This window comes from Macaca nemestrina, chromosome 19, assembly GCF_043159975.1.
Source record: "Macaca nemestrina isolate mMacNem1 chromosome 19, mMacNem.hap1, whole genome shotgun sequence".
Lineage (NCBI taxonomy): Eukaryota > Metazoa > Chordata > Mammalia > Primates > Cercopithecidae > Macaca > Macaca nemestrina.
In genome coordinates, this window is record NC_092143.1 from 8,482,032 (window position 1) to 9,466,870 (window position 984,839).

Below are 984,839 nucleotides of genomic sequence, written 5' to 3' on the forward strand. Positions count from 1 at the left end.
TCAAAAAACCAACTCCTGGATTCATTGATTTTTTGGAGGGTTTTTTGTGTCTCTATCTCCTTCAGTTCTGCTCTGATCTTAGTTATTTCTAGCCTTCTGCTAGCTTTCGAATGTGTTTGCTCTTGCTTCTCTAGTTCTTTTAATTGTGATGTTAGAGTGTCAATTTTAGATCTTTCCTGCTTTCTCTTGTGGGCATTTAGTGCTATAAATTTCCCTCTACACACTGCTTTAAATGTGTCCCAGAGTTTCTGGTATGTTGTATCTTTGTTCTCATTGGTTTCAAAGAACATCTTTATTTCTGCCTTCATTTCGTTATGTACCCAGTAGTCATTCAGGAGCAGGTTGTTCAGTTTCCATGTAGTCGAGCGGTTTTGATTGAGTTTCTTAGTCCTGAGTTCTAGTTTGATTGCACTGTGGTCTGAGAGACAGTTTGTTATAATTTCTGTTCTTGTACATTTGCTGAGGAGTGCTTTACTTCCAATTACGTGGTCGATTTTGGAGTAAGTACGATGTGGTGCTGAGAAGAATGTATATTCTGTTGATTTGGGGTGGAGCGTTCTATAGATGTCTATTAGGTCTGCTTGCTGCAGAGATGAGTTCAATTCCTGGATATCCTTGTTAACTTTCTGTCTCGTTGATCTGTCTAATGTTGACAGTGGAGTGTTGAAGTCTCCCATTATTATTGTATGGGAGTCTAAGTCTCTTTGTAAGTCTCTAAGGACTTGCTTGATGAATCTGGGTGCTCCTGTATTGGGTGCATATATATTTAGGATAGTTAGCTCTTCCTGTTGAATTGATCCCTTTACCATTATGTAATGGCCTTCTTTGTCTCTTTTGATCTTTGATGGTTTAAAGTCTGTTTTATCAGAGACTAGTATTGCAACCCCCGCTTTTTTTTGTTCTCCATTTGCTTGGTAAATCTTCCTCCATCCCTTTATTTTGAGCCTATGTATGTCTCTGCGTGTGAGATGGGTCTCCTGAATACAGCAGACTGATGGGTCTTGACTCTTTATCCAGTTTGCCAGTCTGTGTCTTTTAATTGGAGCATTTAGTCCATTTACATTTAAGGTTAAGATTGTTATGTGTGAACTTGATCCTGCCATTATGATATTAACTGGTTATTTTGCTCGTTAGTTGATGCAGTTTCTTCCTAGCCTCGATGGTCTTTACATTTTGGCATGTTTTTGCAATGGCTGGTACCGGTTGTTCCTTTCCATATTTAGTGCTTCCTTCAGGGTCTCTTGTAAGGCAGGCCTAGTGGTGACAAAATCTCTAAGCATTTGCTTATCTGTAAAGGATTTTATTTCTCCTTCACTTATGAAACTTAGTTTGGCTGGATATGAAATTCTGGGTTTAAAATTCTTTTCTTTAAGAATGTTGAATATTGGCCCCCACTCTCTTCTGGCTTGTAGAGTTTCTGCCGAGAGATCTGCTGTTAGTCTGATGGGCTTCCCTTTGTGGGTAACCCGACCTTTCTCTCTGGCTGCCCTTAAGATTTTTTCCTTCATTTCAACTTTGGTGAATCTGGCAATTATGTGTCTTGGAGTTGCTCTTCTCGAGGAGTATCTTTGTGGCGTTCTCTGTATTTCCTGGATTTGAATGTTGGCCTGCCCTACTAGGTTGGGGAAGTTCTCCTGGATGATATCCTGAAGAGTGTTTTCCAACTTGGTTCCATTTTCCCCCTCACTTTCAGGCACCCCAATCAGACGTAGATTTGGTCTTTTTACATAATCCCATACTTCTTGCAGGCTTTGTTCATTTCTTTTTCTTCTTTTTTCTTTTGGTTTCTCTTCTCGCTTCATTTCATTCATTTGATCCTCAATCGCAGATACTCTTTCTTCCAGTTGATCGAGTCGGTTACTGAAGCTTGTGCATTTGTCACGTATTTCTCGTGTCATGGTTTTCATCTCTTTCATTTCGTTTATGACCTTCTCTGCATTAATTACTCTAGCCATCAATTCTTCCACTTTTTTTTCAAGATTTTTAGTTTCTTTGTGCTGGGTACGTAATTCCTCCTTTAGCTCTGAGAAATTTGATGGACTGAAGCCTTCTTCTCTCATCTCGTCAAAGTCATTCTCCGTCCAGCTTTGATCCGTTGCTGGCCATGAGCTGCGCTCCTTTGCCGGGGGAGATGCGCTCTTATTTTTTGAATTTCCAGCTTTTCTGCCCTGCTTTTTCCCCATCTTTGTGGTTTTATCTGCCTCTGGTCTTTGATGATGGTGACGTACTGATGGGGTTTTGGTGTAGGTGTCCTTCCTGTTTGATAGTTTTCCTTCTAACAGTCAGGACCCTCAGCTGTAGATCTGTTGGAGATTGCTTGAGGTCCACTCCAGACCCTGTTTGCCTGGGTATCAGCAGCAGAGGCTGCAGAAGATAGAATATTTCTGAACAGCGAGTGTACCTGTCTGATTCTTGCTTTGGAAGCTTCCTCTCAGGGGTGTACTCCACCCTGTGAGGTGTGGGGTGTCAGACTGCCCCTAGTGGGGGATGTCTCCCAGTTAGGCTACTCAGGGGTCAGGGACCCACTTGAGCAGGGAGTCTGTCCCTTCTCAGATCTCAACCTCCGTGTTGGGAGATCCACTGCTCTCTTCAAAGCTGTCAGACAGAGTCGTTTGCGTCTGCAGAGGTTTCGGCTGTGTTTGTTATTGCCCTGTCCCCAGAGGTGGAGTCTACAGAGACAGGCAGGTTTCCTTGAGCTGCTGTGAGCTCCACCCAGTTTGAGATTCCCCGCAGCTTTGTTTACCTACTTAAACCTCAGCAATGGCGGGCGCCCCTCCCCCAGCCTCGCTGCTGCCTTGCCGGTAGATCACAGACTGCTGTGCTAGCAATGAGGGAGGCTCCGTGGGTGTGGGACCCTCCCGGCCAGGTGTGGGATATGATCTCCTGGTGTGCCTGTTTGCTTAAAGCGCAGTATTGGGGTGGGAGTTACCCGCTTTTCCAGGTGTTGTGTGTCTCAGTTCCCCTGGCTAGGAAAAGGGATTCCCTTCCCCTTGCGCTTCCCAGGTGAGGCGATGCCTCGCCCTGCTTCAGCTCTCGCTGGTCGGGCTGCAGCAGCTGACCAGCACCGATCGTCCGGCACTCCCCAGTGAGATGAACCCAGTACCTCAGTTGAAAATGCAGAAATCACCAGTCTTCTGTGTGGCTCGCGCTGGGAGTTGGAGACTGGAGCTGTTCCTATTCGGCCATCTTGCTGAAGAACCAACTGTGGTTTCATTGATCCTTTGTCTGAATTTTTGCATCTGAATTTCACTTAGTTCAGCTCTGATTTTAGTTATTTCTTTTCTTCCAGCTTTGGAGTTGGTTTCAGGCTGTTTTTCTAGTTCCTGTATGCTGTGACATTAGGTGATTAATTTCAGACCTTTCTAATTTCTTTTTTCATTAATTTTTAAAATTTTTGTGGGTACGTAAAAGATGTATATATTTATGGGGTAAATGAAATGTTTTGATGCAGACATGCAATGTAAAATAAGCATATCATGGAGAATGAGGTATTTATCCCCTCAAGCATTTATCCTTAGAGTTACAAACAATCTTATTATTCTTTTTAAGTTATTTTAAATTGTACAATTCAGTTATTGATGACTACAGTCACCCTATTATGCTATCAAATAGTAGGTCTTACTTATTCTTTCTATAATGGTTTGTACCTGTTAACCTTAACCCCAGGCCCCCACTACACTTGACATTATCTGGTACCATGTTTGTACTTTTTAATTCCACGAGTTCAATTGCTTTGATTTTTAGATCCCACAAATAAGTGAGAAATATGCTTGTCTTTCTGTGCCTGGCTTATTTCACTTAACATAGTGACCTCTAGTTCTATCTATGTTGTTGAAAATGACTAGATCTCATTCATTTTCATGGCCGAATAGTACTCCATTGTGTATATGTACCACATTTTCTTTATCCAATCATCTGTCGATGGACCCTTAGGTAGCTTCCAACTTCTAGCTATTCTAAACAGTGCTGTAACAAACACAGGAGTCAGATAGCCCTTTTATATATTGATTTCCTTTCTTTTTGGTATATATCCAGGAATGGGATTGCTGGATCATATAGTAGGTCAATTCTTAGTTTTTGAGGACACTCCAAACTGTTCTCCATAGTGGTTGTACTAATTTACATTCCCATCGATAGTATATGAGGGTTCCTTTTTCTTCACATCTTCACCAGCATTTGTTATTGCCCATATTTTGAATATAAGCTATTTTAACTGGGTTGAGATAATATCTCACTGTAGTTTTGATTTACATTTCTCTGATGATCAATAATGTTGAGAACCTTTTTATATGCCTGTTTGCCATTTGTATATCTTCTTTTGAGAAATGTCTATTCAAACCTGTTGCCCATTTTAAAAATCAGATCATTAGACTTTTTCCTACAGAGTTGTTTGAGTTTCTTATATATCCTGATTATTAATCAGTAGTTCGCAAATATTTTCTCCCATTCTGTAGGTTGTATCTTCACTTTGTTGATTGCATCTTTTGCTGTGCAGAAGCTTTTTAACTTGATATGATCCCATTTGTTCATTTTTGCTTTGGTTGCCTGTGACTGTGGTGTATTGCTTAAGAAATCTCTGCCCAGACCAATGTCCTGAATACTTTTCCCATGATTTCTTGTAGCAGTTTCATAGTTTTAAGTCATAGATTTAAGTCTTTAATCCATTTTGATTTTATTTTTGTATATGGTGATAGATTGGGGTTACTTTCATTTTTCTGCATATGAATATCCAGTTAATTAATAAGTACCATTAATTAAAGAGACTTCTGTTTTTCTTTAGTGTATGTTCTTAGCATTTCTCAAAAATGAGTTCACTGTAGGTATATGTATTTGTTTCTATGCTCTCTATTCTGTTCCATTGGTCTATGTGTCTATTTTTATGCCAGTGCCATGCTGTTTTGGTTACTATAACTCTATAGTATAATTTAAAGTCAGGCAATATAATTCCTCCAGTTTTCATCTTTTTGCCTAGGATAACTGTGGCAATTCTGGGTCTTTTGTGGTTCCATAAACATTTTAGGATTTTTTTTTTCTATTTCTGTGAAGAATGTCATTAGTATCTTCATAGGAATTGCATGGAACATGTAGATTGCTTTGTGTAGTATGAACGTTTTAACAATACTGATTTTCTGAATCCATGAGCATGGAATATTTTCCCATGTTTTTTGTCCTTTCAATTATTTTCATCAGTGTTTTATGGTTTTCATTATAGAAATCTGTCACTTCTTTGGTTAAGTTAATTTCTAGGTATTTAATTTTGTGTGGCTATTGTCAATGGGATTACTTTTTAACTTATTTTTCCCAACATTCACTGTTGGCATATAGAAATACTACTGATTTTTGTATTTTGATTTTGTATTCTGCAACTTTACTTAATTGCCTTATCAGTTCTAATAGTTTTCCAGTGGAGTCTTTTGGTTTTTCCAAATATAAAATTATATCATCTACAAACAAGGATAATTTCACTTTTCCATTTCCAGTTTGGATGACCTTTATATGTTTCTCTTTTGTAAGTGCTCTAGCTAGGACTTCCAGTATTATGTTGAAGAACAGTGATGGCATTGGGCATTCTTGTTGTATTCCACATCTAAGAGAAAAGGTTTTCTGTTTTCACTGTTTCAATATGATACTAACTGTGGTTCTGTCATACATGGCTTTATAATGTTGAGTTATGTTTCATCTTTTCCCAGTTTTTTGAGGGTTTTTATGATAAAGAGATGTTGAATTTTATTAGATGCTTTTCAGCATCAGTTCAAATGATCATATTGGTTTTATCCTTCATTTTATTGACATGATGTATCAAGTTGATTGATTTGCATATGTTGAACTTTACTTCCATCACAGGGATAAATTATACTTGGTCATGATGAATGATCTTTCTACTGTGTTGTTGAAATTGGTTTGCTAGTAGTTTGCTGTGGATTTTTGTGTAAATATTCATCAGAGGTATTGACCTGTAGTTTTCCTTTATTTGATGTTTCTTTGTCTGGTTTTGGTATCAGGGTAATAACGGCCTTATAGAATGAGTTTGAAGGTATTTCTTCCACTTCTAGTTTCTGGAATAGTTTGAGTAGGATTGGTATTAACTCTTCTTTAACTGTTTGATAAAATTCATCAGTCCAGCCATCAGGTCCTGAAAGAGTTTTTATTACAGCTTCAACCTCATTACTTGTTATTGGTCTGTTCAGGTTTTGGATTTCTTCCTGGCTCAATCTTGGTAGATTTTATGTATCTAAGAATCTGTCCATTTCCTCTAGATTTTCCAATTTATTGGCATATAGTTGGTCACAGTAGCCACTGATAATCCTTTGAATTTCTGCAGTATCAGTTGTAATGTCTCCTTTCTCATTTCTTATTTTATTTATCTGGAGTTTTCTCTTTTTCACTTAGTTATTTAAGCTAAAGATTTGTGAATTTTTAAAACTTTTTTTAAATCAGCTTTTTATTTAATTGATTATTTGTTTTTTTATTTCAATTACATTTATTTCTGCTCATCCTTTTAATTTATTTTCTTCTACTAATTTTGGCTTTGGTTTGCTCTTGTTTTTCTAGTTTTTAAAGGGGCAATGTTAGATCATTTATTTGAAGTTATTCCTTTTTTTTTTTTTTTTTTTAGATGGAGTCTCACTCTGTCACCCAAGTTGGAGTGCAGTGGCGTGATCTTGGCTCACTGCAACCTCTGTCTAGCGGATTCAAGCAATTCTACTGTCTCAGCCTCCTGAGTAGCTGGAATTACAGGTTCCTGCCACCATGCCTGGCTAATTTTTTGTATCTGTTCGTAGAGACAGGGTTTCATCATGTTGGCCAGGCTGGTCACAAACTCCTGACCTCAGGTGATCCACCCACCTTGGCCTCCCCGAGTGCTAGAATTACATGTGTGAACAATCATGTCCAGCCTCCTCTGTTTTGATGTAAGCACTTATAGCTATAAAATTCCCTCTGAGTACTGCTTCTGCTGTATCGCATAGGTTTTGGTATGTCATGTTCCCATTTTCATTTCTTTCAATAAATTTTTCATCTTCTTCTTAATTTTTTTATTGACCCAGTGGTCATTCAGGAGCATATTGTTTAATTTCAATGTATTTTTATAGTTTCCAAAATCCTTCTTTTTATTAATTTGTACTTGTATACCATTGTGGTCAGAGAAGATGCTTGATATTATTTCATTTTTTTAACATGTTTTAAGACTTGTTTCATGAGCCAACATATAGTCTATCTTTGAGAACAATTCATGTGCTGAGGAAAATAATGTGTATTCTGTGGCTTTTGAATGAAATGTTCCATAACTGTCTATTCAATCCATTTGGTCTATAGTGCAGATTAAATTTTTGCCTATTTGTTAATTTTCTGCCTGAAAGATCCATCCAATGCCAAAAGTGAGGTGTTGAAGTCTCTAGCTATGGTATTGAAGCCTATCTTTCTCTTTGACTCCAATATTTCCTTTATATATCTGGATGTTTCAGTGTCAGGTGCATATGTATTTGAAATTGTGATATCCTTCTGCTGAATTGACCCCTTTATCATAATATAGTCACCCTCTTTGTCTCCTTTTACAGTTTTTTTCTTGAAATCTATTTTGTCTGATATAAGTATAGTAACTCCTGCTCTTTTTTGGTTTTTATTCATATGGAATACCTTTTTTAGTCTATGTGTGTCTTTATAGGTTGAGTGTGTTTCTTTTAGGCAACAGATCAATGGTTTTTCATCTCTTCAGCCACTCTATGCCTTTTGATTGGAGAGTTTAGTCCATTTACATTCAATGTTATTATTTGATAAGTAAGGACTTATTCTAGTTGTTTAATGGTCTTTTCTTCTTTCTTTTCTACCCATCTTCCTCTAGTAAAAGTGATTTCCTCTGATGATATGATTTAGTTGCTTGCTTTTTATTTTTTGTGTATCTATTGTATGGTTTTTATTTGAGGTTACCATGAGGCTTGGAAACACCATCTTAAAATCCACTATTTTAACCTGATAACAATTTATCACTATTTGCACAACAAACAAGCAAAAAGGAAACAAATGAAAACTCCAGGTTTTAAGTTCATCCCCTCATTTTATAACTTTGTTGTTTCTGTTTATATCTTATTGTGCTGGTTATGTCTTGAAAAGTTGTTCTAGTTATTATTTTTTATTGATTTATCATGTAGTCTTCCTACTTAGGATAAGAGTAGTTTACACACTGAAGTACAGTGTTATAACATTCTGTGTTTTTACAATTACTATTACCAGTAAGTTTTGTACATTCAGATAATTATTAATTGCTCATTAATATCAGATAATTATCCATATAATTATTAATTGCTTATTAATACCCTTTAGCATTTCCTGTAGGACAGGCCTGGCATTGATGAAATCCCTCAGTTTCTGTTTAGGAAAGTATTTATTTCTCCTTCTTGTTTGAAGGATATTTTTGCCAAATACACTATTCTAAGAAAAAAATTATTTCCAGTTATTATTTTTTACTGGTTTTTCATGTAGTCTTCCTATTTTGGATAAAAGTAGTTTACACACTAAAGTTACAGTGTTATAAGATTCTGTATTTTTCTGTATACTTACCATTACCAGTAAATTTTGTACCTTCAGATTGTTATTAATTGCTCATTAATATCAGATAATTATTCATATGATTATTAATTGCTCATTAATACCCTTTAACATTTCTTGTAGGACAGGACATTGATGAAATCTCTCAGCTTTTGTTTGTCTGGTAAAGTGTTTATTTCTTCTTCACGTTTGAAGGATATTTTTGCCAAATATACTATTCTAAGAGAAGAAAAAAATTATTTTCCTTCTTTAATGATTTAAATATTTCATCCAGGGCCAGGTGCCATAGCTCACATCTGTAATCCCAGGACTTTGGGAGACCAGGGCAGGTGGATCACAAGGTCAAGAGACTGAGACCATCCTGGCCAACAGGGTGAAAGTCAGTCTCTACTAAAAATACAAAAATTAGCTGGGCGTAGTGGTGTGCACCTGTAATCCCAGCTACTCAGGAGGGTGAGGTCGGAGAATCACTTGAACCTGGGAGGTGGATATTGCAGTGAGCGGAGATTGCACCACTGCACTCCAGCCTGGTGATAGAGTGAGACTGCGTCTTTGGAAAAAAAAAAAAGAATACACACACACACACACATATATATATACATGTCATATAACTCTCTCTCTCTCCTGGCCTGGAAAGTTTGCAATGAAAAGTCTGCTCCCAGTTGTATTGGAGAGCCACAGTATTTTACTTCTTTCTTTTATCTTGCTGAATTTAGTATCTTTTATTTGTCCTTGACCTTTGGGTGGTTGATTATTAAATGCTTTGAGGTAATCTTCTTTGGGTTAAATCTGTTCGATGTTCTATAACCTTCTTGTACTTTGATATTGATACCTTTCTCCAGGCTTGAAAGGTTTTCTTTTATTATCCCTTTGAATAAACTTTCTACCCCTATCTCTTTCTCTATCTCCTCTTTAAGGCCAATAACTCTTAGATTTGTCCTTTTGAGGCTGTTTTCTTGATTCTGTAGGCCTGCTTCATTTTTTAAAAATTCTTTTTTCTTTTGTTTCCTCTGTCTGTGAATTTTCAAATAGCTGGTCTTCAAGCTCATTAATTCTTTTTTACGCTTGATTAATTCTGCTATTAAAGAACTCTGATACATTCTTCAATATGCCAACTACATTTTTCAGCTCCAGAAATTTTTATTGATTTTTAAAATCATTTTAATATTTTGGTTTAATGTATCTGATAGAATTCTGAACTCCTTCTTTGTATTCTCCTGAATTTGTTTGAGTTTCCTCAGCACAGCTATACAGAATTGCCATCTGGGTGTCAGTGACTTGAGTCAAAACCTTTATAAGTTTACCTGGGGTTCTATTGTATTGCAACTGAGCTGACACTTGAACATAATACACAGTCCCTCCCACTCTTTCCTTCCCTTTCCAAAGTTAGAGGAAGCTCAGCTCCTAGTGCCTACCACCCCAGGCCTCTCAAGTTCAGATTGCTGGGATCGACGATTCCCTTCTTGCTAGGGCTGGTTTAAATGCTCCCTCTGTGGACCGGCATCAGCTTAGTTTGGTACAGGTTTCCTTTCTGCTGTAATAAGACAGAACTGAGTTCAATGCCTCACAATTGTTTTCTTCTCCCTCCCCCGGTGCCTAGTGATGCTCCAAGCGCCACACCACTGTTGCTGGGGTTAGAGGAGAGGTGGTATTGGCAATTGCATCCCTTCAGTGCCTCTTCCAAGTGATACAAAGTTAAAACCAGGTACTGTGAGTGCTAACCTGATTTTCGGTTCTTATTAAGCTGTTATTTCTGTGTACATAGGTGTTAACTTGGTGTCCTGGTTAGGGATCTGATTGACGGAGCCTTCTTTTCTACCATCTTGCTCCACCTTCCTTTCTAACTTCTTGTAAGCATCTAGCGCTATATGCTTTCCTCTGAAAACTGCTGTCCAGGCATTGAAGATTCTGATATGCTACTTCTCTGTTTTCACTAGTTTCAAAGAATATTTTGATATCTGCTTTAATTTTTTTTTCCTAAAGTCATTTAGGAGCAGGTTATTTAACTTCCATGTAATTGCATGGTGTTGATAGATCTTCTTGGTATTAATTTCTGTGTTTATTGTGTTGTAGACTGAGAGAGTGGTTAGTATGATTTTGATTTTTCGAATGTGTTGACACTTGCTTTATGGCCAAACATGTGGTCTATCTTAGAGTGTGTGCCATATGGAGATGAGAAAAATGTCTATGCTGTTGTTTCGGGGTGGAGTGTTCTGTAATTGTCTATGAAAACCTGAGAGCTTGGATATGACTTTGCCTTATCAGCAGCTATGCAGTCATGTAAACACTTACAAGGGCACTACTTGTAAAGACTCTGTTCTGAAATCTCTGATTCCACTTGGTTCCAGGGACACTTGTCCATGGAGGGAGACCTTTCCAGTAACAGCTACTGTATTCCTTCACTTTAATTTTCTTTTTCACTGAGGAAGTCAAGAAAATTGAGAAAACAACTTGTGTATGTTTATTTGTTTCTTTTTAACTTATCCCAAGTTAGTAGTGTTGGGCTTTTCACAAATATTTCAACTTTCCAGTTTTCAGACACTTAGTAGAATTTCATTGTCCTGCATCCTTCAAATTAGATAAGGTCATGGCTGACTTTGACTACAAAGTAAGAGCCGACATAGCAAGTATCTCATTTAGGAGGTCATTAAGAATGATCACTGTTTCATCATATACCCACTTCTTACCTTCATAGATATGAAAACACACATCAAAACAGAAATTCATAGCTTATTTCTCTGAGACTCCTAAAGGAAAAAAAATGCACATTTTTGTGTTAAGCTACTGAGTGTTTGGCACTCTTTGCTTTTGTAGGATAAACTAGCCTGTCCTGATTAATACAGTAATAATCTCAATACATAAGGACACAAAAATAACAATAAAAGAAATGCTAGTATAAGGCCTCGCATTATTTTTACAACATGAGAAAAGAAATATAAATTGAATTTTCCATATTTTTAAAAACTTCTATAGTTTTCTCATATATATTATATATATTTGTACATAATATATATCATGTGTGTATATATTATGTAACATTATATATTTACATATAATGTATTAGGTGTTTAAAACTAAAAAGTATCTTTAACTGGTTCACCTAAAAACTTTTAAGTTCTTACTAGTGGCATAAGTTAAGTTAAAGACACATTTTTCCACGTGGCAATATGTTCTATTAACATGTGTACCTGCTCAAAATAATGGAGATGAGTTGGTTTGGAGTTTTGATTTTATATATGACACTTTCTAGACATTTAAGAGATTATATTTTGTTCAATGAGTCTATGAAATGAAAAAATGTTTTTAGAAATGTTTTCCAGTATCACCCCAAAAAATCAGCAATTTAATCAAATCACGTGTTAGTTATCCACCATAAAGAATCCACAATTCTGCTATTGCCTTTAATTGCTTTTCAGCATCCAAATATTAGTTTACATTTCTGTTTTCAATATTAAAAATCATTTTGAATGTTTGCTTTTTAACTTACTTATTTCTCAAGGAAAGTTACTGTGTGAAAATGCAATTATTGTTTCAGTCAGGCATTTGTCATGATACTTTGTTGTACAGCACCAACTCAGAAACCATGAGAGCATTTTTAAGCAGCACAAATCTACCAACATGTCTATTACCTACTAAATGAAGCAGAAAATGAACAGATACTCTTGAATCAGTTATCCATGTCATTGCTGCTAATACAGAAGGCATAATAATGAACACTACATGAGCGAGCTTCATATATATTAGGCAATAAAAAAGGAAAAAAGAAATGTTGCTGCCAATGATTTATTCATTTAGGCAAAGCCCTTGAGAGGATAAATAGGAATGTCACATATGCTCCAGGAGCACAGACAAGGCACAGAACAATACCACTATTGATCATTTTAACTTAGCAAAGAACTGAGATAGATGTGAATGCAAAGAAAATAAAGAACAATGGGAGAGCAAAAGAGAAGTTTTATTCATCAACCAACAAACCGAACTGTTACGGGTATAGAATTTCCCTACTGACAGTTAACAGTTAAAAGTTATGCATTAACAGTTAATGCATAAATATTTTCGCTCACGCAGTTGTGAGAAGGATAACATACCTGAAGAATAGATGAATTCATCAAATCAGGAGAGATTTCTGGGAATATGTCAGGGGGTCTTAGTCATGACACCTATGGCATTAGATACGAGATAAACATCAAAGGAGGTGAGCAGCTTTACATAGAAATGTTGGCAATAACTGGTAGGGATGTCATCCACAACAAAGGGAGTTCAGAGGTAGAAAACTAATTCCCAAAGGAAGGTTCAGAAGCAGCATCTCAGGCAGGTCCAAGCAAATAGAATTTATGGAACTGCACCAAAGCATATAACTGTCCAAACATAAAGACCAAATACTAAAGTAAGAGCAGGACCAGTAGTGATACTTATTTGATACTTACTTTGTAAAGGCTGTGGAGCCTGTAGGTGGACATAAGTGGATGAAGCAATTTGTATTGAAAACCGTTACTCTGCACAAAGGCCTAACACTTGCTAGCACACATTAAACGAAGATGACACTTTCCGTGAAACTCCACATGCCAAGTAAAAGTTAAGAGATTTCTTTTTTCAGTTCCAGTATTAAAGAACTTAGAAGGTGTCGGTTCCATACTTACAGCAAGAAGAGAAGAGGTAAAATAGCTAAATATTAAAACTTTTTATTAGATCCATCAAATAACTGAAGGCACAGTAAAAACTACCACCACACCATCTGAAGAGACAGGTGGAAACAGAGACTCTCACATGAGATTAGCTCACTGGATCAAAGCTGCCAGAAGCATAAACTGATAGGAACAGGTAAATGGTCATTGGATAATTTACTGGAGGCCAAGTGTGGACTCACTGGACTCATGAGAGAGGAGAACTTCCTGGGGCTGTAGGCTTAGGGTGGTCCCTTCAAGTTCCTGGGTTTTACTTACTTCCTTGAAGTAAAGACCTTACAAGATCTCACTGTGCCTCGTCTCTACTAAAAATACAAAAAATTAGCCAGGAGTGGTGGCGGGCACCTGTAGTCCCAGTTACTCGGGAGGCTGAGGCAGGAGAATGGCGTGAACCTGGGAGGCGGAGCTTGCAGTGAGCGGAGATAGAGCCACTACTGTACTCCAGCCTGGGAGACAGAGCCAGACTCAGTCTCAAAAAAAAAAAAAAGTAATTCCTTGAGACGTTTTTAGTCCAATGAGTCTGTTTGGTTTTAATTTAGAAAGAACTTTTTTTTTTTTTTTTTAAATTAGAAAGGATTTGTAAAGTCTTGGATAAAACAAAAACTGGTTACATTTAATTTTGAGAAAGGATAATAAGAGCAATCTGATGCTAACACTTAACTCAAAGTCTAGAGAAAGGGCTTCCGGGGGAAACTCATGGAATCTGAGAAGTGTTTTCTGCAGGTTGGGGGTTATATTGTATTTGTGCCTAATTCAGGTCTGAAACAATTGAACTGACAGAAGACACCGGCAACCGTGAAAGAGCTGCTTTGGAAAAATAACCGTTCCTGACCATGGACCAAAATTCCATGAAACCCGGGAACCAGGCTCAATACTAATTCTAATGGGAATGTTGGCTCTTAGTTTAGATCCTTTCCAAGAGGATTAAGAAGGATCCATGCAATAGAGTCAGCACCTAGTCCATGGGCTGCAGAAAGGACAGTTCAGAAAAGGCGTTTTCTGACTAGAGAGTTACATGGACTACAGAGCCCATTTGAACACCCGCTGTGGGCAGAATGCGTGTATCTTAGTCTGCTCGGGCTGCCATCGTAGAATACCAGAGATTGAGTGGCTTCAATAATAGAAATGTATTTTTCTCACTGTTCTGAAGGATGAAAGTCCAAGATCAGGGTGCTGACCAATTCATTTCCTAGTGCATCTTTTTTTCTTGGTTTTCAGATGACTCCTTTCTCACTAGGGCCTCAAATAGCCTTTCCTTGGTGCACGCACATGGAGACCAGAGAGAGCGTGAGAGTTCTCTCCCTCATCTTCTTAAAAGGCTACCAATTTTATCAGGTTAAGACCTCGTCTTTATGATCTCATTTAACCTTAGTAACCTCCTAAAATCCCTATCTCCAAATACATTCCTATGAATTTTGGGGATGCACAGCTGGGGCTTTAAAAGCATGAAATCAAATTGTGAGCATATCAGTCAAATAAACAGTTTACTTTTTCTCCCTCTTTCTCCCTGTTTGTAGTACTCATTCCAAAAATAGGGATAACAGATAAATTATCTGCAAATGGCCGGCGCGGTGGCTCATGCCTGTAATCCCAGCACTTTGGGAGGCCGAGGCAGGCGGTTTGCGAGGTCAGCAGATCGAGATCATCCTGGCTAACACGGTGAAACCCCGTCTCTACTACAAATACAAACAAACAAACAAACAACAACAACAACAAACAAAAAAAACCCACCAAAAACCAAAAAACAATACAACAACAAAAAAATTAGCCAGGCATGGTGGCAGGTGCTTGTAGTCCCAGGTACTCAGGAGGCTGAGGGAGGAGAATGGCGTGAATCAGGGAGACGGAGCTTGCAGTGAGCTGAGATCAGCCACTGCACTCCAGCCTGGGCAACAGATCGAGACTCAGTGTCAAATAAATAAATAAATAAATAAATAAATAAATAAATAAAATCTGCAAATAAAAATAGAGAATGACTATTTAAATATAAACTGCTGATTAAAAACGACAATTTTGGCTGGGCACGGTGGCCCACACCTGTCATCCCAGCACCTTGGGAGGCCAAGGAGAGTATATCACTTCAGGTCAGTAGTTTGAGACCAGCCTGGCCAAGATGGTGAAACTCCCATCTCCACAAAAAATACAAAAATTAGCCTGCTGTGGTGGCACATACCTGTAATCCCGTCTACTCGGGAGGCTGAGGCAGGAGAATCATTTGAGTCCTGGATGCGGAGTTTGGGTTGTAGCGAGCTGAGATGGTGCCACTGTACTCCAGCCTAAGCAACAGAGCGAGACTTCATCTGAAAGAAAGAGAAAAAAGATATTTTTTATTATAAGTACATCTTGAACATTGTGTAGGACATACTAACACTAAGGAAATTTTCTCTTAAAAGTGAACTGGACATCCTGCATTTAGTCTGACTACTGTACACCAAAAGGTAAGAAAATTCAGTTTTCATTATGGCAAGGAAGAACAGAAAGGAAAGTTGATTTACATGGAAAATAATCAAATTTAGGCTTGATTATAATGTGGACAATTTTAATTACTGAAATGACATGGTTTATAAATTCAATTAACTGGAGCTTTTTTGTTACTTAACAGTGATCATAAAGTTCATTCAGGCTACTAATTTTTTTTTCCAGTTGCGGGGCAATAAATATCCCCTAGGGCAAGTATTAAGAGAGTGTTAGAAACAAAAATAAAATGATTTTAGGATTATCATTTAGTCTTGCCTGTTCAATGAAACATATACATCCACTTTTAATAAGACTTAGAGATACAAAATACATAGATAATTATCTTAACAATGTTTGTTACAGCGTTAATTATAATCCAGTCCTGGAAAAACTTGAATACCCACCAAAGGGTAAAAAGTTAACCTATTATAGTAACTCATAAGATGAAATGTGATATAGTAATCATATATATCCATATGATTACCAAGAAAGATGCCCATAATAATGTAAAATAATAAAGCCATATCCTTAATAATATGTAACATATATCCTGATTTTATAAAATATATAGAAGAAAAGACACAAATTTTAACAAGGTAATTTCTTTTTGAGTATATAAGAAACATGATTTAAAAAATCAGGGAGAAATAAATAACTTTTAATTTACTTCTCAGCACATAATGATACATATTTGTTTTGTCATAAAAATGTTTGCCGTTATGATTTAGAAAGAAGTTTATTTGGGAATAGCATCCAAGGAATATCACTCAAAGGTCACATGGCTACCTGTAAAAAAAAGAAAATCTTGAACCATTAAAGAGGGAATGAATAATAAAAATATGGATTGGGGAATTGACAAAGTCAGATGTTTTCACGAAAACTTATACTGGGATCAAGGATAGGTTTAATAGCACAGCAAATAAGAGAGAAATTTTAAAGTTTAAGTTCTGTGTCCCTATTCCCTGGGGGAAAAAAGTATATATGTAGATAAATTATATAGCACTCTTTAATCCAATACAGATGGTTTAACCTCTGCTCTGTGTTTTTGGATTTGCCAGTTTCAGTATAATAAGTTGTCAGGCTATGTGATTGTAGACATTTAAAAAATGCAAAATATATCACAAAATAATTATTTATTTTGAGGTACATAAAGTGGGGATCTAGATGTAATTTCAAACATAAATTTTAGCCAAAGAGGTATTTATTTCAGATAAAGTTTCCTAAATGATCCTTGGTTTCACAATATTGGTACATATGTTTATTTTTCAGTAAATGTTTTTCTAAAGCTTTTTGGAAATGAAAGCAGGACATATTTATTAGAGTATTTCAAGTGAACATTTTTCCAGGAAAATATAGTGTATCAACTTGATTCTGAATCAATAGAGCAAAGGTGAATTATGTTTGAAGATGTTGCTTCATTACACAGAACAATTTATTTGAGGTAGAAAGAATCATTTAAATTGATGAGTTTTAAAATGGCATTTGAATAACTGTAATTTTAATAGTTTTTAGGTGACAAAAAATCATCCAGGGACTTATGCTTCTCATAAGCTTTGGTAAAACTCCCCAAGTAATAAAACAAGATGAAGAACAGTGAATGCAATACACATTTTCCTTGGTTGCCACATATATTAACCTCAAACAAACATTTTGTTTATTTCAAAAACAGTACACATAAATTCCTCAATAGAATGTACATTAACAATGATCTATCCTTGTGAAATTGACTTTTTAAAGCCAATCAAAATATTAATAAACATTTGAAATATAATCTCCTTAAAATAAGATATATATTTATTAATATAAACATGTTTAAAGCATTTCAATCATTTTCAAAAACCATATTGCTATTTTTCCCTGTAAATGGAGTTTGCATATTCTTTGAGTGGAAACAGGAAGAATATGTGATTTTATGTAATAACATTGTCTTAAATTCAGAATATTTACATCATTATATTTAGTGTTTCATAAACTTCATATATATATATATCTAAAATGAGATTCAACTGTGAAAAAATATTTTCTAAATGGCTTTCCACTGCTTTTGGACTCTTACCAGATGCTCATAAAAGGACCAAAATGAGCATAGAGTTGGAGACAGAGATTTTATATGTGTGTTAGAGTGTAAGTCATGTGCCTGATTAAAGAGGAAAAAAATCACAAGAAACAACCGTGTCCAAAGACAGCCTCAGGAAAGCAAACGGGGCACCTCCATGTGGTCTCTTCCCATGGTCAGGAAAATGCAAACCCAGGAGCCACCAGCAAACTTGATCAGTATCACAGCTGGGCATTTAGAACATGTGTTCACTAAACTGATCATTCTCGTGCAGCCTTAGAGAGCTTCGTCATGTAAATGTGACCAAGCAAGACCATCTCCACGTGTGATATCAGCAGCTTTATGGTATCATTAATATCTTCTGAAAGGAAAAAGTGATTTTCTTTTTACAGATAAAGCATTTAAAAATACTTGTTTTTCAGATAGATAGAAACAGAACCCCTAAAATTTGAGTTTGTGCCCCCTCTAGGTCTATGTATATAATATTTTCTTATTCTTGAATAAAACTATTGTGAATTGTCTCCCAAGATGCTTTTTATGTATCAGAACTCCAGAGGAGGACAGAGTGTAACATGCAGTGAGGAAGGGTGATTGGATTCTTATCAGTTTGCACTAATGTGATTCATATTGGGGATAATTATAAGAGAAAATGTCAAAGTCTATGATATCTTTAATGAATACATTTTAAAATAAATATTAAAGTATTTGGATTAGGGAAAATAACTATTTGGGACTAAAAATTTGACTTAACCAATCTTAGCATTTAGAAAATGCTTGCCTTAAATATGCCTGCTGGGAATCTCCAGTACTTATCATGTTGTAACTATAAAAATATTGCAATTATAATATTCCATAATTCTGCATCACAATTATTATGGAATATTCTGTGACATTGCAATGATAATATTCCCTAATATTGTATAATAATTGTAATATTCCCTGATATTGCATAATTACGATATTATGAGCAATTGGAATATTGCAATAGTCTAACCATTATCTCAACCACTCTCTAAGCCTTTTATTTAAATGATCACTAAAACCTCCTTGATGGCTTTGGCACTGCCCCTTTTGACATCCTTGCTTTCATTTCCATTGTGGACATAAACAAAGACCACACAAATGAGAAGAAGCAGAGACTTTATTCTGAGCTCCCTAAACCAAGGGCATCACCTTCTTGTGTTTGACAGAGACTTAAAGGCAGGCAGGGGAGTGGAAAACTTCACAGCAAATAAAAAGGGAAACCTTCAGTTTTGCCCTGATTACAGCAATCGGCATACAAAAGAAGCATCACTCTCCAACTCATTCTACCAGATTAAGTTTACTAATATAGATGGTGCAGTGCTTAGTATGCATTTTATTTTCAGCAATATTTTCAATAACACTAAAAGTAATAGAATAATTTGTGATCACGGCTATCAAGGGGATTATTGGTTTAAGCATTCCCAAAACAACTGTTTTCATTCAAGTTGGCATATTATGTCCAACACATTCAGACATCTCATTTGTCAAACACACCTAATGTTTTCTTTTTCTCAAGATGTTGTTGATTGATCTATATTTTTGGTCTTTGAATATTCTATACTTATTAAATTAGTATATGCATGCATTTAATACCCCTCAACAAGGGTGATTATAAACAAATTAATTATTCTTTGTGATTGCATTTCAAAACAAGTTATCCACTGCCTATTCCAGCATATACATTTGTATAGACACCCGTTGAAGCATTCATTATATACGATGCATACATCTGCCTTATATTTTAACTGTATTGTAATATCTTCGAGAACAAAGAAATAATCTTGCTTACATTTTTATTCTCCAAAATACAAAAATAGTACTAACTCATATGTACTCAATGAACGTTTCTTAATTGAATAAATGAAACTTTCATAAGAAATGTTATTATCTTTTTTATTGTTGGTTTGTGTTTTATTTTTTGAGTTTTCAATCATAGTCATTCTCATGAGATGGTGTCTCATTGTGGTTTTCTTTTCATTTCGCCAATGATTAGTCATGTTGAGCATTTTTTTTCTTTTTTTCTTTGGTTGCTTTTATATCTTCTATCGAGATGTGTCTGTTCTTGTTTTTCTTGATATTTTAATGGGGTTATTTGTTTTTTGCTTGTTCTTTATAACTTCTGAATATTAGACCTTTCTCAAATGTATAGCTTGTGAATATATTTTCCTATCCTGTAGGTTGTCTGTTTATTCTGTTGACAGTTTATTCTGCTGTTCAAATGCTCTTTAGTTTAACCAGGCCTCACTTGTGAATTTTTGTTTTGGTTGCAATTGCTTTTGAGGACGTAGACATACGTTATTTTCCAAGACCAATGTCCAGATGCTGTTTCCTAGGATTTCTACTAGGGTTATTACAGTTCAAGGTCTTACATTTAAATCTCTAGTCCATCTTGAGTTAAATTTTGTATATGGTGAAATGTAGGAGTCCAGTTTCACTCTTTGCATATAGCTAGTCAACTATCCCAGCACCGTTAATTAAGGAGTTCTTTCCCGATTGCTTATTTTCGTCAACTGTACTGAAAATAAGACACCTGTAGGTGTGCAGCTTTATTTCTGGGTTTTCTACTTTGTTCCATCAGTTTTTGTTTCTAGTTTTTCTGTTTTTTTGTTTTAAGCAGTGTTATGCTGTTTTGATTACTATAGCCAAATATTATCATTTGAAGTCAGGTAATGTGATGCTTCTGGCTTTGTTCTTTTTGCTGAAGATTGCTTTGACAATTTGGGCTCCTTTTTGCTTCCATATAAATGTTTGCATAGCTTTTTGTAGTTCTGTGAACAAAATGACATTGGTAGCATGATAGGAAGGGCATCAAATCTATAGCTTGCTTTGGACAGTATTGCCATTTTAATGATATTGATTCTTCCAATTCATGAGCATGGAATGTTTTTCCACTTGTTTGTGCCGTCAATGATATTTTTTATCAGTGGTTTGCAGTTCTCCTTGTAAAGATATCTCATCATCTTGGTTAGATGTGTTCCTAGGTATTTCCTTTTCCTTGTGGTTATTGTAAGTGGAAGTGTGTTCATGACTTGGGTCTCGGTTTGAATGTTTTTGGTGTATAGAAATGCTACTGATTTTTGTACATTGATTTTGTATCCTTAAAGTTTACTGAAGACATTTATTAGTTCCAAGTCCCCTTCGGCAGAGTCTTTAGGATTTTTTAAGTACAGAATTATATCATCAGTCAAGACAGATAGTTTGTCTTCATGTTTTCCTATTTGGAATCCTTTTATTTATTTCTCTTGACTGATTGTTCTGGCTACCACTTCCAGTACTATGTGGAATACCAGTGGTGAGAGGGGCATATTTGTCTGGTTCCAGATTTTAAGGCAAATTCTTCCAATTTTTGCCTACTCGGTGTGATGTCTTCCTTATGTTTGTCATATATGGCTTTTATTATTTTGAGATATGTTACTATGATGCCTAATTTCCTGGGAGTTTTATCATGAATGGATATTGGATTTTATCAAAGGCCTTTTCTGCATCTATAGAGATGATCACATGGATTTTGTTTTTAATTCTATTTATGTGGTGAATCACATTTGTTGATTTAAATACATTGAACCAACCTTGCACCTAAGGAGGAAAGCCTGTTTGATCATGGCGAATTAGCTTTTTGACATGCTGTTGAGTTTGGTTTGCTAGTATTTTGTTATGGATTTTTGCATCTATGTTTATCAGTCATGTTGGCCTGCAGTTTTCTTTGTTCATTGCATCTTTGCAAGATTTTGGTACTGGGGTGATGCTGGCTTCACAGAATGAGTTAGGGAGGAGCCCTTTCTCCTCAATTTTTTGGAATAGTTTCAGTAGAGTTGGTGCCAACTCTTCTTTGTGTGTCTGCTATAATTGGGCTATGAATCCATCTGGCCTGGGAATTTTTTTTTTTTTTTTTTGGTTGGCTGGTTGGTAGGTTTTTTATTACTGATTCAATTTCAGAACTCAGTATTGGTCTGTCAGGGTTTCAGTTTCTTCCTGATTCAGGCTTGGTAGGTCGTGCATTTCTGGGAATTACCCATTTCTTTTGGAATTTCTAGTATGTTAATGTAGAGGTGATCATAATAGTCTCTGAGGATCCTTTGTATTTCTGAAGGACTGGTTGTAATGTCACCTTTGTTGTTTCTGATCATGCTTATTGGATTTGTCTCTCGTTTTTCTTTGTTAATCTAGCCAGTGTTTTATAGATCTTGTTTCTCCTTTCAAACTAACTTTAGGTTAGTTGATTCTTTGTGTGGATTTCTGAGTCTCAGTTTCTTTCAGTTCTGCTCTGACTTTAGATATTTCTTTTCTTCTGCTAGCCCTGGGGTTAGCGTGTTCTTGTCTTTCTAGTTCCTCTAGGTGTGATGTCAGATCATTAATTTGAGATATTTCTAACTTTTTGAGGTAGGCATTTAGCACTATAAACTTTCCTCTTAGCATTGCTTCTGCTGTATCCAAGAAATTTTGGAATGTCGGTTGTAATTTATTTTAAAGAACTTTTTAATTTCTGCCTCAATTTTGTTATTTACCCAAAAATCATTCAGGAGCAAGTGGTTTAACTATCATCTAATTGTATGGTTTGGGAGGATTTTTTTGGGGGGAGGGGTTATATTGATTTCTATTTTTATTCCACTGTAGTACAAGATTATGGTTGGTATGATTTTAATGTTTTGGAATTTATTGAGACTTGCCTAATGGCTGATCATGTGGTTGATCTTGGAATATGTTCTATGTGTGGATGAGAAGAATCTGTATTTTGTGGATGATAAGTAGTGTATTCTGAACATATTAGGTCCTATTGGTTTTGTGTCAACGTTATGTTCAGAATTTCTTGTTAGTTTTCTGTTTCAATGATCTGTCTAATGCTGTCAGTGGGGTGTTGAAGTCCCCCACTATTATTGTAGGGTGGTCTAAGTCCTTTTGTGAGTCTAGAAGTACTCTTTTTATGAATCTGGGTGCTCCCATCCTGCATGCATATATATTTAGGATAGTTAGTTCTTCTTGTTGATTTGAACCCTTTGTCATTATGTAATGCCCATCTTCATGCCTTTTTATGTTGTTGGTTTAGTCTTTTTTATCGGATATAAGAGTAGTAATATCTTATCATTCTTACTTGCTCTTTGTTGCTTTCCATTTGCATGGTGAATTTTTATTCAACCCTATATTTTGAGCCTATTGGGCATCTTTTCATTTGAAATAGGTCTCTTGAAGACAGCAGATGGCTTTTATTTTTTTATCCAACTTGCCATTCTGTCCCTTCTAAGTGGGACATTTAGACTGGCTTACATTCAAGGTTAATATTGAGATTTGAAGTTTTGATCCTATTGTGAGGTTGTTAGGCTGGTGGCTTTATAGGGTCTGAGGGCTATGTACTTAAGCATGTTTTTGTGGTAGGAGGTATTATTCTTTTGTTTACATGTTTAACTCCCTTAGGGATCTATTGTAAAGCTTGTCTTGTGGTAACCGATTCTGTTAGCACTTGCTTGTTTGGAAAACATTTTATTTCTCCTTCACTTAGGAAGCTTGGTTTGGCAGGATATGAAATTCTTGGTGGGAATTTCTTTTCATTAAAAATGCTTAAAATAGGCTCCCAATCTCGTCTGGCTTGTAAGGTTTCAACTGAAAAGTTTGCTGTTAGCCTAATGGGGTTTCCTTTGTATTTGATCTGACCATTTTCTCCAGCTGCCTTTAATGTTTTCTAATTTAGTGTTGACCTTGGACAGTGCAATAACTATATACATTGGTCATGTTTGTTTTGTATAATATCTCACTGGTGTTATCTGTATTTCTTGTATCTGGATATCAACCTCTAGCAACATTAGGGATATTCTATTTAATTATTCCATCAAGTATATTTTCCAGGTTTTTAACTTTTTCCTTCTCTCTCAGGAATACCAATAGCTTGTAGGTTGAGTCATGTTATATAATCCCATATTTCTAAAACACTGTTTTTTTACATTCTTTTTTCTTTATTTTTGTCTGAGTGAGTTAGTTTGAAAGAATAGTCTTTAAGCTCTGAAATTCTTTCTTCTGCTTGGTTCAGTCTATTGATAAAGCTTTTAAATGTATTATAAAAACTCCTAAAATGAGTTTTTTAACTCTGGAAGTTCAGAATTTTCTTTTTTTTTTTTTTTTTTTTTTTTTTTTTTTTTTTTTTTTTTTTACTGTTTATCTCTTCCTTCTTTTCTTGGATTTCTTTATGAGTTTATTTATGCTGATTTTCAACTTTCTCTTGGATCTCGTTGTGCTTCCCGCAATACATGCTCTAAATTCTTTATCTGTCATTTTGAGTTTCCATTTTGGTTGGGGACCATGGCTGGAGAGCTAGTGCAGTCTTTTGGTGGTTTCACTATATTTAGATTTTTCATAGTGCCAGAATTCTTGTGCTGGTTTATTTGCACATGGAGAAACTAGCACTTCTAATTTTTGTATTTAAAAAATGGTATTGTCTTGACTCGTAATATCAGCTAAGAAAACACAAAGGTGGGAGTAGAAGTTGGTAAAATTAATGAATACCAGAACTATAATACATACTAATGTGATTGGTGGCATCTGGGTATTTGGAAGGCAAAATTTAGGTCAGGTCAAATCTATATGATGTGAAAGATTTTTAGATGTGGGTTATAATGTCAGTTAAACTTTCTTTGTTGTCTATCAACTATTTAATATGAGAGTTTGAAAGGCTTTGCCCTGATTTGGCAAAATTTTTTTAAATGTCAAATATTGTTGTTAAAGAGTTAACTTCTATGGAGATAAACATAAATTTGGAAAGATTAGTCAAGGAAAGAACCCATTATCAGTGAAAAAGTTATATTTGTGTGATTTATAGACCTCTTGCAAACATTGATTTTATTGAAATGTTCTTTCTTGTTGCAACCTTAGCATTTAACTTCGTTTTGCTTAAAATATAAATGTGCATAACTCCAACACTGGACTACTACTGAGCATTAAAGGGTTATTTTTGGCACCCTTATATCATTGTTGAATGTTGTCAGCGTTTCCACTCTTTGGAATAGACAAGGTGAACAACAGACTAGTTGGTATTTAGCTGTTTTTACTGTGTTTGTTTCATATTATGGATTATTTATTTTTGGCCCATTGCAGTGGTTCAGGCCTGTGATCCCAGACTTTAGGAGGCCAAAGGAAGAGAATTGCTTGAGGCCAGGAGTTCAATACTAGCCTGGGAAATGTAGCAAGACCCCATCTCTAAGAAAATAAAAATTAAAAATTAGCCAGGTGTGGTGGTGCACACCTGTGGTTCCAGCTGCTTGGGAGGCTAAAGCAGGAGGATTACATGAGCCCAAGAGTATGAGGCTGCAGTAAATTATAATCATGCCACACCACTCCAGCCTGGTTGACAGAGTGAGACTCTGTCTCAAAAACTGTAAATAAAAGTATAATTATTTTAGGCCTTTTTGTTGAATTGTTTGCTATTAGTCTATGCATAATTTAAAAGGAAGTATAATGATTAATTTTGCAAGTGAAATATGTCTTTTTAATTATATACTTTTTAAAATCTTATTTTCTATTTTTACATCATGCTTTAATTCAGATAAGAATTTACCCAGCATCAGGATCGTATAATATGCTTATATCATTCGGTACTTCGTGTGGACTTGTATTTTATTTCATTTAATTTTTATAACGAAAGGATTTAGCTATCTCTAACTTATTTTGCTGTGAGTATAAGTTAGAAAAATCATTTTTTTATGTCTCATGATTGTATTTTTCTCAAATTGTTCTTTATTATAATTAGATTTGACCTTTCAGAAAACCTTAGAATAATGCTTACAAGTATAAACATTTCTTATGACTTGTGAATAATTCTGAAAATCTAAATACAATTTCCAAAAACATAAATTACTTTGAGAATAATTTTATTATTTTTAAATTAACATAATAAATAATAATCTATTTTAGAAAATGTCTAAAACAAAATAGAATCAAAAGTAATCTCATTTTAAAGTGCTTCAAATTTATATATTGCTTATGTAAATTTTAACTATCATTCAAATCTATAAATTTTAAATGTCTGGCAATATTAATGTTAGAGTGAAGGTCAGGCTTGTGACCAAGATTGCTTTTTATTAATCAGCTTAGTTTTTGATTTAATGCCTTTACATTTCTGTCATATTAATATTTTAGATTTTTAAAATTTGTACTTATACATTTGCTATATCAGTCATATTTATTTACTTATTGTCTCTTCCAACCTATGACAGTTTTCAGTGATTTGTATGTGTGTGTGTTTGTGTGTCTATGATTGGACAGTTCTGAAGACTACTGATGACTCACTTTATAAAGTGTCCTTTATTTTGATTATCCAATCGTTTTTCATGGTTAGACTGGAATTTAAGGCAATGGTACTATGGATATGAAGTGCTCTTCTGATTAAATCGTATTACGAGATACCTAATATCATCATGACTTATTATTACTTGGCTATGATGTCTCTCCCAGGTTTCTCTACTATAAATTTACCATTTTTTCTTCTGAGTATTTTGCTTTAGTTACTAAGGTTGGCTGAGGAATAGCAAAGACATATGTTAAGGCCATTATATTAATAAATATTTTGGACTTTTTACTTAGAGGCTATATAAATAACCTGTTTATTCAAGATTCAACCACCAGTTTTAGAAGTCATAGTTAGATTTTTATTTTTATTTTTATTTTTATTTTTTTCAGACGGAGTCTCACTCTGTCGCCCAGGCTGGAGTGCAGTGGCGGGATCTCAGCTCACTGCAAGCTCCGCCTCCCGGGTTTACGCCATTCTCCTGCCTCAGCCTCCCGAGTAGCTGGGACTACAGGTGCTGCCACCACACCCGGCTAGTTTTTTGTATTTTTAGTAGAGACGGGGTTTCACCGTGTTAGCCAGGATGGTCTCGATCTCCTGACCTCGTGATCCGCCCACCTTGGCCTCCCAAAGTGCTGGGATTACAGGCTTGAGCCACCGCGCCTGGCCCCCATAATTAGTTTTTTACCTGAAGCAATTGTCACTGAGGTTTAAAAAAGTGATATTCTATTTTACTCATAAATTCTATAGGCATTATTTAGTATTCACTTTTAAGGAATATGAGTCATTTATCTCCCATTTCTTTCTTTATTTAAGTATTTGTTAATATCAGTTTGGACTTATGAATATCTATTGTATCTTTATGTCTAAAATGCAATATTATGGCAGTTATGTTTTGCTCATATTATTAGGTCATTAGCTTTTAGTCAATGGGAGCACATTCATGTTGCCTCCTGTTTCAATACACCACTTTAAATAGTGAAATGTTAAAATTGCTATCAGTAATATCAGGAAGAAGGATAGTCACCAACAATTCAAGTACTTAACTTGACATAATATTTTAAAATAGAAACTGGCTGATTTCGAAATATATATAGAAGAGTAAATATATGTGATTTGCTAATTATATTTAATATAAGAATTAAGGGACTATATTAAATAGGTTTAAACTTTATCGTAAAAATAGTCTATAAAAACATATCATGAGTTCAGAAAAAGACAAATAGACCAGTAAACAAGAATAAAATGTTCTGAAGACAGATCCACGTGGGAACTTAATATGTCATAAAAATGACATCCAATTTAGAGAGAGGAAATAGTGGTTCATTAAAGTAGAAAATAATATCGTCAAAATCACATATATATTAGGGTTCTCTAGAGAAACAGCACACACACACACACACACAGAGACAGAGAGAGAGAGAGACAAAAAGAGGGAGACAGAGAGTTCTTATAAGGAATTGGCTCACATGATTATGGAGGTTGAAAAGTCCCAGGCTCTACAAAGTGAGCTGACAAGCTGAAGACCCAAGAGACGCAATGGCACACCCTTAGACCAAGAGGGCTGATGGTCTGGTTCCTGTCCTGATGTTTGAGTCTGAATCCTCTCTTGCTCAAGGGAGGGTCAGCTTTTATGTTCCAGTCAGGCTTGCAACTGACTGGATGAAGCTTGCCTCCATTAGGGAATGCATTCTGATTTTTCTCAGTCTATCAACTTAAATGTCAATCTTATTCAAAGACACCTTCACAGAAACACCCAGAATAATGTTTGAACAAATATCTGGGCACCCTGAAGCCCATTCAGGACACATAAGACTAATCATCATACTTATTAATAAATCATATGTGGTTCAATATTTTAAATATTATAAAAATAAAGTGATAAAATGTTAGAAGAAATTACAGAACATTTGTTACATTGTTCGTTAATAAAGATAAATTTTTAAAACAAATTGTAAAAGCCAGAAGTATAAAGGAAACCATGAAATAACATAAAAATAAATTATTTCTAGAAAGAAAAAAAAACCAGAAACATGTTCTTGGACAACATTGTGAAATGTATGTATGTGCTCACTTGTGACTTTAAGATTAATGTTCAATGTTTTAATGTAAAAGTTAACCATAAACACTTTACAGATCTCTGAATTCAGTATTTTATTTTTAATATTTTAGAAGCTGACTCTACCAGAGACCCAGTTCTTGAACTTTTAATGCACATTTGGAAATCCACTGTGTTTAGTTGGCTTAGATTGTAAACTTCAGGAGAACAAGAAGTGTATCAATTATGTTCCAGTTTCTGGGATGCAGTAAGTATCAATAAATATTTGAATTACTGGATCAATGTTTTCAAGTATAGAAAGCGCTTACTCCCTGGACAAATGTGGCACTTTATTTTTTCATAGTTAATAAGTATGCTGTTTATTGTTTGCAACTTATTTTCTGCTGAAAAATTCTATTTAATATTGTATAGGTAAATGAAAATGTGTGTAAAATTTAATTGAATGAATCCCACAAGAATGCTCCTTATGTATTTGAAAGAAGTTAAAGGGGAAAAGAACAACTCATGAATAGGGTTGACTTTTTTTTTTTTTGCTATTTTTTTTTTTTTTTTTTTTGGTGTGTGTGTGTTGAGCTATTCAAGGGAAATAGATCTGAAACTTACAGGAAGCCATTTGTTCATCTTTGTTGACTGTAGACAGACCCTTTTCTTTTGCTAGTCATGCATGAGAATAGAAACAAACATGATGCTTCTAATATATTATTTTCAAAAACCCTGCCAGCTTTATTATTCTACTAACTACTACCAGTTAGTGAAATAATTTATTATGGTGAAAAGCTAAACATAAAATAACACAATTCTATTTTCTTCAACATCCTAATAAAAATTCCATTTTCATGCTTTATATTTTACCAGCCTTGCTTGAAATTGTATTGTTTAAGGAATCCTGTAACACTTTCTCATATACCAAATGCTATCACCATTAACCTAAGTTTGCATGTTATTTTACTATGAAAATGATTTGAATAGTAATTTCTAGCCTAAGGAAACTAAACCAAAAATTTATCTTTTATACAACTCCTACTGCAAAACTTATTCAGAAGAGAAGGTTCACTTTATTTATTTATTTAGTTTTGTAATGAGGCTACAAATGAAGGGACCTCATCTCCTGTGATGTGTGTGTGTGTGTGTGTGTGTGTGTGTGTGTGTGTGTGTGTATAGGTGTTTGTGATAGCAGTTTCCCTTTGTCTGCAATTTCCCTGTTCACTTCAAATTTATTTCATCTATTCAATACTTAGATGAGAATAAAAATATGATACTATGTGAAGGAAAGGACCTTTAGTAAAATATAATCTTACTTTTTAAATGTCAAGAATATCATTTGTTTCAAAATATTGCAGAGAAAATAGGAAGGTGTGATGGGATCCTTGGGTGTCATTTTGCCAGCCAGAAGCCTCTGTGGCTGGTGGTACCTTTGCCAGAGTTTTGCTCAGGCCAGCTGGACTTGTTCTGCCTACTTGGCCTGCAATCTGCTCTCGGCTGGCGCTACCAGGCTGGATCCCAGCCCTGCCAAGGGTGAGCCAGGCATGGAGCAGCAAGGAATGCGTGAGTGAGTGAGCATGGTGTCTGGCTGTTGTTCACAGCCAGGCACACCAGCTGCAGTGGGGTAGGCAGCTCCAGGTGACAGCATAGGCACCAGTTCCCTGTCAGGATGCCGCTGTACCAGGCCTACTGCAAGTGGCTTCCACTGGACACCTGGGAACGTGGTGGTGCCTGGAAGCTTGGAGATTTCAGGAACTGCAGAACCCCCAAGAGGGTGTCATAGCCCTGGCCTGGGGAGCTCCTAGGTCTGGGCTCCCTGAAAGGCTGCACCTCTTCTCTCCCTCTCTCTTGTCCTTGCTTGCAAGAGGTGAGTGGTGGGTGGGTTGGGGGTGGGCATGTTTCAGCAGTTTGTGTTACAGCTCTTTCAGTCCCACCATTCAGCAGGTCCCCAGTTCTTAGGAATAATTAAATATGCAGACAACTGGGGGATGAGTGAGGCAAAGAGGTGCTTTATTGAGCAATAGTACAGCTCTCAGGAGAGCTGAAGTGGATACCTCCTATCCACAGGCCGGTCATCGCAATGAGTGCAGCTCTCCATGGAGAGGAGACCCAGAGCAGGTAGCTCCTATCCACAGGCAGGTCACCTTACTGTCTCTGTAGCCCTGTAGCCCTCAGCGGGAAGGAGACCTGGAGTGGGTAGCTCCTATCCACAGGCAGGTCTTCCCATCCATCATCTGCCTGAGTCCAGCTGAGTCCAGGGTTTGTATGAGCTTCGGAGGAGAGGAAGTTTGTGCTGATTGGTCCATGCACCCCCATAGGTGGACCCAGAGAAAGCACCGTAAGTTCTCACTCTGGTCTGCAGAACTGGCAGTCCAGCCCTCATGCTTCAGGCCCTCCCTGGCTTGACGGTGGGCCTTCAACAGGGACCTGCCTTTTTCTGCCCAAGAGCCTGTCTGCTTCCTGTCACCATCTATATGTCATCTATGGAGCCCAGGCTGTTTGTATGGAGGGGTGCCTGCAGGTTTGTATGGAGGGGTGACCTCTCTCCTGTACTTGTCAGTGCCCAAAGCCCAGAGGGGACTGAGGCGGCAGGGGACTGACTTGTCAGAGCCTCCCTGAGCATGCACACACCCAGTTGGGTCATGACAGCATCCGGGCTCGGCTTCAACTTTGCTCTGAAATCTGAGTGGGTGCTGGGAGCAGGGAGAGTCCAGGTAGCAGAAGGAGGCACTCTCAAGCCTGCTGGGGCAGGGGGGATTCCTGGGCCCCCGAGAGCACAGGAATGCCCATGTCTGCAGCTGGGGTTGGGAGGCTGCAGCTGTGCCTGGAAGTGTGGGGCTGCCGCCCCTCCAGCTTGGAAGTGGGCAGGGGTCCCGCCTTTTGCCTGCTCCAGCTGGCTGGAACACGCAGCCCCTGTGACGCCTCCCCCAGCGAAGCCGGGCTCTTGGCAGCGGCCGCTCCAGGCAGGCTGTGACTGCCATCAAAGGGAGCTAGATTGGAGGTGTGGATAAGACAACTGAATGTTTTGATTTTCTGGTTGTCTTCACGGGTGGGAGCCCACCGTGACTGCTGAGTGCGGAGTGCTAGAAACTATTAGCCAAATACAGAAGCAAAGAACAGACAGAAGGCTTCGCTTTGAGCAATGAAGTTACGTAGGAAATTAACAATACCTCTTGCAAACTGTGTCCAAAATTTTTAAAGAGCTTGACTGGTATACATTCAATGTATAGTCACAGTATTTGTAGTGGAAGAGAATGGGGCTGGAAGTCAGGCCACCTGAATAGAACCTTTATAAATTTTAATGAATTATTCAGACGTCTGTGGTGTGCCTCAGCTTCTCATCTGGTAAATAAAATTTTCACACACAGCTTGGATATATCAAATTATATATTTACAAATTTTTATTAAAATTTTTTTGTAGGATTTTATTTATAATATTATGTATGCATATGCTTCTCTTTATATACACAGTTATAATTGATGTAATTTCTTATTCTGAGGAAATACTTGCTTGCAGAAGAAAAACTAAACTAAAGGAATTTATAACAGAACTGGGGTAGGCATTGTTGGAATGGATTTTTATCTGGTTTGTCAATACCTTAGAATAGTTTGCACTCATCTTTTTATTACAGCACACACATAATAAAGATACAAAATACCAGTTTTCAAAGATTTGCTGAAACACCTTGTTCCCTTTTGCTTCTAAAATATGAACATCATTCACCATGAGTCAATGTATTCTCACTGTTGCTTCATTGCACAGTCACAAAGTCAAAAATGGGTATAGGTTCAATCAAAGATTTAAAAACAGATATCCAGAAAATTGTTTATATATTTTCAAACATTTTTTTTCTTCTCTTTCTGTTAACTTTGTTTCCTTCCCTTTTGTTATGTCTTTCTCACGTTCTTCTCAGCTCTTCTAGTGAAACCACTGCAAGCAAAAGGGAAGAGGTGTGTGGAGTGTAAAATAAGAGCTCTCTGGAGTTATTCCAGAAAATATCATGTAAAGTTGTCATCAAATTTAGTTCCCTGACTCACTTAACATGGTTAAGAATATACTCTATTAATAGAAATAACTCAATTTACCTGTACTGTCTTGAATAAATTACCTTCTTTAAAAATCCCTTTCTTCATTTTTTCTTTTTCTAATTACTCGCAGGAAGATATATCTTATTAAGAGATTTGTTTGGAATTTGGATTTTGTCTTCCCTTGCTACCCAGCATTTAACTGAAATTTAATTGTTGTTTTTGATGTGTATGTGTTTGCTATTTTTCTGTGTATATTTTTCTAGGGAAGTGTGAAGACAGACAAAATAAAACACAACCTATGAAATTATAGCTTTCAGTTTTGCCAGAATGATGCTCTATTAATGCTCAGGGCCTCTTAACTTCTCGCTTAAAACAAAGTGGGGAAAAATCACCAACTAATAGGTTTCTATTATATTAATTACGGTATCATGGGCATTTACCAAAACAAACATTTTTACTCTCAGAAAATGGCATCTTAAACAGTCCAGTTTTCTTGAAAACTTAGTAATTCTTCATAATGAATGCTCTTTTGTGACTTCTTTTTATTACTAACCCACATAATATTTCTATATTATCTAGTTTCTATGTTCCCTTTTCATCCCTTTTTTCTTGCACCATGGTGCTAAATTGGATGGAGATTTGATGACACACATTTTCTATGTCTTTTAATATCAGGGCTTATGTTTTGTTCTGGAATCACTCTTAGCCTTGTGTGTTTTATATTAGCTCTGTAACTCCCCAACCTCACAAAGAAACCAAAGCTTCTTTCACATTTCAACACAATAACGTGCACTCCCTTCTGGTCCAGGATTCCAAGCATCTGTGTGTCCCTTCCCTCAAGATGGAATTGTCTCTGGTCTCCACATTCGTCTCAGTTGGAAGTCGCATTCAGATATTTTTGATTTATGGCTGTTGTTGGAACTTCCGAACTCTGTGTCCTCGATAGCCTCCATGCCTAGAGTTTTATAATCCTTTCTCTCCTAAAACTTTTTCTTGCAATTTCGAATTTCCTAGAACTTCAATCGCAAAAGGATTGAATCCCTCACTCCCATCTGTATTCCAGGAGCACTGTCCCCACATCTGCTTCCTCTGATGTTCCCTTTCCATCCCAGTCTTCTTTAATGTAGACACTGCTGACTTTTGAAAACCTTGAACTGCTCCCTAAACGCTTTCTTTTTCTTCTCTACCACATGTAGGGAAAAGCTGTCATCTTTGCTTTCTTTGGTTTCTCATATACCCTTCCAAATGGAGCTCAGTGAAACTCCTTGGCAAACCACATGGGATCAGTATTTCTGATTCTGACAAATTATTTTTCCAAATAAATGCTGCCCTTATTAAGAATATTTTGAATATTTTTTATATTTTAATATTTTATTAAATATTTTCTATGTATTTAATTTTCTTAATCTATGTATGTAATCTTACCTACTGCTCTGTCACTGCATCCCAGCTTTCTTATCCATGCCTCTGTGGTTTTCCAAGCAATTCCGCAATTCCCTGACACCATTTGGTTGTCTTACAATTCAGTTAAATTCTGACACTTAACTCCCTGGAGTTAGTACAGATCCCCAAAATTAACAGCTCAGTCACACAAAACTGATCCACTTCAGACACTAACCACAAATGTGTGCCCAGGCTAAGTAATCTTCTGAGTACAAATTCAAAGGTTCTCATGACCTTCCCTCAGATTTGGCAATTTGCTATAATGACTCACAGAGTACAGGAAAATGCTGTCCTTACTGTTACAGGTCGTTGTGAAAGATCAAAGTACAGCAAGATGAAGAGGTTAGGACAAGGTGTGGACAGGTCATTCGATCTCCATGGAGTTGGAGTATGCCACCTTCCTAGCACTTCGATGTATTTGCCAACTTGAAAGCCCTCCTTGCCTCATTGTTTCAAAGTTTTTGTTGAAATGTTATTTAACAGGCATGATTAGTTAAATCTTTAGCCAATCTACTCTTGTGCCAACCACCAAATGTCAGCCAAAGGTGGCCAGTTCTTCAAATCTTGTTCCAATATGGCAAACACAGCTGTAACCAACACAGCTGTTTCTGCACCTCACTTTTGTTTTATGTACCTCACTTTCCTTTCCCTGTCCTTAAATCTCTGACCACTAAGCAGGCTGAAATTTCCCTGAACCTATTCGGCTTTGGGGCTGCCCATTTCACAAACCATTCTTTGCTCAATTAAACTCTTTTAAATTGAATTTGTTTACTGTTTTTCTTTTCACAGAGGTTTATTCCATATACTTCGTAGAATATATGAGTTTTACAAATTGGAGTGATAGGCATTGATTTTGACACATCTGGAGAAAGAGTGATCAAAGAGAAGTGGCCCTGGAGCTCTCCCCATGAAAAGACTAAAATTTTAAAAAGATGCTGCTCACCTAAAACTTATCAATAAAGTCAATTATAGTTTCAAATCGGTAAATTATTTTATGGAAAAACAATAAAAATATGAAATAAAATTAATATGTATTCTAATGCCTTTCAGCTTGAATAAAATTGCAGTCAATAAGTTGGTACCAGAAATGATGTTGTAAAAAGCACTTGTGGAGAAGAATACTATAAGAATACATATTTTCATTGAACTCCAAGTATCAAAATGTGTCTATTCATTTCCTGTTTTTAAGCCTAACTGGTTTACCTCTACAAGTAAGCTGACTTATGAAGGTAAGTCATGAACAGTAGCACTTTTTAAAAATGGTAATCATTTTTCACTCTTTAATATGGTTGTCCATAAACTGGCTGTTCTTTCTCAGGTATTCCCTTCCTTCCACCCTACTGCATTATTCAGTGTTATTTCTGAAGGCCATGAAGTCCTAAAGTTTGTTGCTATTTTGCTGTTGGTTTTATGTCCATGTGCACTTGTAATGAGAGGCATGGTATCTTCCATTTTTATTTTTATTTTTTATTTTACTTTTTGTGAGACAGAGTCTCACTCTGTCACCCAGGCTGGAGTGCTGGCATGATCTCTGCTTACTGCAACCTCCACCACCCGGGTTCAAGCGATTCTCCTGCCTCAGCCACCAGAGTAGCTGGGATTACAGGCACACGCCACCATGCCCAGCTAATTTTTTGTATTTTTAGTAGAAACAGGGTTTCACCATGTTGGCCAAGCTGATCTTGAACTCCTGACCTCAGGTGATCCAACCGCCTTAGTCTCCCAAAATGCTGAGATTACAGATGTGAGCCACTGTGCCCAGCGGTACGTTCCATTTTTTAAATGACACTGGATTCCATTTATACTGTTGGTTTTGCCAATTGCCAATTGACTTCATTGGAAAACTCCTTAGTGAATAAAATCTCAATGGCCTAGGCAGGGTATGACTCATCTTTCAATACTAAGTTGTAGGCATAAATCATTCCCAAAACAACGTTTACAATAAAGTATTGATTATTAGTAATTATTTATGGCAAATATTATCTAATTAATTACAATTATATATACTACTGATATAGTAATTATTTTATATAATCGATAATATATGCTAATGTATGATTATCATCTAACAATTTTTATAATATGTATTGATATAATCATTTTTCATTATTGGCTGTTATGTCCTTAGTTGTATCTTCATCATAATAATACACCATTTTTACCATAGGATGTGGTAAATGTTGTTGAATAAACCAACAGATGATAAATGCATAGATTTCAAATTTGAGACCATCCCACTCTAATATATTGTTTATCTTTCAAAGAAGGAAGTAACTGGAAGCTTAATAGATTGGAAACAATTCAGCTTTCAAACTTAATTGCAGAAAAGAAGATGATGGTTAGATAAAGTTAAGGAAAATAAAATGCTTATAAAAAATGTATTAGCAAAGATAAAGCCTGTTACTGGAAGAAGAAAGAAGTTTTTCGCTAGTTTCAGTTTTTTGTTACCTGAATGAATATCCTTTTAACCAATAAAGAACCTCAAGAATGAATAATGTATTTTTGTAACCCAAATTAAGATGTTACAGATAGAAGAGAAGTTATGAACCTCTATCTCTACTCATAAATATATATAAATACAATTCCAATTAGCACTTCAGTGAGAGGATCACTAAAAATTATAGCATATCACAAATTACTTGGAACTGCAAAGCATGCTAATTCATATTTTGGAATAAATTCTAGGTTTGTCAGAATGAACTTAAATCAATTTTCATATTTCCCTCTTTACAGTGACTTTCAAATCATGAGATATTATCAGATGGAAATTACATCAAAGACAAAATTAATCTTCATTTTTCAGTTTAATGTATTGCCAGTAGATAAGTTATATCCCTTTAGATTTACCACTAATTATTTCACAAATAAAATTCAAGTTGTTACTGTCTGTGGACATACCATCTAAATTAAATTACTCACAGCTTTTGAAAAATCTAAGTTATTAATGTGCACATATCAGAGTGCTTGCTTATTTCTCTTCATTATACATGATTTATGCAATTCATTAGATTGTGGTAATTATCATTTAAGACTCATAAAGCTCTTTTTTATGCAAGCTTTGCTGGTGTTGAAGTGCATACTGATGTACAAGATAGGTTTGATAAGTTGTATATACAGGATAATGAAGCCATTCAAATTATCTTTAAAAGATAACTAGATGCAATGTATTTTATTTCTGATAAGACTGGAAATGATTTATAAAATAATTATTATGTACTGTGTGTACTGGGGAGTTAGAGAGAAAAAAAAAACACTGGGTCAATTTTGGCTTATTGTCTCCAGATTAAACATAATGCTGGAATAGGTGACTAGGGCTTCCCAAACACACAATCTAAGTTAACTGAAATTACCTCTGAAGGCTGCGTTTTTCAAATGCTGCAGTTACCATAATGAATGCCTATTTTATCCATAAGCCAAAAAAGTCATGAAGTTACAAAACACAGATTTTTAAACATATCCTAACACATTCATGTTGTATGCTATCAATTTCAACATTTAAAATGTTTACTTCTTTGCTTGACACACTCCTTGATCCACTAACTTAAAGATTACATTCACTTTTCTATTATTGGTTAAAAGTGGCAATGTGTAAAAGTTAAGATAAATTTTTCATGATTGTGACACAAAACATCATCACTCTCATAAGTCTATGTTTATATGAAATTCAGAACAATAGCCTAAGTATTTTGTGATAGTTCGGAGGTCCTTGTTTCTTGCTGGATTGCAGTTAGAACTCATTTTCAGATCCTCAAGTCCACCTGCACCCTTGGCCTACAGCCATCTTCCTCCAACCTCAAAGCCAGCACTGAGAATCGAATCTTTGACTCTCCCCTTGGCTTCCCTGGCCAATTGTATCTCTGACTCCAGCTAAAGAAAGTGCCTCTAAGAGCTCAGGTGATTAAATTGGATCCACTAGCATAATCCAAAATGATGTTTCTATTTCAAAGTCTAGATGCTTAATTATATTTGCAAAGTTCCTTCAGCATTACGTAGATTAGTGCTTAATTGAATTGCTAAGGTATAGGAATCCTGGGTTTGGATTCTTCAGAATTCTGCCCATTGTACCTCTGCATATATTTTTGTTTTCTTAAAAAAAAAAGTTTTGAAAATTATTTTTCCAGCTTTACTGAGGTATAATGAACACATAAAAATTGCATATATTTCAGATGCACAATGGAACGATTTGATGCACTTATATGTTGTAAAATAATTACTATATCAAATTAGTTAACATATATACAGTTGGGAGATGTTTTTACATCCAATCTGAAAATCTGTTTTTTTTAACTCAGTGTTAGAACATTTATTTTTTTAATTACTATTAAGCTTTTGGAAATACTCAACGTGAATATTGATGTCCTGTTTATTACTTTTGTTTTACTCTTTTCTTTGTCTTTTTTATTATTAGAATATTTTTATTTTCACCATCTACTATTATGTATAGTTATTATAGTTACACATTGTTTCTTTTATTTTTTTTAGTGAAACTTCTAGGAGTTGAAATATAGATTTTTACCCAAAGAAGGCCTACTTTTAATTATGTTATGCCATTACAAGTATAATATAGGAACTTAACAACGTTATGCTTTGATTCCTTGATTTTATGATTTCGTGTCACATATTTTATTTCTAGATATGCCATAAATTCTGCTAAACACTGTATTACTTTTTGCTTCAATAGGTACTTGTGAAATAAATTGAAAATGAGAAAAATGTCTTCTAATTTACCCCATTTTACTATTTTTCACATTCTTCTGTCTTTTCTTTAAAGTGCTCAGCTGGAATATTTTCTTTCACCCACCAAACTTCCTTCCACGGTTATTGTCATTCATTCTGTTAAAAATTCTCTCTTCATGCTTGTCTCAAACAAAGTACTTATTTTGTCTCATTTTTGAAGCACACTTTCATTGATTTGTTTTATCTTCCACACTTTAGAGAGCTCATTCTCTTATTTTCTCACTTTCTATTTTGTAAGATCCTGAAGTTATTTTTTTCTTCATTCTTGTGGATGTAAGGTATTATTTTTCTCTGGTTACTCTAGGGTCTTTCTCTTAATCACTCTTATCAGCAATGTGTTATATCTTTTTGTGATTTCTTTGCATTTTTTTTCTCTGAGGCAGGATAGGTAGTCAAGGAAATAACCACGTCCTTGGGATGTGGCAACCATGTCTATAGCACTGTCAACACCCAGAGCCCCAGCACTGGCATTGCGGTCAAGTTCATCTATGCAGAACTATCTCAGTAGGGACTTCTGCTACTATCTATCTCCTGTAGGGAGAATGCACATTTTGGTTTTTCTTGTCCTCAAACTGACTCTTTGCTCATTATAATAATGAAGACACACCCCTGGGTGGAGATTGACGATGCTAATGAGCCACGCAATGTGTGAACAAGCACATACAGCTACTGTCCATGTGCACCCAGAGGACCACCCACAGCATGCTTACCAGTAACACCTATTACTCCCTTAGGAATAATCAGGTAAGACTCCGATAAAGGGGGTCTCCCTAGTGCCAGTCTTTGCTGACTCTCAATCAGCCATCTCTAACTTGTCTTTCAGAGTGTACTTTCACTTTTACACTTGGCTTTCAGAGTGTTTTCTTTTCCAAGAAACTGATTTTTGCCCTTTTCTACTGCTGTGTGTCTCTTTAAATTCTTTTAAACCAAGAAGATAAGCACCGAGGTCTCTCAGTTGCCATCAACATTTGTTTTGTTGAACATCTTAGACTTGTGGTTTTGTAGTCTTAATACAATTAAGAAATTTTCAGCCAATATTACCTGAATTATTTTTCACGTTCCTCTGACCCCCAGTTTGGGTCTACAAGGAAATATAAATTACACCATGTAATGTTATCTCACAGTATGATGGTTAATACTGAGTGTCAACTTGATTGGACTGAAGGATGCAAAGTATAGATCCTGAGTGTTTCTGTGAGGATGTTGCCAAAGGAGATTAACATTTGAGTCATTGTGCTGTGAAAGCGAGACCCACCTTTAATCTGGGTGGGCACCATCTAATCAGCTGCCAGTGTGGCTAGACTATAAAGCAGACAGAGAAGCGTAAAAAGGTGAGACTGGCTTAGCCTCCCAGCCTACATCTTTCTCCTGTGCTGGATGCTTCCTGCCCTCAAACATCAGACTCCAAGTTGTTCAGCTTTGGGACTCAGATTGACTTCCTTGCTCCTCAGTTTGCAGACAGCCTATTGTGGGACTTGTGATTGTGTGAATTAATACTACTTAATAGTATTAACTGTTAGTTCTGTCCCTCTAGAGAACCCTGACTAATACACTCAGATCAAAGACTTTCTGTTTTCATTTTCGATAGTTTATGTTGCTATGTGTTCAAGTTCATCGATCTTTCATTCCATAGTGTCTAATCTACTATTAATCCCATTCTGTGTTTGCAATATTGAACATTTTAGCTTTCCTTTCTTAAAGTTGAATTTGGGTCTTCAATTTATCGTCCATGTATTTCTTTATTATGCTCATATTTTGCTCTGCTTTCCTAAATGTATTTGAAACAGCTGATTTTTAATGTTCTAATGTATTGTTTCAATGATACTGCATATCTGGTATATGGATATTTTATTAATTGTAATTTCCTGCTTGTTTGGGATCTGATAGCAAGTTGTTTAATTTTTTTTTTCATAGGTTTCTTCAGGAACAGGTGGTATTTGATGACATGAGTAAGTTCTTTAGTGGTGATTTGTGAGATTTTGGTGCACCCATCATCCAAGCAGTATATGCTGAACCCAATTTGTAGTCATTTATCCCTCACCCCCTCCCTCCCTTTCCCCCGAGTCCCCAAAGTGAATTGTATCATTCTTATACCTTTGCATCCTCATAGCTTAGTTCCCGTGTAAGAGTGTGAACTTACGATGCCTGGTTTTCCATTCCTGAGTTACTTCACTTAGAATAATAGTCTCCAGTTCCTTCCAGATTTGATGCAAATGCCATTAATTTGTTCCTTTTTATGGGTGAGTAGTATTGCATTGTTCTATCTATCTATAGATCTATCTATAGATAGATATAGATATATATGTAACTATATATATGTAACTATAGATATCTATATATACCTATAAATAGATATCTATATATATCACAATTTTCTTTATCCACTTGTTGATTGATGGGCATTTGGCCCGGTTCCATACTTTTGCAATAGTGAATTGTGCTCCTATAAACATGCGTGTGCAAGTATCTTATTCAAATAATGACTTCTTTTCTTCTGAGTTGATACTCAGTAGAGGGATTGTTGGATCAAATTGTAGTTGTACTTTTAGTTCTTTAAGGAATCTTCACACTGTTTTCCATAGTAGTTTTATTAGTTTACATTCCAACCAGCAGTGCAGAAGTGTTCCCTTTTCACCGCCTCCATGCCAACATCTATTATTTTTTATTTTTTTTTATTATAATCATTCTTGCAGGAGTAAGGCGGCATCGCATTGTGGTTTAATTTACGTTTCCCTGATCATTCGTGAGGTTGAGCATTTTTTCATATGTTTGTTGGTCATTTGCATATTTTCTTTTGAGAATTGTCTATTCATGTCTTTAGCCCAGTTTTTGATGGAATCGTTCATTTTTTAAATGCATGCTTGGTAATGTTTTATTGGGAACCAACCCTTATGAATTTCACTTTGCTAAGTGATGAATTCTTTTGTGTATCTTTAAATCATGTTACACTTTGTTTTAGGACTCAGTAAGTCATTTGGGAACAGTTTGAACCCTTTTGAGGGTTGTCATAGGACTTCTTAGATTGAGCTAGAAGGCCCTACCCTGCCACAGACCCCATTCATTATTTCTGGTGTTAGGATTTCTTTCTGATCTAGCGGACAGAATCACAAGTTCTTCTCAGCCCTATGTCAGCCCCAGCAACTGTTCTGCCAAACTCTTTTTAAGTTTTCTTTTTGTTTTCTGGCCTCATGTAGTTTCCTCATACATATGAGTTGATCAGTTTTTAGAGATGTGCAGCATCTAGAACTCTCTATCTCCGAGTTGCTCTTGTCTCTGATACCCTGCCCTCCAGTTTCTATGTGCCTCAGTATTGCTGAACTCTAACCTCTCATCTCAGTTCATGGAAACTGTGGGACTTGGCACTGCAGCCTAGGGATGGTCTCACTGCATTTGTTTCCCTTATCAGGAATCACTGTCTCGTGCAACCCTGCCCAAAGTTTGGAATCTATGGCCCCATATGTTTTCTTTTTAAGGCAAGTAATTTAAGACTGAAAAATATTTGCTGTCTCTGGTGGTCCCCCATGGTCAACTGTTTTGGACCAAAAATATTTACATTGCAATGAAGAGGTCTGTTTATATAACAAAGACATGATGTTTTGGGATATGAAATGAAATATCTTCAGTTTCCAGCTGTAATTGTGATAGAGTATTTATATATTCCCAGAAAATTATTTTGTTTATTTTTCCAAAACTATTCTTGTCATAATAGAAAGGAACTGTGAGAGATTGATATAATTGCAGTGAGAATAGAACTAAGTACTTTGTTTATTTATTTATTTTTATATTTTAAAAATATTTATCTTTTTCTCCAACCAGTCATTTTAACAATCCACCAGCAATTGAAGTGTGTAAAAGCAATATGATGTATACATGAATCTGAGTACTTTGAGGCAACAAGAAAATTAAGTATGAACATTATAAAGACAGATTAATACAATATCTGAAAAAAAATCATAAAAATTTAAAATTTTATTCTAAAAAATTTTGCAAAATTAGATAAAGCAGAATAAGCTATACTACTTAATTGTTTGTCATGGCTTTATGAGACAGTTTTGTCTTTTTCTTGTACTTATTTATTTATTTATTTTGGCTGCGTTATCTACCTCTTCTTTATATAGTGAAAGGCAGATAAATCTCAGGACCCCTGAATCACTATGTCAAAGGAAAAAGTCAAGCTGGGCACTGTGTCAGGCAAACCTGTCTCCCATTTTATTCTGTTGAATTTCACCTGGCAATGTAAATTGACAACTTATCTTCACAGGTGCGGGAAGAGGGAGAGGACTCAAAGTCATCCCTCTGCTCAACTGACACAAATGCATGTCCGATTGCTTCCCCTGCCCTGTTGTCTATTTTATCTTATATAAAAATGAAGACTCACTGAGCTAAGCTAAGGCATAAGTGACTATTCCTTTATACCCCTCTCACGTTAAATAGTGTATCAGAGAAAGGCTGATCAAAGACTCAAAAGAATGCAACCATTTGCCTCTAGCTACCCATACTTTTTTTTTATTATTATACTTTAAGTTCTAGGGTACATGTGCACAACATGCAGCTTTGTTACATATGTATACATGCGCCATGTTGGTGTGCTGCACCAATTAACTCGTCATTTACATTACGTATATCTCCTAATGTTATCCCTCCCCCCTCCCCCCTCACCACAATAGGACCTGGTGTGTGATGATCCCCTTCCTGTGTCCAAGTGTTCTCATTGTTCAATTCCCACCTATGAGTGAGAACATGCGGTATTTGGTTTTCTGTTCTTGCGGTAGTTTGCTGAGAATGATGGTTTCCAGCTGCATCCATGTCCCTACAAAGGACACAAACTCATCCTTTTTGATGGCTGCATAGTATTCCATGGTGTATATGTGCCACATTTTCTTAATCCAGTCTGTCACTAATAGACATTTGGGTTGAATCCAAGTCTTTGATATTGTGAATAGTGCCGCAATAAACATACGTGTGCATGTGTCTTTATAGCAGCATGATTTATAATCCTTTGGGTATATCCCCAGCAATGGGATGGCTGGGTCAAATGGTATTTCTAGTTCTAGATCCTTGAGGAATCACCACACTGTTTTCCACAATGGTTGAACTAGTTTACAGTCCTGCCAACAGTATAAAAGTGTTCCTATTTCTCCACATCCTCTCCAGCACCTGTTGTTTCCTGATTTTAATGATTTCCATTCTAACTGGTGTGAGATGGTATCTCACCATGGTTTTGATTTGCATTTCTCTGATGGCGAGTGACGATGAGCATTTTTTCATGTGTCTGTTGGCTGTATGAATATCTTCTTTTGAGAAATGTCTGTTCATATCCTTTGCCCACTTTTTGATAGGGTTGTTTGTTTTTTTCTTGTAAATTTGTTTGAGTTCTTTATAGGTTCCGGATATTAGCCCTTTGTCAGATGAGTAGATTGCAAAAACTTTCTCCCATTCTGTAGGTTGCCTGTTCACTCTGATGGTAGTTTCTTTTGCTGTGCAGAAGCTCTTTAGTTTAATTAGATCCCATTTGTCAATTTTGGCTTTTGTTGCCATTGCTTTTGGTGTTTTAGACATGAAGTCCTTGCCCATGCCTATGTCCTGAATGGTATTACCTAGGTTTTCTTCTAGGGTTTTTACGGTTTTAGGTCTAACATTTAAGTCTCTAATCCATCTTGAACTAATTTTCATATAAGGAGTAAGGAAAGGGTCCAGTTTCAGCTTTCTACTTATGGCTAGCCAATTTTCCCAGCACCATTTATTAAATAGGGAATCCTTTCCCCATTTCTTGTATTTGTCAGGTTTATCAAAGATCAGATGGCTGTAGATGTGTGGTATTATTTCTGAGGGCTCTGTTCTGTTCCATTGGTCTATATCTCTGTTTTGGTACCAGTATCATGTTGTTTTGGTTACTGTAGCCTTGTAGTATAGTTTGAAGTCCGGTAGCGTGATGCCTCCAGCTTTGTTCTTTTGGCTTAGAATTGTCTTGGCAATGCAGGCTCTTTTTTGGTTCCATATGAACTTTAAAGTAGTTTTTTCCAATTCTGTGAAGAAAGTCATTGGTAGCTTAATGGGGATGTCATTGAATCTATAAATTACCTTGGGCAGTATGGCCATTTTCACGATATTGATTCTTCCTATCCATGAGCATGGTATGTTCTTCCATTTGTTTGTGTCCTCTTTTATTTCACTGAGCAGTGGTTTGTAGTTCTACTCGAAGAGGTCCTTTACATCCCTTGTAAGTTGGATTCCTAGGTATTTTATTCTCTTTGAAGCTATTGTGAATGGGAGTTCATTCCTGATTTGGCTCTCTGTCTGTCTGTTACTGGTGTACAAGAATGCTTGTGATTTTTGCACATTGATTTTGTATCCTGAGACTTTGCTGAAGTTGCTTAGCAGCTTAAGGAGATTTTGGGCTGAGACAATGGGGTTTTCTAGATATACAATCATGTCATCTGCAAACAGGGACAATTTGACTTCTTCTTTTCCTAACTGAATACCTTTTATTTCTTTCTCTTGCTTGATTGCCCTAGCCAGAACTTCCAACACTATGTTGAATAGGAGTGGTGAGAGAGGGCATCCCTGTCTTGTTCCAGTTTTCAAAGGGAATGCTTCCAGTTGCCCATTCAGTATGATATTGGCTGTGGATTTGTCATAAATAGCTCTTATGATTTTGAGATACATTCCATCAATACCGAATTTATTGAGAGTTTTTAGCATGAAGGGCTGTGGAATTTTGTCAAAAGCCTTTTCTGCATCTATTGAGATAATCATGTGGTTTTTGTCTTTGGTTCTGTTTATATGCTGGATTACGTTTATTGATTTGCGTATGTTGAACCAGGTTTGCATCCCAGGGATGAAGCCCACTTGATCATGGTGGATAAGCTTTTTGATGTACTGCTGGATTCGGTTTGCCAGTATTTTATTGAGGATTTTTGCATCGATGTTCATCAGGGATATTGGTCTAAAATTCTCTTTTTTTGTTGTATCTCTGTCAGGCTTTGGTATCAGGATGATGTTGGCCTCATAAAATGAGTTAGGGAGGATTCTCTCTTTTTCTATTGATTGGAATAGTTTTTTAAAATCCTTTACAGACAAGTAAATGCTTAGAGATTTTGTCACCACCAGGCCTGCCCTACAAGAGATCCTGAAGGAAGCACTAAACATGGAAAGGAACAACAGGCAGCAGCCATTGCAAAAACATGTCAAAATGTAAAGTCTATTGATGCTGGGAAGAAACTGCATCAATGAGCGAGCAAAATAACCAGCTAATATCATAAAGACAGGATCAAATTCACACATAACAATATTAAGCTTAAACGTAAATGGACTAAATGGTCCAATTAAAAGACACAGACTGGCAAATTGGATAAAGAGTCAAGACCCATCAGTTTGCTGTATTCAGGAGACCCATCTCACATGCAGAGACACACATAGGCTCAAAATAAAGGGATGGAGGAAGAACTACCAAGCAAATGGAAAACAAAAAAGAGCAGGGGTTGCAATCCTAGTTTCTGATAAAACAGAATTTAAACCATCAAAGATCAAAAGAGACAAAGAAGGCCATTACATAATGGTAAAGGGATCAATTCATCAGGAAGAGCTAACTATCCTAAATATATATGCACCCAATACAGGAGCACCCAGATTCATAAAGCAAGTCCTTAGAGACTTACAAAGAAACTTAGACTCCCACACAATAATAATGGGAGACTTTAACACCCCACTGTCAACATTAGACAGATCAATGAGACAGAAAGTTAACAAGGATATCCAGGAATTGAACTCAACTCTACACCAAGCGGACCTAATAGACATCTATGGAACTCTCCACCCCAAATCAACAGAATATACATTCTTCTCAGCACCACATTGCACTTATTCCAAAATTGACCACATAGTTGGAAGTAAAGCACTCCTCAGCAAATGTAAAAGAACAGAAATTATAACAAACTGTCTCTCAGACCACAGTGCAATCAAACTAGAACTCAGGAATAAGAAACTCAATCAAAACCATTCAACTGCATTGAAACTGAACAACCTGCTCCTGAATGACTACTGGGTACATCACAAAAAGAAGGTAGAAATAAAGGTGTTCTTTGAAACCAATGAGAACAAAGATACAACATACCAGAATCTCTGGGACACATTTAAAGCAGTGTGTAGAGGGAAATTTATAGCACTAAATGCCCACAAGAGATAGCAGGAAAGATCTAAAATTGACACCCTAACATCACAATTAAAAGAACTAGAGAAGCAAGAGCAAACACAATCAAAAGCTAGCAGAAGGCAAGAAATAACTAAGATCAGAGCAGAACTGAAGGAGACAGAGACACAAAAAAACCTTCAAAAAATCAATGAATCCAGGAGCTGGTTTTTTGAAAATATCAACAAAATTGAGAGTGCTAGCAAGACTAATAAAGAAGAAAAGAGAGAAGAATCAGATAGATGCAATAAAAAATGATAAAGGGGATATCACCACTGATCCCACAGAAATACAAACTACCATCAGAGAATACTATAAACACCTCTACGCAAGTAAACTAGAAAACCTAGAAGAAATGGATAATTTCCTGGACACTTACACTCTCCCAAGACCAAGCCAGGAAGAAGTTGAATCCCTAAATAGACCAATAGCAAGCTCTGAAATTGAGGCAAAAATTAATAGCCTACCAACCAAAAAAAGTCCAGGACCAGACGGATTCACAGCCAAATTCTACCAGAGGTACAGGGAGGAGTTGGTACCATTCCTTCTGAAGCTACCCACACTTTTTAAAAATTTCTTCCCCTTTCCTCAATATTCACCCTTTCCACTTTAAATATTGAGGTCCTCAAAGTTATCTTTAAAGAGAGGGACGGTAGAGACCTGAGTCCCAGGCATGTGTGCTTAAGCTTGGCAAAATAAAATTTCTGAATTGATTGAGATGTGTCTCAGATACTTTTTGGTCTACAGTATAATGGTAATTATTTTGCAACATATTTTTATTAGGAATATGGAAATATTTAGTCTTATTTTCTGACAAGGTTATTTAATTATTGCAACATTAGTGATGATTCAGAACAACTAGTTTCTGCTTCACAAATTTTATTGACAACTCCATATGAAATTTTTGGAATTTTGTCATCTACTACCAAGTTTCCTTTATAAATGAGCTTTGAATTTGAGAAGAATATCCCACACTACCATCTGGCTACATGCATTTCAAATCTTGTTTCTCCTTTTTGACCCGTGTCCTACCCATGCATGGAGCAGAAAGCTTCATTCACATCAAAGTTCACTCCCAAGTAGTGAGGGACAAGAGCATTCCTAAGAGCTATGATTCCACCAGGACAAACAGGAATAATGACACTAAGCGGTGATATGACTGAAAGACTATAAAAATTTGTTCCACTAAACGCTAAATCTATCTCTTCTCATCTTTTCTAGACATCCCCCAAAATGCCAGTAGCCACTCCAATGCCAGCCATAACAGACATGTGACGTGTTATAGAGTAGCATTTGGGGCACAAAACAGACAACAACCTTAATTCATTGTAGTTAAAATTGATTTTTTTAAAAAAATTTCAAATTTATCTGATCAAGTGAAGACACTATTTGGCTTCCTTCCCAGGGTTTTGGATGTGGCCCATGGAAGTAAGGACTCCCACTAGCTTTTGGTTAAATTTGTCTCTGCATTTACATTAAACATTGACAGAATAAAATTTAACGATAACATCTTAAATATCTCCTAGCCAATAAAATCAAAAGTGAATGAATGATTCAATACTATGAAAGCAGAGAAAAAAATTCCCTGTCAACATTTACTGTTTCGTTGTTGGTTTACTGAATGCGAATTGCATATACGATAGATCTACCAGGGATTCTTGTGAAATGCTAGTTGTTTCTATCTTAAATAGGCACTTACATTTAAAAATATAAAATTTTACTTTCATGGTACATGAATTCTAAAAACAATAGCCAAGTGAATAGCTTCAAAAAAACAAATTAGTCCTGAATTATTTTATTGCCTTGAAAATGTTTATATGCTATGTAGATTACATTAAAAACTGTTTGATAGAAATAATTGTATTGCTGAATCTACATAGACACTGTCTATGTAATGATTTTTTTCTAATTCTAATAAAGGGAAAATCTGCTATCATTCCTGACATCTTATGGCACCCACTGAAAGAAAAAACATATGCTTTACATATAATTTTATGTAATGAATTGTGAATTATTATGAATAAAGTAATACTATACAATGATAAAACTATTTTTACTAGGCTAAAGTAATCCTCTGTATCTAAAACTCATTAATATTCCATTTTAATATTTGGAACCTGTGTGTCAGTTGTATGCATGTGAAGAATAACTAGAATTACATTTTTGTATTTTAACAAATGCCTTTATTTCTCTGAAAGAGTGGTGAGGAAATGGATTGCAAATAAAACTAAAACCTAGTATGCAAATAAAACTAAAACATTAAAATGGTGCAACTTCTGTCATAGGAATTGTCAGTGAAAGCAATTAGAGACAAGAAAGCAAAAAAAGCCATATTTTAATGACAGTTTTTTAAGGGGAATGAGTTTTACAGAGAAAAGTAATCAATGCTGATTTCATATCTTTTTTATTTTCCCAGTCATAATGCCTATTTAAAAATAGAAACCAGTTTTTTAAGAATTCTAAATTTTAACTCAATCAATACTGATTAAATTTACAATTTAACTGTAGGTTTTATAGATTTTACTGAAGCAATATTTTTTATATTTTTGTTTCGTGATAGCTCTATACAATAAAAATTGCTTTAATCTCATTTTCTGACAGGCTGACTGCTGCTGTGAGAGTTTAATTTTTTTCTTTCAAATGCTAACATATATTTTTTCTTCTTCAGTTATGGCAGATCTAAGTTTTAAAATAAATGGCATTGTAATTCTCAAACACAGGTATTCAGCTGGGAATTTCTTTATTTAATTCTCATCTTTTGGGATATTTGTTGTCCTACTGAATTGTCATGCTTTCACATCTAACTGAACAATAAAGATATCCTCTAAGCATAGTGTGAATTCCAGATTCTGGATGTGTGCCTTTGCCTTACCAATGGACTCTGATAAGACTGTAGGCCATCATATATGAGTCAGAAAATGTCATCAATCAGAGCAATATACGTAGTCATCTAGGGACAAGGTGAAATATATGGGTTAGTGCCATTCTATAACATTTGTTCCAGAAGGTCACAGGAATTTGAAGAGGTGAAGTTACCTGTCATTTATAATGCTGTGAATCTTGGTGAGGAAATCTGGTCATATAACACTATATTACTATATCCACTGGTTTTCTAGACAGTGGTTTCTCTTCACTGACTCACTATTAGAGTTTCCCAAATATTTTGATTTAAGTGAATGTCCAAATCATTCTGAACATCAACTAACTGTATAAATTCCAGTGGATGGTCTTGAAAAAAGAGTAAATGAACAAAACCATAACAAAGCAACACATGACATTGAAAAGCCATGTACAGATATATCAATAACCAAATGAATCTAGTCCTTAGATAACTATTTAAATACAGTTAGAGAAAAAAATAAGAAGCCTAATTGATAAGATGCATGAAGAAGGTCAAAAATCTTTAAACAGAATCTGGGCTTAATTCACTCATCCCCTGTTTTACGAAGCAAATGTTTTTCATTTTCTAATACCCTTGTGCAAGGTAATACGGTAATCTAGTTATGAGCACGGGACAAATAATATCATCAGCAAGCATTTTTAACAACTTTGAGCTACACTTTTACATTATTTATGATATTAGGAACATATAATACACCTGCCAACTGGGAACTCAACAAGGATTTAACCAAATGGGGTCTCATATGATAACTATAGGAGCATGCTGACAGATCACAGAGTTACCTGGGGGTAATGGCTGAAAGTTGATTCCAAAATGCATTAAAATGTTTGTATGAGTAATATATAGATTACCAAAACTTATTCCTTCAGTCTAAAACTTTGTATTCTTTGGTTAACATCTTTCTTTTCCTCATCCTTCTCTCTCCCCGTAGATCTCCGATAACGACGTTTCTACTCTGTTTTTATTGCACTGCATGGTGACAACAGTTAATAACATATTGTGTATTTCACAATTGCTAAAATGTATTTTTTACATTCTCATCACAAAACATGAGAAATTGGCAAGATGTTGGGCATATTAATTAACTTTAATGAATTTTTCTATAAGTGTGTAGCTCAGAATACCACATTATACCCCATAAATGTATGTAATTATTGTCTATTAAAAATAATAAATAAGTAAAAATAATGTATACAAAGGGTCCAAATGCTTTCATTTTGCATGTATCCATAAGTTAGTAAAACATTTTACCATGCCGTCCTTAATTTTAAATAATATTTTTAAATATTTTTAAAATATTATTAAAATATTATTAAAAATATTCTTAAAATCCTTAATTTTAAAGAATATTCTTGGTAAAGTAGATAAAATATTTTCCCAAAATTAATTATACACAAACACATACCCACAGATGTGCGGGTTAGGCTGGATGTTTTTCCTTATCTTTAATATAATTTTTAATATAATGGAGTTTTTTCTTACAATATGTACACTAAGCATCATTTCAAACTTTCCCATTAGGATTTTATTAGCTCTTTTATTTCACTGGTCACAACTATTTATCTACATATAAATACTCAAGCAAGGTAATCAAATTATATTAGTTTTTTTAAATGGTTCAAAACCCCTGTGATCCTTGATCAAGAGGGCTGTGAGAACATGCACCCATCCAGTGATAACTGCTGTCCTGGAAATGAGGGATTGTGTCGGTTATTAATAAAGTGTGTCTTTCCTACTACTGAATATCATTAAAGTATGCTGCATGTGTAGACAGACTGCCTTTGTTCAAACCTTGAGCTGACTGTTTGTTCGCTGCAGACTGTGGACAATAAACTTCATGTCTTCTACTGTAAAAGGGTAACGGTAACATGACTAAGTTCATAAGGTCATATATGGGCACCATTTAGTATGGTACTCGGTTAGTTTTCAACAAATACACGTATTGTTAGGAGGGTACCCAAGTACTCTGAGATTAATTCATATCTCATTGTTTTGGTTTATTAACCAAAAAAAAAAAATCGACAGTGGTCATGGAATGAATTTTAATCTTACTGCTGAAGCATCAGCAAAAATTTTCTATCCACTATCTATTTCAGCTGCCCACCCGCAAGGGTCAAATTTTAGTCAGTGTGTTTCCAATAGCAAGTGTGTAAAATGTGCCTTGACAATTAAATTCAGCAAATAGTTTTAGTGTGCATATTGTGTGCTTGGCGCTGTGCTCTGGCATAGGGAGGATTCTCCAGTGCATCAGAGGACATGGCCGGAAAATGAGATGCACTCCTTGTGTTTCAATTTTCATCAAAAACCAATATTAATTCCTCTTTTCAATTTTCCTAATTTCAATTTTTATTAAATATACACATAAAGGGTCTTTATAAGTTTGTACATGAACTGGGAATAACAGTCTTAATTATATTACCTGAAACAACATCACTCTGATTGACCAGTTATCTCCTTCATTAATGTTTTGTGCTTGAAATTCTGCTCTGCATCACAAGTGAAATATCAAAATTCTTCATGCTTTTGATTAAAATATGAATACAGCAGCTAAATAGTTTATCAAACCTTAGTTTACTCAAAAGTGCTGCGATTTCTCTGTACTAAATGGTAGTACACTATCAGTTGATACTAATGAAAACTCAAAATAAACTAACCAAAAAAAAAAAAAAAAACACCAGGGAATTCAGAGTCTAACTGCTGGAATGAAGAATGAAGAGTGACAGACTCTCTCCCAAACAATAATTTAACTGGAAGGAATTGCTTGAACAACAATAATAAAGACTCTAGAAATTGTTCTAATGCATATAGAAAATACAGAAACATAAATTCAAAAAAAAATCAATTAAATCTCAGTAGGAGCAGTGAGAGTCTGTGGCATTGAATGAGGTCCAACCCAAGCTCAGCTGAACAGAGGGTTACTGGTCCCTCAAGCTCTCTTTTTTTTTATATAGGAGGTGGAGAGAGAGGAACAGGCCATGAGCATCTCTCATCCCCGCAGTGTTATGTTCTGTCTATTCAAGGTAGGTAGTCAAAAGTTTGGAGGTTCCATGCTGGGCGCAGTGGCTCATGCCTGTAATCCCAGCTACTCAGGAGGCTGAGGCAGGAGAATGGCTTGAACCTGGGAGGCAGAGGCAGAGGTGAGCTGATGTCATCCCATTGCACTCCAGCCTGGGCGACAGAGCGAGACTCCATCTCAAAAAAAAAAAAAAAAGACCAGGCACAAATGCTCCCAAAATGCTGGCCCACACCTATAATTCCAGCATTTTGGGAGGCCGAGGTGGATGGATCATGAGGTCAGGAGTGCAAGGCCAGCCAGGCCAAGATGGTAAAACCCCATCTCTCCTAAAAACACAAAAATCAGGTGCGGTGGTGGGTGCCTGTAATCCCAGCTACTCAGGAAGCTGCGGCAGGAGAATAGCTTGAATCTGGGAGCTGGAGGTTGCAGTGAGCTGAGAATGTGCCACTGTACTCTAGTCTGGGCGACAGTGCAAGACTCTGTCTCAAAAAAAAAAAAAAAAGAAAAAAAAAGTTTGCAGGTTCCCTTTCCTACCTGACCCCTCAATCATACAGTAGAACGCTAACCCCGCTATAGGAGGCCAAGAATACTGAGGCCCTTTGTCCACAGGACGGATGTTCATGTTGGGAAAATCAAGACAAGAATACTTGGGTTACCAACCCCGTTAACACCTGGTAATAGAGCTATGGTGTCACTCTGATAGCAACTGGCTGCTGTCTCTACACCAGGTCTTGTGAAGTGGCAACAAGTTTCTGTCTGGGATGGAGAACCACGGAAAGGAAGAGCTTCATAGCCATGCCTGAGCAACTGACTCATTTTCAGCAGAACTGGGAGAATTTAATGCATAAGGATACCGTCAAAAACAATGGAGATCTTACTGGAGAGATATTGAAAGGCACTCTTAGCTCCGTGACACAAGTGTCAACAAGAAAAATGACAGAGTAATCAGAAGTTTAATAAAGAGAGACAGAGAAAGAGTCTGGAACAGCAGTCCCAGGGTCACAGTCACCCCTAGGGGTTAAGAGGATAATGCAGAAGTGCCAGGGAGCCCTCATGCTAAAGGAGTCAGAGAAGGACAGGGCAAGCTTCAAACATTTCTCAAGCTCCACACAGATCAGTTAAAAACCAACCAACAAAATAAAACAAATTTAAAAACCAACAGAATTCTTAGTGACTCTAGGGGTTTAAATACAACCTCAGACCAACCACTGGCTGAGCTTGGGCAACTCGTGGGAAACTAAGCTTACAAATTAAAAGAACACACATCCCTGTCAGCGAGGATCACTAAGTGTATGAACAGGCTTTGCCCTCTTAGAAGTAACCAGAAAGAGAAAATCCAAGCTGTAGCTGCTGGATGTGACAAAACAAGGTAAGCTTCTTAAATTGTGATCGCAGTGTTCAAGCCTCATGTATATACAGTGGTAAAGGGTCAAAACCTAATTGGCTAAGAGGATTTGAGCACAACCTTTGACTGATAAGTAAGTTTAGATGATGTAGGAGTAATGCTTAGGTAGCCAGGCTAATGGAAAAACAAGAAAAACAATTTAGAACATCAGCAACTGCATACTCCAGGGAAAATAGACCTCACAGAGACAGTCACGAAACACGTGAAAAAGTCTAAGCAAATAGAAACAACAATAAAAACATTTTTACTCTTGGGGAGGGAGAATCAATAAGTAGAGTCACTATAACATATTATCAAAAATGAACAATTTTCAACAAAACGTATAAGACATGCAAAGAATCGGCAGCAGGTGACCCATACATAGATCGGGAAAGGAAACAGACAGTGACTTTGAAGAAGCCCAAGTCATAAAATCAGCAGCCACAGACTTCAATGTAGCCATTATAAACATGCTCAAAGAGCTAAAGAAAACTAAAGGATTAAAAGCAGACATGAAGACAATATCTCATCAAACAGAGAGTATCAATAATGTGATAGAAAATATTTTTTAAAAGAACCAGAGAGTAATTGCAAAGTTGCAAGGTAAAATAACTAAAATTACAATTCATGGGAGGACAATAAACTTAGTGTTCCCATATGATTCAGAAATCATACTTCTAGGTATTTACCCAACTGCTCTGAAAAACTATGTTGACCTGAAAGCCTGCATGTGAACATTTATAGTAGTTTTGCTCATAATTATCAATAATTGAAAATAATCAAGATTCCTTTTGATGGATGAATGGCAATACAAAATGCCATATGGACATAAAATGGAATATTATTCAGTAAGATAAACAAATGGGCTGCCAAACCCCTGAAAGAGGTGAAAGGCGTTAAACGTGTAATGGTAAGTAAAGGAAGACACTGAAAAGACTACACATACTGTATAGTTCTAACACTATGAAATTCTGGAAAAGATAAAACTGTGTAGATGATAAAAATATCAGTGCTTTCCAGGTGTTAAGAGATGCAGTGAGATATGGTTGAGCAGGTGAAGCACAGGTAATTTTAGGGCAGTGAAATCATTCTGTATGACAATGAAATGACAGACACTTTTATGCACTTGTCAAAACCCATCAAATTTTATCATATAAAGAGTGAACCTTAATGTATGCAAATAAAAATATTAGGGAGGATGGTAATTCCAGCATAGAAGGCAGAATGAAACACAATGATCTAACTGCATTGGGCATGTATGAAACCCCATCTTTTAAGGGGATGCCGGGGGAAAGGAGCAGACCTAAGTAACACTGGAAATGAGTGGCATCTGTAAAGCTAAAGGCAAAATAACATATATGTAAACACTTTAGTTAATAACGTTGCCCCGATGGGGGTGCAGTTTAACAATTCTGATACTGCTACATATTATACTGGAAATGTGCAATTAAGTAAGTAAATGGCAGATGGTGACAGCCAGGTTTCTCACTGCTGAGTGGGAATTGACATATAGTCAAGGGGAAGAGGCTACAATCTTCTATGTAGTAATGGGTAACAGTTCTAAATGTCAGTATAAACTCATGTTTACCTTTGTATAGATACAGTCAATGAATCAGGGTGGGGTGGTAAATTAGGACAAAGAGCCAAACTGACAGTGACAACTAAGCGTCTATTCACTTAATGTGACAGAACAAGCAAGAGTCAGAGGAGCAGGTGGTGGCTCCCCAGTGCACGTTTCTCCCCATGGATCAGCACAGATGAGAAAGAAGTTCTTCTCCCTGCTGAGGAGCTCCAGACAAAGGACTCCTGATTCTTTATGGGCTGTGGACCATGAGATCGAAAAGGGGAAAGGACTAGTAGAGGAAACATATTTCATCAAAGTCAAGAAAAGTGAGTCAGCTTCAGCTCCTAAGAAGGGCTCCTATGGAAACACCTGGATTCAGAAGGCAGTTCTATATATGAGCATGGCTGGCCCAGGGAGTCCTGAGTCCTTGACTGCAACTTCTTTGAGAAAACTGCAGTGTACCAGCTGTACACTTCGCCTAGTGTAGAGAGTGCAATTCCCCACCCCCATCATAATGCCTGCCAGGAAAAGCCATTGTAATTGTCAATGGTTGGATTTTGTCAATGGTTGGATTTGGAGGATCACACATAGAATTTTGATACAACGTGGAAACTTTTCAATGGCTCCATATAGAAATACGTATATAAATAGGTTAGTATACAAGCATATACTTCCTTGCTCTGATGGCTGTAAGGACCTTAAAAAATGGCATGCCAGTGGCAATGAGTATACCTGGTAACCAGATTTTGAATTCAAATAGCAGTCTTCAATTAAAGTAACCACAGCTCCATCAGGAAATGGATGACTCTAGAATTGGGGCTGGAAATGAACAAGGTAACTTTGGACTATCTTGTAGTGGCAAAAAGCAGAAAATACTAAAAAAAAAAAAAAAAAAAAAAAAAAAAAATCTCCACACAAATATGTAACAAGAAAAGAATGAGACTACTTCAAAAGAACATAGGATCCAACATAGAGTTCCCAATGGCCAAGTCTGCCATAATATGAGCAACATAATAAATAAATATTGAATTATAATTCAGTCTATAAAATAAATACTTATGCATCCCGATGTGTCTAAACAAATAATAAAAGAAATACATAAATGGAAGGGGAGCGAGGTTTTCCTCAGGTAGGTGGAGCATAACTTCGACATTCTTTAGGTGAAGACTGAAGACAGCAATTTTCTTCCAAAAGGCCAGGGAGTGGGGAGGAACTTTAAAGCGGGGAGAAGTAACAAGATTCATCAGGTGAGACCCTCACCAATTATCTCATTAGAAAAACTGGAAAATAATTTTAGATTTTTGTTTTACTCTAATTAAGTTATTTTAAACATTCACAGCTCTTCGGTGTTTGACTAAAATAGGTATCATAGTCCTATCTCCAGTGTTTTTTATTATTATTGCAAAATGATTGTTCTTCTAAACTGAAAGCAGTCCCTCTTTTCTGTGTCTTTGACTGTAAATAGTGTAAAAAGCAGGAGTAAGTTAATAAGAGTAACTGTAGTTCATGATCTCAGCCACCAGAAGATGGAAAAATGATATTGGGAGATTGAGTCTGAGTCAATTTCATTGGAGGGAAAGTTCTAGACTTGAAAATGTTATATTTTATTTCAAAGAGTAAAGTAACCTTGTTTTATTGCTAATTCCAAGGGCAAAACAAACTAATCACCCCAATAAAAAAGCGAGCATTATCCCTCAATAAGACTACAAGTTGAATCTACCTGTTCCAAATGTAGGATACAGTAAATTCCTCTTCAAAGTTTAGCCTGTTAACTTCCTTTAAAATTCAAGAGGGAGAAAAATTGTTAAGTACAATAAGTTCTGAGATCTTCTTCAAAGAACCAATATGTCAGTATGTTCATCTTCCCTGTTCTTTGTTCTCCATTTTAAAGTTTAACTTCCTCTTTCTTTACCCTCCTTGTTCCTAGTTTCAGTAAACAACCCCCTCCTAGACTCTATCTCCTGTTCTGTCTTTAGGTAGCCTCAGTCACCTGTTCTGTAACCTTTCCTCCCACCAAAACTGCTCACTCCGCCACTCCAGCCCATAACCTCGCTCCCTTTAAAATAGCCAATCAGAATTAGCTTAGACTGTGTGATCCAACCCTAGCCAATGGGGGAAAGACACAGCGGTAGGGGCTGGCTGCGTTAGGAATAAGACCCCCTTTCCTTCCCTTGTCTGGTGTGCTGTCACCATTGCTCCATCCACAAGCAAGACATACCCGTCTATAGAAATAAATTGCCTTGCTGAGAAAACTTTTGCCTGAGTGCTATTTTTACGTGGCAGCAGCGAGCATTTACTTCCAACACAAGTCAAGCATTTATGGACAGATAAACATTCCAAATATAATAACTGGGAAAGTATATCTTTTACCCACTTTCTGGCCACAGAGGAGCAGCAGAGTTCCAATAGAGGCAGGAAGAAGCAATGAATCCTCAAGTGCCTAAAATAAAACCCAGGTGATCCAAAAGCCAAGAGCAGGGTAAGAAATGGCAGGAAATGAAGAAGAGTTCAAAAGCTAACAGGTTTGTATTGGACACGTACAGATTTTTTTGTTTTCGTTTTTGTTTTCATTGGAGAATTGGAAAGTACTGAGTGATTTGTGTCGAGGGGCTGGGGGATACCATGTGCTTGAAATGTTGAAGGTAATTGAAGTTATACTCTGGAGAGTGGATTGGAAGTGGAGTGGATGACTGAATGTGGACAAATCAAATAAGAAAGAGGCTTTTACTCAATCAGGCGAAAGACGATGGAGGATTAGAGGTTGAAGCTCAAAGTGGAAATAGAAAAGAATGTGAGGCATAGGAGAGAGGAAAAAATGCAATGCTCAGGACTTGGATATGGCTTGAATGCAAGGTATAGTTGTCTGTAAAGAATAATGTACTGGTTTCTCTCTCATACAATTTTGTTGGATTATGGTCTCTTTAGCAAAATCAAATATTCTGTGTTTTCACATTACACTGAAGATCTTCTTAGAGAAAAATAGGTGTAATATGAAAAGGGCAAGAGAGAATAGCAAAAGATTGCTATTTTTCTGGTAATTGTACTTCTATAAATGCTTCTTAAATTAGATTTAATTTTCCTGGGAGTTGCATTGTATTTTACACTTTTCTTAATTATTTTGTCCAGAAAAGGTATTTTGTGAACTTCTTATTGTTTAGGTTGGGCACTACAATTTTGTTGGAAATTTTTCTTTTTTTTAATTTTAGCTATTACTTTTTAAGATACCACTAATCAAGTTCAAATCTCATGTAAGCCGCAAATGCATTCTTATCATTTCATGAAAATGTCAAATAACATCATTCCTAGGAATTAATTTTCTTAGAATTACTAAATTTTCTTTCTGTTGGTCTAATTTTTCTAGTTTCATTATAAGAATGATATACTGTTGATTTCTGTAGAAAAATTTAATTTCATATAAATCATTTATATAAATGATTTCATATTTACTTCAGAGCATATACTTAAATGTGATAGCATAGCTAAGACAATATTCAACAGTTACCTGTTTAGTGTTTTTTCTTTGCTTTTAAGACAGCTACAGAGATCAGTACTCTTATAATTTGTGCAACTTTAATGTGTGTCTTTTCTAAAAATATTTTTATGATGCTTGTGAGTAATATATTTTATCAATATTACAATAAATCTAAGTATATACTATAGTACTAAATAAATTGCATAAATATCAATGATTGTAGAAATCAAAGCTCAAATTTTGTGGATGTTTATTTACACAACTGTAAACAGTCAGAATTTTCACACCAAAATTTAAAAAGCAGTTTCATCAATATTTCTAGCTGTATTTTAAAATTTATTGTTATTTATTTAGTCACTGACTAGTAGTGATCATGGTACAATTAAATATTTTCTAATCTCTAAACTGATCGAGTTAATGATATATTGATGATGCTGTAGTTGGATTAACTTGGAAAAAATGATATATTAGCGAGCTTGTTTGGACTGATCTAATGCACTAAGATGGGATTCATGTTTCAAAATCGAATTGAAATTTAGGTAGCTTAATTAGGTATAAAAGAATCCAAATACCTATGTGTCTCTATAAGTTTGGATAGGTTTGCAAAGTAGAGGAATACTGACATAAACCAGAAGTGGCGAGGCAGTCGTTATGGAAAGTGGAAAGAACACATGCTTACTGAAGTCATTAAATGCGATTAACAAATAAGAACTTCACAATAGCTAATCAGAGCTATTTGAGGGCTAAATTTACCCTCTTGTAAAGCTTTCCTCAATACTAGCTTAAATGAAATTTGATATAACAGAATAAATTTGGTTCGTTTTATTTTTGTTGCTCTAAAATATAGAATTTATATAATTAATTTTAGTGTGAGATGGAAAAATAATCATATATTTGTATAAATTGATATGTTAATAGCAAATTTTGAACAAATTTGCTCATATTTTATTATTTTTATATGCTGCATTTTTAGAATTTTTGGAATTGTGATATTCCCAAATCAATTGAAACATTAGACATATATTATAACTGTTAAATGAGTCATTTAATAGAAAAGCCATTTCTCTCTTTAAAAATTTGCCCTGTAAGTAAGGATGAGATCATTTCTTCTATTATTATTATACATACACACATACCCACGTGTACTCAGAGAGAGAGAGACAGAAAGAGAAATCCAACTCCTAATATTTAATTGGCGACGTTACCTATTGATTCATGTACATATTATGATCTGGTTCTTCAGTTTAAAAACCATTTCAATCCTTTTTACCATAAAACATAGAAAGTAATGGAGTGACAGGTTTTTATTGCTTTCAAATAGTTAAATTAATTGTATATACAACACTTCTACAAAACTGATTTTACATCTCTAATTTTATGATACACATACTGCCCTTTAGCACTATTTACTCATTCTCTTATGCAGTTATTTTTCTTTATATATTTATATGTTAATATTTAATGTTTTACCTTTTCCCTGTGATTCTGTTCATACTAAGTACCTTATGGCATGTTTCATGACAGATCAATAATTTAAATTAACCTAAGTGATCGCTTTGGTCATCAAAAGTATGAAGTACAAATTCTGATGAAATAAAGACCCTTATTCATTTGGGTTTGAAGAAACTGATCATGAGAATTGCCGTAAAATTTAATTGGATGAAAACAATAACTAATTCCTGTATATATTCAGCTGCAATTATGGCTAAATCTCTCACTTCTTATCAGGCTCTGTTGTAGACTTTATTTTGTTTTGTTTTAGCAACAAACAAGATAGACAATATCCATACTGTTATATGGTTTATAGTTTAGTAGAAAAAAATGAACACAAATAAGTAAAAATAACCTAATCAACAAACTTATTACATATTGTCACTAGTGTCATGAATAAATTAAATTAGAGCACAGTGGTAAAAATTGACTTTGTGTTCAAGGGTTGACTATGTGTTTAGATCTCTAAAGAGAGAATCTAAGTGGTAAAAAGAGCCTGGTCATTTGAAGATCTGAAATAGAGCAAGTACTTCAGGTGGAAGTCTCAGCTAGGTGATAACTTATGTTGTTGAGATGCCGTCAGTGTCTTAAGATGGAAACAACTCAAAGTTCTTGTAGTGAAGTGACTCATCCAATACAGCACCAGAAAGAGTCACAAGTCAAAACGTGAATGCTTCTTTTAACGTATGCATATATATCTAAATTAGCTTTTGTTTCAAGTGTATATTAAATCCATATCAGTGGACCATTTTCAGAAATTATCTCTTATCTCCATTTTTAAAAAGCAGTAGATGAGGCTGTCTCTCCGTAGTGTGTTGAAACTGATTAACGGTTAAGAGCAATGGAACTGTACTGGGAATTAAGACAATACATTGGCATTATGGAAAATCTAGACTTCCACTTCCCATTGGAATTTTGTTTGAAGGGATGGAATATTTTCAGTGATTTATTTCCGTTTGAAGTGAGAAAGTATTATCCTATTCTTGTCTAGTATGCTTTGCAGCTGATGGTAATTCTGATACAATTGTGATTGTTTTTTCCTAGGAGGAAAAGGACATTTTTTTTTCTCTAATAGCTTTGAAGCTATTCTTGATATTTCTTGATATGTTGACACCCTTTGTTTTCATAACTTTTTCTAAGTAAAAGTCGTTTTCCATTCATTATGCTTCATACTCTTGGACCTTTAAATTTAATCTCCTTTTTAGCTCAAAGGCAGTGTTTTGTCATTGTTCACCAGTAGCTTATTTTATTCACTCTATTTCCTTCCTCTTCTGAATCTTCTCTTTTGATAGATTTTTAGAAGTCTCGAAAATATTCTTCATATATTTGAACAATTCTCAACATTTCACTCTCATTTACTGTTTGCACTGACTTTTGAGGTAATTACCATCTTCATTGGTAATTCATCCTACTAACTGGCTTATCTTTTTTTTCTTTTTTTAGATATCGAGGCTTACAGCTATTCTTCATTCCAACCACTGAGTCACTCACACTCACACACACACACACACACTATATATAAAATTTTAGTGATCGAATTATTTCCAATTTTTAAAAATTAAATTTACTTAAGACATGTAATAACCAGTCCCCTAAACACACACACACACAGACTTATCTATTAAAATGGTAACTCACAATAATTCGTTGTACCTTCTGGGATCTGGACTGAAGAAGCAGCCCCTGCCTAAGATTTGCAATTCCTATTGCCCAGAAAAACAGCAGTAGGAAAGTTGCAATGGTTTTTAAAGACTTTGTTTGGATGGGACATATGCTGTTTCTATTAACATTCCATTGGCCAAAGCAAGAGTGGTGTCCATGGGACAGACAGTGTAACTCTTTTATATGGAGCAGTAGTAAAGAACTGAGAATGATAATATAATTAACCAGAGTTTATCCTCTTGTTCACAATTATCTCTCTCTCATCTCTAAGCAAAACACATTCCCTCGTTTCCAAAAAGAATATCCTTAAACTCCCAACCACAGGGTCTCACAATAGTTTCTAAATGATGTCCAGATGTCATACTTGAACATTTATGAACAGAAAATAATGAATAAAACATTAAAGTGTGTGTTCCTCATACAACCAACAGTGAGGACGTAACAGGACAACTGTTTTAAACACTCCTGTCAAGAAATGGGGAGAACAAAAGTGAAAAACAGTCACTGGCAAAGAGTAGGAGCGTGTAGGGCAGCATTTGGTGGAATCCAGTTACGGGAGTGGTAGGAAATGTTCCTGGATGAGACCTTAGTTTTCTTCTTATATACAGTTTCATAGATGTTTCTTCTCCATAGCGCCTGGATCCACATTTGGGAAAGGTCCATCTTTCTCCTTGTATATGTTCATCCACACCTGAACTGTGGAAGCTAAGCAGGAATTTTTGGCCACATGCCCTGCCTGTATAAAGTAGATGTGCCAAAGTTCATGCTAAATAACGGTCACAGTGTCTTTTAATCCAGTCTCTGTTCTTTCAGAAGTTAAATCTTTTTGAATCTTACTCTTTTTTTCTATTTTGTTTGTCTGTTTTCTGTGTGAGTCTCCATGTTTACAATTCCTTATAAGACATTCATCTCCTTCTAGATTTAATTTAATTGCCTTGAGCTCATTACAATTTCTTGGGAGAACTGCATCCAACACCTCCTCTTTTTTTTTCCTCAAGATATTGAAAAGATTTAATGGGTTTCAGCTTAATATAGTCTAATGTTTGAACAAAGCTCTTATCATAGGGATAAGTGTTAATCAATTATTGTATTTTATAGTGGTTTTCAATTTTCTCTTTCAGCTATTTAGTTGAGAAGCAAATGAATCTTTTTATTTGGCTTACAAACCTGACGATCATTTTTTAGCTCATGTAATTTCCTGTCAAATGAAGACAAAAATAACGAAGATACATTAATAGCATTCTGTTTCTAAACCTCTTCACCTAGAACCAAAGGCTCATTAAGAACATTTTCTGGCATCCAGGTTATCATTTGTGTCAGTTTTGCTAAATGCTTCACTAACCAACTGTCTTCACAGACTTGATCCCATTTTCTTGCCTGCCTACACCCCACCTCCTGAGCTGATGCTGCAAAATGTTGGTTCTTTTTTGTGGCAGCATTCTGCTTCATGTATGAATTTCCATATTAGTCTGGTTTTATTCGATTTTGCTGCAGTGGTATAGCAACAATAAACTCTCACTGGCTTGCACTAACAAAGAGGTTTCTTTCCCTCCTGTCACATGTCCTTTTCAGGTCAGCTCTTACCCTCCTCTCTATTTTAATCTCTCCATGGCCCAGGATGAGGAGGTAATAGTTACCTGAAGTTTGCTAATCTCCCAGCAGAATGAAAGAAGGACCAGCTGAACTATCGTGTGCCTCATAAAACTTCTTGGGTGGGGCATAGTTCAATTCTCACAGTTCATTAACCAAAGCAAATCCCTGGATTCAATGTCTTGCCAATGGAATAGGAAATACAATCCTTTTACAGAGGTCAATAGTGAATATTTGGATATAATGGAACACCTTAACTTTGGTGGGCTTTTGTGAGAGAACAGATTTTAGAAGAACAAGGATGGATGGATGGATGGATAGATAGATAGATAGATAGATAGATAGATAGATAGATAGATAGATAGATAGATAGATGATAGATGATAGATATGTTAGCAGGGAAGTACAGTCATCCAGGTGAGGGATAATGACACCTCAGACCAGGGTAACAGTGGAAGTGAGAAATGATCAAGATAAGGCTATATTTTCCTGTAGAGCACATAGTATGTTCTAATAAATTGGATGTAAAATAAGTGAGAAAAATAAGAACCAATATAACTTTAAGTATATGGAGTAAGATATGATTACTCTCAACTGAGGTTGGAGAATAGGGGATAATTGTATGAAGGATTGATGAGTACATGGAGTGTGATTGAAACATGTCAGCCTTAGATTTCAGGATGATATAAATGGACTAAGTAAATGGACTAAGGAAACATAATATGACTGTTTGGCAGCATTAAGTGTACTCTTGATTTGTGTTCATATAAACTAAAAATCAAATCGATCAATGTGCTTATATATTTTTCCAGCCACATTCAGTTGTATGTGTGTTAGTATATATTTGACAGAGAGATTGATTTAACTAGAATGGAAATTTTTATCAAACACAAAGAAAGAGCAAAAGAGAGAGGGAGATGTCAAAGTAAAGTTCATATATAAGGAAATGATTATAACACCTGACCAGAGAATTTAAGCAGGGTAAGAATAGGGATGAACACATTAGTGGGAGTGAGACAGTGATATGTTAACAGGATTGATGGTTCCAGTAGGGTTAAAAAAATCTTGGAATTTGGGCATAGGAGAACTGGAATGCATGAAATTAAGATTATGGATATATTGTCCTTATTTGTTATGAGATGCTCTGTGATATTATATTCACTGTAGTTACCGGAAGTAGGCTGAAGGTAAACTCACTGAAAGAGAGCGATTCAAGAAACTGAATGATTAAGATGTTAGAGGAATAATCAATTACATGATCAATTGATAATTCATGTTTTCCTTATTTCCATGACTTTTTCCTCTTAACTTTGTAGTCTACTACATTCTGACTTTGTGATTGCCATTTAAGTTGCTTTGACCAAAGCAATACTTACAACTCGTTTAAACACAAGGTTTAAAAAAAGTCATTCATGTTTTTGCTTCCCCCTTTCGCATGAGCATGTGATGAATTACTTGTTCTTGCTTCTCTGCTGTGGACATGAGAACATCTTTGGACAAGCTACAGAACTCATCTGGCCTAGACCACTTAATTGGGGAAGTGAGAGTGTGAGAGTACATGGAAAACAGATGAGTCATCACTATTCCACAATAGCTGACTGCAAACCAACCCCACATGACTGAACCATGTAAGAGAACCTAGTCCCATCATTACAGCTGCCCTGACAATAGGTAGCTGCCCAGAAGCACATGCATCATTCCAGGTAAGAGTAGAAGAAGTGAAACTGCCTTAGCAAAAATTATATCAGTGAGAAAATTATGGCAGTGGGGGAGATCTGATCTAGCCATCTCTGCCTCTTGCCTTAGCCTACAAGCTGCCTTTAACTATTCCTGAGCTTAGGCCAAGCTAAATTTGGAAGATATTTAATGTATAGTTTGATAAATGATAAAAGGCCTTCCCAAAAATGCAACCACATTGATAAACCTAATAAGAGACCACTAGGCTAAGGAAGAGAAAAGGAGCCTGAATTCTGCTATGCCATAGATTTCCAAGCATGATTCTGCAGGACACCAGATGTGCAACTTCCCCAATTACTCCTGCAAATAACATCACCATTGTGCTTTGGCCTTTTGAGATATATTTTCAGGTTTTTTGCATCTATGACACCAATAGCTCTCCCTAGACCCTCTAACCCTGCTCCCGTGGTCCTACCTAGAAGCAACTCCATTCAAGAGGACAACTCTATAATTTCATCTTTACCCCAACCAATCAGCATCAAGCACCCATCTCAGGCCCCACTTTTGCAGGTCTGCTGAAGTTACTGGAGGTCCACTCCAGACCCTGTTTTTCTGGGTATCACCAGTGGAGGCTGCAGAACACAAATATTGCTGCCTGTTCCTTCTTCTGGAAGTTTCATCCCAGAAGGGTACCTGCCAGATGACAGCCAGAGCTCTCCTGTATGAGGTGTTTGTCGACCCCTGCTGGGAGGTGTCTCCCATCAGGAGGCATGGGGGTCTGGGACCCACTTAAGGGGTCAGTCTGTCCATTTGCAGAGCTTGAGCACTGTGGTAGGAGATCTACTGCTCTCTTCTGAGCTGGCAGGCAAGAACATTTAAGTCTGCTAAAGCTATGCTCTTAGCCGCCCCTTTCTCCAGGTGCTCTGTCGCAGGGAGATGGGAGTTTTATCTATAAGCCCCTGACTGGGGCTGCTGCCTTTCTTTGAGAGATGCCCTGCCCAGAGAGGAGGAATCTAGAGAGACAGTCTGGCTACAGTGGCTTTGTGGCATTGTGGTGGGCTCCACCCAGAGACTGGGTTATTTATAAAGAAAGAGGTTCAATTGGCTCATAGTTCAGCATGGTTGGGGAGGCCTCAGGAAACTTACAACCATTGCAGAAGGCAAAGGGGAAGCAAGGCACAGTCTTCACAGGGCAGCAGGAAGGAGAAGTCCTGAGTGAAGGGGGAAGCCCCTTATAAAGCCATCAGATCTCATGAGAATTCACTCACTATCATGAAACAACATGGGGGAACCACCCCCATGATGCAATTCCCTCCATCTGGTTTGTCTCTTGAGGATGATGGGGATTACAATCTAAGATAAGATTTCACTGGGGACACAAAGTCTAACCATATCGGGATGGCTCTCAGGTCTTTGAGAAAGACATTCCTGAGTTGTGAGAATAACAAGAGGCTCTAAAAAACTTAATTTCAAAATAACCTAGAAAAAAATCACAGAAAAAAGTTTTCTAAATTAAATGCTCTAAGAAAGGGAGAGGCCTCTGTGGCTAGGACAACTCTATTCTGTGAGGGATGATGAGGGGAGGTCAGAGGTCTAGAGGCAGGAAGAAGTTTGTCTAAAGTTTCGTGAAGTTTCAGGGAAAAAGTTCCCTTCCTTGTCAGAGATCCTCATTGTGAGTTGCCTAATCTTGGTCCAAATGTTCTAATTAAATCTTTATGTGTTTGGAGGTAAAGCTAATGTTTTACCTCAAGCATAATAAAATATTGTATGAGGAAGATATTATGTATGGAGGGTGCTCCCTTAATAACATGTTCTAAAAAATATTCCAAAATAAAGCAGTTAAATGCATTCTCTTCAGATGAAATTAAGGGCTTAAAGGCAAAATCGAAGAGACAGAGAGAAAATAAAGGTTTGTAATGAAGCCAAGTCGTTTGTCTGGGGTAATACTTGAGGTTCGTTGCCTCACACCAAGGAAATCAAGGACGGGGATACACAAGGAGTGAGTTTAAGAGCAGAAGTTCAATAGGCAGAAGAGAGAAGCTCCCTCGTGCAGAAGGAAGGGGTTCCAGAGATCATTTGTGGAGAGATACGGTTGGTTTTATAGATGAACTTGAGGGGGCGGTGTCTGATTTACATAGGGCCCAAAAGATTGGTCGGACCAGGTGTGCCATTTACATAGCATGCCATCTCACCCTAATCTTTTATTATGCAGATGTGTTCTCTACCTGGCCAGCACCATATTGCCTCTTCCCTTATTGCACATATGGTGACCAAGAAAAGGGAAGAGTGGAGCCTCCATCTTGAACATACCTGACCCCCCAGGTAGCCTTTTTCTATTGGCACAGCTGCCGGCATTCACCCGTGCAAGCTTCCAGCTCGCTTATCTACTTCTGCAGCTCCACTTTACAGGCTGCTCTTTTTAGATAAGAAATGATTTGGGGGCTGCTTTTTGTTAAAAGGGAAACCTTGCTGAGGACTCTTTAACTCAAACTATCTGCCTAAATAGTTCCTTTCTAGCTCCTGTATCAGCAAGATTGAAAAGGCAGAAAGTGTTCTTCTCTTAGTCTTTGTTGTTGAATGTTTCTCATCACGATGGTGACTGGACGCTGGGGAGCTCAATTCTAGCAATTCTGTTGAACGTTTCTGTTTCCCAAAGCAGTTTAACATGTCGGGTGTGTATTTGACCATCCTGAGTTCAACCCGTAAATAAAGGGTTAATCGATTTGAATGATTTGTGTTATCATAAAATCTAATAAAATTTTATATCCTTATCAGTAAACCAAATAATTTCATCCAAATATATTTACTTGTTCAATGATTGCTTTACTCTTCTGTTTAATTTATATTATTTTTTCTTATTCTGTCATACTCCTGTCACGTATCTAAAATTCTACTTTTCTCCCTGAAATAGTTATGATACGTTTGGCAAAAAAAAAAAGAAAAATTAATATTTGATTGGGATACTTTCCTACAAGCTTTCAAAAATTGTGCTAAGGTCTCAGAACACAAGAGTAAATTATTTTCAGTTTTTTCCCTAGGGTACCAGTATGAATATACCAAATAGCTCCTCCTCAAATATTGTTATGTCTAAGGTCTTTAGTACTCTTACTATTACACAAAGTATGCCCTTCAAAATCAAAATCAATACTTTTAAAATCATATCCTGAGTTGTTTTTGGTGTTAGTAATAAAATTGACTTGAGTATTGACAGAGGAGTCAGCGGCAGGCTCTGATGGGCTTTGGAATGGCAGTGGGTACCCGGTCCACATGAAACTTAGAACAGTCTTGGGGAAAAACGAGCTTAGAGATCATAAAAAGAAAAGACTTGCTCAACCAAACATTTACTGAAAAGGAACCTAGGCATAGACAATAATATTTTTAAATGCCAAATATGCACAAGTGGGCACAGTAAGAGAAGGTAGGAGATTTTCTGAGCATGAAAGAAGTGAGATGGATACAATAGCAGTTTATCTGAGCTTCAGATTTGCAAAAGCATGCCTCGCTGTTCAAGAACCTAGGGGCAACAAATATGTTGAGTTAGTTCAGATAAAAATAATTTAACAACAAAAGAGGCATGTGGAAGGAACTAATGCGTTATGAATAATCAGAAATCAATAATTTTTACAGGATATATGCCACACTGAAACAATAAGTAACCTGCTAAGCTTCCCTTTCCCAGAATATGTAAATATTGATTACATGATCCATAGCCAGTGTCACAGAACTGAGACACTTATTTTACTGAGAGTTATTAAGGGAGAAAATGTACTGTATTTCAACATACAAACCTGATTGTTTATTTTAAGCACAAAGGTTTTATATGAATTAATTTTTTATTGGAGAGTAAGCAAATGGAACTATTTTGTTTCAGAAAACATTATGCCCTGTCAAAGAGAATGTTCAAAGTGTTGTTTCATACTTTTCTACAAATTCTGTTGTAAAACTAATTTAATTATAACCAAATATGTGCAATTTTATTATTTCCCAATCTGAGACTAAGAATTGATTGCTATGCAATGTATATTTTCTACAAAATCTTTAATCTGGAACTTTTTTTTAGCAGAGATATCTGCTTTTATGTGATAAATATACTCCACACAAAAAAATGTAGTGAGTGAAAAGAACTAATGTGAAGCTAATTTCAAGTCAAGGAATGTTTTCAGACAATAAATAAGAACAATTCGTATGCCTCTTCACTGGTTTCCTGTCATGAGTTTGTGAATTGTAGTCCTTGAACTCACATTTGCTTTCAGCCAGGAAATTCTTCACTTTAGTCTATGTAGTAGTGTCTATTTAAATGGTGAGAAAAAAAATTGAATAAAATTAGGAAGGAAAAATGATACATCTATGTGACGAATGGGTTTGGAGGTGCGGTATCATGTAAGCAAGTGTAAAGGAAGGTGAAAAATCATCCATGTGCACCTAGGAACATAAATAAACTGAAGACATACTGCTGAAAATACATGATTTTTCAGAAAATAATACGTTCTATTGTAGAAGAAACATCATTGAAAGTTCAATTGAGATTTTCAAAAATACAAATATTTTGCAGAATTTTGATTAAAGATTATATACAAAAAGAAATCACACAGCATATAAATGAGAACAACAATATATTTGAGACATCAGTCTGTGTCAAATGTCTCAAAGTCCTATCCCATAATGTGATAATTGTTTCTTTCAATAGTTATTCAGGAGCTATTTATTAAATCAAGATGTATTAATTTTGTTCCATTTCATCACCAGCTATGGTTAATTAAATTCTGATACAATATTGACTTGTAGTTCTATCATATGTGCGTAAATGATTGGAAAAAAAGAGTGACGCTTTAGGATTTAAAATGTATAGAGATATTGAAATTAATATGAGATGGAAGGTAGCAAAAAGAATGAATGAATGCAAGCTTCCATACCTGGAAATATAATATGTCAGACTAGGCACCCTAAATTGCCCTCTCTTTCAAAGGAAAAAAACTGAAATTAATAAAAACTATTTTTTAAATGTACAATGTTATGCAGATATCAATATTCAGTGATAGATTAAATAAAAAAGAAATTTTTATAGTGAAATTTCAAAAAATATAAGCAAAGAATACAAAACGGCCAATATATTCCTGAGATGAAAAAAAGGAAGGGAGAAGAGATTTCCTAACAAATCTGAAGACATTCTTTGAAGCCATATCAGTTAAGAGAGAGAGATAGTAAAACTGAAAGAGAATAAAGGACTCAGAAAGATGATTATGAATAGATGGTAACTTGATTTTTGATAAAAAAATTTAATTTCTAACTGTATTTTTTATAAATAGATATATATGTGAATAATTTTAGCAATATAAATGATGGTTATTTTGAAAAGCTTATTTCTGTGAAGTTTTTATATTTTCTTTTATTCTGCAATGCTTAAGTTTTATAGATGAACTTATCATATGGTCTTTCAGAACATAATATTAGTATTTTAAGCCATTGTCTATTATAAAATGCATATATTATCAAGAAACCTTGTATTTAGTATGAACATAATGCTTAATGTTTTAGTGTTCTTGTAAAATTATATACCCATATATAACTATATTGTGAATGATAAATTAACAATTTATTTTAATTGATATTGAATATAATATGTGACAGTGGGGCAAAATTATTTTGCTATCTTTTTACCTCATTCCCCCTCAGTTGCATTTTCATAGGCATTATTTCTCACTAAGTTACTTGAATGCCAACTAATAAACATACACCTTTCCAGGACATAGCAGAATATTCCAAGGGTTTAGAGAATTTTTTTAAAATAGGACTGATACAGTAAGTAGGACAATGGTATTTACACAGTGTGGTAAGACATGGAGGAGATATTCTGAGTGCTAGATGTGCACATCATATATTTTTAAGACTGTAATTTTTAGGGCATTTTAGATTCATGGCCAAATTGAGTGAAGAGTACAGAGACATACTTTAGAAAAATTTAGTAGAAAGGACAGAGCTTTCCCATGTATCTTTTGCTTCCCCAGCCTCCCCAGTTCTCAACATCCCCCACCAGAGTGCTATACTCCTTACAATTAGTGAGCCTACACTGAAACATTATTATCACTCAAAGCCTATAGTTTATATCAGGTTTTATTCTTGGGGTACATTCTATGGGTTTTGACGAATGCGTAATGACATGCATCCACATTTTAGTATCATACAGAGCAGCGTTTCTGCCCTAAAAATCCTCTGTGCCTCCCCTAATCATTCTTCTCTTCCCCCAAGCCCTGGCAGCCACTGCCCTTTTTACTTTTCCTTTTCCAGAATGTCAAATGATTGGAATCATACATTATGTGATCTTTTCAGGTTTACTTCTTGCATTAAATAATATACAGCTAAGGTTCTTCCATGTCTTTTCAAGGCTTGATAGTTCATTTGTTTTTAGTCTTAAATAAAATATCATTGTCCTGAAGGATATACCACAGTTTATCCATTCATCTACTGGAGGACTCGTTGGATCCTTCCATGTTTTGGGATTCATGAATAAAGTTGCTATAAACATTCATGTGCAGATTTTTGTGTGTACATAAGCTTCCAACTTCTTTGGGTAAATACCAAAGGGTGCAATTGCTGGGTGCTACGGTAATGATTAGTTTTGCAAGGAAGATGCCAAACTATCTTCCAATGTGGCTGTAACATTTTGCATTCCAATTGGCTGTATTGTGTTTTAGTATTTGTTTTATGGTTGAATCTGCATTGCTAAGTAAGTTTCAACATCCATGCCCTGTCTATTGGGTTCTCTATATTAATATAAATACTTTTATTATGAGTCAAAAAGTACAAAAAAAGGAAATTTATTTTACTGGACTAACAAGACAACAAAAGTGTTCAGAATGTGTCCTGAAAAACAAATACCCATATTTCCATGAAAAAGGAAAAAAAAGACAATTTACACAAAATGTTTGTCATGTGGCTGAAGCATTTTATTTTCCCTAAAATATCTAAGTAATTACTTAAATTTTCTATGTTATCGATTTGTCAGTGGACAGCTGGTCTCAAGCTATAAAAATAACATTAATTGGATGTACAAATAGTTCTTTTAACTATCCAATGAGATTAAAATTCACATTTTGTTGGCTGGAAGTAGTCAAATTATTTCTAACGGTCTATTTAAAATTTAGCTGAATTTATATAGTGGAAATGGAAAAGTTGAATAAAAAATATGAAGAGTATAACTACCAAATTAAACTTAAGGTAAATCGTTATTGTACTTCTTTGTGTTGAGTAGTTCTTAAAATGCTTAAGATTGTGGGTGAAAAACACCTGCAATTATGATCAAGCAGAACAATTTAGTTGATAAAATGAGAGTTCTAAAAAAGGAGCAACCATATGCTTTAGATATTATAAGAATTAACAAATATCTAAAGCATGTTCATATTGTCACATTTTTTATAAAAGACATGTACTATGCCAATATTTAAGTCTCAAAGAATAAATTATCTCCATTATATAAAAAATTATAAATTTGGCTGGGTGCTGTGGTTCACACCTGTAATCCCAGCACTTTCAGAGGCCAAGTCAGGTGGATCATCTGGAGTCAGGAGTTCGAGACCAGCCTGGCCAGCATAGTGAAACCCTGCCTGTACTGAAAATATAAAACTTATCAGGGCATAGTGGCACTTGCCTGTAATCCCAGCTACTCCAGAGGCTGAGGCAGGAGAATCTCTTGAACTTGGGAGGCAGAGGTTGCAGTGATCCGAGATCACACCACTGCACTCCAGCCTGGGTGACAAGAGGGAGACTCCGTCTCAAAAAATATATATATATGTTATAAATTAAATTTGTATAAAAGTAATTTTAAAGACACTCTGGAAAACAAAATTTACAAACAACTTGAATTTGAAAGGAAAGTAAAATTCAATATAGTCAAAAGCAAAAAATAAATAACTAAATAATGACCTAAACTATTTTCATATATTTGTGAATTTTCTATTCTAGGTGCTTTTTTTTTTCCTGGCATTGATGCCTAGTTTATTGCATTTGGCCAGAAAATATATTTCATATCATTTTAATTTTCTCAAATGTGTTAAAACTTGTATTACGACCTAACACATGATCTATCCCAGAGAGCGTTTCCTACACATTCAGCTGTGGTGGGTGAAATGTTCTCTATATGCCTCTTAGTTTCCCTTGGTCTGTCCATAGTGTTGTTCGTGTCCTGTTTTCATATTATTCTTCTGTCTTTGCTGTATCTATTACTGAAAGTGCGATATCTGTCATCTATTTACTTAATTTCATTTCAGTATACATGTACAGCAGTATCAGCACTGTTAACCCCTTCCCCATAAGATATATTTAATCCACTTATGTACTTTTCTTATGCACATTTTATGTACCTATTGGTTTTTACAGACACAATTCACGTGCAAAGTTTCTTAGGTTGACATCTTTCTGCCATCCTTTTCACTGTGGTTGTTTTATAGCTTTGTTATATAGTTAGATTTTTGTTACATTCTGCATTTCACATCAGGATTCCTGTCAGTTTCTAAGTTTATTTTTAATTGGATACATTGTTTCATTACTGATATGTTAAAGTTCCATGGGTTTTGGCAATTGCAATGTCATGTATTTACAAACATGGTATCATACAAAATAGTTTCACCACCTGCCATGCACCATGGTTTGAATGTGTCCCCACCAAAATTCAGGTGTTGAATCGTAATGACCACTGTGGTGGTATGAAGAGCTGAGGCCTTTAAGAAGGGATTATGTCATGAGGACTTCTCCCTTCTTGCATTAGATTAAGGCCTTTATAAAAGAGTCTTCATGGACACTTAGGTTGACTGCATCTATTTGTTATTGTGAATAGTGTGGCAACAAATAAAATTGGATCAATAAATAGGTATATATACACAATCATGTGCTATTTAGCTATAAAAATTGAAGTCATGTCTTTTGCTGCAACATGGATGGAACTGGAGGCAATTTTAAGTAAAACAACTCAGAAACAGAAAAATTAATACTATATCTTCTCACTTATAATTGGAAGCTAAATAATGTATAAAACTGGGCATAGCGTGTGGAATAATAGACAATGGACACTTGGAAGGGTAGAAGGGTGGGAGGAGGGCAAATTATAAGAAATTGCTTAATGGGTACAATATATGTTGTTTGGATGATGGATACAATAAAGGCCCTGACTTCACCACTATGCCATATACTCATGTGACAAAGTTATAGCTGTACTTCATACATTTGTACAAATTAAACAGAGGGAAAAATATTAAAAAGGATTTAGGCAGCTTTTGGCCCTTTTGCTCTTCTCTTTTTCATCATGTGAGGACACAGAGTTGCTTCTCTCTGGAGAAAGCAGTGTTCAAGACATTATCCTGAAAGCTAGATAAGCACATGCCAGACAACAAAGTTATTAGCAGATTGATCTTGGACTTTCCAGCCTCCAGAACTATGGGAAATACATTTCTGTTCTTTAAAAATTACCATATGTGGTATTTTCTTATAGAAGCATTAACTAAGTCACTAACCTCCTAAATGCTTCTTTTTAAATCCTTACCTGCAACTTTTCTGAAAATATAAGTATATGTTTATTTGTGGGAAATATTTCAATTTCAGAATATATCAGAAAATTAACTTTTCAGTCTTGTATTTATACAAATATTTTCTGTATTCTTCATGCAATGATAAATATAATGAAACTATTATATTACAGATGACAGAAGGGGCTTTCTCAATAATTTTTGTTGAGTAAAATGATGATACAATATCAAATTGCAATAGAATGTAATTTGATCCAGGCAGAAAGTACAGCAGGTTTATTTCTGCTAAAATGAATATTTTAGATAAAAAGTTAACAGACTTTAATTTTGTTTTGTTTTATTTTGTTTTGACACAGCTTTGCTTTGTCATCCAGGCTGGAGTGCAGTGGCATAATCACGGCTCACTGCAGCCTTGACCTCCAGGCTCAAACAATCTTCCTGTCTCAACCTCCCAAGTAGCTGGGACTACAGGTATCTGCTACCATGCCTTGCTGAGTTTTGTATTTTTTGCAGAGATGAGGTTTCTCCGTGTTGTCCAGACTGGTCTTGAACTCCCAGACTCAAGCAATCTGCCTGCCTCAACCTCCCAAAGTTCTGGGATTACAGGTATAAGCTATCACATCCAACCAACAGACTTTATTAAAATGTAGATTATATAGGTGAACAGAGTATTTCCATAATAACTTTTAAAAGATTTCTTCTGTACGAAAGTTTGAAATGCCAAGTAACACAATGGAGGTAAAATTTTCCATTTATTACTTGGTAAATTTAATAAAACTCTACAACACTTGCTTGGCTCCAAGTACTCTCCCAGGTATTAAAAATGCAACAATGATTAGAACTATAACTAAGTCTCATAAAGGAAAAGGAAACAGACAATTTCCATAAGGTTATTTTATTTGTTGATAATAACCATAAAGAAAAACATAGTTGAATAATATAGAATCAAAGGTGGTAAAGGCTGAGTTAGCCAAGGTGGGCAGGGCAGCTCTCTCTAAAGGAAGATACTCTTAATCTAAGACCTAAATCAATGACAAGTGTAGTAAGGCTAAATTTGAGAGGAAACGAATCTAGGTACAATAAAAACCTAAAATTATGTGAAATAAAGTTCGTGTGCTCATATTTTAGGAAACGAAAGTAAGCCAATGGCGCTGGAACGTTCTGACTGGGTGAAGGCAGTCTTTGGAGGCATGCGGTACACGGAAATAGGGCCAGATCCTGGAGGCCTTATTGATTTCTTCCCCATTATTATGAATCTCATTAATATCCCTTCATATATGACTTATTATTTATTTATCTGTTTATTTATTTTTGAGATGGAGTCTCATTCTGCTGCCCCAGCTGGAGTGCAGAATGCAATGACACAAGCTTGGCTCACTGCAACTTCTGCCTCCCGAGCTCAAATGATTCTTTTGCCTCAGCCTCCCGAGTAGCTGGGACTACAGGTACCCACCACCACGCCCAGCTGATTTTTGTATTTTTAGTAGAAACGGGGTTTCGCCATGTTGGCCAGTCTGCTCTCAAACTCCTGACCTCAAGTGATTCACCCTCCTTGGCCTCCCACAGTGCTAGGATTACAGGCTTGTTCCCAGCTGATTCGTATATGACTTTAAAACCACTTACTTTAAATAATATTTCTTTTGTTTATACTTTGCCATTGACCATTCACAAGACAAGGAACCTTAGCTATGATTCTACATGAGCCATTATTATGTTTTATTTACAGTATTATTACCACAATTTGATTATATGCAATAAATTCTTGGAAGATTTGAATAAGATTTTTTGAATAAGATTTGCCTATGGGGCCTAATTTTAAAGAAATGGATCAACTTTGTTATTAGCTTCTGCTCCACTCTGTTCAAGCGGAGCACACAGGAGCATCCGAGGGATGCCGGCCTCCCTCTGATGAGAATGACCTGGTTGTTGACCCTTGCTAGATTTGATGCAGAATCCATGCATAAAATACGGAGAGAGCTTCCTATGTATTTTTATTCTATAGGGAAAGGCAAAAGCTAAGTCAGTCTACAAATAAAGGGAGAATCCCAGCATGCAAGGGCCAGATCAGCTTACTTATGTGCAAATGAGAAATCGCCTAGTTTGCTACTATGCTTGCCCTGGGCTCTGTTTAGAATAAAAGAGAAAAAGATGTAGCTTTTTAAAACTACAGTTTGATTATCGGATACTAACAGTGTTGCGAACAAAAACCAAATTACTTTGCATTAGCCCTCGATCCTTAGAAGAACAAAGGAAGCAACTGAATATAAATTTATATTTTGGTCATTTTTGTTTGTTTTAAGAAAATCACTTCAATATATAACTAATTGCATTTCCATTGTTATTTAAAATATGACACTGATTAGAGTAGTTCTTAAAACTGATGCGCATAAGTATACTTTTTTTTTAAACAAAAACAGATTTACGGAATTAATTAAAACCTATTCAATCCCCAGGTGTGAGCTCTCACAAATATTGACATGTTTCATGATTGCGTCTAGTGTGCAAAAATGTCTTCAAACCACTTGTTTTACACCCTTCTAGATAAAAAGGCTACATGATCTACTAAGATATTATCACTTAAATGGCAAAATTATAATGAAGTACTACTTAAGAAGCACAGGAAAAATACATGGATTTCACTCAAAATTCCTTTGGTGTATCTTGTTTCAGACACATATTCAAATCTGTTAAAATGTGAACAAGTAAATATACTACCTGTTTCTTCAGCAAATAAATGGTTCAAATGCATTGGTTTGTAGCTTGTTATTAATGTTGTTTGAAAAACTACATTATGAAAGCAAGCCTTCCTAGACAATCATAACCAAAAAAGAAATTCTTTATTTAATCAATCATCAAATTATGTCACTATACTTGAAATCATTTCACTGTAATTTTTTTGGAAGTGTTACTTTTCTCTACCACTTAAATATACTACTAGAAGCAATATGACGGGGTAGTTTAAAAATGTGGCACAGAGGTGTCCCCATATTTCAATGTCCACTCTGCCACACTTCGGCGATGTTGTGTGAGACACATCTCTTGATCTTCTCAAGGCATTATTTTTTTCCATGTAGTATTGTCACAATAAAACTACATTATTTTGTAGAGAAAATGAAGCTCACTTTTTGGTGATTAGATAGATTTGCAAATATTAAAGTATCAGTAAATATAACCCTCTAAAATATTAATGATAATTCTTAGTTATGAATTGATTCGAAAGTGTAATCATGTTTGGCATTGAGGGACTTGAGTGTATAATATTGAATATGATAGAAAAACATGAAGAAATATAGTATTATTATGATAATGTATATAGTATTATCTACTATGCACATAGTATTATCTACTATGGTAAAGATCTCTGAGGGGAAAGTCCAGAGCTTTTCAGTAAGCAAAAAGCAAAGTGGAATTCAGGAATATAACATATAAAGGATTAAAATTTCAGAATATTAGGTGAAAGAAGTTACAACAATATATTTTTATTTCATAGGTGGATTTCCAAAAATATTTATATTCCACAAATTTCAGAATACAAAAAATGAGACTGTGCAAGTATTGACCTGTTTTCTATCTATGTCATTTTGTCTTTTTCCAAAACAGAACGCAAATGAAACCCGGAAATATGATTATTTTAACCTGGTTACTTTTACTTAGTATATTGCATTTGATATTTATCTACTGTTTGGGTATCTTGTAAGTTTTATTGGTAAGCAGTATTTCAATGTAAGGATGGATCAGTCAATTTATCTATTGAGTATTTCAATGTAAGGATGGATCAGTCAATTTATCTACTGACAATATGAAGAGCATTTGAGTTATTTCCAATTTGAGGAGATTATGCACTAATATGCAAAACATCTGAAAGCACAGTGTTTGTTTAACCTCTGTGGGATAAATCTCACTTCCAGAGTGAGACTGCTGAGTCGCATAAGAAGTATATATTTAAATCTTTAAGAAAGAGCAAAACTGTTTTACAAATTGACTGTACCATTTTGCATTCTCTGTGCCATATTTTAAGAGTTCATTTGCACCACATCTTCATCAGCATTTTTATTATTTTACTTTTAATTTTAACCATTCAAGTAAATGTGGAGTGGTGTCTAGTGATTCTCATTTGCATCCCTCTAATGACTAATGGTATTGTGAATCTTTATACGTTTAATGGTCTTTTGTATGACTTCTTTGTAAAATGTCTACTTTTTGCTCATTTTAATTGGGCTATTATCTTTGTTATTGTTGAGTTTAAGAATATTTTCTTTATTCTTATTACAAGTTTCAGATATATAATATTCAAATATCTCTCCCAGTATAAGATTCGTAGTTTACTCCCCAAACTATCTAATTTCTTTACTGCTTTTCCTTTGGAATAGCATTTCTTGCCCTTTTCCAAAAATGTGAAAGTATTGTAATAATATTGGCATAATACCCTAGGTCCAGAAATGATTTTGGCACTTTCAAATGATAAAAGGTATTTTAAAAAATCTTTTTAACATTCTTAACCACAATTTATCTTAATTTGTGCCATGGAGTAACACTGTTTCTTTCCCTTTCCACTCCTTTTTCCAAGTGTTTTAAAACTCTTTTTTTCTACAAGGGAGAGGTTTTGGACAGTAATGTATGCTTTTATTTCAGCAGTCTGGGAGCTTTCTCCAAGTCTGCAAAACTAAGGGAGGTTTTTCAGCGTCCTGCTGGTCCTGTGACATTATGTTCTGCTGGCCTAGAGGTTTTAGTTCCAGAGAAAGGATTAGCTGCCACCAGGAGACACAACAATGATTCCACTAAACTGAAATTTAAGATTGCCACCTGGCCACTTTGGGCTCCTTCTACCTCGAAGTCAACAGGCTAAGAAGGGAGTTACAGTGTTGGCTGGGGTGACTGATCCAGACTATCAAGATGAAATCAGTCCGTAACAGATGTAAGCATAAGTATGCGTGGAATACAGCAGATCTCTTAGTGTATCTTTTAGTATTACCATGCCCTGTGATTAAGGTCAGTGGGAAGCTACAACAACCCCATCCACATATGAGTACAAATGGCCCAGACCCTTCAGGAATGAAGGTGTGGGTCACCCAACCAGGTAAAAAAGCCATGATGCATTGAGGTGCTTCCTTAAAGCAAAGCCAATACAGAATGGGTAGTAGAATAATAGTCATTACTATCAGCTACTACCACGTGACCAGCTGCAGAAACAAGGACTGTAATTGCCATGAGTATTTCCTCCTTATTTCCTTTATTTTTTTCTCTGTCATGTGACATAAGATTTATTGACTTTATATCAGCATTTAAGTGCTGTTAACTTTATGTAATAGCATTAGGTTAAGGATTAGTGTGCTTCTGGTTGTACAAAGGATAGCTGTATTATGTTAGGTATAATTATGACTTTAGTATTTTCTTCTTTTGAAGATTATGTATGATTTCAGGCAATGTGTATGGGTTCAAGTTGAAAAGAGGTAGACTTGTGATGGTTAATACTGAGTGTCAATTTAATTGAATTGAGGGATACAAAGTATTGCTTCTGGATGTATCTGTGAGGGCGTTGCCAAAGGAGATTAACATTTGAGTCAGTGGCCTGGGAGAGGCAGACCTACCCTCAGTGTGGGTGGGCACTATCTAGTTAACTGCCAGAGCCACTAGAATAAAGCGGATTTGCTGAGTCTCCTGTCCTTCATCTTTCTCCCGTGCTGGATCCTGCTGCCCTGGAACATCAGACACCAAGTTCTTCAGCTCTTGGACTCTTGGTCTTACACCAGTGGTTTGCCAGAGGCTCTTGGGCCTTTGGCCACAGACTAAAGGCTGCACTGTTGGTTTCCCTACTTTGAGGGTTTGGGACTCGAACTGATCCACCACTGGCTTCCTTGTTCCTCAACTTGCAGATGGTCTATCCCAGGACTGTACCCAGGATATACCCAGGTCTATTCCGGGACTTTTCCCAAGATAGACCATCTGTAAGTTGAGGAGCAAGGAAGTGAGTGAGAAGTATGTTAGTAAATTCTCCTTAATAAACTATCTTTCACGTATACATGTATTCTATTAGTTCTGTCACTCTAGAGAACCCTAATAGAACTGCCTTACCTATTTTGTTTTGGGCATATGTTTTCCTGAAGGTGGAGAAGAGCCTATGATTGTGTGCAGCCTGCCCTCACATTTGCAGATTCCAGAGGTTCTGTACTTTCACACTCCCTCACGCTTAATCTTTGGCAATTTGTACAAAAATAGCTACGTCATTAAAAGTAAATCTTAAAAGCTTATGCAAAACTTTGTTAATAGGAATTAAGAACCTAAAGAAATCAAAAGGTATGTTCATTGATTGGAAAACTTGATACTATTTAATACAATCCCAACCTTTTTATTCATAAAATTTGATGAGATAATTCTAAAATGTAGTTAGAAATGCAAAATGCCTGAAAGAGTAGAAGCATTTTTTAAATTGATGAGTAAGGTTGGTGAAGGTACACTATAAAATTTCAAAATTATTATAAAGTGATATGAACCAAGGCAATGAAACAGAATAGGCAGTCAAGAAATAGGCCCAAACATATATTGTTCCCTGATTTTCAAAAAAAAGTGCCATGCATTACAGTTGGAAATTGACTATGATTTCAAAATATGGTTGAGAAACAAAATGATATTCATATGGGAAAAAAATAAACCTCTGTTTACAATGTAGGGAAAAGCATCAATTGGAGAAGAAACATAGATCTAAATATGAAAACTAAAACTACAAGACTCACAGAGAAAAATATAGTAGCATGTTACAAACATTGAAATGGCTCCCGAATTTTAAATTATGACAGAGAAATCACAGATTATTTTTTAAATAGGTAAATGTTTATCAAAATCTATACTGTGCTCCTCTAAGAAACTTAGGATGTGTACCAAGAACTTATAAAAAATTCTACAAATCAGTAAAAAAGAGATCAGTGGTGTAATTTTTAAAAAGAGCTAGATAGTTGAACAGGCATGTGAGAAATTCAGCTATACGTTTGCCAGTTTATCTCAGTCCATTTGTATTGTCATAATAAGTTAACTGAGAATGGGTAATTTATAATGAGCAGAATTTGTTTTTTCTTCCAATTCTGAAAACTGAGAAGTCCAAGGTCAAGGTGCCAGCAGGTTTGTTTTCTGCTGAGGGTGTCTCTCTGCTTCTAAGATGATACCTAGTTGCTGCATCCTCTGGAGGGGCAAAGTGCTGTGTACTCACGTAGTGGAATGTGGAAGCCCAAGTAATCTGAATGCTTCATGAAGCCTTGTGTAAAAGGATCTTAATCCCATTGATAAGAGAGGAGCCCCCATGTCCTAATGACTTCTTAAAGCCCATACCTCTTAATACCATCACGTTGGCCATTGAGTTTCGACATCTGAAATTTGAAGGATATACATTCAGATCACAGCACAGTTGTATATTAGGGACATGTAAATGCCCCTACTTATTAGGAACATAAAAATTACAGCTGGGAAGAGTTCACTGTGCATGTTCCAAAATGGTTAAAATTGCTAGTGCTGGATAAAGTGAGAAGCAACTGGAACTTTCAGACGTCAGTTGTAGAAGTATACAATGGTATAACATCTTTAGAAAACTGTCTGGAAATAACGTTGCACATTTGCATCTCCCAAGTTTCACCCCTTTTACTCCTGAGCCCTAAGTACTATAAACAAGAGAAATTATTTCCAAAATGCTTTATGCAAATATTCACAACCACTGTATTTATAATGGCTAAAACTCTGAAAAAAAACATAGATATGTAGATAAATATTTTATATATTCATAAAATTAATCTAAGATATTTTATTGTTACACTTTAGAAAAGTACAGATGAATGCATAGTTTTGCTATGAAACTGTTGCGAAAGAGTGAATTTGATACAAAACATGAGCTATAGTGATGCAAATATACCCCTGGGCAAGATTGATGATGTGAAAAAATAATAAGATTATTATTGTAGATTGTGTTTTAGCTGAGCCAGAGAGAATTCTATGTTCACTAGAAAAATGCAAAGGATATGAAAAAGGAATTTAGAATTGACCAGTTTAACAAAACTAATGTCATCCACTTACGTTCAAAGTTAGTATAAACAATGTGCACAGAGTGAGATTAGATAAAATAGTCTTATGTGATTGTGAGAGTATGAAATTGTGTTATGTATGAACAAAACTCTGGAATGTGTCTGGAGATTTTATAAATAATAAGCAATGAGTGGTACTCATTTTAAATGATGCCTACATCTTTTTATTTAATCAAATACCTATCATGCTCATACCTTTTAAAAGTCTATTACATTTTGAAATACAAATCAGCTGTCTTTTTCACTGACATGTAAGTGATATGAAACTATTAAAATACACTTTAAAATCTGAAGCAATTTATATGGTAATTTATGGTTTCCTAATATCCCAAAGAAAATAATTGTATGAGTTCTATCACAGGTTAGCAATCTCTACTTTACAGCTAATTTAGGAAGAGTCTTAATAGTGCATTCAGTCTCTGTGGAAGTTGGTTAAATGAGAGATATGGCAGAGTTTTAGGAATATCATAAAGATAATTTGTCACTCATATAAGAATCGACAGTGTGCCCTTGCCAAAAACCCTGATAGATTTGAAGTTTGACTTCACTTTCATTTGCCAGGGTTTTTTCTTTTGTTATTGTTGTTCCATTCTTAAGTACTTATCTTATTTTCCCCCAGCCTTCCGTCTTCTTTCTTTTATTCTTCTACTTGTCTATCTTGATCTTACTTTTTTACCTTGCTATGTCTTATCTAATATTTCTCATCTTTTCTCCATTCGTTTTGGAATTGGTGCAATGTTATCTGTATGTAAATGCTAAAATATAAAACAAAGACAAGCTGCCTTATGCCTCTGATTAATATGCATAAGCACACTTACAATATTAAAACGAGAATAACAACAACAATGAAAACCTATCAGAAAGACAAATATTGTTCTTGGAGGGCAACATCCTTTTCACTCCACTACACTGACCCAAAACAAGATTATATGATGATAGTGAAAAGACGACTGTCAACAAAGAGAGGAAAGGGGAGAAATAGAACATCTGGCATGGTGTTTTACAGTTTTATTAATTGAAAATCACTGTGCATTATCCACCACATTCTTAATCAACAATAACCCTTTTCCCCATGGCATAACAAGTACTTCAAAAGTTGATAACTGCGGAAAAAAGATTAAAAAATACGATTCCTTATAATAAATAAAAATAGGTTACCTGCTCAAATACTTTTAGAAATTTCAAACACTACAGTTTTAAAAATAATAATTTTGAAGCACAAAATCTATTTATTAGTAACTACTCGTTGGAGTGGTAATAAATACATTTACTTTCTTTTTTTCCTTCATCCTTTCCCCTTCTCCTTGCTCTGATAACCACCAATACACTTAGCCCCATATGTAAGTGAAAACACGTGGTATTTGTGCTTGGCTTGTTTCACTTAACATAATGGTCTCCAGTTCCATCTATGTTACTGCAAATGACAGCCTTCCATTACTTTTTATGCCTGAATAATATTCGATTTTGGTTCTCTCTGTGTGTGTGTGTGTGTGTGTGTGTGTGTGTGTGTGTGTATATATATATATGCCAGATTTTATTTTATTTATCCATTCATCTGTTGATGGACACAGGTTGATTTCATCTTTTGGCTATTGTGAATATGCTGCAATAAAAATTGGAGTGCAGATGTATCTTTGATATATTTATTTCCTTTCTTTTGAATATATATCAGTAGTGGAACTGCTGAACCATATAGCAGTTTTGTTTGTGTGTTTTTTTTTTTTTGAGAGACATAGTTTTATTATTGATTTTATGAGAAACATGCATACTCTTCTCCATAGTGGCTGTACTAATTCACATTCCCACCAACAGTGTATGAGGGTTCCCATTTCTCTGCGTTTTTGTCAGCATTTGTTATTGCCTGTATTTTTGACACAATCCATTTTAACCGTGGTGAGATGATACTGCATTGTACTTTTGATTTGCATTTCTTTGATGATTAGTGAGTTTGAGCATTTCTTCATCTACCTGTTCGCTATTTGTATATCTTCTTTTGACAAATGTCTGTTCGTATCTTTATCCATTTTATAATTGGAGTATTTTTCTTTTGCCATTGAGTTGTTTGAACGCTCTATATATTCTGGTTATTAATCCCTTTTCAGATTACTGTTTGCAAATATTTTCTCCCATTCTGTGGGTTGTCTCTTATTTTTGTTGACTGTTTCCTTTGCTTTGCAGAAGATTTATAGCTGTTGAAGTATCAACTGTCTATTTTTTCTTTGATTGCCTGTGCTATTGATATCTTAAACAGAAAAATCTTTGCCCAGACTAATGTCCTACATGCAGTGTGTTTACAATGCTCTCTTTAAGTAGTTTCATAGTTTCAGGACTTAGATATAAGTATTTAATACATTTTCATTTTATTTTATGTTAAAGAGATAGGGTTAGTTTTATTCTTCTGCATAAAGTTTTCCAATTTTCTCAGCATCCTTTATTGATGTGACTTTTCTTTCCCTGTTGTATGGTTTCAGTTCCTTTGTCAAAGATGAGTTGGCTGTAAATGTTTGAATTAATATCTGTGTCCACTGTTCTGTTCCATTGCTCTATGTGTCTGTTTTCAGGCCAGTACCATGCTGGTTTGGTCACTCTATCTTTGTAGTATATTTTGAAATCAGGTAGTGTGATGCCTCTAGCTTTGATCTATTTGGTCATCATGGCTTTGACTATTCAGGGTCCTTTGTGTTCCATATAAATTTGGGGATTTTTCTCTATTTCTGTGAAGAATGTCCCTGGTATACTAATAGAGATTACACTGGATCTGTAAATTGCATTGGGTAGTATTGTCATTTTAGCAGTATTAGTTCTTCTAATCCATGAACATGGAATAACTTCATTTTATTGTGTCCTCTTCAATTTTTTTTCATCAATGTCTTGTAGTTCCTCTTTGTATAGATTTTGTACTTATTTGGGTAAATTGATTGCTAGGTGTTTAATATTCACATTATAAATGAGATTACTTTCTTAATATATTTTTAGATTATTTGTTATTGGTGTATATAAATGCTACAATTTTTTGTATGTTGATTTTGTATCCTGCAACTTTATTGATTTATTGGTTCTAACAGTATTTTGTGAAGTCGTTTGGTTTCTCTAAGTTTAAGATCATGTAGTCTGCTATCGAGGCTAATTTGACTTCTTTACTTCCAAGTTGGATGCTCTTTATTTCTTTCTCTTGCCTCTGGCCAAGAGCTCTAGTACTATGTTGAATACAAGTAGAAAAAGTGGGCCTCCTTGCCTTGTTTCTTATCTTAGAGGAAAGGCCTTCAATTTTTTCCCCATTCATTATACTATTACCTCTGAGTTGGTCATATGTAGCATTTATTATTTAGAGGTGTGTTAATTATATACCCATATTCATTAAGGTTTTTATCATAAGATGATGTGAATTTTATTGAATGCTTTTTATGTGTCAATTGAGATGGTCTTTTTTTGTTATTTCTTCTGTTCATATGATATATCACATTTATTGATTTGTGTATGTTGAACTGTGTTTGCATCCTTGGCATGAACCCCACTTGATCATGGTGAATAATTTTTTTGATGTATTGTTGAATTTGGTTTGCTACTATTCATTTACGATTTTTGGATCTCTGTCCATCGGTGATATTGGCCTGAAGTTTCCCTTTTCTGTTGTGTCTTTGTCTGGTTTTGGTATCAAGGTAATATTGGCCTCATTAAATGGGTCTGGAAGTGTTCCCTTCTTTTCAATGTTTTTGAAGAAATTGAGTAGAAGTGGTGTTAGTTCATTAAATGTCTGGTAGAATGCAGCAGTTAAGTCATGATGTCCTGGGCTTTTCTTGGCTGGCAGACATTTTGCTTTGACTTCAATCTCCTTAATCATTGTTGGTTTATTGAGATTTTCTATTTCTTCATTGTTCAATATTGGGAGGTTTTATGTGTCTGGAAATGTATCCATTTCTTTCAGATTTTTTCAATATATTGGCATATAGTTGTTCACAATAGACTCTGATAATTCTTTGTATTTCTCTGGTGTCAGTTGTTATTCCTTCATTTCTGATTTTATTTATTTTGGTCTTCTCTGTTTTTTCCCAGTCTAACTATAAGCTTGTCAATTTTGATTTAAAAAAAAAAAACAATTTGTTTTGTTGATTTTCTGTTTTTTTAATTCTCAAATTTATTTATTTATGCTCTGATTTTTATTTTCTTCTACTGATTTTGGGTTTCATCTTCCCTTGCTTTTCCAGTTCCTCAAGGTACATCATTAGGTTGTTTATCTGAAGCTTTTCCACTATTTTGCTTTAGTCAATTGATATAAACTTCCCTCCTAGTATTGCTATTGCCGTATCCCATAAATTTCAGTATGTTGTATTTCCATTATCATTTGTTTCAAGACATTTTTAAATTTTCTTCTTAATTTCTTCACTGAGCTATTGGTCATTTAGGAACATGTTGTTTAATTTCCACATGTTTGTGACGTTTCCAAGGTTGTTCTTGTTACCAATTTCTAGTTTTATTCCATTGTGGTCAGAAAAGATATTTGATATGATCTCCACTTTTTGAAATTTGTTCAAACTTGTTTTTTGGCCTAAGATTTGGTCTATTCTGAAGAATGTTCCATGTGCCCAGAAAAAGAATGTGTATTCTATAGCAGTTGTGTGAAACACTCTTTAAACATTAGTTAAGCCTATTAGTTATAGTGTGTAGTTTAACGTTGATGTTTCTTTGTTGATGTTCTCTAGATGAGTTGGTTTCCAGCAGCATTGAATACTGCTTTCCACCCCTTTACTTTCAGTCTATGTGTGTCTTCATAGCTGAAGTGGGTTTCTTGTGGGTCTTGGTTTTTATCTGTTAAACTACTGAGGCCTTTTAATTAGAGAATTGTGTCCATTTACACTGTGTTTTTATTGATAAGTAAGAACTTACTACTGCCATTTTGTTGCCTTCTATCTGGCTGTTTTATAACTCCTCTGTTTTTTTCTTCCTTCATTATTGTCTTCCTTTGTGGTTAAAGGATTTTCTCTAGCAGTATATTTTAATTTTGTTACTTGTTTTTACTGAATCTGCTATATGTTTTTGCATTGTGGTTACTACGAGGCTTACAAAAACTATTTTATGGATATAATGTTATTTTAAAGAGATAACAGCTTACCTTAGATCACACAAAAATAGAAACAAAACAAAAACTAAAAAAGTAAATCTATACTTTAACTCCATGACTGTATATTTTAAATAGCTTCTCTTTGAGCTCACTGAGTTTTTCCTCTACTTGATCCACTCAGCTATCGAAAGCCTCTAGTGAATTTTTCAATTCAACAAATGTATTTGTCAGTTTCAAAATTTCTGTCTGATTTTGTCTATTATTACAATCTATTTGTTATATTTTTCTAACACAATTCTAAATGGCTTTTCTGTGTTATCATGAAGATTACCGAATTTCTGTAAAATTGCAGTTTTAAATTATTGGTGTAAGAGTTCACATACTGCCATCATGTTGGAATCAGTCACTGGATTCTTGCTTGTTAATTTGGGGAGATAACGATTCCTGTTTGTTGTTGTTACTTATGGATGTGGATGTATATCTATGTCTTTGCATTGAAAGATTAATTTTTATTCTAGTCGCCTCTGTCTGACGTACTTTAGCATTTATTGAATATACTTTTTTAGATGTACTTTACTGCTAGGTCGCTGCTTTTTTTGTCTCTAAATGGTGCCTTAAGTCCTGGTTCACCTTGGTTCTAGTAAAGCATCAGAGTACTACCCTTCTTGAATGGGGGACATTACAGTGTGGATGTCTTGGCAGTGTGGCAAGGCTGGCTAGGTGTTTTTGCCCAGGGTACCTGCGGAGTAAACTGCCTATGGCATGGAACTACTGAACAGACATTCTGATTTTGTGTGTCCTTTGGCTAAGTCACAGAGCAGAGTTTCCAGGGTTGGGGATGGTAGTCCCACCTCCACCCATTGTCTATGGTTGTTCTCAGAGGTATTTCTCCCTTCATGTACTCATGATGCTTCCTGTGGGTTAAGGCAGGGACACATCTCCTGTGAGGGAACTCAAGATTGTGGAGAAACTAGTTGTCCACGTTGATCTCACTTTTGCCAGTATACATTGTGAATTTGGGGAATTATTTTTACGCACTTTTAGGCAGAATAAGAAGATGGGCATTGCAAATAGGAAAATCCAATTCTCTTATCACACGCTCAAAGTTTTTTTACTTTTCTCTGGCCCTCATCTTCATATTTGGGTTCTGGAACATTGCTGGTGATAATCTCAATGCTGTCATTTTTGGATTTCTGTGGTGAAAAGGAGTAATGCCATCTTGCTTCTATACCATCATTAGGGAACCAGAAGTCCTGACTACTTGATTTACGTGTTCCATTCAGACTTGTCCACAATAACCTGATGGCCCTGACCACAGCTCTGTGTTTGCCTTTCTTGCTAGTGTTTACCATCATCTCCTAACAGAGAATATATTTACTTATTATGACTATTATCTCTCTTTTCCCAAGGATCACTGGCTGATGTTTTCATTAGTGAATTCTGAGAGTCCATATCTATGATAAGCATTTAATATTTATGTGTTTAATACAAAATCGGTAGTCTGAGGCGGATTACTAGTCTCTGACTGCTTCTAACCTGGTCTACTCACATTTAATAATCTTTATGATTCATGCCTAGACTCCTCCAAAATACTTTTTCTACCATAGTAAGGGAGAGGTTTCTAAATCACATTTCTGATGCTGTTATGTGCTTTAATTAAAATACCTGTAATCATTCACTTTGAAAGTAGAATAACATTAAACTATTAAATTATGTGTTTTGCTATTTTTTTTCTTTTCTTCTTCATTTTTTTAATTATAGCCTTTTCTCCCCAATGCTATAGTCAAATCATACTGAACATTTTATTTTCCTAGAGAAAATGTTTTCTCTATTTTTTTTCTGATTTATTTCTAATTTTTACTGTACTTCATATTATCTTCTTTTTCTCCAAAAAAAAAAACCCGTCTTGATGCAGTCCAGGTTAGCTGCTTAGCTACAGTTTACATCTTTGAAAATTTCTCAGTGAATTAATTTGTTTGTTCAATGAACTTATAATATCAAATTTTAGAGAATATATATGTATATTTTAAAATATGAAACTTCAAGAAATAACACATTCACTATCTAGCACATAGTATTCACTCAGCATTTACTTATTGACTTATTGATGTGAAATTGTGTTGGCTAAAGTGTTCAGCTCTTCAAAATGATTTCTTTTTCTTCTTTTTTAAAACGAATCTTTTGTTTCCAATAAACCATTACATTATGTTGTGATGATGAAACTTGTCCATGAACTACAGTTGTAGACATAAAACTCAGGTTTGGAAAATTGCAAATTTCCCCAGGAATTTCTCTCAAAATTATCAAGACATGTGGTTCTAGGATTAAAGACTTAAATCTGAGACCTGAAACTACAAAACTACTAGAAGAAAACATTAGGGGAATGCTTCAGGATATTTTTCTGGGCTAAGTTTTATTGTGTAAGACCTCCCAAATCTCAAAAAGTACCTCCCACTTATGGTTAAGTAGGGAGTTGTGAAAGGCAGAATTCAAGGCTAATCCCCAAGATTTACACCCACTGCAGTATACTCCTTGTATAATCACCTCCCATATAAACTTGGATACTTTTCATCTATCTAACAAAGCCTGGATTTCATATATTTATTTGATATTGTTTCTTATAATAAATATTAACCTAATTTGGCATTGTTGTATTTTTTTAAAGACTAAAGCACACGATCTGATTGTAAAGTTGCAAAGCATGTGGTCTTAATTAGCACGTTGGGGATGCCTAGAAAATTAAGCTCAATGAATTGTATAATATGCTAATTGACAAATAAGCAAAACAAATATTTGGGAAAATTGCAATTTTAGCTTGACGCTCCCTCTATTAAATTACAATTTCTCACTTGCTGATGCTCAACAGGACATGGCACAATATCTTCAAAGATAATTTTTCCATAATATTTTAAGCTGTGTGATACAATTAATATACAGTATTCAAGCTATTAAAATATTTTTAAGACATAAACATTGAGCTTTAAACTTTAAATAACCCGCATAATTTAATATTATTATCTTAACTATAATTTAACATACACTTTTTCTTTGGTAATGTACATAATTATTATGGAATTGAGATTGAAATCTGAAAATTTGAATTAGTCAAACAGTAGTTTATTATAGTATAGATTTTAATAGTGTATATATGTTTCTTAAAATCCATTAGTATTAACTTTTTATTACTTCAGCAAGTTATTAGCATGTATAGCAACTTCAGTACCATATCAGAAAGAGGTTTACCTTCTGAACAATTAAATTTTCTCATTAAAATCAAAGGGATAAGTTCAATTCCATAGGACAATAATAAGCTAAAATAATGTGTGTAGAGGGTTTTACAGAATTTGAATGATACACTGAACGCAAGAGCATTGTCAGCTCTCTTACATCATGTTCTCTATCTTTGATTTCCCTTCCTCCTTCCTCCCTTCTAGTCTAAAATAGAAGGACAGGAAAAACTGATGCAATGGATCCAAACATATGGATTTGGGTCAGTCCTCTATGGAGTTCTACTTTGTATCAAAATATCACTAATTTTATACAAATCTTAAAAACAAAGATATTCTGCATTTCCTAATGCTAAGTATTAAATCCATTATAGTTATGAAAGTAATTTTACAATAAAAATAATTATCACTTCTGATTGATAATTGAGGAAACATAGACTATTAGGAAATCTGTTACAAAAGAGTGTGTATATCCACGCTGACAATTTATCAGACCTAATTAGCCTAGGTATTAGAAGAAAATTGCATTTGTTTTTTATACATCAGTTGAGAGATGGTGATAGTGAATTCCTTGAAGTCAACACCTTAGCTACAGTTAACATTTCTCTTGAGTTTAAATAAATGGAATACAGTAAATAGTAGTTTTTTTTTAAGCATATAGGTAAATTCAATCAGCATCTCAAAATATCTGGATGGAACATAGTCTTCTGGAATTAACTTTGTAATTCCTCTGCTACAAATCCCATCAGACTCCAAGTGGGGACTCTGTGTGGGGGCCTCAATCTCACATTTCCCTTCCACACTGCCCTTGCTGATGTTTTCCATGAGTCCCCCCACCCACCGCAGCAGACCTCTGCCTGGACATCAAGGCATTTCCATATATCTTCTGAAATCTAGGCAGAGGTCCCCAAACCTCAATTCTCCACTTCTGTGCAACCACAGGCTCAACACCACATGGAAGCTGCCATGGCTTGGGGCTTGTACCCTCTGAAGGCATGGCCCAAGCTGTATCTTTGCCCCTTTCAGCCATGGCTAGAGCGGCTGGGATGCAGATCAACAAGTCCTTAGGCTGCACAGAGTAGGGGGTCCCTGGGCCTGCCCATGAAACCATTTTTTCCTCCTAGGCCTCTGGGCTTGTGATGGGAGGGGCTGCCACAAAGGTCTCTGACATGCCCTGGAGACCTTTCCCTTATTGTCTTGACAAGTAACATTTGGCTCCTCATTACTCGTGCAAATTTCTGCAGCAGGATTGAATTTCTCGTCATAAAATGTGTTTTTCTTTTCTATCACGTCATCAAGCTGCAACTTTTTTGAACTTTTATGTTCTGTTTCCCTTTTAAAACTGAATGTTTTTAACAGCACCCAAGTCACCCCATGAATGCTTTGCTACTTTGAAATTTCTTCTGCCAGATACTCTAAATCATTTCCCTAATGCTCAAAGTTCCACAAATCTCTAGAGAAAGGGAAAAATGCCACCAGTCTCTTTGCTAACATAACAAGAGTCACCTTTGCTCCAGTTTCCAACAAGTTCCTCATTTCCATCTGAGACCACCTCAGTCTGGATTTCATTGTCCATACCATTATCAGCATTTTGGTTAAACCCATTCAACAAGTCTCTAGGAAGTTCCAAACTTTCCCACATTTTCCTACGTTCTTCTGAGCCCTCCAAACTGTTTCAACCTTTGCCTACTACCCAGTTCCAAAGTCGCTTCCACATTTTCAGGTATCTTTTCAGCAGTGCCCCACACTACTGGTATCAATGTACTGTATGTATTCATGCTGCTGTTAAAGACATATCTGAAACTGCGTAATTTATAAATAAAAAGAGGTTTAATGAACTCACAGTCCCACGTGGCTGGGGAGGCCTCACACTCACGGTGGAAGGCAAAAGGCATACCTTACATGGCAGCAGACAAGAGAGAATGAGAACCAAGTGAAAGGTATTTCCCATTATAAAACCATCAGATCTCATGAGACTTATTCATTACCATGAGAACAGTATGGGGGAAACTGCCCCCATGATTCAGTTATCTTCCACCAACTCCCTCCCACAACATGTGGGAATTATGGGAGCTACACTCAAGTTGGTATTTGGGTGGGGACACAGCCAAACCATATCAGCTATTGACTTTGGGAAAAGAGATTTACCAAAGAGAATAAATTGATCATTGAATCCATTGATTCTAAGAAAGAAAGGTTATCTCTGTTCTCAGTCCCACTTTCTGTGAAAGGGGTACAGAACCAAGATAGAAGCAGAAGTTTATAGATTCCTCCACATCATCGATGAAACATTGTTTAATCACTTCCTGTATATGGAAACCAGAAAAAAAGGATAAACCATTTAGGGCAAAAACATTAGGGCTGCCAGAGGGATGGCTGGTACAGGAGGAGGCTAGCAAGACCCTAGTTTCCTTTTACTGCTTTAGCAAGGCTCTTTTTCTTCCTCCTCTTTCTTCACTTCCTTCATAGTGTTCCATAGACCTTTATGTTTTTCTGATCAGTGATTGGAGAAACACAGTAAGCACTAAAGAATGAATCATTGACCACTGGAAATTGTATCTTAGCTCATTGCACTTATTTTATTTTATTTTTATTTTTTGAAAAGTGTAATTTCAAAATCTCTTAATATGACCCTGAAGTAACTTCGTGGAATTTTAAATAATCACATGAAAAACTGTTATGAGGTTGACATCTATGTCACTACAGTGGAATTTTCCTGGCTTTCCCAAGACTAATTTGTTGACTTCCTCATTTCTCCATGTTTCTTTCTCTTTTTTGTCTCTTGAAATGCAAAACAACAAATATCGCCCTTCCTGGCCCAGGGAGCCTACACCTCTATTTGGAGCTACAGTGCAGCTGAGGTCCAGTCACTTTTTGGCCTCTCTAACACCAGACATTAATGAAGACTAACATCTCCCCATCACACTTTCTTCCTTAACTGTCCTAGCCTCTAAAAATTTTACTCTTTCTTTGAAATCAAATGTTTAGCTTCCATATATGAGTGAGATCATGAGGTATTTGTGTTTCTATGCTTGGCTTATTAGATAGAAGGAATAAATTCAAGAAATTTATTGTACAGTTTGATGAATATGGTAAATATTATATTCTTGAAATTTGTAAGGAGGGTAGATATTAAGTGGTCTCACCACAAAAATGGTAAGTATATGAGGTAATGCATTTGTTAATTAGCTAGATTTAACTATTTCACAATGTATATATGCTTAAAAACATTGTGTTATACATAATACATACATACACATTTGTCTCTCAATTAAAAATTTAATTAAAGAAATTAATTAGAAATTAATGAAAAAAACATTTTATTTGAAGTGAAAAGCAAAGTAAAAGTTTATTCAGTTTAGAGCTATATTAAACTAAATAGAACAGAAAGATTACATTGCTAAAACACTTTAATTTACAACAAAAATAAATGAATCAAAATATATTGTAGGTGGTGAAATTATTATAAGACCAAGAAAAGCCAAGAATTAAAGTTGCGGTCCAATCAAAAATAAACATAACATAATCATAAATGTGTTTTGTTCAAATAAAATAATATCAAATCATTTAAAATAATTAGAAATATAAAGGTGCATTAAAGCAAGACAAATACAAGATAATTAAACACATTATAAAATTATTAGTTCAACAACATTAACAAAAAACCTGATTTATTTTATAAATGCATACTCTTGCTTGGCACTATGATAAGTTGTGTACATGTTGCAGTAATTGAATTTACACACTAGGACCATAATGTGTACCATGTATAATGAAATTTTACATGTGTATATAACTAAAAACAAAGAATTATAAAACTGTTGAGTATTTGCATTTTTTTCCAACCTCACCAACTAGGAAATGTTTCAAAATTAAGGGTTGAATTCTGAAAGCAATACTCAAAAAATGTCCAAATAAAACACTTTGGGAAATACTATTTGAAAATATTAAAAAATGAAGATATTACATTAAGTATGAATTTATACTGCATACGCAGTCATGCATCACATGACAATGTTACAGTGAATGATGGACCACTTATACGATGGTGGTTTCATAAAATTATGATGGCGCTATCTCCTACTGATGTCACAGCCCTCATATCGTCATATTACATCACAATACTCACGTGTTTCTGGTGATGCTAATGTAAGAAAACCTACTATGATTCCAGTCATATGAAAATACGGCAATAGAATTATGTACAGCATATAATGCTTCGTAATGATAATAAACTGTTACTAGTCTATGTATTTACTATACTCTCTCTATATATACACATTTTTTTCAATTTCTGGTTGTTTATTCCTAGTATATAGGAATAGAATTGATTTTTTTATTATACATTAAGTTCTCTGGTACATGTGCAGAAAGTGCAGGATTGTTACATAGGTATACATATGCCATGGTGGTTTGCATCAACCCATCAACTACATTAGGGACTTCTCCTAATGCTATCCCTCCCCCATCCCCCACCCCTCAACAGGCCCTGGTGTGTGATGCTCCCCTCCCTGTGTCCATGTGTTCCCATTGTTCAACTCCTACTTATGAATGAGAACATGTGGTGTTTGGTTTTCTGTTCTTGTGTTAGTTTGCTGAGAATAATGGTTTCCAGCTTCATCCATGTCCCTGCAAAGGACATGAACTCATCCTATTTTATGGCTGCATAACTGTACTATATTTTATTGCTACTTTAGGGTGCACTCCTTCTACATTTTAAAACGAAGTTAGCTGTAAAACAGCCTACAGCAAGTGCCTCAGAAGGTCTTCCAGACGAAGTCATTGTTATCATAGGACATGACTGATCCATGCATGTTATTGCCCAGAAGACCCTCCACTGGGATGAAATGTGGAGGTGGAAGACAGTAATATTGATGATGCTGACTCTGGTAGGCTAATATGTGTATTTGTGTCTTACTCTTAACAAAGAAGTTTGTAGAGTAAATTTAAAAATTTAAAAAAAGAAAAAAGCTTATAGGAAGAGTATAAAGAAAGAAAATATTTTTCTACAACTACACAATGTGTTTTAAGTGTTATTACAAAAGACTCAAATAGTTAATAGAAGATAAAAAGTTTATAAAGTAAAAAAGTTATAGTAAGTTAAAGTTAATTTATCACTGGGAAAAAAATATTTAAAAAATAAATATAGTGTAGCCTAAGTGTGCAGTGTTTATAAAGTCTCCAGCAGCATACACATGTATCCTAGGCTTTCATGTTCACTCACCGCTCACTCACTGACTCACTGAGGAAATTTCAGTCTTGCAAGGTGCATTCATCACAGGTGCCCTATACAGGTGTATCATTTTTCGTATTTTATGTCATTTTTTACTACTTTTCTGTGCTTAGATATGTTTAGTTACACAAATACTTAAAATTCTATTTCCTATAGTATTTAGTACAGTAACATACTACACAACTTCTAGCCGAGAAACCTAGGTTACACCATATGGCCTAGGTCAGTAGTAGGCTATATCATCTAGGTTGGTGTAAATACACTCTATGATGTTCGCACAATATTAAAATTGCCTAGTGGCACATTTCTCATACTGTATCCCTACTTGTAAGTGAAATAGGACTGTATATGTATGCATATTATATATGTATAATGTAAATATAAAGTATGTACTTTACACATATACAAATATGTAAATACATATACACTAATTTATAAACATTTTAACTAAAAGTTTTATAACTTTAAAAACAAGCTTAAGACTAAAACTCAATCTCCAAAACAAATTATAAATAACGGTATTACTAAACAAAATGGGATTCACCTATAAATTATAAAAATTATTTTTTAAACTTCAAAGAACTTTATGTATCACAAATATTCTCATAAATAATTATTGACATCAAGAGAAAAAGTCATACATGATGCAAAAAATAACAAAAAGAGGAAAGAGCAGAGTAGCTATAAAATTGTCTTTTAAAAAAGCAGAACACTTAAAAACTTTGTATAAGAAAAAAATACAACGTTATTGCCAAGAAGTCAAGGTAAGAGGTAAAATAAATAATTTAAAAAGACTCAGGGTATGTCCCAATGGAGATAAAAACAAAAATAATTATTCAGAAAAGTACAGATTATTATAAAATAAGCAAGATAGCTATTTTAAAACAAAGTTAAATGTGAAAGGGGACATTAGAAATCATGAACCACTTAAAAATACTGTTATATTTCATTAACATTAAAAGTTTTTTCTTCTCAAAATTGTTAAAACAAAAGAAAGACAAAACAAAATTTACAGAGAACAATTTACTGTCTCAATAATAAAACAAAAAATGTGAGAACATTTTACTAAACAGATGTAATGCAATAAGCCCATGTGAATATATTCAAGATCTTTAATCATACAACAAATGAAAATTAAATCAAAATCTGTTACCACTGCTGACATGGTTTGGCTATGTTCCCCCCATATCTCAACTTGAATAGTATCTCCCAGAATTCCCACACGTTGTGGGAGGAAACCAGGGGGAGGAAATTGAATCATGGGGGACAGTCTTTCCTGTGCTATTCTTGTGATAGTGGATAAGTCTCATGAGGCCTGATGTGTTTATCAGGGGTTTCTGCTTTTGCTTCTTCCTCATTCTCTCTTGCCACCACCATGTAAGAAGTGCCTTCACCTTTTGCCATGATTCTGAGGCCTCCCCAGCCATCTATAACTTTAAGTCGAATTAAACCTCTTTTATTTCCTAGCCTCGGGTATGTCTTTATCAGCAGCATGAAAACAGACTCATACAGTAAATTGGTACCAGTAAAGTGGGCATTGCTGAAAAGATATTTGAAAATGTGGAAGCAACTTTGGAACTGGCTAACAAGCAGAGGTTGGAACAGTTTGGAGGGCTCAGCAGAAAGGAAAATGTGAGAAAGTTTGGAATTTCCTAGAGAGTTGTTGAATGGCTTTGCCCAAAATACTGATAGTGATATAGAAAATAAGGTCCAGGTTGAGGTGGTCTCAGATGGAGATGAGGAACTTGTTGGGAACTGGGGTAAGAGCCACTCTCGTTATGTTTTATCAAAGAGACTGGAGGCATTTTCTCCCTGGTCTAGAGATTTGTGGAACTTTGAACTTGAGAATATGATTAAGGGTATCTGGTGGAAGAAATTCCTAAGCAGCAAAGTATTCAAGAAGTTAATTGGATTCTGTTAAAGGTATTTAGTTTTTTAAGGGAAGCAGAGAATAAAAGTTTGGAAAATTTGCAGCCTGACTCTGTGATAGAAAAGAAAAACCCATTTTCCTGGAGAAATTCAAGCCGGCTGCAGAAATTTGCATCAGTAGCAAGGAGCCTAATGTTAATCCCCAAGACCATGGGGAAAATGTCTCCAGGCCATGTCAGAGACCTTCACAGCACACCCTCCCATCACATGCTCAGAGGCCCAGGAGGAAAAAATGGTTTCATGGGCCAGGCCCAGGGTCCCTGTGCTGTGTGCAGCCTAGGGACTTGGTGTCCTGTGTCCAAGCTGCTCCAGCCATGGCTGAAAGGGGCCAATGTAAAGCTTGGGCCATGGGTTCAGAGAGTGGAAGCCCCAAGCCTTGGCAGCTTCCATGTGGTCTTGAGCCTGTGGTTGCACAGACGTGAAGAATTGAGGTTTGGTAACCTCTGCCTAGATTTCAGAGGATGAATGGAAATGCCTGGATGTCCATGCAGAAGTTAGCTGCCAGGACACTGCCCTCATGGAAAACCTCTGCTAGGGAAGTGTAGAAGGGAAATGTGGGGCTGTAGCCCCCAAAAAGAGTCCCTACTGGGATACTGCCTAGTGGAACTGTGAGAAGAGGGCCACTGTCCTCCAGATCCCAGAATGGTAGATTCACTGACAGCTTGTACCATGCACCTGGAAAAGCCACAGACACTCAATGCCAGCCCATGAAAGCAGCCAGGAGGGCAGCTATACCCTGCAAAGCCACAGAAGTAGAGCTGCCCAAGACCATAGGAATCTACCTGTTGCATCAGTGTAACCTGGATGTGAGACCTGAAGTCAAAGGAGATCATTTTGGAGCTTTAAAATTTGATCATCCTGCTGGATTTTGGACTTGCATGGGCCCTGCAACCCCTTTGTTTTGGCCAATTACTCCCATTTGGAATGGCTGTATTTACCATATACCTGTACCCCCATTGTATCTAGGAAGTAACTAGATTGCTTTGATTTTACAGGCTCATAGATAGAAGGTACTTGCCTTTTCTTGCATGAGACTTTGGACTGTGGACTTTTGCATTAATGCGGCAATGAGTTAAGACTTTGGGGGACTGTTTGGAAGGTATGATTGGTTTTGAAATGTGAGGACATGAGATTTGGAAGGACAAGGGGTGGAATGCTATGATTTGGCTGTGTCCCCACCCAAATCTCAACTTGAATTGTATCTTCCAGAATTCCCACATGTTGTGTGAGGGACCCAGGGAGATGTAATTGAATCACAGAGGCTGATCTTTCCCATGCTATTTTCATGATAGTGAATGAATCTCATAAGATCTGATGCATTTATCAGGGGTTTCTGCTTTTGATTCTTCCTCATTCTGTCTTGCTGCTACCATGTAAGAAGTACTCTTTGCCCCCTGTCATGATTCTGAGGCCTTCTCAGACATGTGCAACTGTAAGTCCAGTTAAACCTCTTTTTCTTCCCAGCCTTATGTCTTTACCAGCAGTGTGAAAACAGACTAATACAATTACACATACTATAATAGTTAAAATTTAAGTTTTGCAAAATAAAGTGTATGTGAAAATATGGAGCAACTGGAATTCTCGAATGTTACTTATGAGAATGCAAATTGGTAAGCTTCTGTAGAAAACATTTTGTTGATTTCTTATAGTGTTAATCATATACTTTCTGTCAGATCTACAATTTTACTGCTGAGTAATTATTCAAGAATAATAAAAAAATCATATGTTCACAGAAAGATATTTGCTTGAATGATTTTTGCAGCTTTATTCATGGTAGCCAAAAAAATGAAAAAAATAAAATGAAACAATAAATTTTAATCTATCTACTATCAGATATACAAATAAAGGCCATACAATGGAATACTGTTCAACAATAAAATGAACCAAATACTTGTATATAAGCAATAACATGGATTAATCACCAGGGAATGGCAAACGAAAAGAAACAAAAAATTCACAAACTATAATAAATTCTATAAAAAGTAAAAATGTTGAAATTACAAAACTTTATTGACAGAAAGCAAAAACACAGTGGTGCTAGTGGGAGAAGTAACTGGCTGGAAAGGTATACAAGGGAGAATATAGGCTATGGAAATATTCTATATAATGATCGACAAAACTCAACGAATGATACCTTTAAAACTAACTTTTTTTGATGCCTGGTATTTACAAATAATAATACGGTCAAATTAAACTGGCTAGAATCAATATAGTGGAGCAGTTAACATTAGAAAATTAAATAGCTCATCTACACATTTATTATTTGTAATCAGTAGGTTTATACAAAAACACTTTAATACTTCACTCATACCCAATTGCCACTTTCCATCACTTAAAAATTATGGTTAGTAATAAATCCCAATCCAAAAAACTATTCCTTTTAATTCCCTAGGCTAACCTCCATTAATCAGAAGCCATTTAGGTGACGGAAGAGAATTGTTTAAAAGTCATTTGCCAAACGATTACAAAATAGATCAAATTATCAGTCCAGAGTGGACGCATTGGGTGTAGCTTTAGAAAAATTTTATGAGCACTGAAATGACAACTGGCTCCCAAGTCTTCTTTCTCCCAATCACACCTCTCCAACCCCCCAACACAGTATTATGCACATATATTTATATAATAACTGCTCAACTGCTATAGATATTGATGGCAGCATTGGCCCGTCTGGAGCAGCCACTGCAGGGAAACAAGCTGCAATAAGGAGGCATGCCTGGGGCTGCACACTCCACAGAGCCAGACGGGGCTGGAAAAGGGTGGGAGCCCCATGCCCTACCGAGTTCCAGGTGCAGCTGCAACCACTTAGCCATTGTGCTGGACTTGGGAATCCCTGCACTCTCAAGGCCCTGGAAAGGTTCTGCCACTCTGGCTCAGAAGTGTCTGCTCCCATTCCCTGACCTCTCTCTGCTCCCAGTGCCCTCTCCATTGCAGAGCAAAGTCATGGCCAAACCTGGGTACTTTTGTGACCCAGCTGGTTCTGTGCATGCTTGGGGTGGTACTGACATGCTAGCCCCCTTCTGCCTCAGTCTCCTCTGCACTTTGGGTGCCAATAAGCATAGGAGAGATGCTGGGGGGCGGGGGGGGGCGGTTCTGAGGGTAGCTTGTCATGGACCTGAAGGTGTCCCTTTGCTCCAAACAGCCTGGGCACCATGGACAGCATGTCGATGGTGTCAGGAGGCAGAGAGGTTCCTAGGCGGCAAGGGGCAGGCTCCCCTGAAGCATCACATTCAAGCCAGGGACCACTTGAAGTCTGGCAGCTAGGCTGCCAGTTCCTGTTAGACTGCATGACCCAGAGCAAGAACTTACGGTGTCTTTCCCAGGCCTGCCCATGGCCTCCCATGAACCAACCAATCAGCACGCACTTTCATCCTCTGAGCCCATAAAAACCCCAGACTTAGTCAGACTCATACACTCTTGGGGACAACCTGCCTGTGCAAAGAAACTGCCAGCTTCAAGTCTCCTGAGAGCTCTTATGTCAGTCAGTGAAGCTCCTCTCCATCTCCTTCACCCTCTAGTTGTCGACATAACCTCATTTTTCCTGGATGCAGGACAAGAACTTGAGACCCGCAGAATGACGGGAGTGAAAGGAGCTGTAACACATTCCTGGACGGCTTGCTGAGCTGCAGATAGTGACATGCTCCTAGACTGCGAAAGTGAAGAGTGGGGACCCTTCTGGGGGCCCAGACCTCGGGATCCCCCAAGCCAGAGCTGCTGTAACACTATAGTTCTCGCGCCCTCCACCGGCACCAAGTGACCATGCCACACAACGGGAAGCAGTGGTGGGGCCATGCCGGCCCAGGAACCACAGGCGGGAGTGGGGAAGCAGGATTAAAAGAGCTGTAACACAAACAGGCCAAAACACGCCCGCCTGCTCGCCAGGCTGCTGGCGGTGAGAAGAAGAGAAGACCTGTTGCCTTTCTGGTGATCCAGACAGCAGGACTCCCCAAGCCTGGGCTGTGATATGCTGTAACACCTTCTTTGGGGCTCTGTGGTTCCTAGCATCTCTGAGCTTTTGGGCACCACAGTGTCCCCTGGTGCCTACACCGGGAGCCGCTTGCAGCACCCCTGGTCCAGCCACAGCCTCTCATGGAGCTGGTGCCTGCGCTAGCGCTTAGAGCTGCCCGTCCTACTGCAGCTGGGGCGCCTGGCTGAGCGCAGTGGCCAGACCCCATGCTCACTCGTCCACACACCCCTCACTGCTCCATGTCTGGCTCACCCTTGACAGACGTGGGATCCACACCAGTAGCTCAAGCTGAGTTCAGTCTGTTCAGGCTGAGTCGCAGAACGACCCCAGCAGGTGTGAGTAAAACCCCAGCAGGGGTGCTGCTGGTCACAGAGGTTTCTGACTGGCAAAGCGACATCCTGAGGATCCTGTCACAATATTGTACCTATGTATAATCTGAGTGAGGTGATGATGATGAAGAGAAAAGACAAACAACTCTCTCTTGATCCACACACGACTCTGTAGACAGAAACAATTCTCCAGTGGGACTGTAAGGCTCTCACTTAGGAGAAAGCAAAGTTGAACAGTGGATCCAGGAAAAAATGAAAGACGATTGACACACTGAGCAAGGACCCTATTTTCCCTACTTTAAGTCAAAGCTTAGAAACTGTCGATTCCCCACGAGAAACGGGAGAAGTTAAGAAGAATGAAGAAGAAGAATTAAGAATTTAAGAAGAACAGGAGAATGTTAAGAAGAAAAAAGAATTATTAGTGATTTTACAGGCGAGCACCTGGCACCCAGGGGTGCCTCTTCTTCCAACAGAGGCGTTTCTGACTCAGGGTACAGAATCAGGTAATTCTGTAGCTTGAATGTAGAGGTAGTTAATAGAATTCGCTCAATTGCTGTGCAAAATAATGTGGCAGGAATACTTTTGCTGTGGCTCTGAGGCAGTCAATAGAAAAAAAGAAATCACACATTTGATTGACTTGAGTGTTTTAAGGGTGGGGTATTTAATCCTTGGTATCAGTTAATGCTATTGTCTACTCCCTGCTGTTGTAGCCTGTGTGGGAGAATATAAAAAGGAGTTTCAGTTCTACATTCAAGTAGGTATAAGTCAAAGAGAGGAAAGAGATGTTCATAATAAATGAGATACAAGTAATATTAAGCATAATGGTGAAGGCAGAATTCTCAGCCAGAAACACCGTTAAAGACAGACACCTATTTGAATCTGGAGAAATGATGAGGTGGTTGTGGTTTAAAAGGCTTAAGTGATGGGAGTATGCCCCTCTGGTGCCATTGAAGACCTGCTCCTGTGTACATAGGCTCACACAGATAAGGAGACAGTATTTTTCAAGTACTACGAGTGATTCTATAAAATAGAGATACAGTTTTTCATTAAACACTATTTAACTATTGTTTTCAGTGGTATAAAATGTTTGAGTCTGCAAAGCACTTACTGACGCTATTCTTATTATGAACAAAAGCATTTACCTTTAATATTTAATAAAAAAACTTGCTTGGCATAATTCCTGAATGTTAATTTTATCCAGATGATTTAAGAAAGACTTTTTAAGAATATAGTATGGTATAAGGAATGATGAGACACTTGCTGGTAAACATTAAAAAAAATAAAAAATTAAATGTGACCAAAAGAAACAATTACTTCATTACAGTTTATATTAAAGTTATGCTATATTAGTCTATTGTATTTTTCTAATTATTCTGAAATTTATTTCTACATGTACATTATAATTTCAGTTACGGAATGTTATACTGTATTATCAAACCCCAAATAAATTTCAATTCATGGAATAATAATGCATAGGTCATGTAAGAAAATTTGATTTTGTAATCATCCATTGCCATTGATATCATAATATATCCTATTTTTCAAGGTTTTTGGGGTCAATTTTTGCTTTTTTATAAAACAAAGTATTTATACTTCTAAAAATTGTATGATAAAAATTAAAGGGTTGTTCCAAAATGGCTAATTACTTAAATTAATAATTAAATTAAATAATTAAAATATTTTGATTATTTTCTCATGTATATCCAAACATACTTTTTGCTAAATCATTCATGGTGAGAAGTTTTATCACCATGTGGCATTTGGATTGCTTATTGATACGTTTATTCACTTATGATTTTCACAGGTTTGTAGATTATCCAATATTTTAACTAGGAGTGATGAATCACCCGGGTGTTGACTTTTGAAGCATCACCAATAATTGAGTGTACTATCACTATTGTTTATTCACAATAATCAAACTGACTATATAGAAAGCACAGAATATAGGAGAGATGCATATTTGGCACTAATAAATGAATTCACGAAAGGTTAATAATCAATTACAGATGACATTTTGTGGTTTTCATTCTAAGAAAGTTTACAGGATGTGACCAAGGAGACAAATAAATTTTAAATGAAAAGAAAGACTTTTTCAAGAACCATCAAAGAAGCGTTATCCAGAGCATTGTTAGGTAGTTTCAATCGTTTCTAGGAAAGGTCAGACGCTGACTTGGGCTGTTATTTAAAAAAATACAAAATGTGCTTTATAGAGGATAATTAGTTGATAAAGAAATATATACTGTTAGTAGGGGATTTCATATTAGTAATTAACATGACACAATAGTTTGAAATGTTATACTTTAGGGTTTATAATCAGCTATGTTAATTTAATGAATTAGCCAATAAGTCAATGCTTGATATGAAATATATAAATGATTGAATATTATATTTTCTATAATAAAGGGAGATAAAGAAAAACATTACCTACCCTTTATGGAGTAATTGATTAGATCATTTACTATAATTTACTAGGTTTAAGGAAGCTGGTACAAAATTAGATATTTATGCAGATGAATATGATCTGCTTTATCTCAACTTATAATAAAAGTAACATCATAATCAAATGGCAATTAGATCTCTATGTTAAAATCTCACAGTGCTACATAATCTCGGAAGAATATTAGATAAATGATGAACTCCTTGATTTCAGTTCCTCCATTAGCAAAATAAAGGGTTATGTCACTTCTAGATATAAAGTGTAATAATTTTTTACTCTCTTTGTTGAATAAGATAAAGGCTATATTTTCCAAATGAAAAGAAGACATTTTAAGAGACTTCTTTAATTTAACAAAATATTATTTAAAACTATATACCTATGTATACCACTTCGTTTGCCATATAATGATGTAAATCACATTTCAAGTTAATAGACCACTAGTAGCCTGAGAGCTAAAGTGTGTCAAGTTATTAACTTATAACCATTTATAAAATTCTAATATTATTTTTATTTCAAAAGTTGATTTGTATTTTATGGGCTGAAAAATACAGGGTAAAAATAAAGTTAACTGAATTTGTAAAAGTCAATTATTTATGGAAAAATCAAAATGTAACAAAAAAATCAAATTAAGTCAAACATTACTACAAAATAATACTATATTTTAATTGACAATATTTGTCAATTAAAATAAATCGAAAAGTTAAAAAAACTTTTAAAATGAAATTTAAATTTGTTTTAAAATAAATTTTAAAATAAAACTTTAAGTTAAAAAAAACTATAGGCAATTGGCATTCTTGAAATCCCCATGAGAAAAGTTTAAAACAGTATTCACATTAGACTGTGGCTGCCACTTAAATTTCCCATGCCATAATGAGTGTTTTTCATAGTATAGATGTTGCATCTCGGGAAAATAAATTAGGCACTAGAAGTTTATCGTATATTTTCATGCAGAATATGACTTAGAAACATCCAAGATTTTTGGCCAGGCATGGTGGCTTATGCTTGTAATCCCAGTACTTTGGGAGGCTGAGATGGCCAGATCACTTGAGATCAGGAGTTTGAGACCAGCCTGACCAACATGGTGAAACCCCGAAAAAAAAAAAAAAAAAAAATATATATATATATATATATATATACACACACACATATATATATACACACACACATATAGAGAGAGAGCTGGGCTTGGTGGCCCATCCCTGTAGTCCCACCTACTCAGGGGGCTGAGGCAGGAGAATTGCTTGAAGCTGGGAGGTGGAGGTTGCTATGAGCTGAGACTGAGATTTTGCCATTGCATGCCAGCCCGGGGACAGAGCGAGACTCAATGTCAAAAAAACACAAAGAAAAAATATAAGAAATATTCCACATTTTCAATGTCATTCTCACTTGCATATATCAGTGATGTACTTTGTTTTTTGCCCCATTTAATATTTGTTTGCTTTTAAACTTGCTAAAAACGTTTGCCTCAATGAAAGCTATACATTTTACCTTCGAGAACATTTTCCCTTATTTCAACCTTAAAGAACACACAGTTAAGTACATCAGTCCTTAATTTTTAAAAGGTGCAAAGGAAAAGAAGAAATGAGTTTGATAGTTTTCCTTACCAAAATGAAAATGTTTCATCTTACATACTTTGTAATATTTTGAAGAATGCTCAGAAGTTCATCTGATTATACATTATGAAGAAGTGAGACTGTAATTCAAAGATGTTCTAAACCAGGAAGATGAGAGTGATGAAGCATATATAACTCCCCCCAAGATATAATGAGTTGAGAATTAAAGTTTGCTAAGTATTAGTGAATCACTTTAGAATAAATCCACAATAATGAATAAATCAACACAGATTAAAATGGACAAGGGCTTTTCTGCTACAATGTGTCAATAAAAGATGCAAAGTTACTCAGCATGTTGGTTAAAAAACATTCCTTCTAAAATCTCTTTAAAATGAATTAGTTTACATTCAACTAAAAAAAGACAGATTTTTTTTTTCAGTTTTATTCTGAAATAATTTCTGTGGAAAGGAGAAAGTGAAACAGAATTCTATAAAGGAAATGGGTAAGGAGAAGAATGTCTATGAGAAAGCTTTTCTGCCAGGTTATTTTAGAAATATTTTGATATGAATTATATGTTGTTTAACAATATAAAGAAAATATGTTCCTTATGTCTGCTAGAGCTAATTTACAATTAATTTACCAAAGTAAATTTCAATTGAACAAAGATTGCCATAGATTGAGATGGTTAACATTGAGTGTCAACTTGATTGGATTCAAGGATGCAAAGTGTTGTTCCTGGGTGTGTCTGTGAGGATGTTGATAAAGGAAATTAACATTTGGGTTAGTGGACTGGGAGAGGCAGACCCACCCTCAATCTGGGTGAGCACCAGCTGCCAGTGCCGTCGGAATAAAAGCAGCCAGAAGAACATGGAAAAACGAGACATGCTGAGTCTTCTGGCCTCCATCTTTCTCCTGAACTAGATGCTTCCTGCCCTCGAACATCAGACTCCAACTTCAGCTTTTGAACTCTTGGACCTACAGAACCTACACCAGTGGTCTGCCAGGAGCTCTCAGGCCTTCGGCCACAGACAGCAGGCTGCACTATCGGCTTCCCCACTTTTGAGGTTTTGGGACTCGGACTGGCTTCCTCACTCCTCAGCTTGTAGCCAGCCTATTGTGGGACCTCACCTTGAGATCGTATGAGTCAATACTCCTTAACAAACTTGCCTTTATACATACATCTACCATATTAGTCCTGTCCCTCTAGAGAACCATGACTAATACATAGATTATGTATGTTAGATTGCCAAAATTTTGACCTGTCATTTTTCTCATCTCTAAATTGAAGAACAGCAGCAATCACAACCCTACTAATGGTGTGTTCTCTATAAGAAAAAAATTATTGAATGCATTTTAAAGCATATTGCAAACTTGAAAACAGTTGATGTTGTATTTGTTAATTAATTCATTATTATTTTGTTTATGTACATAGAAGAATTGGCAAATAGGTTTAGTGTGAGAGTTACAACCTCAGATCTTTGTGTAAAGCCATGTGACATATCCTTCCATTGTACTACAAGGCTGTGTATTATGGACAACATTAAAAATATTTTTAAATTATAAATTTTAAAATATATAACACTAAAAATATATATTTTCATGTGCTTTAAATTTCTCATTTGACACCTCTGGGGACCATAATCTTCATTTCCCATTTCACACAGGGCCCAACATCTTCTGCTAACCTTTTACAGTATCTGAATTAAATCTAAATGTACACTTTAAAATGAAGATGAAAAAGAAAAATAGTTTGCTAAAACTAAATATACACAATGTCATTAAAATACACTAAACTGCACACATAATGCCTGAATGTATATTTAATTACAGTGTATAAGACAATGAATCAAGTTAAAAATAAATATGTATAGTAACAAACAAGTACACAAACAATGTAATATACATACCACAGCATATTATTTTGGTTTCATTCTACTGTTAACTTTTATGAGATTAACATGCTTTTAGATTCCACATATAAGTGAGATCATGAAGTATTAGTTGTCTCCTTAATGCAATAGGCAACAGGTCAGTCTCATAATCTAAAGGTCCTGAGTCTAAGGGACTTTCAAGGTGGGAGCTTGAGGCAACCCAGCCAGTGGTTGAGCTGGACTTGTGTTCTTTTATTGCCATAATTTCTGCTACATTTTGCTTTGTGCGATGCCTCCAGTGCCAAAGGCTTTTTCTTCTGTTCCTGCTCCAGCTTTCAGCAGGCCCCGTATACAGCCCAGAGGGGACCTGTTTTCACACCTTGCCCCTCCATACTCAGTAGACTGCTGCCATAGTATTAGGTGCAAACCTCATGGTGGGCCAGGGGAGCTACTATCAGGTCTCATGATGTAGCCTGAGTTTTAGGAAGGCCTGGTGTGCCCAAGCTTCTAGGATGGGGCTTTTACAGCATTTCTGCCTCTCCCTTCTAGGGGAAGCTTGACTGTGATGAAGAAGTCATCAACAGCTGTGTATCACGGGAGAAACAGATCTTACAGCTGGACTCCAAGCAAGTTACCAAAACAACGGACAAGCAATACGATGGCAACAATAATAAAAGCCTCCGAGGAATAAGAGCCCAAGGCTCCTGAACTCAAGCAATCCACCCGCCTCGACCTTCCAAAGTGCCGGGATTACAGGCGTGAGCCACCATGCCAGGCCCAGGAACTGAATTCTGCATATAAAAACAATGAGTTTGGAGCAGATTATTTCTTACAGCCTCCACGAGAGAACCCAGTCTCACTAATACCTTTATTTCTGCTTTGTGAATGCCAGTCGTGCTGTTCTGGACTTCAGATTTATAGAGCTGTGAGCTCATAAATTGGTATTTTAAGCTGCTAAGTTTGTGGCAATTGTTATACTGTAATAGAAAATGAATATAATGGGCAAAGGCTACATTAACTCTCCCACCTGAAACAAACTTTTGTGGGCATTTCTGACAAAATTAGGAAGAGTCTAAACAGGTATATGATGGTGTCACGAAGCTTAAAATATTCCTCAAATTTCATAATACATTTTTGTCTAAAAAGTGAGTTCAAGCCTTTTATTTAATTCACAGAATCCCTCCTGTACTTACATCCTAGCATGTGAGGTCCTATATTTCCTACATAGCACTGGCTATTAAGTGTGTATTCATGGACACAAGTATGAATGGATACGCAATTGGATAGAGAAAATATTTTTATCCAATATTCAAAATATTTTTCTTTATCCAGTATCAGTAAAACTGATATTCATATGTAAAAATATTTTCATCACAATCAATGTTCCTATAAGAAAAATATTTCCTATGAGAAATATATTATGATCTTTTGATTACAATTCATTTTCTTATAAGGAAAATTTTTCCTATAAGAACAAAATTTTTATCCAATATTCAAAATATTTTCCTCTATCCAGTATCAGTAAAACTGACACATGTGAAAATATTTTGATCACAATCAGTGTTCCTATAAAGAAAAATAATATTTTCTTAAAAGCTTAGTTTATTATTATGCCAAATTTCACACTTGATTCCTCACATCTTCTGACCCTCTGATGTGGTTAGGCTTTGTGTCCCCACCCAAATCTCATCTTGAATTGTAATCCCCTTGTGTCAAAGGAGGGAAGTGATTGGATTATGGGGGAGATTTCTCCCATGTTGTTCTCATGATAGTGGGTGAATTTTCACAAGATCTGATGGTTTTATGAATGTTAGTTTTTCCTGTGTTCACACACTTGCTCTTCTCTCTCCTGCCACCTTGTGAGGAAGGATGTGTTTGCTTCCCCTTCCACCATGATTGTAAGATTTTTGAGGCTTCCTCAGCCATGCAGAACTGTGAGCCAATTAAACCTCTTTCCTTTATAAGTTACCCAGTCCCAATATTTCTTTATAGCAGTGTGAAAACAGATTAATACAATGAATTGATACTAGGAGTGGGGTACTGCTGTAGAGATACCTCAAAATGTGGCTGCAACTTTGGAACTGGGTAATGGGCAGAGGTTGAAACAGTTGGAGGGCTCAGAAGAAGAAAGGAAGATGTGGGAAAGTTTGGAACTTCCTAGAGACTTGTTGAATGACTTTGACCAAAATGCTGACAGTGATATGGACAATGAAATCCAGGATGAGGTGGTCTCAGATGGAGATGAGGAACTGTAATAAATGTTACTCTTGCTATGCTTTAGCAAAGAGACTGGCAACATTTTGTCCCTGCCCTAGAGGTCTATGTAACTTTGAACTTGGGACAGATGATTTGGGGTATCCGGTGGAAAAATTTGTAAGCAGCAAAGCTGTTCAAGAGGTGACAGTGTAAAAAGAGGTAAAAGTTTGGAAAACGTTCAGCCTGATCATGCAATGGAAAAGAAAAACCCATTTTCTGTGGAGAAATTCAAGGGGGCTGTGGAAATTTGCATAACTGATGAGGAGCCACATGTTAATCACCAAGACAGTGGGGGAAATGTCTCCAGGGCATGTCAGAGACGTTGATGGCAGCCCCTCCCATCATGGGCCCAGAGGTCTAGGAGGGAAATACAGTTTTGTGGACCTGGCCCAGGGCCCTCCTGCTCTGTGCAGCCTCTGGACTTGGTGTTCGGTGTCTTTGCTGCTCCAGTGGTGGCTAAGATGGGCCAAGGTACAGCTCAGTCTGTTGCTTCGGAGATTGGAAGCCCCAAGCCTTGGCAGCTTCTTCGTGGTATTGGTCCTGTGGGTGCACAGAAGGTAAGAATTGAGGTTTGGGAACCTCCGTCTAGATTTCAGAGGATGTATGGAAACGCTTGTTTGTCCAGGCAGAGGTGTGCTCAGGGGCAGAGTCCTCATGGAGAAACTCTGCTAGGGCAATGTGGAAGGGAAATGTGAGGTTGGAGCCCCTCACAGAGTTCCCAGTGGGACACCACCTAGTGGAGCTGTGAGAAGAGGGCCAGCATTATCCAGACCCCAGAATGATAGACCCACCAACAGTTTGCACTGTAAGCCTGGAAAAGCTGCTGTCACTGAATGCCAGGGATGAAAGCAGCTGGAGTAGGGGAAAGGGGGGAGGTACCCTGCAAAGCCACAGAAGCAGAGCTGTCCAAGGCCATGGGAGCCCACCTCTTGCATTGGCATGACCTGGATGTGAGCCACTGAGTCAAAGAGCTTTAAGATTTGATGACTCTCCCACTGAATTTCAGGCTTGCATGTGGCCTGTAGCCCCTTTGCTTTGGCCAATTTCTCCCATTTGAAATGGGAGTATTTATTCCAATGCCTGCGCCTTCATTGTGTTAACAGAGGAAGTGATCAAGTTACCCCAAGTTACCAGCAGCCTATCTTTATGGGTCTGTAGGAACTTCAGCCTTTCCCTCCTTAGAAGAAAGAATTTGACTGTGGGGCATAAAGCAGAAAAAGAGACCGAGGCAAGTTCTAGAGCAGAAATGGAAGTTTATTTAAAAAGGACTTAGAGCAAGAAGGAAAGAAAGGTGCACTTGGAAGAGACCCAAGAGGGTACATGAAGGTTAAAGAGAGAAGGTCAAGTGCCCCATTTAAGCATGTTCCTAGGACTTTTATAAGCTCACCTCTTTCCCATGATTCTTCCCTTAGGGTGGGCTGCCCGCATGTGGAGAGCCCTCCTTACCCTTGGGAAGTGAGCACACTCATTGTGTTTAGGGAGTTATATGCATGCTCATCTGAGGCTTTCTTCCTTTTTCTGGTGGAGTGTACCCGGAAGATCATACTTTGCCATTTTGTCTCCTAATATGCATGCATAGGAAGCTGTTACTCCCTGGGGTCTGCATTCAATGAACACTTTTAATGTTAACAGGTGTGGACCTTCAGGAGATTGTCTCTCCCTGGCTGCCAAATTATCATTTTTAAAGAGGCAAAGTGATAACTGCCAAACTATCACCTGACAGGTCTAGTGGGTAGGGGGAGAGCCCTCTTCTGCCCCATTCATGCCTATAACAATTGTATCTTGGAAGTAACTAACTTGCTTTTGATTTTGCAGCCTCCTAGGCAGAAGACGCTTGCCTTATCTCAGATGAAACTTTGGACTTGGTCTTTTGGGTTAATGCTGGAATCAATTAAGACTTTGGGGGACTTGGGAAGGCATGATTGGTTTTGAAATGTGAAAGGGACATGAGATTTGGGAGGGGCCAGGGCAGAATGATATGGTTGCCTTTGTGTCTCCACCCAAATCTCACCTCAAATTGTAATCCACACATGTCAAGAGAGGGAAGTGATTAGAGTATGGGGACAGTTTCCCTCACGCTGTTCTCATAATAGTGAGTGAATTCTCATGAGATGTGATGGTTTTATAAATGGTAGTTATTTCTGTGCCCACACGCATGTTCTTCTCTCTCATGCCACCTTGTGAAGAAGGATGTGTTTGGCTCCCCTCCTGCCATAATTGTAAGTTGTCTGAGGACTCCCCAGCCATGCAGAACTGTGAGTCAATTAAGCTCTTTCCTTTGTAAATTACCTGGTCTCGGATATTTCTTGATAGCAGTGTGAAAATGGACTAATACACCCTCCATTTATGTAAAACCTATGACTCAAAATTAACTAAAAGTTTTTGACCATGAACCTAGATACCCTTTATGACGGTGCTTATTCTTTATATGTAAATGTGAAATTTTAAGGAAATTGCCAAGAGAATCACAAACACCCATTTTTTTTTTAAATAAAGCTAAGAGAACTTCCTGGCATGTTTCAACTTCTATGTTATTTATCATGTGCCAAGAACTCTATGTGCTCCCCTAATTGATAAGTCTAGTGGGACTCAATGCCAATTATCTGTCCTTGGAGGAAATTGCCACCAATTTCTTTCTGACTTACCGTTGTAAGACTAAAGAACAGAACATTCATTCATGCTGTGTGCATTATCCAGCCTTGCTTTTTCTCTCACTTTCTCATTGTTTTGATATTTTAGTTATTGTCTGTGCTTTACATAAAGTGCTCCTATGTCTATTATAAACAAACTTAAAAGTATTCTAAAATTATTATCCCTATATTAGAAGTAGGAAAATAGAATATGTTCAGTGACCTAGCCAAATATTATAGAGATGGCAACTGATTCACCTGCCTCAGCCTCCCAAGTAGCTTGGATTATAGGCATGCATCACCATGCTGGCTAATTTTTGTATTTTTAGTAGAGATGGGATTTTGTCATGTTGGCCAGGCTGGTCTTGAACTCCTGACCTGAAGTGATTCCGTTGGCCTCCCAAAGTGCTGGGATTACAGGCGTGAGGCACTGGGCCCAGCTGAGAAATCCAACTTGTATCTGACTTGAGCCCTTAAATCTCTGAAGCCAGCACTATCACAAAGTTTTTTCAAATTCATGAGTCAATACATTCTGTAGGTATCATAGGTTGTTTTATTACTTAAAATCACAATATCCTAAACTTTCCTAGAGTTTACCTCTAGGAGAGTTTAACAGAGAATGAACTCTCTCTGTTCACTCACCTTTTAGAGACAATTTCACAATCTCTCTCTTTACTCCAACTACTATAATTAAAGGGGATCTTAGGAGATAGTGGCTGGAACTTTCTATTCTTTAAAAATTTTTTAATAACCTCAGAAATGGTAAATATTAAAAGTTCATCATATTAGCAAAACACCCTAACATTTCAGGCTCCATATAATATTTGACATCAGAGTGATTTTTCCACCTAGTGACCATCATTATCTCAAAGCCATATCCTTCTCTTTCCTTTGGTTTATCCATAATTATTCATGCTTCTATTTTTTTAATGATGCACACTATATTTTTTCTATTGTCTTGGCAACCACTTTTCACTGAATAGTCTAGTTAAATCATAACTTCAGAGAAATGAAATAATTCACCTTCTCCACTGTGGTAGTTCAGCCCCTGTGTGGTTGAGTTCTGTTTGGCGAAAACATACGACCCTACAGATGAGGGTCTTGCCTTAGATTGGTCCTTAGTTAAACTTTGAAAAGTTTCACCTCTTATTTGCACGAGCAACTATCTCAAATTTTTGTCCTGCTCTTCAAAACCCGAACTCAATCCCTACTCCCTTCATCCTTAGCGGATGATCTTTTTACTACTTCAGTGATAATATTGGGACCTTCGGCAGTAATCCTGCTTTTCTACCCCCTACATTTAATTTAATTTCCATCAGATCATATTTACCTTCATTACGTCACGACCAGAATGTGAGCTGTATCTTCCCATTTAAAACCCATCTCCAACTTTCTCCACAATATTGCTCTATTATTCATCCCCTCTGTCATATATATTTAACTTTTTCCTCTCCACTCAGTACTCCCCTCAGGCTGTACACACGCTTGGTTCTTTGCCTGAAAAGAAAAACCCACAGTCAGGAATGAGGGATGAGATTGAAGAAGGAGACAGGGGAGTCAGATCACTCAAGGCATTCTATATGATATTTAGGAGCTTATACTGTTTTGGGGGATGAAAAACCACTGCAAGCATTCAAGCAGGGGCAGACATGGCCATATTTCACATTAGCATTCTAGATGATTAGTCTAGCTTCTCTGTGGGTGATGGATTGTAAAGGTGTAAATAGTGTACCAAAAGCATATTTTGCAATAGACTAGGTGTTGCTAAGTGTTACTAGGTTTTCCTAAAAAACATTGCTTATGGACAAGTAAATATTCATCTTTGCCTTTAAGCTTTATTTCATAGCTTTTAAGTCTTAATCTTTAATTGACTCAGCCTCTTTAGCCAGAATATTCTTTATTTCCAAACAGTTGTAAGCAGGTGGCTCACTTAGCTTTCTATTTGTTCATCAGGTGATAAGTTCATGTTCATATCCTGGTATAGTACCTGGGTTATAAGAAGATGGTTCTGCACAGACATCTGCTTCTCATTCCTACTCCATGAGTTTCAGCATCCTGTCCAGTCTAGTGCTAAATCCTTATGGGGATGCTGTGAGGCGCTAAGGATTCCTTGCTCATGTAGTCATTTAACTAGAGGTATGCTATGGTTGCCTCCTTTCACCCCATGGTTGAGGGAGGCATTCCTGCCCTGGGTTTATGTGGATGGCCAAGCGCAAGACATCCAATACTGGGCAGATGGGACGGATGAGAGTACATGAGTCCCATATACTCACAGGCTACGGAGAAAGAGACTGCGTGCATGCAGGACCACACAGAGGCTGCACTTGGGAATGCAATAAACAACCAGAGGCTGCAGGAGGCATGCCTTATAGTATCAAGAGGGTGAGGCGACCCTGGTTCCCAGGGGAGGATGAGACTGGCTTGTTCGAATAACTCTATGGACTATCAGGAACGGAGGCTGCTATTCAGACTTTTTTGTTGTTGTTTCTGAGACCGAGTTTCACTCTTTCGCCCAGGCTGGAGTGAAGTGGCATGATCTCTGCTCATTGCAACGTCTGCGCCCCACGTTCAAGTCATTCTCCTGCCTCAGCCTCCTGAGTAGTGAGATTACAGGCATGCGCCACCACACCCGGCTAATTTTTGTATTTTTAGTCCAGACACGGTTTTGCCATGTTGGCCAGGCTGGTCTCGATCTCCTGACCTCAGGTGATCTACCCTCTTTGGCCTCCCAAAGTGCTGGGATTACAGGTGTGAGCCACCGTGCCTGTCTTATACAACTTTTTGTTACTAGCTTAAGTAGGACAACTCTGAACAAACATCAACCACTCTATCCATTGTCGGTAACAAGAGAATGAATTCATTTAATATTTACTTATTAGATTATAAGTATTAGAATTAAGATTATTGTAATGCTACTTTTCAGAGATAAACTGAAATGTATTCATATGAATCTAAATTTATCCAGTGAATACTTTCCATAAGCATTATTCACTTTATCAAGAGCTACAAAATATTCTTTATAATTATATCATCCAAACTTTCCGGAGTTTGTAATTTCGTTAAAGAAAGTCAATTGTTTCCTCAGATATTTATGTGTGAGACAGATTTTTGAATTTCCTACAATAATACCTGATATGGGATCTGTCTTCTTTTTATGTATCCATTTCAATATATTTTCCTGAAGAAGCAATATTTTTGAGAGGCACATTTTTTCTTATAAAATACAGAGGAATGACAGATAATACTGTTTGTGACTTTGGGATTTTCAGGTTTACCAATTCCAATTGCCTATATTTGGGTTTCTGAGCATATTGGATTGATAAACTGACTGCATTACTTGCTGAGCATCTGGTTTAAAAAGTATACATGGAGAAGTATGTGACATTAGCTGTACTCCCTGTTATTGGTTGAATTTTGTACCCCACAAAACATGTTGAAATCATAGTCCCTGCTAGCTGTGAATTTGACCTTACTTGGTTGAAACTCAGATGTAAGATTAGGTTGTACTGGAGTAGGGTGGGTCCTTAATCCACCATGACCGGCATCCTTGTAAGAAGAGCATAAAAGACCTACACACACACACAGTTGTAAACACACACACACATTGTACACACACACACACACACAATGTCTTGTGATGACAGAAGCAGGGACTGATGCGTCTACAAGCTGAGGGATGCTAAGGATGATTGACAACACCAGGAGCCAAGTGAAAAACATGGAAGCAGTTCTCTCCTAGAGCCTTCGGAGAGAGCACGGCCTTGCCCAAGGGCTCGGGTCGGAATTCTGCCCTCCAGAACTTCAAGAGAATACATTTCTGTTGCTTTAAGCCACCCCATTTGTAGTGCTTTGTTATGGCAGTCCTAGGAAAAAAAAAGTGAGACACTCTCCTAAGCATTAAGTTATCTTACATATACAAGCTTCTACATAGATGTTCACAAAATTTTAGAACTTAAGTCTTGCAAATGATGCAGTTAGCTGAACTACTTTCACATAAGGAGATCCAGGGCTCCTACAGACTTTCTCAAAATATATGACCATTCGGTGTCAGGATCCTAGTGTAAGAACTCCAGTTTCCTGACTGCTGGCCAAATGCTCTTGCATCTCCCATTCACATTAAAAGGCGACTGCATGTATTTCCCATGTACCTCCTTGGAAAGCACAGCATGGGCCTTCACAGAAACACACCCGTAAGGGAGAGGTTTTAGTAGCCCTAGTGGAAATCCTCAGGGGATCTTTCCCAGGATTAAGAAACAATAGGAAGATTGCAACTAGGCCCGAGAGGACAACTGTCTTGAAGTTACATATTGCCTTATAAGTCCTAAGTGGCTGGCTGAACAAATGAAACCGTGATTTATTTATGATGGAAGAGAAGCAAAAGGTTTGGGTGTTTACAGTGAGCTCACAATTACCACAATAAATTGGTCTTTAGTATTTAGAACGAATATGTTATTTGACCTGAATGCAAGCTCACTATCGAATGGTTGACCTGTTCTTCCTTTCAGTTTTATGCTGTGTCTTCTGTGATACAACATCAATATGCCACACAAAGACAAAGAGTGTGCAGACTCACTTTGCATGGGGCTTTGCACGAGGATGGTAATGTCACAAGATAGATTTGGATAATGACATCTAGATACCAGATTGAGCAAGAGAAAAACAGATATCAAAGCCTAATGGTATATTTGATTGTAAATATGCCCATGAAACACACAATGTAGAAAAATAAGCAGTATAATCAGAAATTCCTCATGAAGGTTGATTTTGTGTGTGTGTGTGTGTGTGTGTGTGTGTGTGTGTGTATTTCTCTGAAACAGATAAAAAGGTGCTAGAAAGTAATTTGTTTATCCTTAGAAGGGAAAACCTACTTAAATCATGGCACATCCCTAGGAGGGATGAGGGTGTGACTGGGGAAGGCGGCTCTGGGGTACTCTGGAGATATTCAAGGTAGCTACTTTTCTTCCAATACTAGAAGGTCTAAGTTTTTCAGGAAAAAGAGCATGGTTGGATCTTTTAAAACTTTTTAAATCTGTATAAACTTTATATATGTATATATATTGATATATAACTTTATATATGTAACTTTATATATATATATACACACACACATTTAAAAGCAAGCAGCTTCTGCTCCAATTTAGGTGTATATTTTTTAGTCATTACATCAAAAGGTTTGGGTATATATATATTTACATCACACACACATTTAAAAGCACACACACACACACACATTTAAAAGCAAGCAGCTTCTGCTCCAATTTGGTTATTTATTTTTTAGCATTACATCGAATTCCTTGTTTTATAGCAATTACATTTATGTGGTAAAAATTTAGGAAGTCCCTCCTCTTTACTTGTCCCCCAGACAGATGGTTTGCTTTCTCTGAAGGCCACCACTGCTACAAACAATAGATCATGAATATCATTTATATACACATGGAATTGTAACATACAATACATATTGCTCTGTGTATTACTTTATTTATTTACGTATTTATTTTTGGCTGCCCATATATCTTGGTGATGTTCCATACACCATAATTAGAGCTACCTGATCATTTTTAATGAAGATATGATTTCCTATTATATGGAGGATCTATAATTTATGTAACCAGTCCTCTACTGTGCTTTTCAGTTATTTATAATCATTTGATGATAAATAAACCTGTAATAAATATTGGGAAAAGTAAATTCATGACTGGATTTCTTGTGTCCTTGTGTTTCAGGCATGTCTCTGGTAATTACTTAAAGATGTACATTTTGATTATTTAAAATGACCACACATTCTGACTCTTGGACCATACATTCTGAGGAAAGGATGACATCGTTAATAATAGTGCATATAATAATATGTAGGAACTAATATGTGCAAAGGCAAAAACTAAAAGTAGAGCACAGAAGAGGGGCTGGAAGTATGTGGAATGCTTGGAATACTAACTAGTGTGGTCATTGGCAACACCCTTGAGGTGGAGGTGTTTTAGCACAAGCTGAATTTAATTGGGCAGTGCAGCATAGAGAGCATCTGGAAGAAGATTTCAGGCAGTAGAACAACCTGAAACAAAGGTCCCAAGATAAGAGAATACCTGGAATGTTTCAGAAACGGCTGGCCTAAGGGGAGCAAGTAAGCAAGGGGCAGAACAGCAGATGAGGACCAGCAGTTAACAGGGGCACATCATGGAGGGTCCTGTGAGCTACCAAGAAGATGGGGGATATGATCTGAGCAAATGGGTGTGGAGGATTCTGTACAAAGGAGTTACAGTAGTCGCACTTTTAAAGGGGGCAGTCTGAGTGCCATGTCGTTAGAGGCTTTCTGGGGCAAGAGCAGAAGCAGTGAGCCTTCTGCAGCCATCCAAGTCTTCTAGCAGGGCAATGAAGGCAGCGCAGATGTCTAATACAGGTTCTGTTTGCAGTGTGCTGACAGTCCCAGGAAGGACAAGAAAGCGAGGAAAAGGGAAAGACATGTATATTTGAAAGAGACAGCAATGCTACCTATTCAGGAACACACCTCTCTATTATACATTGAAGCCCTTTCATTCCAAATGGACTGAGTTCATATGTGTTCTATGCACAGGGTAGTCAGATAGAAGGAGGGAGGGAGGGACATAGAGAGAGAAAGAGAGTAAAAGAAAGACAAAGAAATACAACAGATCCAACACCAAACCCTGGATTTGCCTCCCAAATTTGCAACGACACCGCTTCTCCCTCTTTGTTGAGAATGCCACCATACTTTCAAATCCTTCTTATTTCCATTGACTTTTCTCTCTCTCCCACACAAAACATTCAATCCATTAACAAATCTTGTGACTTTAACCTTTAAAACACCCCCAGAATCTGACCACTTGGTATACATTCTGCTTTCTGTATATTTGAATTTGTATTTTTCTTTACTTCATGATGACTTCCATCCATTATCTCTCCTAAAAATTCCTTCCCTCTCTCTCTTTTATGACTCCTATTACACATATGCTAGACCTTCTTTTTCTATCCTCAAGTCCCTCAATCACAATCATATTTTTATATCTTTATTTTTCTATACATCTAATAATTTTTACAATTCTATTGTTCATTCAATAATGATCTTTTCAGGTGCCTTAACTGGTGTGTAACATACCTATTAAATTTTTTGTTTCAATTATATAGACATATACACATATATATTCAATTATATATGTATTTCAAGAACACATATACACATACATATTTAATGCATCTTTTGGTTCTTCAAATGTCTCTGACTTTTTGGATATTTTGTTGCTCAATTAATTTTATAGTTTCATTCTTTGTGCCTTTCAATATTTTATTTACAATAATGTTTTACTCTGATAACTCTAAAGTGTAACATCTAAATCTGTTCTTGTTTTTGGTGTTGTTTTTCTAATATTTACTATTACTATCTTGTTTAATCAGTGCTTTGGTAATACCTTTAGAGTGAGGTCACACTGAGATGAATTTCACCTGTGGAAGACCAGCATCTACTGATTGAGGATAATCACATCTGAAGAGGATTGGGTTTTCTTGTCTCTCTTTTTAATGAGTATCAGGTGATGTTACCAAGGTGCAGTAAGTTCATTTGAATTTCACCTGTGGATTTTTTGACTGTGGGAAGGTGTTCTTTACATTTGAATCATGGAACCAAAGGATATGGGCCTATGCTTACAAATCATTAAGGAACACTAAAATTATTGGTGCTCTTCTTGGTGTTCTTATTGCTACATCATCATTATTTCTATGGTTATTATTATTATTGTTTCTCCAGAGCAGAGTCTGAGATAGATTTATTTGTGGGTTTCATCACATGGAGACAAATTACTCCCCAATCACTTTTCTGCTGAGTGGTGTTCTTGAATTTCTTACCTTTATGCTGGTGCACATGTCAGCCAGCTTCTTCCCTCTCTTATGGGAATGATAACTGTCCACACTTCTCCCCTGCTAGTCTCCTCTTCTCCCTACTCTCCTTTTTCCAGTATTGGCATTTCCATGAAGGAAGAACAGTTTTATTCCAACTTCAAGCTAATATGCTTATGCTTCATTTCATTTTCCTATCTCTTCAAAGTCATTTGCAACTTTCTTTTGAACTAAAAAATGTGTGTAAGTACATATTTTTTGCAACTTTCTGACATCTGATCTGTGGCAACAGAAAGCTTTAAAGAATATCTAGTCCACTATAGTCCTGGGAAGCACTCAAATGATTTTTCTGCATCTACAGAAATTCTTCAATCTCAACGTGAGAGTTTTTAATTTAAAAAAAAATGTCAGGATTGACTCCTTCTTATCAATATTTTTAAATTTAACTTTATTATGGTAAGAGCATGTGGTCTGGGTCATTGATTTTGGGGATTTAAATGGAATCCTTTTTTGATCTAATAGGTATTATATTCCTTCTTTAAGATTCAGTGAGACTGCCTTTGTGGGTCAAATACATAGTCAGCTTTTGTGTTTCCTATGTGCTTGAAATTAACTTACATGTGCGCTACATGTCATTATAGAAATTGCTCTTCCTGGATCTAGATATGCCAATCAAATGTGCTTTCTCTTTGTGTCTCTCACATCTGTAGCATCTTTACTAATTCAGTGTCCATTTTTATTGTGTGATTGAAGGGTACTATAATATATTCTGAAATTTATAATTTACTTTTTATTAGACTATTTGCCATTTTCATACACCAGTAGTCTTCCTAGTCTCAATCTTCTCGACTTTTGAGTGCTATCTTATAACAGACATTATTTGCCTTATTACCCTCCATTTTACTGTGAAATTTCGGATTTCAGAATCCTAATTTTTGCATGATGCTACCCATAGGAAAGCCAACATTTTCTAGTCTCGATTGTATTAATATATAACCATGTGACTAAGTTTTAGCCAGTGAGTTATAAGCACAAGGATCGAGTGAATTGTTTTGGAGATCTCATAAAAAGAGACGGTCTGCTATTCTTCATCCAGTTACCTAGAATCATCATAGAATGACTGGAGTTCCAGCAGTTGTCTTGTATCAAAACACAAAACTGTGAGAAAGTTGAAATAGAAATTGAAGTGTTCTGGATCTTAGATGTCATAGCAGCCCTGTTATATAAGACATAAATAAATTTCTATCTCTTTTAAGATTACTCAACTTGGAAGCTTCCTGTTTTATAAAATAAAACCTATCCTAGTTAATACCAACCACAGGCCACCAACCTCAACACCAACACATTTTTAAATCTCATTGACCAAAGGTTTAAAGGAGAAAACTTTTCTATGTCTGTAAAACTGTTTATATATGTTTTCTTTATTTTGATTTGTGACTTGGATAAACGTTCTATATTTAAAAATTTTTTTTATAACTTGAAAGAATTTCTCCTTTGTTTTCCAGTATGGAGTTATTTGGAAGTTTGGGATATTGAGAATCTTTTTATCCCCCTTTCTGGAGTTATTTCAGATCTTCTTTTTATCTCCAACATTCCGAAAATTGTTGACCAAGCATTTGTCAAAGAAAAACTGCACTAATTTAAACAGCCAAGGAAGACTTTATTAAGAACTACTGCAAGTTGGAGATTGAACTCAGTTCCACAAAACAAAAGGCAGGAGAGTTTGTAAGTGCTGCTGGAGGACGAGGAGGGGGAAGTTGGGAGATGTGATTAGACCACCTGTGTTGGCTAATTCGTGATCTCAATTAAGCTGTTACCTCTTAATTACCCTCTCACAGAAACTGGGAGGCAGGGGTGTGTAAAGAGCACCCTTGACATAACTAACTTCCTCTCAGAAAGAGACCCTCTTTTATATTTCATAGGACAGTTTGCTAATAGGATAAGAGATTTTGCTTAATAAACTAATAATAAAAAGACCAAATCTAACCAGATAAGGAGACAAACAAGCACACTCTTCCACTATCAGTTCTCACCTGAGGACTCGGACTATAAAAGAGCAGGCCTTCGGTAGCTCGAAACAGTGTCTTAACTGACACTGTCTTGCAGTCACTCGTGATTAAAAACTTGGCATCCGCCACCGAAGGCTCTGCCTCATCAAAGACTCTTCCTTGCAAGATTGAGGGACCACCAGGCCCAGACCAGGACTCCTTTTGTCTCCTTCACTCCCCCTGGACTGGTTTGTTAACACTTTCTTCTATTACGTTTTCCTGTTGATGGTAAATGTCGCTTTGTTTGTTGTGGGATGTTTATAACATTTATATATTGGCTAAGTATACCATGATGTATGATTTTGATGAGGTTGGCAATATTGACTGCCTTGTGGAGTTGCTCGAGCCATGGTCTGTCTACCCAGTGAATGAGTGAACAGAGAGTGCTAAGGAAAATTACCCCCTTGGGAACTCCATGTAGCTCCTGGCTTTTGTGATAGAAACAGCATCAATAAAAGCCCAACTTTGTGGAAAGACACAAACGTGTGTGGACCTGGTTATCTCTAACCTTGCACCACTTGTGACAGGTACTATCTCTGTGAATGATTACATTTCAAAGGGATGGCTCCCAGATACTTGAGAAAAACATCCATAGGTTGTGATATCCTTAGGAGGCTGAGAGAAGATTTACCTCTCAAAGGAGCACAGAAAAGATTTATAATTACAAGTTTTCCAAGCAAATACTCTTAGAAAACGGAAGTTGGGATAGCCTAAAGTTTAGTTAAGTGAGAGAAATGTCAAGGACATATATCTTGGTAGCACTTTTGTATTTACTGTTTCTTTGTTCATTAATTTGGACCCCTTGTGTGACTTTTTAATCTAGAGACTTCTATACATAAGCTCTGGGGATTTTTTGTGGTATAATTTATTTTATGCCCATCGCTTCTATCTTTCTTCTTTGTTTCCTCATGAAACTTTTATTAATTAAATGTTAAACTGATTTGTTTTTCATGTATTTTGACTTCCATATTTTCTATTTCTGAGATTTCATTCAACTTTCTGGAAGAAATTTTTAACATGCTCTTCCAAACCTTTTAAATTTTAATAATCATATTTTATTTTCTAAGTAATATTATCCTCTCTTTCATTAATGTAAACATAAATCTTGTTTTCTGGCTGTGATGTAATGGTATGTGTTTCTGAGAAATCTAGAGATATTTTGTATTGTTAAAGACTTTTATTTGTATTTTCAGAGGTCATTTTTGTTGTTGTTTATGTTATTTCCAGTGAGGCCTTGTGTTCCTTACTTATTTCTTTATATTTCAAACAGATGCATAGACAAGCTCACTGGGAACCATGAGCATGCGGGGGTTGCGGGGAGGGCCAGGTCAATTTTCTCTGTTTTAGGGTAATCAGGCACAAACCCAGCTATCACCGTAGAAAATCTCAAAAATGTCTGACACTTTTTTTTTCTCTAATATCCTTCGAACATCTAAAGAACTTTTTATTTTATTTTATTTTTAAACTTGAAATTAGAAACCTGCCTTCTCTTTTCTGTTTGTTGGTATGCCAATATGATATTAGAGGTTATTAAAAATCATGCATAAGACGTTCAATTTATCCCCTTGTTTTCACCCCAAATTATTACCCCCAATTTCTGGCATTTTCAAGCCAATGATCTCATCATTTCAAGCTCTCTTTGTTTCCCCTTCAACAGCATACTCCTATGCAAGCACTTCTGCCCACATTACCTGCCCTCCACGATGTTTCCATCAGCTCTTCATTAATTTTTTTCTTCACTTACATGTCTTTACACTGTGCCTCAAAATTGCTTTTTATTCTTTTATATTTATCCTTTTGTGGAGTTTTAGGAAAATGAGTTGAGAGTCAGATGATCATCGTGCTATGGTTTCCAGAACTCAGCCCTCCCCACTCCCATGACCTTTAGTGTTGAGATGAAAAAAAAAAAAAAAAAATAGCCCTAGATAGTTTGAATCCATAGGAAGAAATAATTAACATTGCTTCTAAATGGTGAGAGCCAGATTCCAAAATCATTTCTAATATTGTTCTCCTAAGTGTGCTGGCTCTTTCAGGGATGGTTGTGTACAGATCTGCAAGAGCAGCACAAGGCGATCCTTGACTTAGATAGCATTGGGACGGAAGATATTCTTCCTTGAAGATTCAGAGGGCTGCATTGGGTCCCCCTGGTACACAAGCATCGTCTCCCTGCTGTGCTTTGAGAAACAGCTGCCAATATGTCTCAGCAAGAAGCAGCAATAATACATAAATGTCAGATTTTACTTTTGACTGAAAAGATTGCCAAAACATAGTCTAAGTCAGGAATCCAAGTTGAAATTAAAATGAATCAACCTCTACCCCAATTATATGCTTAAAAAATAAACTCAGCGCAACACCAAATAATTGATTTTGTATTATTTGTGGGGAAGAAGAAAGGCAAGTGATATTTGAGAAAACTAGGGTTTTTATTTGTATCTTCCCACCATCCTGCTTAAGGAAAAGCCCAGCTTTGATTTTCAATTACATCTGTGATTCTCTGCATTTAATAATGCTGGCCTTTCTTTATCCTTAATGTATGCTGATGCTTTAACTCACGTAAATGCATGATTTGTTTCCAATCACAAAATTTCCCTATGGCTTATCAAGGGTAGGGTTATTTTAGCAAAAGCATAGCATACGGTGCATAAATAGCACTCATATATAAACATAGCATGCACAAGAGATTAATACAATTTTCCTTTTTCTAGTGATTAATATTTACCCTGGCAGCTGTAGCATTTTAGCCTTCCATTAGCTGACAGATGTGAATAAGGGCTGCATCTTGCTTCCACCAAGCTGCTATATCTCAATACGTGTTCACAGTTTAGGGACTATGAAATATGCTCCAGGAATATTTAGAACTCTCATAGGAATTTCTTGTGGCTTCAATGGATTTGTTTTCACAAATATATTAAATTGAATATTTTATTTCTTCAGGGCAAAAAGTTAACTGGCTTGAAACTCACAGGCGCAGAACAATAAAGAAAATTCCAACTTAAATCTGGGCATTCAAATATTGAGTCCTTGGCTTGTTACAACTGTCTCATGGCACAGAGCATCATGAGAAGTTTTAAAGGAAATAATGATTTATAGCTTTGAATCTGGGAAAGAATATGGAAAAGAAAACATGTTTATATTTGAAGGATAATTGTAAATGTATTCAATTTTAGGTTTTATCTTGGGGAATCAGATGAGTCATGAGGCATTTTTACTATCAATGGCTAATATCACATCTGCTTTTGAATAGAAAATGAATTATGAGTTTGCCATCTCCCCATTTTATGCATAAGTTTACTTTTATATAAGTTTTCTGTTATAATGATGGCTTGTGAAATCATGAAAAATGCTTAGTTTGGTTAAAATGCAAATTTGAATGAATATTTCTTATGTTACATCTAAAATAGTAGAAAAAATAGAAGTACAAAGTGTAAAATCTATGCTGTCACAAAGTATATACAGTTTCAAAGTTATATGCATACATATATAAGAATATACACACATATGCTTATATATCCACACATCTCTATATATCTCTATATATCCACACATGTAAAATATATAAATTATATATCAGTGTTATGGATTATATATACATTTATTAATTAATTCTTATAATGTATATCTCTTAGAAACTTTAGGCACCCACATGTATTTCTGTGTATATATATATTTGGATTTACACACAGTAGGAATTTATTTAATGTACCTATATCATTAATAATTCTTAGTCATATTTTTCCATGCATTCATTGAATAAATATTTGATCAGAGTGTTAAATGCTTAAGATCTAGTAATGTGGGGGCATATAAACAACCAAATGAGAAATAGCCGCTACTAATAGTATTCCAACTCTAACTAGGAAACAAAAACAAAAACATATAAATTGTTAAATAACAAAATCAAAGTAAATTACAGTTCTATACATAATTATAAAAACTGTTACAAGGTCAATACATATTGTCAACTGTTATGTTTCCAAAAATCACCAGAAAAAGTGGTCAAACGAAGGTGGGTTGTTAGACTGAATACAGTGAGGAACCATTACTTGGCAGAATTTAGCAGTGTCTTATGAGGTGAAGTGATGGGAGGATATTAACTGGATCTAAGAGCTTGAATAGATTGATTTCAAGGCAAATCTTTCAAGACAGAAGGAAGGGAGGAATGGGCAGAATTTAACACAGAATAGCTTCAGATTGGTGGGCACAGTGAAGCAAAGTTTTGAAATAAGTATAGATGAGCAAACTGTTAAGTAAACTATTTTGTCTTGCAAATAATACTATTTCTCAGGAGCAAATATTTCCTGGAGCAAACAGCTGAATTACTTCTGCTCATTCTTAGTAACGCTTTAAAGAAAGCAGTATTCTGGCCAGGCATGGTGGCTCACGCCTGTAATCCCAACACTTTGGGAGACTGAGGCAGGAGGATCCTTTGAGGTCAGGAGTTCGAGACCAGCTTGGCCAACATGGTGAAACCCTGTCTCTAGTAAAAATACAAAAATTAACCGAGCATGGTGGCAGGTGCCTGTAATCCCAGCTACTCAGGAGGCTGAGGCAGGAGAATCACTTGAACCTGGGAGGCGGAGGTTGCTGTGTGCCGAGATCGTGCCACTGCATTCCAGCGAGGGTGACAAGACTGAGACTCCCCCTAGCAACAACAAAAAGGCAGTATTCTAAGTAGACATGAAAAGTTCATAGGATTCCAGTATTATTTGACAAAGGAGCAGTTGAAGTTTGTTAGTTTCAATTTTCAGTTGAAAATTGTTGGTTACATTTTTCAGTCTAAGCTGAAGGATAGCATATTATTTGTAGGGGATATGATCAATCTGGATCTGTATCACTACTCAGTGTGTCATGATTGCACATAGAGTTTTTGATGGTATTTGTTTCAATCTTTACAAGCTTGCTTGTGTGCTATCTCTCCCCACCCATCTCTCTCTCTTTCAATGGAATATCTCACATTTGATTATTTGACCGTACAGTGGCTAGACAGCAGTATTTAAGACTAGAGAGACCAGCCCTGCAACATAATATTAAGAGAAACATTTGGTCACAAGTTTAAGTCTATGTCTATTTCAGGGACCAAAAACGCCGAAGGTAAGCCAAGTGAACACTTTTTATAACAGACCCCAGAGTTTACAGAGCCAGAAAGGGAGCCAAATTTACCTAATTTCATGATTGCTTAGTTCCCTGATCTTTTTAGTAAAATGAAAGATTCCCACAAATCTATGTAGCAATGAGAAGACAATAGTCCTTTAAAAAAATGTATTTTCCACCTAAAGAGGCCAGCATTGTGTCTAAAGCCACTTAATTTTGAAACATCAACTGTCCAATTTCAGTACCTCTAAGACTACGACTTCTATGGTCTTAAGATCATTTCTTTCTTCCTTGTCAGTCTCTGAACTGTCTGTCACATGTAACATTTTTTTTCCATTTTCCACATGTCTTTAATTATTTATTTATTTTATTATACTCTAAGTTCTGGGGTATATGTGCAGAACGTACAGGTTTGTTACATAGGTATACACGTGCCATGGTGGTTTGCTGCACCCATCAACCCATCATCTACATTAGGTATTTCTCCTAATGTTATCCCTCCCCTAGGACCCCAGCCCCTGACAGGCTCCAGTGTGTGATGTTGCCCTCCCTGTGTCCATGTGATCTCATTGTTCAACTCCCACTTATGCGTGAGAACATGTGGTGTTTGGTTTTCTGTTCTTGTGTTAGTTTGCTGAAAATTATGGTTTCCAGCTTCATCCATGTCCCTGCAAAGGACATGAACTCATCCTTTTTTATGACTGCATAGTATTCCATGATATATATGTACCACATTTTCTTTATCCAGTCTATCATTGATAGGCATTTGGGTTGGTTCCAAGTTTTTGCTGTTGTGAACAGTACCGCAATAAACATACGTGTGCATGTGTCTTCATAGTAGAATGATTTATAATCCTTTGGGTATATACCCAGTAATGGGATGGCTGGGTCAAATGGTATTTCTAGTTCTAGATCCTTGAGGAATTGCCACACTGTCTTCCACAATGGATGAACTAATTTACACTCCCACCAACAGTGTAAAAGCATTCCTATTTCTCCATAGCCTTACCAGCATCTGTTGCTTCTTGAATTTTCAATAATAACAATTTTGACTGGCATGAGATGGTATCTCATTGTGGTTTTAATTTTCATTTCTCTAATGATCAGTGATGTTGAGTTTTCTTTCATATGTTTATTGGAAGCATAAATGTCTTCTTTTGAGAAGTGTCTGTTCATATTCTTTGCCCATTTTTTGATTTTTTCTTTTTCTTGCACATTTGTTTAACTTCTTTATAGATTCTGGATATTACACCTTTGTCAGATGGGTAGATTCCAAAACTGTTCTCCCATTCTGTAGGTTGCCTGTTCACTCTGATGATAGTTTCTTTTGTTGTGCAGAAGCCCTTTAGTTTAATTAGATCCCATTTGTCTATTTTGGCTTTTGTTGCCATTGCTTTTGGTGTTTCAGTCATGAAGTCTTTGCCCATGCCTATGTTCTGAATGGAATTGCCTAGGTTTTCTTCTAGGGATTTTATAGTTTTAGATCTTATGTTTAAGTCTTCAATCCATCTTGAGTTTAATTTTGTATAAGGTGTAAGGAAGGGATCCAGTTTCATCTTTCTGCATATGGCTAGCCAGTTTTCCCAACACAATTTAATAAACGGAATCCTTTCCCCATTGCTTGTTTTTGTCAGGTTTGTCAAAGATCAGATGGTTATAGATGTGTAGTGTTATTTCGGAGGCCTCTGTTCTGTTCCATTGGTCTATATACCTGTTTTGGTACCAGTACCATGCTGTTTTTATTACTGTAGCCTTGTAGTATAGTTTGAAGTCAGGTAGCATCATGCCTCCAGCTTTGTTCTTTGTTCTCAGGGTTGTTTTGGCTATGTGTGCTCTTTTTTGGTTCCATATGAAATTTAAAGTAGTTTTTTCCAATTCTGTGAAGAAAGTCAATAGTAGCTTGCTGGGAACAGCATTGAATCTGTAAATTACTTTGGGCCATATGGCCTTTTTCACGATATTGATTCTTTCTATCCATGAGCATGAAATATTTTTCCATTTGTTTGTGTCCTGTCTTATTTCCTTGAGCAATGGTTTGTAGTTCTCCTGGAAGAGATCCTTCACATCCCTTGCAAATTGCATTCCTAGGTATTTTATTCTCTTTGTAGCAGTTGTGAATGGGATTTCACTCATGATTTGGCTCTCTGTCTGTTATTGGTGTATAGGAATGCTTGTGATTTTTACACATTGATTTCATATCCTGAGACTTTGCTGAAGTTGCTTATCAGCTTAAGGAGATTTTGGGCGGACACAATGGGGTTTTCTAAATATACAGTCATGTCATCTGCAAACAGAGACAATTTGACTTCCTCTTTTCCTAATTGAATGCCCTTTATTTCTTTCTCTTGCCTGATTGACCTGGCCAGAACTTCCAATAATATGTTGAATAGGAGTGGGGAGAGAGGGCATCTTTTTCTTGTGCTGGTTTTCAAAGGGAATGCTTCCAGTTTTTGCCCATTCAGTATGGTATTGGCTGTGTGTTTGTAATAAATAGCTCGTATTTTTTTTGAAGTACGTTCTATCAATACCTAGTTTCATGAGAGTTTTTAGCATGAAGTGCTGTTGGATTTCGTCAAAGGCCTTTTCTGCATCTATTGAGATAATCATGTGGTTTTTGTCATTGGTTCTGTTTGTGTGATGGATTACGTTTATTGGTTTGTAGGCTCTTAATTACTGCCTCAATTTCAGATCTTGTTGTTGGTCTAGTCAGAGATTTGACTTCTTTATTGCTTAGAATTGTGTCCAGGAATTTATCGATTTCTTCTAGATTTTCTAATTTATTTGTGTAGATGTGTTTGAAGTATTTTCTGATGGTAGTTTGTATTTCTGTCGGTGGTGATATCCCCTTTATCATTTTTTATTGCATCTATTTGATTCTTCTTTCTTCTTTATTAGTCTGGCTAGTGGTCTATTTTGTTAATCTTTTCAAAAAACCAGCTCCTGGATTCATTGATTTTTTTGAAGGTTTTTTTGTGTCTCTATCTCCTTCAGTTCTGCTCTGATCTTAGTCATTTCTTGTCTTATAATAGCTTTTCAATTTGTTTGCTCTTCCTTCTCAAGTTCTTCTAATTGTGATGTTAGGGTGTTGATTTTAGATCTTTCCTGATTTCTCTTGTGGGCATTTAGTGCTGTAAATTTCCCTCTACACACTGCTTTAAACATGTCCCAGAGATGCTGGTTCATTGTGTCTTTGTTCTCATTGGTTTCAAAGAACATCTTTATTTCTGCTTTAATTTTGTTACTTACCCAGTAGTCATTCAGGAGCAGGTTGTTCAGTTTCCATATAGTTGTGTGGTTTTCAGTGAGTTTCTTAATCCTGAGTTCTAATTTGATTGCACTGTGGCCTGAGAGACTGTTTGTTATGATTTCCGTTTTTTGCATTTGCTGAGGAATGTTTTATTTCCAATTATGTGTTCAATTTTAGAATAAGTGTGATGAGATGCTGAGAAAAATATATATTCTGTTGATTTCGGGTAGAGAGTTCTGTAGATGTATATTAGGTCCACTTGGTCCAGAGCTGAGTTCAAGTACTGAATATCCTTGTTAATTTTCTCTCTTGCTGATCTAATATTGACAGTGGGGTGTTAAAGTCTCTCACCATTATTGTGTGGTTGTCTAAGTCTCTTTATAGGTCTCTAAGAACTTACTTTATGAATCTGGGTGCTCCTGTATTGGGTGCATATGTATTTAGGATAGTTAGCTCTTCTTGTTGCATTGATCCCTTTACCATTGTGTAATGCCCTTCTTTGTCTTTTTTGATCTTTGTTGGCTTAGAGTCTGTTTAATCAGAGACTAGGATTGCAACCCCTGCTTTTTTTTTTTTTTTTTTTTTTTTTTTTGCTTTCCATTTGCTTGGTAAATATTCCTCCATCCCTTTATTTTGAGTCTATGTGTGTCTTTGCACGTGAGGTGGGTCTTCTGAATATAGCACACCAATGGGTCTTGACTCTTTATCTAATTTGTCAGTCTGTGTCTTTTAATCGGGGCATGTAGCCCATTTACATTTAAGGTTAATATTGTTATATGTGAATTTGATCCTGTCATTATGATACTAACAGGTTATTTTGCCCATTAGTTGATATAGTTTCTTCATAGTGCTGATGGTCTTTATAATTTGGTATGTTTTTGCGTGGCTGGTACCGGTTTGTTCCTTTCCAAGTTTAGTGTTTCGTTCAGGGGCTCTTGTAAGGCAGGCCTGATGGTATCAAAATCTCTCAGCATTTGCTTGTCTGAAAAATATTTTATTTCTCCTTCACTTATGAAGCTTAGTTTGGCTGGATTTGAAATTCTGGGTTGAAAAATTTTTTTTTTAAGAATGTTGAATATTGGCCCCTTATCTCTTCTGGCTTGTAGGGTTTCTGCAGAGAGATCCACTATTAGTCTGATGGGCTTCCCTTTGTGGGTAACCTAACCTTTCTCTGTGGCTGCCCTTCACATTTTTTCCTTCATTTCAACCTTGGTGAATCTGACGACTATGTGTCTTGGGGTTGCTCTTCTCAAGGAGTATCTTTGTGGTATTCTCTGTGTTTCCTGAATTTGAATGTTGGCCTGTCTTTCTAGGTTGGGGAAGTTCTCCTGGATAACACCCTGAAGGGTGTTTTCCAACTTGGTTCCATTCTCCCCATCATTTTTAGGTACACCAATCAAATGTAGATTTGGTCTGTTCACATAGTCCCATATTTCTTGGAGGCTTTGTTCATTGCTTTTCACTTATTTTTCTATAATCTGCTCTTCTCACTTTATTTAATTCTCACTTTATTTAATCTTCAATCTCTGATATCCTTTCTTCCCCTTGATCAATTCGGCTATTGATACTTATGTATGCTTCATGAAGTTCTCGTGCTGTGTTTTTCAGTGCCATCAGGTCATTTATGTTCTTTTCTAAACTGGTTATTCTAGTTCTTTTTTCAAGGTTCTTAGCTTCCTTGCATTGGTTAAGAACATGTTCCTTTAGCTCAGAGGAGTTTGTTATTAACCACCTTCTGAAGCCTACTTCTGTCAGTTTGTCAAACTCATTCTCCATCCAGTTTTGTTCCCTTGCTGGTGAGGAGTTGTGATCCTTTGGAGGAGAAGAGGGGTTCTGGCTTTTTGAATTATCAGCCTTTTTGTGCTGGTTTCTCCCTATCTTCATGGATTTATCTACCTTTGGTCTCTAATGTTGGTGACCTTCAGATGGGGTCTCTGAGTGGATGTCCTTTTGTTGATGTTGATACTATTCCTTTCTGTTTGTTAGTTTTCCTTCTAACAGTCAGGCCCCTGTGCTGCCGGACTGCTGGAGATTGCTGGAGGTCCATTCCAGACCCTGTTTGCCTGGAATCAGCAGTGGAGGCTGCAGAACAGCAAAGATTGCTGCCCGTTCCTTCCTCTGGAAGCTTCGTCCCAGAGGGGCACCTACCAGATGCCAGCCAGAGCTCTCTTGTATGAGGTGTCTGTCAGCCCCTACTGGGATGTGTCTCCCAGTCAGGATACATGGGGGTCAGGGACCCACTTGAGGAGACTGTTTTATCAGAGCTCTAACACTGTGCTGGGAGGTCCACTGCTCTCTTCGGAGCTGTGAGGCAGGGATGTTTAAGTCTGCTGAAGCTGCGCCCACAGCTGTTCCTTCTTCCAGGTGCTCTGTCTCAGGGAGATGGGGGTTTTATGTATAAGTTCCTGACTGTGACTGCTGCCTTTCTTCAGAGATGCCCTGCCCAGAGAGGAGGAATCTAGAGAGGCAATGTGGCCAGAGAGGCAATGTGGCCGCAGCAGCCTTGCTGAGCTGCAGTGGGCTTTGCCCAGTTTGAACTTCCCAGTGGCTTTGTTTACACTGTGAGGGTAAAACTGCCTACTGAAGCCTCAGCAATGGTGGACGCCACTCCCCACACCAAGCCCAAGCATCCCAGGTTGACCTCAGACTTCTGTGCTGGCAGCAAGAATTTCAAGCCAGTGGATCTTAGTTTGTTGGACTCTGTGGGGTGGGACTAGCTGAGCCAGACCACTTTGCACCCTGGCTTTAGCCATCTTTCCATGGGAGACAGTGGGTCTGTCTCACTGGCATTCCAGGCACCACTGGGGTATGAAAAATAAACTCCTGCAGCTAGCTCAGTGTCTGCCAAAACGGCTGCCCAGTTTTGTGCTTGAAACCCAGGGCCCTGGTGGCATAGGCATCAGAGGGAATCTCCTGGTCTGCCAGTTGCGAAGACCATGGGAAAAGTGCAGTATCTGGGCTGGAGTGCACTGTTCCTCCCAGTACAGTCTCTTACAGCTTCATCTGACCCCTGGCACTTCCCAGGTGAGGCAAAGCCCCACCCTGATTTGGCTCACCCTCCGTGGACTGCACCCACTATCCAACCAGTCCCAGTGAGATGAACCAGGTACCACAGTTGGAAATGCAGAAATCACCTGCCTTCTGTGTCGATCTTGCTGGGAGCTGCAGACTGGAGCTCTTCTTATTAGGCCATCTTCTCCATGTGTCTTTTAAAGCCTGAAATGAGAAGTTTAGGTATAGAGGAAAGTAGTCAAGAGCTTCCTTTGCGTGCATAAATGTGTGCTTTGTATTAATTAAAGGTTCAGCATTTCCTCTTTTCGGAGTATGAAATGAAAAACTGATGGACCAAATGAACCCTGAGTGAAATCAGAAATATTCTGAAGACAATTTTTATTTTTCTAAAATAATATTCCTGTTTAAAGATAGTAACCAAAATGTTTTTGTACTACAAATTCATTATCAGTTTTTCAGAGCTATCCAATAATTGTGTGTGTGTGTGTGTGTGTGTGTGTGTGTGTGTATCAAGGTACCCTATGTGATTTTTGAATAGTTTACAGATGTTTTGCTACCACTCACCAAAACTAGTCCTGGAATCTATTGATGAAACTTATAAAATAGAGATCATCAGGTAATTCTCTAGCAAAAATATTTGGGTTGAGTAGTGTTCCTAATGGCACTGAGTAGTGTTCCTATATTTTGTGGTTTACAAAAGTAAGATCATGGCCCCACAATATGTAGTTTCTGTGTTTTACAGCTCTATTTCTGTGTAAGTTTAGATGTAAAAATCTGGTTCCTATGAAAAGTGTTGTTTTTATGGAAACAGCAACATCTTTTTCTAGAAAGAATGTGACAGGTGGTTTTAAATTACTGAATGACAAGAGTCTTGGGTTGATTGCTTTCTAAAATGTTGCTCATTGGGTGAGTCTAATTATGCAAGAAACCAACTTTAAAAGAAACTGGTATCAAAGGAAGTTGGATACACTCAAAGGAAAGTGATACCAGCTCAATAGTTGTTTGATTTATGTTTTAGCTGCCTAGTCACTAGCATATAAGCTAATACCAGGGAGACATTGAAGAAGGAAGAAGAAAAATACTAAAGGAAAAAAATTGTTAATTTATCATATTTATAAGTGTCTAAGATAATGCAGAATTATAAACTAGCAAAGTTGAATAAAAATGTTGAGTAGAGAAAAATAAAAACTTTAAGACTATAGTGTGATAATGAAAGGTTTCAGTTTTCTGAATCTTATGATTCTTAGATGGAAGATGTCTACTTCATGCAGTCAGAAGGTCTTGCTTAGAAGCTGTCTTCTCCAAAATCATTTGTTTCTGGAAAATTTCTAGAAATCTTCACTTTCGGGTCCTCAGTCTCAACAGTTTCCCAGCAATTCAAGGATGGCTTGTGTCTCTTTAATTAGAGATGTATATTTAAGTGTCTGGGAGATTAATGTTACGATGTTACAAAAGTTAACAGCTCCTTTACTTAGGTTTTTTTCATCAAGGTCTATGATTAGTGTGCAGGGTGAACCAAAGGTTTTGAAGCATACAGTGGTAAACAAGCTGTTAGTCTTGATAAATAGCAATTGTAATTGGCTCACATTCTCTTTTCTAGTACCAAGTGTTTCCTGGAAGAAAAAAAACCTAGATATTTGTGCTTGTTCTATATTGCTTAATGTAGGTAAGGAAAGAATCCCTGCTTTCAATTTTGTTTATTTTATAAAAGATGTTCTTTAGTATTTGAGAAGAATGGGACTCTCAAACATCTTAATAGTTCATATTAGTCACAATGATTTAAGATAAATTAAAATATGGTATTGGGATTTGCAAATTATTTGATTTTTATGTGAAAACTTATTTAAGATTACTTTATACTAATGAATTAAACCTGCAATTTTTAAGTACACCACCTACTGGAGGGTATGTTCACCCATCCTTCACATGTAGCCTCACATTAGACATGTTTAGTTGATTTATTGTAGGCTAGTTTTGTACATTTAGAGTTCAATGTACATCAACAGTCTCAGAACTGAGTTATCATTACTCAATGAATATGACACAGTTACATGGGCATTGGTATTTATAAGACATCAATTTCAAGAGCTTAGAACTCTCTGTATTTATTGTCTAAACTGATCTCCCTGAAACAGTCCCTTGGCTAAGCAATCACATTAGTTTTAATTTTTCACTCTCATTTTGCAATTTCTCTTCTCCCAGTATACAAAACAATGCAATGCTTCTAGCATATCCTGTATTTCTCTATGGTGCCTTACCTTAATAGCACTGAAGAAATTAAAGTGGAACCTGTTGTTCTTGATATTGAGGGGAATGAATTTAATGACTGCATGTAAAATAATTATACTGATCAGGGCTAAGAAACTATTTTCAATAGAATTTCACAAGCACCAAAAAGAACTTTCTACATTTTTGATGATAACTTGCCATGTGTTTTTTGACATTTAACTCAGAGGGAATTAAATGTATTGCCTATTTTTCTTGTAATAAAAGCCCTTTAGTTCCCATCTAATTTCTATAAACATGGCTTCTTCTTTGTAAGTCTTACATTTATCAACAATTAGAGTAGAATTAGTGCTTAAATGTATCTAATATTCATGAATGGTGTCCTGAAATGTTTTCAAAAAAATACCAAGTAAGGAAAATATTGAAAGACTTTCACCATCTATTAAGAGATATCATTCTAATAAAATTTTAATTTTTGCTTAATAACTATCATATTTACTTCGTTATAATAAATTACAAATGTTTTATTTGTAATGCAATAAATAACAATTTTATGCAGAAAAATTAGTTACACAAAAAATTCTGGATCTTCTTACAGAGATACTATCTGCTAAAAAAGTACAAGACATAGATATATATGTTAAACTTCTAAATTTATATATCTTAAATTATATTTTATAAATGACATTCTCAAGAGTAAGCAGTAGAGAATTAAGAGTTTAAGGAGAAAAATACGGCAAGGCACGGTGGCACACACCTGTAATCCCAGTACTTTGAGAGGCTGAGGTGGGTAGACCACTTGAAGTCAGGAGTTCAAGAGTAGCCAGGATAGCATGGTAAAACTTTGTCTCTACAAAAAATACAAAAAGAAGCCGAGTGTAGGGGTGCACGCCCATAGTCCTAGCTACTCAGGAGGCTGAGGCAAGATAATCGCTTGGACCCAGGAGGTAGAGGTTCCAGTGAGCCGAGACCATGCCATTGCACTGCAGCCTGGGCAACAGAGCAAGACTCTGTCTCAATAAATAAATAAATAAATAAATAATAATTTAACAATAAAATAAATGATAAATGATATACAATTTCAAATTATTTAAAAAATTTTGAAAAATTATATATGTTTGTATATGGACAATGGTGACTATTCAGATCTCCATTGGATATGTATAAAATGAGAATTTGTAATTTTTCATTTAAAAGCTTAATAGTAGAAATAAAATTGAAATTCTATTCATTTCATCTGCTTAAATTCGGAATAAAAATTTTAAAGGCCATAAAAATGTGTAAAGGAGAGCATTGTAATAAAAATTATTTTCAATAATGTATAAAGAAAAAGGTTTGCAAACAACTCATATAAATAATTGAAGGCAGGGGGTGGGGCCAATATGGCCAACTAGAAGTGGTGATCGGAGTCTCCCATCAAGAAGAACCAAAACAGCATGCTAATTCTGCACCATCGATCGAGGTATTCAGGTTCTATCATCATACTGACTGTGTGGCTGGTGTGACCCATAGAGAGGGAAGAAGAGCAGTTCAGCCTGGGAAACTGCTTTTTCCACAGCACTGTACAACCCAGAGATCAGAAGATCCCACTCATGAGCCCACATCACCTGGGCCCAGGGTCACAACCGATAAGCTTCGGAGATTCTCAGCAGTCACTCAGCAAACATATGCCAAAGCCTACTGCGTTCCTGCGGGGAGGGGCAGTCATCACCACAGCTGCAGCTGCCTGCTGTCTGCGCCATCTAAGCTTGTTATGGGAGGGACCGCAGCCAGCACTGGAACTGATAGCTGCTTAACACACTAAGTTCCCAGGGTGGGGGAAAGGCGGCAGCCATCTTTATAGCTCCAGGCTGCGCTTCTCCCCTGCTGGAGCCAGGGAGGACGGATGGCTTGGTCCCAAGAGGTATTCCCCACAGTCCATCGTACCGGCTGTGGCAGACTGCAGCCAGAGTGTCTCTTCAGGTCTGACCCTGACCCATCCCTCCTCACCGGACTGGGCCTCCCTGCAGGAACTCCAAGAACCCCAGCCAGGGGCTCAAAGACAGAACTCTGATCTCCCTGGGCCAGAGCCCCTAGTGGGAGGGGTGGTCATAGTTTCGGCAAGCCAGCAGACTTAGTCTTTACTCCTGCTAGTTCTGAGGAATCTGGGCAGCCCAGATGAGTGGCTTTTCTTCCAGCACAGTACAGCTCCTCCACCAAGGGACAGCCCCTCCACCAAGGGACAGCCAAAGTGCCTTGTTAAACAGGTCCTGCGTCCTACGCCACCCAACTGGGTGAAACCCTTCAACAGGGGTTGTCAGACACCCTATACAGGAGTGCTCCTACTGGCATCAGGTCAGTGCTCCTCGAGTCAGAGATCCCAGAGGAAGGAGCAGGCACGCATCTTTGTTGTTTTCCAGCCTCCTCGAGTGACATCTCCAGATGCAGTGGTGAACCAGATGAATAGGGCCTGAAGCGAACCCCCAGCAAACCACAGCAGCCCTACAGAAGAGGAACCTGACTACTGAAGGAAAAACAAACAGACAGAAAGCAACAACAACAGCATGAACAAAAAACGCTCCCATAAAAACCATAGCAGCCTAAAGATTGAAACTAGACAAACTCATGAAGATTAGAAAGAATTAACAAAACAACATTGAAACCCCAAAAAGCCAGAGTGTCTCTTCTTCAAATGATTGCAACACCTCTCCAGCAAGGTGCAGAACTGGATATAGGATGAGATGGACAAATTGACAGAAGTAGGCTTCAGAAGGTGAGTAATAACGAACTCCACTCAGGTAAAGAAGCATCTTCTGGTGTATATGTGCCACATTTTCTTAATCCAGTCTGTCATTGATGGACATTTGGGCTGATTCCAAGTCTTTGCTATTGTGAATAGTGCTGCAATAAACATACCTGTGCGTGTGTCTTTTTAGCAGCATGATTTATAATCCTTTGGGTATATCCCCAGTAATGGGATGGCTGGGTCAAATGGTATTTCTAGTTCTAGATCCTTGAGGAATCGCCACACTGTTTGCCACAATGATTGAACTAGTTTACAGTCCCACCAGCAGTGTAAAAGTGTTCCTATTTCTCCACATCCTCTCTAGCACCTGTTGTTTCCTGACTTTTTAATGAGATCGCTTGGACACAGGAAGGGGAACATCACACACTGGGGCCTATTGTGGGGTGGGAGGAGGGGGGAGGGATAGCATTAGGAGATATACCTAATGTAAATGACGAGTTAATGGGTGCAGCACACCAACATGGCACATGTATACATATGTAACAAACCTGCATGTTGTGCACATGTACCCTAGAACATAAAGTATAATAAAAATAAATAAAATAAAGAGGGGAAAAAAAGAAGAATCTTCTGACCTAGTGCAAAGAAGTTAGAACCTTGATAAAAGGTTACAGGAGCTGCTAACTGGAATAACCAGTTTAGACAGGAACATAAATGACCTGATGGAGTTGAAAAACACAGCACAAGAACTTTGTGAAGCATACACAAGTATCAATAGCCAAATATACCAAACAGAAGAAAGGATATCAGAGATCAAAGACTATCTTGCTGAAATAAGACAGGCATACAAGATTAGAGAAAAAAGAATGAAAAGGAACAAACCAAACCTCCAAGAAATACGGGACTATGTAAAAACACTGAACCTATGATTGATTGGAGTATCTGAAAGAAACAGGGAGAATGGAACCAAGTTGGAAAACACACGTCAGGATATTATCCAGGAGAATGTCCCCAACCTAGCAAAACAAGCCAACATTCAAATTCAGGATATACAGAGAACACCACTAAGATACTCCAAGAGATCAACCCCAAGGCATATAATCATGAGATTCTCCAAGGTCGAAGGAAAAAATGTTAAAGGCAGCCAGAGAGAAGGGCCCAGTCACCTACAAAGGGAAGCCCATCAGACTAACAGTGGATCTCTCAGCAGAAACTCTACAAGCCAGAAGACAGTGGAGCCAATATTCAACATTCTTAAAGAATTTTCAACCCAGAATTTTATATCTGGTCAAACTAAGTTTCATAAGCAAAGGAGAAATAAAATATTTTTCAGACAAACAAATGCTGAGAGATTTCATCACCACCAGGCCTTCCTTGCAAGAGCTTCTGAAGGAAGTGGTAAATATGGAAAGGAACAACTGGTATCAGCCACTGCAAAAACGTACTGAATTGTAAAGATCATCGACACTATGAAGAAATTATATCAACTACTGGGCAAAATAACCAGCTAGCATAATGATGACAGGATCAAATTTACACATAACAATGTTAACCTTAAATGTAAATGGGCTATATGCCCCAATTAAAAGACACAGACTGGAAAATTGGATAAAGAGTCAAGACCCATTGGTGTTCTGTATTCAACAGACCCATCTCTCATGCAGACACATGTAGTCTCAAAATAAAGGAATATTTACCAAGCAAATGGAAAGCAAAAAGTAAGCAGGGGTTGCAACCTTAGTCTCTGACAAAACAAACTTTAAACCAACAAAGACCAAAGAAGGGCATTACATAATGGCAAAGGGATCAATTCAACAAGAAGAACTAACTATCCTAAATATATACAGGAGCACCCATATTCATAAAACAAGTTCTTAAAGACCCACAAAGAGACTTAGACTCCCACACAAAATTAGTGGAAGACTTTAACACCCCACTGTCAATATCAGATAGATCAACATGATAGAAAATCAACAAGGATATTCAGGACTTGAACTCAGCTCTGGACCAAGTGGACCTAATGGACATCTACAGAACTCTCCACCTCAGATCAATAGAATATATATTCCTCTCAGTGCCACATGACACTTATTCTAAAATCAACCACATAACTGGAAGTAAAAAACTCCCCAGCAAATGCAAAAGAACTGAAATTAACACAAAAACAGTCTCTCACACCACAGTTCAATCAAATTAGAACTCAGGATTAAGAAACTCACTCAAAACAATACAACTACATGGAAATTGAAAACCTACTCCTGAATGACTCCTGGGTAAATAAGGCAGAAATCAAGAAGTTATTTGAAACTGGTAAGAATGAAGAGACAATGTACCAGTATCTCTAGGACACAGTTAAAGGCATGTTAAGAGGGAAATTTACAGCACTAAATGCCCACATCAGAAAGCTAGAAAGATCTCAAATCAACACCCTAACATTACAATTAAAAGAGCCAGAGGGCCGGGAGTGGTGGCTCACACCTGTAGTCCTAGAACTTTGGGAGGCTGAGGCAGGTGGATCACCTGAGGTCAGGAGTTCAAGAACAGCCTGACCAACATGGTGAAATCCTGTCTCTACTAAAAATACATAACAATTAGCTAGGCATGGTGGCACTTGCCTGTAGTCCTAGGTATGCGGGAGGCCAAGGCAGGAGAATTGCCTGAACTTGGGAGGCGGAGGTTGCAGTGAGCTGAGATCACACCACTGCACTCCAACCTGGGTGACGAAGCAAGACTCCATCTCACGTGGGGGCGGGGGGAAACACCAGAGAAGCAAGAGCAAACAAATCCAAAGCTAAGGAGAAGACAAGAGATACTAAGATCAGAGCAGAACTGAAAGAGATAGAGACACACACACACCAAAAAAAACCTACAAAAAATCAACAAATCCAGGACCTGTTTTTTTTTCTTCCAAATTAACAAAATACATAGACCACTAGCTAGACTAATAAAGAAGAAAAGAGACAAACATCAAATAGACACAATACAAAATGATACAGGGGATACCACCACTGATCCCACAGAAATACAAACTGCCATCAGAGAAGACTACAAACACCTGTAAGCAAATAAATTAGACAATCTAGAGGAAATGAATAAATTCCTGGACACATACACCTTCCAAAGACTATACCAGGAAGAAGTTGAATCCCTGAACAGACATATAACAAGTTCTGAAATTGAGGCAGTAATTAGTAGCCTGCCAACCAAAAAAAGCCCAGGACAGACAGATTCACAGCTGAATTCTACCAGAAATACAAATAGGAGCTGCTACTGTTCTTTCTGAAACTATTTCAAACCATTGAAAAGGAGACTCCCCACTAACTCATTTTATGAGGCCAACATCATCCTGATACCAAAACCTGGCAGAGACACAACAAAAAAAGAAAACTTCAGGCCAATATCCCTGATGAACATTGATGTGAAAATCATCAATAAAATACTGGCAAAACGAATCCAGCAGCACATCAAAAAGCTTATCCCCCACAATCAAGTCAGCTTGATCACTGGGATGCAAGGCTGATTCAACATATGCAAATCAATAAATGGAATCCATCACATAAACAGAACCAATCACAAAAACCACATGATTGTCTCAGTAGATGCAGAAATGTCATTTGATAAAATTCAACATCCCTTCATGTTCAAAACTCTGAATAAACTAGGTATTGATGGAACATATCTCAAAATAATAAGAGCTATGTATAACAAACTCACAGCCAATATCATACCGAATGGGCCAAAACTGGAAGGATTCCCTTTGAAAACCAGCACAAGACAAGGATGCCCTCTCTCCCCACTCCTATCCAACATAGTATTGGAAGTTCTGACCACAGCAATCAGGCAAGAGAAAGAAACTAAGGGTATTCAAATAGGAAGGAGAGGAAGTAAAATTGTCTCTGTTTGCAGATGACATGATTCTATATTTAGAAAACCCCATCTCAGCCCAAAAACTCCTTAGGCTGGTAAACAACTGCAGCAGTCTCAGGATACAAAATCAATGTGTGAAAATCGCAAGGATTTCTATATACCACCAATAGACCAGCAGAGAGCCCAATCATGAATGAACTCCCGTTCACAATTGCTACAAAGAGAATAAAATATCTAGGAATACAGCTAATGAGGGACATGAAGGACCTCTTCAAGGAGAACTACAAAGCACTGCTCAAGGAAATAAGAAAGGACACAAACAAATGGAAAAACATTCCATCCTCATGGATAGGAAGAATCAATATCACGAAAATGGTCACACTGCCTAAAGTACTTTATAGATTTTATAGATTCAATGGTATTTCTATCAAACTGCCATTGACATTCTTCACAGAATTAGGAAAAAACTACTTTAACTTTCATTTGGAACCAAAAAAGAGCCCAGATAGCCAAGACAACCCTAAGCAAAAAGAACAAAGCTGGATGCATCACACTACCTGACTTCAAGCTATACTACAGCTACAGTAATCAAAACAGCATGCTATTGGTACCGAAACAAATATATAGACCAATGGAACAGAACAGAGGCCCCAGAAATAACACCGCACATCTACAACCATCTGATTTTCAACAAACCTGACAAAAACAATCAATGGGGAAAGGATGCCCTATTTAATAAACGGTGCTGGGAAAACTGGCTAGCCATATGCACAGAACTGAAACTGGACCCCTTCCTTACACCTTATACAAAAATTAACTTGAGATGGATTGAAGACTTACTTGTAAAGTCCAAAACTATAAAAACCCTAGAAGAAAACCTAGGCAATACCATTCAGATATATAGGCATGGGCAAATGTTTCATGACAGAAATGCCAAAGCAATTGCAACAAAAGCTAAAATTGACAAATGGGATCTAATTAAACTAAAGAACTTCTGCACACTACTACATAAATAAGTAATCTTATTGTGTAAATATACCACTGATTATTCTTTTGTACTGCCAATAAATCAAGTTTATTGTATTTATTTTGTCTCCGAAGTATTGTTTTGGCCCCTGTAAATATGTTCTACAAATTATAAAAACTAAATAGCTTATTCAATACTGAAATTTTCCCCAAATGGTTCCTTTATTTATACATTTTGAATATTTACTGTCACGGAAAGTTATATTTCAGAGATAAAGGGAAGAGTGAAAGGACTTCTGATTGCGATGGAGTGAATAAGCAGGTGAATCTTCACTCCCCCCAAAACAAGTGTTCAGCTGGGTAAAATCGTGACAGTAACCATGGCAGAACTTTTGAAACCAGCAGAGAGCCCAATCATGAATGAACTCCCGTTCACAATTGCTACAAAGAGAATAAAATATCTAGGAATACAGCTAATGAGGGACATGAAGGACCTCTTCAAGGAGAACTACAAAGCACTGCTCAAGGAAATAAGAAAGGACACAAACAAATGGAAAAACATTCCATCCTCATGGATAGGAAGAATCAATATCACGAAAATGGTCACACTGCCTAAAGTACTTTATAGATTTTATAGATTCAATGGTATTTCTATCAAACTGCCATTGACATTCTTCACAGAATTAGGAAAAAACTACTTTAACTTTCATTTGGAACCAAAAAAGAGCCCAGATAGCCAAGACAACCCTAAGCAAAAAGAACAAAGCTGGATGCATCACACTACCTGACTTCAAGCTATACTACAGCTACAGTAATCAAAACAGCATGCTCAGGATGGCAAGCAACATCCTGAGGTGTTTATTCATGAAAAGGGAGAATGGGTGATCTTGGCTGAGGCTCGCCACCCTCCCTCACCTCACCTAATGGCCACCATATCTTGGTCCCATAGTAGTTTCACCACAAGTTGGCAGTAAAAATCATCAGATTGCTGATATGAGAGTGAGAAGACTTGATTTGGTACAGAAAATGAAAATGCACAGTTTTGTCTGAAGATGCAATATTGACAAGGGCAAGTGTTGAATTAATAAATACTTACATACATAAAATTCTTGCATAATATAAACTCTTCCCAATGTTGAGGTATGATGCTTAATTAAGTTACAGAATGTTTTTGTTAACATTATCTTCTTTGTTTATTCTTATTCCTATGATGTAGTCTGCAGTATTCCAGCCCAGAAAGAAAAGTGATGATTTGCTTAAGTGAGAAGAGCAATACTTAGGACAAGGATAGTATATCCTGTCAATTTTGAGAAGAGTTCTCAGAATCCACCTGAGATAAGGTCCTCTGTTTCCAGAATGGCATAGAAATGAGGGAGTGCAAATGTGATCTTGTGTATTAAAGTACATTAAAAAATCTGATGGATGGTAGATCTTCAGTGAATTTTGCTTTGTTTTTCTCTCTTTTCCCAGTTTGACATATGGGTGACATTATTATCCCTTTAAAACAAGTGACTGTAATGTCTGGAAACCTTTTTTGGCAAATTATGAACTTGGTTTTCTGATGTTATTCAAACCATTGTATATTTAAAATCTACTACTGATACAGAGAAATATCCTCAATTAAAACAAAGAAGCTAAGCAGGGCCCAGCTCTGCAGAACCTGGCTTTTAAACTTTCAATCTCCCCTGGCCCTTTTTTTTTTTTTTTTTTTTAACATTTTTAATACCTTTTCTGAATTCCAGTAATCCCAGGCAAACCCATATCCACATATAAGTATACAATTTTTTATAAAACCAAATATATTGCATAGAATTCATATTCTACAACTTCAGCTATTTTTATTTTTTTGTGCCAATTTCACCTGTAGTGTTGTCCAGTGATGAATGTTCTAATTTGTAATGAAATAGAGAAAACCTTAATAAATAACCTGTACAAGATTAGGTATTTTTCCTTATTCGTATATTTCTATTTAAGGCTGATATACAAAAAGCTTCAAAGTAGGCAATTTAAGGCATAGTGCTAATGAAGCATGAAAAAATATGCAGTTGATATTGTTGTCTAAATGTTACTATCTAACTTGAGAATATTTGACCCAAGTAACACAAGCCATAGACCATATGATTTAACTGAGCTTTTTCATGGCATTCTGCTCTTCAGACCTTTTCCCTAACAGATAGTATGTTATAATTAGGTAAGGGAGCATACTGCAGAGAGGCAGATATCAAAAAAGTACTGAAGCCAAATCTGCATAGGACAGCATTATTTTAGTTTTGATAAAGTTAGCTTTTAATATTTAACTGAAAGTTATGTCAAATGATTTTAACAGTTTCAATTTATGGAAACCTTCTGTCCTTATAGAACCAGGAGAAAGCCTTTGATGATATAATATTTTGTATTTTAGAAGTGTGAAACAACCCGTCATTATAGATGGTTGGAAGGAATAAAACAGTTAGAAAAGTACTATGTTCAGAATTCTTAGGCTTTGTGTAAGACCATCTGAAAAGGTAAAATTGCCTCTGGCTGCATTCCCTAGGAAGAATGTGGAGTACATGAAAAGTGCTTTATAGTCATGAATTAATGGGCAGTGTTCTCTAAATAATTCTTTTTGATATTATTCTCATTCTATAAATAAAACAGCATCCCTGAGAGAGAAAGAATTCTGTCTTGACCCAATAGTAGATCAGTAGGAAGATCTTAATAGGATGCTTAGAGACGTTAAGTGGGCCAAACCTTTCAAACCAGAAATGAAGACCATGACATTTGTAAACGTCATACTTTGTGGCTGAGATTAATTTACAGTTGAATGGTTTTAAGCGTCATTTCTAGCATATAAAGTTATAGCATCTTTGTCTACCTGTTTGTTTGATAGCAAAGGTACCAGTGATTGTGCCATAGTTGTATTCACGCCAAATAATTTATTAGGCTTTTGCTGAATATTTTTTGTTTTTAAATTTTCAAGTTGTTTTGGGTTCAGTACAGACTAAAAATAATTTTATTAATTCTGTACTTTTTTCTTTATATTTTAATATTTTCTACTTTTTTCCTATAATAGTTCCAACATAATAGGATTTTATAGTTAATGAACGTGAATTGCTGATCAGTTTACAAGTACTCTCTGTGTAGGTTCAGATGAAAAGTTTGATGTTGAATATAAATGGATCAAATATATGGAATAAATCTTACTACATTTACTTTTAGTTAAATGAAATATAAACGAGATTATTCTCAGAAAGAACTATCTATTTTCTAATTAATATCCTGCAATGTTACTTGAGCCATCTGTAAAATGGATATAATGGTACTGTAACCTGACATCTGTTTCAAAGAAAAAAAAATTGAAAGCACATAGAAAGAGCTGGGAAAAAATCCTGGCTTGAATAATGTATAACCCAAAGTGTTATTCATTAACATTACTTGAGGGTTAGTAGGTTTGTCAGCCACTTTATTACAAGTAATAAAGCGATTCCCATTTTAACTTATTAGAAAGATATATTTGCATTTTGGCATTTTGGTGAAAAAATAATATACTCTAGTCCTGTACGTTTTATTTATATTGTCATTAACAACTCAATGAAATAGAGCCTTTTAGCATCATGTATTGAAATTCATACATATTTGTATGTTTTATGTTCATACGTTTAAGCAAATATTAATGTTCACTAAATTGAAACTGAGAGATACATCGTTTGAAACCCATGAATATGCATGGACTTCCCTGATTTATTCTTTGGGTTTTAATATAATATTTGAGAAAACAATCAAATTTCATTCTTCTAAATATTTATACTTGAATTATATTATAGTGTAAAGTGGAAAGTTGCTTATATTGCTTATACTGAGATGTGTAAGCTTATAAAAAATAAAAGGCAAACTTGATCTAAGGGTATCATATTATGACTACTTATGTGGATTTTAATAGTTTCTTTCAGGGTCTTCTTGCTCTAAATTAAGAATGGCAAACATTTTGGCCCAGTTCTGTGATATTGCTGTTGATCGAGGGCAATGAAATGAATTCAAGCAGGAACTTCTGCCTTTATGACTTTATTAGATGATTAAGGAATTGGTTACCCTTCCTAAAGAATGAGTTTATGCTTTCTTACTATGGGGTATATATTAGAAAAAAGCAGAAATAGCTATTTTTCACCCAAGATGATCTTAATAATAATGTAGAAACAAGAAGTTAGGCCATATTTAATAAATAATTCCCACCAGAAGCCAGAAACAGAATAGAGACATATTATTAGTCAGACTCTATAAATGTAATGCAGGGGAGGGGCATAGTTCACCATTACATGAATTCAAATGTAGTGAAGGTTTATTTGTGCCTTTCTCCACCTCCTCCTAAATATGTCAGTATGTGCAATAAAACTCCCTTGGCATAATTAACTGTAATGTGATGTCCTTCAAGAAAATAATTTAGAAATGGATGAAATTTCTTTTTTTAAATTTTATTTATTTATTTATTTATTTATTTATTGAGACGGAGTCTCACTCTGTTGCCAGGCTGGATGGAGTACAGTGGTATAATCTCGGTTCACTGGAACCTCCACCTCCTGGGTTCAAGTGATTCTCCTGCCTCATCCTCCAGAGTAGCTGGGACTACAGGTGCATGCCATCATGCCCAGCTAATTTTTGTATTTTTAGTAGAGATGGGATTTCACCATGTTGGCCAGAATGGTCTCGCTCTCTTGACCTTGTGATCGCCCATCTTGGCCTCCCAAAGTGCTGGGATTATTATAGTCGTGAGCCACTGCTCCTGGCCGAAAATATTTTTTAAATTCTGTATGAAAGGTCTCAAAGTTAGTTACATGTCTAAATTTAATGAATGTGCTTTAGTGCTTTCTGCAAATTGTAGCCAAGATTTTTAAAATTATTATTCCTGGTAAATTTATACATCTGGAGAAGAACATGTAATTAATGAACACAATAGCCTTACAAAATTAAAAGAAAATAATTTTCTGAAACTTCATGGTTACAGAGCAAATCAGGTAAATAATCTCTTGTTAGTTCTGAGTTTGACAGCTTAAATAGTGTGTCATCATAGAAGCAGGAGGAACTTTCACAGTCATCTAGGTATACTCTGTAGTATTTTTTGGTGAAAGATCTGAAGCTCAACATGTACGGGCATCGAGTTGAGGCCATGCGGGTGGGGAAGCACAGCCGGCACTAGGTCCTCTCGCCAGATGCTCACTTCTCCACAGTTCACACCAGCTTGCATACTTAACATTAGGAAATTATGTTTCAAATTTAAACCACGCTTTATTTTATTATTTCCAATAATATAGTGCAAAAGGCCAGGCATCTTCTTCATTTGATGTGACTATGTGATAAAACTGAGAATTAATATTGTATTTATCTTCTCTCTTTAGCCTGCAATAAAGTGGATATTGCACATGCCTTGAACCAAATTTGTTTTGGGATAGAAAGTGGAATCAAATTTGGGGGTCATCCTTAATAGCTTTCATAATATAGTTTGACATTTTAATATGGCAGGTAGGAAATTAAACACAAAGTCCCTTCTATGATGGCATTCTGATAATTTAAATAACAGACATCACCTAAATTATTATCTTGAAGGCTGTGGCATTTCAAATCCATTGTCATTTTAAATTCTCCAAGGAATTTGGAAAGGTGGGTATTTATTTATTTGTAAATATTACAGCGAAAGGTTGTATAGCATTTCATTTAGCTCTGTGTTAGCTATGAATTTAAAAAATCACAGAAATGTGAAGAGCCTCTTTGAAAGTTTTCTGGGGTTAACACCAAATGACCTATTAAATGATATTTCATTGATTAATTCAGATTAGACTAATCTTTCTGTAGAATGCCTCATCTACTTTTTTATATTGCTAGTTCAAATGTATTCTGTTAGTATACAAAAGATTTGTAAGAAGATAAATCACTTTAGAATTAATTCAGTTTGTCCCCCGAGATATATAAAGTTTAATAAGTGAAGAACATATATACAGGCAGTCCTTGACTACGGTTTGATCTACAAGTTTTTAACTTTATGATTGTGTGAAAGCGATATGCATTCAGTAACAACAGTACTTTGATTTCTGAATTTTGACTCTTAATCTTTTTCTGGGCCAGCGATATGCAATACTTTCTTGTGGTTGCTGGGCAGTGGCAGGGAGCTGCAGCTCTCACTCAGCCATGAGATCCCATCACGACAGGAGGCAAGCAGGCTCTTCAGTGGCCTGTGTTGCCAGATGATTTTGCCCAACTGTAGGTGAAGGGACATGTTCTGAGCTCACTTGAGGGAGACAAAGCGAAGTTATGATGTCGGGTTGGTTGGGTGGATGAAATGCATTTTCCATTCATGATATTTCCAACTTGCAAGTTGAGGAGCATCTATACTTAGAAAGCAAAAGCATTTGCCTTAATTTTTAAGCCTGAAATCCTTCAATTTTCTTAGTGATTTTCTATGCACATTCATTGAATCTACTTTACTTCAAGCAAATGCATTTTCTTGGGACCACTAGGTGTCATCATGTCTGTTTTTAAGGCTTTTAGTATATCAGTATACCAGTGACTTGCACACATTTCTATTCTTGAAGACTTTACCAAGAGTTCAGATGACAAGACAACTCTAGGGGAGGGAGGATCTGGAATATAATGAGAAAGTACAAGCTAGATCCTGAAAACAAAAAAAAGGGAAATACTGATAGTATAAAGAAAGTTTTGGTATTTTATATTTGTTCCTTTAGTAAAATATCAATGTCTTATTCCATGTTGTGGTATAATATGAAAGAAATCTTTAGGTAAACAAGTTAAATTATTTTAATCTCTTGGTTAAAAGAAAAAACACAAGCTAACCATATGAATTTTGCTTGGAAAAAAATCTTTTTACAGTGTCACTGGTATTTATATTTTTAGCATTTGTTAAATACTTCCTATTAGAAGAGGTGTGTATGTTAAAGTTCATATAAAATTGAAAGAAAAAAGTTGTCACCTTTTATTTCAATGGAGTTTATAATTCCTTGGATGAATAATATTTAATGGATAAATATACTATGTACCCAAAATATAGTCATATATTTTAATAAAAAATATATAATATAGGTCTTGGCAAAATGAGTTTTGTTTCAACAAGACAAAATACATGGAAAGTCACATTACATTTTTTACAGATCCACCATGTTACCACAATATAGGGTGAAAATGCATGAGATATTGGGACAAGACCTTTCAGATGTTTCTGCCTCACTTCTGCCAGAATGCTAGGTCTCCCCAGTCCTTAAGGAGGCCCTGCTAGTGCACTGTGGGGAGAGGATGGGAGTAGAAGGGACAGGCGTTCTCGACAGGGAGAAGTACTCCATTCCTGGTTCTCCCACCTATTGAGAACTTGGAAAATTACATAACTTCTTACATAGAATTTAGGTATCTTTGCTTGTAAAATATTACAAAATAATATTAATCTCACTGTGTTATAAAAGTAAAAGTGTTATTAGTAAGGATTTGGGCAGAATAAAAGGTATCAAAGGTGGTCCATTCATATTGGATAATTACATCAGAGTTTAATAAGGGGACTACACAGGCAGAGTGTAAGGAAAGCACAGGGATAGTGCGGTATCCCAGCACAAGAATGGTGGGGCTGTACCACCTAGATGGAGCCACCTGCAGGTGTTCTGACTTGGTTAAGGGAAACAGCTAATCTGATACAAACAGGAAAGGAGCCAGGGAAATACATCGCTGACCTTTATTTCCTCTCTTTTGTCTTCTGTTAAGGTTATCCATTGATGGACCTCCTAAGGCAGCGGGTTCCAGGAAACTTTGATACAGTCCTAGAGATTATTCTTCAAGGACACATTATAGTCTCTAGAATGTCAAAGCAGACCTAGTGGTCAAAAAACATGTCCATCTCACTGGTGCCAGAGATACCCTTCTAACATACAATTGAACCATCCCAGCACCCTGCTTCCAATTCTTCTATATTTTATCCTGGTAGCTCACAGGAAAAAAGCCATAATGCTTAATTTAGAACAAGACCATTTATTATCTAGCCACTGCCTCCTTTAAGTTCCCTCTCCTCCAGCTATGGGGAACTCTCCTTGATTCCTCAAGGTGCCATGTCATGTCATGAGTTTTCACCTACCATGCTTTGTCTATGCTGCTCCTCTTCCTAGAATGCGTTTTTCCTGTTTCCTATTTAACTGATTCCTGCTTATCTTTCAAAACTCAATTCGCCAAGAAGAAATTCTCATATTAAAAGTTGGATTTATATGCTCTTTTTCAGTGCATCTATAATACACCCTGTTTGCATCTATCACAACGTTAATTATATCACGTTGCAGTCATAGGTGACAGGTCCTTTCTTACTAGACCTGAATTTCTCCAAGGAGAAGACACTGTTTTATTTTACTCTGCATCCTTAGTAACTTGAATATGTATATATTGTACTTAATGGTAATTGTATGAATAAACGAATGTGTAAAAGGCCTAGTTCGGTGCCTTCAATAGTAGGTACATCACATGGGCTCATGTGATATAAGCTGGCATCCAGTGGGGACAATAAAAAGGAAAATGCCTCAAGAGCTCAAGAATCCTTTCAAACTGAGATACACCCTAAAAGTCAGACTACAAGTCGACTGGAATTTGCTTTCCATCCTCTCTTCCCAATCTACCTCAGACTTGCAAAAAATTGCCATGTAATTGAAAACTATTTCAGAACATCTGTCTCAAGATGTGAAGATGCCATGAAACTCCTAAAGCTTATAAGCCTCTGTAGACAGATAGTAATAATGGCTTTTGGAGAAATCTGAGAAAATCATCTATTAGAGCTCTATGGTATTTCATTAATTTACACTATCAAGAGAATTACATTGCTCAACCTTCATAATAAAGGAATTATAGAAGTTTCAAGCAGTAGTAAACTCATAACCCCAAATCTCCTCAATATAGTAATTATGAATTCCTCCAAACTAATTAAACACTAAATATTCCAACCCAAACATACTTGTGTGTGTTTGAAATCTTTGCACCAGATATATTTAGTGGAATGGATATAAATGTGTGTGTGTGAGTGTGTATATATACACACAAATACATATAGCTGTTTTTTTTTAAATTGGTAATGGAGCTCAAATAAAATGCAATTGTATTTCCAAGCCAAAATGAGTATAGAAACATGAGAATTAGCTAATGGACTGGTATAATTTGCCGTTTAAACCCAAACTGTTCACTATTATCAATAGGAAAAATTTTTTTATATGTTTAGTTTTATTTCACAAAATTTTTACATCTCTGTCTAATTAGCATAGTTCTCCAGATTGCATGACATTTGGAGGACTTGCATATAAAAAGGTGACTTAGAAAAACTCCAAAAGGTGATAGAAACTACACAAATTTTGATATGTGGAAGAAATTGTCCATAGTATTTGTGCCAGGCTAAATAATGTCCCCCACAATGATGTCTGTGTCCTAGTTCCTAAATCTTGTGAATATTACTTTACATGGAAAAACAGAATTTGCAGATGAAATTTAGGATCTTGAGATGAAGAAATTATAGTGGATTATCTACATCAACTCAATGTAGTCACAGCGATCCTTGTAAGAGGGAGGAAGGAGAATCAGACTCAGAGATAGAAGGTGCAAGAATGGACCAGAGGCCAGAGAAGGGAGAAGATGCTACTCAGCTGGCTTTGAAGATGTCAGAGGGGCCCTGAGCCATGGATTAGAGGTGGCCTCTAGAAGGTAGAAAGGGCATGAAGACAAATTCTCCCATAAAGGCTCCAGGAAGAACCAGCCCAGTTGACCCTTTCATTTTAGTTCAGTGAAACTCATTTTGAACTTCCACTCTCCAGACTGTAAGAGAATAAATTCATGTTGTTTTAAGCTACTAAATTTGTGGTAATTTGTTATAGCAGCGATAGAAAACTAATAAAATTTCCAAAGGCTTGGTTACAGAATTAGAATACATTGTATATCCCTTATAACATTTATTATACTTTGTTTTCAGTCTCTTTCCTCTAATTAGATTATAATAATCTTGAGGCCAGGAATTGTCTTATTTGTCTTTGTATCCAATGCTCTTGTTACTTAGGGGAGCTCAAGATATCTTATTGAACTAATGCCTGGATTCACTGAACGAATTGAATCAGTGCATTGCTGCCACGTGTTTTGAATTTCTTAGAGCTAGGGTCCCCAGCCCCCAGGTCACTGACAGGTACCAGTCCATTGCCTGTTAAGAACTGGGCCGCACAGCAAGAGTGGCAGGCAAGCCAGCAAAGCTTCATCTGTACCTACAGCTGCTCCTGATCTACCTTCTGTCAGATCAGCAGGCGACATTAGATTCTCGTAGGAGCACTGATGTGGTTTGGCTCATCCAAACCATATCTCACCAAAGATCTTACCTGGAATTGTAATCCACAGGTGTTGGGGCAGTGGCCTGCTGGGAGGTGATTAGGTGATTGAATCATTTGGGTGAACTTCCTCCTTGCTAGTCTCCTAACAGTAAGTGAGTTCTCATGAGATCTGGTTGTTTGAAAGTGTGTGGCACTTCCCCCTTCGCTGTCTCTCCTGCCGCCATGTGAAGAGGGTCCTTGCTTCCCCTTCGCCTTCTACTATGATCCTAAGTTTCCTGAGGCCTCCCAGTCGTGCTTCCTGTTAATCCTGCGGAACTGTGAGTCAACTAAACCTCTTTTCTTCATAAATTACCCAGTCTCAGGTCGTTTTCTATAGCAGTGTGAGAACGGACTAATTCAAGCACCAACCCTGTTGTGGACTGTGCATGCGAGGGATCTAGGTTGCTTACGCCTTATAAGAAACCAATGCCTGACGATCTGTCACTGTTTCCCATCACCCCCAGATGGGACCGTCTAGTTCCTGGAAAACAAGCTCAGGGCTTCCACTGATTCTACAGTATGGTGAATTGTATAATTGTTTCATTATTTATTACAATGTAATAATAATAGAAATAAACTGCACAATGAAAAGAATCCTCCTTCCACCCCTTGCCCCCCATTTGTGGAAAACTGTCTTCCACGAAGTCTCTGGTGCCAAAAAGGTTGGAGACTACTGTCTTAGAAACATGAAAGCAATGTCTATGTGATAGGGCTTCCAATTACTTGTGTCCCAACTTGATGTTTACCAGAGGTCTAAGGAAAAACATATTCAGTAAAAATAAATACATGTTAAGCAGGAATATGAGCAGAGTCATAGTTTTGTTCTTCTATGTTTTATGCCTTTTTTAAAGAGCAAATATTTAGAATTTGGCCAAATGAAAATTTATCTGAGAACTAAATTTGATTATTGTCTATAATTACTGTAATTTTGAAATCATGCATTTGAAAATGATGTGATGTCAGACAGCTCAACTTCTTATTCCATGTAACAATCTCTCCAACATCATGCTTGGTAGTAGTGTGATTTAATCAACAAGATATTTGGAAATGCAGATAAGGTTGCCTCAGACCAAGTCCTTCAATACCAGATCTTGATCCTTGCTTTCCAGTTGTATAGGGTTATGAGGAATGATATGATCTGTAATATCTTCTCCATTTTGCAAATCCTAGATTTTATATAAGCAATGACAGAATCATTCCTAAGTGGGAAAGGTTGAAAAAGTAATTTGGCAAATGACACAGTTACTCTAGGTTGTGTTTAGTATAGTATAATATTTCAGTGATATTTTTAAATGGAAGGTGGAATAGCTGAGGTACATTTTTCAATTATATTAATTAAAACAATATTGATGATGAGTTTTTGTAAATGTGTAATGTTTCTATTACACTCTTTCAGTATACAAAATGTTATCAGGTGTTGTTTTTATTGTTGCTGGTTTAAAAAGTAAAAACTTTCCATACTCAAGGTGCAAAACAATCACCTCAGAAGGTGACATTTCACTAATAGCTCTTCTAAGAAATTGACAAAGATGGATGTAGGGCATTTATTGATGGCCCCTGAGAAACACGGTACTTTCAAAATGACATTATAGCTACACAAAAAAAAGCTGTGTTTGCTTTTGTTTACAGGAAAGAATGTTACATACCTTAATTACATAGTGCATATTTTATCTTAGTTTATAAATTCTCACTTGTCTTCTATTTAAACATAGAGAGTTAATTATGCTATTTACTAAGATCTAATAACTTCAACATTATGACTTAATAGTATGCAACACCTTACCTGAGAGAATCTCAATAAAACTCACTCATGCTTTACTAATGAAATCTTGCCACTCCCTTGTGGATGAGGTTCAGTTGCAAGGCTTTGTGTTTAAAAAATGTGTAGAGAGATATGAGTAAAATATGTACGGAAGTGTCAAGTCAAGAAATCCAAAATTTCAAATACAATTCAATCTCTATTGCTAATGTATTGACACTTACTTAATGTGCAATATTTTTCTTGGAGGAAACAAATACAATCTCAGGGCTGCTTTTCTATTCCCATAAAGAGGACTGATCATTAAATAACTGAAATTGTGTTGTGCTTCCTTGAGGACAGATTCAGTTTACCATCTTCAGATGCGGCATCTCACTTTATTTTCCCCAGTGCTCATTTTGAAACCAAGGGTGGCTTCAGGGCTCTTGAGTCTCTCAGAGCTTCATTCTGGACCAAGTTCTCTGGGAAATAAGTAAAATCAATACTTTTCTGCTTAATCTTCCCCTACATAGGAGATATAAGCCTAGTAACTGATTTCAAAGGTTCTCCTCAACTATAAGTTTCAATCAGGTTCAGAAACTCATGGTTTTGAACCCCTCTGTGAAGTACTTAACAGACTAAATGAGACCCTTTATAAAGCAGGGGTAATAGATGATAGTCATCTAGCAAAGTTGGGGTTAATCATCCTAGTGGTTCATAAAATAGGAAATTTTCATCAAAAGAAGCTATAGTCATTTTAAGACAAAAATGAAGTGATCTGTGTATTCTTCAAATCAAAATTATTATGGCTTATGTATCATACCCAAACATATGTATATCAAGTGATATTGACTTGATTTTCATTCTGAATAAAAGCTTACATGGGAACATGCCCCTGTTTTATTCTACTGTTAATGGAGGGTCTCCCCCTGCTTTAGCTTTGAGCTTGTATCTATTTATGTATGATAAATTTTAAAATTTTTTAAAATATGTATTTAAAAGACATACATAAAATAGATTATTAATAATTTTTCTATACCAAATAGAAGGCAACACAAATTACATAAGAGAAGCAATTATTTCAAAATATGTGATATATAACTTTTCTTTCTCACTCACTAAAATCATATTAGGCAGTTTCTATGCACAGCTAGTTGGATTCAAGTACCTTTTCTTTTGCATTGGCATTGCTTTGTGGTGGGTAGAAATCAATTCTTATATGCTTGCTGCTTGACTTTCTCTCTAGAAAAGTGTTTGTTATATTAGGTTTTGATACCATTTGAGAACCCCATGAACCTTTAGACTTAACAGTGCAAGTTGTATTAAATAGGATATAAATCCTGATGGCTGGTAGATAGAAGATTTGGTATTCTTCAGCAAAAAAAGAATTAAGTCTAACAATTCCATCATTATTTCAGAAGGAATTCTTTTCAAGTGAAATAATGAAAAAGAAGTCATTCTATTCTTGCATGACTTAGAAATGGCTTTTAAGACTGTTTATCTAGTCTGTCTATGTCTTGCTTCATTTTTTTCCTAAAGAGACTGAAGCGATTTATGGAAACAGACAGACATCTGTAACTTGATAAACCTCTGTATTGTTAACCTTGATCTTGAAGAAATTAAAGCCTGAACCAATAGTTTGCAAAGGGAAACTTCGTCCTTTTTGTATGTGGTGGTTAGATTGATTGTACACAGTTTACTTTTTATAAACCTTATTTTAGTTTTTACTTGAATCTGTGAAAGAGGCAAAACTAAAATAGTGAAGGCAGACAGTTAATCATTACTGCTGCCAACAAGCTTTTACATTTCAGTCTTATCAAATGGAATACAGATGAAAACCAAACCAAACCAAAACACAAGATTCTCCTCTCTGTGGAGTATCAATGCATTAATCACATCTGGATGACAAACACTGGTTGGATCAATAAGGCATTTTCCCACATTTCCATCCTGGCCACAAAGCCTCCAGTTTCCATTTTAGCTATTAATTGATTCCAGTTATCTGAAATTGTACTGTATTGTAAAGAAGTCACCCCATTAATCCCATCTTTCCTTTTTAACTCTCAACTGCTCTTGGTGACTTCTATTCATCAAGACAAATTTATGATTATGTTCATATTTTCCTTCTCTTTTATCTCACCTTTAAAATAGCATCTATCCCTTTCATGATTATTTAAAGTATTTGCAATCGAGTCTTTAGCATATGAGGAAATTGTTTTTCAACCTTTCAGTAGGAATTATATTCATTACTTGATTTTTTTCTTGTTATATTTTTAGATGTCTGATTATGCACTATTTGTCCCACTCTTTTGCCTATGTCCCTGGTAGAATAAGTCTCTATAACCAAGCATTTAGATGAAATGAATTGCATTCTTCACCCACAGCCTTCAGCTTCATGTTCACTAATTCCCTTGAGGACTCTCAGCACACCTGACCTTTGGCATGGACCTTTGAATTGAAAGATATAAAATGCCAAAGCTCTGTTTTAGACATGTAAACTGGGAGTGTTCATAGTTAGGCCACAGCAACCAATATCTTCTTCATTTCCTGGTTGTGTTCATGGTCATTTCCACCTGTCTATGGGATTGAAGGTGACTCTGGGGTCTTTGCTCATCCTTGCATTTCACCAGTGCCCAGCACATTCCTTTAATAATAGATGCGATATTGATTTAAAAAAAATTGAAAGAGCTATGTGTGTGTGGGGGGGGGCGGGGAACATCTTTTTCCATCTTCAACACTTACAGATAACATGATGAAATTATACCTTACTGGCCATTTTGAGTTGTACATTGCAAAGTGTGAGCTGGAAATCTGTGTATGTTAATATTTCATTCTGCAGTTCTAAGTTACATGGTGAATTTAGAAGGAAATCACATCACTGCATACCCACCTACAATGGTATTTAGTAAGAATATACAGTACTAAATATTCACTCTAGGAAACAGAAGAAGGGGTGATAAATAGTTGTATGTGTGCATTATTATGTGTTATATGTGACCTGGAGAGAATTGTTTCCCGTAGTTTCATTTTCCTGCCTACATCTAAACTTCTTTAGACCTTCATGCATCTAGGGTTAGAGACTAGATGCTGTAAGGTTGCTGATGGTGAATGACCTTACTTCTGTCAGTGTTGGATGTCCCCTTAGCTCTGTGGCAGATCAGTTGTCTATCATTTTACACATATTGTTTGGATTCCTTTGTCCTTTAGATTTTACGATGACGTATCTGAAATCTATAGTTTGCCATGCCTCGTTGATACGATGACGTATCTGAAATCTATAGTTTGCCATGCCTCGTTGATACGATGATGTATCTGAAATCTATAGTTTGCCATGCCTCGTTGATTTTACTTGGGTGCCTTCTGGGTTTTCTCCTTGAACATACTTTAAGATTTCTTAACTCCTCCAGTCATCTCTCAACCCGAAATAAACCCTTATCAATATGTGTATTTTTGGCAGGGGCAAAATTACTTAAAGCAAATGCTCTTTTATCAATAAAAGATTTGACTTATATTTTTGATAAGTATAATTTCTTTTTAAATTTATGAAATGTACCTTTAGGAGGTCACACAATTTTAACTGCAAAATCTTTCATTTCTCTTCAACTTAATGAAATACTGGCTGAAAAACATTGGCAAAAATCTCCAATTTATTTTGAATCCACAGGATAATATCAAAAAATAACTACTTGCCAATTCCACTAAATTAATATATTTAAGTATGTTATGATGGTATCTTGGAATTTTTACTAATTAGTACAAGGCTTGGCATAGTAAATGGTATTAATGTGAGCACCATAGACTATTTATATTTTACTATATTTCTTCCTCTAATGAGGTAATATCTTTTGACTCTGAAAAGACAGAATAAGTTTAGACTATTCCTCTTTGGGCCTGTTTTATATCAAATAAACAAATTAATAAATGCTTAAGATTATAAGACTTCAAAGAATGGTGTTTTTATTTTGCAAGGAAATGTAGTTATTTGCATAGCAAACCAACATCACTAGGGAGACTTTTACACACAATTGCATGGAGTGATTATTATTGTTTTGAATAAGTATTTCTAGAAACATTTTAATAATTCAGAATTTTCTAAATTATTATTTAGAAACGTGTTCTTATGACAACGGAACAAGTCAGTGTACTTATTATTTTAGTGAATACAAAATTATTCTCCATTATTATTCATTCTTTATATGCTTACAAAATATAGTGGAGAGGATATGAGGTAGAACAACATGGCTGAATAGAAGCTTCCACCAGTCATCCTCCCTGCAGGAACACAAAATTCAGCCACTATCCACAGAAAAAAGCACTGTCATAAGAACCAAAAATCAGGTAAGCAGTCACAGTATCTGCTTCCAACTTTCTATCACTGAAAGAGACACTGAAGAGGGTAGGAAAGACACTTGAATTGCCAGTGCCACCCCTCCCCATGCCCTAGTGGCAGCAGCTTAGGGCAGAGAAAGAATCTGTGCATTTAGCAGGGGGACAGACTTTGCATTGGAATTCAGTGCTGCCCTGTCACAGTGCAACACCAGGCAGAGCTCAGCCAGTGCCCATGGAGAGAGCAGCCCAAGGCAGAGGAGAATCATGCATCTCAGAGATTACAAACTGAGTTCCAGCAAACCTCAGAACTGTAGGCCACAGTGCTCTGGATCCTAAATAAACTTGAAAGGCAGTCTAAGCCACAGAGACTGCAATTCCTGGGCAATCTAGGACATAGAGACTGCAATTCCTGGGCAAGTCCTGGTGCTGTGCTTGGCTAACACCCAGTGGACCTGGGGGGCACACAACACAGTGAGACACCGGCTTGCATTGCCAAGGGAATGCTGTGTCACTCCTTCCCCAACCCCAGGCAGTACAGCTTGCAGCTTCAAGAGAGAATCCTTTCCTTTGCTTAAAGAGAGACAGGAAAGTGAAGAGGACTTTGTCTTGTATCTTGTATCCCAGCTCAGCCACAGTAGAGTGGTATGGGGTGCCAGGCAGAGTCCTGAGGCCTCCATTTCAAGCCTTAGATGAGATGCTGGACAACATTTCTAGACATACCATGGACCAGAAGGGAACCCATTGGCTTGAAGGAAAAGAGCCAGTCCTGAAAGGATTCATTACCTGCTGACTAAAGAACGAGCCCTTGGGTCCTGAATAATCATCAATGGCAGCCAGGCAGTACTCAACACAGGCCTTGGGTAGGACTCAGAGCATTGCTGGACTCAGGTGTGACCCAGCACATCCTCAGCTGTGGTGCCCGTGGGGAAAGACTCCTGGTTGAGGAAAAGAGTAAAGGGGACTTTGTTTTGCAGCCCAGGCCACAGTGTGGTAGAGCACCAAGCATGCTCCTGGGGTCTCTTATTCCTGGACCTAGCTCCTGGATGGTATTTCTAGACCTGCCCTGGGCCAGAGGAGAGCCCATTTCTTTTAAGAGAGAGAATCAGGACTGGCAGAATTCACCATAAACTGACTGAAGAGACTTTGGGACTTAAGTGAATATTGATAGTAGCCGGGCAGTATTTACTGCAGACCTGGGTGGTGCTGGCCACAGGGAGAAACTCCTCTGCTTGTTCAAAGGGAACAGAAGAGTGGGAAGGGCTTCATCTTGTGGATTGGGTCCAAGATCAGCTGCAGTAGAATAGAGTACCAGATTGGTTCCTAAGTTTTTCGAATCCAGGCCCTGGCTCTCAGGTGGGACCTCTGGACCCACCTGGGACCAGGGGAATCTCGTCACCCTGAAAGGAAGGATACAAGCCTGGCCAGCTTCACCACATACTGATTATACAACACTTGGGTCTTGCATGAACATGGGTGGTTTTCAGGCAGTAGTCCCTGCAGACTTTGGGTGAGGCCTAGTGCTGTGCAAGCTTCAGGCCTGTTCCAGCACAGTCCCACTGGTGGTGGCCACAGTGGTGCTTGTGTCACCCCTTCCCCAGCTCCAGGCAGCTCAGCACACAAAGAGAGATTCCCATTTGTTTGGGAAAAGAAAGGGAAGAGAACAAGAGTCTCTGCTTGATAATCCAGAGAATTGTTCTGGATTTTATCCAAGACCACCAAGGTGGTACTTCTATAAGCCTGCAAGGGCCGCAGTGATATTGGGCTTGGAGTATCCCTTAATGCAGATATGGCTACAGTGACCAACAACTTAGATCACAACATTCAAGTACCTGGAAAGCCTTACCAAGAAGAATGGGTACAAACAAGCCCAGACTGCAAAGACTACAATAAATATCTAACTCTTCAATGCTCAAACACTGATGAACATCCACAAGCATCAAGACCATCCAGAAAAACATGACCTCACAAAATGAACTAAATGAGTCACCAGTGACCAATCATGGAGAGATAGAGATATGTATCCCTTCAGACAGAGAATTCAAAATAGCTATTTTGAGAAAACTCAATGAAATTCAATATAACGCAGAGAAGAAATTCGGAATCCTATCAGAGAAATCTAACCAAGAGACTGAAATAATTAAAAAGAATGAGATAGAAATTCTGAAGTTGAAAAATGCATTTGACACACTGAAGAATGCGTAAGAGTCTTTTAATAGTAGAATTGATCAAGCAGAATAAAGAATTAGCTGAAGACAAGCTATTTGAAAACACACATTCAGAGAAGACAAAAGAAAAAAGAATGAAGCAGCCTGAAACATACCTACATGATCTAAAAAAGAGCCTCAAAAGGGCCAATCTAAGTTATTGGTCTTAAAGAGGTGGTAAAGAGAGAGAAGGGTAGAAATTTCATTCAAAGGTACAATAGCAAATAACTTCACAAGCCAAGAGAAAAATATCAATATTCGAATACTAGGAAGTTATAGAAAGCCAGCACGTTTAACCTGAATAAGACTACCGCAAGACATTTAATAATCAAATACCCAAAGGTTAAGGGAAAGAAAGGATCCTAAAAGCAGCAAAACAAAAGAAACAAATAACATAGTGGAGCTCCAATATGTCTAGCAGCAGACTTCTTAATGAAAACTTTACAGGACAGGAGAGAATGACATGACATATTTAAAATGCTGAAGGAAAGCAACCTTTTATTCTAGAATAGTATATCCAATGAAAATATCCTTTAAATGTGAAGGAGAAATAAAGACTTCCTCATATAAACAAAAGCTGAGGGATTTCATCAACACCATACCTGTACTACAAGAAATGCTAAAAAGGAGTCCCTCAGTTCTAAAGAAAAGGACATTATTGGGCAAGAAGAAACCATGTGAAGGTACAAAACTCATTGGTAATAGTGAATAAATAGAAAATAAATAGAAAAACAGAATATTATAACACTGTAATTGTGCTGTATAAACTACTCATATCTTGAGTAGAAAGACTAAAAGATGAACTGATCAAAACTAATAACTACAAAAACTTTTAAAGAAATAGTACAATAACATACAAATAACAAAATTATTTTAACAAAAATAAAGTTATTTAACAAAGTTAAAAGGCAGAATGATGAAGTTAAAAGGTAGAGATTTTGTAAGTTGTCTCTTTGCTTGTTTGTTTTTGTTTATGTATTCAGTGTTAAGTTTTCATCACTTTAAAATAACACAGTATAAGATATTATGTGCAGGACTCATGGAAACCTCAAATAAAAAAACATACAACAGATACACAAAAAATAAAAAGCAAGAAACGAAAACATATTAACAGAGAAAATCTCCTTCACTAAAAGGAAGACAGGAAGAAAAGAAGGAAGAGAAGACCAAAAAACAATCAGAAGAACAAATAAAAACATGCAGGAGTAAGTCCTTATATATTAATAATAACATTAAATGTAAATGGACTAAACTTTCCAATCAAAAGGCATGAAGTGGCTGAATGGATTAAAAAAACAAGGCCCAATGATATGTTTCCTTTAAGAAACACACTACGTGTATAACTACACGCATACACTGAAAATAAAGAGATGGGAAAAGATATTCCAAACAAATGAAAAGCAAAAAAGAGCAATAGTTGCTCTACTTATATCAGACAAAATAGATTTTGACTATTATACTATAGAAACAACTACAAGACAAACCAAACTATATTATAGTTGTCTATAATACATAGTGACTACATTATTATATAATAGTATAACATATAACCTATAGAGAGTACATTATATTACTGTAGTCATCTATTATAGACAGAAATTGTAAAAAGAGACAAGGTAATTGTATAAAGGAATCAATTCAGCAAGTAGTAACAATTGTAAATATATGCAACTCAACACAGGAATACCTAGTATATAAAGCAAATATTATTAGAACTAAAGAGAGAGATAGACCCCTATATAATAATAACTGGAGACTTCAACAGCTTACTTTCAGCATTGTACAGATCTTCCAGACAGAAAATCAGCAAAGAAACACTGAACTTAATCTGCACTCTAGATAAAACATACCTAATAAATAGTTACAGAACATTTTATCCAATGGCTGCAGAATACATATTATTCTCCTTGGCATGCAGATCATTCTCAAGGATAGACCATATTTTAACCCACAAAACCAGTTTTTAAAAATTAAAAAAAAAATGAAATTATATCAAGTATCTCCTCTGATCACAATTGAAAGAAAATAGAAATCAGTAACAAAAGGAATTTTGGAAACTATACAAGCACATGGAAATTAAACAATATGCTCCTGAATGACTACTGGGTCAAAGATAAAATTAAGAAGGAAATTGAAACATTTCTTGAAACAAATGGTAATGAAAATACAACATACCAAAACCAATGTGATACACTGAATGCACTACTAAGAGAAATGTTTATCATGTTATGCCTAAATCAAAAAGTAGAGAAACTTCAAATAAACAACCTAATGATGCATCTTAAAGAACTAGAAAAGAAAGAGCAAAACCCAAGCCAAAATTAGTAGAAAAAAATAAAGATCAGAACAGAAATAAATGAAATTAAAATGAAGAAAACAATACAAAAGATCAATGAAATAAAAAGTTATTTTTTTAAAAAAGATAAACAAAATCAACAAACCTATAGCCAGGCTAACAAACAAACAAAAGGAGAGAATATCCAAATAAATAAAATCAGAAATGAAAAAGGAAACATTACAGCAAATACAACAGAAATTCAAAGATCATTAGGGGCTACTATGATAAACTACATGCCAATAAATTGAAAAACCTAGAAGAAATGAATAAATTCCTAGACACATACAACTTGTCAAGATTGAACCTTGAAGAAATTCAAAACCTGAACAGCCCAATAACTAGTAATGAAGTCAATGCTGTAATAAAGAATCTCCCAGAAAAGAAAAGCCTAAGACCTGATGGTTTCACTGCTGAATTTTACCGAACATTTAAAAAAGAATTTGTATCAATCCTACTCAAACTATTCCAAAAATAGAGGAAGAAGGAATATTTTAAAACTCATTCTATAAGGCCAGTATTACCCTGATACCAAAACCACGCGAAGACACATCAAAAATAACCTTAAAAACTACAGGCCAATATCCCTGATGGACACTGATGCAAAAATCCTTAACAAAATATTAGCAATGTGGATGAAGCTGAAGGCCATTATTGTAAGCAAATCATCAAAGTAAGAGAAAATCAAATACACATATTCTCACTTGTAAGTAGGTGCTAAACGTTGAGTACACATGGAGAAAAAGAATGGAAGAATAGATGCTGAGGCCTATTTGAGGGTAGTGGGTGGGAGGAGGGTGAGGATCAAAAAGCTACTTATTGGCTACTATGCTCACTACCTGGGTAATAAAATAATTTGTACACAAACCCCCAGCAACATGCAATTTACCCATGTAACAAACATGAACATGTACCTCCTGAACCCAAAATAAAACATCAAAGAAAAAAATACTAGCAAACCAAATTTAACAACACATTAAAAGATCATTCATTATCACTAAGTGGAATCTATCCCTGGGAGGTGAGAATGGTCAAACATATGCAAACCAATCAAGAGAATATCAAGAGAATAAAGGGAAAATATATATATAATCATTTCAATTTATGCTGAAAAAGCATTTGGTAAAATTCAACATCCCTTCATGGTAAAAACTTTCAAAAAACGGTATAGAAGGAACATACCTCAACACAATAAAAGCCATACATGACAGACCCACAGCTAGTGTCATACTGAATGGGGAAAAATTGAAAGTCTTTCCTCTATGATCTAGAACATGACAAGGATGCCAACTTTCACGACTGTTGTTCAGCATAGCCTTGGAAGTCCTAGTGTGAGCAACCAGACAAGAGAAAGAGGTTTAAAGACTCCACCAAAAAGGTAGTAGCACTGATAAACAAATTCAATGATGATGCAAGATATGAAATCAACACAGAACAATCAGTAGCATTTCTATATGCCAATGGCAAATAATCTGAAATCAAGAAAGTAATACCATTTCAATAGCTACAAATAAAATAATATACTTAAGAATTAACTTGACCAAAGTAATTAAAGATCTCCACAATGCAAACTAGAAAACATTGATGAAAGAAATCGAACGAAAAGAATACCCCAAAAATGGAAAGATATTCCATTTTCATGGATTGGAAGAAACATTGAACTTAATCTGCACTGTAGGCCAAATGGACCTAATAGAGAAGAATCAATATTGTTAAAATGTCCATATTACCCAAAGCAATTTATAGATTCAGCACAATCCCTATCAAAATACCAATGATGTTATTCACATAAATAGAAGAAACAAACCTAAAATTGGTATTTTCTGCATTATGTGTCTAAGGAATATCTTTGTGAGATAATGTATCAAGGTATGCAGGGTACTTAATTCTTTAAACAGTAAGCAATTGTCTATGAAATGAAATTTCATGGAGACATACATTTTATGTACTTTTTCATCTTTTTTTACCATTACTTTCTAGGGAATGCCATCTTTCATATCTATGAATCTCAAATCTCCATCTCCAGTGCCAATCTTGCCCTTGAGGTCCAGAGTCATGCTTCTGCACTTATTTGTCTGCATGCTCCTCAGGAATCTATTCTAGATGCCCAAACTCAATGAGTCATTTGCTTGTTCCCCAGCCTCCTATATTCACTCCTTATTCATCCTCCACAGTTACTTCTCTCCTATATTACTTTCTTCTGTAGAAGGTGCTGAAGTTAAGAACCAATGAGGAACCATAGATTTCTCTTGTCCTTTTCTAGAATGCACAACTAAATATTGCATCCTGTAAATTTCACTCTATAACTGTTTCTCAAAATTTCCCTCATGCTATGTGCCTGTTTGCCTTAAATCGCTATTTCAATATCCTTGATCTGGGATGTTTTAAGAGTTTTCTAATTGATGCCTTTCCCTTTCATAGCTTTTTCTTCCAAAAACTATATCTACACTGTTGCCAGTGTGATTTTTTCTAAAATAAAAGTTTGATATTATACTTTCTGCCCCACACTGAGCTTATACTTCTCTGCCTTACTGAAAACTCCCCAAGGATTCACATTACTAACAATATGAAAACCAAGTTTCTCGGTATAAATAACAAGGCTCCCCATTACCTTGTCCCTACTTTTTGCTGCAAATTTTTGTCTTTTTTTCCTCCTTGCCCTGCAACATCAAGCAACACTGAAAGACTTGAAATGCCTTGAACACTGCATGTTTTATTCATCTATTGATGCTGTTCTCTTTCTTAGAATCCCCCTTCCCTCCCATCTGCCTGGTAAATTTGATTGGCTTTAAGTCCTCTCCAAAGCTTTCATTGTATGTCCTGATCATTAATAATCTTCTATTCATGTTGCCTATACACTTTTATCATTGAACTTCTCACCTTGTATAGTATTCCTTTTCCTTGTAATTATAATGTTATAATTATCTGTTCACTTAGCTGATTGTGAGGTGTTGACAGTAAGGACTGTTTTATTCGTTTTAATACACTGAGTACCAAGAGTAATGTAGCATCTCAGGAAATATGTGCTAAACATTTCAGCTGATGATGGTCTCTGGAGAAAAAAAGAGACATTAGCAAATTTAACTAACAGAAGAGCCACATTTTCCAGCTCTGGAAAGAATCATGCACCTTATTCTGGCAAAATCTTTCTTGAGATGTTCTTAAAGATTATTTTAAGCTATTTTTATTAATTATGGTAAAAAAAAAAACATGAAGTTTACCATCTTGACCAGTCTAAATGTGCAATTCAGTAGTGTTAAGAATATTCACATTGGCCGGGCGCGGTGGCTCAAGCCTGTAATCCCAGTACTTTGGGAGGCCGAGGCGGGCGGATCACAAGGTCAGGAGATCGAGACCACAGTGAAACCCCGTCTCTACTAAAAATACAAAAAATTAGCCGGGCGCGGTGGCGGGCGCCTGTAGTCCCAGCTACTCAGGAGGCTGAGGCAGGAGAATGGCGGGAACCCGGGAGGCGGAGCTTGCAGTGAGCCGAGATCGCGCCACTGCACTCCAGCCTGGGCAACAGCGTGAGACTCCGTCTCAAAAAAAAAAAAAAAAAAAAAAAAAAAGAATATTCACATTGTTGAGAAATGTGTATCCAGGAAGTTTTCATCTTGCAAAACTCAAACTCAGTACCTATTAAACAACTCCTCTATTACCACAAGGATGGACATATGCCAAGTGAAATAAGCTAGTCACACACACACAAAAATAAATACTGGATGATTCCACTTACATGAAGTATCTAAAACAGGAAAATTCGTAGAAATGGAAAGTAAAATGGTGATTACCAGGCTCTGCGAGTAGGGGTAATAGAGGAGTTGGCATATGTTGTCAGAATTCATTCTTGTTGTAGCATGTGACAGAATTTCTGTCTTATGTGAAGCTGAATAGCATTTCTTCATATATATATACACCACATTTTGTTTATCCATTTATATTTTGATAGATGTTTGTGTTGCTGATACCATTTGGCTATTATGAATGGTGCTAGTATGAACATGGGTGTGCAAAAAAAATCTCTATTTAAAACCCGGCTTTCACTTATTTTAGATATAAGCCCAAAAATGAGATTGCTGGATCATTTGGTAATTTTATTTTTAACTTTTTGAGGAATCTCAATATGGTTTTCCATACCAATTTTGCCATTTTATAATCCCACCAAGAACATACAAAAGTTCCAATTTCTTCACATCTTCACCTGTTTTTTTATAGTAGCTATCCTGATGGATGTAAGGTGATATTATAGTTTTGATTTGCATTTCTATGATGATTAATGACACTGAGCATCTTTTCAGATCCTTGTTGACCATTTGTGTATTGTCCTTGGAGAAACGTCTATTCGAGTCTGTTGCCTGCTTTCTAACTGGGTTGATTTTTTTTTTGTGGCTGAGGTGTAGGAATTTTTAATATTTTCAGTGTATTAACACCTTATCAGATATATAATTTGCAAATATTTTTTTCATTCCATAGATTGCCTTATTACTTAAAGATAATTTTAACACTATTTGCAACAAATTTTATGAAGTTCCTAAAAATGTATGCACCATGTGCATTTTAGTCGATCAGACTTTGGAAGGAAAGTGAGCCTTTAGACATATTTTGGAGTTACTGCATCATACTGCATTTCATCAGATGATGTAAGTTTGGTTCTGTCACTTTTATTGAAGCTTTTTTAAAAAAATACCTGCTCACTGTACTGCTTAGATAAAGTAGATGGTAGTGCAACTTGGGTTTTGATATTTAAAAAATTATATGGAAGTCAATAAGAAAGGAAGAAGGACACCTAAAATGCAAGCTTGAGATGTTGACATCCATGACATTTGTGGGCTGCACAGGAGCTGAGGCTCTTCAGGCTGGGGAGAATGGGGAAAAATATTTTAATGCTCAATATATAAATGATTTTTCAAATCCTATCAAGGTAGTTGGTGATATTTGGAATGGGAAGTATCTTCACTCTGGTTTCTGCAATGTAATCTGATTTCCTTAGCTGAACTAACTTCTCTATTTTCCTTTGCCCCTCCCCCTCCTTTTGTGGGTGGGGCAGGGAGCCTTTTTCCTAAATCTTCTCGTGTCCATCATGGTGTTTTGAGTCAGCTTCTCCCTGATTTGTCATCCCCTTAAGCATTTATTCTAGCTCTAATAAACCAGTGTTTCTGTCCAGTATCCTATTTGACTCCTGGCTCAGGTTCTGGAACCAGGAACCTTTCTGTCTTACTCTTTTTAAGTGAGTCCTCTAATTTAGAATTGTATTTCTTCCCAACTTCTCCCATGTATTGCTCAGTATTCATCTGTAGAGAAAGAGTGCCTGACACAGCAAGCACGTCCCTTCTATCATCTTCCCACTTGCCTAAGGATTCTCACATGTGGCCATCAGAATTCAGCTGGAAAAACACAAGCTGATGTATGTAGTCCAGCAATAAAGGGCTTAATAAATGAACAGGGGTATTATGGTTTGGCTCTGTGTTCCCAGCCAAATCTCATCTCAAATTGTAATCCCCATGTGTTGAGGGAGGAGCCTGCTGGGAGGTGATTGAATCATGGGGGTGGACATACCCCTTGCTGTTCTCATGATAGTGAGTGAGTTCTCATGGGAGCTGATTGTTTGAAAGTGTGTAGCACTTCCTCTTTTGTTCGCTCACCCTCCTGCTGCCATGTAAGTTGGTGCCTTGCTTCCCCTTTTGCCTTCTGCCATGATTGTAAGTTTCCTGAGGCCTCCCCAGCCATGCAGAACTGTACGTCAATTAAACCTCTTTTCTTTATAAATTACCCAGTCTCATGCAGTTATCTGTAGCAGTGTGAAAACAGACTAATGTAAGCAGTTTACACAAATGTAGCAAGAACTGGAAAAGCAAAGTTTTAGGAAGCTGCCACTGAAGTTCAGGAAATACCTCAGCCAGAAGCTCAGAAGTAGGTTGTTTTCAAGTAGTTTCTAAGAAATAATGGAAGTTCTAAAGAATCTCTGGGACTCTACCAGCAGCTCTCTCAGTCTGTGACAGTAAAGCCTGTGCTTCACAGGAACTCACTGTGACATTTCCTGTCTGTCCACACATCTACCTGCAACCCCGAAGAGAACACTGGCTGCGCCATCTTTTCTGCATTCCAAATATCATGCAAGAGTTCCTTACTGGTGAAATCTACGTAAGTCTTATCTAGGCAAGTGAATTCTGGAAATGTATTTGCAATTCCTTAGGAAGACAGTTCCTTGGGATGAGAACTACCGGCCCTTTAGAAGCATCTGGTAGCAATCCTGAGTTGCCAACAGGTGACCTAGTCTGTCATTCCGCCTTTGCTCTCTCACAGTTCTAGATTTTTAAAAACATTTTATCTGAGCTGTGGTGGCACACATAATTTTTTATAGATCATCATTTTATTTGAGTTCAAATCTATGGGGGGGGGGCGCAGAAAAATTAATGAAAAGGAAAGAATTTTTTAAATCCCAAGCAAAAGTCTTTGCTGTTTTCAGCACCTCTAGGTGGCAGTCCACAACGTGAGGACCAGAATAACGGAGGGTGGATTTAAGAAATTGGGTATAGGCATCATCTGGAATAGGGCTATAGACAGTGAAGAAGATACCGAAATGTATCAATAGCACTGGGAGCACATATATCCAGCTTTAATATTTTGCATTAATTTTACCTTAAAGTATTTCCATCCAACCCTTTATCTGAACATGGTGGCATTTGTCATATAATTTTTAGTGATATCTAGTTTATATTGGGTGTGTGTGTTTTCTGGCTCTCAACAAGACAGTAAGTTCGTTGATATTAGGGACCATATTTTACCTCTTTCTGAATTATTCTCACCTAGCAGAGTAACTTGGTCCTAGTAGGTGCTCAGTAAGTGTTGGTTGTTTGATTGATCATCCTGTATTTCTTTAGTGTTTAGACTTCCCCACTGAATGTGTGTGTGTTAGGACCCACTGGAGTGTCACACTGAGAAAAATGGACATCATAAAACAGTCCAAAATAGCAATGTAGCTGAATTGACAGTGAATGCCTTGAAAAATGTGCCATAAATTTCCACTCAAAGAACATATATCATCAAGTGCGGTGTGTGCTTTTGTGAAATATTAAAAGAAAAAGCAACCTTTTTAAAATGCTCTTACATTTCTGCATTTCCAGGAATGCACAGGCAGTAGTACCCAGAAAATATGTTAAACCTAAGACAATGAAATTGGATTTTCAAAGCTCCACTTCTAACAACAACAATAATAGCAAACTGAGCAATAACCAAAAGAAAAAGAAGTGATGGGATTTCAGATATCCTGACACTTGGTGATTTAGGGAAGGTAAAGTCCCTGCTGCTACAACATAACAAAAACACATAATGGCTTGAGTAAGGTGGCAACCTAGAGGTGCCTGGCTCAGACAGACACAGGTGTTCTTGTCTCATCAAGCGATTGACGAAGCCAGGTTCTTCTTATCTTGTTGCTCTGCCATCCCGAGTGTGCGTGGTTGAGGCTGCTTTGCTGCTTTTTATGGGTTACTACTTAAAGAAACTGGAAAGGAAAGGTGAGAATTTCTTTCTTTCTTTCTTTCTTTTGAGATGGAGTCTTGCTCTGTCGCCCAGTCTGGAGTGCAGTGGCGCAATCTCAGCTCCCTGCAAGCTCCGCTTCCCAGGTTCACACCATTCTCCTGCCTCAGCCTCCCGAGTAGCTGGGACTACAGGTGCCCACCACCATGCCCAGCTAATTTTTTTTTTGTATTTTTTTTTTAGTAGAGACGGGGTTTCACCTTGTTAGCCAGGATGGTCTCGATCTCCTGACCTTGTGATCCCCCCGCTTCAGCCTCCCAAGGTTCTGGGATTACAGGTGTGAGCCACCGCACCTGGTCAAGGTGAGCAATTTCTTATGAAGCAGATGGATATAGAAGTTGCATGCCTGACGTCCAGTCACATTCTATTTGTGAGTACTTAGATGTTTTTATTGTGTATGAAATAGGATACAGATAATGTGAGGATCTAGAAAATGTTTTCTTCTATCTTTTGTCTCATAATTCCTTGAATATATTAAGCATTACTTTTGAATTCAATGTCTGCTTTATCCATTACCTAGATTCCACAGATAGTACATTGTGATCTGAACATCTCACATTTCCTGTATCTATAAAAGAAAGCCCACAAATATACTTTAAACCATATACTTCTGTTTGTTTATTCTTCTCTGAAAACAAATACTTTTTATAATTGCATAGTCTACTCTTTTGGCTATTTCATCTTTTTTTTTTTTCTTTTTTTTTTTTCTTTTTTTTTTTTCAACAAGGTCTGGCTCTATCATCCAGGCTGGAGTGCAGTGGCACAATCTCAGCTCAAGGTAACCTTTACTTCCCAGGCTCGAGCCATCCTTCCATCTCTGCCTCCTGAGTAGCAGGGATTACTACAGGCGTGTGCCACCACACCTGGTTAATTTTTTGTATTTTTTTGTAGAGACAGGGTCTCACTTTTTTGCCCAGGCCGGTCTTGAGCTCCTGGGTTCAAAAAATCTGCATGCCTCAGCCCACCAAAATGTTGGCATTACAGGCATGAGCCACAGTGACCAGCTTGTTTCATCTTTAAATTTCTTTGCTTATGTATTTTAAAAAAAGAACATTTTTATTCATAGAAAGTATGTATAAGGATATTAGATTTGCTATTACTAGTACTAAATAATGGTCATATATACTGATTATTTCTCCTTTTGATTATTGATAATTAATGTAATCATGTTGTTTATGTGCAGAAGGGAATAACAACAATATTTAACTGTTTAGTTGACATATTTATTAAACACGCCCTTAATTCTGATATCTAAAATATTTTAAATAATTGAACATGGTTTTTTTTCTATTGAATAAATGTGAATTTGTAACTATAAATGAATTATGTATAAAGTATGAAGTTGAATTTCTTTTGTATGTTAAAAATATTTGGTGACATAATTCATTATATCTCATATAGATAATACCAGTAAAAATCTGAGTATTTAAAAATAAATATTTAAAAGTATATTGGACTTTCAGTGGATTCTGAGAAAGTTGGTGATGAGTCTGAAGGAATTCTAGGATAAACACCGTGTTGAGGCAGGGCAGGCAAGCCCCAGAACTGGGGTTTAGTCTGAGAGGTTCTTGGCATCGCCCAAGAAAAATTTCCAGAGCAGCCGGTGGTGGTCGACAGCACCTTTGATTGAAGCAACCTTGCACAGCAGCAGAGGCACTGCTCCTAGCAGAGCAGGGTGACCCTGTAAGCAGTGTGCCCACAGTCGCAGCCCAGAGCAGTTCTGCACTCATACCCACCTTTAAAGACTTGCAAATTAAGGGACAGATTATGCAGAAATTTCTAGAAGTAGGGTGGTAATTTCTGGCTCATTGGGTTGTTGCCGTACAAAGGGCAGCGACTTCTGGGTGTGGCCATGTTAATGGTCAACTGACATGACAGTGGAGGGTATGCCTTCCAGAGAGGTGCTTTCGCCTCCCTGTTTCTGTTTCAGCTAGTCCTCAGTCTGGTCTGGTGTTCAAGCCCTGCCTGCAGAGTCGAATCCAGCCTCCTACTTCATCATGACAAACACCCTAAGTAACTGAAGAGGTGAAAATAAGGGAAAGGCTTGGTCTTCCAGTATAAAACTCGTTCTTAATTGTACTTTTTTGTTGCCGTTGCTTCAGGTTAAACGTAGAGACTAATGAAAAATGTTAAAGGAAGATACATTTTGGCTCTCAATAGGAAAGTACCACCACTCGCAGCACTACTGGCCTTCTGTGGTCATAAACAGTAGAGCAAAGGTTGAGTGATGCTTGGCCAGGAGCGCTGTGGAGAGGATGTTTACTTGGGAAGTAACATTAGGTGACCCCTGGTATCTCTTCTAATAGTCAGATTCCGGATAACCAAGCATAATTGGGCTTCTTCTGAGTTTCTCTGTTCTCTCAGGTGAGGTCATGTGGCCAAGAAGCAAAATCGAGTAGCTTGTGAATAGTTATAATAGAAAAAAGTAAACTTGGGTGAAGACACGCCACTCCTGTAGGAGGCCTTGTCCTCTGTTGTTTTTGACAAGGGCAGGCTGAGGTAAAACTAACTAGCAGCAGTCAGGATTTGAGAAAATTTCTACAGCATCTGAAGGAAGACTCTACTCGAGTCTTCCTTGGTGCAGCCAGTAATTTGATCAATGTCTAAACTGAAGATGACTCTTTAATTCATGAAGCTCCTGGTCTCTTTGATAAAACCTGCCCAGAAACAGACTGTCATATTCTAGGAAAAATAAGGACATTCTTAAACAGTTTTGTATTGTCACTATTTAGGGTATTTTTGATCTCCATGGAAGACCTAGAGTCCAAGCTATGAAATGGCACACACATTTAGAATATAATTCTTTTATTTGGAATATACAACTTTCTTCAAAAGTATTGTTTCTTTATAACATGTTATTTTAGACTGTGTAATTTACCGAGACATTTTATATTTTATATTATAAATTTATAATTTAAATTATAATAATTTAAATTATTTATATTACAGGAGACATTTAGTAATTTATATTACAGGAGACAAAGCACTTTAGTATTAAATATGATGTTTACAAATGAATCAGACCTTGTCTTCAGCTTGCCTCATTGTGCTTGACGATCTGGCCTTATGATCTCTTGAGGAATAGGGCCGTTTTTTTTTTCATGTGGCCCAAAAGTGAATTAGCAGAATTAAATATTTTAGTTACATCTTATCCCATATGATACTAGATGTGACGTTTATTTAAATAAATGTTTTTAGACATCAAGTCCATATTTTCTTTTTTAAATTTTACTTTAAATGCTGGAATACATGTACAGAACGTGCAGGTTTGTTACATAGGTATACATGTGCCATGGTGGTTGACTGCACCTATCAACCCATCATCTAGGTTTTAAGCCCCACATGCATTAGGTATTTGTCCTAATGCTCTCCCTCCTCTTACTCCCCACTCCCCTACAGGCCCAGGTGTGTGATGTTCCCCTCCATGTATCCATGTGTTCTCATTGTTCAGTCCCACTTATGAGTGAGAACGTGTGGTGTTTGGTTTTCTGTTCTTGTGTTAGTTTGCTGAGAATGTTGGCTTCCAGCTTTATCCATGTCACTGCAAAGGACATGAACTCATTCTTTTTTTAATCACTGCATAGTATTCCGTGGTGTTTGTGTGCCACATTTTCTTTATCTAGTCTATCACTGATGGGCATTCGGGTTGGTTCCAAGTCTTTGCTACTGTAAACAGTGCTTCAATAAATATACCTATTGATATCCTGTTTCTGTAGACCTATTTCAAATTATTCCTGTTCCACTCAATGGCAAGAAAAATTGTTGAGTGCTATCAATATACACAGTTTTGTTGATTGTTAACATAAAACAATTACATAATTTTGCTTTTGTAGGAGATATTGATCATGCCTGGTACATACCACTATGGGTCTCACCGTTTTTGTGCATGGTGCGTATGGCCCTATTTCCTTCAGCCTGAAGGTTTCTCTTTTTTTTTTTTTTTCCAACCTGAGCTTATTATGTCTCTCAACACAACAGCCAGAAGCACCTGACATATTATGATATCCCAGGAGCAAATCTCAAACCATGACTAGGAGAAGTTGGCATATAAATACTTCAACACTTTCTCCCTGATGGGGATAATTCAGAGACCACTGTTTATTATACATAGTCTCCCTGATTTTCCAGAATGATTCATCTCTAGTTACCTAGAGTGGCATATGGCTTGATAACTCAGGCTTAAAAATTTTTTCTTCTATTCCTTTTCTCACTTTCTTACTTCCCTACTGGTAATTTTTGACATCACCTCCCCCCAACTCTTTCCACTTGAATCCTCATCTCAGGATGTTTCCTGAAGGGAATGCAAACTAAGACTCCCAGTAGGTAGAGTGAAAAGAAAAGAAAGTTCCATGTTGGGAGGCAATTCTCTACTATTTTCTCACATTTTAGTAGGTCTAATGAGTACACAAATGAACTGACTTTGTTCCAGACTATTCATTATACTTCTACAGGAAAAATCCATAGATAATATGTCTAGCATCCTCTTCTGGAGTAAAGGGAAGTTTCTTTTACTGTCCAGTATGATAAAAATATCATCTTTCTCTGAGGCAAAATTTGGGTGTGCTCACTGCCCATTAAAAAATATTCAGGTTTCTGGCAGAGCGCAGTGGCTCACTCCTGTAGTCCCAGCACTTTGGGAGGCCGAGGGAGGTGGATCATTTGAGGTCAGGAGTTTGAGACCAGTCTGGCCAACATGGTGAAACCACGTCTCTACTAAAAATACAAAAATTAGCTGGGCATGGTGGCACATATCTGTGGTTCCAACTACTCAGGAGGTTGAGGCACAAGAATTGCTTGAACCTGGGAGGCGGAGGTTGCAGTGAGCTGAGATTATACCACTGCACTCCAGCCTGTGTGACAAAGCAAGATGCCATCAAAAAAGAAAGAAGAGGAGAGGAGAGGAAAGGAAAGAAGAGATCCAGGATTCTAAACTCAGGGCTCCTCTTCTGTGATTCAGTTTACTTTGTGTGCAGGCATCACCTCTTTACATTTCCCCAAGAAATTGAGCCTTGGAATAGCAACCCAGATGCTGATAATCTGGCTACTCCCACCACTGTGAGTAATAAAGTTCTTTGTCTCTGATGCAGGAGTCTTGTGTCTTTTGCCAGCATCTACAAAACTGTTAGCTAACTTGTGGGCTTGTAAATAGGTGAATTTTTCAGACCCTTCATAGTTTTGACACAACTATGCCTGTGACAGAATCAAAATATATGATCGGCATTCTGTCAGCAATCAAATAAAGTGCTTTACAGCTCTGAGTAGAGAGGTAAATTCTGGTAGGCATGGAAGAAGTCAAGGTTACTAAGACTTCAGCATAGGATATTTGAAGTAGACTTTGCAGAGTAGGTTAGAAAGGTGTAAGATTAGTATTAGTTATTGGAGACCACATGAATAAATACAAATGGACAGGACATTTAGACAACATGGTGGAAGCAAGAAATTAAGTCAGAAAAATAATTTCACTCTAGATTATTAGTGTAGGTGTTCATATACATTATTGAAAAGATTGAATTGCATAAATCATTTCTTGATCCCAGCAATTTGATAGGGGATAGCGTGTCTCCCTTGAACTTCAAAAACACTTTATCCTTAATGTTCTTAAATATACTGTGTATTACCCAAGAGCTAGATAGTCTTTCTGTCATTAGAATTGTGATGCCATAAAACTGGTCACTTATTTACCATGACATGGATATATTTGTGTGGCCCTGCAATTATGTGAAGTTATCACCCAACATGAATTTAAAAATATTATTCTTAGTCTAAAAGAAAAGTAAACTAAATTATAATTTCATTTGAAAGCATTATACATTAATTGCTCACCCAAATTTCATTATTTATAATTAATTGTTACTATATTAAGTATTTTATTTTTAATCTAGAAGAATTTTAACCAATATTCTTATATTTTAAATCTCCTTTTGGGTACTCCTTTGACATGTAATTGCCTATTACAAAGACTACAATAAAATATTTAAGTAAGGCATTAATTCCTCAGAATTTTAGTAGTATAAATTGTCTTTCAAGTTGTTTGTGAATAAAAGCTTATACAGCTCTACCTGCTTATATAAAATTATTTTTAAGAGGTGGTCCCAGGAAGATCATCTTGATATTTTATCAGTTTATAAAGGAAAAGAAAAGGTGGTTCCCTGGCACATGTATATCTATGTAACAAATCTGCATGTTCTGCACATGTATGTCAGAACTTAAAATTTAAAAAAAAGGAAGATAATTAGGCTAAACAAATGACAAAAAAAAAGAAAAGGTAGTTATCCAGCTGTTTATTTCCTAAGATTTTGCATAAATTTACTAACATTTATCATCAACTTTAAATAATTTGTTTTAAAAGCCACTTACTTAGTTATCCAGTCTACAGAAAATATTATATATCACCCGTATGCAGAACAACATAGCAGATAGTGAGTAGAAAAATAATGTTTATATAAAAATGTTGTATAAAACAGGGGTCAATAAACTACACTTCACTAGCCAAATCCAGCCTGCTACTTTTTGTTTGTTTGTTTGTTTTTTGAGACAGAGTCTCACTGTACTGTCCCGGCTGGAGTGCAGGGGCACAATCTTGGTCATTGCAACCTCTGCCTCCTGAGTTCAAGCGATTCTCCTGCCTCAGCCTTCCGAGCAGCTGGGATTACAGGCGTACACCACCACACCTGGCTAAGTTTTGTATTTTCTATTTTTGTAGAGATGGTAGAGATGGGGTTTTGCCCTATTGGCCAGGCTGGTCTCAAACTCCCGACCTCAAGTAATCTGCCTGCCTCAGACTCCCAAAGTGTTGGGATGACAGGAGTGAGCCACCACGCCTGGCCCCTATTTTTTAAATACAATTTTATTGGAACACAGCCACCCTCATTCATTTACATGTTGTCTATGCTACTTTACCATTGCAATGTCAGAAGAAAGTAGTTGCAACTGAGACTATAAGGCCCACAAGAACTAAATTATGTATTATTTGACTCATCATAGAAAAGTTCACTAATCCTTGATATGGACTGTTACTTTGGTAGCAAAAGTATAAATGCCTAGTAGAGATCTTGTCCGTAAGATATTTAATGAGATTGTCAGACTAGAGAAAAGTGCTTTCATAACTTTGGGTATTAAAATATTATTTTAAAATAGCTGAAAAGCTTACAAAGGGAATTAAAAAAAAAGCAGCAGGTAATGAAAATGTTAACTTTACAGTCCTGACCAGTGTTGAAGTCATTTCTTGTTAGTGCATCATTCCCTGCTTCCTATTCAGTGGCAATAATCCAACCAGGTGCTTTTCTGTGGTGTTGTCTCTAACATCTGGTAAATTCCCAGGAGGGTCATAGTAGAGCGATCGGCTATGCTTGGTCCACCGTCCAGGAGCAGCAAGTAATAGAAAGCTTCTGATTTCACTGGAAAATTCATAACTACATTGGATTGCTATGAAATTTAAAATAAATCATTTCTTTATATTACTATTTTTACATAGAATTTACATTTCAATTACCTTCACCTAGTTCTTTCCTAGCATTGAAAAAGTCTACAATTCATCGATGATTCCCACCAAGACATCAAAAATCCTATGGGCTTATGTATCATTCCCTGCTGAATTTCAAGCTGAAGATACAAGCCAAGCAATAAAATGCTGTTGGTTGAGGATTGCATCTGAATCAGGTGCAGCTCTTACAGCAAATATTCTAGATCTGGATTCCTGGTGAACCTACACTGACTAGGCAGCCACAAACTCGGTATAAGATTAGCAGAAACAGGAGATCTATTTGCTTCCAGAAATACTTTCCTCTTGTTCTCTTCCTTCAGTTTGTGCAAGACTCTCATTGTTCATTCCCTGGGTTCATCCAACAAATCCCAAGTGAGCATGAACATGATAATTGGCAGTGATAACAAATTAAACCTAAATAAACCATGAACATTTTGGCTAAATCAGTTAATCAGATGAACTAGCAGAGACTGGAAGTTAAAGATAAATTTTAATGATAAAAGAGGTGATAAAACCTCTGGATTACAGTACTGTGGGAAGGTTCAACCTATGTTTAGTGTCACCTAGAGGAGCTATTAAAAACAGAATGCCCTCTCAGGGCATCAGAGACTTGGACTGGAGTCCAGCGGCATTGGCAATGAGAAGAAAACAAGTATGTGAGAGAGAGAGAAAAACAGAGCTTTATTTTGCTAGTTAATTCATAGCCAATATTGAAGCGTGACTTCAGCATGGGTGCAAACACTGTATTAGGCTGGCAGTACCTGATGCATTAACAATGGGTCTCTGGGAATTGAAATGGCCATGTTACCTTATAATTCTCAGAAGTTTCAAACACCTGCATCTATGCATCTGTGAGATGTTGGTTGCTTATTGTGTTAGCTTTTTCTGCAGGTGCACTGCACTATATCTAATTATTATTATTATTATTATTATTATTTTGAGATGGAGTCTCCCTCTCTCACCCAGGCTGGAGTGCAATGGCATGATCTCAGCTCACTGCAACCTCTGCCTCCCAGGTTCAAGTGATTCTCTTGCCTCAGCCTCCTGAGTAGCTGGGATTACAGGCACGTGTCACCATGCCCAGATAATTTTTGTATTTTTAGTAGAGATGGGATTTCACCATATTGGTCAGGCTGATCTTGAACTCCTGACCTTGTGATCAGCCACCTCAGCCTCCCAAAGTGCTGGGATTACAGGTGTGAGCCACTACGCCTGGCCTATCTAATTTTAATAAAAAGATAACTTCATCTTTTATATTCAGTATGTATAAGAACCAGCCACTGGAAGGTGGCCACTCCCAGTGATTTATGGTACCTAACAACTAGTGTGAAAGACTTTGACAATTTTAGACTGTGTTAGACCGTGGACCAATTTCCTCTAACTTTATCTGGGTATTGGGTCTAACAGCATCAACCCACCTAAGTTATGTGGGACCGATATTGTTGGCTATGATGAACCATGTTATTAATTTCAAGTTCTAATGTTGATTGATGAGCATCTTTGGTCTGCAAAAGTTGAAAATACAATAGAGTCATTAGTTTAGTTAGTTTTTAATAGAAAATCAATTTTATTAAAATCAATTTGTAATAGAAATTTGCAATAGTCTAAGTAAATACTCTCCACCACTATCACCACAAATATGCCCTGTTGCTTTCTGTATGAAATTTCTATTTATTATTTCCATTAAACATGTGAAAGTACATTTCTGATATTTTTTGTTATTTGATTATTTAAAAGAATTCAAACATAAATCTAATTTTTTCCCTTTAGACATTTTCTGTTTGAAAGAGAGAATTCCTTTAAATTCAAGTAATCTATTTGAAGATACTTGTTTCTACTACATTCCTGTGACGTTGGTTCCAACGTGGCCTTGTAGGAAACGAAAAAGGAAAATCATTTCCTATATGCTGTCTTCTACTTATCATTTTCTTTTAAGTTATGTAGGTCCTTCCTGGCTTCAAGAATGCAGTGAAAAAGTTTACAACTCTGAATAAATGTCACCCTCTGTCTAGGACTGACAAATTAAGGGGAAGAATTGTGGAATATACTTCAGATTTATTTACCGTAGTGGTATGGACAGGATTATTTAGCATCTTTTTTTTTTTTTAAATGAAATGGGCTTATGAATATGTTGAGACTCAATGATCATTTGACGAATTCTCTGAATCTTCTATCCCATTGATTCAGTGCAAGTAGGAGTAATGTTAGTCCTGTGAAAACATAAAAATTGTTATTGCTAAAGAAAATAACATTGTATAGTATCCAGAATATGTTACTACATAGATGTCAAGAAGTAACTTGCTTCATTGAACATATTTTAATTTATTAGGAAGCAGCACTATTATATTTCTATAGATTTCAAACTGTGTTGGGTCTTTCTTCCTACCTTCTTTATACTCTCTTCTTGCTCTGATACATCATGAAAACTGTCTGTGTAAATCAAAACAAAGGAATAGTGTTGGATCACCTTCATTTACCTTTCTTAATTTTACATTCTATATGATAAAGCACATTTACCTTTGCTATTGGATTCTTGGTGTTACGTTTATGGATGACGTGATTAGTTCTCTTCATTTATGTTCTAGCAATGACCATGGGTTAATCTCACATCCCTGCAGATACAGCAGAGTCTCCCTGACTATAATCCTGGAGTCAGGATTTGAAAAAGAGTGAGATCCTCATTCAGGGAAGCAGAATCCTGAAGGAGATGGGAGGAGTTTCTGCCACTCTCCAGTGAGAAGCATCACTGTGGAGATGATGGCTACAACAATGGTTCTAGCATTACAGAGTCAGGATAGAAACTTGAAGGATGAATAAGATACTGGAATTTGGTCTGAAACCTTTGAGTGCAAGTCATGTTTAGTTTGATGTTACTCTTGACCTTTATTTCCATAGTAAATTCTTGTTGAATTTGGCTTAATATTTCAGATTTGTTTCATCTAAGATAACAGGTAGCATCAAGAAAAGGCTCCTGGGTCATAGTTCTTAAGTACGTGGTGTTAGCAGCCATGAAAAGTGAACTCTCAGGGGAATGGTGAAATTCAAAAGAAGAGTCATGGCTTTGAGTCATATGCATGGTTTTGGAGAAATCTCATTTCTCCCATTGATATTCATTTGTAACTGTTAATCTTAATAAATCTAGTTGTATTTTTACTGTGGCAGTGTTTCCCCCCCCTTTTTTTTTCTTAAAACAGAATCTCAGATATTTGTAAAAAGAGGTATAACCTATAGAACTATAGAAACATGCCCTTATTCAGTACAGGTTTAAGAAAAATTGTATCAGAAATTGGGAATACAAAATCCAGATCATGTGGCTTTTACCCTAAGGAGATATGGTAGATTCACATGGCTGAGAATCATTCACAAATTCTCCGATTATGAGGTGGAGTCTGTTTTCCTACCTCTGAGCTTAGGGCCTTGGGATTTGCTTTGATCAATAGAAGGTAGCAAACGTGACATAAGAGTTCTGGGCCTGGGTCTAAAGAGCCTTCAGCTTTTATCTCACTCTTTTATTTATTTATTTTTTAGACAGAGTCTCGCTCTGTCGCTCAGGCTGGAGTGCAGTGGCGTGATCTTGACTCACTGCAACCTCCACCTCCTGGATTCAAACAATTCTCCTGCTTCAGCCTCCTGAGTATCTGGGACTACAGGCCAGCCTGCACCACCATGCCTGGCTAATTTTTGTATTTTTAGTAAAGATGGGTTTTGCCATGTTGGCCAGGCTGGTCTCAAACTCCTGACCTCAGGTGATCTGCCTGCCTTGGCCTTTCAAAGTGCTGAGATTACAGGTGCAAGACACCACACACAGCCTATATCACTTTTTAAGATACTACTATGTTTGTGTCCACAACAAAGATTAGAGTGCCTACCATAGAGTGCATCCTTGTTAGGTAGATATAGAATGACTGCTCAAAGAAGGAACGAAGAGGCCCTGCTATGACTTTGTGACAATAGAATTCCTAGGTTCTTTTCTGTCTCAGCTCATTGTCTACTCTGATCTTAATTTTCACTCCAGCAATTTCCATGAATCCTTTAAAAAGTGTGTGCACTCCTCTCTGTATGTGTATGCACAAGTGCATATGTGCCGCAGGTACTGCAATTTGGTTTGCTGAGAAAATAACTGGAACATTATAGTGAAACATAAGTATAGCAGTTTTATGTAGGGCAAAAGGCAATTTGGAAGCTTTCAATGATACATTTCTAATAAAAGGCACTGTGATCATTTCTTCAAGATGACGAGACTTTCTCTCTAGGCCTTTTACTTTGACCTAAGTGTTCATTACATCTGATAAAAGGCAATAAAAGAGCATACTTTGAAATAATCCCAGCTAAAAGATGTTAAGAGATGAATAGTGGGCCATGTCCTAAATGTGAGGTTAATTGCTCAAATGCAAAACATCCTGGGGGAAAATGCTGCTCAGAGGTATGACCTTTCAACCCTGGAGTGTTGAAATCCCAGTTCTTGTCATCAGATATTCTAATTACATGCTCTGTGTGAGAACTTCTTTATTGTGAAGAATTTGAAATCCTCTAATTAGCTAGGATTTAAAAAGCAAACAGAAAATTGAAATGCCAAAGGTCAATACAAATAAAAGCAAGACTGCACTAAGCCTGGAATAAAAAGGAAGCAGGAATCAGAGGGAAACAGAGTATGCAAAAAGAGGTAATTAGCAAAGTCCAGTCTTTAAAATAACTAAGATGGAAATTATAAATAATGATATAAGGGATAGAGCATCACAATTATGATGGGTTAAAAAAGGATGACTTTGTATTTTAGCCAATTTCTTCCATTTGGAATGGCTGTATTTACCCAATGCCTGTATCCCCCTTGTATCTAGGAGGTAACTAACTTGCTTTTGATTTTAAGGCTCAAAGGCAGAGGGGACTTGCCTTGTTCCAGATAAGACTTCGGACTGTGGACTTTTGAGTTACTGCTGAAATGAGCTGAGACTTTATAGGACGGTTGGGAAGGCATGTTTGGTTCTGAGATCTGAGTATATGAGATTTGGGAGGGGCCAGGGGTGGAATGATATGGTTTGGTTATGTGTCCCTACCCAAATCTTATCTTGTAGCTCCCATAATTCTCACATGTTGTGAGATGGACCCGGTGGGAGATTACTGAATCATGGGGTGAGTCTTTCCCATGCTGTTCTCATGATAGTGAATGGGTCTCACAAGATCTGATGGTTTTAAAATTGAAATTTTTCTGCACAAGCTCTCTCTTTACCTGCTGCCATCCATGTAAGACATGACTTGCTCTTCCTTGCCTTCTGCCATGATTAGAGGCCTCCCCAGCCATGTGGAAGTGTAACTCCACTAAATCTCTGTTTCTTCCCAGTCTCATGTATGTCTTTATTGCAACGTGAAAATGGCCTATTACTCACTCTCTCTCTGTATATATATGTATATATATATATGATAGTTCTATTTTCAGTTTTTTTAGAAACTTACATACTATTTTCCATAGTGGCTGTACTACTTTACATTCCACCAAGAGTAAACCTAAGTCTCCATCAAAAGATGAATGGATAAAGAAAACGGGTATAAATACACAATGGAATATTATTCAGCCAGTTTTCTTTTGATTAGTGTTAGCATGGTGAGTCTTCTCCATCTCTTTATTTTTAACCTACTGGAGTCTTTACATAAAGTGGGCTTCTTGTAGACAACATATAGTTGGGTCTTTTTTTTAATTTATTTGAATTGGTATAAATTCTGTCTTTTAATACATGTGCATATTTAGACCATGTGCCTTTAAAGAGATTATTGATATATTTAGTTTAATATACCATATTTGTAAATGTTTTCCATTTATCTATTCTTTGTTTCATGTTTCTCTAAAGCCCCATTTTTCTGCCTTATCTGGTTTTGATTGAACACATACAATTTCATTTTATCTGCTGTCTTATATTTCAATTACATTTATTTTAAAAAATTGTTTTAGTGATTGCATTAGAATTTACAGTATACATTTTGAACTAATCTAAGACCACCTTCAAATATGTTACTTCATATATAGTGGAAGAATCTTGGAGTCTTCCTAGTTCCTCCCTTTTAATAGTTGTGACATTTCCTTCAAGTCTACGATGCGTATCAAAGGTATTCTTCATCTTTATTATGGTGCTTTAACTTCTAGCATTTCCTTTAAATATTTTCATAGAATTTTCATCTCTCTGTATTTTTCACCCATCCATTGTTACTTGTATAGTTTCTCTAGTAGAGCCTTTAACATATTACTCATATGTCAGTTCCTGTCTGATAATTTCAACATGTGTGTAATATCTCAGTCTGGTTTTAATGATTGCTTTGTCTGCTCAGACTGTGTTTTCTCTTGTCTTGTGGAATGGCCTGCAATTTTTTTGTTGAAAGCTGGACATTTTGTATTGGGTAATATAAATTTGGGGGAATAGGCCTTTAGTGTGGGAATTTATGTTGATATGTCTAGGAGTTGGGTTGCATTTAATGTCTGCCATAGCTGCAGATGACAGAGTCTTCAAATTCTTCTAGTGTCCTTGTTTTTATCTCCTCCTTGACTTTAGGCTTCCTAAGTACTCTTTTTTAGAAAGAGTCAGTGTGGTGAAGTTCTTCATCTATAACCCACTGTTATTATACCTCCACTGGTATGGTGGTTGTGTGTAAAAGAAAAAGAGTGTTCTAAATTCTCCCAATTAATTCTCAATCTCTTAGTCGTCCTATGTCTTCTGGTTTGCGACCTTCATAAGTGACCCTCTGATGCTATAGCGCTTTGTCCTGCTGCCCCCTACTCCCTTTCCTGGCTGCCACATTCCTAATATATTTTCTTGAAACCTGACCCCTGTTGACTATATTTTCTTCTCTTTAGGTTAGAAAAGAACCTTGAGGTGGCTGAAGTGGGAGGAATGTCCTTCCACCCACTGGATAAGGCTCTAGAAAAGTCATTTTCCTAGAAAGTAGGAGTATCTTATGGAGAAGCCCCTAGATGTATTTAACAATGATTACTTTTGTTAAACCTCATCCTATCAGAGCCATAAGGAGATCCTTCTTGGGTCTTTACCATGAGAACCTGGAAAAGAGCCCATAAAAATGTGGAGGTCCTCCCTAGGATTAGGGAACCCAGGAGTTCCTTTCTTTCCTTCTTTCTTTCTCTCTTTCTCTCTTTCTTTCTCTCTTTCTCTCTTTCTCTCTTTCTCTTTCTTTCTTTCTTTCTTTCTTTCTTTCTTTCTTTCTTTCTTTCTTTCTTTCTTTCTTTCTTTCTTTTTCTCTCTCTCTCTCTCTTATTTCATTTCATTTCATATTTTTTTGAGATGGAGTCTCGCTCTGTCCCCCAGGCTGGAGTGCGGTGGCACAATCTCAGCTCACTGCAACCTCCACCTCCCAGGTTCTAGTGATTCTCCGGCCTCAGCCTCCTGAGGAGCTGGGATTACAGGCACCCACAACCATGCCAGGCTAATTTTTTTGTATTTTTAATAGAGACAGGGTTTCACTATGTTGGCCAGGCTGGTCTTGAACCCCCAACCTCCTGATCCACCCGCCTTGGCCTCTCAAAGTGTTGGGATTACAGACATGAGCCACCACACCGACCCCAGGAGTTTCTTACTTCCATGCTAGTTCATACTCAGCTTCCAGTAATTGCCAAAATCATTATTTAATTATTCTTACTGGTTTGTAGTTCCAGTGGCTTCAAGGTCAGGCAAGTAGCTGTGTGTTTCTGAATGTGCCTTTCTCTCCAAATTTTATGGAAGCAGATAACCTGCAACCTCAATTCTCTGATAGACCAAAAAATTTTGATTTTAAGTTGCCTCGCATTTTCTTATTGAAGGACAGAAATAAGGGCTTCCAAGCATGTTAAATTTTGGAGCTGAAACCATAAACACAAACATAGCTTTTAACCTAGCTAAAGATGAATTTCCAACAACCTTATTATCTACCCATAAGTATGTAGAAATTAGAAAAATTTTGGTCAGAATATATTGATACAGCAAAGATTAAGATAAGACAGCCATTGAGCATGCATTGGAAGGAAGTCAAGGAGGAAACCATGTGGATATTTCAGGAAAAACATTCCAATCAAAGGAAACCTGAGGTGGTTATATGCTTCAGTATTTGAAAGGCTGAAAGGAAGATAGTGTTTGCATGGAGTGGGATGAGGTAAGAGATAGCAGAGAAATATCTGATAGGCCATGCGGAGGACTTTGGATGTATTGAGAATGAAATGGACAACTCTTCGAATATTTATGCAGAAGAGTGACATTATTTGATTAAGAATTTAGAAGAATGATTCTTAATATTGTATAAAGAATAACGATAGGAAGATTAGTTAAAAGGCTAGTTCAGGCGGAATGCTCTAGTTGTTGAGGTGGAGTTAAAAAGAGGTAAGATTCTGGATAGATTACAAGTGTAGAGTAGAAACATTTTTTAAAAAAATGGACTAGATTAGGTTGTGAGAGAAAAAGCAGAGTCAAGAATGATTCCAAGGTGTTTGGCCTGAACAACTAGAAAAAAATTGTGTTGACATTTATTGAGGGCAGTTCACCTTCAAAGGGAAAATCAAAAGTTCCAATTTAAACATACTTAATTTGATGTACCTATCAGAAAACCATGTACTAAAATTTTATATGTGAAGTGGGCATATTATGTGTAACTAAAATTCAGATACAATATTATGGTGAAAGATATAAAATTTGATTTCATCGGGCGGAGGGTAGATAAACAGGTCTGACGTTTTAACATTAGGAATCCCAGCGTTCAGGGTGCAGCAGACGAAGATACCCTAGCGAAGAAGAGTTTGGAGGAGCAGCCATGAAGTAGAGGGAGAAAAAGAGCCTCAACTCAAAATCCTAATGATGTATTTCATGAATAAAGTGGTGATTGGCTAGGTCACACATGCTGAAAGGTTAAGTTAGATTATCATAGACATCAGCATGCCAGAAGTCACTGGTAATACTGACACAAGCAATGTCTGTGGAGTGGTACAGACCAAGTCTGGCTGCATTGGGCTCCAGAGATAAATTGTTGGTGAAGACGGGATGACAGTGAGGGTACATAACTCCCAGAAGCAATGCTCTAAAGAGGAGCCAAAATAAAGAAGTGACTGGAGGAGGCTGTGTTGCCAAAAGAAGAAAATTTTAAAGATAGTATCCATTGTACGTTGTCTGAATCATAATAAAAATTGCCAATAGTCAGATTAATTGATGATGCCAGAAAGAGAGAATTATAGGAGTGATGACCTTGAGGGGATGAGAGGGGCTGAGATCAGAGCTCCCATGCAGAGGGGCGGCCTGACAGAAACACAGGCAAATCTTTTACATTGTAAAAAGCGGGGTGGGGAATTGTGTAGGTGCACCTGTAACTGTATTTGTAAGTCTGTTGTTAAGTATATGTGTTGCTGGGAGTTTCTAGGTTCTCTTTTGATTGATTCTTTTCTCTTCTGATAGAAAATCAAACTCAATGTAAGTAGAATAAAAATAAGAAAGGAAAGAAAAATATAATAGTAAAAGAAAAATAAATAATAGAAAACAAAGTTAAAAATTATTTCTCTAAAAAGATAATGAAAATAATATGCTATTGTAATATTAATCAATAAAAGATGGTTCTAGCATCGGGGGAAGAAGATATTGCTACATCTCTTTAAAAGGAAAATAAGGGGATTTTATGTTTTTTCTCATATACTAAAAGGTGGCTCAAGAGGACATACAAAAATTTGAGTGCATGTGTGTATATATATACATATATATGCATAGAAATATCAGTAAATATATATGATATATATTTTCTTAGAATTTATGTATACTCAGATATATAAAATCTAAGTGTGTATATACATATATAATATATAATAAGCTATACAGTTTTGAAGAAGAATAGCATAAACAAATTTTTCATACCAGATACTGACTTAGTAAATGGTGATAACAATTAAAGTATGGTACTAGTAGAGTATCGGCAAACAAATGATTTAAAATAAAAAACCCAGTAATATACATGGTCACTTATGTGACAGAAGTGGCAATAAGACTGGTGGGAAAGAATAAACTACTGAATAAATGTTGGAACAACTGGTTATTCATATTTAAAGAATAAAGATACAACTTTATTCCATTTACAAAAATTAACTCTAGGGTGTAAAAAAGTATTCATCATGATAGCAACAATTTAAAATATTTAGGAAGGATATGAGATAACACAAAAAGAAACAAAATATTTGATTACATTAAATAAATTTATCCTTTAAAAGTTAACATAATCTTAATGAAAATACCAGTTATATATCCTTCTTAAGAAGTGATCTAATATCTATAAATCATTCCACAATGAAAAAGTAAAATAAAACTTCAACCATAATGCAAAATAAGCCAAAGATATGAGCTGATATGCAACTACCAGAAGTGGAGTCTCTAATGGGGTGTGTACGTGTGTGCGTGTGTGTATCTGTGAGAGAGAAAGTGAGAGAAAGAGAGAGAGAAATTAAGAAAAATGTGTTTAACATCACTAGTAAGTAGGTATATGTACATTAAGGCATCAACTTAATAACATTTGACTCAGTATCATGTTGGTCATTATAAGGAAGAAAAACACCTCAAACTCTGATGGTGAAATAAAGTCCATACTCTGCAAGAATAAATGACAATATCTAGAAAATTTGAATATCTTACCTCCTTAAAATTCAGTAATTAGAGTATGTAAAAGAAGTTAATTGCAGCATTGTTTATCTATGAAAAGAAAGAGAAATACCTTACATGACAGTCAACAGAAAAAATGAATAAATTATACTGTATTATATACGAAAATTCTGTCCTTTGTTGAAATTAGACAAAATTCAACTACTTATGTCATAATAGCTAAATTTCAAAGACATAAAGTGCATTAATAAAAGAATGTATAAAAGGATTTAATAGTATGAAATGTGTTTAAAGCCATGCAAAATATTCATGGATTTGTATATATGTAGTAAAATTATTTTTAAAAATATTTATTTCTGGTAACAAACATCAAATTTAGAGAAAACAGAAAAAATAAAATTTGAAAATTTTGTTTCCTCTGTAATATTTACCTAAGTTGTTTGTGGAATGTATATTGTAAAATTATTATTTTTATATAATCTATATTTTTGAATACCTGAAATACAGACACAAATCTGTTTATATTGTTTTACTTTTGTGTTCTGTTTTAGAAAAAGGAAATGCTGTAAGAAATTATTTTTGAGTGTATTTGTGTTTTCCACTGACACACTTTCATGACTGTGACAATACTAAAGCTGACAGTCGACACTGTTCATTATAACAAAATTTATTTAGCTTCTTTATTGGATTACTATGAGTGCATACTTATTTCTATAAGTACATTTTATATTTGTTTTCTCTGTGTCTATAGAATCATTTATGCTGAAATTGATAGAAAAGGGATGCGTGAGGTGGCAAAACCCAGTTATTTTAGAATTCACTTTATCATTTCTTAGGGATTCTATTCTGTTGATTTGCCCTCTGTTTTCTTTGTTATAGTTATGTAAAACACATTGAAAGAATGTTTGACAACTGGTGCCTTTCATAGTGGGTGAGGTAGAAGTTTCAGATGAGCAGAGAATGCACCTGTTTTTGTTCACCACAACGTCTGTAATACTTAACACAGTGTCTGGCATATAGTAAAGATCTCAATAAATGCTGTTTGAAATAAAACACAGCACGCACACACAAAAAAGTCATAAGTGCATAAATTTCAAATTTAAAAAACAAAACCAAATTGCATAAATGTTACTAAAATAAGTAAATCTAATAATAATGTATTTAATTTTATAGCTTGCTATGGTTTTCATATTTTTATATATAGATTTCATATGAAATACCACCAGTATTTAAGATGGAAGATTAGTGTCCCATGAAAAGACATAGAAATAGTTCACCTAGGGAAACAAGTGACTTCTTCAAGGCAGACACCAACTACCTTGAGGTAGAGGTGAGATTTGCATCTATGCCTTGATTCCCAATCAATAGCCATATCTTCTTATCAAAGTTAGTTTTGGAGATAAAAACAACCTTTGAGTATGTCTGTTCCAGCCACCTCATTGGGAAATAGGAGATATGTGATCTAGAGATTAATCTTCACAAGGTGTATAGCTTGGGGATGTGAGATTTGGGACCAGATTTACAGTCCTTGGGTTGCTGTCATTTTAATTCTCCAAAAATATTCAAAGATAAAGTATTAAAGATATGTCACATAAACAAATATAAATTTTTGTGTACTCAGAATATTTTCTGATTATTGTATCTATATAATTAAGTTGTCCTGGAGATTTTAATATATCTTAAACACACAATTACATGAACACGTAATTAAATCATCAATACCAATTTATAACTAACTTATATCAAATGTGAACTTAAATGTGGTCAATTCCAAAAATACGATGAATTTAGGATTTGAAAATATTGACATTTCAGGCAGATTTCTGGAAGGGACACACTTCAGTATAAAAATATCAACGTGTATAGATCTAAAATTCTTTTTGGTTTTGAATTCATATAATCAAATGCCTCCTTGTGGATAACTTATTTTTATGTTGACCATGGAATAATGATAATGAGATTACCATTTATATTTAGATAATGCAGAATTTTTAAAGCAAAATTTAAATTTTAATATAGCTCTGTGCAGTAGCTATTTTCTCAGTTGAAGAAACTGAATCCAAAAATTACACATGAAACTTAGAGCTTGATTCTCCTGTCGCCCAGTCTAATAGTTTGTAACTATGCTAAAGACATAATTTCCTCATGTTAACTCCTAAACGTATGGCAATACATGGACAAAAACAAGAACATCATCAGCTGATAGAGTACTTGAAGCTAAATTTAGCAATTAACACATTTGGTATTTTCCACGTACTATCATTGACCTAAGAATTGTACATTGATTATTTTATTCAATTATCAAAGCAACTTGAATAGTTAATGATGACTATTATCCAACTTATGTAAGAAAAAAATGAGATTTAGCAAGGTTGTTATTGCAAAATATTGAATACTCAGAAAGTAATAGAGCTGAGATTTGAACGCAGAGGTAGTCTAGCTCTTACGCTCTTGCTGTAAACTTCTGCCTATAATAAAGAAGTGAGGAAAAGAATATAGGTGGAAGAGTTCAGAAAGGATGGATTGTACTTTATTGATTTTATAGTCAAAAAGCCTGACAAAGTTTAAGGATATATAATATACCGGAATATATGTATTACAAATTCAATCCTTTTATACTTGTTTTATGCTGTGAGTACATACTTATCCTCTGGTTCACATCGAGCAATTTATTGCATGTGCTCCATTGCTCACAAAGATAAAAATCTTGGAAGAGTATAGGCTTTCAATAAAATTAGCAAGGGAGGTTCCTCTCCATAGCACAACATCTTGGCTCAAAAAATCTGGAGCCAAATAGCCTAGATTCGGATCCTAGCTCAAAACAGTTACTTACTGTGTTACCTTGGTTAAATTTCTTAAGCACTTGGAGCCTCAGATTCTCCTTCTGAAACAATGGGGATAAGAACACTTTCTATCTCATAGGATTATAGCAAAAATTAAATGAGTTACCTTGGGGCAGTGTTAAGTCCATAGTAAAAAGCCATTAAAATTGCTAGAGGTCTTTAAAAAGTATTTGTATTAGTTAGCTTAGGTTGCAGTAACAAAATACTATAGACCAAATGGTTTAAACAAGAATTTATTTCTCACAGTTCTGAAGGCTGGACAGTCCAAGATCATGTTATGGTGTTGGCCAATTAAGTTCCTGGTGAGGGCTCTCTTTCTGGTTTGTAGATGATCACATTTTGGCTGTGATCATATGGCAGAGAGGGAGAGAGTGAGAGAGAGTGAGAGAGAGAGAGAGAGAGAGAGAGAGAGAGAGAGAGAGAGAGAGAGAAAGAAAGAAAGAAAGAAAGAAAGAAAGAAAGAAAGAAAGAAAGAAAGAAAGAAAGAAAGAAAGAAAGAAAGAAGGAAAGGAAGAAAGAAAGAGAGAAAGAGAGAGACAGAGAAAGAGAGGGGGGAGAAGGTCTCTGGGGTCTCTTCTTATAAGGACACTAACCCCCAAATGAGGACCCCATCCTCATGACTTCATCTAACCCTAATTAGCTCCCAAAGGCCCCATCTTTAAACCTCATCATATTAGGGACTAATGCTTCCATATACGAATTTTAGGAGAACAGAATTCTGTTAATAGCACTATTATTTATTACTTATGTGCCAGGCACTTGACAAATATCATCTCATTTTATCATCACATTAATCATGTGATGTTGGGTGTTATTATTCCTGTTTTACATAGGAGGAACTTGGGCCAAGGTAGTCTGAAGGGATAGGGCCTGGTCACTACGTCCTCCTTACTGAGGGAGCCCAGTGAAGTAGTGTACTCCGGTGTCATTACCTATTGTTGTTTCCTTAAACCCATGTATATGTCCCTCTATTAACAGCCTCTCAAATTACAACATGGAATTGTCCTGCTTTCCTGCTGGGATTCTGACTGATATAGTAACTGTGGGAAGAATAAGCCAGGAAACTTACCCTCAAAGTGGGATTCTGGGATTATGTGCCTCACATGTTTGAAGAGCTAGCAGAGAGCCTCCGTACTGGAAGGAGACAGGACCAGCATGATACAATGCATCTGGTGGCATCTCCGTTTCCTAGCTTCTCATCTGTGCTGGCACAGGGCAATGTGCAGGTGCAGCTGGAGGGTCGGGTATCAAGACAGCTAATGGCAGTGACACTTAGTCACTATGGTGACTATACGATAGGAAAGATAGTAGAGTTACCCGACTTCTAATGGAGCCAGACAGCAGACAAGAAACAGAGGAAATAAAAGCTGTTTGTGTCTAACAGAGAAAGTGAGAGGATAATTGGAAATTCATGTTGTTGACCTTGAAGAAGTCCCTCATCTCCGATATCTGCAAGACATACATGCCTAAGGATCAAACCAAGAACCTGAGTATAAGGGTGGAAGGGTCAATTAAATGGTCAAATCCCTCACTTGCGGGGAGAAGTGGGATGCTAATATCTGCCAAGAAGACAGACAGTAACTGAGGACTGGTCGTCCAAACCCTCTGAATCTCCCTTGATGAGAGGCAGATCCTCCATACCCTGTCTAGGGAACCAGCTTCCACTACATAAAGTAGATTCAATAAATGTACCTGGGTCAGATTCCTTATATGGGGTGCCTGGCATATTGACTCCCTCTTCTACTACCTGTCATTGCCACCAGGTTCATAGCTAGAATTATATCCCAATGTATGAATAATAGACAGTATAAGACCTGCCCCAAGAAGAGAACACATGAAACAGGAAAAGATATTTATTGCCATTATACATTGCCATGATTACTCTTCACTGTCTAGTTTAAAGATAGTAACTGAGAATGGTACATGGATTCTCTGACCTCTGGAATATAAGCTATTTTGAAGGAAAAGAAGAGGCTCCGGAACGTGTGTTCATACTCCATCAAGGCAATAAGCCCAAAGCAATACCATGTCTCTGAGGGAAATGACAAAATTAGTGTCATTTTCAAAGGCTTCACAGATGCAGGGTTGCACTTCCTACCACCTCCCAATTTAAACTGCTTCTTCGGTTATGGCAAAAGCCAGATGGATCAGGAAGAAGGACAGGAAATTATTCCAACTTAATCAGATGGTGTTATCAATTTTAGCTGGATTTCTGGATGTGTTGTCTCTGTTCTCACAAATCAGCACAGCCTCTGGCACCTGTTATTCTGCTCTTGATCTAGCAGATGCTCTTCCTCCATTGTTTTCAGTAAAGAAAGCAGAAAGCAATTTGCTTCTAAAAGAGAGAGGAGTATACCTTAACTGAACAGCCTCAGAACTGGGTCGCTCCTTCTGGTCCAGTCATGAAGTCCAGAAATATCTAGATTATTTTGAAATACAACTGAACAGTAAACTTAAAAAAAAAAGTCATTAAATTAATTGGACCAGTGAGTAGGAAACAGCAAGCATGGTAGATGGTTTAGAAAGAGACCCATGCCAGGGTCTGTGAGATAAATCCTGCAGTGTGTCAGGGATTTGCCTCATTGGTAAAGTTTCTAGGAGTTTACTGGTTTTAGGCACATTAGTATATCTTTTCAATGCAAGCGACAAATCACTACTGTACTTTCATACCCAGCAGGCCATGTCTACCAGATAACCCAGTAGATTGAGTGGGAAAGGGTTCCATAGTCTGAAGAATATAGTTGTCCTGATACTTGGGCCAGATGACATTACACACTCAATACTATTGGCACTGACTATGGTGGAGATGCAGTATAGAACACCTGTCATACCCCAATCCTCCCAATAGAAGGATAATAAGAACATCTTGACTTTCTCCTGAGCATCAGTAGAGCTTCAGCAGCTGATCATGGAATACCAAGAACCTATGCCACTTTATGACAATTCAGGTCACAGATGCCAAGACAAGGTTTAAAATGCAGACTTGTTGGGAGAAATACTTGTAAGGGATAGGGAATAGGGGGAAGCTGTGAGTAGGAGGAACTGGGAAGAACATTCATTCAGATCACAATAAAGATGTGATAAGTGAAAAGAGAGAGGGGAGGCAGGAGGATTGAATAGAATCATCCCAGATTGCAGTGCAATTCTGACAAAGTTTTTTTTTTTTTTTTTTCCCCAGGCTGTTGGGAGGCCCAGGGAAAAATTCACTATTAGTGTCCATCACTGAGCGGAAATCACTCAACCTAGTATTCCTGCTGTGCCCAGTCATCCACTAGAAGCAGCTCAGAGTCAGCAGGGCCTTGATGTTGATGCTGAAGCAGATCCTAAGGTGTGGCAAGAAGGGCTGTCAGTTGACTGCATACCTCACATCGGCATCTGGGGGAGATCTGATGGCACACCACCCCCACCCCCACTTCCTTTCATGAATTAGTGGTTATGTTGTTTCTCAAAACATGCACCTTCCATTATAACCTGGAAATGGTGAACATGAGATGGGTTCCTAACAGGTCTGGAAGGCTCAAGTAAACGGTAAGAGCAGGTGGCTCAGATAGTCATGGTAATTAATCACCCAGTTTTAGCTTTGAGAGGGTTCCTATAACCTGATAATGGTAGACTAAAGACATTTCATGGTACACTGCTGCCAGTAAACACTGAGAGGCTGTAGAATTATGGCCTCATTCAGATTGGTGCTATAAGACATGATGAAGAGAATGCCATGGGCAGAAATTTGGGTAGTGTATCAGCCCACTTTATGTGGAAAGAGAAATAGCCTGAGGCGTGTGTTTACATTGATCTGTGGGCAGGAGTTAATTGTTTGGCTGACTGGACAATGACTTGGAAAGAATAAGATTTAAAAGCTAGTGACAAAGACATCTAAGAGAAAGATGAAAGGGGAATACAGTATAAAAATATTTGCATGCCACACAAGATGCCTAACTGAGGATATTGACCCTTAAAAAAATAAGAAATAAAGATGCCACTTATTAGGTGGACAAAATGACTTACTAGTGCTTGGGAATCAACCTCTCAGCCTGGTCATCCAGGTGTTTCTCAATGGGCCCTTACGCAAAATGGTCATGTTATCAGAGATGGTTGTTTTGCATTGGCTGAGCAATGCTACATTTTTTAAATCAAAATTTTATGGCAACTGCTGCTGTTGTGTTTTCTACCTGCTGAAGAATAAGTCTACCCTGAGTCTCTCTGTGAGAGGACCATTCATTTGGAGGAGAGCTTCATTACTTTGATGCCCACTGTGGCAGGCAGCCTCCGAAAAATGGCTCCTATGATCTTACCTCTTGGAATTCATGACCTGTATAATCTCTTTCTGAGAGTGTGCTGGGCATAGTGAATTGCTTTGAACTAATTGATTTACATGGTAAACTTCCACAGTAGATATGTATGGCATAATGATGAGATTAGGTTGTGGAAACACTCTGAATTATCTTCTTTCTCTCTCTGTCTGCCCTTTCTCTGGGGGAAGAAATTTGGAATCTGCTACATCATAAGTAGCCATATTCAGAGCTCACATGATGAGAAACAGATATATCCCATCAATAGGCAGCTAGGACCTGCATCCTACCAACAGCTACAAGCTTGAGCTTGGAAGAAGACTATCCTTCGACTGAGCCTAGAGATGATGCTTGATTGTATCCTTGTGAGAAGCACTGAGTCAGAGGTCAGCCAGTTACCTGAAACTCTGATCCTTAACCCACAAAAACTGTAAGATAAAATAAATGTTTGAAACTTAAGCTGCTAAGTCTTGTATTTCAGTACATAGAAATGGATAACCTACAGATTTTGGTACTGGAAGTGTGCTGCAATAGAGAATACCTAAATATACAGGAGTGACTTTGCAACTTGGCAGTGGACAGAGGCTGGAAGGATTTAGAGAGGAGTGTTAGTGAAGGTCTTAGTTGCTTTGAGCTTGTGAGTAGATCTCCTAAGGTCTGCCAACAGCTTTATTGGTGATCCAAGAAGTGGATCCTCACCTTGAGTCTTGTTGACTGCAGCCCTGACCAACCCCTGGTTGTAGCCTCCCCAGACATGTGGAACTGTGAGTCAATTAAACCTTTTTTATTTATAAATTACCCAGTCTCAGGTAATTCCTTATAGCAGTGTGAAAATGGAATAATACAGAATATTGGTACTGGAGTTTGGGGCACTGTTATAAAGATGCCTGAAAATGTGGAAGTGACTTCAAAACTGGGTAATGGGCAGAGGTTGGAACAGTTTGGAGGGCTCAGAAGAAGACAAGAAGATGTGGGAAAGTTCAGAACTTCTTAGAGACTTGTTGAATGGTTTTGACCAAAATGCTGATAGTGATATGGACAATGAAGTCCAGGCTGAGGTGGTCTCAGATGTAAATGAGGAACTTATTGGGAACTAGAGTAAAAGTCACTCTTGCTGTGCTTTAGAGAAGAGACTGATGATATTTTGCCCCTACCCTAGAGAATTGTGGAACTCTGAACTTGAGAGAGATGATTTAGAGTATCTGGCAGAAGAAATTTCTAAGCAGCAAAGCATTCAAAATTTGACCTGGCTTTTTCTGAAAGCATACAGTCATATGTGTTCACTAAGACATAATCTGAAATGTTTAAAAGGGAAGCAGAGGATAAAAGTATGGAAATTTTACAGCCTGACCATGTGGTAGAAAAGAAAAACTCATTTTCTGGGCGAGAAATTCAAACCACAAGTTGCAGAGATTGCATAAGTAAAGGAAAGCTGAATGTTAATAGACAAGACAATGGGGAAAATGTCTCTAGGGCATTTCAGAGATCCTCATGGCAGACCCTCCCATAACAGGCCTGGAGGCCTAGGAGGATAAGTGGTTTTGTGGACCAGACCCAGGACTCCATACTGTGCAACCTTACAACATGGTGCTGCTTCAGCGCCACCATGGCTAAAAGGGGCCAACATAAAGCTCAGGCCATTGTTTCCTAGGGTGCAAGCCCCAAGCCTTGGTGGCTTCCATATGATGTTGGGCCTGTGGGCACACAAAAGACAAGAGTTGAAGTTTGGGAGGCTCTGCCTAGATTTCAGAGGGTGTATGGAAATGCCTGGATGTCCAGGCAAAAGTGCAGGGCGGAGTCCTCATGGAAACCCTATACTAGGGCAATGCAGAGGGAGATGTAGGGTTGGAGTACCACCACACAGAGTCCCCACTGTGGCACTACCTAGTGGAGCTATGAGAAGAGAGACACCATCCTCCAGACCCCAGAGTGTAGATCTACTGATAGCTTGCACTGTGTACCTGGAGAAGCCAAAGGCACACAGTGCTAGCCCATGAAAGCAGCTGTGGGGGGTATATCCTGCAAAGCCACAGGGCCAGAGCTGCCCAAGATCTTAAGAGCCTACCCTTTGCATCAGTGTGTCTTGGATGTGAGACCTGGAGTCAAAGGAGATTTATTTTCGGGCTTTAAGATGTAATGACTGCCCCACTGGGTTTCAGACTTGCATGGAGCCTGTAGCCCCTTCGTTTTGTCCAATTTCTCCAATTTGGAACAGGAACATTTACCCAATGCCTGTACTCCCATTGTATCATGGAAGTAACTAACATTTTTTTATTTTACAGGCTCATAGACAGAAGAGACTTACCTTGTCTCACATGAGATCTTGGACTTGGACTTTTGTATTAATGCTGGAATGAATTTGGGGGACTGTTGAGAGGGAAAAATTGCATTTATCAATGTAAGAAGACATGACATTTGAGAGGGGCCAGGGCAGAATGATGTGGCTTGGCTCTGTATCCTCATCCAAATCTCATGTCAAATTGTAGTCTCCATGTGTCAAGGGAGGGAGCTGGTGGAAGGTGATTGGATCATGGGGCTGGTTTCCCCCAGCTATTCTCATGATAGTGAGTTTTCATGATGTCTGATGGTTTAAAAGTGTAGCACTTCCACCTTCATGCTCTCTTTCACCTGCTGCTATGTAAGACATGCTTTGCTTCCTCTTTGCCTTCTGCCATGATTGTCAGTTTCCTGAGGCCTACCCAGCCATGCAGAACTGTGAGTCAATTAAACTTCTTTTCTTTATAAATTACCCAGGCTCAGGTAGCTCTTTATAGCAGTATAAAAATGGAGTAACACAACCACCATGGTATCTTGCAATGTTGCTTCAAACAGAGGCTATGTTTTGTGTTATTGGGTTTATAACCACCGAACTCACTGGTATCTCCATGTTCCAATTTACCCAGGAGGAGTTCACCTGACCAAATGTGGCTCAGTTTGAATGTCAGCTTGGAGACAAAACTGTGTGATGTTGGAATACTGGTTCTATTGAGCTCCTTATATGCTTGAACACCACCACTGATATTTGGGCTTTTGTTTGCCATAACCATAGCACACACATCAAATGAAAGTTGAAACTTCTCCCTGGCCGTTTTGGGCTCTTCATATAGCTGATCCAGTAGAAAAGAAGATCATTCTATTGCCTTGGAGAGCTGATCTTAATTATTTGGGAGAAATTGGTTTGCTGCTATAGAGGAGGGAAAAAGAGGGTATGTCTAGATTCTAGTTGGGATTCAATTTGGCACTTTTCAATAACCCCTTGGCTAAAGGTCCAGGTCAGGCAACAGATTTAGAAATTTAACTAAAGCATATTGCTTTTTAACTTAAATTTGCCAAAATGGCCAGTTAGGAGTAATTCAAAGAACAATTCAGGCACCTCATGCTGGATTGGAGGGCAAGGTCCAGCATATTTTTCCTAGGAATGCACTATATTTTGGCTTATTTAGGGACAATCCCACATGTTCCCTTCTAAGACTCATTCCTTAGAGCCACTGGATTCAAAGCTCTAATGAGCCTTCTTGAGGTTGGAAGCATTGGTCAAAGTTACTGAAACCCCTTTACTTCAGAAATAACTAACACTTTGCTACAGTTTCACTAAAACCTGAAAATTTCCAAAAACATAGTTTGCTTACAACTTTTGCCAGCAAAGTCGTTCAGCTAGAGCTTTGTCCCTTGCAGGTATGGGGCCTTCCCAAAGCTGTATTGGTTTTCAAAGCAAGGACAGATGACCATTGTCTTGGTGCATTTATACTGCTATTACAAAATACCAGAGACTGGGTAATTTACAATGCTTAGACATTTATTTCTTATGGCTCTGGAGGCTGGGGAGTCAAAGATCAAGGGAACAACAGGAATGGTATCTAGTGAGGGCTGCTTTCTGCTTCCAAGTTGATGCCTTTTTGCTGCATCCTCTGGAAGGGAGGAATGCTGTGTTCTCATATGACTTCTGTCTTCACATGGAAGAAGGGACCGAAGGACAAAAGGGCACTCCCATCAACCTTCAGCCCTTTCACAAGGGTGCTAATCCTGTTCATGAGGTCAGAGCCCTCAGTGTCTTCTTTACCTTCCTAAGGCCAGGCCTCTTAATACTGTTGCATTGGGGATGAAGTTTCAATGTAAATTTTAGAGGGAACACCATTATTGAAACCAGAGCAATCATTCCATTAGTTCCCCCAGCCACCCACTATGCTTCTTCAGTCTATGTGTGGGAGGGCAGTGGTGCAAGCACACCATTGCAGCAACAGAATGGAAACAGGTTTCAGTGTTTGCTACTTCAAGTCTCACCTACCACCATGCTCCTTCACTTGCTCAATTCATTATGGGGCAGGCAAACACTTTGAACCCATGTTTCCTTCCTCATGGTGATTTTATCATGCTGATCCCATTTCTTCTCAGCCACAAGGTCCTTTCTGAAAGGTTTCAGTGACTTTGTATTTCACAAGTAAGGGATTCAAATTTTCTCTTCCCTGGGAGTCTGGGGTTTCTTATTCAAATACGCCTGCCCACTCCTAAGTGAACTTCCTCATCTTATGCCAATATCTTCTCCCTTAAAAGAAGACAAACTATTCTTAAGTCACAGATCATACTTCCCCAGATAATTCTGTTTTATTTGTCTTTTTAATATTTATTTTTAAGGGTAAAAGTATTGACATTTTTAACTATGAATTTTTTATTAGGGAATGCAGTATTATTCTCTAAATAGGATTCTTTGATGCAGTGTTTGTGAAAGACAGATGGGGATCTAGCAAATTGCTCATTATAATCGATGAAGCAGTAGCTATTGAGCAGTAAAGACAAAATAATACTCATTACTATTAGTAGAAATAGATTGCAATTGACTACTTTAATATTGATCAAACATATTTAATACACTATTAGTATCTGCAAAGTGATGCACTTACGTATTAAAATGCCATTGATCAAGGGTGATAATTAGGTGTTGAAAAATTTAAGCATATTGTATTTTCAAAACCAAACAGTGATTTCATTAATGTTATAAGCTCTTAATTGTAGTGCCAGTGTTCTCTTTATGGAATCCTTATTAGAAAGGATAATTTGCCCGTAACATGGCTTCCTACACATATCAGTCAGCAGTACCACTATTTTATAGATGTGAGCATTTACAGAGATTACTGAATAAATTTAGACTAAGTCAAAAGGTACTTTTGGCATCAAACTCTTTTAGCACTGGGCTCGTGCTCATGGGATGGTATGATAGCACACAACTGGTCTTTGTTGTTTGGCTGCCTGCTTTGAATAGCTGAAAGTGACAGCAAAGAACAGAGAACTAGCCATGGCTTCCACTTAAAGATCTTCCTATGAACCATCTTTAAGTGTTGGTATTAGCTAATTGTCAATAATTAATAATAAAAGCAAAAGTGTTTGGTTTAGAATCTTCTTAGTTGCTGTTAGAGAAAAACAATGTGCTACTTGTGTTCTGTCCTAGATGGGAAAAGCATTCTTTAGGAAACAATTAAAATAAAATGCAAAAAAAGCCTGAGCCTGAAGAATAAGTCTAGATGATGTGAGAGAGTGGATACTTACTTTTGTTGTGGAAAGCAGAGAATAAGATGAGTCAATGCTATAAGATTGCTAGTCCAATTACTTGCAGGTTGAATGTCTAAATATGCCTAAATGCTGTGAGTCAAACTGTACTGTATCTCCCTTTCCATTTACCTTAGTAGTTCTCTTATTGGTCTGTTTTAAGTCTGATAACATCAGCCCTGGCTTGTAATCGTATTTTACTTTTGCCTTTCAGCCTCAACAATAGTTATTAGTTAAACTTCTTTATGAATATGTTATATGTTGGCCTTTATTGAAAAATTCTAATTGACTTAATATTATAAAGTATTGAAATATGCATGTATATTCACAAAGCCTTTATAATATTTTTTAAAGCAAGCTTGTTCGACCTGCAGTCCATGCACCACATACAACTCAGGAGGGATTTGAATGCTGCCCACCACAAATTTGTAAACTTTCTTAAAACATGAGATTTTTTTGGTGAGTGTATGTATGTATGTATGTATGTATGTATGTATGTATGTACGTATGTATGTATTTAGACAGAGTCTTGCTCTGTTGCCTGGGCTGGAGTGTAGTGTGCGATCTCGGCTCACTGCAAGCTCCGCCTCCCCGGTTCCCACCATTCTCCTGCCTCAGCCTCCCGAGTAGCTGGGACTACAGGCAGCGCCATCACGCCCGGCTGATTGTTTTTGTATTTTTAGTGGAGACGGGGTTTCACTGTGTTAGCCAGGATGGTCTCGATCTCCTGATCTTGTGATCCGCCCACCTTGGCCTCCCAAAGTGCTGGAATTTGGTGAGTTTTTTTTAAAGCTCATCAACTATTGTTTTTGTGTGTGGCCCACGACAATTCTTCTTCCAGTGTGGCCCAGGGAAGCCAAAAGATTGAACACTCTGTTTTAAAGCCTTGGTCTTATAATTTTAAGAACCTTAATAATAGTGGTTTGATATTTCTTAAATTATCCCCAATGAGAAACTTTGACAATGTTTATAAAATGTATTTTCAGATCATATGTGTGTGTGTCTGTGTGTATTTCAAACTGTATATTTATATATTTTAAAATACATATATGTGTATGTATGTAATAGTTATAGATAATATAGATATAGAAAGTAAGTTTAGACGTTATTTTTATGATCCCTATAGGGGGCAAAAACAGATTTGGGGAGAGTGAGATTTATCCAAATTTAGTATTGCAAGAGTAAACCTCAAGCCTTTGGTATGCCTGGAGGTACTCATTTAGAGATCTAAATCATCTGTTATTATGAAACTCTTTATCTTTTTCAAGAAGAACTGGGAGAAAATTTATTTGGAATTAGTATAATTTGTTAAAACAAAACATTTTGGAAGAAGATACTATAACTTTCACAAGAAGTGATTTGGCCTTAGGAGAGAAGCTGAGTAACTTTTTAATGTAGATGGGACAATTAACTTTTCTTTGCATTCTACTTGGTCAACGGAGGGACCATCACAAACCAGCTTGTAACAGATGGTGCAAAATGTTTTTTTCACTTGTATTATCTAATTCCCCGCCTTTCTTTATGAATTGCAACTAGCTAAGAACTAGTTTATAACAACTAGCTAAGAAAAACTAGCTAAGAAAAAAATAGACAATGATGCAGTCAAGTATAGATTGATGTAATCAATTGCTACTTTCTCTGAATTTAAAAACAGAGCCACAGATAGTGTACTGGGATACAGAAAGCAATATATGACTTCTACTTTTTCATTGGGATGAATGAGTACAAAGAAAATTTTGTACGCTTTGAATTTATATAATTTTATATGTGAGATATATCTAAAGAAAAAATGCTTTATTTTTCAAAATATATTGAGTTTTCTGTTGAGCAAGACTCTAAAATTTAAGAAAATTATCCAAATGTTACTATGCTTATGAATATTTATATCCACAACCTCTCATAACCACTTGCTTATTCTTAATCTTGTTATCTGGAGGCTTTGATATTATACAGCAATAAAATATTGTATGCACCTGAGAAATTGTAATAATAATAGTCTTCAGTGCAAGCATTTGTGAGACTTATATTTTGGGTAAATTACACTAACTTATAAACAAAGTTACAGAGATATATAAATTATTCAAATGTTAATTAAACGTTTCTTAGTTTAACATATCTTTTTGGAAATGGGAGCAATTTTTATCATTATTCTCTTTACCTCACATACTAATTTGGACATGAGCCATATGAATCAGTTAACTATTAAACTACTTTGTTTAAAGAAAGCTAAATATGAATTATTTTGGAAAATAAAGAACTTTATTTTAAATGTGAAAAATTAGATCTAAATATATCAATTCCAACCTTTTGAAATTTAAAGTATTAGATTTCTTAAAATAGAGAGTATTTTTTATTTAACAATTGCTTATCTCAAATGAAGTTTATATGTGTGATAAATTTCAGAAATTATTGTTTCAGTAATTAGCTATTTGTAAACACAGTTCTGGAACTGTAGGTGGTATTAATAGAAACTGATTTTTTAAGTATGTAATTTTGCTGGGATACAACACAATGGGCTTATATATAAACCTCAGATGACCTCATTTATTTATGATAATGATGTAGCATTGCATAATATCTTTCCAATTAAAAATTTTCAGCTGAACTTATCACATGTACTTTAAAAGCATGTACATATTGTCAGTAGACTCAAAACCTATTCCTGTGATACATAAAATAAAACATATTTAAGATTATGGGCCCTAAACTTCTTATAGTGAAATTTGAATATTATAAAATATTCTGATATGAAAATTTATCTTCATTATCCCTTTAGACATAACTTTCAAAATATGTAGCTATACCTGAAGTGTAAAGGTTATGCTTATTCCAAGGTTCTTACATTCAGGAAATTTATAAAGTTTTAAGAGCACTAGATATTAGCAAGATTGTGTTACCATAGCAACCTGTATCCATGAACACACTCTCTCAATATCTAACCTAAAAGACATCGATTAGGTCAGTGCTATGAGATGCGAAACAAAGCCAAAATTATTCATACAGAATTCCAGAAAGTAGTCATTGGTTGTAGATACATATTTTTGTTGCTCTTATTTACAACTTGAATTGCTTGATATTCAATTAAATCAAATGACTTGTTAATCATTTTAACAAATGCTTACTGATATGGTTTGGCTGTGTCCCACCCAAACCTAATCTTGAATTGTAGTTTCCATAATCCCCCTGTGTAGTGGGAAAGACCCTGTGGGAGGTAATTGAATCATGGGGGCCATTTTCCCCATGCTATTCTCATGATAGTAAGTTCTCATGAGATCTGATGGTTTTCTAAGGGGCTTACCCCTTTGCTTGGCACTCATTTCTCTCTCCTGCCACTATTTGAATAAGGACATTTTTGCTTCCCTTTCTGCCAAGATTGTAAGTTTCCTGAGGCCTCCTAAGAAAAGGGGAACTGTGAGCCAATTAAACATCTTTTCTATGTAAATTACCCAGTCTTGCGCAATTCTTTATAGCAGCATGAGAATGGACTAACACAGTAAATTGGTATTTCAGAGAGTGGGGTGCTGCTATAAGGATACCCGAAAATGTGGAAGCAACTTTGGAAGTGGGTAACAGGTAGAGGTTGGAACAGTTTGGAAAGCTCAGAAGTAGGAGAATAATGTGGAAAAGTTTGGAACAACCTAAAGACTTGGAGGGCCCAGAAGACAGGAAGATGTGGGGAAGTTTGGAACTACCTAGAGACTTGTTGAATGGCTTTGACCAAAATGTTGATAATGATATGGACAATGAGGTCCAGGCTGAGGTGGTCTCAGATGAAGATGAAAAACTTTTTAGGAACTGGAGTGAGGGTCACTCTTCGTAGGCTTTGCAAAGAGATTGGTGACTTTTTGCCCCAGCCCTAGAGATCTTGGAACTTGGAACTTGAGAGAGATGATTTAGGGTATCTGGAAGAAGAAATTTCTAAGCAGCAAAGCATTCAAAAGGTGACAGAGCATGAAAGTTTCAAAAATCGGCTACACATCTGGGCTACTGTAACCTAAATTAGAATGTGATGGCTGTCAACTCTTTTGTACGGTGGGCTCACATAGAATGATGTGTATCAGAGCCTAGCGAACAGTCTCCACAGAGATGATCACAGGCACTTCTAAGAGAAAGACCAATACAAACAGAGGCCAATATTTACAACGATAGGTGTCAGGTTTATTGGAGATAAGGAGAAGGAAGGGGGTAGATAGGAAGAGGAGATAAGATTAAAGCCATTGCATAATGCTGGATGGTAAAATTTATTAAATGTCATGCTAAAAAGTTTTGAGCTTTTGGCATGGAGCATTTAAAAGTGGAAAGATAATAGTAAAAAATAAAAACTTGAAAATCCTCCGCTATTCAATAAAAGACCTCCACTATTCAATAAAATAACATTGTTACAAGTAGGAAGGTTTATTAATGAGCAGATAAAAGTTTGAGGTTGGTCTGGAGTACTCAGCGTTAGGAGAAAGGAATTGAAAGGCGATTTTAGAATTTGGATGTGGATGAATAAAGAGCAGGGAATTGAGGACGCTGCTGACAAATTGATCTATCTGGTTTGGTTTTCAGATCTTCTATATTGAAAAACATTGGAATACTACTTTGGAGTTAGAAGTTAGTGAATTTGGCATGGAAAAGTTTGGGATTGATAATTTAGAAACACTGCATTGTGGCAGACATGAGAAATATCTGTCTGGATCCCAGGAGAAAGAGGATGCTGCTCTGGGAGTCTCTGTGTTGAGGTGATGTGTGAAAAGGTGGGAGTGAAGTGAGACAAGAAGCTAGACCCATGTGGCCACCTACATCCCAGGCAGAGTGGGGGAAAGAATTCTGATTAGGGAATTGAGTGTCAGTAATTACTCTATATCCACAGCCTTTTGGCCATGAGGCAGATTTTTTAATATGCCTGTAATCTTATCTGTTTGACATGAAGATTGATGATAAGATTTACAATATTAACTGTACTAACAAATAATGTTACGTGGGCACTAGCAAAGGGAATTTCTTAGATAAAAATGAATTCAATAAATAAGATTTACTGTTTAGCATTTTATGTTATTAAACATTGAAGTAAAAAAAATTATTTATATTTTCTTCCAAGTAAGTAATGGTGCTGCTCAATTTTTAACTGCAATTTGGTAAAATAGAGCACTTAGTTTATATTCTCACGAGATAAATGTTCTGAGTTTTCTAGATACACAAACATTATCGATAAGTATAGCCACTCTACTTCACATGCAATGATAATATGGTGTGCTGGGTTTCACTCACAGATTGACTAATTATTATACTTTATTGAACACTAATTCTTTTTTTTTTTTTTTTTTTTTTTTAGACAGAGTCTCGCTCTGTTGCCCAGGCTAGAGTGCAGTGGAGCGATCTCGGCTCACTGCAAGCTCCGCCTCCTGGGTTTACGCCATTCTTCTGCCTCAGCCTCCTGAGTAGCTGGGACTACAGGCGCCCGCCACCACGCCCGGCTAGTTTTTTGTATTTTTTAGTAGAGACGGGGTTTCACTGTGTTAGCCAGAATGGTCTCGATCTCCTGACCTCGTGATCCGCCCGTCTCGGCCTCCCAAAGTGCTGGGATTACAGGCCTGAGCCACCGCACCCGGCCATGAGCAGTAATTCTTGTACTCAATAGAGGATTGGTCTTATGTACATTTGATTTGTCCAGTTTTTAATACCAGAGATGGATATTTATAGAATCTATTTTTATTAATAATCCTGCCTTTATGTTTAATGTCTTTTGTTAGTCTTTGGTTCTAGAAGCATAAGCCCATCTCCATTCGCATTCAACGCTATATGCTATGTAACTATACATGACTTTATCCACTCGTATTCATGTGTGCTTAGGAAATCTGACATGGTTTTTTTTAGTCTTAAGAGGAATATGTTGCTTTATTTTATAAAACATTATACTGGTTGATACAGTAACTTGTCCGAACCTGATTTTTTTGTTGTTTTTTAATATAGCTGGTCTTAGAAATTTAGTATAAGATGGTTTTGCTAAATAAGCAATTTGTAGCAATGGACTGATGAAATAATTGAGGATAGATGTAATAAGCAAGGGATCCCAGAAGGAGGCATACTTGAACGTGTCTTCTTAGAGTCTTGCATAGGGAGGCAAAGTTACCACAGATTTCACTCATGTGGAGTGAGGATTCCCTCAGTTTTGAAAATCTCTTCTTTGCACTTTCAGTAGAGGTGTATACGTTTCTTTCGGTAAACCTACTACCTGCTTTCCTATGTCTGACTGCATGGCTGCCCACACATCAAGCACAAGTAATGAAAACAAAATAATCTCAACATATTTATGTTGCAAGATTCAATTGGGGGAATTCCAATTTCAAAAAGTATTACTCAACAAGGCCGGGGTCCAAGCAAATCTGAGACCCACTCCTACGTAAATACATAACATGTAACACATGCACACACACACACAACCCCAAAAAATATCCATGGTGATTTTTTAAATATAATTTCTCTTATAAGGCATACTTCCTTAATGAGTTAAGAAAAATAATTGAGAGTCAAGGCAGTGAAGAAATTCAGTTATCTCAGGGCTCAGGCATCCCAGGTACTCTGAGGCAGGCTGAGTGACAAATGGCTGCCAACCTCCTCAGAGGTGAGAGGATTTATTTCAGGCTTAAAGTAGCCTCAACCCCATGGAAGGAAATAGGATTGGAATGTTAAGAAACAGGAGTGGATTTTTAAAATCCTGAAATGTTTCTAAAAATGTGATTTTCTGACCCATAGTTCTGGAATAGCTACCTAGTTTTCTGCCTTGGTCTTCTGCCACTGTGAATTGTTAGCCACAGCGCCTCCAGAGAAGGTGCTGGATGTCCCTGCATAGCCTGAACGTGCTCCCCAGCAGCCTAGAGCCCTTGCCTACCACTGCAGTGAATTCCTCAGGGGCCTGGGAAGAAGGTATCACGTCCTCTCTCTGCTTTGGGAAGCAGCCTTAGAGAAAGGGCCCTGGCAGAGAGGCCCTCACATGTGTGTGTAGATGACAGGGCAGGGTTAGGTTTTGCGCAGGACAGTGACAATGGTGGTGCTTATAAGCTTTTGGGCAATAAGTAACCTATACCAATATATACTAACATCTATCAAATAAATTAGAGATTCATTTGCTAATCATAGGAAACATATCAAGACCAGACTCTTTTTCTTTTAAATGAGTAAAAGTCACATGCAGATTATGTAGGTTCACAAGGAGTTGCCAAAATAAAAGCAAGCTTGAATCTGACTGCACGTCTCCCGTAGCCCCAGGAAATACAATGAGCCTCAAAAGCAGGCAACAATCATGTTTCTTTTCAGCCTAGGTGGCCACAAGCTGAGTGTGAACAGGAGAGGTAGATGGGTCCAGTGGTCTTTTCTTGGCAACCCAGGGGAGGCAGAGCACTCTTGCTGGCTGGCTGGCCCCAGTAGAGACTCACCACTTGTCCAAACTCCTCAGGCTACCATGAAAGGATGGCCAACAGGCCCTGTCTTTTGGACCAGCTGGGCATTGTTTTGACCTAACAGGAGTGACAAGACTTTCATAGGCTGGGCTTCCCAGACACAAGTAACATACTTCTCCTTTAAACATGCATTGCTGGAATCCACCTGTATACTTCAAATGGGGAATTGGCACCTCATTTCTAGTGGCTGTGTTATAATCAAGCTGCATAGCCAACTTTGTTTGAAGCCTTATTTAATTATCCGTTCTCAAAACCAAAGAAAGCATAACAAAATAGTATGTGATTAGATAGGCCAGTTCTCAGGAGGGGATCCTGAAAACCCCTGGCAAGAGCCCAACCTTGGTGATGGAGATGATGGGATGTCTTATTTTGCTTGGGCTGCTATAACAAAATACCATGAACTGGGTGTCTTAAACAACAGACCTTTATTTTCTCACAGCTCGAGAGGCTGGAAGTGCAAGATCAGAGTGACAGTATGGTTGGGCTCGGGTGGGAGCTCTCCTCCAGGCATGCAGACAGCTGCCTTCTCCCGGTGCATTCACATGGCTTTTCTTCTCTGTGTGTGAGAACAGAGAGGGAGGGAGGGAGGGGAAGGGGGGGGGATGGAGAGAGAGAGAGAGAGAGAGAGAGAGAGAGAGAGAGAGAGAGATTGAGATCTTCCTCTTCTTATAAGGCTGCCAGCCATCAGATTAGGACCTCACCCTTATGAACCTCATTTAACCTTAATTACCTCCTAAAAGCCCTATCTTCTAATATAGTCATATTGGAGGGTCAGATGTCAACATATACATTTTGGGTGGAAGACACAGTTAAGTCCATAGCAATGGAGAAGCTATGTTTCAATTTATTGTGTTTTAGAAAGGTAAAAACACTTTTTAAAGTACCAGTTTTCATAAACTTAACTTACCATTAAATATTATGTTAAATCGAATTAGAATCATAAAGTTTCAGTCCCTATAAATATTATTTCTACACATGTACACATTGAAAAGATGCTAACTCTTTAAAAAGTTATTCACATTTTACATCAGCAGAAAATGACAATATTTTCTCTTTAAAAAATATTTTTAAGGCAACCACAAAATGCAGGTGTAGTTACAACTAAATGGGATGACTGGTGTATGGAAAGACTGATTTCACAGGGCATTCCATGCAGCCTCACACAGAGTTTTTCATGAAATTTTTCTTCTGTTACTACCACCCATTACAAATATGAGAAGTACAGAAGGTAAAAGATAAGTAAATGTGGTTTATTCTGGATTTTTAACCAATAAAATATTTTACTCCATACAGAGGGAGAAAACGCTTTAACGTCTTACATACGGGAGTGTCAATAATCCTCATGCAGTCTAGATGACATATTTTAGACTACTGTTATCAAATTGAGTGATTCAGGATGAAGTCTGGACAAGCCATAGCAGTGTTTTTTGAAGCTGGTCTTATTCTCTTACAATCTGTTCTTCATCAACTAAGGCTTAAAAAATCCTTTGGATGTATTACAAATTCTTACCTCCTCTACCAATAGGAATTAGGGAATAAGTGATCATCAAAGTAGGATGCAGGCATGAAACTACCCTCATGCTATTTTTATCCAAATAGATACTATGGCAAGTTACCATTACTAATATCCTAAGTGTTTCTTTTTCTTCGTGTTGACTCAGGAGAGTTAAATATGCTGTAAATCAGGAGACTGACGTAGACTGTCAATCTTTCCTCTGAGTCACATTCTGTCAGCCACCATTTGCATTCATCAAAAAGGGTCTTGATGCTAAGAGCAGAGATCCCATCTTGAATTCTGCAAAGAACAATGTAAAACATAAATTTAAAATGTAGAGTCATGATTTTAAAATGGTCAGTGTGTGCCGCCACAGAGAAGAGAATTGCTTTTCAAAATGGTAAAATATAGACATTATTGACATATCTGTCTTCATCAGCATTTACTGGAGAACAGAAAAAAGATTTCAAATAGCTATAGCAGAGAAGTTATGTGAACAAAAGTTAAAGTGCAGGAAAAGAACAAAACAAAATCTATTGTCATTTAACTCCCTATCCTTTCTAGCATCTGAGAAATACATTTTCCCTAGGTTCAATAAATTGCTTCAAAATGGCTAAAGTAACTTTGCTTATTAGGCACTTTTGGGAGTCTTACATTATAACTTAGCCAATTTACAATTATTCTGAGGCTAATGGTTTTCCAGATATAATTATCATTCACGACTGCTCTTTGCTTATTCCTTTTCTTTTTTTCTGTTCTGCATTTTGTTCATTCTTTTTACCTTTCTACCAGGTGCTCCGTGGGAAGGGAGAGGCAAAGAAAGCAGACCCCAGCATCTAGCAAAGAATCTTTCATGTAATAACTCTTAGTAAGTTGCTGTCATGAAAAGATAGCCCCTCAATGGGAGCTATTGGACTTGGTCAGGAAGACATTTTACATTACTGACAAAACTGAGATTTTAAACATATATTAAATAAAATAATCATTGTGCTTATCATTTTATAAGCCTGTGTTGTCTGATGCAGTAGCCAATAGCCACACCGGCTATTTTAATTTTAATTTATGTTAAACATTTCAATCTTGAGCCTCATCAGCCACATTTTAATTGCAGAATAATATCTAATGCTTCTAACTTGTATTTCTGAATATATACATATTTGAAAAATACTCATAAAATATCCTGTCTGTCATATTATTATAGAATATTTTCATCATCACACAAAGTTCTATTGGACAGTACTAAATAGATTAAAAGTTGATCTATGTATACAAAGTTCTGACGTACATTTCTGGTGTAAATCTATACGTAAAGATTTATGTCCACAGGTGACAGAAAGAAACAAAACATGGAGAGTGGTATAATACCAACATTTGTTTTAAAAGCTTTTATAATTTTTTGTTGCCCTATGTAACAATAAAAATTATAAGAGTTTTTTAAACGAATCGTATCATCAGTGAGAAGGGGTTACAACAAGGTGTCACTCACCCAAAGTCACTGAAACTGAGGTAGGAGGCAGGACTTGACTCCAGAGGTGGGACTCAGACACCAGACCAGATAGAGGAGTACCTAAAACAGGGCCAGGGCAGAAGCAGCTTTCCAATCAGACACTCCTAACAGTGTCCAATGTCAGTTTATCATTGCCATGGCAACATCTGGGAGTTACTACCCCTTTCCTTAGTGTTGACCCAATGAACCAAAAGCTACGACCCCTTCCCTAGAAATGTCTGCATAAACCACCCCTTAATCTGCATGCAATGAAAAGTGGGTATAATTATGACTGCAAAACTGCCCTGAGCTGCTACTCTCTGCCCATGGGGTAGCCCTGCTCTGTGGGAGCAGTCAGAGTTGGAACACTGCCTCTTCCATAAAGCTGTTTTCTTCTACCTCTAGTTTGCTCTTGAATTCTCTCTTGGGCAAGTCCAAGAACCCTAGCAGACCAAGCCTCACTTTGGGGCTTGCCTGCCCTAAATCAAAACTATAACAGGGCAGCTGATACCTGAACCACTATGTTAAAATTAAGAACACAATGATGTGTTTCTTCGGGAGAAATGCAGTGGGACTTTCCATGAAAATGTCATAGTCCAGTTCAAATAGTTATACTGGATGCTGGTGCCACCCATCCTTCTTTCCCTCGCCATTGAAGATGGCTAAGCCAGGATTCTGCAGCCCAACCCCGAAAGATGCACACCGTGCCTCTCTAGAAGGAGGAACTCAGCTCCCTGCGCTGTTCTGGCCGTGATTCCTAATGGACCCGAAATGCTGCTTTGTCTGTTATAATGGGAATTGTAATGCTATGGTTGTGCACCACGGGTGGAGAACTATGTCCCTGTTTTGTTAAAGTCAACAGGAAACGTTACTGTACCTTAAGAGAGGATGTAGTTGTGTGCCAAGGCTGCAGAGCTACGTCTCTCTTTGGTCAGTCAACAGAAAACATTTAAGTTTAAGAGAGGATATAGAAAGTACTATAGCATGGCTTCTTGAGACCCTGAGTGTTCCAGCAGGTAGTGAACAAGAGTTTCTTTCATGGAACTGATGTGGTGTGGCTCTGTGTCCCCACCCAAATCTCATGTCAGATTGTATCCCCAGTGTTGGAGGAGGGGCCTGGTGGGAAGTGATTGAATCATGGGGGTGGAATTCACCCTTCCTGTTCTCATGACAGAGTTCTCTTGAGATCTGGTTGTTTGAAAGTGTGTAGCACCTCCCCCTTCTTTCTTCCTCTTGCTCCGGCCATATGAAGAGGAGCCATGCTTCCTCTTCACCTCTTGCCATGATTGTAAGTTTCCTGACACCTCCCCAGCCATGTAGAACTATGAGTCAATTAATCGTATTTTCTTCATAAGTTACCCAGTCTCAGGTAGTCCTTATAGCAATGTGAGAAGGAACTTTGTCAATGAAAATAGTGAAACTCTGTAAAATATTTGAAGAGATTTATTCTGAGCCAAATATGAGTTGACCATGGCCCATGAAACAGCCCTCAGGAGATCCTGAGAATGTGTGCCCAAGGTGGTCGGGGCACAGTTTGGTTTTATACATTTTAGGGATGCAGTGAAATGAAATACATTTAGGAAATATGTTCGTTTGGTTCAGAAAGACGGGACAACTTAAAGTGGGGGCTTCCAGGCTACAGGTACATTTAAACATTTGCTGGTTGACAATTGGTTGAGTTTATCTAAAGACCTGGGATCATAGAAAGGAAATGTTTAGGTTAAGATAAAGGATTGTGGAGACCAAGATTCTTTTGAAGTCTTGTAGTGGCTGCCCTTAGAGGCAACAGATGGCAAATATTTCCTGTTCAGATCTTTAAAAGGGGCTAGACTTTTAGTTAATCTTTAGGATTGGGAGGGCCTGGAAGAAAAAGATCTAGCTATGTTAATAGAGATTCCTTACAGACGCAAATTTTCCCCCACCAAGGACAACTTTGTAGGGACATTTCAAGATACAGTAAAGAAACATGTTTTTGGGTAAAATATTTTTATTTTCTTCCTTGTCTTGTAATGTTATGCCAGAGTCAGGTTGGAAAGTAAGTCACAATATATATATAGGGTTAAAGAAAACCCATCTGATGAGAATTTAAGATTTGTAGGGCATGATTCCCCAGACCCCTTAGATAGGAATTTGGGCAAGATAAAAAAATCAGAGTTTAGTCCTCAAACTAATACAATAAGTTTCTACTTTCTCTCCAAGTATATCCTGTTTCTGAGTAGCAGGTGAAAGTTGTGTTTCCCTTCAACCACAGCACCTGGCCCAGAATCAGTCTTACCTGCTATCCACTGGTATCTGGGTCTCTCTTTTTGTGCCAGTCTCCATCCTTTTCCTTAAATTCTTCCTCACGATTCCCATGGGTTACCCTGAAATCCGAACTCAGTTTACCCTTCCAAACCAAGAAATGCTGTTTATATATGTGTTATGATTACAAACAGGGTTCAAGTTTCTGCCTTCTACCCTCAAACATACAGAAGGCTCACAGTGTTCACTTGTGACCATGGACCTGCTATAGCTGAGGAAGCCAAGAGATCTGCGTCTTTTTGCATTCTTTCTTTCCTTCCTTCCTCCCTCCCTTCCTTCCTTCCTTCCTGCCTTCCTGCCTGCCTTCCTGCCTTATTTCCTGCCTGCCTTCCTGCCTGCCTTCCTGCCTACCTGTCTGCCTTCCTGCCTGCCTTCCTGCCTGCCTTCCTGTCTGCCTTCCTGCCTTTCTTCCTTCCTTCCTGCCTTGCTGCCTTCCATCCTTCCCTCCCTCCCTCCCTCCCTCCCTCCCTTTCTCCTTCCCTTTCTTCCTCCTTCCTTTCCTGCTTTCTAAAATCATAATGTGTAACTTTTTCAATGAAGGGAGCAGGAATTCACTCAATCCTACTCAATCATCTCTCCCAGGCCATGTGCTTTTCTCCCTTGATTTCCAGATTTGGAAGAACTATTTATGTGTGAATAGCATCCTTTCTATCTGAATCTTCCATAATTAACCATCTTTTGTTAACTGTTCCAAAAGACAACTAATTTATCTGAAAATAAATGATTAAATTACATTGTATTCCAGCTTTGAAACAATCATTGCAAATACTTTCAAATTAGATAATTTCTTTCGATATTAGGAGCTAAATATAATTGAAACTGCCCACCAGACTTAAACTCTTCAGAAATGCACTAAAAGAAAGCTAAAGATAGATTATAATAACTTGAGCCTCTTGAAAAATATTTGTCATTGGTAGAATATCAAATGAAACGTTTTGAAAAACCATACGGAGAAATTGGAAATGTTTTTCATGTCTCTTAGAAACACATGCCAATGTAATCCAGGAAGCAGATACCTTTTTATCTTCTTTTACTTAAACATACAGATGATGGTGAAAAATTAAACATTTTATGTTTTTATTTTAATTTTTATCTCATATCATCTGAATCAGTCCTATATCTATAACAAGCCAAAATGCTTTTCAGTATTTTCCTGTTACTATAACCACATGAATTATAAATTTGCCTTTGGAAGATGTCTTTCTTTCCCTTAGAATGAGTTTTATTTGACCATTAGAAACAGATGAGTTCCATTTAAATGATAAAGTTTCTCTAAAAGTAAAGACAAAGTTACAGAATTCTTTCCATTGTTTATTTCCTTAATTCCTCAAAAAAATTGATAAATTATAAAAATGAAAACCAAGAGATTATTTTTAAAATGTTTCAAAATCATATGGCTCTCAGCATTATAATCTCTCATCAGGAAATATTTCCCTTCTTGTTAGCAAAAACATGTATTTTGTTAAATTCCCTATTGTTCCACCACTCCAACATATCAATTGTCTTCACTGTATATTTTTAAAATTTTAATTAATATGCCTATATATATTCTAATCAACTATTTTTAGAATAGTTTTAGATTTTATAGAAAATTTGAGAAGATGGTAAAGAGGGTTATCATACACCTCTCACCCTGTTTCCCTATTATTAACATCTTACATTAGTATGGTATATTTGTTATGGCTAATAAACTAATAGTCACATATTATTATTAACTAAAAGTTCACACTTTATTCAGATTGTCTTTCTTTTTGCCTAATGTTCTTTTTCTGTCCCAGGAGCCCATCCTGGGTACCACATAACATTTACTTATGCCTCCCTTGGCCCCTCTTGACTGTGATATTTTTTCAGACTTATCCTCTTTGTGATGACCTTGACAGTTTTGAGAAATGGTGGTCAGATATTTGTAGAATGCCCCACTATTGGAATCTGCCTAATGTTTTTCTTACAATAAGCCTGGGGTTGTGAGTTATGGGAAGAAAGGCTACAGAAGTAAAGTACCATTTTCATCAAATTATATGAAGGATATGTATTATCAACATGAATTATAACTGTTGACATTAACCTTGATCATCTAGGTTAAAGGCACATTTAACCCAAATGTTAAAGGCCCATTTGTCCTATTTCTCCACGTTTTTTTTTTTTTTTTTTTTTTTTGCCTCCTTTCCCTTACTGTACTCGTCGGAAGAAAGTCCCTAAATGCAGCCGACGTTTAAGGAGTGGGAATTGATACTTCCTGTCCTGGATGACAGAGTATCTACATAAATTGTTTGGAATTATTCTGCATGGGATATTTGCTAATTCTTTTCCATTTGGTAGTTTACTCGATAATGTATTCATATCATTATGGACTCATGAATATTTTCTTTGTAGTTTGGGTTACAATTCTGTGCCACTTTGCTTATTTTGGTGCCCAAAATATCTCGGGTTAGGCTACTGTGAACTCCTTCAGTAGGCTTCTGGTTCCTTTGACATACCCCTATGAATGTATACATTATTTTTCTTTTGAGCCCTTCCTTACTTTCTGATACTATAAGGTACTCTAAGTTCATCTTGTGTATTTCTTGTCTCTGTCCTAGAATCAGATAACTCTTCAAGGATCCCTGATTTATTTTACTTAAGAGTGGGATCTTAGAAGCTAATATTTGCAAAATTGGTGTGCTTGTGACTACTGGTTATCATTATTTATAGGGTCACCTAGATGACAGAGCAAGTAACTAAATGGGTGTATAATAAACCAAATATATACATATACCTCTCTAAAAATATTTTTATATGTAACCATCTATGTCTATATTAAGCTAAACATAAGTACATGTGAATGTATCCAACTGTAATCAATTACTCCCTAGAATATTCTACCCTCCTCCACTACTTCTTTGTAAACTCCCATTCAAGCAGTGAGAAATCTGTCTCCCATCATCCACGACCTGTATACTTAATTGTTCAATTCCAGTCTATATGTGTAGCAGTACCAACATGTTTCACCTGAACCCCTGTTGCCTATATATTTTTGCATGATAAGGCTAGGGTACATGTAGTTTTGCATCCTGGCTTTTTAATCAAAGATTGACCCTAAAGTTAAGCTAAGGATCCCCAGAAATCTTTGGGTAAGTGACTCTTATTCCTCTTCCGTAGTTCTGGGCTCAGGAATGTGTTGGACAAAGCCTTGGATGACTGGAGAGGCTAAGAGTGTTGAACGAGAAGTTTAATTACACCTGAGTGAACTTCATCACCGTATAGTTCCAAAATCAGGCTGTGTATTGTGTAATTCTGAAGTAGATGTGGTGTATCTAACCCAGGTCAGAGGATCTCAAAAAATATCTAGGTTTGGGCTCATGTAGAGCTTCTCTGTTCTGAGAGATAAGGCCTTCAGAATTTCTGATGCAATGTTCTCAGTCTAGATTTTATCATCCATTTTGTGAGCCATTGGTGAGGTTTTGGGGGCCAGAAAGTTTGTATCACCCTATAAGACTATTGCTGATCTCTCTGCTAGGTGTCCTGACAGGACCAGCTTCTTTCTATGTTATCTAGATAAGTAAACTTTGTTTAGTTTACACAATATTGTCTGTGTTTGGTCTTTCTGCCCCTACTGACACCTGTCAATACTGGTATTTGTGCATAGATGTAGTTTTGTCACTACAGGGTGGGGCAATAAAAAGTTGAAGTATGATGTTCTCTTACATGTGTACATTTTAAGTCATTTAACATTTTCCCTATTTTTTAAAATCACTTAGGTACTTTTCTATTTTGAAAAAAATTATCAGGCTTAAAATTGGCCCGTTGTTGGCCTTCTTACCAAATGTCATACGATTCTCTCATCAGCAGCATCACTGACCAGATTTTAAAAAGACTATCCCTGAAAGAAAAATGCTCCATTTAGAAAGCCTGAGACTACTTATCCCCATCACAGGAACATTATGACCCTCCCTCTTCTTTGTGTCTTCTTAGTTTTTGTATACATAATTGTTTCTACTCTCAGAAGTTTTTACCATCCTCTGATGACAGAAATAATGTCTTATTCAAGTTTATCAAGCCTGCGTTCTCCCATGACTTTACAAAATGCTTCCTGTATGGTAGGTATTCAATAAATGTTTATTAAATGCAATATTAAAGGTAATCGGAGCAATGCTATTGTCCTAATAACCTCAAATAGTCCCATATCTGACCTTTCTCCCTGAGAAGCTTTCCAGGATGTCTCCAGTCCACATCACTCTCTCTCTTTCCAACACTCTGTCAGCATTTTACAACTCTGCTTCATACATGCTATCTGATACTTCATGAGTATTAGATTTTCAGCTTATCCAGGGCACAGTCTCTGCCAGTCTTTCCCCTTCGGAGTCCTTATAACTGTCTGCCGTAACACTCTCCTTAGGTTGGTTACTAACCTGGACTCCAGCAGATTTTTACTGAGTCAAAATGACAATCAAAATGTTCATGTTGAACAAATGAAAAATATGTCTAATAGGTGAGAAAAAAATCAGAGAAAGTATACTCAAGTTGATTGTTGCTCATTATTTTGGCCATTTACCTGTAAGCCTTTGGTGGAAAATCATTAACAATTTCAACAATGTGAGGTGTATTATTTTGTTCGTTTCAAGAGTAAGCAAAGCTAGAACCTTTTTTTTTTTTTTTTTTTTTTTTTAAACAACAACCAAGAGAAAAACCCATATGGATTGACACAGAAGGTTCTCTGATATTACAAAGTACTAGAAAAATATATTGGAAACCTTCAGCTACAGCAAGCAATAATTTATAAGTGCCATTTCTTTCATCCATTTGACAGACTGTCTCAAGAGACAGTTATTTAGTCAGCCAGTTTAGAAAGTAGTTAAAAGTATGGCAGCCATCCCGCTTACTTTAAATTTATTTTTATACAGGCTGAAACCAGACATTGCTATATACTTTGATATATAGGAAATAATTTATTTATGATGAGTGATCTATTGTCATCTTTGCCTTAATCATTTTGAAGAAGATTAAGATTAAATTATTCCAAATCATTTTAAGGGTCTAGCCAAATGGCAACATTTGCATTCCAGTTAGTCCTGAGGTGTACAAAGAGTTTTTGAGAGGACCAAAAATGTACAGTATTGTGTGTGAAGCCAAGTTTATTTTTATGGTTCTTTTGTAGAGAGTATTTGGTTGAAAGAAACATAAACCCAACCAAACTAAGTCAAATAAAGAAGAGTTAATGAAATGAGAGAGGCACATCATAGCCCAGCATCCTGAGATCCAGAACTGGTGACAAAGTGGCACTGGGGATTCTTAGCTACTTCCAGTAAGTTTCTCTTTTAATTCAAACTTACTTGGTTGCAAGGAGCAGAAATCTCCTGAAACCAGTGTAAAAAGGAGGGCTTCTTTTATTTATTTTTTTAAATCAATACACATTTCTTAGTTTATCAGATTTTTATGATTTTTAATACCTCTGCTGATAATTTCTTAATTCATTACTTTATTGGCCAGCCTTTCTCCTTTCTCTGATCACTTTTTTTTTTTTTTTTTTTTTTTCCAGATGGAGTTTCACTCTTGTTGCCCAGGTTGGAGTGCAGTGGCACAGTTTCGGCTCACTGCAATCTCCGCCTCCTGAGTTCAAGTGATTCTCCTGCCTCAGCCTTCCAAGAACCTGGGATTACAGGCATGCGCCACCATGCCTGGCTAATTTTTATATTTTTGATAGAGATGGGGTTTTGCCATGTTGGTCAGGCTGGTCTCAAACTCCTGACCTCAGGTGATCCACCCACCTTGGCTTCCCAAAGTAGTGGGATTACAGGCGTGAGCCACTGGGCCCGGCCTCTCTTATCACTTTTTGTAAAATTGCAATCAAATCAAATGTACTTTTCCTTATTCCTCTGAATAACTTTTCCTTATTCCTTATCCTCTGAATGTACTTTTCCTTATTCCTCTGACCCCACTTTGTTTTGCACCATTTAATATATTTATATCTCTTTTTTTACTCATTTATTTTCTACTTCCTCTCTCTTTCCCATTAGAATATACAACCTGAGGGCTCATATTTTGTTTTGTTCATTACTCTATTTCTAGCATATAGAATAGTGTGTGATATAAAGTAGAAGCTCAGTATTATTTCATTCATTCAATGAATAGATGAATCAAAACCTAAAAAGTTGTATCATAATAGCAAAGCATAGACTATTTAGCTGGTTTGCCTTAGAACTGCGTTAAAGGATAAACTTAGGCAATTGAAATTCTAAAGAGTTTACTTGAGCAGATGGGGACTCATGAATCCAGCAGTACCGGACCACATGTGGTTCAGGGCTTCACCAAAGGGCATTAGGGGAAGACTTTTTAAATAGGGTGAACACGGAGATAAGGCATGGAAAATATTTGATTGGTTAAAGTGAAGCGGTAGCCTTTTTTGGGTTGTTCCAGTGGAAAGTCCCAATTTGAGGTTAGTTGGTGATTTCCGATTGGTTAAGCTTAAATTTTGTTTTACTATTTATACTGAGTTGGGTTTCTGTTTGCTTACATAAGAAGACAGAGCTCTGGAGATACCTCAACCAATCATGAATAGTCTCCCAGTTAATTATTTGAACAATTGGAAGTTTATGACAGCGCTTGACAGCAGTAACTTAGCTTAAGCATACCCTGAAAATGACCCTATGGTCTAAGAAGAATGTGTGTTTGGAGTCCCAAGCCAAGGAATCCCGGAGTGGCCAACTCTGAATTCATTCCTTATCTATGAAGGACATCTGACCCTCTGACCCATCCCTTGGAATGCAGGGCATATAGGGGATTAAGACCCTTTGTTTTGGATCAGATAGAGGGTACTAGGTGGGGCTTGCTCGGTGGAGGTGGCTAAATAAAAATGCTATACAAACTGCATGCTTTTTACAAACAGTAGTGGTTCTCCTGTCCAGCCCACTCTCATGGGGCCATTCCTGTATATAAGTCCCCCAACAAGTCCTATGCCTCATTTGCTGTCTTTGGGTCTTGTCTTTGGCTTCTTGAACCCAGTGCTATCCCTATCGAAGTGAACCAGCCTCCGGCATCACATCCCCTCCCCATGCCCCACCACTGCAGACTCCTGAATCTTTCAATCAGGTTAGTCTAGAAACAGATCTTTGTAAATTCTCACTAGAGAATGGATTGGCTTCTTTCCGATCACGATTCCAAACCTTAGCTAATCCATGGTATCCAGGGTCTGTCGATGTACATCTAATGGCACAGGTGCATCCTTTCAGCAGCGGTGCTGTGTGAGGCAATGGCTAGAGAAAGGAGTTTGAGCCTGAGTTACATTTCTTAACTGTTTCAAAACTACTGGTATTATTTTCCTTTCTGTTCTACAGAGAATTCCATCTTTTACTCGTTCATTTTGAAATGTTGTTTAGACTTCAGCTATGAGCAGCCATTACCCTAGATGCTGGTGACACAGCCAAAAATGACAACATCTCTGCCTTCTTTTCTGGGAATGTTCCGTAGCACCCTTTGCTTTCTCACAGTATTTCTTAAGCACAATCTTTTTAGACATCTTCACACTAATTACTTGCCTCCCTTTATGTTGTACTTTCTCATTCGAAAGAGATAGAGTAGCAGTCATCTGAGCAGTTTTCTGGGTGGACACATCTTTATGACACATTTCCTGATTTCATTAGCACGTGAGAGCAAAACTTCAGCAAGGTTGATGAGTTGCTCCCAGATATCAAGATGGAATATAAGTTACATTTCATAGCTGACTACTTACTGTCCAATAAAAAACTTATCCATATCATGCACATCTGGCATGAAAACTATTTCAGACCGTAAGACTTGAAAGACCACACCTCATGCTTTTACAAAAGACACACAGTAGTGGTTATTCGAATTCAAATCACTGTCTGAATCTCCTACTGACATTCTTTGCTTACTTGTTCTACTTTTGACTTCCTAAGGCCCCAGGTGTCTGATGATTACCATTATTCTAAAATCACTTTAATTTTACTTTTTAAAATTCCCTATTCATCCCTTGCTGCTATTAATTAATACCAAAGGACCACTTACTTTTGTCCCTGCAGGAAAGGTCTTTTCCTCAATATGGACATCTTTATTAGTAGGTTTCTAAATAACGACTTGGTTATTGTGAATATTAACTTCTGATATTTGGTGTATGTGTGCATATTTGTGTATCTATAAGAGTTTATGTAGCCATAAAGCGGGATGCTTAAATTGTGATGAACTATAGTGAGTACAGAAACTTAAGGGTAGAGTTAAATTCCAAGAAAATTTATCCATGTTAAGAATTTCTAGAATTTTATTGTATCTTGAAATTATTTTATTTTTTTGCTTATTGTTTAGTTGGAAATATTTCAAATGACAAAAACTACCATGTACCAATGTAATCAGATATAACAAGTATTAATATTTCATTATATCTGTATCATATCTTTATGTCAGATACTATTTGAAAGTTCCCTGTGAAGGTGAACGATGTGTTTTCCATCTTGTTTTTTATTTTTGCATTAAAATTTATTTACTTTGATACTACTGTGATTAAACCATTTTTCTTGGTAATTATTTCTATGATACCTAATTTCTATACTTTTCTCTCAAACTTTGCCATTATCTTTTAGATATATTTCTAGTTAAGTGTATATGGCTGAGTTTATAATATCTATTTTGAGAATCTCTGTCTGTTAAAAGGTCAAGTTACATATTTAAACTTATATCTATTATCTTAATTTATGTTTCCCAGCAGGAAGCATTTTGTTTGTTTGTTTCTATTTGAAATGGAGGTACAATTCACATGCAGTCTAATTTACCCTTTTTGGTGTACAGTTCTATGAATTTTGACAAATACACAAATGCCTGTAATCACCAAGACAGTAAATATGTAGAGCAGTTCCGTTACAGGTAGTTAGACAGGCATGAGTGGGGGCAGGAAGGGGTTCTTCCGCCACCCAGTAAGAATGTTGGGTGATGACTCCACATTTATCACATTACGTCTCTCAAAGTGATAAATTGGCAGCCAGTGCCAGGGAGAGGCCATTTCCTGATGGTCCACACCTGTTGCACTGAAGTGTTAACTGCATGCAGGCACCAGGGAGATGCAATTTCCCAAGCATGTGCATTAAGAGACAAAATGGTGGAGTATGACTTTCCAGGGGCACTCCACTGGAAAAGGGAAGAAAACCTCAGATGGGCATGTGTACAACTTCTCAAACGCACTGCGCATACTCACCTCCCAAGGGTAAGGAGGACACTGCACATGTGGGCAGCTCACCCTAAGGGAAGAATCATGGGAAAGGGGACAGCCTATAAGGTCCTAGGACCAATTTTCAATACCACACTTGCCCTTCCGGTTGCCTGCTTGGGTCTCTTTCAAGCATACTTTCCGTTTTCTAATGACTTTTTAAATAAATTTCCACTCCTGCTCTGAAACTTGCCTTGGTCTCTTTTTCTGCCTTATGCCCCTCAGTCAAGTGCTTTCTTCTGAGAAAGCAGGAATGGAGGTTGCTGTAGACACATACAAATTCACCACTGGTAACTTGGATACCTTTCACCGGTGATAGTTCCACACCCTCCAAAATTCTCTTGCTACCCTTTGTAGTAGTCTCTACACATTTCACCCCCACCCTTACATCAACTGTTCTCTTTTCTGTCCCTAGAGTTTTGTCTTTCCTCAAGTATCACATAAATAGAATCATACAGTATAAAGTGTTTGAGTTGTCCACTTAGCGTGACTAATCTGAGATTTATTTATGTTGTTGTAAAATCACTAGTTTATTCCTTTATATTCTTTACTAGTATTCCATTGCAGTGGTATATTGTGATATATTTATCTATTCACTAGTTAGAGGATATTTGGGTTGCTCCCAGTTTTTGATGATTATAGAAAAGTACTATAAACTTTTATGTTCATATTTGTAGCAACCTAAGTTTTTGACTTGAGTAAATACCTAGGACTAGGACTGCTGAGCCTCATGATACATGAATGACAATCTGTATAAGAAACTGCCAAACTGTCTTCCAAAGCGTCTGTTCCATTTTGCATTTGCACCAGCAGTCTGTGAATGTTTCAGTTGTTCTGCATCCTGGCTACAGTCTGTTATTGTTGGTTTGCGTATCTTTTTAAAAATTTTAGATGTTATAAAAGATATGTAGAAGTATGTCATGGTGGTTTTGATTTGCATTTGCCTAATGGCTATGCAAAAATCTTTTTATATGCTTGTCATCTGTATTTCTGCTTGGTGAAGTATTTGTTCAAAATGTTTGCCCAAATTTTTCATTATTATTTTTCTTGATTATTACTTACAAATAATAAAAGATTCAAAGGAAGTTGAAGAGACGATACAGAAGTTCTCTGTACTCTGCCCAGTTTTCTCCATTGGTTTAGTAACTATAGTACAATATTAAAACCAGTAAATTTACATTAAAGTGTGTGTATAATTCTATGTCATTTTATCTCATGTGTAGATCTGTGTAATTACCACAGTAATCAATATTTGTTAAATTGATTTTCTCACTTGGTTTTCTGCTTGCAATTTCACAGCTTTCTGTTTTTTTTTTTTTTTTTTTTTGAGATGGAGACTTACTCCATCATCCAGGCTGGAGTGTAGTGACGCGATCTCAACTCACTGCAGATTCTCCTGCCTCACCTTCACGAGTAGCTAGGCTTACAGGCATGTGCCACTGTGCAAGGGTAATTTTTCTATTATTAGTGGAGACCGGGTTTCACCATTTTCAAGACCACTTTGTTGACCAAAGTGGTCTTGAACTCCTGACCTCAGGTAATCCGCCCGCCTCGGCCTCCAAAAGTGATGGAATTATAGGTGTGACAGCGCCTGGCCTAAATTCACTGCTTTCTGATCTTCACTATTTTCTTCCTTCCACTTGCTTTGGGTTTATTTTGTTTTTCTTTTCCTAGTTTCTTGTACTGAGAAATTATTGATTTGATATATTTTTTCTTTCTTATGTAAGCATTTTCATGTTATTAATTTTCCTCTCAGTACTGCTTTAGCTGTATCTCATAACTTGACATGTTAAAGTTTCAATTTGACATGTTGGGTTTTTATTTCCATTTAGTCATTGTATTTTTAAATTTCCATTGAGACTAATTACTTGACTGATGGATTAGTTAGAGGTGTATTTCTTATTTTTCAAGTGTTTGAAATTTTTTTTGCTACATTTTTGTTATTGATTTCTAGTTTAATTTTATTGTGGTCAGTTAATGATGGGGTGCATAGATGGTGACTGCTTCATAAGATTATAATACCGTATCTTTACTATACCTTTTCTATGTCTGAATACAAAAATACTTACCATTGTGTTACAGTCACTGACAGTATTCAGTGAAGTAACAATAGGCTAAACCATGTAGCCTTGGTGTGCAGTAGGCTATACCATCTATGTTTGTGTAAATACACTTTTTGGTATTTATACAATGATAACATTTCTTAATGATGCATTTCCCAGAATGTGTCCTTGTCAGCAAATAATGCACAACTCAATTTCAATTATTTTAAATTTATTGAGGTTTGTTTTATGACCCTGTAAATGGTCTATCCTGATGACTTCTCCATGGACACCTGAAAAAATGTATATGTACTACTGTTGGTGAGGGTGTTCTATAAATGCCAATCCTTTGATGGTTTTGTTGAATTCTTCTGTATGTTTATTCTGATCAATTTTTGCTTCATATGTTTTGCACTTCTGGTTGGCGCATACATATTTAGAACTAATATATGCTTGTGGATTGATTTTTAAAATCATTTTGTAATGCCCCATTTATCTCTGTTAATAAACAGTTTCTTAATATTTTATTTAAGGCATCTGCATCTATATCCATAAGGGATATGATTAATTAATTATCTGTAAATGCCTAAGTCTAGTTTTAGTGTCAGAATAATACTATCTCCATGAAATAGGCTTTCCTTTTATGTTGAAAAACTTAAGTAGAATTGCTATTATTTATTAACTGACTTAATTCACCCATGATATCATCGAGGCCTGGAATTTTCTTTGTGGAAAACTTAACTACAAATTCAGTTTCTTTAGTAGACATAGGGCTATGTGACTTATGTATTTCTTTTTGAGAGAGATTTGTCCATTTTTGTTATTCAATGATCTTTTCAATTTCATCTAAATTGTCTAATTATAGACATAATATTTTCTTATTGTACTTTTAATGTCTATAGGATCTATAGTGATGTCTCTTTTATTCCTAATGTTGATAATTCGTGTGTTTTTTTTCCCCGTTGGTCTATCTAGCTAGAGATTTATCAGTGTTAGTAATCAGTTCAAATAACTTCCTTTTTGTTTTGTTGATAAGCTCCATTAGTTTTTCTGATTGCAATTACATTGTATTTTTATTATTTTTCTATTTTCTATCTTGCTGTGAGTTTAAGTTGTCCTTTTTCTACTGTCTTGAGGCCAAGATTAAAATTACTGTCTTGAAAGACTTCTTCTTTGATAATATAAGCATATAATGCTATAATCTTCCCTTTAAGCAGTGCTTTATTTGCATTTTACAAATTTTGGTATGTTGTAATTTAAGTTTCATTTCATTTAAAATATTTTCATTTCCATTTCCCTTTAATAATACATTATTTAAAAATGTGTGTGTTTAAATTCAAAATCTGACCTTGATGTAGCTTAAGTGATTAATAACTGTACTTTAGTAATGGAAGGTATTCCAGCCAATTTTATCTCACTAATTCTCATTCTGATTCTAAAACTGATGGAATTGCCCCTGACTTTCTTCTTGCAAGCAAAGGTGAAGTTTGTATAACTACTAATACCTCTGGCTGCACTTTTACTATTACCCTGTGTCAAGAGGGAAGGGTCAATATAGAAACTTAAGAAAACTACCTGGATTTCTAAGGTGGTTTATGGGATTGTTCAGCTGTTTTGTCATGGTTTCTAGGATGCATAGTTGAAGTTAATGTCGTAAATTAGCTTTACTAGAGAATCACTAGCTGCTTAAGACAGTTTTGTAGTACTTCACATAAAAAATGATGATAGCTTTCACTAGGATATTGGCAATAAATGTAAAGTTTTCTTAGAAAGATATTTTGCAAGTAAAATTGACAAAAAAGTTTGTCATGGAATTGATATGCACATGAAGGAGATAAACCTTTTATATGTGGTCCAAGTATTCTGCCTCATGCCAAACAAGATTTTTTTTGTCCAGACAGAGGTTCCAACTAGGCAATCAAAATTAGTGTGAGGAAGTCAGGAAGTGAGATGATCATTACTTTGGTCTTGAACATTCTTAGTTTGAGTGGGTCTCATAACATTGACAATCATGGGGCCTAAGAAAGTCTGATGCCAAGCTCAATATCAAAGGGGAAGGAAATTATACTCTTAAAACTGGAGTAAATATAATCAATCAATGATTTAATCTACTCAGTTACAATAAGATCTTATGTAGGCAGTCAAATGTATAGGTTTCACCTTAAAGAAAAAATATATTTGTATTTCTCTGCGTATCATTGAGGTTGGATGGTATTTCCTAAAGTGAATAGAATAGAATGAGAAGAAAAGAACCTTGAGGAATTCTAACCTCTATTAAACAAGTAGATGATGGTTACCTACAAATGAACAGAGCAATTGTGGGCAGAAATGTTGGACAAAGCTAGGAATATATATCACCATAGCCAAGGGAAGGAAGTAAGTGTTTCAACCAGGAAGTGGAGATCAAGATAAAAGCCAAGAGTTCTGATTGTTATTGAGTCTGTAAATACAATGAAGTCTAAAATAAACTATTTGATTATGTGACTTATATGTAAAAATATCTCCTAACATCCAGCATTTTCTTATCTGTAAATATAGCTTTTGGCTTAGGGTATTTACTGCCTTCTTTTTTTTTTCAGATAATGTTACGTATTTTCTATAATTGCTATGCTGGATTTTTGTAACTTTGGTGTTTTTATCTGATGGATAGATAAGGAAGGTAGATAATTTAAAAAGTCATCTATAAATAAAGATGAAAGGCCTGTTCATATAATTTAGAGATATTTATAATGCTTACTGGCAGGTGCTATGAAAGATGCCAAGAATCCACTAGAAAGATATATAAGAAGTCTGAAATTGTTTTTATGATGCTGAAAAGAGGCTGGAATTTTAAAATATTGAAAATATGTTGAAATAATGAATAATAAATATTATCTTTCAATATTCTGGAATAAGATTCTTTGAAACTACTTGTATTGAAACACCATTATGCACTGCAATGGTTTAAATGTTTTTCCTCTTCAAAACTCATATTGAAATTTAATTGCCATTGTAAAGGTATTGGGAACCTGTGTTTTGCCTCTCTCTCTCTCTCTCTCTCTCTATATATATATATATATATATACACACACACATATATATACATATATATATACATATATATACATATATATATACATATATATATACACACACACACATATATATATATATATATATATTTTTTTTTAGACAGAGTCTCACTCTGTCTCCCAGGCTGGAGTAGTGGCACAATCTCGGCTCACTGCAACTTCTGCCTTACAGGTTTAAGTGTTTCTCCTGCCTCAGCCTCCTAGGATTACAGGCGTGCACCACCAAGCCTGGCTAATTTTTGTATTTTTAGTAGAGATGGGGTTTCACCAAGTTGGCCAGGCTGGTCTTGAACTCCTGACCTCAGGTGATTCACCCGCCTCAGCCTCCCAAAGTGCTGGGATTACAGGCATGAGTCACAGTGCCTGGATCTTTTGTCTGTCTCTCATTGTGCCTTGAGACTCACCCATGTAGATGAGACTATGGACAATGGACTTTTGAGCTGATTCTGGAAGGAGTTAAGACTTTTTGGTCTTTTGGGATGGAATGGATATATTTTGTGAGATGGACATCAGTTTTGGGGGTCTGGAGGCAGAATACCACGATTTGGATATTTACCCCAAAACTCATGTTGAAATTTAATTGCCATTGTAACAGTATTAAGAAACTTAGCCTTTAAGTGGTGATGATATCTTTATTCTTATGGGGATGCTTGGTGCCGTTATGATAGGGCAAGGTTGGCTCACTCTTGCTCTTGCTTGCCCTCTTGCCTCTGCCATGTATTGACACAGCAAGAAGTCCCTCCCCAGACCCTGGCAGCATGATATTAGACTTCTCAGCCTCCAGAACTGCGAACCAATAAATTTATGTTTATTTTAAGTTACCCAGTGTCAGGTATTCACTATAGCAGCATAGAACTAAGGCATGGGCTTATATGAAGTCCTCATGTATTTCCTTGGGTTGAAATTTCATAAACCCATGGTCTGAAAGGTCTCTTTCAACAGCACTTATTTCAGAGTAACCCTGAAGCCTTTGCATAATTAGAAAGAAAATACTTGGGCTAATCTCAATGTTTCTCCGTTCATATCCTCTAGTTCCTATTAGTAATTGATGAATCACTTATCAACTATAATTAGACCAGAAGTTGGCTTTATATGAAAGAAGAAGAAGTGTACTGATCTTTGAGTTTGCCACTGATATTTCAATAGCTGAATACTATGTTCACTTTTGGACTAAATCTATCCATTAATTAACTTGGTTTTACACCATTGAAACCATAGCTTCTAAGACCTATGTAGAATCAGGCTTTTCCAAGAGAACATATATGGCCAAGAACGACTAACCTCTGAGTAAGTGAAATTTAGGACATTGATGCAGAGTTCTGTAATTGTGTACTGCACAAGGCACCATATCTAAGTGTGAGTCATTCACATTGTAGACATCATAGATGTGAGTATTCATTATGAAAAATTCCCTGGAACACGGCAGCAAAGTATCATTTTAAGAAAAATCAATATATTATACAAAATTTCTATAAGTGGAAGTGAAGTATCTGGAGATAGGGATGCTTTTTAGTAATTTTTTCAAATGCACCATATGAGCAACTGGTAACCATGAGTACCTTCAAATGACTCAGTAGTACATGATGTCCATCTCAGCCATAAAGCTTTATTTCATAAGAAAGCATGGCCTACTTAGCAATAGAATTCTCTCCAAAAGTCACTCTTATGCTAATCCTGAAAAATACAATTCAACTCTGACCATAAAAAAGACTCCAGAAATAATACCTATATTGCCACAACCCTAAACGTACCCTTTTTAGTTGCTAATCATTAGAAGAACAAGTATACCACATACTTAGATTTAAAGATGAGAAACTCAGAGCAATTTAAATGGCAAGCTTCCAGTTCTACAAAAATTATAAAACTATAAAATTGACTGACCTAAACTAAATGACTCAGTAGAGTGGCTGAGGAAAGGACAATAGGAAAAAAAGGTCCCTCACCACCCTCTGATGTTTCTTTCTTGGGTGCACTCTAGCAGTCAGATGCCAGATCAATATTAGCCATTTAGCAGTATGTTAAGAGATGTAACTTAGGTGACTGATACTGTACACAACTCACAGCTTATATTTACCTTCACTTGTAGTATTTTATCATTTGGGATGATGGTAGTAGAGTTTTTGTTTAATTAGAGATGCTAGGAATTATTACATAAAGGCAAGACATTGGAATAAAAATATATCATAAAAAAATATCTCAGACATTTAAGTTCAGAGTTGATAATTGCCAACTTAAGGCATATTTGAAAGCCAGAGAGCCTCTATAGCAGCTGTAATGTATACAGTTTTCTCCCACAATTGCAGGGTGGACTGTGCTAAAAAACAGGCTGGGATCATATTTTAATACTGGCCCAGCGACAAAAGCAGCTTTATTTGAAAATTTTCATGTTTTCTTTGTCCAACCCTCCCAGGGAAAATGGAACCCTGAGACATAGGGATTGGAATATTTGGGTTAAAAAAAAAAAAAAAAAACCTAAAAAATATTGACTCCAAAATACTTTAAGTTCTTCTGGGCAGCAAAAGTGGCTCCTATGTTTTGCCTGGAGATTGTCTTCTCACTTGAAGCAATGTCCAAGCAAGAGGATGCTTGCTTTCCTTAGGAACTATTCTCACCTCCCTTCAATGTGTTTAGGTCTCATTTTAGCCCAAATAGAGAAATTCAAGCTCTACACAGCAAAAGATTTCAGGTCTGGCTAATATTTACTGGCAAAAGCTAGGGAAGTACATTTGGGAGTGAATCAAGAGAGTTAGGCTGAAGGGAGGAGATTAAGGCTAAATAGATGTGCTAGTTTACTATAGGCACTGTAACAAACTATCACAGTAACCGCGCTTTAAAATAACATAGATGTGCCATCTTACTATCCTGTAGGTCAAACGTCTAAAATGCATCAGCAAGGCTGTGTTCACTCTGGACGCCCGGAAAGAAAGGGTTTGCTTGCTTTTCCAGCTTTTGGAGGCTACCCACATTCCTTGGTTTGTTCTTCCTTCCTTGAATCATTTCAACCTCTCCTTCAGTTGTCCTATCTTCTCTTCTGACCCTGACACTCCTGCCTCCCTCTGACCCTGTGATAGCATTAGACCTAATTGGGTAATATCCCCATCTCAAGCTCCTCAACATAAACACATCTAAAATGCCCCCATCCATGTAAGTTAACATGTTTGTTCACAAGTTACAAGAATTAGGACATGGACACATTTAGGGAGCTATTATAATGCTTACCACAATAGGAGAGAATTATTAACATAGGAGAGAATTATTGACATAAACTCTCCCATGTTTTAGAATTTGATGTTTTGTAAGGATACTTGGAACTCATTCTAACGATGTTCTGGGATAGCCTTGAAATACAGACATAACTGCTTCTACAGTAAACAAAGTAAAGATGCCAGAACATCCTGGCATAGTATTAAAGGCAAGTGAACTCAAGTGGTTATATATATCAAAATGGATATCATAATGGCGATCAAATAAACTATGGCTTGACTGTGCTCTACAGGAGGGTCCAGAGAACATTTTCTTCACTAATGTGCTAAGAAAGCCATTGATGATGTGGACACCTGCATTCCTGAGAATCTCAGTAATGGCTTCCCTTTGTAGGTCTGTGTTCTCAGTGGAAGAAACTGCTGTGCAACTGAATTTTCTATTATCAGCAGGAATGCTTGGACCCCTAAATGGCAGAGGCCAAGTGTCAGTACTTAAACATGAAAGGTAGGATGGTCATTATTGCCACTATAGAAGTCAAGGCTACAGTGACAATCAATATGCTACAACTGTCAATAATATTTGGTAGTAGCTAACAGGCCATGGTATTCCTAGAAGATAACTAGACAGCTATTTAGGGTATTGATCAAATTACATAATCAGAAAAATGTTGAGAGCTAAGTAGCCAAAGACGGACATCGAATTCCAAAATGGAAAATCAGGATTCCTAACTTAGGTCCCAGATTTCTACCAGTTCACAGATCCAGAGACTACTGTTTGGAATGAGCTTGGGTTGCCTTGAGGAAGGACCCTGAAAATCCTCCGCGATTACATATAGTAAATGTTGTTCCACTTCCTCTCCTAGGAGTCCTGCAGCAAACCATAGGTTAACAGTATAATAGAGAAAAGTAAATACTCAGAATTTTCAGGGACTGTTAGGTATAAGGTCTTACGACACTGATAGCAGGAGACACACAATGGTACTGTGGTTTTAAGTTAGAGTGGGCATTAGAGGCCAAGTAATGTTGTAGGACTTTTCCTTAGTTTAGTTAAAGATGGGGTCCTTGTCACATAGCTACAAAAATTCAGGCTCGCAGATGATTTGAAGGGTGAGAGAGGCTGGGTTTTATTGGGTGAAAAGGAAAATAAGGGCAAACAGGGACTCTCTACATAGCCAGAGTTCACCTAGTGTGCTTCCTTCCTTGCAGCTTGAATTCCAGGTCTCACCCAGAAAGAGGAAGGGCCAGTCTCCTCCATGCTGCAAACCGGGCAAACTTCTGTGGCTCTGTCCCAGTGTGTGCTCCTTCCAGTGCATAGACCAGTTAGAGTTCTGCCAGGGAGCGCTTCCCAGGCAGTTGGTTAAACAGATTCATGGACCAACACTAACTATTTCTCTGTTTCCTGGACATGTAATGGGCACAGACACCTTTAGCAGTGGGTAGAACATTCACATTGCTTCCCTAACCTATAGAGTAAAGGTCATTGTGGCAGGAGGAGCCAAATGGAAGCTTTGAATATGTTTACTATTTTCATCATCAAGGTTTTAAACTGAAGGGGAGGAAAAAAATTCTTTTCCTTCTACCCTTCTAAGTCTTTGGCTGGGACCCCTCTAATAAAAGACAAGTTAGCTAGAGAAAAACAAACAAGTTTATTAACATTTATATCTCATAGGTACATGGGAAACACCCAGGAAAATTAGTAACTTGAAGAGGTGGCTCAGGGCTCTGACTTATACAGAATCTTTAACAAAGAACAATACACTTGTAGAAAATGACAGGACAAAGGAAAGTGAATTTAGGCTTCCAAGAGTGGCAAACTGTGAGAAGGGGAATCTATGAGAGGGAACTGATGGAATCAGGTTTGCTTGCACATTTCTCTAGTGCCTTATTGAAACCACCTTTGCAAAATTATGACTGAGACAGTGAAAGAGATCTAACTTAAATGACTCCATCTTGCTTCTAACCTCCATGCTGTCTTTGTTCATTCCTAGGGTAGGCTGAACTAACTTTGGGAGACAGTAGTTTGTAGTTTGTACTTTAAACAAAGACGGTAACGGCCCTTTCCCAAAGCAGACCTCCTTCTTGCCTGGGGACTAGACTAACACAGGATCAGAAATTATGTTTTAGGAGTCAGGTGACTGGAGGCTACAAGATTCTGATCCTCCCTAAACTGCTCCTAAGATCAGTGCTTGAGAGATTTTACAGACCCTGCACTTGATAGATCAGCTGACACCACCCAGATTATCTGATCTTAAGGCCCCCACCAAGGAACTGACAAGAAGACAGCTTCGACTCCGGATGATTTCATCCCTGACCAATCAGCACGCCTGGCTCATTGGCTCCCCCTACCTCCACCCACCAAGTTATCCTTAAAAACTCTGCTCCCAAGCCGGGCGCGGTGGCTCACGCCTGTAATCCCAGCACTTTGGGAGGCTGAGGTGGGCAGATCACGAGGTCAGGAGATCGAGACTATCCTGGCTAACATGGTGAAAAGTCGTCTCTACTAAAAATACAAAAAAAAAAAAAAAAAAAAAGCCGGGCGTGGTGGCATTCGTCTGTAGTCCCAGCTACTGGGGAGGCTGAGGTGGGAGAATGGCATGAACCCAGGAGGGGGAGCTTGCAGTGAGCCAAGATCGTGCCACTGCACTCCAGCCTGGGTGACAGAGCAAGACTCCGTCTCAAACAAACAAACAAAAAGCAACAAACAAACAAACAAAACCCTCTGCTCCACAAACGCTTGGGGAGACTGATTTGGGTAATAAACAACTCAGGTCTCCTGCACAGCTGGCTCTGAATGACTCTTTCTCTACTGCAATTCCTCTGTCTTGACGAATCGGCTCTGTCTATGCAACAGGCAAGGTGAACCCACTGGGCGGGTACAATATCTCTGGACTGATAAGAGTCTGGAGTCTTCTCTATTAAAAGATAATTTATATCCTGTCTTTAGGCATAAAAGGGGAGGATAGAGAAAGCATTTCCTGCATTTGCCGCATCTTAATTGCTTTTAGCTCAAAATAATTTTTATGTCAAAGAGGCATATGTTGGGGTGACACATTCTGGTTTCCTTCAATACCATAAGTAATTATTCAGGTAAGAATTAAAAAGATGAAAGCCACCATCAAAAACGCAGAGGAAGTCATCCTTATTCGCCTCGCCTTTGCGAAAACAGATGGTTCAAGGTGGATGATGGTGCCCTACCATAAATGTAAACTGTGTGTCAGGTTCTACGCTTTTACCCTTCTTACAAGCTAGTATGAGCCTGTTAATATTTAATTAATGCTAACAGAAAACATGAAACCCCTCGGTCAGAGACAAATACCTTTTTATTAATGACACAGAAAACTGCAGGGGCATTATGTTGGGCTGGTTTCCCCTGCTTCCAAGTCCTCAGGAGCAATGCAGAGTGGCTTAGGTGAATGTTGTGCATGCAGCGAATTTGTATCACAGTGGAGAAGCACAGAGATGGGGAGATGTAATGTCCAGAGGGAGACATTATCTCTTCTCTCAAGGTTACTTATTGGAAATTGTGCCCTGACAAATGGCCCAGTAAAGTATGTCTGGTGAGGACCTTGCATTCTTAGCGTATCCATAAAGAACATTCAGAGACACTTAGTTCCAGTGGCAGATTGCCTCTCTCAACATAGTGGAAGCTCCAATCACAGACACCGTGTCAGATATTCAGATATAATATTTTCAACAGAACATATCAACACAGCCTCTGGCACTTAGTATGTGGCCTTTTATCTGGCAACTGCTTTCTTCTCCATAACCATCATCAGGCAGGATTAAGAACAGTTTGCATTTAAATGGCAAGAATAGCAGCACATTCATCATCTTGCCCTAGGGCTATGCTACTTCTGCTGTCTTTCATAATGTGGTACATAGAGACCTCAGTAATCTTGATGGTCTAAAGAAAATCATGCTGGTCCACCCAATTCATGACATTGTGCTAATTAAACTTGGTAACTGGAAAATTACAAGTCTCCTAAATGTTCCATCAAGGTACATGTATACCATGAAGTGGATGAAAAACTCCATGAACATTAAGGAGAAGGCCATATCAGTAGAGGGTATCAGTCATGCAGGGATATCTCCCTATAAGGTAAAGAGAAAGTTGCCATACTTTGCAACTATTACCATTAGGACAGAAGAGATAAGTGGTTAATTTCAGAGGCCATTTACCTCCCTTAAAAACATTTCTGTCAGAGAGACCATTGCAGCTTTTAACACGCTGCATCTTTTTTTCCTATTCCCAGCCCTTCGTCTTGTTAAAAGAAAAACCGGAAACAATTTAAATTTAACAGAGTTTAAATTGGTAAAAGAACAATTCGTGAATTGGGCAGCCTCTGAAACAGAACAGATTTGTTACCGGAAAGTGATCCAGATCCCGGGACAGGATTCTTGGATTTCGCACATAAAAGAATTCAAGGAGAATCCATAAAGTGGAAGCAGTTGATTAGGAAAGTAAAGTAATAAAAGAATGGCTATTCCATAGGTCAGTCTTGTGGGCTACTCAACTGATTACACTTATCGTTATTTCTTGATTATATGCTAAACAGGGGTGGATTTTTTATGAGTTTTCTGGAAAGAGGTGGGCAGTTACCGGACCTGAGGGTTCCTCCACCTTTTAGACCATATAGGGTAACTTCTTGACGTTGCCCTGGCATTTGTAAACTGTCATTGTGCTAGTGGGAATGTCTTTTAGCATGTTAATACTTTATAATTAGCATATAATGAGCAGTGAGGATGACCAGAGGTCACTTTGGTGGGCCATCTTGGTTTTGGTGGATTTTGGTTGGCTTCTTTACTGCAACCTGTTTTCTCAGCAAGGTCTTTGTGACTTGTACCTTGTGCTGACTTCCTATCTCATCCTGTGACTAAGAACACCTAGCCACCTGGGAATGCAGCCCAGTGGGTCTCATCTTCCTTCACCCAGTCCCTATTCAAGATGGAGTTGCTCTGGTTCAAATGCCTCTGACAGGCTAAGAGAGAGGCTCCAGTGCTACTACCTGGTTTAAGAAGGTTTATGGACAGAAAAAGGAAAGGAAGGAAAAAGAAAGTGCCCTATAAAAAACAGAAGTGAGGTACAAAAACAGCAGATTGCTCACAGCGTGGAATTTGCCTTACTTGAACCTGGTTTGAACAGTTAGTCGCCTTTGATTGACTGAAACTCAGTAATAGGCACAAGGGTAGGTTACAGTCTGTTCACATCTCTAGTTAGGTTACAGTTCATGATGTACCTTTAAGACATGTCAAGAGGCAGCTTTAGGCTAAACTCAACATTCTTTCCTTGCATTCTCACTTGCCTCCTCTGCAGCTCTTTTGTTTGTTCCTTTTTTTTCTGAGCCACAGTCCATTTTGGGTTTTGGGCTTGTAATGAACAAAGTCAGGGCTTGGGGAGCCAGTAGGGTTCAGAGAGCACAGATGACTGAGAAACCTACAGGGCCTTCCCTAGGGGTCCAGACTGGATATCTTAAGATTCCAGGGATATCAGCCAAAGCTGGCTCATATGACTTTGGGGTCACGTGCCAGACCTGGATAGCTACAAAAGCAGGACCCGATTCCAGGAGAACCACGCAACCCGGAAGCAGACCAGCTTGCTGGTGCCTGCTCTCGCGAGGCCCTGCAGACCCACATGACGGCGTAGGGTGGCGCAGTGCTGCTCATGTGGGGCGTCCTGGCCAAGAAGAGACTCCTTGGGCCAACGAGGCAGCTGCACGCTGTGTCAGTCCCTGGGATGCAGCAGCCCGGGAGAGCTGCCCTGGCACTCAGCTGCCTGCCGGGTCCACAGGCTCCTCTTCAGGACTCCTGCGTTTTCCCCTGGCCCTGGCATCCGCAGGGCTTCCCGCGTTGCCCCAGGCCCCAGACTGCATCCTGTTTCTGGTGGAAATGGCAGTGGGACTGCTGCAGAACTTGGCAGTGGCCCCAATGAACTCAGACAAACAGGGGCTCTAAGAACGAGATTTGCCATCTGCTGCAGACGTGCTAAATAGCAGCTCTCGTGGTAAAGGGAACGCTTCTGACCCCAGCCTGATGATTGCTTTTGTCACAAGACGTGCAAGTTAGTGTGTCCAACTGCTCAATTTTATTTATAACTTATCAGACGCACTTATTTCCTCCAGTGCCAGCGCCAAGGAATCAAGAATCCATAGCTGACAGCAAAGCAAACGGATACAAAATACAGTTGGGTTAATGGCAACCGGGTCTACATGAATAAAGTAATTATGCTCTGTGATGGCACCGTCCAGGCATACCTTTCTTTCCTTTTCCTTTATTATTATTATTATTATTATTATTATTATTATTATTATTTGAGACAAGGTCTTGCTCTGACGCCCAGGCTGGAGTGCAGTGGCGTAATCATGGCTCACTGCAACCTCCGCCTCCTGAGTTCAAGTCATCGTCCCACCTAAGCCTCCCGAGTAGCTGCGACTACAGATGGGTGCCACTATGGCTGCTAATTTTTAAAATTTTTGTAGAGAAGGGGTCTCATCATGTTGCTTAGGCTGGGCTAGAACTTCCAGCCTCGGGAAGTGCTGGGATTACAGGCATGAGCCTCCATGCGGGCCTAAGCATAACTTTCAAATAATAACTCCAGCAAGAGAGAGAGATGCAGTAAGCATGGTGAAACAAGCACCTCAGTTTAAATCCCCCAAGTCCTTCACTATGTCCAGTGCCAGAGAGCCTTTCTATAGGAATACAATGTGAGCAGCTTCAGTGGGGCTTGTCTGCTGACCAGCCTGGGGTTACAGCTGAGAACTACCTATGAGTGAGTGGCAACTTGACTGTAACAAGAGATTCGATATCAGCCACTATCAATGAGAGTTGTAACTCAGGTGGTGATTCTGGAACTCTGTCACTCTTCTAGTCTTCCGTTTTGGAATGAAGGCAAGGTCTACCTCATTTTTCATACAGGGAATTCTGCTGAATTCAACTCTTCCCAATGCCAGAGACCCCAATTTAAAGCTGTGACTCACTGAGAGTGCTTTAAGCCGCTATTGGAAGTTCTTATAGCATGAGGAAGATGTTCAATTCACAAAGGCATTTTCACCCATCATATTTTGTGGGTCCAGGCTTTCAAGTGTGATGGTGAAAATTTTGGATATGTGGAAGAATGTCAGCTGGATGAAAATAATACACTGGTCTACATCGCAGTTTGCAGGCCCTGGCAAGACTGGACCTGTTGTCCAGATGGTTTACCTCATGGTCAGGAGGAAGAGTCATGCTGGCCCTCAGAAGATTTAACACACCCACTGAGGGCCATCCTCACAGATGGAAAGCAGTTGCAAGAGTTCTACATTCACTTCTCTGAGGTTTTTGGTGTTGATAGGGAAGCACGCTTTCTCTTAAATTGTTTTTCAAATCTTTATCTAAAATGAATGAAGTTCATCTTGCAACATTTGTAGTGCACAGAAGAGTAGCTATCGGAATGACCTGCGTTACTTTGCTAACTGGGTTAAATATTTTGCTAGCTGGTTAAACGTTAATGTTTACCAACATTGAACTCTAAGGGACGGTAAGCAAGTGTGCTTTCCTACATTAGCACTGGCTCCACTGTAATTGGACTTTTCGAGATTTTTGTGTTTGGTTTCTTTATTCTTTACTCAGGTTTAAGGGAAGGGAAATCTTTAATACTTGTAAGTGATGAAGATTAGGTAAATGTTATGTTGACATGTTTAAGACATTTAAGATAATAGAGAAAACAGTCTGACCCAAGAAAATGAAAATATGAAATGTTTAGATTAAGCTTTGAAAACCAGGTCAGGTCTGGCCCACATGGAATGAAGCGTTTAGCATTTAAGCATTACAAAGCTAATTGGGCATATCCTTTGATATTTTTGATGCTCTACCATTTAAGAGCTGGTACTTTATAAAATATAAAATGGGTGGTATTTTTATTTCTTTTGTAAAGTGATTTTTCAGTGTTCTGTTTGAAGTTTAGGGTGATCCTATTTCTATATAATACAATAATAGATTTCACTCTATTGATCTATCTACTTACAGCTTGGTTGGGGTTGTACATTCTAAGGATCAGTTCACATGTGATACATTGCCTATAACAATGCTAATACAAAGTCTCTTTGCTAAAAAATTCTGTGGTACTTTTGTTGAATTAATAGATGCATTCAAGCTTTACACAAGGCCTAGGGCAAGAGAGAGTACTATAGCAAGTTCAAGCTATGGTTCAAGATGCTTAGAGAATAGATTGTGATCTAAGAGATTGGATTGGGCTGGATGTGATGGCTCACCCTGTAATCACAGCACTTTGGGAGGCTAAGGCAGGTGGATCACTTGAGGTCAGGAGTTTGAGACCAGCCTGGCCAACATGGTGAAACCCCATTTCTACTAAAAATACAAAAAAAATTAGCTGGGCATGGTGGCGTGTCTGTAATCCCACCTATTGGGAGGCTGAGGCAGGAGAATTGCTTGAACTCAAGAGGCAGAGGATGCCGTGGGTCCAGATCGTGCCATTACACTCCAACCTGGGCGACAGAGTGACTCAGTCTCAGAAAAAGAAAAAAAAAAAGAAGAAAAAAAAGATTGGATTGTGCTGAAGGTAAGTGTCCTACCTGTAAATGTGAGTGACAGCACAAAACTCTAGAGTTCTCAAGCAGAGCCATACTCTCCATGGTACAAAGTAACTTTCCATTTGGAAAACATCTCTTAGAATGTGCTAATGGTCATTGATAGAACCTGGCTACTGTCAATGTGACATGGGGCAGAGTCTATGCAATCAAAATTTTGTGACGTGAGCTGGATATTATTAGATCCACTAATTCATAAGGACAGGTGATAGTTGAACAATCCATTATGTGAAGGACATGAGTGTTTGAAACTAGCTTGAGTTGTTTCAGAAGGAGTAAGTAAATTACATGAACAAGTGACTTAGACTCCCATGTTACCACCTTTTTGGTTCAGTTCATACCTGGGGCTTGCTGAGATTCCTCCTGACCAACTGATTGAGGAGGAGACTTGGTTCTTATTTACAAATGAATCTGTATGAGATATTAGAGCTAGTTAGCCAGAAATAAACTGCTACCATATTACACTTCCAAAGTAAGGCTGAAAGGTCAGTGGTGAACGGAAATCCTCTCTGTGGGCAAAGGTTGGTCTTCTAGTTTATATGGAGGAAAGGCAGCCTTAGGTAAATACACTTCAAACGCGAAATGGCTTGGTGAGTTGTTTTGAAGCCTAAAGAAACAAACCTGAAAAATCTGTCAATAGCAGAGATTGATGCTGAGCCCCCTATATATCACTGTTGCTCAGTCTGGAGTTTAGTTACTTGGCTAAGGTTGGTTTCTTATTTTTCACAAATGCAGCATGATAAGATGGTAGTAGTAACTGAAGTTGGGTGAAGGTCATATAGGAACTCTCTGTACTATCTTTGTAACTTGTCTGTAAATCTAATATTCTAACATGAATAGTTTATTACAAAAGAGTCAATGCCATGAATAAAATGGAATTAACTTCATTTAGTGAAAATATATATTCATTTCAAGATAAGTATCATTCAAGTACTGAGAAAGCCCATTGGGAATTTTCCTTCTACTTTTTCATCTTAAAAATTTCTGTTTGGTTACCAAGCACTGTTTAACTAGGAATTGTCATGATTTAAATATATCAGTCCATACATTTAGATATCCAAACATTTTTTTCTTGATATTAGGTTCTATTCTAAAAAATAATATTTTCATCAAAATGTGCATCAAAACAACCTAGTTAACTAGATCTGAATATTTCTGAGAGAAGAGTAGAAATAAGCTCAACATAGCATTGATTTCAGTATTCTACATTGAGCATATTATCCTCAAATGTATATTTTTATGCTGTCAATGAAATGAAATAAACATATATTTTATGTTGTCAATGAAATGAAATAAATGTATATTTTTATGCTGTCAATGAAATGAAACAAAAACAAAACAAAATAATGCACTCATTATTTTTGGCACACAGTCCTCCTCTACCGCTTTCTTTCTGACTGTCAGATGCAGCAAAGAAGAACTGAGTAAACCTGAGTAAATTCTGATTATATTGTGTCGGTGAGGGAGCAGATTCTAGAGCTGGGAAACTTGGATTCTGTGTTTTGAATAAATCACAAAACCTTGCTTTATATGCGCATCTTCATAATATAGTACCTATCTCATAAGCTTCATGACCAGGACTAAAAGTTAATGTATAAATTATTTGTAACAGTGCCTAACATCTAAGAGAACGCCCTAGAAATATAATTTAATGTTTTGGAAATCAATCGTAACCAAATCCACTATTACTTAGGGTCGGTCAATTCTGTCTATACAAAGACCACCAAGAACATACCTGTACCTGAAGAAGTTGGGTTTATTGCTTATTGCAGAGAGGGAAGATGGATTCCATGGGGTCAGGCAACAGTTTTCAAATCTATTACTGTTTTCTCAGCATCTTGCTGACTAGATGGTATTTAGAAGTGCATGCTTCAGTTGCGTCATGATGTTTAAGGAACTCTTCAAACTGACAACTGAAAACTGTCCTTGGAATCAGATGTAGAGAAGAGTCTGTTACACAGCTGAAGCAGGATGTGTGTGTTAAAATCATGAGTATGGGACAGACGTGAGCCTGCTTAACTGGTAGATACAGAAATCTTAGAGTTTCAGTGTATGAACTCTTGTAGACACAAGCAATTCTGAACACCAGAGCAAAAACATGAATTCTGCCCTGCCCCAAGAGGGGTGGTAAGTGATGTGTCTATAGTGCTTCTTTGCTTAAGTAATGGAAGAGCTGTATTTGTTATTTATAGTACGCAATGAATGATCGTTGGGAAACTTCTCTTTTAACCCTTTAAGTCTGTTGCATAGAAGTCAGCCCTACTGATAACTTCTATTTTCCATTCCCTTGTCCCTCACTTTCTCTTTGGTAGTCATTTTCTAATCATCATTCCCATTGTTGTTAGGTGGCTATTGATTTTCCAGTGATGACAATCTTTTTTTTTTTTTTTTTTTTGAGACGGAGTCTCGCTCTGTTGCCCAGGCTAGAGTGCAGTGGTGCAATCTCGGCTTACTGCAAGCTCCGCCTCCCGGGTTCACGCCATTCTCCTGCCTCAGCCTCCCGAGTAGCTGGGACTACAGGTGCCCGCCACTGCGCCCGGCTAATTTTTTCTATTTTTAGTAGAGACGGGGTTTCACCATGGTCTCAATCTCCTGACCTTGTGATCCGCCCGCCTCGGCCTCCCAAAGTGCTGGGATTACAGGCGTGAGCCACCGCGCCCGGCCGACAATCTTTAAACAGTAGTTTACTTTCCCCAGGCTTTAGGTCATTCTGGGGCTCTGTCCACCTATATGAGCCCAGTACATATTTCACATGCTAAAGCTCTAAGTAAACTCTAAATAACAGAATACATGATGCGTGAAAATGTGCTCACAAGTAGCCTCACTCAGTGAATATGTAAGTACTAAAAGGAACTTTCTGGAGACTTTGGCTTAAAACAGTAACTCTACTGAAGGGAATTTCAGACAGAATAGGAAACAATGGGTTATTTTGAAGCAGATATGATCTTGTGCCCCCTCATGGATTCTCACATCCTCCAACTGCTGATAAGATTGTGATTAAATATTTTCTGTCAAGAAATTGCTGGAGAAAATTGCTGAGCCATAACTATACTCCCAAGGCTACGAGGAACAAGCAGCCAGCCTGCTGATGTGAGTTTGTGTCTGTCTTGATGACATACATCTAATTCTATCTTGAAAGATTTGCTTGAATTGTCTTTTCATCCATTTCTTGATCCCTCTTAATTTTTCTCCCTAAATTACATCTTCATACATGTTCTCTTTCTGAAGAATAAAACATTCCCTTACTTCAAGTAGTAAAACCAGTCAAAAAATCTCTCCTTGTATAACTTTTCACATTTGTAACTATTGTCATTCTCTCCAGAAAAACAAAATAGTCTTCTTTTTTTTTTTTTTCGTGGAAAATTCAGTGTAGTTTTAACGACCAAGTGTAGAGGAAAGCGTGAGCAGAGATGATTCTGTTAGAAGGCTCTGGGAATACCTTAGTCACAGAGAAATGGGAAGTTTCTGTTGTTCCTCAACAACAGGGAGTGTGGACATCACCCTGAATCGTAGACACACATTGAAGTCAGGGAGACATCCTGTCACATTTGCACCATCTTCATGTAACATGGTGGGACTTGATAGACAAAGCTGTAACACTGTTTGCCATTTACCATTCCCATTCCCAGGGTAGACAGAAGCCTTCCTGGTGATACTGCAGGCCTCATCCCTGTGGGGCTGCTTCAGCTCCTGGTTTGCCCGTGCAGGGAGGGTTATGCTCTGCCCCCTCATCCTCAGATGGAAACTAAGCCACAGTCGCTGACCCGGGGCTATGAGTTGTCCATTCCCTGAAAATTCTATGCTCCTTGAAAGAAGTGGCAGTGGCTGGTAGAGATCCTCTTGGAAACTTTGGCAGGCTCCTATAGGTGAGTCATAGCACAGACCCTGAGGATGTGGAGCAAAGACATGCCGTCTTTCGTGGATAACCTCTCTCCATGTGAGGAAAAACGTCTGGCTTGCTAGTGAACCTTAGTAGAGAGTGAATGCTTAACCATGGCCTCTAATTTTCTTTTCTTTTCTTTTTTTATACTTTAAATTCTAGGGTACATGTGCACAATGTGCAGGTTTGTTACATATGTATACATGTGCCATGTTGGTGTGCTGCACCCATTAACTCGTCATTTACATTAGATATATGTCCTAATTCTATCCCTCCCCCCGCCACCCCACAACAGGCCGCAGTGTGTGATCCTCCCCTTCCTGTGTCCAAGTGTTCTCATTGTTCAATTCCCATCAATGAGTGAGAACATGAGGTGTTTGGTTTTCTGTTCTTGAGATAGTTTGCTGAGAATGGTGGTTTCCAGCTACATCCATGTCCCTACAAAGGACGTAAACTCATTTTTATGGCTGCATAGTATTCCATGGTGTATATGTGCCACATTTTCTTAATCCAGTCTGTCATTGATGGACATTTGGGTTGGTTCCAAGTCTTTGCTATTGTGAATAGTGCCACAATAAACATACGTGTGTTTGTGTCTTTATTAAAGCATGATTTATAATCCTTTGGGTATATCCCCAGTAATGGGATGGCTGGGTCATATGGTACATCTAGTTCTAGATCCTTGAGGAATCACCACACTGTCTTCCACAATGGTTGAACTAGTTTACAGTCCCACCAACAGTGTAAAAGTGTTCCTATTTCTCCACATCCTCTCCAGCACCTGTTGTTTCCTGACTTTTTAATGATCACCATTCTAACTGGTGTGAGATGGTATCTCATTGTGGTTTTGATTTGCATTTCTCTGATGGTGAGTGATGATGAGCGTTTTTTCATGTGTCTGTTGGCTGCATAAATGTCTTCTTTTGAGAAGTGTTTGTTCATATCTTTCACTCACTTTTTGATGGGGTTGTTTTTTTCTTGTAAATTTGTTTGAGTTCTTTGTAGGTTCTGGATATTAGCCCTTTGTCTGATGAGTAGATTGCAAAAGTTTTCTTCCATTCTGTAGGTTGCCTGTTTACTCTGATGGTAGTTTCTTTTGCTGTGCAGAAGCTCTTTAGTTTAATTAGATCCCATTTGTCCTTTTATTATTTTTTCTTTATACTCTTATAGTAATTTTACAAAATTAGGACTCTGAAAATGAAAAATGCCTATCTCTGCCTTGGGGTATATGACTGATAGTGAATATTTACCATAAAACCAGTGGTTTTAATTTATCCACCACTAACTTTATCTTTAATAATATGAAATTGGAAATGCCCATATTCTGTGGTGACAGTTTTGCTTCAATTGCTATGAGCTCATATAAGTAATTGAAGAGACTTATAGAGGCAGTTATTTGCTATGTTCATTGTGAAAAATAATATCTAGTAAGTGTGGTTTTTCTAATGACAGCATGATCTCCCAAAAGTAATACTGGAGAAACTTAGAAAGCCAGAGAGAAATTCTGATTTTAGGAAGCAGCCATAATTGTATGAGAAATTCCTGGGGAGATTAAAGACTATCTTAAGCTGGCTTATGAAGGATAGGGTAGTTTGTGGGTAGTTGCAGCCAGGGAAGAGGGCAGGTTAAGATGACAGTGAGGGCTTTGATTGGATAACTTTTTTTTTTTTTTTTTTTGTAAACTTAAGGTATTAAGGTATAAATTGTCCCCATCACCTTTTCTCATCAGTTCTCCTGCCTCACATGATAACCAGTGTTGTGATTTTTATCACCATAGATGGGTTTGACCTATTCTTAAACTTAACATACACAGAATTATAAAGTATATACCTTTCTCTGCCCAGTTTTTCTTTTACATAGCATGTCTGTGAGATTCATCCATGTTGTCAAATGTACCTGAGTTTATTACATTTTATTCCTAGATCATGTTCCATTGTATAAATAGAGCACAACTTTTTTTTCCCTGTCTTCTCTAGATGGACATTTGAGTTATGTCTCGTTTTAGGCTATTATGGATAAACCATGCATGGATTTTTTTTTTTTTTTTTTTTTTTTTTTTTTATGAGACGGGGTCTCACTCTGTCGCCCAGGCTGGAGTGCAGTGCTGCGATCTCGGCTATGGATATTCTTTTGTGATGCTTTTTGTGGATATAAGCTTCTACTTACAAAGCAAACTGTTTGGAGTGGAAATTCTGGGTCATAGTATGGGGCAAAATGTATTAAATTTTATAAGAAACTTTCAAAGAGTTTCCCAACACGGTTGTATCATTGTTAACATTTATCAGCAATGTATGAGAGTTCCAATTGCTCCACATTCTTTTCAAGATTTGGTATTGATAGTCTTTTTAAATGGAAACAGTATATTGAGGGTGAGGCAATATCTTCTGTTTCTTCATTTTCGATTCTCTGATAACTGGACTTTGAGTAGTATCACATGTGCTTATTGGTCATTTCTAGAAATTTTTTTTGTTTTTGTTTTTTTTGAATTGCTAACATCTTTTGCTCACTTAAAAATTTGAATTGTCTATCTTTTCATTTTGATTTAAGCCAAGTTTTTAATATTTGTTACTATGTCCAAATCCTTTTTCAGATATATTTATTGCAAATATTTTCTGCCCATCTGCTGGTTTGCCTTTTCATTTTCTCAACAGAGTTTGGGCAAATAAAAGTTTTTAATTTTGTTGAAGTTCAGTTTATCCATGTTTTCTTTAATGGTTAGTGCTTTTTGTGTCCTATCTAAAATATTTTCTTAAACTGGTTCTTCTACATTTTCTTCTAGACGATTTGGAGTTTTCTTTTTGATGTTTAGGTATACAGTGCACTCAAATTAATTATTTACTGGTGTGAAATATAACACATTTTTAACACATTTTTTTGATATAGATATCTAGTTTTCCCAGCACAATTTGTTTAAAAACATCTCTATTATACTACATTGCTAACTATTTTAAAAGTCAGTGAATCCTAATGCATTGATGTACCTTTGCAGTCTATTCTCTTCCATTGACTGATTCGACAATCCACATTTTAATTCCACACGATTTTAGTGCAGCACTTTCGAGTGAGTCCTAAAATTGGATATACAAATTCGCCAACTTCTTTTCCAAGGATATCTTTATCATTATCATTTTGTTGCATTTTCAAATAAATTTTAGAAAAAAACTTTTCAATTTCTACAAAGAAGAAAATACTGGGGATTTAATTGGGGTAGCATATGAAAACATTTTTAAGAAGAGTTGACATTTTGGTATTTAGCACTCAATTTCATGGTATACTTTTATTTATTGCTTTAGTGTATTTAGTTTCTTTTTTTTTTTTTTTTTTTTTTTTTTTTTTTTTTTTTTTTGAGACGGAGTCTTGCTGTGTCGCCCAGGCTGGAGTGCAGTGGCCGGATCTCAGCTCATTGCAAGCTCCGCCTCCCGGGTTTTTACACCATTCTCCTGCCTCAGCCTCCCGAGTAGCTGGGACTACAGGCGCCCACCACCTCGCCCGGCTAGTTTTTTGTATTTTTTAGTAGAGACGGGGTTTCACCGCGTTAGCCAGGATGGTCTCGAACTCCTGACGTCGTGATCCGCCCGTCTCGGCCTCCCAAAGTGCTGGGATTACAGGCTTGAGCCACCGCGCCCGGCCTGTATTTAGTTTCTTACAACAATGTTCCCTAGTGTCCACTGAGGGAGGTTTTTACATCTTTTATTAAAATTATTACTGAAAGTATATGTTATATTTTGGAGCTCTTCTAAAGGACATTATTTACATTTTATCATCTAATATTTATTGCTTCCACTTAGATATAAAACTGGTTTCTTTCATATTTACTTTGTATCTTGAGACTTTGCTAAATTTCTCTATAAGTTCTAGTAAAATAATTTTGTAATTTTCTTTGGAATACATACCATATTATCCTATCAGAATAATTAGAGTTTTATTTACTTATTTCCTATCTTGATGCTTTTATTTTCTTTTTGGTTTTCTCTATGGATAGGTTCTGAGTACAGTGTTTAACATGAGTGGTAAGATGGATCCCTTTGTCTTCCAAGTGATTAATATTATAAGACTGATGTATGACTATAATCAAATATATTTAAAAATTAATACAGGCATATATGTCTTATTGTGCTTCACTTTATTGTGTCTTTTATAAATTGAAGATTTGTAGCAACCCTGCATCAAGAAAGTTTATTGACACCATTTTTCCAATGGCATATATATATATATATATATATATATATGTTATAGTGATCTGTGATCTTTGGTGTTACTATTGGAATTGTTATGGGACACCATGAACTACCCACATATAAGATGTGGAATAATAAATGTTGTATGTGTTCTGACTGTTATACTGTCTGGCTGTTCACTGTCTCCCTCTCCTTGGACAGTCCTACTCCTTGAGACACAGCAATATTGAAATTAGGCCAGTGAATAGCTCTGCAATGGCCTCCAAGTGTTTACATGAAAGGAAGGGTCATGGGTCTCATACTTTAAATCAAAAGTTAGTAGTGATTAAGCTTAGTGAGGAAGGCATATCAAAAGCCAAAATAGACTGAAAAGCTAGACCTCTTGCACTGAAGAGCGAAGTTGTGAATGCAAAGGAAACGTTCTTGAGGAAAATTTTAAGAGCCGCTCCAGTGAACACATGAATCATAAGAACGCAAAACAGCTTTGTGTCTGATACAGAGAAAGTTTTCGCGGTCTGGAAAGAAGACCAACCAGCACAACGTTCCCTTAAGCTAAAGACAAATCCAGAGCAAGACTCGGTCTCTTTTCAATTCTGTGAAGGCATGAGAAAGGCAAGGAAGCTGCAGAAGAAAAGTTGGAAGCTAGCAGAGGTTGGTTCATGAGGTTTAAAGAAAGAAGCCATCTTCATAACACAAAAGTACAGGGTGAAGCAGCAAATGCTGACTGACCTTCTGTAGCAAGTTATCCCAAACATCTAGCTAAGATAATTAATGAAGGTGGCTACATTAAACAACAGATTTTCATTGTATACAATCCATCCTTCTGCTGGAAGAAGATGCCATCTAGGACTTTCATAGCTGGAGAGAAGGGGACAGTGCCTAGCTTGAAAGCTTCAAAGGGCAGGCTAACACTTTTGCTAGAGGCTAATGTAGCTGGTGACTTTAAGTTGAAGCTAATGCTTAGTTACTATTCTGAAAATCCTAGGGCCCTTAAGAATTACACTAAATCTATTTTGCTTGTGCTCTGTAATTGAAAACACAAAGCCCGAATGTCAGCATATTTGTTTATAGCATGGTTTACTAAATATTTTAAGCCCACCATTGAGAACTATTACTGATAAAAAAATTCCTTTCAAAATATTACCACTCATTGACCATACATCTGATCACCCAAGATATATCATGAAGATGCACAAGGAGATTAATGTTATTTTTATACCTGTTAACAGAACATCCATTCTGCAGCCTATGGATTAGGGAGTAATTTTGACTTTCTAATCTTATTATTTAAGAAATATATTTCATAAGGGTATTGCTGCCAAAGATAGTGATTCCTCTGATGGATCTGGGTGGAATAAATTGAAAACCTTTTAGAAAAGATTCAACATTATAGATGCCATTAAGAACATTTTGGACTCATGAAAGGAGGTCAAAATACCAACATTAATAGGAGTTGGAAGAAGTTGAGTCCAGCACTCATGGATGACTTTGAGGGGTTCAAGACTTCAGTGGAGGTAGTTCACTGCAGATGTGGTGAAAATATCAGGAGAACCAGAATTAGAAGTAGAGCCTGTGATGTTACTGAATTGCTTCAACCTCATTATATAATTTAATGGATGAGGAGTTACTTCCTATGGTTGGGCAAGAAGGTAGCTCTTGAGGTGGATTCTACTCCTGGTGAAGATGCTGTGAACATTGTTGGAATGACAACAAAGGATTTAGAATGTTACCTAAATTTAGTTGATAAAACAGTCACAGGGTTTGAGAGGATTAACTCCAATTTAGAAAGAACTTCTACTATAGGTAAAATACGATCAAACAGCATCACATGTTACAGAGAAATTGTTCATGAAAGGAGGAGTCAATCAATGCAGCAAACTTCATTGGTGTCTTTTTTTTTTTTCATTTATTTATTATTATTATACTTTAAGTTGTAGGGTACATGTGCACAACGTGCAGGGTTGTTACATATGTATACTTGTGCCATGTTGGTGTGCTGCACCCATCAACTCGTCATTTACATCAGGTATAACTCCCAATGCAATCCCTCCCCCCTCCCCCCTCCCCATGATAGGCCCCGGTGTGTGATGTTCCCCTTCCTGAGTCCAAGTGATCTCATTGTTCAGTTCCCACCTATGAGTGAGAACATGCGGTGTTTGGTTTTCTGTTCTTGTGATAGTTTGCTAAGAATGATGGTTTCCAGCTGCATCCATGTCCCTACAAAGGACACAAACTCATCCTTTTTTATGGCTGCATAGTATTCCATGGTGTATATGTGCCACATTTTCTTAATCCAATCTGTCACTGATGGACATTTGGGTTGATTCCAAGTCTTTGCTATTGTGAATAGTGCTGCAATAAACATACGTGTGCATGTGTCTTTATAGCAGCATAATTTATAATCCTTTGGGTATATACCCAGTAATGGGATGGCTGGGTCATATGGTACATCTAGTTCTAGATCCTTGAGGAATCGCCATACTGTTTTCCATAATGGTTGAACTAGTTTACAATCCCACCAACAGTGTAAAAGTGTTCCTATTTCTCCACATCCTCTCCAGCACCTGTTGTTTCCTGACTTTTTAATGATCGCCATTCTAACTGGTGTGAGATGGTATCTCATTGTGGTTTTGATTTGCATTTCTCTGATGGCCAGTGATGATGAGCATTTTTTCATGTGTCTGTTGGCTGTATGAATGTCTTCTTTTGAGAAATGTCTGTTCATATCCTTTGCCCACTTTTTGATGGGGTTGTTTGTTTTTTTCTTGTAAATTTGTTTGAGTTCTTTGTAGGTTCTGGATATTAGCCCTTTGTCAGATGTGTAGATTGCAAAAATTTTCTCCCATTCTGTAGGTTGCCTGTTCACTCTGATGGTAGTTTTTTTTGCTGTGCAGAAGCTCTTTAGTTTAATTAGATCCCATTTGTCAATTTTGGCTTTTGCTGCCATTGCTTTTGGTGTTTTAGACATGAAGTCTTTGCCCATGCCTATGTCCTGAATGGTACTACCTAGGTTTTCCTCTAGGATTTTTATGGTATTAGGTCTAACATTTAAGTCTCTAATCCATCTTGAATTAATTTTCGTATAAGGAGTAAGGAAAGGATCCAGTTTCAGCTTTCTACTTATGGCTAGCCAATTTTCCCAGCACCATTTATTAAATAGGGAATCCTTTCCCCATTTCTTGTTTCTCTCAGGTTTGTCAAAGATCAGATGGCTGTAGATGTGTGGTATTATTTCTGAGGACTCTGTTCTGTTCCATTGGTCTATATCTCTGTTTTGGTACCAGTACCATGCTGTTTTGGTTATTGTAGCCTTGTAGTATAGTTTGAAGTCAGGTAGCGTGATGCCTCCAGCTTTGTTCTTTTGACTTAGGATTGTCTTGGAGATGCGGGCTCTTTTTTGGTTCCATATGAACTTTAAAGCAGTTTTTTCCAATTCTGTGAAGAAACTCATTGGTAGCTTGATGGGGATGGCATTGAATCTATAAATTACCTTGGGCAGTATGGCCGTTTTCACGATATTGATTCTTCCTATCCATGAGCATGGTATGTTCTTCCATTTGTTTGTGTCCTCTTTTATTTCACTGAGCAGTGGTTTGTAGTTCTCCTTCAAGAGGTCCTTTACATCCCTTGTAAGTTGGATTCCTAGGTATTTGATTCTCTTTGAAGCAATTGTGAATGGAAGTTCATTCCTGATTTGGCTCTCTGTTTGTCTGTTACTGGTGTATAAGAATGCTTGTGATTTTTGCACATTAATTTTGTATCCTGAGACTTTGCTGAAGTTGCTTATCAGCTTAAGGAGATTTTGGGCTGAGACAATGGGGTTTTCTAAATATACAATCATGTCATCTACAAACAGGGACAATTTGACTTCTTCTTTTCCTAACTGAATACCCTTGATTTCTTTCTCTTGCCTAATTGCCCTAGCCAGAACTTCCAACACTATGTTGAATAGGAGTGGTGAGAGAGGGCATCCCTGTCTTGTGCCAGTTTTCAAAGGGAATGTTTCCAGTTTTTGCCCATTCAGTATGATATTGGCTGTGGGTTTGTCATAAATAGCTCTTATTATTTTGAGGTACGTTCCATCAATACCGAATTTATTGAGCATTTTTAGCATGAAGGGCTGTTGAATTTTGTCAAAAGCCTTTTCTGCATCAATTGAGATAATCATGTGGTTCTTGTCTTTGGTTCTGTTTATATGCTGGATTATGTTTATTGATTTGCGAATGTTGAACCAGCCTTGCATCCCAGGGATGAAGCCCACTTGATTATGGTGGATAAGGTTTTTGATGTGTTGCTGAATCCGGTTTGCCAGTATTTTATTGAGGATTTTTGCATTGATGTTCATCAGGGATATTGGTCTAAAATTCTCTTTTTTTGTTGTGTCTCTGCCAGGCTTTGGTATCAGGATGATGTTGGCCTCATAAAATGAGTTAGGGAGGATTCCCTCTTTTTCTATTGATTGGAATAGTTTCAGAAGGAATGGTACCAACTCCTCCTTGTACCTCTGGTAGAATTCAGCTGTGAATCCATCTGGTCCTGGACTTTTTTTGGTTGGTAGGCTATTAATTATTGCCTCAATTTCAGAGCCTGCTATTGGTCTATTCAGGGATTCAACTTCTTCCGGGTTTAGTCTTGGAAGAGTGTAAGTGTCCAGGAAATTATCCATTTCTTCTAGATTTTCCAGTTTATTTGTGTAGAGGTGTTTATAGTATTCTCTGATGGTAGTTTGTATTTCTGTGGGGTCGGTGGTGATATCCCCTTTATCATTTTTTATTGCATCAATTTGATTCTTCTCTCTTTTCTTCTTTATTAGTCTTGCTAGTGGTCTGTCAATTTTGTTGATCTTTTCAAAAAACCAACTCCTGGATTCATTGATTTTTTGGAGGCTTTTTTGTGTCTCTATCTCCTTCAGTTCTGCTCTGATCTTAGTTATTTCTAGCCTTCTGCTAGCTTTCGAATGTGTTTGCTCTTGCTTCTCTAGTTCTTTTAATTGCGATGTTAGAGTGTCAATTTTAGATCTTTCCTGCTTTCTCTTGTGGGCATTTAGTGCTATAAATTTCCCTCTACACACTGCTTTAAATGTGTCCCAGAGATTCTGGTATGTTGTATCTTTGTTCTCATTGGTTTCAAAGAACATCTTTATTTCTGCCTTCATTTCGTTATGTACCCAGTAGTCATTCAGGAGCAGGTTGTTCAGTTTCCATGTAGTTGAGCGGTTTTGATTGAGTTTCTTAGTCCTGAGTTTTAGTTTGATTGCACTGTGGTCTGAGAGACAGTTTGTTATAATTTCTGTTCTTGTACATTTGCTGAGGAGTGCTTTACTTCCAATTACGTGGTCGATTTTGGAGTAAGTACGATGTGGTGCTGAGAAGAATGTATATTCTGTTGATTTGGGGTGGAGAGTTCTATAGATGTCTATTAGGTCTGCTTGCTGCAGAAATGAGTTCTATTCCTGGATATCCTTGTTAACTTTCTGTCTCGTTGATCTGTCTAATGTTGACAGTGGAGTGTTGAAGTCTCCCATTATTATTGTATGGGAGTCTAAGTCTCTTTGTAAGTCTCTAAGGACTTGCTTGATGAATCTGGGTGCTCCTGTATTGGGTGCATATATATTTAGGATAGTTAGCTCTTCCTGTTGAATTGATCCCTTTACCATTATGTAATGGCCTTCTTTGTCTCTTTTGATCTTTGATGGTTTAAAGTCTGTTTTATCAGAGACTAGTATTGCAACCCCCGCTTTTTTTTGTTCTCCATTTGCTTGGTAAATCTTCCTCCATCCCTTTATTTTGAGCCTATGTATGTCTCTGCATGTGAGATGGGTCTCCTGAATACAGCAGACTGATGGGTCTTGACTCTTTATCCAGTTTGCCAGTCTGTGTCTTTTAATTGGAGCATTTAGTCCACTTACATTTAACGTTAAGATTGTTATGTGTGAACTTGATCCTGCCATTATATTAACTGGTTATTTTGCTCGTTAGTTGATACAGTTTCTTCCTAGCCTCGATGGTCTTTACATTTTGGCATGTTTTTGCAATGGCTGGTACCAGTTGTTCCTTTCCATGTTTAGTGCTTCCTTCAGGGTCTCTTGTAAGGCAGGCCTAGTGGTGACAAAATCTCTAAGCATTTGCTTATCTGTAAAGGATTGTATTTCTCCTTCACTTATGAAACTTAGTTTAGCTGGATATGAAATTCTGGGTTGAAAATTCTTTTCTTTAAGAATGTTGAATATTGGCCCCCACTCTCTTCTGGCTTGTAGAGTTTCTGCCGAGAGATCTGCTGTTAGTCTGATGGGCTTCCCTTTGTGGGTAACCCGACCTTTCTCTCTGGCTGCCCTTAAGATTTTTTCCTTCATTTCAACTTTGGTGAATCTGGCAATTATGTGTCTTGGAGTTGCTCTTCTTGAGGAGTATCTTTGTGGCGTTCTCTGTATTTCCTGGATTTGAATGTTGGCCTGCCCTACTAGGTTGGGGAAGTTCTCCTGGATGATATCCTGAAGAGTGTTTTCCAACTTGGTTCCATTTTCCCCCTCACTTTCAGGCACCCCAATCAGACGTAGATTTGGTCTTTTTACATAATCCCATACTTCTTGCAGGCTTTGTTCATTTCTTTTTCTTCTTTTTTCTTTTGGTTTCTCTTCTCGCTTCATTTCATTCATTTGATCCTCAATCGCTGATACTCTTTCTTCCAGTTGATCGAGTCGGTTACTGAAGCTTGTGCATTTGTCACGTATTTCTCGTGTCATGGTTTTCATCTCTTTCATTTCGTTTAGGACCTTCTCTGCATTAATTACTCTAGCCATCAATTCTTCCACTTTTTTTTCAAGATTTTTAGTTTCTTTACGCTGGGTACGTAATTCCTCCTTTAGCTCTGAGAAATTTGATGGACTGAAGCCTTCTTCTCTCATCTCGTCAAAGTCATTCTCCATCCAGCTTTGATCCGTTGCTGGCGATGAGCTGCGCTCCTTTGCCGGGGGAGATGCACTCTTATTTTTTGAATTTCCAGCTTTTCTGCCCTGCTTTTTCCCCATCTTTGTGGTTTTATCTGCCTCTGGTCTTTGATGATGGTGATGTACTGATTGGGTTTTGGTATAGGTGTCCTTCCTGTTTGATAGTTTTCCTTCTAACAGTCAGGACCCTCAGCTGTAGGTCTGCTGGAGATTGCTTGAGGTCCACTCCAGACCCTGTTTGCCTGGGTATCAACAGCAGAGGCTGCAGAAGATAGAATATTTCTGAACAGCAAGTGTACCTGTCTGATTCTTGCTTTGGAAGCTTCCTCTCAGGGGTGTACTCCACCCTGTGAGGTGTGGGGTGTCAGACTGCCCCTAGTGGGGGATGTCTCCCAGTTAGGCTACTCAGGGGTCAGGGACCCACTTGAGCAGGGAGTCTGTCCCTTCTCAGATCTCAACCTCCGTGTTGGGAGATCCACTGCTCTCTTCAAAGCTGTCAGACAGAGTCGTTTGCGTCTGCAGAGGCTTCTGCTGTGTTTGTTATTTTTTACTGTGCCCTGTCCCCAGAGGTGGAGTCTACAGAGACAGGCAGGTTTCCTTGAGCTGCTGTGAGCTCCACCCAGTTCGAGCTTCCCAGCAGCTTTGTTTACCTACTTAAGCCTCAGCAATGGCGGGCGCCCCTCCCCCAGCCTCGCTGCTGCCTTGCCGGTAGATCACAGACTGCTGTGCTAGCAATGAGGGAGGCTCCGTGGGCGTGGGACCCTCCCGGCCATGTGTGGGATATGATCTCCTGGTGTGCCTGTTTGCTTAAAGCGCTGTATTGGGGTGGGAGTTACCCGCTTTTCCAGGTGTTATATGTCTCAATTCCCCTGGCTAGGAAAAGGGATTCCCTTCCCCCTTGCGCTTCCCAGGTGAAGCGATGCCTCGCCCTGCTTCAGCTCTCGCTGGTCGGGCTGCAGCAGCTGACCAGCACCGATCGTCCTGCACTCCCCAGTGAGATGAACCCAGTACCTCAGTTGAAAATGCAGAAATCACCGGTCTTCTGTGTGGCTCGCGCTGGGAGTTGGAGACTGGAGCTGTTCCTATTCGGCCATCTTGCTCCGCCCTGGCTAGTGCAATCTTAATGCTAAAGTTTATTAAAGACATTTAAATGTAAGAAAAAAGTTAAGTCATTCCCTTAACAAACTACATTAGAAATGACTACTGCAGTCTGTTATCAATTGGAGAATTGTTGCTTTGAAGAACTACTAGACCTGTAGCAGAATGTATATAAGTGAAAAGTGAATCTTACCATTTGTATTCTGGTTTTGTTTATTGCTAGATTACAATCATGCATCAACTGACTACACATATTTAGATAAAAGACATATTAAATACATTATTATCCAAATGTATTAAACAGTAAAAAAATTATGTCAGGATCTAGAAAAACTTTGCCTGAGGAATGAAAACATGGTTCCACATTAGAAAATGTATCAGTGCAGCTTATCACAGGGACAAACTAAAGGAGAAATACCACATAATTGTCTTAAATGATGCAAAAGAAAACCTAATTAGATCAAGGACGAGGTGAGGATGCATTTTATCACTACTACAGGTTCACATTGTGCTGAACTTCTTGCCAATACTATGAGGACATAAAGTGAAATAAGAGGGGGAAAATGTGGAGAGAAAAGACAATCATCTCCTTATTTTTAGATGACATTATCATCTATCTAGAAAAAGCGAGAGACTAAAAAGACCAACTAGGAAGCAACAAGATAATTTACAAGATTGCCAGTTACAAAAGCAACTTAATTTTAGTTCTCTACAATAACAAAAACACTAGTAAGCTATAATAAAAATATGTCAATTGATAATACCTATAAAGCATCTGAAATTAGTCATAGTTATTTGAAGAATCCTTTGGAGAAAATCTTAAAACTCTAACTTAGGATGTGATGGTTAATTTTATGTGTCAACTTGGCTAGGCTGTAGTTCTGAGACATTTGGTCAAACATTATTCTAAATCTTGCTATGAAGCTATTTTCTAGATGAGACTAGCATTTAAATCTGTAGACTTTGAGTAAAGCAGATTACCTCTGTAGGGTGTCGGGGCCTCATTCAATCAGTTGGAAGCATTAATAGAAAAAAGACTGATCTCTCTCAAAGAATTTGAGATTCTGCTGGCAGATAGATGGCCTTTGGGCTTGAATGGTAACAGCTCTTCCCGTGGTCTCCAACCTGCAGGTTTACTCTGTAGATTTCAGATTTGCCACAATTGTGTGAGCCAGTTCCTTAAATTCAATCTCTCTCTCTATCTCCATTATATATTTATATATATTTATATATTTATAACATATAGATATATGTAGGAATATATCTATAATATTTATAGATATTTATAGACAATAAATGTATAAAATATATAATATATTAAATATACAAATATCAATAAAATTGATATTTTTAAATTAAAATTTATTATCTTCAAATTAATCTACATAGCAAAATCCAAATACAAATTCCAAATTGATTATTAAATAACTTGATACATTAAAATTTTATGTTGAGTAACAAATATCGAAGTAAAATAATAAAATGTCAAAGAATAATAATGAAGAATAAGAAAGGCAAGGTAGTTGCTTTGTGGTTAATAAACTGTTCCACCAAGCATTCAGTAAAATAGTGGACACTGTCTGAAGAACAGATAAACAGTCCAATAGATACAATAGAAATGAAGATATTTGATTAAAGAAAGCAGCACCACAAATTAATGGATCAAGCAGATTGGCCAGTATGTGGTATTGTAAAAAATAGCTCATGGCATAGAGAAAAAAAATAAAACTAGCAACACCTCTAACAAAGTGAAACTCTAGACAGAGTAAAGACATAATTGGGATATATCATGATATAAAGTTAGTGGAAGAAAATGTGGAGACATAACTATGAGCTAACATAGGGTGTCAGATTGTCAAATCAGGTTCACACGAATTAGTTCAAACTTTAATAATCCCAAGGATACAGGCAATAAAGAGGCACAGTGGAGATGGAAAGAGCTCTGGGACATCCCATGTGGCCCGCCAGGTCCTTCTTTTCATATCAGACAAGCTGTGGCCCAGAAATAACAGGAGAGTTCTCCAGGTGGGGTATCATGGGTTATTACCTCACAGAGAGTAATACTTAAGTTATTTCCATTTTATAACCCAGAAACTTACAGAGCTAATAATGACATTTTCCTGGAAGCCATTTTTTCAAAACTCCATTGCATTCTGGGTTTGTGATGAGCAATCTGCAGTTAGGGATATCCTACTAAGAATATTAAAAATTACACAGTATCTTTTTTTTTTTTTTTTTTTTTTTTTTTAGCAAATATTGTTAGTCAATTTACACAGCTGTCCCCCTTACAAGTAGATTGGACGTAGTCACCTGCTTTTTTTCTTTCTCCTAGGGAGCTTTCCTCCTACAAAGGAAGTGAATGAATCGTAGAACAACTGCTTTTCTATTTCCCAACCTAGGGATTGAGAAAGATGCTACATAGAACTTGAAAACTACGAACCATGCAGTTAAAAAAAGGAACAAAAATAGATTACTTAGCAGTAATGATTTTCTCCAGTGAAGAACACATGGACTAAGCTAGCAGAGATATGGTAAGAAGGAAAATGGAATTGGCTCGTGGATCTGTAGGTTCCATATCAGTGTATTCAACCGAATGGGGCATGAAAATATTTTTTTTTAAAATTGTATCTATAGTGAACATGTACAGACATTTTTCTTGTCATTATTCCCTAAACAGTACAGTAAAACAATTATTTAGATAGCATTTACATTGTGTTAGGTATTATATGTAATCTAGAGATGATTTAAAATATATGGCAGGATGTGCACAGGTAATATGCAAATACTGCCCCATTTTATATCAGGGACTTGAGCATCTGTGAATTTTGGTATCCACAAGAGGTTCTGGAACCAATTTTCCATGGATACAGAGGGACAGTTTATTTGTAATGTCTACACTGACAAAAAGTCATATGAGGAATGAGCAAGAAATTCTTACAAATAAAACAGAAAAAGACACCTTATAGAAAAAGGAACAAATTAGGATATAGAACAGTAATAAGTCTTAAAATCTGATGGCTTAAAATAACAAAGGTTTGTTTCTGGCTCACACTGTGCCTCAGAGGTGATCTGGTGTTTCTGCTGTCCAGACGACAGGGTGGTATAGGAGCCACAATCTGGAAGGCTGTCACTATGATAGAGGGAAAAAGTGCCTGTGTCCAAATATGCACTGCCACTTTAATTTCCTACCTGCAAGCGAGACATATTATTTCTGCTCATATTTCATTAGTCAAAGTAAATAACACAGTTACAAATAAATGTAATAGAGAGCAGAAGTGAACTCTTACCCTCTGCTTTGATGGCAAAAGTAAATAAAATATTTATGAACAACCCTAATGACTACACGTATAATAACAAATCAAAAATTATGAAACATAGAAAAATATACTAATTAGTGAGTAAAGAAATGCACATGAAAACAAAAAATGAGATCTTGCTATACACCTATTGATTAGAAAGTATTAGAAAATTAGACAATGCTAAGTACTGACAATCATGTGAAAATATAAACATTTTCATGTACTAGTGATGGCTGTATTCACTGATGTAGCCATCCCATCCTGGGAAACACTATGGCAATACTTGGTGTAATTTGTATACCTGAACCTCACATGCTCCACCAGTCCTCTTCCTGGGAAATGTTCTCACAGATGCACGGCTATCCTTTGAGAACACTCAGTCTGATACTATTTGTGATGGTGAAACTTTCAGGCAAATGGTGCCTATTACTAGGCAAGTGGGAGGATGAGTAAAATGCGTGAATTATGCTATTGAATATGATGCAACAGTTACAGTCAGAGACTATGTGATGATTTTAGAAACTTATTGCTTACTGAAAAAAGGGACATACAATATAACTACTGTAAATTTGAACATATGTACACTAAAACAACAATACACATTTTGATAGACTTACTCAAATGAAAATATATACATTTTGAATATGTTTGAAAGGAAAAGCAAGTAATCAAACCAATCTAACACCACAACCACCACAAGAGAGGGTTTGCATGTGCCAGTGAGTACAATGTGCTATCGACCATTTGAATCTGAAGAAATACCACTACCACCAGTAAGCCTCTTGCGCTACAATTTGAGATGCTCTAATGTTTTTTTTTAATTTACTGTAGAAACTTTTAAAAGAGTAAAGGAAATAGCACAATATCCTCACCTGACACCTCACCAACTTCGACATATTTGAGTATTTTGCCAATCATGTTTACTCTAGAACACTTTTTTATTCCTAAAATATTCTAAAGAAAATCCCAAATATGTAATTTCAGTGCATAGACTGTTTTACCTGTTTATACACTTTCTGACCCACTGTGGATGCTCAGTATTTTGGCTATTATTATTATTGTTCTTCAAGTTTTAGCTTGCATGATGCCTTTGTGAAACTTTTTGATACACTCCATCTGTAGTGATTCAGTTTGACACACCATTATCTCTCCAGTTTCTGGTAGTGTTACAAAATCTCTATCAGTATGTGATGAACTTTTTAGTTTATTAATCTGTTCACTCTGTATAAAACTACTAAGCAAATTCAGGATTGATCAGTCTTAACATTCAGATAAAGTAGAAGTAGCTTCAGTTATATTCTTCATGGGATTTCCTTTTCCACATGCCATAAAATATAAAATCCAAGAACATTGCGTACATTTCTCTGCTCATTTAATTGTTGTCATTAGTGTCACATTATTTGTGCTTATATCATAGTTTTTCTAAGGAAATGGAGTCACCACTTTTAATACACATCTAAATCTTTAATACACATCTAAATATCATGTCATTTTTGTTGCCACCTCCACTCCCACTGGTCTAAGCTACATCAAATTTTGAAGATCATAGATAAGTTTGCATCTTTTTTCAGTTGGAGGCTAAGCTTTCTCCCCCACCATCACACCCACACACTTATGTTGTCAATCTATGATATTGTTCCACAAGTGAGTTTCTTGTAGGAAGCATATAGTTAGGTCAGATTTTTATTATCAATCCTGTCAATCTCTGCTTTTAAATTGGTGTATTTAGACCAGTTATACTTAAAGTCAATATTGCTGTGTTGAGGCTAAATCCTTCCATTTTTTGGTTTGTTTTCTGTTTGTTTTGTGTTCAATTCCTCCCTTTCTCTCTTTTTTTTTTCCTTGTGGGTTACTCAAACATTTCTTACAATTCCATTTTATTATCTATGTTCTTTAGTACTTTTATCTGTATATTTGTGAATACTGGTTACTCTATATATTATAATATACATGCATAGCCTATCACAGTCTACTGGAACTGACACTCTTAACACTTTGAGTGAAGGTTAGAAATCTGTCTTCCATTTAGATCACTTTACACACTCCATTTTGAAAATATAAATGTCTTAAAATACTTTTTCCTATGTACACTGAACACCACATCAGCTAATATTATCATTTTTTGCTAGTTGATATTAAAAACTCTTGAGGGGAAGGACAGTTCATTTTTTTTTTTTTTTGTATCTAACTTTACCCATTCCATTGTTCCTTCTTCTTCCTCAATCTCAGCCTCTTTCCATTGGCATTTCTTTTCAGTTCAGATGACTTCTGTTAGACATTCTTAAGAGTATTTTGCTAGCAACAAATTTTCTTAGTTTTATTTCATGGGAGAATGTCTTTCTTTTCCCCGTTTCTGAAGGTTATTTTTCTAGGAATCTTCGGATAAAGAACTCAGAATTGATAGTTCTTTTTTTTTCAGCGCTTGAGAATGGCTTTCATTGTTTCAGATGAATTGCTATTAAATATGGTTTTCATATAGATAACTTGTTATTTCTCTCTGATCTCTTTCAAGATTTTTTCTTTAGTTTTCATAAGATTGGTTGTGATGCATCTTGAAGTAGATTTCTTTGGATTTATTCTATTTGGAGTTCATTTAGTTTCTTGAAACTGTAATTCCATTGAAACTGTAATTCCTAATTCCACTGCTAAATTTGCCAAATTAGCTATTATGCCCTTGAATACTATTTTCAGCACTACTTTGTTTATCTTCTTTTGGGACTTCAGTGAAACAAATGTTAGATTTGTTTTTTGTCCCTCAGGTCTGTCCTTGAGGCTCTGTTCATTTATTTTTATTTTCTCACTCTTGTTCAGATTGAATAATATCAACTGATCTGTATTCGAGTTCATTCCTTCCTCTGTCGACTTCAATTTACTACAGAACACAACCAGTGAGATTTTAATTTTGGTTATTTTGCTTTTTAAATTATTTAATTTCCTTTTGCTTTATTTTTTTACATATTTGATTTATTTGCTGAGATCTTCTATCTTTAAAATGTGTTTCTAGATTGTTTATAATTGTACAGTGTTGTTAAGATTACTGCTTAAAATTGTCAAGTGATTTCACTATACTAGTTATATTAGTGTTTGTGCCTGTTGATTATATTTTCTCATTTAATTTGTGGTTGTCCTAGTTCCTAGTGTAAGGAGTGACATTTTATTGTACTGTGGATATTTTGGGTATTATGTATCTGAATGCAGTCTCCATTTTTAGCAAGCAATCTCTGTGGTTAGCTGTGATATATCAGTATGAGAGCGGGGTGAATGTTCAGCTTCTTTCTAGGCCTTATAGACACCACCCTGGGGAAAGCGGACTGCTGTCTCTTACCACCTGACTGCAGTTTGGAGGAGTATAAGCTCAGCTCTCTCTGGGGTCCACTAACAGGAAAACAGGAGAAGCAGAGGCCAACTCACATTGCCTTGCTCCACTTTTCATCTGCGATATGCAGGAAAAAGATGGAAAACCCTGGGAACCCATCTCTGTGTCATTCTTCAAGTGCCAATGTCCTTAGACTGTCCACTTTCTTATTATGCCTCTTAGAATTTTTCTATGGTTTTGTGTTATATTATATTCAGGGATTTATTTTTATTTTTATTTTATTTTTGTTATAAGAAGGAGGACCTGGGAGGAATAGGGCTATTCTATCTTGGCTAGAACTGTAAGTCCATTTAAGATTGCCTCCCCACCTCCCAACAAAGGTTTTTGTCAGTTTCTTACAATCTCCTTATTCTAACTGTCTCTCCTTATCCTACCTGTCATTATCTCACTATTATTAATAATTTCTTCCCTAATGTTTTCCATAGTTACATTAATTCAGTTATTTGTTAATTATACCATAATTGTTATACTAGCATAATTTTTATTAAGATAATCTTATTTAGATGCAGAGAAACTCAAATTTGAGGGTCATGTGGAAAAATAAGTTATAATCTCTGGGTGGGGGGTAGGGAATTGACTAAAATAATTGAAATGGCTACAGGTAAGAGATGGTATCAAAGAGAGTCAATGAAGGATGGTCTGGGTTTTAAGGGAAGCATGTTCTATGCGGTGATTTCAGTCTGATAAAAAGTGTGTAGAGAATGTGAATACCCCTTCAGACAATTGCAAGAATTCCACTCTGGCTGAAAAGCAATATTCATGTAGCTGAACAAGAGATGATTAAAAGTTTGATTATATGGTAGACGATCTTTAAGTCTGCAGAAGACGTTAGACTTAATTCAGTAGGCAGTGGGGAGACATCAGACATTTTCATCATTGGGAGAAGATGGTTAGAATCTGACACTGGTGTGCTAGTGGAATCTACTATCTACCTAAATAACAATCCCTCATGTCTTTCATAGAGATTACATTCATTAAATCCCATAGAGATTTGAGGAAAAAGATGATTTTACTGTTAAAAACTTGCTTTAAAATAAGAATGCAGACCTCCTCCTCAAATTCAACTATTTAATTAATTAACTCTAGCAGTTAGCACACATTTTTTTTTCATGTAATGGAATATGTGTTTTTTTAAAAAAATAAGTACTATATAACTTAGGAAACAGAAATGACATTTAATTTACAGAATATCTCTCAGTAAAATATGATTATCAGAGAAGTAAATTTCTAGCCTATGATTTTTGTTTTTAGTCCTCATAATCTTCTTTAGTTTAGTATTCCTTAGAGTTGACACCTATCCTGTTTCTGGGGAGATACTCAAGGCCATTGCACAGTGGACTAAAATGATGCAAATTTTCCTTTTCATTATTTCTTACTGTCACCAAGAAAAGACTAAATTGTGTTGAAATATCTGTTTTATTACTCTAAATAGTTAAAAACTCTCTTTTACGCAATACACATGATATAGGGAATATAAAAAGAATGGAGTTTTTTTTTTTTGTAACCTAAATAGAACACAGAATTACCTAGATAATGGATGAATATTTCATTCCTATATGTGCATAGCTGAGCACATATGTAATGAACCATTTGTGTAAATCCTCTCATTGGTAGAATCTAAACTTGATTACAATGGAGTCTGTAAAATGCAATTTGCAGTCTTCCTGTTATTGCAATTTATGGGCTCAGTAGAGAATAGAGATGCTATTGAGTACAAATGGACAATCTGTAGAGGAAAAGAATTAAGATAATTGGTCGGGCGAGGTGGCTCACGCCTGTAATCCTGGCACTTTGGGAGGCCGAGGCAGGTGGATCACCTAAGGTCAGGAGCTCTAGACCAGCCTGGCCAACATGGTGAAACCCTGTCTCTACTAAAAATACAAAAATTAGTCAGGCATGGTGGCAGGTGTCTGTAATCCCAGCTACTCAGGAGACTTGAGGCAGGAGAATGGCATGAACCCGGGAGGCGGAGCTTGCAGTGAGCCGAGACCACGCCACTTTATTCCAGCCTGGGCAACAGCGTGAGACTCTGTCTCAAATACATAAATAGATAAATAAGAATTAAGATAACTAAAATTTCACTATCAAAAATTTATTTTTTTCCTTTTTTAAATTCACATTTTCCACAAAGCAGCAAATTAACATAGGATATACTGTTCTGTGTGTTTTACATTTAATGCTTAAAATGAAATTAAAAGGTCGTATAATTAGTTAGAAAGGATGCTCAATGCACGTAGCATGGTGCCGCATGCAAAGTGCTGGCCTCGAAGACAGGCAATGGTTCTAATACTAGCCCTGGTAATTCTTAACTGTGATTTTTCTCCCATCATTTACTTTCTCCTGTGATGAATATTAGCTAGAAATAAGGGTAGACTAATTCATTCTTTACACTATCTTAAGAACAGTAGGAGAAATTTGGAACAAACTAGTTGGACAGTCAAAAACCTAAGGATCTTTGATATATTAAAATTTCAAAAATCCTAATTATTTTCCTTAAAGTAGAAAAGAAAGCCAAAGTTTAGTTAAATAATGATTGATTTAGTTAAATAATTATTAGATTTAGTGGTAAATATACTGGTATATTGTCTATATCTCTGTTAAATCTACTCTAAAACCCGTGTATGCCTTACCACATTTATTATAGATTGTAGTTAAATAATTCATACTGAGTTGAGAAACATTGTATTTTACAGAAAATGCATAATCTGGTCTTCTCATGGGAGCAGTTAAAATGTAAGTTAGAGTAAGTTATCTCCTCATGCAATACCCTCTTAAAGCTTCATACCTCACTTTAAGTAAAAACCAAAGTCCTGACAATAACTTATGCATAGGAAAGCCATTCAAATCTATTTTACTAGGACAGTTCGAGTTAGTGCCTGCTACCTCTGTGTAATTATTAATAGCACCCCCTTACATGCTTTCAAGAGTCCTGTTCAAATGGTAAGTAATGGCCACCTTATTTGTGAGACATTCCATAAGCTGACCCCTATAACCTCTCAGATCTCAGCTCCCACTACTCCAGAAACACAGCTGTGTTCTTCACACAGATGAGGCCCAGGCCCACCTCCAGACCTCTGCCCTTGCAGTTTCCCCTGTTCAGAATGCCTTTCCTTCTATATCTGCACAGCTTACTTCCTCACTTCTTTCAGGTCTTACTCAGTGGGATCTCCTTGTCCATCATACCAGTCACAGTCTACTGAAAACAGAAAGCTCATGCCAGATTTTTAAAGAGATAATTTAATAGAAAAAGTGTTATATGGATATAAAGACTTGTTAACTAACTGACTGCAAAAGGCTCCATGAAAACATGAAAGTATCACAGAGGTAACAGCTGCCATCCCTGGTGCTGGGGAATGAAAGGGAAAAGGCTGGAATTAAAATTTAGGAGCTTGGAGAATGAACCTCACAAAGCTTGGTCCCAGATGGCTGAGGAGAGGGTGCTGCTCATCTGATGTTGCTGTCTCTGAGCTTAGAGAAAGGCACCCATTTGGCCATGGCTAGGGAACCTCTGAGGAAGAGCCACCAGCAACTGGTGAAAGCATTTTACTGAGGATATGAGGATCTGATAAGGCTGTTTCTGCAAGTGTTTGGAAACAAAACAAAACAAAACATCTGGGTACAACTCCTTCAAGTGCAATACCCCATTTCTGCTGGGGTAAAGTGAAGCTAGGGAGACACTGGCAGAAACCGGAAGCATGAAGGAAGCAGACAGGAAGTAGAAAGTCCCTTCGTCCGCCTCCTATTTCATAGTTTCCTTCTAGCAGTCTGTATCGGAAGAGCCTTACAAGAAGACTTCCAGCAAAGCCGAAATGTGGTTTGCAGGGTTTCAGCCCCAGCATCATCAAGAGCCGTACAGAAGGATGAGTGAAACGGAGCCACTGTTTAATACTTGCCATAGCCATCCTCGCTAAAATTTCAATCCCTTCCAACATTTTTTATTTCCTATTTGGCTTTATTTTTCTCCTTAGTGCTTCTAACTTAAGTACTAGATATTTTCCTTATTTTCAGTGTTTATTGTCCATCTGCCTAATTAAAATATGAGCCTAATGATAACAGGAATTTGTGTATGTTTTCTTTAATGCTTTGTTGAACCAAAAAAAAAGTTGCTGGCACAAAAGAGGTCCTTAATAAATGTTTCTGAATATTAATATTAATAATAAACATTTATGTAGTAGGTATTATATTCAAGGTTCTATCCTATGTACTTAATATTTAGCTCCCAAATAGAATTATGTGCTAATCTATTATTATTCTTATCTCATAGTTAAGCAAAGTGATGCATACAAATGTTAAGCAACTTACCTTAGGTCACATAACTAATAAGTTGTAAAGCAAGGGTTTGAATAAAGTCAGCCTGCAGTCTGACTCATCACGCTAAATTGAAAATACAAATGAAAATACTAAATACACTCTTTCCATTACTCATACTTCATGACTATATTGTCCAAAAGCATTACCTTATGTCAGCTATGTGAACAAGCTTAATGATTAAGAAACAATATTGTTATTGGATATCTTTAAAATTCTAATCTTAAAATGAAGGGTAAATACAATTGGCAACAGTGTACCCTTTGAAAGATATTTCTGACTTTAATGAAAGCAAATGTCTCTGGGCTTAAATAACATTCCCAGAGTCAAAATTTCTAACAAAGCCTTTGCTTAGTTCAGTAAAACAAGGATTCAACCAACAATAGTAGTGCCTTCATTACTGTGATGTCAAATTGTTTGCATTATTAGCTCAGACTGCTCAGTATGGTGCACAAAAACTTCTTATGACTCAAACATCTATTTTTCTTGTGATTAATATTTTATTAAGCATTAATAAATACACAAAAGAGTGCCTAAAAAGAATATAACAACATTCATCTTCACAGTCACAGAGGGAGATAATCTTTCTTGATACACAGCATATATACACTACTGTAATATTTATATTGAAGTTTTTCCTTCAAATTTTAAAACTGAGCGAGAACAAAAAAATTATGTGAAAATATAGTACATTTCATTAACAAAATGGAGAAAATAATTCAGTTTCAAATGACCTGAAATCCTTTAACACCTTTCTGATATGTTTCTTTTTCCTTAAAATGAGGATTTGGATTGTCTTTATAGCTATGTCTATACTCATATGAACCGAGCAGAGCTATATTGGAGTCCTAGTTGTGCATGTGTATTTTAAGGGCCAGACCCAGAGGGTCCCCCTCCACCTCCGGTCACAACCCAGGACTCTGGTGCTTTCCTTGCAACACGTAACTTGTCCAATATCTTTATTTACATTTGTACATCATTGTGGATTTTTTCCAAGCTATGGACGTTTGTATAATTTGCGTCAAGTTTAGGATTTTCAAAATCACAGATACTAATGGCCCTTTTAGTAAGAATAGCCCCCATTTATTGTGAAAAACGTACTTCAATTAGTGCGCGTGTTTCACATTTCAACTTCACAGCAAATCTTTGAAGTAAGTGTTCTGATCTTTGTTTTTGAAAACAATGTATGGGTTTATAAGAATTAAATGAGGAACCGAGATCATCAACATAGTTGTTAGTAGAGAGTGTGTAAGCAGGTGTTCCCCGACTTACCCTCTATGGTTAAGTCAAGAACCCAAAGAGAGAAAAGAGAGGCAGAGAGAAATTAAATGAAGGTGTTTAATTTACAATTCTGTGTTCTTTAATGGCCTCTTATTATTGGTTTTCTACTAAAATGCTTAATATTATTAATGCCAATACTTCTTTTGTAGATTGGGATTATTCTGTATCATAGATAAAGGATAAGCAAACTACAGGGCAGAGGAAGTGGATGGAGTTATTTTTACAGCCTCTGCTGGGATGCTTCTGAATGATTTTTCACTTGAGTCCAATTATTATTGAGTTCTCTGTGTTGGGTGTGAATCTGTTCAAAACTCATCTTAAGTACATTGGACTTTGGTTCTCTCCAAAATGTTGAATAAGAGGCTGGTAGCTTGTTTTATTACTTAAACGTAGAGAGGACAGTCCTGTTGCTTTACCTTCAGCTCTGTCTCTATCCCAAGTTAGCTGGTGTGTGTGTGTGTGTGTGTGTGTGTGTGTGTGTGTGTGTGTGCGCGCGCGCGCGTGCTCTAATTTGTGAGCTCTCTTGGCTAGACTTAACACGATAGCTTATTCTGCTCTCTCCCTCTTGTAAAGATGATTCATGAGTAATGAACCTGAACTGAAGAGATGCCCCACTGTACAAAGGCATGACTTATTTCATAAAATTTCATTATCCTCCTTTGGAATCAATGTCCTGAGGAGCAGCCCTATGTTCACTCCAGACAATTTTATTTTTCTTAAAATTCTGTATTTTGGGAAGAACTTCAAGTAGAATTTTAAAAATTCCTAAACAGGGCATTTTAAATGATGTCATTTCTTAAGTAAATTTAAATGAACTTAATTCTGACTGGGATATTACAAGAAAAAAAAATTTATAAAAATTTCGGTTATTTTATTTCATTCCATAATATCTAGAGTAATTCTTGGTATATGGATTCTAGAAATTATTGTAAATGCTTTCCCCCTTTTTCAGAAGTAGATGAATGGAAGTTTTGTGTTTAGGAATTATAGTTTCTGTTAATGACTATCTGTGGGCACTTGTCTCTCAGCACCAGGTTTCTCCTCTGTACAGTGAGGTGGTAAGACAGATAGAGTTTATGTTTCATTTCATGTCAATATACTTTTTCCTTATGAAAGGAATTTGTAGAGAGTCTTAGGAGTTATAATGATTGGCCGGGCATGGTGGCTCACGCCTGTAATCCTAGCAATTTGGGTGGACGAGGTAGGCAGATCACTTGAGGTCAGGAGTTCGAAACCAGCCTGGCCAACATGGTGAAACCCTGTCTCTACTAAAAATACAAAAAATTAGCCAGACGTGGTGGTGGACGCCTATAATCCCAGCTATTCAGGAGGCTGAGGCAGGAGAATCACTTGAATCCGGGAGGCAGAGGTTGCAGTGAGCTGAGATTGTGCCACTACACTGCACTCCAGCCTGTGTGACAGAGCGAGACTCCGTCTAAAAAAAAAAAAAAGTTATAATGGATAATGATTTAATTAATTTTAATCTTAATGAATTTCTTTTGAAGTACAGATATTCCTTGACTGACAATAGGGTTATGTCCCAATGAACCCATTCTAAGTTGGAACTATCTTAAGTTGAAAATTTATTTAACAGCCTGATGAGCCCATTGTGACATCCAAATATGGTAAGTCAAAGTATCCTAAATGTAGATGTCCCTTGACTTACGATGGGGTTACATTGGAAAAACCCATTGCAAAGTTGAAAATTGTAAGTTGAATTATTTTAAATAGGGGACCATCTGTGTTTCTTTTAAATCTTGCTATGTTGGGTTTGAAAGAGTAGGTAATAATCATGTTTCCTGGTTTTGCCGTGTGGCTATTTTCTTAGCTGCCTTCCACTGACTATCTCATATCTGAAGTGAATTATGGAACTAGTATTTGGAAACTGTTGTCTTGAAACTGGGGAGTTTAACTTCCCCCTAAAATATTGGATACATTTTCATCATCAGGATGCATGTTTACATAATAATAATCTGAAATAATAATGTATATGCTTTGCTTTTCATAGAATGGAGACTCTTGGCTTTCAAGGAAGATCGACTCATGAAACTATGTTTACAAACCTGAGTAGCATTGTCTGGTAGCAATATAATAAACGTTTCAAACATAACATTAAAGAGCATGAATATCTGATAATGTTTATCAAAATTTCCAACATAAAAGATTATGCAGGAGCCTTAAATGCAGTCTGCTATAAAAACAAATGTGGCAATCTGCCTAGTATGTATTTTCCTGTCATATGAGGATTCATTTTGAGACTTTTTACACACATAAAGAACAAAGCGGGCTGGGCACGGTGGCTCATGCCTGTAATCCCAGCACTTTGGAAGGTCGAGGCAGGCAGATCACCTGAGGTCTGGAGTTTGAGACCAGCCTGACCAACATGGTGAAACCCCGTCTCTACTAAAAATACAAAAAATTAGCTAGGCATGGTGGCAGGCGCCTGTAATTCCAGCTACTCGGGGGGCTGAGGCAGGAGAATCTCTTGATCCTGGGAGGTGGAAGTTGCAGTGAGCCAAGGTTGCACTACTGAACTCCGGCTTGGGTGTGACAGAGCAAGGCTCCATCTCAAAAAAAAGAAAAACAAAAAAAAAAAACAAAAAAAAAAACACAAAGGTCAGTCTCATTTTAAAAAGGTGAAGCTGAATAGTTTATTTATCTATAATTTGTGTTTTTTTTAACAGAACATTTTGTTAACATTTTAGAAATATGATGAACTTGAACTTCAAGTTACTACTGAATGAATTCTGTTTCTATTAATTTTTTTGTGATACTGATATCATAGTTAACTTTTTTCAGTTTGGATTATTTACGTTGTTCATTCTTTTCCAATAAAAGTACAAATAATAAATTTTTGCCAAAATGTACACTGCATTTTTGTGAACACTTCTGATTATATCCTAAGGATAAATTCCTAAAAACGTAATTGTGCAGTGAACAGATATGCCTGAATTTAAAGCTTTGGATGTAGCATTAACACATTTTCACCCAGAAAGCCTATGCCAATTTGTGTTTCTTTTAAACAAGTCATATCTGGGAATGCATTTTCATTTTCAGGTATGTTGGACATTATTCCTTTTTCAGTCTATGTGATTTGGATGTCACGATGTGTTTAGTTAAATAAAAGGGACCTTGTATTTATGTACATTTTTAAAAATTACAAGTAAACCTAAATTTCTCTTCTGTATCCCAGCTACATTGGACAGCCTGTTTCTTCACTTTGCCTATGATTCTGTTAAGACATTTCTTTCCCTTCTTGATTGGTGAGAGCATTTAAAATTAATACATAATATTTGTGCATTTTTATGGGATACCTGTGACATTTTGATACAAACATACAATGTATAACGATCAAATTCGATATTTAGGATATCTATCCTGTCACACATTTACCATTTCTTTCTTTTATTTATTTTTTTAGAGGGAGTCTGGCTCTGTCCCACCGGCTGGAGTGCAGTGGTGCTATCTCGGCTCACTGCAAGCTCCGCCTCCCGGGTTCCCGCCATTCTCCTGCCTCAGCCTCCCAAGTAGCTGGGACTACAGGCTCCTGCCACCACACCCGGCTAATTTTTTGTTTTTTCAGTAGAGATGGGTTTTCACCGTGGTCTCCATCTCCTGACCTCGTGATCTGCCCGCCTCGGCCTCCTAAAGTGCTGGGATTACAGGAGTGAGCCACTGTGCCTGGCCCCCATTTACCATTTCTTTGTGTTGAGATTTGGAGGAAAGAAACACTTCCAATTAAATGTACAATATTTCCTCATGATTTTGGCATGTCGCTTGGTAGATAAAATAGTATTCTTTTAAACAGTATGATATATCTTATTTTATTTCCATAATAATTGAGATAATTTATACATGCAAATACATATTTGGACAACTCAACTAGAGGAAATAAATAAATATCTGTCAAAAATGTTAATATTGTGTGACCTTTGTAAACATTTCTGCAAGGCATTCAGTTTTGGGAGGGGAGAATTGTGCAATTGTGCCTATGCAAATTTATGATCAAGGGCAACTGTAAAAATATCTGTCATGATGAAATTCCTCAATAGATTATTGGCTGTTTTATGTTGCTATGGCTGATTCCTTACCTTCTTTCCAGTGCCATTTGGATAGACAGTTTCTTCAATGAACTAGGAAGCATAAATTGGAAATATATTGAGCAAGTTGTTCAAGGTGTCTTGTTCCAAAGAAAGAATAATTCCTCTGTTAATATTTTATAGCTTCATGCTAATGAGATTCTTCAGCTAGCAAGAGAGCAATTGAGGCCATAAAGTAGAAGAAACTTTATAACTAGGAGAAGAAATGAACACTGAAATCTTTGGTAGAATGTTTTGTACTTTTTCAGTGTTTTTGGCTTCTCCTAATAAGGCATCCTGCTTAGTTATCAATCTACTTGGCCCTTGGTAGCTCAAGTCTTGATTTTAAAACCTGAAAATCTTCCTTAGTTAAAGGGCGAGATGGGATGAGGTGGAGAAACATTAAAGGAAGCAGTACAAATGAGCTCTGTTAGCAATGATCAAAAACAAAATGTTAAAAAATGTTAGCAGGAAGAGGAGGGCTATCTTTTCTAACTCAGGCTAATGATTTTTTTTTCCTTTAGATTCAGCTAAAGACCTTACCTCAAAGCCCCTGAGTGGGAGGTTTTTATTCTTGTTTTGGTTTTAAATTTTATCCTTAAAATGAAGTTTCTAAAATGCATTAGCAATGTGGAAAAAACAGTGAATTAGAAATCAAAGGGCTGATCTTCATTTTCTGACTGTGACCCTAGCTAGTTGTATGACCTAGGAAAGTGACTTACCATCACCAGCATAAATATCTTTCTCCTTAGGATGAGGAGCTTAGAAAACATGGGCACTAGGCTTCCTTGACCTATAACATGATTTTATAGTTTTTTTTGAGTCATATCACCCTATTAACTGTGTTAAAACATTGTCATTTCTGTCTTGCATGGCTTATTTACTTGTGCTTGCCTGGGTCAGCAACATGATGGGATCACTGTGCATTCCAGTTCACTAGATTTCTTTTTTCATCAAATGGGTAGTAACTCTTCAGCAATCCTTGCTAATCTTATGAACCATGTAACAGATGCACCTGTCATTGGTCACACCTCATATGAAATGCAAATGTTGCTATTTCCCATTGACATTTATGTTCTAATCATGACCTTGAAGAGAACTAATTTAATATCATTTTGCATGCCAGATTTTGACCTTGTAAGAAAACATACACAAAGGATTTATGTTACATTTCTGCAGTCTGCTTTGAATATTTTCACTCTAATTATCTCGGGAAGATCTGTTAGTAATCATGTGGCACAAGAATTCATAAAAAGGTAACTAAACTTTTCAGTAAATGTGTTAATAATAATAACTCATGGGATGTAAAGAAACAGGAATAGGCAGGGCGCGGTGGCTCAAGCCTATAATCCCAGCACTTTGGGAGGCCGAGACGGGCGGACCACGAGGTCAGGAGATCGAGACCATCCTGGCTAACACGGTGAAACCCCGTCTCTACTAAAAATTACAAAAAACTAGCCGGGCGAGGTGGCAGGCGCCTGTAGTCCCAGCTACTCGGGAGGCTGAGGCAGGAGAATGACGTAAACCCGGGAGGCGGAGCTTGCAGTGAGCTGAGATCCGGCCACTGCACCCCAGCCTGGGCAGCAGAGTGAGACTCCGTCTCAAAAAAAAAAAAAAAAAAAAAAAGAAACAGGAATAGAATAGTGTAATATGTGAAACAATATTGGTCATATGTCATTGCAATCAATTTTTATACTTGGAAATCCTTCGTATATTAGATGTTGTTATTTTAGCATACTTACACATTTGTATAAAAAATAATTTCTTAAACTCCCCTCATGTAGTAGCTCTGAGGGTAGACTAAAATGTTCCCAATGGTAATGAAGATGGCCAGTTTTAAAGAAATGCATTTTCAGATCCACTTGTTATTTGATGTTAAGCATACACATATATACATCAAGATAATTTTATATGAATAGTAAATCTTTTATTTTTTCTTTCTGGACTCAAGGACAAAGGGTAATAACAGTTGTTTATGTTTTTATTTCTGTAAGATGCCATTTAGAACAGTGCATATAAAAATAAAGGCAAAAGTACAAGATAGCCAGAAAGTATGACCATTTATTATTATTAATTTATTATTTAATGTACTGAACGCAGATTGTGGAGTGTATTTTGTAAAATATCTATTTCTTGGAAACGGGGGTCATTTTAAGGGCACTGTATGACATTAGATAAGAAAAGCCATCTTCAAGATACTTGTTCAGTTCATTATCTGAATAGGAGCAACTTTGACCAAATGACTGTAAAAGCTAGGATCTCCAGCTTTCCTTTCTCCCTATGGCTATTATACCGAATAAAAGAAATACCCTAGGCAGAAGAGAAGTGATGATATCGCCCTGGTTGGCTGCTTTGGTGCAGAAATATGGAGTGATCATTATCTAGTCCCTTTCCTGGTGAGGGAAGCCTAGCACATATGTCCCACGGATCAGGGCAGGTGAAAGAGCAACCATGTTGGTGCATGGAGCCAGAGGCATACATTAACTTATGCTCAAAAGAACAGTGGACTTCAGCGGAGTGTGGCTGCCTCGTGATAGAAACAAGGCAGATGATCTTACTCTTGGGAGCTGAGACCTAAAACCATTAAAGTCAAAAAATGGAAATATCCCACATGTCTCCTGCCCAGAGCCTGGATAGCTCAGGGGCGGAGTGACCTGTATCATTGGTGACCCCCATCCTTTTAATGGATCCTGGATGAAAAGGGCAGCTCTCCCTAGGAAGTTTTCTTCCAACAATCCTAAAGCCCGAGATTTGTTTGTCTGTTTCATTTTTCTCTTTTCTTTATTTCTTCTAAAAAAAACAAAACAAAACAAAACACAAAAACAAACAAACGGGATACCTGCGCAGAATGTGCAGGTTTGTTACATAGGTATACGTGTGCCATGGCAGATTGCTACACCTATTGCTCTGTCTTCTAAGTTCACTCCCCTCACATCCCACCCCCAACAGGCCCTGGTGTGTGTTGTTCCCTCTCTAAACAGACTTGTTTTAATCTCAATTCTAACACTCAGAAGCCATCTGGCTGCCCCCCAAATATTTGAAGTTTCTGAGGCTTACAATAATCTAATAATTGGACACATTTAAATGGGATGTTGTGGTCAAACAAGAAGATAATTATGTAAAGTGTTTTGTACAATTCTTCAAACAAAAAGTACATAATAAATAATAAACCTCATCAACAATTTGTATACATAAGAGATATTAGTGGAAGTTGTGTACCTATGTTTGTTTTCACATTCTGAAAAACATTTCATATATAAACATGAACTCCAGTGGAAATATTATATGTTATCTCATTAAGTCTAGTTTACAATACTTTCTTTTTCTTGTCCATTATAAGAAAATAATATAGAATTTTGTTCTTGCACTTATTTTAGGACAATAGAATTTGATAGTGAAGGAATCTGATTATAAAAACAAGAAGATTTTCTTACTTGCTCCAGGTTCATTTAGAGCCTGGTGATAAAGTCATTACAACCAAGTGTTTTTGGCTTGTTTTCAAATATTGAACTACTCAGCTTTCTACTTTTCATCATCCTTTCGTTCTCTTCTGTCCTTTTGGCTATAAAGTTTAGGAGTAGTACCTTCATTAAACAGCATTTTATATCATTGAATAATGATTTGTTTTTCGTATATTCTTTAGAAACTCTTTGAAGGTTTTACTTATTTACATAGAATTGTATTACCTTATACCCACATCCACATTAAATCAAGATTCCTTTCTTTGTGTATTCATTTAATTGCCAAGAATGTCAGTAATATTTTTGCAAATGTTCTCAGTATCTGTAACGAAGTTAATTTTCCTTTTAAAAACTGCCGCATGAATATTTCAGTTACTGCCACTCACAACTAAACTGGTTTTAAAATACTAGTACCTGTTTTGTGTTTCTTTAAAAACAGTTTATAAAACAAAATTAGTATATGAAGTTAAAAAGTAATTGAATAGAGGTTAATGTCTATTCCTTTTATTTTCATATATTCAGCATTTTAGCAGAATATGTTGATAGGAGCTCTTTTCAAAATGACATTTTATCCTTTTTGGTGCCACAAACTAGATTATGTTCATATGTTTTATAGCAAGTTAGTACAAGTTTATGTTGTTCCAAAAATTTTTGAAATCTATGCATAGTCTTTTTATAACATGCATTTCCAATACTTTTTTGAAGATCCTTCATATGTATATGTGTACATATATATGTACATACATATGCATGCACATTAAATGACCTTTTAAAGAGAATGATAAATTTCGTGTTTTGTACTCTTACAGTGAAAATAATAGAAAATGGATTTGTACTGGAGTTACATACATTATATGACTGTGTGTATCAGCATGGGTAAATTTCCAAACATAATATAAAAAAAAAAAAAAAAATTTCAGAATGATCCATTCACTAAGATACTATTTGTAAAGAATTCCAAAATGTGAACTCACACTCTTGTTTTGGGATTATACACGTGAAGTAGCAGTACAAATATATCCAGAGTACACAAAGGGCAAGTTCAGCAGTTACTAACTTAGAGTACTCTGTGTGTGTGTGTGTGTGTGTGTGTGTGTGTGTGTGTGTGTTTGTGTGTGTCATGAATTAACCAAAGCAATAGGCCAAATTGGCTCTTCTTGGCAAGGACATTCAGAGACTTCAGGTATTTCTATCTCATGTATGCATCACTCATAGAGCCTTGTCCTGGGCTGTTGGAAAACGATGAATTTCAGAGTGTCAGGGTTCCTCGTGTTGCAGTTAAAGAGAGAAAGGCAAAGACACATAGGTGTCAAACGGAGGCCTGGAAATTGCCCACGTCATTCTACCATCATGGTAGAATGGCCCTCCTACCATGTGACATGTGAGAACTTTATGACAAACTTGTGGGGCTGGGAAATGTAGCTTTGTCATGAGGTCAGGAAGTAGGAAAGGAGGATTTGTGCAGACAAATTAAGTCCTGTATCTCACTAAGTCAATTAAGTTTTCTTCCTGGATGGTGATTCTTGACCAATGACTTGGACAAAGAAAAGCAGTTTAGTACCATGAATTAACTCAACTTTAGTTTCTTCTTCACAAATTATTGTAGTTATTTGGGTCCTGTTCCTTCTAATTGTGAGATTTTTCAGCTTTCTCAGCAATTATTTTAACCTATACATATAAATACAATATATTCTTTCTATTATTCAGATTTTCCAGATTTGGTTTGTGTGGTTTACAAATAAAGAATCCAAAAAATTAGAAAATAGGATATTTTTAAGGAACTCACTTACTCTAACGTACAATGTAGGTGGGCCCTATGCCTCATCTGTAGGAGAGACATTTGAATTTATATACTCATAGAGCTTCCAACATCGAAAACATTTAGTCAACCAAATGCTGCATTATATTTGGAAAAATATTGTTTCTTAACCATGATTATAGGTATAGTCTTGATACTTATTACTTCTTACTCTGTTTTTCCTCATTTATACTTAATTTACTCTTATAACTTAAATGTGTGTATGTATATATGAACTGAAATATATATGTAACCTTACTTTCATGATGCAACTTTATTTTAAATTCCATTGACTTTCAACTAGATTTTACATTACCGAATTACAGCTACCTATGTTTCAGGTTGATTGAAAAAGAAACTTCAAAAGAAACGCTCATTTATGCATTCTTAGAAGTGGGCATTGATATTGCTCACTTAATAAAATAGATGTCTACTTAATTACCCAAAGCAAAAGAAACTTGTAATTAAAGCCCTACAAGTAAAAAATACAGGTCTCTTGGAGCTTTTATGCCACATGGTTTTGAAATATATATATGTGTGTGTGTATGTGTACATAGAGAGAGAGTGTGCCTGTCTCTATCTCTCTGTGTGTGTGTGTGTGTGTGTGTGTGTGTATGTATGTATAACTTGTCTCTAAAAATAGGTGCCTAAGCTTATTAAGGAGCTATGGACTTTTGATCTATCTACAACTGTTATTTTAATTGTCACATGTCAAGTGATTCAAGTGGTGCTGCTTTACTGGTATTGATCTAAATTGATACAGATTTGGATACTATTAAGTGATGTTTTAATTATTTACAAAAGACTTATACCACAAAGAATTGTGATTAAGATTTACTAAGTCCTATAATTAATAATTTTTGTGCTTATATGGGAAATTTGCCATGGTGTTGATGAATTAAATTCCAAAGATTAAATAAATACTCTAACAATGAGAATTTAGATGTCTAGTAAGTCAGGAACATACTTGTGTTTCCCTAGTTACTTTCAACTGTGGAAGATAAGTCTTAATAAGAAAGAAAACTAGTTAAGTTTATTTCTCTGTCCAAGTCTACTCTACCTTAGAAAATATAATTTCTGAATTCTGAGCTAAAGGGATTGTAAATAAAGGCACCAATGGAAATAGCTTTAAAATTAATTAGTAATAATTTTTCTTCTCTCCTCAAATTGCCATGGTGAACTAAATTATGGAACTATCATAGATCTCTACAAAGAAAGTTTTAATTAAAACCTAGATGTCATTTAAGCAGCCACATACAACATATTACAAATATAAATTCTTTTGTTATTTTTAGTATAAATTATTGTTTGATTGGATAGTCTTATCATGTTAGTATATGAAACCACTTTAAATGCAAATTGAAATAATGACTATATGCAATTGTTTGTATGCACTTGTTGCTTTTCAGTCCATAAATATATGGAACTTTGGAAATAATATTAAGAAATCCTGCTTTTCCTAATATTGTCTCATTTTCTAATATTTAAAAAATTCAATCCATCAATATAACTGTTTTGACCCATGGTTTGGGAAAAAAAAAATGAAATGGAAAACAGCATGTGACCACATTGATCAATGCTTAAGTTTAGAATATCACTGAAAAATGTCAAATCCAGTATTTATGTGAACATACTTTGAATATAAATGATAACTATTCAAAGGCTGGGCAACATTGACAAAGCAATGGAATTGTTAGATGTACCACCAGTAATGACTCTGACATTCACTTGAATGGAAAGTCCTTCCAGGAGTTTACTGAGAAAAGTAAAAAGTATTTTAGATGGATGAATTCATCCATAATTTTTATTTTGTTTTCATTTAGAGTTTCATAAGAACTTTATTATTAAAAGATTTTAGGTGATGAATGATAAGCATCTTAATGAAACTTTATGTTTTATCAGATTTGTATCATATTTAACATGAATCTCTAATACATCTAGTTTCTGACTCAATATATTAAAAAATCATATAATGTTCATATTTAGTATTTTTCCCAAAGTCATTGACTTACACTGACACCACACTTTTATGTTCTTTCTTCTGGGAAGCTTACATGAAAGAATGTCAAGATTATGAGAAGCTTGTAAAAATTCAATGGTGTCTTAAACTCACTGTACCAAAGCTTATCATTGATAGAGAATAAGATATTACTGCAGTTAATGAATCTGGCATAAAATTCAACTTCTATTAGTAAGGAAAAAAATCTCTTTATTAGATTAAACACTATTTAGTAGAATGGGATGTATATGCTTGGTGAATAAAGAATACTTTAGTGAGTATAGTATATATCATAGGAGATGAGAACAGTCTTTGCATATTTTTCAGTAATTCTCTGTTAGAGTTCTGAGGTAATACAAAACACATATTTTAAATTTCTGCTTATAAACGTCTCATTGAAAGCAGGCTTCCTAAATAAGAACAGTGGACTAGTGTAATCCAGGAAGGGCACTTGGTCACTGATAGCCTAAGGAAATCCCAGTGTCATTTCCAGGAATCAAAGTCACCTCATGGTTTTCGATCACTCCTCACTGAAGGCTGTATAGCAGGAACTTCGCTCACCAAATACGTTTTCAATATTGACTTTATATCAAGCACTAAGCATGTCAATCAATCTTTCATCTCTTCAAAACATACTTCTGTAAGGTCTTAAGAGGTATCTTTCGCTATTAACTTTGAAGATCACCAACTATTCTTCACTTCAGTGTATCTTTTTCTCAATAATAGGTGGTACCAAAAGAGGTGGGCTAGGATGGCCTGCAGTGTTCTGAATCACTATCGGCTGTGGTCTTGAAGTTCTAGGTAGAAAATAAAAGAATCAGGCCGGGCGCGGTGGCTCAAGCCTGTAATCCCAGCACTTTGGGAGGCCGAGACGGGCGGATCACGAGGTCAGGAGATCGAGACCATCCTGGCTAACACGGTGAAACCCCGTCTCTACTAAAAATACAAAAAACTAGCCGGGCGAGGTGGCGGCGCCTGTAGTCCCAGCTACTCGGGAGGCTGAGGCAGGAGAATGGCGTAAACCCGGGAGGCGGAGCTTGCAGTGAGCTGAGATCTGGCCACTGCACTCCAGCCCGGGCTACAGAGCAAGACTCCGTCTCAAAAAAAAAAAAAAAAGAAAGAAAAGAAAAGAATCAGAAATAGATTATTCTTTCTTATCACCATCTAGAGAAAGGTTAAATATTTGGAAAAGGAAAGAAAACAAAAAGGAAGCAAAGACCTCTTTTTCTAAGTAGTGTTATATAATAGAATTTGGTTTTCTGGAACAAGCTTGTTTTATTTCAAGCAGTGAAAGAGTAAAGTTTTCAAGGATATCGTATCAAATACTATGAAGTTCAAGTGCTGAGGTTTGAACAGAAGAGCTCACAAGACTGGCAGTTCTCAGAAGACTGTAATTGGAAACAGAAGGACTCTTATTATGCTGAGATATCTGCATGCTAATACGCACAAAATGCATAAAAGTGACCTAACAATGTTATCAGGAGAGTACACATAAATACTGCTAACCTTATGTTAAATGCAGGGTAAAACTTATTTGAAGGAAGAGATAGAGTAAAAGTGTAGTTCAACAACCGTCCGCAAATACATGTACCTTCAGTTGAGCATAGGTATTACTGTCCTGCCTTAGTCAAGCTAATGTGAGCCAAAAGTAGACTGTGATCGTGACTGCTCAGTAGAAATAATCGAGGGATGACCCTGCCTATATACCAAATAACCACTTTACTAGTGTTTTAGTGCATTACAAATACCAGGTGTGGCATTCTAGTTCATTAGAAACAAGGAATCATGGCTCAGGAGTGACTTGGAAATAGAGAATTTGGAGACAGAGGTGAAGTGGTGTGGTTGAAATAAAGAGAAAAACCATAAAATAAAATAAAAAAAGGAATGCCTATAATAAGAACTCAGAAGGAAAAAGCATGCAGAAGGGGAAATGTCAGAGAAGTGGGAAGAGAAAAAATTAGGAGAAAGCAAAGTCATAGAAGGCCAAAGAGAGCTTCGAAAAGGATGAGAGAAAATACAGACCTGAAGGTCAAAGTACTACTTTTGAGAAATATTGTTAACAACCGATAGAACATGAAGATGAAAGTAAAACTTTCATGCACTAAAAACAGAAGCATATATACAGACTATAATGGAGTTACATGGGGAGTTTTCTTAGAAACCACTATTTTTAAAAAGCATGTCAAAAATGAAAGATAAATAAGAATCCCATTTTTAAAAGTAACTTAAATATGTCATCACAAAGTTTGTAAAATCCTGATTATTTGAAAATAAATTTAAAACTTATAAAAGATAACAATATTTTAAAGTTATTTTTAACGCACATAAAAATATTCTATAAAATGCATAAAATCAATATTTATTTTAAAAATTCTGTTAATAGGTTAGAGAGAGAAAGCAGAAGTCCCTCATTTCTATTTAATTTTAATTAATCCAGTATAGTATTATTAAGTTCCTATTGCTATATGTATGATATATATAACTTATTATCAAATGTGAGTTGCTTTTCTCATGCTAGAAATACAAGATAAAGACCATATAGCTGCTGAATAATTTTATGCCCTCAAAGACTACATTTTAAAAATGCTGAAAATCATCAGTAATGTGCTCACTGCCCTGTATTAAGTGGATGTCTGCATTTTGTCTTTTTTATTGTTTCATCTGATGGTTTTAAGTGGATCAAGTCAAATATTCTAACTTAAACAAAAATATCATGCAAATCTATGAAGAACACTATAAACAGGTAACTGTTCCGGTTTACACAAAGGGAAGAAAACTGGCCTCCAAGCACTGGTAATCTTGATGTTACTGGTTAGCACAATTCCAGAACAATTATTATGCATTTTTAATGAGTATTTTGACAGTACATTATAGGTCAGCTTGTTTTCACAAACAACGACACTTGTCCGATGGATCTCATAAGTTGATGGGGACATGCACTAACTCTTCTCTACCTTGATGTTTAGCACGATGTTTGACAAAGCAGCATGTTTCTTTGTTAAATGGGGAAGTTCAATGAGTGTACAGCTAGTTCTGTTCTCAGGAGTATGAACAGTCTTACCCAAGAATAATAGTGCATGGATAGATATTAACTTGAGTTACATACCTACTGGAATCTTACAAAATGTCTTCAGTACTTCTTCCTATATTTTTAAGTGTCAACTCTGTACCAGATAGTAAGTTCTTAGCGTTTTTTGTTTTGTTTTGTTTTGTTTTTTTAGTTCTTAGTTTTGTTATGTTATTTATAGCATAACATTTATCTTGTGTTATAAATAAAGGTTACTTACCTCATTATGTAAGGCAGTGAACACTCAGATTCTATACAATTTTTCATCTGATAGAGTGGTAGGCAGAATAATGGCCCCACGAAGATGTTCATTTCTAATCCTTAGAACCTGAAAATATGTTAGGGTCCATGGCAAAGGAGAATTAAAGTTGGAGATGGAATTAGGGTTGTTAATAATCTGACCTTGAATAAGAAGATTCTCCTGGATGACCCAGGTGGACCTAATAGAGTCACAAGTGGCCTTGTAAGTGGATGAGGGGGCAGAGGAGAGAACAACAGAGAGATAGCAGGATGAGCGTGTTGCCCTGGTGGCTTTGCCAAGGAAGGAATGGGACATGGAAAACTGGTGGAAGCTGGAAGAGGCAGGGTCATGGGTTCTCCGGTAGAGTCTCCAGGAGGAATGTCATCCTGATTTTAGACCACTGAGAGCATTTTGGACTTCTGACCACCAGAAATGTAAGATAATAAATTTATATTTGAAACCACAAAGTTTGTGATAATTTGCCATATCAGCAATAGAACTAAGAGTAGTACATTTCCTGAAGGAGCTGGATTCAATCCCAGCTTTCCAAACTCAGAAATCAGTGCTCTTTCTGCTACATGGAACACTCCCTCTTCTCATAAACTACTTAAAATACATGGACCAAATTTACACATGACATAATTCACTGAAGAGAATCTGATAAATTAGAACACAGGATAAAGCTCTATCTATTTATCTATATCTAGATGTCTAATCTCTCTATCTGCCTACCTACCTACCTATCTACCTTAATAGGTTGAAGTAAGGTAAAAAATAATTTTCAATATTAAAGTGAATATTTTATTTATAAATGTCAGTTATACTGCATCACAGAAGCCCACTGTGTCACTTCTACAAACAGCAATGTGTTTTTTTTTCTGTATGTGTGTAGTTTTATTTATTTTTATAACCTGCAGAAAGAAAAACTAGACCCTGAAAAAGGGCTTTATCATTTTAACAAAATACCCCACATGTCTGTTCTTGTTATTATTGGCCTGATGGATGTGTTATACATAGTTCAGTGAGAAAAGCCCTTATTTGCCACAAATTTATTCTGCAATTTAAATGAACTGTAATGTTTCTGTGAGGTCTTTAATTAAAGGTTGAATTATACAGATTTTATAGTTAACATTCAATGAATATAAAAGAAAAACTTTAAATTGAATAGCTTATTAAGAGCCTAAGAAAATATCAGGCAGCTTCTTGCTTATTTATAGAGAATGTAATAAAATATGACCCCCTGAGGAATTCTAATTTGAATAATTTAAATTCTTCTACCTGTAATGTGTCTTTGGTTCTTGTATTTCCAATGTCAACAGAATGTAAACATTCTCCGGGTGTCCTCTCTTCTCTAATTGATGAGGTATTGGCTTCCCAACACTTCATATTATGGCATTAATTTGTCTCAAGACTTATACATGTGGCCCATATGTTTTTTAAATCTTATTTACTGTTCAAGAAAAAAATTCAGGTTTGTATTGTATTTCCACAAGCACACTGGTTAAACACTTTGTGCGTTTTAGTTAACTGCTCATCATTTAGAATGTATCATTACAGTGGTAATGAGAAGAAAGATCTTTAAAATTCCCCTTTTTCTGGCTTTATCTGACTCAATGCACTGTACTTTGACATCTACATGTATTGCGACAACCCTTATCATTTGGACTGGGCTCCATAAAAAAATCATGACCTTTAATTCATACTTTGGTTCAGCAGAACAGGCTTGATTGTCCATAAGGATGCAGAAAACCATTTCCACCAGGAAAAAGACTCAGAGTTGTGTGTGATTTAAATATTATGAATTAACTTCCATGTTCATCTTTAGAATATTTAATACATTGTGATTTTTTTCCTGTCTTTAATGAACAACATCACACTGAAATGGAGAGAATTTACTGTTCTTAGAAGACTGTCAGTTAATTTCTCTGAGTCTTAGTGACTTCATCCGTAAAATAAAGATAATTATACCTACTTGGCACAGAATGTGTCTGTGATGTGAAACATACAAAATATGCCATGTGATAGGTTGAGCAATATGAGGTGATTTTATATATATATATATATATATATATATATATATATATATATATATATATATTTTTTTTTTTTTGAGACGGAGTCTCGCTCTGTCGCCCAGGCTGGAGTGCAGTGGTGTGATCTTGGCTCACTGCAAGCTCCGCCTCCCGGGTTCACGCCATTCTCCTGCCTCAGCCTGCCGAGTAGCCGGAATTACAGGTGACCACCATCATGCCCGGCTAATTTTTTTTTTTTTTTGTATTTTTAGTAGAGATAGGGTTTCCTCGTGTTGGCCAGGATGGTCTTGATCTCCTGACCTCGTGATCCTCCCGCCTTGGCCTTGCAAAGTGCTGGGATTACAGACATGAGCCACCCGCCCGGCCATCTTTTTTTTTTTTTGGACAGTCTCACTCTGTAGCCCAGGTTGGAGTGCAGTAGAGCAATCTGGGCTCACTGCAACCTCTGCCTCTCAGGTTCAAGTGATTCTCAAGCCTCAACCTCTCGAGTAGCTGGGACTACAGGCATGAAACACTACACCTGGCTAATTTTTGTATTTTTGTAGAGATGGAGTTGCACCATGTTGGCCAGGCTGGTCTTGAACTCCTGATCTGAAGTGATCCACCCGCCTTAGCCTCCCAAAGTGCTAGAATTACAGGCATAAGTCACCACGTCCAGCCAAGGTGATGAAGTTTTAATCTGTCAGATGGAAACAGCATGTGTATGGTTATTTATATACAAGGAATGTTTGCTCAATTGGAATTTCCTAGGGAACAGAGCTCAGACGTAGACTTGCCTACAACGGTGGTCTTCAGACCTTTCAGATTCTCAGCTTCTGTTTTCCTTCCTTCCCAAGATGGGTTAGCCTGAGAACAGGTGTGAGGTCAGCTTCCTCTCCAACTCCCATTCTACTCCTCTGTATCTCCTTTCACAGCATCTCTCTCCTGCTCTATACAAAGAACAGACCTAACAGGCATCCTGGATTTTCCTTCAAAACAACCCCCAATGTGCATGGTGTAAAACCCCAGAAATGCCTCAGACGCAAATCAAAGTATTATATGTTTAAAAAGTAAATAGTTCCAATGACCTGATAGCAAAACTGCTCCTAAGATAGGTGATTTCCCCTAAGATAGGTGATTTCCCGTTTGATTTTAAGGAAGAGTAATCAAGCTTCCAGCTGATCATTATGATGGCAAATGGTTGTAATAGTATTGTTAGAAAAAATAGGAATGGGTTTTAGAGACTTGAGCATCATAAAGACAAACAATGCTCTTTTTCTTGACATCAACCTATTTAAGGTGAAAAAGCCCTCTCAGCTTTTGCTTCTGTAAAAACAAAAACAGAGCGTAGGAATGGAATTGGTGCAGAATCGTAAGTGTATCAAAAATGGTACTCACCTGTGGTTACATGAATGCACTAAGAACAGCTCCACGCCCATCAGTAACAGGAACGTTTCCAATACAACTATACTTTTTATGCTAATAATCATGGATCAAAACACATGATATATTATGATACATTGTAAATTAAGATTATAATGAAAACTCACTCAAAAAGGTATGTTTTAACACATATGGTATAAACAAAAATTTTAAACATCATATATGTTCTTGCTTCAGATCTGAAATGTTAGTGTGTGCTAGGCACCAACAACAGTGTGAGAGCAAGTGGCTTAGGGTCCAGCTGACCTGGAGGTCCTCAAGAGTTGTCTCTTCCTTCTCCTCATCGCTTTCACAGTGATTTCTTGCCCTTCCCTCTACCCCTGAGACCTTCTTTCTCCCAGGAGCAACAGAATCATAGCCTATGGTCTTGATGTTTAATATCCAAGCAGAGATGAAGAAACTTCTCAGAGTCTCAAGGTATTGAGAACACTTTAAAAGTGCTGTTAAAGTTAAAGGAAAGTCCAAACTGGTTTAAGAGCCAACAAAGTTTAAATAACTTATCAATCCTGTGTTTTATCTCAGAGCAATGACTTTCTATATTTCTAGTTCTTTTTTTCTGTAGTAATTGTTCTTGAATGGAGGAAAGAGGGACTAACTACAATATTTTTTCAAAATGTGCAAGACCACCACTATTCTCTCAACTCTGGCCAATACCAGCATGGTCATAACTCCTCTTCCATTTACCCTTTAACTGAAATAATTCTAAGTCATATCAGACTCCATTTTTCAGTATTGAGAAAAAGATGCCAAAGTTAAAAATATAAATTCTTTTTTGAATGTTTATTAATAAATACATAAAACATGATGGTTGTATTTAAATTTGAAAAAATATCCCAGAAATGATGCTTCATTACTGTCATTACAGTATATATCCTATATTTGTAGTTATAGAGATTTTTTCCCTTTTATATATTTATCAGAATTTAAAAAACAGCTGAAGGTGCCATTTAGAAAGCAAGATGCTTGTATTTTATTGTTTGGGAATTAATTGGGAATAAAAATGCAGCACCATTTAAGGCATTTTACCTTTACTTTCTTTGCAAATGTGCTTTTCTTCACTTTGCACTGCTAATAAGTTTTTCAGCTTTAAAAATTACTGAAATGTAGCCACAATTTAAGATGACATATTTTGCCCAATTACTTCTGGTATTTCAGATGTAGTTTCAAGATAAACAGATACACATGCACACACAAAGAATAAATTCTTCCTTGAAATAACTTCTATGAGCTTTTCTTTTCTGGCACAAACAGCTAATTATTGCCTCAATACAGGCTGATTCCCCAGAGCTAATAAAGATGACCTTATGGTCTTTTACATATAATTCCTCACATAAATTTGAATTATTTAATGTCAAAGATAGTATTTCCCTCCTTTGTAAATAATATAATGGTTTTCATATTTGCATATTTACAACTTTGAGGATGTCAAAAGTAAGGAAGCGAAAGCAACCTCAATAACGCCTTGTTGTGGGCAGAGGTGGGGGGGCCTGAGGGCGGCAATATTGTAGCTGAGCTACTGTAGATTCTGCACAGAGATAAAAAGCAATAGTGATAAAATAGTAAAAGAGTATCTCCATATGAACTAGTTTAAAGGCCCTTTTATTGTTTCTAATAGGGAAGTACACTAAAGCCTTTTAATAAAAACAGTTTAGGTCATTCACTCCTGCTTGCCTCTTGAATAAATAGCTTCTTTCTCCCTAGTTAAAAATGCCTGATATTTATGGTATTGGACATGCCCTAGGGTGAATACCTATAATCCTCAACCTAGTGTTCATACCTTTATAATCCCATCCTCTTGAATGTGAGTGAGACCTGTACCTTGCTTCCAGCCCATATAATATAGAAGAAGTGATGGAATGTTACACTCTGGCAAAGGGTAGGGATTTTACAGAGGTAATTAATTAAGATCCTGAGGTAGTAGATTTTGAGTTGATCAAGAAGGAGATTATCCCGGGTGGGTCTAACATAATCAGTTGAAAGCCTTAAAGGATGGATTGGATCTTCCCTGAGCTGAGAGACTTCAAGTAGCAGAGAATTTTCTTATTGGCTTAATGAAAGTGTTCAAATGTCAAGGAGCTGTGGATGGCCTGTAATTGCTGAAGGCAACCCCTAGCAGACAGTCCAAAATAATCCATGACCCTTAGTCCCATAGCAGCAAGGAAATGAATTCGCCAAACCTTGAGTAACTGTGGAAGCAGAAATTCCTTTGCAGTTGAACCTCCAGATGAGGACGCAGCCCAGTCAACACCTTGACTGTAACCTTATGAGACCCTCAGGAGAGGGTGCAGCTAGTTCTTTTGCCTCGATTCTCAATCCTCAGCACCTGTGAAATATTAATAATAACTGACTTGTTTTAAACTGCTAAATTTGTGGTAACTTGTTAGGAAGCATAAAAAATAATACACTTATGTTTCCAAAAAGTATATCATGTTTTATAATGCACTTATGTTCAGAAACATAATATGCTGTTTTAAGCATATCGCTATTATCCAGAGGTAATTCTAGTCAATGGGGAAATAGTTGACAAAAATTGTTAACCTTGCCTCTCCTTTAAGTTGACCTATTTTCATAATTTTCCTTTTGCATAGTCCCTCCTGAAATTAGTCTTAATCTGTAAAGTTGATTTCAAATATACTTACTTGATGTTTGCTTAAAGTTGGTGTAGTTTTATGCTTGTTGGTAAAATATTTGTTACATTTTAATGCATTGATCACCTGTAATAGCATTTGGTTAACCTGTACGATGTTTAAGTTAGGTGTCGATGCTCAAGCCTGTCTCTATGGCCCCTATGTCTATATGCTGCCTTGGAGAAACACGCCTATGATGTGGGAAAGTGCTAGAGAAAAACATTTAAATTCTAGTTGATATCTTTAGCCAATACATGCCCGTTTGATATTAGAGGTTATTTAACATACTAGAACTCAAATTTCCTACCTGTCTCAGTTTCCCCTTCTCAAGGCATTGTTCTTAGTAATGTTTATGAAAGTACTTGAAAAGCACAACATTCTCAATAAATATAAAGGATGACAAACCTGCAGTATTATGTAATAATTTATTTGATACTACCTAGGTGCTGTAAATACGCATCTTTAGAAATGAAGCATAATGGTATCAATCTCAAGACCTGTGTGGCAGGGCCACTGATCCTTTGCAGACTGTAAAGGAGGTAATTTAGAGTCCTAGTTCAGTGCATCAAAATCCATCTGCTGCCGCCCTCTTCTTGTCAGATGCAACTTGTTCTGTGCTCTTTCACTGACACATTGTTTCGCACATTTATGTCTAAGACCATCTGGATTGTCTGGTTTACCCAATATCCTCACATGTTTCAGTTTAATATCCCACCTCCTATCTGCCCCATTACTCACTGTGTGATTCTGCTTCTCTGGCACCATTTTTCAGAGGGAGATGACTAGGGCACAAACTAACTCCATGCAGCCACTGTTTTATTCTGCAACCTCACCTAGAGTCTTGACTGTGGCCACGGGGCTTCCCCAGAGCAGCTATGATTTGCTCTCTTTAAATGGATCTTTCTGCTCTATGTATGAACTGTTATGTGTTATATATTTTAAAAAAACATCAAAATGTTAAATCCTTCGTGTCTTAATAAAATTGGTTGGATGTTCATTTGCTCATTCTTTGAGGAGTTAATTCATTTTTCAGCATAGGAAACACACATCTTGAAACATGCATATCACAAACCAGGAAATGGACTAAGCATTGAAAATAGAAAAAAAAGTGTATGTCCCTGCCTGCAAGGATTTCACGGTCTTCTGGAAATGGGGTAGGGATGTCCCATGTTTCTCACCTCCTTCATTCCCATTACTCACTGCCCTGGAACCCACTGGTTTGTTTGCTGAGCACCATTTCTCAGGGGAAGACTAGTGAGAGAACTTTATCCTCTTTGCTTGACATGGGGTACCTCCCACTTTCATGGAAACTGACTCCATTCAGCCACAATTTGCAGTAAGTTTGGTCAACATGTAAGTGATAGAAAGGAGGTGTGCATGGGTTCAGTGGGACTCTAGAAGGGGGTATCTGTCTCAGACAGTGCTGTTCCTGATGACCTTCGTGAGGAACATTGGGACTAAGATTTGTAGCACTGTGTGAAGTCCAAGGCAGAGAAGGATCAGGCTTGCCCAGAAGGAGAAACTCTCACTTTGAAATGGAAGTCAAAAAGAGCAGATGCAGCCATTACTTAACAAATGGTCACATAAGCAAAAAGGACCTGGAATTATGCTCACTTTGAGACGGTGGTGGAAGACCTCCTGCACGACTGTGCTGATTGCTTGTTCTTCTTTAGTTCATATATTGAAAGTTTTTTCAGGTGTCTTGGCTCCTGATTTTATAATCTGGGCATTGATTCTGACCACTTTACCATCTGAAGCACAGCTCTGTGTCATCAGTCAGCTCTCTGTTCCCACGTGACTAAGAGTTCTGCTCATCTCCTCCTTCCTATTTCTGTGAAATACGAGACACTCACTCTATCATGGTACCTTCTTTCTCCGGCTCACAGATTCTTTTTCAACAGCTCTTTCAACTTCTCAAAAATAACTCACTGATATGAAGACAAATGTAAACTTTATTTAATATTTCAAAGAGAAGTTAGTCAAGGGTGACTGGAGGAGAGAGAGAAAATCATATCAAGTCAGTTAAAAGTTCTATTATTTTTCTTCTCAATTTCTTTTTCAGCTGCCCCATCACTTAGAAACCTCTTCCTATGGCCCTTTCCCTGCAAAGAATCTGGGCTCAATGATTTCTCACCTCTTCCTCTAGGACTTTGGTTTACAACGTTACATGATGTTTTGGGTATGTGTTTGCAGAAAAATGTTCTTTCTCCTCTGAAGTTTGTGTACTAGATTAAAACCTGGGCTTCCAAAAACATCTTTCATGCCAAGCTCAAAATAAGAAGTTACATCAAAGACAATGAACTTTTAAAAATGGATTCTAGTAAATAAGCCAAATTCAGAGGGATTTTTCAGCTTTAAATATTTACTTACATTCAGTTTTTCTACAAAGTATGACATAGCAGCATGCTTGCCTTTAAAATATTATGGGAATCATTTTGCTGAGCAAATATTTTATATACTCTCATTCATATATAAAGATGATGTCACTGTTTCAACACTCATTGAACAGTGTGGCTTTGGTCTGTTTTTCGTGACCGAAATACATTTTAGTGGAGAAATAGCAAGTATTACTAAGAATTAAATTTGTGTCATTTAATGTTATATTTACTTTAATTATATTAATATTGAGATCCATTTTAGTGATCAAATAATTTGTAGTCATATTTAGTATGTGGCAATTCATATATACTCTTCATAAGAGCATTTAGACTCAAATTCTGGGTTCAGAATTAACTGGCTATGTGCTCTTAGCAAAAAACAAAACAAAACAAACAAAAACAAACCTCCTTGCTCCACAGTTTCCTCATATTTAAAAATTGGAATTCACTGAGTATTTTATAGTACAACCTAGGTAGATTGATAACCCTATTTATCTCAAATTGTTCATCAATCAAGAAAGAAAGAATACCAACTTCAGTGGGTTATTGGTTAGATTAAATAAAATGGTGCAGGCATGGTGCACATCTAACTGTCTAGGGTGTGATGGATGCTTCAAAACTTTTGCAAATACATCCCTCCCCTTAAATTCCTTTTCCTTTCCTGCCCTAGACCAATTGCTGTATAAGTGTCTCACTTATGAAAGAAGCTAAAAATAGATGAGAAATAGATGCATTGTTTTGAGCTGGTTTATAGGCAGCACATAAGCACTTCAACTGTAAATACTGTTGCTTCATGATGGGCTTGTTGGTTAACTTGTACGGCACAGAATTCCTTATTGGTTTCATTAGATTGTTTTCATTTTCTTCCCCCCAATCATCTTTAATAAGTCATATCAAGATACACAGAAAAGGTTGTGTAGACTTCCCTGTTGATCTTGAGGGTGTCAGAGGATTAAATATAAAACAAAATTGCTATTTTTCCCTTTTCACACAAGAGCCATCCATCCAGCCGAGAGAGAGGAGGTACCCTCCCAGGGCACCTTGGCGTGCAGTGAAATATTGGTATTCGAATTAGAGTCTAATCAGGACAAGCAGACAAAGTGATGTGTTTCAGCCTTGTCTTTTTTGTAGCCAGTTACCCCAGACTCCTAGTGTTCATGTCTTCCATGTACTTTCTTTAATTAGCACTTTAATAGCTCAGCTTCAGAGAGTTCGTTCAGGAGAGAACTTTCCTAAAGCTGCCAAATGGTCACAAGCAGGAGGTGATTAAATTTAGTCTCAAGCACCAGGCATCTGCACGCGTTCTCTGTGTCACAGTGTGCTTTTCAAGATGTGTGCCCAATAACTCTTGGCCAGAGGGATGTGATGCTGTCAGGAAATGCATTTGAAAAAGCTGCCGAGCATCATTAACCACTGTCTGTATGCTATTGATTTAGATCAGCTTTCATAATAAGCTTCTCGACTCTCCATTAAGCACTGGTTTATCTTGGATGGGGAAGAAAAAACATGTGTGCAAGATTATTGTTTTATTAGCTTTGAGCCAGAAATAACAAAAAAGGAAAACAAAAAAGTTCTGTGTTTCAGATTTTTATTAGCCCTTCATGTGTTAATTATGGATGTGATTTATAGGAATATTCTTTGCTTAGAGCTTTAACCCTTTTCATTATATACACTGACTCAGTATTATGCAAATTGTGTTGATAGCCAATAATTAAAACAAGAATAAAACCCCAATTTAATGCATCTCACAGGATTTGATGCAGTGACTTCCATAATACAATGTCAAGATATAAAGGCTCTATGGAAACATGATAAGTCATTCTTCTAAAACTTGGTGGGTTTTATTTTCTTTCATAGTTAACATTTCTGAAGTTAGGATGCGTATTACAATAAATGTGACAAGAAATCATTTTTACTTTAATTCCTTTTGGAGGACATAAAATAATGGTGTGCTGTATCATTAATGACCTCTTATAGAAGTATAGTCATTTTTGCTTATTTAATACTTGTCTTTTCATAAAGCATAACCTGCATTAAAAATTGCATTACTTTTTTGCTTTACCAAGTTGTTATACTTAATTTCTTTGTTTTAGTAGACATTGCTTCCCACCTAGCACCTATAAACACAGTGCATATTTAACTTTAAAAAAATCCTTAGGTAGAGGCATTATTAATATACTACAATTTTATCATGCAAAATTCCAATAATTTAGTGTAAATTTGCCAATGTTAATTTAAAATGGAATGCCCACATAAAACAAGTTGGTTATTTAGTCAGAATGAGAGATGCTTTCAAGGTGAGTGAGTGAAGGATACTCTTGTCAAGTGCAGAGTCCTCACTCATAACTTGTACTGAAGTGTTGGGCTCTCTTGTTTCTCTGAACAATAAAAATTGATAATAAGACTGAGAGGAAGGGGAGGGGGTTAAGTATTGGTGGTGGCATTTTTTTTAAATGAAAACGACACTCCTCTTTTCATGATTATGGAAATACTACATGCATAAACAAAAAAATATTGTATTAATATTTAGACTACACTTTATTTGATAAATTCTGTGGAGATGCACACATGCACAGGATCATACTACAATGCTTTTTGAAACTGACTTTTTTGCTTTAACATTATATTTAAATATGATATAAAATTAATATAGATTGCATATAGGTAGACACCATGGAATATAATAGCTGCAGCATGTTGTACTATGTGAGTATCAATTAATAATAAAATAGTAGTTAGATTTTATTTTGTATCTAACTCATGTCAGGCAATGTGCTGAATATTTTATGCACTCATTCTCACAATAACCCTATGAAATGCCTATTTTATCTTCTTTCACAGTAATTACATGATGGAAGACTTGGGGCTTAAACAGGAGTTACCCAGGTAGTAACAAAGACAAGATTTGAATTTAGGCTATCCAAGTTAGGTACTCAGACTCTCAGCTAGGATTCTGTACAGAGTTGTATAGCATTCATGTATTCTATTTCTAGATTGGTCTTATAATGTGGACAATTAAGTTGCTCTCGAGAGTTCCACTATACAAATAATATAGTATTTACTATTTGTTCACGCATTTTTCTACAGTTAACAGATTGTTTTCCTAGGATAAATTCTTAAGTTTAATATATATTGTAATATTTTCCTACAGATAGGTTGTTTAATTTATATGCCCATACCAGTATGTAGAGCATGCCTGTTTTTCCACATCGTCATATGTACTGGCTATCAACGTGTAGCACTTCTAAGCAGTGGTTGTAGGACCACAGCCTGTCCAGAAACACCGTAGGACGTCTGGATTCTGCTTTGTGTATCACCACACCTCTTTTTAGGATATTCCTGAAAGATATGCATGCATTTATTTTGGAATAGAAATAAGTGATCAGTCATTTCTACAGCTGTGCAAATACTGTTAAATTCACAATATAGAAATTTCTGGCAACAATCAAGTGGGCACACATAACTACTTATCAGATATCTTGGAAATAAAAGCTAAGCAAAATTTTGCAAGTAATAATTGCAGGTTCTTCCATATTATAATGTTCATTTGAAATCTCTAAAAGGCTCCATACAATAATTGGCATTATTTTCTTTTAAATTTTTGTTTGGATATATTATTTGAGACTCAGATAAGATTTGCAAAAAATGTACAAAGTATTCCTGCATCTCCCTCAATCGGATTCTCTAAACGGTAATCTTCACCTTTTATTTCTTTCTCTCTTTCTGTCAAGAACACACAGGTCTTATATTAATATATTATTTTCTCATTTGGGGAAGCTATTGTAGAATTTGTTACAGGATGTTGCCTTTACATACTTTATAGTTTCTAAAAGTGAATCCATTATTTTACATAACCATTATATACTTATAAAATCAGAAAAAACGTGGAAACATAGATAATCTGCAGACCTTAAACAAATTTCACCCTTCATTCTCATAGTGTCCTTCAAAATACCCACATTTCTGGTTATTTCTTGCATTCAATTTTCATGTCCCTTTTACCCTTTAATAAAAAAAGTGCTTCAGTCATTTAAAACAGTACAAATATTGACCAGCTATTTGTAGAAACTCGTTCCATTTTATTGCATTTTTTGTTGACAGTATACACAAGTGTTCTTTTGAGTTCATCACTTCTGGAGGTTTGAGGTCAATTTGTCCTCTTCTGGTGATGTCAACCTTGGATAAGTTATTGTATGTCAGCTTTGTCCATTAAAAGTTTAATATTTTTTCTTTGTAAGCAGTAAGTAAATTGAGAGGTGATACTTCAAACAGGTGAAAATATCTGGTTACTTATCAAAATCCATTTGCAATTTTCACCATTTATTGTTGATTCTTGCCTTAATTATTCTTAGGATGATTACCAAATGGTTATTTTGTAATTATATTATTCTTTTTGTGTTGATTTCTACTGTAAGGAACACCCTTCTATTCCCTCTACCCCAAGTGGCAGCCCTTCATCAATTAATTACTTAATTGATGTATGGAATCATGGATCCTTTTTCTTTAATCATTGGGTTATAATCTCTTATTCTCATTGTCTAATGCTCAAAAGCTGTATCAGATTTGGCTAGTGGCAACTCCTACATTCTGACTCCTTTATCCTTTGGACATGTGATCATTAATCTTTGAGTACCTGTTTTTTTGTTTGTTTGCTACAATATGTTCTTGAATTACCTTGTATTTTTATTGTCCCAGCCTGAAATAGGTCATTTTTCTGGGGTTCCTTTAGTGGATAATGGAATGTAAAAACCAAGATCTGGACTCTGGAGTGATCATTTCTACTTGGGTGTAATTGTTTCAAGGCCCTTTAAGCTGGCAGATATAGCAAATACATATATACCTACTCACACCCGTAAACATATAGTTAACTATGTATAAGCAAATACATATATACCTCCTCATACACATAAACATATTTAACTATGTAAACATACATAGTTTACATAGTTATAAGTATATAAGCAAATACATCTATTAGTATACATAGTTATAAGTATATAAGCAAAAACATATATACCTATTCACACATATGTAAACATAGATAAATGTATGTTTATATGTGTGAATAGGTATATATATATATATTTGCTTATATACTTCTATAAACACACTATATTTATTACCAGATAGATGGATGTTGAAAACTATGAATTTATACTTATATCTCTAATTTCAATTGAACACAGAAAGTTTATTCCAAAATTCTCTATACCCATATTGTAACTCCTTCTTCTGACATTGAAGAACATTATTCTCGATACCAAAAATATATTTTCTTGGTTTCTTAATCCAAGGATGCACAGGAAATTATTGTTAGAATTACTAGTTCATGCCTCTGTCTCTCTCTCTCTCTCTCTCTCTCTCTCTCTCTCTCTCTCTCTATCTATCTATCTGACAAACGTGTGTGTGTGTACATATATATTCTTGTCTTTTCAAATTGCAATAAAATTACAATTCCATGTAACACAGAATGTGTAATTGTTATAGTTTGGATATTTGTCCCAACTCAAATCTCATGTTGAAATGTAATTCCCAGTGTTGGAGGTGGGGCCTGGTGGGAGGTGTTTGGGTCATGGGAGTGGATCTCCCATGAATAGCTTGGGCCATCTTCTTGGTGATAAGTAAATTCTCGCTCTGAGTTCACATGAGGTCTGCTTGTTTAAAAGTGTGTGGCACCTACCTCCCCACTCTCTCTCTCTCTCTCTCTGACTCACTTGTTCCTCCTTTTGACATGTGACCTGTCTGTTTCCCCATTGCCTTCTGCCATGATCGAAAGCTCCCCAAGGCTTCACCAGTAGCTGAATGGATACCAGCACCATGCTTCAGGTAAAGCTTGCAGAACTGTGGGCCAATTAAACCTGTTTTATTTATAAATTACCCAGTCTCAGGTATTTCTTTATAGCAGCACCTGAATGGCCTAATAGAGTAATGGAGAAGAACACTCCAAGTTCCTTGAGGGAAAGATTCATTTCTTACATAATTTTTACCTTCTATATTTAGAGTCAAAATGTTACATAATCAATCATATCTATACAATAAACAAAAGTCCCATTTTTCCAATAGGCTAATTTTTATCTTCAATATAAAATCCTTAAAGATCTAGAGAACCAAATTTGAGAGTTGTAGGTGACAGGGGATGAAATTGTACCTTTTGGAGGGGGCCTCTGCCTGGCTCCAAAAGGCACAGTTTCATCACTGGCCACTTTCAACTTGCCTCGTATAGATGACAATGTCCTTTTTACCATCTGCTTCAGTCTTGGTTGTTACCTGCTATGAGAGACTTTTACTTCTGTAGGACCAATTAAGTGTATCTTACATATAAGATTGAAAGAATGTTAGAGTGACTTCAAGGTTTTTCGTTCGTTTGTTTCTGAAAGCCATCTTGACAAAAGTAACAAAGTATATTTATACCTATATAGATATTCCTGTGTTTGTGCTTGGAGATGTCATCAAAAATAAACTATTACATGCTCGAACTTTTCTATATATTTGAACATAATCTTTATTTCTGCAGCTATCACACCTATCCCATTAATAGACATCTTTACACTAGTACTTCAACATAAATGCTAGATAAACTCTTTGCTGTGTGGCTAGACAGATCAATTCTTATTTCATTGATTATTTCAGTGAGAGTCTAAAAGCATATCCCTGTGTTACTGATAATTTCATCTGTGATGGTCTTTATTTGGTTCAATTTCTAATATTTGCACCAAGATACAAGCATATATGGGACATGTTGAATAGTCTAAATAGAAACTCTAGAGTTCTAGTATAATTTTTACTAGTTTAGTTTACTTAGTTGCAGATGCACACATCCCATTCTGCAGACTACTGTTTTTAACCTTACTTCTGGCTCTTAAAATGGCTTAAACTATAGTTGGTACCCATATGTAATTTGGAAATATTTGATTATCTCTCATTCTTTATTAACACTGTATAGTTGCTAAAATTCATTAACAGATTAATATGGCCTATAATCATGGTTGAATAGCCAATTACTTTTTATTTGTGATATGTATTGACATCTAATTTAAACTGGAAATAATGCCCTGTATGACATTGGTGCCCAGTATTTGAAAGTGGTTGAGCAATACTTATTATTCAAGTTTAATGAGGTTTGTCATTTTAACAATCAAGGACAAGTAGAAACATATATCCATATTTTCATGGCTTACATAAAGTTGCTTTTACACTTTATTAATCATTCTCAACTTGTTTTCCTTTATCAATATAAAATTACACATAAAACTTACATTGAATTACCAATTGAAAAGATAACCGTAAACCAGGTGATCAGAGTGGTTCCTTAGAAACCACAGGAGATTACACCATATCTAAAAACATTGTTAATGTGATGTAGAGAATGGTAAATTAATGAGATGACTCATTCCTTAGTTTAAAGGTACTGGAAAATTAGAAAGGTGTATGGAGAATTAGAAACTGTTAACACCATCCTTCAGTGTGGTTTGAAGATAGCATACCTGAAACCTTATGGTTTGGAAGACTGTGATACTGTTATAGATTGTTATATCATGTTTCCTTATTGTTTTTGTTACATGTAGACATCCCAGCAGCCTCATACCTCTACTTACATATGAAAGTATTTAATGTGGCAATTTCATCTCTTAAATTCAATCTAATTATGTAATAACATAGATATATAAATATATATTACAGAGATGCTTATCGAAGCATTTAATATAGCAAAATTCTGGAAAAGAAGACCAATAAATATATGCTGCATTTGTACATAGTGGAAATACATACAAGAAGTAAAACAGTTTTTTAAAGAGAGGCTAGCTTTACAAGGTATAAGGTAAATCTCTTCGATGAGCTGAAAGATGATCCCATGGTATATGGAGTGAGGATAGGGTATTATAATTCAGTATACGTAAAATCACATACGTACACACACATGACCATTCTACTAGCATGGAATTTTTTTCCTCAGCCGTTCTCCCTAGGAGAACGTGTTCATAGGGGTCTGTCTTATTCTCTATATATTTCTTTGGTAAAATCAAATACATTCACAACAATGCAGAATTCTTGCTTTGTGCTTTTTGAAAATCCAATTTTCCAGGTGCACTCTCTCTTCCGTTTTTCTTCAGACCTCCCCCTCCTCATATGCAGCTGATGACATTATTTCTCTGAGAAACGTGGAGTGATTAAGATGTAATTCTACATTCCCCATACCACACCTACTCCCTGATCTATACCTCTGCCTGTAGTCTCCATGTTCTTCTCTGTTACTCTGGGAAAAGTGTCCTAGCTTCTTTATAAGACTGACTGCTAGACTTGTGCACTAGATCCAGTGCCCTTGACTCTACTTGAGAACATTAGCAATTCTCCCCCATTCATTATATACATGAGTGTGTCCGTGTGTGTACTAATTTCTACCAACTCACAACATACAAACATGCTGTATTTTTTCCAAAATAAAAAGAAAAAATATTCTTGCCCCACACATCTTTAGATATTCCCACTTCCACAAATGCTTTTCATTGCTTTGCTTAGTAGCAAAATTCCTCTGCAGTATTGTCTGTACAGTATTTTCTGTCTCCAGTCGCTGTCCACTTTCTTGATTTATCTTCAAGTTGGTCTTTTCTTCTGTCATTTCTCCACCAAAACTCTTCTTGTCAAAAACATCACTGAAAAATTCAAATTTGTAATTCTCAGTGCTCAACACACTTGGCTTGCTAGCAACATTTGTCTCTTAATCAGTCCATCCTCCTCTGAAATGCTTTTTGCATTTGGTTTTGGGAAGCCAAGTTCTCTGATCTTCTTACTACTGCATTGACAATCGCTACTAAACACCTTTTTGTGTCTCCACACCTCCTTTCTGTGTCTACATTTACGAGATTGGAAAGTCACTCAGGTTTTTGTCTTTAAGTGTAATCTATATGTTAATGATTTCCAAATTGGTACCTTCAGAGCAAGCTTCTCTCCTGAACAACAGCCTCAACTGCATTCTTAGCATCTCTCCCGGGATAGAAGAATGTGGCTTACATTGAGCAAGTCCAAAAATGGAATTGTGATATCCCCTCAAGCAAATTCACTTTCCCAGAGCTTCTCTATCTAAGGGGCAATGCAATTGATTATTTTTTATTTTTTTGATTTTTGTGTGTTTTAGATTTTCTAGCCCCCAAACCTTGGTTTCCTCTTTGATTCTCCATTTTATTTCACATCCCTTATCTCATCAATAGTCAATTCCGCTGGATTCAAGGTAAGTCCAGAATCTGATCACTCCTCACTTCTCCCATCATTCTGCTGTGAGCCTTCATCACCTCTTATCTGAGTTACAGCAATGACCTGCTATGTGATTTCTCTGTCACCCTTGCTGCCTTTTAGTTCATCCTCAATGCAGCAGCCAGAATTATCCTTTGAAATCTAAGCCAGATTGTGTCTCTCCTCTGCTTAAATTTTGCACTTCTCTAAGAGCAAAATCTAAGTTAAAAGCCATAAGACATTACACGATTTGACCTTCCTATTTCCTCCCTAACTTAATTTCTATTTTCCCTTTTGCTCACATCCTCTCCATCTTTATTGATCTGTTTGCCATTCCTCAAATAAGATTGGTTTCCACTGCAAAGTCTTGTACTTGATCTTTCACCTGCCAGAAATACATTTCCTCTAGATCTACATTGTGCCTAACTCTAATCTTCACACAATGTCATCTTCTCGATAGGATCTTCATTGACCGTACTATTTAAACTCACAAGGACCTCTCAAAAAGCATACAGATTTTGGATAATAATCCTATCCTGAAAGACACAATCCTGAATGCCAGAGTCCCAAATATTTAAATCCCTAAAGAACAAAATCCCTCTAGTCTAAATCCCTAAAATCTAACATCTCTAACACCTAAAATCTGAAAAAAATTACAGTCACAGTATAGTTGCATTATGTTAGGCAGAAACATTACCTTGTTGTTTTCTGTATGCAGAATAAAATGGATTTCAATAGAATCCTCAAACCATAATGATATATTTGAAATTAGGTGCAATCAAGGCTTCTAAAAGTGACTTTCAAGGTGTTACCAATAAAGTTTGTTTTTTTCATTCAGGCCAATGCATTTGGGAGAAAATCCGGATTTATAGATTGGCCATGCAATATGGCAATGAAGTAAATTCAATTTAAAAGTAAGTCACTTGGCTGCATCGATATTCCTTCTAGCTGTTGAGATTTCAGGAGCTTTTAATAAATTAAATCTGCATTTGCCTAAAGAAGCCACTGAAGTTACTGACTAGTTTGAGAATAATTATGTGAAAGGCAGGATAAGAAGATACTTCCGAAATGGTGTTGCTGTTCAGTTATCAATATTTTTTTTTACCAACAAAATAGTTTATTGAATGTAATTAGTATCTTCTTTTTTAATACTTTAAGTTTTTTAATACTTTTAAAAAATACTTTAAGTGCAGAACGTGCAGGTTTCTTACAGAGGTATACATGTGCCATGGTGGTTTGCCGCATCCATCAACCCATCATCTACATTAAATATTTTTCCTAATGCTTTCCCTCCCTTTGCCCCCTACCCCCAGACAGGCCCTGGTGTGTGATGGTCCCCTCCCTGTGCCCATATGTTCTCATTGTTCAACTCCCACTTATGAGTAAGAAAATATAGTGTTTGGTTTTCTGTTCTTGTGTTAGTTTGCTGAGATTGATAGTTTCCAGCTTCAGAACCATGTCCCTGCAAAGGACATGAACTCATTCCTTTTTATGGCTGCATAGTATTCCATGGTGTGTATGTGCCACATTTTCTTTATCCTGTCTATCATTGATGGGCATTGGGTTAGTTCCAAGTCTTGCTATTGTGAATAGTCCTGCAACAAACTTACATGTGTTTTTATAGCAGCATGATTTATAATCCTCTGGGTAAATACCCAGTAATGGGATTGGTGGGTCAAATGGTATTTCTAGATCTAGATCCCTGAGGAATCACCACACTGTCTTTCACAATGGTTGAACTAATTTACACTCCCACCAAAAGTGTAAAAGCGTTCCTATTTCTCCACATCCTCTCCAGCATATGTTGTTTCCTGACTTTTTAATGATCACCATTCTAACTGACATGAAATGGTATCTCATTGTGGTTTTGATTTGCATTTATCTAATGACCAGTGATTATGAACTTTTTTTCATATGTTTCTTGGTCACATAAATGTCTTCTTTTGAGAAATGTCTGTTTGTATCCATTGCCCACTTTTTAATGAGATTTTTTTCTTGTAAATTTGTTTAAGTTCCTTGTAGATTGTGGATATTAGACCTTTGTCAGATGGATTGCAAAAATTATCTCCCATTCTGTAGGTTTCCTGTTCACTCTGATGATAGTTGCTTTTGCTGTACAGAAGCTCTTTAATTTAATTAGATCCCATTTGTGAATTTTGGATTTTGTTGCCACCACTTTTGGGGATTTAGTCATGAAGTCATTGCCCATGCCTATGTCCTGAATGGTATTGCCTAGGTTTTCTTCTAGGGTTTTTATGGTTTTAGTTCTTACTTTTAAGGCTTTAATCCATCTTGAGTTAATTTTTGTATGAGGTGTAAGGAAGGCGTCCAGTTTCAGTTTTCTGCATATGGCTAGCCAGTTTTCACAATACCATTTATTAAATAGGGAATCATTTCTGCATTGCTTGTTTTTGTCAGGTTTGTCAAAGATCAGATGGTTGTAGATGTGTGGTGTTATTCTGAGGTCTGTGTTCTGTTCCATTGGTCTATATATCTGTTTTCATGCCAGTACCATACTGTTTTGATTACTGTAGCCTTGTGGTATAGTTTGAAGTCAGGTAGCATGATGCCTCCAGCTTTGTTCTTTTTACTTAGGATTGCCTCAGCTATACAAGGTCTTTTTTGGTTCCATATGAAATTTAAAGTAGTTTTTTTTTCTAATTATATGAAGAAAATCAATGGTAGCTTGATGGGAATAACATTGAATCTATAAATTACTTTGGGCAGTATGACCATTTTCACAGTCTTGATTCTTCCTATCCATGAGCTTGGAATGTTTTTCCATTTGTTTGTGTGCTCTCTAATTTCTTTGAGCAGTGGTTTGTAGTTCTCCTTGAAGAAGTCTTTCACATCCCTAGTAAGTTTTATTCCTAGGTATTTTATTCTCTTTGTAATGTTTGTGAATGGGAGTTTGCTTATGGTTTGGCTCTGTATTTGTCTATTATTGGTATACAGGAATGATTGTGATTTTTGCACATTGATTTTTTTATCCTGAGATTTGCTGAAGTTGCTTATCAGCTTAAGGAATTTTTGGGCTGAGACGATGGGGTTTTCTAAATATACAATCATGTCATCTGCAAACAGATGTCATTTCACTTCCTGCCTTCCTATTTGAATACCCTTTGTTTCTTTCTCTTGCCTGATTGCCCTGCCCAGAACTACGAATACTATGTTGAATATGAGTGATGAGAGAGGGTATTCTTGTCTTGTGCTGGTTTTCAAAGGGAATACTTCCAGATTTTGCCCATTCAGGTATGATATTTGCTGTGGATCTGTCGTGAATAGCTCTTGTTATTTTTAGATATGTTCCATCAATGCCTAGTTTGTTGAGAGTTTTTAACATGAAGGGGTGTTGAATTTTATTGAAGGCCTTTTCTGCATCTATTGAGATTATCATGTGTTTTTTGTCACTGGTTCTGTTTATGTGATGTATTGCGTTTACTGATTTGCATATGTTGAACCAGCCTTGCATCCCAGGGATGAAGCCAAATTGATCATGGTGGATAAGCTTTTTAATGTGCTGCTGGATTTGGTTTGCCAGTATTTTATTGAGGATTTTGCATCAGTGTTCATCAGGGATATTGGCATGAAAGTTCCTTTTTTCTGTTGTGTCTCTGCCAGGTTTTGTTATCGGGATGATACTGGACTCATAAAAACAGGGCAGAGTCCCTCTTTTTCTATTGTTTGGACTAGTTTCAGAAGGCATGGTACCAGCTTCTGTTTGTACCTCTGGTAGAATTCAGCTGTGAAGCCATCTGGTCCCAGCCTTTTTCTGGTTGGTAAGCTATTAATTACGACCTCAATTTCAGAACTTGTTATTGATCAATTCAGGGATTCGACTTCTTCCTGGTTTAGCCTTGGGAGGGTGTATGTGTCCAGGAATTTATCCTCTTCTAGATTATCTAGTTTATTTGTGTAGAGGTGTTTATAGTATTCTCTGATGATAGTTTTTATTTCTGTGGGATCAGTGGTGATATCCGCTTTATCATTTTTTATTGTGTCTATTTGATTCTTCTCTCTTTTCTTCTTCATTAGTCTGGCTAGTGGTCTATCTATTTTAATCTTTTCAAAAAAACAGCTCCTGGATTCATTGATTTTTTGAAGTGTTTTGTGTGTGTGTGTGTGTCTCTGTCTCCTTCAATTCTGCTTTTATCTTAGTTATTTCTTGTCTTCTGCTAGCTTTTGAATTTGTTTGCTCTTGCTTCTCTAGTTATTTTAATTGTGATGTCAGGATGTTGATTTTAGATATTTCCTGCTTTCTCCTGTGGGCATTTAGTGCTATAAATTTCCCTCTAAACACTGCTTTAGCTGTGACCCAAAGATTCTGGTACATTGTGTCTTTGTTCTCATTGGTTTCAAAGAACTTATTTATTTCTGCCTTAATTTTGTTGTTTACCCAGTAGTCATTCAGGAGCAGGTTGTTCAGTTTCCAGTAGTTGTGTGTTTTTGAGGGAGTTTCTTAATTTCTGAGTTCTAATTTGATAACACTGTGGTCTGAGAGCCTTTGTTATGATTTTTGTTCATTTGTATTTACTGAGGAGTGTTTTATTTCCAATTGTGTGTTTGATTTTAGAATAAGTGCTATGTGGTACTGAGAAGAATATATATTCTATTGATATGGGGTGGAGAGTTCTGTAGATGTCTATTATTTCCACTTGGTCAAGAGATGAGTTCAAGTCCTGAATATCCTTGTTAATTTTCTATCTTGTTGATCTGTCTAATATTGACAGTGGGGTGTTAAAGTCTCTCACTGTTATTGTGTGAGAGTCTAAGTCTCTTTGTAGGTCTCTAAGAACTTGCTTTATAAATCTGGGTGCTCCTGTATTGGGTGCATATATGTTTAGGATAGTTAGCTTTTCTTGTTGCATTGATCCCTTTACCATTATGTAATGACCTTCTTTGTCTTTTTTCATCTTTGTTGGTTTAAAGTCTGTTTAATCAGAGACCAGGATTGCAACCCTTGCTTTTTTTTTTTTTTTTTTTTCTGCTTTCCTTTTGCTTGGTAAGTATTCCTCTATTCTTTTATTTTGAGCCTATGTGGGTCTTCGCACATGAGATGGGTCTTCTGAATGAAGCAAACCAATAGGTCTTGACTCTTTATCCAATTTGCCTGTCTGTGCCTTTTAATTGGGGCATTTAGCCCATTTACATTTAAGTCTAATATTGTTATGTGTGAATTTGATCCTGTCATTATGATTCTAGCTGGTTACTTTGCCCGTTAGTTGATGCAGTTTCTTCATAGTGTTGATGGTCTTTACATTTTGGTTTGTTCTTGCAGTGACTGGTACTGGTTTTTCCTTTCCATATTTAGTGCTTCCTTCAGGAGCTCTTTTAAGGCAGGCCTGGTGGTGACAAAATCCCTCAGCCTTTTTTTTTTTGCCTTTAAACAATTTCATTTCTCCTTCACTTATGAAGTTTAGTTTGGCTGGATTTGAAATTCTGGGTTGAAAATTCTTTTCTTTAAGAATGTTGAATATTGACCCCCACTCTCTTCCAGCTTGTAGGGTTTCTGCAGAGAGATACACTGTTAGTCTGACGGGCTTCCCTTTTTGGGAACCTGACATTTCTCTCTGGCTGTCCTTAACAATTTTTCTTTATTTCAACCTTGTTGAATCTGACGATTATGTGCCTTGGGTTGTTCTCCTCGAGGAGTATCTTTGTGGTGTTCTCTGTATTTCCTGAATTTGAATGTTGGCCTGTCTTGCTAGTTTGGGGAAATTCTCCTGGATAATATCCTGAAATATGTTTACCAACTTGCTTCCATTTTCCCCATCACTTTCAGGTATAGAATCAAACATAGGTTTGATCTTTTCACCAAGGCTTAGAGGTTTCGTTCATTCCTTTTCATTATTTTTTCTCTAATCTTGTCTTCACGCTTTATTTCATTAAGTTGATCTTCAATCTCTGATATCCTTTCTCCCACTTGATCGATTTGGCTACTGATAGTTGTATATGCTTCATGAAGTTCTTGTGCTGTGTTTTTCAGTTCATCAGGTCATTTATGTTCTTCTCTATACTGGTTATTCTAGTTAGCAATTCCTTTAACCTTTTATCAAGGTTCTTAGCTTCCTTGCACTGGGCTATAAGATGCTCTTTTAGCTTGGTGGAGTTTGTTATTAACCACCTCTGAAGCCTGCTTCTGTCAGTTCATCAAACTTATTCTCCTTCCACTTTTGTTCCCTTGCTGGTGAGCAGTTGTGATCCTTTGGAGGAGAAGAGGCATTTTGGTTTTTGAAATTTTCAGCTTTTTTGTGCTAGTTTTTCCTCATCTTCGTGGATTTAACTATCTTTGGGTTTTGCCATTAGTGACCTTCGGATAGTGTTTTTGTGTGGTCATCCTTTTTGTTGATATTGATGTTATGGCTTTCTGTTTGTTAGCTTTCCTTCTAACAGTCAGGCTCCTTTTCTGTAGATTTGCTGGAGTTTGCTGGGGTCCACTCTAGATCCTGTTTGCCTGTATCTCCAGCAGAGGCTGCAAAACAGCAAATATTGCAGCCCATTATTTCCTCTGGAAGCTTCATCACAGAGGGTCACCTGCCAGATGCCAGCCAGAGCTCTCCTCTATGAGGTGTCTTCCATTCAGTAGGCACGGGGGTCAGGGACCCATTTGAGGAGGCAGTCTGTCCCTTAGCAGAGCTTGAGCACTGTGCTGGGAGATCCACTGCTCTCTTCAGAGCTGGCAGGCAGGAACATTTAAGTCTGCTGAAGCTGAGCCCACAGCCGCCCCTTCCCCCAGGTGCTCTGTCCCAGGGAGATGGGAGTTTTATCTATAAGCCCCTGACTGGGGCTGCTGCCTTTTTTTCAGAGATGCCCTGCCCAGAGAGGAGGAATCTAGAGAGGCAGTCTGGCTACAGCAGCTTTGCAGGGCTGTGGTAGGCTCTGCCCAGTCTGAAATTCCTATTGGCTTTGTTTACACTGTGAGGGTAAACCCTCCTAGTCAAGCCTCAGTAATAGCAGATGCACCTTCCCACACCATGCTCAGTTGTCCCAGGTCGACTTCAGACTGCTGTGCTGGTAGCAAGAATTTCAAGCCAGTGGATCTTAGCTTGTTGGGCTCCATGGGGGTAGGATCCACTGAGCAAGACCACTTGGCTCCCTGGCTTCAGCCCCCTTTCCAGGGAAATGAACGGTTCTGTCTCACTGGCTTTCCAGGCACCACTAGGGTACAAAAACGAACAAACAAACAAACAAACAAACACCCTTGCAGCTAGCTCAGTGTCTGCCCGAACAGCTGACAGTTTTGTGCTTAAAACCCAGGGCCCTTGTGGTGTAGGCACCTGAAGGAATCTCCTGGTCTGTGAGTTGCAAAGACTGTGGGAAAAGCATAGTATCTATGCCAGATAGCACTGTGCCTCATGGCACATTCCCTCACAGCTTCCCTTGGCTAGCAGAGGGAGTTCCTTGACCCCTTGCATTTCCCGGGTGGGATGACACTCCACCCTGCTTCGGCTCACCCTCTGTGGGCTTCACCCATTGTCTAATCAGTCCCAATGAGATGAACTGGGTACCTCCGTTGGAAATGCACCCACTTTCTGCATTGGTCTCACTGGGAGCTGCAGACCCGAGCTGTTCCTATTTGGCCATCTTGGAAACCAATCAAATACCAATATTGTTTCCAGCAAATTTGTGGTCTGCATATAAATGCATGCTAAATGAATTTCTTTGTACCCGAAGCAATATAGAAACATGACACAGAAGTTGGGAAGATTTAATAGTGGATACTTAGGTTATTTTATACTGAATCACAGAAGAGTTTCAGAAGGAGCAGTGCCACATAGAAAAGGAATGTGAGCATATTCTCCAATGAGAACCATGTCCGAAAAAATAGATAAATAAATAAATGCGGTTATTCAACATGATGCAAGATGTCATTATATAGTTAATGACTGTGAATGTTCACCAGCTCTTACAGACACCGTGCAATTGCCCATAATCTATCCCAGTAATACGCTTTTTCATGTCAGTTTTTAAAACTAATTTTTTATTAGTATTGTTTAGTATTTTAAATTGTTTAAAGACTTTTAGAGTTCTAATTTGTTTCATGCATTTTTTTGCAAATGACTACATAAAAATACATTATCACAATGTTGATTTTGTGTGTAAACATCGTGCATGTACACAAAAATGTTGATATTTCCTCAGTAAATGAAGCAGTATCCTATTTGTACATCTGCATTTGTGAAAGATACAATTTCTCAAGATCTTGGTTCTTTGGGTAACTGATGTGGTGGTAGCTTATCATGGTTTGATGAACTCAAAGGACTTAGAATGTTCATCACAATATTTCAGATGACTGAAATTATAAAGCTGCATGCTCACAAGTACCAATAATGATGACATGTATTTATGCATTTTCCTTTTAGACCTATTTCTCTATGAATACTGTTCATCGGCTTGTGACTGTTATTCTCGTGTGACTATCATTAGTATACATGAGTGTTTATGCTTACAAAATTAAGAATGCTATTATTGCCTATTTTATTGTGTAAAGGGGCCCTTTAAGTGTTCTGTCATGTTTTTATATGTTTCTCAAATGAATCCTATTTTTAAATGTAAATAAACATCTTTCAATAATTTTAAATTATTTTTCCAGAATTATATTTTTTGGGATTTCAACATTTGGAATTATGGTGTTCTGGATTGTGTCTTTTGGGATTATGATCATCTGCAATTGCCCACAATCTATCCCTATAATATGATTTTACATGTGTTAATTTTTAAAGATATTTTTCTTTTTCTTAATTTTTTTCACTATTTTAAATCATCATATTTTCACTTTAGATCACAAGTTAGATGACATTTACAGTTACAGGGGATTAGGACATTACTTTATCTAGTAGTGAGACACAATTCAACCCATACAAATAATTATGACTTTTAGCATGCTCATGTTTATTCCTATGATTACGTTGAGAAAATATAATTGAGGCTGGGCACAGTAGCTCACGCCTGTAATCTCAGCACTTTGGGAGGCCGAGGCGGGCGGATCACAAGGTCAGGAGATGGAGACCATCCTGGCTAACACGGTGAAACCCCGTCTCCACTAAAAATACAAAAAAAACATTAGCTGGGCGTGGTGGCGGGCGCCTGTAGGCCCAGCTGCTTGGGAGGCAGAGGCTGAGGCAGAAGAATGGCATGAACCCAGGTGGCAGAGGTTGCAATGAGCCGAGATCATGCCATTGCACTCCAGCCTAGGTGACAGAGCGAGACTCCATCACAAAAAAAATAAAATAAAATAAAAATAAATAAATAGATAAATAAATAAAATAATTGAAAAGAAAATATTTTCCCAATCCAGAAAGTTCTTAACAGAGCTAAAAGAGAAATAAGAGAAATACAATAATTTTATTTTTGGATAAGCATTAAACCAAAATGTGATGAACATCACAGGCAATCTTCTAAGAGACTATAAAGACAGAAATTTCACTATTTTATACAGCCAAACAGATATAACCCATTCCATTTATGTTCTCAAGATCAACAATAGTATATCCTTAAGTAAAAGTATGTGGCATCACTATTTGTCACACAGCTCTTCTTACCTATACCTGGCAATTTAGATGAGCATCTGCCTTAGCTAAATGACTTTATCCAAAGGAAAAATAAACTCACATCATTGTGGATAAGAGGTAGGTTAGTAGTGTAGAGAGAGCTGCCAGAGGAGCTGGGTTCCTACCTTCCCACAGAACCTGGGAGAATGGGATTCCCTTGATTATGTTCCAAAGAGATGGTTTCTAGATTCCTAAGAAAGACATTCCTGGGACTTTAGTAAAACAACTCAGAAACAGAAAGTTAAATTCCACATGTTCTTACTTGGAAGTGGAGGTAAATAATGAGTAAACATGGATATGGAGTGTAGGATAATAGACATTGGACATTTGGATGTGTGGGAAAGTAGAATTGGGGAGAGGAATGAAAATTACTTAATGGCCACAGTGTATATTATTAGGGTGATGGTTACACTAAAAGCACAGACTTCATAGGTACGCAACATATTCATGTAACGTTACTGCATTTGTACCCCTTAAATTTATATAAAGAAAAAATAGTGACCAATAACAAATATGCAAGTAACAAGTTTTGTAAGGTAAATGCTCTAAAAAAAGAGAGAAATCTCTTTCCTTATTTTCAATATGGAGAATTAAACCTTTTATTTTTAATTTGTATTTGCCTTTACAATTTACATATTAGTAAGTTAAATACATAAATAAATGCATGTAGTAAAAGTGAAGAAAAATTGTCAAATTATGATATGTATTAATTTGTATAATATTTGAAAGTATGTAAAAAGATTTTAAACAAATTATTTTGTCTTTTCATTAATCTTTCCTCTTCTAAATGAATGGATTTGTTTACATGTTGTGTAAATCTACATGGATTTTAACAATTTTTTTTTTTTGGTTCTAGTTTATCATCATTCATATTAGATCTGTATTTATAAAAATAGCTTTTAAGAAAGTTAGTTTAACTTTAGTTTTTTGTGGAGACCACAGCCCATATGAAATCATCTATTGTGATGCCTTAAAATTATGTCCAAGGGACTTTGAATTTTCAGGATGGAGGACAAGAAAAATAAATACAGTATGGAACTCACTTGGAGAGATAGGAGAAGGCCAGGGCATGGCAGCAGTGGACTATTTCAAGAGTGTGCAGTTGTGGAAATTTGGGTTTATGAGAGATTTCTATGTAGCACTACCTAAATTATCAACTTCCTCTAGCTTCTATTGCTCTGCATTCTAGAATCAGGGGAGCCCAAGGTGTGAAACCATTTCATTAATTGGAATATTCAAATAAAAAAAGACAATTCTCTAAGTATGAAAATATTTTAAAAATTAAACAACTGAAATGGTTTTTATATGCTAATTAGATTATTCACAGAGATAATTAAAGAATACAACCAAACTACACATAAAAGAATGAAAATAAATGAAGCTTTCAGCTTATATATCTATAAAAAAGTAGTAATTATGAAATACTAATGAAGGAATTTATAAATATATGAATTTAAAATTAAGAAACAACAGACTTTTAAAACTCATAGATTTTTGTTTTTAAAGACCAACAAAAGTAGGAAAATGAGGAAGAAACTCCAGAATAATATAATTTTGGTAAAAAAAAGTGAGAAGTTTAAATACATAAAAGATGAATTTATAAGAATATACTATGAAGAAAACAAATTTTAAATTATTCATAAATCAAAGATTTTATAAACAACTAAAATAAATCAATGATTTATAAAATTGTGAATGGGCAATCTAATTTTTACAAACTCCTAAAAGTAAAATAGAATAAATATGGAAAAGCATGTTTTTCTTATACTTTGTTTCACATTCACCCAGTTCTAGAGGTAATCAACATTACCACTTTCTATGTACTGTTCCCTAGATGCTATCTACAATCAAATATGTATGTAGATGCTTTTGTAAATAAGTATAATGTATTCACTTTTGTGTATTCTGCCTTTTAACCTATTGGTTTATATGGAAATGCTTCATTTATATTGATGGCTAAAGATTATTCATTTTATTTATGTGCTAAAATGTACATAAGTAATTCTTGATGGACTTCTGGCCTTTTGTACATCTTTTGCTGTAACAAAAAAAGTAAAAATAGAAGAGGAACATTTCCCTTCTTGAATATGTGTTATTATAGCTTTAAGATAAATTGCTAGATACATAATTGCTGTGGAAAAGGAAATATGCTTTTTAAATTTAATGGCTTTTTAGTTACATTTTTCCATTATAATTGATATGTTAGCAGCTTACACAATTACCATTAATGTGGGTCTATGTTCCTAAGTCCCTACCAACACTGTATGCTAAAAGAACTGATATTTTAAATATTATAATTTAAGAGTGTATAATATTTACAAAATATATTTTTGTATAGTAATTGTAGTAACTTTTCATAAGTTTTAAAGGCATTAGCATACATTGTTTTATCAACCATTTCTTCATACACTTGGCCAAATTTTCAGTTCTATTGATAGTTCTTTTATTGATTTGTGAATTTTTTCCCAAGTTTCTATTGTGATACAATACACATAACATAAAATTTACCATCTTAATAATTTTCCAAGATATTGTTCAATGGTATTAAATACATTCATAATATGCAGCATCACTACCATCCATCTCCGTAACTCCTTTCATCTTATAAAACTGAAACTCTATACTCGTTAAACAGTAATGCCCCATCCCTCCTGCCCTCACCCTCTGGCAACCACAATTCTACTTTCTGTCTTTATAATTTTGACTATTCGAGGTACCTCATATAAGTGGAATCACGTAGTTGATTTGTGTGTGTGTGTTACTGGCTCATTTCTTTAGCATGACGTGCTCAAGCTTTATCCATGGGTTAGCCTATGTCAGAGTGTATTCAGCCTTTTTAAAGGCAGAATAATATTCCATTGTGTGGATATGCCATATTTTGCTATCTATTCATATATTGATGGGCACTTGGGTTGCTTTCACATTTTAGTTATTGTGAATAATGTTGCTATGAACAAATATCTAGTCGAGTCTCTATTTTCAATTAAATTAGGTACATACCCAGATATAAAATTTCTGGATTACATGGTAATTGTATTTTTAATTTTTTTAGGAACTGCCATTCTGTTTTCCAAGGTGGCACAACTACTTTACATTGTCATCTGTGGTGTGCAAGGGATCTGATTTGTTCACATCCTCACCAACACTTGTTATTCTCTCTCTCTGTCTCTCTCTCTCTCTCTCTCTCTGTGTGTGTGTGTGTGTGTGTGTTTTAATAGTAACCATCCTAATGGGTATAAAATGCTATTTTATTGTAGTTAGGATTTACATTTTCCTAATGATTAATGATGTTGGGCATCTTTTCATGGGTTTCTTCATCATCTGTATATCTTCCTTGGAGAATGTCTATTGAAGTCTTTTGCCCACTTCAAATCAGGTTGCTTTTTTGTCACTGAGTTTTAGGAGTTCTATATATATTCTGATAAATATGTCTTATCAAATATATGATTTACGAATATTTTATCCCATTCTCTGGATTATCTTTTTTCCCTGTTGATACTGTGTTTTGACACACAACATTTTAAAAATTATCATGAAGTCTAATTTGCTTATTTTTTGTTGGTGTTGCCTTTGCCTTTTGTGTCATACCCAAGAAATTCAGTGTTTTAAAGGGTTTGTCCTGTATTGTCTTCTAATAACTGTCTAGTTTTAGGTCTTACATTTATGTTTTTGATGCGTTTTGAGTTAATTTCATATATGGTATCAAGTAATGGTTCAACTTCATTCTTTTGCATGTGGATATCCAGTTATTTCAGTGCAATGTGTTGAAAAAACTATCCTTTCTCTATTGAAAAGTCTCATATATTGGTAAAAAAATCTTCTTACTGTATATGCAAATGTTTATTTCCAAGTTCTCCATTTTATTCCACTGGTTTGTACGTCTGTCTTTATGTCAGTAGCCCATAAATACTGTAGCTTTGTAGTAAGTTTTGAAATCAGAAAATGTGAGTCCTCTAGCTTCGTTCTTCTTTTTCAAGATCATTTTGGTTCTTTGGGTGTCTCTTGAGATTTCTTCTGAATTTTAGGATGGGTTTTTCTACTTCTGTAAAGGATAAACCATCATTGTGATTCTGATAGAGACTGCATTAAATCTGTATCACTCTGGGTGGTATTGACATATTAACAATATTAAGTCTTCCATGGGATGCCTTTCCCTTTATGCCTTCTTTAATTTCTTTCAGCAACGTTTTCTAGATTTTATTGTATGTGTCTTTCGATTCCTTGGTGAGCTTATTTCCCTAAGTATTTTATTCTTCTTGATGCTATTGTAAATGGAATTGGTTTTTGAAATTTCTTTTTAGATTGTTTATTGTTGTTACATTACAATACAACCGATTTTGAGTGTTGACTTTCTATCCTGCTACTTTGTGGAATTAATTCACTTACTAGTTCTAACAGTTTATGTGTGTGTGTGAGTATGAAATCTCTGTGAAAAGAAATTTTATTTTGTCCTTTCTAATTTGGATATATATCATTTCTTTCTCTGGCTTAATTTCTCTGGGTAGACATTCAGTACTATGTCGAATATAACTGTTGAAAGTGAGCATCCTTGCCTTGTTCCTAATCTTAGAAGTAAAGCTTTCAGTATTTCACCATTTAGTGTAATGTTTACTGTGGGGTTTTTATATATGTCTTGTACTATGTTGAGGTCGTTTCTTTTTGGTATTGAATTTTCCTCTTTTAGAATAGGCAATAATTGCTCCAATTGTTTCTTCATTTGAAAAGTTCTCCAGCAAAATTTTGTAATTTTTTATCTGTAGGTCTTGCCTAACTTTTGTTAGATTTGTTCCTAGATGTTTTATAGTTTGTTGTTTTAGTAATTGAAACTGGTGACTTTCAATGGTGACTTAAAAGCACGTAAGTAATTTCCTTGCTTCCGAGCAGAATAAAACAGTCTGCCAGGACAGGATTTCTACTTGGAAAAGTTGGAGAAGGGAGAATGAATTTAAAAATCTCTGTATTTAAAGTCTTCAGAGCTGTGACTTATGGTGAGGTCACTTGCTGATTCTGGCATTGGCTGGAACCTCAGAAACTGGGCTTGATCAAACAGGGAGCTGCTATTTTAGGATAAAATCAAGAGCGAGCTCTCACACACAAGACTTGTTACATGTGCAATACACTGACTAAATGCATAAGTCTCCTGAGTGGAAGGCGAAAGAATTAAACCAAACTTCTACAGAATCCTATGAAAATTTTCTGCTGTCTCGTGGCTGTTAGTCCAACACTTCCTAGGAAGGGCCTGAGAAGCATGAGAAGAGTCAGAATCCTTTTTGGTAAGTTTATAGAAACAAGGCTTTACAGCTTTTTCTCTGAGGGTGTGTCCTTCTCCTGCCCCAAGGAGAGGCTGAGAATCCAGGCTTGCTCCCCAGCAGGGAACAAAGGATACAGCAGAGCTTTTGGGGATTAATGAAAAGCTGGAGGCTTGAGCAACATCAAACCCACACACTGTGGCTACCTGGGACCTTTGCCAAATGTGGAGAAATCTCAAAATGGAAGGCTAAAGATCAAAACCAAAGAGATCTGTGGATCAGAACAAATTTTCTGCAAGCCCCAATGGTGAAGAGACACTTGCCTGTGGGGGTCTCAACAGAGAATTTTAAAGAGTCATATTCTTAGAACAGAGGTGAGTCCAAGGTACATTGTGATTAAAACTACACACCAATCTTAGCTCACTTGAGACCGTGAAAAGATTAAGGTATCCAGCCATCTACTCGATCTGATTGGGAGAGGAAGGTGTCATCTTAAAAAAAAAAAAAAAAATCCTAAAATCCTAGGAATGTGAAATGAGAGAATCATATGACCAAAATCTAAGAGAAAATAACAAACCACAGATGAGAAGCTGGAGGAGATCAGCATATGAGAATGAGAGACAGGACTTTGAAAATAACTATGATTACTGTTAAAGAAAATAAGACTCCTGGTAGCTGACAACAAGGGCAGTGCCGAGTACACACCCTTCAATAAATATTTCCTCCAGAGTCAATTCAAAACAGCAACAAGAAAAAAAAAAAAAAAAGGAAGATACAAAATCCCTGACCTCAGTGTTAACTTGAAGTCAAAAGATGTCCAAACTTCAACATAGCTCTATTTATTACCAAAAAACACCCGTGCAAACCTCACCAAATTCCAGCAAGCAATGCCTCACATGCCACCCACTCCCTCCTTGAAAAAACTAACAAGAGATAAAGGAGCTGGCAATGGACCTAAGGCTGACCTCAAATCACTATCAGATAGAGCAAGTGATCCCTAAGTTTGAAAATACTAAAATAAGTGACCCGGTAGGTGAGAGCGTGTTCTGCAGGCACGGGAATTAGGACTTCCCATTTGAAGTGACAGTCACTTGAAATGTGTAGTTTCTGGGGGAGGAAAAAAAAAAAAAACAGCAAAAAGGGAAGAGAGAGCATCCTTTGCTAATTGAATGGTGTTAAATCAAGTTTAGCCTAAAGCTGCCTCCTTGCATATTTTACGTTCAGCCTAAAGGTTTCTCTGTACATTGTGAACGATAACCTAAATGGAGGTGGAAACAGACTGTAGTCTACATCTTGTGCCAATCTCACCGAGTTTTGGCCAATCTAAAGTGACCAACTGTTCAAACCGTGTTCAAATAAGGCACACACAGAGCTGTACCCAACCTGGCTGTCTCTGCACCGCACTTCTGTTCTCTGTACGTCACTTTCCTTTTTTCTGTCCAAAAACCTTCTTCTACCATGTGGCTGTGCTGGCATCTCTGAGCCTACTCTGACTGGAGAGGCTGACAGATTTCAGAATTGTTCTTTACTCAGTTAAACTCTTTTAAATTTAATTCAGCAAAAGTTTTTCTTTTAACAGTGGTTAAAGGGAAAGGAAGCAAAAGGAATTTAAGGCTGTAGAACAAAAGGAAAGCAAACTGCAAGAGGACACACAATTCCTCCCTCCACTATCAAGACAAACAATCAAAAAACAACCCACTAAACAATTTGAACTTTACTGCCAGAACAGTGGTGAGAAAAGTCTACAATATAAAAATTCGGAGAATTCTGTATCACCAGCACATTTAGAAGAATATGTTTCAGACTGAGCTTCATGAAAACCAAGCAATGACTGGAAAATTTTCTGCAAAAAGAAAGGCAATGGATATTTTAATAAGTAAACATCGAAACAAATAGAAGCAGGGTCAAAGGTGGAAGACTGATGTGCAAAGGCGCTAAGTGTGGCAAAGTAGAAATAAATCAACTGAGAAACGTAAGACAGAAGAAAATAGGAACCTGGAGTAGCTCATTGATTGTTATGGTTAATACCTGGCAGAAAGAATACCACTAACAATTGACACACCCGATAGTAAAAGGTTTAATAAGAGAACAGAGACTAAGGATACTTCAAATGGCGTAAGTACAGATGTAACACTAGTACAAAAATAGAAATCTTTTAAAATATCCCACATTAAAAAATTAAATAATCACCAGGATAATTGTTCCATCTAGTTCTATTGTTCTATTCTTAGTTGGGGGTATATTTTCTCTTATCTCTCTGCTATATTTTTAACTCCTCCGTCTCCATCATATGAATCATTCCCTGTAGTATACAGCCATGCATCAAATTTCCCCATATTAAAAAAAGGGAGATCTTTATATATGCTAATGCCGTATTGTTCCTGGGTAGTTCCAAGATCATATTTGCTAGGAAGTACCTGAATCTACAAGATGAGTTAAAAGGGTTCTCTTTGCATGGCCAGAGCATGGTAGCATTTCAAGAGACAGCACAGAAGTGCACAGGACCTTAAGCTCCAGAATTAGTTGTGCCAATTTCAGTCCTGGCACCAGTACTATAAGATGATACTAGACTATTAAAACCTCTCCTTGTGCTTCTCTTTTCTCATCTTAGAAAATGAGACTTACATGATCATTATTACAAAAAAAAACCTATGTCATCAATTTTGTTATTTTTGTTTTGACATTTATACAGCTGTATTGTTAGAACAGTTTACTTTTTTATTTTTTCTATTTTACTTGAAGTTCTGGGATACATGTGCAGAACGTGCAGGTTTGTTACGTAGATATACATGTGCCATGGTGGTTTGCTGCGCCCGTCAACCTGTCATCTAGGTTTTAAGTCCCGCATGCATTCTATACTTGTCCTAATGCTCTCCCTCCCCTTTCTCCCAACCTCCCCACAGGCCTGGTGTGTGATGTTCCCCTCCCTGTGTCCATGTGTTCTCATTGTTCAATTCCCACTTATGAGTGAGAACGTGTGGTGTCTGGTGGTGTTTGTTTTTCTGTTCCTGTGTTATAAGAGTTTACTTTTTATACATATCTTTAGACTGAGCCCCTTGAAGGCAACGTCTGCATCATGTTCATGTTAGTATTTTCATAAATAAAATATTCTGGCAAATAGAAGCTCAATATATATTTTTGAATGAATTATTTTATGATTTGCATTTACCATTTATGGGTAAAATTGTAAACTCAAATGCAGGTACTATGTGAGATAACATATGCATGTTGGTTTTTATAGCTTCTTGAAATGTCACAATACTGTGTATACGTATTAACAAGATTTATGTGTATAAGTGGATGGCCTTCATGATGATGACTGTTGTTTTGAAGCAGCTTGATTTAACATCAAAAATATTCTATAATGTCATAAAGTCTACAATTTAATTTTTATAACTTTTAATTTGTGTCCTATAAAATATCACTGAGCTATTCTCGTGGTAAATGTGTTATTGCTCAAAGTCTTTGTTTTTCAGATTTTATGTTGAGTTTTCTTCCTTAATATATTAACAAAATGATACCCAAACTGAATACGTCAACCCTTTGTTTTTATATTTAATAGGCCATTAATATATTAAAACTATAGCATAACTAGAAGCACTTTATTTTAGTCAGGTTTTCATAGAACACTTTGTTCCTACACTGATTAGTGTTTTTTTATCCATCCCTCTCTGCAAAAAATAATTGCCTAATCAGTTTGTGCTTCTTTGAACTTCAGAAACACAATTAACACCCATACATTTTTTCTTTACATTCAATTGTTTTTAATTCAGCAACGTACAATAAATTCAGTAAACAGACTGTTTTTAAGAATCAGATTACATATAAAAATGTGACATCTTAGATTTTACTACAAGAAATACTGTTATTACAAAGATTAAGCTGGAAATATTTAACCTAAGAATCAATATACACTGTTTAATTTATCTTCCCGAGTGAAAGAACAGGAAAAAAACTTCATATAATTCAGAACTTAAACAACCTATGAATATTGAATTAAATCCAATATCAAATAAGTAGAAAGAAAGAATTATAGTAAACTGAAAGATGGTTCAATTCAAAGAGGTTAAAAATGATTTGATCCTTGTAATCTGGATACAAATTTTCACTTTTACTATCAAAAACACCATTTTAAAATAGAAGTGCTAGAGGATATGATGAAGAAAATAGAACTGAATTATTCATCCCATATGGGTAAGAAATAGCAGATAATGTTTCATTCTTGCTGTTTATAATTAGAGTAATTTATATTCAATACATTGTTTAAAGCTTTGAAATTAGCCATCAAGGAGATTTGAATGTATATATTTTACATCACTAGAGAAAAATAAGAACAAAAATAAAATCATGAAGCAGAAAACAAGTCAAAAAGTATGGAAAGAAAATACAGAAAGGCCTCTCACTTCTCTGCTTTGCGGTTTAAGATTGCCTGACCCTGGCATCACTAGAACAATTTCAGAAGTCAGAGAACGAGAGACAAACTAAGCCAGTCGCCTTTTAGCTGTGGATGCATCCATTCCACAATTTATTTAAAAAGGTTAGCCCTGTAATATCACAATGCTAACACTGCTGGGAGAAACACTGAGCTCTGAGTCAAATTCTCCAAATTCATTTCTGCTTTTTTTGGTTAAAATATATTTTAACTGAAATAGTCGTACCTGGAAATGCACAAGTAGTAAATATAAGTGGCACCCACCTCGGGCATCGTAACATGAGCAGGACCACTGAGAGTGTCCCCTCTCCACCATCAGTCCTGACACCGTTCCCTCACCTTTATCAACGTCAAGTCTGTTTTCCTAACTCTGATTTCTTTTCTAAATGAAATCGCACAGTATGTACCCTTTTGAGTCTGGATTTCTCCCCTTCAATGTTTTGTTTGTGAGCTCGATTCATGCTGTTGTATGTACCAATCCTTCTTTTATTCTCCTTAATTTATAGCACTGCATTGCATGATTGTGAACACCTGGTAGTGTTTTCAGCTTAGACAATAATTAATAGTACTACTCTCTCACGCTCTACCTCTGTCTCTACACATATGCGTACACGCACCCACAGAGTGTACACGCATACGCTTACATATGCACATGCACACACACAGTGCTTTCTGTTGAATACATACATAGGAGTGGAACTGCTCCCTGCCAATGCATGTGAATCTTAAGCATAGGTTCCAGGCAGCTTTTCAAAATGATTGTATTCGGTGAAAACATATCGAATTAGTGATATGTGGCTATTTTTGATCTCTAAGATGTCATTTTATGAAAGTCCCAGTTGTTCCATATCTTTGCCACCTGTTATTTTCATTCTTTTTAAGGTTAGCCATCCTGATGGTGTGTAATTATATTTCACTCTGGGTTTAATATATATCTCTCGGATAATTAATAAGGCTGAGAAATGTTTTAGTTATATATCAGTCATGCGGAGCTTCTCTTTCCCATTTTTATTGCCTTTTTCAAAAGTTTTTGGCAAGAGCATTGGGTCAGCTACAAGCTAATCCCTCAGTGTTGGAAGTGGACGTCCACGGTGTTTGCTTTGAAGCATCACTGTAACAGTCCGTTATAGGTTTCTTCCTGCTGCAACATTTCTTGTTAATGTTGTGTTTTATGATTTTCTAAAACTTCCCAGTTTAAAAACTTTTTTAGCTAATAGCCATCCACAGAAGGTCAATAATAGATAATAAATTAGACAAAATATGACCACTTGATATATTATTTTTTCTATTGTTGCTTCTCTGTTTCTAAAAACAAACAAAAAATGAAAACAGGTATGTTTATTTTTAATGATTTCTAAAAAGCTGTAATAACAATAAAGGATGTAATAGGGAAATCAAGATATTAAGATAAACTATAAAATTTAATTCCTTAACAATTTAGAAACCATGCTGCAAAGAACAACTAGACCTTTGAAAATGAGCATGTGGTTAAATTAATCTATTTGTGACATTACTCATTTTTTCTTATTTTTTGATACAGTTTCACTCTTGTTGCCCAGGCTAGAGTGCAGTGGTGCCATCTTGGCTCACTGGAACCTCTGCCTTCTGGGTTCAAGCAATTCTCCTGCCTCAGCCTCCCAAGTAGCTGAGATTACAGGTGCACACCACCATGCCTGGCTAATTTATTTATTTATTTATTTTAATTAGAGATGAGGCTTCACCATGTTGGCCAGGCTGGTCTCGAATTCTTCACCTTAGGTGATTCACCCGCCTTGGCCTCCCAAAGTGTTGAGATTATAGGGTGAGTCACCATGCCCAGCCAATCAAATATTTTTATAAAATAAAATCAAATGCTTTAGATTCGGTCTTTTAGCATATTGTACATATTTTTAAGTATCAGCACTTGAAATTTCTGGGATGTACTATGGAATATTTGATAGGCAGCTTATATTTAGGTGAACATTTTCTACATCATTACTTATTTGAGAGAAGATGCGTTCAATTTGTAGCCTATCTGAGGAAGATTCCTTGTAATGATATCAAAAGAAACAGTATATTGCATGTTAATCTATGTGGAAGTTTGTAATTTGGGATCCCAATATAATGTCATTAATATTGTTACAACATTTAAAATATGTATTTGTCAGAATAACACATTTAGGTTTTGATTTTGACAGACATGTTTATATATGCATGATAAATTGTACATGATAAAATGTAAATGATAAAGTGATAAAACCCAGTTTCAACATTTTTCTAGATAGGTGGAATTTCCTATTCACAGAAACAAGTCAATTCAATGTAATTTTTACTTTTTATCACTAGCATATTATCTATTAGAAATGTATTTCCTCATAAAACAAATACTTTTTAATTATTTTGCTGAACTGAATACCAGTTTGGAATTAAAGTCATTACTTTTAAAATGTAAACATGCCACTGATCTGACATCTAGCTATTATCTATTGAGATAAATTATGACTCTATATGATATCCGGGGAGAGAAACCAGTCAATTATGTTAAAACTGATGTCATGATATATTTCTCAATGCATATGAGTATTATATAAATTTGGGGCCTACAGTGACTCTGGAGAAGACAAGACAGAGGAAATGAGGGTAAAGGAGCCAAGCTTCACACACCCGACATCCTTCACCTGAATTATCTTATTCAATCCTTTTACCTACCTTATATAGAAAATGTTGTTATGATGCCCATATTATCCATATTACAAATTACAAAATTCAGAATGGTTAATTTTACATAACTATCAACTACTAGAACCAGAAACGAAACTTAAATCTCTTTGTCTCTTTTCTTTATCTTGAATTGCATCACAGTAAAATCTTAGACTACAGCTAAAAGAAAAAATGAAGAAAATTAAGCTGTTCGTAAAACCCAGGGCAATCTTTACAGTCTCTGTTTCAGTGTTGGCAAACAGTCACACAAAACATTTTAAAGCCAAAAATACCTACCATCATGAACTTTGAAGTTTACTTCAGCGATGTCTTTGACAACCCCTGAAGTAAGTGGAAAGCTAATGTTATATAAAAGAACACTTGCTTTCTCAACTGGATTAAAGGCCTGTGATTTTAGAATTCTTAACTGTTTTGAGAAACCAAATATTTGGTTTGGTTGAGAACTTACAATGTATTGATTCTCAAGTCTAAGTTCATCCAACAGGGTCCACCTCTTATTGCATATGTGCTTGGAATAATCACCATCATGCATTAGCAATTAAGTGGTAGCTTTGAAGGAAAAGCAATCAAAAAACAATAACAAAATAACACAAATTTAGAGTGTTACTCTAGAATTTGACCCTTCAAAAAATAAATTGTTTGTAACCACGTGCTAGCAGAACGACTTTGGAATAGTTCCTCTTCTTTTTGCCTCAGTTTCCTCATTATAGAATATGTATGTTACCCACCCATTGACTGTTTTGAAAATCAAACAAGTTAATAAATATAAGTTAATTAGGACTACTAGACACATAGCAAGTGTTCAATATATATGATCTTTTATAGTGTTATTGATAAATGTATTTCAATATGCAGTATTTTCTATTGAAGAATTCTCCTTCTAATTCCTTTCACATAGCATGTTTTCTTCTTTGTATTTTAAGATGAGCAACTGCAATTCACATTATCACACCACATACCATAAAGCTTTCAGTATCTTCTTTTTTATGTTATTTATTTTTTATTTTTATTTTTTATTCGGGTCTCTCTGTGTCACGCAGACTGGAATGCAGTAGCCCAGTCATGGATCACTGCCACTCCCCTTTCCCGGGCTCCAGCAATCTTCCTGCCCCATCCTTCGGAGTAGCTGCAGCTGGTTCCACAGGTGCGTGCCAGCACGCCTCACTAATTTTTTTCTTCTTTTCACTTTTTTTTAATTTTTAGTAGCTATGAGGTCTCACTGTGTTGCCCAGGCTGGTCTTTTGGGCTCAAGCGATCCTCCCACCTTGACCTCCCAAAGTGCTGGGGTGACAGGCATGAGCCACCACACTCGGCCAAGTATTTACTTTTAATGTTTTAGCTTTTTATGTTCAAAAAAGACAGAGCAGTTATGGAGAGGGTACAGAATGAGAGCTTGAATATAAACTCACAAACCTCCACTCTTCTGAAGACCCTTTACTAAATTTTGAGGCTATTTGAAGTACTGTTTTAAAATAATTATTTTAAATAGCAATAAACTTAAAATCTTGCACCTTGTAGAAATTTCCTTAAAGTTAAGTACAAGATTCTTAAAAAATGAAGCTTATTGTGAATAGACTGTCAAATATTTTGAAATTTGGAAGCTAAATTTAATATTTAATATTATTCAAAATACTCATTGAAAATGAACAACCCCTTTTTAATAGTAATGTCTCTAGAGAGTGCTGAAATTTAACAACTTTATCGTTTTATAATTCCTTAACTAGAAAATATTTCTGATTTCTTCACTTGTTGCCATAAAACAGATGGCTACAAATAGTACCTAATTGACAACACAGAATAAAGCTGAATCCAGTGGTTCGGTATTGGAAGTAAGCACCATAGCATATAACTTACAGCAGTTCAGGTCATGCGGGACTGTTAGAATTAAAGAACACAAAGAAACATTGGATAAAATATAACAAAAAAAGTATTTGAATATATTGATTAACTAAAAAACAACAGCAGGAAATCACCAGGACTAGAAGTACCAGTGCCCAGCACTGTTCTGGGAAGATGTGGAGCATGAATAACTTCCTAATGAAGCTCATTTTCTAATGTCCTTTTTTTAAGGACACAGGAGGGAAAAAAGGTCAGGTTTGAGGACTACATAAGGAAAGACGCACTCTCCTGCATGGTCTCAGTGTTCTCAGGAAACCATACGTCGGCTCACCTCAAAGTGCTGGCCCACACACAAACCAGGGATTAGAAAAACATTCCCCTTTGGCCCGGAGAAACAAGAAGAAAGTTCCTTGCATGTCATGCCACTCCCATGAAATTGAAAACTAAAACAGATCCTACATGTTAATATAGATCGAATACCTTCAGCTCCTTGCGGCAAGACTCCAACCAACACTGAGAAATTAAAACGAAAACCGTTTCTTAGATGGCGAATCCCCTGGTTTCCCTGCAGAGGCAAATGTGAAATTAACAGAGAGAGAAATTTCCGTAATCTGTACACAGAAGTTCCAGCAAAAAAGAAAAGGCCCATCAAAGAAAAGCTCCCAGTACAGAAAACTGCTTGTTACATGAGGAAATTAAGAAGTAAAATAAAATCAGCATAGGTGAGAACAAAAGACCATGATGGCTCCAAGAACGGGAGACAGTAGAAGTGTGATCCTTGCTGAAGAGAAAATCCTGTCAGAAACTAAAAGATCGAGTCTGAATATTTTTACTATCAAGAAGGAACCGCCAGTACCACTCCAAGATGAGATAGGAGGAGAAAGGAAGGGGGTGCATTTTAGAGGCACAATCGCATGAATCACCTCTGCCTCGCGTTTAATACAGCAAAGCCTCTGAGTGTGACTGCGTGGCTGTGTAGGTAGCATCGGGTTTGCAGGGGGTGGCCGGCTACAAGACACGGGTGAATGTTTTGGAAAAAGCCGTGCAGCTGTGTCTGCTTTATACGGGGCGACCCCCAGTTGGGATTGTGTGGCCTGATAAGGCCAGCCTGCTGAGGGGCCCAGATCAGGATTTATCATAAAATGACTTAATATTCATAAAACATTTTGGACGGGGTCCAGCACATTGTACTTGAGACATAACAATTAGAAAATGAAAACGGCAATACAAGACAATAAAATATGTATGCTTAAGGTGGACAACAATGGCAAGAAGAAACAGTAACACAAGATTCAAATGCACAAACTGGATATTAAGATTTACTTCAATTTATAAATATGGAAAAAATAGACACTGGAATCGTTGAGTAATCAGTGGTTGCATTGAAGTAGTTTCGAAAATGGAATTGCAAGGTCCTAGGTTGGAAGACAGAATGGAAGAAAGAATCTCCTGAAAAAGCACAACCCTCAGGAAACTATACCCTAGAGATTTATATATTTATCATCTATTTCAGCAAATGGCAACAGTATATCTATGTTTTTAACAAAGCCAGCATGTTCTAACAATTTTCTTAGAGAGAAAAAAAAATTGTTTTCAGAAGTGAATGTTTTTTAAAAAAATTGCAGGAAAATAAGTTGGAAATGCTCTGACCAGGGCCTGCAAAATCAATGAATTATACTCACATGTAAACTACCTGCTATTCTCGTAGGAAAGGAGCAGACTTACTTAATTTTTTAAAAATGCCAGTTTCATTGTAAATGGTCCCAAATCATACAACCCAATATGAAGATCTAATAGGAAGGAAATAATTAGAAATATGCAAGATGTGAAGGAGGAGAGTATGTTGAATAATTGGAGACAGAAAAAAAGGATAGAGAGAATAAATAGCAAAACATGAATGCTAAAAAAAAAAAAGAGAGAAAGATAATGACCAACAGATTTCTCATCAGTCAAATCTGATCATTTTGAAAGTGATCATTAAAAACAAAACGTATAAAATTCAAGGCCTTATATATTCAGGGCATTGTTAAAATTAATGAAAATATTCTTTACCCCACTCAGCATTGCCGTTCTCTTTCATAAAAACCTGACTTAATGTTTTGTTACTAAATATAAGTATTTCACTTTCAAAAAAAGAACAAATGTTCTCTAGCCAAAATAAATAGAAAACAGGAAATGAGAGGCTAATTTTTCAGGGAAATGGCACTGTGCCAGATGGCTCGTGTGCTAACAAGAATATTCAAATATTCCTCACTGACCGTTGTTGCTTCCTTTCACCCAGATCCCTCAAACGTGACTATTACTTGGAGAACCGTGGGGAGAGGATGCATGAGAAGTACACATGATCGTGGCATTAATATCTACCCAATTATATACATGTTTATAGGACCATTCTAATGAATTTTGACAATTTACAAAACTGTATCCCAGTTTACAAAATCAACATCTCCACCCTTCATCTGTGCCATGTGCCATGGATCAGCAAAATATCAATCCAAATGCCAAAATTCAATTTTATTCTCGCAGCTTATCTTGCTTGACTCTCTGAGACATAGTTAACTTCTCTTTATCTCACATTCCTTTGCCACTAATGAAGATATTACTGTATTGGTTGCTTAATGAAACAGTTAATATAAAATGATGCAATACTACTGGTCAAATATGAGGAGCTTTATTGACTAATGAAATAAATAGTGAAAACCATCTGCTTTGTTTCAATGTGATTAAGAGAGTGCTAGAGATTTTTTGAGAGAATATAAACTATGTGACATGATGTAGAGGTTAATGTGGAGACTAGTGATTAAGAAAGCACATTGGATTCAACTTAATTAGGTATTTTTTGCAGTAACCATGATTTTCCCATAAAGCTAAAGAACCTTCTTATTCATCCGACAAGATTGCTACTGCCTTGGGGAGAATGATTTCCAAGATGTCATAGTGTCATGGACCACTTTTAATGGTTTAAATGAGAAAGCAGAATAAATAGAAATTGATGTATTTATTCCTCAAGTACGTATTGTCTGCCAAATAGTTTCCAGACTCGTTACTAGCTGCTGGAGAGAGAACAATACAATGCACTGTGCTCAAGGGCTCTGTGTGGACATGAAAGCCAAAATGTTCTTTTTTCCTTTTTTAATCCCTAAACAGATAAGTCCTTCAAGTTGGGCAGCAGGCACATTCCACAGCATATCAGCAAACCTTGCTTTCAACAGTGTTTACTGTCAAAGTGAGAATCTACAGAGAGTCCTTCCTTAGGCTGAATTTAATTTCAGAAGGTATCAAAGGGTGTGTTCTGGAATATGAGGGCCACAGTTTCACAGTGCAGTTGCTACAATGATACATGCTTATTGTTCTCTTTCAAAATAATCTCTTGAAAACACTGGAAAACATCACTAATAAAATGTACCTTAACCCTATCACTTAAAAAAAGTGTATACAATGAGTTGAACATCAACTACTGCCTCACCTTCTCCTCCGAAAAACATCGCTGAGAGATACACGTGACTAACATTTCAAAGTCAAATGTCACTGTGTAAGTTTCAAGCCATGATGGAACTTGGCTATTTTTAAATAAAATATTTTATCGAGGTACACAAATTAAGACGAGTGATCAATTCATACAGTTCAACAGATTGTTACTACTAAACACTCCAAGGGGCAGATAAAGAACAATGCCAGCATCCCAGAAGAAGTACCAGCCACTTTTGTACCAAGAAGAGCTCAGCAAATACTTTTCCTATAAAAGAATCAATAAAACCGGACAAAATGGCAAAAACAATCATTTAAGGTCTCTGAAAATTGACCAAGGTGCATAGAAAAAGCTGAGAAGCATTTATTCAAGAAAAGATACTGATTTTCAGAACGTACAGGGGGAATCAGTGCCATTTAAACAGGCTGTGCTCCCACCCCACCACCCTCTCCTCACCCCACTGACCTCAATCTCCATGTTGCAGAAGGACTTCTCAGGGCAAGTGGGGCCAGCCATGACAACTGTCAACTCCCAGCCTCAGTTACCTGGACCTCTGGCTCTCTGATACAGAGCTTTATTCTAGCCTCCCATTTTGCTTACTGTAATTTCACTCTCTGTGAGAAATTTGGCACCCACTTTCACAACCCACTTACTTGTTGGTTCAACTCCAGGATCCATGTAAAGTAGTTTGAGAAGTTTTAATCATATTTTCATGAGAAAAAAACATTTGCTATATAGAGTACAATATTTATATGCATTTCCATTTATCATTGCCATTACAGTTTCCAATCAAAACACCCTTTCTCCAAAGTTACTTAGATCATTGTATCCTCCCCATGTTCTTCAGTGCAGTGATTTCCATTATAATTAGACTCGGTTGTCACAGTTGACATTCTATCTTGGGATCCCAGAATGTTCTGGCTGATTTCTTTTAATAATGTGCATACATTAATGTTTACACTTTGTGCTGTACAATTCTGTGATTTTGTCCAATGCGTAGTCTCGCATCCACCAGTAGAGAACCATTCAGATTTGTTCCATCACTGTCACGAGTCCTCTTCACTTCCCCTTCTCAAACATTCTACTCTCCCCAAACCTTGGCAGCCACTCATTTGTTTTTAATGTCTACGGCTTTGCCTTTTCCAAAATGTCAGATGAATAGAATTCTAGGTGTGTGTGTAGACTTTGTGGTGTAGCTTTTTCCAGTAATCTAACTGCATGTAAGTTTTATTTATGCAGTTGGGTAAATCAGTAACTCATTTCTGTTTATCTCAGAATAATATTATTTGCATGGATATCCCACACTTTGCTTATCCATCCAACTGTTTCCACTTTGTTACTATTCCAAGCAAATCTGCCACTGAAATTCATGCAAAACTCTGTGTGGACATGTACTTTTATTTCTCTTGGATAAATACCTAGGAGTGCAATATTAAGATTATATGTTATATGGTGTATGTTTAAGTCTATAAGAAACTATAAAATTTTTTCAAAAGTGGTTGTAATATTTTGTGTTCTCCCCAGACATAAGTGAGGATTTCAGTTGCTTTGCATCACCACTAACATTTGGTGTGATCAGTCTTTTAAATTTTAGTCATTTCAATCAATATATAGTGATACTTCATTGTGATTTTTATCTTGCTTTTCTTTAATAACAAAAGATGTTAAACATCTCTGCATGTATTTGCTTTTTAGCCATATATCTTTTTTTTTGAAGTGTCTGTTCAAACGTTTTGCCCATTTTTAGATTGGGTTGGTAGTTTCCTTATTATTGATTTCCAAGAGTATCTTATACATTCTAAATAAAAGTCTTCTATCAGGTATATGTGTTGCAGACATTCTGTTTAAGAGAATGAATATCTCTCTATTCTCCTAATGGTATTTTGAGTAAATTTCAAAATTTGGTATTATTCATTACCTGATGTCCAGCATCAAGAAGACTGTTGCTTCCTATAGTTTGTCTATTTTTAGGTTGTTTAATACAGAGAGTAAATCCAGTCCCTGTTTTTTCATTTTGGTTGGAAGTTCTTGTCTGCTACGCATTGGTGGTTGTGTTGATATCTCTGGCATACTTACTGAATCTTGAAATGTTTGTTTATATAGGGTTTTTTTTTTTTCAAGTTATCTAGGTATGATAGGTTCTTGATTAAAGGGTTATTACACTGTAAAAATGGTTACTCTTTGCCAATTAATTAAACCCTCCCAAGCTTAGTTAACTTTAAATTGACTTATTCCTATCTTTACATATTTGCTTAGTCATTAAAAATTCTGCAAGCAATTGGAACACGTATCAGATGTGGATGCCACCTGTATGGGTTAATCTTGCTCATCTATCATTCAAAGTAATTTAAGATGTCCCTAGGCAGTCTTGTACTTAATCCTAAATTGCTAGCACAGAATAAGGATATCAATAAATTGTACTATATATTTTAACTATATTAAAAAATCTCATGCTTGGTTTCCCTTCTAGTCTCTGCACTAGTCTTATTGGTAACTTTTTCAACTTTTACTTTAGATTTGGGGGGTACATGTACGGGTTTGTTACATGGGTATATTGCTTGATATTGACGTTTGGGGTATGAATGATTCCATCACCCAGTAGCGAGCATAGTACCCAAAGGATAGTCATTCAACCCTTATCTCCCTGCCTTCTTTCCCCTACTAGTAGTCCCGAGTTTCTATTGTTGCCATCTTTATGTGCATTAATACCCAATGTTTAGCACTCACTTATAAGTGAGAACATACAGTATTTGGTTTTCTGTTTTTTGTTTTAATTTGCTTGGGATTATGGACTCCAGCTACATCCATGTTGCAAGAGGCATGATTTCATTCTTTTTATGGCTGTATAGTATTTCATGGTGTATATTTACCACATTTTCTTTACGTACTGTTGGGTATAAACAAAACGTGGTACATATACCATGAAATACTACTTCTTTGTCCACTGTTAATCGGCACCTAGATTGATTCCATGTCTTTGCTATTGTGAATACTGCTGCAATGAATGTGAGGAGGCAGCTGTCTTTTTGGCAGAATGATTTGCTTTCTTTTGGATATATTCCCAGTAATGGGATTACTGGGTTAAATAGTAGTTCTGTTAGTTCTGTTTTAAGTTCTTTGAGAAGTCTTGAAACTATTTTCCATGGTGGCTGAACTAATTTGCATTCCCACCAACCATGTATTAGTGCTCCCTTTTCTTTGCAGCCTCGCCAGCATCTACTGATTTTAGGCTTTTAATAATAGCCATTCTGACTGGTGTGAGTTGGTATCACACTATGGTTTTAATTTGCATTTCTCTGATAATTAGTGATATGGAGCATTTTTCCATATGTTTGTTGGCTGCTTCTTAGTTTTTCTTTTTTTTTTGCTTTTTTAGAAATATATGTTCATGTATTTAGCCCAATTTTAGAAGGGGTTGTTTGTTTTTTCCCTGTTGAGTTGTTTAAGTTCCTTATAGATTCTGAATATTAGACCTTTGTTAGATGCATAGCTTGTGAATATTTTTTCCTGTTTCATAGGTTGTCTGTTTACTTTGTGGGTAGTTTCTTTTGGTATACAGAGCTCTTTAGTTTAATTAGGTCCCACTTATGAGTGCTTGTTTTTGTTGAGGGTTTTTTAGAGTTGCTTTTAAGGACTTAGTCATAATTTCTGTTGATTGATCAATGTCGAGAATGGTGTTTCCTAGGTTTTATTCTAGGATTCTTATAGTTTGAAGTCTTACATTTAAATATTTAATACATCTTGAATTAGTTTTTGTATATGGTGAAATTTAGGGGTCAATTTTCAATCTTTTGCATATGGCTGGCCAGCTATCCCAGCACTATTTATTGAATAGACAGTCCTTTTCCCATTGTTTATTTTTGTCTATTTTGTTGAAGAACAGATTGATGTAGGTGTGTGGCTTTATTTCTGGGCTCTCTATTCTGTTCCATTGGCCTAGGTGTCTGTTTTTGTATCAGTACCATACTGTTTTGGTTACTGTAGCCTTACAGTATAGTTTGAAGTCAGATAATGTGGTACTTTGTTCTTTTTGCTTAGTATTGCTTTGGCTATTCAGGCTCTTTTTTGGTTTTATATTCATTGTAGATTACTTTTTTCTATCATAGTTCTGTGAAAAATGGCATTGTTAGTTTGGTAGGAATCATATTGAATATGTAGATTGCTTTGGGCAGTATGGCCATTTTAAGGATATTGATTCTTCCAATTCATGAGCATGGAATGTTTTACCATTTGTTTATATCATCTGTGATTTCTTTTAGCAGTGTTTTGTAATTCTCCTTGTAGAGATCTTTCACCTCCTTGGTTAGATGTATTCTTAGATATTTTATTTTTTGTGTATGAGCTAGTTTTACTATTGAGTTAGTTCCCAATATGACCATCTTGATTGTATATGATGAAAGCCCATGTATATGATATATGTATAATATATATGTATACTAACCCACATTTATATTCAAACATCTATAATTGCTTCTGTATTTATCCATCTACATATACACTGAGCTAAACTTCAGTTTATAGTGATATCTCTGACTAAGGCAGCTTACATGGCTCATTCTAGTTTTTTTCTTCTTGTCTACCTGTAATTTCTCTCTCAGACTATGAGAAGTTTGGCCCTTAGAATCTACCCTTCATTTACTTATTAGTTAAACCCACTTATATAGGAAAACTATTTCAGTATTATAGATCTGTAAATTTTCTCCATGAGAAAGACACTTATCCTCTAGAGTCCAGTGATTGTGTGCAGTTCCTTTTGTCTTCTTCTGAATGCCGCTTTCCTAAATTATTCATATCAGCTTCATCCATACCTCCACCACTCCCTGCTTTCTTCAGCACAGTTATGAGTAATATCTATAATCCCATTAGTTTCAATTATACAATAAGCATTCTTTTCTATCCTTGGGTCCCTGATACCTGTCTGTACTTTAAGTTATCATACATTAAAGTTTATTCTTTCTGATACGCAGACACGAATTTGAGAAATGCAAGCATCATGCATTTGTTCCCCCACTCCTAAATAATTCCCTGTGCTTGCCCTAGTCAAACACTCTACCTTTCTCAAATCCTTGACAATAACAGATCTATATTTTGAACCTATAGTTTTACTTTTTTTTCCAAATTTCATATGAATGAAATTATACAGTATGTATACTATGGGTTTGGCTTTTGGAACTTGGTTAAAAAAGAAAAATCAGTAACATTAATTCACATTGTTGAGTGAATCAATAACTCATTCCTCTTTATCACTGAATAGTATTCCATTACGTGGAGAGACTCTCATTTTCTTTTCTGTTTCCCCGTTAAGGGACACCTTATTTTCTTTTCATTTTTAGAAATTATGAATAAAGTGCTGTGACCATTTACACATGTTTTTGTGTGAACGCATAAGGCTCTTATGGTAAGTCTATGTTTAACTTTATGAATATAAATCTCTATCCCAAATAGACTGTGCCATTTTGCATTCCCCATAAGGAATAAATAAGAGTACTTCTTACTCCAAATCCTGGCCAGAAATTTATTTTGTGTTTTGCATTTTTGGCATTCTAATATTGTATAGTGGTATTTCATTGTGGTTTTATATGAATTTCCCTAATGACAAATGACGTTGAGCCTATTTCCAAGTGTTTATTTGCCATCCATATATTTTCTGTGGTGTAGATCTTTTCAAATTTATGACAACTTTTAGAAAGTGGTTATTTGCTTTCTTATTGGTGAGTTTTAATATTCTTTATGGTTATTGGGTGAAAGTTCTTACATCCAGATATGGATTTTGCAAATATTTTTATTTAGAGTATGGCTTATCTTTTCATTATCTACACAATATTTTGCCAAGCAAAAGTTGCAATTTTTATAAAGTCCAGTGACACTTTTCTCTGTTGTTCATTGTACTTCTGATGTAGTAGCTATAAATTCATTCCCAAACATGAACATCAACACTGAGGCCCGTTGCGGGGCAGGGGGCTGGGGGAGGGATAGCATTATAAGAAATACCTAATGTAAATGACAAGTTGACAGGTGCAGCACACCAACATGGCACATGCATACCTATGTAACAAACCTGCACGTTGTGCACATATACCCTAGAACTTAAAGTATAATAATACTACTAATAATAATGATAATATTTCACATGCAAATCTCACCTTCCAGTATAGGAATTATTTGTTGAATGTCTATGATATGTCAGGCATTCTTCTAGGGACTAGAGATACAGGAATGAACAGGACAAAGTTCCAGCTCTCATGGACCTTGCATGCTTATGAAGGGAGACAGACAAGAACAAGTAAACAAATGAATAAGGTAACTTCAGGTAGTGATAAGTTATTATGGAGAAATATGTCAACTTAGATAATATTGTCTTGGAAGGCATCACTGGAGTGACATTTGACTTAAGATGGGGGAGTGGGGAGACAGAATTACTGTGCATAGCAAATAATTAATGAGGAGGTTATACTTCATTGTCTGAAGCTTCATTACCCCAAATTTAAAGAAAAAATAAAGAAGGCATACAAATGCATTACAGTATGAACGGAAAATGGTCTTGGCTGGGCGTGATGGCTCATGCCTGTAATCCCAGCACTTTGGGAGGCAAAGGCAGGAGGATCACTTGAAGTCAGGAGTTTGAGACCAGCCTGGCCAACATGGTGAAACCTCATCTCTACTAAAAAAAAAAAAAAAAAAAAAAAATAGCTGAACATGAAACGTGCACCTGTAGTCCCAGCTACTCAGGAGGCTGAGGCAGGAGAATCACTTGCATTTGGGAGGCAGATGTTGCAGTGAGCTGAAATTGGTCCACTGCTCTCCAGTGTGGGCGACAAAGTGAGACTCTGTCTCAAAAAACAAACAACAACAACAAACAAACAACAACAAAAAATGGCCCTAAGGTAGAAATGAACTTTGTCTGTATATTCAAGAAACATCAAGGCAAATGAAGAGTAATAGGAGATGAAGCAAGAGGCACAGACAGGAGGAACTCAGTCATGCAGGGACTTTTTGCTGTGGAAGTGTGGAATGTGAGTTTTATTCTAAGTACAATGGGAAGCCATAGGAAATTTTAAAAGGAAGAGAGTCATATGATTTGTGTTTTTATCATATAACATTTTTTTTTGCTTTGCTAACTGTGACTTATTCTTTAGGTGTCTTAGTTTCTTAGGTTAAATTACCATATATCACTCAACTTTTTACTGAATGAATGATACATGCATGAATGAATAAAAAATAATAATAAATTCATTCCTAAACACAAGGTTCTAGATATTCTTCTAGATATTCATCTAGAGGTTCTATATTTAGTTTTATATCTTACATTTAGTTTATAATTAATTTCTAGTTAATTTTTAAATGAGTATTACTTTTTTGAAGTTTTTATATGAATATACGATTGTTCCACCTCCTGGGCCCAAGTGATTCTCCTGCCTCAGCCTCCCGAGTAGCTAGGACTACAGGCACCTGCCACCACACCCAGCTCATTTTTGTATTTTTAGTAAAGAAGAGGTTTCACCATGTTGGCCAGGCTGGTCTCCAACTCCTGACTTCAGGTGATCTGCCCACCTCAGCCTCTCAAAGTGCTAGGATTACAGGCATGAGCCACCACGCCCAGCATCTATTGAATTTCTTTTGTTTTCTTGTCAAAATTAGTTGACTATGTTTGCATGTATCTCTTTATGAGCTCTCTATTCTGTTCAATTGATCTATGACAGCAGGTCAGTACCACACTGTCTTAATTAATGTGGATTTATAGTAAGACTTGACATTGGGTAATGTGAGTCCTTCAATTTTGTTCTTCTTTCAGAATTGCTTAGGCTATTCTATTTCTGTGGCTGTTCATATACATTTTGGATTCTTGTTCATTTTCACAAAAAGAATTTATTGTTGTTTTGTTTGAGATGTTATTCAAATGATAAACCGAGTTGGAGAGAAGTGATATCTTAACAATATTCTGCCTTTTAATATATAAACATAGTATATATCTCCAATTATTTAGGTCTCTGTTGACTTCTTTCACCAGTATTTTTCAGTTTTCAGCATTAAAACCCTGCACATATGTTGTTAGTTTATACCAAAGTATTTCATTTATTTTGTGTTCAATTTTTTTAAACTTCATATTTAAATTGTTTATCTCTGGAATATAAGAATGCAATTAACCTTTGCATATTAAACCTGTATGCTACTACTTTGCTAACCTCATTACCAGTTCCAAGAAATTTTATAGATTCTTTGGGATTTTCTACATAGATGGTCATGTCATTAGCAAATAAAGTGCTTTTTTCTTTTTCTACATTTTGTTTTAACTTAACCTTTTTAATTATTACGGGGATGTTCAAATGATCACTTTCATAATGAGTGAATCATTGTAGTTGATGTTTATTCAGGAGTTGGTCCATTTTCACCTAAGTAGTCCCATTAATGTGTGTAGAAACATCCGTAGTATTCCCTTTTCATCCTCTTGATGTCTGCAGTGTTTATAGTGATATCCCTTGTTTCATTCTTGATACTGGTAACTTGTGCCTTTTCTTTTTTCTTTGTCAGTCTTGCTAGAGAGTTGTTTATTTTACTAATCTTTTTAAAAAACAGCTTTTGGTTTGATTGATTTTCTCTATTCTTTTCCTATTTTTAATTTTGTTGATTTCTGCTCTAATTTTTGCTTATTTTAGGTTGAATTATTTGCTCATCTTTCTCTAGTTTCCTAAGATGCAAGCTTCAGTTATTAATTTTAGATCTTTCTTCTTTCTAAATGTATGTATTTAGCACTATAAATTTCCCTGTAAGCACTGCGTTAGCTGCATCCCACAAATTTTGATATGTCATTTTCATTTTTATTTACTTCTTTTTTTATATAATTTCTCTTGAGACTCACCCTTTGAGCCATAGATTATTTAGAAGTATATTGTTTACTTCCTGAATACTGGAAGATTGCCCATATATTTTTCTGTTATCGATCTCTAGCTTAATGCAGATACAGTCTAAGAATGCACATTGTATGACTTCTGTTTTCTCAATTTTAAAAATGTGTGTTCTAGACCAGAAAGTGATCTCTTTGGTTAATGTTTTATGCATACTTGAGAAGAATGCTTATGCAGTTTTTTCTAAATGAAGTGTTCTATAAATGTCATTTAGGTCAAGATTTTGATATTCCTTTTCAGTTTATTTATTACCCTTGCTAATTTTCTTCCTCCTTGTTTTATCAGTCATCGAGAGAGCAGTGTTTAATCTCCAAAGAAAATTGTGGGTGTGTATATTTCTCCATTTAAATCCATCATTTTTTTGCCATATATATTTTGAAACTCTATCTTAAAAGTTCATACTCATGAAAGATTGTATGTCTTTTTGAAGAATTTACTCTAACATCCCTCTTTATCCTTGAAATTTTCCTTGTTCTGAAACTTACCTAAAGTTAATATAGCTATTCTGGCTTTCTTTTGCTTAGTTTTGAATTAATTATTTTTCCCTATTTTCCCTTCAAACTGTCTAAATATCATTTTAATGATGTTTTCTTGTGCACAACATATAGATGGATGGGTTTTGCTTTTGTGCACAGTTTGACAATTTTTATCTTTTAAGTGGTTTGTTTAGAATATCTCCATTTAAAATTATTATTGATAAAGTTGGCTTAAAAGTTATCATTTTGCTCACTGTTTTCTATTCATTAAATCATTGTTTTTCTCCTACACTTTCTGATTTAAGTGAACTTTTTAATAATTCCATTTAAATTTTTCTATTACTTTTTTATTTATTAATATTATTTGTACGTCTTTTGGGAAGTTTTTAAATAATTGTCATAGGGCTTGCAATATACATTTCAAAATAATCTGAACCCCCCCTTTATATACTTACATACCACTTCATATGTAGTGAAATGACTTCATAATGGTTTATTGCCTATTCGCCTTCTCCTACTCTGCCATTGTTACCGTGTAGTTCAGTTCTATACATGCTCAGGCTGTAATCCTGCTGACAGTGATTGTCTGTCTCCATATCAAGGGATAACTGCTTTCCTGCAAACTTAGTTCTATTTTGGGTTCCAGGAAATCGGTTAATTTTACTTTCCTAGCTTTTTTTTTTCCCTCCTGAGTACAAGGGACGTATTTTCAGTGCTCTATTATCTTCAGGCTGAAACTGAAACTTAGTTCTTATATGTCAGTAGTGAGGTATCATGCGATTCTACACATGGCTTTGATGACCACATATCCTTGTGTCTCTCAAATCATTGTCTTATTTGTCTTTTCCTCTAAAATTTGCATTGTCTGCTTTTCGTTTCCTTTTGGGTATCCTAAAGACACTGCAGGTCTGCTCTCTTCAAAACAGAAGCCATCACGTACTCCATATCTTTCTTCTTATCATCTTTTGTGTCTCTGTTAATGGTCTCTCCTGAGACCCAACCTGAGATATTTCTAGACTATTTTCTGTATCTGCTACTCCATATGTAATCATTTCTCAAGTGTCCCTAAATAATTGTCTTTTATATTTATATTCCTATTGCTCTGATTAAGGGCTTTTCTCTCTCTCACTTGGGCACATTTTAAAGACCTCCATTACCTAGTCTCAATAATATCAAGCATTATTTTTCCTCTCCTGAAACACAATTTTTTTCCTTTGTGAGGCTACCTGCCTCAGACCTCTGAGGTTTGACAAGCTCTGCTTTCCTTGCCTAACACAGCCTACACCTTTGTGAAACGAGAACTTTTCCGTTCTAATAAGCCCTTAGCTGACTCCAAATCGTCCTACAACTTACTTATGATGCATGTTCATCTAGGAAAACTTTACAAAGCTCCATGGCCAAGGTAAGTGTGGGAGCTGGCAGGGAACCAGACTGATACCCCTCTCACCATGACCTACAATGCTTCATCTGTAGATAGGTCATTTTTCTGACAATAAGTTCCTGAAAGTCAAATAGTCTCTTATGTTTGTCTTTGTGTCTCCGGTATTTGAACTGACATTTCCCCCCCTTTTAACACCAGGCTGAAGTAAACAGAGATAAAGACAATTGTAACTACTGAGTTCCAACATCATTCTTCTTAAGAATATGACACGATTTCTCATGAGAGTTTCTTTAAGTATGGTCACTAGATTTAGTGTATTTACTTTGGGACTTTTTTAGTTTGAATTTTTTTTTTTTTTTTTTTTTTTTTTTTTTGAGACAGAGTCTCACTCTGTCGCCCGGGCTGGAGCTCAGTGGAGTGATCTCGGCTCACTGCAAGCTCCGCCTCCTGGGTTCCCGCCATTCTCCTGCCTCAGCCTCCCGAGTAGCTGGGACTCCAGGCGCCGCCACCACGTTGGCTAATTTTTTTGTATTTTTAGTAAAGATGGGGTTTCACCGTGTTAGCCAGGATGGTCTCAATCTCCTCATCTCGTGATCTGCCCGCCTTGGCCTCCCCAAGTGCTGAGATTACAGGCATGAGCCACCGCGCTTGGCTTTTTTTTTTTTTTTTTTGAGTCGGAGTTTCTCTCTTGTTGCCCAGGCTGGAGTGCAGTGGAGCGATCTCGGCTCACTGCAACCTCTGACTCGTGGGTTCAAGGATTCTCCTTCCAGCCTCCCGAGTAGCTGGGATTACAGGCGTGCCTCACCACGCCCAGCTAATTTTGTATTTTTAGTAGAGATGGGATTTATCCATGTTGGTCAGGTAGTTTGAACTTTTTTAATGCTTACGTTTTCCAACATTGAAAGAGTGGCATAGCTGGGCAGAAAAAACGTTAATTTTCATCTTGCCTCCACGTTTCTCAAATGCAGTGGAATGCCGCAGCTCTAACTACTCAGCTCTGAGACAAGTTAAAGTCAGAGTCTGCGTCCCATGTGCTTGTTCTGATCCCGGAAGTCCTGCTTCCGCGCTGCTCCAGATTCATTATATGGAACTGGGTGGTCCTGACATCTCTCTGCTGGGAACTGTGAGATCGGAATCCCCTCCCTGGCAGTTACACGAAACGACATTTGCCAGCATTTCCAGGGCAGAATGGCAGTTGTATTATCTATTTTTCAAAGATTTCACATGTTTTTAGTTTCCCCCTGAGCCTTATACTTTGTCATTAAAAAAATGTAAATGACATATTTAGGCTTTCATATCAGAAATGATTTTCAATTGTTAAATAATTTCCTGGCATGGCATGATGCTTTTCAAATAATGTCTGTAAGAGTCAATTTAAAAAGAAGAAGAAATATCACATCGAAGTCAGAACTGGTGTAGGCGCGGCCGTGAAAGCTGATCTGTCAGTGTGCGTCAGTAGTCACCTACCATTTCCCCATCCTGTGCGGCTTTCCTGGGCATAAATCGCCAATCCCCTGACTTGCCTAGAGGGTACATCATATCACACAGCAGGCATGACTATAGTCAATCATTTTTCCCTGTTAGTAGGATGCACATCAGTGTCAGTCTCTAAACATAAGAAAATACACTGCCCACTCTCCTCTCTATTGTTTGTCCCTTAGTGAATGCTCATAGCTAAATCTAAGAAAAATATCAAATAGCACCATTACTCCAAAGTGGGTGGGTTCACTTTGCATGCATATAGATGATAAATTATTGATGTTTGTATGGTGACAAGAAAAATAAAATTAAAAAGATGTGTCTAAAGGTTACCTAGAAGGTATTATAAACATTCTATTTTAAAATCAGATCTACACACTGCAGTTCCCCACAGTTTGAGAAAATCATCATATGTGAGTTAAGGGCTCATTTGCTAGATGATACTCTCTTACCTAATATTTGAAGGAAAAAGGATTATGAAACTCATTTCTGATTCAGGCAACTGAGTCACTATTTTAAAATCTCTGGTGCAGTTCATTTCATACTTGGACTGAGATCTTGTGATAGATTCGTTAGGTTCCAGGTTACCATGGTGACAAGTCATTATTTCTAAAAGTAATTTGACACATCTCAAGATTTTGGCCCTTCTGAATTCCTATATGGTGCTACAAAGAAAAAGTGTTAGTTAACTTTAGAAATATTTCCAGTAGACATAGCAAGGAAAAACTACAATGTTTGCCTTCAGAGCTGCTAGTCCTAGAGAAAACTTAATTGAGAGTTTTTAGGAAAAGTGTTCTATGGGGACATATGCCACACATTTATTTATTTTTTAATCTGTCAAGCTTTGGGGGAAAATAACCACCTATGATTAGTTGCATTTTCCAGTGAAAACTAAAAGCAATAAAATATAAAGCATAAGCCCATTTAAAGCTTCATTTCTCATATCCTATTTATAATGACAAATCATATAACTGGTCTCTTTCTATGCTCAAGTCACTTGTGGAGATAACCAACATTGTGTTATCAAATAATCTATCTATTGCCTTAAAGGCTTAGAGGTAGACATGAAAAAACATATTCTATAAGGAATTGGTTTTATGGCACATTTGATAATTATCTTCTTGTTACCAAGGTGGCAATGATATGGATACACCATTTCTTAAGCTTCAGGAAATGAATTATCCCTAAAGTACATTCTGGTATTTCAGTACATTAACACACTTGTCAATTATGTGTAAGGCATTGTACTAGATACTTTCTGTATAACATTAAATGAGTGTTATCAGACACTCTGTGATGTTGGTGTTGTCAATTATATTGCATATATCCATATATTTAGATTTAGTACATTTAAATACATTTTTAACAGCTAGTACACGAGAGAGGTAGAATCTTCTCTACAATGGAGGTCCAATTGTTTCCGTGTTAGATTTTAAGCTTCATGCAGTGTTAAGACAGTGCCGTGTTTATATTCTTTTATGCGTTTGGCACTTAACAGAACCTCAATGACAGTAAATTGAACGGGCTGCAAGTTTATTTGATTCTCTTGTAGGTGATATGATGTATTTCAATGGCAAAGGAGAAAGAACGCACCATAATATTTCTGCATACTTGAGATGATTATATCACACATAATCTATATGACTGGCATTTTTCTCCCTTTATATTGTAGGGAAGGGGAGATGCGTATTCTTTGTTACATCGTATTAGGTTGGCAAATGCCTTATCACATGAAAATTCCATATAAACATTTGTTAAACAAGTAATCATTTGCTTTTATTTCATATGACTTAGATAAGGGAAATATTTTAGATATGAGAAACTATTGACTATGACATACCACAGTTTTCTATTTGGTTAGCCCAACAAGAATTTCATAGGATGAGAAATGAAGCAGAACAACACATAACCACAACATCATCAACTGAGGATTGAGTAGTTAAATTGAGGAATATAACAGTTCATTGTTACATATTCAAGATTTTCTTATCAGCCCTTAGGGAACACACAAAATATATATTTCGTTCAATAAAAATGGGACAGAAACACAAAGACATAGGAAGTCCTATGGATTAATTTTAGGTGTCAACTTGACTAAGAAAGATCCAGATAGCTGATACAGCATTATTTCTGGGTATGTCTGTGAGGGCATTTCTGGAAGAGACTGGCAGTGTCTCTGGCTAAGTAAGTGGACTGGCTGAGTAAGATCTGCCTTCACCAAATGTGAACTGGAACCATTCAATTGGCTAAGGGGTGGGACAGAAAATAAAAGTAAAGGAAGAGGGAATTTTCTTTATCTCTTCCAGAGCTAGGAAACCCTTCTTCTCCTGCCCTTCAATATCAAGACTCCAGATTTTTCGGCCTTTGAACTCTGGGAATGTCATCACCGGCTTCCCAGATTCTCAGGTCTTCAGCCTTTAACTGAGAATTTAAACTTCAGATTTCCTGGTTTTCAGGCCTTCAGTCTTGGACTGAGCCAGGCCACCAGCTTTTCTGGTTCTCCTGCTTGTAGATGGTTTATAATGGGACTTGTCAGTCTCTATCATTGCATGAACCAATTCCCCTAATAAATCCCCCCAATTCATATCTATTTATGCCTGTATCTATATTTCTCTCTTTTTCTCTGTATCCCTTCTATTGGTTCTGTGACTCTGGAGAACGCTGACTTATACAAACATCTAATAAATGAATAATCAATCCCTGAATGACTACATGTTAGATCTTTATATTTGCCATTCTCTTTCAAATTTATAACATGTTTGAAATTAATTACCAATTGTGACTTTTTCTTCTTTAAGCTATATTGTATTTGTCTATCATTTATTATAATAAGAACACAGATATTCCTGATAGTAGGCCATGGCTCATGACAAGACATATAATTTAATATTGTTCAAACTATAATAGGTAGAACATAGGTGATATTTCTGTTTTGTTAACTTTAGGTATTTTTAGGAGAAAATTTGTATGTTTACCTCTCTTATGATTGAAACTCTCATATAATAACTTTTAATTGCTACCTTAATTTTTATTTCAAATAACAGCTTTGTAACATTTTTAATGTATGTTTGCCTTTGGTATTGTGATGACTAGTAATGTATAGAAATAATAGTAATGGGCAAATAACTAGAGATTTAATGAAGTACTCTTAAACATTGGTGGCATTGCAATACATAAGCGTTTTCATCAAAACCAGAGATTAAGTTTTTTTTTCCACTTTAGATATAGATCTTTATTACAAAAGAAAATATTGCACAGGAAAACGTATACTCATTAAATTGTCTTTATCAAGGTAGCAAAATAGCAATTTAATGAAAAATAAGTAAAAATTTAACCTGTGAATATAAATGAATGGAGACAATCCACATAAGCATTAGTGTGCTTATGTTGAATTTAGAATTACATCAGCAGGTAGAATTTAGAATTTAGGATTACATCAGTAGGTAGAAAAGATTAAAAGAATGATTATGTTTGTGAGGAACAAAAATGTTAATCTAGAATAATACTACTCTCCTGTCTACAGTGGTATCTCATGAATAAACAGCAATAATCTATTGTATTTAGTCTCCCATCTGCATAAAACTGAAATACATTTCCTTTGTGTAGCTGCATGTTTCCCTCTGAATATGATTATTTATAAGGTGAGACTGCAGTGGAGATGGTTAGGGAAATTTTGTACTATAAGGATTGAATAGCTTCATTGCTAATTTTACAACTAAACTATAATTTCCTGAAGTTAATAATTTTTCTATTCTTTAAAAAATCTAGAATAACTGAATGGAACATTTCAAAAAGTTGACCAAATCTTTTTCTCATATGAATCTTTTCATAGTTTTTGAAAAGTGCTATACTGTATTAAATACTTCTCATTAAAATGGCGCAACTTTGTAAAGGGCTGTTTTTCCATCTGTGCATGTTGAAGCTCTCTTTTGACTACAGAATAACAGATGTTATATGCAGTCTTAGTAGATAAAATCAATCCTTTATTACTATTGCTGTGAAGACATTTCTCTATGTCTAAGAGCTCTACAATTAAGATCATCCATATGTGAGACCAACTGAACAAATACTTTTATGCCATAATCAATGGTCTGTTAAAGTATCAACAAAATTTATATTCTAACAATTACAGTAATATTTGGTAATAGTAGTTGTAATGTGATCTTGGTGTAGAACAGCATCGTGACATTAAAGTCTTGTATATATGCCATGAATTGATCAGTCATACAAAGCAGTAATAATTTGATATATACAGGTGGTTATTCCCAATAACTGAGGCATTATTTCAAAAAGTATTTTACTCCAATTATGCTTGCAGTAAAATCGAATAACAGCTTCCCAAGGCCTCTCAAAGAAACTTGCTGAACAGAATTTTAAAATGAATACTGACTCGGGCATATCATTGGAAGCATCAGTCCTTGCGCTATAGAGAAGCCCTTTGACGTAGAGCTGAGGAGATGGTTTGTCCTTCTTGGACGGGGACCCAGAATGTTGTGTTCTGGAACTCTGGGTTGTCTGTTTTCTCTGTCTACTCCAGTTTACACTTATTTTTACCTGTCGATCCCAGTGTGTGGATGCTTCTAATGTGAGGCTTGCTTTGGACACGATTGTCTGAGAGAAACCCTGAGGGCAATTTTTCTCCTCTTGTAGAGAAAAGTGCATTACTTAATTAAATTTTTTTTTTTTTTTTTGCCCAGAGAAACTTGTTTCATAATTGTCAGCAGGCAGGGCAAGTGCTGAGATGACAAGAAATGTGATTTCCATATATAAAAGGAGAAATGCAATTGTAGAAGGCAGGGGAAGCACTAGTTTCTTATTTACTCCATGTAGGTGATAATAATGATAAAATAAGCTAACATTTATTGAAGTTTACTATTCATTCATTCAACAATTTTGTATTTAGTGGGCACCAAATACTGGCCAAACTCTGTTTCACACACTGTAAATTCAGACCAAACAAGACAGACGAAATCTCTATTCTCATGGAGTTTGTTTTACATTGTGAGGGGACAGGAAATGAATGCACCCTGGATAATTGGGAAGAAAAACGAAGTTGTTATTAGAGTCAGTAAGCTCTGGATTTAAATTTTGATTCTATTTATGTTTGCATCTTGAACAAGATAGGTAAGCTTCAAGACTCTTCATTGATAAAAAAGATTTTATGGTGTTTAGTAAGAGTCTTTATTGACTTACCCAAAATTATGTAAGCTTATTATAAAGACATACATAGGAAAATGGGGGACATAAATCTTAGACATACTGTATACCTCCTCCTTTTATGTGTGGAAATCACTATGCTTTAAGAACTGGAACATATCACTTTGCATCAAATTAATTAATTTTCTCTTCTCCCCGACATACATTGATCCTCCACTGTGGCAGCAGCAGTCTATCTAACCAGTTTCAACTCTTTTTCATTTGCCAAATTCTATTACAGATAATTGAACACACACAAAAAAATACCTTCTTTGTAATAACAAATGGACAAGTGACACAGTTCACTGGAAAATTCTCTGCTTTCATAGCACAAGCATTCTTTCCTTTTCTTTTGTTCCTTTTGGTCGGTGCTATAGTGGGAGAATTACAAAGACCTGGACTCTGACTTAGACCCTGATATTCTTTAGCAACTGAACCAGCGCCAGGCACAATCTACCTCTGGGCTTCTTATTACATGAAAAAAGATAAGCCTCTGTTTGTTTTACCCATTTTTAGTCAGGGTTTATATTATTGCTGCTGTTTCGGCTGCTGTTTAAGCTACCGACTAACTCTGACACCTGTTCTCTGAATGGCCTGTCTTAAAGAGTGGCAGGTAGGGAAACAAATGTGTTGAGATTTTTGTGATACTTTTGTATAACCATTTTGACCTGACACCGTTATTGGGTTTAGAATATTGGATAGAGTCTTCAGGGATCCTTTATGGGCTGTAAGAAGCTAGGAAATATGTCTTTTTTGGTTAGGTTACCTGCCTCATATTATTATTTAGAAAAAAGTGGAATCATGTATGTGAAAGTATTTTTAAATTCTACCTTGTCATCTGTCAAATGAAAACCTGAAGACCACAGGGAATGGAACTTCCTTTCATAGCACTTTTGCTAACAGGGCAAGGGTTCTAACACGATCTGACACCAGATCCTCTGCCTTCCCTTCATGCCATGACTCGATGCCGAGATTCTTCTATCACAGTGGTTCACTAGTTCTATGACTTCAGTGATTTTTATCTGGAGTGAATTTCCCATTTCTTAAGTATTTCTAATGTGTGACTTGACATTTTCTTCCTGTCTTTCAGGGTCATTTATATACCACCTGGGTTCAATTCTGGGGCTTCAAATGTCATTTAAACCCATTCTTAGATATCTAGAGAATTTCTCCCTAAAAAGCATCTTTTTAAAAAATATACTAATGTGTTTAAGCAAATGATAAGTGCAAGTTTATAAAAATTCTAAATAAAAATGGTCAGACACCGACAGCTTGAAATCTAGCAAGGCTTAGCACTGTCCCTGCTAATTGCTGCCATTGCAAATTAATGGAAGCCTTTTAAATCTCTTGACAGTGGTTATGCAATTTTCTACAGATAGGAAACTCTAGGCAGAACATAACAGATGCAATCATTAATATGCAGCTGCATATGCTTCAAAGCTCTGAATTTTGTGCGTCTTTCTCTACCTCATTATATGTCTCATTGCCAAAACAGATCAATGAGCCTTCCATCTAAGAAATGGCAGAGTGGTCCTGTTTGAATGGATCTCATCCCTTGCTATTAAAACTTAAAGATGTAAAAATTAAACTGTTTTCTCCTAAAAAAATTCTTGTTTTCACAAAGCGTATGCTTAAATTATTATAAATTCTAGGGCTAATTTTAATTTACTTTTTTGTTCTTGCACCTACTGAAGGAATACTTAAAATTCTCTCAGTTTATAGAGAAGGGTCAATTTATTTATTATTTTATTTAAGTCATCAGTATATTCAAAAAGCAACCAAGTGCAACATGCAGAATTTATTATAAGCAACAACAAAAATTTGTGAAATGGAATTTTTAAAGTGTCTTATATTTTTCTAGCCATTTAAAAAGTGTGTATACACATGTGTATATGTATATATACATATACAGATACATACAAAATAACAAAGATACTTAGAACTAAGCTAACGAGTTATAGTGAATTGGTATTTTCCAAATTTAGTTGAGATCCAGATTCCAAGTATTTCTAAATCTAAATTGAAATGTTGTGCCACTTATGGAAGACGTGCAGAAAGAGCAGCCCTGGTCTGTTTCCATTCATGGCAAAGAGTTTTTTCAGACCAACTCCACCACAGAGAAGAACTTAAAAAAAAATCCTTGAAGCCATTGAAAGACTATCAAGGTAGCAACAACTTAAGGGATCAAGAATGCTGGAGAGAAAGAAAGCCCCCAAAGGAGTCATTCCTGACTTTTCTTCCATACCCCATCTTCTTATCTGTCTAGACATCCTTCTGAACCTTCATGCAAAACACAAGCACCCCACCACTTCTGGGTAGCCTTCTCTGTTATCACTCTGGTCAGAACCATCACCCCTCACCTTGATTACTGAAATAACTTCCTAACTAATTTCTGCCTTCAATCTTGTAACTCACATTCCATCCCAAGTTATTTTTAGCTAGCAGCCAGAGTGATCCTTTAAAAAAAAATAAGACAATCATGCCAGTCACTTGTTTGAAATCTTGTGGTGGCTTGACATCTTTTGTTTCTCTTGATGAAAGTTGAAGCCCATGTGATGATCTGACATGATACGAGTTAATGGTATCTCTTACTATTGTAATTGTCATATCTTACCATTCAACTTCTATTTCAGCCCCACTGGCTTCATTCATCTTCTCAATCTTCCTTAATTTCTTCACAAAAGTTCTCCAAGACACACTCCCCATTGCTTTGCATCACTTATATCCTTTTTCCCGGAATGCTTTTCCTCCAGGTTGTAATAATATGTACTCGCACTCCTCCTTCAAGTCTTTGGGAAAATTTTACCCTCAGTGAGGTCTACCTTGCTCACCCTGCCCTTTCCCTGAACCTTCTCAGTATTCCGTAAGCTGCTCTATTTTTACAATAAATGTATCACTTCTAACATATTATCTAATATTTATTATTCTTACTGTTTGTTGTGTTTCCACCTCACTAGAGTGCAAGTCCCATGAGGGTAGAAAGCGTCTGTTTCATTCACTCATATATCTCGTTCTAAAAGAGTCAGGATGAGAGGAATTCTTGAGAGTGACAATAGCACTTTAGTGACTGACAGAGGAAACGATGACAGCAAAGAACACGGAAAAGAATGACCAGAAAACATGAAGAACACAAGGACCATGCTGTAGGCCAACGAACCAAAGGCTGAGAAGTTTACACATTTATCAACAAGGAGATATTGGGAAATATTAATGAGAAACATGTCAGTGGAGTTTTGGGAACTAAAGTTAATTGAAAATGTATTGGTAAGTTGTTTTAAAATTTTAATTTGAGGGAGCGTTTAGCATTTTTAAATGTCGATGGAAAGAGAAGGGGAAAAATAGAGAAGGGGAGAGAGGAAGGCAAAGGGGATTAAAAAAAGAGAGAGCTAATTAAGAATGAAAGAGGAGATCTCTGAGATCATCGCTGACGTAAATCAAGGGGGGAAGGCATCTTTCATAGTAACAAAAATGAGAGAGGACATGGAGAGAGATACTAGAAGTTATGGAATAATTTGAGAACATTTGTATAAGATTGCTTCTATTTTTTCTATATTGGATGAGGCAAGCTAGTGTTTTTAGCGTGATAGGCAAATTAGTAGGACTAGACATTTCAGAAGAACTGAAAAAGTGTAGGTAATGTGAGAAAAATAGTTACAATGTATGGAATATATACCGTGCCTTCTTGGACTAAGAATATATATAGATTATGTCAATAACTCCTGTAACACCATGATGAATATGTATTATAATTATTCCATTTCCATATGAAACTTAGGAGAAGTAATTGACTCAACGTTACCCAGGTAATAGGCAGTGTTACCAGTCTAGACTCATAGGTAGTCCCATTCTGGGCTCCATGTTCTTAACCACTAAGCCAGGAGCCTCTGTAACAGAACAGAAATAACTGACTAGGCAGAAAAGTAAAAATTGCACGGATCTGTTTGAAGACACAGTCAAAATTAGAGTTTCTAAATTCTTAGTTGCTGTATTCAACAAAGTTCTGCAATTTTCTTTAACAGTGCTCAGATATTTAAATTTGTCAAGTGTTGTAGTCTTTTTCCTGGTATTTGGGATTGAATAAAAAGGGGAAAAATATTTAAGTTCTCCAGGAAGATGAGGCTGGAGGAATAAATCTTGCAGTCTAAGTTGTGTCAGGAAGAAAAAAAAAATCGGGATGCAGTTATGGGGATGGAAGAAAGAGTCAAAGGAACAAAAGTGTATATTAGATTGAAAAAGAGGTAAAATAGGTAAAATAGTTGTAATAAAGAGAGAACTGGGAATTTGGATGTTGGGGCGAAAAGAAATTACTTTACTATTTTAATGTTGGATTGTGGCAAAGTCCAGGATTGTTCATGGGAGTAGGAGACTTAATACAATTCATGGGGTGTATTTACTGTATTTGATATTAAAATACTGAATATTAAATGGGAGATAACCAGGAAGATGGCAAGATGACAGAAAGGTAATAAACTCTATGCTAAAGCTTCCAGAGACAAGAAGGAAATCACTGTGGTGTTGTGAATAAACATGATTTCTAGTGGCCAAGGATGCTTTTGTTGTTGGTATAACCCTCAAAATATCAAAGTTTTTAATAAAATAGTGTAGTAATCAGGTCGGGCATGGTGGCTCACGCTTGTAATCCAGCACTTTGGGAGGCAGAGACAGGTGGATCACTCGCAGTTGAGGAGATCGAGACGAACCTGGCCAACATGGCAAAAACCCGTCTCTATTAAAAATTTCAAAATTTAGCTGGGTGTGGTGGTGAGTACCTGTAATCCAAGCTACTTGGGAGGCTGAGGTAGGAGAATTGCCTGAACCCAGGAGGAAGAGTTTACAGTGAGCTGAGATCACGCCATTGCACTCCAGCCTGGGCAACAGAGCAAGACTCTGTGTCATAAATAAATAAATAAACAAATAAAAATAAAATAGTAATCTGAAAGTAGCATTTGAACACAAAGAGGATGCTGATATTACCTACCATGAAGAGTGTGATGGAATGGGCAGTTTTCATTACCATGGACTGCATTGAAGGCAGTGTCCTCAGTCAATGCTAAGACTATAGAGAAAGTTTAGTTAAAACCTGGAAAAGGTAGCACCCTCAGATCCTGTGAAATAATCAAGAGAAGAGAATAATGGGAGTTTGGATCAATAGAGAAACTCCAGAGCCATATAAGGAAGTAAATGTAGATGACTAGAGGAAATCTGTATTTCGGGGATCAGGTGAGGAATGAAGTATTTCAACTAACGGTGAATAAATTCCCCATAAAAATTAGTTTTCTGTGTCCTGATGTCTATGGCATTATGAGTCAATGCTTCGGGCCAACATCCCCTTCATCAGCAACCCAGGTTCAAAATGGTTCAAAATGTCTACACGTAGAGATAGACTGAACACAGAGTTCCTGACAGCTTAAGAGTAACAGATACACAATTTTCCTTTCACTTATCTTTGACATGTACTCCTAGATTTTAGATAGGATTGAGGGGGCTTTGGAGCAATAAATGATATATGATATTATCTTTATCTCTATGTATCTATCAATTATCTGAGGGAGAAGATAAATATTTAAAGTTTTTTTTTTTTTTTTTTTTGAATAAACAAGATTCTGAGACGAACTGAGTTCTGCAGCTGAGCTTCAATATTAGTTTCAGTGTTCTGGTAGTTAAAGCAGGAAGAGAAATAATCATTATTATGCTTTTCCTTGGTTGATAAGCAGATGCATATATGTTAGATTCCATTGAGACGACAAGACAAACAGAGAGGTACAGGATGGCACATATGGTCAGACAACCACTATTTGATTTAATTCCCTTGGAATGGCTCATCTGGGTGCTTATACAATGGGCATTAGGCAACCTATAGGGAAATTTGATCAATTACAGCTTTTAAAATGATGTAAAAATATTATTAAGGGTTCTTTCTCTTTACACACACACACACACACACAGTCTCTCATACTTCTTTATGAATTTTCATTCATTTTTTCTCACTTTCTTAATATCTAATTTTAAAATGTGAGAATACAGACATCAAGAGGAATGGACTTATTACACACACACTGTCATGTCTTTGCAGCCTGCCTTTGTATACTATCCATTGTTTCAAATAAGCCTTTGACTTTTGCAAATAGATTGCAATAAACCCCTGGTCATATTGGCTAATGAGCTTCTGAAGAGCAAAAGATTAGTCTATTTCATACATGTTTATTATAAGATGATATTGTGAAATAACTTCTGAAATAGATTACATAATTTAAAGATAGCTATTTCTTTTTTTCTTAATTTACCAGCATATTTTGACCAAATTGAATACTCTCTCTATATACACAATTAAAAAGGCAAAATCAGCCTGTTTAGTTGGATGCCATGACCAAAATTCCATGAATGGCTCATGTTCTTTCCTCATTCTCTTACTTCTACATTTATCCCAGAAGGGAATACTCGGCACAGTGCAGGCACTCATGTCCTCAAATTGGATATGCAATATGGGATAGAAGAAAAAATATGCATTGTGACCCAGCTGTACCAGCCTAGACCAAGTCTCATATTGTACATAAGACGTACTATTACATTTAATTTCAGATAATTATCCGAACAACCAGAGGTGAGACCAAGGAACAGACCTTTTAAAATATTCTTCTAAAACTTTTGTCTACCTAGTAACCCAACAGGCTGGATCGCCTTGTTCTCTGGTTCCTTATGTCCCAGTTGTTCACCTCAGAAGCTGAACGACATTCTCAATAGTTCGCTTCTTTCTGTCAATGGTGGGTCATGACTGTGGGATTTTGGGGAGATATCAGCCTGCTCCTCAGATCACAGAGACCTCTTTATGTGGCTCATCTTTTTGTTCCTTCCAGTGCTGAGAACTCTCTGGTCAGGTTCTCTGAGTCTGTTATGCCCAAGTTTTGGAGCGGCCGGCATCATACAGCATGAAAGGCATGCTCATGTCAGGTGCTTCCTTGTGAACCCCGTGCTTTGTCCTCCTATGTTCAAAGCTGTCCACCCGAGTTAGAGTCTCCCACATCTGGCCATCTTCTCTTTGGCCTCCTCACATTAACACTCAGATTTTCGAGTGTTCTTATTGCTTCAGATTAATGATCAGTTGAGTTAGATTTTGAAGTTGTGCATGAGAGGCCTCCAACCCAACTTAATTTGACTCAGCAAAGCAGGGTATTGGGCACTGGTTTGGCTTTTTCATCTCTTTATGCTAAACTGAGAGGTGGTATATTGAAGCAATTAAAAGGATCTAAGTGCCAGATTCCTGGATGTGAATCTACCTTTGCCACGGGCAACCTAGGAGTTAGCAAGAATAGCACCATCCTCCCTGTGCCTTGGAGTCCCCCTGTAATGAAGAGATCTAACTTTTAAGGAATCTCTGAAAATTAAATGTGTACACATGTGTAAGGTGCTTGAAATCACTCCTGACATACAGTGATGCCAGATAAAGTAGGAATGATGGTGATTTCCCCTTCCCCAGTTCTTGTGTTGTAGAATTCTTTTGGAGACCTTGTGGTAGATTGAAAAGTTTGGGTTCAAATATTCTTGAATCCCGTGACCATATACTATTAAGATAATCACAACTCTAGCATGATTTTCTAATAATTAGTGGCACAATTGCTTTATCCTAGTTAGGTAGATTTTTATTTTATTTTATTTTATTTTATTTATTTATTTTGAGATAGAGTCTTACTTTGTCACCTGGCTGGAGTGCAGTGGTGCAATCTCAGCTCACTGCAACCTCCAACTCCCTGGTTCAAGTGATTCTCCTGCCTCAGCCTCCCGAGTAGCGGGGATTACAGGAGTGCACCACCATGCCCTGCTAGTTTTTGTATTTTGGGTGGAGACAAGGTTTCACCATGTTGGCCAGGCTTGTCTCAAACTCCTGACCTCAAGTGATCCACCCATCTCGGCCTCCCAAAGTCCTGGGATTACAGGCATGAGCCACCGTGCCCGGTCTGATGATTTTTTAAAAGTCAAAATTTTACCAAGGGAAATAACATGAAACATATTTTCCACTCATGTTCCCTAAATAGAGTTAGTATATATTTTCAAATAATTTTATTATAAGGGGAATAATATAATAATATGAACTTAACAGGTCTCACATACAACTGCTTCGTAACAAAAGCCAAAAGTCTATTCTACATTTTTGGAATCCTAAATTGTATTATTACTGAGATGGTGGGGACATCTCAGTGGGGCACACACAGAAATAAAGATATAGGCCTAGAAAAATATCACTTGGACATAGGAAAATATTGACTGTTCATTTACTCTTTATGGAAATGCAGACTGTAATCGTGGAATGCTAGAGATTCTATTCAGTGTCTCTGATGGGCAAAGTAAAAATGAGCTTTGAATTTAAGCTCTTCAAGGAGCTTTTCTGTGTGTGCCCCACTGAGGTCCCTACCATCTCATTAATAATACAATTTAGGATTCCAAAAATTTAGAATAGACTTTTGGCTTTTGTTATGAAGCAGTTGTATGTGAGAACTGTTAAGTTCATATTATTATATTATTGCCCTTATAATAAAATTATGTGAGGACTCAGAAGGCTGCATCAAATAACAAAAAATATTATTTTGGCTTGAATAGATATTGAGGTTTGATCTAGCCACGGGTAGCCTTCACTGTAAGGGAAACACTTAGCATGGCCCTGTAAGCTCACCAGTGTGGTCTGCTTCATAATCAATAAACTCCCAAGTAACTGAGAAATGGAGCAGTTGGATAGTTTTTTCATTACTGTCGAACCAAATGTTAAAAAAAAAAAAAAAAACGGATTTTAGAATACTGTGCATATTTTTCTGAACTAAATATTAGAACTCACTTTTAGCAAATTCAAATGTGCTTCTGATTACAAAAGGCTAGACTCTTTGAAACTGGAACTGTTCCAAACGTTCTGGCTGCTATGGTGATGCTAGGAATAGCTGGAGCTAAACCTCTATTCCTGACAAGAACTGGTTTTATGGTAGAGATAAATTGTAGCCCTAAAACGTACGTATCAAATGTATTAGTGGGTAGAACTAATTACACAGTTATTAAAAAGTATCAACTATTCATTGACTCCTTATGGGAATACAAACACTGTTCTCATGGAATGCTCTGGATGAAACCATAATGAGGTTGTTCCTTTTGTCAAAGACCACTTTTGAGCTTTGATCCTATCGTAGTGTCTGCTAGAATAACTGACCCTATGAAATTCTCTACAAGGAAACCCGCACCCTATCCAGATACCTGTGAACCGAAAGAGAAATTATCTCAGAATGTATGTTCTTCTTTCAATCTTATAGAGCAATACATGTGAGACTCAGCAGTATAATCTAAGTACAAGTTACAAAAAAGATGACAAAATCATAAGCAACTAAAATAACAACATCAGAAGAACCCAGAAATTGGAAAATTATATGCATTATATTTGTAATGCATATGATAAAGCTTTAATAATAATCTGAAAATTACTCTCACAAATTGATAAGAAAAACACAAATGACAGCAAGAATTGGGTAAATCATGTGAACAGGAAATTCACTAAAGCTTAATTCCAAATATAATGAAAAATATGTGAAAAATTGTAAACCCTACTAGAATCTTTAATTATAAATTAATATAAAATTACCTATAAAATAATAAGATATAACATTGGGGATTGAGATATTGACAAAAATAGTTTTTGCAGTGTTAGGTTAAGAATTAGTCATTACATCTTCATTTAAATGTAATATGATAATATTTAATGGGATCAATAAGAATAAAAAACCCTTCTAATTAGCAATTCCAGTTCTGTGAATCTATTCCATAAACAGTGCAATACAATTACATAAAGTATAAGTAATTAAGTATAAGTAATAAGTAATTTATCAAAGTCCAATGAAAAATGTAAATTAAAACAAGGGACTCTCAAAAACAAGTGGTTCCATACATCGTGGAATATATACAATGGAATATCATGAAGAATATAAAATGAATTAATTAGAACAATAATGGTTGTCTTAGGGGGATTTCTACTGTGTGCTGACCACTGAAAAAAGCAGGATTTACAACTGCGAGCATACATAATTCTATTTTTTATAAAACATGACAGAGAGAGAGGGTGTGTGTGTGAATAAACACACAGCTATATGAACTGGAAGAAAGTTGTAGAGAATGCACTCCAGGTTGTTCACATCGGTCACCTGTGGATGTCAAAGTGGTGCAGTGGAGGAATGAAGTAAGAAAGGCAGAAGAAAGCAAAGGTGCTTGTGATTATTCAAAACTGCACATATAGTATGATCTCATTTAAATAAAATGATATGCTAAAATACTCTTCTTCAGGTTCATTTCTTCCAGGTGTAACCTCCTTCCTGTGTTGTACTGTCTTGAGGTGAAGACCTTTCCTGCTTATCTTTCCTGTTACTTCCTGGGTTTCTTTCCCTCATCTCCTAAACTAATCACACCTCCCCCAAAATGTAAAGCATAAACAAGTAAAATATATTTGCAATTCATGGCAGGAAAGACAACTTTTCTAAGGCAAAGTATAATTTGTGGATATCCACTACTGCCTTTGGCATAACTACACTCCTTTCTCTTTCCCATAGTAGTTACACTTTTGTACTCACAGCACAGAACACTTCATTTTAGGAGATCTTCCCCTTTTACTAGCAAGCCTTTTAAATGGAGTTGAGAAGGTAAAATTCCACAATGGAATAGAATCCAATTTTCTCTGACAAGTTGCTTGTTTGCTTGTTTTTTTTTTTTTTTTTTTAATAAGTGTTTTGTTGTTAGTGTTTTCAATTTCTAATATAAAGATATTACCAAAAAGAACCTCTTTGCTGTTTTGACAAGAACACTTCATTACAGTTTTATTAAAGAAACATTAGGCCTAGGTCCTTCACAAGGTGGCTTGAATTTATTCCAAAAACAGGTAGAATTTTTCCAGAGATATAATGGTCAGTATCAATCTTTGAACCTCAGTTTTTCCATCTGCCTAACTGGAACAATCATGGTATTAATAGCATATTCTAAATCAAGAGTATCATTGAGGCATAGGTGTGTGTCTTATACAAAGTTTTAGTGATTGTCACTCACGTGATCAAATGGGATATAATTTATATAACAAATTTGTAAATTCATAATATAAATTTGGTATTGGTAAATTTATCATATTACAGAGTATAGCCTATGTAGAGTAGATTTTAATCTGGAAGCAGCATCTTATTCACCATGCCAAACATACACATATATAAAGCCAAAATAGCAATGTGTTTACTTAGAATGAAAATAAAACTGTCTTGAAAACTAGAATACTTGAATTCACATTTGTGCTAATTCTTTTTTTATCTCCCATATCCACAGAGGGAGTTATGATAAACTATTAATTTAATTAAAAATTATCAAGCTGTAATATTTGAAGTTTATATGATAAATTATCTCCTTGCATGCAGATATATTTGCAAATATTAATATTTCTACAGAAATAAAAATATTATATTATAGAAGGCAGATAATAATGTTTTGATAGATTCCCAAGAATTTAGATAAATTGGATGTGTATTGGGTTTAGCATTCCACGACTAATCCACACCAGTTATTTTATTCTCCTCGATGTCATGCTTTGAGTGATACCAACTCTAGTTAAAACCCCTGTCGTGGGTAGAATTGTGTCCTACAAAGATATGCTCGAGTCCCCAACCCTCATACCTATGAATGCGACTGTATTTGGAAACAGGGTCTTCAAAGATGTAATCAAGTAAAAATGAGGCATACTGCATGAGGGTGGACCTTAATCCAATGACCGATGTCTTTATAAGAAGATGGTGTGAAGCCACAGAGATACATACAGAAAGTAGGCCTTGTGGCAATGGAGAAAGAGATTGGAATAGTTTGTCTATAAGTCAAGAACCCCAAGGATGCCAGCAATCACCAGAAGCTGGAAGATTCTCCCCTTGAGCCCCTGGAGGGAGTGTAGCGCTGCCAACCTTTTGATTTAGTCTTGTCCTCCCTGGAACTATTAAATAATCCTTTTCTGTTGTTTTAAACCATCTAGCTTGTGGTAATTTGTTTTGGCAACTCTGAAAAACTAATACATTTTCCTTGGCTTTCATGATAACTGAACTCTAATGTATTTCTGTTGTTCATTTACAATAGTACATTAATAAATTCATGTTTTATCATAGTCTTCTGTAATTCAGACCCAATATCATTTCTTGTAACACCTGTACAAAGCTATATGCTTTCAAGATAAATATTGGATACATGTCATTTCTAAATATGATACTGTAGAACCAAATTTCTCAACCCATGCTGTGAGATATTTGGAAAACTTTTGTTCAGAATTCCACATTCAAATATTGAATTTTCCACTATATAACAAAAACATATTTGTCTAGATATCCTTTTTGTTTTCTAAGTTGGCTTATTTGAAACTCCAATGAATACAGCATTTAATAATGAATACTATAATGAAGTATTTTCTATATGTATAGGATAAATGATCAATCAAAACAAATTAACCGAACACAGATAAATGGAGTTTCCACTTTAACAGAGAGAAACAGGCAGTAAATAAGAAAATTCAGGTGACAGCTACTGCAAATCAACAAATGGAAAAGAATAATTGAATAAATGGAACGGGACTGGAGCTGGATGGCTCATTTAGGTTTGTCTGTAAGGGAGGTCCTCATGGGGAGGTGATCCTGGAGCTGAGACTTTCATGAGCCAACAGTAAGCAGAGGAAATAAATGATGGATCTTAAAATCCTCAGATAGGACCCAACTTTACAAGCTAATATAATAAGAGAAAGAAAGCCAGTACATCTTTATCAAGGTATATGGTGCAAGAAGAATGGGCTTGAGAAACTATAGAGAGTATTCTATAGGTCATGTGAAAGTTCAAATTTTCTTAAAAGTTAATGGGGTGACATTGAAAAGTTCTAAGAGATGTGGGGCTTGACCACATGTTTTTAAAACACTTGCTCTGGGAGAATGTTTGGTATCCGCACACAAGTAGCAAGAGACAGATGAATTAGAAGGTCATGTTTGCTCTGCAAATGGCTTGGAATAACGTGGTGCTTGCAGATGCAAACATTAGAAGATTTCTATTATATTTTTTATAGGTTGTGTCTTGAAGTTTTGGTAGTGAAATTGGATTGGGATGAGAAGCTTGAGGGAACAGATAGAACTGAGCAAGACTCCCAGTTTTTCAGTTTAAGCAACAAGATGGACGACAATGTCATCTCTCAAAATGTGGAAGGGTTTCTAGAAACTGCAATTTTAAAAGTTGTGTGATAACGAAACTTCCCTAGTGTATAATCATTTATGCCAGTAAAAACCCCTGATGTTAAATGAGAGATCAATTTGGGAAAGATAAATTGGTATTTTCAGAGCTAACCATACAAAAATATATTATTAATGCTCATTTGTTTATATTTTGAGTCATCAGTGAAACACCCTTTCATGCATATTAAATACAATTAAAAAGAAGTAATATGGATGCAAACCATAAAGCTATAAAATAGCAACATCAATGAAAATAAAATGTCTCACTAGAGGCCAAATGAGTTCCTGGCTCAACTAAGAGACTAAAAGCTGCTAGCAGGTGCCCTAGGGCAATTCAGGAGATGAAACAAAACTTCTTCACTGAGAAAAATCTTTCTAAGAGGAGGGTGATAGGTTGAACACCTGGTCAGAGCTTAAAGGTCATTTATTGGACAAACTCAGTAAATATTTATGGAGGTCACTGAGGCACAGAGAACCCGTAGGCTCCAGCCTCAGGACAGGGGCTTGCATATTTTATACCTGTGAGGAGAAAGGCAAGCTTCAATCAGTGCGTGCAGGCTCTGCTCTTCAGAGTCCCCTGCAAGGCTCCAGGTATTCTCAAGCTCTTGTTCCCATTTCTGTCTGCAGCCAGGAGCTTGTTGCTCTACGCCATACAGAAAAGCTTGATGCCCGCGTTTGAAAGAGAATCTTTGGTTGGCTGGTACAGCATCATGAACCATACTCTTGCAATTATGATTTGACAACAATAAAGCCTCACCTTTTAATCATCAACCCCAAGATGCTTTGGTTCTCTTTATGTTCTCTAACTTCTCTTATGTTAGATTTTCAAATGGAAGTAGGTCTTCTAAAGTGAAAGTAATAAATTGACAACAGTATCAACAATAAAGAGAGGCTTTGCTAGGTGAACATCTTCCTTAGTGGTATTGTTTCTGAAAGGTCTAAAACAGACTCACATAAACAGACTCGGTTATAGGAAACATATTTGTTATTTCCATAAACATTCAAGCAATGTGCAAGAGATGTTCTGATAATGTTATTGATTAGTGAGAGACAATAAAAATGAATAAATAAGTGGGAGATAGATGGGTCTTAAAGTCCTTTCGTGTGTGAATTGTGCTATGGATACATAGGAAGGAATGCACAAGCAGGTAAACTGAGGACAGGATGATCACTAAGAATTAACTTGAACAGAGGAGGGGCATCATATACTGGATAGAAGAAAGAAAAAAAGGTAAAAGCATTGATGTACAAGAGGACATGAATTTGTCAGTGGAAAACAAACAAAAATCCTAAGTTAAAAAAAAATTGGCCAGGCGTGGTGGCTCATGCTTGTATTACAAATCCCAGCACTTTGGGAGGCCAAGGCAGGCATAGATCATGAGGTCAGGAGTTCGAGAGCAGTTTGGCCAACATGGTGAAACTCCGTCTCTGTTAAAAATACAAAAATTAGCCAGGCATGGTGGCGTGTGTCTGTAATACCAGCTATTCACGGGGCTGAGGCAGGCGAATTGCTTGAATCCAGGAGGTGGAGGTTGCAGTGAGCCAAGATCATGCCACTGCACTCCAGTCTGGGCGACGGAGCAAGACTCTGTCTCAAAAAAAAAAAAAAAAAAAAAAAAGCATTAGTACATCTCAATAGTCAAGGGACACACACTTGATTTTTTAAAAAAATCTTTAGAATATATGTGTTTTTCCTTTGTTTATATTGAATTGTTCAATATCAAACTGTAATCTATATTGTAAAGTTTTAGATTTACATGCAAAAGTGTATAGTCGGTGTTTCTGATACTTTAGTAGGAGAAATACAACCAAAGTATAATTTTGAAGATGACATGATAAAAATTGAAAACAAATAATGGATATAGTGTTGAATCCATTAAAACTGGTTAATCAATTTGAAAAAAAATCAATCTTTACCAAACTCCAAATAAAGTGAATTCCATATATATTAACAATTTAGAAAATTAAACAGGGAAATTATACATTAGGGGAAAATACGATGAAGAAACTATATAATCTGGGAGTAAGTTACCACTTCTGTCGATTTCCTACAGCTAAAGACCACTAGGAACACATCTGTAGTCAAACAAATTAGGTTTATTATATTTTGTAACACGGGAGTATGCTTCTCGGAGTTCATGGAGTGTCTCAGTAAAAGGCTGTTGGAAAGGACTTACGAGATTCAGGTTTCTTAGGTGATGTGGGGGGAGGATTTAAGAATTAGATTTGCTCTAGATTGGATGTTATCATAATGCAGTAGTTATCCTAGAATTGTGTATCTTAATACATCTTACCTAGAAGGAAGAAAACTAAACCATGCCTGCCTAAAAGAGTAATTGATGAGGAAGCAGCAGTCACTCATATTAACCAGGATTGGGAGATGTTTGGTCATTTCTGTGTCTTGAACAAAATTTATCTTCTTTTCTGTTTTGAAATATAGAGTGATTTTGTCTTTGCTTTGACCCATCTTGGACACAAATGGGATTGTACAATACTAATGTTCTGTAAAATTGCTTATGTTCAACAAAGAATACCAGAGCCAGCTTCTAAATATCAGGGGAAGCTTTGGTCTTTCTCACTTTAAAAAGTTGTGATTTTAACAGCAGGTACTAAATTGGAGAGGATAGAAAAATATTATTACATAAAGATTTCTAATCTCTGCATAGAAAAATGTATAGACAAAGTTAAATGTTAAAGTAAGAAAACTTTTGTAATATATAAGACAGGCAGAAGGTTGATAGCTACAATAAAATACTTTTACAAATCAAAATACTCGATGAATTTTTCAAGAATAAAAAAGAGATTTAACAGGCAATGGATTTAGAAATTAAAGACACTAAAAAACCAGTAAGTATACATTTTTGAAAAATCAATCTTAATGGCAAGTAAAGACATAGAAATTAAAATAATAGTGGTATACTGTATTTTCCTGTAAGTCAGGTAAAATTGATACTATAACCTTTGTTGGCAAGAATATAGGCACTTCCACATATAACTGGTTAATAGCAATATGAAATGTAAAGACTTGAAGACATACTTTCCTTTTGTCCTAGCAGTCTAATTTATAGGAATTTATTCAGAATAAATAACCCACAGACACTTAAAACCATGAGGACAAAAATGGTTGTCATAATACTTTTAACCTTTGATTGTGGAAATTTTCAAACATGCAAAATTAGAGAGAATAGTAGGATGAACCCTCATACACTCATCACACAGCTGTGTCAAATATCATTATTTTGCTACATTTTATCTATGCATTTCCATCTTTTTTATTATGTTGTTCTCAAAACAAATCCCGTACGACACATCACTGAACCAGTAGGCATTTCAGTGTGCATCTCTAAGTGGCAAGGTATTTTAAAAAAGAAAATAAATGCCATTTTCACACCTAAGAAAAATCTCAATTTACTCATAATGGCTTTACATACTTAGTAACCAGTTAATATCCAAATTTCCCCTAATTTTTGGTGCCCTTCTCTTCATCAGAATCCAAAGTTCCATGCCGTATTTGTTATATCTTTTAAGTCTGTTGCTTACTACAGCAACATTATTTCCGAATTTTTACTTTCCTGTGTGCCTGTTTTTAATGCCAATGATGGTTTGAAAAACCTGGTTATTTATCCTTTAGAATGCCTGTCGTTCTAGATATGGCCAAGAATTTTTCTGTGACGTCACTTAAATTGTTCCTTTGTCTCTTGTATTTCATGTAAATTCAAAATAAAAAATCTAAAGATATGATGAGATTAGTGATTAAATGTTTAGAATGCTTCATAAATGGTACTGTGGAATTCCTATTGCTTTTTCACTCATGAAACGAAAATACCTGGTTGTATCAATTTTAACGATGCTAATATTGTTTAGTGTTTGAGGGTAGTCTTGGCTATGATTTCTTCAACAGTATGTCACATAGTCATGTGACAGACTTTGGTGATTATTTTCTACGTCCATATGTCACTCAGTTGTAATATTTACTTAATAGTTTAAATTGAAAACAACTTGAATTTATTAAAATAATGTTGATTCTGTTGATGAAATAAATTAATTGGCATCCCACAATGGAGTACTATAAAATTGTTAAAAATATAGAAATATATATGCAGAAAAATTCAACATATGTTGACAAATTTTATAAAAAGTCATAAAAAGTTTTAGTATAATTCCATTTTTTGAAAATATGCTTTATATAAATATATTTAAATCTCCAATATATTTTTTTAATATTTATTTTTAAGTGACAAAAAACAATTATACATATTTATGTGGGACTATGATGTTTTGTTACATGTATGTATTGAAGAATGATAAAAATCAGACTAATTATCATATCCTTCACCTGAAATACTTAAAATTTGTGGTATCAATATTTACAATTCAATCTTGTAGCTATTTTGAGATATACAATACATTATCATTAACTATAGTCACCATGCTGTGCAGTAGATCACCAAAATCTATTCCTCCTATATATCTTAAAGTTTGTATCCTTTGACCAACATCTCCCATTTCCCCACCCACCCCTGATAACTGTTACTCCACTGCCTACTTGTATGAGTGACTATTTCAGTTTCTACATAGGAGATCACGTGGTATTTGTCTCTCTATGCCTAGCTTATTTCACTTAGCATAATGTCCTCTTGGATCACCCATGTTATTGCAAATAACAGAATTTTCTGCCTTTTTAAGGCTCACTAGCATCTCATTTGTATCCACACCACATTTTTAAAATCAGTTCATCTGTTGATGCCACTTGCCACAATATCTTGGCCATTGTAAAGAATACTGCAATTAACAAAGGAGATAAGATATTTTATTGACAGACTAAATTCAATTCCTTTGGATACATATGCAGAGGTAAAATTCCTGGATCACATGGCAATTCTATTTTTATTTTTTGAGGAATCTACACATTATTTTCCAAAATGGTTATACTGGTTTACCTTAATGCAAACAGTGTTTTTATTTTGGAGTTTATTCTGCAAAATAATAACAATTGTTATTAAAGCAAGGATATATTTCTTATTTATTATATGATCAAGTATTACTAACAGTAAAGGGTAATTAAAAGCAAAATACTATTTTATTTGAATGATTGCAGTCTGATAAGTCTTTTGTAATATGTTGAATTTTATACCATCACAAGAGTATAGTATATCCTCTTTTATTCCAATGCTTTCTAAAATGAGGATAAATTGCCTGAAATTATTATATAAATTAAATAATACAATGATAAAATAAATTTATATAGAATTATAATTTCTTAATACCTATCCATTAAAAACTGTTGAGAATTTCTCAGATGTTAAATTTCCTTCTCCACAATCAGATCTTCCACTGCGATTATGAACCCCCTTCTTTTATTTCTACAAGATTTTATATGGGCCGGGCGCGGTGGCTCAAGCCTGTAATCCCAGCACTTTGGGAGGCCGAGACGGGAGGATCACGAGGTCAGGAGATGGAGACCATCCTGGCTAACACGGTGAAACCCCGTCTCTACTAAAAAATACAAAAAACTAGCCGGGCGAGGTGGCGGCGCCTGTAGTCCCAGCTACTCGGGAGGCTGAGGCAGGAGAATGGCGGGAACCCGGGAGACGGAGCTTGCAGTGAGCCGAGATCCGGCCACTGCACTCCAGCCTGGGCGGCAGAGCGAGACTCCGTCTCAAAAAAAAAAAAAGATTTTATATGGAGGGTGTACCAGTCAGAGGCACATTTGTGAATTCAGACTGTGGTATCTTCGCTAAATATTCATCTAATCTTTGAATTTGACTTTGTGATTTAGAAAATTAAGATTTCATGGTTGTGCCTACTGTATTCTCTCTAGTTTTTAAAATTTGTATAAATTTACGGAGTCCAAATGCAGTTCTGTTACATGAATCTATTACAGAGCAGTGAAGCCTGGGCTTTCGGTGTAATCATCACCCAAGCGGTGTACATTATACCCATTGAGGAATTTCTCATCCCTCTCCCTGCTCCCACCCTCAGACTCTTCCCAGTCTCCAATGACTATTATTCCACACTTTATGTCCATTACTACATTCCCTCTTGACCCTGAGGGAAAGGTCAGGCCTGACCCTTAGCTTCCCGCGCAAGAACGTTAAGGCACACCTAGCTATATATATATATATATTGACTGTAGCAGTTCTACTTAAGTTACATGTAGGTTGTTTTTAATACTCCATCTCCAGTTCTGATGGAGCACTCAAGAATGAAGACTGGTGAAAGTATAAGATGATCAGGCAGCATAAGGGCGAAACCCAATCCTACCACAATGCTCTAAGAAGAGTTACTCTTCTTTTTTCTTTTTTTTTGAAATGGAGTCTCACTCTGTCACCCAGGCTGGAGTGCAGTGGCGTGATCTCGCTCACTGCAGCCTGTGCCGCCAGAGTTCAAGGGTTCAAGTGATTCTCCTGCCTCAGCCCCCCGAGTAGCTGGGATTACAGGTACCCGCCACCACATCTACCTAATTTTTGTATTTTCAGTAGAGATGGGATTTTGCCATATTGGCCAGGCTGGTCTGGAACTCCTGATCTCAGGTGATCTGCCTCCCTCACCCTCCCAAAGTGCTGGGATTACAGGCGTGAGCCACATTACTGAGACTTATGGAAGAGTTACTCTTAAAAAATCAATGCCATTACTAATGCCTGATGTCCCCACTTTGACTTCTGCACTGTTCCTGGTCCTCCAGATAGTTTATTTATATTGAATTACTTGCACTTGGAGGAAAAGCTCTTAATATTCAATGCTGGTCAAATGTCAAATGCCATGGTAGCTAGATACCTATTCACTAAATGATGTTGGAAAGGAAATGTCATTTACACAGTGAAATTAAATGAGTGCCAAATGAATAGTGTCACATATTGTTATGATACCTCCGAGTCATGCAAAGTATTCATTTTGCATTTAACTATTGCCTACCAAAAGTTATTTGAACTTGGGGTTTAAAGAATGCATAATAATATTACATGAATTCCTCTAGAAGTTGGTAGAAATAACAAACATCTGAATAATATGGTAACCGCACTTTATAAGGAACTGCTACTATTGCATGAAACTTAGTTGTGGATATATAAGTATAATGCCATTTGATGAGGATATATGTCATATTCAGATTTCTTAATGACTTAGGAAATTAAAATTGGATGTGATTTATGAGAAATAGATCTTTAAAACATGATTGTGTAGCAAATAATTTCATCATAAAATTAGATATAAAAGTCCTATCTAGAAATATTGAATGAAGGAAACCTTTGGCATGTGTAGTGTGAAACCCTGCAATTGTTACCGTAGAATAAGGAAAGCTCAAATCATTGTGACCTGTTGACTTTATGTTTTAACTCAGTATTACAGTATAGCTGCTATTTTTATTTTTTATTTATTTATTTATGTATTTATTTATTTTTCTTTGAGAAGGAACCTTGCTCTGTCACCAGGCTGGAGTGCAGTGGCGCCATCTCAGCTCACTGCAACCTCCGTCTTCCGGGTTCAAGCCATTCCCCTGCCTAAGCCTCCCAAGTAGCTGGGATTACAGGCATGCACCACCTCGCCCAGCTAATTTGTTGTATTTTAGTAGAAACAGAGTTTCACCATGTTGACCAGGATGGTCTCGATCTCCTGACGTTGTGATCCACCTGCCTCGGCCTCCCAAAGTGCTGGGGTTATAGGTGTGAGCTATCGCGCCCGGCCTACAGCTGCTATTTTTAAGAACATAGGACAGAGCAACTGACAGTGTGAAATGAGCAACAGATGTATTACATTTTTTAGTAAAATTGAAGCAAAGTTACTTTTTATGGGAAAAAAATGGCAATTTGAGGGCTACTGAAGTTTCTTCCTCATTTAAAAGTATAATAATGTACCCAGGAACTTGGAGACAAAAGAAAAGTCAAACTGCAGCTTCTCACTTTTGAATAGGTTAATTCAATCTGAAGAGAATCTTCTTGGGACTGAAGGCAAAGAAAACTGTTTTTGTTTGTTCGTTTTTAATAGAGACAAATTAAGTTAGTATCCTGACTGTGACTATAAGGCTATCAAAGGTAGTATTTTTAACCAATGAGTTTTCAAATAACTCAGTATGCTCTTATTTAATGCTACAAAAAAAGGATTATAATTTATTTCCTTTGGAAATTTTCTCACAAGCAAATACACTGGTTAGAGGGCATGCTTCTATAATCCATTTAATAGTTCTCTATCTGTAAAGTAATGAAGTGATTGGTGGGCTGAATTTTTCATTATGGTCTTGGTGAGTTTAGTCACTGCATCTACGTCTATAAGACCACTCCTACCCTGGATGGATTGACCATCAAATATCTGAGTCTACAAAACAAATATCCAGACTCTGGAGGTGGTCATCTGGCTCTAGTAGGGCCCCTTAGGAAGGCCTGTTCCTTTCATCAGAACTTCCCAACTGATAGATATGGCGTGGGCTGCAACTTGCTCTGAGATGTTGATCCTTTAGCACTTTACCAACAGGGCAGCTTGATCTTTGTTTGGTGAGTCGCGTATTCTCTTTCTTCCAGAGTGGGATGCATATAACATATTATCTTTTCCCACTTAAGGAAAGATGTGAAAAAGTGGTTTAGCAAGACCTTTTCAAAGTCATTTACTTATATACCTGAAAAATATAATAATTCAGTAATATGTTACTATTCATTCTTTTTAATGTAGTATTTGTTATTTCAAAAGTACAAAATATATTCATGATGGTAGTAACCAACACCAGTGTAACTTCACCCAGTTTAAGAAAGGAAAGATTACAGGTAGCATTGGTGTCTATTTTTGTTTGTTTGTTTGTTTGTTTGGTTTTTTTGTTTTGAGACAGAGTTTTGCTCTTTGTTGCTGGAGTGCAGGGGCCGATCTTGGCTCACTGCAACCTTTGCCTCTCAAGTTCAAGCGATTTTCCTGTCTCAGCTTCCCAGATAGCTGGGAATAGAGGAGCCCACCAACACACTCGGCTAATTTTTGTATTTTCAGGAGAAATGGGATTTCACCATGTTGGCCAGGCTGGTCTCGAACTCCTGACCTCAGGTAATCTGCCCGCCTCAGCCTCCCAAAGTGCTGGGATTACAGGTGTGAACAACTAGGCTCGGCCGAAGCCCTTTTATCCACCCTTTTGGATCTCAATTCCCTCCTAAATATATCCTTATATTGAAATCTATCCTATATCTGTTATTTTTCATTCCTGTGTGTATTTTGAAACTGCCATAATCCATAATATTGTTTTGTATATTTTAAAACTTTACGTAATTGTCATTATATCATTCACAAGCTAGCTTTTATTTTCCTCAACACTGTGCTTTGATATTTATTAATGTTGATAATTATAGCTCTGGTTTCTTGACTTCATTTCATAACATTGAATGAAATACATATCAAGTGGATTCATTGTCCAGCATATGGACATTTTACTAATTTTCAATGTTTTGTTATTTTACATTATGTTGCAACAAATACTTTTGTATACATGAACTTTTTTTGTATTTGTATTTTGTATATCTCTGCATATATACATGGAAAATATATCTATCTCCAAAATTACTAGATGTAAGGGGATGTCTTTTGAGAGTGAATGTAGAGTGAGTGTAGCAATCAATTTGTTTCAATGTTCCCATTTCTTTATATCCTGCAAGTACTGTAATAGTTATAGTGAAACCTTTAAATGTTTGCTAATCAAGTAGGTGGAAAATGTAATCTTATTTTAATTTGTTTTCATTGACTACTAGCCAGGTAGAACACATACTCATATTGCTAAAGTACCTTAAGATTTCCTCTTCTGAAATGGCCTACTAATGTTCTCCCTTTTTAATTTTTTTTTTAGGGAGGTCTTCTTTTATAGATTTGTAGGCATTATAAAAAAAAATGTCCTGATGGCCGGGCGTGGTGGCTCACAACTGTAATCCCAGCCCTTTGGGAGGCCGAGGCGGGCAGATCACAAGTTCAGGAGATCGAGACCATCTGGCTAACACAGTCAAATTCGGTCTCTACTAAAAAAATACAAAAAAATTATCCGGGCATGGTGGCGGGTGTCTGTTGTCCCAGCTACTCGGGAGGCTGAGGCAGGAGAATGGCGTGAACCCAGGAGGCGGAGCTTGCAGCGACACAGCAAGACTATGTCTCAAAATAAATAAATAAATAAATAATAAAATAAAAAGCCCTGGACATTAATTCTGTGTTGGTTAAATGTGCTACAAATATCTTCTTGCGACCTGAGACTTGTCTTTTCTCTATGTTTATAGTCCTTTTTATTTTGCTCCACAGAAGATACATTTTTATATCTTTTTGTTCCTGTATTTTGCTAAAGAAATCCTTCCTTACACTATTATTTCTCTAAAAGATTGAACATTTTGCTTTTCCCATTAGAGACTATGAGTGACTGAAATTAGTTTGACTCTTTTCTCTTCCATTGTCCTATTTTTCCATCCTAACCCCTAACTCATCTCCTCAATTACACAGCAGCAGTCAGCCTCTGTCTTCATGGTTATCCCAGCTCCTGTAATCCCTTCTCCATATCCCCTTGTTCTTCTCCTTCTGAAACCAATCTTCCCAAGTTTTAGTAAAAATAAAACCCTTCATTTTCCCGTCTCCCCCATGTCTAGAACATACATGTGTCCTGCAGGTGACACCATCACACACACTCACGGGAGACGTCAACTGAGTCACATGAGCAAGTGGAATGGGTTTGATGTGCCCACCCCATGGTGTGGATCCCATAGGGGCAGCGGCTGCAGCTTCCTGACTGGGACAGCTTGGTGGCTTGCTTCCGTGGTCAGAGGTGGAAAACTCTGTCATCCTGACAGCCAAAGCTCCTTTCTCAGACCAGTTCTGTGGTTAGGAAGTGGGTCCTGGACACCTGACCCTGATGCTTTCTCAAGATACCAGTGATTCTGGGAGTTAACATATCCACACAGATAGCTCTTTCTACTTATACCAATATAAACTGTGTTTTGAGTAACTAAGAATACTGTACAATAAGTAGCTTGCTAATAAGACTTCATGTCTGTTTGGAAGATGCCATAGACCTTATTTTTGCAATAGTCTTAACTCTTCCTGGCCCCCTGCTCTCTCATACATATTTTAGAATCTGCTTGCCAAGTTCCAACAAAAACTCTATTTGAATATTTATTCGATTTTTGTTGAACTAATGACATGAAAGAAAAATGGACTTTTTAATATTCAGTCTTCATATTCAAGAAATCAGTGAAACTTAGTTTGTTTAGACCTTTGTTACTATCTTTCAATATATTTTATATATTTTCTGCATAGATTTTATGAATGTTTTGTTAGATTTAATTTTAGGGGGTCTTGATCACATTGGGGATGTTGTAATTATTTAAAATTCCTGCTTTTCTAAGGGATTTTCTTTGTATCATCAGTGAATATTCAATTGTAGTCCTAGAGATCTACTAGCATATCATCTGTTTTTTCTTTATAATTCCTTATTTTGATGAATTTTATTAATATATTTTCTGTTATTAAATGAACATTACTTTCCTAGCATTAACCAAATAAGTTTATGATATAATATCATTTTTTATAAATTGTTGAATTTGATTGCTAATTATTTCTTTAGAATTTTCTGTATATAAGTTAATCAGTGCAATTGATTTTTAATTTATTAACTTATTCCTGTTAATACATTGGTCTGAGTTTAGCCTTAGGGTAATATTTGTCTCACATAAGAGTAGGAAGAATTCTGTTTTTCTATTCCTTGGAAGAGTTTTTAAGATTAAGTTTATTCCTGTAAAACCATCTAGGTTTCTCTATTTCTCTCTCTCGCTCGCTTTTGCTCTCGCTCTCTGCCAGTATATTTCAACCAGTAATTCAGTTTTCATTATAGAACTTCAAGTTACCTGTTTGTAGTTGATTGAGTGTTGGGATATATTTGATATAGCTTGGTATATTTTTCTAGGAAATTAGTCTAATCATCTAACTTTTAAAAATATTGGACAAAAGAAATGTATAATATTCCCCAAATATTTCTATATCTGCTATATGTGTACGGATCCCACCATTTCTTTGTTTCCTGTCTTATAATCCCTTGAAAAATCTCTGAGGTTTGTGTATTTTTTCCTAAATAACCAGAAAAATTCACCATTTTAATGCTCTCCATTTTATCTTATTTTCTAATTTTTGTTCAGGTTCATTTTTACCAATTTTTTCCTCCATTTTCTTCTCTTAACTTTTTTTCCCCTAAAAATAATATTTTGAATATTTAACCATTAATTTTCAGCATTTTTCTAACAAATCCTTTCTAGAAGTAGTTAAGGCTCAAAGATTTGCCTAAGAAGTCTTAGTTTAACTACATTTTATGTTTTGATAATCTTTTTATGATCTTTGCATTTGTAATATTACATAATCCCTTTAAGAGTTCTTCTTTCATGGAAGAGACACATAGTTATTTAGAAACTTTGTTTACATGTATGTGCTAAATGTTTGTGTGTCTAAACTAAAAAGTATATCTTCAAAATGTTATTGATGTTATTGATTAATTAGTCCTATTTCAGTAAACATTTTATTGAAGTATAATATAGAGAAAATTGCCCACATTTAAGGACATGGCTTTATTACTTTTCTTAAAGGAATTTTATTCTCTCATAGCTCCAATATTGTCTCTCCTGCTCCAAGACACAGAAAATAACTACTAGTTTCTTATATCCCAGTCCTGGACCTTTCCCTAAGCGAGGCTGCGATTCTTGGAATCTTGTGCTTTGCCCACATTTGACAAACTTTCTAGGGTAAAGATGAGAGGAGAACATCAGCTCGCCTCTCCATGGTTTTCTGTTCTTTAGAATCTTGGATCTGTTAGTGTTCATCTGCTATTTGAAGCCTTCAGTAGGTTTTCAGTTGTTCCTTGGTGAAGAATTAATCACAGATAAGCTACTCCATCTTTCCCTCAATCAGAAAATATGTTTCTTCTTGTACTAAAATTTTATATTTTTATAAAAGAAAATGTTATAAAAGAAAATGTTATAAAAGAAAATTTCTTTAGGGCCACTGAGATGATTACAGTTTTTACTCTTTATTTGAGTTTAAAATGAGTGCATATTTTCTACCTTTTTTTTTTTTTTTTTTTTTTTTTTTTTTTCTTTTTTTGAGACGGAGTCTTTGCTCTGTCACCCAGGCTGGGGTGCAGTGGCGCGAACTCGGCTCACTACAAGCTCCGCCTCCTGGGTTTACGCCATTCTCCAACCTCAGCCTCCGGAGTAGCTGGGACTGCAGGCGCTCGCCACCTCGCCCGGCTAGTTTTTTTTGTACTTTTAGTAGAGACGGGGTTTCACCGTGTTAGCCAGGATGGTCTCGATCTCCTGACCTTGTGATACGCCCGTCTCGGCCTCCCAAAGTGCTGGGATTACAGGCGTGAGCCACCGCGCCCGGCCCTATTTTCTACCTCTTAGGTACAAGATTCTAAAATATTAACTATATGACTTTTAATATTTTTTCCAGAAAGGTGAGATTTTTGTCCTATGATTGAAAATCTTCATTTTTATCAGTTTTCAAGTTTTTCTTTAGACTATGCTATATTCATTTATAGTTATTATGTCTTCTTTGTGAGATTTTAAAAAAATATCTTACTGACCTTTTTTTCTTAAAAGTTTTTCTTAAAAATGATTTTTCCCATAAAGCCTGCATTATCTGATTTAGTAAAGCTAAATCAACTACTTTTTTTGTAGTTTTCGCATATTTTCACTCTTAGAATACCTTATGACTTAGGTATATCTCTTATTAAAAATATGTAATTAGAGTGTGTTTTTTGTATTTTTCTTTATGGGTGAGGAAACACATTGGAAGATAGTCTGATTTTTTTACTACAGATTTGTATTTGGCTTTTAGTATAAGCGTTTCTGTGGAGGCAGCATTTAGGTTGGATACGAAGAATAATCAATGGGAAGAGTGCTCTAGGCAGAAGAGAAGAAAGAGCCTTTCCAAAGGACCGAGGATGGAAAACATTGATGTCTTTTAGAATTTAGCAAGGCTCAGCGCTGTGGCCACAAACCTGGTTCTGATGGTCTGGCCCTTGCTGCATCCTACCTGGGTGACCTTGGCCAAGTCCCTTTCCTTCTCTGGGCCTCAGTTTCTGTTCTGTAAATGGGAGCAGCAATGTCCACCTTACATTAGTGAAAAACTGTTCAAGATATAATATGGTCTCTAGTTAATAATGATAGGGACAGAAGACAGGGAAATTCTGGGCAGAAGAGGGCAGGTCCTCGGCAAGGGCCCCAACCCCAAGCTCAAAAGCCTGATATCATGACCCAAAGTGAGAACATACATGCCTGTTTTCTGCCGGAATGTTGCCTTTTCCGAAACTAACCATGGCCCACCCCTCCCCCTATCCTGTGCAGGTAAGATTACCTTCCCACTCCCTCCCCTTTTCAGCTCCCCTTCCCACTGAGAGCCACTTTCACTAGCGATAAAATTCCCCTCATTTACTATTTTCAATTCATTCATGCAACCTCATTTTTCCTGGACACCAGACGAGAACTTGGGTGACATGTGTATGGGTACAAAAGGCTGTCACACTGACCCTCCACTGGGCTGTTAACACTCCGCGGACAGCAAAGCTAAAGGGACACTGTAACACTTCCTCTGGGCCTCAGAAGTCATGGGCTGGTATAGAGTTCGCTCTTGCTGCTGCCCTAGATGCTGCCACAGGGCTGGTATAGAGTTCGCTCTTGCTGCTGCCCAAAAGTGCTCCCTCCAGCTCCTGCACCCACTCACCTGTGCTCCTTCTCCTGCAAGGGTTGGAGCAGTGAGTGAGTGGAGTTGGCCCCTTCCTGCCCGTGAAAAGTTCAGGGAAATATCCTGCTTCAATAATATTTATGTTGATTTCCAGGTTTTGATCATTAGAATATGGTTAAATAAAAATTATTCAAACAATTTTTACAACTTTCCTGTAACCCAAGAAATAGTTCAAAGTCTAAAAGAGTATAAGAAATTTATCCAAATGCAAATGTCCCAGAGAAAGGGAAGAGTGCCCAGTTCTTGATGTACTTTGTTATTCCTATTTTACAAATAAGATTTAAAGCTAAAAATGTATCCCTGACTTCCTGATTTCTCAGGTTTTTAAAAAAATAAATGAGTGTTGAATTTTGGCAAGGATTTTCTCAGGAATATTAAGATAATTGATAATAATATTATGTATTTACTTAGATTTATTAACATGGTATGTGGTATTAATAGCTTGATTTCTGAACAGTGAACCAACCTCTCATTCCTAGAATAAATCTCAGTTGGTCATGGCATATTACTTTCCTAATGGAAATCATTTTCCTAGTGGATTCTGTTTGCTAGTATTTTTTATTTTTGAATTTTTAGATCAATATTAATCAATACATTGGTCTATAATTTCCTTTGTACAGTTGTGATTTGCTTGTACTATCTTTGTTTGTGTCAGTGTTATATTTCATGAAAAAAATTAGAAAGTTTCCCATCCTTTTCAATATAGAGAAATAGTTTACAGAGTATTACAAATATGTGTTGTTTCAAAGTTTAATAGAATTTCCCTTGTAAAGTCAACTGGGTTTGGTGATTTTTGTGGGAGTAGCTCCTTGATAAATGTTTCTATTTCTTCTGTGAAATTGGATTGATTCATGTTTCAAACTTAGTTGTTGTTTTTTTCCTCCTCATGTTCCTTTAACCTTTAGTGTTTATGCTCATTTTAATCTTGAGGTTATCTGAGAGAATTCTTCGACAGCTAAGTTGTGGCTGTATTCCAAACATAGCATTGCTTCTGGGTCTGCCATGAACTAAAGGGTCATTACCCAGGTTATCACTGTAATGTAATTTTTTGTGGATTTTATATTAATTTTAGTGTGTTTTATTATAATATATGGAAAGACTATTTTTAAAAGTTATGCCTTATTCAGTTCCAATAACTTGCCTGATTATAACAAAAGCTCCCATCTCCCCTACTTGTGGCCATTAAAACCCAAGATCGAAGATAACTGAGTCTAGCTAGTACCCCCACCGCCACCTGATATTCACTCACCTGGGGAGCAACAGCATCAGTTCAGACTTCTTCCCCTTACTTTCGTTTGTGTTCTCGTTCTTTTGTTTTTCTTTAATTTTCATGTGAGTTCCTTATTACACTTGATTGATCTATTTTAGTGTAGAAGGATGTCTGCCACATTATTAGAAAGTCTCATTGCTCATTCTTCCAAAGAAAAGTACATCAATTATCACCTCACAATAAAAATTTTAGGTTTCATAAGCTGTATTTGACTGCAACTATGGAAAAACATAACTTTGCTTTTTTAATGTTATCCTGAACCAGAATCAATATAAACTTGTTTTATAAAATATCTTTTATGGAGAGCATTTATTTCAAAAGTGAGTGGCTATATAATATTTAGAAACATATTTTTAATATATAATGAACTTAAGTGCCTATATTCAAATTATTAAAGTACTTTTTATTATTCTTAATCATTCTTGTTAAATAGAATATAATAATGCTGATGCAGATTTTTATGTTTTTGTAAAAATTGTAACATGTTACAATTTTGTATAATGCATGTTAGCTAATTTTATATAATTTTTAAAAATTCAAGATGTATTTTTGTTCACTGATTATTTTATATCTATGAAGAGACTAGAAAGAGAATTATTATATAATAATATGACAATTGTTAATTTAGGGGAGTAGGCAAATATTGATTTAACAAAATATTTCACAATCAAAATGCAAAATATTTTTAGAGTATAGAGCTTTTCCTAAGGAACCCAGTACTCATGGGGGTGTTAAAATAGTATCAAAATCACAAGTTAATTGAGTATTCATGATGTTTTATAAGTATTTTTATAGATTTCTTGGGATGAGTGGGTTTCTATAGAGCAAAAATCTTTATTGAGAAACTTTTTGTATATCTTTTTAAAAGACAATTACACATATTACGTTAAATAACTCCCATCTGTCCATTTTTAGCTAGATTGGTGATTCTTTCAAAAACTGGAAGTACCATTCATACGCCTCTCAACAGTGAATAATTAGAAGTTAAATGCATCATGGTAAACATATATTTTCTTTCTGATGCTATAGTCGGTGGGTCATTATCGCAGTAACTTTTTGTCTTTTTATAGACAAATTATATATTTGTCACAAATGTTTCCATTTTTACCCAAAATTGTAGGTGATATATGGACATTTATCAGTCTTTTTGCCTATAAATTATGTATGAATGTAGTGAATGTAGACGAATTGGTTGACTGGTAGATATTTTAGGTAAAGCTACATACTCTGCTTGACTTTAAGCTAAGTAACATATTACATGGAAGATGTCTGGAAGAACTGAGCAAATGGCAAAAATTAATCTGTTTAGCCTTAAAATGATAGCTGTAATGCTCATTTTTAGTTTATTGAAGTATTCATTTTAAGTTGATAAGCCGATTTAGATCCACTTGGTTAACTGTAACAGAAAGGCAATCTTCAAATACATCAAGCATGGATGTATGGGTCTTTAAATAAGGTAAGATACAAAGAACTATAAATAGATTGGAAAGTAATATTAATGCTGAGTATAGCACTATGGATAAAAAATGTTAAGTGTCAGTTCAACCTTTACAAATGCTTTGCTACAGTGCCTCTGATATATACCTATAATAATGGTTATACAGCAGAGTTTCCAATTTAATTATGTTGGTTTTATTAGAAAATGAATTGATTCTGAATTCATTAATTTATAAACATTGAAATATAATAAGAATGAGTTCTCCACTTAATTGCACAGCCAATAATAATAACTGATAGGCACTTTGCATTTAAACAATCTAAATGATGCTTTTTAAGTAGGGAGAGAAGTGGACTCAGTGGAGTAATTCTTGAGATACTAACCTTTTTTTTATAACAAAGTGGTATGAGAAAATAGGCAATAATTCAGTGTTCATATACATTTTAAAAGTTTTTTAACTGCAGTCACTTTTAAAATTACAGCTATCTTGCAGCATAATATTAAATTTTACACAGTTGCTAAAGATAAATGATTTTTCCTGATCAAATTATATGAGGATGAATAATTTTATACTATATAATTGGTGAGCTGGATAATTCAATAAGTCCATTTGTTATGGTTGACTTCTTTTCACAAGTAGAATTTCTACAATGTGGAAGACAGTTTTGTCAAAACAGCTGTCAAATAGCAACAGCATTAAAAACATCAGTGAATTAATTAAACATTTTCTGAATGTAAAACATGCTACATACAGGAAAATGAAAATAGTTTGACAATATTTGTAATGCTTTCATAAATGATAATAGGAACACAAAATAAATATGGTCATTTTGTGCAAATAGAAGCTACCTTGCAATGAAAACACCTTGTTAGAAGTTCTCTTCATATTTTCAGCAAATAAAAGTTTTTCATTCATTCTTACCAAAAGTATCCAAATGCTGAGTCATATTGTCAAAAACAGTTACATGCAAATTAAGCTATTAAGAATACTTTATCCAAGCTACCTATTCTCCGTTTCCTATTTTCTTATTTGCCTTTTTACAAACATACAAAAATAAGTTTTCCCAAAAGCATACCCAAGAAATGCATTTATTATAGACTATTTTTTACCTATTTGCAAAAGTAATTATATATGTATATATGTGTATAGAATATTTATGCTTATTAGATAATTACAAGTACTGATATGTTGATTTATACTTGCCAATCATCCACACTTACTTTGTGGATTATTGCTTATTTGTCCTCTTTCTGAAGTAAAATCAAGCTGTGATGGTCACCCTACGTTTTATTGTGTTCGTTTTTATTTATTTATTGCTTTTGAGAGGTAATCTTGCTCTGTCGCCCAGGCTGCAGTGCCGTGGCGCGATTACGGCTCACTGCAACCTCTGCCTCCCTGGTTCAAACGATTATCCTGCCTCAGCCTTCTGAGTAGCTGGGACTACAGGCGTTCGCCACAACGCCCGGCTAATTTTTGTATTTTCAGTAGAGACAGGGTTTCACCATATTGGCCAAGCTGGTCTCCAACTCCTGACTTAGTGATCCGCCCGCCTTGCCCTCCTAAAGTGCAAGGATTACAGGTGTGAGCCAGCGCACCCGTCCTATTGTCTTAATTTTTAATGGATACTCCTCAGGGTTATGTCCCATAGCTACGTAGTCTGCATGTTTCATAAATATCTTAGGCTATTCTTATTAATTGTTAGGATTTTTTTTTTTTTTTTTTTGCTTTTAAATATATTGAATCATTTTATATTCTAAGTTTGGAGATAGGCAATGGCGATCTCTAGTTCTTTGGGCTAAATACATATTATTCATCTGATTTTTGGGGGTTTCTTTGTTGTTGGGATTCGTGGTGGGATGGTCACTCCATACCAGGTATGTGTGTAAAAATTCTAGCCTGTGAAGATAACTGAAAATATTCGAATTCAAATTTCCCCATTTGGTAGACTAAACTATCATTCAGCAAATTTCCTTCCCCCAGCACTCCCCAAATATGGTAATGAGACAGGCATAAGGTCACAGTTATGGAGATCTGTGTGAGGGAGAATGGAAGGTAAAGGGTCACTGGTCCATAACAATTTGTAAATCCAACAGGTCAAATGCTGGATTTTTCTTGAATAGGTTTCAATGCCTGGAAATAATCTTCTGTGATTTTGGCTCTACCTTCTGGTTTCTTGGTTTCACCCTCTGAGTCATCCTCTTTTCATGAGAGGCAGCACCTGTTTGCAGGTGAGCAGTTTGTCAGCCTGCTTACTACCCACAGAGCCTCAGGGTTCCAGTACCCTCCTTTACTTTGTACTCTCTCTCTGCCTTTCAGTTCAAGATGGCCAAGCCTTTGCCACAACTATTTCCTCGAGAGCTTTGTGGATTTCTGTCCATTATACATAAGCTACACTTTGAAATCTCTTTCAGGTGATCCCTATTTCTGGATCCCGCTGAGATTGCTGAGGAACAATGTCCTTAAGCATCTTAGAGGATCTCTGGTTTGGTTGAAAAGGTTTTAATGACCTTTGAACATCATCTGAGGGTTTAGTAGTAATAGTTTTTTGCACATAATTTCCTCTAGGTATATTTTTGAAAAACAAATTAAGATGTATAGCATTGGAAAGTATGTGTGGTTATGTGCTTTTAATGTTTTTAAATTTGTAGATAATCGTTCAGTTTTTAATTTATAGAAATTGTATATCCAATAGAAACACTATTTTTTGTTAAAATGAATAATGAAAGTTACATATTAATTGTGCCTTATTCATTTGTGAATTCTTAGAACTCAGCACCATACGTAACATATGGCAGAAACTCAGAAGGTATTAACATCTTCAAGGTATAGTGAAATGAGTTAGATGGAAAAATGGGCCAACCTACTGTTAGATCAGGAATGAGACACAACATCCTGTGGAAAGCCTTACCTTGTGCTAGATGCTCAAGTTCAAAGACAGCTCCACAACTTGCTAGCTGGATGACTATTAACTATGATGTACCTCTATTTTTTTTAACTTTTAAAAATGAGGATGGTAATGTTTATGTCCCATTTCTGGGGCAGATCAAATGAATTAATGTATGAAAACTGCTTAGAGTAATTCCAAATACAGATGAAGCACTATGTAAATGTGAACAATGACTGTGGGCACTGCCAATTGCAAGTAAAGAGGGAACACTACCCATCTGACATTAAGTTGCTACAAACAAAACCGAAAGATTTTCTCATAGCAGTAAATTCCTTCTTGCTGACGTTGTTGTTCTCTCAAACTCTGTTCTGCTAATTAGAGGCAAGAAAAGCTCTAATTCATTTTTTAAAATTACAGTCCATCTATATCTTTTCTTTTTACTTCTAATCTTAGACTGAAGTATTTGTAGGAACCACACAATCTCCTGGAGCAACAGTCTTCAAACTGGCAACACACGAAGTCTTTAAGGAAATTAATTTCCAGGTCATTGACTTCCATATGTTCTGTTCCCTAAACGCTATCTGCCAAGAATATGCCTGGGGTCCCCTAATTCTTCCTTTTGCCCCCTTTCTTAATTAACTGGATTTATCCCACTTTATAAAAGAAAAGTGCAGCTCTTTCCCCTTCAGAATTCTACATTGTCATGGGAGATAGAAATCCTGCAGGCAGCAACAAAAGATAATATGAGAGAACTTTCCTCTGGAGTTCAAGTCTTGAAAACAAAGCAAGTCTTGAGGGCATTTTTTGGCAGCAAGACAAGAAACTTTATAGAGGGTAGCATATGTCTCTCCAGTCCACCCATATTGGGAGAGTCAAGTCTCCCTATCTCTGTGTGTATGTGTGTATGTGTGTATGTGTGTATGTGTGTATGTGTCTATTTCTCTCTCTCTCTCTCATCTTTCTTCTCTCTTCTGTGTAAATATCTAAGAGGGAGTTAATAATAAAGTGGGTGGTAGGCTGAATGATGGCTCCCAAAGATGCTCAAGTTTTAATCCCGAAGCTTGTGATTATGCTAAGTTATATGACAAGGGAGAATTAAGATTGTAGATAGAGGTAAGATTGCTAATCAGCTGACCTTAAAGAGATTATTCTGGCTTATCTTTGCCCAATCTAATCACAAAGATTCCTTAAAGGAGGAGGCAAAGGAGGTTTGAGTCAGAGGGAAATTTGAAGGTGCTTAGGCTGATGGCTTTGAAGACAGAGGAAGGGCTGTCAGTGGAAGAATATGGAAGCCTCTAGAAACTGGAAAATAGAAGGAAACGGATGTTTCCCTATAGTTACCAGCAGGAATGCAGCACTTGTAACATTTTGATTTTAGCCCAGTGAAATTTATTTTGGACTTCCGATTTCCAGGACTGTTAAATAATAAGTTTGTGCTTTTGAAGTCATTGAATCTATGGTTATTTGTTGTAGCAAAAATAAGAAACTAATACAGTATACTTGTTGGAAATGAAAAAGCTAGAGATCTTTTTAAATTATTTTTGCCTTAATTACCAATCAAACAAATAAAATATTTGGTGATAAGAAAAATTTTTTATCACATACTTGTAAAAACCAAACCAAATCAAAAGCATAAAGCTCCATTTCTATGCACAAAAGATGTCCATTGCTGTCTCCTATAAGGTAAATGGGCATCAGAGCACTTTTATGCATCTATTCTGGGCAGGTAAATTGTTGCATTTCAGGAGAGCCATTTGTTAATGTCCATCCTCTTCAATTCAGCAATTTTACTTTCCTGGATTTACCCTTCCACAACAAAGGATGTTTATCTAACATTACTTAAACTAAAAATAGTAGAAATATCCAAGAGTAGAATACATATGTTATTATTTTTATCTCCAGAAGCATGGAGCACAAATCATATCCATACACAAATCCTATTTATGTGTAAGGTGAAAAGAAGTTTCATAAATTATATATTTGATTTTCCAATTTTGTAAGGAAAGTAACCCAAAACACTGTCTTGTTTTCCGTGTGTGGATGGAGGTGTACATGTCTATTGGTATACTGCTAATTTTTTCTTTTCTTTTCTTTTTCTTTTCTTCTTTTGCGTGTCTTCCTTTTGTTTCTGTGGACTCTGTGCATGTCTGCATATGCATATGCATAGGAGGAGAAGGAAAGGGAGAGATACATTTTCTTTTTCTGTAATTATGTAATTTTCTATAATGCTTTTGATTATCTTTGTAGTGCAAACGTGTATAATGGTAAGTTATCTGTCACTGGAGACTTGGACACCATGGAATTGTCCAGCGAGGGGCTGAAAGTGCAGAAGGGATACAGCATGGTGTTCTCAGCACCACTATCTTTTTTTCTTTTTTCTTTTTTTTTTTTTCTTTGAGATGGAGTTTCACTCTTGTTGCCCAGGCTGGAGTGCAATGGCACGATCTCGGTTCACTGCAACCTCCACCTCCCAGATAGATTCAAGCAATTCTCCTGCCTCAGTCTCCTGAGTAGCTGGGATTACAGGTGCCCACCACCATGCCCAGCTAATTTTTTTTGTATTTTTACTAGGATTGGGTTTCACCATGATGGTCAGGCTGGTCTTGAACTCCTCGATCCTCTTGAACTCAGGTGATCCACTCGTCTCAGCCTCTCAAAGTGCTGGGATTACAGGCACGAGCCATCGTGCCCAGCCAGCAGCATCATCTTTCTAAAGGGTGGCAGAGTAGAAGTGTCTCCAGGGGAACCCACAACAGAGGTGTCATACCAAAGTAACAGAAGTTTGCAATTTTCTGGGGTTTTGTTTTTTCCTGTTTCCCTCCCCCTACCCCCCGTTTTTTTAAATGGAGTGTCCTGGATGTCTCTATAATTTTGTTCAGATCACTGCAGACCCTGGAAAAGCTGTTACCGCTATTGATGCATAATATACTGTTATTGGTCTTTTATATATATATACACACACACATATACATATATACACACATATATATATAATTTTAATTTTTGGAAACTTTAATTGTGCTGTCAGCTTTCCAAACAGTATCCCAGTTTACTCTGTTGACTTGGCATTGTACAGAAATTAACAGCCATATTGGCCTTGAAACATTAAACTTATATTTTTTCCATTTGTACAGGGGTAAGGCACTGTATTAAATATGTAAGGTCTTATTTACATGGGTTTGATTACAAAAGCTAATAAAGTATTCTCTAAATAATGGGGGGAAGGGGAAGAAAGGACCCTGGACACAGGATTGCCTGGAGTACTAGGGAACTAGGACTTTCAGGAAAAACAAATGAAGGAGGAGTGCCAAAATATTTAGGGAACGACAATACAAGAATATCTGAAGTACACTTATACTTGCTTATACTTGTTTAATGAGAAAGAGTGGTGGCAAGGATTTTATAAAAGTTCGTACAGTGGCCATTTCCATGTGAACAGCACCTAGAGGAAGAAACAGTAGATGAACAGCATCTTCCAAGCCTCCCCAAACCCATCTTTACCTCTGTCCCTCCCAATACTACCCCTTCAGTAGAAGTAACCACTCCTCAACTTCTAACCTCATCCAGTATTTTGCCTGGTTTTGAATTTTACATAAATGCAATCATATGCTCAATTTTATTTTTGTTTTTCTTCTTTTACTCAATATTGTTAGTGAGTTTTATCCATGATTTTGCATAAATCTCTTCATAAGTGTAAAGCTGTAATTGTGAAATGCATATAAAAGATTAATCTTTTTATATTATATGAATATATTAATACTAATAATATTTTTATGTCAGAATTAATTGTAAATATCAAGGAGGCAGAGGGAAGAGCAAAGAATACTGAAACCCAAACAAGATACTTAGGTTACTTTTGACTCTGTAGCTTCATAGGTACATAATTATGGACAGTTGTATTACTGAGTCCCACTTGTCATTATTTTCAATTTGGTGGTTTGTTTTTTTTTTTTTTTTTGTATCCTAATTAGCTAGCAAGATTAGATTAAGTGTAAAAGCTTATTGAGCTGTAAATATTCTGTGATTCTTTATTCTGTGGTTCTAGGGACTTCAAATCTCAATTAATCTTGTTCAGTTTGCATTTTCATCATTTACCCTATATGACTTATAAATTAGCAAGCAAAAGCAGATTTGGAAGCTTACCTTATGAAAAATTATAACAAGTGGTTAAACCAAAAGTTTCTACCTATCATTTCAAATGAAAGGACAAATATTCTAGTAAATGCAGATGCCCAGTGATGAGCTCCATAAGGGAAGAGATGCTCTTGGCACATAAGCAGCTTGCTTTGTTTTGTCTTAGTTTTGCTTTGACTTATTTATGTCTCCTTTTTCTTTCTAACTGATGTTCTTTTATTCTTTATTCAAGTAGCATTTAGTGCTCACTTCCCAGATGTCAAGACTCCTACCAATGGGTGAGGATACTAATGAGATGAGACATCATGGCGATCATGGTGGAGCAAAGGAGAAGGATAAACAAGCAAAGAACTCTTAGGAAATGTGATTAGATTCTAAATTAGTGACTGAGCTATATTTGACCCTGCTTTTAGCCGCTTACTTTTTTTTTTTTTTTTTTTTTTGAGACGGAGTCTCGCTCTATCGCCCAGGCTGGAGTGCAGTGGCGCGATCTCGGCTCACTGCAAGCTCCACCTCCTGTGTTCATGCCATTCTCCTGCCTCAGCCTCCCGAGTAGCTGGGACTACAGGGGCCCGCCAGTACGCCCAGCTAATTTTGTTTGTATTTTTTAGTAGAGATGGGGTTTCACTGTGTTAGCCAGGATGGTCTCCATCTCCTGACCTCGTGATCCGCCCGTCTCGGCCTCCCAACCTGCTTACATTTCAAAGTTGAAGAAATTGTAAACCGTTTAAATCTTTTGTTAAGAGAAGTTCAGCCCACTAAAACAGATTAAACACCTACTATGTGCCAGAGACTCCGTCCTAGACACTGGTGATATTTAGATCATGATAGATGATTAGTTGTGAGCAAATATTAATTCCTACTCCTACCTCTCCACCTCCATGGAAGGGACATGTTTGTCTTCTCCATGGATATGTTTGGCTTGGCCTTGTGACTTCCTTTGTTCAGTAAAATGTAGGCAGAAATTACATTGTATCATTTCCAAGACTTAGCAGACATGTGTATGTGTTTCTATTCATGCCTTAGGAAGCTTCTAACCTCTGACATGAGGAGCTTGTCCTCAAGGTAGCAATTGCCTTTCTAGGTCATAGGATGGGATGGATGGGGCAGAGCTGCTCAGCCTGCGGCAGTAGAGCCTGAGAACAAATGCCACTGAGAGTTTGCATTTGGTTGTTCCCAGTGAAAGGTAACACAGAGGTGGGCATTACCCCTGTCCTCAAGGAGCTAACATTCTGATGGATAATTTGCATATAAAGTGGTGAGTCTTGTGGGAGCACTTTGCCCTGGAGATAGAAGCAGGTGACCAAGCTCAGTCTAAAGGTCTAAAAGTAGCGAACCAAAGAAGAGCTCAGAGTGAATCAGATTGAGCAGGAACATTTTAAAATGTCCAAAGAGGGACCAGAATATGGAAAGGAGCATAAAAATTACCTATTTTCAGGGCATCTGTGAGAGTTATTTTTATATGTCAACTTGGCTGGGTTAAGGGATGTCCACGTAGCTGGTAAAACATTGTTTCTGGGTGAGTCTGAGAGTGTGTTTTTGAAAGAGATAGGCATTTGAATGACTGGACCAAGAAGACTGCCCTCACCAGTGTAGGTGGGTGTCAACACATCTGTTAGGGGTCTGGCTAGAACGAAAGTGTATAGCAAGGGTGGATTCACTGTCTCTTGAGCTGGGACATTCATCTTCCTCTGCCCATGGAAATCAGAGCTCCAGGTTCTTGGGTGTTCTCCAGGAATTTTGACAGCAGCTCTCTGGTTTCTCCAACCTTCAGGTTCAGACCGAATGACACCACTAACTTTCATAGTTTTTCAGCCCGTAGACATCAAATTGTGGGATTTATTTGCATGACAGGATGGGACACCCAAACTAGATGATCTGTCCCTCAGGTAATGGGGTTAGCGGTTGGGGATATAACTACCCCGCCTGGGAGCTCACATGTTTGTGTGCCAGGCACTCTACTAGGTGTGTAACAGCTCATTTAAACCTCATAGTGACCCTACAGAATAGGTGCTATTGTTATCTTCATTTCACAAATAAGGGAACTAAAGCAGAGGCCCCGACCCTGGTGTTTCTATGGCTGGTTCTAGGGGTGGGAGAAAGAATGTAAGATGGAGGATCAGGGGATGGACTTCTGGTCCTGGTGTCAGCTGCAAATTCGAGAAGACCTTCAATCTCTCAGAGGATCTTCGTAAAACGAAAATAATAACGCCTGCCTACCCACAGGCAAGGCATGAGAGCACTTGGAAAACTCATAAATGACAGCACAAATGAGTGGCACATCCCCTGACTCTCGAACTTAGAGACTTTCTACTACCGCCACAATCAGCCATAGGAACTAGGAGGAATCTATCTATCTATCTATCTATCTATCTATCTATCTATCTAATCTATTGTCTATTATCTATCCTCTATATCTATCTATCTATCTATCATCTATCTAATCTATTATTTATCTATATATCTCTATCTAATCCTATTATCGATCTATCTATCTATTCTCTATCTCTATCCTCTATCTATTCTGTCATCTATCTATCTAATCTATTATTTGTCTATATATCTCTATCTAATCCTATTATCTATAATATATCTGTTATATCTATCTACTATCTATCTTTCTATCTATCTATCTAATCTATCTAATATATGAAATATTATATCATTTCAACCTTCATGCTAGGTTATGGCTTGAATCATAGAAATCATGAGGCTGTCCAGTGACATTTATAGAAACAGAACTATGAATCCAATTGTGGCAAGGTTTACTTATACTTGAGAAACATTAAAATGTGTTTTATAAAAAGTGCATTGTTACATCATTCATTTGACTTGAATAACTTTTAATACAGTCAAATGAATGGTTATTTTAATTAAATATAGGATTTGACTCCTGATTCCATTTACCTTGATTGATTTATAGTTTAATAAAAATGGTCACATAAAATGCTCCTAAAGTCATATAAATTTGATACTATCCCACTGTCCTCTGCATAGGAGTGCTGCTATTTTAGTCAATAAAATTATATCGCTTACTCTAAAACCAATCACTCAACTCCCCCAAATTCTACGTTCATGTGTGTGAGGGCAGTTTTCTGAACAGAAGTGTCCAAAACTTTTATCAAATAAATCAAAAAAAGCATCTATTTTCTCAACTCTTACTTTTGTTGCTATGTAGCCTCTTAACCTGCACCTATTCATGTATGCCTGTGCAGATATATTTTGAGTCACAAAATACAACAGGAGTTACTTTTAAAATACCATTTGTAGCCAATATATGCCCTTCCTGTTAAGCTATTCTAGATTAAAAACTACACACATTTAGATAATTTAAATTATTTTAGAAATGTGGCAATGACAATGAATAAAATATACGTATGAGAAGGCTTCCATTAGCAATGACTTTATTGCTTATTGTGGTTATGAATAAAATGGAAAAGCTATTTCACTATTTATGGCTGTGAGATCTTTGTCCCACTATAATAGGTGATATATAATTTTAATTATTAGACTGCTGAAATGATTCTGCGATTTTATGTAATTAGGCATAATATGAAGTTGTTAGGGGTGGTAGTTCCAATTCAGCAAATAGAGGCCTGAAGGTTTTTTTTTTTCATAGGAACTTTCAAACCAAATCTAGAGGCTATAGGACTGTAAAAGGCAAATGTTTTACATATGCACACACATGTGTATGTGTGGACACATACAGTTTTTAGAAATGTTTTATCTTGAAATAATTTGAAACTTACAGAAAAGTTGCAAAAATTACGTGGAAAGTTTCCTTACATCTCTAATCTCATTACTCCTAATATTACAATTTTACGTAGTCATAGTCTAATTAAGAAAAGGGATTTAACATTGGTACATTTTCATTAACTAAAGTATAGACCTCATTCTAATTTCATCAATACTGTATACTAATGCTCGTTCTGTGTCCAAGGATTCTAGTCAAGATATCAAATTGCATAAAATTGTTATTTCTGCCATATACCTTTCCTGTCTGTAACCATTCCACAATTTTCCCTTGTCTTTCATGACATTGAAACTTTTTAAAAAGTATTGTTTTATTTTTGTCTTAGTCTGTTTTGTGTTACTGTTGCAGAAAACCTTGGTCTGAGTAATTTATGAAGAAAAGAGGTTTATTTAGATCACAGTTTAGATCAGAGCAGGCTGGGCAGTTCAAGGGCATGGCTCTGGCTTCTGGTGAGGGCTTCGCTACTGCACCATAACATGGCAAAGGTCAAAGGGGAAGCAGATATGTGCAAAGAGAGAAAACCCGAGAGGCGACCAGGCTTTATAATAATCTACTCTTGTGTAAATGAATCCATTCCTGCGAGACCTAATCTGGTGACCCCAGAAGGAGAACTTACTCACTAGTATGAGAAAAGCACCAAGTCATTCATGAGGGATCCACCTCCATGACCCAAATGCCTTCCACTAGGTTGCACCTCCCAACACTACCACATTAGGAATCTAATTTCAATAGGAGTTTTAGTGGAGACAAACTCAAACTATAGCATTTTTTAATTGATAAATAATAATTGTATACATTTATGGGTTACAATGTGATGTTTTGACACATGTATATGTTGTATAATGATTCAATCAGGTTAATTAGCATATCCATCTAACCTCTACAATTTATCATTTCTCTGTGGTAAGAACATTCAAAATATTTTCTTCTAGATATTTTGAAATATACATTATTGCCGACTATAGTCACCTTACATGAAGTAGATTGCCAGAACTTATTTCTCCTGTTGGGTCATTTGTCCCATAAAATAACTGACCATTGATCTTTACAGTTTCTTTGAATAAACATAGAAATTGACCCTCCCAGTCTTGAAACTCAAGAGAGTTGCATTTGTGTTATCTGAGTTCCCTTCTCAGGAAACCAACCATTGGGCCTCCCAGATAGTATCAAGGGATTAAAACTCACCAGATCACTGTATCTAGACAATGGGACATCAGACTCATCACTTACGAGTGGCCTAAGTGACCACTTGCTTCGTGTTGACCAATTCCTCTACCTTACCCATACCTTATTCCCTTCTTTCCATACATGGTTACATTTCTTTCCTGCTGTATGAGCCCCAGATTTTAGTTGGTCAGGGAGACAGACTTGAGACTGACCTCCCATTCTCCTTGGCTGCAGCACCCAATTAAACACTCCCTGGTAACACTCATTGTCCGAGGGACTGGCTTTCTGTGTGGTGAGCAGCATGACTTAGACCAAAACTCTGGCATTTTGGTGATGCTATCTAACTCTAATTTTGAACCCATTGACCAATCTCTCCCCATTCCTGCTCCTTCTACCCTTCCCAGCCTCTGGTAAACACTATTCTACTCTCTACTACTACAAAAATAAACTTTTTTTTACATTTTTTACATCGTCCTTCTATGGAAGGACAAACAAGGACACTTCAAGACCGTAGCAGTCTTGAAGATGAGTCATTTCATAGGCACTCTCAGTTTGGGTTTGTCTGATATCTTCTGGTGATAAGAACAGGTTGAGCAATTTTGACGATGCCAGAGAGACTGTGTTGTTTCCTCAGAGTATCATATTAAGGAATTAATGATGTGTATATGTCTTACTACTGGTGATTTACCTAAGTGTGTGTCTACCAGGTTCTCTAACATAAGATTACTATCTGTTCCTTAATAGTTGTTAAGTATCTTGGGGGAGATACTTTGAAACTGTGAAGATCCTGTTTTTCTGTAAGCTTTCACCCACTAATTGTAGTATCCACTGATGCACTTCATTAGATCATTTATTTCCGTGGCGTTTGCCTGATGGCGATTCTATATACGTTACTTTCTATTAATTGGAATTCTACAGTGACAAGGAGCTATCTCTTCTCCCTTGTTAATTTACTTATTTATGTATTTTTTATTCATTTACTCAAAGATTTGTTTCTATTAGTATAAAGTCAGTCATATTTATCCCATTTTTCTAAGTTAAAATCTAATCGTATAGTATTTGTTGTTTTTCTCAAATTTTTCTATCTTAGGCCATTAGGAACTCCTTCAGGTTGGTTTCCGTGTTCTTTTAACAAGCCCTTCCTCCTTTTAATTTTTTTAGCCGCCTTATTTTCTTGTACCACCATATGATGCTCCAGGTTCATCTTAAGTTTCCTCTGCTCTAGTCCTGGAATTAATCCCCTCTACAAGAAGATTGGTTCTTTTTACTGTTAGTAGGGTTTAGAAACTGAGATCTGGGTGGTAGGTGTTAGTGGAGTGTTACTGCTTCTGGTCCTCTCAGTAGACAGAGCTAGGAAATATGTATATTTCATATACATGAACTCACTCTTGCATATGTCTATATGTGTATATGTCTATGCATGTCTAGATACACTTAAAAAACAAAACTTTATACATAATTTTAAGTATATATATGTGTGTATATATATATAAGAGTGTGTGTGCCTGCCTGTAAATATATGTATCCTTACAAATATATATATATATATTTTGTTTATTTAACCATCAACTAATACAACGGGTTTTTTTTCATGAATAAAACCTATTTTCATTAAATATTTTCCCAAGTGTGGCATGTAATATTATCCTCATTCCTTTCTTCATGTCATGACTCATGCCTGGAATAAATTTTCTTTTTCATATCTGCCTACTGAAATTCTACCTATTCTTCAAGATTCAACTGCGATATTTCACTCATGAAAATATGTGTTATTTCTCTCTCATTTGAATCCATTGCATTTTCCTCATAGTTGTCATGTGGTTTATTTTAATTACATTTTTTACCACTTTATATGCCACTTGTTTAAAAGATAAACTTGAGTTTTAACTTAGTGTATGTTTTGTTATTTGTATATGTTTAGGGGATATTGCAGAGGACATCTTTGTTTTGTTCTGCTCCGTATTTTTTTACATACAGACTATCCCCTAACTCTAATACAAACATACTTCTTGGGGCCTAGCAATCATAATAGCCATATCCACTTTTCTCTGCTATTGCACGGGGGTACATGTGATCTGGTTCTATTTGAACATGGTAATTCATTCCTCTTGCTAAGGCATATTTCAGAGTCAATCAGAAGTCTCCATTGTAACTAATATGAAGACACTAAGAATAAAAGTCCAGCTTGATTTTTAGCTGTGGAAATGTCAGTGTGGATATGGTCATTTTCCCTATCACTCTACCCTACAGAGATTTGTAAAGAGCTAAGAAAGTACCAATTATATTATTTGAGTAATTGCTGGAGAGGCAAGTTTTTCTGGACTTCCCAGATGTATAAGCCAGTAAATTTAAGCTTTTTGCTAATGTTTATTTGAATTCGATGTCTATTACTTGAAAGACTGATACAGAAATTGGTACCAGGATATAGTATACTGCAAGAAATAAGCAGAAAAATATTGACTTCCCCGAGGTAAAGTAAAGCTCCTTCATTCCCAGCAAGGATGCTGTCAATCCTTGCTATGGGCACTAAAGGAGTAAATTAAGCTATTCCCTACTGTATTATAGAACTCAGATTATGAGTGGACTGGAGGATAGAGCTTTAGCTCTAGAAGTAGAAAAATAGCAAGGTGTTGTAGTGTGTTAACTAAATCCTGAGTCATTCCTGACACTGCAAGGAAGCAAAACAGCTTCCATTTAAGCTTGACTCTTTGAGAGAGCTAAGTGCACAGCACACGATTTTCTTAAAAGAGGATACATCTCCCTATGACCAGCAATTCATGAGCCTTGAGATTCAGATTACGATACATCTTGTGAAATCAAAAGAACTAAATTCTCTATCCCACATTGAAGCTACATTTAGTAATTTAAAGGAAGTACAAAACAAAAGATGAGACATTGTTAAGAAAGAATCCAAGAAATGAAAAAAAAAAAAGCCTCAAACTTTTCCCAAACCCCTCCTATTTTGTATTCTCTCCTGATGTGATAATGAACCATCGGATTTTAAAGCATCATCCGCTGAGATAGCGCCAAGGTTCAGGAAGCAATTCAGTATGCTGTGCTACCCCAGTCAGTTCTTTCATGTAGCTCTCTGTGAAGTGCAGAATAAGGCTGAGAGTTGTGGTTGAAGCACAGAGCCCCACACCTACTGCTATGAGGCACAAATATCAACAGGAGCTGGATGCATGGACCAAACATGTCTGGACAAGTTATCTAGTATCACTTTCTAGAGATAGCATCCATGATAGGTGCTGTGATTCACACTGTCCAATAATTACTTTGTTCAATTCTTCTTTTATTTATACTTTTATCTCTGTGCCACATATATCATTGTTGCTTTATATCCTTTTAACTTGTAAATTCAACATCTCTCTTTTTCTGTTTATTAAAATTACCTTTTATTGCAATATTCCATTTATACATATGCCCCACAACGTTCTATTGATGAAATACAAGATATATTTTATTGTTTCTTCTAGGATTATTGTATGTGTTATTACTTAAGGGCTGAAGCCATTTGTTTTGCTCCTATTCCTTTATTTTTGTTTTCTCGTTTTTATTATTAGAAACATACTTTCCTACGAATCGTTGCTCTAAGTTCAATTCTATCTTCTACAATATGTATTAATGTACAATATTATACACGTTTCTATTAAATGTGTATGTATATATTTCCTTTTCTAAACTACCACATTACAGGAAATTAGGCAACTGGAATTACTAGTTTAGTGTTCGTGTCTATTCTGTAGATTGTCATATTCTACAGTATAATTTGCTAGAAATAGATGGTGTTTTTCAGAGCTGAACAAGTCAAAGAAATATCTAATAGTCCATGTTCTGATAATCACCATGAATATTGAAATGATTATTAAACTGTGCAATCAAGAATACAGATCATTTTCAGAACTTTCCAATTTTCTAAGATGTTCAACAAATTATTCTCTTCTGATAGTCAAAAGATAATCCCTTTGTTTATATTCTCTGTATTTCTAAACTTGGCAAAGCACAAAAAGTGAATTTAAAAAGTTAAAAGCACAAAATGGATAAAAATATTATCATTAAATATTACATTTTAAGGTCAACCCCATACCTCCATAATTATGAGTAAGTAACACAAATAATTTGTGTATTTTTTCATGCCTACATTATTATTTTCTAATAATTTTTTATAACTTAATTTCAGGACCACAACCAACTATCCAAAGGCATGATGATCAAAACCCAGATATACCACCATATAAGATTATTAAAGTGAATGATCATATAACTGAAAATTATGGTCAGATCAGTACTGAAATGATCTGATATTTAAAATAAAGGTACATTATGAGTCAGATCTCTGCATATGAATTCCCTATTCTATATCTTTGAATATTTGTTTCCAATAGATGCAAACAGATGTTTCTATAGATTTTCAAACATTATGCGATTTAGTCTAAGCATAATTGCTAATTGGTGTTTCTAAACATGACTTTTTGTACTACTCATGGTTTTGCAGCTATGAAAACTGGTATTTATAACAGTAAATGTCTATTGAAAATGTTCCTCTGTATGCATAGTATGCAGAATACTATGGCATAGTTTAATAGATTATTTCAATATTAGATAGACAGTATGTGCATCAACATACAAGAAGGTTCTTTAGATTATCAATATCTGCCATTATATATTTTCTATTTAACTATTTCTTTTTTTTCTTCTAGTTCAGATAAAAAAATAGATTCATCTAGTTTTTCTAATTGTGTTACTTGGAAAACTAAATTGATAGAATAGCCATAAGTATTACTCACAGAAGAGACTCTGTTATCAAAGAAGTTTAGGAAATTCTGAATTTAAAAATACATTAAAGAGAAGGATAGAACATTCTATTTTTTCTCATTTGTTTTAGCATAGACTCTTTTCTCACAGAGTGATTGAACAACCTGGTGAGAACAATGTATTAGTCAGGGTTCTCTGGATAAACAGAACCCATAGGATATGTGAAGATACACTTCTGTGATTATGGGAGTTGACTTCTGTGATTATGGAAGAGGAGCCAGGAGAACTGATGGTGTAATTCTCCAAGGTTGAAGGGCTGAGAACCAGTGGAGCTAATTTCTGAGAGCAGGAGATGAATGTCCCAGCTCAAGTAGAGAGACAATTTGCTCTTCATTTTTGCTCCATTTGACTCTCAGTTGATTGGATGGTGCCTGCCCACTTTGGAGAGGGTAAACTTCTCTTTAATCAGTCTACTGAGCCAATGCTAATCTCCTGAACATGCCCTCACAGACACACCCCAAAACTGTGTGTGATCTACTATGTAGGTATCCTTTAACCCGGACAAGTTGAAACATAAAATTAACCACCATAACCAATGTTCTGAACAAGAAACATTTTAAAGATAGCATTGATTTTTATTCTAAAATTGTTCTAAAATGATTTTATTATATTAATAAGTTAATAATTTTATTTAAAATTTTAAAATGTTTATTTTAAAATGTAAACTAAAATATGCTGTAGTTTTCTATATCTATTAAGCAGAAACTAGAAGAGCACTGAGTTACATTTTATAGAAAATTCCAAAACTCTTAGCCGTTCCTTTCAAGAGATTATATTCTAGAGATATACTGCTATACATAATATATATAAACATAGTCTATATACATAGACTATGTTTTAATTTTTTAAAGCTATCTGTATTTATAGCTATAGTTACTGGAAAAAATAATTTGAGGAAAAAATGATTACTTCTGGAGAGAGCACTTTGGAAAACATTGGTACATGGAGTAGGATTTTGCTTGGTTTAAAAGGAGGATATATTTTCATTAAATTGTATTTTTTCTAGAGTAAGACAACAATTCATTTTACCGACAAATCATTTTAAAATAAAATTTAGATCGCCTATTTTTTGCCTACTAGATAAAGCCACTTTTAACATCTCAGTGTAATTTATTGTTAACATAGCTGGGTTCCAAATAAAACTGCATAACATATAATTTCTATTTTTCTCATTTAATTTTACAATTTAATTATAGGATGCCATTATCATAAGTATTTACCAATATTCTTAATGCTATAATGACATTATTTGTAGAAACAATGAATAACTATGGATATGTCATGTTTTATATTTTTTTAACGGAGTTGTTGTAAAGATCGTTTTTCCTCAATTAAGTTGTACAGATATTTAATGAGTTTCTTAATTTCCTAAGGGCAGCTGTGACAAAGTACCATGAACCGGGATTAAACAGCTGAACTGTATTCTGTCTTAGCTCTGGAGGCCAAACGTCCGCTCTCGGGGTGTCATCAGGATTGGCTCCCTCTGAGTGCTGTGGGGGAATGGGTTCTACGCCTCTCCCAACTTCCGGTGGTTTCCTCAGCAACTTTGTGGCGTTCTTTGGCTTGCAGAAGCATCACTCTGATCTTTGCCTTTATCTTCTTGTGCTGCTGACATCCTGTGTGTTCCGAGTCTAAATGTCTCCTTTTTATAAGAACGCCGGTTAGATTGGTTTAGGGCCCACCCTAATGATCTCATTTTAACGTGATTATTTCTGCCAACAGCCTATTTCCAGCGAAATAAGGCCACATTCTGAGGTAGTGAGGGACTCTAATGTATATTTTTTGGGGGTTAACCCAACTCAGCCTTTGATAATGAGTGTTTACATAATGCTAAAGAGTAAGCGAGGAAAGGAACTGTCTTCAAAGATAGGAAGAGACGTGTCAAGAGGAGACAGAGGTAGGGGTCACAGTCTAGTTTGGGTGCAGTGAACCGCCCTCCCAGAGGCACTAGGAAGTTGGAAATTTCCTAATACAACACACAAGCATCCAGCACATCATTTGCCTCATGCATTTTCTCAATAAAAATTCATTTGTTTCTTTTTCTTTTTATTTCTTTTCTTCCCTTCTCTTATTTTTCTATGGATCACACATATTCCATTCCTAGAATATAAAATCAAGGTGGAAAATAAGCTAATTTTTCTTATATTTTCTGAGTCTCTTATCTATTAATATTACTGCGGTTCCTCCAATATGTCTTTATAATCCTTTGTTCTGCCTCAATACAAAAATTGAAACTATATCTTACTATTTTGCTTTGAATTATTTCAGAATGCTTTATATTTAATAGATTTTGATTTTAGAATATGATAAAACTTATAAAATGTCTATTATGTTTTGTCATTCATAAAATTCATTCACACCTTTAGTATGAAGAGTATAAAATTATTCCATTGCTTTCTAACTTGAAAAACTTTATCACTTGTAGTACAACATACATGTCTTGAAGTCAGAGCATTTCAGTCCTACTAAACCACTCCAACCTGTACTGTACATAGCAATGCAGTTGTCTAAAGCTATAATTAAACTTCATCACATTGCCACTATATAGCACATTTGTTCTAAATCATCTGCAGAAAAATAGGTTTTAGGAAGGCAGTTGGGAAGGAAAGTTATTTTTAGAAAATCAGGAAAGTCTTCTAAATACTGTGATATTTGTGTAAATATTATCCATCTATCTCAACCATTTTTAGAGGACAATGTTGAAATAAAATTTATTAAAATAACTTGCACCTATTTCTAAAAGCTTAATTTCTAAAATCTTAAAAAGCACCAATTTCTAAAAGCACCAATGTCTAAAAGCTTAAACTTGGAGAATTTTAAGTAACTTGTAGTGAACGATTTTAAAAGTTATAAAATATAGCTACATACTAATTGATTTTGTTAGTTGTATTAGATAAGAAAAAGGTTTCGTCCTCTATCTTTTCTAGCCAGTGTGCTTCTACAAGAATTACGTTGAGCAATCACTGAAAATTCCAGCTTTGCTGTCTTTCAGATATGCCCCTAAGGTAGAATGTTAAAAATTAGTTCTAAAGGTTGAAGAGACGAAGGAATTCAATCAAACAATAACGTTTTGCCATTAGTGGTTATTTGGCTTTCAACAAATCAAAATAGATTATATAATATACAGCAATTTACTATGCACTTATGATGCTACTGAAGAGATCAAATAGTAGAAGACAAGTGACTTTGGAAACAGGAATATACAACTAAAGGCTGTTTTGATGATAAAACATCACCACTGCCCAAAGAAACTTTGCTCTCTTGAATTCTGTTGAATAATCAAAGAGTTAATAATGTAATGGTAGCTACAGCTGACTGGAAGTACTATTCAGGCTGATTACCTGTTAATGCTCAGGTGGCTTTAGTTTTCATCTATTGCCTCTTTTGGAATAGATGTTGTGGGCAGGGTCTGGGTGGAGGGTGGGTACAAATGAAGTCCTTTTGTTACGAGTCTGATGATAAAAATAAAACTGATTCCTCTTGGGGAATGGTGGGGCTTTGACTGGGTGGAGTTTGCATCCTGTTACCATATCTGTGTGGGTTTTTTCTAGTTTCCTTCCACACTGCAAAGATGTGCATGTTAGGTTTGTAGGTTTGTCTGAATGGCCCCAGTGTGAGTGTGAGTGTGTGTGAGTTGCCTTGCAAAGAGATGACATCCTGTCCAGGGCAAGTTTATACCTTGTGTCCTGAGCTGCCACAATAGGCTCTGGCCACCCAAGACCCTGAACTGGAATAACTGGGTAAATAACTTTCTTACTCGTGCATTTTTATTTCAGTGTTTAATATTAGAATTGTTTTGGTCCTTTATTTGGAAATTTGGTGACACTTTTGTAGCCAGAAATATGCCATAGGATCTTAACTCCTGTTTATATTAATTAGCCAATGGTGAAATTGGTTTGATTATATGTCATTTTGCTAAAAGTTGCAGTTTTTAAGAAGCTATTCATGGCATTAAGTGAGGACTTAACTGTACACTGAGAATGGTACATGCTTGACTCTCTCACCTTCCAAAAATAGAACAGCCTCCCTAAAATGAGGCAACTTAGATATATTGTATGATGATCAGAAATGAGCTATCCCAAATGATAGGCCTCTGATGCAAACATGAGGCTATCTTGTTACAAGGAGATCATGCTTAAATACTCCATGTGGTCCCCCGTTCAGAGAGCAAGAGACCAGAGAAGAAGCTGTAACCTACTGCTTTTTCAGCTACTGAAGATAAACTTGAATTATTGGCACAATCTCTGAGCCATTAAAAGTAATAATAAACAGGGAAGTTCCAATAGCATAAGGAATGACTGCTGAGTAGAATAGTTCAGGTTGTAGGTAAAAATGTGTGGGGAAAAGAGAGATCAGACTGTTACTGTGTCCGTATAGAAAGAAGTAGACATAAGAGACTCCATTTTGTTCTGTATTTGAGATGCTGTTAATCTGTGACCCTACCCCCAACCTTGTCCTTGCAAGAGACTTGTGCTGTGGTGACTCAAGATTTAATGGATTTTGGGCTGTGCGGGGTGTGCTTTGTTAAACAAGTGCCTGAAGGCTGTATGCTTATGAAAAGTCATCACCATTCTCTTAATCTCAAGTACCCAGGGACACGTACACTGCCAAAGGTCACAGGGACCTCTGCCTAGGAAATCTAGGTATTGTCCAAGGTTTCTCCCCATGCGATAGTCTGAAATATGGCCTCCTGGCAAAGGAAAGACCTAATTGTCCCCCAGCCTGACACCCGTGAAGGGTCTGTGCTGAGGAGGACTAGTGTAAGAGGAAAGAAGGCCTCTCGGCAGTTGAGATAGAGAAAAGCATCTGTCTCCTGCCTGTCCCTGGGCAATGGAACATCTCGGTGTAAAACCCGATTGTATGTTCTGTTTACTGAGACAGGAGAAAACAGCCTTAGGGCTGAAGGTGGGACGTGCTAGTGGCAATGCTGCTCTTTATGCACGAAAAAGGTTTATGGAGGTGTTTACATATGCATATTCAAGGCACAGCACTTTTCCTTAAACTTATTCCTGTCACAGAGATCTTTATTCATATGTCTCACTGCTGACCTTCTCCCTAGGATGATCCTATTATCCTGCCACTTCCCTTTTTCTAAGATGGTAAAGATAATGATCAATAAATACTGAGGGAACTCAGAGACCGGTGCCGGGGTGGGTCCTCTGTATGCTGAGCATGGATCCCCCGGGCCCACTTTTTCTTTCTCGATACTTTGTCTCTGTGTCTCATTTCTTTTCTCAGGTCTCTCGTTCCTCCTAACGAGAAATGCCCACAGGTGTGGAGGGGCAGGCCACCCCTTCAAAAATAGGGTCAGAAAATAATGGGGCTGCTACCGACGGCATGGTATGACAATATTGCACTCTAGAAAGAAAGAAGTATACCCTGACTCAGGTGATTGCTTCATAAAGGGTTCTCTGTATTCTCTGTATTCGTTTCTACCTTGGATGAATTGAAGTGCAGTGGTGCTGAAGGATGCTAAAAAAAAAGAGATGTTCTCTGCAAGATGCTGAAGGTGGTGAAAATTTGAAAATGCAGAGGTTAGTGCAATGACTGGCACATAGTCATGCTTAACTGACTGTTGTTAACAGTACCAATACAATGATACATGATTGTATTTAGAGGACAAAGTCGTTGCATGGCTGAATTCATCATTAAAGTTAGAAATAGATCAATTCATTGAAAATGCAAGTAAACCAAACCATCCTCTCATTTGTATGTCCTAATTTGCTCTGAAATAGTCAAAGTACTTGTATACAAATTGTTAAATCTCATTATGTAAAATGCTCTCTAGTTTTTATCTGAAATACATGAGTATAGTAATATATATTATTTTTACAGGATGTGTATAGTCTTTATAAATTATGCAAAATCTGTAGCTAGCTAGCTATAGTTAGTATGTCAAATGTAGATTTTCTTCAATTTCAGGTAATATACTTAAAAATAAATTTTATCAAACCTGTTACTCACAGTAAGCTATGAAACATTAATTTTAATTCTCATCTTAGGTTGCAATGTCTATTTTTAATGTTTATAATTAAGGAGATAAAAGATATTAAAATGCAGAGTGATTGTCATTATTGCTATTTTCTGCATTTAAAATGATAATCATTTGTTTAGAATTTCCCTGATTAGTAATTGTTTTAAAAAAAAGATTCTAAAAATGTATGCTTCGTCTCTAACAAGATAGCAAGAGACGGGAATAAAATCTAATTATTGTATAACTTTATTTTAATATGCCTCTATTTTATTAAAGTAATAACATATTTTATTTATATGAATCATGCTCCTCTGCAAAGTTTATATATTCAAGGTTTTCCTAGGCATTAAGAGGTAAATGCTTACATTAATGTTATTTATTCATAATAGTTTTCCTTTATGTAAGTACAATTAAAAAGATGAACATTCTACAAACATCTATGAGAAAGAAAAAAGATGTACTCATTATTAAACATATTCTTTACTGTATTCTTCATAATTACAATACTCACAATGAATTCAAAGAAAGGAATTGATCTTGTCTTCCATCACTCATTTCCAATCGCTGGCCAAATTTACTTTCTCTCCTGGCCAGCAAGTCATCCAGTTCTTTCCTAAGTCTGCTCATATATTGTCCTTGAGTTTGCAATATCTAAAATTGCTGTAGTCATTTCAGATGGCTGAACTCTAATAATGTTTACTCTACTCTTTATCTATCTCTGTATTTTGACCATAAGCCTTATTAGTGATTTTAATCTTTTAAACTATCTGAGCCAAAGTCTTTTTCCCTTTTTTTAACCTTCATATGGGAACAATAATTTCCTATTTCATAATTTTATGCTAGTTATATATTATGTATTTATTCTTATCTAATATACTTTGAAGCACTGATTTTGGATGAAAATAAATTTGATCTTTATGTATTGTCATTTGAATAGTGAAAGTTAGTATCATGTGTTGTCCTCTTTCAAGACTTAATGTCTTTAAACTACAAATATTGTTTTTCTCCACTCTAGTTCCATTTAAAATATTCTACATGGAGTATGTTTATGCTCCTCTTTGTAGGTGAATATATTTTGTTTGCTTTTAAATGCAGCCCCCTAAAGGTTCATAAGACTGCCTACAATTCTTTCTAAAAAGGCATCACTAAAAATCCAATATCTTCTAATGCAAAACATTTCCTATACTTTTGTTTTCACAGAACTTGTGTCACCAATTATATCACAGTTTTTTTCAGCCAATACTATTGTTTTGTTTTACATAAACTGTACACCAGAAATATGAGATACATAAAAATAATAATTTTGAAAGAAATGCCATTGAATTGTGGTTGGACAGTTCATCTAGTTCAGATACAAAGCATCCATTATTTGAACACAATGCTGAAAAATATTTTACTGAGAACTAGGAGACTGTTCCTTATAGAAAGAGGTTATTATTAATATCCTTTTTTCTCTAAAGAATATAATGAATGAATATGAGTAAGTACTAAGAAGTACAAAATGAAAAGACACTGCCTAAGAGAACATCTTGTAATCACCCAATCTATGATATTTTTGTTATCTTTCCTACATTACACAGGGGGTATGTGTGTGTCTGTCTGTGTAAAATGTCATGGATTCATATTAAATTAATCTGGCAGACTAATTTGTTGGGGGAATATTTTCTTGACCAGGTTTTCAATATATTTGTAGGACATAAAATATTCCTATGTATATACACATATTTCTATATATTTGATATTTTTTGCTAAATAGATTTTAGATGAATCCTAAAAGAAGAGAGAAATGTATTTTCCTCCACATTCTGTCCAGTCCTGGCTGGTTGGACAGTTCTCTAGTCTGTTAACATTCAAGCCCTTCCATCCATTGAGTCTTCATCCTCAGGTTCTTGTGGTCTCTCTGTGTTCAAAGCTGGGTTGATCTGAGACCTGAAACCCTGAAATTCTGTGTTGTAAACACTGAGGCCACATTTGGATGAAGGAAGTCCCATTAGGGGAGGATAAGTCAATGAAAATCTAGCCCCATTCCCCATTAACCTGAATGGGAACAAAATCTTATCTTTTAAATTTATTTTTTCCCAAAGCTTTTATTTTAAAAGTAATATTCTGCTTTTAAAAAGTTTCCAAACAAGTAAAATAGATTGTCATGCAGTCTTCAGAAGAGGAGTGTTTTGATTGGACTGAGAGGAACAAGAGAGGCTTTTATGATTGGAGGTAAAGTCCTGATCTAGGAGGCGCTGCTGTCTGCTAGAGGTGGTCCAGGAGAACAGGGAAAGAAGTTGAATTTGGGGACTTGCACTCCAAAGGCATCAGCAGGATTTTGTTGAAATGCCATATTTCTCCATGCCTTCCCCATTCAGACGGGAGCCTTGAGTAGTGTGGGGAGCCCGGATAACGACTCGTTGTCTCCGTGAACCAGACCCGGCAACAGAGCGGTGCAGAGACCTAGGCATGTTGGAGTTGAACATGAAGGTCCAAAAAACACCTTTTTGATTTATACCGTATGATAGTATCAGATTCTTTGAAAGTTGTGGATCTCGAACATTGACGCCTCAGTATGAAAGCACAAAGTAATTTGGATACTTTCAAATGTTTGAAGGTTTTAAAGAATCTGGGAATTTTCAGATTCTTCCAATTCAGTATTTATAACATATCCTTCTGTTTCCTAGTTTGGAAACAGAATTTCTAATTCTTCCCCACTGAAAATTTAAGGGAGGTAGGAAACGAGGAAGAGACAAAACATACTTGGTTCTCCCAAAAGTCAAAAACATGTATTATTTAAGTAATTTCTAAATTATTAGATATTTTAATCCCATTTTCTCTCTTACATTACTTGTTACTCTCAAGAAAATCAACTATTGTATATAAAAATGTGCAGTTAACATTTCACCAGGCAATACATTTCTCTTCAACAGCTGTTTCTTTAAGTATCCAATGTTAAGGATGGGATTGGGGATGGGCAACATATAGAAACGTTCTCAGGCAAATAGTGATCAAAATTACACCTTGATTATGGATAGAGCTTTTGGAGAACTTGTTTTTGGTGTGCACGATAACAAATTTAGCCACCAGGCAATGATATTGCTGAAACCTCGCTGTCTGGACCCTATAGGTAGAGCAAGTGCCTTATACAGGCAGCTAGCTCCTAGAAAGAAAGAAAAAAAAAAAAAAAAAAAAAAGAGGGACTGAGGGACTGAAATGAGCATGTTCAATTTCTTCACTCAAATTCTTCAATCTCATCAGCCGAACTAGTCACTTTTTGTATCCTATGCAGGAATGAGATGCCAGAGAGTGCCTGGGACTCTTAATTTAGCCAAAGATTCCTCCACATAGAAGGAAACATCAGGAATGTGAAGTATATGTTCTTCTGCTATGGTTTATAGTCTAAAATATTTAATCAACAGAAATTTCATGTGGCTGCCTTTGCTTCATGAGGAAACATTAGTTTCATTAATGAAAGGAAAAGTCTTTTTCAGCTATTGGAGTTCATTTTGTAAAATCTTTCTTTTGGAAAAAAATTCAGGGCTTGTAAAGTTGTCATACCTTATAGTTAGGTGTGGAATTTCTTTTTCTATGGAATAATGAATAATATTTCTCAGTGCAACTGTATTTTAGAAATAGGAAAAAATGTGCTGTTTTGTAAAAGTTTTAGGTTTAAAAATTATGCCATTAATTTTGAGGGAATTTCTTTTTTGCTTTAAATAATTGATCTTTAATGAATTATTTTTTAAATGAACTAATATTTTAATCAAAAAATGGAATATATCTATTACAAAACATGAAACAATATAAAAAGGTTTTAAAAAACAAAATGAGTAGAAATATCACCATTCAGAGGTAACAGCTAACATTTCGCTGATATTAAAATTTAAAAAAATAACTGAGAAAAGTTCTTATCATCATCTTTTTTTAAAGCATCATCTTTTTTTATTTTTTTTAAAAACACATGATAAGGAGTTATTGATTACAGTAGCAAAAAACTAATGACACCTGATTTAACCATTTATAGATCCTTGATGGAAAACGTGGAAATAAGTAACAAATTAAAATTATGCACAGTTTTGCCAGGCCTAAAAACCCAAAGAAGTGTTCCTAGTTTAGTGTTACATGATAATAGCTTATAGGATATGTTTGAAGCAAATTACAAAGTACTAGATATATAGTTACTAATTTAATTCTATACATGGCATTGAAATAAATGTGAATACTTTAGAATGCCCAAAGGTCAAGACTGTTTATTGAAGAGTGAACCTAAAGAAGCAATATATGAAGTTAACTTGAGGTCCTTGAGTAAATAATTCCATTTTCTGGAAAGGCACTGCTGACTAAAGATGTTCATGTATTCTGAGATTATAATGTTTTAAAAATAAAGTATTTTTTTCTACAATACATCATGCTTATGATTTTAAATAAATGTGGTTATATTTAATTATTTATGATCCTTTATAGTATGTTGAAATGCTGCATATATTATTTCTATATGCATCTATGAAAAGTTTATATATACAATTTTCTGGTAAAAAATAAATACCACCCTATTAAGTTAAGCCCACATTAATCTAAAACATCTGCTATTAGTGGTGCCTTGATTACTGTTTTTAATCAAAAATTCCCAACCAGTATCATCAAGAGACGTAAACAAAGATACTGAATATAATCTCTCCACTCTTTTCTTTATGGTATGCATTAAAAACAAGTGAGACAGCAGCTGATATAAAATAATTTGAAACATTTCTCTGAATTGTCCTAGAAATATCACAACAGTTATTCTCATTGGTGTCTTCTCTAATTTGCAAATTATTCATAAATTTTATGAGGGGTGGTGTGCAGACTTATTTTGCAAGCTAGCCATTAATGATTCGTTCTCATTCTGCTTACTCTTCCTTTCTCTGTGGTGCTTAATGATTACAGTCTGTTTCATCACATAGTAGCCTGACATTTTCCTTCATTACGTTGCTGCTTTTGAAAACTGTAACTTCTCACATTTATTTTACTTATTTTCAAGATAATTTCAGCAATATGGTTAGAAATCTATTAAATATTTATACAGAATATTAATTATTAATTTATGTTAAGCAAAACCAACTTAACATTTCCTCTCTCCTCTGGCCTGAAATGTTGACTTTCCTCCTGGACAGTTCTATCCACTCCATACTTCCCCAACTGGGCATGCTATCCACAATGATAACTCCACCTAAAGTGGTTACTGTGCCTCCTTAGCTTTTTGTCAAACCTACCTCGAGAACTTCAGAACTATATTTAAAGCTCCCCCTATTTTTCATAAGGACCTCAAACTCAGCATAGCCACAAAGCATTGTCTTCCAGCTTGCACCTTCTAATTCTTTGTCTTGGCTTGTATCTGTAACACCCTCATGCCCTTCTCTGATGGTGTCATTTTAGGTGAATGACCATTTCCTTCTTAGTAAAAGATAAAAACATAGGTGCTAGAAGTAGTTGTGATTGGAGGACATTTCTGGAGATTCTACTTTCTGTGGCTGTTATTGAGGTGCCAGCCTGGGTGCAGGGGTTGCTACTGAACTCAAGAGCTTGTATTCTAATGCCCCATAGGTCTCATTCTCTACCAGTAGCAGATGTCACACTGATGTGTAACCCCTTCACTCTGCCCTCCAAAAGAAGCAGCATTTCCTGCTTGGAGAAAGACTATTTTTAAGGAAAATACAGCTTCTGAAAACTTATCCCTGACATTTTGTGTCATTTTGTTGTGTACCAGCCTTCTGATTCTTGTATTTTAGCATTTACTGGAGAGAGAATGTAATAAGCAGCTGGTTTCAATTAAAGCCCAAATGGCTAGGTAGGCTTTGCCACATGGAAGGATTAGAAAAAAATCTTAGAAGAAGAGTTCATAGGGAAACAAGGTTTGCAGAAAGTATTTGTAAAGTAACACGACCTTACCCGTTTCTCTCTTCACTCTCAGTAAGAAGGGAGGTTGCTATTAATCCTCATTCACTCTAAAGATCATATTGTCTGTGAGAAGCAGAGTCTGGCATCATTATTTGCTGACTGCCGGTACCTATAAATGCACATGGTCACCATGAGTGCAAAGGAAAACAGCACTGGGACGTTGAGAGATTACATGGTGAGTAGGAAAAGGCAAATAACATTCCTTGCGGGTACTCGTAGGCAGGCGAGGTCGTTATTTATAGGCTGGACTCTAGAAAAATAAAGGCAGTATGGGCTGGATGGTCACCTCATGATATATTTAATCTGATCAAGGCACCCACTGATTTGGTCTATGAGAGAAAAACCTGCACACCCCTCAGGGATGACTTTGGAAAGGTACATGCTGAAGACCTGAAGTCTGCATCTAAGGTACGGTATAAGGAAACCACTTCTGTGGACTTGCAGTACAGTGGAATTCAACAACTGCCTAGTGTTAGGGAGGGAAACAGCATTGGAGAAGGACATCACAGGCTGACCACTGAAGTGTGGTACCTAAAAGGTGGCCATTAGTGAAAGTAAAGAGAAAGAGTAGAACAGAAGAAGGAAAGGAAACACACCAGACTCACCCAAACTCTGCAAATACTTTTGAGGAGAGTGTTTTTTAACATTTCACTCTTTAGCCCTTACTGGAGTTACTACTTACAGTGATTCTCATAATCCCTGGTCTTCAGAATACAAAGACAATGGATATTGGTAAATCAGACATTCGATGTCCTTCAATAATATCTCATAAAAGTTATTTACAGGGGGGATTTCTCCAGACAAAGCATCAGGTCTCACGTTGTAGGTGAAATTTTATTAAGTAAAATTGAGTTTTCCAAAAAGTGTGGCAGGCAAGGGAACAGAAGAAATAGAAATCAGTGATTTTAAATTCCTCTCTACTTAATAACAGATTGTTTACTTCTTTTGGGGGCAGGTTCAGCTCATATGTTGGCACTGCTCTCAGTTTGGCTGCAGCCAGCCTCCTTTTCTAATCATGATAACTAAAAAATTAGCTTTTAGTGGCCACCAATATCTCCCTTGCAGGTTTTTTTTTTTTTTAAACTCTGAGATATTAACCCAACAATTCAGAAATGCATTGCAGAAAGACATGTAAGTGATAAAGAGGGCCTGCCTGTTTTCTGATTATGATCCACATGTCATCTGTTTCTGGAGAGGAATAAGATACAATACTGAGAAATGAAAGGTATTAAAATCTAAGTGAATCAAACTCTACACCCTTAGGTAATATTGAAGAGAATAGTGACTTTATTTTCTGAGTTTATTTAGAGAGCTCTTACTAAGGGAGATATCCCTCTTCTTGTAGCAATCAGTCCCACTATTGAAAATTAATTTTCATGCAACTCATTTCTTATTTGGATGTATAATTTCCTCTTGTTCTGCTTGTAGTGGAAGAACGAACCCATTGGTCGCCCTGTTTCCTTTGACGGCCTCTCTTGTCACATGACTTTGCTGGAATCCCTCCACTAACAGCCTTGAGTACTCACTGCCCTACCCGTCGATGTCCTGTTCCCCTCCTCAACACTGCCTAGAAGCTAGTTGCAAGTTCATTATTTTCTTCTATCTTATGGACTCTTGCATTGGTTGCTAAGTAACTTAGACATAAACTGCTGCATATTTAGGTTCGGTGTATAGATTATTATAGTAAGAATTTATAGCTATAGTCCTGCTTCCACATTCTGACTTCGAGTTTGTTTTTCATACAGTCACACTTTTAACTTATACTATCCATCACAGCTTACATACTTTTGCCATTATACCTGAAATTTTTTCTGGTACAATAACAAGAAATCCAAATAAAGTACGCTTTTTACCCAAGAAGCAATGCATTATTTTTCCTGCCTTTGAATTAAACTAATTGTTTAACATGACCACTTCTGTGAATAATGAAAAGGGCTGTTTCATCATTCTCAAAGCAAAGCCCAGGTAGTAAAAGCTAAAGGCACCATCTAAGATATCATCAAATCTCATCTTCAGAGCTTGTCCTTGAGTGTTACCAATATTAACATTACAAGATTTACATTTTAATTTGAATTTTTAATATTGGACCATTTAAAAGCACAGAATGACTACCAGCTTAAACCTGCCACCATACTTCCTGCTTTTAAGTAACCTTGAGAGCTGGAATAACTCCTGGAATTTAGAGAGGTGGACACTCTGAGCTCTAATGGGAGTATTTTTCTTTTAATTTATCCTTTTACAAATCTGCAAGATATGATGGTGTCTTAAAGCCAACAATAAACTGAAATAAAATTAATTTGTTTTAGTTTCTTTGCCAAAAATTAGTTGATTCCTTAAGTCATTTATGTGCATTGATTACGAGATAATAGCAAAACCATTTCTTACTTTGAACACTTTGTTGTCAGTAATTGTTATGTGTCGTATCTGAATAGTCTGAAAATAATTAGTTCTGTCAGAAGGAGCTCCTTCTTACAGTCTTGCTTCCCACACCTGATGTATGAGAGGAGACAGGGGTTAAAGGAGACAACCAGCTTGGGTCTCTCGCACATATTTTTGCTTCAGTTCTTCTTAGAGGCAGTAATCCATGCCTGCCTCTAGGTAACCAACCCCCAAAGAATGTATGTTATGCCTGGGATAACAGCAGGACAAAATAACTCACTTTATTTCTTTTTGTATTAACTTATTTTGGGATTTTCCTTTACCCTCCACACATATGGATAATATATTTCATTGGACATGTGTAATTTACTGAGCTTTGTTATTACTATGAAACCCAATTATAATAGAAAAAGAAAGATTGCTCCCATAAATACTCTCATGCTAACCTTATTTCAGACTAGCACTGCAGGTACTGTGCCAGGTATAATACATGCTTGGGAGGTGCAAGGTAGGAGAAAAATTTTTCTGAGGTGAGATGCTTACACAACCAAGGAAATAAAGGAAGCAGGTTGTGGCATTTTTGTGTTTGCTATTTCTTTTGATTTGTCTTGTTATTTCTTTTGATTTGTCTTACTAATGACAGAGTAGTGAATAGATAAAGAAAAGTTCAAGTAACAAGAATAGTTGCATATTTATTAAATAGAAGAGTGGGTGTGGTGATTTAAAAATACACGTTACATATTGGGTTTTTGAAATCAGTAGTTTGAAGAGTTGTGCAACTAAGAAGAGCTGAAATGTATAGTTACGTTTATAAACAGAGATTGAAATACATTGTATGTTTAGAAGTATCTTAATCAATATTTTAAAATATGCTTTATAAGTTTTTTATTTGTTTGACTATGTTGTTACATAGTCACACAGCATGTGTGGTTGTATAGATTGTTGTATCTTCCTGGAAATGTTTGAGTACTTTGTTCTTTACTTGTAATTGCAGCAATTTAAGTGTGTATATTTTATACATAGCTGCTTTTGATCATATGTATTAATTGCAGCAATTCAAGAATAAAATGTTCTGTAGGATTTAGAATGTACACATACGTTCAAGAGGAACCAAAGGAACATAGAATCCTGCACATATTTCCTCCAGCTTTTTATAAAGCAAAGCTTCATTTTTAGCAGTACTCATTGCCCTCTAGTTGCCCATATGAAATTTCCTATAGTAGATAGTAGTGGTTTTCTTTCTTTTTTCTTTTTCTTTTTTGACGGAGTCTTGCTCTGTCGCCCAGGCTGGGGTGCCGTGGTGTGATCTTGGCTTACTACAAACCCGGCTCACTGAAACCTCCACCTCCTGGGTTCAAGCAAGTCTCCTGCCTCAACCTCTCGAGTAGCTGGGATTATAGGCGTGCGCCACCATGCTGGCTAAGTTTTGTAGTTTTGGTAGAGATGGGGTTTCACCCCGTTGGCCAGTCTGGTGTCAAACTCCTGACCTCATGATCCACCCACCTCAGCCTCCCAAAGTTCTGGGATTACAGCCTTCAAAGTTCCGGGATTATAGGCGGTATGAGCCACTACCCCGGCCGGTGATTTTTTATTTATTTATTTATTTATTTATTTATTTATTTATTTATTTATTAAATGGTGTGGTTACAGGAAGAAATTTATTCCACTTTACATTGTTTACTGTATTCTTCTCCATTGTCCCAAAGCACAAAGTTTGAGCTTTACATACATTGTAATTATGGATGCTTATGTGTTTATATTACTTCCAAAATTTTTCTAGGAAAACAGGTAAATAATTCTTCAATGTTAACTCAAGCAAAATTGGGAGCAAGTGATACACACCCATTTAGAAACCAAACTGAGAATGGAGTTTTATCTCTTCCCAAAATATCAAACAGAGGAAATTAGAAAGGAGATTCTTCTGACAGAACTTATCCTGAGAGTAAGAAAACACGTGTCTAGATAGCCAACTACTTACCAATTTACGCAGAATAAGATACTGAGTTTAAACTTGCCTAAATCGTAGAATAATCTTAAATAATGAGAGACATTTTTCTAGACCCCCGTTGCTAAATTATCAACTTTGGCTTTAATACAACATTTCTTGTTACAAAAGCAGTATTAAGAGGATTTTGTCTTGAAAAACAAAATATATATATATATGTTTGTTGGAGGGGATAAAGGGGATAAAGAGGCTAGGTAACTTCCGCACTAAGACAGGTTATGGGCATAAGTGGCCCAAACTGGGACTTTGCTTTAAAAAAAAAAAAGAAGAAGAAATAATTTGTTGTGAAGGGGCTGCTAGAAGTGAAGGAGAACAAAGCTCTGCTTCCAATTTGTTTTCCGAGAGCTGGTACCTCCATTATTCTTTGGGACAATGGAAGATGATCCATTATAATGGAAGAGTAGAGTTTCAGTTCTTCAGAACCATGCTTGCGGAAACCCGAGACAGACTGCATTGAAATGGCCCACACTGGGCTGGATGAGGGGCCTCTTGCACAGAGATCACAATGTGCTGAAGACTAGTTTGTCCACCCATTTCTGAGACACATAGTTGTCTTTCCCCAGATTTGTAGTGGATTTTGTGCTCATACACAACTGAGATTGTGAGATCTTATGATCAGAAATAATACGACATAGACAAGTAAAATAAGGTGGTATTTCTATCTCGGTGTTTGGCAGGGTAAAATAAATACTGTCACTTCTATTAAGGTTCGATTAGAGAGCTATGACTCTATGAATGACATACAATAAGCAATTTATTATAGGAATTCGATGTTATGTGGTTGTGCGCTGGTTAAGAAGTCTATGCAAAGCAATTGACCTTGTATCTGACTGCAAGGCTGTTACGGGTAACAGGTGACAGGTTACAGGTAAGCCAGGTTGGCAGCTGAGACATGCAGTGAGGCCTAAAAAATCACACACACTGAAACCTATTAAGATGAATTAAAATTGATAAGAACAAACCGCAACTTACGTTAGTTTCTCACCATCTCCAACTCAGGTAATGCGGATGAGCTACAGGAGAAGCTGGCAGCTTTCCCCACAGAGTTGGACACACACAGGCTCAGGACTCAGAAGTGAAGAAAGATCCCATGGGGCTGGAAGAGCTGCAGACCTGGGTGAAGTCCCGAGAAACAAGGTGAGTGAGCAGAATGTATGTGAGGTGTTCTGGGGTCCAACCCCCTACACTGAACTTTAGTGTGTAAAACTAACATTGCGTGACAAGCAGAGCCTGAGGCAAAAATGTTGCTAGTGGATTACCAGAAGTAATAGAGAGAAGGCCCACTCTTTGTTTCTACCCCTCGACATCTAGATCCACAAACTACGGCTACAGGGGAAGCATTGCATAGCATTTGCTGACTTAGAGCGTGCTCCACCTCCTGGACAACATTATTCCAAGCTTACAAACTGTTTCTACCAGCTGGCATGGTAACCAAGTCTTTAGAAGTCCATTCCACTAATATATCAGGTCAGCTACATCAAGGTGATTTATTGGAGACGTAAGACCAATGAATTTCATGCACCGGGCCTCATTTTTTCATTTTTTATTTTTTTTACTTCATTTGCTGAAAAACTACTTCCTTGGTCAGAAGCAATATTATGAGTAATATTAAGATAAAGACATTGTGTAATTTCATGGATGACAGTTTTAGCAGAATCATAATGGATAGATAGAGAAGGAACATCACATCCAGAGAAAGTATCCATGTTAGTGAGGGCAAAGATTTGCCCCTTTCATGATGGAAAGGGTCCAATATAATCAGCCTGCTGCCAGAGACTGGCTGAACCCCTCCACAACCCCTTCCCATGGGAAATGTTGTTTTATGAAACTTAATGGTGTCTTATTGGCAAGTTAGGTTTCAACATTGGCTGCAACTAGATTGGCTGAGTGAGTGGAAGTCCGTGTTTCTGAACCCATATGTAATTTCCCTACCCATCACGCAATGGCCACTTTTATAACAATCCTATTGGCCAAGGATAGGATGGTTCCAGAAACAATGAAAACTGGCATAAAAAAATATGTCATCCGGCCAGGCATGGTGGGTGGCTCACGCCTGTAATCCCAGCACTTTGGGAGGCTGAGGTAGGCAAATCACCTGAGGTCAGGAGTTCAAGACCAGCCTGGCCAACATGGTGAAACCCTATCTCTGCTAAAAATACAAAAATTAGCTGGGCGTGGTGGTAGGCGCCTGTAATCCCAGCTACATGGGAGGCTGAGGCATGAGAATCGCTTGAAACCAGGAGGCAGAGGTTGCAATGAGCCGAGATCATGCCACTGCCCTCCAGCCTTGGTGACAGAACAAGACTCTGTTAAAAAAAGAAAGAAAGAAAGAAAAAAAAAAGTCATCTGGTCCTTTTGATTATTATGCCAAACCTCTGTTCAAATTTCTCCTTGGTAAGAATTTGCACAGGGCACAAATATATTCAGATTTCCTTTCACTTCAGAGAGTTCTATTCTCATCCTTCTTTCCATTAACAATTTTCTGATAGTAATTTTCAATTCCCTTTTCACTCGTTACCAGACCATTAGCTACTACATGAGCATCCATGTAGATGGTTCCTCTGCCCATGCCTCCTTGAAGGCAAAGTGAATGACCAGGTACGCACCAGGTTCTGTCCACCAGGAAATGCACTGTATTGAGCATTGCTTGGAGTGGGGTTGTAGCACCTCAACTTTCTACTTTCAGATACCATAAGCATATCGTGTTGCGTTTTCTGCAAATAGGCTCAATTTTTCTTCACCTGTAAACTGTTTATATAGTTCTTTACTTACAGATTGTAACAGGTTTACAGGTCATGGGCATATGAACAATTTACTCATGCAACTTATTGTATATTTAGGATAAGCTAGAGCTGAATTAGCATATTATACTTTCATTTGATAAGGAGTCTGGGGTCTTTCTCCGTGGAGCTAAAACCTCTTAGTCCAAGATTCAGAGAATATGTGTAGTGAGACAGAGTGGGAGGTGGGGAAGATCTGGCCCATGCCAATAAGGTGAAATAGCAGATCTGTGACAATGACATGAGCTACCACAGTGCATGGCACTCTATGCAGATCTTCACAACATTAACAAATTGCTTCACGTGTTTACTATGTTTTATTTCTTTGGCATATTACGTGTAAGTTGCTGCTGCGTTAGTTTCTTTCTAAATATTTTCTTTATAAAACCATTTCCACTTTCCAAGAAGAGGCCAATATTATATGCATCAGACACTCCAGCTGCCATGCCATTATACTGGTAGATTGCAAGACCCAGTGCTCTATAGAATGTTATTGACAGCAAAATACCATACAGTGTCTCCCAAAAGGTGAATGCTACTTTTCCTCTAGCCGAAAGCAAAGTGGAGGGATTCGATTTCCAGAAATAACATCTGAAGTCCTGAACAGAATAAATTTCTCCAAGGCGATACATATTGCAGAAAGTTTCTGCCATACTGAATGCCAAAATAGGTTATCTTCCAGGGACTTAAAGCATAAGAGTCTGCCTGTCAGACTGTTGTCAACAATAAATAGGTCCTCACTGCCCTTTAATACATATTTAGCATGGCAGGATGGGAAACCAAACTCCTGCTTGCCATACCCAAGAATTTCAGCCCTGAAAGGAACAATAGGAGTTTTCAACCTCAAGCCTCTAGTTTCTGATTGGAAAACTGAGACTCATCAAAGTGAAATGGTTTGCTCAACTTTAGCTAGGAAGGAACCACACCTGGAAGTGAAATGCTGTGCCCCCTTGGCTGAATTCAGGGTAACTTCTATATGTCACAGAATGAGTTGTGCCCTATTACACTGATTCTATTGGCACAATTAGAAATAAAAGAAAAACCAGTTTTGGAAAGTGGAGAGGATACAAATGACTAATCCTCTTTCTTGGTTTTGGAGGGCAATAACAGCATTTTCCAGATCTTTGATGGTTGAGCAGGGTCACTGGATTTGTTCTCGCTGATAGATTGTGAAAGGAAGGGACCCGCAGCACATTCGGATTGAGCGGTAAAGGGCTTCTCTAGCTTCTTTCTTCTCCTGCCACAGTGACCATGGGAACATCCTGCTGAGATGGAGAAACTGTGACTCACTCTGTCTGCATCCCTGAGCTTTCACCTGGAAAAGGCACTGACCTTATGCGTGAGTAAAAAATAAATGTCTGTTTTGTTATAACACGAAGATTTGAGGGTTTGGTTATTTGTTATAGCACTGTGCACTATTTTACCCTGACTAATATATTTTAAAGTATGCTTATATTAAAAAATGAAGTGATATGTAGAGACTTGGCAGAATGACTAATGAAGAATTGCCAGTTGTTCTAATTTTGTCAATGATCCGCTTACTTTCAGTGCACTAAGTGCTCCAGGCACAGGAAGTATATCTCTGATTATAGTATATGTTGGATATAGCATATTTACTTATTGAATACTTATTTAGAATATACTGGAGATTTTATAGAAAAGTGAACATGAAATAATGATACTTTAGATTTTGTAGATGCTGAAGAGTGTAATTTTAATTCTACTCATTAAAGTTACCTCTCTTGTAAGTGTGGTTAAATTATATACCTTCTGCTTCTGGACATCACTTGGCCCAAATATCCCATTTTTTTCCCAGATTTCAGCATAATATAACTCTGATGATTCTCTTTAGAATTATACATTTGGGGATGGGCCTGCTATGAATGTCACAAGTAAATTCTCTAATAAAATAATATGCACTTACACTGTAGGAATAATCTGCTTGGTTGAGAATCATTAGAGCCTAACAATCTGCAATTATTATTTTCACTTATTTAGAGGACCTTAATGAACACAAAATGTGTAATTTACAAAGTATAAATGTAAAAGTCTTTTTCTTATAATTCAGGGCGAAGTCTGCAGACTTTCATTTTTGGAGATATATTTCACTCTGAATAGTGAATCAGAGTGAGGTGAAACATCTGGCTTATAAAATGTTTCAAACCTCAAACCACTTTAGATATTTGGAAATCATCTTCTCCACACATTTATTATAAAACAGGAAGAGACCCAGAAAAAAATATCACTCTAGTTTGAAGACGGAAAGTAAGTGTCATTGATGTAAAATTCTTGGGTTTCTTTTGTGTGGTTATAAACTGTGATTGCCAGTATATGGTCCATAAAGTTGTTGGTCATTTTGTAAATTTAAAATTTGACAGTTAGGCCTAAAATCATCTTCCACACATGATGGCAAGCCTAGAGGTACTCGGCCCATGCTTGCTCCTTTTATCTCTCAGCTCAGCCAGCTTAGTCTGTGCTGTCCACCCCCATGCTGATCACCAAATGGTCACTCTGTGGTGCTCCAGTTCCACCTCTCAGCTGTGTTCCAGGCAGGAGGAAAGACAAGAGCAAAACTGCAGCCAGCAGAGCAGAGAGGGAGCTCGTCCAGAAGCTGATGAGGGCGGTGTCTTGCCTCTTCTTTACATCAGATCACTGGCTCCCAGCAGCAGCACCACCTACAGAGCCTCTTGCTCCCCTCCTTCCTTGTTCTCTCTCTCCATGTGTATGTGTGTGCATACATATTTATACACATATTTACACACACACACAATACTATATTATGTCGTATCGTTTTCTGAGTGTATTGGTAGTAGGAAAAGAGGAAAGTGTGAACATGTATGGGCAGCCAACTTTACCAGTTGGGCCTAGACTTCCTAAAGATTATCAGTACAATTTGTGCTCCAAGCAAGTAGTGTGCATATCTTTGTTACTGTAGCTCAAACATCTAGGAGAATACCCGGCTTATAGTTAGTACTAAGGACACATTTTTGGAGAAAGAAAGAGTCAGGGAACGAATACTTGTTTTAAAGTAGAGTGCTTTCAGCTTCTAACAAAGCCTAATTCTCCTTTCCTTCATTGTTCCTCTATTTCTTTGAAACAAACATACTGTATTGATGGATGATGGATGGTGACTATGAGTTTCTGCTTTCACTGGAGGTGGGATGGGAGGTACACATCCAAACACACTTAGCCTCCCTGGGTGTGTAGATCTGCAAATGAATGTTTCCCTATCAAAATCTGAACTGACTCCTTTCCCTTTGTAGTTTAAATTATTTCAACCACAGAGAGGAGTTGAATATTAACAAGTTAACTGTGTTCATCTGCCAGAAAAATTAAATATCAGTATAGAAAATAAGCTTAGAGTTCACTTAAGCTGCCTTAATAGTTTTAAAAAGGCCCTTAAATGGTTTACCTGGAAGTTTCTGTTTGTTGCTTTTGAAGTAGCTTCATTATTCCTGTTTGGAGTCCTGGTTGGCATAGTTTTCAGTGCTCATGCTACTTCAAAAGGGCCTGCTGATACTCAGAGTCACAAAAGTCACCCATGACCTTAGACTCTTGGTATAATGATCTTCCCTCTATACTGTACGACATTCTGCGTGCTTTGCTAAATCACTGCATGAAAATCATATTCAAAGTTGTTTTTTTTTTTTTTTAAATTTTAATTGCTTGGGGGACACTTCCGTAAGAATCTGGCTCGGTGTCTGGCTGGGGCATTTCCAGCAAGTACCCTGAGTGATTCTGGTGCAGGTGATACTGCAATCACAAACTGAAAAACACTAAAATAAATGAAATGAGGCTTAAATTTTACAGCTCATGGAAGAGCTCATGAAAATTCTTAACAAGTAGAAACCTAGAGAAAAATTTACTGCATGACGCTCAAGACAAGTGTTTTCCTGATTAAAAAATCAAAAACACAACATTTAAGTAAGAATTATCCTGCTAATTCTCACTACGATAGTGCACATGCCTAATCTACTTCATTGAAACATACATTTTGTAAACTCTATACCACTTGCATGGATAATTGATGTAATCGAATTACACTGGAATTGGAATTTTCACTGCAGAATACCAGTTGTGGCTGCTTTCCAGGGGAGAACCCTGTTCCAAGTGCTCAACATTGGCTGCTTTAGTTCATGGAACATTTAATTGTCTGCTGAAAAATAAATTGCAATTAGCATTAACCAGCTTTTAAATATTTGCCTTGCATTACAGTTTTTTCTTTTTCTTTTGATGCAAAAGAAAAAAATTAGAATGCTAAAGAATAGAGAAGGCTTGGTTTATTTGAGAGTAATACAGACGTGCTGTCCAGAATCATGCTAGTTGCTTTAAATATATTTTCTCTAATTTTCAGATGAACGCCATGGGAGATACCCTCTCCATTATATAAAATAGAAACTTGAAAATAGGCGATAAAATAATAAATCCGAGTCCCCATTGAAAGTAAGAATTGAAAACCAAGACTATCTATGGCAAAATGTGATCTTCTCAACATATATGGTGTCTCTCTCTTTGACTTCTCTTTCTCTGTCTCTCTTTATAGATTTCTAACCTATTTCTCCATCCATCCATCCATGCATCCATCCATCCATCCATCCATCCATCCATCCATCCATCCATCCATCTCATTGCATGTTGTTTTCTATCTACATTCCTAACTCTGCCTATCATACAATTATTTGGCATTATCCTATAATTGACAATAGGGTTGCTAGCAGTTGTCCTGAAATTTTCCTATGCTGAAAGTTCTATTCTGTAAAGAGTAAAATAATTTTAAGTTGAGAAGGTTATTTTGAAGACTGATAAAAATCTTTCCCGTTGTATGTGAGGAAATTTAGGCCCAGGGAAATTAAGTAACTTATTTACACTGGCATATTAAGTTATTGGCAGAGATTAAATATAATTAAGTCTTTTTACTCATAATTTATTTTTCCACCTGGAACTTTAGGTTAAAGACTACTAGTTAAATATTGAATAAGCTCAATTATAACATTTCTAGGTAACCAAAAATGGGAGGAAAAAATCTATTCATAGAGTCAATTTGTTTTATAAGTTAATACAAAGACTGATTTTAAAAATCATGTGTACTTCCAAATTCCAGGATAAATACCTTCCTTTCTAGAGACTGCTGCTGCTGTGTAGAACACAGGGCTGCATTTCTGAATGAAATTGGCCCATTTATAAAGTTTGCCTCCAATAGATTCTGCTAAACCTGTGGTGTCAGCCAGTCTCAGTGGCTCATGCCTGTAATCCCAGTACTTCAGGAGGCCGAGGAGGGAGGATCACTTGAGCCCAGGAGTTGAAGATCAGCCTGGACAACATAAAGAGACCTCTTCTCTACAAAATAACAATAAAAAATAATAATTTTAAAAGTAAGTAAAATAAAACCATGATTTCTCTAGTGTTAGATTTAGATAAAACAAAGCAAATAATATCTAACTGTTCTTAGTGCTGTAACAATAGATTAACCATTGGTGTATTATAGACCATTCTTAGAATTTTCAGTCATCAGTACTGAATGGCATGGAATAGGAATAATATTTATCAGAGTATCTACTAGCGCCAGTCAACATGAAAATGCTTACATGTAATATTAACGCCAATCCTTACAACCATTTTCTAATTAAATAGATATCTTAGTAATTATAAAAATATTTTGTTACTTATTTGAAATTAGTGTTGTCATTTTACCAGTTTTTAAACTAAGATTGAGAAGTGATAACTTCCTTAAAATCACATAAAGAGGATTACATGAAATACATTACCTGAAGAAAAATGTATTTCATTCTTGTGTGAATCACAATATAGTAGAATATGGTGGAAAACATACTTATCACACAAAATAGAATGTCTGAAAAAAATAAATTTAATGGTTCAGGTTGCAGTTAATAATTGACTTAGACTAGTTTCACAGATAGAAAAATAGTTACATTAACAATTTTAAAAGGAGGGATATGTTTTCATTTCTTCCAGAATATACTTCTCTGTGATTAAAATATTCAACTATATTCAAAATTCAAATATTTACCAGACTTCTAAAATATCCCACTATGTTTAGCAATATAATAACTGCTGTGGGTTTTAAAAAAGAATCATGAGGTAGGACTTTTTAAAATTTTTTTTAAAAATTATTATTTTACTTTAAGTTCTAGGGTACATGTGCACAACATGCAGGTTTGTTACATATGTATACATGTGCCATGTTGGTGTGCTGCACCCGTTAACTCATCATTTACATTAGGTATATCTCCTAATGCTATCCCTTCCCACTCCCCCCACCCCATGACAGGCCCTGGTGTGTGATGTTTCCCTTCCTGTGTCCAAGTGTTCTCATTGTTCAATTCCCACCTATGAGTGAGAACACGCAGTGTTTGGTTTTCTGTCCTTGAAATAGTTTGTTCAGAATGGTGGTTTTCAGTTTCATCCATGTCCCTATAAAGGATATGAACTCATCCTTTTTTATGGCTGCATAGTATTCCATGGTATATATCTGCCACATTTTCTTAATCCAGTCTATCATTGATGGACATTTGGGTTGGTTCCAACTCTTTGCTATTGTGAATAGTGCTGCAATAAACATATGTGTGCATGTGTCTTTATGGCAGTGTGATTTATAATTCTTTGGGTATATGCCCAATAATGGGATGGCTGGGTCAAATGGTATTTCTAGTTCTAGATACTTGAGAAATCACCACACTGTCTTTCACAATGGTTGAACTAGTTTACAGTCCCACCAACAGTGTAAAAGCATTCCTATTTCTTCACATCCTCTCCAGTACCTGTTGTTTCCTGAGTTTTTAATAATCACCATTCTAACTGGTATGAGATGGTATCTCATTGTGATTTTGATTTGCATATTTCTGATGGTCAGTGATGACGAGCATTTTTTCTTGTGTCTGTTGGCTGCATAGATGTCTTCTTTTGAGAAGTGTCTGTTCATATCCTTTGCCCACTTTTTCATGGGGTTGTTTGATTTTTTTTCTAGTAAATTTGTTTAAGTTCTTTGTAGATTCTGGATATTAGCCCTTTGTTAGATGGGTAGATTGCAAAAATTTTCTCCCATTCTGTAGATTGCCTGTTCAACTGATGGTAGTTTCTTTTGCTGTGCAGGAGCTCTTTAGTTTAATTAGATCCCGTTTGTCAATTTTGGCTTTTGTTGCCATTGCTTTTGGTGTTTCAGTCCTGAAGTCCTTGCCCATGCCTATGTCCTGAATGGTATTGCCTAGGTTTTCTTCTAGGGTTTTTATGGTTTTAGGCTTAACATCTAAGTCTTTAATCTATGTTGAATTGATTTTTGTATAACGTGTAACGGGATCCAGTTTCAGCTTTCTACATATGGTAGCCAGTTTTCCCAGCACCATTTATTAGATAGGGAATCCTTTCCGCATTTCTTGTTTTTGTCAGATTTGTTAAAGATCAGATGGTTGTAGATGTGTGGTGTTATTTCTGAGGGCTCCATTCTGTTCCATTGGTCTATACCTCTGTTTTGGTACCAGTACCGTGCTGTTTTGGTTACTGTAGCCTTGTAGTATAGTTTGAAGTCAGGTAGCATGGTGCTTCCAGCTTTGTTCTTTTGGCTTAGGATTGTCTTGGCAATGCAGGCTCTTTTTTGGTTCCATATGAACTTTAAAGTAGTTTTCTCCAATTCTGTGAAGAAAGTCATTGGTAGCTTGATGGGGATGGCATTGAATCTCTAAATTACCTTGGGCAGTATGGCCATTTTCACAATATTAATTCTTCCTCTCCACCAGCATGTAATGTTCTTCCATTTGTTTGTGTCCTCTTTTATTTCGCTGAGCAGTGGTTTGTAGTTCTTCTTGAAGAGGTCCTTCACATCCTTTGTAGGTTGGATTCCTAGGTACTTTATTCTCTTTGAAGCAATTGTGAATGGGAGTTCACTCATGATTTGGCTGTCTATTTGTCTGTTATTGGTGTATAAGAAAGCCTGTGATTTTTGCTCATTGATTTTGTATCCTGAGACTTTGCTGAAGTTGCTTATCAACTTAAGGAGATTTTGGGCTGAGATGATGGGGTTTTCTAAATATACAATCATATCATCTCCAAACAGGGACAATTTGACTTCCTCTTTTCCTAACTGAATACCCTTTATTTCTTTCTCTTGCCTGATTGCCCTGACCAGAACTTCCAACACTATGTTGAATAGGAGTGGTGAGAGAGGGCATCCCTGTCTTGTACCAGTCTTTAAAGGGAATGCTTCCAGTTTTTGCCCATTTAGTATGATATTGGCTGGGGGTTTGTCATAAATAGCTCTTATTATTTTGAGATACGTTCCATCAATATCGAATTTGTTGAGAGTTTTTAGCATGAAGGCTGTTGAATTTTCTCAAAGGCCTTTTCTGCATCTATTGAGATAATCATGTGGTTTTTGTCTTTAGTTCTGTTTATACGCTGGATTACGTTCATTGATTTATGTATGTTGAACCAGCCTTGCATCCCAGGGATGAAGCCAACTTGATTGTGGTGGATAAGCTTTTTGATGTGCTGCTAGATTCAATTTGCCAGTATTTTATTGAGGATTTTTGCATCGATGTTCATCAGGGATATTGGTCTAAATTTCTCTTTTTTTGTTGTGTCTCTGCCAGTCTTTGGTATCAGGATGATGTTGGCCTCATAAAATGAATTAGGGAGGATTCTCTCTTTTTCTATTGATTGAAACAGTTTTAGAAGGAATGGAACCAGCTCCTCTTTGTACCTCTGGTAGAATTCGGCTGTGAATCCATCTGGTCCTGTACCTTTTTTAGTTGGTAGGCTATTAATTATTGCCTCAATTTCTGAATCTGTTATTGGTCTATTCAGGGATTCACCTTCTTCCTGGTTTAGTCTTGGGAGGCTGTATGTGTCCAGAAATTTATCCATTTCTTCTAGATTTTCTAGTTTATTTGTTAGATGTGTTTATAGTATTACCTGATAGTAGTTTGTATTTCTGTGGGATCGGTGGTGATATCCCCTTTATCATTTTTTATTGATTCTTCTCTCTTTTCTTCTTTATTAGTCTGGCTAGTAGTGGTCTATCAATTTTGTTGATCTTTTCAAAAAACTGGCTCCTGGATTCATTGATTTTTTGAAGGGTTTTTTGTGTCTCTATCTCCTTCATTTCTGCTCTGATCTTAGTTATTTCTTGCCTTCTGCTAGCTTTTGAATGTGTTTGCTCTTGCTTCTCTAGTTCTTTTAATTGTGATGTTAGGGTGTCAATTTTAGATCTTTCCTGCTTTCTCTTGTGGGCATTTAGTGCTATAAATTTCCCTCTACACACTGCTTTGAATGTGTACCAGAGATTCCGGTATGTTGTGTCTTTGTTCTCATTGGTTTCAAAGAACATCTTTATTTCTACCTTCATTTTGTTATGTACCCAGTAGTCATTCAGGAGCAGATTGTTCAGTTTCCAAGTAGTTGAGCAGTTTTGAATGAATTTCTTCATCCTGAGTTCTAGTTTGATTGTCCTGTGGTCTGCGAGACAGTTTGTTGTAATTTCTGTTCTTTTACATTTGCTGAGGAGTGCACAACTCTGTGGTCAATTTTGGAATAAGTGTGATGTGGTGCTGAGAAGAATGTATATTCTGTTGTTTTGGGGAGGAGAGTTCTGTAGATGTCTATTAGGTCCACTTGTTGCAGAGCTGAGTTCAATTCCTGGATATCCTTGTTAACTTTCTGTCTCGTTGATCTGTCCAATGTTGACAGTGGGGTGTTAAAATCTCCTATTCTTATTGTTTGGGTGTTTAAGTCTCTTTTTAGTTCTCTCAGGACTTGCTTTATGAATCTGGGTGCTCCTGTATTGGGTACATATATATTGAGGATAGTTAGCTCTTCTTGTTGAATTGATCCCTTTACCATTATGTAATGGCCTTCTTTGTCTCTTTTGATCTTTGTTGGTTTAAAGTCTGTTTTATCAGAGACTAGGATTGCAACCCCTGCTTTTTTTGTTTTCCATTTGCTTGGTGGATCTTCCTCCATCCCTTTATTTTGAACCTATGTGTGTCTCTGCACGTGAGATGGGTCTTCAGAATACAGCACACTGATGGGTCTTGACTCTTTATCCAATTTGCCAGTCTGTTTCTTTTAATTGGAGCATTTATCCCATTTACATTTAAGATTAATATTGTTATGTGTGAATTTGATCCTGTCATTATGATGTTAGCTGGTTATTTTGCTCATTAGTTGAAGCAGTTTCTTCCTAATATTGATGGCCTTTACAATTTGGCATGATTTTGCAGTAGCTGGTACTGGTTGTTCCTTTCCATGTTTAGTGCTTCCTTTCAGAGCTCTTTTAAGGCAGGCCTGGTGGTGACAAAATCTCTCAGCATTTGTTTGTCTGTAAAATATTTTATTTCTCCATCACTTATGAAGCTTAGTTTTACTGGATATGAAATTCTGGGTTGAAAATTCTTTTCTTTAAGAATGTTGAATATTGGCCCTCACTCTCTTCTGGCTTGTAGAGTTTTTGCTGAGAGATCTTCTGTTAGTCTGATGGGCTTCCCTTTGTGGGTAACCCGACCTTTCTCTCTGGCTGCACTTAACTTTTTTTCCTTCATTTCAACTTTGGTGATTCTGACAATTTTGTGTGTTGGAATCGCTCTTCTTGAGGAGTATCTTTGGGCGTTCTGTGTATTTCCTGAATTTGAATGTTGGCCTGCCTCATTAGGTTGGGGAAGTTCTCCTGGATGATATCCTGAAGAGTGTATTCCAATTTGGTTCCATTCTCCCCATCACTTTCAGGTACACCAATCAGACATAGATTTGGCCTTTTCACATAATCCCATATTTCTTGGAGGTTTTGTTCATTTCTTTTTACTCTTTTTTCTCTAAACTTCTCTTCTCACTTCATTTCATTCATTTGATCTTCAATCACTTATACCATTTCTTCCATTTGATCAAATTGGCTACTGAAGCTTGTGTGTGCATTACCTAGTTCCCATACCATGGTTTTCAGCTCCATGAGGTCATTTGAAGACTTCTCTATACTATTTATTGTAGTTAGTCATTCGTCTACTCTTTTTTCAAGGTTTTTAGCTGCTTTGCGATGGTTTCAAACATCCTCCTTTAGCTTGGAGAAGTTTGTTATTACCAATCGTCTGAAGCCTTCTTTTCTTGACTCGTCAAAGTCATTCTCCATCTAGCTTTGTTCTGTTGCTGGCGGGAAGCTCCGTTCCTTTGGAGGAGAAGAGGCGCTCTGATTTTTAGAATTTTCTACTTTTATGCTCTGGTTTCTCCCCATCTTTATGGTTTTATCTACCTTTGGCCTTTGATGGTGGTGACGTACAGATTGGGTTTTGGTGTGGATGTCCTTTCTGTTTGTTAGTTTTCCTTCTAATAGGACCCTCAGCTGCAGGTGTGTTGGAGTTTGCTGGAGGTCCACTCCAGACCCTGTTCACCTGGGTATCACCAGAGGAGGCTACAGAACAGCAAATGTTGCTGCCTAATCCTTCCTCTGGAAGCTTTGTCTCAGAGGGGCACCAGGCCTTATGAGGTGTCATTCACCCCCCTACTGGGAGGTGCCTCCCGGTTAGGCTGCTAGGGGATCAGGGACCCACTTGAGGCAGTCTGTCCGTTCTCAGATCTCAAACTCTGTGCTGGGAGAACCACTACTCTATTCAAAGCTGTCAGACAGGTATGATTAAGTCTGCAGAAGTTTCTGCTGCCTTTTGTTCAGCTATTCCCTGCCGCTAGAGGTGGAGTCTACAGAGGCAGGCAGGCTTCCTTGAGCTGCCCTGGGCTCCACCCAGTTCGAGCTTCCCCTGCTTTATTTACCTACTCAAGCCTCAGCAAGGGCAGACGCCCCTCCCCTAGCCTGGCTGCTGCCTAGCAGTTCCATCTTAGACTGCTGTGCTAGCAGTGAGCGAGGTTCCGTGGGCATGGGACCCTCCGAGCCAGGCACAGGATGTAATCTCCTGGTGTGCCATTTGCTAAGGTCATTGGAAAAGCGCAGTATTAGGGTGAGAGTGTCCCAGTTTTCCAGGTACTGTCTGTCATGGCTTCCCTTTGCTAGGAAAGGGAATTCCCCAACCCTTTGCACTTCTTGGGTGAGTCAATGCCCCACCCTGCTCTGTGGACTGCACCCACTTCTCTGGCAAGCCCCCCAGTAAGATGAACCCAGTACCTCAGTTGGAAATGTAGAAATCACCCGTCTTCTGCGTCCTTCATGCTGAGAGCTGCAGACTGGAGCTGTTCCTATTCCACCATCTTGGCGCATCCCCCAGGACTTTAATTAAGTTTGAAGAATCAGTGGAATCATCCTACTAACTTTTTTTTTCACTCTTAAAAAGTTCAGAAAACTGACTTTATATCACTATATTTTAAACACCATCTTTCCGTGAAAGAATGTCTCATTCAGTGATCTAAAGCAAAGCAGCATATAGATGAGGTGTGGAGGCAGATCACCTGGGTTCAGATCCCGGTTCTGCCACTATTAGTACCTCCCTTTGAAGTTTGTTGGCATTAATTGAGTTTAATCATGAAAAGCACTTAACTTGTTGCATAAGAAATTGGCTAGCATGTAAATATAAAACAAGCAGTAGTAATTATTAGTCAACAAAAACTTTATAATTGCAAGTTCTGAGGACTTTTTTTTGGTGGAAAGTGGAGATTTTAATAAGTATGGATGGTAAGGAAAATGTCCCTTTTATACTTGTGGTCGTGTGTAATCTTTTCCTAATTAAAATGAGTGTTTATCATCAGACACCCAATTGACAGACAAACCACAGAGTAATAAGAAAAGAGCTGAGTGATTTAGGAAAGTTAACTTGCCCCTCTGCCTGGAAACAGATACAACACTGGACATCGGAGAGGGCCAGAGAGACCATCTTCCCATCTCAGGATAGGAACCTTACCCAAGAAATAGTTTACTATTCTAGACAGCGAATCCATCACCTCCCCCGACAACCTGCTCCAACATTTAATCCCCTGACTGTGGGAGTCAAAAATTCAATTTAGAAACAAAAATTTAATTTAACTGTATGACAGAGAATTTCACATTTTTGCCTGAAACACTTAGCAATTGTGAGATCAATGTTTTATGAATGCAGGGTTCTGATTTATAATTTCATGATTATGATTTCTAATTATTATAATTTCAACAAAGTAGGGTTAAAGTAGGGTGGTATTATCAATATTTAATGTAGTTTTTAAAAATTTACCACACTTGTCACTCATTTATTCAAACAATATTTATCTTGTATCTACTATATATCAAGAACTATGGTGTCCTGTTTATACTTTGTCTAATTCTCTGGAGGCTATAAATTTTGTCATTTCTTTATTTTTAACTCTCCTAGCAATTAACTCCATAAATAGTAATATAACCGTGTTTGTTAAATTATGAAATTTAGATGTCGTATAATGTTTACCATCATAAAATATAAAAATTTAACTCAGTTTACTGATGAAAAAATACAGTCCTCACTTCTCAGATGACAAGACATTGGGTATTACTTGATATTTACAAATTTTACATTTTAATTGACTTTATAGTTATAAATTGACATTATAATTTGAATATAAAATGTTTTCCAGTTTTTTTTTTTGTTTTGTTTTGTTTTGTTTTGTTTTTTTGAGACGGAGTCTCGCTCTGTCACCCAGGCTGGAGTGCAGTGGCCGGATCTCAGCTCACTGCAAGCTCCTCCTCTCGGGTTCACGCCATTCTCCTGCCTCAGCCTCCCGAATAGCTGGGACTACAGGCGCCCGCCACTTCGCCCGGCTAGTTTTTTTGTATTTTTTAGTAGAGACGGGGTTTCACCGTATTAGCCAGGATGGTCTCGATCTCCTGACCTCACGATCCGCCCATCTCGGCCTCCCAAAGTGCTGGGATTACAGGCTTGAGCCACCGTGCCCGGCCCCAGTTTTTTTTTTTTAAGAATTAAAGTGATTTGGAATATGTGTTCCTGTCCTATGAAAATAAACAATATGCTGTGGAATCAAAAGCCATTTGTAAATATCTGAACAATTTTGTTTCCTGTCTCAATGCATTTATAATTTCACAAGTACATATTTGCATTTGTACTCTCCACATCACTTCTGCCTTTTTTTGTTGTTGGATTTTAGTAAATACTTTCTTCACAAAGCTCTTCAAATTCCTATAAACTTATCTTTTTTTTTTTTTTTTTTTTTTTTTTTTTTTTTTTTGCGGGGTGGGTGGAAGGATGGAAGAAGGATTGCAACTCTATTGTCTGATTTGCTCAACATAAAAATAAACTATCCATCTCACAGTAGAATTATATTATTGGTCTTATTTGCCTTAGTTTTTTGTTTTAAAGTTATAGATGGATACAATATCTTTTTCCCCATTTTTGAGCAATTTTCTTTAAAAATTCAACAACATTTGTTAGCTCCCTAAGTTTTACAATGTGCTCTGGGTCAGTGGCTGCAAAATGCTGGTCTCTAAATCAGTACTAGCCTGGGTTTGCAGGGTTATGGGGTACCGTAACAAAAATGTGCATTTCCTATCACCACACATAATGTTGATATTCAGTATGTCTACAGTGGGGATATGATGCAGTATTGCTACTATAGATTTAATGAGGGTAATAACTGCAATTTATAAAAGTAAAATTCAGGAAAGGTTTCTGATAGAAGGCAGCCATCTTCCTTCCTCAGTCCTGTGCACACCTTACCTTAATCACTAGGGACTGCAATTATTACGGTTATTTCAGTTTTTTTTTTTTTAACCTCTCCTAGTAATTACTTTCATGATTATTAATAATATATTTGTATCACTGTTTACTAAAATTGCTAACTTAAAATTTCACCTGTTGAAAATTTGAAATCATGAAATATTTATGAGATATTATTTGATAGGAGAATAACTTTACTTCCTGGTAATCGTGCTCCTTATTTATTATGGAAATCCACCTGTAACCATTTTTTTTTCACATGGTTGGAATTGTATTTCATCCAAACCAAGCTCCAGGAAACTACAACTATTATATACATTTTTGTGGCATGATTCAAGACTCCAGCATGAGAATGGAGTGAACTCTGTGGAAAGCAGAGTAGAAGTATAGAAAGAAAATAGCCTGTTGTGATACAATTTGAGCCAAACAATCATCTCTCAGTAACCTGAAATTCTACTTCAGACTTTGTTTATGAGCCCTTAAGTTGAAACCAGCCCAAGAATCCCATTGACTGTTCTTTTGGATAAACACAGAAATTGATCTTTCTGATCTTAAAGCTTGAAGCCTACATTTGTTTTATCTGAGTTTCTTCCTCAGGAAAGGACCTTCAGCCCTCTCAAAAATGTATCAAATAACTGAAACTCACCAGATTACCACAACCAGACAATGAGATGTGGACCCCTCCTTCATTATGATTGCTTCCATGCCCTTCCCTTGTTCCTGTTTTCTTACCCATTGTTACATGTCTTCACTGCTATATAAACCCCTGGTTTTAGTCAGTCAGAGAGATGGATTTGAGACTGAGTTCCCATCTCCTCAGCTGCAGCACCTGATTAAAGCCTTCTTCATTGGCAATACTTGTTGTCTCAGTAATTGGCTTTCTGTCCAGCAAGCAGCAGGACCTAGACCCTGGTGTTTCAGTAACAATGTTATATTTATTTTTCAGTTTGAATTGGCTTTCTGAATTAGTTTTAAGGTGGTTGAATTGAATGACTTAATATTGAACTTTTTTCCTTTTTTTATTTTTTGATGGAGGCTTGCTCTCTCACCAGGCTAGACTGCAGTGATGTGATCTCAGGTCACTGCAACCTCCACTTCCTGGGATCAAGTGATTCCCCTGCCTCAGCCCCCTGAGTAGCCAGAACTACAGGTGCATGCCACCACAACTGGCTAATTTTTTATATTGCAGATCAATGGAAGCCTAGGAATGTGGTTAGGGGGAATAAGATTAGGGGTAGGATAGAAAGATTATGAAGAGTTTAGGAAGAATCTTTTGGGAGTGATTTACATCTTCATTAACTTGATTGTGCTTATGGATTGATGTCTGCATACATGTATCAAAATGCACCTGAAATATGTGCTTTATTGTATGTTAATCATCTATCAATAAAGCAGTTAAATAATTAACACACTAATTTGAAATTCTCCCATTTCTACCTTAACTTGAAAAATAATCTGGAAATATAATACCTCCAAAGTGATAGAGACATGTTTAGTAAGTCACATTTAAGTTATTTGAGAATTTTACATTTTTATTAGAAAATATTGATTAATGACATTTTTATTTAATTCTTACCAACTAATATGATTTTTAAATTTGACATCCCATATGTCAAAGTATTTGGAATTCTGTACTCATATTACAATGTAATAAAATAAGATTATGTGGACTTTCACACTGTGAATGGGATTTGGTCAAATGGTAAATAATCTAAACTACATGAATTTTACTTCTCTCTTTGGTGTTAATTCAATGCATTGAATCTTGTTGAAACTTTAAAAAGAAAGAGTGAACTTTTATTAAGAGCCTTCACCATCAACCTGGCTTCCATACCGTAAATAATCATTGATATAATCTTTTGCCTGCATGTCATTCTTAAGGCTTTTATAACTCTCACCGAGTTCATGCTGAAAAAAGTAGGCTACACATTGACATTAATGTGAGTCATACACTCAAGACTAAATCCTTAGTTTTTTTTTTAATGCCCCTAGTTCTATTGCCTAAAACCAATAGAAAATATAAATCTTGCCCTGTGCTGCTTTTATTAGTCCTTTATTCTCCTTGAAAAGTAACATTTATTCCTTTATTTCCTGATGTATTTGTTCCTTGTAATTCATGTTAATTTTTCTGATCCACATCAAGATGTCTTATATTCATAAACCTGAATTGTAATCCTTACTTCTTCAAACACTAAGAACAAGTTGTCATCATAAAAATATTATTTTGCCTTTTTTCTGCATTATTTTTGTTTACTACTTTAAATTTATGCATCTTTATTTTTCTAAGCCCCTGTTTTTATTGCTGGTTCATCCCATTCAATACCACCACCTTACGATGTTTCTTTATTTTCACAGTGTGATATGCAAAACATAAACTCATGACAGATGTTGTGAATTTGCCTAATTTGATTTGGGGAAAGAAATTGGGTCATTTATCTTAGTAAATTCAAAACATGGTTTCAGTTAAATATGTTTTTTTTTTTTTGTAAACATTAAAAACTGAGACAAGCCCTGATGCCCTAGCTTTTTAAAATTTTCCCTGCGACTCCACTACTGCATGATTAGAGAGGTTCTCTGTGTTCAACAGCACTGTTCACATTATTAGTATAGATTTTTATAAATTATAAAGCTTCATGATATCTAACAATCACAGGGACTGTTGGCAGTAACTTATGATGTGCACTCATTTTCTTTTACAAGATTGGCATTGTTTCCATTTATTACTAAATAATGAATTGCTTAAAATCCATCATAGTTTATAATTATTCATTCATTCATTTATTTTTCTTAATTCAATATTTATTGATTTGAGTGAGGAGGATATTGAAGATGTGGCATTAAATAAGCAGCTATGTTCAAATCATCTAAAATACCATCTGTACCTAGAGAATACCTATTTGGAACTGAATCCCTCACCAAAAGCCTATTAAAGCCTTCATACATGTTTACGAATTTCACAAATAGTAGCCAAGATAAAAAATGTATAAACGATTGGCAGATACAGGTCTGAGTGTGAAGTCTTTATAATTTGTCATCATTTTGGATGCATAATGACCTCAAGGAGATACGATAGCTTTGGGTGAGACTGCTTCCCAATCAATCCCCAGAAAAGGTGAGATGTGAAAGAGGTCAGATCCAATGCTCCAGGCTAATGGGTGCCAACAAATAGGAGGCAACTCTGTAAAAGATTTAAAGAGATTTATTCTGAGCCAAATGTGAGGACCATAACCCATGACGCGGCTCCAGGAAGTCTTGAGAACATGTATTCAAAGTGGTTGGGTTACATTTAGGAGGGCAGAAGTTATAGGTAGAGACATAAATCAATAAATATATGGTGTACATTGATTCAGCCTGGAAAGGCAGGGCTTTTTAAAGTGAAAGGTGGCAGGTGAGGGGAGAGGGTTGGGGAGACATCCAGGTTACAGGTGGATTCAAAGATTTCCTAACTGATAATTGGTTGAAGGGGTTAAGCTCTTCCTGAAAAGCTGAAGTCCGCAGAAAGAAATATTTGTAGTTAAGATAAGTGGGAGAGGGGAGGTGGTTGAGAGGCCAAGGTTCTTATTATGTAGATGAAGCCTCCAGATAGCAGGCTTCAGAAGAATAGATGGTAGATGGTAAAGGTCTTTTATCAGACTCTAAAGGGTGCCGGACTTTTAGTTAAATCTCTCCTGGAACAGGAAGAGACCTGAAAGGGGAAGGGGACTTTCTACAGAAGAAAGATTTCCTCACAAGAGACAACTTTGCAGAGCCATTTCAAATTTTGTTCAAAGAAATATATTTCAGGGTAAAATACTTTGATTAATTTCAGGGGGCTTCTATCTGCCATGTGATGGTATACCAGAGTCAGGTTGGAATGTGATGTCTTATTGTTGTAAAAAGCCTGTTCTCTCAATGTTAAGATTTCTATTTTAATGCTAATGCTGATCAGTTGTGTCTGAATTCCAAAGGGAGGAGAGTATAATGAGGCATGTCTGACCACTCCCGTTTCCATCATAGCCTGACTAGTTTTTCAAGTTTTCTTTGGAATGATCTTGGCCAAGAGAAGGGGTCCATTCAGTCAGTTGGCAGGGTGCTTAGAACTTTATTTTTGTTGTACATGGAGAAATAAGGTTCTAACTTCTGATTGGGGGAATCTGGGTAGAGTATGAATGATAGATGTCAACCAGTGTGGCCTCTCTTAGCCTTGGTGCTTACCTGGAATATTTTGGCTTTGTTGCACATATATAATTTGGAGGATTTATAACTGGGTCCTGTGTAATTCTTCAACTGTTCACTAGTTGAGGGTTAGCAAAAGCAATCTTATGCTTTGTGTATTAATTCCATTAGAATATTTAGTAGACGATTATCTCATAATAAATGTGAAAGGCGAGAAACTAATCAAAAGCTATTAGCTCAAGCCTTTATTAAAATATTGCAACATGAAACACAGTTCAAGATGACTATATTGTGGGGACCAGGTAGATAAATATTTCGTAAGACAGAATTGGAAAGGCCAGATGTAACTGCCCAGTGGGTTAATCTTGCCCACTGCCTAGACAGAGCTAATTTATCTAGACAGGGGAATGGCAATAGAGAAAGAGTTTAATTCATGCAAAGCTGACTGTACAGGGGACCAGAGTTTTATTATTACTCAAATCAGTCTCCTCCAAAACTTGGAGATTGAGGTTTTCAAGAATAATTTGGTGTATGGGGGGTCAGAAAGTTGGCAGTACTGACTGATCAGGTCAGAGATAAAATAATAGGGAGTCAAAGTTGTCCTCTTGTGCTGAATCAGTTCCTAGGCAGAGGCCACAAATCCAACTGAGCCAGTTTATCAAGACCTGGGTAGTGCCAGTTGATCTATCAAGTGCAGGGTCTGCAAAATATCTGAAACACTGATCTTAGATTTTACATTAGTGATGTTATCCCCAGGAGCGATATGGAGAGGTTCAGATTCTTGCACCCTCCAGCTGCATGACTCCTAAGCCATAATTTCTAACTTTGTGGATATTTTGTTAGTCCTGCAAAGGCAGTCTAGGCTCTAGGCAGGAAGGGGGTTTGTTTAGGGAAAGGGCTATTGTTATCTTGGTTTCAAAGTTAAATCATAAACTAAGTTTCTTCCAAAATTAGTTTAGACTACACCAGCAATGAATAAGACAGCTTGGAGGTTAAAAGCAAGATTTGAAGGCAGTTAGGACACATCTCTTTTACTGTCTTATTTTCTCAGTTATGATTTTTGCAAAGGCAGTTTCACAGTCATAGTTCAGTTTTATTCCAAGAATTATTCACTGGCAAGTTCTGGGAAATTATGAGGAAACTGAAATCATGTTGCTCATGGGATAAGATGCCGGAAGAGCAAGGTGTGGCCCTAGTTAAGCAGCTATTGGTTGATCAATTTGAATTTAGCAAACGGAGTGGAAAGAAACAGTGGAAACTAAGTTCTTGTAAGGATCAGTACAACATTTTAAGTCCTTCTCTTTGGCCAGCATTGGCGTAAAAGATAACATGCTAAGGACAATTGTCGGAGTCCAGATTTCCATTGGTGCCTTTGATATCTTTGGAGATTGTGGAGTCTTGAGTGTGTTCAGCAGCTCCTTATGTGACTTATATTTCTGTGGTCACTGTAATAACCTGTCCAGGGGGTAGCAGTTAACAAGTATTTAGGGCTGTGTGTAGGACATAGTGTAGAACTCTGAAGCCTCGAAAAACAAGAACTAGAATCATTAACAGTCTTTGAAAGGTTGTCCATCCAGCCCATCGTTTTACCTGGTTTTAATCATAAAACCAAGTTCCACCCTCCATCTGGATTCCTTGATCCAGGTGACCCAGAATGTGGCAGAAGAGCCAGGTTGTCAAGGTTTCTTTCTTTTGTGTCTCATTTTGTATCTGATTAGTGAAGTATTTTCAAAATAACAGAGTCATTTGTAGAAATCAAAGTGTTAGTATTAAAGGAGGGCATTTTTTGAAGTTTTTAAATCCTCATTCATTAAAAATCTGGAATTTAAATTCATAAGACAGGAATAAGACAGCTAGAAGAAGAAGAAGTGTTTGGTGGTCACAGTGATGCAGCAGTCAAACTGTTAGCAGCAGTGAATTCAATGGGTCTTCAGCAGCTCAATTCTTGCCTCCTTGGAGGAGAGAATTCAACCAAGGGACATAAGGCAGAGGGAGAGACTAAGGCAAGTTTTAGGGGAGGAGTGAACAGGAATGAAAGGAAGTGCACTTGGAAGAGGTCAAGTGGGCAGCTTGGGAGATCCAAGTGCCCCAGTCAACCCTTGACTTCAGATTTTTACACACTGGATGATTCTGAGGTTTGTGTTTCTTCTCCCTTGATTTTTCCTTGGGGCAGGCTCTCTGCATGTGCAGTGGACTGCCAGCACTTGAGAGGGGCCACATGCGGAGTGTGTTTACAAGTTGTGTGCATGCTCCTTTGAGGCATTTTTCCCTTATCAAGTTGAACATTCCCAGAGAAGGGTCATATGCCAGTTACACTCCACCATTTTGCCTCTTAGTGTGCATGCTGGAGCCCACTTGCCCAACTCCAGAGATCTTATCAGAAAGCTGCTAATCACCAGCTTCAGGTGTTTTATATTTAATGGGAGACTGCCTTTCCCTGGCACTGGCTGCAACCAATTATTATTTTAGAGAGACAGTTTAACAACCACCTGAGCATCACCTGATGGTTGCCTGACATTCCTGTGGGGCAGGGCCTCTCCTGTCCATGTCTGCCAAGCTACCTACTCTAACAAAACAAGAAATCTTGGGTAGAAGTTTTCCACCTGTTGCTTCATCCAGGTTCTTTGGAAAACAGTCCCCTTTGTGATGTGCCTGCTTCTGAAGAATCCTGAGAGATTCTGTGTGATAGCTGCCATTGGTATGGAGATGCTGGAGATGCATAATGACTTTTAACTGAGAGACGTGACCCCAAAGTTCCATTCGGTGAAGTTTTACTATAGTATTTATGATTGATAGTGCCTGATAGTCTTTTTCTGTGGCCCAAGAGCATTCCGAGATTGATGTCATTTTTAGCAAACCAGTAATCTTGGCAGATCATGCAGGATTCTCTTATTTGTCTTTGGAAAAAAACTGAGTGCAACTGGATTTGTTGATTAAAGATTTGGATATACAGCATAAAATCTCTACAGCAATTCTCAATTTTGGAAACTCTAATTTTGGGATAATATGTATTCTTTCAATTTCCATTGATGACTTAAGACGATAAGAAGAGTTGAGTTCTGGAAGATGAACCATATTTTGCAAACTCCTTGGCTATAGTCCCTATAAAGTTGGTGCCTCTGTAACTGGATAAGTAAGTTGATGTGTCCCAAGGTAAGAATATATAGTCTAGAAAAAAAAATTAAGCTAGTGCTAAGGTTGTTGTTTCTTGAGAGGGAAAAACTGCCATCCAGAAAACAGACAATAGTTAGAAGATATTTATATCCATTTGAATGTGACCATGTATAAAATGTATCTTCAAATGTTCAAAGCCTTCATTTAAGCCGTTATTCCTGTTAATGCTTCACCTTTACAACTTTGCTAGTGTCATTCATTTGGCATGAAAAACACATGCCAGAAACATCCTCAAAAATTTAGAGTAAAATTGCCAGTGTTTTAAGCTTATAGCCAATTTTTCCCTTAACCATCTATTCAAGAATATATGTTATCCAGCATTATCAAGGTGAAGGAGTGAAATCCTCTCTTACAAGACAGCCTGGAGAATTAGGTTACAGTTGATGATTATTCTGTAAATAGCAACACAGTGTTCATGATTATCTGGGAATAACACTTTGTAAAGCACCAATCCCTAACCTTTTTGGCACCAGGCACCAGTTTCGTGGAAGATCATTTTTCCATGGACAGCGTCGGGGTGGGGAGGATGGTTTCAAGATGATTCAAGTGCATTATTACATTTATTATGCACTTTATTTCTACTATTATTACATACTCATCATAAGGTAGAATCAGTGGGAGCCTGTGCTTGTTTTCCTGCAACTAGACGGTCCCATCTGGCGGTGATGGGAGACACTGACAGATCATCAGGCATTAGATTCTCATAAGGAGTGTGCAACCTAGATCCCTTGCATGTGCAGTTCACAATAGGGTTTGCACTCCTATGAGAATCTAATGCTGCCACTGATCACTCGCCTGCCACTCACCTCCTGCTGTGCAACCCAGTCCGTAACAGGCCATGGACTAGTACTGGTCCGTGGCTTGGGGATTGGATGCCCCTGTTGTAAAGAGTAAGAACAGACATGGGGACAAAGCTCCCTGGATTTTCCATTTACATCACGAAGCCACTGTATTTGCCACTGATTGTCCCTGACTGAGATGTGCATTAACATCACAAAACAAATGTTAATAGGGAGAATCATTCACCAGTTTTGATGCTTGAACATGAATATGTTTCTTCAACTTGAGAGAGAAGAAATATTGAAGTGATTTATACAAATACATTTTATGTGCATATAGTGAAACTATGAAAACTGAGCTTCTCTTAACTGAGATTCTTTTTCCCATTGCATGTTAAATTATATAAACAACAAGTTCCCATTATAGTTACATTTATTAAAAATTGAAGAATGGAGAATGCCAAAGCATTTTATTATCCTTCTATTTTGAAGGTAAGAGAGCAAATTATTTTGTTATTCGTTGGAATTTCAAAGATATTCAAAGATATCTGGGAGAAGTAGGCATGATCCACATGAGTCCACTGTGAGGACAACTGGAAATGCGTATCTGGTGACTCCTGGACCCACTCTATTGGCCTCTTGGTTGAATTTAATCTGATTCTTTTGCAGGAAAGAAAAAAAAATAATGCTGAATATAATGCATTTTCTGAATTCTGAGAGTTCTTCTAGTGAATTATTTGAATCTGAGGGTGGTCTTAGGAATTCAAACTTGCAGCTGGTATCAAAAGTGAGAGCTGTCTTGGGGACTTCCAAGCTTCATAATATGTAAAACCTAACATATCTGTGACTTTCTTGAGTTTCACAACCAATGTAGAGTATTTAGAAAATTTAAAGCATGAAAATCTTGACCTTGGTATTGAATAAATTAGACTTAGCATTGACATTAATTTTATATAATAAAATGTGGAAGGAGATAGACAATATTCTAGAGAATACCCTTATTATATACTAATTCTAATTTGTCAAAGGATTCATGTATTTGTTCAGGACTATTATGAACCTACATAATTCTCAAATACAATTTACAAACCTCTGAATTCATTAAAAATGTTAAAGATGGCTGGAAGTAGTGGCTCATGCCTGTAATCCCTGCACTTTGGGAGGCTGAGGTGGGCAGATCATGAGGTCAGGAGTTCAAGACCGGCCTGGCCAACATATGCCTCTACTAAAAATACAAAAAATTAGCCAGGCATGGTGGTGGGTGCCTGTAATCCCAGCTACTTGGGAGGCTGAGGCAGGAGAACCTCTTGAACCCAGGAGGCGGAGGTTGCAGTGAGCCAAGATCATGCCACTGCACTCCAGACCAGGCAACGGTGTGAGACTCCATCTCAAAAAAACAAAAACAAAACAAAACAAAACAAAAGTCAAAGACTTTAAAAATCATAAGTTCCATCCTTTTTATTCCAACTACAGATCTTATAAATAGCAAGAAAGTCTATAACTAGATTATATTTTGTTGTTGTTCTTATTGTTGCCTTTTTTTACATGGCCCATATGTTTTTAAGCAAAACAAATGCAGTTTAATAGTTTTTAGCTCTTTTTTCAAACTTTGTCTGAGCTAGATATTCTTAGGATACACACATAAAGACAAAACACAAAACTTTGATCATTAAGTCTCTAAAATTCCCAAAGAGAGAAGAGAGTGGGAGAAGACAAAAGGAAAAATGTAACAGGAGAAGTAAGTGGGAGCTAGCTTCAGACAAATACTAAATTTTCATCAGTAAAATGTAATTATCTTTCCTCTTCAAGGGCGAAAGATTAGATGCAGGAAACCCATTTCAACACAGACATATACACTCACACACACACACACACACACATGCACACAAACGTGAGATTTATATAATTGGTTGAAATAAGATGACCTCACTTATATAATCTCTTTCTTTTAGACAAGAAAGAAAATCTCATGAAGGTTTCTCCCTTTTATGCCTCTGAATGAACAATTTTCTTTATGTCAAAAATTCTTCAAACTGATCATTGTAATTATAAATTGTCCTTGGTGAGATTCATGTCATATTCTGTGTTTGGTGCTGTTCACATCAACATAAATATTAATAAGCAGTCAGAGGGCCACTGGCTTCGTTGTCTATAATTCTAGTGGTGAGAAGCAAACATGTGCTACCTTCCCTCTGTCACAAACAGTACATCTTTATCTCACACATAAAAGCCCCTATCAATGACAATAGTAACAACATAAAATGTGAGTGGCACTCAACACAAAATGAAAGATTTCCAAGCAGAATCAGAGCTCATCTGGTGTCTAGCCACACCGGCCCCAGTGGGGAGAGAGAGCAATGTTGCTTCAGTGCTGTTCTCCTTTTTCACTAAAGTATCCAGTCCAGGTAATGGGGATCTGGTCCTGATCCAGTTCTTCTCAAAGGAGAATCAATAGCAAATGCCATTACCTCAAATTAAATAAACCCATTGCAGCCTGACAACATCTCAAGGTGAATGGCTTTCAGAGCTGACAGCATAGATTGGGAAAGGACAGTTTTTCTCTGAGAGCTGTTCTCTGAATCCTTGGAAGGTATAAAAAACTGGATTTGTTAATTAGACTGTAGTATTCAGGGGTAGCAAGTTTTGGGGCATCATTTAACAGCTATTGTTGGTCAATTTGGATTTAGCAAGTGATGGGAAGTACAGCAGAGAAGATCTTGCAAGACATATCTTAAAATGAATCCTTGATTTTCCACTTCAAAATATGGTCCTCAGATTTCCTCACCTCTGTTAATGGTAATTGTATTATCCCATTTTAATACAGCTATGAAGAAATACCTGAAACTAGATTATAAAGAAAAGAGACTTAATGAACTCACAGTTCCACATGCCTGGGGAGGCCTCACAATCATGGAGGAAGGTGAAGGAGGAGCAGAGGCATGTCTTACATGGCAGCAGGCAAGAGAGAACGTGCAGGGAAACTGCCCTTTATAAAACTATCAGATCTCATGAGAGTCACTCACTATTATGAGAACAGCAGCATAACCACCCCTTATGATTCAATTACCTCCAACTGGGTCCCTTCCATCACACATGGGGATTATGGGAACTACAATTCACGATGAGATTTGGATGGGGAGACACCAAACTCTATCAATAATCCAATGTTTTAATAGTATATGACAGTAATCTTAGTGTGATCTTTGCTTCTGCTGTTCGTCTTGCTTCTTTAATCCAACATATGAACAAATGTTGTCAGCTCTACTTTCAAAAGTATGCATACAATCAGCATTCAGCATATTCACTTACCATTTAATCCAACACTCTATCATTTCTTATTTGGACAATTTTAGTAGTTCCCTAAATGGCCAGCCTCAAGATTTTATTTCCATAAAGTAGCCAGAAAAGTTCTATTAAAATATGGGTTGGATCATATCATTTCTGCATTCAAAATTGCCCTGTTGTTTCCCATCTCATGAAGAATTAATTCAAAATCCTCATCTTTTGCTCTAACATATTATTTGGCTCTTAGCTACTTTTCTAATTTCAACAACTACGAATTTTATCCTTTTCTCGTGTGATCTAGCATATTGTCATTCTTTGAACAGTCCAAAGACATCTGTGCTTTCTGCTTTTCTTTTTTTGAATATTTGAATATCTAGCATTAAACAATAGATTAACTCCTAAAATCTAATGTTATCAGCAAATAATTACTTAGTATAATAATAATGATGGGCACATAATATACTTCTAGTACTTCAATATAGACAGTAATTAAAATTTATAAACATACAAAAAGGTATTATTAATCAACATTTTACAAGGGAGAAAAGTGATGTTTGGAGAATCTAAGTAATGTGCACAGTATTATCTGACTTATAATTGGGTGCTCAAGATTCCATAATATCGGATTGTTTCCCGAACCATGTTGCACAATAACTAAATATTGTCCTATGCCACAACTGAGCAAATTGCAAAGGCTATTTGCAACTATCAGAAATGTAAGACAATTTAGAAAAGTGCATAATCACTTTTATGACATATGTGTTCTCAATACTTGCTTTGTCACATTTTCTATGCATTAAATCAGTGTCCTGATGAAATTTCATTGAAACTAGAAAGTTATCTTTAATCATATGTATATATCCATACCATTAAGTTATGCAAATGAGCATATTATCACATTTTCCAACTTACATCCATTAGTACTTCATGTATATATAGATACTACACTATTTGAGCTCAATTCCCACTCATACTTGTTGTTGAAATTAGTCTTATCTTGTTAAACTCTTAGCACATTTTTTGTAAGACTTTTCTAAAATCAGAGGGGATGGATGCTGTGGCAAGGGACAGGAAGAAGAAATGCCCTGGCACATAATCTCCTCCAACTGCCCGAGGTGACCTGCCGCCATCTTGACCTTTCTTTCCTTGGGTCTGGCCATTTTGAAGAATCCAGGCATCTCCTAGGCACATGAAACATTCTTGGTTTTTTCCTTCATTCCCTGTTCCGTCGGCTTACTTTTTGGTGCAAGCATATTTTGCAGCTCCCAGAAGATAGTGTTCCTCCCTGCTAAACATTCTGGAAGACACAGAAAAGTTGAGAAATTAAATCATCCAGCGGCAACTACACTCATAAACTAATTTCTTTATTCACTACAAATGTTTTGCAGCTGCTCCCACCCTGGTTCTGGCACTGAACTCGACAATGGATCTTCATGAATCGGGGTATCCTAGATCTCTTTATATCTTTAGTTTTACATTTCCAGGATATTGTCACAATTTCATTTCTCCAACTCTTAAATTTAATTATTCATTTAGCAACTATATTTTCAGTTCTTCTTAATTTATTATGGCAATTTTATTTTTAATATCCAAGAGCTCCTTTCCACAGCCCATTGTCTCATGACAATGTATATACTGTTCCTTCCCCTACAATGTTACAAAGTTATTAAGTGAAAGGTTGGAAATGATCTGGGAAGTCTGCCCTCAGTGTGTTGTGCTCTATGACATGCTGCACTGAAGCTGTGGTTCATAGACCTTTACAGGTATGCTAAGACTTTGAACCCTATTCTCCATGCAGAGGGGCCTCACTAAAGCATTATTTACTGTGTCTCCACCAAATCTCACCTTGAATTTTAATATTCCCCACATGGTCCTTGGGAGATACTATTATACTTAGAGGTTTTGTTTCATTTTTAGGAAACTTATTTTTATAAAATCATTAGTGTTTCCTGTGAGTTTTAATCTCCTTTCTGCAGAGAGGTAGGTTCTTCTTTCATGTCACAGTGTTTCCTCAAATGGCCAGAGAATCTTCTTTGCTCATTCATATTTAGGAACAAGGCAATGCAAAGGCAATTGCTAAGTACAGAAGTCAAACTTAGTGACTCATGAGCTTTAAAGGGTGAAGATCTGGAGAAATGTCTAAACACTAGCCTTCATTTATTTAGAACAGAGTTTCTTATTTCTTCCTGAGTATTATTTCTTGAAAGAATAATTCTCCAATTCTTGTCCAGGGTGGTATGTCCCCAGGCACTCAGTTTTTGTGAAGGTATGGAATGTGCTATCTCTTGGGTGAGTTTTTGATTATTTCTGCCTGAATACATCAATGTGGAGCCATGTATTTTCTGGCTCCTCAGTCTCTTAGAGTTGCAGTCCTGTGAGTTCTCTGGGATATACTTCCTCCAACCTGTTTCATCTATTGTCTTCCTCCGTTTGTTTTTTGAATTATAGATGTGTGTAAAACAATCTTATAGCCTGATTTTCTTCAATTTCTCTGTATCATTATGAGTTTATAATAAACATACCTCATAATTTCACATAATTTCATGGTATCTTGGAGGCAAGAAGAGATGCTCATATGTGGTTGGTCTGGCATCCTAAACTGGAAGTTTTATTTATTAAATATGTCACTTGAAGATTAATTAAATTTGTATTTATTTACTGTTCTTAATGATTAGAAATGTTATTACCAAGTAATGATTTTGCCTTAGAAATGTGTTTATCAAATTCATCCAGGAAATATATCAGCTTTTGGTTTAATACTAAAATAACCATTTGTACAGATTTCAGATTAAATGCCCTTGAAAAAGTTTATATATCTTTATGTTGCAAATTTCAGCCTCCGATTCTCAACATACAGACTGGTGCATAGAAAAGACAGAAAGACAAGTGAGTTCACAGAAAGACAGTAATAGTTCTTCTGGGTCTTTCAATGGCAACAGCACCAATAATAGCATCAAACAATTGACTCTACCCAGGCTCTCTTCCTTCTGATTGGAGCATCTGTCTCTCTTTTATTATTGCTCTGCTTCTTTGACTGAGCTCAAGTAGTTTTCACAGTATGTACAGCAGTTCTTACAATGATAACTTTTACTTTTCTTCTTCTCCTGATGTGCCCGTATTTAACGAGACTCTGTTCACGTCAGTAAAAGATTTCCCTGGGTTTCTGTGGATGTTTCACTACTGCTGAGTTGTTTTTATTATCTCTGTCTGTCATGCTCATCCTCATCTGGGTTCTCGCTGGCCATTGACTTCTCATGGACGTCACTGTAATTGCCTTTGTCTGCCTGCTGGGTCTCAAAGTCCCCTGTCTGCTTCTCTCAGGACTTTTAATCTATGATGTCTTTTAGGTATTTTTCTCAGCCTACATCTTTAATAGCAATGTCATGGTGAACGTGGCCATGGCAGCTGGCTGAAAATCCCCTTTACGTTCTGTCCTGGAAGCTCAACCTGGGGTCTGGTGTTGAGCGTGATGTTCCTCGACTGTCTTTGCCTAGAAAACTGGTCTTCCCACATTCCACTGGGAGCCACTTCCTCATGTTGGGCATTGGAGACATTGTTATGCCTGGTCATCTGCTATGCTTTGACCTTCGCTATGATACTTACAAAAAACAAGCCCGTGTGGACTCCTGTGGTGGCCCTGGACCTGCCAACATCTCTGGGCACATGCAGAAGGTCTTTTACTTTCACTGCACCCTCATGGGATACTTTGTAGATCTGCTCACTGCTACTGTGGCCTCTCACATTCACCAGGCCGCCCAGACTGCCCTTCTCTGTTTGGTGCCATTTACCTTATTGCCACTCCTCACGATGTATGTAAAGGGTGACCTCCGGTGGATGTGGTCTGAGCTATTCCACTCCAAGACCAGTAAGCTCCCAATTCCTGGAAGTATGATGGATCACGTAGAAAGTGACCAGATGCCCATGATAGTCCTTTTCTCTCAACTTGTGGTTTTTGTTTCCTCTCAGAACTGGCCTGGTATTCAGAGATATACCTGTTAAAGGAACTGCTGGGTGACTGGGTTTTACATTTAAAAGGAGCTTATTTGCAGGACAGAAGTGCTGGAGCCCTGTTTGGTTCCTTCTCTTTCTGCAGATGTGGAAGTGGACGCCCTTCTAGAGAGACAGGCCTCCCCCGGCACTGCTTCCTCCCTGTTTTTTATGGATCTGCACTACATGGTTACTTTGCGGTAGAGAGAGATGTGACTGTTTCAAAACTGAAAACAAGGAGTTGTTCAGACCTTTTGACCACTAAAAGGATGAAAAAAATTAGCAAACCAAAATTCCCTCAATGAACCCTCAAAACTTTGGGACCGGTTTCCCATGGAGATTCTTCTTTCCTATATTTTGATTTATTAAATATTTTCTGTGGTATGAATGCTTTCTTTCTTTTCTTTTCTTTTCTTTTGTTTTTGAAATGCTTTTTTTTATTAGACCAGAAAACTGATCAAATCTAAATTTGGACAAACTAGAAATAGAAAGTTTGGGTGATAGCAATACACTCTATAGACACATTCTAGCATCACTTCCACTTACCAGGTATCGGAGGATCGTGGTGCCTGCAAATGCGTGCTCCTACAATCCAACACACAATTACCAAGACTCGGTAATTTATAAAGGAAAGAGGTTGAATTGACTCACAGTTCCACAAGGCAGGGGAGGCCTCACAATCATGGTGGAAGGTGAATGAAGAGCAAAGTTACATCTCATATGATGGCAGGCAAGAGAGCTTGGTGCAGGGGAACTTCTATTCATAAAACCATCAGATCTTGAAAGACTTACTACCATGAGAACAGTATGGGGGAACTGCCCTCATGATTCAATTATCTCCGCTTGGCCCCACTCTTGACATGTGGGGAATATTAAAATTCAAGGTGAGATTTGGTGGAGACACAGTAAATAATGCTTTAGTGAGGCCCCTCTGCATGGAGAATAGGGTTCAAAGTCTTAGCATACCTGTAAAGGTCTATGAACCACACCTTCAGTGCAGCATGTCATAGAGCACAACACACTGAGGGCAGACTTCCCAGATCATTTCCAACCTTTCACTTAATAACTTTGTTACTTGTGGGCAGGTTTTTACACCCATCTCATAGGGTTGTCATAGGATTTAATAAGGTAATTTTTATCACATGGCTTTAAGTTGTTTTTTCAAAGTAATGTCAAATAGGACATCATTTGATTATTCAGGGAACTCAATTATTGATACAACTTAGCTTTTTCTCTGACACAGAAATGGACACTCAATGACACAACAATAAAATTAAAATAAAAAACTATATAAAAATAAAAATTCACCAAGAATTATTATTTACATTTAAAATTAGCTCAATCCCATGACATACGATGGAAGGTAAATATAAATCAAATCATGATCTCTTAAGTAAATAGAGAAGTAAAAACACTTATTATTTGCCTATAAAAGTTGAAGCTAGATGAGGGAACCATTTACCTGACGCTCCAGAAAAGTCCTTGCTAGGTGCTTAAAATAGGACTGTAAGAAATATGTGAGAGAGACAGAGAGAAAGATTGTAGAACAGAATCTCAAATAGATACATGCTATTCCTTTCAAAATTTTGTGCTGCAGTGTTATTTTTAGAGAGAATTACCATATACAATTTTGTAATTCCTGTTTATAGTGTTTCTCAAATGATTATATAAATAAGTTTAAAGTAGAATTATTTTAGAAAATTGGGGTAAATCACTCTCAGAACAATTAGGTCTTCAGTATTTATGTAACAACTAACTAGAGTATTCCAGTATTCCCCCCAAAAATCCATTAAAGTAGGGAGCCATTTGAAAATATTATATAATAATGGGAAAACCTAAGGATATATTTTGGGGGATTAGTGGCAACTAACAAAATAATTGACAAAAGATGTAGTAATAAACCACAATGCCAATAATATAACCTTATTTACCAGAGTCTGATATGATGGTAAATGCAATTATTCTCAAAATTTTAGACAGGAATAACTAAAAACATTACCATCTCTCTTTAAAAACCAAGAAAAACAATTTAGAAAGGGAAAGCAAAAAATGTCCAAATGTAGATTATAGTGTGAATAAAAAATTGTAAATGCTATGTAGCTCTACTGGATTTTGAAAATAGAATAATAACTCATCAATTTCTCATTGTCCTATCTTAGTATGTGTAAAATATTATCATTCTCCAATTCATTTTCAGACAGATTTTGAATAATGGCCTAAATATCCCTAATTGTGCTGGCTTATATTTTATGTCATTGTAGGGGAAGGAACAGTATATACATTTCCTACTGCTGCAGAACAAATCACGAGAAATGTAGCAGCTTAACACAAATTTAGCATCCCACAGTTTCCATAGGTCAGGAGCCTCGCTTGTTTTGGATAGGCCTTCTGCTCAGTGTCTCATAAGGCAGAAGTGGGTCCCAGCTGGATATATCCTCATCTGGAGGCTCTATTAAGGAAGAATCCACTTCTGAGATCTCTCAAACTGTTGGCAGAATGCATTGGCTACTATATGACTTAAGTCCCTGTTTTCTTGGTAGCTGTTGGCTGGGAATGCTCTTAGCTCCTAGCGACTCGCGGGTCCTTGGCCTGTGCTTTCTCCATAAGCCCCGCCCACAATATGGCAGCCTCCTTCAGTGCCAGCAGCAGAATCTCTCCCATGCTCTAAATTTCCTCCTTCAGATAAGGCCAGGCCCACTCAGGATAAGTTTTGATGAACAGAAAGCAAACATATCTGGTGTCTTAATTTCACAAATATTCTATTATTTGAATATTTCTTTTTTTTTTTTTTTTTTTTTTTGAGACAGAGTCTCGCTCTGTCACCCAGGCTGGAGTGCAGTGGCGTGATCTCGGCTCATGGCAAGCTCCACCTCCTGGGTTCCCGCCATTCTCCTGCCTCAGCCTCCCGAGTAGCTGGGACTACAGGCGCCGCCACCACGCTGGGCTAATTTTTTGTATTTTTAGTAGAGACGGGGTTTCACCGTGTTAGCCAGGACAGTCTTGATCTCCTGATCTCATGATCCACCCACCTCGGCCTCCCAAAGTGCTGGGATTACAAGCATGAGCCACAACGCCCAGCCTATTATTTGACTATTTCAATATTTGTGTATTTGAATTATTCAAAAAAGAATATTGGGGTCTATCTCAAACTTTTGCTGCCACAGCCTGAGTAGGGTAATTTTAACCTTAAAAAGATTTGGATATATACCCAAAGCAAATAAAAATAGTTTTGTGAAATTCAAGAGTGACACATTCATCAAAATAATTGACAAAAAAATTAAAGTATAATTTAAAACCCCAAATTTATATGTTTAAAGAATATAGTAAAGCTTAGAAGTACAGCTTTCAATTTAGTATTTAAAATATGTTTTTTAAAAAATAATGGGAATTGATAAATTCATATCTCAATGAGGTAAAATCATTACAGAAGTAAAGTCCCTAGAGGGAAAATTTTTATAATTCATATTTTGATAAATTGTTTATCATCTTGCATCACTCTTGTAACCGGTGTTCAAAATGGTAATAGGAAAACTAAAGACTGTAGAATCTAGTCCTCCAGCATATTTATCTATTTAAGAAACCAAAATGTTATATTTTATTCTAAAATACTACATGATTATAATGACTCTTTAACTTAGGTAATTGAATATTTGATCCGTTGATATTCTTAAAATGTTTCTTTCCAAACAGACTACTTTGTTTTCAGTTTGATCTCTTTCAAATGTAACCATACTGTTATTTTTTTGTTTCTGCATTTTTATATTAATTGCAGTTTATTAATCAATATTGATAAGCATTTCAATGGGTATCAAGACCATTTGATTTGAGAAGCATTAAATCACCCCTTTATTAAGAAATGTTTCTCTTATAACATACAATGTATGTTACTTTAAATAATTTGTTGGAGTTTTTAACATGCTACAAGAAAAGAATAGCACAAAAACATGAACTTGATTAACACATGACAGCTTATTCTCATTTTCTGTATTCCATGGAGAAATGCTGCCTTCCATCCATATTCTGTGTCTATTTCATGTTCAATAAAATCAAATGTGGCATTGCTTGGTGTCACTGAGCCATGTCCCTGCCTGGGTGGATGCCTGATCAAAAAGCTACTAAGAATCTGCAAGAAGGAAGTAGGCTGGGAAGATTGGGAGAAAGTGCTAGAATGTTTGTAATAAAAAAGAACGTAAAGTTAAACATATAAGGCTTAGTGAATGTATCCAGATATCTCCAAAATTGTAACTTTGTTTTGGAAGAAAGTACACTTAGTCAACTTAAAATTTCAAAAAGTTTCATTCATTTCATCCAATCATTGATGACCATGGTTCTACTGCTTATTGTCCTACTTTTCAGATGGATATGACTTTTCTTGCCACTGTTCTGTTTCACCCCATTCACATGTTTATTATTATTATTATTACAGTGGTCCATCTGACTCATTTTGTAACTTTCTGTGATCATTATTTTGCACAGAAACAGATTAAATGAGAAAAAAATGAACGTACTGTAATGGTGAAAGAATAACGATAAGAATAATTTCTTTAAAGAAATTAAATATGTTTTACACACAAGCATTTATTGTTCTTTCTGCAGTATCCAAATTTTAAGGGAAAGGAATAATGCATATGCACATGATTAAACCTTTATTTCTTTGTCAGGATAAGTAGAATAGCAACAACAACAACAGCATTTATATTTCGGTTAGTTTAATTCCTCCCACTTGAGGTAAGGTAATGTATTAAAAGGGAATGGGAATGGACTCAGAAGTTTTTTAACTTTTAATCCAAAGTTTCTGGGTTTTGACGTTGAAAATGTTATTTATTTAATTTCAATATTTCTATTATTTTCAATGGGAAAGTAGAAATGCGTATGTATCTTGGGAAATTGATATGATTAAATTAGGTAATAAATTTGGAATAGCTGTCCTGATGCCTGCTTTGCAGGAAGGCACTCCATGAGTGATTGCTATCCCTTAAATTGCTCTACAGGCAATTTTATGGTGTCCTCATTGCTATAATAGTTGACTAATACAACTCTAGCATCCACTAGTTAATGTATACTCTAAGTACAGATCTTTATTCTTAATTTACAAAAGAGTTTAGGAAAGAGTTATATTCTTTCCTTTTTATTAACTGACTTCTATAAAGTATTAACAACTAACCTTGTGAAAGTGTTAAAGTACTTATGAAAATGTCTAATTTATTCCCAAGAAGCAATCTGTTTGCTTAAAGAATCTGCTTAAACAAATGACTTTATTAAATAACCAAGTGTTTCTAAAAAGAATGGTACTAAAGAGGCAATACAAAGAATATTAATTGGAAAATTTTCATTTTAGCCCACATGGGAAAAAATAAAATGGAACAAGAAAATGGACATAGAAAATGCTCAATCTGTTTGGATTTTTACCTTCCAGACATTGCAGAAAAACTTAACACATAAGAACTAATTGCATTTAAATTATAATATCCCCCATTCAGAAGATCCAAGTGAGAACAGTAGGCCATTGAAAGTTACATGCTTTTATGTGACCTTGTTTATGATAAAATTAAGGTAAATGTCTACGCATGCATTAGATAAACAGCAAAGTCTAGGATCTTAATAAAATTACATTATTCGGTTCAGGTACTTTTCTCTGAAATAAACTTTAGATTTGTTCAGAAAAAGTAAACATAGAGGATAAATGCTTTTTATTCTTCTGTACCATACTCTTCTGTAGCTTAATACATTGCATGTAGTCATGATATGCCATAGTATAAAATACTGGCAGCATATGTTTCCTTCTAGCAGCATATGTGTAGAACAGTCTCACGCCTGTAATCCAGCAGTTTGGGAAGCTGAGGTAGGTGGATCACAAGGTCAGGAGTTCGAGACCAGCCTGACCAACATGGTGAAACCCTGTCTCTATTGAAAACACAAAAATAAGCCAGGCATGGTGGCGGGTGCCTGTAATCCCAGCTACTCAGGAGGCTGAGGCAGGAGAATTGCTTGAACCCAGGAGTGAGCTGAGATCGCACCACTGCACTCCAGCCCGGGTGACAGAGTGAGAGCCCTATCTCAAAAGAACAACAACAAAAAAAGAACAGTCTATCCATTTTGTCTTTTTTTATTTTAGTTTCTATTTTTAAATTTAATTTAATTTTTTATAAAGACAGGATCATGCTATGTTGTCTAGACTGGTCTTGAACTCCAAGGCAAGCAATCCTCATGCCTTGGTCTCCCAAAGTGCTGGGATTACAGGTATGAGCCACAATACCTGGCCCTCTATCCATTTTAGAATCATGTATTTTAAAGCTTTTTTGGAATTCAAAGTATTTTTAAATGGAATATAATAAATGGTGGATTTATATGTGGATGCATTAAAAATAATAGAATATATACAAATGTGAATATCTAACTCGATGTGTGTGCATGTATAACATTTTTTCTCCCTTTGCCATTCTTTTAAGTATGTTTCGCTATGGTGAATATCAACTACGTGTATTAGAAAATAAGATCATTATCATCACCATCAAGAACGTTGGTGGGAAAGCTATGTTGTAAAGGCAGGAGGAGTTTTTAAAGTCTCACACACATGGCAGTTACTGAATGACACATGGCACAGCATCCTTGCCTTCTACATACTCACTAGTATTTGGCTTAAAGTATGTTCAGCTTCTTTCATTCATTGCCATTTTTTCTTCAAAATGTCACTTTACTGATATTTTTAATTATAATTCAGTGTGCTGCTTAAACTACCAAACAAGAAAAATTGCAAGATAGGGCAATATTTTTGTTTTGCCATATACATTTACTTGCTTACAAAAATACTTTAGTATACCGTGATGTAAGGCACAGGTAGAAAAAGATGTGAATATAGTAATTTGAATCTGAAGTTTATATACTCATTAATAAACATGTTTTCATGCAATTAAAAAAATACATATGCTTCTTATCTGGACATCTAGACATTAGTCATATACATTTTATGGTAAAACGTCAGTTATTTGTATTTATAAAATTATCTCCATTTAATGCAATATTCAATATATTTTAAAGCATCATATGTATTACAGATGTATATTTGTACATGTATATGTCTGTGTGTGTGTGTGTGTGTGTGTGTGTGTGTGTATAGTTTGTTTTTGTTTTTTTCCTAGATGTAAATGTAGTCTTAGTTTAAATCTGGAATATCTTGCTAGGCTGGTTTTTTCTTTCCTACATATGAGAACATGATATAATCAGATAGATCATCTTGTTAACATACCTTTTACTTTATTCAGAAATAAAAAATATGATTATTTACATTGCTTTAAAGACATATATGAGTATTTCTATGTGATGTTATTTTAAACAGAGAAACTTTCTCATTGGTTGTGATGAAAGCTATTGTCGATAACCTTTCATGGACTTTATTTAATGTTATTGGCAATCGCAGAAATGTCAAGGAACACTGTGGTTCTGGAGACCTAACAAGGTGGTGACGGTATTTAATAACTGTGTGGTGTACACTAGAAGTTTACCAAAAGAGAAGTATTTACTGAATTTACTAATTACTAAAAGAGAAGTATTTTCATCACCAAAAAATTAAGTGAGGTGATATGTTAATTAGCTTGATTGCAGTAATCATTTAACAACATATAGGCATATCAAAACATGTTGTACAGCTTAAATATCTATAATTTTTATTTGTCAATTATATGTCAGTAAAGCAAGAAATAAAAAAGCCACTTTGGTCACTTCCTTCACATTTTATGCCAGATTGAGACAGTTTCTTCTATTTGGGTAATGAGTGCAAGGGAGGTCCTCAATAATTTCGTGAAGTAGAATTAGTTTGTAATGTTGGAAGATGAATTTCCCGCAGCTTCTTCAGTCACTTTTCTTCAAATCAGGAGTAATTTTATTGAAGAAAGTCCAGGGTACCCAGAGCCAATAGATTACTGAAGAGTTCAAGAGGTGAACTCTTTTCCAGTCTGTCTTTTCCTAACAGCTTATTTGAAATCGAAATATATATATATATATATGTGTGTGTGTGTGTGTGTGTGTGTGTGTGTGTGTGTGTGTGTATGTAGATTTTTTTTCCAGTTATAAGCTCAATATGTTTCTATTACATAATATGCAGTTGTCTCTCAGTATCCATGAAGGACTGGTTCTAGGATTCCCTGCAGAGAGCAAAATCCAGCGTTGTTACAGTCCTTTCTATAAAATAGTGTAGTATTTGCATATAACCAATGCACCTTCTCCTTTTAAATCATCTCTGGATAACTTATAATACCAAATATAAAGTGTTACTTAGTTTTTATAGAGAATTTTTAAATTTGTATTTATTATTGTTCTATTGTTATTTTTCTATTTTTTAAAATATTTTCTATCCACAGCTGGTTGAATCCATGGAAGCAGAAGCTGTGGATATAGAGGACTGACTTTAATACATATAAGCCAAAAAAGAAACATGAAAGAAAAAAAGGAAGATAAAAGCAGGAAAAATAATAAAACATACAGAGAAAAGGAGAGAAATCAAAAAGTCGAAACAAAAAAAGAGAGAAAGGAATAAGGAAACAGAGAAAATTGGAGAGAGAAGGTGAGGAATAGAAGGAAGATGGAAGTTAGGAAAGATGGAAAATGGAAAGAAGTGAGGGAGAAAAATTAAGAGGAAGAGGGAAGGAAGGAAGAAAGGGAGGAAGGGAAGGAGGGAAAAAGGAAGAAAGGAAAGGAGGGAGAGAGGGAGGGAGAGAAGGAAGGAAGGAGATAAGGAAGAGAGGGAGGGAAGGAAGGAGATAAGGAAGAGAGGGAGGGAAGGAAGGAAGGAAGGAAGGAAGGAAGGAAGGAAGGAAGGAAGGGAAGGAAGGAAGGAAGGAAAGAAGGAAGAGAGGGAGGGAAGGAAGGAAGGAAGGAAGTCTTTATACATGTTATGCATTGAATAATACCATAACCTGTGCATCTTGTTCCAAGTTCAATTTGTTTCCAGTCCAGTATGTGTTTCCTTACTCATGGATATTGAGCACAGAATGGGTTTTCAAATTTGCAAATTTCTGCTATTTAACCCAAATCGTTTCCCCTAGTTTTTATTTGTGCTTGTTTCTGTTTACATTTTTTTTTAAACAAACTAGGATTTGCCTTCCTATAGAAAAATGGAGATTGTCAGTGGAGAGAAACAGAATAAGAGGCATAAATTAGAGGCTGAGGAATTGCTATTACCTGTCTCGATGCATCACTCAATGGATTTAAAGGGACACATGACTGATACAGACCCCAGGTATTAGTTACTTTGAGGTGAAGACTCACTGGATAAGTTCCATTGTAGCTGTCAGGTAGAGATGTCATTTTCAACAGTTTTGGAACTTGACTTGTGAGCATACTTTGCAATCATTCTGACTTGCACTTCTGGCTATAGAAATTTCTAGGTTTAACATAAATATTCAGTACCCATTTCCGCCTCCTTCAGCTGTCAGCTTCAATTCATCTTTAAAAGTTTAATAACTTAGATTTGTATAGCACTTGTTTTCAAGTCAATTTCAGAAATAAAATTTCATTTTGTTCTCAAACATCCTTCAGATGTCAAAATTAATATCCTAATTATAGAGACAAAGGAACTCAAGTACACAGAGATGAACTGTTCTTTCCTGGGTTACCTGGACAGCTCCAGAAAGAAATAAGGTTACAACTCACCGTTTCTGATGCCTACATTCGTGAAATGAAGATAATTCTGTTTTGCTTTGCTTTTCATGTTATAAGACAAGCATCTGTAGGAAGAAATGGATGATCTGTCTAACCTCTCCTTTTGCTGGTCAATGCACTGGGTCTTCCTGTGTTTATCAGTCCCACTCTAATTATGCCTTTAAGTGCCTTGAGTGGGAAGATTTTTTTTTCTGTATCCTTCCTCACAGAAGTGCTCAACTTCTAGTAGCAACTTAGGTGTCAAGTGACTCTGGCCATAAAAGGAACCTGGTAACAATCCCTTTCACATGTGTGAAATCCCTTTCACATGAGTGTTATAGTTTGGCTGCGTCTCCACCCAAATCTCATCTCAAATTGTAATCCCCATGTGTCAAGGGAGAGGACTTGGTGGGGGGTGATTGGATTATGGAGGGCGGTTTCTCCCATACTGTTCTCGTGATAGTGAGTGAGTTCTCACGAGATCTGATGGTTTTATAAGGGACGCTTCCCCTTTTGCAATCTCTGTCTTTCCTGTCTCCTTGGGAGGAAAGTACTTGCATCACCTTTGCCTCCCCAGCCACGCTGAACTGTGAGTCAATTAAACTTCTTGCTTTATAAATAACCCAGTCTCAGGTGTTCTTCATAGTAGTGTGAGAACAGACTAATACACTAAAATATCTAAGTGGTCAGAGAGATTTAGAAAGTCCCATCGCACTGAAATCAGTACCCATTTCATTTGACACTTTTCCATTTTTCATTCACTCATGCATTCATTTCCTCATTCAAATTTGTTTACTGAACTGCTATTTCTTGCTATGTATAAACCACTGTTCCCAATCCAGCTAAGCATAGTGAAGTAGCACCCCAGATTTCAGGAAGATTTGCCACCAAAGGACAAGATGTTTTTTTTTTCCAAGATAAAACTAAGACTGAAGAAAATAATGTTTAAAGATTCAAAGATAAGGGGGAAAATATATTGTGTAACCCTTAACAATACTTGGAGGATGGGAGACTCAACTTGCAAGAAATGGTTGAATTCTCATTCCAATTTGTAAGACATCCCTGTGGTTAAGGCTTTTGGGTGATGAACGAATCAGACTTTTATATGCCTGGGTAGTTAGGCTGTTTTTGTTAAATGATTCATTAAGCTCTGTAAATTCAGAAAGAAGAGCAAGTTAGAAGCAGCACAGTATTTCATGCATGCTTGTTAAGCTCTTTCTTTACATAATGAGCAGAGTTTCAAAACTTTTGACTACACTGCCACTAGCAATGAAATACTTTCCTGAGATAAGTGTGGTGCAGCTTCCTATTTCGAGAAGATATTTACTGTGGATGGAGAAAATGGGCGAGAGCCAAGCTACCACATGTGTTCCATTGTCTCCAATGAATTTGTGTTGAGCATCAAAAATTGTTTCTTACCTATTTTGACAACTTTACTGTTTCCTTTAACACATCAAGTTGTAATTCATTATGACAAAAAGTTCAGCTCTTTAAAATATGTTTGCAAGAAACCTTAAGTATGATTTCTACTTATTAAAAGGAGAAAATGCAAACACAGTTCTTAAATGTGCATGTATATTTGTGTGTGCTTCTGCTTTACATTAATCCTTGTGAAATATAGGATTAAGTTTACCATAGAAGTTACATCTTGAAAATAATGTTTTTGTGTCATACTTTAACATACATTTAGATAATACTGACAGTAAAATGCAGGAACTAACAAATCATAGCATTACAAAATATAATTGAGTTTGACTGACTGTTGGTAAATTGGAATTTCATAGATGACGTTACCACTAATTTAATCTGTTATCCTAACAATATTAAGTAAAACATGTCTGAATTTTTCTATTGACAAGAAAGGAAAATTATCCACTAACATATTATAGGGATATTTCCATGGGTAATTTATTTCTTTTAATCAATTCACTGCAATCTTCATTAAATCTTTCTTAAAATTACATCTTCAAATATGCTTTTCATATTTATTACAATGGCCCCCCCTTTATTCTTTAAAGAGATGCACATTATCTGCTATCATGGCCTATGAAATTAAAGCACATCAGGGAATAGAAAGTATGTTCTTACATTGGAAGACTTTATGTTAGTTGCTGTAGTGAATCCCTACGACTTTTCTATTGCCTTGTCTTTATTTTGAATATAGTTCTAATCTTTTCAGACCAGAAGCAGGTCTCAGTTACCTGTGACACAGTTTCCAGTTCTCCGCCACGCCTAAATGGCTCAAGCTGGTGGCCAGAGTTAAGAACTTTGGGCATCTCTCCCGCCTAGCAGGTGGGGGCTCCTACTTTCCTACTGCCTCCTTTAAAGGGACCGTTCAGGCATTTCCCCATGAACTTAAAGTGAGCCACACCGTACTGCCTTACATAGACACTGCTGGTTGCCACGTGTATCCGTTCTCTCTTCCTGACTCTTCATTCTTGCATGAATGACTCATGACTGCTCTCCTAACTCATTACACTCTCCTTTCCCAGAATCTGAAAGTAATAAATGCTTGAGCTTATTTTCTGTTGTGGTGGTGGGTTGATTTTGCACCTTCCATCTGAAGAAAAAGGGACTTCCCTAGCTGGCAGAACACAAGGTCGGGCTCCTGGCACCAGAGAGAGAGCCAGGCAGGCATAAACCGCACATGGGTCAGACAAAAGCGAGAAGGGCATCTGCTGGTATAATCAAGTTTCCCTTGTGAGTCACCTTCTGGTCGTGGGTGAGACAACCAGACATTAGGCCATCTACCAGGTAATTGAAAGAGCTGTGAAAGGCCCACTGTAAACACGTGGATCTACCTCCCCTTCGTTTCCTAGTAGGGCAGGGCTGCTGGTGGATGTGGAAATGAAATCCCAGTTTAGCTTAGGGCTCTCAAAATAGTTGCATTACTGGGAACTCCTCCTCCTTACGATACGAACACTTAAGCTTTCTGTATCAGGTCTTAAATAGAAGTGAAAATATTTGATTTATATATAATTCTTTAATTTCCATGATTCACCCTCTGAGTTGAGATATTCTGCACTGATGCAGGAACTTGTGGCTAATGTTAGAAAACTTGCTAATATTGTAATGATGTAGGAATAAAAAAACTATAGTTGATTCTAAATGTAAAATATTAAATTTAAAGAAGGCTTTATGCCTTCTTTTTGCTTCCCATTTATAGAAATAAAATTTTGAAGTATCTGAATAAATGAGAGATGTATCTTTAGTCAATTTTCAGTATATTATTCTATGTAAGCAACCTAGAAATGTTTCTGATTTCTTTTATCGTAATAATATTTGAAGTTTCTTCAGTTGCCAAGTATTTTCCAGTTGAGATCTCTCTCTCTCCCCTCAACTCTCAAAACCTCCCACATTTTCTATGGGGAATTTCTATGTTTTACCTTTACAATGTCTGGGGAAGAAGTTGGGATTCTCTTCACCTTTTTGTTAATGGTTAAAGATGTCAACATAATTTTTACTTGTCATTTTTAAAGCCTTTTTAAATACATGTTGGCACTACGGGTGGTTGTCTAATTGCCAGCAGGCAGCTGGTCTGATGTCCAAAGCATTAGATGAGGGGTCAAGACACCTGATTCTCATTATGTGTAATACTATACACCTGTGTCCAGGACCAAATTGCTACTGTTCTCTGGGGATTATTTACCTCATCTGTGAAAAGAAGAGTTTGGAAATAATTTATTATATCCTTTCTACGCCAAGATTGCATAATTTCTTCTAAGGAATACTAGTATGACTATTGCTTCCTATAAAGGAGCTCATTTTTAAGATTGTAAAGGGGCCCTGATCCCTAAAATCTTGAGAGCTACTGAAATTTGAGAAGAGATCAGACCAAGTGTTTTGCAATAATTCTTTGCTGTTTTTGTTTTATTTGTCTTTAGCCCTTCGTTGTGTTAGTACTTCAGTATGTTGAAGGAATTTAAAAGTTGAGTGGCAGAAAGGACAAGAGATAATAAGAGTAAATCTTTTTCAGTACTTTTTGATATTTAACAAAGAACATCTTTGGCTGTAATGGCAATAAGAGTGAAGTGATAATTGAGCTTAGCAATGAATTTTTCTTCCAGAGAAAGGAAAAGGTAAATAATTTATTTACATATAAATAAGGTACGTTAGAAAATTTCCCTCTATAAATGTTAGATGTAAATAAACAAAATGACGACTTATAAAACACATATAACTTTCAAGATCATAGCACAGGTTGTTTTTCAAGGTTCCAGAAAACTGACTGTAGTAAAATGAAGCATATTTTTTGCAGGTAGGCATTAATGATATCATTGGTCAACTAAATACAGAATACAGGACACCCTACATACATACTGACTGAAGCTAATGCTAGGTAAGAAATACCTTTAATGAGATTTAAATGAAAATTAATTTTGATGAAAGAATTACATATGTAAACGTAGGTAAATATTAATAAAACTTTGTGATTAGCCAGTGTCTTACAAATTTGAACAATATGGCTATTTGCAATTTTCCCTATTCCTGCATGTCTGAAGTCTTAGAGTTTTTATTTTATGTATATAAAACTTACCCTAAAATGCTCCTGGTAGCATGCTTGACACTTCACATTTTGTGTTTGAACATACACTGCCTCAACTTGTTAATACTTATTTGTCATTTATTTTACCAGAAACATTTCACTTTCTTGAACTCTCTTCGCTCCACAATATCACTGAATACTAAATTGATTATATTTTTAGCAATAATTTAATATGTAATTGTTGTAAACAAGAAGCATGGCTTTTATCATTTCGTGATTATATTTATGTGGATGAGTATTTCATTTTGCAAATCACGGTTACTATTAAGTGGATACCAGAAGTAAAAAATCACTATGGTTTGCAAGAGGTGGACAGTGGGGTTTATATCACCTGAATCACATTGAAAACATATACATATTTTATAGCTCAAAGATTTAGTATGAATGATAAACTTTTCTGAAATTCTAGTTTTGCTATGTTGAATCTTACCTTAAACTAGTTTAGAAATAAATAGCATCATCCAACTATTAATTAGAAAAAATATTTCCCAAACGAACATAAGTATAGTTATCTCCAAAATAATTTAGAAAATGTATGCAGCATTTTAAATAGTAAACTCCTTTTACTTTGACATCTGGGAATAATGCAAAAGAGCAGATTGTCAAATCAGGCTTGAAAGAATAAGATATCGTACTTAGAATTGAGCTCTACTAATAATTTCCAGCATTCAGGTAATGACAAGGGGCACAGGTAAAGTTGAAAGAGGCCCAAATCTATCAGCACAGTTCTTCAACTACTCCTTATTTCAAATCTTTGCCCTACATATCTCATATAAGTTTTTCATGTCTGAAGTCTTCAAATAATGCATGCAGTCACATTACTTACACAGAAAGCAAATATTACATTATGAATCAGCACCATGTATAGTTACATAGTCTAGTTGATATTTTTTGGATGACTCATTTAATCTCATGAATAGCAGCTATCCCTCATAAATCCATAATTTTCAGGTTCCTTTACTATGAGCAGCTTAGACAGACCAGGTACATCCTGTGAATGGTGTTCCATTGATAAGGTTTCTCCCACAGCAAATACCATTGACTCACTGCCCAATAATCTGTATTAGTATATCTACAAGAGATTAAACTGTGATAACTTTCTTTTTTTCTTTTCTAGAGTTATTATTTTGGTAAAATGAGAGTATTATTATTATTATTATTATTATTAGAGACAGTATCTTGCTCTGTCACAGACACTGGAGTGCAGTGGCATGATCATAGCCCACTGCAGCCTTGACCTCCTGGGCTCAAGCAATCCTCTCACCTCAGCCTCTTGTGTAGCTAGGACCACAGACACATGCCATTATAGCTGGTTAATTTTTAAATTATTTGTATAGACAGTCTCCCTATGTTTCCCAGACTGAGAGAGTATATTTTAAATTGTTACTAACCATGCTTTTCCTACTTCTACTAATTCTTAAATTGCTTAAGTGTTGATCAAATAATATTTAAATAGTCATAATAGTGTGAATGTGATTATTAGAAAGTCATGCCCCAGATGTTTCCAAAATTCTCAAATGCGATACTCATTTTTTATCTGAGTAATAAATATTTGAGGCCAGACACGGTGGCTCATGCGGGTATTCCCAGCACTTTGGGAGGCCAAAGCGGGTGGATCACCTGAGGTCAGGAGTTCAAGACCATCCTGGCCAACATGGTGAAACCCTGTCTCTACTAAAAATACAAAAATTAGTTGGGCATGGTGACATACACCTGTAATCCCAGCTACTGAGGAGGCTGAGGCAGGAGAATCACTTGAACCGGGGAGGCAGAGGTTGCAGTGAACTGAGCTCGTACCATTGCACTGCAGCCTGGGCGACAGAGCCAGACTCCGTCTAAAGAATAAATAAATAAATAAATAAATAAATGACTCAGAAAATGTTCTTATTTACTTGATTGTGACAAGATTTTGGAATTTTAGATGTAAAAGGTAAGAAAATTAAAGCCTAGAGCCTAGAGACCTTAAGCAATTTTCCAAGGTTTCACATACGTTTAGTACAAATGCTTCTTTCACATATAAATCACAAGTCAGTATTTTGTTCTGTCTACTATTACATATCTTTACTTTGGTAAATCTTATTTGTAAAGTTAATTTTGACCTTATTTTCCATTATTTATTTCCTTCCATTGAGTTGTGATATTACTAATTTTTTTTTTTTCCGTAGAGATGTACATGTCATTTTGTAAGAAAAGTAAATTCATTGGCACAGGAAATTAAAGAGAAAGCTGAACTCAAATGAGCATAGAAGATCATCACAAAAAATGATGCTATAAAACAATATTTTCATAATTGCACTTTGCCTAAATTTAGATTCAGATAGCTATAAAATCTACTCTGAAATAATTCTGATATCTTTAATGTAATTTCTCATAAAGTACTGAGTGTTACTTTATAGAAAAATATTATTATTCTTTATAGATGAATAAAAATTGTATGAGAGGATATAAATGTTGAATTACCTTTATTGACATGACTGATGACAAAATTTATCACTAAAGTCCTTAGAAATATTTGCCAATCCCCTTCTCTTATAATTGAGAATATTTATAAATAGATTAGGACATTGACAAGTTACATGAACACCCATTGGTAAGAATAAACAAACAAGATAAAAGAGATGAAAGTTTATGTTTATAATTGAAATGTTTATGTTTATGTCTGTCATGCCATTCCTAGCAAAGTGGTTGCCCGTTATACCAGAGACAGAATAACTTTTATGTCTGAAATACTGCTTATAAAGATTTTGAGCAAAGCATTTTGTGAAGATATCAAAAGCAATTATCAAAACAGATACTGAAGTTATTGTGACTGTAATGTGCCACTCATGGATGCTGACCATTTATTGCTTTTTATAGAGGAATGCAGTTTTTTAGAGTGAAAATAGAGATGGAATATTTTATTCATTCAGTGTGAAGCATTTTAAAATTAACATCATAAAATTTATTGTATGTTATTTAACCAGATCAAGATGAAAACACATTCAAACATCTTTTTTTTTTTCATTCTCAAAAAAATTCTTTCTTAACACTTAAAATATCTTAAACATTTAAAGGGGATTGGACATGATCTCTGAGAGCTCTCTGAGATGTTTCTGAGAAAGGCCTTTGCTCTTTTTAAACTGTCATGATAATATTTTAAAGAAAAGTTCTAGGCCAGCCATCTCTGCCCGGCTTTCCATTTTAGCTTTCCAAAACAGAGAAAAAAATAGAGAAATCCAGGTAGAGACATAGGGCTATATGTGTAAATTCTTAGGCTTCGTCCATTGTGATAACATTGCTTCATGGTTCCATGATGCCTGTACCCATTTGTTTCCAAAATCATACATGCAAATACTGCATGTGTTTCCATTGGAGAAGCTCTCAGTTTTCTGTTAGTCCTTTTACTATATACACTAAGCAATGGTTTGGCTGGCTGCCCATCTATATTGCCCATGGGAATATCACAGTCTATTGGCCATCACCATATATTCCCGTAAGGACCTGATCATTCCAGACTGACTGCCATTCCAAATGTGTCACCCTATATGGTCATTACACCCATCTTGCCATCTTGTTTCTGCTCGTCTGGAATCTATTCATCCTACTGGCAATACAGAAACCATCATTTTTACCATCAGCTTCAACCATTAGAAAAAGACAATCTATTGAGTTAGTGACAATGCCAGTTGCCTCTCAAAAGCATATTTCTTAGACAAGTTCACAAGGGCCAGAGGAATCGAGACATTTAGGATTCTTTTTTTTTTTAATTTATTTTTTTTTATTATTATACTTTAAGTTCTAGGGTACATGTGCATAACGTGCAGGTTTGTTACATATGTATACTTGTGCCATGTTGGCGTGCTGCACCTATCAACTCGTCAGCACCCATCAACTCGTCATTTACATCAGGTATAACGCCCAATGCAATCCCTCCCCCCTCCCCCCTCCCCATAATAGGCCCCGGTGTGTGATGTTCCCCTTCCCGAATCCAAGTGATCTCATTGTTCAGTTCCCACCTATGAGTGAGAACATGCAGTGTTTGGTTTTCTGTTCTTGCGATAGTTTGCTGAGAATGATGGTTTCCAGCTGCATCCATGTCCCTACAAAGGACACAAACTCATCCTTTTTTATGGCTGTATAGTATTCCATGGTATATATGTGCCACATTTTCTTAATCCAGTCTGTCACTGATGGACATTTGGGTTGATTCCAAGTCTTTGCTATCGTGAATAGTGCCGCAGTAAACATACGTGTGCATGTGTCTTTATAGCAGCATGATTTATAATCCTTTGGGTATATCCCCAGTAATGGGATGGCTGGGTCATATGGTACTTCTAGTTCTAGATCCTTGAGGAATCGCCATACTGTTTTCCATAATGGTTGAACTAGTTTACAGTCCCACCAACATATCTCTATTTCTAGCTTTGGTGTAGACATGGGACATTTGCTGAGCCTGAAAACGTTGCCTTCTCTGAAATTTGATCACTCATATCATTGAGTTCTGTGCCTATTTTCTGTTATATCAGTTCTCCAGCTGCAGGTGACAAGGGTCTCTTAAATGCAGTCATGGAGCCCTTTAAGCTTCTTTCAAGGTAATAATAAACTGGCTTGAATCTACTCTTTATAAAGCATCCACAGCATTCAGCAATAACCACCACCCACTTGCATAGTCTTTAAAGTTACTACTCATACCTCTCAACTGTCAAAGACATTGCACATGTGAGTGCATCACCTTCAACACATATTATGCCCCAATTCACCCAGTGTAGACCTTCAGCAGGATGAAGCCAGGTAGGATGTGATATGCCAATATTCAACTAAGTTGCCAAATCCATATAGATCAACTAAGTTGCCAAATCCATATAGAATAGCTGCACCACACCCCGAACCGAGGGAGATGAAAGTTGTCCCTCAGCTGTTAAGCTGCTGAAATCCCTCTTCCTCAACACAGAGTTGCCCAGGGTGGGTGCAGTATCTAACTCAAAGGCCTCCAATTGTTCTCGTTTAGCTCTGCCGAAATTGTTGAACAGATGCCTCTCTGTTTGCCATAAGCTCTTTGGTCAATCTCCAGGAAGAATTGACCTGGAGGATTCTCTTTGCTAAGTTTGACCAATTAAATCGATTTCTCTTGTAGAACAGTTTCCTTGAGCTCCTCATACCACCATTCTGCAAGTCCTGCCTGCCCAGGTCAGCGTTGATCCTTTTTTATGAACTTTGTGTGTCCATCATCCCTGCCAAGCTCCTGTGTGCTTTACTGCTACTTGTACCTGAAACCTTCTTCAGGGGATAATTTCTGGCCACCAGAGCCCCCTTACTCATATGGAGAAGTTACAAGTGCCTAGGACTTGTTATTTCTCTGCTCCTGAGGAAGCCTGTAGCCAATAATTTCTTATTTGGAGTGCAGACACACTGCTCATTTGTCTTAACACAGAGCAAACTCAGGGGCATAATTTACATTCCAGATCTCTCCACAGCATCAGGCAGATTTGGCTTCTCCTGCTTCCCTATCCTGTATCTTATTCCCTTGACACTATTTCCTGGGAGCATTTCCTTAATAAATCACTTGCACTTGAATTCTTGGCTCCAAATCTGCCCCTGTGGGAACCTGAATTAAGACAAATATTTTTATAACATCCCCATGACTTTGCAAGAGCAGCACCTCACAAAAAGCAGTGAGTCCATAAAAGAAATGGGCTGAGACAGAAAAAGGACAGGACTCAGTATTAGATTCTTAATAATTTCTCTTCAGGAGATAATAAACAGCAAGGTAACAGAAATTTATTAAATGAGTCAACTAACTGTGTCAAGTTTTGGGCTAAAGGAAGTTCATTGTTGTGGAGCCATGAAATGGCAGCTTGCATTGTACATGATTTCAAAAGAGAATGGAGATGGGGCAGGGCTACACATACTGTGTTCAGTCCATTCTGGTTTATGTTTCTGGTCAACAAGTGACAACAATGGAATTCAGATGAGCTCTATTTCAGCAACTTTCCCTAGAACTTTAGGAGAGTTATCTCAGTTATAAAGACTTGTCAGTTCCCGAAACATGGTAGCAGAGTAAGTCTCTGGATATTTAACTAATAATAAAAATGGGAGAATTTTTTCCCTTCACTTCTATAAATGCTTATTTGTTTTCATTGTTAGTGTACCAATTTAGTAGACTTTATCAATTAAAATTCGATCCTTCTGTATGTATGTGTGTGTATCATTCTAATGGAGGATCTGCAAAAATACATACGACATATTTATAACAAAAAAATTTGTTACGAAAAAGGGCTTGAAAGGAATACTAACATATTTTCAGGATGTAAGTGGGGAAGGGGCTTGTGCAGGACAATAGCCCATGGACTGAATACAAATAAATGGCCTAATGGATATTTTTATCCATGGGGAGAAGGTGGGAGAGGAAAGTGAAGATAGGGCAACATAAGAAAGATTACAGGCCGGGCACAGTGGCTGACGCCTGTAATCCCAGCACTTTGGGAGGCTGAGGTGGGTGGATCACGAGGTCAGGAATTCAAGACCAGCCTGGCCAACATGGTGAAATGCCGTCTCTACTAAAAATACAAAAAAAAAAACCCAAAAAAAATTAGCCAGATGTGATGGTGCATGCCTGTAATCCCAGCTACCCGGGAGGCTGAGGCAGGAGAATCACTTGAACCTGGGAGGCGGAGATTGTAGTGAGCAGTGACCCAAGATTGTGCCATTGCACTCCAGCCTGGCAACAGAGCGAGACTTTGTCTTAAAAAAACCAACAACAAAAACAAACAAAAAAAAAACAAAAAAACATCAGAGCTTTTATGTTTTGTTGATTTTTTAAAAGTAATAAGCTTAGCAGAAGTTATCCTTTCGCCCACAAAAGCCTGGGAAGTACATATAGCACTCACCATTGTAACACAGAATAGAAATAATAAGCCAGTCCGGAATATTCATGACCAGTTTCAACAAGAACATTTTCCAGTTGGACAGTAGAAAAGAGATGTAGTACTGTCTTATTTTAACAATGTTCATACGTTGGATGTTAACTGTGAGTCTATCCTTGATGGCAAACTAATTTAAGAGCATAAATGATGGGTAATTTTATATGAAGCAATATGTAAGTCTCTAATGCTAAAACACCCTCTCAGATTCCGATAACAATGTTTCATTCTTGCCTGACTTTCTCCAGGTTATTGAGTTTCCCCAGGTATTGAGAAGATAACTTATAAGACACCCCAGAATTAAATTAATAAATTTAATTAACATAATGCATCATTAACTCCCTTGTTAGTATGAGAAACTGGCATATTTCTCTCCTGTTATTACCAAGTTCCTGAATTTGTGTAGGTTTGACCTAGTTTACAGTTGCTTAGTATTTGAGAATCATGGCATTTTTGCTTCCACATTGCCCAGCTAACTTTTGCGGCACTCGTGCTACAATCCCCTGGGGATTTCTCACTTATCCCTGGGCCACAATACCAGGCAGTGGCAGTCTCAGCAATTAGTTGGCTTGCCTTTCTCACTCGGAAACCTGTGGTTCACCCACCAATCAATCACTGGAGGAAGTAAACACATTTCTTATCACCTGCAGCCATATCCTTTTCTATCCTCTTTTCTTGAAGTCTTTCCTTTTTCCCTGATGTCTCATACCCTATTTTTTTTCAATCCAAGCAGAGTATTCTTCCCACCTTGTGTGGAAACATTTCCTCTTCATCTAACCTGTAGGATTGCGTCTGTTTGTATCTTCCAGAATACATCATTAGCTCTTCATTCAGGAAAGTGACAACATGGCTTTAATTAACATGTTGCACCAGTTAGCTGGAGCAACATTAGAAGAGCAGTAAATGATACGGGTATGGCTTGACTCTGTGTCCCCATCTAAATCTCACGTTGAATTATAATTCCTAGTGTTGGAGGCGGCGCCTGGTGGGAGGTGATTGAGTCATGGGGGCGGACTTCCTCCTGGCTCATAGTAGAGTTCTCACGAGATCTGGCTGCTTGAAAAGTGTGTGGCGCTTCCCCCTTCTTTCTCTCTGTCTCCTGCTCCCAGTATGTAAGACATGCTGGCTTCCCCTTTGCCGTCTGCCATGATTGTAAATTTCCTGAGGCCTCCTCAGCCACGCTTCCTGCACAGCCTGCAGAACTGTGAGTCACTTTCGTCTCTTGTCTTTATTACTTACGCAGTCTCAGGTAGTTCTTTATAGCAGTGTGAGAATGGACTAATACAGATACCATGTTTGATGATGGCAAAAGGGAAGGCTCTATGCAAGCCAGAAAAAGCCCTGCCCATGAGCTCACTCTGACTTACTGTTATGGACATTTCCGAATAAACATTGTTTGTCATTAATCCACCACATCACTGTAACTGTAAACAGTAGTTACAGTGGTATCTTATGTTTAGAATATATATATATGCTTGTGTATGTATATTTATGATTCAGGTAACTGACTTGGAATCTCTATACGTTTTAATCAGAAATATATTATCAGTAGTTTTCCATTATCTTTATTTCGTTGTAAGGTACTGAGTAAGTATTCTCATCACATCTTGATAAAAGTAGGTATATAACTGAATGGGCCCAAAAAGCAATTGTAATAAAGTTGCCATCTGGTTTCTTCACACGAAATGTAGTGGCCAGATTTTGGCAATGGTTTCTCTGTTGACACATATAAAACTTTTTCAGCAAATCTCATTATCCTTAAGCAGATGATACCATTGACCTTTTTTAAAAAATATTCCCAAAAATGTGAATTTTGTAAAGTCATTCCACCCTGGTTCTTCCCTGTCACTGGCCATTTTTTACTCCTTTCTCCCTCTCTCTCCTATTATTCTGATTCGATGTTACATTTTTATGTTCTTCAGGCTTCTCTATTCTTGGCTTTTTTTCCAGATATTCTTTCAGTTGAAATGCCTTTACAACTGGTTGTGCAAAAAAAGAAATTACTGGCTGAAGTAACTGAAGAGTCCCGGGGTGGCTTAGCTTCACTGAGGTGCCAAAATGTGTTACCAAGATCCGCTTTGGCTCTGCAGGACTGACTGCTCTCCTGCTCTGTGTGGAGGCTTCATTTGTACACCAAATATGCCAGCAAGGGGGCAAGAGCAGAATCAAACTGCAAGTTTCTGGATGCAAACCTAGGGGAAAACCCAAGGTTCCCTCTCTGTGAAGCCCCAGTGGTATTTGACTGATAAGAGTCATTCTTAGTCTAGAGGATCCTAAGAATCAGTGGAGTGTGCTAACTAGCTTAGGTTTGCGTTTGGCACTGACATTTTGGATAGGACAATTTACTGTGCAATAATGTCTGGGCATTTGGTGGTACTTAACATCCCTCAATCTAGGGAAATAAATACCTGTAACATCCCCTTCAGAATGGAGAACTACCAGGTCAGACCCATCAGGGCCCTTAAATTAATAGTTCTGAATTGGGTAGAATCCATCTGAATCAATGCTGTGGGCTCAGAATGCAGGAGGATAGATTTCTGATAGGAAATGTATTTACTATTTAAGGAAAAAGGTGTGAATTGTGGCTGCAGTGAATGGATGTCTGTTATAGTGTTTCTCAATTTCTATACCCTTTTCTCAGGTATTATCATCCTTAAGACTGTAACTCTCAATGGTCAGCTAACAGCAGGATTCATCTACTGAGATCTAAGCCAATGTGTGCAAATAACCTCGACTGGTACTGCAGCCCCATGGGGTCTAGTCTTGAGCCTATCATTTCCCCTTCATCCTAAGTTTGTTATTCCACGTTATCTCACTTTCCATTGTCTATTCCGTGGTTCAGCACATACTGTGTCCTCTGCCAAGTCACATTGATTATGTCTGCTAAATATTGTTATAAACCATCCTTTCCAATCAAATATTTTTGTAATGCCTTGAGTTATCAAAAGAGAGTAATTGTATTGTTGCAGAAATGATTTATCTAACTCATTTTAGCATTTCCCTACTTATCCAATACATAACTGCCAGAATATTCTTTCAGATATTAAATATGATTATTTCAGTACGTTGATACTATTTAGTGATTTCTGATCCTTTGTAAGAGAGATTGAACTATGACTGACTGTTCAATTATAGTTGGACACTTATATGGCCTGTGGATTAAATCTGCCCTATTCTCTGTTTTTTGTAAATAAAGTTTTACTGGAAGACACTCAGGCACATTCATTTACACGTTGTCTATGACAGCTTTCATGCTACAAGAGCTAAGTAGTTACCTTTTATAGATTAAAATGTTTTGACAATTACCCCATAGAATAAAATCCTAGTCTATTAGAATGCCATGCCCTCTAACATTTTGCTTCTATTATCACATCCTCAGCCATCTATATCTTGAAAACCATCTTACCATACTTTTAAATACCAGATTTGATTGGTTCATGGAACACAGCATGCTATTTCACTAGTTCTTTCCTTAACCCCTGCTGTCTTCTTCATTTGATCTAATTTCAAATCTTATCCAAATACAATTACACTTTATTTCAAAACATTCATCTCAGACGTAGCTTCTTCAGAAAGTCGTCTGTGATTCCAGGTAGATAAAATATTAATAATTTCATTTTTGTTTTACTTCTCTACATTAAACTTTATTCGATTATTACAATTATATTTTTTGTTCATAAATTCATTTTTGCAATACCCTGTGAAACTTAAAAATAGATATTATGCATCATTAATATTGTTATCCCAAATCTCCAAAACATTCTTCTTAATATGGTAGAATCATAATAAATATTTGGCGAGTGCATAACTGAATCATTTTTAATTCTAAATTGGGGATACCAGGTAAACATTATCCACACAATGGGCTTAACATAGCCTAATTTTGTTTGCGTACATTTCATTGTACGCTAGGTTACCTGTGGAGTTTCCATGATGCATGATGTTAATAAAAACTAATGTAGCTCTACTCTTAGTGAGGCTAGCTACCACTTAGTATGAAGAATTAACTTTGATTTAGATAGGTAAGGTGATGATGTTGAGGAGTTACTCTCATAGATGGATACTCATTCTCTTAGAAAGCCAGTACTATTAGAGATAGGTTTGGTGGAAATGCCGTTAGAATTTTTGTAGAAGTTTCCTTAGCAATGCAAATACCGTCTATTGTAATTTACTAAAATAACAGCTAATGCTCATGGTTCATTATTACAATGGTGTTAACACCACTCTCTAACATTGTGACATCTTTTTGAAAGCAATATGATTTCTATGTTTGCTTTAATTATAAAATACAAATTCTATAGTGTTTGGGTAACTCTTTGGCAGTCCCTGCCTCTGACTCCCCAACTTCTTACCGCTACACCCAGGGATGTACAAGGTTCAGGGTCACTCACTTTACTGAGCTTTTATTGATAAAGGCAGGAATGGTTTTGCCTTTACCTATGATCTATAAAATCAACAAAGATATTGATGTATGGTACCTTACCTCCACCATCTTGGTTAGATTATAATCAGTTTACTCATGCAGATAGCAGGAAGTTTTGTACTCTTGGAGATTGCACCTGGGAAGAATGACATCCTGGGTGCTTACGTTGCCTTTAACTCAGCTCTCCTCTTCTCTGCCCACTCCCTTGGTCCAATCAATACAGATGCCTTTCTGACATCTTCCCTATCCCATGTTTGTTACTCTTGTGTAGTTTGCCTTGAAGACTAGAGACCTGGCCCAATTCCCATCCTGTGTCCTTGGGGCCCTGTTTTATGTGTCACGCTTCTTAGAACACGAGCACTTCTGTTTTCCAGTCCTCGTTTGGCAGACTGACTCCTGTGCAGATATCTGTAGAATGTGTCCCACAGCTTCTGGAATTCAACATTAAGATTCCACAAAAGTACACCTTGTCCTATCATTTAACCTTTGTTTTTAAAATATTGCTTAAACCATCATGAAACTTGTTAGGCCAGTTGATACCATACATATCTGAATAGCTTACCCTTCTTATTCTATTGGTATAGGCTGATCCATTTCCCAAATTGAGTTTGTAACATTTCAAGTTGGATCACAGTGTCTTCTGACTGAACTCTTCTGCAGTATAATACGCTTAAACCTAAGCTTGAGTGTTGTCAAATAATATGTGAGTACTGCATGGAAATGGGGGGAAATGAAAAAGATGAGTAATATCCAGTTTTTCTCAGAAAATATTTCCATCTTAATAGAAAAGTCAGTTTGGCCAGGCGCGGTGGCTCATGTCTGTAATCGCAGCACTTTGGGAGGCCACGGTGGGCTGGTCACCTGAGGTCAGGAGTTTGAGACCAGCCTGGCCAACATGGTGAAACCCCATCTCTACTAATAATCCAAAAAAAAAAAAAATAGCCAGTCGTGGTGGTACCTGCCTGTATTCCCAGCTACTGGGGAGGCTGAGGCAGGAGAATTTCTTGAACCAGGAGGCAGAGGTTGCAGTGAGTCAAGATGGTGCCATTTGCACTCCAGCCTGGGCGACAAGAGTGAAACTCCATCTCAAAAACAAAACAAAACAAAACAAAGCAGAAAAGGCAGTTAAAGGAAACAATTATATGCATTCTATAGTGAACAAAAATGAGTGCTGAATAGAATTATATGTGAAATACAGCATGAGTTTATACAAAAAAGTAATTACTTCTTACTAATGGGATCTAGGGAAATTTATCCTAGGCATGTGACTTGAAATTCAGAGTGAAAATAATTATATATACATATAATTACATATTGTTAATTAATGGAGATACTTTCTGTTCTGAATAAATATCTTGTAAAAAGGTACAGATATGAACATGTCAAAATTGTGTTACACATTTGTCATATAAGATGTACATGTTGAAATTAACCAATTAAGGATGGATTTAATACAGAAAAATAGGTCTAAAGAAATGGTGATTCATGCTAAGGCAGTATATGGTAATAGAGGTTTTAAGCTGAAGAAGAATATGTTTCCTAGAGTGAATTTTTATTTCACAGCAGAAAAGTAGGTCAATAACATTTTTAATTTTAATGGCTGATGAATGTGGCAAAAAGTTCAGATTTTGGGCATTAGAGCATTCCTCTTTGGTGATCTTAGTAAAAGTAGTCTTAAAAAAGATGTCTGAAAAAAAAAGTAGCCTAAGGAGGTAATTGAACAAAAATTATTTTTTAAATTAACAAACATGATATAGATGTATCTATTTCTCCCTCTGAAATTAGGCTTAGATTCTGCTGAGCACTGAAACTGGCTTTCATCTCTAGACAAGCATGGCAAGTTTTCTTTTGTTACTTTCTCAACTTTCCCCAATTCCACCAAATGTACTATGTCAGTCCTTTCAAGAAACACACTAACATGGTTTTGAAGAGATACTTATTGATTGGGCATATTTCAATTAGAAACCATTACTAGCATATTTGTATTCAAGTATGATGCTTCCTTAGGGATTTGTAAGTGCTCAAGCATTCCTCTTTGAAGCCAATGATTTTCATATTTTTTATATTTCTTCAGTTTCATAGAAAGCAAAAACATTATAAAAGAAAGCATCTCTCATGTGCATTATGACGTGGTGGAGTAAGTGTTCAAAACATGTTAGTTTTACTCCCATGGAAGACAGTGAATTCTACCATTGCTGCCTCTGGTTACACGGGCTTGACTCCAAAATCCTATTCTTTCTAAGCACCACTTTGCAATCCGAAGACGTAAAAGATGTCCTACCTGAACAGAAGAGCTGGTCCTATCCTCACTCTCTCCCTTCACTTATGCTTTACTCTCCGAGTAAAGAGATATTTCCCTCAGGTTTAATGCATGTAGCTACGCAGGTTGAGTTTTATTAACATATAAAAACCAGTTAGTCAAACCCCTCAAAAGAGCAGACTTTAATTTTCCCTTGGCATTTTTTTAGGAAGCGTGTTTTCATTTGAAATGAAATCTATCATGGATTCTAACATTGTATGGAGAGCGTTGCAGCTCCTAAGAACCAAGTAGCTTTTAATCTGTTTTGTGGACCCTTGGGATATCATGTATTTTCTAGAAAATAACTTTACCATGGCACAGGTACTCACTACTTCCACAAGTGTTTTAGATTTTAAATAATTGTGTGGTTTTTTAAAATATATATTAGTGGATTTGTATGTGCTGGAATACATCAAGGCTTTATTTCCCACTGCTTGTGCCAATCCTTACTGAAGCCAATTCAAATGTTTGGCAATTGACTTTTTCACTTAAATACTGATGAAACAGATTATACTGAGAAGGATATTGTTCACTATTCTTGGACCATTTATAAGAATTTCTTTATGACAGTTGTTCACCCATGATCTATAAAATCGACAAGGATTGTTAATATTGATGTATTGTAGAAGACTACTAAGTGTTCAGAGGGAGTATGAGAGTCTTAGACCAAACATTTTGAGAAAAGAATGAATATTAGTCTCTCTGGAAACATTTTCATCACTAATTGTTTAGTGTCATCTTTCATTTTTAAGTATTCTAAAATTTATTAAGCATCTACTATGTACCAGACAGTGTTCTGAACTTCAGGTTAAATAGTGAAAAAGTATACAAAATTTTTCACCCCATGCATCTTATGAAACTCAAGCACTCAGTGTCTGCTTGCAACTTTAGAAAGAAATGCATATTTTCCTTGTAGTTACGACTCACAATGTCCCAACATTTAAAATTTAGTATCAAAATAACATAATGTGTATCTGACTAGGTAATGCTACTAAAACAGAGACCAAAATCCTAATTATAATGAGGAAACATATCATTAGTGATGGTGGCAACTAGTAATATAAAATTGAATAAATTTATTTTATCAAAATGCAACTTCAAAATTAAAAGCACAGTTTGGGAAATTATTTCAATTATAAACGTATTTTGGAAGTATTCAACTACAAATAGCAATTTGTTATTGAAAATTTTCTTATTCAGTATTAATAGGGATATATGATATGAATAACCAAGCAAATTCAAGAGAGCATGATTAAAGTCCAAAATTAATTTAATATAGTGAAAATTAAAGGGCACATTTAAATAGTTGATGCTGTTTGAAAAGAATAAAAGTTTTGCGTCCATGTAAGTTATAATATTGATGCAAGGGAGGCAGTTTAATTCATGTAATGACTAATAAGCATATTGTGTTACAAAAATATATTTGTGCCTGCCTTGGAAGCTGAAGAAAGCAGCACTGTGAATGTTTTTCCCAATTGGAATAAGCAGTTTCTATTCTGGATCTCTCATTAAGTGGCTATCCTCTGGAAAAAAAAAATTAAAGATTTGTGGGAATTGTTTATCATGTAAAAAACTCTACATAAAGCATTAAAGTTTGAAAGAAAAATAGGACAGATAATTTAGTTCTAATTTTTGCCTTACTTTTGCCCGTGTTCCTAAGCAAATCCCTTAATCTCTTTGCATCCCAGTAGGTTAGCAGGTTGGAGAAAAGAAAAGAAAAACAGGGTAAGGGGATTTTCAGGGGTGGGTTTGAAGTACAGTTAGGTACATTACAGAATATGTTAGAGAAACCTCAACAAGAAGTTGGGAATGGAGCAAAGAACCAAAGAAGGCGATGATTTTAAGCAATACTAAACAGTATTTTAAGCAATACTAAACCAGAAGTAAGGGATTCGGGCCAAAATTTAGTCAAGATAGGTAAGGATTTGAAAAGGAAATAAGTGAGAAAATTAGAGAAAAAGTATAGACAGTTTAATAATTGACTATCAGATGGTGTGGAGTAATCTCTAAAACCCAAATATTGTTGCAGGGTTGATGATACCAGTGCGCTGTATTGAAGGAATGCCCATTATAATCTTCAATAGAAAATATTTTGTCTCAAAATACCACAGAATTTGAAATTCCACCATTTAACCTTTATTATTTTGATTTCTGAAAGGTTTAGTTCTTCAAATTTCCCTAAATAAAACATAAGTAAACTAAGGACAAGCTCTTGCGGGAGTGAGATCCAAAAGGAAACACAGAGAAGTATCATACACTTAAAAAATAAATCCCTTATGTGATTCTCCAGCTAGTTAGCAGTCTCCTCATCGGTGCCACCTTGGGTGACTTCACTGAAGCTGCACTTGGTTCATGTTTCTTCATTTAGCCTGCATTCTTTAACCCTTTGTGTCTTTTGGACTCGTATTATAGGTTCACTGAAAGTAACAATACTCATCACACATCTACAAAAGTAAAAGGCCACCAAATCCCCAGTCGCCTTGTTTTTGTAACCTCCTTTTTCCAGCCATTGCTAAGCTGGGACAGTGGTTTATCATTCCGAGTCACTAAAAAATTAAGAGGCTAGTATTCCACTGGTGAGGCACCATAGAGAACAAGGCACTCCGATTGAGATGGTTTGGCTCTGTGTCTCCACCCAAATCTCATCTTGAATTGTAATCCCCATGTGTTGAGGGACGGACCTAGTGGGAGGATTATGGGGCAGTTTTCCTCATGCTGTTCTCCTGATAGTGAGGGAATTTTCATGAGATCTGGTGGTTTAAAAGTGTCAGTTTACCCTGAGCTTGCTTTCTCTCCTGCTGCCTTAAGAAGAAGGTGCCTGCTTCCCCTTTGCCTTCTGCCATGATTGTAAGTGTTCAGAGACCTCCCCAGCCTTGTGGAACTGTGAGTCAATTAAACCTCTTTCCTTCATAAATTACCCAGTCCCAGGCAGTTCTTTTATATCGGTGTGAGAACAGACTAAGACACTGATGATGATTATGCCAACACAGAATGGTTGATTTCATTTTACCATTTCTGTTGAACTGTTTTAGATTTCTGGAGAGCTAAAAGTCTGCCATTCAAAATGTACAATAGTTAATTGGCCATCCCTAGAATTTGTTCAAAGGTACATCCAGGTTTTGTGAGGCCTATAACTTATACAATCTGGGCAATAATCCTTTAACAATGCGTATAGCATTAGTGAAACTAAATTAGGTGGAAGTCCCTGGAAGGGGCCCGTGACATTGAAAGGCCCTGAAGCTTAATCTTCATTAGCTTCACGATAAGTCAGCCTCTACACATGATATAATTGGTCCTCACTTTTTAGGGAGCGAGGAAGGAATGGTAAAATCAGCAACTGGCTGGACTTGAAGCAGCAAAAGAAGTCTAAGTTTGGCTCTGCCATTGGGCTCACTGATTGCTTTCACAGACTCTGAGGCTGAGGATGTTACCACTAAATTATCAAAGAACAGATGAGGTCTAGAGAGCAGCAAATCCCAACTCTTTACTTTTTAATTTGACACTACCCAATGTCTTTGCATTGTAGTGTCTTTCATTTTTAAAGGTTTACTCTTACTGGCATACAAAACAGGCTAGATCTGCTTTCCAGTGGTTCCAAAATGGAAAACTTTTTGTGTCTGCATCTATTCTTACACTAAATATTTTAAACAGGCCCTTGTCTCCTACTGTGTCATTTGTCCAACTATTAATTATTTAAGTGTCTGTTTGGGGGTGAATTGTGAATCCCAAATAGATATGTTGAAATCTAACCCCTAGAACCTCAGAATGTAACCATTTGGAAATAGATTATTGAAGATATAATTAGTTTAGTTAAGATGAAGTCATACTTGACTAAGATGGGTCCTTAATCTACTATGACTGGTGACCTTATGAGAAAAGGAGGAAAAAACAGACACGGGCACACAAGCGAGAATGCTGTGTGACAACAGACATTTAGACAGCTGCAGCTACAAACCAAGGAATACCCAGAAGTGCCAAGGAACCACCAGGAGATAGAAAGAGGCAAGGAAGGATTTTCTGCTGCAGGTTTCAGAAGGAGCATGGCCCTACCAACATTTTGATGACAGACTTCAAACCTCTAGAACTATGACAGAATACATTTCTGTTGTTTTAATCTACTCAGATTGTAGAACTTTTTATGGTAGCCTCTGGAACCTAATATGGCATCTAATCCCAATTATGGAGCCTCAGTGCTGGGCATATAGCAAAGAATGTGATGTTATACACCCTGTGCTTATGTAATCTATTGAGAAATATTGACTCTAAACATTATGTCTGTCTATCTATCTATCTATCTATCTATCTATCTATCTATCTATCAATCATCTGTCTGTCTATCATCTATCTATCTATCTATCTGTCTATTATCTATCTATCTATCTATCTATCTATCTGTCATCTATCTATCATCTCTCTCTCTATCCTCCTGCTTAACAAATGCAATAAGAGAGGGAATAATTCTTCAGATCCTACTTTATTTATCTCTAACATGTGGAAAAATATCAAACATGCAGCTCTTGTTCTGATTATTTAAAAAAGATAATTTATATAGAAACCCTCTTGGAAGCTTGAAAGAATACCAAATAATGGTTGGAAGGCAGTGCAATGGCATTGAACGACTGGGGTAAGCCCAATGCTTTTGATCACAAATGACAGCAATCCAGCCAATATTTCTTTAAAGTAAAAAGAAGACAAAACAAACCCAGGAAATTCAATCAGAGGCTTGAGTAGCTCCATGAAGAGGAGCTGGCTCAGAAAAGTCATTTGTGGACAGTAGGGAAAAAAATCATATACAAACAAGAAACACACCAGTAGAATTAGATGACTAAGAAATAGAAGTATATTTTGCCTGATGGACAAAGAATGTTGCTCAGAAAAACAATATTCACACAAGGCTTGCCACTCTGGGCTCTCCACTTGAGCTTGAATCAAGCCTCTCCCACTTATTACTAGATCTTTGGCAAGTTAGTACTGTGAACCTCAGCCATTATTTTCCAAGTTGAGATAGATATCGCTATCCTGAAGAGTTTTTGTAAAGATTGGTTTGGAAAATATCTATAAAACATATTTCTTCGTTGGAATAGGTAACCAAATTGATATTGTTTATGATGGCAAGCAGAAAATTCCCAAATTCCATCCCTTACCTCTGTTCACTTCCTAATCCCATTATGTTAGGCTACATGGGAAAGGGGAATTAGAGCGTCAGATGAGATTGAGGTTGCTAAAAAGACACTACCATCAGAGTGAACAGGCAACCTACAGAATGGGAGAAAATTTTTGCAATCTACTCATCTGACAAAGGGCTAATATCCAGAACCTACAAAGAACTCAAACAAATTTACAAGAAAAAAACAAACAACCCCATCAAAAAGTAGGCAAAGGATATGAACAGACATTTCTCAAAAGAAGACATTCATACAGCCAACAGACACATGAAAAAATGCTCATCATCACTGGCCATCAGAGAAATGCAAATCAAAACCACAATGAGATACCATCTCACACCAGTTAGAATGGCAATCATTAAGAAGTCAGGAAACAATAGGTGCTGGAGAGGATGTGGAGAAATAGGAACACTTTTACACTGTTGGTGGGATTGTAAACTAGTTCAACCATTATGGAAAACAGTATGGCGATTCCTCAAGGATCTAGAACTAGATGTACCATATGACCCAGCCATCCCATTACTGGGTATATACCCAAAGGATTATAAATTATGCTGCTATAAAGACACATGCACACGTATGTTTATTGCAGCACTATTCACAATAGCAAAGACTTGGAATCAACCCAAATGTCCATCAGTGACAGATTGGATTAAGAAAATGTGGCACATATACACCATGGAATACTATGCAGCCATAAAAAAGGATGAGTTTGAGTCCTTTGTAGGGACTTGGATGCAGCTGGAATCCATCATTCTTAGCAAACTATCACAAGAACAGAAAACCAAACACCGCATGTTCTCACTCATAGGTGGGAACTGAACAATGAGATCACTTGGACTCAGGAAGGGGAACATCACACACCGGGGCCTATCATGGGGAGAGAGGAGGGGGGAGGGATTGCATTGGGAGTTATACCTGATGTAAATGACGAGTTGATGGGTGCAGCACAGCAACATGGCACAAGTATACATATGTAACAAACCTGCACGTTATGCACATGTACCCTACAACTTAAAGTATAATAATAATAAATAAATTAAAAAAAAAAAAGAGAGATTAAGGTTGCTAACCAGCTGACCCAAAAATAAAAAATAGGGAGATGACTCTGGGTTATTCAGCTGGCCCCAAATAATTATGGGGATGCTTAAATGAGAAAGGGGGAAGTGGAAGAATCAGTGTCAGAGTGATTTGATGTAAGAAAGACATGACTAGGCTTTGAAGACTGTGAAAGGACAGACCAAGAAATGAAAGAAGCAGGAAACAGCAAGAAAACAGGTTCTCACCTGGAGCTTCCCGCAGGAAACGCATTCCAGCTAAGATGTGCAGTGAGCTGAGTGAAACCAGTTTTGAACTTCTGACTTTTAGCACTGTAAGACAATCTGTGCTCTTTTCAGCCACTGTTTGTGGCAATTTGTTGTAGCAGCAATGGGAAACTAATATAGTTATTTTAATCTTACTGAGAAATATAGGACACTTATTAGGATGAGCGAAGTAAGAGACTATAGTAATGAAGAGGAAATATATGAAAATAAATTCATGAAACTTGCATAAAATCTAAGGAAAATGTGGGCATATCATAGGTGATTGCAATACGCTGTGATTAAGTGATTGACAAAGATAAAATGTTTTCCTAATTGGGACATTAAACTTATGAAAGCGTTCCTGGAAGGGTATAGGTGCTGGGGAGTTTCATGCATCTGAGATTGTGTGATTTTTCTTTCCTTGAGAAAAATTAGGGGGGAAATAGAGAAACTGAAAGGAGTTCAGGTTGAATAGAGTTAAAATTCAAAGAGTGAAAAAATGACAAGAGAGTTAAGTCAGATAGGGAAGCACTACACTACAAGTACACTGTACTGCACACAGAATTTGACCCGAGTTCCTCCTTTCTTGGCCTATCTTATCCATTTTATATGCTATACTACATGATACTACTATACCATACCATATCACATCATGCCAGCAGCTGTAGAATCATGTAGAAAAGCATTAGAATACTTTCGTGAGTCTTGAAACAAATAACACTCTTGAGTCTAATAACACGTAACTATTGAGTCTTATACATAAATTTAATTTTAATGATGAGTTAATCATTTGTGTTACCATGGGTAAGTTGGGTAACTTCTAGAAACTGTTTTTCTTTAACTGATAGAAGAGATAAAAAACAAAATTCCTTCCTCATGGTTTGTTTTGAAGACTAAATGAAATAATACAGTTCCTAGCACATAGTAATGAATAAATGTCACTATCATAACATAAATAATAATTATTATGTTACTGCAATTACTATTATTATGACTATTGTTAGTATCAACCCTGAAAAGATTTTGAAAACCATTTTTAGAAGCTTGAGCTTTATCTTCAATGCAAAAAGGAACCAAAGAGGATTTTCCATGGAAAGAAAATGATCTGATTTGCATTCTACAATAATCACTTTGGAAATAACACAGAGGGAACATGAACACTGACCTATTCTCCCTCCCACTATACACTCAAACCACAGTGAATGAATACAAGGTATAAGCCCCACAGATGGAAAACAAGGAGAAAACACCCTAAGAAAAAGGTAATTTTGGAAAACAGCAAGACCAAGACCAGTGCATGAGTAGGAACTGATTTTTCAAGGCAAAGTTGAAACCTAGATGTCTATAACAAGGAAAACAAGTCAGCCCGCATGTAATAGAACCTCTGAAATGCTCAGACTCTGAGGAAATGTGCTTCTCTACAACCGGGTGTTCAGGGAGGAACTGAAATGAAGAGAAGTTTCTACTCTTTCAGCCACCGCTGCTCTTCCTAAGTCCACCGCAGCAAAATGATGAGTGCCCTAAAGATTCTGGAAAAGTGGAAACAAGACGCAGCTGGGCTGGGAGTGAAGCACTGTACTGTAGAAGAAAGTTTGACTTATGAGTGCACATAGAAAGGAAAGCCTCTTTGCCCACTGGACATCTAGAATTTGGGCAGCCAAGCAAGCTCATTCTTTTCTGGTATGTGATTGGAGTGTTTCTCTCTGGGGAATATCTGGTTTTATTTCTTTTCTTCTTCTTCTTTTTTTTTTTTCTTTTTCTTTTGAGACAGAGTCTCGCTTTGTTGCCAGGCTGGAGTGTAGTGGCGGGATCTCGGCCCCTGCAACCTCCGACTCCCTGGTTCAAGCGATTCTCCTGCCCCAGTCTCCTGAGTAGCTGGGACTACAGACACGTGCCACCACGCCTAGCTCATTTTGGGATTTTTAGTAGACACAGGGTTTCACCATGTTGGCCAGGATGATCTCAATCTGACCTCGTGACCCACCCACCTCAGCTGTCTGAAGTGCTGGGATTACAGGCATGAGCCACGGAACCTGGCCAGGGAGTATTTCTAAATAGGAAAACAACAACAACAACAACAACAGCAACAACAACAGCTATCATTAATTGTATTTTGTGCCCTTGGAAGAACCTGTCAATTCTGCCATTGTTATTTTGTTGTGGGGCAACACATTAATGCCTTATAACTAATTACTTTGTATTGCCTTTTTTTTTTTCTCATTAGAATTTCCCACTCTTTACAACACTGTTTATGTACATACAGGCCCCCTGAATTATTTTGTTTCGTAATGTTTCCCTAGTTCCTAGAATATTGCCTGACCCTATGTATTAGTGAGGGTTCTCTAGAAAGAGCTAATAGGAGATATATATATAGAGATAGATAGATAGATAGATAGATAGATAGATAGATAGATAGATAGATATACACACACACACGCATACATACATATATATATATGGTTTTATTCAGATAAACTTACACAATCACAAGGTGAGGTCCCACAATAGGCTGTCTGCAAGCTGAGAAGCAAGGAAGCCAGTTTGAGTCGCAAAACCTCAAAAGTAGGGAAGCCAGTGGTGCAGCCTTCAGTCTACGGCTGAAGGCCTGAGACGCCCTGGCAAATCACTAGTGTTAAGTTCAAGAGTCCAAAAGCTGAAGAACTTGGAGTCTGATGTTTGAGGGCAGGAAGATGAAGGCAGGAAGACTCAGCAAGTCTGCTCTTGACACGTTCCTCTGCCTGCTTTATTCTAGCCATGCTGGTGGCTGGTTAGATGATGCCCACCCAGATTGAGGGTAGGTCCGCCTCAACTAGTCCACTGACTCAAATTTTAATCTCCATTGGCCACACCCTCACAGACACACCCATGAACAATACTTTGCATCCTTCAATCCAATCAAGTTGATACTCAATATTAACCATCAGACCCTGTGTGTATATATGTAGGTATACACATATGCATATATGTATGTATATGTATATTGTTTAAGTAAATATTGAAAAATAAACTTTTACTTTCCCATGTTGTATGTTCTTTACAGACAAGTAGGGAGATCAAACCAAACGGACAGATAAATGGATCTCATATGATCAGAGGCAATGCAGTGAACAGACAAGAACTTAAAAGGAAAACCAAATAATGAGAGAAAAGATACTGCATGTTACAAGAACAGATGCTATGAAAAAATCAGCAAGTACTCCAAGAAAGAACTCTTGGAAATTATAAAATACATAATTTTTTTTAAAAAAATGAAAAGTACTGAATGACAGTCTTGAAAATATAGCTTAGATATTAGAAATGATGATCAAATGATGGCAAGTAGTAAACAAAATAACTGAATTAGCTTTGGAAGCCCAGTGTCTGACTAAGAGAAATTTCAGAATAAAACTCCCAAACATAATAAAAATGAAGGAGAAATTAATGAAAGGAAGTGAAGGAAGCCAGTGAAGTGAGGGAAGGAAGGAAGGGAAGAAAGGAGGATTCAGAACCAAATGATTTATCCAGATTGCATAGTGCCCATGGATAGCTCAACAAAAGGAATGAAAATACTGTACTTTCAGTAGACAACTTGATGATTATTCATTTCCTTTGCTAAGACAAGGTAGATAAATAGCATCCTAAATGGGTGTGATTTGTTTTTAAATAATGTCTTTCCTTGTTCATTTTTCTGAGTGTCTGCTTATTTTCTGGTATGCTGTTTTGTTTTAATAATAGAAGAAACATGAGCATATTCTAATGTCAAATCAATTAATCAAGATAGAAAGAACGTGAATATACCGAGAGAATCCATCACAAATTATTACGTCACCATTAGCAAAATGTCTGATTTTTATTTTATCCATATTTATTGTTACAATTCTGAAGGGAGTTTCATGACTCTAATATGCAAAGAGAATAAAATTTTTGAAGGTCCTAAATTGAAATGTTTGCTTACAGTCTTTTAATTTATCTTGTTTACATATATAAAACAATCAACAAATTTTAAGTAATTTGCCCATTTTTAATTGCAAATCAAATGCAAATCAATTAAAAATAAATAATTTGAAATCAGATAGCTTGATTGTAATTGTAGAAGTTATACATACAACATAAATATTCTGTCATTAAATATTGTCTCGTAATTAATATTCAGTAGAGACTATTACAAACTTAATAAAACCAATACTAAATGTTATAATGAACTAAGTTATTAATATATCTATCTGATAGAGCATTTTAAAAAATTAATCTATTGAACCCGAACATGAAAATGCAGATTAATTTTTTCTGATAGTGACTTACACTTGATATTTTATTTTGTTTAGTAATTGAATAGAGCTGAAAATGGAGAGTTCCCCTTCTTTACCGTAAATCAATGAACATCCTTCTTAAGTCATGTGGATTGATTAACACTCTAGACTGGAGATCTCAATTAGATATATAATTAAAAAATGATTCATTTTGAAAGATGCACAAGTAATTTTAATACATTTACTTTCAGTTTAAACAAATTGTAATGTTTAATTGCAAATATAACACCTGCATTACCATGTATATATTTTACCTTATCTCTTTACTAGTTACTCAAGAAAATGACACCTAATTTAAGAAAGGAATAATGGGCTCTTATTTAAGATTGATGTGAAAGTTAGTCAATCACACACTTGTCTTATTTAACTTTTTTATTTAATTCACAACCCTGGGTCTTACCAGAAACTGATGAGCTAATTTGTTTGCTTCTGAGCTCATCAATGGGATTCCATTAAGTTAAATGGCTTTGCAAAGGAAAATCTATAAAGGAACAGCAAATCTACTAGACATGATAATGAAAGGGACTCTGAAAATAATGTTTTACATGAAAGCTACTCTAAAACAGTTCAATACTGGATCAATTAAGCTGGAGAAAATAATTCAGTTGGGATAATTGTGTTTTACTGAATGTTTAAATGTTTGTTAAATAAAATAATTTATTCTGATTTGTGAAACATCAGATGATAAAGTTAATTATCATTAATCCACTTTGTAAATCTGAGAATATTTACCCTAGAAGACTGTGATAGCCAGGTTGATAAGCTAAATATTGATAATGCGTGATTTAACATTTCTCTGTTACTTCATACATACTCTTTATTTTGCCATCCTTTCCTAATTAGGTTCGGGTTTGCTCCAATTAATTCTCATCACAGCCTTTTTCCCACTCAAATTAAAATTGAGTTTTGAGGACTTCTTTTCAAGCCATGCTGGTGTAACAAAGTCTGTGTTGACCTTCTTATCTTAAACAATTAGAAAGATTGACAAATTTTGTGAATTAACACAACTTAAACGTGAGACACCAGGCAATGTATGTCTGTAACGCTCAAGAAAAGATAAAACAAGTAAGATAAAATTTTTCATCATTCAAGATTATTTCAAAAACACTCATTCTGAATCATGGATCAGGGAGCAAAATCGAAACCAAAGATAGTTTTCTTGCTGAGCTGAGGTGACAGAGTATAGAACTTAGAGAATCTGAAGAGGCTAGAAGTTTCAGAACAGAGTTTTTAAGAAGAGGTAACTACCCAGAACAATGGCCTTAGAATCTGCCTAGGGAAACTCTTTGAGTCTTTGCTAAATAATGAGAGCTATACACGTAAACTGAAAAATCTAAGTGGTTGAAGAAAGTATGCCCTCAAAACCCTAAACTGAGCAACTCTCAGAGTTCACATAGATATGGGAACTGTTCAAATTTCTAACAAGACTTTCAAAGATCCCTCAGAGCATTCAAGAAGGCCACATGAAAAACAGTCTTTAGTAGTAGAGACAAACTCTGTCTTACTAAAGGAGAAAACTAGGCTTGCACTAATAAAGTTTAAAAACAAGGTATAAAAGTTTTTAGCTGAACCACAAATAACAAGGACCGCAAAAAATCCATATACTCAACATTGGAAAATACACAATTTTCAAGATGTAATAAAAATTCCTAGGTGTATAACATGTCAAGAAAAAAAATCACATTTATAACAGTATCTAAACATTAAATATTTAGGAATAAATTTAACCATGGAAGACTATAAAACATTGATAAAAAGTCTTAAAGAATACACTAATAAATGAAAATATTTCCCATATTCAAGGATTGGGAGAATCGATATTGTTAAAATGTCCACACTACCCAAAGCAATATGCAGATTCAATGCAATTCCTATCAAAATTCCAATGGCATTCTTTTTTTTTTTTCCCCGAGACAGAGTTTCGCTCTGTCACCCAGGTTATGGTGCAGGCGCGCTCTCAGCTCACTGCAAGCTCCGCATCCTGGGTTCAGGCCTTTCTCCTGCCTCAGCCTTCCGACTAGGTGTGACTACAGGCGCCCGCCACCACGCCCGGCTAATTTTTTTGTATTTTTGGTAGAGACAGAGTTTCACTGTGTTAGCCGGGATGGTCTTGATTTCCTGACCTTGTGATCTACCCACCTTGGGCTCCCAACCAATGGCATTCTTCACAGAAAAAGAAAATAAATCCTAAAATTTGTGTAAAACAAGAAAAGACTTAATAAAGCAATCTTGAGCAATAAGAACAAAACTGGAGGCATCACAATATTTGATTTCAAAATATACTACAAAGTTGTAGTAATAAAAGTTATAGTAATAAAAGCTACAGTAATAAAGTAATAAAAGCAGCAGGATAACACACACATAGACAGATTGAACAGAATAAAGAGCCCAGATATAAATCTATGTATCTACAGTAAATTGATTTTTGACAAAGTTTCCAAGAGCACACTTTGGGAAAGAATAGTCTCTTTAATAAATAGTATTGGGACAAACGGATATCTAAATACAAAAAAAAATGAAATTAGATTCTTATCTCACTCCATATACAAAAGTCAACTCGAAATAAATTAAACACTTAAATATAAGACATACAAATGTAAAACTACTAGAAGAAAACATAAGAAAGCTCCATTACATTTGTGTGGGCAGTGATTTTTTTTTTTTTTTAATATATAAGCCTAAAAGCACAGGCAGCAAAAGCAAAGATAGACAAATTTAATTACATTAAACTTAAAAACTTCTGCATAGCAAAGGAAACAGTCAACAGAATAAAGGGACAACCTATGGAATTGGAGAAAATATTTGCAAACAATACATCTAGGGCTTAATATCCAAAATACATAAGAAACGCAAACAACTTGATGGAAAGAAACCAAATAACCTTATTAAAATATGGGCAAAGTATATGAATAAGCAATACTATAAAGATGACATACAACTGGCCAACGGGTATAGGAAAAAATGCTCAACATTACTAGTCATCAGGAAATGCAAATAAAAACCATGGGATACCTGTTAGAATGGCTAATATCAAAAAGAAGAAAGATAACAAGTGTTGGTGAGGACGTAGAGCAAAGTTTACCCTTGTGTACTGTTGGTGGGATTGTGAATTAGTATAGCCATTTTGGAAAACAGTATGAAGGTTCCCCAAAAATCAAAAATAAAACTACCATATAATTGGCAACCTCACTACTATGTATATATACAAAGGAAATAAAATCAATTATATAGATGAGATACCTGCACTCCTGTATTTATTGTAGCATTATTTACAATAGTGAAGATGTGGAATTGATCTATGTGTCCATCAATGGATGAATGAAGAAAATGTAGTTACCCTCCCCCCCATCAAACACACACACGCACATACTGAAATATTATTCAGACTTCAAGGAAATGTTGTCATCTGTGACAAGGAACCTAGATGACATATGACATTTGTTAATAAAATAAGTTCCACTCAGCAAGACCAATACTGTGTGATCTCACATATGGAATCTAAACTAGTTGAACTCATCGAAGTAGAGAGTAGAGTGGTTGGTTACAGGAGCGAAGGGCAGGGGAGGAAATTGAGATGTTGGTCAAAGGATATGAAATTTCAGTTAGAACAAGTTGAAGAGATATTTTGTACAATAAGGAGATTATAGTTAATAATAATGTATTACATTATTGAAAATTGCCAGGAGAGTAGGTTTCAAGCATTTCACCACATAAAAAAGAAAAATATGTGAAGTAATGCATATGTTAATTAGCTTGACTTAGCTATTTCACAGTGTAAGCCCATTTCAAAACAACATGTACATGATAAGAATATACAATTATTGCTTGTCAGTTAACAGAAGAATATGCCAAGATAAAGAATGATATTGAAAAGTAAAGACTATTTATTTTGTAATACTGAATAGATTTTATGCTAGATTAGAAATAAATTAATAAAGCTTTTACAAATTAGAATATAGAACTAAAAAATTACCTAAAATATAGGTAGATATTAAGATTAATAATATTAAAAATATTTAAATATAAAATATAAATTTGAAGTCATTAAAATATAGGTTTGAGTTTGAAGTTATTAAAGAAAAATATAAAAGACTTAAGAAACAATGAACATTTTGTCAACACTTCTGATATATTGGATATGAATTGTAGTTCAAATAAATGCATTATTCTTGGTAACTCTCATCTGTCTTCTACATTGTCCAATTCTTTACCTGTAGTAGGCCTTCAGAATGCATTCATAATTATACCGTCTATAAACAGAAAAACCTGTTAAACAAATTGACTCCAGTGTAAATAATATTTATTTGTTTCTCATTTCTTTATTTCTTTTTTTGTTTTATCTGTTTAGTTTCAGTCTTATAAGAAAGGAGAGAGGACATAGGCGTAAAACATGTTCTTGAAGATAATGGTTGTGTTTCAAAAATGATAGAAATTATGAATCTTCCTATAAATAAGCACCACAACAATCCACCAGAATTGTTAAAAAAAAAAACCTATCTAGCAGAACATAATGAAAATATAGTGTTCCAAAGTAAAAGAGAATCACAGTAAAATCAGTAAGAGAGAAAAGAAAGATTACTTACTGTTATGCCTTGGCTCTGTGTCCCCACTCAAATCTCATCTTGAATTGTAATCCCCGTAATCCACATGTGTTGAGAGAGGGATCTGGTTGGAAGTGATTGGATCACGGAGGTAACGTTTCCCCCATGCTGTTCTCTCACTAGTAAGTGAGTTCTCATGAGATCTCATGGTTTCATAAGTATTTGACAATTCCTCCTTCACACGCTGTCTTTCCCTTGCCACCATGTTAGACAACTTGCTTCCCCTTCTGCCATGATTGTTAGTTTCCTGAGGCTTCCCCAGCCACGCAAAACTTTGAGTCAGTTATACTTCTTTTCTTTATAAATTACCTAGTCTCAGGAAGTTCTTTATAGCAGTGTGAAAACGGACTATTACACTTACAAGGAACAGTTGTTAGATATGCAGCTGATTGCTAATCAACCATAATGAAAGTCATAAGACAATCAAAGTATTTTTTAAATTTTTAAAAATATATAGCTTGGCTTAGGATTCTGTCAACAATGTATAAACTATATAAACTCTTAATTTTACTATATTTATATATTACTAATATTTACCATATTACATATGTTCAGTGTACAAAAGTTTAAAGTCCAGTATTTATTTTTCCATTTACAGTAGCTTGAATTATAAAAACAGGTATGCTTTCCGCTTTCTAAAATCTTGTGACATCTTCTCCTCTATTATTTACTTGCGTTTGGTCCTACTTAAACTTCATTCAAATGTCTGTGTTGGTGATAACAAATTAACAAGAACTTAATCCTGTATTACAAATGAAGATAGACAAGAGAAATTCAAGAGTAAATCACCTGCATATCGTTATTTTAGTAGTATTTCATTTATATAATAAAAATGGAAAATTTATTTACTGTAGCTTTCTTATTTTGATAAGGAAACAAGTTTATGCCTACTTTTAAAAATAAGACTTCCGCAGCAATTCTTTCTCTGTGCCACTGTCACACGATAAATTTTTCTCCTCTTTGCAACATAACATTTGGTTGAGAGATCAGCTATCAAGACTGATAAGGGTGTCAAATTGATTGACAATGATCAAAGCAGAGTAGAATCGCACTTGCTCTTTGTGGCTCCATGGCCACTTCTTTGCTAGTATCAGGCAAGTTTAGTATTGTCAGAAAAATCAGCGAATAGAATTTGAGGCAAAAGCAATGAAAGGAAAGATGGATAAAGAATGTGACATTATTTGCCCTGGCACTTTTGGGACAATAACTTCCTGGCAAGTTTATCCGTGCTCAATCACCATGACACAGAGGGAGGAGTGAGATCTCTGCACCAAGTGCTCACTCAAATTCAGATTCTGGAAGACCTGACACGGAAGAGCAGTGAAACTTGTGAAATCTGCCACTTAGCAGGTAATATTCAGACAGCCAGATATAATGTATAATAGGTGAGAATAGGTCGTCCATCCCTAGAACCTTGAGGGAAGTTACAAAGAAAAAGAAAGACAAGAATATTCACTATCAGTTTACTTTAGCCCAGGTTCCATGTGAACTCTCCTTGCCAGAAAGGTTTTCATAAAAATTATTCCATTTCACATGAACTGACTCAGGTCTGAAGGTAAACATTTATTTATCTGTTTAGCATGCAGGAAATTATTTTTAATTTTAGGATACATAATAATCAATCTTAAGAAATAAGGTGGAAATCACATTTATTGTGTATAATAATATAAAAAATTTTCTGATATAGGAGTTTTACCGTGTTATTTTATTTATTTTCTTTAGTTATTTTAGTAATTTTCCTGAAATTAAAAAAAATGGGTAAAACTAGAATATTTTAAAAAACAATTTCAAATGAGTAACTCTAAACATTTTTCACAACAATAATATTGAAACCATTATTTAAAAATTTAGCTACTCATCGTATGGCTTCTTTAGAAACTAACTTTATTTATAATTGACAGTTACCTATTTGTAAATACAGGTTATTTATTGTACCAAATAAGTAGATAATTATAAATTACAAGATTTACTTTAAGTGTGACATAGTGTTTTCTGAACAAAAATTTAATCTAGTCAATATAACTCCTGCCTTCAACAAAATACTTAAACCAGAACTATATACCAATTACAATCTGTAATTTAATTTTTATATACCAATTTTAACTATATACCAAATTCAATATGTAATTTAATTTTTGTTTGTTTGTTTGTTTTGTTTTGTTTTTGAGACGGAGTTTCACTCTTGTTGCCCAGGCTGGAGTGTAATGGCGCAATCTCGGCTCACTGCAACCTCAACCTCTGCCTCCCGGGTTCAAGCGATTCTCTTGCCTCAGCCTCCTGAGTAGTTGGGATTACAGGCATACGCCACCATGCCTGGCTAATTTTTTTGTATTTTTGTTAGAGATGGGGTTCACCATGTTGGCCAGGCTGGTCTCAAACTCCTGACCTCAGATGATCCACCTGCCTCAGCCTCCCAAAGTGCAGGGATTACAGGCGTGAGCCACCATGCCGGCCTATGTGTATCAGTTTTAATGAAGATCAAGTGTTATTATTGGAGCTTGATTAGGAAAATGAAAGACATCCAGTATATTTTGAACGTCGGAGGGCCTTTTCATTTTCAAAAGATAGAGGTTAAAGGAATTAGTCATGTGTAATGGAAATGTCCAAGGTAGGGCCCAGGTGCTGCTTAAATGATACAGTCAGGAATCTGCTATGCTTTGTTTTGCTTCTTTTTTTTCAGTTTTTAAGGGGGAATTGTGGGGAAGAAAGAGGTCTCATTTTGTTGCTCCAGGCTGGCCTCAAACTCCTGGTCTCAAGCACTTCAGCCTCCTGAGCAGCTGGAACTACAGGCAGGCACCACCAAGTCAGGGGCGTTTTGTTTCTTAAGGATGACATTTCTAGTGACGACAAAGACCACCTACAGCCCCGGCATGATATTCATCCCATCTCTCACCAATTTTGTAGTAATTATATTTATCCCAACACATGCACTTCCAGATCAAGTGGAAGAGTCCCTTCTGATACTTCTCCCTGACCACACACAGTGGTACAACATATATGTCAAATATGGGATGAATCCAACCAGACTTAAGTACATTTGTATATGTGACATGGATCACATACCAGTTACCGAAGCAATCACTGTAGACTGAAGAAAGAGGGGCGGATCCTTAAGGAGGAACAACAACGTGCTATCTCCTATAACTTCGTTTTTCATAAAATTGTAGTTTTCACTATACTGTAAATACGAAAGTAGAACATAAGCTTCACACGCAACGCACATGAACGCACGCGCACACACACACATAAGCGTGCATACACACACACACATATTCTCCCAAATATGTTTTGTTTAAAAATAACAGGAGAATGAGTGAATGTTTTACCGCCATTTTACAAATAGTAAAAATATCAGGGGAAAAATATTTACTGATGTGTAAAATAATAGATATCTGCAATACAGACAAATCTAATAAAATTATGTGTATATTTTTATATGAAATAATCAGAGACTAAGTTACAATTTGACCTGCAAACATACATTTCACTTCTAAGGAACACACCATATTAATGTCCAAAACTCACATGATAAAATCCAGCTTTAGACCAATTCATTCATTTTTTAGTAGGTATAGCTATTGTATTATTTAGAAAATCAGTATTAAATAAATTATCTCTTATTATTAGCTCAGTATTCACATATTCCTTTTATCATTTGGAGCTACAATATTTAAGACCTACATTTAACTTTGCTTTCACTGTATGCCTTATTATCTATTCTCTCTAAATAAAATCTCCATTCCATGAAAATAGAACACAATAAAAATAATAAGATTTGGGGTTATCTTGTTACCAAAGTTCCAAAATGCATATGCCAGCAAATGCTTTCAGAAATTAAAAAAGGAAAAGTTTATGGTTCATTTTAGGCAGATTACTAGAATAATATGCAAAATCTTGATATTGGCTAAGAACGTTTCAAAATCAAAAAGGACGTTAATCCTCATTATGACAATACACTCAATGTAAGCAACAAATAAAAATATATCCATACCTATTCCAATTTATTGAGAATAATGAACAAAAAACCCTTTAACATTACCAAAGATAATATAGAGACAACTGACAAGTGATAAATTGGCATTAAACTTATCATCATCAAACAGATGTCACAAGAAAATATAATTTCATACACACCTGTTAAAATTTTTAGTGAAAAATATAGAAATGTTTAGAGAAATAAGGACTGATAGAATTTAGTATTTTTGGACCCTCATTGAGAAAACTGCATAAACATTTGTTCTCTTGGAAAAAAGAAGTAGAATAACAGAAACAGAAATATTTTGATAATAGGTAAAATATATTGGTAATTTAAATACATACTTTAAAAATAAAAATAAACATTGCTTGGTTTAAATAATAAATTTAAAAATAGAATTTCTATAAAACCATCACAACTAAGATAGAGTAGTGGTATCATCATTGCTTAAAAGATTTTCAGGTATGTTTTCATTGAAATAATAGACATATGAAATAAATTTAGACATAGAAAAACATTTTAATAGTTACATCAGAAAAGAAAGGAGATGAAAACTGATTCTCCATATTATTTAATCTATGCATGCATACATGTATATGAAGAAGATAATATAATCATTCCAGTGTGGGTAGTGGGCACATGTTTTCATTTAAACAGTCTCTGTACTCTTTCTGTATATTGCTAAAATACAGTTTTGAGATATTTTCAGGTAAAAAAAAGTATCAAAAACAGTGAATAATGTATTACCAGAGTGCCATTTTTATAATACTTCTCTTTTTAGATTTCAAGTTTGTATATTTTTTGTTTCTATATTTCTCAAGGTTTTATATTTCTTGTTTGTTCACAAGGAGTCTTTGTGGTGCCTCTGCAATATGTATATTTGCCTGAAACAATTAAAATAATTAAAACAATTAAAAAATTATAAGTCAATATGGTTACGTAAACTATTATACTACATGTTATAAAATTCCACACAGTTCATGACTACCTTTCTATAATACTTCTCTTTATATTTCAACTTTGTATTTTTCTCTGATAAAAAAATAACCTAGCAAGTAGTAATTAAAGGATGGAGCAGAATCAGTGTAGTCAGGTAAGAGAGCACATCTGCAGTCCTAGCAGGATGGTCCTCAGTCTATGGGATCCTGATCACAGCGGACTTTTCATTAGCAACGGGATTTTCCAAAAGTCTGTGTTAGCAAGTTAGTGGCTTCTTTTCCTTGCTGTTCAATTAATCCGAATTTCACCACTGGAAGTATAAACCTGTAGAGACATTTTATGATTAAGACTTACAAAATCATCTTCAAAGCATCAGAAGCCAAGACATCTCTACTTACCCTAGAATTTAATTGAATTGTTTTCAGTGAGCTGAAAAACAGTGTTTTTAATTTTCACTTTAATGTGTAATTATGTCCCAACATATACAGAAAGTTACCTGACATTAGTTACTAATATGTAATTATTGCAGCCTTCTATACATAAAACACCTAACAGTTTTTTGAAATGCATATTGTGTAAGAATAAGACATCTATTTATACAAGGGTATGAAGAGTATTAAAACAGTATCAGGGAAATAGATATGAGACCATACACATAATTATTTGATTTTGTATTCATTTGCTTTTCCAAAGTTTTTGTGTATCACCTTTAAAAAATATATGTATTCAGTCATTTTGAAAAGGTCATTTTCTCCTTTGGTTATGGACAGGTGTCTTCATTATTGCAAAATCTGCGAGTTGAGCAATAATTAAGGCAACAGCTGCACTCGGGACATGACAGGCAAAAGACATAACAGCATGTTTTCCGAATACTTTGTTTTAGGAGAATGTCTATTGGTAACAATCCATGAGATAAATGACACACTTTAGACCACCACACTTACATCCAATCCTCATAAACACTTTCCTAAAAATTATCTACCTGCTGTCTTGCTGAGGTGTGTTCAATTATATTTTAAATCTAAATAGATGTTCTGGATTGGCATTTAGAACAGAAGTTCCACTCCCATCAGCATTTTATTTTATGAATTTGTAAACCAAAACAAAAATTCTAAGCCCTTCAGTTGACTGAATAGACCCCGCTCTCCATCAAGGGGATTCCAAAGAATCCTGAAAAATTAGTTCAGGCCATTGATACAGAAGCTAAAAAGAAATTATTTAGGCAGTTAGTGAGGGTAAGAGAGTCCTCCGTAAGGCTTCCCTTTTAACAAAAAGCAGCTCCCAAATCATTTCTTTTCTAATAAAGAGCAGCCTGTAAAATTGAGCCGCAAACATATATAAGCAAGCTTGAAGCTTGCATAGGTAAATGCAAGCAGCTGTGCCAATAGGAAAAGACTACCTGGGGGCCAGGCATGTTCATCATGAAGGTTCCGTCTTCCCTTTTCTTTGTTGTCATGTGTGCAGTAAAAAGGCAGGCAACATGGTGCCGGCCAGGTAGAGACCCCATCTGCATAATAAAAGATTAGAGTGGGATGGCCAGCTTCTTGAGACCCCATCTGCATGATAAAAGATAGAGTGGGATGGCCAGCTTCTTCAAGCACTATGCACACATCACACATGGTCCGATGAATCTCTCAGGCCCTATGTAAATCAGAACTATCTCCTCAAGCTCCTCTATAACCTCGTGCATTTCACCACAAAACCTGAAGACCCTATATCTCTGCAGGAGAGAGAGCTTTTCTCTTTTCTCTCACCTGTTAAACCTCTGCTCTTAAACTCAGTCTTGTGTATCTGCGTTCTCGATTTCCTTGGCTTGAGACGACAAACCTCGGGTATTTACCCGAGACAACAACGCCGCTTTACTATGACAGGAGATGGAGGTCAGATGTGCCTCATTTTCTCTTTTGGAGCTTACACACAACTAACCAGCATTACCATTCAAATAGAGATCGTAAGCCTGATGAAACAGTTTTGTAACAGTAAGATAGCAAATTCCAACATGACTAGTGTAACATCACATGACAGATAAAGACATCAAAATATTTTACCCCAAAATGTGTTTCTTTGCCATATTTTGAAATGGCCCTGCAAAGCTGTTTTTTGTTTGTTTGTTTGTTTTAATTTATGGGGGAAAGTTGCAAGTGTAAAGAATCTCTATTAACATAACTAGATCTTGCCCTTTCAGCCCCTCCCAATCCTGAAGAGATTAACTGAGAGTCTAGCAACTTTTAAAGATCTGAATAGGAACTACTTGCCATCTATATCATCTGAGGGTGGCCATCTATAAGACTTTATCTATATAATAACAACCTTGGTCTCCAGGACCCTTTTTTATGTTTTGAAACAGTCTCACTCATTCACCCAGGCTGGAGTGGAGTGGCGTGATCTCCACTCTCCAAAATCTCTGCCTCCCTGGTTCAAGAGATTCTCATGCCTCAGCCTCCTGAGTAGCTGAAATTACAGGCGTGTGCCACCACACCCAGCTATTTTTTGTATTTTTACTAGAGACGGGGTTTCATCTCATTGGCCAAGCTGATCTCAAACTCCTGACCTCAGGTGATCCACGAACCTCGGCCTTCCCGAGTGCTGGAATGACAGGCGTGAGCCACCGTGCCAGGCCCAGGAGCCTTTATCTTAACCCAAATACTGGTTTCTATTGATTCCAGTTCTTTAGATAATAGCTTAACCCTTTCGACTTTTTCCATCCACAAATTCTTAATAATAATCTTACCATTTAATGATGTCACCAAAATGAAGTTCAAAGAAAAAAACATGGCGCCTTCAATTTTGCTCTTTCTTTCTGGTTTGGAAAGTTTGAGTATTTTAACGATGTTGTGTGCTGTATTATCTCTACTGCAATGGTCTCATTATCTGGGGTGTATTTGAGATTGGTTGTTTCACGGTCGTGGAAAATTAGGACGTGGACACATAAATAGTGATGTTCAGAGTGGAAGTTTAATAGGTGAAAGAAAGAGTATAGTTCTCTCTGTTGTAGAGAGAGGGGTCCTGAACAAATTTTCTGTTTTTTTGTGGTGAAATGTAGGGGGTTTTATAGATGAGCTTGAGGAGGTGGTGTCTGATTTACATAGGGCATAAAAGATGGGTTGGACCAAGTGCGTCATTTGTATAGGGTGTGAAAAATTGGTTAGGGCTAGGTATGTCATTTGCATAGGGTGTGAAAAGTTGGCCGTCCCCACCCTAATCTTTTGTTATGTAGATGGGTTTTGGGTTTGGCTGGTGCCATGTTGTTTGTTTGTTTATTGTATATGTGGTAAGAAAGAAGGAAGGTGGAGCCTCCGTGTTGGATATGTCTGGCTCCTCTCAAGTAGCCCTTTTTATTGGTGCAGTTGTCAGCATTCACCTGTGCAAGTTTCCAGGTTTCTTATGTTTGTTGTTTGATTTTTCAGTCTGTTCTTTGTTAGAACAAAAAATAATAATAATTTCTCAGGCAGCTTTTTGTTAAAAGGGAAGCCTTGGCAAGGACTCTTTTGCCCTCACTATTTGTCTAAATATTTCTTTCTAACTCCTGTATCAGTACTTAAAAATACCAGAAATGAACCTGGAAGGTTTAAAAATCACAGATATTTTCTTGGTATTCCTCCTTGTTGAAAGGTAGTGTTTGTGGTGCCTTGGCTATATGTATATTTGTCAGAGCAGTGTGAACCAGAGCAACTCCATCTTGAATAGGAGCTGGGTAAGATGAGACCGAGACCACCTGGGCTGCATTCCCAATAAGTTACAGCATTCTAACTTCCAGGATGACATAGGAGGTCAGCACAAAATACAAGTCATAGTGGCTTTGCGGATAAAACAGGTTTCAGTAAAGAACCTAGCCAAAACCCATGAAAACCAAGATGGTCATGAAAGTGACCTCTGTCCTCACGGCTACACTCCCATCAGCGCCATAACAGTTTACAAATGCCACGGCAATGACAGGAAGTTACTCTAGATGCTATAAAAAGGGGAGGCATGAATAATCCACCCCTCGTTTAGCATATCAAAAAGAAATAACCTAAAAATGGGCAACCAGCAGCCCTCAGGCCATTCTTTTATTCTTTTACTTTCTCAATAAACTTGCTTTCACTTACTTGATGGACTCACCCTGAATTCTTTCTTGTGTGAGATCCAAGAACCCTTTCTTGGAGTCTAGATCTGGACCCCTTTCCTGTAACATACTTGCGTCAAGCAATTAAATCATCAATATTATTTTGTAAACTAATGTATTATGTGTTATAAAATTCCACACAGTTCTTTACTACCCTTCTAGAAATATGGTTTTTCTCTTGCATGTCCTTTATAGGAAAAACATTTCAATCTAGGAAATCTAGAGTGAATTGAGATCCAGGGTCCTTCTGGCAGGAAAGATACAAAATATAAATTCTCATGTGGGTCCAAAGTTTATTAATGTATAACCCTGGGAGAAAAGAGTAAATGAAGTAAAATCGAAGAAAAATACAGTACATCTTTTGGGCATGAAGCTATCAGTTGAGATCAACTGTGTGCTTTGCAGACACTATCAAGATGAACTTGGGAAGAATACTCAGGTCTGTTTCTCCAAGTATAAGTCATGCAAGTTGAATGTTTTATGCCTTTTTAGTAAAACAGTGTTGGATTTCTCATGAGAATGTGAATGCCGACAGAGAAGCAGCTTTTAATTAAGAATATAAATAATAACATCCCTCAGGAGGGCTGTGGAAATAAGCCTCAGTGTCAGAATATTAACGTTTTACTATTTTTTCCTATTCAAAGTGTCACTTACATCTTCATTCCTACCTTGTAAGCCAAATTACTAAGGAAGCTGTTACAGGAGAGGGGCCCTGGTCCACACCCCAAGAGAGTGATCTTGGATCTAGTGCAAGAAAAGAATTCAGGGCAAGTCCACAGAGTAAAGTGAAAGCAAGTTTATTAGGAAAGTAAAGGGGTAGAAGACTGCCTGCTCCACAGACAGGGCAGCCCTGAGGGCTGCTGGTTGCCCATTTTTATGGTTATTTCTTGATGATATGCTAACAACACGTGGATTATTCACGCCTCCCCTTTTAAGACTATATAGGGTAACTTCCTGACATTGCTATGGCATTTGTAAACTGTCATGGTGCTTGGGAGTGTAGCAGTGAGGACGACGTGACATTACTCTTGTGGCCATCTTGGTTTTGGTGGGTTTTGTCCAGCTTCTTTACTGCAACCTGTGTAATCAGTAAGGTCTTTACGACCTGTATCTCGTGCCGACCCCCTGTCTCACCCTGTGACTTAGAATACCTTCACCACCTGGGACTGCAGCCCAGTAGATTTCGGCCTTATTTTACCCGGCTCCTATTTAAGATGGAGTTGCTGTGGTTCAAACGTCTGTGACAAAACTTCCCGTGCTTTTTGGATCTGACATGTGAAAATAAAACAAATGTTTACTTCCTCGAATCATCATCTCCTTTGACACCATTACTGTCTGGAGAACATTTTAACTTCTAAAAATTCCCAGTTTGAATTTGTGGGGGCCGAGGAGGTTCGCTGCAAAATCACTGACATGAAGGCAGATTGATTAATAGGAAAAGCAGCACACAAATTTTTTTAACGTGTTTACATGGGAGCCTTCAGAATGAACACTCAACACCCCCTCACTTCAATAAAGTACAAAAGCCTATATGCCATCTATAGGTTACAGAAAGAACGTGGGCTCAGAGCATGGCCTGAAACAGGTTTTACTGGCAAGATGGTTATAAGAGGGAGAAAGGAAGAGGCTTGGCTAGCAAAAGTGGTCTTATTATGCAGATATAAACACCACAGGTAACAGTCCACAGAAAGAATAGATGGTAAATGTTTCTTGTCAGACTTGAAAAGTGTCCGCCTCCCAATTATTCTCACCTATATCTTGGAACAGATGTAAATTTCCTCCGCAAAACATAGCATTCCAGGACTGCTCCAGTCTACTGGCCCTGCAGCAACCATTTCAAAATATGTCAGACAAACATATTTTGGGGTGAATTGTTTTATTTCCTAATTCATAATGGAAGACACTCCCGATTTCTTCTTTCTAAATACTGAATCAGACTGGCATTCCTAAGAAGAGGCTTTTGCGGCTGCTATTGTGGTAATGAATGTAGATTGTATCATCTTTCTTCTCCAGTCTGCATCCTGATGTGAATAGACTCAAAATGAAACCCTGGCTGAGACCAGTTCAGCAGCCACAGGGGTACAGCGGGGCTGCCATTCTCGTATCTGATTTGCTGATTGAGACTCTGCCACCACTCGAAAGCTTTGTCGCTCAAGTTATAGTAAGATACAGAGTCGACATTCAACAGTCTGCCTATGTGTATTCGTTTGTTAGGGCTACCACAATAAAGTACCACAGACAAAGGCTTACATGATGCAAATTCATTTTCTTACAACGCTGGGTGCCAGAAGGCCAAGGCTTTGGCAGAGCTGGTTTCTTCTGAGTCCTCTCTCCTTGGCTGGTAGATGGTTGTCTTCTCCCTGTGTCTTCACAAGGTCTGTGCCTCCTAATTCCTCTTCTTGGAAGGACACCAGTTCTATTGGATTTGTGCCCACTTGAAGGATCTCATCGTTTTAACTTAATTTTCTCTTTATCTCCAAATGCAGTCATATTCTGAGATACTGATACAGGAGCTAAAAAAATTATTTAGGCAGATAGGGAGGGTAAAAGAGTCCTCAGTGAGGTTTTTCTTTTAACAAAAAGCAGCCCCCAAATCATTTCTTTTTCTAACAAAATGCAGCCTGAAAAATCAAGCTGCCAGCAGAGATAAGCAAGCTAAAACCTTACATCGATAAATGCCAGCAGCTGTGCCAATAGAAAAAGGATACCTGGAAGCCAGGTATATTCAACATGGAGATTCCCTCTTCCCATTTCCTTGTCGTCATGTGTGCAGTAAAAAAGCAGGTAATGTGGTGCCGGCTAGTTAGAGACCCCATCTGCTTCATAAAAGGGTGGGGCAGCCAGCTTCCTTGTGGGCTATGTAAATTGCACACTTGGTCCAACCAATCTTTAGTCCCTATGTAAATGAGACACCACCTCCTCAAGCTCATCTCTAAAACCCTGTGCATTTCACCAGAAGACCAGAAGACCCATCTGGACACCCCTCTCTTGCTGCAGGAGAGACAGAGAGCTACTCTGTTTTCTCTTTCTTTTGCCTGTTTAAACCTCCATTCTATTTTTCTTTGTTTGTTTTTGTTTTTTAGACAGAGTTTCCCTCTTGTCACCCAGGCAGGAGTGCAGTGGCACAATCTTGGCTCACTACAACTTCCACCTCTTGGGTTCAAGCGATTCTCCTGCTTCAGCCTCCCGAGTAGCTGGGATTACAGGTGCCCACCACAACGCCCTGCTAATTTTGTATTTTTAGTAGAGGCAAGGTTTCACCATGTTGGCTACATTCGTCTCGAACTCCTGATCTCATGTGATCCATCCGCCTCAGCTTCCCAAAGTGCTGGGATTACAGGCATGAGCCACTGCACTGGCCTAAACCTCCACTCAAATTCACTTCTTGTGTGTCCACATCCTCGATTCCCTAGGCATGAGACAATGAACCTTGGGTATTTAGCACAGACAACAATGCCGCTTCACTATGGGCAGATAGGAATTCAGCATATAAATTTCCCCGGATATAATTCAGCCCATAACACTATGAACAAAGAATTTCACTCTAATTAGCCTCATTGTTCGGGACATGTTTGGAATGTCCTGGCCTCTGATTTTATTATGTCCTATAATTCTTCATCATAGCTGACCAGGGCGAGAAATTCTCTTTCTAGCTTTGATGCGGCAAACCTCCGTGTTGAGTGGCTTATGGAAGGGCCAAGTGGGAAATAACTGCAGGAGACTCTTTGGAACTGAGAGTGGTCCCTAGCCGGAGTCAGCAAATAAACGGCACCTTTCATCCCACAGCCTCAAGGAAAGGAATTCTGACAGCAATTTCAGTAAGTTTTAGAGCAGATCTTTCCCCAGTTGCATCTCAATGTGAGAATTCAGCCTGGACGACACACTGATCACAGCCTTGTATCCGCAGCCCACAGTCCAGTGACGCAGCACTGGGAGGGACTCTCTTCCCATGGAAACTGTGAGACAGTCAATGTGTATTTTTAGAAGCTGCTAATATTTAAAACAATTTGTTACACAGAAATAGAAAATTAATATAGGAATTTTTTTTAAGTCATACAGTAAATATCTCAAACCAGAAATAACCCAAAATAATTGTATATTTACTTTTGAAATAGAGGCCTGTTTTTGTTTCTTCGAAAATGGTTATGTCTTCCAGGAACCTTAGAATTAATAAGGTCTTACAAACTGTCCTAAAACCCCAGTTACCAACTTAAATCTTTAGTGTCCCCCTGTGCTTAGCTTACTTATTTCACTAGGTTTGTGTTGATTTTATTATTTTCAGTCTCCTCCTTCCTCCAGCTCTCTCTTCTTGACTTTTCTCCCTTTCTCTACCTCCCAATCTTTTCTGATTCCTTATCTCTCTCTCTCTCTCTCTGTCTCTCTCTCTCTCTCTCTCTCTCTCTCACTCAGTGTCTAGCTCTCAAACTAGGTAAACCTTACATGGAAGTAGTAGAAACAAATGCTTATTTGTTGCTAAAGCAGGTTCTAAATAATGACCTGACAGCCCTACAAAATTGTGAAATATATACAGTATAATGCGCAATTTATACCAACCAAGGGAGTAACAACACAATTCATTTATTAGCAAATTTTCAAAGTATTTTTCCTCGTTACACTACAGTGAAAATAATAACTCTACTGATAGAAATAATTAGAAATGTAATTTATAAATTGGTGAGTTAATTGATGAAAATATCCCTAGGGCAGATATTGAGTCAATCTTTTGCCCAAAACTATGATATATGAATGTTCTTTTGCAAGTGAAATGAATAACACAACCTTAGGAGTATGTGTGTGTATGTGTGTATATATAATATGTATGTATATATACACACAGGCATATATGTATATATATATGTGTGAATGTGTGCATTTCTGTATTATATACCATTATTTGCTTTTGTTTTTATGTTTGCTTGAGTAGAGATTTGACAACATATTTAGGTTATAAAAATGTTGAGTGTGTCAAGGTCATTACCTGGCCTGCTTCTAGTCAGGACTGAATTAACGCTATCTCAATATAAAGTGAGAATGATAGGCTGCCTGTCAGGGGTTGTGAGCAAGGTGATAAGAAAGACTGAGATGGTTGATCTGGATAAGATAAACCACATTTATACTCTTGGAATTAATGATTTATGGTGGAATAGTATAGCTGTAAGAGAATGCAGTGATAGTTTGCTTAAAACAGAAAGGAAGAAATCCAAAACACTCTTGAAGGAAGAAAATAGGTAATAATACTACCAAATATAAATATAGTAATGTTTATGAGGAGGCTAAGTCACAATATTTTGAAATAATAAAAATTGGGACACAATCACTATTATCTTTAATTGGTAATGTGTATTTTCTTAAAGTATTTAGTCATCTTACTTCCATTCATATAGACACAAAAATATGTAGAAAGTCTATAATCTCTATGAAGAAATGTCACAGTATCTTCTTTCTGGAACATTTTTGGGGACATGAGAAAAACATTTTTTAATAAAAAAATGATTATTTAAACTTATTGACCAATAATATCCAACCAGAGTTCATGAGCGGAATCTATTTTGCCATTAAAAGTGACGGCAAAAACTGCAATTACTTCTGCACCAACCTAATACATGCAAAAGACTTCCATATGTAATTTATCATATCTATTAAAATCAAACGACTTTTTAAAAAAATAATATTTTAAAATGACTTAGATTTGCAGATGAGTGTTAAAAAATAGTACAGAGAATCCCTATATTATCATCTCAGCTCCTGTTAATGTTATTTTGGTAACCATAGTACACATATCCAAATGAAGAAGTCAATACTGTTACATTATTAACTCAATCACAGACTTTATTTGAGTTCCACTAGGTTTTTCATTAGTGTTCTTTCAATCCAAGATCCAACATAGGATACAAAGTTGCATTTTTCCTTCCTGTCTCCTTAATAAAGCTAGGATACATCTTTAATTTTCTATGTGTTGGTTTTGATCTTTCCTTCTGTTTCCTGAACTAGACACTTTTGGAGAATATTGACCTGGTATTTTATAGAATGTCCTTCAACAAGAATTGTCTGATGATCTCTTACAGATAGAATAGGGTTTTGGATTTTTTGGAAAATAAGACAGATATGAGAACTTTTTATACAACATTTTATCAGGAAGTACAAAATATCAATTTTGTCACTAATATGTTAAACATGATCACCCTGTTAAGGTGGTGTCTACTAGGTTTCTCCACTGTAAAGTTACTGTTATTCCTTTCCCATACACTGTTTAAAGCCACATGCTAAATCTAGGCCACTCTCAAAGGGAAGGGAATTAAGAACTACCTTCTGGAGAGAGGAAAATCCAGGAATTTGTGGGCCTTAGTAATTAATAATTTTTTTTTTTTGGTGGGGAGAACTTAAGCTCTGCAAATATGCTCTTTTTCCTTTAAGTTTCGCCTACTAGGGAAAACTGTATCTATTAAATTTCCTGAGGCATATTTTACTGCAACGTGTTAATGATGATTTTCTATTTCCCTTGTTCGTTTTACATTTATTATTTAGAAATCTTTTGTAGGAAAGATTTGTCCCTTATTTCCCATGTAATTACTAATATGTCATTTATTTATATCAGTATGGACTCATGGGTATTTATTTTGTACTTTAAGTTGTAAGACTAAAATATTATTATTTTGTTAATTTAAATTATTTCAGCTTTAGTCATTGTGAAATTTTTGTTTCATTTCTGGGAAAAAAAACTAGTGTTTTATTTAAAAATTATGATAGGAAATGAAGTTGATATAGAGGGTGTAATAGACACACAGCCAGTGAATACAATAAGGTTCAGCTTCTTAACCACGAATAATGATTGCACCAATTAAATCACCGCACGGGCTCAAACTGGGGTGCTGGTTTTAACTTTTCACAACATAAACATACTCTTTTAATTAAGTTAAGCCTTTTTTTTAATATTAAAGATGTATACTGGTTTATCTTAGCTTTATTAATGAAATGTCTCAAGGTGGAACAAAATATCTGCCTAGTAGAAAAGCAAAATCCTATATCCAAAATTCCTTGAATAACCTTGGTTTCCTACACAATCTTTTTGGTGATAATTGCGGCAAAAACAAGAACATGACGTTGATAATTAAATAAAATTAATAAGAACTAAGTAAAAATTAGTAAGCATTAATAAGCAACAACATAAGGTGACAAGTAAAATTAGTAAAAAAAAGATTGCACCATGTTTTAGAAAATGATACCAAATCATGCAATCCAGTGATGAATTTACTTCTAATATTTTACTTAGGATCCTTGAGCAGTGAACTCTGTAAGCCACAGGCTTACATAAATCAAAATAGCTGAGTAGATCAGTTGTTTAATATATCGAACATATTTGATCTTCTTTTAAAAACTGAAGAACCTAGAAGGCAATTTTTTCAAGTTTCCTTTCAGGTGAATTTGCAAGATTAACTGCCAGTAATTCAGAGGCTGCTTCTCTTATCATATATTGCCTAGTTCTTTCCATTTTGGAGTATTTCTAAGCTTTTTGCTTTTAACTTAGCATTTAAAATCTTTTGGCACAAAATATATGGTTTTATTATTTGGGTATATTGTGAATTAAAGAATACCGTTCATAATCCCAGAAATTATAATTCTCTTAAGTATAGTAGATTTAATGTTGACAAAATTATAATACCGAGTATCGACTTTTTTATTAAATAAATATAGTTTCAGAAGGATAAAATATACATTTAAAAACATAAATGGAGATAAGAAGAATTACATTAACTTGTATTAATAAATGAATGGCATATCAGAATTCATGGGTTTATTTAATACCTTCAACAAATCTGGAGTATGTCTCATTTTCTCTTTGTTTTTGTTCTAGGATCAGTGTTTATAATGCTTTGAATTTTATTTGAGATATATTTGAAATTTTAAGTATACATTAGGAATAATTGATGGCAGGATATGTGGAAAAGTAACTTGGAATTTGTTTTTTCTTTTTTTTTTATTTTTAGAAGTTTTTATAAAATATGATACTAGTGACAGCGAGCAAGCCTAACATTTAGTTTTGAGTCGGATATTGAGATATCAACCATGCCTCATTGGTTCTTATTTTTCCGGTACTTGCTCAGTATCTAATATGATGTGACTGTTTCTTGAATGAACAGATGAATGACTAAATGAATGGGATACAATGCTAGAACAGCAATGATTATTGTATGAACTTTTAAAATAAGTTTCAACTACTTTATTTTCATGTTGAAATAATATGGGCATTCCCTGAACTACGTGAGTAGAGGCTAAAGTATAAAATGGAGTAAATTTTATTGTTAAAGATATTTTATGACATTAAATTTCTCCTTAATATCTCTGAATATTTATGACCACTTTCTAGAAGTGGCTTCTTTGACATACATTGTCTGTCAGTTTGATATGGTCACACTCCCCTTATTACCTGTGGTAGGAAATGAGAACATTTAAGATAACTTTTAAGGAAGATTTAGGATGAGATTTATTGAGCATTTAGTTGAAATGCTGAAGGAAAAGACAAGACTGGAGAACTCACTGTCAAATAAATACTTTGGCCTGAAGGTGACTCACCTCACTTCTGGATTATGAAAAATTTTTGCCAAAATTTATTTTTCATAAATGCCTAACATGAATTAAAATATGTCAGTTGAACAAATTAAAATGGCTAGGTTTCCCATTTTTTTCTCTCTTATATGAATGGTAAAAATATTGTGTATTTATACGTAGTATTTGGTAAAAATATTATGTATTTATTGATGTCATTGTGCCTTTGTTGTTATGAGATTTTTTTTAATTGGCTAAAAACGATCATCAAGTTAATATTTTTAAGTTAAGATTTTTCAAATGTGAGTATTTTAAACTTAGAAGAATCATAAACCCATTTGAGATTAAAATATATATTTGAAGAAAACAGTAAATGTTTTCAATGCATTCTCAATGCAAGATCTCAACTAATGATTACACAATAATAGTAGTAATAGGAAGACAGACTCTTTCAAAACGGATATATCAGAAAGAAATACTATGTGGTATGACCAGAGAGAAATACTATACGCTATGACTGAAGGGTCTCCATGATAGTGTGCAAGGAAAACAAAAAAACACATCTTAAAATTATTGAGTTCAGAATATTTGTGTTCTTTTTTTTCTGACAAATGTGGATAATTTTTACCCTACTTGGCATGCAGGATACTTCTTTAAAAAATACTTTAAGTTCTGGGTTACACATGCAGAACGTGCAGTTTTGTTACATAGGTAAACACGTGCCATGGTGGTTTGCTGCACCTGTCAACCCATCAGCTACATTAGGTATTTCTCCTAATGCTATCCCTGCCCTACCACCCCACCCCACAACAGGCCCCCGTGTGTGATGTTTGTTCTCCTCCCTGTGTCCATGTGTTCTCTTTGTTCAACTCCCACTTATGAGTGAGAATACACGGTGTTGAGTTTTCTGTTCCTGTGTTAGTTTGCCGAGAATTATGGTTTCCAGCTTCATCTATGTCACTGCAAAGAACATGAACTCATCCTTTTTTATGGCTCCATAATATTCCATGGTGTATATGTGCCACATTTTCTTAATCCAGGCTATCATTGATGGACATTTGGGTTGGTTCCAAGTCTTTGCTATTGTGAATAGTGCCACAATAAACATACATGTGCATGTGTCTTTATAGCAGCATGATTTATAATCCTTTGGGTATATGCCCAATAGTGGGATGGCTGGGTCAAATGGTATTTCTAGTTTTAGACCCTTGAGGAATCGCCACACTATCTTCCACAATGGTTGAACTAATTTGCACTCCCACCAACAGTGTGAAAACATTCCTATTTTTTCACAACCTCTCCAGCGTCTGTTGTTTCCTGACTTTTTAATGATCGCCATTCTAATTGGCGTGAGTTCTGGCTGGGGCAATCAGGCAAGAGAAGCAATAAAGCGTATTGAAATAGAAAGAGAGGAAGTCAAATTGTCTCTGTTTGCTGATGACATGATTGTATATTTAGAAAACCCAATCGTGTCAGCCCAAAATCCCCTTAAGCTGATAAGCAACTTCAGCAAAGTCTCAGGATACAAAATCAATGCGCAAAAATCACAAGCATTCTATACACCAATAACAGACAGAGAGCCAAATCATGAGTGAACTCCCATTCACAACTGCTACAAAGAGAATAAAATACGTAGGAATACAACTTACAAGGAATGTGAAGGATCTCTTCAAGGAGAACTACAAACCACTGCTCAAGGAAATGAGAGAGGACACAAACAAATGGAAAAACATTTCATACTCATGGATAGGAAGAATCAATATCGTGAAAATGGCCATACTGCCCGAAGTAATTTGTAGATTCTATGCTATCCCCATCAAGCTACCACTGACTTTCTTCACAGAATTGGAAAAAACTACATTTTTAAAACACTTATTTTTTTCACATTCACTGAAGTATAATTTCTATGTAATAAACTGATCTTATTTGAAGTGTACTATTTCATGAGTTTTACTGAGTGTATATCCTTGTATCAACTAACTCAGTGAAGACACAGGACATTTCCTTCTTTCTTTTTAAAAATTTTGACTTTTATTTTACATACAAGTGAATACAAGCAGATTTGTTACTTGCGTGTATCATACCCAGGTAGTGATCATAGTGCCAAACAGGTAGTTTTAAGATATTTCATAGCCAGCCAGGCACAGTGGCTCACGCCTGTAATCGTAGCACTTTGGGAGGCCAAGGTGGGCAAATCACTTGAGGAGTTCGAGACCATCCTGGCCATCACGGCAAAACCCCAGTTTCTACTAAAAACACAAAAATTAGCCAGGCATGGTGGCACATGCCTATAATTATAATCCCAGCTACTTGGGAGGCTGAGGTACAAGAATTGCTTATACCCAGGAGGGAGAGGTTGCAGTGAGCCAAGATTGCACTCCAGCCTGGGTGACAGAGTGAGGTTCTATCTCAAAAAAAAAAAAAAAAAAACTTCCATAGCCACTTTTTGTTTTTGTTTTTGTGTTTGGTCCATGATCTATTTTGGCTAATTGCTTTTATAAAATGTGCACTAGTAGTAGGGAAATTATGGGAAAAAACAGAGTATATTAAACAGAAACAAAACACAACATATTTACATGAACATGAAAAATAAAAAGTAAATTCCTTCTCAGACAAGAATATGTTTATATATAAAATCAAGGCAAAAATAATAATAGTAAATTTAAGCAGTTAAAAAGTAACTGGGCTAATAAGTTTAGGATAGCTGATGTTATGAGAACAAACAACTCCAAAATATCAGGAACTTAAAGCAATTTTTAAAAATGCATTCACACAACATGTCTGATGTGGACGACCATGGGGACTGGTCTCATTGCTGTTACTCCAATATCCAGGCTAGCAAAGCTCTGCTGCCTGAGGATGCTAGCATCTGAAAAGCAGATGTAACAGTGTACCACTGTAGCAAATGAGACTTGCAAGTTAATACATTGACTCTTTATCCTTTGCCACTTCCAGGTGGCAAAGGATAATTTTAATCAAATTTCAGTAGCTAAGGCAAGCCATGTGGTCATACCTGTCTTCAAGGTTGAAGGGAAATATAACTGTCTAAGTGACACAAAGAAAGGAGAACTAGAAAGTTCTCTAAGCATAAATAATATTGACCACAGACACCCCAAAAGAGTTCTCAATATTTCATCTAATGGAGATCTTTATGGATGTAAACAATTGTCAAAAATTTACAATCACCAGTGCCTTTCTATACCGTATAAAAGATACATTGTAAAAACACTGAAATAATTAAAGCCAATACAAAAAAGAGATTTAAAATTCTCTATTTATGAAATCCAAGAAACTTGAGGTTATATTTCTGGGAAATCTTTATTTTGTTAGTTTTTATTTGAATTGTTCATTCTAATTATTAATACAAGAAAGAAAATAAACCATGAAAATAATATATGCAGATCAGGTATTTCGCAAGAGACTAGCACTAGTGATGTTTGATACTTATTTCGTTTTGTATATTGGTCATTTAGAATAATTATTTATGTTTTCTTTGTTTTTTAAAATTTTTTCAAGTGAAACAAACAAAACATTGCATGTTTGATAGTACAATTACAATCCAAACATGAATAAATAAGAAAACCATTGTTCAGTTAAACAATGTAAAATTTAATAATTAGTATCTCCATAATCTACTGAAACCCTCAGGACATATGGTAGTGCTTGCCAATAAAGCTGACTGCATTTGATTTTTCTTTTAGTCAAATAAATTATAGCTACATTAGTAACCTTGGAAATCTCTGCTCCTATTTAAATGCTGAAAGAATAGGATATTTGGACAGAATAAGTAATGCATTTTGAGAGAAAGAATTTGTACATTTTACTTTCTTGTAAGGTAGAGTAAGATTTTTTGTTGGTTGGTTTTTCTTTCTTATATTAAAAAATATTCATATAAAAAAATCTCTTAACCATTCACTTTTATGCGATTTAAATAATCAGTTCTAGGAAAACAACTAAATTCTAGTCCAGAATCCTTTTGACAGCAAACATACAAAACTCAAAGCAACACATTATTTACATGAAATCAAATATTGTTAAGTTAGGGACCAACTGTTTTCTAAGTACCCTATTATAATGTCGGCTAAGCCCTGGAGTTGCAAAGATAAATAAGTCACACTGTTCCTGCCATCAAGGAACCTGCGTATATGTATATAAAGCGGTAGGAAAGAGAGATAAACTAACACATAATTCTAACTTACTATCATAAGCCAGAAGAGTTATCCAGAATGGAGAATGGTCTTGGGACATTTTACTCTGAGGTATCACTTTCTCATTTATAAGAGGTGACACACAATCATTACAATCATGTCTTCCTCTATTTACTAACTTTGAGAAAACTGATTATTTATTTATCTATTTATTGAGACAGGGTGTTGCTCTGTCACTCAGGCTGGAGTGCAGTGGCGCAATCACGGCTCACTGCAGCCTCACGTGATGCTCCCAGCTCAGCCTTCCTTGTAGCCGGGACCACAGGCACATACTACATCACCCAGCTAATTTTTCTATTTTTTTTTAATGGAGACAAGGTCTCCCTGTGTTGCACAGGCTGGTCTGGAACTCCTGAGCTCAAGGATCCCTCCTGTCTTGGCCTCCCAAAGTGCTGGGACTACAGGTCTGAGCCACCACATTCAGCCAAGAAAACTGATCTTAATTGGGGAAAATTTGTATTTTACAAATCATGAAGGCATTCACCTATTACTTATATTTGTTTACATTCTTTCAGATTTGACCAACAAGGATACTCGTATATTATTCTTATTTAATAATACATATTTATATTTACATTTAGATGAATCTGTGGATAATAGTATAAAGCCCTTTTTGGTAAGATAGAATAATGCCTCTTGTAACAGCAAATGTTAATCATGTAGAGAAAGCAACCACTGGTGAAGATGGATCTAGTCTGACCAATTTGTTTTGTGAAAACATATCTTTACAAATATTTAGTTATTTAATGTAAAAAACTAATAATAGATTAAAACTATAATCTACTTGCTCTAGTCGTTAAGTCACTTGAGAAAACAGAAGTATGGAATGAGTGAATTACAAATACAAAAAGTGCAGACAGCTTGAATTTTAAATCTTGCTGATAGTGACCTCAAAATATTAAAGACAGCTGGACATAATGTTTATATAGAGTTGTTTTAAAAAGTGACTTTAATTAATTCATTCCCTGAGTTCATTCTGAGTCCAGGGTTAATCTAGTTGCAGAGCTTTGAGTAAAATGTTTACCCTCTCCCATCCTAAACTATATCTTTAGAATATGGTAATAATAATAATAATAATAATAACAACTACTAGGTAGGGCAATTCTAAGAATGGAACAAAATCAAATATCTAAAGTGTTTGAACTATTGACCAACTCATAGAAATATCTCAGTACATCTGAACCGTTAATAGTAATAACAATGATTACAAGGAGAGACTAATCACATCTCATGAAGATGAAAGTGGGCTTACACAACTCAGTCAACCAATAAGATAAATAAAGCCAGAAATCACTTTATGATTTTGATATGATTACCTCACTTTTTGACCCTATGACTCGTTAGTGTTTCAGAAGGATCTTTCAAAACAGGATTTGCTAATATTTATTTATGAAGGACCAAATTCTAAGATTAAACATTGCCTCACCTCAGATGATCAATAAAAGAGAGATGACACAGGAATATGTAAACAAACTTCCTGAATTAGTCTAAAATAATCTCAGAGAATGGAGGTCCTTGAGAGCATTTTATTGTTTACAATGGCAACAAAACTGATGGGTACCTCCCTCCCTCCCTCCCTCCCTCCCTCCCCTCCTTCCTGCCTCTCTCTTTCCCTCCCTCCCTCTCCCCTTCTTTCTTCCTTTTCCTCTCTCTCTCATTCTTTTTCTTTCTTTTTATAATTAAGTCTAGAGCTGGCCCATCTCAATCATCAATGCAACACACAAACTTTCTGTTTAGGAGTGTCTGTGTGTATCTATGTGTGTGGGGTTCCCTCTGGAATAATGCTTCACAATTTCTAATGATAGATTTTCTGAAATCTTTCTCTAAAAATATCTTACTTTTAAATATTTGAATATCTTTAATGACAGTGATCCCTCTTAAGCCTTTAAAATGGTTCTTAAGTATGCCTTATACCCTTACATTACAATAATTGTGAGTTAAGGGCAAACTTCACAGGTTAAAGTTTAGCCCTGCATCTTATGAATTAATATAAATTATCAAAATCAATGAACCTTTGCTGCAAATTATATTAGTTCCTTTTGAAACTGACAGAATCAATTTTTGATATTTTTATATATTAATCATTTAATTAATATACACAAATAATTAGAATGAAGCTTAAAACTCTACATAAATCCCATAGGAAGAAATTAATCAAAGAAATCAGGGCAAGAAAGACTATTGATAATTAAGTAATAAATCAAAGATAACATTAACAGAACAATACAAACAATATGAACCCATGTGATAATAGAAGGAGACAATGTTTGCCTCTAATATTTCTGAGTGGCCGGATCAAAGAAAGGAACATAATGCTTTCCAATGGTTATTGTATCCATAAAATAAAAAGACAACAGATAATCCATTGTTAAGATTTAAGGATGGACATGATGCAGGAGGATATGATCTTGTTTAAGAAACAAGTTTTCTCTTTTTATTATTATTTTAAATTTGATCATTTGCTACAATTTGTAAAAAGTGAATAAAGTGATTTAAAATCTATAATAGTTCTAGGAAACATTCATACAATTATAAAGGCTGTGATCCTTTTAAAATACATTTTTAGGTAAAAGTTGCTAAGTATAAACTAACAAAGTTAATTGAAATTGATACAAATAAAAACTTTTAAGTTTTTTTTTAATAATGTAGGTGGAAGATGTAAAACAGACTTTAATGCCTTACTAACATAAATGGCAAATCATATTAACAAAAGTATACATTATAATTCTTCATGGTGTATATAAGACGCTGTGTATCTAATGTTTACTAGTTCTAAATAATTTGACCCCAAATTACTGCTTCTTTATTTAAAATAAGAAAATAAATATTTTTGGAAGGTTATTTAAATATTGTATCATTGGCTGTGTATGTGTTTAACTCCTAGTTTACATTGTCTGATACTGTTTTCTCAGTTATTAATTAGTAATGTTCCAGGTATATGTAGTTCTTATAATTTATAAGATGCTTTCTTTTATATTGCTTGATTGTTTATAACGTGATAATGTATATGTTAACATGTTAATTCCTCTAATTGCAGTGTAAACATCCTATGGTCAAGAATCACATCTTATAGAGTATTTGATGGGTGAGTACATTTGTAGGCACCCACCCATTCTCATGACATTATATTTTGTGGTCTAGTTCATGGAACAATAATCAGTGAAAATTACTGGAATGTTTAACATTTTCTGAGATAATTTATGGCCATCTTCTGTACGCACTTACAGATCATATTATCAATACAGTCTGCTGACTTTTGCTAGCATTAGGAAAATGAGAGTTGTTTTCTCTACAAAGAAAGATACTTTTCTGCCTCCCAACTCTTCAGACTTCTCAACTGTGATGGCACAGAAAACTTCCAATGAAAGACTAAGCTGGACTTGAAAACAACTGTGGCGTGCTGGCTGAGGCTGCGACTCAAGTCATTTTAAACTTCATATTGTATTACCATGAAGATAATCTGGAGCCGAAGAAACACTCTCCCCTGTCTGAGTATTTGAATAGCTGCAGACTTAGGTACCAGCCAACAACTTAATTATGGATTTAAAAAATTGGCATTAATCTTTTCTTTCCTGTATATATTCACTTGTAATGCCACAAGTCACAGTAAATTGCTCATTAAACTTCAAGCAATGCTGTGTAATGCTTGCTACCATTTACAGGCAACGCTCTCCAAAGAACAATTAGAGGGAGTATTATGACACAGAACAATGGAGACAATTATTTCTGAAGTTTATTAATGCTAATTAGCATATGGCATCTAAGACAGCTGCTGATACTTCATTGCTAAATACTGAGGGACTAATTAGTGCTTGATGTTAATTAGCTTCTTCTCATGTGCATTGTCCTTAGACGCATATGCACTGTCACCATCGGGCTATTAAAAATCTGGCCCTGCACTCTGCAAGAACATGAGGTGGCATTTAGGAGTTCTTTCGGAGTGTATGGCATTCTTTCCTAATACATATACCCTTAATAGATTCCACAGGAGCTTTAATAATCCACTCTTTATTTAAAACTTTCTAGTAAATTATGATTTTTTTCAATGCTGAAGAGAACTGTTTATCTTGTAATTTTTCATGTCCTGTCACTCACAAGTTAATTCAAATGCTAAAGATCACTGGCATAAAAATATTTTGGTTGTAATTTATTTAATAATCAAACTGATTTTGGCTTTGCCTCTCACTTTATATTTCATCTTTTATTTATGATTAAAATACATTATTAAACCGATAGGTCAAATATGCACACTTTCCCCATTAACCGATTTAATAACATTTTTAGTTTCTGGAGTTTTTTCTTCAATGACAGCCAAATACAGTTTTTTTCTTTTAAAATCTGAACCAAGAATTTACCCATTAAAAACTCATCTTTTGAACACAATGTGTAGGTTAAGCCAGTGATCTAGGAAGTGTCTTCATGTCAGTCTTAAAAACTTTTCAGTGACACTTTTTGTTTACTTGCTTTTCTTCTGGTTTGGTGGGTGGGTGACTCACCTGATCAATTTGTTCACCAAATTTCTCTAACAGTCAGTATAACTTGTACACATGTTGGACATTTTCTTTCAGGCATAAACTTCTCTGTGATTAGTAAATGAACTTAAAACTTCAGTTTACAACATGAAGCTCTGTAAAGGGTGACCACAAATGTATAGTACTCTGATATTCTAAAGATAATCTCTGGTTTAATTACACACAGTGCTTTTATGGTGCTATATGTATACATTTTGAATGATTATTAACAATACTTAGAGTTAATAATAATTGTCCAAACATTTTTGCCCATAATTTTATAGCCTTGAAATATTTTGGCACTGATGCAATTTGTATGAGAGCATGCCATTCAAAATAAAGGAATGAAACAAAGCTATCTGCAATGGAAATTGTAGAATCACCTGCCAAAGTAACAAACTGCAAAAAATTAGTATTTGATAGGCCAGAAAACATGCAAAAAGCGGGACAATAAAATAACAAGTAATGAGGAAAAATAAATTTTAAATACACTTCATTCACATTTTAAAATGCCCATTACAGCTTTCTAGATTGTAAAAACAAACAAAATGAAGTAGAAACCAAAATTTTATTTAAATGAGTTCCAAAATTGGGATGACTAAATCTCATTTAATTCCAGCGTGCAGGGATTTCCCCAAGAGACAGGTTTGGCGTGTAGAAGAAATGAATGCCATTTGATTTCTCATTAGGATCTTTGGATTTAGGAAAACAAGGAATATGCACGTAAAAGAAGCTGTCTTTTTATTCTTTTTCTTCCTCCTCCACTTCCAGCTTTTCTTCATTATCATCTCATTTTTTTACTTTCCTTCCAGCAGGTGAAGAAAAGTTTTCAAACAAGTGAGACTTCGGGAGCTATAATATGATTTAGATTTATGTCTCCACCTAAATTTCATGCTGAATTGTAATCCCCAGTGTTGGAGGAGGGGCTTGGTGGGAGGTGAGGTGATTGGATCACGGGCCTGGATTTCCCCCCTTGCTGTTCTGGTAACAGTGGGTGAGATCGCACAAGTTCTGATTGCTTACAAGTGTGGAGCACCTCCCGCTGAAGATCTGATTGCTTACAAGTGTGGAGCACCTCCCGCTGAAGATCTGATTGCTTACAAGTGTGGAGCACGTCCCGCTGAAGATCTGATTGCTTACAAGTGTGGAGCACGTCCCGCTGAAGATCTGATTGCTTACAAGTGTGGAGCACGTCCCACTGAAGATCTGATTGCTTACAAGTGTGGAGCACGTCCCACAGAAGATCTGATTGCTTACAAGTGTGGAGCACGTCCCACTGAAGATCTGATTGCTTACAAGTGTGGAGCACCTCCCACAGAAGATCTGATTGCTTACAAGTGTGGAGCACGTCCCACTGAAGATCTGATTGCTTACAAGTGTGGAGCATGTCCTACTGAAGATCTGATTGCTTACAAGTGTGGAGCACCTCCCACAGAAGATCTGATTGCTTACAAGTGTGGAGCGCCTCCCACAGAAGATCTGATTGCTTACAAGTGGGGAGTATCTCCCACTGCTCCCTCTTCCTCCTGCTCCAGCCATACGAGACATGTCTGCTACTCCTTCACTTTCTGACATGATTGTAAGTTTCCTGAGGCGTCCCCAGCAATGCTTCCTGTACAGCCTACGAAACTGTAAGTCAACTAAAACTCTTTTCATTATAAGTTACCTGGTCCTAGGTGTTTCTTTATAGCAATGTGAGAACTGTTTGATATGAGGTTAAATGTGAAAAATATGTTATTTAAAAATTCAACTACTTTTTAAGAACTCTGAATGTTGCAATATCAAATGCATCATGTAACCAACATAGTATAATGAAGCCCAAACTTGACTCCTAGTCTATTTGTGGTACTGGGCCTCAAAGTCTCAGATTCCTTATCTGGAAAATGAGAGTTTTTCTGCTCACACAACCAGTAATTAAGAGTGTGTTCTCTGGTTGCCTTGCATTAGGGGGCTCTTGTTTCGAGGGGCTCTGTGGCCTTAGGATATTCTTTAATAGCTCCGTGTCTCCACCTTTCCATCTGTAAAACTGGAGTGACAATTTTGCTGGCCTGTCTTGTACCAGAGACTCTAGAAAACAAAGGCTAGGGAAGTATTAAGCGACAAATACTTCAGTTGAGACATGCATAGTAATCATTTACCTATAACTCTGGGAACATCTTTCACTATATTGAGGGCTTTCTTCTCAAAATTCTTGTCAGTGACCCCAAAGCTGAATTTTAGAAAAGACATTGTACTGACTTTTTAAGATAGTCTCAGGACTATTAAATTAGCTTCCTTAGCCTTAAATTTGCTTTATTACACTGTGTATCTTTTGGGGTGGAGAATAGCAAATGTTATCTTAAGATATTCTGCCCGTGAGAGGCCTATAAAAAAACAACCTCCACTGTAGTTCATATTCAGATATAAACAGAGAAAACAACTATACCTGACCCAATTGGGTGATTTTTCAATGATTCACAGCTAAATCATTTTGCTTTAGAATACCTTCCATTGTAAATTATCTGTCCCTTTGAGATGGAAATCATCTCCCAGCCTCCTGTGAGTTTTACAGCCCAGGAATGTCTTTCTCAAGTTCCTGGGAACCATCCCTTTGAAATTCAATCAGCAAGAAAGATAATGTTCCTTTCTCCTAGGTTCTGTGGGAGGGTAGGAGCCTAACTCACCAATTATCACCAATTACCAAACACAGGTGGTCTAATTAGACTTACCTACCTTCTCCATCCACTCCCTTATTTTTTCAGTAGCTCATTCTTGTCCTTGAAAGTTTTCCTGTCTTTTGATTCAATGAAATTAAGTTCGATCCGTCTACCTTACATCATCAGCCTTCTTGGGTAAAGTCTTCCTTGCCTGTTTAACTCTGTCCGTTGTAATTTTTCTTTGACACCTTTAACACCTTATATTAATAATCTTGAAATGTTAAAGCATTGTTGGAAACATCTATATTTTGTCTTTCAAAATTTTAATATTTCAAAAATGTATAAATATGTCTATACATTAAATATTTTCAATTTTGTCAAGAATACAACTAAAAATACTCAATTTGAGTGTAAGAAGTGTAAACCAAAAACTGATACAGGTCTCAATCAATTTAGAAGTTTATTTTGCCAGAGTTAAGGATCATGACCCATGACATAGCCTGAGAACATGTGTCCAAGGTGGTTGAGTTACAGCTTGGTTTCTTGTGTTTAAGGGAGACATAAGACATAAGTGAGTACATGGGAGATACACTTTGGTTCAGTCTAGAAAGGTGTGACAAGGCGAAGTAGGGGGGCTTTACAGGTCATAGGTGGATTCCAAGATTTTCTGATTGGCAACTAGTTTAAAGAGTTACTATCTAAAGACCTGGAATCAATAAAAAGGAGTGTCTGGGTTAAGATAGGAGAACAAAGTTATTATGCAGACAAGGTCTCCTAGGTAAAGGTTGCCCTTAAAGGCAACATGGCTAATGTTTCCCATCCATATCTTTGAAAAGTGTTAGACTCTCAGCTAATCTCTTTAGGATCAGAAAAAGACCTGGAAATGGAAGGTGATTCTCTACAGAATGTAAGTTTCCCCATAAGGGACAGCTTTGCAGGGCCATTTCAAAATGTATCAACAACATATTTTGGGGTAAAATACTGTATTTCAGGGCCCTACCATATGTCATGTGATGGTATACTAGAGTCAGGTTGGAATTTGGTATCTTACTGCTTCAAAGAGTCAGTTCTGTCAGTCTGAAAATCTGTTTTGATGTTCATTCTGATCAGTTGTGGCAGAACTCCCAAGGGAGGAGAGTATAACGGGGCATATCTGAGTCCCCACTTTCTGTCATGACCTATACTAGGGTTTCAGTTTTTGCTGGGTTCCTTTGGCCAAGAAGAGGGGCTGTTCGTTCAGTTAGGGACTTAGAATTTTATTTTTGATTTATAGAAGCTACCGTGCTGTGCCCAATATGACTTAGATAATAATGGTTTCATAAGATTGCTGTCACTTGTGATATGTATGGGTTTTGATTCCTAGTTATTAATGAACTATGCCTTTAAGAGTGATTGCAAATACAAATTAAAAATTTTGTTTTGCTTTGCCTTTGCTTTGTTGGGGAAAATGGTAGGTGTTATTTTGCTTTAGGTTTATATTTCTTGTGCCACATAGTCACATTCGATTAAATAGCTCCTCCCTAAAATCTGTCCTAACCTCTGTACAGAGCTATTATCCTTCTGACAATTCCCAAAGGTTATAGCAATTAGAATGTAATATGTCTTTGCAACTAAAATTCAAAAGGTCTATTTTAATTATTATACTTTACCATAGATCAATAGCCCCCATTAAAGTGAGACTTTTTTTCTTTATACTGACTCTGCTTTGACTACCCTTGTAGTGAGTTGCAAATCAGATATAGCTAGAAACTTGTCTAATTATTTTCTTCTACTGAAACATCTAATTTAGCTAGGGGAAAAATAAAGAAGCTCACTTTTTTTTTTAAGAGAAGAATATGACCTCTGCCTGATAAAAGTAGATGAATGATTTTAATGAAGCAGCATTCCTAGGATTGGTGCAAGTAGAAGCAATGGCCACTAAGGGCTTCCAGGATGTTATGACTACAACCATAGGTGCAGTACCGGAGGCGGTGACTTGTGCTTTTAAATGGCCAGAACAGGTTTTACCCTCTGCTATGCTATTGCTATTTAGGCTTTTACTTTGTGTTCTTTCTCCACACAGAAATATATCTTTATAGCTGGATAGTAAAAGGAGATAAAATCTGCTCATGAATTTGGAGAAGGAAGTCATTGATACCTTTGTGAGGACTTCTAAGGCTATAAACTACTGAGAGGCAGTTTCATCTGGCATGGGCGGTTACTGGGTGTTAACTCTAAACTAGTTTCATTTTATAACCATTAAATAACATATAACTGTTCCCATTGAAACTCCTTAAGATGAATCATTTCTAGAAAAACTACAAATAAAACAAAAAGTGGCAGGTGGTGAATATAAAGAGATCCAGTGACACATATTTTGTAAAAATTATCTGACACTCGTATTTCTATACACTATATGAAATAATATTCCAAGATGAATCAGGCTTAAAATAAATCACTGATCAGACAATCTTGAGCTTGTTCTGAAGCACCAGAATGATTAACCTAAGGCACAAAATAATTATGTTGCTGATTTATATAACCTTCGGTAATTTTTTAAGTCCTTGAATGATGAAAGCTTTTAATCGTGATATTGTGAGCAGCAGCAGCAAAGATGCCATGTGTGTCTCTATTTCACATTGTCCTCGGCATCTGGATGTGTCCCACACACAGACTGTCCACAATAAATGTTCGGTGTATGAATGAATCAAGCAACCATTCAAGGGATTTTAATTATTTTAATGAAAAGGAATTCTAATCCTCAATAGATGAATATATTCAAATAGATATGGGCATTGTGTACACCAGCACCTATAAAATACATATGTTCATGCATATTTATGATACAAACATACATATGATACAGACCTACATAGTAGGAAATCCAGTAAAGCCCTATTGCAACTGATTGGTGTTTTTAAAGTAACTAAATTATCATTTATAGAAAATATATTTTGTCAATTAATGATAGTTTAGAACTAGCTTAATGATGGGGTTTGGCTCTGTGTTCACACCCACATTTCACCTTGAGTTGTAATAATCTCCATAGATGAAGGCTGGGGCCAGGTGGAGATAGTTGAATCATGTGGGCAGTTTCTCCCATACTCTTCTCGTGATGGCGAGTGAGTGACTTCTCATGTGATCCAATGGTTTTATACGGGCTTCCCCATTTGTTCGGCACTCATTCTCTCTCCTGCCACCGTGTGAAAAGGCACCTTCTGCTATGATTGTAGGTTTCCTGAGGCTTCCCCAGCCATGCAGAACTGTGAGTCAATTAAACCTCTTTTCTTTATAAATTACCAAATCTCGGGTATTTCTTTGTAGAGGCGTGAGAACGGACTGATACACTTAAGTTTATAATACAAAATATTTTGAAGTTTATATAACCCGAATTATTGTTTATATGTAATTTATTGCTCAATATTACTCTACCATTTTTATAATAAAAACAAAAACCTAAGGAATATGTATAGTTTTTTCCTGTGCAGTTGTAATAGACTTATAGTGTTGTGAAAGTGGCTATATTCAATAACTGAATGGGCCCTGTGATTCTTTTTCTCTTCTTACCCATCAGCTCATTACTAAACTACAGTAAATAAGACATTACAGTAAATTAGGGCATTTAGAAAGAGTAATATGAAGATTCATTTTAATATTCCATACCTGTACATGATTGTGATGGTCTAGGTTAAATCAACTATTGTGATGATGACATTAAAATGCAGTTCAATCAGATAAACTGTAATATATAAATAATAAATATTTCTTGTGTGTGGTTAAAATATATAATTATTTTGAAGAGTAGTTGATATTTTATTCATAAGTTTGGAAGAGTAAGAATATTTTATTCAGTAAGTTTGCAGTAAATATGTAGCTAGAGCATGCAATTTTTTTAAATAAAGAATTTTTGAGCACATCATATTATCTCTAACTAAGATTAATTTGTTGGGACTGAAACAGCAGTATCCCAATATGAAGTAGCCTCAGAAACAAAAGTTTCCCTCTGATTTCCTGAGGGATCTCCTGTCTCTGGCCCCTCAGTCTTGCCTGAGCATAAACTTGGAAATTAAAATCCCTCTTCCCCAAGACAGGTCATAGAAACCAGAGCCGCTTTGGCTCTGGTTTATAACAATATTCCTCTGAGTTCCCCCACATTTCGGTCTAAACACTGGCCGTAAAGGAATTATCTGAACTACTTTGATTGTACATCATAAGATCCTCATCCCAGAGAGTCCCACCAGATACCCAGAAGAAACGCTGCACAGGGAGGCCAGGAGAATCTAAACAGAAAGACCTTGCTGGGTTTCTCCACTAGTCCATTAGCATTAGATCATACCATTTTGTCCAAGCATAATCCTACATAGCTGTCCATACTTCATTGAACCTGAACATAAAAATGTATAGTTTTACCTGCATCTTTGGGTTTTCATTCTGAAGGCTCCGTTGTCATATAGAGATATGATTAAATACATTTTTATGCTTTTTTCTCCTATTAATCTGCCTTTTTTTCAGTGAAACTTTTACATAATATTTCATTATGTAATTTTTGGGAAACATTCATTATAGTGAAAATCTTAGTCTTTGAAATCTGACTGCATGGCTTTGGAATTCAGAATCTTTCTACTTCAGTATCCTATTTAATGTGTTTAAATTTTCTGTACTTTACTACATTCAATGGTCTATCTGTCTATCACCTACCTTTCTATTCATATCTACCTATCAATCTCTTTATTATTTACTTCTCTATTGTACGTGTATCTTAATTATCTACCTATCTACCTACCTATCATCATTATCATATGTCTCTAGCAGTGTGGTCTCTTGATTTATATCCTATTTGCATTGTAGTAGACATTGAGGATGAAAGAGTCCCATTTAGGTATACTAGAAAATATATAAGCATTCTAAACTCTGTTTTCACAATAGAATTCCCTGGCAGGATTTTATTTATTTAACTATTTTCTGTGTGGATGTCAGTTCTTATATTAGCACAGCTAAGAAAGATTATTTGAGAATGGCATTTGTAGAATTGATAAGTTAAAGATCTCCAGAGAGCCACTTTCAAGTAGGTTATAATAGCTTTTAAGAGACTACTGATGTCCCTAAGCACCATTTAAAAATTGAGATACAATTAAAATTTTATCTATTTAAGGCACCAGAGAGTTGAAGAAGCAATAAGGAGTAGAATGGCTAAAATTCTGAAGAGAAGAGGACTTCAGAGAATTTTGCTGATGATCTATAGTTATTCTGATCGCTGGGAATATTTACTGGTTCTGAATTCAGGTTGAGAATCCACAGTTGGGGAATGGGGAAATCAGAAGAAATCTGGGTAGTTTCCAAAGACTGTAAAAAATACAAAACAGAATACAAAATGGATGGTGTAAGGGTACTAAAAACACAGTATTTCCCTCAAGACATCAATGGAGTTAAGAAGCTGTGCCTGGTAGGGGGCTAAAATCTTAAGCCAGAATTTTCTAAGAAGTAGAGTTTTCTGCTATCTTACAGTGCTGAGAAAGCAGAAATTAGAATTTGGGATTATGGAAAAGGGCCATGTTGAATAAATCTGGCTATTTATAAAAGTCCAACAAATGCAGCCTGGGAATAGGAGGGTTTCAGCCTTCCCAAAAGTACAGCTCTGTCAAAGGCAGCTCAGTCCTTGTTTTGATAAAGATGTTCAATCCCATTCTGACTAGCAGAAGAATGGGTGATCCTTTAAAGATGGTTAATGTCATCTATATTTTCTAAATTTTTATATACTGTAGCTGACATTCAGTTGAAATTAAGAGAAATGCCAAGAAACAGGATTGTATGATAAAAAAAAAAAAGAAAAGCAAAAAAAAAAAAAATAGGAATTAGTACTCAGCTGTTTGAACTTATATTAATGGAATAAGTAGAAAATGACTAAAATATGTGTGATTAAGTTGTATGAAAGTGACTAAGAGGCTTTGCAAATTCATGGGAAAACTGTATGCTATTTAAGAGGAAGATATATATCATTTAAGACTAAAAATACAATGCCTGAAATGAGGTTTAACTATAGAATGAAACAGATTAGAAGTCAGGGTCATGAAACTTAAAGACAAGGGAGTAGAAAAACATTCTAAGAGGCAAATGTGACAATGGGAAAAGACTTAATATGTATGGAGATAAAATGTAAGGATAAAAAAAAAAGATAGCATCAATATTTGAAGAAAGTAGAGGCCAAGAAGCTATAAAAACAATGAAACAATTGAAACCTGTATATCCAATAACTACTTCAAACGTCAATAAATACAAATAATGAGATAACTGCAGCTAGAAACATAGGCAATAATAAAATGTTTAGAGCAGACAGGTAATATGATATAATTTGGTCATTGAAAGCATCAACAATAGGAGTAGGGGCTGAGTATACAATATACATAATGGAAGTCAGAATACAATTGAATTATGGCTTTCAATTGCTGGATGAAAATAAGCAACCTAGAATTCAACAACAATAAAAATATCATTTAAAACAAAGGCCTAATTTAGATGTTTCATATCCAGCTCTAAACAAGATAGAGCAGACATATTTTTCTTTATTCCTACTACTAATTACTGTTAAAAGTCCTGGATATTATGCATCAAACAGACATGATAATATTCTGAAAAATAAAAATACTGAAGGCTGGCTGAGGACAGTAAGTTCCTTCAGTTTTCTTTTTTTTTTCTTTTTTTTTTTTGAGGCGGAGTCTCGCTCTGTCGTCCAGGCTGGAGTGCAGTGGCCGGATCTCAGTTCACTGCAAGCTCCGCCTTCCGGGTTCGGGCCATTCTCCTGTCTCAGCCTCCCCAGTAGCTGGGACTACAGGCGCCCGCCACCTCGCCCGGCTAGTTTTTTGTATTTTTTGGTAGAGACGGGGTTTCACCGTGTTAGCCAGGATGGTCTCGATATCCTGACCTCGTGATCCGCCCGTCTCGGCCTCCCAAAGTGCTGGGATTACAGGCTTGAGCCACCGCGCCTGGCCTCCTTCAGTTTTCTTTTGCTTTGTCTCCTAAACTAGATGCTGGAGGAGCTGGTAACCTGGACATGCCAACAGATAGACAAAAAATACACCAAGGAAAGCCCACAGTCTAGCTAAAGGGCCAGTAAAAAATAGCCCAGAAACACAGAACACATTTGGACAATAGCCTCACTACTCTAATCAAACACTGTGGGGGAGAAATGGCCTACTCCTACCCCATCAGCAAAGGCTAAGTGGGAAGTCAGACTTCTACTCTCTCAGACTTTAATGAAGTACCCCTACCTGTTCCACTAGGCTGTTGTCACAGAAGACTGAGTGGGAGATGAAAGTTGGAATTATTTGACAAGAATTTTAAAGCAGCCATCATAAAAATAACTCAGCAAACTAAATACAAAATTTAAAAATACTCTCGGCAAAAATACAAGGAAATAGAATAAAGAACCAAATGGAAATTTTAGAAATGAAAAGTAAAATAAAAATTTACAAAGGAAATAAAAATGGGACAAACAGCAGAATGCAGACACAGAAAAGAATCAATAAACTTAAAAATTAAAACACCAAAACCCCCATCAGAACAACAAAGAGAAACAGACCAAAAAACAAAAACTAAAACAAAACTGAAAACAATAAACAAGTAACAGAAGTCAGACCCTCAGCTCTGTGGGCCTATGGAGCTGTGATAAAGATGTTTTAGATATGCAAAAGGTGAGAGAATTTTTAATTTTACTCCAAAAAAGAAACAAATTAGAGGAAAAACTTAAAAAGGAGGAAGAAAGGCAAAATTTAAAAAGACAAATAGTGTGTTTAAACTTAGCAATGGTAATTAATACATTAAATAAAAATAGACTAAACACCCAGGCTAAAATACAAAGATTTTCAGATTGCTTAGAAACCCAGTACTCTGTCATATGCAGTTGAAAAGAAACAAAAATTGAAATATATATACAGATAAAAAGAGGAGAATAGCAGAAAATTATAAGCCATGCAATCACTAATTTAAGATGCTGACATTGATATGAGAAAAGTAGAATTTAAGACAAAGAGTTCTGTCAGGGATGAAGAGTCATTTTATAATGACACAGTATACAAGGAAGGCATAACAATCATAAACATATTTGTACATAATAAACCTATAAAATACAGTGTGTAGGGTGGGAGTAGGGGCAAAGGACTGACAGAGCTACAGGGTGAAAACAGAAAAATTATGATAGATTGTGAGTATTTAAACCTTCTTCTCTCATTGAGTGGTAGATCACTTAAAAAAAAAAAATAAAGATGCAGAAGAATAGATTAACTCTATCCACAAGTTTAACTTACTTGATAGTTGAATATTGTACCCAACAAGTGCAGAGTAAACATTTTTTTCCCAAAGTGGACACAGAAAATTTGCAGATAGGCCATATTATGCAGCATGAAAAAGCAAATCTTAAAAAATGTCAAATCCTTAAAAGCAGATAGAGTAAGACATCAAAAATCATCTGATATCTAGAAAAGCCTAATATATTTAGAAATTGAGCAATAAACTTCTAAACAGCTTGGGGAAAGAAATCATGAAAATATATATATTTGAAAATATATTTGCTAATAAAAATATTGGGGGATGCAGCAAAAGTATTGGGAGGAAAATTTATATATTGTTAGGAGGAAAAAATATATATTGGCATTAAAAACTTAAATGCCAATATTAGAAAAAGAAGTTATTTAAAAGTCATCTTATGAATAGGTAAAAAGCTGGTGAATTAAACCTCAAAAAGTGTAAGATGAGAAATAATGAATAATTTTATAAAAAGTTAATGACATAAAAAACAAGCATTATAGAACATTTTCAAAGCCAAAATCTGATTCTGTAAAATAATAAAATTGGTAAGCCTTGGCAAGATTTAATAAAAAAAAAAAAAATTTCCAACATCAAGAATGCAAAAAGTTACAGGTCATAGATCTTAGAAGTCTAAAAATATACTATATATAATATATAATTATGTACTATAGTATTAGTTGGCATTATATAATTATGTATATGATGAAATGTATTATGAACAACTTTGTGTTAAGTTCAGTAATAAATGAAATTATTTCCATATAAAATTCAATTCAGAAATTGAATTGAATCCAAGAATAAATAGAAAATCTAAATAGAACTATATTTATTAAGGGAATTAGCCTAACATCTATTAAAAAATTGAAATTCATAGTCAAATACATTCCAAACATAAAAGGCCAAGCCTGAATAGCTTCACAAAAATATTTTGTCAAATTCGTAAAGAATAAATATTAGCAATATTACAGAAAACTTTTTAAAAAAACAGAATGAATAAATGGTTACCAACTCATTTTGTAATTCTAGCAACATCTATATACCAAAAACTGAAAAGGCTATTACAATAAAAAATTTCTAGAGTAGTATTGCATTTTAATGTAATTACAAAAATCTTTGGTGAAATGTTTGCAAATTTAGTCTATTAATATGTAAAAAGATAAAAATAATGACTGAGTAAAAATTATCATGGATATGCACTTTAAAAAAATTAATATGAGGGCTGGGTGTGGTGGCTCACGTTTGTAATTGTGGCACTTTGGGAAGCTGAGGCAGGCAGATTTCAAGGTCAGGAGTTCGAGACCAGCCTGGCCAATATGGTGTAACCCCGTCTCTACTAAAAATACAAAAAAAATTAGCTTGGTATGGTGCATGGTGGTGCACTCCTGTAATCCCAGCTACTCAGGAGGCTGAGGCAGGAGAATTGCTTGAACCTGAGAGGCAGAGGTTGCAGTGAGCTGAGATAGCACCACTGCACTCCAGCCTGGGTGACAGGGTGAGACTCCATCTCAAAAAAAAAAAGAAAAAATTAATATGAGAAAGCAGAGTAATTAACAATTAAAAGAAAAAGGGGGATTTCATATGATTAACTCAATAGATGCAGAATAAGCATAACAAAATTCTATATCTATTGGTGATATAATTTCATGTCTAAAAATTAGGAACAGAATAAAATATCCTCACTCTTTTTGGGGTATTTAAAAACCCCTTTCATTGTTATTATACTTTATAATAGAATATTGAATGCTGTTCCCTATACATCCCCTAACATTAGGGGCTCTCTAACTTTTATTCTACATTGAACTGGAATTCTTAGACATTAACATTATGCACATACTATAAAAAGCAGAAAGATTGTAAAGGATAAAGTAAAACGCTCCTATTTGTAGATGACATTGATGTATATTGTTTGGTTTACAAATTTGGTAAATTATCAAAGTCAACAAAGTAAACACCATTGCATTTATATATGGCATAAAACTTATGAGTACCATTTACATAAAGATAAATAATTGAGTAACTAGGAAAAACCTAAAAAAATGCTAAACCTATAAACTATGTACAAAAGCCCTGTTGAAAAAAATTCACAAATGCCTAAGTATATTTATTTCACAACATAACAAAAATTGGTAGAGCAATATATCACATTCATGGGCTGAAAGAATTAATATTGATATGGAGCCTTTCTCCCAAGATTATTCTACAGAAGAAATGTTATTTTAACCTCAGTCACTGAAGACTTTTTGAACAAATTGCAATGGAATTCTATAATGTACATGTAAAATCAAAGGCTCTGAAATAACCACAACATTCATGGGGGAAAACAGCAAAATTAAAGGACACATATTACCTGATTACAAGACCAAATCAAACTTTCTGTAATTAAGATATTGTGTATTAGTGAGAGGTGAAGCCAGCTGGGCTTCTGGGTCCAGTGGGGACTTGGAGAACTTTTGTGTCTAGCTAAAGGATTGTAAATGCACCAATCAGCACTGTGCGTCTAGCTAAAGGATTGTAAATGCACCAATCAGCACTCTGTAGAATGGACCAATCAGCGCTCTGTAAAATGGACCCATCGGCAGGATGTGAGTGAGGCCAAATAAGGGAATAAAAGCTGGGCACCCTAACCAGCAGTGGCAACCTGCTCAGGTCCCGTTCCACGCTGTGGGAGCTTTGTTCTTTCGCTCTTCATAATATTGCTGCTGTTCACTTTTTGGGTCTGGTCCGCACTACCTTTATGAGTTGTAACACCTACCGTGAGGGTCTGTGGCTTCATTCCTGAAGTCAGCGAGACCACGAACCCACCGGGAGGAACAAACAAATGAACTTCCTTAATTTGATAAAGAGTAACTACCAAAAGCTTTGACAAATGTTGTATTGGTGATTTACTGAAATCATCCACTGTCCCTCTCTACTATTTCAAGAATGAGATTTTTCAGTATTATCAGGAATGTCCTAGCTAATGAAGTGTGAGCTAAGTTATGAGGATGCAAAGGCAGAAGAATGATACAGTGGACTCTGGGGACTCGGGGGAAAGGGTGGGAGGACGTGAGGGATAAAAGGCTACAAATTGGGTTCGGTGTATACTACTCAGGTGATGAGTGCACCAAAGTCTCACAGATCACCACTAAAGAACTTACTCATTTAATCAAATACCAACTGTTCCCCAAAAGCCTATGGAAATAAAAAAGTTTAAAAAGAAGAAATTTAAAGAAAAGGCATAAAAAGTAAATTGAAAAAATAAAGCTTCCTCATTTACAACAATATTATTCTGTACAAAGAAAATATTTTTTCTTATATTAAAAAAAAAATCAAGGCTGGTACGGTGGCTTATGCTGTAATCCTAACATTTTGGAAAGCAGGCAGATTGCTTGAGTTCAGGAGTTTGAGATCAGTCTGGGCAACATGGCAGAAACCATTGTCTAACAAAAATACAAAAAGTAGCCAGGCGTGGTGGTACATGTCTGTGGTCCCAGCTACATGGGAGGCTGAGGTCAGACGATCACTTGAGCCTGGGAGGTAGAAGATGCAGCAGTGAGCCTCTGGGTGACAGAGATGCTGTCTTAAGAAAAATAAAAATAAAAAATAAGAAAAGAAAAAAAAATTCTTCAAATGAGCACATTTAGCAATACATTAAATACATAAAAACATTGAAAAATAAATTATACTTGTATAATATCATTTAATGTACAAAACATCAAACTGGAATTAAATTTAGGAAATATGTACAAGAAATCAAGGTTTAAAACTATAAATATTATTGAGAAAATTGTAATAAAACCTAGAAACCCAGAATTTGAAGAGATATAACTTGCTGTTAGGTTGGAAAAGTCAATATGTAAAAAGTATATATTCTTCAAAATAAGATATTTAAATACAAAATAAGATATTTAAATACAACCCAAGAAAAATTCTAGAAGGTACTTTTAGTGGAAAGCTACAAGTTAGTCTCAAAATAGCAATGCAAAGAGCAAAAAATTTAAAAAGAACAAAGACGACTTTACTGTGTCTTATCATAACCTATTTTAAGAGTGTGGTATTGGCTCAATGTAAAAATTTCAGAAGTAGGAACACATTTGCATGGTCACCTAATCTATAAAAGTATCTATCACAATAAAGAAACAGCTCTAATTTCAGTAAATGATTCTGGGCTTTTTGAATAGCTATCTGAACAACTGTGTAAAAATAAATTCTAAATTGATTTTAGAAATAACTGAAAAAGTAAAACAAAGTTTTGGTAGAAAATACAAAAGGATATGTATTTATGGGTTTGGCATAGGTAATGATTTATTAAGTAGGACACAAAATACTACTACAGTGGTAGATGTGCTATATTATGCCTTACAAAAATGTACAAATTTCTGTTAATAGATACCATGAATAGAGTGTAAATGAAGCCACAGATTGGGAGAAGATAGTTGCAATACGTCTTCTGGACTTGAATCTAGAATATATAAAGGATTCTTAAGTAAGAAAGCTGGAAATCACTTGTACCGGCACAACTTTAAAAATGATATCTAAGCATTTGATGATTATAAAAATAGTTGCTCAACATCTTTAATCATCAATGATATATGCAAATCATTAAACTACCTATTATTTGACATCCACCAGAAGCCTAAATGAAATAAAAACTACGAAATGGTGCTGAAGGTTTTGAGTAATTGGACATCCAGCCCAACACTGGTGGGCATGTGTGCAGGTATAAGCATGGTGGAAATCCATTGGACAGTGTCTGTTATACTTGATAATGTGCAAGCTCTATTTAGCCCAATGGAAAGGCACGGCTATCTTGTTAGTCACTGGAATAGGGCCTACAAGGAAGCACCTGGGTACTGATGATACCTTGATTCTGGACCTGAGTGCTGGTCACATGGACATGGTCCCTTTGTGACAAATGCATTGAGTCTATAAATTTGTGTTTTTTTCTGTACCTATGTGGACTTAAAATGAAAAATTGTGTTCTTAAAAATATCTGAAAAGAAAAATTACAAATAAAATTCAAATATAAACAATAAGCCAGTCCTAGTGAGTAGAAAGAAAACTTGACTGGCAGGTAAAACATAACTCAGCATTTTAACTGCTGTGGAACACATCAGCTAGGGTAAAAATCCATATTGATAAGTACAATTTCTTTTCAAGATGGGACACGGCAGCATCACTACCCGCTTGGCAACAAAAATAAATAGGTTCCGTAAGGGGTCGCAACTCCTGGAAAAATAACAGGGAACTGACGGGTTTAGTTAATACGTCTGAATGGTGTAGAAAAGCTTGGAAAAATTCTGAAGAATTATACATGAAATTATTTCATTCTTAGCTATAAAAATGTCCTCCCAGTTCCATTTCCTTTTTATTCACCATCCATGGACTCTATTTGTCATGTTGTGATATATGACACTAGTACATTTCCTAATTGGTATGAAACAAATTTACATAGACCTTCACATCCTTTTACCAGAGTGATTTTGAAAGTAAATGCAAGTAAATATATGCCAAAGCAAGAGGATTGCTTGAGACCAGGAGTTTGAGACCAGCCTAGGCACCATAGCAAGACCCTATCACATAGCAAGACCCTATCGCTACAAAAATAAAAAATTAGCTGCACATGGTGAGTCACATACATGCATGGATCATTCTTTTCTTTTTCTTGTAGCTCATAATTCAAAATTTTATTCAGGATATTTTATGTTAAAGAAGATTATAGATTAATGTAAATATTGTTCACCCCAGGGGTAAAGAAGAAAAAATTGCCCTTCCTCTTTGAAGACATTAGTGGTGTGTATGGAGCAATCTAGTATGTAGTTGAGTTGATTCTTGGCTTTATTGCAGATTCATCACCACCTTCAAATATATATGATTAGGACACTGTTTTTATCAGGGCTTGGAATCTGAGCACCACTGAAATCCCAGATTTTACTCTACCCAGTCTATTAGAGTTCTCCATAGAAACAGAACCAAAAGGATGTATATGTAATACCCTGGATTTATTATGAGAATTGGCTTACATGATTGTACACACAAAGAACTCTCACGACATACCACGTGCAAGCCGGAGACCCGGGAAGACCAGTGGTGTCATTCATTCCAAGTCCAAAGGTCTGAGAATCAGGAGCCTTGAGGTTAAGCACAGGAGAAGACTGAATGTCCCAGTTCAAGCAAAGAGAAAGAAAATACACCCTTGTCTCTCCTTTTGTTTCATTTAGTCCTTCAATAGATTGGATGCTGCCCACCCACGTTGATGAGGGTGAATCATCTTTGCTCAGTTTAGTGATTCAAATGCCAGTCTTCAGGAAACAGCCTCACAAACACACCCAGAAATAATGTTTACCAGCTATCTGGGCACCCCTTGGCCCAGTCAAGTTGATGAATCAAATTGACCATCAAATGCAGCCTGACAGTTCTTTTGCTCTTCATCCTCCCCTCAGTTTCCGAAATTCAGGAGATCTTTCTTGCTGTTTGCCCATGCACAAGGCAAAGGCTCTTGCACCTGGGATATGGGGCAGAGGACACTGCTCAGCCTGTCAGCCCTGCCCCGTGCTCTGGAGGTTGCACCCTTTGTTAATGCTCTATTGAAAAACCTGGCTGGTTGTACAGACAGTCTTTGACTGTGGCTCCTCAGAATTCTAATCTCTCACATCAGGCTATAACTGGCTATTACAAGTTTATTAAAAGTTAGGCTAGTTTACCCTTACCCCCATCTGTTGAAATTATTTTTTCCTACTCCCATCATTTCAACAAAAAATAAAACAGTTGTGGAGCTCTTCGATCCTAGCAAAGCTTTGACACTTTCTGAAATTCAGTTAAGATTCAGTTTATCTTCAACTGTATGATGAGTAGGAAAAAAGTGTGATTTTTATAACTCATCCATCTTATTCTTGTTTTAGGGTGGGTATGATGGCCTCTTCTGATTTTATATCTTCACTGAAAGCAATGGACTGTTCTTGTTTTCTTGTTAAAATCAAAATGTGAAAGTTGCAGAATTATTAGCATCTAGCATTTTTTTATTATATATGTAATTTTAGACAGATACACACTGCTGAGTTGTCTTCCAATTTATAACGCTATTGCCATTCTTAAATATCTCTGCACTGAACAAATAATATGTGTAGTCACTCTTATTTCATATATGATTCAATTACTTGTGGTTGAGAGGCTGGTTACTACTGCTTCTATTTTATACTATGGTTCATCACCTATGCCTGACAGCATGTTTCTGAAATTGTGAAATAATGGGCTATGCAATGTGAAAACTTTAAGATAGCTGCAGGTGTTTGCTCTAGTTTCATGAGTCTTCATTTGAAACTAAAATAGTCAGCATTCTCTTTTTCAAATTCTTGTTTGTGTATCCATAAACTACTGAAATTAGAGTCAAAAAATAAAGTATGAGTATTGAAATAGTTCAACTCTAACTTGATCCCTAGATAAATAAACACTCATTTCCTTTCAATGAACAGCCAGTGCACTGAAAATAATTAGAGTCGATGTATTCCGCTTCCTTAGAAGAAAAGCTTTTCTTTTTCTGTTTTGTTTTTATGAAAATCTTAAATGGAACTTCGTTGACAGCTTATCCACTGATATGCTTCTACACGATTGTTTAAAGAATGGTTATGGCAATTAGTGTCTTTTTTGTACACTTTGCAATTTGTGGGTAAATCTGTTTGCCTCACAGAATCTGGTATTTTGAATTTTTAGCCAAACAAATGTCAACACATTTATATTTTAAGCTTTTTATTTTGCCTTTGGAAAAGCCAACATTTTCAAATAATACCTTCATTAAAAGTATACTTTTAGCAGTTATCCTTTCATTATTTTGTCTTGGTCGCCTTACAATTATAAGTTTTCTTTCCCCATCCTTATAACTATTGCAATTAATTGTGGAGTTTCACAATTTTAAGCATACAGGAATGTAACTATAGGGTATTTTCCAAAGAAGACTCTCAGTTATGGACAACAAAATGGAATGAGTTATTTTTGCCTGTGCAAAATCTACCTTGTGTTAGGTTTGCATAATAAACTGCTTAAATGCTATATTAGCCAAGGTACTTAATGCTCATTTCTGTAACAATCAAAATTTCATTAACAAGGTGAAACAAAAGCTTATTTATTCCTCACATTGCAGTCAATGTAAGGACACAAGTCTCTGCCCAAAACAGTATCGCAAGGAAAGAAATTACTTCTGTCTTCTGGATTCTTTAGCTAATAGCACCAGGGTTATCCTGAGATGAACACAATGGTCTTTGGAACTATTGACTGCTTCCTCATAGAAGAGTCAAAGCTTTTCTTTCATATTCGTTTGAAAACATCTAGTTATTATAATGATCCTACTTCCAAAGAAGCCTGGGAATTGAAGAGGACACTGATTTTGATGAGTTTTTATAATTCCTCACACAAATAGGTAGCCAAGTCAGAAGTGAAGGCTGAGAAGTCCCAGGGTATGGGGACGATTCTGTGACTTCCTGAACACCGTTCTCAGAATCCATGTGGGCATAGCTAACATTTGTTAAACAGCTGCTATTTGTGAAAAAACCTTATTTCATTTTCTGATTTGATCATTACAAGAGATCTCAATTTGGCATTGTTTTTCTTTTAAATTTGAAAGATTAGAAAATTGGATGTCAGATAAAAAAGTGGCTTCCAAACTATATAAGCAATGAATCCTAGACTGTGTAGAAGAACACACACATGTGTGTGTTTTTTTGAATTTGTATGCTTTTGTGAAGATTTCATGTTGCCTCTATATATTGATCATGGAAGATGCTTTTCAGATAATTCCATAAAAATGTTTTCGTTATAGTTGTTAGTTTTAGCAAGAGGTCTACACAGGAAACCTAGTACCCAAATTTAAAATAAAACATATAACTTGACTTTTATCATACTCATATGTGACAGAGATCTACTGCCATAATACATTTTGTTTTAACATTATCTATGGCTGAGAAAAAAGTTGTACAATGCTAGAAATACTCTAAAAATTGACATAAATTTTCATTAAATTTAGAAATTTTCCTGTGTTTTCTGGAATACTGGACAGGGCACAACAGCTATAAATCAACGTATTAACAATATAAATTTGCTGCTAATATAAGGATAAAAATGATTTTTCCTTGTTGACATATGTGTGCATAAATTTATTAGCAATATTGTGTTTTTAATTTTTGTTTTAAAATTGATAGTAACAATTCAGTTACTATAAGTGAATGACTAAAAACTTTATGTAATCACTGTATTTAAATAATATCGATGAAGTAACATAAGAGAAAATGTACCACCTTCTCCTTTGTGCCACGAATAAAGGAAATTGTTTATTTCTCTGCATGTCAGTTTGTATCAATAGACATGTCATTGAGAGAGTTATAGGGTATTTGTCTTTTCTACATTAAGCATTCATTAGTGTCTGATATAGATTATTTTCTAACTTACTGAAGTGTTTGAATATAACTGGGCATTTTCCCTGTTTTCAATCACCACAGGGAACTCAGAACTGCCAGTCATTTTTTTTTTTTTTTTTTTTTTTTTTTTGAGACGGAGTCTCACTCTGTTGCCCAGGCTGGAGTGCAGTGGCGCCATCTCGGCTCACTGCAAGCTCCGCCTCCCGGGTTCCCGCCATTCTCCTGCCTCAGCCTCTGGAGTAGCTGGGACTACAGGTGCCCGCTGCCACGCCTGGCTAATTTTTTACATTTTTAGTAGAGACGGGGACTGCCAGTCATTTCTTAAGCTCCACCAATTGAGGTCGTTGGTGACCTGAAGGAGACTGATTTCAGTGGAATCATGAGGAAGAAACGTGCTCAAACGGAGCTCAAGAGACAATAGGAGGGAAGGAAATGTAGGCAGTGAGCCCAGATAACCTTTGAGCAGTAATTCTGTATTTAAAACTGCAGCAGAAAAACGTAGCTTAAAAGAAAGATCCCAAAAGGCCTTTTTTTTTTTTTTTTTTTTTTTTTTTTTTTTTAAGATAAGTAGAGTATATCATTAATGCTGGCGGGGACAGTGGATCAATTCATCGAGCAACACCCTTGCTAAGGTAAGACGAGATGGAATGAAGCATACAGCAGGAGGGTCCTCATTCTGTAGAGGCAGGGCTATGTTTCCAAATTAAGAGAAGGGAAGGCAGAGGTGAAGTTGGATGAAAAGGAGTCGTGGTGGAAGTGTGGTTTATTCTCATTGTTTCTATTTTCTGTATGAAATAGAAAGCTGAGAATGTCAAGAGTATAGAGATCTTGAAGTCTTGAGTAGAGAGAAAATATGAAATGCACTTATATGAAAGGAGATTGAATGGGATAGAGAAATTGAGTAGAATTAATGTGTAACACCAAGAGTCTAATGCGATAGGTTAGAGGTCATGGATTTAAAGTAAATTTGTGTCTTGCTGTATATTTTTCTCTAGGCACTTTCGGCTGTGAGGGTTCAGCGAGAGTTAGAGAAAAGTTGGTCTTAAAGGGAGTTACGGTTTTGCTAGGAACGAGGATGGCAAAACTGGCAAGGGAGTGAAAAATATGCAAGGCAGGGATCCAGCAGCTGGACCATGCCCCCTTCACTGAATTAAAAGGAAAGTGAGGTCATAGGACTGGGAAAGAACAGTGAGAAGATGGCAGGATGAATGGATTGTAGGTCTTGCTCAGATTAAAAAGTTGAAGTGAAGGTAGAAAGTATTCACCTGAACAAAACTGGAAGTCATAGAGTAGAATGCGTTAAATTGTGATTATGAAGGGGACGTGGCTTTTAGAAATGACCGAGGCCTAGTGGGGGTCGTGGTGGAGTGGAATGGGTGACAAATCAACCCCATCTAAGAGACTGTAGAATGGGAGGATTGCCTGTCCAGTGTTGAAATATTAAAAGTTAAAAAGAAGTAGGAATAGGGAGAAAGAACCAGAACCAGAACATGGAATCTTTAAGGAAAGTGATGAAGCGTTGGACTGATCTATTCAACAAGGAATGGTAGGTGATAGAATCTTACAGCTAAAATAAAAGCTAAAAGGTTTGAAGGTAGAGGGAAAGAACATGGTCTGGAAGGAGGAATATGGAGTGAACATACATGGGAGCTGAAGAAGTAGATCTCAGAAAAATAAACAATAGATTGGTGATTGCCAGAGGCTCAGAAGGGTAAGGAGGAGGGTGATGAAAAGAGGTTGATTAATACTGGGTTATAAAAATTAGATTTGACAAAGGAGATAAGACCTGGTGTTCAATAGGTCAGTAGGGTGACTGTAGTTAACACAAATCTATTGTACATTTCAAAATAGTTGAAAGAGGATAATTTGAATGTTCTTAGCATAAAGAAAATATAAAGAATGAAGGGGATGGATATCCTAATTACCTTGATGTAATGGGATGAATGTATCAAAATATCACATGTGCATCCCTTATGTGTAAATAATTGACCAAAAAAAAAAAACACAACAAAGTAGAATGAAGACCATATATACTATGCCTCCAAGACAATGACTCCTGGGTCAGCGTAAATTCTGAAGAGAAGTTCAGGGAGGTACAGAGTCCTTATAAGAGATCTCAAGGGTCAGGGTAAGAAGAAAACTGAATGGAAGTTTGCAGGCATGGGGGATTTTTTTGATGAGTTGTGAGCTCCAGAGGGCACTGTGTGGGGACGCTTCAGAAATTGGTGTAGATGGAAAAAGATCACATGCAATGAGACACTGGAGCTTGAGAAAAGACTGGTGGCTCTGGGCTTCTTGTGGTGAAGGAAAAGAGGAAAATCCCCAATTCCAGTGGCCTAAATGCCTATGATGGTGAATCTGGAGTGCCTCTTGTGGCTGGGGTTTCAGGAAAGACAAACGTGGCTCTAGAATTCTTAAAAAGTGAAACGATCAATCTTTCTTTCATACCCAGTAGACTCTGATTACCAAAGAGGCAAATACAGAATCATTGGTAATCTGCCTTATTTCCCATCTCCTTTCCTCTTCACATAGGAATCTGCAAGTTGTCAGTCACAGAACTTTAGGGTTCATTGGAGGAGGTGTATTACAATAATTAAATAACAGTTTAAATTGCCTGGTGTTTTATAACATTTAAAGATTCTTTTGATGGCAGGACGCAACACCCTGACAGATAAAAGATGGAACTCTTTTTCATTACATTCAACTCCAAAGGACAGAAGCCTGCAGTGGCACCACACGGAGGTTGCCCCAGGAGCAGGTGACAGCAGGCTGGCGCTGTGGGGGCAGCTTAGGTGTGGCGAGTCTGTGGGGTGAGCTAGGTTTCCCAACCTTCCTGTGGAATGGCTGATTTAAATCATTTTGGTGTCTTCAGCTGTCTGGTGCCTGAGCCTGGGGTGATTAGGGCTGAATGCCTAGTAGACCTGGAGGACTAGAGCCCAATAAAGAATGTGGTTGGGGGGTGTGAACTTTGCTGCTGAAGAAGGGAATGGAGCCTTTAGCCAGGGCCTCAAAACTGGGTCAAAACAGCATTTGAGAAAACGTATTATGCCCAGCGAAAGAAATTGCCAATCAAGGAATTTAAGATGCTTTCATCTTTAAGTTGAATAACAGACATAGCTAAAACTGAGTTTTGATACGAATTAGACAGCATTATATATCTATGTGTACTCTACAATCACATAGTTCCATTTAGGTTAGAAAATGTGGAGCGACTGTGCTTTTGCTAGTTTTTCTCAAGCTACATTGGCCACTTTATACGTGACATGGCATGCTATTGGTCATGGATCGATATGCCCTGCTCTCTCCCCAGGTTTCAGGTTAAGCACTAATGCATTCTAATAGTCAATTGTTATTTTTTTAAAGTTGACATCTCACCAAATTCTCATATGTCAAATTTCTGAAGCAGAAATCCAACATGAGGGATTCCTTAGGGCAAATTTCAGTGCCAATCAAATGTTATCGGGAACCATCACGAGTCACTCTTGCTACTAAGTGAGTGTCAAAAACTGACGTCTTTGGCTTACTGTGAAACGTTCCTGTATGTAATAGTTATGAATTATATATATTCATCAAAACTCATGCTTACAAATTAAAATGTTCAAATAATATTTCATTTCAAATACAGTGTCTAACAGGTGTTCAAAGTGACACTTGAGTACTGCTTTTTACGAGGCTCCGTAGATTGTGGCATCTGGCAATATATTATTCGTAATTTCAATTTCTCAGTGGCATACTTGGAAAGTATCTGAGTGACTGTCTTCAGATGAGCATGGCCCTTGTGTCAAAATAAAAGTTCAGGCTCTAGAAAATTACAAAATTATGAAGCTCTTTATACAAAACTGGGATCTGCCTGATTTTTTTGCAATGCAAATAAAGGAAGCAATCTTAGTGTAATTCATCTGTGTTTGAAATCCCCTTGCACTGCAGTAAAGGGTTCTTTAATTGACTGGTAAATCATTCTATGATCAGGTTAGCAAATTGTTTTTCTCCTTTTTTCTGGGCTGACTCTGGGGAGCACTGGGCTGTTTTATGGTGACTATTGTTTGAGTCTTCTTTTCAAATGAACTGCTGTAACCCCTATATCAGATAAACAGGTCCAAAAGGAGAAGCATTAAGTCCAGGTGTGATAATTCAAATACTCCTAAAATTAAGTAAATATAACATTCTTACCACATTATTATTGAATTTGAGACTTATTAGCAACTGAAAGATTCAAGCTTTGTGAAAGCCTGCTTCCCCCAGGAGAAATTTGAACACAGCATGTTTGCTAATGACTAGGTCTGGATTTACAGTCTTTCCTCAGACCAGGCCTGGGCCAACACTGTACCAGCAAATCTGGTCAATTGTATAAAAACAAGCTGCAATACAATGATACAACAATTCACAAAGATAGATTTTAAGCTCTTCAAAATTTTTTTTTGTTTGGAAGTGATAGCTGATATCTGTATCACTTGGAAATTATAGTTGATACATTTCTAAAGATCAAAGTCAGGGTAAAATCATGAAGTTTAATTTTGTCTAACTTCTCTTTCCATTTTCATCCTGTTCTTTCTTTGTTGATACTTTTAACCATCACTCATTTACGTTTTTCCTGTATGTGTCTTTCTAGAATGACTTTGTTCTCAACCCATTATGAATTATTTCTTCCAATTGTGGCATTAATTAGAAGCAGTCTTTTTAAAGATTGTGAAAATTCTCAAGCCTTCCAGGCCCAAAGAATTTTATCTTTGAGTACACCTTTCAGGGATTTAAATTTGGGCTCAGAAGCCCTCAAATCATATTATTTAAGCAACTTCTACCTGGCCTACCTGAAAGGGAAATTCAAATCTTCAGTTTATGCTGTTCATCTTTTTCTTTCCTCAAATTTAGTTCTGTTACCATGCACATAGCTGTTTCCAAATCATTGAAAATTCATTTTTTCAAGCTACATCTAATATACTAATACTATAATTTTACCAAAGGAATCAGATCTGGTATACCTTATTGCTTAATATTTCAAGCCCTTCACACCTTTTATATGCTGCTGCTGTAAAGTCATTCTCTTTGTTAATTTTATACTGACCATTTGAATAACTGCTGGTGCTATGGGAGCTATTGGTATGAATGAAGCATTATAAAATTGTATTGTATTTTTTATTGCATAACTGTTATACCAATAAACATATTGAAAGGAAACTATCAGTGTTTAACATGTAACAAATTCTCAGCAAAATGTTATCTGAAACCTTCATTTAATGCATGACTAAACCTTATTTCATAGACGCACTTGAGTTGAATTGAGAACCAGCTCAATATTACTTACGGTAACAAAAATGCCCTTACAGAAGAGAGATGTTCAATGTACGATTTGTTCTCATATCTGTCATTGAAATGGAAATAATAGGTTCATGCATAAAAACAGAAGAAGGGAAAGCATAGCAGGGCTGTAGAACTGTAATCACATTAAAATACGTGTTGTTTTGATATTTTAAATAGATCATGTTAAGTTTATCTTTCCTCTGCCTGACACTATTCACTAAAATAAAAAAGCATTTGCACGGTTCAGAGGCCAGGATTAATTAGGCAATATCCTGAATGGGTCTGGGATAACTGCTCTCAGATGATTTTGATTGTTGATCTTTTGCAGTGGTAGTAAGTACAGTGCAATTAAATGATTCATATCCCACATTTAAGAATCTTTACATTTCATAGGATTGCATATTGAGAAAGGCATGGAGATTTAATCACATTGATCTCAATAAGACTAATGACAAATGGGAAAATCACAGCCAGAGTGATACAGCCAATGATTCTTCACCAAAGTAGATGTGATACATATCCATTTACCTTTTATAAAATATTTCCTTGGCTCAGTTTGAATACTCCATACTAATATGTTTTAAAATTTGGAAGCACTGATTTCAAGAACTTTTTGGAGCATTTTGAGGTGTTTGTATAACTCTGACTATATACTTACATACACACATATATAAACAGAGAAGAAAAGTGGAATCTGGAATATTTGATCCAGATTTTTTTTTTTTTTTGCTTGTTTTCCTTTCCAACTTAATCAGGCACTTCTGGAATGTGGAACTTTGTCTGGAGGTATGACTAATGATCAAATATTCCAGATTTTCACTTCCTGAGGAATACATAGAATCTCCAAAATGTTATCTGTATTCTTTGTGAGTAATGTGGTACAGTCTGCTTTGCTGTGGTTTGAGGAATGGAAACTTTGCAAAGAAAAAAATACTCTGGATATCAAAGCCTGACTCACAAGTCATAGGAGCAGTTAAAAAAAAAAAAGGACTTCTTTGTATTTATGGCTAATTCAGTTTTTGGAAACATCTAGCTATTAATAAACATGGATGTTTAAAAGGATAGTGAGTAACATCACTTTCATTCTCTTCCCATCTGAGCCCAGAGCCTATTAGGTTGAAGATTTAAGAGTCAGGTAAGAGTCAAGCTCAAAATATCATCTATGGTAAAGCTAAGGGTAGAGGATGTAGTTTGAATTTGTTGCGGTCACACAGATAATCTGATAATTCTTCCACTAATGTAAACTCATGCACCTAGTCACAGGAGAGTTACTACAGGGCCTTACTTGGCCTAACGTCTTCTGTATGAAGTAGCTGAGACTTCATTCGAAGGGTTTTGATCTAAAGCTTAAAATCAAATTTAATTTTTAAAATGTACAACTTGTTAGGGAACAAAATGATGAGCTGTAAAACTGATAATGAAAATCATTAGTATTTTGTAGAAAATCTAGAGGAAATGGATAAATCTCTGAAAACATACAGCCTTCCAAGACTGAATCAGGAAGAAATCAAAAACCTTGAACAGGACAATATTGAGGTCTTAAATGGAATCAGTAATAAAAATTCCATCAACAAAAAGAGACCTGGACCAGACATATTCACAGCTGAAGTTTACCAGATATACAATGAAGAGCTAATACCAACCCCACTAAAACTATTCCCAAAATTTGGGAAGGAACTCCTCCATAACTCATTCTATGAAGCCAGCATCATTCTGATATCAAGGTCTGGCAAAGACACAACAAGAAAGAAAAGCACAGGCCAATATTCCTGATGAACATAGATGTAATAACTCTCAACAGAAAACTAGTAAATCAAATCCAGCAGCAAATCTAAAAGTTAATTTACCCTGATCATGTAGCCTGTATTCTTGGGATGAAGAATTTTTTCAACATGTGCAAATCAATAAATGTGATTCACCACGTAACAAAATTAAAACCAAAAATCATGTGATCATCTCAATAGACACAAAGTTTCTAATAACATCCAACATCGCTTCATGATAAAAAAAAAAAACCCTCAACAAATTAGGCATAAAAGGAGCATACCTCAAAATAATAAAAGCTATCTATTACAAATCCGCAACCACCATCATACAGAACAGACAGATCTGGAACTGGAAGCATTCCCCTTTACAACTGGAACAAGACAAAAATGCCCACTCTCACTACTTGTATTCAATGTAGTACTGCAAATCCTAGCTAGAGAAATCAGGTAATAAAAAGAAATAAGACATTCAAATAAGTAAAGAAGACATTAAATTATCTCTCTTCATTGATATGATTCTATACCTAGAAAACAGACTCTGACTTTGCAAAAGGCTCTGAAACTGAAAACAACTTCAGTAGTTTCAGGATACAAAATCAATATGCAAAACTCAGTAGCAATTCTATACACCAGTAATGGTCAAGCTGAGATTTAAATCAAGAATGCAATACTATTTACAATAGCCACAATGAAAAATAAAATACCTAGGAATACAACTAACCATGGAGGTAAAAGTTCTCCAGAAGGAGAAATTAACACTCCTGAAAGAAATCAGAGATGACACATGCAGTGGAAAAACATTCCATGCTCATGGATTCAAAGAATCAATACTGTTAAAATGTCCATGCTGCCCAAAGCAATGTAGAGATTCAAAATTATTCCTATCAAACTACCAAAGTCATTTCTCATATAAATGGAAAAGACTATTCTAAAATTCTTATGGAACCAAAAAAGAGCCTGAATGACCAAAGCAATCCTAAGCAAAAAGAACAAAGCTGAACATATCACACTACTTGACTTCAAACTATATTACAAGGCTATAGTAACCAAAAAAACATGGTGTTGGTACAGAAACACACACATAGGCCGATGGAGCTGGATAGACAACTCAGAAATAAAGCTTCACACCTACAACTATCTTATCTTCAACAAAGTCGACAAAAACAAGCAATGAGGAAAAGACTTGCTGTTCAATAAAAGGTGCTGGGATAACTGGCTAGCCATATGCAGAAGAATAAAACTGGACCCCTGTCTTTCACCACATACAAAAATTAACTCAAAATGGATTAAAGACTTAATTATAAGACTGAAAACTATAAAAATCCCAGAAGAAAATCTAGGAAATAATACCACTCTCAACATTGGCCTTGGAAAATATTTATGACTAATCCTAAAAAGCAAATGCAACAACAGAAAAATAGAAAGTGAGACATAATTAAACTAAAGAACTTCTACACAGCAAAAGTAACTATCAACAGTTTAAAACAGATAACCTACAGAATGGACAAAATATTTGCAAACTATGCATCTATCAAAGGTCTAATATCTAGAACCTATAAGGAAGTTAAATAATTGAACAAGTAAAAAACCTCATTTAAATATAGGCAAAAGACATGAACAGACACTTCTCAAAATAAGACTTACAAATAGCCAAAAAACATGGAAAAATGATCAACAGCATGAATAATTAGAGAAATGCATATCACAACTACAATGAGATACCATGTAATACCAGTCAGACTGTCTATCATTAAAGAGTAGACAAATAACAGATGTTGACAAGGCTGTGGAGAAAAGAGAATGCTTATATAGTGTTGGAAGGAATGTTAGTTCAGCCATTGTGAAAAGCAGTTTGGAGATTTCTTGGCAAACTTCAAACAGAGCTACCATTTTATCCAGCAATCCCATTATTGGGTAAATACCCAAAGAAATATAAATTGTTTTACCAAAAGACACCTTCCGTCATATGTTCATTGCAGCACTATTCACAATAGCAAAGACATGAAATCAACCTAGATGCCCATCAGTGGTAGATTGGACAAAGGAAATGTGGTGAATATATATCATGGAATACTATGAAGCTATAAAAGAGGACAAAACCATGTCCTTTGCAGCAACATGGATGCAGCTAGAGGCCAGTATCCTAAGCAAATAAACACAGAAATAGACAACACATGTTCTCACTTATAAGTGGGAGCTAAACATTAGGTATACATGGATATAAAGATAAGAACAATAGATACTGAATGCTACTAGAGTGGGAAGAAAGGGAGGGGAACGAGGGCTGAAAAACAACCTGGTAGGCACTATGCTCACAAGCTGGGTGACATGATGATATCATTTGTACTCCAAACATCAGTGTTGTGAAATATGCCCATGTTGCAAGCCTACACATGTACTGCCTGAACCTAAAATGCTGAAATTTAAAAATAAGCCATTAGTACTTTTTATTCAAAATGTATTTTGCAAAATAACAGATTGTATCAATGTATTGTAATTTTAAGGGAATTTTTTTCCAATCTTACTTTAAAATACATTTGATTTAGGATGCAGAAGAAAATATTTTGTATTTATATATTTTCACTTTACAGCACCCACTAATTCTAAAAGTTTGCATTTCTTGAATTTTCTAGGTGTATTATTTGCGCACACTGATGTTTGTTTCTACTTGCCTATATCTCAACTTGTTGGCATACTCATGTTTATAATTTATTGGTCAACTTTCTTCTTTGAGCACATATCTTTTAATATGTGTATGTATCTTAAGTGTGAAGAGAATAAAAATTATATTTTAAAAGGCACCATATATTTTATTTGATATATGTTGATTAAAGTTAATGTATTTTTCAGGAAATCAAAAAGGTTAGTCTCCTCGTAGTCTACATACTTTTCTTTCTTTTACGTGTTAAGATATTTTTATTCAGCTACATTTAAATATTAGACGTTTGTATCTATTTTTATATTATATTTTATTAATGATATATAAGACCTTATTTCATGGTAAAAGTTCTAAAATCCTCTACCTCAAGCCAAAACTGTGTTAAAAATTATAAATACTAATATTTATCTTTAAGTTACAAATATAATCAATTATTGTACTGTCAAATTTCCATGAAAGTAAAAAAAAAAATCATATATTGACTCTTTGAAGTCAATTGAAATTGAGAGTATTTTTACATATCTTCATATAAGATCTTTTAACATGCACTAATGTTAAGAATAAAACATTAATATTTGGAAAAGAATATGCTTATAAATTAGAAAAATTATAAAATTCAGATAAATGTTTTGGAAACTGCATCTTTATCTCATTTATACATTTGAGACCATGTTCCTACTTATAGAGCTACTGTGAACCGTAAGCCTTGAAAAATGTCACTTTTCCCAACTGCACTGTCACACATACAACACTCTAATTGAAAAGTTGCTCTCAGAAATCTTCACATAACATAAGCCTGTTCTTATTTCAGATTTCTCATAACTTTTGTCTTTTCAGAAAAGCTGTTCTAACACCCATGATAGGATTTTTTTCTCCTTTTTTTTTTCCCTCCTTACTCTTCTTAATTTCTTTCTATTAGGAATATATTAAAGAAGAATAGTATTAGATTTCTTAAAGTCTTTATTACCTAGGATTTTTGAAAAGTAGTTATAATGGTGACTAATATTTATGGAGCATGGGTTTATGCAAGATCCATAGGTCATTTAGTCTCGCCCTCCTGGGAAAGAATTACTACCTACACAGAAGGAGTAGGTGCAGGGGCAGGACTTGAGAGGAAAATTCAATGCTAGCTACAACTGGCTTTGGGGCGTAGGCTCTTACACACAGCATTCTCTGCTAACTGCAAAAGGAACACAGAACAAAGCAACACACATCTGTGAATTTTTTCCTTAAACTTTTGCATTTTGGTTTTTGTTTTCCAAATTCACATATATGTATATATTTTTAGTTGTCTATCTTATATATAAATACATTTATATGTATTGACATTCTAACTTACATATAAATTTATAAGTATAAATACATATTTATATATATTTATAAATATATGTTAGAACATCAATAAACATAAATATAAATATATTTTAAATATATAAGGTAGAAAGTGTTGTTTTGATCTATCTACACATTGTAGAAGGATTAAATCATGCTAATGAACACACCCAGCACCTCACTTAGCAGTTTTTTGTGGTCAGAAAGTTTAAAATCTACTTTTAACAATTTTGAAATCCACAGTATGTTACTATTGTGTGTGGTTACCACACTGTGCAATAGATGACTGCAACTTAGTCCTTCTGAGTCTTTGTACCCTTGGACCGTCATCTTTATTTTCCCAATCCTCTCCCCTATCCCAGCCTCTGGTAACCATCATTCTATATTCCTGTAAGTTTGACTTTTTGATTTTTGTGCTTTAATTTAAAAGAGTGATGGTTCTCATGAAATGATTTGGCAATATCTCTACTCATTTAATATTTAGTAAGTGAGCACAGTAATGAAGTCATTTTAAATGTCCTTTTTAAATGTCCTTATTACAAGGAAAATGTTGTATTGTCATTGACATTCCCGCTTTTATTTATACATTTAATATGACCAACTAACAAACTTTGCAAATGTTTTTGTAAATAACTACATTTGACTTTTGAATGCGAAAGAAAAATATGCATTATTTTCTCCTGTTGAATGAACTTGTTAAATCTTAAACTTAACTCTGTAATAAAATATTTAGAATATTATGCTTGTTGCCCACATAGTATTAATATTTATTATTTATTTATTGATCCACTGCTTCATTTTTGCCACTCTATTGACAGATGAAGACAATTAATATTGATAGATACATAATACTTCACATATAGTTATTTGGATAGTACTTATCTTTCTTGGGACACAGTACCCACTGCTGGTTAACTATCCTGAAAATCTCTAATAAGGACACTATGAGTTTATTTTTAAAAATTGCTCTAATCCAGAGATCTTTCTTTAAAAATACCTTATTTACAATATTTACATTTCAAAGTTTTGTCACAATATTTAAATGGTAAAATGTTTTAAAATTTTGTAATATATTGCCTTGGAGAACAGATAGTAGATTGGTAGAGAGATGGGTAAGTTAGAGATATATAGGTATACTCAATGAATGAGTGAATTATAACACTTTGCCACTAAACAGACATGACCATAATTTCACATCCTGGGTCCTAAATTTACCACCTGTGTGACTGACTACACCAAATAAGTAACTTTCTTTCAGGAATAGTGTATATTACAAAAATCAAGTAAATGTGCAAAGCTTGTAGGCTACGATTTTTTTTCCAGAGTAAGCATTATATACTTATTCTATAATATTATACTATCATCACTAATTCAATTTCAGAGAATTAATATGAGGATAAAGTAATATACTTTATACAACAAGACTGAAGCCATGGCTGGCCCATAACACATCCAACTTCGTTCCTCAAAACCCCTATCATTACCCTCCTCTGAGGGTGCTTTACGTAGTAATTACATAGTAATTTACTTAGTAATTACAACACGTGGAATGAAAACCGTAAAATGTGCTTTGGAGATTCTCGGTAACAAAGATGTTACAATAATGTTTACTATAGACATTAAAATGACTTTTTGGTGAAAAGGTAGACTTAGCAATGTGATAGGTCAAATTATACATGTAAAAACAATGCTGAATACAAGCATCGTATTTCCCAGGGAAATCACTCCTTCCTCTTTGGCTGAAAGCCAAGTTCAGAAAGTAGATTCTTAAGGAGAGGGAGTGCTGTCTTCCACCATATGTCCCAGGACATCACTCCTTCCTTGAGATACTTCCTGAACCTGGCCTTTAGCCTACTATGTCCTTCTTATCTTCTTCCCTGGCTGTTCCCTTGTTAATTTCCTTCGATGGTAATTTAGAGGCACCCACATATACGATGTTGGAGTGTTCCTAGGCTCACTGGTCTGACCCATGTCAACCATTCCCTGGGTGAAATAACATAGTCTAATGGCTTCAAAATCTCCATGCCGAACATCCAAAGTTTATGCCTTCAGATTGCATCAACTTTCTGTTAAAAGTCCACTTCTATGCCCTATTCAGTTGCTATTTCTTTTTATAATTCAAGTGGTTATATTTAAATTTGAACACTTGATCTTCCTGAACCTCCCAAATCTGGACCTTTCCTACTTCAATCTAAATCTTTCCTAGTTCGATAAATGGTAACTCATTTCCAGACCTGAACTCTTCCAGACCTAACTGTTTCTGAGACCTGAACTCCTATCATTTGTAACTCATCTCTTCCTTTTATAAGCCATATGCAACCTATCATCCAACTTGCTTTCAAAAAATATCCAGAACTGGCTAGTTTCATTCACTCCTCAGTGTCAGCTCTGAGTCAAATCACCTTCATTTATCATTTGGATGAATGCAGTGTCCAGCTGCCTAGTCTTTCTACTTCTGCTCTTAACTCCCCATATATTCCCTAAAGAGCAGCCCAACTGGTTCTTTTAAAACAGGAGTCAGGCAGTGCCATGTTTCTGCCCCAAAGTGTTCATAGCGTTTCTATTTCATTCATAACAAAGATGAAGAATCTATGTCTACGCTGTACAACGCAGCAGCCACATATGGCTACTGAGCACTTGAAATGTTTAGTGCAAATTAGGATGTGTTAAAAACTTAGTAAAAGAAAAGAATATGAAGTATCTTACTGATTTTTGGAGTTGATTACATGCTGAAATGATTTTTGCTATCCTGTGTTTAATAAAATGTACTGTTAAAATTAATTTCATCTGTTTTGCTTTTTAATGTGGCTGTCTGGCAATTTATTTGCTTGTTTATTGAGACACAGTTTTACTCTTGTTGCCCAGGCTGGAGTGCAATGGCACGATCCTGGCTCACTGCAACCTCCAACTCCTGGGTTCAAGTGATTCTCCTGCCTCAGCCTCCCAAGTAGCTGGGATTACAGGTACCTGCCACCACAGCTGGCTACTTTTTTGTATTTTTAGTAGAGATGTGGTTTCCCCATGTTGGCCAGGCTGATCTCGAACTCCTGACCTCAGGTGATCCACCAGCTTCAGCCTCCCAAAGTGTTGGGATTATGGGCGTGAGCCATCGCGCCTGGCCCTGTCTGACATTTAAAATGATGCATGTAGCTCAGCTGACATTTCTAGGCGACATCACTGCACTGACAGTCACTCAGACTCTTCTGTTTCCAGTCTCCCACTTCTTACTCTGGTCACACTGATCTCCTTCCTGCTCCTCAAACATTGTAGACCTTCAAGGTCTCTGGACTCGCCAGGGTCTAGCTGCTCTCTCAGACTAGGATTCATTTGCTGTCCATATTTTTTATGGTGCATTGCATCTTCATCTTCTTCAGATTTTTGTTCAATATCACTTTCACAGTGAGGTCCTCCAAGGCCACCACATTTAAAACTGCATGTTTCATTTTTAATAGTTGTCTTTACTATAGGAAAATAAATTACAGATGTCATTTATCTGAACCAGTGTGTAAAAAAAAAATATCAGAACATTAGCTTGCATAAAAAGAGTCTATAATTAAGAATATCTTCATCTGAATTATTTAAGAATTAAGAATTATTCTAAAGAATTAAAAATTACTAAGACTGTATGTATGTGTGTGTTTGTGTTTATACAAGTTTGCAGGTTTGTATTAGTTTCTGAAATTCAGGACTGTTGGTATTGTGGGTTAGAGAATCCTTTGTTGTGGAAGGCTGTATTGAGAGAGGTTCAGTTGTGTTCCTGGTCACCAGTACCCACCCCACTGAAACAGCCAATAACGTCTCCAGCAATTGCTAGATGCTCCTTAGGGAGCAAAATTCTCTTGATAGAAACAGGTTGACATTTGAAACTGAGCTGCAGGCAGTATAGTCCTTTATTTCTAAATACTTCAGGATATAACTCTTAAGATCAAGGACAATCTCCTACATGAGAATACCGTGATCAAATTTCAAATTCAGGACATTCAACCTTGGTATAATCCTATAGTAGAACACAGAATCATTTTCAAATTTTATTCACTGTCCCAGTCATTTCCTCTTTATTTTTTCCTGATCCTGGATCCAACCAAAATAATGCTTTGTCTTTGTTCTTTGTTGCCATTCTCTTAAATCACTTTTAATTTGAAAAATTTCTTCATTCTGTTTCAGGTTATGAATTTAATGATAATACTCAAAATATATGAAAATTAGATATTGTGATATATGACAAGTAAATATTGTGTTTAATTTCTCAATTTTTATGTGCAAATATGTGCTTTTTATGACGTGCTTAGAAAAAATATTGAATTTTTCTGTTAATAAAGTATAAAATATGTACTTATATCTCAATTGTGATATAGAGCATTTTATTATAAAAGTAATGCACATGGGTTGTGGAAAGTTTAGTAAGTACACTAGCAGTTTTAATGAACAGCATAAAACTTCTCATAATTTCACAACCCAGCAATAATTAATCATTGTTAATATTCTAGTCATTCAGGAGAGAGTACATAATGAAAATATTTCATACTTACATAATTTTAATACATTGCATACATAGATGTATGAAAATTTGTACTATTTTTTCTTTTATCCCCACTAAAGTTAAATAAAAATCCTATTCTTACATAAAGACGTTCAACTTCCATCTAAGGATTTTATTTTATTTCTCTTTATAGTGACAAAGGAAGTCATGGAAAACTTCTGGTAAAATTTAGGAATAAAACTTGCTTTTTGCCTTTCTGTCTTTCATATCTGCAAGAAAAGTTTGGCACCTTTGCAATAAAACAACTAGAAAAAAGCAACTACTTTTGAGAAAGTACAAAATGATTTGCTTGATAGTTTCTGAATTATAGTACAGACATATGAAGAAAAATATATACTTCCTTAAAAATCCTGAAACTAAACAAGAAAAATGGCCATCTCAGGTTAAAATATGTATAAGAAAAATGGGCTGTCAAGATAGTTTAGCTCTCAAAAATAAGAGACATTCTTGACTGTTGCTTATTTGATTAAGGTGGTGATGATATAAATTATTGTAAGAAAATAATGATAAGAAGATGATGGTGATAAAGAAGTTCCTAATATACTGATTGTAAGTGTTAGGGGAGACTACATGTATTTAGATATGTATTTTTGAAAAGTAAATCAAGGTTTTATCATTTTATCCTGGTCACTAATGTTAATTCTGAATCAGTGCACAATCAGCTTGCCAGGTGTATAAAGGAAGCTGCTGATGAGGGCTATAAGGAAATCTAAATATAAAATAACCATGTTATCATATTGCTAATGGGTACCACTGAATACTTCAACACCAATAATAAGGAATAAAAATCTGTCTCATTTCTACATTATGATTCAAGGTGGTAATTTACTTCTAATAACCAAAGTCGGTGCCTTTTATTTTTCTCTGAAAGATTTTTAAGCAAATGTTTTGCTTTTGCTTTATTCAACGTCTTGGAGAAAAATAAAGACAGGAAGAGTGGGGGGGGGGTGGCAAGGGGAATTCAACTAGAGGATCAAGATTTATCAAATGGTTAATGCTCTGTGTCACTCAGTTTCAGGAAAGGGCTGTGGGCTTCAGAAGGAGACAGTTTAATGTCAATTTCCTGTTAGTTATAGAAGCTGGGAAGTGAAAGAAAGTAACTCAAACAAAAGATGACAGAGTTCTTTGATGTCATCACTGTTTCTCTCTCTCTTTTTTTTTTTTTTGTTGCTATTTTTCTGTGGAATCCTTTTATTTTTGCTTATAGCCAAGTTAAGAGTTGAGGAGGAAGAGGAAGCAGCATCGTGGTAAAACCTTGCAAACCTGTCATTTTAAAAGGATCTTTCTGAAGGCAAAATTATATTTTCAAGGTAGTATTTAGAGCTCTTTGAATGATTTGTCAGGTGAGCTTTACTGTTGAAAATATAATTTTCATTATATAAGTCTCATCAATATATGTGTATATATTTTTAAACTGTAAGCGAAAGTGATAGGAAACGTTGCGAAAGATATTCCAATAAAGAGATAGCATAGTAATCACAAAGTGGCACATGGTATATAGTGGCTTGATAATGTTGATATGTATCCACAGAATTTCATCAATTTTTTTTATAGGGAGCATATATAGTCCTAGGGTATATACAAGACATTTTGGATGAAAATATGTTGCACAGAATTTGGATTTAAATCAAAATATTGAACCTTATTTTTGAAAAATAAAAACATGGATTTTTTTTTTCTCAGAGTTTAGATGTTACATTCGTTTGCAAGGGCTGCTATAAAAGTTAAAACTAAACTGTGTGGTGTAAGCAACAGAAATTTATTGTCTCACCCTTTTGGAGGCTAAAATAGAAGATCAGGGTGATGGCGGGGTTGGTTCCTTCTGAAGGCTGAGAGGGAGAATGTGTTCACACCCCTCCTCTACCTCCTCTACCTTTTGATGGTTGCTGGGAATCTTTGTCATTCCTTGACTCAGATGTGTCACCCCCATCTCCACCTTCATGTTTAAAGGGTATTTCCCCTCTGGGTGTGTCTGCAGGCCCAAATTTCCTCTTTTTTTTAAGGGCACAATCATATTGGATTAGAGCCCCTGATAGTAACTTCAGCTTAACTTAGTCATCTGCAAAAACGTTGCTTCCAAATAAAATCATATTCACAGATAATGAGGATTAGGACTTCTACATATTTGGGGGACACATTATTCGACTCATAGCAGATGTTAAGGTATCAATGGTTCTCAGTAAAACTGGTCAAGTTGTTATGAGTTTACACTTTGAGAATTCCTCTCTGCCATAATCATTAAGTAAAAATAAGTTCTTTTGTTTTGTTTTGCTTTGTTTTTAAATAAAATAAGAGTAAAATGACATAGGCTAGCCAGAAACAGGAAGTTATCTCTCTGAAGCACAAGAGAAACCATGCAGGTGAAACGGTGAGATGAGGGACTAGGAGCTGACCCACTGCCATCGCAGTAGGAGAAAACCAGAAATCTCAAGGCATGATCTCAACAGCAGGTGAAATAGAGCTGAAGGGATCATGTTTTGGACTGTGGTGTTCATGGTATTACTGTAAATAAAGCATTTAGTGTAATAGCAGATAAAGGGATTAAATTTATTTAAATTAATGTTTAATATAGTTTTATGAGATAACAAAAATCATAGATTAAATTACAGTAGAGAATTCAAATTATATATATGAGATCAGAAGGAGGAAGTCTAATATGCATATTTTGGTAATTTAGAGGAAACTAAGATGGGGCCAGTACTATCTTAATAGCAGATAAAAATCATCTTAAAGAAAGGCATAGTCATTCAGATTGAAATTGTACAATGACTAGAAGGAAGCATTTTTAAAAATTCAAAGTTAATATTCCCCTGAAATCATGCCCTTCTTCTTGTTTCTCTTACACACATACAGGAGTCGGTCCTTATTAACAATAGTTATGTTCTATAAAGTCTGACCTCTGCTTTAGAATGCACTTGCTCTTTGCACAGAGCTTCAAGGTAAGCCAGAAGTGAGTTATAAGGGTCTTCTCAATATTTTTGGGGCATTCACACAGCCCTGCATATACACATGGTCTCCTCGATTCCCAAGAATAAAAGCCTGCTATCATGCTTGCTTTGGCAGTGCACAGATGAAAATCCTACTAGGGACATCTCATGCCCCAAATGTTCATTTTAGATTTCCGCGCTCCCTCGGTGCTCCCTCCATGTGGTTCAGGTCACGCTCTTTAGATTTGGGGGAGAAGTGGGCTCAGAAATGTTGGGTATATGTGACAGCACCTAAAATGTTATGGAAGCAGGATGAGTCCCTGAGCATGAAGCAAAGGAGACATGAAAAGGAAGGAATATCCAGTTAGTATCTAGTTAGTATCTGAAGGTGGAACAAAAATCATTTAGTTAGTTCTAGCTACACAATCTGGTTATACCCCGATTGAATAGCTATGACTCAGGAAACAGAACCCAAAGGAATTAATAGGCAAGTAAAATGGCATCCCGGAATCTGTGACAACTCATATTGATTGAATTTTAAGAATTAAAGATCTTAGACATGTCCAAATCAACTATTCCAAGTCCCTCTGTGGTGTTTAATGACATCCTGATTAAAAAACAAACAAAACTTTCAGTAAAACCACCTCAAAATTGTCCTTTTTTATTTTTGCATAATTTTAATTCATAGAATCTTTTTCTTTTATGAAAATATTTCTAACTAAAAACTTTCTGCACTTAAACGTTGAAGTAAATTTGTTCTTATCTATCAAAACACATCTATATCTAAATATAACCTAAATATTTATATCTATAATTTTTTAAAAGTCAACTTGAAACAAAGCAAGCAAAACAAAACAGTTTCTCTTAAAGCTAAACATGAGGTTCAGCCAGTTTATGATGTCGTTTGATTGGAAAATTTAACCTATTTACATTTAAAGTAAATATTAATAAGTAAAAACTTATTGCCATTTTGTTGTTTTCTGCATGTTTTGTTGTTGTTTTATTCGTTTCTTCCTTTTTTGCTGCCTTCTGTAATTCGATGATTATTTTCTGTAGTATTTTACTTTCTCTCTCTTTATCTTTTGTGTATCCATTATAAGTTTTTTGTGTGTGATTACCTTGAGCTTACATGAATCATGTTATAGTTGTAAAAGTCCATTTTAAGCTGAAAACAACTTGACTGGCATACAAAATCTCTACACTTTTATTTGTTCTCACATGTTATCGATGTAACAATTTACATATTTTTATATTGTACAGCCATTACTTATTATATAGTTATTCCTAATATTTTTGTCTTTTATCTTGAGGTAAAAGTGATTTGTACACTACTATTGTAGTATTAGACTATTCTTTGTGTATATATTTACCTTAACCAGTGAGTTTTATACTTTCCTGTGCTTTCATATTGTTAGCTAGCATCCTTTGGATCCGACTTTAAGAATTCCCTTTAACATTTCTTATAAGGCAGATCTGCTGATAAATGTCCTCAGCATTTGTTTATCTGGGAAAGTTTTTGTGTCTCCTTCATTTCCGTAGGATGGCTTATCATGATATAGCATTCTTGGCTGGCAGTGTTCTGGATGTTTAATTTTGTTTTTTTCTTTCAGAAGGAGATTCCTTCCTTTTTGGTACAACAGCAATCAGTGCATATAGCTCTATTGCAGTAGAGTACTTAGAAACACTCGATTGTACATTTCTCTATTCAGTTGTGAGCTCTAGATTTCCAGAAAATGTAACGACTTATCTTAGAATGCCCATGTATATAGCAAATCAATAAATACATATTCAATGATCCATCAAATAAGCACTCACAATGTTGCTAAATCAATGATTTGATCCTTAAAAGACTTAGAAAAAAATGTAGTTAAAAATTTTAAATGTTGGCCAGGTCATAGTGGCTCATGCCTGTCATCCCATTGCTTTGAGAAGGCAAGGTGGGAGGATTGCTCAAGGCTAGGTGTTCGAGACCAGCTTAGGCAATATAATGAAATCCTATCTCTAAAATAAATAGATTAAATTAAATTTAAAAAATTAGCCGAGCATTATGCTGTACGCCTGTAGTCCTGGCTACTCCAGAACCTGAGGCTGGAGGACTGCTTGAACCCAGAAGTTCAAGGTTACAGTGAGCTATGGTATCACCCTTGTATACTCCAGTCTGGGCAATACTATAGGACTCTGTCTGTAAATCTTTTTACGTTAAATTTTATTGTATTTTCTGTGATAATTTAAATTTGTACCATAGGACTAAAAGTATGTCTAAAGCGAAAAATCAGAGCAACTGTAATTACTGCATTTCAAGTTTCGGATAAATTATATCACATTCTAAGCAAAAAATTTGAAGCGCTAGAAAAACCAAAAATTTTAAGAAGTTATGTATCCTGCCATATAATTATTTAAGCTAATTTTGCTTCCTATGTTTAAAAATATCTAGTTTTCTTGGAATACAGACTATATAATTATATCCTTTTGTTTTTTTCTGAATTAAAGACTTTGTATTATGTATAAAGATTCCAGCTATCACTAGTACACTGTCATTACTAGTCAAAGTAGAAAATAATAAGTACTGGTAATAGAAGCACTCACTAGATTGCCAAAGTCCTTTTGTGTTCAGGTAGAAAATATAGGTTTGAATTTTGAGATGAAGCATTGCTAGGTATCTGACAATTTTTTAAAAATTTAATGACTGGAAAGAATCTGAAGTTACGTGAAAACTTACATATAAACTTTCTCTACATGGTTATGAGAGTCTAAAAAAATTAAAATAAGGATTATAAGTACATATGCACACACACACAGATACTTAAAGGAATTGTCTGTTTATAAGGTTTATATCTCTAAGATAAATAATTGATGCTGTCTCAACTTCTGAATTTTTATTATAACACACTTAAACTTATTTTAAACTTGAATAATGCAAGAAAATGAGATCCATATTCGCAGAGTATTATCATTGGCTAATATGAGAAGAAAAGGTAATGGAGATAGAAGTGGGCAATGACAAAGGTTTTATTAGCATCTCCACACCCAACAACAAATACAAACATTTATTAAGTGCTATCTTCTTGATTTGTACTCTTAGATATCAGGAATAAGTATATGAAAAAGCAAAATGTGCTTTCCTCATAATCTCTGACCTTGGGAATTTTGATTTTATCAACTTGATTTCTAAACTGATTTTTTTTATTACATGAAGACAAAGACACAAACAGCTCCTGCCCCCATCTTCACTCCAATTATACATACTCCATATAAAACAATCACCCCCAAATATTAATTGAAAGCTGAGAAATATATAAAGAAGTGAAACATTTCACTTCTTATAAAAACATTATATTTATACCTTGTCAAATTATTCTAAAGCTACGTTTGGAAGAATAGATACATAGGAATACAAATTTAAAAAGAAAAACAACTCTGATGGCCACAGATAATTCCTTTTTTTTTTTTGAGACAGAGTTTCGCTCTTGTTACCCAGACTGGAGTGCAATGGCCCAGTCTCGGCTCACTGCAACCTCCGCCTCTTGTGTTCAAGTGATTCTCCTGCTTCAGCCTCCCAAGTATCTGGGATTTCAGGCATGTGCCACCACTCCCAGCGAATTTTGTATTTTTAGTAGACATGGGGTTTTTTCATGTTGGTCAGGCAGGTATTGAACTCCCGACCTCAGGTGATCCACCCGCCTTGGCCTCCTAAAGCGCTGGGATTACAGCCATGAGCCACTGCACCCAGCCAATTCCACATTTTAATTTGTTTAATAACAGGACTTATTTTGTTGGGTTAGGGGATTTTCTAGAGTTTCTGATATGCTTATAATTTAATTATTTTTGGAAGAAAAACATACTGTTGAAAATATGCTTATCTTAATTTTTTTTGTTTGTTTTATTAGTATGATCTAATTTGAAGACAGTCTTTCTTTTACTAGTGACTTAGTACCACTATTATGGTTCCCATATCTTGCTCTGTCTTATTTTTTAAATCTTCAAACAACCTTTCCAGAGATGGTGCATGAGAATTTAAGTTTCTGCAATCTTGGACATATTGTTATATTTTCACTAGATAAAGGATTTGCAGTCTATGATAATTGTTCTCAGTACTTTGAAGATATGTTTATATTTATAGTATCTGTGCTGCTTCTGAGATGTTTAATACCAATATCAAATTTTTTTCTTTGTAGATATTCTGTTTATACTTCCCTGAAAATGACCACTTTATAATCAATAATGTTCTAAAATTTCACAAGGAGGTATCTTATTCAAATTCACTTGACACTCCATAAAACCTTATTCTGAAGATGAATGCTCTACATTAACTCTGGGATATTTTTCTTTTTAATTTTCTTCATTGTATTATTTCTTTTGCATTTCTCAGCAATTCGTTTTAGATAATGTCAGACATCCAAAATTGATCATCAATATTTACCCTTTCTTGTAATTTTCATCTCCTTGATTTTTATCTCTATATTCTGAGAGATTTCCTTGATTTTATATCTTCTTTTATTGTTTTAGTTTAATTAAGCATACCCTTAATTTTCAATAAATCTCTACTGTTTTCAGATTACATTTGTTTCTTTACAGTCTGTTCTTATGGTTATCTTGAAGAATTTCCTAATTTGTTTTCTTTTTCCTCCGTTCTCTTGTTTAAGAGAGATTAAGCTATTAATCTGATTCAATTGTTTTTTTTTTCATTTCCCATTCACATTTTTGAGTGCATAGTAGATTGAATATAGGCAGTTTTCATTTGTTTCCTTGCCTAATGGTGGATGTATTTTCAAAACAATCTGTCCTTTGACCAGGAAGACTGGAAAAAAAAGTGAGGTATGTTGACAAAGCAAAGGGCTGCAAAAAGCAGATAGGTTTTGCTACACTAGGTGTTCAGGAAATACACAAGAATGAGAGGGATGTGTAGTCACTCGCATCGTGGTTCCTTAGAGAATACTATAATGAACTCCAAATCCATTCTAAAGATTCCTCTAAATTCATTCTTTGAGCTTGTGCCTACTGGAGTCTCACTGAAGACCTGCAAGGCTGAATGGATTCTACTTCCATTAAAGCCTTTTCCTGTACCAGACAGGTTCCTCTATCCGTCTTAGGTGCTCATGGTTATGCTTATATTACCGATAAGACATAAAGACATATGAAATTGCATGAAATATCATAGATAACATAACTTTTTAAATACTTGCACAGCTGTTATGAACACAATGGGCTTATCTTGTGATTTGGATCTGAGTTTGCATAAATAGTGAAGCCCAAACCTTCTTGATCAGATTCCAAGTACTATACCCTTCCAATGTAACAAACTGAAAGATAAATTCCTTTAGCTAAGACAGAAATGGTAATGAGGAACATATAAATGGGCACATTTAATATGAATCAACCATGGTGCTAATTGAAAAATTAAGTGTACTTGATGTAACAACAGCTCAGGATTCTTCTGATGATCTAATTACAAGAGCTTGAGTCAGTTCATATTAAAAACAACAATGGAAATCTTTTCCTCAAAATACACACACTGACACACACAAACACACACACAGGAGTGGGAGTGGTAGAATCAGCCTCAGGAATAGATACCAACAGCTTGATCTTCATCAAGGCTTTCTACCCAGCATGCCTGTTTCTCTCTGAATTCCTCTACAGACAGCAGGAAGCATGTTCACAGAGAGCTTCCAGGCATGCATCCACGCAACTTCTCAAAATGAGAAAAAGGAGTTTTTCTACTATGGTTCAATTCGCATTGAGGAAGGAACATCCTGCCCCTTCTTGGAAAAAGTTTCTCACAGTCAGATCAATTACTGCCTTGAATAGAATAACACCAAGCAGATGGAGGTTCTGCTTTGAATCTCTCAGGTAGAGCAAAATAGATAGTAGAATCACCAAAGTCATTGGCAGTAGAAACAGGGCTGGAATTTAAACCTAGATTTTTTTCTTGGATGGTAGATTCCAGTTCCTTAAAATCACTCATGTAGGTGTAGTCAATGGGATGTACTCAATATCTGTGCCTTCCTCTCCCAATTCATATGTTGAAGGCTTAACATCCAACGTGATGGTATTTGATGATGGGTTCTTTGAGAAGTAATTAGGGTTAGATGAATGAGTTCATGAAGTTGGGTACTGATCCAATAGGATTAGAGTCCTAATAAAAAGAGACATCAGAGAGATTGCTCTCTTCTTCTCTCCACTTTGAGAGAACACAGCATGACAGTGGCCATTTCTAAGCCAGGAAAAGAGGCCTCTCCAGATCTGACCATGCTGGCACCCTGATCTCAGACTTCCAGGCTCCAGAAATGTAAGAAAGTAAGCCTCTATTGTTTAAGCCACACTGTCTGTGGTATTTTATTATGGGGGCCAAAGCAGAGCAAGATAGTCACAAAACATTGAGAGTTAACGAGAACTTTACTTGACATTTAAACAAATTTTCCCATTTAACAAATGAGACTATAGCAAGGAACAATTATATAAATTTTCCCAAGTTGCTGAAATAGATGGTTAACAGAACTGAAATTGTGTATCTAGCCCTCTGACACATTTTCTGTGTCATTGTTCAACTAGAAATATTTATGTTTAATAAGTCTATACTTTCTAGAAACTGATATTTTATCTTGCATTAAATAATACTACCAATAATAACAGCTGATGTTTCATGTTGGCTATAAATTTGTACCAGACAATAATACAATTATCTAAACTATCTCATTTAATTCTAATAATAACCTGGTGAGACACAAGTTTTCCCATTTCACAGATGCCTTAACATAATACATGAAAGATATTTATAATATTAGTATTAAATAAAAGAGATCTTGGAGTTAAATAATCTTTTTACATGAGAAGAATATCCATTCAGGAATTGATGAGTTTTGTGACTCTCATAGTTTTTATTTTCGAAGCACCTAACATAGCCTGATGTATAGTTGGTTTCTTAAAACTTCTGTATGAAGGAATGAATAAATGAATAAATCAGTGAAGTAAATTATGAAAGCACAATACCAGACAATTGTAGGTTTTGCTTTTGGACATAGTATATGTTTTATTTTAGGCCACATCATCTATAAACAGAATCAAACACCACTTATGAGTAGAAAATAAATCATTCTACATTTTAATGTCAAAGTCAGCCTTACTGGAGATGCTAGCTTCCAGTGTGACGATACATACTTTATTTGATTAAATTTAACTTTTCCAAAACATTTCTAAATGTGCGTGCTTGAGCTCAGCTCTAATACCTCTTTGAACTGATAATAGCACTTTCTAATATATATATATTCTAATACATACATTATTCTAATATATATCATATTTTTATATAGTCTATATTTTTATATTCTATTTATATATTCTAATATATATATTATATTTATATTTCTAATATATATATATATATTTTCCCCACAATCTACATGAGAAAGAAAGTCAGATGAATCTCTTACTATCTGTTTCACAAGGGTGATATGAGGAGTAGAAAAATATAAGTTCCCAAAACTCCCGACCCTGTTTTAATAAAAAAGATACATTTTTTCATTTTTGTAAAAAAGGGATAAATTGTACATAAAACAAAGTTTACCATTTTAACTTTTTTTTAGTGTCAGTTCAGTGTCATTACATTCACACTATTGTGCAAACATCACCACAACCCATCTCTCCAGGACTTTCTCATCTTCCCAGATGAACTCCCTACCCACTAAATAACTCCATTCCCCACGAAGGTACTTTTTAAAAGAAACCTAATTTGTGAGCTCTGTAAAACTAAGGAAAATGAAATTACACGATAATGAAGAGAATGTCAGTTCTAAGTTCAACCCATCTATATACGTCATATGAGGAACCAACTGAAAATAAGTATTTTCCTTTTCATACTATAATTCCTATATTGGATTTACTTTATTTCCATGCTTACAAATTTTGTGTCTGATTTTATCTGTTACAGGTAATCTGAGTAAAGAGCATTAGTACAAAAATCAAGAGCAGTTTTCAGGATACATAAGAGGAACATAGCTTATTATATAATTAAATATCTATTACATGCCATGGTCTGGATATTTATGTCTACCCAAAACTCACATGTTGAAATTCTAACCCCCAACATAATGGTATTAATGATCACCTTTGGGAGGTGATCACAGAAAGGTAATCCTATTCTCATAGAATTAGTCCCCTATAAAAGAGGCCCATGGGGTCTTGTTTGTCACCATGTGAGGACACAACCAGAAGGTGCCTTCTGTGAAACAGGAAACAGGTCCTTACCAGACACCAAATCTGCCTGCATTTTCAGCTTAACCTTCCCACCCTCCAGAACTGTATAATGTTGTTCACAAGCCACCCAGTCTATCCCATTTTGATACAGCAGCCCAAATTGACATAATAGAAAATTAAATAAATAAAAATGTCGTATTCACACAGTGAAGGACACAGTGGTGTAGGAGAACTACTCTCGATAATGGGAATGGACCTGATTAGAATAGAACTTCTTGGTAATAAAAGAGAGTTCAATAAATATGGTATAGTCTTGATTCTAGTAGGGAACATAAAATTATGGAGTAAAAGATGACCTGGAAATAAATTGTTTGACTCTATTAAAGAATTTTCTATCATGTGCTGTAAAATATATATATATATATATATATATATATATTCAAGTACTATTAACATATATAAAAGTTTTTGACTATTAAATAATTTTCTATCATGTATTATAAAGCATATATATATATTTTTTTCAAGTACTATTAAAATATATGAAAGTTTTGGCCGGACATGGTGGCTCACGCCTGTAATCCCAGCACTTTGGGAGGTCAAGGTAGGGGATCACGAGGGCAGGAATTTGAGACCAGACTGGCCAATATGGTGAAATCTCGTCTCTACTAAAAACACAAAATTAGCCAGGCGTGGTGGTGCATGCCTGTAGTCCCAGCTACTCAGGATGCTGAGGCAAAATTATCGCTTGAACCCAGGAGGCAGAGGTTGCAGTGAGCTGAGACTGAGCCACTGCACTCTAGCCAGGGTGACAGAGGGAGACTCTGTCTCAAAAAAAAAAAAATACAATGTCTAGCCAAAACTTTTACATATTTTAATAGTACTTGAATATCCCTTACAACTTTTTAAATAAATACTCTTGTTTTTAGAAATGTGGTCAGTTAACTCCATTAGCCAGTCAAGAAAATTCCCTGAACAAACCTGAAATTCAAAATTTAGATTTTGTATTTCAAAGAATAAGGCATCATTTTGCATTGACTTTGCAATTACTACATACATGGAGCTGAAGTTTCTTTTTATTAATGCCTATTTCCACTTCACTAAAATGAAAAAGAAATGTTGATTTTGATTTATGCAGTGTCATGACCTATTTGGATAAATATTATTGAAATTATTGCCTTGTATTACTGAAAATCTCTTACAGCCTAGGCACTTTTTTTCCCTCTTTCTTTTTTTTCTCCAGGGTTCCCCATCAAGCTCTTTTGCATTTCATTTAGGTAGTAAAAGCAGTTGAGCTGCATCGTTTAGTAACTCTTTATTTCACCCTCCATAAACTGCACTTTCTGCCTTCAAGGGTACAATAGCATAGCATTAGTAGTGGGCTTTCTTTTTTTTTAATTTTTTTTTAGAATATCTAAAATGTCTTAGGTTTGAAAACTAAGCAAGTTGCCTGCAAATGTATTTTCTAGTCCATTTATTACGTCTGCAGTAATAAATGTCCACGTTTGGAAATTCTCAGTAATAAAAGGTTTGTATAAGCGTGTAAGACATTCAGACCAGTGAAAGGGCTTTTTCACATTGTATGACTGACATCACTGTAAGTGGTCCAGTATTAATATGCCCCAGGATTTAATCAGCTCCCTAAAAAAACTCGCAAAAGAAATAAATGTGTTTTGATTTATGAAGGTTCATCTGGCCATTTTTATTAGCTTTCCAGCCTTGTGGTCAGATGTATTTTATGACAGGAACAAGCATTCACAATAACCTGCCATCTGTAACAGCAGGTTTAGCTTTTCTTTCTTTAGATACATAAACATTACAGTTAATACCCAGCCCTGGCAATGTAGTTGTATCAAATATGCCTTTAGCCCTGGCCCCTAAAGATAACCCATTATAACATTTGCAAGGAATATGTTCAATAAAACTGGGCTAGATTTTAGTGCTTCTCTGAATTTATATTACAAAAGAAAACAATCTTTGACCTCTGCTTTTTTTAAAAAAATGTTTTCTGGGCTTCGGAATAGACTCGGTTTGATTTTGTAGTATCATGAGAAGTATATTGATTTTGTCACTTAATTACTCTTTATATGAACAATAATATTCTCCTTTGTGCTTTCTTCAGCATACCACTGCTTGATTATTTCTCGTTGTCCTGGGAAACTGGCAATCTTAAATATTTATTCAGCTAAAGTATTTCAAAGTGAAGTGAATACCTAAATCTATGTACAAACACACACACATATATATAGTCTGTATATATGTATATATAGTATATATATGTGTGTATATATAGTATATATATAATTAATCTGAAAATAGTCAATTTGAATTATTTGGGGGAAGAAATTCTAGATATTTAAACATTTATTTTGAATACATGGAATACAATAAATCATACTGCTTGTTTTGATATTTCTTGGAACAAAAGAATTAATGCATGGATGTATTAATTTTTAACTCAGACTTTTTAATTGTTTACCTAAGCATAAAAAGAAATTTTTTTTTTTGTATAAAGAAACAAGCTTCTCTTCCCATGTTTGTTGAGGAAAATTTAAGAAAAAGATTCATATTAAAGTTTTTACTACCTTTTAGCTCTAGAAAAATCTCTATTCAGGAGTCTATGAAGCTACATGGTATATAAACTATAAAGGTATTTAGGGGATTATTTAGGAATAAATCATTTGAATAGAGTAAAAATTGTAATAATTTTTAATAGACAAAATAACTAAAAATATGAATTAAAAATGATGGTTTTAGGCTATTTTCTTTAACTTAGATGACAATGACAGTGATTGCTAATATATCACATGAAACATACTAATATATCACATATGAAACATACATTTTCTAATTTAATCTAGTGTCTGAGTCCCTGGTATAAAATTACTGAATTGGAATCAACTTCACTCTCCTCTACCATTCTTTTACCCATTGGAGTCCACTTAGGAAAAGAGAAACTCCCCTAGATATTTTTAATCTAGGGAATTTTCATATATGAGTTAGTTGTGAATGTGTTGGAAGGGCCAAAGGAGCAAAGGGTTAAAGGAGTTATTACCAAACATCATGAAGCTTCCAATGTTTGGATGGAAACCCGATGCCCACACAGACCACTAATCTGCCAGAGAGTCTAGTATAGTATAGTTGCTAGTGGAAGAGCATCTGCAATGAGCAGAAAACGGGGGGCCACTCTCCTGCTGAGACTCCACAGCCCATCACTCATCACTTTCAATTGCAGACACTGGCATCACAAGTAGCAGAAAAATATTTCCCTTCTTTCTCCTTCCATTTACCTGTTAGCCTCCCTTTGGCAAACCCCCTTAGAAAGGAAGCTCAAAGGAATGTGTGGAGAGAGTTTTGTTATTGGTGTTGTGCTATTTTGTTTGCTTGTTTGTTTGGTTTTGATTTTTGGTGGGTTTACAACCCCGATGAAACAGGAAACAAAAGTAGAAGGAGAATGTAAAGCCCACAAATGAGAGCCACAACTCAGAACAAGTGGTGCTATGCCTGTCACAATATCGGAAACATGGTCAGAGCATAAAAAATCATGTTTAAATAAATAAATAAACTAAGGCTAATTGAAGGAGTGACTGGCTACATAAATAAATACTGAGGGCTGGGCATGGTGGTGGCTCGTGCTTGTAATCCCAGCTTTGTGAGCCGAGGTTGGGGGGGATCCCTTGAGCCCAGGAAATTGAGGCTGCAGTCAGCCATGATTGCACCACTGCACTCCAGCCTGGGTGACAGACGGAGACCCTGTCTGTAACTAAATTAATAAATAAAAACAAACAAATAAAGTGCCAAGGAAGAAATTTCTACCCCCAGTCCCAAAGATACTAAAAATTAAACCGTAGAAAACAATGGATCCTATACTTATCCCGGTATAGGTGAAAAAGATAAAAATTCTGAATTAACTTTTCCAGTCAGTTAACAAAATGAAAAACAGATCCATGTATAGCAGAGTGATCTTTGACGCACAGCAGTGCTGCCTACTAGTAAATTTAGCTTTGCATCCTAGTGTACCATATAAAGAAAAGAGCACCCCTGCCTTGGGTGCAGGGCAGTCGAGAACGCCCGTGACCCTCACTTACGTCCTCTGGCTCTCACTTAGGTACTCCTCCTGCTTAACCTCACTTAATTCCATGACTGCTGCTACCATCACTATACACTGATTCTTACCATGGATCTCAATTAACTGCCTGCTCAGTATACCTTACAGAATCTCACAGAGATACCTTCCTTAAAAATCAGATCCCAATCTTTCATGTACTGCTTAAACACGATTTAAGGAGGGTAGGCCGATATTCCATATCATGTGCTAAGAAAGTTGTTAACAATGACAACATGACTGAGAACTCTGTCCTTAAGTTCTGCCATACCTCCGTTCCTTTGCATCAGTGTTATGTTGTAAATCAGGCTGCATTGTGACGTTTTGGCATACATTTTTCTCTAGCTGCAGACCACGAGCCTTTGTGGGCCTGATAGTCCTTTGTAGGTTGGGCACTGTGGCTGGCTTCAGTGGAGTCTTAGAGTTTACTGAATCAAGTCGCCATTGCTTTTGAGGATCTGTGAGAAAAAAAGAATGGAGAATGGATATTGATGTTTCTCCTGGCAGGGTCTGCAAGTGTGAACGCCAGATTTCGTGGCAGGAGCTTTCAGAATGACCCAAGAAAAGATTTCCAAAATGGGTTTCATGCTTGAGCATTAAAGCTACTGCTTATTAGATTACAATGACTGTTTACAGATATGTACTCCATTTGATACTGCTTTTGGAAAAATATTAACTAATCCATTCAAGTACTCTGCATGATGATTTGACAATCAAAATATTAAGATTCGTAAAGATCCCATGATAAAAGATTCATAATCAAGTGTTCAAAAATAATTTCATGAAGACAGTGTCCTTTTATACTTCCAAGTAATGGAAATATTTACCTTTGCATTCAGCTGTATGTTTTATTCATAAATGATGTATGTATAAATCAAAGATATTTAGTTTCATAGCTCAATGTAAACTGGAAAACTGAAACCATATTCATAAAGAAAAACTAGTATATGCACAAAAAGTTCTTATCTCCAACTATAATTCTGTAACTAACCACCATTCTTACATTAGCACTTGGCATTTAAATAGCATTGAAATGGGGAAGTAATATAGAGAATGATGGAATTCAGAAATCAGTTTTTGCTTTGGGACAGGAAAAATTGCTATTAAAGACCAGTAATAATAATAGCTTAATAGTATGCCTCTGTTTTCATTTAAGTAAATATTATATTGACATATGGTACTCACAGAAAAACTATCAATTGTACCCACGAGGCTCCATGATTTTTTCACCAGATTGATACATCCATGCAGCCGGCACCTGAATTAAGAAATGGAACTTCTTCTGCATCCCCTGAGGATCACTCATGGCTTTGACTGTTTTCCATTTACTATCTATGCCACAAAGTAAACACCATCCTGATCTGTAACATAATAGATGCATTTTTTTTTTCTTCAGATGGAGTCTCACTCTGTCACCCAGATTGAGTGCAATGGCTAGATGTCATTTCACTGTAACCTCTGCCTCCTGGGTTTAAGTGATTCTCCTGCCTCAGCCTCCTGAGTAGCTGGGACTACAGATGTGCACCACCATGCCCAGCTAAGTTTTGTATTTTTAGTAGAGATGGGGTTTCATCATGTTGGTCAGACTGGTCTCGAACTCCTGACCTCGTGATTTGCCCGCCTTGCCCACGCGGAATGCTGGGATTACAGGCGTGAGCCACCGTGCCCGGCCAATAGATGCGTTTTTACAATTTTTAGTTTATATAAATGGAATCACACAGTGTCTAGCTTTCTTTGTTCAAAGTTTGTGAAAATCATCGATTCTGTTACATGTAAGTGTAGCTAGTTTATTATTGCTGAATAGTATTCCATTTAAGAATATCCTGCTATATAATCATTTCACCAGTGATGAATATCAGGTTTATTTTCCTTTTTTTTTTCTGTTAAAATGTTCAAAAATTACATGTAATGTTTGCACAACTTTGTGAACATACTAAAAAATGCTTAATCGTACACTCTCAATGGGTAAACTATGGTAGCTGAATATATTTAACTGTTAAAAAATAGTAGTAAAGATTTTCATCCACATCCCTTGTTTCATTTAAGTGAAAGCGTATACTCAAGAATAGAATTGAAGAATGTCAGATATGTATAGGTCCAAATTGTTGTTGAAAATGGATATGCCAACTTACCTCTGCCCCAGCTGTGTAAGAGCTCCACTTGTTCATATCTTCATTAATAAACCATATTTACCGACTTTTCCATTTTAGACATTCTGGTGTGTGTGTTGATGGAATTTCATTTTGGTTTTAATTTGCATTTTCAAACAAAATTAAGATGGGTTCATATTTATTGTCATATGGTTATATTCTTTAAAGTATCTCAAGTAGAAATGATTTCAATAATTCTATATTATGTGTGATTACTGAATTAGTATTTTTTTCTTTTTTAGATACCTTTTGTTACATTAAGAAAGCTCCCTGTAATGACTGCTTTGTTAATAGCAGTATTTCTGTTAAGAAAATACAATATTTTCATTCTTCTTATGAATGTGATGAATTACATTAATTGCTATTCAAATGTGTAAACACCTGTCCATTATGGCAATATGCTCCAATTCCTTATGGTAAATTACTGATTTTCTTTATCACTAGACTTGACTTATTAATATTTCATTCAAAATTTTAACATCTATATCCATGAGTAGGTTGGATGTACAGTTGGTTGTCATAATTGTATGTTCTTTGTCAGCATTTGACACTCAGTTTAAAATTGTGACATAAAATTAGTTAGGAAATAGTTCCCTCTTTTTCTATTGTCTGCATGAATTTGTGCAAATTGGTGATACTGTTTTTTAAAATATTCAGTGGACTTCATTGACACAGTTGTTTGGACTTCAAGTTTTCATGGTAAGAGAGTTTTTAATAAGATTTAATTTCATTCGCAGATAAAAATTTACTTATAATTCTATTTGTTTCTTTGTTAATTTATGTTATGTTTTTCAAGACATTTGTCCATTTCGGCTGCACTTTCAAAATATTGGTTCAAAGTTGATATTTTCTTAGTATCTGTAGTGATGCTCTGTGTTTCTGGTAATCTTTCTATTTTGGATTTGAACAATATTGGTAAGGTTTACCAATTTAATGTGTTTTTAAAAGTGTACTGGACTTTTTGTTCTGCATTGTATGCTTTTTATTTTTCTGGGTTTTTTAATTTTGTTTTTACTGTTTGAAAGTTCTCATTTTTAAATTTTATTTTATTATACTTTAAGTTCTAGGGTACATGTGCACAACGTGCAGGTTCGTTACATCAGAAAGTTCTCTTTTTTACTTTATAGCATCTTGAAATTAAATCTTAGATTATTGCTTTGAAGACTTTCTATCTTTGTGTACGAATTTCTCTCAAGAGATCTTTAAAGCTTTATTCCACTCCCCAACTCCAAAGCAATTCTTTAGCTACATTTAATGGGTTTCAATATATCATATTTTCATTGTCAGGTCAAAATATCTTGTAATTTTATTTGTGACTCTTTTAAAATTTTGTCCTATTATTTAGAAATAAGTTGCTTCATTTCCAAGCTGTTGGTGATTTTCTTTCTTTTTAAAAATTAATCTTTTTCTCACTGAGGTCAAATAGTGTTCACTGAATGATTTCAATCCTCTGTAATTTGTTAAGACTTGCTTTATACACCAACAAATGGCCAACTGTGGAAAACATTATGCATGCTCTTGAAAATATGGACACTAACTTTTTAAAGTTATTCTGATAATCATACAAATTAATTACATTTGGTTCTACATTTGTCAAGTTATTAATTTCATACTATTATTTCTTTCTGGGTGTTTTTTTTTTTTTTTTTTTGAGACGGAACCTTGCTCTGTCACCAGGCTGGAGTGCAGTGGTGCGGTCTTGGCTCACTGCAACCTTCGCCTCCCAGGTTCAAGCTATTCTCCTTCCCCAGCCTCCCTAGTAGCTGGGATTACAGACACATGCCACCATGCCTGGCTAATTTTTGTATTTTTAGTAGAGACTGGTTTCACCATATTGGTCAGGATGGTCTCAATCTCCTGACTTTGTGATCCGCCTGCCTTGGCCTCCCAAAGTGCTGGGATTACAGACATGAGCCACCAGGTCCGGCCTCATATTATTATTTCTTATCACTTATTTTATTTACTTTATCTATGTTTCTTGTGGTCTTTTTAATAATTGTTTTATTTTTCTGTTTTCTGATATATTAAACAGGTATAAACACATTCTTTAATTATGAAATATATTATTGATTTCTTTAGCCTAGTCTTTCAGGGATGGACTGTATTTTTATTATTCATATCCACATTAAATTACTCTATGCATCTGGTAGCTTGGCTTAGAACTGTTTCAAATTTTTAAATGCTAGCTCACAAAGTTTATTACCTGAATCTTGTAGAGTTTATTCAAATTGACTGATATCCCATTTAATTTATTGCTTTAGAATTTTTTTGTTATTCCTGTTTATTTTAAATAAAAATTTTGTAAATAGTATAAAGTCAGTTACAAATAATAGAAAACTATCCTTACTGCTTTCATCTGAAAGGTTAGTGATGGTGAGAGATGGGTCACAGAAACTGATAAATTTCTAGGCAGTTAATTTCTGATGATCTCCTCTCTGTTATCTTTTTGAGTCAAGTTAATTTCTCAGCTTCTTTCTGCAGACTCATATACTTAGTCACTGGCATGCTGTGGCCAAAGTATATTGCAGTGAAAATGAACAAAAATGGCCCAAAGTCCTTATGACATTTCAGGTCCAGTGCTCACCATCAGCTCATGAAATTGATGTTTGTAACCTTTGGTTGAGTCTCTGCGTGGCTCCAATGGCTCCTCAGTTCATTTTTGATATAATCAGCTATGACAGGCGGCCATATTCACCAGGTACATGCAGGATTATCAGGACTATACAGAAGGGGTGTGTGATATTTCAGCATCTTGTAAGATATTGTGGAGAAGGAGTTAATGAGGACATTATATTTGCCTCTGTTAAACTTTTTTATTTAACATAGGCTTATTTTCATACTACATAAAGGGTTTAGAATCTCTCACTTTGGGCTGTCATATAATGTTTGCATTTACTTATTTCAGTATTATCAAACCTATAAATTCGATACTAAAATTGTCAGTAATAAAATATCGTTTAATATAATGTAATTTATTATGCTCAACAAAAAGATTTTACTATCCACTTAGATGAGACTAAATATTAAAAACAATTAAACTCCTGGAGAAAGAGAGTAGGATGGTTACCAGAGGCTGAGAAAGGTAGTGGGCGGGTGTGGGGGAAGTGGGGATCGTGAATGGGTGAAAAATAATTGTTAGAACAAATAAGATCTAGTATTTGCTAGCACAACAGGATGACTATTGTCAATAATGATTTAATTGTATGTTTTAAAATAGGAGTATAATTGGATTGTTTGTGACACAAAGGATAAACGCTTCAGATAGTGGATACCCCACTTACCTTGTTGTGATAATTACACATTGTATGTCTATATCAAAATATCTCTTATACCCACAAATAATACACTATGTGGCCACAATAATTTAAAAATAAAAAAGTAGTATAAGATAGATGAAAATGAATTCCCAGAATCATTTCAATACCTCCTTGACTATGCTTCTTCTTTGAGGACACTCACTTTAGTATCTTATGTCTTGCTATTAATGTCATCCTATTAAGGGACTAGAAAAATTTATTTGATTTAATATAAATTTTGATATATGTAATAGCCACCTATTAATAATGATTAATAATATCACATATATTAGATACTTCTTATATTCTTTTTTGGAACAGGAAGATTTATATGAGAAATGGCTGCATTTAGAGACATCTGAAATTTCTTACTTTTGTTCTAAATTAAACACACCTTGGACAGTCTATAACCTACAGTATTCTAGGACAGACAGGTAGCTGCTAATCTATACATTAAGTCCATAAATCTAGACTTTGTTTATTCCTAATTTTAATCAGAAGAGCATTTCAAAGAAGATAAATAACATTACTATGATAATGTTTACTGATAGAACCTATTGTGTTAAACTAAATTATCATATGTGATCATTCTTTAAAATGGATAATTTCATTTTCCTTGTACCCAACCATAATTTCTAAGTGGCTGTTACTTGCTTCCAACTTTGGAAGATTCATCAGGTGGGTAAATTTTAATAAATATGATTAACACTTTTTCACAACTGCTTCTGATTAGGCTCATCTAAGCATCAACCTAGATGCTTATATGCTTATATAAATAAGCATCAACTTAAGTTGTACAAGTTAAGTACAAGTATTAGACCCAACCAAAAGAGTGTAAAATAGAGTTTATTTACAGCATTTTATCACCTTACTTTGTAGGTTCTTACGTACTGTTTAAAAATTTCTAACTTAAACTCAATTCTCAATTACTTTTCTTTTCCTTGGCTCTCTGTAAGTTAGCTTCAGGGTCAGTATAGGGTTAGACAGCATACATGTAATCTTAGCTTTACTTGGAGATAATTATTTAACTATTCTAAACTCAGGTTCCACAACTATGTAACCTTGGAAAAAGTATTTCAGCTCTCTACTACCTTTTAGAAAATGGGCATTATAACAGTATAAAAAAACATAAGTTTATAATGACAATTGAATGAGATAATGTGTGTTAAGGTTTTAACATTGTTGCCTGGGATGAAATAATTATTCAATGAATGTCTATTGCTGTAATATTATGGTGAGTAAATCACTCTAACAAATAGCCTTAACTGTGTAGCTGCTCAAACACAAAATAAGTGTATTCTCTCAAATAACAGTTCTGAGTGGATGTTATAGTTTTAAAAAGGGGGCTTCACTACTTGTGGTTGATCACTAAATGCAGCAAATCAGCCTTTCTCCTTTTCTCCCCCACTATCTGAATTCTACACCTTTTTCTCCTTCGTCCTTTGATGATGAGGGTTATGATGATGATGATGATGATGATGATGTCACCTCTTTGGAGGTATTATTATAATTGAAATTTTGGAGTTTCCCTTCCAGAATTCCATCTTCCTTGGAGCACTACTAATCTGATAATCCTGTGATTATCAGGATTGTGCTATGTCATTTGTTTCAGTTTTCATTTTTAAAACGAAGCTCGATTATTCTGACATAAATGAGTAACAGACATGGCTCAACATCACCTGGGAAGTGCCAGCTGTAGAGACACCTAGAAGAGAAAGATGATCCCGGTCATGTGGTATTAGCAGCTCCCTATCTGCCTGGCTCTATTTCAGTTCCACTTCTCCAGGACACCTATGCAACTGTTTAGTCATTCTTCTCTTATTTTTTTTAGATGATTATACTATTAGGTTGGTACAAAAGTAATTGTGATTTTTGCCATTATTTTCAAGTTTTAATATACAACAGAGTAGAGATTTAAAGCAAATTTTAATCTGTTAATAAAGCTGTCAAAAGAATAGTAATTTATTTGTTAGTTATTAATTTATTATGTATCTGAAAAAATAAACACTCAGAAAGAACCTCTGCAAGTTTTGCACTACCAAATCTGTTAAGCTACTGCACATTTACCCACAAATTCTGACTTCTCCATGTGACAGTGGATGAGCGCATTGTACTCCTACCTCAGGCCTTTTCCACGCTGGAATCCGGCCCCCTCCTGAGGGACAGATGTGCTCAACTGCCCCTGAATCCCTTTCCTGCATGAGTCTTTGTAACATGAGATGGGAGGAGGGTTCTTTACAGCACAGAGCTCAGAGCAAGGACCCTCTTGCCTAAATTTAAGGGAGGTACTGCCTGCATAATTATATTGTTTTGTCTTTACTGAATCAGTTCCACCAGCATAGAAACTTGCTGTAATTAATTTCATCTTAACCCACAGAAAAATCAACTATTCCTTTTCACGTAACTTCTAGGATATATTCTTCTTTGAATTTTTCTCCTTTCTTAGGGGCTGATCCTTCTCAGTCTCTTTAGCTGCTTGCTAGACATATTCTGGCCCATTCTTTCATTTTAATCTATGTGCGGTAGTGGTTTTTTCTGTGTTTCTGGAAAGGTCCATATAGCTCTTGATAACACAAACAAGGGATGCACATCGTCTCCATGCATGTGGCAAGTGATCACTGAGTCATTGGCTAGATCCCTGGTGCTCAAATATGAACCACATCAAGACATTCTTAACTTTACCGATACCTGGATATGTTCCTCCGAAATTACACTTCGTCAGTGATGCTACTCAGCTGCTGCTAAACATCCCCAGATGATTCTAATTTACAGAAAATTCACAGGGTTGAGAGCCAGTCGATTCAATATGAGATTTATACTTGCAGCCAGCTTTATGTATGATTGGCTAAATAATTTATGTTCTGAAAAGACTGGTCCTTAAAAAGAAAAACACATGAAAAACATTAACACAGCAACAAAAGACCTCACTATCCTTGCAATTGGCTGGCCCTCCAGATTTCTGTTGTTAGTTAGAGGGAAGCCACCCTGAAGTTTTCTCATTCAAACAATCAGCAACAACTGCATTAGTTTATTTTTTTTACAAATTTACAAATTCTTGAAATAATTTGATTGGTCTAATATAGGTCAGATACTCATCTCTGTTCAATCAGCTACGAGCAGAAAATTGAACTCACAATATAAAACATGCTCCTGTGTGTAACTGTCTAAGAAAACATTTATAATAAGTAGGATTAATGGAAACATTGAACACAAAATTTTAAAGGAACTGATTTCAGGTGGTTTGTTCCTTTAATGTACAGAAGAAAATGTATTTGTTTTGCTCTGTGTGGATTTTGTTTACATATATTTAAACCTTGCATATGGTTTCACAGAAATTCATTGATGACATTCAGTATTTTCAAGTTAAAAACTGTAGAAATAGTCCTATTTCCTTATATTAAAAGCCTATTCTCATTAATGAACTTAATCCACTGCAATGTATGGTCACATCAAAATAATTTATAATTCTAGAGTTTACAAATTTAGACTTTTAAGGTCTATCACAGTGTGTAGCATTAAAATCACATTTCATAAATGTTATTTCTCTTTGATCAAAGTTATACAATTACCAATTCTTTAGGGCCACATTAAATCCTAAAGGTCCAGCTATTTCAGGATTCATACAAATACATTTTAGTATAGTCTCTTTCTTATTCTCTTTCTTATGTATTATTTACACAACATAAAATTGAAGAAGTAGCAAATCAAATTCTAAATAGTCTTGTTTCAGAAGTACAACGTGTACAGAATAATATTGTGTCAGCAATGTTTTCTTAGGCCATTGTTTCTTAATGAGAGAATAGAAAATATGAAAATAAATTTCAAAGAGCAGCTCTGTTTTAGAAACCATGCCATTGGCTCCCTTATTAAATGACAGCTGGAGTATTTGAAAGCTAACCAATGTTTGTTTTCAGGAATGTGAGTTGACAGGAAAAATGCATATCACAAATATGGCTTGTATGATATTTTCTCTCATACCTAGAATAAAATTGGATAAAATAAGCCACATAGAAGTTTTTATATTTCTGACAATGAACCATACTCAAGTTTCTCAGACAGAAATACTATCCATTCCTTTGTCCGAAAGCATAAAAGTCTCACATTGAGACAGCTTATCCAAATTCCCTGTCACACTATTAGACTGGAATTAAAGTACTAAAACTTGAATAGAATAGATGACCAGATGCTTAAGTGAATTGTTCTTCCTTAAGCAGCCTCATTTTAGCTCCCAACCAGTGTCTATATAAAGTGTCATTTAAAGAAATATTTTAAATTATGTCCCCACAGTAATCTTTAAAAACTTAATTAAGCTTTTTAAGTTGGGAAACATAAATCTAACAAAGTCATGCTAATGCATTTACTATCTATATAACGTTTATTCTGTCAGGCAATATTTAGATGAGAGTTAAAAGTATTTCAGGGTAAAAGAAGGCAGTATATACCATACAAGTGGCAAAGAGTCACAAATATTTTAATTTTAAAATAATTTTATGACATTAAACAGAATTTTTAAAAATAAAGCAGCACTAAAAAAAATTTCTAAATTCTTTGTATGTGAAGTCCTCATTTAAATCATTTAATCACCATCTCTATCTGTTGTTAAATGATATTAAAGGGAAATATGTTTATAATAAAAGTTATTTGATGAGAACATCTAGAGATTTTCATTGGCTTTAAAAATATGTATTTTCAGAAACAGGTAACATGGCTGCAATGAAAATTGTCCACGGGCGTAATGGGCGGTTTTGGCATTTTCTGAAACAGTTGCTATTTTCAAGTATAGCCATATATTCTAGACCAAAACCTTATTTCAGAAGGATACAAATATTTACAGGCAAATTTGTTGAAAATAAAAATATTGTAAAAAAGAAAATGCCCACATGATCTCAAGCAACTGTGTAGAATTCAATGGGGAAAAAAGACAATGGAATGAAATACAAACTAACAGTATAAACGAATACAAAGAGCTCTAATCTTCAATGTAGTTTATTTCACTAATAGGTCAGCAAAATGTCTTTGTTAATGAAATAAAAGATTTGTTTCATATTTTGGAGATATTTTATTGCACCACTGGGAACAATTTGCAGTGTCAAAGAGTATTTCTTGTACTTTTATGCTCAATATACAAAATGGAGATTGAACATGATTTAATATAGTCCTAAATCATAAAAATCAAACTCTATAATTTGAATTTCTTTTATTCTAGCAGCCCTAACAGGAGAAAATTGATTTATGCAGTATGTGACTAAGCTGATCTCATTTCTTTGCATTTTATCCATTCTGCCAATCTATCATCTTTTAAGTGGAACATTTTATCCATTTACATTTAAGGTTGATTTGATCTGTTGAGGTTTTGTCCTTTTTTAAAAACTTTTGTCTGACGCAATTATTTAAAAAGACCCATCTTCACATTCTGACGTTCTTTCTTCTGATTCATTGAGTCAATTGTTGAAGCTTTCTCGTGTGTTTTACAATTTCTTCAATAAATTTTTCATTTCTAGAATTTCTATGGAAGTGTGTATTTTTTTTTCTTTTTAAAAATGTATCTGGTAAATTTCCCATTCATATTCTAAGTTGATTTTCTGATTTTTTTTTTAATATTGGTTTTCAAATTTTGCTTGCATCTCATTTAACTTCCTGAAAATCAGTGTTTTGAATTGTTTGTCTGGCATTTGGAAGATTCCTTTTTGGTTAGGAACTATTGCTGGAGAATTATTGTGTTCCTTTGAGGGTGTCATTTTACTTGCTTTTTCATGCTTCCTATATCTTTGCATAGATTTCTGTATATCTGGAGCAACAATCACTTCTTATTTTTTACTTTACCTTTGTTGATGGGTGTGGAATCTTTTTGTTGAAGACATGACTGTGATGTTGGTTTTGGGAGCCATGTGGCTTTGCATCTGATTGCCCTCAGTGGTGCAGAATTTGTAGGATTTCCTTGGCTATAAATAGCCTTAGTGATATCTGTGGCTTCCTTGGTGTAGTAGGGTACAGTTATTGGTGGAGGGGTATGGTGAAGTCATGCTGGGGACTGAAATGCCTGATGGATCCTGCAGGTTTCAGTGGTAGCAGTGGTGGACTAAGCATGTCTATCCTTGTGACCTGGGGCAGCATATGCTAGTACCTGTACTGACATTTCCAGGCAGGCCAGTTCTTAGGCTTTTGGGTGTCTTTCTCAGATGCTGGATGTAGAAGTGATGTATTGGGTGAGTGAGCAGGCCCTTGATTTCATGGGCAGACCCTTGATTTCTGGGGTGGTATGACTGACGGTGGTAGCTGTGGTAGTGAGATGCACTCCTGGTTCCCAAGTGCTGTGCTCTTATTTTGGGAGTGGTTGCAATGAGCTGTGTGGGCTGGCTTCCTGAGCACTATGTAGCACTTGCAGGTAGAATCCAGATGAGGTAGTAGCATCAGGAGGTTTATGTCTGGTGCTTGGAGAAATGCTTAGGTGTCTCAGGCAGTTGACTGGGCTATGGAACTCCCAGGAGCCTGGATCCTACATTATAATCTTATTTTAAATGCATAACTTGAACTTTTATTGGTCTAGCCTCCTACTTTTCCATGAGCACGGATCCTATGTTCAAGGTATAGTACTTATATCTCCTGAATATTTCACACTATATGTACCTGCTGTCTTTGAGCAGTCACGAGAACATTTATTATCATTTTTTTCTACTTGGCAAACCCCATTTCATTCTTTGAAACCTGTACCCAGTATTACAGTCTTTATGGAGCCTCTTTTAATCTATTCAAGCAAAACCAATCTCTTCTCCATTCCTTCAATGGTATGGCTTTACTTAGTCTCTATGACATTGCAGTGTTCCAACCATGTTATAATATTTTCATTTGTTTTCATGATTCTAACTTCCAAAGAGCCAGTTTTTAAATTAATTTTTGAAATAGAATCCTTTCCTTAGGTACAAGAATTGTCTTATGTACTAGAAGATTATAACAACAGCATTTGAATTTTTCTTTTTCTCATATTTCCTCCACATGTTTTTTTCTTGTTGTTTACTATAATACATGGCTGTCATGTTAAATATTTTCTCAAATGTTGAGTCACTCATATTTGGGAGTGAGTCCCTAGGAATGCTGACGGGAAAGTTTGATGCATGAGTAAGATTTGTTAAACAAGTTGCTCCATAAAAGCCCCAGTCATTTTGCTCCAGAAACCTCAGTGATCACTTCAGAGGGGACTGTTTTCTTCAGGAAAGTATTCAGTTTTCAGCGTGATCGCTATGCAAGTAAATGGGTCTCAGACTTTAATTGTAATTTTTCCTTAATCTTTATATTTCAATAAAGTGCCTCACTCATCCATTTGTTATGCCTGCAACCTCAAAATTGAGAGCCTCCCTGGCCAAATCATGCAAAGAACAATTTTTCCATTGGTCAGTGCAGGGAAGAGTAGACTTCCCATCTGACTGTACTTATGTGTAGGGAGGACTGGTGAGAGATGGGAGGGGATAGACTTTGGAGATACCAAAAGTGGTTTGGGTGGCAGGAGGATGAGGGATGAAATACTACATATTGGGTATAATGTGTGCTATTTGGGTGATGGGTACACTGAAAGCCCAGACTTCACTACTCTACAATATGTCCTTGTAACACAATTGCACTTATACCCGTAAATCTATAAAAAAATTGAAAAGGAATCGGGGGATAGAAATGCTCCATACTCAGACTTTCAACCAATATTCCCTTGTTTTAATCTCTATCACTCTACCTTCCAACTTTCCATTTTTTCAAAGGTGACTAGCACTGTGAACTCTTATGCCTTTCTAGGCATTGGATATGAAAATGTATATGTTTCTGGCATCCTTTTTTGAGGATACTGTTCAGTCTTACCCATTATATAATTACCATTTTCCAATATATTTTGTTCTTAAAGTGTTTGCCCTTGTGAGCATTATTTTCATTTATTAAAATATATTTAATGGTGTTTCCCAAAGGAGAGAAGATAAACACATGTGTTCACATTGCTATGTTTTAGCTAAAAATTATTTAATTCAAGTTCAACTAGCTTTTTATTTGTTTTCCATTGTTTGTTTCATGGTATTGGTGGTAGTGAATATCATCATAATCTCAAAATATTTTAATTTGAGATTAGCTTGTCATTAACTTTGTGATGAAATAATATAGTAAAACCCAGTTACTATGCTAATATGAGAAAATGGAAAAATACCCAGAGTTGTCTGTTTCACATTTATTTTTTGAAAAGCTCATGGTTTAAACAATTAATTTAATCTTCATTTAAGCCCCAAATAAATGCAATGATATTATTTAAATAGCTTGTATTATGTGAATATTGGTATTTAATTTTGTTGCTGTTCAACTCCGCTCTGTGAAAACTTGGAAGGCAGAGGCTACCGCTAAGGACCTTAAGGTCTGCATTGGTGTTAAGAAGAATGAAATGTATTAGTACAACATGTAGCTCATTCTTCTTTTAACATGTTTTTTCAACCAAGTATGTTTTCCCCAGGAACAAAGTGTGCTCCTAATTATCAAATGCTTCTTTGCACCAGTTTACATTGATTCTCCTGAATAGCATGGTATGGAGGAAATTTGGGTATCAAGGATTCTGGTTCTGACATTGTCACTAACAAAAAAAATTACTAATTTATTAAAGTTGTTATTATGCAATGGAGAAAAGACAGTCACTCCTTGCAGCCTTCACTGAGGAGAATGAATACAATACACTTGAACCTTAAGTTCCAAGTAAAAAAAATAAGGCTTTCTGATAACTTAGAGCAGAATGTAAAATTCTGGGAACTTACTTCAAAGGCTTAAATAAATTTCTGACAGACTTTTTTTTATCCTTGATGGCAATGTCTTTTTTTTAGGGAAAACTAGTTACGTATCTCAGTTAAATTAAAGTAAAGCTATGGCTTATGAGTTTTTTTGGTAACTCCGTGAATACCAAAGTGTGTTTTTTTGTTTGTTCATTTGTTTTTGTTTGTTTGTTTTTTTGAGGAGGGAACACATGCACTGAGACTTCAGAGGACAGAGAATAAGAAAGTTAAGAAAATAGCAGGACACCTGTCCTACATGCTTTGAACTCGTATCCATTTCCATCTTGCTATCTCCATAAACACCTCCCATATACATCTCAATATTAACATGTGTACAGTTGAATTCCTGATACCACTTTCATACTAATACCTCATCTACTTAATTTATTAGTTAATGGCAACTCCAATCCTTCATTTGCTTAGAGGGGAAGAATTTGAAATCATTCTCGATTTTAAACTTTTTCACAAACTGCATGTCCAAACATTTGAACAATCTTCTTGGTTTTAGTTTTAACAGATACCCAGAATCTGACCACATTTTACCTCCTGCTCTGCTCTTGCCTACTTGCAGACTGTCTTCTTTTACTTTCATTTGTGCAATTGCCTGCTAGCTTGTGCTGCTTCTACCTTGTCTCCTACAGTGTATTTCAAAATAGGGGCTGTCATGATCATAAAAAAAAAAAAAGAACAGAGACTATAGAGTAGATTCTTCTTTCTCTGCCCCTCCCCAGTAGTCCAATTACAAGCCCTGGAAATAACACAGAAGCATCCAAAGATTAAAACTGAAAGGTTGAAAGCTAAAGGGAATCTAATTAGGAACTCCAGGACTGGAAGAACAGCATAACTACAGGGCATCACATGACCTTCCCTTTTTTGTCTTACACATTTTCCCAACATGGAAGGCAACCAGAGTTCAACATCTGCAGACTTCCTCCACAACTTCGCAAAAGAAGGCAGCCTAGGTGGGCTCATTTCTCCCCAGGATCAAACAGAAGTCCTCCCAACAACATCAGGGAAACATTGCAGCCCTGTGGATAAGCACTCACTTCTACTGAGTTTAAAACTCCCCTTCCATGCTGAGAGATACCAGGCAGCTGGGATTTACCAGCAAGGGAGAGGCTTCCAGGGAACAAGCATCTGGCCGGGGAAGTCTCTTTGCAAGGGTCAGCTGGAAGCTCGCTTCCCCCATGGAGACATCAGAGTGACTGCTGATGGGTATGAAGTTTCTTTGGGGGTGGGAAAATGATCTAAAATTAGCTTGTGCTGATGGTTGCACAACTCTGTGAATATACAAAAATCCATTGAAGTGCCACTGTAAATGAATGAAACGTAGCGTATGTGAATTATAGCTCAATAAACCCGTTTTAAAAAACACAATGACATATTATTAGCCTATCAAAATGGGTAAAAAACCAGTGATACAAATGTTGCTGATAAAATGTGACTCATAAATTGACAGTGGGGATATAAAATGGTATAGCCACTCTGAAAACAGCTTGGCAGTTTCTTATACAATTAAACATGCCTTTAACCATATAGTGAGACAATTGGACTCTCGGGCCTTATTCCAAAGAAATTAAAATTCATGTTCACACACATGTCTGTGAATGAATGTTCATAGCAGCTTTACTCATGTAGTCCCAAACTAGAAACCACCCAGATATGCTACAATGGGTGAAGGATTAAGCAAACTGAGGTCCATCCACATAACAGAAAATTATTCGTCAATACAAAGGAACAAACTACTGATACATGTAACAACTTGGATGGATGTCAAGAAAATTATGCTGAGTAAAAAAAAAATCCAGCCTGAAAAATTTACATTTTGTAAGATTCCATGTAAACAATATATCTGAGGTGACAAAATGATACAAACGGGAAACAAATCAGTGGTTGCTGGGGTTGGAGAGAGGGATGGGTGAGGCATAGCGAAGATTGGTGTTTTTATAAAAGGGTAGTACAAGGAATCCTTGGGGTAATGAAACTGTTCTATATCTTGGTTGTGGTGCTAAATGCCCAAACCTAAACATGTAATAACACTACACAGAATAACAAACAGCAATCTACTCACATGAATAAGTGCGGTGAAACTAGGAAAATAGAATAAGATCTGTGATTTTATGTGAGATATTATCCTGGTCATGATACTATACTATAGTTTCGCAGGATGTTAATATTGGAAGAACTGGAAAAGGGAATCTCAGATCTCTCTGCACTGTTTCCTGCAACTGCATGCTTATCTATTATTATCTCAAAACACAAAGTTTAATCTTAAAAAATAAGTCAAACCTAAGTTATTTTTTTAGCTGAAAAAGCCTTAAATGGTTTCCCATTTCACTTAGAATAAACAGCCATATCCTTGTAATCACCTAATAGAGCCCTATATGGTCTGGCTCTATCTGCGCTCATATTCTACGAATCACTTTCTTGTTTCACAGAAGTCCAACCACTTTGAGCTCCTTGCTATTGCTCAAACAGGTGAAGTTTGCATAGCCTGTTATCTCTGAATGAAATGCTCTTCTTCCATATATTCACATAACTGTTTTCTAATTGAAGCCTTTAGTCAAATCTCACTATTCAATATGAACTATGCAAAATCATAATATTTAAATTACAACCTCCCCAATCCTTGTGCATTGGGAATGCCGTGGGATTCTCTTGCCACCCTCATCCCTTTTACTCAGCCATTGCCGTGGCAACCAACCATGTGCAGCTGTACACTAACAGCATTGCCTATCTGGACCTTTTTACTCTGGTGGTTGTCCACTTCCTCATGAGATGCCAGCAGATCCCAACTCAACGGCACATGTGCAAGCTTGAATGTGCAGGACATTATATCTCATGGACCACTCCTTGCAATGTGTGACGGGAAACAGTGGATAAGAATTCCCTTTCTCCATCCAGTATATGGACATAGCTATTGAGAGGCCACCTGGCAGATAGGTTGGATTATTTCTTGTCTTCAAGGTCTAACCCTTGCCATTCCTTGGACACAGTTACCAAAATAAGTGACTGCGTGAAGTCATTTCAGCTGGTTATCCTTTCTTAGGTAAAAACGTCTAAGAAGTCCTAGTTCTCTCAATCCTTACACAGACCTAATTTTTTTTTCCATTTTGCTTTTCATATTCTAATACTAGATAGGATTGACTGGCTTTTCATTTCTACCTCTATTGGCTTTTCTCTGCTAGAATGCAAGTTCCATGAGAGTGGAGATTTTTGTTGTGTTCATCAATATATCCTAAGTATTCACAAAAGTGCCCGACATCGGCTGGGCACAGTGGCTCATGCCTGTAATCCTAGCACTTTGGGAGGCTGAGGCAGGCAGATCACAAGGTCAGGAGTTCCAGACCAGCCTGGCCAACATGGTGAAACCTTGTCTCAAAAATACAAAAATTAGTGGGACACGGTATGTGCCTGTATTCCCAGCTACTTGGGAGGCTGAGGCCGGAGAATTCTTTGAACCCAGGAGGCGGAGGTTGCAATGAGCCGAGATTGCACCACTGCACTCCAGCCTGGACGAAAAGGCAAGACTCCATCTCAAAAAAAAAAAAAAAAAAAAAAAAAAAGTGCCTGACATCATATGAATGTTACTTGTATTTTTTCAACAGAGTAACTAGATTCGAGCCTCCCGTTTCTAAAGGAAGAGGACAGGTTTTTGATGAACATCCTTAAAAAATCCTACATGACTATGAATAAACAGCTACATTGAGGCTACAATTATTAGGGGAGATGCAGAATCGGGAAGAAGTCGCACACTGATGTTCTCTTGCAGGTCTTCTCTGGCACCGTTGTTAGAACACCTGGAGACAACACATTTTATACGGATATTGGCATTCTCCAAATAGATGTGGGAACATGTGGCCTCAAAGGGAGTCAGCAAAAGAAAATCATGAAAAACTGGAAGTTGGCATAAGACAAGGGCAACGGAGATAATGGGATGTAACTGAGAGATGAAATCTAGTAAACAACCAGCATAGAAGTTCAAGACAGCATGAAAACAAATACGCTGCTGCTCTCATTCAGGTGAAGTACAACTTCCCGAGTTTCGGTGGCAATCTTAGAAAGTTACACCACTCTTCATTTTAAAGAAAGTGCCCACTTATTAATAGCCTCAACCAACTTAACCCAAAACCTGGGAACACATCAAAAAGCTCCCTAACCAGTCAGAGAAAGAGATTTTATCCCAGATTATAAAATGACAGAAAATGAATGTGATTGCAAAATTTTTCAACCTTAGGAAACAAATGTTCTCACAGACCAGTGACTATCAGTGATGATAAATAGGGTATTCAAAACTCCAAAGGAAAGAAAGACACAGGCAAGGAAGAAGAGAGAGTTGGAGAGCCAAGGGGAGAAGAGCTAACAGCATTGGCTGGGAAAACAACCAGACATACAGGAAGAAGGTTGATACCCATTTGTTAGAAGCTCATAACTGAGATAAGGAAAAATAGGTTAACAGAGAAGAGAAAGCAAAAAGTTAGAGAGTGGCCTTCTGGTAGCCCCCAGGGGAAGTGATATTGAAGGACGGCACTCTTCCATTTTCCTGTCAATATCACTATTTCCCATCAATATCCAGTTGGTATCCTAAACGTGAAGAGAGATGGCTATTGGAGGAGAACAATTTTGCGGCTGTGGAGAGTGGTCAGGAAAGGACACGCTAAGTAAATCCTCATCTCAGGAACCTGAGGGCTACTCGCATTTCTGGGAGGCTGAGGCGGGAGGCCTGCCTGCCTGCCTGCCTGGAGACTGATGCAGAGTGGAGCCTTCCCTGAGCTACTGAGACAAATGGTGACATGCTGAGTTCATTCCTTGGTTCCTTCCTGCATGCCGACCAAACCCAAACTTCTTTGTCCTTCACTGCCTTCTGTAGTTTGGCTCTAACCTGTATTTTCAAAACTAACTCCTACTCTTTTCCTAAAGTTACTTTAAGCTTTTGCCTGACAGTCAACTGACCATTCCCAGAATAAAGTCAGTATTTCCCTTGTTAGTGTTGTGTTCATAGAGTTCCTGTGCCAAATGAAATATTTTCCCCAATGGTCTCTACTAAAATTGTAGCTTCCCCTTGAAGGCCAGGGCCAATGGCATGAAGGATCTGTCCTGAGCACTCAGCTGGAAGTGCTCTGATCATTGTCCAAGCCTCTTTCACACTCTATTTGCCTCCTGAATATGGAACTCCTTACAGATGATTTTTGTGATTATTTGGGAATGTGTCTTTTTATATTTATTATTAGCTCCTTGAGAGCAAAATTATGCAATTTACTTCTTCATACTTCTTAAAAACTTACAGTTCCTTTATTATCATCTGCCAGGTTTTCATCTTTGTAAATTCACAATTTTCTGCCTTTAAACTAGATTGTCATATTGGGAGGAAATACTCTGATATTATGTCATGGTACAGATGAGCATTATCAATGGATGCTAAGACTGAGTGAGTGAGCAAATGATAAAGGAGACAATCATTCCACAATATCAGGATATTTCATCCCCAAACAGTAGCCTAGTAAATGGAGAAAAATGGTGAATTTACATTGATAGATACCAACTTGACCAGGTTATTAATTTTAATATAAATAATTTGACATTGGTAAATACTATATCATATTTCAACTATATATGCTAGTTATCTATTACTAATTTGGTGGTGTAGCTCACCATTTTAGTCAAATAATGTTTGTCACTATGCTCCACAGTGACATCAGAAAGCTTAAAATCAGAAGTGAACAATTATATCCTGAGAGACAGAAAACTGGTGTGTCTCTACGCTTGCTTTTTTTCATCTGTTTAGAGAAAGTACACAGTGTGATGACTCCACTTCAAATTGATGGTAAAAGTAATTTTCTTTAAAACCCAGAAGTTTGTTTCTCTTAATATGTTAATTACTAAGTAGCATGTTGTTATAGTTACTACCGTGGTTAGTAGAGCACCTGTAATACGAACAGAAGACCGTGTATTCAGGGACGCAGGACCTATGACAATATTCCTCACATTTTTGTGACTGAAGATAGTGCAGATATCCTCAGAAATATACATATACTTTTAAGTTTATATGTGAGCTATGCAAGAAAGATACACATTGATTGTTATCCTACAAAAAATTCAGTTGAAGAACCTAAGTGCATGCTTCCCAGGATGACTCTTCTCCACCTCTGTGGGAAAACACATTGGCTGCTAGTGTAAAAGACTGCATTGCTTTCTCTAACTCCACCACCCTTTTCTCTTTCTCCTGCTGCTTCATTGACTTGCATTTTCTATTATTCTGCTATCATTTTCCATGACTTCCATGGAAAAGCATTTCAGTGACTTGCTAACACTGTCCTCAGCTACCCTGAAGTGCACAAACGTGCTCTGCTTCATTTTTTCCCACCTATTATTTCTGAGAAACTCAAAGATCAGTGAAACCAGATTTGTGATATTCACTTCTTTTTTAATGTGGTTTTACCCTCATAATTTTTGTTGATGTACTATTATGAGCTCTGTTTTATAAATTTTGTTCTGTTATCTACTAAGCAATATCCCTTGTCTTTAAATATTTGTAATGATAATGAAATCCGATAACTACATTCCAGTAAAGTCTCAAAAGAAGGAAAGTCATGGGAGATGTTAACGTGTTAATCTTGTTTAAGCATAGCAAGTAATTAGGCTATCTTCAGCTTAGATTGGATAATCCCATTAATCAATTTTTTCTTAGCTCGCTCTGAACTATTGTCCTTCCATATTAAGAAGTTCAGGAAATATGACATAATCATCTCAAGAAGTTGCAAATGAAGTAGTTTTCGTTTCATCAATAGAAGGGCTAGCAATATATGTGTGTAACTTACAAAAAAGGTAAAGACAAATAAAAAGCAAATGTTACCTATTTCCTTACCTTTTATGGCAAGAGTTCATTATCCCAACAGATTACCCATATTTGTAAGCTATTCAGTTTATTATTATAGATATTCCTTTTATTTACATGAAATATCCAGCTTAAATATGTAATTAAAAACCAAAATTTTTCTCTATAATTATTTTTGAATACTTTGACTATATCTGTACACATATGTCAATATACAATTAAATAGCATTGAAACATATTTATTTGTAATTATATAATATGTAACTGTTATATACATTACATTATATAAAACTTAATATATTAATATATTAGTGCATGTGTGAGTGTATGAATATAACAGATTATATTTAATACATTTTAAACACAAACGGGAACTCAGAGACAGTCCATGGGTCTAATAACTGAAATGCCACCAAGATTCTGAAGGGAATAGAAAGGATTCCTCATTTTGTCTCCGTCGCTCTGTCTGCTTGTCTCTTATTTTTGCTCTCTTCGCTGTTTGTCATCTATCCAGCTGATGTGCATTCTCTGTCTCCTTTTCCCACTTGTCTTTTCTTCTCTCTGTTCATTGGGGAAAGTGTGGCCAGTTAGTCTGTGTAACTCACATTTCTTCAGTTGTAACATGAAACAGACTGTGATGAGCTTCCTTTAACCCTGCCTCCAATTCCCCTGAAGAGAAAATTCACCTTGTCCATTTGGAATTAGTGCACCACCCTCTTTCCAATAAACTGAAGTTAGTGAGAGGGAGATTTACAGGGGATCAGCAAAGCTCTCGTCTGTCGCCTGGGAAAGCCTTTTGTGTGCAGGTCTCAGACTGAGTGGATCTCCAAAAGCATCCAAGTCAGTTCGTCTACGTGAACTGACTTTTTCTCTGCTTCGAAGTATTTTTGTGTTATGCCAACAGCCGACAACACAATTATTCTTTTGAAATTATTGCTGTCTTAAAAGTCTTTAGTTGTTCATTTTTCTATTAGTATACTAATAGTACTTCTTTCAAATTCAAATTTTCAAAAAGAATTTTATGAAATTCTGGACAAAAATTTCTCTTTCGCAGTATATTTTATTTTAAAACTATTCTTTACTTCTACATTATCCTTAAGACCTGTTTCGCAATTTTGGGAACTCTTTAATGTCTTGTAGACTGTATTTTTCTTGTACTTACCATTACTATCAACAAGAAAAATAATAACTTTAAAAACTGTATTTGCTAAATTTTTACCCTATGCCAGGCAGTGGTCTCCATGCTTTCTATGTGTTAATTAATTTAACTATTACAACATTATGAGTTGGATAAAATTATCATCTCTTATTTAAAGAAAATTTTTCATACAATCTTACTGTGAATATAGGTTTCCACTGCTTTCTCAAATCTACTGAATTTATAGAATTCTGTATCAGAGGCCATATAATAAATCCTAGTATTTTCTCCAAACCAGTATAAACAAAAAGCAATGTTCAATTTCATAGTTGAGCTGTTCAGTATTGAAGGTAATATACTGAAAGTCCTATGGGACAAAAACTAGTATGTCTTTCTGTGTTCAAGCTTTACTACATGGCATAATATTTATACTTACAAGGATTTGAAGACTTAGAACACAATCATTTCATTTTCATTGACCACTGCTATTTTGTTGCTCTGCTATCCAAGTTACCTTTCTACTTAGAGAGATAAATGAATATTTTCACTAGGGCCCATGGTGGGCCAGAAGGAACAGACTGTCAGATTATTCTCTCTGGGTCAAAAATGTATTCCATCTTGTTATAAAGTTCCGGTGGTCAAATCTAACTTCTCTATGAATACAAAAGCCAGTAGAGTTTGGCTTCATACAAAAAAAGCCAAAATTAAAACTTCTTAAAATTAATGAAGTGTCCTAAAGGGGAAAAATAGAGGAAAAATCTTTTTCTTCTCTTGTATTAAACAACTAGCTAAAACTAGTTCAGATATTAACAGACACTAAAATTAAGCATTCAAAACAGAAACTCTTTCCTGAGACCTGCAGGTTTCTTGGTTAATAGATTGTGCAATTTCAGGCCATTTTTATTCCTATATAATTTAAGTTTGTTATTATGTTTAAAATGTGAGAATTTGGAAAAGTTAGTAAAATGAAAAAAATAATCAAAGCACTCTTTGTGATGGGGTCAGGGAAGATTGTGGCATACTAAGGTAAACATTGTCAAATAACAATACCGCTCTTTGATAGATGCAGTTTTAAGCTTGAGTGCAGAATTGGTGTTTTGTTCTGTTGCTTATTCAAAATAATAACAATACTAGCAGCATATTTTCAACTGAACAGGAATGACATATCCTTTCAATAGAACACAAGAGCAAAGCCCTTGCAATGATTATCTAGCATGTACCATTCATTCTGTTCACTATCTACAGTTGATTAAAGGTAGCAGACTTGTGAAGTTATGGATCAACTTTATCTATTTATCTATCGATTTATCTGAGTATTGATGCGAAACTTTATTCCAGAAAGACAAGTAGCCTCAGTAATTGTGGTTTGTGGCCCTGTTGATATGAATCGGTTTTTTCCCCCAATCATGTTCAGCAATCTTGTTCTTCTATAAACAGCCTACTTTTTAAAATACTCTTTAAACTTATTAGAGCGTTTTGCTCATTCCATCATCCATTAATTAGTTGAAATGTATTAATGAGTTGAAAGAGATTATATTTTGGACAGGTGTGGTGGCTCACGCCTTTAACCCCAGCCACTTTGGGAGGGTGAGGTGAGTGGATCATTTGAGGCCAGGAGTTTGAGACCAGCCTAGCCAACATGGTGAAAACCTGCCTCTACTAAAAATACAAAACAAACAAAAAGCAAAAGTTAGCCAGGCATGGTGGCAGCCGCCTGTAATCTCAGCCACTCAGGAGGCTGAGGGCAGGAGAATCACTTGAACAGAATGGGGGAAGGTTGCAGTGAGCCAAGATCCTGCCCCTGCACTGGGTGACAGAACGAGATTCCATCTCCAAAAATAAATAAATAAAACAAAAAGAAACAAATTTTATTTTGCTTTATTTTATTTATGGTCTCTTTGATTTCCAATGGCAAATAAGTGATGGAGGTTCTCTGATAGGTGAGGCAGGACAGAAAAGCTAGTTTGCTAGTTTTTTTGCTGGTTTATATATCTGTTTACTTATGAGCTCAAATCAAGAAATCCATGCTGATTGGAAAGGAGAACAGCTCTTTGAGATCTGAACCAGTGCTTTCTGCATTTTCTTTATTCCTTTTTTAAGGTATGCATTTATTTTTAAGAATATAAAAGACTTATTTTACAAGTACAGTGTTGAATTTGGTAATTGAACACAATCATGCAGTTATTCCAATAACCAGAGGATCAGTCCTCTTTCCTTGCTGTCACTCTAAAATGTCTCTTTGCTTCATTTTGCAGCTGATCTACACTCCCTACCCCTGGATTTAGGAAACTGCTGACCTACTTTCTTTTATAGACTCTTATTTTTAGAATTTCATATGAATGCAATCATATTATACATAGTCTTTTGTGTTTGTCTTTTTTCCATTAGCATAATGTTGTTTTATGTATTAATATTTCATTTATCTGTAGTTATGAATATTACATTTTATTGAATAACTCCAACAAATTCATCTTTTTTTTTTTGAGATGGAGTCTCGCTCTTGTCGCCCAGGCAGGAGTGCAGTGGCGCCATCTCGGCTCACTACAAGGTCCGCCCCCCGGGTTCAAGCGATTCTCGTTACTCAGCCTCCCAAGTAGCTGGGATTACAGGCGCCCGTGACCACGCCCAGCTGATATTTGGATTTTCAGTAGAGACGGGGTTTCCCCAGGTTGGCCAGGCTGGTCTCGAACACCCTACCTCAGGTGAACCACCCTCCTCGGCCTCCCAAAGTGCTGGGATTACAGGCGTGAACCACTGTTCCCAGCCCAAATTCATCTTTTAATGAGAACATAATTTAGTTTCTCTTGGGTAAAATTTTAAAAGAGGGATCTTTGGGTCAGATAGAAAGTGTATGATGAACTTTGTAAGACCTTGCTGTACTGTTTTGCAAAGTGGCTGTAACATTCTTCATTTGCACGTGGACTATATTACATCCCCAGGTGCTCTGCACCCTCACCAACTTTTGGTATTGCCAATTTTTTCACCTTTAGCAGTTCTAATGGATGGAGTGTATCATATTGAGGTTTACTTTGCATGTCTCTGAGAACTAATGATGTTTAACATCTATTCATGTGCCTATTGGCACTTGTGTATTTGTTATCCGGAATGTTTGTTGAAATATTTTGAACATTTTTTTTCGTATAGGTTGTCTTACTATTTAACTGCGATTGTTCTTTGTATTTGAAAGATAGTAGCCTTTTATAACCTGATGTATGTTCCACATGTTTGTCTTTAGTTGGCCTTTGCCTCTTAAGTTTTGTTAACTCTGAATTTCAAAAAGAAAGGGTGGTTTTAAAATATTTATTAAACACATTTTAAACAATTTTTTTCTTTTATGGTTTATTTTAAAAAGCCTTGTTGAAGAAAGAAATTATGATCTAAACCAATGTTAGGTAAAGTTTAATGGGTTAGCTCTTCCATCTGGTTCTAGGAAACATTTTAAATTATTTTATGAGCATGTTTGTATGTATGGTGTGAGGTCAATGTTTTTTCCATGTTTATTTTTAACAGATACACAGTTGTTCCAGGAATATTTGATTAAAATACTGTATTAGCATTCTCTAGAGGGGCAGGACTAATAGAATAGATGTGTATATGAAAAGGAGCTTGAAAAAGAGTATTGACTCACCTGGTCACAAGGTGAAGTCCCATGATAGGCCCTCTGCAAGCTGAGGAGCAAGGAAGCTGGTTCTGGTTCCAAAACCTGAAAAGTAAGGAAGCCAAGAGTGCAGCCTTCAATCTGTGTCCGAAGGCCTGAAGCCTCTGGCAAACCACTGGCATAGGTCCAAGGGTCCAAGAGTTGACGAATTTGGAGTCTAATGCTCGAGGGCAGGAAGCATCTAGCATGGGAGAAAGATGTAGGCCAGAAGACTCAGGCCAGTCTAATCCTCCCGTGTCTGCCTGCTTTTATCCAGCCACAATGGCAGCTGCTTAGATGGTGCCCACTCATGTTGAGGGTGGGTTTGCCTCTCCCAGTCCATTGACTCATAAGTTAATCTCCTTTGGCAACCCGCTCACAGACAGACAGACCCAGGAACAATACTTTGCATCCTTCAATCCAATCAACTTGATACTCAATATTAACTGTCACGAAGACTGCCTTTTCCCATTTAATGACCTTGGCATATTTATCAAGAATCCTTTGGCCATATAAGTAGTGGTTGATTTTTGGAATTCCCATTATGTTTCATTGATCTAAAGGTTAATCTTTAAATCAATACAGTATTTTGATATCTATAAATTTATACTGTTTTAAAATAAAGTTATATAAGCACCCTACATATGTTTTCCTTGTTGACAATTATTTATCTATTATAACCCTTCTGCCTTTTATTTACATTTTAAAATCAATTGTCTCTTTCTTCACAAACTATTTGCATGAATTTTTATTGATAGTACATTTAATCTTTAGATTGATTTAGGGAGGATTATCTAATACACTTCACAGTATTTAATATTTTTATGTTGAGTTATTACAAAATATTCATTAAATATATTCCTGAGTGTTTCACACCAGTGTTATTAAGCACATTGATGCTATTAGAAATGGGAAATAATTTTTACACTTTACTCTTATTTTTATTAGATAAATATAGGATTCAGGTTTGTATGTGTACCTTGCACCTTGCAGCCTTACAAAATTCACTTATTTCTAGACAACTTTTTTTTATCCTTTAGGATTTTCTACATGTCTGAGAATGACAACATTTCAATTTTTTTGTTTACTTTATTTTTTATTGCTTATTTTGCTTTGTTTAATCATTTTGGATAGAAAACCATTAAGGCTATTAAGCATTATACTTGCTGTAAGTTTCTGGCTAATGAGTCTGAGGAATGTGTCTTCTATTCCTACCTTATTAACAATTTTTATCATGAAAGTGACAGATTTGATCAAATACTTATTCTGCATCTATTAAAATGGTCACATTTTCTCCTTTATTAATATCCTATTTATATTCTAGATTAATGTTAGCATATGAGTTACAAAGTGGTCTTTCAAACTCTTATTTCTGAAAGATTTTGTTAGAAACGTTCTAATTTATCCCTTAGATATTATAGAATTCACCAGTGAAGGCATGTTTCTTTGTGAAAAGTTTTAAAATATGAAATCAAATCTTTTAATTTACATAGATCTATTAATATTACCCATTTCATCTTGAGTGACTTTTGATAGTTTGTTTCTTTCAAGGAATGTATTTCAAAGAATTTCCTAATTTATTGTCATAGTGTTGTTTCAAATACTTTCTTCTTATCCTGTTTAAATGTCCACAGTGCCTGTAGTGATGTCTCCTCTCTCATTACTGATATTTATAATCAGTTTCTTCCTTTTTCTTGATCAGTTTTCCTTTAAGTTTATGTACTTCATTAATATTGTCAAAGAACCACATTTTGATTTCATTAAATTCACTTTTTTGATGGCTAGAAAATTAAACTATAATTAGTTTTATTGATATTGATACTTTTTTCTGTTTCATTTGGGTTTTGTGTTATCTTCTTTTTCTAGTTTCCTAAGGTGGAGGCTTAGACCATTTATTTGCAACTTTTTTTTTCTATTTTAACATAGGTGTTTAATGTTAAGCATTTTCATCTAAGCACTACTTAGAATTCTGAGCTAGCTGTGTGTGTGTGTATGTGTTGTTTTTGTTTGCTTGTCTTTCAGCACTTTAAAGATGGTGTTACATTTTCTTCTTGCCTCCATTTTTTTGTAATGTGGAGTCAGATTTTAATGAGACTTTTGGTGTTTATTCTCATCTGTGTTCATCTACAATCTTCTACTTGAGAACTTCTGTCTTTCATCAAATTTGACAAACTTTTGGCATATATAAGAGTTCATTTATTCTTCCTTTCTGTTATTTCCATTTATCCTGGATAAGTACATTCTATGAACTTTTTTTCCCAGAAATTATTTTTACCAGTTAATGACCAATAAATAGGTAAAAACCACAAATTAAATCATAATAAAAATTTATATTAATATTGAATTATGGAGAAGTTTTAGAGAAATTAAAATACCTGTACATTGCTGGTGAAAGTATTTAACAATGGTAATCAGTTGGTATTGTGAGTACATTTGCACAGTCTCTATCCCAGTCTTCAATTTAGTAAAGTAAGCCTTCTGATAAGCCTAAGATTTTATTTGTGTTGAACTGCAGTTTTACTCAAATTTTAATATTTTAGGGCTAGTGGTTTTGTTTGTTTCTATTTTTTGCATTTTACCTAAATTTTTTTTTGCTAAACCAAGATCATAAATCTGGACTCCTATATTTTATTTCTAGGAGATTTATAGTTTTAGATTTTTTATTATGTTCTACCATATTTCAAGTAAATATTTATGTTTGGTTTTGGTATTAAATATAGGTCAGGTATTATTTTTTGCAGACCCTTTCCCGAATTAGATTGCTTTGGTGTCTTGTCAAAAATAATTGGCCCTAAAATTCTGTATATATCTCTTGACTATATATTTTGTGTCCCTAATCTATTCATTGATCATTGATCTTTATATAGGTATCAATACCTTGATTATTTTACTTTTGAGTTAATTCTTAAATAATAAGTTGTCATACATTTTGGTCAATTTCAGATCTCAGCACATAGCAGCTGCCCTTTTGACACCCCTTTAGCCCCATAGCAGGGAGTCATGTACACATTCCAGCACCTTGCACACTGTAGGAGGCAAGGTGGACAAAAAGGATCCTGCCTTCCAAATACTGGAAATATGTTTCTGATTACTAATTGCTGGCTTCAGATCATCACAGTACTGCAGAGACAGAGGAGAGGCCATTAGATTTACATGTCTTCCTATTGTTGCCAACCCAACCTATTCTTACTAAACTTACTGATAGGGGATTTAAAGAGCCAGAACCTTCATGATTCTTCCCTTTTACTTTTTTTTCTCCTTTTGTGAGCCAGACATTGAAGACTAGTTATACAGGAGAAATCAGGAACATCACTCGGCTTACCCAGAGAAAGTCTTAACCTCAGAAAAGACCTGAGAAGACTTTAATTTTAATTCAGGCTAGTCCTCAGCACAGATACAGCCTACAACAATCAAAAGCACCAAAACAAAAACACAAAATAAGAAAGCCCTGGGAAAGGGGAATAATGTGATGTTCATAGTTAGCACATTATTAGATTCAAATGTCTAGTTTTCAACAAAAAACCACAAGGCACAAGCAAGAAGTAAGAAAGTATAAGAAAGTATGTCTCATTCAAAGACAAAAGACAAACCAACAGAAACTTTACTTCAAAAACATAAAAAACCTTTTGTGCTACAAAAGAAGCAATCAACAGTGAAAAGGCAACTTATGAGATAGGAGAAAATATGTGCAGTACATATATCTGATTGGAGTTAATATCCAGAAAATAAAAAGAACTCCTATAACTCAAGAAACAAGCAGTTGAATCAAAAAATAGGCAAAGAACATTTCTCCAAAGAAGCTGCACAAATGATCAAAAAGCATAAAAAATATACTCAACAGCACTAATCAAATTAGGGAAATCAAAATCAAAATCACAGTGCCATATCATCTCACACCTATTGGCATGGCCATTATAAAAACCGCTGAAAAGGACACAATGACAAAGATAGAGAAATTGGAACCCTTATAACTGTTGAAAGGAATGTAAAATAATAAAACCATTATGATAATTCTATTTTTTATAATTAAAACATGATCCAGCAACCCTGAGTATTTCTAAAAAATCATTGAAAATAGGATAGTGAAGAGTTATTTGCACATCCCTGTTTATTACATACAGCACTATTTACAGTAACCAAGAGGTAGAAGTAAACTAAATGGCCATCACCAGATGAATGGATAATGAAAATATGGTGTATATCCACACAAAGCATTATTATTTAGCCATAAAAAAGAAGGAAATCCTGTCATATGTTGCAATATGGATGACCCCTGAGGACATTAAACCAGGCACAAAAAAGCAAAGACTGTATGATTTCCCTTATATGAGATATGTAAAATGGTCAAACTCTCAGAAACGGAATATAGAAAGGTAGTTTCCAGGGCCTGGGGGCAATGGGAAAACTAGAGTTGTTTAATAGACAGTTTGGGAAGATCAAAAAGTTCTAGAGGTCTGTTGCACAATAATGTGCAAATAGTTAACAGTAATGTGCACTTAAAAAGGTTAAGATAGTAAATTTTATGTGTTTTTGACCACAATAAAAACATCAATTATGTAATTCTTCTACATTTGTTCTTTTTTTCTGAGACTGTTGACAACTACAGCGTTTTATATTTCTACATACAATTTAAATCAGCTTGTCAATTTTTCCAACAACCAACCGTGGTATTTTTATTGAAATTCACCAAATTATAGATTAATTTGGGGTTACTTAATATTTTTAAATATAGAGTCTTCACTCAATATTTATGATACATTTCTGCATTTATTATGTTTTCTTTAATATCTCAGCAATGTTTCAGAGTTTTAACGTAAGGACTTTGTATAATGTACATTAATTTTACTCCGTAACTATTTATTTCTATGCTATTATAAAACAATGCAGCTTTGCTTATTTGTGTAGCAAAAAATTGAGGTATATTGTTGTTTGTTTTTTTGTTTGTTTCAGTGAATTGGAGTTATTTTCCATGTCTGGCAATAAAAATGATGAGGTACATATTTCATCAAGTTTGATTTTATCAGATATCAATCCAGCACTTTCTTATGATTAAGTTTACCTAAGTTAACACAACACTGAACCTACCCAGGACTGATGCACATATATCTAAAGGTGATATCATTGCGTTTATAAATTTTTGAGTTTGCAGATGACAAGACATTGCTTTCAAATTGAGATTCAACCACAGAAGGACGTAGGTACTATAAACCAGCAGAATTTATGAGACAGAATCCTTTTTCTATTATAGCATTACCTCAGTTGCACATTTGTGACCAACCAACACTGTGTATACATATATGTGGTTGGGAAAGGGGAAAATGCCAGAAGTATTGTCAGGTTGTGAAACTGTAGCTGCGTTTAGAGATTTTCCAGAATAAAATTCATCCTCCCATCTCCACTGTGATCAGTATCTCAGCTGCAGATCTTCAGCTTCTCAAAGTACCCCAGTGTGTGGCAGACATTCGCCTCAGCCAGCCTACATGCACGCCCAGTAAACTGATCCCAAGACACTCACCTTCATAAACGAAGAATTTCTGGATATAAAAAACAGTTCTCCTATGCCTCCTTTCATGTTTTACTCTTCAACAGCCCTATAGATAAGTATGATGTTTCAGTGTGTCCTTATTGTGATTAGTATTAATAAGAAAAAAAAATCTTCATTATTTTACATCCAACTGGAAACTATTGATATTGTTTGGCTGTGTCCCTATCCAAATCTCATCTTGAATTGTATTAATAGTTTCCATAATCCCCACGTGTCCTGGGAGAGACCAAGTAGAGATAATCGAATCATGGAGTCTTTTTCTCCCATCCTGTTCTTGTGATACTGAGTGAGTTCTCATTATATCTGATGTTTTTAAATGGGACATCCCCCTTCGCTGCACACTCATTCTTCTCATTTCTGCTGCCATGTGAAGGACACATTTACTTCTTCCACCGTGATTGTAAGTTTCCTGAGGCCTTCCTAGCCATGCAGAACTGTGACTCAATTAAACCTCTTTTCTTCATGAATTATCCAATCTCCAGCAGTTTTTTTTATAGCAGCATGAGAACAGACTAATACACCTGTCTTATTTATACTTAGTGTATTTTTTAACAGCAAGATCTTACTTTGTTATTTGAATAAGTAGAGAAGCATAAATGAAGTGAATTGAGAATATAATATATCCAAAAATTCAGTTGTGTTAAATTTTTTTAAGTTCCCAAAAGCCATTCAGTTATTAGTACTTTTGCTATGTTATTCTCTGTATTCTGCATACATTATTTTTTGATATTCACAAAGCTCTATAAACATTTAACGTTGGTTTTATAGACAGTGAAACCGAGGAACAAGGATTAAAGAAGGGTCTTAATATTCCACAGCTAGATATGGTCAAATCCAGGATTCTTGCTTAGACCACTGACATCAGAACAGGTACTACAAGAAGAAAGGACCTACTGATGGCTCACTGTGCCAGAGGTTATTGCTTCTCTTTTCCTAATTTATCCTTTTGGCCATGATTAGAGACAGTACATGTAGCTATCAAAATTAGGTCTACACTGATCTCTTATAGGTAAGTAGATTTATATCTTTAAATTCTAAATTTATGAAATATTCTTAACTTTAAAGAAAGTTTTTTAATATATTGTCAATATCTCTGTTCAAATGTGATATTCAGAATAAAATTGTCCAATAGTTTGTGATATTCCTCAGTTATTTGTAAAGCATTATCAACATTCAGTGATAGTGTTACATATTATTGATCTGATGTGTCAATTTTGTCATAGTTTTGTTCAAAACCTTCATTTATGGCAAGATATTAATGTCTGCAAATGTGGAGAAGCTAAGACTGTATTCACCCTCAGAGAAATCAGAAAGCTTACTCAAAATATTTGCTTAGGTTACAGTAGTGGAACTAATAGAACACAGGAATTCTCCAAATCTAGGACTTTTCTATACCTAGCAGAGTATTTTATCAAATGAAAGCTGCATTGTTGACAAGTTCCAGGCAGCAAACATTACCAGACACTGTTCAAGGTAAAAAGCATCGATAGCATTGATTTGCCATAATAAATTCAGGTCAGCAAATGTTAAAAAAAAATAATGTGACTGAATTAACCAATGTTCCTGTGACTCACAAAGACTCTGACATTACATTTGTTGTTGAATAAAGGGTACAATTTGGAATGCAGCCTTCTCTCTACATATGCAACACACATTTTCATCAATTTAATGGCATTGTGGAATTGGTTTGATTTTGTCAGTGCATTCAGGGACCTGTCTTCTGCACAATAGAAAACCCATTTACTTTCTCCTCTGAAGCATTTATTTAATGCCAGGTAATCATTGTACCTCGGTTTTGAGGTCTTTCTCAAGAGTATGCTCCATTATTGATATATTTAGTCGCTGGAGAGGAGTATCTTGAAAGGAGTATAAATCAAAAATACATACACACAAATATTTCAAAAGTTTGAATAGTTTGTTCTCTAGTTTAAAAAATTTTAATCTACTAACATGCTGTCATCAACTATATCAAAGACAGATCGAAACAGGCTTGGAAAAGTCTTCAGCATGCAAATAAAATGCAATGTTGAATTTGTAAAAAAAAAAAAAAAAAAAAAAAAGTTTATTTTTCATATTTCAACATAGAGAAGCAACTCTCATTTTTCAGATGTATAAAATGGGGTCCTAGAGATACATGATTCCATTCACCTCAAAAGTATTTTAAAATTGAGGCTGTGAATTTCCATTTTGTATTTGAAAAAATATTTTATGTGAATTGAATGGATAGTTGAACAGTAGATAAGCTTTTAAAAGTTGAATATTTAATGGCTTAAAATATTTTTATCCCTAACAAGTATAAGTTGTGCTTCTTATTTAAACTCATCTGATATTTGGAATTTATTTTCCTTCTAAAATCCAATTATTTTTACCATTTATATCTTTTGATAGCCAAATTAATATTTTTTCTATTTTTTATTTTTAAGAGATCTTTTGTTGTGTTTTCCCAGCACTAACTTGGAGATGAGCTAAACAGCCATATGGTAATATTAATACAATTGTTGTTTCTACTACAATTTAATATTTTACTTATAATTTAATACTTAATGCAGTTTTGTATAATATAGCACAATACTTTGATGCTGTCTATATAATTCATTTGAATGAGCTCTCAAACTAGTCAGTTTATGTATCAGTCACAATTCTTTCTAAAAGATAGCAGATAGCTTGGCTAACTAAACAGCAAAAGAGATTTCCTGAAGATATCAGTTAGCTCACAAAAGCAATAGAAAGCTAGAAAATTGTGCTTGAAACTCAGGAAGGAAGGAACAAAGGGGGAGGCAAGGAAAGCAGGGAGAAAGACAGAAAGACAGCTAGACTTGGTCACAGACAGTGTCTGAGCTGAGTACAGACTCTACATAAACTGTTGTTGACAACAGCAATGGGCTTGCAACACGGAAGATGACACTGTGGATAATTACTTGCTGTGCTAATCTTTACATCCCCTCTCGAAATTCAAAGTTCTTGAAAGGACGTTCAAGTTTTAAAGACCACATCACGATTGAATGTCTAAGCTACCAGCACACGAAGATGCACACAATCAGGAATTGCCTTGAATCAGGACAGATATTCATATGATTGACAACATTTTGAAAAGGGAAAGGAAACCATAGCTTATATTTCAAAATATTTTCAATGACTCTGTAAATATGTCTTTACATGTAGATACTGTCCACCATTTTCCAAAAATACCAATTTATGTTTCCCAATGTCACTACATTTAACATATACGTGATTGTGTGGAAAAGAGTTAATAATTGAAAGTTTTAATGTTCAACACATAAAAGCAACTATTACATGTTGGCTTGGGGCATAAGAGTTTGCTATGGTCATATAATGTATAAGTATGAAGCTAGGGTTGTTTGTTTGTTTGAGATGGAGTCTAGCTCTGTTGCCCAGGCTGGAGTGCACTGTGGTGCAACCTTGGCTCATGGCTGCCTCCACCTCCCAGATTCAAGCAGTTCTCCTGCCTCAGCCTCCTGAGTAGCTGGGATTAGAGGTGCCCATGACCACACCCAGCTACTTTTTGTATTTTTAGTAGAGACGGAGTTTCACTGTGTTGTCCAGGCTGGTCTCGAACTCCTGACCTCGTGATCCACCCGCCTCAGCCTCCCAAAGTGCTGAGATTACAAGCGTGAGCCACTGTACCCAGCTAAAGCTAGTTATGTATAGTTAATTGTCACAATGTACATTAAACTCCAAAAAAGTGGCAAATCTAATAAATAGAAAGTGAATTCAGCCCAAAATATCCGTTGATCCATCATCCATTGCTACATATCAAATTTTCATTACACTTGAAGGTCTTTGTTTTAGATTCTGTGTTTGCCTGTAATATAACCTTATGTAAACTACCTTATAATTCTTACAGCTGTACAACAAAGCTCATTATGTGGTGAGTACGGATTTTCTTTTTTTATGATATATATGATACCTATTCTTGTCTATTGAAAAAATTTTATTGATTGTTGAATTATTTAGTAGTGGGGGCATCTCCAGGCCTTTTGTGAGAAAAACTGTATGAGAAGTGAAAACCCTGGGTTATGCTGGTTGTATGGGGTTAGACTGGCATACAATTAAGACACATTAAAGCATGAGGATGCTTCATAATCTAGAAATAGTAAGAGTGGCTGGCTATAAACAGGTAAGCCATGTAATTTTCCTCTGACTAACAACACAGTAGAGGAAAATAAGGAATGAATCTTAAATTCAATCTAGGAGAAGTTAAAGAAAGCCCTGCTGAACTCAAGATACAGCACAAACAGATTTTGTAACTCCAGAAATTTATTCGGTTTATAAAATTATAATTTTCTGAAGTTAAAATAATTGAATAATTTTCTGAATAACAGTTTTAAACATGAAAGCTCAAGAGGAGCTACTTCTCATCATAATAATACAGATACTGTTTGCCACAAAACATGATTTTGTGCCGGAGTCCAACAAAATTATCAAATTCTAAGCTATTCCTAATAGCTAAGCTAACACGCAGCATTACTCAGAGATGTGTAATGTCATTGCTTTGTTGTCTATTATATCTAGTTATATGTAGCTTCTATAGAGAAATTTCTGCTATATGTTCCTCCCTTCCATGGTGTAATTAGTTCTGTGTTTTTAACCTTTTTCTTATACTATGTCATGCTCACTGATGAGGTTGCTCTCTCAAAGCAAGACCATTTGCTTTCTGAGATTTTGATTTTTGTCCTGGTCCTTATCACTATCGAGTATTTTCACTGAAAAGTCATGATTGGGATTGAAATTACAGGAAGCTGAAAATCCGGGATGAAAAGGCATGACTCTCAGCTTAAAACTTTTTACATATAAAAGTAGTTCTGGAAAAAAGATGACATGGAAATGTGCAATGGGCTGGGAGGAGAGACTAGATGATTGAAAGGCTCTTTTATTTTAAAATTTCCATTTAGGGCACAAATTTCTAACATTCGTGCCCAAACAACAAAATTCAGAGCAACAGGGTATAGTGAGTATATCAATATGTAAAACGAGCAGTGGGTATTGTTTTGAAAAGTCATGAGTTTTTAAATTGAAAGCCAGTGTATTCGTAATAAAAATATACATTGAATCCTCTTGTCTCCTAAAGTCTATATACATATATTTGTGTGTGTTCATGTATAAACTCCCCAAAATTGTCATAACTCTTGTCTAAAAACACTTGTGATTATTGTAGCCGGTGGGGTTACTTATGATACTGCTGTTTTCTTTTTTTAAAAAATTTTCTCCTACCATCAATATTCAGGAGCCAATGCAGCCCCTCAATAGTTGTTATTATTATTATTTTGGGTGTGCTTGAATTCCCCAGTAATTAAAATGTTGCGTTTTTCCAATATTATTGTCATGCGCGTCCGTGTGAAGAGACCACCAAACAGGCTTTGTGTGAGCAACATGGCTGTTTATTTCACCTGGGCGCAGGCGGGCTGAGTCCGAAAAGAGAGTCAGCAAAGGGAGACAAGGATGGGGCCGTTTTATAGGATTTGGGTAGGGAAAGGAAAATTACAGTCAAAGGGGGGTTGTTCTCTGGCGGGCAGGAGTGGGGGTTACAAGGTGCTCAGTGGGGGAGCTTTTTGAGCCAGGATGAGCCAGGAAAAGGAATTTCACAAGATAATATCATTGCTTAAGGCAAGGACTGGCCATTTTCACTTCTTTTGTGGTGGAATGTCATCAGTTAAGGTGAGGCAGGGCATTTGCACTTCTTTTGTGATTCTTCAGTTACTTTAGGCCATCTGGGCCTATACGTGCAAGTCACAGGGGATGCGATGGCTTGGCTTGCGCTCAGAGGCCTGACAATTATCATCTGTTCAAATATTTTCTCTAGAAGCTCTCAGATAAAGACTGTGGCAGAGGATGATCCTGTTGAGGGTTCTACATTATTTTTTCACTCCTTTATCAGCCCCCATTTATCACAGTTTGACGATTTACAAACATATTCTACTTTATTTTCCACAAAAATAGTTTGATGCCAAGACCAGCTAGGTCAGGGAGACCCTAACCCAGCAGAACTAGAGGAATTAAAGACACACACACAGAAATATGGAGGTGTGAAGTGGGGAATCAGGGATCTCACAGCCTTCAGAGCTGAGGGCCCTAAACAGAGATTTACCCACATATTTATTAACAGCAAACCAGTCATTAGCATTGTTTCTATAGATATCAAATTAACTAAAAGTATCCCTTAAGGGAAACAAAGGGATGGGCCAAATTAATTGCAGCAGGAACATGCCCTTAAGACACAGATCGCTGAGGCATTTGTTTGTGGCTTAAGAATGCCTTTAAGCGGTTTTCCGCCCTGGGCGGGCCAGGTGTTCCTTGCCCTCATTCCTGTAAACCCACAACCTTCCAGCTTGGGCGTTAGGGCCATTATGGACATATCACAGTGCTGCAGAGATTTTGTTTATGGCCAGTTTTGGGGCCAGTTTATGGCCAGATTTTGGGGGCTTGCTCCCAACATGTCTCCCTTCTTTGATTTGCAAAGAGATAAAAGCAAGGGCAGCTTTGTCGTGGTGAGCTACTTCTCGCAGGAGTCGGGATCCGCATCTGCAGACTATACAAACAACATAGATGAAAAGCACGATGGTCATTGAAATCACAGAGCTTCCAAGTGTTTTTATCCATGTAAATGAGTTACTCACTGCTAATTTGTCTGCAGCTCCTTTAAGCACTCCAGTTCCTGGCATTAAGCTCAGGTGTGCCTGGGATGCTTTAAATATTCTTTTAATTTTGCTATATTCTAAAACAAGTTTGTAGAGTGTCCTTCTAGGTGCTTTTTTTATTCCTTCCCAAATTTTGATCTTATTAGGAGCATTTAGTAGTTTCCACAAATCCTTATGTTAAGCTCTTAAAGCAGGCCATATCATTTGAGGTTGAGGTGCCACTATACCGCCCTGGTTCCAGATAATAGGAACCTTTGTCGTACTTCTTATCATTTCTACCGTCTGACCATTTTGTTCAGATCATCAGAACATAGTGTTGCCATGGCACGCAGACTGAGAGGTGCAGTTCAAGCTAAACATCCTTTATGGGAACAATTAATAATGATTCCATAGGAATTGTTGTGCAGCACCTCTGCCTGTTCTGCAAAGCAATCTTCCTAAACAAGTACATTCATTTTTTCTAACTGGGTCCAATCCTGTTTACAAATAGGTTTTTGAGGGCGGTATGCCTCAATTATAGGAGCAGATTTATTATGGTAAATACTGAGATCAGAAAGCATGTGTAACTGTGTCACAGTGATTGCATCCAGGCATTATTATCAGCCCTTATTGAAGGAATACTCACGGCAGTGGTGATATCCGCTATCATAGCTACCATTAAACTATTCATTGTGACTGGCTGTCCCGCTTTCCTCAGGTTTATGGCCAGTTTTGGGGCCAGTTTATGGCCAGATTTGGGGGGGCTTGCTCCCAACAGTTTGAGGTGGTATTTTCTACTTTCATAATATGTGACATTTTCGCTGGTGAAGGAACTTTGTGAGTACATATGTGTGAACATGACAGGGCTAGCAGTAGATTGGAGATAGAGAATGTGTATATTTTTACCATGCTCTAAAATTGTATTTGAAAGTTCCCTTTACTTTATCGTGTGTATAGTGTGTGCCTCTGTCAAAGTTTCTCTCTTCTAATTTTACAATAGTGTAACATTTCAGTCTATAATTTTCTGTGATTACCCATTGATTTATATGAAATGATGTGGGTGAACAATATCAATAAAATAACTGAAATTAATACATGGTTTCAAAGTTTTCTCCCATGGATATTGATAGACATTAAAGTATGAATCATTTAGGTATTTTGTCATTGTTATCATTTTATTTGGGCTTCCAGTTTCCCCTATCCATTCTTGGAATGAAACATGATGATAATTATTTTGAAATACAGGTGTGCAAGTATGGACAGAAAGTACCTTTGAAAATAATGTATCAGAATTAATTAACTGAAAGAATTAGGGAATTTGAATTAAAGTGTAGCTCGCTGCCAACACGGTAGTCTTGGGGCAAATGGGAAATGGGATAAAAGACCCAGTTATAATCCTTTTGCTACCAGAAACTTACTGGATATTTATGGATACTTGTTCTAAACATGCAAAGTTTCATGTTCTTCATCAGTCAAAACAGATTATAAAATGTTTGCATTTGTAGGTATATGTTAACACTTGTAGGGCCCATTAAAAAATGAAATGCATAATTATATCACCAAAATATTCTTCATTGTATCTAGAAAGACTAGAAGATTTATAATTTCTTCCAAAGAAAAATTATAGGTGTTATTTTCCTCTGTATTAAATGCCCTGACTTGTGACACCAAAGGAATTTATTGACATAATAATTTACACCATTATTCTCTATGGAATAGTATCTATTGCATGTACTGATTACTTCTAGTCATTTTAAGTATAGTAGTCAAAAAAATATATACTTACCACGCGAAGGCAGCACACAAATTGAATCACATAAAATGGTCAACTGAAGCTAGAAAAGCCAGAAGAGGGAACAAAAATTAAAAAGTAACAAAGAACAAGCTCAACAAAGAGAAAACAGCTGCAAGTATGGTAGATATAAGTCCAAGGATATAAATAAGTATTCTAAATTTAAATATTTGGTAAGGGATAGTTATGTTTGTATCAATAACAATGTAAAAACCAATCCAACATACAGGATTTCTAATCACCATATAAAATATGTTTGGCTTTTGAGGCATAGGACTCGGATTATTATTTAAGTTACATAATCAAACATTTAATTATACTTATACAACACTTATGTAATAATCCTCATTAGAGAACTTAGAAAAACCAGACTGATAGATGGATTTGCATTTTTGTGGTGGGTTATATGGCTGGATTACATTACTCAGGATCATCTTGAAACAAGTTTTCATTAGATACTAAGATTTCCTGTCGGGCATGGTGGCTCACGCCTGTAATCCCAGCACTTTGGGAGGCCAAGGCGGGCAGATCACTTGAGGTGGGGAGTTCGAGACCAGCCTGGCCAACATGGTGAAACCTCATCTCTACTAAAAATACAAAAATTAGGCGTGGTGGTGCCTGTCTGTAATCCTAGCTACTCAGGAGGCTGAGGCACAAGAATTGCTTGAACCCGGAAGGCAGAGGTCACCATGAGTTGAGATCATGCCACTGCACTCCAGCCTGGGTGACAGAGCGAGACTCCATCTCAAAAAAAAAAAAAAAATCCGTGTCCCGTCCCGCGGGATCGTGGACGTAGACCCTAGAAGAGGGAGTGGGAACTCGGGGGGACAAGAGACACGAGAAATGGAGACAAGACAGTATCCTGATCAAGTCTCATTTATTGGTGGCAGTGTAATGCCTTATATAGACCAGCAGGGGCGGAGGTTGGGCCAGGGCGATGACGGTGGCACTGCGGTGGGCGTGGCCAGGTAGGTTTCGGTTTCTTCGGTAGGAAGCCTCTGCTGTCGGTTGGTAATTTTCCCGGGCCCGGAATGGCGCCTGCGCTGTAAGTTGATCATCTTCCCAGGCGCGGGAAGATGGGTGGTGAAGAACCCGGAAGATCGCCATTTTGTACCGACGTATGAGATATCAGTACAGGGAAGAAAGTAAATCTAGGGAAGAGGCATAGAGTAGAAACTTACAGAGCTCAGGCATCAGCTGTCAATTATGATCGCTCTGACCGGGCCATGCGGCTCCGGACAGGTCCCCCTTTTTTTTATTTCATGATGAGAGATAGCCCCTCGGGAACTGCGTCTGTCTTAGGTTGGGTCAACTCATCCCCACCTTTTAAGCCCGTCATGGGATTAGGCAGCGGCAGGGGCGGCCCTCCTGTCTTAGGCTCGATTGAGGGTGGTGTCCTCTTACCCATCATTGACTGTCCAGTTCAGCTCACAGGGGAGGTGGTCTTATAAGGACAGATAAGACTCACCATGTTCAGACATCTCAAGGCGATGATAATGGACCTGTATAGGCTTGGCCTGGAAGGCCTCGATTTGTTGTCTGATGAATGCCATAAGCTTATTAAAGATTATAGGCCCAAGAGTGAGAAAGAGTAGAAGGGTAAGTAAAGGGCCCAAAAATGGTAGGAGATAAGGGAGAAGTCCGTGGAGTCCAGTCCAAAGCGGATTGGCGGCCAGGTCTTTTCTGCATTTTTCTAGCTCTTCTTGTAAGGTCTTTATTTTATCTCTGACGATCCCGGATTTGTTAGCATAAAAACAGCATCTTTCCTGTAAAGCCAAACAGATCTCTCCCTGTTCTGCTGTTAGTAAGTCTAGACCTCGTCTGTTTTGGAGAACTACTTCAGCTAATGAGTCTACCTGATCTTGTAGATCTTGTATAGTACTGGATAAGGTTTGTACATCTGAAATTAATTGATTGGATAATTTAGTATATTGGGTTAGTGAGACTCCTAGGCCTGTAGCTCCTGTTGTAAATGCAGTGGTGATTCCCAGTCCGGCCAACAAGGGAATAAATTGTATGGCCCGTTTTGGTCTATATATAAAATGCTCAACAGCGGGGATGGGGATAGGTTCATCTCCAGGGATGATATCAATGTCGGGGAGAAGAGTGGCTAGAACACAAAGCCCTGTCCAATTTGTGGGTAGATAAGTATATGCCATGTTGTTTCCACAGGAAAACCAAGCCATTTATAGCACACAAGGGGCTGGTGACATTGATTATGGAGGTACAGTTGTTGAATACAACGTAGCCTAGATCGATTTCTTCAGTGCTATTGTAAGAGGGTGAAAAGAGGCAAGAGGAATTAGAAAACTTCATTGGTTGAACTAAGAGGGGAGAAATAATTGGACAAGAGTTATTGACCAAGGACTTACCAGAGTAATTGACATAGGATAATGAAAAATTAGGTATAGCGAGAGGAGTAGGGGGACCCATTCTTAAACAAAGCCAACAATCGTGGGCAAGGCTTGTATTGGACATTTGGAGTAAGTTGTAAGTAGCATTAAGGATATCAAAAGTTTGAGCGTCGATCATAAGGTTATCTCTAACCTTAGGCAGGGCCAAAGGGTGATATTGAATTTCAGGATATAGGGCTTTATGAATTTCTTCTAGTTTTTTCTAACAGTTTTAATTCTTGTGATGTCTAATGGACCTCCCCCATCAGAGATGTAGATAGGGGCTGTAGTGCTCCAGCAAACAGGCTGTCCTTTTTGGCCGTTACAAGGAGACTGTACAAGTTTATTGGTGGATCCTAATACTTGTACGTCACTGGTACCTCCAGTTTGTGTTTTTAATAATGTAGCTGCATAGTATGTTTTATTGCCTGATTTGCATTGTTGATATGAGGTGTAGCAAGAACTGTGTACAGAGGACTGGAAAGAACTACAGGGGCATTCTTGGAGCGGCCCGCTAGGGGAGGTGTCTCTTGGGGTTGACTTACATTTCCATTGTTGGTTTGGCATTAAATAAGCTGTCTTGCCCAAGCAGGTCACTTGGGAGATCCTGTCTGACGGAGGTTCAGATACTTGTCCCCCGCTGCAGTCACAAGGCTGGCCGTGTTGCTTTTGTATTAGTTCTATTGCTCTACGAGGGTCATCAAAACCTGCATAGACTGTCACTAGGTTATATAAAAAGATTATTTTCCAAAGGAATCTCATGTTGGGCTTCATTTTCTGAAAAACAAAAGGGAAGAAACTTCTCAGGGAGGATTGTTTTCCCTGGATTGACAGTGGTTATGGTTTATTTGTCTTACCAATCTCTCGGGCAGCCATCTGGCTGCATCATTTTTTTGTGAGAAAATATGTACTGAGCCTCTTCCCCAAACTAAAACTGGGTTGGGGCCATGCCATGAATTATCGAGTGGATCTTTCCATTTAACCATTGCAAACTGTTTTTGAGATTCAGGATGCCAGAAACGGTCGGCAGCAGATTTTCCGTAACTGTCCAAATTTTAAAAATTAAGGATAAAGAGGGCATGATTAAGTATGTTTCTGGGGGTACCCTTCACGGGGTACCAGCTCCCCCCTTTCATTTTTTCAATAGTAGTTTTTAATGACAGATGGGCCCTTTCAACTATTCCTTATCCTTGGGGATTGTAGGGAATGCCTGTGATATGTTTAATTTGTAGGGTATTGCGGAATTGTAGGAAAGTTTTGGCTATGTAACCAGGGCCGTTGTCTGTCTTAATTTGTTTGGGTATACCTAAGATGGAAAAGCAATGTAATAAGTGAGCTATGACATGTTTGGTGGTTTCTCCTGTCTGGAGAGTCGCAATAATGAACCCACTATAGGTGTCTATGCATACATGAATATATTTTAGTTGGCCAAATTCTGAGTAATGTGTAACGTCCATTTGCCAAATTTCGTTGGGGATGAGTCCTCGTGGGTTAACTCCTAGATGAGGAACAGGTAAATAAGTTATGCAGTTAGCACATTGTTTAACTATTTGTCGGGCCTGTTCTCTAGTAATTTTAAACATAAGTCTTAAGGTCTGGGCGTTTAAATGATGTAGGGCATGTGCTTTTTTTGCTTGTTGTAAATTGTCTGTAGTGACTGTGGCTATGGTTTTTGTTGCCATGTCAGCTGTTGAATTACCTTGTACTAAAGGTCCCGGTAATCCTGAATGTGCTCTAATATGTCCAAGGAAAAAGGGAGTAGTCCTTTTTTGAATAAGTTATTGACATTGTAGAAATAGGTTAGCTGTGTCTGAAATATGTTTAATTTGCGGCACGGTCTCTAAGAGGGGTATTGAATGAGCCAGGTAGGCGCTGTCTGTGTAAATATTAAGTGGCTGACAAGGGAAAGCTGATAATGCTGCAATTATAGCTTGTAATTCGACTAGCTGAGCTGATGTGTAAGAGGTTTGGAATTTTTGTTTCTGGATTATTTTGATTTTCGCGGCAATCTTTTGCAAAGTGTCCTTTTTTACCGCATTTAAAGCACCCCCCTTTATCTTTGCCTTTGTTATTGAGGAAGTCTTTTACTGTTTGACTGCTAAAGGTGGCGGATATTGCTAGACCCTGTTGGTATGAGGGCCCAATATCTGAACAAAGGCGAATATATCCTGTTAAATCTGTTTTCTTTCGATAAGGTCTGATTGCCGCTTGACAGGCAGGGTTGGCGTTTTCATATGCCAACTGTTTAACATAATCTACACCCGTTTCTGCATTTCCAAAAATTCTACCTGCTGTGGTCATGAGTCTATGTACAAAATCTGAGAACGGCTCATCTGGTCCTTGTTTGACTGCCGTGAGTGAGGCCCCTGGGTCTCCTTTAACAAGGAGTTTCCTCCAGGCTTTTGTAGCAGCTGCCTGGATTTGTGAAAACAATCCAGGATCATATTGCATTTGAGCCTCAGTGTCTGCATAGTTACCTGAACCAGTTAACATCAAAATCCCAGCCATTTCCTGCCTGTTGGTTTCTTTTAGCTGTGTCCCTACAATTTTCAAAAAACTCTGACTTCCAAATTAAATGATCTCCCCCAGAGAGAACTGCCCTAACTAAGGTATTCCAATCTGTAGGGGTGAGCCAGTTATCGGCTACAGATTCCACTATTGCGAGAGTATATGGAGCAGTAGCCCCATATTGAGAAGCAGCAGTTTTTAACTCTTTTATGATAGTGAAATCAAACCCAGTATGATGTCTCCAAGCCTGTCCTTGCCCATCTGTAGTTTCAGTAACTGGGAAGATGTCTTTGGGGGAGGAGTCTTCTCTATGTCGGCTAGCAACTAACCCCCCTCTTGGGACATGCTGTCTGGGCCACTGAGGTGGGCGCAGGGAACCCCCCATAACATCCGGGTTAGGTACCTTTTCATTTCCTGTTTTTAATTTTTGGAGCCTAATTGTCAATGATTGATGCAACTCCTCAAGTTTAATTTGTTCTTCTAGTTGAGCAATTTTTTGTTTTAATTCTTCTTTGGGATCTACTACTGCCATAACAGTGGGCGCAGAAGCCCCATTACGTGTCCCATTATATGGGGGCGGGCGTGAAGTAAAGGGAGGCCAGTCGGGGTTATGATATTTAGCCGCCTCTTCCTCTAAGTCATCCCAATTTATGTCTGATTGATCAGGCTTATTAGTTTCTTCCTCTTTTTGAGGTTTTTGTAAAACCGGATATTTTTTCTGTTTGTTTTTGTGTAACATTTCTTTATCTGTTATAGAAGGAGACTTGACTCCCTCATCATCGCTCTCAAGGGAAATGAGATCCTCCTCGCTATCTTGCGGAGGCTTTGTGAGGTCAGAGCGGGAACTAACCTTTAGAATGTGTTCTGTTTGAGCGGCCGCGGCCATGACTTGTGGATCGGCCTCCTTTTTATCTATCAAATCTTTAATGAGATTCCAATAAGAGAAGGCGGTCACAGGAATTTTTTTCTGGCCCAAAAGTATTATAATAATCTTGAAAACAATCTCCTACTCTACGCCATCTTTTAATATCAATAGTTCCTGTGGGAACCAAGGGCAGGTGTCTTTTACAAAGTCAAAAAATTTAAACAAATCATTGCCTTTAACCTTTACTCCTTGTGTCTTTAAAGCCTCTTTTAATTGTCCTACATAGATTTGATGTTGACTTAATTCTTGTCCCATTTCGGGTGCGTCACTTACCTCCGATCCTGAAGCGGCAGGTTCCCGTGGTGATCGGAGGAGTTTAGTTTCATCTTGACGGTCGACCGTTCTTTCGCGTCCTCTTCCTCACGGAATCCCTCGTTTCCAGGCCCCACGTTAAGTGGGAACTCGGGGGGACAAGAGACACAAGAAATGGAGACAAGACAGTATCCTGATCAAGTCTCGTTTATTGGTGGCAGCGTAATGCCTTATATAGACCAGCAGGGGCGGAGGTTGGGCCAGGGCGATGACCCTGGCCCTGCGGTGGGCGTGGCCAGGTAGGTTTCGGTTTCTTTGGTGGGAAGCCTGCGCTGTGGGTTGGTAATTTTCCCCGGCGCGGAATGGCGCCTGCGCTGTAAGTTGATCGTCTTCCCGGGCGCGGGAAGATGGGTGGTGAAGAACCTGGAAGAGCGCCATTTTGTACCGGCGTATGAGATATCAGTACAGGGAAGAAAGTAAATCTAGGGAAGAGGCATAGAGTAGAAACTTATAGAGCTCAGGCATCAGCTGTCAATTATTATCGCTATGACCGGGCCACGCGGCTCCGGACAAAATCCATTCCAATTTTCTTCACTATTTCCCTTATTGTAAGGGTAGTATGACATAAAAAATTATCTTCTAACATCATCCTTAATCATTTTCCCTGCATACAATACTTCTTTGGCTGTTTATCTAAATGTTGCATTTACAAAATGCCAAATATCAAATGAATTGTTTTTATACACATGTGGCCTTCGTTTCTGTCCCCAAGTATAAAGAAGCATGTATCTCCCTCTATTTCTCATCTATCTCATGCTAGTAGAATTTATGTTGCTATAATTTGAGAATATTAAATCATAATACTATCTTTTATACATATTGTAATTTTCCATATGTGGTACATATGATTAAAGAAAATTTAAGAAAATACAGAACACAGGAGGATGGAAAGTCAATTTATGAGCTTGTGTTTTTTTATTCTATACATTTATGGGTACAAGTGTAATTTTGTTACATACAGTGGTGAATTCCAAGCTATTGGGATATCCATCACCTGAATAATGTACATTTTACCCATTAGTTAATTTTCATCCCTCACCCCTGCACCCTCCTCCCACCACCTCACCCTCCTGAGTCTCCACTGTCTATCATCCTACACTCAACATCCATGTATACACATTATTTAGCTCTCATTTGTAAGCAAGAACGTAGGGTATTTGTCTTCCTGTGTCTGACTTGCTTCACTTGAGATAATTGCATAAACCTTTAGGAGATACCAAACTGTAGACAAATCAGGACTCAGATATTAATTCTGCATTTTCACTTCTTGTCTATGGGCAGTTAAAAGAACAAAGATGATTTCTAGGCTGTCTAGTGTGACTGAATCTTCCTGCCCCAAGGTCTCTAGATGGGAGAAGAGAGTCTTAGGCCCAGAGGCTAAATAAATTGTCTCTCCTGGCCACTTATTTTTGGCATAAGTTCCCTATTGATCTCTTACAGTGGAGTCAGACTCTCCTGAGTTGTCCAAGGGAGGAATGTGCTTATGTGGTCCGCATGCTGTTGCTGAGTTGTACTTAGACTCTCTCGATCTGAGTGTCGTCCTTCTGTTAGGTGGGAGAGGTAAGATACTCTGCCATTGTGTTGTTTCTTCCGTCTTGGGATCCTAACCAATTTGCACTTTTCTCACTGCCTTTCAGAATTCTTCTTAATGCCTCCTGCATCATTTCCAAGGGTTATACCCATGCTGAGCAGCATGAGTATGGTGGAACAGATCTCATGTAGGATTAAAGTCCATCATTTCTTTGTTTTTTTTATTCTTCTTCTTAAGAAAAGGAAAAAAATCTCCATTATTTTTTCTATAGTACATAATTTGTATGCATTTGTGCGTGTGTGTGTCTGTGTGCACACATGCATGCACGTTTCTAAGAGAGCGGCCTAAAGTTTTTTTACTCAAGCTGTTTTCAATAATTTTAGATCTTCATATGTTGGTGAAATGCTATGTGGACCCTAAGGCTTATGGCATCTTACCTTTCTGTGAGTGAAAACTTTTAACAAAATAAATTATTCCCTTTACCTGCTCAACACTTTAATTTTGAGAATCACTTTTAAAAAAATTACTGTGAGTTCAATTTCCATCAGTTTGTTATCCATGTGATTTGGACATGTTGCTCAATCTTTTTCTGCTTCAGTTTATAACACAATGAGCCCAGGCCTTGGAACCAGTGTCACGCGGGTAACAATGCTGATGTCTTTTCATACTGATTGTGTAATTTTGCAAAATGTGCTTTATCTCTCTTCATATCTACCTGTCATACTTAAAGTAGGAATTGTAACAGCATCTATCACATTGTTTTGATGAGTTAGTATGTGACATTACCTATTACATGGTGAGCTTTTTATATATGTTACTGATTGCTAATAAAACATGATTACTTTTACTTTTCAGGGGCTTTTGCTTTATTTTAGTCAGCATCTATGATAATCTAATTATGATTTTTGTTTACTATATTTATTTATATAAACTTACGAAAGAATTCAAGTAGATACTACTTAAAGAGCAGGTTACATTTTATTTCCAATCAGCTCTGATTTAATTTATTGCTAGTGTTGTTTAGAATTTGTAATCTACTCATTCTTAATTTCCTTCTTTATTCTTTAATTAATTCAACAATAAAACCTTTGGCCTCTAAATTTAATAGATCCAAGCTCTGTGAATATTTGAAAAAAAGATATATCTACTCTGGTGCTTAATTGAAATCTAACATAAACAAGAAAATGACCTTCAGTGGGGAGTTGAAGGGAAAAAAATGAACACATTTCATGTTGTAATGCAGATAACTGAGTACTAAATATGTGACAGGCATTGTGCTAACCCAGTCACATATATTATTTTATGTATTCTCCAGAAAACTTTGGTAGTACATAATGTCACTACTAATATGTTGAACACTTACTCTCTTTTACCTTCTGTAAACTCCCAAAGAAGCTTGCGTAAAGCCCATTTTTCACATTAATAGTAATTATTTGCTTTCGTGATTTTCTCCCATTCATTTGTGAGCTTCTCAAGAGCAGGATTCCATTTTTATTTTTCTATCCTGGACATATAGCACACTGCCTAGCACAGGTTTTGTTAAGTGAGTAAAGTAACCAATTATCTGCCTTTTAAAAATTAAGTAGTCTATCAGCAGCCTTCCTAGTGAGAATTCTTCACAGGGACTATATGTGCTATTCTATAGACTTGAAGCATTATTGGTGAGATTGAGCTTAAAAGGAGAGTCAAGTTGTATTTTAAAATCATAAACACTGGGCTGGACTGCTAATTGTTGAGTGTTAATTCACTTAATTGTGATAGAAGCATAAGTGATAAATATATTTGCTTTTTTGCATTCACTATCAAGGAATAGTTACATGTTGAAAATAGTGGGGAGAAAGTATGGACTTGACTACAGGAAGAACTGAATTGTAATCATCACTCTACTATTTTATAACCATGTGACATAAGCTTTGGCAGGCTACTTAAAGGCTCTGAGAATGAATGTTAAATTATTTTGATGTTATCTTGAATCTTCCATGTGTGTTGGGAAGAAGGGGTTGCTCAGAGCACCATGCTCACTTGGAAAAAGATGGGCTCATTAGGACTTCTTCACTTTTTCTTTATTATAACTTTGTGTGCGTTTGGGAATGAATATATGTGTGGGGGGCTTGGTGTGACTTTCTCTCTTGGGGAAAGAATGAGGGATGATGTAAGATTTGTCTGAGAATATAAGGAGAATTCACAGTAGTGACACTGTATATAAGGAAACTTCATGCTTTGTATAGATGCCAAGTCTCCTATTCTCTTGCCTCTAGATTAAGTTGTACCTTTGAGATTCTGTCTTCTGACATCAGAATTGCATGAAAGTTTAAGAAGTTAATTTGTCATTAGTTCTTATTTTAGTTTTCTATATATATGTAGAAAACTTGAGAAAGTAGTATCAAATTCATCCAGACTGACATTTTTCACAATTTTTAGTGACATAAAAGAGCATATATGAACAATACGTTTGGTTATTTTCAATAACATTTCCTTACATCTTTACCTTCCAAATGTCTTTGGCACATGTTTAATTACAGATAACACAAATGTCTTCAAAAAAGGTGTTTCTGAAGCACAGAACTTGATGAACATATAGTTTAGAAATTAGCATAAATTTGTGCTTAAATTTGAGGGAAGGAGTCCTATTATTAACAAGCTTTGTTCAAATGTATACAATAGTGTGTTCTTTAAGAAATGATAAATCTTCACATTTTCAAGTGTTTCGGTTTTTCTTGAATTATCGTTTTGGGAAAATTATTTGTTTTATACAAAGTTGTATTTGCTGTTTCAAAAGCTCTCTATTTTGCATGAAAATTATGACTTTTGTGATGTATGAAAACTTGTAAAGCTGTCATTCTGAAAAATATAATAATCATGAGAAGCTTGATGTTAAATACATACATTTGGGGAAGGTTAACAATTTGCTCTGTTCTGTATATAATAAATCAGTCTATAGGTTTAAATACAAATCATATTTCATTTGCATTCACAAAGCTAGAAAGCTAAAATTACTTTTATAAATTTTACAGTGGAATCATTTGCTGATTAATAAATATTAGTAAGCTCATTTCTAATGTTAGATTTGGCATAGTTTATGTAGGAGAAAAATATTTTAAGCCATTTTATTAGCAATACATATTTAAAAAGATCCCACTGGTACTTTTCTTTATACTCCCATCTAAGTAATTAAAGTGCTTACAGAACATAGAAGGATATTCTCATATAGCTCTGGATTGATACAACTACAAATGCAAACTCAATAATTTACTTGGGCAAACTATCCTCTGAAAAACATAGAAAAATTCATTTTCCAAACTGAATATGATAAAGCTGTGGAACATGTGTAAACAATACATTTGGTTCCGAATACAAGGTCACAAGGAGTGCGGTGATGTCCTTCTCTTCTGTCCAGGTTTTTTTTCACAGCAAGATGGGAAGAAGAAATGGCCAGGGTATTGGCAACATGAGAGCCCTTGGCAACAGCCCCATTGGAACGATAAAGTGGCAATTTCTATGACTGGTCAATGGGTCTTCAGCAATCACATGGGCATACCTGACAAAGGGGTCCTTGTGCAATGCAAGATTCTCTCCACGTCTTCACGTGTCTACATCCTGCTCAGTTAGCAGAGATTGGCTGAGGCCACTTGAATGGAGAAAGTAACACAACAGGGACAAAGAAGGACATGTGGAGACAACCACAAGCTCTGGGTGGCACTGTGTCATCTGCGAAGAAGCTCTTAGCTTTTCCTTAGGCTGCAGCATATCACAGAGACCTGATTATAGTGGCTCAGCTGAAAGAGAATTGATCTTTCCCACGAAGCAAATTGTCAACCCAGCAGTCTGAGATGTCCTGGCCATACCAAGATCCATCGATAGTTTTGCTTTTTGATAATTTTCTTGTGACTTTCACAATGTCTCAAGATGGTTTTGTATCTTCAGGTGAAAAGGTAAAAATGTATAAATAAATAATAAATAAAAACTTAAGTTTTATGGAAGCTCTTCTGGGGTCTTGTTACCTTTTAGCAGTGGGAACTGACAGTTCCAGGTGCAGGTGATTCTGGAAGTATTTTATATGAGGGACAGTGACAACTAAAGCAAAACTTGGATTCAATTAATAAGAAAGAAAAGAGAATGCAACCAGCGCTGTCTGACTCCGTCATATCAGAAGGCTGGAAGGCTGATGGCTCTCATTAATCAGAAATCAGGCCAGTCTAATCATATGCAATGAATTTGCAGCTGTCTATATCCTAGACCACTGTATACTGAGGAAGTAAAATGTCCTTTATTATCCACATTGGAGATGGAGACTTTTGATGTAATCGTTGTAAAATATAATCTTATTATAGTAGAAAAAAGTCTCAACATTAACTGATATTATATATTCAGTAAAGTAAAATGGTAATAAAAATTACTTTTCTGTATGAGGCAATTATATTTAAAAATATAATAATTGATTAGAATGACTATAAAAGAAGGACCCATCATTAAAGAGTTCCAAAAGTATGATGCATTTAGGGACTTGATAATTTCTCAAGGATTGAGAGAATTGCAATCTTCTTATCTGTTTTTCTTTCTTCCAATGATATAATATCAGTAGAATATGATTCACCCTATACTCAATGTCTGAATGTATAAAGATGTCCTTTCACATTTAACACAACTTCGACAGCTGTCTGGCAATTTTGGGAAGTAATGATGTAGAAGACTTTGAAAACTGGCTTAGGCATCAACCAAAGTCATGTGTCATCTCGAGATTTCATTCCTGCTAAAATGTCCATGAAAATTATAGGAATCAATTTATTTTGCTTAGAGTAATATATAGAAATCATTTCCTAGTTAGAAAAAAATATAAAATTATTGAAAATGTGTCAGAAAAATATATTAAGAAAACTGAAAAAATTCACTTGATTGAGAAAACTATCAGTTATGCAATATGGTGACCACTATAACGTATCTTAGTTAATCTGTGAAAAAAATGTGTGTTAGCATGTAATGTGTATGTACAGATATTGTATGCAAACAGTGCTAGGCACACTTTTTGCTATTCTCTTGTGTGAAAACTATGCTATACTCCAACAGCCCTACTTCCAGGCACCAATAGTCTGTAAGCTATTCAAGATTCCCAGTTACAGACAGGTAATTTTGAAAGTCAACAAGGAGAGCACTTGCTCATTAATACTGCCAACTGTAGTGTGGAAATAACCAAGGAAGCAAAAGACTTTTTATACACATAAATATCCAAAAGGCTCCCCCTCCATGTCCCTTGTGGAGACCCTCTTCCAATTTCAGTTAAGGAAGTGAGTACAATATAAACATGTTTATATGAATGACTTAACAGACCTTAGCACCTTGTTATTGCAAATTAGGCCACATCCACTTCTATAGTCCCTTTCAGCCCCTTTACACAGCCTGAATACAGTGGGAATTCATTTACTATAAGCAGAGAAAAATAAACGAATGTATAGACACACAAGCCTATTCAGTAGTAATATATGTCACTTGTTACTTTGTGCTTTAGTGTATAATACATCCCTTAGAGCTAGTTGTTTTTCTAAATAATTATTGACTCCATTGGAGTTATACATACTGAAAATAAACTTTTTTCTGAGATGTTCCCACTTGTGCTTGCCTGAGAAGCTCTGTAAAATACTGTTCAATTGTCCTCGGTGCTCCAGTTCTTCATGTGATTTCAAGTACTCATCCCCAGTTTACCACCTTTTTTGTTATTAAATAACAATATTTAATATTGTGACATGACTATGTGGATATATTTTTTTAATGCAGCATGCATGTACCTTTTAAAAGTGCACTTTATACAGCTTTCTGGAGAAAAATTAAGTTCTGTCATTCACTTTCATACTTATGTAAAAGAGAAAATACATTCAAATGCACTGTTCTATAAAGCATCATTTCTTAAATTAGAAAAACGTTTTTAGAGAAATGATTTCTTAAATTGCTTACATATACTGTTTTATATGAAGTAATAGCTAAAATTTAGTTCAGCTTATGTACGAACACATGGGAAGAAGATTTTAATCCAAGTTTGACAATATTGAAGAAAAAAATAGAGGCTGTGAGTTAGCCCAGTCGGCCACAGCAAAATAGTATAGCCTCAGTAGCTTAAACAACAGACATTTACAATGCATCCTTTTGGAGGCTGGGAAGTTCTGTTCACAGGGAGGGCTCTTTCCTGGCTTGCAGACAGCCTCCTCCTTGCTATATTCTCACATGACAGACAGCAAGAGCACTCTGGCCTCTTTCTGTTCTTACAAGGACAGTAATCCTATCATGGGAGCCCCATTTTATAAACTCTTTTAAACCTAAGTACCTCCCAAAGAAGGCAACACCATGCAACCATACCTAACAGGCTGGTGGTTAGGGCTTCAACATACGCATTTGAGAGGAACACAAATTATTCGGTTTGTAACAGGCTGTTCACATATTTCTAAGTCAATCCACCACTTTACTACTTCAGGCACTCTACATCAGTAACATTGATTATTTAATGTTTCCCCCTTCAGAGAGATAATTCGAGTCTTCTTTCCCACCTTTGTCCATAGTCTGTTTATAATTTTATACCCCACAATTATATCATATATAATCTCTCATGAGATACCCATCACAGTCTTAGAAGGAATATAGGTCACGGTGTCTTGCAGACTTCAATATGACCCTCATGACAGCTGCCTCCCTGTGCTCAAACTATTAAATGATTCTCTCTTCTCCAGTGTGGGTAGAACCTGTGACTTGCCTCTCATCACTAGAATATGGCAGAGGTGATGATGAGGTGCCACTTCCATGATTAGAATACATTATGAAGACTCTCTTGCTAGCAGACTCATTCTCTCTTTCTGGATGACTTTGAAGGAGCAAGCTGCCATGAACCTGACAACCACATGGAAATAAATTCTTTCAGTAACCTGAAGGTGCCTGGAAGGGAATCCTTCCCCAGTTGAGCTTCTCACTGAATCACAGCCTGGCCATCCCTCGGATGCAGCCTAGTGAGAGCCCAGCTAAGCAGTGCCCGGATTCCTGACTTGTGGAAACTGCTAGATGATAAATGTACATTTCTTTAAGATGCTAAATTTGGTTATTAGTTACACTGCAATTGAAAACTAATACATGCATAGTTCATTATACCCATTTTCAGTAGAAGAGACTATCACCAAACAGCAGTCAGACTCTTAAGGATGGCTAAGTTGATAGAGAGGAAAAGTAAAAATGATTTACATCTTCATCTAACTCTAGAGTAAAACATTTTGTATGTCACCATCACCTTTTTCCTTTAAATTGAATTTATTCTAAGTAACAGAAGGCTGCTGTTTCTGGATAGTATATGCTTTAATTCTCTGTGGTGGGCAGTAACTGTCTTATACTTGTAGCAACATAGATGTGTTTTCTGAGAAGAAGCCATAGAAACACTATTCCTACCTCCAGGACAAGGCATGACAGAAAAACCCAGCATACCCCAGGTGGCTCCTCAGTGCTGACATGTGTGTGGGGGAGCCCCCATGGTGGGATTAGCTGGGAGGTAGCACTCCCTCTTTCCCTCCTTAACCTCACCACCTCCACCTCTACCCATAATCACGCCCACTTCTCAAGAGAGTGCAGATGCCCAGTAATAATAATATTGTATAAATATTTGACAGTACAAATGTATTTAGAAAGCACAGTAATCCAGGGAATGTTTATAAACTTAAGATCAGGGTTTCATATTTGACCTCCTATGGGGAGGAGGGGAGACCACTTACCGGACAGCTTCCTGCCATAAATGAAAAGACAGTCATACTGCAGTTTCAAAATGTCTGTGTTATTTGACATTTCTTAGAAAAAGAGAAGAGAGTCTACATGCAGGGAGGATAATCTGGCACTTATTTTCCAACAAAATATTATGATGTAGCAAACGGGTCTCTAATATTGATATACGTAGAAAGTTTTAATATAGGACGTGCTTGAGAAGTCAAAAAACATTGTGTTTTTTAAAAATTCTTTAAGTTTCTTTACTATCTCTTCTGAGTGAGGCTGTAAGACAGGGTGTAGTGAGGGAAATTCTTCAGCTCCTGATTCTCTATACATCAGGCAGGAACTCTAGAGAGAAGGGCATTTCAAAAAGCAATAGCTCTAGTAATTCAAGATATTTTACAAGCTATTGCATAATTATGTCTTCAAATATTTATAAAGACCAGAATCCTTGCTACAAAACAGATGGCGGAGATGATTTATGACCATCCTTTTACTTCACTGCTGAGGATTAAACAACAATCTCTTGCTGTCGATAGTCACTGTCCATTATCAATCACACACACACACTCACACACAAGTTTATCAACTAAGCTGCAAATAAGTCTATAAAAGAAAGCAAAGGCAAGAGAAAAGGTTGTTCTACTTGCTTCTTCCCTGCCAGGTCCACATACTCTTTGAAAATCTGTTGTACTACATCAAAGATGGCTGGTGCAGTAGGAAATTAATCTGCATCTCTTTGGTTCATGTTGTGGAAGGCTATGGTTCATTCCAGCAAAAATGTTACATCTTGCTGTTATTCCTGCTTTCCTAATCATCTGCCCAGGAATCTGTGCTGCATAATAACTTCATGCAAAAACCAAGACATATGGTGCAGAAAACTAATTACTGTATCAATATTTCACTTTGTTGTCAGTGATGGAATCTTTGTGGCAGTTCGACAACTGTAGCTTAGTAGCAATGCCAGCATGTGAAATACTGTCAGCAGTGATATGCCCAGTTGACAAGGCTTCAACCTATTGCCGTGTTTTGGGAATTGTGTTTCTGTTGTATTTATGAAGTAGTCTAACCTCTAGAGGGGTACTAGCTGACCTCTTAAACAGTCATTCTTCATTGTGATCAAGCCTAATTAGGAGCCATATGCTCCCATGGTTTATACACCATGGATACACAACTTAATATAAAACCTACTAAAAATACAGGCTCTAAATGAAAACTATTGTTTAACGATGCAAAGATATGCCTATAACTCAAGAAAAAGCTGTTGGCATGATTAGAGGGACAGCTGGAATATAGCATATGTGGAAAGTGGACAGTGATGATGGTAAACCGTAAGCATTTACTGGGGACTTACTATAATCTGGATAATTTTCTAATATTTTCTACAAAGATTATCTCATTAAATGTCTAAGTAATCTAAAAGATAAGCATTATTATGAGCATCTATTTAACAGGTGAAGAGACTAAGGAAAGGGGTTTATATGTCTTTCCCCAAATCTATTGAATTGCAAAGGTGGGATTTAAATACAGTTTTTCTGAAACTAGAATTGATGTCATTAAGCAACGATGTACCACCTTCATCTCTACTGAGGTTACATTTTGTAGCAGTATGCCACGTCTTATCAAATTATCAAACTGAAAAAGCTTTTTGCAGTTTATCCAATTGAAAAAATGCATAATTAAAAGAATAATTATAATGCCCATAAATTTTGATCAAGAAATTCCTTTTGTGGACATTTAAAAAATATAAATGTGTGTAAATCCTTGTGCATGGTCATAGTAAGAGGCTGGAGACAACATAGAATTCTATCAGTATTTTAGCAGGTAAATAATTATGATAAATTAGTATAATAAAATAACAGACACTCAGAAGATTAAGGTAAATTTATTCTGACAAGGTGAGGTTGCTGTATTATAACTCAAAAATCAAGATGTAAAACAAAGTGTATTTTATGTGCTTATAAATAGATAGATGCAAAAATGCTGAATAAATAAGACCTTTGGATTAGAATTCCGGGTATAGGAGTCAGAATGGGAAGGAGATTGATTTTCATACCTACTTTGTGTGTTTTTGAGTTTCTTTCACAAGCAAAAGCCAACATAATGAAAGTAAAGTACATGTGGTAATAGGTAAATGTACAGAAAGGATAGCATGGCAGATATCAGGTCCACTCACAGTGAATTATTTTCGCAAGTGTAGACTATACTTCCTCATCTTGAAACTGACGTAGAGGCAAAAATGGCAGGAGAGCAGATGGTATCAGGTAAGAAGACAGGACATCAGGGAAATAGTTGATGCTAGTGGTTATAGGACAGCAACCTAGCAAGCTAGCTAGGTTGAGGCCTACCAATCAACCACTGTTTCATGAAAGAATTTATTATTCATTAATTTTCTGTAACTCTCAGGGCTCTCACCTCTATTTGATGTCAAGGACTGACATGCTTCATACTTATATCAAGTGCAGAAAAATGAAGGAAATTGTCTAACACGTGACACCACTGGATAGTGGCTGAAATAGAAGTAAACTGCTGGGTTTCAGATTTCAGATCTGTTTTTTTCTTGCACCGTATTGGGAGAATGCTTCACTTCCCTGAATAGGAAGAGAGAAGGGGGAGGGAGACACCAAAGAACACACTGCAAACGGAAATAAAGCTATGTGCCAGGCATGATGCTATGGCCCAGGTTCTCCGTGGAATTTTCTAGGCATAAAACTGCTTTCAACAGAAAACACAACCCTGGTTAAAGGGGCCCCGGGCTTTTACTCATGCTTGGTTCACTTTGATGGTGCGTGAATAAAATGTGCTAGTAAGTTTCTGAGTGCACAGGGGCCATCTGTCACAATGGCAGGTTTCAGCATTTACTGTTGGAAACGTTCTCAGGCCTTAGCTCAGTGTCACACCGGGAAGGGAGCTTTCGGGAAGGGCCACGTGCTTTGACTAAGCTTTCCACCCCGGATTGACAAGCTGCCTTTTGTGAATTTTAGGAGATCTGTAACAGGGAAATTATGCATTAGAAAACAAGATCTGACTAAAATTGCCCCATAGGGAAAACTGACTCTGCCTTTTCTCCCATAATCTTCAGCCAAACTGAAAAAGGAAGACTTATCACCTGCAGAGGTGTCCACACAGCCACAAGCACACGCCATCATTTTGACTTTTTAAAGGAGGGAAAGAAATGGAAAACCAAGATTTGAGGGGATGTCTAACCTGGAAATTAAAATGCCGGAAAATTATGACCTGTCTACGTGCTGACTTTCCCTTGGTCAAAAATATCTCCTCTGACACTTTTCAGCTTCTATAACTTTTCTCTTATATTCATATCGCGCCATTGATTGGGGATATCTTTTATAAAAATCACTATTTTAGATACTGTTTTATTTTAAAATATATAAATGTATACATGCATATAATTTATATAGATGCTATAAATATATAGGTATATAATTCATACATAATACAATTTAACATAATTCATATATATTATATAATTTTTGTGTGTGTGTATGTGTGTGTATAATCATAGTCCCTGTTGTGGAGAGTTTAACAGCCATATAACAGGTAATAATTATAATACAATGCAGTGAGTTGCTTAGATTCTGCACAGAATATGTCATGGAACTAGAGGAATACTTGATACTGCTTGTGATCACTGGATGGAACTCTAAAACTATATCCATATATAGTATTTGTAGTTAGAGAAACATCAAATCTGGAGTCAGACAATCTTTTTATTTCTAGTTTCTGCCATCTTCTTTCATCACAGATAAGTTATTAAACTTCTAACACTCAGTTTTAGTAAATCTGGCATAACAGATACAATGTGTATGGTAATTAACTTCCCATGTATGTACTGTTGAAAGTTACTGCAAACCTGAACATTTTGCTACAACGTGCTGTTGAGGATGGCATTTATATAAATATTTTTAAGAAATCCAGTAAATGAAGAATACAGAAAAAATCACTGGGATTTCAGACACTTGGGCTAACAGAAAAGAAAGATAAAATACAAATTTTTAAAAGCTACTCTATTGCTTTTGTTTCTCCCTGTATTCCTCTGTTTTATATACCTCCTGCTTTCCAGGGTCGAAAGTCAGACTAATAACATTTGCACTTTTACATACCTTATAGGTTAAATAGGCCAGCCTGGGAATATAGGTAAAATTTGTAAAAATATTTCTTGAAGGAAGTGTGATCTACATTCTTTTTTTTTTTTTTTTTTTTTTTTTGAGACGGAGTCTCGCTCTGTCACCTAGGCTGGAGTGCAGTGGCACGATCTCGGCTCACTGCAAGTGCCGCCTCCCGGGTTCACACCATTCTCCTGCCTCAGTCTCCCAAGTAGCTGGGACTACAGGCGCCCGGCGAATTTTTTTTGTATTTTTAGTAGAGACAGGGTTTCACCGTGTTAGCCAGGATGGTCTCGATCTGCTGACCTCGTGAACGTGATCTAAATTCTAAGCAACAGAAGGGACTTTTAAAGCAGAAACTGTTGGTCATTTAGGACTGTCTACACTTATTTTTTTATTATTTTAACCATAAATCCCTTTTTGTAGGTTTTTGTTTGTTTTTGAGACGGAGTCTTGCTCTGTCGCCCAGGCTGGATTACAGTGGCCCAATCTCAGCTAACTGCAGCTTCAACCTCCTGGGGCTCAAGGGATCCTCCCACAAGAGCCTCCTGAGTAGCTGGGACTACAGGCATGCATCACCACACCTGGCTAATTTTTTTTTTTTTTCTTGGAGAGATGAGGTTTTGCCATGTTTCCCAGGCTGGTCTCAAACTCCTGGCCTCAAGTGACCTGCCTGCCTCAGCCTCCCAGTGTTGGGATTACATGCATGAGCCACTGTACCTGGTCCCACTTGGTAGGTTTATTATTTTTTGATACTTTGACATATTGTAGAATGAACAATATAGCATGTAGAATCCTTATCCAGTTAAATCATAGTATTTCATTTTCAGATACCTCTAATTGGTTGTTTCTCCTTTCTGTCCCACGATATAGAAATATGAAGCTAATTTTTGGAGATTCTTAGGTTAAAATAGTATGCTATGATTTAATTTGACTTAAAAAATCTCATTTGTAGTAAAATAATTGTGCATTTTAAATATATTTTATATAATTTGTCATTAATATTTAATGTCTCACTTAATATGCTATTATGACTGTGAGAACCTTCCTAATATATGACTGTTTTTATTGTATTTGATAGAACTGCCAATTTTCAACTATGTGTACACCCACACATATATATGTATACATGATTAGGGAGATAACATTTTTTTTTATTAAAATTGAATCTGGCAGTGGAAACATTCTGTTTTAATGAAATAATGATCAGAATAGCAGCCACTTCAAGTTAAGTCAATATTAAATTCTTCAACAGAATCACTTCAGTAACAATTTAAAGTTGCGATCAACCTCTTTCTATGCTGGCAGAAACCAGAGCCATCAGTTATGTCTTATCGGGTAACTTTGTAAATCGCCCAGATTATGAGTTTAGGTTGAATGCACTCTTCCCCTGAAGTAGCCAAATCACTTCCTATCTGGTTTAATTGCCACTGATAATCAGTGCATAGCTGCTGCTTTGCTGAAGAATTTAGAGAAGTTATAAAGAGACAAGGGTATGCAAGCACAGGAGGTGTTTCTGGTAGTGATACTAACGTGATGGATAAATTTCATGATACATTTGACCAAACACATAGAATGTATACCGCCAAGGGTGAACCTGAATGCAAACTGTGGTCTTTGGGTGATTATGATGTTTCGATGTAGATTCATCAGTTGTAACAAATGTATCACTTTGGTAGGAGATATTGATAATGGCAGAGGCTATGCATGAGTGGGAAGAGGAAGTAGATGGGAAATTTCTCCTACCTTTCTCTCAAATTTGCTGTGAACCTAGAATTGCTCTAAAAAATAAAGTCTTCAGAAATACAAAAATAGTAAATGAGTTAATTAATAAATAATTTTTAACTGTCTTGGCTATACAAGGGTTAGGTATTTAATAAGATTATCTGCACTTATTAACTGAGATATTTTTAGGAGGGTCACACAATTAGTTTCTGAGTAAAGAGCAGTATATTTTACCTAGGGGAATTTAGAAGTGTTTTGCATTTTACAAAGCACTTACATGAAGTTACAGTCATTTCGAAACTGTTTTTGGTTGGGTGCAGTGGCTCACACCTGCAATCTCGGCACTTTGGGAGGCCGAGGCAGGAGGTACACATCAGCCCAGGAGTTCAAAATGGCAAGACCCCTATCTATACGAAATGAAAAAAATAAAATTAGCCAGCTGTAGTGGTATGTGCCTGTGGTCCCAGCTACTCGGGAGGCTGAGATGGGAAAATTTTTTGAGCCCGGAGTTCGAGGCTGCAGTGAGCTATGATAACGCCACTGTACTCAGGCCTGAGAGACAGAGTGAGAATTTATCTCTTTAAAAAATAATGATAATATGGCCGGACGCAGTGGCTCAAGCCTGTAATCCCAGCACTTTGGGAGGCTGAAACGGGCGGATCACGAGGTCAGGAGATCGAGACCATCCTGGCTAACACGGTGAAACCCCGTCTCTACTAAAAAACACAAAAAATTAGCCAGGCGAGGTGGCGGCGCCTGTAGTCCCAGCAACTCAGGAGGCTGAGGCAGGAGAATAGAGTGAACCCGGGAGGCGGAGCTTGCAGTGAGCTGAGATCTGGCCACTGCACTCCAGCCTGGGTGACAGAGCGAGACTCCGTCTCAAAAATAATAATAATAAAAAAAATGACAATAGTAAATAAAGTGAATAATAAACACGTTTTTTAGTCTGATCTTGAAGAATGATGCTAATATAAGGAAAGTTATATAATGAGTCTGTAATTGTGCCTCAACGAGTTCAGCTTAATAACAGGTCCTCAGTAAGGTCAGCTTATTAATATCTCTCAGGTGTAGATTTATGTTATTCACATGTAATTACAAGGATAACTAAAAATCTGAAATGCAACTATATGTTAAATTGAGAAGTATTAGTGTTGTCAACATTGAATACTCGTGTACCTGCTCTACCTCTATCCCTGCAGAAAATCAGATTAAGTAAAAGTAAAATCAGAAATTTATTTGAGAACTTGTGATCACATCACATGTCTTAAATACCTGTTTTCTCACCTGCAAACACAGTCAGATAAACATGTCTCTACGTAGACATCGGTTGCCTTGGACCAGAGTAGATTTCGCCTTGGGCTGTGCTTGGAAGTTGAAAACTTGTTCACATGATTTTTTTTTCCTGACATATTTCCTACATTATAAACTCTTTGAATTTGTTAAGGTTGCAGTGGCACATTTTTAGGTAAGTTGTAGGGATCTGCTAGGCTGTTTTCTACTGCGCTCCCCAACTTTCATCTTTCGATCTACCATTCTCATTGCTTTTTCACAGTTTTACAGCTAAACTTCTTGAAAAGTGTCTGAATTACCTCAATGGACTGCTGGCAAATTTTTATTGCTGGTAAAGTCATGGGATATTTTCCGTGGTTCCATCCATAGGGCAGATTTTCGTCCTCACTGTGCTTGAACTTGTAGATCCTTTGATTTCTCTGAAGACCCCTGACCACTCTCTACTGCACCAAGGTGTGTGTGTGGGGGGGGTTCATGTTCATATAGGAGAGAGGCTTATTATTTAAGTTACAGAAAACTAGAATAAGTGAAGAAAGACTTTGGAATGTGGATATTCATTTTCAGGGGCTCACTAACATTTACAGGATGGTGAAGCAGATGGTAAATATAACTAGACAGAAACAACAGAGGAGAGTAAGGAAGAAAATAAGGAAAAGGAAGAATTAAGGAAGGGAAGCGGGAGGGAGGGAGGGAAGAAGGAAGGAAGGAAGGAGAGAGATTGAGATTGATGGATTAATTCATGGAAGTCACATGAAAATATTCTACCTTGGTTTTTCCTGAGAAGTTAAACTAAATAAAAGGATTAGTTTTGGGTTGGTGGCTGCAGAATTGATTAGAAATGCTTTCTATAGACAAGTGTGGAGGAAAAATGTTGGAGGATTCAATAAGAAGCTTATTTTTAAGTGGAAGTGATAGGAAATCTGATGGGGTGTTTCAGAAATCCTGGAAGGCTATGAAGAGTTATATTATTAAATAATTACTTGAACAATATTCAAACTTCCAAGCAGTCAGGGAAATAGAAATTAAAATAAAAATGAAATACCATTTCCACATATCTAATTGGCAACAATTTAAAAAGAACAATATTATTGTGGAGGATGGCAGCATTATGGTATTCTCATACTGTTGTCATTGGAAATGTAAACTGTTTCATTTTATAAAGAGCTCTTCTATGATACACATTGAAAGTGAATTTATTTCATTCCAACAATTCCACTTCCGATAATCTAATCCATATAAATATCAGGACATGTACTTAAGGATCTGTGCACGAACATACTATTTATAAGCTAGGTGCAGTGGTGCACACCTGTAGGACAGCCACTTGAGAGGCTGAGGTAAGAGAATTGTTTGAGCCCAGGATTTCAAGGCCAGCCTGAGCACCATAGCAAGACCTCCTCTCTAATTAAAGAAAAATAACTTACCGTCACAAATATATGACCAAATAATAGCCATCATGATGTATTAGCTGGATAAATGATATATCTAGTGATGATATTCCAAATATAAAAATAAGTAAGGCAATGTAAGTTTGTCAACATATAAAATTAAATATATGCATTTATTTATCAAGTAAGAAAGCCTATACAATAAAACTACTTATCAAGTGATGTTAGTGCAAATTGTCTATCAAATCATTATGGTAATCTCTAAATTTGTAGTGTTTTAAAGTAAATTTTTAATTGAATATTTGAGGCAAATCTCTCTAATAATATACTGTCCTTTATTGAGCTACAATTCAATATATGAAATACTACTAATTTTTAAATGCTTTGACAGTAAGTTGATTGTCATTGGTCACATCAAATGATCTGACTTATGATCAATATATACTCTCTCATCTGCTAGTATCTTAATTGTAGTAAACCAATTTTACCCCTTTGATTTGACTTACATATTTTATGTCCATTATCAATCTTATTCAAGATTAATGGAAAGGTCCTTCTAACTTCATATATTATTTATTAAGCAAATACATGGTGAAATGTAAGAACGCAAACTCTGTTGTAGAGCCACACCTCTCCCCTTAAAGTTGATAAACCCCTCCCTGCTTCTATCCATGTATTTTGTTATACTTAAAATGAAAATAATAACAGCCTGCTTTTGTAGTTCTCAAATAACATGATTTAACTTCAGTATGATGACTGCCGCAGAACAATGGCAGTATCCTCTCTGACTCAACATGAATGCTTGTTCCTGGTGACTATCTACAATTTTTAAACAAATGTATGAGTACATAACAGATGTACACACTTCTGGGGTACATGTGATATTTTGATACAAGCATACAATGTGCAGTGATGAAATCAGGGCAATTGGGATATCCATCACTTCAAACATTTATCATGTATTCATGTTGGGAACACTTCAAATCCACCTCTCTAGTTATTTTGAAATATACAAAAAATAATTGTTAACTATAGCTTTCCCTATTGTGCTGTGGGATACTAGATCTTATTCCTTCTTTCTCAATGTATTTTCATAACTGTGAACAAACCCTTCTTTATTCTCCCTTGCCCAATACACTTCTCAGACTTTGGTAACCATCACTCTACTCTCTACCTCCAGGAAACCAGTATTTTTAGCTTTCAGAAATGAGTGCGAATATGCCATCTTTGTCTTTCTGTTCTTGGCTTATTTCACTTAACATTATCCATAGATTTTAATCATCTAGACTTCTTAAATGGAGAACAGAACTTAAGGACAAGGATTCTTTGCCTCGTATGGCAACCTGCAAATATAGGCAGCAGTGCCTGCCATGCAGTATAACCTGAAAAACCACTCACTTGTTCTCCTTTCCTTTCCTGATCATCTCAGAGTCCAGCATGCATTTTCCATTAAGCACCTAAGCAACAAACTCCAGGGAGCACTGTCTGATGGCGGGTGCCACCATTCCAGGGGCTGCTGACTCTGATACCAGCATTACTGTCAGTCTCATGGTCTCCAGACCTTGTGCCTGGACCCATTCTTCCCAGGGGGATCTTGAGGACCAGCATGGGTGTGTGGGCTGTGTGAAAGATTGATTGTCAGGTGCTAAATCTTGAAAGGGGCCAAGTGGACACTGAGTGTCTGAGGGAGAAAGACCAATCAGACCAAAAGTTCAAACATTCTAACTTACTTTTCAGTTGCACTGAAGGTGTGTGCTGCATAAATCCATAACATAGTAACAAATAATTTGGAAATTACATTTCCATCTATATATGTATGTAATACCTGTCTATCTATTCATCCATCCATCCATCCATCCACTCTTTGTATGTGTGTTTGCGCGCACGCATGTGTTTGTGCGTGCACGTATGTGCGTGTGTGTGTGTGTAATTTTACATAGTTGCATAAACAATACATATAAAACGGGGACCATTCAAGGTAGCAAAATTTCAAGTAATTTTTATTTTTGTCTTAATAAAATTGAGAACATTTATTTTTTAATGAGTTTGGATCACGTATATGATAGTAAAATATAAAGGAGCCGAATGGCTAGTGAGGGGAGTACAGAGATGGAAAGCCCAGTCCCCATTCTGGCTTGAAGAGAATGAAACTGCCCATCTACAGATGGACCTTGTGGGTTTATATTGTGAGCACCTCAAAGGCGTAGTTAGAATTTATGAAGCAATTGTTACATCCAGGCACTGTTATAAGGGCCTCATGGGCATATTTGGTCTTTTAATTCTGCGGCATCCCTACTGCTTAGATAAAAGAAACTTTATGAGCACCACCTCTTACATCATGAAGAATTGTGCCAAGTCATGTGCCTAACAGCATTGCAAGTGCTACCAAAATATTTTCATGTGAAGTAACAATTAAAAGAAAAAGCAGAAAAGATACTAAACATATTTTTTCAGAGTCAAACACTCTATACAAATTTGACAGAGAATAAACAGACTTAAAATATCTGTAATTGAAAAGGCAAAGACATAATTTATAATCTACAAATAGGACTCAAAAAGAGATAAAATCAGTAATCTAATGGAAATAGAAACAAAATTCGTGGAAAAAATTGTGTCTCTGGCCTTTGAATTCAGACTGTTCAAATTTTTGTTACACAAAATGCAGATTATACCTTAGTTACTGTAATAAAAATTTTAAATCAAATAAAGTAACAATTGATTAGAATATTTTGAAAGATAAATAAAACAATCCACAGTTTTAATGTGGTTTGTTTATTTTTTTTTTTCTTTTCAATTTTGCATTGCCAGAAGCATGGTAACTCATTAATAAAACTTGGAAGTTGAAAATTTTGACTATTAGACTAAATTTTATTTATTAATTTTTATTTTTTTATTCATTTATTTGAGATGGAGTCTCACTCTTTTGCCTAGGCTGGAGTGCAGTGGCACATTCTTGCCTCACTGCAACCTCCGCCTCCCAGGTTCAAGAGATTCTCCTGCCTCAGCCTCCCGAGTAGTTGAAAAGACAGGTACCTGCAAATACACCAGGCTCTTTTTTTTTTTTTTTTTTTTTTGCAGAGATGGGGTTTCACCATGTGGGCCAGGCTGGTCTCCAACTCCTGACCTCAGGCGATCTGCCTGCCTCTGCCTCCCAAAGTGCTGCAATTACAGGTGCGAGCCTCTGTGCCAGGCCTAGGTTAAAATTTAAGTCAAAAATAACTAAAACACAGCAATCAAGTATATAAACAAATTAGGCTGATTTAAAATTTTAATTTTTGTATCAAATTGGCAAGTAAAAATAATAGTAGCACTTGACTAGATTAATAATATTTCGCTTGGCTAAATTTTAGTACTGAAATAATTTGATTCTTGCATTTCGTAACAAGTATGGATGTAATACTATTTTTAATGAGTTATGATACATATATTCCAACTATCACAGATATTTTATGTTGTTTTCTGTTTGTGCTAAAAGAAATTGTAGCAGTGAGTTTTAACTGTGGCTTATATTTTTATAATTACTCCCAATTTTGTTTAACTCTTAAGAGTGCATGATATAGTATGTATACTGTGTGAAATTTAAGTGATTCATTTTTCTTGGAGAAAAGATATGCTTATCTATATTTTTTATCTATGTCTATTCTATATCTGTATATCTATATTTGTGTAGATCTATCTTTTATTGAACAAGAGATCAGGAAAAGGGTAGCACACATATTCCCATGTAAAAAACTACATATTGGGTACAATGTAAACTACTCATTTGACAGGTGCACTAAAATTTCAGAATTCACCACTATGTAATTCATCCATGTAACGAAAATCCACTTGTATGCCAAAAGCTACTGAAAAAAAAAATAAAAAGAATGCATAAATGTGATCCATATCCTTGATAAAACTTTCTGACCGACTTGTGGATTTATTAGTTGTTGTTGTATGTTTGTTTTAAATGTTTACCATTCTGATGGGTGTGAATAGAGACCACTTCACACCATTGCAGCTCATGAGGCTGAGTTAACAGTATTCATCTATTCATTGTTTTTTTTCAAAGTTTTTTTCTGAACTGCTTGTCTAAGTTTCTGGTCTATTTTTGGTGAGGATCTGTCTTTTCTGAAATTGGTGTTTAGCTCTCTATATAGTCTAGATTCAAGCCTTTTGTTGTTAATATGTATTGCAGATACCTACCAACATGTGGCTGGATTTTTCACTCTTGGAATTATAATGAACCAAAATTTTAATTTAATATAGTCCAATTTATCTATTATTAATTTATGGTTAAAGCCTTTTATGTGGTGCTTAATTAGTGCTTAAGAAATTCTCTTGATGTGAATTTCATAAATTTTCCTTTGTTAACCACAAGAAGTATGGTTGTAAATTTCACAGTTAAATTGATGATCTATCTAGAAATGACTTTTGTGAATAATATAATGTAACTTTCTGGTTTCTTTTCCTTTTATCTTCTCCTCCCTTTCTTCCACCTCCCCCTGTTTCTTCTTCTTTTTCTAATGAATAGACATATGCATTCATCAAGCAGCATTTAGTGAGAACACCCTTCTTTTCACATTGTTCTTCAATGCCACATTTGTAACATATCATAAGACTATGTAATACGTGCCTGTGTCTGGAATCGCCTATTCCACTTGACCCTTTGTCTACTCTTGTGCCGTTTCCTTACAGTTTTGATTACTCTAGATGTATTATAGTCTGTTAACATTTGATGAAGCAAGATCTGTTTGTTTTCACAGTTGGCTTTGTTGTCCTTGGCTAGTACTGGGGGAGATGCCAGTGCTCCCCCAATTCTCAGTTTTAAAATCTGTAGTGCTTACTAAAATATCATATTCACAATTTTACGGGCTTAAGTGCAAACTTCCTCTTTACATCCTTTATTAACAATTTGGCTGAAAATCTCTATTGGTAGCTAGATGGATTAAGTACCTGTCCAAGTTAGAACTTTTCTCCATATGTTTCTGTTAACAATTAATCTTTATGTCATGTTGGCTTTTGCTTCTACTTGATAATTCCATTAATATTTTGGCAAAGTCATTACCTTTATGTTATAAAATGTATTAAGGTTAAGACTTTACTGAAATGTGTATGGTGTTTTTCACTTGTGGTATTTTTACAAATATTGCCTTTTCTAATTTATCGGACAGATTTGTGGGGAGCTATGGTTTGTGAATGGTATTTTATTTCAGAGAATATAAACCATATCATAACCGTACTGTAACAGAGGGAGGTTATTCTGGTGAAAATGTTTTAAGATGCAAAAATAAGAACATATGTAGACTCAGATTACTATTTATCTCAAACTACATTTAAGTGCCAAAATACCCCAGCGTTCATTTAAGCATTCAGCTTTGCGTGTCATATATGAGTGGCCCTACCTAAGTGGAGTGAAGGGAGGGTTTCTGAATGACAAGCTGGAAAATTTCTTCTCGTGAGTTTCTTGGTAACTAACACAAGCTATTCAACTCCTGTTGATGCTTATTCTTTACACAATTCCATGTTTCTCTTCAACATTTAATTCAACAAAATAATAAACAAAAATAATAAACAAACCCACTTCATTCTCTCAAAGAAACAAATAATATATAAAAACAATATATAATACATAATAAAATATAGTTAAAATGATAAAAATGAATAAATTGCAAACATCATAAAATGGTATAGAACAATGTGTTTTCAACACTGTGATTTCACTGAAATAGAATTGCAGAACTTATGCCTTAAAAGCATTAGTTATCTAAACCTGTAGGCCAATAAATAAATATTTACATAATGCCAAATTTTCAAGTGAATTATGTGTATAAAGTAAATAATGAGGAGAGTGCTTTCCCTTAGCCCATTACTTAAAATGGAAATCTGTGCCCCTCCACTCCTCTGCTTTCAGGTCCCTGAATCTTACCTCTTCTATTACATCTCTCTCCATTGCTATTGCCCACTTTAGTGTTCCACACAATTCCAAATTTACCTCCTTTTCGTGACCTTCCCAAACCACTCTTCCTCCACCCCATCGGACTGCCGAGAAAGCTGGGATCATAGCGGTTTCACTCATTTAGATGCTGCAAATGCCTGGGAAAGCTTCTACACAGAGGGTCAGGATAGGCCTCCTTGAGAAGGTGAAATGTGGTCATTTTTTTGAAAGAAGGCGAGTTGGGGAGACAGTTGAATACCTGTAATGAGAACAACAACGACGACGACGACAACGCAGAGGTCTTAGAGGTGGGGAGTTGTCTGTTGAAATAACAGCAAAGATTCCAGCGATGCTGGGAAACAATTAGTGAGGGGTCCAGCAGGTGGAGAGGAGGCAGAGTGGTACCAAGTTCTGCCAGACTCATATCATGGTTTGTTTTTTAACTGCATAAGATGAGAAATATTGAAGATGTCTAACAGACGAATGACATGAGCCAACTTATGCTTTATGGGGAGCACTCAATAAATATCAAATTAAATTAAACTGAGTTTGTTTTGAGAAAATAAATAGCTGCAAACCAGAAGGTTCAGTAACTTCTCAGACACTATATGTAGGAAAAATTAAAGAGGTTATTGAGAAATATGTTTAGGATGATGGGAGTAAGGTTAATATGAAAATAGTGATTGGAGTTTAGGATGTTCACTTTTTTGAGAATCTAAAAGTAATTTCTAAAGAGAACTTTAATTCAAAGTGCACACACACCCATACACTTGTGCACACATTTTTTTTTTCAATTTTGTTTTCTATTTATTTGAGATGGGGTCTTGTTTTGCCCAGGCTGGAGTGCAGTGGGCCTGTCTCGGATCACCGCAGTCTCATCCTCCCCAGCTCAAGTGATCGTCCCACCTCAGCCGCCCAAGTAGCTGGGATTACTGGCACAAGCCACCATGCCCAGCTAATTATTATTGTATCTTTTGTAGAGATGGGGTATTGCCATATTTCCCAGGCTGGTCTGGAACTCCTGGGCTGAAGTGCTCTACCTACCTCGGCCTCCCAAAGTGCTAGGATTATAGGTGCGAGCCACCATGCCCAGCCCACACAACTTTAATTTGAAAGTTAAAGTTGTCAGTATTTTACAAAATTTGTTTTCAATTAGTAGTTGAACTATCTAAAAACAGACCCATGTTCACAGTGCCACTTGAGGGATATTTTTTTAAACAATATTTTGCAGTGAATAAGAGACATAACCTGTTGATGACAATGCCACAAAGGTTTGAATATTTTAAGGATGGTTAAAAAAAGGCAAAATGCATAGTATAATGTTTTTACCAAATTCTTACCACAAGATGTGATGTATCAGAATTATATGCATATGTTTAAGTATTTAACAGATTTTATTTATTCACAGGATTTTTTGCTGTTATAAATAAAAGACAATATTTTAATTAATTTGGATAGAAAGTTTATTGAGAGTTTTCTATCATCAAAACTTGTCATTTGGTTTTTAATATCTACTTTTAATTCATTTTTAAGGGACAGATTTAAGATACCACAAACACTCCTGCTGTCTGCCATAGCAGCTGTTAGTTATTTCCAGGAATGACATTAGTATAGCATATCAAGAAGAAAATAAACAAAAACAGAAACAGGCTTCTATAAGGAACACTAGGGAGAAAAATCAATGTTTCTTTAAAGAAAAAAAACCATGAAATTTGAGAAAGAACATTTTTCTTTTCAATCTTCTCAGAGAGCATTTAGCCAGAAACTAAAACAAGACCCACCAGTACAAAAACTTAAGCATTTTACCTATTATCTGTGAAATACCTGTGGAAGAAAGTAAGAAAAAAGACATAGGAGAAATCTGAATTATCAGAGACAAGTGGATATATTGTCTTAAAAGTTATTTCAGGTTACTAGGAAATAATTGAGAAAAATCAGCAAACACTGAGTTTCTTAATAATGTAGGGGACTTGTAAAGTAACCTGGGACTAGCCTCTTTATGAGGACAGCTAGAGATGCTGAGATACACACACACACACACACACACACACCCCTAAAAGTCATCTCATTCTCTTTTATTGTATATTGTGTAATAGCAATATAAATTTTCGAATGCATCTAGCAACCTGTGAGAATAAAGGTAAAGTCTCTCTGGGAAAAAAAAATAACATCATAAATGAACTGAAATTATAAGCTTTACAATGTTTATGAGTATAATAATTTCTATCTATGTTGCTATGTATTTATAGATAGCAAAATTTCTGATATGTGTGTGTGTATATATATATATATATATATTTGTGTTCATGTTATAAATATGTAGTGCCTGTATATAGATACATACAAAATGTAATTGAAAACCATGATAATTAATGAATACTAAAAGTAGAACCACAATACTCCCAGACAATATCCAGGTAGTGGCGCTGTCTAACACAGACTTTAAATAAGCTATGAATAACAATGTTGATAACCTGAAAGAAAGATTGAGAAAAAACTATGAGGACACATATTTAAATTTCTGTTGCCAGAGACAAAACAAATATGCAAAGAAAAGTGAGAGAAAAAATAAAGATTACTTTCAAAAGAACATCAATCAGAGTATCAATTGACAGTTCGACAGTGACAATGAGAGACACGAAAAGAAAGAAAGTCAGTTTTTCATATGTTTAAATAAAACAATTAAGGTTCTGGAATTTAATATCCACTTAGTCAATAACTAAGGTGAAATGAAGACATTTTTGAACCAAGAAATCTGATATAATTCATCATCAGTGATCCTATATTAAGGGAAATTGTGGAGGACCTATTTCAGGCATGAGAAAAATAATGTCATTTGTAAGATTTATACACACACATATATGCATATATGTGTGTGAAATATATGTTGATATAGGATATATATTAGCATGCAGTAAATTTAAAGAATTCTAAAGTGTTTTATTGTGTGGGGGGGATAGTTAAAAATAAAACTTATATTAGACTTTAACTTGTTAGAAAGGTATGTTGGAAATATTGGGTAGCCATTAAAATTGTTGTATATATATCCCTATGACAGAAATAAAATTATAAAAATGCAAAGTCAGGTCATAAATGAAGGTATGAATGGAGATTTAAAAATTGGAAGCATCACATCTGGAATAAGAATAAAACACAGTAAAATGGAAGTTAAAAAACACATTTATAAATAATCATATCAAATATAACGAATATACTCTCCAATAAAAATAAGATTATCCAACTTGATTATGTAAAAGAACCATAATATGCTGCTTACAGGCAACACATAAAACATACTGAAACAGTTTGTACATGGATAGAAAAACATACCATGCATAGAGCAGCCAAAATATACCTGATGTCATTGTATTAGTATCAAATAATACTTTATGGGAAATAGGATTACTAAACATAAGAAAGATACTTCATAAAGATAAAATTTTCAATTCACAGGGAAGCTGTAAAATTACCTATCTATATGCATTAATAAAGTAATAACATCTATCTAGACTAATAAAGAAGAAAAGAGAGAAGAATCCAATAGACACAATAAAAAATGAGAAAGGGGATATCACCACTGACAGCATAGAAATACGAACAATCATCAGAGAATACTTTAAAGAGCTGTATGCACATAAATTAGAAAATCTAGAAAAAAATGGGTATATTCCCGGACACATGCATCCTCCTAGGACTGAACCAGGAAGAAAGTGAATCCCTGAATAGACCAGTAACAAGTTCCAAAATTGAGGCAGTAATAAATAGCCTATCAACCAAAAAAAAGCCAAGGACCACATGGATTTACAGCTGAATTCTACCAGAAATACAAAGAGGAGCTGCTACCATTCCTTCTGAAACTATTCCAAACAAGGGAAAAGGAGGGACTACTCCCTAACTCATTCTATGAGATAACAAAACCAGGCAGAGATACAACAAAAAAAAGAAAACTTCAGGCCGTTATTCCTGATGAGCATTGATGCGAAAATTCTCTATAAAATCCTGGCAAACCGAATCCAGCGGCACATTTAAAAGCTTATCTACCACGACCAAGTTGGTTTCATTTATTGGCTGCAAGGCTGGTTCAACATACGTAAGTTAATAAATGTAATTCATAATTCATCACATAAACAGAACTAAAGACAAAAATTATATGGTTATCTCAATAGATGCAGAAAAGGCCTTTGATAAAATTCAATATCCTTTCATGTTACAAACTCTCAACAAACTAGATATTGAAGGAATATACCTCAAAATGATGAGTCATTTATGATAAACCCATAGCCAATATCATACTGAATGGGCAAAAGCTGGAAGCATTCTGCTTGAAAACCAGCACAAGACAAGGATGCCCTCTCTTCACCACTCCTATTCAACATAGTGTTGGAAGTTCTAGCCAGGGAAATCAGGCAAGAGAAAGAACCTGAGAGTATTCAAATAGGAAGGGAGGAAGTCAAAATGTCTTTGTTTGCAGATGACATGATCCTATATCTAGAAAACCCCATTGTCTCAACCCAAAAGCTTCTTAAGCTGATAAACAAGTTGGTATATTTCTTTTCAGGCTTTCAGATTTGTCTAGGATCAGATGGTTGTACATGTGCAATCTTATTTCTGAGTTCTCTATTCTGTTCCAATGCTCTATGTGTCTGTTTTTGTACCAGTACCATACTGTTTTGGTTATTATAGCCTTATAGCATACTTTGAAGTTTGGTAGGGTGATGCCTCCAGCTTTGTTCTTTTTGCTTAGGATTATCTTGGCTATACAGGCCTTTTTTGGTTCCATATGAATTTTAAAATAGGCTTTTCTAAGTCTGTGAAGAATGTCAAAGTTAGTTTAATGAGAATAGCATTGAATCTGTATATTACTTTGGGTAGTATGGCCATTTTCACCATATTGATTCTTCCTATCCATAAGCATGGAATATTTTTTCTATTTGTTTGTGTCCTTTCTGGTTTCCTTGAGCAGAAGTTTGTAGTTCTTCTTGAAGAGATCCTTCACTTCCCTTGTTAACTCTATTCCTAGGTATTATTCTCTTTGTAGCAATTGTGAATGGGAGTCCATTCATGATTTGGCTCTCTGCTTGCCTGTTGTTTGTGTAAAGGAATGCTTGTACTTCTGCACATTGATTTTGTATCCTGAGACTTTGCAAGAACAGAAAACCAAACACCACATATTTTCCCTTATAAATGGGAGCTGAGCAATTGAATCACATGGACACATGGAGGGGAACAACACACCCTGGGGCCTGTTAGGAGGTGGAATGGTGGGAAAGAGAGCTTTAGGAAAAATAACTAATGCATGCTGGGCTTAACACCCAGGTGATGTGTTGATAGGTGCAAGAAACCACTATTGCATATGTCTACCTATGTAACAGACCTTCACATCCTGCATATGTACCCCAAAACTAAAAATAAAAGTTTGATGAGAAAAAGAAAATATGCTTATATCTATAATGCATCAAGAACCTCTAAAAGTTGAAAATAAATATACTAAGTAAAACATACAAACATCTAGCTTTTTGGTCTCCTCTATGAGTTCATGAGTCCATGTGTTCTCATCACTTAGCTCCCACTTTTAAGTGAGAACATGCGGTATTGTGTTTTCTGTTCTTGAGTTAGTTTACTAAGGATAATGGCCTCAGCTCTATCCATGTTCCTGCAAAGGATATGAGCTCGTTTTTTTTTTCCTTTGGTGGATGCATAGTATTTCTTAGTGCATATGTACCACATTTTATTTATCCAATCTATCACTGAGGGACATTTAGATTGATTCCATATCTTTGCTTTGTGAATAGTGCTGCAATGAACATATACGCCCATGTGTCTTTATAATAGAATGATTTATCCTCTTTTGGGTATATACCCAGCAATGGGATTGACACATACAGGGAAATAACAAATGCTGGTACCTTTTGGAGGGTGGAGGGTGAGAGAAGACAGAGGATCAAGGAAAATAACTAATGGATACTAGGCTTAATACTTGGGTGAAATAATCTGTACAACAAACCTCCATGACACAAGTTTACCTATGTAACAAACCTTCATTTGTATCCCTGAACTGAAAATGTAAGTTAAAAAAATCCGGTTAACAGGAAAGTAAATGCAAGTGACCCTTAAACTTAGAAATATTCGACTTGTTTAGAAAAAGTTGATCTCATAGAAGCAGAGTAGAGTGGTGGTTACCAGTTACTGGGGTAATTGTGGGGAAGAGGGGCTGGGGACATGTTGGTCAAAGAATACATTTTGCAGTTAGATAAGAGGGATAAGTTCAAGAGATCAATTGTACAGCATCGTGACTGTAGTTAACAACATACTGCATTCTTGAAAATGCTGAGAGAGTGGATGTAAGTGTTCTTACAATTATGTGAGGTAATGCTTATGTTAATTAGCTAGACTTAGTCATTCTGCAATGTACATATGTACTTCAAAAGGTAATGTACATGGTAAATACATAAAATTTTGTCTGTCAATGTAAAAAATTATAAATAAACTGTCCATTTAACTTATAGAAATTGTTTTGAAAACTCAAAAAAAATTCAACTTGCCTATAAGAATATTCAAAATAAAGTTACGCCAATATACAATTTCTTCCTTACAATATTGCATAAAATGCATAAGACTGAAAACATCTTCAGTTCTCAAATTTATTTTGGAAGTGCCTATTATCAAGAAATTCCTTGCGGAAATAAAATTGCTATAAGTCCTATGGAGTAGATTTAGTGATATGTATCCAGATTGAATACACATGTACATTTTTTTCTCAGCAATGGAATTTCTAGAAATCAACTCAAAGAAATTGTGAAAATACAATAATATACATGTTCAAATGTCCTTAATGCGATGTCATTAGTGATGGAAAAATCCTGAGGATAAGGGACTCAAGGATATTGTGGTGTATCCACACAAATGAGTATTCGGCTGTTAAAAGGAATAATGGTTCATCAGAATATATTGTTAAGTGAAGATAGCGTGGTGAAGAAAGTCTAGTATATAACGTGCTCATGTATGAAAAAAGCAGTGATATGAATATAATGACTATTTTTATATATAAAACACACATGTATAATTAGCTATGTTAATGTTGGAAGGATACAGGAAAAACTAATAAGCATGTAGGAACTAACTGCATATCAAATTATTGGCTTAATTGCACTTAGTGTAATTTTGTTATTTTAATAAACAATAATTTGGCTGCAGATAAGGACAAAAACCCTGAATATAAATCTTAAACTGTTTTTAGTAATTATTTTACTAGTATTTATATTAATAATAATATTTTAAAATAATTACATAACAATAAGGCAAATGTGTAATTATGTTAATTTTGTAAGAAATTGAAAATTTTAGTGTGAAAAATACAGTATAAAATCATGTAACACCGTAAAAGCCCCCTGTAGTCCTAAACTGTAATTGCAAGTGTCATTATAAAACTGTAATGTATTTTTAAAGATAAAATACATTATTTAAATTAACTGCTGAAATGCCCTAGGATTGATGGCAAAGCATTGAGCACCTCTAATGCCAGGAATAGACTCATGAAATATTATCCCAATAAATGGAATTGTTTTGAAGCAGTAGCACCTTCCAGTTCTGCACAAAAATGTACTGTGAGCGTAGAACACCACGTCATATGAGCAAACGAGGAAGCCATCGAAGATCACCAAAGGTGCGGCAAAATCAACAGACAAAACAGGGAATCCTAGTTTAACAAGACACCACTGAACACATTTGGAGTAGCTAGACCCTCAAAAAGTACAATACCTTCAATTTCAATTCAATTTCTTTAAACGCATTAAACATGACATGGTTTATGATGACATAATTCTCCATAAATATTAAGGTTCAACTTACCAAGTCATTATCTGAAAATCATATGAAAGAAATGTAAGCAAATATTTCTCTGATTTCTTCACAAACTGTACCCAGATCTATTGTCAACGAAGAATGCCAGAATTCTAATGCAATTGTTTAACAATGTTCAATTAAATTATATTTTAGGCCGGGTGCGGTGGCTCAGGCCTGTAATCCCAGCACTTTGGGAGGCTGAGGCAGGTGGATTAGGAGGTCAGGAGATCGAGACCATCCTGGCTAACCCAGTGAAACCCTGTCTCTACTAAACAATACAAAAAATTAGCCAGGCGTGGTGGCGGGTGCCTGTAGTCCCAGCTACTCGGGAGGCTGAGGCAGGAGAATGGTGTGAACCCGGGAGGCGGAGCTTGCAGTTAGCCTAGATCTCACCACTGCACTCCAGCCTGGGTGGCAGAGCAAGACTCCGTCTCAAAAAATATATATGTTTCAGTGCAATGGTCACAAATGGCTGTTAAATACATACATAATACATAATAAAATACAATACATAATACATAATAAAATACATAATAAATAAATAAAAGGAATAAAATACATAATAAAGGAAAAACATACGGTGAACTTTAGAGTGAATGTGCTAGTCTCAAAATGGCTAAGCACACTGTATAATGTTCATATAAAAACTGAAAATAACCAAACATTCTATGTTTGTAATGCAGTATATTAGAAAGTATAAAATAACAGCCATTAATTATTCTTGCCAGACAGCAAGATCCAAAATGTGGAAAATTAACCTGGTTTCTTCATGAAATATATTTTTAGACAACATTGAGAGTTGGGAGCAGGGGCTTAAGAAACGTAGGTAGTAAACACAGTGTATGGATGTGCGCCATTCATGCAAGAATAGGGGCGGGAGGGTGACACAGAAGAGAGAAGCTGGAAGGAGATGCACAAACATAGGTACTTCATCTTCACAATATGGCACCACATAACAGTCATGAAAGAATATCCTTTTTTAAAAATTATATTTTTATTTCAATAAGTTTTTGGGGAACAGGTGGTGTTTGTTACATGAATATGTTTTTTAGTGGTGATTTCTGAGATTTTGGTGCACCTACCATCTGAGCAGTCACATGGACCAAAAGACCCACAGGAATAAAAGAAAAATTATAAGACATTGGCAGATGGGTTATTTTTAATCTAATTCAAAACTCAGTGGCTCTGAATGAGAACATGTATTTGAAGTGAAGGAGGAAGAGGCATGCATATTTTTCTAGGTAAAGAACTGAAGTATCTGTCTCCTAGTTTCATTTGCATTCAGTTATCAGTTTCATGATTGACACTCACTGGCTTACTTGTTTGACTTCTGTTTTTGTAGGATGTGTGGCCTACAAAATGTATGTTTTCCTTCTGTGGATTTTCTTCAATTTTTTTTGTTAAATTTTTGTAGGTACATAGTAGATATATAGACTTATGGGGTACATGAGATGTTTTGATATGCATATGCAATGTGAAATTATCACATTATGGAGAACGGGGTATCCATCCCCTCAAGTATTTATCCTTTGTGTTATAAACACTCCAATTATACTCTTATTTATTTTTAAATGTATAATTAAGTTATTGACTATAGTCACTCTATTGTGTTATCAAATAGTAGGTCTTATTCATTCTTTCTATTTCTTGTACCCTTTATCCATCCCCACCTCCTCTTTCTATGAATATTTTACCAGCAGTTTCTTAACCCATTTATGCCTGAGGTTGAAATTTTTTGAATTTTTGTATTCAGACCATGAGCAGTAAGATATAAATAACTCCCACATGCTTAGTGTTCCAATAATGGAACACTAGGCATAAATATCCTATGTGATTCTCACTTTCCCTTTCTTCTCTTAAATTATACCTTTTCTACTGATGAAAATTATTTCATTAGTATACAAACACTTGATTATTTAGAATTTATTAAAACTAAAATTAGCCGGGTGTGCTGGCGGGCGCCGGTAGTCCCAGCTACTTGGGAGGCTGAGGCAGGAGAATGGCGTGAACCCGGGAGGCGGAGCTTGCCGTGAGCTGAGATGGCGCCACCGCACTCCAGCCTGGGCGACAGAGCAAGACTCCGTCTGAAAAAAAAAAAAAAAAAAAAAAAAAAAAAAAGAAAAATTTATTAAAACTAATGAACACCAGTTCTTAGTTTAATTTTATTTCTATTTATAGAAATTTATATTTCCACTGCTATGTAAATAACAAAAATGTTCAACTTTAAGACCATGACATTTTTGTCACATATTTTCTTGTAAGGATCCTTTACATTTAAATCTACAGTCAACTTGGAATAAATGGGATGCTTTTTAACTAAAATCATTAATTTTATAACTGAGGTTCAAACTAAAATATTATAATAAAATCTCTTCTGACAATTTCTATTGTACAATATCAAACATTCTATTTCCTTGTAATGTGGTGGCTCCAGGCTCTGTGTTTGTCCTGTTTTCTCACATTCTGAAAGGCCCTGTCCAGAGGTGCTAAAGGAATCAGGCACGGGGCACACAGAGAAACTGCATGTGTTCTAGTGTCTTTGGAGCTCAGGTGAGTGTCAGGAAATAAATAAGAGGCTTTCACATTTTTGTGTATTTAGTAGAGACTGGGTTTCACCATGCTGCCCAGGCTGGTCTCTAACTCCTGACTTCAGGTGATCCGCCCACCTTGGCCTCCCAAAGTGCTGGGATTAGAGGTGTGAGCCACTGTGCCCAGTCTAATTGTGGACTCTTTCTTCCCTTGTATACCACTAAGTTATCCTGGCTCAGAGTCTTTATGGTATACATTTTATGACTTTAGTACTATTTTGAGGATCATTTGAATACGCTTTTAGAAGCTTTTGACAGAGTAATCAATACCAATATATCCTGGAGATATCCAAAATTATGGAATTAAAGAAGAAGATTTTTATTTCCGATTTGGGATAAAAATATTACAAAAATACCTTAGAATAGTGAAGACTAAGTACCATTTTATAGATGCTAGCTTTTCTGTTTCTTCAAAATTGAATCATGAATTTTTAAAATCATAGATAAAGCCATATCAATTTATGGCCTAAAGCATGCATAAAAGATACGTAAAAATTAGATGCCAGCTTTTCATATTAAAAAGTCTGTATTTCACAGTCTCCACACAGGTATTTTTTTTTTCTTGTTTTATGTATTATTTAATTTAAATGGCAAAGTGAAACTTTTTAGATGCTTCTTTTTTCCTCTCACTTCATGAAAGGGGCATTCTCTTTCATCCATCGTTTCACTGGAGTTGTTTGTTTGCTTTTTAGGATATACTTGGCATGTGTGCACCCTCCCTTCAGAGGGATGTCGGTAACATTTTTCAAAGGAGACAAAGAACACATTAAAAAAAAAAAAAAAAAAGATTTGCTCATAGAGAAGGTACATCTGAATTATTGATAGGTTCACTCATTCGAGAGTTGGCCAGGGAGACTGTGGTTCCAGCGTCTGCTGGGTCCTGCCTCGTCCACCACTGCCAGTTGTTCTCTATCCTGCCAGAAATGCCAGCCTTGCTCTTTGCTCCTTTTTCCTGCAGGGCAATTTTTGAAAGCTTGCCTGCTTACTGACACAAAACAATAATCCCAACAGAGCACAAAATCCCGTGGAAATTTTTCATGAAGGGGTCTGGTGAGGGATTACTGCTAGCTGCAGGTATGACATGGAGAGAATAAAACAAAGCTTCTCTTAGTAAGTAGTCACAAGAATGGCTGCAGAGCCTTTCTCAGAATTCTTTTCCTAAGATACACGAATTAATGAAATCATTGAGTCATTGTATTGAAGTTCTGTTTTTGGGATTTGTTGTTGTTTGTTTTTTCATTCTCTATCAGAAAGTTAAGTAAAATATTTATAAAGACAGAGAGGGGAAGAGAGACAGAGAGGGGAAGAGAGACGTAGAGTGGCAGCAGTGGTTTTGGTCTTTTGATGAAAAACATCAGCTACAACATACAACAGGATTTCCACTAGTTGATGTTTCACTATGTCAGTAAATAGTTACACAGCCTCATTAAAAAAATTTTTTTTTGATAGAAAGTATTTCCTGAGATGTTGGTGTATTTTTGACTCATGGATGAGGCTGAAGTTTGGGGGAGGTTCAAATGCTCTTTGTCAGCTTTTATTTTCCCAAGTCTCATTGTCATCATGTTTGTATATTTTCCTCTCCCATGCTGGAGAAAGGGGGAGGGCATCACATCTCTGCGACAAAGAGTGGTGACACAATGACAAAGATTCTTTCTTTTCTCTGATCTTATGAGGCCGAGGGAAAGAAAAATATGCCACAGCTAATGTTGTGAGGTACAGTAAAATTTAATCTCACTATATTTTCAAAAGTGCATAGAAATGGTTAACCATCTCTGTTATGAAACTAATCAAATGAAAACCACCTTTCTTCATTTATTTTCCTATGATTATCTTCTCCTTACCTACCTGAAATAAGGTATCTTCAATAAATATGAGTATGCTTTTAAAATTTTGTTGCATATGATTTGCTATTATTTTCTTTAGGATTTATGTGTCAACATTAATATACAACACTGGTAAGAGTCAGCCTTTTCAAGGAACTCCAATTTTGTAAATTGTCAACTGAGCATAATAAATATAAAACTGCAGTTTATAAAATGTGTGATAAAGTGTGTAGAGGTAAAATGTGAATACTTCCAAAAGAAGATGGATTAATGCATGAATAGGAATTAGATATATATGTAATAAAGGAGAATAAAGTGCTAATTGTAGAAATTAGTTGCTGTCTATATCAGTATTCACTATACACTTCTTTAGTATTTTGTTACAATGTCTTCATAATGAAATGTAAGGCATACTTACATTGTCCACTGAATAATGACATACTACCTTGTCAAGATATTTGGACAGGGGACACCGAATACATTTTATTAAATGGTCATAAATGAGGTACTTACTATAACCTTCTTTAGTAATATTTCAACTAACAACTGAGGACCCAGGAAGATTGTAGATTTTTTTATTGACCACGTCAGAGGTGAAAAAACAGCCCCATTTTATGTGGAGAATTTTTAACCCCAAGTTGAACTTCACTCTGTATGTAAATAGAAAAACTTAATCATGTGGCATTCACCATTCTGAGAAAACTTCCTGAGGCGATTTTGAAGTAATGTACTTGCCTGGGGCCTTACGTACTCTGATTCATAAACATCTTCCCTAGATTTCTGGTCCCAGCCTAGTTTGGAAAGAAAAAGGAAAAGTATTGAACTCTTGAATGGCCTCTTGCTATGCTTCAGTAAAGTTGTATTAGTGATCTAAGAAGAGAATATTTCTCTGAGATATTTTCTCCATGTTTCATGCATAAAAGATAAAGCTTTGCATGGAATTTTAAACTATTATAACTGTAATTGCCTGTGATTTTCAAGGAATTTACAAATAAAAATGTAGAAAATGTATATTCTGGTATCCAAAACAAGGTTGAATTAGGAAATCTTAAATTTCTAAAATGTTATATATATGTTTGAGTATCTCATACACACACAATTTACAAAAATATGTAAAATGATTTTCCAAAAAGTTAATGAACACAGTGACCAGCTTTAAAGCAATTATCACGAATTAAAAAGAAGTCTCCAAGTCATGTTCTGTGCATATATAAACTGTCTTTTTGAAGGGCAGTGCAGTGACAATGGTCCGGCTTCTGTGCAGTCTTGCAGAATGCTGGAAATAAAAACGTTGGCTTCGGGAGTTCTTTGTGTTGTGAGGTGCCCACCAACAAGTTGCATTGCCATTGCTAGGGGCTTTCAAGAGAAATGTCACTCCTCACAGCAAGTGATGAGATTTGACATATGGCATCAAAGCATCATTAAAACTACACCTGCTGCAGAAGAGGCTGTGTCTGTCAAGAGAGTCTCAAGCAGAAAAGGTTACATTGAAAATCCAAAAGGCAAAGACTAATTTCTTTTCTTTGCAGACAATTAAATGCTCTAAAGAAAAAAAGTGAATTGCACAAAATTATGTCACGAAAAACGCTACTTTTACAACATATTGTTAATTTTTTTTACATATTTGTGGTGCTCAGGGTTATATTTCATACATGTATACAATGTGTAACGATAAAATCGAGATAATTAGCATATTCGTCACCTGACACATTTATCATTTCTTTGTGTTGGGAGTATTTAGAATACTCTCTTCCAGCTATTTGAAAATGTAAAATAAAGTTTAAAAGCTTCTGTATAGCAATGGAAACAACTAAGTGAAGAGACAATCCACAAAATGGGAAATAATATTTGCAAACTACCCATCTGAGAAGGGATTGATAATCAGAATATATAAGGAGCTCAAATGACACTATAGAAAAAAAGCTGAATCATGCAATTAAAAAATGGGCAAAAGATCTCAACAGACATTTCTCAAAAGAAGACATACAAATGGCAAACAGGCAAATGAAAATGTGCTAAATGTCCTTGATTATCAGAGAAATGCAAATCAAAATTACAATGACATAACATCTCACCTCCGTTTAAATGGCTTTTATCCAAAAGATAGACAATAACAAATGCTGATGATCATACAGAACCTACGGCAGCCACTGTGGAGAACAGTTTGGAAGTTCCTCAAACAAAAATTAAGCTACTATATGATCCAGCAATCCCACTGCTGGGTATACACTCATAGGAAATCAGTATATTGAAGATATATATGCATTCTCATGTTTGTTGCAGCTCTGTTCACAATAGCCAGAATTTGGAAGCAACCTAAGTGTCCATCAACAGATGAATGGATTTAAAAACGTGGTACCTATACACAATGGAGTGCTACTCACCATACGAAAGAATGAGATTCAGTCATTTGCTACAACATGAATGTAACTGGAGATCATTATATTAAGTGAAATAAGCCAGACACAGAAAGACAAATATCACATGTTCTTATTAATTTGTGGGATCTAAAAACCAAAACAATTTAACTCATGGAGATAGAGAGCAGAAGAACGGTTACCAGAGGCTGGGCATGAGAGTGGTGGAGGTGGGTGGGGGGAAGTAGAAGTTGGGTGGGGTTGGTTATTGGGTACAAAAGTAGTTAGAGTGAATGAATAAGGCCTAGTATTTGCTAGCACAGAAGGGTTACTGTAGTCAATAATAATTTAACTGTACATTTAGAAGTAATTAAGAGAGTATAATTAGATTGTTTGCAACATAAAATATATAAATGCTGGAGAGGGTGAATACCCATTTTCCATGATGTGATTACTCATTGCATGCCTGTATCAAAGCATCTCACATACCCCATAAATATATACACTTACTAGGTACCTGCAAAAAATAAAATTAAAGAAAGTAAATGTACAATGAATTGTTAACTATATTCACCATAGTTCTATAAGAGACTGGAATTTATTCTTCATATCTAGCTGTAACTTTTTATCCATTAACTAACCTTTCCCTATTCCTGTGCCCCTCTTTCCAGTTTATAATAACCACAATTCTACTGCCTACTTCTATGAGCTCAACATTTTTGGTTCCCCCGTATGAGCGAGAACATACAGCATTTGTCTTTCTGTGCTCAACTTAATTCACTTAACATAATGTTTTCTGGCTCATTTATGTTTCCTCAAATGACAGGATTTCATTGTTTATGAGAGAATAGTATTTAATACTGTGTACATACCACATTTTCTTTATCCATTCATCTGTTGATGGATACTTTGGTTGATTCTGTATCTTGGATATTGTGAATACTGCCGCAATAAACATGGGGCTGCAGATATCTCTTCAATATACAGAATTCCTCTCCTTTTTTTTTTTTTTTTTTGATGGAGTCTCGCTCTGTTGCCCAGGCTGGAGTGCAATGGCACTATCTTGACTCAATGCAGTTCCCACCTCCTGAGCTCAAGCGATTCTCCCCCTCAACCTCCCAAGTAGCTGGGATTATAGGAGTGCACCACCACGCCAGACAAAGTTTTGTATTTTTGGTAGAGACGGGGTTTTACCATGTTGGCCAGGCTGGTCTCAAACTCCTGATGTCAAGCGATCTGGCTGTCTTGGCCTCCCAAGGTGCTTGGATTATAGGTTTGAGCCGCTGCGCCTGGTCATGAATTCCTCTCCTCTCGATGTATACCCCGTAGTGGGAGCAATCCAACATACTTTTTTTTTTTTTTTTTTTTTTTTAGCTTTATGAATGTTATGCTTTCTTTGCATCACTAGAACATGCAGTAAAACCTCATACAACTTATTCCCAACTCTGGATTTCTGTGAGAAAGATTTCATTTTGAAATAGCATTCAAGGGGTTATGCTATTTAGGTAAAATCTATATTTTCTACATTTTAAGAGCTTTTAACCGATGTTCCATATCATGCTTCCAATTATGGAAAAGAAGGCAGTATAATATATGATCATTAATGATATGACGATGGTTTACATGTTTTATCCTCTATTAACGTCCTACCTAGTAATGTATATACATAAAGAAACTATGTCAGAGTGGTTGCATAATTTATCCAGTCTCATACACCTAAAGGGGTAGATATGGAACTTACGTCCAGGTTTGCCAGACGTACAGAGCTTATTCTTGCTACTGTATGCTATGTTCTCTAGCTTACTCAAGATTAGACTGTGTGTATTAGATAAAGGAAATTAAGTGTTCATCTTTAAGCTTAAATATCTTGAAGTTTGCAGGATAAAGCATATTCAAAAAAAGAAAAAGAGAAACAATTTAGTATCTGCTGTGTATTATATAACTAGAACTGACAGTATGCACTCCCTCCGTCAAATGGAGAGAGAGCACAACAATGGGTTACTCAGGAAAGGCTCTTGGGAACGGTACTTGATATAGGTTAGAAGAATTGAAAAGATTTAAGTGAAAAGCTCACAGGACACAGTGGTAATGGAAATACTGTGAGCAACAAACATGGACATTTTTGCCTTCGGTTCACTGAGCTCCCGAGATGGCTTCCGTCTCTGCTAACTATAGACCAAAATATACTTAATCTTTCTCTATAATGCCAGTGCAGCAAATTATCATTATATCAACCTCTTTGTGTAGAGAAAACACATAATTTGTAGAAACAATACATATGTTCGTAGTAAAATTTTTATATCATTACCAATCTTTCACCATTGTTAGCTATGCTTTGACTGTGACTGCTCCAAAATTCAGGTGTTGCCAATGTGATTGTATTAAGAGAAGGGGCGTTTAAGAGGCGACTAGGCTAGGAGAGCTCCTTCCCTGGTGAATGGAATGAAGGTCTCTATAAAGAGGCTTTACACAATGTTAGACTAGTTTGCCCTTCTGCCCCCTGCCATGTGAGGACACAGTGTTCCTTCTGACAGGTGAGGATGCATTGCTAAACGTGGCATCTTGGAAGCAGAGAGGAGGCCTCACACAACAACTGAACCTTCCCTGGTCTTGATTTTGGATTTGACAGTCTCCAGAACTGAGATAAATAGATTTATGTTTTTTGTAAATTTACCCAGTCTATGGTATTTTGCTACAGCAGTGTAAATGGACATGGGCAGTTAGAAAATATATATGTATCAGTAAGGGAAAAATATATTTTCTACAAACAAAAAGTAATATAATTGTTCTAAGTGAAATCAAATTTAAATTTTCTACATCTTAGGAAGAACGAAGGATGCCTTTTAAAATATGGCCAAAATTGTAAGTGGCAGACTATGAAGAGAAAAGGTAAATTGAAATATCAACTCAATTGAAAAGGGTACCCCAAATTCTATACTTCAGAGCACACATAGAGAAATGACTATCATTGGTTCATTGAAAGTAGGGTTATTTGAGGATACACACAGTTTCAATTTACTCTGTATTCCATCATTTAAACATATGTCTGGAGTGTTTACTACGTGCAGATAATATGCTAAGTACTAGACACAAAATGATGAGTGAAAATAGACACATTCCCTGATCACTACATGCAAATGTAGGTGGATGACAGAAATGAAATGTTAAAATCTTCCAAGCAAATCCAAAATGTAAAACTATGAAAAGTTTTTGGAAGCATCACCAAAGAAAACCAGAGGAACCTGATTTAGTGTGGGTCAGATTGTATTTAAATTAAAATTCAACAGAGATGATATTGAAGAGAGAAAACACATGAAGACACTGATTTATGATGGAGAAATGGACATGTAAAGAAATTGAAGAGAATTTTTGTGGGAGCCAGAGAGGTGAGAGGGAGAGGGAAGCATTTTCCAGCTGCAGAGGCCAGCAGGGCCAGGTCATACCCTTCATCAGACAAGTTAAAACTTAGGTAACTACATTGACATAATAGATGGCTTTTGAATAGATGGTTAATATAATCAGCTTTTGCATTTGTTTATATTTTTTTAAAGCAATCACTCTGGCTCCAGTATGGAGAATGGACTGGAGGGTGGCAGGGCTCATTGTGGCACAGATGGTGAGACCTGAGGGCTGATGGGGTGAAGGGAATGGTGGATGAACAGAAGTTGTGAGTTCAAGAGATAAACCCAAGAGCTTCTCCTTTCTGGGAAAAAGGTGAAGAGCAGACACTTCTACCTCCCTCTCTTGGGGAGAGGGAAGGACAGGACCTGAGAGAGCAAATATGGAAACCTGGGGAGGTAAGGAGACCCGAGTGAGCTGCTGAGGGACGAAGGCAGCTGGGGGTAGAGAAGGGTCACCGCTCTGGGTGTGGAGGGCTTTGAGGAGAGTGCTTGCTCAGGTAGTGTTTCTATCTCTTCTCCTCCATAGTGACTAGTTGGAACTTTGTTCAATCACCAGTGAAAAGAGAAAAGAGCAGACAGACTGCATACCCATGAGGGCCCCAGTGCCTGCAATAGGTAGCAATGGAGGGAGGCAGAGACCCTTCACAGCTTCCTCCTGTCTCCTGACAGGCCAGGAGATTGAGTCAGCAAGGAAAGTAAAGGACATGAAAGGTCAGTGCCTAGGACAATGCAAGAGGGAAGGAGAGCTTTTTCTAGTTCCAGTATCCCCTTTGATTGAAGACTGAAATCAAGAACCATCAAATTCAGTCTGTGGAACCATAAGGGCCACTGCCTGAACCACCAGTGCTACACCTTTAATTCATAAAGACTGACAGAGTGAGGCATTAAGATTTGTCCTTCCCCATGTCCCCAGGCCCTGTCCCCAGGCCCTGTCACCACCCCTGTGAATATGTAAACCACTAACATGGCTGATTCCCGAAAGGAAAAACTAAGGTCACATATGCAAAAAACAAACAAAAAAAGCCAAGATATTGTAAATATCTTAGCAACTCATTCTAGTATTTAAAGAATAGACAGTAAATCAAATATTCTATAAAAAATCAACATACACTAGATTAAAATATAATGAATTCATTAATATTTTGAAATAAGCCTTTATTACCTATGACACAGTGTAAGGTATGTTAACAAAAAGCAAATACAAATATTTATATTTTTTTTAAAAAAGCCAATACAAATAGTATGTATTCATTAAATAATTAAATCTATGTGATAACAAAAAATATAGAGCCAGAGGCTGTATTTGGGAATGTATCTCACATGTCATCAGAGAGAAATAAGTGAAACTATAAAAGAAAAATGTTAACAGTTATAAAGCCTAGAACTGTGAACATTAGCCTTTAGCATCTAAAAATAGGAGTTCCAGAATTAAAAGAAAATTGTATAGAGGCAACATTTGAAGAAATAATAATTGCCATAATTAGACAAAAAGAGACTTCTGAACAAAAAAAAATCACAGGGCTCTGTGAAAAAGAAAATAGACGACAACAAATCGAAAAACAAAAAAGAAAACTAGCAATAGAAAAATATATTCACAGAGTAGAAAGAGTCACATAACCCCAGTTTCTTAGTTCTGAGTCTGGCAGTAAGAAGACAGTAAAGTAGTATTTCTAGTAAGTAAGAATTTTGAAGCCAGATATTCATGTCTAGCCAAATTATATCTAGAAATGTCAGAATGAAATAATATATTTTCAAGCAAAGTCACAGAAAATTTATCCCACCGAGACATGCCTGAAAAATACTCCTGGACAAAAAGCTAATGAGCTCAGTTATCTACTCAAGATCTGAGAAGAAAAGAGATCCGGAACTAGCTAAAAGTATAAAGAGATAACTTGAACTATTCTTGACAAATTTCTGTAACTTTTAAATTACATAAAAATTCTTTAAAATCAGCCGGGTACGGTGGCTCATGCTTGTAATCCCAGCACTTTGGGAGGCCGAGGCAGGTGGATCACGAGGTCAGGAGATCGAGACCATTCTGGCTAACACTGTGAAACCCCGTCTCTACTGAAAACACAAAAAAATTAGCTAGTCGTGGTGGCAGGTGCCTGTAGTCCCAGCTACTCGGGAGGCTGAGGCAGGAGAATGGCATGAACCTGGGAGGTGGAGCTTGCAGTGAGCTGAGATTGTGCCACTGCACTCAAGCCTGGGCAGCAGAGTGAGACTCCCTCTGGAAAAAAAAAAAAAAAACTTTAAAATCATGTAATGTGAAGTAACTGCATACAAACATTTTAAAAATCTCTCCTAAAGGATATAAATGAAATTATAAATACATAGAGAAACATGACTTGGTCATGAATGGGAAAATTTTATGTTTTAAATTTAATTTTTTAATTAAATTTAAATTTAATGCTGTTACTTTCTTTTTAATCAATGTCTGAATGTAAGGTGTTTAAAATATTTTTGGCAGAATATTTTGATATAAAACAATTTAAAAATTTATTTGAAAAGTAAATGACACTGAATGGTCAGCGCGATTTTGAAAATAAAGATTAAAGTTGGAGACATATATAATCACTGACTATAAGGTATAGTAACTAAAATTTTTGCACTGATACAGAAGTAGATCTAGAAATTAATTATATGACAGAAATGGCACAAGATGATAGCGAACAAGCAGCTTGCTGGTAGTTGGTGTTAAACATGAGACAACATTTGGAGAACAAGTTGGAAATTTATACTATGCTGTGTAGACTCCAGGTAGACTGAATTCTGAAAGATGAATAAAATTTTAAACTCTGTAGAAGCTTATTTCTGTGGCTTTGTGATAGAAAATAACTTAAAACCTACTAAGATCAAGCAAACATTTTGTATCTATTTCTTCTTTAATGGTAATAATTTTTGTTAAAATGAAGGTACATTGGATACATTTCTAGAGGGGAAGTTTTTATAATGTCTAAAGCTAATAAGAATCTATTACCTAGGAGATTTTAAAAAATGGGGTAAAAGTGCAAAAAAAAATTCACAGATGAGGAACTATACTGTTTGGTGTAATTAGCTTAAAATAAAATAGTTTATAGTCATCAGAATGACAAAAATTTGAAAGAAGAATAAAACTGAATATTGATAAACATGTGCAAAAACAGGTACCTTATGCACTGCTAGTAAAAGGGTAAAGTAGCACAGATACTTTGTAGGACAATTTTGAGGAACATAGTTAAATTAAATCTGCACATACTGTCCCACCTATTAAATCCCGTGTGGTGCACTGATCCATGAAGAACGTTCCCACAGATTCCAAATATGTATGTATTAGGATGAGCATAAGAATAGTTTTGGAAGGCAAAGAGTTGCTAGTAACTTACTTGTCCACCACTGGAAAAATGAATAAAACAATGAGGCAGATACATTCTGAGGAAGCAAGAAACTAGTTGTTCACAGAGAAATATAATGACTCTTAAAAGAGGTTCAATTACAAGAAGAAACGAGATAACAATTATACCTCCAAATGTTATCTTGAACTTGCACAAAAATTATTAAGAAATCCCAATATACAAAAATTCAAAGGATATGTGCTAAATGCATTAAAATAACTGACAACCATGATGGCAGCCAGCAAATGGAATTAGAGATAAAGAGAACAATATGTGATACTTAAAAAGAACAAAAATGCTTCCACATATTCACAGCAAAGCAAAGATTTGCAAAGTTAGAGAAGCAAGGAAAAGAGACATTTTTATTATTTATTTTATTTTTAAGACAAAGGCTTGCTCTGTTGCCCACACTGGAGTGTGGTGGTGTGATTTTGGCTCACTGCAGCCTCCGCCTCCCCGGTCAAGCAATTATCCTGCCTCAGCCTCCAGAATAGCTGGGACTACAGGCACACACCACCATACCCAACTCATTTTTGTATTTGTTTAGCTGGGATTCCTCCATGTTGGTCAGGCTGGTCTCAAACTCCTGACCTCAAGTAATCCACCCATCTCAGCCTCCCAAAGTTCTGGGATTACAGGCATGAGCCACCATGCCTGACCAAAAGACATTTTTAATAGAGAATATCCTGCACTATCTGAGGCTGCTCAGAAATTGGTTAGGATCTGGGCTGATCAGGAGCCAGAGAATTTATAAACATGAGAACTATCAGTTAAATTAGCAAGATCAATCTCCATAAATTTATGAGGTTTGGTTATTTTTGGAATAGTCTGAGGAACAATGGGAAAATAGGCAAGCTTTTGTGAAGTGCTGATAGGAAGGAAGACACGTATTTTAGTAGTAAATGTTCCTGTTACCTCAAATTTGTTTTTGCTTTTTCACAAATGCTCCTAAGAGTGTAAGGTGGTGAAATGGATGAGAATTTTAGAAACAAAGCGTCAGCATGTGCAGTAGTTCTGTGGAGAAATTTAAGACAAAAACACAGAAAGCCACCGTGGTAGGACAATGAGGACATGGTAGCATGACAAAACTGGACACAATTCAGGTCGGATGACTGTGGTCATGGCTATTTCTGCTGAAGTGTTTGGTTGTTATAAAACAGGGAAATGTATGTTGTATTGGTATTCATTTTGATTGTTAAACTTGATTGCTGTCACCCTTGTGACTATTGTCAATACCAAAAGGCCATAGTATAACCCACATCAAGTTCCAAAATAATAGAAATAAAATAAAAAGTCAATTAGAGATTTAGTCTAACAGAAGCATAGAGTAGATCTAAATAAAAGCATTCAAAGTGTCCTTAAAGGGATATAATATGTTGTCAGCCTAGGGAATTTAGCCGAAATTTAATAGAAAACACGAACTTATCTAACAAAAAATGCAAAGATAAATTTTTCTAAAAAAGAAATCATTACAAAAATAGAATTCACAGAGCCAACACTGGTAGTCTGTGTAAGAAAACAGGGATAAAGACTTGATCTTTCTGGTTGCAGAGATCAATTCATCTTTCTTGGAGTCAGATATATTTGGATGTTATAACTTAATGCCTGTAAATATTTGAATTGTAGCCTACTCCTCCCACTGGCCCATTTTATGTTTAAAGTCATTAAAGAGGACTCTGATAATCTGCCTACATATGTAGATGTTAGAGAGAGAATGTGCTGGGCAAACAGGATGACTGGTTTATTGTTAGGTCTATTTATCTTTGTAACAGATTGAAAGGCATTTTTAATTTAGACATCAATCTTGAGTCTTGGCTAATGTGACTCTCTCCTGAAGAAACAGGGCTATAGTGCAGATGCTGACTCAATCAAGTTTCTCAGCTCTCTGGGATAAGGCCAGACTGTGACTCCCAGCAAATAAATTTGGGTAATTGCCTTATGGCAGTTCTCCTGGGAGATAGCCATCACTTTTCTCCTCACCTCTCTCAGTTGACATCCCACTGGCATTGGAATACACAGTACATTTTCTCATCTTTAAGAGCTCTTACAAGAATTAATGACAGAACAATAATTATGGAACAAGTATTTATTCTAAATAGGCTCTTCGCCTAAAATTACTTAAGATACTGCAGTCAACATCACTTAGAAGAATAAAAGAAAATGACGTTAAGTGACTTGATTAATGTCATAAATTGTTCTACTGGAAAGGAAACAGTTCTGATGTCACTAATATTTCTTATCATGAAGAAATATATTGGTCAATTATGCTTCTAGCCAAAATGGAGTAACAGAAACTAGATTTACCCTTCTGCTTGAAACAATCTAAAACAAAAAATGTTGTATAAAATATATAAAACAATGGTATGCAACACACTGGACACAGTGACCCTTAGAAGCAGACAATAAAAAAGGCAAGTCCTAGAATTGCCACAGTTACTCTTTGAGAGTTTCCCAGTTTGAGGGCAAAGAGGGTGTATTAGTTTTCTGTGGCTGCTGGAATCATTCCCACAAAATAAATGGCTTAAAAGAACTTAAATTTATTATCTTACATTTCAGTGTTTTAAAAGTTCAGTCTGGCCCTTAGAGCTATAATCAAGGTGTCAGCAAATCTGCATTCCTTTCTGGAGGCCCCTCTAGAAAGTTTGTTTCCCTGCCTTTCCCAGCTTCTGCAGCCTTCTTACATTCCTTGGCTTGTCCTCCTTTTATCTTCAAAAACCACAACTGTGGGTCCAGTCATTTCCACACTGCATCACCCTGACCTTCTTTTCTGCCTTTTTGTTCTTTATTATAAAGACTTTTGAAATTGCAAGACTTCCACCCAGAAAATCCAGATAATGTCACTCTCATAAGGTCAGACGTTCAGGAACCTTATTGCCATCTACAGCCTTAATTCTCATTTGCTGTGTATTGTAATGTATTCACAGGCTTTATAGATTAGGACATGGGCATCTCTAGAGAGCATCATTATTCTGCCTACAGCAGAGAGAAAACACAAGCAGAGGCTTCAGCCTCTACAAGTTCAGGAGATGTCAGCTGAGAGTCTAAGGAGAACAAAGTATTTTAGGGTTCATAGGATAGGTGATGTATAAGAGAAAACCACAGGGAAAGAATTCTGGATGTCAGCAGAGAGCTTCCCTTAGCTATTACTCTGATTAATACATGCGAGTAAACTGCAAGGTGCTGGAGACAGAGCCACTCTAAAGTGTGAGACCTGATACCACAGAAAACCTGGGTCAGGAAACATTGCCTAATCCAAGTATCTGAAGAGTAAGACTTAAAATACTTGGAGAATTTGATAGAATACACAGAAGGGTTTTTCCCTCAATAATGGAGAATAATTAGCCCTCTATTGTCAAGTACTGAGATCCCATTGAACAAATCTCAAAAACAAGACCTAGAAATATCATACAGTTTTGATATGGTTAGGCTTTGTGTCCCCATTGAAATCTCATTTTGAATTGTAGTTCCCATAATCCCCATGTGTTGTGGGAGGGACCCTGTGGGAGGTAATTGAATCGTGGAGGTGGTTTCTGCCATGCTGTTCTCATGATAGTGAGTTGTCATGAGATCTGATGGTTTTATAAGGGCCTTCCCCTTTTGCCTGGGATTCATTTCTCTCTCCTGCTGCCATGTGAAGAAGGATGTGTTTGCTTCCCCTTCTGCCATGATTTTAAGTTTCCTGTGGCATCCCCAGCCCTGCAGATCTGTGAGTCAATTAAACCTTTCTTTTATAAATTACTCAGTCTCAGGTATGTCCTTGTAACAGCATGATAATGAAGTAATACAAATATCTTTTCTTTCCCTTTTTTTCTGAGACAGGGTCTCTCTCACTGTCTTACCCAGGCTGGAGTGCAGTGGTGGGATCTCAGCTCACTGCAGCCTCTGCCTCCCAGGTTCGAGAGATACTCCTGCCTAAGCCACCTGAATAGCTGTGACTAGCAGGACGTGTCACCATACCAGGCTAATTTTTGTATTTTTTGTTTGCCCAGGCTGTTCTTGACCTCCTGAGCTCAAGTGATCCTCCCGCCTCAGCCACCCAAGGTACTGGGATTACAGGCCTGATCCATCATGCATGTCCCAATATCATTCGGTTTCTAATTAATTCCATACTAATTAAGGTCAAGTGTGTTTATAGGAACATAAAAATACCTATCACTCAATAAAGTTATATTCAAAATGTATGATATTTAATCATGCATTAAACTACAATGAGTAGTAGAGAAAAATCTACAATGGGTAAGATAAAAAAATATAATGAATATCATTGATGTCGTGTTAGATGTACAAAAAGGAAAGATTAATGAGCCAGGAAACATAACAATAGAAACTTCCAAATTAAACACAGAGAAAAAAGAGGGCAAAAATGAACAGAACCACAATGAATATCAGGATGACTTCAAGCAGGCTAATACACATTAAATTGCATTCTCAGAAAAAGGGTGGTATAAAAAATTTGGAGAAAGAATGGCTGAAATTTCTCAACTTTGATAAAAACTATAAAGTTGCATAACATAAACACTAAATGAGCCCCAAGCCCATGAAAAAGGAATAAAATTATACCAAAACAAGTCATAATCAAATTGGTGTCAACTGATAAAGATAAGCTTAAAAGCAGACATAGGAAAAGAACAACTAGAGAAACAAACATATAAAGTTATCAGTTTTCCTTGTTTGTTTGCTTGCTTATATTTTGGTATCAAAATCACGAAGAGATAGTGAAGTAATATCTTTAAAGTATTAAGAAGAAAATGCTTAGAATGTTATACTCAATAAAAATGTATTTTGAAAACAATGATGAAATAATATATTTATACGCACTAAAAGAATCACAACCCACTGTAAAAGAAGTGCTAGAGAAAGCCCTTTAGTCAGAAAATCATAGCAGATAAAATAAGTATCTACCGCAGCAATGAAGGATATAAAAAATGATAAAATGTAGGAATAAATATATTTTCCTATTATTCAAATTTCTTTAAAAGGTAATTGCTTAAACAAACGTCATATTTTAATGTAGTGTGTGTTTTATAATGTATATAAAAGTAAAACGCATGATAATAATAAGATAAAAGCTGGGATAGAAAGAATGGTATGTTGTAAAATTCTCATACAATCCACAAATAGTATAAGCATTCAAATACAGACAGTGATTAAAAATGGCTACTTTAACGGCATATCTACAACCATCTGATCTTCAACAAAGCTGACAAAAACAAGCAATGGGGAAAGGATTCCCTATTTAGTAAATGGTGTTTGGAAAATTGCCTAGCCATACACAGAAAATCGAAACTGGGCCCGTTCCTTACACCTTGTACAAAAACTAACTCTAGATGGATTAAAGACTTAAATGTAAAACCCGAAACTATAAGAAGAAAAATCTAGGCAATATCATTCAGGACACAGTCACAGGCAAAGATTTCATGATGAAATCACCAAAAGCAGTTGGGATAAAAGCAAAAATTGACAAATGGGATCTAATTAAACTAAAGAACATCTACACAGCAAAAGAAACTAATCCCAGCACTTTGGGAGGCCGAGGCGGGCAGATCACGAGGTCAGGAAATCAAGACCATCCTGGCAAACACAGTGAAACCCCTCTCTACTAAAAATACAAAAAATTAGCGGGGCGTGGTGGTGGGTGCCTGTAGTCCCAGCTACTCGGGGGGAGGCTGAAGCAGGAGAATGGCATGAACCCGGGAGGCGGAGCTTTTAGTGAGCCGAGATCGAGCCACTACCCTCCAGCCTGGGCGACTGAGTGAGACTCTGTCTCAAAAAAAAAGAAAAGAGAAAGAGAAACTATCATCAGAGTAAACAGACAACCTACAGAATGGGAGAAATTTTTGCAATCTATCCATCAGACAAGGGTCTAATATCCAGAATCTACAGGGAACTTAAGCAAATTTACAAACAAACAAACAAAAAACGTTAAAATGTGGGCAAAGAACATGAACAGACACTTCTCTAAAGAAAACATTTATGCAGCCAGCAAACATGAAAAAAAGCTCAACATCGCTGATCATTAGAGAAATGCAAATCAAAACCAAATAAGATAACATCTCATGCCAATCAGAATGGCTTATTAAGAATGGATTATTAAGAAATCAAGAAACAACAGATGCTGGCAAAGTTGTGGAGAAATAGGAATGCTTTTACACTGTTGGTGGGAATGTAAATTAATTCCATCATTGTGGAAGATGGTGTAGCAATTCCTCAAAGGTCTAGAACCAGAAATACTATTTGACCCAGCAATCCCATTTCTGGTTATATACCCAAAGGAATATAAACCATTCTATTACAAAGGTATATGCACGCGGATGTTAATTGCAGCACTATTCACAATAGGAAAGACTTGGAATAAATCCAAATGCCTATCAGTGATAGACTAGATAAAGAAAATGTGGTACATATACACCATAGAGTACTATGCAGCCATAAAAAAATGCGATCATGTCCTTTGTAGGGACATGGATGGAGCTGGAAGCCATTATCCTCAGCAAACTGAAGCAGGAACAGAAAACCAAACACTGAGTGTTCTCACTTATAGTGGGAGTTGAACAATGAGAACACATGGATGGAGAGAGGGGAACAATACACACTGGGGCCTGGTTGAGGGTAGTGTCGGGGGAGGGAGAACATTAGGGAAAACAGCTAATGCATGTTGGACTTAATACCTAGGTGATGGGCTTATAGATGCATCAAATCACCAAGGCACACGTTTACCTCTGTAACAAACCTGCACATCCTGCACGTGTACTCTGTAACTTAAAAATAAATGTTTCTTTAAAAATGCTACTTTAACCTTTGCCTGGAGAGAGAATATATGATAATAGGTTGTCCTTTTATTGTGAATTAATAAATTTAATTTCACTTTTAAAATAATGAATTTGTTTAATTTTTCTATCTCTAAGAAGTTCATTTTTATTGGGTGATACTGTCATGGAAGCAAATTTATCAAAGGAACAGATGCTCAACTTGAGAGATAGCCATTTGACAGCTTAGTGTCGTTTCTCTCAGGTAGCTTTGCAGTTTGCACTATTTTTCTTCCTCTTGCTTTTTTTCCTCCTTATTCATGTTATTATTCCAATTTGTTATATATAGCACATCTCCACTGGTGTATAATCAACATATGGACAGGCCTTTGTCGATTTTATTTACTGCTATATCCCCACCTATAATAAGGCCTGGCTGATAATAGTTATTCAACAGATATTTGCATTATCTTTTATGCCTGCATTTTATTATTACTAAGTGAATTAGCTCTTTAGAGCTTTCCTTTTTCAAAAATTGATCTCTAAACCTTGGAAAACATAGAAGTCAGCCTGATTAACATCAGCTACTTCTTTTTTCAGTCACATAGCCTGTTGCTGTCTAGGCCTACATCTCTTCATTGAGGTGTAATTCACAATAAAGCTATTTCTCTCTTATTTGTGATGATGAGATGTGGGAAAAGAGTTTTCCCTTTTTTTTTTTTGCAGATATGTATATAATCATTCCAAGAGATTGTTTCATCAGAACTCGGCTGACAGCTCCAGGTTTGTGAGTGAGATGTAAATCATCATATGTCCAGGTTAGCTGCTTCTCTCCTTTACAGCCTTTCTACCAAAATCTTTCAAATGGTGCTTATGGAGGCTGCTGCTTTTTTCTGAAGGTTTCTTCTCCTCCTCTCTTTCCATGGTTCCTTTTCTTTTGCTTTTGTTGAGGCTCCTTTTTTGACTTGAGAGCAAGAATCTTCAGTACCTCAATAATTTTTTCTTTTAAATCTCAAGACCAATCCCTCTACAGAAAGGAGGTATGAGATGTAACTCAAAATAGATGGAAGAGAGGAGCTCAAGAAATCCCCTCTTTCTGGGGATTAACTACTTTCTTCTATAATATCATAATACATGCATTCCTAATTTGGTAGAATTATTTTAATGTAAAAGTGGTATGTCCATGGTTTCTCTGATGTCATTTTTCTGAAAGCTACTTGTCCTACATTATGCTCTCAATAAAATCACAAAGTCTTTGCCAACCAAAGTTTCATCATCTTGGATTTGTCTTGGTTGTGTGGGTAAGGTTAGAGGTCAGCTGCAGAAACAAAGATAACATTATGACCCCTTTAATCATCTCCAGTCTATGATTATTTCAAATGTATGTATGTATGTATGTATGTATGTATGTATGTATGTATGTATGTATGTTGTTCTTTTGAGATGAAGTTTCACTCTTGTTGCCCAGACTGGAGTGCAATGGTGTGATCTCGGCTCACTGCAACCTCTGCCTCCCAGGTTCAAGTGATTCTCCTGCCTCAGCCTCCCGAGTAGCTGGGATTACAGGCATGCACCACCACACCCAGCTAATTTTGTATTTTTAGTAGAGCTGGGGTTTCTCCATGTTGGTCAGGCTGGTCTTGAAATCCCAACATCAGGTGATCTGCCCACCTCAGCCTCCCAAAGTGCTGGGATTACAAGCGTAAGCCACTGCACCTAGCCTTCAAATCTCTTTATAAGCCTCGTTGTCAATCATTTTCACTTGGTTTTACCCAAGAGGTTTTCTTCTGTTTCCCACTTATATGTAATTAATTTATACCTTTTCATAATGATTCTTAAATATATTTTATTAGGAATAATTTTCTTTTCTCTTTTGCAATATAATTTTTCAAATCCAAATTCATTTGTCCTTCCAGAAGACTCTCGAATACTCTGTCCTCCTTAGTAGTTCGTCCTTTTTGTAACCAACCCCCCATTGTAGTCTCTTTATCAGAGTTTCTCTATATTGGTTTGTTTTCTTGGTATACTTGATTGATCCACTAGCTCAATTGCTTATTTAAAATGACAAGATTAACAGTTTGGGTAACATGTATTTTTCAATGCATTTCTTTATTCTGAAATCTCACATTGTTCTCTGAACCATGCCTAGCATTTGTCAAAAGAGGTACTGGAAAAGAGAATGAGGCTCAATTAAGGTATTCACATTATCACAAAGAAAAAAACCATATAATTTTAGATTGTAGTTACCATACATAATATATAATGCATTTCAGCTCAATAAACACATATTTCTCTGAATATATCCTGATAAGACATATTATTATGCATTTAAAATTCTTTCAATGTAAAGGTAATGGATTCAAACAGCATGGATATAATGCCTCTATCTCAATCACGATAGATGTTTCATTTTAATGTAATTTCTTTCCCTTCAAGATACTACAATTGAAAATAAAATGAGCGGGTGACAGGTGCTTCTCTCTTACTCCTCCAGTGCTCCTTTGCCATTCCAGCTGAGCAATCTCATAAAAATGTCAGCTCTCCACTGGCAAAGCATGCTGCACCTGCCTGCCATGTGCTTAGTGACTACTAACATTTATATATCACTGTATTCCAAGTCAAATAAATTGATAAAATGCAACCCAAAAATGCACCACATTGCATCATTAATGCTTTTTAGGTAGAAATGTTTTCTTTCCCAGTCTTAAAGCAAAAGGACCATTTCTTATTCTATTCAGTGAAAACAAGACCACTTCAATATTTAATTTGGAAAATGGCACTAAAGATATTAAAATAAGATATATGCACTTAAACAGACAACCTAAGACTCTTTAGCTGCTTTAGCATTGTGTACTACTGCCACAGAATATGTTAAACCTGCTAAGATTTTCTTCTCTACTAAGGCTCCTACAAGTTAATAATCTGTCAATTCATTCAATTTCCATTACAGATGTAAGAAGCTGTAGGTGATACTGGGAAAGTAGCATTAGCACACTGATGTATGCAAATGGTGCTTTGGCGGTGCCTTTTGTTTTCATGAAAATTTTACCTACTTGCCATCTGATTTTGTTTTTTAGACTCCACTTGCTTTCATGTAACATATGTTTTACACAGTCAATTTATCAGCATTATGTGAAAAAAAATGTTTCTAAAATAATAAAGACATATTCTTAAAAACTAATAAAATAGATAACACTGAAGTTAATTTAATTTTTTTAAAAAGTGAAATAGATAGTTTACACTAACATTTTAAGTCTGTGCTTTGAGTCCCTTATATATTGGGATATTAACTCCTTGTGAAATGTATAGTTTCAAATATTTTCTTCTATTATATAATTCTGTTTTCACCTTGTTGATGGTTTCTTTTGCTGTGTGGAAGATTTTTAATTTGGTGTCATCCCATTAGTCTATTTTTGTTTTGCTGCCTAGGTTTGTGCTGTCATATTCACAAAATTCTTGCCCAGACCAACTGCATGAAGCAATGCCCTTGTGTTTTCTTCTAGTGCTATCATAGTTTCAGGTCTTACATTTAATGTCTTACTCCACTTCTAATTGACTTTTATATGTGAAGAGATAAGGTTTAATTTAATTCTTCTGCATGTGGATACCTAGTTTTCTCAAACATTTTATTAAAGAAACTCTCCTTTTCCCAGTGTGTATTCTTGGTATTTTTGTCAAAAAACATTTGGCTGTAAATGCAGTTTATTCTGGGCTCTCTGTCTTGTTGCATTGGTCTATGTAGCTGTTTTTATGCCAATACCGTGCTATTCTTGTTACTATAATTTGTTGTCTATTTTGAAGTCAGATAGTGTGATACCACTAGCTTTTGCAAAAATAATAATAATGATACTAATAACCTAATTTAAAAACAGGAAAAAGACCTGAATAGGCATTTCTCAAAAGAAAATGTACAAATGGCCAACAGACACGCAAAAAATACTCAACATCACAAATCAAAAATGACAATGAAATACTACCTCATCTCAGTTCAAATAGCTATTATCAAAAGACAAAAAATATATATTGGCAGCAATATGGAGAAAAGGGAACAGTTATACACAGTCAATAGGAATGAAAATTAGTATAGTCGTTAGGAAAAACTCTATTCCTAAAAAAATGAAAAATAGAAAGTACTGTATGGTTCTGCAATCCCACTGTTGGGTATATATGCAAAGGACATGAAATCAGATGCCCTAAATAACTGCTTTCTCATGTTTATTGCAACAGTGTGCACAGTAGCTGAGATATGGAATTAACCTAAAAGTCCATCAGTGGTTGAACAGATAAAGAACATGTGAAATATATACACAATGGCATATTATTCAGCCTAAAAAAACAATGCAATTCTGCCATTTGTAAACACATAGATGAACCTGGAAAACATTATGTTATGGGAAATAAGCAAAGAAATACAGATACCACATGATCTTTCACTGATAGGTAAAATTAAAAAAAAGTTCATTTCATTGAAATAGAGAGTAAAATGATGGTTCCCAGAGGCTGGGGTTTTTAGAGGAAATGAGATAGGGAGATGTTGGTCATGGAACACATAGGTACAGTTGGACAGAAGTAATACATTTCAGATCTTTGTACAGCAAGGTGACTATAGATAATGACAATATATAATATTCTTTAAAAATGTGAAAAGAATGAATGTTATGTGCTCTCAGCACAACAATGATAACTATGAGAGGTAATGTCTTTGTTTATTAGCTAGATTTATTCATTGTATATATACTCCAGGATGCCATGTTGTATACAACAAAATCATACAATGTTATTTGTCTATTAAAAAAAAAAACCATAAAAATACATTCATGCTTTATGTCTCCTGTGGAAAGCCAGAAACTTTTTTTCCTTAAAGACTGCCATATTATTTCACAGAAAGGCTGCTGAAGGCATTTTGGGTGTCTCATCACATTATTCTTACACAGTCAGGATGTGTGAATTTTGTGAGTTTTCCTTTGCAGTCTTTTCTTCTTTTCTAATAAATGTCTAGTCAATATCTCCACGTAGACATCCCCACCAGATTCTAAACCAGAGAACACATATACTGGGGGCTGAAAGAGAAAACAAATGAAGAAGGCTCCTGTGAGAATGGCCACACTTTTCCTGGTGGGACATGTGCTATTTAGTATTTTCATAAAGGGGCAAACACCCAGTGTGGAAAATTTCCATTTCATATGTCAACAATGATAGATTAGTAATAACTGCCTGGAGATACACTTTAAGATAGATTCTGAGTCTGTGTCCACAATCAGAGAGAAATAATGGCCAGATCAATTTACTAATCTGTCAAACTTTATAAGCTATAGTAAAATAAATTTTGTTTTATTCAGCCTACAGTTGCCAAATGATACATGCATTACTTTTACATGAATGGAAAATTTCCAGTAAATTACATTTCTAGAGTAATCAGAAACTGATGTACCATAGGCCCTGGTTTGGTTTGCAGGTTCTATCATGTATTAACCTTTACACTTAACTTAATTTGAAGTTTACCCCTTGTCAAAATAGAGAAAATGACTCAAATTTAAGTAAGTATTTATGGTGCAATCATTTTAATACACATGTGTTAAATGTATATTTTATATTTTTTATTTTAAAATAGAATCAGTAATTAGCTGATGTTACTTCATGTTATTTTTTAAATATTAGCTTTCTTTTGCTTAAACATAGTAGATACTTTTAGTGTTGAGAAGGACATTTTCAGTGTGATATAACCAGTAAATATTTTTTAAACAATTCTTTATTGAAGACTGATAAATTACAATAATAATTTTTCTTACCATAAAGTAAGAAATGTACAGTTGGCCTTCCTTATCCCTCAGCCCTTCATTTGCATCCATATATTCAACCAACCTTGGGTAACAAATATTCAAAAATAATTAAAAACAATACAACAATTAAAAAAATTAAACTGATATAGTATCACAACTATTTATACATCATTTATATTAGGTATTATAAGTAATCTAGAGATGATTTAAAGTATATGAGAGGATGTACGTAGGTTATGTGCAAATATGCTATTTTACCTAACAGACTTAAGTATCTGCAGATTTTTGTTTCCTTGGTTTGGGATATTCCTGGAAATACTTCTCCCATGATACTACTGAAGGATTACTGTATAACTTTCATGAGCTGGATGCATTTTACATTGTTTCTGTAAGAATGCATTATTTCAATGTCAGAATCAGTTATATTTCAAATAACTACATAATCCTGGCAATGAAGCTGTGATTAATACAAGCTTTGGGAGTAATTATTACTTTTTCATTTAACCAGATCAAGGATATATAGAAGCGTAAGGACAATTCTTGGAGATTCTTGTATATTTGTTAAATAGGGAAATTACCTATCTTAAATAGTTGTAAAGTTAGGCTTGACTGTGCTTTATAGCTAAACAGAGATAACAGACTGAAGAATAATGTTTATCAAATTATTTGGCTGTTACTACATTTTCATTACTGTATATATTAAGACAGAATAAATAAGTTTAGGACACTTTCAAAAAGCTTTATTGTGTTTGCAAATTATCTTCCTGAAATGAGTCTACTTCTTAATTTATCAAAAGTTTCTATTAGCTATTCATAAAGTCATAAATATGAGCTTAGATACATATATAGTTTAAATTATATTTGCTCACTGTTCTGGCAATCTGCTATAATTGTATCCTTACTATGTGGTGTCCCTTATGTTTATCAAGTGATAATGTATTATTATAAAACAAAATACATTTTTCTTACTCAGCATTTTAAAAACTTTCTTCTCTGGTATAGAATGAATGATGCTGAATACCTCAGTTAGAAGAGGCTACATAAAGAACTCCAAGGATGTGTGTGTGTACATGCATATATGTGTGTGCACATATGTGTGCATGTGAATGTGTGTGTGTTGCATGGGTATATGTGCTTTTAGATCAATCAAATATAGGATAACATTCATTCACCACAAAAGTGTTTTCTATTATATGGAAAATCAGAAGGAATAACCCATTTAATAGTGTTTTAATACCAAAAAGGCTCTCTATAAGTTTAATTTAAAGTTGTCTTTTATACAGTTACGTTTTTATTATCTCTCATGACTTATCAGAGTATTATCTATTCATAATTTCCCATAATCCATATAAAATATTACTTTTTATTTGAATGAACTTTTTTGTTCTTTGCATCGTCTTTTAGGTTATCTTACACATTCGCATCACGGTAAATATCTCAAGGTCAAGACCTAGATTACTTACTTGTATGTTTTCTGGTATTGCTGCATAGTGTTTTACACAAAGGTGGCATTCATGCACTTTTATCAAAATAAATAATAACAATTAATGGAATATGAAATGCAAAATAAAATTTTGTTTACTAGACTGTAAATGCCTGTAAGTAACTTTATAAAAAATGATCATTTCTTTGATAATTCAGAAGGAAAAGACATGGGGTCTATATGTTTGTGTGTATTTGTAGGTATGTGTTTGTTACTACTGACTTTTCTACATATAGTACAAGTGACTGACTTGAATGCTTATCTGAATCAAATACCCGTCTGTTAGAACATTTTAGATAGGTTGTATTGAAGCTTTAATTTTAAAGCTGATCATTTAAATTTAATATGGAAGTCCATACTTATATTCTGGTGAAATAAAGGCACCAAATGGTGTGTAAAAGCCAAAATTAGTCAGAAGAAATTTGGCAGTGAGAATAATGACCTCACAGATTGCTACAATTCAAAAACTTTAACAATCTACTTCTTCCCTTGGACATATGTAATGCAAATGTTTGGGAAATTACAATAGTTTGTGAGTGCCAAAGCTTAATAAATGAAGATTGTCAGATTTTAATTGTTCTATAATTTTTCCAAATGACAATCCATGTTTGCCGCTCAGTTTTCTCAGAGGAAAACAGTAATCTCTTTAAAAAATATTTATCTTGGAAGAAGAATCCTGCTGGATGTAAATGTTCTTTCTGTAAAAATACCTATGATTTGACATAGGTCAAATTTTTGCACTTCGCATTTTTTTTCAGTGGGTGTTACCTTGACAAAATATACTCAAACTGGAATGTAAGGCTCATCATACTAGAACTGAAGACACTGTGTTTCTGGGGTTGCCTCTATTTACATGTTAGCTCTTACACATTCAAACTTCTAAGCCAATTCTTTTCCTTTCTACTTTTATTTTAGGTTTGGGAGTACATGTGCAGGTTTGTTGTGTGGAGAAATTGTGTGTCGCTGGGGTTATGTGTACAAATGATCCTGTGATCCAGGTAGTAAGCATAGTACCTGATAGTTTTCCAACCCTCGCCCCACTCCCTACCTCCCACCTCTATTTGTCTCCATTGTCTACTGTTCTTATCTTTGTGTCCATGAGTACCCAAAATTTAGCCCCCACTTAAAAATGAGAACATGTGGTATTTGGTTTTCTCTTCCTGTGTCAATTCGCTTAGGATGATGACATCCAGCTGCACCTATGTTGCTGCACGGGACATGATCTCGTTCTTTTTTATGATAAGCCGTTTTCTTTCATGTCCTAAATACAATATTTGATTAGGGAAGGCACTGTACAGTGGTGATTAGTACTATGGTCTTTGGACTTCAAAGTGTTGAACTCAAATCGGCTGTTACTTTACATGAGACAAACTTAGTCTCACAATCCTTATTAATTTTTTAAAATTTTCTTTCTTTGATAGTCATCACAATAATAACTACAGAATGTTTACTGTGCACTTGCAGTGAGGCGATGTGAAAATTAAATACACCCAGATTAATGCTATTATTATTATTCTGTGTAATTAATTCCTCTTCCAGCTAGATCATTTCACGAGGATACCTATTTTGGGTAATTTTTAACAACCGTCTGGACAAGAAGCTAGGCAATGTTTAGTATAAGCCTCCTTAAGCCCTAATCAACAAATTTAATAAAAATGTGTGGTATGGCTGGAGATTCAAAAATAGAAGTGCATTTTGTTCATCTTCAAAAACATCAAGTCAATTTCAGATTCGCTTCGCAGTCATCATGTCTGTCCCTTGTATATAGCCTGTCAGTTTCCCATAACATAAAACACAAAATTAGTGACTGACAGCCCTTGCATGGCACATGGATAACAGTGTATTTCAGATTTAAAATGATATCATCCTCCTGAACTTTGCATTGAAACTTGTGGTGGTCCACATGGAATTGACACAAGCAAATGCTGATCCATTATTTCACCTTCTAAACAAAACGTCTTGACTTTTCTTTTCTGGGTTGGAAAATGTAGACTTTGACTATTACTGTATTCGCCTGAGTAGAGAGATCAAGCGGTGTGAGAAAAAAAAATTTCCAAGATAATTTTTGAAGGTGGAAGTGTCATGCACTGTTCTTTTATGGTGCTTAGAATGGAATTTTTGTGACTCTGCAGTTGAGATGTTTTCATGAGGGTCTGGGACTTTCCGTATGTTTTCTCTTTCTGTTCTTCTCTAGAATTTTGCAAATTCTAAGATTGTTATAGAAATGGATTTAGCCTCCATCTTCACATTTGTGATAAATGAACCCATATTTTGAGGATGATTTTGCACATGTGTCTCAGACAAAGCTCTTTTATCTGGCTGATCTGTAATCAGAAACTTTCCAGTTTGGGCTATGATATTTGAGGGGAGAAGATAAAAATAAAGATGATTTGGCTCCATATTTTCTTTTTGTCCCCGTCACAGGTTGCCTAGTAGACAGAGAGCTCCACCTATCACCTTCAGAATCCCGACATCATGTCTCCATGAGACCACAGGCCCCTTGCAGCCAATGGCTGAGCCTGGCTGAGGGTCTAAGCCAGGCTCTTTCCGTGAAGATATGACCTCACCTGCTGATCTTTTCTTAGACTGCCTATTAGTCTAGGGCACTTCCACCTAAAATATATTTCTTTTCCTCAGAGTCAGATTAAATCATGGTCTGATGACTCTTTCCTTTTCTCTGTCCCAACTCCATTTATTCTCACAGGAATTTTTCCTAATGAAACCCTTGCAACTGTAATTCCATTTTTGTGTCTGCACATCAGAAGACTGGAGAAATAGCATAGCTCATCTCTTTATTGTTCAGCTCTGAATAAGTGTTTAGATCATCATACTCTTCAGTTGATGGTCCATTAAAATTTTTGGTTCCTGGCCTGGTGCGGGGCTCACTCCTATAATCCCAGCACTTTGGGAGGCCGAGGTGGGCAAATCCCTTGAGGTCATGAGTTTGAGACCAGTCTGGCCAACAAGGCAAAACCCCGCCTCTACTAAAAAATCTTGACGTGGTGGCATGCACCTGTAGTCCCAGCTATTCAGGAGGCTGGTAGAGGAGAATCGCTTGAACTCAGGAGTCAGAGGTTGCAGTGAGCTGAGATCATACCACTGCACTCCAGCTTGGGTGACAGAACGAGACTCCATCTCTAAATAAAATAAAATAAAAATAAATAAGTAAAATTATCCTGCAAGTCTCCATTTTCATTGGATTTATGTATTAATTTTTATTTCCCTTAAAATCATTCTGGTTCCCCACCACTATATGCTACTGTTATTTTATTGTACTTAATCTATTGGTTTGATTATGTTCTTTCTAAAAGTGCATTTTAGTCATGAGTTTTTTTTTTCTTTCCAACTATTTTTCAATTTTAGTTTTGTAAGAAATCATGTGTTATATAAACTCATTGTATTTCTGTTTCATTTTATTTATATTTTTCAGACATAGCCGTGCTGTAATCTATATTTCTAAGTGCTTGCTTTCTCATATGTCCAGAATGTATACAAACCAACTGCTGTCTATCTTTTTGGACAATCAAGTTGCCCTCAAATTTCAAAAACTAAAATTACGGTTGTAATAAAAATCTTTGTACTTGTTCCTTTATAAACAGGAGTCAGAAATTGTTGAGATACATTCTCTGGAGCACAATTTCTAGTTCATAGGCTCTGCATACACACTCTTATTATCCTCCTGAATTGTGCCCCACTTTACACTGCTGCCAGCTCACCACGAGAATTACAAAGTCAGCACATCTCCACCCTAGAAATCTAATTAGGGAAAGCGACTACTCATTGAAATTTTAATTTTTTTTCTAATCACCCCCAATTTTAAGCATTTTCTTATATGCTTGTGGCTTTGTGTGTTACAGTTTCTAAAATTACATGCTCATATTCTGTGTCCATTTTTTTTTTTCTAACTGGGTTGCTAAGTTATGTATTGATACTAGTGATCCTTTAAATATAGTGCTAATATCATATCTTCTTTTAATATACAACTATTATCCTTAAGTGTTATTAAATAAACCTTACCAAACATGTGTTATGCCTTCTATAGTTTTTTGTTTTCCTCATAATACTTGCTTTGTCTTATCAAATGCCTTTTCTATATTATTTAAGTATTTTTTCTTTCATTTATTAATATGGTACAAGGGATATCCTTACATTGAACCCTTCTTGGAATCCCCAAAATAATCTTTAGTTTGTATTTTGTGTATTTTAATACAAAATTTGAATATTCTATGGAGTACTATTTTGGGAATTTTTGTGTCTATCTTCATACATAGAGTGAACATATAATTTACTTCTAAGGTTTTGTAGTTTTCTAATTGTAGAAATATATTTATACAGTGTCATTAAATGATCTGGCCAATTCTTCCTTTGTTTCTATTTTCTGGAAAATCATCAGAAAATAAGAATTAGTCATTCTTTGAGTGTTTACCTAAAATGACATAGAAGCTTCATTGAGATGGGGATATTTGAGCGAAGACTTGAACAATTCCTAGAGACTTCATTAAGTACATATATGGAGGATGAACTTTTCATGAGGAAGATGGGAAAAATAGCTAGCGGGAAGGTCACAATTCGAGAGGGTCCTTAATGTAATCAGTGAAGACCAAGAAAATTAATGTGGCTGGAGCTTAGAGGGTAGGAACAGAAGTATTATATGGTGTGTGTGTGGAGGTGGGGTGGGGGGTGTTCTAGGATCTGCATATCCTAGAATGCATATTACATAAGTCATTCTAGGATATTGGGATGTGTTGGCTTTTATTTTGCATTAAATCGGGGTGTGCGCATAGGGACTTTTTTTGAGGAATTGCTTAGCTATTGCTTTGAGTCACCATGGAAAAAGGGACAACTCTTGGCCAGTAATTATAACAGTATAGGAGAGGAGAGATGGTGGATCAGATTAGCCTTGTAGTCACACAAGTGGTGTGAAGTGTTTAAATTCTGGATATATTTTGAAGGCAGTGCTACCAGGATTTCTGAAGATGTATATATGATATATGAGAAACATAGAGGAGTAATGGGGGATATGGGGAAGTCTTCTGGGAGCGGGTTTGGTGAAATAAAGAAGAGTTCAATGTTTGAAATTTGAAATTTGAAGATAATAATTTTGATGTTTGACCACAGACAAAACTGAAGCATGAACTGGTCCACAAAGACGTATTTATGGAGGCTATTCCAGACATAATAGAGAGTAAACATAAGGATTCGGATATGGACTTGTGTGAGGGTGGAGGGAGTAGACATTTAGGCAAATTTGTCATAATCAAGATAGCTGTGTGTCACCCCTAGCAGGGTGAATTAGGGGCACTATAGTAGGAGATAACATCAGAAGGATGGTATGGTATGGCAGATTATGAAGAAAGGCCATGATTATAAACCAAGGTCATATAGCTGGAGTTGGAATTTTTTAAATCATAAAGTATGAAGGACAGAACAGAGATTTGGTCACCAAAGAAACATTAACACAGAGAAAGTAGACAAGATGGAGATCAGAAGGAAATGAAAACATCTTACTTAACTGGATGCAATAAAGACTTCTTCTTGACCAAAGTAGAGGTAATTCCTTGAAATTTAGAATTGACACTACCTTAGACTTCTTCCCTTATTAGCTGATAACTGTTCCACAGATACATAAACGTATTAATAAAGTTATCTGTAGGGTTCAACAGTATTCTCAGATGAAAGATAATTTGTAGAATAATTTTATTTTCATTTCCTGATTGTTTGCCATTTACAGTGACAGAGTCAGTTTCTGAATGAATGGAAATGTCTCAAAGATCATGCATATGGATAGTGTTTCTTTTTCTTCATGTTGCCCATTATTTTCCCATTAAAGAACAAACACTTGGCAGATCATTTTTATTAATCATCAAAGTAAATAATATTCTTTTGATTACATGCTGAAAAAATACTACAGGAATGCAGGTGGCTAATTGGGGTGGTTTGATGATGTATTCAAATTAGAAACTAGTCCTCTGCTTCCTCTAATCCTGCTGCTTTGAATAACCTGTGTAAGAAGATAACAAACCAAATTATTTGGCCTCATATTAAAAATGTTATCATCTGGAAACGTTCAAAGAATGTGTTATTATTTCATCTTTCTTATCAGATAAAAATACAGTCACCCAACGTGAAGTCTCTAAACCCAAGATTATATTGATGACTCTGAAAATATCACTCCACTTTAAGGGTACATCTATTCAAAAAATGTACGATGAAAGTGTTTTTGTACTTCTTAAACTCAGTTTAAATTATAAATATATAATTTTATATATAATTTATACTGAGTTTAATTGTATCTATAATTATCTATAATTATATATATAATTTTAAACTGAGTTTCAGAAGTACAAAATCATATATATAATTACGTATATATATGTAATTCATGGTGCAAATAAGTAGTTTGGCCATCTTTCAACTGGTATAAATCAAGACATCTGAGTTCTTGAGACTTCTTTTCTTCCTTCCTTTCTTCTTTTCTTCCTTCTCTCCTTCCTTCCTTTCTTACTTCACTCATTCTTCTTTTCTTTCAAAAAATGTGTAAGGGATACTCTTTCTAAATGTGTTATGTTGTAATGGTTTCATCTGCAATTGCACCAAAAGCCCTTCCAAGTGCCTTAAACCATTAAGGCAGTTAATTGTATCACATACTTGAAAGTCAATGTCGAAGCAGGATTCAAGTGAGTCAATGATAGCATCAAGAACCGCAGCGTTTTCTCACTCTGTCCTCATTCATCATTGTTGTCAGGTCTTCTATAGGACTCTCTTGCTTGTTGCTAGGAGGTTACTGTTTCATCTAGTCTTATAATTGCTGACAATCCATGCATTCAGTTTATCTATATTTAACTTAATTAGCAATGTAGCTTAGTTTATACCTACTCTCTTCCCATTATTGTTTCAACTCATTCCTTCATTCAAATGCTAACCCTGAAAACAGTCAGGTATAAATAGTTCTTTCCTCTTTTTTGGGTATCATAGAACTTTTTCCAGATATCAATTATAGAATATCTCGTTATGCTTCTTAACATATTAGTCTGTTTCACTAGTAGACTGTGGGTTCACTTGTGCAGAACCATGCCATGTTCTGATTACACTTGCAGCTCAACTCATGTATTTGTGTACATATATGTATATATATACACACATATATACACTTATATACATATATATATGTTCAGATAATGAAGGCAACAAGCATTAAAACAAAGCAAAACAAAACACTTCTAAAGTGCCTTATGCTTTTTTTTTTTTTTTGCCAGAATCTGGAATTCAGGTTTTAGTAAATGATACAAAACTGATTTTTTTTTCCCACTGGAAATTGATAGAAGGCACAGGTCAGGATTGCCCCTTTGATCTCCACGCCCACGAGTTGAGGCTGCAGGCCTGCATTGAAACTCCTGTGTGATTTAATATTCGCAGAAGCTGACCTCTTTAGAATGTTAATACTGCACACGAGGTGGTGAGGCTTCCAAAGCCACACAGAAGCCCTTGCATGTTTTTAACAAAGCTTTTAAGAACTTACCAAAAATAAAAAGTGGTTTTTTTCAGATGAAGAAACTCGATGTTGAATAGCAGATGAAGCTACTCAGTGTGTTCATGGAAACCCAGTAATATATTGTCTATTTCCTGGGCACAAAAGTGCACTGATTTGACGCTCAGAAAGGTAGACTTCGTCTAACTCCATTAACTGTAAAATAAAATAGAATGTTTATTTCAAAGATTTCTTGTGTGTAGGATGGCTCTTGGATAATGATATCTTTATGCTTGGTGTTAGGGTCTTGAGTTTTATTTCTGGCTCACTTGTTGACTATTATTTTATTTTAAATAAGTGTGTATCATTTGTCATTCCATTTTCTCCAGTGAGCGTCACCGTAAATTAAATGTCTCATTTTTTTCTTCCTCCCCAACCACAGTCCCTAACCTGGTTTCCATTCAAACATTCTATCTCTGTCATTGACTAATGCGTTCTCATATAATCCATGCCCAGAGCCTCAGTGCCGCTTTTGAAGCAGCTCTAGGTATTTTACATATCTAATCATCAATAAATTATATTGATTATTCCTTTAAACCTGTTTCTCTTCCTTTCTATATGTCTTTTTCCTTCTTACAGCCACTCATCTCCACCTTGGATCTAAATTATTATAGTTAATTATTTTTTATTCTATGCATCATGTTACTCATACAGCACAGTGGGAAATACTTTGCCCTTCCGCTTTGTACCAATTGACATTGCTCCTAAAGCCTATCATCGTGTTGTTTTGATGTGCTAGATAGATATATTTTCCTTGTCTTACTGTTTTCTTACTTCCTCACCTTCTTTGACACCTCAAAAGCTCCTGGATCTAATCTTCTTTGCAGTATTTTATACTTTTTGAAAATGAATAATAGGCTAATGTTTAAAAAGGACTTTCATTAGATAATTTAATGCTTATTGTGGCATCTTGGGATCAAATGGGATCAAATTGTCATCACAGTTGTACAGGGCTCCAAATTCTTACCAAGTGCAACACTTATTAGCATTAGCAGAGGTTTCAAGGAAGGAACAGGGAGATTTTACCAGCATAAAACTCTCAGAGGCCTTTGAAACTTAAGCTGCAGCTTCCAGCTTCAGATGCAAAGTGTGGCCCCCTTTGCACACTGAGATGTGTTCTGGCTATGGGAGGATGAGTGTTCTTCAAGAACCCGCCTAGTGCTGAGTCTGAGGCCCATCAGTTGGCATATTTTGCTAGTCGTGCAGCCCAAGCTTATCTACGTGGACTGACTCCTAGCAGCATGCTAAAGGGAGAGTGGGTGAACCTCGCAGGGATTCCCATTTTATCAGTGAACTCTTTTAGAATTACCATCTCGTGGTAAACTAAAAAGGAGACTCACCTTTGGAAATTTTACAAAATTATTTTTAAATTTTCTTCATGTGCCACCTTAAGACCTGCACTGTATTGGTCTGCTCCCACTGCCATCCATAACCTACAGACTTGTATCCATTAAACGAGCCAGGCAGAGAGGTCGAACCTGCTAACATCACGCCTAGAGTGGGATTTAGTACATAGCAACACCAACCCATGGTAACTCCTTCATCTGCTAGTTAGTAAAATCCTATCAGACAATATTACAAAATGTACTACTCAAAGGTCAAACTTTGTACAGCTATCCTTGAGGTAGGAGGTAATTTCCAAGGCCAGCTATTAACTATTTTCTTTCCATAATTTTTAAAAGAAATTTTAATTTTGTATGTTTAAGGCATGTAACATGACGTTATGAGATACTGATAGTAGAAAGGTTACCATAATGAAGCAAATTAACATATCCATCATCTCACATAGTGACCAATTTTTTTTTTTTTTTTTTTTTTGGCAAGAGCAGGTAAAATGTACTCATTTAGTGTGAATTCCACAAACAGTACAATTTTATTACCTGTAGTCCTCCTGCTGTGCACTAGACCCCTAGACCTGTTCCTCCCATGGATCTGCCACTTTTTATCTTCAGACGTGTATCTCCGCATTTCCCCACCTCCCCACTCCTGTTAAGTACTGTTTTGTTCTCTATCTCTGTATACTTGCTTTTTAAATTTTAGATATGACATATAAATGAAGCCATGCAATGTTTTTATTTCTGTGCCTGGCTTATTTCTTTTAGCACAATGTCCTCCAGGCTCATCCATGTTGTGCAAATGGCAAGATCGCGTTCTTTTTTATAACTAAATAATATATACCCCCATTTCGTCAGTCACTTGTCCCAAGATGAACACTTAGGTTGTTTCTATAACTTGACTATTGTCAGGGACGTTGTCCTCAAACCAGTTAGGATGTTATGTTGCCTATGTGTGGTAGCGGTTATACAGAGCCCAAGGTTAGGAGTGGGGCAGACTAGTGTAGAGGAGTAACTCTATCACTTACTTTCACAGGCACCATAGGCAATTTAACTTACCTGTGTCAAAATTTAATAAATTTATAACTTAATAATATGATTTATACATTAATAAAATTGAGATAACTGTGTACATTATAGGTGCTTTCAATAAATAATGTGCAAAGTGCAGTAAAGCACAATGACACTTAAGAAATCTTAGCCATTTTAAAAGTATATTCGTATGGGGGGACAGTAATTTACCTTTTAAGGCTACTGGTGTTTTTCTCGGCTTATTATTTTTCATTTATTTATTTGTCATTTATCTTAGTCAATGGACCTACTTTTACAAACATAAATGTATTGGAAGACCATTGCATAAAAGAGATGAAAGGAAAGGGTTCTTGCTTTCCTAGAAGCCCAGGGCCAGGGTTACTTGTTGCCTGTGTGGGGGAGAAGGGATGGGAGCTGTATGTGTCAGAGATCCCACTTCTTCCTAAGGATAGGGATCCCACAGCGCTCTCCCCCCAGAGGCATCTCTATTGAGGAATCCACGGATGTACAGTTTTCCCTCGGTATCCTCAGGGGACTGGTTCCAGGACTCCCAAGAATACCACAATCCACAAATGCTCCAGTCTGTTACATAAAACGGTGTACTACTGTATTTACATATAATCTACGCACACAGCCCCACATACTTTAAATCGCTGCAGATTACTTATAATATTAATACCTAAATACAAAGTAAATGTTCTGTAAATAGTTGTTATACTGTATTTTTAATATTTTTACTTCTTTGTTGTATTGTTATTTTTTTATCACATTTAAAAAAAATATTTTCTCTCCGTGGTTGTTTGAATTAGAAGATGTGGAACCCGTGGATACCGAGGACTGGACACAAAAGGCCAGCGTTATTTATAAGCTCTGCTCGTAGCAACTGCTCCTGCCTCATCTCCACTCTCACATTCTCAGCTCATTTTATTCAGACATATTGATGATCTTACTGTTTTGTGAACACTCAAGGTGCATCTCTGTCTTCTCTTATGTCATTCACTGACCTCTTGTTCCTTGTCAATCAATCTTTGTAGTCTGGGTCCATACTTGTCATTAGATTTCAGCAGAGCCGTCATCTGAGAAAGGCCAACTCAAGCCCATTGGCAGAAGCTCTCACCACGTTTCAAAACATACTAACCATGTCTCTTCCCGTTTACTTATAGGACGGCTCCTACCCTCTACTGAAATGATCTAGTTTGTTTACTGTCTACATCTCCTCAGCTCCATGTATTCCAGTACTAGCACTGAAAACAGTGGCTGAAATACAGTAGGTGCTCAGTAAATATTTTGGTAAGAATGAACGATATTGGGCCACAACTATATGCTAGTCACTGTTTCTGGTGCCGAGATAGACCAGTAATCAAAACAGTCACTGTTGTCCTCATATAGGTCAAAGACTGGTTGAATAAAAATCACGGTGGAGAAACTGCAATGTGTAGAAAGTATATCACACAAGACAGGCATTTGTTGTTTGTTGTTTTCCAAACTGACAACTGATTCTGCCTAGACATAGAAACTGGCCAGCTACCAGAAGAGTGGAGAAATAATGAAATGCCCAATAACCTTTAAACAAGATAGAAATGTGTATGTATCTGAAAGTATTAGCATATGTTGAAACAATACATTTGCTGATTGGAACACATAATACTGCATTAAGGAAAATGTGACATAGTAATTTGTATTATTTATTATGTATCTGTGTCAAAATAGTCTTTGAAATGAAATATAAGTTAAATGAATAATAATATATTTTTTCTAACTAAAGCTATGTAAATTTATCTGAGAATTTATCACTGTTTTCTTTTTTCTTTATTCATTGTGTGTGGGCGTGTGCATTTGCATGTGTGTGTGCATGTGTGTGTGTGTGTGTGTGTGGGCATGTGTGTTCATTAACATGGTCTTAATGAGAAAAGAAATGGTTGGCTTCCATAAAATGATGCTCTTGCCTGGAGAAAGACTAAACATCTAGACAACTGCTAAAGTACCTATGATGAAACAGAAGTGGAAATTTTCAAACAGAGTCCAAATATTTAACAATTAATCTTCCTTAGTAATTACATTGAAAAAGTATATTGTTAGCAAAAATGTCTAATGCATATATTAAAATTTTAGCTCTCATAGGATTATCTATCACTACTTTCTGAGAAAAAAAATTCTCTACTGCATGTTATTTGCAGTTGTCTTTTCCTTCCTTCCTTCCTTCCTTCCTTCCTTCCTTCCTTCCTTCCTTCCTTCCTTCCTTCCTTCCTTCCTTCCTTCTTTCTTTCTTTCTTTCTTTCTTTCTTTCTTTCTTTCTTTCTTTCTTTCTTTCTTTCTTTCTTTCTTTCTTTCTTTCTTTCTTTCTTTCTTTCTTTCTTTCTTTCTTTCTTTCTTTCTTTCTTTCCTTCTTTCCTTCTTTCCTTCTTTCCTTCTTTCCTTCCTTCTTTCTTTTCTTTCTTTCTTTCTTTCTTTCTTTCTTTCTTTCTTTCTTTCTTTCTTTCTTTCTTTCTTTCTTTCTTTCTTTCTTTCTTTCTTTCTTTCTTTCTTTCTTTCTTTCTTTCTTTCTTTCTTTCTTTCTTTCTTTCTTTCTTTCTTTCTTTCTTTCTTTCTTTTCTTTCTTTTCTTTCTTTTCTTTCTTTCTTTCGACTTAGTCTCACTGTCACCCAGTGCAGTGGTATAATCTAGGCTTACTACAACCTCTGCTTGCCACATTCAAGCAAATCTCGTGCCTCAGCCTTCTGAGTAGCTGGGACTACAGGCGCACGCTACCACACCTGGCTAATTTTTCTATTTTTAGTAGAGACGGGGTTTCACCATGTTGGTCAGGCTGGTCTCGAACTGCTGACCTCATGATGTACTCGCCTCAGCCTCCCACAGTGCTGGGATTACAGGTGTGAGCCACCACGGCTGGCCTATTTGCCATTTTCTTCTAATAACATGCAACCACTCTTTTCTGCACACTTTCCCTTAGCATTTGTTATTTTCTGCTCTAATTTCCTGTTTAATCATCTTGCTCACCTAACGGCTGTGTTCCTAAGTACAGACAAAAGCGGCGATTATCTCTTTTGAGATTTAGGGAGCTGAATCTTCTTGCAATAACTATGTTAGACCTAGGTGAATTACTTCTACCAGGATTAATTTGAGCATTTCTTTGGTAACATGGAACTTTTCAAAGTTGAAGTCAGGACAATAGAGATGGACAATAGTGAGTACAGCTTTAATATGTTAAAATTGTTGGTTGTTACCTAGATATTACAGAAAATATTTATTTCTTCTGTATTGGAGTGAGAGTTAAATGTTTTCTGTATTTCTCAGTTCCTTAAATGACAGTTAAAATAAAGGAAACAATTGTGTTCTTTATTAGGGAGATGAATTAAATTTTGTAGATTTTGAAAATAAATATCAAATGGTTATGCTGTTACTTTTCTAACAGGAGCTGTATATAAAGTGGAATTTTAAAAGATATTTATAGTGGACATTTAATTATATAATGGTGTTCAATTATTAAGCTTTGGTAAGATATCATCAAAGTAATTAATTTAGCATCATTTGCATACTGTCCTAAATTAAAATTCATATGTTGATAATTAATTCTTTGACCAGCAGTTTAAAAAGTTAGTCCACGGAGTTTGGTTCAATTTTAGAAGATCTCCGAACTGTTAAAATTTGATTAAAATTTTCCACTGTGAATATCGGGGGGAGATGGTGATGCTTCAGAATTTCAAAGAGTTTCATAGTCGCCCCCAGTTAATACACAAGTTTAAACACATATAAATAGATAAGCAAAATAAAATTGAGAATTCGAAAAATAACATTTCCAAGCAATTTGATAGTTACAAAAATATTTTGTTATTTTCTCTGCATCCATGTATTTTAAACGAAATATTGTACTTCCTTAACTTTTTGCCTAATGTGTGCCAATAATAGTAATTTACTATTTTAATCATTTATGTATTCATTACTTTATTTAAATGGCTCACTCAGTTTCTGTATGTCAAACACTCTTTTCTAGAAGGTACAAGTAAATAGTTTGTGGTCTCAGCACAAATTCTGAGGGCAGAGACAACTGATAAGCCAACAACCCTGGTTTAGAATGATGTGCACACAATCACAGCTATGCTGAGTGCAGGGTAAGCAAGTTTTGTAAATTAAGAAATATTTAAGACTTTTAAAATATTAGGTAGAAAATGGTGGGTAGAGAGGAGAAATAAAGGAAGAACATTCCAGGAAGAGCATGTGAACTACAAGCAATAGGGATTTCAAAATGAAAACTGATGGTTTCCAGTAATTTAAAGACTTTGAATACACGTTGGTTTTTTGACAAATCAAAACAGAAAAAAAGTTGAAAAATGGAAGGGTGGAAATTGCAAGTACTAACAAATACCAATCTGGGAATTTGTGTCTATGATCATTTCAAGAGGTAAGAACTCTGCTAATGATGACTATCATACATAGGAACAAATAGATGCTGAAAACTGATGATTTAGGAAAACGCTTCGGTTCAGTTCTCTTCAATACTCTATGAGAATTGCTTGTTATGATTGGACGTCATTATACAAACAAACTCCGTGTGTATGGTCATTGCACAAATCTACTCGTAGAATACACCACACTTAATAAAAATATATTATCTAAAATATTTGTTTTTTTATATGACTTTTTGTCAAAACTTTTACAAAACTCTTTAAAAAGTATTAAAACACATAATGACAATTATGATCAGCTTTGACTCCGATTTTTGTTGTTGATTATTGTAGGTCCATAGTAATTATACTATCTCAGTACAAATATTTTTCTTAATGTCCATATCTCTATTAAATGTTAACAATTTGGAACCAGATAGTTTTCTGACAAGACGTCTACATTATGACAATGATTCTTATTACCAGCTGTGACTCTACTTTTTCAGATATGTGTTTTAATATTTTTGGGTGGAGTTGCATGAAACAAAAGAAATTATAGGTACATTCTTTTTCTACTTTAAAAATATAATACAATATAATATAAATATAATAATTTTTGAACTAGATACTGACCAAATATTTTTACTCCATTGTGTTGTAGAAGCAATCGGACAAAAGCTCTGTCTCCCTCAGACATTAATCATCAAGTAAATTTGTCAGCTAAAATCTGAACCAGGATTTCAACAGTGCAGAAGGAGAATAAATTGAAGAATCTTGGGTTTATCTTTAACATAATCATGTAACACTCGAGACTATAATACAGTTTTATGTTTTAAATTCTATGCCTTTCCACAAAGCATAGTACAACATATTCTATATGAAAATCATCAAGTTTCAAATGTCATAAAATGTGAACTGCTGTTACAAATACAAAAACAAGCAAACAAAAAACAGAATTTTGCTCTTAAAAATGTTTTGGGATTATTGCAACTCTGTCATAATTTTGCTCTTTCCGTACTAAAACTAGTCTCAATGTTCTTCTATTTCTATTAAATCCTAACACGTCGGAACCAGATAGTTTTGTGGCTAAGATGTCTATGTTGCAACAATCACCGTTATGACTAGCTGTGACTCCTTATAACTAAATCTACAAAGAAAGTTACACATTATCTTCATTGGAAGATTTCAATTTTATTAGTAATGTCTCATCCATGTTTACAAGGGAAAATTAGTAAACTTTCTTTACTTATTTCAGTTATACACTATATAATGATAGATCATAAAAACCTAAATGTGACCATTTTTGCAACTTTTAGCTTGTTTTGGAGGTTAATGCCACACATATCTTACAGATCTTTCAATAATATTTCATCTCTTTGCAGTAAATATAGCCTTGGATAAAACACTTTGCAAAGTGCCACATTTCTATGATGGTTCTATTCATGTTGTCAGTGAAAATATTTACTTATATCTAAGACTTATATCATAATATTGGTTGCTGAAAGCCCAATTCTACCATATATGCATTGAACTCTATAATCTTTTTCATAATGTTTTGCTTTGTTTTCAAGAGTAGACGTTTCTCATGTATTCTATAATGATAATCCCCTTTGAGAGTAACTGAATGTCAATGTTGAGATCTGTCTCCTTGCTCTGCCATCTTATTCATTCATGTTAAAAGTTTTCTATCATTTTGAATAGCATTCTTCAAGCAATTGATCCAATCTCTTTAGCCAGCCAAACACAAAAACAATACAAAATAAAATACCACATAATTAAAATTTAAATACTTACTGAAAGGTAGCAAATGAGACACAGGAAACACATTTCATGCATTCTCTCTATGCAATGCACACTTGTCTGTCTAATATACACCTCAAGCTCAGATCGCTCCTTTTTATTTCAGATCTATATTTTTATTTCCACTTGGATATGTTATAGACACTTTAAACTCAATACATCCAGGTATTCTCTCCAAACTTAATCTTAATTTCATGAAAGTTTACAAGCAAAAGGAAAACAATCCATTCACCTGAGGTACCCAGGATCTTGGGAACATTTTTGACATCTCCCATGGCAATTTGCTTTGCAGGCAAATGAGTCCCACCAATTATTTCATAGATACAAGCTTCTCTCTGACACCACTGCTACCATCTTAGAGGAAACACGGTTTCCTCTGAGTAGTTCTGAATATCCTTTCAGTAGATCAGCCTGCACACATTCCGTCTTCTGTCAATGTTCTCATAATTCAGTTATGGTGATTTTAAAAAACATTAATGTGTCTTCATGAAAAAATGCTCATCATCACTGACCATCAGAAAAATGCAAATCAAAAACACAATGAGATACCATCTCACAACAGTTAGAATAGCGATCATTAAAAAATCGGGAAATAACAGGTGCTGGAGAGGATGTGGAGAAATAGGAACACTTTTATACTATTGGTGGGACTGTAAACTAGTTTAACCCACCTCGACCTCCCAAAGTGCTGGGATTACAGGTGTGAGCCACCGCACTGGGGTTTTCTAAATACAAAATAATGTTATCTGCAAACAGAAACAACTTGACTTCCTCTCTCCGTATTTGAATATCTGTTATTTCTCTTGCCTGATTGCCCTGGCCAGAACTTCCAATACTATATTGAATAAGAGTGGTGAGAGAGTGCATCCTTTTCTTGTGCCAGTTTTCAAAGGGAATGCTGTCAGCTTTTGCCCATTCAATATGATATTGGCTGTGGGTTTTTCATTAATAACTCACTATTTTGAGATATGTTCCATCAATACCTAGTTCGTTGAGAGTTTTTAACATGAAGGGATGTTGAATATTATCAAAGGCCTTTTCTACATCTATTGAGATAATCATGCGGTTTTTGTCATTGGTTCTGTTTATGTAATGGATTACATTTATTGATTTGAGTACATTGAACCAACCTTGCATCCCAGGGATGAAGCCGACTGGATTGTAAGGGAGAAGTTTTCTGATGTGTTGCTGGAATCAGGTTGCCAGTATTTTATTGAGGATTTTCACATAAATGTTCATCAGAGATATTGGCCTGAAGTTTATTTTTTTGTTGTGTGTCTTCTCAGTTTTGGTATCAGGATAATGCTGGCTTCATAAAATGAGCTAGGGAGGAGTCCCTCCTTTTCAATTATTTTGGAATAGTTTCAGAAGGAATGGTATCAGCTCCTCTTTGTATTTCCAGTAGAATTCAGCTGTGAATCCACCTGATCTTGGGCTTTTTTTTGGTTGGTAGGCTATTAATTACTGCCTCAATTTCAGAGCTTGTTATTGGTCTATTCAGGGATTCAGCTTCTTCCTGGTTTAGCACTGATAGTGGGTATGTGTCTGGGAATTTATCTACTTCTTCTAGATTTTCTAGTTTATTTGCAAAGAGGTATTATAGTATTCTTTGATGGTAGTTTGCATTACTGTGTGGTCAGTGGTGATATTCTTTTCATCATTTTTTATTGTGTCTATTTGACTCTTCTCTCTCTTCTTTATTAGCCTCGCTGGCAGTCTATCTATTTTGTTAATTTTTTCAAAGAAACAGCCCCTGCATTCATTGATTTTTTTGGAGTGTTTTTTGTGTCTCTATTTCCTTCAGTTCTCTGCTGATCTTGGTTATTTCTTGTCTTCTGCTATCTTTTGAATTAGTTTGCTCTTGCCTCTCTAGCTCTTTTCATTGTCATGTTAGGGTGTCAGTTTCAGATCTTTCTGGTTTTCTGATGTGGACATTTAGTACTATAAATTTCCCTCTAAACATTGCTTTAGCTGTGTCCCAGAGATTGTGGTACATTGTCTCTATGTTCTCACTGCTTTCAAAGAACTTCTTGATTTCTGCCTTAATTTCATTATTTACCTAGGAGTCACTCAGGAGCAGGTTGTTAAATTTCCATGAAATTGTGTGTTTTTGAGTGAGTTTCTTCATCCTGAGTTCTAATTTGATTGCAATGTGGTCTGAGAGATTGTTTGTTATGATTTCAGTTATTTTGCATTTGCTAAGGAGTGTTTTACTTCCAACTATGTGGTCAATTTTAGATAAGTGCCATGTAGTACTGAGAACAATGTGTATTTTGTTGATCTGAGGTAGGGAGTTCTGCAGATGTCTACTAGGTCCACTTGATCCAGAGCTAAGTTCAAGTCTCAAATATCCTTGTTAATTTTCTGTCTCATTAATCTATCTAATACTGACAATAGGTTGTTAATGTCTCCCACTATTATTATATGGAAGTCTACATCTCTTTGTAGGTCTCTAAGAACTTGTTTTATGAATCTGGGCGCTCCCATATTGGCTGCATATATATTTAGAATAGCTCTTCTTGTTGGATTTTCCCCTTTACCATCATGTAATGCCCTTCTTTATCTTTTTTGATCTTTGTTGGTTTAAAGTCTATTTTATCAGGGACTAGGATTGCAAGCCCTGCTTTTTTCTGTTTTCCATTTTCTTGGTAAATTTTCCTCCATCCCTTTATTTTGAACCTGTGTGTCTCTTTGCACATAAGATAGGTCTCATGAATACAACCCACTGAAGGGTCTTGACTCCTTATCCAATTTGCCAGTTTGTGTCTTTTAATTGGGGCATTTAGCCGATTACATTTAAGGTTAGTATTGTTATGTGTGAATTTGATCCTGTCATCATGATATTAGCTGGTTATTTTGCCCATTAGTTGATACAGTTTTTTCATAGTGTCATTGGTCTTTATATTTTGGTGTGTGTTTGCAGTGGCTGGTACCAGTTTTTCCTTTCCAAATTTAGTGCTGCTTTCAGGAGCTATTGCAGGGCAGGCCTGGTGGTAACAAAATCCCTCAGCATTTGTTTTTCTGGAAAAGATTTTATTTCTCCTTTGCTTCTGAAGCTTAGTTTGGCTGGATATGAAATTCTGAATTGAAAATTATTTTCTTTAAGAATGCTGAATATTGGCCCCCACTCTTCTGGCTTATAGAGTTTCTGCTGAGAGGTCTGCCGTTAGTCCGATGGGCATCCCCTTTAGCTGACCTGGCTGCCTTAACAGTTTGTCCTTCATTTTGACCTTGGAGAATCTGATAATTATGTGTCTTGGGGTCTATCTTCTCATGGAATATCTTAAGGATGCTCTCTATATTTCCTTAATTTGCATGTTGGCCTGTCTTGCTAAGTTGGGGAAGTTCTCCTGGACAATATCCTGAAGCCTACTTTGGTCAATTCGTCCATCCGATCCTCTGTCCACTTCTGCGCCCTTGATGGAGAGATGTTGCAGTCATTTGGAGGAGAAGACGCACTCTGGCCTTTTGGGTTTTCAGCATTTTTTCGATGATTCTTTCTCATCTTCATGAATTTGCCTAAAGTTTTGGTCTTTGAGGCTGCTGACCCTTGGATGAGGTTTTGGTGGGGGCATTTTTTGTTGTTGTTTTTGATGTTGCTGTTGTTGCCTTCTGCTTGTTTGTTTTTCTTGCAATAGTCATGACCCTCTTCTGTAGGGCTGCTGCAGTTTGCTGGGGGTTCACTTCAGGCCTTATTGATCTGATTCACTCCTATACCTGGAGATGTCACTCAAGGAGGCTGGAGAGCAGCAAAGATGGGGGCCTGCTCCTTCTTCTGGGACCTCTGACCTCGAGAGACCCCAACCTAATGCCCATCAGATAGCTCCTGTATAGGGTGTCTGACCAGCCCTGTTTGAGGGTCTCACCCAGTTGGGTGGCATGGGGAGCAGGACCCATTTGACCAAGCACTTTGTACCTTGGCGGAGAGGGTGTGCTTCGCTGGGGGGAAACCCACTCATCTGGGCTGCCTGGGTTTCTCAGCACTACCAGAAGAAGAGGCTAAGGCTGCTGGTTGGCAGAGCCTGGGGCCACCAAACCTTCCCTGAGGGACTCAGACCCAGGGAGATCCAAATTCTGTCCCTGAGCCTCTGGCTGGAGTTATTGGAGTTCCTGCAGGGAAGCCCCACCGAATGAGGACGGATGGTTCAGGGTCAGGCCTGAAGAGGAACTCTGGCTGCAGTCTGCACCAGCTGGTGTGTTGGGCTGCGGGGACAAGTCTTGGGATCAAGCCATTCAGCCTCCCCGGCTCCAGCAGGGGAAAATTACAGCCTGGAGCTATAGAAATGAGTGCAGCCCTTTACCCACCGAGGGAGCTTAGCTTGTTAGGCAGTTACAATTCCCAGTCCTGGCTGCTGCCCCTCCCTCGAGGAGCTCAAAGGGCTTAGACAGCAGGCAGCTGCAGCTGGTACTGTTCACCCCTCTCCCTGGGAGTTCAGTGGGCTTAAGCAGATTCCAGCTGAGAGGCTGTGAGAATCTGTGAGTTCTGGGGTTGGGACACTGAGCCCGGCTTCATAGGTTCATGAGTGGGCTCTTCCGATCCGTGGGTTGCACAGTTCTTTGGAAAAAGCAGTTTCCCTGGATGGGTAGCATGCTCACTCACCCCCTCCCTTGGCTTGGTGTGTGTGTGTGTGTGTGTGTGTGTGTTGGCGGGGGGTGAGGGGTAGGGGGACGGAGGTTCCTCTTCACAGTGTGGCTCTCAGGTGTGCCGCCGCACCACACTGTTCTTCCTTCTCTCTGAGTGTCATGCCAGCCTTCTAGTCAATTTTGACTAGAGAACCTGGATACCTTGGTTGCCAGTGAAGGATCCACCTGCTTATTACGGTTTTTTTTCTTTCAACCGGAGACTCCAAACCCAGCTGCTTGTAGTCAGCCATATTGGCCCCACCACATCTGTGCAAGTTTCTACGTCAAAGAATTGGTATCTCAAGTAAAGAATGAATGATTCTCTAGTTCTTTTAATTGTGATGTTAGGGTGTCAATTTTAGATCTTTCCTCCTTTCTCTTGTGGGCATTTAGTGCTATAAATTTCCATCTACACACTGCTTTAAATGTGTGCCAGAGATTCTGGTATATTGTGTCTTTGTTGTCATTGGTTTCAAAGAACATCTTTATTTCTGCCTTCATTTTGTTATTTACCCAGTAGTCACGCATTTTCCATGTAGTTGAGTGGTTTTGAGTGAGTTTCTTAATCCTGAGTTCTAGTTTGATTGTACTGTGGTCTGAGAAACAGTTTGGTATAATTTCTGTTCTTTTACATTTTCTGAGGAATGCTTTACTTCCAACTATGTGGTCATTTGTGGAATAAGTGTGATGTGGTGCTGAGAAGAATGTATACTCCATTGATTTGGGGTGGAGAGTTCTGTAGATGTCTATTAGGTCCACTTGGTGCAGAGCTGAGTTCAATTCCTGGATATCCTTGTTAATTTTCTGTATCGTTGATCTGTCTAACGTTGACAGTGGGGTGTTGAAGTCTCCCATTATTACTGTGTGGGAGTCTAAGTCTCTTTTCAGGACTCTCAGGACTTGCTTTATGAATCTGGTTGCTCCTGTATTGGGTGCCTATATATTTAGGATAGTTAGCTCTTCTTGTTGAATTGATCCCTTTACCATTATGTTATGGCCTTCTTTGTCTCTTTTGATCTTTGTTGGTTTAAAGTCTGTTTTATCAGAGACTAGGATTGCAACCCCCGCTTTTTTTTGTTTTCCATTTGCTTGGTAGATCTTCCTCCATCCCTTTATTTTGAGCCTTTATGTGTCTCTGCATGAGAGATGGGTCTCCTGAATGCAGCACACTGATGGGTCTTGACTCTATCCCATTTGCCATCTGGGTCTTTTAATTGGAGCATTTAGCACATTTACATTTAAGGTTAATATTGTTATGTTTGAATTTAATCCTGTCATTATGATGTGAGCTGGTTATTTTGCTCGTTAGTTGATGCAGTTTCTTCCTAGCATCGATAGTCTTTAAAATTTGGCATGTTTTTGAAGTGGCTGGTACCAGTTGTTCCTTTCCATGTTTAATGCTTCCTTCAGGAGCTCTTGTAAGCCTGGCCTGGTGGTGACAAAATCTCTTAGCATTTGCTTGTCTGTAAAGGATTTTATTTCTCCTTCACTTATGAAGCTTAGTTTGGCTAGATATGAAATTCTGGGTTGAAAATTCTTTTCATCAAGAATATTGAATATTGGCCCCCATTCTCTTCTAGCTTGTAGAGTTTCTGCTGAGAGATCTGCTGTTCGTCTGATGGGCTTCCCTTTGTGGATAACCCTACCATTCTCTCTGGATGCCCTTAACATTTTTTCCTTCATTTCAACTTTGGTGAATCTGACAATTACGTGTCTTGGAGTTGCTCTTCTCGAGGAGTATCTTTGTGGTGTTCTCTGCATTTCCTGAATTTGAATGTTGGCCTGCCGTGCTAGGTTGGGGAAGTTCTTCTGGATAATATCCTGAAGACTGTTTTCCAACTTAGTTCCATTCTCCCCATCATTTTCAGGTACACCAACCAGACGTAGATAACAGAAGCAAGGGCAAACACATTCAAAAGCTAGCAGAAGGTAGGAAATAACTAAGATCAGAACTGAAGGAGATAGAGATACAAAAAAAACTCTTCAAAAATGAATGAATCCAGGAGCTGGTTTTTTGAAAAGATCGACAAAATTGATTGACTGCTAGCAAGACTAATAAAGAAGAAAAGAGAGAAGAATCAAATAGATGCAATAAAAAATGATAAAGGGGATATCACCACCGATCCCATAGAAATACAAACTACCATCAGAGAATGCTATAAATACCTCTACGCAAATAAACTAGAAAATCTAGAAGGAATGGATAAATTCCTGGGCACATACACCTGCCCAACACTAAACCAGGAAGAAGTTGAATCCCTGAAAAGACCACTAACAGGCTCTGAAATTGAAGTAATAATTAATAGCCTACCAACAAAAACAAGTTCAGGACCAGACAGATTCAGAGCCAGATTCTACAAGAAATACAAGGAGGAGCGGGTACCATTCCTTCTGAAACTATTCCAATCAATGGAAAAAGAGGGAATCCTCCCTAACTCATTTTATGAGGACAGCATCATCCTGTTGCCAAAGCCTGGCAGAGACACACACACAAAAAACGAGAATTTTAGACCAATATCCCTGATGAACATCGATGCAAAAATCCTCAATAAAATACTGGCAAACCAAATCCAGCAGCACATCAAAAAGCTTATCCACCATGATCAAGTTGGCTTCATCCCTGGGATGCAAGACTGGTTCAACATATGCAAATCAATAAATGTAATCCATCATATAAACAGAACCAAAGACAAAAAAACACATGATTATCTCAATAGATGCGGCAATGGCCTTCGACAAAATTCAACAGCCTTTCATGCTAAAAACTCTCAATAAATTAGGTATTGATGGGATGTATCTCAAAATAATAAGAGCTATTTATGACTAACTCACAGCCAATATCATCCTGAATGGGCAAAAACTGGAAGCATTCCCTTTGAAAACTGGCACAAGACAGGGATGCCCTCTCTCACCACTCCTATTCAACATAGTGTTGGAAGTTCTGGCTGGAGCCATCAGGCATGAGAAAGAAATAAAGAGTATTCAATTAGGAAAAGAGGAAGTCAAATTGTCCCTGTTTGCAGATGACATGATTGTATATTTAGAAAACCCCATCATCTCAGCCCAAAATCTCCTTAAACTGGTAAGTAACTTCAGCAAAGTCTCAGGATACAAAATCAATGTGCAAAAATTGCAGGCAATCCTATACACCAATAACAGACAGAGAGCCAAATCATGAGTGAACTCCCATTCACAATTGCTTCAAAGAGAATAAAATACCTAGGAATTCAACTTACAAGGGATGTGAGGGACCTCTTCAAGGAGAACTACAAACCACCGCTCAATGAAATAAAAGAGGACACAAGCAAATGGAAAAACATTCCATGCTCATGGATAGGAAGAATCAACATCGTGAAAATAGCTATACTACCCAAGGTAATTTAGAGATTCAATGCCATCCCCATCAAGCTACCAATGAGTTTCTTCACAGAATTGGAAAAAACTACTTTAAAGTTCATATGGAACCAAAAAAGAGCCTGCATTGCTAAGACAATCCAAAGCCAAATGAACAAAGCTGGCCTCATCATGCTACCTGACTTCAAACTATACTACAAGGCTACAGTAACCAAGACAGCATGGTACTGGTACCAAAACAGAGATATAGACCAATGGAACAAAATAGAGCCCTCGGGAATAATACCACACATCTATAACCATCTGCTCTTTAACAAACCTGACAAAAACAAGAAATGTGGAAAGGATTCCCTATTTAATAAATGATGCTGGGAAAACTGGCTAGCCATATGTAGAAAGCTAAAACTGGATCCCTTCCTTACACCTTATACAAAAATTAATTCAAGATGGATTAGAGACTTAAATGTTAGACCTAAAACCATGAAAACCTTAGAAGAAAACCTAGGCAATACCATTCAGGACATAGGCATGGGCAAGGACTTCATGACTGTCACGCCAAAAGCAATGGCAGCAAAAGCCAAAATTGACAAATGAGATCTAATTAAAGAGCTTCTGCTCAGCAAAATAAACTGCCATCAGAGTGAACAGGCAACCTACAGAATGGGAGAAAATTTTTGAAATCTATCCATCTGACAAAGGGCTCATATCCAGAATCTACAGAGAACTTAAACAAATTTACAAGAAAAAAATCAAACAACCCGATCAATAAGTGCACGAAGTGTATGAACAGGCACTTCTCAAAAGAAGACATTTATGGAGCTAACAGACACATGAAAAAATGCTCATCATCACTGGTCCCCAGAGAAATGCAAATCAAAACCACAATGAGATACCATCTCATACCAGTTAGAATGGCAATCATTAAAAACTCAGGAAACAACAGATGCTGGAGAGGATGTGGAGAAATAGGGACACTTTTATACTGTTGGTGGGACCGTAAACTAGTTCAACCATTTTGGAAGACAGTGTGGCGATTCCCCAAGGATCTAGAACTAGAAATACCATTTGACCCAGCCATCCCATTACTGGGTATATACCCAAAGGATTATAAATCATGCTGCTATAAAGACACATGCACACGTGTATTTATTGTGGCACTGTTCACAATAGCAAAGACTTGGAACCAAGCCAAATGTCCATCAATGACAGACTGGATTAAGAAAATGTGGCACATATACACCATGGAATATTATGCAGCCATAAAAAAGGATGAGTTCATGTCCTTTGTAGGGACATGGATAAAACTGGAAACCATCATTCTCAGCAAACTATCGCAAGGGCAGAAAACCAAACACTACATGTTCTCACTCATAGGTGGGAATTGAACAATGAGAACACCTGGACACAGGAAGGGAAACATCACACATCAGGGCCTGTCATGGGGTGGGGTGAGAGGGGAGGGATAGCAGATCTCGAGGTCAGGAGATTGAGACCATCTTGGCTAACACAGTGAAACTCCGTCTCTACTAAAAGTATCAAAAATTAGCCAGGCGTGGTGGTGGGCAGCTGTAGTCCCAGCTACTCGGGAGGCTGAGGCAGGAAAATGGTGTGAACCTGCCCGGGAGGCAGAGCTTGCAGTGAGCTGAGATTGTGCCACTGCACTCCAGCCTGGGCAACAGAGTGAGACTCTGTCTCAGAAAACAAACAAACAAACAAAAAAACAATGGGGATTTGTAATGAACTAAAGTTATATAATAGTTCATCTCATGAGAATTTAGTGTAGGGAAGGGGGAGTTTTACAATTAAACCAAATATATATAATGTGTAATTATGGCCAACGTTAGAAAAGATTTTTCTAAGTGATTGGTGAAATGTTGCGTTTTTTTCTCCCAGGGCTTTGCAAATTTTACTCAGCAGTAATGGACTGACCTTTTTTTGGCAAAAATGTTACATATTAGCAAGCAGTTGGCATCAGTGTCACTAGAATTTCTCTAGTACCCCCAAATTATACTAAAAAATATACTAACGTTATTCTAAAAAAAATGCAACTTTGTGTAAGTAAGTTTGACTTAGAAAACACCAAATCCAAGCAAATTCAGCAAATTCAGCTTTTATGATACAGGATATACATGCATCTTGAGGGAATCATGTGTATTTGCAATTTTTCCTATTGTAACTATTCTCTCTAGTTATTTCTTTTTCTCATTTTTTGGCTAAACAAACACAATTATTCAAAAATCATCTTTGGGATAATTCAAAGCACGATGTGCTCTTATAGAATTAGCGTCTGTTAGTGTAGGCAACCAAATTTGGTACAGCATCCTCAGAACTCAAAGGCCTTCAGCTATAGTTGAACTGTTGATGCGCCTTTCAGAATATTGCACTTAACTTCGTTGTGTGGCTTTTACAGATGATGACCAGACTACATTAAATTTTGCATGTAATGCAACAGAGGAAATAGCAATGAAAGTAGTTTAAGCACCATTTTGTTAAATAGCATTTTGTTTGTGAGTGGGTCTTACATCAACAAAAATGGGAACTAGACAATTCTAACATATTTTTCTGAACAATGAGTTTGTCATTTAATAGATATTTGAAAACTGTGATGATTTTTATTTGCACTCAATGAATTTGTTTCAAATGACTAGGAAATAGAATAGATATATACCAGTCAGCAAAACTATTTTAAAGTAACTGCTTCCTCAAATGCAAGGCAGCTGGATTATTGAAATTTCAAATATACTTAAGTTTTAAGCTTATTCTAGGTTATAAAATATATAAATATATATATATTTGCATAAGTTACTTTTCTTCCTTCTGTCCATGCTGCATTGAAATGTCATTGCTAGAATTAAGTGTCTCCTCACAGAAGTATATGAGACAAATGTACTGATGAGTCTGCTGAAAACTCAACATTAAGTAAGATGTAGCATACAGTGAGCATAATATAAAATTGCAATTCCAACTTCAGCTAGTGACAGAGGATTTTTTCAATAATAATGCATTTTTAACATTTAACGAAATCATTAAAGTTTACAAAATATACCCAATACAATACTGAAAGCAAATTTTGAGTAAAAAGCATCCAGTGTCATAGAAGCAAATATTGTTTCCATTTGCCTACATCTGGAATTGCCTTGTGTTTACAAAATCAAGTGAATATCTTCACACATTTTTTTATCTTATAAGATCTTTTGCATCAACAACAAATTAAACATCCTCAGTGTATGCATTGTACAATCATAACCATTAACATCTGACTGACAGAAAAACTGTGTTTATAGCTGCTTTAAGGAACCGTTTACCATTGTCTAATGTAATCTTTATTGCTGAACAAACACCATTTTAAGGTAGGGTGACAAATACAGGCATTTCAATTTTTGCCTCGTTATCATTTGCTAGAACTGTGGTTTGAAGGAATTTTCATGTGATAATGCCATTGCAAAATAGGATTCTATTTTGTCCATTTAGCAAATGTTTTTATTTTGATGACCCTGAAACACTCTATTAAACAATAGGTGACTTTCATCAACTGCTTAACAAATTGTACTTATTCCAGTACTTGAATTTATGCCGTTGCGGTATCATCTAAATGAGGGTTTCTCTATCATGATTCTGTTGACATTTGGGGCTGAATACTGCATTGCTGTCAGTGCTGTCTCGTGTCGTCAGCATCCCTGGCCTCTATATAACAGATAGTAGTGGTAGCACCATCATCAACTCTGACAACCGCAAATGTCTCCAGATATTGCCCATAGTTCCCTGGGGATAAAACCTTCTTCAAATGAGAACTACTCATTTGAATAGTCAGTAATATAAACAGGAGGTGGGAAGAATTAATGTCCACATTATTTCTATTTTTGAATTTATATTTCTTCTTTTTCCTACAATATCTATGGATTTCATTAATTGTTGAAATTGAAAGATGTATGCATTGGAGAAAAAAAGGTGTGAGTCTTTCTTCTATAACCCCTGCTCCTCATTTTAAATGAACTTTATGCAATAGAGAATGAATAAACTATAAGTATATCATAATGTGTAAAATTGGAAGAAATGTTGGGAAAAGTACAATATAATGCAGGGTCTGAAGACAACAGATCAGAGTGGAAATTTATTTAGTACCGAACGAAAGATACATGTCTGTGTATTTATTTATAAATGTAAAGAAACATTTTATCTAAGCTCAGTGCTTCACACTTGAATGTCCTCCAGTCTTTGCTTATAACTTACCAAGATTTTATAGTACCATTTTCCACCTTTTCTCCATAGTGTCTCCAAAATGCACAAGGTAGAAAACCATGTGTTTGAGCAATTTTATGGTTATGAAATTTGAGTGGAACAATTATTTATCATTTAAAATCTGTATTTTTTTCTTTGACTTTTCCAACGTGTGTAACCGTAAATAAGTTTTTAATAGAGGCATCATTCTCTTCCCTTCAGATTTTAAATTCTGGCCATAGACTAATAATTTTCACTAATTATTGGGAAACTACCATTACCAGTTCTTACTTCCTCTTCTCTTAGGAAGTGACTTATTGAAGACTGGGAGGGGAACTGAATATGTATCCATTTGTTCTTTCTCTCTCTCTCTCCTTTATTTTACCTTGTCGTAAGTTATTCTTACATTGATGAGCAATTTTCTTGCAAGCAAAGTAGGTGAATTTAATGATGGAGAAAAGACGTAGGAAGACTGACTGTGGACAGACTCAAGTTACTGTCCATAATCCAGTTTGCCAATAATAATAATAATAATGGTGTAATTTCATCTGTATCTAGACCTATTAGTTGGTTATAAACATGAGGCATTAATGTACATCCAGCACTTAATTGAAGTAATTTTAATTCGTTAAACATTGCATTCAGTGTTTAACAAAACTAAAAGCAAAGTGGCTAATTGTCTAACAGGTACTTCTTTTGGGATTTTGGCTTTAGAAGTATTAGCATAAAATTACAAATAATATAATAGACAGTTTGTATTCTTGTTACTGTGGAATAATACAAATACATCTACTTGAACTGTGATGGTTAAGTATGTATGACTTTCGTGAAGTTCTACCTTAAGGAGTAACTGAGTTAATTCTTTCTCACTTATGATGCTTTTTCAAAATCAAGTAGCATTTGCCTTTAGGAACTCAGTAGTCTCTAACATTAATTCTCTCAAATGCGTCATCTCAAAAAGACATTTTGTTTTTTGTGGAATATCTCCATTTATATACACTGTGTATAGTCTTCAAATATCTGATTGGATAGATTGAGAATCGGCCTCTTTTTTAAAAAAATAATGTTCTTAACCTAGCACGTTTAACAATGTAAAAGGGAGACTTCCATGAAGGGCCCCAAACCAGAGGATTGAACAGAAAACAAAAGTAAGTTTAATCTTTTCAGTTATCATATTTTTTTAGAAGTAACATATTTTATGTTGTTCTAAAATACGAATTTGTATAGTGCGTGTAAAAGATACACTGGAGTCAGTTAAATGTCCTAGGTTATTACATTGCATTTAGCAGATGAAATCTCCTTTGGTACATAAAGAAGAATAGAAAAATTATACTGTAGTGAACCAGCAATTGAAAAAAATCCGAATTTTGGATTACTGTTATGTACTGTTAAAGGGACAAATCTATTTCTGAATCTTTAGTATTCTACATATAAGTAGGTTAATTTCTCATGATGTATCTTCCCTTTATAAAATTTGTTGACAATGATATATGTTCAATGATATACATCTCTTCAGAGGGTTGTGAAAAGACACAAATAGGGATAGAAATTTTTAAAAAATGTAGGTGGATAACAATGATAAAATTTTTGTTTTTGAAGAACTTGAATATAAGAAACAAATATAACAGAACAAAAAGAAAATAAAAAATATTTTTATTGTCCTCTGTGGCTGAGATATCTCAGCTTACTTTCCCTCTTCTTCTATCTTTCGTTCTGAAACTTCTTTGCTATTTAGGTTGATGAATATTATTATAGAATAAGGTTTGTGTCTTTACTGTGTTTTAGTATTGGTTCTGAAGTATTAGAAAGTATTAGATCACTTAACGTTCAAAATATTAAAGGCATAGATTTGTTCCAGATGACTTTGAAGTGCAGTTGCCTTTCACAGAAAATATGGCCCCTTTTAAAAGGACTCTTTGATTTTGCTTTGCCATTACAAGAAGGGATTAAATTTAAAAATAGCAGAACAGATACTTCAAATTCTAATGTTTCATGATAATTATCTCCTAAGCAATGCAACGTAAATTTGTTTTCAACTACACTTAGTAATTTAATTATAGAAAACAAGGGGGAAAAACCCCTTGTCTTTGAATATGACTGCTGCTTAAATCACCACCTGACGAATTCTGAGCTCACACCTGTCTCATGGGATTTTATAACTCACGGGCACTTTGCTCTTCCTTGATAACATAATACTGACTTAAAAGAAAAATATGTGAAAGAATCTACTACAGAATACACCATTTTTTACTTGTTATGACAAAAAAAGAACTACATATTTATATGTAGGTTTTAGTATTCACTTTTCAATTCTGGCTTATTTTCAGTTTTTATTACGAGAATAAGTTAGTTTCCCACTTCCATGTTTTTTAAAATCAATTATATATTTAGTAAATATTTATTTAACCTGAATAAGTTTAAATATTTGTAACCCCAAACATAACATTCACTATACTACTTTTAATTTATTGTGATGTAAATTTAAGCAAATGACTTACTTTTAGTTCATCTAACAGTCTACCATTAACAAATATGAGCCAGGCCTGGTGGCATGCACATGTAAGTCCAGCCACTGGGGAGGCTGAGGCGGGAGAATCCCTTGAGCGTAGAAACTCAAGACGTTCAAGACCAGCCTGGGCAACTTAATGAGACCTTGTCACTTAAAAAAGGACAAGAAATTGGCCGTTCTCTCTCAGATGGTATGTAGATGGCAATCTGTCTAAAATAATTTTGAATCCCATATTGTTGCACAATGCTCTAACTTATAAAAATCTATATCATGAAAGATTTTATCATTCATTAGCTTTGATGCAAGGTTTACATGCATAAACCTTTTGTGAATGGTTTATTCACAAAAAATGAATAAACCATGCATAACCATTTGTGAATGCATAACCATTTGTGAAAAATTTAGGTATGTACAAAAATAAGAAAGAGATAACTCATTTCTTCTCCCAGAAGGAAATTGCTGGGGTTTTCCTTTGTCATCTTTAACAAAGATACATTTGAATCGTCTGCATTGAAATAGTATTAGTAATGTCCCTAATAATCCAAAATGAATGGCATGTCCAATGACAAGATACCTGGGGTTATATCTTTACAATTCAAATTCAAGACACCATTTTCAGTTTTATGGGGTGTTTAAATGATCTACGTAATCTTTATAGGAGAAAATCAGTGTTTTAAAAATCTATAAAATTAAACAAATTTTTAATATAAGATTCAGCAAGATTGTTGTTGCTTTTTAGCCAAATCATGTAATTAATATTAAAGTATTTTTAAGACCTATGAATAATAAATACACTTAGCAACATTTTTCAAATGAAATAATTGCTTGTGTAAGCACAGCTTAGGTTCCTTAAATTTCTAGGCAGTAGAGCTATTTCATGTAATTTTGACTGTTATATTAATAATCTTTAAATAATAATCTTTGTTAAAATTTGTTTCACATTTATTATAAATGATACCTGTCAAATGCTTACTTACATAAAGTTGCATACTTGGCAACCAGCTATATCTGTCTTTAAAAGTCATGCTTGCATACTCAAATTGGTACATTTGATATAGCACAGAATTGGATTATCAACTCTGTGTATAGAAAGCTGTGATTATTATTTTTTATATATATAATTATATAAATCTATATATAATGTATATAAATAACATTAATAAATTCCAAGAACTTCTGCATCTGAGCAAAATGTGTACGTTATAGTTTATTAACCACTTTCTTCAATGCAATGTGCTTATTTTTATATATGTTTCTTCTATAACACAAATCCCTTTGAGCAGATTCATGCTTATTTAATCTTATATATTACAGTTGTTAATAAAATACTTTGCTTTTAAAATTGAAAAGTAATGAATGTACCCAAGGAGCCACTCTAATTGATCTAATTTTTTATGTGAAATATAATGATTACACAATACATATAAGTCATTTATGGTTCTTATGTGTTTATTCCTAATAGACTTAAAAGTATTATGTTATTGATAAAATTTCTAAAAAGTTTAAAGATCTTTCTAATCTAACATTATTTATGCACTATTGTATTAGAAATAGATATTTTTCCCTAACATAGCTTACTGAATGAACAAATTAAATAAATTGATTATAATTTACATATAGTTATTTTATATAATAAAGCAAGTATACTTATTTATGTATAGTTCCCTATTTATCCACTAATTCATCCATTTATCCACCCATTTTATTATTAAAATTACCCAAAAAAGTTTATGGCTTTGTTTAAAATACTAGTATCTCAACAAGTTTATTAAATTCAACAATTTAATTCAATTAATAGATAATAGCTTTTAAAATTCTTATTGCATTATTTTTAATTATGAACTTTAATTAAAGGGAAAGTAAATGAACAATGAAAATTTTACTTATTTCCAATAAAATGAAATTCCAACAATATTTATAGGAATCCTGTAAATATATATATTTTCTGTTTCTTTTTAACAATTTAGTTGTACACTGAGTTCTTTAAGATAGGTTTGATTAGCTGAAGAATCAAAATGGTTCTAATAATGATAGAGTTCAACTGATGAATTCATAAACTTTTATCTAACCCTTGGTAGTTCTTTTTTCACTGGACTCCTCCTTACGTTGTGGTCTCTTGCCCAACACTGATGCCCTACATAAGGTTACTACAAGAAAATGTTGTCACGTACCACAGATCTAGTTCTCTTTACAACAATGGTAACTTCAGTAAGTTAACATTCTGAAGGTAATTCAATTATATTAATAAGGTTTAAGTTCTTCCCCATGTCTAGTATTCCCTTCTGCAGGTGACATTGATGAGACATGGAAACCTATTACAGTAATTTTATAACACAGCATTGTCAAAGAGGTTTTGATTTATTTAGTATTTACATCACAGTATTTATTGAATAATCCATGGGACCTTCACTCCTACAGTATATCAGACAACATATGGTTTAGTAAATATTACGATGTGTTTTAATAATAGAACCACAGATAAAATATTATATATCACAAGAGAAAATGATTATTTGATTAAAAATAATAAAATGTATGATTATTAATAAAATGTACCACTAATGAAAATGTAGAATTTAGGCTGAGACTTTGAAATCTGGAAATTTGACGTGAATTTCAACCAGAAACCATCAACTTGACCACCACTGGACTTTCACAACATCCTACCAGCATCACTGCCATACCATCGCCATTAACTTGAATATTGAAGAACACCGATAGATCTGGCTTAATGTTGCGAAGATGTCTAATCTGGCTGCCAGCGTCTTAGGAAGCATTACACATACATATTTATATCATAACATATGACCAGAAATTACTAGAAGTTATGAAAAAAGAGCATGCCAATGTAACCATCTTTCCCAGTTTGGCTTTGGATTAGGGTGTTTATCTTCAGGGGCAAGTGGAATCTCCAGATATGTGGTACTTATTTTTGATAAGGAAAGAGTTGCCAAGTTTCCTGATACTACTCAGTATCTAAGATTGTGAGCCAAATTCTTCTCTTTTCATCAGAATTAACATATTTGATGGGAGACAAAACTAGACGTATTGTACATGTGTAGGAAAAAAGATGGATCAGAGTGACTGTTAGATAAAAAAAGTTTGGAAGATACGAGAGGTCTTCCAAAAGTTCATAGAAAATGCATATTATGAAAATACCATGCAAATATTTCAAATTTTTTTTCCACCAAGATAAATTTATGCTAACTTGTTATAATATATCTGAACAGGACCTAGTTTGAGGCACTAAGAAGGATAAATCATCTGTTTTAAAAAGAGCCTCTATCAGACCAACATGAATTCTACTGAAATAGAAGCAAGAACAAATATCAAATTTATGGTGAAGCCTGGATGGAAGAATGTGAACTCATTGATGCTTTCTGAAAGGTTAATGAGAACAATGCCCTAGTAAAAGCATTTTACAAATGGATCACTTATTTCAAGAAAGGATAAAATGATGGTGAAGATGAGGCATGCGGTGGCAGATCATTCACATTAATTTGTTAGGAGAAGAATTTTGGATTGCCCCAGTTAAAGAGGACTGGTGAATAGCAGTAGAAACAATAGCCAACATCAGAGACATCTCAACTGGTTCAACTTACATAATTCTGACTAGAAAATTAAGGTTGAGCAAACTTTTCACTCACTGGGTGCCAAGACTGTTGCAGACGAGAGCAGAACTTTCAGTGGAAATTTTACACAAGTGGGATCAAGATTCTGAAGCATTGTTTCAAAGAATGTAATAAGAGATGCAACATGGCTTTACCAATATCATCCTGAAGCCAAAGCACAATCAAAGTAAGAGCTACCAAGAGGTGGAAATGGTCCAGTCACAGCAAAAGCAGAAAGGTGAAGAGCAAAGTCCATGGCAACATTCCAATGCCTTGGAATGCTCAAGGCATTTTGCTTGTTGACTTTCTGGAGGGCCCAAAACAGTAACAACTGCTTATAAGTATCCCGGCCCGCGGGATAGTCAGAGCAGGCCCTGGAGGAGAGGGTGGGAATTTGGGGAACAAGAGACACGAGAAATGGAGACAAGACAGTGCTCTGATCAAGTCTCGTTTAATGGCGGTAATGCACTGCCTTATATACACTTGGAAGGGAAGGGGTTGGGCTAAGGCGGAAATGATCTCATTGCCGAGGGCGTGGCCAGGTTAGTTTCGGTTTCTCCGGTCGGACGTCATGTTGCGCTTGCGCTATTAAGTAACAATTTTCCCGGGCGCGGGAAAAGTGAGTGAAGAAGCAGGAAGAGCGCCATCTTTAATGAGGTATTAGTACAGGGGAAAAAAGGCAAAGATAGGGAGAAGGTGTGGGGTGGAAATGAATATAGCTCAGGCGTTTAATCCTCAATTATTATTCGCTATGGCCGGGGCGTGCAGCTCCGGACAGGTCCCCCTTTTTATATTTTTATGACAAGAAAACCCCTCGGGAACTGCGCCTGACTTAGGTTGGGTCAACTCACCCCCACCTTCTAGGCCCGTCATGGGATAAGGCAGCAGCAAGGGCGGCCCTCCTGTCTTAGGCTCCGATGGAGATAGTGTCCTCTTACCCGTCATTGACTGTCCAGTTCAGCACACAGGGGAGGTGGTTTTATTAAGGTAAATAAGACTCACCATTTTCAGTCATCTCAAGGCGATGATAATGGACCTGTATAGGTTTGGCCTGGAAGGCCTCAATTTGTTGTCTGACAAATGCCATAAGCTTATTAAGGATTATAGGCCCGAGAGTGAGGAAGAGTAAAAGAGTGAGTAAAGGACCAAGAAATGGCAGGAGATAGGGGAGAAGTCCATCGAGTCCAGTCCATAGTGGATTGGCGGCCAAGCCTTTTCTGCACTTTTCTAGTTCTTCTTGCAAAGTTTTTATCTTATCTCTGACGATTCCGGATTTGTTGGCGTAAAAACAGCACTTTTCCTGTAAGGCCAAACATATCCCTCCCTGTTCTGCCGTTAACAAATCTAGACCTCTTCTATTCTGGAGAACTACTTCAGCTAACGAGTCTACTTGGTCTTGTAAATCTTGTATAGTACTGGATAAGGTCTGTACATCTGAGATTAATTGATTGGATAATTTAGTATATTGGGTTAGTGAGACTCCTAGACCTGTGGCTCCTGTAGTAAAAGCAGTGGTGATTCCTAGTCCAGCCAACAAGGGAATAAATTGTATGGCTCGTTTCGGTCTATAAATAAAATGTTCAATAGCGGGGATGGGGATAGGTTCATCTCCAGGGATGATATCAATGTCGGGGAGAAGAGTGGCCAGAACACAAAGCCCTGTCCAATTTGTAGGTAGATACGTATATGCCATGTTGTTTCCACAAACGAAAACCGAGCCATTTATAGCACACAAAGGGTTGGTGGCATTGATTATGGAAGTACAGTTGCCAAACACAACATAGCCTAAATCAATTTCTTTAGTGTTATTATATGATGGTGAAAAGAGGCAAGAGGAATTAGAAAACGTCATCGGTTGAACTAAGGGGGGGGGGGTAATAGGACAGGAATTATTTACTAAGGATTCATTTGAGTAATTGACATAGGACAATGAAAAGTTAGGTATGGCTAGAGGAATAGGGGGGCCCATTTTAAGACAAAGCCAACAATCGTGGGCGAGGCTTGTATTGGACATTTGAAGTAAATTGTAAGTAGCATTGAGGATATCAAAGGTTTGGGCATCGAGCCTAAAATTACCTCTAAGTTCAGGCAGGGCTAAAGGGTGATATTGAAGTTCAGGATAAGAAGCTTTATGAATTTCTTCTAATTTTTTCTGGACGGTTTTAATTCTTGTAATATCTAATGGGCTTCCTCCATCAGAAATGTGAATGGGGGCGGTAGTGCTCCAACAAACAGGCTTTCCTTTTTGGCCATTACAAGGAGATTGTACAAGTGTATTAGTGGATCCTAATACTTGTACGTCATTAATGCCTCCAGTTTGTGTTTTTAGTAACGTGGCCGTATAATATGTTCTATTGCCTGATTTGCATTGTTGATAGGATGTATAACAGGAACTATGTACAGAAGATTGGAAAGAGCTACAAGGGCATTCTAGGAGCGGCCCGTTAGGTGAGGTATCTCTTGGGGTAGACTTACATTTCCATAACTGGTTTGGCATTAGGTAAGCTGTCTTGCCCGTGCAGGTCACCTGGGTGATTCTATCTGACGGAGGTTCAGATATTTGTCTCCCTCTGCAGTCACAAGGCTGGCCGTATTGTTTTTGTAATAATTCTCTTGCCTTACGAGGGTCACCAAAACCTGCATAGACTGTCACTATGTTGTATAGAGCGATTATTCTCCAAAGGAATTTCATGTTAGGCTTCATTTTCTGAAAAACAAGAAGGAAAGAACTTCTCAGGGAGATTTATCTTCCCTGGACTGACAATGGTTATGATTTATTTGTCTTACCAATCTTTCAGGCAGCCATCTGGCTGCATCATTTTTTTGTGAGAAGATGCATACTGAGCCTCTTCCCCAAATTAAAACTGGATCGGGGCCATGCCATGAACTATCGAGTGGATCTTTCCATTTTACCATTGCAAACTGTTTTTGAGATTCAGGATGCCAGAAACGGTCGGCAGCCGATTTTCCATGACTGTCCAAATTTAAAAAATTAAGGATAAACAGGGCATGATTGAGTATGTTTCTGGGGGTACCCTTCATGGGGTACCAGCTCCCCCCTTTTAATTTTGTGATAATAGTTTTTAATGACAGATGAGCTCTTTCTACTATACCTTGTCCTTGGGGATTATAGGGAATGCCTGTGGTATGTTTAATTTGTAGGGTATTACAAAATTGTAAGAAGGTTTTGGCTATATAACCGGGGCCATTATCTGTTTTGATTTGTTTGGGTATTCCTAAAATAGAAAAGCAGTGTAATAAATGAGCTATGACATGTTTGGTGGCCTCTCCTGTTTGGAGAGTTGCACTGATGAATCCACTATAGGTGTCTATGCATACGTGGATATATTTTACTTGACCGAATTCTAAGTGGTGAGTAACGTCCATTTGCCAAATTTCGTTGGGGATGAGTCCTCGGGGGTTAACTCCTAGATGGGGAACAGGTAAATATGTTATGCAGTTGGCGCATTGTTTAACTATTTGTCGAGCTTGTTCTCTGGTAAGTTTAAACATAAGTCTTAAGGTTTGGGCATTTAAATGATGTAAGGCATGTGCTTTTTGCGCTTGTTGCAAATTGTCTGTAGTGACTGTGGCTATGGTTTTTGTTGCCGTGTCAGCTGTTGCGTTACCTTGTGTTAGAGGTCCCGGTAATCCTGAATGTGCTCTAATATGCCCAAGAAAAAAGGGAGTAGTCCTTTTTCGGATAAATTGTTGACATTGCAAAAATAGGTTAGCTGTGTCTGAAATATGTTTAATTTGAGACACGGTCTCTAAGAGGGGTATTGAATGAGCCAGGTAGGCGCTGTCTGTATAAATGTTAAGTGGCTGACAAGGAAAAGCTGATAGTGCTGCAATTATAGCTTGCAATTCGACCAGCTGAGCTGATGTATAAGTGGTCTGGAATTTAACGACTACATTATTGTAAGTGTAAGCGGCAAGTCCTGTGGAAGATCCATCAGTGAAAATTAGTAATGCGTCATTGAGAGGTTCTTTACTGGTAATATGGGGAAATACAAACGCATGAAGTTTACAAAATTGAATAAGTTTGTTAGGTGGGTAATGGTTGTCAATTGCGCCAGTATAAGAAGCGCAAGCAATTGGCCAGGCTTCCGTATTTTGTAACAGCCAATGGATGCGTGATTGAGTGTAGGGCTGTATAATGGTAGAGGGTTCTATTCCAAAGTATTTTCTACTGTTTTCTCTTCCCAAGATAATTAGATCAGCTATGGCATCATAATAAGGCAACAAAACCTTTTTAGGGGAGGAGGGCAGGTGTACCCACATAATGGGATTGTTCTGCCAAAATAGGCCAGTAGGGGTTATTGTTGTGTTAAAAATAAGGAATATTAATGGCTGAGAATAATCAATACCAGTAACAAATTGTGTTGCAATGGCATGTTCTACCTGTTGGAGTGTTATTAATGCTTCTTTAGTAATGGACCTGGGGGATTTTGGATTAGAGTCTCCTTTTAATATATCGAAAAGAGGTTTTAACTCTCCTGTGGTGAGCTTTAAGTACGGTCGAAGCCAATTTATGTCTCCCAGTAATTTTGGAAATCATTTAAAGTTTTTAAATGATCACGACGTATAACGGCCTTTTGATTAATGATTTTGGGTCCATTAATCTGGAAACCAAGATAAGTGTATGGATCTTGTAATTGTACCTTTTCTGGGGCTATTTGTAGTCCGGCTGCTGTTAACTCTTGTTTGAGTTGGGCAAAGCACTGTAAGACTTGTTCGCCAATTTCTCCTGCTATTAAAATATCATCCATATAATGTATAATATACATTTGTGCCCATGTTTTTCTGACTGGCTCTATAGCGGCAGCTACATATTTTTGACACAAGGTAGGACTATTGGCCATACCCTGAGGTAAGACTTTCCATTGATAGCGCTTCATTGGTTGTTTAAAATTTGTAGATGGAAGACTAAAGGCAAATCTTTTCTGGTCAGCAGGGTGAAGGGGAATTGTAAAAAAGCAATCTTTAAGGTCAATAACGATTTTAAAATATTTTTGAGGAATCGCAACCGGTGAAGGCAATCCTGGTTGCAAGGCACCCATAAGGATCATAGTGATATTTACTGCTCTTAAATCTTGTAAGAGTCTCCATTTACCAGACTTCTTTTTAATAACAAAAATAGGTGTATTCCAAGGGGAATTACTTTCCTCAATATGTCCTGCTGCTAGTTGTTCCTGCACTAACTGTTGGGCAGCACTTAGTTTATCATTGAGTAAAGGCCACTGATCAACCCAAACGGGCTCATCTGACTTCCAAGTAATGGGGTCAGCGCACCTTTGGGGTGCAGGTATGTCAGTGGCCTGAGCTAAAAATTTCCAAACCCCTTTTTATCAAGTTGTCCTGAAACCAGTATAGGCTGTGGGATACCGTTCTCTCCTTTTCCAAGACCTTTACCAGGGGTGTATCCTTGAGTTAACATTTGTGCAGTAACTATATCATTTGGACTACACATTATAATTTTCATTTGAGAGAGTAGATCTCGCCCCCAGAGGTTAACAGGTAGGTAAGGGATGACAAATGGCTTAATGAGGCCTGAATTGTTTTCTTTATCTGTCCATGTTAGGTATTTAGAACTTTGTTTAGGATTATTGCTTTGTCCAATTCCTCTCAAGTGAGTTAAAGTTTCTGTAGTAGGCCAATGAGAGGGCCAATCTTCCTGTTTAATGATAGTTACATCAGCCCCTGTGTCTATTAGTCCAGTGAATGCCTTCCCGTCTAACCATAAGGTTAGAGAGGGTTTTTGATTTGTAATTGGTTGCACCCAATATATATCTGATGATCCGAAACCTTTTATATTTCTATTAGAGTATTGGATATTATTATCTGTTTTAACCAAAGGTAGCAGGAGTAACCGAGCTATTCTAACTCCTTGAGGGACAGTAATAATACTATCAATAGCTCTGGCCATAATTTTAATTTCTCCTTCATAATCATTATCGATAACTCCAGGGAGGACTTGTAAGCCTCTCATGGTGACACTACTTCTTCCTAAAAGTAGCCCAAAAGTGTTAGGTGGTAAGGGTCCATATATTCCGGTATTTAAGGTTTGCGGTCCCATTTCAGGTGTTAGTATTGTGTGGGAGGTGGAACTGAGGTCCAATCCTGCACTCCCCGGGGTTGCTCTACTAAGTTTTGAAATGGATTGCTGTTGCTGGCTGGAACAAAGCTGACTGCCCCATATGCTTGTTTCGGGGCCTGAGGCTGGCCCCTCATCCCGTTTCCCTGCCTGGGGGGTAAAGGATTTCCTTTACTGTCAGTTTTAGATTTACATTCGTTTGCCCAGTGCCTTCCTCTTTTACACCTTGGGCAAAGGCCTGGGATTTTTGCTTCTGGACTCCTATTTTGGTTTTCACAGCAGTCTTTTGCAAAGTGTCCCCTTTTACCGCATCTAAAACATCCCCCTTTATCTTTACCTTTGTTAATGAGGAAATCTCTTACTGTTTGGCCGCTAAAAGCGGCGGCCATTGCTAGGCCTTGTTGATATGAGGGCCCAATATCTGAACAAAGGCGAATGTATCTTGTTAAATCCGTTTTCTTTCGATAAGGTCTGATTGCCGCTTGGCAGGCGGGGTTAGCATTTTCATAAGCTAACTGTTTAACATAATCTACACCCGTTTCTGCATTTCCAAAGATTCTACCTGCCGTGGTCATAAGTCTATGCACAAAGTCTGAAAATGGCTCATCGGGTCCTTGTTTAACCGCTGTGAGCGAGGCCCCTGGATCTCCTTTAACGGGAAGTTTTCTCCAGGCCTTTGTAGCAGCAGCCTGGATTTGTGAGAACAGTCCAGGGTCATATTGCATTTGGGCCTGAGTGTCTGCATAATTACCTGAACCTGTTAACATATCAAAATCCCAACCGTTTCCTGCCTGTTGATTTCTTTTAGCTGTATCTCTACAATTTTCAAAGAACTCTGACTTCCAAATTAAGTGGTCTCCCCCAGAAAGAACTGCCCTGACTAAGGTATTCCAGTCTGTAGGAGTGAGCCAATTCTCAGCTACAGATTCCACTATAGCAAGAGTATATGGAGCAGTAGCCCCATACTGAGAGGCAGCAGTCTTTAACTCTTTTATAATAGTAAAATCAAATCCAGTATGATGCCTCCAAGCCTGTCCCTGTTCATCTATGGTTTCCGTGATCGGAAAAACGTCTTTGGGGAAGGAGTCTTCTCTATGTCGGCTAGCAACTAACCCCCCTCTTGGAACATGTTGTCCAGGCCACTGAAGTGGGCGCAAGGAACCCTCCATAGCGTCTGAGTTAGGTATTTTTTCATTTCCTGTTTTTAGCTTTTGGAGCCTAATTATCAATGATTGATGTAACTCTTCAAGTTTGATCTGTTCTTCTAGTTGAGCAATTTTTTGCTTTAATTCTTCTTTGGGATCTATTGCTGCCATAACAATGGGTGCAGAAGCCTCATTATGTGTCTTATTATATGGGGGTGGGTATGAAGAACAGGGAGGCAAATCAGGGTTGTGATATTTAGCCGCCTCTTCCTCTAAATCATCCCAATTTATATCCAATTGATTAGGCTTATTAATTTCCTCCTCCTTTTGAAGCATCTGTAAAATTGGGTATTTTTTTGGTTTGTTTTCATGTGGTATTTCTTTATCTATTACAGAAGGAGACTTAATTTCCTCATGATCACTTTCAAGGGAAATGAGATCTTCCTCCGTATCTTGCAGAGGCTTTGTGAGGTTAGAGCGGGAGCTAACCTTTAAAATATGCTCTGTCTGAGCGACCGCAGCCATGACTTGCGGATTGGCCTCCTTCTTATCTATTAAATCTCTAATGAGGTTCCAATAAGAGAAGGCGGTTACAGGAATTTTTTCTGGCCCAAAAGTATTATAATAGTCGTGCAAACAATCCCCTACTCTACGCCATCTTTTAATATCAATAGTTCCTTCCTGTGGGAACCAAGGGCAAGTGTCTTTTACAAAATCAAAAAATTTAAACAAATCATTACCTTTAACCTTTACTCCTCGTATCTTTAAAGCCTCTTTTAATTGTCCTACATAGATTTGATGTTGGCTTAATTCTTGTCCCATTTCGGACGCGTCACTTACCTTCGATTCTGACGCGGCAGGTTCCCGCGGTGATCGGAAGAGTTTGACTCCTTTTGTCTTCGTTAGCGGTCGACCGTCCTTTGGCGTCCTCTTCCTCACGGAGTCCCTCGTTTCCAGGTCCCTGTTCGGGCGCCACATATCCCGGCCCGCGGGATAGTCAGAGCAGGCCCTGGAGGAGGGGGTGGGAATTTGGGGAACAAGAGACATGAGAAATGGAGACAAGACAGTGCTCTGATCAAGTCTCGTTTAATGGCGGTAATGCACTGCCTTATATACACTTGGAAGGGAAGGGGTTGGGCTAAGGCGGAAATGATCTCATTGCCGAGGGCGTGGCCAGGTTAGTTTCGGTTTCTCCGGTCGGACGTCATGTTGCGCTTGCGCTATTAAGTAACGATTTTCCCGGGCGTGGGAAAAGTGAGTGAAGAAGAAGCAGGAAGAGCGCCATCTTTAATGAGGTATTAGTACAGGGGAAAAAAGGCAAAGATAGGGAGAAGGTGTGGGGTGGAAATGAATATAGCTCAGGCGTTTAATCCTCAATTATTATTCGCTATGGCCGGGGCGTGCAGCTCCGGACATATAAGAAGAGTGTTTTGAGAAAGTTAGCCAAGCCTTTAGCAGAAAAATGCCCAGGATAGCGTCACTAAAGCTTTTCTGCCACAGCAATGATCCTACTCATTCCTCTAATCAAACAAGAGCAATTTTTGAGAGTTTCCATAGGAAATAATTAGGCATCCACCATACCATCCTAATTTTGCTCTTTCTGACTTCTTTTTGTATTATAATCTTAAAACAAAATTGAAAAGGATGCCTACTTTTTTTCAGTTAATAATGTAAAAAGACTGCATTGACATGGTTAAATCCCCAGTAACTTCAGTTCTTTAGGGATGAATTAAATGGCTGGTATCATTGCTTACAGAAGTGTCTTGACCTGGACAGAGTTTGTGTTGATTAAAAAACTGTATATTTTATATATTTTTATTTTAATTCAGTTTCTCCAGGAACTTTTAGAAGTCCCCTCAAATAATCAAGTTGTTTCTTCAATGAATAAGGAATTGTAAAGTGTTGAACCAAGAAAAAACAAATAATTTTTGGCGCCTTTGATAAAATATTATTGAGAATTTCAAGATGGTCACAGTAGAATATTAAGCCAAGTTCGGGCCTTTCTGAGCATGGGGCACCATGTATAATTGTCCAGCTCATATGCCCATGAAGCCACCCAAATTAGATGAGAATACCAAACAATTGTAGGAATACTATTAGAGTTTTTTGATTAAATACAGTAAACAAGGTCTCAAATTAGTTCTTTTGGTTCAAAATGAAGTTGTTTCTGAATATTAAAGTTGAAAGGGAAGAGCGGACCAGTTGCATATATAATAAAGTATAGGTATTTGTGAAGAGATACTGTCCTTAGCTAGCCTTCAGAGTGTCTAAGGAAGAAAGAAGGATTTGTTGACATATCTAGGTCACAGAAAACTTGTTTGCTGAGAAAAGCATTCTCTCAATTATAAAATTCTAGTAAAATTTAATCCCTGGAAAAAGTACATAACCATTATATAACTGCAAACAAAGTATCTTATAAAATCCCAGAAAAAAACCCTAACTAGAAAAAACTATTTCATTGAACATGTAAGAAAATGCTCATTATGTTTGGCCACCTGGGAGAATAGAAGATTGATTGTTTGTTTTTCTGGTTAGCACCCGAGGTAAACCAATGGGCCAGTAAATCTGGTAGAAATTAGTCACTTAGGTGTTATTACATTTTAATATAAAGTAAAAATCTTTAGAATAGGAGACTTCAAGAGTACAGAACGTGAAATATTCAGAAAACCTAATTAACTATTCCATCTATGAGATTCAGTAGTGAAGAAATTATGACATATATTTGAATGTATAGAAGATTTTCCTAGGGTCCATATTAAAAATCATTATAGTGAGTGAATAAGAGTAAATAACTGAATATTTAATCAGGGTCCAATTTTTATGCCAGAAAAAGTTGTCAAAAGGTCTGTTTTTGAATATAAACTGTATTTAAAGACATTCAAACAAAAGTAATAAAAACGGAAGCAGGATTTTGCCAACCAATTTACAAATGTACAGTTCATGTTTGGAGAAAGTTGCAAACAAAAATCTAATTTAGTTTTATGCTTGTAATTGTATTCTATTCTTTATTAGTAGTAGTATACTTTAAGTTCTGGGATACATGTGCAGAATGTGCAGCCTTGTTACATAGGTATACATGTGCCATGGTGGTTCACTGCACCCATAAACCTGTCATCTACATTAGGTATTTCTCCCTCTGCTATCCGTCCCTCTGCCCCCCACCCACTGACAGACCCCAGTGTGTGATGTTCCCCTCTATGTGTCCATGTGTTCTCATTGTTCATCTCCCACTTATGAGTGAGAACATGTGGTGCTTGGTTTTCTGTTTCTGTGTTAGTTTGCTTGGAATTATGATTTCCAGCTTCATCCCTGTCCCTGCAAATGACATGAACTCATTCTTTTTTTATGGCTGCATAGTATTCCGTGGTATATGTATGCCATATTTTCTTTATCCAGTCTATTACTGATGAGCATTTGGGTTGGTTCCAAGTCTTTGTTATTGTAAATAGTGCTGCAATAAACATATATTTGCATATGTCTTTAGAGTAGAATGATTTATAATCCTTTGTGTATATACCCAGTAATGGGATTGCTGGGTCAAATGATATTTCTGGCTCTAGATCCTTAAGGAATCGCCACACTGTCTTCCACAATGGTTGAACTAATTTACACTCCCATCAACAGTGCAAAAGTGTTTCTATTTCTCCACAAACTCTCCAGCATCTGTTGTTTTCTGACTTTTTAATGATTGCCATTCTAACTGGCATGAGATTGTAGTTTTCATTTGCATTTCTCTAATGACCAGTGATGATGAGCTTTTTTTTATACGTTTGTTGGCCACATAAATGTCTCCTTTTGAGAAATGTCTGTTCATATCCTTTGCCCACATTTTGATGGGGCTGTTTTTTCTTATAAATTTGTTTAAGTTCCGTGTAGATTCTGGATATTAGCCTTTTGTCAGATGGATAGATTGCAAAAATTTTCTCCTATTCTGTAGGTTGCCTGTTCACTCTGATGATAGTTTCTTTTGCTGTGCAGAAGCTTTTTAGTTTAATTAGATCTCATTTGTCAATTTTGACTTTTGCCGCCATTGCTTTTGGTGTTTTAGTGACGAAGTCTTTGCCCATGCCTATGTCCTGAATGGTAGTACCTAGGTTCTCTTCTAGGGTTTTTATGGTTTTAGGTCTTATGTTTAAGTCTTTGATACATCTTTATTTAAACTTTGTATAAGGAAGGGGTCTAGTGTCAGTTTTCTGCATATGCCTAGCCAGTTTTCCCAACACCATTTATTAAATAGGGAATCCTTTCCCCATTTCTTGTTTTTATCAAGTTTGTCAAAGATCAGATGGTTGTAGATGTGTGGTATTATTCCTGAGGGCTCTGTTCTGTTCCATTGTTCTATATATCTGTTTTAGTATCAGTACCATGCTGTTTTGGTTACTGTGGCCTTGTCGTATAGTTTGAAGTCAGGTAGCATGATACCCCCAGATTTGTTCTTTTTGCTTAGGATTGTCTTGGCTATACAATCTCTTTCTTGGTTCCATATGAAATTTAAAGTAGTTTTTTTCTAATTCTGTGAAGAAATTCAATGGTAGCTTGATGGGATTAGCACTGAATCTATAAATTACTTTGGGCAGTATGGCCATCACATGATATTGATTCTTCCTATCCATGAGCATGGAAGGTTTTCCCATTTGTTTGTGTCCTCTCTTATTTCGTTGAGCAGTGGTTTGTAGTTCTTGAAGAGATCCTTCATATCCCTTGTAAGTTGTATTCCTAAGTATTTTATTCTCTTTGTAGCAATTGTGAATGGGAGTTCATTCATGATTTGGCTCTCTGTTTGTCTATTATTGGTGCATAGGAATGATGGTGATTTTTGCACATTGATTTTGTATCCTGAGACTTTGCTGAAGTTGCTTATCAGCTTAAGAAATTTTGGGACTGAAACAATGAGGTTTTCTAAATATACAATCATGTCATCTTCAAATAGAGACAATTTGACTTCCTCTCTTCCTATTTGAATAGCCTTTATTTTTTTCTCACCTGATTGCCCTGGCCAGATCTTCCAACACTATGTTGAATAGGAGTGGTGAGAGAGGGCATCCTTGTCTTCTGCCGGTTTTTCAAGGGAATGCCTCCAGCTTTTGCTTATTCAGCATGATATTGCTTGTGGGTTTGTCGTAAGTAGCTCTTATTATTTTGAGATGTGTTCCATTGATACCTAGTTTATTGAGTGTTTTGAGCATAAAGTGATGTTGAGTATTATCAAAGGCCTTTTTCTTCATCTATTGAGATAATCATGTGGTTTTTGTAATTGTTCTGTTTATGTGATGGATTACATTTATTGATTTGGGTATGTTGAACCAGCCTTACATCCCAGGAATTAAGCTGACTTGATCATGGTGGTAAGCTTTTTGATGTGCTGCTGGATTCAGTTTGCCAGTATTTTATTGAGGATTTTTGCATGGTTGTTCATCAGGGATATTGGCCTGAATTTTCTTTTTCTGTTGTGTCTCTGCCAGAGTTTGGTATCAGAATGATGTGGGCCTCATAAAATGAGTTAGGGAGGAGTTCCTCAATTTTCTATTGTTTGGAATAGTTTCAGAAGGAATGGTACCCAGCTCCTCTTTGTACCTCTGGTGGAATTCATCTGTGAATCTGTTTGGCCCTGGGCTTTTTTTTGTTTGGTAGGTTATTAATTAATTCCTCAATTTCAGAAATTGTTATTGTGCTGAGCTTGCTATTATTTCAAACCTTGTTATTGTTATTCAGGGATTTGATTTCTTCCTGGTTTAGTCTTGGGAGTGGGTATATGTCCAGGAATTTGTCCATTTCTTCGAGATTTTCTAGTTTATTTGCACAGAGGTGTTTATAGTAGTCTCTGAGGGTAGTTTGTTTTTCTGTGGGATCAGCGGTGATATCACCTTTATCATTTTTTTTTTTTTTTTTTTACTGTGTCTATTTGATTCTTCTCTCTTTTCTTCTTTATTAGTCTGGCTAGCAGTCTATCTATTTTGTTAATCTCTTCAAAAAACCAGATCCTGGATTCATTGATTTTTTAAAGGGTTTTTCCTGTCTAGTTCAGTTCTGCTCCATTCTTAGTTATTTCTTGACTTCTGCTAACTTTAGAATTTGTTTGCTCTTGCTTCTCTAGTTCTTTAATTGTGATATTAGGATATCAATTTTAGATCTTTCCCACTTTCTTCTGTTGGCATTTAGTGTTATAAATTTCCCTCTCAACACTGCTTTAGGTGTGTCCCAGAGATTCTGGTATGTTGTGTCGTTATTCTCTTTGGTTTCAAAGAACTTATTTATTTCTGCCTTCATTTTGTTATTTATCCAGTAGTCATTCAGGAGCAGTTTGTTCAGTTTCCATGTAGTTGTGTGGTTTTGAGTGAGTTTCTTAATACTGAATTCTAATTTTTACTACCCTGTGATCTGAGAGACTCTTTGTTATGATTTCTGTTCTTTTGTATTTGCTGAGGAGTGTTTTACTTCCAATTATGTAGTCAATTTTCGAATAAGTTCTATGTGGTGCTGAGAAGAATGTATGTTCTGTTGATTTGTGGTGGAGAGTTCTGTAGATGTCTGTTAGTTCTGCTTGGTCCAGACCTGAGTTCAAGTCCTGAATATCCTTGTTAATTTTCTGTTTCATTGATCTGTCTAATATTGACAGTGGGGTGTTAAAGTCTGTTACTATTATTGCATTGGAGTCTAAACCTCTTTGTAGGTCTCTAAGAACTTGCTTTGTGAGTTTGGGTGCTCCTGTATTGGGTGTATATATACTTAGGATAGTTAGCTCTTTTTGTTGCATTGATCCCTTTACCATTATACAATGCCCTTCTTTGTCTTTTTTGATCTTTGTTGACTTAAAGTCTGTTTTATCAGAGACTAGGATTGCAACTCCTGCATTGTTTTGCTTTCCATTTGCATGGTAAATAGTCTTCCATCCCTTTATTTTGAGCCTATGTGTGTCTTTGCACCTGAGATGGGTCTTGTGAATATAGCACACCGAGGGGTCTCGACTCCTTATACAATTTGCCAGTCTGTGTCTTTTAATTGGGACATTTAGCCTGTTTACATTTAAGGTTAATATTGTTATGTGTGAATGCGATCCTGTCATTATAATGCTAGCTGGTTATTCTGCACGTTAGTTGATGCAGTTTCTTCATAGTGTGATGGTCTTTACATTTTGGTTTGTTTTTGCAGTGGCTGGTACTGGTTTTTCCTTTCCATATTTAGTGCTTCCTTCAGGAGCTCTTGTAAGACAGACCTGGTGGTGACAAAAATCCCTCAGCATTTGCTTGTAGGTAAAGAACTTTATTTCTCCTTCACTTATGAAGCCTAGTTTGGCTGGGTATGAAATTCTGAGTTGAAAATTCTTTTCTTTAAGAATGTTGAATATTGGCTCCCACTCTCTTCTGTCTTGTAGGGCTTCTGCAAAGAGATCCACTGTTAATCTGATGGGCTTCCCTTTGTGGGTAACCTGTCCTTTCTCTTTGGCTGCCCTTAGTGTTTTTTCCTTCATTTCAACCTTGGTGAATCTGATGATTGTGTATCTCGGGGTTGCTCTTCCCGAGGAGAATCTTAGTGGTGTTCTCTGTATTTCCTGAATTTGAATGTTGGCCTATCTTGCTAGGTTGGGGAAGTTCTCCTGGATAATATCCTGAAGAGTGTTTTCTGACTTGGTTCCATTTTCCCCATCACTTTCAGGCACACCAATTCAACGTAGGTTTGATCTTTTCACATAATCCCATATTTCTTGGCGGCTTTGTTCATTCCTGTTCATTCTTTTTTCTCTAATCTTGTCTTCATGCTTTGTTTCATTAAGTTGATCTTCAGTCTGATATCCTTTCTTCTGCTTGATCGATTTGGCTATTTTTACTTATGTATACTTCATGAAGTTCTTGTGCTGTGTTTTTCAGCTCCATCAGGTCATTTATGTTCTTCTCTAAACTGGTTATTCTAGTTAGCAGTTCTTGTAACCTTTTATCCAGTTTCTTAGCTTCCTTGCACTGTGTTAGAACATGCTCCTTTAGCTCAGAAGAGTTTGTTATTACCCACTATCTGAAGCCTGCTTCTGTCAATTTATCAAACTCATTCTCTGTCCAGTTTAGTTCCCTTGCTGGTGAGGAGCTGTGATCCTTTGGAGGGGAAGAGTCATTCTGGTCTTTGGAATTTTCAGCATTTTGCACTGGTTTTTCCACATCTCTATGAATTTATCTACTTTTGATCTTTGATGCTGATGACCTTTGGATGGGGTTTTTGCATTGATGTCCTTTTCGTTGATGTTGATGCTATTGCTTTCTGTTAGTTTTCCTTCTAACAGGCCTCTCTCCTGAAGGTCTGCTGGAGATTGCTGAAGGTCCACCCCAGACCCTGTTTGCCTGGGTATCACCAGCGGAAGGTGTAGAACAGCAAAGATTGCTGCCTGCTCCTTCCTCTGGAAACTTTGTCCCAGAGGGGCACCTGCCAGATGTCAGCCGGAGCTCTCTTGTATGAGGTATCTGTTGACTCCTTCTGGGAGGTGTCTCCCCATCAGGAGGCACGGGGGTCAGGGACACCCTTGAGGAGGCAGTCTGTCTCTTAGTAGAGCTCGAGCACTGTGCTGGGAGATCAGCTGCTTTCTTCAGAGCTGGCAGGCAGGAACATTTAAGTCTGCTGAAGCTGAACCCACAGCCGCCCCTTCCCCCAGGTGCTCTGTCTCAGGGAGATGGGAGTTTTTTCTATAAGCCCCTGACTGGGGCTGCTGCCTTTCTTTCAGAGATGCCCTGCCCAGAGAGGAGGAATCTAGAGAGGCAGTCTGGCTACAGTGGCTTTGCCGTGCTAGGGTGGGCTCCACACCCAGTTCGAATTTCCTGGTGGCTTTGTTTACCCTGTGAGGGGAAAACAGCCTACTCAGGCCTCAGTAATGGCAGACACCCATCCCCCCAAAAGGCTCCAGCATCCCAGGTGGACTTCAGACTGCTGTGCTGGCAGCGAGAATTTCAAGACAGTGGATCTTAGCTTGCTGGGCTCCATGGAAGTGGGATCTACTTAGCAAGACCACTTGGCTCCCTGGCTTCAGCCCCCTTTCCAAGGGAGTGAATGGTTCTGTCTTGCTGGTGTTTCAGGGACCACTGTAGTACAAAGAAAAACTCCTGCAGCCAGCTTGCTGTCTACCCAGTCATCCAGTTTTGTGCTTGATATCGAGGGCTCTGGTGGTGTAGACACTCAAGGGAGTCTCCTGTTCTGTGGGTTGTGAAGACCATGGGAATGCATAGTATCTCGTCAGGATGGCACCATCCCTCATGGCACAGTCCCTCATGGCTTCCCTCAGCTAGGGGAGGGAGTTTCTCAACCCCTTTGTGGTTGCCCGGTGAGGCGATGCCCCTCCCTCCTTCAGCTTGCCTTCTGTGGACTGCACCCACTGTCTAACCAGTCCCAATGAGACAAACAGGGTACCTCATTTGGAAATGCAGAAATCACCTGCCTACTATATTGGTCTCACTGGGATCTGCAGACTGAAGCTGTTCCTATTCAGCCATCTTGCTCTGGATCCCAGCATTCTATTCTTAAGGTCATTATAGCCATACTTTAATTTTCCTGAGGCTATTTGGAAAATAAACTACCACTCTCAAGGATGTAAGCTTTATTTTGAAATATATTCCTCCTGTGGCTACAAAACAGCGATTTTGTAATATAAACATTCTAGAAAGCAGAGTAAAATGATGAGAGGTCACTTTAGCGATGGCTCATGCCTGTAATCCCAGCACTTTGGGAGGCCAAGGACAGTGGATTACCTGAGGTCAGGAGTTCAAGATCAGCCTGGGCAACATGGTAAAACCCCATCTCTACAAAAAAATACAAAAAATTAGCTGGGCATGGTGGGTGCCTGTAAACTCAGCTACCTGGGAGGCTGAGGTGGGAGAACTGCTTGAACCCAGGAGGCAGAGGTTGCAGTGAGCCAAGATCATACCATTGCACTCTAGCCTGGGAAACAAGAGCAAAACTCTGTCTCAAAAAACTAAAAACAAAAACAAATACTTTAGCAAATCCTAATTGATATTTCTCAACTTTGAGGCCAGCAGATTGTTTTCTTTTAGTGGTAAGCATGAGTGTTCCACCCTTTATGTTGTGACTTAAATAAAACACACTCTGTATGTTAGTTTACATAATATGATAATTATTTCTTTGGGGGTTTAAACCAAAGATAAACTAGTGTAAAGGTATAGCAGAAAGAACATTCAACTAATAGCACAAATTGCAGTTCTGACCTTTGCACTTGCATAGACAAAACATTTTATTCTGAACAACTGTTTACTTTTTCTTCTCTAATTTATTTGTATTATTTCAGAGAAAAAGAATAAAACAAATGAAAAATTTCAAGAAATCATTTCATTTCTGAAAGCTAGCCTTGTTAAAACCAAATGAGATTTTACCATTCATCTTCTTTATTAACATGTTTTTCTTTTCAGGAAATATGATCCACAGTTTTGTTTTAAAAAATGTTTTATTCAATTCCCAGACTTTGTTCAAGTTTTTCTAATTGTCTATAAAATATGCTGATCAGATAGTTTATCTAGTCCAGACTTATATTTCATCATTTTTTTTTTCTCTTGTAAGTTTCTTAATTCATCAAAGTTTCTTTGTTGTTGTTGTTTCGGGGATGTTGAAGACACAGGCCACTTGTCATCCTGGATGTTCTGCCTTCACATTTCGTTGTTTGCTTTCTGGTTTTGATGTTAATTATGTTCCTTTCCTTTGTATCTTTGATTCTGGAAGATATAACCGGTGTTATAATGGATTGAATGGAATCATTCTGGCTAGAATATGGCATAGTTTATGTTTTGCTCTCTTCTTCTGTCAGAAGATACACCATGCCTGCTTTACCCAATATTAATGATGAAAGAATTGACTCCTGGGTCAGGGTTTCATTCGCCCTTTCTAAAGTAATAATTTCCAGTTTCTTTTTATCAAAGAGTAAGCTATGTATAAATTCATATGAAGCATCACACTGTACAAGTTACCTAGGAAACAGTCACATGACTGTTTTAACACCAATTAATAAACATTCTTGAATCAACCAAATGCATTAGGGTTTATGATTTACCTTTCTAATGCTATTATTTATTTTACAATTTCAGTTGGCATTTTTCAGTTGCATGAATCTTTTTCTCATTAGGTGAGACTATTTACTTACACAGGATTAATATGTAAACTCCTCTTTAATTACCCACTTTTAAATGAAGGACTTGTTTTAATATCTTCCTCAAATATTACAGTGAGGTTTTTTTGTGTTTGAATATCACTATGAACTTATGAATTTTAATTGACTCAATGCTTACAACACACTAGAATGATTATTCTTGATTTTTCATATAGTTACAACTTTATCCAGTGGCAAACCCTTCAAGTTGGAAGAATCCAATTAATTATCAAAAGGTGCCTTCTTTTTTGGTACCACCTTGTCCTGGGCTCTTGTGGTTCTTTCCCTGACTCAGATCAGAATTCAAGCATTTCTTCAGGGTCAGGTTCCTATTACACACAATTGTTATTAGAAGCTATCATTTGAGCTCTTGAAATTATCATTATTACTAAGGTAATGTTTATTTTTAGGCCATTTCAATGAAATCTTCAAAGATCATGAATTTACATTGACAGCAGCAATTCAATTTAATTTCACTTAAACTTCACTGTATTTTTCCAAAATGTTTCTCCTTTTGTTATACGTGTGTTAGAGAGCAGTGACTAATAGCAACTCCAGTACCTAAATTGGCTGTCAAAAACAAATCTTTATTTCTGGCTCATGTTATTAGAGGCCACAAGGAAGCTGTAGCTCTGCGTGACTTGTGGCTCTTGGCCCAACTGGCTCAAAATGTTTTCTTATTGCAAATCACTGACTGAGGGAGCTGTCCTGTGGTTAGGATATGACAAAGAATATTGCATCGCCTAGCCCCAAATGGAAGAGGCGTGGTAATGTGCTCCTGCTACAAGGTGATCAGACTAGTCACATGACAAGGGGAGCAGGATGATGTATCATACCATTATAAAGAAAAGCCAATAACCAGCAGTAATACTGCAGTTGGCTACAACCTGTCTTCATTGTCGCAAATTTTTGCTTTCATCTACTCACAATACAAATTGAATTCACTCCCTAAGACTCACCTAAAAATTCATGTAAACCTTATATAAGGCTTGAATTCAGAATCTTACAATCCAAATTATGTTATGATGCAGCTTTTATTTTTAAATCTAGAATGGAGAAGATTACTTTCCTTGCCAGAGATTACCTTACACATGTTGAAAATGGGTCACCATGCTGGACCCTGCACTTCTGAGGAACAAACTCTGAACTTCCTCTGGCTAGACATTTCTGCAAAGGATAAGATCATGTGTACAAGGGGACGTGGTGGCCTGAAACCTATGTTCTCCCTTCTACTCCACACTTCTGTTACTGAAGCATCGCATTCCCTATCCAAATGCCTTGAACATGCATCCAGGTCCTGCACAACCCTCTCAGGACCATCCTAGTCAGGTTCTACCGTCCTGCCTGCCTGTCTCTCCCAAAGCCCAACCAGTGGTCAAGAGGCAACTGTGTGGAGGAAGAAGAAAAGAACAGATTGTTGTTAGGCACGTCCACATGTATGTACTCAAGGACCCTCCTGGGGAAGGCTAGATCTTGAGTTGGAAAAAACAAAGGGCGAGGGTGACACAGCAAAAGAAAAGGGGAATTCTCCTGCATTAGCCCATGGGGTGAAGGGCTTTGTAGGAGATTAATAATATTGAATTTTATCTTCATTTTCTTTTTGTTTGTTTCTTTGTTTGTCTTCTGCTATCATTGGACTCCTTTTTTTTTCTTAATTTTAAGTTCTGGGATACACGTGCAGAACATGCAGGTTGTTACATAGATATACATGTGCCATGATGGTTTGCAGCACCTATCAACACGTCATCCAGGTTTTAAGCCCTATGTGTCATTTTCTACGTCACCACGAAAAACATATATTTGTATATGTATATAAATTTTGTCAAAAAGATAGAATGTATCCTGACAGTTCAATTTATAACATTTATGTGTCTGTCTATATATATATATATATATATATAGACACACACACAAATACAAAGCTCTATTTATTGTCTTTCCTTGCTAGGCTCGATTTAGGAACAAACCCACTCCCATTCATCCAACATGCCATAGTAAAACACGAATAGGATAAGTGAAACAATCCTGACATGAACAGATGAAAAGCAGGAGTCACTTGGAAGTCCCTGATCTGGAGCAACTCTGAAATTCCCCTGGAGTAATGTGACAAGACTTAGTTATTGGCTCTGCTCTAAGTAATTCCAGTGTGTTCCATAGCACACCTGAACAGGGCATAGGAGAATGTGCCCTTTGACTTCCTCAGACTGATGCGTGACCATAGAAAGCTGGGAGCCAAGAGATATCTTACTTTTAGAATAGTCAATCTTTTTTGAGATTGTTGTGTTTCTTTGGGGCCTTGTTCCTGGTTTTACGTCTAAAAAATACATGTCATCTGAAACTAATAAATTTATTAATAAAGGGAATGACTGACATAACTTTGGTTTGGTTTCTGCCCACCAACCGTGTCTTAATTTGAGAATTACTTTTTACTAGGGATGAGTTACATCGTTCAATGTAGTGTGTCTGGAATTTGCAGAGTCTCGTTTTTCCATTCAGACCTACTTTCAAACAGATTATTACATTTTTATAAACTCATTTATTTCTTGTAGCAACTGATTAAATTGTTTTCATAGGCTCGCCATTCCAATTCCTACATAAAACATGGGGGAAAAAAACATGGAGGCCATTATTCTTAACAAAGTCACACGGGATCAGAAAATCAAATACCGCATATTCTCACTTATAAGTGGGAGCTAAATGATGAGAACACATGGACACATAGAGAGGAACAACACCCCCTGGGGCCTTTGGGATGGTGGAGGGTGGGAAGAGGGAGAGGATCAGGAAAAATAACTAATGAGAACTAGACTTAATACCTGGTGATTAAATAACCTGTACAGCAAACCTTCATGACACAAGTTTTTCAATTTAACAAACTTGCACTTATACCCCTGAACTTAAAAGTTTAGTAAAACTAAAACTTTAAAACTTAAAAAGAAAAAAAAAAACTTAGGCTGCTTTTTTTTTTTCCTTTGTCTTTTCTTTATAGTTTTATGTAATGTGCTCAAAACTCGATTCTAGATATACTGACAATATTTTGGATGCCCTCTGGAAGTGAATGTAGCAATTAGTAAACAATTTGCTTCCAGAACTCTGCTAAATTCTGTTTCAACATCCACATACTTCTAGAACTTTCTTTTGCTTCATCATTACTGTTGTGTATGTAAAGTTTAAAATTTTTTCTCTGATCATATTTCCCATCATTTTTTGTAATTCTACATATAAAACTATTCAAAGCCCATCAATAATGATTATGATGCCTACAATATCTTCTCCATTTCTCTTTGATTCAAATTCATCCTAAAATGGTTTTATTCAAAAAGCATTCCTGGAGTTACTTGTAGTTGTGGATGTATAGAGTTGAACATGTATAGTTGAACACTACTTATATGCAATATTCTTGGTTCACGTTTTCTGTCCTTTGGATTTATAGGCGTTATTGGATTACAAGATCTGCAACATTAAAATATCTGTGGGGGATCCTCAGACCAGAGTGGATCTTTTACCCATTTTAGAGGACTATTTTTTTCTAATTAATCACTATTTTCTTTCTTTCTTTGATGATAAATGTTTTCACCAATATATGTCTTATCATTATTTATTTTGCACCAAATATCAGAGATTACTGGGCTGAACTCATCTGAAGATTTAATTTGGATTTTAACTCAGAACAAAACCTTCTTTTATATCAACAAGAGCTTTGTTTCTTGATTTGGTACATAAGGTGTTATGAAATACCTTCATTTATGTTATTCTTTCTAGTAGCTTAATCCTTGGTAGTTTCTCTCTGCATCCATTGAAATTGGTTTAGCTTTTCTCCATGTCTACATACTGATTAGCTGTGTCTATTATTTTTTTCTCAATGGCTCCGTCATGTTTAAAAGTAAGGTGTTGTCTAAACTTCATTTTATATCCTTTTTTTAACTAACTATTAGAATCCTTATGAAATAAATCATAGTTTTGTTAAGTACTGGTTGAATGACAGTGGGAGAATTTTTCTTACTTCCAAATAACTAATATTCATGAGGAATGCCATTTACCAACCTTAAATTAATTGTTTTGTCCTCATTCTGATAATCTTAGTCGTAGTCCAAAAGTCTGTGCAGAGCATGTCTATTATTATGTTATGTAAGAGAAAAAATACACCTGAAATTAATTACCTGTGTTTTCTAAAAGTAACATTTTATTGCTTTAGTGATTTCTTACTTAATGGATATTTCAGAGGCCTAGAATGTGACAAGGATTATGCTGAATTTGGAAAAAAACAAACTCATGACTTTAATTGATGATGTTTAATACTAAATAGCATTCGTAAGGACAAAAATGTGTGGATGATGCAGAATATTACATAAGTTACTTAAAACCCATATAATGTCCTTTAAATTAGGTTACGTTAAGGATATTGTCACCTGTATTAAAGACACATGGATATTATTAATCAAATGAAAGCCAGCTTATATTTGATATTTGATTTATTATGTATAGTTATACTTGGAAATATAAACAGATTAGACTTTGGATTGAAAGAAAGAGGATGACAACTATAAGGAGAAAACTTACTAAAAATTCGATTTGGCAATATTTTAATGTCTATTTTCAGAAAGTATGAGAAAACTAGTAAGTATGCTGAAGTGAAAGTCATTTTCGTTCTTAGATCTAAGCTTCAAGGAACAGTCTGACTATACAAAGAAGAAACATTGAGCAGAAAATTCTTGAGAATTCTGTTGACTACAGTGTTTTTAGTTCACATTTATAAATATTTATTCACATCTTTTAATCCCTGCAGTTTCTGAAATTCTTGACTATTTTCTGTCATGGAAAGTTATAGTTCATCCTTTACCTGTGTGTCTGTATTTCTTTTGTGCTTTAAATAACAGAGTTGGCAGTTTTGGGGTATTTAGACATAGTTATGTTGGAAGAATAAATGGGACTTTATTTTTCTCTGTATTATTGTTTATAGATCTCTAATGGAATATTGCTGTTAGGGCAATAGTTATAATCAGTCACAATATTTTCTAAATATTATTTAGTAATGACTGGGGCAAGTGGGCCACGCTGGGGTTCCTAGTTGCAAAAGCCAAAGTGATATATGAAGGAAAAAGGACAATTGACTTTAAAAATGGTTAGCTTTATTAAACCTTATTTTGTTTACTTCTTGACATATCGAATGACATTTGCAAACACATTTACATAATTCTCTCTACTACCGATAGTTTTAAATATGTTCCACCTTTTAAGTAATTTTTTAACAATTACATGTCTAAAATATGTGTTGACATATTTAATAAATATGTACTCAGTGCCTGCCAATGGGCAAGGGTCATGAAAAAGCTCAACTTGAGAAGAGGAAATACAATTTCTCAGCTCTTAGAGTTTTTAAGCTTTGAGTGAATATGGAGAAGTAAATATTAATTGTATTTAAAGTCAAATGTTGAATATGCTCCATGTTTTATATGTACACAAATTGCTTTATGCTTTATAGGTATAGCAGTGTTTAACTTTGTAAAGAAACCCTGCCACATACGGAAGAAGGGATCCTTGTTTTCGTCTGTATACAATTTTGTACAGTTGGAATATTTTCATATGCATGTGTGACTAATAAAACCACAATAAACTGGCTAGTCCTCAAAATTAATACCATAAATACAGTTTGGAAGATGCCATGACTTCAAAAATACCAATTCCTCTTGAAACACCAGCAATTCGGTCAGAGACTTCTCAGAGATAAAACTCTCTGTGTGTCAGATGAAACAGTGAATCAGGAGCAGGAGACAGGAAGAGAACCCAAGGTGATGTGTATTTGCAGTGGGCTGGGGAGGAGAGCCAGAAAAGGGAGCACTTCGTGTAGAAACGAGACCTTCAGGATCTGGGAGAGAGGGAAAATAATAGCAGGCAAGGAAGAGACACATGCACTATGCAATTGTGTGTATGTACCATCGTGTGGACGGTGCAAATAAGGAAAACTGCAGGCTAGTGACTTCCATGAATATAGATGTAAACATCTTAATGGGATATCAACAAATAGATTTCAGAAACATTTAAATATGACAATACACAAGGACTATTTGAGAATGTATTATAAGAATTTAAGGCTGGTTGAATATTTGACAATAAATCAATGTGTTCCATCATCTGAAAAGGCCAAAAAGAAGGAAAATTGCATGATCAGATCAATTGATGCAAAAAAAAAAAAACAAACAAACCACATTTGAAAAATTCAAACTCCTATGTATGAAAAGACTCTGAGAAAAATAGGAATAGAGGAGTTACACTGTGAATTTTAAAACTTCATGTTTCTTGTTGGTTGCTTAATCCTCTTCACAGACTATGACTACTCTGACCAGGCACACTGACCCCAATAAAGGCACTTGACCTCCAGTCCTCATTCTTTCTCTCTGCCCTTTGTCTTCTCTGTTGAGCTGTCTCCACTTAATGCTCTCTACTATGCAACTCCCTCTCTGTCTCTCTAGGACCTAAGAGTATACTAAGCTTGTGTGTGTGTGTGTGTGTGTGTGTGTGTGTATTCCATGCCTCTCTTGTGTCCCCTCCCTGGCCACAACTGACTGACCACCCAATTAAAGGACAGAAAACAGGCTGGGTGTGGTGGCCCACACCTGTAATCCCAGCACTTTGTGAGGCCAAGGCAGGTGGATCACCTGAGGTCATGAGTTCAAGACCAGCCTGGCCAACATGGTGAAACCCTGTCTCTACTAAAAATATAAAAATTAGCTGGGCATGGTGGTACATGCCTGTAATCCCAGCTACTCGGGAGGCTGAGACAGGAGACTCACTCGAACCCAGGAGTCAGAAGTTGCAGAGAGCTGAGATTGCACCACTGCACTCCAGCCTAGGCGACAGAGCAAGACTTTGTCTCAAAAAATAAATAAACAAAACAAAACAAGCAAAAAAACCAAACCAGAAAACAGGAGTATTTCTTAGCTTGATAACTAATGCCTGCCAAAAAAAAGGTCTACAGTTAATAATATAATTCATGGTGAGAGACTGAGTGCTTTCACCTAACATCAGGAACGATACAACAATGTATTGTCAGATTTATTTCTAAGTGCTCCTTGTTTGCTAATTGTAAATGGTAATGCATTTTAATTCCGTTTTCTACATGTTCATGGCCAATATATAGAAACATAATTGATTTTCTTATGCTGCTTTTGTATCCTGCAAAGCTGCTGAACTCATGGGTTTATTCTAATAAGCAAATAGGGTCCTGTTTGCTTATTAAAATAAACCCAACATGGATCCTTCTGCTTGTTAAATATTTCCTTTACAGAACATGTGTCATGGACATACAGTTTTAGTTTACAAAACTAAAGGTGGTAGCTCAGCTCAGATGGCTGATGCAAAACCATGATAAATGACCCCAAATGATTTTTGCGAAATTCACTTGTGACCCAGTTAGTGTTGGTGGGATAGATGGCAACAGGCAAGCATTAGGAAAAAAATTTCAAATCCATGTTTTTCAGAAAAACGGATTAAAAAATGAATATATAAAAGGCTCACCAAAATAATGCTAATACTCAATATTAGAAATTAAAAAACAAATTTAATCACATTTCACATGATACAGTTATCTATGGAATATAGCAATACAATCGAATTACTTAAGTTAAAAATTTCAAATACATACCCTAGAAGTGTAACTTTGGTTTTATTAACTCTATGGAAATTTGTCATTTTAAAAATACATATTTTTTCATCATGTTTGCCAGTTTTGCTGGGGATTAGGTGTGCAGAACTTTCCATGCTGCAGTCCTGGAAGGGAAACCTTCTGATATGTATTGTGTAAAATATTATTTTAATGTATATGTCACAGCTGTGTGGCATTATCATAATTTTTGAATCATTCATAGTGCTAAATTAAAAGAAAATTCATATAAATAATTACCTTCATAACAAAACTATCCTTGGAGAAACAGAATGATTGGTGGGAGTGAATTTATCTCCCGAAAAGTTGCAAATGAAGTCCCGTGCCTTTATCGACACCTGTACGATGCTGGAAGTCACAGTGATAAAATTTAGATTAAAATGGTTCTATTTAAAAAGAAAAGTCAAAATATATATTAGGGAATATGGTGGCATTTGACATGTTCTGCAAAGGAATTTCTAATCCCTTGTTGATGATATTATTCTGATTGGTTGCCAGTCTTCACTAGATCTATTGTGAGTATATGTGTGTCTGTGTGTGTGCACATCATGTATTATAGACTCTGTTGTTATAAGATTTCGTATTTACAGCTTCCTTTGTTAAGGGGACCCTGACTCCACTTTATTCAAAGTGTTCTGGAATTTCAAACTATCCCTTGTCAGAAAATTAGGTGACAGATCCTGACTCTATTGTGTTAATTCGAAGAATATTTCTGTTCTCCAGAATCATCATTTTTGTTCTGTTTGTTTTCTTGATTTGTGCTTGACTTTTTTGCATTTTCTACTCTTCTGACGATCACATAACACTTTAGTATGATGTTCATTAATTTCACTTACAGGAATGACATGGCCACATAGTCCCAAAAAATCTATGCAGGTCAAACCAACCCATTCTGATAACTGCTCCGGCCCTGCTGGAACTACAGAAACTGCCTCTTTGTCTCTCGAGGATAGGGACCATCGTTTGCCATCTGTCACTTGGAAGACTCCTCATCCATGTAGAATTCAACAAGACCACTTTGATGATGGCTTCTTCTGCTCCCTTTTCTGGTCACCGCAGAGCCAGCAACGTGAGATGCTAGAGCAGCCCCACCAACATCTTTCTCAAAGGCTTGTTGAAGTGCGTGTGCACTGGACCCTTCTGGAAGAAAGAGTTAGTGCACCTGTCCTCTTCTGATTAGTACACCTGTCCTCTACTTAGTATACCTGTCCTTGTCTCATTATTATACCTGGTCTTTTCTCATTAGTATACCTGTCCTCCTTTCCTTAGTACACCTGTTCTTCTCTCCTTAGTATACCTGTTCTTCTATCCTTAGCACACCTGTCTTCCTCTGTTAGTATACTTGTCCTCCTCTCTTCGTGTACCTGTCCTCCTCTCTTAGTGTACCTGTTCACTCCTCCTTAGTATATCTGTCCCCCTAAGTTTTGAGATACTTTCTTCTACAGAAAATTGAGGAAATTCTGGTGTCTCAATGGCCACACCAATTTTGTCCAAGTGAAAGTCAACTGGCTGACCAGATTGTTAGGGCCTCTCAGCTGCTCACATTAACGAGCTGACTCCAGAATTTCTGGTGAATTCACTCGTATAAAACATCAGCCTAACTCAACATTATGTCTCTCGCCCATTCTTTCCTTAAGCCCCATTCTCAAGGAAATTCTCTTGTATGGTTTAGAATTAAAGTTTGCCAGTGAGAGTTACTCATGTGAGGTTTGGAAGAGAGAAATGAACCGAACTCTTATTTTTTCCAACATAGACATATGATGCGGTTGCGTTTCAGGTGTATTTATAAGCTCCGACTTTGCAGTTATGACAGTGGCAAACATCTACACAATTAGAGACTTTCTTCCCCGATTTAAGCGCCACAAGATAAAATCAAACTTTTCTCAACCCCTCAATTATATTAATTATATTTTCTTTTTTTCTTTTCCTTTGATATGGAGTCTCGTTTGGCTGGAGTGCAGAGGTGCAATCTCGGCTCACTGCAACCTCCGCCTCCTGGATTCAAGCGATTTTCCCACCTTAGCCTCAAGAGTAGCTGGGACTGCAGGTGCTCACCACCATGTCCGGCTAATTTTTGTATTTTAGTAGATACGGGGTTTCACCATGTTAGCAAAGCTGGTCTCAAATTCCTGACCTCATGTGATCCTCCCACCTCAGCCTCCAAAAGTGCTGAGATTACAGGCGTGAGCCATCATGCCCAGCCTCAATTATATTTTCTAGATCTTCACTCTCCTAGATTCTTTAACTTTCTTTTTTTTTTTTTTTTTTTGAGACGGAGTCTTGCTCTGTCACCCAGGCTGGAGTGCAGTGGCTGGATCTCAGCTCACTGCAAGCTCCGCCTCCCGGGTACACGCCATTCTCCTGCCTCAGCCTCCAGAGTAGCTGGGACTACAGGCGCCCGCCACCTCGCCCGGCTAGTTTTTTTGTATTTTTTTAGTAGAGACAGGGTTTCACCGTGTTAGCCAGGATGGTCTCGATCTCCTGACCTCGTGATCCGCCCGTTTCGGCCTCCCAAAGTGCTGGGATTACAGGCTTGAGCCACCGCGCCCAGCCTGATTCTTTAACTTTCATGAAGACACTACTTTTTATAGAAACTACTTTTGTTGTAATAATTACAGGAAATGTGTTTTCATATTCAAACCAAGCTGATAAAATATATAAATAAACTATAGAGTGTGTATCAGAAAATATTAAGGTAACTGCTTTGTTTCTTCTTTCACAGAGCCTCGTGCCTCCAAACAAGCAGCAAAAAGGCCACAATCAAATTCTTTTTCTAATTAACTCTAATTTCTTAGAGGGCTATCTGTACCTAGTCATGAAACTAATTGTTTTTTTAATCTACCTCAAAAAAACATTGTTATTAATAATTGTATAAATATTTATCAAATTTTAATTGTCAGGCAATAAAAATGTCAAAGTGATGAAAACAGATAGTGTCTTTAGACTGGAATTTATAGTCTCTGGAAAAGAGGGATTTTATTCAACTGCTCAATAGACATAAGTACATATTTCAGCAAATGCTGTGACTTAGAAATAAAGAAAGATGTGACAGCCTATGGCAGAGGGATATGAGTTGGTCCTTAGGTTCAGGAATATTTCCCCGACAAAATGTTTTTTGAATTGAGATCTAAAATATGCACAAAGATTAAGTGAGCTCATGGGGGATGCTGTTCAAGGCAAAACGATCTGTATTTGCAAAAGTCCCGAAGGTAGAGGAAGCATGTTATATTCAAGGAGTGGGAAGGGGATATTGAGTCATGGAATTAGCAAAACCAAGGTTGCAGTGATATTAACTGAGCTAGAGAGGAAGGCAGGGCCAGATAATGCAGCGTCTTATAAGAACTTTGAGTTGTATTCTGAAAATAATGCGAAATAGAGGAGTGATTTGGTCATATTTGTAGTTTCCAAAGATTATTCTGGCTGCAATGCGGACACTGGATTTAAAGGAGGGAAGCAAAGTTGACCGAAGTTAGGATGGTGGGGAGGAGATTTTCAGAGTTACGGTGAGATAATGATATCTTGTCCTACAGTTTTACTGTCAAGGTGAAACACAAAGATATAAAATTGTTAGGACGTAGTACTGAATTTTACATGAAAACTGACAGTGCCCTAGTTACCTTTTGCCTCTGGATTTCCCAGCTCTAGGACTAGAGATAATGGTTCACGGAAACAGGATATATGGAAGGCGGATGTATAACTATGAATTGCCTTTAGAAAATCTACATAGTTGGATCACTGAGCCTGGATCCCAGAGGAAGACATTTAAAGTTATGAAGTTGTGAGCCGTCAAGCAGTACTTGGTAACTGAATTAGGGTTGTAGATGAAATGGCTTAGAAAGATGCTGTCTATTGAGAAGAAAGAGAAGCCTGGATCTTAGATTTCAGGGATTCAAGCAACAAAAGTGTCTGAGATATTTTAGACAAGAAATGAAAAAGGAATACAAATAATATAATATAATTGAAGAGTGTAGAAAATCCTTTCAAAATATAATTTAGATGATTAAACATAGATGAGTCATTAACCATATATGCATATATACACGCATAAACACATGTATGTACACGCGTGTGTGGTATGTATAAAAATCCACATTTTATATGCTAATCAATGACTTGATTTTTTTAAAAAGGAAAATTTTTATTTTACCTCTATACACTACCAAATTATATTGTCAGTTACTTTCTGGACCTTATGAGGAATGATATAAAATTCGCAAAAACAGTGACATTGTTTTGAGACTAGATCAACCATTTAGGAAAGCAGGTAATGTTGTCTAAAACCCCTGCCTGCGGCTCTCTTATTGCATTGCCTCTTGCCATTTGGCACACTGTCTCCAGATGTCTTATACTCCTAATGATACTTGTGACAAATAAGAGGAAAAGGGAAAAATTTGCTCGGCTACATGGTAAGATATTTTAGAATTCCACAGGAATAAAAAAGAGTAGTATTGGCATGAGTACAGACAAACAGATGAAAAGGACTGAGTAAAACTGAGGGAGGAACATATAAATATTTGGAAATTTAACGTACAGTGTATTTAGTACCCTAAATCAATAGGGAAAATGCAGTGGTCAATGGGGGAAGGATGGAAATGATTCTCTACCTAATACCAGCTAGTGGATGAATTCTAGATATGTTTAAGACAAATAAAAAATTTAAAATAAACCTTATGAGCTACATAGGGTAAATAGCATCTTAAAATTTAAAAATCACAAAGTCTATGGCAAAAATTGATGATTATGATTAAGACAAAGTCAGAACTTATGTGCAACAAAGGAGATAGAACAATATAAAAATTACCACACAAAAAGACCGTATGCAACATTTTGACCAGAACAAGTATAAACAAAACTGTATGCATTAAATGTTAAACATACTAGATTAATTTTGAGTAAGGTGATCTTTTAGCCTATTTTTGATTTTGCAACTATCCTTCTCAAGACATCATCCTAGTTTGGACAATAAATTATGTTCACTGCCTATGGTTAAAGAAATGAAAATATATTAGAGTATGAGGATAAAATACTCAGCACAATGGGAATTGCTTGATAACCATCTCTCTGAAAAAAATATACTTTTACATATTAAGTTTTTATACATTTTACTGATATGAAGAAAGTGTAGCACACAATTTACCAAAATGATAAAACATTTTTATTGCAAATTTTGTATATTCAGTGGAGTCTCAGGGTGTACCTTTGTTGATTTTTTTTTTTTTTTTTTTTTTTTTGGCCAATCCTTGCATTCTTAGCCATACAATGCTTGCAATTCTACCATGATTTAACAAAAAGTTGCATCCTACTTAAAGAACTGTTCTTTTAATAAATTGTTACTAAATCCCATATAGAGTCTGTTTTTAAACTATTTCTTCCTCTAATGCAAATTTTATTCATAAAACTGAAAAAGCTTTCAGCTTTAGCTCTGGATTTGTCGGAGCTTTACTTGTTCACTCATGATATGCACAAATTCTCAGCTGAAGGCATTAATAATTTCAAATACTGGAAAAGTATTTTCTCATTTTGTGTGCTCTGCATAATGTACTGTCACTGACACTACATATTTTTCAGGCTATCCTTCATTGCTAACATTTTATCCATCATTTTAAATTTAAACAATAAATAGAAAAGTAAATCAAACCCTAATTTGTACCACTTACCAATTCCTGTGGCTGTGGTGTAACTATTTTTACCATAGCTAATTTCAAGCAATTAACATGACGTCACTGAGGAAAGAGTTGAGAAACAATACACTTGTATAATATTTTCACTCTACAGATGTTATAGGCATAAACTCAAAAGCACAGAATATGGTAAAATGTAATACAATGGACCAGGCGCGGTGGCTCACGCCTGTAATCCCAGCACTTTGGGAGGCCGAGACGGGTGGATCACGAGGTCAGGAGATAGAGACCAGCCTGGCTAACACGGTGAAACCTCGTCTCTACTAAAAATACAATAAATTAATCGGGCGTGGTGGCGGGCACCTGTAGTCCCAGCTACTCGGGAGGCTGAGGCAGGAGAATGGCGTGAACCTGGGAGGCAGAGGTTGCAGTGAGCCGAGATTATACCACTGCACTCCAGCCTGGGCGACAGTGCGAGACTCCATCTCAAAAAAAAAAAAAAAAAAAAAAAAAAAAAAAAAAAAAAAAAAAATTACAATGGTTGTGAAGCAATGTTTTAAGTATATTACATTATTTTAACATAGCGTTTTAATTGTAAGTTTATAAATTTTAATTTTTAATAGCAACTGGGTGTAATATGAGCTCACAAAATTCCTGAAGATTTAACAGTTGGTCCTTAGGAGAACATTTGAGCCACCTCTAGTACACTGCTGTTTACAAATATACACGTAAAACAAACCTTTCCATTTTCCCTTGAATTTCTTCTTTTTACTGTATATATTTATGGAGTGCAATGTGTATATATGCATACATTGTTTAGTAATTAAATCAAACTAATTAACATATTCATTACCTCATATGCTTGTCAATCTTGAGGTGAGAAAATTTTAAATCTATTTTATTAGCAATTTTCAAATATGCAACACCATTCTATTACTAGAGTTACCATGCTGTAGAATAGATCCTATTTTCATTGCTACATTATTCACCACAGCTAATACAAGAAATCAACCTAATTGTCCATCAACAGATGAATGAATAAAGAAAATGTCAAATATATAAACAATGGAATACTACTCAGCCTTTAAAAAGAAGGAAATCCTGCCATTTGTGACAACATGGATGAACGTCATGTTTGTTTGTTTGTTTGTTTGTTGTTTTTGAGACGGAGTGTTGCTCTGTCGCCCAGGCTGGAGTGCAGTGGCACGATCTCGGCTCACTGCAACCTCTGCCTCCTGGGTTCACGCCATCCTCCTGCCTCAGCCTCCCAAGTAGCTGGGATTACAGGCGCCCGCCACCACACCCGGCTAATTCTTTGTATTTTTAGTAGAGACGGGGTTTCACATTTTTAGCCAGGATAGTCTTGATCTTTTTGTTGTTGTTGTTGTTGTTGTTGTTTTTTGTTGAGACAGAGTCTCGCTTTGTCGCCCAGACTGGAGTGCAGTGGCCAGATCTCAGCTCACTGCAAGCTCCGCCTCCCAGGTTCACGCCATTCTCCTGCCTCAGCCTCCCGAGTAGCTGGGACTACAGACGCCCGCCACCTCACCTGGCTAGTTTTTTTTATTTTTTATTTATTTACTTTTTTAATTTTTTAGTAGAGACGGGGTTTCACCGTGTTAGCCAGGATGGTCTCGATCTGCTGACCTTGTGATCCGCCCGTCTCGGCCTCCCAAAGTGCTGGAATTACAGACGTGAGCCACTGCCTCCAGCACATCATGTTAAATTAGGCAGGTACATTTTGACAAATACTGAATGATTTCACTTACATTTGGAAACTAAGAATTTCAAGTCAGAGAAATAGAATGGCAATTTTCAGGGGCTAGGGCAGGCGAGGGGAAATGGAGACATTGGTTAAAGGATATAACGTTTTAGTAGACAGGAGGAGCTTGTTCTGTCCCTGAAATTCTAGTAGGACCTGAAAAGACTTCTTCCTTTTATTCCATCAGAGTTTATACCTTTTCAATATCTCAGGTTCTTCACAGAATAGTAATTATATTATGCTCAGTCACAGGACTGAACTAATTCAGTAAGATTTGTCTTCAAGCCCTGGATTTGTCCTTGCTGGGTCTCTAAGCATGAACCAGCTCTCCTGCTTCTTCCATCCATCCCTGCTTCCTCTCCACAAAGGCCTGACCCTTAGCACTGAGTCACCTTGCACCCTTGTGATGTCTAACTGGGCTCAGGCTATGGAAAGCACCAGCAAGATATCAAAGAGCAGGAAGAGCCACAGGCATGCATTTCTTCTCCAATCCATCTCTGCTTTCAGGTTTCTTTGTTTGTTTATTTTGGCAGTGGCTATTTCCCTCTATGACAGTTCTACAGGGTAACACCTCTTCATGTTTAAGGAAAAATAATGCTAATGGCAATGCAGGGAATTTGACATTTTAAAGGCCATTTTAACTGTATGATTCTAAGACTTTTTGATAAGTTCGTAGCCATGGTATGATTTTGGCAAGAAGTACTGAAGAGGTATCAAGGTGTGAAGAGAAGCCGCAGTGGGAGGGAGCAGAATGGAAAGGAGCTTGAGGAGCAATACATTATCTTCCCATCAGGATTCCTTACTGCCCCCTTTTCCTTCTGTGTCATCCCCTTCAGTACTCCATGCTAATGGGTGCTCATTTCTGAAAGTAAATATACAAGTAGAAATACTGACAAAGCCAAAAATGAAGAGATGAACATGCTGCCCTGTATGTACTGTCACCATCCGGAGAAAGAGCAAGTGGCACAACAGCATAGGTCACACTCGGGAATGTCACTTTAAAAAGCGAGGGAGAAATCAAATGCAGCCAAGGAGCTAAATACTGCAGCATTATATTGAATGAAAGAGGATCATCTACACAGTCATTTTCTTTTTTTTTTTTTTTTTTTTTTTTTTTTTTGAGACGGAGTCTCGCTCTGTTGCCCAAGCTGGAGTGCAGTGGCCGGATCTCAGCTCACTGCAGCTCCGCCTTCCGGGTTCCCGCCATTCTCCTGCCTCAACCTCCCGAGTAGCTGGGACTACAGGCGCCCGCCACCTCGCCCGGCTAGTTTTTTTTCATTTTCTGCAGCCCTTTTCAGAATTCAGTGCCATTGTTGGGGAAAGTTCTGTTTCAATCAACACCTTCTGTATTTACTCTCCAGCTGATTCTAACCATCCATGTGTACAGACTTTGCTCTGAATCTTGTCCTATCTGAGAGTAGAGTAGAATTGGATCATCATTATAATATGGGCACTAACTATGCATTAAACTAAATATGTCTCAATATTTTCCGTATGTTTTATGCTATTTGGTTAGTGCAAAAGTAATTGCAGTTTTTGCCATTAAAAGTAGTTGCCATTAAAAGTAATGGCAAAGACCGCAATTACTTTTGCATCCATCTGATAAATTATTCCTGTGTATGTTCTCACACATTTACAATACATTCAGAAACATTTAATGAACTAAAATTCCCTTCCAATGTCATTTGTGATGACATTGGAAGACATTGGAATAACTCACTTGGAATGAGTACTTTTCTTTCCCATTTCCAACTCTTGCCAGTTTCTCACCCAGACAAAGTCATTACTACTTGGAGAATTTCCCTGCCGCTTCATAAACACTGTTTTTCAAGGGAGTCTAAACATAATGCAATGCATAGAAACTATATATATATATATTCTTCTTGACTACATTTTGAGAGAAGTAAAATGACAAAATAATTTTTTATTTTGGTGTAAGTATAAACTTGCCATAAACATAGACTTTTTTCTTGCATTATATTTTTTCCAAAAAAACTTGTACATATAAAAAATAGAACAATAAAAACTAAATAAAATGACAAAATTGAACTCTAGGCATAAACCCTATTAAGACACACAAATGTGCCTTTTTGAACCTTTTTAACACAACACACACACACACGCACATATGCATGCCCACGTTTTACAGTAATAGACTCGTGATACACATACAGTTATGTGAATTGGTTTAAAAAAATGCAACAGTATAACATGATTAACTTTCCGTATCAAACATAGAGACTTAGCACATTATTTTTAATAGTTTTATAAGTATTCCATAATATGGCTTCTTTTCACTTTTAATGTATGAGGAATAAAACAAAAAAAGGCATATAGATAGTTTTAAATATTCTTTACTATGTCTGCATTTCTTAAAACCCCTTAAGTCAAGGTTGATTGTAGGCTCTCTTTCAAAAGGTTCTTTTTTGATTAATAGCACCCTGATGACACTGAGGAAAGATGCTTCAGCTGAGGTGGTAACTGTCTTCCTCAGCTCACAGTTGATGAATGGATCTGAAACCCTGTGAGTCCCTATGAGAATGGTATAACCTCAAAGATGGTAGCCATTATTCTTTGCTTCTGTGACTGTCTTTTCTTCTTATTAAAACACTTCAAAAGTATCCAGTATTACAAATATTACTTTAAACTGAGTATTTTATTCAAATAATATTTAGATAAGTATAGGGCATGTCTGTTTTAAATTTCTATCAATAAACAATATATATTTTTCATGGAAGTCAAGAATAAGAATTAAAAATGCCGAGGCGGGCGGATCACAAGGTCAGGAGATCGAGACCACGGTGAAACCCCGTCTCTACTAAAAATACAAAAAATTAGCCGGGCGCAGTTGTGGGCGCCTGTAGTCCCAGCTACTCGGGAGGCTGAGGCAGGAGAATGGCGTGAACCCGGGAGGCGGAGCTTGCAGTGAGCCGAGATCGCGCCACTGCACTCCAGCCTGGGCTGGGCGACAGAGCGAGACTCCGTCTCAAAAAAAAAAAAAAAAAAAAAAATGTCCAATCTAATAAATTGTTTCTCTTTTATAGCCAGTAAAGTGTCTTGTTTCTACTTCTTAATTTATTAATAATACCAGAATTAAGATAATTTTCAGCATAACCAAAGACCATGGATCTTTAATAATTTCTGCCCCGATATAATAAGAGGAGTATTCATATTCTTGTGACTGCTGGGTGTTTTCATATTTCCCTGTTTCATGGAGATTTAAACACAGCTGCTGTTTTATACTGAACTACATCATTCATTGCACTTTTTGTAAATTTAATTCTTTATGAAGAAAACCGTAATGAAAAAAATATAGGTATTACTTGGGTCTAAATGCCTTGCTAGACTACATTTATATGAGTCAGAATTTGTGACTATCACATTTCTAATTGCTATGACAATTTCTGTGACAGCTTATATATAAAACAAAAGCAAAAAACTCACAAAAATTTAAAATATCTGACATCAGTGCATGAGAGCTCTGGAGAACCATGGTTAAGAGGTAGAAGCTGAAACAGGTTTGCTGAAGTATTGTAGGAAGATGTGATAAAACCAAAGCCCCAAATTTGGCTTCTGAAAATTTGTTTGTTCAAATTCTAGTCATACTTGTGTCAACCAAAGCTATTCCCATTTCTACTGTAAGAAAAGAGAAGTTTTCTTCCAGAGAAAGGCAAAGTTGCCACCTAAAACCTAGAGGCAGCCTAATATCCAGATGAATATTTCCTCTGAGGCAAAAAAATTGTCTCTGTTGTGAGATTTCAGTGAGTATTTTGACAATGGGCACAGATTTTAGAAGGTAGCTTATAAGGAAATTTAGAAAGAGAAGGTTGGAAAGAGCAAGTGATAACAATGTTGGAGAAGTAGTAAAACTAGTAGTAGCAATACTAGTAGTAGCAATCAGTGGTAGCAATAGTAGAGATAGCACTAGTGGTAACTAGAATAAGATGGGGAGTGTCAGGGAGTTGAAATTGCTTGTGAGTAAAGCAGAGTAAGTTAGCTTCAAAATTGCTGACACTCCCGAAAGTAAAGAAATAAAACTCAGAACTAGCCAATCTTTTTAATAGAATAAGCTCTGTTGTCAAACACAAAATCTCCAGTACAACTTGAGCCTAAATAATGTTCTGTGTGTAGGTCTTTCTCTCCATCTCCCTCCACCTAGTACACTCTCCTCTACATGCCTAAGGGATTCTAGTCCTGCTGAGCCAGGTCCTGGATTATTTAGTGACATGGATACCAAGAATGGGACAGGAGGAACAGGTGCCTAGAGGAGAAAGAAGGGGAAGGACTTGGTGAAAGAGGCTAAGTCCATTTAAATAACTCAAAATGTAAAACTGGGTACATAGCAGGCTGAAAAACTAGGATAAGGAAGTGGAGTTTTCTGTAATGTTTTGGCAAGTGAGAGACTAAAGATATTGTGGAATAACAAATTTGAGTGGAGAGAACGTGGGATACATTTATTAATGAGATGAATGATTTGTATGCTACTGCCTGTCCTTCTATGGACTAGAATCAAGAGCAATGGCAATTCTAAATTAATTTTCAGTCTTTTTTGAAATGTGCTTTTGAAAATATGACCTAGCTCCTGTAATAAACCACATGGACTGAGGCTTCAATGTAGTTATTTTCTTAAACAATGTCACTCGCGTGCTAGAAATGCTCACGGCACTGGGATTTCTTCCTATGCAACCTTGTGTGTTCTACATATGTTTTGGGAGGCTGAGAATTTATGTCAGGTTTAATTATATGAGGGAAAGGGATTTCACCCTCTCTGAAAGTTCAAATTATTTAAATGAATTAAAACACAGGCAAAGGAATTAGTTTTCAAAGGGAATCTGCAGATGAATTTCCTTGACTGCTTGAGAAGGTGAGGAATACAGAGAGCACGCACAGCGGGGCTTCAGCAGGCTGCTAGGGAGGGTCTCCTCAGTGAGGTCCTGACCAGCAACCAGGTAAGAAGAAAATGCCAGAATATCCACGACTGGGAAAGGAAGAACTATGAGCAGTTTCCCAGCTGTTAGAGTCAGAAGGATTAGTTGAAAATGGAGAGAAGGCTGGCAGGGTAAAGGAAGACAGTCTGGAGTGAGTTAGTGGTAGGAAGAGATAAATTGATGATATTGTCCGGCTCTGCATCCCCACCCAAACCTCATCTTGAATTGTAATCCAAATTGTAATCCCCACGTGTTGGTGGAGGGATCTTGTGGCAGGTGATTACTTCATGGGAGTGATCCCTCCATGCTGTTCTTGTGATAGTGAGTGATGGTTTGATAAAGGGCTTTTCCCCTTTTTGCTCATTCTCCTCCTTCCTGCTGCCATCTGAATAACGACATGTTTGCTTCCCCTTCCACCATGATCGTAAGTTTCCTGAGGTCTCCCCAGCCATGCTGAACTGTGAGTCAAGTAAACCTTTTTCCTTTATAAATTACCCAGTCTCAGGAATGTCTTTATTAGCAGTGAGAGAGTGGACTAATACAGTTGAATAGTGAAGTGAGAACGGTAAAGAAAATAATGCCTGGCTTCCGTGAGAGTGGCCCTTTACAGAGTATCAGTGACGGCAGTGGGAAGCATAGAAAGAGAGACACTTGTAGATCTGGTTCAACCAAAGTCCACCAAGCAATAATTCAGATGACTGCCGGGAGAGAAATAAAGGAAAACAGAGAAAATAAAAGTGAAAAAAGTAAAAGAGTAGTAACACCCCTTACACACACACACACACACACACACACACACATAAAATAGGATATTCCATTAATTGCTCTTGTGGTCTTGTTGGTGTAATTTGTAGAGAGAGAGATATATATATTGATTGAGAGGAAATGGAGGAGTTAAGATATTCCAGGGAAAGTCCTTGTAGAACTGCAGACCACAGTTGGAGAAAACCCAGGAAATCACAGCTCCTGCAGCTTCAGCCATTCCAAATAGTGCAAGTGCAAACAAGTGTCAGCATGAGACCAGGAGAGGAGACTTGAGTCTTATCTTCTTGTCTCTAAGTTAATAAATCATGTTTCTCATGGGATTTATTAATGAAATATGTGTGTGTGAGAGAGAGTTTTCTGTTGCTGTTATAACAAATTTGTAAGAAATATAAATTTATTACCTTACTGTTCTGAGGTTACAAGTCTGACATGTGTCAGAGTGGGGTAAAGTCAAGATGTCCCCAGGGCTATGTACTCCCTTCTGGAATCTCCAGGGGAGAATCTGTTTCCTTTCTTTATTCGGCCTCTAGAAGCCTTCAACATCCCTTGGCTCATGGCTTCCTTCCTCCATTTGAAACCAGTAATGTTGAGTTTCCCTGACTCTTTATTTTATGGCAACAGTTCCTCTTCACCAGGCCTGGGATGGGATGGGTTTTTTTTTGTGTGTGTGTTTTTTAAATGACTCATGTGATTATATTCTCCCCATGTGTGTAATTCAGGCTAATCTTCTCATGTCAAAATTCTTACATTTAGTCACATAATGCAATGTAACTTACTCACAGTTTCCTCAGGTTAGGACATGGACCTTTTTGGGGGCAGGACAGAGAGGGGGCATGATTCTGCCTACTACACTTTGTAAAACTTAAAATCCTGCTAGTTAAGTGAGTGAGGAGAAAAGTATTATTCCATATTACTCTACCTTAAAAGTTTCTTGATGCATGAAGGACCTTACATGTATTAAAAGAGAGATTCGAATTGTTTAAATGAACAAACAAGCAAACTGGGAATCACAGAAAACAATGATAGAATCAAGAGTAAATGACCTCAACAGTCACATGTATGTATTTCATGCACAATTAGGTGAATCAACCTCTTCTCTGATCCTCACTTATGCAGTCCAGATATGAAAATAAGTCATGAATTTGTTTCCTTAAATTTAATACAATATTGATCCTTCTAAGACTGAGTAAATTTCTAGGTGGGCAGTTGCCATATTCACTGTTTCTGTTCTTTCTGCCCTAGCCAGACAATTCAGCCTCAGAGTAGAATTTAAAACCAAAACTCTCTCTTTACTCTGTCCTTATCCACCAAACAGGATTTTAGGGATAGAGAGAGAATGAATTATTTCTTTGACAACATAGCATGTGTTTGTCTTTATTTTCAGATGAAATAATGATTTGACAACTGCTACATGTATAGTTCAGTGGAATATTGAGTATGTTTTAAATTGAATGTCTGTGGCTAAGAGGGCGCAGACTTCTTGGAGGTGAGACACGTGATAAAATGTGTTCGTGTGATAAAATCCCTATTGTAAAAAAAAATTGTGATTTTTTACTGTATTAGCAAAATTCATCATTTTAGGTAGTTTCCAAATTTACTATAAGGCCTAACAAAAATTGAAATTGAGAAATTTGAATAAAATTAAGGCCATACTTCTCTATTTAGATTGATGGGAACATGTTCGTTAGTAGAGGCGTGCATCTGCTTTTGACAAAATAAATTAATTAAATTGATTTGACAAAAATAATAAAGGTTTTTCTTTTCCTCATTAAGTATTAGAGGATGCATACTCTGGAAGACACTCATCATTGAACCTTTAGTTTCAATAACAGTTTCAGTTTCTTCTTTGGCAGAAGAGTTCTATAAGATGGGAAGATGATATGTATGTAATTTGAAATGTGTATTGAGGAAATAGGAAAATAAATTTGAGGCTAATTAAGAAAATATTTTTAAAAGTGAGAAACAAAGTAGCTTTTTCTTTAAAGTATCTTTTCCTTTTCTTTATCTGTCTGGGTTTTGTAAAAATAAAAAAGAGCTCAACTTCATCCTATGAGTTGGAAAGCGATGACCTCTGCTGAGCTGTTCAACCAGGATAGTATAGGGTAAAAAGTGAACGGTTGTTCATGTGTCTGCAGGTGGAGCTCACGTATGACCCAAGGTTACAATTGTCTAGAACTGTCTGTTTTTCATCTGTTTTTGGAGTTGATTTTATAAATCCAGGACTTGGAAATCTTTTTATTGCTTTCAGAGTATTTTTCTGTTATCTTGACCCAGTGCTACCATAGTCTCTATGGGCAGAAGAACTAGATTTCACTTTATGCAGTTGAGACAAGGAAATTAACTTAAAAAATGTAGACTTACTATTACATTTGGAGCACCCTAATATTTTGACATTCCATATTCACTCGATTGTGATCTCCTTGAAAGCGGGAATTATGTTCAACTTATTTAGCTTTATATTCAGTAGGGTCTATTAGAATGGGCCCAACTAAACAAATATTAATATGTAATATATCTGTTGCATATTCTTCCACTAGAGCAATATTTAAATAAATCAATTTCCAGGTAAAATAAAACATGATTGGTACTTGACCTTTATAATTTCTAAGTGGACATTTCCCTTGTTTCTCCCATAGAGCTAATAATTTTGAAATCTGGGACTAATTTTTCAATTTCTCTGGAAATTACCTTTGTGATTTCCTGTACTTAGGAAAACATGCCAATATAAATAATATAAAACAGTAACTTTCAATTAAGTTTTGAGTTATTGGAGACTACGAATGTAAAAAAAATCTGAGATCTAAAAGAAGGCATCAGGATACAAAGAGATACATTAGAATTCATTCATCACCTATTATGTATTGATATTGTATTTTATAATTGATTAATATTTTTAACAGAAGTATCCATAAAGAATAAAATTTGGAACAATGAGGATTAATAGCTTATCCTTCACAATTCCAGAAATGTCATTATTGAATTTGCACTGGAAAATCCTTTACATATAAACCTGTTTATCTATGTTTCTAAGTTAGTGAGTACATTCATTTTGCAATTTCTGGTTTTCAAGCAGAATCCGGTGCTTATAATCAGAAAATCGTTGTGAAAAGAATAATTCAGATGATGAGCTTTGCAGATATTTAGTCCTAGATCCAGCATGGCCTTGTCATGTGGCCGTCATGTGGAAAATTTATTATTATAAATTATAATTATTATTAATTTATTATTCTCCTTGAGTCTCAATATCCTTCTCTTTGGAAGTGTATAAAGTGATATCTATATCTCACATGTGTGGTGATTTCCGGTATACATGAAAATGCCCAGAAAAGAGTCAACAAATAATAACTATGATCTCTCTATAATTTTAAAATCAAATAATAGAATATTTTCTCTAAGAGCTTACACACACATACATACATACAAATATATATTAATGTCGTTAACCTTGGAATTGGTTAATAGTTTATGTTAACCTGCATGATTTGTAAATTTTTTTTTTTTTTTTTGAGATGGAGTTTCGCTCTTGTCACCCAGGCTGGAGTTCAGTGGTGCGATCTTGGCTCACTGCAAACTCTGCCTCCCGGGTTCACGCCGTTCTCTTGCCTCAGCCTGCCGAGTAGCTAGGACTACGGGCCCCACCACCATGCCTGGCTAATTTTTTTTTTTTTGTATTTTTAGTAGAGATATAGTTCCACAGTGTTAGTCAGGATGGTCTCAATCTTCTGACCTCATGATGCGCCCGCCTTGGCCTCCCAAAGTGCTGAGATTACAGGCATGAGCCGCTGCACCCAGCTGGTTTATTTTAATGAATATCTTAAAATATCTTTATAATTTTTCTTGAAACATTTTCTATTAGTAGTAAAATATTATAATTTATAAACATAATCGTTGTGCTAGACTATATAGATGGGTTTAATATGCATATGTTAAATGTGAAATAATATACATTTTTCAATTATAAATGTAAAAGATATACATGCATTTTTAAATTCTAGTGGTGTTTTATGACTGGTTGTGTTTCGACAATGAGTTTGTTGTGGTTTAAGATAGAAACTAACACGTTATTTTATTTTTCCTATTTTCAGTTCTTTCCTTTTCCCAGTGAAACACTGAATTCTAAATTACCATCTGTCTAAAGTGCTTGTGTTGTAGGAAAAAAAACGGATTTATTTACAAGGCACATGTTGGCAAATATTCTTAGATCTCACCTAAAGCCTCCAAAAAACCAGAAACTCATCATTCATAGGATCAAATGAAAGTACTTCACATCACTTTGTGTCATCTACACAGAGCACATAAAATATTTAAACTATAGTGTATGATAGAGCCTAAAAATCTGTTTTGTCAAATTTGTTTTGGCACTTGCCCTTGCCTATGGCTCAAGCAGAAAGTTAGAACAGCACCTTCTATCTACATTTGTGTGTACAATCAATGTCACTATCTTAATTAAGGGAATTGCTTTGTGTAGAACAACTACAAATGGAGACTCAGGAACACACAGAGAAAGTAGAAACAGAAAAGACATCACATGAAAAAATGCACCGAATTCAATTCTGTTGAAAAAAAGGAAAACAATGATAATGTTAAGCATATAAAAGATTTGTTAAAACTATTACGCCATTATCAAATATTTGGACTCAGGTAAAAAGGAAATCTGCAGCAATAGTTAGCTTGTATATTTGGGTCATTTCTATGCTGCCCCTTTACAGATAAAAGCACAGTGTAGCAAAATATATTTTTATTTTTAAAGAATAGGCTGTTTGAATTCTGAAATATTCAATGATATTATCAGTATTGTCGAAGATCTACCAGGGAAAGCCAAAATAAATTAGCAGATAAAAGAAAAATAACTCAACATTTTGTTTGCTTTCTGATCTAAAAGGTTTGGGGGCAAGGGACCGAAAAGAAGGTAGCTATGGTGTCATGGCCAGAATCAGTGGGCAGTCACAGAGGGCTGGGGTGGGGTCTGTGATGCACTGGTAGCCGGTGCAAATGATGTTTCAGCATTTCGTGTGCGATCATGTAAAGATGAATCAATCCATCAAAAGGTTTGGCAGCAGTAGCTAGGGCTATTTTATTTGTTTTATTGTTTCATGTGCAGGGCATGCGGTTTATTACGTAGGTAAACGTGTTCCATGGTTTTCTGCTGCACCTATGGACGGTAGCTGAGTCTTGATCCGGAATAAATAATTAACTCTACATGTGTTGTCAATCATATTCTATCCGAGAAAGAAAGTTGGGATCACAAGCATTTTCTCCTTTATGTCAAACATGGCTAAATTGAAGGGGAGCAAATCTCTATATCTATACTAGCTTGTGTTGTTTCAAAATAATCTCTTAATTCCATTAAATTAAATCTCCCTCATGGATAATTAAAATGGTCCTTCTTTAATCAAATATTACAGATTCTATTTTCCAATTCATCATTATATATGATATATAATACAATACAATAAATAATACAATACAATACAATAAATAATAACAAAATACTATAAAGGTACTTATAGACAAAAAATTCATAAGAGCACCATTAACAATAAGATAATCCAAGAAAAGATCAGCAACAAGTAAATTGCGATTAGATAAATTGACATTTATTGATAAAATGGAATATTGTACAAACATTATATTTTATAAATACTGTGCAAGAAAATGCTTTAGCTGCAATACAATAAACATCATTGACAGACTTAAACTCTTATTAAATTCAGGCTGACATCAGACTTCTTACGTTTGAAATTGTCTTTTATCCCACTTAATGATTTTGAATAGAATACACTAAAAAGAAACTGAGGAGAATGTTATACAAATCCTAATGTAATTGAGAGATGCTTGGCACAATTCATATGAACATCATTTAAAATATTAAAAATTAAGAAGTAAAAACCAATGGTCGCACAAGATTTTATTTTAAATGAGAACATTCAGTCATTTCACGCATTTTAACAACGCATCTACTATGTGCACAATGCAATGTCAACTGCTGTCAGTAAGGAGTGATTACAAAAATCAATGAGGGAAAGGAAAAACACATCAGAGAGAAGAAAAAAATAGGAATGTTTGGTCAGAATTGAAAGAAAAGCATTGTCATTTAGAAGACTTAGAATTAAAAGCTCTGGGGTACTTCTACCTGAAGGATAATAGTCAAATATAAATAGATTGGACAGTGAAAAATAGTAATTTATAAATGCACTTTTCAAAGTAATTCCTGCTTTGCAGGTTGCTCAGAGGCATACTAAGGTAAGCAGATGTTCTCATGTCCTTAATATCAAAGTAAGACTTGCTGATCCTTACTCTTCATGGACATTTTAATATTTCATATGATTATGGTGATTATGTACCATGCAATGCATTATTTTCTAAAGCTCATAGTTACTATACGACGTTTACATTTTATGTGCAATTTGTCACTAAATATGATAGCAAATTTTATGTTGTTTTGTGGCTAACGGTCACATTAAAATGACTAAAAAGTTAAAAAATATAAATATGAAAGCTTTTTTAATCCTAAAAATTATTGTAAAAACAAAATAGAATTTAAAAATCGTAATACCTCATAAAGCAACCCATGCTTGGTTAATCCAAGCAAGGTTTTGTTAAAGTAATAAATTACTTTTAAAATAACAAACTTTGAGGAAACAAATATATATATGCATATAGGTCAGAATAACAAATGCCTATTTTGGTGACCAGACAATTGACTTCCCCATGGAGTATTGAAAGGCAGGAACTTGAAGAATCACATAATTTCTGCATTTAAAGCACCTGATGCATATGTGTGTGTAGGAAGGCATTTCCCCTGTATTTATACACTGTAAATCTCTATTATTATGTAGATTTAAAATAAAAGGTTTTCTGACAGCAAGAACTAAGAGAGACATTTACCTGGCCACCAAACAGTTGTGTCTCTCCTTTTATAATGTTACTTTTGAGAATAGGTTGTCCAGTTAAGAACTACAATTGTATCTTACTGGATCCATGTGAATAAGCTTTTGCGCATGGGATGTGATTGGAGTTGCTTTCATATCTCCCAGTGGAATGTTAACTACAGGACAACCTAGAGGAGGCTTGAGTTACTACACTGAAGAAACCTAGCACCCTGAGTCACCCTGTGAAATGCTGCTCACTGATCAGCAACACACATGGAATTCTTTAAGATTGAGAGAGAGACTGCCTTAGTGTTAAGATGGCTGAAATGCATGGATTGTTATTATAGCAGCCACTGTTGCCCTAACTAATCAACCAACTCTTCTAGTTCGACAGTGCTATGAGCAAAGTGAGTACTAAATTGAAAATAGGTAGAATAAGCTAAAATTGGCATAGTGAGTGCTCAGTTGAAACATTTTAAATAGCATGTCTTTGCTATTGTGAATCATGTTGCTATGAACACATGAGTACAGGTGTCTTTTTGGTAGAACAATGTATTTTCCTTTGGATATCTACCTAGAACTGAGATTGCTGGGCTGAATGGTAGTTCTCCTTTAAGTTCTTTGAGAAATCTCCAAACTGTTGTCCTTAGTGGCTAAATTAATTTACATTTCCACGAACAGTGTATAACTGTTCCCTTTTCTCTGAAATCTCTCCAATGCTTATTATCTTTTATCTTTTAAATAATGACCATTCTGACTCTTGTGAGGTGGTATCTCATTGTGACTTTGATTTGCCTTAATTATCAGTAATGTTGAGTATTTTTTATGTGTTTATTGGCCACATGTATTCTTTTGAGAAGTATCTGTTCAGGTTATTTGCCCATTTTTAAATAGGGTATTTGTTTTTTGCTTGTTGAATTGTTTAAGTTCCTTATAGATTCTGGATATTAGACCTTTCTCAGATGCATAGTTTGACAATGGGAACTACTAGAGGGAGAAGGATTTGAGGGAGACCAGGGTTAAAAAATTACTACGCTCAATACTTGGGTTGTGGGATCATTCACAAACCAAACCGCTGCATCATGCAATTTACTTATGTTACAAACCTGCACATAGATATCCCCAAACCTAAAATAGAAATTGAAAAAAATGAAATAGATGAATACAACCCATTCTAAACTACATCAAATGGAATTCAGTGCTTCTCTTAGAGTTCAAAAATTCAATCAGCAAATATTGCAGTGCTTCAGAAGCTCCAGGAATTCTATTAACACTCATGCTCTAGAAAAAAAGCATTATGCTGCTTTGCAAAAAAAGTGCTGAGGACCCTGAGTTCTCATTTCACAGGAAAAACAAACATTTCTAATTTCTTCAGTCAGAGCACCAAGACTCTGGTGAATGGAAAAATGAATGATCAGAAATGAAAAAAAGATCTTGAAACCGTAAAGAACCAGAAAGCGCTCAGTTTACTTGTTCTTATTGCCACTTCTCTGACATGATAATGTCAATCATTCTCAAATTTTCTACTTTTTATGAAAATAATTTCCAAATCTTCATTTCCATTTTTATCAGCACTTCTTGTATATTCTTTCATGTATTAATCTTATGTATTTCATTTTTTCCTGCACATTTTAACTAAGCTACACTATTCTGCCTTCCAAATTAACAAGTCAGAAAGCCAATTCTTTACCTGTGTGGAAATAATAATAATAATTTACTAAATTAATTATATTATCTATTCATGACTATTTTGTGTAGAACCCCATAAGGCAAAATATAGATGACTAATTTCTCAATGATTATGTAATTAGTGACAATTAAATTTTCAAACATCTTTGTTTTTGACACACCATGTATTCAATTTACATATATTTACTTAGCAAGAGAAAGTTTTATTGGTCCTGGGGAAATAAACATGAACATGAAGCATTTTTTTCTTCCTTTGTGGAGTTTAAGTGACATTTTGACATTTGATTAACCTTTTAAGCTGTCCCCTTGCTTTCCATTTCCCCTACACCGTATTGACAGAATTCACATTCTAAGAATACCATAGAACGTATGTCCCCCTGTTACCCAATAATATAAATAGTTGTTATTAAATGTAAATTGAATTTCAAATGTCTTAGTTCAGCATATAAGACATATGTGACATTTCCTTTTGTATTTCCATTAACCTCTTTGCCTGTTCTTCCTGGTGCTTTAATTAGTGTGTCAAAGTATGTTATGAAATATTCCACTTGTGTCTTGGTTGGTTCCATTGAGCTTCATTTGCCTTGCCCATTATCTCTGTGAGACCCATCATCCAACGTCATGCTCAGTCATGATGTTCTTGAAGAAGTCCTTCCCTGGCATCTGCAGTTTCAGCAACGATCTGATAGATGTCATCTTTTTAGAGGTCATAGCAATTACGATTTGTATCATTGTTGATGCTATAATTTACTTTTTGTATGCATGCATGTGTGTCTCCTCAAACAGATCAATAATTCACTGCTTATTGTGAAGTACAAATTACTAAATAAAACTATCACAAAAATTAGCTTCATGGAAAAATTCTCTGATTTTTCAATTATCTTATTAATTGTAGCATGCACCAGATTAGGTGATAGAAGTGAGGTACCAATGAAGAACACAATAATCAGTCATAACAAAAATAAATGACATTCAAATTCCCATATAATGCTCACAGTGCCTACCAATTGTGTGTGACTTCTTGAATTTTGCCAGTATGTTTATTTTTATGTGATACTCAAAATACATAGAAATATTTTAATAAAATGTAATTATTCTGAGAGAATATTATCTTAAGTCAACAGTTCATATAAGTTTTTTGTTTTTGAGACAGAGTTTCAGTCTTGTTGCCCAGGCTGGAGTGCAATGGTACAATCTCGGCTCACTGCAACCTCCGCCTCCTGGGTTCAAGCGATTCTCCTGCCTCAGCCTCCCAAGTAGCTGGGATTACAGGCACATGCCACCACTCCCAGCTAATTTTTTTTTTTTTTTTTGTATTTAGTACATGCAGGGTTTCACAATGTTGGTCAGGCTTATCTCGAACTACTGACCTCAAGTGATCCACTCGCCTTGGCCTCCCAAAATGCTGGGAGTGCTGGAGTGCTGGACCACCATGCCCAGCCCATATAATCTTTTAAAAGAAATTAAAACATGAATGTAATTAATTTGCTAGTAGTTGTTCTTGCTTGCTCCTAGCCAAAATCTATCGTTATTTTGCATATAGCCATCGGTGATCTGTTAAAAATGAGAAAATATCAAAATACAGGATGAGGATGTGAATTTATATACTAACGAGAAATTTATAACATGACAGACGAACTCATTTATGAAAGGAAAAATAATTTAGCAGAAATCTAATAAAACCTCAGTCATAATTTTTGAATTAACTTGGGAATGTTATCGGGTAGAGAAGGAAACATTAGTATTTAGTAGTTATATTAAAACTCATTCAGCAATAAAAAGAACATGTCTTAAATAAATCAAAAAGAAAAAACTAATAACTTTTAGTCAATTAGAGTAATTAGATGGCACCGGGTAAAAAACAAGAGAAATTTAAATGGTTACCTTTCCTTATTACTAAGCAAATTCTATTTGGTAATTTTTTCTATATAAAACTGTACTTTTTAATATTCTTATCATTTCATTTATTTTAATTTAAAAATGTAGAGTTGTCAATTGCAATTTAATATTTCCCTTCAATTATTTTCTCTGACACATTTTAAAAATTCATTTATCACATATGTCCCAGTACAGTTAAAAGGCAGGAAAATCACCTCATCACACATTTGTTCAATGCTTCCTGTGGGAATATGTAGTTATTCATATCGTCATGCATGTTGTTATCCATGAATAAGTAAGCAATCATAGTAGGTTAGGAATAGAAAAAAAATTAGATGCCATTGAATTCATTCCTTTAACTATATTAAAGAAATGGAATTCCAAATGTTTCCACAATTAGGTAATAAATCAATACTATCCAAGTATCCCAATAGAATACAGACCTAATGCATGTGAATTATTATTTTAATTCACACACTAATAAATTGGCAGCAAGTTTGTGCAATAGTTTTGCTAAAGATTCAGAGACCAAAAAACAGAACATTGTTCAGAATAAGAGAGCAGTCAATACAAATTTATTTCTGTTGGAAATAATGAAAAATTATTTAAGTACCTATACTAAAGCATTGGCACACACAAAAAAACAAACAAATGAAAGCAAAAGCAATAAAACAAACAAAACAGTGTAAATGTACTAATTTCTTACATTGGTGAATTAATGCAATTAAAAGCTTGTAATACAAGTAATGAAAGTTAAAGGATACTGTCTAATATTAAAATGTAATCAATAGAAAAGCAAATATCATCTGCAGATCTATCAGTTTTTATAATACAAAATACATTGAAAAACTAACACCAAACAGAAAATTGTGCACTAAAATTAATAGCTGAAACATGAAGCTGATGTATCAATGCAAAAATTTGATTAAATCCACCATAAAAAGGAAAAAAAGTAAATAATTGATTAGGTAATAGGGAAAAACCCAACTTTTATCTTACATAAGAGATGGATCTTTCATAAATCTACTACATAGTTTGGAAGTTAAAAATAAATTAGGATACATATACTAAGCAAATGGACAAACAGGAAGCAGGATATTAACTTTCCTTGAGACAAAGATAATTCAACCACTTTATAATGAGTGGTGAAATCTACAACAAAGATTCAGCACTTTTCACTAATAAATAACATAAAACTATGAATTTAAATATATAGAAACTACAAGAAGAAATATGAGATATACTATATGAACACAAGGCCTTAACAATCTTGTTTCAGGGCACAAATATTAAAATTATAATGTAGTCCACCTCCAAAACAGAGAATATACTTTCCTTTCAACTGTTTGAGAGCACGTAAATTTGACCATTTGAAATGACAAGGATAATAGGAAAATAGGAAACAAGTATATTGGAAAATTTTAAAAAGTAAACATTTTATTCAACTATACATACAAAAACATTAGTAACATGAATAAAGGAGGGCCAGGCGCAGTGTCTCACGCCTGGAAACTTATCACATTGGGAAGGCTGAATAGGGAGAATTGCTTGAGCTCAGGAGTTTGAGACCAGCCTGGGCAGCACAGTGAGACCCCATCTCTACAAAGATAAAAAAATTAGCCAGGTATAGCGGTACATACTTGTATTTCTAGCTACTTGGTAGGCTGAGGTGGGAGGATCGCCTGAGTCAGGGAGGTGGCATCTACAGTGAACCATGATTACACCACTACCCTCCAGCCTGAGCAGCAGAGTGAGACCTTGTCTCATTACATCACCTACTGCAAGAGTTCAGCCAAGAGTGCTCATCCAAGACAACAGAAGAAACTGACCTTGCTCAATGTATTTATGTGTATTATGGGAGACATAAGTGTTGCTTCCTTGAAAAACCATGCAGATAAAACCGATGTAATAGGTGGTTTTGATGTTGAGATACTAATGGATACTCATCTCTTTTGCTTTTACTATGAACAATTCTACAATAAGTATAGTTTTAGGTATGGCTATCAATTAAAATGTAAAAAAAATGACAATATGTAGAAATACTGGAAGAAAACAGAAGCTTTTATGTTTTCTTTTGTAATCCTGGAAACATAGCAGTTACTATAAGAAAAGTATAGTGACTAGACTATAAGGAATAAATTATTTAATTTCAGCAAAAATACATAAAATAAAATAAGCAAAATCAAATAAGCACTGAAAAAATTACCAGTTGCAATTTATGCAAGAAAAGGGGAGAATGGATCATTTACTAGGAGTGATTACTGAACTGACGAGGAACCATGGAGCCTTTTGTCTTTGATTTACCATGTTTGCAACCTTTGATTACCATGCAAAATTACTATTATTTTATATGAAAAACATAAAAGGATGAATAATTTATTTAAAAAAATCAAAAAAGTCATGAACAACAATGAACAATTTCCATTTATATCAAGTACAAGACACATATGAGCATAATTACTCTATCATTTAGTGTTATTATAGATGTTTTTCACATAGCTAGTTAGAGCTGGTTTCGAAATAAAAAGAAAATATTGGAAAGTGTAAAGGAATATGGACATTATTTACAAATGATTAAGTTAAATCTGGAAAATTTATGAGAATGCACAAAGAAGTATTAGAAACATCATGTGTCTCTTTGTAAATCAAAATAGTTTTATAACATGTTAATTAGAAATTCATTACTGAAAAGATCTTATATGCTATGATAAAAAATCAGGAAAGTGCCTAAGTAAATTTAAAAGACCTAGATTATTTAAAAAATAACCATTAATTCAAGAAAAAATATAAGGTACTAAAACAAAAAGGTTTTTTTTTCTTAAGTAGAAAAACTCAGCATTAAGGAAAAATAGTTAACCTAGGATTTTGATGAAAATTCAAAATGAATGAAAATTAGTTTACTGTCTATATGAGAGGGAGTAAGACTGTGACAGTGGCATACCAATTATTAGGAAGAAAAAGAAGATCTAGTTGTGACTTCCATTAAAACACATTATAAAGAAAACTTAGTTATATCATTTAATACTGGTCTCATATATTGAGTTATCGCCACTTATAACTCCTTCACTCCTCCTCAAAAACATAAATATTAATACTTTTATTTCTATGGCTTTTTGGAAGAAAGAAGTAGTCATTACAAGTAGTCAATGCTATCACTAGAACAAGTAGAACATATTTAACGTACATAACTAAATACATTAGCAAAATCATCAAAGAAATTTAAAGCAACAAAATAATGTAAAAGTTTAGATGGACAGAGCTATGTCTTAATGAGCCGATGATTGTATAACCAACAGTTACTTTTAAATTTTATTTTCCCCTTCAAGAAGGGTAAAATTTGGGCTCAAGCAGAATATCAGATCTATCATAAGCTGCCAAGCAGCACAGAAACCAGCAGTTTTTGGGAGTTTCACTGAGATGTATGACAGATCTGAAAACTGAGGGACTTCTAACAACAACTAGGTATTCCTTCATAACTTCTGTGTTTTAGATCTTTGTGGGAAGTTGAAGAAGTAGGCTATTTTTTCTTTTTTCAAAAGTTAGGTGTTGATGTCTTAAGGTATTTTAGCATTCACCGAAGAAAATTAAAAGAGGAGCCACACTGGAGCATCCTTCAAGTCTCCCCATCACGATTTTGCAGATTTTGAAAACTTGCAGTAAGAGACCGGGTAGACTCTGCAGAAAGTTTTCAGTGAAAGAGGCAATTTCTTTGCAGGCTTTTATGACTGAAAACAAAGGAATCTTGTGAGCTTTAAATCAAGTGCCCCCTAAAACAGTGCTTGAAGAACACGAGTAAAACAGAGCATCACTAAGACTTACTTAAGGCTTGAACCTAATGACAATGGTTGAAATCCAACACTGGATTCAGGTGATGGTTCTCTCAATCTGTTGTCTTAATAGGCAATTAAAGAAACAATTTCAGGTAGAAGATATTACCATCTGAGGGGACTCCTTTTATAGTCAATGGTTAGTGCACTATGAAAATTTACTAGACATAGACTATAATCAGAAAGATTTTTAAAAATTTAAGAGGACTAAGGGAGGACCCAGAGAAGATCAAGATGTTGGAGCTGATGAACAAGTTTTTAAAATAATAAGTGTTAGTATTTTTAAAATATAATACACCATGCACAAAACAGATTAAAGAATCAAAATTGTACCAGATAATTAAATTTGAATAGAAGCATCAAAAATCACTCAATACATAAGGGGAAAAATTAATTTGAAATACAGATGAAGTTAACAGCAAATGGCACTCACCAGAACACGAGAATAGAAAACTCAAAGGACTGTCAGTAGAAAATACCCAAATTGAGTCTGAGTCACACAGATGGACAATGAATGAAACATAGGTCCCCACAGCTGCTAAAAATATATATAACTGCATTACAATAGGAAGAGAAAGTATAGGGCAGAAAATATAATTACAGCAATAATTGCTGAGAACTTTAGAAAACTGATTTGGAAAATTCAACTGACTGATTCAAAGTCTTGGAAAAACAATTATGATTAACAAAGATTGTCATACTTGGATGTATCATAGTACAACTCAGGTAAAGGAAACAAAAACATAAAATTAAGAAAGAAATTAGGGGAAAATGATACAATATCTTTAAATAAATGACCAACAACTCAAAAGAAATAAAATCTGGAGAAAAAATGCATGATTAGAGCACTGAAAAATAACTGCAAACCAATAATTTTGTAACCGGACAATATACACTTTATATATGCACGTACAAAGATGCTTTCAGACAAAGTTTGAAGGAATTTGTCTCCAACAGACGTTCAGTAAAATGAAAACTGAAAAAAATTATTCAGGCCGGGTGCGGTGGCTCACGCCTGTAATCCCAGCACTTTGGGAGGCCGAGGCGGGCGGATCACAAGGTCAGGAGATCGAGACCATCCTGGCTAACACGGTGAAACCCCGTCTTTACTAAAAACGTACAAAAAATTAGCCGGTCGTGGTGGCGGGTGCCTGTAGTCCCAGCTACTCGGGAGGCTGAGGCAGGAGAATGGTGTAAAACCAGGAGGCGGAGCTTGCAGTGAGCCGAGATTGCGCCACTGCACTCCAGCCTGGGCGACAGAGCAAGACTCCATCTCAAAAAAAAAAAAAAAAAAAAATTATTCAGGCAAAATAAATAAATGATCCCAGAGTAAAATATTTAAATCAAAGAGGGAAAAAATTGAAAAGCCAATTGCAAATATCAATTAATATTGACTGCACATACAGTAAAGGTAATGTGCTATTCAGTTTAAAATATACATGGAACAAAATTGATTACAATTGGAGCATAAAATACAGAAAGGGACAAAAGATGTTAAATTTTCTAAGGCTCTAAATATATCAGGAAAGTCATAAAAATAATCCTTTGTATTATTACTGCACAAATTATGTCAATTTGCATAAAAGTCATGTGTGAATGCTGTAGTTTTTAGAATAGCCATTAGATGTAGGAAGAGAACAACAAGTGAATTGTTAAAAGATGAAAAAAATGGAATATTAAAATTATTTTGTTAATACAGATAGACAGTTTAAGAAACACAGAACATTGCCAGGCACAGTGGTTCATGCCTGTAATCCCAACACTTTGGGGGGCCGAGGCAGGCGGATCATGAGGTCAGGAGTTCGAGACCAGCCTGGCCAACATAGTGAAACCTCGTCTCTACTAAGAATACAAAAATTAGCCTGGCATGGTGGCATGTGCCTTTAGTCCCAGCTACTCAGGAGACTGAGGCAGGAGAATCGCTTGAACCTAGGAGGCGGAGGTTATGGGTGAGCCAAGATTGTGCCACTGCACTCCAGCCTGGGCCACAGTATGAGACTCTATCTAAAAAAAAACAAAAACAAAAAAAAACACACACCAAAAGAAACACAGAACATTAAGTGAATAAGTCAAAGAGAAAATGAGTGAGATAGTAAATAGAAGTCTTAAATTACATGTATTAATATAAAAAATAAAGACTAATATTGTCAGAGTGTATTAAAATATATACGTATCAATCTTATGAGAGGTACACTTTAATTATAAGGACATAGAAAAGTAAAAAGTCAAAAAAATGGAAAAAGAAATTATGCAAAGATTATCGTCACACAATAAAAGCTAGTATAGCTATGCATGTATCCGAGTAATATGTTTGAAGATAAAAATATTCCTGGGAATATATCTATTTCAAAATGCAAAAGGATTTTATCTACCAGGATAGTATAGTGATTTTAAACTTTCAATCATCGTACTCGAAAGCCAGACAGCATACGAAACAAAAGAAATATTTACAAAGCTCAACTCCTTTTTTGTAGAGGAGGCAAAAGTGTATAGGTTTAGATTTAAGAGATGTATAAGTGGCAAAACACAGCCCTTTGGCTCCTCAGTTTCTCCACACACATTCGAACTTCTATACTTCTATACTTCAGTGAAACAGCTATATACTTCCAGTGAAAGATACAAGTATTTTTCTTTTAAGAGAAGTTCTTGCCCTTACCCCAACTGAGGAGATGCAGAATCCCAGCAGACATTATCCATTGTTAATTATATTAATTACTCCACAAGCTCAGTCACAGAGTACTCTTCTATCTAAAGACTAAATGGTAAAATTAATGTTTCATAACTTGATGTCAAATATTTATAGAAAAAATAGATAATACAAATAACTAAATACTTCAGCTGTTTCACGGAAGTATGCAATAAATAATAACCAGAGAGGAAATCAAATCTATAAAGTTCTCATTTCTGAAGTTTGTCCCAGGGTATAGTTCATATCAAGGGCTTCCTTCTTTTACTGTTTATTCCGTGTTTCACCTTCCGTGAGTCAGAACTTTCACTGTTCGGGTTGGTTTGTCAGTTTGTTTGTTTTTTTTAATCTATTAGCATAATTCAAAGCTTCATCAATAAAGTATCTGTGTCTTCCATTATCTTGCTTTTGTTGTGGTCATCTTAGTTGTTGTTGTTATAGTTTTGCCTTAATCTTTACTCTTGGACATGGAACTATTAAGAGACCACAAATAATTGCCTGGGTTCCAAATACAGTACCTTTTACTCCCATTATGTAGCAGCAACTCAATTTCTTCATGGTCATCAAGATCATTTTTTCTGGCCAGTAGATTAACTCTTTTTTTTTTTTCCCTGCCTGTTCAGTCGGTGGCACAAGGAACCCAAAATGTCCAGAACAGAATCTCATCTTACAATTCAATTGAGTCATTATTGTTTTCCCTGTTTGAAGCACCACCCAAATGGGTTTTGGGTTTTGGAAACCAAGACCCCAAATCAGCAGGTTTCTGGCTAGAATTTTTTTTTACTTTACTTATAAAACGAAGCAATAGTGAATAACATTAATAAAGAAAGCAAGAAAAAAAAAAAGAAAGAAAGAAATTACCAGGCCCAGGATATTTCACTGGTGAACTCTACCAAACACTTAAGGAAGATATAACACTTACTCTTCAAGATCATTCTCACTTTCAAAAAATAGAAATTAAAGAAACACTTTTTACTTCATTCTGTGTGGCCAAAATCACCCTAATTCCAGAATCACATAAAGACATTACAGAAAAGAAAAATTACAGGCCAATATCTCTCAAAAACATAGCAAATATATTAGCAATCGAATATAAAAAAATGCATAAAAATAATTATATACCACAATTTACTGGGGTTTACTCCAGATAATCAAAGCTAAGCATTTAGGTATTCAAAAATCAATTAATGTAATCGGTCATATTAACAAACTAAAAAACAATCATATGAGTGTGTTAATTGGTGCAGAAAAAGATTTATTTGTATTCAATAGCCATTCATGATAAAACCTCTCAACAAATGAGATAGAAGGGAATTTCTCATATTGTAAAGAACGTATATCGAAAACACATAGCTGGCATCATAGTTAATGAATAGAAACTGCATATTTTCCCCCCTATAACTGGAGCAAGGCAAGAATGGCCTCTCTTGCTATTCCTATTCACTATTACACTGAGACTCCAACCTAGTGCAATAAGATGAGGAAAAGAAATAAATATATAAAGATCGGCAAATATATCATAAAATTGTCTTTACTCACAGGTGACATGATTGCCTAGGCAGAAAATCTCAGAAAATGCAAAAAGCATAACTAACAAAAGATCTTCAAAACTCTTGGATTTAATGAGCATGCATAACAAGCTCGTAAGATACATGATTAACATACAAAATTTGATTGCTTCCAAAGAGGAAAGTATGAAATGGGAAAAAAGTAGAATAACTTTATACTGGAGGAACCTGACAGCTATTAACTCAACTAGGTGATTAAGTTTAGTATCAACAGTAACAAGTCAGGATGAGAGCGTAGATGTGGTCTTGACCTGATGAAATGAAAATGCTACTTTACTTCTATGGTCTCCCTAAAAATTCTTAGTCTAGTCATGAAATAAACATTAGACAAGTTCCATTTCAGATACTTTATGCAAAATTACTCATCAGTACTAAGCGTCAAGGTCATCACAAACAACAGGAATCTGAGAAACTGTCACAGTCAAGAGGAAGTTAAGGATATATGACTATTAAATATAACATGGCACCATGGATAGGACTGTGGATACAAGAAGAGATGATAACTTAAAAATAAGAAAATTTGAACCTAACAGGGACTTTTGTTAATATTGGATCTTGAAAATTCATGCTTAAGAAGAGACGGTTTCCCAGCCCAGTAATAACATTTGGATCAATAGACAGAGCGATTCTTGCCTCTGTTTGAAATCTTAAGCAAACTCCTCCAACACTGCTGTCCCCAATTAAGAATGGTAATAGTAAAAACCTATCAATGATAAAATTAATAATGCATCAACATTAGTTCAACATTATGACAAATGCATCATACTAACGTAAGATATTAATAACAGGAAGAACAAGAATTATATACTACCTTCTCCAAAACACACATACATATTCTAAACTTAAATATTTAATTTAAATACCAGTGAGTAGAACACACAAATAATGAAAATAACTAGAAGAGGCAAACTTGTGTAAAATTTAAGCAATAGACTTTTTAAACAAGCAATGGATCCAAACAAATATTTTAAAATACAGGACATATTTTCAACTAAATGAAAATGATGGTCTAGCATATAAAAACTTGTCAAACTTGACTAAGCATTGCTCAAACGTATTTTTAAAACTTTCAAGTTATCTCATGGAAGAAAATTAGAGAAAGTTCTCAAGAATAATGCCCTTTTATTATTTTATTATTTTAATGTTTTTATTTATTTCCTTTTTTTTTTTTTTTTTTTTTAAAGAACAGGGTCTTTCTCTGCCACCTAGGTGGTTCTCAAACTCCTAGGCTCAAGCAATCTTCCCACTTCATCCTCTCAGGTGTCTGGGATTACAGGCACAAAGCACTGTATTATTTTATTCCAAGAAGCAACAACAACAAAACCCACCAAATTAAACTAGAAAAATATAGCAGGAAGAGAATCATAAGGGTAAGAGAAAAAGAAATTAAATAGAAAACACAAAAACAGTACAAAAAATTAGGAATGTCATGTGCTAGATTTCACAACATTGATAAAATCCAACAAAACTGACCAAGAATAGAAAAATAAATACTTTATTAGCCATGAGGTATGAGACCTCACACAAGTTTCTAGAAACATTAAAAGTTAAGATGATATAGTGAACACTATACAACAAATTTAACAGTAGGGACACAATTACCAAAGGTTTTAAAAATTATACTTAAATCTGAGAATTTAATTTCAGATTTACACTTAAATCTGAAATTTACTTTTGTGACTTAAATGTTTTTTACCATATGCCTAAGACCAGATTTATAATCATTGCGTATTAGATGTGTAAAGCTCACAGAAATTTTTTTTATTTTCGTTTTTGATTGCACTGATAAACACATTTATGGAAATAATCATAAACATTGAATTCAGGAAAGCAGAAAGGTGGCATTAGTCAGTGCCTATGTATCATAATATATTTTTTCAACCCAAAGTTATAATAAATTTGCCAGCATGATAATTAAATATAGGATATTTGGAGAAATCGTTTCAGTAATATTGGAGCTAGTTAATAACTCTATGAAGACTTTAAATATTAATATATCTTACAAATATAACTCACTGCTTTATGTATCACCTAGACAACTATTTCAGAATGCAGCCACACACATATGAAAGTCAGTCCAATTAAAGGATTCTTAACATATACATATATAGGAATTCAGAATTATAATATTATGAATTTAATTTTGAAAGCTAAATATATAATATAATATAATAGGATGACATGATGAGAATAAACAACTTCAATTTAATAATGTTTAAAAAGTGCACCAAGAGCTACACTTAAAATGTTTGACTTTGTTTGATTTCCTTTTCTTATACTACTTCTATCTGAAAATTGTGTATTTGTATTCACAGATACACACAAATGCACATCTATCCACATAATTTTGTACACATATGCATTTCTTCCTCCCCTCATTTAAGTCTCCCTTATCAAGTTTGTCACAAAGTCCTGTAAGTTCACCCCAAAGCTTCACTCAATTGTTTTTAATCCATTATCAAGGGATGAAAATGTCACCACTCTAATTCAGGCCCTTGTAATCTCTGATATACAATAGAAGATTCTAGTTTTCAGGGTTTTAATCTTCAAGTTAACTTCCATAGTGTCACCGTACATATCTTCTGAAAGTAGAAATAGAACCATGTCATGTCAGACCTGGATGATTTAAAATTATTTGTTAGTTTTCTAGTATGCTCCAGATAAAATGTAAGTCTTTAAAAATCCAGTATGCTTTTCAGCCTGAATGTGAATTAAAATAAAATGTTAATAATATCATCACTTCCTATAATCAGGACCCACTTTTTGTCAAGCAAACCTAATAAAGGATCTAGACATCAGAGATGTTAAAAGTTCCTAGGTGATATTGGTGAGTTAAGACCCACTCTTTCAGCCTCATATAGAGTTTTGTATAATCTGGTCCTTGTTCCGTGGCGCTCATGAATCTTCACTTTCTTGTGCAAACGCTAACTTCTCCTGACCTCCTGACCTCAGCGAGCTCCCTCATGTCCCCCGACCCTCATCACCACCCACATATTTCTCCCTGGGAAACTCTTCTTTCTTCCCCGTTTTTCTTTGTGGGAAACTCCTTTCCTGTTTTCACCAACCTGACCATTTTCTCAAGGCTCATCTCCTACTCCCTGTCCTTTCACTACTTGTGCGTTCCCTCACAGCCCCTCATGTCACCAGAACACCATAGTAGCTATGACTCCTTGTGCTCAAGGACTACCTAGCACTCCCATCTGTCTCTGCCCTTCTCATGCTACTATAAGTCCGTCCCTCTATATGCATTGTAAGTCCTTTGGCGATAGAAGACACCTGTCTAATTCAATTTAGTAACTAGTAGAGGACTATACACATAGGAGGTGTCAGTGATATACAAAATAATGGCCCTCCACCCCAGTATGTTCACATCTTGATCCCTGGGAACTGTGAATGTGACCTTTTATGATCATTGGCATTTTGCAGCTGTGATTAATTTAAGGACCTTGCAATGCATGTTTTTCTTGGGTTATCAAGTGGACTTACAGCAATCAGAAGGGTCCTCATAAACGGGAGATGAAACATCAGAGTCACATCAGGGATCCCGAGGCTGGAAACAGAGGTTCAAGTGATAGGAGAAAGCCACTAGGAGGCAAGGAATACAGGCTCCCTAGAAGGAGAAAAGGCAAGGAAGCAAATTTTACCTTCAGAGTCTCGGAAGAAACCAACCCTGTCCACACGCATATCCCCAAGATTTAACTTTATTTCATAAGATCAGTTTTAGGTTACTGACCTTCAGAACTATAAAAAATTAGATTTCTGTTGTTTTAAGCTGCAAAGCTTGTATTTCTTTGGTAAAGAAGCAATAGAAAAGTAATACAGTACTCAGTTTATTGAATTGATGAATTGATTTTTTTTAGTAATCACATAAATCTCTGTAAGATTTGTTATACATTATTTACTTTCAAACATGAATTTAGTTCTTGCATAAATATATATGATTGTTTCTCAATTGTTGAAGCAGTGTATTATTTCCACAGTGATCTGTAAAGTAGGCGGGTGTCATGACCTAAGTGTTATTGTTGATCTTTATATATACAAGGAAAATACAGAGTCATCATTCATCTGTAGCTGCATTTATCTCTGGTTTTCAAGCATTCCTATAAAATAACGATTAAGCTTAGTGTGATGGTTAATACTGAGTGTCAACTTGATTGGATGGAAGGAAGCAAAATATTAATTCTAGGTGTGTCTTTGAGGGTGTTACCAAAAGAGATTAACATTTGAGTCAGTGGGCTGGGAAAGGCAGACCCACCCTTAATCTGGGTGGGCACCATCTAATCAGCTGCCAGCGCAGCTAGGATATGAAACAGGCAGAAAACTGTGAAAAGTCTTGACTGGCTTAGCCTCCCAGCCTACATCTTTCTCCTGTGCTGGATGCTTCCTGCCCTTGAACGTCGAACCCCAAGTTTGTCAGCTTTGGGATTCAGACTGGCTTCCTTGCTCCTCAGCTTGCAGATGGCCTATTGTGGGACCCTGTGATTGTGTGACTTAATACTCCTTAATAAACTCCCCTTTATGTGTGTGTGTGTGTGTGTGTGTTTGTGTTTTTTTTTTGTGTGTGTGTGTGTGTATATATATATTCTATTAGTTCTATACCTTAGAGAATCCTAACTAAAGCACTTAGCTTCTCCTTGTCTCTTTCTTTTGATCTTCTGTGAAGCCCTGGCTTAACTTTTCCTGGAACTGTTTCCTGTGACAGTGCGTGTATCACAAGATGGTCCTGTCAAAGATACATCATGTTAATTAAAATATACGATATTCAATAGGAACCCAAACAGCACAACAGATAATGGCAAAAGATAAACAACATTTCTAAGTAAAATAAAACTCTGAAATGCTTTGAATTGAGGCATAAATGCCTCACTGACAGTCCAAAAATGACCTATAAAATCTAGAAGCATTCACCTATCTAAAATTCTGAAAGTTATGAATTCTGTGACAACATAATTTTTATTTACTTTGCATTTTCCTGAAAAGAATTATCAAGCTCGCTAAGGCAATAATGTTATGGAAGAAATTAAATGAGCCGCAAAGGTGAGTCTCAAATCTATAGCAGGAAGCGCCCATGAAATTTATTATATATCGCTTTCAATGTCTTCTAACCCCTGCAGAACTATTCAATCTGCTGTTACACACATACAATTTCCATAGTACTGGAATGGCAATAAATACTGCTGGAAAAATCTGATTTCTCACCAACTCGTTGAGCCCCCATCATGATTTATGTTCAACCTGGAGCCCACCAAGGAATGAAGATAATAAAAATCTAGGCCTGAGTAATAGAGTTGCCCTGACAAATTCCATGCTGTGACAGAAGCTCCTTCACATTCTCCTCTGCACAAAGAATATGAGACTTGCCAGGCAAAAATCTAGAGTGAGACTTTCTCCAAGTCTCTCCATTGTGTCTCCCAAATATTGATAATTATGGGGTAATTTTGAAACAACTCTTCGCAGGAGAATCTTTTTTGTTTTGGCTCACGGATCCTTTAATTATTTGATATGTAGTTTTTTAAAAATGAAATGACACAAACTAATGCTCCGTAGCTTGGTCTGTCCATTACCTGACATTTTAGAGCAACATTTCTGAGAAACCCCTTAGTCCTGAGACATTCACAGATGTTACATATAACTAATATACTTTAATTGCAATGCAGACAAAACACTCTCTTTAAATACATTCACAGAGACATATGTTTCTTTTCATTGGCAAATTCACAATTACAGTGACTTTCTAAATTGTTTAAAATTGCTATTTTATTCTTATTCCTCTTTACTTGGAGCTTATCCAGTCAACTTAATTGTTGCAGACTTTAACACTGTCACCTTTTTATATCCTTGCAATTAACACAACGAATGTGTGGAATGCTCTCTTCTGTAAAATAACCACAGTCACAATGACACACAGACACACTGACACACACACACAAACACACACACATACAACTTGTAAAGTAAAATCAGCTTCTCTTAACCTAAAAGGAAGAAGTTAAAAGTGTATCGATATTCCCGTAAGCTGTGTTTCACAATATGTCTGCACACATATCAAACCCTTAATAGCTAAGTGTTCTGCTAGTTTAATTAGTTTTCCTCACTCTGTATAAGCAGTATTCCCACCAGCGCAGCATTACATTTTGTGTCTCAAATTCAGTAACGGAAAGCTTTACATATAAAACAGAACAGTGCTCTGAGCATTAGAGGAGGAAGATTTAGAACACTCTCCATTCCCATCTACTCTGTGATACGTAACATTTTGCTAATCTCACATAGCCCTTGTTAAGAGATATTTGGAAATGGAAACATTGTGCGTATGTATGTTTCTTCTGCTATTATTGGAAGAGATGTGTGTAGTGTTTTGCATTGACAGTAAAACTACCATAGCTTGCAAGCAAGTGTTCAGAATTTAACTAAAACTTCCGGGAAGATTGCAAAATAAAATGTTAGCCATACTTTTGGACAGAAAGAAAATGTGTCTAAATTATGTGGAAAAACTATACAAGGTGACGAAATCAGTACTCAAGTGAAATACTATGGTTTAAAATATGTATTTTGGAAAAAAACATTATAAAATGAATGAAAGCAGAAATTTTGATTAAATACAGAAATAAAATTTAGTCTCCTTTCCTAAATACACAAGAGTTTAAACATGGAGTGGTAAAAATCAATATGAAATTCACCAATAATCACACACAAAGAAGGTAAGCCAAATATTCAATTACATATTATTTCATTTATATTTACCTTTTGCAGGATACTGTTCCAAACACTGTTATGTATTATTTCATTTAATCCTTAAAATATCCCTGTGAGGGAGACGTTTTATACCCCCTGAGGCACAGAGAACCTAAGCCACTCACTATCAAAATTATACTTTTACCCAAATAAATGTATAAATATATTACAATAAGGAAGCTTTTATTCTAGTAGATATTAACTATATTTTAAGTCACTGAAGTTCACTGAAAAAACAAGATAAAATACAGAAAATTACCTGATTATTATGATAATTTCATATAAGATATCATTATTTATAAGTGATTAAATAATAATGCATCTAGTAAATATTGCAGATAAATTTGGCTGCCAGGAGTAAATACATTCTAACTTCAGAGCATTTATCAAAGTTAATTCTAGGTATAACATGATAAAAATAAAACACTTCCAGCTGCAGGTAATATTTTTAAGCATGAAAGGAATAATTCATAATTATCCCATAATTTGTAAGCAAAATGTGAATAAATTTATGGATATAAATGTTAAATATATATTCAGATACATGTTTCAAATTAAATGTTAAATCCAGACTATGTGAAAATATTGAAAGACAAATTGGTAGACAAGAGGTTTACAATTTACGGTATATATGAAAACTTATGCAGGTAAGAATGAGGCAGAGAGAAGGAGGAAAAAAGAATGGAAAGATGGCAAGAAGGAAGAAAGAAAAGGAAGAAAGGAAAATTTCATAAAATAAGGAAAAAATAAATGCAGAATATTAATTGGCAATCAGAAATCAGACAATTCTAATGGTCCATAAAGTAAGAAAACATACTAACCTTATCAGTAACCCAAAGCATGCAGATTCAAATAAAAGTGAATTATCATTTTTAGGTGATTTGGGGTTGTGGATTGGGAGTCGACAAAATAGAAAAATACCATTAAAAAGAAAAAAATGATGTCACTTGTATATTGTTAGTGAAAGGAGAATAATGATCATGTTTTCTAAAGTACCTTGGCACACTGTTATCAAAATTATAAATTCATATTACGTTTGCTTCATAAATCCCGCTTTGGTAGCCTATTTCACAGAAATAAAAGCACCAGTCCATGAATATGCACTCCATGGTAGGTCTGGAAATGCTGTTGGAGTTAGGAGGCTTGGCTCCTCTTGTTGGACAGTGTGTAAAAGATTAATCCACTAAATGCATAACAGTTTTTTGCCCCAAATGTCTACTTAATTGCACATTGAGTAGCTGTAACAAACTGTGAAGATACCAGTAGAATTTAATTAAGTATAAGCAAACTATCTCTGAGAGTCTTCAAATTTTCTAAAATCTCATGTATTGAAAATAACAGATATTCAATTTTAACATAAGGCAATATCAAGGCACATTGAATTATTTTGAGAGGATGAGGATTGCAATCAAAATCTTACTCTACAGAATCATTCTGAATCTTCAGTAAGGATATTGACTTCAACGATGAATCAAATGATTCTTTGCTCCTCCCCATGACATACAAAAAGCTGTGTTTGTTTATGAGGCAAAATCTGGTTTATAGCACCACACTACATTTTGGACTGTTTCATTTTGTAATTGTGTTTTTTAGTCACCTTATTTATCTGTTATAACATCTATATTGCCCTTTAACAACAATTCCCAAGTGATAATCTTAAACGTGCCCAAATTAATGTGATAGTTACCTTTGGTGTCTCAATTAAGACATTTTTAGAAGTAATAGATAAAAATTTTTGGACACTTTTTGTGGCTTGGAATTGTTGTGAACACTTTACATAATACTGATTTAAATTCTCTCAACAAACCTTTCAAATATTGCCATAGCATTATTCCTGTTGTACAGAACAGAATAAGCAAGTCACAGACAAATTTGGCCAGGTCATCCAGCTACAAAATGTTACCGTGGGATTTGAGTCTAGGCAATTTGCTCCCAGAACCCAAATACTTGACCTCTATTTTCATCTTTAGATACTCATCAACACATAGTTTAAGACTCATTACAATGTATAATGCTGTACATATCACTGAGAAACTGGAATTAATTATGCAAAAATATTGCCTAATATCAAGTGTCTCAGTGCTAGTGGTATTTCATGGTTTGGGTTGCTGCAGTAAAGAATTTGCAATCATATAATTCAATTCCTATTTCTACCACATAGTATTTGAGTGATGTTAAGCAAGATGCAAATATATATATATGTATATGTATATGTAAGCTTTAGTTTTCTACCCAAAGGTAAATGAAAAATATCTACACTATGGAATTGTTGTGAGGAGTAAATGAGCTAATAGACAAGAAACACTTTCTGGAAAATCTCACCACATAAGAGATTTAAGGAAAAGCTATGAACATAGTGAAGAGAGTTTTCATATACCATCATTATTGGACATTTACTATGGATTGGGAAGCTATCCTTGTGGTTAGTATCTTTCATTGTTGTAATACATTTATCATACTTAATGAACTACAATTGAATATCATTATTAACTAACATCCATACTTGATTCAGGTTTCCTTGGATTTTACCTAATGTCCTTTTTCAGTTTCTATATCCCATACAGTATACCACATCACATTTAATTGCCATGTATCTTGATTGTAACAATTTTTTAAAACTTATTTATTTCTGAAGACCTTGACTGTTTGAGGAGTAGTGGTCAGGTGTTTTGTAGAACGTGCCTCAGTTAGAATTTGCTGACTTGGTCTCACAATTAGCCTGGGGCTATGGGATTTGGGGAAGAAGACCAGAAGTAAAGTACCATTATCTTCACATTATATTGAGAACACATATATCCTATAAACATGATTTTGGATTGTGGGTGTTCAATTTGATCACCTGAGTGAGGTAGTATTTGTCAGGTTTCTCCACCATAAAATTGCCCCATTTTCTCTCTTTTTGTACTGTACTTTTAGGAATGATGTCACCAGGCATAGCCCACACTTAAGGAGTGAAAATTTGTTTTCCATATACCTAAGGGTAGCATAACTGATAAATTATTTGGAATTATTCTTTACAAAAGATTTGTCCATTTTCTCCAAATTGTTTATTTATTTCATTATTGATTTATATAGGTATGGACTCATGGCTTTATAATCAATATTACTTTATTTATTTTTCTCAAAATTTTCCAGCTTTGTCCACTGGGAGAACTTCCAGATGGTTCCTTTACTCCTTTGACATTCTTCTATCATTAACCAGCCATTATGTTAAACAATTGATCCATTTTCATTAAAAAATTAAGTATAAGACTGTCATTCCTTGTTGTTGGGGATAGTGAATTGTTTCCTTTTCTAATTTTTTTTCATTTTTAAAGTAACAACGTTTTGTTTATAGTCCAATGAGTGGATTGTCAAATTATGTGCCCAGACATGTATGATCCCTTCTAACCAATACTTTGAATATAAAAACTAATTATTATTTAAATCCAATGTTTGTAAAAATTTTCTATGTAAAATTTCTGAATGATTTGAAAACCAGCAAACAAAAGACTTCAATGGAAAATATATGTGTGTTATAGATACCAAATGACACACATACAATTTGTAATTATGTATCTTAATTTTGTGGCACTCTAAAATCAATCACATAATTGGAAGTAAAACACTGCTCATGCAGCAAATGTAAAAGAATTGAAATAATAACAGTCTTTTGGACCGCAGTGCAATCAAAATAGAAATCAAGACTAAGAAATTTGTTCAAAAGCATACAATTACATGGAAAATGAATAACCTGTTCCTGAATGACTTTTGGGTAAATAATGAAATTAAGATAGAAATCCAGTTTTTTGAAACGAATGAGAACAGAGATACAATGTACCAGAATCTTTAAGAAGCAGCTAAGGCAGCATTAACAGGGAAATCTATAGCACTAAATGCCCACATCAAAAAGTTAGAAAGATCTCAAGTTGACAACATAACTCACAACTAAAAGAACTAAAGAACCCAGAGCAAACAAACCCTGAAGCTAGCAGCAGACAAGAAATAACCAAAATCAGAGCTTAACTGAAGGAGACAGAGACACAAAAAACTATTCAAAAGACCAATGAATCCAGGAGCTGGTATTTTGAGTACATTAATAAAATACATAGATCACTAGCTAGACTAATAAAGAAGAGAGAAGATTCAAATAAACACAATCAGTAATGATAAGAGGGATATTATCGCTGACACCACAGAAATACAAACAACCATCAAAGAATATTATGAACACCTCTATGCATATAAACTAGAAAATCTAGAAGAAATGCATACATTCCTGGACACATACAACCTCCCAAGACTGAACCAGGAAGAAATCAAACCCCTGAACAGACCAATAATGAGTTCTGAAACCAAGGCAGTAATAAATAGCCTATCAACAAAAAAAAACCCATGAGCAGTCAGATTCACAGCTGAATTCTACCAGATATACAAAGAAGATCTGGTACCATTCCTAATAAAACTATTCCAAAAAATTAAGGCAGAGGGGGGACTCCTCCCTAACTCATTCTATGAGGCCAGCCTCATCCTGATACCAAAACCTGGCAGAGATACAACAAAACAAAAAAGGCAATTTCAGGCCAATATCACTGGTAAACATTGAGGCAAAAATTCTCAAGAAAACACTGGCAAACTGAATCCATCAGCACATCAAAAAGCTTATCCACAATGATTAAGTAGGTTTCATGCCCAGAATGCAAGTTTGGTTCAACATACACAAATCAATAAATGTGATTCATCACATAAACAGAAGTAAAGATAAAAACCACAGATGCAGAAAAGACTGTCAATAAAATTCAGCAAACCTTCACGTTAAAAACTCTCAAACTAGGCTTTGAAGGAATAGACATCAAAATAATAAGAGCCACCTATGACAAACCCACAGCCAACATTATGGGCAAAATCTGGAAGCATTCCCCTTGAAAACTAATACAAGACAAGGGTGCCCTCCGTCACAACTCCTATTCAGCATAGTATTAAAATTCTGGCCCGGGTAATCAGGCAAGAGAAAGAAATAAAGTGCATTCAAATCTGAAAAGAGGAAGTCAAACTATACACGTTTGCAGATGGCATGAGCCTATATCTAGAAACCCCCCTAATCTTAGCCCAAAGCTTCTTAGGCTCATAAACAACTTCAGCAAAGTCTCACAATACAAAATCAATGTGCAAAAATCACTGACATGTCTACATACCGATGTCTTTGCAATGGTCAAGCAAAGAGCCAAATCAGGAATGAACTCCCATTCACAATTGCCACAAAAAGAATAAAATACCTAGGAATACAGCTAACTGGGTAGGTGGAAAATCTCTACAAGGAGAATTACAAACCACTGCTCAAAGAAATCAGAGACAACACAAACATATAGAAAAACATTACATGCTCATAAATAGGAAGAATCAATATTGCAAGAAAGGCCATAATGCCTAAGTAATTTATAGATTCAATGCTATTAGCATTAAACTACCGTTTACTTTCTTCACATAACTAGAAAAAAAATTAAAATTCATATCGAACCAAAAAAGAGCCCAAGTAGCCAAGGCAATCCTAAGCAAAAGAACAAAGCTGAAGGAATCATGCTACCTGACTTCAAACTATACTACAGAGCTACAGTAACCAAAACAGCATGGTACTGGAACAATAACAGACACATAGAACAACGGAAAAGAATAGAGAACCCAGAAATAAGACTGAACACCCACAACTATCTGATCTTCGACAAACTTGACAAAAACAAGCAACAGGGAAAGGATTTCCTGTTCAACAAATGGTGCTGGGATAACTGGCTAGTCATATGCAGAGGTTAAAATTGGACTCCTTCCTTACACCATATACAAAAGTTAACTCAACATGGCTTTAATACTTAAATGTAAAACCCAAAAGTATAAAAACCCTGGAAGGTAACCTAGGCAATATCATTCAGGACATAGGCACAGGCAAAGATTTCGTAGCATATTTTTTCTAAGTCATGTTGATTGAAATAAATATGAAGATTTTGGGGTGAGTGAAAACAAGAAAAAGTATGAGAAAAAAAGTAAATTTATCTATACTAAAATGAAATCCCCAGTCACTATTTAATCACTGAAATTCCTTGCGGTCACTATTGACTTATCCACAGTGAAAACTACCATAATTCAACCTATACCTTTAAAATGGTGTGCTACTAGAGATATATTTTTTAATAAGAAGACAGGCAAGTAACTGCTTTGTGAGAATTACTTAAGTGATACATATGCTTCTAACGCTTTTAAGAATATTCATCTCCCCAGAAAAGAATATCATGAATAAATATCTTCCCATCCATGATATAATTATGTAAGCTGTGAATTACAAGTTAAGCAACCTTATTTTAATTATATTTGATTTTTATATTTACAATTTAATATTGACCTATTTTATAAAGTTACTTACATTTAAAATTTAATTGCCCAGATATATAATGATCTACCTTTACAGCGGTAGCAATTAGTTTGTTGGGGTAATTCCATGGTTGATTCATTTCACTTTTGCAGCTGAAAAAACTCATGCTGAGCAGACAGGCATCTAATTTGCTCATCATCCATGCTGGAAACTATTTTCCTCTTTTAGCTTTGACCTTTATGACCTAAAAAAAATGTGATAATATTTTATAGTTAATAACACAAAAGAAGAGAATAACTGAAGGTAAAATATATGAGTATGAAATTCATTTTAAACCCTGATTTTAAAAATTAATTCAAATCTAGAATTGATACGTTTGCTTGATCAATTACTGGCAATCTGTAGCGGGCAGAAAACTCTGAGCCTCTGGTATAGAAGGATTTTTCAACACACTTATTAGCAGCAATGTTTAACGAAGAAGGAAAATTTAACTTCAATGATGACTTTATGCTTTAGATTTTTATAAGACAAAATATGCATAGATTTTTATTTCATTCAAATTCAATATTTATAGCTATATTATTTATCATCAAGTGAAACATTAAGAAATATTAATTCCTAATAGCTAGGGACATGCCTCTATGAAACGCTTCCTTCACTTGCTATTTAAAATATGTTTCCTATTTCTACATCAACTACTTTTCTACATCAACTACTCTCTCTCTCTCTCTCTCTCTCTCTATATATATATATATATATAAAATGTCTTCACCTTTCTTTTAGTTTAATTGAGAGAAAAATGTGAAATAAAGGAACAGGAAAATCCAAATGAGTAGAAAAAGATTACAATCTACTTACTGTCAAGGAATCAACCTTATTTGTTGATTATAATGTAATTATTCCTTCTTTCCATGCATTGTATCCATGAGTGTTATTTAATCTAATCTTTTGAAAGTGATTTCCTCTAAAGAGACTAAATTAGTACTATATAATTATATAAAGAGTTCAAAGAGCCATTGAAAGTTGAAATAAAAAGGAGTTATTTGGTAGAGGAAAACAAGTAAATTAAGTTCAACTTGCATTTTAATTTGTCATTAACAGTGCTAAAAACACCTAGAGCAAATCAGATTAATGCTTTTGTGTCTGAATTATGTAATTTTAACTTCTAAATTATGTAGTCTATATGAAAGAGTTATACATTAGGTCTTTTATAATTATCATCATAATCCTCATATATCCTACCCAATCTAATGTTTGTGGTTTTATATGTTATATAAGTTGGATACTGTGAAAATAAGCCAGTGATCAAATTTCATACTTACTGTTATAAATTAAACATTCTATGTACTTTTAGTAATATATTTTATAAATATACAGTCTCCCATCAATCAATATTTATGTCACTAGCTACATTTATATTTTAAAAACTCTTCACATATATCTTTGTACCATTGCACAAGTATTTTTGAAGTGTAAATTTCTAAAAAGAAAAAGAAATGGTAGTTATAAATAATTCATAATTCTGAATTTTAAATATATTATTAAAATATTCTAGAAAAAGTTCTTACCAATTTGCATAAAATCATCAAGAGTGAAATAAAGTTTTGTTTTATGTTTTCTCATTACCTATTTACCGATCTAACAGGGGCAAAATTTTAAATCATCTGCTTTTGGCTGTGATATATTCACTTCTGGAAGATTAATACCCCTCTCCAAACATGTTAAAAATTAGAAAATAAGGATATAAGTGTATTCAAAGTATCAAAATGTCATTTTAGTACAGTAAAGAACTATTTAGTTAACCAGGACTTTAGATATCAGGATCCTGAAGAAACCACGAGAGCAGAGAAGGCAGTAAAGTTTTCTGGAGGAAAGTAAGCTCATTTACAACCCCCACAATGTTTCAAATACCTGCTATTCATTAAAAATGACAACTATCAAATACTTGGTATCTATTAAATTATTACAAAGTAGGGAAATACACACGACCAAATGAGGGAAAACTGTGAGAAAAAACAACAAAAAAAACAAACTACAAAAAACCTGACATTAGAAAACTACAAAAAACCTGACATTTTGATATTGGCTCTGTTATCAGACAAAGGTCTTAAAATACAGTACTATTATCTTCAATAGGAATGAGACTAATAAACTGGAAGACAAGGTCAAGACAAAATCTCTAAAATAAGTATTCAAAAAAGATGATTAAAAAAACAAGATAAAAGCAAGAAATTAAAGTAGAAATGGAGAGAATTAATAGAAGAAAATAGTAATATCTGCAGAATCAATGCCTGAGAATTTATAAAACAGTTATGGGCAACAAATCACATATGCAAAATCTCTGCAAATCTAAGCAGTGTACATACAAATAAAGCTATATGAAAGCACATCACACTACGCTGAAAAAAAAACACAAAAAGAAATACTTAAAAATCAATGTAATATTAAAAAGCGTATTTATGTCTTTTTAAACAATAAAAACAATAACAGTGACACCTGAATTTTTAAAGGAGCAATAGAAGCCAGAAGACAATAATTGATGTTTTAAAAGGATAAAAGAAAATAACCATCAAACTATAAATATATACCAGCAAATATATCCATAAAAATAAATACATATAACAGTTCATTGATGATATATAAAATAAACACTGTAACTTTTGTTTTACTTTCGTGACTTACATTTTTTTAACCATGTGCCTAAAATCAGATTTAAGAATTAACTTACCCAATGGACATTTATGCTTTTAAATGAATGGTACAAATACTTTCACCTATGTCCTGTATCTTGCAAGCTACAGGCTTCACAATCTGGAAACAATAAAAATAAACAGTTTCTCTGCTTATTTTTATAATTTGTAAGTAAGTATTTGAATATGTTAAATGGAATTGCTGTTAAAATTACTGTGAATAATAGCAACTCCTACTCCTAAATAAGAGGTATTTTGTGAAATCCGAATGTTTTAATTATTTTGACATCTAGTGATATTTTATGCAGTAAACTAGAAAAATTTTAAAAATGAGTACTTTGTCCATTAAATTAGTCCTTTGTTTAAAGCCATAAACTCGTGGATTTATTGTTAGATAACTCAGTCTGACAACTACAAAGAGACTTTAAACTATTGAACCTTGACAAATATCTAGGGAAAAATACTGAATAAAGATGTCAAAAGGTTTCCTGAAAATGATTTTTTGTTTACAGTCAGGGGAAACATACATTTTGTACTTTCCATTTTCTGTTTCTTCCAGGGATAAAATATTTAGTGTTAGCAGTGTAAATTCTATTCTTAGAGTGCTGGAGCTAAAAATGGCTCAAATGGTTTAGAGCTCCAGATACTTCAGGGTATGCTTAAAGGGAATTGTTTGGAGTCATTTTCCTCTCTGTTGTAAAATGGTATTATTACGTACTTGAAAAGTTGTCCACAATGACAAATAATTGTGGGAAGAAACATTTCAAACGGATTTGAAAACTAGAAATAGCTAATAACGTCTCTACTGTAAAATTAACATGAATGATTATATTGATTAATGTATTCACTATTTCATGTCTGAAATGAAGACATGGGGCACTCCAGAGTAAGCACTGAGCTATAAAATGGTGATAGAATATTAATATAATTGACACATCTCTGCACTCATACAAATGACGGCATAAGATGAAAAGTGGAAAAATTATTAGAATACATGGTTAGGTGTAGTGTGCTATGCAAACATGGAGAGAGTGTCTAACACTAAATTAGCCATAAGGAAGGATTAAGAATTTCAGGTAGAAGGAACAAGGTCAATCCTCAAGGCCTTGACATGTTAAGGACTTAGAAGTATAATCAGCATGGAAAATAGAGGATGAACAGTGAGTCAGGAACAGAGCTAGTGGAAAGGTAGTCGTGAAGGCCGTAGTATCTCCTGTCACAAAACTTGGGATATTTTTTCAGAATAACAGGAAACCACTGAAGAGTTTAACCATTGCTAGCTTTCAATGATTTCAGGCAGGTACCATAGTGGCATGTGAGGGACAGATTAAAAACTTGGCAGGGCTAAGGGACAAGGGAATCTGCTAGGCTGAGACCAAGATTAGGAAAAATATATGACATTCGTTAGTTTTAATGGGGATGGAGACAGGAGAATGGATATGAGAAAGTTAAAAGAATGGTGGTGATTTTATAATTAATGGGATATTATTTTATTAATGTGAACTGTCTGACTCTCCACAGTGAAAACTGTTGAATACAGGGGCTGATCTGTCTTTGTGCCATATCCATCCTATGACCCTAGAAGAGTGCTGAGTTCATAACTAATCAATGAATGTATTTTTTAAACTGGTGACATTCATACTTCTAAAAATAATTCCAATTGTATTTGAGATTTGAGGAGTATATGTGCAGGTCTGTTACATTAGTGTATTGCAGGATGCTGACGTTTGGAATATCAATGGCCCTGTCACCCAGGTTGTGAGCATAGTACCCAATAATTCGTTTTTCAACCCTTGTCCCCTTCCCTTTCTCCTGCTCTGGTAGTCCCCAGTGTATATGGTTTCCATCATTAGATCCATGAATTCCCAATGTTCAGCTTCCACTTACAAGTGAGGACGTGCAGTATTTGATTTTTTTGTTCTGTGTTAATTCACAGCACAAGTATATCTTCTTTTGAGAAGTGTCTCCTCATATATTTTGCCTGTTTTTATTGGGATTATTTGTTTTTTGCTTGCTGAATCGTTTAAGTTCTTTAGAGATATTAGACCTTTGTTGGAATGCATAGTTTGCAAATATTTTCTTCCATTCTGTTGGTTGTCTGTTTGTTGACAGTGTCTTTTGCTGTGCAGAAGCACTTAAGTTTAATTAGGTCTCTTTTTTCAATTTTTGTTTTTGTTGTAAGTGCTTTTGAGGACTTAATAATACATGATTTTCCATGATTGATGTCTAGAATTGTGTTTGCTATGTATTATTTGAGAATTCTTAGATTTTGAGGTCTTATATTTAAATCATTAAACCATCTTGAGTTAATTTTAGTATATGGTAAAAGATAATGGTTTAGTTTCATTCTTCTGCATATGGTTAGCTAGATATTCCAGCATCATTTATTGAATAGAGAGTCCATTCCCCATTGTTTAATTTTGTCAGCTTTGTGGAAGATAAAATGCCTGTTCCTGTGTGACTTTATTTGTGAATTCTCTATTCTGTTCAACCTGTCTGTGTGTCTGTTTTTGTACCAGAACAATGTTGTTTTGTTACTGTAGTCTTATAGTATATTTTGAAGTCAGGTAATGTAATGTCTCTAGCTTTGCCCTTTTGCTTAGTATTGATTTGGCTATTCACGATATATTTTTGATCCTACATAATTTTAGAATTTTTTTTTAAGTCAGTGAAAAATGATATTGGTAGTTTATAGGAATAGTTTCGAGTCTGTAGGTTGTTTTGGGCAGTATGGCCATTTTAACAATATTGATTCCTCCAATCCATGAGCATAGAATGTTTTTCCATTTCTTTATGTCATCTATGATTTCTTTCAGCAGTGTTTTCTTGCTTGTATTTCTTGTAGAGCTCTTTCATGATCTTAGTTAAATATATTGCTAAGTATTGTTACTGTAAATAGAATTGCATTCTCGATTTGGCTCTCAGCTTAAATGTTATTGCTCTACAGAAATGCTACTTGATTTTTGCATATTGATTTTATATCCTCAAACTTCACTGAGGTTGTTTATCAGTTCCAGGAGCCTTTTGGCAGAGTCTTTAGTGTTTTCTAGGTATAGAATCATATCATCAATGAAGAGATCGCTTGACTTCTTTTCCTGTTTGGATGCCTTTTTGTCTTTCTCTTGCTTGTTTGCTCTGGCCAGGACCTTCTGAATGTATTTTTTTCTTCTTCTTTTTCTGTGACAGAGCTTTGCTCTTGTCTCCCAGGCTGGAATGCAGTGGTGTGACTTTGGCTCACTGCAACGTCCACCTCCCGGGTTCAAATGATTCTTTTACCTCAGCTTCCAGAGTAACTGGGATTACAGATGCCCACCACCATGCCTGGCTAATTTTTTGTATTTTTAGTAGAGACAGGGTTTCATCATGTTGGCCAGGTTGGTCTTGAACTCCTAACCTCAGATGATCCACCTGCCTTGGCCCCCCAAAGTGCTGGCATTACAGGTGTGAGCCACAGTGCCTGGCCTCTGAATGTATTTTTAATGAATGTAGAAGAGAGATGAAGAGGAGAACAATCAGACCAGGGTTCTCAATCAGATAACTCTTTAGATGGTGTTGCCATTTACCAACACAGAGGTATCAGGCGGAGAAACTAAATGTGGTAGTATATAAAGATCTCGTTTTTGGTGTTTTTTGTAGTTTTTAGTTTGAGATATGTTTAAGCTGTTCTAATAGAAGTATTCAGTAACCAGCTGCATAAATAAGTCTAAACCTTTAGGAAACAAATTGGAGCTGACATGTACATGACGTAGAGGAAGTCACAGAAAATTAAGAGATCTAATCAAGAGAGTATAGAGAATGATTTAAAAAGGAGAAACTAGAACTCAGCAGAAAATCAACAATAGAGACATACATAAATAGGAGAGTAAACCAAAAATAAGAGGTTGAGGGAAGGGAATTAATGACTAGGGAGCTATCAGAAAGGTAAAGTTAGAAGCATAAAGACCCATTAAGAAGCTATTGCAGCAGGCCAACTAATGCTTATTAGTGATGTAAGCCAAAGTTATCATGGTGTAAGTTTTGAGCAGTTCTAAGGTTCTGAATACCATGTGGCAATTGAGACACCAGAATTTTTTTGCTGGATCTATTACTGGGTAAAAGAAAAAGAGAATATTGGATTTATTCCAAAACATTTTCCAGAGCAAATGGAAGAACAAATTTGCCATATATGCAATAAGTAAGATTAATAGCAGAGGAGTGGAAATAATTAATCAAATTTGTATTTTCAGTATGTTAAATTTAAAACATGTATTAAAAATACAAGGACAGAAATCCCGTAGATATCTAGAATTTAGAGGAATGTCAGAGTTAGTGATATAAATTTGAAAAGCATCATACATATCCTGCAGACATCTAGAATTTAGAGGAAAGTCAGAGTTGGGGATATAAATTTAAAAATCATTATACAAAGCAAAGAATATGCCCTGGAAATTATTTTTAATAACTGTGTTTCACACTGGAATATTCAACTGAGTCAAATTTGGCAGATATATAAAATAAGGTGAGGATGAAATATTAACCAAGGGATTCATATATTGAGCGTTACTAGTGTTGATAGCAGGATATCACTGCTGCCCTACCTTTATATCCAGAGCTGCATTTAACTTGCTTGTGTGTGCATCCACCTTTGTCCATTCTGCTACTGCCTTCTCACACCTGCAATCTTTTGAAGAGTATTAGCTCTACCGTGGAGTGATGGGTTTCTCCTCCTTTAAATTAGACAGATGTGTCATCCATTCTGACTCATATCGTGGTGCGTTGACCAAGGGTGTAAAACCTCTGGGGAAATCATCCAAAATGATAACCAAAAATACTAATCTTTTTAATGCCTCCACTAAATCATAGACAGAATGGGATAGATCTTCAAAGTTCTAACAAAGTTCTAATGTATTTAAAGCTCTAACATATCTCAAGCTCATGATAAGATATAAACTTTTTACCAACCAGTAAAGTTAAATTAGCAATCTTTCTATTTTCTCAATAAGTTCTGTGTACATTAAGTTAAATGAGTACTTCCAAGTAAAACAATAAAGGTAAAGTTAATGATAATGTTATAGTTCTTTATAAAACCTTTTGCATATACTCCTCAGAAAGTGCAAAAAGATACCTTAGTGAAAACTAAGTAACAAATTATATTGCAAATAGGAGGCTTTAAAATACTTTGCTTTCAAAAACATTGAAGAACTAACTAACAGATCCATCAGCAATAAGATATCACTAGACAGTTTTTGGCATAAACTAGAAATAATTTCTATGATAAAGTTAGATTGCTTTAGAGTAGTCCTTTAATTTTTATATAATTATTTAAATAAGCTTTCTAAACTCTCAAAACAATATAAAGTATTAGAAATAGAATTGATGCTAAGATCTGTCCCATTTACTTAGTAATAAACAAAATGAGGAAATATCTATCTGTGTTATTGAGATGTGTTTCAAAAAAATTTGTTTATATTTTATAATTATTTATCAAAATATGTAATACATATTTGTAGAAGATATTAAATGGAAATACAAATTCAAATACAAGAGAAAATGTGTGATGTAACAATCTAATAGTAAAAGATGTTATTTCATCCAAAAATCTGAAATTCTAAATGTTCCAAAATCTGAAACTTTTTGAGCACTGACGTGCCATAAGTTGAAAATTTTACAACTTACTTCTTGTGACAGTCTCCGTCAATAGAAAGGTGCACCACACACAATTTATTCAGCATCCTCACGGGCAAAAAAAAAAATAATAATACTCCCATTCTTTTTCAGCTATAATATGTCTTTTCTGTGCACACTCAGATTCCCCTACACAAACACTTCCACAAAGGGTAGTAAAATGGCACGTGTGGAGGCTGCATGGCTAAGGACAGGATCCCTGCAATGCCCCACAAGGGGCCAAGACCTACCTGCATTACTCAGTGTTTTTTGTTTGTTTATTTATTTATTATTTTTATTTATTTATTTTTTTGCTCCCTCTCTGTTCTACAGTTCAAAGATAGTTTGGAAAATGTCCAAAAGGCCTGTAGATATCCTTTGGGTAACAGTGATAAGGAAAAAGGAACATTCTTTTTTTTTACAGTACAGAAAGTCAAGATGCTGGAGAAACTGGGAAGCAGTGTAAGTGATATATTTTACAGAAGAATGTGCTGTTAGAAATACCATTATACATGGCCTGAAGAAACAGAATAAACTGTCAAAGTTCTATTCTGAAACCGATGAAGAAAAGTTAATTAAAAATACAAAAACACTGCAAAAAGCTGGAAATTAAGATCTCGCTCATGTATTGAAAGAATTGATCCATCAACATCAGAATGACCCCAGCCACTTAATTGGATGCTGCTCATGAAACAGGCAAGGATCTATCACCATCATGATGAACTGAAAATTGAGGAAAACTGGGAATATTTCTACTGGTTGCAGAAATGTAAGAAAAGACGTTGGTATTACATTTTCAAATATTTGTGGAGATAAAGTACCTGCAGATCATGGGGCAGCAGAGAAATTCATTATGACCTTGCCAAGATCATCAATGATGGAAATATGATGCAAGGACGAGTCTATTATGCTGGCAAAATGTCACCGTTTGGGTATTATTGTCTCAGAAAGACACTGACTACAGCTGAGGAAACAGTCCCTATAGGAATTAAGGATGCCAAGGACAGAACTTTGTACTGGGAAGTGCTAATGCAGCAGGCATGCAGAAGTATAACTTGCTGTGATAGGCAAAAGCTTATGTCTTCACTGTTTGCAAGGAGTGAATTTCCTACCAGGCCATTGTTATGCTCTCAAAAAAATGCGTGGATTACTGGGGACAACTTTTGATCTGATTTCACAAACATTTTGTACCAGCAGCTCATGCTTACTGCAGGACAATTGGACTGAATCATGACTGAGATTTTGTTATTCCTTGACAACTTTTCTGCTCATCCTCCACCTGAAATTCTCACAAAAATACTGTTTATGCTATGTGCTTTCTCCTAAATGTAACTTTATCAATTTATCACATGACTGGTACATTCTTAGATCAATGAAGCATAAATATGAAAATATTTCCTTGAACCGCATGTTAGCAGCAGCGAGCAGAGGCAAGGGTGTGGAAGGTTTTCAAAAGTAGTTTAGCATGTAGGATGACTTACATGCTGTTGCCAATGCTGGGAACAGAGTGAAAAAAGACACAGGTGTGCACATCTGATTCAACTACTGGACTGTGATTATGTTCAGTGATGATGATGAACAAGGTGGTGTCAATGAGAAAAAAAATGGTCTGACCTCCTTACGTATGCAAAAATTATACCTTCAGAGTATGTCAGCAATCTGAAAGATGTGGATATTTAAGAAGGTTTTAATGTCAATAATGAGGTTCCGGTTGTTCATTTATTGACTGACAGTGAAATAGCCTAAATTTTTCTGAACCAAGGTTGATTCTGATTATAGGTACAATAAAGATGACATTGTTAACACTTCAGAAAATGTCCCTATGGATGACATGGTGGAAGTATGTGATGGGCTAATTGAAGGACTAGTGAAGTGTGTATTCATAACAGAACAAGAAACCATGTCCATTAATAAAATCAAAGAGAGACTTCTAAGGAAAAATAGATTGTCAATCATGCCTGTGACTCTGGAGGAAATATTCTAAGAAGCCATCCAGCAGAATGCCTTCTCATCCCTGCAGGATCCGCTTTCTAGTCCTTCAACTGCTGATGATGTTTACACACACACACACACACACACACACACACACACACACACACAGTACAGTAAGCCTTTAATCAAAACATTGCACCATAGGTGGAGACTGAAAGTTTATCATAGTTCATTGCTGCTGTTGTCTAGCAGCTGATCCAGGTATTCTGCTGTGTTGCTGAGTTACCCTTAACACATAATATTCTCACTGTGTTGATGTGAGGTCACACTTTTTACCATTAAGTGCTTATGTGTAAACAAATGTAAGAAGAGAATTGCTTATTAGTAATACATGAATTCAGAGTCAGGAATGGTGGAAATGCTAGACGACCACAGATTGTCCACATGGGGGGCTTGCCTTTGCTTTCTGATAATTTAATGTGCACATATTTTGTTTCACACACAAAATTATTTAAAATATTGCATAAAATTACCTTCAGGCTATGTTTGTAAGGTATATATGAAACAAATAAATTTCATGTTTAGACATTGGTCCCATCTCCAAGATATCTTATTATCTGTATGCAAATACTTCAACACTGAAAAAAATCTGAAATACAAAACATTTCTGTTCCAAAGCATTTTGGGTAAAGGATACCCAAACTGTATAGATGTGTGTGTGTGTGTGCGCGTGTGTGTCTAATGGATGGTGATACCAAATTGTTGTTGTGTGTGGAGGGTCCAGTTAGATAAAATTAGAAAAACACTTCAATAGTTGTATTTAAATATGCCAATATTTATTATATTTGGTAATTATGTCATTTGATCATATGTACCCGTTTAAATGAAAAGTTTTGGTTTCTAATAAAAATATTTGAGGCTTTACATAGCATTGAAAACATTGAATAAAAAGGGAATAACCTAACTTGAAGTCAACCCCTCTAGATTGTCATCTGAGTCGGCCAGGTTCAACACTTTCTGATTCAATACTACCTGACATTTTTCTTTACATAATGACTGTTTAAAACATTGACAAAATGAAATGACATAAAGACATGAGCACGTACTAAATTACAGATTTAAAAATCTTTTAAGCCCCTATTGAAAGCTGTCTCTAAAAAAAATGCAGGAGACATTACCCATTAGGGTACCATGAGTTCTAGTTATTTGGCTGAATTGGGCTTTGAATTCTCATAATAGATGTTTATATTTTCCCACTAAGATTAGCAGAAGCAGAAAAATTAAGCTGCCTCTACACAATGCAAATAACCTGTTTGAATGATTGATAGTTATATTGAACTTATAACAAATAAACTAATTTATTAAGACAATCAAATTAACATTAATCATCTTCACAATCTCTGATAAAAAAGCTGGATAGCATCATTTTAGGGTGGATTTGAAATTTCTAGTTAAACTTTTTAGCTGTGAATTTAGAGGAAATTCATTAGTCTGTGTTCTCAATAAAAATTATAGTGTATATTATCTGTTCAAGTCTATATAAGTTAGAAGAGTTCTATAACACAATGTAAGTATTTAATCAGGGCCTGAAAAATAAGATGCTTATTTTTCACATTCTTGAAATTCTAATTAGTACTTGTCATTTTATTTAAAATGCTATAAAATATCTACACTAGGGAAAATTATAATATAATTTATTATTTAAGTTTTCAGTAAGAATTTAGTGGAGAATATTTATTACTTAGTTTGTAATAAACTCTAATCTTACATCTCAGATTTCAGGGCATATTAGCAATGCCACAGCCACAGTGATTGCTGTCAAATGAAATTGATGATATTTAAACATTTTAGTTTAGCAATGATCACTATTAGCACTGGCAATGAAACTCAGATGTATAATTTATCATCTTCTGTTATAGGCACTGACCTGTATTCACGTCCTACCATGTCAAATGGAAAAATAATGATAACATTTCTTAAAACTGAGCAACAACAACCTTTTGTTAGGTAGCTGAGGGCCAAGACATCCAAGTCCAAAATCTCAAGTTTTATTAAAAAGCTATGAATAAGATATTCTTTAGAAAATACCTTTTCTTATGCTCCATCTCATTTTATTTTAAATCTGGTGTATCAGAAAATATTGGATGAATGTTAAATGAAGAAATTATGCCCCTGCTGTCAAACATTCTGAATTTGAATGTCTAACATCATTGTTTTTAGTTTTATTGTTAAATTAATATATATACACACACACATACATATAAGTACATACACGTATACCTCAGAGATATTGTGCATTTAGTTCCAGAAATCCACAGTGAAGTATTACAAAAAAAGTAACTCAATTTTTTAAAATTTCTCATTTCATCTAAAAGTTACATTTGCACTATACTGTACTTTATTATATATAAAGTGTGCAAGAGAATTATGTTTAAAACCAAAGTTTATATCTTAATTTAAAAATACTTTATTGCTACAAAATGCTAAGGATCATTTGAGCCTCCAGCAAGTCGTAATCTTTCTGCTGGTGGAAGGTCTCTGTTGATGGCTGCTGACTAATCAGTGTCAGATTGATGAAGGTTGGGGTGGGTGTGGCAAATTCTTAAAATAAGACAATGAAGTTTGCCACTCAGATTGATTCTTTCTTCCAGGAAAGATTTCTATGCTCTTTGATAGCATTTTACCCACCATAGAACTTTTTTTCAAAACTGGAGTATATCCTCTCAAACTTGACTACTGCTTTATCAACCAAGTTTATGTAATATTTTAAATTCTTTTTGGTCATTTCAACAATGTTCATGGCTTCTTCAGCAGGAGTAGAGTCCACTTCTAGAATCTTCTTTTTTTCCTCATCCATAGAAGCAACTCATCATTCATCCAAATTTAATTATCAGATTTCAGAAATTTAGTTACACTCCTAATTCTAGTTCTTCTGCTATTTCCACCACATCTTCAGTTACTTCCTCCACTGAAGTCTTGAATCCCTCAAAGTCATCCATGAGAGTTGGAATCAATTTCTTCCAAATGCCTAGTAAAGTTGATATTTTGACCATCTACCATAAATCATGAATGTTCTTGATGGCATCGACAGTGGTGAATCCTTTCCAGAAGGTTACTAATTTACCTTGCCCAGATCCATCAGAGGAATCACTCACTATGGTAACTATATACTTATGAAATGTATTTTTTAAAATAAAAAGACTTAAAAGTCAAAAGTTTGCCCCTGATACATTTGTTGCAGAATGGATGTTATATTACCAGGCAGGAAAACATTAACCCTCAATGTCCACCTCCATCAGAACTCTTGGGTGACCAGGTGCATTGTCAATGAGCAATAATATTTTGAAACAAATCTGATGGGCTTTTTTTTTTTTCTTCTGAGTAGTAGCTCTCTATAGTTAGCTTAAAATATTCAGTCCACCATGCTGTAAACTTATGTGCTGTCATCCAGGCTTGGTTGTTCCATTTATATAGCACAGGTTGAGTAGATTTAACATAATTCTTAAGGGCCCTAAAATTTTTAGAATGGTCAATAAACATTGGCTTCAACATAAAGTCACCAGATGCATTAGCCCCAACAAGAGAGTCAGGATGTCTTTTGAAGCTTTGAAGCCAGGCATTGACTTCTCTTCTCTAGCTATGCAAGTCCTAAATGGCATCTTCTTCCAACACATGGTTATTTTGTCTACACTGAAAATCTGTTGCTTAGTGTAGACACCTTCATCAATGGTCTTAGCTAGATCTTCTGGATAACTTGCTGTAGCTTTCACATCAGCACTTGCTACCTCACCTGAACTTCTATGTGTGGTGATGGCTTCTATCCTTAAATCTCATGAAGCAACCGCTGCTAGCTTCAAACTTTTCTGCAGTTTCCTCACTTCTCTCAGCTTTCATAGAATTGTAGAGGGTTAGGACCTTGCTTTGAATTAGGCATTGGCTTAAGAGAATGTTGTGGCTAGTTTGATCTTCTATTCATAACACTAAAACTTTCTCCATATCAGCAATATTGTTGTTTTTCTTTCCTATCCTTGTGTGTTCACTGGAGTAGTATTAGTAATATTATTCAAGAATTTTTCCTTTACATTCATAATTTGGCTATTTGGCCCAAGAGGCCTAGTTTTCAGCCTATCTCAGCTTCTAACATTGCTTACTCACTAAGCCTAATCATTTCTGGCTTTAAGAAATGTGTATAAAATAACAAAGACATGGAATTAACACAAATGCCCATCAATGATAGACTGGATAAAGAAAATGTGGTACATATACACCATGGAATACTATGCAGCCATAAAAAGGAATGAGATCATGTCCTTTGCAGGGACATGGATGGAGCTGGAAGCCATTATCCTCAGCAAACTAACACAGGAACAGAAAACCAAACACCACATGTTGTCTCTCTTAAGTGGGAGCTGAACAATGAGAACACATGGACACAGGGAGGGGAGCAACACATGCTAAGGCCTGTCGTTGGGTGTGGAGTGGGGAGAAAAAGAGTATCAGGAAAAATAGCTAATGCATGCTGGACTTAATACTTAGGTGATGTGTTGATAGGTTCAGCAAACTACCATGACACACGTTTACCTATGTAACAAACCTGCATGTCCTGCACATGTATCCTAGAAATAAACTAAACTAAACTAAAATAATAAATGTGTATAAATTTATGGTATTCAAGCGTAATTTTGTTAGATGCATAGATTGAGTAGTAGTGAAATCAGAGTTTTTAGGGTATCTATTACCCGCATAACATACATTGTACCCATTAATTAATCCCTCATCATCCATTTCTAGATTTTGATTTACAATGAGATGTTCTCCCCATCCTTTCACTTGACTACTTAAGAGGCCAGCCATTGCAAATTATTAATTGGTCTAATTTCAACATTGTTGTTTGTTAGGGAATAGCAATGCCTGAGGAGAGGGAGAGATGCGAGAGCAGCCATCCCATGCAGCAGTTAGAACATACACATCTATTAATCGAGTTTGCCGTCTTATACGGGTGTGGTTTGGGGCAGCTCAAAATAAATGCAATAGTAACATCAAAGATCACCGATCATCATAACAATTATATCAATAATGAAAATGTTTGAAAAATGGCAAAACATAGACACACAAACAGAGCACATGCTGTTGGAAAAATGGTGCTGATAGACTTGCTAGCTGTAGGTCTACCAGCAGCCTTCAATTTGTGAAAAACATCATATCCGTAAAGTACATTAAAGTGAAGCACAATGACAGGAGCTGTGCTTGGGCACACATTCTATTGTATGTTCATCAACACTCCTGATGCTGCTTTAATATCAATATTTTATGTATGGAAATAGCAGATTGTTTTCTTCTGCTAATAGTGGAACCTGACCTGAGGAATTAAATATGAGGCTAAGAGATCAATCTGACTAATAAATAATTTTTTTAGCAATTGTGATATTAATATATTTAGGTGAAAAAATGTATACAGCGTTCCAATAATTCTGTATCCTCTGGTGTTTTTTACTTATTATTTCAGCTTTTTTTTTATTCTTATGGTTTTTTTCTAAGCCAGCTTCTGCTTGCGGTTCTTGTTGATGTCTGGGTAACACAATAAAAGAAAGCAGAGTTTTTACATAATGTTTTTTGCATCTCTCATTTGTAGTATTGGTATTACTGGACCCTTCTGTACATGCTGGAATCCTGAGATATTGCAAAAGCATTCAGCAAACCATGTGCTGCCAGAAAATTTAAATCTCCTTTACATTCTTCAAAGTATGGTATTTTAAATAGTTTTACATGAGATATTTTAAGAGGCTTTAATAGTTATGTGGTTCAGATAGGCACTGCTATGAAATCGTAATTTGCATTAATCTAATTGAATCAGAGACCTTTGACTATTAAAACATACATTTTTTATCATGAACATACTATGTGTCAAAACCTAGGAATACAAGTGTTAAAGAGGAGAAACTGTTGTTATATAGGCATATGGCCTAGCTAGAAAGGATATCTGTAATAAACCAGTTAAATACGGCAGGCAATTTTAGAATGCTAAGTATTAGGCAAAAATCACATGGGATCATGGAATTGAGGTTACTACGGTCTGAAAGTTTTGTGTCTTTCTCCAAATTTATATTGGGGGTTGAAACCCTAACCCCTGAGGTAGTGCCAGGTATTAGGAGGTGGGCGTTGCCTTTGAGGGTGATTAGGTCACAAGAGGGGAGCCCTCATGACTGGAATTGTGCCGTTATTACAAAGGGGACTCTGAAGAGCTCCTTTGACCTCATACCTTGTGAAGACATAAAGAGAAGGTGCCATCTGCAAATCAGGAACAGCCCTCCCTGGACTCTGAATCTGCTGGCTCCTTGATCTTGGACTTACCCACATCTAGATATGTGAAATAAGCTTTTATTTATAAGCCACCCAATTTAAGGTATTTTCTTATAGACACCGAAACTAAGACAGAGTGACTTGTGTCGGCATGGGAGTATGGGATCTCTCTGTCTGTCTGTCTGTCTGTCTGTCTGTCTGTCTGTCTGTCTATCTATCTGTCTGTCTGTCTATCTGTCTGTCTGTCTGTCTGTCTGTCTGTCTGTCTGTCTACCTACCTACCAACCTATGGAAATAAGTCTGTTAATATTCCTACCCTAGAGGCTTTCATTGTTTTTCAGCCTTGAGTGCTTTTCTAAGGGACCATAGTTAAGACCTCATAACGTAATGTGCATTGTGATGTTCTTAAAAAAAAAAAAAAAAAATCCGTGTGTCGTTTCTCAAAGTTGTAATTTAAGAGAGCTTAAGGAATTGATTGCTTACGAATTTAGGATAAGGTGAAGGCGAACAAGAAGGGCAAGCTAAGAACTTAAGGAGTAGTAAGATAAGAGAGCTCTGAACATGCTTTGGTCTGAAAGGAAAATAGCAGACAGCTAATGACACTCAAGGCAAGCCATACTAGAGGGCATAGACCACCTGCTGGCTTTCAGTAAAATGACATACTGCCAAAATGGACCCTTAACAGAGAGTAGGAGTGGTCTCAAATGTCCACACTTGTCGCTCTTTCTGATTTCTAATCTTATGCAATTTCCTACCATTGACTGAAAAGCCATATGTTAGCAAATATTACCCAGAGATATATACAATAACATTGATACTCAGATTTTTTAAAGAATGCCTTTGTTTAGCTCACCCATCATCAACAACACTCTGAATGAACATAAAAACATTTCCAGAGACCATTATTGTAAATAATTTTACAAGGACAGTGATGATTATAATATGCTAAAATATTATGAGACTGCTATCACTCATTTAAATCCCCAGGAAATATCAAATAGCCAATTTCCTTAAGATTCAGAATAAGTGACTGAGTATTTTCTGTGAATGTTCATTTCCTGCTTTTTTAGAGATTAAATGTTCTTCCCAGCATCCCTGAACTCATGAAACTTGCAAAGTTTGAAAACTATGTATATAAGGACTTCAAAGGCTTAAAAAAGCTGGCAAAGAAACATTTCAAACCAGCAGTTTTTCAACATTTTACAGATTATTTTGCATGAAATAAATGGTATTAAAGTAGGAGAATGTGATTCTATAGACAGAGATATATGATCCCCAAGGCATCCCTGCACATTCCAAATACTCAACCCATTTTGCATTTGGAAAATGGAGCAAGCGTTTTTTCTCAGGTTTAATCTATTTCACATTGGTGAGCTGAAGAAAGGAACAAAAGGTCCACTCGCCTGGTCTATTCTGCACATTCGTCATATGTCCTCATAAACCTGTGTCATTTTAAAGGTGATGCATTTTTGTTTGTTTTTGACAAAAGAATTTAAAATGCTCTGTGACAGACACTGAATATAAGAATGTCAAACACCACAGATCTAAAAAATGTACATTGTAAAAATAAGTAGGCACAAAAATTAAAACATATAAAATGCAATGATTTTCTGGCATTTAAAAAAAAAGTTGTATTTACTCAGTATTCTTTCTCCTTTTCTACGATCTTAAATTACAAGGTTCTTAAACAGTAACTTATCTAATATGCCAAACTCTATGCACCCTATTTGAGCATTAATTTTAACATTTAAAGTAACAAATAAAGTCACCATTTAAATGATGACTCATGGAAGTCTATACAAACCTGAGACATTCCTGAGAACCAGCAAACAAGCGTGTGTTTATAAGCAATTAACATCTTTCAGTGCCAGATTATTATTTTTTCTATTTGAGTAATAAGCTTATATTTGAAAATTGAGACAATAAATATGAAATGATTTATGTATATTAATGTATTTATTTCAGTTATGAAATTCAATTAAGTACATACTTTACCAAAGTGTTAAGTTCTTTTTCACCATATTATCAAAAGAATGAAAATACCCATCTCCTCCAAAGACTATTCCAATTCCATTGGAAAATATCTGTGCTAAAACAACCCTACTCATAGGAAAATATGATTCCTTTATGATCGAGGTTAATGCACAAATGGAGTCATTTATAGACTATGGATCACTTCACAAAGTGTTGGCTGCTATATCCTTCAAACCACATGGCCGTGAAGTTTTGATTTTTACAACTTTTATTTTCCAAAGCATTTTGAATAACTGGGTATACCTTAACAAGCAAAAAGTCACATAACAAAAATTCATGATTATTTCATTAGGCTGGAATAATATCAAATATAGTTTCAATATCTTACATGTATTTTTAGGATGAATATAGATTACTTATGCCTATTGAAATATAGATATAGAGAAATACAGATATAGAATTGTACACACATATAAATATAGACATACAGGTACACATGTATACTTGTATATATTACAAGTAGAATGTATACAGTAGTCCCCCTTATCTGTGGAGGATACCTTCCAAACCCCTGATGTCTGAAACAGATTGTACTTCAAACTGTCAAACTGTGGATTAGGAGGGACTGCTGTATGTGTATATATATATATATTATACATATACGTACACACACACATATATATATACAAAAAAAACCAAGTAGTATATATTACACGTGTGTGTGTGCATGTGCATATGTGTCCATGGGCAAAGGAAGATAGATTGCAGGCATGTGAAGATGCTAACTCATAGGGATGGAAGGGAGACCACGATTAAGATACCATTACATTGGAAACTGAGGAGCTTTATAAAGACCTCTCAGGTAAACATATATTTTTGAATGCCATATAAAATATGTATACACTTATATGCCCATATTTATGCAGTGTCTACTGTTCATGAGGCAAGAAAAAAAAGATACACATGAGATCTTAATTCTGTGTCCTCCAAAAACTGACACTGAGCTTTCTTTAAATTTTTTAATTTTTTTATTTTTTTTGAGATGGAGTCTCGCTCTTTCGCCCAGGCTGGAGTGCAGTGGCACCATCTCAGCTCAGTGCAAGCTCCGCCTCCCAGGTTCACACCATTCTCCTACCTCAGCCTCCCCAGAAGCTAAAACTACAGGCACCCACCACCATGCCCGGCTATTTTTTTTTCCTGTATTTTTCAGTAGAGACGGGGTTTCACCAAGTTAGCCAGGATGGTGTCGATCTGCTGACCTCGTGATCCGCCCGCCTCAGCCTCCTAAAGTGCTGGGATTACAGGCTTGAGCCACCGCGCCTGGCTGACACTGAGCTTTTGATTAGTCTGTCCGGGAGGGTGATATCCTTTAGATATTTGTCCCCACCCAAATCTCATGTTGAGCTGTAATCCCCAGTGTTGGAGATGGGGCCTGTGGGAGGTGTTTTGGTCATGAGGATGAATCCCTCATGTCTTGGTGCTGTCCTTGCAATAGTAAAAGAGTTCATGCGAGATCTGGTTGTTCAAGTTTGTGGCATCTCCCTCTTAACTCTCTCTTTCCCCTGTTCCTACCATGTGACACGCCTGCCCCCACTTCACCATCCCCCAAGAGTATAAGCTCCATGAGTCCCTCCCAGAAGCTGATCAGATACCAGTGCCATGCTTGTTTGGTTTGCAGAACTGTAAGGCAGCTAAGCCTTTTTTCTAAAGAAAAATTACTCAGTCTCAGATATTTCTTTATAGAAATGAAAAAATGCTCTAATACAGAAAATTGGTACCAAGGAGTGGAGCATTGCTATAAAGATACCTGACAATGTGGAAGCAGCTTTGGAACTGGGTCATAGGCAGAGGTTGGAAGAGGTTGAGGAACTCAGAAGGAAACAGAAAGATGACGGAATGTTTGCAACTTCTTAGAGACTCATTAAATTGTTGTGACCAAAATGTTGATAGTGGTAATAACAATAAAATCCAGGCTGATGAATTCTCAGATGGAAATGAGGAACTTATTGGGAACTGGAGCAAGGTCACATGTGTTGTGCCTTAGCAAAGGGCTGCAGTGTGTCCATGCCCTAGAGATCTATAGAAGTTTGAACTTCAGAATAATGACTTAAGGTATTTGGCAGAAAATATTTATAAGCAGGAAAGCAATTCAAGATATACCCTAGCTGTTTCTAACATCCTAAACTCAGGTGTAGGAACAAAGAAAATGACTAAAAATTTGAACTTATGTCTAAAGGGGAGGCAGAGCATACAAGTTTGAAAATCTGCAAGCTGACCATGTGAAAGAGAAAGAAACAGCATTATCAGGAGAAGAATCCAAGCAGGCTGTGGAGCAACCACTTGCTTGAAAGATTTACATAATGAAAAGGGACCCAAGTGCTAATAGCCAAGATCCTGGGGAAAAGGCCTTCAAGGCATTTAAGAAACCTTCTAGGCATTTCCTCCCACCACAGACCCAGAGGCAACGGGGTACTGACTGGTTGCAGGGGCCCAGGGCACCACTGTCCTGTGTCACCTCACAGTAATGTTATTTTACTGTGAGGCTGCTCCTCGCCTCCAGGCCATTTCAGCTCCAGACTCAACTCTGAGGACCCCAAACACAGCTTGGGCTGCCACTTCAGAGGGTACAAGCCATAAGCCTTGATAGCTTTCACATGGTGGTTAACCTGCAGATGAGGAGAGTGCAGGAGTGAAGCCTGTGGGTGAGCAGTGTGTAGGAGTAAAGGAAGTTTGACAGCCCCCACCTAGATATCAGGGGATGTATGGGAAAGTCTGGGTGCCCAAGCAGAAATCTGCTGCAGGGGTGGAGCCCTCACAGAAAACTTGCATTAGGGCAGCATGGGGAGCAAATGTGGGAATGTGGGATTGGAGCCCTCACACTGAATCCCCACTGTGACACTCCCCAGTGAAGCTTTGGGGACGGGGCCGCTGTCCTCCAGACCTCAGAATGGTAGATCCACTGGCAGCCTGCACCCTGCACCAGGAAGAGCCTAAGGCATTCGGCTCCAACCTGTGAGAGCAGCTGCAGGGACTGTAGCCTGCAAAGACACAGAGGCAAAGCTTCCCAAGGTTTTGGAAGCCCATCTTTTGAAATAGTGTGTCCTGGATGTGGGACATGGGGTAAAATAAGAATATTTTGGAGCTTTAAGCTTTAATGATGCCCCGCTGGGTTTTGAACTTGCATGAGACCAATAGCCCCTTTCTTTTGCTAATTTCTCACTTTTTGAATGGAAATGTTTACCCAATGCCTACACTCCCATTGTATATTGGAAGTTAATAGAATGTTTACCCAATGCCTACACTCCCATCATATATAGGAAGTTAATAGCTTGCCTTTTTTTTTTTTTTTTTTTTTTTTTTTTTTTTTTTTTTTTTTTTTGTAGGCTCATAGGTAGAAGGGACTTGCCTTGGCTCACATGAGACATTTGAGTTAATGCTGGAATGAGTTAAGACTTTGGGGGACTGTTTGAAAAGGCATGATTGTATTTTGAAATGTGACAAGGATATGAGATGTGGGTTAAAAGGGTTTGGATATTTGTCCCCATACAAATCTCATGTTGAAATATAATCCCCAGTGTTGGAAACGGGGCCTGATCGGGGGTGTTTTGGTTATGAAATCGGATCTCTCATGGCTTGGTGCTGTCCTTGCAATAGAAAGTTCATGCAAGTTCTGTTTGTTTAAGTGTGTGGCACCCCCCTACCCTCTCTCTTGCTCCTGCTCCCGCAACGTGAGATGACTGCTCTGCTTCATACTCCGCAATAAGTACAAGCTCCTTGAGGCTTCCCCAGAAGCCAAGCAGATGTTGTGCTATACTTGTACAGCCTACCAAACCAGGAACAAATTAAACTCTTTTCCTTTTTTTTTTTTTTTTTGTGTGTGTGGAAGGGGGAGGTGGGTGGGTTGAGGCAGAATCTTACTCTGTCACCCAGGCTGGAGCACAATGGCATGATCTCTGCTCACTTCAACCTTCACCTCCTGGTTCAAGTGATTCTCTTGCCTCAGCCTCCCAAGTAGCTGGGACGACAGATGCACACTACCACACCTGGCTTATTTTTGTATTTTTAAAGTAGAGACGTGGTTGTGCGATGTTGGCCATGCTGATCTCGAACTCCTGACCTCCGGTGATCTGCCCGTCTCGGCCTCCCAAAGTGCTGGGATTACATGTGTTACAGGTGTGAGCCACTGCACCCAGCCAACTCTTTTCTATATAAATTACCCAGTCTCAGGTATTCCTTTATGGCAATGCAAGAATAGCCTAATACAGTGGGGCAGGAAGACCCATAATGAGATGGGGAAATGACACAGGGAAGATGCATTAAATGGAGTGTTAGGAAGCCAAGCATCACTGGGGATATCTGGAACTCAATGCTGTGAGGAAATTCTGAGACTCGTCTAAAACAGATGTCTCTGAATGATTTCATTCAAGGAGCAAGAAGCCTAGGGTATTGATACATCAGCTTCCTAGAGTTACCGTTTGAGGACAGCTCCCAGGGTATGCTAGCTTCCTGGCATTTCTGCCTGTGGTACTCATGGGGGAAAAAAAAAGCAGCTTTCATGACAGTCACAGAAACACAGAGAAAAACAGCTGAAAGTCTGGGAGACACTTTGCTACCTCCAAGGGAAATGCCAGGGCCCTGATCACTTATGTAGTCATTCACAGACACATTTATGTGCATGTCAAAAGCCAAGTGTCTGTGTTCCAGCATTCATTTATATGTAAATGATAAATATATTTACATCTGCATATTGACAAAGCATGACAACAAATATCTCATGTAAGTGATTTTTTGGGGCAATAGAACAAATTTGTTTCCGATACAATGTGGTATAGAATGTTATGCATTATTAAAATGTTAACATAAAAAAGCACTGGGATTGACTTTGAAAAAAATGACAGCTAAAATGAACACAGTTTCCTTTTGTCTCAAAGGAAATGATGCTCTGCGGAATTTCACTACACAACTATTCAATTTTAGAAACTTTATCACAAAAGGCAAAATCTTTTTGGAGAATATGTGCACGTTTCATCTATGACTTCTGAATAGTACTAATGAGCAACAAATAGTGTTTTAAAAGTTGTTCTTTTAAGGATAAAGGAGTCAAATGTATGATTTTACAAAATTGCAATTTCTTATTCTAAGTTTATGGTAAACCAGCAGTGGGTATAATTCATGAAAGAAAGGAAGAAAAAAATTCCTATATTCTCTACAAGCTGTTTTTCTATTTTTATTTAAGAGAAAATAGAGAAATATTAATCTTTTGGCTATAGAGTTGTAAAAGGTATTCCTTAGGAGGAATAATTCATACAAGGAAAAAGTATCATTTACTATCTGACTCATATACATTTTCCAAAAATACGTTTTTTCCTCAAAATAAGAATTAGTGTCTTGTCAAACCATTTGATTCCCTACCTTCTCAAGATATATACTTATAACTGTTTACAAATAAATCTCTTCCAGTATGTACAATTTTAGAAATTATATTTAGAAATTCTAACATTGATAACTTTTGATAGCAATTACTTGATTGACCATTGACCAGTATTGAGAATGCTAAACGTTATATTTTAAAGATCTATAAAGAAGTGAAAATGTGCACACATTCCTCTAAAAATAGAAATTCATGTAGTAAGTTGTGACTTTTAAAACAAAATGCATTGTATAGATTGAAACTCTTATATTTAAATGTAGAAATCAATTTTAAGTAAAAATATCAAATGAATAAATGGATATACAAGAAAATTACGTGTTTTTGTTAGGTTAATATCATCACATAGCATTGTTTTGCCTTTATTACCTAATTTCTCTGCTATAACATTATAGTACTTTCATGATGTAAACATATTAAAGCAGACATTAAGGATGTGAGATATACAACGCATGTCTTTAAAGTAAGTGTTGAACCTAATGGCAAAATTTTATGAAACAGGGCACTTTATTTCTTAATGTTGTTTCATTTTAATTTGGCCCAAAATTTCTGTTTCTGATGTGTAAGTACTTATTGTTCTGAAATTTTCTAAGAAATTACAAAATGATAGGGATTACTGTCAGTCAATCTGGTTGCTTCTACTTCTAAAATGTCACCATAGGAAGAAAGGGCGAAGGAAGGAAGCACTGGGGTGGGGTGCAGTGGAGTGGGGAGGAGGGTGCTGGGGAGCAGGAACAGGCCGCATTGATAGGAAAAGTGACTGAAACACTGGAATCCAAGCTGAGGAGTAAGTGGGCATTGCAGCTGAAGAGAACAAGTTTATCATTTTCATGGGTAGCCATTCTTGGCTATGTGTTGACTATTCCAGTCTTATTTCTCCCAACTCAGTCAGCTCCATTCCTTCCTGATCTACATTCCAAAGCCGGTGAGTAAATCTAGCTCGTAGGGCTACCACGTGGTCATTCACTCATGGTTTCACATAAGCGGCTCCAACTCTGAAAAGTCTCTTCATTACTCTCACTATTCCTTCCACCAAGTTAGTAGTTACCTTTTTTTTTTTTTTTTTTCTTTAGACTGAATCATGAATCATGATCTCGTTTCACTGCAACCTTTACCTCCTGGTTCAAACTATTATCCTACTTCAGCCTCCCCAGGAGACTGGACTACAGGCACGTGCCACCACGCCTGGCTAATTTTTGTATTTTTAGCAGAGACGGGGTTTCACCCTGTTGGCCAGGGTTTCTCGCACCTCTGACCTCAGGTGATCCACCTGCGTCGGGCTCCCAAAGTGCTGGGATTACAGGTATGAGCCACTGCACCTCTTACCCAGTTACCCAGTTAACTTCTGATTGCCCTAATCATCCCCTGGGAATCGGTCTAAAACTCATTTTTCCCAGTGAAGCCATTTCTTACTCTCAATAATTGCTCTTGGAGCACCTTGACATTTTTCCTCATTTGCCATATATCTCATGTCATCATCATTTCTTTTTTAATTGCCTGCCATTCCCCATAGTAAGTATGCACTATAGGATAAAGCTCAGTAAATGTGCCTAGTATTGAACACTTAGCTTAGGCTTTGCACAACATAAATGAGCCGAGAGAGAGAGAGAGAGAGAGAACACTAAATCTTTTAGAACAAGGGCTTGAAAAACACAAAATGGTGTTATAGGTTGCATAATGCATTACAGTTTTCAAAGGATTCTCTCATACACATTGTTTTCGGCAAGACACTTGGTTAAATTTTTATTTCTCCTCACGTATTTTTGCTTTAGTCAAGGTGTTGACTTTATTCTCTCCTATCACTGTATGAATGGGCATGTAACCAACACTGTGAAGTGGCTCCTCGGATCCCCGTCCATGGGTTATAAAGTGGGATCTTATTCCCATCACAAAAGGCATGGATATGCTTCCTGATTGGTTTTCTTAGTGTGAGCATATCTGCCCCTGGATCATCTGGCATAGCTAGAAGACTAAGTATTCTTTTTGGCCTACCTTGGCCACATACCGTCCTGTGGGATTGGTGGAATGTGATTTTATTTTTATTTAAGAGGTAGAGGAGAGGTGATGGGAAAATATAATTGATAGACACCACTTAAATCGCCTCAATTTGTTACACTGTCAGTATTGGAATATTACTTTTATTTAAATGAGGAAGCTGAAGATCATAGTGATTAACCATATGTTTTAAGCACTTAATGTTGATTTGGGAAATTGAGAGATTATCACACACTGATGTCAAAATTGGAGGGTTTTTTTTTGTCTGAAACTCACATTTTTCTTCATATGTGCTGTGCATCTAAACAGACATATTGCCAACTGCTTAATTAGAGTCTGTTGGTAATTCACCTTATCCCCAGGACACCTCTTCCAGGTCTGGAGAGCAGGACTTTTAGAGTGTATGCATTGATGTGAGAAACATGGTAGGGGATTAAATCCAAAACAAAGTTTGTTTTGCTTTGCTTTCCTTCATTTCCTGACAGCTCTTCCAAATAATTGTTATATAATGCTAATATTGGAGAGATAATACTCTAAACATTATGCAAAGAAAGCATCAATGGTCATTAAGTTACAAAAAGTGAGTGTTAGGCATGATGTCTATTAAAAACAGTATGAGAGTTTTCTTGCTATTCAGTTGCACTGAGTTGACAGGCCAATAGCTAAATGTTTCAGAGCCACCCTTGTATAAATCTAGTGCACTCTATTCAGGAAGAAAAAAAAAAGAGCATGGTAGCTCTTTCAGATTGCTTTTCCACATTATAAACATTTAAGTCATGAAGTATCATAAAGAACATGTCTAGATTTGTAATGTTACAGATGAGGAAATGGAGACGCTTAAAACTGAAGTGAATATTCAAAGATTAAGTAGTTATTATCACTCAGAATCAAAATGAATAATGGAGTCTTCTAAACTCTTTAGCCAGTGCTTTTTCATTAGGCCATAATTACCAGATGCTATGTTACCACAGAGTAATAATTCACTTGATTTAGGAATGGAGTTATATTTCAAAGTATATACTATGACACAGGACACATTTATCTTGTGACTATAAAATACTCTTTCTCTATATTTAAAAATGGGAACTATCTTAGGGGCATGTACAATGTATCAAAGATCAATAATACATGAAAATTAAACCAATAAGAAAGTACTAGTGATAATGTTAGTCTCTACATTTTCATATAGAAGCAAGTATGTTATAAGCAGTGGCAAAAGATGATAAACAGCAATGATGAGAAAAAAATGAGGTTATCTTGTGTTTTCAGGGAATATAAATTTGATGTAAATTAAATTAATAAAGAAGTTGACTCACTCTATTTTATAATAAATTTCATATTTTAGGAGATGGTATCTTACTTAGAAAAAGAAGGTTTATAACTCTATTAGTTACTTCTGGCTGCTATAACAAATTATCATAAATTGGGTGGTTTAAAACAACACAGATTTATTATTTTACAGTTCTAGAGGTTAGAAGTTTGGTGTGGGTAATCCTAATCTTGCCCCAGCATGTCTGCAGTCTGCATTCCCTCTGAAGGCTCCAATACTTTTCCAGGTTCTAGAGACCTCCTGTGTTCCCAGGCTTTTGGTTCCTTGCTCCATCTTCAAGCCAACTACATAACACCTTCAAATCTCTCTTCTTCTCTCTGACCATGGCTTCTGATTTCATCATCATAGTTCCTTCCTTTTTAAAACACTCTCGTGGATATATTAGGCCCACCATCGATTCAGGATAATCTCCCAATCTGAAATCCTTAATTACATACATACATAAACCTTATTTTTTCATATAAAACAACATATTCCAGAGATTAGGACATGGACACTTTTGGGAGAAGGGTATAATTCAGCCTGCCACAGTCTCCTATTGGATGGATATGATCACTTTTTGAAGAGAAAAAACAATTGACATATAGTGCCTTGGTACTTTTAATGTTTGATGTTGGGATGCCAATTCAGTTCTTCATTGCCAGTCTTACCAAAATTTCTTATACCAAAGTCCTAGTTTATTCATACATATATATAAAATAAATAAATAGATATTTCCTGAAATATAGCAGTTGATTTTTTTATGAAAAATATATAAAATTGACAAATCCTGAAGTAGACTAACAAAAATAGGAGACTCAAATGGCAAAATTTGAGAAATGAAAGAAGAGATGTTATAACTAATGCCTCAGAAATGTAAAGGATCAAGAGGGATTTTTATAAACAATTGTATAGTAAAAAGATGAACAACCTAAGAGAATGTATACATTTCTAGAGATATAGAAATTACCAAAACCAAATTGACAAGAAATAGCCTGAACAAACCAATAAAAATCAGGAGATTGAACCAGTAATCCATAAGCTCCCAACATAGAAAATACCAGGACCAGTTGGCCCTACAGGCAAATTCTATCAAAAATCAGAAGCAAATGAATACCAATCTTTCTTTAACCCTTTCAGAAAAATAAAAAAGGAAATAGTTCTAAACTCAATTTTATGAGGCTAGCACCACCTTTGCCAAAGCTAGGCAAAACACCACAGAAAAAAAGTATAGACATTGATGCAAAAATTGTTAATAAAATGCTAGCAAATACCACATCAAAAATATTATACACAATGACCCAGTAGAATTTATTCCTAGGATGCAAGGTTGGTTCAACATAAACAATTCAGTCAATGTGATTTACTGCATTAACAGAAAAAAATGGAAAAACCACATGATCATCTCAATAGAATCAGAAAATACATTTGACAAAGTTTAACATCCATTCATGATAAAAACCCTTACCCAGGTAGGTACAGAAGGAACTTATCTAAACACAAAAAAGACCACATATGAAAAACATGCGGCTACCATCCCAATCAAAGTGGAAAAACAAAACTTTTTCTCTAAGATCCAGGAAAGGGCAAGGATGCCCACTCTCCCCACTTTGTTTAGCGTAGTACTGGCCGTCCTAGCCAGAGCAATCACACAAGAAAAAGAATAAACAAAGATATTCAAACAGGAAAAGAAAGTAAAATTATCTTTGTTTGCAGATGACCTGATCCTTTTTGTAGAATACCATAAAAACTCTCTTAAGAAAGAAACTGTTAGAGCTAACAAATTATCTAAGTAAAGATGTAGGATACAAAGTAAATGTTTGTAAATTTTTTTAATACAAACAAAAAAATTCAAAAAGGAAACGAAGAAATCAATCTCATTTACAAGAGCATTGAAAAGAATAAATACTTAGATTGAAATTTAATGAAGGAAGTGAAAGATTTGTCCACCAGAAACTATAAAACATTGATGGAAAACATTAAAGATGACACAAATAAATTTTTAAAATCCCATGTTCATGGATTATAAGAATTAATAGTGTTAAAACGTCTATGCTAGCCAAAGTTTTTTACAGATTCAATATGATGTCTTTCAAAATTCCACTGGCATTTTTCACAGAAATAGAAAAAAAACTTAAAAGTTTTATTGAATCATAAATTACACTGAGTAGCTAAAGTAATCTTGAGCAAGAAGAACTAAGTTGAATATATAATACTTCCTTATTTCAAATTACATTACAAAGACGTAATAAAAACAGTATGACACTGACATAATCATAGGCACATAGACAAATGAAATAGAAAAGAATACTAGAAATAAATACACACATATACAGTCAACTAAATTTTGGCAAAGGTACCAACAATATCTAATGTAGAAAGGATAGTTTCTTCAATAAGTGATCATGAGAAACTCAATAGTCACATAAAAGAATAGAATTGGACCCTTAAGCAATACACAAAAAAAACTCAAAATGGATTAAAGATTCAACATAAGATCTGACACTCCTAGAAGACAGAAGAAAATCTCCTTGACATTCATCTTGGCAATAATTTTTTGGTTATAACACCAAACACACAGGCAAAAAGGCAAAAATAAACAAGTAGTACTACATCAGACTAAAAAGCTTCTGCACAGCAAAGGGAACAATCAACAAAATAAAAAGGCAATCTAAACATGGAGAAAACATATTTGCAAATCATACATCTAATAAGAAATTGGTCTCCAAAGTATATGAGGACTCAGTAGTATATATAAGTAATCTAATTAAAAACTGGTCGAAAGGGCCAGCCATGGAGGCTCACGCCTGTAATCCCAGCATTTTGGGAGGCCAAGACGAGCGGATCACAAGGTCAAGAGATCGAGACCATCCTGGCCAACACAGTGAAACCTCGTCTCTACTAAAAATACAAAAATCAGCTGGGCGTGGTGGCATGCACCTATAGTCCCTGCTACTCAGGAAGGTGAGGCAGGAGAATTGCTTGAACCCAGGAAGCATAAGTTGTAGTGAGCTGAGATCATGCCATTGTACTCCAGCTTGGTGACAGAGTCAGACACCATCTCAAAAAACAACAAAAAAAATTGATTAAAAAACTTGAATAGATATTTCTTATAGGGAGACTTACAAATGATCAACAGGTATATGAAAGCATCCTGAGCATCACTATCTTCAGAGAAATTCAAATCAAAACCGCAATCACATATCATCTCATACCTGTTAGAATGGCTATTATGAAAAAGACAAGAGTTAGCAAGTGTTGGCAAGAATGTGGAGCAAAGGAGACCCTTGTCCATTGTTGGTGGAAATGTAAATTGGTACAGCCATTATGGAAAAACATAATGAGGTTACCGATAAAAATAGAACTACAACATGATCCAGCAATTCCACTTCTGGGTGTATATCCCAAGAAATGAAATCAGTGTCTCCAATAGATATATGTATTTCTATGTTCATTAATGCATTATTTATAGTAGCCTGTGTCACTTAATGTATAAATGGATTAAAAAGTGATAGATAACTTATATTACACATATGTCGCTATATAGATATACATGGTGAAATACTATTAAGCCTTAAAATATAAGGAAATCCTGAATTTTTGACAATGTGGATGAAACTTGAGGATGATATGTTAAGTGAAATAAGTCAGACACAAAGGAAAATACTGCATGATCTCACTTACACTTGGAATCTAAAAACTCCAGGTCAGGCATGGTGGCTCACATCTGTAATCCCAGCTCTTTGGGAGGCCAGGGTGGGCAGATCACTTAAGGTCAGGAGTTCAAGACCAGGTTGGCCAATATGATGAAACTCCATGTCCACAAAAAGTACAAAAATTATCCAGGGGTGGTGGTGCAGACCTGTAATACCAGCTACTCAGGAGGCTGAGGCAGGAGAATCACTTGAACCCAGGAAAAGGAGGTTGCAGTGAGCAGAGATTCCACCACTGCACTCCAAACTGGGTGACTGTGTGAGTGCAACTCCATCTCAAATAGAATAAAATAAAGTAAAATAAAACAAAATAAAATAAAACAAAACAGAACAAAATAAAACTAAATCTGCAAATTCATAGAAGCATAGAATCAAATTATAGTTACCAGGTGCCAGGATTTGGGGGAAATAAAAACATGTTTATCAAAGGGGACAAAAATTTGTCTCTGTAAATTCTAGTGATCCAATGTACAGCATGGGTAGCTATAGTTAATAATGCTGTTTTGTAGTCCTAAAATTAGCTGTGTGAGTAGACCTGAAGTATTCTCACTGCACCAAAGAAATAAATGATAACCATATAAGATAATGGATATGCTAATTCATTTTACCATATTAATCATTTCATCATATATGTATATCAAAACATCACATTGTATACCACAAATATATATGCTTTGTATTTCATTCTTTCCTAAAAAGAAACCATCCGATTAAGAATATAGTAATCAAATCATCAGAAGACAGTTACTTGAAATCTTATGAAACAGAATTTGGTTTCAAATGGAAATTATAATTTATTCATTTCTTTCAGGAAATCCATGAATAGGATTTTCCCTTGTTTATTCTCTTTTATTAAGGTGTTAATTTTATCAACAGATCCTAAGCAAGATCTCTTTTTCTACACATATTAGAAATGAATATAGAATATATATATCTCCTTCTTGGGCATATTGAATTATCACTAGCTATCTCTCTTTAAATGGAAGTAATTAATTAAAGTTTTGTATACTAATATTTATGAAGTTACTGGGCCAAATGTGATAATCCAACATGTAAGATAGGCGTTTTGTAATTACAGATATATTATTGTTGTTCCATGGAATGTGGGAACAATTTAATGAAATAGATGTATATTTTGTACTTAATCCTTACTTCAGTGCAGAAATCCTTTAAATAACAAAGACTTTAAGACATTTAAATGATTTTATGTACACTAGAGAGACATATGATTGCATAAAAAAGGGGTAAATTCCTTTATAGTGCATCCATCACTTTTCTGTATAATCTTACTGCAGACCAAGCAATAGCTTTATTGTTTGTGCATAATTTGTGCATGGAAATAGTGCACAATTTTCAGACTTTATGGAGGATCTGACTGAATGACTTGAAGGACAGTAATATGAGACACAATTTTCTCCCTCCTAATTTTAAAGTAAAGTATTCATCAAAATATGATACACTGGAAAAGAGAAGTATATACACTGTCTTTTGAATTCTGATATATTTCAAGTGTAATGACCTTACAATGGAACATTAAAATTTGTCTTATATGTCATGAAAATGTAGAAAGGTTGTTTTTTATCACACACTTTTTAGGATATTATTTTAGCATGCTAAATTTTCTTATATTTAAATTCTTCTCTTTTATACAATGGGCAGATAAATGTCACATCTGTTTATAACATTTTGATAGTGATGTTCAAAGTACATTCATCCTCAGTTATGGTAATTTAAATAACTCTTTTATCTATCAAACCATTACATGAAGTTAGGGTTTATAAAATGTTGGACTCACTGCAAATTTAACAGAATATATGCAGGAATATGTGAATCTAACACTGCGTCCTGAGGCAAGTGGCAGTTTAATATACAGTATTGGTTGCTTGAGTATGATATTCAGGAAATTCAAAACACAACAACATGTAAAGATTTCTTCTTTAAGTGATCAAGAAATTTATTTAAATAAGACATTGTTTTAAAAAATGTTACCATTTTATGAGTGTCAAAAGCATCCAATCTCATCCATCAAATGGAAATCTCATGTGCACTCGTATACACACAAATGCACACCCTAGATGCTCAAAAACTCTAGGAGCTCTAGTTAATTAAGGGATATATACAAATCTGGAGAAGTCCAGTATCTATCTATACATTTTGAAGATTAAAAGTAAATAAATTATTCATTTAGATGAAAGCAAATGGGAACATACTATAATCATAAAACCCAAACCTTATTCTTGTTGATAATATTTTGGCAAGCTCAACTCACTGGTCTCTGTCTAGTCATCAAATAATGACAGCTACATCCATTAAGAATATATCTATATTGATGAGAAATAAAATGAATGTTCATTCTATGGTAATATCTAATGAGGAAATTGATTTGAGTATATTTAATATTACAGAATTGTATTAGTCACTTCTTGCATTGCTAGAAAGAGCTACCTGATGACTGTGTGATTTATTTTTTAAAAAGAGATTTAATTGCCTCATAGTTTGATAGGCTGTACAAGTAGGTTGGCTGGGGAGGCCTCAGGGAACTTACAATCATGGTGGAAGGTGGGGGGGAAGCATGCGTGCCTTCACATGGTGGAGCAGGAGAGAGAGAGCAAAAGGAAAAGTGCTATGAACTTTGAAACAACCAGGTCTCCTGAGATATCACTGTCAGGAGAACAACAAGGTGGAAGTCAACCTCTATGATCCAATTACCTTCTGCCAGTCCCCTCCTCTAACACCGGAGACTACAATTCAACATGAGATTTGGGTGGGGGACATAGAACCAAACCATATCAGGGATTATTGGCAAGGTTAAATGTGATGGTACTTCACAGGCACTTGAAAATATGGGACAAGAGTTTAGAAATAAGGTCAAGAGTCTGGATAAAATTTTAGAGATATGCTCATAGAGGCAATTCAACATATTACTTAACTAAATATTTTTACCAAGGTGGTGAGTGTATATAGCAGTAATTTTTAATCTATGGGGTACATAAGAATCACTGAGTGCATGTTGGAATCTGTGCTACAGCTTCAGGCTTTTGGATCAGGTAGATCTGGGTGAAGGCTAGACAGTCTACACATGCCGAAATCTCCCTTCCTTATTCTAAAGCAGATAATCTGTAGGATTTACTATAAGGAAATTTCTAGTGAGTTATGAATATCAAATACAGGCTTATCTTTTAGATGTAACTATGTTTAAAGAGAAAGAGTGAAAAGAAGTGTGGGAGAAGGGATTAGAGAAGAAAACATTATAATCACATAAGGAAAATCACAGTTGAAAAGCTATAAAAGTTAAGAAAAAAAAGAGTTTAACCAATCTGTGTAGACAAGAAGAGTTGGAAGTCTGCTTGATAGGAAGGACCTAAAGGGTAAAGCATGTTTAGAAGGAGCAAAGGGGTGTGAGCACTGCATACATGGGAAGTAATGAAATCATCTTTTGATACGAGTAGTCTGAACTTAGTTCTGAAACATGAAATGACATTTATCTGACCTTTTACAGGATATAAAAAATGTCAGTTGGAGGGACTCTTTTCAGAGTTTAAAAAAGTAGGATCTTATACAGTATAGTATCCTTTAAATGATCTTAAAATGCTGGTATTTCTTTTCTCTACATACTGGTTTCTGACTACCTGGATGTCTCTTTTCATTCATAGTTCTTTCAGCTGATGTGTTATGATTGTGTTTAAGTAATATTTCATTTTTCTGTTGGGTATACGCTTACATTAACATTGGAAATATTTTTCTTTGATCCTTTTGCAGTTGAATTTAGACAATTTGGAAAGTTTTTTTTAATTTTTCTATATGTCAAATATTAGTTACGTGAATGAAGATGATGAACATCATTTATTCATGGTTAGAACAGTCCCATGTTTAATAGAAATATGGAGATTTTTATTTAAAGCCCTTAACAATAAGTAGATAGCCAGGCATGGTGGTGCGCGCCTGTAGTCCCAGCTACTTGCTACTTGGGAGTTTGAGGCAGTGGAATCGCTTGAACCCGGGAGGCGGAGGTTGCAGTGAGCCAACATCGTGCCACTGCACTCCAGCCTGGCAACAGAGCAAGACCCTGTCTCAAAAAATTAAATAGATAAGTAAACAAGGTACTGCAAATGTGTGAAACAACTACCCTTGGCATTTGTATGACTGTGTTTTTGTCCTTATCCAGCTTTTCTTATGGAACATGACATAAGAACAACTATAAATGACCTAAAAGAGATGTTTGGTTTTTTGTTTAAACCACTGGGGCTGGCCTATTTCATAAAAACATTATGAGGACGATATATTCCAAACAGAAGCAAAACAAAAGGCTTGATGAGTACACATGCCCTAACAGAGCTAATGTGACAAACAATGTCTATTTCCCATTTGTCTTTTGCCCAGAGATAGTAGAGCAACAGTCTTTGCTCACGATTCTACCTACTTTGTTTTTTACTTGATACATATCTAGCACAATTTGTTACATGTAGAGCAAGAGTTATATCTAAAATATGTTTTCTATATATTACTATAAAAATGAGGGACTCCACGGAGGTTGCAGGGAGCAGAGATTGCTCCACTGCACTCCAGTCTAGCCACAGAGTGAGACTCCGTCTCAAAAAAAAAAAAAGAAAAAAAAGAGGGACTCCAACATCTATACATATTTCATGTATTCCTTCTTTCTGTTTAATATTGTATGTTTTAAAGTTAGGATACATATTAATATTGTATTCATAACAATTTCAGCAATTGAATATGCACAAAATAGCAATCCATATCAATAGCTCACATATATTAAATGGTTAATATTTAAAGACACATGTATTTCATAGACATCTGTTAATTAATTATTATACTAAAACATGTCTGTGAAGTAGGTATTATTCTCACTTCACAAATGAAAAAAATGGGGATTTAATAACTTGAAAAAAATGTTCAAGGTTTCCACCTCATAAGTGGAATAGCTATGGTATAAACATAAATCTATTAAATTAGAGAGTTTGTTGTCACGAAATTCTATCTCCAATAATGTTATAGCAATATGTACTGGATTGGTGTTCAGGGAATAATATGAAGAAAACTTCAAATGGTGTATGTGGTGTGATACAAACTATTCAGTGCTAGGCACAATGTAAGTCACTGAGAGGCAGCTTTGTGAAACTGAATGAATTATTTCTTGACAAGTGTTACTGAACCAACTGGGCCTATCTTTCTTCACCAAAAACAAACAAACAAACAAACAAAGGAAAATTTCAAAGATTATACAGATGAATCCTATTATAAATAATATGGTAAAGTGGGGAACCAGTGTTTATGTATGAGTAAAGTATAAGTTATTTAATTAGATAATACATGTTTATATATAAAATACATAGGTGTGTTTACATGTATATAAATGCATACATACATACACACATATACAGAATGCAAAATACATCCAAAAGTAGATACAAATATCTCAATTTCAGATGACAGAAAAATAGCTAGACCTCAGATGTGTTAAGTTACTTGGAGCCAACATTTGGGTGGACTGATAGTGGATGGAAGGCGGGTAGGAATTCTGGGTGCAACACCTTCAAATCTTGCATGTAAATGCAGTGTTAAAATATTTTATGGAGTAATAGACTTGTATTTCACATTTTCACACTATTTATAATTTATGTAATGTAAACTTTTCTTTTTACCATAAGCAAAAATTATTTAGGCTTGCCATTTACTATATAAAATTATGTGTTGAATGTTTGTTTGCTTGTGATTGTGTGTTTTTCAACTGCATATCTAATCTCACAAAAATTAAAATAGCTCTGAGATCAAATAAAAATTCTGGCTTTTAAATGACGCTACCTTTGGGTATTGGTGTATTAAGGGAAAATAACATTGAACTATTTTTTATGAAACAAAGAAAAAAAGAAATTTAGTAATGAATGTGGACTTTTTTGAGGTTTCCTAATAAGAATTCAGACAGTGACAATGATAATACAAAATCACCCTTTGACCAGAATCATGCTAGGAAAAATATGATTAGAAAATATTTTCTCATGTTATTTCAACAGTATTAATCTCATTAATCAATACACTATACTCAATTGTTAGTAATGACACTGGATGTTTTAGGAAAATAGTAAGAGGATGATGCTTTTCTAACATTTTTCTGAATGTAACAATAAAGACATGATGTTTATAGAAGTGAGAGAATTAAAATGTTTATAATAGCAAAATAAATTTAAAAATTTGTAAATTATAAAATCACTTTAATTTTTTCACAAATATTTACTTTAAATAATGTAGTAAAAAAAATTTACCCTTAGAATATATATGCGTGTGTGTTTGTGTATTTATACACACTTCTGTCAGTAATGAATGGTATAGGCACCACAGTTTCAAAGGTATGTAGTGATGCTACAGTTTATTTAATTTTGCTAGGGTCCTACAACAGTTTAAATAATATTATCATAGACAAAAGTTAACACTGCGTTTAAAGTTCAAAGCAAATGCCATCCACATACTTGAACAAATGAAATAATTTAATTCCTATAAAATTAGTCCTATTCGAGTACATTCTAAAGTTTGGATCATTAGAGAAATAGTGAAGGAAGATTATTAAATACACAACTTCATGAACTGACAAAAGAAAATGACATGAGGGTATTTGCAATGTTTTAAATTTTAGAGTCAGATTTTCTAAATCATTCTGATGATTTCATTGATTCAAAAAGTTGGGATTTTTTCTTATTGATAAAATTATGTCAACACATCTTGTGTTATTGTGTATGTAACATAAATCAAAGGAAAGGATTCAAGTGCCTAACAGGGAAAAAGAAGAATATTAGAAGTCATAATTACTCACAGCTCTGCTCTTACTTAATAGATCATCTGGAATAAATCTTGAATCATTCTTTATTATTTTGCATTGCTGGGTGATTGAATGAAGGTACAGAACTAGAGGTCCTCTATAGCACCTCCTATGTCTCAGTACTACAAATCTATAACTTCACAGATGGCTCCTGATAACTAGAAGTTAGAACCCAGTTATTTGAAATCTTAATGAAAATTGAAATAGGATTATTATAAGTACTCTATTTCTCCTTACTACCTGGCATAGAAAAATAATGAATTATTGTCAAAAATAATAAAGTTGTCTACAAATATTACATAGGAATATAACTTCTCGGGATTTCTCTTACGGCTATAAATTAACTGAAATAAATGTTATATGCCAAAAGATATTCACTAAAACTTTGTTTATAAGAGCCAAACAAGTAACTTGTATTACTGTAAAAATCCAATGATATGAATGTGTTTTAATGAATTAAGGTACTTCCAAATGTATTTTGTTACCATTAAAATAGTTAAAACTCTATATTAACAAACATATTGAATAACAATGTACTAAGTGACAAAATCGAAGTATAAGATGATAATTGTACAATGATAAACCTTTAAAAAATATAAAAGAGGAATCACAATATATTCCATATTAAATATTTAAACAATTAAAATCCAGAACATCTTAGGAAATGGAAAATTTTGATACTGTATATAGTAGATATGAAAATCCTAATACGTGTAAATTTAACAATTGCATATTTTGGATCACAAACCTTTGAAATCAAAAAAGGAATTACCAAGTTATGACATTCTGCAGATACATATCACAGTCTACCGCCTAACATTCCTTCAACTGTTGTATCTTTTGTAGCCTTTTTAATGTCACCTCAAATAAAACCCGTAATTATATAAACTGTTTTATTCCCTAAAACCAGGATAATGTAGACTCATGTTCATAGTAAGAAAAAATGCCAATTTTACTTATCTGTGAAATTATTTAGTCATCACAAAATTCTCTAAATTTTGTTATTACGAGTAACTTGAAATTTGTGTGTGTACATTTATTTTGTATTATATATGCATATGTTTATAAATGCATTTTAAATTTTATGTAGCCTATTTTTCCATGTTCTATGTGCTGTATGTACATACATGATAGACAACTAATGTATTAATATTCTATAAAATAAAATTCTCTATATTTCTATAACCCCTCTCTGTATGTTTTTCTCTATGCATTATAAATATATACTATAATGTGTATTTGTGTTTATGTATATTCCAATTAATAAACATTTACTTAAAATCCTGTTTAATCCATTTAAGTCATTTTGGTAGTTGTGATAGATACCATTGATGTTCACATTTTAAAGGCATGACAATTATGCCTCAAATATTTATAGATTTCTTAGGCTCATGCTGTTAATAGGAACCAATGCTTGTATCAGTGTATGTCTAACTCAGGACAATAACCCATTACACTTTATACTTCTTCGCAGTGAAGCCCCTTAACAGTGCTGCTTCAAAGAGGTAATTCTTCCAAAGTATCTCTCACATATGAGTTTGTGCCATTGACTATATAAGATAAGGATATGAGATAAAGAAACATTGCCAGTAGCCGCATCTGATTTTATCTATCTGTTATTTAAGATTCAAAGTTAACATATTATTTTGGATTGATTGGCGTTTTTAAATATTTTATACAAATATGTATTCTTGTCCAAATTTACTCTTACATGCATTTTATTCCTTTTGGGGTTTTAATGTTATGATTATTATTTCTTTTAAAAATGTAGTCTCAACAATAAGAAGGCCTTTAGATTTGAAGCATAGGTAAATACATGAATTGAGTACATTTGATAAATTCCAATCAAGTTTCTGACATCCTTAAATTAGATAATCACATCCCATGTCTAATATACTAAACTCTAGGAATTAAAAAATATATACACTAGATGTGTGTATATTTGATCTTTTTTAAAATTTTTAAATTATCATTAGATAATAATATTAAAACAGAGATAGGAAATAATGCACGGCCAAGAGGAAAACACTATATTGAGTATGTGGAAAAAATAGACAAATGTTTAAAATTGCAAGATATTAATTTAGTACAAAAAACACAAACACACATACAGGCTTCTTTTGCATAATAAGTTTAGAAAATAATAGAGACACATGTTTCCTACAGGATGTGCTCATCTGCACTCAAGAGTGTATACCATGTGCAAACATTCACAAATGATTTGTTTGCTTAATCATTTTCTTCTTAAATTAGTCTATGAGTTTGCGAAGCACATTCACTTTGCTAAATTCTATTTTAAATATTTACATTAGAAGATGACATTTAAGATCATCCTGCAGAAAACTGATGTATGTTTCAGTTTATGAAAAAATTATATTTTGAAAATTATATCCCTAAACAAAAATAATAGGAAAATTTTTCAACTATTTGATATCTCTATGCTCATCTTACTAATTTATAATTGTGGTCTCATTTAAAGATCACATAGAAAATATAAACTAGGAAATAAGAAAGATATATTTAAAATTCCATGTTAAAATCTATACCACTCTAGTCACATGTAAAATTATGTGTTTTTATACAGAAAATTTCTTTTAAATGCACAGACATGTACCTATATGCATATATGTATACATGTGATATGATACAAAGATCTAATGCATTTTAATAAATAATGATACAGATACAGAGATTCAGATAAGACAGAGAGAACTGGAAACATATAGATAGATACAGGAATAGATGGAAAGAGAAGATAGAGCCACAGAGACAGAGGTGGAAAGAGTGTGTTTATGCACTTTCTAAAAGATGACTTTGCAAGATTGATGTTTTTAAGGGTATCTCTAGGTTTTCTTCTAGAATTTTTATAGCTTAAGGTTTCACATTTAATCTTTAATCCATTTTGAGTTAATTTGTGTATATAGTGAAAGATAAGGGTCTAACTTCATTCTTCTGCAAATGGCTAGACAGTTATCTCAGCACCATTTATTGAATAGGGAGTCATTTTCCCATTGCTTGGTTTTTGTTGCCCTGGTCAAAGGTCAGATCATTGTAGTTGTGCAGCTTTATTTCTGAGTTTTCTATTCTGTTCCATTGTTTTTGTACTTGTACCGTGCTCTTTTTGTTACCGTAGCCTTATAGTATAGTTTGAATTGCTTATGATTTCATTGGCTACTCAGGCTCCTTTTTTGTTCCACATGAATTTTATGTTAGTTTTTTCTAATTCATTGAAGAATGACATTGGTAGTTTGATAGGAATAACCTTGAATACGTAAATTGCTTTGGGGAGGATAGCCATATTATTAATTCTTCTAATCCATGAGCATGTGATGTTTTTCCATTTATTTCTGTTATCTTTGATTTATTTCAGCAGTGTTCTCCTTGCAGTTCTCCTTGTAGATATTTTGCATGTCCTCTGTTACCTGTATTCCTAGATATTTCATTTTCTTTGTAGCTATTGTAAATAATCCTAAGCAAATTAATGCAAGGAACAGAAAACCAAATACCGTGTGCTCTCACTTGTAAGTGGGAGGTAAACATTGAGTACGTATGGTCATAAATATGGAAACAATAGACACTGCAAACTACTAAAGGATGGAGCTAGGAAGAGGGGTGTGGGTGGAAAAACTACCTGTTGGATTCTGTATTGGTCCATTCTCACATGGCTACAAAGATACTACCTGAGATTGAGTAATTTATGAAGAAAAGAGGTTTAATTGACTCACAGTTCTGCATGGCTTGGGAGGCCTCAGGAAACTTACAATCATGGTGAAAGATGAAGGGGAAGCAAGGACCTTCTTCACATGGCAGCAGGAGAGAGAAACAAGGAGCAAAAGAAGAAGAATCCCTTATAAAAACCACCAGCATTAGTGAGAACTCACTCTCTATCATGAGAACAGCATGGGGGAAACTGTTCCCATGATCCAATCACCTCCCACTGGATCCCTCCATTGACACATTGGGGTTATGAGGATTACAATTCAAGGTGAGATTTGTTGGCAGAGGGAGACATAGCCAAATCATATCATTCTGCCCCAGCCCCTCCCAAATCTCATGTCGTCATGTTTCAAGCACAATTATCCCTTCCCAACAGTTCTCCAAAGTCTTAATTCATTCTGGCCCAAAGGTCTAAGTCCCAAGTCTCATTTAAAACAAGGCAAGTCCCTTCTGCCTATGAGCCTGTGTATTATTCTGTTTTCACATGCTGATATAGACATCTCGGAGACTGGTCCATTTACAAAAGAAAGAGGTTTAATTGGACTTACAGTTCCACGTGCCTGGGGAAGCCTCACTATCATGGCAGAAGACAAGGAGCAAGTCATGTCTTACGTAGATGGCAGCAGGCAAAGAGAGATTGGGCAGGGAAACTCCCCATTATAATACCAGCAGCTCTCATGAGACTTATTCGCTATCACGAGAGCAGCATGGGAAAGACCTGCCCCCATGATTCAATTACCTCCCACCGGGTCCCTGCCACAACACATGGGAATTCAAGATGAGATTTGGGTGGGCACACAGCCAAATCACAGCAGCCTGTAAAATTAAAGGCAAATTAGTTATTTCCAAGACACAATGGGTATAGAGGCACTGGACAAATGCTCCCATTCCAAATAAAAGAAATTGGCCAAAACTAAGGGGCTACAGGCCCCCTCAAAGTACAAAATCCAGCAGGGCAGTCATTAAGTCTGAAAGCTATTAAATAATCTTCTATGAATCCGTGTCTCATATACAGGCCATGCTGATGCAAGTGGTAGGCTCTCATGGTCTTGGATAGCTCTACCCCTGTGGCTTTGCAGGTTACACTCCCCCTCCCAGCTGCCTTCACAGGCTGGCATTGTGTGTCTGTGACTTTTCCAGGCACACAGTGCAGACTATCAATGGATCTAGCATTCTGGGGTCTGGAGGTCCGCAGCCCTCATCTCACAGCTCCACTAGGCAGTGCCTCAGTGGGGGCTCTGTGTGGGGGCTCCGACCCCACATTTCCCTTCCACACTGCTCTAGCAGAGGTTCTCCAGGAAGAGTACTGTGCTCACTACCTGGGTCCAATTTGCCCATGTTACAATTCTATACATGTACCCCCTGTATCTAAATTAAAAGTTAAAATTTAAAAAAAATCCTTTATCAAATACTTTTGGTACATATTCAAGTATAGCATACTATAGATCATCTAGGAATATTGCATATTATATACATTTTGTTAAAGATTGTTTATATTCCTATGAATTATATCTTTTTTTTTTGTCATTTATGGCCTGAAAAACACACTGGACCAATTTAATTAAAAACTGCAAGTTGTGGCCATTTGTGTTTCTATGAGTATGTAACACATGAACATGTATATACATGCACACAATACATAATAAAGGTGATTTATGTTTCATGTGAAATAAAAATGATGATTTGTACCATGTTTTAGGGAAGCTGAGTACAATTAAGAAAAACATGCCTATAACTAAAGAAGCTTTTTATGATGTACAATTGAGATGTGTGTCTTTTTTATTATTATTATTATTATACTTTAAGTTCTAGGGTACATGTGCATAACGTGCAGGTTTGTTACATATGTATACTTGTGCCATGTTGCTGTGCTGTACCCATCAACTTATCAGCACCCATCAACTCGTCATTTACATCAGGTATAACTCCAGGTGCAATCCCTCCCCCCTCCCCCCTCCCCATAATAGGCCCCAGTGTGTGATGTTCCCCTTCCCGAGTCCAAGTGATCTCATTCTTCAGTTCCCATCTATGAGTGAGAACATGTGGTGTTTGGTTTTCTGTTCTTGCGATAGTTTGCTGAGAATGATGGTTTCCAGCTGCATCCATGTCCCTACAAAGGACACAAACTCATCCTTTTTATGGCTGCATAGTATTCCATGGTGTATATGTGCCACATTTTCTTAATCCAGTCTGTCACTGATGGACATTTGGGTTGGTTCCAAGTCTTTGCTCTCGTGAATAGTGCCGCAATGAACATACATGTGCATGTGTCTTTAAAGCAGCATGATTTATAATCCTTTGGGTATATCCCCAGTAATGGGATGGCTGGGTCATATGGTACTTCTAGTTCTAGATCCTTGAGGAATCGCCATACTGTTTTCCATAATGGTTGAACTAGTTTACAATCCCACCAACAGTGTAAAAGTGTTCCTATTTCTCCACATCCTCTCCAGCACCTGTTGTTTCCTGACTTTTTAATGATTGCCATTCTAACTGGTGTGAGATGGTATCTCATTGTGGTTTTGATTTGCATTTCTCTGATGGCAAGTGATGACGAGCATTTTTTCTTGTGTCTGTTGGCTGTATGCATGTCTTCTTTTGAGAAATGTCTGTTCATATCCTTTGCCCACTTTTTGATGGGGTTGTTTGTTTTTTTCTTGTAAATATGTTTGAGTTCTTTGTAGGTCCTGGATATTAGCCCTTTGTCAGATGAGCAGATTGCAAAAATTTTCTCCCATTCTGTAGGTTGCCTGTTCACTCTGATGGTAGTTTCTTTTGCTGTACAGAAGCTCTTTAGTTTAATTAGATCCCATTTGTCAATTTTGGCTTTTGTTGCCGTTGCTTTTGGTGTTTTAGACATGAAGTCCTTGCCCATGCCTATGTCCTGAATGGTATTACCTAGGTTTTCTTCTAGGGTTTTTATGGTATTAGGTCTAACATTTAAGTCTCTAATCCATCTTGAATTAATTTTTGTATAAGGAGTAAGGAAAGGATCCAGTTTCAACTTTCTACTTATGGCCAGCCAATTTTCCCAGCACCATTTATTAAATAGAGAATCCTTTCCCCATTTCTTGTTTTTCTCAGGTTTGTCAAAGATTAGATGGCTGTAGAGCTAAATTGATAATAAATTAAATATCAAAGGCATGAGGACTCTGATTATCAAATAAGAATTAATCTATACATCTAACAAGTAAATACATCATACCTCTTAAAACATTGTGAAAACATTCCTTAAATAACTAAATTCTGGTATTTGAACAGCAATGTTTACTGTATCTTTTGCTGGAACTGGATTTATGTTTGCTTACAACACTGCAAATGTAGATCAATATTGCTAATAAATCTTTAAATGCTTTTTAACCTTACAAGCTCTTTATAATCTGAAGCATAATCAATAAACACGGCAGTAAAATGGTTTGTGATTCATCTTTTAAGGCACTGTTATTCTATGACATAATGCCAATAACTCGGCATGTGAATGCCAAGATCAATTTTGCATCTGAAACATTATTTTAACAGGTAAGGCACTACAAAATAATCACTTTTATTTACAAATTTACCAGATTAACCTTAATCAATATAATACTTAGCTAATTATTTTATCTGTGTTGTAGTAAAAGAAACAATAATTTTATTCCACTGTGATTTTTTTCTCTTGAGACATTACTAATCACCAGCTGTGCCTAGCTGGTACCAAATCAATTATGAATTCTTTATTCACATAGAATATGGCAAATCATACACTGTACCTGACTCAATTTTTAGAAGAGAACTTTTATTTTTCACACCCAAGAGAAAACAAAAAGTAAATGAAGGATTTTTTTAAGCATCATTCTCATGAGCAAATATTTTATATTACTTTAAACAACTTTTTTAGGCTGGGCGTGGTGACTCACACCTCTAATCCCAGCACTTTGGGAGGCCAAGGCGTGCAGATCATGAGGTCAGGAGATCGAGACCATCCTGGCTAACACGGTGAAACCCCGTCTCTACTAAAAATACAAAAAATTAGCCGGGCGTGGTGGCGGGCACCTGTAGTCCCAGCTACTTGGGAGGCTGAGATAGGAGAATGGCGGGAACCCGGGAGGCGGAGCTTGCAGTGAGCCGAGCTCTCGCCACTGCGCTCCAGCCTGGGCTGCAGAGCAAGACTCCGTCTCAAACAAACAAAACCAAAAACTTTTTTAAACTTAATTTTTACAGTATATTCAAGTACACTGATTTATATGAAATATATAACTGTATCTCGTAACAGATACAACGAGACAATAGGTATGATTTTATAGGTTGGTGCAAAAGTAATTACAATTTTGCCATTAAAAGTAATTAAAAGTAATGGCAAAATCATAACTACTTTTGCACCAATTTATATTATGTATTTCTAATGTGGTAATAATTAGGACAAGTTAAGAGATTATATTCATTTTTATTTTTTCCCAAATGAGAAGGTTCCATAAATTTTTATAGCATAAAGAATGAATCTTAAAGTATGTAAAGAAAAACATTTAAGAGGATGGAGAATCACAGGATGACATGCAAACTGTAAAATCCATCTAACTTTATTACAGTATATGAAATGCCCCCCTTAAAAGAGTTGGGGGACAAAGTTGTTGACCTAAATAACTTGGAAAATGATGGAGTTCGTAAGACTGAAAGGAAAGGGAATTGTAAATAGCAACATCTCCAGCAGGTAAAGTTGTTTCCTGAAGGAATATGTGTTAATTTTGATTCCATGCACATTCATGCTGAAATTTTAACAAATAAAGTAAACGAACGTCAGAAGATGGGAGTCAAGATTTATTTTTATAGTGGGAGGTTACAGACAAGCAGAAGGAGAAAGTAAAGGATTATATTTGAAGATATCAGCATGAACTCATGTTACTTAATACAGCTAAACACCACTGTTCTGTGCAGGAAACGCATGAGGGGAGAAGAAAAGATGCACACACAATACCATTATGGGTAAACAGCTTTTATCCCATGTAAATAGCAATGCAGATATAATAAGCAAATTATATAATAATAAGAAAATTTATATAATAAGAAAATTTATATAATAAGCAGATTGATATAATAAGCAAACAGCAATGGGAAGGGGAGAAGAAAAAAGAGAAACATATATATATATGTAAGAGAAAATATATATATATAAGAAATATAATTGTATTATATATATATAAAAGAAAAAAGAGAAATACGTATATATATATATATACACTCACCAGACAATGGAGGACTTACCACCAGACTGGGAAGCAACAGTCTGGGCTCCAGAGTTGGCAACAACAGCCTGGGCTCCAGGGTAGGACACAACACTCACAGACTAAGGAGGATTTACCACCAGACCAGGAAGCAACAGCCTGGGCTCCAGGGTGGGACAACACTCACCAGACTAAAGAGGATTTACTGCCGGACCAGGAAGCAACAGCCTGGGCTCCAGGGTGGGACAACACTCACCAGACTAAGAAGGATTTACCACCAGACCAGGAAGCAACAGCCTGGGCTCCAGAGTCAGCTACTCTTTCGTGCACAGACGAGGAGAGGTCTTATGAAGCTTCGGCGCAGTCTGGGATCTTAGCTCTTTCTGCAACAAGTTGTTGGGCATGAGGCCCAGTCACGAGGGCCCTTCAGGACTGGGCTTAAGGAACACAAAAAGGTCAACATGCTTTTGCGATTGTCTATTGTTTTTCAATAACTAACATATAGGAATAGATTGAAATAGAGATTTCCCCGAAACAGAGCTGGATGAACGCCTCAAGGGGCTCACGCACAATGTGTTCTGGGACTTGGTGATCATTGTGTCCATGTTCAATTGAGTTCAGATTTAATATTTAACTTTTCCTCCACAACCACACATGACACTACTAGAACCATGCAACTAATCATTCCTATTACAGAAAAACAACACAGAGCAGGGGGAAACAAAATAACTGACAAAAATATGAGGAAAGACTGATTTCCTCTGTTATACAAGCTGAAGAGAATTGCAGAATACCAGGCAAATGAGTGGGAAAAGTCTACACATGGCTTTTAGAAAACAAAATTATAGTACAAAGATAATAAGAATTTTTTTAAAGTTATCTATGAATTGGAACAAGGGAAAATACTGAAACGTAAATTTAAAAATCTTAAACAAGAAAGTGTACACAGGTTAATGGCTCTAGTATTCACTGGGTCCAGATGTACTGAGATAACAAGAGTAACAAAATATTACTTGAAGACTTTAGCTATCTGAGAGGTTAGTCAAAATAAATAATTCAATAATAGGGAAACACACATTTTATTTTATTTTATTTTATTTTTAATTTATTTTAATTTATTTTATTTTTATTTTATTTTATTTTATTTTATTTTATTTTATTATTTGTAATGAAGTCTCACTCTGTCACCCAGGCTGGAGTATAGATGCTGGATCTGGGCTCACTGCAATGTCTGCCTCCCAGGTTCAAGAGATCTTTCACCTCAGCCTCCCGAGTAGCTAGAATTACAGGTGCCCATCACCACACCCGGCTAATTTTTGTAATTCTAGTAGAGATGGGGTTTCGCCGCATTGGCCAGGCTGGTGTGAAAGTCCTGATCACAAGTGATCCATCTGTCTTGGCCTCCCAAAATACCGGGATTACTGGCTGAGCCACCATGCCTGCCGGGAAGCTGTAAGTTTTAAAAGGTCATGTACTTGTAGTCTTGAAGATTAATTTAATGGATGTTTTGGGTTAAGTATAATACAAATAATAAAATATTCCTGAAAAGAGAGATGTGATGTAGAATAATTAACATTCTGTTTTCTAGCCTATAGACGTTTATCTACATAATATAATAGGGGAAAGACAGAGGAGTACTTTTCTCAGTTTATGCAATTTAAATTTTTTGATACAGGGATCAATTGATTTTATTATTAAAATATGAATTTAAATATATATGTGCATGTCTAGAAAACATCTATAAACACCTTGACTTAATGTTGTTATTTGCGGTTGTAGGATTTTAATAAATGTTTGTTTAAGGCATTATATTAATTTGTTTATTTTTCTTTTCTTTTTTTTTCTGATGACCTGTTGCCTGTTGAACATTAATTCGTTTTCCAAATTGTTATAGTATAATGTATGGCTTATAAAATTTTTTACATACATGTTATTTTGAATGTTAGCTAGCTATTGAAGTCTAGATTGCTATTTTGAATAACTACATAATATTCATCCACAGTGCTACAGAGGAGTCATTAGTAACTATTCTTTCAACCTTATACAAAATTGGCTTCTCAACCAAGTTATGTAGGAAAAAATATTTTTGACCCGGCGCAATGGTTCATATAAATCTATTAATTTTTTCCTTAACCAAGGAAATAGATACATTTAATTTTCCAAATACTCTATTGATTGTAAACAAATTGTCCATAAAGCAAATAATGTATTAAGTAATCATTAACCAATATATTTTATAAAGTTATATGCTGATACCAAGATTTTCTTCAAGACAAACTTGATCATGTTTTAAAATTCTAGAAGTAATCTTAAGGTGTATGTGTGTTTGTGTGCATATATGTGTATAATCCATTGTTAAGGAAATTTATCGTAGTATTACAAACTCATAGGAATTTTCTGAAACTATCCATTGTTGACATATAATAAAAGTTTGATGTGTATCTGCTCATCAATTTCAAATCATTTATTTGGAGAGATGGACAGTTGAATATTATGTAACATCTATATATTAATAAAAGTCTACAAATATATACCCAAGAGCAAGTTTCTGAATGAAAACAGACTAAAGTGTGAAAAATCAATACAATATCCTTGTTAGAATGTGGCAAGTACTTATTGATTTTAGGCATTGCTCCTTTTTCCTGGAGCTCTATGCTTCCTACATTTTTCATCTTTGTATTACATTGTATTTGTAATATGCCACTGGATTTTTGGAATTAAATAATGTCCTTTCTCCTGTTCATTAGTGTTTTGATAATACATTAATTAAAGTATTTTTGTAACATTTGGTATCTTCTAAAATAAAAAAAAATCAGATAGAATATTACTCAATACTCTGTTATTTTCCTATAATGTAATTTTTAATGAATAAGTGCTATATTAAGTTAAGTTGTAATCGCCCTTCTTCCCTAGGAAATAATAGGGAAATTCACATACTCGTAATGAGTCTTTTCAGAAACCTGATAGTTTCGTTTCCTTATATGGAAAATAGATTTCCTACTCTTATACAAATTACAGTTTAGTGTGAAAATTGGACAACATTTAAATGCCAGTAAAATAACATAGTATACAAATTGCCACAAATATTGAAAACTACATAATATAATGGGTGTGAGATAAAGGAGATTTTTTCAATGCCACTATTTTCACAGTATTTTCAGAGTGACAATACACCAACATGGCTTTCAGATACATTGGTGGTATGCCTGCATTGGGTATTAGTCTTTAAAAGGTTGGTTATTTAGCCTGGGAAATGGTGACATTTACGTGTACACATAGTAGGCATTCTTTTTGGGGCTATTCCTGTTAAGTAATCTATTTCTGAAATCACTTCAAGGCTCTTCTTGGTACCCAAATTTTGCATTTCTCCTGTCTTACCAGAGGGGCATACTTGATTTTCATGTGAAATCTTAGCATCACTTTAAACTTAACCTTGAATAGTGAGAATTTAAGGAGCCCTTACTCATTTTGGAATACATTATCAAGTTATATTTTTGGATCGTCTGACATTGACCGAAATTTTATCTCCATTGTAATAGCTTCCTTATTCCTGAAATCCTGCACGCAGTTTGTGTGTCAGGATAAGGAGGATGCACTTTCTTTGAAAGTCCATCTCTCCATTCTTTCATGCAGCATATTTGTGCATGTCTCTCCTACGTCCTCTTCCCTTCCATGAAAACTCTTAACTACTATATATATAGAGTATTGATTGCCATAGAGTTAGATATGAATTATTATTATTAGTTAGAATTATCTCTAGTATCATCTTGGTATCTCTTCACCACATTACCCAAGTGTTAACTCAGGAAGGGATGTAATCCCACATTCCACCCCTTTTTAGTGCACCTCGTCGTGTTTTAGGTACCTGGTATTCAGAGATTGGAGTCTCTTTACATCTAGTCCAAGAGTTGCTGTTGCTGCGTTTTTGCTTTGAGTTGATGCTTTTGGCTGCAAATATTAGAAAGCCAACAAAATTACTTAAGGAATCAGAGAATGCATTATTATATCCTGGCAGAATAGTAGAGGTCAGAACTGACTCATTGTCATAGCTCAATGATAACAATACTCTGATTATTTTTAATCTTTCAGCCATGTTATTCTCTCCTTTGTTGACAATGTTCTCAGTATAAATTTTCTTGAGTTGACAAGATGGCTAAATGGCTACAGTGGTTCAGGCATCCTATTCAGATAGCAATATCCAGCAGATAAGAGATTACCCCCCGCCCTCTTTCTGTCTCCCTTCTTAATCTTAACAGTTGGAAAGTCACTTTCATAAACACCAGCAGACCTGTCTCACTGACCAGGATTGTCCCATATGCCTTGACCTTAACAAATCATGACCTAGAACAGTGCAAGCACCTTAAAAGACTTAAACCAGCCAGTATCTAACTTTCATGGGTTGAGTGAAGTTCAGCCTTCCTGTAAGCACATGGCTTCATAGAGAATGATGGATAGCTGAAGAAATCTCTGCTGGTGTTGAAAATAAGGAATGAAGGAGAGTGGGGTTTAAACTTGAATGGCAAACATTAACAGGTTCAATATGTAGAGTCTACTATGGTACGTGTTAAACATTCACTCGTTCCCTTTTTCTCATTAATAAAGCTTATAACCATAGATAATGCACTCACTCATCTGGAAGGTGAGAAAAGCTTCATCTTTCAGTTTATCTAGCTCCAATTTGAGGGACTCTGGTTTATACACAAGTCTTTCTCATTACATCTTGATACACGTATCCACTAGATAAGCAACACAGAGAAAAGAGAACAGGAAAACTCTGACAAGTTGCAAAAATAGTCGACTTAAAAAAAAAAACCTGTCTATAACTAAATTTTGCAATTACTGTCATCAAAAGTTGGAGTCTATTTCTTTAACTTTCAAAAATGTACTGTCCATGTAACTTGCTTTGACCAAAAAGACATGGCAGGCTTTTGGACATTTCGTATGCTAACCCACAGCCTCAAGAAAGTAGGCACATCTCTGATCTATCTTGTAACTGCTACTTGAAAAGCTCAGATGCCCTTATGGAAGAGGAGACCTCACAGAGAAGAGAATCCAGTTGACCTAGCTGTCAACATGCCAGAACGTTCTACAGTCAGATGACCAACCCCCCAAATATTTGAAGGAGTACATCCTAGGACAGGGATTGTCAATTTAAGTTTACATTTGTAAAGTGTTGTTAAAAAATCAAGGAGAATGTGCAATAGAAACCCACACATGGCATACAAAGTCAAAGATGTTTATTGTTTAGTCCTTCGCAGAAATATTGCTGATTCTTAACCTTTTAGAGAAAAAGAGCCAGTTGTACAACCCACATTTGACTATATATGCATGAGTGAGTTCTGGTAATAAAGAAAACAAATGAAATGGAAAATAATGAACAATAATAGATCATTATTAAGCCACTGAATTTGAGGTGAATTGTTTTTGCAGCAATTGCTGATATAATGATTCAGAAACTTCCATTCAGAAAATAGAAGAAAAATAATATATAAAATTTATGGATCTATAGCAGAGTTCAGCATGCTTTTTTTTTCTATAAAAGACTCAGTGGTTAATATTTTCAGGCTTGTGGACTATACCATCTCTGCCACTAGAAAATAACTCTGCCATTGTAGAGTTAATGGAACACCGCTATATCCATTCGCTCACTCATTGTGAGTGAAAGTGTGAAAGTAGCCATACACAATAAATGAATGAATGGGTATAATTCCGTTCCAATAAAACTTTATTTACAAACGAAGGAGACAGGCCATGTTTTGCCCACAGACTAAATATTTCAGTCCCTGTCATACAGTATGACATCATGGGTTTAGAAGCTATACCTAATGGAAGAAAAGAATGAAGATTCCTATGGAATGGGTATGAGTATTTTAGGTTTTACTTTGCTTTCTTGACCCATACATCTATTTAACTTCTGCTTTCTGGTGAAATTTCCTAATTCCTTTGTTATCCATAATTTTTAATTCTGCATTTAAGGGAATTTTTCTTGTCCATTGTCCTCAATGTTCAAACCTGAGATTTATATTGGGAGGACTATGTTTTCTGGGAGTCAACCCAACTTACATCAGCATTTTAGTTGTTCTTGACTGTGGGAATGCAGCAGCCTGGGAATTCCTTTCCAGTTAGGAGTTGTCTTCACTTGGCTTAGGGTTTTCTTAACATAACACTTAGACCTTTACGTTTGTGTCCAGTCAGTTCTCAGCTAACAACTCCAACCAAAATGTTTATTTCACTCTAGATTTCCGTACAGAAATCCTGTGTCCTAGCCAAGGTACTCTCCGTTTGTTTGTAACTTGGATACTCAGTTTAATGATCTTGAAAGACCAAGACATGCAGTCTTAGGGGGAAGTCCTTGTCTCTATGTATCATACATTCATTTCCTCCGGGCTATTTTCATTTATTTGGCAAAGAATACCAAATGGAAAGTACTCAGAGAAAAATTAGATGTTAATTACGTTCCAATCTTATCTCCTGCTGTTTCCCCCGCTTACCATGTTGGAGAGAAACCAAACTTTCAAGTTAAAGCATACTAAAAACTACAAAAAATAGCCCACAAAATACCCAAGTAACCCTACAATTGTGCTGTTCATTTTCATTGTGTCTGTAAGCTCAACTGAGGTGTAAGGATTATAATTTGCTCAATTATTTTATGACCTCATAAAAACTTTAGCCAACTACCTGTTTGGGAAAATGATGTTTTCACTGCTCTCATTTCTTTTTACTTTGATCAGTCCATAGTTCCATGTAGATGCATTTCCAGCATCCTACTCTTGATACTGTTAGTGTCTTTCACTAATAAGTTAAACTTAATTTTTCTTTGCTGAATGCTATTGAATATTATTCATCAAAACCACTACTTATAGACCCAGCTTATTAAATAAGTAGATAAAATGAAGGTAAATATTCGCAAGGACTGTGCTTAATGTGAAGGTAATTTTATTATTAAATATACAGAGACACAGATATATAAATACACAAATCTATAATCCTTTATAAAAAGCACTTATATGGAAATCAGGACTAATTTGCTTAGGCTTAGAGTTTTCTCCTTGATAACATAGTGAATGAAATATTTTCTCTTGAAATCTTGTTTTTTCCCTTTTATTCCTTATTCTTTAACGAAGGCTACAAAAGATAGAATATTATTGTGTACATCTATACAACTGTGTACATAAATGCATTTTTATCTAGGGGCGTGAAGATTTGTGATGCACTCCAACAATTCTTGCCAGTAATCAAAAATAACCAGTCACAATTAACTTACTTGTTTCTTGCCAAGTATCAAATCTTTCGTAGGTAGAAATTATTTTGAAATAAACTTTTCAGACACATAAAATGTTTTGTAGTATTCTTAATCTTGTTTGACTTCTGTGCAATGTACTATATCAGAAAAACAAAGAGAATAAAATGTTCTTAGGATATCATTAGGTTTTAATGAAAGCAAACAACTTGTTTTTTTACGTTTTAATCATTGACCTTTGTCATATGGAGAAAGAAAATAAGGAGAAATTTAACAAAGCTTTCTCGAGATCTTTGGAATCCATGGAGTATACTTTGGAAGAAAGCAAAACCATGTTTTTTAAATTTTCAGATCTTGAAATGAGCACTGCATGCATGAATTGCCGGCAACAGTGTGTGTTATAAAGAAACCACAGTTTATTTTCACCAAGAGAACATTTTCACTAGATTCCTCTCAGGTGTTCATTCATATGATTGGAAATAATGCCATTTCACTGAAGTGGATTAACAATACATTTACAAACATAAATAGCTAAAAACATTCATTGTCTATTATAGCAAATTTACATTGTAAACTGAGAAATGTAGGTTAAGTGTGAGTTGTTCACACTATTCTATGTAACTTTCCAGAGATAATCATCGGAAAATGTCACAGCTAATTACCTGGGGTCCTTGGTTTTAGGTATGAATTAAAAAGAGAAGAGAAGCAATAATTTTAGTTGGTGTGTCTAAGCATAATTTCTCAATGATGCACAGATATAAGAGATAAGGCCCAGGATGACAATAAAAATAAAATTTAGTACCGAAATCCTGTATAATATTGTCACTTGATCTCTAGCTGTCTCCCTCATGATCTTCCAGCAGATATCAAGCCTGTCATTAGCTGCTGCTTGGTATGGCAATCTTATGATGCCATGGATAATTTGGTGATGTTGCATGGTAATCAGTGAGATTTGAAGGATACCCCTGGTGTTATATTTATAGTTGTTCATAAATATGGATCTTTTGGCTCTTTCTTACCCTACAGCGAATTTTACGATTTCTAAAAGCAATCCCACAGAGGAGAATATTTTTTCCTACTGAAGGCCTGATGATCAGCCCCAAAGTCTCCCAGGAAGCTTGTAGATCATGATGGTGATGGAATTGCTTTCTATCTTCTCTAATTGTTTTATGTTCTTAAGCTGGACACTGGGATATGGTCTTGAATATAATTTTAAGTGTGCCTTGCTAGCATAGTGCTGACAATGAAGTGGAAACTCAGTCAAAATTTGCTGAATTAATATATATGCATGTGAATGTATGCATTTGTGTGCATATATATGTTTATATTTATTTACATGCGTTGTACTTTTTTCAGAAATATTAGAAATGTTTCATAATTTGTTTTAGCAATGCAAGGAAATACTGATAAAATAAGGAGACCAATATATTCAGTCAAAACTTTTCAGAACTGACTTTATCTTAAATTCTGCTCTTATCTTTTAAAAAATTCATTTGCTAACATTTATTTTTCTTTCAAGTAAAACTTACATATAACATAGTGCAAAATCTTAAGTCTGCATCTTCATGATTTTAATGTATGTTTACATCTAAACAAAGACATTATATTTCTAGGACCCCATCAGGCACCCTCATGCCTTCATTCTGGATAATGAGTACCCAAAATGACCACTTTTATATTTTCTACCATTATACGTTATTTTTTCCTAATTTTGAAATTCATATATATGTAATCATGTAGTATGTACTACTTTATGTCTCATTTTTTTCACTCAACATTGTAGATATGAGATTCATCTGAGTTATTGTATGTATCAGTGGTTTGCTGTTTTCTTGTTTGGCAGATTTTGTTATATTAATATTTTACAAATTACTTACATATTGTAGGAATGATGTACATTCAGTACTTGTTAGTTTCTGAACAAATGTTTAGAATTAGTAGACAATGAAAAGGTTTTTTTAACTAGTTTTACCAATTCAACTCCAACCAGGGAATCATGAAAGTTCCAGTTGCTCTACATTATTGACAACACTAGGTCTTGTCAATTATTTAAATCTTAGCTATTCTGGGGGTGGATCCAATATGTCAAGTATGCTTTTATATACATATTGGTCATTCAGAAACCTTATTGCTGAAATGTCTCCTCTATTTGTTTGCATATTATATTTGCGCTTTCTGCATTGTTTTGTAGCCATGCTTTGTATTTCCTAAGTATGAGTATGTATGGCTTGCAAATATCTTCTCCTGGGAATTTTACTCTTTTAATGATGTATTTATTTCATAGAAATCCCTCTTTAAGCTAAATTTAATTTCTCAAAATTTTATGGTTATTTTATGTTTTATATTTTATCTAATATGCACTTAAATTTTCTTGTAAAAGCTTTATTATTTTCCCTTTTATAGATCTGTAATCCTTTTCAACTTAGGTCTTTGTGTACATTTGGGACTTATATATGTATGTGTCTTTTTCTGTTCTTTAGGTGCTATGTCCTATATCTCTACACTTATATGGATACTATACTGTCTTATTGCGAGCTTTAAAATACCTCTCAATATCTAGTGATATGCATTCTCCAGCTCTGCTTGTTCTCGTAAGGACTGCGTTGAATTTTCTACTTCCTTCAATTTTCATAAAAATTCTTAAATTAGTTCGTTAAGCTCCAGGAAAAAAAATAGAAATATTGATTGAAATTATATTTTATTGGGTGCAGTGGCTCACACCTGTAATCCCAGCACTTTGGGAGGCCGAGGTGGGCGGATCACTTGAGGTCAGGAGTTCGAGACCAGCCCGGCCAACATGGTGAAACCCCGTCTCTACTAAAAACAAAAAAATTAGCGGGGTGTGGTGGTGGCCGCCTGTAGTTCCAGTTGTTCGGGAGGCTGAGGAAGGAGAATCACTTGAACCCGGGAGGCTGAGGTTGCAGTGAGCTGAGATTGTGCCACTGCACTCCAACCTGGCAACAGAGCAAGACTCCGTCTCAAAAAAAAAAAGAAAAGAAATTATATTTTATCTATAGATCTGTTTACGACGAATTTATATCTTTACAACATAATATGTTTCATTTATTAGCATTACATCATATTTCTAAATATATTTATCTCAATTTATCTAAAGTAGATTTGTAGTTATTAGTGTAGAGAGCTAATATACTTCTTGTGAGATTTATTCTGTGGTATTTTTTGTGGTTTTATATAAAATGATTTTTTCTTTTCATTTTTAAATTTTTTGCTACAATATAAAATAAATTGATTTTTACACATTTAATTTAAAATTGTAGACCTTATTAAAATAATTTATTCCTTCTAGCAATTTATTTAGAAATTATTCCATTGTTTTAATCTGTTAACTAGAATATCCAACCATTATATTTACAAGCCAAGGATTAATACAATGTCATATTTCACAAAGGAGTCATTTGGTTTGTAATTATTTTTGGTATAGCTTTTCATCACAATGGTAACATTATTTAAAACAATTTATTTGAACAATTCATACTTTCTTAAAAATAATCTTTTACTGTAATAGTCTATTCTTAAATATTCAGTTCTTTTAAACTAAGTCATTTTGATTGCTAATTTATTTTTATCATCCCCACTATTGTTTGAAACATATGTATTGCTTTTAAATATTTTTCAAAAATGTTCATTGCTCTTAAACATTGACAAAGACACTATATATTTTATGAGATCAACTTGTTTAGCTTCAACTTACAAATAAAAATATGTAATATCTTGCTGGACCTGGCTTATATCACTTAACATCTTCTACGCTCATGCATGTTACAATGAAAAACAGGATTTTGTTACTTTTCATTGCTGAATAATATTCTATTGTGTATATATAACAAGCCTATTCATTCATCTATTGATAGATGCTTAGGTTGATTCCATTATGAATTGGTTATTGTGAATAGTGCTGCAATAAACGGGGAGTGCAGATATCTCTTCAATACATTGATCTCCTTTTCTGGACCACGAGCAATGAGAGGAATGGGAGAAACAGCTAACTGCAAGGTAAATATCATGGTGAGAAAGAGAAGAGCAGGCCAGGCAGCACTACAAGAAGCACCCGGAAGAGCAGAAGAGGTTGGAGGAGCAGAGGCTGAAGGAGAAGCAGAGGAAGGATGTCCTGGAGGAGAAGCGGAGGCAGAGACTCAAGGAGGAGAAAGAACGTCATGGAGCTGTTGTACAACATCCAACGGGAAGGATCCAGAAGCCAAAACAAAAGCGTAACCTGTGGTCATGGGAAAAAACTCTCCATGGTAGCCTTATGATCCACAGTGCAGGTGATTTCCTTGAATCTTCATTCTCCTCTTTCAATTTAGCAGGACCGGACCACCACTTCACAACTTTTGGTGGTAGCAGAAAAGCTGTGATACAGACATCCCTGTGATAGCCGATTGCCTGACCTGTAGCTAGCACCTCAGGCCTAGGGCCAGTGCATCAATCGCTGAACCATCACCACATCAGTCATCATGCATGCTTAATACCCGAATGCATAGAGGTAGATCTGAGATTGGCACAGTGTTTCTGAAGTGTGATAATATGACTCAGGTGACTTAAAGGTGTTGAAATAAAGTATTACATGTAGTAGAAAAAATAAAATAGGATTTATGGATTATAGAGTAGTTCTAGTTTTAGTTTTTTTAAGGAACTTCCATTCTATTCTCCATAATGGATATACTGATTTATATTCCCACCAACAGTGTAAAGAGGCTGGTAGAGACAGGAGGAGATGTGGATAAATAGATGCCAGTTACATGATACAAAATTACAGCTAGATATGAATAATAATTTCTTGGATTCTATAGCACTGTCGGGGGACTACAGCTAATGATAATTTACTCTGTATTTTCAAATATCTTTAAGAGATGATTTTGAATGTTCCCAACACAAAAAAGGATAAATGTTTCAGATGATGGATATGACAATTACTTTGATTTGGTTATTACACATAATATGTATTCAAATACAACTGCATACACCCTGAATATGTACAATTATTATAAGTCAATTAAAAAATTTTTGGCTGGGTGCAGTGACTCATGCCTGTAATCCCAGGAATTTTGGAGGCTGGGGTGGGCATATCATGAGGTTAGGAGATTGAGACCATCCTGGCTAAAAACCCCGTCTCTACAAAAATACAAAAAAGTTAGCCAGGCGTGGTGGCGGGCGCCTGTGGTTCCAGCTACTTGGGAGGCTGAGGCAGGAGAATGGCATGAACCTGGGAGGTGGAGCTTGCAGTGAGCTGAGATCGCACCACTGCACTCCAGCCTGGGCGACAGAGCAAGACTCCATCTCAAAAACAACAACAACAACAAAAATTAAAGTACTTGCAAGTTATATATATAATAAAGGACTTATATCTAGTATATATAAAGCACCCTTACAACTCGAAATGAAAAGACAAATTGTCCAATTAAAAAATGGACAAATGATCTGAATTGACAGTTCTTCCAATGAAAAATACAAATGACCAATAAACACGTGAAAAGCTCATCAAATCATTAGCCACTGACAAATCAAAACTACAATGAAATACCACTTTACATCTATGAGGTTGACAATAATAAAAAAGACAGATTACAGACAATAACAAATGTTTTCAAGGATGTGGAGGAGTTGAGCACTCATACACAATAGGTAAGAATGTAGAATGGTGCAACTGCTGTGGACAACAGCTCAGTAGTTTCTCAAAAAGTGAAATGTAAAATGACCATGTGACCAAACAACAGAGTAGAATATAATTCAGCTGTAAAAATGAAATACTGGTATAAGCTACAACATAAATGAACCTTGAAAACATTATGCTAAGTCAGCCAAGACGGACACAAAAGGTCACATATTGTATGACTCCATGTATATGAAATGTCTCGAATAAACAAATCCATAAAAACAGAAGGTAGATTCATGGCTTACCAGGGCTAGGGAGAAAGGGTAAATGGGGAGTGACTGCTTGATAGACATGACTTTGTTTGGGGGGAGATGAAAATTGCCCAAACTAATAGTAAGTAATGGTTGCACAAAACTGTGAATTTACTAAAAACTACTGAATTGCGTATTTTAAGTGAATGAAATGTATGGTGGGTAAATTTTATGTCAATAAAGCTCTTATATAAAAAAAGAAAAAGAATGAAAAATACAAAGTAAGACAATTTGGATAAAATAGCTAATATGTAATTTGATATGAAGAAGAAATATAACAAAAAAAGGCAGAACAAAATGATTTAAGGCTACACCAATGTTGTAACAATTTATTGTGTATTCTATTAAAATAGAGAAAAGCATATGATACAATTTGACTGTGTCCCCACCCAAATCTCATCTTGAATTGTAATCCTCATAATCCCCATAATTCCCACGTGTCAAGGGAGAGACCAAGTGGAAGTAATTGAATCATGGGGGTGGTTTCCTCCACGCTGTTCTCGCGATAGTGAATTCTCACGAGATCTTATGGTTTTGTAGTGTTTGTTAACTCCTCCTGCATTCATTTTCCCTTCTGCCGCCTTTGGAAGAAGGTGTCTTATTTCCCCTTCACCTCTGTTATGATTGCAAGTTTCCTGAGGCCTACCCAGCCATGCTGAATTGTGAGTCAACTTAACCTCTTTCCTTTAGGAATTACCCAGCCTTGGGCCGTTCTTTATAGCCATGTGAGAATGGACTAATACAGTATACTTGCCAGAGTTAGTTTTAGGGAGATGGAAACTTTTCTTCTTAAACCATTTGAAGATGCTTGAGGTGGAAGGATAGACTATAATAGACCAGAGTGTGATGAGAATTACATAGGAGGATAATATGGATGAGTCCAGGGACAGGAGAAAGCTATGCTTTTCATTACACTTCCTATCCCCGTAATTCAGAGTGGTAAGTGACTCAAAAGAGTGAAAAAATACTTGTGTTGAAGCTTTGGGGAACTTAGGAGTGTAGTTCTGCATTGAGAATCTTGAAATGTATTTTGAGACTTAGAGAAAATAGGTGATATTCTTTAGGCCTTTGCAGATACATTGGAAATAACGTAGCACAAACTCCATCCAATAGGGAATCTTGAACACATTCAATGATTTTCGAGAGGCTGAAGCAACCTAGAAGACACTAAACAAAGCAAGTCAGACAAAAGGGTACAATTACTACTAACTCATTCCATTTTGTTCTCATCCATGAAAATTCGAATTAAGATTCCGTTCAAAGCTGTAGCTCTGATTACATCGTCCAATCTTTAATAGCTTACCAGTGTTTCAAAAGAAGATCCAGATATATGCAGCATTATGTGAATTGGCTGGAGTCGTTAAATCTTATGATTTTCATATGGATTAGCTAACAATGGAGTTATTGTTTAACCAAGCTCCATTGGAAACTTAAGCCTCTGTGGGCCTTGGTTGCATCTCACTGGGTCATCTTGACTTATCACCAGCTTAGAGGATCCAGGAAACATTATTAAAGGACATCTTACAAAATAATTTCACCCAAGCACTTTTGAAGGAAGAAATGGGTTTGGGATTAACAAACAAAGCATAAAATGTCCTCTGATTTTACCTAAAACAGAAGTAGATGAGTTGTACAAAAAAGTCTGCCTGTGGTATAAAAATACTTTGGCCAGAATTTTACTTCAGGCAGTACATGGTGCTAGTTTAGAATGCATTCTTGATAATCTTTGAAACTTGAATGTGAACAAAATGTTCTTGTTAAAGTCAGAGAAAAGCGAGGTTAGTGGAAATAAGAATGCAATTAAGGCTGGGCGCCGTGGCTCACGCCTGTAATCCCAGCACTTTGGGAGGCCGAGATGGGCGTATCATGAGGTCAGGAGATCGAGACCATCCTGGTTAACACGGTGAAACCCCATCTCTACTAAAAATACAAAAAATTAGCCGGGTGTGATGGCGGGTGCCTGTAGTCCCAGTTACTCAGGAGGCTGAGGCTGGAGAATAGTGTGAACCCCAGAGGTGGAGCTTGCAGTGAGCTTAGATCACCCTACTGCACTACAGCCTGGGCGACAGAAAAGAAAGAATACAATTAAACAGAAAGATGGTAAGGGTGTATGATGAATGATACACTCTTTTGTTTTCTCTTTTACTCATAATATTCAATAATAACTTGCAAATATTCACAAAAATTTTGAAGCCACGAGAAAAATTTCGAACAAAGATTTTTTTTAGCAACAAACTATTTGCTGAGAAAAATTTTCAGAAAAAAAGTTTTGTTTTAAATATCGCATTCAAAAATAGAGAAGACCCGTTGAGAAGGAATTTAATTTTGAGAGAATTGGGGTTATAGAAATTGCTGAAATCAAAGAGGTGATCGGATGGTCTTGATACTTTCTCAAGATTATAAGTCAGTTCTATCAAATCACAGAATTGGTGATTTCCCATACGACATGAGGGCATCTTGACTGCAAAGAAATAACACTTTGATTAAAATAGTAGAACCTAGAGGAAGTTGTGCTAAATTAAATAATCCAGGAACACAGAGACAAATACTGCATGATATCACTTACACGTAGAATCTTAGAAAGTTAAACTCATAGCAGTAGTTAGTAAATTGGTGATTACCAGACACTGGTGGGGAGGGTGGGTGGGAAAAGGGATGGCACTGAACAAAGGGTAAAATTTTTACTTAAACAGGAGGAATACATTCTGGTGATCAATTGCATAGCATAGTGACTTCAGTTAATGACAATGTATCATATATTCCAACACAACTAAAAGAAAATTTCAAATGTTTTCAACACTGAGCAATGATAAATTTTGAGGTGATAAGTATGTAATAAATTTTGAGGTGATAAATAATTAGGCTGATTTGGTTATTCCACAATATATAAATGTATCCAAACACCACATTGTACCCCATGAGTATAATTATTTGTCACATAAAAATAAAATACATATTATACATTATGTTGATACGCACATATTTGCAGATTTATTTTATGTCTCCAATTTGATGGAAATATAATTTAACAAATCACTTCCAGGGTGAAATGCTAAAGAACAGGCCAAATGATGTAATTGTTGGTGGAAGTCAAACATAAATATTCTTCCTGGGCTGTGAAACTGTACGGTAAATGGAAAATTCTCACAGTAACTGCAGATCTATAAGGTGATATCTCACAATGCATTCACTGTGAATTTATTCTCAGTACAATTCAATGGGAAATTATGTAAGAGTAAATCTTTGTGATGGAAATATTTTCAATAAAACTACTTCTGTAAGAAACATTTAGGTTAAGAAAAAGCAAAATTACATCATTACCTAATTTATCAGTGAGTAGATCATTAGAATTTATTTTAAAATATCTTTTCAGAGAAGTCAGCTAAAGCAAAATGAGTGGAGTTTATGGATACCTATAGCTATTGCTGTGAGGCTCATTCTAAGCCATTTTATGTCTAATGGTTGACTTTTAGGGAGGATATGTTTTAATTGTTCTGCTCATCTCTTTACCAGAAATAAATGGATCAAGCCCAGAGTACTTAATGTGAATTGAACAGTTTCACAGGGTTTGAGAAAGAACTTCTCATTTTAGACCAAATTATACTCCATGTATATACCTTGGGTTTATTTATTTCATATTGCATCCCTCTTTTTTTGTTAGATGATGCTGCAATATCAACCAATTCACAAACATCAATGACTTAAAAAAAAAAAAAAAAAGACACAGGTTTGTGCCATCATTCACATTCTATGTTGTCTAAGACTTCAGACTTCACTGAAGATAAGCTGCATGCCTTCGTTATTCTAGAATTCTGGTTGAAGAAACAGTCCTTACTAAACGAAACTGTCTCAAGACGCAGGGGAGAGAAAAAATTGTGGGACCAAATATTGACTTAGATTAATCTATTTCTGCTCAGACATGGCAAACGTCACTTTAGTTTGCATTTAATTTATCAAAAAGCCAACGACGCAAGGAATTATAATTCTATCAGGGAAGAGAGGAAATGGGAGATTGTCAAATCTACCAATGAATTTTTTAAAATTGTTATCGTCTGTATTTAATGTCCTAGAGCTAACCACATACATATTACATGAGAGACTAAAGTGCCTATATTCGTTAAAGTGATCAGAGAAATTATATTTTCAAGTACTATTTGTACATATGTATATATTTTAACAGCCAGATGATATTTCATTTTAAATATGCACATATTTTCTAGAAATGTAAGCAATTTTGCAGTGAGCATCCATATTTGAATCCGCGGCACATCTAATATGTCAGTACATACCCAGTTGTGATATTACTGACTCATAGGGCACTCATTTAAAATTTTGATACATATTACCAAAATGTAATTCAAATATGTCATACCAATTTAAAAACTCACCAACAATAGATGAGAATCATAATTGTCCCAGACTGCTGTCAATATTGAGTGTTGAAAAATTATATCTTACTCTAGTTTTAGTTTGCATGTATTTTGCTATTTATGAGATTGAGTTCCTTTTACACAGTTAACTGTAATGTGTTTCTTTACAGAATTTTTAGTGGATTGAGATACTTAAGTATATTGTAAGCATCATAAATTCTTAGAGAGTTGAACTACAGATTCAATATAAACCAAGTGGCCTAGTTATCTTAGGATATTTAAAACATCTTTGCCCTTCTATATGTATTATTTATTGAATTAACCAAAGTAACCAAAAATATTTAATGACTTCTTTCCATAAATGCACTGGTTCACACAAACAAAGACCACATAGATTAAATGTGGGTACAGGGCATGAAGAAGTCTTTAGAAGACTAAAGACACCGTGTTCAAATTATTAGCCCAATATTTGTAGAAAATAAGTGTTTCTAATCAATGCATTAAAGGTGTTTCACGTAATCAGTTGTCTAGGAATGTTTCTTCAGGAGGAGGTTCTAGAATCTTCCTTTGTAAGATGGTAGGATTTAGATATATGAAGCAGTCAACTTTTATGTATGGTACTATATATTATGATATGAATAAAACATGTATTTATACCATAGGAATTACTTAATAATGCTCAAATATTTCAAATAATTGTTTCTTATCCAAACCATTTATTGATATGTACAATTTACATTTGTTAAAGAACTTATAATTTACTAAGTGACATGCCAGTAGACATCACTAGGATAACTAAACATACAGGCAGAATACAAAAAAGAACCATCTAAATGACAAAAGAGATATAACTACAGGTTAATCTACCTAGGAGGGAGAATAGAAATTATTTATTTGAGTGAGGCTTGAACATGGAATTTCTACAAGTGAAAATTGTTGGAGAAAATTTCAAAATATAGAAAATGCCATGAAAACACAGGTAGAAATAAAAACAGTTTTTAGAAAACATCTAATGCACTAAGAGGTTAAAAAACAAAGACTTTAAGATACTTTCTTTTGTTATTAATGGACAAAATAATAGTACTTATCTGTGGGGCACAGTGTGATGCTCTGATACATGTTTACATTGTGTAATGATCAAATTAGGGTAATTAGTATGTCCCTTACCTCAAACATTTATCATTTCTTGGTGGTGAGAGTATTCAAATTCGTCCCTTCTGGGTCTTTTAAAATATATAACACATTGTTAACAAGTCAACCTACATGCAATAGGTTACTAGAACAGATTTCTCCATTTAATTGTAACTTTGAACCTATATAAACAGTCACTCTCCACCTACCACACCCATCCTTCCTTGACTCTGGTAACTATTTTTATCCTAGAACCTCCATGAGATCAACTTTATAGCTCTCACGTATAAGTGAGATCATGCACTATTCGTCTTTCTGTGCCTGGCTTATTTCAATTACCATACTTTCTAGGCTCATGTCTGTTGTCACACATGACAGAATTTTATTCCTTTTCATGGCTGAATAGTATTTTATTACATACATATACCATATTTTCTTTTTTTATCCATTTAACCATTGAGGAACACAAGCTGATTTCATACGTTGGGTGTTGTGAACAGTACTGCAATAAACATGGGAGTGCAATATTCTTTTACACACATATTTTCTTTTTTCTTTTTCTTTTGAATATATAGTCTGTAGTGGGATTGCTGGATTGTGTGATAGTACTATTCTTAATTTTTTTAGGGATTTCCATACTATTGCTCACAATGGCCATACTAATTTACAACCCTACAACAGGAAATAAGGTTTCCTGTTTCTCCACATCCTCACTAGTATTTGTTATGTTTTGTCTTTTTGATAATATGTATTGTGAATGAAGGAGGTGACATCTCATTGTGGTTTTGATTTGCATTTTCTTGATAATTAGGGATTCTGATCATTTTTTCATGTATGTCTTCTTTTGAGAAATGCTTATTCAGGTGTTTTGCTCACTTACAAAAAAAAACAGTCTTGAAAGATAATCTGGTTAATATTAAGTCTTGGGAGCTGAAGTTTACATATGCCTTGGTGACAAAACAATGCCACCATGTATTAGATCATATGATAAGATATGAACATTGTGATACAATTTTATACATTCAAGGAGTAGCATGGTCAAAGAACATGCAATTGATTGGACACGAAGTGCAGGTAAGAAACAATGTCAAGGTCATAAAAAGGAAGTATTTAGGGAACTGGACAGGAACCACGATTTGGAATGAGACTGGAAGGAAAGAAGCAATTGTGAGTTATTGTGTGGTTACAATCCAGAAAATAGCAATGGACTAGGAATGCATGTAGTTCAAAAGGGCTAAATAAAAGGTTAATATGAAGCTTTTGAAATTAAGTGCCTGAGAAGATATTGTCAACTTTAACAGAATAATAATTCAGAAGGGATTGTTGATTTGGGGTTGCACAGATTAATTATTATATAATGTTTGTTATTTTTTTACATTTTGACTCAGCAAAACTGTCTAAGAAGGTTTTCTCTTAGAAATTCTTGTCACAGTCCCTGAGACGTCAGGATTACAGAGAAACCTTTCTACTCCTCAAGTTGATTATCAGAATTGAAAGCAAATTTGAACAGTGGAAGAAAGCTATCCTAGAATTGAAGGTGCTCCCTAAAATCTATCTCAGGAAGACATCTTCAATGGCATTTGTTATGTCCATGCTATTCTAAAAAGAAATCAGGTACATTGAACATTTACAGTGCATTACTAGTTATGTAAAGAAAAATCAACAAACAATTGCAAATCTGTTTTGACTGATACAGTGACAGCATGCAATATATTCAAGTTAGTGTGAAATACTCAAAGGCACTTTCTTTTTATATACACAAGTGTGGATAATAACATGGACCTCATCCATCACATCATATTATTATTGTTTTATGGTATCTTTAATGTACTATTAATGCAATATGGGAAGTTTCGTCTCCATTCATCAAGTTCTATTAGTATTGTTCCTTGTTATTTTTGTATTAAGTTAACATGATACAGTTCTTAATATAACATCATCAAAGTCCATACTGAATGGTAGCATTAATATTAGGAAATTTTCAAGTGCATTTCCACACTGCTTGTGAATCTTTTATGTGCCAAGATGTAATAAGAAACTCAGAAATATCTGTTGAGACTGCAAGAATATCCATGAGGGAACATTATGAATGTATTATTTTTCGTGTCTGCTTACATTCCCATGGAGGCATGTCCCACATGAGCCAGTTAATGTACTTGAAGGATAAACAACATTTTCTACCCCAATTCTCATATTGGAAGAAATAACTTTATATTATAAAAAATGTAGGTTGTACATTTATCCTTTTAAAGCCTATTTGGTTTTGGTGCCTATTTACCATGTAGGGAATTATAATCCAGTTCAAAAGACAAGAAATGCAAACATAAAGTAGTTAACTACTCAGTTATCAAAATGTTAGTGCTAATTATTGGAAAGACAAACAAACCCAGACGTAGTTGGAGCTATGAAAAATAATTTTAATACGAAGGAGCCTGTAATTTTATAGACATCTGAATAACTCCCCATATAATGCAGCATGATACTCATACTTTAGAAATCTAAATAATTTTTTTTGCAGATGAAAAATGATAAGTTACATGAAAGAACAATGTGGGTAGGATGACACAGGAAGAAGGGTTAAGACTAATTGTGGTCCTTTAGTTTATAGTAAAGAGACTAGCTTGTTACTAAATAGAAATTACAGGGAAATAGGAAATACAGAACTAGATTGTAGTTTTTGAAACTAATCCTATAGAAATCTGTGAAGCTATCTGAAGATTATTAGTATAATGTAAAGTATATAAATAACTATCTTAGGTTGACAGATATGTCTGTGTTCTTGTAAGTAGGAAAAATATATAAGAAATGAGGAACAGAAGAAGAAGAACAATTGCTAAGACTAGACGAGAGGAAGTAACAGGGTGGGGAGAAAAATAAAAGTTATTTTGGAAAAACGATTCATATATTTAAGAGCTAGGAGACCTTTCCAAAGTTATGTGTGTTGAACTTCTCTGTTTATTTACAAGGTAATGTTGTATTGAACATTACCAGAATTTGGGGCTATTTGTGTATTGCTAATAAAAAATACAAGGCACTTATTAAATATATATGTAGATAGATAGATAGATAGATAGATAGATAGATAGATAGATAGATAGATAGATAGATAGATGATAGATATATCACAAACTCTGAAAAGAAATGATGGTTAAAGAAAAGAGCATAAATTCTCCTCTGGAATATTGATGGAGTCATATTATGCTGATAAGATGAAAACAAATTTATGAGGTAAATTGTGGTTGTGAACATTGATTTTTGAATCCAGTGACAACTGTAATCATAAGTTAGCATCAACTCAATTGCAAGCGAGCATTAAAAATATAAGAGCAGAAGGTTGAGGACGCTTGCCTCCCATTTATGGTTTCACAATAACATAATTTCTGATGCGAAATGGAAATCAAACAAAAAGACAAGGCTCTGTAAATTACACATTCAACATGTAGAGTCAATACTGAGATATTTCTAAACCAGGTACATAATGTGTGAGGCTCAGTTCCAATCATAAAACTGGAAAGCTCCTGTAGCAGAGAAAAATCATCATATTTTATTTTCATCATTTTCAATATTGACCTGAACAGAAAAGAAAGAAAAAAAAATCCCTGTGATAGCCCCCATTTCTTTTAGGGGAAAAGATTTGTTTTCACATTTTGACATTTATTTAGATCAAGACTTTGTGTGTGTGTGTGTGTGTGTATATACGTATTGCTTACATAGTCCACTGGGTACGACGCCTTTTCTAATGTCAGGATACATGCTATATCTAATCAGTTCTGCCTTCTGAAGAACATGTTCAGTCAAGTAGTAGGAGAATTCCATCTGGTTGAATGCATTTGGGGGGTAGATGGTTTTCTGCACAGCTGATGCAGACAGAGCCCTCACAAGATGACTGAAGTAGTTACAAGAGAAATTTATCTATATATCTCTTGTCATTTAAAACTGGAAACATTACCCTGGAAGCAAAGGACTAAGAACCTATTTTTCTAACATCTCCAGTATGTACATGCATATATATATATATATATATATGCCCAATATGTGTGCATATATGTATGTATATGTGTACATATCAAAGATCTTAAAATAGAGATTTCCCAGAGAGTGTGTAAATTTGAACTTTTGAACTGTCGAGGGAACAATCCACTACATCTTTATTGTTCCTATGCAAGAGTCATCTTGAAGGTGTACCTACATCCTAGCCTTGAGTTTTGCCATAAAATCTCAAATTAAATTTTTATATTCTCTTTACTTCTGAAAATTAGGGGCATGCGAAGACGTATTAACCATGCAGCTTCTTGTATAAAACATTTTTCTGAATGTAACTTGATATTGACCATGAGTTAATCGTGTGTGTGTGCATGTGTGTGTGTGCGTGCATGTATGGGTGTTTACTTTTAGGATACAGTTTATTCTACCAGAAATATTGTGCACACCTTTTCTATTTGACATTGGCCTCTTTTTTACTGTCTTTTAACCAATTTTCATGATCCCTTCTCTATTGAATTCCTTTTTCTACTCAATTGTGTACTTTGAACCAATGCTCCAAAATGTTGAACAGTTGCTTTTATGGTTCATAATTTCCAAACACATACATGCATGCAATGAAACACTTACGTTCCAAATGTAAGTTCATTTTAGTGAACATTCACAAAGTATTTATTACAGTAATTTTTTTTCTAAAACACATATTGCATGTTTATCTTTCATTTCTCTCTTTTGTCTATGTCTATAATTATACTCAGGCAAGTTCATTGGTTATTTTTTTATCCTTTATGCTCTCATGAAAATGACCAAGTCCTATATTTCTGTCAAATTATCTCATTTCGTTAAAACTAAGATGTAACTCAACTTGATAGGGATAGTGCATTCCCATATGTATTTTGTTGTGGCAAAGGGAACAGTCAACAAAATGAAAGGTAGCTATATTTGTGGATTGGAAGAGAATATTTGCAAACCATATATCAGATAATGTGTTAATGGGTTAATAACTACAGTATATAAGAAACTCAACCAACTTGATACCAAACATACTCCCCCCACACACACACACACACGCACACTTGAAAAACTGGGCACAGGACCTAAATAGACATTTTTTCAAAGAAGACATAAAAATGCTCAACAGATATATTAATATAAAAAGATTCTCAATATCACTGATCATTAGGAAAATGCAAATAAAAACCACAATAAGATATCACTTCACACCTATTGTGACGCTATTATCAGAAAGACAAGAGGTAACAAGTGTTAGTAAGGAAGTGGAAAATGAGAATGAAAATTGTTACTGCCATTACATAAATCAAAATGGAGATTCCTCAGAAAATTAAAAATTTAACTACCACAGACCCAGAAATCCCTCTTCTGGATATGTGCCCAAAGGAAATGAAGTTAGCAGCATGCAGAGCTATCTGCATCCCATGTGCATTTCCCATGTGTTATTCCAAATAGCCAAGATATGGAATCAATCTAAATGGTCATCAGTGAATAAATGGATAAAGAAAATGTGGCATTTGTCTATACAATGGAATATTTTTCTGCCTTAAAAATGGAGGAGATCTGTCACTTATGACAACATAGATGAACCTAGAGGACATTATGCTAAGTGAAATAAGCCACACACACAGAAATAAAAGTGATCTGACTTATATCTATAATTAAAAACAAATCGTAAACAAAAAACTCAAATACATAGAAACAGAATTGAACAGGAGTCACGAGGGGTAGAAAGTTGGAGGAAATGGGGAGATGTTCATTCATTAAATGGTACAAATAGTACTGTTACATAGAACGGAGAAGTCTAGAGACCTAATGTGCAGCATAGGGACTATGCTTAATATCATACCCCGGAAATTTGCCAACAGAGTAGAGTTTAGGTACTTTTACCACACACAAAAAATGTTAACAATGTGAGATGATGGTTATGTTTACTTGTTTCACTGTAGTAATTATTGCACTAGGTATAGGTATAACAAAACATTATGCTATACATTTTAAATATATGTTCAAAAATTTAAAACTTGGAGTGATTTTATATACATTTTATATACTTTAAAGGCATTTCAAAAGTTTATGTAACTACAATATCAAGATAGTGAAGCTGCTGTAAAAAACAGTTTGGCAATTCCTCAACGAGTTAAACATAGAATTGTTATATGGCGCAACAATTCCTTTTTATGTATGTACCCAAAAATTGTAAGCAGGGACTCAAATAGATATATGTATCCTAATGTTCACATTAACATTATTCATAACAATCGAAAGATGGAAAGAACCTACATGATCATCAGCAGATTAATGAATGAACAAAATGTAGTAATATACCTACAATGTACTCTTATTTGTCCCTAAAAAGCAATGACGTTCTTAAACATTGAAAAACCGTAGATGAACATTGAAACCATTATACTAAGTGAAATAAACCAGACTGAAAAGGACAAATATTATCTGATTCCTTTTATGGGCAAATTCATTGAGACAGGAAGCAGACTAGAGAGCTACAAATAAAGGGAATGGAGAGAGATTCTGAAAGGGTACCAAGTTTCTGATTGGGGTAGTGAAAAGTTTTGGAAACAATGATTGGATAGTGATAATGGTTTACAACATTGTGAATATAATCAATGCCATTGAATTACACAATTGTTAAAATTGGAAATTGTATTCTATATATATCTTACCACAATCATACATGCTATGTAAATAATAAAAAAGTTAATAGAATCTTTGAAATCAAATTTTCAATTTTTCATTAAACATTTCAGCTAACTAATTGTTGTCAGTCAGGAAAATTAATTTTAAATAGACTAATTTACATTGTTGCTGCTACTATTTCTTATTTAGTTAAGAATGGTCACAGAAAATCATCTTGTAGTCACTACAGATAGATGTAAGTGTGCTGTCTCCAACCCCACTCCTCCAGCAGACTCCAGTTGTGACCACCTCACTTGTATGAGGTTCAACAAGTGACTTTGAATCTATAAAACACACTTCACTAAGTGGAGTGGTCATAATCACTATGTCTGAAAAAAATTAGAATATCATTAAACAATGGTAGTCATAGTTAGAAAGGAAAACTACCACTTCTTAGTAGTTAACAGGAAAAAAATTACAATCACCCCAAAGTGCATACCCCCTGAATAAGAAGGAAAATGATAGCCAGGTGCCTGCAGTCCCAGCTACTTGGGAGAATAGCTCAGGCATTCGAGGCTGCAGATGGTTACCAGACTTCAGCCTGGGCCATATAGTGAGACCTTGTATTATAAAATATAAACACATAAGAAATAATAAGGCAGGGAAATGGGAAATGGTACCTAAAGTCATTTATGCTGTTCTTTTTTTTTTCTTTTTTTTTTCTTTTTTTTTTTTTGAGTTTTGCTCTTGTTGTCCAGGCTGGAGTGCAATGGCATGATCTCGGCTCACTGCAACCCCTGCCTCCCGGGTTCAAGTGATTCTCCTGCCCCAGCCTCCTGAGTAGCTGGGATTACAGGCATGTGCCACCATGCCTGGATAATGTTGTATTTTTAGTAGAGACGGGGTTTCTCCATGTTGCTCAGGCAGGTCTCGAACTTCCAACCTCAGGTGATCCACCCGCCTCAGCCTCCCAAAGAGCTGGGATTACAGGTGTGACCCACCGCACCCGGCCACTTATTCTATTTGTATTAAGGTGATCTTATGCAGAGATATCATTTGTTGGAGAACTGCAAGTATTGACCATGAAGAACTGCAAATTTGGAGCCCCTTTGGCTGAAATAGGATCATATTCCCTTGAGCAGCCAGCGCCGTCTGTGAATAAACCTGGGTCCGCATCACTTTGAATGGATTATTATCCACAGTGCGGAGAAGAAACAACAGTGTGGGACTGATCAAATCTTTGTTTTCTCTCTAATTGGAAGGTAGAAGCTGTATTGGTTCTCACTCCTTTGAAATATAATGGCCTAGATTTCCTGGAAACTTGTGTGAAACAATGGAAATCAAGAGGATTATGAGACCTGTGACAAGAAGGGCTTGAGTACGTGAACAATCATTTATGGAGAAACAGTGAGGCCCATTTGTGTCATATCCTACAGCTGTTCATAACATGTGCTGAAGTGTGACACTTTAGGAACAGTACAAGAAATATCCAATTCTTATTTTACCTTGGAGCAGGCAGTCATAGAGGAAGGGCTATATTGAAAGACATTACACATACAAGCTTCTTTATTCAGATCAATAACTGTAGCTGGTGATTGATGCTGCATTGCATCTCTTGGTGTTATTTGGATTTCATAATTTTTTTTTCAATTAACTCTAAACCCAGTTAGATACAATATGTGTCATAATCTGTATCTTATGTGTTTGGATATATTTTGAACCTATTAACTTTTGACTTCTCTAAGTATCATGAAGAGTGCAATATTAATCATTATATTTCCAGTACATGAGAAGCAGAAGCTTTAGATTTGTTTAATTTTCATGATAAAATATGTGGCTACGCTTGATTTTTTATTTCTACTTCAATTTTAGCAGAACTTTGGCAGGGTTGAACTCTCTCATTTCATGACAGAGTTGGCTATGCCCATGTGTCAGAATGACAGTCTTTGCGCTTCTTATGAGAAGGTAGACCCTTCTACCTAATATCAGCATTATTCTGTTAGTATGTGTTCATGCTAAAATGGAGAGAGATATGATGATTTTGTGTGTGTGTGCATTTGTGTCTATGTTTGTATATATATGTCAATATGTATACATAAATATAGACAGACTAAAATATAAAAGATAGCTGAAGAAAATGTATACAGTATTTTGCCTTTTGCCTTAAATAGTTGTAATTAATTAAATAATTATTAAGTCTCTGGTAATGGTAGTGTCTACATAGTGTCAAATGATGCGGAGTATATTTTCTCTCACATTAACAAATGTGCAAATTATTAGATTTCTTTCGTGATACAATTCTGTTGAAAACTATCTCTTAACAATACATGTCCTCCTATCACATAGTAAGACCATTTCAACTTTTTACTTCTAATGTTTTACCTTGCTTAATTGTTGTTTTTTATGAAGTAGCAACATTTTTCACCCAGGATGGGTGGTAAATTTTAAGCAACATTTTTAACCCAGGATGGGTGGTAAATTTTTGCAACAGCAAGTAGATAAACCATACCCAGCTTAAGGTGTAATTGTAAAATGGTGACATTATGCTTTCAGGGTAAGTGTTATGTGATGCAGCTCAAAAAGAAGCAGATTTGAATTTTCCTCATAGTAAAGTTATGAATAATAAACTTAAATAATTCTTTACATTCATACTAACACTTTGAATATCTAATTGCTCAAGTCAAAAAATTAGTGTATTTTCAAATTATTAATTTTCTCACTTCTGTTTAATTGATGTTCTATATACTCATGCTCTGTACCAAAACCTCCTGAATTTTCTGTAGAAATTGCGGCTATTCTACATTCTTTTTCTGTTGCAGAAGGGTAGAAATAAGACAGATTAATGTGTTCATTAATTTGTTCAACAGTTAGTAAAATAGTAAAAACCAGGAGTGCTTACATGGAGCTTATATGTCTACTGCAGTGAGAGAGAAACCGTCAACAAAGTGAAGAATTATAAAATATATCAAATGGTGATAAGGCATACAAAGAAAAAAACATAGGTTAAATATAAGATGTGATACAAAAGGAAAGGAGGAAAAATCTATATTTTGTATAGCAAAGTCATAAAAGATTCAAAATAGATGTGGAGAAGTAAATTATGAACACATTTGCTTTGCCTGATTTTTTTGATGTGATAATTATTTTCCACAGTTTCTTTATCTAAGAGGAAGAAGTTTGAATTCAGTTACAAGAAAAAAATGTAGAAAACACTGGCTGCCAGTTATGAGAATAGCTGATTTTAGTATGAACGCTATCACTCTAAGCAGCTGACATAATAGAATGGTGAGATGGCCTATTGAAGACTGAGTGGCAGCACCAGATGTTGATAGAAACTTGCCCAGCGCTGTCTGCTAAGGTGGAGAGTAAGTTTTCACCTTGTGACCCATATATAGTGCCATCTTTTCTAGAAGAACACTTGGCTCTGCAAATCAAGCAATGGAAGAGACGGCATAACTCTTTTCCTTATCGTAAATCCTCACATCTCATTTGCAAAATTTTTCTTTTATCTTTGAGATTTGTGGTTCTAGATGTCATAGTAATCAAGGAGAAATGCTTCTGTCAGGGGATCCAAAATAGTTGAATGACCCCTGAAGCTGGGACTGATAAACTGGCCACTTTGGTCTCCATATACTGTGCTGTCAAAAGTAAACGTGTGAGGGATGACCGTACAAACTGGGATGACTGATTGTGATTATCTGGAAAAATAATGTTGGTGTTCTGAGCATATCTGTAAGCCAAGGTATTCCCTCGATTCCTGTGAGCATTGGTAAATATTACTAAAAGACAATAGCAAACCAATTTAGGTAGAACCACGGATGACTTCTTCTATTCAGGAGCAGGAGTTTGCAGTCAATGTGCCAGAAAATAAAGTGTTGTCAGCTGAGGAACTTGCTCAAACCAAAGGAAACATTGATTGGGTAGGGAAAAAAGTTATACAGACCAGCTGTTGTCATAAGAACAGTTACAAAGAAGAGAACTGCAGGACTACAGAAATACATGTATATATTTAATTTCTCTCTTTAAACTCACACATATATACATCTATGTATACAAATGTTTATATATGGAGCGATTGATGATAGTATATTTAATAAATTTGTAATGTTTGTATTTTAATCAGCGTTTCTAACAACCTTCCTCTACTCTTCTATAAAGCACTGCTAGTGATTAAACGTATAGCTCTGTCTTTAAGTTGCTGGATATTTGAAAGACATCATGTAAATGAGATAGAAGAAAATAAAGAGTACTCAATGAGATGTATAGTGACTCATGAGAGTGCAAACTTTGCTTTTTGAGATGGAGTCTTGCTCTATCGCTCAGGCTGGTGTGCAGTGGCGCTATCTGGGCTCACTGCAACCTCTGCCTCCTGGGTCCAGGCAATTCTTGTGCCTCGACATCCCAAGTAGCTGGCACTACAGGTGCATGCCACCACACCCTGTTAATTTTTGTATTCTTAGTAGAGATGGGGTTTCTCCATGTTGGCCAGGCTCGTTTTGAACTCCTGACCTCAGGTGATCTGCCTGCCTTGGCCTCCCAAAGTGCTGGGATTACAGGCGTGAGCCACTGCTCTCAGCCAGCCTTAGCTTTTTGAAGAAAACTTACACCATATTTGGCAGGCACAACATGCAGTTTTTAATGGTTTAGTAGCTGAAATGTTGTTAAAAGTTCATATATGGATGCTGAATTGACAAAGGAATGAATTGTGCTGGGCTTTTTATGGTTACCCAAGCATTTCTGACACCCCTATTTAGAGTCTCCTCGGATGGCTGAGGAGAATCTAGGAAGAATCTTTCTCAGTATCTGATTTCCAGCGTAGGTCCAGATAAGATTCTGCCAATGAGAGGGCTTCACATGAGATTTAGAAAACGGAAGAAACAGAGAAGGTATTATTATCTGAACTCATTTGCAAGCACCACCACGCTTGCACATAGCAAGTCACTCACACCAGTTTGATGTTGCAAGGTGTTAAGGGTGGTTCCATCTAACCACCACCACCGCATCCCCAGCACTAACATTCAAGAGTTTCACAAAAGCATCTTAGTAGGCGTCTAAAATAGTGAACTCCTATTTATAATATTGTCCTTTGTTTTCACTCAAAGTCATTCTAATAGTGTGTAATAAGTCTCCAATTATCTACCTTGAAACAGTGTCCACTTGGAATACTTATAGTGGTTTTCATTTTCCTTACCAAATCTCAACTGAAGCATGTGTGAAGAGCATTGCAGGCAGAGGAAAATGCTACCCCCACACGACCCCGCAGAGGGAGAACGCATCAATTAAGGTCCTGTCTCATTTTCCTTTCACTTGGCCTTAAATGAACTTCAAGTATCACAGCTTCTTTGAAGGTATTCGGTAACATATTTCCTCAGGCAGAGTACTTACAGGATGTTTGCTGGATTCTAACAGTGGAAACTGTAGAATAATTCTGTACTTCATAGAAAATAGTTCTGTTTTAGCCAAGCCAGTTGCCTGCAATATCAGAACCATTTTCTATGACATAAATAAGCTACTTCTCATGTCTCAATGTGATGACCAAGACTTCTGATTTGAGTTAATACGTGACTTCTTTTAGACTTAAATGAGACAACTGGACTGAAATGTTGTAGTTTTGTCAGTTGACACCATGAGCATATTTGTCAGTATTCCGAGTAGATAAACTGTGCTTATTGGATTGTTTCAGCACACTAATGACTACTCTGATTGCATTAAAAAAGGTGCTTATTGTCATGATGGCCAATGGGATTATTTGTCAGTATCTGCATTCCAACCCAAATAATTGTTGTGTTAAAGGAAATTTCTTGATTTTAAATGGAAGATACCCAGAAACACTCCTTAGTCATATTATTGTAAATAATTTCAATAATTTTGTTACTGGTGGTGTCAATTGTGGATGAGTAGATATCGAAGGCATCTACATAGCAAATTACTTAATTAATATGCAGAATGTTACTTTGGAACTCTCTATAGGCTTTAGAAAAATGAAGATATCAGCAGAATCCAAATGGTAGTTAATAGGTTTACCTCAGTGTCAGGGGTTCAGAATTCATAAGATTATGTGTCCTTGTCTATAATTAGTGTAGATCTTACTTACTGTTCATTCGTTATGATGTGGGAGCCATCTAAAATGTGCTACCTTATTGAATGCAATGTTTGTTTGATAATGATTGTGTGTAAAAATTTCTGCTTTTAGACTCACCAGGGATCCAGTACAAAGTAGTTAAATTTTTACTGCACTTAAGCATTAAAGGCTTTATCTGATAAAGAAAATAAAATAATCAACATTCTCTCTACAAATTAATTCATCTGATGTAGCTCACTCTTAAATTGAATTTGAAGCCATTGAGTACCAGAAAGATTGTAATTTATATCCCAGAGCTGGTTTGCTCAGAATAGAGCTCCCAAGAGGATGATACTCAGGAGGGAAGATATGGTTCTAGTCCCAGTTACAAGAAATCAACATAAAACATGTCCATGCTGTTGGAAATTTTGACCTACAATTGGAGTCCAGTTTTCAAATATGTGCTTTTACTAGAATGATTATATCACTTCTTTATTATTTGACAATAAATATTGTTTATGAGATACTTCTAGTATCTAATGACACAATATTCTCGTCAGTCTACAATTGCCCAATCCTATTTTCTACTACTATTTACAGGCAGTCTAGACTCCAAACAATGAATTACTACATAAAAGTTTGGATGTCCCATATCCTTAATTATTCTCATTTCACTCCCAATACTGACAATAGCTTTTTCTGTTTAATTTCTTTCTATTGAACTTCACTCATCTCTTAGATTATTCAAATTTTATATTCTCTACTCAAATAATTCTTTGCATTTATCTGTCATCTTAATTGGTTAAGCACTCACAATACCCTTGACATATCTTGCTGTGTGTTATTTGTACAAAAATTGATACCACTCCCAGTAGATTATACATTCCATCTAAGTATGAAGGTTGTATTTTATATATATGTGCTTTATAGTGCACTATGTAAATTATTATTTTTTATTTTATTTTTTAAATTGACAGATACAGTTATTTATTGTGGACAACATAATGTTTTGAAGTATATATACGTCACGGTTGACTAAATCTAACTAATTAACATATGGATTACCTCGCAGAGGTATTTTTGTGGTGAGAACACTTAACATCCACTCTCTTTGCAATTTTCAAGAATATATTGTTACCTACTATAATCGCCATGTTGTACAATAGATCCCTAATAGAGAGGCCAGAAATAAATCCATCATTTACAGCCAACTTGTTTTTGTTAAAGGAGCTAAGAACACACAATAGAGAAAGGACTGACTCTTCAATAAATGGTGGAGGAAAATTTGGATATCCACATACAGAAGAATGAGACTAAACTCTACCACGCCGTGTTACAAAAATCAACTCAAAATGTATTAAAGATCCAAACATACGTTATTCTTGTATTAGGTACATTCTAGCAACATAAATTGCAGGATCTAGAGCAAGATAAAAATTCAGGACCAATGCTAGGGCCGGAAGTCAATGTCCTCTACTCATTGTCCTAGCCCAGAGCAGACACAGGAAATTAGGGAATTGCAATCTCCACGCCAAAAACTCTCAGGACCTGTATCAGGTTTGGATGAGGCCCCCATAAAGTAGCCCCTGTGAATGTGCTGTGTCAAGGTCAACTTGGAATGAGGACAGGCACCGCCTTTTCCTGCCTCTGCCAAAACATGCAGGGGACCCAAGTCTGTTTTGCATCCAAGCTCCCACTAGGGGTAGAGGTTAATGACAGAACATGAGTTCCCTGCTCCCAGGTGACCTAATTACCTCCCTGGGCAAAGGCAGGTGGAGGTGGTGATGGGGCTGGAACAGGTAATAGAAGGGCAGGTGGGACTTGGGAGTAGAGGCCATGAAACAAGCAGCCGAAATCCACCTGTGAGACTCTGGGAGGAAATATTATGGTTCTGAGGGACTAGGATTCAAGCTCCAGAAAATGCACATTGTTCCATCAAATCTCACCTTCAAAACTCAAGACAGTGACTTAGAGCCTTAAACTCAGAGCAGAAGCCTTTTCTGAGTGCCAGGCCCTGGGTGACCACACAGGCGACTGCTCTGAAACGGACCCTAGAGTTGATATGAAGTAAATAGTGGTTGCTTAGGGAAGGTGTTTGTGGGAATTCACCTCATCTGAATCCTTAACAAAGTATATAATGCAATTACTGAAATGCAAAAATATTTGCACTTGACGAGACGAACGCATATTTTTATAATTCTTTTAAACTTGACTGTTGCATAAGGAAGTATCATTTACAATTACTTCAGATACATTGAGGCCAGCAGATTGTGAATAGAAGATTAACTGAAAAGATTACCTAGAATAGTGTCATAACTTTACTAGCACATCATCTTATAATTCTGATATAAAATGATGAAAATAAAATCTGGGTTGGCAAACTTTGAAATAATAATTTAACTTCTGTTTACAGCCTTAGAAAGTGATAGCTCTTTTTAGTTATTAGATGTCTTAGGTCTAAATAAAACGATATTTTTTTCAAATATTTTTGACAATGCCTGCTGACACAAATTCACAGTATGTGAAGAAGTAAATATAGACTTAGCTGTAAAGAGTTCAAAAATTAGAATTTCTTCAAATATACTCTATCTTGATAATCATTAAATTTCATTAATTTATAGTTGTGAATTATATTGATACATAATGTTTTCACATCACCTGCTACCCTTCCCACACTGTCCGTTCTTTCTACATAAAGAGCCTTGCTCTTACTAACAGAATGACTAGGTATCAACAACTACAGGATATGTTTGTGGTCAATCATGTCTGCCATTACTTATCTAAATACACACATATAATGGTTATATACATCAAGAAGTATAAATAGGGGTGCAGCATTTGTGTTAAATATAAATAAATATTACTTACAAAATTATACATAAAAAATATATAAAATATAATATTAAATACAGATAAGATTTGCCACAGAGTTAAATTTGACCCCATATATTATGTATACCTCATTGCCTAATTGACAAGAAGAGAATTAATATAACTCATGTAGCCCTTTGCTCTAGATTAATTTCAAAGTACTGAGGAACCACTAGTATCAATGTTGTGTTATATACTTCTTATGCTCCGATGTTTTTGTACCTTTGTGTGAAACTTTATTTTATGGTTGAATCTGCTACCATTGTATTTTATAATTTATATCTATTAAAGTTCCATGTGTTTATTATTTTGATGTTTCACTCTAATCAAACCTTTATTTTGTAGCAACTTACCTATTTTTCAAAAATAATATTTAAACTACTAAATTTTAAAGCTATTAAGCTTATTATTTTGGATTGTTTTAAAATAAAACCTGCCATAGCTATTATGAATATAGAATTTATTAGTGACTGGTAAATTCTTTAAAATAGAATTTAAGAAATTCTGAGAAAGAAAACTATGTTATGTATAAATTTATACTTTTGTCATTGATGGCTAATTGTTATTTTTCCTATGAATATGAGTTAAACTAGCTAATCAGAAAAATCAGTAATCTCAATATAATAATGTATAAGAATCCAATCCCAATTAATACACCAATTCAATTATTTATTTAAAAAAACATATCGAGTGCTATATGCCGAGAATGTGCTAGTAACCAGGATGACAAAGTCAAAAAAATGTCAACTAATTGATTCTGAATGGTTAAGAAAGGCAGACAAATCAACTAACAATACAGCACAGTGTATAGTGAGAGCGCATTTCATACTTGAGCAGGATCACCTGAGACTGACTTTGAGATCAGGATGGAAAAATACCATGCCAAAAAGGAGACTGAAATTAAGTTACCTAGCCAAGTAAGTGTTAAGGATATTAAGGTTGATTTTACCAAACTTAAAAGAAGATCTATTAAATTTGTTTGTATTCAGCAAAGGGAAAAAAGTAAACACAATAAATTAACCTTTAATAAAAACAACTTGCCTTAGTTTGGCATCCCCATCTATAATGCTGAGTGTGACTGAAATGTTACCCCAAAAATTATCTCTCCGCTGATGGAAAAGGTTGATTTAAGTAGCGTGACCAGCTAGACAGCTCCAGAAAGTCAAATCTGTGTGCTATTTATTACATATGTTTAGCTATCAGAGTGTAGGGCATTTGTAAAAAGAGTGTCATATTTCCATTTTTAGTAATTTTATATTCTCGAATACGTGGTCTTTCTGCAAAGTCTAGATTGTTTTAAGATTAGTTGAACCCTGAGGGCAGTGCATATTTTTATTTGATCGTGGATTAGGAAAAATGTGGATAAAGTTTTGCAGCTTGTTCAAAACTGTATCCCATGTATCAATGAAGAAAATATTCCAAAGACGAAAAAAGTAATGTCACTAAAGTGTTTGTATTTTTTTAAGCTGCTTTTATTGGTTTGTATCTCTTCATAAAGAAACGGCTCCCAGTTGGATTCCTCTAAGATTGAATGCTAGGTCTTTCTTGGAATTAATGCGAAATCTCTGTTTAGAAGATAATATGTCTGATAAGTCAGGCTGATTCCAAAAAAAGACTATATTTTTATTACAGCTCAGTGGCCCACCCTCAAGCAGTGGTTAGCAAATAGTCCGTTGAAGCAAACAATGACCCCGTTCCATGCAGAAAAACTTACTGCGTTTCCGAGGGAGGAAAGCAGAGAAGCTTATTCCTTCGTATTACCCAGAAACTTCTGATAAACTCGTTCGAATTTCGTGGGGTTTTTATTTTAAGCATTTTCCTTGTACCCAGGCTTACTGTTTTATAAATCCTGCTTGTTCTCTATCCCCAGATTCATTAGACTCTGAGAAGCTCAGACTAAAAAATGCAGAAAATCTTGGGAAGAATATAAGTTTTCTGTATTTAGTTATTTTTAAACTTTATGCTTTGCACACTGAACTGATATTAAACTAAGAAGAATGCAGGTGAGAACACTTGTTTTTAATATATGCTAATGACTGCAGTTTGGCCCAAAATACACTGCTGTTTCTATATAACACTTTGTTACTGCTAGGAAGATTTTCTCCTAAGTGGTTCTATAGTTAATTATTATCCTCTTCATATCTTCATTTGGATTCTATACTACCATTCAGCACCTTTTCAGGCTTCCAGTATCTAGCAAACTAGTTCGTAGTTTTATTACCTACAGTGAAAAGATTTAGAAAAGAAATTAAGGACCATTTTATTCCCAGATTTGATTTTCATGCCTTGGAAAACATTTCAGAGAACATTAGAATTTCTAATATCTTGTTATATTACCTTGAAAATTGGAATTTAAAATAAAAGCCAAGACTTTGAACTAAATAGAAAGAGTGAATATAATCTAAAAACCCAACGATGATTGCTCCAACCTCCATGAAATGGAAATGAATGAATAGAAATTTTCAACATAAAAATTATTAAAACAACTTTTACACTTTTACTTATGGAACCTGAGGGTAGTGGTAAATGTTTGCTTTATCAGTTGTCAGACTTAAGCTAAATCTGTAGAGCCAAAAAAAAATAGATTATTTTAAGCTATTTTATACTATACCTTGTTTTTTGCTTAGTGTTGCAATAGAACTAGGAATAAATTATGCCAACAGATTCTATGCATGGAATTCCTTATAATTGTCTCTGAAGAAGTTGTGGCATGGTGAATCTGTCAGGCAATAGACCAATTTCTAAACTTTCTTCATAAGATAACTCTACAATATGCATTTGAGAGGAAACTGAAGCTCTTTTGATCTCTAGTTTCTCCTATGTTAAATGAGGAGAGAAGAAAGAGAAGAGGACTGTGGGTGAAGGGAAGTCTTTCAAGTATTGATATTTCATGATTAGGTACAAAGCATGATTCTTGTGTTTAATTTTTTTCTATTACATTTTTGTGTGATTGGTCTTTTTCAGCTAGCAGGATGCCTGCTATATATTGTCATCTATAAGGAAAACTGAATGTTGAAAAATTTTGTGTCTCCTGGAGGAACACTGAAATGTTATTTGCTGTTAAAACACAACATTACACTACACATGAACACAGTGTATCTATTCCACGACAGGGAACACAACTCTGGCGAAGTCTATAGTGATGAATCTCTACCTACACATTCCTTATTATAATTTGCACTAAGAGCTTGTTTCAAGATTGGACAGGAACAATGTAAGTTCTCACTTAAGACTAATTAAAAAGCTCAACCGAGGATATATGGATCAAGTAGTTTATTATTTAAAGGATATCTTTCAGATGTTCACATGTTGCTAGAGATTGGTTATATGCAGGAAATAAGTCATAAGTGTTTGTAAAAGTAGTAACAGTCTAGCTGGCTGGGGAGAAAGAAAACATAAGTGTAAGCTGGTATGATATATGGAATGATAGAATCATACATAGTGTAAAGTGGCAGTATGACGAAGCAAAAGTCGAAGCTTCCAAAAAGTCCAAGTAGTATTTTTCTCTCAGGTGATCAAATGTTTGGAAAGAGCTGTGACAAAAGACAAAAAAAAAAGAACAACAACAAAAATGAGCACTGTTGAGGATGCAGAGAAAAGGGAACTCATACACTATTGGTGAAAATGTAAATTAGTACATCCGTTATGGAAAGCCGTGAGGTTTCTCAAAAAACTGAAAATAGAGCTACATGCAATCCAGCAATCCCATTACTGGATGTTTATCCAAAGAATGGAAGTCAGTCTGTCAAAAGGATACCAGCACCTCTATGTTTATTGCAGCACTATTCATAATAGGCAAGATATGGAATCAACCTAAGGGTCCATCACAGACAAATGGATAAAGAAAATATAGTAGGTGTACACAATGGAATCTTATTCATCCACAAAAAGAGTTAAATCCTGTCATTTGCAACAAAATAGGTACTGATGGTCATTATGTTAAGTGAAAGAAGCCAGTCACAGAACAAGAAATATTACATGTTTTCACTCTATGTGAGGGTGAAAAATGTTGATCTCATAGAGGTGGAGAGTAGGATAATAGTTATCAGAATCTGAGAAGAATAAGTGTGGGGAATGAAGAGATACTGGTTAATGGGTGAAACACACAGTTAGAGAGAAGGTATAAATTCCAGTGTTCCCTAGCACAATTAATGACAATTCATTGTATATTTCAAAATAGCTAGAAAAGAAATCATAAATGTTTGAGGTGATGGATATCCTAAATGCCTTGATGTGACCATTACACATTGTGTACATATATCAAAATACATGTAACCCATAAATTTGTATGTTTAATATGTACCCATTTAAAAAAAATTAAAAACAACTGTGAGGGTCTGAGATTTTACCCTACCTACAAGCTAACAAGTTAACATGCCAGCTTCACAGATGCTGGGAGAAGTAAGGTTTCTGGTTTAGGGAAAAAGGAATGTATTACTCAAGGCAAAAAAAGTTCGCCTGAGCAGAATATTTGTGTCAGTTTCTCTTGCACCAAAATCCCACAAGGGCAATGCAGAATGGTTTCAATGAATGTCCTCACACAAAGCAGGGTGAGCTTTGGAAGAGAAACCTTGAGCATAGGGAACCTGAATCTGTAATAATATGCAATAAGCATGTTTGCCCTTAGCTCCAGAGGTAAACACTGTCTCTATCTTTCCAGGCTACAGGCCAGCCTACCCTTCACCCTGATGGGAGACACTACCTCTGCCTTCCATGGCTGCTTCCTACATAGATGTTCCTGAAAAGATCGTTTGGAACAAAGGCAGCAGGTGGCTGTTCTAAGACTTGTAAAAATGGTGATAGACCCACAGAAATTTGTCTTTCAACAAGTTGTAGGCACTTTAAGTTCAGCCATTCAGAAGCAGACCTGGACCAGAATGGTGTGTTTTAAGTATGTCATGATCTATATGTTGCAAAATGGATAATCTTAGATGACTCTAAGGTGATGGAAATAATTAAATTTTATTTTGGTTCAGGAAAATGGCATGATACAATTCAATAGCTATGTGCATTGAAGGTAAAATTTTCATAATAAATTTCATTCTTTTCTGTTGAAATGAAGGTAAACTACAAGAATTCTATTAAATTGTAAGCTTAAAATTTGAGATATAAAAGTAGCAATAAGTAGCTAATATAGATTATTTATATAGGCACCGTATTGAGACATGATTTTCTTTATAATTTTTTTTTCTTTGAGACTGGAGTCTGGCTCTGTTGCCCAGGCTGGAGTGCAGTGGCACAGTCTTGGCTCACTGCAACCTCCACCTCCTGAGATCAAGCAATCCTCCTGCTCCAGCCTCCCAAGAAGCTGGGATTACAGGCAAGTGCCAACATGCCTGGCTAATTTTTTTTTATTTTAGTAGAGACGTGGTTTCACCATGTTGGCTAGGAGGGTCTTGATCTGATCTCGTGATCTGCCTGCTTCAGCTTCCCAAAGTGCTGGGACTACAGAGGTGAGTCACGGCGCCAAGCCATTTTTTTTCTTTTGAGACTGCAGTCTCACGCTATTGCCCAGGCTGGAGTGCAGTGGCACAATCTCGGCTCAGGGCAACCTCCACCTCCTGGGTTCAAGCAATCCTCCTATCCCTGCCTCCCAAGAAGCTGGGATCACAGGCATGTGCCACCATGCCCGGCTAATTTTTGCATTTCTTTGTAGAGTCAGAGTTTCACCACATTGCCTGGGCTGGTCTTGAACTCCTGAGCTCAGGCAATCCCCCCGCCTCAGCCTTTCGCCTTTCAAAGTGTTGGGATTACAGGCATGAGCCACCATGCTCAGCCTGAGACATAGGATATTTAATGAAAACAAACAAACCAGTAGTTACAAGGAAGCTGATTGTGAAAAGCTTTCCACCAGTGCACATGCATTGAGTGCCTGTATACTGAGTGTACATTCTAGGCTTTGGGAAATTGGGAGAAATAAGAGAAAAGAAACCACATAAATATTTTCTACATTTTGTCCAGTTAGAAGGAGAAAATAGGAAGGCAATGTTGTGCCAAATGCGGGAAAAAAAAAAAAAAAAAAAAAAGTCGGACATGTTGTAGAATAGTCTATCAGTGTTATGGACATGAGAAACAAATGAAAGCTAAAATGATAAAAGTTTCAGAGAATACTTGACATCTAACTGAGCCATGAAGGAAAAAAGATGATTTAAAGAGGCAGAAAGAAGCAGCAAAAATGACATAAAAATTAAAAAGCACAGCATTGTAACTATTAAGGGGAGTGACTAAAAAGGGAAAATATCATCGCTTGAAAAGATTTATACAGTGTAGAATTGAACTGTAAATGACCTTGATGGAATCTGGCTGTACTTGGACATTCTCTGGTGGAAATTAAGAGCCACGGAGAGTGCATTTTGCCACAAAGGCTCGTGAAGCTTATATGTACACAGTGGCCTCTTGTACAATGTAATTCACAGTGTGTCCACATGGTACAGTAATTTTGTAAATTTTGCTAAAACAACATTTTTGTAGCCCTACTTTTGGAAATTCCACTGCCAAAATAACAATGAATAAATACATAAAACAAAATGAAAGACTTCAGTTCCCTCAGAATCCTGGATGTTTTTGGAAAGAAGGTAAAATATTAAAATCATTGGTCACGATTATAACTGAATTAGGTAAGATACTATTTGTGTTTCTTTAGATTTTCAGGGCCTCAGATGTCACTCTTCCTTTTACTCTGCTTGTGAAATCTTCTGAATTAGATTGTATTCAACTTTTGGAAGTTCGGTCATTTACTTTTTTTTATCTTCTTAATTTTTGAAAATGCCCAAGAAAAATTCACAGGACTTAACAAAATGTTCTACGTGTTTCTTATTTCCCTGGATGGAAATCTCCCACCAAATGTGAGAGCCTATTCTTGGGCTCATCCTTTGCTGACTGAAGTGGGTACTGTGGTGATCTGGGGAGACTCCTTGTCTAGGACAGAAGCCCTCATTCCCTCTCCTTCAGCAGAGCCCATATTCAATGTGGGGGTACAAAGTCTTTGAAGAGCCAACTCAGTTCCTGAGATCTCCACTGGGCTTCCATTAGCCAAGAAAATGTGCTCAATGATGGCAAAGAAGAAAAGCAGTTGAAGCATGCGGGGCAACTGCAAGCACACCTGTGAGACATTGCCACCCAACAGCAACAAAGTCAACTTCACAATAAAGCTAGTCATACGTTTCTGGGTGTTCCCATGCATACCAAAGTTATGTTTGTGCTACACTGCAATCTATTAAGTGTGCTCAATCGGTATGTTCAAAAAACGGTGTACATACCTTAATTATAAATACTTCATTGTTAAATTATGTAAGTAATGAAGGGAGCCTTCAGCAAGTCATAATCATTTTCCTGGTGGAGGCTCTCACCTTGGTGTTGATGACTGCTGGTTGATCAGGCTGATGGTTTGCTGAAATTGGGGTAGCTTTGGCAATTTCTTAAAATAAGACAACAATGAAGCTGATTGATTCTTCCTTTCACGAAATATTTCTTGGTAGCATGTGTTGCTGTTTGATAACATTTTACCTACCATAGAACTACTTTCAAAATTGGATTCATTCCTCTCAAATCCTGTTTTGCTTTATTGACTAAGTTTATGTAATATTCTAAATCCTTTATTATCATTTTAACAATGTTTACAATGTCTTCACCAAGAGTAGATTCCATCTCATGAAATCACTTTTTTGCTCATTCATAAGAAGAGACTCCTCATCCATTAAAGTTTTGTCATGAGATTACAGCAGTTCAGTTGCATCTTCAGCCTCCACCTTTACTTCTAGTTCTCTTGCTGTTTCCACCATATCTGCAGTGACTTTCTCCATGAAAGTCTTGAAGCCCTCAAAGACATCAATGAGAGACAGAATCTACTTCATGCAGATTCCTGTTAATGTTGACATTTTGACGTTCTTCCACGAGGCACGAATGTTCTTGATGGCATCTGCAATGGTGAATCTTTTCCAGAAGGTTTCCAATTTACTTTGTCCAGACCCATCAGAAGAATTACTATCTATTGCAATTACAGCCTTATGAAATGTATTTCTAAAATAAAAAGTTTGGAAGTCAAAAATACACCCTTGATCCATTTTTTTTGCAGAATGCACATTCTGTTACCAGCACAGAAATTATGTTAATCACCAAATGCACATCTACATCAAATATCTTGCATATTCTGTTACATTATCAATGAGCAGTAATGTTTTGAAAGGAATCTTTTTTTCCCTGAGCAGTAAGTGTCAATAATGGGCTTATAATATACAGTCAATCATGCCATAACAGATGTGCTGTCATCCAGGTTTGTTGTTCCTTTTATAGAGCATAGGCAGAGTAGAGTTAGCATAATTTTTAAAGGCTTAGGATTTTCAGAATGGTGAATAAGCATTGACTTCAACTTAAAGTGACCAACTTCACTTGCCCCCAGCAAGAGAGTCGGACATGTTTTGAAGCTTTGAAGCCAAGGACTGGCATCTCCTCTCTAGCTATGAATGTCCTAGATGGCAACTTCTCCCAAGAGAATGTTATTTCATCTACGTTGAAAAGCTGTTGTTTAGTGTTGCCACCTTCATCAATTATCTCAGTTAGATCTTGTCAGCCATTTTGCTGCAGCTTCTGTATCAGTACTTGCTGCTTCACTTTGCACTTTTATATTATGGAGATCGCTTATGCTCTTAAACTTCATTTAAAAACCTCTGCTAGCTTCATACTTTTCTTCTGCAACTTCCTCACCTCTCTCAGGTTTCGTAGATATGAAGAGTTTTAGAACCATGCTCTGGATTAGGCTTTGTTTTAAGGGACTGTTGTATCTGGTTTGATATTCTATCCAGTCCACTAAAACTTTCTGCATAGCAGCAGTAAGGCAGTTTCACTTTCTTAACATTTGTGTGTTCATTTGAGTAGCACTTTTAATTTTCTTCAAGAAATTATTCTTGCCGGGCGAGGTGACTCACGCCTGTAATCCCAGCAATTTGGGAGGCCGAGGCAGGTGGATCACCTGAGGTCAGGAGTTTGAGACCAGCCTGGCCAACACAGTGAAACCCCGTCTCTACTAAAAATACAAAAATTAGCCGGGTATGGTGGCGTGTGCCTGTAATATCAGCTACTCAGGAGGTTGAGGCAGGAGAATCGCTTGAACCTGGGAGGCGGAGGTTGCAGTGAGCCGAGATCACGCCATTGCACTCCAGCCTGGGTGGCAAGAGCGAGACTTTGTCTCAAAAAAAAGACATTATTCTTGCATTCACAACTTGGTTAACTGTTTGTCCAAGAGGCTTAACTTTTGGCATGTCCCAACTTTCAACATGCCTTCCTCATTAATCTTAAACATTTCCAGCTTTTGACTAAAGTGAGAGATGTGTGACTCTTCCTTTCGCTTGAACACTTAGAGGTCAATGTAGGGTTATCCAGCAATCTAAATTTCGTATTGTTCTGTGTTGGGAATAAGAAAGCTCGAGGAGAGAGGTAGGAGAAGACCCTGTCAGTGGGGCAGTCAGAACACACCGGGCAGTTATCTGTTAAGCTTGCTATGTTACATGGGTGTGGTTTGTGGAGTCCCCAGACAATTAGAATAATAACATCAAAGATTATTGATTACAGATCATCACAACACATACCATAACATATAATAGTAATTTAAAAGTTTGAAATATTGTGAGAATTGTCAACATATGACAGAGACATGAAGTGAACACAGGCTGCTGGAAAAACAGTACTAATGTATTTGCTCGACACAGGATTGTCACAAATCTTCAGTTGGTAAAATATCCCCACAATACCTGTGAAGCGGAATATAGCAAAGTACAATAAACCAAGGTTCTCCTATATTGACTGGGGAAAATTTTGTTCCAGACTGAGGAGACACGTGTACCAGGGCCCTGCCAGGAAGTGTTGATTAGTGACAGATTTAAGTGAGGTGCCCCTGTACTTCCCATGCAGGTAGAGATGAACCTGTCATGAAGAGCCAGGGACACAGACAATCACTAGAAGGCAGAGGCAGTTGTTGTTTAGCAGAGGTACTTGCCTTAGGCAAAACTGCATCAAAAAACATTGGAAAATAATGTCATATGCCACAACAGCATCATGTAATACAAGAAATAGTGAAATTTTATACACACACATACATATAATGTCATAAAATTAATATTTTCTTTTGGAATAATGAACAGAATCCATTAATAAGAATTTAGTATTTGACTGTAAAGGTTTAATTTTAATTATGATAGGTTATAATGTCATAAAATTAATATTTGACGCTGTGAGCTACCTTGGTAAGTGCAGATAAGGCGATGGGGTGGAAGATAATGCTACAATGAGGTAAAGGGTGAATAGAATGAAAAGATTTAGGGGCAAAAATCAGATCTCTCCAATAGGGCAAATTGTTCTCACAAAGGAAGTTCCAGAATCTGTTTTAGAGAATGCAAGAATGTAGTGCACACCAGGCCGTTCTTGAGCTACAAGCTTATCACTTATGCATTGATACTTATTAGTTCATTTACTTTTCCTTTCAAATGTTTACATCTTTTGTTTCGGCCTGAATATGGCCCCCAAAGTTTGCATGTTGGAAACCTTATTGCCATTGCAACAATAGTGAGGTGGGAGCTTTGGGAGGTGACAGCGTCATGAGGTCTCTGCCCTCATGAATGGATTAGTGCCATTATGGTAGGAAGAGGGAGCCCCGTAAAAAGATAAGATTGGCCTTCGTTTGCTTTCTTTGTGTTGTGTGCTCTTTTTCGCCTTCCATCCTCTGGCCAGGACCTTCCCCAGGTGCCAGCATCATGCTCTTGGACTTTCCATCTTCCAGAACTGGGATAAAAAATCACTTCTGTCTATAAATTACTCGGTCTGTAGTTTTCTATTATAGCATCAGAAAACAGGCTAAGACACCCTTGTATTAGTTTGCTAGGATTGCCATAATAAAATACCATAGATTCGATGGTTTCATAAGTAGATGTTTATTTTCTCATAGCTTTAGAGCCTGAAGTCCAAGTTCAAGCTGTCAACAGGTTGGGTTTTATTTGAGGCTTATTTCTTTGGCTTGCAGAGAATACCTTCTCACTGTGTCCTCGCATGGCCTTTTTTTTTTTTTTTTTTTTTTTCTGTGAGCATGATCCCCTGGTGTGGCTTCCTCTTCTTCTAAAGACGCTAGTGCTTTGGACTAGGGCCCCCCTCTTATGACCTCATTTTACCTGGATTACCATCCTAATGGCCTAATCTTCAAACACAGACACTTTCGGGGAAACGCAATTCAGTCCATACCAATCCTTATTTTCCTTCAACGTCTACAGAAGACAATTGAACCATCAGTATTATTTTCTTTTGGAATAATGAACAGAGTCCATTAATAAGACTTTAGTATTTGACTGTAAATTTTATGTACTTTGTAATTTATACCAGGTTATCTAATATTTATCATTTGTATATTTATCATTTTATATATTTTTATCATTTTACATATTTTGTAATTTATACTGGGTTATCTAATATTTATGTTCTTCTGAATATTGGTCATGATTAAGGGTCTTCAACATATTTTTTAAATGAAGAATCAATATGATTATATTTATTATTAGAAGAGTCTCTGAGATACAATCTGCTACAAAACTCTTAGTGACTTCCATTCCCTTTAACTGGAGTTTAAGATATGTAAAGTGGTGAGAGACTGAATTGACCATATAGGTAAAGCCTGGGTGTCAAGGAACTAGAGAACATTCTAAGGAAGACACAAGTATCCATTGAGATGCTGAATTTCAATTTAGGAAAGAAATCAGTAATTAGGTCGTAATTTTCAAAGTGGTCATAACTAAAGGGCATAAGACTTACAGTGAAACATTTCCAGGGAAATGAAAACTAACCAGAAGTAAACATTTTTATTTCTTATGCTTATTATAAAATTATTCAAAACAACAATGTTTAGTCAATGTAAAGTGTTTCTAAACTAAACCTTGTCATTAAAAGCCACATCACTACTAGTTAATGAATCATTAGGAAAAAAAAAAAAAAAAAAACACTAACATAGAATCATGTAAAAGTAAGTGAATATTTATAGCCATGCATTAGAAACTCTTGAATCTTTTACAACAATGCCAAAATGTGAATGAGAAATTATTGATGGGATCCATAACCCAGTAGGTGAGATAACCGTATCACTCCGATTCAGCCTTTGTTGATGCCTGTATTTCTTGTAGTAGATATGAAGAGCCAGGAGTGACACTCACAGTGCCCTCCACCCCCTTGGAAGTGTTAAACTCATTCACTTGTCCACATCTTGTGTTCACATAGGAACTCTCGCTGCAATGCTGAAGGTGGCCCGGCACAAGTCACAGCCTGCTTTGGACGCAGCAGTTGGGGGTCCATGGAGATGTCTACCTGAGGCCAGCTGGAGCGATAGATGCTGCTTCAGGTAAGTTGAAGTTCCTTCTCGTGGGGAATGTAGGCTCAGTTTACTGGTCGGGTTCTTAGCGAGGTTATGCAAGCTTCTTAGTCTCATGAGGGCTGAGGGGCCAGCCTTGAGTACTCAGGCTCTCTAGCTTCCTGGGCTCCTAAACAATGCCTGGGCCCACCCACCTAGCTTCCTAGACAGTGTATCTAATCACAGGCCTGTAATGCTCTCCAAACTGTTTTCTTGTGTTTTCTAAATATACTATTGCTTCTGGAGTGCTAATGAGAAGAATAAAAAACAAGTGACACAAATACGCTGAAATAGGTTGGACAGCTACATCCAGCTACGAGAGAAGAACACCAAGTATTTCAGCCACCTTGGCTCTCTGGTGGAGCTCTTATGTTTTCTTTCGTGTAAGATAATAATAATAATGGTGGAAGGAATGTCTTTTTGTATTCATGGTATTTGGGATTCAAATGTAATTACAGATTAGAGTTATTTTTTTTCACTGTCTCATGGAAACAGATATTGTGCTAAATCAAGAAAATTACATAAATAGGGAAAATGTCCTATTTTAAAAACCCTAACATTTACAAGAGTTGCCTCCAAAATTTATTATTTTTATCCCAGAGTAAACCAGGTTACTTTGAAAAGCAAAGTCAGGAAGTCTCCTAAGGCCCACATCATGAATACTTTCTATCGGCCATTTTATGACCCAAAATAGCACTCATACTATAGTGTAGAAAACACTAGAGATCTTAGGTTATTTGAATTTTACAAATGCCAGGGTGGGTTCTCGGCCAAAATATTTTTAGCTTAATTCATCAGTATCCTTCAACAGAGCCAGGAATCAAAAAAAAAAGTTAATTCAGGAAAGGGTTAGTACTTACGTAAAATTAGTATTTTATTTCACTACCATACATGAATGATAGGTAGCTTAGATTACCATTCAGCAAGTAAGGCATTTCTATAAAGGGGACAGTGAAGAAGCCATTAAGAAGTGTTAAGATGGACTATTCAAAACTGCTTGTTTTACCCTGACAACGGTGAATATTTGTCAAATAGATGCCCTCAAATGAAAGTTTGACCAAATATTAAGAGTTTTTCCAAGGTAAACCTGCATCCAAGTCTTTAATATATTTAAAAAGATAAATAGACTGGGCACAGTCACTCACGCCTGGAATCCCAGCATTTTGGGAGGCCAAGGCGGGCAGATCCCTTGAGGTCAGGAGTTTGAGACCAGCCTGATATTCGAGACCAACATGATGAAACCCCATCGCTACTAAAAATACAAAAAGTTAGCCAGGTGTGGTGGCACGTGCCTATAATCCCAGCTACTAGGGAGGCTGAGACTGGAGAATCATTTGAACCCAGGAGACAGAGGTTGCAGCGAGCCAAGATCACACCACTGCACCCCAGCCGGGGTGACAAGAGTGAAAACTCTGTCTCAAAATAAATAAATAAGAAGAAATAACAAAATAATATATTAAATACTATTTTTCAGTAAAGGTTATGACATTTAAAACTTTCCTTTAATATCATAATACATAGGCCCTTAGTGACTTAGGAGAATGTTTGGGTAGGTGCAAAATAAAAGCTGCTTTATTTAGCTAACTAATCAAGTAAGTGACTTTCAATTTGATGCAGCTGTACATACAGTGAACATCCCACATCACTGAACAGTTAATGCTACCTTTTATCCTTTATCATTTTCTTTATGAGCTAAGGGATTGCTCATTCAGATTCTTCTAATCCTCATAATACCTGGGCCATTATTACAAATCCTTGCTGTTCAGATAGCATCCAATTTCTTATGAATCTCATGAGTATTAAAGATATCTTGTTAAATGAAAAAGGAGGTATCACATCTTGCCTGGAATTTCATTTGCAATTCAATAGTTTAAGTGCTAACATAAAGAGAGGGCTCACTTGAAATGCACACTAATGTGTTTCTTTCTCTATCTGTAGGTATGACACATTTAGAGGACTATCTCTCATTCAATATGCAACAACCAGAAAAGTATTACTTTTGAGCCCTTTTTCTTATCATGAGTAAGACTAAATAAACTAGAGAATAGGGGGTAGGGAGAGGGATTAAAAGAGTTTGAAATTCTAAGAGATGTACATATATGCAATCAGTGCAATAAAATGTGGAATGTGGAATGTTGTAGTTGAGACAAGTTTACTTAAAATAGCCAAAATATACTTATGCTTATGATCATACTTCAGTATAAGCATATATATGGTTATATATATATGCTTATATATATATTTACAATGAAATATGATCATAAGCATAAATTATATATGCTTATATATGCTTATATTGAAGTATGATCATAAACATAAGTATATTTTGGCTATTTTATATATAGGCATAGATATACAGCTGTTATATATACATATATACATATACTATAATATATACATATATACATATATACTATTATTATAATATATATACATATATACACATATATATAAGCATATACCTACAGCTATTATTACCAGAGAGGGGGAATAAAGTTTGAAGCCTATGCAGTTATCAAACCAGATAGACACTGACAGCATCATCAAATTCAGTCATCATCTAATTTAGGGTTTGCCGTATTTTAGATTTGAAAACTAAATTTTGTCAATCTACTAGAGTTAGATTGATATATAGCCTGTATCATATTCAGTGGTCTTAAAAACTATAAGGGGAATGTCAAGCTAATCCTAAGTCTCACACTACTTGATCATCACGTTATATTCATGTAGGAAAAATGAATGCAGAAACAAATGATTATTGGAACATTGCACAGTAACATCTAAGCAAAGGGAATATTACAGTGACTAATGTTTTATGTACCATTTTCACAGAGACATATGTGACAAGGAGAACACAATGCTTGCATCTTTACCAAGAAAATTCTTGGATGAACAAATATTTTGATTTCTGAGTTCAATTTAATAGATATAATACAGGTCCTATTACTTTAGATTCCATTCTTTTATTCAGAAAATTATTTAACATTTCTTAATTACTATGACTTTCTTGTTAAGTTTAATCTAAAGAGGGTCACCTTCATTAAATATTGGGAATTTCAAATGATTGTATATATTAATTCCTTTCCCTAAATTATATATCTGAAATCAAAGGAGCGTACTAAATATTCCCATCGAAATATTTCACATGCCTCAAAAACTTGACATACACAGATATAAACTGTTCCCTGTTGAATCCAGTTTCATGTCATTATAAAATGACAGATAATTCAGTTCAGGAAATAGTGAAGCCAGAAAGTGAACTGGAATCTAGTTCATTCCAGATTCCACCAACCTGTTTCCTATTCTCCTTATCTTGGTAATGACACACTTTCCTTGGTACTTAGGCAAAGAACTTAAAATTTTTCTCCACATCTTCTTTAGATTTAGTGCCTTTGATAACTTTCTCATCCTGATAAAGAATATCTATGAAAAATACACAACTAACGTAATATTTCTAGGTTACTGTCTGAACCTTTCCTTCTAAGATCTGGACAAAGATAACAATGTCTGTTATCTTCACTTACCTTCAAAATTATATTGGAAGATAAAAGTAGAAAAATTAGGCAATAAAAATATTTAAAAGTATCCAGATTGGAAATGGATGAATAAAAATACTTCTATTTGCAAATGGCATATTCTTGCATATAGAAAATAGTACAGATTACACTAAAACTTACTACAACTAATTAGAAAGTTCAGCAAGATTGCAGGATACAAGATCAATATTCAAAAATCAGTTTTCTGTATAGTGGCAATGATCAGTACATCGAGGAAATTACAAAATCGTTTCAATTTACAATAGCATTGCAAATAATAAATATGTAAGAATAAATTCAGCAAAATATTTGCAAATCATTTACATCAAATAACATAAAACATTAGTGAAATTATTATAAAAAGACATGGATAAAGGGAAATATATCTCATGTTCACAACTAAGAATACTTACAATCTTAAGATGGTAATATTCATCAAATTGATCTATAAATTTAACATAATCTGTATTATGATCACAGCTAGCTTCTTTGTATAAATTGACAAATGATTCTAAAAGGTATGGAATGCAAGGAAATGTATGGAATGTAATGGAAATGCAAGGAATACAAAATATCCAAAACAATCTTGAAAACGGAAAACAAAGAGGACTAATAGTAGCATATTCCAAAACTTATTACAGTGCTGCAGTAATCAAGACAGTGTGTCACTGCCATAGAGACATGCATGTCAAAGAAATAGAATACACACTCCAGAAATAAAATTGTACGTTCATCTTCAATTGTATTTTTGAAAAGAGTGTCAAGAAAATTCAGTGGGAAAATAACAATCTTTTCAACAACTAGTATGGGGATAACCACATGCAAAATAATAAATGTGGATCCCTAGGGCCGGGCGCGGTGGCTCAAGCCTGTAATCCCAGCACTTTGGGAGGCCGAGACGGGCGGATCACGAGGTCAGGAGATCGAGACCATCCTGGCTAACACAGTGAAACCCCGTCTCTACTAAAAATACAAAAAAAACTTAGCCGGGCGAGGTGGCGGGCGCCTGTAGTCCCAGCTACTCGGGAGGCTGAGGCAGGAGAATGGCGTAAACCCGGGAGGCGGAGCTTGCAGTGAGCTGAGATCCGGCCACTGCACTCCAGCCTGGGTGACAGAGCGAGACTCCGTCTCAAAAAAAAAAAAAAAATAAATAAATAAATAAATAAATAAATAAATGTGGATCCCTGCCTCACTGTGTCCAAAAAAATTAACACAAAAGAAATTGTAGACTCATATTTACAAGAAAAAAATCAGAAAACTCTTAAAAGAAAACACAGGATAAAATCATAATGAACTTAGGTAAAACTAAGTTTTAATAGACAACAGTAAAAGTACAAGCAACAAAAATATACATAAATTGGCTTTCATCAAAAAAATTTTAAAAATTATTCTTTGAAGACAGCATCAAGAAAGAGAAAAGCCAAACAATGAATAAAACACATTATTGGCAGATCTTAGCTATAGGCTCCCTGTTGCTGCTGTAGCAAGTTAACACAAACTTAGTCGGCTAAAAGAACAACAAATGAAATATCTTAGATTTCTGGAGGTCAGAAGGTTGTGTTCCGCCTGCATCTCTGGAATATCCATTTCTTTACCTTTTCCGTCTTAATAGAGGCTGCTCACATTCCTTGGCTTGTCTTCCAGGCAGCAGTTGCCTCATTTCAAACTCTGCTTCTGTCCTCACGTATTTGTTGTAATCTCCTGTACACTCATTTCCCTTCTAAGCACCTATATGATTATCCTTTCCATCTCAATATCCTTAAGTGAATCAAATCTTCAAAGTCTGTTTTGCCATATAAAGTAACATATTCAAAGGTTCTAAGAATTACCATGTGGGCACCGTTAGTCAGGGGAGGGCATTATTCTGCTCACCACACATCACCTATCTGGACTTTCATCCAGGATATGTAAAAAATACTTGCAACTCAAAAATCAAAATACTTATGGTCCAATTAAAAGGTAGACAATGAGTTTGTGCAGACATTTCTTCAATGTAAAAATAGCAAGTAAACACATGAAAAGATGCTTAAAGTGATTAACCATTAGGCAAATGTGAATAGCAACCACATTGAGACACTTCTTCATAACCATTTGGATGACTATCGAAAAGAGATCAGACCTCCAAAAAAAATTGTTTGTTTGTTTGTTTAGAGGGAGACAGTTATAAATGTTTGCAAAAATGTGGAAAAATTAGAACCCTCAGATATTGCTTAAGGTTACATGAAATTTTACAGCCACTTTCGATAATAATCTAGTCATTTCTTATAACATTCACTATAGTGTTACCTCTTGACACAGTAACTGCATTCTGGATATATACTCAGGATAAATGAAAACATGTTCACAAAAACTTGTTCACATATGTTTTAACATTGTTATTCAGAATAGTCAAACTATAGGAAAAATGCAAATGTCTATCAACTGATTAATAGATTAACAAAATGTGGTAAATTCGTACAATGGAATGTTATTTGGCAATCTTAAAATTAGAAGCACCAATACACATGTTGACATGGATTAACCTTGAATACGTTACCTAAGCAAAGAAAGCGTCTTAAAAAAGCATGTGTTATGTGATTCCAGTTATAGGAAATGTCCAGAATAGCAAACTTAAAGAGTCAGAACGTAGACAAGTGTCAGCCTAGAGTTGGAGTGAGTGAGTTAATAGAGAGAGACGGCTAATGGATATGGGCTTTCTTTTGCAGTTAATGAAAATATTCTAAAACTGATTGTGGTAATGGTTGTATAAATCTGTGAATATACTAAAAGCATTGAATTACACAATTAAAATGGATGAATTATTTGATATGTGAACTGTATCTCAAAAAAAGCTGCTTAAGAAATGGAGAAACATGGAAGGTTTTCACAGTCAAGAGGTTGCTGAAGAATTTGATAAAATTATAAAGGATACTTAGTACAAGAGAACTGTGGCCATATAGAATTCGCTTCTACATTCATAAATTAATGGGGGTGGTGGTAGGAAAATAAGTTTATAAATATTACTGTCTTTAAAAACACCTCCTATATCCTTTAACGCCAATCATAACATTTCCAGAACAATTTTCCTCATCCTTCAGAAAAAGCTTGGAGGTATTTCTCCAAGGTGGCATTAGTCATTTGTGTCACTGAAGCCTTGATTCTTTTCCTTGAATTGATTCAGTTGTTACTTCAACATGTATTTATTCAGTACATAAATCCTAAGTAACAAACTGGAGGTGGAAGGTAAAATAGTGAGCGAATGCAGGTATGTTCCTTGCCTCTTGGAGTGTCCCATCAAGCACTGATGACAAACATTGTTCATTCAACGATATTGACAAAAGTATCATTGAAAAACGAATTTAGAGTTTCTGTGGAAACACAGGCTGTTTAGGGACTGGACTTCATAGGAGCATATTTCTAAAGAAAAATGTGTTCATTGGAGAATTACTGGCAATTGAAAGAGGTGAAAGTGGGTGTCTACTGATCTGTGAGGGGAGGTATCCAGGCAAAGGCAAGAGTCAGTGGAAAGGATTCTGCCTAGCAGGAGCAGGACATGTTCAGGGAACTGCAGTAAGACCACTGAAGCTCAGTACAGCAAGCAGAGAAGCAAGCAACAAGAGGAGTCCAGCAAACTAGGCAAAGATGAGATCATTCAGTGCTTAGTCGTATATACTTAAAAATGTCTTTATTTTGAGAACAGGAAGCTACTAAAGAGTTCTTGTCAAGTAAAATAAACTAATGTTTAAAATTTCTGGCATTTCCACATCCTCTGTCATACTTTACCTTACATTTTGGCTCATTTCTGGTGTGCTCATTTTCTCAGAGAGGGAATATAACACTGACCAGGCTAATTTTTTCTCCCTAAAGTATAATCACCTATAAAGAAAAGAAAGGACACATGTAAGCATTTGGGATTATACATAATAAACAAAGCAAAAATCCCCTGCCCCAACCTGCCCCATGCCATGTTGTGGCAGGGTGAATACATGGATAAAGAAGGGAATGCGGAATTATTATAGCACACAGTTAGTTGACTCCTAAGGAAGACGTCACAAGCTTTAGATGTCAGCCTCTACCCATGAGCATTCTATGAAAGCAGAGAGCAGAAGCAGTTTATAGGTCATAGTCTGTGTAGATTCTTAGGTAATCGCCAGATCCCAAAGTTCCATAAGCATTTCACAGACCATGTTTATCCTCTTATGCTCACCAGCGCTATGTGAGTGGGATACACAGTAGTCTACTGGTCTGTCCCAGCATCTTTGAAAATGATCCTTGATCTAAAATCTCTGAGGTTCATATGCTGTGCATGACAAACCTCAGTGAAAAGTGGCAATTGGTGGTACAGCTTCTTATTAAGGAGCCTACACATTTTACAGTAGATTTCAGGAATGCATTAGGGGCTTTCAATAATGAATTTCCCAACCTCGCATTGTCGCTTTCTTCTGAAGACATGGAAAGAAGCATATAACACTCAAGGTTGACCCAGTGCTTACAAGTCTTCTGGATTGGATGCTCATGGGAACTTACAATTCCATGGCCTGAAATATGAGTTTTCAGGGAAAAAAAATAATGACTTCTTTGATCAGCAGTACATTTTTTTTTTTCTAAGAAATTCGTAGAGGAGACAGTTTGAGGGTAGAAGAAACAGAGGGCAGTAGAAAGGGACACTCTGTAAAGCTACAAGAAGGGAAAGCAAACTGGAAAACACGATCCCATTCTCTCCTCCAGTCCTCCAGGATCCTTCCTTTGTCCAGTATTCAGGGAAACTCATAGGGAATCATCTGAAAAAGGAGAATGTAGTCTGCAGAATAAAAGTCCTGGCATTTCAGAATGATTCGTTTAGAAGTGAAGGAAACTTAAAAGGAGCTCAATTTTAAGACTGAGAAGAAGTTTCATTGTAGGCCTTGGAACAAATAAGAGGAGAGGGTGTGAAAGAGGAATTGCAATGGTATAAATGAACCTGGGTACACACACACACACACACACACACACACACACACACAATATAAAGAGGGATTGCAATGGTATGAATGAAACTGAATAAACACACACACACACAATATAAAGAGGGACTGCAATGGAATGAATGAACCTGGATAAATACACACACACACTCTCTCTCTCTCTCTCTCTCTCTATATATATATATATACAAGTTACACCAAGTAAGTGGACCCCGGCCTTGGTCTGAGCTAAGGAAACACAGTAAGTGCCACCATCATCTTCTCTCTGTGAGTCCTTAAGGAGGAGCTTAAGAAAATTGAGAAAGGAAAATAGGTGGCTTCTTCCTTTTGTGTCTTGAGTTTTACTCTCCTTAGTATGACTGACCTTTAAATTGAAGTGAAGATAAGAAAGTCTTAATGTAACACAACAGAATGATATTGTTGGAAGTTAAATAACGCTGCAGGCTAGCCCTGTTAATAGGGACATCCCTGCTGCTGGGATGTGTATTAATATCAGTGTGCTATGTTAGGGCATCAGCCATTAACACAGCACTGTTGAAAGAACATCAGCTTCCAAGTGAGTGACATAGTCTGAAACTTACTGGTTCTGTGCCCCGTAGGCAGTTATTTAAATCCTCTGAATTTAGCTTTGACTCTACATTGGGGGAAATTATGTCTACCTCACAGTAGTTTTGGAAGTATTAATTTATATAATTAATATAATATATAGAGAGCAGTTTGAGAGAACTTAACACTACATATTCAGTGAATCATAGCTGTTATTATTATAAATGGAACCAGTTTTTCATATTAAATAATTGGCCATTAAAAGGTTTGTGAAGGAATTTGCAATGGGTAACTGAATTTTTAAGTTGTGTACAGAGCCAGAGAGAAAAATTGCTGTATAAAACAGGCAGAATAGCTAGCTAGTGTAGGTTCAAGTAGGCACAGAAACTCAATGGTACGTAGGTAATTGGAGGCTCCTACTGATAACATAAATTAGATGCCTAATTGAACTAATTATATTAATGAAGAGGAGAGACCAAAGCACACGAAGGGAAACATATTCACTAATTTGGCAAATGGTAGTTTTGCTTATATTTTTAATTAAAAACTACTTTTAATTTTGTGAACAGTACCAAACTGAGATAGCTAATTACCTATCTATCTATCTATCTATCTATCTATCTATCTATCTATCTACATACCTACCTGTCTATCTAATATATCATATGTACCAATATAATAGTTCTATAGATGTATAAAAAGTTTTCAAGTAAATTTATATTAGGATTAATCTAAATAAAATTTTAGATTATTTTAAATTATTCTAGGAGAGACCTATGTACACAGAAATTCTGTTTTTTCTTCACTTTGGACTTAAGGTAAATATTGGTTGAAATATATAATAATACAATTATCTTATTTAAAAAAATTTCATTGGCATCATTTGAATGGCTTTATCTTCCAAAATTTTCTTGTATATTCACTATTTAAAAATAACATAAAATAATAGCCTATTAAAGATATCTTGTCATCAGCATTATCATCATTATTATCATCATTAAAAAATAAAATGAGAACACACAAAATATTTGTACCACTAGGTTAAGAAATAAAACTCTGCCATATAATATAAAATGTCCTTATGTATTTGTATCCATTTTGTGTAACCTATCCATAATTTATCTGTAACTATTATGCAGACTATCATAGTATTCTTTCCTAGCATTTTAAATATATTTTATCACTCAATTGTGTACCACTTTTATTCCTATTCAGTTTAAAATAACTTGTAAGTCTCTTTTAACCAATAAGTTCCCCTTCATTTCTATCTTTTTCTTAAAATTGCTTTTTAAAAGAACCTGAGGTATTTGGCATCTAGAGTCTTCCACAGCTTAAATTTTGTTGATTACACAAGGATTTCCTCTGTTTTCTTTATTTTTTTCCAAAGAACTACTCAATCCAAAGAATCCAGCAGACTCAGGTGCAATTTTTTTCGTGAAGGTCAAATGTTGATGAAATGTCATCTTTAAAGTATAAAAGAAAGAAAACAACAACAAAGAGATAATATTCAATCTAAATTTTTTTCCAAGAGAAAACGTAATTTAAATATAAAGTTAAAAAACTCATCAAATTTTAAAAATTAGATAAATCATTGTTAGCATATTCATACTATAAGAAATACTAAGCTATATGCTTTTACATATAAAGGAGAAATAATACCAGAGAGAAATTTGGATTACATAAGGGAATAAAAGTGATTTGAATGATAAATAAAACATAAATATTAAATACTTATTCTTAACTTTTAATTACTTAAAAAGAATTTTACCCATTCTAATTATAATAAATAATTTTCACTATTTATATTAAAAGTATTGTAATGGTTTTGGAAGTTTATAGCATATATAGAAGCAAAATATACTACAATAAAAGCACAAATGAAGAGGTATAACTTGAACGCAGACTATGTTTGACATGCACATTGTAAAATACATAGTTAAGTGATTGGTGGATATTAAAACAGAATAATAAAAGAATTTCCAAATTCAGACATTAATAGAAGGGAAAAGAAATAGAATCATATGGCACAAATGTAAGATAAAAAAGACACATTTTTAAGTCAGATGTTTTTATAATTATATTAAATTTAAATTGTTGACACATACCAAATAAAAGGTGGAGATTATCAGATTGTATAACAATATAACATCCCTCTACTCTGTAGAAGAAACTATTTTACATATAAAAATGTATCACTTTCAGACAGTTTAAATTTAGAATAGTGAAAAACATATATATCATAAAAACACATTTTTAAAAACCGTAATGGACATATTAAAATTATATTAAGTGGAATTCAGATATGAAGCATGTGCAGAGATAAAAGAAATATTTTGTAATGATAAAAATATAAATTCACCAATAAGTCATACAATCATATATATGTATGCATCTAATAACAGTCTCAAAATATGTGAGGTTAAAATTATTTTTAAAACTAGAGTGTGAGAGACAAATTCAAAATACTTGGAGGTTTCAAAATGTTTCTCTATACAATATATGTATTCAGTATTCAGGTTACAAAAATTATGTTTCTTGTATTATTATATAATTCTTACATCATCACCATATAATATGTAATATATAATTCTTGTATGCTGAGTACCAAAAACATTATTGGGAGGAATTAAGGAAGATCTAGTAAACATAGAAATGTGCCTGTTTCATGATGTGTAAGATTTAATATGTTATAATATTAATTTTCCATTTGTCTATAAATTTAGTGCAACCATACTAAACATCCCAGCAAATATTTTTACAGAAATTTATACGTGAATTTAAAAATTCACTTATGAGAACCAAAGGACAAGAAAGCCAAAATAACTTGGGGAAAGAGTTTTACATTGGCTGTCTTAACCTAACTGAATTCAAAATTAACTTTAAACTGAAGTAATCCAAACTATTTGGAATTGGTATAAGGATAAACTTACAAGCAAAATACAAGAATGGAGATTCCAAAGTAGCTTCACACATATCTATTCAGTGGATTTTCAACAAAGGGATCAAAGCTAATTCAATGGGAAAATCAGTTGTTTTTTCAAGACATGTCTTGGAAAAGTTGGATGTTCATTTTCAGAAAATTGAACCCTGATCATCATCACACCCTATCCACAAAAATTAACAAAAAATTGGTCATAGATCTAAAGCTAAAGCTAAAAAATTTCCAGAGGAAACTATGTGAGAATGTCTTTGTGATTGAAGGGGTGGCCTGCCCCTCCACACCTGTGGACGTTTCTCCTTAGGTGGAACTAGAGACTTGAGAAAAGAAATGAGACACAGAGACAAAGTATAGAGAAAGAAAAAGTGGGCCCAGGGGACCCGCGCTCAGCATACAGAGGACCCACCCCGGCACCAGTCTCTGAGTTCCCTCAGTATTTATTGATCATTATCTTTACCATCTTAGAAAAAGGGAAGTGGCAGGATAATAGGATCATCGTAGGGAGAAGGTCAGCAGTAAGACATATGAATAAAGATCTCTGTGACATGAATAAGTTTAAGGAAAAGTGCTGTGCCTTCATATGCATATGCAAACATCTGCATAAACCTTTTTAGTGCATAAAGAGCAGTACTGCGCTAGCAAGTCCCACTTTTCGCCCTAAGGCGATTTTCTCCTTTCTCAGTAAACAGAACATACAATCGGGTTTTACACCGAGAATGTTCCATTGCCCAGGGACAGGCAGGAGACAGATGCTTTTCTCTATCTCAACTGCCAAGAGGCCTTCTTTCCTCTATACTAGACCTCCTTAGCACAGACCCTTCACTGGTGTCAGGCTGGGGGACGATTATGTCTTTCTCTTCCCACGAGGCCATATTTCAGACTATCACATGGGGAGAAACCTTGGACAATACCCAGCTTTCCTAGGCAGAGGTCCCTGCAATCTTTGGCAGTGTACGTGTCCCTGGGTACTTGAGATTAAGAGAATGGTGATGACTTTTCACAAGCATGCTGACTTCAGGCACTTGTTTAACAAAGCACACCCTGCACAGCCCAAAATCCGTTAAACCTTGAGTCACCACAGCACATGTCTCTTGCAAGGACAAGGTTGGGGGTAGGGTCACAGATTAACAGCATCTTAAATACAGAACAAAATGGAGTCTCTTATGTCTACTTCTTTCTATATGGACACAGTAACAGTCTGATCTCTCTTTCTTTTCCCCACAGTGATCTTGAATTTGCCAGTTTTCTTGAATAGGTGAAAAAATGAATAAAATTGGAAGATTAAGAAAATGAAAACCATTTGTATAGTCACTCTTCCAAATAAAATCTACAAATAGAAATGATGCACATATTAAGATTATCAATCACATGACTTGTCATTATGGAAATTCATATTAAAACCACATTGGAATGCCACTACACACCCGATAGAATGCCTGTAGTTAAAAGGACCAGCAGTACTACAAAGTGCTGGTGAGGATGTGATTCAGTTGGAACATTCGTACCTTGTAGATAAAAATGCAAAACCGTACCACACTTTGGGAAATATCCGACTACTTTCTATAAAGCTAAATATACATGTGTCATGTGAACCAGAAATTCCACTTTTAGGTATTTACCCAAAAGTGGTAAACATGTATATACAACACACAGACTTATTCTCAAATGTTCATAATCTGTGTCAAAAGGCAAAAGGGGATGCTCATTAGCACTGTGGTCTAGTGAGTAAAGTGGATTCCTACAGATGTACAGGAAACTAAGCCTACAACCACTTTGTGTATCTTGGAATTGAATAATTAAGTAAATAGATGACAGACGGTGGAAGCCTAGATTCCTACCCTTCAAGTGGGAAGTTAACGACCAGGAAGGGAAGAAGCTAGAATCACTGGTACAGTAATGAATTAAAATTGAAGACATTAGTACGAGCTTGTATTGTGCATAGTACAGATACGTATGGTTACATAGAGGATGTTCGTAGATGCATGTGTATGCCAGTTGGTACACAAACATATATTTCCTTGCTCTGTCAACTGAGAGGGTCCACAAACAATGGCACCCAGTACCAATAAGCACAACTAGAGCCTCAATCTTGGTTTTTAATACTATTAATATCCTCCATCAAAGGAACTAGGGCTCTTTGGAGAAATGGCTGATTCTATGACTGGAGAAGACAACATCCACAATAGGCTGAGATCTGTGTCATCTCAGAAAGCAAAAAAGTGGCATTTTTTTAACCAAAAAAAAAAAAAAAAAGCAAAACTATGGAGCCTGCCAGAGACCTCAGGAGCCTACTCCCACCAATAGACTAAGCTGGAAAAATTTAGGCAACAAAATACTGTATCGTAACTCAAAGTATTAATGTAAACATCTGTGAGTTATTGCTGATATATGAATGAATGAAAAATAAATAAATATGGAACAAGAGACAAATACCTCATGCAGAATTCCAGATAATATGTGTAGCTATGTCACTCACAAGAAGCTGGAATATAACTCCCTCTTTCCAAGTGTGAGTGGTGTCTATTTACTCTTTCCAAAGAGTGCAGTTGTGGCAAGAGGGGTATGAATAGTGTTAGAGTGGAGAAATGTGACAAGTAGTCCCTCAGGGGCATGATCAAGGTGAACAGCAATCATCCACAGCCATGTTCATAGCACGTATTCTTGATATGATTAGACTAAAATGTCACTATTCCTTAGTGATCTTTTTTTCCACGAACCCATAGTCCTAGTCTAATCATGACAAACAGACAAATCTCACTGTGGTGATATTCCACAAAATACCTCATCTGTAACTCCTGAGACCTGTCATGGTCATCAAAGGCAAGGAAAGTGTGAAAATTGTCAAGAATGAAATAAGCTTAAGACAAAATGACCAAAAGCAATGTGGTATACTAGACAGAATACAACAGCAACAAAAACAAAAGATATATAGTAAAAACTAAAAAATAATCTGAATAAAGTATGGACTTTTTTATATAATAGCATATCAATATTGGTTGGTTCCTTAATTCCGACAAGTGTACAATACTAATATAGAGCAATATTAATAGGGATGAATTGCTTTCAGGTATATAGAAACTCTCTGTATTATCATCTCAATTTTTTTAAAAATAAAAAAAAAATCAGTCTTTGTTCCCTCAAATATTTGTTTTCCTAGTATCTTTTTTTTTTTTTGAGATGAGGTCTCACTATGCTGCCCAGGCTGGTCTTGAACGCCTGACCTCAAGGAATCCTCCTGCTTTGGCCTCCCGAAGTGCTGGGAATACAGGCCCTCAATATCTTTTACCTCCAGCTCTTCCATGGCATGCTCTTTAATCTTTCTAACTAGAAATTCAACTGCTCTACCTACAAAGTTTTCACTTTCATTTTTGAAATGGTTTCTGCAATTAATATTTTGTATAGTTTTCCCTAATTCCTCACTTCTCATAAATGCCTTGTCTCCTACTATGTAGTTACTACTTTCACCACCACATTAAAATAGCTAGGGTGACGGCCACACCTGACATCCTTTCAATATCTTGCCCAACCTGCCTGTGGCACTTGGAATGAATTGGCTCTCCTCTACTATTTTCCAAAATCCTATTCTTTGGTTTTCCACTTGGCTCTTTGACTTCCTACTGCAGTTCTCTATTTTTTCCCAAGATTCTCTTATTCCATTTTTCCCAAGCATGTGTGTGATCTCTAAAGTTGCATGAACTCTGGACACTCTAGTCTTATTTCCCAGTAATTGATAATCACTTTTAGGAATAATCCAAAATCTGGAATTCTGGTCTCATATTTATCTTTTGATTGCTAAACTTTTATAATTAGTTGTCTGATTTTTCCAGCCCCTTCATTCATAAACTGATTATTAGGGGACTATTAAAATGCAAATATTTTATTCAGAGTTCGTTTTGCATAACTGCAATACTTTCATTAGTGCATCAGAAAATGCTGATAAACAACACAGCAGTGTTGACAGCTAAACAAATAGGTGATTGCCATGCAAGAGCTTTGCATGACTTTCACAAAACAAAAGTTAGTTATTCCTCTCAACACACTGTAAATAATGCTTCATTGTCTTGAAGATTAAGTGTTCTTGCTAAATTTGAGAATAGCATGCTATGCAGCCATCAGTACTCAAGTCCTAATCTTGTCAGGGTACCAGTTTTTAAACTTGATTATCTCAAATCCTTCTATTCATCATTTCAAATAAGTTAACCAGAACTTGTATAAATTATTTTCCCTTTCTATTTTAATATGTATTTTTCACTAATCTTGCAATATGTAAAAATGTTTTACTGTGTTTCTAGAAAAAATGTTACTATTAAGTTCACAGAGAAGTATTCCATTGCATTAAGTAGGCTTTCTACTTCAGGGTTCTCAATTATTATTATTATTATAATTTTTTTTTTTTTTTTTTTTTTTTTTTTTTTTTTTTTTTTTGAGATGGAGTCTCACTCTGTCGCCCAGGCTGGAGTGCAGTGGCGCGATCTCGGCTCACTGCAAGCTCCGCCTCCCGGGTTCCCGCCATTCTCCTGCCTCAGCCTCCCGAGTAGCTGGGACTACAGGGGCCCGTCACCACACCCTGCTGATTTTTCTGTATTTTTAGTAGAGACGGGGTTTCACTGTGTTAGCCAGGATGGTCTTGATCTCCTGACCTCGTGATCTACCTGCCTCAGCCTCCCAAAGAGCTGGGATTACAGGCGTGAGCCACCGCGCCCGGTCCCAATTATTTTTTATGTTGGATGATGCTTGCCTATGCTGTTATTTTAGGGTTTTGTCTCTAACTGGTCCGAGAGCTTTGTTATTTTCATGTGGATTCATCTGTGGTTCTATTAAGTCATTCTTCTATGTCATGAATGAGATTTTCAGCTGTGGTTATTCTATTTCATATAGTCCTCTTTGTTTCCTATTATTTTTATAATCCTATTTTCCTGACTGTGTTCCCCTAGCTCTGCAATCTCTGTCTCATTAAATTCTACCATTTATCTCATTTTTAAATTTAGATTTTATTAAATTATTCAGAATTTTTAAAGTTCCTTTTTTGTATGAGACACAAGTGTATACACTCTTTATTTTTTATACAACACATCTTTTTCAAAATTAATTTTACATGGGCTGCCCATGCCAGCCTTGCCTTCTCTCCTGCCTTCCTTGTGATGCAGAATTTTTCCTTGACCCCTTTGTGGAACTAGCAACTAGGGTACCCTGTTTACTCAGCCTGCCACATTCAACCACTTTTGGGAGGGAGCACAGAGCAAATGAGTGCAGGAACTGGATGGTCGCTTTGGTGCTGGCAGGAGCAAACACTGTGGAGGCCCCATGGCAGCATACAGGTGTCTGTAACCTTGAGGCCCCCGAGGGACTGTTACAACATTCTCTTAGCTCCACTGTCTGTGGACAGCAATGTGTTATCAGCTCAGTGGGCCCTTTGCCTCATCACACGGGCAGCTGCCCTCCACCAACAAGAGCAAAGGGCCAGTGTGACAGCCCTTTTGGGTATCTGCACTTGGTAGGGCCAAACTCTTGTCTTGTGCCTAAGAAGAATGAGGTCATGCAGATGAACTGAAGGATGGTGAAAGCAGAGAATGTTACTGAGCAATGAAAATGGCTCTCAGTGGAGATGGGGGCTGAAAAGGGGACTGGAAGGGCAGGTCACTTTCCCCTGAGGTCAAGTTGCCTCTCTGCCTCTCTCCTCCAAGGTCAGGTTGCCTCTCCCTGATATCCAGTGGCTTCTTCTCTCTACCAGCTGAGTCTGGGGTCTTTATAGGCACAGGATAGGGGGCAGGGTGGGCCATAGGTAGTTTTAGAAAAGGCAACATTCGATTGGTAAAAAGGCATTATTCAGAAAGAACCAACTGGGAAAGAGCAGGCAAACAGGGGTAGTTGTTCTCACTTTGGGCTGCGAGTTTCAGGTTTTTTGGCTTGAAGGTAGGATTTTGCCTGAGTTCCACCCCTATCTGCCTAGAGTTTCTCTGTCTCCTGCCTCTATCACTTGCTTCCTCCCTTTTTTCCATCTTTTCTTTTTTCCTTCTTTTCACTTGTAATATGTTTGCGTGTCACACCAGCCATTTCATTATCTTCCTAATATGTAAAATGGCATCTCTTTACATGCCATTCATTTGTGCTCATGGATTAAGGATGGATCTCTCTGCATTCTCCCAATTTATCTTAAATCTTTTTTCTATTTTTGTGAGAGTTGTAACCAGGCCTATATTATAATATAAAAATCATAACATATTCGTTGTACTTATTTTCGTTTTTTTCCCTTTCCTTCCTCCATGGTGGGTAGCTTACACTTAGTCATTCAGTAGAGGGTGGTCACCATTTGACTAATAATTATTACCTTCATATCCTGACCCCCAGAGGCTGCCCACAATGGTGAATGAACTTGTTTTTCTTCCAAATAACAATGATCCTGAGGTCTTGCAAACGTCATTAATTACATCCAGAAGTTTGATCAGTTGAGGGGCATAGGAAGCCTTGATCATTGGGATCCCACATTCCTACCTTACTCATGAATCCCCAGTTATTTTCAAAGGCAGGAAGGATTTGAGAGTTTGCCTCCCTTGTCCTTTTGCTTTGGCCAAATTGAGTAAACTTTTCTCTGCTCCTAGGTGCTGCTGTGCCCACGTTTGACGAATTGAGCTTTGGGTATTTGAGCTTAGCCTTTGGGATTCTACAACGGCTTTGTAGTTTATGAACCAATGCTTTTGATTTCCCAGAGGAGGTATAGAAATTGGGCAGACTTAGCCAGTGTTTGTATGCCAAAACTTGGAAAAACTGAGCTCCAGAATGTTTCCTTTTCTACTGATCTGAGAAAGTCTGATTTCAAAGGAAGTTACCTTATATTTATGTATTTTTACCCAAAATGAACATGAGACTGGAGAATCTTTTGCATCCATTAGAGAAAAGCTAAGACACTTTTTGTCTGTGTTCCCAGAACTAAAGCAGGATGAAGACACGTGAATGTTTCCTTTTGGATCTTGCTTCAATAGTTTATAAAAGTGGGGAAGGGATTATAATTAGAAGCTCTTTCTTCCCCCTGCCATTCCTAAAAGAGATCTTATTTTTGACTTTCTTTTGTTAGCCGTTTTGCTACATTTCTGTTTACTATTGGGGATCTTGCCTGTAAACAAGTTTTACTTATCTCTTTCATTTTCCTTCAAGTAAAAAGTCATAAAAATAGCCCTTATCTGTTGTGAATCAAAATGGCCAAGCTGCCTCTTTTTTTCTTTATGGAAAATGTTTAGATTATGAATTGTCTACAAATTTTCCCTTCTGCTTATCTTCTAAAGCCCATTTGCTTGCCTTCACTTATGTGGAATCTAAAACAGTTGAACTTATGAAAGTAGAGAGTAGAATGGCAGTTACCAGGGGCTAGCATGGGGGTGGGGTTGGGAGGCTGTTGGTCAAAGAGTCAAATTTGCAGTTCCACAGGAGGAGTAAGTACAAGAGGTCCATTATACAACATAGTGGCTACACTAAATAACAATGTACTGTCATCTGGAAAATCACCAGGAGAGCAGATTTTAAGTAGTTTTACACTCCCCCACCCCCAACCAAAAATAAGTATGTAAGGTAATGCTTCTGTTAATGAATTCAATTTAGCTATTCCACAATGTATACATATTTCAAAACATCATGTCACACATGATACATATCCATAATTTTTATTTACCAATTTTAAAAGTACAATTTACTAATAAATATTTTGTGAGTACTTTGTTTACTCACCTGTTTCTTACATGCTTCTGTGCAGGAAAAATTAAATTCCAAAGAGTTATACAAAGTTGTATTGTGCATAATTTAATTTGTTATTTAAGTGTATATGCCACTTATATTTAATGTAGTTACAGAATGTTTTTTGCATTTAAATATGTGATCATACTTCATTATATCATCTATATAATTTGTCTTCACTTTTGCATTCTTTTGATTTGATTGAGAAGTACTTTATTTTGTTTCACCCCTAAATAGGTGTGTTAGTTGTACTCTCTTTTGTTTTATTTGTTTGTTTACTGTGCTTTTAGCATATTGGATTCTTCTTTGTGCTGCTTCCATTAGGGAATTTGTAACTGCTATTTATTTTCCTTTCAATTACCACCTTTATGCCTAACTCATCCCCCATAATCCCTCTGGACTGCCTGCTCCCATAATCCCATGCCTGCTCTTTCAGAGATACTATATCTCTGATACAAACATGTTGCTACTTTCACTAAGACCTTTGAGTACATTGCATATTTTGAACATGGCAATTTCTGACATTTTTCCAGGTAAAATCTTCATTTCTTTTTCTCAGAGCCTAGTTATAATTTGATGGATTCAAGTTGGATTTTTCTTTGTTTCTTTAAAAAAAACGTGAAGCCAGTATTCAAGACAAGATAGGAATAATTATGTCCTCATCTAGCAGGAATGCTTCCTGAGTCACAGTGAATCATTTAATGGTATCTTACGGAGTGTGTGTTTGTGTGTCTTTGTATGTGTATGTACATATGTGTGATTATACCTGTATCTACCTCAGTGAAAGCAAATCTGCTACAAAGCTTCTCAGCATTCAAACACTAGGACACTTATTTTCAGAAAGCTTCTTTTATGTGTAAAGAATATACATTTTCTCAAGCCCTTCTACATTACCAGGTAGTGTCAAAATTAACTTTAAAAAACATATTCTATGCAACCGATTTTTCCAGAGTTTGTTGGTTTTGCTCAAGGTACGGTACATCGCGCAGTGTATTTATTTATTTGAGATGGAGTCTTGCCCTATCGCCAGGCTGGAGTGCAGTGGTGCAATCTCAGCTCGCAGCATCCTCTGCCATCCGGGTTCAAGCAATTCTCCTCCCTAAGCATCCCAAGTAGCCAGGACTGCAGGCATGTGCCACATGCAGTTTTTAAATGCATTTTATCACTTTATTTGAGAGATGCAGCTACAGTCTTCCATTAGTGATACTCTAATTCCTCCAACTGAGCCTCACTGGCCCTGTAGTCTTTTTCCCATGGAATAATTTAAGGTTACTAATATCAAAAAAATTTATTGAAAGCGGAATTTCTCATTTCTTTTATTCGGGGTTAATTTCCTAGAGATAAATACTCTTTATTCTAGTAACTTATAATTAGAAAGTTCCTTTTTTTCCTTAAAATTTATTTATATCTGTATTACCACTAAATAATTTAGATGTAGTACATAGTAGATTACAAAATGGGTTGTACTTTAAAGTAACTAAAATGTCTAGTTAAATTTTGTTACATAATTTATTGATAATTATATGTACTTAAATAATAACTTTAAAACTTGTAGAATAATTAAACAGATTTTATCTATCATCCATCACCTCTACAAACAGGTAAATAGTACCAACACATGTACACTTAAAAAGACAAAATGCATCTGACTTGCCATTTTGCAAAGGGATTTCTTTTTTAGGAACTCAGAAGAAAATATTTTGGAACCAGATAATTGAATAAACCCACACACTTGTTTATTTTGATTTGATTTTTGTTTAAATAAAAATATCTTACGAACAAAATATATTCAAGACTGTTTCTGGTAAACTGAACTAAGTCTCATTAAAAAAAAGAGAGAGAGAAGAATGTACCAAAACAACAACAAAAATGAACTTGAAACATTTCTGATATAAGCTAACAAATTTACTGTTTTCTTTTCAATTATAAATTATTGTTACAGCTCTATTTTTCTGTGGTCCAACTTTCTCTGTGAAGTAAAATTTGATGGTTCTATACTTCTTGACATTTTAATTCATTAGAATTACCTAAATTAATAATCATGTATATCCTTCTTAGTACCTGGAGGAATTGGCAGGCGTCATTCTTTTCCCTGATGCTGTGCTATAGATACTAGATGTAATCATTTGAATGTGCCCGTTGGGCCACAAATACCAAAAGTAGGCAGGGGCAGAAACAGAAAAGATATATGCTTTGCACATAGTGGCTCTCCAGTACTTATGTGTTTAATCAAATATAATTACAGCTGTATGACCTATCTTGATGGGATATTAGAAAGGGATAATATTACAGGGTGGGTTAAATTAGTTTTGCCTCCTGTGAAAGCTGTACAGTCTCACTGTAGGGCACTGAAGGCATGCTGTCACTCATAGAACTTGAGCTGCACTGTTATGCAGGCCCAGCCACTGTGCCAATTGGATGGAGATCACTTTGCCTGAAGCATACAAATGAGGTGTGCTGGTGATTAGATGAAAATGAGAAAAATGAACAGTTTATTGCAACTTGGTTAACAGTTAATCTATGAAGTAAAGACATTAGTTCTAATTTACAAGAAAATGTGAAAAAAAAAGATTTTAACAGAAAGAAGTAAGCTAGTCAAAGCTACAGGAAAAAAACAGATAACTTTGGAACTTCAGTTGAGATTCTAGTAAAGGAAAAGTAACCTTTTGGACTTGTATACTCTTTTTGTAACACACAAAATATAGGGCATGAAGTCATTAAATATTTATGCTCCTTAGCTGATGTTTCTGGGAGAATATTTAATTATAAAAGAAGTGTTATTGTCCAGCACAGTTGGGGATAGGTTCAGTGAGACAAAAATATTTGGCAGAAATTAGGGTATAGATCATTTCTACATAGTAATGAGTGGCCCTTAACTGAACAAGCAAAATATTTTATGAAAAAATTTAAGGGTATTATTTTGACTAACACAAGGATAATCTTTAAAATAACACATTAATTTCTATTATGTAATGTCAACAGCGGTGCTAGCTTTAAGTCCAGCTGTAACTATAGGGACAAGCATACACGCTGAATTGAAGAACAAAATACAAGGTACTTGGCACAGAGCACATTTGGTTTGTTGCTCATTGGTGTACTCTTTGTTGTTACTGAAGACCCCCCACAGGAGATGCAAATCACAGTCTTGTGGACACCAAAAAGGTGACTTCTCTCTCTGCTGAAGGAATGGCACTTGGGCACCATTATGGAATTCATGATGGAGGCCACATCGTCAGGTCTGCAGTGGTCTGACTGCTAGGACACCTGGTGACAAGAGAGTCCCTGTGCACCCAGTCCCTGTGTACCTGGCCTCACGTCTCACATACACCTCATGTTCTCCCTCCTCCTCATGCTGCTTCCAGGAACGCTCCAGACACCCACCCTCTTGCTCTTTTGTGAGGATATGCAAAAGCTGACTACAGGTGGACTCGTGATTTCAAGAATACATAGGAGTTAAATCAAGCTTACAAAATACAAAAGAAGAAATAGTAAAAGATTGATAATGTCAACTGCTTCAGGGTAAGAACTTCTGTTCTCCTAAATGAACTCCCTATTAATAACCCAATTTATAAAGAAGGAAGAAAGAGACAACTTCAAGCTGGTGATACACTCTTTCTTTCATGGGACATTGGGAGAATGATGCATCTGGAAAAGACATTATTGGAGACTTGCAAAAGTGACGCTTATTAGTAGAATGATATCACATGAGAAAAAGTTTTTAAAAATCCATTTTGTAAAAAGAAACCTGCCTGTTCTGATTAGATTGCCTATTGCTTTAAAAAACTAGAATTTATAGCTTTATAGACAATAGACATTAGTCACAAAGATATTTTCTATCTGTTTGACTAATGTAGTATAGAACTAGGAAGCCCCCCAAACTGAACAATATTCCTCTGAACACAGCACTTCACAACCAGCATCGGGCCTTCACTTGTTACTAGAAAATAAAAAGGCATCATAGCATGAGAAAAATGAACATGATTTGGAAGCTGTATCAGATCTGTCTCCCTTGCTGACTCTGGTCCTTCTTGAAACCCATGAATTATTGGTAATGTTTATGTTGAATGAGATCCATGTTTCAATGGAGTCTGCTTTCATAATTTATCCTATTCAGGCATTGAAATAATCATGCCCTGTAAGTCAACAGGAATAAAAAAAAAAAAAAAAAAAAAAAGGCCTCACAAAAAAACAAGAAAAGGAAAATAAATATTTCAAAAACAAAAAAATACAGCTTTGAAAAGATGTTCAATTCTTTATGAATCAATATAGCACCAATTCTAAATATTGGCAAAATAATCAGTACAGGTTAATTTTTCAAATATACTGATAAGAAATTCATGAGAAATAAAGACAAATTGTAGAAGAAAACATATAACACTGGCATAAAGTTAAAAATTAGAAAACCAGGAAAGACCAGACAATATATTGCAAAATGAAACACATGTGGAATCGAACTATTAGGAAAAACAAGAGAATTACACACATGAATTCAGAATTATGATTATCTCGGGGTGAAGGACTCTGTGGCTACAGGATGCTGTATAGCTAGCTAACGTATGGCAATGTCTTGGTCTTTACCCTGACATTAAAGGGCTCAAAATTCTTTGTCATGTTACTTTCCATAACTTATATTTAAATGTTACGCACATATTATTTTGGTATTTTCTATAATCATGTTCTGAATAGGTCTAAAAGTATCTTCTTTCAGGTAAGGTTACCAACAGAAATGATATTTGTCAAACTTGGCATTTATTAAAAGACACACACACACAGACTCATTTTCCTACTCCTAATTGTTTTTCCTTTTTTGGATATATACTTCCAGGACAAAAGGAAATTTTTACTTTCAAGAAATATTTTGTGTGCCTTGCCAACATTTCTGGGAAATATGTCAAACTTTTCACTTTTTGCAAATCTCCCCAAAAAATGTTTCTGACAGGTTTGAGGAAGTTTTTTCTTTCCTTTCCTTGCAGCTGTAACTAGACATATTTTCAAATCACCAAACATGCTATTCCAATATATCAGCTCAGAATAATCATGTGTGAATAAAAGTATAATTTTAAAATGTTCACGGTGGTATCTAATATGGGTAAAATATACATTATTAAATAGTTAATTTTAAAATATATATCTACATGTTATTTATTAGAAGTTTGAAGACTAAATAACATTTAAAGCTGATGTCCTGAACAGAAAAAATTAGATGCTGGCATAAAAAAAGAATATTTGTACCATGTTTTAAAATTACTTTTATTTACTTTTATGATTAAGTATAACTAAATTTGCTTTTCATGCAAATTCAGAAACATTTACTTTCTTAAATAGAAATAATTGTGTGCATGTATATCTGTGAATATATATATAATTTGCTAATAAAGTATAGAATAAAATTATAACCCTCACAAACCATTCCATAATTAGATATTTTTATAAGACTTTTAGTAGACAGCCAAGAAGCTAAGGAATTTTTCATCAGCATTTGCTAATTGAGATAATTTTTATAGTCATAATGCTGATTTGAGAATTTTGTTTTGTGATTGACCTGATTCTGTGGGTTTTCTCATCATTAAACATTGTTTTTGGCAAGTAAAATATTTAACTTTTGGCAAAATTATTTCTAAATACTTTTAATTTGTCTTTGTTATTTGGCTTTTTACTTTTTACAAATTATTTCCACATCACGTGGTTATTTGTTGAACAATTTGATTGACTTGTTATGTTAATTAAAAAACAAAATAAGGCCTGGCCTGGTGGCTCATGCCTGTAATCCCAAGAGGGAGGCTGAGGAGGGCAGTTCACTTAAGGTCAGGAGTTCCAGACCAGACTGGCCCACATGGTCAAACCCCGTCTCTACTAAAACTACAAAAATTAGCCGGGTGTGGTGGCGGGTGCCTGTAATCCCAGCTACTCAGGAGGCAGAGGTTGCAGTGAGCCTAGATCATGCCACTGCATTGCAGCCTGGGTAACAGAGCAAGACTCCATCTCAAAAAGAACAAACAAAACACACAAAATAAAACAATTACATCCTATATTCAAGAACTTATGCCTGTATTCATTGGCAAGTAAATCACTTTCATAGCCACAAGTCCACGGTGGTCCATTTAAAAGACTTATCTTGCAATGTCTACATCTGTCGTGGTGGTTGTGAGGGATGAGGACAATTAAGATGTTCATTATTGTTAGGGTTTCTGAATCCAATCAGATGTATATCCTGAATGGAATGCAATATAGCAGTTAGCAGCATCAGCTTTACCCTAAGAAACATATGTTTAAACACACACACACACACACATTTTGTTGAGAAAAATCACACTATTTACCAAAGGTGCTATTTCAGTGAGACATACCAAATGCATGAAAACAAACACCTATGGGGAGTAGGTATCAGGCAGGAGGGAATGATGTTAAAAAGGAAGGAGCGATTTCCAGTTAAAGCGGAAAGACCTCGCACAGACGTAATGTAATTCAATGTGTTGGGAGCACAATTAGTGCAATGCCTTAAATCTGATTTTAAAAAATAACAATAAAAAAGAGGATCAAACTATTGATGATGGAAAAGCTTTGAGGAGAAGCAAAACTGTAGCAAAACCTATAATGCCCCTGTTTGAAACTATATGGGACAGAAGATCATAGCAGCCTACAACTGAGAAAGTTTCTTGGGACATATTATTGTCAGGTCAACTTTTCATTTAATATTCAAAGTCTTAGATATGCATGATATGGTTTACATCTGTGTTCCCACCCAAATCTCATGTCAAATTTTAATCCCCAGTGCTGGAGATGGGGCCTGCTGGGATGTGATTGGATCATGGAGGTGAATCTCTCATTAATGATTTAGTACCATCCCCTTGGTACTGTCCTCAGAACAGTGAGTGAGTTCTTGAGAGAGCTGGTTGTTTAAATGTGTGGGCCTGGCGTTGTGGCTCATGCCTGTAATCCCAGCACTTTGGGAGGCTGAGGCGAGGGGATCACAAGGTCAGGGGTTTGAGACCAGCCTGACCAACATGGTGAAACCCCGTCTCTATTAAAAATACAAAAATTAGCCGGGCTTGGTGGTGCATGCCTGTAGTCCCAGCTACTCAGGAGGCTGAGGCAGGAGAATCTCTTGGACCCGGGAGGCAGAGGTTGCAGTGAGCCAAGATAGCACCACTGTACTCCAGCCTGGGTGACAGAGTGAAACTCTAAGAAAAATTTTGAAAAGAGTGTAGCAAGCCCCCGCTCCCCTCCGCAACTTGTTCCTGCTCCCACCAAGTGTGACACCTCACTCAAACTTTGCCTTCTGCCATGATCAGAAGCTTCATGAGGCCTTCCCAGAAAGAGGAGCTACTATGCTTCCTGCACAGCCTGCACGGTCACACCAGTTAGGTCTATTCCCTTTGTAGATTACCCAGTCTCAGGTAGTTTTTTATAGCAATGCAATAATGGATTGATGCAATCTTAGAGAAATGTTCAAGACGAGCGGTGAGTCTCTTCTCCACACAACAGGAATTCAAAGAGCTAACTAGAGGGTCATAACACAATACAGTCAGCATTGAAGGGACCAGAATTCAACAACAACCAAAAGACCAAGAGGAGAATGAAGAGTATCCCAGGGAGCCTTTCTGTCCAGGAATGTGTGATGGTTAATTTTATGTGTCATCTTGACTGGGCTAAGGGATACTCAGAAAGCTGATAAAACATTGTTTCTGGCTGTGACCATGAGGGTATTCAGGGAGGGTGTTTACTGAGCATGTGAGTCAGTAGACTGAGTAAAGAAGACGTATCCTCACCGCTGGGGAAGCACCCAAATCCCTTTAGGGCCTGAACAGACTATAAAGGTGGAGGAAGGATAAATTCTCTCTTTGTCTTCTAAGCTGGGGCACACATCTTCTCCCGCCTTTGTAGCGTCTGATTCTTACGTCTTTAGAATCAAACTGGGAGTTAACACTGTTCACTCTCCTGGTTCTTGGGCCTTCCAACTAGGACTAAATTATATCATCAGTTTTGCTGGTTCCCTAGTTTGCAGACAGCAGATGGAGAGATTCTTAGGCCTTCATAATTGCTTGAGAGAATTGCCATGACACACAAACACACACACACACACACACAAACACACACACTCTTTGTATACATACAAATAATAAATGCCACATACATGCACGTATGTATACACACACATCTTATTGGTTCTGTCTCCAAACAACCCTTACAAATAGAGAACATAATAAATAGCACATATTAACTTTGTCATAAATATAATTGAGAAATAACTATAGTCAGTTAAAATATTGCATGTTCACATTAAAAATTAAAATAGAAAACCAGAGCTGGAAAAATTCAGATAAAATTTATTTTGAACTATAACATTAAAAATAATATAATTATATATGCAGCATACAAAATTCAACACTTTTATAAATCAGATGTATACTATTCAAAAACTGTTAATTTTTGTCAATGGAGACATTCTGCTGAGTGTGGAATATCATGTTCTTTTTTTTTTTTTTTTTTTTTTGAGACGGAGTCTCGCTCTGTCGCCCAGGCTGGAGTGCAGTGGCGCAATCTCGGCTCACTGCAAGCTCCGCCTCCCGGGTTCACGCCATTCTCCTGCCTCAGCCTCCCGAGTAGCTGGAACTACAGGAGCCCGCCCCTGCGCCCGGCTAATTTTTTCTATTTTTAGTAGAGACGGGGTTTCACCATGGTCTCGATCTCCTGACCTTGTGATCCGCCCACCTCGGCCTCCCAAAGTGCTGGGATTACAGGCGTGAGCCACCACGCCCGGCCGGAATATCATGTTCTTTGACGTATTTGATAAATACTATGTCATATCATTCAATAGCTTTGAAACTTTGGATCTCTTCCTTTTCCTGAGCTGATCTATTGGATAACAAGTTTAATGATTTGAAAAGATATATCACTACAAATGAAATATTGGCTCATATATTTTGGCATAATTATAATTCTATTGAGAGCACATGTACAAGTCATTTAACAATATTTTTAAACATTTTATGTGCAAAATTTTAAACATAGCAGTTTAAAATATGTGTTACAAATATAAAAATATTACAAACAACTGCCATATGTACTTCACCCAAAGAGACTCATTATTATTTTACTATTTGTTTTATAGTTTGAATTCTATTTCACACATGTGTATGTGCATATATATTTCTGTTTATATACAAATACATACACATAAATTTTTTCTGAACCATTTGTAAGTTGCACCCTGGACATTTTCCCCTAAATACTTCAGTATGTGAATTTCCTAAGAATAAAGAATTTTTTTATATAACTAAAATATTTCAGTATATATAATATTGACATATTTTATTTAATCTATCATTCATATCATCATTATTATTAATTATTATTACTATTATATTGAGATGGGGTCTCACTCTGTCGCTCAGGTTGGAGTGCAGTGGAGTGATCTCGGCTCACTGCAACCTCTGCCTCCTGGGTTCCAGCAATTCTCCTACCTCAGCCTCCTGACTAGCTGAGATTATGGGGGTGTGCCACCATGCCCAGCTAATTTTTGCATTTTTAGTAGACAGGGTTTCACTATGATGGCCAACCTCATATTGTTTTTAATTGGACATATATGCTTTGTAGCATTTTATTTTTCTATAAGTCCAAATCTGATCTAGGATTAAATATTACATTTCACTGCCACATAGCTTTTTTGCTCTTAATCCTGGAACATTCCCACAATGTTTCTTTATCTTTCACAGTATAGTACTTTAAAATAGAATCATTCTCCCTTTTTTACTTTTAATATAAAATGTTTTTATCAAGGATTTGTATGACATTTCTTCATGGTTAAATTTACGTTCTGCATTCCACACTTTTATGCTGCATAAGCTATGTTGTGTCCTCAGAGAATCACATCTGGAGCCACAGAATGGCCCTCTGTCCATCACTGATGATGCTAATTCTGATTCTCTGGTCAATGTTATTAGATCTATCCACTCTAGACTTTTCTCTCATGTAATTAATAAGCAATACATGGAAAGACATTTTAGGATTGTGTGCATATCCTCGTCAATATATTCCCTGAAATTTAGCATCCATTAATTGGTTTCCCTGAGCCAGTCTTCATAGCAATGTCACAAAATAATATTTTTCTATTTCAAGCCTTCTCTACAAATTTACTTATTGGCACTCAAGTTTATGTTCTATAAATAACAGTACTCTTAAGTCACCATTTAATTGAATATTATTTATTTACTTATTGTAAATTAAAATGCACAGATTTCACATATTTAATACTTTATAATTTATTACTGTACTGACTCATGATATTGCTCAAGTTGACCCAGATGTGGCTAGCTCCTGTGTCCCCCTGGCATGTCCTCTTCGTTTTTAGGAGGTCTTCAAATTACTTTTTGTCATAACCAAATAATCCAGTATTATCTTGTATCTATTTTGCCTTGGTCCATTATTCAGCCATTTCTCCACGGAGTCCTACTCAAAGCATATCTTTTAACCTTAGAAAATCAGAAAATTGTTTAGAAATAGTTGTAGATCATCTATATTTTCATAAAAGACCCACTACTACATCTGAAAAGGTAGATAATCAAATGCCCTGCATACATATATATATGCAGTATTTTATATATATATATGCAATATACATATATAAAGTATTATATATATAAAGTATTTTTTATATATATAATACTTTAAGTTCTGGGGTACATGTGCATAACGTGCAGGTTTGTTACACATGTATACATGTGCCATATTGGAGTGCTGCACCTGTTAACTTGTCATTTACATTAGGTTTGTCTCCTAATGCTGTCCCTCCCCCATCCTCCCACCCCATGACAGGCCCCAGTGTGTGATGTTCCCCACCCTGTGTCCAAGTGTTCTCATTGTTCAGTTTCCACCTATGAGTGAGAACTTGCAGTGTTTGGTTTTCTGTCCTTGTGATAGTTTGCTTAGAATGATGGTTTCCAGCTTCATCCATGTCCCTACAAAGGACATGAACTCATCTCTTTTTATGGCTGCATGGTATTCCATGGTGTATATGTGCCACATTTTCTTAATCCAGTCTATCATTGATATATTTGCGTTGGTTCCAAGTGTTTGCTGTTGTGAATAGTGCTGCAGTAAACATACGTGTGCATATGTCTTTATAGCATCATGATTTATAATCCTTTGGGTATATGCCCAGTAATGGGATGGCTGGATCAAATGGTATTTCTAGTTCTAGATCCTTGAGGAATTGCCACACTGTCTTCCACAATGGTTGAACTAGTTTACAGTACCACCAACAGTGTAAAAGCGTTCCTATTTCTCCACATCCTCTCCAGCACTTGTTGTTGCCTGACATTTTAATGATCGCCATTCTAACTGGTGTGACATGGCATCTCATTGTGGTTTTGATTTGCATTTCTCTAATGGCCAGTGAAGCATTTTTTCATGTGTCTGTTGGCTGCATAAATGTCTTCTTTTGAGAAGTGTCTGTTCATATCCTTGGCCCACTTTTTGATGGGGTTGTTTGATTTTTTTCTTGTAAATTTGTTTAAGTTCTTTGTAGATTCTGGATATCAGCCCTTGGTCAGATGGTTAGATTGCAAAAATTTTCTCCCATTCTGTAGGTTTCCTGTTCACTCTGATGGTAGTTTATTTTGCTGTGCAGAATCCCTTTAGTTTAATTAGATCCCATTTGTCAATTCTGACTTCTGTTGCCATTGCTTTTGGTGTTTTAATCATGAAATCTTGTCCATGCCTATGTCCTGAATAGTATTGCCTAGGTTTTCTTCTAGGGTTTTTATCGTTTTAGGTCTAACATTTAAGTCTTTAATCCATCTTGATTTAATTTTTGTATAAGGTATAAGGAAGGGATCCAGTTTCAGCTCTCTACATATGGCTAGTCAGTTTTCCCAGCACCATTTATTAAATAGGGAATCCTTTCCCCATTTCTTGCTTTTGTCAGGTTTGTCAAAGATCAGATGGTTGTAGATGTGTGGTATTATTATTGAGGGCTCAGTTCTGTTCCATTGGTCTACATCTCTGTTATGGCACCCATACCATACTGTTTTGTTACTGTAGCCTTGTAGTATAGTTTGAAGTCAGGTAGCATGATGCCTCCAGTTTTGTTCTTTTTGCTTAGGATTGTCTTGGCAATGTGGTTTCTTTTTTGGTTCCATATGAACTTTAAAGTAATTTTTTCCAATTCTGTGAAGAAACTCATTGGTAGTTTGATGGGGATGGTGTTGAATCTATAAATTACCTTGGGCAGTATGGTCATTTTCACGGTAATGATTCTTCCTATCCATGAGCATGGAATGTTTTTCTGTTTGTTTGTGTCCTTTTTTATTTTGTTGAGCAGTGGTTTATAGTTCTCCTTGAAGAGGTCCATCACATCCCTTGTAAGTTGAATTTCTGGTATTTTATTCTCTTGGTAGCAATTGTGAATGGGAGGTCACTCATGATTTGGCTATTTGTTATTGGTGTATAGGAATGCTTGTGATTTTTGCACATTAATTTTGTATCCTGAGACTTTGCTGAAGTTGCTTATCAACTTAAAGAGATTTCGGGTTGAGACAATGGGGTTTTCTAAATATACAATCATGTCATCTGCCAACAGGGACAATTTGACTTCCTCTTTTCCTAATTGAATACCCTTTATTTCTTTCTCCTGCCTGATGGCCCTGGCCAGAACTTCCAACACTGTGTTGAATAGGAGTGGTGAGAGAGGGCATCCCTGTCTTGTGCCAGTTTTCAAAGGGAATGCTTCCAGTTTTTGCCCATTCAGTATGATATTGGCTGTGGGTTTGTCATAAATAGCTCTTATTATTTTGAGATACATCCCATCAATACCTAGTTTATTGAGAGTTTTTAGCATGAAGTGTTGTTGAATTTTGTTGAAAGCCTTTTCTGCATCTATTGAGATAATCATGTGGTTTTGTCTTTGGTTCTGTTTATGTGATGGATTACGTTTATTGATTTGCATATGTTAAACCAGCCTTGCATCCCAGGGATGGAGCCAACTTGATCATGGTGGATAAGCTTTTTGATGTGCTGCTGGATTCGGTTTGCCAGTATTTTATTGAGGAATTTTGCATTGATGTTCATCAGGGATATTGGTCCAAACTTCTCGTGTTTTGGTGTGTCCTTGCCAGGCTTTTGTATCAGGATGATGTTGGCCTCATAAAATGAATTAGGGAGGGTTCCCTCTTTTTCTGTTGATTGGAATAGTTTCAGAAGGAATGGTACCAGCTCCTCTTTGTACCTCTGGTAGAATTCGACTGTGAATCCTTCTGGTCCTGGACTTTTTTTGGCTGGTAAGCTATTAATTATTGCCTCAATTTCAGAACCTGTTATTGGTCTATTCAGGGATTCAACTTCTTCCTGGTTTAGTCTTGGGAGGGTGTATGTGTCCAGGAAATTATCCATTTCTTCTAGGTTTTCTGGTTTATTTGCGTAGAGGTGTTTATAGTATTCTCTGATGGTAGTTTGTATTTCTGTGGGATCAGTGGTGATATCCCCTTTATCACTTTTTATTGCATCTATCTGATTCTTCTCTCTTTTCTTCTTTATTAGTCTTGCTAGCACTCTCAATTTTGTTGATATTTTCAAAAAACCAGCTCCTGGATTCATTGATTTTTTGAAGGTTTTTTTGTGTCTCTGTCTCCTTCAGTTCTGCTCTGATCTTAGTTATTTCTTGCCTTCTACTAGCTTTTGATTGTGTTTGCTCTTGCTTCTCTAGTTGTTTTCATTGTGATGTTTGGGTGTCAATTTTAGACCTCTCCTGCTATCTGTTGTGGGCATTTAGTACTATAAATTTCCCTCTACACACTGCTTTAAATGTGTCCCAGAGATTCTGGTATGTTGTGTCTTTGTTCTCATTGGTTTCAAACAACATCGTTATTTCTGCCTTCATTTTGCTATGTACCCAGTAGTCATTCAGGAGCAGATTGTTCAGTTTCCATGTAGTTGACCGGTTTTGAGTGAGTTTCTTAATCTTAAGTTCTAGTTTGATTGCACTGTGGTCTGAGAGACAGTTTGATATAATTTCTATTCTTTTACATTTGCTGAGGAGTGCTTTATTCTAACTATGTGGTCAATTTTGGAATAAGTGTGATGTGGTGCTGAGAAAAATGTATATTCTGTTGATTTGGGGTGGAGAGTTCTGTAGATGTCTATTAGGTCCACTTGGTGCAGAGTTGAGTTGAATTCCTGGATATCCTTGTGAGCTTTCTGTCTCATTGATCTGTCTAATGTTGACAGTGGGGTGTTAAAGTCTCCCATTGTTACTGTGTGGTAGTCTAAGTCTCTTTGTAAGTCTCTAAGGACTTGTTTTATGAATCTGGCTGCTCCCACATTTGGTGCATATATATTTAGGATAGTTACCCCTTCTTGTTGAATTGAGCCCTTTACCATTATGTAATGGCCTTCTTTGTGTCTTTTGATCTTTATTGGTTTAAAGTCTATTTTTATATTTTTATCTTTGGATGTTCATAAAGAGCAACTTTCATTATTTAATATGCCATCTAAAGTTCATAGAAGAAGATAATATCCATGATGTTATTGTAGACTTGTAACCATTTTGACAATTTAATTTTTTAAGAAAAATGGCAAGTCACAAAAATTATCAAAAGGCCAACACCATCTAAACCTGTAAAATTATTTCAAATGCCGGTTGCTGTCAGATGTAGTTTTATGTCTTTTTGCATTAAAACCTGTTATCGAACTGTAGAAATAAATATTCCTTTTCATTATCACATTTTATGTAGTGATTCAGAAAGCAGTTGAATTTTGTCATTTGATTGTATTAGCAATTGTATAAAATTCAGGGAGACTCTAGACTTTAATTCAGACCCTGGGGCAGTCTATATTTGTCAGAACCAACTCTCAGGTAAGGAAAATCAGCTTATTTCAGTAGGAGAACTCATTTTTTTTTTTTCGAAATAAGTAGACATTGACTTGCTCTATTTCAGGGTCACAGTTTTAGCAAGAGACGGAAGCAACAAAGGCATCTAAACCTAAAAATGCTTCAGGAATCTTCTCCAATAAGCCACTTAAGTTGTATGTTATGAGTGAGACAAAGGTAGCAATGGCTTCTCACCACCCCACATATACCCAGCAGGTTGTGGGCACCACCACAGCTATGTGCTATGGATGAAAATGACTGTATTTGAGGGCTGCCTAAAGGGTGGGGTACCCCCTGGTCAGATCAGGAAGATCATGGGCTGATCTTTGCTGGTATATTTTTATTGAATGTGAAATATCTGTGTCCTAAAAAGAAATAGTGATTTAGGATATTTGCAGGTTAATTAACTTACATTTTTAAAGGAAATAAAACCAGGTATACCTGCTTAAACAGGTATCTGTTCACCCGTGTTCATTGCAGCACTATTCCCAATTGCCAAAATGTAGAATAAATCTAAGTGTTCATAAGTGGAAGAATATGTAAAGAGCATGTGGTACCTATACACAATGAAATAATATTCAGCTTTAATAAAGAAAAAATCTTGTTATTTGGGACAACACAGACGAATCAAGAAGATATCATGTTAAATGAAACAATTCAAGCCCAGAAAGAAGCAGGGAGTAGAATGATGGTTACCAGGGACTGAGGGTGAAGAGATTTGGGGACATGCTGGCTAAAGAAGGGGTCCCCCAAGCTCCAGACCACAGACCAGTATCAGTCCATGGCCTGTTAGGAACCGAGCCACACAGCAGGAGGTGAGCGGCAGGTAAGTGAGCAAGCATTACTGCCTGAGCTCTGCCTCCTGTCAAACCAGTGCAACATTAGATTCTCATAGGAGCATGAACCCTATTGGGAACTGTGCATGTGAGGGATGTAGGTTGTGTGCTCCTCTTGAGAGACTAATTAATGCCTGATAATCGAAGGTGGAACAGTTTCATCCTGAAACCATCCTCCCAACTCTAGCTCTATTTGTGGAAAAATTGTCTTCCACTAAACCGGTTCCTGGTTGGGGACCAAACCAAAAAGGTTGGGGACCCCTGGGGCAAAGGATACAAAATTTCATTTGTATAAGAGGAATAAGTTTTAAAACTCTATTGTACAGCATGATGACTATAGTTAACGATGTATATTGTGTTTGTAAAACTTGCCAAAAGAGTAGGTATTAAGTGCTTTCATCACAAAAAAATGATAAGTATGTGAGTAAAGCATACATTAATTAGCTCAATTTAACCACACCACAATGTACCCGTAGTATAAACAACATGTATGTGATACATCTATATTTTTGTCAATTAAAAATTAATTAATTAATTAGAAAATGAATTTCACCCTTTCTTTCCACCCTATCCTAAATTCCCAAACTCATAATCCATGCAGTATCATTATACTCACTCCTGTCCATGATACTTTTCCCCCTTGCATACAACTTAGTTTAACTTTTTTATTCCTTTACCATGCTCTCTTGGACAAGCCACACCATTTTTAAATGTATCTCTCTGACTATCGTTATCAATGGTCTCAAAGCTGAACTTGGGAAAAAATACAAAACCATGAGGACTGCTCTCCCTGTCAATTTATGATCAACAACTCCAACGAGGCACTCAAAGTTTCTGGCAATCGGATGATCCTTCTGTAGTGCTTCCTCTCTCTCACTCTGCCAGAAGACTGTTAAATGATTCTAGCCTTTCTACAAAGCTCCCCTTCTCTTAGTTTCAGTTGCTCATCAGGTTTTCTACTTAGCTAAGAATTTTTTATTTTTTATTTTTGTATTTATTTATTTATATTATTATACTTTAAGTTCTAGGGTACATGTGCACAACGTGCAGGTTTGTTACATATGTATAAATGTGCCATGTTCGTGTGTTGCACCCATTAACTCGTCATTTACATTAGATATATCTCCTAAAGCTATCCCTGCCCCCTCCCGCTCCCCACAATAGGACCCGGTATGTGAAGTTCCCTTTCCTGTGTCCAAGTGATCTCATTGTTCAATTTAAAGCAGTTTAAAGAGAACTTTGAAAAACAACTAACCACCTGCTGCTGAGCCCACATATTCCCCCATCACTCTTGGATAAATTTTTGCCATGTCCAGGTAAGATCCACATCTCTGATTATGCAGAGAGTCATCGTCTCTTGTTCGATAAAAACCTCTGATCTTCTGCTTTAACGTTTTTTATCTCTTACTGAATTATTCACATTAGCATACAAAATGCTGCTATGACTTTTATTTAAGATGAGTGGCTTCTGCTACACTTCCCTTTGAGCCACAACTCCGTTTCTCTAGTCTTTTTTACACAAAAGCTCTCTCTAAGAGTAATGTGTATTTTTTCTTCCTTTTTTCTTGAACACATTCCATGCATGATTTTTTTCTTCCACTAGAGCAAAAATGCTATTGTCATGATTAACATTGACCAATCCTTTGATAAATCCAACATTAATTTTTAATTCATCATTATAGTTTATTTATAAGCAATGGTTGTTAATTATTCCCTTCTCATTGAGTCATTTTTTAAAAGTTTTGCTTCTGAAATGCCATATTTGCCTTCCTACCACTTTTGTTTTTTAAAAAGATTTATTTTTCCTTTAATGTTTCTATTTTTTTTTTATATGAATACTAGTGCTTTAATGTCTGATGGATACATTCTCAAAAGTAGGATTGCTGGATCAAAAGTTATGCATATTTTAATTTTAATAAATATTTCCAGATTGGCAGTATAACACAGTGGTTGAGAGCGTAGGCTCTGGAATAAAAGGGTTAGGTTTCAAATCTTAATTCCACCAATTACTAGCCGTGTAACCATGGGCAAGCTATTTAATATCCTCTGTCTTAAATCAGTTTCCTCTTCTATAATCAGGAAATATCTATCTCATGTCTGTTGTGAGGATTAAATGAGATAATATGTTTATATAAAGTGCTTAGAAAGTCTGTCACAATAAATTCAATAAATGTCATATTATTATTATTATTATTATTATTAGAGATGGACTCTCTAGTTGCCCAGACTGGAGTGCAATGGCACGACCTTGGCTCACTGCAACCTCCACCCCCCGGGTTCAAGCGACTCTCCCGCCCCAGCCTGCCGCATAACTGGGATTGCGGGCATACGCCACCATGCCTGGCTAATTCTGTATTTCTAGCAGAGACAGGGCCTCTCCACGCTGGTCAGGCTGGTCTCGAACTCCCAACCCCAGGCGGTCCGCCCGCCTCAGCCTCTCAAAGTGCCGGGACCACAGGTGTGAGCCACCGCACCCAGGTATTATTTCAAAAAACTAATATTTGTTTATAGCTCCACCCACAGTGTTGAAGAATACGTAGTTCCCCACAAACTCAAAAGCACACTATGTTACCAATTTTTTAAAAATGTTGCTCTCGTGTCCAGTTCTGACCATGAAGGAGTAGCTGGCTTATTCTCCTGCCATGAACAACTATAAAAACTTGACAAAATATATAAAACAACTGTTTAAGGCATTTGACAGTAATCAAAGTAGGACTGCAAACTTTGAGAGAGATAGAGGAACTATATGATTCAAGCCTAATATTCACCCGAGTGAATATTATATCCTGGGTACATTTCCCAGTATAGCAGGGAATGGTGGCCTCCCTGGGCAGTAGAGGCAGAGATCATAGTTTTTAGACTACCAAAATTGGCTGGAATTTCTGGCAGGTTGCTATAGAGACTGGAACCAGGGAGAGGTAATCCCAGAAGCCCATGTGTTTTCACAATAACTCTTAACATGTACCAGGCACTGGCCTAAGTGCTTTTAGCTTTAACTTAATCGTCATAATAATGCTAAACGGTCAGTTTATTAGAAGTAGGTTTATGCGGCTGGGTGCGGTGACTCACTCCTGCAATCCCAGCACTCTGGGAGGCCAAGGCGGGGGGACCACGAGGTCAGGAGTTCGAGACCAGCCCGCCCAACACGGCGAAACCCCATCTCTACCAAACATACAAAAATTACAGGTGGCAAGCACCCGCAATCCCAGCTACTCCAGAAGCTGAGGCAAGAGAACCGCTCAAACCCGGCGGGTGGATGCCGCAGTGAGCCAGTATCGCACCACCGCACTCCAGCCTGGGCGACAGAGCAAGACTCTGTCTCGAAAAAACAAAAACAAGAAGTAGGTTTATTATTTTTCTTATTTTACAGATGTAGGTTTTTAATTATTCCTGTTTTATAGAGAAAGAAAAAATGGAGGAATAGGGAGGGTAAGTAACGTTCCCAAAGTAACACAGCTCATGGTGGTAAACTTGGATTTGAAACTAGGCAGCAACTATACCATACAGTCTTTCTGAAAAGCGGTACTAGTTTAAGTGTCTTACACATATCAACTCATAAAATAACCATTATTAATATTACCTTAAAGTTAGGGAACTTGAGGCACAAAATTATCTTCACAGCTAGGAATTACTGGAACTGAGATTCAAACACATGTAGTTAGGTTCTGATGTTTTTGCCTTAAATACTGTATCACCTCTCTCTTTTATTCTTTGTAGTTTTTATCTGGAGTGGCTGCAGAATGTAACATCTTTTAATTTTTATTTGTTGACCTAATTACATGGATTTTCTCTTTAAAAATTTTAAATATAAACCATTTTGTTAATTTCTTAATGTCTTTCATAAACTATAGGATTTTAAAAGTGATTTTATTAAAAATTTTTGTAAATTGTTTGATAAACATTTTTTCTCTTTTTCTATGTTTGTAAATATTTTGTATTTAGGTTGTGAAAATTTGGTGAAATAAGTTGGGAAGTTTTCCACACTCTATATTCCAAATTTTGAAAACATAGACATTATTCATGCTATGTGTGACTTCTTGTGACTGTTTTTTACTTGGCATAACTTTTTGAGGCTCATCCATGTTTTCACATGTATTAATGCCTCATACTTTTTTTGTGGCTTAATGGTATTCCATTGTGGGAATTTACCACATTTTGTTTTTCATCTGTTGATGGACATTTTGGTTGTATTCACTTTTGGACTATTGCAGCTGGTGCTCCTGTGGACATTCACAGTTTTTGTTTTCAATTCTTTGGGATATATGCCTTGGAGTAGAATTATGGGTCTTGTGGTGGTTCTGTGTTTGATATTTTTGAGGGGCCACCAGGCTGTTTTCCATGGTGGCTGCATTGTTTGCATTCCCACCAGGAGTGCAGAAGGGTTCCAATTTCTTTTTTTTTTTTTTTTTTTTTTTATTATTATTATACTTTAAGTTGTAGGGTACATGTGCATAACGTGCAGGTTTGTTACATATGTATACTTGTGCCATGTTGGTGTACTGCACCCATCAACTCATCATTTACATCAGGTATAACTCCCAATGCAATCCCTCCCCCCTGCCCCCTCCCCATGATAGGCCCCTGTGTGTGATGTTCCCCTTCCTGAGTCCAAGTGATCTCATTGTTCAGTTCCCACATATGAGTGAGAACATGCGGTGTTTGGTTTTCTGTTCTTGTGATAGTTTGCTAAGAATGATGGTTTCCAGCTGCATCCATGTCCCTACAAAGGACGCAAACTCATCCTTTTTGATGGCTGCATAGTATTCCATGGTGTATATGTGCCACATTTTCTTAATCCAATCTGTCACTGATGGACATTTGGGTTGATTCCAAGTCTTTGCTATTGTGAATAGTGCTGCAATAAACATACGTGTGCATGTGTCTTTATAGCAGCATAATTTATAATCCTTTGGGTATATACCCAGTAATGGGATGGCTGGGTCATATGGTACATCTAGTTCTAGATCCTTGAGGAATCGCCATACTGTTTTCCATAATGGTTGAACTAGTTTACAATCCCACCAACAGTGTAAAAGTGTTCCTATTTCTCCACATCCTCTCCAGCACCTGTTGTTTCCTGACTTTTTAATGATCGCCATTCTAACTGGTGTGAGATGGTATCTCATTGTGGTTTTGATTTGCATTTCTCTGATGGCCAGTGATGATGAACATTTTTTCATGTGTCTGTTGGCTGTATGAATGTCTTCTTTTGAGAAATGTCTGTTCATATCCTTAGCCCACTTTTTGATGGGGTTGTTTGTTATTTTCTTGTAAATTTGTTTGAGTTCTTTGTAGGTTCTGGATATTAGCCCTTTGTCAGATGAGTAGATTGCAAAAATTTTCTCCCATTCTGTAGGTTGCCTGTTCACTCTGATGGTAGTTTCTTTTGCTGTGCAGAAGCTCTTTCGTTTAATGAGATCCCATTTGTCAATTTTGGTTTTTGCTGCCGTTGCTTTTGGTGTTTTAGACATGAAGTCTTTGCCCATGACTATGTCCTGAATGGTACTACCTAGGTTTTCCTCTAGGATTTTTATGGTATTAGGTCTAACATTTAAGTCTCTAATCCATCTTGAATTAATTTTCGTATAAGGAGTAAGGAAAGGATCCAGTTTCAGCTTTCTACTTATGGCTAGCCAATTTTCCCAGCACCATTTATTAAATAGGGAATCCTTTCCCCATTTCTTGTTTCTCTCAGGTTTGTCAAAGATCAGATGGCTGTATATGTGTGGTATTATTTCTGAGGACTCTGTTCTGTTCCATTGGTCTATATCTCTGTTTTGGTACCAGTACCATGCTGTTTTGGTTACTGTAGCCTTGTAGTATAGTTTGAAGTCAGGTAGCGTGATGCCTCCAGCTTTGTTCTTTTGACTTAGGATTGTCTTGGAGATGCGGGCTCTTTTTTGGTTCCATATGAACTTTAAAGCAGTTTTTTCCAATTCTGTGAAGAAACTCATTGGTAGCTTGATGGGGATGGCATTGAATCTATAAATTACCTTGGGCAGTATGGCCATTTTCACTATATTGATTCTTCCTATCCATGAGCATGGTATGTTCTTCCATTTGTTTGTGTCCTCTTTTATTTCACTGAGCAGTGGTTTGTAGTTCTCCTTGAAGAGGTCCTTTACATCCCTTGTAAGTTGGATTCCTAGATATTTTATTCTCTTTGAAGCAATTGTGAATGGAAGTTCATTCCTGATTTGGCTCTCTGTTTGTCTGTTACTGGTGTATAAGAATGCTTGTGATTTTTGCACATTAATTTTGTATCCTGAGACTTTGCTGAAGTTGCTTATCAGCTTAAGGAGATTTTGGGCTGAGACAATGGGGTTTTCTAAATATACAATCATGTCATCTGCAAACAGGGACAGTTTGACTTCTTCTTTTCCTAACTGAATACCCTTGATTTCTTTCTCTTGCCTGATTGCCCTAGCCAGAACTTCCAACACTATGTTGAATAGGAGTGGTGAGAGAGGGCATCCCTGTCTTGTGCCAGTTTTCAAAGGGAATTTTTCCAGTTTTTGCCCATTCAGTATGATATTGGCTGTAGGTTTGTCATAAATAGCTCTTATTATTTTGAGGTACGTTCCATCAATACCGAATTTATTGAGCGTTTTTAGCATGAAGGGCTGTTGAATTTTGTCAAAAGCCTTTTCTGCATCTATTGAGATAATCATGTGGTTCTTGTCTTTGGTTCTGTTTATATGCTGGATTATGTTTATTGATTTGCAAATGTTGAACCAGCCTTGCATCCCAGGGATGAAGCCCACTTGATCATGGTGGATAAGCTTTTTGATGTGTTGCTCAATACGGTTTGCCAGTATTTTATTGAGGATTTTTGCATCGATGTTCATCAGGGATATTGGTCTAAAATTCTCTTTTTTTTGTTGTGTCTCTGCCAGGCTTTGGTATCAGGATGATGTTGGCCTCATAAAATGAGTTAGGGAGGATTCCCTCTTTTTCTATTGATTGGAATAGTTTCAGAAGGAATGGTACCAACTCCTCCTTGTACCTCTGGTAGAATTCAGCTGTGAATCCATCTGGTCCTGGACTTTTTTTGGTTGGTAGGCTATTAATTATTGCCTCAATTTCAGAGCCTGCTATTGGTCTATTCAGGGATTCGGCATCTTCCTGGTTTAGTCTTGGGAGAGTGTAAGTGTCCAGGAAATTATCCATTTCTTCTAGATTTTCCAGTTCATTTGCGTAGAGGTGTTTATAGTATTCTCTGATGGTAGTTTGTATTTCTGTGGGGTCGGTGGTGATATCCCCTTTATCATTTTTAATTGCGTCGATTTGATTCTTCTCTCTTTTCTTCTTTATTAGTCTTGCTAGTGGTCTATCAATTTTGTTGATCTTTTCAAAAAACCAACTCCTGGATTCATTGATTTTTTGGAGAGTTTTTTGTGTCTCTATCTCCTTCAGTTCTGCTCTGATCTTAGTTATTTCTAGCCTTCTGCTAGCTTTTGAATGTGTTTGCTCTTGCTTCTCTAGTTCTTTTAATTGTGATGTTAGAGTGTCAATTTTAGATCTTTCCTGCTTTCTCTTGTGGGCATTTAGTGCTATAAATTTCCCTCTACACACTGCTTTATATGTGTCCCAGAGATTCTGGTATGTTGTATCTTTGTTCTCATTGGTTTCAAAGAACATCTTTATTTCTGCCTTCATTTCGTTATGTACCCAGTAGTCATTCAGGAGCAGGTTGTTCAGTTTCCATGTAGTTGAGCGGTTTTGATTGAGTTTCTTAGTCCTGAGTTCTAGTTTGATTGCACTGTGGTCTGAGAGACAGTTTGTTATAATTTCTGTTCTTGTACATTTGCTGAGGAGTGCTTTACTTCCAATTACATGGTCGATTTTGGAGTAAGTACGATGTGGTGCTGAGAAGAATGTATATTCTGTTGATTTGGGGTGGAGAGTTCTATAGATGTCTATTAGGTCTGCTTGCTGCAGAGCTGAGTTCAATTCCTGGATATCCTTGTTAACTTTGTCTCCTTGATCTGTCTAATGTTGACAGTGGAGTGTTGAAGTCTCCCATTATTATTGTATGGGAGTCTAAGTCTCTTTGTAAGTCTCTAAGGACTTGCTTTATGAATCTGGGTGCTCCTGTATTGGGTGCATATATATTTAGGATAGTTAGCTCTTCCTGTTGAATTGATCCCTTTACCATTATGTAATGGCCTTCTTTGTCTCTTTTGATCTTTGATGGTTTAAAGTCTGTTTTATCAGAGACTAGTATTGCAACCCCCGCTTTTTTTTGTTCTCCATTTGCTTGGTAAATCTTCCTCCATCCCTTTATTTTGAGCCTATGTATGTCTCTGCATGTGAGATGGGTCTCCTGAATACAGCAGACTGATGGGTCTTGACTCTTTATCCAGTTTGCCAGTCTGTGTCTTTTAATTGGAGCATTTAGTCCATTTACATTTAAGGTTAAGATTGTTATGTGTGAACTTGATCCTGCCATTATGATATTAACTGGTTATTTTGCTCGTTAGTTGATGCAGTTTCTTCCTAGCCTCGATGGTCTTTACATTTTGGCATGTTTTTGCAATGGCTGGTACCGGTTGTTCCTTTCCATGTTTAGTGCTTCCTTCAGGGTCTCTTGTAAGGCAGGCCTAGTGGTGACAAAATCTCTAAGCATTTGCTTATCTGTAAAGGATTTTATTTCTCCTTCACTTATGAAACTTAGTTTGGCTGGATATGAAATTCTGGGTTCAAAATTCTTTTCTTTCAGAATGTTGAATATTGGCCCCCACTCTCTTCTGGCTTGTAGAGTTTCTGCCGAGAGATCTGCTGTTAGTCTGATGGGCTTCCCTTTGTGGGTAACCCGACCTTTCTCTCTGGCTGCCCTTAAGATTTTTTCCTTCATTTCAACTTTGGTGAATCTGGCAATTATGTGTCTTGGAGTTGCTCTTCTCGAGGAGTATCTTTGTGGCGTTCTCTGTATTTCCTGGATTTGAATGTTGGCCTGCCCTACTAAGTTGGGGAGGTTCTCCTGGATGATATCCTGAAGAGTGTTTTCCAACTTGGTTCCATTTTCCGCCTCGCTTTCAGGCACCCCAATCAGACGTAGATTTGGTCTTTTTACATAATCCCATACTTCTTGCAGGCTTTGTTCATTTCTTTTTCTTCTTTTTTCTTTTGGTTTCTCTTCTCGCTTCATTTCATTCATTTGATCCTCAATCGCAGATACTCTTTCTTCCAGTTGATCGAGTCGGTTACTGAAGCTTGTGCATTTGTCACGTATTTCTCGTGTCATGGTTTTCATCTCTTTCATTTCGTTTATGACCTTCTCTGCATTAATTACTCTAGCCATCAATTCTTCCACTTTTTTTTCAAGATTTTTAGTTTCTTTGCGCTGGGTACGTAATTCCTCCTTTAGCTCTGAGAAATTTGATGGACTGAAGCCTTCTTCTCTCATCTCGTCAAAGTTATTCTCCGTCCAGCTTTGATCCGTTGCTGGCGATGAGCTGCGCTCCTTTGCCAGGGGAGATGCGCTCTTATTTTTTGAATTTCCAGCTTTTCTGCCCTGCTTTTTCCCCATCTTTGTGGTTTTATCTGCCTCTGGTCTTTGATGATGGTGATGTACTGATGGGGTTTTGGTGTAGGTGTCCTTCCTGTTTGATAGTTTTCCTTCTAACAGTCAGGACCCTCAGCTGTAGGTCTGTTGGAGATTGCTTGAGGTCCACTCCAGACCCTGTTTGCCTGGGTATCAGCAGCAGAGGCTGCAGAAGATAGAATATTTCTGAACAGCGAGTGTACCTGTCTGATTCTTGCTTTGGAAGCTTCCTCTCAGGGGTGTACTCCACCCTGTGAGGTGTGGGGTGTCAGACTGCCCCTAGTGGGGGATGTCTCCCAGTTAGGCTACTCAGGGGTCAGGGACCCACTTGAGCAGGGAGTCTGTCCCTTCTCAGATCTCAACCTCCGTGTTGGGAGATCCACTGCTCTCTTCAAAGCTGTCAGACAGAGTCGTTTGCGTCTGCAGAGGCTTCTGCTGTGTTTGTTATTGTTTACTGTGCCCTGTCCCCAGAGGTGGAGTCTACAGAGACAGGCAGGTTTCCTTGAGCTGCTGTGACCTCCACCCAGTTCGAGCTTCCCAGCAGCTTTGTTTACCTACTTAAGCCTCAGCAATGGCGGGCGCCCCTCCCCCAGCCTCGCTGCTGCCTTGCTGGTAGATCACAGACTGCTGTGCTAGCAATGAGGGAGGCTCCGTGGGTGTGGGACCCTCCCGGCCAGGTGTGGGATATGATCTCCTGGTGTGCCTGTTTGCTTAAAGCGCAGTATTGGGGTGGGAGTTACCTGATTTTCCAGGTGTTGTATGTCTCAGTTCCCCTGGCTCGGAAAAGGGATTCCCTTCCCCCTTGCGCTTCCCAGGTGAGGCAATGCCTCGCCCTGCTTCAGCTCTCGCTGGTCGGGCTGCAGCAGCTGACCAGCACCAATCGTCCGGCACTCCCCAGTGAGATGAACCCAGTACCTCAGTTGAAAATGCAGAAATCACCGGTCTTCTGTGTCGCTCGCGCTGGGAGTTGGAGACTGGAGCTGTTCCTATTCGGCCATCTTGCTCCGCCCACCTAATGTTTCTTTATTATCAATCTGACCTGTGTATTTTTCCTTTAATGTTTCTTTATTATCAATCTGACCTGTGTATTTTTCCTTTAATGTTTCTTTATTATCAATCTGACCTGTGTATTTTGGAGCACTTCAGGATTCTGTTCATGGACAGTTTCTATTTTCTGTCTACATTCAGTCCCTAGGTGATATTATTCAAGCTCACATTTCAATTTTTGGATTACTCGTGTGGGGTGTGTGTGTGTATGTGTGTGTTTAATTATATATCTCCAATCTAAATCTTTTCTCTGAACTCCAAAATAACCACTCTTCCTTCTTTTCCTCAGTCATAAGCCGTGGTATCATCCTCAACTCTTCTGCTTTCTTCCTACCCCACATGTAGTTTATAATAGTATACCCTCTCAATATATCAAGGATAGGAACACATCTCTGTCATCACTGCCTAAACCCTGATTCAAGTCACCATGAGATCTTCTTGCCTGAAATACTGCAAAACCTTTCCAAAGAGTATTCCTGCTTTTAATACCTGCTTCCCTTCAGGATATCCTCAAAATAGAAGCCACAGTAATCATTTCAAAACATATGGCAAATCATTTTTATTTCTTGATTCAAAATACTCCCAAATGTACCCAGAAAATAACAAGAGCCAAAGTTATTAACATGACCACATTACCTTCCATGTCTGTGTTTACTATGACCCTTTTCCTTTTTCAATTTGTTCTGACAAAGTAATTTTATCCTTACTTACTCTTTTGACGTAAAGTAAACACCCAATAACGTTGTTTTTTTTTTTGAGACGGAGTCTCGCTCTCTCGCCCAGGCTGGAGTGCAGTGGTGTGATCCTGGCTCACTGCAAACTCTGCCTCCCGGGTTCATGCCATTCTCCTGCCTCAGCCTCCTGAGTACCTGGGACTACAGGCACCTGCCATCATGCCTGGCTAATTTTTTTTGTATTTTCAGTAGAGACGAAGTTTCACCCTGTTAGCCAGGATGGTCTCGATCTCCTGACCTTGTGATCTGCCCACCTCGGCCTCCCAGAGTGCTGGGATTACAGGTGTGAGCCATCATGCCCAGTCTAAACACCCAAGAACTTTCTAGAACTCAGTGTCTGTTATATGTTTCTTCTGCCTGGAATGCTCCCTGACATCACTCAACTCTTTTTTCTGGTCACTTTCTCTGCAAAGATTGTGCTATAAGCCCATTCTAAAATTTCAATACTGCCCAACTTGCTAATTCCCTTCCCTGGTTTATTTTTTTGTTTAGCTTTTCCCACTGACATATTATAAATATTCACTAATTCACTGCATATTATATGCATTTCACTGTCGAATATAAGCTCAATGAGGCCAGAAAATGTTGTCTATTTTTTTCTCTTCTTGTGTTAGTCTGTTTTCACCCTCCAATAAAGACATACACGAGACTAGGTAATTTATAAAGGAAAGAGGTTTAATGGACTCACAGTTCTACTTGGCTGGGGAGGCCTCACAATCATGGCAGAAGGCAAATGAGGAGCGAAGTCACATCTTACATGGCAGCAGGCAGGAGAGTGTGTGCAGGGTAACTCCCTTTTATAAAACCATCAATTCTTGTGAGACTTATTAACTATCATGAGAACAACATGGGAAAGACCAGCCCCATGATTCAGTTGCCTCCCACTGGGTCCCTCCCACTACATTTGAGGATTATGGGAGCTACAAGTCAAGATGAGATTTGGGTGGGGACACACCCAAACCATATCACTTCTATAACCCTGCCCTTATAAAAGTACCTCGCTCAGATGTATTTGTTTAATTAACTACTTAAATAGACAACACATACTTTATTGTTATCTTCTAACAACACTTCAAGCAAAATGTCCTTTGATATAATGTTTTATACCATTGATCCCTTATCCAAAAAATGAACACCTCCACCCCACATTATATATCTCTATCAGATTTGGGGAGCTCTACCAACATTCACTGGCAAGTATTTAACTGAAAATAATGCTGCTAGGTTTTCTCAGTCTGTGTTACATGTGAGGAACTCTTGAGTTATAGATAATTTTTAAGCCACATTCAATTGTATGACTGTTTGATAGCTTATGGAGAAGACTACCATGAAGAACATTAGATTATTTGTTATTGTTCTTGATCTTTACATGACCTTTGTTTCTAAGAAAAGTAATTGCTTGCAGCCTAAGTTCGACTAGCTAAATATAGATTCCCACTAACTTTATCATGGACACTGATGTACTACTGCAAAATTATGAGCCAGTAGGAAAGTGTTGGGTATACATTTCAGAATTTGTGGGGAAGGAAGGGTCCTGTCTTGCCCTGCTGTTCTTTCCACTTCCTCTCACCCATTGTTTATTTTTTTTTTGGATAAGGTAGCAGGACTGGACTTTCTAACACCAGCATCAAGATAAATTTATAAACATTATTATTTTTATGTTTCCCAAAAGTTACAGATACATAAATGTTCTACTAGATGTGGAGTGAAGAGACAACTAAGACCCTTGACCATCCATGAGCATTTGGAAGGAATAATTAAAGATCAGCCATTTCCAAGATTAAATTACTATTTTGAGATCCTGGTAGTGTTTAGCTAACTTAGAAACTTACAGACTGTATGATCTTAAACTATTACACTGTTCACTTGATGCATATTTTGCAAAAAGTTTTTCCTGGCCAGTCAAGCAGGAAGTTGCACTTTCCTAAGCTCAGCAATCTCTGGTTGATTTATTTGGAATTTGGAATGAGATCCTAACTTTTTTATTTTGGATGAGACTAATGTCTAGTTCTACCTTGTCAGGATTAGACTGACATAAATTTGATGAATAGATGAAAATAATGTAAAATGAGGAATACAGTGTTGCTTAATTCTAGTTTCCTCACATGGTTACTTAATTCACTGATGAAGCTTGAAATATTTTCAGTCCTCAAATCTAACAGATGCCTATATTTCAAATATACCTTTGCAAATGAAATAGATTAAGAAACACTGGGCTGCTGGATGATGCTACACTGCTTGCCACCAACATTTACATCAAATAATTATTATACACATATGCAAACACTCCTATGCTTACACATTTTCTTATGTTTTAATGTATTCATCTAACTGAAACTTTATACCTGTTGAACAATAGCCCTGCATTTCTCTCTCTCCACCAGCACCTAGAAACCATCATTCTCCTCTCTGTTACTATGAGTTTACTTTTTAAAAATTTTTTATTTGTTTTTATTTTTTGAGATGGAGTCTCACTCTGTCGCCAGACTGGAGTGCAGTGGTGCTATCTCGGCTTGCTGCAACCTCCACCTCCAGGGTTCAAGCAATTTTCCTGCCTTAGCCTCCTGAGTAGCTGAGACCACAGGTGCCTGCCACCACACCCGGCTAATTTTTGTATTTTTAGCAGAGACAGGCTTTCATCATGTTTGCCAGGATGGTCTCGATCTCCTGACCTCGTGATCCACCCACCTCGGCCCCCCAAAGTGCTGAGATTAAAGGTGTGAGTCAATTCCCCCTGGGTGAGTTTTACTATTTTAAATACATCTGATATGTTTGGCTTTGTGTCCCCACCAAAATCTCATCTTGAATTGTAATCCCCAGGTGTTGAGGGAGGAAACTGGTGGGAAGTGATTGGATCTTGGGAGTAGTTTCCCCGATGCTGTTCTCATGATAGTATGTGAGTTCTCATGAGATCTGATGGTTTATAAGTGACAAGTTCCTCCTTCACTCACTGTCTTCTCTCCTGCCCCCGTGTGAAGAAGGTGTCTGCTTCCCCTTCCACCATTATTGTAGGTTTCCTGAGGCCTCCCCAGCCATGCAGAACTGTGAGTCAATTAAATCTATTTCCTTTATAAATTACCCAGTCTTGGGTATTTTTTATGGCAGTGTGAAAACAGATTAATACAACATCATATACACAGAATCACGCAATATTTGTTCTTCTGTGACTGGCTTATCTTACTCAGCAAAATGCCCTCCAGGTTAATCCATGTTGTCACTTACACAGGATTTGCTTCTTTTGTAAGTTGGAATGACATTCCGCTCTATGTATATACCACATGTCCTTTATTTATTCATCCATCAGTGGACATTTTTAATTCAGTCAATGCCATCTTGTTTTCAATCTTTGGTGCCTAATTGTCTTACACTTAGAATTTCCCCACTTTGAAATTACTTAAGAATATTTAAAATATTTTATAAGGTTTTAATATTTTAAATCAATATGATTTAGTCAAAATTCAAGTCTTAGGTAAAATCTATAAACAGTAAAAAGAGTATTGTAAGTGTACAGATTAACGAGTTTACAGAAATGTATGCAACACGTAACTATACCCTGATTGAAATATAGAAGATTCCTATCACTCCAGGAATATTCTTGACTTTTTAGATGAATGCCAAAACAATTCTAGTATTTCATTTAAGGGAATCACGCTGTCTTTACACTTCTGTGTCTGGCTCCATTCATTCTGCATTAAGCTTTTGAAGTTTATCCATGTAGATGTGTGTGTCACAAGTTCAATACTAAGTTGCATTCTGTTTTAGGGATAGACCACAATTTATTTATGTATTCACCGGCTGGTTGACATGTGGGCTATTTTCAGATCAAGGCTTTTAAAAATAAAGTTTAATGAGCATTCAAGTCCAGACCAGTATAGTATTTCAAGTATGGTATTTCAGTACATATTGAAAAATACCCTCATAATGTATCTAGGACGTAATTGCCTTTCATGACAAAAAATAAATATTATCTGCAGATGTGATTAAATGGACAACCTTGAGATGAAGTAATTATCCTGGATTATCTGGATGGGCCCTAAATTGCCAAAACAAGTGTCCTTATAAGAAAAAAGCAGTAGGGGCTGGGCATGGTGGCTCATGCCTGTAATCCCAGCACTTTGGGAGGCCGAGATGGGGGGATCATCTGAGGTCAGGGGTTCGAGACCAGCCTGGCCAACATGGTGAAACCCAGACTGTACTAAAAATACAAAATTAGCAGGGTATGGTGAGCGTGCCTATAATCCCAGCTACTCGGAAGGCTGAGGCAGGAGAATCACTGGAACCCAGGAGGCAGAGTTTGCAGTGAGCCGAGATCATTCCATTGCACTCCAGCCTGGGTGACGGAGCAAGACTGTCTCAAAAAATAATAAAAGAAAGAAAGAAAGAGATAAAGGAAAAAGAAAGAGTCAGTATGAGACACCATACACAGGCTGAAGAAGATGCAATGTGGCCATGGAGGTGATGGAGGTAGAAGTTAGAGCACTGACAGCCATCAGTAGTGGAAGAAGCAAGAATCTAGCATTCTTTACTAGAGCCTCTGGAAGAAGTGCAGCCTGATTTTGGCCCAGTGAAACTGATTTTGGGCTTCTGGCCTCAAGAACTCTAAAGGAAAAATAAATCGTGTTAAGCCACCAAGTTTGTGGTAATTTGTAACAATAATGTGGAAAAGCAATGCATGCATGCATATTTTTATCTGTCTGGGGTTCATACCTAGAAGTAGAATTTTTGGGTCATGAACTTTGACAAGAAACTATAAAGCTACTTTCAAAAAAAAAAAAAAAAAAACAAAAACAAAAAAACACAAAAAAACATGAACGTACCAGAAGCAAAGTGTGAGCACCAGTTGCTCCACATCCCTGAAAACTACACATAAGCTGAGAATACAAGTTGACCAAGATAAGCCACCACGCAAGTCATTAATCCTACTTCTAACTGTTTACCTAAGGAAAATTAGAACATACATTTTCACAGACGTACATGCGAACACTTATAGAAGACTTAATAGCCAATAGCCCGTAATTGGGAAAAAAGGTCATCGACTACAGAATGGATAAACAATGTTTAAACACAAAAAATATCAACATAGCATTTTGATGTTGACCTTGATCTCTTGACTGAATAATTTTCTAATTGAAGTGCTTAGATTATTTGCACATGATGTAATACTGAACATAAAAACATTATCATACTAGTAATTATTTTTAATTGACTCATCTTTTCTATTTCCCCCTTCACTTTTATTTTGTTTAAATTAATTTTTTATGGATGATTTCCTTACTTTTGATGATTTACCAGCAATTTCTCCTTTTTTGTTGTTTTATACTTTAAATTTTATAGCATTAAATATAATTTTAGATTATGAAGTAATTTGCTTATTGTACTGCATTTACAAAGAAAGGAGGTAATGCACTCAGTAGAAATAATAAAAATGGGCTGGGCACAGTGGTTCACGTCTATAATCCCAGCACTTTGGGAGGCTGAGGTGGGCGGATCACGAGGTCAGGAAATCAAGACCATCCTGGCCAACATGGTGAAACCTGTCTCTACTAAAAATACAAAAATTAGCTGGGTGTGGCTTCACGCGTCTGTAGTCCCAGGTACTTGGGAGGCTAAGGCAGGAGAATTGCTTGAATGCCGGAGGTGGAGGCTGCAGTGAGCCGAGATCGCACCACTGCCATTCAGCCTGGGCGACAGAGCGAGACTCCATCTCAAAAAAAAAAGAATAAAAATGTATTCAGGGGTCTATCTTTAAAGGACAGCAAATAGAAATCCTTTAGTGAGCTCATGGCAGTTTGTCAATATTATAATTAAGCTCAGTAAAGGCGTATGGTGTACTTAGAAGATCACGTTCTACAGGTGTGACTTCCTACCTCTTCTAATTCATCTGGTTCCACAGATGACAGGGGGAAAGCCCTCATTTGCTGGAGAAGCAATTCCAAATGAAGTTACGGGTTCTCTCTCCTTATTAAAATGTCCTGTCAACTGTGAAAACAGGGCCTTTTGTTTGTGTGTTTTTTGGTCTGGCTATAACCCCCTGCTGACATTTGGAACCCAGCGTGCATGGCCTTTGAGCTGGCCACAGGTGACTCTTCGTTTGAACCCCTTTCAGGGGAAGAGCACACTCAAGATGAAGATCACATTGCATTGATCACAGAACTTCTGGGGAAGGTGCCTCACAAGCTCACCGTGCCAGGGAAACATTCCAAGGAATTTTTCACCAAAAATGTGACCTGAAACACATCACAAAGCTGCAAAGCTTGTTTTTATTTTGAGGTTCTAGTGGAGGAGTATGAGTGTTCTCAGGAAGAGGCAGCTGGCTCCACAGAGTTCTTACTGCTCACGGTGAAGCTGATCCCTGAGAAGACAGCCATTGCTGCAAAGTGTCTCTGGTGCCTTTGGCTCAACTCCTAAGCCCCTGCCCAGCACCAGAGCAGAGATCAAACACTGACCCTCCACCTCCCCTCCAAGCATTTTCCTCTTCCCTTAGCAGAGTGAAGCTCATCCTTCAAGGGTATATACAAACACACACACACACACACATATATACATATATGATACATACATACTTTGAAGAAAGGTATATATAGGAAGGTATAGGGCATCTTAGGTGAATTTGGCCTTAATTGGGCTCTGCCAAAGACTAGTGAACTCAAATGTGAAACTGCTTCTTGCCCTGTACCCTTGCCTTTCCATTAGGACCTTCCTTTAAATTATGAGCATCCTGTTTAAGAAAAGCTATGAAGATTAATGAGCCCATTCTTTTATTCATTGACTCTAAGAGTCAAGTTTTCTAGTGCAGATCATATTGCCAGCAGAAGGATGAGGAGGGAAAGGGTGTTAATTCTGTGTACAGCATTAACAGGGACATTAAACTCGCTGTGTCTAGGCTACAGTATAATTTTTAATTTATTGCAGTCTTTCTTCAAGGACCATTGTATCAGTTACAGTGTAATGAACTTACAGCTGTGGACGCCATTTTCTCTCTCAGCACTGTGCTATTGTGCTCCTACATGCTACTTCTTTGTAGGTGCCAAACACAACAAAAAATATTTATAGTTCATATTTTTGGCTCTCTTTGGTTAATTATCTTTTAAATACTTTAACTAATGTTAATTTATTTTCAATTTACCTGTATTAAGACTGTGAGGTAGTTTTCATTCTTTGTGCATGTACATGTTTCCATCTGATGTCGTTTTCACTCTATTTAAAAGACTCCCCTTAACTGTTTTTTAAGTACAAGTATATTGATGATGAGTTTTTTCAGCTCCAGTATTTCTAAAAAAGATTTCATTTGGCTTTCTCTCTCGAAATCTGTTTTTTCCTGGTTCTGTTTGGTTGTCCCTCTCAGAAACTCTCAAGCACTAAGCTAGGGCAATTATAGGGCTCATTTTGTGAGTTTCTCTTTGCTCAGTAATCTCTGCCTTGCTCTGACTGATGTCCAAGGTCTGAAAATTATTGTGTAATGTGTTTTTCCAAATTAGCTTGCTGTTTAACAAGGGAGAGTACATCCACTTTCTGTTACTCCATCTTAGATACACCGGGATTCTCTCCCTTCTAGAAAGTTCTTATTTAAAAACTGGACATTCCAGGTAATGTGTTGAGACCATCCTGGGCAACATGATGAAACCCAGTCTCTAACAAAACTACAAAAATTACCTGGGCATGGTGGCTCGCGCTTGTAGTCCCAGCTACTTGGGGACTAAGGCAGGAGGATTGCTTGAGCCCATGAGGCAGATGTTGCAGTGAGCCATGATCACACCACTGCACTCCAACATGGGTGACAGAGTTAGACTCTGTCTCAAAAAAAAAAAAAAAATTCCACTTCTTGCAGTTATATTTGGAGGTTGCTTTCAGCTCCCAGATGCTGCCCCTACTCCCTGCTACTGTAGTCCTCTCAGCAACAGTGTGTCAATATACTTCTTGTGCTTGCAACCTCTGATTACACCTCTCTGACTGGCCAGAGGAAGCTCTCTGATTTCAAAGGTCTTGTGTGATTAGGTCAGGCCCAGTTGTGTGATCTTCTTGTCTTAATGTCAACTGATAGAGTAATTTAGTTTCATCTGCAAAATCTCTGAACAGCAACACCTAGATTTGTATTTGATTGAATACCTGGATGAAGATGTGTGAACAATAGTGGTTGGAAATTTAGGGACCATCTTAGAATGCTATTTACCATGCACCTCCAAATTCTACCAAACATTGTGTTCCATATACACACACAAGGTTGTGTCCTGAGATGGCTTTTTCCCCTGTGATACACGACAGAGGAGCTCTGTCCTGTATTAGAATTCAATCACAGGACTGAATCTAACATCCTCATAGAAAGAGCCAACTTCCATAGTTAAGCCTCCCTGGGCTTAGGTCCAAAAGAACACAAGCACTTACCAGAGCCCAATGTGTGTCTCATTTTACCTTCTTAATAAATAGGGCTCCCACAGGCCCTTAGTGAAATATTTGGTCTTCTTGCTTCAGGATAGAAAAACTCTGGCATAGCATATGGAGAAAACTAAGTTGCTAGTTTTCTAAATGTTTATGTATTTTCATTGACTAGTTTTAAGATACCTGTTCTTGGAATCAATAAAGAGTATTTTATAACATAAAGTGTTTAAAAGACAACTAATACTCAACTCTTGGACATACAGAGTTTAAACCAAAGGTATTTACAAGAAGCTAACATAAATTATATTTTTAAAAATCACATGGAAATTCAAGGGCCTCATGTTTGATATTTACATGTATTAACATTTAGTAATATCCTACTGCTTTGTAATTGGAGTCGACTCCCAAGGGGTAGACCATAATTGCTCATTTTGTAGATGTGGCACTTCTGGATCAAGAAGTGATTAAAATATTTATATTGCACAGCTTGTTCCATTCACTTATATTATCAGATTAATTTACTTTGATTCTCCGTGCATCAATGTTTTCACTTTTTTTCCTATAAAATGGCACTTGAAAGAAAATAATTTTTCACTGTAGTTTTAATAGCACCCAGTTGTGCATTTGGAATAACTAAAATGATGATAGATTAATATTGAGACTTTTCTACATTAATATATTACAAATAAATTTTCTATGTACAAGATATAAAATACAAAGGGACTAATAGTAAAAATCATGTTTAGTAGGACTCCCCTAATAGATAAAATTTGAATTAGTAATTTGCTAGTGATAGATTATTTCAAATTTTTTATCTATGTTAGGAAAATTTATTTTCCACGTTTAAAATATTGCTAATCATAATGAAAATTAAAGAATACGAGGATAATATTTTATTGTCTTACTTTTTGATAATATAATGTGAATATTGTTTCAGTTCTTTTCAGGTATGTATCTTTGCATATTTGTCCCAGAGAATATTAAAAGTGAAATTTGTATGAACACTTTTATAGCTTTAATAAATTTATTTTTATAAATATACCACCAAAATCACACTGAGCAAAGACCTGTATTTGAAATTGGTTTTCAAAGGGCTTCATTTCATATTACCTGTGTTACAAGGTCAAAAGCTAGTAAGGAAAATAATTATCCAGGATGGAGAATGTATAGCCAAGGCATCAACATAGCTAAGAAAATTAGCTTTGGGCACTTCTGACTTGAGCTAAAATAAAAATGAAGTTAGTATGAGATGCTTAATTAAGTGACCAAAACACAAATCCGCTTTAAGTAATTTGTATAAAACTATACTACTGAAAATCAAATCTGCTCACAATCAATTTTACTGTCGTTTTTGAAGTATGTTAACAAAATACAGACTTCAGCCTAAGGGCCATTGGAGGCAGTGAGTTTATATCTTTGAGCCCTAAGGAGAGGCACAAAAGATGGAAGAACTGTCAGAACTCCAGGCTCCCATTACTGTTAAACATTCACTGCCTGCAGTGTCTGACAACATGAAAGGAAAGAAAATAAAAGCTTGTCCAGTTAGACCCTAATATCTTCTAGACGACATTGTTGTAGTCCCTTAAGCAAAATAGAAAACAAGAATTAAGTTAGGAAAAGGGACATGCCAAAATATGAACGCACAAAATCTCTAGCCAGCGAAAGACCTTTCGGTCAACCATTATTGATTTCACCTGGAGGCACAATTGTCCTTACTGTAACAAACTAACCAAAAGAGTAATTTCCAAAAACAGAGGGAGAAAAAAAGCCTGTAAAAGATGGGGTGGGAAACATCTGAATATAACCAGATAACAAGAAGGAATCTAGTACAAAAAAAAAACTTTGAAAATCAACAATCAACACTTCAGTGCAGAGATGTAAGCCAAATTTGTCCTCACTTTGAATACGCAATCTGTCATTATTCAAAACAGAGTAATAAAGCAAAATTAAATTCAGTTACAAGTCACTGCTTACTTGGGTAGAAAGTTCAAGCCAACACTAAGACAAACTTTGCAGTTTCTCTGAAGCCCCAGTGCTTCCTTCAAGCTGGAGGAGAAGAACACACCAGAGAACCTGTCTAAACCTCTAAGAAATCTGGATAATAGATCAGTGCCTCCAAGGACAACTGACGTGTTGAATGGATCTCTCTTCATATGCATGGGTGCATGCACATCAGCGCCAGTTTTCACGGAGGATAATAGCGAGATGCAGGTGACTCTTGCCCCACCCCAAGACATAGATAGTCACTCTCTTGCCATTACTACCACCATCATGGCCACCAACCAGCTACAGCTGGTTATTTCTGCCTGTCTCTACCGCATTGCTCTGACATTGCCTTCAGTCCAATCACTTCTTCCATGCTGTCACCAGAAGTTGGTAGAAACTGAAAAATGTACCATAAGGTACCGGTAGATAATAAGCTCTCTTAAAATAAGTCATGTCCCTAATCTATGCCACTTGCTGATTTCCATGGTCTAAACACTGACTATGGCTAATGGTAGGCTGCCAAGCTGACCTCACCAAGGTGGAGCTGGGAAGAGATGTGCACAGCTTCCTCTCAGGAGGAGCCACTGCAAGCTGGCTGCAGCGTACTTCTGAATGTAATCAGGGTTCCATTGAAGGGAGATTCAGAAATTAACCACCAAGAGTTGAGTGCCGTATTCGTTAGGGTTCTCTAAAGGGACAGAACTAATGGATAGATGTATATATGAAGGGGAGTTTCTTAGGAGAATCGACTCACACAATCACAACGTGAAGTCCCACAAGAGGCCCATCTGCAAGGTGAGGAGCCAGGAAGCCAGTCCGAGTCCCAAAACCCCAAAAGTAGAGAAGCTGACAGTGCAGCCGTCAGTCTGTGGCCAAAGGCCCGAAAGCCCCTGGAAAATCACTGGTGTAAGTCCAAGGGTCCAAAAGCTGAAGAATCTGGAGTTTGATGTTCGAGGGCAGAAAACATCCAGCATGGGAGAAAGATGAAGACTAGAAGACTCGGCGAGTCTCCTCATTCCACTTTCTTCTGCCTGCTTTATTCTAGCCATGCTGGCAGCTGATGGCATGGTGCCCACCCAGACTGAGAATGGGTCCGCCACTCCCAGTCACATGTTAATCTCCTTTGGCAACACCCTCACAGACACACCCAGGAGCAATACTTTGCATCCTTCAATCCAATCAAGTTGACACTCAATATTAATCATCAGAAGTGCCATCAAAGGCTTATAAAGATTATAATCCAGACTTGCTTTCTTTTTCACAGACTGTGGTGCAGGATTTAAACCTCTTAAGAGGTTATTTAATGAATACACCTCCTCAAGCTGCATCAGCTGTCTTTGGAAGTGTGTTGTTTTTATTGGGAATGTACAGACCTTGAGGACTGCCTTTATTATCACCCTAAACAAACATCTCTGCAGAAACCCCTTTCTTTACTGGAGATAACAGCATGCATAGGAAGGCAAGGGGAACTGACCTGTATAAATGCCATTATTGTAAGACACCAAGCTAAGCATTTTATCTCACTCAGTTACTCCTCATGCCTGTATTCATTTAACTCTTCAATAAATACATTTTAAGAAACAGAACTAGTGTTTCTTCACTTAGAAGTTTTTTTCAACTTGTTTTTGTAGAGTTCTTTGTTGCTTCTTCCACACCCCTGCAGATCCTTTTTTCCACTACACTAAAACTTGTAGTGCACTGGAATTACTTAACAAAAGGAGACTGTAATCTGTTTAAGAATAGGAGATATCAGCCGGGCGAGGTGGCTCAAGCCTGTAATCCCAGCACTTTGGGAGGCCGAGACGGGCGGATCACGAAGTCAGGAAATCGAGACCATCCTGGCTAACACGGTGAAACCCCGTCTCTACTAAAAAACACAAAAAATTAGCCGGGCGAGGTGGCGGCGCCTGTAGTCCCAGCTACTCGGGAGGCTGAGGCAGGAGAATGGCGGGAACCCGGGAGGCGGAGCTTGCAGTGAGCCGAGATCGAGCCACCGCACTCAGCCTGGGTGACAGAGCGAGACTCCGTCTCGGAAAAAAAAAAAAAAAAAAAAAAAAATTGGAGGTATCTTTCACTTAACTTTATATGCTCAGAGTCTAGCACACAGCCTGGTGCAGAGCAGTAACTAAAATACTTTGACCAAGGCTAGTAGACAATGGAATATGCACCATCTAGGAAGTCAGCAGGTCTGAGTTCTATGCCCAGCCCTGCTGTTAACTGGTTTTAATTACTCACCGTCTTAGTCCATTTGCATTGCTGTAACATAGGCTAGGTGGCTCTAAAACAACACAAATTTATTTCTCACTGTTCTGGAGGCTGGGAAGTCCAAGATCAAGACATTAGCAGATTCTGTGTCTAATGAGAGCCATCTTCTTGATGTGTCCTCATGTGACGGAAAAGGGAACTTCAGATTCTTCCGTTCCTTGTAAGGGCACTTATCCCATTCACTATGGCTCCACCTTCATGACCTAATCACCTCCCAAAATTCCCACCTCCTAATTCCATCACCCTGGGAGATAGGCATTCAAGATTTGAATATTGATGAGATATAAACATTCAGTCTATAGCATTACTTTCTCCTCGGGCTCCAGTGACTTATTTATAAAATGAAAAGATAAGCAGATACTTCACAAGGACACTTTTAATATTACATGTTTACAAATATAGTTTATACTTCCATCAGGGATGACATGAATATGTAATTTAAAAAAAAAAAAAGCCCCTCTTTCAAATCCCACTAAGAAAACAGATATTGTCAACTGACACTGGAAATAAATCTTATAATTCTCAACATTATGTGATTTTGGTATTGTACAGCCTCACACTGAGCATAGCCGGTACACACAAAAAGAATAATGGCATGTGAGAGATATAAGCAGGACCACCTTCAATTCTTTAACCAACCATCTGTGCTTAAAACTGGCTGAAGCTTTGTCACAGTTAAAGAAAAATCATTGCCAAAACATCAATCTATATTCTTGAATCAGCTTTTATTTTTCCACAGCCAGGTAAAGGAATCAGATGAACCTCATCTCTTGTATTTGATAAAAGACACTATCCGAAAGTCATCTTTCAAAAGTCAAAAATATGTTTATGGATATCAGCTAAAATAACTTATTTTACATTTTACATGCATATATTTCCATATTTTTTTAAGCTGGGATAACTTTTACCTTGTAAATAACCCTGAAGGAGTTAACTCTAGTGGTATGCTGCTGCAACCCCATGCTGGAGGAGAAAATTAAAATTCGTGATTTGTAGCATCGGCCATTTCCATGTTGTAAATATTTCCATCAGAGCCAATTTCAATGTAACAACAGCTTAATAACTGGCTCAACAACATTTCTAAATATTTTGCAAGGGACTCACATAGGCTGGTATAACAAGGCTTCAGCCTACCACTGGAATATAACTCAGAGACTTCATCAAATTGTATACATTGCTACTCTGAACTTCTGCTCTATCATCTTGCTGCTCACAGTGCAGTCTCTGAACCAGTGACATTGGCAGAATTTAGGACAGGTGTCAGCAACCTTCAGCCACCCTGGACCATCACTTGTTTGTAAGTAAAGTTATACTGGAACAAACCATATCTATAAATGATTGTAACTAATATGTTTTCATGTTGTCTATGTCTGTTTTTGCACTGCAATAGCAGAGAAGAGCAGTGCTAACAGAAACCATGTGGTCCACGAAGCCTAAAAAATTTACTACCAGGCATTTTGCAAGCAAAGGCCACCAATCTACAAGCTAGGAGACTGTTGGCAATGCAGATATTCAGGCCAAACCCCAGACTAAACAGAATCTGTATTTTTCAAGATCCTCAGATGCTTCTCTGTAAATGAATGTTGGGAAGCACTGCTCCAGGGCAGGCTTCAAGGGAGGAGCACACTGAGGACCTAAAAAATTAGAAGGCATTTATGATCAGGCAAACTTCACCAGAGAAGACAGAGCCAGAAGGAGATGTGTGCTAAGATATATACTTTAAGGAACTGGCTTATAAGACTGTGGGAGCTGGGAAGGCAAGTCCAAAAAATACAAAGCAAGCCATCAGGAAGGGCTGGCTGGAACTCTTGGGCATGAGGGTAGAGCTTCTATCCAAAGGCAGAATTTCTCTTTCCTCAGATAATCCTCAGTTCGACCCTAAAGCCCTTTCAACTGACTGAATCAGGCACACTCCAATTATTTAGGGTAATCTCCGTTAGTCAAAGTCAACTGATTTGGGACTTTAGTTGCATCTACCAAGTACCTTCATGGAAACACCTAGTTCATTGTTTTGCTGATTAGCTCAGGACTGTAGTCTCACCAAGTTGATACATAAAACTTGTCATCCTGGTGTAGGATAGGAGAGTTTGCATTAGAAAGAGCCAATTGAAAAAGAATATATATACAGGATATACAATAGAATAAATGTGACAGGGATAACTAGGTAAATATCTCCTAATTCATAAGATTTCAGAGAGACAAATATGACCCTCTTGGTCTGAAACAATAAATGCAATTATTTTCCCACTGAATTTTGATATCATAAAATGATTTGAAACAAAGTATGGTATAAATTCTAATAAACCTTGGTAAAGGTAACCTTTCAAAGAAACTAGGTGGTAAAAAACAATTTAAGAAACTGGGCCCTTGAAATAGCTATGGCCTTCAAAAAAATTATTTTTTTCCATGTAAAGAATGATAGCAACTATCTCTGTCCATCAGATCAAACATAAAATATATTTTATTTAAAGAAGACACTGATCGTTGCTAAAGCCCAAAGGATTATTCTTGGAACCAAAGATCACACACAAAAAATTTGAACTTCCAAACAACAACAACAACAAAACAAATATTTTCAACCAGTTGAAATATTAAAGGTTTTTTGTTCATAATGAGATGCTAGTTGAAATAACTCTTTAGATTTCTCCTAGGATATGTACTTGCCAAAGACAGACATAATATTTTCTCATTATTAGCCCTGCAGCAGAAAGGAAACTGGATAGCATGTTCTTTTCCATCTCACTGAGAAAAGGACATTTTGCACCAGTAGTTTAGAGCGCCAAAAAGAAGGAAAGATGGCTACAGAACTTACAATGATACATAATTAGTTCTCTGAAAGAGACGGGCTGTGAATACTTGTGCTGATTGCTCCAAGAGGTGTTCTCCTGAGAAATCTGATTTAGGAAAAGGGAAAATAACTGGAACAACTCTCATGCCAAGCACAGACACCTCATTTCTTTATTGTGTCTCATGGTGCTGTAAGAGGATATTTTCATGACTACCAAAAGGAGATGTTAAATAAACCAGAGTATATTTAAATTAAGTCATCTTCCCACATTTCTGTGTGTGCTAATCTCCCTATATTTTTTATACAGAAATCTACATCGTTTGAAAGACTATATATATAAATATGTGTATATATATACATATGTGTGTGTGTGTGTGTGTGTGTGTGTGTGTGTGTATGTATTTTTTTAGGCCAGAGTCTCACTCTGTCACCCAGGCTGGAGTATAGTAATGAGATCTCAGCTCACTGCAGCCTCAGCCTGCTGAGCTCAAGTGATTCTCATGCCTCAGCCTCCTGTTTAGCTGGGATTACAGGCATGCGCCACCACACCTGGCTAATTTTTGTAATTTTGGTACAGATGGGGTTTTGCCATGTTTGCCAGGCTGGATTCGAACTCCTGGCCTCAAGTAATCCACCTGCCCTGTCCTTCCAAAGTGATGGGATTACAGGTATGAGCCAACATGCCCAACTGACACCAAATATATTTTAATATAGAAGTTTCATCTTTAGGAAAATTTCACATTCATCTTAAGATATAATTTAAGGATTGGCCCATGTGCTGACTTACATAGAAGAAATCAAAAGGACTAGAACAGTGGTTGTCAGTTGTGACTGTACAATGGAATCTGCTGGGGCACTTCATACAATAGGAATATCTTCTCTGTATCACAATCACATTGACTTCTAGGGTGTAGAGCCCAGGGTCAGGAAATTGGAAAGCTCTCCAGCTGATTGCAATATGTAGTTATAATTGCCTGGTGGATTTGTCTGGCCTGCTGCACAGATAAAACCAGTTCACTGAGACAACAGTACTGCAGTAGAGAAAAAGTTTATTAATTGTAGTACTAGCCAAGCAGAAGGACAGAAGTAAGTACTCAAATCAGCCTCCCTGAAAATAGGAAGGGTAGGACTTTTCAATAATAATTTGGGGGGCAGGAGGCTAGGAAATTGGGAATGCTGATTTGTTGGGCTGGGGATAAAATCACAGGCATTGAAGCTGTCTTCTTGCGCTGTGTCAGTTCTGGATAGGATTCACAGGACCAGGACCAATTGAATTCTGTCCTTGGTATAAGTCAGGGGTCTGAGTGGAGTCAGTTGTTCACGAGAACGCAAAAGTCTGAAAAATAGCTCAAAGACCAATCTTAAGTTTTGACAATAGGGATGTTATCTAGGGAGATGTGGGGTAGTCACAAATCTTTTGACCTCTGGTGCAGTAAATGATTATAGAAAGGCAAGCTGGGGAACAATGGTTGGTTACTGTTTACACCTACACCTTAGCAGAATTTAGAACCCTCTCATAATATTAATCTTGTGGGGTCTCATTAGTTTTACAAAGGTGGTTTTTGTCCCTGAGCAAGGAGGGGTTAGTTTTGGGAAGGGACTGTTATCGTTTTGTTTTAAAGTTAACAAAGGTAGGTAGTTTGTGAGGTTAGAAGATGGAGTCAATTAGGTTAGATTTCTCTCACTGCTACAATTTCTGTGAAGGCAATTTCGCAGTCAAGGTGGACCAGAATAATTCAGTCAATAGCCTGAAAAGTATGGAATGCTCCACTTTTACCTCTTAATTGTTGCTTTTTAAAAGGAGTACCAGAAATTCCAACTGCCCTTCAATTAAGCACTAAATGCACACAGTCTTCAGATAGAAGCCAGGATTTCTGAAGTGTACTGTTTATGAGCACAGGCATTCACTCCAGATAGATCAGCCCCTGCTTCCTATACTTTCATTGCTGCCTTGCTTCTCATCTCTGAATTTTAGCACGTTGCATCCCCTCTTAACTTCCCCTGCTTGCTCTTTTCTACACTGTAACTAGAGGGCTGTTTTTAGAATGTGAATAGGATCACATATCACCTCCCTCTAACTATAAATTCTGCAATTTCTCTTTATTGCTCTTGGACAAAGACCAACAGCTGTAACATTACCTACCACATGCTCTTATAGAGCCTTAGCTCACAGGTCAACCTTAACTTTCCTCCTCACTGTATACTCCAGCCACATGAACCATCCTTGCATTTCTCAGACTCAGCCATGAGTCACAATGACATGTAATCACATGAATACATAAAATTTAAATTGTATAAAGGTTACTTACTTTGTCTATGTTTCCTTTTATATTAGAATGTACTGTCTAACTGATTGCTATTAGCCAAACTATGGCAACCTTAGGGTATGAAAAAGGGCAAAGCAGCTTACCTGAAAGAACTTTCAATCTGTGTCAATTTGGGCAAAACAATAATAGTAATGAATAATATCCTATAGTATAGAAAAGAATCCAGGAGAACATACTAGTGTAAATAAATAATAAGCAATCAATAAATGCAGGAGAAAAGACAAGTCTGTCATGTAAGAAAAAATCTAATTAGCAAATATAAAAGGAATGATCAAAATTGAAAAAAAAATCACCATTTGGGAACAGTCACAGTAATGATTGTTTCAGACAAGAATAATCAGGAACACTGAAGTCAGTTAGTAAGGTAATCTGATGAGATACAAGATATTTATATTATCCCAAAGAATCTCCGTATAAGAGACACTTAATAATTACAAAGAGAGAAGATAAATTTAGAGTAGACTAGGCAGGTAACACCTTAACCAAGTGATCAAAGTTAGTACCACTATTAATTGGACAAATCAATGTCATATGTCTCCTGATATAATGCACTGAAAGGGATATATCATCACTTTGTGATATTCTTGTCAAAAATGTGTGACATGAATTTAATCACAGGAAAACATCAAACAAACAAAAATCATGAACATTCTATCAAATAACTGGGCCAGTACTCTTCAAAACTCCCAAGGACTTAAAAGACAAAGGGTGAGGAATTGTTCCAGATTAAAGAACACCAAGAAACCATAAAAACTAAATGCAAGATACAACCCTAGTTTTGATCCTGGTCCAGAAAAGGATCATTACTGACAGTGGGCAAAATTTGAATAAGTTCTATAGCTCAGCTAATAGCATTTTATCAAATGATGTTTTTGTAATATGTTAATGTTTTGTGAATCTGGATAAAATTTACATCACAAATCTTTATACTTTTTTGGGTTTTCTAAAATCACAGGTGCAAAACAGGTGTGTATATATTTATGGGGTATGTGCGATGCTTTGATGCAGGCATACAATAATAATGAAATCGGGTAATTGTGGCGTCATTTTGAAATTTTATGTAAGCCTGAAATAATTTCAACCTTAAAAGCTAAAAATGTTTCTTTAAAAGATACAACTCAACAATAAGAAAACAATCTGTTTTTAAAAACTGGCATCTCTGAGCAGACATTTCACCAAAGAAGATATATAGCATATAATAAGGTGCTCAACATCATTTGCCGGTAGGAAATTTCAAGTTAAAACATCAATGAGATAAAACTACATACCTATTAGAATGGATAAAATCCACAAAAAACTGATAATACCAAATTGCTGGCAAGGATGCAAAGAGGCAGTTACTCCGAAATATTGCTGATGTGAATGCACACTGGCACAGCACTTTGAAAGACTTACAAAACTAAACATAGATTTACCAAAGAAACCAGCAATTGCTCAGCTTGGCATTTATCCAAATGATTTTAAAACTAATATCCACATAAAAGTCTGCATGAGAATGTTTATAGCAGCCTATTCATAAAACTGCAGTCAACCAATATGACCTTAAATAGGTTAAAAAAAAAATCATGATATTATATCCATGCAGTGGATTATTCTTCAGAAATTTTAACAATAAGCCATCAAGCCATGGAAAAGCTACATACTATATGACTACAATGGTATGATGCTCTAGTCAATGCAAAACTGTAGATATAAGCAAAGATTAGAGGTTTCCAGGTGTTTGGAGGGATAAAATTGAATTGGAATAAGTGAAGCGCACGCACACACACACGCACACACACACATATATATAAACAAAGCCCACAGTGATAAGGTATGTGAAAGGAACACAGGAACCAACTGAAAGAGCTTGCAAAGACCAAAGCTGAAACAATATGATCAACAAAATAAAGTATTATTATAACACAGCATAAAATAAATATTCACAAACACATAGCATATCATATTGATCATATATGCTTTTGATGTGATCTGATGAGAATGTCACTTTACCTCTATGGTCTTCCTCTGAAAAGTGTACTACCTTGGCGTAATCATTCAAAAAGAATCAAATGACCTCAACAGAGGGGCCAATATTACTGACCATTAACATTATATATATGTGTGTGTGTGTGTGTGTGTGTGTGTGTGTGTGCTCTCCCTCTCATTCTCTCTAGTTCTCTGTCTATATCTATATATAGATATAGCTAATTTTTGTATTTTTATTAGAGACAGGGTTTCACCATGTTAGCCAGGCTGGTCTCAAACCCCTGACCTCAGGTTATCCACCTGCCTCAGCCTGCCAAAGTGCTGGGATTACAGGTGTAAGCCACCATGCCCAGCCCACGTTGATAATGCAGCAGAATATATTTTCATGTTGAATATGGGACATTGTTTTTGTTAAAATCCACAGAACTTTACAGCACAAAGAATAAACCTTAATGTATACTTTTTTAATATTAGGAAGTTGGGGTGCTCCACAATGGAATAAAGAATGTGTCAAAACAATGTAAACGTGTTTTTAAAAATCACAACCTTTTGACTTAGGTCAGCACCTTTTTCCGTGACCCCCTTCAGTTCACAACCTTACTGAAGGCAGTCAAGGAAAAAGGTACTGACCTAAGTAACTTTGGAAATGAGTCTGTCAGACTAAAGCAAAAGGAATTATACATAAGCACTATATTCTACTTGATAAAGTTGTTTTCAAGAAGGGTCTGGATTAACAGTTCTAAAACCACAATGCAAATACAGTTGATCCTTTTTACCTGTAGGTTTTGCATTCGTAAGTTGAACTAAATGCAGATCAAAAATATTTGAATAAGACTATACCTGTATTGAACATGTATAGACTTTGTCTCATAATTATTCCCTAAATGATACAGTATAAAAACTATTTGCATAGCATCTACATTATATTAGGCATTATAAGTAAACTAGAGATGAGTTAAATGAGAGGATGTATACAGGCTATATGCAATATTATGCCATTTTATAGCAGGGACTTGAGCATCAGCAGACTTTCCTATCTGTAGAAGGTCCTGGAATGAATCTCCACAAATACTGAGGAATGACTATATACTGAAATTGAAAAAAAATACATAAATGGATTTCTCACTGTTGGAGTCAGGGGTCACGGACAAAGAAGAGAGGAGGATAAAATTATTCATGTAGTAATGGATTAGATTTGAAGCTTAAGTATACACTCCTATTTAGGACACAATATAGACACAAAGGATTAAGTTGAGAAATATCTATAGATATGTATATATTCATGGGTTACTATAAACACATATATCTCCTTGCTTTCTCAGCTGAGAGGACCTAGAAGCAACAATACCCAGTATCAACTAGCATACCTAGGGCACAAATCTTTGTTTCTAATACTATTCTCCAGTAAAAGAAACTAGGCTCTTTGAAGAAATTGTTGATTCCAAGACCAGGGCAGAAAATATAAAAGATGAGTGTGTAGCATCTTATAATGGCAGAAATAAGAAAGGACTAAAACAAAGCCCACAGTGATAGGGTATGTGAAAGGAACATAGGATCCAATTGAAAGACCTTGCAAAGACCAAAGCTGAAACAATATGATCAACAAAATAAAGTATTATTATAACAGAAGCATAAAATAAATATTCATAAACACATAGTATAGTACATTGACCATATATGCTTTTGATGTGATCTGATGAGAATGGCACTTTACCTCTATGGTCTTCCTCTGAAAAGTGTACTACCTGGGCGTAATCATTCAAAAAGAATCAAATGACCTCAACAGAGGGGCCAATATTACTGACCATTAACATTCAGACTCAAATTAATTTCTATAGCAATAATTAAAAATTAACTAAAATAAAATATTCTACCTCTGCTAAATTTCTCTTCCACAGACATGAATTTCAATTCCAGCTTTGCCACATACTAGCTATGTAATCAGAAAAAAAATTCTTTAAATTATCTAAGAATCATATATCTGCCTTTGAACAACAGGGATAATAATTGTTTGGAACTTCACAGATTTGTTTAAAAGTTTAATTGATATAATTCATGCAATTCACTTAATGGAGAGTCAGACAGTGGTACTACACATGTGATTTATTGTTTATTAATTTATCAATTGATATCTTTACATCTCCAAATTATAATATCAAGTCAGTGAGAATTATAAAGCTAGAAAAGCATAATGGAGTATCTAGTAAAATTCTGCTTTATTCTAAATCAAGATAATTTTTGAGGTTAATATTTTAACATATTCCTAAATTATCTACAGATAAACTTTTATAGTACATGTAAATAATGTATGATATTTTCCATCAATGGACATCTCATCTTACATACTGTTAAACGTGCCTGACACAAATAATTTGTCAATACATGGTAGTTTGATGAAGAGAATGATGATAATAATTACAATGACAATGATGAGGAAAGATTAAAAATGTGGAGGAACATGGCAGGAAAAGAAACCATAGGACATTTTCCCCAGTTATAGTTATACACATTCTAGTCCCACAATAAGGAATTGTGAGAGTTATAGTCATTGTAATGGACAGTCTATAACAAACTGGCAAAATCAATTCAGTCATAGGAGACAATTTTCGAGGTAAAACATTTCCTTTGTGAAAGTCTTTACAAAAAGATGATATTTTAAATTATTAATTGAGGCTTTAACATCATTCTTTCTAGCATTAGAAAGCCCCTTCATATTAGAGATCCTGAGGGTTAGGGCAACTATTCCTGATTCCCAACTGAGAGCATTAGTCAGAAGTGGTCTTTGCTCTAGAACTGGCATTAAATAATTAGGAACTCTCACAGAAATATTATACTATGATTACAAAATCTGTCACCCTTTCTCCAGGAAAGATAAATATGCCTCCTGATGCTTAGTCAGGAATTAGAACACCCACCCCACAGTGAAGAATTCTATAATTATTCCAACTCACACCACTTCAAATGCATAGCAGGGTGATTGCATTAAAAATCCCAAATAGGGGGTCCTAGCCAGAGCAATCAGGCAAAAGAAAGAAACAAAAGGCATACAAATAGGAAGTATTGAAGTCAAACCACCTCTCTTTGCTGACAATATGATTCTATACCTAGAAAATCTTAAAGAGTCTGCCAAAAGGCTCCCAGAACTGATGAACATCTTTGGTAAAGTTTCAGGTTACAAAATAAATGTACAAAAATCAGTAGCATTTCTATACACCAAAACCTTCAAGTTAAGAGCCAAGCCAAGAACACAATCCCATTTATAATAGCTACACACACACACACAAACACACACACACACACACACACAAAATACTTAGGAATGTATCCAACCAAGAAAGTGAAAAATCTCTACAGTGAGAGTTACAAAACACTGGTGAATGAAATCAGAGATGACACAAACAAATTGAAAATTGTTCCACACTCCTAGATTAGAAGGCTCAATATTGTCAAAATGGCCATACTGCCCAAAGCAATCTACAGATTCAATGCTATTTCTACCGAACTATGAAAGTCATATTTTACAGAATTAGAAAAATGTATCCTAAAAATCACATGAAACCAAAAAACAGCCTAAATAGTCAAAGTAATCGTAAGCAAAAAGAACACAGCTGGAAGTATCATATTACCTGACTTGAAACTATACTATAAGGCTACAGTAACCAAAACAGCATGGTACTGGTACAAAAATAGACATATAGACCAATGGAACAGAATAGAGAACCCAGAAATAAAGCTGCACACTTATAGCCATCTAATCTTTGACAAAGTTGACAAAAATAAGCAATGGTGGAGAAAGGATTCCCTATTCAATAATTGATGCCAGGATAACTGGCTAGCTATACGCAGAAGAATGAAACTGGACTCCTTGCTTTCACCATATTAAAAAATTAACTCAAGATGGATTAAAGATTTTAATGTAAAAACCCCAAATCTATAGGAATTCTAGAAGAAAACCTGGGAAATATCATTCTGGACACTGACCTTGGGAAACAATTTATGACGACATCCTCAAAAGCAATTGCAAATAAAACAAAAATTGGCAAGTGGGACCTAATTAAACTAAAGAACTTCTACACAGCAAAATAAGTTATCAATAGAGTAAACAGACAACCTACAGATTGGGAAAAAATATTCGTAAACTATGTATCTGACAAAGGTCTAATATCTATGAGGTCTAATAGTAGACCTAGTTGTAATCCTATTACTGGATATATATACAAAAGAAAATAAATTGTTCTACCAAAAAGGTACATATACTTATATGTTCATCACAACACTATTCACAATAGCAAAGACATGGAATCAATCTAGGTGCCCATCAGTGATGGACTGGATGAAAGAAAATGTGGTACATGTACACTATGGAATACTACATGGCCATAAAAAAGAATGAAATCATGTCCTTTGCAGCAACATGAATACAGCTGGGTGACACTGTCCTTAGCAAATTAATGCAGAAACAGAAAATCAAATACCACATATTCTCACTTTAAAGTGGAAGCTAAATATTGGGTACTTATGGACATAAAGGTGGCAACAATAGACACTGGGAACTACTACAGCTGGGAGGGGAGCAAGGGCTGAAAAACTAACTCTTGGATACTATGCTCACTACTTAGTTAATGGGATCATTCATATCCCAAACTTTAGCATTACACAATATACTCAAGTAACAAACATCCACATGTACCCTCAAAATCTAAAATAAAAGTTAAAATTATAAATAAATAAAATAACACATGTTCCATGTATAGTGTTGATTTTAATTTGTAACATGTAAAAATTTAAATATTATAGAAGAACTGTAGATTCTAATTATTTGGTCTGAGTCAGGCTTGTATTTGCCTTACATGTTACAATAATCTAAAAATTCTAAATGTAAAACACATATAAGAAGATAATAAGTCCAAATTAAGTCAAGTTGAGACTATTTTTTGGATAAGTATAAAAGCTAAAATAAAACACCTCAAACTTTGAAGAAAATAAAATTTGACAATCCCTCAAATTGAAAAAAATAAATCCATTTTAACCATGACCAATACAGTATATACATCCATTTGACATGCGGATGCAGTGTTTATTATGATGCTGTATTAGTTTTTTACATTGTTGATAAAGACATACCCAAGACTGGGCAATTAAAAAAAAAAAAAGACATACCCAAGACTGGGCAATTAAAAAAAAAAAAAGGTTTATAGGACTTACAGTTCCACATGGCTGGGGATGCCTCATAATCATGGCAGAAGGCAAGGGGGAGAAAGTCACATCTTATGTGGATGGCAACAAGGAAGAAAAAGAGCTTGTGCAGTGCAACTTCTGTTTTTAAAACCATCAGATCTCATGAGACCCATTCACTATCAAAAGAACAGCACAGAAAAGACCCGCCTCCATAATTCGGTCATCATTTACTGGCTCCCTCCCACAGCATGTGGGAATTATGGGAGCTAAAAGATGAGATTTCGGTGGGAACACAGAGTCAAATCATATCATTCCACTCCTGGCCCCTGCCAACTCTCATATCTTAACATTTTAAAACCAATCATGCCTTCCCAACAATCCCCCAAAGTCTCAACTCATTTCAGCATTAACTCAAAAGTCCACAGTCCAAAATCTCATCGAGACAAGACAAGACCCTTCCATCCATGAGCCCACACAATCAAAAGCAAGTTAGTTACTTCCTACATACAATGAGGGTACAGGAATTGGGTAAATACAGCCATTCCAAATGGGAGAAATAGGCCAAAACAAAGGGGCTACAGCCCCCATGCAAGTCTAAAATTCAACAGGGCAGCCAAATATTAAAGCTCCAAAATGATCTCCATTGACTCCATGTCTCACATCCAGGTCATGCTGATATAAGAGGTGAGTTCCCATGGTCTTGGGCAGCTTTGCCACCATGGTTTTTCAGCATACAGCCTCCCTCCTGACTGTCTTCATGGGCTGGCATTGAGTGTCTGTGGCTTTTCCAGGGGCATGGTGTGAGCTCTCAGTGGATCTACCATTCTGGTGTCTGAAGGAGTTGGCCCTTCTCTCACAGCTCCACTTGGCAGTACTCCAGAGGAACTCCATGTGGGGTCTCTGACTCCACATTTCCCATCCACACAGCCCTAGCAGAGGTTCTCCAATGAGGGCCCCACTCCTGCAGCAAACTTCTGCCTGGGCATCCAGGCATTTCCATACAACTTCTGAAATCTGGGTGGAGGTTCCCAAATTCCAATTCTTCACGTTTGTGCCCTTGCAGGCTCAACACCATGTGGAAGCTGCTAAGGCTTGGTGTTTGCAACCTCTGGAGTCATGGCTGAAGCTCTACGTTGGCCCCTTTCAGCCACAACTAGAGAGGCTGGATGCAGGGCACAAGTCCCTAGGCTCCACACAGCATGGGAACCCTGGGCCCAGCCCATGAAAACATTTTCTCCTAGGCCTCTGGGCCTATAATGGGAGAGGGTGCTGTGAAGACCTCTGACATGCCCTGGAGACATTTTCCCCACTGCCTTGGGGATTAACATTCAGCTCCTTGTTATTTACGCAAATTTCTACAGCCGGCTTGAATTTTTCCTCAGAAAATGGGATTTTGTTTTCTAGTGCATTGTCAGGCTGCAAATTTTTCAATCCTTTATGCTCTGCTTCCCTTATAAAACTAAATGCCTTTAACAGCACCGAAATCACCTCTTGAATGCTTTGCTGATCAAACATTTCTTCTGCCAGATACCCTAAATCATCTCTCTCAAGTTCAGAGTCTTACAAATCTCTAGGGCAGGGGCAAAATGTCACCAGTCTCTTTGCTAAAACATAACAAGTCACCTTTGCTCCAGTTCCCAAGTTCCTCATCTCCATCTGAGACCACCTCAGCCTGGACCTTATTGTCCATATCACTATCAGTATTTTTGTTAAAGCCATTCAACAAGTCTCTAGGAAGTTCCAAACTTTCCCACATTTTCCTGTCTTCTTCTGAGCCCTCCAAACTATTCCAACCTCTGTCTATTACCAGTTTTAATACCGCTTCCACATTTTCAGGTATCTTTTCAGTAGCACCCCACTACTGGTACCAATTTACTGTATGAGTTTGTTTTCACACTGCTAAAAAAGACATACCCAAGATTGGGCAATTTACAAAAGAAAGAGGTTTATTGGACTTAAAGTTCCACATGGCTGTGGAGGCCTCACAATCAAGGCAGAAGGCAAGGAGGAGCAAGTTACATCTTATGTGGATGACAGCAAGCAAAAACAGAGCTTGTGCAGGGCAACTCCCATTTTTAAAACCAACAGATCCCAGGAGACCTATTCACTATCATGAGAGCTGCACAGGAAAGACCCACCCCCTTAATTCAATCATCTCTCACCAGGTCCCTCCCACAATACATGGGAATTATGGGAGCTACATATGTGATTTGGGTGGGGACATAGAGCAAAAAATATCAGATGCTAAATAAAGAACATGGAAAGATAGCTAAATAGATGTTGACTCATGTTATTAATAACTAATAGGCAATATATAAATAACTTCCAAGTTATATTTCTACACCTTTGATTCCCAGGGCCTTAAAGAATGACCAATAATCACACTGCTCAAGGTGGGAATATGTGAAATTTAACCTGACCAATCTTTAATACTGAAATAATAGTCTACAAATTTAGCTGAGTCCTGAAAACATATGAGTGTGAAGAGTTTGTCTAATTCTAATTTGTTTAAAATTCAATTGTAATAAAATGCGATAAAAATCAGTAATTTTACTTTCAATTTCTATCATAGAGAATACAATAATTTTTACAATAAAGTTTTCATATTTCATTTTCATATTTCAATAAAGTATGAAAGTTTTCATATTCATATTTTACCACTTTTAATACTGTGATATTTATTGCTGTTTTCAAAGGACAGCAATTAGGACATTCAAAAATAACTCCAAATACACTGAAAGCTCTTGGATCTATATAGTTATAAGTTGTGAATAACAATGCCAAAAATTACATATGTCAATAACTAACTTATTATACTATTCCAAGATTCTGAATCCTGGATAGTATGGAAAACATATAACATTCAGAAATTACAACTACCTGAGAAACAAAATAATGTAAAACAGCAAGAGCAATAACGAAAAGGAAAGACGAAAATTTTCTTCTAAAAGCACCACTTATTTTTGGCCTTACAAAACTTTCACACTTGGTTTTGAATCCAAGAGGGAATAAAAAGAGACGAGAGAGAGTGAGAATGAGAAAGAAGAGCAGGCAAGACCCAGAAGATCCTGAAAGGAGGAAGCATAAGAGAAACACCAATTGCCTCACTAAAATTGTCTTTCTCAGCACATTGGTTAAGCCTTGCATTTCTTTCTTAAAAGGATTTGTTTTAGAAGTCCACATTTGAGCAAGGAGAACCTCTGACATGTACAAGGTAATGTAAACTTGTCTCTCACTGCTCTTCTCCACTAAGCACAAAAAATAAACCCTGAAGTAATGCACAAAACAGCAAAAATGGAACTACAAAAGGTAGAAAGACAAAGGCAAACTAGTTGGAAACTCAGGATTGGAGAAATGATATAGCAGCAGGGCACTTTATGTTGTCCCACCCAACAGAAAAAAGAGACCCAAATCACAGAACCTCAACCTAGCAACAGAAGGCAGCCCAGGTGTGCCCATCCTTCCATAGGATTGAGTAGGAATCCTGCGAACAATGCCAGGCAAACCCAGTTCCTCTGGCAAAAGTGATCAATAGTCACTCAAGACAATGTTCTCCTTCCCTTTCCTCCACTAGGCCTGAGACTCCCTTCCCATGCTAAGAGACACAGGGAAGCCAGGGTCACCAGCAAAGGAAATTCTCTAATGACAAGTCCATGCCTGGGAAGTTTACTTTATACTCCACAGGCAGAAGGGTCCTTCTAGTCAAAAAGCACCTGTACTGGGAAACACGATTTTTCCCTGTGGGCCAGAGACTCCTTTCCCCCACTTAAAGGCAACAGGCATCCCAGACTGAGAAAATCTGCTTTGGCTGCCACCTCAAGCATCACTAGCATGGACCAGTGGGAGCCGATGTGGCACAAGATAAAGCAAGCAGACAAAAACAACATGACAAAGTCTGAAAATTAATCGCCATTAGGACTACAGCCAACAAAAACAGGCCAGGGCCTGTGTGCTAAACCTAAACAAGTGAATGACTGCTGAGAAGATAGATAGATAGATAGATAGATAGATAGATAGATAGATAGATAGATAGATAGATAGAATCCAGATTATAAGAGCCAAAATTTGCAGAATACATATGAAAATCACCTATTATACAAGGAACCAGGAGAATTACAAGATAAATTTTAAAAGATAATAAACTGATATTAACACCAAAGTTACTCAGATGCTCAAATTGTCTATTGAGGATTATAAAGCAATCATCCTAAATATAATTCAGCAAGTAATCACAAATTCTTTTGAAATAAATTTTCAAAATAGAAAATTTTAGCAAAGAAAATGAAGTTACAAAAGAAGAATAAAATTGAAATTATAGAAATGAAAAAAAATAGAAATTTTTAAAAATGCAGACTCACTAAATAGGCTCAAATATCAGAATGGAAATAACAGAGAATATAATCATTGAACTTGAGGACAAATCAATAGACTTCACTCAATCTGAACAATAGAACAAATAGAGTAGAAAAAAATTAACAGAGCCTCAGGTGGGACAACAACAAAAAGTCCACATACATGCATTAGACTCTCAGCAGCAGAGGATAAAGTGAGTGGGCTTAGAGTATTCAAACAAATAAGTCTGGAAACTTCCCAAATTTAGCAAAAGTCATACACACACAGATTCAAGAAGCTAATCAAACTCTCTATAGAATAAACCCAAAGAAATCCATGTCAAGACTCATTATAAGTGAACATCTAAAAACAAATGATAAAGAAAACATCTAGAAAGCAGCCAAAGGGAAGCACATATTACCTATAGAGAAACGCAATTTTGAATAACAGCAGAAATTATCTGAAACCATGCACCAGATAATGTAGCAAAACAATTTTCAAGTGCCAAAAGACCTGTCAACTACAAACTCTATATCCAGTGAAACTATCCAAATGAATGAAGGGAAACAAACATTTTCTCTGATGAAAGAAAACCAAAACAAAACAAAAGGCTAATAGACTGACCCTTAAAGAATGGCTAAAGGACTTTGTGTAAAAAGAAAAGATGTGATAAAATAAAGAAACTTGGAGCTTTTTCGTATTAGTCCATTCTCATGCTGCTATGAAGAACTTCCCAAGACTGGGTAACTTATACAGGAAAGAGGTTTAATTGACTCACAGTTCCCCAGGGCTGGTGAGGCCTCAGGAAACATACAATTATGGCAGAAGGGAAAGCAAACACATCCTTCTTCACATGGTGACAGGAGAGAGAAACGAGTACTGAGCAAAGGGGAAGGCCCCTTATAAAACCATCAGATCTTGAGAGGCTAAGGTGGGCGGATCACAAAGTCAAGAGTTTGAGACCAGCCTGGCCAATATGGTGAAACCCCATCTCTACTAAAAATGCAAAAATTTACCAGGCATGCTAGCTGGCACCTGTAGTCCCAGCTACTCCGGAGGCTGAGGCAAGAGAATCGCTTGAACCCAGGAGGCAGAGGTTGCAGTGAGCCGAGATCATGCCACTGCACTCTAGTCTGGGAGACAGAGTGAGACTCCATCTCAATAAAAAAAAAAAAAAAAAAAAAAAAAAAAGATCTTGTGATAACTCATTCACTATCATGAGAATTGCATGGGGGAACCACACCCATGATTCAATTACCTCTCACTGGGTCACTCTCACAACAAATGGGAATTATGGGAACTACAATTCAAGATGATACTTGAGTGGGGACAGCCAAACCATATCACTTCACCCGTTGCCCCTCCCAAATCTCATGTCCTCACATTTCAAAAACACAATCATATTCTTCCAACAGTCCCCCAAAGTCTTAACTCATTTCAGCATTAACCCAAAAGTCCAAGTCCAAAGTCTCATCTGAGACAAGGCAAGTCCCTTCTGCCAATGAGCCAAAACAATGAATCTACAGGTCCCATGAAAGTCCGAAATCTAACAAGGCAGTAATTAAATCTTAAAGCTCCAAAATGATCTCCATTGACTCCATGTCTCACATCCAGGTCATGCTGATGCAAAAGGTGGGCTCCCACAGACTTGGGAAGCTCTGCCCCTGTGGTTTTGCAGGGTATAGCCCCCTCCCACCCAGTTATTTTCACAGGCTGGTGTTGAGCATCTGTGGTTTTTCCAGGCATACAGTGCAAGATGTTGGTGGATCTACAATTCTGGGGTCTGAAGGATGGTGGATCTTTTCTCACAGCTCCACTGGGCAGTGCCCCAGTGGGGACTCTGTGTGTGGGTTCCAAGTTCACATTTCCTTTCTGCACTACCCTAGTAGAGGTTCCCTCTGAGGGCCCCACCCCTGCATCTGCCTGGACATCCAGGTGTTTCCATACATACCCTGAAATCTAGGTGGAGGTTCCCAAACCACAATTCTTGACTTCTGTGTACCCACAGGCCCAATATCATGTGTAAGTCACCAAAGCTTAGGGCTTGCACCCTCTGAAGCAACAGCCTGAGCTGCACCTTGGCCCCTCTTAGCCACAGCTGGAGTGGTGAGGATGCAAGGCACCAAGTCCCAAGGCTGCACAGAGCAGGGAGGTACTGGACCCTACCCACAAAACCATTTTTTCCTCCTAGATCTCTGGGTCAATGATGGAAAGGGCTGCCATTAAGATCTCTGACATGGCCTGGAGACATTTTCCCCGTTGTCTTGGTGATTAACATTCTGCTTCTCATTACTTATGCAAATTTCTGCAGCAGGCTTGAATTTCTCCCCAGAAAATGGGTTTTTTCTTTTCTATTACATGGTCAGGCTGCAAATTTTCCAAACTTTTACCCTCTGTCACCTCTTGAACACTTTGCTGCTTAGAAATTTCTTTCAACAGATAGCCTAAATCATCTATCTCAAGTTCAAAGTTCCACAGATCTTTACGGCAGGGAAAAAATGCTGCCAGTCTCTTTGCTAAAGGATAACAAGAGTCACCTTTGTTCCAGTTCCTCATCTCCTTCTGAGATCATGTCAGCCTGGAGTTCATTGTCCATATCACTATCAGCATTTTGGTCAAAGCCATTCAACAAATCTCTAAGAAGTTCCAAACTTTATCACATATTCCTGTCTTCTGAGAACTTCCCGCCTTCTGGGAAGTTCCAAACTTTCCCACATTTTCCTGTCTTCTTCTGAGCCCTCCCAGCTGTTCAACCTCTGCCTGATACCCAGTTCCAAAGTTGCTTTCACATTTTTGTGTATCATTATAGGAGCACCCCACTCTTTATGGTACCAATTTACTGTATTAGTCTGCTCTCACAATGCTATGAAGAAATACCTAAGACTGGGTAATTTATAAAGGAAAGAGGTTTAATTGACTCACAGTTCCACAGGGCTGGGGATGCCTCAGGAAACTTACAATCATGCAGAAGGGGAAGCAAAAATGTCCTTTTTCACATGGTGGCAAGAGAGAGAAATGAGTGCCAAGAGAAAGGGGAAGCCCCTTAAAAAACCATCCGATCTCATAAGAACTCACTACTATCACTAGAACAGCATGGGAGGAACTGCCCCCATGATTCAATTACCTCCCACTGGGTCCCTCCCACGACACATGGTGATTAAGGGAACTATTTAATTCAACTCAAGATGAGATTAGGGTAGGGACACAGCCAAACCATATCATTTGTTAAGCAAAAAACAACAGAAATAGGAGAAATATATGTAAATACAATAGACGATCCTCCTTATGAGCTTTCTAAATGAGTTGTGATGTTAGCAACAAAAATTATAACACTATCTGATACTGATGATGTTTAAAAGGGGGGACCTTTACCCTTACCTAAGGGGACCTAAATGAAAATAAGGTTTCTACACTTCACTCAATGTGGTAAAACACTGACACCATTTATATCTGTGTTACAATATTTAATACATAGCATAATCACTAAAAATGTCACTTACAGGATATGCACATTAAGCCAAATCCTTAGTTTTCAAGATCTCCATGACAACTTTAAGTCTTATTTATGGCTAGTGTATATGGTTTCTTTATGGTTCAAATGAAACTTCCTCTCTTTCCAAAATCTTCTTAAGTAATCCCAATATCTGAAGATAAGTGAAAGTCTATAAAAGAGATCATCTGCCCCACTCACATCAGCAATATTGCATGATAATGTAAACTGTTATCCTTTTTTCTTATATGTCCTATATTCCCAACCAGTTTGGAAATCTTTAAAATATAATTGTGGAAAATGTCTTTGTGAATCCTTGGTGCTCATCATGGTGTGAAGTATGCACATAATCTATATTTAATAAATGTATGATAACCAAGGAATGAATGGATGCCAGTGTTTGAATGACACCTAAATATTATCTAATAAAACATCTCAAATTTCAGAGATAGAGAAAACTGAGGCCATAGAATTTTTTATAAGAATATAGAGTTCAAGCAGAAAAGTAAATAATACAAAATGTGTAAGACTTTAATAGTGAGATAGGATCTCAGCAGGGTACCTAATCATGGTCCAGCTACCCTTCATTGTGGTGACATTGGATCCAGCAGAGGCTGGGTAGGAGCTGTGGCCTTGGTGTAAGTCCTACCATCTGAGACTTAGAAGAGGCTGAAAAACTTGGATCATTAGATAAACAGGACAAAATCTAAAAAGTACCAACCATAAAGTGACAATTTCTTCTGCATAAAAGGTTAGTACATACCCTGCTAGTTTTTAAGTGTTTTATATATAAAGCATGTTATAAAGATGACGTTACATTTCACATTTCAAAAGTACTTTTATTGACAAGTCTTCCAACTTAGTTATGAATGAAACTGGGTGAATTTTGGGGCTTGAATGCACAGCATGGTGACTATAGTTAATAATACTCAATTGGGTACCTGAAATTTGCTGACTGTATGTTCTCACCATAAAAAAGTAGTAACTACGTGAGGTGATGTATGTATTTATTAATTATTGTGATAATCATTTCATCTTAAATATGAATATCAAATTGTCATGTTGTATACCTTAAATATATATATTTAGTTTTCAGTTATGCTCAATAAAAATATAAACCAATACATTTAGAATTGCTTTGTTCACTTAATATAATTATTAGATAATGCATTACATTATTCTTCAAAAGTAAAATAGTATTAATTTTATATATGATTGTCATCAAAGGAAATAATTTCCTTCCACCACATAAACTATACTTATGAATGATAAGATGTAAATAATATGAGTAGAAACATGATTTTAATCAAGTATCTATCACATCAAATTACCCAAGAGAGAGGCAATAAAAGAAGAATGAGAACATAGAAACATTCATTTACATAAAAAAGTGATGATCAATATATAAAGTAGACAAAAGAATAAGTAAAGCATTTGCTGAATGCAAAAGGAAACATTGGAGCTAATAATCAATTCTTCTGAAGTTGGAGTGGATATAGATTACCATTTTACTTCTATTGAAGGGACTGATCCAGAGCCTAACTTATAAAGATGCAGCTCACAGTACTCATGTTTCCAGTTTCATGATGTGTTAGAGAGGGATACAAATCAAAGCACAATGAGAAAGCCTCAGAGCAGAAACAGTTCCATGTCTGTCTTTGGATAAATAGATACACAGTAATTGTGGGTGATATTTTGCATCAGGTTTTCTGCTGAAATTAAAGGCAAATGATATAATGTTCTCTGAGAAATAGCAAGTAAGAAATTGAATTTAAGACATAACATGATTTTTAATATCTTTAATCAAATGCATTCTTTTTATACTTTTCATATGCTTCGATCTCCAAATCATGCAGGAGAATTGATGTGCTACAATATCATCAGCACGGGCAAAGAAAAGCCACTCAAAGGCCTCCTCCCTCATCTGTACTACAGATATCTCTAAAAAGCTACCTGAATAATTTCTTGCAGCAAGTTAATTTTATTTTATATTGAGAGTGAATGGCTAGCATGACAACTTTATGTATCACTTCCTTTCTAAACCTGGTGTTTGTTACTATCAGCCTTAAGCCAGAACTGACTTAGATTCCTTTGGGTAGAGGTTGGTATTTGCTGAAGAAGTCTGCAATGGAGGAATGCTAACTACTCCTCCACCTACCAAATTATAAGCAATGCCACACAGAAACACAATTCTGCCAGTCAAACAGGGATTTGCTAACTAAGTATTTATTATCAATTTGGCATAAAAGGTAGTCTTATAGCCCATTCTGTAAACTGGAGAAAGTTCCAGGTTTTTGTCTTTTTAACTTTTCTAGTCACCAGATCACATTAATTGTTCAGTTAGAGCAAATACCCAAATCCAGAGAAAAGATGTGTGTGCCTTAAAGGCTGGGTAGGATCAAGCAGTCAGAATCCCCAAGATTACTTGGCTGGCATTGGGACCATTTAGGGATTCAGCCTGTAGCATTACTCTCATGGGTTGGACATAGACACTTTAGTTTCCATCCATGCATAGGTGGAATTGCCTTCAAAATATTTTTACCCAACTCTGTATGTAAAATTTTCTTAATGTCACCAAAAAGAGCCCATTTATAAAATTCATCATGCTAAGTAATAGGTCATCATTTCAACAACAAAAATTCTGCTTCGACATTTGTCATGCTAATTAGCAAAGTGGGATGGTGGATGGAACTACGTCAAATACACTGCTCAGAACGGCCCCTTCAGAAGTTATGTTCCTCCTGATTAGAACCATCCTAAATTCAAACACCCTAATTTCCTGATTAAAACTTAGGTAACAAACACATAATTTCACACTGTGTATGCTGAATCATCAAAAGTAAATTATGCAACCTATAGCAAAAGTTTTAAACTAAAAAGAGTAAAATATGCTCATAATTTTACCCCCAGATATGGTATATGATCACTATTAATGTTTTGACATTCAACAAATACCCATGTACACTCATATTTTGGCATATACAAATATACTTAAACATGCACACAAATATAAAAGTAAGCACTAAGTGACCACAGTTTTCACCATCCTATGTTTACAAAGGATGTCATATTAATGTGCAAATGAAATTTTGCTATCTTATGAGTACCATCTGTACTTACAGGGGCTTGAGCTCTCTTTTGAGGATGCATCTTTGACACCATTATTTCTGGAGTCCCTAGGTGTCCGTCACATGAGATCCATTTTCATTACTTTGCTCTTGCTATTTTCTTATCATTTGACTTAGACTATTTACCTTACAGGTCTATTAATTCTCAAACCAGAATTCTTGCCAGAGGGCTCATCTGCCCAACACCATAATCTGAGAGACAATTGATTGGTCAGTTGGTTGACTGTTTCACTCACTCATTCATTTATTAAATTTGCAAATACTTATTCATCTCCTACTATGGTATTGTACTGTTCGAAACCCTGGGGCTGCAACAGAGAAGAAAACAGAAATAAATTCATTATTTTCTGGAGTTCACCTTTGGGGTAGGTGTGAGAGATGACAATTAAAAAAAAAAAAAAAACTAAGTAAAACAGGTAAAAACAGGTATCATCTCACCCAGCAACAAGTAATAAAGAGAAAATTTAAAAGAAGGAAAGATAATAGGGAGGGTTGGGATTAAGAGAAGTTCCAAATTCAAATAAGGTGACCAAGGGGAACCACACAGAGATGAGATTTAAGTAAAATCCTTTAGAAAGATGGGGAGCGAGGCACATAAAATATCTTGGTAGCTGGATGGAAAACCTGTGTACAAAGGCTCTGTGTCCAAAGCACATGTGTTATGTTCAAGGAATAGCAAAGAAGTGTGTGTGGTTGGAGCAAAATGAGCTGGGAATGAGTAGAAAAAAATGAGGTCAGATAAATTGGGATCCAGATTACACAAGGCTTTGCCAGCCATGGGGGACTTTGGCTTTTATCTAGATGAGATGGAACCATTTTCATCAGAGAAGTTACATTTGTGTGGTTTTACCTTAAAAGATCAACCTACCTTTTCTATGAGAATATAAAGAAGAGAGCAAAGGCAAAACAGAGAAACTACTGGACTAATAAAGCAAGAGAAGATGTTTATATAAACCCCATTGACAACAGTGAAGGTAGTGAGGAGTGACTGCATAATAATATAATACAGTTTGAAGGTTAAAACCAATAGAATTTACCAATAGATCAGATAAATAACTTGAAAGGAGGGAAAGATTATGTTTGATTTCAATATTTTTGCTGCAATTTTAAGACTGGACTTACCATCCATAGAAATTGAGAAGACTGCATTTAAAGGCATGAGACTCTGTGAGATTACCAAGAAAGGAAGGGAATGCAGATAAAATGAGAAGTTCATGAGCGTAACTTGTGTAAAGCAAGGGAGATGACAAGGACCCGGTAAAGAGGATGGAGAAGGAACTGCTAGAGAGCTGAGAGAAAAATCAGGAGAATATGACTGTCTTCTCTCCATCCATGCCTTCTCATTCATTCCCCAGAGCACAGTTGAGATCAGGTTTTAATGTGTTATGTAACTTTGCTAAAAGCGCAATGATACGAGAATGCAAGTTACAAACAGGGGTTAAGTAAGAAGGGCTACGTTACCTGATGGATGCACATGAACTCAGGTGCAGTTATCTTTATGAGGAGCAGCAGTTACTGTTATCTAGCACCCAACCCACTTGTATACAGGACAATACGCTTTTCCCCATTGGGCAAAAACTGGAGTACATCCAGACTCCCCGAAAATAAGACCAGAGAGAAGGTGAACCCAGTGGGAGAAATGAGTTGCATTATAATGTCAGCCTATTGCTTGAGTCCAAGACCTCATTTCTTAAAATTCAAGATATATCTTGCCCCACATAGATTAATAGTAGAAGTTGATTCTTTTGTCCTCCATTTGCAGACCTTCATATATGAGCCTACTTTTAGAATAGTTGTTCAGAACACAATGGACAATTCATAAGCCTATGGTTAACAGGGTAAAAGTATTGTCTTCTATTTTCTCATTCTAAATTTAACAATAAAAGGAAGGAAATGCCTTTGAGTGTCAGCATTGCTCCAAGTCCTCATTGTGTCATGTTTAATATCACCACATGTAGATATCACTTGTCCAGACTGGGTCCATCTTATTTAGACCTTCTTCCAGTCTTATATGAAGATGACAATTTAACTTCGCTTCTGCAGTAAAATGACAATTGGACTTTGGTCCCTTGACTGCTGATATCCTGTAAGTCACATCACAAACATCCTCACAGGAACAAGCCAAACTTTGCAGCCATAAATTCACACCGAGGAAAGACACCTTTCTCCCCTGGGAACATAGTCTTCAACAGTATATCTGCATATCTTGGAGGGGAATCACTTTTTTGAGAGGCTCTTAGTAAAATTTCTCTTGATAGGTTTCAGCCCTCTTACTATACACCATATGCTTGTTTTATTGTTCCTTCATTGGAAAAAAAAGATGAAGATGACAAATTGATACTGTTAAGTATTATCCCTGGTAAGTAAATAAGTTTTTTGCATACCATTTAAACATGAAAAAAAAATTACCTTATTGTTATAAATGAGCATATAATGTTTGGAAAGCTACCATGAGAAATCACTTTTCAAAACTCGGGCCGGCATATTGTTTAATGTTACTTCTAAAGTGCATCCATTCATTCATTAACTTACTCCAGCTACTCTTCTCAGTGTGAGGATAATGCAGTGAACAAAACAGACAAAGCCTGTTTTCCCTTCTAAATGATATTTTAGTGAAGAAGGGAAAGTGCCAGGAATCTGTCTCCAATGAGGTAATGGTTGTCTGAGTGCAACTCACAGCACTCGTTCGTGTGTGCCTAAAACTGGATGGAGAGAAAGCTTATTCGCGTGTTAGTCCTGGCCCTGGCTGAGTTAAGGAGGCATGAGCAGTTGGATAGTGTCCTTTCTCCCTCTTGGGTCGTTTGGTGATTGCCTCCTGCTGCCCTGGCAGGGAAATGAAACCCTGACAACTGCGACACGAGTGGTGGGTCCATTCATGAGACCCCACGTTTGTATCCAGTCACTTGGCCCCAGCAGGAAGCAAAGAGAAAATAGCTACTCACAGGAGCTGAACCATTAGAGACAGAAGACAAGAAGTTGAAGACTCTGGACAGGAGCTTAAAGGAAGGGATTGTGCCAGAAGATGGCAGATGAATGTGGAGCAGGCACCAAGGGAGCTGCACCATCAAGGCCCTGTGCGTTATAATTTATCTGTTGCAGGGTGGAGGCCATGTGAAGATAGGGGAGAGTTGGTGCTTCTGTCACACACGAAACTCCAACTGAGAAAATACCTAAGGAAAGACTCTATCCAAATATCAAAAACTCAGAATGGAAACCTGGAATCACCAAGAAAGGAAACATCGAGGGGTCCTTCCTGGGCTGGGGGGGCGTGAAATGCATGGAAAGGGGTGATGATATCCTGTTTAGGAGTTAATATAAATGCCAAATAAGGAATTCTGACATGAAAAAAGACATATGGAAAGTACATTTTCAGAATATTTTGGAATTAACTGAACTAAAATATCAAAGCAAAACCTCGGATGTTAGGCTGCAAAGAAAAGGAGGAAGTAAAAGTGTTTCGAAGTTATCCTAGAGTTGGAGAAAAGAATGCAGGAAATCATCTTATTAAAAAGGTACTGTCTTTCTAGGCTCAGAGGAAACAGTGGGAAAGCTGTCACCATGTAAAGAGTTGTTTTCCTTCCACACTATACTAAGGAAATCTGTGTATGATTATAAACACGGGGAAAGAGAAGGTCATCGGTAAGAATAAACGGAATGACTGTGTAACACATCGTCTACACAAGAGCACCTCTGAGAGTGAAAGGGGGCCTATGTTAGTGATCGTCCTGCTAAGGTGATGATCGCCTTAGCAAAAGGGACTGTTTCTGGGCAATCTAGATGGATGACTAACCAACAAAAATGCACACACACACACACACACACACACACCCCTCATACGTTTAACGTTTTATCTTTCCTGTTTCATTGGGGAAAAAAAGATGAAGATGACAAATTGGTATTGTTAACTATTATTCCTGGTAAGTAAACAAGTTTTTTGCATACCTTTTTAAAGGAGAAAAAAATTGCTTTATTGCTATAAATGAGCATATAATGTTTGGAAAGTTACTATATATACATATATGCACATATGTGTATACATGTATGTATGTGTATGTATACTATATATACATATATACACATATCTATGTAGCAAAATGAATTAAAGAGCTATTTTAACCAGCCCCGCCCCCACCCCCAAAGAAGGATGTGGAAGCCCAAAGTAGCATCAGCGAGAAACAAGGCAAGAACGGAGAATAAAATCAAGTATACTGGATTTCACATATATTGTAAGCAAAAAAAAGAAATTATATTCAGAGGCAAACTGTTACACTGGCTTTAAAAATAGCTATTTTTAAGAACTACATTGAAAAGAAACTATCAAGAAAAAAGGCTGAAATAGTGAGATGGACAAATAGATATCAAAAAATTAAAACAAAAGAATGTATAAATGAGAATAGTAAATCAAAATTAAATTAAGGTCAGAAACACTAAGTATAATAAAGAGATATCATATAGTGAGGAAATAACAGGCACCCTGAATGAAGGAAATGTAGCAGTCACAATACCCAAAAGAGGAGAGCAGTTGTTTACATAAAAGTCTTATCTAAACAAAGAACACTCGGAAAAAGTACACCTCCGGAAGGGGATTTTAGTACCCTTTTCAGAAATCCGGAATAGTACAATAAACCAACCTGAATTAATAGATAAGTAGACCCTCGAAATGTGTGAATGAATTATGTGCCTGCTTCAGTGAGTCTATGAAATGTTCAAAAAGTTAAGATACTTTGCTACAAAGAACAATTTAACAAAGTACACATTTTCCAGTCTAATTTCTTTGGTGGAATCCAATAAATTAGAAATACGTAATATAGTTCAGATAAAAGATATTAATAATAACCTTGTTGACCAAGCAAAAAATACATGTATGTAATATAAAGGTGACCAAATAGATTATTTTGATATCTAAAAACTTGCTCCTAAATTATTACGTATAAACAAATATTCATACTAAAAGAACTGTGCTCAGGAGGAAATAGTTGTAGAAGGCTCAATAATTAAAGAAAATTAAAAATAAAAGCAATGGCACTTAAACTAAGAAACAAATAGAAAATAAATAATAAATTACACAAAAAGAAGTAAATAAAAGGGAATAAGTATAGCCAGATGTAGAAATTGATAAAATAGATTTTTTTTTTTTTTGAGACAGAGTCTCACCCTGTCACCCATGCTGGAATGCAATGGTGCGACCTCAGCTGACTGCAACCTCCACCTCGTGGGTTCAAGTGATTCTCCTGCCTTGGCCTCCCGAGTAGCTGGGATTACAGGCACACACCACCACGCCTGGCTAATTTTTCATTTCTTTAGTAGAGACAAGGTTTCCCCATGTTGGCCAGGCTGGTCTTGAATTCCTGACCTCAAGTGATCTGTTCACCTTGGCCTCCCAAAGTGCAGGGATTACACGCGTGAACCACCGCACCCAGCGTATTCCCTGTAATTTATAGTTTTTTTTAATGTGATTATATTATTTCTCCTATTTTTGTTTTTATTTTCTATTAATCTTTACTTGTTAAATGGTTAACCTTAATTTTCCAGGTTTTCTTCTTTTACAGAAACATTCAAATGTATAAAACATCCCTTTAAAGTATCACTTATCTTCATCCCACAGTTTTCATTTATCCTAATTCCTTCAGAAATGTTTCTTTACTAATACTCTATCTTTGGGTCTAATCTATCCTTCACTTCCTCCTATAATTTTTTTTTCTACTTCTTAAGGTTGTTTTCAGTTATTTTCCAATTCTTCTTAATTTTTGGTAATCTTTTATTCCTTGCTTGTTGTTTTATGCTATCTTTTATTACTTTAAATATTTCATGTCTGGATGATTTATTCACTCATTTTTAATATCTGCAGTCCTTGGGAATCTGTTTATTTTTCCTAATAACTCTCACTTATTGTAACTGAATTTCTTATGTTTTTGGTGATATTTGACTGTTAACTCATATTTAATTAAATTAATTCTTAGAAATCTGTGGAACAAAATTGGAGTTATTTACCTCCTGAAAAAAAAAATGTACTTGCTTCTGTGTGGTGCCAGATTGTTGACTGACCTGACACGGTATTGGCCAGTTATTTTGGGTAAATATTGGTGTCATAGAGAAACCAGCTGTATCCATCTGCTCAGCCTTCTTTAAACAATTAGACTGTACAGCTTAAATAGCAAAAAATCATTTTCTCATAGTTCTGGAGGCTGTGGAGTGTGAGGTCAAGGTCTGGCAGGGCCAGTTTTTGGTGAAGGCTGTCTTCTTAGCCTGTAACAGCCACATTCCTTCTGTGTCCTCAGGTAGGATGAAGTGTGGGAAGAGAGAGAGGAACAGGGATGCAAAGACAGAGAGAGGGAGAGAAAGAGGGAGAGAAAGAGAGCAGTAGTGCCCCTCACACCCTCTTGTCTCTTCTCATAAGGGATTTAATCCTATCAGATTAGGGTCCCACCCTTATAACCTCATTTAACCTTAATTACTTCCTACAGGTCCTGTTTCCAAAGACAGTCACACTCAGAGTTAGTGCTTCAATGTATGAATTTGGGGAGTGGGTGAGACACACACAATTCAATCCATAGCACCAACAGAACATTGCTGTGGGCTGAAGTTTCATGTTTTAATCTCAGTGCTGAAACTCATCCATGTCTCAAAGACAATCTTGAGTTTAGCATTTACTGACTACTTTCCATTCTCTTAGTTTACTTTTTGTTGTTGTTTGCTTTCTTTTCTCCCCTGGGACATTTACTTCACGTCTTTATGAGCCTAGATATGCTATAAAGAGTATGTTTTTGCAGTGTATTCAAGAACTAATTATATTGTGATGGAAGTGCCTTTGAGAATATTTTGTTGATAGCACCGCTGGCAGAAGAAGAGTTATAGCCTGTTGAAAGCTTAGAGGATGCATATGCAAGTCTAACTTAAACTGTTGCTGTCTGATGTGGAATGTTATTAATAGTCCAGTCCATTTTGCTCATCTATTCTATAAGCATTGTAGTGATCCTGAATTCTGTAGTCACTATCATTCAGAAAATATGATAAAAGTTACCAAACTCATCTCCACAAAAACATGCAAATGCATATGTGATTAATATTTTGCATGTAATTTCACAAAGGTTGCAGGACACTTGAAGCCCATCTGTGTACCCTTTATGGTTCCAGGTCAAAAGACACTAGATGGGAAAACTAATGAAGTTTATAAAATTATCGTGAGTGATGAACTTAAAGAAGATGTAGGGTCAGTATGTAGAAGGGAATAAGAAACTTGTTACCCTCAGATTCTATCAAGGGTTTCTTTGAAAGGCAAAGTAGAGTTCAGCAACAGTTTGGATTCTTTACATATGAAATCATATAAGTTGGATCGGCTTTACTATATATGATAATGATTTCAGGAAAGAACAATTTTATCTCCCCTGTTTTAGGCAAGTAAGAATCAAAGTCATTCATGTGCCAAACCAGATTTTAATACTGAGACTCAAAACTGTATAGTGTTGGCATTTAAGGGACTGATTTGAGGAGTAAATCAGGGAGAAAAAAAAAATCTAAGATAGTTTGCTGGATATCCTAATGGATACCCTTCCATTTAGCCAAAACCATGGTGCTATCATCAGAAGGAAGGTAAGTACTTCTTCGTCAAGGGCTTCGATAATGGAGGCAGCAGGAAATAGATCGATGCATAACAGAACAGGTTGCAGAAATCACTAAGCCAGCACTCGTTATGTGCGGCCAGGAGGCTCTAGTATCAAAGTCAGGGAAGGAAAAGTAAAGTGGATGCCAGAGTGCTGTGAGAGCATCCAAAGGGTCTCTTAGTACAACAGCACCTTAATTAGCTCAGTCATGGGAACAATTGCCATAAATGAGTATCAATTCCTATTTACAGATTTTTGAATCAGGGGTGTATTGTAAGGAACCTGCAATTATGAGACTATAGCTTGTGAGTGACTTATTGCTCATGTAAATTATAGTACATTCAAGACTGTCTCTTGAATTTACTTGTATTCCAATATGCCTTTTTAAATAGGAAAGTATTTCAAAACACAACCTGAAAGAAGGCTACGAAGTCTCACTGTTAGGTGCACGGGCCTCTGGAGTTGGGATGCCGACATTCAACTCCTGGCTCCCCTACTTCATAGCTGCTTGGCTTAGGGAGATGATTGACAAAACTGAAGCAATAACTATGAGTAGCAGATGCATTTTTTTGTAATGCAAGCAGCTTTATTTTATTCTAATAATCAATCAATGACCAAATATAACATTACCAGGTCAATGATACTAATTATATGAAAAATACAATTATAAATCTAAGCACGATGAATTTTGAGGAATTTTCATGTAACACGCAGAATTCAGTCATCTTGCAGTGAATTTTCAAGGAAATGGACTCCATTATGTTATCTTAATATTATAGGTGACAAAAAGACCCCGGCAGGGTTAGGCTCTGTCAATGTGTATACACCTACTCTAGATGCCTCGATGCTAATTTTACTGAAACCACCTTTGCAAAAAGTATAACAATAAGAAAATTATGACAGTGAAAAAGATCTGACCTAACAGACTCCATCTTGCCTTAACCTCCAAACTGCCCTTGTTCATTCCAGGGCATGAGCTGAGCTACCTATAGGAAGAATTTAGTTTATAGTTTAACTTTGAAACGACGATGGTAGCTCTTTACAAACACAAAGGGAGCAGACAGCCTTTGTAAAACTAACAAATTAGCTTGGGACTAGACAGTCTGTGTAAAACTAACAAATTACCCACAAGATTAGAAATTATGGTTTAGGAATCATGCAGCCAGAGGCTACAAGATTCCTAACCTCAATTGCTTCTATGGATAACATCACTATTATAAAATCTAATATTAGTGTTTGAGATATTTTTCAGACCTTGCATTCTGATGCACCAGCTGGTGCTAACCAGGCTGGTAATCTGGCTCTACTAGCTCTGGGATCTCACCAAGGAACACATGACAGCAAGAAGAACCCACTTTGACTCCCTATGATTTTATCTCCAACCCAACCAATCAGCACCCTCCACTCCCTAGCTCCATACCTGCCAAATGATTCCTTAAAAATTCCAGTCCCCAAATTTTGGGGAGCCTGATCTGAGTACTAATAAAATTCTAGTCTCCCATTTAGCCAGCTTTGTGCATATTAAACTCTTTCTCCATTGCAATCCTTTGTCTTGATAAATTGACTCTATGTGAGCAGCAGGCAGGAAGAATTCATTGGATCATTACAGTAGTACTGTGCTGTACATATATAGTTATATAAAAATACTTTTTGTGTTGTCTTTAATCAATAGCAAATCATCTCAAATCATAAAGCAACCATAAGACTTACAGATGAGTGACACTTTGTAGAAAACAAAATCTCTTCATTAATACTTTAAGACAATTGAAATATTCCTTTATTAAATGGAACTAAGAAAGGATAGCCATATAAGGATTTCAGGAGGAGTGGGATGTTATGGAAAGATAATATTGAGGAAATCTACCCTTACACTTGAGTGATCCAAGTTATTTTTGAAGAAAGTTTGGCGACTCATCTGCCTTATGAAAATAGGAGAGCAAGAAACATTCTCTGCACAGTGTGAAGTTCCTCTGTCTTTCATATTTCTAACTCCAGGCAGCATGCTGTCTGCTCCAAAGAACAGGAAAACAAATGCCAAGCTTTAATCAGAGTGGTATGGGCTGTGTGGGGACTTTCAGATCATTTGCCCATTACTAACAATGTCATGCAGATTCCCATCAGAATATCAATGCCTAGACCTTTGCCCTTGCTGCAAAGGGAAGGCTGCAAAACACTGAAGAGCAGCAATGCTGGATTAGCTTAACATTCCTTCTCTATGTTGAAGAAAAAAAAAAAGGAAGGTAACAATTTCAATCTAATTTAATTCTATAATGAAACTAGGAATTAGAATCTCTGTGGTGTTAAGCTAACCTTTTTCAAGGATCAGGCTGTTTTTTTCCTTCTTCTTTTTCTTTAACTGTATCTTAGTAACACTGATAGCCCAAGGGTATCCAAGGAATTGGGGAAAAAAAAGTCTATTAGTAAGAGAAATAGTTTAAATTCTCTTGAACCTTAAAAAGCTGCCTTTTAACAAGGATCATTATTTTTGAAATGCTAAAGCACTAGTTATTTTTAACAACAAAATCTTTGATTATTTTACTCTGTCTATTCTTTGGGAAATTGGTGAGAGATGTTTTTGTCAGAGGCCTGTGAACCAGAGCAACCCCATCTTGAATAGGAGCTGGTTAAAATGAGGCTAAAACCTACGGGGCTGCATTTCCAGATGGTTAAGGCATCCTAAGTCACAGGATCAGATAGAAGGTCAGCACAAGATACAGGTCATAAAGACCTTGCTGATAAAACAGGTTGCAGTAAAGAAGCCGGCTAAAACCCACCAAAACCAAGATGGCCGCAAGAGTAACATCTCGTCATCTTCACTGCTACACTCCCATCAGCATCATGACAGTTTACAAATGCCACAGCAATGTCAGGAAGTTACCCTATATGGTCTAAAAAAGGGGAGGCATGAATAGTCCATCCCTTGTTTAGCATTTCATCAAGAAATAACCACAAAAATGGGCAACCAATAGCCTGCAGGGCTGCTCTGTCTATGGACTGGCCATTCTTTTTATTCGTTTACTTTTTTAATAAACTTGCCTTCACTTTACCCTGTGGACTTGCCCTGAATTCTTTCTTGTATGAGATTCAAGAACCCTCTCTGGAGATCTGGATCAGGACCCCTTTCCTGTAACACTTTTACAAGACTTGAAACCTCTGTTTCTCCACAGCACATAACTTTGAATTCTAATATGATTTTTTTGGATGTATTATGTCCCCTATGATGTTATATTTCTTGTCTCCCAATACTATTATTGGAGTTCTATTTCCGTTGAAATAAAATTTATTTTTTTTTCTATTGTCAAAGAAAAATTGCACCAGGCAAGTTAAACAGGAAAGGGAGACTTTATTCAAGGTTATTTTGATAGGGGAGAGAAACTGAGTTCAACTCCACTGAAAGAAACTGTCAGGAGGTTTTTAAGCGCTGGCATGAATTTGTGGGAAAGTCCTGGAGGACATTAGGGTGAAGGCTGGTCACTGTGATCAAGCCATCTCTGTTTACTATTTGGTGCTTATTAGAGCTAGGCCTCTGCTCCCCATAGAGACTGGGAGATGGAAGCCATATTTTCCTTGATGATTCCTTTTCAGGGAAGGTTCCCAGGTCCTTCAGAAAGACATTCTGGTGTCATAAAATGATTGACAAGCTTTTAAAAAGAATTACATCTCAAAGGAATTTCCTTAAAGGAAAGAATTTAGAGTTTCAAGTTTTCTAAAATAAATGTCCCAAGAAGAGGAAGATCAGGTGCCTGTAGTCAGAAAGAAACCTATTTAAAGTTTAGTCAAGGTAAGGGAAATGTTAAGGCCTTTTAAATTTTTAATTTAATTTAATTAATTTATCTATTTTTGAGACAAAGCCTCTCTTTGTGGCCCAGGCTGGAGTACAGTGGTGCGATTTCAGCTCACTGCAACCTCTGCCTCCCAGGTTCAAGCCATTCTCCTGCCTCGGCCTCCCAAGTAACTGGGACTACAGGCATGAACCACCACGCCTGAGTAGTTTTGTATTTTTGGTGGAGATGAGGTTTTGTTATGTTGGCCAGGCTGGTCTCGAACTCCTGGCCTCAAGTCATCTGTCCACCTTGGCTTCCCAAAATGCTGCGATTATAGGCGTGAGTTACCACACCAGGCCAGGCCTTCTTAATCACTATAGTCACTGTAAGATAAAAGAAATTCTGCTTCAGGTTAATATATATATCCACTTCTGTGTGCTAAAACTTTAATTAAGATGAAGTCATTTAGGAGATGTTATAGGTTTGAGAGATAACAAAATAAGCTTCCAAATATTTCAGTCTTAAATTCAAATGCTTAAAATATTTATATAATCAAATTAGATAATATATAAAACATGATATATTCTATTACTTTAACAACATATTACAGATTGTGTTTGAAGTTTGATTTTTTAATGTAGAATATCATAGATACTTCATTTATTTAATTTAGGATTTACCTTTACAATAAAATAGCATATTCACTTTACAAATTATGTAATTCAATATAAATCATGCTATATTCAGGACCATTTGTGGTTTGTTAGTTTCTAGTTAGCTACATCTGGTATGCAGCAAAGATGGTATTTCTAAATGATATACCATGAGTGTCTTATGTAATGAAAACACCATACATAAGTTTATGGTGGCTTTTAAAACTTATATGGGATTTCTTCTGCTAGTCAAACAACAAGAAGCATAGTTTAGAGACTTGGTTAAGATGACATGATCTTCTGGTGATTGAATAAAGATGTAAGAAGCTTCAGGAGTTTAAAATTTCTTACCAGATCTATTTGATCATCACAGTTTTTAGGCCATTTTTATGCTTAGATTGTATGGTTATTGTTAGATCTATGGTTATTATTGTGTTTGTATTTGGATTAATTTTTATTATTATCCTGTTCTATAAAGAATTAGAGTAATTGATGAAAAACATAGCAAATTGTGGTTTCCTTTCCATTTTTTCCCATTAAGAAGGAGAAAAGAATATGGAACGAGAACATATCTCTCTTTGGAATGCATGTCTGGAAGGACAGCTCCCCAACAATGTCCACATCTTAATCCCAAGAACCTGTGAAGATGTTACACTGTAAGACAAATATAGTCTTATATACTGCATATATATATATAGCATATATATAGTGTATGTACATTGCATATATATATAGTATATATATTTTATATATATATAGAGAGAGAGAGAAAGAGAGAGTAGCTATAATTAAGATTATGGACTTTAAGATAGGAAGGTTATACTGGATGACCAAACAAGGCCAATGTCATATCATAAACCTTTAAAAGCAGAGAACTTTCTCTGGCAGAAAAGGAGATGTCGGAAAGATCCAAAGAATCCGAGGACCTCAGCTTATCCCCGCTAAAGGGAGCCCCGAAGAAGCATGGGGAGGAATGTGGGCAGCCTGTCAAAGCAAAGCAAGGAAGTGGCAAGCTCAGCCCTAGAATGTAAGGAACTGAATTTAGCCAACAATCCAAATGATCTGGTAAGGAGATTCTTCCTCTAAGCCATGAACAATGAACTAAGCCCTGATGACACCTTGATTTTAGTACTGTGAGCCCTCAAGCTAGGAACCATCTCAGTCACACCATGCCCAGGCTTCTGACCCACAGAAATGAAGGTATAATTAATGGGTATTGTTTTTAAGCACAAATTTTGGGTAATTTGTTGTGGCCACAGTGGAAAACTAACATGGTAAGTATATATAACTTATTTCCACATTGTCTTTTATCTCGCTTTATGAATCAACTATATTTTCAAACATTTTACACATAACAAATATACCTTGCAATGTTTTCAGTTTTCTTTCACCTCTATTGCCCTGCAAAATTAATGCACAAATTTGCTTGAGGAAAAATGATACTCAAGGTAATTTAAAATCAAATATGGGCTAGGCACAGTGGCTTAGGTCTGTAATCTCCACACTTTGGGAGGCCAATGGAGGATGATTGCTTGGGTCCAAAAGTTCAATACCAGCCTGGACAACCCTGCCCCCACAAAAAGTTTCTAAAAAATTAGCTAGGTGTAGTGGGGCATGTCTGTAGCCCCAGCTACTTGGGAGGCTGAAGCAAGGGGATAGTTTGTGTCCAGGAGTTTAAGGCTGCAATGAGCTCTGATTGTACCACCGCATTTCAGCCTGGGCAATAGAGTGAGAGTCTGTCTCTAAATAAATACATAAATATCAAATTAATCCAACTATGTATGCTTACTTTCAACAACTTCTTTTCTGTGGATTCTCAGGTGATAGTAATTTTATTCTATTATGCTGAAACTTAAAGCTTCAAATAAGAAAATAACATATTGATTTTTTGTATTCCTTTGTAGACTCAAAGATTCATCTTTATTCTTTGATCAGCTTTTTATGAGATTAATATCTCTGAAAAGCCACCTCCAAAAGATGTGAGTTTTATAAATACATTTGTATTTGTCCTGGCAGTATGCATTCCCTCACCAACTCTGCCAAAACTGATGAGAAGAAACAGCAACTGAAACATGCTGTTATGCTTAATATACAAATAATGAATCAGGAATAGGGTATTTTAAGTAACTTATGCTATCATTTAAGTCAAAGTACCACAGACTGGGTGGTTTAAACAGCAGAATTTTATTTTCTCACATTTTTTGAGTCCAGGAGGCTGTGATCAAGGTATCAGCTGAGTTAAGTTTCTTTCTTTCTTTTTTTTTTTTTTTTTTTTTTTGAGACAGAGTCTTGCCCAGGCTGGAATGCAGTGGCACAATCTCAGCTCACTGCAACCTTTGCTTCCCGGGTTCAAGCGATTCTTGTGCCTCAACCACCCGAGTAGCTGGGATTACAGGCGTGCGCCACCACACCTAGCTAATTTTTGTATTTTTAATAGAGACAGGGTTTCACCATATTGTCCAGGCTGGTCTTGAACTCCTGACCTTGTGATCCACCCACCTCGGCCTCCCAAAGTGCTGGGATCACAGGTGTGAGCCACCGCATCTGGCTGAGTTGACTTCTTTTGAGACCTCCCTCCTGGGCTTGCCTATGGCCATCATCTCCCTGTGTTTTCACACGGTCTTTCTGTTATGTATGTCTGTGTTCTAATTTCCTTTCTTAAAAGGACACTAGCCATATTGGATTAGGGTCTACCCTAAATGACTTCATTTAAATTTATTCACTACTATTACGACCTTATCTCCAATTATAATCACATTTAGACACTGGAGGTTAGGATCTCAACATATAAATGGTTGAGGGACACAGTTTACCACGTAACAGGACATAATGGCAAGTTACTTTTCTATACTTCACTCAAACTAAAATTACAGCAGACACCATAAGTTCTGTATATTTAACATCTAGAACAATGACTTAAAATGCTATCCAAAGAGATACACTCAAATACACCACATACAAATCAAAATGAAATACTAAAAATTGTTCAGTTAAGCCATAGGAGAGCAGGAAAAAAATAAAGTATTAAAAGAAGAGAAACAAAACAAAATGGTAGAGTTAAACTATAAAACACTAATAGTTAAATTGCATATAAAAATACTAAACACACTAACTGAAAATGGAGATTAGCATAGTGGACTAAAAACCATTACCCAACTGTAAGCTCCCTATAAGAATTGCATTTAAAATATCATGATAAAGGCAAGTTAAAATTTAAAGGATGGCAAAGAATATTTAACACAAACAAGGAAAGAAAAGCAGGAATGGCTATATTAGTATCAGATAAAGTAGAATTTAGAAAGAAAGATCACTAGAGGCAGAAAGAGACATTCTATAGTGGTAGAGGGCCATACATCAAGAAAACATAAAAATCATAAATGTATATGCATTTATACATTTATAAACAACAGACCTACAAAATATGTGAAGCAAAAGCTGATCTACTGACATGAGAAATAGCAGAAAAATCCCACAGTTATAGCGAAGGCTTCAAGACTCATCTTTCACAAAATTGAAGAGAAAATCTAGAACTCAACAACACTGTCAACCAACAAGATCCGATCAACATTTATAAAATAATTCACTCAACAACAGCAGAATATATATGCTTTCTTTATATGTCCGCAAAATATATAACAAGATATGCCATATTTTGAGCCATAAAACAAGCCTCAACAATTTTTTTAAAACTAATATCAGACACAGCATTTTCTGTACCAAAATAAAATAAAAGCAGAACTCAGTAAGAGAACGATGACAAGAAAATCTTCACATTATTGCAAACTGAACGACACACTTGTAAATAACCTTTGGATCAAAAAGGAAGTCTTAAGGAAAATTTAAAAACACATAATGAAGATGAAAATACAGCATGCCAAAGTATGTGCAATGCAGCTAAGGCTATGAGAGGAAAATTTGTAATAATAAATGCATATATTAGTCTCAGCTCAATAATCTAAGCTACAATGTTAAGATCCTGCAAAGAGAAGAACAAAATACATTCAAAACAAGCAATAGAAATAAAATAATTAAGATACAAGCAATTTCATTGAACAGCTACAGAATATAGTCTTGTCATCAGCATGTGGAATGTTCTCCAGGATAGACCATATGTTAGGCCAGAAAAAGTCACAACAAATTAAAAAATTGAAATCATATTAAGTATCTTCTCAGACCACAATAAAATAAAATTAGAAATCAATACTAGAAACTTTGGAAACTGTACAAATACTTGGAAATTAAACAACATTTCCTGAATGACCATTGAATCAATGAAGAAACTAAGAAGAAAATTTAAAAAATTCTCAAAACAAATAAAAGTAGAAATACAACATACCAAAATGTATAAGATACCACAAATGCTGTACTAAGAGGAAAGTTTAGAGCAATAAATGCCTATATCAAAGAAGTAGAGAGATTTCAAATAAGTAGTCTAATGCTGCACCTCGGGGAACTAGAAAAGCAAGAATGAGCCAAACCAAAAATCAGTAGAAGAAAAGAAATAAGAAAGATCAGACAGATCAGAAGAAAACTAAACAAAACAGAGGCTGAAAAAACAATGCAACAGAACAACAAGGCCAGGCCCAGTGGTTCATACCTATAACAATTTGGAAGGCCGAGGAGGGCAGATCACTTGAGGTCAGGAGTTTGAGACCAGCCTGGCCAACGTGGAGAAACCCCATTTCTACTAAAATACAAAAATTAGCTGGGCATGGTGAGCAGTTGCCTCTCATCCCAGCTACTCAGGAGGTTGAAGCACAAGAATCGCTTGGACCCGGGAGGCAGAGGTTGCAGTGAGCTGAGATCATGCCACTGCACTCCAGCCTGGGGGACAGAGCAAGACTCCATCTCAAAAAGAAAAAAAAATTTTTAATTTAAAAACTTTAAAGAAAATTAGCTGGACATGGTGTTGCACTCCTCTGGTATCAGCTACTTGGGAGGCTGAGGTGGGAGAATCGCTTGAGCTCAGGAGGTTGAGGCTTCAGGAAGCTGAGAGTGTGCCACTGCATTCCAGCCTGGGTGACAGAGTGAGATCCTGTCTTTATTTAAAAAAAGAAAATCAACAAAACAAAAAGTCAGTTGTTTGAAGAGATAAACAAAAGCAAAGCACCATTAACTAGACTAAGAAAAAAGTGAGAAGAGCCAAATAAATAAAATTCAAAACAAAAAATGAGACATTAAAACTGATACCATAGAAATATAAAGGATCAGTAGAGACTGCGATGATCAACTATTCGCTGTTAAATTTGAAAACCTAGAGTAAACGGGTAAGTTTTGGGACACATACAACCTACTAAGATTGAACCAGGAAGAAATAGAAAACTTGAACAGAACAATAACACCTAACAAGATTGAGTCAGTAATGAAAAGTCTCCTAAAACAAGAACAAAAAATTCCCTAAGGACCAGATGGCCTTACTCCTGCATTCTCCAAAGCTTATAGAGAACAAACACCATTTCTTCCTAAACTATTCCAAAATATTGAAGAGGAGGGAATTCTCCCTAACTCATTCTACAAGGGCAGCATTACCAAAACCAGATAAGGACAAAATTAAAAAAAAAAAAGGCAATATCTGTGAAGAACATATATGTAAAAATCATCAACAAAATATTAACAAACCAAATCCAACAGCACAACGAAAAGATTATACACCATGATAGAGGGATTCATCCTTAGGGATATAAGGATGGCCCAGCACACACAATTCAATAAATGTGATCCATCACATCAACAGAGTGAAGAACAAAAACTATATGATCATCTCAATAGATGCAGAGAAAGCACTTAATACAACTCAACATCGCTTTTTGATGAACAAAAACAAAAACAAACCTCTTAACAAATTAGATATGAAAGGAAACGATCTCAACAAAATACAGGTCATATATGACAAACCCAAAGCTAGTATCATACTAAATACAGGAAAACTAAAAGCTTTTTCTTTAAGAACTGGAAAAACACAAGGATGATCACTTTCACCACTCTTATTCAACATGGTACTCAAAATCCTAGCCAGAGCTCTCAAGCAAGGGACAGAAACAAAAAGCATCCAAATTGAAAAGAAGGAATTCAAATGATCTGTTTGCAGATGACATGATGTTATATGTAGACTACACCAAAAAACCTCTTAGAACTGATAAATAAATTGAGTAAAGTGGCAATACTACAAAATTAACACATGAAAATTAGTAGTGCTTCTATGTATCAATAACAACTGAAAAAATAAGAAAGCAATCCCATTTATAACAGCTATAAAACCAATCTAATAAAATTAATCAAACATATAAAAAAAACTCTACAGTGAAAATTACAAAACACTGATGAAAGAAATTGAAGAGGACACAAAAAATAGAAAGCCATCCTATTTAATGGATTGGAAGAATTAATATTGTTAAACTGACTAGCTATACTACCCAAAGCATCCTAGAAACTCAATGCAATCCATATCAAAATACCAATGACATTCTTAACTGATTGAAAAATAAAAAATCCTAGAATTTATATGGAACCACAAAAGGCCCCAAATAACTATGAAGGGAGAATAATTGGATTTCTCTGAATGGTTCTAAGTTGGAAACAAAGGCAAAAATCAAGGAAGCTGGAAGTTAATGTTCATATCTTGGCTGTTTTGAACCCAACTAATGCTAGATTATGGTTTGGCTTCTTCCAATGGTTGCTGATGGTGTGGTCCCGAGTTCTATTTTTAACTATGATCTGGCCATTGTCCACTTGTGTATTCAGTTTCTCATACCTGCTGTCCATCATTTTCTCATATTATAGAAAAACCCTTTCCTTCACTTCTAGGATGCCACAACCCTCCTGGGTGTACTTTTGATCCCTTTTAACCTTCTCCTCCATGGGAAAATCCTTTCTCTGCCTATTAATTTAATTTTGCTGTGAGCCAAATGGCTCATCATGGCTTGGAACCTTCTTCTCTTTAGCTTCATCTCAAATTCTTTTTATTGAATTCTGTTCCAGCAGACTGAGTTGCACAAAGTTGCAGCTGACTTGAAACATCTTTCTCATCCTCTGAGTCTCTACCTCCTCTTTATTTGAAAATCTCAGTTTAGATATCATCTCCTCCAGAAAACTTTCTGTGAACCTGCAAAATGCCCACGAGCTGTCATAGTCCCCACTCTTAGGACGCTGCCTTTCAAATATTTATGTCATTGTATTTGTCATTATCTATTAACTTACGTTTTCTTCCTCAAACTCTAAGCACCTCTGGGAAGAGTCACCAGTATAGTGCTCTGTACAGCAGACAGCCAGTAAGTATTTATTGCAATAATAATTTGATCCAGAACAGAATAAAATAAACTAAAGCAAAGTTCCAGAGGTTTGTAGAATCCTTTGTCAGCTGGAGACGGTGGGAGAAGGTGCACTTCATAGAAAGCTTGCTTTCTAAGCTTATGGACACTCATCATCAATTAGATGGAAACTGGACATTTAAATCTTTGGAATATAAAGCAAATGACTTTATATGATTTTTGAAATGTGGAACCAAATTATAAGGCAGGTACGTGGTGTGCCCTGAGGCCAAGTTGAAAACCAAGGAGAGCTGAGAGGGCCACCAAGGCACCTGCTCTTCTGGCTTACGCTCCCTTTGGTTTTCTAACCATAGAGACCTGCCAAAATTAAAGGCTCACGATAAGCACTGTTTACCAAATTTATTTCACAATACATATTTACAGACAGACAGATAGACTAATGTATTACATATAACAATATAGCGGTATCAACAAGGGAAAGCAATACCTGTCTTCCATCTCAAAACTGTTTTGAAATGATTCTCAAAGAAAAAGACCCAGGGATCAGTGGAGAAATGGCTAATTCTAGGATTGGGGCAGGAAATATGTGAGATAAGCATGGAACATCTTGTATATCTGAAAAGTAGGAAAGTGCTAAAAAAACATTCCTGCAATTATGGATGTTACGTCAAAGACAGGAGCCAAACGAAAGAGCTTCCAATGGTCAGTGGGAAAAATCTGAGTTAGAAAATGGATGAAGTAGTATTGGATCAGAATACAGAATATAAAATAAATATCAGGCATACTGATATAAATTATTATGTAAGTAAATGAAGAGAAAGAACAAATTTCTCCTGCAGAATAATTTAAATAATGTATGTAGATACTACACCCTCAGTGGGGAATCACAAATCCTCACCACCTCTGCGTAGTCTGTGCATTGTGACTGCTTTCTAAAGAGTAGAGAATGAAGGAGGGAGGAAGAGAGTAACCTCACAGTGAAAAATCCTGATGGACACTACCCAGCCAGGGGGGCAAGAACATCCAGTGATAAACCCTGTTGATAGTACGTACCCTTGAGATGACGTAGTGAAAATGATACTTTATCTCTGGGCTCTTCCTGCCCCAAACCCATAATCCCAGTCTAATCATGACACCCAAAAAGACAAATTTTAATAGAGAAGCGTCCTACAGAATACTAGACCAGTACTCCTCAAAACTGACAATGTCATTAAAAGCTAGGAAAGTCTGTGAAACTGTCACAGCCAAGAAGGTCTAAGGAGACATGAAAACAAAATAGACTATTCTGTACGGTATCCTAGAAAAGAATATTCTGTATAGTATCCTGGGTAAAATAGAAAATCTGAATATAGATTTTAGGTAATAGTAATGTATCGATATTGGTTCATTAATGATAAAAAAATAAAAATTCTAATATGTTAATAATAGGGGAAACTATATGGGGAGTACATGAGAACTCTCTGTACTATCTTCTCAACTTTCTGTAAATCTAAAACTGTTCGGAAAAACAGAGTTTACCAAAACTAAGTACATAAACACAGTGGTCAATTCAAAACACGACACACACATGCACACACCCGAGAAGGTCAGCGCTCTGCCCTGCCATGGTGCCTTTCTTTCCTCTTGGTGCTTTACACTGACAATAGACTGTTTAGCATCTCAGTATGTGCCATATTGGTTGCCAGTGGTGTTGGGCCATGGACTCAGCTGGTTCGGGGATGTAATTAATAGGTGTTGCTCTGAAGTTCTAGCTTTTGGCTACTCACAAAATGCTTCATTCCAAAGTGGGAAAGCAGAGATGTTCATATCTGAACTTTTAAGTACAAACTAGCATTTTATTTCAATAGAAAGTTGTGCCAGTTTTTTGGTAAAACATATAGCAGATAATCAGTATTGTTTTCTATCATGATTTTAATTTGAGGAAATATTAGTGTGAAAAGTGTTTGTCATCCATTAATTGCATACATGAGTAAATGCTTTTTTTGAAGTAATCAGTCTTCATTATCACAAAGGATGTTTGTCACTTGTAATTTACATATACCTTTCTGTTTGCTGCACACAAGTTATTAAGCGAATACTGTTCTAAATATGTATTCATATGTAAATAATGTCATTCCATTCTCATGTTAAAGTAGCCATGCTTGTGTTACAATGTGGATTATCCAACACAGAAAAAGGAAATATCTGATGATTTAAAAATGTCAAGAAGTGAATCCATCCTTTAGGAGAAAAAAGAATTAATTATGTTGCTTAGGTACAAGACATTCCCTATTTATTATTTTTCCCTTGCTTAAAAATATCTTCATATATAAAATTAGTCATCTTTTATTCAACAATTTCAATATTCTTTCTTAACACTGTCATTAAGATAATTATATTTATGTCCTTGTTGTCCCAAGCTAATAATCACAATACATAAAACAGAAAATGAAAACAAGTATGTGTGTAATTTTTTAATTCAAGATTCCTTGTGTTTAACCTTACAATATATTTAAAAAGTGAGGAATGTTTTGAAAAGGTCTCAGAAATACATTATTCTGCTATCTGTTAACTATACCAGATAATTTAGGAACGTTATTAGAAAATAACTGCCTCCATATTTTGCTCTCTGACAGGCAGCCAATCATCTATAAATTACAGTAACTCACTCATTAGCACCCCTTCAAGGCATTTGTTTCACAAACATTTATCAATGTTTAAAAGAACAAAATAAAAATTAATAAAATACATGTATAAATACCTTATAATAGAAAAATTAGAAAAGAGATGATTGAGATGAAAATTATAAGTAATTGATTTTTTAAAATATGTTGTTAAGTCAGTCCTCATCCTGCATTTTAAATTTCTTATCCAGGAAAATCATTTTTGACAATGTATCCTGACAAGGCATTTGCATATTGTATCCTGACAGGCATATCCTGTATATCTATATCCTGTATATCCATACAGGTTAATGTATCCTGACAAGGCAGAGCCCAGCCAAGGAGCCAGGCAATATGGGGCCTGTAAAGCAGAGGCAGGCATGGAAACGGGGACACCCCAGCAAAGGGAGGTCAAGGCAGAGATGTTTATCAGGACCCTAATGGAAAACAGCACTTCAGGGCCTTTGAACCAGTACAAGTCACCGAGTTAGTAACAAAGTCGGCCCTCGGATTTCAGTTTAGAGTGTGAACCCATCCATACCACAGTCATGGACTCAGAAACCCACAGGCCCTGGAAGTCAAGGGAAGAGCATATCTATTTCACATGAGGAACTGAAAAGACTCAAATACTAGAAAAACAAGCGGAACGAACTCAGGAAATTCCCAGTACCTGAAAGGGTAAAGCGAGGCAGAGGGAGAGCTCACAGGGAGTGGCTCTGGTTCTAGGCAGGAAGTTGACTCCAGGTTGACTGTCTGGTGTGTGTTTCCTGGAATCCCTGAACAGTCTCGGCTTAAAAAGGTGAGGCAGAAAAGCCCACAACCAACCAGAGCACCACAAAAGGGAAGCAGAGCTCGCACACTGCAAAGTAATAACGTTCCTAATTCCCTGCATCACCCCACGAGCTGATTACAACAGGGAGAAACTGTGGAGCTCAACCACATTGCCCAGATTAACCCACCCAAGAGAAATTGGTGTTGTATATCTTTTCTTCTCAGAGGTTTATCTTCTCTTAGAAGTAAAACTCTTCCTAAAGCCAAGCTCCTGGATGATGAACGGTAACTTGTTCATTGTGCTCCACTATATGATCTCTTTCCTTTTTGGTTTGTATCTACAAACAAAATAAATTGAAGAGTAATTTTTTGTGAAGAGTGACTCATACCACAGGACTAAAGCAATTCAAATCATCTAGAAGGCACTGAAGATAACAAATCATAGGATATTCTCTGTGCTGGAACAAAACTTTTTAGCTATTTTCAGATAACACATTTTAAAATTTCTAACAAACTTTTGAGATGGAAGACAAGTAGTGCTTGCCCTTCACAAAGACACATATTTTTTTTTGTCTGTAATAAGCATGATGAGATAAACCTGGTACATAGAGTGCTTATTGTGAGCCTTCAATTTTGGCAGCTCCTATGGTTAGAAAACCCAAGAAGGGTAGGTGCCCTAAACCAGAGGGCAGGTGCCTTGCTGGCCCTGTCAGCTCTTCTTGGTCCTCAACATGGCCTCAGGGCTCACCACATACCTGCCTTCTTATTTGGTTACATGTTTCAAAAATAGTATTAAGTCATTTGCTTTCCATTTCAATGGTTGAAACATCAGGTTTTCCATCTCATCGATGACAAGCTTCCACACACTTAGAAAAGCAAGCTTTCTGTGAAGTGCACTGACTCCCACCCTCCTGGAGCTCACAAAGGATTCTGCAAACCTCTGAAGCTTTGTTCTAATTTCTCATATTCTGTTCCAGATCAAATCATTATTGCAATAAATACTTATTGGCTGTCTGCTGTACAGGGCACCATACTGGTAACTTTCCTAGAGGTGTTTGGAGTTTGGAGGAAATATATGTTAACAGACAATGACAAATACAATAAGATAAATATCTTTAAAAGCAATGTCCTAAGAATGGCGACGATGAAAGCTCACACGCTTTTTTAGGGTTTGCAGAAAGCTTTGTGGAGGAGGTGATATCTAAGGTTTTAAATCTCTAAAATAGGTTTTAAAAAAAGAGGAGATAGTTACTCAGATGGAGGATGAGAAAGATGTTTCAAGTCAGCTGAAACTTTCTATAGTTTAGTCTGGCTGGGACACAGAATTCAATACAAAGAATTTGAGATGAAGGTACAGAGAAGAAGCTTCTAAGCCATCATTAGCCATTTGGCTCACAGCAAAATTAAATTAATAGGCAGAGAAAGGATTCCCCCACGAAGGAGAAGGTAAAAAGGGATCAGAAGTAGGCCCAAGAGGGTTATGGTAGAGGAAGTGAAGGAATGTGTTTTTCCAGAATGTGAGAAAATGATGGATAGCAGGTGTCAGAAACTGAATACACAAATGGACAATGGCCAGATCATAGATAAAAATAGAACTCAGACACACCGGCAGCAATCCTTAGAGGAAACCGAACCATAATCTCTTCAGCAGTTCGTCTAAAGCAGTCAGGACATGAACGGTAACTACCAGCCTCCCTGATTTTTGCCTATATTTCCAACTTAGAACCAATCAGAGAAATTCAAATATTCTTCCCTTGGCCAATTATATAAGATGACCCACTTCTACTTAGCCCACCAACAGCTTTCCCAGAGCCATAGTCTCCAATTAGTGCACACGTGAAGTCTTCCTTTTTTTAATTTTTTTAATTTTTATTTTTTTACTATCTGGGTAATTTATAAAGAACAGAAATTTATTTTCTCACAGTTCTAGAAGCTGGGAAGTCCAAGATCAAAATGCTAGCTGGTTTGGTTATCTGGTGAGGGCTGCTCTTTGCTTCCAGTGTGGCCCAGACCCCCTTGTTCTGTCTTGACCCTTTCCTTAGAAAGCAAAGCATAGTAATTAAGGCATGAACTTCATACTCAGCCTGCATTCAAAATTCCAGCTCCACCACTTGCTAGATATGTTCCTTTAAGAAAGTCATTTAGTATCTCTGTTCCTTGGTATCTCTCATCTGTAAAATGGGGATAATAATAGCACTCGCATTTGAAGTTGTTTTGAAGTTTAATTTCTATTTGTAAAAGCATGTAGTGCCTGGAACATATTAATTGCTGTGCAAGTCCTTCTTTAAGAAATAAAATCATTCCCATCTTATATCTCTAAGTTTATATCTTATAAACTCATATCTCCAAACTGGACAGATCTTCCAGAAAACATTGCAGTTGTTCCTATATCTATGAAATAGGTTACATTGAATAGAAACTTCTACAGTAATGGAGAAGCACTAGGATCACATCTCGGAGGTTTCCTTGAAAGCTACTTTCCTCCATCTCCATAGGAAGTTGCCTTCAGCTTCCCCAGCAGGTGTTGTGGGAGGGAGTGAGGGAACCTTTAAAAGGGTAGGAAGAACACTATGGGAAATGCCCTGGGATTTTTCATTATTAAGTACATACATGCTGATGAGAATAGTGTCCAGTTGTTATGATCACTGATGTACTAGACGCTGATGCAACGCTGATGCAGTTCTGAGTGGCCTCCCAAGTCTTTGAGATTACTTTTCTAAAGTCGCCTGTGTGGTGATTTCATATCCTCAGATGAATGACAAATTTGAACCAGGATTCTCTATTTCCAGCATGCTCATTAGGCTCCACTATTTTTTCTAATCTATAGAAAGACACAAACACCAGGCTGCCCTTCGTGCTGCATTTGCTCGCTCTGTAAATGGCATCAAGAAGGCGTCAGGTTGCCCTTGCACAGACCTGCCAGTCACTCCTGAGCCTACGCCTTCACATCCAGTAACTTTCTCAAAATGCTTTTCAACTCAGCTTAATGTTTCTCCAATTCTTCCATTTCTTGTTTTGTCAAGGCCACTACCTTGATCCAAGCCACCACCATCTCTCACCATCACAGCTCCTGTGTTCATACTCCTGCTCCAATTTCTCCACTAACAATCAGAATATTTTAAAAATCAAATTTCACCTTGTTCCTTCTCTGCTTAATACCTTTAAGAGCTCTCTATTTCTCTTAGCATGAAGTAGATTACTACCCTTTGCTCATCCTAAATAATAGCCTTCAAAACCTGGCCCCTGCTTTCAGCACAGGTCTCTTACTGTTATTGCATTTCTGCCTCAAGGACTAGGCATAAGTGGTTCTTCATTTCTGAAGTGACCTCCTTGACTTTGTCTAATTAACTCTTTTCAACATTTCAATGTTCACTCAAATGCTGCTTTCAGCAAGAAGACTTGCACCTCATTCTTTTACTCAACATGACTTATTACAACTGTGGTATAACAATTTATCTGCCATGCGTGTTTGATGCCTGTCTCTTCTTCTAGACTATTAGCCCCTGAGAGTCACATCTAACCTGGACCGGGTATTTTTAAAAGGCTTGTTGTATAAATAAGAGAAGGTTATGGAGAAGAAAGAAGGATTTGGACAGAGAGATGATGACACATCATGGAACAGTGTTAAGGGTCTGCTTTAGGCTGGAGCATAATTTAGAATGACATCTGCAGGGTGTGGCAGTTGAGACAAGTGAGGAAGGGTTGAGTGAGTGAGTGTACTGGAGCAATAACAGAGCAAGATAGTTAAAAATCTGTCAACAAATACTAAATTGATGGAGCACGGGATTTAAGAAAAATGAATAGCTAAGAAAAAAATCTGTTTCTGGTCTCATACATTTTTGACTTAGTAGTATATGTAGATACATACATTTGGTGGAGAAACTTTAAATTTTATTTCAAGTTAGACCACAGCAGATAAAACTGTTGAAGAAAAAGTGATAACATCTCTGTTTTTGAGACTGTGTTTTAAACATCTATTGATCCAATACAGAAATAAGTATAGTAAAATCAATAAGAAAATAAAATTGCTCACAAAGGAGATAATGATGATTAGATTACCTATTTACCTACAGACTGGTTGATTAATATAAACTCATTATTAAAGTTGTAGATACAGACACTACTAATCTTTTTTTTCCTCTCAAATAGTATTTTTTAAATAAATAGATATAAATAGTGTAATTTACTTTCAGGTTGTCATTTCCAAAATGATATGCATAAAAACAAATTGTTTAAAAGACCACTCTGGTCAATGTTAGATTAAAATTCTATTAATTGCCTACACCAATGATATTTTATTTAATACTAAGAAAATGCTCAATTGGTTATCAAATTATTTAGGTATTTATGGTTAGGAAACTAATTTTACTGGAACAGCTGATGTTGTACATTCATTTAAGAGAGCCATAGGACAAGTAAACACTCTACCAGATGTTTTGTGTCAAAGCGACTGGGTTTTGTTTTAGCTGAGCCCAGCAACTCTTCCAGGCTGTCCTGGGAGGTGACATCTCATGTAGGGCAATATATGAAATCAGGTGTTGAGCACACAGGGAGTACAATTTACTATAAACAGTTTTAACAGTCTCAGCAAAAAAAATCTGTCTCATGAAGAGAAAAAAATTCAACCAACCTCTCCTTGCAAAAGAGGGTGTTAATAACTTCAGAAGATAAATGCTTGCCTTTCTTTAGATTTCATGCCATTTTTGTGCAGGCTTTGGGGGATTTATAAATGGGATTTTAAACTCACTTTTTGCATCTTGATGTCAGAACCCTTAAGCCCCTCTCCTAGAGTCACACATCTACATTGTGGGGCAGGGAGGAAGGAACATGGCTAATCTATACGACTGTTTAAATTGTCCAACAGCACTGAGGAAATAATTTTGTAGATTTCCTTTTCCATCCCTTTCATTTGTATGATCTTCCTGCTCTACTGTTCCCTACTTCAATTTCAGGAAAATGCCTGAAAACTGACATCTATCCAGAACATGAAAGCACCTCAGGCAGTCAAGCAATCAAGCTGTTTACATGGTGACAGTAGCTATCCAAATACCACAAAAAAAGCTATCATAAGTTATTGTGTCATGCTGTAATTCTACTTTTTGCGGGGGCATTGAGCAATCTGGCAAGAAAATCACAAGAGATAATAACGTATTTATGTTACTCAGTCTGGCTCAAAATTACAGCTGGCAGTTAGTAATATCTTAGCTCATTTGTGTAACTCTTTCTGGAACTCTCCAAACTCACAACTGTAGCAGTAGTAAAGTAAAAAATGTACCCACAGATTAATTTCCTCAACATTTCGGAAGATTGGAAGCTCGGAGTAAAATGAGCAAGAAAATTTTTTAAAATTGTATATTTTGAGTTACTGACAATAATGTTATATGTATCAATGTAATCTCTCTCCAAATAACCTCTGTTCATAGTCTAAATGAGAAGGAATTTTAAAGTTTATTCAGAAAGAATGTAGACAAGTGTTTAGGTGTACGTTTTAGTATAACATTATTTTCTCTTTAGGAATATACAGAAAATCATCAGGAAAGAAGGAACAGACTAACCCTAAGCTGTTTCTGTAGCACAGAGAAAAGGCAGCAATTCATAGGCCTGATCTGTGTATATGAGGTTCATAAAGGATTGTTATAGGTTAAATTATGTACCCAAAAAGATATGTTTAATCCTGCACTTGGGAATGTGATCTTATTTGGAAATAGGGTCTTTGCAGATGTAATCAAGTTAAGATGAGGCCGTTAGTATGGACCCTAATTTAATAAGACTAATGTCCTTATAAGAAGAGAAGAGACAACCAGATATGCACAGAAGTTGACGTGCAGATACATGGGGAGAACACCAGATGACAACCAAGGCAGAGATTGAAATGACGCATCCACAAACCAAGAAACACCCATGACTGCTGCAACATCCGAAGCAAGAGAAAGGCCTGGAATAGACTCTCCTGGAGCCGTCAGGCAGTTTAATTCACGGCCCTGAAGACACCTCAATTTTGGGCATCTCACCTCCAAAACTGAGAGAATTTCTGTTCTTTTTAGCTACCTGGTTTGTGGAGATTTGTTTTGGCAACTTTAGGAAATATGAACAGGGTGTGTCCTTAGAAGCAACACTCATAGGAAGTTAGGACAGCAGAATGGACAAGGAGAAAAGAAATGGAATACAGCCACCACAGGGGCTCAGCCAATCCCACGAGGAGCTCTGGGGCTGCAACGGCCCTTCAAAGTTGCCCCAGTGGAGGACAGGCAGCTAGGCCTTGTAACCCTGAGCACTCCCTAGATGTGGGCTACACCAGCATGTTAATCTTCCAGCCCAGAATAATGCCCAGAAACTATATCATACTGAAACATTTTGACACATACATTTTTCAAGGTAATTTTGTTGTTATTTGTGACTCTCAGATGTCAACAGATAATTGAGGAATCCATCTCTAGGCACATATCTTAAGTGTGATCCTTCAGACCCCACCGTGAGCAATAAGGCTGTACCTGGCAGATCTCACAAGGGACGCTGCCCTCGGCACAGGAGACTCCACGCACAGCCGGTGCATTGTTGCTTCCAGAGGGAGTTGCAGTCAAGGATCAGCCCCACCCCAACTCCACCCTCCCCATCGCCACCCCCATCCCAAGATCTCCGTGTCAGAATTGGCCTCTGCTGAGATTGCCTTATTCAGGAGACTTGAAGATACCTTTCTCCACTAGACCTCAGTACTCAGGAGTTTTTCTCTCCTAGTGCTTCTCCCTTCCTTTTGTGTAGCCTCAGGGTCCATAAAATGTTAGGGGCTTTTGTCTGGTGCTCTCTCAGCCCCAAAAGGGAGAAAATCTCTATCTGCATGGGCACACCTGACTCACACACTGGTGCAGTCACATAGGTGAAAATGAAACACAAGAATATCTTGTTTCAGGCCTCCTACTTATACGATTGCAGTGAGTAAGGGCTTGACCATTACTTTCAGTTTGGCTCTTTTTTTTTTTTTTTTAACCTGGTCAATTTTTTTTAATTGGCACACAGATTTATGGAGTACATAGTGATGCTTCGATGCATATAATGTATAGTGATTAAATCAGGGTAATTAGCATATCATCATCTCAAACATTTATTCTTTGTGTCGGGAATATCCAACATCCTTCTAGCTGTCTGAAAGTATGTATGATTGTTAACTATAGTCATCCTACAGTGCTACAGAACACCAGAACTTATTCCTCCTATCTACCTGTGCTTTAGTTGACCACCTGGCAGCTCAGCTGTCTCTCAACTACCTCTCAGCTCTTGACAGTGATAGAGTTTACCAAATCTTTTCTTGGATGTTTGAAATGATAATATGATTCTTCTACTTTAATCTGGTAGTATAATTAATTGCATTAATAGCTATCTTAATGCTGAATTATACTTGCACTCGGGATAAATCTCAGTTGGTCATGTGCATTCTTTTAAAATACAGGAAAATTAGCTTTTTCTATTGTATTATTTAGACTGTTTACCTCCATATTTATCAGTGAGACTGATCCATGGTTTATTTAGCTTAGTTGAATCTTTCTCTCTGTACAGTCTCCTTGTTTTGGTGCCTTTTACACCCAATGGACATTTCCCACTTGGTCCATGTTCTGAGATAAGTGAAAGAACATGGTTATTAGAACTTTTATCATGCAGTTGTGTTTGTTATTGAGGTCCATTCATAACATGTGGGATATTGCCTTTCGTTTTTGATTTTCATTTAAAACCATCTGAGCATCTTTGTACTTTAATGGGGAGGTTACACCATCATTTTTTTTGAGAGCTGAACCTTCGAACCTATTTTTTTCAATTTTTGCATTTATTGTTCATGTAAATATTATTGTTTCCTTCCCCCTTCCTTTTTTTTCCCCAGCATGTTTTTTCTTTATCTTTTTTTGTCAGTATTTCAGTCATTAAATATAAGATTTCTATTTTTTTCCAATTCTCTTTATATAATAAAACTTTTACTTCAGCCTATATTTTTCTACTGATGTTGAGAACTAATCAGTATCCATGCTCAACTCACCAAATAGAAACATGCTTTTACTTAACATCACAAAAGTTGCAAAAAGTTGCATGGAATTATTTGGAACTTCTTTTTTTTGAGAAGGAGTCTTGCTCTGTCGCCAGGCTGGAATGCAGTGGTGTTATCTCGGCTCACTGCACTCTCCGCCTTCCTGGTTCAAGCAATTCTCTGCCTCAGACTCCCGAGTAGCTGGGATTACAGGCACCCACCACCACACATGGCTAATTATTATATTTTTAGAAGAGACAGGGTTTTGCCATCTTGGCCAGGCTGATATTGAACTCGTGATCCACCCGCCTCAGCCTCCCAAAGAGCAGGGATTACAACCATGAGCCACCACAGCCGGCCTATTTGGAGTTTTTATTGGAGACTTTTTTCCTATTATTCTTTGGCCATTTTAGAAATCCTTTCTTAACAACTGCAATAGACTTCATATCACCCAGTGTCAACAATTACTTGCTTTGTATAAGGACTTTAAATTTCAATGCACTGTGTTCTTGGCCATGTGCCCTTTCCTGTATTCCATGATATCCTTTTTCTTTCACTCCTTTTATGTTTGGTTACTTTCTGTAGTTTTGTTTTGTTCCTGCTTTTGCTTTTAGGCAGTGTATAAATGGGAGGTAAAATTTAAGATTCAATACACATTTCAATTTTTTATACAAATTAAGTGACAATTTGCTGGAGTACAGCATTGTGAGTTGTTCATATGCCTGAAACAAATTAGAAAATTTCACAATGCAAAATATATGCGTGTATGTGGATATAGGCAATAGAAACCCTCATGCACTGACTTTGGAAAGTAGACCAGTGTAGTCATTCTGGAAAACTGTCTAGCACTATTTAGTCAAGTTGATTGTACAAATAAACTATGACCAAGTAATTCCATATATATATATATATATATATTATATATATATATATATATATATCCATATATATATATATATATATAAAACAATGAAAATTCTACATAGGGCCAAAAGGAGATGTGTATAAGTAACTGTCCACAGTGTTATCTGTTGTACTATTCAACTAAAGGCAAATAAGTAATGCACAATGGAATATCACGAAGAAGAGACAGCATGTACAAATAACCATAAAAGTAGACTTTAAATATGTCCTGCTTAGTAACAAGCAAGGTAGTAACAAGCAATGTATCTCATATTATGAGATACATAATATGAATAATGCTTATGAGAATTCATTAAAACAGCTACACAAAAATATATGTAATTTAAAAATACACAGGAAACATATCAAAACAATGGGAAAGAGGTAAGTAAAAGGACATGGTTATTAGAACCTGTTATAAGGAAATTGTCTCAGGTCCTGTTATATTGAAGCAGACTCTAAGACAAGAAACCTTGTGCAAGTGTGATTGATCAAGGATGTGCTTCCAGAAGAAACCATTAAGAGATGGGAAAGAACAGGATGGGAAAGGGTCAGAAGCCAATTGAGGGTGTGATTCTAGATAAGATCCAGTTGTAACTAACCCGAAAGGATGGATACTCCCAGTGCTATGTTTAATAGCAGTGGTGAGGGAATATTGTTACCTAGTTCCTGATCTTAAAGGAAGAGTGTTTAGTCTCTCACCATTTAATATGATGCCATCTGTAAATTTTTTTGTAGTATCCCTTCTCAGGTTAAGGAAGTCCCTTTCTATATCTAGTTTGCTTAGAGTTTTCTTTTTTATCATAAAGGAATGTCGACTGTCAAATTCTTTATCTCCATCTATTGTGATGATCAGTTCTTTGGAGTGATTATATGGCCTATGACATTGTTTCCAAATGTTGAACCAGCCTTGCATTCCTTGGATTAACTGCATATGGTTGTGATGCATAACCTGTTTAATATTTGACTGTCAAATATTTTGTTTAGGATATTTATGTCTAGGGTTTGTGAGGGTGATTGAAATGTATTTTCCTTTTCTTGGACTGTCTTTATCTGGTTTAATATAGGTTAATTCTGGCTTCATAGAAGTAGTTAAGAGACATTCTTCTATTTTCTGAAAAGTATAAGCAGTATGATTTATTTCTTAAAATGTTTGGTAGAATTCACAGTGAAATTATCTGAGTCTAGAGTCTTCTTTTCTAGAGGGCTTGTACAAACAAATACAATTTATTTGATTAATATAGGATAATTCACATTATCTAATCCTTTTTGAATTTTGGCAGTTTATCTTTCAGAGAATTGGTCCATTTCATCTCAGTTTCAAACATGAGATCTAGAGTTGTTCACAGTATCCCGTTAACATTCTTTTAACATCTATTGGATCGTAGTTATGTTCCTTCTTGTCTTCTTTTTGTTTTTTTCCCTCCCTTTGAAGCCTGGCAAGGGGTTTATCAAATTTATTCACCTTTTCAAAGAAACAGCTTTTGGTTCTGTTGATGTTCTCTATTACTTCTGTTTTTAATTTATTGATTTCTTCTCTAATCCTTATTAACTTCTTACTTTTGCTTGTTTTAATTTGATCTTTCTCTAGTTTCTTAAGGTGGAAGTTTAGGTGCTTCTGTCTCCTGAGTTTGAACAAGTCATTTGTTTTGTGATCCGAATTTTTTCTTGGGTTCAATAAAAGTCATTAATTTGCATACAGTTTGTCTGTCTTTCCTGTAGTATGGGTGGAAATGACTCTCTTTCTAGCTTTATATCTCCTAATGAAAACTGGAAGTCTAGATTTTGTCTCACCATAAAAGATTACCTTTTGACTTTATTTTATTGAAGTCATTTCATGTCTCTGACATGATTTCATGATAGGGATAGTTTTTCTAATATTAAAACATCTTTTCTTTTACAAATAAAACCTACCTGAAATAGAAAAATGTATTTTAAAAAAATTTCTATTATCATATCCCATTTATTCAGAGACTTGAAGAAAAAGATTGTGAAAAATATTTTCACAAGAACCTTTCCAATAAGAAATATTGAACGTGTTTTAGAGTATGATACTTGTTTTCATTCTGGTATATACATTTGGTTAAACAAATAGATATTTGTTTGCCTGATTATGTGTGTGTTTGCTATAGAACATTATATAATCAAATGAGTTTATTTTGAAAACTTAAAGATCTAACCCAATAAAAACATTGAGTTAATTGCCTTTTTTCAAGATTTATTTATTTATTTATTTATTTATTTATTTATTTATTTTTTTGAGGCGGAGTCTCGCTCTGTCGCCCAGGCTGGAGTGCAGTGGCGCGATCTCGGCTCACTGCAAGCTCCGCCTCCCGGGTTCCCGCCATTCTCCTGCCTCAGCCTCCCGAGTAGCTGG

At 36.1% G+C, this 984,839-nt stretch overlaps 4 long non-coding RNA genes and 1 pseudogene across 4 annotated transcripts; 3 read left to right on the top strand and 2 right to left on the bottom strand.

The window, feature by feature from the left end:
- Positions 1-288,791: 288,791 nt before the first annotated feature.
- On the bottom strand, positions 288,792-343,109 carry LOC139360093 (uncharacterized). The gene is made up of 5 exons (XR_011617199.1): positions 343,006-343,109; positions 336,458-336,570; positions 297,026-297,185; positions 291,019-291,164; positions 288,792-288,877 (listed from the first exon to the last, which is right to left on the bottom strand). It is a non-coding gene; the product is annotated as an uncharacterized lncRNA (long non-coding RNA).
- A 90,155-nt stretch (positions 343,110-433,264) lies between these two features.
- LOC139360094 (uncharacterized) lies at positions 433,265-454,377 on the bottom strand. Its single transcript, XR_011617201.1, has 4 exons — positions 454,224-454,377; positions 441,383-441,569; positions 440,297-440,397; positions 433,265-434,557 (listed from the first exon to the last, which is right to left on the bottom strand). It is a non-coding gene; the product is annotated as an uncharacterized lncRNA (long non-coding RNA).
- Positions 435,742-460,873, top strand: LOC105476934 (uncharacterized). Its single transcript, XR_011617200.1, has 6 exons — positions 435,742-436,187; positions 452,617-452,819; positions 453,349-453,494; positions 457,780-457,974; positions 458,154-458,234; positions 460,607-460,873. It is a non-coding gene; the product is annotated as an uncharacterized lncRNA (long non-coding RNA).
- Positions 441,696-444,164, top strand: LOC105477115 (signal peptide peptidase-like 3; annotated as a pseudogene).
- Positions 460,874-466,467: 5,594 nt separating the features above from the next.
- LOC139359981 (uncharacterized) lies at positions 466,468-956,046 on the top strand. Its single transcript, XR_011616811.1, has 3 exons — positions 466,468-466,544; positions 868,164-868,284; positions 955,996-956,046. It is a non-coding gene; the product is annotated as an uncharacterized lncRNA (long non-coding RNA).
- The last annotated feature ends 28,793 nt before the right edge of the window (positions 956,047-984,839 follow it).